This window comes from Bos taurus, chromosome 6 (assembly GCF_002263795.3).
Source record: "Bos taurus isolate L1 Dominette 01449 registration number 42190680 breed Hereford chromosome 6, ARS-UCD2.0, whole genome shotgun sequence".
Lineage (NCBI taxonomy): Eukaryota > Metazoa > Chordata > Mammalia > Artiodactyla > Bovidae > Bos > Bos taurus.
The window spans coordinates 26,113,107-27,266,539 of NC_037333.1; the positions used below are offsets into that span (position 1 = coordinate 26,113,107).

The 1,153,433-nt window shown below is 37.5% G+C and overlaps 2 protein-coding genes, 2 long non-coding RNA genes, 2 other non-coding genes and 3 pseudogenes across 15 annotated transcripts; 3 read left to right on the top strand and 6 right to left on the bottom strand.

The window, feature by feature from the left end:
* Positions 1–11,811: 11,811 nt before the first annotated feature.
* Positions 11,812–162,497, bottom strand: RAP1GDS1 (Rap1 GTPase-GDP dissociation stimulator 1). Of its 7 annotated transcripts, none has more exons than XM_024993023.2 (15): positions 162,237–162,497; positions 114,597–114,704; positions 87,779–87,901; positions 82,589–82,714; positions 61,675–61,824; positions 48,710–48,838; positions 43,488–43,613; positions 30,397–30,540; positions 29,800–29,931; positions 28,499–28,633; positions 27,155–27,280; positions 26,293–26,432; positions 24,254–24,380; positions 19,701–19,829; positions 11,812–12,454 (listed from the first exon to the last, which is right to left on the bottom strand). In XM_024993023.2, exons 1-15 carry the CDS (start codon positions 162,238–162,240, stop codon positions 12,327–12,329), a joined length of 1,827 nt encoding a protein of 608 aa, XP_024848791.1. In that variant the 5' UTR covers positions 162,241–162,497; the 3' UTR covers positions 11,812–12,326.
* Positions 162,498–190,026: 27,529 nt separating this feature from the next.
* Positions 190,027–190,129, bottom strand: LOC112447212 (U6 spliceosomal RNA). The gene has a single exon (XR_003035314.1). It is a non-coding gene; the product is annotated as a U6 spliceosomal RNA (small nuclear RNA).
* A 20,709-nt stretch (positions 190,130–210,838) lies between these two features.
* LOC132345483 (uncharacterized) lies at positions 210,839–243,121 on the top strand. The gene is made up of 6 exons (XR_009494836.1): positions 210,839–211,235; positions 214,183–214,331; positions 220,978–221,064; positions 222,830–222,914; positions 238,705–238,792; positions 242,771–243,121. It is a non-coding gene; the product is annotated as an uncharacterized lncRNA (long non-coding RNA).
* Positions 243,122–263,866: 20,745 nt separating this feature from the next.
* Positions 263,867–899,983, top strand: STPG2 (sperm tail PG-rich repeat containing 2). 4 transcript variants are annotated; one of them, XM_024993522.2, is made up of 14 exons: positions 263,875–264,801; positions 276,168–276,280; positions 283,385–283,543; positions 285,424–285,585; positions 300,344–300,456; positions 305,112–305,223; positions 397,932–398,039; positions 402,488–402,647; positions 407,275–407,435; positions 419,331–419,423; positions 516,724–516,883; positions 627,887–628,002; positions 893,797–893,946; positions 899,209–899,983. In XM_024993522.2, the coding sequence occupies exons 1-13, from the start codon at positions 264,693–264,695 to the stop codon at positions 893,941–893,943; spliced, it is 1,713 nt and encodes a 570-aa protein (XP_024849290.1). In that variant the 5' UTR covers positions 263,875–264,692; the 3' UTR covers positions 893,944–893,946; positions 899,209–899,983. The 4 variants fall into 4 exon arrangements, with proteins under 4 accessions (XP_059743710.1, XP_059743711.1, XP_024849290.1 ...); XM_059887727.1 differs by lacking the exons at positions 893,797–893,946; positions 899,209–899,983 and adding an exon at positions 660,997–663,077 and having other exon boundaries at positions 263,867–264,801; XM_059887728.1 differs by lacking the exons at positions 276,168–276,280; positions 893,797–893,946; positions 899,209–899,983 and adding an exon at positions 660,997–663,077 and having other exon boundaries at positions 263,868–264,801.
* Positions 542,317–543,261, bottom strand: LOC100301359 (DNA fragmentation factor subunit alpha pseudogene; annotated as a pseudogene).
* On the bottom strand, positions 839,922–840,781 carry LOC782904 (protein AMN1 homolog; annotated as a pseudogene).
* Positions 899,984–925,503: 25,520 nt separating the features above from the next.
* Positions 925,504–925,575, top strand: TRNAC-GCA (transfer RNA cysteine (anticodon GCA)). The gene has a single exon. It is a non-coding gene; the product is annotated as a tRNA-Cys (tRNA).
* A 46,162-nt stretch (positions 925,576–971,737) lies between these two features.
* Positions 971,738–973,916, bottom strand: LOC104972713 (endogenous retrovirus group K member 7 Gag polyprotein-like; annotated as a pseudogene).
* A 132,818-nt stretch (positions 973,917–1,106,734) lies between these two features.
* On the bottom strand, positions 1,106,735–1,113,380 carry LOC782977 (uncharacterized). Its single transcript, XR_807235.4, has 2 exons — positions 1,113,267–1,113,380; positions 1,106,735–1,108,513 (listed from the first exon to the last, which is right to left on the bottom strand). It is a non-coding gene; the product is annotated as an uncharacterized lncRNA (long non-coding RNA).
* Positions 1,113,381–1,153,433: the final 40,053 nt, after the last annotated feature.

A 1,153,433-nucleotide genomic window follows, 5' to 3' on the forward strand; every position in this document is an offset into this window, starting at 1 on the left:
TCTTTGTTTCTGGGTAGAGAGTACCTGTCCACAGAGCTCAGGAATCCCCCCGCCCCCTTTTTTTTTGGCCATGCCACACATCTTGCAGGATCTTAGTTGCCCAACCAGAGACTGAACCTGGGCCTACCACAGTGAAAGCACTAAGTCCTAACTACTGCACTGCCACAGAAGTCCCAGGAGTCCCCCAACTTTATAAGGGGTCTGCAAGCAATCCTGACCAACTTTCCCCTGGGCTCAAAGTCTCTCTATTATTCCGCATGGTACAAAAATCTGCTCCTGCCTCCAGCGGGAGGCACTGTCTCTCTTACAAGTATGCTAGGTGAACATCCTTGAAGAGATTGAGACGAAAGCTCTTCACAGAAGTATAGAAATGCAAGACACCCATGAAGAATTGTCTCCCAACACTGGGAACGCAGCACAATTACCTGCAGATCTCTATTAGTCTTTCTGTCTTCCATTAGCAATAGTTCTGGTTCTAGATCAAACCATAAAGCAATCTGCTAATCTTCTGTTTAAACTTTAGTTTTCCACTACGTAATAACAAGTTAAAATGTCTCAGGCCCTCTTCTGTCTGCTCTGCTCTATATTTCCTTCCCTGTCTCTTGCTTCTTCTCTGCTTTTACAGGTGCCTTCTGCCCCAGGAGGCCCAGAGCTGAGTCATCTCTGCAGAACCCCATGATTCTATTTATACAGCGGCTAGCATCCTTACTTGCTTGCTTTACTATGACAGTCAGGTAAATATCCCTCTTCTCCTCCCTCAGTGGCCCATATCTATCTAAGATATCCAGAGTGCAACACAGTATGTGCTCAGTAAATCTCTGTAGTGAGGCAGGCTGCTAGGTCAGCAAATCAGGCTGTTTGGGGATTTTTTGAACTTTGAGGGTTAGAGTGTGTAGCCCCCACTGTTTCAATCCACTGACTTCTGTGGCCATGGCCAGTAAGCACAACAAGTTGTTCTAGGAAGGCCTTGATGCTTTAGTGACTAGCCATGTGCATCAAGATTTCATCCTGATCCAAATAACCGAAAACCTCGCTGTAGGGGTTGAAGCAGGCAAGTGTGTCTCCTGTGTTGTCTGAGGTTCCTCAGTACATAGCGGGTCTTTTGGTTCATTAGTGCTACCAGGGATCTAGGCTGTTTCCACCTTTCTGCTCCACTGTCCTTAATGTGAAGGCTTGCATTCTCATGATTGTACCTCACAGTTGCAAGAGGGCTGCTGTACTTCTGGGACCCATGTCAAGGTTTGAGGGAGGGAAAAGAAAGAAAAAAAGGCGAAGGGCCAAAGGCCTTCTAGCAGGTCTTTGCCTAATTCACTAAGGGATACCCTCCCCATGAACTTCTATAGAAGGGTAATAACTGGAGTGTTTTAAGCTTGGTACATTGTCCCCCTGAACAAAACTGGGGTTCTGTAAATAGGGCAGAAGGGGTAGCTGGATGTTGGGTAAATCACTTACAATATCTGCCCCAAAGACAAAATGTCCTTTTTCTTGTCTTTGTATTTTTTAAAAATTTAAGGAGTATAGTTGATTTACAATGTTGTGTTAATTTCATGTATACAGCCAAGTGATTCAGTTCTTATATATATAATACTTTGCATCTGCTGTGCTACGCTTAGTCGCTCAGTCGTGTCCTACTCTTTGCAACCCCATGGGCTGTAACCTGCCAGGCTCCTCCGTCCATGGGATTTTCAATGCAAAAATACTGGAGTGGGTTGCCATGCCCTCCTCCAGGGGATCTTCCCAACCCAGGGATCGAACCCAGGTCTCCCTCATTGCAGGCGGATTCTTTACCGTCTGAGCCACCAGAAGAATCTATATTATTTATTTATTGGTTCTACCAACATCAGCCTTTGCTTAGGTCCACTGTTCCTGTCACTGATTTTGAGTCTTGATTGATTTCTTCTTCTTCTTCCATGTTCTGCTTCATCCTCTCAGAAACTGAAGGCAGTTTTGTGTCTCCTATTGATATTATTTTCATATTCAATATTGATATTATATTCAGTCATGGCAGGGAGGTGGGGAACCCTGGCATTTTTTGATCCTGGGCTAGTCACCTCTAGAGAAGTTTTGCAAGGTTTGACAACCATGTGTGCGCTAGTGCCGCACTTTAGCTCCTGTTCTGTCTGTGACTCCTGGTGGTCAGAGGCGTGGAGACTTATCTGGCTCGGGACTCCTCAACTCCAGGGAAACAGGGAACATGCTCTCCTTTTGTGCATGATGCCCGTGAAACATTTAGCAGCAGGCTGTTTCTCTTCATGGGTGTTTTGGCTGAGAGTGGATTGAAACTTTGAATTGTATGTGCCTTTTTAAATGAAGAGACTTATTTCTGAAGGGTTGACTCTTGCTAAGTTGCTTCAGTCGTGTCCGACTCTCTGCGACCCTATGGATTGTAGCCCACCAGGCACCTCTGTCCATGGGATTCTCCAGGCAAGAATACTGGAGTGGGTTGTCGTGCCCTCCTCTGGGGGATCTTCCTGACTCAGGGATTGAACCCACAGGAAATTGTGGTTGATCAGGTTATCCCAGGAGTTTGGCAGGTTATTAGAATTCTGCGCTTCTCTAAGAAGAGAGAGTAATTGCTTGGCTAGCGGATTCCCCATTACATAAGAGCCCCTTAATCACGGGGTAAAGGAGGTGGGGAGGGTACTTTGGGCCTCAGGAGAAGGGCTGCATTCCTGATCCAGCTGAGAAAGGATGTTCTAAATTCCTGCAGTCCCCTCTGGGTGCTGCTAGCCATGTGAGAGCACAGGAGGTCAGCAGCAGCACCCTCCTGTCAGCAGGATGGCGTGGGTACACGTGTGGGCACGGCTAACAGCTGTCTGGGTCTCCATATTCCTGACACTTGACAGACTGCAGCTGTCACTGGCCTTCAGAATGTCAAGTCTTTTTTCTGAGGTGCTAAAAACAATGCAAGTTTGCACAGGTCATAAAAACGCCCTTGGGTCAAGTATCTGGATCTGTGTTTGACAAGGCCTTTCCCTTGGCACTGCTTTTCTTTCCCTAAAAATCCCCACCCCTTACTCCTGGTCTGGAAGCGGACCGATGGCACATGAGGTCTCCACAGGGTCAAGCCACATGGGCTTCCAGGGGCTGTGGCGTTGAGGGGAGCTGGGGCAGGTGTGGGGGACTTGAACAGGCTGGAGATGCATGCTCTGTCCAGAGGCACAGGGTCACAGTCACCCGCGGCCCTCCTGGAACACAGAATGGCTGATTGCCAGCTCTCCCCATTTTAAAAGGAAAGTCAGTTAACCGGATTAGTGTGGGTGTGCAGATTCATCCAGATTTTCCATGTTTACAGCTGTTCATTTTCTTATTTTCTCAAAATACCATGTGGACCAGACAAAGATGTGAGGGCCCACAGTCTGCCATCTTTGAGGAAGAAATGGGTCAGCCGGGTCACAGATGCCTCGGGAGGATGAAATGAGGATTCCTGTGGGAAAGGAGGCCCTCTACCGCTCTCCCTCCTCTCCTTGTGAGTGGTGCCTGGAGAGTGTTCATCACCGGGAACCAATCAGAATGGCGGTTCACAGGCTATGGTAAGAGGTCTGTGTTGGGAGTGGTGGATGGCAGTGTTGAGAGGCAATTGGACTTCATTAGCTATAGCTCCAGCGGGTACTGGGAGGTGTGTTCCGTGCCCTCTCTAGTATCAGGTAAGTGGTGCTGCTGAAGGATGAGTGGGTGGAACTGATTTAAGGCCTGGATGTCAGGAGGGGGAGGTGCAGTCACCCCACCTTTGTGACCCCACTCCCCCGTGTGGGGGGCTTCCCTGGTGGCTCAGCTGCTAAAGAATCCGCCTGCCATGCGGGAGACCTGGGTTCCATCCCTGGGTTTAGAAGGTCCCCTGGAGAAGGGAACGGCTACCCACTCCAGTATCCTGGCCATGGAGAAGTCCACGGGGTCAGAGAGTCAGACACGACTGAATGACTTTCACTTCTTTCCGACGTTTGTGGGGGGATTCCTTAGGAGACTAGGAAGGGCTGGGCGGGAGCCAAGAGTGTCCAAAAGGTGACAGAAGTGCAAGTGGGTCAGAAGAGTGCAGAGAGGCTGCACTGGGAAACTGAGGACCCTTGAAGAGAAAAAGGAACATGGCTTCTAACTTAGGATGAGGGGCAGAAGGCAGAGGGACCGACAGGTCAGAGAGTTTTTAGTTGAGCATCTGTAAATGTTCACAATTTAGCACTTGGGGTTTGTTTTTCTAAACTCGAAATACATCTTTAATGTCCAGATATAAGAAAATGGCTTATATCTTATGTAAATTAGAGTAAAAGTAAATTATGGTACATCCATATAGTTGAAGAACATGCAGCTATTAAAAATGAGGTTATGAAACAGAGTTCTTAGTAATGTGGAAAAATGCTTATTGTGTAAGTGGAAAAAAAGAGAGCTACATGTGGCATAACACCTCGACTACATAAAATACACGCACACACACAGGGCCACTGCTGTGGAGAGCACGCCAGGACATCCTTCCGAGACTGCACCAGACAACGCCTGCAATTTAGAGTAAGGGCCCGGCAATTCAGGTTGTGACGTCCAGATGTAGTCAAGGTCAGAGGCAGCTGACCTTCTCCGGTCCTGGTGGTGGGGTGATGGTGACTGTGGGAGGGCACTGTAAAATGTGCTCTAAGAGCAGGGGTTTTTCATCTGAGGTATGAACACCCCGAGGACAGCGTCTCAGCAGGCTTGGCTCCATCCTTTGTAATACAGTCCATTAAAAACCACCCCCTGCCCTGCCCCCAGTCCCACCATCTGGGGAGAAGGGAGGCCTATGTTAAAGTAGATATGGCTATAAGATTCAGAGTGAGTATTCATATAGGAGTTTGTTTTTGACAGTAATCTGAGGGTACAGCTAGAGTTTCTTTCCTTTAGGATTCCTGGGAATCAATAAATGACAGAAGAACTACTGCAATAGTAAGTAATATCTGTCACCTGTACTTGAAAATTAGATGGTTAAAAAGTTGAAGCATAGTTGATGTGCACTATGTTACCTTCAGGTGTACCAACAGTGGTTTGGTATTTTAACACATTATGAAATAATCACCATGGTGCGTCTAGTAATCATACAAAGTTATTACAATATTCACTATTTTCAAGAATATTGTATCACATCTCTGTGACGTTGTAACTGGAAATCTGTAGTTCTTAATCCCCTTCGCTTATTTCGCACAACCACACGCCCCTCTCCCAGTGGCAACCACCAGTTTTTTCTCTGTGTGTGGTTCTGTTTTTTGTTAAATTTCACAGTAAGTGAAATCATATGGCATTTGTCTGACTTACTTCACTTGGCGTAAATACCATCTAGATCCATCTATGGTGTTGCATATGCTAACATTTCAGTCTTTTAATATCTCATTGTAAATTATAGTCAAACCTTAAACACGGTTTCAACTGCATGGGTCCAGTTATATGTGGGTCTTTTCAGTATAAGCTATGGCACTACACTCTTCAAGGTCGGTTGATTCCACAGACGTGGGACCATGGATCCATGGTACTTGAGCCTCTGTGGAGTTGGGTATTCAAGGCAGGTCCTGGAACCAGTCCTCCGTGGATATTGAGGTACGACTGTGTACACCACTGCATCTTCCTCATCCATTCATCTATTGATAGACACTTAGATGGCTTCTGTATCTTAAACATAGGGATGCATGTATCTTTTCAAATTAGTGTTTTTGTTTTCTTTGGGTAGATACTCAGAAGGGGGACTGCTGGATCATAGTGTAGTTCTACTTTTATTTTTATTTTTTTGAGGAATGCTAGAGATCAAATTGCCAACATCCGCTGGATCATCGAAAAAGCAAGAAAGTTCCAGAAAAACATCTATTTCTGCTTTATTGACTATACCAAAGCCTTTGACTGTGTGGATCACAATAAACTGTGGTAAAATCTGAAAGAGATGGGAATACCAGACCACCTGATCTGCCTCTTGAGAAACCTGTATGCAGGTCAGGAAGCAAGTTAGAACTGGACATGAATGGTTCCAAATAGGAAAAGGAGTATGTCAAGGCTGTATATTATCACCCTGCTTACTTCTATGCAGAGTACATCATGAGAAACGCTGGGCTGGAGGAAGCACAAGCTGGAATCAAGATTGCCGGGAGAAATATCAATAACCTCAGATATGCAGATGACACCACCCTTATAGCAGAGAGTGAAGAGGAACTCAAAAGCCTCTTGATGAAAGTGAAAAGAGGAGAGTGAAAAAGTTGGCTTAAAGCTCAACATTCAGAAAACTAAGATCATGGCATCTGGTCCCATCACTTCATGGCAAGTAAATGGGGAAACAGTGGAAACAGTGTCAGACTTTATTTTTGGGGGCTCCAAAATCACTGCAGATGGTGACTGCAGCCATGAAATTAAAAGACGCTTACTCCTTGGAAGGAAGTTATGACCAACCTAGATAGCATATTCAAAAGCAGAGACATTACTTTGCCAACAAAGGTCCGTCTAGTCAAGGCTATGGTTTTTCCTGTGGTCATGTATGGATGTGAGAGTTGGACTGTGAAGAAAGCTGAGCACCAAAGAATTGATGCTTTTGAATTGTGGTGTTGGAGAAGACTCTTGAGAGTCCCTTGGACTGCAAGGAGATCCAACCAGTCCATTCTGAAGGAGATCAGCCCTGGGATTTCTTTGGAAGGAATGATGCTAAAGCTGAAACTCCAGTACTTTGGCCACCTCATGCGAAGAGTTGACTCATTGGAAAAGACTCTGATGCTGGGAGGGATTGGGGGCAGGAGGAAAAGGGGACGACAGAGGATGAGATGGCTGGATGGCATCACCGACTCAATGGATGTGAGTTTGGGTGAATTCTGGGAGTTGGTGATGGACAGGGAGGCCTGGCATGCTTCGATTCATGGGGTTGCAAAGAGTCGGACACGACTGAGCGACTGAACTGAACTGAACTGATATAATATAGTATTCCTATATTTTAGAAGATCTGTGGTTGGATTTAAAATTTATATACTGGAAATCTGGCTTAAAGCTTTAAAATGTTTTATCTCAAGATAACAGAAATCTAAAAAATATCTTTTTGAATTATTTAAGAAAAAATCCCAAATTTGACACTAAGCAGCTTCAAAGTATGACAGGATTAAGTTTTCAACTTCCTTGATGAAGATTAAAAATTCCAACTAATTTTTTTAAAACTGAATCCTGAAACAGAAAATTCTCTATATGTGTGACCAAAACCAACTGAACACTATAAAATTTCACACACCACTGAATGTGGTTTTACCTTTATAGTGTTAAGCAGATTAATATAAGATTGCACACATGCCTACCAGCAAAACCACACATCTCTGAGTCATGGATAAATTCCAAGAATGTGCTCTGAAGTTGGGGGTGAAGGATAAAGGCAAGTTTGATTTTTATGTTGTATATGGTGTTTGAATTAAATCACTTCTCCCTTGAACCCCTGTTTCCATGATTCAGCCATCCAACTTGCTCCATTTTTACTCCCTGAAAGCTGCATTAATAATTATGGGATGAGAGAAACCATTTCATTTAAGTCACTTGGAAGAAGAGCGCATGGCTCATGACAACACCCTGATCCTCCAGTTTGCTTAGGAAGTGGGAGGCTCTCCATCTCTCTGTGGACAAATCTGACATCAGGCCATAGAAAAGCCAGGGACTCGGGAAACAAATGGCAGGAGAACCCAGCCATCGGTTCCTCCCTGGCTTAAGTTGGTCCAATTATAATTGGTTCCAGTATATAAATGAGTCGTTGTCATATTAAGTGTCTCTCTAGTGTTATAAATAGCAGACAGATGCATATTGCCCATTTTTTTGAAATGTTGTTAGATTACAACCTCTATGGCCATGCTGAAAAGCTCAATTTGGTGAAAGGGTTTGTTTGTTTTTCTGGGAACAGAGTAAGGATAAGGAAATAATTAACTTTAAAAAGTCAACTGAGAAAGAATAAATAAATTGAACGATTGAACTTTGGAGCATAAATTCCATGCAAAGTTCACTTTTTCTTTCAGATACTGTAGCTGACCATTTACAGTAAATAAGAAACTAGTAATATCTTACCCCTGAAACAGGGACTTTGTCTAGTCAAGAAGCATAATGGTAAATGGGTGGCTTCTACCAGAGGATTCGGGGCACAGCTAACATAAACCGTTATGCAAAGCACACAGCAATTATATATAAGAAAAACATGAAGTATGTATATTAAAAAGGTATATTGTATATATAAACAATTGGCAGCACTGAAAATGGGGAAAGGGCATTGTTTTGTTTCTATATTGAGAAAAAACTCATAGTACTACAGCTTTGTTTATATTGATTTAGTAATTCTGCTAATAGAAGCTAATATCACTGAGCTAGTACTGTGATTCCCACTTCACAGATGAAGAAGTCTGAGACAGGAAGAGAAAACACTACAGTGGAGAGCCATGCTCAAGGCCTGCTCTGCCCACCTGGCCATCTTTGTTTCAGGAAGGAGGTAAGGGGTTATGCATTCCACATTGAGGAGAACTGGGTGCTCCTGAAACTATGAATTTTTTTAGTTGCTAAGTCATATTTCTTTTGTGACCCCATGGACAGTAGCCCGCCAGGCTCCTCTGTCTATGGGATTTCCCAGGCAAGAATACAGGAGTGGGTTGCCATTTCCTTCTCCAGAAACTAATAAGACACACAATTAATGAGACAGAACCTAATATCAAAAGAAATTCTCTCAAGTCAGACAAATATTGAAATCTCAATTTCTCTATCTAGAACTAGTTCTCCTGTTTGGCTCTTGTTCTTTGAATTCCTGTAGCCAGGAATCCTGCGGGGGCAAGGTGGGGAGTATAGTTTAGGCCATGATATGTTATAGTTCCCTCCAGCCTCAATGTCAACCTCTTTAAACGTTTCAATTATCAGAAAAATTCTAGAAAGTAGAGATTATTAAACACGATAAGAAAACAGGTCCAGAGAGTTTAAGTAATGTGGTGATGGTCACACAGCCAGTACGTAACAGAACCAGGATGTCACTACAGGAGAGAGAGTATTCAGAGACCTTACTCCTTCCACTTACCACACTTTTAAAACAGCTATTTCAACATTTTAGACACAGCTTTAAAACCTATCTATGAAAAACACCAATACAGTATACTAACGCATATATATGGAATTTAGAAAGATGGTAACAATAACCCTGTGTACGAGACAGCAAAAGAGACACTGATGTATAGATCAGTCTTATGGACTCTGTGGGAGAGGGAGAGGGTGGGGAGATTTGGGAGAATGGCATTGAAACATGTATAATATCATGTATGAAATGAGTCGCCAGTCTAGGTTCGATGCACGATACTGGATGCTTGGGGCTGGTGCACTGGGATGACCCACAGGGAGGGTATGGGGGGAGAGGAGGGTTCAGGATGGGGAACACAGGTATACCTGTGGCAGATTCATTTCAATATTTGGCAAAACTAATACAATATTGTAAAGTTTAAAAATAAAATAAAAATTAAAAAAAAACCAAAAACCTATCTATGAAGCTATATGGCATATAAATACATAAACTAATAGACCATATCTGTGGGGAAAACCCCAATTTTCCTGGTTATAGCCATGAAGATTCACCCCAAATTATCACTAAGTGCTTTTTTAACAGACACTTGTATAATTCCAATGTACGGCTTCCTCACATCAAGCAGTGTCTTTTAAGCGTACTGATTCTAGTAACAGTTGGATACGAAGGATAATGCTCACCTAAGTAATAGACAGCTTCACCCTTTATGTTCAGCAGAGTTAGATAATAAGCCCTCTGATGATACCAAAGAGTATTTCTTTTTCAAATGTTCACATGCAGGGTTTTCCAGAACAATTCACACTAATCCTTATATCCTGTTGCACCCAAGAGGAAATTGTTTTAGAACTGAAAAACTTTGTTCCACATCTCCACTGTTATCAGAGAGTATGCTCAAAGCATGTTTCATCAAGGAAAATACAGGGTTGTGGGCCAGTATTTAATCAATTTTGCTTTGAGCACAGTATGGGTTCGCTCTGGGTGGGGTGGTTAGCAAGATTCCAAGGAGCTAACAGGACCGGGAGGGAGGAAGGGAGGACATTCCAGTGCGTTTCACTCAGACATCTCCCCTCTAATTTTTGGCCTGTTTGCTTTTCATCTGTGCTCTAGTCCTGGCACAAACTGGTAACAAAAGCTTTGTTGTGTGGCGCCGCCCATCTTTCCATCAGAATGCACTCTTACGAGTAGCAAACTAATGTAAAGGTGGTCTCTAAAACTAAGTAGTGGGAGAGGGATGGTATGGTCTGTGGGCTCCCGCCCACCGCACAGCAGCACATCCTGAGTTCAGTGGAGCCCTGTCATCCTAAGGGCGCAGCTTCTGGTCTTTGTAGAACAACTGGTGATTTGAATTGCATTTCATTTTGCCAAAGATGAGAGTTCCTAGCATATCAGCAACTTGATTGCTGGCAGCTGGCCCATTTAGTGTCTTTTCTCAAATCCATGATTTTTGGATGCTTTTGTTCTGAGGTTTTCTGTATAATGCTCTTCAGTAGAGACAGCCTACTATCAAAAAAGAAAAAAAAAATTCCTTGAAGTCAGACAGATACCTACATCTCAATTTCTCTATATATCTAGAAATAGTTCAGGCACTCTGGAAGTTTCATGGCAGTAGGGAGTCACTCAGTGAATACCTACTGAGCCCCAGAGATCAGCAGGTGCTAGTCCAGGAGCTGGAAACAGAAGTACAATACACAAATAAACCAAATGATGCCATTACAGTTTGATATACTATTTATTTAGTTATTAATATGGACAGCCTATTATGCAACATTACAGATATCTTTCAAAACCTAAAATACAGTCCACTGTCCAGCCCAGGAGGAGACAATGAACAAGACCATTCTTAGAGTAAATGTAGCATAAGCACTCACAATAATCGTCCTTTTCTTGGACATCAAAGGGAACAGTCAGTGAAAAGGTTCTTTCACCTCCACTGGAGTTTTAACGTTCTTGAATGACAGCTATTTCAGAGTCAGAAGTCCACCTTCGAGCACCCCCGAGAGGTGTGCAGCATCAATGTTGGAGAGCAAGGAGCCCACCTTACCTTTCAGCCAGTATTCGTCAAACTTGAGCATACGGAGAAGGCAGGTATGTCACTGGGGTGTTCTGATTACTTTACAAAGATTGAGTTTCAAAGCTCTAAAAACCCGTGTGGTGGTGGTGGTGGTGAAGAGTATACCACATTTTGCCAAGGGGGTCTTCTCATCTCTTGAGGCTTGGCACTGCCACTTTTCCATTAGGCTTTAAGATCTACTGAAGCTCTCTGTGAAAAGCAGAGGTGGGAAATGCTAACACCTACTAGAATGAGGCCATCTGCAGAATGAACTGGACTGGCTGCTATGGCTTTTATAACCTGCTTCCTTTCTTTAGACAATCATTTCTGAAACTTTTCCTGTATGTCCTGCATATGTCTCATATAAAATTTAAAAGGGCTAAGACTGAGGAAACTTCTGGCTCTCAAGCTGGATGATAAAAAACAAAACAAAATCCATTCTCCAATGAGCTCTACTCAAATTTCTCAGTTGAAAACAAATGCCAAGTGATTTTTAAAGACATGTGCTGGACAATATTAACTGATGGAAGAAATTCTGAGGTGAAACTGTACATATACCAAAATCTAAAATACAGGCTGTATTAGTGTAATATTTTTCAACCCCTTAGTTTTATGTTGAAAACTACAAATGTTTTCAGCATCAGGCTACTGATGATGGCCAAGTAAATATGAAATTAAAAAACCTCAGGAAGTCTTGCCAAGTTTGTGGCAGTTTCAACAGACTACAAAGAAAGAAGAAGAAACCATAGGGTAAAGAGTGAGAGTGTTGGACTTTATTTAACTCTAGGTACCATGGATTTGACATTAGTAGGTAAGACTAACGAATAAGCAGCCATACAGGTTTTTTGGTCACTGTGCTTTCCAAGCACCAATAAATGGAGCTATTTTTATTATTCAATCCCATCTTTCATGAGCTAATCAGATCCTGCTGCGTTCTCGCTTGTTTCTAATTTACATTCGTATGTAGTTTAGCAAGGGTGAGGAGCAAGTCACTGTGTAGTACCGCGTTTACGCCATCACAGGACTACAACATGCACATTCTACTTAATGTAGCTCAAGCAACAGGAATACAAGAAAACGGTGATGGGTGGAGACTTGTTCTTGACAAATTCATGTTCACACTAACTATGGGTTTAGAAATCTTATTGGGCAGGTACCTACAGCAGTTCTTCGGTTGGCATTGGAACGTTACACGCATGCACAAGTGGTGTGGAGAAGGATGGAGGACAAAGGGGAGAGGAGAGGAGTGTCGGCGAGGGGCAGTTCTCAGCTTTCCACAGCCAGTCTCTGCTCTGTGAGAGAGGCCTGCTGAGCCACGCTTTTGTTCTCATGACTGCGAAGTTTAGACACCACGTCTAGAAAGGCCAAATCCTGCACTTCCTTGTGCAGAGATTCTGGAAGACAAAAACAGGACAACAGGTACGCTTCTATTAGATTGCTCTAATCGTACGATACACACTACCCAAAGCATATACCCAGAATGCTTGGGTAAAGGATGCTGAGTTATCAAAATAGATCTGTTTTAAATTTTGTGGCAAATTAAAAGGTTTTACCTCTCCAGAGGGAGGGGAAACATGCATACTTACAAGTGATTCATGTCGCTGCACAGCAGAAACCCACACAACACTATAAAGCAGTTATCCTCCAATTTAGAAAGTTACACCTCACCTCTTTTCAACAAATTTCTGTGACAGTAGACTCCTTTTCAGATTTCCTATCTTCTTCTTTCTCTTGCTCTATTTAACTTCAATTAATTACAGTAAAATACAGGATATTCCTCTGAAGGCCAATAAGTTTTATGTAATTAGCATTCCTCAAACTGGTGTGTTTACTTTGATAAAACTGAGGTATAACACCAGCTGGAGTAGCAATACTCAGAATAGATTTTAAAATAATTGATATTTGTAGAGCATTCCATCCAAAAGCAGCAGATAACACTTGCAAGTGCACGTCGAACATGCTCCAGGACTGACCGCACGTTGGCCACACAGTGAGCCGTGGTAGATTCAAGAATCGTGACGTCATATCAAGTATCTTTTCTGATACAATGCAATGAGATCGGAAAAACTGTAAAACATACACATGTGGAAGCTAAATAATATGCTATTAAACAACCACTAACTCACTGAAGAAATCAAAGAGGAAATTAAAAAAAGAAATACCTAGAGACAAATGAAAACAAAAGCACAATAATCCAAAACCTATGGGACACAGCAAAATCATTCTAAGATGGAAGTTTACTGCAATACAATCTTACCTCAGGAAACAAGAAAAATCTCAATGTATTCGCATCTAATGCAACTAGAGAAAGAAAAACTAACAAAAACCCAAAGTTAGTGGAAAGAAAGAAATCATACTTATCAGAGCAGAAATAAATGTGACAGAGATGAAGAAAACAGAAAGGATCAATGAAGCTGGTTCTTTGAAAAGATAAAAATTGATAAACCTTTAGCCAGACTTGTCAAGAAAAATGGAGAAGGCTCAAATCAATAAAATTTAAAATGAAAAAGAGGTTATAATAGACACCACAGAAATACAAAGGATCATGAGACTACTACAAGAAACTGTATACCAATAAAATGGACAACCTAGAAGAAATGGACAAATTCTTAGAAAGGTACAGTCTCCCAAGACTGGTCTGTTTATATTTTTCCATTTCTTCCTGCTATAGTCACAAGTAATGAAATGGAAAATGTGATTAAAAACCTCCCAACAAAGGTCTACGACCAGATGGCTTCACAGGTGAATTCTATCAAGTATTTAGAGAAAAGTTAACACCTATCTTTCTTAAACTAGGCCAAAAAATCAGAGGAAGGAACACTCTCAAACATTCTATGAAGCCATCATGCCTGATACCAAAACCAAAGATATCACACACAAAAAAGAAATTTACAGGCCAGTATCACTGATGATCACAGACACACAAATCCTCAACAAAATATTAGCAAACCAAATCCAACAATATAGTAAAAGGTTCACCTGAAACTGTCACAACATTGTTAATCATTATTATACTCCAATATATAAAAAAATTTTTTTTCAAGTCAGGGGTATGTAATGTACACCATAGGGAATACAGTCAATGATACTGCATTAATTTTGTATGGTGACAGGTGGTTTATTAGACTTATGAAAAGTGAAGTCACTCAGTCGTGTCCGACTCTTTGCGACCCCATGGACTGTAGCCTACCAGGCTCCTCCATCCATGGAATTTTCCAGGCAAGTGTACTGGAGTGGGTTGCCATTTCCTTCTCCAGGGGATCTTCCCGACCCAGGGATTGAACCCAGGCCTCCCGCATTGCAGGCAGACGCTTTACCATCTGAGCCACCAGGGAAGCCCAATTTCCTGATCATCACTATAAGTCAAGCCCAATTAGACTTATAGTGGTGATCCATTCATAATATGTATAAATGTTGAATTGCTATGTTGTATACCTGAAGCTAATATTGTATGTCAACTATATTTTAATAAAAATTAAAGAACAAAAACTCAATACATTAAAAAGATCATACATCATGATCAAGTGGGATTTATCCCAGGGATGCAACACAACAAATTAAAGGATAAAAACCATATGATCATCTCACTAGATGAAGAAGCTTTTGACAAAATTCAAGACCTATTTATGATAAAAACTCTCCAGAAAGTGGGCATAGAGGGAACAGACCTCAACATAATAAGGGCCATATAAAACAAACCTATCTTACATCACAATACAAAAATTAAGTCATAATAGATCAAAGACCTGAACATAAGAGCTAAAACTCTAAAGAAACTTAAAAACCTAGGCAACAAAAGGAAAAAGAGAAACTGGACTTCATCAAAAAAAAAAAAAAAAAAACTGGGTGTCAAAGGATACAACAGTGAAAAGGCAACTCTTGAAATAGGTGAAAATATGTGTGAATCATATGTCCAATAAGGATTTAATATACAGAACATATAAAGAACTTAACCAACAAGAAACAACCCAAATAAAAAATAGGTAAAGGATTTGAATAAACATTTCACCAAGAAGATAAGGTATACAAATGGCCAATGAACAACTAAAGATCCCCAACATCACTAATCAATAGGGAAAAGCAAATCAAAATCACAGTATACGTTCCTACCTGACACCCGTCAGGATGGTCAAGACAAAAGACCGTATCAGTGAGGATGTATAACCTGGGACCTATGTGCACTTCTGATAGGAATGCAAAGATGGTGCAGCCACTGTGGGAAAGAGGACAGTGTTTCCTCAAAAAATTAAACACAGAATTGCTGTATGGCCTAGAAATTCCCCTTCTGTATATATATGCAAACTAACTGAAAGAAGGGGCTCATATTTGTGCACCTGTGTTCAGAGTGGCATTACAACAGCCAAAAGGTGAAAATAATCCAAATGTCCATTGACTGGGTGAATGGATAAACAAAGTGTGATATATGCAAACAATGGAACGTTCTTCTGCCTTAAAGAATGGAGTTCTGACACGCTACACATATATGAGCCGTGAAAATATCATGCTAAGGGAAAATAAGCCAGACACAAAACAAAAAATATTGTATGGTTCCACTTACACAGGGTACAAAGAGTAGTCAAATTCATAAAGACAGAAAATAAAACTGTGGTTGCCAAAAGCTGGGGAGAGGGGTGACTAGGGAGTTATTGTTTAAAGTGTATGGAGTTTCAGTTTGGAAAGAAGAAAAAGGCCTGGAGAAGAATGATAGAGATGACTGCACACAGATGTGAATGAACTTAATCCACTGGACTCTACACTTACAATGGTTCAAATGCCAAATTACATGTATATTTTACATTAAAAAATGAACAATCATGAACATGCTTGAAACAAATGATATCAGCTAGGAAACAGAAGATATAAAGAACAGAAATTTTTGGAACTCAGAACTATATACATGTAATGTCTATGTATATTGCATATATACACAGAAGTAGGATTGCTGCTACTGCTAAGTCACTTCAGTCGTGTCCGACTCTGTGCGACCCCATAGATGGCAGCCCACCAGGCTCCGCCATCCCTGGGATTCTCTAGGCAAGAATACTGGAGTGGGTTGCCATTTCCTTCTCCAGTAGAATTGCTAGGTCATATAATAATTCTGTTTAATTTTTTTGGAGAGACACTGTACTCTTTTCCACAGTGGCTGCAATAAATAGCTTGACAGGCTCAAGAACAGAATGGAAAAGACAGAAAAAATAATCAGTGAACTTTAAGACAAAGCAATACAAATTACCCAATCTGAACAAAAGAGAGGTGATAAGCTGGGAAAAAATGAACAAAACTTCAGAGCCTTGAGGGATATAACTCAACAGCTCACATTTGTGCCATGAGAGGCCTTGAAGGACAAGAGGAATAGGGTGGGACTTAAAAAGTACCTGAAGAAATATGATTAAGAACTTTGCAAATTGAGCAAAAGACAAAAAGCCTATAGATTCAAGAAGCTGAACAAACCTTACATAGGATAATCCCAAAGAAATTCATGCCAAGGAAAAGTATAGTCACACTTTTGAAAACTATTAACAAAAGAAACTCTTAGGTCAGAAATGACACCTTACCTACAAGAGAAAAACAAATCCGGAGATGGTGGATTTCTCATAAGAAACCACGGAGGCCAGAAGAAAGTGGCACAACATTTTCAAGTTTTGAAAGAAAACAACTGTCAACCTAGAATTCTATACAGAGAAAATATTTTTTAGAAATGAAGAGGAAATCAAGATACTCTCAAAGAAAATGAATAAGTGAGGAATAATAAAGGAAATGAGAATTTGTTACAAGCAGACCTAACCTAAAATAATGGCTAAAGGAAATTCTTTAAACAAGAAGAGAATGTTTTTTTAAAAAAGCAACCTTGGAACATCAGAAAGAACAGATAGAGCCAAGACACAGATAATAAATACAATAGCTTTCCTTTCCTCAAGCTTTTTCTGGGTTATGTTTGATGCTTGAAAACAAAAATTGTAACAACTTAGAACAATGTCCCATGGATGGAGGAGGCTAGAAGGCTTTAGTCCATGGGGTCGCTGAGGGTCGGACATGACTGAGCGATTTCACTTTTCACTTTCATGCACTGGAGAAGGAAATGGCAACCCACTCCAGTGTTCTTGCCTGGAGAACCCCAGGGACGGTGGAGCCTGGTGGGCTGCCATCTATGGGGTCGCACAGAGTCGGACACGACTGAAGTGACTCAGCAGCAGCATGCACCGGCACCTCTGTGCTTACTGCAGCATTATTTACAAAAACCAAGATACAGCAGCAATGTGAGTGTCCAAGGATACATGAACGAGTACAGAAATGATGGTGTGTTTGTACAATGGAATACTATTCAGCCATGAAAAAGAATAAAATCTGGCCATTTATGACAATACAGCTGGACCTTGAGGGACTATTCTAAGTGAAAGAAAGATAAAGAAGAGACAAAGAAAGATAAATACCACATGATCTCTCTTATATGTGGAATCTAAATACCAAGTTCATTAGATACGGAGAACAGATTGGTGGTTACAAGGGGCAGGGATTGGGGGTCGGAGAAATGAGTGAATTTTTTTGATTTGTTGTTTAAATATTAAAAACTACAGTAATAAAAAATCCAAAGAAACAGTAAATGATTTTTGCTTACTGATTAAGCAAACATGCTTTTTCCCCTCACTGTTCTCCAATTTGGATTTCATATTACAAAAAAAACACAAACTTACCAGTAGAGCAAATAGTATTTCTATTTTTGTCTAGCAGAATAAAAATAGAAAATTCAGAAAATACCCAAAGACAATACTCCCTAACTAACTAAAGACTTAACACAAGAGCATCTTGACCATTTATTTACTGGTCAAATTGAGAATGGATACACTCTTTTCAAGGAAAATTTTAACATCTGAGGGGTTGCCCAAGCAGAATTTGTGGAAAATATCTGCAATTATCTCAAGGCAGAGGAATACTGGGGTGTTATATAGCTGGAGAAGGCAATGGCACCCCACTCCAGCACTCTTGCCTGGAAAATCCCATGGATGGAGGAGCCTGGTAGGCTGCAGTCCATGGGGTCGCTGAGGGTTGGACACGACTGAGCAACTTCACTTTGACTTTTCACTTTCATGCATTGGAGAAGGAAATGACAACCCACTCCAGTGTTCTTGCCTGGAGAATCCCAGGGACAGGGGAGCCTGGTGGGCTGCCGTCTACGGGGTCGCACAGTTGGACACGACTGAAGCGACTTAGCAGCAGTCAGTATAGCAGAACACAACAGAAAACACTACCATGGGCAATGTAGACAGAGTCATGTCAGCAACATCCAAAGAGATGGAGGCTCAAGCCAAGGGAGTCCATGATCCCAGTTCCTTTAGCATAGCTGACACAACTGCAGAGAAAGCCACCTTGACCTGATGCCATTGTACAGTCCCCTCATTTAACTCTCCTTGTTCTGATCAAAGCTCATCAAGCAACCCTTGATGTCTGTCTGCCCTGAAGGAGTCAATGCACCAGACGTGCATTTGCAGTGTTCCAAGATCAGTGGCAGTCATACTTCTCATTATAAAGGGGTAAACCACCATTCTGGTTTTGTACCGGGATGAGCTGAGCCTATCCCAAGAGACAGATCCACCCTTGGTGTATGCACAAAAAAGTCTATCTAGAAAACTAAACCTGCCTGTCAAGGCTCAATTCCAGAAAGGCTTTCCTGATACTCACCCCCATCTACTGCCCACCACCTTGGCTGTTACCATCACCTTGAAAGCTGCTAACCAGACAGGACTATTTACATTTACTACTCCTCACCCAGCACCACTGCAATGTGGTGCTTCCTTCCTTCACAGACTTGGCTTCCTTGTCTAATAAATGGTAGTGATGATACTGACAACCAACTCTGGATGAAATTATGTAATCCTTAAGCATTTAAAAAAAAAAAGGGGGGAGGCAGCGGATGACAGAGTGGGTTAAAACACATGACCTAACAACACGCTGCCTACACTTCAAATACAAGATACAGCAGACTGAGTCTAAAAGGGTAGAAAAGAACCAAGTGGATGTTATTCAAAAGAAAGCAGGAGTAGCTATATTAATATCACACAGACTTCAGAGCAAAGACTACGACCAGAGACAGGGAGAAATGTTACACACTGATGAAAAGGTAAATTCTCTAGGAAGGCACAGTGATCCTAAAGGTGTATGCACCTACCAAGAGAGCTGCAAAATATATGAAGCAAAACCTGATAGAACTGAAGGGAGATAAAGACAGACCAACATTTACAGTTGGAAACTTCAACATCTCTCAATAATTGACAGAAGTAGTAGAAAATCAGCAAGAGTATATCAATAGAAACACCACTGCCAAGCAAAAGGATCTTACTGACATTTATAACACTCACCACTCGATACCAGCAGGATGCACGCTCTTCTCCAGTGTCCATGAAATATTTACCAAGATATGCCAAATTCTTGAACAAATTCCTTAGCTAATATCATGGTACACAAAATCAGAACTTGTTCTTTATATAAAATAATATCTTTTGAAAGTATATGCAATGTAAAAGTAACCCTATATCTTCCATAAATTTTTAATGCTTTTAAAACACAAAGGCACCATTTACTATTATTTTATATTTAATGTCAACCACATGTTGATGAATACCAAATAACAGAGGAAACACATACCAGATCCCATGAGAGCACAGATCAGGACCATGGAATTGTATTTGATTTCAGGAGCACTTCTCTCATCTGCTAGCAGCCTGTGCAAGATCTGTACAAGTTGAGCACTTTCTAGGTCTTTCTCAGCAGTACCTGGAACACGAAATAATTAAAGGAACAGTTATATTCATTGGGTATAAACCTGGTACAGTCTGGCTAAAAACTGCTTCACCTTTTAGAAAATGAACATGTTAAACCTTCTGAAAGGAACTGATAAGCAGAAAAGATGGTATGATACACTATGTACTGTCACCATCTTCAAAAATTATCATGACCAAATAGGCACATGAAAAGATGTTCAACATCGCTAGTTATTAGAGAAATGGGAATCAAAACTACAGTGAGATATCACCTCACACCTGTCAGAATGGCTGCCATCAAAAAATCCACAAACAACAAATGCTGGAGAGGGTGGGGAGAGCAGGGAACCCTCCTGGACTGTTGGTGGGAATGTAAATCGGTAGAGCCACTATGGAGAACAGTATGGAGGTTCCTTAAAAAACTAAAAATAAAACTACCCTATGACCCTGCAATCCCACTCCTGGGCATATATCCAGACAAAAGCATGGCCCAAAAAGACACACATGCCCCCCAACGTTCTTTGCAGCACTGTTTACAATAGCCAAGACATGGAAACAACCTAAATGTCCATCAACAGAGGAATGGATAAAGAAGATGTGGTGTGTATATATACACACACACAACGGAATATTACCCTGCCATTAAAAGGAAAGAAATAAGGCCATTTGTAGCAACATGGATGGACCTAGAGAGTGCCATACTGAATGAAGTAAGTCAGACAGAGAAGGAGAAATGTCCTATGACATCCCTTTATGTGGAACCTAAAACGAAATGATACAAATGAATTTACTTACAAAACAGAAAGAGACTCACAGACTTAGAAAACAAACTCATGGTTGCCAGGGGGAAGGGATAGTTAAGAACTTTGAGAAGGTCATGTACACACTGCAATATTTAAAATGGATAACCAATAAGGACCTATTCTAAGGCACATGGAACTCTGCTCAATGTTATGTGCCAGCCTGGATATGAGGGGGATTTGGGGGACAATGAATACACGTATATGTATGGCTGAGTCCCCTCCCTGTTCACCTGAGACTATCACAACTTTGTTAATCAGTTATACCCCAATACAAAATGTTTTTGGTGTTAAAAAAAAAATTAAAAAAAAAATTATCACGGCCAATTGTGTATCCTCTATCTCTCTTCTTGTCCACCTATTCTCACCCACCCCAAGGTATTTTGGAGCAAATCCTATAGTCACATAATTTCCTCTATATGTAGTCTAGAATGTATCTTTAAGAGAACGGTACCCTGCAATTCCTATCAAAATCCCAATAGGATTTTCTAGAGAAAACAGGTAAGCTTATACTAAAATCTGTGTGGGAAACCACAGGTCCTAAAAGAGGTAAACAGTCTTGATAAAGAATAAAATGGGAGGAATTCCTCTACTTGATATGAGGATCACTGCATAGGTACAGTTATCAAGACAGTGTGGTGTTGGTGGAGAGACAGATACACAGGACAAAGGAACTGAAAGAAGATCCTGGAAGCAGACCCACAGGAGTATGCTCCACTGATTTCTGACAAAATCAATTCAGAGGAGGAAAGACAGCCTTTTCAACAAAAGGTGCTGGGGCAAGCAGATCCATAGGCAGGGAAAAAAAAAACAAACCCTGACCCAAGCTTCACATTTTATACAGGTATTAACTAAAAAAGATCCCAGACTTAAATGTAAAACGACAGGACTTTCAGGACACAAATAATCCTTAAAAGTTTAAAATCCTCAATAGTTTAAAAAAAGATTAGAAAATAAGCAAAAGACACAGGCATTTCACCAAGGAATATATAAGATGGAAAAGTACATAAAGATGTTCAACATCGGTAGTCTTTAGAAAAGTGGAAATTAAAACTACATGAGGTATCACGACATATTGCTCAGATTGACTAAAATTTTAAAAATTAGGGATAATATTAAATATTGGTGAGGGTAAAGAGAAAACTAGGTCAGTTATACAGTGCTGGCAGAGTTACCATACAACCTAGCAGTTATAACTCCTAGGCATTTATCCAGAAAAATGAAAATTTGTGTTCACATAAAATCCTATACATGAATGTTCTTTGCAGCATTATTTTTAAAAGTCCCAAAGTAGAATCAGCCCATATGTCCTTCAATAGGTGAATGGTTAAACAAGTCGTGGTACATACAAATCATAAAATACTATTCAGTAATGAGAAGGAATAAACTATAGACACACAAATCAATGACTCTTTAGGAAATTACGCTGATGAAAAAAAGCCAATTTCAAAAGGTCATATACTATATGATTCCATTCATACATTTCTGAAATGAAAAAAAAATTTAGAAATGAAGGGTCGGTTAGTGGTTTCCAGGGATTAGGAGGGTAGGAGGCAGGTGGGTGTTGTTATGAATGGAGGATCCTTGTGGAGTTAGAACTGTTCAGATACACCTACACGGGTGATGAAACTGAATTTAACAGAAATTGAGTACAAGTAAAACTGGGGAAGTCTGAACTATAGGTAAATTTTATCAGGGGTTGGGATGTTATACTAGGTTTGCAAAATGTTACCACTGGGCAAAACTGGGCAAACTGTAAATGCATCTTTATTATTTCTTTTAACTGCATGTAAATTTACAATTACCAAAAACAAAAAAAAGGACTCTTTAAAATGTTGCTTTAATACTATTATCATACAAAAATTTTATAATTACTTCATAGTATCTACAAACCTGAAAGGATACAGGTTTGGAAAAATATGGTTTTCAAAGTGTGTTGTATATTAAAAAGGTAGTATGGCCTTATTTTTAAATCTTAGGCTCAAGGAGCCTAGGAAACACTAGGTGATAATGATAACAAATGTGATTATGTATTATTTTATATAGTTCTATGGTAAGGTAACCTGACTCAGGCAAATGCCTGAGTTATTGAGAAGGCAAAATTAAAGCCTATTTAGAAGATACTAGTTATGAAGGGCACAAGACCAGATTCATCCCAGGTTGGTAGGTCAAGGATCTTCTAAAATAGCTTCATCACTGTAAGCCATTTTACAAAATCAAGTCGTGAACTCTGTTTGGCATTCAGTGTCCTTCTCAATTCTCACCTCTTCCTCATAGTTTCTGATGAAGTAATCTCCCCTACCCATGGAGGAAATCATAGGCTAGGTGAGGACTCAAACTGACCTCCACAGCATCTTTAACTGAAGTGACCAAAGTGACATCATCTTCCTGAAGTCTTGTGCGTGCGTGCTTAGTAGTGTCTGACTCTTTGCGACCCCATGGACCGTAGCCCCCAGGCTCCTCTGTCTGTGGAATTTTCCAGGCTAGAATACTGGAGCGGGTTGCCATGTCCTCCTCCAGGGGATCTTCCCAACCCAGGGATGGAACCCACATCTCCTGCATCTCCTCCTTTGGCAGGTGGATTCTTTGCCACTGGGCCACCTGGGAAGCTTGAAGTCTTTTCTAGCTTTAAAATTCAAGAAACTTTTACATCCTATGATTTTTAAAAAAAAATTATATATGGTTTTAAAGTTTATAACCTGTTAAGAGGACAAAAAATTCAAATCTCTCATACCTGAAATCTGAGTAAATCTGACACTAGAGGAAGATATACCATTTTTATCTTTTGGCTTCTCCTTCCTGGGATAATGGTTGGTGAGAGTGAGAATTCCCCACAGTGAGAGTTATGGACATAAGTCATCACTTAGAACTGAAGTGATCAGTTAACAGTATTTACCAGAGTATTTCTGAACGGAACAGGACATGTCTACCAAGTCTACAGGCCTCCTTCGTGTAAGGCAGCTTCAGGTCTTACCTCAGGCCATGTGACTTCCATTGTCTCCAGCTGACTATGTATCAGAGCTGGGTTCCTGACACAAAGTTGCCTCCCATAAACTATTTGTCTATGAGTGGGCTTTTCCTGAAGAATTCTGAGTAACAGGGATACTGCCACGAAGAGACTAACTGAAGCATTCAGACTCTGCTTTGGGGGGATTCTGAGTGTACATACACAGAAGAGTGACATAAAAGGTGGGAATTTAGAACGAAGGTGATGCTATAAAGCAACAGAAACCATGGCGACAGGAGACCAGCAAGAGACAGAATCAGCAGCACAGACAGAAGAGAATCTCAGTGGCTGGAAGAGTAGCAAACTCTAAGCTTGCTACTGTATTCTAAATATTGTTTCATTTTTCCATGAAGCCTGCTGAAATTCCCTAAGTGCCTAAAATTTGAGATATCATTTAAGAGTCAAACTAACATTAAAGCATTGCCTTACAAATGTTACCAGAAGGACAACCCTAAGGGACATCTATGGTGACAATCTATAGAGCATGATTTCCATATACTCAGATATAGTGTAGACACACTGGCAAAATGCTTCTAGTCAAAGGTTTTGTCTGACTTCTATTCCACTCCTGTGCTTCCTTTCATCCAAGAGAAAAATAGGAGAAAATAAGTTTGTCACTGGGGTACTTACCCAATTCTAAAGCTGCTATTAGTGCCAAAGCAACAAGGGCTTCATTCTGCATTATTACATGTTCACTAGTTGCCATGGTAACTAGATGCTTGATGCCACCACTTTGTACAATGGTTTTAATTACATCCTACAATAAATAAGTATCATGAAATTATAAACTTTAATTTTAAACATAAACTGCATTACAATCAGTCAATTCACTGTTGAGTGGTTTTCTGACAGTGTCCCTATGAATCATTACATTTAACCATAATTTTTTTTCTTCACAGAAGAGAAGGAAAAGGCTTTTAGCTTTAAATAAATTCATCAAAAGATGACAACTTAAATTACCTAAGCAAAAAAGACCACTGCAGTTCATATCAAGGAAGAGAGTTCCAGAAGCTAACAAACAAAAGCGCCACTGACCAAATGTTCACCTACCATGAGATCAACAAAACAGAATAAATCTTGGAATAATAATAATGAAAAGTTCCTCCTTTCAAATTTTTATTATTAATATAATACCAGGTGGCTGCTTTTCAGATGAACCAGGTGATGAAGCTTTTTATGTATGTATGTATGCATGTATCTATGTAGTCTTAAAACCTTTGCTGTATCTGACAAAGATTACATACAACAGGACTTGAGGAGAACTTAAACCAAAATTCTGTCTCCCTCATTTCTCATTGTAACTACAACTCTGTCCTTCCCAGTGGCAGTGGTCTCCAGACTCAATAAATCTTACTGACTTTCAGCAAATTACAAAAGCTCTCTGCATCTCAGAGATTTCACTTGAGATAATGTAAGTGTATATCTCACAGGTTTTTGTTATACAAAATTATTACATGAAAAGCACACATAAAAGTATACAGCAAAGGCTAGACGCAAAGAAATGGCTACACTTATTTCCAGTACTCACTTTTGTCTTCATCTCACTTAGGGTTTTGTTGCCTTCAAACTCAAGTCTTTGTTGGCCTAACCGCCACATGTAACAGGAATTTATTTGAGAGTTCCAGATTCAGATGCCAAAACATGTCTGTCTGATTTAATCTAGTTAACAGAATTATGGTTTGCCTAAACGAAACCACTGGTAAGAGACCTCATGGAATGGAGCAAAGAATTAGGGTAAAGACTCCAAAAAGGACAGAAGAGTGATTTGGGAATAAGCAAGTTAGTTGGAATGTCAGTTCTTCCCACAGTCTCATTTTGATGAATGACATGATGACCCCACCTGGTCCTAAGCCCCAAACATGGAATTATCTCTAAAACCTCCTCCTCCTTTGACCCCAATGTTGAATTCTATCAATTCTACCACCCACATCGTTCTCAAATCCTTCTCTTCTTTTCCATCCTCACTGCTTCTATTAGGCTGAACTATATGCTATTTATTTCTTTGTGTCAAAATGGTTGAATATCACCAATTTCAAATTACTCAACCCAAATCCTTAGTTCAGCCCTTCATCATCACTCATGTATATTTTAGAAATAGCTTTGTTTTCCTTGCTCCTAGTAAATAAGCTGGAGAGTCATCTTTCTAGGAAAACCAAATAATGGCACCCTGCTGCTTAAAATCCTTTGGGAGCGCCTTAATTCTCTACAGAATCAAGCTGGCACATAGTTCATCTTAATGCCCACTTCTCTTCCCCTTTGGTGACTGTCTCTGGGCCCGACAGAGCACAGTTATGATGGACAAGAGGTAAAAGGAGGACCACAGGAGTTCATTTTGCTATTCTTTCTCAAAACTTTCCATCTCGTCAACAATACACTTGGTCCTGTACTGGTGTCAATGAAATGGATGGGCTTTCAGGCTGCTCTAGGTGAGACAGGTGGTAGGAAGGGCCAAGTTACCAGCTGTTTTTGCTCCAGGGAAAGATACCAAGAGATAGCATGTGATGGGGAGGAACATTCCTGTGACCAACCAGCTGGAATGGCTACTGTCGTGAAGTCAATTATTTATATGAAGGAGATTTACTCAAGACAAGGGGTACCTTTAAGATTTTTTTCTTGCCATCTTCTTTTAATCTGTTTCATAAATAAATGAATGGTTTCCTCAGACTTACTTTTGATTTACTGTGTCGTATGAGGGCAGAGAGCAGTCTGTTTGACTCTCCCATCACACCAGCATGATCTTTGGCTTCACACCACTCCACCAAACGTTCCACTAATTTAACATTTTTTCCCAGTTGTTCAGCAGCTTCTGCTATAGGAAAGAAGGCAAACCACAAAGGAATGAATCACTAATAGGCCATCAACTAAAACAGCTAGTTAAAGATTTTAGAGTGTAAAGGAAAATTACAGGTCTAAAAACCAGAACACAACAATTTTGTTAAATAAGAACTACAAAATACTCTGTATCTAATGGATTATTGAGATTTTTTATAAAGAGTTATGGACTTTTATATAAAAATGAAATAACTTTATACTCTTTTGGCTCAGCCTGGTAGTCTGTTAGTACTCTGGAAAACTGTACCAAAGAGTTTTCAGCAGTACTCTAAGGAATCAATATACAAAAAGTTTAGAATTTAACTCATTCCAAGGATTAGTTTTCATTATTGTTTCTGTAAACAGAAACATGATCTCCCTGTTTGTAAAACAAATTTAAAAATTTTTTGACTGTCTGTATTGAAACAATGATTTTGAAGACAAAGTAAAATCAGTATAGAAAATGCCAAAACATAAAAATTCCTCCGAGAACTGTTAATAAATCAATCTAAAACCTAGATTATACCTACAAATGAAGAGAAGTGCAATATAATTTCCATTTAAAGTCAATTATAACAACCATGGAAATTAATTAATGGGGATCTAAAACCAATCTCTTTTGCCTTTTATTTGCTACTTATCTCTAAGATTACATTCTGAAAGCTAAAAACAGGCCTTTTTTCATACAAAACATACACCTTAGGCAAGAATTTCTCTTACCTTGTGCATCTATTAACATTCTTAATGTTCCCAAGAGTTTGAACTGAACCGGGGGCATTTCAGATTTAAGGAATTTCAAAACTGCCTCCGTGACTCCAGCTGATAACATCTTTGCTTTATTTACAACTAGAGGGGGGGGGGGGAGGGAGGGAGAGAGAGACTGGTTAAAATTATGTTAGCATTTTTGATGATAATCATTCAATATAATTTTTGAGTGTCTTATTAGCTTTAAGGCTCCATGTTACATTCTTCTACCTAAAAACAGTCGTATTACTTTTCTATTAACTTTAAGAATGGGATTGGTAATGAGAGGTCTGGGGGATAAATATCCTCTGTCTACAGAAGCACAACATACAAAATCACATTTACTGGCTTTTAAAATCTAATTTAAAAAACTAATAATTTGTAAAGGAAATCTGACAATGTTGCCTTCATATTTACAAAAAGCATGATTCCTCAACTTTAATAAATGTCTCTTTTTAATGTCTGTATCCTTGACCCAGGTGTGTTAATACAGATATTAAAGACATTAATAAGCAATCTTAATCTGCTACATGAAACAAATTTATTTTATATAGATTGCATTTTCATGTTACACTATTTTTACCTAACCAGAAATTTACCATTAGAAAGTAGAATAACAGGATAGTTTTAACTATATCCTGTATTATTTCCCATGATAATGTTATTTTGAAAGACTAGTAATCCAAAAAGGCACATTAAGCCTAGTTAAAAAAAAAACTGTATGTCTGTACCCACTGCTATATTTAAAATGGATAACCAACAAGGACCTACTGTACAGCACATGGAACTCTGCTCAATGTTATGTGGCAGCTTGGGTGTGAGCGGGCTTTGGGGAAGAATGGCTACATGTATATGTATGGCTGAGTCCCTTTCCTGTTCACCTGAAACCAGCACAACATTGCTAATTGGCGATAGCCCAATACAAAAAGTTCAAAAGGAAAACATTTCACATCTGCTTGTAGGGAAAAAAATTCTTAAAAGTCATTTTTAGGGGATTCTATGAATTGATACCATTATCTTACCTTAACTGAAGATGCTTTAAAAATCTTAACTATACAGTATGATGAAAATCTGGGAGTTCACAAAACGTAATAGACTATTTGAATCTGAAAAAGGAAGATTGTGCTTGTGTATTGTGTAGTCTCAAAAAACTTCTTTAACATATAATCTCCATTTATGAGTAAGAAAAATGTAAGCAATCTGAAGACTATGAATTTTTCTTTTCTTGGTCAGGGTAGGTCCACAAACCACATAAAGTAAATATCTTTCCAAAACAACAGGTTTTCTCTCACACAGTTGGCTCCCATTCTTAAGACTTACCTGGGATGGCTAGGTTTCTGAGGGCACTTAGTGCTGCATGCTGAACAGTTACGTTTCCATCTTCTACATGTCTGTCCAATAAATCCATAAGTTTTTCTACAATTCCATTGTCTACCATATGGATACAATTTCCATCTAAATAGCAACAGAAAACATTTTTTCCCTTCTTTACAAATATTTATAAATATTTTGTAATACTCATGCCAGCCCATTATCTACATTAAGGAAAATGAAGCTACAGAAAAATAAAAAGAATTCCATCTCTTTCTCACATCAGATTTATGAGATTTTTGTTTGTTTACTGAGTGAGAAGTCTGATTCTAAGATTCTTAAAATAGATAACATTTTAAAAATTGGCCCCAAAAATCTCTAGCTGAGATCCTGACAGTATGTCAGAAGATGAGTAGGTAGAAACCACGTGCTTATCGTGTCCCCCAATTGTTTCCATTTATAATGAAGTATGCCAGTGTTCTGCCAATGTTACAGTAACAGTACTCTACATTTTGTTATCATGGTTGATATTTAAATTATTTTTAAAGAAGAATTTCTGAAACATTTATAAAACAGAATATTATAATGAATTACTATTTAACCCCCATTTAGCTTCATGAATTATCAATATTTTGCAAGTCTTATTTTCATTATTAAGGAGCTGATGATGGTCCCCAAAAAGACAGAAGGAAAAATGGAATAAGTCATTATTAAAACATGCTATAACAAGAGTTAATACTCAAATAAAATCAAATTAAAAATAAAAGTAACTCGTATTTCCTAGACACAGTATAAGAATAAGTTTCTAGAATGAACAGCAGAAGTATCAGGCTTCAGAAATACACATGAAGGCTTGGTGCTTCTGAAGTATTATTCCAGCCTAAACCAGTAGATCACCCACACTTAAGTTTTCTACACATTAGAGTATAAACTGAGGCACAATAATGAATACTCAGATTATTAAATCCAAGATTAAATCTAAATCCAAAGAGCATATCCTCCTAGATCAGAAGTATATTAGCACAGGACTAAAGTTTATTCATCTCTGAAGTGTAGAGTATTCAAAAAGAAGGACTTCAAAGTCACTGTTCATTATCTTTAAACTATCAGCTCTTAGTTGAAGTGCATAAAACATGTAATTTGTTGGGCAAGTCGCTATTAGTATTTCAGGTTTTGGAAAAATTAAGGTAGTAGTACACACAGATTCTGTATATGCTTCTGAACGGTTCTAGGTTTAGTACATGTTATGGCAAAGCATAATTCTAAAATATAGAAAGTCTGATTTAATAAGAATGAACAAATATGCTTACCATTTCTGGCAAAATTTGCAATTGCCAATGCTCCAGCAAGCTGTAGCTGGTGGTTATTTGATGGAATCCAAGATAGTACCCTTTGAAACACATTACCTTTTCCTCCTTCAAACAATTTCTGCATGGATTCATCTAGAGATAAATGAAGCAGATTCAAGGGAAATACTTAGGAGTGACACATCCATATTCTTAGCTGAATACCCAACTGGGAAATCATATACTTCACAATCCACAATTCATAAAGGGAGAAGTAATAGCTCTTTTTGTAATAAACTTTTAGTAGAGACTGGACAAAAGGGTTTAGAATTTTTCTATTCTAAATCCCAAGTAGCCACCTAGCTTTTAGACCTTTAGCATCATAGCTGTCTCTTCTAAAGACAGCTCTTTAAATACTGTTTGTAAGATAGTAAAGACTCCTCCTATCCAGGTTCATTATCTCTAGTTCTCTTTATGATGTGTTTCAAAATCATTACATCAACAAGATTAAATGTGACAGGAAAATAAGAGAAAATGCCTAATGAAGTATTTATAAAAGAGACAATAAATTTTTAAAAATCTGACAGTCATGTTCTTTTATTGGCATAAATTACAACTCACCTCCAAGAAGTAATAAAACCATTAGATCCGAAGCGGTTTTGAGCTCAGCGATATCCTCCTCTTTGTCACTATCCACTTTCTGCTGAACAATCTCCAGTAGACATTCTACCAGGCCTGATTCAACGAGCTGTAGTTTAATAGCATCTAAAGAATAATGTGAACAAAATAACCAAAATTTAAGATAAAATAAGAGTTCTGGTATAAGCAATTTATTGTTAAGAATTATAAGACACCAAGAAAGTACATGATTTAGATAATACTCCTCTGAAGATATGAGTTTCAAAAGGAAGTATCAGACAGTGCAGCTTAAATACACAAGAGCTTTATTTCATCTTTCCATTTGATATTATGTCACTTTTTACAATGTTTGGCAGCACCTAAACAAATTGATTCTCAGCTCTGAAGGCAAGTAATATCTACTGTTATTCTAGAGATTATACTCACATTTAAAAGGCAACACTATAAAATATCCCACACTGTTTAAAATAAAACATACACAGATGATATAGTTAAAATATATCCACTAATGGAGTTTGAATACCAAGATACTGAAAAAGAGGTATTAGTAAATTTCAAAGTATATCACAAAGTATGCATATTTGAATTCATATTTGTACATTGTTATTTTTCTAGGGCAGTTAATTTGTAACTTTCTGAACTTTGAAAAGTCATGTTTTAAAAAAGAGCTTCAGGTCTTCATTAATTTGAAGCTTCCTCAAGTGATGGGAACGTAGTTCATTATATTATAGTTGCCATATGTTTGAATAGGTTCTTAAATTTTCATAATAAAAGTGGAAAGAAAAATAACTTTGAAATTTTTTGATGGATAACTAAGGAATTTTAGACAGATTTTACATCCCAATTGTATTTTAAAACACTATCTTCATAGCAAACTGTATTTGTCTATGGAATCAACATTGTTTATACTCCTAATATCTTAAATATTCTTTCATTATAGAACATATTTCACTGAAGATTTTACATTCACATTCATATCTGACTCCCCCAATTCAGCAGATATTGTATATACTTCATTCATCCTTGTGTTTTAACCTAAATTGGTCTACTTAAATATTTTGGGTATATTTGATACTGCTTAAGATAACAACTGACCTTAGAAATACATTAGCTACACATATATTTTCAAACTTAAATTTTATTTTTTAGTTGGATTTTATTTTAGTCTTCAGTTTCTCTAAGCTGTATATGCATATATCTATAGCAAGGGCTATATCTATAGTGTAAGCTTGTTATTTGGGAGAAACACACCTTTTTTTTTCCCCCAAACTTAAGACTTTTTCTTTCAGACCATTTTAATGTATAAAAATTTGGCCCTTTTTTCCCTATCACTAGGACCACTGATCTTCTTTGGCATATTATTTCAGAATACACAGAATATTCAAACTGGAATATTTTTTTTAAAGGTATACTTGCGCTGTGCCATGCTGAAAGTAGGGCGTTTCCTTGGTTACAGAATGACAGAACTAGAAATATGTGGTGACTAGAACTGAAAGCCATGACGAAAAAGCCTTAAAAAATACAAAAAACCTTGAATTATAGAAATCCCAGTTTAAATGTTGGAATCACTCTCCTTTGCATACAAAGAAAACCAAGGATGATATGCTAAGGACAGTCCAGACACAAATGTTCAAAGTTACCATTCAGTCCACTTCACAGTTATAAAACACAAGTGAAGATAGTGGAGAACAAAACAAATAAATAAAAACAGTTATTATGAAATACTACAAGGAAGATTACAGGTCGTTCTCTGGCATAAAACTACCTGAAGGTCGCAATGAAAATTTCCTATTTGGCCAAACCACCAAATGAGATGAAAAATAAATTTCTCCCATAAGATCTAAGGAAGGCAGAAAACATAACATGTGCTAAGGTTAAACTATGAGATCTTTCTTCTTACAGTTTAACTGTAATCACATATATATATGGGATGCTTAAAATGCCTTATTAAAAAGGATTAGCAAGGCATGCTGCCAAAGAAGACAGCCTAGCACACTTTTACAGTACCATTCTGCCCAAGGACATCTACTTATATCACTACCATTTATGTATCATGGTTTATATATATATGCATGCGTATATCTGTATGAATGTATATTTAAAAATCTTTTCTAAGTGGTGGAAAAATCCCACAAATTCAACAAAGTGCATAAATATATGTTATGCTTAAGTGTGAAAGTTGCTCAGCTATGTCTGACTCTTTGTGACCCCATGGACTATACAGTCCACGGAATTCTCTAGGCCAGAATACTGGAGTGGGTAGCCTTTCCCTTCTCCAGGGGATCTTCCCAACCCAGGGATCAAACCCAGGTCTCCCACATTGCAGGTGGATTCTTCACCAACTGAGCCACAAGGGAAGCCCAAGAATACTGGAGTGGGTAGCCTATCCCTTCTGCAGCGGATCTTTCCAACCCAGGAATCGAACCAGGGTCTTCTTCTGCATTGCAGGTGGATTCTTACCAACTGAGCTATCAAGGAAGTCCTTACGTTACACTTGATCAACTATTATTATTAAATACATTAAATAACCACAGAACTATCACCTAAATCAATAAATCCATTACCAAGAACCTGAGAAACCCCTGTGACTTTTTCCTGTCACATATCCATCCCTTTCAAATCCCTACCCTGATTTTTAAAGGTAACCATATCCATACATATCCATACTTATCCATACTTTTACAGTTTCACCAAATAATCATTCCTAAAAAACTATAGCTTAATTTTAGCTTTTTTTTAAACTTCACATAAATGGAATCATATATTTTTCAGTGCTGGCTTTTTAATATATTTATAGGGCTCATCTACACTATTGCCCGTAGGGCAATCCAAGATGGGTGGGTCATGGTGGAGAGATCTGACAGAATGTGGTCCACTGGAGAAAGGAACGGCAAACCACTTCAGTATTCTTGCCTTGAGGACCCCATGAACAGTATGAAAAGGCAAAATGAAAGGATACTGAAAGGGAAACTCCCCAGGTCAGTAGGTGCCCAATATGCTACTGGAGATCAGTGGAGAAATAACTCCAGAAAGAATGAAGGGATGGAGCCAAAGCAAAAAGAATACCCAGCTGTGGATGTGACTGGTGATGGTCTGATGCTGTAAAGAGCAATACTGCATAGGAACCTGGAATGTCAGGTTCATGAATCAAGGCAAATTGGAAGTGGTCAAAGAAGAGATGGCAAAAGTGAATGTCGATATTCTAGGAATCAGCGAACTGAAATGGACTGGAATGGGTGAATTTAACTCAGATGACCATTATATCTACTACTGCGGGCAAGAATCCCTTAGAAGAAATGGAGTAGCCACCATGGTCAACAAAAGAGTCTGAAATGCAGTACTTGGATGCAATCTCAAAAATGACAGAATGATCTCTGTTCGTTTCCAAAGCAAACCATTCAATATCGCAGTGATCCAAGTCTATGCCCCAACCAGTAATGCTGAAGAAGCTGAAACTGAATGGTTCTATGAAGACCTACAAGACCTTTTAGAACTAACACCCAAAAAAGATGTCCTTTTCATTATAGGGGACTGGAATGCAAAAGTAGGAGTCAAGAAACACCTGGAGTAATAGGCAAATTTGGCCTTGGAATACGGAATGAAGCACGGCAAAGACTAATAGAGTTTTGCCAAGAAAATGCACTGGTCATAGCAAACACCCTCTTCCAACAACACAAGAGAAGACTCTATACATGGACATCACCAGATGGTCAACTCCAAAATCAGATTGATTATATTCTTTGCAGCCAAAGATGGAGAAGCTCTATACCATCAGCAAAAACAAGACCAGGAGCTGACTGTGGCTCAGACCATGAACTCCTTATTGCCAAATTCAGACTTAAATTGAAGAGAGTAGGGAAAACCACTAGACCATTCAGGTACGACCTAAGTCAAATCCCTTATGATTATACAGTGGAAGTGAGAAATAGATTTAAGGGCCTAGATCTGATAGATAGAGTGCCTGATGAACTATGGAATGAGGTTCGTGACACTGTACAGAAGACAGGGATCAAGACCATCCCCATGGAAAAGAAATGCGAAAAAGCAAAATGGCTGTCTGGGGAGGTCTTACAAATAGCTGTGAAAAGAAGAGAAGCAAAAAGCAAAGGAGAAAAGGAAAGATATAAACATCTGAATGCAGAGTTCCAAAGAATAGCAAGAAGAGATAAGAAAGCCTTCTTCAGCGATCAATGCAAAGAAATAGAGGAAAACAACAGAATGGGAAAGACTAGGGATCTCTTCAAGAAAATCAGAGATACCAAAGGAACATTTCATGCAAAGATGGGCTCGATAAAGGACAGAAATGGTATGGACCTAACAGAAGCAGAAGATATTAAGAAGAGATGGCAAGAATACACAGAAGAACTGTACAAAAAAGATTTTCACGACCCAGATAATCATGATGGTGTGATCACTGGCCTAGAGCCAGACATCCTGGAGTGTGAAGTCAAGTGGGCCTTAGAAAGCATCACTATGAACAAAGCTAGTGGAGGTGATGGAATTCCAGTTGAGCTATTTCAAATCCTGAAAGATGATGCTGTGAAAGTGCTGCACTCAATATGCCAGCAAATTTGGAAAACTCAGCAGTAGCCACAGGACTAGAAAAGGTCAGTTTTCATTCCAATCCCAAAGAAAGGCAATGCCAAAGAATGCTCAAACTACCACACAATTGCATTCATCTCACATGCTAGTAAAGTAATGGCTCAAAATTCTCCAAGCCAGGCTTCAGCAATATGTGAACCGTGAACTTTCAGATGTTCAAGCTGGTTTTAGAAAAGGCAGAGGAACCAGAGATCAAACTGCCAACACTGCTGGATCATGGAAAAAGCAAAAGAGTTCCATAAAAACATTTATTTCTGCTTTATTGACTATGCCAAAGCCTTTGACTGTGTGGATCCCAATAAACTGTGGAAAATTCTGAAAGAGATGGGAATACCAGACCACCTGATCTGCCTCTTGAGAAATCTGTATGCGGGTCAGGAAGCAACAGTTAGAACTGGACATGGAACAACAGACTGGTTCCAATATACAGCCTTGATGTACTCCTTTTCAGGAACAAATAGGAAAAGGAGTACGTCAAGGCTGTATATTGTCACCCTGTTTATTTAACTTATATGCAGAGTACATCATGAGAAGCACAAGCTGGAATCAAGATTGCCGGGAGAAATATCAATAACCTCAGATATGCAGATGACACCACCCTTATGTCAGAAAGTGAAGAGGAACTAAAGAGCCTCTTGATGAAAGTGAAAGTGGAGAGTGAAAAAGTTGGCTTAAAGCTCAACATTCAGAAAACGAAGATCATGGCATCCGGTCCCATTACTTCACGGGAAATAGATGGGGAAACAGTGGAAACAGTTTCAGACTTTATTTTTGGGGGCTCCAAAATCACTACAGATGGTGACTGGAGCCATGAAATTAATAGACGCTTACTCCTTGGAAGGAAAGTTATGACCAACCTAGATAGCATATTCAAAAGCAGAGACATTACTTTGCCAACAAAGGTCCATCTAGTCAAGGCTATGGTTTTTTCTGTGGTCATGTATGGATGTGAGAGTTGGACTGTGAAGAAGGCTGAGCACTGAAGAATTGATGCTTTTGAACTGTGGTGTTGGAGAAGACTCTTGAGAGTCCCTTGGACTGCAAGGAGATCCAACCAGTCCATTCTGAAGGAGATCAGTCCTGGGTGTTCTTTGGAAGGAATGATGCTAAAGCTGAAACTCCAGTACTTTGGCCACCTCATGCGATGAGTTGACTCATTGGAAAAGACTCTGATGCTGGGAGGGATTGGGGGCAAGAGGAGAAGGGGATGACAGAGGATGAGATGGCTGGATGGCATCACTGACTCGATGGGCCTGAGTCTCAGTGAACTCTGGGAGTTGGTGATGGACAGGGAGGCCTGGTGTGCTGCGATTCATGGGGTCGCAAAAAGTCTGACATGACTGAGCCACTGATCTGATCTGATCTCATCTTCATTCCTTTCTGTAACTGTGTATTTTTCCATAATATGGATATTCCATGTTATTCTACTGTTAGTGGATGCAAGTTGTTTAAATATTTCATTATTATCAACAATGCTGTTATGGACATTCCCGGAATGGCTCCTGGTGTACACGAACACGTTTCTGGGTATACACCTAACAGCAGAATTTCTAGATCACTGGGAACACGCATCTCTAACTCCATAGATACTGTTCTCCAAATTGTACCAATTTATAGTCCCATCAGCATTTAATGAGTTTCCACTGTTCCACACTTCATCAACACTTGGTAATACCATTTTTCCCAGTGAGTACAGAGTGGTATTTTATTGTGGTTTTATATTGCATTCCCTAATTTTTAATGAGTTGAGCATATTTTCATGTGTTCATTAGCTACTTGGATTTTATCTTTTGTCAAGGGCTTTCTTAAATCATTTGCACATTTTCACCACTGAATTTTCTACATGTTTCTTAATGATTTGGGCGTGTTTTTCTACATTTTGTACACATCAGCCCTCTGCTGGTTACATGTGTTGTAAATATCAGCTCATCTACTGTCATGCTTTTCTCAAATTTTTATTTTTAAAATAACCAAATTTATCATTTTTTCCTTTTAGTTAAGCTTTTTGTGACATAAGAAAATTTTCTGTATGCAAGCCTGTGATGATATTCTCCTATCTCATGTTTTAAGACAAACTTTCTTATTTCAACTTTTACGTTCAATAATGTATCTGAAATGAATTTTTAAAATAGTAAAAAGCGGGATTGTATGTGTGTCTCCAATTGTATTTTGTACATTTCTAGCACCATTTAACAGAGAAGGCAATGGAACCCCACTTCAGTACTTTCGCCTGGAAAATCCCATGGACAGAGGAGCCTGGAAGGATGCAGTCCATGGGGTTGCTAAGAGTCGGACATGACTGAGCGACTTCACTTTCACTTCTAACTTTCATGCATTGGAGAAGGAAATGGCAACCCACTCCAGTGTTCTTACCTGGAGAATCCCAGGGATGGGGGAGCCTGGTGGGCTGACGTCTATGGGGTCGCACAGGGTCGGACACAACTGAAGCGACTTAGCAGCAGCATTTATTTAGCAAACTGTCCTTTCCATATAGCTCCATAGTGGTACCTTTTTTTCTTAGTAAAACAGACATCTACTAATGCATCCGTTTGTTTCTGGGTTATCCTGTTCCACCGGTCTTCCTGTCCATCTTTGAAATAATACTACATTGCCTTTTAAATATAATAGAGTTTAACTTGTTTCATTCTGATTGTTATGAAGTAAACAATATTTTATTGTTATGAAGTAAAACCAGTTCTGCTCACTTGATCTCCTTCACATTATCTTGACTATTCCTGGTCTTTGGGATTTTGATGAGAACTGCAGTTAAGTCTTCAGATCAGTATGGGGCGATATAACATCATTACAGAATACATATAGCTTTCTGTTTATTTAGATCTTAGTTTCTCTTAATGATTTTCTACACTTTTCTGCCAGAGATCTTAGACATCTTTTATTAATCTATTCTGAAGTACTTCTTTCTTTTTTTTTTAAAGCCACTCAGCTTGCAGGATCTTAGCTCCCAGACCAGGGATCAAATTCAGGGCCCCCAGCAGTGAAAGCACAGAGTCCTAATCATTGGAATACCAAGGAATTCCCTTAAATATTTTGTTTTTTATACTATAGTAAACAATGTATTTTTAAAATGTATTTTCTGTTTTTGCTGGTATGTAAAAATACAATGCTTTGGGTTTTCAGATGTTTTTCTTTGTTTTGGCTAGCAAACCAAATTCTAATTTTCAAGATTAACCTATTCTTTTGTATTCTGGATGTAATCATATCATCTATGAAAAATGATAGCTTATTTCCTTCCAATATCTTTTCTTTCCTTTTTACTCTATAGCACTGGATAGTTTCTACAATACAATAAGAAATAAAAATGGGGATGATCCTTCTCATTCCCAACTTTAGAAGGAATGCTTTTTGTTTTACCACTGAGTGTGATGTTTTCTATAGAATTCGGGTTATATATTCTCTTCACTCTCTTCTAGTAACGGTTTCTGAAGTTTTTAAAAGCCATATACGGATGCTTAATCTTATGAAATGATTTTTCTGGATGATAAGATCATACAATTGCACTCATCTCACATACTAGTAAAGTAATGCTCAAAATTCTCCAAGCCAGGCTTAAACAATACATGAACTGTGAACTTCCAGATGTTCAAGCTGGTTTTAGAAAAGGCAGAGGAACCAGAGATCAAATTGCCACCATCCGCTGGATCATCAAAAAAGCAAGAAAGTTCAAGAAAATATCTATTTCTGCTTTATTGACTATGCCAAAGTCTTTGACTGTGTGGATCCCAATAAACTGTGGAAAATTCTGAAAGAGATGGGAATACCAGACCACTTGACCTGCCTCTTGAGAAATCTGTATGCAGGTCAGGAAGCAACAGTTAGAACTGGACATGGAACAAAAGACTGGTTCTAAATAGGAAAAGGAGTACGCCAAGGCTGTATGTTGTCACCCTGCTTATTTAACTTTTATGCAGAGTACATCATGAGAACTGCTGGTCTGGAAGAAGCACAAGCTGGAATCAAGATTGCTGGGAGAAATATCAATAACCTCAGATATGCAGATGACACCACCCTTACGGCAGAAAGTGAAGAGGAACTCAAAAGCCTCTTGATGAAAGTGAAAGAGGAGAGTGAAAAAGTTGGCTTAAAGCTCAACATTCAGAAAATGAAGATCATGGCATCTGGTCCCATAACTTCATGGCAAATAGATGGGGAAAAAGTGGCAGACTTTATTGTTTGGGGCTCCAAAATCACTGTAGATGGTGATTGCAGCCATGAAATTAAAAGACGCTTACTCCTTGGAAGGAAGGTTATGACCAACCTAGACAGCATATAAAAAGCAAAGACATTACTTTGCCAACAAAGGTCCGTCTAGTCAAGGCTATGTACAGATGTGAGAGTTGAACTATAAAGAAAGCTGAGTGTTGAAGAATTGATGCTTTTAAACTGTAGTATTGGATAAGACTTGAGAGTCCCTTGAACTGCAAGGAGATCCAACCAGTCCATCCTAAAGGAGATCAGTCCTGAATATTCACTGGAAGGACTGATGTTGAAGCTGAAACTCTAATACTTTGGCCACCTGATGTGAAGAGCTGACTTATGTGAAAAGACCCTAATGCGGGGAAAGACTGAAGATGAGAGGAGAAGGGGATGACAGAGGATGAGATGGTTGGATGGTATCACCGACTCAATGGACATGAGTTTGGGTAAACTCCGGGAGTTGGTGATGGACAGGGGGACCTGGTGTGCTGCAATCCATGGGGTCACAAAGAGTCAGACACGACTGAGCAACTGAACTGAAGATCATATGATTTTCCTATTAAGTTTTAATGTGATTAAATATATGATTGCATTTGGAATAATAAACTACATTTCCAGAATAAATCCAATTTAGTATGATGATTTTTAAATATATTATTGGAAATTGTTTGCTAAAAGTTTATGGGAATTTGGATCTGTGTTCATGGTGAGACTGGCCTTTAATTTTTATTCTACTATGGTTTTTGATGGTATTTTATTAGCTTCACAAAATACATTAGTGAGTATATTTGCGTTTCCTATTCCTTGAAAGAATTTAAGGTAAGATTACTTGACTTTTCTATTCTTGTGTCATCCATACTTGAAAATGTATGGGCATCAAATTTTTATAACATTCTTCTAGTATCTGTAATATCTGTAGTGAGATCTATTTTCTTGATTCTAGTTATTTGTACCTTCCCTCTTTTTTTTTCCTGATTAATCTTACTAGGGATTTACCAATTCTATGACATCTTTTCAGACTCAACATTGGCCAGTATATGCTTATATTGTGTTACATATTTTCTAGCTCCTTAATTTCAGTTCTTTGTGTTTCCTTCCTTCTACTTTCTCTGGGTTTCATTTATGTTTTTCTTCACTAATTCCTGAGATTAAAACTGAGCTTATTGATTTTGGCTTTTTTCATTTTCCATTATATACTTTTAAAGCAAAAAAAAAGATCGCTTTAAGTATGGCTTTACATGCATCATAAAAGATTTGAGATAGTGTTTTCATTCTAATTTTTCATTATTAGGGGGAAAAAAAAACTCTGACATACTCTAAAATGGCAATCCTTTGTTAAAATTTTTTCCATGAGAAGTATACACATTTTAAATGTTTCATATGTACTTGCAAGGGTTCTGAAGCAAGGTGCAGGGTTCCAAGTATGTCCATTAAATCAATTTTCATAATCATGTTGTCCACATTTTCTATACTATTATTTTTTAGAAGTCTATTTGCCCTATGATATTTGTGGATATGTAGTTGTCCTCATAGTTCTGAATACTTTTGCTTTTAATCTTTTGGGATAATATGTATTTATATAGCTTCCAAGTGAACTGGATCTTTCATCATGATAACGTCACCTTTATCTCTAGCAAGTTTTTTTAACAGTAATGTCTATTTTACCTGATAGTACTGATAATATGACTATCTCAGCCTTTTTCAACTTTGAATGGTGTATTTTTTCAGTCTTTTAAATCTCCCCATACTTAAGAAGTATTGCTTGTTTAGTTGGTTTTTAAAAATTCAGTTAACAGTTGGTCGTAATTTTAACTAAAGCATTTACGGCACATACATTTAATGTAATTACCAAAATACTGTGTCATAAATCTAGTATATTTTTTCATCCCTATTTTTACCTCCTGTTCCATGTTCCCTTTGCTCTCTGTTCTTCTGTTAGTTGATGCTGTATTTAAAAAAATTATTTCCATAAACCTTTCCATTAGTTGCATTTGGTTTTAAAAATTATTCTAGTTCACCTTAAAATTTGGAATTATTAATCAGAATCTAATAGTAGTTTCTTCCAGATAATACAAGTGTCTTGGAACTCTTCACTTTTATGTCCCTCCAGATTTATACACTCATTTTGTGGTTCAGTTCAGTTGCTCAGTCGTGTCTGACTCTTTGCGTCCCTGTCCATCACCAATTCCCAGAGCTTGCTCAAACTCTTGCTCAAACTTAATGTCCATTAAGTCGGTGATGCCATCCAACCATCTCATCCTCTGTCGTCCCCTTCACCTCCTGCCTCCTCCATTTTGTGGTATATAAAATATATATACATATATATATACACACACACTTTAAATTTCACAATGAATTATTTTTAATCTTTTGTATATTCAACATTCATGAGATTTACATACATATTTACTGCCTTTTTTTTTTTTTTTTGCTTCTTTTTCCTCCCCTGCACCTATAACCTTCTTTCTGGACTCAGTTTACTTTTTTGGGGGGAATCATTTTCCTTTTGGAGAAGGCAGTGGCACCCCACTCCAGTACTGTTGCCTGGAAAATCCCATGGATGGAGGAGCCTGGTAGGCTGCAGTCCATGGGGTTGCTAAGAGTCGGACATGACTGAGCGACTTCACTTTCACTTTTCACTTTGCTGCATTGGAGAAGGAAATGGCAACCCACTCCAGTGTTCTTGCCTGGAGAATCCCAGGGATGGCGGAGCCTGGTGGGCTGCCGTCTATGGGGTCGCACAGAGTCAGACATGACTGAAGTGACTTAGCAGAAGCAGCAGCATTTTCCTTTTATCTACAAAAATCCTTTACAATTTCCTTTTAGTGAGAATATGTTGGTGGTGAACATTCACAGTTTCTAATCTGAAAACATCTTCATTTGCTTTCAGTTCTGATAGGTAGTTACGCTGGGATTAGAATTTTAGGTTGTATTTATTTTCTTTCAGCACACAGAACATGTCTGTCATCTGGCTTTCTTTGCGACTGTCAAGAAGTTAGCGGTCAAACTTTTGCCTCTTTTAAGGTAATCTATTTTTCTCCTGGCTAATTTTAAAATTCTGTCCTTATATATATATATATATTTTTCAATTTCAATATGACATATCTAGATGTATATTTCTTTGAATGTTTTAAAATTACTGGGGTTCTTAAATCCTTGATATCTTTCATAATTTTTGACAAGTGCTCTGCCAAAATCTCTTCAAACTCCTACCTTTCCATCTCCCTTCTTTCTGGGACTCCAAAAAATGTATATGAGTCCCTTTCCCTCTTATGTACATTTCCCTCTTTTATGTACATTGGTCCTTTTCTTTCTCTGGATTGCATTCTGGATTTTCTTCTATTCTGTCTTCCAGTTCACTGGTTCTCTAATTTAACTATATTTAATCTGCCATCAAACTCATCTATTAGGTTAATTTTTGTTGTATTTCTCAATTCAGGAATTTCCAATTATTTCCTTTTCAAATCAGCTATTCTGCTTTTTATAGTTTCTAGTTTCTATCTAAAATTTTCAACTTTGTTTTTAACTCTTTGAACATAATAAGCATACCTGTTTTGAGTCAATGTCTAATAATTCCAGTATCTGGATATTTGTTGCCTGTTCTTTGTGCTGATTCTTGCTTACAATGTCTTGTCTCCTCACGTCCTCTCTGATTATGTGCTAGACAATGTATTTGAAAAATTATTATGGGATGGTTTGTTTCCTCTGGTTCCCTCTTATTCCTAGAGTGTATCCCTTAAGATTTTTTGCCTAACTGGTATAAAGATTACTTTATACATTAATGTGGTATACTTCACACTGTCCCTGACATGCCTCTTTTAAAGGCCCTCCTCATTCCCTCTTGCCTCTTCACCACCTCCAACCTCTCACGCTAGAGCCTCATCCTCAGTGTCCACACCGTTGGTAGGCTGGGTGCTCCAACTTTTATGGCCTTTGCCCTGCAAGGGTATGTAAGTGGAGTAGAGCCTCTCAGCTGCATTTTCCAGACTGGCATAAGAACCAGTTATGGTTTTGTAACCTACAGAACCACTTTTCCCAAGATTTTAAAATCAAAGAAATTTGGAAAATAGTTTTGGCCAATATATGTATACTTATGAGATAGATAATGTGGCTGAAGTTAGAGATATCCGAAATAAAACTTGTATCACATCATTAATAAAAGAAAGGAATTTGAGTTAAATAGCTGGCAAATAATATTAGAAAAAATGGAAAAAGCCTACATGATCAGAAATTAAGATGTGCATTTATTTTCTCACCATTTTCTGCCAATGGAGCAAGAACTTCAAAAACCATTTCCCTCTTATCATGTTCTATTTGTTTCTTGAAGAGTTTCACCAGCTCTTCAGCAATGTTTGTGCTGGCAAACTGTTCTTTACTTGACTCTGTAAAAAATAAGAGGAAAATTTAAAGTAAAAAAACAAAATTAAGCACAGAAATTTTTTTCTATTACTTTCAATGCTTGGTCATTTTGTATCATTACTGATAAATGCAAACACTCTTCAAATACAGAAACAGTCCTTTTTTTTTTTTTTTTTTTTAATGCCTCTGTAGAGGAAAAATGTCTAAAGCTTTAAGATGTTCTGACCCAATTATATTCAAGGCTATAAAAAAAATGTTTGCTAGCATAACATATAGGTAACCATAGCAATGGTAAAATTACCGTTATAAATTCATAGTTTCAAGGCTTTTAGCCAAAGAAGAAAAATTACTCATAACAGATTGCATTTCACATGGCTGAATTAAAGGTGACTTGTCTTTATACCATTAGAGCAGTATACTTTCACACTGTCCCTGACATGCCTTCTTTCTTGTCTCTTCACCACCTCCGACCTTTCACTCTAGAGCCTCATCCTCAGCATTTAAATATGCTCTAATATTTCTCACAAAAAAAGCAATATTAAAACCAAATACCATCCCTTTACTCCACTTTCATGAAGCTACCATCCAGTCTGTTGAATTTCACAAACAAGTGTCTTGACAGCACTGCCTACATGCACTGTCTCTACTTCCTCAACTCACAGGCATACCTAAACCCACCTCAGACCAGTTTTGGCCCGCCTCTACATTCTGCAGTCTCCTTCGCGTGCTCCTCCTTTCCACCAGACCTGTATAAATTCAAGTTCCTTAAGACTTCATCTTCGGCTTTCTTACCTTGATCCTTACTCTCACCCCAAGCAATCTAATTTTTTTCCAAAGCATAAAAATACCACATATATGTTGATGCTTATACAATCATATCTCTAGCCCTCTTCTTAACTCCAGGCTATTTAAATGGCCAGTTGACATCTCCATTTGAATATCTTTCTAGCATTCAAACACCATGCCTAATGTAGACTTTTGATATTCTGATATCTCTGTTCTTTCTCCAGACTTCCTTAATTTAGTGAATAAACATGCCACCTACCCACCTGCCACACAGGCAGAAACCTGGGGGGTCTCTGCTCACTTGTTCTCACTCAGTGTATCCAAAGAATAACCAAAAGCTATCAATCTACCTCCAAAATACAACCAGAATCCATTCTGTTTCCTTTCTGATTCTCAGTTCTTTTGCTGCGTCAGATATCCTATCAATTTATCTAAAAGTTTCTCTCAGAGAATCAACCAATCTAGTTGAGATTGCTTGCTCTCCATGTTGGCTGGGCACACCAACATCCTGGAATTTCTTTTTCATCATCTTGATGAATATCTTCTTCTCCTTCCTGTATTAGATACTCTATTACCTATGTTCATTCACATTCAGTTTTTTAGTTTCAGTGGAGGCATCCCCCAGCAGCTTTCTGAGAAAGGTAAAGCACAGTTTGAAGAAGATAAATATTTAGAGATTTTAACTGTCTGAAATGTTCCTTCCCACCTAGAATGTACATCTGTAATTTAAATTCCTTCCTTACCTCATTCAATTATGTCCTCATACTAGCAATTATTGTTACTTACAATTACATGCTTATTTATAAGTTCATCTTAGAAATAAGTTTCCACATCACCTACTAAAATCTAAGCTGTCTGAGAGCATGACTACCACGAACACAGTATACAGTGTGGTGCCTAGTACAGAGCAAGTGTTCAAAAGAAATGTGTTGATTTTGAATGTTGGAAAAAACAAGTAAACAAATGCAAGAGTTACATTCTATACTCTCGTTTCTGGTAAATCTCTGCCAATATCAAATAAAAAATATTACAAATTCAACTTTAAAAGAAAATGGAGAACAAATATTTATATTGCTTAAAAGTTTTGATTTACTCTACTGTTACCCTGCTTTTGGCACATGTACCAGATCTATGCCAAAATGATGAGACTCCACTCCAAGACTTCTAAGATTCCTTAGTGCTACAAAAAAAGAGCAAAGGTGGAGTGTCTTTTCTAATAAGCTACCTAAACCCTCAGAAATCAAATTTTACAAACATAACACCTTACCCTAAAAAGTTAGTTTGATTTAAACAGGAATGATTTAACTCCTCAACATTTGTGGTTGCTCTTCTGTTTCTCACAATTCTTCAAATAAATGAAACATAAAATCATAGATGAAATAGACATCATTTATCTAGTTATGTACTCTTAACTCTTTTTTAAAAAGTTGTAGCACTTTTTTCCAATCCATAGTTTGTTTTTCCACTTATTAAACTGAAACCAAATCACCGTTAAGTAATTCAGTCCATTTGCCAGCACAGGGAACAATGCACCATGATTAATACAGGAATTCACGAAGAAAACCTGATCATATCCTGTAGGTGGATACAGAGAAAAGACAGCATGATCTGTGATTTGGACATTATATTTGATTTAAATGCCACAGATCCTTAACAGACTTTCAGCAAGAAGGATTTTTTCCTAAAGGTTTATTTTTTAAAGTTGTTTTTTTTTTTTTTTTTTAACGTGGACCATTTTTTAAAAAGTCTCTATTGAATTTGTTACAATACTACTCCTGTTTTGTTTTGTTTTTTTGGCTGTGAGGCATGAGGGGTCTCAGCTTCCCAGCCAGGAACTAAGCCCGCACCCTCTGCGTCAGAAGGTGAAGTCTTAACTATTGGACAGCCAGGGAAGTCCCCCCTTAAGCATTTATTTTTTAACAAAATTATATACGAATTTAAAGAGTTAATTCTAATACTTATATTACCAGCAGAATCCAGTCTCCCTTTCCCATTTCTTCTTCAAAAACAAGCACATAAAGCTCTTTTAGCTAATTCACTGGTATTTACCTACAAATCTTTAAATAACATTTTGTATTGACAATTTTTGCTTTTAGTTTTAGGTATTTTTGATTGACCTTTCACTATGAAAGATGAAGCACTAGCTTTCTCCTTTTCATGTCTCCACAATAACCTACATCTTTACAATGTAATTATACTGTAATTTTGGTTTGAAATAATTAGTGTCTCAATAATATACTGTTTCATTTGGCCTGGGGTTACTTCTATTTCCTTGGAATTAGTTTTTTTTTTTCTCATTTAATTAGCTTTCAATGTACTTATTATTAATTCAACTCCAAACTTTCCATCAGTTGTCTGATTTTTTTCTTAATAAGCACGTTCTCTTTAGGTGCTCAATTAATTTCATCTCGTGTAAGTTTCTCCAATCTGGACTGGCTGCTCTTTGAAAATAGGAAATTTGGGGCTGTCATGTCACTATACTACTAGAAACTTCTATTTTCCTGTTGAATCTCCTGTCTCCTGATTCCTATGTAGTCTTATTATTTATATCCCTTGTTTCATTGGAACACACCTTCCAGAAGCTTCTAGGAAAGATATAAAGGATACCAGTTTTCTGAGATGTTCATGTTTAACACTGTCCCTACTGTTACCTCACACTTGACTTGATGATTTGCATATAGAATTCTATACTGGAAATAATATTTCCTCAAATCTTAAAGGCAACAACATTCCATTTTCTTTTGGTTACCAGTGTTGTTTGATACATCTGATGTCTACTGATTCACAACCTTTTTTCTATGTAACTTTTTTCCTTCCTCTCTCTCTCTCTCTCTCTGGAATTCTATAAAATGTTCCCTTTGTCCCCATTATTCTAAAATTTCACATTGATGTGCCGTGGTCTGGGGACCAAATTTCATCCACTAGGCTGTCATTTGATAAGATTCTTCCAATCTGGAGAAATATTTATTTGAGTTCTGTGACACTTGGGTTTATTCAGCAATTTTTTCCTATTTATCTCTTTCTAAAACTCTTGGACTGATCCTCTATTTTCCATACCCTTGCTTTTTGCTTTACTTCTGTAAATATTTCTCTATTCATTTTATTGTCTTTCATTTCAGCTGTTTTAGCTTTCTTGCTCTGTTCCTTTTTCTTTAAAAATAGCGTCCTGTCATAATTTTCATGCTTACAGTATTTTCCTACTTGAGCATATTAGAGTCCTCCCCCCCGCCCCACCCTGCATAGTTTCTACTTCCTCCAAGTTACTTTATTTCATTATTTCCCATGTTAAAGGCGGTCCTCACTTTTCTAGTTGTCTGCTACTCATTAAGAACTGAGATTTAAAAACTGATTAGGATCTATGAGTGGCCTCATAAGATTCCCTGTAGATCTGAAGGCTCTGTGTACAAGAACTCCAACATAAGTAGCTTTAAGTCCATATCCTCTCCTTTGAGTCTCTCTACAGAGTAAACACAGTCTTGTGCTTAGATGGGAAGGCCAGTTGAGTGGGAAGGGACAGAAGAAACTCTTGATGCCACTAAATCCTGAGCCTTTTGAAGATACCAAAGAACAAACTGGTTAGTTCTTGGCTTTCCAATTCAGGATTCAAATTTCAAAGTTTTGCTAAGTGAGTTACTGCTTCTTTTCTTTTCAGGTTCTAAAAAGTTTTTGTATTATCCCTTTTGTTTGTTTTCCCTCCCCTTTCCTTAATTGTTTTGCATTAAAAAAACCCCAAAAAAACAAAAAAAACTCTTCACTGTAGTTTTAGTTGGTTTTCAAAAGGGAGTAAAAGTACAGATTTTTATTCTAACATTTCTATCCGCCTCCCAAAATACTAATATTTTAAGCAGACAAGTTTATTTATAAAAGATTGTGAAGCCAAACAAAAAGGGGGAAAATCTCATTCTGTTTAATCTATAATGTTTATAAGCATGCAAACTTTAAAACTGAATTCATCCTATAATTGTGAATACAGAATACAGAATAATATTGTGTGCACATAAACTAGGAATCAAAGACTTAAAAAGGGCTGCACATTCCTTTTCTGCCCCCAATCCTAAACTAGACTGCATTCATTTATTTTCTATTTTATCTTTAAGCTATATCTTTAGTGAGCAAAAACACATAAATTTCTTAGCTCCAATTATAAACAATATAATCCTAAAATGTAATAGGATCTACACTTTAGCACTGAAACAATGTATCTGTGACGTTTCAAAAAAAATAAACTAGAAGAATCTAAATGGATTTCCAGGTTAACATCTAAAGAAAAATGTATTCTAAGTATATTAATCAGTTATGAATAATTACATTTTGGTTCATGTCTGGGACTTACCAAGTTCTGCTAAATTGCCAAACGCAACAAGACACATTTCTGTAAGAGCTGCATTTTGGCAGTGGATGCCCAGTAATTTAACTAAGGTAGGAATAACACCCATGTTGATAAGCTGGGCTTGAAGGGAATCTGTTAAAAAACAAACAAACAAACAAGAAAACAAAACACAAAAAAAGTGTTTACGTATTAAATGGACATTAGTAAGAAGAAACCACCTCTTATACTCCCTACTGCAAACACAATACTATTTCATACTATTTTAATTATGGTAAAACAAGGTTAAATCCACTCATAAGTCTTGAAAATGTTTAAGACATTAGTTCAAAGGAATTGAATTTTGAAACTTTTCAACAGCATTTTCAAAGAAATTTAGAAATGACAATAATTCAAGTAATATGTCACATCACCAGTTTTTTTTTTTTTAATGGTCTTATACCTTTACTAAGTAGGTTTTAAAATGCATAAACAATTAAACATTACTATTGGTTTTTAAGTTAAAAGGTTAGACAAAGTAACACTTGCATTACAGGAAGACACAGAGTATATGAAAAGCATAAGAAAAAAAGCAACTTTAATAAAGACTAAGAAGATAAAAAGTCTTAGAACCCCTTAAAAACGCTTAATAAAGAATGAAAAATATATAACACATTAAAATTATTATTTACTTGCAGCAGAGTGTTCTTTGATGACTGTTAGGAAGGAAAGTTTTAACAAGGAAAAAATTTGGTTACATAAAATATTTCTCTTTTCAAAGTTTTATTTAATAATAGTGACAATCATCTTAGGAAAGAAAGGAAGATTTGGCTTGAGAGGTAAAGAGGTCAATATGGCTTTGTTATCATTGCTTGCCTTCATTTTCTAAGAAACTAATTGATTTTAAAGTTCTTAATAAGCCCCAGATTTTTCACAACAGCTCTTCATGAACACTGATAATAGAATACCTGTAACAGAGTTGAAGGTAAATAAACAAAAACGAAAACCAAAAGTACTACCTCTAAGAATAAGCAGAAAGACACTATGAAGAAAGGCACTCATATGCCTATGCAAAACACTATCACTACTAACACCTGCTTCATCTAGAGGAAAGCTTTCAAAATCTTTTTCTTTTCCTTTTAAAAATCATATGCCATTTTCAAGTTAATAATTTTCTCCAAATTTATGTATTTTTTTATCTAAAGATAAAAATCTGTTTCTTACAAAACACATTTTCCTCATAGCATGCATCCCTTGATGGAGTTTGTGTATTAATCTCTTTACCACTCTTCAGAGTTCTTAGGCTTCCCTGGTGGCTCAGTGGTAAAGAATCAGTCTGCCAATGCAGGAGATGCCGGTTGGATCCCTGGATTGGGAAGATCCCCTGGAGAAGGAAATAGCCCACTCCGGCATTCTTGCCTGGGGAATCCCATTGGCAGAAGAGCCTTGAGGGCTACAGACCACGGAGATGCAAAGAGTCAGACATGACTTAATGACTAAACCGTAACAACAACATAGTTCTTAACCTATAGATAAGATGGTTGGGTGACCATCAGAAAGAACATAAAGGTAAGGCTGAGCTGTCTCACATGCCAATTGATTACTTGCCTAGAGGTCTGTGTAGTTAATTTTTCCTGCTTTTAGAGTCAAATATGACGAGATTGCCAACAAGAGGCTTGTCGGCCCTGAAAACTGATGGTAATTATGGATATTATCTGGCTCAGTTGCCGGTGGGATGGGAGGGGGAGTCATCTATACTAGAAAGAGGCTTATTACCAAAATAAGAATAGAAAACAAATCCTGAGACAAATGAAGTTTACACTGAAAGTTCAAATAGTCTAAAACAATTTCAAATTTTGCAGTGGAATTATGAAGTCTTTTCTAAAATGACATATATGTAAAAGAATGTATTCAATTAAATGATTCGTTTTTATGCTTCTGATGCTATTTTTTTCTTACTATACAATTCAGTAATTAATGAATGATTCACAACTCTTACATTATCTTACAGGCAAATCGCCTATTATACCTATAGTATTACATGTATTACAGTATATACCTATATGTTATATTGGCAGAATATTTGTATCTTGGTTATATATTTATAAAGATCATGCACCAAGAAGCTTTCCAAGTTAGAGATTATTTTGGTTACTTACCAGTTGACAGAGTGCCTTATTATTGGATCACCTCTGCAGATCCTTATTCTTTAGCAATATTTTTAACTTTATTTATTCCTTTTGACTACCTCTTCAAATACTGCAGAACTGCTGAATCATTAAATCTCAGGTACGTAAGCGTGAGCACTAGCGCATGCATTGAGTGAGTCAAACTCCACTATATGTCTGCATATATGTAAGCATCACACACCCCCTCAGTACTGTTGGTACAAACTATGAAAATCCAACAGTCCAGGGACATTAGAGGAATAACAAAATATAGGAAGGAGCTAACAGGAGAATGCCACTTAAATAATGCTCTTCATGTTTTCTGAACTTGGCATCTCTACCACTTTCTTTGACCACTTTTACAACATTATGGATTTTGGTTCCAGGGATAAGAGGGCCAAAAAAAAAAAAAAGAGAAACATTGCAGAGTTTCATACAATCTGTGGCATACAAATTGAAGCAGCAATATTTGAAATTGTGGTAGATAAGCAGAAAAAATAGCATGGTCCAATGGCATATGGTATAAATTGCCATAATTCATGAAAATCACATTGCTTCATTAAAATGTGTTTTCAAGCTACCCAGGAGCCAAATTAACTGTGTATTCACATACAACACACATACCACACACAAGTAAAGAGAAAAAATATATAGTCATCCAATGGACAGGCCTCATTTTAGACCACTTGGGTCCCCTTCTTTTATATCCATTTCTATAAAGATAATTAAAACAAAAATTACACTCAAATAATTCTAAAATCTGTTCATGCCAATTGCAGGCAAGTCATTCTCCTTTGTTAATGGAGGCCCAGAAGACAGAAATATCTTAAACAGGCTGATACAAATTTTCATCTCAAGATAGGCAGGCATCCTAGAACATGGTTCTCAAAGTGGAGTCCCCAAAACCCTTTCAGAGGATCACCAGGTCAAAATTACTTAAAACACCAAGATTTGATTTGCCTTTTTGACCGTGCTGACATTTCCACTGATGGCACAAAAACAGTAGTGAGTAAAACTGCTGGGGCATTAGTATGAACCCCGTCAATGGCACCAAAATGTAGTCACTGTATTCTTAAAATCACACATTCACAGTAAAATAAATGCTATTCTTTTCAGCAGTTAAAGAAATTTAACTTATTTTTTCATAAAAAGATGCTATTTATGTTGACCTATAATGGATTTTTATTATTTGAAAGTGCATATACTAAATAATTTTTTAAATGTCTTCATTTTAATTTCCAATATAATATTGATAGATATAACGCATACATATAAACAAAAATTCTTTGAGATCTTTGGTAATTTTTAAGTGTTTAAAAGAGCCCTGAGATCAAAAGTTTAAGAACCACTGTCAATGGATTACCTAATTTTTATAGGAATTGGGGAAAAAAAAAATAGAAAAGAGTTCTAAAATTCAATGATATGCTTGGCAGATGTGACAGAAGAAAAAAATTAAAATTAAAAGCACGGTAGGAATCCTAGATACTGGTGCTTAGATATTTTGAGTGAGATAACATTAATTAAGCACTGGAACACCTCATTTTGCTTATATGAGTAGATATTCTACTTAAGTCTAGGAGAATATTCCATGATTAGATCTGTTTCCCTATTTCAGTTACAACTTACTATGTTATCAATACATAGTTCTTTTGAGGGTTAAGTAAAGCTCCTGTTTGTGTGGAATAAATTAGTATTAGTTCTTATTGCTGGAAGCAAATGATTAAGTTGAGTCACTTTTTCTTATTGCCCAGAGAAAGCTGTGAATAGACTTCAAAGGCCATGGCTGACACTCATGCTGTTGTGAACGGTATCAGGGATGTGACTTATAAATTAAAGACTAACTGGAAGAAATCCTCAGAACCAGTTCACATTCTCTAGAGACACTTGAGAGAATGAGACATAATTCAAGACTGAGACTTATCGCATCCTTCAATGAATACCAGCAACTCCAAAACAATGTCAGAGCTCAACAAATACAGTTCACAAGAATGCAACCCAGGCCCATACATAGCAAACATGTATGTGTGAAAGACAGTCTTTAGACAGGACAATGTCATAAACGTCTGAAGACTTTTAAAAATTGCTCCTGACACACATCACAGACAGATACTGACCAAAATACAGAATTACAAAATTACATAATATCAAGATGACACAGGCCCTGCATGATCTATGGGAGGAAGAGGAAGAAAGGCACTGAGGGGGTGCAATACAGATGCATATACAAAGAGATATATAAGGCAATCAACGCATGCGCTGGTGTGAACACTTACCTACCTACATTTGAATTTCAATGGTTCCAAGTTCTTCAGGTCACACACACATGGAAACTCCAAAGAATGGAGATCTGGAGAGAAGATCTCAAGTTGAAGAACCTTTTTCCCCCTGAGTTTTCAGTTTAATGTTTCAAACATTGGTATAGATTATAGGTCCAGAAAAGTATGCCAAGAATTCTAGTAACTCAACTGAAGTTATGTGGATCAATTACTAAAAAGTATAGGTTTTTAAAGAAGATAACACATGTTTATCTTATTCCCAAGAAAAGGTCCTTACAATGTTAAAAAATTTTTAAGCTGATTAATAGGACATAATGATGAAACTGTGTCAAAGTAACACACATAGACAATTCAAAATACACAGTCTCTACATCAGTATGTAGATTTGGTATGTATAGTATTCATAGTGTAAAGAGTACAACAGTCTTATTTATAAGCTTGCACAAAAACCACATCTAGAGTCTAATTATATATAGTGGAAACAATAAAAACAAGCAAATATAAATCCTGATGAGTTGGATAAAAATCATTTGGGTACAATAAAGAACAAAAAAATTGCCCTTTACTAATGGCACATCTATATTTCCAAAAATATATATATAAAGTAAAAATTAGATATGATGTAACAGTGCAGTATAATTTGTGAGCTGAAGCAAGTTGTAGCTCTATCATTACATTGAAAAGTAAACTGGCTTAAATACAGCAACCAAGAGGATGGTCTGTGGTTAAAAACTTTATACATACACATGTGCAAATACAAGTAAAGACTTCCTGATTTCAGTTAAACTTATTACCTAATATCTTTTTGTTGATTGATGAGGAAAGGGAAGAATTTTTATTCTAAATCTAATGCTGAGCAAATAAAACCAAAAATATTTACAATTGCTTAAAATTAACTTCAATTATTTTGAAATTTCTGTTTACTCAAAACATGCATTTCATGTTATGTTTACATACAGATTACCTCTATAATTTAAGCCCCAGGTTACATATCTCAATGATAATCAGCAATTTTCAAAAAAAAAAAAAAAAAAAAGGAATCAAGATTCATTAGTATTTTAGAGTACTAGAGGTTTAAAAATAATACACTTACACATTTCGTACTTTCTGAAAGTTAACAATAAAAAGTGAAAAAGTTTCTAGGTTCTGAAACTAAAAGAGTCTCTACAGAGCAAAATTTTCCTTCTGTAAAAGTTATAGAGATAAATGACAAAATTACATGAGTGAGTAGAACATAAAAACAACAATAACAATGGAAAACCTGAAAGCAAATCACAAGAGAAAGGAAAATATTTTATATTTCTTAAGAGGTCTGTTCATTTACTGTTCTCAATCCAATGACATCCAGAATGATTATGTCTTTCTTAATCTAGTAGATATTTTTTTTCCCTAGGCTCACTTCAGGTTAAATTACATATTACAGATCACCTATTGTTATAAGGAATTGTTACAAAGAAGATTCCTACAGATCCATCTAGAAAATTAAGAAAATTCCTACAGATACATTTAAGAAAATTCTATGCTTTCACCTCAGACATAAACTGGTCTTTTAAAGGTTAAAGTTGTTTGTTTTTTAGAAGAGGACTACAGTCAGCTATTGCTTAAGTGGCTCTTAACTGAGAGAAAAACATTCAGTCTTGGCTCTCCTATGGCATGGCTGAAAAGCCACATCTACAGTTAAGTATAAATTTAAGCATAAATTTTGTACAGCCAATTGAGCTGTGAGGCTAATATACAGACAACACATATATCTTGCAATCATATGTGTTTAAAAACATAAAAATTCTGTTTTCCAAACGAATGCTTTGGTTTTAACAACAACAAAACAAATAGTAGTAGTTACCCTAGAGAATTACTATGATTAAGTTTTTACACTTTAAAATTACATAAAAGTTATTTGCAACACACAAACTGTGTTAAGAAGTATCTACATAAGCCAAAGATTTCTGACTTCTTTCCAGTAAACATTTTTCAATTAAATTTGTTTTTCAGTAAGTAAAATATAGGCAGTTTGCTGTTAACTAGATTTTATTTGTAGTTAGAAAATAGTTACTAATTTTCATACAAGTTAGCTTATACATGATACTTTTCTGCTATAATTTCTTGATGAATGAATTATTTTAAGTGGTCTAAATTAAAGATGTGCTGATATCAGACCATGTATCTCTGACTTTTGCCACAGCTCTGTCAAACAAGAATGTTTATGTCAGTGTCACCTCTGGCACCTACAAATTTGTGCATAGTCAATGATCATGTGTTTGATACCCTCATATTTCAATTAGTGCAACATAAATAATAAAAACAAGGCCTGGTCTTTCCGTTTTCCCTTCACTATCTAACAGGTAAACATTTCATATAAAAATCTCCTAATGTGCATCACATGCTGAAATTCTATCAGCTGAAATGTAAATGTGTATTTATATTGCAATATTAAAATGTGGCAATAAGTAATGATGGTGAAAGCTTTATAAATGTAGAAATTAAATCAGGGCAGAATAACAGAGATTTTATCATCTATTCTCTTCAGAATTTACAACAAAAAATAAATGTTAGGAGTTTTTTTTTTTTAGTTAATTAATTCCATTCCAGCCATGAATCTTTTTAAGAGAAAGTCCAATTTGAGAATTCTTTACATCTTACGAGGATGAGTTAAAGTCAGAAAGCCAACTCTGCCACCTTAAATTTTCATTATGAGGACATTCTCAAAAGTAATATTCAACAACATCTTATTAGTCACCTTCTACACATGTTTTTACGTTAGAGAATGAGAAACCCCCAACATATTTTGTTACCCTACTGTCCTCAGTTAAAATTGGTTATTTGGTATGACAATTCTAAATCCACTGTCATGATTATAAAAGCAATCCAGAAGCTAAAAATGCTGCAAAAAGTATTACTTCTTTAATATAATGTCAATCTTAACATTATGTTAACAAAACTATGGCAATCACTTCATTTTTTGTGATATATTTTGAATTCTTGTATTCAGAAGTTTATTCTATAATAGCCAAAACTGAATATTACTGGTAGTAATCGTTCATGTGGAATCAAACTAACATGTACATTTGGTACACCTCTACTAAAAACCAAATTCAGAATCTGTCCATTAAATAACAGTATTATTAGAGTAACAGTTTAGGAGGATTATGACAAAGAGCTAGTACTCAAATTGGTCAAATTTAACAGGCAGAATTAGCAGAATAAGAACAATTGACTACTCTGTCATTCAAAAAAACAATTTGTTTAAAATGACATTACTTGTAGCAGAACTTCATGAATGTCACCTGCTTCAGAATGATTAGAAAGCTCTGTTGGTCAAACAATGAAAATTCCAAAATTTTTACAAAGAGAACAGCAATTAGCTAATAAAGAATTCTAATGTAAGTTTTTCATGCACTTCAACTAGAGTAATTTGACAAACTGAGTTTCAATAGATAGAACTTAAAAGTACATCTCCCATGCCGTTTTAAACAGAGGAAAAAAAGAACAGAAGGTAAAATAAAAACTATATACAGAAAAATTAATATACTTAAGAAAAAAGACAATAAATTGCAAATATACACTGTTTTGCCTTTTCCCCTTTAAGTTAGCCAGAAAGTTTTTAGTATTTAGAGAATTTGCAGAATTATTAATTAGCTTATATGCACAGTAAGTAAACTTTGAAACTAGTTCCTCATTCATGCAAAGCAAATCATTCTCTAAGCATCTAACATCTAGGAAGCATTCTTTCTTACCTATAATAAAGTAATACCAAAACATAAACAAGAGGCTCAGGCCGAAGTGCACTTCTAGTTTTTAATCAGGATTATTCCTTACTAATTTCTATTCTTCCCATTTTAAGTAAGAATAAAAATCAAGTAAGCCAAGTTAATTGGGCTGAGTTCATTACAAAAATGAAGAGTATTATTAGAATTGAGAAACTGCTGGTTGAAATGAAAGTAGCAGCTAATACTAACTACATATTAAGTGCTCTTTAAATTAGAGGAGAGAAGATATTCTTTACAAGCCCATTTTAAACAACTGGATTTAAGTACTGGGCTTAATAATTAAATTCAATTTTTAGGCTCTGACACTCCATGAAATGCACTTCTTAAATCACACAGATGGCCTCCCTCCAAACATAGTTCAGTTATTGTAAGTCCACTTGGCAAATACATTATCATGAGAGTATGCTAGAGAGATTTCAGGAACCATAAAAGAAGAGAAATTAACTCTTTAAGTAACAAGGAATTATTAAGATATCACAGAAAAATCAGCTCTATTTGTAAAAATCGTATACATACACACACACACACATATGTATTGTATATATATGATACCAGTAGTCACATGAAGAAGCCTACCATAGACTGTGCATATTAGTCACTTTAGAAGGAAACTAACTTTTCCTTTCCTGATGACATGTTTATTTCCTCTACTTTTTTCTCTGATGGCATAGGTTATATAAAACAAGTAACTTCTAGTCTTTGCTTTAATGCTTATCATCATTAATAATTTTTCTTAGGATTATTACAGATTTTTTCCTATATTTTATGTTTGTAGCATACGAGTACTAAGAAAAACATAAACTCTTGGTTTCGGAGTTTTCCAAGAAATGTATGTTGGTTACCAGAGTTACTTGTAATATAATAAAAATGGTGGCCATCTAGATTCCACGACAAGGCGCTAAATTATTCCGGTGCTTTGCTTTAGATAACTGGTTTATTTCTATTCAAGCTGCAGTCAGCTTTCCAGTATACATACACAGATTTGTCAAGTTGGTGGATCACCAACGGTAAATTATTAACCACGGATCTGGTGCTGTTACTGTCAGCTTGTTTTCAATGCCACTTCCTCCTATAATGTGACAGGCAAGAGTTTATAACGGTCCTAACTCATTTAATGAAGAAAATGCATACCAGCAACATATATTTCTTCCAGTCACTGATTTTGCTGATTAAAAGAATTTAGACAATACAAAGCACCAGGAAAAGTCAATCTATTATATAAATATTTTCCAAACTCCTACTATATTCCAAAATGATGGTGTATTTGAAAACAGCTGGATATGTGAACAAAATTTTCAATCTTCAGTGCAATGTTTTGGCACTGGGTAACCAAAGCTAAGAAAAAAAAAAAATCCAAGAAACTAATGAAATTAAAAATACCTACAATAATAAGTTTGAGTTCTGGTTTATAGAATAACTAAAACTTTAAAGTTATAACTACATAAAGTTCACATTTCCTCAAACTGAATGTCAAATTGTCAACACGATTTTCTCTAACCACAACAGTCAGATGTTCAGAATATTTTGGAAGGTCACAGAACGGAAGCACTTTCTCACCACGTGAAAAACAGGTATGACTTTCTCAAAAAGGAAAAATTTGAAATGATTTTCACTAAACAAAAAGTTTTATTCAGTTGTTTTATTTAAATATAATTTCATTTAGCAATATAATTGATACAACTTTTCTAGTTTTCTATTCAGATAGTCTACACTTAATTGTCTGAATATAAAAAGTTTTAACTGCTTCACTAGTGGGGAAACAAAAGAATATATCTAGTTTTTAGCTTAAAAGTCTTAGCAGTTTCTCAAGTTTTAGAACTCATGAACCTTGAGTTGTATATAGTTTTATCAAAGGATATAAAAATGACCTTACTGAGTGTTTTCATTATATATCTTTCCTGGATGTGTTTAGGAAACTTGATTTCCTATTTAATGTATTCCAAGATCTGAAATGCTCAGAGTTGTCCACTAAAAGGACAGGAATCAAGATATCCTGAGCCTCAGCCTGGTGTCAAGCCACCTTTAAGACTAACAATTTGAAAATGTTCTCACTAGAGAAACTATGTTGGTGAGTCTCTGTGACCATTTCAGTAGTTTATCTTCATATTTAAAAACTTTTAACTATGAAGCTGAAGAGTACCTCCTAACTACTAAGGAGACAAGTTATTGGGCCTGAGGGTAGAGTTAATTTTTCTGTTAGAGTAACAAGAAGGTATTTATCACTCAACTATTCTACTCAGAAACTAGCAGAGGCTTGATGTACTGAAATTCAATAGCAAATACACATAAAAAGGAATTTCATTTATCAGTTCTAATAAAAAGTGCCTCCTGACTCTGAAAACACTCTTCAGGTGGACGGGATCAATACCAAATGATCTGCTCTTGGCCAAGACCTAAAATTAAGTTGGAAAGTATTAAATATATTTTAAAGAAAATAGTGATAATGGATACAACAAAGATACTTAATAATTATACAAACAAAAAAGGATATAATTTAAGTTAAAGAGCATTATGAAGAAAAAGAAATGCTTCACAAACTATGATTCCCATGATAGACAATGTAGAAGGAAGCAAAGGAAACAACATTGCTACAAGTTTGGTATTCTTTTAAAATACTAAAGGAACTTTATTTCTGTTTTACCTAATAAGTTTTTAAAAGTGCATTCAAACTGCAGCTTTTAGAAGAAAGGAATAAAAACATCACTGCTCCAAAAATGTTCTAAGAAAAATTAATATAGCTTTCCAAAATATATAAGTTATTTCTTGGGAGTACTTGCACACCTGGGGGTGAGGGGGTGGGTAACAACGTTTACAAAAGAAATATATCATGCATTTAGACCATGCATTCTGCAGGTGTTAACATTACCTTCTCAGTACATTTTCCTACACGGTGTGATATCCTAATTAATAGAGAATCACAATCTCCTTAGATTAGAATGAGTGATGTTGTTAAAGACCATTCTGGCTATTTGATATGCTTTTGTACAGATTTTTGAACAGCTTCCTCAAAGGATAAACAGCAAGTTTAGGTGCATACCAAGACTAATTCTTTTACAGCCAAAGCTGCCATAGTAACTTAACTAGTTTCTTTCACTTATATCTTTCTAAACCATTCTCCCACTTAGCTCTTGTCCCACTTTTGCAGATATCCAAGCTTAAATGAAATGGAAGGAAAAGGAAGTGACATGAATATCTGGCCAATGATTTCTTAATGCAATTCAGATACCTGTGTATTATGATCAAATTTCAATTCTTTAGGAACTGGCTATTCATTTTGTAGATTATCCAGATTCTGCATTTCTGCTTTGCATATTAATATGTTTAGGGCATTTTGTTTTCAAAAGTAAACCTACCAGAGAGTAAGAAAAAGAGTGGAAACTGACCCTATAAAGACTACATCTGTTATCAGTTCAAGTAACAGGCAAGTCATTTAATGAATAAGAACTATTTATTATCATTATAATGGATAATTTTAATTCAGAAGTTTAAAACCAGTGTTTCTTGGAAGGATGCGACTTGAGGACACATTCTGTTTAGCCTGTACAGTAAAGAAGCAAATGTAATCCAACATATAAAAAGAGAGGTCACAAAAAAAGTTAAGTATTTTAACTTCCTCCTACCACCAAATGAAAAGATTTGGCAGTAGTTGGCCAAACTGCCAACAGAAACAAAGGCTAGAGAAGAGCAGTAGCTCTCCCCTTTCAACGGGAAAAGGGCTATAGTCCCCACCACCTGCTGTTGTCACTAACACCAAGGTCAAATGTCAGTAGTCATTTGCCATCAATGTTTACCTTTCTTTTTTAATTATTCAGAATATTTCCTTGGACTCATGAAGAAATAACAAATATACCTAAAGACCCCCATGTTTCTAGAACATGGGAAAGAACACTATTACATGTTCAGTATACAAGTAAATTTGTCTCTGCAAGAGACTTCCAACTTAAAATATCACGAGTCACAAAAAGACCTTATTTGTATTAATTCTAGGAACACACCAGAAGTTGAGTGTTTGAACCATGCAGTAATTCATAGAAGAAGACAGATGATTTTTTTGTGATATTTAAAAGTATGGTGAAGAATACTTCATTTCATTGTTTTTATGTTTGTTTAATCAACAACCATATAGGCTCTCTGAAAATTGACATATCATTTGTTGCTGGGTTCCAAGAATGTTTTACAGACACAAGAAACTTGTGTTTACAAATACTTATTATTTTTTTTAATTTAATTTTATTTTATTTTTAAACTTTACATAATTGTATTAGTTTTGCCAAATATCAAAATGAAACAAGTACTTATTAAATTTCTAAAATATCTGCAATTGCTCTGAAGTTTATTTTTCTAAGGCCAGATTTCATTACATTTTTTTTTTTTACTGTTACAAGTAAATTTAGTATCTAGAGAAAATAATTTTATTTATATAGACAGTGTTTTTGTTTTAAAATTGCTCCTGGTATTAATATAAAGTAATACACAAAAAGCTATTTTAACACTGTATATTTTTTAAATGTTCATAACAAGAAATCCCAAACCATACCATTATTTTGTTTCTTGGTTTTGGTACTGATTAGCATGGACAACCCTTCAACAATTAGTAAATTAGACCACTGTTTATTTTTGAAACATTGTAATTTAATATTGGCTAGTTACTAATTTTATATACTACTTATTAACATGAATGCTTTGTTCATAATTTTCCTAAGTATTTTTAGTGTATACTACAGTAATGATGATTTTTAATTTCTCCCCCACAGACAAAGCAAGTTTTCAATTTTGTTTACCATTCTTCTCATTGCTATAGTTCATCAGCATGCCACAAAAGACAGTCAAGAGCTTCTCACTGGCGGGATCTGTTTTACTGCACAGTGACCTTAAATGGTCAACTACAATCTGTGCACCACCTGCTTGGTCAACTGCACTTCTGCCCTCATCTGTAAAACAAAGAGTCAAATTAAAAATAAAAGAAAAAAGAAATGTACCTTAAAATTTCAAATACAAAACATAACAGAGTTATTCCTTATTTAGTAAGCAGAAAATAAACCAAAGTAGGGCATTAAGTGTCTTCTTGGAAAGCAAAACAAAACAAATAAACATGGAAATGGGGGTGGGATGGGGAAGAGAGGCAATCACTTTTTAGGAGAAAAAAAGATTATTCTCATTGGTATCTTATAGGAATTTAAAGAACTTCTCTGGGTCCTAAGAGTTTATGACTGACGTGAAATTTTTTGCCTTCTCTTTCACAAATGAAAACTCTGTGTAAGAGGAGAAAAACTCGAACTAAAATTTGATTGGAATTTTTTTTTCAGTTTGGAAACCACTAAATGTTTCTTTCTCTCAGTGGTTTCAAAGTCAGTTACTATCAAAGACAACCATCTGCAGTACAGCTTAACTCTAGATTACAATATGTAATTGCTAAAGACTAGTACTAGGGTCTTTTTACTGGCATTTTCTATAGTACCTAAGCATATTTCCTCTTTCAATTCTTAGTAATTTGCATTTCATTTTTCCTTATTCTTTCCATTCAAGAACACACCAATACACTTAAAACATTACAATCAATGGTCAAGTGGTCAAACATACCCTCTGCTATGTGTACATCACACAGAAGAGATATCATTTAACTATCGGAACATAGATATCACTTTAAAATACTTTTGCAAACTTTAACACAGAATTAGAAAGAGATGAAAGAAAGAATATGTCTTTCTAAATCTGACTTCCTTATATAAAATATGATAGACTCTAGAACAGTGCATACAATAAAAATGAGAGCCACAAATGTGAACCAAATATATAATTTAAATTTACAAGTAGCCATATTAAAAGCATAAAAAGTGAAAAATTAGTTTTAGTGATATGTTTTACTCAATCCAAAATCTCTAAAATATGACCACTGCAATACACAATAAAATTGCTAGTGAAATATTTTACATTCTCGTCTTAGTAATAAAACTTTGTAATAAATCTTTGAAAGCCAAGTGTATTTTATATTTTACACTACAGTTACATGTCTGTTCAGACTAGCCACATTTCAAGAGTCAAACCTGGATAGTGGCTGCCATACTGAACTGTGCAGCTATAGAAGCATACAAAAGGATCAGTAGAAGAAATGCCTCATAAAAGAATTACTGCTATGAAATTAGTAAATGAAATCTAATAAAAGAACTGAAACTAAGATCATATCTTTATAACTGTTGCTGAATCATAATAGAAAATGAAACAACACATATCATTTCCTGTGGTAGAAATACACACACAACTTATATAGCAGGGCTTCATAATTTTTGAAAATTTTAAGGAAATCCTTCCTTTTTCCAACTTCTGCATTCTTGACAGAAAACATGCTTCTTCACTTTTACAGAGAGAAAAGAGAACACAACAGATACAATCTTTCTCACACTTTCACCTTCTGCACTATTAGACCGAGGATAATATGCTTCTTTTCCCAATCACTTTCAGAATCTCATACTGTAATTAAAGTTCATGGCAACCCACTCCAGTACTCTTGCGTGGAGAATCCCAGGGACAAGGGAGCCTGGTGGGCTGCCGTCTATGGGGTCGCACAGAGTCGGACACGACTGAAGCGACTTAGCAGCAGCAGCACAGCTAATTAAGGGCAAAGAAGATGTATTTTCAACAGAAAGTCAACTTTCTTCTTCAAGTAAATAAAGTTGTAGACATGTAATACACTGAGGATCTGAATGCAAAGAACGTTTAACGATGAAATTCTTGGGACTACTCCTGGTTGTTGGCATAGAAATGAGCATTTTTGTTACCTAAAATTTGAAATGTTAAGGTTATTTTAATAAAGGCAAGGCAGAAGTTTTTAATATTTAAAAGCCTGTAGTATCACTGAGGTAATGACTTTTAAAATAACTATAATCAGGTCTTTAAGTTAAGGATTTTGTTAACTTTGCCCATAAGAAAGCTTCTTAACCTCTACTGAAGTCAGTTTCCTAATCTGGAATGGAGGGGACGAGGAGAAGATGGTCAAACTTCTTTTTAGCTTTGACATTCTCTTATTCATTTCAATTTCTACTTCTATTTCTACTATGTCCATGTTGTGCAAACAGGAAGTACTCAGTATATGCTGTGTATTTTTTTTAATGTTTTAAATTTATCTATTTTAGCTTTCCAATTATTAACAATTATATTAGTAATTTAGGTACTTATTTTAATGTTCTCAAATAAATACCACTAGAGGCTATAAAGACTTATGGCAAATAAATCCTTTATATAAACTAAGCTAGAAAGCTGAGCTCTGAAAAATTATACTGTCTAGAAATAACAATCATAATTTTTGACGTGTTTTTACTTAGTGAACAGAGAGGTGATTCAGAATAGATGCTTAAAGTCAAAACAATTATAACACAAGTCTTTACTAGCATTGGTTTGTAAAAGACAAAGACATCACAGTAACATTTATTTTAATCATGTTTCTCAAGTTTTTTCCTTCAGACTCCACTACTATGCCACCTTTAAGCCTCTATGAACAAATACTTTGTTACAAGACAATCTGAACGTGTATAAAATATAGTGAACAAGGATTTTAAAACAAACAACACAAATCAGACTCATTTTAAATGCAGGGGCACAAATACTATTCTGAGCCTTTTTTAGTCAATAACAAACTATAACTGAGATTAGAACCCTAGATTTTAAGCTTCAAAGAGGCCAAAAAGTGCCCATTCATTTTCAGTGAATATCAGTGAATTTTTTTTTTTTTTTTTTTTTTTTTTTTTTAGCATTAGCACTTAACAGTGCATCAAAGATTTACTGTTTCCACTGCAAGATGAACTGGTTCCTAAACTTGTTAGGTACCAGAGTGTAATCACTCAAACAGGAAATGAAGTCTGTTCCACTTTGGGAAAGGTATGCTCATAATTTTATCTGAAAATTACTAATACACTTCTGGGAGATGGCCCTCTTACTCAGTATGCCTCATCGGTAATGCGGGCATAAATACCAAGGGACCTCGTGATCTAACTTTAGCATGGCGCTGTCATCTGCAAGTGTATTTCTCCCACCTCTGCAGTAGTTGCTTTCCAATATTTCAGGTTATTATTGTTTTTTTTCTTTTTATAGTCATTACACCTCGAGGATGACAAAGATGAGAGTGTGGAAGATTAACGATCACAAAACTTACACCAAAAAGGGAAGCTTGTCTATATTATATGAAAATCCCTTATAAAAGGCAGTTCATTAACCAAAAATGCTTTATACATTCAGATTTTCCCCATCTCTCAACAGTGATGGTTTCCAAAGAGAACACTCAGTAGTGAAGGCCACGCACTTGTTTTGCATTAGTTTGATACGCTGAAAATCAGAACCTTTAAAGCATCTTGTAAATGGGAGAAATGAAACTGGACCTGGGTAGGGGGCTGGGATGGGAGTGATCACAATGAATATGTGACTTCGCTGTTGACGCACACAGCAAGGGAGCTGGTGGGAAATGTTACAGCAGACCTGACCACTGCACAGAGGGTTGATCAAGAACACAGTACAGGTATCAAAAAAACCAAAAATCTGAAAACAAAAGTAAAAAACAAACTGCAACTTTGCCAACTTGTAAACAGGAAAAGCATTTCACAGATTCAAAGTTCAAGGGAAGTAAACGTTTTAAATTATTTTTGTCAGTTCAACCCTGATTTAAAAGTATGGCTAGCAAGAGGAAGGAAGCCGCAGCCCTTGGCATCCTGAGCAAGCAGCAGCTGTCTTCTGAGAAGCAGCCACTTCCAAGCCTCTCTTCTCAAAGATGCCACGTGAGGAGGAGAAAGCTTCTCTCTTGAATCCCGTCTCTTTCTCTCCACACGCCTGGGATAGTCAGCGATTGCTTCACCTTCTGGTCTTTATGATCCTGGTTGCTATAGATTTAGACGTGGGGAGACTGGAGGGGGGAAGGCAAATTCCCGAAGGATGCTACGGGCCACTTCCACGTTATTCTGGGCTATCTCTAAGGCTCTTTTCACTTCTTCAAAGGCATAACCCTCTCCCATGAGTTTTGCAATTTTTGCATCGACATTTTCCAATGCTGCCTCAGGCCCGTGGGGTTTTCTGTGGTGAATTTCTGGTGCAGTCCTGCGGGGTCGTGGTTTAGGAGGTCTGGCTGGTGCTTGTGAACCATCTGAAGATGAAGGAAGCGGATCATGGTCCTGTAATGCTCTGTTGGATTTGACATTTTCACCTGGTAATCTCCTAGCAGGAGGCAAAGGAACTTGTTATGTTCCTTTGTGTTATGAAATTCAGATGTCTTAGATGACTAAATGAAAAGTATTACTCAAAATCTCCAAACTATTTCACAGCTGAGTTAAAAAAAAAAAAAAAGACTGAATTTCTAAAGTCTGCCAGAATTCTGTATGAATAATGCTACAAATAAGGAGTAAATATGATAAAGTTTGTAAATATTTTCATTAAAATGATTTTAAAAAGTCAGCTGTTATCTTTAAATTTACCTGAATTGAAAAGTAATCAAATGCCAAGTTTCTTCCTATAAAAAACAAATTTATGACACACAGATTTATTCATGAGTATATTCTTAGACCGTCTTTTAGATTCATTAGTTTAATATCTTTATCTGAGATAATGCTACTGATAAAAGAGTATGTCTTTGAAATACAGACATTATTTCTGCTCTTTATGGGTCAATTTGGAGAAGGCAATGGCACCCCACTCCAGTACTCTTGCCTGGAAAATCCCATGGACGGAGGAGCCTGGTGGGCTGCAGTCCATGGGGTAGCTAAGAGTCGGACACGACTGAGCGACTTCACTTTCACTTTTCACTTTCCTGCACTGGACAAGGAAATGACAACCCACTCCAGTATGCTTGCCTGGAGAATCCCAGGGACGGGAGCCTGGTGGGCTGCTGTCTATGGGGTCACACAGAGTCAGACACGACTGACGTGACTTAGCAGCAGCAGCAGCAGCAGCATCAGCATGGGTCAATTCTGTCTTGCAAAAATGTATTTTCAAGTCCTAACCCCCAGTACCTCAGACCTTATTGAGAAATAGGGTCATTGCAGACAGTTAAGATGAGGTCACATTTCCGTGGGTCCTTAATCCAATATGACTATTATTCTTATAAGAAGAAAGAGATGCAGACAGGAGAATGCCATGAGAAGATACGAAAACACAAATGGAAAAGACATTGGTGAAGAGCATGTGATGACAGAAGCAGAGATTGGAGTTTGGGCCACAAGCCAAGAACTCCAGATGCCACCAGAAGCTAGAAAGAGGCAAAAAAAAAAAAAAAAAAAGAAAAGAAAGTCTCTGCCTACAGGTTAAAAGGGAGCATGGTCCTGCCTGACATCTTGATTTTGAAGTTACAGCCTCTACAACTGTAAAACAAACTCCTGTTGTTCTAAACCACGTTTGTGGTACTTTGTTATAGTATTCCCAAGAAACTAACACACTGATCTACATAAACAGTGTAAAATATTCAAGTCTCATCTTAAAAAAAGGAATAATTTGACATTACTTGGCATTAAGTAAGCCTATACTATATACTCAGATTTTACACATCTCACAGAAATTAATTTTCAGATTACTAACAATAATATTTCTCAAGCAATTATATACTATAGGATTTTAATTACTTAATAATATAGAAGACTCTCAAGAGTCTTCTCCAATACCACAGTTCAAAAGCATCAATTCTTCAGAGCTCAGCTTTCTTCACAGTCCAACTCTCACATCTATATATGACCACTGGAAAAACCATAGCGTTGACTAGACGGATCTTTGTTGGCAAAGTAATGTCTCTGCTTTTGAATATGCTGTCTAGGTTGGTCATAACTTTCCTTCCAAGGAGTAGTTCAGTTCAGTCGCTCAGTTGGATCCGACTCTTTGCGACCCCATGAATTGCAGCACGCCAGGCCTCCCTGTCCATCACCAACTCCTGGAGTTCACTCAGACTCATGTCCATCGAGTCAGTGATGCCATCCAGCCATCTCATCCTCTGTCGTCCCCTTTTCTTCCTGCCCCCAATCTCTCCCAGCATCAGAGTCTTTTCCAATGAGTCAACTCTCTGTGTGAGGTGGCCAAAGTACTGGAGTTTCAGCTTTAGCATCATTCCTTCCTAAGAAATCCCAGGGCTGACCTCCTTCAGAATGGACTGGTTGGATCTCCTTGCAGTCCAAGGGACTCTCAAGAGTCTTCTCCAACACCACAGTTCAAAAGCATCAGTTCTTCGGCACTCAGCTTTCTTCACAGTCCAACTCTCACATCCATACATGACTGCTGGAAAAACCATAGCCTTGACTAGATGGACCTTTGTTGGCAAAGTAATGTTTCTGCTTTTTAATATGCTATCTAGGTTGGTCATAACTTTCCTTCCAAGGAGTAACAGTCTTTTAATTTCATGGCTGCAGTCACCATCTGCAGTGATTTTGGAGCCCCAAAAGATAAAGTCCAACACTGTTTCCATTGTTTCCCCATCTATTTCTCGTGAAGTGATGGGACCGGATGCCATGATCTTAGTTTTCTGAATGTTAAGCTTTAAGCCAACTTTTTCACTCTCCTCTCTCACTTTCATCAAGAGGCTATTTAGTTCCTCTTCACCTTCTGCCATAAGGGTGGTGTCATCTGCATATCTGAGGTTATTGATATTTCTCCCGGCAATCTTGATTCCAGCTTGTGCTTCCTCCAGCCCAGCGTTTCTCATGATGTGCTCTGCATATAAGTTAAATGAGCAGGGTGACAATATATAGCCTTGACATACTCCTTTTCCTATTTGGAACCAGTCTGTTGTTCCACGTCCCGTTCTAACTGTTGCTTCCTGACCTGCATACAGGTTTCTCAAGAGGCAGGTCAGGTGGTCTGGGATTTCCATCTCTTTCAGAATTTTCCACAGTTTATTGTGATCTACACAGTCAAGGCTTTGGCATAGTCAATAAAGCAGAAATAAATGTTTTTCTGGAACTCTCTTGCTTTTTCCATGATCCAGCGGATGTTGGCAACTTGATCTCTGGTTCCTCTGCCTTTTCTAAAACCAGCTTGAACATCTGGAAGTTCACGGTTCATGTATTGCTGATGCCTGGCTTGGAGAATTTTGAGCATTACTTTACTAGCGTGTGAGATGAATGCAATTGTGTGGTAGTTTGAGCATTCTTTGGCATTGCCTTTCTTTGGGATTGGAATGAAAACTGACCTTCCCAGTTCTGTGGCCACTGCTGAGTTTTCCAAATTTGCTGGCATATTGAGTGCAGCACTTTCACAGCATCATCTTTCAGGATTTGGAATAGCTCAACTGGAATTCCATCACCTCCACTAGATTTGTTCATAGTGATGCTTTTTAAGGCCCACTTGACTTCCCACTCCAGGATGTCTGGCTCTAGGTCAATGATCACACCATCATGATTATCTGGGTCGTGAAGATCTTTTTTGTACAGTTCTTCTGTGTATTCTTGCCACCTCTTCTATTGTCTTCTGCTTCTGTTAGGTCCATACCATTTCTGTCCTTTATTGAGCCCATCTTTGCATGAAATGTTCCCTTGGTATCTCTAATTTTCTTGAAGAGATCTCTAGTCTTTCCCATTCTGTTGTTTTCCTCTATTTCTTTGCATTGATTGCTGACTTCTTTCAAATTAGATAAAGTTTACTTTTGACTTAGATTAAACAAAATATTCATTTAAGATTAGCTTTTAGCAAAATTCTTACAATAAATTCCTATATCTGGAATCTAAGGGCTGAACTATTAATATTGAAGCATAAAATTATTTCATGAAATATTTAGGTATTTATGAAAGTGGTAATTCCTTCAATTGTATTACTTTGAGAAAATAAACCAGAGACATAATTTTAGATCAACACTATCACCCAGTGAGCTGTTGATCCTCAAAAGTCATGTGAACTCTGAGGCCTCAGTTTCCTTATCTGTAAAATTTAGAGGAGATGGATTAGATGACTTCCAAAATCCCTTCTATTTAAAAAAAATTATAAATTCTAAGCAGGTTTATTCCCTTAAATTTTCTAATTTATCATGGTTCCTTCAATCTACATATTCTATCCAAGTAACATCTGAATATTTTGCTAAACATGAGAGTTTAAACTTTTTGTATGTTTATCCTCAAAGTGTATAAGAATATAAAGATATGGAAACTGCCCAACTGCCATTTCCTCTTGCATCTCTCTCTTAAGAATCTTAGACTTATTACTGCCACCAACAAAACAAAAACAAGCAGCAATGACAAAATTCAGAAAAATGTAACAAAATGGACTCGTTCTTTCCATACCAGTAAACGGCCCTACCCTCTGGCCAGTTGCTCAAGCCCCAGATCATTTCTCCCTTACCCTTATTCCTGATTCATCCACCACTCTAAATACTTCTCAAATTCGTCTGATGCCTCTCAGCTTCACTACTACAACCCTAACTCAAGTCACCATTATCTCTTGCCTGGACTACTACAAGACTTATAATTGGTCTCCAGGCTCCCTTTCTTAAGTCTTCCATTCTTCTCAACCCACTTTTTATGCAGCTGCAAGAGTGATGTTTTTAAAATCTGTATCAGATTCTCTTGGATATTTTCTCATTACTCTCGAATGACCCGCAAAGCTTTCTGTAATCTAGGTCTTATTTTTTTCTTCCAGTTTATTAAACAACACTCTCCCTATTCACCACAGTTCATATACCTTGCTCTCTTTCACGTGGTTTGACCACACCAAGTTCTTTGCTATACTTCTCCAGGGAACACTCTTCCCCTTCTCTTTAAATGGCTTATTCTCATTTTTCAGACTTCAGCTCAAATAACAAGAGAACTTCATCTCCAGATACTCTCCATTATATCTTCTTGTTTATTTTCTTGATACCAATGATCACTGTAAATTCCTTCTTTTTGTAGTATTTACTCGTTTATTATCTATCTCCTCCTTTACAAGATCCACAAAGATAAGGAGTTCTTGCTCCTATTTTCTGATTCCCAACATCTTCCAAAGAGCTGACAGTCATGATGTAAATTAATGAGTTGTATCATTATTTTTTAAGTCAGACATATTGGCTATGATATGCATAACTATACAGGGTTTTCTGTATGCTTCTTAAATATACTGCCTTTTACTTTTGCCTCAGTTCAGTCGCGTCCGACTCTTTGCGACCCCAGGAATCGCAGCACGCCAGGCCTCCCTGTCCATCACCATCTCCCGGAGTTCACTCAGACTCACGTCCATCGCGTCAGTGATGCCATCCAGCCATCTCATCCTCTGTCGTCCCCTTCTCCTCCTGTCCCCAATCCCTCCCAGCATCAGAGTCTTTTCCAATGAGTCAACTCTTCGCATGAGGTGGCCAAAGTACTGGAGTTTCAGCTTTAGCATCATTCCTTCCAAAGAAATCCCAGGGCTGATCTCCTTCAAAATAGACTGGTTGGATCTCCTTGCAGTCCAAGGGACTCTCAAGAGTCTTCTCCAACGCCTAGTGATATTTTATTTTCCTGGAGCAGAATACTGGTAAATAGACACCCTTACATTGTTTTTCAAGATCAAGTCAAAAGACACTTATGAAATCTACCAAGGAAGAAAATTAACTTCTGATGCTTACATTTTCCCCAATTTCTATTATGTACCTTAGACATAGTCAAACATATTTTAAGCATTCTAATGAAAACTTTAAATTCATCAACATCTTTGCTGAAATCCCAAAAAAACAATTATTCACCCTCCAGGTGCAGGTAAAATGCATGAAAGATTAGATATAAAAGCAAAAACTATAAATATTATGTCAGTGAAATTAAAAAGTAAGTCATGAAGGAAAAAACATCATGACCAATAAATACCCATATATCAAAAGGAAATATAAAGCTTGCAATTCTGTGGCAGAGTACTATATTCAGATTTAAACACTGCCTTTATTTAACGTAGGATAATTTCAAATAGATTTATATATTTACATTTATAGCATATGATCAGGAAAGGAAAACACTAATTCCACAGACGCAGCTTAAAATTAGGTCACAGTGAGACATCTGATGGACAGCTTTGGTGTGCCCACTGTTATCAGTATTAATTTCTACAGAGCAATAGATTTTTCATGTCAGTCAAAATTCTTGACAACTCTAATTTTTTAAAAAAGCCTTTAGATAATAGTAGAGCATCTGCAAATCACACTGTATTTGCTAAAGAAATCAATGAAGTACTCTATTTACTATAGCTTTATATTTCTACATTTATCAGCAAAAGACTGAATATCTATATATTATAAATTATTAATTAAACTCAATCATTTAATAAATTTACCTTAAGTCTCTTCTGAACAGCATTCAGGTAACAAGGTAAATAATATATTATTCCAATTTTTTAGTTTAACTGCTCAAGATCAAAATTAAATTTTATTCCAACTATTTTAAATGAGAGGCTTTTGTATCAAGTTATTTCATAGTTAAAAAACTACACTAGACTATATATACATACAACTCTGTGTACGTGTGTGCATATGTAAATGTAGTTAAAATTTAGAATTTAATGTGAATTGGTAACAGCACATTTTCTCAAAAGGTACATTATTCCACTCATCAAGAAGAATATGAACTGTTCACCTTTAAAAAGTACTTATCTTTTATTATTGCTTCCCAATCAAGGGAAATACTCCCAACTTGCAGCAAAGATAAGTTTGATTAAAAACAGAGAAAGTTTTCAGTACTTTAGCTTGGTTACAAAGAAGAAAAATAGAAAGATTAAAACAGAATACAATTAAGAGCAGAGGATAATACATATTGACATGGTGGTAAAAGTAGACTAGAGATTTTATGTTTAATGTGTCTATACATAGACTTCACCTTTAACAAGTGAACTCAGAGTAGTAAAGGTAAGGGGAAAAAACAGATCTAAACAGCAACAACAAGAAAAACCAAAAATCTTCCTTTTGCATCATATTTAGAATTTTCCTACCCTTTTAAAGACTTGCTAATCAGGAAAGTCAAATTTCAAAGGCCATTTAGGTTTTGACTTAGAGGCAAGGAGAGAATCTGGTATCCAAGGGACAAAAAAAAAATGCTTTTTTAAAAAATTTGGCAACCACAAATGACTTCCTATTGAGCTAAAAAAAAAAATCATTTAATACTTTGCCACATGCAAGACTCCCTCTATGTTGCCTCCACTTACCTGCCTATCTATAAAACTGATGCCAACTACCTGAAAACTACTACTCTTATCTCTTCAACAAGGCATTTACTTTTTTATAACATAGTACTTGGAAACCAATCAAGCATTGGAAAAAAGCAGCGTATTTAACATGTTCTTTGCCCTGTAAGTTTGATTATGGTAAAAATTCATAGACTCTTAGATTTTTAAATACCATTTTAATAAACAAAATGTATTTGGACGTAATACCAAGCACAAAAATGTAAAAATCATAGTTCCTCAAAGTATAAACTCTGTGTTAGGTTCTTCAGTCGTGTCCTCTTTTGCAACCCTATGAACTGCAGCCCACCAGACTCCTCTGTCCATGGGATTTTCCTGAGAAGAATACTGGAGTGGGTTGCCATGACCTCTTCCAGGGGATCTTCCTGATCCAGCGATCAAACCCGTGTCCCCTGCAGCTCCTGCACTGCAGGTGGATTCTTTACCACTGAGACACCAGGGAAGTCCATAAACTGAAAGGTTATTAAATAATATTTAACACTGCTTACACCTGGTGGATACTTTATAAGAACCAAATTAATGATAATCCAACTGTACTTTGTAATTTAATTTCATTCTTTCTGCTCCTGTATTTACCACATCACATCTGGCCTACTATAATGCTTTCTTGATCTCTCTGCCATCTGACTTCTCTTCCCTTTCCAATACAAACTGGATTCCACAGGATTTCATAGGAGTTCCACAGAATCCTTCTATGGAACTGAAAATGCCAATTGCAAGCTATTTTTAGTGGCTCTTTCCTGTTCACACATTCCAGTATAAGACAGCTCCATAGCCTACACACATTTTAAGTGCAAAACACACATCAATAAATGGATGCAAAATCAAGATCTCTAAGTAAACCTTCACTACCATTTGCTTAGTTAAAAATCATATCCTTATGACTATTTAAAATATTCCTCACAGTTCCAATTCTCAACTCTTCCCCCACACCAAAGTTTCTTACCATCACTTTGCCAGTAACTTTTATTTAATAATTAGCTTTGACTTCTAACTTTACTGGGAAGATGAAGGCCATGCCAGAAAGACATTTCGACTGCCCTCTGTACTACTGTAAACATTTTTTTTTAAAAAATAGTTTCACCTATCTGGTCCTTTTTCTCTAAGGCAGAAAGTCCTTTCCCATTCTAACACCAAAGATTTCATTTCTTCTTTATCTATGATGTTTTTCCAACAATCATCCACTCTAGGAAATTTACTCTGTCCTTGTGCATTGGGTCCTAGCCCAACAAATAAGTTCCTGTTTCCACTGCTTTAATTACTCTCACAAGGCTGCCCTTCCCACAGAGCATTACTGTCTTTTCTTTTCTCAATTTCTAGGAACTTAATATCTTTGTTTCATTTCCTCATTGCTCACCATAGCCCTTGAAATTCTATTTCTTTCTCTGGAAGATTCAACTTAGAGATGTTTTTAAAAACATGAATGTCTGTTAATTAAATCATCAAAATTCAGCTACATTTTTTTTCCTTGGCAGTGCTTGACAGAGCTTACTACTCGACTCCTGGGAACCCATGACATGAAATTTGTTTTCCTCAAATCTTTTAGCGTTTCCTCACAAGCTCCTTCATTTCTTCTACACTCTAATTTGAGCTGTTTGCCTCATGCTCACCTTTAAACATTTCTGCTATTCCCATTGGTCAACCATCACTTTTACGTGAGTGAATTTCAAAGCTCTGTCACCTGAAGATGATAACACCACTTCAAATTCAACCCATCTCGAAACATATCCACCTGGTTGAGATCTGCTTCTGTTGGTGTTATTCAGATCTGAATTTGGGACTCATGGACTCCTTCTTACCTGATACTTTCTTGGGTTCTTATACATACACACATGCATCCTTCTCTTTCTATTCTTTCATTTACTCTTTAAGCTTGAAAAGAACAATAACCTTCCAACTGGTTATTTTTCATCTAGTCTACTGTTCAGTGGTTTTTAAGTACAAATGTGCATGAGAATCATCTAAGGAATATTTGCAGGAATATCAATGATAGGTTAGATTATAGTCTCAAAGATTCTGATTTACTGATTCTAGGGTGTGGCCAAGAAGACATATTTTGAAAAAGTTCCCTAAGTGTTTCAGATGCACCCTTTCTGTTAAGAGCAACTGCCCATATAAGATACATCTTTTTCAAATTAACTTTCTATGCGATCAATTTGAACACAACTTTTTTGTTCAAATACTTCCATGGCTCCCCACTGTACATGGGTTCCAGATATATCTCTCTACTCTATTATCTACCTTTTCAAATGCTTTTCTGTGCTCCTGAAAAATCTGAATCCTTTCTCCACATGTCCAAATACCATGCAGATTAACTGCTTCCTCCTCTACTAACACCACTGGAAGAGCCCCAATACAAATAAGTTCCCTCCTAGACCTCTATTGTGTATCCTCTTATAGCACCATCACTGGATCCTGTTTTTACTTACTGATATACATGATTCATTACCTTGAATGCACTAGAACTTCTTTAAACATAGGAGACACACTTGAACAATTAAACAGAAATGAGTATCAGCAAAACTATTTTCCCTCTCACATTATTTGCATTGGCTTTTCCAGAACAAAGGTAAATTATATATTACTTACAGGCTGATCCTGACCAGAGATCTCACCCGAGGCTTCTGGTCCAACACAGAAATTCTCCTGAGACTTAGGAATGCTAATATCTAACTTATCCCTAGAAGATGCATAGAAAGAAGAACCTCTAGATTATCTGCTCTGATCAAGGTTCCAAAAGTATGAATTGTCTCTCCCTAAATTTTATTCTGGGGCTGTCAATTTTTTATTTTTTTCCTGAAAGTCAAATTTGGAGGGAGAAAAATTAGAGGCAATTTTTCCCTCTACTTTAACTACACAAAACTAGTAAAAACACAATTATTGTTGCAGATCATACTGTAAACTTTTACATGTCTGTGTATATGTATTTAAGTTCATAATTATGTACATTTTTTCTTCCCATTCCCTCAAGTAGGGCTGAAAGAAACAAGGTCATTTCCCAAAGAAGAGATTATGTGTGTCTCTCAGAAATGTGGTGTTTTTAAAGTTTTAATTTTGAAATAGAGACTCATAGAAAGCTACCAAAAAAAAATTAGTAGACGTGTCCCATGTACCCTCCATCCAGCTTGTCTTTGGTAACATTTATACAACTCTAATACAATATACCAACCAGGAAACTGACAATCTACAGACCTTATTTAGATTTCATCAGTTTTTATATGCATTTGTGCTGTGTGTAGGCACATATGGTTTAAAGCAATTTTATCACATTCATGAAACCATTAATTAATGGTTTAAACCATGCCATTAATGAGGCATTCTTAAGTAGTAACTATCACTTAAATCAAATTTTATCAAATCGATAACAGGCTTAAAAATCACAGATTAAGTTATTTTTTGGTCTCAGAAAATAGAACTTTGATACATTACACAAACAAAGAAACTGAATAGGTATAGTGAATCCAAAGTAGAAATGTATTCTGGTTTAAAATAAGCTAGGAAATATATTTAAGTCAAAACTTCTTGAAAATTTTAAGTTGTATACTTGAATCAAGTTCAGCTACCAAAAAACAACACATTTGGGCTATACTGTCTAAACAGAACTACTTTTGCTAAAGTACTCCATATTATTTATTAGATTCTATTAAAGATTTGGTCCAAGAAATAATCACATGAAAACTATTTAAGCAACTTTTGTAGAACTGTTATTGAAGGTGCTGTCTGCATATTTTAAGAGGAATGTGTACAGAATCATCTAGGGAGCTAATGATATCCTGATGATAAATCTCTTCTTGCATTTGTCTCAACAGTTTTCTGTTTGAAGACCTACAAAATTTCTCTTTAGCACAGCTAAAAAATTATATAGTATATCAAGTTTTTCCCTTTGGCAAATGAGAAGCTCAAATGGAACTAGTGTTCCTTATAGTAAGCATATTATCCCTGATTCTTACTAGATTTATCTTTGCCTGTCTTTATGCAGCTTCTGTTCTTTTTATCTTTATTTTAAATATCCTATGTACATTAGTGTACATATGTCACAGCATATTTTTTAGAAATAATGTTATTGAATGAATGTTTGAGTCCCCCTAAAATTCATATAACTGATATTCCAACCCCTGAAATGATATTAGGAGGTAATTAGGTCATTCAAGGTAAGGCCTGCATGAAGAGACAGGAGAGCTTGCTTTCTCTCTCTCTCCTTTCTCTGTGAAGATACAGGGGAAAAAAGGCCATGGGAAAACCAGGAGTGTCCTCACCAGATACTGAATCTACTGCTGCCTTGATCCTATGTAGATTTCCCAGCCTCCAAAACTGAGAAATAAACACTGGTTGTTTAAGCCACTCAGTCAATGGTATTTTGTTATAGCAGCCCAAACTGAACAAGACAAATGACTATATGCAAATGCTACATATTCCCTTTGCACAGCAGTTCATAATTTATATTGTACATCTATTATATAAACCTCATTTAATCCATTCAACAGCCCACTTTTCCAATGAGGAAACTAAAATTCAGAAAGATCAAATGACAACTTAGTAAATGGTACATCTGGAAATCTTATCAATCTGTAATATTTCCCTTCCAGAGAGCATATTAAAATTTTACTTTTTTATAATCTTATTAACTTAAAAATAAACTATATTTTATAAACAATGCACTATTTGCTTAATTTCTAAAAAAAGCCTCCAATCACTACTCCATTCATCCATTGATCTTCATTCTGATAAAAAACCACATATTTAGCGTGTACTCTGTAACTGTCCACAAGTTTATTCCTTTATGCAGTTTATTTTCTCCACCATATTTAAAACTCTTTAATGGCATGGACCTTTTATAGAGCTTATGACAGTATAACAAAACATTATCTATTTCTAACTACTATATATTTAGGACATCTTTACAATGGAGGATTTTCATGTGATAATAGCCATAACCACTGTCTCTTAAAACTAACAGCTGCCTACAGTTATTTCTTCTTAAATACATGATGCACTTTGATAATAAATTCATTAAAAATATAACATAATTGATAAAAGCTGAAAAGTCTTATTTTAAAACTTGTTTGATAATTCTACTCTAAAACTGAATACCAAAAAAAAAAAAGTAGGACAAACATATAGACCTGCAAACACTTTAATAAAATAATCAAATATTTAACCTAATTTATATCAGTGAAATAAAAATTTATTTTAAATGCAAGACATAAATATTAGTAGTTCCATGTTGAATATAACTGCTGTAAATATACCCTAACTATTTAGACATTTCAAAGCATGTTTGTATTATTCTTATCTAACCAATTTACATTATAAAATATTACAGAGTTACTGCTATTTTTCAGCATTTTCAGTTAGAATAACAGATTTTTTCTTTATTCCTTATACAGAAATAGTATAGCACAGTTAGAATCACTAACATACAAATAGGTCCACACATGTATTGAATACTTGGGCACCCTTTCCTTTTTATACTTCTTGAAGTCATTGAAATAAACAATATTTAGTTCACTTCATAAATACTAGCTTCAGCAAGCCTGATTACCACTTCTGCTGCTGCAGCTAAGTCGCTTCAGTCGTGTCTAACTCTTTGCGACCCCACGGACTCCTGCCAGCCTCCTCTGCTCATGGGATTTCCCCGTGGGTTGCCATTTCCTTCTCCAGATTACTACCTCAGTTTGGTACATGTTCAGTGAGCAAGAATTTAAGTTTCTTTACATCAAATAAGATAGCATATAATACAAGCTTCTTAAGTGTGCACATTTCTAATAATAGGACTAATTATATAATCACAAGCATTAATTTTATTTCTATAAAGAGGTATATTTACTTAATTTTAATATATATTATATGCAAGACATATAGGAGATGCAGGTTCGGTCCCTGGGTTGAGAAGACCCTCTGGGAAATGGCAACACACTCCAGCATTAGTGCCTGGAAAATCCCATGGACAGAGGAACCGGGTGGGCTACAGTCCATAGGGTTGCAAAGAGCCGGACATGACTGAGTACGCATGCACGCACGCATAATTTGAATTGCATATAATTCTTTCTCTGGTATACAAAAGGTGCAAATATTTAATTTCATGCAATCATATTATTTTAGCCTCTACTAAATAACTTTTTTAACCAGTATTTTCAATATCAATTATTTACTGACCTCAAGCAGTAAAATCTACAAACAGAAAGTTGAGACTCTAGTCTCTAATTTATCTCTGCAAATTATAAACACTGAGTGGGAATTCAACATGAAGCTCTTTAATACTGTAAGGCCATTTAGGTATATGAGCAATTTTAAACATACAAAGATATATACACAAAACTAATCATTATAAGAAGGAAATACTACAAAGATGGCCAGTTAAGAAGAAAGAAAGAGTTCATTTTTTTCCATAACACTTTTGAGAGAAATGTGTAATTAAATAAGCCAAAGGTATGAATTTCTGAGATTCAAGATTACTTTTCTTTATTTAAAATCACACCCCCTAGCATATCCCATCAAAGCTTTGCTGACTTCTTTCCAAATTAAAATATAATTTTTTTCTCTTCTTTGATCTAAAAGGTGTTAAACTTCTTATAAAAAGAGTACTTTTGGCAAAGTTACAGGTAAAAGAATTTTTTAAAATGTTGCTTATATCAGAAGTCTGTTTGTATACTTGGAAAGAGAAATCCATAAATGCTTTGGCAGTTCTCTAGAAGCACAAGAAAAAGACTAAGCATTTTAAATGAAAAATGTTCCCACTCAGTGACTCTTTTATCTCTACATCCAAGAGAGAGACTGGGATTCAAGATAGAGACTGGGATTCAAAAAGTTCATCAGCAACAAAGCCTCACTCTGTCCCATTTAGCAGTTATATCAGTCTATTACCTGATGTTAGCATTATATAAGACAGTTTCCTTCCATTAGGAAGAGCTCCTAAAATGGGCACTGTCAAAACTGGTAAAACTGAAATCTGACCTACTTTTTTCAAAAGATGGCCATGAATTTTGTGGTAAGTGTAATTCTTTTTACAGTTATAGCTCTTCTTTAAAAAAGAAAAAACTTTTAACTGAAATATGCTAGCAAATGCCTTATGTTTTAACTATCAAATAAAAATCTATAAATATGCACACATTGCTTAAGCTTTTATCTCTAATACTGAATTTTCTATGTTACTTTATTCATACATTGAGTTTAATATGTATTGTAGGCCCAATAAAATTCTAAATAAACCCACATTAAAAGATTATTCATTTGGAATACACTTGTAAAACAAGAATAAACTGACCAGTCCTGTGGCTAAGTTTGATAGAATACACATGTAAAATTTAAATCACATGTTATTTGTAAGAAGAACATTCCTTTACTATACAAGGCTGTCATTTATAGTTGTCTATTCTCCTTTTAGGAATGAAGTATTACACTATTAAGAAGGAAGAAGGTTAATTAATTCATTAAAATAGAAGTTATTCAATACTCTTTAAAAAGATAAATCTAATTTCTTAGTTCTTTCAAACTCCCAATTGTCATAAAATGTCATTGGATTTTAATTAAATTAAAAAATCAACCACATAGCATCACATTTCTAGACTTTGTTATCATTCTTATAATTAAAGGGGCCTACTCTTCCTACAACTATTCTGGAGAACCACTGATAAGTTTACAGAGATTTAATTTCAAATAAAAGGATAAGAAAGCATATAGTATTATGGAAGTTATATGCTTAAGACAGCATAGCACAGTGAACACATTTTACCACATGATTTACAGTGATAAACTGTGAAGAAATAAATTTTTGTATTTATTCATTTTAAGACTACTAACTTCATTTTCCTTAAAGAAGATCTAAAACTATAAAAATTAGTCTGTATTCACTATGCTTAATTTTCTATTCAGCTATAATTTTCATTGAATTAAATGCAAATAAAGTGGTTATATTCACAAATAAATGAAACAAAAAAATTAACTTTATAGCCTAAAGTATAGCCACAGACTTTATAGACAGTATACCTCGTAAGAATAGAGTAAACGGATATGACAAACGGAATTAATTATAATGGACTTCAGTTTCATCAAAAATGATAATCTTATTAACTAGACATTTATTACCCTAACTTCAAGGTTCTTTGGAGTACACAGAAAGTAAAATTACTCTGTGCCCATAAAAATCATAGCAAGATGAGACAATAGATCACTATGGGTATTTCTTCCATTGTGCCAATGTTAAGTGAAACTCTAGAACAAGCGTACTCAAAACAGATTAATTCCTATGATGTTCAAGCAATGCATAATTCAAGACTATCTAAACTGAACAAAGATTAAAGAATACTTGATAGCCTTAAAATCTAGTAACAAACACAGAAGAATAAAAAGAGTAATGATTGTGCTCCAAATAGCTGCAACCAATCTTTACCTATTATTCTGCAGTGGTCTATTAAATGCATATTGTTAAAATTAATCATATAAAATACACATTCGTTGTTGAAAGGTAGTATTATAAACTAAGGTGTTTAATAAAAACTCTAAATGTGAAAGCATAAAGTCATAAACATAGATTCTGTAAACAAAGCTAATACCCTAGGATAAGTAAGAACTGGAATGAAGGCAAAGTAAGGTCAATCTGTAAGCAATATTGGGGACTCAAATTCTCCAATTAAAATTCATAATAAAAGATATCTATGTCCTCATGATATTTCAGAAAAAGTAAGGAAAGAATAAATGAGACTAGCCTTATCTCTACTGCTACAGAGAAGTTACAACTGAAACCTATGGTTTCAATCTTTTTTTTGTATCTTTCTTTTATCATAAATAAGTATGTTTGTGACTTTATTGAATTAAATAAATTTTTAGGAGATGCTAAAAGTGAGTGTTTAAAAATGTGTTTTTGTTTCAGAAAATAGAAATCAAAGGAAAATCAGGATAAATCTAATTAAATTGACTATACTCAAGATTTTTCTTCTGTATTTCATTTGCATATATATGGGAAGAAAAGGTAGAAAATGTAAAAATTTTGCAATATCTATACTCATACCCAAGTTCTTGCTTTCTCTTTGCCTAGTAGGAATAGTAATATTGTATAAAGTGGTGAGGATGACAATGACATTATGACAAATAGGAATGGAGTCAATGCAAGATGCAATAAACCAATCTAGCTCTTGAAAGATAATGGTTTTTATGAATGGCTTTACTGAATTGCAAGGAATTAAAATGTATTTGGATAGACTTAGAAACTAAAAAATGTGTTCAGAAGCATTCTCATCCAGAGATGGTAGTTCATAAAGCCTAACTGAAAAGATATTTTTTCCCTAAAATTAAAAGCTCCAAAACTTAGAAATTTACTTACTTTCTTCTGAAAATATCATTTGTGAAATCACACACACAAAAAAAGAATTCATGTCGGATAAGTCTTAGTTTAGAATACTATGGCCCAAATTTCCATCAATTCAGTTTCATAAGCAGAACTAAGTCATACTGCCCCCACGTTAATGTCTTCGGCTAGAAGAGAGAGTGCTAACACTCAACGCAGAATTATTACCAAAGTCATGACTCTTAAACAAAAGTTTGTAAGTGTACCACTGTTATGTCAACACTTACGGCTATCATAACATATGTTTCCTAGAGCCCTGCCCGTTTGAAGCAGCACTTCCTGGTCTTTGCTATTTAGCAGCTGCACCAGTGGTGAAATCAATCCAGCATCCACACATGGAATTCGCATAAATTCTGAAAATAAGAGATATGGTTAATTAAAAAAATAAACATTCACAATTACATAAATAACTTTCCTTAATTATTTACGTATTATTAACACTTATTAAAATGTTTACAATGGCTTGCTATTTGAAGAGTACACCGCTGTCCAAAAGTACTATTATAACCCTTCTAAATATTTCATGAAATAAGTATACAAAAATGAATGGGATCATATTTCTCTTGCTGATAGCCTCGACCATAAACCAAAACAATTTTTCATTAACTTTCATTATCCTAATTTATCACTATTTTCTTAACTGCATGTTATAAAAGGAGAAAGAGGAGGAGGAGAATAAGAACTAAAGTTTTTACTTGCTTTTACAACTTCACTTATTAGCACTGTAGACCCAAAATAGCACCTAGTTTCAGAAATATATTGTTGTTATTATTATTAATAGATACTTTAAGAGTACAATTCTAAAAAGGAAGAAATATTCACGGACACTTTCTCTTCTGCTTATTTTTTCTTTGCCCCAAATTCATCTTAAATCTGTTATCTAGAGGAATACTTACTATAAAAAGTATCAAATTTCTTCCTGTAACTTATGGTCATAGCTATGCTCCCACATTAAACTTGTACCTGGAACTTCTTAATAATCCTCTGGTGTATGAACATCAGCACACAGTCAGTTACGTCAATTTTTAGAGGACATTTTTGGAAATAAAAATTTAAACAAAATTGTATTTTATAATTAATCAAATCTAACAACTATATGCTAATATTTCTCTTCTGTTGTTATGTAACATGCATAGCAGAGTAATGATGAATCTATCAACTTCTAATTTCTTTTTTTCTCCAGTTCACACAATTTTCTTTCATTGTCAAGTTTCTAACAGGAAGAAATGTAAGCCTAGTTAATATCTCTGTTGGGTCATGTTGCATTTCTGAAGATATTTATTTTAAAAATAAGACTCTAATCTACTTTCTCAGCCAGTCACTTAAAAAACCACAACAACAATGTGGTGGTTAAGCAATAAACAACCATTTAAATTGGGTCCCATTTATTTTAACCAGCAGGGATTAGTGACAGGCCCTTAACAAGCCTCTAATTAAAAGTATAAATGCTACTAATTATGTCTCTAAAACAGAGCTGTCATCTACTAAAGTGTTACTAGAAGCAAGCTCTAGTTATCATGAAACTGACAAACTATTATGAGGACTGATATTACTAAGTGAGATCATAGAGGAATGGCAATCCATTTCAAAATCAGCTGTTCAAAATTTCTCAATCTATGTTATGTGTGTGTGCTCATTCTTAAGAAAAAAAGCTTAAAGATAAAAACTGATTTCTGGAAATTATACTGTGTTTCTAATGAAGTTAAAAATAAACTATTTGATATAAAAATCAAGCTACCTTGCACCTAAGAATTTAGATAGTGGCTGGTCTAGGTTAACAATGTCTGGAGGGGTTTCATTCTCAAACCAGATCTGCCTCAAGAGTTCTTTGTTGTCCCAAGGTAATTATCTATTCAGAGCAGTTCAAATCTGCTTGAAGTACACGAAGTACTCCTAGACCCACTAGGAATCTCTTAACATTTATGACCAGCTCAAATCCAAGGCAGAGCATAGTGATTATAACCATAGTAGCTTAGACGTACATGCAAACAACAGATGATCAGTTTTCATTAACAACCAAAATAATGATTTACCAATATAGAACCTCACTGAAATTTAAAATATATTTTGAGCACCTCTAAACAAATGAAACCTGCAAACAAACATGGACAGACATGAGAGCTGAACCATAAAGAAGGCTGAGGGTTGAAGTTTTAATGCTTTCAAACTGTGGTGCTGGAGAAGACTCTTCAGAGTCTCTTGGACAGTAAGGAGAAGAAACCAGTTAATCCTCTAAAGGAAATCAGTCCTGAATATTCACTGGAAGGACTGATGCTAAAGCTGAAGTTCTAATATTCTGGCCACCAGATGTGAAGAGCTGACTCACTGGAAAAGACCCTGATGCTGGGAAAGATTGAGGGCAGGAGGAGATGGGGGCGACAGAGGATGAGATGGCTGGATGGCATCACCGACTCAATGGACATGGGTTTGAGCAAACTCTGGGAGACAGTGAAGGACAGGGAAGCCTAGCATGCTGAAGTCCGTGGGGTTGCAAAGAGTACGACACAGCGACTAAACAACAACAAAACAAATTTAAAAATTTCATGACAATTCTTTTTGGTAACACTCATGAACAAGCCGTTTTACTGGACCAGAAATAACATATACTGGTACTTTACAATGCCACCTGCATAGTGATTACACAACATATAAAACTGTGTAAAACTGAGACCAGAATTCTAAAGTTTCTTCTTTTTAAAGTATAATATATGCAACTTACTAAAATAAAAAGACTAAAAATAATATCAAACTTTGAGAAATAGAGGCATACTAATGCTATTGCATTTAGCATGGCCTTCCTTTATGTTTAAAAACTGCTTTAAGAAGTCAGTGTTTCTAACAATGAATAATCAGAAAGAGAAGTTAAGAAACTCGTCCTATTCACCACTGCAACAAAAAGAATAAGACACCTAGGGAAAAACCTACCTAAAGACAAAAGACGTGTATGCAGAAAAGTGTAAGACACTGATGAAAGAAATCAAAGATGACACAAACAGATGGAAAATACACCGTGTTTTTGGAAGAATCAATATTGTCAAAATGCCTACACAACCCAAAGGAATCTACAGATTCAGTGCAATCCCTATCAAACTACCAATGGTATTTTTCACAGAACTAGAACAAAAAATTTCACAATTTGCATGGAAACACAAAAGGCCCTGAATAGCCAAAGCAGTCTTGAGAAAAAAGAATGGAACTGGAGGAATCAACCTTCCTAGCTTCAGACTATACTGCAAAACTACAGTCATTAAGACAGAACAGGAGTGGCACAAAAACAGAAATATAGACCAATGGAACAAGACAGAAAGCCCAGAGATAAACCCATACACCTATGGGCACCTTATTTTTTCACAAAGGAGGCAAGAATATACAATAGAGAAAAGACAACCTCTTCAATAAGGGGTGCTGGGAAAACTGGACAGCTACCTGTAAAAGAATAAAACTAGAACACTTTATAAAACCGTACACAAAAATAAACTCAAAATAGATTAAAGATTTAAATGTAAGGCCAGAAACTACAAAACTCTTAGAGGAAAACATAAGCAATATCTCATCTCATAGAGTAATGGAAATAAAAACGAAAGTAAACAAATGGGACTTAATTAAACTTAAAACATTTTGCACAGCAAAGGAAACAGTAAACAAGATTAAAAGACAACCCTCAGAATGGGAGAAAATAACTGCAAAGGAAACAACTGACAAAAGATTAATCTCCAAAATACACAAGTGGCTCATGCACCTCAAAACCAGAAAGGCAAACGACCCAATCAAAAATGGGTAGAAGACCTAGACAGACATTTCTCCAAAGAAGACACACAGAAGGACAAACATGAAAAGATACTCAACATCCCTCGCTATTAGGAAAATGCCAATCAAAACTACAATGATGTATCACCTCACACTGGTTAGAACAGCCATCATTTAAAAAATCTATAAACAATAAATGCTGAAGAGGATGTGGAGAAAAGGAAACCCTCTTGCACTGGTGGGGATGTAAACTGACACAGCCACTATGGAGAACAGTGTGCAGATTCCTTAAAAAACTAGGAATAAAATTACCATATGACTCAACAATCCCACTACTGGGAATATACCCTGAGAAAACCATAACTGAAAGAGATGCAGGTACCTTAATATTTGCTGCAGCACTTTTTACAATAACTAGGACATGGAAGCAACCTAGATGTCCACTGACAGATAAATGGATACAGAAATTGTGGTACATACATACAATGGAATATTACTTAGCTATAAAAAAAGAATGCATTTGAGTCAGTTCTAATGAGGTAGATGAACCTGGAGCCTATTGTACAGTGAAGTCAGTCAGAAACAGAAAGACAAATATTGTCTATTAATGCATGTGTATGGAATCTAGAAGGATGGTACCGATGAACCTAGGGCAGCAGTGGAGACGCCGATGGACACAGTGGGAGCAGGAGAGGGTGGGGTGGACTGAGAGAGTAGCAGGAAGCACACACATTCCCATAAGCAAGACAGACAGCAAGTGGGAATGTGCCGTGGGGCAGCGGCAGCCCACAAGATGCTAGACATGACTGAGTGACTAAGCCTGCAGACAGGGAGCTCAACCCAGTGCTTTCTGACCACCTAGGAGTGTGAGAAATGGAAGGAAGGATTCAGAGGGAAGGGATGTATGTATACCTGTGGCTGATTCATGCTGATGTATAGCAGAAACCAGTAAAGTAATTCTAAAGTTTAAAAGTGAAAAAACAAATTTTTTTTAAGTTAGTGTTTTTCTTAAATTGACTGAACTAAAATCAGATACAAATATTTCTGCTACAAAATATCCCTGAAATATCGTCCAAAGCATCCCTTCCCCCTTGGATATAAACCATATATAATGGGATGGCTATTATATAATCCATGCTTTGAGGTTGTTTCTCCAGAGTATATTTACATGGACACTTAAGAAATAAATGCTTCTCATGAAGGTGAACTCAGAAAACATAGTATGTATTCCGACTGCACTACTGCAGTCCAGTGCCATGTCAGTAGGTCAGACAAGAAAAAGTGAGTTTATCTGGATATAACATAAAACAACATATACGCTGAAAAAGGTAAGGTCTCCTGTGACAATGAAGATGAATGACTCAGTGACAATTCAAGAATCCCATAACCAAAGTAATAAACGATTCAGGTACAGCAGGGATGAGTAGTGCTATTCTTTAACTCTACTCTGACAGAACGGAACAGCAAATGGGAAATGTATGAACAGAATGACTACAGCCATTTTAAACAATTACATGAAAAAAAGTTAATGGAAAGAAAAATAGAGAAAATTTTTTTTAAAAAAAAGGTCTAATCTACAAAATGGAAACATAAATTAATAAAACATACTGACAGGTAGGGTGTAAAACTGAAGATGTTCCCAGCAGAAAAGTTCTTGAGGAAAACCTCACCATTTTTGGCTATTTCTGCTATGACGTTAGCTACTTTGGCTGTGCAGGAGGACTGTGGAATCAACAGACTTGCAAACACTTGAAGTATTCCACTTCCTTGGATTTTTTCACTTGTTTCCATATCTGAAAGAGATACATACAAAGAGCTTCAGTGAACCTCTTCAACACTAACACTGACAAATACATCTACAGTAAATTCTTAAAGAATTTTCACCATCTATAGTAGAAATTATTTATATTAAAATGTGTGTATTTATATAAAATTATCTTCAGTTCCAAAAGCTGCTTTTATCTTCAGGTTTTTCCCTATGCGAAACACTTTTCAATACAATCTTTTGTAAACCTACAGTCAGATTACAAAAGAATCCTTTCTGAATATACCATTTGCATCCCAGACTTACTTTTCAATGTTATTTCCAATCCTGTCTATTCAGAGTAGGGATGCTTTATTTTCTACTTCCTTTGAGTTTCCTAATAATGTATTATTATATACATATAAATTCTATGACTTCCAATAATGCTACAGCAATTAAAAGTGGCAATTAACTACATGTGCGAAAAACTCACCTCATATCATTTTACATGGAGTGACAGAAGAGACTATTCAGTTCCATATGATTACCGTGTTTCTCACATAACTTATTCAAAATACCACTAATGAAAAACGGAAATAGTTTAGGCAGCAATAAGGCCATGGTATTCAGAATTCTGGGCTTCCCTGGTGGCTCAGCTGGTAAAGAATCCACCTGCAATGCAGGAGCTGGGTTCAATCCCTGGGTTAGGAAGATCCCCTGGAGAAGGGAAAGGCTACCCACTCTAGTATTCCGGCCTGGAGAATTCCATGGAGTATACAGTCCGTGGAGTTGCAAAGAGTCGGACACGACTGAGTGACTTTCACTTTCATTCCGAATTCTATATGGTTATATAGAAATTCAAGAGGCCTATTTCTTTTCTTTGTTTTCCATCTTTGTTAAACCACAAATGAAGAGCCTTTGCATGAAACAAAGCCACTTCATGTAAAAAAGTATGACCTATTAAACAGTAACTGGAATGATGTACACCTGGAATAGTAACACCTGGAGCGATGATGGAAATAAAAGCTCGAGGAAACAAAATTTAAAATTACTATTTGAACAGTGAAGAGGAATGCCAAGTGTTTAAAAACAGGAAGTTATAAGGCTCATTAAAACATTCTGTTTAGGGGGCAATCCCAAGATGACAGAAGAATAAGACAGGGAAACCACTTTCTCCCCCGCAAATACATCAAAAGATCACCTGTATGTGGAGCAACTTTCACAAAACAACTTCTGAACGCTGGCGGAGGACCCAGATACCAGAAAGGTAAACCAACCTCTTCAAAATGAAGGATCTGATCACTGGCTTGATGGCTCTCTTCCCTTCTGACTCTCCCTTTTCTCCCCCCAGTCACTTCTATTTCCCTCCTCTCTTCTTTATATAACTATGAATCTCTTTGGGTGTTCCTGGCTCTGGAAAGTCATTTCACCATTAACCTAGGGGTTTTGCCTTCTGTGCTGTTTGGAGGGAAGACTCTTGATGTTACCATAAGAGGGGGACCAAAACAAGAGGCAGGAGGCTCAACTCCAGAACTTTGGACCATCACAGAACTCCTGACACTGGGGAACATTAATAGACGAAAGCCCACCCAAAAGCCTCCCATACCTACCCTGAGACCAAGCTCCACCCAAGAACAGCAAACTCCCACGCAAGACACCCTAGGCCAATCTTCCAGCAAAACAGGAACACAACTCTGAACATTAAAAGACAGGCCGTCCAAAGCTATATCAAACTCACAGACTCCCCAAAACATTCTATTTGAATGTTGTTTCTATGTGTATCTCCTCAATATCTTTTATAGCCTTTGAATACACATATAAATAAAAGGACTCTAAAGATTTCTTGTTAAGTAAATGACAGCTGCTGTGATCAATAGAGTAGGAAATCATTTTTAATAATTTGAGAAACTCTAAAAAATAATTATTTCTTTATAGTAATTGCTGATTGTTCAGCTCAGTGTTTTTCAAACTGTGTGTCCCAATCCATTAAGAACCCTGAAATCAATTTGGTGAATAAGGACCAGCAATTCCTTAAAAAGAGAAATAGAATTTACAATATCTACAACAAAAGAATAGAAAAAATTTTTGTTCCTGCATAGTAAGGTAAAACACTGAGTTACACACGCATGTGTAACTGTATGTGCATGCTTACTGAATGCAAAATGTAGCCCTGGTCACAGGTTCTGGTCAAAAAGCTCAACAGCAATGTTCTGTGCAACCCACGACTACCCAGGACTCTGGGTTAGAGAGCTTTAATAATCTTAATGTCATCAGGAGAAGCTAGAATTAACGGCTGAATCAACAGAAAATTACATGGAAAAATTTGTAAAAATTGAGAATTGTAAAAATTCCATGGATTTATTATCTTAAAAACATTCCTTTGCAAATACTGTAGTTATGTGTATGTTTATCTATCCAGTACAAAAGATCAAGTAATCAGGATTAGTTAATGTTGAAACTCCATCCATGCATTTCCTTTTTCTACCATAGGCCTAGTACACTTTAAAGCAGCTAATACCATTTTGGTTTCTTACATTTTACATTCTGTAATAAAAAGGATTATTTTGGAGATACTTTAAAACAACGTTTTTTATTAGGTGAAGAAACAGAGGTCCAGAAAGATGAAGCAAACTTGCCTAAAGTCACCAATCATACTAATCATAGAGCATAAGGAGCAAATTCAAACTCAACTACACTAACAATTCAACGTGTGTCATCTGGCATCCACTGGTGCCATTCTTTACAACAGAAAATGTACTTAAGCATAAATCAATGAAATTTGTCTTTTTGTATGCTGTTACTCATTTCTCGCAATTCAGAGTATTACAAACGTAGAGTTTGCATGATAAAATATAAACACAGCAGCTGTCCTTTCTTTCAGCAAGCCCATTTATAAAATACAATGTGCCTTTTCACTTTTGTTTCTGGGATTAAAAAATAAGTTTTTATGGTACCACCTGAAAATCTGACACCAAATTTCCATTAATTTATTTTTTTAAAGCAAGACGTCAAAAGAAAAACTCAATTTGCCACGTTAAAATTCTTCCTTTTCTGACCATTGCTACCAAAAGATGTACAACCTTAGAACACTGGGGCAGACTGCCCCAGGGGTCATGTCCCACCATCTGCTGGTGCTGGGATGACAGCAAGAATCTGGCATAAGGCATGAATCATGATTAGATGTGAGGCTGAGGCATTTGTGTGTGTGGAGGCGAGGAGTTAACTGCAAATCACCCATGCATGTCTCATTTTAACTATAACTAAAAGAATGGCTTAACATCAGAGCTGATGTCAGGGGCAAGGGGAATAAAAGAAAACAATACAAAACTCTTGCACTCTAATGGATTTCCATGAATTACAGTCCAAAGTATTGGAAGAATAGTTGTAATACAATGAATCAAGATTTGGGGATAGTATCTTTTTTAATACTATTGTCAGAGAAAATATAATCTGGTTTTTCATATAAATCTGATTTACCATTTAGAAAAACTGAAAAAGAGTTCTATTTATTTGTTATCATGTGGATTTTTATGTAGGTCTAGAATTTAAATGAAACAGCTGGGAATTATCTTCTTTCATCTGGCATGAAAACAGAGAGTCAAATACTGCTTATTGTTAAACTGCCACTATCCAATAAATAATTACAAAGTTTCAGTCTCATTCCATGTATGCTTTCTACACTGGCATTCTACTCCATATTACAGTGTGTATCTGTGAACTAAACATTTTCTCTGATATCTGTGAACACCCTTGAAATGATTTTAAGGGAGTCAGTGAGTGTGGTGTATGCAGGTCTAAATGAATGGCTGATTGACTGCTTGCAAAAAAAAAAAATAAAAAATGCCGTGATCAGGAGTTGTAAAAAAAAAAAGGCACACTTTTCATTATCTTTACCCAGACCACTACTGACACTGTAAATGCACTCTTTTTAAATGTTTGCAGGAATCGATCCAACTTCCCCCCTTCACATTTAGGTGCAGCCATAAAAATGTTTGAGTATGTTTATAAATTACAGGCAGCTGGCAGTCCTTGAATTTTGAAGGACCCAGATACGAAGGGCAACTGCTTCTCTAAAATAATGTCTGTGGGAGCCACAGCCATTATAGTGCCCTTGCAGTTGTGCAGGCACTCATTCTGGTCTTTGCAGCCGTATGTTCAGACTCCGCCTGACCTCCCGATGGCAAAAACGCAGCTTCGTTATGAAATTGCCAGAGTCAGAAAGGAAAAAAAAAAACACAACCAGGAATAGGGTCAGATAAGCTTGAAAGAAAAGTAAATCAAGAAGCCGGGCTACAATGCTATAGGGAGAGGAGAAGTTAAAGCACAACTCATAATGTCTCAAGGCGAAAGCCAGCAGAAGGCAGGGAACAGGTGGAATGGGAAGGACTCATAATTGAAGATATGGCTGGAGAAAGGCTCAAGTTCCCAACAAAGCTGCCAAGTAAATACATTAAAATAACTGGCATTATAATTATATATCAAGAAGGGGTTTTCAGGTATGCTACTATCATAAGCTGAATTTATGATGTTACGTTAGCATCTGCTTTCATGAGGATAAATTAATGAAAAGCATTTGATAACCAATTTACAGTAAACTCCAAGACAGAAAAACAAAAATAAAGACTGTTATTACTATGACTCTACTAGATTAAAAATGTACGTGGATTAGATTTATAGTATTGTTTACTTCTAGTTATAAGAACGATAGGAAACTCTTAGTTTCATTTACATGTTCAAGGATTCTTGTGACTGATTGTGAAGAGAAGACTCAGATTTGGGATTGACAGCAAGGACCAGGAACATGACTCTGGGGCCATGTGTATCCTTGTCTCTGGGGAACTATTTATTTCTCAAGGGACAGACTTTTAGAATAAGGTATAACAAGAGACCTGGCCCCATGCCTGAGAAATCTGATTCAAATCCAAGGCTTCATTTACTACTACAAAGACAAGTCCCAAATTCTCTCTCCCTTCACCCAACTAAAACAAAGCATGTGCACTTGGATATGGAATAAATACCTCAAGTTCAAACATTCCTCAAATCAATCCTCCTCTTTCGTTTCATTTTATTCTCCATAGCAGTTCATGGTAGGGAACCCAGCTAAGCCAGAAGCCCAAGAAGGATTATAAATTTTTCTCTTTTAATAAATGCCTTTCTACCACCCACGTTAATCAGAGTGTAAGTTCCATAGATCCCATCTGATTTGCATCTTTTGCATCTATTCTTTACTTGTTAAATTCATGTTACTTCCAGTTCTCAATTCTGACCTTTATTAAATGCAACAGCCTCCTCAAGAGTCTCCCTAACTCTAGCCTCCCTCCATCTGTCATCTACACTGACTGCAGAATAAGCTTCTGGAAATACAAATTTTATGTCACTCCCCTACTTTAAATCTTTAAATGATCGTCTCCAACTTTTAAAGCACATCCATGATATTTTCCAACCATATCTCCTGATACTCCTCCACTGATATACTATATTCTTGCCACACTAAATTATAGAGATCCAAATTAACCATTTCATTTCATATCTTACTACTTCCCTCTCTGAAATGCCACTCACCCCACGACTTTTAACTAATTCCTACACAGAGGTATAGTGTCCTCATTTAAAGGTACTTGACTGAAGGCTATTTGATCTTTTAAAGATATTATCATAAAAACTCATTTCTTAAAATAACTATGTGACATAGGCATGATAGACTGTTTCCTTCATACTACAAATAAGGTCATATGATTATACTGGAAAAGTAACAACAAGCCAGTTTTTCTGATACCTAATCCTGGGCTCTTCCCACCACAAATGTTAATTTAGAAGATATATAGTACTAACAACACCTTGACCAGATTCGCCAAGTTATCATGTGATAAATATTTTTATTTAACATATTTTGCAGAAATAGGAATTAAAGTAAAACAATTGAGTGAGAAAGGGATGCACAGTATTTTGAGACAGATAAACTGACTCAGTGATTGAAGGAGAGAAAGGGAACTGAGTACAGAGAAATTGAAACATTTAAAATAGATTTAAACACATAAGAAGAGTATGCTGGGTATAAGAAGATTAAAGGGCCTGACAAATGAGAAATTAGTGTTTCTAAAAGAAAATGGAAGTACATGGTGGGGAGGAGTTACAAAATGCTCTTTCACTGATGAGAACTTTTTCCTCCCCAACATGGATTTTAAGCAAATAAAAGGAATATGAAATGTAGGAGAGAAAAGGATAGATACAGTCATGGAAAGAAAGAGGGTAGAACAAAGACCTATTCGTACAATGACTCACCAACAGAGGTTTTACTAAAAGATTAAGTTGAGAGAGTCATTTTATAAAATTACAATAAATGATTTTTGACAGTCTTGCAGTCATTTCAATTCCAGAGATAATGTAAGCTGTGGGAGTTGGAGAAGTTATGTGTTTGGAAATCATCACTAGAATAAGTAGGGAGATCTGCTAGTTTTAACTATTTTCTTTAAAGTTATCACTAACTAGGTCAAAAGTAGTTGCTAAAAATTAAGCTATATAGTTAAAAAATGGAAGATATTTACTGACAAAGTATATACCAAGAGGGGCAATACTAATGAATGTGGTAAAAGCAGAGTATATAACTAGAACTGTTCAACTACAATTTCAGAGTGATTACTGAAAATATGGTCCCTAAAAATAAAGTAAATGTGGATTTCTCTACTTCATACTAAGAGAATAAGGATACTCTATAGCGAAACACAGTGAAGGAATCTTTTCAGTAGAAGACCCATCTCCATCCTCTTGTGAAATACCTTAGGGAACAATACAAAGTAAACAAAGCTAAAGAGGTTGGCATGTGTACATCACAGGGCAGAGTCTTCATTGATGGGGTCCGTGACCTTACAAAAAGAGACCCCAGAGAGATGCCTTGCTTTTTCCACCACGTGAGGTTCTAGTGAAGACAGCCATCTACGAAACAGAAGGCAGACCCTCACCAAAATCTTCTGGCGTCTTGGTCTTGGACTTACCCGTCACCTCAACTGTGAGAAACACCACCCACTCTAGGCTATTTTGTTACAGTGACCCAAGTGGACTAAGACACAGAGCACCAAAGTCCTTTCATAATTTGACCCCTATTCCCTTTCCAATTATCATCTCCAGCCCCTTCCCTGAATGGATCCTTTTTGCTAGTTACACCAAACTTTTTTCAGTTTCTGTTTGAACTAGGTTTCTTCCCTGTGAAATTGTCTATGTGGCTTCCATTGCTTGGGATGTTCTTCCCATAGTCCTTGTGCCCTCACGTTACCTAGGTAAATACACTGTATTTTCAAAATCCAGCACTCCCTGTTCCTGCTTAATCAAATTCACCCCTCTTTCCCAATATTCACACACAATGATGTCATTGTTTCCAAGGTGTCAGAGCCTATTGGTAGCTGAAGACGTGGAGTAGATGAGATTACCCACAGACGATGTATTTTTACTGAGTCCCTACTATATTGGGAGTATAAGCTAGAGGAAACAAATCATACCCTCAGTGAGCTGTCTAGTGAGAGAAAGAGAGATGTAAATAAATTATCACAATTTAATGTGATTGATACCACCATGGAAGTTACATATAATGTATAATGGGTAGCAATCACAGCTCCATGAAGACCATGGAAATTTCCATAAATAAGGTTAACATTTAAGCTGTGTGTGGAAACCAATAAAGCATGTTCTCAGCAGAAAAAAGAGAAAAATATATTCTACAAAGAAGGAATATGAAAAACCACTACCAGCTAAGGCTGCTGCTGCTGCTAAGTCGCTTCAGTCATGACTCTGTGCGACCCCATAGAAGGCAGCCCACCAGGCTCCCCTGTCCCTGGGATTCTCCAGGCAAGAACACTGGAGTGGGTTGCCGTTTCCTTCTCCAATGCATGAAAGTGAAAAGTGAAAGTGAAGTCGCTCAGTCGTGTCCGACCCTCAGCGACCCCATGGACTGCAGCCTACCAGGCTCCTCCATCCATGGGATTTTCCAGGCAAGAGTGCTGGAGTTGGGTGCCATTGCCTTCTCTGACCAGCTAAGGCTAATGACCCTAAATTTTAATAGCATCATTTTGTACCACTGGGTGAATTTTTTTTTTTTTTTTGCCTGCTGCTAGAGGCCACCAAAATTAAGAAATGGGAAAGGTAGATAGGTGATACTATCAAAGGTTTGGGAAAAGGCAGGTAAAAGGAGAAAAATAAGAGAATATACCAACGCAACACCTATTTATCCATCAGAACCTAGGTGAAATGTTTATCTCTGTGACACTTTGAAAGACTCTTATAACTATGAATTGAGTCCAATTCTCTGAACACTTTGTAATCAACTCTATATAATGTGTTACACTGTATTAAAACTTATCTATTACTTGCCTATCCAATCTCTCCAGGGCAAGGTACCAGCTAATGCATCAGATCAGATCAAATAAGTCGCTCAGTTGTGTCCGACTCTTTGCGACCCCATGAATCGCAGCACGCCAGACCTCCCTGTCCATCACCAACTCCCGGAGTTCACTGAGACTCACGTCCATTGAGTCAGTGATGGCATCCAGCCATCTCATCCTCTGTCGTCCCCTTCTCCTCTTGCCCCCAATCCCTCTCAGCATCAGAGTCTTTTCCAATGAGTCACCTCCTCGCATGAGGTGGCCAAAGTACTGGAGTTTCAGCTTCAGCATCATTCCTTCCAAAGAAATCCCAGGGCTGATCTCCTTCAGAATGGACTGGTTGGATCTCCTTGCAGTCCAAGGGACTCTCAAGAGTCTTCTCCAACACCACAGTTCAAAAGCATCAATTCTTCGGCGCTCAGCTTTCTTCACAGTCCAACTCTCACATCCATACATGACCACAGGAAAAACCACAGCCTTGACTAGACGAACCTTTGTTGGCAAAATAATGTCTCTGCTTTTCAATATGCTATCTAGGTTGGTCATAACTTTCCTTCTAAGGAGTAAGCGTCTTTTAATTTCATGCCTGCAGTCACCATCTGTAGTGATTTTGGAGCCCAACTAATGCATGGTGGGACCCAATTAATGCCAGTTGAATAGAGCTGTCCAGTCTTTAAGGAATATATACTGAATAAAAAAGACAGACACAATTAATATACATTGAAATAAGTTCAACTAAAGGGATGTATTTCAATGTATATTAATTAGTCAAACTTATTTAATGTGTTTTTATATGCCTTTTTTATTCAGTTATAAACTCCTTAAAGTTTGACTAAAGGGATGTATCTGGGTTTCCCTGGTGTTCAGTAGTAAAAAATGCTAGAGACGTGGGTTTGATCTCTGGGCGAAGATCCCCTGGAGAAGAAAATGACAATCCACTCCAGTATTCCTGCGTGGAGAATCCCCATGGACAAAGGAGCATGGTGGGCTACAGTCCATGGGGTTGCAAAAGAGTAGGACACTATTTAGCAACTAAGCAACAAAAAAGGGAAGTATAAGCTGTCACAGAACACTAAAGATGGAGTAGGTGAGTTTTTATTAATGTCCTAGTTGATAACTTAATGTTTAAGATGAGTATTTATTAATGTTGTAGAAGTTCTAATTACTTTTAACAGAAAAGAGAATTGAGCTTATAAAGAGACTGTCTTGTATTTTAAGAATTCTCTCATGAAGAACAGAAATTTTTTTTAGTAGAATCACCAATCACAAGCTCCTGCAGAGACTGAACTTTTCACTTTGCATTAAGCTAATCAGGTCTTGGATTACATTTTTTCAAAAGCAAACATATGCAAAAATGTTCTTTAAACCTTCAGAAATCATTTTAGAAAATTACCTTGCCTTTATCTCATCCCTCCCACATGCACACATCAGAAAGAAAAGGTGATCAATCCATAACTAAGTTATTATGAGCAAAATCAAAACATTCTGTTTGCTTCTTTAGTACAAGGAGGAGAAAAGATGTCTAACACTGAAATACGGGAAGAGAAAATTACTAGCATCTAAATGAACTCACCCCAGAGAACACTGTGTGCTGAAACCTAGAATTTAAATCCAGATGTCTCTTAAAAAAAAAAAACCCACTACTTGGCCTTCTGGAGTTTAATTTGGGGGTTTATCACAAAGAATACTAAAAAGCAGGTCATGAAATCAACCTTAGTAAAAATCAACTATAGATTCCTTTGTGGAAAACTCTAAGGTTAAGGGCATCTCACTAGCAGTTATACACAACTATTATGCCACACAATTCACATTGATACATCAGTAGAATAGAGTCCACTCATGATGGTTACTTTTGTATGTCAATTTGATTGAGCCATGGTATCTGCGTATTCAGTTAAACATTACTCTGGATGTTTTCATAAGGGTGTTTTTGGATAGGCTTAACATTAAAATCTGTACACAGTAAGCCAAGCAGATTGCCTCCCAGTAATATAGGTAGACCTCATTTTATCTGTTTAGGGTTTGACCAGAACAAGGGGCTGACCATCTGGACCTCTTTCCCACACATGCCCTGGTTTAAGAGGAATTCGGCCAACAGAATAACTCATCTGCAGGGTCACGAAATTTCACCTAGTATTCTCTACTACTGCTCCAACAGCCTTGTATAACTAGAGTCAAAGGAAAAAAACCTAAATGTGTGTTAGCTTTCTGAAATCCCAAGAAATTACCCAATGCATTATTTGCTTTTTAACTGGTGATAAAACAGCCCAAATATCCAAGTGAATGTATCTGACAACAAAAGGCACTGAATACTACTAGTCCCTAGTAAAAAAAAAAAAAAAAAAAAAAATTAGAGAATATTCTCTACACTACACAGTCCATTATATGAATATTACCTAGAATATTATACCTAAAATATATCTTACTAAAAACATGAAATATTCACATTTTCTCAGTTATTAATGATGATTTTTGAGTAAATAGGTTGTGTTTATTTTTCTCTATTTGCCTATTTTTTCCTTATTTTTGAAATTCAGTTGATTTACAACATTCTATTAGTTTCAGGTGTACAACACGTTAAGTGTTTACAGATTATAACATTTCTATAGTTAGATGTTATATATAGTTATAACAACATTCTATGTGTTATAGATGATAACATATAGCATATAAATCAGTTTATAGATTATACTCTATTTAAAGTTATTATAAAACAATGGCTATACTTCCCCGTGCTGTACAATATTATCACATAAATAGAAATCTGTGTCTTTTAATCCCACACTCCTATTCTGCCCTCTTCCCCCTACTCTCCCACAGGTAACCTACTAGTCTGTTCTCTGTATCTGTGAGTCTGTTTCTGTTTTGTTATGTTTATTTGCTTTATTTTTTTAGATTCCACATACAAGTGACAACAGGGTGTTTGTCTTTCTATGTGTGACTTACTTCACTAAGCATAACACTCTTTAGGTTCATCAGTGTTGTTGCAAAGGCAGGATTTCATTCTTATTATAGCTGAGAATCTTCTATTGTGCACGTGTGTGTGTGTGTGTGTACACATACACATGCCACTTCTTTATCCATTCATCTAACAATGGGCATTCAAATTGCTTCATATCTTGGCTACTGTAGATAATGCTGCCATGAAAATCGGAGTGCATGTATCTTTTGATGCAGTGTTTTCTTCAGATATATACCCAGCAATGGAATTGCTGGATAACATGGCTGGGGAAGGGGGAACTAGCTCAAATGGCACAGCAATCACTGCATGTGAAAGGTAGCAGGATCAAGGCCTGCATTCTCCAGTTTTGGACTTCCCAGGTGGCTCAGTGGTAAAGAATCTGACTGCCAAGCAGGAGATGTGGGTTTGACCCCTGGGTTGGGAAGACCCTCTAGAGAAGGAAAGGGCAATCCACTCCAGTATTCTTGCCCAGGAAATCCCATGGACAGAGACGCCTGGTGGGCTACAGTCCATGGGGTCACAAAGATTTAAACACAACTTAATGACTGAGTAACAACAATGGTGATTCTATTTTGAGTTTATTGAGGAACCCCCATACCTTTTTCATTAGTAGCTACACAAATTTACAATCCCCACCGACAATGTACTAGGATTCCCTTTTCTCCACATCCCAGCCAGGACTGGTTATTTGTATACTTTTTGAAGACAGTCATTTTGACAGGTATGAGTTGATATCTCATGGTTTTGATTTGCATTTCTCGATTAGTGATGCTAAGCACTTTTTCAGGTGCCTTTTAGCTAGATGTATATCCTCTTTGCAAAAATGTCTGTTCTGGTCTTCTGCTCAGTTTGAAATTCAGTTCAGTGCAGTCACTCAGTCATGTCCAACTCTTTGCAACCCCATGGACTGCCGTAAGGTAGGCTTCCCTGTCCATCACCAACTTCCGGAGCTTGCTCAAACTTATGTCCATTAAAAGATGCTTGCTCCTTGAAAGAAAAACTATGACAAATCTAGACAACATATTAAAAAACAGAGACACTACTTTGCCAACAAAGGTCTGTCTAGTCAAAGCAATGGTTTATCCAGCAGTCACGTATGGGTGTGAGAGTTAGACCATAAACAAAGCTGAGCGCCGAAGAATTGATGCTTTTGTACTGTGGTGTTGGAGAAGACTCTTGAGAGTCTCTTCGACTGCAAGGAGATCAAATCAGTCAAAGGAATGGTTCAGATCAAACCTAAAGGAAATCAGTCCTGATTATTCATTGAAAGGACTGATGCTGAAGCTGAAGCTCCACTACTTTGGCCACCTGGTGCGAAGAACTGACTCATTAAAAAAGACTCTGATACTAGGAAAGACTGAATGTAGGAGGAGAAGGGGACAACAGAGAATGAAATGGTTGAATGGCTTCACTGACTCGATTTTTAAATTGTTCTTTTTTAAAGAAAAACATATTGAGTTAAATGGGTTGTTTATATATTTTGGATATTAACCCCTATCATTCATATCATTTACAAACATCTTCTCCTATTTGGTAGGTCATCTTTTCATTTTGCTGATGGCTTCCTTTACTGTGTAAAACTTTTAAAAGTAAATTAGGTCCCATTTGCTTATTTTTTGTTTTTATTTTTAAGCCTTAGGAAACAGAGCCAAAAATTATTGCTACAATTTATGTTGTGATTTGTTATAAGACAGTAAAACGACCACAAGCCACACACAGTTAAGAATACGGCATATAATATTACTGGCCTCAGTATTCCTCATCGAGATCTTATTGTACAGCAAATAGAAGATAATACAGTAGTTTGTGCATGCATGCTCAGTGGCTTCGGTCACGTCTTGACTCTGCAATCCCATGGACTGTCACCCACCAGGCTCCTCTGTCCATGTGATTCTCCAGGCAAGAATACTGGAGTGGGTTGCCATGCTGTTCTCCAGGGGATCTTTCTGACCCAGGGGTTGAACCCACATCGTTTATGTCTCCTGCAATGGCAGGCGGGTTCTTTACCACTAGCACCACCTGGGAAGCCCAATATAGTAGCTTACTTCCAGTTAAAGAGATTTAGCTCTGATTTAGCATACATCTCTTCAACTCTTTTTCAATGTGCTTCTAAAAAGTGTTTCTTAATTTGGGATCTTTTCCCCCCTTCTGGCTATTCCTCCCTTACTTTGAATATTTCAAACAATGGGTTAATCATTTACTCTCTATTTTGTCTTTAATGTTAAAAATTTTCCCTATTTCAACAATCTTTGCAGATGGTCATTAATATTCACATACATTCTTAACTCAAAAAATGGAAAATGAAGTAAATGAGTAACAATGAAAAGTGAAATAACTTTGCTTTTGTTTATTTACTTGGTATAAATATATCCCCATGGTATGGCATCTCTTCCAGTTTTAACATAATAGATAAACTGTAGATTCATATGGATTTAGATTCACATAAAATCAAACCTCCAAAAGGAGAAGAATTTACTATAGTTACCTACTTTTCTGGCTAGTTTTCTTTTTTTCCCTCTAACCTAAATGTTAGAAACTTTAAAAATTATCTTTAATGTCAAGGATTAAAATATTTTTAAATTTATAAAATAATTTATATCCATAATTCATTAAATCTTGAAATACCAAAATTCACATATTGTAAACATCTAAGAGGAAATCTATGTAAGTTGTTATATAAAACTACATGCAGAACTACATATCTATATAAAACTATTAAAATAAAGGTAGAAGACTAATAAGCAATCATGTTCACATTTTCAGAATTGAGTAATATATACAAACTAAAAAAAAATGAATATCTCATTCAGCTACAGACATAATTCAAAGACTGATATACTATGACCTTATAATTGCAACCAATTATCTGGTAGCAAAATTAATGCTCTACTGACTGTAATTTTGAAATTTAGAGGGCTATAAATTACTAAATTGAGAAATTTCCTATATTGTTTATTGGACTATTTAATAACCATGGAGTCTAAAATATATAATAATTAATATTAATTTTATTTATTCTTTAGTACTAATTCTCATTAAGTAAATGTCTGTCCCTGAATATACAAAGAAAGATATAAATTATACTGGATCTCATTAGTCTACTAAATGACAAGGACTTGGAGATTGTAAAACTACACTGTACTTTTCATTAAGAAAAACTTCCTCTACAGACGGAATGTTGTCCAGGATTGACCACATGCTGGTTCACAAGGCAAGCCTTGATAAATTTAAGAAAATGGAAATCATATTGGGACTTCCCTGGCAGTCCAGTGTTACGACTTTGCCTTCCATGGAGAGGGTGAAGATTTGATCCCTGGTGAGGGAGCTAAGATCCCACATGCCTCAGGGCCGAGAACCAAAAAGTAAAACAAAAGCAACACTGTAACAAATTCAACACAGACTTTTACCAAAAAAAAAAAAAGAAATCATATGAAGCATCTTTTCTGATCACAGCACTATGAGATTATAAATACACTATAAGGAAAAAAAACTATAAAAAAAATCACAAACACGTGGAGGCTAAACAATTTGCTACTAAACAACCAATAGATCACTGAAGAAATCAAAAATACCTGGAGACAAAAGAAAATGAAAGCACAACGATCCAAAAACCTATGGGATGCAGCAAAAACAGTTCCAAGAAGGAACTTTATAGCAACACAATCATACCTCAGAAAACAAGAAAAAAAATCTCCAACAACCTAACTTACACTTAAGCCAACTAGAGAAAGAAGAACAAACACAACCTAAGGTTAGTAGAGGAAAAGAAAACATACAGATCAGGGCAGAAATAAATGAAGTAAGGAAAAAGAAAACAATAGCAAAGATTAATAAAACTAAAAGCTGGTTTTTTAAAAAGACAAACAAAATTGATAAGCCTTTAGCCAAGCATGTCAAGAAAAAAATGGAGATGACGCAAATCAATAAAATTAGAAATGAAGGAGAAGTTAAAACTGACACCACAAAAATACAAAGGATCATGAGACACTACAACAAGCAACTGTATGTTAATAAAATGCACAACCTGGAAGAAACGGACAAATTCTTAGAAAAGTACAGTCTCCCAAGACTGAAACAGCAAGAAAAAGAAATTGTGAACAGACCAATTAGAAGCACTGAAATTGAAACCGTGATTAAAAACCTCCCAACAAACAAAAGTCCAGGACCTGATAGCTTCAGAGATGAATTCTACCAAAAATCTACAGAAGAGCTAACATCTATTCTTTTGAAATTGTTCCAAAAAATTACAGAGGAAGAAAAACATCCCAGCACGGATGCAAGCATTTTTCAATATCCACAATTAAGTGTGATACACGAAATCAACAAATTGAAGAATAAAAACCATATGGTCATCTCAATACAAATGATATAAAACAGATACAGACTCCTAGACTAAGTGAACAAATTTATGGTGGAGGGGAGGGATAGTTAGGGAGTTTGAAATCAACATGTACACACTGCTACGTTAAAACAGATAACCAACAATGACCAACTCTGTTCAATGTCATGAGTGAGAGGAGAGGTTGGGAAAGAATGGATACATGTATATGCATGGCTGAGTCTCTTTGCTGTCCACTGGAAACAACCACAATATTGTTGACTATACTACAATATAAAATAAAAAGTTTAAAAAAATAAAATAAAAAAAAGAAAAACTTCCTCTAGTATTAATGCTCTCAACAAATAATTTCATTATAAACAAACTTTAATAAAAATAAAAATATTTACTATTCTTAATACTAATTGATTAGGCTAAGGAGTTATGGTTTAAAGGCACCCACTCTTGACTTTTTAAAGAAAATCATTCTTTAATAAAGACTATCTTCTTAACAGGAAATTATATACCAAGTCATTATATTGAATGGTGAAGCATTATAAGGGCTGCCATTAATATCAGAAACTAAAATAAGATACTACTCATACCATTGTTATTTACTACTTTGCCAGCAATTCAAGCCAATCCAATTCCAGTAAGTCAGCTACAGTGACAAGGGAAAGCGGAAACAAAAATAACACTTTGTTGTATGTTCTGACTGCAAAACCCAATAGATCTAGCTAAAAAATCATTGTAACTAACATGTGAGTTCCAAAGGTAGTTGAATACAAATAAAGATATAAAAATCAATACATTAATAGCTTTCAAACTGATCTCCAACAAAAGCACCTGGAAGTTATAATGAGAGAAATTTGCAAAAACCACCAAAAAATGTCAAATACATAGGAATGAAGCAGGAGGCAGATGGCCCTCCCCCAGGGTAAAGCAGTTGGAAATTCATTCCCTATTGACCAAAACTCCAAGATGAAAACGGAGACTAGCAGAACAATTAAGGGAGAAGGCTAGGCCCTGCCCAGACCACATATCCCTCATTCCCAAAGTCTGGAGACCTTCCTGATCACACATGCCCATAGAAGCTCCCTGAAGGTCAAAGAGGAGTGATGTTAACTAATACCAGGCTACCCATATGCCTTTGCAGTAGGATCCATCTTGGCTAAGAGACGTGCATGCACACATGGAAGGATCCTGAGATATACCAAATATGGACTGTGAACCAGGCACATCAGGAAAACCCAAAGAAATGCCTCATGTAAGTGATTTAAACCGCCACAAGGGCGCAACTCAGGGACTGTCCCTCTGAGTCTGCCCATGTGTCTATCCATACAAACTGTACTCTTTTTCCTCTTAATAAACACTTTATTTGCTTCACTACTTTCCATCTTCGTGGAAATTCTGTTCTGCAAAGCTGAAGGGGCAGGGCCCTTGTCACTGACTACTAGTCTAGTGGCCAGGATCTGGTGCTTTCACCACCAGAACTCGGTCTCAATCTCTGGCTGGGAAGCCAAGCCCTGCTCCAAGCCATCGCAGGCCCAGACCATCCAAGATCAGGAATAGTCCTTTGAATAAGACATATATAGAAAGCATGTGAACCAAATTATATAATCGTAATGAGACACAAAAAAGAGAAAACTTGAATAAAAAGTATAACTATGCTTTTAGAATACAAAATGTTAGTATTTTACTGAGGACGGTAAATCTTTTTCAGTACATATTTGGCACACAGCATCATTTCAAATCACGTTTGTCTTATGTATTTTACTGTTAAGAACGTAAGAAGTTTTTTCATATTTAGCAAACCTAAGAAGCAAAAATGGTATCATTTGTTAATTAGCTAGTGTAAGAAAACCCCAAATCCTCTGTCAATGCTTTAATCACAAACTATAAATACTAATAGAGGCTTAAGTCCTTCTTGAGATTATACATAATGGAGCTTTCTTTGCCCCTTATGAAGTACAATGCTTAAAAACATAACAGAAAGCAAACAGCACCCAGTATCATGTTATTATCTTCTGTTACTAGTCTCGTGGCCTGGGGAAGATTTCAAGATGATCTTTCTCGTTATTTCAATCAGATTCAAGTCTTCCTGTGACCCTGTTTCTACAAGCTCCTGAATATGAATATATTTGAGTATAATCTCTACTTTCTGCTTCTGACTAACATATACCTTAGACCTATATGCTATCACTTTCTTAGACTCTATCCTTAGGATAATGAACTTAAGGTTCATTATTTTAAATGGCCTCTTTTAAAAATGTCCTCTCCTCCACTGAATAACCCAATTGCATTTTATTGACAACAATGGTAATGATTTTGTCTCTAAGTTGCATTTCCATCATACCATACTGGCTGGCCCAACTCTTAAATCTTAACTCTTAAATCATAATTCAAGAAATGATGGTTTACAAAGCTCCAACAAAAATAAAATATTTATAAATATTTTATAAAATTTAAGAAGTGACATTCAATATATAATCACTAATTTTAAAACTTTTAATGAGACATTTGGCTTTTGGGGATCTACTAAGTCTTTAAAAAACAGTATGCATTTTATACTTACAGGACCACTAGCTCAGACTAGCCTCATTTCAAATGCTCAACAACCATGACAGAGGGTGGATACTATATTGAATAGCACAAGTTTAGAAGATTCCTCTGGAAGGCTAATGAGTATAGTATTCCCTGTGTTCTTCCATGGTTAGGAGAATTTTTCTATTGTCTTGATACTTACTGAGCACTTTGGCTCAATGTCAAATTCTTATTCCTTGAGTTTTCTGAAAATACTGCTTTAATATTGAATTGTTCTGCATATTGTTGTTGAAGAGTCTGAGGTCAATCTAATTTTCTTTTCTTTTACCATAACCTAATCTTTTAGCATGGAGGCCTGGAGGATTTCTTTTTTGTATTTACTTTTACCTTTAAAGTATCAAAGTTTTGCTAAACTTCCTCAAGATCAATTTTCACAAGCACATGGTGGGCACTTTCAACATATAGATTCTGGTTCTCTACTTCAGAAAAGTTCATACTCAATTAAACATGAGTTCTATTTCAATGTTTTGATTTTCTCCTTAAGGATTCCAATTGCAGGTATGTTAGATCTTTTTGCCTACCTTTTATATCAGTCCTTTTCTCTCTGATCCTTTATTTTGTCTTCATCTGACCCATTTTCCTCAATGTGCTTCATTAAATTTTCAGTCATCTCTATTCCTCCTTGGTACCCTGTAATTTACCCTTAATTTTTAAAATGATTCTTTTTCTTCATCTTCTAGTCAACTTTTACTTCGTATCTTCCTAGTATTTATCTACTCTGGCTCCAAGTTTCTGAATTTCTTATTCATATAATCTTCTGCCTTTTCATATCTATAAAGGCTTAAGGATATTTAATATGGGTCATGGTGTTCTGTTACTGGTAACTGCTTCATGGTTGGTTTAAGAGAAAAAAATTTAATAGCTAAAATGTTTCGATTCTCATATTCTGCATTTTCCTTGTAGTACCTACGTACATACATAACCTGCAATTTCCTAGGCAGTGTGTGAAAAGTAAAAGTGTTGATCGCTCAGTCAAGTCCGACTCTCTGTGACCCCAGGGGCTGTAGCGTGCCAGGCTCTTCAGTGTGTAGTTTTTCTTTAACTAGCAATAAAAGTTGTATACAGTAAGGAAAAGATTTAGGATCCATTCTCCGGTTTTTTAGTTCGAAAGCTCCTTCTTCTGAAATTAAGCCAAAGAGAGATATTAGTGTGTCTTCTAACAGCATGATTTTCTTACTTCTACAGGATACTTAAATTTCCCCATCTTGTGTCCTTTCCCTTCATCACCAAGCCTACGAGGGAGAACGATTTCATCCTCAGAAGAAGTACTCTCCTGATCTGCTGCCTAGGGTCTTGTGTTCCCTAGGAGACAAAAGTCTCCTTTTGATTTCCGAACAGCCAATGCTCTAAGTGAATCTAAGCCCAAATCTTAGGATTTTCCCACCAAGGTAAGATTTTTCTAAAAACAATTTTAATTGTAAATTACCATCCCTAGGGCTGCTGATTCAACCCCTCTTGTCTTTTCTATGTAGTCTCTGCAGTCTTCATGAACTCTAAAATGGGATCTGAAGCTGAGTAGGCCAGATATAGGTATTTATTTCTCTCTCTCCTAGTAACGTGAAGTTCTTAGTTTTCTCCAACACAGGTTATGAATATTTTATTTTATCCGATCTTTTTTGTTGATTGTGTAGGAAAATTCAGATTTAGATGGCCACCACTACTATGGGAATATCAGATCACCTTGCCTGCATCCTGAGAAATCTGTATGCAGGTCCAGAAGCAACTGGACATGGAACAATGGACAGGTTCAAAACTGGGAAAGGAGTATATCAAGGCTGCATATTGTCATCCTGCTTATTTAACTTATATGCAGAGTAAATCATGTGAAATGCCAGACTGGATGAAACACAAGCTGGAATCAAGATTGCCAGGCGAAATATCAATAACCTCAGATATACAGATGACACCACCCTTATGGCAGAAAGTGAAGAGGAACTAAAGAGTCTCTTGATGAAGGTGAAAGAGGAGAATGAAAAAGCTGGCTTAAAACTCAACATTCAAAAAACTAAGATCAAGGCATCCAGTCCCATCAATTCATGGCTAATAGATGGAGAAACACAATGGAAACAGTAACAGACTATCTTCTTTGGTTCCAAAATCACTGCAGATGGTGACTGCAGCCATGAAATTCAAAGATGCTTGCTCATTGGAAGAAAAGCTAAGAGAAACCTAGACAGTGTATTAAAAAGCAGAGACATTACTTTGCCAACAAAGGTCCATCTAGTCAGAGCTATGGTTTTTCTAGTAGTCAAGTATGGGTGTGAGAATTGGATCATAAAGAAGGCTGAGTGCTAAAGAATTGATGCTTTTGAACTGTGGTGTTGGAGAAGACTCTTGAAAGTCCCTTGGACTGCAAGGAGATCAAACCAGTCAATGCTAAAGGAAATCAATCCTGAATATTCATTGGAAGGACTGATGTTGAAGCTCCAATACTCTCGCTACCTGATGCGAAGAGCCGACACATTAGAAGAGATCCTGATGCTGGGAAAGATTTAAGGCAGGAGGAGAAGGGGACGACAGAGGATGAGATGGCTGGATGGCATCACCGACTCGATGGATGTGAGTCTGAGTGAACTCCAGGAGATGGTGATGGACAGGGAGGCCTGGTGTGCTGCGATTCATGGGGTTGCAAAGAGTCGGACACGAATGAGCGACTGAACTGAACTGAACAGTCTCTAGTTCAGTCTCTTCTGGTTTTTCCTGTGGTCATGTATGGATGTCAGAGTTGGACTGTGAAGAAGGCTGAGCGCCAAAGAATTGATGCTTTTGAATTGTGGTGTTGGAGAAGACTCTTGAGAGTCCCTTGGACTGCAAGGACATCCAACCAGTCCATTCTGAAGGAGATCAGCCCTGGGATTTCTTTGGAAAGACTGATGCTAAAGCTGAAACTCCAGTACTTTGGCCACCTCATGCGAAGAGTTGACTCATTGGAAAAGACCTTGATGCTGGGAGGGATTGCGGGCAGGAGGAGAAGGGGACGACAGAGGATGAGATGGCTGGATGGCCATCTTCACTGACTCGATGGACGTGAGTCTGGGTGAACTCCGGGAGTTGGTGATGGACAGGGAGGCCTGGCGTGCTGCGATTCATGGGGTCGCAAAGAGTCGGACACGACTGAACGACTGAACTGAACTGAACTCTTCAAATACTACCTTTAATAAGGGCTTCCCTGGTGGCTCAGATCGTAAAGCGTCTGCCCGTAATGCGGGAGACCCAGGGTTCAACCCCTGGGTTGAGAAAATCCCCTGGAGAAGGAAATGGCAACCCACTCTAGTATTCTTGCCTGGAAAATCCCATGGACAGAGGACCCTGGTAGGCTACCGTACATGGAGTCGCAAAGAGTCAGATACGACTGAGCAACTTCACTTTCTTTCTTTATTTAATAAAAACTGAACCCTTGGTAACTTATGATTAGCACCAGCCATAAGCCCTTATAAATGATGGACACAATAATTAAAAGAGCCACATAATACAAAAGTATGTAAAGGAGGAGACCAACGTAATTCACCTTGCAAAAAAGACATACCACTCTGTGGTACATTTGATACCTTAGAGTAAAAAAGTGATATCTAGATATTACTATGAAAGAATTAAGTAAAATAAACTTTCATTTCTACTAAAACAGCAGCAATCTTTCATGATCAGTAACTGCCGATTTAATAAGGCTATTGAAAAACAGTTGATAATAAATTTCAAAGTCTTTAACTTAGGAAATAATTTTGATACATGACAATGAGTCTGTTCAACAAAATTAAAGGCATAAAGCAGACTAAAAGTAAATGACAACAGAAAATTCTTACTGTTAGAGAAGATTTATGATCTACTTGAGCAGCTTCCATACATTATTTGATATGCTTAGGATTATAGCCTAATAGGGAACCAAAAATCAACATAATGAATAAAATAAAGAACAAAGGCTAAGAAATAACCCAAGAATTCAATACAGAGATGAATATTATGAAGTTATAAATATGGAACTAGATACTAAATATTTCCTTCTTTAAAAACCAGTAAACTAATGTTCTTTCATAAGGTTTTCTATAGATAATAACTGCCACCAGGCAATTAACTCAAGTTAAAACACAAAGGTGTATGAGGCAGTAAGACAGAGGAAAACAGTCTAATCTGTTAGGAAAAAGATGTAAAAGCTGTGTTGGTGATCATGCTGATATTGTTCTGTGATTCCCCCAACCAACAAGAACATGGTCCCCATTCTCTTACAACAGAACAGAATTTTTATTATGAATGACTGTTAATTTTGCTTATTTTGAGGCCTTTAATTTATGCTAGTAGGTTGTCCTATAAGGTGGATCAGATGTCATATTCTCTAAGGACAATTCCTGTCTTAATGTTTAGGGACAAAAATGTGGCCTGTTTTCCATATTCAAATAAGCATGAAACCGAGTACCAATACAACTTAAAAAGCATTTACGAACAATTCTTCTAACTATTCCCTTAATCAAGAGAGACCAGAATAAACCAGGCTGATTTCTTTACTGGTAGCCTTTATATATTTACTAAAAATATTTGAGAGCTGAAGTATTTAGTAATAAATGAGTGACTGAATGCTTCTATATTAATTCAGATCTCAGATGTACACAAAATGCTTGCTTAAACAAAATGTTTTCAATAAAGTCTAGCAAATACTCAAATTTTCAACTTTTGTCTCTTAAGATCCTTACATATACTAGATTTAATGCCCACTCCAAATTCAAAAAAACACTCTGAAGTCATGCAAAGTGAAAATTCTAATTTCAGATTCTAATCATTTGTAAATTCCCACAATGTAAAAACGTAAAAGCATTTCTTTCCTTTCAGAAATGTCCCTTCCAATGACAGGTTCAGTTCAGTTCAGTCACTCAATCGTGTCTACTCTTTGCAACCACATGAATTGCAGCATACCAGGCCTCCCTGTCCATCACCAACTCCTGGAGTTCACCCAAACTCATGTCCATTGAGTCGGTGATGCCATCCAGCCATCTCATCCTCTGCCGTCCCCTTCTCCTCCTGCCCCCAATCCCTCCCGGGCATCAAGGTCTTTTCCAATGAGTCAACTCTTCTCATTAGGTGGCCAAAGTATTGGAGTTTCAGCTTCAGCATCAGTCCTTCCAATGAACACGCAGGACTGGTCTCCTTTAGGATGGACTGGTTGGATCTCCTTGCAGTCCAAGGGACTCTCAAGAGTCTTCTCTAACACGACAGTTCAAAAGCATCAATTCTTCGGCACTCAGCTTTCTTCACAGTCCAACTTTCACATCCATACATGACCATGGGAAAAACCATAGCCTTGATTAGACGGACCTTTGTTGGCAAAGTAATATTTCTGCTTTTAATGACAGGTTAGTAAATAATAAAATAAAACTTTTAGATTTCCATTACCCACATTACCATCTTGTACAGATAGAGAAATCATTCTTTCTTGATCAGGTGTAATACTAATGCAAACACTGATATTTTTAGTTAGAATACCTGACACTAAAGGAAGAATTATGAAACTAGAACTTCTCTGTGTAAAAAAGCCAGAATAGATTCTAACTTACATGCTTTATAATTTTACCTTTAAGAGCATAGAAGTAGCAATGCATCAAGCACTTTATTCAGAGAAGTAAGAACAACTGTATAAAATAAACATCTCACTGATATTTAAAATTTTTTTTCTTGCTTAAAAGCTAGATGTTAATTTTATAAAACATATCAACAAATATCTAAAAATACACAGCTCATGGGTTTATAAATCTCCTTCCTCTGTACTAATAATTTGAAACTACTTTTTAAAAAAGGCAAAAATTTAAAACCATATTAAAATCTAGCTTCTGAAAACACTTTCACATTCTATAAACTCAGAAAAAAGCTGCACTTTACTCAGAATGTAGTTTTTTTAATTTTGTAAACTAAGAATTAAAATTCAAACTTTGGATTCTGCCAGAGCAAGGCAAGTAAACTTACAGGGACTGTTTCCCTATCTTTTAAATGGTGATGTATATAATACCTCATCATGGGTCTATAGGAAAGATCAGACAACAGACTGTCTGAAGTCTAGTGCTGAGCACACAGTGGGCCCTCGATCAATGATACACATCATTCGGAAGTTAAAGACAGGACATCTGCAGGAACTACCTCTTCCTATATCAAATTCTTTTGTGTCAACAGTCTCAGATGTGAAGACAATTATGAATTTTGTTACAGATTCTTAAGAAGACATATCCTTTTGTTCCCTTCCCGAAGAGTCAATGATTAAATTGGCAGTTTGTTGTTTTCATTACCATTGTGTAACTATTAGTCCTTACCATTTTATGAAATACAATTTCAAAACCATCTTCAATAAATAGGGCTAACAAATAACTCTACAATGGGTCTGAAATTTAATCCAACACCATACACAATTGTCAGTATTTCCTGAATCTGTTCTTTAAAACACTATAAAATTTTGCTTCCTTTTTTCACTTCTCTTTATCAACTTTCTCTGGGTTTCAGTCTTTCCAGTAGAGCACTGAGCGCCCCTCGATGTATAACAAAGGACATGGAATCCCCATCCTTCAGGTACTGAATTGAATGAATGGTCAATTTGGGAAAAACTGCATGTTTCTAACACAAAGAAAAAAACTGGGCCATTTAAAATGAAGTTATAAAAAAGCAAGGCTTCAAAAAAAAAATGAATTTGAGATACTCAATTTATGTAGACTAATTACATATTATGTAAATCGACCTATATAGGCATGCGTAAAAATCAGGTCATCCTGTGGTTTTCTCTCATCTTTAAGACCAGCGCTATCCGTAAGAATCTTCTGTGATTGTGTAAATAGTTTACATCTATGATCCCCAGTAAGGTAGTCACCAACCAAACAGGGTTATTGAAAAGTTAAGAGTAAAAAACTTAATCTTTTATTAAATTTAACTATTAAATTTAAATAGCCACACAAATTTACCACAATGGTGAACAAAGCCTTACACATTCTCTTTTCTCTTTTTAAAAATTTTTTTTGATGTGGACTATTTTTAAAGTCTTTATTGAACATGTTACAATATTGCTTGCATTTTGTTTTTTGGCCCTTTGCCATGTGGGATCTTAGCACCCAAACCAGAATGGAACCCAAACCGCCTGCACTGGAAGCAAAGACAACCAACCACTGGACCACCAGGGAAGTCCCTTTTTCATTGTTCCTTTTCATTACCATTGTGCCCTTTATCCAGATGGTCTCATTGAACACCTTGTTTTAAACCCCTTCTGTGATATCTCTAAGATCAGACAGCTTGACAAAACTGTAATCTCAAAAGCAAACAACTACGGAAACAGAACTTTAGAAGCCACCTTTAAAATGCACTTTTTCATGAAGACCACTGCAGTCAATTATTTTAATTTTCTAATCACAGTTTACTAAAGGAAAAAAAAAAAAGGCATACATCTCAGAGTGCTTCAAATTTAACTTTAACAATACAGGATATAACTTCCCTTCTGAATTATTTGTCAGCTACATAATTACTCTCAGGGTAAAATAAAGGCATAATTAAAAACAAGTAAAGCATAAACCAAAGTACAACCAAGCAGAATTAAGAGAACAAATGAAAAGTATTCTGTATCTATCTATTCACTGTGATAATACAGAAATTAATGACTAGAAATATGATGGCTCAAATGCAACAATACAATGACTTGGTCAGTGAAGAGCTGTGTAATTTTTATCTCTAGTATTATTTACCACACCACCAAAGATCAAGAGTTACCTCAATTTTAAGGGATTTTTGGATGACTGATGATGGCTCTTTCCAATTAAATCTAAGCATACATTATTTTAAAGTAAAATGATTAAAAAGCTATCATAAAAAAATGTTAAGGGTTTTAAGTGCCCTCTCTGTTTCTTCCTTTTTTCATAAGCTTCCTCTCCACATGTAAACACAGTCTTTTTTTTTAAAGCACAAATGTAGGTGTTAAGAAGAAAAACAACTCTTGATGCATGTCAGTTAAGAACTGCCTCTCTCTGGGATTGGTATTAATGTCATCACTACCAATCAATTTCTCCTTTCTTCTGCCTATCAACTTGGCTTTCAGTATCCTGGGGGTGGGAAGGTAGGTAGGAGGGTGGAACAAGGAAAACAGCATCAGTATTCAAACACAGGATTCAAAAGAATTCAAACAATGTGAATGCAAGTTATTTGCTAAACTATACATAAATTTTTGAAAGACTGCTGACTTGATTTCTTTTTTTTTGTTTGGCATTTGAGTAAACATAAAAAAAACCTACTAAAGTGTAAAGTAAAGTGAGGTTGCTCAGTCATGTCCGATTCTTTGCGACCCCATGTACGGTAGCCTGCCAGGCTCCTCCATCCATGGGATTTTCCAGGCAAGAATACTGGAGTGGGTTGCCATTTCCATCTCCAGGGGATCTTCCCAACCCAGGCATCAAACCCAGGTCTCCTGCACTGCAGGCAGACTCCACAGTCTGAGTCACCAGGGCACCGCTCCCCCCCGCCACCTAAAAAATCAACTTACTATTTTGTGTCAAAGCTTGAAGTAGACAATCCAAGCATCCTTCTAAACTATCATCAGTTCTGTCGACAGCTGTTATCTTCAGCTTCTTCAAGGTATCACTGAGATTATCTGCTTAGAGAAAAGAAGAGAATCAGAAACCTCACTAACCATCATGTTTCACGATAAACAGTACAAAGAAGCAAAAGGCTCCCATTATGGTGAATTAATTTTCATATACATTCAAAATGGCAATGGACTATACAATTACTCATTTTTAAATAAAATTTTATCCATTTAACTCATCTAAAATAGTCATTGTATCTGTATGATACCAAGAATATTCTACAGTCATAGAACATCTTTTCAGCATTCTTATGCCTTATTTATTGTTCATGAACCAGCTATGGTTAACTGAAAAAAACGAAAAGTCCACAAAAACTTACATAAGCTTTCCAAGTAATAATGGATTACATTTTTTTGGCTTCCTCTGTTGCATTTTAAATATATAAAATGAAAATGAAGCTTTAGAAAAGTTTCAAAATAATCTGACTTAAAATAATAAAGTTTGTTTATTATTATGGGCTTCCCTGATGGCTCAGATGGTAAATAATCTGCCTGCAATGTGGGAGACCCAAGGATGGGGAAGATCCCCCGGGGAAGGATGGGAATGGCTACCCACTCCAATATCCTTGCTTGGAGAATTCCATGAACAGAAGCCCCTGTCTCAGGGGGTATGTCTCAGGGATGCTCAATAATACAAAGCTTTTTAAAACTGCCATTTAAACACTTCTAAGTACTGCTTTAAGTCAAAAGGTGCACATTTTGGATTTTACAGCACTTGGCATGCTCAATCACTAAGTCAAGTCTGACTTTTTGCGACCCCATGCACTGTAGCCCTCCAGACTCCTCTGTCCATGGGATTTCCTAGGCAAGAATACTGGAGTGATTGCCATTTCCTCCTCCAGAGGATCTTCCAGACCCAAAGACTGAACCCGTGTCTACTGCATTGACAGGCGGGTTCTTTACCACTGAGCCACCTGGGAAGCCCTTTAAAACACTGCTCTTCTCCTAAATTATATATGGATTTCTCCAGACCATAGATTGTTAAAATTTTTTTACATATTAAAAATTATTTAGGATGCCAAGGGGTTATTAACTTTTTATTTGATGTATAATGTTATATAAATAACAGGTATAGAATACAGTGATTCACAATTTTTTAAGGTTATAATCCATTTATAGTTATTATAAAATACTTGCTATATTCCCTATATTGTACAATATACCCTTGTGGCTTATTCTCTACATCACAGTTTGTAGTACTTAATCCTTTACCCTTTTATTGCCCATGCTTTATTCTATGTATCAGTGAGTCTGTTGCTTTTTTACTGTATTTACTAGTTTGTTGTATTTTTTAAATTCCACATATAAATGATATCATACAGTATTTGTCTGACTTATTTCACTTAGCATAATACTCTCTAGGTCTACCCACCTTGTTGGAAATGGCAGAATTTCCTTCTTTTTTTAATACTGGAACACTGAGACAAATAATGTGTGATATCATTTATATGTAGAATCTAAAAAATACAGCAAACTAGTAAATATAGCGAAAAAAAAAACAGCCTCACCGATACAGAGAACAAAGCAGTGGTAACCAGTTTGGAGAAGGAAGGGGAGAGGGGCTGCTATGAACACTGGGATGAATGTATCATTTTGAATTAGTGTTTTGGTATGTATACCCAGGAGTGGAATTACAGGCTCATATGGTGGTTCTATTTTTAGAGAAATCTCCATGGTGTTTTCCGGTGGTTGCACCAATTTACATTCCTACTAACAGTATACAAGGATTCCCTTTTCTTCACATCCTCACCAGCATGTGTTACTTGCGGTCTTTCTAATGACAGCCATTCTGCCAGGTGTTAGGTGACAGCGCATTGTGGTTCTGACATATTTTCCTGATGATTAATGATGTTGAACATTTTTTAATGTGCCTAATAGTCATCCGCATGTCTTTGGAAAATATCTGTTCAGGTCTTCTGTCCATTTTTAAATCAGGTTGTTTTTCTGATTTTCAGCTGTATGAGCTAGTTATATATTTAGGAATATTAACCCCTTATTGGTCATATTGTTAGTAAATATTTTCTCCCATTCAGTAGGCTTTTCATTTTGCTGATGCTTTCCTTTGATGCACAAATGCTTTTAAGTTTAACTAGGTCCCATTTGTTTATTTTTGCTTTATTTCCTTTGCTTTAGGAGACTGATCCAAAAAACTATTGCTACAATTTATATGAAAAGGTGTTCTGTCTATATTTTCCTCTAGGAATTTTATAATTTCTGGTCCTACATTTAGGTCTCTAATCCATTTGGAGTCCAGCTTTGCATATGGTATTAGAAAATGTTCTAACTTCATTCTTTTCCATGGAGCTATCCAGTTTTCCCAGCGCTACTTATTGAAGACACCATCTTTTCTCCATTGTATGGTCTTTCTTCCCTTGTTGTATATTAATTGGCCATAAGTGTGTCAGTTTATTTCTGGGCTTTCTATTCTCTTTCATTTATCTATGGTGCTGCCTGTGCCAGCACCATGCTGTTTTGATGACCGCAGCTTTGTAGTATAGTCTGAAGTAAAGGTGTGTCATTCCTTCAGCTCTGGTCTTTCTCAGGATAGTTTTGGCTTTTCAGGGTCTTTTGTGCTTCCATACAAATTATTAACTTATTTGTTTTAGTTCTGTGAAAAATGCCATTGGTATTTTGACAAAGATTGCGTCTGTAGCTTGCCTTGGGTAGTATGGTCATTTTAACAATAGTAATTCTTTCAATCCAAGAATATTGTATATCTTCACCTGCTTGTAAAATCTCAATTTCCTTCATCAATGTCTCATAGTTTTCCAAGTACAGGTCTTTTAACTCCTCAGGTTGGTTTATTCCTACGTATTTTATTCTCTTTGATGCAACAGTAAATGGGATTATCATCATAACTTTTTTTTCTGATAGTTCATTGTTAGTACAGAAATGCAACAAATTTCTGTATAATAATTTTGTATTCTGCAACTTTACCAAATTCATTGATAAGGTGTGATAGTTTCTGGTGGTGTGTTTAGGATTTTCTGTGTATAGTATCATGTACAAAAGAGCTCTTTTTAAAATTATTTATATTGATATTTAACATACTAAAAATTAAAAATGAGACTTTTAAAGACTGACTTTAGTAATTCATTTAAAACTAATATAAAACTATTAACATAATTATATTTTTAATGAAAAATACTTCAAAACTGAGAAAACTTACTGAAGAGCAACATTGCTCTACATTTTCACAAGTCTCTATAATGTCTGCCCTATAGAAGAAAACTGGATCCTCCTATCTGCTTCTGTACTCAATCTTTTATATTTGTTGTTTTGATTGAGTAGATGAAAAAAACTCAGCCTCACACATATACACAGTTGAGAAACAGGAGAGTATTTTAACTGCATCTTCAGATAATCAATTCAGTTCAGTTGCTCAGTTGTGTCTGACTCTTTGCAAACCCATGAATAGCAGCACGCCAGGCCTCCCTGTCCATCACCAACTTCCAGAGTTCACCCAAATTCATGTGCATCGAGTTGGTAATGCCATCCAGCCATCTCATCCTCTGTCGTCCCCTTCCCCTCCTGCTTCCAATGAGTCAACTCTTCGCATGAGGTGGCCAAAGTATTAGAGTTTCAGCTTCAGCATCAATCCTTCCAATGAACACCTTTAGGATGGACTGGTTGGATCTCCTTGCAGTCCAAGGGACTCTCAAGAGTCTTCTCCAACACCACAGTTCAAAAGCATCAATTCTTCAGCACAGTCCAACTCTCACATCCATACATGACCACTGGAAAAATCATAGCCTTGACTAGACGGACCTTTGTTGGCAAAGTAATATCTCTGCTTTTGAATATGCTATCTAGGTTGGTCATAACTTTTCTTCCAAGGAGTAAGCATCTTTTAATTTCATGGCTGCAGTCACCATCTGCAGTGATTTTGGAGCCCCCAAAAATAAAGTCTGACACTGTTTCCACTGTTTTCCCATCCATTTCCCATGAAGTGATGGGACCAGATGCCATGATCTTCGTTTTCTGAATGCTGAGCTGTAAGCCAAATTTTTCACTCTCCTCTTTCACTTTCATCAAGAGCCTTTTTAGTTCCTCTTCACTTTCTGTCGTAACGGTGGTGTCATCTGCATATCTGATGTTATTGATATTTCTCCCGGCAATCTTGATTCCAGCTTCTGCTTCTTCCAGCCCAGCATTTCTCACAATGTACTCTGCACAGAAGTTAAATAAGCAGGGTGACAATATACAGCTTTGACATACTCCTTTTCCTATTTGGACCCAGTCTGTTGTTCCATGTCCAGTTCTAACTGTTGCTTCCTGAACTGCATATAGGCTTCAGATAATGGTGGGCATTATTTGATACCATACCAAAACTTAATGAGCAGTATTTTTTAAAATATTAGTTGCCATGTGAAATCTGAAACAATACAAATGAGCACTGCCAAGTTATATGAAAATCCATTGCTCTTTTGCACTCTGAAGCTTTTATACATGCAATAGATTTATCATTGATGAATGGATCATTTAAAAAATTAGGTCATGGAGACATGCATATCTTCCAAATATCAACACATTTCATTGTACTATTTCAAGATATCATATTTCTTAATATCATCACTAATCTTTTTTAAAGACTAGGTATTAGGACACTATCAAGCTGAAAGTGATACAAGTTTTCCAAAGTTCCAATTTTCTCTTAAAAATTCTTAATTTTATCACTAGGAACAGATACTGTCAATTTTTTTCTTCAGTGAGAAATTAACCTCATTCATTTGTGAGAAAATATCTACCAAATATGAAAAGCCAGTTTCTCTCTCAGTTCTTAAAAAAAAAAAAAGTTATTCCAAGGAAAAAAGTATCTCAGTCAGCTCACAACTCAAGAGTGCACAACTGCTTTACTTAGAGATAACTATCAGAGTTTACAATGCAATGCAAGTGTTTTATGTGTACTTCCCATTTTATCACCGTGTACTTTCAAAATGTGTATGAAAAGGCTGAAAGTTTTAAAAACATGGTCTTTTTTTTTTCTGTTGTGGAACATGCTAAAAATCTACACTGAATTTGTTACAACACTGCTTCTGTTTTGTGTTTTGTTTTCTTCTTTTTTATTTTTATTTTTTTGACCCTGAGCCATGGGAGATCTTAGCTCCCAGATCAGGGACTGAACCCATACTTGATACATTGGAAGGCAAAGTTTTAACTACTGGACTGCCAGGGAAGCCCACATCATGGACATTCTTAAATGAAATTGGCATTTTTTTCAACCTCAAGGATATGATAATAAAGAATATAATAACTACTAATATTGCAGTTTGCTGCTACTACTGATTAACACACACTGAAGCACCAGCAGTCTTCAACTCCAATTACTTTTAGAACACTGTGAATGCAAATGTCAACACGGTGAAAAAGAGAAAAAAAAATGTCTCGATACTATGCAAATAGTTTTCACATCACAGACACCCTACTAGGTTACCAAAGACCCCTGAGATTGCTGCTCTAGTATTTGAATTTCAGGCATTTTCGTACTTCAAAGTAACGTATAAATTTTAATAGAATTTTGTACATTGTCAGCTTATGATCTCGGTTCGTTTCCAAGGCAAACCACTCAGTATCACAGGAATCCAAGTCTAAACCCCAACCACTAATGCTAAAGAAGCTGAAGCTGAACAGTTCTATTAAGACCTACAAGACCTTCTGGAACCAACACCAGAAAAAGGTCCTTTTCTTCACAGGGGTGTCAGTCACTTCGTTGTGTCTGACTCTTTGTGACCCCATGGACTGTAGCCCGCCAGGCTTCTCAGTCCATGGGATTTTCCAGGCAAGAATACTGGAGTGGGTTGCCATTCCCTTCTCCAGGGGATCTTCCTGACCCAGGGATCAAACTCAGGTCTCTTGCATTGCAGGCAGATTCTTTACCCTCTGACTCACAAGAGAAGCCTTATCACAGGGGACTGGAATGCAAAAGCAGGAAGTCAAGAGATACCTGGAGTAACTGGCAAATTTAACCTTGGAGTACAAAATGAAGAAGGGCAAAGGCTAACAGTTTTGCCAAGAGAATGCACTTTTCATAGCAAACACACTTCCAACAACATGGAAGACTACTCTACAGATGGAGATCACCAAATAGTCAATACTGAAATCAGACTAATTATATTCTTCCCAGCTGAAGATGCAGAAACTCTATACAGTCAGCAAAAACAAGACCAGGAGCTGACTGTGGCTCAGATCATGAACTCAGGCATTTTCTTACTTCAAATAAGGTATAAACTTTTTTTTTTTATTTCTTTTTTTAATTGGAGGCTAACTACTTTACAATATTGTGGTGGTTTTTGCCATACATTCACATGAATCAGCCATGTGTATACATGTGTTCCCCATCCTGACCCTCCCTCCCATCTCCGACCCCATCTCATCCCTCAGGGTCATCCCAGTGCACCAGCCCTGAGCACCCTGCCTCAAATAAGGTATAAACTTTAATAGACTTACTGCAAAATTCAGACTTAAACAGAAGAAAGAAGGGAACTACTAGGCTGCTCGAGTATGACCTAATCAAATCCCTCATGATTATCCAGTGGAAGTCACAAATAGATTCAAGGGATTAGATTTGACAGACAGAGTGCCTGAAGAACTATGGACGAAGGTTCGTAGCACTAGGAGGTGGTGATCAAAACCATCCCTAAGAAAAAGAAATGCAAAAAGGCAAAATGGTTGTCTGAGGAGGCCTTACAAATAGCTGAGAAAAGAAGACACATGAAAGGCAACGGAGAAAAGGAAAGATATGCCCATCTGAATGCAGAGCTCCAAAGAACAGCAAGGAGAGATAAGACAGCCTTCCTCAGTGATCAGTGCAAAGAAATAGAGGAAAACAACAGAATGGGAAAGACTAGAGATCGCTTCAAGAAAACTAGAGATACCAAGGGAACATTTCAAGCAAAGATGGGCACAATAAAGGACAGAAATGGTATGGACCTAACAGAAGCAGAAGATACTAAGAAGAGGTGGCAAGAATACACAGAAGAACTGTACAAAAAAGGTCTTGATGACCTGGACAACCACAATGGTGTGGTCACTCACCTACAGTCAGACATCCTGGAGTGTGAAGTCAAGTGGGCCTTAGGAAGCATCACTATGAACAAAGCTAGGGGAGGTGATGGAATTCCAGCTGAGCTATTTCAAATCCTAAAAAATGCTGCTGTTAAAGTGCTGCATTCAATATTTCAGCAAATTTGGAAAACTCAGCAGTGGCCACAGAACTGAAAAAGGTCAGCTTTCATTCCAATCCCAAGGAAGGGCAATGCCAAAGAATGTGCAAACTAATACACAATTGCACTCAATTCATATACCAGAAAGTCATGCTCAAAATTCTCCAAGCTAGGCTTCAATAGTACATGAATGGAGAACTTCCAGATGTATAAGCTGGATTTAGAAAAGACAGAGGAACTGGAGATCGAATTGCCAACATCTGTTGGATCATAGAAAAAACTAGAGAAATTTCAGAAAAACATCTACTTCTGCTTCATTAACTACGTGAACGCCTTTGTGTGGATCACAGCAAACTGTGGAAAATTCTTAAAGAGATGGGAATACTAGATTACCTTACCTGCCTCTTGAGAAACCTGTATGCTGGTCAAGAAGCAACAGTTAGAAATGGACATGGAACAATGGACTGGTTCAAATTTGAAAAAGGAGAACATCAAGGCTGTATACTGTCAAACCTGCTTATTTAACTTATATGCAGAGCACATCATGAGAAATGCCAGATTGCATGAAGCACAAACTGGAATTAAGACTGCCGGGAGAAATATAAACAACCTCAGATATGCAGATGACACCACCCTATGGCAGAATGCTAAGAAGAACTAAAGAGCCTCTTGATGAAGGTGAAGGAGGAGAGTGAAGAAGCTGGCTTAAAATTCAACATTAAAAAAACGAAGACCATGGCATCTGGTCCCATCACTTCATACTTCATAGCAAACAGACGGGGAAAAAGTGGAAAAAGTGACAGACTTTATTTTCCTGGGCTCCAAAATCACTGCGAACGGTGACTGCAGCCATGAAATTAAAAGACCTTTGCTCTGTAGAAGAAAAGCTATAACAAACCTAGACAGCATATTAAAAGCAGAGCTATCGCCTTACCAACAAAGGTCCATATAGTAAAAGCTATGGTTTTTCCAGTAGTCATGTAAGGATGTGAGAGTTGGAACATGAAGGCTGAGTTCCTAAGAATTGATACTTTCAAACTGTGCTCTTGAGAGTCCTTTGGTGTACAAGGAAATCAAACCAGTCAATGCTAAAAGAAATCAACCTTGAATACTGATTGGAAGGACTGATGCTGACACTGAAGCTCCAATACTTTGGTCATCAGATGTGAACAGCAGTCTCATTGGAAAAGACCCTGATGCTAGAAAAGATTGAGGGCAGGAGGAGAAGGAGGCAGCAGAGGATGAGATAGTTAGATGGCATCATCAGCTCAATGGACATGACTCTGAGCAAACTCAGGGAAGACAGGGAAGCCTGGCATGCTGCAGTCCATGGGGTCACAAACAGTCGGACATTACTAACTGACTAAAGAACAACAATTATTAAATAAGTGGTCATTTATTTTCCATGCTAACACAGGAAAAAGTAAACTTAAAAATATATGTTATATAATACAAACATGTTCCAGTGATGCCTCATACAACTTGTGGCTAACCTAATCATCCCAAATAAACTTTATTAAAAATTTCAGCGTATCAATTCACAACCACTGTTACTACTTATTTTCTTAAGAGAGCTCAAATAGCTTAAGAAATTGATTTTTTTCCCTAAAGGAAAAGAAAACTATGTCCATATGTATGTCTTCTGTTAACTAAAAACTCATAGGGAATCATATCTCAGATATACTTGTTCAATCTTAGTATGTAGCTATTAGGTTAATTTTTCTGAAATAAAGTATGAATAAGATACAATATCTAAGTTGATATTACTAAAAGTAACAAATAGTTACCACAAAACTGAGGAAAAAAACAAGATACCCTGTTAGTCAAATTATAATAATCCATCAAAACTATTAGTCAACAAGTAATAAAAGTAGTTAAGACTTATTTAGTACTATGTGTATAGACATCTGGACCTGTTTTACTTCTTTCTTTTCCTTGATTCCATCCCCAATGCTCCCTGCATGACATCCCCTTCTCATTAAGTCTCAGCCTAACTGTCACCACCCCAGAGACCATCCGTGCTCATCTAAATCTTCTCTTCCTCAACCCTCCAGGGTCATTTTCCATCACTGCATCCAGCCTTCACAGCTGCTCCCCTACTATATTGTATGGGGCACCTTGTCAATTACAGTCATCGCATTATACCTATTTCTCAGCACAAAAAGGCAGCCAGTCAGTATTTGTTAAATTTACTCAGTGCATAAAGGAACGCATTCCTTACTTGCAGAAAGCTGTCTAGCTGCCGTCCTCTGTAACACCCACTTATGAGCCAAAGTATACCAACGGGGAAGGGAAGGTATTCAATAAATGTTACCTCTTAAATATGCATTCCATATTATCAGAAATATAAATCAGGATGTTATATTTTAATATAGAGAGATATTAATGAAGCCAATTTAAGTACTTAAGGATATAAAATATATAACTAAAAACTACATACATTTTTAAAAAGATTTCTACTCAATTAAAAAAACCATTCAGTCTCTCCATAGAAATAATTATATATGTAATGATGTGAGATTTCTTGAGGAAAAGTTCACTAAATTCTTCATCCAGAGACAGTCAAAGCTGTCAACAGAATTATTACAAATTTAATGTATGTTTTAAGCATTTAAAGGTCCGTCTGGTCAAGGCTATGGTTTTTCCAGTGGTCATGTATGGATGTGAGAGTTGGACTGTGAAGAAAGCTGAGCGCCGAAGAATTGATGCTTTTGAACTGTGGTGTTGGAGAAGACTCCTGAGAGTCCCTTGGACAGCAAGGAGATCCAACCAGTCCATTCTGAAGGAGATCAGCCCTGAGTGTTCATTGGAAGGACTGATGCTAAAGCTGAAACTCCAATACTTTGGCCACGTGATGCGAAGAGCTGACTCACTGGAAAAGACCCTGATGCTGGGAGGGATTGGGGGCAGGAGGAGAAGGGGATGACAGAGGATGAGATGGCTGGATGGCATCACCAACTCGATGGACAGGAGTTTGGGTAAACTCCGGGAGTTGGTGATAGACAGGGAGGCCTGGTGTGCTGCGATTCATGGGGTCGCAAAGAGTTGGACACGACTGAGAGACTGAACTGAACTTAAGCATTTTAAATGAATTAAGAGGCTACTACTTAAAAAACTCTTGCCTTGAGTCCATTTAAAAAGTGTTAGAACGTTGATATCTTGATGGGAATAGTGATTACGTAAGTATGTACATTTGTCACAGCTCAAACTGTACACTTAAAATCTGTGCATTTTAGTTTGCGTGAATTATACCTCATTAAAAGAGCATACTGGAAAATAAAATGAGGCAGTAACCCCTTTTCCACTGGTCTCAAGCTTCCTTACTAGGAATTTCTATTACAGTGACACTTCTGCCTCCTCACTCGGCATCTGCCACCTTCATTATCCAGGAGAGGAATGATTTACTTCACTAATAAGATGAAAGAGAAGAACTAGGTATGCATAGCTCAGCCCCTTTTGGGCTCCTGATCTTTTAGCAGAAGGAGCAAGAATTCTGTTTCTCCCTCTCTTTGGCTGTCCAGCGCACCAGTAACAAGCTTATTAGTAAACATATCTAAGTCAGCCCTGAAGTATTAGCTGTTACTTTGTGACTACGCAAATAAGCCCTGTCCTTCACTCTAGACTTTATCAATTTTAAAGCAGTTATTTTGAATTCCACCAGAGAATTCATCTGCTTATATCGCCAATGATTCTGAACTTGGGCAGGGATGCTATGCTAAGTTGCTTCAGTCATGTCCAACTCTTTGCAACCCCATGGACCATAGCCCGCCAGACTCCTAAGTCCATGGGATACTCTAGGGAAGAATACTGGTGTGGGCTGCCAACAGAGGGTATTATTTTTGGACTCCCTCAAACTATGACAGTACATCTCAGTAGTGAATCCTTACCATCTGAATTTTTTGTGCATACATCCATATTTCTGTATTTTACATTTACTAATGATTTAAGACAGGCTTCCATGGTGGCTCAGTCAGTAAAGAATCTGCCCTCAGTGCAGAGGACCCTGTTTTGATCCCTAGGTCAGGAAGATCCCCTGGAGAAGAAAATGGCAACCCACTCCATTATTCTTGCCTGGAGAATCCCACGGACAGAGAAGCCTGGTGGGCTACAGTTCATGGGGTCACAAAGAGTTGGACATGATTTAGTGACTAAACCACCACCAGATTTAAGGCACTGAAAACTGAAAACTTCTAAGCTTCTGGCTGGTGGGGAGGGCATGTTCTAATAGAAAATTTCTAAGCTCCTGGCTGTTGGGGAGGGCAGGGGCAATAAGTAGAGCAGGCTAATTTGCATGAAAAGTTCTAGTATTAAGCAGTATTAACAACTAAAATGAATTTTTTTTCTTAAAAGAATAATTTCTTATATGACAGCATATGGTCTAGCTTATCTTATGAAAGAAAATATGACATCTTCAAAGAGTTAAAGGAAAACTGACTTTGGTCATTAATTCTGTGTCTCCTACTTCTTAACCACTCAATCACTCTTAAAACCACAATCTAATGAAGTACTCTAAAACTAAAATTAGTCTGGCAAAAGTCTTAAATGATATCTTGACAAATCCAATGGACTTTTCTTGACTCTCTTATTTAATATCCTTGCAACAAGACTCTTTCTCCTCCACTTACTTCAAAACACCAGTGTCTCTGAACATTTGTTCTTGGTCTTCTTCTTCTCTACCTGCCCGTTAATGTTAGTGTGACCTTGGTTTTGCCCAGAGTCCTCTTCTCTCTCTGGATAACAGACATGTTCACCAGAGAATTAGAAAGGGATGCTGATCAGTAACAAAAATACCCAAATAATTCAAAATCAAAAGATGGGCAGGAGACTTAGACATGTCTCCAAAGACATACAGATAGCCAACAGACATAACAGATACATGAAAAGATGCTAAACAATGCTGATTATTAGAGAAGTGCAAATCAAAATACAATGGTTACCACATGATTCAGCAATCCCACTTAGCATATGTATTTTTTTTTATTTTATTTTTTTTTTTCTTTAATAGAAAATTATTTAATTAGTATACATGTGTTCCCCATCCTGAACCCTCCTCCCTCCTCCCTCCCCACACCATCCCTCTGGGTCGTCCCAGTGCACCAGCCCCAAGCATCCAGCATCATGCATTGAACCTGGACTGGCATGTATGTTTTTTAATTAGAGCCTTCATTTTTTCCAGATATAGGCCTAGGAGTAGGATTCCTGGATCATGTGATAAAGACCTATACAGGAACAGAATCTAAAAAAGTATGGATACATATCTATATAACTATATATATATATACACACATATATAAAAGAATGGGAAAAAATATACATATATACAGTCACTAAGTCATGTTCCACTCTTGCAACCCCATGGACGGTAGCCCCTCAGGCTCCTCGGTCCATGGGATTTCCCAGGCAAGAATACTGGAGTGGGTTGCCATTTCCTCCTTCAGGGGATCTTCCCAACCCAAGGATCGAATCTGCGTCTCTTGCACTGGCAGGTGGATTCTTTACCACTGAGCTATCAGGGAAGCCCACAATGGAGTATTAATCAGCCATTAAAAGAATAATGTTCTGCCATTTGCAACAATGGATGGACCTAGAGATTATCATACTAAGTGAAATCAGACAAAGACAAATATTATATGTTATCACTTATACATGGAATCTAGAGGAAGACAAATATTATATGTCATCACTTATATGGGGAATCTAAAAATTAGTACAAATGAACTTATTTACAGAAGAGAAACAGACTCACAGACATGGAAAACAAACACGGTTACCAAAGTGGCAGGGAGGTATAAACTGGGAGTATGAAATTAACAGACCCACACTACTACATATAAACAACAAGGATTAACTGCATAGCATAAGAAACTATATGCAATATCTTGTAACAAACTATAATGGAAAAAAATAGAAAAAGAATATAGATATATGCATATATGTATAGCTTAATCACTTTTCTGTACACCTGAAACTAACACAATACAGCAAATCAACTATACTTCAAAAAATTATTAAAAAAATAAATACATAAAATGTTATGCTGGCTCTCTTTCTGTCCTTCCTTCCTTTACCCAGCTCAACAGATAACTTCCTTTATCTATCCAGCTATCTACCTATCAATGTAAAAAACTGCCACTTTTTAGGCCTTGTTATATTTGGATAAAATATGACTGTAACTTTTGTTAACCATGATCAGCAAGCTAGCTCTCATTTCAGGTGTTTCCTCTTAGAAGCCCTTGTTAAGGATATTAAGACATAAAGACATGAACACAGCTATGCTTCCTGCTAGAACTTTTAAAACAACCTTGTCCAGTCTTTTCTAATCATATATACCATTAGGCACCAAAGGCTCTTTATGCTCCAATTTCTCATCTATTAGATAGAAAGTCAATTTACTGCAATGGAAGTGTTTTAGTAAGACCTAAAATTTTACAGCTATCAGTTTCTCTTTTCTTAATATCTATTAAAAAAAAAAAAAGATGAGAAAGGTGGGGCTATTTTTAAATAACTGGACTACAGAAGTGCTTAAGATAATCACTATCAAAGAATATACTGTGTAAAATAGCTTGTCTCAAAATGAGACAGTGTCATATTAGGATAGGAAGTCCTGAAATTCTTTTTTCTTAAAAGAGAAAAACAACCACTGTTTATTTCTAATATAATAATATAAAGTAAAGCACTGTGCAACATTTGCTTTATAGTCAACCTGAAGAGTGGGGTTGATCGTCAGAACAGTTGACGGTAGAGAAGACATACCGTTCATTTTTAACAAATTTGTATTTTCCAAGTATTATTCCCTAATTAAATACCTGAATGCTGAAAGCACTATTTCATATGCAAGGATATTAATATTTAGTCACAAAATAGATCCAAAAGGGAATTATTTTAGGACCCAGAATTATTCAGCTTTTAGTATTATGTTCATTTTTTCTTTCTGAATCACATTAATCCAAAACTTGTTTTTTTTTAATTGACGTATAGTTGATTTACAATGTTTCAGATGTACAATAAAGTGATTGGGAGATATGTGTATATATATATGAAAAAGTGTGTGTATGTATACATATACACACTGTTTTTCAGATTCTTTTCCATTATAGGTTATTACAAGATACTGAATACAGTTCCCTGTGCTATACAGTAAGTTTTAATATTTCATATATAGTAGTGTGCATCTGGTAGTCCCAAATCCCTGATTTATTCTTCCTCCTCTTTCCCCTTTAGTATATGCAACCTTTTCTGCTTGCTTGAGTCTATTTGTCTTGTAAATAAGTTCCTTGGCAATGTCAGATATAGAATCATGCAGAGGGTAAAAAAAAAACCAAAAACCCTGAAAGGGGAAGTGGAAGACGAGAGTGAGAACCGCAGGCAAGAAAACACAACCCCTTCCCTGATTGCTGCTGGGCATAACCAATCAGGCAAACACTGGTACCATCCCCTATTTTGCAGTGAGCATAACCAATCCTACTCCAGGCGGAGGAAACAGAAAGTACAAAAAGAGAAGCCAAGAAGGTCCCGTGTGCTTCTGTAGGGGTCTGCCTGCTCCTCTGTCTCAGGAGTCTGCTGCCTGCTTGAGCTGTAACTAGTCTGTCATTAAGAATACTGCCTGCTTAATAAAACCCTGTCTGTTTGAGCTACAAGTTCTCCAGTCATTCTAAATCTTTGTTACGAGCAGACAAGAACTGAGTGAGAGAAATAAACCAAACTGACAGTATCACTTTTTTAGATTCCAAATGTAAATCATGAAATTCCTTGTGCTATTCAGGGTAGCATAATTTTAAGAGTTTATCTTCTCTACAGAGGTTATCTAGAAGTAATACCTTTAGCTTCAAGGTCACTGGATGTAAATAAAAATATAGCGTATATTTTTAAATGTTAATTCTATCATCTTACTATATAGCAGTGGATGGATGGACAGACTGAGAGATAGGTATTTATCTCTCTGGACAACACTATCACTATTGATGACGAATGCTGCTAATTGGGTTTGTGAAAGTTCAAGATCTATTTGTTTATGCTCCAAATTCAAATGCCTCTCAATATTTTCTAAATGTACAGTCTATTTTCTAAACATACAGTAATAGCAACACTCTTATGAGAGAGATTAAGTAATTCTTGAGACTGAAGAGAATATAATCTTCATGTACGTAGGAAGTAGCAAGGCTTTACCATATCATTATTACACCAAAAAAAATTTTTTTTTTTTGTACAAACAAGCTTCTGAAGCACCCAGAATATAGCTAATGCATGCCTGGAAGAATTTCATATTCATTTCAAAATGAATGGCATTAAGTCAGTCTAGGGCAAGTGGCTTCAGTTCAGTTCAGTTCAGTCACTCAGTCATGTCCGACTCTTTGCGACCCCATGAATCACAGCATGCCAGCCTCCCTGTCCATCACCAACTCCTGGAGTTCACTCAAACTCACGTCCATCGAGTCGGTGATGCCATCCAGCCATCTCATCCTCTGTCGTCCCCTTCTCCTCCTGCCCTCAATCCCTCCCAGCATCAGGGTCTTTTCCAATGAGTCAACTCTTCGCATAACGTGGCCAAAGTATTGGAGTTTCAGCTTCAGCATCAGTCCTTCCAATGAACACCAGGACTGATCTCCTTTAGAATGGACTGGTTGGATCTCCTTGCAGTCCAAGGGACTCTCAAGAGTCTTCTCCAACACCACAGTTCAAAAACATCAATTCTTCAGCACTCAGCTTTCTTCACAGTCCAACTCTCACATCAATACATGACCACTGAAAAAACCATAGTCTTGACTAGACGGACCTTTGTTGGCAAAGTAATGTCTCTGCTTTTAAATATGCTATCTAGGTTGGTCATAACTTTTCTTCCAAGGAGTAACTGTCTTTTAATTTCATGGCTGCAGTCACCATCTGCAGTGATTTTGGAGCCCCCCAAAATATAGTCTGACACTGTTTCCACTGTTTCCCAATTATTTCCCATGAAGTGATGGGACCAGATGCCATGATCTTAGTTTTCTGAATGTTGAGCTTTAAGCCAACTTTTTTACTCTCCTCTTTCACTTTCATCAAGAGGCTTTTTAGTTCCTCTTCATTTTCTGCCATAAGGGTGGTGTCATCTGCATATCTGAGGTTATTGATATTTCTCCTGGCAATCTTGATTCCAGCTTGTGCTTCTTCCAGCCCAGCGTTTCTCATGATGTACTCTGCATAGAAGTTAAAGAAGCAGGGTGACAATACACAGCCTTGACGTACTCCTTTTCCTATTTGGAACCAGTCTGTTGTTCCATGTCCAGTTCTAACCGTTGCTTCCTGACTTGCATACAGGTTTCTCAAGAGGCAGGTCAGGTGGTCTGGTATTGCCATCTCTTTCAGAATTTTCCACAGTTTATTGTGATCCACACAGTCAAAGGCTTTGGCATAATCAATAAAGCAGAAATAGATGTTTTTCTGGAACTCTCTTGCTTTTTTGATGATCTAGCAAGTGGCTTAGGGAGCTGGAAGTAGTAACAATGTCTCTTGAATATTTTATTTCACTTATCTAAAGAGTTTACTATCTGACAAAATTAAAGTATTTTATAAGTTTTTCTAGTAAAGTAGGAAGAAATCATTGTTTTTTACTAGTGTGACAATGGAAAGTAATGTATTAAAATTCATAGTATTTTCAGCTTTTGTAAATTGTAACTCAGTTTCTTGTTATTTTGCTTAATGTATCTTTATAGATTAAGTCCTGAGCCAAGTCTAAAACCCAGAACCTTTTAACAAATTAGTGTTTTGTGTCTTCCATTAAATTATACTATGTGTGAGGAAATAAAAAACCTTTAAAGTATATTTGCTTCCTTATTTCTTTTAATCCATTTCTGCTAGTTGAAAACTCAAAAACTAACAGAGGACTTAAGTTCCCTCTGGTTATTATCGCTCCTCCTTTACAAATACATCTTAGATTCTGTAACTTTCTTATTAACACTAAAATGAGTATGTTGAGATTGTTTCTGAGTCTTATGAAACCTGGGTCAAGCTTCTCAATTTCTATTCACCTGGCTAAAGACCTCAGAAATATGATCTTCTCAAAGCATATCACTATTCTTTCAAAAGTATTCAGCCATTAATAATTACCTAAAGTTCAGAATACCTTACATCAAAGCCAAGAGCCTCAGCTAATATTATGCCCTTATCTCTTATTTCTTTCTCACACAACATTATATATGTCAGTCCCACTACATTACCGGCTTTTTTGCAGGCATACACCCATTTTTATAACTGTGCTTATTAAATTCTCCCCACCGTTCTGTGCATTCTCCATCTGCAGAATGACTACTTATACTTACTCCGCAGAGTCAACTAATATTCAATTCTGCTGTGAGATATTCTATATTCTTGCAATCAGATCAAGCCCTTCCTTTTCTAGGCTCCCATATTTTGTTCATAACCTCAATGATGGCACTGAGGTCACTGTTTTCTATACTGCCATTGTTTCACTGTAACAAGCAACTCATGGACAAAGATGGCAGCATATTTTAATGATCAGTAGCCTCTGGAGTCAGTTCATCTGGGTTCAAACCTTAGTTCTACCACTTAAATTGTACCAATTACACAAGCTTATTTTGTTTTCTCATATATAAAATGTAGATGACAATAATAAGTAACACATAATAATAATGTGCTGTGCTTAGTCACTCAGTCGTGTATGACAATCTTTGCGACCCCACGGACTGTAGCCTGCCAGCCTCCTCTGTCCATGGGGTTTCTTCAGGCAAGAATACCGGAGTGGGTTGCCACGCCCTCCTCCAGGGATAATAACAATAATATAATGTGTACTAGGGCTTATTGTAAGAGCATTATGCAATCCTTGCAACACTGTGATGAGTGTTATTATTATAATAATAATATATAGTATAATATAATAACAACAACACTCACCAGAGTGTTGTGAGGATTAAGTGAAGTTATGCATAATGCTCTTACAATAGGCCCCAGCACACATTAAACAATCAACCACTGTTGATGACTGTTGATGTAATAATTAATAACTGTCAAAGTTGTACTACTCATTACACCCACCATGCTGTCTCTCAGACAGTAAGCATTCAGTGAACAATGGCTGCACAGAATTTAACGGCACCCACCAGATGTGACCCATCAAATGAACTATTTTCAATTTGCTTTTTCAATGTTATTTAATGTTTTATACACGCACAGAAAGCTTAATTAAAATGCATAAATGTGATAATATCGTCTCTTTTTTGCCTGGTCTTCCTTGCCCCCATATCAACTTCTCTATTTACATGTCAGTAACCTAAGTTTTTTAAGCTTTCACTTTTTTTTTTTTTTAACAACCTTTACAGAATCATGTATAAATATATACAGTAAATTTGGGAAGCTCTGTTCACTGAAATGGGATTATACTACACACACTTTTTTGCATCTTGTTTTTCTCACTCAATAACTCATAAATTACTCTAAGCCAATCTGGACAGTTCTAACTCATGTTTCTAAATAACTTAGTACAGATTTAGAGCACAATTTAGTCAATCATTCCTGTATACATTTCACTTTCTTCTGCTGTGTTTCATTTCGGTCACTGGTACCACTAATGCAAATAAGCATCGCTGGACATGTACAGAGTACTTTTGGTTTTATAGGATAGCCTCTCAGGTTGGAATTGCTGATATTTTAATTTAAAATGGGGCTGCCCTGGTAGCTGAGACAGTAAAGAATCTAAATGCTGCAAACAGCTGTCCAAAAAGGATGAAAGATCTCACTTTTCTTACAGCTATGTGTTGATAGTATTCTTTTTCCAGTAATCTGGCTAATAATAAATACTGGTATCTATTTCTTGATGGTCTGATGGCTTTAGAGTAATACGTAGTTGTTATTTTAATTTGTGTTAATTTAACCACTATAAGGGCTTCCCTGATAGCTCAGTTGGTAAAGAATTCTCCTGCAATGCAGGAGACCCTGGTTCGATTCCTAGATCGAGAAGATCCCCTGGAGACAGGATAGGCTACCCACTGCAATATTCTTGGGCTTCCTTTGTGGCTCAGCTGGTAAGGAATACACCTGCAAAGCAGGAGACCTGGGTTCAATCCCTGGGTTGGGAAGATCCCCTGGAGAAGAGAATGGCCACCCACTCCAGTATTCTGGCCTGGAGAATTCCATGGACTGTATAGTCCATGGGTTCACAAAGAGTCTGACACAACTGAGCAACTTTCACTTTACTTCAACCACTGTAAATGTCAGCATCTTTTCATGTTTGTTGGCCACCAAATTGCTTTCCTGTAAAATGCTTATTGATGCTGTGATCACTCACCTAGAGCCGGACATCCTGGGATGTGAAATCAAGTGGGCCTTAGGAAGCATTACTACGAACAAAGCTAGTGGAGGTGATGGAATTCCAATGAGTTATTTCAAATCCTGAAAGATGATGCTGTGAAAGTGCTGCATTCAATATGCCAGCAAATTTGGAAAACTCAGCAGTGGCCACAGGACTGGAAAAGGTCAGTTTTCATTCCAATCCCAAAGAAAGGCAATGCCAAAGAATGGCAATGCCAAAGAATGCTCAAACCACCGAACAACTGCACCCATCTCACACGCTAGTAAAGTGATGCTTAAAATTCTCCAAGCCAGGCTTCAGCAATACGTGGACTGGGAACTTCCAGATGTTCAAGCTGGTTTTAGAAAAGGCAGAGGAACCAGAGATCAAATTACCAACATCCGATGGATCATCAAAAAACCAAGAGAGTTCCAGAAAAACACCTATTTCTGCTTTATTGACTATGCCAAAGCCTTTGACTGTGTGGATCACAATAAACTGTGGAAAATTCTTCAAGAGATGGGAATACCAGACCACCTGACCTGCCTCTTGAGAAACCTATATGCAGGTCAGGAATCAACAGTTAGAACTGGACATGGAACAACAGACTGGTTCTAAATAGGAAAAGGAGTACATCAAGGCTGTATATTGTCACCCTCTTCTTTAACTTCTATGCAGAGTACATCATGAGAAATGCTGGGCTGGAAGAAGCACAAGCTGGAATCAAGATTGCCAGGAGAAATCTCAAGAACCTCAGATATGCAGATATCACCACCCTTATGACAGAAAGTGAAGAGGAACTAAAGAGCCTCTTGATGAAAGTGAAAGAGCAGAGTGAAAAAGTTGGCTTAAAGCTCAACATTCAGAAAACTAAGATCATGGCATCCAGTCCCATCACGCAAATAGATGGAGAAACAGTGGAAACAGTGGCTGAGTTTATTTTTCTGGGCTCCAAAATCACTGCAGATGATGACTGCAGCCATGAAATTATAAGACAGTTACTTCTTGGAAGGAAAGTTATGACCAACCTAGATAGCATATTAAAAAGCAGGGACATTACTTTGTCAACAAAGGTCCATCTAGTCAAGGCTATGGTTTTTCCAGTGGTCATGTATGGATGTGAGATTTGGACTATAAAGAAAGCTGAGCACCAAAGAATTGACGCTTTGAACTGTGTTGTTAAGAGAACACTCTTGAGAGTCCCTTGGACTGCAAGATCCAGTCCTGGGTGTTCACTGGAAGGACTGATGTTGAAGCTGAAACTCCAATACTTTGACCACCTGATGCGAAGAGCTGACTCATTGGAAAAGACTCTGATGCTGGGAAAGATGAGGGCAGGAGAAGAAGGGGACAACAGAGGATAAGATGGTTGGATGGCATCACTGACTAAACAGACATGGGTTTGTGTAAACTCCGGGAGTTGGTGATGGACAGGGAGGCCTGGTGTGCTGCAGTTCATGGGGTCACAGAGTCGGACACGACTGAGCGACTGAACTGAAGTGAAAATGCTTATTCACATCCGTCTCCTAGTGTTCAAATAGGTTTGCCAGTGTTGCTGTTATTGTACAGTACAAACATTAACCTTTTGTCTGTAATCCATTTAACTTTGTTTCTCCAAACCTATTACTATTCCACTAAAATTGTTTATGTATTTTTTCCTAATTTCCTTTTATAGCATCTGGATTTCCAGCCATGGTTAAGAAACTCTTGGGCTTCCAGCAAATGCCTCAATTTTCTTACATTATTATGATTCTTTTAGCTTTCGTTTAAGGCTTTCACAGGAATTCACTTTTACATATGGCACATTATTGTATCAGGAGTAGTTTTAATACTCCATCCTTTTCCCGTGGAATTAAACTACCATCTTTGTCTCTTTATACAGAAATGTATTTTCTGAAGTCTCTCTTCTTTTCAGTGACCTTTGTCTATTCTTATACCAACATCATATCTATGTAATCAATCACACTGGCTCTATCTAATATTCTGATTATCTGGTTAAGCTAGTACTACCACTATGTTCTTTCTCAGCTAGTTTGCCTATTGACTAGTCTCTCAAATTTTTTCCTTCTATAAGAGCTTTAAGATCATTTCATCTCATCATTCCAAAGTGATGAATGAATAAAAACCCTTCTGGGATTATAACTGGAATTATATTAAATTCATATCTTAACTGGGATAATTTGCATTCTTAACACTATGAAGTCTTCTCTTAAATATATGTATTTGATTTTATTCTGATCTTGTTTTTGGTGTCTCAGTAAAATGTTCCACTTTTATGTAGATTTTGTAATTTATTCAGTCTATTTGAACATATTTAAAAATTACGTTATTTGTGAGAACTCAATAATTTTTCCCAATATCACATGTAGGTATTTATGCCTAGGGCAAGAACATAATCAACTAAATTCTCTTATTAAAAAACAGCACTTTTTAGTTTCCTGAGTTTTCTATATATACTTTTACATGATTAGTAAAAACAAATCATGTTATTGCTTCTTTTCTAATGTTTAGACCCATTTCTAAAACAAGATCAAAGGAGAAAATAGTTGTAAACTCGACTAACTCATGGCCAACTAAGTTAATTTCTTTACGTTAAAATGCAATATAGAAAACTTTCTGTCCTGCTCTTAAAACCACTGCATCCTCCTTGACTCTCTGAAAGTGAGATACACTCACATAAACATACATACCTAACAAGACAGGGACTTATTTCTTGGCAAGTTAAAAAAGGCTTAGTAAAAAAGTTCATGACTCAGTCACTACTGTTAATACTACAGAATCCTGGGGGGTCAAAACATCAACTGGCAGGGGGAACATCTGAGAATATAGGAAAAGATTTAAAATTTAATCATTTATTATTATCTTCATAATTATTGTTTGGTCACAGAATAAAGAATTTAAAAATTAAAGTGAATATAAAGCTAATGTAAATAGGCCATTTTCTTTAGTTTCCAAGACTAAGTTCCATAGAAGTGGTCTGACAGGAATCTACCTATTTAGTGAATACTAAACTTGATTTGAAAAGGAGATACTTGAGTAAAAATGTAACAGTTCAAAGTGTATGTGTTGCAGTATTTACTTTCAATAGCAATTCAGGCAATACTTGGGAGAAATAGAAATATTTGTAATATTTAGAATGAAACAAATGAAGGCTAGAAACTGTTCCACTTAATGAAAGAACTCCTAATTTCTACCTTAATTCATTAATCACTTTAACATGTAATCATACCTCTTTATACACATGGGTTCTCTCCCAAAATGCTTCTCCAGACTGCAATGACATGGTAACTCTGTGTCCATTTGCCAGTTACCCACACATCCATCTGCTGGATATGCCTCCTTCATTCCACAAGATGATTATAACAGCACATCTCACATTACTTCCTTCCTCATTTGAAATTACTAACTTCAGAGTTAATAAAAATGTAAGATCTTAGATGAATTTGATTAATCTCTTCTATATGTCAACAGTTTGAACTACATGCTAAGTAGATAAATTTCAAAATTTAAATTAAGTTCATAAATCTAAGAAATCATTTTTGTACAGTATTATACTGTTCTATTTCTTCTGTATTTTTCACTTTGCTAGTTTTATAGTCCTAGGTTCATAGAACCCTTTTAGTTTATTTCTACTATTTCTACTACTTGATGGAAATTCTTATACAACAGATTCTTTAAGGATACTCACACGACTCTCCTCACACAACTCTCCTATAGTAGAAACTTAAATTTTGAAAACCTATTTTACTGAGTTACTTGCACTTGCATTTTTTATTACAGATTAATGGTATAAACTGCCATGACTAAGAAACATTTTTATTAAGATGTTACACCAAAAAAATTGACTACGTTTCACTGTAAGTTTTCTTCTCTATTTCAGAAATTAGATAAACTTTTTGAGCCACTCACTTGTCATGTATTCTTAAACAGAGTTAAAACCTTTTTTAGTTTGAACCTGTAACACTGCAGTCTTAGTAACATGTCGTGTTTGATTAGAGGGTTAAGAATCTGATTGATAACCTTCACAACTACAATATTAAACCATAATGCATAAGAGCAAGGTACAGTGGTACAGTTTGTAAAATTCTATTTCCCACAATGCCAAAAGACCTTTTCACTGAGAGTTCAAGAATCATCTCACTGGTTTATAGTTGTCAAATATAACTTTAGCAGATAATGACATTAACTTTTCTTTTTTATTTAGAGAATGACTTATGTTGAGATTCAGGATTAATTAATTCTTTGACCCAAAATGACCAAGAAAAACACCAGGGTAATTTCCTCTCCTCAACAGTCCCCTAACAGAAAGATTTAAAATACTACCATGCTAAATAGTCATCAACACCCAGGATATAGTAAACCAACTTAGAAAATCAATGTGGATAAATCTACGAATCATGTGTCAAAGAATTTTAAAGATACCCATCACTTCATGGGAAATAGATGGGGAAACAATGTCAGACTTTATTTTTTTGGGCTCCATAATCACTGCAGATGGTGACTGCAGCCATGATATTAAAAGACGCTTACTCCTTGGAAGGAAAGTTATGACCAACCTAGATAGCATATTCAAAAGCAGAGACATTACTTTGCCAACAGAGGTCCGTCTAGTCAAGGCTATGGTATTTCCAGTGGTCATGTATGGATGTGAGAGTTGGACTGTGAAGAAGGCTGAGTGCCGAAGAATTGATGCTTTTGAACTGTGGTGTTGGAGAAGACTCTTGAGAGTCCCTTGGACTGCAAGGAGATCCAACCAGTCCATTCTGAAGGAGATCAGCCCTGAGATTTCTTTGGAAGGAATGATGCTAAAGCTGAAACTCCAGTACTTTGGCCCTCTCATGTGAAGAGTTGACTCATTGGAAAAGACTCTGATGCTGGGAGGAATTGGGGGCAGGAGAAGAAGGGGATGACAGAGGATGAGATGGCTGGATGGTATCACTGACTCGATGGACGTGAGTCTGGGTGAAGTCCGAGAGTTGGTGATAGACAGTGAGGTCTGGCGTGCTGCAATTCATGGGGTCAGAGTCGGACACGACTGAGCGACTGAACTGAACTGAAATGAAGAATTATACTAAAACAATACTGGTGAAACTGCCTCATCTGTCGTTACAAACTGCTTCTACGTACAACTATGGGAATGATCTCTACACACAAGAGTTCCAGGAGAAGCTGGAGAGTGGAAACTATGTACCTTTAAACTTCACTTCTGTAAGCTAATTGAGTCCATAACAAAAGAGAAACTCTCTAAACATAAAAAGTAACTACTTGAAATGTATTTGCCCTGTTCCAGCTCTCTAAACCTGGGGTGTGCCTGCAAACCAAGTCCTCACAATATCAGCATTCTATCGCCAGGATTCTTTGGAATAATGTTTTATCAGTTTACTTTATTATCCTCTATTTCCCTGTTTCTCAGGCCCTGTTTATCTTCAGGCTTTCATACTCTATGTAGTCCCTTAGAATAGTACATTGATCTTGGTCTTAATATCTTAGCTGTGACCTTTACCCCTCCAGGACACTACTCAAGTGTCTGCTGATAATGCTTCCGCTCCTGCATTTAGATTCAAGAGTAAAAGACAACCCGCCTCCAAGCTCTGCCCTGGATGGTAGGACATGCCTGACAAGGGTAGGGGAGGAAGACCAAACAAGAGACAGATAATATAATTTCAATAAGAGGAAATCCTACAATAAACCAAAGACAACCCGCCTCCAAGCTCTGCCCTGGATGGTAGGACATGCCTGACAAGGGTAGGGGAGGAAGACCAAACAAGAGACAGATAATATAATTTCAATAAGAGGAAATCCTACAATAAACCAAAGTGTTTGGGGGCTATCTACTTACACTTTCAAACAGTCTTGCACAATAGCTTCACTAGAACATACTTAAAGCTATGACTAATCAATTATGAAAGAGAAAGAATACCCTGCTTTAAATGCTTTGTAATAATAGAGAACTAGATTAAAGATTGACATAAAAGACCTACATAAATGGAACTTTCTTTAGCTAGAGAATAAAGAAGTACTTCATTAAGAGTGGCACAAAGCAAACAGTCTTATTTCATAACTGAATAAATACAAGGAAGAGATAATATACACTGAAATTTATAAACTCTTAGGCAATAACTTTTCTGGGTAATAAAATGTCAACCAGAGAAAAAAGATATATAAACAAGGAGTTGTAAGTGTGACAGATGAATTCAATATAAGGCATATGTTAAGGAATATATTGGGCTTCCCTGGTGGCTCAGACAGTAAAAAATCCACCTGCAATGCGGGGGACCTGGGTTTGATCCCTGGGTTGGGAAGATCCCCTGGAGGAGGGCATGGCAAACCACTCCAGTATTCTTGCCTGGAGAATCCCCAGGGACAGAGAGCCTGGGGGGTTACAGTCCATAGGGTCGCAAAGAGTTGGACACGACTGAACAACTAAGCACAAGGAATAGATTAAGAATTTTTTAAAAACCTAATAAAGATGATATTGTCTGAACTATAAATTATGAACCCACAAAGGAATGTCTTCCCAAGATACTGCTACAGAAAGCAAAAAGAAACTTGAGGGTCAAGGTAAAGCAAAAGAAAATTTAGATAAAAATACACAAAACAGATAGTATGATATCTGTATCTAAAGCTGTCTCTTATCTGTATCTAAAGCTACAATGTACCATGAATTTAAAAGGAATCCTATTCAAGCAATAGGATGAAGAGACATTAGGTTAGTCTTCAACTTATTTGTCTCTCAGCTTTAAATTCACCCTTATTGCCTGATCTGTAAGGAATGAATCTGGGCCTTTTAAATGCTTTTTCTTTGCCAGATGGTAGGATACAGGCTTTGCAGATGACAATGGATAGCACTGAAGAGGTATGTCCTTCCTGCCCAGCCTGCATAATTTTGTTCAGTATCAAGTGTCTGCAAGTCACTGCCTTCACTACACATATCTCCAGCTCTCAACTGCGGCAGAAGTGCTGTGTACAACAGTCCCACAAAACTCAAGTCTACATCCCAGGTTACTGCTTCCCACACCCTCTCCTTAGCCCTGTAAGTGTGCATGCCAAAAGCCCTTTGGATCTGGCCACCCAGAGCCACTCTGGCCCAAATTGTACATAGGAGTGTCCTGGGTTCCTGCAGAAGGCCTCTCCAGCTCCAGGTCCCAGCAGTTACCTGCAGGGGTACTTCAATTTCCTCTGCATGCCCAACTGTCTGTGTGCCACCCATCAACTCCAGCTTGCTTGTTTTGCACGTTCTCCGAAGAGTTGTTGCTGTGGGTCTGACTATGGATTGTCTCTAGCCTAGGCAATTCACAGAACTTCTATGCCATCAGGAAACCTGAAGCTGTATTTTTAATGAGAACTAACTCTTCCAAGGAGAAGGAAATGGCAATCCACTCCAGTATTCTTGCCTGGGGGGCTACAGTCCCCAGGGTTGCAAAGAGTCAGACATGACTGAGCGACTTCACTCACTCACTCACTCACTCAACCCTTCCAAGGAAGTCTGTCCTTCCTTGGATGTGCTCCTGCACCAAATAATTTGGAGTTTGCTGTCTACCTTTAAAGTTACTCTCTAGTTATTGTTTAACAGCTTTATATCAAATGTCCCCTGGAACATTACTGTGAGCTGAAAGACAGTTCTCCCTGGATTTCATGATGTTCCTGCACTGTTGGGGCACTCTGAATAAATGAAATCGATAAGCTATAATAAAGATAAGTCTCCCACCCTAGACACAATCTAGGATTGTAAAAAACTTTCCTTCTTCCAAGAGATCTGCTTTTAGCTTACTTTTCAGGTGACAAATCTAGAGATGCCATCCGCCTCCCTAGGGAGGCTTTGTTTCACTCAAGAGCAAAGATAAGGTTTTGTGTTCCTTGAATAAAAGATATGCCAGCAACTCAATATCTCAGTGTCATAATTTTAGGATTCCGCTCTTACAATTCCTCTCCACTACATATGCACAATAACCAGAACTAAAATGTTCTACAAGTAATAAATTCTGTTCTATGATCTACGGACCTTGTTTTCCTTCAGAATATCTATACATACACATAACTTTAACATTATGTGGTTTATTTTCTCATCGGACCTAGATTGATACAGACATATACATAGTGGGCTTAGAAAAATGAGGAGTTATGTGGCAAACAAGAGTATTAACTCTTTCAGTCAACAATATCTTAATCAGATCATGAATATTATGTACTGGTGAATAAAGGTTAGAAAGATAACCTCAAACTTCTATTCACTCAACAATATAAACAAAACACCTGCTGCTGCTGCTGCTGCTGCTGCTGCTGCTGCTGCTGCTAAGTCGCTTCAGTCATGTCCAACTCTGTGCGGCCCCACGGACTGCAGCCTACCAGGCTTCTCCATCCATGGGATTCTTCAGGCAAGAACACTGGAGTGGGTTGCCATTTCCTTCTCCAATGCATGAAAGTGTAAAGTGAAAGTGAAGTCGCTCAGTCGTATCCGACTCTTAGCAACCCCATGGACTGCAGCCTACCAGGCTCCTCCATCCATGGGATTTTCCAGGCAAGAGTACTGGAGTGGGGTGCCATTGCCTTCTCCCAAACTAAGCACCTACCAACCACCAAATACTATACTAAGACAGAAAGATGAACACAACACTGTTTGAACAATATAGAAAACTTTTTTTTTTTTTTCATTTCATTTTTGTGGGAATTACCTTCACAGGTCCAATTTATTCCTAGAAGAAGTCAATGTTAACATTTTCTTATGAGTCCTTCCAGAAGCACTCTATGTGTATCTATGCAATTATTTATATTTAGAAACACATAGACATAGAAACTTTAAAGCATAATCAGGACTTCCCTGGTGGTCCAGTGGTTAAGAATCCACCTGCCAATGCAGGGGATACAGGTTTGATCCCAGATCTGGGAAGATTTTACATGTCACGGAGCAACTAAACCCATGCGCCACAAATACTGAAGTCCGCACACCTACAGCCTGAGCTCTGCAACAAGAGAAGCCACTGCAATGAGAAGCCCGGGCACCACAAGGGTAGCCCCTGCTCGCCACAACTAGAGCAAGACCACGTGCAGCAACTGGTGCAACCAAAAATAAATATCAAATAAACATTCTTTTTTTAAAAAATTAAAGCATAATCAACCCAAATGTTACCACAGTACTAATCATCTTTCTCATAGTAATGATCCTAATAAAGTAGCCATTAATTACTATTAGAATCATTTTAGTATTATTTTAGAAAACCTGATAACTATATATCTGAAATTCCTTGGTAATCATTTGACAAAGTATTATTTCATATAGTGGTAATACACTTAGAAAACCCACTGTGTTCCAAAAGTGATAGGAAAGATATAGAGTCAAAATAATTTCATCAAATATACTATTATAAGCTTACTATTATAAGATTAATATTAACATCAAGAATAATTAAATTTTCATTTGGAGAGAGGAGTACAAATATTCCTTTATTCCTATGAGGTTTTATTAGGCCCTTAGTTTTGAAAAAATATGCAATTTTCAGTGGTAACTATCCTGACTAAAAAAGAGTAATTAATGATTGACATTTTTTATTAGCCAAACAGGTAACATTTATGAAAAAGCTATAGTAAAACCTGTAATATTGTTTAAACATGCATATGTCTTTTCTGATAGCCAAGACAGTCAACAGATAATTTTTCAAGGGAATTAATGTCACAAAGAAAAATATACCATAGGGAAATATTACTTAATAGAAAAAATTCTGTTACTCTATCTTCATTTGAAATGAAAGAAAAAAAAAAATCAGCAAACATTTATTCAGCAGGTAGTTCCCACTCTGATGAGTTTTAACAACAATCTGTTTCTTACTGAAACAATGCATAATCTTTCAAGTTTTATAACTGTTCCAATTATTACTGTTACATAACAAACCATCCCAAACTTACTGGCATAAAACAAAAGCCAATTCACTGTGCTCAGAGATTCCATGAACCAGGAATTCACAAAGGGCACAGTGAGGACGGCTTGTGTTGTCTCCACAAGGTCTGGGGTCTCAGTGCAGTCTCAAAGGCTAGGAATGTCTCTGGGAATGACTCAATGGCTGACGCTGGTATCAGTTCATTCAAACACATATCTGGTGATCGGCCTGGAAAGACATGAATTTTAGGATTGCTGACCTGAGATCTGACACTTGAGGCCTTCCCACATGGCCTAGCTTTCTTACAGCGTGGCATCAGTAGGGTCTTAGACTTCCAGGGCTCCAAGCAGGCCAGTGTCCCAACAAACAAGGGAGAAGCAACACTGCCTTTCACTCCTGAGCCTACTGTCACTATTCACCCTACTTAATTAACTTATATACAGAGTACATCATGCGAAATGCCGGGCTAGATGAACCACAAGCTGGAATCAAGATTGCCAGGAGAAATATCAATAACCTCAGATACACATATGACACCACCCTTATGGCAGAAAACAAAGAAGAACTAAAGCGCCTCTTGATGAAAGTGAAAGAGAAGAGTGAAAAAGCTGGCTTAAAACTCAACATTCAAAAAACTAAGATCATGACATCCAGTCTCATCACTTCATGGCGAATAGATGGGGAAATAATTGGAAACAGTGACAGACTTTATTTTTCTTGGGCTTCAAAATCACTGAGGACGGTGACTGCAGCCGTGAAATTAAAAGATGCTTGCTCCTTGGAAGAAAAGCTATGACCAACCTAGACAGTGTATTAAAAAGCTGAGATATTATTTTGCCAACAAAGGCCCGTCTAGTGAAATCTATGGTTTTTCCAGTAGTCATGTATGGATGTGAGAGTTGGACTATAAAGAAAGCTGAGCACCGAAGAATTGATGCTTTTGAACTGTGGTGTTGGAGAAGACTCTTGAGAGTCCCTTGGACTGCAAGGAGATCCAACCAGTCCATCCTAAAGGAGACCAGTCCTGGGTGTTCATTGGAAGGACTGATGCTGAAGCTCCAATACTTTGGCCACCTGATGCAAAGCACTGACTCACTAGAAAAGACCCTGATGCTGGGAGACTGAAAGCAGAAGGGGATGACAGAAGATGAGATGGTTGGATGGAATTACTGACTTGATGGACATGAGTTTGAGCAAGCTCTGGGAGGTGGTGATGGACAGGGAAGCCTGGCCTGCTACAGTCCATGGGGTCGAAAAGAGTCTGACACGACTGAGAGACTGAACTGAACTGAACCTAGGAAATCAGAGCATCACCTCTGCTGCCTTCTACTGGTTACAAGTGAGTCACAAGCATGCTCGTATCCAACAGGAAGAGAAATCCCAAACTCTCAATGGAGAGTGACAACTTTTGGAAGACTACCTGGGGCCAGATGTTCTTGTGGCCATGTATGGAAAATATAATCTGTATAGTAATTTAATATTCACAAGGTAACTTGGTTAATATAATACAACAAAGAGCATTACAACCTGTGGTTGGTTTTAGCTCTGAATACAAGATAACATTTCCTAAAGAATAACTATTTTCAGCTTTGGAAACAAATTAAAATGTATAAGGTTGTTATTTTATATAATATTTGCAACTACCTTGAGAAAAAGGTGTTGTTATTATTACCTATATTTTAACAGATGAGAAAGCTGAATTTGAAAGCTGAATAAGTTGCCCAGAAAGTTAAACATCAAAGTTGAGACAAATCCAGACATGTGTGTCTTCAAAGTCCAGGCTCTTCTCACTGACCAAGCAATCTGCACAGTGCCACGTTAAGTGAACCTCACCCAAATCTCATGTGCACCAGAGCCATACAAAGCAAGGACTACCTGTACCTTGCTTTACATAGATGTTAGTTCTTCAATAACAGATTTATAACCCAACCAAGTTAGATGGTTACACTAGCTAACAACAGTATGTACCTTAGTTATGTGATTAAAAAAAGAAAAAAATCACAATGAAATTTATCACGGAGCAGTCTCTGCTATACTATTAATATCTCAAGGATAATACAGTGCTGTTTAGTACAAATAAGTGTTTAACTGAATAAGTACATAAATTTTACGAAAACTTTTCATGATCATTTTTAGTAGTGAGCTCTTGTATATTCCAGAGAAGCTGTACTATGGCTGAAAAGGTAAATATAATCTATCCTCTCATTTAAATTAATTGGGGGGGGTGTTTTCTCTTTTTCTAAAATCCAAATTATAGCCTTATCTATTTCTATTACTCATTACTTTATATTATTCTTTATCTACTAGAGGTTAAGCTTTCTAAATGAAACAAAAAATGGGACTATTTACATTACTTATTTTGTCACTTTCTGTAATGCCTAATATGGTGATCTTGTGTTTCTGATTTGATTTATGGTAATTTGTACAAATTATAAAAAAGTCAGAAATATAACCCAGTGGACAGTTATTTTTTCTGGGAGCTTAACACTTCTCTCCCCAAAAATGTGTTCTGGCAACTGAAAGGAAATTAAGTTAATCAGCTCATATAAATTTTGTCTTGGTTCTAATTGATTTTATTTTTGAAGCCAACTTTATCTTGTAACTTTAAAGATAAACCAACATTTATATTTCTGTGAAGCATAAATATATCATAAATTCTACTTTCTTATAATACCAGTTTCATTTTTCATAATGGAGTTCCTTAATCCCGTGGAGAAGTAAATGGCAACCCACTCTAGTATTCCTGCCTGGAAAATCCCATGTACAGAGGATCCTGGTGGGCTACAGTCCATGGGGTCCCGAAGAGTCAGATATCATTAAGTGACAAACAAGAAATCTTCAAAGCAGAATATTTTTCAGAAAAGTTAAAGAAAATAATTTTTACAACCTGACAAATTTCTTGTTAAAAAGAATCTTAGATGATGTGAGCTTCTCACAGTTTTGAAAACAATTTTTTGTTAAAGTACAATGATAGCTGGTTACTTTTTACTGACTATAAAAAAAAAAACTCCTTAAATAAATTCAAGGAACTTATTAGTTATCCGAAATTATTCTATACAATCATTTTTATATAATGAAAAAAATTTTTTTATTTAATTATTTTAAAAATAATTTAAAATAATGAGACTATGAAAATCATTTATTAATATTATATAATTCTTATATGTTAGAAAATACTAATATATATATATATATATATATAAAAGAAAATAATATTCTCAGGAAACAATTTAGCAGTCTTATTGCACTTTGATGACTTTTTAAAATGTCATGCCATTATTTTCCCCTAAAAAGTGTATTTTATACTTGTGGGCAAATAAAAAAAGGAAAAATAAAACACATCTTTCTGGGGGGACTAGTAGGTCTTCCAAATAGGAAAAGGAGTACGTCAAGGCTGTATATTGTCACTCTGCTTATTTAACTTATATGCAGAGTACATCATGAGAAATGCTGGGCTGGAAGAAGCACAAGCTGGAATCAAGATTGCCAGGAGAAATATCAATAACCTCAGATATGCAGATGACACCACCCTTATGGCAGAAAATGAAGAGGAACTAAAAAACCTCTTGATGAAAGTAGAGAGTGAAAAGTTGGCTTAAAGCTCAACATTCAGAAAACGAAGATCATGGCATCTGGTCCCATCACTTCATGGCAAGTAAATGGGGAAACAGTGGAAACAGTGTCAGACTTTATTTTGGGGGGCTCCATAATCACTGCAGATGGTGACTGTAGCCATGAAATTAAAAGACACTTACTCCTTGGAAGCAAAGTTATGACCAACCTAGAGAGCATATTGAAAAGCAGAGACATTACTTTGCCAACAAAGATCCGTCTAGTCAAGGCTATGGTTTTTCCAGTGGTCATGTATGGATGTGAGAGTTGGACTGTGAAGAAGGCTGAGCGCTGAAGAATTGATGCTTTTGAACTGTTGTGTTGGAGAAGACTCTTGAGAGTCCCTTGGACTGCAAGGAGATCCAACCAGTCCATTCTGAAGGAGATCAACCCTGGGATTTCTTTGGAAGGAATGATGCTAAAGCTGAAACTCCAGTACTTTGGCCACCTCATGCGAAGAGTTGACTCATTGGAAAAGACTCTGATGCTGGGAGGGATTGGGGGCAGGAGGAGAAGGGGATGACAGAGGATGAGATGGCTGGATGGCATCACCGACTCGATGGACATGAGTTTGGGTGAACTCTGGGAGTTGGTGATGGACATGGAGGCCTGGCGTGCCGCGATTCATGGGGTTGCAAAGAGTGGGACACAACTGAGCAACTGGACTGAACTGAAATGAGTAGGTCTTTATTAGGTAACTGAGCTTGAAGTTTTCCATATGATAATTTATATTAGTCCCCTACTAAACAGGCATACACCTTCTATTTTTACTGAAATCTATTATGTGATTCCCCTTCAATAATAATGATAGTATTTCCTATATCCATATAGGAAATGAGCCTTCCAAGTGGTACAGTGGTAAAGAATCGGCCTGCCAATGAAGGAGATGCAGGTTAGATTCCTGGGTCAAGAAGATTCCCTGGGGTAGGAAATGGCAACCCACTCCAGTATTCTTGCCTGGAGGACAAAGGAGCCTGGTGGGCTACAGTCCACAGGGTCACAAAAAGTTGGACACAACTGAGTGACTGCACATGCAAGAAATGAAGATTTAAAGAGCTTCACCAACTTGCCAAAGGCTATGTTGCTGTTTAGTCCCTAAGTCATGTCTGACTCTTTGTGACCCATGGACTGCAGCCCATTAGGCTCCTTTGTCCATAGGATTCCCCAGGCAAGAATACTGGAGTGGGTAGCCACTTCCTTCTCCAGGGGATGTTCCCCACCCAGGAACTGAACCCGCATCTCCTACGTTGGCAGGTGGATTCTTTACTACTGAGCCACCAGGAAAGCCTGCCAAAGGCGATACGGAACAATCAACTTCTGGAAGACCAGAGATTCTATCTTCTCTTTGATTTCTTACATTATTTGATCAACTGAAAATTCAGTTTAATCATTCCTGATGACCATACATATCACAGACAGTTAATTTTGCTCTTGACGAGTGGCATGATATAATTTTCACAATTTGTTGATTTTAAAATAAATGTATTAATCTTTTAAAGTAATAAGTTCAATTTTGTCACAGGTTTGAATACAATTAATTCTTTAGTAGTTCAATAGCTATAATAGAAATTTCAGAATACTGCAAATTTAAATACTTTCAAGAATGAGAGAGTACCGAGTGAAATCTGTAGGATTTAAGACAATAGTAAGTAATGAACTGGGGACCTCATACCCTGCCTAAAGGACAATTATCACTGATTGTCACTAACTGAAATACTGTAGGTTTAAGGATCCGAAATGTTTAATTTTTCAAGATAAGCTGAAGCAAAAAAAAAAAAAAAAAACCCACAACAACAAAAAAGATAAGCTGAAGCAGATTTTCATCAGAGATTTCCTGAATATTTAAATGTTAACAACTAATTCCAATTTCTAAGACTTTGCTAAAAAAATCCATCTGCAAGAGTATGTTTGGCCCAAGGACTGCTGGTTTGCAAACTCCATTAGAGACATGTCTATCATCACTATAGGATAATGTTGTTAAATTAGGAGGAGACTTGAATCTGCAGGGATTCTGTAAAATGAACAAACAAGTATTTATTGAATGCCAATAATATAAAACATTGAGGAACTAAAATTATACTACTAGATGTGTTACAGTTCAAGAAGTGAGAGGTATCCAGGGAAATAAGAGGCCAGTATGAGAGGTCAGCAGTACTTTACAAAGAGAAAGTTATTCTAGAAGGAAGAGTAACAGAACAATGGTGTCTTGGTGGTATCACTGATGAAGAATATTTAGAGGACTGTAAGATTATTAAAGGAAGATGTATTTCAGACTAGTGAGAAATACGAGAGAGACAGCAGATTTCTATGGATCCTGAAAGCTAAGCAGAGTTAAGACTTGATGTAATAGGCAGCTGAAGCAACATTAGATCTTCAGCAGGAAGGTGATATGATCGATGCAGTGTCTTAAAGACTGATTATAGTATGTAGAAAAGATTGGAGAGCCGCAGAGTGGTAATAGAGAGGCCAGCTAAGAAATGGTCTCAGCAGCACAGGAATGAGATGAGGGGCCTGGACTTTGGCAGTAGGAATGAGTGAAGTGTTCTCCCCCAACCTATTTACCTGAATGAATCCTCATTAGTAGCTTGTTCGTGTGTGTGTGTTATGAGCGCACTTTTTTTTTTTCTTCTTTAAATTGGAGCTGCCCTAGTATAATGAACAGAACACTAGGAGAGGAGTTAGGAAATCAAGATTCTAGATCTGACACTGCACCTAACTACATAGGTGAAGCTGGGCAAGTCTCGTAACCTCATTAAACCTCAGTTCTATAATCTGGGTAGTAAAGGACAGAACCAGACAGATGTCATTGTTTGAAACTCTGGATCTTACAATTCTGAAAAGCAACAATCTGAAGTATTCAGATAAAAGTGTAATTTCAGGTTTCTTTTGAAAGTCCAAAAGCTGGCTTCCTTGATTCCACCTTTGTACATGGCAAAACTGGCTGGAGTTGAGTGGTGAATTCCTCCTTTAGGTTGGGCACATACTCTAGTTTGCCACAGTCCCATCACTTCCTCAAGTGAGGCCCAGTGTTACCTGTATTCATCATGCTTTCACTGCTGTTTTTCTTACGGTAGAAAAACATTTTCTCTACTTTTTCTCAACACTTTTCTCTACATTTTCTAAACTTTGTCTTTTACCAGGGGTGAGAACATGTAAGAAAAGAGGTATTTTTTTCCAAGAAAAATAAAAGCACGCATTTTTATGAAAACAAATATTCCTTTAGATTTAACAGGCAAAAAAGCTCATCTGCATGAAAAGATTACCATTTAACCCTCTTTAATCAGATAGCTTCATTTAGTTTGGAAGCCCTGTTACACATGTTGGAAAGCTATTGAAAGAAATATCAAAGGAGTGAAATAATTAGATTCACATTTTAGAAAGAGTACTCTAGAACAATGCAAAAACTTAAAAGGGGTATGACTGAGAGAAAGAATATCTGTCAGAGCACCAAAGTGGTCTGAAGAGGTGAAACGACAAATTTACAGTGGAGAAAGGAGGGACTGATTCAAGGAGATAGAATTATTAGAATTGGGGGAACACAACAAGTACTGGAAGTAGAAAGATGCTGGATTTTAGGGATGGTTCACTAGATAAATGGTGATACCATCCAGTGTACAGAATTCACAAGGATGAAGAAGTCTCGGGGAAAGGTGAGGTGGTATAGCATTACTCCACAGTAGAAGTTGGCCAACTATAGCTCACTGCCTGTTTTTATACAACCCACGAGTAAAATGGTTTTCACATCTGTAAATGGTTGGAAAAAGTCAAAAGAAGAATGTATTTCATAAAGTACAAATTATACAAAATTCACATTTCAGTGTCCACAAATAGTTTCCCTGGGACATAATTCATTCCTTTAATCACTGTCTATACCTGGGTTCACTTCACTATGACAGAGATGAGTAGCTGAGACAGCAACCATATGTGGTATTCTCATCACTGAACACTGTTTCTTGAGGTACTACGAATTGTAGTGACACAGTTATTGCTCAGATTGCTCAGTGTTTCAAGTACCATGTGTAGTGTCATACCACAACGTTTCATTTTGACTATCATATCGAAGGGCTTCACAGGTGGCTCAGTGGTGGAGAATCCACCTGCCAACGCAGGACACTCAGGTTTGATCCCTGGGTTGGAAAGATCCCCTGCAGAAGGAAATGGCAACCCACTCCCATATTCTCTTGGGGAAATCCCATGGACAGAGGAGCAAGTTGGACACCACTTACCAACTAAACAACAATCACATCAAAACAGAAAGAGAAAACTATACTTCAAATATCAGGCTTTTAATGTTTTAAGGGGCACATGGATTATTCTGCTACTGAATTAGATGGCAAACCACTATATCACACAATGACACTAAAGCTACACTAGAAAAATTTAACACTTATCTATATAACCAGACTAGGTACCCATCATATTCATAATTCATAGCAAAGTAATCACAGGAATTAGAAAATATAAAACAAAGTACTTCACTGTACCAGAGTTTCTTCACAAAAATAAAAAGTGGAAATGAATTTCAGTTCAGTTCAGTTCAATTCAGTCACTCAGTCGTGTCCAACTCTTTGCGACCCCATGAACTGCAGCACGCCAGGCCTCCCTGTCCATCACCAACTCCTGGAGTTCACTCAAACTCATGTCCATCGAGTCAGTGATGCCGTCCAGCCATCTCATCCCCTGTCGTCCCCTTCTCCTCCTGCCCCCAATCCCTCCCAGCATCAGAGTCTTTTCCAATGAGTCAACTCTTTGCATGAGGTGGCCAAAGTATTGGAGTTTCAGCTTCAGCATCATTCCTTCCAATGAACACCCAGGACTTATCTCCTTTAGGATGGATTGGTTGGATCTCCTTGCAGTCCAAGGGACTCTCAAGAGTCTTTTCCAACACCACAGTTCAAAAGCATCAATTCTTCAGCGCTCAGCTTTCTTCACAGTCCAACTCTGACATCCATACATGACCACTGGAAAAACCACAGCCTTTACTAGATGGACCTTTGTTGGCAAAGTAATGTCTCTGCTTTTCAATATGCTATCTGGGTTGGTCATAACTTTCTTTAGTAGAATAAATTCACAAAGTTTGTGAAAATAAGGTATTTAAAGCCTATGTTTCTTTATTATATTATTAATCAGCAGTTATTTTATGGGAAAACATTTAAAATAACATGTATTATTGAACTAATAGTATCGACTTCATTCACTCCTACAGATTTAACCACTGTCAGTTGTTTCTACTTTGATAAAAAACAGAAGCTGAATATCCTAACTTGCCCTATCACACAACAGCTTACGGGTTTAGCAGTTGTATGGTTTTATTGTGAGGTTTTTTTTTTTTCCCCAAGCTCAACAGTGAGACTGAAATTTCTGAACAAAAAGAAAAGCCTTCAACCATTATTAAACAATGAATACCTTTGGAAACTATATTTTGCTGCAGATTGAAAACGTTTCCTTAAATTTGACCTGAAAGTCTAGGCAAAATAGTACTTATATGCAAAACATACTACATTAAGTCCTTTTGACAACATTTTTCAAATTAGAAATAACCATCAATCTGCTTTATATATTTCTTGTGCTGTCAAAATTAAAAACAAGATCTCTGTGCATATACAAAGTTGCAACAGATAGATTATGCAAGTTCAAACTATAGTGCCAGCAGTGTTTTTCAGACTTCACTGCAAGCGCAAGAGAAACTTCCATATACCAAAACCCATTTAACTATGTAATCGAGGAGCCTCTAACTTTCGACTGGTTAATCTGCAATGGAAACAGCATACTAAATAGCAAATATTAAAGAGAATCTAAAAGAATTCTATAAATGCTTTCCATACAATTAATATGATCACTAAGATCATATGCCCATGACTGACAGCAGCATTTGGTGTCACCTATCTGTATGAACACATTTCCAAGACAAAATCAGTTAAATGCCTTTACAGACCTGCATTAACAAATGAACAAGTGCAATCAAATTTGATGACAGGGTAACTGTGAATCCCAATTAAATGAAATTGCTATCTCAAAAAGAATATTTTCATTAGGAGATCTGTATTACAATAAATCATGTTCAATTCATGTTAGTCTGAACGTAGTCAATAAAGATTTTGTGGTTATTTGCTTTCTCTCATAAGTATTTTCACTCTTATCCATGTATTAATAATATCTTTGATTTTGCCTCATGGCCTGCAAAGTCTAAAATACTTACCATCTGGCTCTTAATGTAAAAAGTTTGCAGACCTCTGCTCTATGGAGATGCTATTCAAAGTGCAGCAGCATCTGGGAAATGTCTTGACAAGGCAAATTCTTGGCCCACCCCACATCTACTGAATCAGAATTTCTGAGGGCTAGCCCAGTAATTTTTTTCTTTTTTAACAAATGTAAGAATTGCTCTTAAGGATTTTAGAGACTTGGTTCTGTCCCCTTGGATAAATTATTTAATTCTTTGAGTCAGTAAAATGGGAACAGTGTCACCCACTTCATAGGACTATTGAAGAGATTAAAACTAACTTTAAAAATATGAGAAAATAACATAAGGTTTAGCATGGTAACTGACACTAGTAATTCTTAATAAATGGTAATAAATTAGAAAAGACCTAATGTTGGGAAAGACTGAAGGCAGGAGGAGAAGGGGCTGACAGAGGATGAGATGGTTGGATGGCATCACCAACTCAACAGACAGGAGTTTGAGCAAGCTCCGGGAGATGGTGAAGGACAGGGAAGCCTGGCATGCAGCAGTCCATGGGGTCACAAAGAGTTGGACATGACTGAGAGACTGAACAACAACAATAAATGATAATTATTAATTCAAAGGTGTACTGGGGGACCTCCACACACGAGCCTATGACACATGAAAATTAAATTTTTAGGAATTTTGTGAGACAGTTATTTAAATTTTGTAAACTTAAAACTAAGTAAGTTACACTAAATCAAAGTTATTAACACTCAAAACTCATCACTACTTAATTACCTTACCACATTTTATCACCATCTGTGCTCACGCAGCTATTATGTCTAGATGGTAGATTGGTGTGCTGCATCTCGTTTCTTCCCAACTACGCATTCACAGGAAATCAACCACCACAAATCAGAGCTTTTTTGGAGAAGGGCTTCTGGCGAAACATTAATCAACACACTTCTGGCTATCATTATTAAAAATTACATAATGAATTCAGTTTTGAACTCAATGAGTCTGAATTAACTACGCACATAGGGATGTCTAACAATCTGTTAGTTAAAAAGATGTATTTTTAGGTACCAACAGCATATAGATAGTAGCTGAAGCCATAAACATTAACAAAATTGAGCAAAAGAGCATTTAGAGAAGGGATCAGATATAGAATGATATGGAAAAAATTATATGAACAATAAGTCAGAAAGACTTTGGAATTTATAAGTATAGCCAATTATGGCTAGCAAGTCAATTTAACTATTCCCATTTATCACTATCTGAATTCTCAGCTTTAACTCCTGGAATGCTTCTACCAACAAAAGCTATATAAATAGATGCACTGAATTACATTACTCTGCCACTTGAATTTAGCATCTATATCTTAGCCAACATGGGTAATGGTATTTTAGGTCACCTGTTTAGACAAAGCTAACGAGCTTCAGCAATATGTGAACCATGAACTTCCTGACGTTCAAGCTGGTTTTAGAAAAGGCAGAGGAATCAGAGATCAAATTGCCAACATCTGCTGGATCATGGAAAAGGCAAGAGAGTTCCAGAAAAACATCTATTTCTGCTTTATTGACTATGCCAAAGCCTTTGACTGTGTGGATCACAATAAACTGGAAAATTCTGAAAGAGATGGGAATACCAGACCACCTGACCTGCCTCTTGAGAAATCTGTATGCAGGTCAGGAAGCAACAGTTAGAACTGGACATGGAACGACAGACTGGTTCCAAATAGGAAAAGGAGTATGTCAAGGCTGTATATTGTCACCCTGCTTATTTAACTTATATGCAGAGTACATCATGAGAACGCTGGGCTGGAAGAAACACAAGCTGGAATCAAGATTGCCGGGAGAAATATCAATAACCTCAGATATGCAGATGACACCACCCTTAAGGCACAAAGTGAAGAGGAACTAAAAAGCCTCTTGATGAAAGTGAAAGTGGAGAGTGAAAAAGTTGGCTTAAAGCTCAACATTCAGAAAACGAAGATCATGGCATCTGGTCCCATCACTTCATGGGAAATAGATGGGGAAACAGTGGAAACAGTGTCAGACTTTATTTTGGGGGCTCCAAAGCCACTGCAGATGGTGACTGCAGCTATGAAATTAAAAGACGCTTACTCCTTGGAAGAAAAGTTATGTCCAACCTACACAGCATATTCAAAAGCAGAGACATCACTTTGCTAACAAAGGTCCGTCTAGTCAAGGCTATGGTTTTTCCAGTGGTCATGTATGGATGTGAGAGTTGGATTGTGAAGAAGGCTGAGCGCCGAAGAGTTGATGCTTTTGAACTGTGGTGTTGGAGAAGACTCATGAGAGTCCCTTGGGCTGCAAGAAGATCCAACCAGTCCATTCTGAAGGAGATCAACCCTGGGATTTCTTTGGAAGGAATGATGCTAAAGCTGAAACTCCAGTACTTTGGCCACCTCATGCGAAGAGTTGACTCATTAGAAAAGACTCTGATGCTGGGAGGGATTGAGAGCAGGAGGAGAAGGGGACGACAGAGGATGAGATGGCTGGATGGCATCACCGACTCGATGGACATGAGTTTGGGTGAACTCCGGGAATTGGTGATGGACAGGGAGGCCTGGCGTGCTGGGATTCATGGGGTCGCAAAGAGTCGGACACGACTGAGCGACTGAAGTGAACTGAACAAGTTGGTTTATACTCTGAAATTTCTACCTCAAGTAGACATTGCCCTTTGAACGATAAAGAAAAACAAATTATTGAGGGATGATAACATAGTTTAAATATCAATGATACTGAGCATATTTGAAAGTTTAGTTTCAAAGAATCATAGAATTTTAGAACCAAAATAGACTTTATAAGCTACTTTGGTATCTTAATTTTTTTGTTCTCTCCATAAGAAAGAGCTATTTGTTAAGTTAAATGTCTAGGAAAGCATTTTAAATTAAGTTTTTTCCTTATCAGTTATCTGAACATTTGATTATGTGAAATTAACATGGAGTTGACAAAGCAGTGGATCTTCCTTCTCCATTCCTTCTGATGTTCATGAGTGGATATTAAAAATCTACATAATTCTTTATGGCTGGTACCACCAATAATGCCAGAATTCAATTGAATTCAATGCCACCGGATTCAATTCAGCTGATCTGGAGTCTCTGGCGAGAGCACCAGTATTTCCTTAAAGGTACCTAGAGGCTTGACTCGGAGAAGGCAATGGCACCCCACTCCAGTAGTCTTGCCTGGAAAATCCCATGGGCAGAGGAGCCTGGTAGGCTGTAGTCCATGGGATCGCTAAGAGTCAGACTTGACTGAGCAACTTCACTTTCACTTTTCACTTTCATGCATTGGAGAAGGAAATGGCAACCCACTCCAGTGTTCTTGCCTGGAGAATCCCAGGGACGGGGGAGCCTGGTGGGCTGCCGTCTATGGGGTCGCACAGAGTCGGACACAACTGATGCAACTTAGCAGCAGCAGCAGCACAGGCTTGACTATTCTGCTGTGAAAAGTAAAACTATGGTTCTCAAAGTGAATTAAGGCTATTACAGCTTTCTCAGTAGTAGTACTATTGATTTCAGAATATGACTCTACCAAGGATAGTAAATCTAGCCATATACAAAAAAAAAAGGGGGTGTATATACAAAACAGACATAAAGCCAACATAAGAAAAATTACTGAACCAATGTATACGCTCTTTTAAAACAATAAATTTTTAGTTATTGCCAGCTTACAAAAATATTTTATTGCTCTACCTTGACTTGTAAAGAACAAGTAAAAGTACCAATATTAACTATTTTTCTATGAACCTATTCCTGGACTTAGAAATGCAAGCCAAAAAAAAAAAAAAAAGACTTATCCATAAGGCTTATACATAGAGAAAAAACTCCATGAGTTAAGAGTATAATTAGAGGCACACATATAACTAGAGAAATCCCCAATTCACAAAGACTAACAGAAAATAAAAAGTGATAAACCATTCATCAGTAGAGTATCTTTGATGCAAAATGTCACGTAAAATACAAAACCATTTCTAAACTCACTCTACATGACAGATACTGCGAAAATAAAAAGGGTACTATACTAAGTCACAGAGACATAAAACATAGAATGTCAAAGAAACGTGAGGCACTATGGTGAGATTACAAACTTTGGTTAGCCAAAAATTAGCATGTGTCATTCCATGTAATGTGAGACATTTAAAAAATGTTTACACGCTTACTTATAGATGTTAAAACAGGGCAAGGAATACCGTACTACTTACTATACATAGTGAACTCTGCTTCTACTTATTCTATTCATTATCCACTTAGCCTTTATAAGGTGACCTCCAAATCTATCATTCCTCATAAAGATGCTTTTTAGAAAATACTTAGCCAGAGGTAATACCCCAACCAAACCACATGAACCTGGAGCCTTTTCTCAGTCGTTATTGCTCACTGTTTCGAAGCAGCAGTCATTGACCTTCCATTCTTGAAATCAACCAATTCTAGTCTTTCCCTCCTACCTACTACAGTCTTTTTCAGTGTCAAATCATTTCATTCTTTTTTCCTAATGATGCAGCACTCCTCAAGACTCTTATCTTGAATATATTTTCTTCATTTTCTTTGTTGGCTCTCATCCTCCTACCTAACTTCAAATATTATCTCAGGATATTGGTGGGTAATTTTCAGATATCTAGCTCAAATCCTTTCTTGAGAGTTAAAATAACCATTATACATTTTTTACCCAGTTTTGGTCATTCAACAAATTTTTACTGCCAACTCCACATGTGATACACTAATGTTAGAAATGTATTTCAAAACCTAGTATGAGAATCCTTGTCATCAAGAAGTAGAAAAGCTAAATAGTCCATCAGGTGCAAAACTGACCATTCATGTGTCCTCTTCCAATGGACTGAATATATATTTAATAGATCCCACCTTCTCAGTATTCCCATGTAACAATGTATGACTTCCTTAACTCTACACTCTTTATGTGCCGTATTCTATTCCTACTGCCATAGCTTGGTTCAGGCTAATATGTATTTTCACCCAACTGCAACAACCTTCTTAACCATTCTCTAGTTTCTCATCCAATCCATCCTGCACTCAATTAACTAATTTTCCTAAACCACAGACGTGAGCCAATACTTAACTGCATAAAATGTTTAACAGTCCCTCAAGTCCAAAAACAACTTCAGCTTGACATTAGAGGCCTTCCATTATCTGTTCCTTACCTGTTACTTTTTCATCTCTGTCACCCACTATTTCCTTACCTTTTGCTGTAGCCAAACATGATTATTTAATCATATCCTGAAACTGTCTGAATGTTCCTATTGCTGTATCTTCATTTACGTCACTTCTCTCCCTCCATCCCCATCCCAATTAACAGTCTCCATTTCTACCTTTCAGAAGCTTAACCAAATACTGGTTCAAATAGCATCATTTTTCTGAAAACTTCTCTCCACCATCGGAAAGTATAAAATATATTAAGGTCCTCTGTATCACTCATACTTTACGTCTATTACAGTTATCTGTGTATGTATCATATTATTCCTTAAGAGTATAAGAAACTTAAAGAATGTTTTATTAATCTTTATCCTCCCACAGTATATTACATATGGTTGATATTCAAATATGAAGTATACATTGAATTTTAATATATACATAAAATAACAGCCAAGATCCATAAGACCACATAAGAAGTTTCCTTCACTTTCTTATGGAGAAAATCACTGCCACAAGAATTTTTTTTTTTTAAACCACCTATATGTTTCTTGAAAAGACATTAACAAGTGATTTTTTTTGCCTTATCAGTAATCAGTATAGCCCTTATGTATGTATGAATTGTTACAATAACTTCCTTGGCTTAGAATATAAAATTGCTTCCCAAGCTTTCAGTTTTACATTATTGTATGTACCTACTGATCACAAACTAAACCGACATACCACTGAAGACAGCAATGTAAAAAGAAATAGCTTGCCTGTGGCTGCTCCAAAACCCATACCTCTTAAGACAACTTTTTTTTTTTTTTTTTTTTTAGAAAGAGAGAAGAGCAATCATAGTGTAATTATACTTCTGTTTCCACTTCCTTCACACCTCCGTTACCTCCCTGCTGCTGCTGCTGCTAAGTTGCTTCAGTCGTGTCTGACTCTGTGCGACCCCATAGACGGCAGCCCACCAGGCTCCCCCATCCCTGGGATTCTCCAGGCAAGAACACTGGAGTGGGTTGCCATTTCCTTCTTCAGTGCATAAAAGTGAAAAGTGAAAGTGAAGTCGCTCAGTCGTGTCTGACTCTTAGCGACCCCATGGACTGCAGTCCACCAGGGTCCTCCGTCCATGGGATTTTCCAGTCAAGAGTACCGGAGTGGGGTGCCATTGCCTTCTCCGACCGTTACCTCCCTAACATCTACCAACTCAAACATTCTTCAGAGTCCATACTTACAGGTTCACAAGTTCACAATAATAGATGGGTTTCCAGTTCAACAATTAATTCAAAGATTTACTGAATACCTACTATGTGGAAAGCACTATGGAGGACCCAAAAATTAATAAGACACAATTTTCATCTTCTGGAACACATGACTAAACGCACAACACACACACATAAACAACACCATTATAAAGCTGATTATATAAGAGCTAAAAAGCTTCCAACAAGGTACAAACAGAATGATATGAGAAAAGAGTAATATAGTCAAAGTATACCTGAGAAGCTTCAAATGAGGAATGGATTTAACTTTCTTTGAAATCAAGTAATAATATTCAAGATTATTTTTAAAATATTTTTTCAGTAGTATTACAACAGAATTTAATTTTTTTTCCCACTGAAATGGTACTGATTCAACATGCAAGTTAAAATTTTAAACAGATTTTTATTAGCTCAGCTTGAAACATGGTGAAATGCGGTTTATAGGCCAACCTTGTGGCCTATACTTAACAGGAAAAATTTTGTTATGTTCAAGGGGAAGACAAACTATGTCTCCAACAATCTGAACTAATATTCTACTCCTAGAGAAAGTCTAGGTACATATAAATGGACCACCCAATTTTTACAGAAATCTGTTCAGCATACCAATAGGACATTAAAAACAAAAAAAATGAACAAGTGAAAATAAAATTCTGGGTCTTAGATTCACTTTTCATTCATACCACCTCCTCTTGTAACAATGACCTCTTACTGATATACAGCAAAAGGTCTGAATCAGAGCCTGGAGCATTTGCTTTTCAAGCTCCATCCACACCATTTCTAGATTTAGACACTTCTTTGAAGATTCTGAGTTGCCATGACCTGACTCTGGACGTGCTGAGAACTGTATTGACAGATGAAAGGCCCACACTCATCTGAAGCTTAAAATAACTTGCAGGGAAGGGGTGGGAAAAGTCCGAGTTGACATATGCCAATGTAGCACATTTTAAAAAGAGGAAACTCTAATAGACAGGAATGGAAACAAACTGGGGAACTTGGAGAACCATGGTATCCCAAATTGCTACCATTAAAAAAAAAAAAAAAAACTTTGGTCTTTTAATTACATTACAGTATCTATGAGACGTTTTTGCAATTACTGAACTTCAAAATTAAGCAACATACTGTGGGAAAAAAAATAGGATAAATTACATGCACTTTTATAAAAGATACTTGCTTTTAAATATCCAAAACTCTTGACATTAACAAAAAAATAAAATCAGATTATGTTAGATTTCGACAAGGGAAGCCGGGAAAGAATAACTAACATGTAAGTTCGGTAACATGTTACAGGGTGCAGTTTCCTACTACAGTAGACAGGCGAAAGAACCAAGAAAATGGGTTGAGCACAGCAATACTGCTACATTGTAGCCACTCAACACTAATTCAACATCTAGCGGGCTCTATCCATCCTTCCTCACGTTCCGCGTGGCCTCTGACAAGTCATCCTTTCAACCTATGAGACTGTCCGCTCTCCCCCAACAAATATAATTCCCGTGCAGGTTGTAAAATCTACCCCCCCCCCCCAAGACTACATGCTCACACCTCCTCGCCTTGGGATGAGCAGTCCGCACAGTGGGGAAAGGTCGCCCTGGCAGGGAAGTTGGGTGAAGTGGTCTTTTTCGCGGTCCGACCCGAGCCTCCAGTCCAGCAGCCGCCGGGGAAAAGAAACGGGCGGCCACCGAAGAAACCGGGAAGGGGCAGCGGATGCGAGCCCGCGAGGCAGGCTCCGTGGTGCCAGAGCACCAGCTCGGGCAGGAAGAATGGAGGAGGGGAGGCTAGGCAGCGAGGTGCCCGAGAGCCGGGCGGCGGTCCGGCCCCGCGGCCCGACCCCACCCCGCACTCGGCACCCTCCCAGTTCGCGGACCGGGCGTGCGTTCCGCGTGCGCCGACTCTCCCAGGAGGAAGAGCCACTGCCTCACACCCGTGGATTTGAGAAATCCGGCAACTTTGCGTGAGAAATGCTTCCCACCCTGCAACACACCGAGAAAGAGAAATATGTCAGGCGATGACGGGGGAGGAAGGATGACTTACCCATGTTCCTCCCAGAGGGTGAGGAGCCGGCAGGGCGAGGCGAAGGTCTCCGGTGCGGGCGGCGCGGCGCTGTGTCCTCCGTCTACCTCTGTCTCTCCCGCAGCCAGGGAGGGACCCGCGGGGGGCGGCCGCCAGGGAGGAGCAGCTGCCGCTGCTGCTGCTGCAGACGGCGCGGCCGCGGCGGAGACGAGCGGCGGGGGGCGGGGCGGGGTAGGGCGGGGCGGGCGCGGCAGGCGCAGCCTGCGGCGGGCGCGGCTCCGAGCGAGCGAGCGAGCAGGCGGGCGGGCGGCGGAGGCGCTGAGCCCAGCCGGAGGAGCGCCCGCCCCGACGCGCCGTCCGAGAGCGCCCCGCCCTCCCCACCGAGCATGCTCAGTGCGTCCCCCCCGCCCCCCCGCGCCTGGGGCCAGTGAATCCGAGCGTGCGGGTGGGTGTGCGTTTGCGGGCCGGCTGCAGCTGCGGCGGAGGAGCTTGATGGCGGCCGCCCGAGGGGCCGAGGGCGAGCCTTCAGAGGCTGGGCACCGGGATGCTGAGCCCGAGCTACTACACCTGGCTCTCTACCATGGCCCCCGCCAACCCACACCCGGAAAACGGGCCCGTGCTCATTTCGGGGCAGTCCAGGTGCACCGGCGGGAATTTCCCGAAGAAGGAGACGCTGGGCCTTCTTAGACCCGGGAGGGTGGTCGGGAAGCAAAGCGGACCTTCTGAAATGAAGGCGGAATGGACGTACTGGCCATGAGGCCAGCGACTCTGGAGACAGATACCTGAGAACGCCCGTTTTCAGAGCAGCCTATGGGCCCGCTGGGCACAGAGCAAGGAGGCGGCCGCTGGGAGGGCCCTCAGCATTAGGACTGTCTTGTCTGTGGCCATTAAAAAAAAAAAAAAAAGGTTCGGCAAACGAGAGGAGTGACCGTCCCGGGATTTCTTCAGAAAGTGTTGTTCTCCTTCCAGAGGAGTGCGGCCTTCCGTTCAGGAGGACACCTGAAAAGCTACGTAGAACTAGGGTGCCCTGGCCGTGGGGCGCCACCCTGCCGGGATATGCCCGGCTCCCTTTGAACGCGGCAGGCACAAGGTTGCCAAAGTGGAAAATTAAAAAGTCCGCAGAGTTGCCTGCGGCCCCTCAGGGTACATCGGTCGGAGTTTCCTGGGTCCGCGAGGCCACCGCTTGCTCCCCACACCTCCCCAACAGCGGGGAGAACCTGAGCCTCGCGCTCCCTAGTGAGGGCGCCCTCCCAACTGGGCATGCGCGCGGGGCGGACGCTGGTCTTCGCTCCTCTGCCCTGGGAGAGGAGGCGGGGGGAAACCTATTTCGCCGCTCTGGTCGTTCCTTGGCCCCACTTGGATGGTTGGGGTGAGGAACCTGGTCGCTGTCCCGAGGCAGCAGCAACTGCAGTCGTGCAGGGGAAAGGGCGCAGTCAGCAGCACAACCTGTGAGAGGGAGATGACGAATAGCTAAATGGAAATTTCTTTGCTTTTTCAACTTTTACTCTTTATATTCAGTGTTGAGAAAAAGCCCCCTCTTCGCACGTGGCCCCTTTTAAATCAGCTCAGTTTCTATTTGTATAACTGATACCACACAAGTCAGAATAGGTCTTGTAACTTGTTAAGTCTCTAAGTTGTGTCCGACTCTGCAATACCAGGGACTGTAGGGCGCCAGGCTCCTCTGTCCATGCGTTTTCCCAGACAAGAATACTGGAGTAGGTTGCCATTTCCTTATCTAGGGGATCTTCCAGACCCAAGAATAGAACCCCCATCTCCTGGGGTGGTGGATTCTTTACCACTGAGTCACCAGGGAAGCCCTTGTAACTTGTTGAGCAGAGGTCAAATATTCTAAAACAAAAATGAAACATGGTGAGTAAAAAGAAAGAGGTTTGGTAAAACAAGAAAATACAATGTAACTACAGAAGTCAAAATTTTTAGACTTTTCTGGCTGCTGCTTTTTTTTTTTTTTTTTTCAGGCTTAGTCACCTCTGCCTCTCAGCCCTAATTCCGGGTGAGGGGAGTATGTAAAATTAGTTTCATTTCTCTCGGTTGTAATGCTCCTTCAGCTGTCGATGCGAAGAAACACTAACAAAAGCTGTTACTTATTGAGCCCTTAAAGGACTTCAAATAAGTAAAGGCAATATTATTGAATAACAAAAGCGGGTAACATTTACTGAGTGCTTCCCAGGTGTCAGGCACTGTTCTAAGCACTATTGATGGGGTGCAGGGCAGGCTTCCCTTTAAATATGTTACTATGGCGTATTTATTATTTGAAATCATGGTTGAGAAACATCCAGTGCAAAAAGACCACTGTGATCATTGGTTCCCCTGAAAGCACGAAATAAATTTCCCATATGAGATGTCCTCTGTATATCAGAAGGACCAGTCAATCCTAAAGGAAATCCATCCTGAATGTTTGTTAGAAGGACATTGATGCTGAAGCTGAAGCTCCAATGTTTGTTAGAAGGACATTGATGCTGAAGCTGAAGCTCCAATACCTGGCCACCTAATGTGAAGAGTCGACTCATTGGAAAAGACCCTGATGCTGGGAAAGACTGAAGGCAAAAGAAGAGGGCAGCAGAGGATGAGGTGGTTAGATAGCATCACGGACTCAATTAACATGAATTTGAGCAAACTCAAGGAGATAGTGAAGGACAGGGTAGCCTGGAGTGTGGCTGTCCGTAGGGTCGCAAAGAGTGGAACACAGCTTAGAGAGTGAACAGCAACCAGGAATAGGTATCGATGGCATCCTTATCGCCAGGATAGGTAATTCAAGGCCGAGAACCCTTGCTATCCCAAGTCTGAGTCCCTGTTTTCTCAGAAAGAAGTCTTTCTCTGAAAGGTATAAAAACTGCCTGCTTTGGCCAAAAAAACAGAAACACAGACTTTTCTGATGCCCGAGATGGTCAGGCACTTCGCTGCTTGTACGCTACTTCCCTTTCTGTGACACAAAAATGCTCTTGCTGGTTACTTCAAAATAGTCTTACAGGCTTGAATTAGTTTCCTAAGTACCACAAGCTGCTTGGCTTAGAACAACAGGAATGTATTTTCGTACAGTTTTAGGGGCCAGAAGTCTGAAATCAAAGTGTGAGCAGGGCCATGCTCACTGTGAAGGCACTAGGGAAAGATTTCTTCCAGACCTCCCCTAGCCTCTGGTAGTTTCTTGGCTTGTGCTCATGCATCTCCCTCCTTCACATCCATGTCTCTTGAAATTTTTCTTTTTTATGAGCACTCCAGTCATTTTCAATTACAGGCCCAACTATTCTAATCTGACCTCATCTTTAATTATACCTTCAGTGATACTATTTCCAAATAAGGTCACATTCTGATATACTGAGGGGATAGGACTTCAACATATAAATTTGCAGAGAACATGATTCAATCCATAACACACCAATGCAAGCTACATACATACACACACCCTACCATGTTCCACTTTCATTTGGGACCTTTCCAGAAGACCACTCTGGGGCCTTTGTGTTGCTGCTCCTCATTTTTTGTCCCTCTTTCTTTAACCTACATTAATCTCTTCCAGATTTTCAAGTTCACTTGCTTTGCTCTCCCATGCTACTTCCATTTGCAGTTATATATTACAGTAATTTCTGAGAGCATCTTCTATCTTTCGTTTGGATGCATAGATTGAAACTAGCAAAAGCAGCTGAAGCGGTTTTGTGATCACCCACCTGACACTAGTTTAAGTGCCTCCTTTGTTCTGCTTGAATCCACAAACCATCCCCTCAGCAGCCCACCAGTTAAAGCCACAGGGCTGTCCCTGCGTATTGCGTACACTGAGCTCCAGGGCATTGCCGTGTAACATCTGCTGCTACTGTTGTTGAGTCATGTCTGACTCTTTGCGACTCCATGGACAGTAGCACACCAGACTCCTCTCTCCACGGAATTTTTCAAGTCAAGAATACTGGAGCAAGTTGCCATTTGTTTCTCCAGGGGGTCTTCCCAGCCCAGGGATTGAACCTGCATCTCCTGCAAATCTTGTGCATTGCAGGCAGGTTCTTTACTGCTGAGCCACAGGGGGAGCCCCCGTGAGACCCAATACTGACTGCTACATGCAGATGCGGGCTGCCATAACACCTACCTCTTTCACACACACAAGCTCCCCTCCCCTTCCTTGTCTTCTCTTCTCATATGAAAGTAACGTTTTTCTCATGTCTTCACTTTATCATTTTATTCAAATGTTATCTACATGAGGCCTTCCCTAGCCATTTCATCTAAACTTTCAACACTAGCTCCACTTCCGTATTTTTTCCTATGCACTTACCACTAAAATAATATATTTAAGCTCCTCAAACACAGGGATTTTTGTCTGTCTTATTTGCCATTATATCCTCAGTGCCAGAATAATGCTAGCATATTAGAAAGTGCTCAATAAAAATCTGTTTTATAAATGAAAGTCTTCTCATGCTTTCAGAGCTTTTGTCTTAAAGTTGAGTGAGAATAGTATTATGATTCTTTTTATAAACTCCAGCACTTGACCAAGTAAAATAAGTTATTCAATAAATATTGATGATGATGATGATGACAGCTGCTATCTGTGTTACTTCTTTCTTAAAGTATGAATCTTCTAAACAGTAGGGACTAGTTTTTGTACTAATTCATTCACTCATTCAGTTAATAGAGACACTGAATGCCTACTATGTATCAGGCACTATAATAGGCATTAGGGATAAAAAATAAACTATGGTCCCTGCTCTCAAAAAACTTATATATATATATAGAAAAATCGCTTTGATGAAGCTTCCAGGCATTGATCCCATATATATTATTCTGATCTCAAAATAGTTTTCCAGAATAAATCTACTAGTTCTCACGTTTCAGGTAAAGCAATGCTCAGGATTTGATTATGCCTGCTACAAATAAAGGAAGAAATTCTATCTAGAAATATCTATATATTCGTGAAGTGCCACAGATTTATTTGGGTGGCTAATTATTATTGGGATGGGGGCAGGTGAGAAGAAGTATCAAAAAAAATGTTTATTACAAAGGGTCAGAGCACTGTATTTTGACAGGGTTTATAACAAAACTTACCTTATTGATGCATGTAAACTTCAAGAGGTTAGAAGTTGATTTAAATTCTGTAAAGGAAATGTACTGGGAGGGACAGAGCAAGAAGTAGGAAAAGAGAATGTTCTTTAAAAAAATAATAGGGAACTGATCGCTGCTTCTTCACCATGAGGTTCTAAATAACATTTAAGGGAATCTCACTGGAGTAGTTAACTAAACTGTGCAGTGATAAAAAATAAAATGATTTGGCAGTGAACAGTCTTCTGCCTAAACTCTAGTTTTAAATGACCGCAATGAGGTTAGGCTAGTCCAGGTTGAGCAACTGAAATGTCTATCCCTACCTTACTGTAACCCTATTCCCCCTCTTCTCTCATGTACTTAATCTATTAACCATTTTCTCAGTTCAGTTCTGTCGCTCAGTTGTGTCCGACTGACTCTTTGTGACCCCATGGACTGCAGCATGCCAGGCTTCCCTATCCATTACCAACTCCTGGAGCTTGCTCAAACTCATGTCCATCGAACTGGTGATGCCATGCAACCGTCTCATCCTCTGTCATCCCCTTCTCCTCCCACCTTCAATCTTTCCCAGCATCAGGGTCTTTTCCAATGAGTCAGTTCTTTGCATCAGGTGACCAAAGTATTGGAGTTTCAGCTTCAGCATCAGTCCTTCCAATGAATATTCAGGACTGATTTCCTTTAGGATTGACTGGCTTGATCTCCTTGCAGTCCAAGGCCATTTTCTACATCTCCTTGCAGACCAAGACCATTTTCTACATCTCTCTACAGTCCAAGACCATTTTCTACATTTGATGAATTTTCTTTTTTCATAGTCTGTCACTTCAAATTATCAATGTCTACCTATTATAAACAGTCATAAGCCTAGATTGTATGTGTGTATATATATAAACATATATGTGTATTTATATATTTATATAAATATAATTTATATATATTAACTTATATAATATTGTTATGTATATTGTATGTGTGTTTGTGTATACATATATGTATTTATATATAATGTTATATTTATATAAATATATATAATATAAATTATATTTATATAATATATAATATATATATGTGCCTGCCTGCTCAGTTGCTTCAGTTGTGTCCGACTCTTTGCAACCCTATGGACTCCCGCCAGGCTCCTCTGTCCATAGGATTCTCCAGGCAAGAATACTGGAATGGGTTGCCATTTCCTCCTCCAGGGGATCTTCTGGACTCAGGGATCAAACCTGCATCTGTTATGTCTCCTGCATTAGGCAGGGGGGTTCTTTACCACTGAGCTACCTGGGAAGCCCATTGCCTTCTCCAAATATATATATATCTTAGATGAGACTAAATGCTTTACAACCAGTCTAGTAGTTTTTGAGCATCTCTTCTGAGCTCAGCACTCTGCTAGGTGCTCTCAGAGATAGGTATAAGTATGCAGCATGCAAAACAAGAGTAGAAACAGTCAATTTTTTGAAGTTTCTTCCTATTAGAAAATTGCCTAAGTCTGAGTATCAACATATAAAGAAATCTAGTCAAAGAAGTCAAAGCTTGCTCCATAAGGATGTGAATGGATATTTGAAGATATTATTGGAAGAAAGGAATCTATCCTGAGAGAGAAACAGTATGAGCTAGGTCACACATATGTCATATTCATTAGACCATAAAAAAGATCATGTTGGGGCATACTGAGAAATAAGATTGAAATTGTAGTAAGAGGGACAGATTGTGAGGGCCTAAAATAGCCAAGTGAAGGAATTTGAACTTGGTAAGGTAAGAAATAAGAGCCACTGAAAGTTTCTGATTAATGGAAGGTAGTGATAACAATATAGGGGCCAGAGAAGAAGTAGTAGATTAAAGAAAGCAGTACTTAATAAGAGTATGTGACAATCTGTCTAGGAGTTAGGTACACAGCAGCGAATAAGAGTTTCGGCCCTCCAGGAGTACAGTGGTAGAGACAGACAAGTAGAGTCCAGAGCTGTAAGTAACAGGAAGGGGGAGTGTGGAAGGAAGTAGGTAGGATGTTTAACCCTATTGTGGAGAGCTTCCTGGAAAAGATGCCATCAAGCAGAGACCTGAAGGAGAAACAGGTCAAGGAATCAAAAGGCTTTATTTTATGTACATGGGCAAGGAGACAAGAATTTGGATCTTTGAGGAACCTGTAAGCAGTTCATGGCTAGAGCGAGATATGCACACGTGGGGAAAGGGAGAAGGTCATGGAATAAAAGTGGACAAGAAAGAGGGATCAGATCTTGTAGTGCCTTGATGGCTGAGGGTATAATCCTGAGGGCATTATCCTGAGGGCAGTAAGGAGGGTGTGAAGTTTGAAAATGGCATAGTTAAATATATATTTGAGCAGCTGCAAAGTGGAAAATGTCTAAGAATGAGGTCTAGACTAGAAGGTGGGAGCCTATTGCAACATTCCAGATGTGAGCTGAACTAACATAGAAGCAGTAGGGACAGAGAGTGAAGGACACTCTTGAGAAATACTAAGGAAGTGGTATAGGTTTGGTGGGAAAGGTTTAAACTAAACATTAGATTTGTTTAGGATTGTTTATTTTAAATACTACAACAGTACCAGGGGTAAGGATTATTAATATCCCAGTTTTGCAAATGATGAAACATATTGAGAGAGGTTAAATAATTTAACTTAGAATTCACAACTAATAAATAAAATAAGCAGAAGTCAAATTTAAGCCTCCCTGACTCAAACCCCCACTGCACTATGTAGATAAAAATGCTGAGGGAAAATACCTTCTATTTTGGGTGACCTCAACAGATTAAAAATGCTATATTATAAAATTTTATTTGAAGCAATTTCATTGTCTCTAAAATAATTTTTTTGGCTCTACTTCTCTGAATCTTATGAATTTAAAAGACAGAATCTCTGTGTTACTATAATATTTTATTTATGAATATTTAATAGAGCTACTTTTCATTAGGATATAGGTTCAGTTATTCTTGAAATAATATTGGGTTTATTTTACTTTCAGTTGCCTTTACCATTCCGTTGCATTAAAAAAGGGGTTAGAAGTTTGCTATGCAACTAGAATTCTTATTATGACATGCAGGAATTTGGTACATTTTTATGTTTTTAGACCATTTGATAAGTATGGATAACATGTGTTTCCTTTTCTTCCTGTAAACTTAAAATTTAATTCAGTCCTTAAAAGGTTGTTAGTGAGATATCAGTTCAGAAAACTGACATCTCAGCTTACAGTCTCCTTACTGAGTTTTCATTTCATCTTCCATGTTTCATAATAATGAGAAAGTTGCACCAAAGTAAAATGAATAGGTGGCTTGAGAACACTGAGATCTGATGGTTATGTTACCAAAGAGGCAAAGAGAGTTCAAGAAACAAGAATGCTGAGTCCTAGTCTACCTCTAACTACCTCTGCGGCAGTTAATTTTGCCTTTTGGGACAGTTCTCTGACTCTCAAATTCATTCCCTGACTCTCAAATTCATTCTTTTTAAAAATTGTGAATTATAATAGATATGTCAAATGAAGAAAACATGACCTCTCTTTCAAATTTAAGGAATATTTTTCTTATGGTGCTCAGTTCTGATGGAGTCATTCAGTTCTACTACCTAAAATTATCTCCATGCTCCACCCCACCCACACACATGTACACATTCTTACAAACTTACTAGAAAAATCCTCCAACTCTGAAAACATTCCATTGCTCCTACCTATGCTGGCCTAAGGCAAAACTGGGAAGTAATTCAAATTAGTCTGATGCTCTTGAGAATCTTGGGATATTCTCAAAAAGTCTCATGTAACACTAACATTATTATATAATCCCTAGGCTCAGAGGTTAAAGCGTCTGCCTGGAATGTGGGAGACCCGGGTTCGATCCCTGGGTCAAGAAGATTCCCTAGAGAAGGAAATGGCACCCCACTCCAGTACTCTTGCCTGGAGAATCCCATGGAGGGAGGAGCCTGGTAGGCTACAGTCCATGGGGTCACAAAGAGTCGGATACGACTGAGTGACTTCACTTTCAACACTAACCTCTAATACTAATCACATGAATTAGATATTTTACAGATAAGGAAGTAGAGAAACAAGATATTTTAATTAATTTGACTAAGGTCACATGACCAATAAAAGGTAGAGCTGGAATTTGAACCAAGGCTGTTTGATCTCAAAGTCCATGCTCCCTCCCTTTCATTGCATTACCGCATATAAATCTGTTTTCTCACCCCAAACCTCACCTCCACTGTAGTACTGCATGAAGAACAAACACCTATATTTTATCTTACTTCTCCACACTGGCAAGGCTAACTATCTGTTTCAGTTTCTAATTAAGAATGATTTTCTTTTCAGGGTTAATGGAAGCTAATCTGATAATCTATGCCAATAGGCTTATAACCATCCATTCCTCTTGTGAAACATGTGTAATCACTCAAAGAGTGGTGTTTTAGATAAAAGTAAAAATTCAAAAGAGGAGTTCTGACTAGATTATCTTACTATCTTCATATACTTTTGTGTAGCCCAAATCACCAATAATTGCCCATTTTCCCCACTTAGGATTTTTCCAGATCCTCTTGAAATCTCCTCCATTTCCTTTTCAGGGGTCCTCTTTTATCTACTTTAAAATTCACCTAAAGATTTCCTTAAGGAAACACATTCTAATTTAATCTCATCCAACCCTGATTAACTTCTTAGTGCTTATAAAACTTCTTCAATAAAAACTAGCTTATTCAGACTTCTGAATAGAAACGCCTCATTAACCAGCATGTCTATTTACCTGCAGTTCACTCATAATTGATTCTCATAATGACGATCCTGAGGGGCAAGATTCTGAAGTATTAAAGACTGAATGAAATTTGCTTAATGTACTTATATTTGTTTCCCATGACTGCTGTAACAAATTACCCACAAAATTATTGGCTTAAAATAACACAAATTTATTATCTTACAGTTCTGGAGGTCAGAAATCCAAAATGGAGTTCACTGGGCTAAAATCAAGGTGTCATCAAGGTTTGCTTCCTTCCTTTCCAGAGGCTCTGTGTTAGTTGCTCAATTGTGTCTGACTCTTTTGCAACCCCATAGACAGGCTCCTCTGTCCATGGGATTCTCCAGGCAAGAATACTGGAGTGGGTCGCCATTCACTTCTCCAGGGGATCTTCCTGACCCGGGATTGAACCCAGGTCTCCTGCATTGCAAGCAGTTTCTTTCCCATCTGAGCCACCTTCTGGAGGCTCTAGAGGAAATTTCCTCGCCTTTTTCAGCTTTTCAAGACTGCCTACATTCCTTAGCTAGTGTGCTCCTTGCAGTCTGCAGTCACATCTCCTCCTCTCACTCTCCTGCCTATGTCTTTGCCTTATAAGGGCCCTCATGATTATTGTGGACCCACTAAAATAACCCAAGACAACCTTTCCATCTCATGACCCTTCATTTAATCATATCTGCAAAGTCCCTACTGCCATGAAAGGTAATATATTTCTTATTTTTTATTGCAATATAGTTGATTTACAGTGTTATATTTGTTGCAGGTATCCAGCAAAGTGATTCAATCACATCTGTAAATATATATATATGTAGGTATGTGCATATGTTCTTTTTCACATTCTTTTCCATTATAGGTTATTACAAGATATTGAATATAGTTTCCTGTGCTATACAGTAGGTCTTTGTTGTTCATTTTATATTAATATAAAGTAGTGTGTATCTGTTAATCCCAAACTCCTAATTTATCCCTCCCCCTGTTTTCTCCTTTGGTAACCATAAATTTATTTTTTATATCTATGAGTCTGTTTCTGTTTTTTAAGTAAGTTAAAAAAAAATGTGTTCCATTTTTATAAGATTCCATATATAAGTGATATCATATGATAGTTGTCTTTCTCTGACTGACTTCATTTAGTATGATAGTCTCTAAGTGATTGACAGATTCTAGGAACTTGAACATGGACATCTTGTGGGTGAAGGGACATTATTCTGCCTACCTTGGTAGTACATATTAAATTTATTTTGTCCTATTAAATGTATGAGAATTAGTAAAAACCTATATGTATATATGATACATAAGTGATATATATATGTGAATGTACATGATAAATTTACTATTTCTTTAATCATGCTAAAAAATACTTTAATTTTTATTTTATATATGAGTTTTAATCATTTCATGGATATAATACTTGTCTTTCTAGATCCACTATCCAGATCTCCTTTTTCATGTCCTTTTTTCCTTCATAGAATCTAGTAATAGCTCTTAATGTGTACATTTTTAATAAACTGATATATTCTTGAAGGAATAAGTGTGTGAACCAGGTTTATATGGTAAATAAACCAATTTCTGGTTTCAAAACAATGATAGGACTATGAAAAATTCATATGGAAATTAATTGGAATTTACACTTTGTAATTATCAAGTCAGCAAGCCAGGTTATTGATTCTGAATTGCTATTTCCATGTAATCATTCATTGATTCAACAAATATTCAATACTTAATACTAGCCTACTATGAGCTAAGATTTTTGGATACAACCGTGAACAATAAAGATTTGTTCCTTCATTGAGCAGATTTTAGTGAGGAGAAGAAACAAGCAAATAAACCGAACATAAAGATGGGATAAATGGAGAATTTCCTGGCTCTCCAGTGGTTAGGACTCTGTGCTTTCACTGCTGAGGCCCATATTCAGTCCCTGCTGGGGGAACTAAGATCCTGCAGTCTCAAAAAAGGTGGGGGTCGGGGTGGATGAGTCCTGTAAGAGAAGCAGATAAGAAGCCCGGGCAGACAAAAATGACAGTGGGGAAGTAACTGACATGACGCCGTGTGGGAAGGCCACTCGTAGAACATCATAACTAACCTGAGGCCTGAAGATAAGAGGCACATCATGTGAAAAACCAGAGGAGGAGCTCCTCGGGCACAGGGAGCTACAAGTGCAAAAATACTGAGGCAGAAAAACTGCGGCTGTGTTTTAGGAAATGAAAGACAGCCAGGATAACTGAAGCCTAGTAAGTAGGAGAGAGTGGCGAAAATGAAGTTGCAGAGGTAGACAAAGTCGGTGATAGAGCACTGAGGGCTTTATGGATGGAAAAAAACCCAAACAAACCATGTGTTATTCCAGAAGTTAAAAACAAGTGGGATATAGGACTCAGGAGTCAGGATTAGATAGAAGTCAAAATAGCAGCTATATTACTGATTCTGCTGATTGGAGAATCAGTCAAATAGACTTCTTAATACTCCTCCCACTGCCATCACCCTGAAAAAATATCCCTCCCCTATTGTCCCTAGCAGAACTGAACTGCAGGTTTTCCTTCCAGGGGCAAGCTCGTTGCTAAAGGGCAGAGGAGAATTAAGCTAGTCTGAAAGAAAGAACCTAAGAAAGAAGTCTCTGAGACACACGTTCTCAGTTCCCACTGCCATATCACCAGTGAGATATTAATAATTTCCTCTTTATACTCCAGGGAAGGAGTGCTAAGGGATGAGAGTTGGGGGTGGGTGCAGTTGCTGAGAGAGAATAGGACTATTTTCACTTTCTTCCTGCAAAGAGAAAGTTCTCTCCTTTCTATGGAATGTGTAGAGGAGAGGGGAAGAATAAATATTTCCCTTACAGTTCCATCAGATGGATCTTACAGGCCATGATACAGAGTTTGAATTTCATTCTAAATAAAAACAACAAGCGAAGAAAAGTTGTTAGTAGCAGAGTTACAGACTGATACACAATTTGGAAAAATTACCTTGGCTGCCGTGGAGACAAGTGGAAATAAGGAGAGCATCTAGCAGGAAGAGCTACTGCCTCCTAGATGATTCAAGAGATGGTGTGGCTTACATCAAGGTAGCGGAGGAGGAAAGTAAGAGGATTAACGGTCTGGAGTTAGAAAGGCTGTGCTTGCTGATGAATTAGATTTAGGGGAGACAGTCAAGGAGGACTTAAGGCTAAGTAATTGAGACTGGGATACCACATTTAAATGACTGGGTAGATGATGGAGCCATGTATTCAATTGGGAAAAACTGGGAAAGAAATAAGACAGCAACAGAATTACATTCCTTGGATTTGGCAAGGAAAATATTGTTACTGATTCTGCAAGAGTAATTTTTGGCTTCCCAGGTGGCCCAGTGGTAATGAATCTGCCTGCCAATGCAGGAGACACAGATTTGATCCGTGGGTCAGGAAGATCCCCTGGAGTAGGAAGTGGCAACCCACTTCAGTATTCTTGCCTGGGAAATCCCATGGACACAGGAGCCTGGTGGGCTATGGTCCACGGGGTCACAAAGAGCCGAACACAACTTAGCAATTAAACAACAACAATAATTGTGAACACTGGGAAGTAAAACCAGATTTAGAATTTGAAGAAGAAATGACAGGTGGTTGCTTGTGTACATTTTTTAAAATTTATTTATTCATTTGGCTGTGTTAGGGTTAACATTAGGGTTAGTTGTTGGGTCTTAGTTGCAGCACATAGAATCTTCACTGGGGGACCTTTGCTGTGTCTTGTAGGAACTTTCACTGAAGCACATAGACTCTCTAGTTGTGGCATGTGGGGCTCTGAGGTATGTGGGATCTTAGTTTCCTGACCAGGGATTGAACTCACATCCCCTGCGTTGAAAGGCAGATTCTTAACAACTGGACCACCAGGGAAGTCCTGCTTGTGTACATTTTTAAAGGAAATTTTACTGTGGAGGTAAGCAGAGAAGTGGCATAATAAGGGAGATAAGGGATTTTTTGAAAAATTTTTCTTTTTACACTGAAGTGAATGGTCTACTGATGGTGCAAAGCAGACAGAATACATGGAGGTACAAAACCTTTGGAAAGGTGAGAGGGAATGGTACCCAGAGTCTAATTGGGTAATGGGCCCCAGATACGGACACTTGAAGTGAATCTCTATAAGAGGAGTACTGATACATATACAGGTAGACTGGTATATTTGATGACAGGAAGATAAACAGTCCTCACTGAATAACTTCTGTTTCATTTATGAAGCATGAGGGGACATCATTAATGGAGGATAAGGGGAGAAGTAGGGCAGATAAGAGATTTGAAAAGAAAAGAGACGTCATAAAGTAGTGTCCAAAATTATGAACACAAACTTAATGTAGAAACAAAGTTCTATCACTGGGCAGTGCTTAAAGCCTGTGTAAGGTTTGTAATTATCTATGAAAAGTATAATGTATACGTTGGTTATTTTCTTCAACATTTCATTCTTTACTATATTCTGATATGGTCAAAGAACTATTGTGGTACAGTTAATAGCATGTGTGAGCTAAAAGGATAAAATTTTAAATTTATATTTCAGAGGTAATTCAGTTTACAAGTTCTAGGTGTGACCATGGGAACAAGTGTCTGAAGAGGAGTAGAGGAAAAGTTAAGAGGTCAAGGAACTGAGAGGAAAGTTCTAGGCTGGGTCATCTACGTGCAGGGTGAAATCACAGAGCATGCTGACAAATAAGGAGTGGAGTGTGAGCCAGGGGGTAGGTTGTCTACTAATAAAGAACAGCCAAGACATCAGCAGATGGCAGCAACGTGATTTAGAGAGGGACACAGCCAGATGTCATGGCTTCAGAGAGCAGAGGTTCCTGCAGGAGGACAGCGGGGAGTGAGGAAAACACCTCCTCTATCTATTGGCTCTGCGGTAGGTGGAGGGTGAGGGGGAAAGCAAGTGTCACTCGAGAGGCCTGTAGGTTAAGTGTCCTCAACCAGAATGTTGGTTTTCAGTTAAAACATGGAAGTGAAAATTTCTATAAGATTGAGAATGTAACAGGGTTTTGTTATCAATTGTTGCTTAATAAACCATGACAAACCCAATGGCTTAAAACAGCAATTTTATTGTCTCTCAAGATACTGTAGGTTGATTGGGCTCAGCTGGGTGATTCTTCTGATTCACATGATGTCATATGGGGCTGAAACCATTAGGAGCTATGGTTGGTCTGGAAAATCCAATTTGCTAATTCACATATCTGGTGTCTTAGTGGAGAAGACAGGAAAGCTGGGCTCAGTTGGGATGCCAATGCCTGTCTGTCTGTCTCTCTTCTTTTTTCATCTCAGGGTCTCTCCCTCTCCATATGAACTTACCAGGAGTATAGCTAGACATTTAACCTGGCAGCTTAGGCTTTCCTAAAGCACAAAAGTGGGATCTTGCAGACCTTAAGGTTTATCCCCAGAACTGGCACATCATCATTTCTACCACATCCTGTTGATTAAAGTGAGTGAGTCATGGGGCCAGTCCAGATTCAGGAGAGGAGTCTTACAGTGATGTCAGTACCAGGATTTGTGCTACTATTGGTAGCAGTAGCCATCAATGGCAATTAGCTACCATAAGAAACTTTTTGATTCAGACTCAGACTTCTTGGCAGAGTGGAAAGGCTGAGATGGGAGTGGGATCCAGTCACATTAGGAGATAACAGAGCAGTGTAGGAATGGAAGAGCAGGTTGTAATGGAAGATGGAGGGACTTGAACTTCCAAAGATGACTGAAATAAAGAGGAGCTTGAGGTATGATGTACTTGAGGGTCTAGTTGTACTAAAGCAGTAATTTCCATATTTCTTTTTAATTATGCATTCCTAACTATTTAACATTTTAATATATGATAATAAGATAATTATTAATTATGTGTAAATACTGTAATGTGTACTTTGTAGAACACCTTAAAATAGAAATTAATAATGATTAGACTAAGAGATTAAATAATAGTTTTCCTATTCTTTTATTCTATTTATCAATAGATCAGCTTCCTTGCTCTTTTTGGTGACAGCTATTTGGTTGACAATTTCTTGTCGGTTAAAAAAATCTTATTTTAATATCTTGTGATACAGTGGCTCAGAGGTCTGGTTCTAAGTTCAGTTTATCCCCATGTTGGTTTTAATGGCTTTTTAGCTGAAGGAGCTTTCTCACAAAAATAAGTTCAGGGAGATGGAAGAAGTGCACCATTAGCTGTGCCTGCTAAATCATGATGCTCATTTTTCAAACCCATCCCCAATTATGAGAAGGGTTTTGTTGAAATTCAGCTAGCCAACATATATCATCCCTAATATATATCATCCCCAATATCAATCAGCCCTTCTTATAAGCCAATCAGAAGTTATTGTATTTTCATATTTTTAAGAAATGGATTCAAAACCCATTGAAACTACTTTTTTTTTAAAGTGAGATTTAAAAGAAGATCTTTACAGAAGATTTTCAAAAAACAGTCTGAAAAATTCAATTTCCAAGTTTTGTGTGCAGATATTATGAGTTTTACATTTAAATTGTTTTCAACAACAAAATTACATAACAGTGGAACATTTCCAAGTGTCTATTTTAAAAATGCTCTCTCCTTAGCCCAAATGTCTTGGAAACAGCAGTTACATTCTCCTTCATTATTAAAAATGTCACATTTACCTTGAAGAAAGTGGTTGAACGTTATTTTTTCAAATATATCTGACTGTTGCTTATGTTCATAGAAAAGGTTAGCATACTGGGCACACTTGTCAAGTTTACTTACAGATAAGTATTATTCAGCTTTTAGTTGGATAGTCCTTTCTATAGGAAAACCAGTAAACTGGCTACTCTGTGGTAAAAAGATTTTAATGGTCGGCCCTTGCTTATTACAAGGCTCCACTATTATTTTAAAGATCTTATTTAAAAAAATGAATCGCACTGACATTCTGTTTGGACATAAGCTGTGGTACATATCATATGTGGAGAGGAAATCAATTTGTAGCATCTGGATGCCATTTATTTGACTTATGGAGCAAGTGACGAAAGGAGTGCCAGTCAGTACACTGAGTATTAGACAAGCATAAATCCCTTCATGCTTTTTAGATACAAAATAAATGTGTCAGGACTAATATTTTATTCTTCTTTTTCCTCCCTGCTTTTTGTTTTTACTTTTGGCCACGCTCTGCAGCATGGAAGATCTTTGTTCCCCAACCAGGGATGGAGTCTGTGTCCCTGCATCGTCTTTTTAAAACAATTTCGCAAATTTATTTTGGCCGTGCTGGGTCTCCATTGCTGCTCGGGCCTTTTTTCCCCCCTGTATTTGTAGCAGGTGGGGGCTAGTTGCAGAGCATGGGTTTCTCATTGCCGTGGCTTCTCCTGTTGTAGAGCCTGGGCTCTAGGGCAGATGGCCTTCAGTCATTATAGCTTCCAGGCTCTACAGCACAGGCCCTGTGGTTGCTGCAAGGCATGTGGGATTTTCCCGGACCAGGGATCGAACCCGTGTCCCCAATATTGGAAGGAACATTCTTTACCACTGAGCCACCAGGGAAATCCTAATATTTTATTCTTGCTCCTCATGGTTTTGTTTTGCTCATTCCATTTTGGAAATCATATTCTTTGAGTAGGCTGAAGAGGAGGAACATTTGGTTTTGGCAGCATGGTCCACAGTAAAACATTAAAACAGTGATTTTGGGGTGACTGCTCTTTCTGACACCACTCAATATAGTAAAGACTTTTATGCTAAAAAAGTCTCATTGCAGCACAGTTATTATTGTATATAAGCACGAACTATGTGCAGATAATAGTTATAACCATGACTTTTACACTAGAAGACAGATGATCCAACTTTTGGTCTTCAGGTATGTACTATATACAGTTTAAATTCAGTCATTCACTTCATATATTTTCCATAACTTCTGGCATATATTTTAGAAGTGAGGTAATATTGATGAGTTTCAAGGATTTACCAAGGATTACACTTACAGTGAGTGGTGAAGATTAAGCTATATGCTTAAGATACTTTTTTATCTAAACTATTTCCTTTAAGAAGGTCTTCAGGTAGTAAGATGGAAATTAAACAGGCATAAAATGTTAAAGACAAAAACAAAATACAAAAGTCCCCCTGAACTAAAAGCACAACAGGACTTACACTATCAGGGGAAACATACATTCAGAAGCCAGACTTGGGTAGTGGAGCCCGCTGAGTTCAGAAAGGACCGGTGTTGGTTTGCAGCAGCAGTGGGATCAGTCAAAGGAAGGAAGTCATTGGAAACACTTGTCTTCTTAGAACACATAAGCATATTGGATTAGTGGCTCAGAGGCAAGTCCTAGAATTTCTTCAAACAGTAACACAGGAAAAGGATATCTTGTTGGTTGTTTGGGAATGATTATAAAGCAGACATTGGATGTCGGAGTCTGGAACTCAGTGGACAAGAGGAGTTCATGCTCTGCTTTTCCTCTTTTCTTGGAGCTCTTTCTGCTCTGCTCACCTCTCAAAATGAGGTAGTCCCTCTTCTCTCTCCTTCTTTCTCTCCCTTTCTCTTCTTTACACAGTCTCCCCATTAATTTAAGCCCCAAGGCTATATGTCATCCCTGATCTTGATCCTGAGTTCCAGATTTGCATTTCTGCTCACCTACCATACTTTCTTGTCTTATTAACACTTCAAATTTGATATGGCCAAAAAAGAAATTTTAATCATCCTTTCATCCCCAAGCTGCTCTTTTCCTAATCTTTACTATCTTATTTTTCTTAAACCAAAAACCTGGAACGCACTCTTCTGTTTCATTCTTTGTTTCTTCTCGCCTGCCCTCTATCCAATCCCTCCGATTCTCCTTCTTTCCAACCATTATTTCACATCTGCCCACTTTTATCTCTGATATACAACCCTGGTCCAAACCGCCATCTTCTCATATCTTGATTTCTCTGAGGGTTTCTGGCCTTTTCTCTTGCCCACTTACATTCTAACCTCTACATAGCAGCTGGAGTCATCATTATAGAATGTAAATCCGATCCATCGTTCCCCTGCTGAGGCCCTCCTCCCTCCAAAACACCCTACCTCACTTAGAAGAAGGCCCAAATTCCTTACCTTGGCTTACCAGGCCTCATGTAATCTATCTTGCTTCCTTCTTTGTCATAATTTTAAACCCTTTCCCCTTCTCACTGCCTTTCTTTCTGTTTCCTGAAAATGCCAAGTTCATTCCTGCCTCAGAGCCATTAAACTAGCTGTTCTCTGAGCCAGGAATGCTCTTTCCATAACTGCTTCCTTCTTATTATTCAGGTCACAGCTCAATTATCGCAAAGGAACTCAGTTGCCTCGCAAACCAACTGCCTCGCAAACCAAATGTACGCAAACCGACAAATCTGAAGTAGTTACTCCATCACATCACTCTGATTTACTGCCTTTATAGCCATATTATTACCTGTTATTTCCTTGTTTTACTTGTTTGTTTTCTCCCTGTACTAGAATGTAACAATAATAAGAACAAGGATTTTTGTCTTTCTTTTAAACTGGCACTGTTAGAGCAGTGTCTGGAATGCTTTTCTTTTAAACATCAATTGCATGCTCTAATTTAGTGCCCTGGAAGAGAGAGCTTTAAAGACAGAATATCACAAGCCTCATTAAAAATGTCTCATATCTAATGCTGTTTAATGGGAGAAGGGTACATCCAACAACTGTTGTTTAGTAATGGGAAGGATGTCTAATGGAACAGCTGTTTTCAAAAGAATCTTAATAGCTCTAGACTTCTGATTCAGGGAATGAATGAATAAACTTAAGGAGCTCTTCTAAGCATGTGCTATGCTAGGAACAGTCATAGGATAAGATAGGAGATAAGAAATGGTGGAAGAGAGCCAACTCATTTGTCCAGTTGATCATAACTATGAAAGGTTGGGAGAATAGAACACAGAGATAATATTAAAATAGAAATTATTGGAAAAATACAAGTTACAGATGGATAGAATCCAAATTGATTGCACAAACAGAGATAGTTACTATAAAACATGATTCATGCCTTCAAGGAAACTTACAATATAAAAATGAAAGTGAACATATACACAGTTAAGTGGAATCCAAAATACTTCTTGAACTAGCCTAAGGCACACCTTCAAGCCAGGCCACTTGATTTTAGCCCTTAAATAAATCTGACTGTGGGAGAACTGCTTAGAAACATAGCTTTACTAAAGATATAATGAGAAAACAGAAAAGTGAAGTGTCAGTCACTCAGCCGTGTCTGACTCTTTCTGACCCTATTGACTATAACCTGACTCTTTGTGACCCTATGGACTATAGCCCACTAGGCTCCTCTGTCCATGGGATTCTCGAGGCAAGAATACTGGAGTGGGTTGCCATTTCCTTCTCTAGGGGAATCTTCCCAATCCAGGGATCAAACCCGGGTCTCCTGCTTGCAGGCATATTCTTTACCATCTTAGCCACCACCGAAGCCCAGGAAAACAGAGGGAGAATTCATATTGCAAAATAACCTAAAACTCTGCTCTTTTTCTCTTTCTTATAATTCCCTTAGTCCTTCCTCTGCAGCCTTTCTAATCACCTTGCTTAGTCCTCTTTTCCCCCATCCCCCTTCTCTAGCCAGCTTGTGAAGTATTCTTAGCAAACCAAAATCTAATTGTCAGCCAAACCACGACCATCTACTGTTTCTCAAATGAATTTAGGATGGTCAGTCTAGGGGTGTGGGTGGGGAGAATGACTCAACTTTTATGCCACAGATATGTCTGGAAACTAATTCAATATTATTAGAGCTTAAGTTTCACACTGGTATTTCAGTTCAGTTCAGTCACTCAGTCATGTCCGACTCTTTGCGACCCCATGAATCACAGCACACCAGGCCTCCCTGTCCATCACCAACTCCTGGAGCTCACTCAGACTCACGTCCATCAAGTCAGTGATGCCATCCAGCCATCTCATCCTCTGTCGTCCCCTTCTCCTCCTGCCCGCAATCCCTCCCAGCATCAGAGTCTTTTCCAATGAGTCAACTCTTCGAATGAGGTGGCCAAAGTACTGGAGCTTCAGCTTCAGCATCATTCTTTCCAAAGAAATCCCAGGGCTGATCTCCTTCAGAATGGACTGGTTGGATCTCCTTGCAGTCCAAGGGACTCTCAAGAGTCTTCTCCAACACCACAGTTCAAAAGCATCAACTCTTCGGCGCTCAGCCTTCTTCACAGTCCAACTCTCACATCCATACATGACCACAGGAAAAACCATAGCCTTGACTAGATGGACCTTTGTTGGCAAAGTAATGTCTCTGCTTTTCAATATGCTATCTAGGTTGGTCATAACTTTCCTTCCAAGGAGTAAGTGTCTTTTAATTTCATAGTGCAGTCACCATCTGCAGTGATTTTGGAGCCCCCAAAAATAAAGTCTGACACTGTTTCCACTGTTTCCCCATCTATTTCCCATGAAATGATGGGACCAGATGCCATGATCTTCGTTTTCTGAATGTTGAGCTTTAAGCCAACTTTTTCACTCTCTACTTTCACTTTCATCAAGAGGCTCTTTAGTTCCTCTTCACTTTCTGCCATAAGGGTGGTGTCATCTGCATATCTGAGGTTATTGATATTTCTCCTGTCAATCTTGATTCCAGCTTGTGCTTCTTCCAGTCCAGCATTTCTCATGATGTACTCTGCATATAAGTTAAATAAATAGGGTGACAATATACAGCCTTGACGTACTCCTTTTCCTATTTGGAACCAGTCTGTTGTTCCATGTCCAGTTCTAACTGTTGCTTCCTGACCTGCATGCAGATTTCTCAAGAGGCAGGTCAGGTGGTCTGGTATTCCCATCTCTTTCAGAATTTCCCACGGTTTGCTGTGATCTACACAGTCAAAGGCTTTGGCATAGTCAATAAAGCAGAAATAGATGTTTTTCTGGAACTCTCTTGCTTTTTCCATGATCCAGCGGATGTTGGCAATTTGATCTCTGGTTCCTCTGCCTTTTCTAAAACCAGCTTGAACATCAGAAAGTTCACGGTTCACGTATTGCTGAAGCCTGGCTTGGAAAATTTTGAGCATTACTTTACTAGCATGTGAGATGAGTGCAATTGTGTGGTAGTTTGAGCATTCTTTGGCATTGCCTTTCTTTGGGATTGGAATGAAAACTGACCTTTTCCAGTCCTGTGGCCACTGCTGAGTTTTCCAAATTTGCTGGCATATTGAGTGCACCACTTTCACAGTATCATCTTTCAGGATTTGAAATAGCTCAACTGGAATTCCATCACCTCCACTAGCTTTGTTTGTAGTGATGCTTTCTAACGCCCACTTGACTTCACATTCTAGGATGTCTGGCTCTAGGTCAGTGATCACACCATTGTGATTATCTGGGTTATAAAGATCTTTTTTGTACAGTTCTTCTGTGTATTCTTGCCACCTCAAGGCATGATTAACTTTGAATGCCACCCCATTTTTACTTTTTGTAGGTCAATAGGGAATTTTGAAGATTTTCGAACAGAAATGCTTCATGATCAGATTTGTATTACAATAAGATAAACATGGGAACAATATGAAGGATGAATTAGAAAAATAATCCACCAAAGATAAGAACATAGTTTGCAACTATTTTAAAGTTATTCAGTGATGAAGTTATAAAATAGAGTGATGGAGATGACATGGAGCAGTTGATTTCTAAACACACTTAAAATTCAAGAATCCTCAGAATTTTAAGTTTGAATAGATGTAGAAGGTTGAGAGGGTCCTCTTGTTTCTAGCTTCAGCAACCAGTAGGAGAGTGATGCAATTAAGTGAGTTAGGGAGTGTAAACAGTGAATAGCCACTCTATTTTTGTATGTACTTTATGGTTTGCTTTTGTGGGCAGAGAAAATGATTTAGATGTCAAACCGGACAAGTGTGAGTAGGAAAGCAGTACACCCACATGAAGACGTACAGCATTGGAAATGCAGGTGTGAGGTTTAAAGGAAAGGTCAAAGCAAGAGGAAATTAATGGTACAGATGATGATGGAAGCTATGGAAGCAGATAAATGACACATGAGCAAGTGTGAAGCGGGGAGAAAATAGTGCTAAGAACAGGTACATAAGGAAGTATTACATTTAAGATATTTGTGAAAAATAGGAACAGAAACAGATTGACCAAGAGTTGCCAGAAGGAGAAGGACTGTCGATAAAAAGACCATTATTTTTGAAAAAGTGAGAATTTAGGGTAAAGAATTAGGATACATGATGTACAAGTGGTTGTGGAATTCTGATATACCATGGGTTTTTAACTACAAAATCTATTTACAATGAACTGTTCACAGTTACCAGCCCTGATTATAAAGAAGTAGGGACAGGGTGTGGTAAAGGTGGGGTGAGGGAGAAACTTCAGCTCTGATGTTGGAATAGAGAGAATTCCCATTTTCAGGGGCCTTTGGTACAAGTCTAGAAATCTAAATTAGACCACTCCTCTCTGCTTTCTCTATATTTTTTACTTTTAATATGTTTTGTTGAAAAATAGTTGATTTACAATATTGTGTAAGTTTCAGGTATACAGACAGTGATTCATTCTGATCAGTCACAGCACCATCTCCATACACCAAACAATTATTTTTTGTATATTTCTGTTGTGTTTTTACCTTTATTGAAAAAATAAAAAATAATATGCTGAAAAGGTTGCTTTTTTTTAAATTCCATCTTCAATATTAAAATGGCTGCACAAAAATTTGCTAACTTTGGTAAGTTTTTTATGCATGCTGATATGACAACTGTCATAATGCAACCTAACAAAGTTGTTTTGTATTAAGTTGAAGACAACTAAGTTCTACTAGAGCCATCTTACAGAAAAAACCCAACCAACCTTTTGGCCAACCCAATGTTTTTCTCCTAACTACTCAACTTCGCCATTGTAAGATAAAAGCAGCCATAGACAATACATGAAAAAAAATGAACATGACTGTTTCCCAATAAAATTTTATTTATGAAACAGATGAAGGGCTGGATTTGGTCCATAGGCTATAGTTTTCTTACCTTAGTTCCTGATCAGTCATTCTCTGAGATTGATATTTAGTTAGGGGGTGCGTGTTTGACCTCAGAATAAGTAGGAACTAGAAATCTCCCAAGAGTTAATTCAGTTTTGTCCAGGAGGAAATCACTTTTATCTTCAGGTCTTGATCAAGGTGTGGTAAACATCAATTTGGTGATCTTTGAAGATCCAACCAAAATGAGGTGGTATTGTGAAAGCAGCAAGGGCACTTTTGATTTTGTTGAGACAGAGACCTGCATGATAAACAGAGTATCCACCAGGCCTTTTGATGTTCCTTGGGACCTTGACAACTGCATGCCATTTTTGAAGCTCCTTCATTATCTTTTTATTCACCAATTTAATTGATAAATCAATATATGTTAACAGGCCAATCCCATTGATATATTTTAGTTAGAAGAAAATTATCTATATTATTTTTGTTTTAATCCACAATTTGCTTATATGCTATTATTAATCACTACAATTAAAATGGACTGAAAACATTCAAGATGAGTTACTATTACTTTTTCACTATTTAATTAACATTTTCCTGTGTGCTTTATTCAATTAGACTCTCTCCTTTAGTTACAGGTAAAAATACAATATGTATTCTTTCATTCATTTATTCATTCATTTATTGAAATCTCACTGAGTGCCAGGTATCAACCAGAATGCAATGTGCTGGAAATACAAAGATAATCCTGCTCAATCTCTCTCCTTGAAATGCTCTCTGTCAAGGGATAATAGAGTTTCCAGAGAGCAGGACTGGTGAACAGTTTCAAATATGGCTAAAGGTAAGTCCTGAGAACAGAGGCCACCGGATTTAGCAGTAAAAAATCATAGAGAGAGCCATTTCACTGGAGCGTCAATGTAAGTGCACATACTTTTGGATTCTTCAAACTCGTGCCTATGCTACAATACTTAGATTATCAACAATAGACCCCAAGGGCACTGTCTTTGTTTCTCACCAGACTATATGATAAACTCTAATTTCCAGGTGAATTGGACCTTAGAGCTGTATTAATCAGGAATCTTAGCTGTAAGCAATAATACCAGTTCTGCTAGGCATCAGCAGGAAAGGATTTTAAAATCTCTGGGAAGAAAGGAGACTCAGTCTCAGAAGCTGCATAAATAGGAAGTGAGTCAGAAGTCTGAAGCCAGTCTAGACCTGTAAAGACACATTGCCTCAACATTGTATTTTCTAAGACTATTTTTTAGAGCAGTTTGAGGTTTACAACAAAATTGAGAGGATGATACAGAGACTTCTCATATGCTCTCTTCTCCACACGTGCATAGCTTCCCCCATTAGTAACATCACTCACCATAATGGTAACTTTGGGTTTACGCTTGGTGTTATACATTCTGTGGGTTTGGACAACCTTATAGTGTATGCATCACTGGAAGAGGACATGACAACCCACTCCAGTATTCTTGCTTGGAGAATCCCTTGGACAGAAGAGCCTGGAAGGCTACAGTCCATAGGGTTGCACAGAGTCAGATGCGACTGAAGTGACTTTGCACAACACAGATAGTGTATGTACAACAACAAATATTCATTATTATAAAAAATTCCTCTGTGCTCTGTGTATTTATCTCTGTCCCCCTGACTTCTGGCAATCCCTGAACTTTTTATGGTCTCCATGTTTCTGCCTTTTCAAAAGAAAGTCATATAATTGGAACCATATAGTATGTATCTTTTCCAGATTGTTATCTTTCACTTAGTAATATGCATTTCATGTTCTGTGTGTTTGCATCGTTTGATACTTCATTTCTTTTTAGTGCTGCATAATAATCCATTGTCTGGATGTACCATTGTCTGGATGAATCCATTGTCTGGTTTCTTCATTTACTGAATGAAATACTTTGTTGCTTCCAAGGTTTGGCAATTATGACCAACTATGGCACCCCACTCCAGTACTCTTGCCTGGAAAATCCCACGGACGGAGGAGCCTGGTGGGCTGTAGTCCATGGGGTCGCTAAGAGTCGGACGCAACTGAGCGACTTCACTTTCACTTTTCACTTTCATGCAGTGGAGAAGGAAATGGCAACCCACTCCAGTGTTCTTGCCTGGTGAATCCCAGGGACGGGGGAGCCTGGTGGGCTGCTGTCTCTGGTGTCGCACAGAGTCAGACACGACTGAAGCAACTAAGCAGCATAAACACCTTTGGGGACTTCCCTGATGGTTCAATGTTTAAATGTCCTCCTTCCCATGTAGGGGATGTGGGTTTGATCCCTGGTGGGGGAATTAAGATCCCATACGCTGTAGGGCACCTAAGCCCATTTGCCACAACTACTGAACCCATGTTCTGGAGCCCAAGTGCCACAGCTAGAGAGATGCCTGTGCACTGCAACCAAGAAATCATGTGCTGCAAGGAAAGATCCTGAGTGCCGCAACTAAGACCTGATGCAGCCATAAATTTTTTTTTTTTTAAAGAACACCTTTGACTATAAACACCTATGTGTAAGTTTTCAACTCCTCTGGATGAATACCAAGGATCACAATGATTGGATAACTGGTAAGAATATGTGTAGCTTTGTAAGAAGTTGCCAACTTCCAAAAGTCCTCCAACGTGGCTGTATCATTTTGCATTCCAACAGTGATGTATGAGAGTTTCTGTTACTCCACATAGTTCCCAGCGTTTGGTATTGTCAGTGTTTCTGATTTTGGCCATTTTCATATGTATGCAATGGTATCTCACTATTGTTTTAACATGCCATTCTCTAGTGACATATGATGTGGAGCATCCTTTCGCAGGCAATTTGTCACCTGTATATCTTTAACAAGTATCTGTTCAGATCTTTGGCCCATATGTTTTTTAAATTTTATTTTTAATCAGAAGACAATTGCTTTACAATGTTCTGTTAGTTTTTGCCATACAACAATGAGAATCAGCCATAATTATATATATGTCTCCTCCCTCTTGAACCTTCTTCCCACCCCACACCCCATCCCACTCCTCTAGGTTGTCGCAGAGCACCCGGTTGAGCTCTTGCGTTAGACAGCAACTTCCCATTATCTATTTTGCATATGGTAATGTATATGTTTCAATGCATCGCTCTCAATTGGCCACCCCAACCAACTGTGTCCATAAGCCTGTTCTCTATCCCTGCCCTGCAAATGAGTTCATCAGTACCATTTATCTAGATTCCATATATGTGTGTTGCATGCTGCATGACTGCTAAGTCACTTCAGTCATGTCTGATTCTTTGCCACCCTATGGATTGTAACCCACCAGGCTTCTCTGTCCATGGGATTCTCCAGGTAAGAGTCGGGTGTGGTTCCCTCCTTCAGAGGATCTTTCCAATCCAGGGATTGAGTCTTTTATGTTTGCTGCATTGAGAGGTGGGTTCTTTACCACTAGCGCCACCTGGGAAACCCTATATATGAATTAATACACCATATTTGCTTCTCTTTTTCTGCCTTACTTCACTCTGTAAAACAGGTTCTAGATTCATCCACCTTACTAGAACTGACTCATATTCATTCCTTTTTAATGGCCCATGTTTTAATCAGGTTCTTATTGCTGAATTTTGAGTTCTTCATGTATTTTGGATAATAGTCCTTTATTAGATGAGTCTTTTGCAAATATTTTCTCCAAGTGTGTGGTTTTTTTCCTTTTCATTGATCTTGATTTTTGTTTTGAAATTTGACTTTTTCAAATCATATGTTGTTAAAATAACTTTCTTTGGCTAGTATCTTTATGTTTTATTTTCAGCTTTTGTGTGTGGTCTTTTAATGTAGTATATTGTTAGCTACATGGAGCAAGATTTGTTGCTTTAATCCAACTTAATAATCTCACTGACGACTCTTTCTGGGATATCTGCAATGACTTTAACCATCTTATATCTTATGCTTACCTTTCTTTTTCTGTTGATTTTTTTTTCTGCCTTTTTTGGGTCCAAAATTTTCTATTCTGCACTTTTTGTCTGCTGAGTAATGTATTATTGATTATGTATTTTGTCTATTAGTTATAATCCTTACTTTTTCAGCATTACATTTAACTATAAATATTTCTTACGTATTTTAACCTATTTGGTGCTTTTATTTTTCAAACACAGAACAATCTTAGCATGCTTCAATTATCCATAATTGTACTCTCCAATCTTATGATTGCTTGATTTTTTTAAAATACAAAAGTAGTAAGTTTTTTTATAGTCAGTAGTAATTAAATTTATTTTCATTAATTAAAAAAATATTGAATGTTTCACAAATTTGTGTGTCATCCTTGTGCAGAAGCCATGCTAATCTACTCTGTATTATTCCAATTTTAGTATATGTGCTGCTGAAGCAAGTGCTTCATTAATTTTTTTTATTGAAGTATAGGTTTTTCAGGTGGTGCCAAAGCAGGAGACATAAGAGACAAGGGTTTGATCCCTGCTTTGGGAAGATCTCCTGGAGGAGGATATGGCAACTCACTCCAGTATTCTTGCCTGGAAAATTCCATGGACAGAGAAGTCTGGTGGGCTTCAGTCCACGGGGTCGCAAAGAATTGGACACAACTGAGTATGCACACGCACACATAATTCATTTACAATATTGTGTTAGTTTTAGGTGTAAAGCAAAATGATTCATATATATACATATATATATTTCAGATTACTTTCCATTTGTTACTACAAAATATTGAAGATTGTTCCCTGTGTAATAGAGTAAATCTTTGTTGATATTTTATATACAGTAGTGTGAATCTGTTCATACCCTTAATTTATACCTCCCTTTCCCTTTTTCCTCTTTGGCAACTGTAAGTTTAAATTTTTTTTTTTTTGGTATAATACTGGGACATTGTGATTTAATTATTGAAATGGAACTTCAAAGTCTTACTCAGAAAGAATATATTACAGATTAAAAGGTTAGGGACAAGTTATTTCAGCATTCAGTAAAAATTCTATTCAATAAAAAATCAGCCAAGAGAAAAACTAGATATTTTTAAAAGACCCACGGGTTATCTGGATGTTAAAATTTCCAGATACTGAAATAGCTATGAATAATATATTCAAGAAAATATATGATAAAATTAAATCTAAAAAAGAAGTGCACAGAAATAGAGAGGATTCAACAATGAATAAAGAATTCAACAAATAGATTAAAGCAGATTAGACTCAATAAATGAGTAACAATGAGATTCATGTTGGATCAGAATACATACAGACTAAAAGATGTATTAAGAAGCAAAATAAGAAAATGATGTAAGAGACCCATGAGTCACAAAGTAAAATGTCTAAGCAATGTGGTTGGATTCCCAGAAAGCAACCTAGCCAAAGAATCACAAGTTCAGAAAACTAATACTTTATATGTGTGCTGTAAGCAAATTTATTGAAACTTTTCCCTGAAAGGAGATGTTATGTTTATTTTATGTTGCAAATTAAGGGTACACTGGAAGTTTCTCAAAAAAAAAAACAAAAAAAAACAAAAAAAAAACCCAAAAACCCAAACTAGAACCACCATATGATCAATAATTTCCCTCCTGGACATACACCAGAAGAAAATGAAAATATTCATTTGAACAGATACATGCACACAATGCTCACAGCAGCATCCCCCCACGATAACCAAGATGTGAAAGCAACCTAAGTGTTTACCAACAGGTAAATGGACAAAGAAGCCGTGAAGTATAGATAGATATATACATACACACAGTGGAAAACCACCCAGGCATTCAAAAAGAACAAAATGTTGCCATTTGCAGCAACAGGGATGGGCCCAGAGGGTATCAGGGCTAGTGAAAAGGTCAAAGGCAAACACTCTATACTATCACTTTTATGTGGAATCAAAAAACTTTATCCCTCTCTGTCCCCCTTGGCAACCAGAGTTTAAATGTTTTTTTATTTTTTTAAGTAACTTATTTACTTATTTGTGCTGATCCTAGGTGGCGAAGCGGTAAAGAATCCACCTGTCAATGCAGGAGATGAAAGAGACTCGAGTTCCATTCCTGGGTTGGGAAGATCCCTCGGAGAAGGAAATGGCAACCCACTCCAGTGTTCCTGCCTGGAGAATCCCACGGACAGAGAAGCCTGGTGGGCTACAGTCAATGGGGTTGTAAAGAGTTGGACACGACGGCATGACTGAGCAGGATATTTATTTTTGTTTGCACTGGGTCTGTTGCTGCGCACGGCATGGTTCAGTAAGTTCTCTAGTTTCACCACTCTCTCTTGTGGTGCACAGGCTTCTCACTGTGGTGGCTTCTCTTGTTGCGGAGCACAGGCTCTAGGCACGTGGGCTTCAGTAGATGCGGCACAGGGGCTCATTAGCTGCTGATTCAGTAGTCGTAGGCTCATGGACTCAAGAACACAGACTCAGTGGTTGTGGTGCACAGGCTTTAGTTGCCCCAGACATGTGGGATCTTCGAAGACCAGGGATCAAACCAGTTTCCCTTGCATTGCAAGGCAGATTCTTAATCACTGGACCACAAGGGAAGCCCCATCTTTCTATTTTTTAAAGACATCTTCTCAATTCTAAAAGATCATGGATTCATAAAGACCCAGTCATTCTCCAAACATATTCTAGTTCTGTTAAGAAAACCTAGGTAATTAGAAAGTTTATGAAATCTTAGTTAAATAGTGATACTTTCAGAGATGAAGAGGGCAGTTTTGTTCACCTAGCCAGCTGATGACTTGCTTTTCTTAACAGTCAAAGAGCTATGCTTATTATTTTCCGTGCCTAGGTTTGAAGCTCCAGATGCAGAGCAGCAGATACAATATGATTTTTCATGTACCTTTTAGGAAGTGAGTGTCACCCCAGTTTAGTTTGATCAGTGGATGCGGTTTCAGCCCTTCACTTTCCATGGCATACATTCAGAAAGCAAATTCTAGTCACCAACATTTATTTTTGGATTTAGAGTCCAGCAGAGCTTGTGGCATTTCTCTTCTGCTTCTTATCCACGGAGATTTATGTTTGAGTCTGATAGGCGTTTTTTGGTTTTCTCTCTTAATGTTTATACATATTACTGATTATTTTTGGTGCTGGGTGAGTACATGAAAACCTGAACTTCCAGTGTCATCTTGACTGTAAATCTCTCAGTACTCTTTCAAAGCCTAATATTTTATATTTGCTCTACACCAGAAAAAGATGAGAAAAACAGCACATTAGATTCTCTCTCCTTACACTCTCTTTTTCGCTGATATGATAAGTTGTTCTGTGCAACCTTTGTGTGGAAAGGAAATGATACACTGGGTTGCATAATCTTCTCATACGTTTCATAGCTTCTCATAGGTAAAAGCTTTATTTTATGGTATCATTATCAAGATCACTCATTTGTGTGGTTCTGGAAGTTCCAAAAGAATGTCAGGTACATCCATAAAATATTATACTCTCAAGTTAAAAGAACGGATTGTCTAGTTCTTTGGGTAATCTGCCGTAACTCTCCACAGTACTGTTGGACTACATGATGCTTCCCTCCTCGTTTTTATTCGTTGCATACATGGTACAACCCTTCAATTGTGCTATATCTTTGTTTTAATTTTTTCCTTATACTTTTAATAGTTTTCATCATTTGTAAGTGGCTTAGCCCTTAGGCCTAAAAATAAGAAGCCCTTTCTATTAGCTGACATTTTCCATTAATGAGAAAACACTGTTACTTTAACTCTTTATTTCCTGTTTGTAAAACCAGGCATATGAATTTTTTATTGCTGCTATAACAAATTACCACAAGCACACTGGCTTATAACAACACAGAGTTATTTTCTTACTGTTCTGAAGGTCTGAAGTCTGAAATGGGCCTCCCTGGGTTAAAATCAAGGTGCTAAGCAGGACTGCATTCCTTCCGGAGGTTCCAGAAGAGAATCCATTTCCTTGCCTTTTCCTTCTTCTAGAAGCTGCCTGCATTGTTTGTAGTCCCTTCCTCCATCTTCAAAGCCAACAGCAAAGCATCTTCAAATCTCTCTCTGATTCTGACCCTTCTGCTTCCCTTTTCTACTCATAAGCACTCTTGTGCTTACACTAGGCCCACCTAGGTAATGCACGATAACCTCCACACCACAAATTCATCAGGTTAGCAACGTCAATTCTATCTGCAACCTCAATCCTTAATTCCCTTTTGTCAGTTCAGTTCAGAAACTTAGTTGTGTCCGACTCTTTGCTAGCTCATGGATTGTGGCACGCCAGGCTTCCCTGTCCATCACCAACTCCTGGATTTTACTCAAACTCATATCCATTGAGTCAGTGATGCCATCTAACCATCTCATCCTCAGTCATCCCCTTCTCCTCCCGCCTTCAATCTTTCCCAGCATCAGGGTCTTTTCCAATGAGTCAGTTCTTTGTGTCAGGTGGCCAAAGTATTGGAGATTCAGCTTCAGCATCAGTCCTTCCAATGAATATTCAGGACTGATTTCCTTCAGGATGGACTGGTTTCATCTTCTTGCAGTCCAAGGGACTCTCAAGAGTCTTCTCCAACACCAGTTCAAAAACATCAGTTCTTCGGTGCTCAGCTTTCTTTATAGTCCAACTCTCACATCTGTACATGACTACTGGAAAAACCTTAGATTTGACTAGACTTTTGTTGGCAAAGTAATGTCTCTGCTTTTTAATATGCTGTCTAGTTTGGTCATAACTTTTCTTCCAAGGAGTAAGCATCTTTTACTTTCATGAGTGTACTCACCGTCTGCAATGATTTTGGAGCCCCCCAAAATAAAATCTGTTACTATTTCCATTGCTTCCCCTCTATTTGCAATGAAATGATGAGACTGGATGCCATGATCTTAGTTTTCTGAATGTTGAGTTTTAAGCCAACTTTTTCACTCTCCTCATTCACTTTTATCAAGAGGCTCTTTAGTTCTTTACTTTCTGCCATAAGGCTGGTATCATCTGCATATCTGAGGTTATTATTATTTCTCCTGGCAATCTTGATACCAGCTTGTGCTTCATCCAGCCCAGCGTTTCTCATAATGTACTCTGCATAGAAGTTAAATAAATAGGGTGACAATATATAACCAAGACATACTCCTTTCCCTATTTGGAAACAGTTTGTTGTTCCATGTCCAGTTCTAACTGTTGCTTCCTGACCTGCATACAGATTTCTCAAGAGGCAGGTCAGGTGGTCCGGTATTCCCATCTTTTAAAGAGTTTTCCACAGTTTGCTGTGATCCACGCTGTCAAAGGCTTTGGCATAGTCAATAAAGCAGAAATAGATGTTTTTCTGGAACTCTCTTGCTTTTTCAATGATCCAGCAGATGTTGGCAATTTGATCTCTGGTTCTTCTGCCTTTTCTAAAACCTGCTTGAACATCTGGAAATTCACGGTTCACATACTGTTGAAGCCTGGATTGGAGAATTTTGAGCATTACTTTTATAGTGTGTGAGATGAGTGCAATTGTGTGGTAGTCTGAGCATTCTTTGGCATTGCCTTTCTTTGGGACTGCAACGAAAACTGACCTTTTCCAGTCCTGTGGCCACTGCTGAGTTTTCCAAATTTGCTGGCATTTTAAGTGCAGCACTTTCACAGCATCATCTTTTAGGGTTTGAAATAGCTCAGTTGGAATTCCATCACTTCCACTAGCTTTGTTTGTAGTGATGCTTCCTAAGGCCCACTTTACTTCACATTCTAGGATGTCTGGCTCTAGGTGAGTGATCATACCATTGTGATTATCTGGGTCATGAAGATCTTTTTTGTACAGTTCTTCTGTGTATTCTGCCACCTCTTAATATCTTCTGCTTCTCTTAGGTCCATACCATTTCTGTCCTTTATTGAGCCCATCTCTGCATGAAATGTTCCCTTGGTATCTCTAATTTTATTGAAGAGATCTCTAGTCTTTCCCATTCTGATGTTTTGCTCTATTTCTTTGCACTGATCACTGAGGAAGGCTTTCTTGTCTCTCCTTGCTATTCTTTGGAACTCTGCATTCAGATGCTTATATCTTTCCTTTTCTCCTTTGCCTTTCACTTCTCTTCTTTTCACAGTTATTTGTAAGGCCTCCTCAGACAGCCATTTAGCTTTTTGCGTTTCTTTTTCTTGGGGATGGTTTTGATCCCTGTCTCCTGTACAATGTCATGAACTTCTGTCCATAGTTTTTCAGGCACTCTGTCTATCAGATCTAATCCCTTGAATCTATTTTTCACTTCCACTGTATAATCATAAGGGATTTTATTTAGGTCATACCTGAATGGCCTAGTGGTTTTCCCTACTTTCGTCAATTTAAGTCTGAATTTTGCAAGAAGGAGTTCATGATCTGAGCCCTTTAGTCATGTAACCTAATTTTCAAAGGTGTTAGGGATTAGGGCATGGACATCTTTGGGGGATCACTATTTCATCTACCTTAATACTAGTTAACTTATAAGAGTTCTTCCTATTCTATCAAGGATTCTAAATTTTGTAAGTACTCTGTTAGGTATATTAGTGCAAAAAGGTAGTATGTAAGTACTGAATAATGCATAAGAATTTCAACTACAGAAATTACTATAAGTTTTTATGTCTTGCTAAATTCTCAGAAGTATTTTTTCCATTGGATACATTAAAACATAAAACATCACAGTGATTACTTTCTACTAGTAATTCAGAAGGTATCCTAATTATCATATTTTAACATTTTAATCTGTAAATCAAGTTTAGGGTGAGGATTATTTATACTCTCAAAGATCTACTTAAAATTAAAAATTAAGAGGCTTTTTCTATGTTAACCAGTCAATGAGAATATTATCATGATGGTTCGGTAAGTACTTGAGAATTAAAATTTGGTAAAATGTTTTTAATTAAGTTCTTTCTACCTCATTTGCAATTTGCTTTGTTTTTTATGCAGTGGGAAAATGCAAATGTTTCTCAAAGGAGCTTTCATATTCATAAAATATTCTCAAATCTCATGGGGTTTATCATGAACATTAAACTTGGCTTATTATTTTTCAGGTCAATGTAGCCAAAGAGGGAACTTTTAAAATAATACCACACTTTGGGGTGCAGTGACAGGTGTTAGTTTCATCACTTTTATTAAATCAAATGCTATTATAAAAGCAATACTTTTTAAAAAAAAAAACAAGACAAAACAACTATAGCTTTCAATTTCCCAGTAATGAATATATCCTTGAAAGTAATTACTGCAGTCCCCAAACAGAGAGAATGGTTTAAAATGATAATGTGAAATAATTTTACTTTCATGATCCTGTATTGCTCTTTTAGCATTAACATTTTGGTTTAAATTCTTGAATACGATTCATTTGCTATGCTTGTTTTGTAGATGTTCTTTTCCCTGGAGGATTTTTCAGAATATTGCATCAGCTTGTGTTTTCCAGGTTCTCATTTCTGAATTTGTAAAGATGCTCCCAAAGAGATTATAGCTAAGTAAGACTTCATTATTTATATATGCTTTGTTTGAATATGTACCCTAGGATTTGAATCTATCATCAGCTCTTTTCTGAGCCCAATTATTAAGATAGTTCAATATTTTCCACATTCATCATTGTAACTGAAAGAAAGGTCTTTTTTCTAGAAAACAGCACACCTAACATCAGAGATGCAACTGGTTTAATTTTCACTGGAACTGTAATTAAAATATAATAATATATACATATCCATTGTATTATTTCCATTTATTTAAAATAGTTGAGGAGTATTTTGGGACTTAATGTTCTAGCACAAATGAATTACTCTCCTATAGATGTTCCGTAGACACTAAATCTTCTACATAGAGACCTCTGTGTCTACGGTCTTCAAATTGCTGATGATGACAGTAAAACCGCATACAATAGAGGCGAAACTGCCTTTTTCATCTCTGGAAACAGCACTATTTAATGAAAATGTTACAGATTTTCTAACTACCTATGTCTCCTTAACAGAGTTACCATGTGTTTGGAGAATGACTGGGGCTTTATGAATTTATGATTTTGTAAAACTGAGAAGATGTCTTTAAAAGATAGATGTTAAATTTTTTATTTGCAATGTAACCTGGATTATAATATTCTGCTGCTGCTGCTAAGTCGCTTCAGTCGTGTCCAACTCTCTGCAACCCCAGAGACGGCAGCCCACTAGGCTCCCCCGTCCCTGGGATTCTCCAGGCGAGAACACTGGAGTGGGTTGCCATTTCCTCCTCCAATGCATGAAAGTGAAAGTGAAGTCACTCAGTAGTGTCCGACTCCTAGTGACGCCATGGACTGCAGCCCACCAGGCTCCTCTTTCCATGGGATTTTCCAGGCAAGAGTACTGGAGTGGGGTGCCATTGCCTTCTCCGGATAATATTCTAGATTTGTTCTATTAAAAAAAGTGGGCGTGTGTGTGTATATTTGTTAACTATGGTGTAGGTCTAGGGGCAACATTCAGAAGTTCACATAAACACAGATTTTTCAAATTGTGAGTTAGAAAGTAGTAGCAACTGAGTGACTTCACTTTCATACACTGGAGAAGGAAATGGCAACCCACTCCAGTGTTCTTGCCTGGAGAATCCCAGGGACGGGGGAGCCTGGTGGGCTTCTGTCTAGGGGGCCACATAGAGTTGGACATGACTGAAGTGACTTAGCAGCAGCAGCAGCAGTAGTAACTTATATTAAAATTATATTTAAAACACAGTTTTGCAGTGAAAATTTTAAAACATGGAAAACCTTTCATATTTTCTCTGTGTTGATGCTATGACTTCTGGCCAATTCAATATGGAGTGAAGAGAGATGTTACGAGCCAGATTTTAGGAAGAAACTTATTTCATCCCCAGAGTCTTACACTCATTAAAGTTTATGTTACAACTCCCCTTTTATTCTGATTATAATAGGAATTTTGTCTCACTGCAATAGAAATTGCTGCAACAGCTTTTCTTCACATTTGTAAATAAGGATATCCTTGGAATTTAGTCGCTTTTGGGGTCTAGGGGGTGTCAGATGATCTTACTGCTTGCTGCCACAAACACTCACAAGGATTCTGAAAGAGGACCTGTTTGATTTTTCTGAACCAGATTTCTTGTAGGTTGTCCATCTGAATTGGGAAAGTGGAGGTGGAGTTTTCTGGGGAGGTGGGAGAGGTGACTTTGAAAGACAAATAGACATTCCCAAGTATAGTTGTTCAGTCGCTCAGTCGCATCTGACTCTTTACCCCATCATTGCAGCATGTCAGGCTTCCCTGTCTTTCTAATGAATATTTAGGGTTGATTTCCTTTAGGTTTGATCTCCTTGCTGTCCAAAGGACTCCCAAGAGTCTTCTCCAGCACCACAGTTTGAAAAGTGTCAATTCTTCGGTGCTCAGCCTTCTTTATGGTCCAGTCTTCAAATCTGTACATGATTACCTGATAGTTATCTGCCATAGGGACACAGCTGTGAGAAGCCAGGTCCATGTATGTATATGAGATGTCAAAAAGTTATTCTCTCAGATCCAACCCAAAGTTAGAGGTGTTCGGTAAGAAAAAATCAGATTGGGATCAGGAAATATTTTCTTTTCCCCGCAATGAGTTTAGTTGTTGGTATTCTCATATGAAAGCCACAATGGGTAATAAAGGTTGCCAGCCTGGCTCTGAGACCACAAGAAGACAATAGGTAAGGACACTGAACAATAGGTCATTTTAATAATTCTCAACGCATGTCATACCCTGGCAATGCAGAGTGACAGTAAGAAGTGTGATTGAGAAGCTGTAGGGCATAAAAATAACTAGAGCCTCTGTGGTGGGGGAGCCATCTCCTTATTGCCTAGATTAATTAGGTCAACTTTTCACTGCATGCCAAATTCTTTAATGTATTTATCACAACTGTACCAACTCTCATTACGATCAGATAATTATGTGTGTAATGTTTGGTTGAAATGTCTTACTTTTTCATTACATAGTGGACTTCTTGAGGGCAGAGAGCATGACTATCTTACAGCTACAAATCCAATGACAGGTACATGTATGGTAATCAACAAGTATATATACTATTGCATGGTAGTTAATACATCCTTGTTGAATGAACTGATGGTAGTAAATTGGGTGAGAGTGAAAAATGTCTTGCAGCTTCTTCAAGCTGTATATTCATGAAATGAAATTTAACTTAGCTTCTGCCTTTTGTCCTTCCAATCTGTTTCTCTTCTTGTATTCATTAATATGGCTAATGGTGTTATCACTTATCTGATCTCCCAAATTAGAAAGCTCAGAGACATTCTGCGTTCCTCTCTTACCCAATCTACGTATAATTGACTTTCAATTTTTTTTTTTTCATTTTGCTTTAGACTGTCTCCAGATTCTGATTCTTCTACCCTTGTAGTGCCATGATCTTAATGTAGGCTTTTATTTTCTATTATCTGAAATACCGCAACAGCCACCTAATGAACTCTGAGCCAGTAATTTCTACCTATTTCAATCTGTACAATACCATTGAGGGCTGTCTTCCAAACCACTGGTGTGTGAATACCTTGCTACATATAATTTTTCATTGGCTCTTTATTAACCTAAAAAATAGCCTTATATCACTTAAAGAGTGGTCCTCAAGGAAAGTAATACTGCTCCCTAGGGATATTTGCAAATTTGTGAGCACATTTTTGATTGTCATGAGGATTGGTAGTACTGCTGACCTTCACTGGGCAGGGACCAGAGAGGTTAGATGTTCTCCAATGTATGGACAGTCTTCCTTAATAAAAAATTATTTCATATTCTGCACATCTTTTAAATGTCCCCCAAGAAATTCATGTAAGTGGGAAACTTGTATAAGCATTTAAACAGATGTTTTATAGGAATGGAAGCATTGTGTAAGTTCAGGGAAGTATCAGTTTTGATCAAAACTTTACTAAAGTTGTTTGCCATTTTTGAGACTCATAACACTAATGGTGGATGCTGCTTGGGGTATCTGAGTTTCCAGAAACACATCTTCACTTGTGGCTATCACATTTATGGTGAGCCTATATATAGATGTAAGCATCTGACTACTTCATGTTTTCCAGTGAAGTTGTACCCAAGCATTGACATATTGAAATACATGTTATTTTATTTTATTACTTTTATTTATTTCTCTTACATATAACATTAAATATATGGATTTTTAAACCATGTGTCGGTCAGTTTTGTCATCCTTGAATTTCATTTCAGAAGAGTAACAAGGACAAGGACATCCATTGGATCATAGAAAAAGCCAGAGAGTTCTAGAAAAACATCTACTTCTGCTTTATTGACTATGCCAAAGCCTTTGACTGTGTGGACCACAACAAACTGTGGAAAATTCTTAAAGAGATAGGAATACCAGACCATCTGACCTGCCTTCTGAGAAATCCACATGCAGGTGAAGAAGTTAGAACCAGACACGGCACAACAAACTGGTTGCAAATTGGGAAAGGAGTATGTCAGGTATGTCACCCTGCTTATTTAACTTATATGCAGATACATCATGCGAAACGCTGGACTGGATGAAGCACAAGCTGGAATCAAGATCGCTGGGAGAAATATCAATAGCCTCAGATATGCAGATGATACCACCCTTATGGCAGAAAGTGAAGAGGAACTAAAGAGACTCTTGATGAAAGTGAAAGAGAAGATTGAAAAAGTTGGCTTAAAGCTCAACATTAAGAGAACTAAGATCATGGCATCCGGTCCCATTACTTCATGGCAAATAGATGGGGAAACAATGGAAACAGTAACAGACTTTATTTTGGGGGGGCTCCAAAATCACTGCAGATGGTGACTGCAGCCATGAAATTAAAAGATGCTTACTCCTTGGAAGAAAAGTTATGACCTACCTAGATAGCATATTAAAAAGCAGAGACATTACTTTGCCAACAAAGGTCTAGTCAAATCTATGGTTTTTCCTGTGGTCATGTATGGATGTGAGAGTTGGACTATAAAGAAAGCTGAGCACCAAAGAACTGATGTTTTTGAACTGGTGTTGGAGAAGACTCTTGAGAGTCCCTTGGACTGCAAGGAGATCAAACCAGTCAATCCTAAAGGAAGTCACTCCTGACTATTCATTGGAAGGACTGATGCTGAAGCTGAAGTTCCAATACTTTGGCCACCTGATGCGAAGAACTGACTCATTGGAGATGACCCTGATGCTGGGCAAGATTGAAGGCTGGAGGAGAAGGAGGCAACAGAGGATGAGATAGTTGGATGGCATCACTGACTTGATGGACATGAATTTGAGCAAGCTCTGGGAGTTGGTGATGGACAGGGAAGCCTGGCTTGCTGCAGTCCATGGTGTCACAAAGAGTTGGATACAACTGAGCGACTGAACTGAACTGAACAAGGATGAATATTTATCATGAGAATTATTGGGCTTAAAACTACTTATGAAGATGATATATCAGATGTATTAAAAGTATATTCAGATGATCAAAGAAAAGGAAATTTCTTTATTTTTCTCTAGGGCTGATCTGTTAAGTTCTTACTTACACTGTAGTAGATAAAAGAAAGTGAAATTTTAATCTAAACCTGTAAATGTAATCCAGTAAAATAATTTTAAACATCCACTTGGATGACTCTATAGATTTTTACAGGATGCTCAGTATGTCTCAGATTGCTTCTCCTTCCACTATTACTCTCTAAGAGTCTCTAAACTGTGAAGAGATGGTGGTAAAGGATCTTGTGGTGGTGAGGAAAGGAGTCCTTGCTCTCTGTCTATATGGTCTCATCCTGACTGTTGGCTTAAATACCATCTATATGCTGCAGATGATCTGTTGACTGACCTTCCATATCCAGTCCTGAATTGTGCTGCTCTGGAATCATATTTCCATCTCCCACCTTGACATTTCCACTTGGATGCCTAACTGGCATCTCAAACTCACCATTGCCAAGACAAGACTCTTGATTCCACCTCTCCCCAAATTCACTCATCTCCTACCAAACTTTCCCATGTCAGTAATGGCTACTGTACCCCAATTGCTCAAACCAACAGTCCCCACTCCTCTCTTGCCTCACATTTCAATCTGATCCATCAGCAAGCCCTATTAACTGTACTTTCAGATATGTACTGTTTCTGCTGCTATAACTCAGTTTCTCTAGCCTCCTTGTTTTGTCCCTTACAGTCAGTCCTTCACACAGCATCCTGAATTGTCTTTCTGATGGGTAAACCAGATTATGTCACTTCCCTTCATGACTTCCCACTGGAATCAGAATAAAATCCAAGCTCTCTACCAAGGACTACAAGGCCCTGCCTATGTCTTCTCCTTCTGCTTCCCTCGCTGACCTCCTCTCTTGCCACTGTCCTCCTCATTCACAGTCCTATAGCCCACTTCAGACCTCCCCCCAGATCTGCATGTACGGCCTCCTTCTCACAATTCACGGCTCAAGTCAAATATCACTTCCTCAGAAATGTTTGCCTGTCTTATTCGTTTCTGTTTCTTCACATGAAAACATCTAGCTACTCAAAAAAACAGCTTAGTTAGATGGCTGGCTTATTTCTGCTGTGACAAGTCTGGATGAGTATTTACCGTGGACTAGTGAGCGCCAAGGTGCAACTTTGGGAGTGATGTGGTGGCATCCAGTACTGTGGCCTGGTCATTTGCCCAGGGCCTTCAGGCACTCTCACAGTATTCTTTCTGTGATTCCAGGCTATGCTGGTCTACTGGCACTCCCAGCACTTTCAGACTTCCTCTATAAAGCATTTAGGAACTTCTGGGGACACGGCAGGACATGTATAGGCCATGAGCAGCCAGGACATGTGCCTCAGGTTTTATGTGGCCGTTATATACCCCCACTTACACACCATGGTTCCCATGCCATGTTGGACATGGTACTGAGTGAAAGGCAGGGCTCTCCCAGGCCAGGGCCCTCCCCAACACTCTTCTAATGAGTCTCTAGGTCCAAAGTCCTTGGTCTTAATAATTTCTGGTTCAATATTTCTGAATGCCCTTTTGTCACATGAAGGCCATGAAAAGATGCTCAACATTGCTAATTATTACAGAAATGCAAATCAAAACCAGAATGAGGTATCACCTCACACCAGCTAGAACAGTCATCATGAAAATGTCTATGAAAAATAAATGATGGACAGGATGTAGAAAAAGGGAATGCTCTGACACTGTTGGTGGGAATGTAAATTGGTATAGCCACTATGGAGAACAGTATGGAGGTTCCTTAAAAAACTAAAAATAGAGCTACTATATTACCTAGAAATTCCACTCCTGGGCATGTATCTGGAAAAAATGTGGTTTGAAAAGATACATGTCAGTTCAGTTCAGTCGCTCAGTCATATTCGACTCTTTGTGACCCCAAGATACATGTACCCCAATGTTTATTGCAGCACTATTTACAACAGCCAGGACATGGAAGCAACCTAAATGCCCATTGTCAGAGGAATGGATGAAGATGTGGTACATGTACACGATGAAATGTTACTCAGCCATAAAGGAATGAAATAATGCCATTTGCAGCAACATGGATGGATCTAGACATTTTCATACTAAGTGAAGTAAGTCAGACAGAAAAATACAAATATATGAACATCACTTACCTGTGGAATCTAAAAAAAAAAATGATACAAATGAACTTATTGACAAAACAAGAACAGACTCACAGTCTTTGAAAACCAACTTATGGTTACCAAAGGAGAAATGTGGGGTAAATTAGGAATTGGGGATTAACATATACATACTACTATATATAAAACAGATAATCAACAAGGACCTACTGTATAGCACAGGGAACTCTATTCAGTATTCTGTAATAATCTGTACAGGAAAAAAATCTGAAAAAGAATGGATATATGTGTCAGTATAATGGAAGAATGTGGTTATATACCTGAAACTAATATAACATTGTAGATCAACTACACTCCAATATAAAATACAAATTTTATAAAGAAAATAATTATAGGCAAACAAACAAACAAACAGATAAATGCCCTTCTCTCTCTCATGTCCCACCTTTGCCTGCAGCCTTTTGCTGTCTCAAAGCAGAAACCCGGAGGAAAGAGGAGAGAGACATCTTCCAGGGGTCACTCTTCTTATTTCTTGTCTTTTGAGATAATGCTCAAGACTGAAAGGAGAAGTTGCTTCCAATTTAACCTTTCTGCCTCTACTGACTGTGCCTTACACAAACTGTATAGGCTGGCTTTTGAAATATTAAGAGGGGAGATTGAGGAATTTATGAAGTCCTTTTCTCCCTCTTATAAAACCTGGCTCTCTCAATTACTGTCTTCCTAAAAAAGTTAAGAAAGCCTGCTTTGAGACCTCAAGCTAATCAAAGGCTATTTTATTTTACAGTATTTCCCCTACCATGGCATAGTAAATATCATGGCTTGACTTTGGAAGTGCAAGAACACAAACGAACATGCTTGTATGGGGACATTACAATAGAGTGATTTAGTATTTCTCAAATATTATCCCTACTACACATAACCCGTTCCCAGTTTGCTTTTTCATCTTGTCCTCATTTCCTGCTATGCTCCATCTGCTACACAAACCCGGTTCTTTAGACACCATAAATTTCTTATCATTTTCTGAACACAACTGCTGCTAAGTCGCTTCAGTCGTGTCCGACTCTGTGCGACCCCATAGACGGCAGCCCACCCGGCTCTGCCGTCCCTGGGATTCTCCAGGCAAGAACACTGGAGTGGGTTGCCATTTCCTTCTCCAATGCATGAAAGTGAAAAGTGAAAGTGAAGTTGCTCAGTCATGTCCGACTCTTAGCGACCCCATTGACTGCAGCCTACCAGGCTCCTCCATATAGGGGATTTTCGAGGCAAGAGTACTGGAGTGGAGTGCCATTGCCTTCTCTGTCTGAACACAACATACTCCATGAATTAGCACAGCTGTTTATTTTGCCTAGAACATCATTCCCTGATGCACTCTGCCTGGCAAAGTCTTTTTTATCCTTCCAGATTTAGTTCAAATGTCATCTCCCAGAGAAGTCTCCTTCGACCAGCTTGTACTCCATAATGTCGAAGCAGTATGTGAACATCACACACTGTAGCACCATCACAGTACTTTTTTTTTTTTTTTTTTTTAACCACTAGTTTGTTCAGCACATCAGTGGCAGGGGCAGAGTTTTACACATCTCTTTACCAATAGACCCTATTACTCTGGTTAAATATATTTCTTCTGTTATTATTTAAATTAGACAGGAGAACAAATTTAGTACTTTATAGGAAAAGGTTTCCCAAGTGGCTCAGTGGTTAAAAAAAATTTGCCAGCTAATGCAGGAGACACAGGAGATGTGAGTTTGAGCCCTGGGTGAGGAAGATCCCCTGAAGAAGTAAATGGCAACTCACTCCAGTATTCTTACCTGGGAAATTCCATGGACAGAGGAGCCTGGTAGGCTCTATAGGGTCACAAAGAGTTGGACATGACGGAGTGACTGAGCAAAGATAAGAAAAGGAAAAGGTTATTGAATTTCTATAGTGATGCAATTTCCCCTTTAATTTGCTACATAAAAATGTAAAAGCAAGAAAGAGGAAGAACAAAGCTAGTTTAATAAATCTGAAATTCTTACTTAACCCTTTTCTATTTTTTATACAAATATATGAAGGATAAAGAATTCATGTTAAAAAAATTGTGGTGGATTTTTTAAAGCCCAAAACTTTATACAAACTTCAAAAAGAATTATAAATTAATGTTTTAAAAATCCTACCCATTCTGTTCTACATTAATAAACAGAGTGTTTTAAATAAAATATTCCAATCAGGCTTCAGTGAATGAATAAGCTGAACTAGAGAAAGAAAGATCAAGATAGCAACTAATTGTACATTTTAAACATCAATTAACAACACAAAACAGGTTTTTGTTTTATGAAAAGCAAGTCAGATAACGAGCTTGTGGAATTATGTCCTATCTTCTTTCCTTCATTTCCTTCCTTCATGGTGAATTAAAAGCAGGATTTGTCAACACTAGTAGGGAGATGTATACATGTAAAAGTCACCACTCAGGGGAAGGCTGTGTTCTCAAGAGGCTAAAGCAGGAGCTCAAAAACTTTGCCTTTTCTTTAATGCCTTATGCTGTTTTGTTCGATCAAAACATGTTCGCTTTAACCTACTCCCAGTTGTAGCCTTGTGGCATTGATTTTCCTATTTCAGCTTCAGAATCAGAATATACTGCATCTTTACCTTTGCAAAACTCAGCAACTGTAAAAATGCAATGTGAGTGTGTGAGTGTGAAAGTCGTTCAGTTGTGTCCAACTCAGTGCGACCCCATGAAATTCTCCAGTCCATGGGATTCTCCAGGCCAGAATATTGGAGTGGGTAGCCTTTCCCTTCTCCAGGGGAATCTTCCCAACCTGGGGACAAACCCAGGTCTTCTGTATTGCAGGCGGATTCTTTACCAGCTGAGACACAAGGAAAGTCCTTGATATTGGATTGTAAAAATGCAATGGTTTCTTTAAAATATGTGAGGGCATGTCTGTGACATATTTAGGTTTTTAGTAGGGATGTGTGGTGAGTTCAACAGTGTTCTCTCCAAATTCCAGTCCATCCAGAGCCTCAGAGTGGAAGTTTATTTGAAAATAGGGTCTTTGAAGAATGTAATTAGTTAAGGATTTTGAGATAAGGTCATATTGGGTTAGACAGCACCCTAAATCCAATCAAGTGTCTTTAGAAGAAGAAGTGAAAAGGCATAGAGACACGCACAGAATGCTGTGTGAAAACAGGGAAAGAGAGTAGAACAATGCAGCTTAAAAGCCAAGGAAGGCCGAGGATTGCTGATAACTACCAGAGCCTGGGAGAAGCAAGAAAGATTTTTCCCGGAGCCTTCAGAGGGGGCGTGACTCTGTAGACACCTTGATTATGGGCTTCTGGCCTCCAAAACTGTGACAGAAAAAATATCTCTTGTTTTAAGTCACCAAGTTTATGGTAATTTCATAGCGGCTCTAGGAAACTAACATACAGTATATAATTCTTAGCTCATACTTTATCTTAGAAAGCAAAGAGACCAGAGATTTAGTGGGGAGAAGAGTCCTTCCTTCTCTGAACTTTCCCATCACTGTTTGCAACAATATAATAATCCTCCTGCTTCTCTTCCTCCTATTGGTAACTGATCTATGGATGCCTGTCCCCCGGGAAATTAAGGAGTCCTTGCAAAGAATCCATGAAGCCGTGCTGAATTAGATAGTAACTGAGAACTGAATAAATGGGTTTCCTCCAGTTTTGCTCAACTATTTCCAAAAATGTGTAGATGCTATAGTCATAAACACTGTGTACAGTAGGGTAGACGGTATAGACTATGCACTGCACAACCCTTAGGGCAGCATTCATATCAGCGGCAATATGCAGAAGAGTCAAATTATATCCTGTGGAAACAGACATATGCTATTGTGATTCATAGGATACAATTTCATCTAAAAGCATTATTGAGTTAATGGCAGTTGTTTGTTATTAGGTATTTCTCTCCATCATTAGATTTTTAAGTTAGAACTACTATCCTATAGGTGGCTATGACTTTCCTAAAAAAAATTTCCTTACATAAAAATATACATATATATTTGTAAGCTTTCCTGCCCTAATAACTAAGCCAGTTGCCTGAGTTTCTCTTATCTTTCATTCTTATTTTTCATCCATGTCAGTTGTAAAGCTCTATCCATTTCTCCTTTAGAATATTTCTTAGATGCTATCTGCTTCTACATAATAACTACTTTACTTCAGGCAGTGAGGACCTCTAACAGCTATAACCAGATTCCTATATCCTCCTGTTAATTTGTGACAGAACTGCAGATTAATCTTTGAGAAGATGATTTTTTATTATGTTCAACCCTCTGATCAGGAAATTTCACTGACTTCCTTGACTTGTATTAATAGAATTAAATCCAAGTTTCTTAGTCTTTCATTCAAACCTCTGTTAATTTATTCTATCTGATCTCTCTTCTCACCACTTCCTATCACTGTTCTTTTTAAGTTGGTGAATTGACTTTATAATGATATTAAACAGCTGTAGTGAAATTTTGATTTCTTTCTATTGCTTTCTTCTTCTATCTTTTGACAGTCACAACTTCAAAAGAAGCTCCAGAAGAATATACATGAGGCATATAGAGGAAAAGACATGCTCACAATCATGTTTTTGTGTTTATTTTTAGTTTCAGAGACCCTGTTTCATAAAGGTTGTTGTTGCTGTTTAGTTGCTAAATTGTGATTCTTTGCCATCCCATGGCCTGTATGGCCTGCTAGGTGCCTCTATCCATGGGATTTTCCAGACGAGAATATTGGAGTGGCTTTCTATTTCCTCCTCCAGGGGATTTTCCCAATCCAGAGACCGAACCCATGTCTCCTGCACTTGTGGGCAGATTCTTTACCACTGAGCCACCAGGGAAGCCCTTCATAAAACTTGTAAATAAAAAAAACTAAATTTAATGTCTAACAATAATGTCTAAAATAATTATTCTCTGTTGAGCTGATAGTATAACTATTAAGCAAGCAAGAAATTGATGAATTTTTATTAGTAATCATCAATAATTATATTTCATCACATATAGGTTACAAGGCAGGTAGTTAAAATTAGATTTTAAGAAACTTTCCATCCACATGTCAAATACATATATCTTGTTTAAGAACCTATCTTTTAATTGTTAAAAATATTTATACTTCTTATGCAATAATATTATTAAAATTTAAATAGAATTATTATTAATTCCTGACAAACATCATGCTAGCAAGTAAAATTGCAGTGTTTTCCTTTTACATCTTAGATAAAATAGATCTTCATATTTTTAGATAAAATAGATAAAATATCTTCATATCTCATTAGCAGTCCTTCTAAAACTGACTGAATATTTATTAAAGTTCCATTGCTAATATATCATATTTTATACATTAATGGTAAGGATTATCATATATGAAATATTATTCATATTTCATAGATAGCATCATTATTATTAAATATATGAAACTTCATATATTATTAGGGTTCCAGAAAAACATCTGCTTTATTGACTATGCCAAAGCCTTTGACTGTGTGGATCACAACAAACTGTGGAAAATTCTTCAAGAGATGAGAATACCAGACCATCTTACCTGCCTCTTGAGAAATGTGCATGCAGGTCAAGAAGCAACAGTTAGAACTGGACATGGTAAAACAGACTGATTCCAAATAGGAAAAGGAGTACGTCAAGGCTGTATATCGTCACCCTGCTTATCTAACTTATATGCAGAGTATATCATGCGAAATGCCAGGCTGGATGAAGCACAAGCTGTATTCAAGATTGCTGGGAGAAATATCAATATTCTCAGATATGCAGATGATACCAGCCTTATGGCAGAAAGCAAAGAGGAACTGAAGAGCCTCTTGATGAAAGTGAAAGAGGAGAGTGAAAAAGCTGGCTTAAATTCAACATTCAAAAAACAAAGATCATGGCATCCGGTCCCATCACCTCATGGCAAATAGATGGAGAAACGATGGAAACAGTGAGAAACTTTATTTTCTTGGGCTCCAAAATCACTGCAGATGGTGACTGCAGCCATGAACTTAAAAGACACTCGCTCCTTGGAAGAAAAGGTATGATAAACCTAGACAGTGTATTAAAAAACCAAGACATTACTTTGCTGACAAAGGTCGGTCTAGTCAAAGCTATGGGTTTTCCAGTGGTCATGTATGGATGTGACACTTGGACTACAAAGAAAGCTGAGTGCTGAAGAATTGATGCTTTTGAACTATGGTGTTAGAGAAGACTCTTGAGAATCCTCTGGACTGCAAGGAGATCCAACCCGTCCATCCTAAAGGAAATCAGTCCTTAATATTCATTGGAGGACTGATGCTGAAGCTGAAACTCCAATACTTTGGCCACCTGATGCAAAGAACTGACTCACTGGAAAAGACCCTGATGCCGAGAAAGACTGAAGGCAGGAGAAGAAGGTGATGACAAAGGATGAGATGGTTGTATGGCACCACCAACACAATGGACATGATTTTGAACAAGCTCTGGGAGTTGGTGATGGACAGGGAAGCCTGGCATGCTGCAGTCCATGGGGTCGCAAAGAGTCGGACATTTCTGAGTGACTGTACTGAACTGAACTGATGTGAAGGTATATGAAACTTAATATGTTATTTAGTACAAATAATTTCTTATTTTATACAAGTAAAAAATCCCAAGAAATACACCACATGTTAGTCATATGTGGCAGGTCCACAACATATTTCAAAAGCATAGGAGATAATCCTACTGTATAGCACAGGGAACTCTACTTGATGCTATGTGGCAGCCTGGATGGGAGGGGAGTGTGGGGGAGAATGGATACACGTATATGTATGGATAAGTTCTTTTACTGTGTGCCTGAAACTACCACATGGTTAATCGGCTATATTCCAACGCAAAATAAAAAGTTAAAAAAAAAGAGCGTAGGAGGTAGATGGGTTCTATGTAGAACCTGAACATACTCTGGCAAAAAAAGAGTAAGATTTTGTGATGAAAGGCAATAACGAAAGGGTAGATCATGAAGTAGAGAAGGCACTGCTACAATCTGTTCAAATGTTCTAAACTGGAAGGCAATGAGTGGATCACTAGGTGTAATAATGCTCTGGAATGTCATTATCTGACAGGGCCCAGCAAACCACAATAATGATGGCATAGCGATCTTTTCTTTCCAGAAAGCTTTTGATCCAGGCCTTTGAAGAATTTGTTTTTCATGGTAATATCTCTAATTCTGTAATTAAAATATCAAGTAAGGATTTCACCAAATTAGCTTTCCAGACAGTTTTATAGAATCTCATTTGTCTTTAAGGAGTAGGGTACCTGAATAATTATTTTAATATGGTCTTAATATAATTACTGGAAAAAATAATAAGTGTGTTTTGGCTGTAGCAAACCACATTTATTAATTGGAATTGCAATACTACCACTGACATTGGAAGAGTAGGGAAAAAAATGCTATTTAGGCTAGTTCTTTTTCTTTTTCCCCCTTTAGTGTTTATCCACTTGGAGCTGAAGCAAGTATAAAGGTCAAATGGGAATCTGACAGTTACTCAGCCAGAAGATGTCAACAAATCAGGAAGTTTTAATCTAGAAAACTCTGCTCAGAAATAGATGTGAGTTATAAAGGTAAAAAATAAAGGTTAGGAAAAGCATGAAATGAATTGGACATCAAAAAACTGACATGTATGTCTATATACACTGTTTTATTCCTTGTGAAAATGTCAGGAATGTCATCATTTATTACTGGCTATGTGTTAACAACTCAGGGTAAACCATCATAGTAACAGAGATGAAAGGTATTCAACACAGACTTGAGAGGTGGGAGTAAATGGCCAAGAAAGTGGTCTTTAAAAATGGTGAGGGGAAACCAACCATGGGGGCGAAGGGTCTGAAATAGATGGATAAAAAATTCTGCATTGCAAACTACATATGGCTCAAGTCAATCTGAAATAATACTCCCTTATATTCTCTAGACTTTGTGGCACATTGAAGGCTGGGAAGGAAACAATTACCAATTTCACTTGCTGTTTTGTAATTGTTATGTTTGTTGTATGGTGTGAGTAAAAATGAGCTAGGTATGTGTCTGTTCACCCAGCCTTAAACCATAAAAGATCCATAGTAATCTTACAATTTTATAATAAATGCGTGACAACAACAATAACAACCAGTTTTTTATCTTTAACCCTAAATTAGATCTAATACAATTATTGAGCATCTTAATGAAGTCAATTTTATTAAATATTACTTTTTTTTAAACAATATCTTGGGCCATCTTCCCTGGTGGCTCAATTGGTAAAGAAACCACCTGCAATGCGGGAGACTTGGATTTAATCCCTGGGTCAGGAAGATCCCCTTGAGAAGGGAATGGCTACCCACTCCAGTATTCTTGCCTAGAGAATTTCATGGACAGAGGAGCCCTATGGGCTATAGTCCACAGGATTGCAAAGCATCAGACAGTACTGAGTGACTAACACTTTTCCTAAGTGATAATGTTACTTATTCTTCAAGTGTATGAAGTTTTGGTCTGACCTTCTTTCAGGTTTGGGTGCCAGTTAAGCAAGCAGATGAACCACAGGTTAGATCATATGAAGTGCTTACCTGGAGAGCTAGGAGAATCAAGAGCCAGACAAAATGCAAATAGAGTCAGAGAATTGAGAATAAAAACCAGGAAAACCAAATTTGTTATCATTTCCTACACTAGGAATGTAGGGAGACAGGCCTGGAAGACAGGAGTTCAAAGCTGGTGTTCTAGAATATTGTGTTTTTTGTTTTAAATTATTAGGAATATTATAGAAAATATACATATGATAAAAAACTTAAATGAGTACATAGAGATATGAAATGAAATATAAAATCTCCTAACTCACTTACTTTCAATTCTAGTCTCTAGAGATAACCATTGTTAACAGTTTCTCATGTATCCCTCCAGACTTTTCTATCCATATACTAGTAAAAACAATTTCCACTTTGAGAATTACCATTATATTTATTATGAAATTATATTAAAATATAAATGTAAGGAATATAATATCTTAAAAAAGCAGAGTCACCCTATATGTGTTATATATATATGAAAAAATATATATATATATACACACACACATACATAAAATAAAGTTCTAAAAATCAAGCAGGCAAGTAAAAGGAATTAGTAATCACTAGTAATCATCTTGTATTATGCTCAGTGACAAGTAGAAGGAACAAATCAGTTAATTAGAAGCAGATACATAGAGCATGAGGGCTTCTCAGGTGGCGCTAGTGGCTTGGCAATGCAGGAGACTAAGTTTGGTCCCTGTGTCAGGAAGATCTCCTTGCAGGAGGGCATGGCAACACACTCCGGTATTCTGGCCTGGAGAAACCCATGGACGGAGGAGCCTGGCGGGCTATAGTCCATGGGGTTGCAAAGGGTCAGACATGACTGAAGCAACTTAGCACATGCGCATGCACATAGAGAATGAATATCCTTAGAGCAAACACACATATAGCTTTTTAATTCTTTTACATAACAAGGAATTATACTATAAGCTGCTTTTGTTTTTAACTTTATTCTTTAAACTAACAATTATTTTGGAGATCTTTCCATGTGGGTCTATTTAGATTCTATTATATGGATTTGCTATAATTTACACAACCATTCCTGGGCTTCTCAGGTAGTGCTAGTGGTAAAGAACCTGCCTGCCAATGCAGGAGACATAAGAGATGTGGATTTGATCCCTGGGTCGGGAAGATCCCCTGGAGTAGGGCATGGCAACCCACCCCAGTATTCTTGCCTGCAGAATTCTATGAACAGAGGAGCCTGGCAGGCTATGGTCCATGGGGTTGCAAAGAGTCAGACATGAATAAAAAGACTCAGCACCAATACACGCACGCACAGACCCAATCCAATGCTATTGAACATGGATTGAGTTTTTAGTATTTCAAACAGTGCTGCAAGAAGTAATTTTATAATATGACTTTTTACATTTGTGGAGTAGATCTATGTGTTAAATTCCTTTTAAATGCAGTTACTGCCACAATTTTTAAATTTTAATAGGCATTAACAAATTGTCTTCTAATGAAGTTGTACAAATTTACATCCATTAAAAGCAGACGAATGTTCCTTTTCCACTCAAGATTCACTCTCACTGGATGTTTCAACTTTTTAATCTTTGCTGATATCCTAGGCTACGGTTTTTCCAGTGGTCATGTATGGATGTGAGTTGGACTGTGAAGAAGGCTGAGCCGAAGAATTGATGCTTTTGAACTGTGGTGTTGGAGAAGACTCTTGAGAGGCCCTTGGATTGCAAGGAGATCCAACCAGTCCATTCTGAAGGTGATCAGCCCTGGGATTTCTTTGGAGGGAATGATGCTAAAGCTGACACTCCAGTACTTTGGCCACCTCATGCGAAGAGTTGACTCATTGGAAAAGACTCTGATGCTGGGAGGGATTGGGGGGCAAGAGGAGAAGGGGACGACAGAGGATGAGATGGCTGGATGGCATCACTGACTCGATGGACGTGAGTCTGAGTGAACTCTGGGAGTTGGTGATGGACAGGGAGGCCTGGCGTGCTGTGATTCATGGGGTCATAAAGAGTCAGACACAACTGAGCGACTGAACTGAACTGAACTAAACTGAATATCCTAGGTGGAAAAAAAAATGGTATATCAATTTTTTAAACTCCTTTCAATTAATTACAGCTGAAATTGATAATTTTTTCATAAGATTTTTAGTTATTTTTATCCCTTTTTTCTATTAATATAAGAGATTATATCAGTCTTCTCTAAAAACCCTCCTTTCATTTTCCGTTTTATCCAAAGTAAAATTGGAAGTTCTTACCATGGCCTAGGCTTCCCAGGTGACTCAGTGGGTGTAGAACCTACTTGCAATCCAGGAGACGCTGGAGATATGGGTTTGATTCCTGGGTTGGGAAGATCCCTTGGAGAAGGGCATGGCAAACCACTCCAGTTTTCTTGCCTGGAGAATCCCATGGACGGAGGAGCCTGCCGAGCTACAGTCCCCAGGTCAAAAAGAGTTGGACACAACTGAAGTGACTGAGCATGCACCATGGCCTACAAGATTCTAAAAGATCTGCCTCCTGTCTTCCTCTCTGACCTTGTCTATCAACCCCACTCTCTCTGTCTCCCTCTGCTCCAACTGGTGGCCTTCTTGCTATTCTTCACCAAGGCCAGACGTGTTCAGCTTTCAGAATCTTTGCTCTTACTATTCACTCTGCCTGGAATTCTTTTTCCTCTAATAAAACAGGATGATTTCCTCATTTCAAGTTGCTGCTCAGATGTCATCTTTTCAGAGAGCTCTTACCCTACTACCCCACTGAAAGAAGCACCTGCCTCTCTTCATCCAACTTTATTCTCCTTTATAATTTTTCCTAATATTCTACCTGGCATTTATACATACTGGTGTTTGTCAACAGGGGCAGAGGCATTTGACAAAGTCTAGAAGCAATTTTGGTTCTCACAACTGGGGAGAAGGAGCTGCTACTGCTGGCATGTAGTGGGTAGAGGCCAGAGAGGTTATTACACATCCTACAATGTACAGGACAGTCCCTGACATAAAGAGCTATCTCGCCCAGAATGTCAATACCACAAAGGTTGAGAAACTCTGACATTTATTGGTTTCTTGTCTGTCAACCCTCTACTAGCAGAGAGGATACTTAATAACTAGAAAGGGTATGAGTTCTGGTCAGTCAGATAGGGCATCAGTCATAAGCAACTAGTCTAGCCCTACAAGGATTTACCAGCTGAGCATCAGGCCTACCTACTAGAATTAAGACTCATTAAGGAGATTATGTTTTATGCTTGCATCATTTCTTTGTTAAATAAAATATGTTAAATCTATTTATAAGTCTATGACATATATACTCTATGTCAATTTTTGTTTATGTGGTTGCTTTTTAAAAATTGATTGGCAAGTGTTTTTTGTATATTAAAGAAATCAGAATTTTACTGATATATATTACAAACAATTTTTCTCCAGTTAGTTGGTTGTATTTTATCTTATTTGAAGTATTTGTTTTGTCTTGCACGAGTCCTTAGTTTTTATCTAGTCAAATATATTAATATATTCCTTAATGATTTCTAGATTTTCAATGTTCCCATAAAAGACTCCTACTCTAAAATTATTTTTAATTAATTTTTTTAGTTTTTATGATTTTATTTTTACAATAAATATTTACATATTTGAAAATTAAAAAAAAACTTTCTAAATTGTTCTCCCAGTTGTTCCAGCATCACTTACTGAATAAGCCATTTCCCTCAATAATTTGAAAACGTTTATGTATTATGTGGCTTCCCAAGTGGTTCAGTGATAAAGCATCTGCCTGTGATGCAGGAGACGTGGGTTCGATCCCTGGCTTGGGAAGATCCCCTGGAGAAGGAAATAGCAACCCACCCCAATATTCTTGCCTGGGAAATCCCATGGATAGAGGAGCCTGGCAGGCTACAGTCCATGGGGTAGCAAAGGAGTTGGACATAATTTGGCAACTAAATAGTAAAAGCAGCATTTATTATATACTAAATACCTTTTTGTTTGGAGGTTTATTTTTAAAATCTCTTTTGTTTCACAGAATTTTACTTGGCTAATAATAACATTCCTTAATATTGAAATTTTACATAATTAATATCTGGTAGGTATATTTCCTCCACATAAATTTTCTTTTGCAGAAATTTTCTGGCTGTACTCATTTATTTTTATAGATGAACTCTACTATTATTTTTGCAAGTTCAAAAGAAAACAAGAAATCTCTTTGGGATTCTGTTTGGGATGATACTGAATTACCTTACTAATCTTTGGAGAAATTTCATGTTTGTATTAGTATTATTTTTAAGTTGGTTTTTATTCTGTATTGGGGTATAGTCGATTTACAGCGTTGTGTGAGTTTCAGGTATACAGCAAAGTGGTTCAGTTCTATACACACATATTAATATAGCCATTCTTTTTCCAGTTCTTTTCACATATAGGCTACTGCAGAATAGTGAGTAGAGTTCCCTGTGCTACACAGTAGGTCCTTCATATTTGTGTTATTGAGTGTTTCTATGCTGAATCAAAGTATAGTTGATTTTTGAATAACCTACTTTGTTGGGGTGCTGATCCTCTAAGCAGTGCAAAATCCAAGTGTAACTTATAGTCCGTCCTTTGCATCTGCAATTCCACATCCTTAGATTCCAAAAACTGCAGAGCATATAGTACAGTAGGATTTATTATTGAAAAAAAAATCAGTGTATAAGTGGATCTGGGTAGTCTGAACTCTTGTTGTTCAAGAGCCAACTGTACATTTATGTATATTTTTTATATCCCACAATTTTTCTTAAGTAGACCTTGTATTTTATTTTAAAAACCTGATTTTATAAGATGGGATACTTTCTTTCATTTTATTTCCTAACTTATTTTTGTCCAAAGGTTTGTTTTCTCATTAGGTGCCAGCCACATAAGAAGTGCAAGTGTGAATCTGGTTTGAACAGAAATAAGACAAACAACTTCAAGTTCTGGGCTATACCTGGTTTTGTTTTTGTCTCGGTCTTCTCCTACTTGCCCCCATCCATTCTAAAACTGAGAATGGCCATTTTATTATTCAATCAGTCTCAGCATCTTTCTCAGAAAGTCAGCTACCTATTGTTCACTCAAGCACTCTGAGATTTGTAAAACAGGCTATTATACACCTAAATATTGTTTTCTTTGTTTTTAAATTGTTCCTAATATTTTGAGTTATGTGGATATTTAAAAATAAATTTATCAATTACATTTTTATTCAGTTGCATTTTCCACTGAAAAATAAATCTGTGATCTAAAGTTTTGCAATCTATCCAGAGACACAGGAGTAGAGGGAGGCTGTCAAAACTCTAGAAGTAAACAGAGCTCGTTCCCAGGTGGGTCAGTGGTAAAGAACCTGTCTGCCAACATAGGAGATGCAAGAGACACGGGTTTAATCCCTGGGTCAAGAAGATTCCCTGGAGTAGGAAATGGCAACCCACTCCAGTATTCTTGCCTGGAAAATTATGTGGACAGAGGAGCCTAGTGAGCTATAGTCCATGGGGTCACAGAGTCAGACATGACTGAACGAAAGCATGAAACTCACAGCTTAATTCGCCAGCTTGGCATACTTCATTCTCATATTTGCAGGAACACCAATGTCCACCTCCTGTGGCCCCCCTGTAAGAAACTGTCCACTATGGTCAATTCAACTTCTAAAAAGATGTGAGGAGAGAGAATCAAAAGTGTTTTGAGGCCTTTGAACCACAGGTATTTTGCTGTCATACTTGGTGTCTCTATTGAGCATCTGTTCTGCACAATCTGAGGAATATGAATCTGTTGTCACAGTGATGTCCTTTCTTGCCCAGAGCTCTTCAGTCCTGTACAGTTATGCCATAGCTAGGCTTCGGGTTTATACTTACACATAACCAGCAACTGATCTCCAAAGGTGATAACATGCTAGGGTGTTACTGGAAGCTCCTGAAGTACCTATTTCTCACATGTGCCATGACCAAAGCTGCTTCCCTTGGGTATTGAAGTTCTTGGGTTGACTGGATCTTAAGCACAAATCACTGAGGGAGAATTCTACTTTGAAGCCCTTGCTGCTCTTATCCAGTGAAAAATCTTGGACTGAACCACCTCAATCTGTCAGAAAACTACTAATCTCAAAAAGGAAGTTATTAAAAATCTGGTTCATTTTTTTCCCCCCAAGCAGCTTTTTCACTACTATGCAAAATTTCCCAAGCCTTACTCTGGAGACAGGCTCTCTGCTTCATGAAGTTGTGATGAAAAAACATCAGGTTGTGAGACTTACTCTCAAGAGAACAGGTGCCTGAACATCTTACATAACTAAGAGCAAAACAAAGGTCTCCAAGGAGACTTGCCTCAGGTACTTAAACTCAGAAATGCTGCCAGCTTGTCACTCAGTGTTCTGAATTCAGCCCACCTGAAACCCTGTTACACATGAGGCTATCAGAAAACCAAAGCATGTTAGGAGGACGTATGAGTTTGGGGAAAGAGAAATTGGAAAATTTGAGGAGAATTGCCTAAAATTTTTCTTGGTGCTTTCAGTCTGTCTTTAGGGTGTGTGGGTGAATTCGCCAGGTGTAAAAGACTGGAGACAGAAGGGACACTATATAAATATAATAAGTTTAGTATGCAAGTTGTTAAAACGTCCACATAAGCTCTGTTATGATTAGAATAAAAATGTCACCTCTTTTCAACATTAACAGAATTATATTCTACCCCCACTCATTGCTTTAGGCATCTCATTTACCAACACATTTGGACATCAGATAGGCATAAATTAAATTATATAATTTATAGTGCATAAAAATCACAGAAATGCTTATTGATTTGTAAATTAGGATAATATATTTTAGCTGGTGCAGTCTTTTATCAATAAATCTTAATTGAATTTTCAAGTTAGAGCCTGCAGGGAAAATGTGCTCTAGTTTTGTTTTTCTGATTTCCAGAAACACTGAGTCCAACATTGTGAATGTTCCCTGACTAAATGTAACTGGATCGTTTTGCCACAAAGATGAATCAATTCTCTTAATTTGTTCAAATGAAAATCATTCATATATTCTAGGTCTAAAGTTTTCAACTACTTTGTAAAAGTAATTAGTTTTTCTTGTAAACTACATTTCAATCAGTTGAATATTATAAAATATTAATCTTCTTTTAAACGAATTCTCAAATATCAGCACTATTTTCTGTGCAAACATATTAAACCTTTACCTCTGGGATAAACAAAAAGATGATATATTAAAAAGACAATTCTACTTAGGGAATTTTACCAATTTTTTTTTTTTTTTTTGAAAATGAAAATTGTATGCCAGAATCATCAGTGGCACAGAAAGCTAGGGGAATGATCTCAACTTTTAAAGAATAAAATTCAGTATATTAACACTTTGGATAGAAGAAAATGAAAGTAGAGGAATCACTCTGGAATTTTAGTTTTGAATGCCTCTTTCTATCTGAAATGTTCAAAGTCAAAACATACCATTTTCCTTCCATCAGTATGGTCTGTCTTCATTGTGTTCCCTCAAAAGCCAACCCTGAAACAAGGGACTTGGGTACAGATGATGTGCTAGGGGAATGATCCGCAGGCAAATCAAGGCAGCCAACTTGTGTGACAACATTAATATTGTTTCATCACCACACTAACTCTCTGAGGTAGATAAGTCAGTCATCACCCTCAATTTCAAGCACTTGAAGCTAACTCTCTTTAGCTGATTAAGCAGGAAAAGGAGTTTATTAAAAGGATATTGGCTGCCTCACAGAACTGCTGGAAGGCCCAGAGAACTAAACTTGAAGTTAGGTGCCTGGGAACAGATTCTGATCATCACACAGCACAGCCGTCCCAAGAGGAAACTGCTGCTCCTGTTGCTGTCTTACACAGCATTAGGGAAGGTGCTATCAACTCCTAGCTCCCCACCTAGGCCACTTTGGTGCCAGGAAGTAGACCTTGAAAACCACGGAGAAACTGCATGTCCTGGGAATGCTACCATCGAAAGGAGTGGCACAGCACCCACAGCCGGATCTAAGCCCTGCAAGACTTATTTAGGACTTCTGACCTCTAGAACTTTATAAGAATAAATTTGTGTTATTTGAAGCCATTAAAGGTGGTGATTTATTAAAGCAGTGACGAAAACCCCAATACACCTCTTTTATCAGAGAGATAAGAGAGATGAGAGAAATACAGAAAGAGACACAGAGAGATCGATGAAGATGAAAACACTGATGATTCTGATGGTGTTTCTGAAACCCTTGATTTATCTGTCTAAGCCAGCACCATTCCTGTACACTGCAGTTACTAGGTGGGGGGATCATTTATTTTGAATACCAAATAATTTGTATTGTATTTCTACCATCTACAACTGAAAGTCTTAAAGATACAAGATAGCAATCTTATTTTCAAATTTCTAACTTGTAAAGTGTAAGGAAAATGAGAGTGCAGAACCAAGTTTCTTTGTTGTCATCCACACAGGTGAAGTGAATTTCTTGAAAGAAGAATGCTTTCTGAATATATTAATGTACATTAACCAAGCACACTCAGATGGAGACAGTATTACAGGTAAAAAATGTTCAAAAAATCTCTGAAGACAAAAGAAAGTAAAGTCACTGCTTTGGTTAGTCACTGTTGAGTGTAAACTTAATTATTATATTGGGATAAAATAGCAAGCATTTAGCTTTTGAATCACTGAAGTTCATTGGTTTCAAAAGTGAAGTTGTCATCTTGGCCAAACACAAATTTTGTGCTTGATTTAGGAGAATCAATTTCCCAGAAATATTCTGATCATGCAGAATTTAAAAAGGAACAATACCTAGATCTTCCAGCAGTATGGTTAAATGTAGCCTAACATCTGATAAACAGCGTGAGAAGTGCTGTGCAGTCGCTTCAGTCGTGTCTGACTCTTTGGAATGCTATGGACTGTAGCCCACCAGGTTCCTCTGTCCATGGAATTCTCTGGGCAAGAATACTGGAGTGAGTTGCCATTTCCTTCACCAGCAGATCCTGCCAACCCAGGGTTTGAACCTGCATCTGATTCGTCTCCTGCATTGGCAGGCAGGTTCTTTACCACTAGTGCCACCTTGAAGCATACACTTTTACATTTTAGATAATATAACTTTCCTCTCATCAGTTATGTAGGACTTCGCTGGTGGCTTAGACGGTAAAGCATCTGTCTACAAGGCGGGAGACTTGGGTTTGATCCCTGCGTCAGGAAGATTCCCTGGAGAAGGAAATGGCAACCCACTCCAGTACTCTTGCCTAGAAAATCCCATGGACAGAGGAGTCTGGTGTCCATGGAGTCGCAAAGAGTCAGACACGACTGAGCGACTTCACTTTCACTTTCTTTCATCAGTTATGTAGGCAAATGCAGTTCAATCAAGGATCATAGCCACTCATACTTCAACAAAAAGTTGGTCAGTTTATGTGGGAAGTTCATCTTTATTTTTATTTTAGGAGAGACATATGGAAAAAGGAAATATTCAAAGTTGAATCAGTTTTGGTTATCAGAGGGGTAAAAAATGTTGCAACTAAATTTCCCCTGGCATTTAGACATAGGTAAAAGGAGTTTTAAGCTTGAATTTAACAGAGGTTTTAATATCATACCAATTTTACCTTCATATAATTTAGTCTTTAGAAGTTATATACCTTTTCATATTTATGTGTAGTTTATTATATGCATGACACTGTGCAAAACACTTGACTTACATCATTCCGTTTCATTGTCACAGCAACCCAGTGGAATAGGGACTGCTATTATTTTCATTTTCCCAATAAGAAAACTGAGGCTTGGAGAGATTAAGCATCTTTCCCAAGGTCATACAACTTATAAGTGGGAAAAGCAGGATAAAATATTGACAGATTCTACAAACTGTAGTATAGTTCAGAGCTTACTTTCTAAACCGGTAATACCATATCAATTTCAGCTTGAACTTTTATATGCTACCTTTGTTTCATTTATATCTTTCTGGTGTTTATGCTATGTTCTGGAAACATAAATCTTTATGGAAATACCTAACAGTTTCCCTATGGATCTACTAACATGCTAGTTTTGTTAATTTAGAACTATAGGAGCAAAGATTATAAACTAGCATTTGGAAGAAATAATTTGTCATACAATGATTAAAAAAAAGGATTGACAGTTTTCTAAGACTATTGAAATATTTTTGTATATAATTGAGACTAAACAGATATTTATTATATCATCTTAAATATATAAGTTTTCCAGAGTTATTTATTAAGCTTGTTCATATATTCTAAATATAAAACTCTACCTTCATGATTGCATCTCACCTTATAATTTTTTTTGTCCTTTGGCCACACCACACAGAATATGGGATATTAGTTCCCCGACGAGGGATCGAACACACACCCCTTGCAAAGGAAGCGCAGATCCTTAACCACTGGACCCCAGGGTAAATTCTGACCTCATAATTTTAAGCATCACTTATATTCAGACAACTTGCAGATTTGTATCAATATCAGTAGGCCAAACCACTTACCCTTCATCCAGTTGCTTACTGGTTTTCTTTGTTTAGCAGAGCAGCAAATACCTTAATATTATCAAAGCAGGATTTATTATCTCTTCCTCTTGCACACATCCCTTTCCATCATAACCTCTCAATTTCTTTTTATCGTGTCAGCCCTGTTCAGTCAGTGGTACCACTATCCATCATCTATTGATTCTTTTCTTGGTTTTGAAGCATCAGAGAGTTAGGTGTCTAGGAACTAGAACCCATGAATCAAGACCTTGGGGAGAAGGTGCATAAATTGAGATGATCCCAACAGGCTGTGCTGCTTATCCCCCCACTCCCTGCCCCAGATACATGCTCACTGTGCATGGTATAGAATGAGACATCTAACAGAAATCGCTGGCCAAGAGAGTGATAAACTGAGCAGGAATTTCATCAGTTTTACAGTGCTGGAGAGACAAAATTTGGAGTTCAAGGACCATTAAAGAAAAGAGGCTATGGTAAACCCTCCAGACTTTCAGTTGAGACTCAGGAAAGGAAACACCCTGGAAATAGTACAAACTAAAAATATAGAGCTATCACAAAGGCAGAAATTCAGCTTAGGATCCATACAACCCAGGAGGACATTTAAGGTGATATATCCCTGGTGGCTCAGAGGGTAAAGCGTCTGTCTACAATGCAGGAGACCTGGGTTCGATCCCTGGGTTGGGAAGATTCCCTGGAGAAGGAAATAGCAACCCACTCCAGTACTCTTGCCTGGAAAATCTCATGGACAAAGGAGCTTGGTGCAGGCTACTGTCCATGGGATCGCAAAGAGTCGGGCACAGCTGAGCGACATCACTGTCCCTATTCTAACTGCTGACGGGGGAAAAAAAAGCGTAAATCTTTTTTGGAGAAAGAGATAGAAAGCATTATCCAGAGCTTCAAGTTAGTACTCCAAATTTTCACACACAACATAGGTATACCGGGACATGACAATAACCTAAGAGAGGGAGGGAAGAAAAAAAAAAAAAGACAAAAGAAACAAACACATAGAGATCCATATATTGTATTTATTACATATGAACTTTAAAATAACTAAATCAAAACATTTAAGAAAAGTGTGAAAAGGTAAGGGATTTCAACTGAAACTATTTTAAAAATTCTTTAAAATTCTAGAACTAAAAATGATAGCAAGTCAAGAACTTAGCTAATGAACTCAGTGGTAGATTAGACATGACTGAAGACAGGGTTGATGAAACATAAGAAAGATCAGAAAACATTGCAGAAAAGAGCAGAAGAATTCTGGAGCTAATATATACATAATCTGAGTCCTAGAAAGGAGAGAACACAGAAATATTGGAATACATGAAGAACTAAATTTTTAAAAAATTATGAAAGATATAGTCACATAATCTAGAAGGGTTATAAACTTCAAGCAGGATAATTAAAAAAAACCCATCTAGACACATTATTAGTCAAGCTGCTGAAAGGGAAATATAAAGAGAGAATCTTGGAGACTTCACTAGTGATCCAGTGATTAGGACTCTGCTTCCACTACAGGGATGCAGGTTCTATCCCTGATCAGAGAACTAAGATCCCACATGCCATGTAGTATGGCCAAATAAATAAATAAATACATAGAAAATTTTGGAAGTACCCAGTAGAAAAACAATAAGACTTCCCAACATAAGTGATGAAAATAACAAAAAATAGGACAGTTTCTGTAAGCAAATGAAAACAAGTATCTTAGAATTCCCAACAGGTAAAAATATCCTTCAAAAATTAAAGTAATTTAAGATGGATCATAGAACTAAGTGTAAAAGTTAAATGATAAAACTTCTAGACTAAATAATTAAAAAAAAAACTATTTTAATGGTCTTCTGGTAAGCAATTATTTCCTAAACAAAACATACTAGACACAAAAAAGAAGATTGGAAAATTGGACTTCATTGAAATAAAGAACTTATGTACATCAAAAGACACCATTAAAGAGTGAAAAGGGAAGCCAGAAGAACAGAAGAATATAAGCATAAGACATAGCCACCCAAAGACTGCTATCTAACAGAAAGGCTGTATACTACAGGGTTAGTAAGGATGTGAAGAAATTAAGTATCAAGGTTTGTGTATAGGACAGCCATTTTGGAAATCTGTTTGGTGGTATGTGTTAAATGGTCAGCTTAAAGCTCAACATTCAGAAAACGAAGATCATGGCATCCGGTCCCATCACTTCATGGGAAATAGATGGGGAAACAGTGGAAACAGTGTCAGACTTTATTTTTCTGGGCTCCAAAATCACTACAGATGGTGACTGCAGCCATGAAATTAAAAGACGCTTACTCCTTGGAAGGAAAGTTATGACCAACCTAGATAGCATATTCAAAAGCAGAGACATTACTTTGCCAACAAAGGTCCGTCTAGTCAAGGCTATGGTTTTTCCTGTGGTCATGTATGGATGTGAGAGTTGGATTGTGAAGAAGGCTGAGCGCTGAAGAATTGATGCTTTTGAACTGTGGTGTTGGAGAAGACTCTTGAGAGTCCCTTGGTCTGTAAGGAGATCCAACCAGTCCATTCTGAAGGAGATCAGCCCTGGGATTTCTTTGGAAGGAATGATGCTAAAGCTGAAACTCCAGTACTTTGGCCACCTCATGCGAAGAGTTGACTCATTGGAAAAGACTCTGATGCTGGGAGGGATTGGGGGCAGGAGAAGGGGATGACAGAGGATGAGATGGCTGGATGGCATCACTGACTCAATGGACATGAGTCTGAGTGAACTCCGGGGTTGGTGATGGACAGGGAGGCCTGGCATGCTGTGATTCATGGGGTCGCAAAGAGTCGGACATGACTGAGTGACTGATCTGATCTGATCTGATTAAATGATCAGCAATTTCATTCCTAGTATAATGAGTGCCTATGTTCACCTAGTAAATGTACAAGAATAGTCAAAGTAGCCTTACTCATAATCTTAGTTTTCTAAAACAATCGAAATCTTCATTAATATAATGGATAAACCATCTATGGTATATTTATACAATGGAATACTATTCAGAAAACTGCTACATGCCACAAAATGAATGAATCTCATAGACACAATGTTGTGCAAAAGAAAGCAGGCACACAACAGTACGTATTGCATTATAAGTCCATTTATATGAAAATTGAAAGCAGACAAGATTAATTTGTGGTTATAAAGGTCAGGATAGTATTAGCTTTGGGGAAATATTGGTTAGGAGGGCATAATGGAGCCTCCTAGCCTGCTGGCAATTCTTCTAGAGTGCTTGATCTAGGCTGTGGCCACATGAGTGTTTACATATGTAAAGATTCATTTATCTGTAATAAATGATATTTTCAGAAAAAGAAAACTATTGAGAGACTTAATCAGTAGTAGGTGTGCATTCAAAGAAATAAAAAGGCAGAGCTTCAATTAGAAAGAAATGAGCCTCGATAGAAGCAAGCAATGCAGGCAGAAGTAAATAGCACAGAAAGGGTCAAATGTGGGTTAACATTATAACCATTATTGTATAACAGTATAACATGTATAATAGTAAAACATTATTGTATAAAACAATAATAGTAATGTCAAAGGACATTTGTAATCTCTAGAACTAAAATACCTGACAGCAGTAGCACAAGAGAAGAGAAGGAACAGAGTGAAGTGCTCCAGAATCCTTGCGTTGTCTGGTACTTTGTAAAAATCCAGGTTTATCCATGACTTGAATAAACGAAGGATGTATGTCATAATCTCAAGAGAAGTGATGCCCAATTGAAATACAATGCAAGCTACAAATGAGCATCACATAAGTGAATCTTCAATTTCTAGCGGCTATATTAAAACAAGTAAAAATAAATGTGAAATTAATTTTAATAATATATTTCTAATCTAGTGCATCTACAATTTAATTATTGATGTAATATTAATAATAATTTAATTATTTATATTTAATTTAATTATTAATAATAAAATCTATAATAAAATTATTAATGAGGATCCTTAAAATAATATTAAGTCTTCAAAATCTGGTGTCTTACTTTTTATTCCACATCTCAATATAGACTAGTCACATTTCAAGTTCTCACATGTGGCTACTAACTAATATATTGGACAGCCCAACTCTAGAGCAGTGATTCTCAAGAAGAGAGATCATGCCCCCTGGGGGATATGTGACAGTGTCTAAAGACATTTTTGATTGTCATGATTGTAGGAGCATGGGTGGTACTATTGTTATCTAGAGGGTGGAGACCATGGATGATAAAAAAAAAATCTTATACACAAACAGCCCCCTCCTATCCCATAAAGAATTCTTCAGTCCAAAATGTCAGTCACAACATGGCCAAGAAACCCTGCTCCAGAGTAACCGCTAAAATAAAATTTAAAAATTATACAACTAGTAAGATAATGGTGGGAAGGAGGAGAATTAACAGTAAAAATTACGTAACTAATTCAAGAGTAAAGAATGGAAAGAAAAAAGGAATATAGAACAGAAAGGACAAATAGCAAACAGTTATCGCAGTAAATTTACACTAAATAAATAAATGGATTAACATTCTAATTAAAGATTAAGATTGTCAAATCAGGTAAAAGTCCCTACCTATATGTTGCAACTTTTTTTTTTAACATATTAGTATGCAGAAATGTTCAAAGTACAAACTTTGGGTTTGTATAGTTACAAACTATGATTACAAAGTCCATACCTGCAGACTCTAACCAAAATAAAACTGGTATGGCTATGCTAAGATCAAAATAGATTTTAATGCAAGATGTATTACTAGAAGCATAGAAAGATATTTCATAATGAATGATACAAGAGTCCTCCATCAAAGTGATGGAAGTGATTGATTTAAAATGTCAGATGACCACATTACTTCACTGATATAAATCTTTTGGTGTCTCCCCACTGACCTTGAATAAAGCTCAGACTACAATTATAGTAGATAAGATCCTTTGTGAATCACCTGCTTTACCTCTCGTGACATTTCTTTCCACAAAGAATTTCAGTTTCCACAAAATTCATGTTCAGCCATGTTGAAGAGCATGCAATTTACTCAAAATCATCCTATTGTTTTATGCTGCCTGTGTTTTTGCTCATATTAGTCCTTTTCCCTGTAATGCTTTTCTTCATGGAAATCACCTGGAAAAGTTCTATTTATTTTTCAAAGCTGTCTTCTGTTATATCCTCGCTAAATCTTTTCTTACTGATCTCTGCATATAATCCTTCCCTCCTCTATGTACCTCTGTACCTCATGAACATATAAAAAAATAATTTCTTGTACGATTCAGCCTTTTCCTGGTAGACAGCAGGAAGATGTTAGGCACTCAATTTTTTTTTTTTAAAAGCTAAAGTATTTGCCAAAGCAAAAATTTAGCTATGACTATAAAGAAGGTTCCATAGCTCATCAGGCACTCTATCTATCAGATCTAGGCCCTTAAATCTATTTCTCACTTCCACTGTATAATCATAAGGGATTTGATTTCGGTCATACCTGAATGGTCTAGTGGTTTTCCCTACTTTCTTCAATTTAAGTCTGAATTTGGCAATAAGGAGTTCATGGTCTGAGCCACAATCAGCTCCTGGTCTTGTTTTGCTGACTGTATAGAGCTTCTCCATCTTTGGCTGCAAAGAATATAATCAATCTGATTTCGGTGTTGACCATCTGGTGATGTCCATGTATAGAGTCTTCTCTTGTGTTGTTGGAAGAGGGTGTTTGTTATGACCAGTGCATTTTCTTGGCAAAACTCTATTAGTCTTTGCCCTGCTTCATTCTGTATTCCAAGGCCACATTTGCCTGTTACTCCAGGTGTTTCTTGACTTCCTACTTTTGCATTCCAGTCCCCTATAACGAAAAGGACATCGTTTTTGGGTGTTAGTTCTAAAAGGTCTTGTAGGTCTTCATAGAACCGTTCAACTTCAGCTTCTTCAGCGTTACTGGTTGGGGAATAGACTTGGATTACTGTGATATTGAATGGTTTGCCTTGGAAATGAACAGAGATCATTCTGTCGTTTTTGAGATTGCATCCAAATACTGAATTTTGGACTCTTTTGTTGACCATGATGGCTACTCCATTTCTTCTGAGGGATTCCTGCCCGCAGTAGTAGATATAATGGTCATCTGAGTTAAATTCACCCATTCCAGTCCATTTCAGTTCGCTGATTCCTAGAATGTCGACATTCACTTTTGCCATCTCTTGTTTGACCACTTCCAATTTGCCTTGATTTATGGACCTGACATTCCAGGTTCCTATGCAATATTGCTCTTTACAGCATCGGACCTTGCTTCTATCACCAGTCACATCCACAGCTGGGTATTCTTTTTGCTTTGGCTCCATCCCTTCATTCTTTCTGGAGTTATTTTTCCACTGATCTCCAGTAGCATATTGGGCACCTACTGACCTGGGGAATTTCTCTTTCAGTATCCTATCATTTTGCCTTTTCATACTGTTTATGGGGTTCTCAAGGCAAGAATACTGAAGTGGTTTGCCATTCCCTTCTTCAGTGGACCTCATTCTGTCAGACCACATTCTGATGAGCTATGGAATGAGGTTCGTGACATTGTACAGGAGACAGGGATCAAGACCATCCCTATGGAAAAGAAATGCAAAAAAGCAAAATGGCTGTCTGGGGAAGCCTTACAAATAGCTGTGAAAAGAAAAGAAGTGAAAAGCAAAGGAGAAAAGGAAAGATATAAACATCTGAATGCAGAGTTCCAAAGAATAGCAAGAAGAGATAAGAAAGCCTTCTTCAGCAATCAATGCAAAAAAACAGAGGAAAACAACAGAATGGGAAAGACTAGGGATCTCTTCAAGAAAATCAGAGATACCAAAGGAACATTTCATGCAAAGATGGGCTCGATAAAGGACAGAAATGGTATGGACCTAACAGAGGCAGAAGATATTAAGAAGAGATGGCAAGAATACACAGAAGAACTGTACAAAAAAGATTTTCACGACCCAGATAATCACTATGGTATGATCACTTACCTAGAGCCAGACATCCTGGAATGTGAAGTCAAGTGGGCCTTAGAAAGCATCACTATGAACAAAGCTAGTGGAGGTGATAGAATTCCAGTTGAGCTATTCCAAATCCTGAAAGATGATGCTGTGAAAGTGCAATCAATTCCAATATGCCAGAAAATTTGGAAAACTCAGCAGTGGCCACAGGACTGGAAAAGGTCAGTTTTCATTCCAATCCCAAAGAAAGGCAATGCCAAAGAATGCTCAAACTACTGCACTCATCTCACACGCTAGTAAAGTAATGCTTAAAATTCTCCAAGCCAGGCTTCAGCAATATGTGAACCGTGAACTTCCTGATGTTCAAGCTGGTTTTAGAAAAGGCAGAGGAACCAGAGATCAAATTGCCAACATCTGCTGGATCATGGAAAAAGCAAGAGAGTTCCAGAAAAGCATCTATTTCTGCTTTATTGACTATGCCAAAGCCTTTGACTGTGTGGATCACAATAAACTGCGGAAAATTCTTCAAGAGATGGGAATACCAGACCACCTGATCTGCCTCTTGAGAAATCTGTATGCAGGTCAGGAAGCAAGAGTTAGAACTGGACATGGAACAACAGACTGGTTCCAAATAGGAAAAGGAGTACGTCAAGGCTGTATATTGTCACCCTGCTTATTTAACTTATATGCAGAGTACATCATGAGAAACGCTGGACTGGAAGAAACACAAGCTAGAATCAAGATTGCCGGGAGAAATATCAATAACCTCAGATATGCAGATGACACCACCCTTATGGCAGAAAGTGAAGAGGAACTCAAAAGCCTCCTGATGAAGGTGAAAGTGGAGAGTGAAAAAGTTGGCTTAAAGCTCAACATTCAGAAAACGAAGATCATGGCATCCGGTCCCATCACTTCATGGGAAATAGATGGGGAAACAGTGGAAACAGTGTCAGACTTTATTTTGGGAGGCTCCAAAATCACTGCAGATGGTGATTGCAGCCATGAAATTAAAAGATGCTTACTCCTTGGAAGGAAAGTTATGACCAACCTAGATAGCATATTCAAAGCAGAGACATTACTTTGCCAACAAAGGTCCGTCTAGTCAAGGCTATGGTTCTTCCTGTGGTCATGTATGGATGTGAAAGTTGGACTGTGAAGAAGGCTGAGCGCCGAAGAATTGATGCTTTTGAACTGTGGTGTTGGAGAAGACTCTTTAGAGTCCCTTGGACTGCAAGGAGATCCAACCAGTCCATCCTAAAGGAGATCTGTCCTGGGATTTCTTTGGAAGGAATGATGCTAAAGCTGAAACTCCAGTACTTTGGCCACCTCATGTAAAGAGTTGACTCATTGGAAAAGACTCTGATGCTGGGAGGGATTGGGGGCAGGAGGAGAAGGGGATGACAGAGGATGAGATGGCTGGATGGCATCACTGACTCGATGGATGTGGGTCTGAGTGAACTCTGGGAGTTGGTGATGGACAGGGAGGCCTGGAGTGCTGGGATTCACGGGGTCGCAAAGAGTCGGACACGACTGAGCGACCGATCTGATAAAGAAGGTTGAGTGCCGAAGAATTGATTCTTTCCAACTGTGGTGCTGGAGTATACTCTTGAGAGTCCCTTGGGCTGCAAGGAGATCAAATCAGTCAATCTTAAAGGTAATCAACCCTGAAAATTCATTGGAAAGATTGATGCTGAAGCTGCCGTTCCAATAGTTTGGCCACCTGATGCAAAGAGCTGACTCATTGGAAAAGACCCTGAAGCTGGGAAAGATTGAAGGTGGGAAGAAAAAGGGATGGCAGAGGACAAGATGGTTGGATGGCATCACCAACTCAATGGACATGAGCTTAAGCAAACTCTGGGAAATGGTGAAGGACAGGGAAGCCTGGCATGCTGCAGTCCATGGGGTTGCAAGGAGTTGGACATGACTGAGTGACTGAACAACAACAGTGAGAGTCAGATACTTTTTAAAGGTACCTATTTGACTTTCTAATTCTGATGTTCAAACCTGAGATTCAGCCTTTGTAGTAACTCAGGTTTTTGGAGTCTAATTTCATGTTAGGCACTTACTTTTACTGAACTTAATCTATTTGTGTTGGTAACTGCAATAGCCTTAGAGAGATACTTGCTAGAACATTGTCTAAAATTTTTACCAATGTATTTTTCCAGTTAATATAGTCCTTTTAGATTTAAATGGCAACCCACTCCAGTATTCTTGCCTAGAGACTTCCATTGACCGAGAAGTCTGGTAGGCTACAGTCCATGGGGTCACAAAGACTCGGACACGACTGAGCGACTTCACTCACTCACTCAGTCTTTTAGATTCAGCTCAAATAACTTGTAAATTGTTTATATAATGACTTCAATTAGTATCTTTTAAACTAAAGTCTCATTATTCTGTTCTCATTTTATTAATTTTATACTTATGAATGGAGTCATGTCAGTATAATACCTGCAAAAGAATGTCTATTTATACTGCTCTTTTGTAATAGATTGCTTCTTTTTCATACCTTGATTCTTGTACAGTAGTTTTCTAGACTGACCTAGTCCAATTGTAATTAGTAAATGAATTAACTTGAAAAACTTTCATCTTAGGTATTTATAAAAAGCATGAATCCACATTCTGCTGAGAATTTAGAGTAGAATTTTCAGAAGTTATTCAATGCAGCACTATTGAACAGGGTTATATCATTAGGAAAAACTGCAATGACAAGGTTCTAATTTCTGGATGTTATTCAAAATATTTTCAGCTGATTCTACAGTTCTTTTTGCTAGACTCAGAAATTAAAATAACTTCTTGGATGAATTGATTTATAACCAGTGTAATAATGCTTTCATAATTTTAGAATGGTTCAGATTTGTGTTACAGTAGACTAGTTAAGGACAAAAACTTCGGGTCAAACTGCAAAGATCTAAATTCAAGCTTTGCTAGATCCTAGCTATATAATTTTGGTCAATTCCTTAACTTCCCTAAGGTGCAGTTTTTCATCTGTAAAATATAGATGATAATACTATGTACGCCAGAGGTTATTTTGAGGTTTGAATGACTTAAAATAAATAAGACAGTGTGATTCCCCTTGCTCAGTCACCAAGTCGTCTTTGTGACCTCACGGTCTGTAGCCTGCCAGACTCCTCTGTCTATGGAATTTCCCAGGCCAGAATACTGGAGTGGGGTGCCATTTCCTTCTCCAGGGGGTCTTCCCAACCCAGGGATTGAACCCGCATCTCCTGAATTGGCAGGTGGATTCTTTACTACTGAGCCATCTGAGAAGCCCCATGATTCCTCTTACATAGTAAATATTCAGTAGAAATGAGCTAACACAAAAAATATAGCTAGGTAAAATCAATAACTCATATAGTTAATCAAAACAGCTATTTTATATCATCTACCATGTATCTATGGAGAAGGCAATGGCACCCCACTCCAGTACTCTTGCCTGGAAAATCCCATGGACAGAGGAGCCTGGTGGGCTGCAGTCCATGGTATATTGAAGAGTTGGACACGACTGAGTGACTTGACTTTCCCTTTTAACTTTCATGCATTGGAGAAGGAAATGGCAACCCACTCCAGTGTTCTTGCCTGGAGAATCCCAGGGACGGGGGAGCCTGGTGGGCTGCCATCTATGGGGCCGCACAGAGTCAGACATGACTGAAGCAACTTAGCAGCAGCAGCAGTAACCATATATCTAAGGGTTTTCCCAGTGGTGCTAGTGGTAAAGAATTCGCCTGCCAAATGCAGGAAACATAAGAAATGCAGACACAACTGAAGTGACTTAGCATGCACCATGTATCTAGGTACTATTAACAAAAGCTACAATTTAATGATCACTGAGCTATGTATTGTATATATATTATCTCATTTAAATATTATAGTAACTGAGAGTTGACTGTAATGTCCCTTATTTTATTGATAAGTTAACTAAGGTTCAGAGATTATAAGGTCAAAGTTATAAATATGCATGCATGTGTTCTAAGTCACTTCGGCCGTGTCCCACTCTTTGCGACCCTATGGACTATAGCCTGCCAGGCTCCTCTGTCCGTGGGATTCTCCAGGGAAGAATACTGGAGTGGGTCATGATGCCCTCCTCCAGGGGATCTTCCTGGACCAGGGATTGAACCTGCATCTCCTGCATTGGCAGGTGGGTTCTCTACCACTTGTACCACCTGGGAAGTCCTCAAAGTTATAAGCTCAGTATGAATATTTTATATGTGGCTTCCCTGGTGGCTTAGACAGTAAAGAATCACCTGCAGTGCGGGAGACCTGGGTTCGATCCCTGCGTTGGGAAGATCCCCTGGAGGAGGGCATGGTGACCCAACCAGTATTCTTTTTTTTTTTTATTTTTAAACTTTACATAATTGTATTAGTTTTGCCAAATATCAAAATGAATCTGTCACAGGTATACATGTGTTCCCCATCCCGAACCCTCCTCCCTCCTCCCTCCCCATACCATCCCTCTGGGCCGTCCTAGTGCACCAGCCCCAAGCATCCAGCATCGTGCATTGAACTGGACTGGCAACTCGTTTCCTACATGATATTTTACATGTTTCATTGCCATTCTCCCAAATCTTCCCACCCTCTCCCTCTCCCACAGAGTCCATAAGACTGTTCTATACATCAGTGTCTCTTTTGCTGTCTCGTACACCGCCAACCAGTATTCTTGACTGGAGAATCCCCATGGACAGAGGAGCCTGATGGGCTACAGTCTATGGGGTCACAGAGAGTCAGACTATGCACAGCATATGTAAAATAGATGGCTAGGGGGAAGATGCTGTATAACATAGGGAGTTCAACCTGGTGCCCTCTAGCATCCCACCTAGAGGGGTGGGATGGGGTGGGAGACGGAAAGGAGGCTTAAAAGGGAGCTTGCATATGTATACTTATGGCTATTTTGCATTATTGTATGGCAGAAATCAACACAACATTATAAACCAATTATCTTCCAATTAAAAAAATAGAGTATTTTGACATGGTCATTTGAAGCAGACATTTTAATACCAGAGATATTTTGGTGCGGCCTATAAAAACAAATGTTGAAATGTCCTATTTTCCCCTACAAAATAAAAATAACTTTATTGTGCTCTTTTCCAATTAAAATAACATCACATATTGAAAACAATTTGGGCAATACAAGAAGGTATAAGACTTACTTATTACTTCTTCATTTAAAGGTGGCCAAGAATGCTCAAACTATCGCACAATTGCACTCATCGCACATGCTAGTAAAGTAATGCTCAAAATTCTCCAAGCCAGGCTTCAGCAATACATGAACCGTGAACTTCCTGATGTTCAAGCTGGTTTTAGAAAAGGCAGAGGAACCAGAGATCAAGTTGCCAACGTCCGCTGGATCATGGAAAAAGCAAGAGAGTTCCAGAAAAACATCTATTTCTGCTTTATTGACTATGCCAAAGCCTTTGACTCTGTGGAACACAAAAAACTGTGGGAAATTCTTCAAGAGATGGGAATACCAGACCACCTGACCTGCCTCTTGAGAAACCTATATGCAGGTCAGGAAGCAACAGTTTGAACTGGACATGGAACAACAGACTGGTTCCAAATAGGAAAAGGAGTACGTCAAGGCTGTATATTGTCACCCTGCTTATTTAACTTATATGCAGAGTACATCATGAGAAATGCTGGGCTGGATGAAGCACAAGCTAGAATCAAGAATGCCGGGAGAAATATCAATCACTTTAGATGTGCAGATGACACCACCCTTATGGCAGAAAGTGAAGAGGAACTCAAAAGCCTCTGGATGAAAGTGAAAGTGGAGAGTGAAAAAGTTGGCTTAAAGCTCAACATTCAGAAAGCGAGGATCATGGCATCCGGTCCCATCACTTCATGGGAAATAGATGGGGAAACAGTGGAAACAGTGTCAGACTTTATTTTGGGAGGCTCCAAAATCACTGCAGATGGTGATTGCAGCCATGAAATTAAAAGATGCATACTCCTTGGAAGGAAAGTTATGACCAACCTAGATAGCATATTCAAAAGCAGAGACATTACTTTGCCAACAAAGGTCTGTCAAGTCAAGGCTATGGTTTTCCAGCGGTCATGTATGGATGTAAGAATTGGACTGTGAAGAAAGCTGAGCGCCGAAGAATTGATGCTTTTGAATGTGGTGTTGGAAAAGACTCTTGAGAGTCCCTTGGACTGCAAGGAGATCCAACCAGTCTATTCTAAAGGAGATCAGTCCTGGGTGTTCTTTGGAAGGACTGATGACGAAGCTGAAACTCCAATACTTTGGCCACCTCATGTGAAGGGTTGACTCATTGGAAAAGACTCTGATGCTGGGAGGGATTGAGGGCAGGAGGAGAAGGGGACGACAGAGGATGAGATGGCTGGATGGCATCACTGACTCGATGGACATGAGTTTGAGTAAACTCTGGGTGTTGGTGATGGACAGAGAGGCCTGGCGTGCTGTGATTCATGGGGTTGCCAAGAGTAGACACGACTGAGGGACTGAACTAAACTGAGTTGAGCGACTTTCACTTTCAGTATCCCTCATGTGGAGTAGGGGAAATGGCTGAAGGTGGCCAAAACCATAAAGACTTCCAGTTATAAGATAAATAAATTCTGGGGAAGTAATGTACAGCATGGTGACTACCATTAACAATACTGTGTTGTTTATTTGAAAGTTGCTAAGAGAATGTATCTTAACAGGATCCAAGAACTGGAGAGTAGCATCGACAAACATACCCTACAATGTGTACACTGGATAGCTAGAGGGAAGCAGCTGTCTAGCAACAGGGAGCTCTGCCTGGTGGTGTGTGATGACCTAGAGAAGTGGGATCAGGGGGCTTGGGAGAGAGGCTTTGAGGGAGGGGATAAATGTATACGGCCAGCTGACTCACATTGTTGTCTAGCAGAAACCAACACAACATTGTAAAGCAATTATCCTCCAATTAAAAATAAATTGAATAAATAAATAAAAATAAAAAGAGGATCCAAGGAACACACTGTAAGTATGTGAGGTGATGGATGTTAAATACTGTGGTAATCATTTCGCTGTATATATGTATACAAATATGTATACACCTTAAACTAATACAATGTTATATGGCTGTTACAGCTCACTAAAACTGGGGAAATAAAAAGAATTTGCACAGTAAATTTGACACTTAACAATGCATAGTTGTTACTGTCCTGAATGATAATTAGGAATCTGTGGTAAACGATTCTTTTAATGGTTGCAATTATATTAATGTCACAGAGTCAAACTGTTTTCTTTCTTATTAAAAACTAAATTTCATGATTTTTTCAATAAAAATGGTACATATTAAAAGTCCACTCTGATTCTATAGACTTTTAATAGTTTAAACTTGATCACACTCATGCTGACTGATTTGCATATTTAAAAATCCAAGATCTTGAACTCCTACCTCACAGACTTATGGAGGTTAAACGGTTCAAGTTCAAGTTGTTGAAGACAAACTGTAATTGTGTTCCTCAAACCTCTTCCTCTATTATTCAGTCAAGATTCAAGGCAGACAAGACCACTCCTCTTAGTGTACCCTTGCCATGGGTACAAACCTAATTATGTGAAGAAAAGGGTCAGGGTGAATAAAGTGAAAGAAGGGAATGATCTAGGAAAAAATGGCCTCAAGTTTTTCATTCATTCCTTCTTTTACAAATATCTGGATGTCCTTCTTAAAGCATTTGAACAACATGCCTGTTCTCTCTTTCCTTAAGGGCTTGCCTGAGAGTACAAGGCAGCACAGATGGGGCTCTGAAGCAGTGGAGATATGCTCAGAGTTGGGAAGTAAATCTTACTCGGCTTTTCACATAATGCAAGTGCTAGCTATTGTATTTAGCTGCCAAGTGCACCAGCCAACTCCCATCATACTTTCTAGTGGCAAAGCTTATATTCCTGGGCATGTAGCTCAGACCAGGTCAACCAGAATATTTCTTCCTCTTGGGGAAGTAAGTCATATGATCCAAGTCACAATGTTTCACCAGAATTGTTCTGGATGCAGATAGCAAGGAAAGCCTTATTTTTGAATACTGGAGTTAGAAGTTTGTGAAAATAGATGCCAGTGGTCTTATTTCTTATCTTGTGGAAATAATGAAATCACAGAGAGAGAGCAGAGTTATTATAGATGTGGTGAGATATGAGAGAGAGATAGAGAGGGGCCAGGAAGCACCGCCTGCTGTTTCCAGGTCTGAGGTTCTAGAAGCTGTCATTGCTCAGGGTGTTAGTCAATGAAAATTTCTGGGCTCAGGCGGCTGCCTCCTCTGTATCACACTTCACCATCTGGAGCTGAAAGAGGCACTGTTCATGCCCAGGGCTCAGATTAAGTCTTACATAAACAATTCCTTCACCCTCTGGCCTCCAGGTTCTTATCTTCTACCAGCAATGTTTTCAACTCACATCTCCCAAGAAAAGCAACTCTTTTCAGGTATAAAGGAGTTTCAGTCTCAGGGGAAGAGACTTACTCAAGGGAGCCAAATTTGTTGAAACTCAACTTTAGTTTACTAAGTGAACAATCTTTTACATAATTAAATGAGCCCTTCTTTTAAAAATTGTAGTCTTTGCTGTATATTTACATAACAAAAAACTCAAGAGGCTTAATTAGAACAAAGCTGCTGTTTGTCCCAAATGTGGTTCCATGTCTTTTTGAAACAAACAAAAAAAAAAACAACATTGGCAGCTTTGAAATGGAAATTTTTTTCAATTCCTACTCTTCTCAACCAAGGTGTCAAGATTCTACCCTAGTTCTATCTCAAAATATCTTGCAACTTTCTTCTTCCTAGTAGTCTGTGCAAGAAGCTTTTCACAGCTTGTGCCTTACCAACTGGAATTTAATCTTTCAGATGGGAGGGCAGGTGACTTTCCCGTGTTGTTCCAGATGTCACTCTAAAGTTCCAGTGCACACTGTAACCATCCGACTGGGGTTATTCGGTGAGTACTTAGAATTGTAGGATCAAAATAGTGAAATGTCAAGGAAAGACATAGAAAGTTAGGAGAAACTACAGTGAAGGTAATTAGTTGGATTAATTGGTCATGTGATGGGCTCAGACTGCTGTGACTTTTAAGGACATCTGTGGTATATTCTTGGGGGCAGGATAGAAGCCTTCAAAAGAGACCAGGTTAGAAAACAATGCAGTCCTCCCAGCTGTATTTGGATGTGGTGCAAACCCTCCTAATTTCTTGCCCTGCCTCTTCACACTGTTGTCAATGTGATAACAGCTGCAATCCTGATCAGTCTCTCATCTGAAGTTTTCACAACGGCTCTCTCTTCAGTCTTGATACTTCTGCCATTTGACTGGGTTCCTGAACTGGTCCCATTCTCCTTTCTGCTTCTGTTATTTGTGTTCACAGCATAAAGGGGATTCTGACAGGAGATATGACATATGACAGTCTGGATATTATTTTTGTCCCTATAAAAAAAAGAGATGGGTATTTTAAAGAAAGACCCATAATCACCACAGGTAGGAGTGCTACAAAAGCTGAGCTGCAAGATTTCAGCTGGAGAGTGAGAACTAGTAACCAGATTTTTCCTCCAGCACCATCCTGCTTTTCCACAAGAGACTAGAAGCAGGCACCAGCGAAGATTCAGTGTTTGGTGAGATGAGGCCCACGGCATGGTTCGGAAAGTCTAGGGTATTGAACTTCTGCTAGAAATGGCTGTATTAAATATTATCGCCTTGGAATCCTGGTGTTTCGGATATGATAGATTGGTTCACATAATACCCATTCCACCCACTTCCTTGACTTTTTCTTATCCGACTCTACTGCAGCAGTTGTAAAACCTAAACACTCAGTTCCTCAGCATTTCTTGAAACTGAAGCGCCAGGTGACATGGTTCTACCCCACGAGGCATAGGAAAATGTGATTTAGCATCACAATTTTCCCTCTCTTATTTTTGCCTGGTTTTTAGTTTCAAGAACTGGAGGCACTGATGCCATTTGGTACCATAAGGGAACAAGTAAGAGAACAAATGAAAGCAAGATAAAGATGATAGACCAAAAAGGCAGAAGCCATAAGATCAGCCTGGAACTGCCTATCCCAAGATTTGTGTCAGTGAGACAAGAAACTTCTACTCCTTTAAGCCAGTACTTGGCATCCTTTTCCATATCTTAGCACACAAGGAAATGATAATATTCATAATCCACATGGAGGTAGATAGACAAAGCTGCTTAGAACCGGAGACAATCTCATAGCTTAAATGCCAACTCTAAAGACTAAATGATCACTATCTCAGTTTACTTTTAACCATTTATAGCTCTCAGAGGATTGTGACTTAAGCCACTTTTAGTTGGGGTTTCTTTTCTCTGAATCTGAACACACTTTGATGCACTAGATTTTGAACAGAGTCTTGGGAGGTAAGAAAGTAACTTTTAACTGGAGAAAGAGGGAATGGGTAGGTAACTGAAATTCATGATAAAGGTAAAAAGCAAGTTAGACTCTGTAGGGTAAAAATGAAAATGTGGCATGTAAAAAGGAAATTCTGTTGAAAAGGAGGGATTTCTGATTTGAAGAATCAGCGGGTTGCTCATTGTAATGAGACGTATAGGCTCTGCAGGTGTCTGGCTAATAGAATGGAGATGGAGATCTTCAGAATCAAGCAAGGAAAGAAATAAGGATTAAGGGAGTTGGGGCTGTTAAATTACCTTAGAGTAAGGAAGATACAAGTATAGAGGAAGAAAGTACTGATGTAGGCTGAAGGTATCCATGGAGAAGGAAGAGGTCTCTGCTAGGTAATGCTGTGAATTGGGGAAAGGAATTAGACTGAAGATTTACATTTCACGTGATAAGATTGGAAGGGAAGGTCCTCACTCTGTTGCGTGGAAGTAGCATTGAGAATCTAGAAGAACATTAATTCTGAGGAATGGACCATATATTTCTCCTTCTCTCAACCTTGCCATCCCTCCACTGCCCATATCTCCCCTTTGAACTTTTCCTGTTCCTCCTATTCTGGGTTATTTAGGTCAGACTGTAGCACTAAAAATAAGATATATAGATGAGTTTATTTTTCCAAACCTCCTTCCCTGATGACAAAGATTCTCTCCTTGACCAGACTCTACTTAGTTTCCGTGGAACTCTATTTCAACCAGGCCTGACTTTGGAATTTCCGTGTTCCTTTCAGCATTTTCCAACTTTATCAAGAATCTTGTTAAAGTCACTTTAACTAGAATTCCCCATCCTTCATATCTGATCACCCTCAATATCTAGTTTGGTTCCTTATCTGTCACCATCCCCCAGGTGGTGTCTGGCCTGTCTACAGCAAGAATCCTGTTAGGTCAGTTTAACCAGAATCCCCCCTACCCCATTGCTGATGTTTCCTATTAGTAGTAATCTCCCCTACCCAACTCTTTTCTTTGGCTAAAAGTTCCCCTTGCCTATGCTTTGTTAGGAGTTGAGTCTAATCTCTGTCTCCCACTGCAAGATCCTGCTGCGGTTGTCCCTATATCCTTTACAATGATCTCCCTTGGAATAACATCTACCTTACCACCTTCAACAAAGGTCATGAATAACATTTTCTTTAACAATTTGAATAAATTTTTTCCTAACGTTTATCAGGAGTTACAACAATGAAACAATAATGATTATTAGTGTAGATAATATACATCTTAAGGATGATAAATTGTTGAACATGTACTAGATGTCTGACATCATTCAAAGTGCTATACAAATATTAACTCATCACTACTGCAGTATTCTTGCCTGGAGAATCCCATGGACAGTGGAGCCTGATGCGCTATAGTCCATCGAGTTGCAAAGAGTCAGACACGACTGAGTGACTGAACAATGACAACAATCCTCATAAAAACCCAACCAACTTTCTGTTAAGGCAGCATTGAGCATTATGATTTGGTGTGTGAAAGACAAAATGTACTAGACAATTGAGGAAGTTATTCATCTGTAAGATAGCAGTAAAGAGACAATTTAATGAGGGATGTCTTGAAGAACAGGCAGGGGCCTGGGATTCTATGGAGGCAGGTAAGCAAGAGTGTCATCTGCCATGAGGGGGTTATGAAGAATGACAGAGACAGAGTTGTGCTTTGCAGGTATGCATTTCCCAGAACATGAGAACATACAAGGATTTCCAAACCACTGCTGCTCAAAACACAGGGTTCAAATAAAAGTTCAACACTGTCTGGTGAATGAAGAATGAGAGAAGTATTGAATGTACCATTCAATTTAATGGTAATTGTCAAACTCTATACCTCTAATTTTAAATCCGTTAATATTGATTAAATGCAAAGACTATTACTCTACATGTTTTCTAAAATTATCTAGTGTTAAATTTAAGGATAATGGAAAACCTAGGGTCATCCTCAGTGCTACATTTTAAGAAAAGCCAACCAAGGTGCGATAGACAACCAGAAGGGGGTTATTTATGATACAAAATGATGACAAAGTTTTTAACAAACTTCCCAATGATTTATTTTTGGAAATAGCATCAATAGTGAAGGGCCACCTGAGAACACAATAATAAGAAAAATAAGGTTGCTCTCTGGAAAGCTAATCTTATGGCTTAAAAAAAAAAAGGAACGGGTCTGTCCAGGTCATAGGTATCTTCAGAACATTAAATAGTGCTTTGCACAGAGTAGACACGCAAATATTTCTTAAATTAGTGACTTTGTATGAGTAAAACCTGGAGACTATATAGAATTACAGGACTAAAGTGTTTGGGAATGTCCCAAGCTGTAGTCAAAACAAACTAGGTGCAAAATCTGGAATGTGATCAAACTTTAATAAATAAAACTCTAAGCAGTGGTATTATACCTTATTTAAAAAGATGATATAAATGTAGGGGTTCAAAACATGCCAAAATATACCAGTTTGGGACATTAACTGTTTTGAGTTACAAATACTAGAAAAACACAGACATAAGAAAGCTACACTGACCTTCTCTTTTCTTTGTGAAAATAGGAGAGAAAACTCCTAAGAAGAGATGCCCTTCCTGTACATGGAGGAGGAGAAATTCTTATCACCAGGAACAGGGAGTCAAGGTTGCAAAGAAATTGCACAAACAAACCTTGTTAAAAGAACCCTTCTCTGCCTTTGTGTAGTCCCCCCATGTATTTTAGGTACTTTCCCACAATTACTAAAGTGTGTTCAATCTATTAATAGTATCTTATATACTTAGTATCTATGTGCTTATCACATAGGCCTAAATACTTTGTGGGTCTTCATTTTCCTGTGAAGACATTCATGCACACATGAAAATAAAATTTATATGCTTTTCTCATGTTACTCTGTCTATATCAATTTAATTCTCAGGTTCAGTCACAGACCTTAAGAGGGTAGAGGAGAAGTTTTGCCTCCCTTATACAACCAAAAGGTAAATTCTGTTTGGGGTAGAGAATTATGAAGCCCTCCAATACAAAGTTGTTAACATCCATTCAAAAACTGCCCAGGCAGAGAATGTTCAGATTAATGAAAATGGCTGAGGAGGTGAGAACTCCAAGCTTCTTTAACCTGATTCCCTTAACCATTTGAACTGCATAACTGTTGTCCTTATTTTAACACCCGTGGCCCTGCCCCTTGGCAACCCCCTCCACCTCCACACACACACTGGCACTTAATGAACAACATTGTAACTCAATTTGGCTTCCTGTGGCTGTCAGAGAAACAAATCTGAGATTTAGCACTAACCAAGGAGTTGTCAAGGCTGTATATTGTCACCCTGTTTATTTAACTTATATGCAGAGTACATCATGAGAAACGCTGGACTGGAAGAAACACAAGCTCGAATCAAGATTGCAGGGAGAAATATCAATAACCTCAGATATGCAGATGACACCACCCTTATGGCAGAAAGTGAAGAGGAACTAAAAAGCCTCTTGATGAAAGTGAAAGGGGAGAGTGAAAAAGTTGGCTTAAAACTGAACATTCAGAAAACAAAGATCATGGCATCTGGTCCCATCACTTCATGGGAAATAGATGGGGAAACAGTGGAAACAGTGTCAGACTTTATTTTTCTGGGCTCCAAAATCACTACAGATGGTGACTGCAGCCATTAAATTAAAAGATGCTTACTCCTTGGAAGGAAAGTTATGACCAACCTAGATAGCATATTCAAAAGCAGAGACATTATTTTGCCAACAAAGGTTCGTCTAGTCAAGGCTATGGTTTTTCCTGTGGTCATGTATGGATGTGAGAGTTGGACTGTGAAGAAGGCTGAGTGCTGAAGAATTGATGCTTTTGTACTGTGGTGTTGGAGAAGACTCTTGAGGGTCCCTTGGACTGCAAGGAGATCCAACCAGTCCATTCTGAAGGATATCAGCCCTGGGATTTCTTTGGAAGGAATGATGCTAAAGCTGAAACTCCAGTACTTTGGCCACCTCATGTGAAGAGTTGACTCATTGGAAAAGACTCTGATGCTGGGAGGGATTGGGGGCAAGAGGAGAAGGGGACGACAGAGGATGAGATGGCTGGATGGCATCACAGACTTGATGGACGTGAGTCTGAGTGAACTCCGGGAGTTGGTGATGGACAGGGAGGCCTGGCGTGCTGCGATTCATGGGGTTGCAAAGAGTCAGACACAACTGAGTGACTGATCTGATCTGATGGAAGAATTGAACTGTAATGATACATTTAGCTATTTCTTTACAAATACATCATTAACTGACTTTTCTACCTTGGAAACTGAGAGGCTGAGAAACACAAGCAGTATTATGATTAGAATTAAATTTTAGATAGCTTTTCAGGCTGCAGTGTGGATAGTGGATTTAAGACCTGAAGGACTGGGATCAGGGATACTAGTGAGAAAGTTTTTGAGATTGTCTAGGTAGGAGATAATGAGGATCTGATTAAGGAGGCTATAGAAATGTGGACTTCCCTATTGGCTCATATGGTAAAGAATACACCTGCAATGAGGGAAATCTGGGTTTGATCTCTAGGTTGGGAAGATACCCTGGAGGAGGTCATGGCAACCCATTCCAGTATTCTTGCTTGGAGAATGCCCATGGACAGAGAAGCCTGGCAGGCTACAGTACATGGGTTTGCAGAGTTGGACAGGACTGAGCGACTAAGCACAGCACACGCACACAGAATTGTGAAACCAAAACAGGAAACAGTTCTCTGCACCCTTACTGGTGCTAATTATTATTTTCTAAATCTGCTTATTTTATAGGTGACTGATGCTATCTCATTGATGTTTGGATTTCAATGTCTTCTATTAATAATGAAGATAAAATTTATCACTTGATTCTTTTGTTTAATTACTGTTGAATTTTTAAAGCTTAATTTTTCTTTTATAAAATGCTTTAGACCATAAATGTAAAAGAGATTCAAATTATCTAGAATTAACCAACAATGTTAATAGTGACATTTTAAACACACAAAATTAGTAACACCAATTGAAATGCAAAGCAATCCTATTTTGCTTTAATGTAATACATTAACTTTGGTCTGACCTTCAGCTTTGATTTACACAAAGTTGTCTGGGAGACAAAATTTACTGTCTCAGCATAGATCAAAGGATTTGTGTTGCAAAACGTGTCCAAAAAATTAATTCTAAGAAACTGAGTAAGTTTATCCAGAATTCAATCAGTCCCAAGGCTCAGGAAAACATTTTTAAAATGACGTTAGAAGAGCAATTCATAAGCATACTCTCTTATAATAATTTTCTTCTTGATGTTTATTTATTGCAAAATAAGCAAAGATGATAGAAAATAAAGGACTTTTTTTTTTTAATTAGAAGAAAGTGAAACCCACAATCCTATCACCAAAACACATTTTATTTTAATTTTTTTTAATACTTTAGTTTTTGTATCTGTGTGGTGATATAAGTTTGATACCTCTATAGTGTTTGGGAATTCACTCAAAAGAATATCTTCCCTTTTAAATTGCAAAGCTACTGGATTTTCTACAGCAATAATAGCTAGACAAAACTTTCCAGGTGGCGCTCATGGTAAAGAACCCTGCCTGCCCATGCAGGAGACGCAGGATGCAAGTTATACAGGAGTTGCAAGATGCAAATCATGCAGGAGACACAATACGCAAGATGCAAGACTCAAGAGATGCAAGTTAAATCCCTGGGTCGGGAAGGTCCCCTGGAGGAGGACATGGCAACCCACCCAGTACTCTTGCCTGGAGAATTCCATGGACAGAGGAGCATGGTGGGCTACAGTCCATAGGATCGCACAGACTTGGACATGACAGAAGCAATTTAGCATGCATGCACAAGCATCTAATAGTATTAGATACTATTGCAGTGACTGCTGAGCAGTTTCTTTCCATGCACCAAAAATTCTTAGAACCCAAACTCAAATTTGAAAGATGTACAAATAGCATTTTAAAATCACTTTACAGATCATTTTGACTTTAGTCATTTCCTTTTCCTCTGTTGTCAAACAAACAGTTGCTAGTATGAAAGTAATACAGGACTTCCCTGGTGGTGCAGTGGATGAGAATCTGCCTCCCAATGCAGGAGACATGGGTTTGATACCTGATCTGGGAGGAGTCCACATGCCCCGTGCAACTAAGCTGCTGTGCCACAACTACTGAAGCCCATGCGCCCTAGAGCATGTGCTCCATGACAAGAAAAGCTACCACAATGAGAAGTTTGTGCATCACAACTAGAGAGCAGCCCCCACTCTCCACAACTAGGGAAAGCCTGCATGGAGCGACAAAGACCCAGTGCAACCAAAAATAAAAACAATAATGAAGAAAGCAATATGGAAACACTGCAGTATTGTGAAAAGGATTATGGAATCAGAACTGAACTTTCAGCCCTATAAGTCACATATTTATCACCAATCTTTTTGAATTTTAGTTTTCTCTTCTGTAAATAAAAACTGTACATGACTCTTCTAAGAATTCAGTCAGTCAGTCAGTTCATTCGCTCAGTCGTGTCTGACTCTTTGTGACCCCATGAATCGCAGCACGCCAGGCCTCCCTGTCCATCACCAACTCCCGGAGTTCACTCAGACTCATGTCCATCGAGTCAGTGATGCCATCTAGCCATCTCATCCTTTGTCGTCCCCTTCTCCTCCTGCCCTCAATCCCTCCCAGCATCAGAGTCTTTTCCAATGAGTCAACTCTTTACATGAGGTGGCCAAAGTACTGGAGTTTCAGCTTTAGCATCATTCCTTCCAAAGAAATCCCAGGGCTGATCTCCTTCAGAATGGACTGGTTGGATCTCCTTGCAGTCCAAGGGACTCTCAAGCATCTTCTCCAACCTGCCCTGTAGCTATTTACAAATTTTCATTTGTAGAAATGTCTCCCTCTCTTCTACCAGGAAGAGGAAGACTCTTAAGAACTCTTATCAGTGAAGAAAGCACCAACTCAGATCTGCAATACAATCCTTACTAAACAACCCTGTTTACCATGAATTTCCTGGTCCCTTTTATATCTCTTGCCCCCCCTCCCAAAAGCCCCCAAATTCCTTTTCCTTTGTAGGTTTTTAAACTCAAGTTCTACCTATCCATTTCTGTTACTTATTACTGACTGCTCCCATGTGTACATGTGCAATGCACATGTTAATACCTTCCTTGTTTTTCTAACACTAAAAGGAAGAGATTTTCTTTCACCTACATATCTTCCATTTCTCTCTGCGGAGAAATCATAGATGTGTCCCTTCTCTACTTTGGTCCTAGGTTTTTGATTATCACAGGTAGTATAACCTTGCTACTTGTTTCCACTGTCTCAAGATCTCACCCTTAAATAGTAACAATGACATCACTTATTCCTACCTGGAAGCCTGTTGTGAAAATCAGAAGGAAGAGATTTGATACTATTCCACATGAAGGGCCAAACTGACAGAAATTCCTATGAAGTCATGGGAAAGAGCATATTCTGCCTCACGCTGGTGAATTTGTTGAAGTTTAGTTGTAATCTTGCTCTAAGGAAGTGATGTTGAGAGCTGCTTTTTCATTACAATCTTACTGTGAGTCCTCTGACAAGAAAGACGTTTGGTAACCTGGTTTGGGAAAACTAAACACAGCCAGAGATGAAAAACTTGTAGAACAGCAGCAAATTCTTCCATAAACCTGAGAATGTTTTTTTCCCTGCCTCAAGGATCAATTAGAAGTCGTCTCCTTTTCCTTTTAATCCCTATGGTACTCTATCTACAAGTTGAATTATAATTTCTATGCATACATTTTCTCTGTGGTTTTCCCATCAGGAATAGCCCTACCAGCAGGACAAACATACTCATCCCTGTATTTGGGTGGTTTTCCCGGGTTGTCGTGGTTACTTTACTTTCCTAGCCAATCAATACTCCCTTCCCTTTTTTATTAATACATTCTTTCATTAGCTATGTTAATTTATTCATAAAGCATTTCAAATCCTGTGGACTTGGCAGGAATTATCTTTCAGGTGACTTTGCCTATAAATCAATTACGTATAAATATATTGTTCAACTCTGAGGGCAATCTTATTTACTCGATATCCAAATTCTTGTGTGACCACTCACTATAGTGCTCTGTACTGACAACTGCAGAAAGTAAATTAATGTTTTACTTAACAGCTGCATTTGAGGTTGATGCTATATCCTGGACACCAAGAGCTATTCTGACTGTGTGAAATAATGATTAAGGAACTCTCTTAAGCATTGCTTTTCCTTATAACTATTTCACTTGCGCATAGGTATCCTGCTGTTGTATTATTTCCATTTGCCCACATTTGCATATTTCCATTGTGATAAACATCTGCATTCATCCTTATTTCCTTTCCTCTTGTCTCAGAAGATGAAGTGTCCCTCCCACTGCTCAACCAACAGCAATCTGGCTTCTGCTTATCCCCCATCTCTCTCTCTCACCCCATGAAAGAAATTATCTTTATTGAAATAAAATTATGCATTGAAATGTATAAATTCAGGGAATCCTTTCCAATATTTATCTTAATGAAACTCTTCTCTACTTCTGATTACTGGACAAGCACTTCTCAAAATTATCGTCCATGCACTTGGAATCCCTGACATTTCTTAGGCTTCCCTGGTGGCTCAGTTGGTAAAGAATCTGCCTGCAATATGGGAGACTCGGGTTCGATCCCTGGGTTGGGAAGATCCTGTAGAGAAGGAAATGGCAACCCACTCCAGTGTTCTTGCCTGGAGAATCCCATGGACAGAAGAGGCTGGTGGGTATAGTCCATGGGGTCACAAAGACAGACATTACTTACTCTGACTCTAATCAATATGCCTAACCAATTTTATTATTTTCCTTAACGAGCTTCTGTTTTGCCCACAGATATTTAATCTTGGCTGTTTCTGAGGGGTCTTTCATGAGAAACGCTGGGCTGGAAGAAGCACAAGCTGGAATCAAGATTGCCAGGAGAAATATCAATAACCTCAGATATGCAGATGACACCACCCTTATGGCAGAAAGCGAAGAGGAATTAAAAAGCCTCTTGATGAAAGTGAAAGAGCAGAGTAAAAAAGTTGGCTTAAAGCTCAACATTCAGAAAACGAAGATCATGGCATCCGGTCTCATCACTTCATGGGAAATAGATGGGGAAACAGTGGAAACAGTGTCAGACTTTATTTTGGGGGGCTCCAAAATCACTGCAGATGGTGATTGCAGCCATGAAATTAAAAGACGCATACTCCTTGGAAGGAAAGTTATGACCAACCTAGACTGCATATTGAAAAGCAGAGACATTACTTTGCCAACAAAGGTCCGTCTAGTCAAGGCTACTGTTTTTCCAGTGGTCATGTATGGATGTGACAGTTGGACTGTGAAGAAAGCTGAGCGCCGAAGAATTGATGCTTTTGAACTGTGGTGTTGGAGAAGACTCTTGAGAGTCCCTTGGACTGCAAGGAGATCCAACCATTCTAAAGGAGATCAGCCCTGGGATTTCTTTGGAAGGAATGATGCTAAAGCTGAAACTCCAGTGCTTTGGCCACCTCATGCGAAGAGTTGACTCATTAGAAAAGACTCTGATGCTGGGAGGGATTGGGGGCAGGAGGAGAAGGGGACGACAGAGGATGAGATGGCTGGATGGCATCACCGACTCCAATGGATGTGAGTTTGGGTGAATTCCGGGAGTTGGTGATGGACAGGGAGGCCTGGCGTGCTTCGATTCATGGGGTCGCAAAGAGTCGGACACGACTGAGTGACTGAACTGAACTGAACTGAGGGGTCTTTTGTTTTCGGGCACTATTCTCTCTTTGCCCTCTCATGTTGGGTGACAATTCACATGGTTTTAATTCCCTCTTATATGGTCCAGTACTTTGGCCACCTGATGCGAAGAGCTGACTCATTGGAAAAGACCCTGATGCTGGGAAAGATTGAGGGCAGGAGGAGAAGGGGGTGACAGAGGATGAGATGGTTGGATGGCATCACTGATTCAATGGACATGAGTCTGAGCAAAGTTGGGAGATAGTGAAGGAAAGGAAGCCTGGTATGCTACAGTCCATGAGGGTGAAAAGAGTTGAACATGACTTAGTAACTGAACAACATACATTATGATCAAGTAAGCTTACTCCGTGATGTAAGGGTGATTTAGTTTTAAGAATTCCATCAACACAATTCTTTGCACCCACATGTCAGTGTCAGCTCTAGCCATTAGATCCAGACACAGCAACATTCAAAGAAAGAAGACATGTCATTTTGTCCAGGGGCTCTTTGTTGAAGAAAATTTCCTCAGAAACATCAGCAGACTGTATTTTACAACTCTTTGTCAACTGCATTAGCTTTCCACTGCTGTCATAACAAATTATTACAAACTTAGTAGCTTACTACAACACTCATGTATTATCTCACAGTTCTATAGGACAGAAATCTGTACTGGCTCTACTGGGTTCTCTGTTTAGGGCTTCAGAGGCTAAGGTCAAGGTGTAAGCTGCACTGGGCTTCTAGCTGGAGGGTTTGAGGAAGAATCCACTTCCAAGTTCATTCAGATTGTTTACAAAATCCAATTCTCTGTGGCTATAAGACTGAGGTCCCTGTTTCCTTGGTGGTTGTCACCTGGGGATTGATCTCAGCTCCTGGGGCTGCCCGCATTCCTCAACAAGTGGTTCCCTTGGATCCTTGTGTTTTGAATCTCACTGATTTTCCTTTCTGCCATCAGCTAAAAAAACCTCTCTGCTGTTTTTATGGCTGGTGTGATTGGATTAGACCACACAGATAATTTCCCTATCATAAAACCAGCTGTGCCAAATCACAGACTATAATCAGGAGAGGAACATTTCCTTATATTTATAGGTTTTAGGGATTAGTGTGGGACATTTTTGGGGGGCTATTTTAGAATTATGCCTACAACAGCCACGGTTGAGTCACATGCCCTTTCCTGAACTAATCATTGTCCAGGGAATTAATTACCATAATTTGCTCAGATAGTTTTCTGGGATGGAGTGGATGTGTTGGGGAATAAACCACAATGTACATTATGTACTCACATAATAATGCTTCCTTTGTGAGGTGCTAAATAGGTTCATATATTCTGTCTACAATATATATATTCTTTTACAAAGAATACCATTATGTTGTTAATATTATATTTTCTTCCTTGTTAATCATAATGATATGGTACATGTTGGTTAGCATACCAGGTAAAAAGAGACTTTCTGAAGTGAAGCCTAGCATTTGAGAGCAACAGAACAAAGTCTGGTTTTTCTATGCTATTACGGTGAACTATTTTTAAAAGAGACAGCCGACTAACTTGTTAAGCTCATGGATGGCAGCACCATTATGGTTACAACTTTGGAGCTTCTTCCATGTATTTTTTATGTAAAACATGTAGGATTTGGCAGATGTAGCACTGATGTTGATTCAGCTGTTACAGGTAAGTCACTCTGGGTATCTGGGAACAACTTTCAAGAAGTCACTGTCCACTCAGCATCAACTTTAAAGGACCTGCAGTATTGCTTTAAACATTCCTTTCTAGCAATTGTCTAATTTCTCCTTCCCTGACTCAGTCCATCGACAGCCTCCTCTGCCTAGTTTGTTGGAATGTAAGGGCAATCTGGCTGTGCAGCATGTCACTTGGTGAATATCTAGTGCGCTGTGCAGCAGTCTAGCTAACCAGGTAGATGTTATTTCCCCTACTGCCCTCTTTATATGCGGCCCTCCAGAAGCTGTTTCCTGGCCAAGACTATGTCTTTGCCCTAAGAGGAGAACTTTTCATTAGACAAGTGCATCTAAGTATCTGCTGCTGCTGCTGCTAAGTCACTTCAGTCGTGTCCGACTCTGTGCGACCCCATAGACGGCAGTTACCAGGCTCCCGCATCCCTGGGATTCTCCAGGCAAGAACACTGGAGTGGGTTGCCATTTCCTTCTCCAATGCATGAAAGTGAAAAGTGAAAGTGAAGTCGTTCAGTCATGTCTGACTCTTAGCGACCCCACGGACTGCAGCCTACCAGGCTCCTCCATCCATGGGATTTTCCAGGCAAAGTACTGGAGTGAGGTGCCATTGCCTTCTCCATCTAAGTATCTAAGTAGGGTTATTTCCTTATTTTCTTGTTGTTGTTTAGTCACTAAGTTGTGTCTCTTTCATGACCCCATGGACTGTAGCCCACCAGGCCCCTCTGTCCATGGGATTTTCCGGGCAAGAATACTGGACTGGGTTGCCATTTCTGTCTCCATGGGATATTTCTGATCCAGGGATTGAACCCATGTCTCCTAAAATGGCAGATGGATTCTTCACCACTCAGCCACCAGGGAAGCCCTCATTTCACTATAGAGAGACTGCTATTTTCATTGGGTTACTTACTCAACCAATGATGGAATTATGATGACTGTGTTTATATACAAGGACATAAAACATGGCCTATTGGAAACATTATATTGTCAAGAATTTTTCTCTTGACTATTATAAAGATTCCTTGTTAAATTATTTAGGTGTAACTATTTATAAAGCTAAATTATTTTATTTTTGTATTAATAATAAGACAAATGACGTTATTAGCATGAATTGGTGAAACTGTGCCATCTAGTGTCCTTTATAGAAAAAATTTATTTTTCAGTCCCTCAAATCTTACATGTTACAGATTAAAAATGAGTCTAGAAACTGATTTTCCAACCCTAAATATTACAGATAGGAAATATTAGGACATACATCATAGAAGAGTGTTCCATGTACAGGGAAAAATTCTAGCTAATCCTTAGGAACTGTTGTGGTCACTCCAAGCATTTCCTGAGATTTGTTTACTACATCTCGTATAACATCCTCCGTGCTGTGTCTATTAGTGGGGAGGATGAAGACCACAAGATAATAAGATAATTGGTGGTTGGTGATGAAAGGGAGGAAAGATCTTGAAGAGTGGGGTTTGAAGATTCTTCTCTCCTTCCTTGCCTTTCTCTGAGATCCTTTTTTTTTTAATTAATTAAAAAAAATTTCTTTTGGCCATGCTGATGACATTCGGGTCTTCCTTTTCCGACTGGGGAACAAACCCAAACCCTCTGCAGTGTAAGCACAAAGTCTTAACCACTGAACTGCCAGGAAAGCCCTTCTCCTTCTATATTGCCCTATCCTCCGAACTGGGAAAAATAGAGTTGTGTGTGTGTGTGTGCACGTGTGTGCGTATATGTACATATTTTGATGAGAGGAGGCTAAGAGGCATTGTCAGTTGTATTAGAAAAAATGGGGAAATGCAAAGGAGAAGATAGAGAAAGTTTAAAAATTAAATTTTAGGGTATTGGAAGCTGAAATTAATTGACAGAAAGCTTTGGAGTTACAGTTATCCAGGTTTTGGTTTATGTGACTTTCAGTTCAGTTCAGTTCAGTCGCTCAGTCGTGTCCGACTCTTTGCAACCCCATGACTTTAGAATTATCTAATTACTTTTGGTGACTTAATTTTCATATTAAAAAAAGTTGGTAGCAGATGGAAAGAAAATTCAGATACTTTATATCAATAAAATGGTTGTGCAGAAATAATGATGTAATGAATATCAATTCATTTCAACCACAAATGTGTTAGGAAAAATTTCAAGTACCAACCTATATATGTGAGACACATGTACACACTTATGTTAGTTATTATGCCTATTCAATTAAGCTAAAGATCTTTTATCTAGTGACCTTCTCAACTATTAATCATGTACCATCTTGTGACTGCAGTTATTTTCTTGACATTTTTTTCTATCTTGAATTGCTATTATGTTTTTCAGGCTTGAGTCAACAACTGGGTCTTTATCTACAAATATCTACATATCTACCAAAATGTTTACATCCTTCTCAATGCTTTGTTCATAGCACTGCTGCTACTGCTAAGTCACTTCAGTCGTGTCCGACTCTGTGAGACCCCATAGACAGCAGCCCACCAGGCTCCCCCGTTCCTGGGATTCTCCAGGCAAGAACACTGGAGTGGGTTGCCATTTCCTTCTCCAATGCATGAAAGTGAAAAGTGAAAGTGAAATTGCTCAGTCGTGTCCAACCCTCAGCGACCCCATGGACTGCAGCCCACCAGGCTCCTCTGTCCATGGGATTTTCCAGGCAAGAGTACTGGAGTGGGGTGCCATTGCCTTCTCCGTGTTCATAGTAGGCAATTCATAAATCCTTGTTATCTTATATGCTGGGCTTCCATAGAATTTTCCCTTACCCAGGTAGATATGTTATCAACAAATCCTTTATTTGGCAACTATGAAAGTGTATTTCACCAAACACACTTGTGATTTTCCAAGCACTTATGTAAATTATGTAGTTATTTTATGTTTAATTGTGATAAAAACATACAACACAAAATTTATCATCCTAATCATGTTTAAGTGTGCAGTTCAGCAGAGCAAAATATATTCATGCTGTTGTGCAATGGATCTCCAGAACTTTTTAATCTTGCCAAACTGAAACTCCATACCTATTAAACAACTCTCCAATCTTCCCCTGCCTCAGCCCCTGGCAACCACCACTCTTCCTTCTGTTTCTATGAATCTGACTATTTTGGATACTTCATGTAAGTAATTATCACATAGTATTTGTCTTTTTGTGATTGACTTGTTTCACTTAACATAATGCCCTCAAGGTTCATCTATGTTGTAGCAACTAACAGCATTTACTTCCTTTTTAAGGCTGAATAATAATTGAAGGTAGTTATTTTTAAAGTACTTAGATTGCAGTCAAAAAACTTAATCAGTGAGAACTACTTATCAATTTGGTCTGCATTAAATAACAGAAGAATATAGCTACATATATTTAGTAAAACACTGTGCAATGCTGAGACAGAACTTTAATGATCGAATACCTTCTAAAACTTTAATAAGCTCCTTTGGGACCACTATGCAAGATGATAGGTTTTTAAAAAAATGCTATATAAATATGTTCTTAAATCTTTTATCAACAGTTTATAAATTGAACCACATGAGATTTGGATCTTAGTACTATACTTTCCATTTTTAAAATACTCAATCTAAATGATAAGAAGTGTCGAAGGTACTTAAGTTTTTAAAAGCACACACCATCTTAAAAAATACTTTTTCTTTGGTCTTAATTTACTTAAGGAGTATGTCAAGGCTGTATATTGTCACCCTGCTTATTTAACTTATATGCAGATACATCATGTGAAATACTGGGCTGGATGAAGCACAAGCTGGAATCAAGATTTCTGGGAGAAATATCAATAACCTCAGATACGCAGATGACACCACCCTTATGGCAGAAAGTGAAGAGGAACTAAAGAGCCTCTTGATGAAAGTGAAAGAGGAGAGTGAAAAAGTTGGCTTAAAACTCAACATTCGGAAAACTAAGACCATGGCATCTGGTCCCATCATCATGGCAAATAGGTGGGCTAACAGTGGAAACAGTGGCAGACTTTATTTTTTGGGGTTCCAAAATCACTGCATATGGTGACTGCAGCCATGAAATTAAAAGATGCTTGCTCCTTCGAAGAAAAGCTATGACCAACCTGGACATAACTTTAATATGGACAACATATTAAAAAGCAGAGAGGTTACTTTGCTGACAAAGGTCTGTCTAGTCAAAGCTTTGGTTTTTCCAGTAGTCATGCATGGATGTGAGAGCAGGACTATAAATAAAGCTGAGTGCTGAAGAATTGATGCTTTTGAACTGTGGTGTTGGAGAAGACTCTTGAGAATCCCTTGGACTGCAAGGAGATCCAACCAGTCCATCCTAAAGGAAATCAGTCCTAAATATTCATTGGAAGGACTGATGCTGAAGCTCCAATACTTTGGCCACCTGATACGAAGAACTGACTCGTTGGAAAAGACCCTGATGCTGGGAAAAATTTAAGGCAGGAGGAGAAGTGGACGACAGAGGATGAGATGGTTGGGGGGCATCACCAGCTCAACGGACATGAGTCTGAGCAAGCTCTGTGAGTGGTGATGGACAGGGAAGCCTGGTATGTTGCAGTCATGAGGTTGCAACGAGTCGGACACGACTGAGCGAGTGAACTGAACTGAATTTTACCATCTAGAAAGGAAAAGTAATATCTTGGCATTTCATTCACACTTTTGGAAAAAAAAGTACTGCATTTGGTATTCTTTTCCTTATTTTCACACCATTAAAATCATATTACCAGTAAACAGTTACCTGGACTTATTCACTCTAGGAGAACCGAACCCAGAAAAACCCATGACAGGGACAGGGACAGCAATCTAATGACTGGGTTGGTGCATTTGCCTCATCTCAAATCCTATTTCCACAGGGCATCAGAGGAACAATTAGCTGCTACTGCTTCCAAGCAGATGATTTATTAAGTACACTGATTTTGGTCAAAGTTAATAATAGAAACATATTATCTATCCCTTCTTGAAAAAATCCCAAGTACAAACTTTATTTATCCCATTTTTATGTAACTTATTTTCTTCATGACTACATTTTGCAGTAAAATCTCTTGCACCACATTTCCATATCTTCCCCATAATTGCCCTCATTAGAACACATGTGGCTCTGCCTCTAATTACTGTTTACCTCATTTGGTACTGGCTTTTTCTCATCATGGTGTTGTCTGAAGCAGGTGGGATGAGCCATATTTTCCAAAGGAGCCCAGGTGGTATATGTTGCAACATTTATTGCAAACTGTACATGATTTACATCTCACCATGTTTCTGCTTTACCTTATTCATGGCACTAAAACAATATCAATATTTCATAGCTCTGCTTGCTTGCTTTCTCTGTTTTGTTTCTTTTAATCAAGGTTTTACCTGTTTAAATTTTATTAAATAATCCTGAAACATCTCCATTTTATAAACAATTAATAAATATAATCATTATTTATTCCTTCTTCACTCTTCTCCTCTCCCACCACATTCTCTCCCCATTTTAGGTAATCTATACTGATGATCTAGCATGCTTTTAACATTTTCTCCATGTTTATGTAATTATATATGTAAGTATACATGCATATGTACATTTAACATTAATAGATGTTTTTTGATAACTCCTTGGTTTTAGAAAAATATATGACACATGTTTCCCGAATCTTGCTCTTTTCAGTAATACCTTATGGAAATCATGCCAAGGATTTGAAATGACTTTTACTGTTGTTTAGTTGCTAAGTCGTGTTCAACTTTTTTTGCAACACCATAGACTGTAGCCCACGAAGCTTCTCTGTCTGTGGAATTTCCCGGGCAAGAATACTGTGGTGGGTTGCCATTTCCTTCTCTAGAGGATTTTCTAACAAAGATAGTGGAGGTGATGGAATTCCAGTTGAGCTATTTCAAATCCTGAAAGATGATACTGTGAAAGTGCTGCACTCAATATGCCAGCAAATTTGGAAAACTCAGCAGTGGCACAGGACTGGAAAAGGTCAGTTTTCATTCCAATACCAAAGGCAATGCTAAAGAATGCTCAAACTCCTGCACAATTACACTCATCTCACACGCTAGTAAAGTAATGCTCAAAATTCTCCAAGCCAGGCTTCAACAGTATGTGAATCACGAACTTCCAGATGCTCAAGCTGGATTTAGAAAAGGCAAAGGAACCAGAGATCAAATTGCCAACATCTGCTGGATCATCGAAAAAGCAAAAGAATAGCAGAAAAACATCTACTTCTGCTTTACTGATTACACCAAAGCCTTTGACTGTGTAGATCACAACAAACTGTAGAAAATTCTTCAAGAGATGGGAATACCAGACCACCTGATCTGCCTCTGATAAATCTGTATGCAGGTGAAGAAGCAACAGTTAGAACAGGACATGGAACAACAGACTGGTTCCAAATTGGGAAAGGAATACATCAAGGCTGTATATTGTTACTCTGCTTATTTAACTTATATGCAGTGTACATTATGCAAAATGCCAGGCTGGATGAAGCCGAAGATGGAATCAAGCTCACCGGGAGAAATGTCAATAACCTCAGATATGCAGATGACACCACCCTTATGGCAGAAAGCGAAGAGGAACTAAAGAGCCTCTTGATGAAAGTGAAAGAGGAGAGTGAAAAAACTGGCTTAAAACTAAACATTCAGAAAATGAAGATCATGGCATCCGGTCCCATCACTTCATGGCAAATAGATGTGGAAACAATGGAAGCAGTGAAAGACTTTATTTTTTTGGGCTTCAAAATCACTGCAGATGGTGACTGCAGCCATGAAATTAAAAGACGCTTATTCCGTGGAAGGAAAGTTATGACCAACATAGATAGCATATTAAAAAGCAGAGACATTACTTTGCCAACAAAGGTTGGTCTAGTCAAGGCTATGGTTTTTCCAGTAGTCATGTATGGATGTGAGAGTTGCACTATAGAGAAAGCTGAGCACCAAAGAATTGATGCTTTTGAACTATGGTGTTGCAGAGGACTCTTGAGAGTCCCTAGGCCTGCAAAGAGATCCAACCAGTCCATCCTAAAGAAAATCAGTCCTAAATATTCATTGGAAGGACTGATGCTGAAGCTGAAACTCCAATAGTTTGGCCACCTTATGCGAAGTACTGTCTCCATGGAAAAGACTCTGATGCTGGGAAAGATTGGAGGCAGGAGGAGAAGGGGACAACAGAGGATGAGATGGTTGGATGCCATCACCAACTCAATGGACATGAGTTTAAGCAAGCTCCGGGAGTTGGTGTTGGACAGGGAAACCTGGTATGCGCCAGTCCATGGGGTTGCAACGAGTCAGACATGACTGAACGTCTGAACTGAACTGAGAGGATCTTCTCCTTTTTTAGAAAAATTAATTAATTTATTTTCAATATTGTAGTGGTTTTGCCATACAATGACATGAATCAGCCATGGGTGTACATGTGTTCCCTATCCAGAACCCCCCTCCCACCTCCTTCCCCATCCCATCCCCCAGGGTCATCCCAGTACACCAGCCCCGAGCACCCTGTTTCATGCATCGAACCTGGACCAGCGATCTTCTTCACATATGATAATACACACATTTCAATGCTACCCTCTCAAATCATCCCACCCTCGCCTTCTCCCACAGACTCCAAAGGACTGTTCTTTACATCTGTGTCTCTTTTGCTCTCTCACATATAGGGTCATCGTTACCATCTTTCTAAATTCCATATATATGCATTAGTATACTGTATTGCTGTTTTTCTTTCCGATTTACTTCACTCGGTATAATAGGCTCCAGTTTCATCCACCTCATTAGAACTGATTCAAATGCATTCTTTTTAACGGCTGAGTAATATTCCATTGTGTATATGTACCACAGCTTTCTTATCCATTCACCTGCCAATGGACATCTAGGTTGCTTCCATGTCCTGGCTATTGTAAATGTGCTGTGATGAACATTGGGGTGCATGTGTCTCTTTCAATTCTGGTTTGAAAGGATTTTCTCAACACTGGGATTGAACCTATGTCTCTTGCATTGGCAGGCAGATTCCTTACCATTGAACCACTAGGGAGTCACCAGCCCTAAATGACTTTACTTCAGTCTTTAGAATGTCTTCATAGTCCTTCTGCCACTAATAATGGCTAGAGCTCCAGCAGATAATTTTTGGACCATGAGGAATCTCAAGAATGGGAACAGCACATCAAGATACAGAGCAACATAATATAGCATCCTAGTTTCCTGGCATCAAGGAGCTACCACATCACGCCTGAAAGATCACTTCTAGATTTTCATTTTAGAAATAAATAAACATGCAGCCACACTGAAATAAGAATTGGTTAAAAAAAATAAAAACAAACTACTATCGGGTGTCAGAGTACAGGACAGTTGGGGGCATCTCCCTCATAATGGCTATGAAAACAGTTTCTAGAGTCAAACTGATTAGCTCCATCATTCATTAACTATGTGATATTGAATAAGAAATTCAATGGCTCTAAGCCTCATCGTATTAACAGAGTAGACATATTAATAGAGTCTACTACATGGGTTATGTGAGAAATGATTTAGACAATTCATGTAAAGTGATTCACATAGTGCTAGCACATAGTAGGTGCTCAATAAATGTCAGTGGAAAAAAACTCAGGTAGGCATTGGATAATGGTATAATTTTTAAAATACATTTCATGAAATGCAAATGAAAACTACAATGAGGTATCACTTCATATCAGTCAGAATGACCATCATTAAAAAGTCTACAAATAACAAATGCTAGGGAGGGTGTGGAGAAAAGGGAACCCTCCTATGCTGTTGGTGGGAATGTAAGCTGGTGAACCCACAATGGAAAACAGTATGGAGGTTCTTCCGAAAACTAAAAATACAATTACAATATGACTCAGCAATTCTACTCCTGGGTGTATATATATATACATATATATAAATATATATAAAACTATAATTTAAAAAGATATATGCACCCCTATGTTCAGAGTAGCACTATTCACAATAAAAAAGACATGGAAACAACCTAAATGTCTATTGACAAAGGAATAGATAACATGTGATGTACACACACACACACACACACGACTATTACTCAGCCATAAAAAAGAACAAAATAATGCCATTTGCAGCAACGTGGATGCAACTGGAGATTATCATACTAAGTGAAGTAAGTCAAAAAGAGAAAGACAAATACCATATGATATCACTTAATGTGTGGACTCTAAAATATGGCACAGATGAACTGATCTATGAAACAGAAACTCAGTCACAGACTGAGAGTCACAGAGAGAGCAGGTTTGTTGTTGCCGAGAGGAAGGAGAGTAGGGGAGGGATGGACTGGGAGTTTGGGGTTAGCAGATGCAAACTACTACCTATAGGATACATAAACAACAAGGTCCGACTGTATAGCACGGGGAACTATATTCAATATCCTGGGATAAACAATAATGGAAAAAAATATAAAAAAGAATGTATATATGTATGTAACTGAGTCACTTTGCTGTACAGCAAAAATTAACACATTGTAAATCAACTATAGTTAAAAAAACACATTTCATGATTTCAGAATCATTAAATCTGCAGCTTAAACACAAATTAAAATACTGAACATAAAATATACTGTGTAAGCTTCAAAACATTATATTAATGACTTTTTTACCTTTTTAACTTGAATGTGTTATTTTTACCTTTGTGTTTTTTACCTTTTTAACTTGAATGTGTTAAAGCTAGTAACTTTACTAGCTTCCCTTGTGGCTCAGTGGTAAAGAATCTGCCTGCTAATATAGGAGATGCAGGTTTGAACCCTTGGTTGGGAAGATCCTCTGAAGAAGGAAATGGCATCCCACTCTAGTATTCTTGCCTGGGAAATCCCATGGACAGAAGGAGCCTAGTGGGCTACAGTCCATGGAGTCACAAGAGTTGGGCATTACTTAACGAGCAACAATATCACTTTATAATATGACCTCTAATAACATTGACATATACTCATTTGATTGATACATGCTAAATGATTTGTTACTATTGATTTTTTTTTTAACAAAAAGCAAAACAATAGAAAAAAATGGAAAACCATCATGAGGTGAAGAAATTAATTTCAAAAACAATTCAGTTTTTATATTTATATGGTATTTAATGCTACTTAAAGCAGAGTTCCCACTCCCAAGCTTCATTTTAAAGTTTATTGTTGTGGAAGCCAGTATGGAGAAATGGAAAGAACCCAAATTTTACAGTCAAATAAACCTGAATTCAAAGACAGTTTCCATATCTTACTACAGTAATGTTAATACAGTGTGGTTGATTAGCATTAAAACTATTTTGTAGGAACTGAGGAATGCTGAATCAAATTATTTTGTATTCATATATAATTATAATTCAATGTTGACATTGTAGCAGCACACTCATTCTTTTTTTTTTTTTTTTTTAGCAGCACACTCATTCTAAACTATTTCAGAAATATTTACCATACTGAGAAATAAGTAAAAAGGTTTGGTGTTCTCATTTTAAAAGTATCTTCCAATTCTTAAATACTTTGTACTATTCTGGTTACTGAACCATAAGGTGGAAATAAAAGCTGGGGAAGTTAGAACAGGCACAGTAATCAAGGAAATAGATAAAGGATTTTCACACTAAAAACTTTTCAAAGAAAAGTGTTTTGTTAGGAATACAGAATTCTCAGCGACCAAATGTTACAAAATTTGGAAGACTCTAGATGCTGTACCTCAGTGGTATCATATTTAAAATAGACCTGACCACAAATATTTAAATAGGATCTCACTATAGTTTTTCCTGTGGTCATGTATGGATGTGAGCGTTGGACTGTGAAGAAGGCTGAGCGCCGAAGAATTGATGCTTTTGAACTGTGGTGTTGGAGAAGACTCTTGAGAGTCCCTTAGACTGCATGGAGATCCAACCAGTCTATTCTGAAGAAGATCAGCCCTAGGATTTCTTTGGAAGGAATGATGCTGAAGCTGAAACTCCAGTACTTTGGCCACCTCATGCGAAGAGCTGACTCATTGGAAAAGACTCTGATGCTGGGAGGGATTGGGGGCAGGACGAGAAGGGGAGGACAGAGATCAGATGGCTGGATGGCATCACTGACTCGATGGACATGAGTTTGAGTGAACTTGGGGAGTTTGTGATGGACAGGGAGGCCTGGTGTGCTGCGATTCATGGGGTCGCAGAGTCGGAGCGACTGAACTGACTGACTGATTGACAAGACTTTGAAATGCTAGTCTTGCCACTGATCAGCTATCCCTCTCTGTGAGGTATTTGAGGAAAGACCACACACTGAGGTGGCAGCAAGATATAAATTCTGTATTCCTAGCTGGTGGGTGTGTGCTAAGTCGCTTCAGTCATGTCAGACTCTTTGTGACCCTGTGGACTGTAGCCCCCCAGGCTCCTCTGTCCTTGGGATTCTCCAGGCAAGAATACTGGAGTGGGTTGCCATGCCCTTTTCTAGGGAAATCTTCCCAAACAGGGATCAAACCTGCATCTCTTACCTGTCCTGCAGACAGACAGGTTCTTTACCACTAGCGCCACTTGGGAAGCTCATTCCTAGTTGGTACACAGGTCCTAAGGTTACAAAAATCCCCGTTGGAGATACGTAAACAAGCTTCGATAGACCCTATAAAGAGCTCCTTTTGTCTAAACTAGGTTGGCGCCAGTGGACAAAAATAAAATCCAGACAGGAAGTAGAAAAGCCTCCTTTGACACTTCCATTTTCAACAGCAAACCCTTACCGCAGGCAAGAGTAATGTAGACTGTGCAGACCAGAAAAATCAGGAGGTGAGAGCCGGCACCAGTGCCACAGCAAAATGGCCTGGACCTGAATTTGCTTTTTGGGGTCACCATAGAGGACAACAGATGATGAGATGGTTTGATGGTATCACCCACTCCTTGGACATGAGTTTGAGCAAGCTTCCATAGTTGGTGATGGACAGGAAGCCTGGCATGCTGCAGTCCATGGGGGTCACAAAAAGTCGGACACGACTGAGCAACTGACTGACTGATAAGAATCAGTTTCTTAGTAGGAAGGGGCGGTATCTAAAGTGCTGAAAATTAAAAAAAAAATCATTTTATCCATCTCTCGTTATGGATTACACACGTCTCTTTCTCTATAAGATATAGAAGACTTGATGAAGACTTTCTTATATCTTTGGGTCCCCACAATCTAGCATGATACTGAACCGATAGTATATGCCAGTGTTTTTTTAGTGAGTAAATAATTATTCAGGTTATTGAGTAGGAAAAAAGGTACTACAGATACATTCTTGAGACGCTGAAACGCCTTGTACGGAGCTGCGCTTTCTTAACGCCTCTGTTTTACTTTATGAACAGAGTAATGAGTCTGCTGCTGTTGCTTGGTATCTAACAACAGAAGCACCTTTCAGTTACCTGCATTTGCATTGCGTCGGTTGGTGAGTTTTTTCTTCTTCCCCGGGTTTTCTGTTTCTGTCATCACCACCTTCTGGGTTTTTCTGAGCCACAGTGTGGACTATATCTGGGATAAAGTGAGAAGTGCTTTCTTTCCCCCTGGGGTGCGAGTAGAGTTGTGGTGGGAGTGTGGGCACAGAATCGTTTCTTTTCGTAGTAAGACTTTTATTTCACAGTTTTTGGTAGTCTCTTTCCCAGCCGCACTGACTTAAAGGGAAAATGGATCACAATCAAATGAGCCCTAACTCCTAATCCGTTTTCTAGAGGTTTTCTGACGAGTCAGGATCCAATGTAATTAGAAAAGTAAGAATATCGCGGGGGTTCGAGTATGTTCTTTCCTTTAGAAAGCCAAAAGCGCGGGACGGAGCGAGTCGGGAAAGCTTACGGCTCGGTGCGCATGCTCCCAAGGCTCGGCTCGAGAAAAGCGTCTCAACCTTTCCTCCAGAGACTTCCGGGAGGCGAGAAATGCGCGGAGGCAGGGCCGGAAGCACGGGGGCGGGCGCCCAGTACTTAACCTTGTTCCTTGAAGCGGCTTCAGGTCTCGGTTGGTGAACCGATGATTCTGGGGGAAGTCTTATGTCGGGTTACACTGTTTTCAAGTTTTCCATGCGGCTAGAAGTCGCCTGGGAGAAATCTGACACCAATCAGCAGGTGGGGCGATAGCCCCTGCGCTAGCTCTTCCATTTACAGAAATTCTTCCCGGGCCTTCTAAGTTTGTTGACGACTTTTTGCTCCACCCTTTCTTCTAGCTGCTCTTTCTTAATCCCTTTGCAGCCGCGCACCCCTCCCCTCACGCCATTATGTATGACCGGGCTCCCCGTGTGCTTAGATTGGCTGAAGGTGGCAGCACTGAGGATCGTGTGGGTCCTGGATCTTACCAGGTTCCTTACCCGAAGCAGCAGGCAACAGGTAAGATGTAGAGAAAGGCAAGCATTTGTGACAGGCGCCTCACTTTCAGTCTGCCCCGCTCATGTGTGCCTGAGTTAAACACTATAGTACAACTCCATAGGTATAACAGAACATGAAGTAAGCCGGGAAAATTCTATCCCTGTTTTTACAGATGATAAACTAATTTTTCCCATTTCACTAGACCAGTAAGCCTTTTTGATTTTACAGTGGTTTTCTACATCTTAGTTTAAATGCTGCAGATTCGATCTGGGATTTTGATTTCCCTGTCCCAGTTGACTATCAGTTCAGTTCAGTTGTTCAGTCATGTCCACCTCTTTGCGACCCTATGGACTGCAGCATGCCAGGCCTCCTTGTCTATCCACAACTCCCGGAATTTACTCCAACTCATGTCCGTTGAGTCGGTGATGACATTCAACCATCTCATCCTCTGTGGTCCCCTTCTCCTCCTGCCTTCAATCTTTTCCAGCATCAGGGTCTTTTCTAATGAGTCAGTTCTTTGCATCAGGTGGCCAAAGTATTGGAGTATCAGCTTCAGCATCAGTCCTTCCAATGAATATTCAGGACTGATTTCCTTTAGGATGGTCTGGTTGGATCTCCTTGCAGTCCAAGGGACTCTTAAGAGTCCTCTCCAACATCGTACTTCAAAAGCATCAATTCCTCGACGCTCAGCTTTCTTTATAGTCCAACTCTCACATCCATACATGACTACTGGAAAAACCATAGCCTTGACTAGATGGACCTTTGTTGGCAATGTCTCTGGTTTTTAATATGCTGTCTAGGTTGGTCATAACTTTTCTTCCAAGGAGCAAACATCTTTTAATTTCATGGCTGCAGTCACCATCTGCAGTGATTTTGGAGCCCCCCAAAATAAGTCTGTCACTGTTTCCACTGCTTCTTCATCTATTTGCCCATGAAGTGATGGGATTGGATGCCATGGTCTTAGTTTTCTGAATGTTGAATTTTAAGCCAACTTTTTCACTCTCCTCTTTCACTTTCATCAAGAGGCTTTTGAGTTCCTCTTCACTTTCTGCCATAAGGGTGGTGGTCATCTGCATATCTGAGGTTATTGATATTTCTCCCCGCAATCTTGATTTCAGCTTGTACTTCATCCAGCCCAGCGTTTTTCATGATGTACTCTGCGTATAAGTTAAATAAGTAGGGTGACAGTATACAGCCTTGACGTACTCCTTTTCCTATTTGGAACCAGTCTATTGTTCCATGTCCAGTTCTAACTGTTGCTTCCTGACCTGCATACAGATTTCTCAAGAGGCAGGTCAGGTGGTCTGGTATTCCCATCTCTTTAAGGATTTTCCAGAGTTTGTTGTGATCCACACAATTGAAGGCTTTGGCATAGTCAATAAAGCAGAAGTAGATGTTTTTCTGGAACTCTCTTGCTTTTTTGATGATCCAGCAGATATTACCAGTTTGATCTCTGGTTCCTCTGCCTTTTCTAAAACCAGCTTGAACATCTGGAAGTTCACGATTCATGTCCTATTGAAGCCTGGCTTGGAGATTTTTGAACATTACTTCGCTAGCATGTGAGATGAGTGCAATTGTGCAGTAGTTTGAGCATTCTTTGGCATTGCCTTTCTTTGGGATTGAAATGGAAACTGACCTTTTCCAGTCCTGTGGCCACTCTGAGTTTTCCAAATTTGCTGGCATATTGAAGGCAGCACTTTCACAGCATCATCTTTTAGGATTTGAAATATCTCAACTGGAATTCAATCACCTCCACTAGCTTTGTTTGTAGTGATATTCCTAAGGCCCACTTGACTTTGCGTTCCAGATTGTCTGGCTCTAGGTGAGTGATCACACCATTGTGATTATCTGGGTCATGTAGATCTTTTTTGTATAGTTCTTGTGTGTATTCTTGCCACCTCTTCTTAATAGCTTCTGCTTCTGTTAGGTCCATACCATTTCTGTCCTTTATTGTGCCCAGTAGTTCAGACAGTAAAGCGTCTGCCTACACTTCGGGAGACCTGGCTGGGTTCGACCCTGGGTTGGGAAGATCCCGTGGAGAAGGAAATGGCAACCCACTCCAGTATTCATGCCTGGAAAATCCCGTGGACCAAGGAGCCTGGTGGGCTACAGTCCATGTGATTGCAAAGAGTTAGATACAACTGAGTGACTTCACTTTTGCATGAAATGTTCTGTTTACTATATGAGTCTCCAAATCACCGGTGTGCTTCTTACCACCTTCTGTCTCTTCTTTGTAATCCTGCCTGCCTCACACACCTTTCCTAGAAACATTTACTAAGATAATACTTTTATATTTGTTTTGGAATATCTTTTTTTTTCATGTAGATGCCTTCTATCTGACCATCACCATCTACTAGAACTTACTTAATGAGAGCTCTTTATCCCACTTTCCTTAAGAAGAGCTTTACTCGTTGAGAGGTGAAATGGGAATGGATAATTTAAGTAATTATTTGCTCTCATTTGTTTGCAGTTAGTGGATGGGGTAACTTTTAATAAGTAACATAATTTTCTTTCTGTTTTTTCTAATCTGATTTTTTGTGGGGCTTGATGCCATCCAAATTAAACTTTTTTCCTTTTTAGCCTACATTTTCCCTATTCCCACACAATTCCTGTATTTTTGAATAAGTGCTAGGATCCATTATTCCATTGACATGATTGATGAGATTAGGATGGTAGGTTGATTTAGGTTTCTTTGGAGTACTAATTTGTCTTTTGTCATTGTTTTAATCTTGAATTTTACTGCCTTTCAGCTTCTGATATTGATATCAGTGTTTTTGGAGCTTATGATGCATCTTTATTTAATGCAGCTGAGTTAAAAGCATTACCTCCCTACCGATTTATTAGCCACCAATGACCACCCAAAATGCTTACACTTTTCTATCTTTATTTTATTTTGACACAACTTACCACTCTTTTTTTTAGAGATACTTCTTTCCCTGGCGTCTGTAACATCTTTTTGCTGGTTCTTTTCCTAACTGTTGTAACAGTGCCTGGTACATGGTTTGGACACAGTAAACATTTGTTAAATGCTGAATCAAAGTATCATTTTCCCCTCTCAAACCAATACTCTATAGTCTGCTTTAAAGATTTTTATTATAAGGTATTTCTAAGTACTTTTACATGTTTATATACTGTACTTTCCATCATTTGCTTGTTACTTTTCTCATGTTTACTTTCTCATTCAAATCCACAGCTTCAACTGCTATCTATATTCTGATGACTCCTGTGATACAGGTGTTTCATATCTCTAAGATGAGCTTGCTTTTGATAAGGTCTTTTACTTTTTTTAGGCATCTCTACCTAAAGTGTCTGAACTTACCAGTTTCCCCAGAATTACTGGGCCCTTTGAAAAAAAATTCCCTATCAGTCAATTAGAAACTTTAAGCTTTGAAATTACTGTAGACTCCTTTTTTTCCCCTCTAATCACTCTCATTGATCTTAGGACCTATTGATTCTTTCTTATCTTTATCTCTCAAACTAGTTCCCTTTCGTCATTTAATTGCCCTTGACTTAATTTGGTATTTGTTATTTTTATTCTGAAACAAGGGCTTCCCTGGTGGCTCTGATGGTAAAGAATCTGCCTGCAATGCACGAGACCTGGATTTGTTCCCTGGGTTGGGAAGATCCCCTGGAGAAGAGAATGGCAACCCACTCCAGTATTCTTGTCTGGAGAATTCCATGGACAGAGGAGCCTAGTGGGCTACAGTCCATGGGGTTGGCAAAAAGTTGGACACAACTGAGTGACTAACACTTTTGTCAATAAAATATTTCTCGTTTCCCTCTATTTCAGTCTCTAACAATGTCTGTTTTATGTCTAATGTGATCTACACCTCCACCAACAGCTAACCAACACATTAGCAATTCCAGCCTTGCATTATCTGTAAATTCATGCTCACTCACCTCCATTCCTTTGTACCTGCTGCTACCTTTGCTGGGTATGTTCTCTCTTCTTTCCTTACTTGGCTAATTACTACTTACGTCTTGAGCCCCAGGTGAAGTTTTTCTCTGACTCCACTCAGTCCCAGGTCTTTCTTCTTTGACTCCTTAATAACTCAAAGGACTTTGGTACTGTATTGTAATTACGTGTTTACTTACCCGGCTGCTGCACTAAAATGTGAGATTTTTGAGGGCAATAACCAAGATCTCCACTGTATTAGTCTTAGTTTTTTGCTCAATACCCTAACACCTAAGTGCTTAGTTAAAAAAAATAGCAAAACAGTAATTTCTTGAAGTAAAGTTTGAAAAATCTGATGAGTTACATGTGTCAGGTTATAAGAGTTTTTAATTCTTCTTTGTGTGAACTCTGATTGGAGATAAGTAACTAGGGTTTGCAAGGTCCTTTTACTGCTTTATAGAATTGTGCCTTGTTGACCTATGAAGGAAGCTAGGAAATTCCATTCATGGGAACTTGGAGCAACTGCATCATATGGAATCCTGTTTTAGCAGTACTCGGCAGACATTCTAATAATAGTAATCAATAGAGGGCATAGGCATTTCTTTAGTCATTTTTCTACCAGATTCCCTGGCAAGGTAATTAAAAGTAGCTGTTACCTCTTTCCTAGGTACATTCTGCTTTTCACTTCTTTGAGATCAGTAACACTGGGCTATAGAGAAGTACACACAGTTATTTAAGGGTCAGGTGAATTTTGTAGAGTATGATGTAGGAAATGTTGGGAACTTTATGTAATTTACTTGTTACCTTGAATTACACAAAAAGAGAAAAAACTTAGAGTCTTAAAACTTCAGAACAGTGCAGATATTCTTTATTTCCAGCCTTTCTCTCCTCATTACCATTCTTTGCTTACTGTACCCTGCTTGGTCAGTCCTCTAGTGTATTGTCTTCATATTTCCGTCAAGAAATTCTTTCCACATTAATTTGCAAACTTCATTGCCTCGACTTTTGTCCAGCTAATCAGGGAGACTCTCTTCTACCCAGGATTTGCAGCCTGAAAGGAATAGGACTGATTTCATGATTCAGATTTCATGACTGGGAGAGATAATGGATATTCCAGATCCAGATTAGTGAGAGCTGCTCCTGATTTTCTTGTGAATTATCTGAGAAGCAAGGAAATCTTATCTCATTAAAGCAAATCTTTGCCATAAATGACCAGCCTAGTAAAATATGATAAAAACATAGTCCCTTTAATAATGGACAGCTCCTGGCATTATTGTGCTAAGGAATATTTCATTGTTTTCTGATCTTTATTTACATAATATATGGTACCCCATGTTAAAATGTATTAGTTATCTGTATTGGTTCTCTATTAGTTATCTGAACTGGATAATGCTGGCTGTTAATATATTTTTTGCCAAATTTCTTTTTTTATAGGGAAGCTGTTAGTTTAATCTGCCGTAGAAGCACGAGCTCTCCATGGACTTAAACTCCTGCCTATGTGCTTATGCCAACAATAATGACTTTATCTTATTAGCCATTCAGAATTCAGGAGACCACTTGAGGGAATGCAATTTATCTGTATTTAAGTTTATATTAAAAAATGTGATTGCTTTAAATGTTGATATCCCTGAAGATGAGTATGTTTCAAAGTTCTAGTTATTGCTTTTATGTGAAGAATGCCCTGCTTGCTTTGTGTCTGTAATTGTGGCTATAGAACTTGTACTCCATCCCCCAGCTGCTCACCTTCTTTCTCAGAAAATAGACTGACTTTTATTGCTTTATGCCAGTCTGATTTATTTTCTGCTATTGGTGCCTCAAACTTAATACATCTCAAATTGAACTGATTCTTCTCAAATCTTATCCTCCTACATTCTTCATTTCTTCTTTCTACCTGACAGTTTGATTTATCATTTACTGTTGGAACTTCACATGTCAATATATTCTATGTCTCAAATCAAACTTTTTATTTTTCATTTCACCCACCCTAATATGCCAGAACCCTCTACTCCTACATTTTATACCTTAATTATTGGCAACACTGTTTGTAATCTAAGTATTTGTTTATTTGTCTGGCTTTCCCGCTAGTTGAGGCCAGGGTTTTAGCTTATTCGTTATCGCACTCTCATTGCCTCTCTCTGACACATAATAAAGCATTTAGTGTTGCTGAATGAATGACTAAAGGTGTAGTTTAGAGTATCATCTATTAATTCTACATTTATTGTTTAGTGTGCAGGACAATGTGATAGGGAGACAAACCATCCTGGTTTGTCTGGGAATGTCCTGATTTCAGCACTTCCAGTCCTGTGTCCTGGGCCAACTGAGGCAGTGTGTGACCATAACTGTAAACCATAGGTAAAGAGGCATATAATTATGAATAAAGCAGAAAATCTTCCTTTCTTATGGAGCTTATTAGTAAAAACATTTTAATTTTCTTGTGATTTTACTTGAGCTCAATATGTTATATAAACTTTTAACCTATTGATGAAAGATTTTATGTGATTAATTTTGGGAAACTTCAGTGAAGATTTTAGGAGCACTGTCTCTTTTGAGCACATGGGCTATTGGAGGTTCCCCCAGTTTTATATGAATTTCAGTATTTTGCAATTCATTTTATATTTCTTTAGATAGATTCATTTAGAATCTCTGCCATGTTTTGAGACAGCTGCCTCAGAACTACCCCTGAGCTTAGCTTTCTTCATTTTCATATCTGTCTCACATTATCCCAGTGTCTATATACACCTAAATTAAAAAAATATATACCTTTAATTGTGAGATGAAATACTTATACAGAAAATCACATAAAATGTAAACATACAACTTAAAAAGTGAACACTCAAAGAAATATGGCATTGCAAAATTTTCTTTTTCATTCATAACCCTTACCTTCTCCCCTACTGGTAAGCACTATTCTAATTTTTATGGCAGTTACTTCTCGCCTTTCTTAATGGATCGTTGAATCCTATTGATGAAATGATCTCTTTAACATAATGAAATGTCTCTTATTCCTGGTATTTGTTGTTCTGAAATCTGCCTTGTTGATTTTAATTTAGTCACACCAGGTTTTTTCGATGCATGGATGTATCTCATCCTTTCATCTCTGTGTCTTATGTTTTAAGAGGGTTTCCTATAGACACCCTGAAGTTAGATGTTGCTTTTTTATCAAGTCTGACAATCTCTTTTAATTGGGATGTTTAGACATTTTCCATTTAATTTTGTTACCAATATTGTTGTGTTTAAATTTACTCTCTTAGAATTTGCTAGCTATTTTTCTCATCTGCTCTTTGTTACCCTTTGCTTCTTTCCCTGCCATAGTTGAATGATTTGAGTTTTAAAAAAGGTACTTTTGTTTTTATCTCTACTATTGGTTTACTAGCTGTAGCTTTCTTTTATTTTTTAGTGGTTCCACTAGTGTTTACAATATACATCTCTAACTTAACATTGTCTAACTTCAAATAATATTGTACCACTTCATGTACAGAATATGAGCCATACATCTTCTGTTTTCCTTACCTCATTCTCTGTGCTATTGTGGCTAAATATTTTCTATTTACATATACTATGCTGCTGCTAAGTCACTTCAGTTGTGTCCATCTCTGTGCGACCCCATAGACAGCAACCCACCAGGCTCCCCCGTCCCTGGGATTCTCCAGGCAAGAACACAGGAGTGGGTTGCCATTTCCTTCTCCAATGCATGAAAGTGAAAAGTGAAAGTGAAGTCGCTCAGTCGTATCTGACTCTTAGCAACCCTGTGGACTGCAGCCCACGAGGCTCCTCCATCCATGGGATTCTCCAGGCAAGAGTACTGGAGTGGGGTGCCATTGCCTTCTCCGTTACATATACTATAATGCCACAATAAATCAAAATTATTTTTGCTTAAAACAATTATTTTTTAAAGTGATTCAGTTCAGTTCAGTCACTCAGTTGTGTCCGACTCTTTTCGACCCCATAAATCGCAGCACGCCAGGCCTCCGTGTCTATCACCAACTCCCGGAGTTCACTCAAACTCACGTCCATTGAGTCAGTGATGCCATCCAGCCATCTCATCCTCTGTCATCCCCTTCTCCTCCTGCCCCTAATTCCTCCCAGCATCAGAGTCTTTTCCAATGAGTCAACTCTTCGCATGAGGTGGCCAAAGTACTGGAGTTTCAGCTTTAGCATCATTCCTTCCAAAGAACACCCAGGGCTGATCTCCTTTAGAATGGACTGGTTGGATCTCCTTGCAGTCCAAGGGACTCTCAAGAGTCTTCTCTAACACCACAGTTCAAAAGCATCAATTCTTTGGCGCTCAGCTTTCTTCACAGTTCAACTCTCACATCCATACATGACTACTGGAAAAACCATAGCCTTGACTAGACGGACCTTTGTTGGCAAAGTAATGTCTCTGCTTTTGAATATGCTATCTAGGTTGGTCATAACTTTCCTTCCAAGGAGTAAGTGTCTTTTAATTTCATGGCTGCAGTCACTATCTGCAGTGATTTTGGAGCCCCCCAAAATAAAGTCTGACACTGTTTCCACTGTTTCCCCATCTATTTGCCATGAAGTGATGGGACCGGATGCCATGATCTTTGTTTTCTGAATGTTGAGCTTTAAGCCAACTTTTTCAGTCTCCTCTTTCACTTTCATCAAGAGGCTCTTTAGTTCCTCTTCACTTTCTGCCCTAAGGGTGGTGGTCATCTGCATATCTGAGGTTATTGATATTTCTCCCAGCAATCTTGATTCCAGCTTGTGCTTCTTCCAGCCCAGCGTTTCTCATGATGTACTCTGCATAGAAGTTAAATAAGCAGGGTGACAATATACAGCCTTGACGTACTCCTTTTCCTATTTGGAACCAGTCTGTTGTTCCATGTCCAGTTCTAACTGTTGCTTCCTGACCTGCATATAGGTTTCTCAAGAGGCAGGTCAGGTGGTCTGGTATTCCCATCTCTTTCAGAATTTTCCACAGTTTATTGTGATCCACACAGTCAAAGGCTTTGGCATAGTCAATAAAGCAGAAATAGATGTTTTTCTGAAACTCTCTTGCTTTTTCCATGATCCAGTGGATGTTGGCAATTTGATCTCTGGTTCCTCTGCCTTTTCTAAAACCAGCTTGAACATCTGGAAGATCACGGTTCACGTATTGCTGAAGCCTGGCTTGGAGAATTTTGAGCATTACTTTACTAGCGTGTGAGATGAGTGCAATTATGCGGTAGTTTGGGCATTCTTTGGCATTGCCTTTCTTTGGGATTGGAATGAAAACTGACCTTTTCCAGTCCTGTGGCCACTCTGAGTTTTCCAAATTTCTGGCATATTGAGTGCAGCACTTTCACAGCATCATTTTTCAGGATTTGGAATAGCTCAACTGGAATTCCATCACTGAACTGAAAAAAAAGTCTTGTTAACCTGCAGAAAAGTAGTTATAAATCTCATAATAAAATAAAAAGTGGTTACTAATCTCAAGTGTACTTTTCCTATCAGAAGTTTTCTTTGGGTCTTTTTTATATCCTCATGTTCATCTTTCTCTCTTGTTGAACATATGAAGAATATTTATAATAGACACCATAGTGCTTCTTGTGCTAATTCCGTTTTTGCATTTCAAGATCTATTTCTTTTCATTGACTTTTCTCCAGTTTATAGGACATATTTCTATGCCTCTTGGAAGAACACTCTCTGGTTGTTTGCACTGTTCCCTTGATATAATCTGTAGCTTGGTTTGTGTGTGCCTGTATGTGTGTTCCATTTGAAATCTGTATTTTGTTCTTTGGTTGCTTACCCCATTTTGGAACCTTTCAACTTCTGTACTGGATTTCTCTGCTCTATCAGACAACCCTTGTCTTTTTAAAATGGACCTTGACTTCCTTTTAAAGATTTCTGTTCTTGTGGTCCTTGTGTGGTTTTGTTTGCTTTTGTTTTTAACAGCAGATTCAAACCATCAGTCACTAAATTAACACCCAGAGTTTTAACGTCATTCATGAATTTTTTTTCAAATCACCTCAGTGTTGTTGAGAACTTCCCCTCCTTTGACCCTCTGGGCGCTTTAGCACTTCAGATATTCTTACTTGTTTAAAATTATTTTAGCACTTAATGCTTCAGTAGGTTGTTTCTTTTTAAGGGTAAGGTATGTATTTTTCTCACCTCTTTTGTGCTTCAGACCTTACACAAATAAATCTTGATTTCAGTTGCATTTTAATGCGTGAGGGCCTCAAAAAAACATTATTTCTGGTTTAAAAAATATATTTTATTAGTCCAGATTAGCAAGCTTTTAAACTGTACAAAGTATTGCCATAAATCTTCGTAGTGTACATTTTCCTTAGGTGTACAAGATTTTCACAAGTTTTGAGTCCTCACTTTTATCCTTTTATTACCTGTTGAATATAGTTGCTCTGTTTTCTCTCATTTTTTTCTTGAATATCAGTGTTACTTAAACTGTGCTCATTTTCTTGATATATTTCTTAAAAAGTTTTTATCAGCCTTTCAGCAGACTAAGTCTGTCTAATAAGTTCATTTACTGAGTATGTCAGTGATGTCAGTAATCTTATGCTTGTATCTTGTATCCAGGAAATACTGAGTGCCAAACATGTACCCAAGCAAGGAAGTGAAGCTGAAAATTTTAGTCAGTCGTGTCCGACTCTCTGAAACATTGTATTAATTACTTGCTGTAAGCTCACTTTAAGGAGCCTAGTGGGCTGCAGTCCATGGGGTCGCTGGGAGTCGGACATGACTGAGCGACTTCACTTTCACTTTTCATTTTGCATTGGAGAAGGAGATGGCAGCACACTCCAGTGTTCTTGCCTGGAGAATCCCAGGGACTGTGGAGCCTGGTGGGCTACTGTCTATGGGGTCGCACAGAGTCGGACACGACTGAAGCAACTTAGCAGCAGCAGGCTCTCTCTATAAATTCATATATGCTATTTGGTATAATTAATGAAAGTGAAAGTGTTAGTTGCTCAGTCGTGTCCAACTCTTTATGACCCCATGGACTATAGCCTGCCAGGCTCCTCTGTCCATGGCATTTTCCAGGCAAGAATACTGGAGTAGTTTGCCATTTCTTTCTCCAGGGTATCTTCTCGACTCAGGGATCGAACTCAGGTCTCTTGCATTGTAGGGAGACTCTTAACTGTCTGAACCACCAGGGAAGCTGTATAATTAATAGGTTTCTCCCACATATAAAACTGTGATCTTCTGAGGATGAAAATATTTTATCAGTTAAATAGAACTTCCATTTTCATCCCAACCAAATATGCTTAGAAGAAAAAAAGCTTTTGTTTTCTTTAGGTATTTTTTCTTTCATTTAGTAAGTTCAATTCTATAGGTTCTTAATTTAATATATATTAATATTAATTCCACTCTTACATAGAACTTTTAAAATGCAACAACTTCTGTGGCTAGACATTAGTTCTGATAATATATAGTCTTAGCAGTTGATGTACCAAATGATTTTACATATTTTGAGTGCTTTTTCTCTGAAATCATTAGAATCCTGTCTTATCTGCCAATGATATGATTTTACTTATAGACGGCTATGCACCATTCCTGTCTTTGACTGCCAGGAAAAGTACTTTTACTGTCGTCTCTAACACTGAGAAAGATGTTCCAGGTCCAGGACACTATAATGTTTCAGAAAAGCAGGTAAATTTACAGCAGTCATTATAATTGTCTGAGTTAATAAAAATCATGCTTTCTTCCTCTAATAGACTAATGTGTCACTTGCCATATTATATTTTCCCTTCATATCATTTTCTTTCGCCTTTCAATCTGTATTTTGCAATAGAATAAGAGAAAAAGAAGTGTGTTCAATGGTAATTGTCTGGTGGGTGTTTGTCATTAGTCTATATAACCTATAGGACAAAAGCATTGTCCTTGAGATTTCTGAGTGGGAGAATAGGGCTACTGAATTTATTAAGGCCCATGAAAGTTGTACAGATGGTCAAGATAATGTAGAATAAGAATGACAGCAGGGTGCAGGAATTGGTTTGTGGGCTGTACTCTAAAGCTGTAGCTATGGCCACTGTCCCCTATGTCTGTACTGTCTCAAGAGTCTGGACCAGAAAATCTTCAATGGTTCATTTATGTTCAGAAATAATGTTTTAATTCCAGTATTTTCATAATCATTAACATCCAGTTTTACCCTTTTCACATACATTTTGCAGTCATAGTAAGTCCTACTTGACCCAAGCAGACCTATATCTCCCCTGTTAGAGGCCCAGATCCAATCGCTGATGTCTTAATTTTTGATTAGACTTTTTAATAGCAATGTTTTCTACCAGTTATGGGGTTTTGGTTGCAAGCAATCAAATGAATTTTTAAGACAGATACTAGGTTTCTAATAAATTTGTAGGTAAGATACTTGGTTGGCTCATGGACTTGAAGGAAGAATTGTTCAAACAGGTCTTGCTGCTGCTGCTAAGTCACTTCAGTCGTGTCTGACTCTGTGTAACCCCATAGACGGCAGTCCACCAGGCTCCCCCGTCCCTGGTATTCTCCAGGCAAAAACACTGGAGTGGGTTGCCAGTTCCTTCTCCAATGCATGAAAGTGAAAAGTGAAAGTGAAGTTGCTCAGTCATGTCCAACCCTCAGCGACCCCATGGACTGCAGCTTACCAGGCTCCTCCATCCATGGGATTTTCCAGGCAAGAGTACTGGAGTGGGGTGCCATTGCCAAGAAGGATAAAATGAAAGTGAAAGCTGTTCAGTCGTGTCTGACTCTTTGCGACCCCATAGACAATAGCCTGCCAGGCTCCTCTGTCCATGGAATTCTCCAGGCCAGAATACTGGAGTGGGTAGCCGTTGCGTTCTCCAGGGGATCTTCCCCAACCAGGGATCAAACCCAGGCCTTCCGCATTGTAGGCAGATTTTTTACCAGCTGAGCCACCAAAGAAGCAGTAAAGAAGGATAAGACTAAGACAATTCCAGGCATTTCAGTAGTAAGAACTTCTGCATTATTCAGTGGCAAACTTCCATTCAGTTCAGTTCAGTTCAGTTGCTCAGTCGTGTCTGACTCTTTGCGACCCCATGAATCGCAGCATGCCAGGCCTCCCTGTCCATCACCAACTCCGGGAGTTCACTCAGACTCACGTCCGTCAAGTCAGTGATGCCATCTAGCCATCTCATCTTCTGTCGTCCCCTTCTCCTCCTGGCCCCAATCCCTCCCAGCATCAGAGTCTTTTCCAATGAGTCAACTCTTCGCATGAGGTGGCCAAAGTACTGGAGTTTCAGCTTTAGCATCATTCCTTCCAAAGAAATCCCAGGTCTGATCTCCTTCAGAATGGACTGGTTGGATCTCCTTGTAGTCCAAGGGACTCTCAAGAGTCTTCTCCAACACCACAGTACAAAAGCATCAATTCTTCGGCGCTCAGCCTTCTTCACAGTCCAACTCTCACATCCATACATGACCACTGGAAAAACCATAGCCTTGACTAGATGGACCTTTGTTGGCAAAGTAATGTCTCTGCTTTTGAATATGCTATCTAGGTTGGACATAACTTTCCTTCCAAGGAGTAAGCGTCTTTTAATTTCATGGCTGCAGTCACCATCTGCAGTGATTTTGGAGCCCCCCAAAGTAAAGTCTGACACTGTTTCCACTGTTTCCCCATCTATTTGCCATGAAGTGATGGGACCGGATGCCATGATCTTCGTTTTCTGAATGTTGTGCTTTAAGCCAACTTTTTCACTCTCTACTTTCACGTTCATCAAGAGGCTTTTTAGTTCCTCTTCACTTTCTGCCATAAGGGTGGTGTCATCTGCATATCTGAGGTTATTGATATTTCTCCCAGCAATCTTGATTCCAGCTTGTGTTTCTTCCAGTCCAGAGTTTCTCATGATGTACTCTGCATATAAGTTAAATAAGCAGGGTGACAATATACAGCCTTGACATACTCCTTTTCCTATTTGGAACCAGTCTGTTGTTACATGTCCAATTCTAACTGTTGCTTCCTGACCTGCATACAGATTTCTCAAGAGGCAGATCAGGTGGTCTGGTATGCCCATCTCTTTTAGAATTTTCCATGGTTTATTGTGATCCACATAGTCAAAGGCTTTGGCATAGTCAATAAAGCAGAAATAGATGTTTTTCTGAAACTCTCTTGCTTTTTCCATGATCCAACGGATGTTGGCAATTAGATCTCTGGTTCCTCTGCCTTTTGTAAAACCAGCTTGAACATCAGGAAATTCACGCTTCACATATTGCTGAAGCCTGGCTTGGAGAATTTTGAGTATTGCTTTACTAGCATGTGAGATTAGATAATGTAATTCCATAAATTCCTTCCACTTTTTTTTTTTTTAAAATGTCTGACAACACTAAAGATAAAATTCTCAGTAGGGAAAATCTGGTCTGGTTTTATTATGGACCCACACCTGTGATTCCTAGGTCAGGGATTCCTGTGTTTGGAAGTTCTTTTTAAAACACAAAATACAGTAGGTTTGATTATCCCAAGAGTGGTAAATATGCTATTTTGAGCAAATAATGGAAGGGATGCTGGACAGAGAAAAGCAATAGATTTCCATTACGTTTCATGCTTTGATTGCCTAGTTCTCCTCTCTCTAATGCACACGACATATACACACTTCTTCCTATATATGTAGTTTTAAAAGTTCAGTTATTTTATGTATATTTTAATTAGTGTTTTGCTACTACCTGTAAAGATGATATTATAATGTCACTGCTAAATGAATCCTGGATCTTTAGATTAAGACTGCTTCTTGTTCTTGATATTCCTGTTTCATTATTCTGCAGTTTATAGATTTGATGGTAAATATAACATGAGCTTTTATAAAGAAGTGGTTGGGAGTGTGGGCTCTGGAGCTAGACTACCTAGACTCAAAATCTGTCTCTGCTTACTAGCTGTGAGACTTAATCTTAACCGCTTAGTCTCTTCAGGCCTTTGTTTCTTCGTCTATTAAGTAGCGGCAGTAATTTGGTAGGCTTTTTTTCCCTAAGGATTAAATATATTAATAAGCATTTAGAATAGTACCTAAAAGTACTGAAGGTTGGCCTTCAGTAAATTTTAACAATTATTAGTGTTGCCATTTTACAATAGAAAGGAGAAAGTAATAGAGGGAAAATTAAAAAAAAAAGTGACGTATGAAGCAAGGAAATATAGGTAAGGACCTGTTCTGTTTCTGTAACTGAACAAAAGGCTATAGCTTAAGATTTTTCTGTTACTCATTCCATGTTCCTTTAACACGAACTTTATCTGGTGGAGTTCTAAGCCTAGTGAGATGAATAGACTTCAGATCTAAGGTATCTGAGTTCTTGGTTCTTAGGCTTGCTTTTTGTCCTTTAAATAAACTTGCTCTTAGCATTTTCACCGACAGTTAGAAGGCTCTGCAGGGTGTCCCATCTTCCATCCTACCACACTCCTGGTACTCTTTAGTCCTGTTTTTCTGTCCTAGTCAGCACAGAAAATTAATTTCCCCTGTCAATACACAAACCTCCTTGTTTTGTTTTCTGCTTGGTAGGAAAGAACGTTAATGATCACTTTGGTGGTTTCAACTTCCACTTCAGGGGAACATGTCTTGCTTTTCCACGAACTCTTAAAATTTCCAGAAAACTAGAGCCTAGAGCACAAAAAGCAAAACATTAAATAGTGGGACATTAGATGTAGTCACTAGAAGTGTCACTCCTGCTTCCACTCCCTGGCTTACAGACCAGACCAGCATGGGTCTATGGGCTTGCTGGTTCTGACAGTATTTCCCTCATTAAGCCTGTTATGTAATTGTAGTATTCAAAGAGGGAAATACAGTAAAAATACATAATATATAGGTTTCAAACTTGTCAAATGTGATAGTTATCAGGATGTTGGAGTGTTACTTTAAAACTGATTTTAGTCAATTCTCTTGTAAAGTAATATAAAGTACAATTTAAGTAAAATTTTATTTTATTCCCAATTGGGTACATTTCTTGGATTTCAAGAGTAAGAAATAAGGAAGTGTGCTTTTTTGTGAAATGGGTGATCTAAGAAAAAGTTCTAGTATTCTCTACTTTTATCCTTAAAACTATAAGCAAATGCCTGGAAAATATTGATTTCCTTGCTTTAAAAAATGATTTATTACTTATTTACACAGTTGCTATTAAGTTTTAGAGTTTTAAGTTAAATTCTTGTAGAACTTTTAGAAGTTCAAGAAGCGTGAATTTATCATACTATTTGAAAAATAAAAGTCATTTCATTTTAAACAACAATAGGAAACATGTTTGTAATGTGACATAGGTTACATGTTATGTAAATAATATATTAGATAATAAAGGAGTAATCTTACTGGAAATTAATGGGTATATTTGGTAATTTATTTTTATACTTTTCTTTTGGAAGCATAGATTGAAATGTTGCTTTCTATGGGCAGTTAGTAAATATCATTTGAAGACTTCAAATGAAATGTTAAAAAACCCAAAATGTGGGTTGTATTTGTGAGGGCCTGCCTCCACTGCTAAATGTAGCAATAGAATACTTGTAGAAAAGCTGAAGCTTTTATGAAGGCAGAAGATTTAGGAGTTGAAATTTTTTCCCCCTATTTGGTCTTCTCTGTTTCTCTCTTCCTCTTATGGTCATTTCACTTTGGCTATGGTTGTGATGATTATTCTAAAGTTGGAGGTGGGGCATAATTTTTGCCTTTATAGCTCTTGGCCAGTTATAGGCAAAGCCGTTTCCTTTAGCATATCTGAAGTATGTAAATTTTTTTCAAGAGGAAAAGAAAAGTAGCAAAGAACATAAAGGACATTTGCTTTGTAGAAAAGAACACAAAGAAAATTAAGAAAATAAAAGAAGCAGAAGAAATAAATTTACAAAGTGCAATTCTGATCCTTTGATAATTAACCTATTAAGTCACATACTTTGTTTTGTTCATATCCTATTTCCTAGGATGATTCCCATTCCAAAAATTCAGTACAAATTTCACTGTTTTCTGGTTGTCTTCTAGCATTAGACCTGTTTCTGCAAGGTAGATACCATTTCCTTCCTTCCTACATGAGAATGGCCCTGGAGAAGGAACTGGTAACCCACTCCAATATTCTTGCCTGGAGAATCACATGGACAGAGGAGTCTGGTGGTGTAGAGTCCGTGGGGCTGCAAAGAGTCGAACGTAATTGAGTGACTAACACACACACACACACACACACACACACAGAAGAATGGTTCTAGATATGGGGATCTATTTCCCGTGCTTATATAGTTTATGTCTTATTTTTCATTAACTAGGCCTAGTAAGAGATCTCCAAATTTGGTTTTATTTTTGATTGAAGAGATATACCTCATTAGAGCTGAATGATAGGCTATCATGTGTGATACAGTGCATAGGTTCACACTTTAGATGAGACTGTGCCTCCTATAGTGTTGAGAGATTGCTGACAATATAATAATTCATCACATAACCATAGCACATAGACAAAGCATAGTTCTCAAGAAAGACTAAGACCGCTTTCTCACACGTGTTTATATAAAATGTATTATTACTTGGTAATATGATTTTGACTCAGTTATCTGATGTATGGAAGTTCCCTTTGTAAACTCTTGTGAAATTTGTAGAATTGGTAGTTATGAATAATATGAAACATACCCTGGTTAATTTGTATGCAGTTAAAAAAATCAGATTAGAGCTATCTAAACTTCTGTTGAAGTATTCAATATAAATTCAAATTCAGTTTGAAATGTCAGATCTTAGAGACTATACTAATGGCTGTCAAAGAATGAAAATTTGGAGATCTTCTCTTCATATGATTTTATATTTTAATTTAACTTATTAAATTTTTTACAAAATCATTAATGTCTACCGTTATAGATCCAAATTCTTTAAACATAGGAATTGTGATTTTATTAAATCAGTAATCAAGTAGTGAATTGAGTATCTAAGAATAATTTGACTCTTTTTTTTTACCAAAAGAACTCTTTTGTGTATTTCTTAAACTCTGAATAAAGCCTAATAAGGTACAAACTAGAGATATGCTCAGTCAATAGTGATTGTGAACAACTGACATGAACACATCGTGTGAAAAAGTCTGTTGGTAAATTAATAACTTAAAAAAACATATCTGATCAATCAGATGCCAACAACTATGAATATGAATCATCTTTGAAATGACTGATCTGTGACTGTTTATTGAAACTAGTATGATGGAATTTTATTTGAATTAGCTGGCTTTTAGCCAGTTGATAACTTTCTGATTCTAGAGAATCCAGATATGTGACATGGAGAGTCCTGGAAGGAATCTTCCAGGACTCTCCCTTCAATAAACAGTGTTTAGAACTAATCTGAGCATAAAACCAAACTGTTGCCAGTAAAACTGCATAAACATCCCTGGAAATGTCCAAAGTGTTATTCATGAAAATAATTAATCCTAAACAAGATTGGAAGGCTTTCTTCCCCCCTGCAGTATGAGCATTTAATCTCATTTCAGAGGTTTAAATTCTCCAGAGACCTATAAACAAACATGCACTCTTTATTCTTGCTCCATAACTTTGGAGATTCCTTTATCTTTGACATCTGTTTTAAAACTGAGTGTTGCATTCTTTTTGAGTGTTCAAAGTACAGCAAATTTTAGTTTGAGTTTGCCATTAAAACTGACAGCTGTATTGTCATCCTTTCTTATTAATGTCTCATTAGAGAACTGTCTTCAGTCAAGAGCCTTAACTTTCTCAGGCTGAGTTTTAAAACTAATAATGTTCATATTAATATGTAATATTTATCAAATAGATATTGATTTAAAAGTGTTTCTTTTAATTCATGTTTTTCCTGTCCAATTTAGTGTAATATAAAAGGAGGCCAAAGTCTACAAAACCGGGAAAAGCGTTTTAAGAAGTTTATTTCAGATGGTCCAGGGCCAGCAAGCTATGATCGATCTTATCCTGGAACATTGGCTGTCGTGAACAGGAAAACTCTAGAGGCTAAAGAGCGTCTTCAGTCAGTATGTTGCTATTTTGATTTCTGTTCCTAATTACTTTTTTTTAAAGTTAAAATAATGTAGAAATGGTATAATGTTTTATGTGATAAGTACATTTAAAAAACCTTATGGTGATAATTATCTGGTTTATTAGTATCCATATGTAGTTCATAATTAAATGAATACTCTGTTTACAAATTTTAGTTTTTTACCTGTATTAACATTTGACTTCATTTTTGCTTTTGATAAAAGTCTAATCTCTTCCAGTGTCTGAGGTGAACAAGAAGTAAAGGAGATTTTAAAAGTTGCCATAGTGATTTACATCTGTATATAGAGGTGTGTTAAGTACTGTTAATAATATAGTGAAAATTGAAACATGACTCCTGAAATAAATAAGCTTAAAATTTAGGTGAGAGAGAAATATATAGATCATTAATAATATAAGATGAAATATGACAGATGCTAAGTGAATGATCATGTGATTAAGTGCCATAGGAATTTAAAGGAAGACTGATGTATTATGGGAAAGCATAGTTTGGAGATGGTTTATAGCAGAGGTTTGTTTTGAAGCATAGGATTGCAATATCCTCTCCAGAGGATCAGTATATTTTTAATAAGTAAATTTTCAGATGACTAAATCATTTAAATGCCAGTATTTTATTTGATATTCTTATACCAGATGTGTGTGTTAGTTGCTCAGTCTTATCTGACTCTTAGTGACCCCATGGACTGTAGCCTGCCAGGCTCCTCTGTACATAGAATTCTCCAGGCAAGAATACTGAAGTGGGCTGCCATTCCCTTCTCCATTGGATCTTCCCAATGCAGGGATTGAACACAGGTTTCCTGCATTGCAGGTGAATTCTTTACCATCTGAGCCACCAGAGAGGCCCTATATTTATACTAATATTTCTAATATATGTTACTCCTTCTTGTTTTTATTTAAATTATAAAATAGTTTACATTAAAGGAAATTCTGAAAAAACAGATAATCACCTGAAAACTTCTGACTCTTAACACTGATAATTCTGTTAATTTTTTTAGTGTTAAACTATGACTTTATTGTAGTTGTTCTTTCGTCACTAAGTTGTGTTTGACTCTTTTGTGTCCCCATGAACTGTATGTAGCCCGCCAGGTTCCTCTGTTCATGGGATTTTCCAGGCAGGAATACTGGAAAGTGTTGCCATTTCCTTCTCCGGGGGATCTTCCTCACCCAGGGATTGAACCCCCATCTCCTTCATTGGCAAGTGTGTTCTTTATCACTGAGCCATCTGGGAAGCCATATGACTTTATACACTGACATATAATATTACATAATTTAAATAGCTATAGTCAAAAATTTAATTTTAATTTATATTTTTGATTTCCATTTAACGTTATATCAGATATTTTCCTTGCTACATAGTCTGCAAAATTAGGATTTTTATATAGGGCACTGGTAAGATGATTTACCTGGGAAGGAATGAAGCCAGGAAATGTTACAGAAAAATGTAAAGTTTGTTTTGGCCTGGCAGATACTATTATTGCATAGCAATTCCACTTGGAATTGCTGATTGTTGATGTGACTGTAGAAATTAATGCCCATTTTTGAAATCACTAATACTTGCTTTACTAATCAAGATAAAAAACAGCCAAGTGAGAGAGATTCCTTACCTCTAATAGTGGCTTAAACAGTAGTTTGGTTTGTATTATGGTTATGTTACTATTTAATAATAGTTTGATTAAATTTTGGTTTATATTATGAAGACTTGAATTCACTCTTTTAAATTACTTTTACAGACATTTTTGATTTATATTGTAAAACTCATGAGGTCAATATTTAATAGTTGTCTGTTGTAAATTTTAATATTTTATTATTCATTCCTTCTCTTGTCTTTGAGTAAATAGTATCATTTTTTTTTTAACAGAAAATGTCAAGGGCACTTACAGTTTCCAGAAGTGTTTATGTTCCTTCAATTCCTTTTGGACGGTCATACGGTTATGATATTAATGAGGATGACAGTATTGTAAAACATTTACCACCTGCCGGTGACAGCACCCTAGGTCCAGCATACTATAAGCCTCAAATTGTAAGTATAGTACATTTCACATTGACAGTTGGAAGACCATTTATGATTTTGCATGTTTTAGTTAAGGTAACGCTAATTGCATAACAAATAGACCCCCAAATCTCACTGACTTAATACAGTAGAAATTCTTTTTCTTTCTCATTCATATGGGCATTTCTTGTTGATAAGAGACTTTCCTCCACGTATAGATTCAGGAACACAGGCTTATTCCATTCATGTTACTGTCATCTCCAAGGGTCTTGGTGTCATATGCATCCATCCTGCAGAAGGGAAAGAGGATAAAGAACGGCTAGTGGGTTTCTTTCTAGGCTAGGCCTGGGAGTTCGGGGCACACCGAACTTTGTATTACGTTTGTATACCTCATAATATAAAGGTATAATATAAACTGCCAAGGAGTCTGGGAAGTATAGTCTAGCTATATTCCAGAAAAAGAGGAAGTAGGTTTAACTTACTAAAGTCTTCTGCTGCATTGTGTAAGCATATGCAATACATAGGTATTCTTTTCCTGAATTTGAAAGGGAAAAAGCATTTTATTTATAAAATAATTTGTTTTTAAAAAATATTTGTCTGTACCATGTGGTGGCATGTGGGATCTTTATTTGTGTCATGTGGGATCTAGTTACCTGACCAGGGATTGTACTGAGGCCCCCCTACCTTGGGGCTGTGGAGTCTCAGCCACTGGACTACCACGGAAGTCCTATGACAGAATTTGAATCTAATAAGCATTATTTATTTCATAAGTGATCATTAAAAAAGATAAGGAGTCTCTCTCTGATTTAAAATATCAAACATAATACAGCAGATCCATCTTATCCAGGTTTTAAATTTCAAATGAGCAAAAACTTCATTCAGTCAGTTGAAATGTATGCATTATCCATGAATATAGATATGTCTGGTTTTACTTCATTACAAGACTGAAGCACATTGTGCTTTGAATCTGTTGTATTTTTATACTTTTATGGGATCTGGAAGAAGTAATCCTAGTGAGGAAAATGGCAAATTTAGGGTACAGTTAAGGAGAGGCTGAAGAGACATCTTGGGCAAAGAAAAGGTATATTCAGAATTTGGCTTAGCTTTTATTCCCAGTACTCTCTAATGTTTGAACATGTTTCCATTTTTGGGTGTAGACTTAAGCACCTTGTGAAACCATTTAATTTTTGGTAACAGGTATACTGGGGCATTTTAGAGTCTTAGATACTTTGAATTGTTAAGTTTTTATTCCTAAAGTATTTTTATTGTAATTTATATAATTACACATTGACTAGTAAAAACATAAAAACAGATAACCATGTACCTACCATCACATATAATACATAATAAAATTTTATTACACTTCAATTAGCTATATTTTAAAATGTGTGCTTGCTTGCTCAATTGTGTCCAACTCTTTATGACCCCATGGACTGTAGCCCACCAGGTTCCTCTGTCCATGGGGATTCTCCAGGCCAAGAATACTGGAGTGGGTTGCCATGCCATCCTCCGGGGGATCTTCCCAAACCAGGGATGGAACCCAGGTCTCCTGAATTGCAGGCGGATTCTATACTGTCTGAGCCACCAGGGAAGCCCGTATTTTTTAAAAAATATATTATTACAATTATTACCCTGCCCAAGTTCCCTCCCTGCTTTTGTCACCCTTTGCAAAAGTAAACAGTGAATCTTTTAGTTCAGTTCAGTTCAGTTGCTCAATCATGTCTGACTTTTTGCAGCCCCATGGACTGCAGTACGCCAGGCCTCCCTGTCCATCACCATCTCCTGGAGCTTACTAAACTCAGGTCCATCAAGTCAGTAATACCATCAAACCATCTCATCCACTATCGTCCCCTTTTCTTCCCACCTGTAATCATTCCCAGCAGCAGGGTCTTTTCAAATGAGTTAGTTCTTCACATCAGGTAGCCAAAGTATTAGCATTTCAGCTCCAGCGTCAGTCCTTCCAATAAATATTCAGGACGATTTCCTTTAGGGTGGACTGGTTGGACCTCCTTGCAGTCCAAGGGACTCTCAAAAGTCTTCTCCAACACCACAGTTCAAAAGCATCAATTCTTCAGTGCCCAACTTTGTTTATAGTCCAACTCTCACATCCATACATGACTACTGGAAAAACCAAAACTTTAACTAGATGGACCTTTGTTGGCAAAGTAATGTCTCTGCTTTTGAATATGCTGTCTAGGTTGGTCATAACTTTTCTTCCTAGGTGGAAGCGTCTTTTAATTTCATGGCTGCAGTCACCATCTGCAGTGATTTTGGAGCCCCAGAAAATAATGTCTGTCACTGTTTCCATTGTTTCCCTGTCTAGTTGCCATGAAGTGATGGGACCAGATGCTGTGATCTTAGTTTTCTGAATGTTGAGTTTTAAGCCAACTTTTTCACTCTCCTCTTTCACTTTCATCAAAAGGCTCTTTAGTTCCTCTTCACTTTCTGCCATAAGGGTGGTGTCATCTGCATATTTGAGGTTATTGAGATTTCTCCCTGCTTGTGCTTCATCCAGCCCAGCATTGTGCCTGGTGTACAATATATAAATTAAATGTGTATGGTGTACTGCATATAAATTAAATTAGCAGGGTGATAATATACAGCCTTGACATACTCCTTTCGCAATTTGGAACCAGTCTGTTGTTCCATGTCCAGTTCTAACTGTTGCTTCTTGACCTGCATGAAGATTTATAAGAAGCAGGTCAGGTGGTCTGGTATTCCCATCTCTTAAAGAATTTTCCACAGTTTGTTGTGATCCACACAGTCAAAGGCTTTGGCATAGTCAATAAAGCAGAAGTAGATGTTTTTCTGGAACTTTCTCGCTTTTTTGATGATCCATCAGATGTTGGCAATTTGATCTCTGGTTCCTCTGCCTTTTCTATATCCAGCTGTAACATCTGGAAGTTCACGGTTCATGTCCTGTTGAAGCCTGGCTTGGAGAACTTGGAGCATTGCTTTGCTAGTGTGTGAGATGAGTGCCATTGTGTGGTAGTTTGAGCATTCTTTGGCATTGCCTTTCTTTGGGATTGGAATGAAAACTGATCTTTTCCAGTGGCCACTGTTGAGTTTTCCAAATTTGCTGGCGGATTGAGTGCAGCACTTTCACAGCATCATCTTTTAGGATTTGAAATAGCTCAACTGGAATTCCATCACCTCCACTAGCTTTGTTTGTAGTGATGCCTCCTAAGGCCCACTGAACTTCACATTCCAGGATGTTTAGCTCTAGGTGAGCTCATGATGGAGTGATCACACCATCATGGTTATCTGGGTTGTGAAGATCTTTTATGTATAGTTCTTCTGTGTATTCTTGCCACTTCTTCTTAATATCTTCTGCTTCTGTTAGGTCCATACCATTTCTGTCCTTTATTGAGCCCATCTTTGTGTGAAATGTTCCCATGGTATCTTTAATTTTCTTGAAGAGATCTCTAGTCTTTCCCATTCTGTTGTTTTCCTCTATTTCTTTGCATTAATCACTGAGGAAGGCTTTCTTATCTCTCCTTGCTATTCTTTGGAACTCTGTATTCAAGTGGGTATATCTTTCCTTTTCTCCTTTGCCTTTCACTTCCCTTCATTTCACAGCTATTTGTAAGGTCTCCTCAGACTACCATTTTGCCTTTTTGCATTTCTTTTTCTTGGGATGGTCTTGATCACTGCTTCCTGTACAATGTCACGAACCTCTGTCCATAGTTCTTCAGGCACTCTGTCTATCAGCTCTAATCCCTTGAATCTATTTGTCACTTCCACTGTATAAGTGTAAAGGATTTTATTTAGGTCATGCTTGAATGGTGGCTCAGATGGCAAAGCATCTGCTTGCAGTGCAGGAGACCTGGCTTCAATCCCTGGGTTTGGAAGATCCCTGCAGAAGGAAATGGCAACCCACTCCAGTACTCTTGCCTGGAAAATTCCATGGATGGGGGAGTCTGATAGGCTACAGTCTATGGGGTCGCAAAGAGTCAGACACAACTGAGCGACTTCATTTTGAATGGTCTAGTGATGTTCCCTACTTTCTTCAATTTAAGTCTGAATTTGGCAATAGGAGTTCATGATCTAAGCCACAGTCAGCTCCTGGACTTGTTTTTGCTAACTGTAGAGAGCTTCTCCATCTTTGGTTGCAAAGAGTATAATCCATCTCATTTTGGCATTGACCGTCTGATGATATCCATGTGTAGAGTGTTCTCTTGTGTTGTTCAAAGTGGGTGTTTCCTATGACCAGTGCTTTCTCTTGGCAAAACTCTGTTAGCCTTGCCCTGCTTCATTCTGTAGTCCAAGGCCAAACTTGCCTGTTACTCCAGGTGTTTCTTGACTTCCTACTTTTGCATTGCAGTCCCCTATAATGAAAAGGACATCTTTTTTGGGTGTTAATTCTAGAAGGTCTTGTAGGTCTTCATAGAACCGTTCAACTTCAACTTCTTCAGCATTAGTGTTTGGGGCATAGACTTGGATTACTGTGCTATTGAATGGTTTGACTTGGAAACGAACAGAGATCATTCTGTCATTTTTAAGATTGCATCCAAGTACTGCATTTTGGATTCTTTTGTTGACTATGATGGCTACTCTGTTTCTTCTAAGGGATTCTTGCCCACCATAGTAGATATAGTGGTCATCTGAGTTAAATTCACCCATTGCAGTCCATTTTAGTTTACTGATTCCTAAAATGTTGATGTTCACTCTTGCCATCTCCTGTTTGACCACTTCCAATTTGCCTTGATTCATGGATCTAACATTCCAGGTTCCTAAGCAATATTGCTCTTTTCAACATCAGGCTTTACTTCCATCATCAGTCACATCCACAACTGGGTGTTGTTTTTTTCTTTGGCTCCTTCTCTTCATTCTTTCTGGAGTTATTCTCCACAGATCTCCAGTAGCGTATTGGGCACCTACCAACCTGGGGAGTTCATCTTTCACTGTCCTATCTTTTTGCCTTTTCATACTGTTCATGGGGTTCAAGGCAAGAATACTGAAGTGGTTTGCCATTCCCTTCTCCAGTGGACCATGTTTTGAATCTTTACTACATTTAAATAACAAATATTGTTGTAAATGGTATCATCTGGTATGTAGATTGCTTCCTATTTCACTTAATGCTGTATTTTCTAGATTTAACTATATCAATATATTTTATCTATTTTATTCATTGTTCCCAGTTAGTGAATTTCTTTTTAAAAAAAAAATTTATATGTTGAAAAAATTTAAGATTGGGAGAAAAGTAACAAGAATAATACAAGTAATTACTATATACTTTTCACTTAGATCCTGCAGTTAACACTTTATTACATTTTCTTTGTCATTTCCTCCATATTTATTTCTATCCGTATTTTCATTAAGCAATTTGAGAGTACTGCATTTCAAACATTATGCCCCTTTATACCTAAATACATTAATGTAGAATTTCTAAGAACAAGAATCTCTATTATGAGCACAATAATGATCAAAATCGGAAAAATTTCATTCATATAATGCTATCATCTAATCTATAAGTATTTCTAAAGTATTGCTAATTATCTCAATGAAGTTCTTTAAAAATGAGTTTTAGTCTAGAGTCTTAATCTAGTATTATAAGCCACATTTAGTTGTGTCTCCTTAGATTCCTTTAATTGGGAACAGTTCTTCAGTCTTTCGTTGTGTTTTGTAGTCTTGACTTTTTAAAGAGTACGGAGTGTTTATTTTGTAGAATATGTTTCCATTGTGGATTTGTGTATGTTTTATCATGATTAGGATAAGTTTATCTTTTTGGCTGGAATGAAAGTGATGTATCAGTGTATCACATAAAGAGGGATAGGATGTTTACTTATCTGGTAATTGGTGATGTTAACTTGAGGGGGTGTCTTCTAGTTTTATCTACTGTAAAGTTACTATTTTTAAAAATTATAAATATTTTGGAAAAATTACTTTAAGAATGAATATATATGCTGTTCCTTATCAAACTCTCACCTATTTAACATCCATTGATGATGCCTGAATCAATTTTATTATGGTATTTATTAAATTATGGTTTTCTAATTCTATATTTTCTTTTAACATTTTTTGTTGGCATTTTAAAGAATGGCTTTATGTTCTTTCTCTTTTATGTATTTATATCAGTATGGGTTCTTAAATTCCTGTTTTACTCCAAAGGTTATAATTTACTGCTCTCACTTTTTATTTTGAAGTTAAAATTATCTAATGTTTGACCCTTGGGAGCTCTTTAAATCTGCTTATTGTGTTTTTGACATTCATTGAGCATTTCTTTATTTTATGGCACAATAAAATGCACCAGACCCATTTTGTTTTTTCCCTGCCCCAGTTGTTCAAATCAGTCATTTCCTCAAGGAACCCGACTTTTTTAGTAGAGAATAATATTTCAAAACAATATCAGTACACTAGGTATGTTTAGGATATCATTCCTTCTAGGCCATCTCAATGGACAGAGTTATAAATCTGTACTTTTTATTACTTATTAAAAACTTTGAGCTTATATTGATCTGATTCCAGTTCAATGCCGCATGTTTATTCCAGTATCTCCTTTGCCATATTTGATCTCCCTTCTCTCACATAACCTGGCTCACACTGTTCTCAGTATAGTTACTTATTTGCTTAATCTTGTAAAAGACTGAAAATGGTTTCAGGATTGAAAACCATTTTGAGACTGGAGAAGGTACAAAGTTCTTACCTCTATGTGACCATGCGGTTCTATACAAGTGGGAAGTAAAAGCTCAGACAGACTTATAAACTGCCAACTTGAATGTTCAAGGTGTGTTTTAACACATGCGCACAGCATGTCTGCAAAGGTTGGAGGCTTACTGGAAGGACATTAAAAACCCCTGTCCAGCCATTACCCGGCCAATTAGCTAACCAGACTGACTTTAGTGAACACACATGACAGAGAATGCAGAATTTAGAGAATTATTTCAGGAAAATCATAGAACAAAACAAACAAAAACAGAATTAGGGGCAGGAGGGAGATTCTGATTTTTGATTTTCCTCATTGAATTATCTCAGATGTCTGGTTTACAACATAATTATGAGACATACAAAGAACAAAAAGTGTATGGTCCATATGCAGGAAAAGAAGCAATTGTTAGAAACTGTTCTTGAGGAAGCCAGGATGTTGGACTGGCTATTAGATAAAGTCTTTGTATCAGCTAATTTAAATACAGTCAAATAAGTAAAGGACTTGGGCTTCCCAGGGTGCAGTGGTAAAGCATCTGCCTGCCAATGCAGGAGACACAAGAGACGTCAGTTCAGTCCCTGGGTCGGGAATGTCCCCTGGAGTAGGAAATGGCAACTCACTCCAGTATTCTTGCCTGGAAAATTCCATGTACAGAGGACCCTGGTGGGCCACAGTCCATGGGATTGCAAAAAGTTAGACACAACTGAGCAGCTGAGCACATGAAACATTAAACATACTAACATAAGCATGGTGAGAGTCAAAGAAAGAAAAAGGGCAGAGAGAATATTTGAAGAAATAATAGCTTGGAAACATCCCAAAGTTGATGAAAAATAATCTGCACATACAGGAAGCTCAATGAATTGCAAGTAGTATAAATTCAAAGAGATGCACAGCTAGATATAACACAAAATGTTGAATACCAAAGACAATGAGAAATCTTGAAAGATGCGAGAGACATGACAAGGAATCCCTAAGAAGACTAAGAGCTTACTTATCAGAGAAAATGGAGGCTGGAAGGCAGTGAAGTGATATATTCAAAGTGCTTAAATAAAAATCATTGTTAATCAAGAATTCTATAGTCAGCAGAAAAATTCTTTGAAAATGAAAGCAAAATTAAGATTCCCAGGTAAACAGAAACCTATAGACTTTATTTCTAGTACTGAAGTTCCTCAGGATGAAATGAAAGTTTATTAGATAATAGCTCAAATTCTATTTAAAGAATTAAAATACAAAGGTAAAGGTAAATAGACAAGCTGGTATGATTTTATTTTTGGTTTATAATTCCCCTTTTTTGAAAATTTCTGTTGACTGTGGAACATAATAGAGATACATTATATGTTCAAATACAGATATTCTAAGACCTGTTTATTTTTGGTTTATAATTCCCCTTTTTTGAAAATTTCTGTTGATTGTGGAAAATAATACAGATACATTATATGTTCAAATACAGATACTCTAAGACCTGATAGGTTGCTCCGTAAAACTTACAAAGAACCAACTTACCTCTGGTAAAAAGGAGAGTAAGGATTTTGAGGTTATAGATACGTCTCCTGTTCACACCCTGAGAATCCCCATTTCTTTGTGGCTATGTGGCCTTTTTGTCCCAGGGTTATTTTGCGCCCCCCTCTCTATGCCATACCTGGTTTTCCAGGCCTTGACTGGCCTATCATCCTGTCAGTCATATATAAAGAGTTTTCATCAATAGATAGTGCTATTATCTTAGATATTTGAGTAAGATATGCTTAGAAGAACAATGGAGATAGTTCTGTAAAAATTGCACTGGAATGAATGGCAGTCCTGTGGTCTGATACAAGTATATTCTGCCCAAGGTAAAGGACAATGATGAAACGTAGTGTAATGGAACTGGACTGACTGGGTTTCTTTCTTTGCTTTTCTGCTTAATAGTTACTTGTCTTTGACCAAGTTTCTTCAGCTCTTTATGATGTTTCCTTATCTAATGTATCCTGGGAGAAAACTTTGATCTAATACATTGAAACTATCAATAATATTTCTTTTTCACAATAGTCATTGGTCCGTGGTCTCAGCTTAAACAGTTCTCTAGTCTTAAATCTCAAAATGTTATTCTTGTTTTAAAATTGTATGTTTTATATATGCTATTTCTTTGTTTCAGAATAATATATCATCTATTAAAAGGCTTGAATAATGCCTCCATGCTTTCCTAGATGTATAAAACCTTTTCACATGTGAATAAACATTAACATATAACTTTTGATTTCTTTTTGGTTAAATTCTTATTTATAGAAGAGAAAAATAAGAAAACTTATAATTTTAATAGGTCAAATTTATCTGATGCCATGTCTTAGTAATTACTGAGTCAGTTCAACTTGTATTTATTAGAATAAAAAATCTAGATTGAATTTAAGAAAACATGTTTGTAGAAACATAGATTTACATATAAATTAAATACATAATTGTTAAAATTCAAGAAGATTCAACAAAGCATAGCTGGAGTACCTTAGTAGCTGGAGGCTTAAGTTTCTTGTTTATTCTTGCAAAAAAAAAAAAAAAATAGGTGCCTCACAGACTATTTTCAAATTGATACTGTAGAAATGTTAATTCAAGTATTACCCAAATTTCTGATAATTCTGTATATTTCTTTAGCTGCTTTGTGAGCTTATGCTATATGTGGGCTCAGTTTCCAGATGTAAATATTAATAGAAAATTGAGAAAATAATCCAAGGGATAGGTAATTATTGTGATTATTCACTGAGTCATTGAAATAACATCTGCTGAAGGTATTTTATATACCTTAACTATGGAAGTACCTGTAAAGTTAAAAGCTATATAAGACTCAAGCCACCAAATAATTTTCAGCTATATTTAATCTATAAAGGGAAATTCTGTATGTTATTTTGTATAACATTTTGAATTATAAAACTTGACTTCTTTCTCTTTTTAAAAAGAAGAGCCCAGGGAACTATTGGAAATTTGCTTTTCAGAGGTGGATTTTGAAAGCAGGGTTTTGCAGATAGAATTATGACACTTACATACTTGCTAATAATAACATGTTGGGAACTACCTGTGTGCTGCCACACTGGAGTGCAGTCTATTAGTGTTTGAACTGCTGCACCTTGGGACTTGTAATTCTTCACAAATTCTCTTTCTTCACTTAATTATGGGAAAGACATGAGGAGAAAGTTTCATAGCCGCTTCATTTATTTCACTGTCAGTGAAAGTGGCAGTCAGTAATTCTTCAAGTTATATTACATCATTCACTTAAAATAATGGAGCTCCTTGCTGAGTTTGCTTCAATTAAGTCGTATTTTATTTGCTAATGATTTTACAAGTTAACAATGTCCTTGAAGGACGGTGTTGTCAACACATCTCGACATAAAGAGAATGTGATATAGAACTAAGAGTACGTCAATTTATTCTTTATTTTCTGCCTGTATTTTAAAAAGACTTTTAAAGTAATTTTCCAATTGAACATTTACGTGAGAACTGCAAAGGTTAGTGAATTAAGTAGTTCACGTGGTTTAAATGAAATAAATTTCAGTGTATACACAGGAAAAGGATTTTGCTGGTGTCTTGAATGGTGTGTGTGTGTTTAAGTATGTTTATGTGTGCATAATCTTTCCTTGTGTTGGATTAGTTTTAAGAAGTGTTAAACAGTTAACCTGCAAAATCCCAATGATTAACCTGAAGAAAGCTTCTTGGACCTAATTCTACTTGAATATAATTTCTCCTGAAATGCTATGTTGAAGCAGTTACTATAAAACTAACATATTTTTTCAGTTCAGTTCAGTTGCTCAGTCGTGTCCAACTCTTTGCAACCCTATGGACTGCAGCACGCCAGGCCTCCCTGTCCATCACCAACTCCTGGCGTTTATTCAAACTCATGTCCATTGAGTTGGTGATGCCATCCAACTATCTCATCCTCTGTCATCCCCTTCTCCTCCCCCCTTCAATCTTTCCTAGCATCAGAGTCTTTTCCAATGAGCCAGTTCTTCCCAGCAGGTGGCCAGTATTGGATTTTGGCTTCAGCATCAGTCCTTCCAATGAATATTCAGGACTGATTTCCTTTAGGATGGACTGGTTGGATCTCTTTGCAGTCCAAGGGACTCTCAAGAGTCTTCTCCAACACCACAGTTCAAAAGCATCAATTCTTTGGCTATCAAATTTTATAGCCTCAAATTTTTTAGGCTATAAAAATATAATGTTAAGGATGGTTTGTCGAAATGAAAATACGAGTTTTATTTTTAAAAATCTATAAGCTATAGCAAATCAATAGATACACTCCTGCCTGAAAAATAGAAAATATCTGGCACATCTAACCTGGCTATATTATATTAAAAGAGAGTTCTACATTTATTTTATTACTTATTATGCCTAAAATCTTCACAATTATGATATTTTGCTTTATTTCAAAGTAAAAATAAAGTACAACACAAATGAGAAAACTTTCTTTCTGACATCAAAACTGTATATGTACTTTAAAATCCATGCCTCTATTAAGTAATTTCATTTGAAAGGTGGTCTAGAACATATCTTAGCAAAAAAAGTGTTGTATGGCTCAGCGCTCTTTCCTTTCTGAAGCCCTCTGGGGTGCAGTAGTCTTCAGAGTTGCCATTGACCCAAAGGAACAGGCTGCTTTGTAGCTACTCTAGTGGCTAACATGGTTTTTGCAGGACTCCTCTTTTACCATATGCTGCTCTGTTGGTCATGTCAGGCTGTGCTGTTTTTCTGTGCTATTCTGCTAGGTGTTATGGTGTTTGTCTTTGCACACTAGACCCAAAGCCTTTGGATGGTCTGACTACCTTTATTTCCTTTCTTAATTTTTTTTAAAATTTTATATTTTTAAACTTTACAAAATTGTATTAGTTTTGCCAAATATCAAAATGAATCTGAGAGGTGCTAGAGTGGTATAAGCTCTATGTGTTAGAGAGATTGGTGGGATAGCCCTTTTAATTTTTATTTATAGCTCTGTTCCTTCTAGGATTGACAAGGATCTGGGCTTGGGAATCATATATCAACCTATTTATAATAATGTCATCATCTTGATTTGGTGCTTTATAGAGTGTTATAACTACATAATGTGTTCAAGCTAAGCATCCCTAGTGAAGAAGGGAAATACTTCTCTGCTCTTTGCATTGTAGTTTGTTAGAAGGAATCTGTATACCAATTAGCTAAGCACAGCAAGATGACTTACAGTTTGAAATATTACTAGTGGAAATAAGGATCAATCCTTTTTATTTATGTAACAAGTTTTCCCAGGCTTCATTGGATTGTGGGTACTAAAGAGCGTCACAGTTATGTTAGTAAGTCAAATATATGCATATTGTCTCCTCCTGTTGATGTGGTGGAACTGAAGCCTTCTTCAAAGTTCTCCTTTGCAGAAGCTTCTAGAAGGGCTGTCTCAACTATGCTCCTGAACAAGTCTGTTTCCACTGAGACAGCTTCTCCCGCCCTAGGCACTTTAGTCTCTTGTCAGATGGTGCTCTCTGCTGGGCATTTCTGCCCATGTACTCCATCACAGTGAAAGCTGCATGATGAGCTGAGGTGAAGTCAGGTGATAATGCTCTTCTCTCTGTGTTATACTCTAATAGCTAGAAGGGTCTAAAAGTAGCACTGCTTTTTACCAGTGTTTTAATGAAATAGATCTTTTAGATTTTTATCATAGTCCTTTTGCACTCCACAGAACACAGGCATAAGTCCACTGGGGGATTGTGTTGTAGAAGGCAAATTCAGTCAATGGAAAAGACTACGAAGTAGTAAGCATTGCCACTCTTATTTTCTTACTGGATGTGGATTATCATGATTAGCTGCTTCCCATAGGATTAGTTTTTGCATTTACCTTCTGGTTGATTTGTTCTGTTGATTTGAATGTCACTGGACATTCCAAAATATGTCTGAATCTTATATGGACATAGCTAGTAACTCCTTGTTTCTATACCCTCAGCTCTAACAACATCCTCTACCACCCCAAGAAAGGAGACTTACTGTAATTCAATTTCTGTCTCAGATTACCGTCTGTGATGAAAGAATCAACAAAGGCTCCATTTCATTTCATTCAAACATCAAAGTTCTGTCAGATGGTGTTTGCCTCTGTTTAATTGTTTAAGGTCAGGTGGGTGTAAAAGGAAAAGTTTAGTTTTATTGATTTTTGTATTTTATAGTATTTGAGGGCTAGTTGTTAGTGGTGAGTTCTAGGAAATAAAAGATGTTTTCGCATAGTAGGAAATCTTAGTGCTGTAGCAGCTTATTTTTGAATTTTGTTGTGGCACCTTTCTGGAGTGATGCCTGTCTAACTAGGAAGTCTGTCTTTGTTAGGGCCTAATGGCAGTGCTTCCAGTTTATTTCCAACCATCTGTGGCAGGAATGGAATGGGTTTTAGCATTCTTTCTTCACTTCACGTAATGGCACTGGTGCAAGTAAATCTCGAAGGTTATTAGTAGTTTTGAGAATTACTCTGTACTCACTACCCATGAGTCTCTCCTTACCTCTAGTATCTATCTTGCTGGGAATATTAATAGGGTTCAGCTGAGGTTTCTTTCACATGCAGCGAGGTCTTTTTCTGGTTCTAGTCTCTGCTGTGCTGTATTTTCCAGAAATTCCTTGGAGTGGAATGTGAATGTGAATGATACCTTCTCTTAGTTTCTGAAGGAAAAAAAGAGTGAAATTCTTTCAGTTGTGTCCAACTCTTTGCGACTATACTGTCCTTGGAATTCTCCATGCCAGAATACTGGGGTGGATAGCCATTCCCTTCTCCAGGGGATCTTCCCAATGCAGGGATGGAACCCGGGTCTCCCGCATTGCAGGTGGATTCTTTACCAGCACTGATAATTTGAATCTATTTTACACTCTTCTTTTGAGGGTCTGACGGGAATCTGATTCAATTCACCAGTCGGAACTAGAATTTTGTCTTCTTAACATTTAATCGCTATTTATTTAATTAATATTGCTTATAATGGTAATTGAGAGAGATTGGTTCCACTGTTCGAGAATAGCAGTGATCACCTAGAACAACTGGCATGCTGTTTTATGCAGTTAAACTACAAATTTATGTTACTGGGATTTTATTCATTGTATTTGTATATTGTTTTAATAATCCATGCCTATTTTAAAGCTGTATTTTTACAAATATGAATTAAAAGTGAAATAGACTAGAGTTTAACTTTACATCAGTTAAAAAAATAAGATTTTATAAATTTTTTAAATGATTTTTAATGTTTTTACTCAATATAAGAGAATTCCTATAAGAAACACTACTGTTCTTATTTCATATTATATTATTAGTGTCTAATGAAAGCAGGTGTTTTTAACTTCTCTGAAACAAAATCTTCAGTGAGTCATGCTTAATTTTTTTTATATTTATTTATTTATAAATAATATATATTATATATATAAAATAAATAAATATATGTATTTATTATAGTGGATGTGAAGGAAGATGATTGCTGATTTCTTAAGTCACAAATGACTTCTTTGGTGTTAAAGTACTGATCCTGATCTCAAATAGTAACTATAAAATGAATTGAGTTTAATTTTTGTCGTGTATTTGTTACTATATGAAAATTTTATGTGAATATCTTATAACTTAAATATCAAGTAATTAGACATTATCTAGTATCTGTTGGTGATGTTTGAATTCTAATTTAATTTCTATTTAATTAAGTCATCTGTGTTAGACTTTCCCTAAAGCATGCAATTCTGCCCTTCCTCCCTGATTTAAATGGTAAGGAGCTGATTTTCATTACCCTTAAGGATTTAGGTTGTTGAGTGTACTGCCTAGAGCAAAGCTGTTCGTATTGGTTGAGGTTATGATGGAGAAGGAAATGGCAACCCACTCCAGTATTCTTGCCTGGAGAATTCTGTGGACAGAGGAGTCTGGCGGGCTACAGTCCAGGGGGTCGTAAATAGTCAGACACAACTGAGCAGCTTTCACTTTCATGCTAAGCTAGAGGTCCTTCTCTGGGAATCCTGGTTGACTTAGGAGTGGAATAGGATACAGCGATAACTTAGGTTATCTAAGTTATCATGATAACCTATATCAGAGAAGATTCTAGCATTTACCAGGGGAAACTCATTGACTAAGGCTATCCTTGCTTTAGACTTGAGTAAAATTAAACTTTGTTTCATGATTTATATAAACTATCTCTCATCCTCCCTTTTTTTTAAAAGGATTTTTCCAATGCAACTTTGAAATACAAGGGGATACATTTTGGCAACTCTTTGGGAAGACTCCAATTACCTATAACGTCAGGGCCTGGTCCTGGAAAGTATGATATAACCCAGTAAGTAAAAAAATAGTATACTTTTACTGTAGATTTTACTAATAATTTAGACTAGGTTATGCTGTTATGAAAGGAAAAATCAGTATAAAAGACTTAAAGAAATGTTATACTTTAGGCTAACCTATGTGAAAACTATTGCTTTTTCAGTCTGCCAGATCCTGTGCTATCTGTTTTACATGTATTAACTCATTTAATATTTGCAAGTCTCTGTGTAGTTTCTATTGTTACATCTATTTATTAGTGAAAAATGAGTCAGAGAATAAATAACATATTTAATATAATGTAGCTATTCAGTGGCAGAACTTGATATATAGCCCATGTGTCTAAGTACTAAAATATGCTGTCTTTAATTACAAGATAGACAAAAGTTCAGGAAAAATATAAAAATAGGTGACCCCAGGATTCTGTATCTTGTTCCTGGCTCTGGTGTCCATTCTTCTGACTAATGATAGATTGAGAAGGCATTCTCACTTTGAGTCAGAGCCATAACATTAGGTTGAAGGTAATATTTACAAAGTCTAACTAGGAAATACATTTCTTGTAAAATAACTGTCTTTATTTTTTTCCTACTTTTAGACACAAGTATGGTCTTAGATATGAGTCCATGGAGGGCAAAATTGACTAATAAATACGATGTTCTCAGAAGCTATAACTGCTTTCCATGGTTTAGTTTTTTTTTTTTTAATAGGTTCCAGCTTATGTGCCTGATCCTTTCTCTCTCATACAATGAATTTTCTCGCAGGAAGTCCCACAATGATTACCTGCAGTTAATTTGCTGGATACATTCAGATGCACGTGTATACCAGCAGTGGACATAGCTTAGACTCTTGCTTAAACTCCCCTGCTGCTGTGCATTCATTGAACAGACATTGTTTGAATTCTTGCTATAACCTAGTAATGAACTTAGTAACTGAGAATAAAAAGAATAAAACATGGTCCTTGTTTTGGGGAATTTATACCCTGTTCTATTGTCCTTTTCTTTTTTCACTTTCCTAGTATGGGAGATATACCATGTATTTTTATTTTTTAGTAGTTACACTAGAAACTTAACATGAATAAATTTAACACGTATACACAGATTGCTGCTGCTAAGTCAATTCAGTCGTATCTGACTCTGCGACCCCATAGATGGCAGCCCACTAGGCTCCTCTGTCCCTGGGATTCTCCAGGCAAGAATACTGAAGTGGGTTGCTGTTTCCTTCTCCAATGCATGAAAGTGAAAAGTGAAAGTGAAGTTGCTCAGTCATGCCCGACTCTTAGCGACCCCATAGACTGCAGCCTACAAGGCTACTCCATCCATGGGATTTTCCAGGCAAGAGTACTGGAGTGGGTTGCCATTGCCTTCTCCGATATACAGCAATGGGATCTAAATTTAATCTTTGTCATTCCAAATAAAACAAAGTCTGTCGAATGCTCTTAATGGTGCTCATTTCCTTGACATAATACTTCTGTTAGTACTTTACTCTTTCTTCTTTCAGTTTGACTGCTTGATTCCCTATCTGTCTGCCTGTCTATCAGTTTTATTGAGGTTTTGTTAACATTCGGTAAAATTAACCCTTTTTTAGGGTATGTAGTTCTGTGATGGTTGTTTTCCATCCATTTCACTACACATCTAACTGAGTACCTCAGGCATGACCAGTATTCTAATTATGTTGCTCTAATTTTGCTTGCTATTTTCTTTATAGCAGTCACTTTTACTTCTCTCGCCCTGTCCTGCTCCCATTCTCATCCTAGTTTTTAAATGTTACTTTCTTTTTTATCTTTGTTATTTGTCTTGTTTCTTCTTTTTCTTCTGTTTGCGTTTTCCCTTTGCTAGTAGGAATATATCCATATAGATTGCACTCCTAACTGCTTCAGACAGTTCATCATTTCCATAATTTGTCTACTCTTTGATTTGCTGCCTTCACTGTATCTTTTATTTGGACTTGTCTTGGTTCCTTCTGGTAGTCAGTATTTTCTACCATTTTTTCTTTATTACTTCTTGTTTATTGATTGAGTCATAACTACTCTGGGAGATTTGATATGGTATAAAAATGGAAGTACTTGCTGGATGGGAGGGGAGTTTGGGGGAGCATAGATATGTGTAGTTACACTAGAAGTATAGTATAATTATACTTCTCAATCCTCATCCCAATTCCCAAGAAGGCTAGTACTAAATATTGTGCTAACCATCGGACAGTGGCATTCATCTCCTGTGCTAGTAAGGTCAAGCTTAAAATCTTGAATGCTTGGCTTCAGCATTATGCGAACCAAGAACTTCCAGATGATGAAGCTGGGTTTAGAAAAGGAAGAGGAACCAGAGATCAAATTGCCAACATTTGCTGTATCACAGGGAAAACTAGGGAATTCCAGAAAAACAGCTACCTCTGTTTCATTGACTCTGCCAAAACCTTTAACTATGTGGATCATAATAAACTGTGGAAAGATCTTAAAGAGATTGGAATACCAGACCATCTTACCTGTCTCCTGAGAAACCTATATGCGGGTCAAAAGGCAACAGTTAGAACCCTGTATGGAACAGCTGATTGGTTCAAGATTGAGAAAGGAGTATGACAGGGCTGTCTGCTGTCACCCTGTTTGTTTAATTTATATGCTGAGCATATCCTGAGAAATGCTGGGCTGGATGAGTTACAAACTGGAATCAAGATAGGTGGGAGAAACATCAACAACCTCAGATATGCGGATTATACCACTCTAATGGCAGAAAGCAAAGAAGAGCTAAGCGCCTCTTGATGAGGATGATGGAGGAGAGAGAAAGACCTGGCTTAAAAATAAATATTAAAAAAACTAAGATCATGGCATCCAGCCCCATTACTGCATGGCAAATAGAGGGGGAAAAGGTGGAAATCGTGACAGATTTCTTCTTGGGCTCCAAAAATCACTGCGGATAGTGACTGCAGCCATGAAATCAGAAGACGTTTGCTTCTTGGCAGGAAAGCTATGACAAACCTAGACATTGTGTTGAAAAGCAGAGGCATTACTGTGCCGACAAAGGTCTGTAAAGTCAAAGCTATCATTTTCCCATTGGTCACATACACTGTGAGAGCTGGACTGTAAAAAAGGTGGGGTGCCTAAGAACAGATGCCTTTGAACTGTGGTGCTGGACAAGACTCCTGAGAGTCCCTTGGACAGCAGAGGATAAAACCAGTCAATCTTAATGGAAATCAACCTTGAATACTCATTGGCAGGACTGATGCTGAAGCTGAAACTCCAGGATTTTGGTCATCTGATGCCAACAGTTGACTCATTGGGAAAGTTCCTGATGCTGGGAAAGATTGAGGGCAGAAAGAGAAGAGGGTGTCAGAGGATGAGATGGCTGGATGGCATCACCAATGCAGTGGACATGAATTTGGGTAACTTTGGGAGATGGTGAGGGACAAAGAGGCCTGGCATGCTGTAGTCTATGGGGTCACATGGAGTCGGACACGACTGGGCAACTGAACAAGAAGAAGATACATGTAGATGTATGGTTGAGTCCCTTTGCTGTTCACCTGAAACTATCACATTGTTAATCAGCCATACTCCAATACAAAACAAAAAGTTTAAAAAATGGAAATATTTGACTATTCTTAATGGAAAGATAGGCCTATAGTTTTTTTTTTTTTTAATTTGGGAAACAGACCTAAATGATATGTGACTCTTTTGATATCCCTAATATAAATATTTTTATCCGTAAAACTATATGAGGTTTTGAAAATGTTTGTTGAATTTCGTGTAAAAAAAAATCAACGAAGTCAGCCTTTAATAGTGAACTGAGATGTTCTATGCATTGTTTAACTCATAGTAATGTGTAAACAAAAAATTATGTAACCTAAGCATTTGTTTTTCTATTATCTGTTTTACAATCTGCTTATGTTCAACATAGCTCATTGGAAATGTTTAATGTGAAACTGTTTCCCCAGAATTCTGTTTAAGAATTAGAAAAAATGTATGCCACCAAACACTTCACATATAATTATCTGCTCTAATCATTACAACCATGAGGATTGGTTATTAATATTTCTAATTACAGAAGAAGAGTCAAATCTGAAGTTTAGAGAAGTTAGGCGATTTGTGCAAGGTCACGTAGCTAGTAGGTAGCAATCTTAGGATTCACATCAGGCTGTCTGACTCCAGAGCTGTTACTCCTTGCTTACTTGGTTTATTATTCTCACTTGAGGTTGTGTAAATTTCAGGGAAAATAAGCTTCCTTTTCATTTTCAAAGATTTCTTTATGCCTTTTTTTCTGATTGTTATGTGATATAAGTAGCATTAATTGTTTTTCCCTTGGGACTTCTCCAATGGCTCAGCAGGTAGAGAATCTGCCTGCAATGCAGGAGACACAGGAGGCACAGGTTCAATCCCTGGGTCAGGAAGATCTCCTGGAGGAGGGCATGGCAACCCACTCCAGTATTCTTGCCTGGAGAATTCCATGGTCAGAGGAGCCTGGCAGGCTACAGTCCATAGGGTTGCAAGGAGTTGGACATGACTAAAGTGACTTAGCACTTACTAAGGATATATTGGCTTAACAACACCCAGATGTGTTTATCATCAATAACATGATCTTACGGAATACTTTTTAAGCAGGAAATGTTGGTGTAAAAATATTCTTTTAGCTTATATAGACATTTATATATTTGAAATTGAGAATAAATTTTTTTTCTTGGTTTTTAAAGGAAAAAGTCACCTCGTTATGAAAATGTGAACATCAAGAAAGATCAACAGCAAAATAGTTGCTCAAATCTCCGACGACTTTATGAAGTAAAAATATTGAAGGAGGAAAAAGAGGTACGTTAAAAATTAACCATTTCATCCGCTTTCTAGATTTTAAGATAATTAAATCTTAAAACAAAGTTAGAGTACTCTTGAATGTACTGTGCTTGGTAGGTAGTTGTCATTCAGTGAATTTTGTGGAAGGAAATGCTGCTGCTGCTGCTAAGTCACTTCAGTCCTGTCCGACTCTGTGCGACCCCATAGACGGCAGCCCACCAGGCCCCGCCGTCCCTGGGATTCTCCAGGCAAGAACACTGGAGTGGGTTGCCATTTCCTTCTCCAATGCATGAAAGTGAAAAGTGAAAGTGAAGGCGCTCAGTCGTGTCCGACTCCCAGCGACCCCATGGACTGCAGCCTGCCAGGCTTCTCCGTCCATGTGGAAGGAACTAAGGAACTGTATTTAAAATTTCCTTCAGGTGATCACTATTTCTGCTTGAGCACCTCTTGTGATTAAAAAACTCCATACCCGTGAGGTTTCTTGTTCCAGTAGTAGACTGCTCTGTTTCCTACAATTTCCTTCCTAAACTGACTTAAATTTACCTGCTTGCTGTCTTCTTAATTCTCCCTTTTCCTATGACTTCTTTTGAATCTGCCTTTAAATCTTTGCTCGTAAGGATAAATGTTCTAAATACCTTTGATTATTCTCAGTATTTAACTTCAAGATAACTTATCTTCCTTTGAGGTTATCTAGGGATCTTCAGTTTTTGACTTTTTCTCTCTTTAAAATATGAGATTGAGAACTAAGAATAATATTCTTGGTACAGTCCGAATAGTACATAGTTTTTATTTTCATTGTTCTAGGTAGATTATATTTATTAATATAAAACTCTAAATGCCATTAAATTTTTTTTTTTTTTGTAGCTATGCTTCAGTTTAATCATTTGGAACTTGTAGTGATAAAAACCTTGGATTTTTTGTAGTCACAGAAACCTTGGATTTTTTTAAAGTTTATATTTAAACTTAAAAACTTGAAGGTTTTAGGATAAACATTTCAAAGTGGATCCATTTAGAGTAAGGATAAATGATTCTCAATTGAGAAATCAGTGAGTATTTCAATAAGAATTTTCTCTGCACTTGATTTACTTGGTTTTCCCCTGAATATTGATCAGCAGTGAAAAATATTGCTTATAGAGTTATTATAAAAAGATATATTAACAGGGAAATATAATGCAGTTGTTTTCATAGAATAATAATTATAAATCTCAAACAAGATAAAAGAAGTGTTAATTTAGAATCATGAGAGAGATTGGTCTGTTATATTATAATGTGTTTGTCTGGTTTTAGTATTAAGGTAATGCTGACCTCATACAATGAGTTAAGAAGTATTCCTTCTACTTGTGTCCTCTGAAAGATACTGTAGAGAATTGGTATAATTTTTCCCCCTAAATGTTTGGTAGAATTTACCAGTGAACCCATCTGGGTCTGGTACTTTTAGTTTTGGAAGGCTGTCTTGATTTCTTTAATAGATTTAGACCTATTCAGTTTATCTGTTTCTTCTTATGAGAATTTGGCAGCTGAACCTTTTAAGGAAGTGGTTTATTTCATCTAGGTTATCAAATTTATGGGCATAGAGTTGTTCATAACACTCCTTTATTCTTCTAATGTATATGGGGTCTATACTTATGTCTCCCCCTTCATTTCTAATATTAGTGATTTATGTCCTCTCTCATTTTTCTTAGTTTGCCAGGTGAGAGGTTTATAAATTTTCATTGATTTTTTTCTCTAATTCTTAATTATAATTAATTCTTAATTTCTTTTCTTGGGTATTATTTTGATATTTAATATTTTATTTTGTATTTGCTCTTTTAAAATTTTTTCCTAAGCTGGTAACTTAGATGCTCATATGTGTTTTCAGTGGTATAAATTTTCCTGAAAGAGCTGTTTATCCTGTATCTCACAACTTTTGATTGTTTCTGTATTCATTTTCATTTAGTTCAAAATATTTTAAAATTTCTCTTGGGATTTCTTCTTTGACCCATGTGTTATTCAGAATTGTGATGCTTAATCTCCATGTATTTTGTGAGTTTCCATTGATCTTTCTGTTTTTGGTTTCTAACTTAGTTCTACATGGTCTGGGAGCAGATGTCGTATAATTTCTAGTCTGTTAAATTTGTGAAAGTGTGTTTATGACTCAAAACGTGGTCTGTCTTGGTAAATGTTCTGTGTGAGCTTGAGAAGAATGTATTCTGCTGTTGTTGGATGAAGTAGCATGTAGGTGTCAACTACATCTAGTTGACTGATGGTGTTACTGAGTTCAAGCATGTCCTTATGGATTTTATGCCCACTGGTCTGTCCACTTCTGAGAGAGGGTGCAGTCTCCAACTGTGATAGGGAATTCATGTATTTCTCCTTGCAATTCTATCAGTTTTTGCCTCATTTAGTTGATGCTCTGTTGTTAGGTGCCTACACCTTAATGATCATTACGTCTTTTTAGAGAACTGACCCCTTTACCATTATGTAATGACCTTCTTTATCCCTGATAATTATCTTTGCTTTGAAGTATACCCTTTCTGAATAAAGAGCTTTCTCTGGTGGCTCAGATGGTAATGAATCTGCCTGCAGTGCAGGTAGACCTGGGTTTGATCCCTAGGTTGGGAAGATCCCCCAGAGAAGAAAATGGCTACCCACACCAGTATTCTTGAATGGAAAATTCCATGGACAGAGGAGCCTGGTGGGCTACGGTCCATGGGGTCGCAAAGAGTTGGACACAACTGAACAACTAACACTTTCACTCTTGCTTTCTTTTGATTAGTATTTTGTATTAGTAGTATTGTGGTATATTGTCCTTTATCCATTTACTTTACATTTATATGCCTTTATATTTAAAGTGGGATTTTTGTAGACAAGGCTTACTATACAAGTATAGTGATATCTTTGATCCACTCTGAAAATCTGGCTTTTAATTAGTGCATTTAGATAGTTGACATGAATGATTATTGATATAGTGGAAGTAGTATACACTTCTGTTTTCTGTTTGCCCTTATTCTTTTTTTTTTTTTTGCCTATGTTGCACAGCTTGTAAGATCTCAGGAACCTAGGCCATGGTTGTGAAAACCCAGAATCCTACCCACTAGGCCATCAAGGAGCTCCCACTTTATTGATATTTTTGTTGTACATTTTTTTCCCCTGCCTTTTGTGGCTTTAATTGAGTATTTTGTATGATTCCTTTTCTGTCCTTTCTTAGAATATAGCTTTACTTCGTTTTTGACTTTTTAAGTGTTAGTTCTAGTTTATAACTAATTCTAGTCAACTTTTAAATAATACTGCACTACTTCATGGGTAGTGTGAGTACCTTATAATTGAAAAAAAAATTCTGGTTTTTCCTTTCCATTGCTTGCATCATTGTTGTCATACATTTCACTTATATTTAAGCATACAGAAACATATGCATATGTGTGTGTGTGTATATATATATATACACACACATACATAATTGAATACATTGTTGCTATTATTTTGAGCAAAATAATTATTTGAGAAAAATAATAATGGCTCTGTTAGACCCATAAAGAATAATAAAAATAAAACTTTTTGTTTTACCTTTACTTATGCATGCTTCAATTCTCTTCCTTTATGCAGATTCAGATTTTGGACCTCTATTACTTTCCTTCTTTTTAAGAAACATAGCATTTCTTGTAAGGCAAGTCTACTAGCAACAAATTTCATCAATTTTTGTTTGTCTAAGAAAGTATTTCTCTTTCACTTTTAAAGGATAATTTCATAGGGTACAGAATTCTAGATTTTTTTTTTTCTTTCAACACTTTATTTCACCCTACTCTCTTCTTGCTTGCAAAGTTTCTTTGGAGAAGTCAAGTGTAATTTTTGTTCCCCTTTATGTAAGGTGTTTTTTTCCTCTGGCTTCTTCCAGGATTTTTTCTTTATCTAATTCTGTATTTTGAAGACAAAATGCCTAGGTATAGTTTTTTCAACAGTTATCCTTGTTTCAGGGACATTGGTGTTCTCTGAGCTTTCTAGATCTGTGGTTTGATGTCCAACATTAATTTGGGGAAATTCTTGGTCATTACTTTTTCGCATGTTTCTTATGTTCCCTTTTCTCTTTCTTCTTCTAGTATTACCAGTTGTTATTGTTGTTTAGTCACTAAGACATGTCTGACTCTTTTGCAGTCCCATGGACTGTAGCCCACCAGGCTCCTCTGTCCATGGAATTCTCCAGGCAAGGTTACTGGAGTGGGTTGCCGTTTCCTTCTCCAGTGGGATCTTCCTGACCCAGGAATCTAACCCACGTCTCCTGTTTGGCAGATGGATTCTTTACCACTGAGTCACCTGGAAAGCCCAGTACTATCATGACACATATATAAAACCTTTGGAGGTGTCTCCCAGTGTTTGGATAGTCTGTTTTGATTTTTTTTTCCAGTTTTTGTTCTCTTTGCTACTTAGTTTTGGAGGTTTCTATTGATATATCCTCAAGGCTAGAGATTGTTTTTTCAGGTTTCTCCAGTTTACTGATAAACCTACAAAGGCATTTTTCACTTGTATTCTTGTTTCTGGTCTCTGACATTTATTTTTAAATTTTTCTTTTTCTTTTAGGATTTAATCTCCCTTCTTCCATTGCTTATCTATTCTTATATTCTGTCATTTTTGTCCTGTAATGGATAAATTAGCTTATTAATCATACATATTTTAAATTCCCAATCTGATTGATTCCACCATCTCTGCAGTGCCCGGTTCCCAGTTGTGTTGCTTACTACCTCTTCTAAAGGAGTTTTTGTTTTCTAATATTTGGTGTCATTTTTTCTTGATAATTGGATGTATTAGTTAGCTTGGGTTGCTATAGAAGAATGCCATAGATGCATGTCTTATAGGCAACAGAAATGTATTTCTTATAGTTCCATGAGGCTGAGAAGTCTAAGATGAAGGTGCCAGCAAATTCATTGCCTATTGAGGGTCTGTGTCCTACTCATAGACATCTTTTTGTTGTGTTTTTGCATAGTGGCAGGAACAAGGGAACTGTCTGGGATTTTTTTTTTTTAATAAAGGCACTAATTTCATTCATGAGAGCTCTACCCTCATGAGTGAATCACTTCCCAGAGGCACTGCCTTCAAATACCATCACATTGGGAGAGTAGGTTTAAATGTGTATCTTTCAGGGACAAAAGCATTAAATCTCTAGCACTTGACATGATTTATCAGGTAAAGAAACTGATGAAAATATGCCTTTTGTAATGTAGTCTGGGGAAGGAGGAGTGTTCTACAATGCTATGACTAGGTCTTAGTCTTTTAGTGAGCCCGTGTCTCTGGACTGTGAACTTCACAAATGTTTCTCAGTGTTTTTCTCTCTCCTTAGCTGAAATAGAATGGCTAGTGGGGCCTGGAGTTGGGTAATTTCTTTATTTTGTGTGGAGGGCAAGACTGGATTTTTTTTCTTATACCAAGTTTACTAGATGTGAATAATAATGCAGCAGTTTAGACTGTGGTTAATGATATTCTCCTGAGAGCAGGCTTTGTTGAGATAAACAGAGTGTTCTGGTATATTTCAAAATGATTCCTTTCTCTCTGTCTCTGCCAGAAACTTAAGGGGATTTTACTCCAGTATTTACTGTGAGAATCTAAGTTGAGCTCCTGGAGTAGATGAAAATTGTGGGGTCCTCCTCTATGACTGAGACCCTGGAGTTTTTAACTTTCAGACTTGTCTGCATGGAGCCTCCAGCAATACATCAAATATAGTTCAGATTTTCCTGCCTTGGCAGTGGTTCCCACAGTGGTTTCTACGTGTAAGTTTCTGCTCTGGTAAGCTGGGACTTCTTGCGTTGGCTTGTCTGTCTCTCCAGTCTAGGGGGCAGCCATTTTGCCCTGGGTTCTCTGCTCTCTCATGGATTCAAGAAGAGTTTGATTTTTCATGCTGTTCAGGTTTTTACTTGTTGTCAGGGAAGAGTGTCAACATTAAAGTTTCTTACATGTGGGACTGGAGACTGGAAGTCAGGAAACAAGTTTTTTAAACATAAAATATTTTCTGGCAATGATATCAGCAAGATGGTGAACTAGGAGTCCCAACATTCTTTATTCCCCATAAAATAGTAACACTCAATAAACAACTATATCCTGATGAAAATAGCTCTGGGAAAGCTCTGCAATGAAGAAGCCACGGAGGCCTCAAGGAGCTTCAAAACTAAGGATGGTCACGTAGAAAATTGTAGAAGGCATTTTGCCTGCATGACGTCATCCCTCAGTCCATAGCTAAGTTATGAAAGACATATAGAATACTTAATCTAAAGTAAAAGTTCAATTATTAAGACAAAAGAAGAAAATCACATGAGAAAGGTGATTTTCCCCATGCATTTTTGTCTCTGTGCCTAGAAAAAGATCCCCTGGGAAAGGGAGTGGGTGTTCTCTTGGAGCTGGTCTGGTATAGGCACATCCCTGCTGCAGTGGTGCTGCCAGTGTCTGAGATGAGGCCACACAGAGAACTGGCACAGAGCCAGGGTCTTGGCTGTGCATGGTGGGTGGCAGATCCAGCCCTGAGTGGTGAGTAGCCGAGGCTGTGGCAGGTCCTTCTCCAAGGGAGGCATAGTAACATGAAATAGAGGCAGTTCCATCAGCTGGCTTCTACTAACTTTGTGTTTTGTTCTTGTTTCTCTTGGTATTGTTTATTTGAGATTTTTCTTGTTTCTAAGCTTGTATCACTGTAAGCTTCCCTGTTAGACCTGCTTTGGCTGCATCCCATAGGTTTTGGATTGTCGTTATGTTCGTTTTCATTTGTCTCTGCTGCTGCTGCTGCTGCTGCTAAGTCACTTCAGTTGTGTCCGACTCTGTGCGACCCCATAGACAGCAGCCCACTAGGCTCCCCCGTCCCTGGGATTCTCCCCAAGAACACTGGAGTGGGTTGCCATTTCTTTCTCCTAGGTATTTTAAGAAATTTCCTCTTTAATCTCTTCATCGATCCATTGGTGACTCATAACATACTGTTTGTGCTCTTTACAGTTTTTTTCTTATGCTGCTGCTAAGTCGCTTCAGTCGTGTCCGACTGTGCAACCCCATAGACGGCAGGCAGCCCACCAGGCTCCGCCGTCCCTGGGATTCTCCAGGCAAGAACACTGGAGTGGGTTGCCATTTCCTTCTCCAATGCATGAAAGTGAAAAGTGAAAGTGAAGTCGCTCAGTCGTATCCGACTCTTAGCGACCCCATGGACTGCAGCCTACCAGGCTCCTCCATCCATGGGATTTTCCAGGCAAAAGTACTGGAGTGGGGTGCCATATAGTTGATTTCTAATCTCATGGTGTTGTGGTCACAAAAGATGCCTGATTTGATTTCAGTTTTCTTAAATTTACCAAGGCTTGCTTTGTGGCTGACATTACTGCTTTAAATATTTTCTCTTTATCTTTAATTTTTGCCATTTTAATTGCAATCTGCCTTGGCCTGTTCCTCTTTGAGTTAATCCTGTATGGGCCCTTGGTGCTTCCTGGACTTTGATGTCTGTTTTCTTTCCCAGGTTAGGGAAGTTTTCAGTTATCATGTCTTCAGTAGTTTCTCAGGCCCTTTCTCTCTCTCTTATTCTTCTAGGACCCCTATAATGCAAATATTAATGTGTTTGATGTTGTCCCAGAGGTCTTTTAAACCACCCTCATTTCTTTTCATTCTTTTTTTCTTTCTCCTTTTCAGTGGCAGTGATTTCTATTATTCTGTCTGATCCATTTCTCTGTATCATTTAGTCTCCTCTTAATTCCTTTTAGTGTATTTTTCATTTCAGTTATTGTGTTCTTCATCTCTGATTGTTCTTATATTTTCCAACTCTTTGTTAAACACTGTGTACCTGTTTTCTCAAATTCTTTGGTCATCTCTGCAATCATTACTCTGTAGTCTTTCTTGGTAGATTGCCTATTTCCACTTTACTTAGTTCTTCTTCTGGAATTTTATCTTGTTCCTTTCCCTGGAACATATTCATCACTGCCTCATTTTGTCTAGGTTGCAATTTTATTTTTATGTATTAGTTTTTCAATTTTATTTCTATGTATTTTTATGTACATTAGTTATGTTTCTCAACCTTGTAGAAGTGACCTTCTGTAGGGGATGTCTTATGTGTCTTAGCAGCACAGTCTCCTCTTATCACCCAAGCTATATGCTGGAGGGGTTCCTCATATGAGGGCTAGTGTGTCCTTATTTGTAAGTGTTCGGGTAGGCTTTGCTGGCCCCTCGTCCAGTGGGTTGCCACGCCCCACCTTGTGTGGGAGCTACTGGCTGTTGTTTAGTGGAGTCTGGTCACCAGGTGGTTAGATTCAGGACCCTAGGGGACCCTGGGGCTAGTACTGCCTCAGTGGTGGGCAGTGTACGGTTCTGAAGACTCTGGGACTGTTGCCTGCCCACTGGTGGGTGATGCCTGTTCCTGGGGTTAGTGTCAGACTCTTGGCAGGCAGAAGTGTTCCTGGAGTCTGGCAGTAGGGCCCAGGGATCTCAGAGCTTGTTTCAGACTATTTGTGTGTTTGTGGGGGGTTCTTCACACAGTTGGGTGTGGGATCTGGACGGAGGAGCCTGGTGGGCTGCAGTCTGTGGGGCCGCTAAGAGTCAGACACGACTGAACGACTTCACTTTCACTTTTCACTTTCATGCATTGGAGAAGGAAATGGCAACCCACTCCAGTGTTCTTGCCTGGAGAACCCCAGGGACAGAGGAGCCTGGTGGGCTTCTGTCTATGGGGTCACACAGAGTCGGACACGACTGACATGACTTAGCAGCAGCAGCAGCAGCTCCAGGGGAGGCTCTCCAGGACTAGCAGGAAGCTCTGGCTCAGGCACTTACAGAATTACTGCTTTTTCTCTGGAGTCCACCTTGTCTCATGGTTCCTTCTTTATGACATTAGTTGTGGAAGATCTTCCCAGGCTTTTTCCTTGATGGTTGTTCTGAAGATAGTTGTGATTTTGGTGTTCTCATGAGAGGAGGTAAGCTCAAGATTTTTGTACTCCACTGTCTTGACCCAACCTCAAAATTTACTTCTTTTTAATTTAGAGGTTTGCTTTGTTGGAAAAAATAGCTTTATTCAGATATAATTCATGTGTAATATAATTATTTAAAGTATATAATTTCATGGTTTAGTATGTTCTCAGAGTTGTACAACTGTCACCACAATCAATTCTAGAATATTTTAATTCACCCTAATCATTTCCATCCCCCTCCAATCCTCTTAGCTCTAGGCAATCAATAATTTATTTTCTGGCTCTGTAGATTTGTTTCTCTGAACATTTCATACGTATGGAATCATACACATTTGTCTTTTATTGACTTCTTTCATTTGGCATAGTGTTTTCTAGGATGTAGCATGTATCAATGTTTTATTTCTTTTCATGGCTGAATAATAATACATTGTATGGAAATACCACATTTTGTTTATCCATTCATTAGTATACACACATTTGGGTCATAATCACTTTTTGGTTAAGAATAAAAGTAGTAAGTATAGCAATATGCTAAGTGAAAGCATAAGAAAAAAGCCATGAACATTTGTGTATGAGTCTTGTATGGACATATGTTTTCAATTCTTTTGGGTAGGTGTAGAATTGCTTTGTAATACTGTAATTCTAACTTTTTGTGGTACAAACAGGTGCACTATTTTATATTGTGACCACTAAAATATGAAGGTTCTAATTTCTTTCCACCATTGCAGCACTTGCTATAGTTTTTCTTTTTGATTATGGTCATTCTAGTGGATGTGAAGTGATATATTTTTGCATTTTTGATTTACATTTCCTAAACATTAATGGTGATGGACAGGGAGGCCTGGTGTGCTGCGATTCATGGGGTTGCAAAGAGTTGGACACGACTGAGCGACTGAACTGACTAAAACATTAATGATATTGAGTATCTTTTCATACACATATTGGTCACTTGTATATCTTCCTTAGAGTAATGTCTAACTAGACTTATCCCATTTAAAATTTTTATTGTCTTTTTGTTACTGACTTTTAGGAGTTCTGTTAATTTGATTTGTTTTTCTCTCAATTTATGATTAATTTGAATAACATATACAAGAAATAACTTATTTCTTGTATATGAAATCTTTTTAAAAATGTATTTATCTTATGTCCCCATTTAAACCATTATTCTTAGAGAACAGGGATCTTTCATTGTACTTTCTTTTTTTTTGTATTCCTATAGTTAGTGGAGTAAGATACATAATGTTTTTTGAATGAATGATTACAAATTTGAAAAATGTGCAGTTTTATTTTATTTTATTTTTTAACTTTACAATATTGTATTGGTTTTTGCCTTATATCAACATGAATCTGCCACAGGTATACATGTGTTCCCCATCCTGAACCCTCCTCCCTCCTCCCTCCCCGCACCTGCAGTTTTATTTTAAAATATGAATTTAGAGAAAGAATTCTAAGGTTTTCTCTTGCTTCCCATTTATAATATTGCCTTAGATGGATAAATTTTAAAGCAATAAAATAATTAGGCAAGTAAATGCTCTAATGTCTTTGGATGTAAATATTTTCTGATGGTACAGCAAAATACAATATATAATAATATGAATTGTTGTTGTTTGGTCGCTAAGTCATGTCACACTCTTTTGTGACCCCATAGACTGTAGCCCTCCTCTGTCCATGGGATTTCCCAGGTAAGAATACTAGAGTGGGTTGCCATTTCCTTCTGCAAGGGATCTTCTTGACCCAGTGATCGAACCCCCATCTCCTGCATTGGTAGGGGGATTCTTTACCACTAAGCCACCTGGGAAACCCAATAATATGAATATAACATGAATATAACATGAATATTCATAACTCAAATATAAATATGATAATATGAATGATTGTGATTTTTGTTTATTATATCCTTGGAATCTATTTAATTCGGTTGTATGCACAATATTATTACAATATATCTTTTGAATTTATTCTGGCATTTGACTCTACTGATAAATTCTGTTAAGAAATACAAATATATCTCTAATGGTTTTTTAATTCTGTGAATACCCTAAAAACACCTGAGTTGTACATTTTAATGGATAAATTATATAAGATATAATGCACAAAATTATATCTCAGTATGCTGGGAGGGATTGGGGGCAGGAGGAGAAGGGGACGACAGAGGATGAGATGGCTGGATGGCATCACTGACTCGATGGACGTGAGTCTGGGTGAACTCTGGGAGTTGGTGATGGACAGGGAGGCCAGGCACGCTACGATTCATGGAGTCACAAAGAGTTGGACACGACTGAGCAACTGAACTGAACTGAACTGATAGCTGATATATACATGAGAAAAGAAAAGAAATCCAAATATTAACTTTTATTCAACCTGAATGTTTTCCACAGGAATATGTCTTGCCTTTGGCAATGAAAATTCTTGTTAGTATTCTCTTTAATATTAACGAAGTCTTTAATATATATAAATACTTAAGTTATTTCTATTGAGATTCTTTGACTTGGTAATAAAAGACTTAAGAAATTTCTGTAAATAGCTCCTGATCAGTTAAAAATCTGAGTAAAATTTCACTGAAATGAAGTCACTCAGTCGTGTCCGACTCTTTGCAACACCATGGACTATAGCCTACTAGGCTCCTCTGTCCATGGGATTTTCCAGGCAAGAATACTGGAATGGGTGGCCATTTCTTTTTTCAAAATTTCACTAGGTGGCGCCAATAGTTTGAGTCTTTATTGACAGAAAACCTTGTTTATTTGTTAATTTCCCATATTCATTAAAATAAATGGTTAAAAATTATGTGGTATGAAAATTTGCCTTGTAGTTACCCTGAGCAAACCTAAATTGGAAGTTTTATTTGTTTGAAAGTTCTGTCAGATAGAAATAACTTGGAACCATATATTTTAAAATGTTATTTAAATTCTAGTTGCAGACTGAGTTATAGATTTTTCATTTCATTTATCTATCAATATATAAATTTATGAAAACTGTTAGAATTTTAAAGTTATTTTAAAGTTGTAATTAATAAACTTGGTTTTCCTATAGATTAGAATATACCTAAAAATAATATACTTGTCTGAAGTAAATATTAGGTAGAAACATCTACCTAAGATATTAAATAGAAATCTTCAAGTAGAAAGTTGTAGTTTGAAATAAGTAAAAATATGCTAAAAAGATTAATAACGACATAAGCGGCAGAAATAATATGTAGCCTTTTGTGACTACTTTTGAAGTCCATCATTACAATAATTCTAGTGATTTTCTTTTAGGGTGAATGGTTCCATATTTCTGACCCAAAATTTCACCTTTTCATTTTTCATTGCTAGCCTTTAATATTTATTAAACTACCTGATTAGTGGACATTATAACAGATACTTGGTAATTTATTGCAGCTAGCAGTATGTAGTGGTTATCTTGAAAGAAATGAACTTTGAGGATAAACATTTAGGAAGATTTGCAGAAAATTATTTTCTCCCCAAACACAAATTAATTGTTTGAATTATGGTTGCTGTATCTAGAAATCTGAGTGATCACTTTTCTTATTTTTTAAGATATCTTTTCTAAGTTTTAAGTTATGGATTTCAAAGAGAAAGAAAAGATGTCAAGAAAGGTTGGAGGAAAAGAGAATCATTAAAATATGAACTGAGAAAATTGTGTGAGAAAAGCAGTGAAGTTGAAGTTGGAAACATTTTTTTTTCCTATTGCTTAAACAGTGATTCAGTATCTTTTAAAAGAGCATCTTTCTTCAAGTGTAATTGTATAATAGTTTGTACTATTATTAGTGAGTTTTATATATACTGAAGTCATATTTGTGGTAAAAATGTAAGAACTATGTAAAATAAATAAAGCATTCTTAGATTTATTTGTATTTTAGTGGTAAAGAGTTCAGGTTTTAGAATCACACTGCAATTTCTTGCTCCATTACAACTAGTTGTGTGAGCTTGGGCAACTTACTTTGCCATTCTAAGCCTATATACTTTTCCTTCTAAATCTCTAATGCTATTGCTAATGCTAAGTCACTTCAGTCGTGTCCGACTCTGTGGGACCCCATAGACGGCAGCCCACCAGGCTCCGCCGTCCCTGGGATTCTCCAGGCAAGAATACTGGAGTGGGTTGCCATTTCCTTCTCCATCTAAATCTCTAAAGTATGAATAATAATATCTATAAAGACGTCATTGTGAAAATTCAGTGAAATGTGATCATACACACACACACTGCTTAATACAGTGTTTGGCATTTAATAATACCATGCTGTGGCTAGAAAGATGATGAATAGTACAAAGTTTTCTGAATCAAAGGACTTACACATTGATGGATGATACAAATATATAAAGAATTATAAAATGATATCCAAATAAGGTACAGTGAGACTTCAGAAGAGAAAGTCGTTGATTCTGCTTGGGGAATGACACAAGTCAGGAAAGAATTCTAAAATGTGTTTGTGTTTTGAGTAAAGAGTAGGTGTTTGTCAAATGGAGTAGAACATTATATGTAAAGAGGATGTGCAAAGCCATGAAGTTTCAAGCAAAGCAGTTTTTATCTGGGTGATAATGAACTAGTATATTTTAAATGGAAGATTCATGAACAGTTTTGTAATTTCAGGAAAATAGGACAGTAAGCTGTGAATCAAATGGATGGAATGTGGGGAAAGGGAGGACAGGAGAAGTCATGAGGTGATATGTAGTGATTCACATAGTGGATGGCTGTGTTGAGATAGTAAAATGAGAGGGTAGTGATATATACCTGGCTGTTAGCATTGATTTTTATCTGGTGGTTAATTTGATATGGGAAGATGACTGGCAAAGTTGAGGATGACATAGATTTCTCATTTAAAATGCTGGATAAATGGTGTTGTACAGAGAGAAAATATAGAAAGAAAGCTTACTACACTGTGTGTGTGTGTGTGTGTGTACATAATACTGGGGGATCACATTCTTTTATGCATCTATTTGTTATATAGGTAGAAATGTTTTGAAGATAGTAGAAAATTTAGAAAAATTTGGACTGGAGATTTAGGAATTAGTCTTTGGGTTAGTTATATAATCCATAAAAGGTGAGGATTGATTGATAGCATTTAATGGATAAATGGAGGAAAAGGGATTTAAGAAAGGAACTAGGAGGATTAAAAATGGTAGGGACAAAATATGGAGGAGTGATCTCACAGGAGCCAGATGAGGATTGTGTTTCAAGAAAGTAGCTGCCACCTGTCTTATATACTTTGGATAAGTTAACAAAGATAAGAACTGAAAATGGTCCCCTGAACTTTGCAGAATTTTGAGATCAGTGGTTGCTTTAGTAAAGCATTTCTGATGGATTGGGTTGAAGATAGCAGGCTGGTGGTAGATTGAAGAATAGATCGATGGGAAAAAATAGGGTCCTGTGAATGTGTCTAAAATGAAAGGCAAAGATAAGCTTTTATCCAGTTTTTTTTGTTCCCTAAAGGAAAGTTCCCTATAATTATCTGCATATGATATTTACTTTTTGTTAATTTAGGATTATTTCCAATATAAAAGCTAGCTTAATGATTTTAAATAACCTGATAATAATTAGGTTATTAATATTTTAATTTAAGAAGCATTTATAGAAGTGAATATTGTATGCTTAGCATTACACTAGTTGCCTTAGGGCTTTGGAAGGTTAAGAAAAAAGAAGTTTATTTTTTATTTGCCTTTGGAGACACAAGTTATGTAGAAGAAACAATTAGAGAAAAATATATGGTATTCCGTCTAACATTTGCTGAATGAATGAATGACATTAATCTATGAAGGCTGAAAACAGGGTGTGTGTGAAATATGGGGATATACAGAGTGTTGTTGTGTAGTCGCTAAGTCATGTCTGACTCTTTTGTGACCCCATGGACTGTAGCCCACCAGGCTTCTCTGTCCATGGGATTTTCCAAGCAAGAATACTTGAGTTGGGTGCCATTTCCTTCTCCAGGGATATACGGAGTGAGATGGGCCTTAATACTTCTTATCTTGATATGCAAAACTGTTACAATCTGACCCTTTACTATTCTAACTGCACATATCATAATTCTTCTACATGCATTCAGGACTTTAGTCATATTGAACTGTCCCCTCAGCCGCTACCTATCTCCCTCTGCATAAACTAGTCTTTTCCCTACAGTGCTCCCTTTCTCTTCATGCAGCTGACTCCCAGTCATCAGTGAGATTCTTCTCCTAGTTATCTATGCATACCTCAATCATGGCATTTATCATACTATATTATAATTGTCTGTTTCTGCCAAACCATGCCATTCTTGAGGGATTACATCTTATTGAATTTAAATCCCTAACATATTGTAGATGAAAAGAATTATTGAATGAAGGAAAAAAATCATGTTAAACTATCTCTTAAATGAAATACTGGAGAACAGATCGATGGAGAGTAAGCAGATGAGGACATTTTGAGTAGAAATAGAAAACATAACATTTGTTTAGCTGGCAGACTAGTCTAAATGAGATTGTTTTAGTGAGTACTGAGAGAGCTCTAAAGATGGAAATAATGGAGGGCTTTAATGCAAGCTGGAAATGTCCAGATTCCACATAAATTGTAATAGTCATTCTTAAGCAGGAAGATGTAGAAAAGTTTTTCAGGTTGTTTATTCTGATAGTTGTATATTTTACAGACTCCCCTTTTCAAATCTAATCTGTTCCTAAAAACATGTTGGATAGCAAATACTTGGGTAGCAGGAACGTGTGTTTTGCTATTTTATGTGACAAAAAATATTACAACCAACCCTGCAAAATTGTACCTCAATTTCCCAAAACACTTTTAAACAGCTGTATAACAGTCACACAAGAATTTCAGCAAGGTATTTAAAACACCAGTTACCTAATTAAGGAAAAAAAAAGCATTTATTGAGAACATTGATATGTGTGTGTGCAGTAGACAATAATACTGTTCTATATCAAATATTACTTTTTAATTTGAAAAAGCCTATTCTGTATTGTAAATAAATAGTATAATAGTATGTTATAGGTACTAAAAATATCTAAATTTTCTGGGTTGATTGTATCCTTAGCCACCTGGCAAAAGCACAATCTGGGACCAGTGAAGTGCTAAGCTTGAGGAGCATGGGAATGGTGGGAGGGAGTGGGAATGTGCTAAGTACAGTAAGGTGCTCTAAACCAAACAGTAGTGATCACATTAGGCTAAGAGCTGAGATAGACTGCAGACTGCTCTTCACTGTCAGCCTATGTTTGTGCAGGGTACTTTTTTTGCTGGCATACATCTTCAGATTCATAAAAAATTCCTATTTAAGTATTGAATTTGGGGTAAGATATTTGGCATGTCATTATTTAAATATTTGCTTTCAGGTAGTGAAAGTTTGAATAGTGATGTAGAACCTGTTTCATTGGGTTCTTTTATTTATTATTATTTATTTATATTAATTGGAGGCTAATTACTTTACAATATTGTATTGGTTTTGCCATACTTCAACATGAATCTGCCATGGGTGTACACGTGTTCCCCATCCTGAACCCCCCTCCCACCTCCCTCCCCATACCATCCCTCTGGGTCATCCCAGTGCACCAGCCTCAAGCATCCTGTATCATGCATTGAACCTGGACTGGCAATTCATTTCATATATGATATTATACCTGTTTCAGTGCCATTCTCCCAAATCATCCCACCCTCTCCCTCTCCCACAGAGTCCAAAAGACTGTTCTCTACATCTGTGTCTCTTTTGCTGTCTCGCATACAGGGTTATCGTTACATCTTTCTAAATTCCATATATATGCGTTAGTATACTGTATTAGTGTTTTTCTTTCTGGCTTACTTCACTCTGTATAATCAGCTCCAGTTTCATCCACCTCATTAGAACTGATTCAAATGTATTCTTTTTAATGGCTGTATAATACTCCATTGTGTATATGTACCATGGCTTTCTTATCCATTCATCTGCTGATGGACATCTAGGTTGCTTCCATGTCCTGGCTATTATAAACCGTGCTGCGATGAATATTGGGGTCTATGTGTCTCTTTCAATTCTGATTTCCTCAGTGTGTATGCCCAGCAGTGGGATTGCTAAGTTGTATGGCAGTTCTATTTCCAGTTTTTTAAGGAATCTCCATACTGTTCTCCATAGTGGCTGTACTAGTTTGCATTCCCACCAACAGTGTAAGAGGGTTCCCTTTTCTCCACACCCTATCCAGTATTTATTGCTTGTAGACTTTTGGATCACAGCCATTCTGACTGGCATGAAATGGTACCTCATTGTGGTTTTGATTTGCATTTCTCTGATAATGAGTGATGTTGAGCATCTTTTCATGTGTTTGTTAGCCATCTGTATGTCTTCTTTGGATGAATGTCTATTTAGTTCTTTGGCCCATTTTTTGATTGGGTCATTTATTTTTCTGGAATTGAGCTGTAGGAGTTGGTTGTATATTTTTGAGATTAGTTGTTTGTCAGTTGCTATTATTTTCTCCCATTCTGAAGGCTGTCTTTTCACCTTGCTTATAGTTTCCTTTGTTGTGCAGAAGCTTTTAAGTTTAATTAGGTCCCATTTGTTTATTTTTGCTTTTATTTCCGATATTCTGGGAGGTGGGTCATAGAGGATCCTGCTGTGATGTATGTCAGAGAGTGTTTTGCCTATGTTCTCCTCTCGGAGTTTTATAGTTTCTGGTCTTACATTCAGATCTTTAATCCATTTTGAGTTTATTTTTGGGTATGGTGTTAGAAAGTGTTTTAGTTTCATTCTTTTCCAAGTGGTTGACCAGTTTTCCAAGCACCACTTGTTAAAGAGATTGTCTTTTCTCCATTGTATATTCTTGCCTCCTTTGTCAAAGATAAGGTGTCCATAGGTGCGTAGATTTATCTCTGGGCTTTCTATTTTGTTCCATTGATCTATATTTCTGTCTTTGTGCCAGTACCATAGTGTCTTGATGACTATGGCTTTGTAGTAGAGCCTGAAGTCAGGCAGGTTGATTCCTCCAGTTCCATTCTTCTTTCTCAAGATTTATTTGGCTATTTGAGGTTTTTTGTATTTCCATACAAATTGTGAAATTATTTGTTCTAGTTCTGTGAAAAATACCATTGGTAGTTTGATAGGGATTGCATTGAATCTATAGATTGCTTTGGGTTGTATACTCATTTTTACTATATTGATTCTTCTGATCCATGAACACTATATATTTCTCCATCTATTAGTGTCCTCTTTGATTTCTTTCACCAGTGTTTCATAGTTTTCTATATGTAGGTCTTTAGTTTCATTAGGTAGATATATTCCTAAGTATTTTATTCTTTTTGTTGCAATGGTGAATGGAATTGTTTCCTTAGTTTCTCTATTTTCTCATTATTAGTGTATAGGAATGCAAGGGATTTCTGTGTGTTGATTTTATATCCTGCAACTTTAATATATTCATTGATTAGCTCTAGTAATCTTCGGGTGGAATCTTTAGGGTTTTCTGTGTAGAGGATCATGTCATCTGCAAACAGTGAGAGTTTTACTTCTTCTTTTCCAATTTGGACTCCTTTTATTTCTTTTTCTGCTCCGATTGCTGTGGCCAAAACTTCCAAAACTATGTTGAATAGTAGTGGTGAAAGTGGGCACCCTTGTCTTGTTCCTGACTTTAGGGGAAATGCTTTCAAAATGAAGTGAAGTAGATGATCTTTGTTGTAGACTGAGGTTTTTTGATTTGCTAAATCTTGTTATTCTTAGTATATTAAAAAAATGGAGAGTTCTTTCTTGCATCAGTATTTTTTTAAATGTCTTTTCTGATTCGTCTTTCATTAAAGTCAAAAACACTAAAAAACTATAGTATGGACTTTGTGAAAGTCCAACTTGGGTTTGAATTCTGGTTTAATGTTTGTTAGCTGTAGACCCTTGGGCAAATAGTTCAACTGTTATGAGGCTATTCTATAAAATAGAGACTATCTCATAGTTTGTTGTAAGAGTTAATTTGAACAGTGAAGAAGGTATGCTACTACAGTACTTATTATAGTGATAAATACCTAGTACTCAAATATTATTTTTTTGTAAAACTAAAAACATAACACATTTAAAGTCTAAGTACATGTGAAACTTTTCTTTTGGATTGTACCCTATTGATACATCTTCATTTAACTTTAGTAAAAGTAATATATTGGGTTTTTATAGTTAAAAATTTTTTTTCTCTATTCATCTGAGCCATTACCTACCCCTCCCCCAAATTATTTTGTCTTTATACTGTAACAAAGTATTTGTAAAAGGAACATGAGTTCTGTGATAACCATAGCAGTTTTGTTTATTGTTGTGAATATTCCCCAAGCTGGTGACAACCCAGTGTTTATCAGTATGTGATTGGAAAAATAATTTGTGAATATTTGTACAGCATAATAGTATTTAGCAATAGAAAGAGCTAACCATGGAATGATTTATTCACAAAACTTCATGGTGAGTCTCAGAATTATCCTCCTGAGCAAATAAAACCTGATACTAAAACAATACTATATGATTCCATTTATATAAAACTCTAGAAAGGACAAATTAACTGAAAAAAAATTAGCTGTTGCCTATGTCCTGGAGTAGAAGAATTATCTGGAAGGTGGTACATGAAAAGTTTTGCGGTAATAGAAATATTCTATACCTTGATTATGGTGATGGTTACAGAAGTTTGGATCTTTTAAAACTCAAGAGTTTACACTGAAAATGGGTATATTATATTGTTAGTAAATGACATTGTAGTGTAAATTATATGATTTATATAGTTTACTGGAATGTAAACTGTGAGAAGGCATAGATTTTTGTTGTTGTTGTTGTTCATTGTGATGTATCCCTACTTCCTAGAATGGTCCTTTTGTGTATTTGATGAGTGAATTGATAAATCTGATAGACATTTAAATTCAATAAGCTATGAGCATTTCCTTTTCAGTATTTTTTCCTACAGTCTTTTTTCCACTTGTTAGTCTTGTCTGTTTTTCATATAATAATGTATTAGTTCATATTTTCCAAGAACTTCTATGAATAAAAGGATCCAACTCCACTAAAAATCTTCTTGACCTATTCAAAGTAAAGGAAAATTTATATCAGTATATTTTTATCAATGATTTAGAAAGAAGAAATTATGATATTCCTAAATACATATATGTGGGGCTTCCCTGGTGGCTCAGAGGTTAAAGCATCTGCCTGGAACTCGGGATACCCGGGTTAGATCCCTGGGTCGGGAAGATCCCCTGGAGAAGGAAATGGCAACCCACTCCAGTACTCTCGTCTGGAGAATCCCATGGAGGGAGGAGCCTGGTAGGCTACAGTCCATGGGGTCACAAAGAGTCGGACATGACTGAGCGACTTCACTTTCACTTTCACTTTAAATACCTATGTAAAAGGAGTTCTTGTCACCAGGATTAAAATCCACAGAAGACTCTCATTATCTGATATGAGAACTTTGCAACCATGTATTTAGTCATGCTCCCAAAGCTTCCCTGGTAGCTCAGACAATAAAGACGTCTTCTTGCAATGCAGGAGACCAGGCTTTGATCCCTGAGTCGGGAAGATGTCTTGGAGAAGGGAATGGCAACCCACTCCAGTATTCTTGCCTGGGGAATTCCATGGACAGAGCAGCCTGGTGGGTTATAGTTCAGGCGGTTGCAAAGAGTTAGACACAACTGAGTGACTAACACTCTAACTTTCTCAGAGCTAAGGGGACCTAGTAGAGGGCAACAGCCTTGAGAGCCAAGGCAAAGATATAAATGTGGTCAAGGAAGCATCTAAAATGTAGATAAGGAAGACAGGGAAAATTCAAAGGTAGCTGATTATTAGGTCTAAAGAATGGGGTTAGATTATAGGTAGGAAAGTGAGGGAACAGCTCAGAGTCTGGGAAGGTCAATATTAGATTGGTAAAATAGTAAGAGATGGTTTAGGCAGAGAGAGCAGAACACAAATAGTGTGAACATGTTGGTGCCTGTATTTGTGCATGTTTGGCTGTGTGTTTTAAAGATGAACATAATGTCTTAAATGCTAGATTACATATTACTCCACTGAACTTGGACTTCACCTTCTTTTTTCAAAAGCACAAACTCACCAGCCTGTTTTCCAATGTTTCCAACTCTGTCATTTCACCTGTAATGGGCCTCCCTTGTTGATAGCCCATTACACATGCTCTTATACCTGTATACACCTCTTTGTGTAAAATCTCTGAGCCATGATACATCCCATGCCCTTCAGTGAGTAACTGGAAGACACTTAAGATTTTCTGGGTCTCTTGGGAATGCAAATAATTCTAAATTTACAGACTCAGTGATTTGTCTTGGAAAAATGTAGTTTGTAATTACTTCGATTTCTGTGCATCATTAGAGAATTGTCCTAGGAAAGTGAAAGGTTTCAATTCTGTCCTGATATCATAGAAGCCAAATGAAAATTTCTGCAACCCTTCTCTCCCATTAATGGCTTTCTACTGTCTGCTCCTAGAGAGTATACTTTTCTGGTCTGTAAATCCATCAAGTAATCTATTACCCTTAGTCAATTATGGCATTAATAAACCAGAATATCCGATTATAATTAAACTGGAATGCCATATACATCAGAATGGACCTTCATTCCTGGTGAACTCTTGTTGTGGGAACATTCTGTCACCACAGCCCCTGAAGCTCATGCCTTCATGATTGTGTACAGGGGGCTGTGGTGTCAGATATCAGGAGACATCTTGCGGATAATTGCAGAGTGAGAGCCACTGCAAGTTTAAGTGGGCCATTCAGAGCACCTTTGAAGAGACGTTACAGATTGCTGTCAGATCTACTCTTTTGTTCTGATCTTTCATTGCTTTGGCTGTCTGTTTCTGCTACCTTATTCTATCTATACTTTCTGTATCTACCCCACTCTAACCTTATTAATCACGTCATGCTAAACCTGCCTTTAAATTTGTTATTTTTTAATAGAGACCCTGTAGTATCCCAGTTTTTATTTTCATTTTTTGAAAAATTGCATGCGGCTTGGGCCACTAAACCATTGTGTACTTGGGAAATACAATATAATCAAACAAGAATTGAATAAAGTTTCCAGCTACTTGACTATGAGAAGTACCCAACAGTCTTAAATTTTTGCTATGGGATTTAAAAAAATCTTTATGTTGAGGTATAGTTGATTAACAGTGATGTGTTAGTTGTAGGTGTATAGCAAAATGATTCAATTATACCCATGTAAGTATCCATTCTTTTTCAAATTCTTTTCCCATTTAGGTTATTACAGAATATTGAGCTGAGTTCCCTGTGCTATACAGTATGCCCTTGTTGGTTAACTGTTTTAAATAAAGCAGCGTGTACATGTCAATCCCAGACTCCCAATCTATGCTCTCCCCGACCCTTTCTTCCTGGTAGCCATGAATTAATTCTTTAAGTCTGTGAGTGTTTCTGTTTTGTAAATAAGTTCACTTTTATAATTGTTTTTTAGATTCTGCATTTAAGTGATACCATATGATATTTCCACTCCAGTACTCTTGCCTGGAAAATCCCATGGACGGAAGGCCTGGTGGGCTGCAGTCCATGGGGTTGCTAAGAGTCAGACACAACTGAGCGACTTCACTTTCACTTTTCACTTTCGTGCATTGGAGAAGGCAATGGCAACCCACTCCAGTGTTCTTGCCTGGAGAATCCCAGGGACGGGGGAGCCTGGTGGGCTGCCGTCTATGGGGTCGCACAGAGTCAGACACGACCGAAGCGACTTAGCAGCAGCAGCAGCATATGATATTTGTCTTTCTCTGTCTCACTTACTTCACTTAGTATGATAATCTCCAGGTTCATCCTATGGGATATTTTTTATACTTATTCATAGATACCTTTTGCTTGTATCTTGTGTTTACACTCTGTTTCATATATCCATGCTAGCTGAATAAAAGGCAAGTGAAGTTGCTATAAAACAAGGTATGGTTGTGATATAAATCAAGTAGACCTTGTTTTCAACTTTGACATGTAGAAAGAAAAAGACTATGGAGATTATGAGTTAGAGAATATGGATGTGAAATTGATTCATCTCTTATTAAATGTGGATGCTGAAAAGTAACTTAATATTTCAGTTTTTTAATATATAAAATGAGAGTTATGATAATTCCTACTTCACAGGATTACATAAGACAAGAGATAATGTGTATGAAAACACTTATTGCATTTAAGATACTACATATATTAATTGCTGCTGTTTGAAAAAAAAAATCCCTATGTACTTTTCTAATATAATGCCCTAAAATTGAGTGACAGAAGCAGCCATGTGCAATTCATCTTTGTGTACTGTTCTTGAAGATAGAAATTGTGATAGTTACTTACATCACTGCCTTCATGTGAGTAAAACTAATCTTTGCTATATTTCATAATGTGATTGTGTTATTGCTGTGTTTATAATTATACTTTGAGTTTGCCTAATTTTAAATTATTTGAATCATCCTATTCTGCTTTTTAAAAATTCACATTGATTTTTTGTATTGGATATTTTAGATTTGGTAGACTAAAAGAGACACCTTTTCTCTCTAAGAGTAGCGACTGGGGTGGTGTGTGTGTGTTTATATTTGTTGTGTGCCTGTGTTCACATATGAATTGTAACTGTTAAGGATTGCCAGCTAGTATAAGTGAAAGTCAATCATGGTTACCAATCTAGTAAACAGATTTGTTCTAAAGGGTAAATTATTCATTTGTGACTAAAGCAACAGGTTGTTTTAAATCTCAATACACATGTACACCCATGGCGGATGCATGTTGATGTATGGCAAAACCAATACAATATTGTAAAGTAAAAAAAAAAAAAAAAAAACTCAATACAGAAAGTGAACTTTATAGCAATATAGTTTATAAACTATAGATATTCCTTCAAACATAAACAATTGCTTGACATTAGATAATATTTCTTATCTTACTGCTGCTACTGCTGCTAAGTCGCTTCAGTTGTGTCCGACTCTGTGTGACCCCATAGACGGAAGCCCACCAGGCTCCGCCTTCCCTGGGATTCTCCAGGCAAGAACACTGGAGTGGGTTGCCATTTCCTTCTCCAGTGCATGAAAGTGAAAAGTGAAAGGGAAGTCGCTCAGTCGTGTTCGACTCTTAGCGACCCCTAATATGTCTTAGTGACATATTAATAGATATGTTAATATCTATTAACATTAGATAATACATAAAATACAGTTTTATGTATATATAAATGTGTATTTTCTAAAGTATATTTTTACTTTTTGATTGTATGTATTTACCTTTTATTTGTATTAATTTTTCTAAGAACCAATTTATAGCTACATTAGTTTTTCTTTATGAGTTTAGGTATAATATAATACAGATTTATTCTGAAAAACAGCTACATAAATTATGATTCTTGAGTCTTACCATAGCATCTTTAGGAAAGTAAAATGAGCATCTCTATACATTTTTTAATGGGCATATAAATATTTCATGAAGTGGCCTCTGTAAGTGAGCATTCTTTTTGGAACCTGGAGTGAAATAATTTTATTTCAAAGCAGTTAATGAAAATATATTTTAAAAAGTAACATTATAGAGAGATTTTTATCCTATATAAATAACATATATACAACACATACAAATGTTCCTAAAGAATTTTGCTGTAAAAGAAAATGTTACCTTTTGTGTTGTATATATATAGTGTTGCTGTGTCACCGTATGGAGCTATCTTGTGGGTCAGTCAGTAAAGAAATTTAGGAGGAATTAATTTCTCAAAAGTTCTAGTAGTAGTAAGTTTATTTTAAAAGGCTGAGTCTAATAAACAATAGTAGTATTTTTTAAGAATTGATAAAGGCAAGTAGTAAAGAATGAGTTTGTAAGAGAAAGTGAAAGCAGTGTCCTGGTAAGACTGATGAGTATGAAATACTCATCTTTGCTTTTCAAACCAAACCTTTTAGGTCATCAATCAGTTAAGAGTGGCAAGTAGTGACCATTAGGTGGATTCATTAACACCCTGCAGCCTGCCTGTACAGGGTGACCCACATCTGTCTTCATTAGAAGTTTTCTGGTTGCTGGTAGTGAACAGATGGGTCATTATTGCCAACACTGCCCTCTGGGGCTACCTGGAGGACATGCAAAGTCATCCTACATAGGACACATCCCTATTTACCTACTAGGATATACACAAAATATTTTGAGTAATGATGATATATTGAGATTTTTTTTTTTAGCCAAAAGGCTGCCCATGTGGATTCATATTTGCAAACTGTTTATGCAAAAATATTATTTTGGAGGAGAGGGAAATTGCTTAAATGCATATTTAAAATATAACTATTTGAACATCTGTGAAAGCTCAGATACAGTTGAATTGTAAATTAGACATAAACTGATAAATTTTTATTCAGATTATTTGAATTTAACAATATATTGAAAAACTTCAGTAGAAACATGGTATGTAATAGACATGGTTTTATTGACAATGCTTTTATGTCTAATATTTCAAGATTTCCTTCCATTTGTTTAGTAGGGTTCAAATAAGATTATACCTTAAAGCATATGATACTAAACTGAAAATTTAAGATATTAAAAGCTTAAATACATATATTTGATCCATCTAACTGACTTAAATAAAAGCAAAATCATGTTTATAGTCTTAGAGTATGCAATTTTAGTATTGAGTTATATCTGAGACTGTTTCTTTCAGAGGCAGCAAACACTTTTGTTATGGTAGATTAATTACACTGGTTGTACTTTCCTGGGTATAAATGATGGGAAGATACTGACTGTGTACATTTATCTTTGTACCATGCTTCTTTTTTTAATCTACTGAGATGCCTTTATTCATTAATGTTCAGGGTTACCAGTAATGCAGGCTACATGTATAAACTTAGAACACTGAAAGGAAAACTATTTTATGAAATGGTTACTCTTCCCATAATACTATAATGTGGTATTTTAAATTTAGTGTTCTGAGTTTAGAAATCTGGAGGCTGGGGTCCTGGGAAATTGGAAGACAGAAATTCTGTTTTTTTCCTTAAATCTGATTGGCTGGCTAGTGATGAATTTGGTTTCTTTCATGTAAGTTTTTAACAGAAAACTTTTATGAGGGCTACTACATCATGATGATTCTGATGTTAATAATAACAGTAATTGTGGGCTAGTTTTCTCTTTATATTACAGTATTCTTAGAAGATATTCTTTGCCTAAGAACCCAAATGAGAGTATACTGCAAGCACATTGCCCTACTTTTTGTTAAAAAAGTAAATGTTTTCTTCATGTTTGTTGGTTTGTTAGTTTTAGCAGTGATCCACTTGCTTTACAATTAGGGAGAGGAAAAACCATAGATTCTTTAAGGATCACATTTGAAATGATACTCAAGCTCTGTGTCTAATGTAAAATTTATTTTATTTCAGGAAACTGCTTATATTTTTTCCCAAAGCAACAAAGACAATCAAAGAATTAGGACTGTGTTGTGAGAACTGTGTTGTGATTGCAATATCTTTTTTCCACCATGGAACTCTCACTGTGATAGTTGAAAATTATAGAAGGTTAATAGAATAACATGAAAATTTTCAGTCTTGTATATCAGTGTGGTAGGGCTGCTATAACAAATTATTATAGTGTTCAGTCAGTTCAGTTCAGTCACTCAGTCATGTCCAACTCTTTGCGACCCCATGGAATACAGCACATCAGGCTTCCCTGTCCATCACCAACTCCCGGAGCATACTCAAACTCATTTCCATCGCATCAGTGATGCCATCCAACCATCTCATCCTCTGTCATCCCCTTCTCCTCTCACCTTCACTCTTTCCTAGGGTCAGGGTCTTTTCAAATGAGTTCTTTGCATCAGGTGGCCAAAGAATTGGAGTTTGAGCTTCAGCATCAGTCCTTCCAATGAATATTAAGGACTGATTTCCTTTAAGATGGACTGGTTAGATCTCCTTGCAGTCCAAGGGACTCTCAAGAATCTTCTCCAAAACCACAGTTGAAAAGCATCAATTCTTCCACATTCAGCTTTCTTCATCCAACTCTCCAGCTTTCTTGTCCAACTCTCACATCCATACATGACTACTGGAAAAACCATAGCTTTGATTAGACAGACCTTTGTTGGTAAAGTAATGGCTCTATTTTTATATGCTCTAAAAGATGATGCTATGAAAGTGCTGCACTCAATATGCCAGCAAATTTGGAAACTTAGAATGATTGGAATGAAAACTGACCTTTTCCAGTCCTGTGGAAAGGTTGTTCATACCTTTTCTTCCAAGGAGCAAGTGTCTTTTAATTTCATGGATGCAGTCACAATCTGCAGTGATTTTGGACCCTGAAAAAATTAAGTCTGTCACTGTTTCCATTGTTTCCCCATCTGTTTACCAGGAACTGATGGGACCAGATGCCAAGATCTTCATTTACTGAATGTTGAGTTTTAAGCCAACTTTTTCACTCTCCTCTTTCACTTTCATGAAGAGGCTCTTTAGTTCTTCTTCACTTTCTGCCATCAGGGTGGTGTCATCTGCATATCTGAGGTTATTGATATTTCATCTGGCAATCTTGATTCCAGATTGTGCTTCATCCAGCCCAGCATTTTGCATGATGTACTCCGCATGTAAGTTAAATAATCAGGGTGACAATGTACAGCCTTGATGTATTCCTTTCCCTATTTGGAACCAGTCTGTTGTTCCATGTCCAGTTATAACTGTTGCTTCTTGACCTGCATACACATTTTTCAGGATGCAAGTCAGGTGATCTGGTATTCCCATCTCTTTCAGAATGTTCCACAGTTTTTTGTGTTCCACAGAGTCAAAGGCTTTGGCATAGTCAATAAAGCAAAAGTAGAAGTTTTTCTGGAACTCTCTTGCTTTTTTGATGATCCAGTGGATGTTGGCAATTTGATCTCTGGTTCCTCTGCCTTTTCTACATCCAGCTGTAACATCTGGAATTTCATGGTTCACATATAGTTGAAGCCTGGCTTGGAGAATTTTGGGCATTACGTTGCTAGTGTGTGAGATGAGTGCAATTGTGTGGTAGTTTGAGCATTCTTTGGCATTGCCTTTCTTTGGGATTGGAATGAAAACTGAGCTTTTCCAGTCCTGTGGCCATTGCTGAGTTTTCCAAATTTGCTGGCATATTGAGTGCAGCACTTTCACAGCATCATCTTTCAGGATTTTAAATAGCTCAATTGGAATTCCATCACCTCTACTAGCTTTGTTTGTAGTGATGTTTCCTAATGCCCACTTGACTTCACATTTCAGGATGTCTGGCTCTAGGTGAGTGATCACACCTTCATGGTTATCTGGATCATGAAGATCTTTTTTGTATAGTTCTGTGTATTCTTTCCAGCTCTTCTTAATATCTTCTGCTTCTGAGGACCTAAAATGGTAGGTCCATACCATTTCTGTCCTTTATTGTGCCCATTTTGCATGAAATGTTCCCTTGGTATCTCTAATTTTCTTGAAGAGATCTCTAGTCTTTCCCATTCTTTAGTTTTCCTCTATTTCTTTGCATTGATCACTGAGGAAGGTTTTCTCTTGCTATTTCTCTCTTTGCTATTCTTTGGAACTCTGCATTGAAATGGGTATCTTTCCTTTTATCCTTTGCCTTTCACTTCTTTTCTTTTCTCAGCTGTTTGTAAGGCCTTGTCAGACAGTCATTTTGCCTTTTTGCATTTCTTTTTCTTGGGGATGGTCTTAATCACTGCTTCCTGTATAGTGTCACAAACCTCTCTGTCCATAGTTCTTCAAGCACTCTATCAGGTCTAAAACCTTAACTCTATTTGTCACTTCCACTGTATAATCTTAAAGGATTTTATTTAGGTCATACCTTAAAGGTCTAGTGATTTTCCCTAATTTTCTTAAATTTAAGTCTGAATTTGGCAATAAGGAGTTCATGATCTGAGCCACAGTCAGCTCCTGGACTTGTTTTTGCTGACTGTAGAGAGCTTCCCCATCTTTGGTTGCAAAGAATATAATCAGTCTCATTTTGGTATTGACTATCTGGTGATGTCCCTGTGTGGAGTCTTCTCTTGAGTTGTTGGAAGAGGGTGTTTCCTATAACCAGGGCGATCTCTTGGTAAAGCTCTTTTAGCTTTTGATCTGCTTCATTTTGTACTCCAAGGCCAAATTTGCCTGTTACTCCAGGTATTTCTTGACTTCCTACTTTTGCATTCCAGTCCCCTGTAATGAAAAGGACATCTCTTTTGGGTGTTAATTCTAGAAGGCCTTGTATGTCTTCATGGAACCATTCAACTTCGGCTTCTTCAGCATCACGGGTCAGGGCATAGACCTCGATTACTGTGCTATTGAATGGTTTGCCTTGGAAACAAACAGAGATCATTCAGTCATTTTTGAGACTGCATCCAAGTACTGCATTTTGGATTCTTTTGTTGACTATGATGGCTACTCCATTTCTTCTAAGGGATATTTGCCCACCTTAGTAGATATAATGGTTATCTGAGTTAAATTCACCCATTCCAGTCCATTTTAGTTTACTGATTCCTAAAATGTTGACGTTCACTCTTGCCATCTCCAATTTGACCACTTCCAATTTGCCTTGATTCATGGACCTAACATTCCAGGTTCCTATGCAATATTGCTCTTTACAGCATCAGACTTTACTTCTATCACCCGTCATATCCACAACGTTGTTTTTGCTTTGACTCTGTCTTTTCATTCTTTCTGGAGTTATTTCTCCACTGATCTCCAGTAGCATATTGAGCACCTAGTGACCTGGGGAGTTCATCTTTCAGTGTCCTATCTTTTTGCCTTTTCATAAAGTTCATGGGGTTCTCAAGGCAAGAATACTGAAGTGTTTTGCCATTCCTTTCTCCAGTGGACAACTTTTTGTCAGAACTCTCCACCATGACCCATCTGTCTTGGGTGGCCCTACACAGCATGGCTCATAGTTTCATTGAGCTAGACAAGGCTGTGGTCCATGTGATCAGTTTGGTTAGTTTTCTGTGATTGTGGTTTTCAGTCTATCTGCCCTCTGATAGAGAAGGAAGAGGCTTATGGAAACTTCCTGATGGGAGAGACTGACTGATGGGGAAACTGGGTCTTGTTCTGATGGACAGGGCCATGTTTAGTAAATCTTTAATCAATTTTCTGTTGATGGGCAGGGGTGTGTTCCCTCCCTGTTGCTTGACCTGAGGCCAAACTATGGTGGAGGTAATGAAGATAATGGTGACCTCCTTTAAAAGTTCCCATGCATACATTTCTGCACTCAGTGCCTCCGACTCTGAAGCAGGCCACCACCAACCCCCGCCTCCACTGGAAGTCTTCTGGACACTCATGGGCGTGTCTGGGTTAGTTCTTTTTGGGATCACTGCTCCTGTCTCCTGGGTCCTGGTGTGCACATGGTTTTGTTTGTGCCCTCCAAGAGTCTGTTTCCCCAGTCCTGTGTAAGTTCTGGTGGTTCTGTGGTGGGATTAATAGTGACCTCCTCCAAGAGGGCCTATGCCATACCCAGGTCTGCTGCACCTAGAGCCCCTGTGGCAGGCCACTGCTGACCCCTACCTCCTCAGGAGACACTCAGACAGAGTTCTGGCTCAGTCTCTGTAGGCTGGGCATGCATTTTGTGCCCTTCCCAGTTATGAGTGGCTCAGGCGACCAGGTGCTTGGTGAGCACTGTCCCAGTTGGGCTGTGCATCTTAATCACCTCCCTTGTCCTGGCTGCTTGGTTTCCTGGGTATGCTGTGAGAGCACCATCTCAGGTGTGCCATACGTCTCCTCTGGAGAGCTGATCTCAGGCTGCGACCCTCCTGGCAGATGTCAACCATCCAGGATCTCAGTAAGACATGGTTAGCAGCTGGAAACCTGCTCACAGTTTGGTGAAAGATGCAGTCTCTGGGGCTGAGATTGTAGTAGCCCCTTGCCTTCTGCTCTGGCTGTGGCAAGCCTGCCTCTCTGCCTCTGGGTGGGGAGGGGCCGGTACACAGCTGGCTAGCTCTCCTTTGGTATTCGTTCAGTCCGCTGTTCTGTGGGCAGGCCAGGCTTCTCGTTAGGTTGTTAGGTTAGAGCCTTTTGTGGGAAAGTTCTCTTTTCCGCAGTTGTGGTTAGACGTGTTGGTGGCTTAAAATGCACAAATTTATTTTTTCACAAGCCTGGAGGCTGAAGTCCAAGATTAAAGTGTTGGCACATTTAGTTTCTTCTTTTGGCTCTGTCCTTGGCTTATAGTTGCTCATCTTCTGGCTGTTTTTTTTTTTTTTTTCCCACGGCCTTTCTTTGCATGGCCTGGTATCTCTTCCTCTTCTTATAAGGACACAAATCCTAGTTGATCACAGCACCACCCTTACCCTTATGACCTCATTTAACATTAGTTGCCTCTTTAAAGGCCCTATGTAAATACTGTCACACTAGGGGAGGAGGTTAGGGCTTCCATATATGAATTTGGAGGACATACAATTCAATTCATATCATCCTGCAAGAGTAGGGATATTCATATTGGTGAATTTTGGTTTTGGATTTAATTTTATTATATTTTATTGCTACACTTAGGAATTTAGGATTTATCAATGCAACTTGTAAATTAATTTTTTACTATAGCTGACCCTTCAGCAACTCAGAGATTGGGTTGCTAACCCTGCGTACTGTAAAAAATCTGTATAACTTCGATGTGGTTCTCTATATACATAGTTCCTCTGTATTCACTTCACAGTTGCCATTCATAGATTCAGCCAACCTCAGATCATGTAATACTGCAGTATTTATTGTTAAAAAATCTGTAAGTTCACCCTTGCAGTGTATAGCTGTGATGTTCATGGGTCACCTGTATTTTTACAGGTGTGATATTTTACATGTGTGATATTTTAAAAAGTAGTTCTATATATGTAGGAACAATTTTTTGTTTGATCATTTTCTCTCTTAATTTATCATTTAGGTTGTAGGTCACTCAAAGTCTTTGGCCTCAAGACCTCTTTGCACTCTTAAAATATTGAGGACCCTAAAGATGTTTTATTTATGTGGATTGTGTCTACTGACACTTGTATTAGAAACTGAAACTAAGAAACATTTAAAATATAAGAATATATGTGCTTATGAGAGAGCAGGAGTAAAATAGGCAAATAAAGCCTTAGTATTTTCTAGAGACTGAATGTGCCTCTCCAAAATTCATATGTTGAAAACTTATCCTTAGTGTGATGGTATTTGGAGGGGAGCCTTTGGGAGGTGATGAGGACATGAGGGGAAAAGCCCTCACAAGTCATGAATATGATTAGTGCTTTTATAAAAAAGACTCCAGAGATCCCCCTTATCCTTCTACCATGTGTGGACACAGTTTGAAGATAACTGTCTGTGATCAGGAAGCTGGCGCTCACCAGACATCGATCTTGTGACTTCTTGGCCTCAAAAAAATGTAAGAAATAAATTTCAGTTGTTTAAGTTATCCAGTTAATAGCAAAAATTACTATTAACTGGATAACTTAAACACCCTGCTTATTTAACTTCTATGCAGAGTACATCATGAGAAATGCTGGGCTGGAAAAAGCACAAGCTGGAATCAAGATTTCCGGGAGAAATATCAAGAACCTCAGATATGCAGATGACACCACCCTTATGGCACCAAGTGAAGAGGAACTAAAAAGCCTCTTAATGAAAGTGAAAGAGGAGAGTGAAAATGTTGGCTTAAAGCTCAGCATTCAGAAAACTAAGATCGTGGCATCTGGTCCCATCACTTCATGGGAAATAGATGGGGAAACAGTGGAAACAGTGTCAGACTTTATTTTTGGGGGCTCCAAAATCACTGCAGATGGTGACTGCAGCCATGAAATTAAAAGACGCTAACTCCTTGGAAGAAAAGTTATGACCAACCTAGATAGCTTATTCAAAAGCAGAGACATCACTTTGCCAACAAAGGTCCGTCTAGTCAAGGCTATGGTTTTTCCAGTGGTCATGTATGGATGTGAGAGTTGGACTGTGAAGAAAGCTGAGTGCCGAAGAATTGATGCTTTTGAACTGTGGTGTTGGAGAAGACTCTTGAGAGTCCCTTGGACTGCAAAGAGATCCAACCAGTCCATTCTAAAGGAGATCAGTCCTTGGTGCTCTTTGGAAGGAATGATGTTGAAGCTGAAACTCCAGTACTTTGGCCACCTAATGCAAAGAGTTGACTCATTGGAAAGGACTCTGATGCTGGGAGAGATTGGTGGCAGGAGGAGAAGGGGACGACGGAAGATGAGATGGCTGGATGGCATCACCGATTCGATGCACATGAGTTTGGGTGAATTCCGGGAGTTGGTGATGGACAGGGAGGCCTGGCATGCTGTAATTCATGGGGTTGCAGAGTCCGACATGACTGAGCGACTGAACTGAACTGAACTGCACTGAGCCTCCATGGACTAAGGCAGTTTTTCTATAAAATTAATTTTGATGCTGAAGATTCTCTGAAAGGAAATCAAGGACTCCCCAGGGGTCACTGGAACAAACTTTGAAAACTGTGACTATAGGATCTTTGATGTTATAAATAGCATCATTTTGTTGTTGGTGATTAAATGCCAAAATTTAATGTTAATGGTTAGTAGTAAACATTCTATTACTATGTGTATTATTACATTGTATTTTAATATATATGTAACTAATACAACTGTTTTTTAGTTAATAAAGTACAAGTTAATCTTTAAACATATAGTGAAACTTAAATTGGGAATGAGAATAGGTTTTCTAACTAAACCTGTTAAAATTACAGCGACCTTTAGAGATATTGCTGGCATTTGAAACTCTTATACAGAATGTCCTAGAATGTTATACTGTCAGTGGTGAACTTGAGGATTGACTAGTTTGAAATGGCAGTCTTAGGCAAAGCAGTAAACTTTGAAATACCCATAATTGCTCTTAATGTCAAAAATGACACATGGCCAGGGGGAACTTCCCAAGATGGCAGAGTAGAAATATTCTGAGCTCATATACTTTCTCAGACACACTAAAATTATAACTACTTATAGAACAACTGTTGATGAAAAAGCCTGGAACCTATCAGTAAAGAAACTGAAAATATAAAGAAGGAACAACAGTGAGATGGGTAGAAGGCATGCCATTGAGGTATAGTCAAGATCTATACCCCTGGGTGGGTGACCCACAAATGGAGAATAATTAAAATCACAGAAGTTCAAGGAGGAAGGGTTCTGGCTCTACATTGGGCTTCCCAGCCCCGAGTTTCTGCACTGGGAAGACAAGACCCTGGAATGTTTGGCTTTGAAGGCCAGTAGGGATTCCTGGGTGGCTCAGTGGTAGAATCCATCTGCCAATGCAGAAGATGTGGGTTCAGTCCCTGGGTTGGGAAGATCCCTGGAGGAGGCAATGGCAACCCACTCCAGTATTCTAGCCTGGGCAATCGCATGGACAGAGGGGTCTCGTGGGCTACACACATTTCAAGGGGTCTTGAAAGAATCAGATACAGCTTAACACCTAAACAACAACAACATGAACTTACTTTCCAGGATCTTGAGGGTTGGGGGAAATAGAGACTCCACTCTTAAAGGACACACACAAGATACCACATGCTCCAGGACTCAGAGCAAAAGCAATGATTTGAAAGGAGTCTGGGTCAGACCTACCAGCTAACCTTGGACAGTCCTATATAGAGAGGCAGTAGGCAACTGCAGCTCACCTTGGGGCCATATAGACACTGGCAGCAGCCCATTTGGGGAAACTCATTCTACTATGTGGATGCTGGTGCTGGCAATCACCATTGTAGAATCCTCCCTCTAGCTTATTAACCTCAGGACCTAACCCTATTCTCACACAACATCCCAACCTAGTAGGCACCAGTACTGGGATACATTAGGCCAAGCAACTAACCGGGCAGGGACAGTCCCACCAACAAGCAGAGAGGCAGCCAGTCTCAAGACTCACTGAGCCTGCAGCCACACTTAAACACGGCCCTGCCCACAAAAGTTCCCAGGATTTTATAGTCAGCCTAGTGAAGGGAAAAAAAAAAATAAAGGAAAAGCATCACAGGGAGGAGAGGTAGTCAGAATTTTGAGAGTTTAAATAGAGGAATTTGAGCTAGTCATGGAGATCAAGAAAGGAAGACTCAGCTTTAGAAGTGAGGTTAGAGGAGAGATCTGAAGAACATGACTTGGAGGAGGGTTCAGAAAAGGACATTCTAGGCAGAGAGAGCATCAGAGACCCTGAGGTGGCAAGGGGGGAGTGGATGTCCAAGGAGCACAGCCTGGATGTTTCTGGACATATATACTCATAAGGAAATATGCAAAAGATTATTAATTACTTTGTGAAATGGTTACCTTATTGTGGAATTATGGTTAAGATTCAATATGCCAGCAAATTTGGAAAACTCAGCAGTGGCCACAGGACTGGAAAAGGGCAGTTTTCATTCCAATCCCAAAGAAAGGCAATGCCAAAGAATGCTCAAACTACCGCACAATTGCACTCATCTCACACGCTAGTAAAGTAATGCTCAAAATTCTCCAATCCAGGCTTCAGCAGTATGTGAGCCGTGAACTTCCAGATGTTCAAGCTGGTTTTAGAAAAGGCAGAGGAACCAGAGACCAAATTGCCAACATCTGCTGGATCATGGAAAAAGCAAGAGAGTTCCAGAAAAACATCTATTTCTGCTTTATTGACTATGCCAAAGCCTTTGACTGTGTGGATCACAATAAACTGTGGAAAATTCTGAAAGAGATGGGAATACCAGACCACCTAACCTGCCTCTTGAGAAATGTGTATGCAGGTCAGGGAGCAACAGTTAGAACTGGACATGGAACAACAGACTGGTTCCAAATAGGAAAAGGAGTATGTCAAGGCTGTATATTGTCACCCTGCTTATTTAACTTCTATGCAGAGTACATCATGAGAAACGCTGGGCTGGAAGAAGTGCAAGCAGGAATCAAGATTGCCAGGAGAAATATAAATAACCTCAGATATGCAGATGACATGACCCTTATGGCAGAAAGTGAAGAGGAACTAAAAAGCCTCTTGATGAAAGTGAAAGAGGAGAGTGAAAAAGTTGACTTAAAGCTCAACATTCAGAAAACGAAATCATGGCATCCAGTCCCATCACTTCATGGGAAATAGATGGGGAAACAGTGGAAACAGACTATTTTTGGGGGCTCCAAAATCACTGCAGATGGTGACTGCAGCCAGGAAATTAAAAGACGCTTACTTCTTGGAAGGAAAGTTATGACCAACCTATAGCATATTCAAAAGCAGAGACATTATTTTGCCAACAAAGGTCCATCTAGTCAAGGCTATGGTTTTTCCAGTGGTCATGTATGGATGTGAGAGTCGGACTGTGAAGAAAGCTGAGTGCCAGAGAATTGATGCTTTTGAACTGTGGTGCTGGAGAAGACTCTTGAGAGTCCCATGGACTGCAAGGAGTTCCAACCAGTCCTTCTAAAGGAGATCAGTCCTGGGTGTTCTTTGGAAGGAATGATGCTAAAGCTGAAACTCCGGTACTTTGGCCACCTCATGCGAAGACTTGACTCATTGGAAAAGACTCTGATGCTGGGAGGGATTGTGGGCAGGAGGAAAAGGGGACGACGGAGGATGAGATGGCTGGAGGGCATCATGGACTCGATGGATGTGAGTTTGAGTGAACTCCAGGAGTTGGTGATGGACAGGGAGGCCTGGCGTGCTACCATTCATGGAGTTGCAAAGAGTCAGACACCATTGAGCGACTGAACTGAACTGAACTTAGTGGTTCAGATGGTAGAGAATCCACCTGCAATATGGGAGACCTGGTTTGATCCCTGGGTTGGGAAGATCCCCTGGAGAAGGGAATGGCAATCCACTCCAGTATTTTTTTCCTGGAGAATTCCATGGACAGAGGAGCCTGGTGGGCTACAGTTCATGGGATTGCAAAGAGTTGGACATGACTGAGTGATTAATACTTTAACTTTTCTTTAAATGATCTAGGCTTTTTACATCATATCATCAGGAAAACTGTTTACTAGAGAAGTGAAAAATGTAATAACTACTTGTATATTCTTCTGACTTCAGTAATAAATGGCACGTAGGATTTTGGATTTTGATAGGAAAAAAATACATTGTAGGCTTAGGAAAAGAAGAACTCTTTTTCAAAATATGCTTGCTAATAAAGCATAATATTAGCAAGGCTTCAACCCCACAGTCTAAAATGAAAGATATAAGTCTATCAGGAAACCCCTTTTGTTTCAGTGCTCATTGTTGAAAACTTTTCAAAAATATATAAGCCCTCTCCTTCATTTCTTTTAACTTTATACCTAAGTGGTATAGTACAGGTAGGGAGTATATGGATATTGGTACTTTTAAGATATAAAGTAATATGTTAAATGTAGTTTTTATATTAATACTGCTTTCCTTTTGTGCTCTAAAAACTTCATAAAGCAGCAGAATCTTTTATATTTTTGGGTGAAAGACAATGAAGACACTGACTTACAGACTATCTGGTGTCCAGATGTATAATAAGCAATACCATTCAAATGGTTGGGCTTCCTTGGTAGCTCAGTGGTAAAGAATCTACCTGCCAATGAGGGAGATACCGGTTTGAACTCCGGTCAGGAAGATCTCCTGGGGAGGGAAATGGCAACCCACTCCAGTATTCTTGCCTGAGAAATCCCATGCACAGAGGAGCCTGGCAGGCTACAGTCCATAGGGTCTCAAAGAGTTAGACATGACTTAGTAACTAAACAATAACATTCAAAAGGTTAAATCTTTTAATTATTTATTTTTAATAGTTAAATCACTACATTGGCTGATTGGATTTGAAATTTTCTTTGTAATTGAATATTATGGGAGTTATTTCAGAAATATAAAACTGAAAATTTATTTCAGATCAGTGTTTTATTTTTTTTTTTAGTATTTTCATTATGGAATTCAGAAAGCACTTGTCTGAGATACAGTTGCAGGTTGCTTTCTGAAAAAAGCCCATCTTACTCTGCTGATAACCAAATGAGCATTTTTAATCTTCTTTTTATAAGTATTTTTATTTGAGAACAATGTTTGGCTCAGTGAACTCGATTGATTGCTTAGATTACTAAAAAGAAGAGGCAATAAGGAAAAAACATTTCCGTAATGTTTTGCTGTAATTGATGGGCCCGTATTTGAATTTTGAGCCTTTTGACATCTGTAAATGCTGAACTAAAAAAAAGAATGAAATTTCTTCATATTTCTGAATACGTATTATACATTTAATAAAAAGGACCATAACTGATATTGATTGTCAGAAAAAATAAACTTGTGAATAAATAAAGCAGTCACTTGTATAGTTACAGGTAGAGAGACTAAATTAGGCAATTTGAGTACTGGTTATTCACTTAATAGTGAAGGTGTTTTATGGATATTACATATTCCTGATTTATGAATGGTAACAATAATAGTTGGTCTAGTAGAAAGGGAATATATTTGCAGCCATTTCTGATGTCTTTTATCAGTATTTCTACAGATGAAGATATATTTTCTTGTTAGCTTATGGTAAAAGAATGTGACAAAAATACTTTCCAAATGGAATAAATATTAAAGTGTGGCTTTCTCTTTAAATTTTGACAGGTTATGTATTAAGACATACTGTATATCCATACTCAATTTGCCTTTTGTGAGAGTCAGGTTAGATCACATTTTTCACTAAATGTGTAATTTAAAAAATTGTTAGTCACTAAATTCATTTAAATATTAAGTAGATAATATATTTGATTATATTATAAACCATATATTTTTGGTATATTAAACAGGCTTCCTTCAGCTTTGATATATATATATGTATACATATATATATATAAAATGAAATAAGTTGCTAAAGACTCTGAGGCATCAATCTTTCAGTTGTATTTAAGTCATAGCATAATCCAGTAGAAAACATTAAATGAAATATACATCAACCTCTACTCATGAAACACACTATAATACAGTACTTTACTGAACTGCAGATGGATATCCAAACTAAAATGTGGATAAATATATTTGCAAATTTACTAATTCTGATACAGTTGTAGTTGTAAAAATACACAGCTTAAACATGCAGTGTAATAGTATAAGTCAATGTCATAACTAATACTGGTCATCTTAGTGCATCTGTAATCAAGCTCTGTTGTCTTATATTAAGTAGCAGAAATTGCCTAGATATTGGGGCAGTTATTTAGGCAGAGCAGCTCTGTGTTGTTTAAATGAAAGCTTGGTGGCAAGTGAGTCTCTGATTTGTCTGCTTTGTTGGAATATTCAAATATGTGTTTGTTTACTTTGTGTACTCCTTAAAGGTATTTAAGGACTCCTTAAAGGACTTCCCTGGTGGCTCAGACGGTAACGCGTCTGCCTGCAATGCAGGAGACCTGGGTTTGGTCCCTGGGTTGGGAAGATCCCCTGGAGAAGGAAATGGCAACCCACTCCAGTACTATGGCCTGGAAAATCCCATGGACAGAGGAACCTGGTAGGCTACAGTCCATGGGGTCGCAAAGAGTAGGACACGACTGAACGACTTCACTTCTAAAGGTTTTTTACTTTTCTTGGTAGGTGTATCAGGTGACAGTAAACAGAGCTCAGTTTGTCTTAAATAGAAAAGGAATTTATTGGTACATTTTAGAGTAGGTCTACCCTGGGTCCAGTTTAAGGCTGTTTAAAGGCTCCAGTGATGTCACCGGGGCCTGATTTATCTGTCTCGATTATGAGAACCTCCTGTTTTGTACTTCTTTTGTTTATAGATGGGATTTTTCCTAATAGTCAAATGGAGGTTATTGCACTGAATAGCCTCACAGTCCCTTGTTCAAGTATAGTGAAAGAGTTATCTCTGCTTCTGGATAATTTGAACAAAAGTCCATTTTGAACAATTTATTGGTTTGTGATGTTTATTTGTCATGTGTTAAATTCCTGTATTCATTAGGGTCAGTTTCTGGGCTATTTAGATTGCTCAAACAGCTAATATAGGATAGGGATATTGCAAAAGAAATCTTTTTTTATTTTATTAGAACTTCTATCTTTGAAATGAGTGCTATTTTAGAGAATGGATGTGATAGCTTTTTGTAATATGATTGGAGAATTGTTGTAACAATTGTAACATCATTATAACAATGATGTTTACAAGAGTTGTACCTTTTTGGCACATATGAAACATTTTAAAGTGAGAAAAACACTTCTAACTAGCTGTAAGTGACATAGAAAAATATTTTATTTAAAATAGTTATCCAGTAAATGGATTCCTTGCAAAACTCTTTTTCTAAATTCTAAGAGCTTTATAAATAATTCTCTTAAATAATTCTTAGCTCTTCATACAAGATGTATGATCTTGCCATTGAAATGGTAATTTGGCTCCTGGCTTTGTTAGCATTATTTTTGGTTTGCTATTTTGCTGCCTTGGACAGGAATTGTACGACAGTGTTAAATGATAATGGTGGTGTCTGATATTTGGCATCCTATCCTGCTTTTAGTGGGAATGACTTTAGTGTATTTAGTGCTTATTTTTGATGTTAATTGGAGAAGGCAATGGCACCCTAGTGTCTGCCTACAATGCGGGAGACCTGGGTTCAATCCCTGGGTCAGGAAGATCTCCTGGAGAAGGAAATGGCAACCCACTCCAGTATTCTTGCTTGAAAAATCCCATGGATGGAGGATCCTGGCAGGCTACAGTCCATGGAGTCACAAAGAGTCGGACACGACTGAGCGACTTCACTTTCACTTTGGCTATCTAATGAAGTCACCATGTGAAGGATCTCACTAAACATACGGAGAGCTTTTCTTATGTTAATAAAAGTGAAGTAGCTCAGTCGTGTCCGACTCTTTGCAATCCCATGGACTGTAGCCTACCAGGCTCCTCCATCCATGGGATTCTCCAGGCAAGAATACTGGAGTGGGTTGCCATTTCCTTCTCCAGGGGATCTTCCTGACCCAGGGATTGAACCAGAGTCTCCCTCATTGCAGGCAGACGCTTTAACCTCTGAGCCACCAGGGAAGCCCTATGTTAATAAAGCTATCTTTAATTTTTGAGTGATGGTAGGTGATTCTCATAAAATGCTGTTGAATTAATTTTGCAAATATGCAGCTGACTCACAGAACATCTCCTTGGTTAATGCTTTCCCAGTAGAGACTGCCCCTTATTTATGAGTACAGTAATGTCATAGAATGTGCATCCTCTATACCCAACACAAACATTTTAACAAAATGATATGCAGAGAAAGTTCCTAGGTATATTCTAAATGCAACTTTGGTAGAATATGAAATTCAACTGTAGATGTTTTATGAATATATAGAAATTGTCAGCAAAGATTTCACTGTTGCTGGAATAAGATAATATTAAAACATTCAAAGCAACTGTTTGTTAATAGCTATGTGAATTGTTTATCAGGAAGCTATGTTTTAACATTTTATATCTTACAATAGTTTGGTGAATATATAGATTTTTTATAGGGTTTTAGTTATTACATAAAAAATTGTTAGAGGTTTTAGGTTGATGTAGGTTGTATCTGACTCTTCGTGACCCCATGGACTGCAGCACACCAGGCTCCTTTGTCCATGGAATTTTCCAGGCAAGAATACTGGAGTGGGTTACCATTTCCTACTTCAGGGAGGGTGATGTATAATGCATTATCATTATTATTTTAGCACAGAACATCTAAGTTTTAGGAAGGAGTGATGTTATGCACTTGATGCCTATGTTTAATTTGGATTTTTATACCTTTGAGATTGTCTATAGCAATGGCACCCTACTCCAGTACTTTTGCCTGGAAAGTCCCGTGGATGGAGGAGCCTGGTAGGCTGCAGTCCATGGGGTCTCTGGGGGTTGGGCACAACTGAGCGACTTCGCTTTCACTTTTCACTTTCATGCATTGGAGAGGGAGGTGGCACCCAGCTCCAGTGTTCTTGCCTGGAGAATCCCATGGACGGAGGAGCCTGGTGGGCTGCCATCTAGGGGGTTGCACAGAGTCGGACACGACTGAAGCGATGTAGCAGCAGCGGCAGCAGCAGCATAGTAATAATAGCAAATATGTCAGATTATGATGCCAGAATTATTTATTTCATAAAATAAATGTGTGTAATTTAATCTTGACATTTTAAGGAACTAGGTGACGCATTTTCCTATCCTGAATCATTTTTGAGTTATTAATTAACTTTTATAATTCAACTTTTATAATTTTCTGTTCAACCATCTTTTCCTACTGAATTTTGAATCAATTATCTTGGGGTTTTGCTGTGGTTAGCAGTGGCTAGGCTGAGGGGTCCCACATGCTGGTACGGTTTGAAACTCATGCTAAGACTGAAGAAGGGATCATCCAGGTCTTCTTATCAGCTTGCTCAGATGTAGGCAGAAGGGAAAAAAGAAATGGTGAGGCTTTAAAAGATGTCAGCAGTCAAACATCAAAAAATAGAGTCAAATTTTTCATCTTAGTGGAGTTTACAAGAAAGAATACAATAATAAATGATAGAGTATTTTTTTACACTTGAGGAGTGAAGCAGTTGATTTTAGATGGTTCTACAGAAGCCAGGTGGCGCTAGTGGTAAAGAACCTGCCTGCCAATGCAGGCGACATAAGAGATGTGGGTTCCATCCCTGGGTCAGGAAGATCTTGTGGAGGAGACTATGGCAACCCGCTCCAGTATTCTTGCCTAGGGTATCCCAGACAAGAATCCCTCTGTCCCCTCCCAGGACAGAGGGGCCTGACAGGCTTCAGTCCATAGGGCCGCAAAGAGTGGGACACGACTGAAGTGGCTTAGCGTGCACATGCACCCATGGAAGCCATAGTCACCTTGTGGCTCTTTATGATTGTGTGTCTGGCCTACAACTTAGCTGCAAGCAGATTTTGATAGTAGCTGCATTTCTCCATGCTGGATGGATTACCAATCTTTGTTCTTGAGAGAATGATTCCAATGTATACAGAATTTAATTTTTAAAATTTCTGTGGAGAATGAAAATTTGAAACCCATCATTGGTTGGAAACTTTAGCTACGTTCAAGGTAAGATAAGGACCATTATTTGATGTGGTACAAATTTGAATTGATTGCAAATGAGACATGGAAATCAGAATTAATTTATTTTATCATGGCATTAAGTGTAAATCGTTTAAATTCATATGAAAGGAAAAGGCTTTGGGTTATAATAAATGAATTAAAATAGTGCTTTTTAGAGGCACACACACACAAAGGTATGTAATGGCTATAAAAGAAAGAATGGACAAGGATATATCAGGAAAGCAGAAATAGAAAATAAAATGAGTGACTATATTCATTTCCTATAAAATATAATTCAAGGCAAAAACATTCAAGATGATCTTGAAGCAAAGGCAGCTTTCTCTCTGTGCCTGAATCAGCAGTAGGAAGTGCCACCTGCAACAGAGATTTGCAATTATACATGTAGTAGAAGTAGAACTACCTCTCTGCAAGAATAGCAGGATTGTTTTTCCATATTGAAGCACATCTTCCTTTAGTGTTTGGCTTATAACCTGTTAAGTTGGTGGAAGTATTCAATTAGGTAAATACTATAGGTAAAGAGAAAGAATCAGCCTTTTCTTCAGACAGATATATCCATTTGTTGGCTTTAGTCCTATTCATAACTGCTCACAGGTTTTCAAAAAATTTCACATCATTATTTCTCTTATTATCAACTTTATGTACAAAATGACATCTTTTTATTCTACCCATGAATGCAGAAAATTTAAGGGAATTTTATTGACAATGTATTTGGTTGGAGTACTTGTAAAATGACAATCTGTAGCAGCTATGTTTAATAGGGTTTTAAAAACATTTTTACTTGAAGGGACGATTACATGTTAGGATATAACATTTCCTATCTCTCTTACTTTTTTTTTTTTGAGATACATCTGTCAGTGGACAAGGAAAGATATGTGTAGATGAATGGTGAGAGATGGGGTGGAATAGTACTCTGGGTATCTCATGCTACAGCATAGACCCAGTGGAAGGATTATTATCCACAATTTTAGTTCATGATTTTTAACAAGAGAGCATCATAGGAGAGTATTGAAGTCATCCTTCTCTTTCAGGTTTGCTCTGTCTACCCTGAAACTTGTGGAAATTCCTGTTAGATTCTAATGATACGGTTTCTCTGAATCCCACTACTCAATGATGATTTTATTTTTCCTTAAAAAAGTCTACTTGAAAAGTATTATTGTTTATGAAGTCCTTGGTAACTTTATTAAGACTAGTAGGTAGGTATAGTTCCTCCCCCCTGCCATGAATTGTTTGCTTAGATGTTCAAAATTAAACGGTTGTGTATACTTTTATAATGGTGAAGGAAATGGCAACCCACTCCAGTGTTCTTGCCTAGAGAATCCCAGGGATGGGGGAGCCTGATGGGCTGCCGTCTATGGGGTCGCACAGAGTTGGACACGACTGAAGTGGCTTAGCAGTAGTAGCTCAGTATTTAATGGAAGGAACAGTTGTTCTTTAATTCAGGGTACTCAATACGGAAAACGATACTGTTATCTCTGCTCTTTAGTTTTTTAAAAATTCATTCAGAAGAGAAACAAATACATTTAATTGGGAAAGAGTTTTTATTGGGAAAGAGTTCCTCATAGGAAGATTATTGAGTGATAACTTCTTAAATATATAATTTTCACATGTACTCTTCCCTACTAAATGGAGTATTTCATATAAGATTCAGGTTATGTGTTGTGAAAAAGCACTGCTTAAAGTCTGGAGGCAACTGTGAGAAATATACTTTGGAGCAGTTTTGACAAAACAGCCAATCCTGTTTTATATGAAATGACTTTTTTCCATAATTTGAATTTCATATGCACATCAGTTACCCACATCTAGTTGATGAAAGATTTTTACTGTATTTTCTACAAAGCCATTTCCATTTGGGTTTTCTTCTTTATGGAGGACTTTGTGGCCCCACAGTTCACATATTTCTTTAGCAAGCAAAGGGGTGCAAGTAAGGTGAGACTGGTGGTGGTGGCATTACCTGTTTAGCCACTTGTCATCCTCAGCAGGTAACGTGAGCGCTGGTGTCTGTTCACCTGAACCATACCACTGCCGTAGTGGGCCATCTGATCCCTTTCAAATATTCATTGTGACAAACTGAGACATCTGGTAACTCTTATCTAGGACATGCCTTGAAATATACAGAAAGACATGGGATGTGTGAGGAATAAAGCAGAAATAGAAGTTATAACCTTAGGATTTTCTTGGACTTCCCCAACAGGATTATGATTTGATTCTTATTCTTTAAGGCCTAATAAAGATTATTTATTGACTTCTCTGTCTCAACCAACTTTTAGCCATTACTACCGTACGTAGCCTTTGGGGGAAAAAAGTGAAAGTGTTAGTTGCTCAGTTGTGTTCAACTCTTTGAAAATCCATGACCTTTAGCCCACCAGGCTCCTCTATCCATGGAATTCTCCAGTTAAGAATACTGACGTGTTTGCCATTCCCTTCTCCAGGGGATCCTCCTGACCCAGGGATTGGACCTGGATCTCCTGCATTGCAGGCAGATTCTTTACTGTCTGAGCCACCACGGAAGCCCACCTAAGCCTCAACTATACTGTTATTTCCTTCCACAGCCTCTCCATCATTTTGTATTAGATCAGGGGCTTATGTCATATCGTAGTTTTGGAGCATTTTCTTTTAGTCCATTTGTGCAGAAATCTTAACTATCCTTTATACAGCTTGAAGACTGATGAGCCAGCCAGGGTAATATCTTGGACTTTGAATACTTTTCACTTGTGTGTGTGTTCAGTCACTCGTTGTGTCTGACTCTTTGTGACCCCATGGACTATAGCCCACCAGGCTCCTTAGTCCATGGAATTTTTCAGGCAAGAATGCTGGAGTGACTTGCCATTTCCTTCTCCAGGGGATCTTCCCAATCTAGGGATTGAACCCACGTCTCTTGTGTTTCCTGTATTGCAGGCAGATTCTTTGCTACTGTGCTGCCTAGAAAGTTTCACCTAAACATTTGCACTCATAAAACTATCATAGACTACACTAAACTATCTGTTTAGAAGGATATTGGACAGGAACTACAGCTTGCCTGCTGAAAGTGTCAGGAATTCTTCTACAGAAGTCCTTTTAGCAATCACAGAATAATAGCTCAAGTGTAAGGAGATTCGATACATATGAGGAGGGTGTGATATTCTCTCCCTGGTTTAAAAGTCTCATGTCCCACAGGAAACATTGTCTCTTTTAACTACCTCAGGAATAACTTCCAGGATCCCTACAAGGGACATGTCTGGTACAAATGATAAAGCCATGGTGTCCCCATTATGTATTTATAGTTCTCCAAATGCAATTACATCTTACTAATCAGGCAGCATGTAAGAATTGTTGCCTAGCAATCCAGTGGACTGACTCTTTTCAGGTTATTGGAGGCAGGGAACCTTTTCAGGGTTACTGGAGCTAGAGGGAAAGGGTTTTTATTAATCCTTTGCCTATGGTCTTCTCCTTGCACTTTGGCTAACACGTTCACATAGACAAGGACAATTGACACACGTTATCACCACCAGTATTGCATTATTCAAGGGGCGTTACTGTTCACTTTCTACCTTAATTAACTGGAATAATCTTTTGAAAAATTAGTTTTGTAGGGCCTACCATACTTTAATTCTGTAAAAGTGAAAGTGAAAGTCGCTCAGTTGTGTCTGAATCTTTGTGACCCTATATAGTCCATGGAATTCTCCAGGCCAGAATACTGTAGTGGGTAGCCTTTCCCTTCTCCAGGGGATCTTCCCAACCCAGGGATTGAACCCAGGTTTCCTGCATTGCAGGCAGATTCTTAAATTCTGTAGATCGCAGGTAGATTTATATCAGGGAAAAATACATGACAGTGTTTAGTAAACCAAACATGCTACAGTGATTTTTTAAAATATCCTTTTATATCAAACATGTCTCTTTCATTTCAAAAAATATACTTTTAGTAAACCAGGGGATCTAGGAAGTCTGAAGTTATAATCAAGATTTTACTTTATCTTCTTGGCTTGGGCTTTTTTTTTTTTTTAATTTTATTTTATTTTTAAACTTTACAATATTGTATTAGTTTTGCCAAATATCGAAATGAATCCGCCACAGGTATACCCGCATTCCCCGTCCTAAATCCTCCTCCCTTCTCCCTCCCCTCCCCTCCCTCTGGGTCATCCCAGTGCACCAGCCCCAAGCATCCAGTACCGTGCATCGAACCTGGACTGGCGACTCGTTTCATACATGATATTATACATGTTTCAATGCTAGTCTCCCAAATCTCCCCACCCTCTCCCTCTCCCACAGAGTCCATAAGACTGATCTATACATCGGTGTCTCTTTTGCAGTCTCGTACACAGGGTTATTGTTACCATCTTTCTAAATTCCATATATATGCATTAGCATACTGTATTGGTGTTTTTCTTTCTGGCTTACTTCACTCTGTATAATAGGTTCCAGTTTCATCCATCTCATTAGAACTGATTCAAATGTATTCTTTTTAATGGCTGAGTAATACTCCATTGTGTATATGTACCACAGCTTTCTTATCCATTCATCTGCTGATGGGCTTCTAGGTTGCTTCCATGTCCTGGCTATTATAAACAGTGCTGCGATGAACATTGGGGTACACGTGTCTCTTTCCCTTCTGGTTTCCTCAGTGTGTATGCCCAGCAGTGGGATTGCTGGATCATAAGGCAATTCTATTTCCAGTTTTTTAAGGAATCTCCACACTGTTCTCCATAGTGGCTGTACTAGTTTGCATTCCCACCAACAGTGTAAGAGAGTTCCCTTTTCTCCACACCCTCTCCAGCATTTATTGCTTGTAGACTTTTGGATCACAGCCATTCTGACTGGCGTGAAATGGTACCTCATAGTGGTTTTGATTTGCATTTCTCTGATAATGAGTGATGTTGAGCATCTTGGGCTTTTAAAAACACTGTTATTGCAGAAGTTACCTTATGAAGTTTCTTTATTTTTAATGGTAATTATAAAAAGACAGCAGAAGATATATAAAAAGAAGATATAGGTAAAGAAAGGCCACCTTATACTCATGCCTGCCTCTGCTCACTGACACACACACAGAGACATTTCTTGAGTAAATGTTATCCCATCCATTCTTCATGAGAATAGTCACAAAAATATGGATTCTGAGGCTTGTATGCAACCTCAGTTCCCCAACCAGATGTCAGGGTTTATATATATTTTTAAATTGCATATTCAGCATCTGCTCAGATATCTAATAGGCTTCTCAAATCACCTATGTCCAAATCAGAAGTTTTGATTTCTCCTACCTGTCTTTCCCATTCAATCCAACAAACCAGTCACTAAATAGTACCAATTTCTTTTTCCAAGGAACTTAGGAGTTTTAATTGATATTTCTATATGATCTCTTCTGCATATATCATTCAGAGATGTCTTTCCAAAATGAAATTAGATCATAATCAGATCATATACTTGTCTTGCTCAAAAGCTTCCAGTGATTTCCACCATTTTAAGAATAAAATTTATACGTTTAAGTCATAGTCGGTAAGGTCTTTAATAATATAGACCCAGCCTATCTCTTTAATTTTATTTTCTACCACTTTTTTTTTATACTTACTCTTAAGTATTGTGCTGTTCTTTTATGGCTTCTTTGAACATACCAAACTGGATAATCTGGTGAGAGGAGTACGGTTAGTAAGGACACTCCTGTACATTTATACCCTAGAGCAAACATGCTTTGGTTATCCTGGATAAAGTAAAGCCGCAGCAGATGATTCTTTGCTGCATAATTAGTATTGTATAAAAGCAGGCCTTAAGCCCTTTCTTGTCCTTAGCACTCTCTCTTGTCCTTCACAGATTTAGTCCTGAGCTACTTAACCTGACCTGTTTGATGTGATGAACTCTGAGCTTTCTCATATTTGACCTTCCTATTCTTTCTCCTGTTTATAGATTTATCATAAGTATTTGCACTCAAGGTAAGTTTCTTGAGTGTCCAACCAGTGCAGTTCCACAGAATCCCATTCAGAAGGACCACATGCTTGATTTAATGCTCAACTGCTGTTATCTTGAAACTCAATACTATTTGAACAGGCAATACCACATTTTCACTTTGCACTGTGCCTCAAAGTTGTCTTTAGTAAGACTACTAAATAAGTGGTCTTATTTGTGCCCCTTGTTTGGCATTGTTTTCAATGCTATATTGACTATATATATTCATGCTATATTGGCTCCCAGATTCTCCCATTGGCTGTTTCAGGTTTCCATGATCCAGTCTTCTCCCAAACTGTTTATGATCCAGTTTAGTCCCAGTTTCCTCTCACCAACATAGGTCCCAGGAACAGCACTCTATTAGCATTGTCCTAGCCCTTGGCTCAAGACTTTTTATTCCTTATATTTTGTGCATAATATTAGAGAAAATATTTATTAAACACTTACTATGTGCTAGTTACTACAGTTGTTAACTCCTTATTTTATGACTAAATCTATAACTCATTAAAACATTGTGAAAATAACTCCACAAAAGGAAAATCGCAATAAAATTACTGAATAGTATGAATCAAAGTGTCATTCTCTTCATTATTTTTGGAATTAATGATTTGGTAATATTTTCGATAATTAACAGCTTTTGGATAGACTTCAAAATGGATCAGTAATAAGAATTACATTCTATGGTAAATGTAAAATTTATTAAGGTTAGTGAACATTTTTAGTAAAACTATTGAGTTAAAACTGTCTTTTAGTGGATAAAATAAAGGTAGTTTACCTAAGAATTTTGAGCTCTAAGTATCTAGGGAAATCACATTTACTAATCTTCAACAAAATAAGTGAAAGAGGAGAGTGAAAAAGTTGGCTTAAAGCTCAACATTCAGAAAACGAAGATCATGGCATCCAGTCCCATCACTTCATGGGAAATAGATAGGGAAACAGTGGAAACAGTGTCAGACTTTATTTTTTTGGGCTCCAAAATCACTGCAGATGGTGACTGCAGCCATGAAATTAAAAGACGCTTACTGCTTGGAAGAAAGGTTATGACCCACCTAGATAGCATATTCAAAAGCAGTGACATTACTTTGCCAACAAAGGTCCGTCTAGTCAAGGCTATGGTTTTTCATGTGGTCATGTATGGATGTGAGAGTTGGACTGTGAAGAAAGCTGAGTGCTGAAGAATTGATGCTTTTGAACTGTGGTGTTGGAAAAGACTCTTGAGAGTCCCTTGAACTGCAAGGAGGTCCAACCAGTCTGTTCTAAAGGAGATCAGTCCTGGGTGTTAATTGCAAGGACTGATGCTAAGCTGAAACTCCAGTACTTTGGCCACCTCATGTGAAGAGTTGACTCATTGGAAAAGACCCTGATGCTGGGAGGGATTGGGGGCAGGAGGAGAAGGGGACGACAGAGGATGAAATGGCTGGGTGGCATCAGCAACTCGATGGACATGAGTCTGGGTGAACTCCGGGAGTTGGTGATAGACAGGGAGGCCTGGCGTGCTGCAATTCATGGGGTCGCAAAGAGTCAGACACGACTGAGTGAACAAACTGAACTGAACAAAATAAACCCTTACGCTGATTAATTTTTCTCACAGTTATAGTTAAAATTGACAGTAATGCAAAGGTTATTTTTCATCATATACATAGTTTCTTAGGGATGTTCCTTGTGAAGAACAAGTTTCCTCATTTGTATTTAGTTCTTTGGAGTAAATTGTATAAAATGTAGAGTTCAAAATTAAATATGTGAATAACACTTGTTTTTGTATCTTGTTGAATGACATTATGCATTTTGATTTGATTTCTTGAGAAATATCTTCTGTTTTACATAAACTTATGAGAGGGCTACCCTAATAACTCAGTTGGTAAAGAATCCACCTGCAATGCAGGAGACCCTGGTTTGATTCCTGGGTCAGAAACATCTGCTGGAGAAGGGATAGGTTACCCAGTCCAGTATTCTTGGACTTCCCTGGTGGCTCAGATGGTAAAGAATCTGCCTCCAATGCAGGAGACCTGGGTTTGACCCCTGGGTTGGGAAGATCCCCTGGAGTAAGGGAATGGCTACCCACTTCAGTATTCTGGCTTGGAGAATTCCATGGACTGTATAGTGCATGGGGTCGCAAAGAGTTGGACACGACTGAGTGACTTTCACGTATGAGAACGTGATCATGAGGAATGGTGAAAAATAAAAATAGGCACATAACCTAAGCTATTTTCCCCTAAAATATCATATTCTGTAACATATTTTCTCCCTTTATCATAAAATTTTAATTTTTTTATAAGAAATATATCTTGAAGAGATCAGAGAAAAGACTTAGCTAAAAGTTAGAGGTTACAGGATAAACTAAAGAAGTGGATAATATATTTGATCTGAAATTAGCTATCTAAATAATTTAGAGAAATTGTAATTCACAGGTAAGAATGTGCACAATCATGATTAAAGCTTAAAAATGGAACTGTAACAGAATTCAAGAATGATTAAAGTCTTCAGCACTTTGTGCATATCATTCAACAAGTGAATTTTAAGATGAAAGCATCTGAAAAATCAGTTGTATAGCTATCCTTGCTTACTTTTTAAAAGAAGATACAAACATAAGATTTATATATCTTTAGCGTTCAGGTAAATGAAATTCACAAAAAAGCTAAAGGAAATCAATCTATGCCTTCATGATTATTTTTCAAGACAATTCACAAATTATGTGATGGGAAAAAGGAAAATTATTGGTTGTCTAAACTTTCCATCTTTATAGAAGGAAATGGGATGAGGAAGCACATTATGACACAGGTACCTACTAAAAGCCTAAAGTAAAAAACCCCGTGTTAATTTTACTCTAATTTAGATTTGGAATTATTTGCTTCGGCTTCCCTGGTGGCTTAGCTGGTAAAGACTTATTTGCTTTTGTAAATATCTTGGGGATTGTTTCTTAAAATTGTTATGTGGGGTATAGTTAATGGCTTTTGTAGAGTCAATCCCTGCTAGATGTATCTATAGGAACCAGAATATTAAAGGGTATGGGATGCTGTATACCTACATGTTAAGCAAGGGATTCAAAGTGTAATTATCTATCAGCAGATGGGTTCTCATAAAGTGTTAAGAGCTGATCTCAATTAGCATGTTCTCATTTGCCAAAATCAATGACATTTCTGGAAGCTATTCTGATGATATTTTGCAGCTGAAAGAGAACAAGGTTTTAAAATTTTACTAATTTTACCTGAATCCTTATACCACTTTAATTATTTTTTCCCCAGTTCTTTGTTATAATTTTGTTATAAGAAATGGAGAATGTTTGGTGTAAGTGGGCCTCCCATCTTTTATCTAGCTTAAGAGACTGTCAGAGAAACTTACCAACTAGCCTTTGAGAACTACTAGTTTCTGATGTTTCATCAGTTCTTGGGTATTGCTTAAACCTTAAAAATTTAAGTATACTTGGAGTACTCTTTTTGAGAATAAGACTGTGTTACTCTCTCTCAGTGAGGTTAGAGTGGAAAGAATGGACTCGGTCACTGAATTTCCTAGCTATCTCTTAATAGGTGATGCCTATTTATGGATGTATCAATGTATAAAGATTCTTCTCCAGAATTGGCCCATCAGTTCAGTGTTAGGTATTTTAAATATATGATCTTGTCTAATTCTTTCTAATTACCAAATATTAATATCTCTATTATTTCTCCTATATTGGGTATAAATTGTTGACTTTTCTTATTTTTTCACTATGTATATAGAGCTTCACTAGTGGCTCAGAGGGTAAAGAATCTACCTGCAATGTGGGAGACCTGGGTTCAATCCCTGGGTTGGGAAGATCCCCTGGAGGAGGGCATGGCAACCCACTCCAGTATTCTTGCCTGGAGAATTCCATGGACGGAGGAGCCTGGCAGGCTATAGTCCATGGGGTAACAAAGAGTGGACACTACTGAGCAAATTTCACTTTCATATGGATCTGTATTTATTAAAGTGGAATTCTAGATGTCAGGAGCATAGTATTGAGTTTTAAAAAGCCATTACAAAACAGAAAAACAGATTTAAAACTATTATACATATTTATATGTTTAGAAATCTTAAAAGATGTTTATCAAAATGTTAACAATGGTTAGTAATTTCTTGGTGCTAGGAGGGAGGAGGTGTGAGAATTCATGAATACATAATATTTTGAAAATAAAGAAACATGCCATTTTAATTTTAGTACAAAAAACTAAGGCCAGTGAACCCTATCTTTCACAAGTATATTTGACAAGTATCTTTGCCAAATATATCAAGTATATTTAAATATCTTTCTCATTAAGAGATAAAGAAATAGGGGCAATAGGGAAATTCTTCCCCCCCCCAAATATATGTATATATCAAACCATAAATTACATGCCTGTCAAAAAGAAGAGCTGCTGGGAATAGAGGATCTTGATCTATTAGATCCTCCTCTTTCATCTCAGGATTTTTTTTTGAAGAGAAGGCACTTTATAGACTATTTATTAGTTGTTAAATGCGAATTTGTCTCCCATTTGTACACAATAGCCTAACTTCTTTACCTCTATGCTGCTGTCAAGCCTCCTATCTTGTCTTTCTTCTTCTCTTTGACAACCTCCGTGACCTCCAAAACATTTATCTACTGGTTCTTTTTCTTCTGTGCCATAAAAATTTTTTCCAAAGAAAGATCAGTTATGTGTTCAAGTTTTGATAGAATCATCTTTAACTTTGGCAGATTGGAGAACTTTCACCATAAGTACAGCCATGCCTGAACTGTTTAAAGTGGGGTCTTCCACTAATTAGGGCAAAGACCCAAACAGGATTCATCAGTTATTTGAATCTGCTAAGAAATGTTATACCTTTATTTTCTCTTTCTTTGAGTTGACAGACCTGTGATGAGGTGAAAGGTGCAAGAAAGATGTGGGGCAAACACGTTATACAGGTCAGGGACACTTGGTCAGTAATCATTGCTTGCATGATGTTGCAGTGCAGCTCACTGTACACTTGGCACTCACAGAGAAATTGCCTTCCAGCTGCAGTGAAGCATAGCTGTCTCATCTTCATTCTTGATGCAGTCCTTCCCAGTCAATGACTGTGTGGTCCACTTGTAGTTGGTTGCTTCCATAGCACGTTTGTGGACTTTAAACTTGCACACTTTACAAGACAGTCCTTAGGGTTTGGCAAACTGTGGTCCATGAACCAAATCATGGCCTATAGACTTGTGCTTCTTCTTGTACAGGCACCGAAATAAAAAATTTATAGGGTTGTAAAATAAAATAGTGTGCAGTAGAGATAGCGTATGGTCTACAAAGCCTAAAATAATTACTATTTGGCCCTTTACTGAAAAACTTTGCCAACTCCTGATCTGTGTGATATGACCCTGGATTAAACCTCTAACGCAAATTACAATATGTTGGCCTAGCATGTGAATGGGAATGCCAATTATACATTCCTGAGAAATGATAGTCATGATACTGAGCAGACTCAAATATTCCCTGTTCTGAACATTTTTCAGTCCTTCAGTCCAATCTTCCAGGTAATTTTTTGTTGTCAGTACATAAAAGGAGCTTTATACGTGGAGTTTTGACCACAAAACTTGGTGTTGGATTCAGCCACATCAGCATCTGTCAGATATATCTTATCAAAAATGATTGCCTTTGTAAAGAATTATCTATCCACCCTCTGTTTTCAAATGTTGGTTTGGGTTTTTATGTTTCTTTAGCATCATTTTTTTGACAATTATTATTTTTTTTTAGAAAATCTGGCCCATGATTGAAACCTTGCGTGTCTGGAGGAAACTGGGGTCTGTTTTGGACTCACTGTCTTGACTCCTCTGTGGTGCCAGAGGCTATATGGAACTCTGGTGAGAGGTGGCTGCCTACTGGCAGGAAGCCTGGTCAGGAAAAGCAAGGCTTTCCAGGGAGGAAGAGGGGCATGCATTTTGTTTTTAAATTAAAAACAACAAAAAAAAAACTTAATATGAGCAATTTAAAGCCTGTACAAAAGTATAGAGAAACTAACATAATTTTCAGCTCATGGTCAATCATGTTTATTCTCTCTCTTGAATTATTTTGATGCAAAACCTAAATATTATATATTCTAATATATAAGTTTAAATATGAATACCTAAAAATAATTGTAACCCTAATAAATCACTGCAGATGGTGACTGCAGCCATGAAATTAAAAGACGTTTACTCCTTGGAAGAAAAGTTATGACCAACCTAGATAGCATATTGAAAAGCAGAGACATGACTTTGCCAGCAAAGGTCCGTCTACTCAAGGCTGTGGTTTTTCCAGTGGTCATGTGTGGATGTGAGAGTTGGACTGTGAAGAAAGCTGAGTGCTGAAGAATTGATGCTTTTGAACTGTGGTGTTGGAGAAGACTCTTGAGAGTCCCTTGGACTGCAAGGAGATCAGCCCTGGGATTTCTTTGGAAGGAATGATGCTAAAGCTGAAACTCCAGTACTTTGGCCACCTCATGCGAAGAGTTGACTCATTGGAAAAGACTCTAATGCTGGGAGGGATTGCGGGCAGGAGGAAAAGGGGACAACAGAGGATGAGATGGCTCGATGGCATCACTGACTCGATGGACGTGAGTCTCAGTGAACTCCGGGAGTTGGTGATGGACAGGGAGGCCTGGCGTGCTGTGATTCATGGGGTCGCAAAGAGTCGGACACAACTGAGGGACTGAACTGAACTGAACTGAATATTATACCCACAAAATGAAAATGATTTAATATCCACCAGTTTCCATTTCCCTCATAGGTCAGTTAGTGAAGAATCCACCTGCAATGCAGGAGACCCCAGTTTGATTCCTGGGTAAGAAAGGACCGCTGGAGATGGGATAGGCTACCCACTCCAGTATTCTTGGGCTTCCCTTGTGGCCCAGCTGGTAAAGAATCTGCCTGCAATGTGGGAGACCTGGGTTCAATCCCTGAGTTGGGAAGATCCCCTGGAGAAGGGAAAGGCTACCCACTCCAGTATTCTGGCCTGGAGAATTCCATGGACTATATAGTCCTTGGGGTCGCAAAGAATTGGACCCGACTGAGTGACTTTCACTTTCACTTTCAGTTGCCATTTAGGGCTTCTCTGGTGGCTCAGGTAGTAAATAATCTGCCCACAATGTGGAAGACCCAGGTTTGATCCCTGGTTTGGGAAGATCCCCTGGAGAAGGAAATGACAACCCACTCTAGTATTTTTGTCTGGATAGTTCCATGGACAGAAGAGCCTGGAGGGCTACAGTCCATGGAGTTGCAGAGAGTGTGACACGACCAAGTGACTAATACTTCAGTTCACTTGCCATTTGGTGTTCAGATTTTCTCAGTAGCCTCACTTTTTAAAAAGTGTTTCAATAAGAATCAAAATAAGATTCATACGTTGTAATTGATTGATATAGCTCTTAACTTTCATTTAATATCTAAGCTTTCTGTTCATTTCTTTATATATATTTATTGGAAAAAAAGGATTATTTTTCTCTTAAATTTCCCACAGTCTGGCTTTTCCAACTATATCCTGATGGTGTCCTTTAATGTTCCTTTGTCTCTTGTGCATTTTACAAAGTAGATCTATAAGCTTGATCATATTAATGTTCAGTCTTTCCAGCAAAACTCTTCTTAAATGATATTGTATATTTCCATCAGGGGATGCATAATATCTACTCTCTGTCTTTTGTGATATTGGTGGCCATTGATGATCATAATCTAGATCTAGTTATTTACTAGGGGCTGCAAAATTTGGTAGTTTCTAATTTTCTACCTGTTTATTAGTTGAAATACACATACTTGCTTGAATATGCTGTGTTATAGTTCATATAGAAAAGTCAAGATAAATGCTTGATATATTTATTTCTTTTATTTGCCATTTTTCAAAATATTGTGTTGTCACTCAGCATTCTCCAATGGTGATCAATGATTTTTTAAAAAAATATCATTATGAATCATATAGTTAGACAGGTGTGTTTAATTAATGTTTATTTCTGCCATCATCTTGTCAGTTGGGAGCCTAATTTGGCTTTTTATTAAAACCTAGCAATCTTTGATCCCTTTCTGATATAATAAAATGTTCCAAGCTCATCCTTATAATACATGTAGTCTGTGATTTCTTAAGGGAGTCTTGGTTCCTTTCAGTATTATCCTTATTTTAAAGCTGAGGAAGCTGAAGTTTGGCGTGTTTTACAATTAGTAAATGATGGGCTTGCTATTACGACCCAGATCCATTTTATTTTAAAATTCCCAAATCCATTAGCCATTGGAGACATGGAGAGTACCCTGTGAGCTCAGTTCTTATTTAGCATTTATTTAACTAATTTATGTTTCTACAAGTTCTGCTTTAAGGGAAAAAGGAACTCAAAGCTTTTTATATGTGCTTTCTCTTGCTTTATTATATATCAAACCGCCTACATGTAACTGTACTTGCTCTTTCCATTTCAAATTTAAGAGAAACTTTATTCTTCACCTAAGATTAATTGCTTTACTGCTATCTCTAATTATATGAACTCTTATCCAGTACAGAATCTCATTATTCTCAAGAATCTAGAGTTCTCTGTACATTCTTGTACTTATTTTATCTTTTGAGTTAAAAGAGAAAGCCACAAGAAACCAGTTCAGACTATAATGTATTGTTTCATCCTTTCCAACCTTGAGAATTACTCCTTCTGCCCCCTTGCTCTGTACAGTTCCCTAGTGCAGTGTTACTTAATGTAGGAAGTTCATTAGAGTTATGCTTTAGAAAAAAAAACACACCTTTATTGCTAGCTTCTGAGTCAGTAGGGTTGGTAGGGGCTTCACTTGTATATTTTTGGAGAGACCTTCCAGTTATTCTGATACTGCATTTCTCCAGGCAAGAATACTGGACTGGAAAACTCTAATAGTCATAAATCAGTTTAGTTAAGTTTAGTCCAGTCACTTAGTCGTGTCTGACTCTTTGCGACCCCATGAATCACAACACACCAGGCCTCCCTGTCCATCACCAACTCCCGGAGTTCACTCAGACTCACGTCCATCAAGTCAGTGATGCCATCCAGCCATTTCATCCTCTGTTGACCCTTCTCCTCCTGCCCCCAATCCCTCCCCAGCATCAGAGTCTTTTCCAATGAGTCAGCTCTTCGCATGACATGGCCAAAGTACTGGAGTTTCAGCTTTAGCATCATTCCTTCCAAAGAAATCCCAGGCTAATCTCCTTCAGAATGGACTGGTTGGATCTCCTTGCAGTCCAAGGGACTCTCAAGAGTCTTCTACAACACCACAGTTCAAAAGCATCAATTCTCCAGAGCTCATCTTTCTTCACAGTCCAACTCTTATATCCATACATGACCATGGGAAAAACCATAGCCTTGACTAGACGGACCTTTGTTGGCAAAGTAATGTCTCTGATTTTGAATATGCTATCTAGGTTGGTTATAACACTCCTTCCAAGGAGTAAGCGTCTTTTAATTTCATGGCTGCAGTCACCATCTGCAGTGATTTTGGAGCCCCCAAAAATAAAGTCTGACACTGTTTCCACTGTTTCTCCGTCTATTTCCCATGAAGTGATGGGACCAGATGCCATGATCTTCATTTTCAGAATGTTGAGCTTTAAGCCAACTTTTTCACTCTCCACTTTCACTTTCATCAAGAGGCTTTTGAGTTCCTCTTCACTTTCTGCCATAAGGGTGGTGTCATCTGCATATCTGAGGTTATTGATATTTCTCCCGGCAATCTTGATTCCAGCTTGTGCTTCTCCCAGCCCAGCGTTTCTCATGATGTACTCTGCATAGAAGTTAAATAAGCAGGGTGACAATATACAGCCTTGACGTACTCCTTTTCCTATTTGGAACCAGTCTGTTTTTCCATGTCCAGTTCTAATTGTTGCTTCCTGACCTGCATATAGGTTTCTCAAGAGGCAGGTCAGGTGGTCTGGTATTCCCATCTCTTTCAGAATTTTCCACAGTTTATTGTGATCCACGCAGTCAAAGGCTTTCGCATAGTCATAAGTGGGACACCAGAATTACAGATACAATGTAAGACTGTGCAAAACAGGAAAGGCAGTCAGCCTAGCGATAGACCAGAAACCTACAGTAACTTAACATGTGATGAAAGTAGCATCTAAAAATGGTGGGCAAAAAAAATAGGTTAGTAAATGTCTGTTGTTGGTACAAATCAGTGGCCTTCTGTGGAAAACACAACTTAATCTTTCCTAAAAATGAATAAAAATACATTTTTTAATAAAGTCGTAAAAGTACCAGAGGAAACCATGTGAAAAGTATTTTAGAACAGGAGAGTATAAAAGACATTTTAAATTATGATATAAAACTCAAAAACCATAAAAGAGAACAGTGAAATTTAACCACAGAAGTATCATAAAACATCTGTAGTATAAAAATTATCATACAAGCTGTGAGGTGGTACTTGCAACTCAATCACAAAAAGGTAAACTCCAGTATATATAAATTTCTCATAAAACTATTTTTAAAACCCTAATTTTAAATAGATGGAATACTAAGAGATGTATACAAATGGTTGTTAGCTATTTGAAAAGCTACATAAATTCTCTAATAAGAGAAATGAACTGAGATGCCATTTTCACCTATAAAATTAACAAAGATTCAAAATTTTTATCCATATCACTTGGCTCACCATGGGGAAATAGGAGTACTCATATATTAATAGGGGGAAGGTAAGCTAATACAGGAGAAGGCAATGGCACCCTACTCCAGTACTCTTGCCTGGAAAATTCCATGGATGGAGGAGCCTGGAAGGCTGCAGTCCGTGGGGTCCCTGAGGGTTGGACATGACTGAGTGACTTCACTTTCACTTTTCACTTACATGCATTGGAGAAGGAAATGACAACCCACTCCAGTGTTCTTGCCTGGAGAATCCCAGGGACGGGGGAGCCTGGTGGGCTGCCGTCTATGGGGTTGCACAGAGTCGGACACGACTGAAGTGATTTAGCAGCAGCAGCAGCAGCAAGCTAATACAATCTCTGTGAAAGGCAATTTGGAAATATCTATCATAATTACAAAAGTATGCATCCTTTCAAAGAGCTGTTCTAAATTTACGAATTATCCTACAGATGGAATTATACATCTGTAACGAAGATCATGGCATCCAGTCCCATCACTTCATGGGAAATAGATAGGGAAACAGTGGAAACAGTGTCAGACTTTATTTTTTGGGGCTCCAAAATCACTGCAGATGGTGACTGCAGCCATGAAATTAAAAGACGCTTGTTCCTTGGAAGGAAAGTTATGACCAACCTAGATAGTATATTGAAAAGCAGAGACGTTACTTTGCCAACAAAGGTCCGTCTAGTCAAGGCTATGGTTTTTCCTGTGGTCATGTATGGATGTGAGAATTGGACTGTGAAGAAAGCTGAGCGCCGAAGAATTGATGCTTTTGAACTGTGGTGTTGGAGAAGACTCTTGAGAGTCCCTTGGACTGCAAGGAGATCCAACCAGTCCATTCTGAAGGAGATCAGCCCTGGGATTTCTTTGGAAGGAATGATGCTAAAGCTGCAACTCCAGTACTTTGGCTACCTCATGCGAAGAGTTGACTCATTGGAAAAGACTCTGATGCTGGGAGGGATTGGGGGCAGGAGGAGAAGGGGACGACAGAGGATGAGATGGCTGGATGGCATCATGGACTCGATGGATGTGAATTTGAGTGAACTCAAATTGGAGTTGGCGATGGACAGGGAGGCCTGGCGTGCTGCGATTCATGGGGTCGCAAAGAGTTGGACATGACTGAGCGACTGAACTGAACTGAACTCAAGGACGTAAATGCAGGGTTATTAATTTTACCACTGCTTGAAATAGCAAAAAGCCGAAAACAAAGTGATTTTACATCAGTATGGAACTGGCAAAGTAAATCAGGATATATAAGTATGATCCAATGCTATATAGCTCTATTTTTTTTAAAGGATACTCTTTGTAAACAGATATGAAAATATCTACATTGTTAAATTTTTAAGAAAAGTTTAAGAAGAGCATCTAGAATCTGTTAACCATTTTCATTTTCTGTAAAAAAAAAAAACAAAATAAAAATGTATGTTTTTATTATGTACATAAAAATTTTCAAGAAGTAAATGCTGAAAATGAACGTAAGTGGCTTACTTATTGGGGTGAGTTTTCAGATATCAACAGATAAAGAAAAGTGGTAGGTAGCAGAACTTTCACTGTGTGTATTTTTAAATATGTATTGATTTTGAACCATATAAAATATATTGCCTATTCAGTGTTTTTAATTTTAAATTATTTTATAAGGAAGCTAGAAGGACAGTTAACAATATAATAAACCCAAAAGTTCTTTAAAAAAGAAATTAATGCAAGAGATAATATTCGAGATAATCAAAAGTGGTTCTTTGGAAAGATTAATGAAACATTTTTTAATAACTTTAAGAAATTCTGATCTTTAAATGTTAATGAAGCCAGACTTAAGCCTGAGCTTAAAGTAAATGGTTATATGATACATAAATATGGCTGAAAAAATTTTCCTTGATGGGGAGAAAACTCTAAAAGAGATTAGAGAATCCTTATTGGAGAAGGCAGTGGCACCCCACTCCAGTACTCTTGCCTGGAAAGTCCTATGGACGGAGGAGCCTGGTAGGCTGCAGTCCATGGGGTCACTAAGAGTCAGACACGACTGAGCGACTTCACTTTCACTTTTCACTTTCATGCATTGGAGAAGGCAATGGCAACCCACTCCAGTGTTCTTGCCTGGAGAATCCCAGGGACGGGGAAGCCTGGTGGGCTGCCATCTATGAGGTTGCACAGTTGGACATGACTGAAGCGACTTAGCAGCAGCAGCAGCAGAACACTATTATGGGCTTCCCTGGTGGCTCAGATGATAAATCTGCCTGGAATGCAGGAGACCAAGGTTCAGTCCCTGGGTTGAGAAGATCCCCTGAAGAAAGGAACGTGTGCCATAAGTTCTGACAAAAGGTAGTTCATCTCTTGGAGGGAGAGGTGAATCAAAATGTCTTGCTGTTATTGTTTTATAGTTTGTCCTTGTACCTCCTAGTTTAGCTTCAAAACAAGGGATGTTTGTCAGGCTCCCCTCTTGGCTCCATATGCTATTTATACATTTATTGTCTCGCAGCTCCAAATCTACCTTTTTTTTACTCTACCCTGTGATGTTAGAATTGGATAGTTGACTATTTCTTTTTGCCAACTGGCATAATGTTAGATTTTGCCAACAGATAGTTTAGGAGGGCACTTGCTCCTTGGAAGAAAAGTTACGACCAACCGAGACAGCGTATTAAAAAGCAGAGACATTACTTTGCCAACAAAGGTCCATCTAGTCAAAGCTTTGGTTTTTCCAGTAGTCATGTATGGATGTGAGAGTTGGACTCTGAAGAAAACTGAGTGCTGAAAAATTGATGCTTTTGAACTGTGGTGTTGGAGAAGACTCTTGAGAGTCCCTTGGACTGCAAGGAGATCCAACCAATCCATTCTAAAGGAAACCAGTCCTGAATATCCATTGGAAGGACTGATTTCAGCTGAAGCTGAAACTCCAATACTTTGGCCACCTAATATGAAGAACCAACTTGTTGGAAAAGACCCTGATGCTGGGAAAGATTGAAGGTGGGAGGAGAAGGGTACGACAGAGGATGAAGTGGTTGGATGGCATCACCGACTCAATGGACATGAGTTTGAGTAAGCTTCAGAAGTTGGTGATGGATAGGGAGGCCTGGCGTGCTGCAGTCCATGGGATCGCAAAGAGTAGGACACGACTGAGCAACTGAAATGAACTGACTGAGTATAGGAGAGACAGAGATAGGACTAGCAGAGGAAGGGGCTTCTCTTCCTGATTCTGGTGTGCATTTTCTTCCTTCTATAACATGAAGGTGAGCAGTGTGCAGGACTGGTGGTGCTCAGTCTCCACTAGCTTCTCGGGCACCCAGAAGGCTGAGCACCAGCTTCATCCTCTCACTGCCTCAGTAGACAGCTTTCTGCAGATCAGTGTTAGCCTACCGCTATCACCAGGGAATGGTTTCTGGAAGACCAGTGCTGGCTCACCAGGACCTCAGTGGGCAGCTTCTTATGAAGCAGCTCCAGTCCGCTGGCACCCTCATGTACTTTTCCAGCTCTCTAATTTGCTACAGCCACACTGTCTCCAATTGGGTTAGAATCTTGGCCTTAGCTTTTTTTTCCAAATTCTTAGTTCTTTCCTTGCTTACTCTCTCTGAATCCTAGAGGTAATAAAATGCTTCTTCTAGTAACAATTGCTATATTCCTTGAAGTCCTCTTTTACTATTTTCGGAGGATGACTAACCTTTTTAAAATTATTATTTTTCTACTGTAGTATGAATGTGAAAGTGAAGTCACTCAGTCATGTCTGACTCTTTGCTACCCCATGGACCATAGCCTAGCAGGATCCTCCATCCATGCAAGAGTACTGGAGTGGGTTGCTATCTCCTTCTCCTGGGGATATTCTCGACCCAAGGATTGAACCCAGGTCTCCCGCATTGTAGGCAGATGCTTTAGCGTCTGAGCCACCATATATTCCTTGGAGTCCTCTTTTACTACTTTCAGAGGATGACTAATTTTAAAAATTATTATTTTTTTTTACTGTAGTATAGTTGCTTTGTAATGTTGTGTGTCTGCTGTACAGCAAAATAATCAGCTATCCTTATACATATAGTCCTTCTTTTTTGGATTTCCTTCCCATTTAAGTTATTACAGAGAATTGAGTAAAGTTCCCTATGCTATAACAGTAGGGTCTCACTAGTTATCTATTTTATGCATAGTAGTATATAGGATGACTAACTTTTAATAGTATAATTTTTGTACCAAATATTCCCTGTTTGGATTACTAATTTGACTTCTGTCTCTTGACTGGACCCTGTGCAACCCTGAATCAAAACCAGAAAATGTTCCCAAAAGATTGGTCAAAATTTTGGAATTAGTTTGACAATATTCTTAGGCTTGAGCAGTATTGATTTCCTTGTAATGGGAAATGCTATCCTAGTAACTTACAGCATGCATTGGCATCGTTGCCATCACAATTAACAGAGCTGTCACTTGTAGAGGATTATGATGCAGTACCAACTGATGCAGATATCTTCAGAGCTTCCCCTGAAGAAGGACTGAAACTTCACCCCAAGTATTTACTATGAATCCTCCTTCAAGCCTTTTACAATGAAGTCTTGGTCCAGTTACTTGAGTACTCTAGGGAAAAGGAAGATGTGAGGAAAACTAGTTGCTAGCTTTGAGTTGCGGAGAAGGCGATGGCAACCCACTCCAGTACTCTTGCCTGGAAAATCCCACGGACGGAGGAACCTGGTAGGCTGCAGTCCATGGGGTCGAGAAGAGTCAGACATGACTGAGCGACTTCACTTTCACTTTTAACTTTCATGCATTGGAAGAGGAAATGGCAACCCACTCCAGTGTTCTTGCCTGGAGAATCCCAGGGACAGCAGAGCCTGGTGGGCTGCCATCTATGGGGTCGCACAGAGTCGGACACGACTAAAGTGACTTAGCAGCAGCAGCAGCAGCAGCAGCAGCAGCTTTGAGTTGATGCTTATTTCTCGGGGCTAAAATGCAAATGTGGTTCAGAAGTCAAAGTGAGGGTTGTATTAGTCTGTTGATAGACTGATTAGCTGAAGTTAGACTCAGAGGGGGTACAATTTGTCCACAGATTTTACTTTGTGGTTTTAAGTCTGGTTTCTGAATGTATAATTGGGGTAGATATACTTAGAAACTGGCAGTATCCACAGAGTGGCTCTGTGACATATGGTTATGGGCCATTACGGTAGAAAGAGCTTTGTGGAAATTGTTGGAAATTCCTTTCTCCTCCAAGGTATCAAGCGAGTTGCCATAGTGAAATCCTAGGGAATTGCAGAGACTAGTGCTACCATCAGAAGACTTGAAAGATTCGGTAGTAATGACACCTATTATATTTCCATGTAACTATCCCATGTGATTTGTGGAGAAGTCAGATGAATTTTGGAGAATGACTGTGTATCACATGTAGTTCTTTAGGGTGTGATGAAGATTGAAGCTGCTGTCTGAGATACAGTATCTTTACTGGAGCAAAATAACAGAGTTCACGCTATTGATGGCATTATGCTCATTAGATTTGATGAGCAGAAAGTAGCATCAACTTTATATGTCTTAGGAAGACATATGTAAAGCAGGAAGTGGAAGATAAACCCCATAAAATTTCAGAGACCTCTGACCTCAGTGAAGTTTCTGGGCGTCTAGTGGTTTGGATCATGTCAGGATATCCCCTCTAAGGTGAAAGACAAGTTGCTGTTCCTTTCCCTCCCTGTGCTTTTGGGGAGCAATATGTATCACATTTGAGTATGTTACTTTGGCCCATCTACTGAAATACTGGTAAGTCTGCTAGTTTTAAGTGGGAACCAGAGCAAGAGAAGGTTTGACCATATCCTTAGGTATTAATATGATAAGTCTGGCCTGCATCATAGGCTATTCTTTTACTTGGGCCTTATGATTCAGCAGATTTGATTATACTTGAAGTGTGTATTGCAGATGTTTATATTGCAACTGTGTATTGCAACTTCTGACAAGTACCAATATGAAAATAAGAGTATCTACCTCTAGGCCTTTCAAGCACTTTGCGTTGTCTTCTGCAGATAACTTTTCTTAATGAGAAACAGCTCTGGCTTGCTAGAAATCAAATGCTTAATCATGGGACAGTAGATGACCATGTAACCTAAGCTTACCATCACGAACTGGGTGTTTTCTAACCAAATAGTCATCAGCTCAGTGTGTCTAGCGGTAATTATTATGATGTGCAAATGGCCTGTAAGGGGCAAGATTCAGGTGTGGCTGGAAGATATGAATAATCCATATATGCTCAGATTGTTTCACACTGACTCCTACTGTACCAGAAATGGTAAATACATAAATCAATATGGACAATATTTCAAACTTTTAATTTCTTTAAAAGATAATTGACTGTCTAAAGCGTAATGAGTAATAATGCCTAGGGGATTTATGACATATATAGAAACAAAATGATGACAATAATAACTTGAAGAAATAAAAATTTGTAGTGTACTGATATAAGATTCTAACACTATACACATGGTGCCATTCTGTTATTTGAAGTGAAAATATGATGCTAAAGATGTCTAGAGCAGCTACTAAAAAGTCATCAAGGGGGAATAACACATAAGGCAGTTGCTGTTCAGTTGCCAAGTCATGTCCAGCTCTTTGTGACCCGTGAACTGCAGCATGCCAGGCTTCCTTGTCATTCATTGTTTCCTGGAGATTACTCAAACTCTGGTCCATTGAGTCAGTGATGCTATCCAACCATCTCATCCTCTGTTGTCCCCTTCTCCTCCTGCCCTCAGTCTTTCCCAGGTTCAGGATCTTTTCCAATAAGTCGGTTCTTTGAATCAAGTGGCCAAATTGGAGCTTCAGCATCAGTCCTTCCAATGAATATTCAGGGTTGATTTCCTTTAGGATGGACTGGTTTGATCTCCTTGCTGTCCAGGGGGCTCTCAAGAGTCTTCTCAAGCACCACAATTTAAAAGCATCAATTCTTCAGCGCTTAGCCTTCTTTATGTTCCAACTCTCACATCCACACATGACTACTGGAAAAACCATAGCTTTGACTATACAGATTTTTGTTGGCAAAGTAATATCTCTGCTTTTGAGTACGCTGTCTAGGTTTGTCATAGCTTTTCTCTCCAGGAGCAAGCATCTTTTAATTTCATGGCTGCAGTCACTGTCTACAGTGATTTTGGAGCCCAAGAAAATAAAATTTGTTATGCTTTCTGCTTTTTCCCCATCTGTTTGCCATGAAGTGATGGGACTGGATGCCATGAACTTTGTTTTTTGCATGTTGAGTTTCAAGACAGCCTTTTCACTGTCCTCTTTCACTTTCATCAAAAGATTCTTTACTTCTTCTTCACTTTCTGCTGTTAGAGTTGTATCACCTGCCTATATGCGGTTGTTGATATTTTTCCTGGCAATCTTGATTCCAGCTTGTGATTCATTTCTAGCCCAGGATTTCTTATGATGTGCTCTGTATACATGTTAAATAAACAGGGTGAATATATATAGCCTTGAGGTGCTCCTTTCCCAATTTGGAACTAGTCAGTTGTGCCATGTCTGGTTCTGTTGCTTCTTGACTTGTACACAAGCTTCTCAGGAGGCAGGTAAGGTGGTCTGATATTCCCATCTCTTTAAGAATATTCCAAAGTTTGTTGTGATCCACACAGTCAAAGGCTTTAGCATAGTCAGTGAAGCAGAAACAGATGTTTTTCTGGAAATTCCATACTTTCTCTATGATCCAGGGAATGCTGGCAGTTTGATCTCTGGTTTTTCAGCCTTTTCTAAACCCAACTTGTACATTTGGAAGTTCTTGGTTCGGGTAGTACTGCAGCGTAGCTTGAAGGATTTTGATCATTACCTTGCTAGCATGTGAAATGAGTGAAATTTTATGGTAGTTTGAACATTCCTTGGCATTGAGCTTCTTTAGGATTGGAATGAAAACTGACCTTTTCCAGTCCTGTGGCCACTGCTGAGTTTTCCAAATTTGCTGACATATTGAGTGCTGCACTTCCACAGTATCATCTTTTAGGATTTGAAATAGCTCAACTGGAATTCCATCACCTCCACTAGTTTTGTTCATAGTAATGCTTCTTAAGGCCCTCTTGACTTCATACTCTAGGATGTCTGGCTCTAAGTGAGTGATACACCATTATGGCTATCTGGGTCATCAAGGCCTTTTTTATATGTTTCTTTTGTGTATTCCTGTCACCTCTTCTTAATATCTTCTGCTTCTGTTAGGTCCTTACTGTTTCTGTCTTTTATCATGCCATTCTTGCATGAAATCTTCCCTTGATATCTCCAGTTTTCTTGAAGAGATCTCTAGTCTTTCCCATTATATTATTTTCATCTATTTCTTTGCATTGTTTACTTGAGAAGGCTTTCTTATCTCTCTTTACTATTCTCTGGATTTGTTCAGTTGGGTATATCTTTCCCTTTGTCCCTTGCCTTTTGCTTCTCTTCTTTTCTTAGCTATTTGTAAAGCCTCATCAGAAAGCCACTTTGCCTTCTTGCATTTCTTTTTTCTTTGGGATGTTTTTGGTCACTGCCTGCTGTACGATGTTATGAACCTCTGTCCATAGTTCTTCAGGCACTCTGTCTACCAGATCTAATCCCTTCAATCTATTCTTCACTTCAACTGAATAATCACAAGGGATTTGACTTAGGTCATACCTGAATGGTTTAGTGGTTTCCCTACTTATAAGCTCATGATCTGAGCCATAGTCAGCTCCCTGTCTTGCTTTTGCTGACTGTATAGAGCTTCTCCATACTTGACTGCAAAGAATATAATCACTCTGATTTTGGTATTGACCATCTGGTGATATCCATGTGTAGAGTGTTCTCTTGTGTTGTTGGAAGATGGTGTTTGCTATGACCAGTGTGTTCTCTTTACAATATTCTGTTAGCCTTTGCCCTGCTTCATCTTTTACTCCAAGGCCAAACTTGCCTATTACTCCAGGTATCTCTTGGCTTCCTGCTTTTGCATACCAATCTCCTATGAAGAAAAGGACACCTTTTTGGTGTTATTTCTAGAACGTCTTGTAGGTTTTCATAGAACCAGTCAACTTCAGTTTTTCCATCATTAGTGGTTGGGGCATAGACTTATATTACTGTGAGATGAACAGTTTGCCTTGGAAACAAACTGAAATCATTCTGTCATTTTGAGATTGCACCCATTTTGCATTGTTTGAACCTCTGTTGAGGTTCATTCTGTCATTTTGAGATTGCACCCATTTTGGACTCTTGTTGGCTATGAGGGCTATTCCATTTCTTCTAAGGGATTCTTGCCCACAGTAGTAGATATAATGGTTATCTGAATTAAATTTACCCATTCCCATCCATTTTAGTTCACTGATTCCTAAGGTGTTGATGTTCACTCTTGTCATCATCTGCTTGACCAAGTCCAGCTTACCTTGATTCATGAACCTAACATTCCAGGTTCCTATGCAATATTGTTCTTTCTAATATCAGACTTGACTTTCACCACCAGACACATGTACAAGTGAGCATTGTTTCTGCTTTGGCCCAGCCTCTTCTTTCTTTCTGAAGCTATTTCTCTGCTCTTCCCCATATTGTACACCTACTGACATGGAGAGCTCATCTTCTGGTATTAAATCTTTTTGCCTTTTCATACTGTTTTCATGTGAAAAAGCAAAAAATTATGACATGGGTAGTGAGCCCTTCAGGACAGAAGAGGGCTAGAGATAAAATAGAATTTTTAAAAAATATTATCTATTCCAAAAGAATGCAGGAAAGGAGGAAAAATTTCCAAAGGACGTCTGGTGGAAATGGAGCATATAGAAACAATATGCATTTATTGGTAATATATTAACATAAACATATTGGTAATTATTTTAAGTGGTCTAAACATTTAAATTTAAATGGTCCAACATTTAAACATTTAAATGGTCTAAACATTTAAATTTAAATTCAAAGATTGCCATATGGATATAAAAGCAAGAAAGAACAGTGCTATCTCTAAGAACCATACCTTGATTATGTAGATACACTTAAGTTAAACATGAAAGGATGGAAAATGATATACCATGCAGACGCAAATAGAAAATGCAGTAGTGGCGGTATCTGACAAAGTAGGTATGAGAACAAGGAATAATACCAAAGGAAATGAGGGACCTTTCATAATACAAAGGAAAGAGGCATCGAGAAGATGCAGTAATCCTGAATGTTTATGCATGTAGAAACAGAGATTCAGGATACATGAAGTGAAAACTGACAGGATAGAATGACGAAATAGAGAAATTGACAATTAGAGCTGGATATTTCACCACTTTGGCCTTAATAATTGATAGGACAAGGGGATAGCACATCGGTAAGCTTCCTAAAGCCTTGCATGGTACTCTCGGTCATTTGGCCTACCAGATATTTGTAGAGCACACCACCTGAAGGAATAGAATGCACACGCTGCTAGTGCACACAGGACATTCATCAGGAGGGGCTATATTATGGGAAATAGAACAAGTGTCAATATATTTAACAATATTGAAGTCGTCTTCTTTGACTATAATGGATTTGATTGAAATCACGTAAAGGTATTCTCATATATTTGTAAATTAAGAAACACTTCTCTTTTTGTGAGTGTATGATTGCACTTACTAATGGGCTGTTTTTCACCTACATTTATTTCCTCAATATTGTAGGGAGAGTGGTGTTACCAGAGTGTTTTTCAAAGCACACAGCCCATTGGGGTGCCGATTTCCAGGTCTGTTAGCAGATTTCATAAGCAATGGTGGTGTGGCAGCAAACCAAGATGCCTTCTTTGCTTCTGCCCCCTTTTGGGGTTCTTGGTTACCTTGCATTTTCCTTATAATTCCTTGTAAAGGGTTCAAGAGTTCTAGTGTGGTGAGAATAATGTCTAAATGACAGTTTCAGATGCTGGTTTATTTTTGCTCTTTGGGAAATTGGCTGTCTTCCAACAATTTCTAATACCACACAATACCTCCATTAGTGGCAGCATCAAGAAGTGAAGTCACTCAGTCGTGTTTGACTCTCTGGGACCCCATGAACTGTAGCCTACCAGGCTCCTCCGTCCCTTGGATTTTCCAGGCAAGAGTACTGGAGTGGGTTGCCATTTCCTTCTCCAGGGGATCTTCCCGACCCAGGGATTGAACCCGGGTCTCCTGCATTATAGGCAGACACTTTACTGTCTGAGCCACCAGGGAAGCCTTGTTCAAAGATATCCATGATTGATTTACAGAGAAGAGAAAAAGCAAGGCATCTTGAGAGTTGAGAAGATGGAAATTTACCCTCAAGGAGTTTACAGTCTAGTGGGTGGAGAGACATTGTGAACAACTAAAAGAAACAGCAGGTATGAATAAAACTTCAGGGCCAAAGAAAGCATCTCAAGTGAAAAAATCAAGCACTTTGATATTTTTAAAGTACAATGAACATAGTTAATTTTCAGCATTATCAATAATCATTTCCATAACATAAGTAGAGACTCCTAGATCTAAAAAGTAAGAAAAGCCAGAAGGAATTTTTTTCCTGCCTCCTGTTTCCCTGATTTGTTTATTAAACTTATTTCTTGAGTAAATTTTTAAATAAGGAAATGCTTTAATTTCCCTCAATTTCTTCTCTGCCTCACCTCCTCGTTACAGGGCTTGGTGCTGAACTAATATGCATGCATACTATGAGCGAAGTATCTGCCTAGATAGATACAGAAATTACAATGGTTCTTAAAAATTTAATCTCTTAAAAAAAACCTCTATTTAAGGGGGCTAACTTTTAAGCTGAGCTAAAGCAAATACTCTTTTCCCTATACAGTAGGACCTTGTTTATCCATTGTATATATTAAAAGCTTACATCTAATAACCTCGACCTCCTACTCCATCCCTCCCCCTGCCCCACCCACCTTGGCAACCACTAGTCTGTTTTCTATGTTCGTGGTTCTGTTTCTGTTTCAAAGATAGGTTCATTTGAGTCACATTTTAGATGCCACGTATAAGTGATATCATATGGCATGTGTCTTTCTGACTTACTTGACTTAGTATGATAATCTCTACATTCATCCATGTTGCTGCAAATGGCATTAATTTATTCTTTTTCTGGATGAGCAGTATTCCATTGTCTATATGTACCACATCTTCTTTATCCATTCACCTGCTGATGGACATTTAGGTTGTTTCCATGTCTTGAATATTGTGATTATTGCTATGAATATATGGGTACATGTATCTTTTTGAATTACAGTTCTGTCTGGATATATGCCCAGGAGTGGGATTGCTGGATCATATGGCGATTCTATTTTTAATTTTCTGAGGATCCGCCATGCTGTTTTCCACTATAGGGAGGTTGCACCAACTTCACATTCCTAGCTATATAGGAGGGTTCCCTTTTCTCCAAACTCTCTGCAGCGTTTATTATTTGTAGACGTTTAGATTATTTTCTTAATTTTACTTTTTAGTATTTAAAAATTTTTGTTAGAGTATAGTTGATTTACAGTGTTTTAGTTTCAGGTGTACAGTAAAGTATATTTGTCAACTTTTTAACAATGGCCATTCTAACTGGTGTGAGATGGTACCTCATTGTAGTTTTGATTTGCCTTTCTCTAATATTTAACAATATTGAGCATCTTTTCATTTGCCTGTTGGCCGTCTGTATGTATTCTTCAGAAAAATGTCTATTTAGGTCTTCTGCTCATTTTTCAATTGGATTATTTTTTGTTATTGTTGTTGTTATTGTTGACTTGTACAAGCTGCTTATATATTTTCCAGATAAATCCTTGTTGGTCACATCATTTACAAGCATTTTCTCCCATTCCATAGGTTGTCTTTTTGTTTATGGTCCCCTTTGCTGTATAAAAGCTTGAACTCTTGATTAGGTCCCCTTTGTTTATTTTTGGTTTTATTCCAAAAATAAGTCATTTTGAGTTTATATTTGTGTATGGTAAGAGGGTGTGCTCTAACTTCATTGATTTACACAAGGCTGTCCAACTTTCCCAGCGCCACTCGCTGAAGAGACTGACGTTTCTCCATTGTCTATTCTTGCTTTCTTTGTCGAAGATTAATTGACTATAGGTGCGTGGGTTTCTTTCTGGACTCTTTTCTGTTCCATTGATCCATATGTCTTTCTTAAGCAATATTCTTCTAAATAAACCTTGGGAAGAAAGAAAAAATCATGAGGGAAATTAAAATATTTTGAGCTAAATGTAAGTGAAAAACACAACCTATCAATATTTGTGGGGCAAGAGCTAACACAGTCCTTAGTGGGTAATATGTAGAATTAATATTTATATTAGAAAAGAAGAAATAAGTAAAATCAATGAAATCAATTTCCGTCTTTAGGAAATAGAAAAAAGAGAAAATCAAATATAGAACAAGGAGAGGAAATACCAAGTGGATATAGGTGAAATAAAGTTCTCTAACATCTTTATCTCTACAGGAAATAAGGAACTTCTAAGATTCAAAGTATCTATTTTTAAAAATAAGAAAATTTTATTAATATTTCTGAAAAGCTTAGCTCCTGTTTTTTGTTTTTGGTCCTTACTTACTTTGTGACCTAAGGTAACCTGTTCAGCTTATTTTAATACTTAGGTTTCTCATTTGTAAGATGAGATAATAAATTTTAAGGTCATAATGATTGAGAGGCAAATGACATGAATATATGCAAAGATGATAGCAATTTAGAATTAAAATTTAGATCACATACTTTTAAAATCCAGCCTCAGTAAAATAAAAAAGCTAAAAAGAGTAAAATGTTTTTAATGACAGGAATCTTGAGGTATGAAGTTATTTATACAAGTTTTTTTTTTTTTATTGAAGTATAGTTAATTTGCAGTGTTGTGTTAGTTTCTGGCAGAGTTATTTTATAGCAGAGTTTCAGTTTTGCATGTATTCTTTTCATATTCTCTTCTATTATAGTTTCCTATGAGATATTGATGATGGTTCCCCGTGCTTCACAGTGGGACCTTGTTGTTTTACACTGGGTTTTAAAAATATAGTTTACTAAGAAAGTACACAGAAGTACTGTATTTTGGGTGAACTATCCAGTTAAGGACAATTTAAAAAGTGAATAAAGAAATCTGCTTGAATATATTAAAATACTACCAGGCAATAAAAATTTACCAATCAAGATTTGACTGGGGGAGAAAGGAGGCCCAAGGAGGTAAGCCTTGTGTTGTAAGTAAATAATGACCCTCCAAGGATGCCCCTGTCCTGTTCCTGAGAACCTATGGATATGTTACTTTACATGGTAAAAGACTTTTGCAGAATTGTGTCCTACTTACTTATGTGGGAATTAGAATTTGTTAGAGATATTCTTGGATATTTGGATGAAGTAATTTATAAACAAAGTGTTGAGGATACACTCAGGTTTCTTCTTGATGCTTATGGTAAAATGTGAGAGGAAAAAGATAAAAAAAGGGAAAAACCATTAAGCCAAAGGAAGTAGGACTTATGATTTAAGAAGTTTCCAGCCTTGAATATCTTGATTGAAAAAGACACTAAAAGTAGAAGATTCATGTCAGGAAAGAGTATCTGGTGAGAAAACCAAGGTTATGGCTGAAAATCTTCTTTGAAAGGTCTGGGTATACAGGCACAGTGTGTAGTCACACTTAGAGGGCTGTTCTAAGAGACTAGGTTTGTGACTCATGGATCCCTTTAACGGTCTCAACTGAAGCCAAAAATAGAGACGGGATAATTTAGGGAAAACCGGTGAAAGAGCCTCTTGTGTGGAATGGATCCCTGTGTCAGATATAGGAGACTCACTTTAGAATTTTACATCAACAACAGCAATGCCAGCTTGGACTGAAAGGGACAGAGAGAAGGTTAATTGAAGGAAGGCTGTGGATGCCAGGTTCTGTCATTAGGAAACAGGCTGAAAAGACCATTACAGGGCTGGCAGCACATGTTACCTTGATGAAAAAGGATGGTTGACTCCCAGGGTGGAGCTTTGGCCCAAAGATGTGAAGCTGTGATCCACAGAGGATTATCCTAGGGCTTCAGTTCTTATTATTTTGAAATTCCTTGGGATGGCTGATTCCTTTTTGTTCTTCCGGGTCCTTCCTTTTTGAATGGGATGTCTATGTTTTCTGTCATATGATTGTCCCATCATTGTTCTTGGGAAGCTGATAACTTTTTTTCCAGTTTTCCAGGTCCTCAGGTAGAGAGAAATTTTGCCCCAGATGGAATATATCCAGAGTCTCATTCCTACCTGATTTATAATATATGATTTAAATAGTACAGTTTGGGACGTTTGAGTTGATGCGATGTAGATGAGATTTCACAGTTTGAGTTGCTTCCATAATTGATTCAGACCTATGGAGATGTTGGAATGGGGTGAATGCATTTTAATGTGGAATGGGTATGAATCTTTGGGGACCACAGTGTTTACTGTGGTGGAAACAATAATGTGTCCTCAAAGATGTTCGAGTCGTAATTCCTGGAACCTGTGAATATGTGAACATGATAAAAGGAACTTTACAGATGAGATTAGGGATCTTGATATAGAAATATTTTTCTGGATTACTCTGATGGGCCCAGTGTAGTCACAAGGATTCTATTTATTTATTTTTGGTTGTGCTGGGTCTTTGTTGTTGCACATGGGCTTTCTCTAGTTGGGGCAAGTGGGGACTACTGTTCGTTGGGGTGCACAGGCTTCTCACTGTGGTGGTTTCTCTTGTTGCAGAGCACAGGCTCTAGGCACACAGACTTCAGTAGTTGTGGTGCTCAGGCTCTGTAGTTGTGGCTCCTGGGCTCTAGAGCTTGGGCTGAGTAGTGGTGGTACATGGGTTTAGTTGCTCCATAGCATGTGGAATCTTCCCAGACCAGGGATCAAACCTGTGTCTCCTGCATTGGCAGGTGGATTCTTACCTACTACGCCACCAGGGTAGTCTAATCATAAGGATTCTTATGAGGTGCAGGGGAGTGACAGAGTCAGAGAAAGCATCGTAACAACAGAAGCAGAGAGAGAGAAAGCAATGTAATGATGGAGGCAGAGGTTGGGGTAATGCAAGGCCACAAGCCAAGGACAGGGACAGCCTTTGGAAGTTGGTTAAGGCAAGGAAGCACAAACCCTGCCACAATCCTGCCAGTTCGAGGAGTCATTATATTAATTGCTTGCCAGCTATATTAATTGATCTCCAAATTTGGCTGAAATTCAGCTGAATACTCTTCATGGAAGACTCAGCTGTACAGTAAACTCTTAATAATAAAATACAGCCTCTTTATTCTTTGCTGATTTTTTTTTTTTGTCCTTACACTTTCTGAATTGTAGATGGAGTAATGAATTTGCAGTAGTCTATAACCATGAAGTACCAAAATGAGAAAATATTGAGAGAGTCCCAAAGACTTGGGTATTGACATTGTTAAGTCACAGACTGGGCTTACTACTTTATGAGACAAATAAAACTTTATTTTTAAAGACAGTGTTGGGTTTGTTGCTATTTGTGACTGGATTCACTCCTACCTGATATTCTTATAAAATAAGATGAAAAGTCAAAGACAATAATTATGCTGAGAGAAAGCACAGTAAAAGCACAGAAAGCACAATAATCTCTTTCATTAAATGATATAAGCAAATGCCATATAATATTAGTAGCATATGTGTATGAGAGTACCTATAAACATGTAGTAATATCTGTACAGATGTATGGAATTTTGGTTTATTCTTTGTTAAACTACTGATTTGCAGAATATGAATCAACTCTTGCTTATGTGTGCTACATACATATGTGGGGAAGAATTTGCCAACATTTACTTCTATTTATCTTTGAAAACTCTAGCAAAGGGGGAAGTGGTGCTTCTTTGATTTAATGAGACATGTTGGCTTGGAAACTTGCATTAGGTTATAGCAGCAAAAACCGTATTCACAACATGGGAGAGTGCTGTGTAAGTCAAAGAGATTCCACCTGAGTGGCGATCCCTTCTGTGCTTTGTTCATAGAAGAGAGTTGGTAATCGTCAGTTAGCTTTCTAATTTTAAATTGGATTTGAATCAGAAAGTGAAAAGCATGAATATATTCAAATTTCAGTCAGTGTACATGTGTACTGTAAGTGTGGATCATGAAGAAATAAGTAATGTTAGATTTAACTTTCTGATCACACTCAAGTAAGAATGTTGACAAGGAACAGATGATCATATGAGCTATTGAAATAAAATATACATTTTCTGCCAGTAAGACCATTATGATTTCATGTGGTCTTTTCAGGTGGCATATTTTAGTATCTTGAGTGGTCTGAACTTGTCATTTCCAAGCCAAAGTACTGTTCTTTTTAGTGTTAAGGTTATTTTCTCAGAATTTTTAAAGGCAATCAAACTGAAATACAAATAGCTTGAGACTGACATTTGGATCTTTTCCCAGCTTAATGTCTTTTTTAGTCTGGAAAAAGAAACTGATGATATATTATTTAGCTAATATATAAACCACATCCAAATGCTGCAGCAGAGCATGAAGAAATAATTTTGAGAACTGAAAACAAGAGTGGATTAGAGATACATTTATTGTTGTCTTCCAAGTCGAAACAGCCAGCCTTCCAGCTTTTGGCTATAAAATGTTAGAACTTATCATCTATTTGAGTCCTGAAAGTAGTCTTCAGTGAGCCATTTCTCCATAATTTCTGGGCCATTTGTGTTAATATGAAAATCTATATTTATCTGGCAGCCACTAAACACTTGGTGCCATTTATAATGATCTATGATTGTGAATTTAAAATTTCCAGCTTAGCAGAAGCCAGCATGAGAGATCAATTGCAAATATAACCTAAATTATAAATTAAGCTATCCACCATTGAGCTGCATAGAGCTACCTTGGTGAAAAATTGCAAATAATATTATCCTTCTCACTGAAATAAAACTTATTTTACTGCTTATTTAAAAGGTATTTTCTTTTGTTGTCAAGAAAATAAACACACTTAAATTTTTCTTTTTATTTTTTGGAGAAAAATCGCTTTACAATGCTGTGTTGGTTTCTGCCATACAACAGTGTAAATCAGCCATAATTATATACCACTTCTCTCTTGAGCCTCCCTCCCCTCCCAGAAACACATTTTCAAAAATATGTAAACTTGATGATATTCATGTACACTGATACCTATGAAGGAGTGGTAAACACCAAACTTTAAGAAATACTACTGTTGAAGCTATAGATAGGGAATCTCCTTTGCTTAGGTAATTACAAGTAGCTCAATATAGCGAATTAAAATTTCTCTGTCATCTTCTTGACCCTCTATCTATATGAAATTCACATTGATATTCCACCACACAGAATCAGAGAAGGTTCTTATTCTAGTTCTTTCATAGCTTGATGATTTGATCTATGGTCTTATCTTCTTCTGGGATCTTTAAATGTGTCTGCAGAGCCTACTTGCACACTTCATTTTCTGATTGCCACCAACATATCCTTGATTACACTGCTTAAAGAAGTATACATGCTTATATTTGTGTGCATGCTCAATCATATCCATTTCTTTGTGACCCCATGTACTGTAGCCCACCAGGCTTCTCTGTCCATGGAATTTTCCAGGCAAGAATACTGGAGAGGGGTGCCATTTCCTCCTCCAGGGGATCTTTCCAACCCAGGGGTCAAACCTGCATCTTTTGCGTCTCCTACATTGGAAGGCAGATTCTTTACTGCTGCACCTCCTGAGGAAGCCTAGAGAAGTGTCGACAATTTTAACTTATTTAATTCACTGACTTTGGAATGTATCAGGAAGTTAGACCATCTCATAACAATGAGAATCGTGAAGACACAATTGGTCTCTTCATGGTATGAGGCAATGCCTCTGATGAGACTCCATAGTTTGAGCACTGAACAATAATCTAGTGAAATTACGTATAAGTAATTGCTTTTCTTTCCTACATAGCATTTCAGAGATTCTTTCAGACCCAGGCAATCCTAGTTGTAGAACTATCAGTCTGTGTAAAGGTCATCTCTCTGCTAATCATTTATAATTATGAAAATTATAATTTCATCATGACGCTATTACAGCTAGGCATAAAAAACTCCAAGTCATTTATCGAACTTCTTTTGGGCTCTGATTTTACAAGATCTGGAGGTATATGCAAAAATTCATATAGGGAGATATATTCTAATATATTTAAACTTAGACTAAGATATGGATAGATTAAGAGTAGACTAAGAGCAGTGTGTGAAATCTGGTGGCTAGATAGGCTGAAATGAACCTACAAGTGGATTATGGCCAATTCATAGTTATAAAAAATTGAATTCGTTACCAACATTTGTAACCTGTAGAATTTCATAAATATAATCTAGATGTTCAGCTTTTCTTAAAAATGAAAAAGACAAAAGCCCAATCCTAACAGCAGTCAACTGGGGATGATTAAACGCCGCACCTGGTGTGGATGAGGGATCCTTAGTGTGCCCTTTACATTCAACACTTATTTACCCACCGGGCCCCAGCCGTCATTGAGTTCTCCACCCTTGTGAGTGTAATAGCAGTTGATCTTATAGGGTCCTTTAGCTTCATTTAAGAGTTGTAACCCTTAACTTTATTTCATTTAGATACGTTCAATTGTGTATTATTCATTAAATGTCAATTATTTCTTTAAAAAGAGGAATTTAGGTTTTTAGGGAGCAGGAAGAATACACTTGGGTTGCATAACTCTAGGCAGAAGTTCATGGTGCATTGCACAGTAATAAATGCCAGTGAATTCTGAACATTCACATAGTTCTAATTTACTCATAGAAGCACTTTAAACCTTGGCCACAACTAGATCATCATTTGGATATGTAATTTCAGGAAAACTATATAAACTATTTGTATGTTTTCTCTTAGTGAAACATTTTTGAACACAGAATCACATAATTGTTACATAATTGTTGATTATTGTGGTGACATTTTTCATTTTCAGGATATCCATGTTTACTCATATTTACTCTAGCTTAGAACTTGGCAATGTAGCTTCAGATTTGCTATATTAAATTTTTGACACAACTGAATTACTAATCCCAGTGTTGACATGAACTGTTATTTGAGCAACTGTATTAAGGAATCTTGGTAGCTTTTATCAGCTTTCCTCAATTTCACGAAATGGCTGAAACTTCATAAAGCCATCTTCTACTCTAATGTACAGTCAAACCTAGTAGCTCACATTTAAATTCTGCCTCTCCTGAGATTGTTGTTGTTCAGTTGCTGAGTCTGACTCTTTGTGACCCCTTAGACTGTAGTGTGCCAGGCTCCTCTGTTCTCCACTATCTCCCAGAGTTTGCTCAAACTCATGTCCATTGAGTTGGTGATGCCATCCAACCATCTCACCCTCTGTTGTTCCCTTCTTCTCCTGCCCTCAATCTTTATCAGCATCAGGGTCTTTTCCAATGAGTTGACTCTTCACATCAGGTTACCAAGTATTGGAGCTTCAGCACCTGTTCTTCCAAGGAATATTCAGGGCTAATTTCCTTTAAGATTGACTGGTTTGATTTCCTTGCTGTCCAAGAGACTCTCAGGAGTACTCTCCAGCATCACAATTTGAAAGCATCAGTTCTTCGATGCTCAGCCTTCTTTATGGTCCAACTCTCATATCTGGACATGACTACTGGAAAAACCATAGCTTTGAGTACATAGACCTTTGTCTGCATTGTGATGTCTCTGCTTTTTGTCTTCTGTTTGTCATAACTTTCCTTCCAAGGAGCAAGTTTCTTTTAATTTCATGACTGTAGTCACTGTCTGCAGTGATTTTGAAGCCCAAGAATATACAATCTATCACTACTTCCACTTTTTTTCCCTTCTATTTGTCATGAAGTGATGGGACTGGATGCCATGATCTTTGTTTGTTTTTTTTTTGAATGTTGAGTTTTAAGCCAGCTTTTTCACTCTGCTCTTTCCCACTACTCAAGAGGCTCTTTAGTTCCCCTTCACTTGCTGCCATTGACTTCCCTGGTCACTCAGCTGGTAAAGAATCCTCCTGTAGTGCAGGAGACCCAAGTTCAATTCCTGGCTCAGGAAGATCTGCTGGAAAAGGGATAGGTTACCCACTTCAGTATTCTTGGGCTTCCTTGGTGGCTCAGCTGGTAAAGAATCTGCCTGCAATGTGGGAGACCTGGGTTTGATCTCTGGGTTGGTAAGATCCCCTGGAGAAGGGAATGGCTACCCACTCCAGTATTCTGGCCTGGAGAATTCCATGGACTATATAGTCCATGGGGTCACAAAGAGTTGGACACGACTGAATGACTTTCACTTCACTTCCCTTCACTTTACTTTCTGCTATTAAAGTGGCATTATCTGTATATCTGAGGTTGTTGGTATTTCTCCTGGCAGTCTTGATTCCAGCTTGTTATTCATCCAGCCTGTTATTTCTCATGATGTACTCTGTATAGATGTTAAATAAGCAGGGCTACAATATACAGCCTTGAGGTACTCCTTTTCCAGTTTGGAACCAGTTAGTTGTTTCATGTTGGATTCTAACTGTTGCTTCTTGACTTACTTACAGGTTTCTTAGGAGACAGGTCAGGTGGTCTGGTACTCCCATCTCTTTAAGAGTTTTTCACAGTTTATTGTGATCCATACAAAGGCTTTCATGTAGTCAATGAAGCAGAAGTAGATGTTTTTCTGGAACTCCTTTGCTTTTTCTATGATCTAATGAATGTTGGCAATTTGATCTCTGATTTCTCTGCTTTTTCTAAACCCAGCTTGTACATCTGGAAGTTCTTAGTTCACGTACTGCTGATATACTTGTCTAGATTTATGTGGGAAAGCTATTTTCTATTTCTGTTACTGAAAATATGGTACTAACTAGCTAACTAGAATAAGGTTCCCTAGTGGCTCAGTGGTGAAGATTAGGTTCGATCCCTGGGTCAGGAAGATCGCAGGGATGAGGGCAAGGCAACCCACTCTAGTACTCTTGCCTGGAGAATCCCATGGATAGAGGAGCCTGACAGGCTACAGTCCATAGGGTTGCAAAGAGTTGAACATGAGTAAAGCAACTTAGCATACAAGTAGTATACGGTTTGTTCTACAGAGCACTTCTGGTCATGTATTTAGTTTTCTCATTTCAATGGTGTGTAACCTAAGTGCTATATCTAAGACCCAGTGATATCTATAATACAATTATTGATTAACACAAATTTTTCAAATCTTTTTGGTTACTTTGAGTTCTTCTAGCCATGCTTATTTAATTCTGTTTAAATTTAACTGTTTCTTTTAAAAAAATCAGAGTATTTTGCTTTCTGAGATCAGAAACAGAGGGCATTATGCTTTCTAAATGAACCACAATTTATGTTGCAATTATGAAAATGCACATAATAAACACATGTTCTTTCCTATACTCTCAAGTCAGAGTTACATATTGCTCTGCCCAATCAATCTTTATGACTGACTGACTTAAAGAGTTAACTGTATCTGGGACATACTTATTAAATATATTCAATTTTAAATTAAGAAGATAATGCCAATTATAATCATGTAGCAAATGTTTTGTTGAATTCAGCATACTTAAAATATTTTAAGTTGCAAATCATCATTTTAAGTTCCTTATAAAGTTACTTCTTCTTACTGTAAGATGCTGTAATAGAAGAGGATTCTGGACATCATCTTGTTTTTAGAAACTAGAATAAAAACATTTTAATTAGCTTTGGAAAATGAAACAATCATCAGTCTTACCAAAATATTAAATCTAGATGTTTTAGTATAGTAAATGCTCAAAAATTATTAGAGTTGAAAGATTAGAACAGTTCAATTCAGTCACTCAGTCGCGTCCGACTCTTTGCGACCCCATGAACTGCAGCACGCCAGGCCTCCCTGCCCAGCATGAACTCCCGGAGTCCACCCAAACCCATGTTCATTGAGTCGGTGATGCCATCCAACCATCTTATCCTCTGTCATCCCCTTCTCCTCCTGCCCTCAATCTTTCCCAGCATCAGGGTCTTTTCAAATGAGTCAGCTCTTCGTGTGAGGTGGCCAAAGTATTGCAGTTTCAGCTTCAACGTCAGTCCTTCCAATGAACACTCAGGACTGATCTCCTTTAGAATGGACTGGTTGGATCTCCTTGCAGTCCAAGGGACTCTCAAGTGTCTTCTTCAACACCACAGTTCAAAAGCATCAATTCTTCTGTGTTTAGCCTTTATAGTTCAACTCTCAACATCCATACATGACCACTGGAAAAACCATAGCTTGACTAGACAGACCTTTGTTGGCAAAGTAATGTCTCTGCTTTTTAATATGCTGTCTAGGTTGGTCATAACTCTCCTTCCAAGGAGTAAAGTGTCTTTTAATTTCATGGCTGCAGTCACCATCTGCAGTGATTTTGGAGCCCAGAAAAATAAAGTCTGACACTGTTTCCCCATCTATTTGCCATAAAGTGATGGGACCAGATGCCATGATCTTCGTTTTCTGAATGTTGAGCTTTAAGCCCACTTTTTCACTCTCCTCTTTTCACTTTCATCAAGAGGCTTTTTAGTTCTTCTTCATTTTCTGCCATAAGGCTGCTGTCATCTGCATATCTGAGGTTGCTGATGTTTCTCCCGGCAATCTTGATTCCAGCTTGTGCTTCCTCCAGCCCAGTGTTTCTCATGATATACTCTGCTGCTGCTGCTGCTAAGTCACATCAGTCATGTCCGACTCTGTGCGACCCCATAGACACCAGCCCACCAGGCTCCCCCATCCCTGGGATTCTCCAGGCAAGAACACTGGAGTGGGTTGCCATTTCCTTCTCCAATGCATGAAAGTGAAAAGTCAAAGTGAGGTCGCTCAGTCGTGTCTGACTCTTAGCGGCCCCATGGACTGTAGCCTACCAGGCTCCTCTGTCCATGAGATTCTCCAGTCAAGAGTACTGGAGTGGGATGCCATTGCCTTCTCCGATGATGTATTCTGCATATACATTAAATAAGCAGGGTGACAATATACAGCCTTGACTCACTCCTTTTCTTATTTGGAGCCAGTCTCTTGTTCCATGTCCAGTTCTAACTGTTGCTTCCTGACCTGCATACAAGAATTAGTGATATTTAGAATATAAATTAATATTGAAATTAATACAATACTGAGATCACATAAATATTTCATAATATTCTTAATTCTTTCTCTTCTTTGTCTACACAATATCCTCAGAAACCACCTTTACTCTGATGACCTTGGGTATGACCTGTATGGACTAATCACTTCCAAATACACAGATCACTTCCAGTGTACCTTGAACTCTCCACTGAGCTCCAGTCTTACACAAATTGCTGTCTGTATGATACCTCTAGCTTGATGTTTTATACGGACTATAAAAGTAACATTTCAAAATTGAACTTGTCTTTCTTCTAACCCTGCTCTTCCTTCTGTTATATTTTCTCCACCTGACAAGTGCCTGCTTCCCAGGTGGTGCTACTGGTAAAGAATCCACCTACCAATGCAGAAGATGCAACAGATGCAGGTTTGATCCTGGATCTTGACATTCCTTTGGAGGAGGAAATATTACCCACTCCAATAGAAAACCCCATGGACGGAGGAGCCTGGTGGGCTACACTCCACGGGGCTGCAAAGAGTCAGACATGACTGAGTGACTGAGCACATACACATTATATATGACATTAGCCAGGACAGTGTCACAAGGCTACCCCTATCTGGCATATGGTTATGGAAAGGGGAGTTGGAAATTGGGATTGTGCTAGTAGCCGATAATATTTGAGTCACCTACTTAAAAGCCATGTTGCTTTTGGAAATAATTTCTTTGTGTCACAATTTTCTTGTCTGTGAATTTATTGCTGACAAAGAGTATGTACTCAGTAAATGTTAGCTTTGTTTTGGTCACCTATTGCTGCCTAGCAAATTGCCCTAAAATGCAGTGCCCTAAAACAAAAACTATTTGTTATTTTCATGATTGTGCTAATGGCAACAAATGGAGTTAGATTGCTAGAGAAGACTCAAGGCCCCAAACGATGGTACTTATCTACAGTTTCTTGCAGACAAAGAATACAAATAGCAACAACATTAAAGTATTCTTTGTCATCAAAGGCTGCAGGGGTTCCAGAGAGATCAGGAGTGAGCTCTAATGGTCTTCTCTCCATAAGGCCATATCAGGACACGCTTTCTGTCTTAGATCAGGAACTGCTAACAGATGTGTGGACATCTCAGAACCTGGGAGCTCGAATGAAGTCTTTCATCAGAATTTCTTATACTTTAGCTGGACCTCACTTCCCTTCTAGGTAGTTGGACTTGTGTAACAGGCTTAGGGCTCTGAGACTGCAAATTTGGAACATGTCAGGCCTCTTAAGGCCTAGGCTTGGAAATGGTGCTGTGTAACTTGCCATATATTCTCTTTGTCCGAACACGTCACAGGGCCAGCTCAGATTCATAAACAGGGAGATGAACTCCATCTTCTGATGGGAGGTAAGGCATGAACTTTTAGGGATAGGAAGAATTTTTGGTGGGCGTGTTTGTAGACAGTCTGTCATGATTATTATTCTTGTTATAATTACTGTATTATCATTACTAGAACTATTGTTCAGTCAAAGTAAGAAAGCATTATCTTGCCTGGACTTCTGAAATAGCCTCCTAACAAGTATCTTTGCTTCCAGTCTCACTCCCTTTTTAAAAAAAAATTAATTTATTTTTTATTGAAGAATAATTGCTTTACAGAATTTTGCTTTTTTCTGTCAAACCTCAATATGAATCAGCCATAAGTATACATATATCCCGTCCCTTTTGAAGCTCCCTCCCATCTGCCTCCCCATCCCACCCTTCCCAACCCCATCCCAGGGTTGATATAGAGCCCTTGTTTGAGTTTCCTGAGCCATATAGCAAATTCACTCCCTTCTTTTATCTTCACAGGCAGGTAGATGTATCATCTTAAAATGTTATCTGACAATAGAAGGACAAACAACTCAATTGAATAATGGGCAAAAGGCTTTTTGAGAATATACATTTCTCCAAAGAAGATATACAAATGCCCAGTAAACACACAAAAAGATATCCAATACCTTTAGTCATTAGGAAAATGCATATCAAAATCACTGCAAGGTACCATTTCACATTTACTGGGATTTACATAATAAAAAAATGGAAAACAACAAGTGTTGGTGGGGATGTAGCGAAATTGAAACCTTTGTACGTAGTTAGTTGGAATGTGAAATGGTGTGGTCTCCATGGGAAACAGTTTGATGATTCCTTGAAAAGCTATATATAGTATTACCATATGACTGGGAAGTTTTACTTCCAGATGTAAACGTGTTCCTGCCAGCCTCTTCCGGGAATGCTGTACTGACGAATTTCCCCTTTGTATATGCTTTTCTGTTCCATCCATTCTTCCCAAAATAAGCTCCTTCTTTTGTTTAGGTTTCAACATAAATTGTCTTTCCTGTCTAAGTTCCCTTGTTACTTTCTAACTTAGCACTCTGTATTCTTCATACAAATTGCATTACTTGCAATTTATAAATAGTGTATTTATCTGTTCTGTGCTATTGGTCTGTCTTTCTCACTGGAATTTTCACTTCCTGAGGGCACAGATCTGTCCTGTTATACATCCAGGAACTTAGCATGTACCTAGCACATACCTGGCAATTCAGTTATTTGTAAAAATGGACAACCAAAGGAATTCTGTTATGAAATATATAAGAGGACATGTCACTATGTAATAGGTTAATGAAAATTTAATGGTCTTCAACCAGTCTTGCCATGATCTGTGTAATAAACTTTTGTGGTAATATTCCTTGAAGAAAAGGAGAGGGGCTTTGTAGTTAGTCAGACCTTAGTTTTCTTTGTGTTCCTACTAGTTGTCTTAGAGGTAAGTTCCTTAATCTCCATGGATCTTATTTTCCCAATTAGGCAAATTTAAGTAATTTTGTTTATCTTGCAGGATTTTTAAGGATTAAAGATAAGAGGAATAGTCTCAAGTACAGTGCCTGCCGCACAGTGATGCTCAGTAACTATAGGGAATTAGTGTTTATTTTATTTGTAAGAAGGATCACAGAAAGGGAAAGCTAAAAACATTATCTAAGTAAGTATTGATCGCAAAAGTGAGTTTTATAGACTGGGCAAAGCATCTAAAGTAAAACCTTGTGATATCTGAATGGAGCTAGTAAAAAAAAATATTTCTCCCCCCCTTATCTTTGCCCTTTCTGCAATCTTATTGCATTATACCTTGTATATATGTATTTCTTTCTATATTTTCATATTTGATATATTTTTAATATATACATGAATTTATAAGGCAATCACAAACATTTGAACTCTGATAATTAAGGAGTCAAATGTTGATTTTTTTTTTTTTTAGATAGAAAAATGGTTTTGTGGTTATGTTAAAGAAAGAGTCCTTTATTTTTTAGAGACATATCCTAAAGTATTTATTTATGGATTATATGATATTTTGGATTTGCCTGTACATCATGAGTGAGAACTGGGCAGATTGATAGGATTAGAAACATATGGGGATGTAGTTGAGGATTATTGACCCTGGGTAATGTATATGTGGGAATTATTTTGTGTATTTTACTTTTTCATAATTATAAGTAGGGAAGAAAGGAAATGGAGAGTTTAAGCTTATATAGAGAGTGGGGAGATGTTCCAGGCACTTTTCCCACTCACCAAAATTGTCAGCCAGGGTTGAGAAAAGAGTGACATTTGGGGGCCGGCTAATGAGTCGGACATGACTGAGCGACTGAACTGAACTGAACTGAATACAAAGGCTGAGTTGTGAGGCTGTCACAACATAATAAAGTTCAGTAGGTTTCAAGTCACATCTATTCACGTGTGAAATTTTAAGTAACGTTTTTCAGTGACTCACTCTTACATCTGAATGAGGAGGAAGGGATCACCAGACATTTGAGAGAACTCCCTGATATGAAACACAAAAGCAAAAAATCAAGAAGCCAACATCAAGCAAACTCCAAGGAAACAGATAGTAAAACAATATTATGAATAATTAAAATTATAATTAATATTCAGAGAAAGATGGAGGATAATGCATGCATGAATAAAGATGTCAAGAATAATAAAGATAATTTGAAAATTAAAAATGTAATTATCAGTTTAGTTCAGTCATTCAGTCGTGTCTGACTCTCTGTGACCCCATGGACTGCAGCACTCCAGGCCTCCCTGTCCATCACCAACTTCTGGAGTTTACTCAGACTCATGTCCATTGAGTTGGTGATGCCATTCAACCATCTCATCCTCTGTTGTCCCCTTCTCCTCCCAACTTCAGTCTTTCCCAGCATCAGGGTCTTTTCAAATGAGTCAGCTCTTTGCATCAGGTGGCCAAAGTATTGGAGTTTCAGCTTCAACATCAGTCCTTCCAATAAACACTCAGGACTGATTTCCTTAAGGATGGACTGGTTGGATCTCCTTGCAGTCCAAGGGACTCTCAAGAGTCTTATCCAACACCACAGTTGAAAAGCATCAATTCTTCCACATTCAGCTTTATTTATAGTCCAACTCTCACATTCATACATGCCCACTGGAAAAACCATAGCCTTGACTAGATGGACCTTTGTTGGCAAAGTAATGTCTCTGCTTTTTAATATGTTGTCTAGCTTGGTCATAACTTTACTTCCAAGGTGTAAGCATCTTTTAATTTCATGGCTGCAGTCACCATCTGCAGTGATTTTGGAGCCCCTCAAAATAAAGTCTGTCACTGTTTCCCCATCTATTTGCCATGAAGTGATGGGACCAGATACTATGATCTTCATTTTCTGAATGTTGAGCTTTAAGCCAAGTTTTTCACTCTCTTCTTTCGCTTTCATTGAGAGGATCTTTAGTTCTTCACTTTCTGCCATAAGGGTGGTGTCATCTGCATATCTGATGTTATTGATATTTCTCCCGGCAATCTTGATTCCAGTTTGTGCTTCATCCAGCTTGGCATTTCTCATTATGTACTCTGCATATAAGTTAAATAAGCAGGGTGACAATATACAGCCTTGACTTACTCCTTTTCCTATTTGGAACCAGTCTGTTGTTCCATGTCCAGTTTCCACTGTTGCTTCCTTACCTGCATACAGATTTCTCAAGAGGCAGGTCAGGTGGCCTGGTATTCCCATTTCTAAGAATTTTCCACAGTTTGTTGTGATCCACACAGTCAAAGGCATTGGCATAGTCAATAAAGCAGAAATAGATGTTTTTCTGGAATTCTCTTGCTTTTTTGATGATCCAGCAGATGTTGGCAATTTGATCTCTGGTTCCTCTGCCTTTTTTCAATCCAGCTTGAACATCTGGAAGTTCATGGTTCATATCCTGTTGATGCCTGGCTTGGAGAATTTTGAGCCTTACTTTGCTAGCGTGTGAGATGGGTGCAATTGTGCGCTAGTTTGAGCATTCTTTGACATTGCCTTTCTTAGGGATTGGGATTATATCTGACCTTTTCCAGTCTTGTGGCCACTGCTGAGTTTTCCAAATGTGCTGGCATAGTCAGTGCTGCACTTTCACAGCATCATCTTTTAGGATTTGAAATAATAGCTCAACTGGAATTCCATCACCTCCACTAGCTTTGTTCGTAGTGATGCTTCCTAAGGCCCACATTCCAGGATCTGGCTCTAGATGAGTGATCACACTATTGTGATTATCTGGGTTGTGAAGATCTTTTTTGTATAGTTCTTCTGTGTGTTCTTGTCACCTCTTCTTAATCTCTTCTGCTTCTGTTAGGTCCATCCCATTTCTGTCTTTTTCTTGAGCCCATCTTTGCATGAAATACTCCCTTGGTACCTCTAATTTTCTTCAAGAAAATATAATTATAGAGCTTAATTATAGAATTTAAAATTATAGAACATGAGCTGGAATAAATATTTGGAAGCCTGGCCTCACTATAGTCCTTACTTACAGAAGGGGACTGTGGAACTCTAGGGAAAAATGGCAGTTATGGGACCAATGGAAAGTGATTGTACCTGCAGGGTCCTAGCAGTGTGAGTTTTAAACTATTTTAGGCTTCAGTTGTGACTGCACATTAACATTAAACAGAAAGCTTTTAAAATTTTAATAACGCCTGGGTCTCATTTCTGTTGGCTTTAGTTTGAATAAAGTAGAACGAGGCATTATTATTTTTAAAAGTTCCCCAGATAATTCTCTTGTAAAGCATGGGTTGAGATCTGGTGTAAGCTTCTCAAAAGCAAAGCCCATGCTTTATTTATTAGTATGTACACTGCTTTGTACATAGTAAGCTTTTAGTATTTTCTTTGGAAATAGTCATCATCACTGATGGTGGCTCCAAGTTAGAGGAGTAAAGGTTAAACTGTTTGACTTGCCCCAGTCCCTGATGAAATAAATGATTATACCCTAGTTTTTAAAGAGAGCTTTTTTTTTTTTTTAATCAAATCCTAGGCATTTCACTTCATCTGTAAACATTTCAGTAGTGACCTCTGAAAGATAGTCTTTAAAAACCAAATAATTATCTTAAAAAATTCACAGTGTTTACTTAATATGATAGATTTTTAATTAGTGTTCAAATTTCAAGTGTCTCATAAATATTAGAAACAGGATCCACAGAATGTCCACGCTTTGCCATTGGTGTTGACTGATAACATCTCTGTTGCTCTCTCCCTCTTTTCTTCTCTTTCCTTTCCTTGAAGTTATTTGTTGAGCAATTTATTTGTCCTGTAATTTTCTACAAGAGGTGCTAAGTGCATCCGCCTCAAGCATATTCCTTTGCCTGGGGTAGGGGAAACACTGCTTTATAAGTGACTGTGTGTCCTTCCATTAGGTAGCACGTGGTCTAAAGAGGGCCATTTTTATTAGGTTGTACATGAAAAGATTACATAAACAATCTGCCACAGTAATCTTTAAGTTTTCTTCCTAAAGCAGGATACTTTTAAGGTCTAAGCCTTCTACTTGAAGATAGATGTGCTTTGCAGAAAAAGCTGTGGCAGGGACCGCTTTTTGGCTGAGCTGTGGTTCTTTATTGTGCTTGAGAATCCTCTGTGAGGCTTGTTAAAAGTGTAGATTCCTGTGCCCAGAAAGATTCTGATTCAAGGTCTCAGAGGACACTCTCGGAGGCCATGTACTTAATAGACTGATATCAGTGCCGGTGTTTGGTTGATCACAGTTTGTAAAAGCAGGATAAATATCACAGCATTTTCATCCTGTGTCTAGGGTTTGGTCTTTGCAGAGTTTATTTTACCTTCTTAGACGGTCACAAAGGGAGACCTGCCCTTCCGTGGTCAGTGTCTCACAGTCCTATTTTGGAACTTATTTGGAATTGGCTTATTAAATTCTAACTTTTTATAAGTAAAGACCTGATTTTACTATTCTATGTTATTTTAGTGAAATAAAGTTCAGTAATATTAGAAACTTTATTGAAAACAGAAGAAAAGGAAAAGGAAGTATTTATTGAAGAGGTCAAGATTTCATTTAGTCTTTTAGCAAAATAGTTCTCAAGACTAAGTATATTCACTTACCTCATTAATCACACTTAGTCTTTTCCCTGTGCTTCATATTAATAATCGTCTAGACAGCTGTTCCTGTGGTCATGTATGGATGTGAGAGTTAGACTGTGAAGAAGGCTGAGCGCCGAAGAACTGATGCTTTTGAACTGTGGTGTTGGAGAAGACTCTTGAGAGTCCCTTGGACTGCAAGGAGATGCAACCAGTCCATTCTGAAGGAGATCAGCCCTGGGATTTCTTTGGAAGGAATGATGCTGAAGCTGAAACTTCAGTACTTTGGCCACCTCATGCGAAAAGTTGACTCATTGGAAAAGACTCTGATGCTGGGAGGGATTGGGGGCAGGAGGAGAAGGGGATGACAGAGGATAAAATGGCTGGATGGCATCACTGACTCGATGGACGTGAGTTTGAGTGAACTCAGGGAGTTGGTGATGGACAGGGAGGCCTGGCGTGCTGCGATTCATGGGGTCGCAAAGAGTCGGACACGACTGAGCGACTGAATTGAACTGAACTGAACTGAGACAACTGTTCAGAACAGGAGGAAAGTAGTAGTAGTTCCTGTTTGTCAGTAGCTAATTATTTTTTATCATGCCTGCCTATACAGAGAGAAAACTGATACAGCATATCTGTAAAAAAAAATACAGATTACATCATGTATTTGAATATTTGTTCATATTTTTGTATTTGATACATATTTCGTAGGTTTATATACACTCAGAATTATACAGAATTTTTTTTTCTTCTGAATGTAACTTTCTGCAAGTTCATAGGAAAAAACAATCTTAGATGCCATGACCAAAATGAATCTTTCTGTCAACTATCAAATAATTGCATAAATCTGTTCATTTGAGGCAATATAATATGGACTTTTGCTAATATGGACTTTTGCATACATTTTTAGAATCTAATTTGTTTTTAAGAAGAGATATTTATGTATAAGAATTTCTCCTAAAGAATTTTTCGAATTATTTTTTTACTTAAATTATAGATATTTTACTATTATTACAAATGGATAATGCTATTCTTTGGAGACGTATTAGTTCCCAGAGGGACGTATCTTCTAAAATCATTATATGGCCATTGCAAATGTAAGATTCAGCTCTTGAGTTCATGCAAGTATTTACTGAGCACCTAGTATGCCACAGCTACTCTTCTGTTCTCTAAAGATACAACAACCAATGAAACAGAAAAAGAACAAAGCGAAACTGCCCTTTGGAGCTTACAACGTAGCAGGAAATGATATTTTGGGTAGTGAAAAATGATAAGGTTGAAAAATAGGAGAGGGAACAGGGATTGTTTGGGTTGCCTAGAAATGGCTCACTGAGAAGGTAACATTGAGTAGTGAACTGATTGAATTGAGAGAGTGAGCCTTGGAGCTATCTAGGAGAACATTCTGAGCAAAGAGAATGGTAAATGCAAAAGGTCCTTAGGTGAATATATGATTGATCTTTTGGGAAACAGAGTGAATAGAGTTGAGAGAGCAGTAGGAGAGGAGGTTAGAGTGGTAATAGTGTGTCTGGAAGTGAAATTCATTTCATATTTAGGATCTTGTTTTTTTTTTTTTTTTTTTTTTGCTGGAAGTGAAATTGAAAACCATTGAATGGGTTTGAGAAGGGGGATGGTGCAATCTGACAAAGGGCCTTAACTGGACCCATTGCTAGCTTCTGTGGTAGAAACAGACTGAAGATAGGCAATATTGGAAGCCGGGGAGGTGGTTAGGAAGATTTTTACAGTAACCTGGATAAGAGATGGTGGCTTGGATCAGAGTACTTGTGAGGTTGGGAAACATGGTTGGATTTTGATGTATTATAATAAGATAGGTGACAGAATTTGCTGATAGAATTTCCTTTTATATCCAAGTTATAGGCCCAGTATTTCATTCATAAATCAATGTATAATTCTTTCAACTATAGAAAAGTAGGAGAGTTATATATGAAGCAGATGATTTAAATCTAACTTTTTATATACTATGAAAGGTACTTTATCAAGGTAATTAAAATATTTGATGATGAATCAATAGTACTTCCTGATACATATTTGTATTTTATTAGCAGGATAATTAAAACTCAATCCCACTATTTACTGAGTTAATTTTATCTTTTGTAAAGTATCTAGTTAAAAGCCTAATGTCTTATATCTTCTAACATTTGTAGTTAAAATAGAAGAGCTGGTTGTATAAGTTAAATGGAAGAAATATATTTATTTACTGTAATGCTTAATCACGTGAAGGGCTCAGATAATTTTTTTTCCTGAGATCTATCAGTAGAGGGCAGCAAAGTTTCAAGCAGTGTGTTTTTAGGTTCCTGGGAGGCTTTGCAAAGGAAGGAAAAGCCTTTCTCTCTTTTTCTTTGTTTGTTGCTCTTAGGTTTGTTCTGGCTTGCTTTTTAATGAAGAGCTTTGGTAATATCACTTAAAAGCCCTGTAGCTTTGGTTCAGATATTTAACCAACTGTTCCCTTAGGTGCTATAGATACTTTCTTAATGAGAGCATGTCTTTTTCTTTCTGTAATTTAGGGAGTACCAGGGCCAGGAAAATATGACATTAAGAGTCAGTTTCAGAAGAATAAAAGTGTGACATCAAATGTGAATGATGCATCACCTGCTTTTCTTTCTCAATCCCAGGTAATGTTCTTCAGTTGTTTCATAGATAGAGGATAATAGGCAAAAGGTGACACTAGCAACAAACTCAGTGGTGTTAGGGAGATTATAAAAAGAAAAGTGGTATATAAACAAGTTGGGAACCGACATAGTCTAGGCAAATCATATTGCCAAAAATGTGGGTAGACTTAAATGACGTAAGATTACAATATTAAGAATATTGCGGAGATTACTATTCAAATTGTAATTTTTATTAAACATTTTCTACTAAGCAAATTTGCATATGTGAAAGTTCAGTTTATCTTTTAAGAAATTTTACTCTGGGTTTAAATATATTTTGCTAATGAGTATATGACTGGAAAGTGATCAAACCAGTCATGAAACATCATGAAAAACTCTGGGTTGGATGAAGCACAAGCTGGAATCAGGATTGCCAGGAGAAATATCAGTAACTTCGGATATGCAGGTGACACCACGCTTATGGCAGAAAGCGAAGAGGAACTAAAGAGCCTCTTGATGAAAGTCAAAGAGGAGAGTGAAAAAGTTGGCTTGAAACCAAATATTCAGAAAACTAAGATCATGGCATCTGGTCTCATCACTTCATGGCAAATAAATGGGGAAACAGTGTCAGACTTTATTTTTTGGGGCTCCAAAATCACTGCAGATGGTGACTGCAGCCATGAAATTAGAAGACACTTACTTCTTGGAAGAAAAGGTATGACCAACCTAGATAGCATATTAAAAAGCAGAGACATTACTTTGCTAACCAAGGTCTGTCTAGTCAAGGCTATGGTTTTTCTAGTGGTCATGTATGGATGTGAGGGTTGGACTATAAAGAAAGCTGAGCACCGAAGAATTGATGCTTTTGAACTGTGGTATTGGAGAAGCCTCTTGAGAGTCCCTTGGACTGCAGGGAGATCCAACCAGTCCATCCTAAAGGAGATCAGCCCTGAATATTCATTAGAAGGACTGATGCTCAAGCTGAAGCTCCAATTCTTTGGCCACCTGATGTGAAGAACTGACTCATTTGAAAAGACCCCGATTCTGGGAAAGATTGAAGTCAGGAGGAGAAGGGGTCAACAGAGGGTAAGATGGTTGGATGGCATAGCTGACTTAATGGACATGAGTTTTAGCAAACTCCAAAGATAGTGAAGGACAGGGAAGCCTGGCATGTTGCAGTCTGTGGGGTTGCAAAGAGTCAGACATGTCTGAGTGAGTGAACAACAACAACAACAATGAATATTTGAAGTGTTAACATGTAATCTATAAGAATACGCCAGTCTTTTGGAGAAGGTTCTGAAGGCTTTCTGGAGCCTAGCCATAGGTCATGTCTAAACCTGCCATTAGGGCATTAGTGATGCAAGAGTCTATTTCACAGTAATCATTTTATATTCTTCAAGGTCTATATTTAGGGGGCTTGAATTGAAGGTGTCTAAGTTATGACCAACCTAGATAGCATATTCAAAAGCAGAGACATTACTTTGCCAACAAAGGTCCATCTAGTCAAGGCTATGGTTTTTCCAGTAGTCATGTATGGATGTGAGAGTTGGACTGTGAAGAAAGCTGAGTGCTGAAGAATTGATGCTTTTGAACTGTGGTGTTGGAGAAGACTCTTGAGAGTCCCTTGGACTGCAAGGAGATCCAACCATTCCATTCTGAAGGAGATCAGACCTTGGTGTTCTTTGGAAAGAATGATGCTAAAGATGAAACTCCAGTATTTTGGCCACCTCGTGCGAAGAGTTGACTCATTGGAAAAGACTCTGATGCTGGGAAGGATTGGAGGCAGGAGAAGAAGGGGACGACAGAGGATGAGATGGCTGGATGGCATCACTGACTCAATGGACATGAGTTTGAGTAAACTCCAGGAGTTGGTGATGGACAGGGAGGCCTGGCGTGCTGCGATTCATGGGGTCGTGAAGAGTTGGACACCACTGAGCGACTGAACTGAACTGAACTGAAGCTATTTCTTAGGCAAGAACATTATAATACTAACAGGCCTTTATAATGTGGCACTGTCTGGATCAAGTAGTTGTGATATTTCTCCAGTTGTACTGTGTAAAATGTGATTCTCTAGGGAAGATTATTAACTTTTAGATGACTACATGTGACTACTTTGGTTTCATTGTACTTAAGAGGCACCTCCTTGGAGACAGGTAGATTGCAGGTATATTTTGGAGACAAAATTAACATGACCTTTTAATGAGTTAATGTTGTGGTAAGGGACTAGGAGGAATCAAGAATGAATACTAGGTTTCTGCCTTGAGCAGCTTGATGGTACTTGAGATACAAAACAGAATGGATGCAGGGGTGTGAGATACTGTGTGTGCCCTTCATTTTTAAAAATCACATTTTTGCAACCAGAACTCTCAGTTTTCATGCTGTTCTGTTCATCTAATATATAGTCCTAATGTGACATCACTTGGCATCGGTTATAATATTTTAAATATATTTTTCAGAAATGAAAAGGAATATGATATCAGTTTTGCTTAAGGGATTCTGAAGTGAAAGATGTGGAAGAGTTAAAACCAACAGGACTGCCTGCTAGGGTAGTGTTAGTGTTTAGTTGACTATGGATAGATTTATTAATGACTATGATTGAAAACGGAGAAGGCAGTGGCACCCCACTCCAGTACTCTTGCCTGGAAAATGCTATGGATGGAGGAGCCTGGTGGGCTGCAGTCCATGGGGTCGTGAAGAGTTGGACACGACCAAGTGACTTCACTTTGACTCTTCACTTTCATGCATTGGAGAAGGAAATGGCAACCCACTCCAGTGTTCTTGCCTGGAGAATCCCAGGGACGGGGGAGCTTGGTGGGCTGCCGTCTATGGAGTCGCACAGAGTTGGACATGACTGAAGTGACTTAGCAGCAGCATGATTGAAAAAGCAATAATTTGATTAACCAGGTGGACTTAGAAGACAATTTTTTTTTTTTTTAGGAATAAAGACATATTATGTTTCTTGGATACTTATTTTAAAAAGTTTTCGACTTAAGGAGTTGTCTGGTATTTTATCTGAATGCATTGAATTTTCTTATGTCGTCAACTAGTAATTTTTAAAACCTAAGATTTTCTTTATAATAATGCTTCTCAACTTTTGCTGCAAATTAGAATATTTTGGGAAATTTTACTACAAATCCAATTGCTTTCTTTCCTGTCTCCCAGAGTTGATGGAGCTGATCCAGAATAGGGCCCAGGCAGGCATCAATTTTTTTTTTTAAACTCCTCAAGAAATGCAGCCAGGGTTGAATGTTACCATTTAAAAATATTGTACTCAGCATTTAAATAATAAGATAGTATTTAGGAAGGCTTTGGAAATGTTTCTACATGAAAGGAGGCTAAAAGCAATATCTGAGCCTAGACTAGATGATGTATTGGATGGGAAAATTGCATTAGAGGTATAATTAGATCAACTGACAAATTTGGAATATGAATGGTAGATTAAATAAAAGTCTTATATTATTGCTACATTAAGAAAATACATGTAGGAAAATATCCCTATTTTTAGTAAATGCACACAAAGGATTTAGGGAGAAAGGGCTGGCCACAACACAACATACGTAACTTTCCATTAAATAGTTCTGTGTGTGTGTGTGTGTGTGTGTGTGTACGTGTGTGTAAAGACAGAGAGAGGGAATAATGGACATACAAACAGAAAAGCAGAAATAAAGTGGGCAAATGAAAAAAGTGAATGGCATATTAACAGTAGGTGAATATGGCACAGGAATTTTCTGTATTATTTTTATTTATAACTTTGAATATTCCAAATTTTAAATTCTAAATAAAAAAGTTAAAAAATAAATTATACAATGCTATATGTCATAAGACTTCATAGTTTACATATAGATATATTTAATTAGTTCAGTTCAGTCGCTCAGTCATGCCTGACTCTTTGTGACCCCATGGACTACAGCACACCAGGCTTCCCTGTAAATGAATATACCAAGTAAGCTTATTATAAGTTTATAATATAAAAAAATTAATATTATAAGTTAAAGTGATTTATGTACCACTTGAATCTATAAGATTTTCTCTTAAGGTAGCTAATATGGTTGTGTTAATTGAATATACATATTCAGGAACTTTGTCAATTTATACAGTTTTATTACATAGAATAAACTGTATTTGATCATATAGATTTTATTTATTATCTTAACTTTCAGAATATCTTAGATGTGGAAATTGTCCGTACACTATCATCTGAATCTCATAATGAGATGTTGTCCTTTGAAAAGTCTTTCTGGCTTAGCAAAGTATATAATGCATTACTGTATTAATATACATATGATTTTACTAAAAGTATATATTTTATGTTTTGATAGGTGCAAGATCTTAATTCATCTACATTTTCTTCACTTCATTAAGAAATAAATTAAACTCCAGATGTTATATTACTAAAAAGACAGCTTTTAAGTCATGAAATATCAAAATGTACCATTACTTTCTAACTGGCATATTTTCCTGTTCTTCACTAGAGGTTTGTCTCTATGAAATCAATCACTCCAGCTCCTGGCACATACAATGAATCTCGAACTGCTTTCAAGCCCTTGAAGAAAACGTTAGGATTGAAAAATACCTCATTTGGTCAAAGTGCTGCTCGATTCACACAAGACTCTAGGACAGAGAAAATGCCAGGTTGGAAATTAATTCATATGTATCCACTCTAACTTGATGTAACTTAATACTCTTAACAAGATGGATGCACCAGAAAGTACAATTATTTTTGTTCTGTGGGTTGTGTTGTTAATTTAAGTCAACATTTTTTTTAAGCATTGACTATACACTGTTGCTGCTGCTAAGTCGCTTTAGTCGTGTCCAACTCCTAGCGACCCCATGGACTGCAGCCCACCAGGCTCCTTCGTCCATGGGATTTGCCAGGCAAGAGTACTGGAGTGGGTTGCCGTTTCCTTCTCCAATGCATAAAAGTGAAAAGTGAAAGTGAAGTCGCTCAGTCGTGTCCAACTCCTAGCGACCCATGGACTGCAGCCCACCAGGCTCCTCCGTCCATGGGATTTGCCAGGCAAGAGTACTGGAGTGGGGTGCCATTGCCTTCTCCGACTATACGCTAAACTCAGATAAAAATAATGTGTAATTTTAGTAAGATTTTAATTTAATTTATCACATATCTTAGTTATAATTTTCTATTGCTTTCCTTTTTTCATTAAAGTTCCTAATTTTCTCTTGGTAGATGAACATATATATTAACTGTGTGGTCACTGCTAGTAATGTAACTTATGATATTCAATTTTGTTAAAATTTTATTTTGGGGGATGTCCTATCATATGTTCTAGTATTCTCAGTGGGTATTTTATATATATATATAAAATATATGTTATATATATGAGTATATACATTTATATATAATTATTATATATATTATATATTTATTTATAGAGACTAGATTTATATACTAGATTACAGTGGGTAATCTTTATATATCTAAGAATATAACACAAAAATAACATATAGAGCTTCCCAGGTGGCTCAGTGGGTAAAGAATTCACCTTCAGTGCAGGAGACGTGGGTTTGATCCCTGGGTTGGGAAGATCCCCTGGAGGGAGGCATGGCTACCAACTCCAGTATTCTTGCCTGGAGAATGCCGTGGACAAAGGAGCCTAGTGGGCTACAGTCCACGGGGTCACAGAGAATTGGAAGCAACTGAAGTAACTGAGCACACACACTCTAGCATAAAGGTTGTCTGTTGCTGCATGACAAACTTAGAGGCTTAAAAAAATGCTTTTTCTGTCATATCTCATTAGTTTGTGGGGTTTCTAGAAGGCAGAGTTCAGATGAGAATGTCATTCAGAGTGTGTGCGTAGCTCCAGCACTGCTGCCTCAGGGTAGTTGATTTTTGACATAGTAGCTCAGGGCTCCGTGAGACCTGATAGGATGCTGCGAGACTTCTTATGACTGACCCTCAGAAAATCCCAGGACATCATTTCTGCTACACTCTATTAGTCAGTCAAATGACCCAGGGTAGCCCATATTGAACAGAAGGGCATGAAACTTTCTCTCTCAGTGACATGGATAGCAAAGAATTGGTAGCTGTTTTTAAAGTTTTATGTGAAGGGAATCACACATTATTTAGAATTTTGTATATCATCTTTCATTGGCATGTTTTTGGGTTTCAATCATGTTGTTGCATTTATATTTTCTTTTTATTATTGAGTAGTATTCCATTGTTTGGGTGTAGCACATTTTGTTTATCCGTTCACCAGCTGATGGACATTTGGTTTGTTTTCACTTCTCTTGGAAAAATAATTAGAAGTAGAATTTCTGGGTCATATGGTAAGTATAAGTTTAACTTCGTAAGAAGTCGACAAATTGTTTTTCAAAGTAGCAAAGCACTTTGCATTCCTGTCGGCAATATATGAGAAGTCTTTCTAAAAAAATTGCCTACGGTTACTCAGTTTATAAAGAAGATGTATATAAACACCAGAATACTGCTCAGCTGTAAGAAGAGTGAACTTCTGCCATTTGCAGCAATACAGATCGACTTTGAAGATATTATGCTAAATGAAATGTCAGAGAAGAAAAGTACAGTATGATATCATTTATGTGTGAAATCTCAAAAATACAACAAACTAAATAACCTGAATGAAAACAAAAAAGAAGCAGACTCACAAATAAAGAGAACAAACTAGTGTTTACCAGTGAGGAGAGGGCAGAGGCGAGGAGTACAGAGGCAGGGATAAGTAAAAGAGTTATTATGGGATTATATGAAATCAGGTGTGTGAAACTTTTTTTTTTTTAATTTTTTTTAAAAAAATTTTATTTTATTTTTAAACTTTACATAATTGTATTAGTTCTGCCAAATATCAAAATGAATCCGCCACAGGTATACATGTGTTCCCCATCCTGAACCCTCCTCCCTCCCCATACCATCCCTCTGGGCTGTCCCAGTGCACCAGCCCCAAGCATCCAGCATCGTGCATCGAACCTGGACTGGCAACTCGTTTCCTACATGATATTTTACATGTTTCATTGCCATTCTCCCAAATCTTCCCACCCTCTCCCTCTCCCACAGAGTCCATAATACTGTTCTATACATCAGTGTCTCTTTTGCTGTCTCGTACACCGGGTTATTGTTACCATCTTTCTAAATTCCATATATATGCGTTAGTATACTGTATTTATGTTTTTCCTTCTGGCTTACTTCACTCTGTAGAATAGGCTCCAGTTTCATCCACCTCATTAGAACTGATTCAAATGTATTCTTTTTAATGGCTGAGTAATACTCCATTGTGTATATGTACCACAGCTTTCTTATCCATTCATCTGCTGATGGACATCTAGGTTGCTTCCATGTCTTGGCTATTATAAACAGTGCTGCGATGAATATTGGGGTATACGTGTCTCTTTCCCTTCTGGTTTCCTCAGTGTGTATGCCCAGCAGTGGGGTTGCTGGATCATAAGGCAGTTCTATTTCCAGTTTTTTAAGGAATCTCCAGAAATACAAAGGATCATAAGAGACTACTATCAACAATTATATGCCAATAAAATGGACAACATGGAAGAAATGGACAAATTCTTAGAAAAGTACAACTTTCCAAAACTGGACCAGGAAGAAATAGAAAATCTTAACAGACCCATCACAAGCATGGAAATTGAAACTGTAATCAAAAATCTTCCAGCAAACAAAAGCCCCGGTCCAGACGGCTTCACAGCTGAATTCTACCAAAAATTTAGAGAAGACCTAACACCTATCCTGCTCAAACTCTTCCAGAGAATTGCAGAGGAAGGTAAACTTCCAAACTCATTCTATGAGGGCACCATCACCCTAATACCAAAACCTGACAAAGATGCCACAAAAAAAGGAAACTACAGGCCAATATCACTGATGAACATAGATACAAAAATCCTTAACAAAATTCTAGCAATCAGAATCCAACAACACATTAAAAAGATCATACACCATGATCAAGTGGGCTTTATCCCAGGGATGCAAGGATTCTTCAATATCTGCAAATCAATCAATGTAATACACCACATTAACAAATTGAAAAATAAAAACCATATGATTATCTCAATAGATGCAGAGAAAGCCTTTGACAAAATTCAACATCCATTTATGATAAAAACTCTCCAGAAAGCAGGAATAGAAGGAACATACCTCAACATAATAAAAGCTATATATGACAAACCCACAGGAAACATTATCCTCAATGGTGAAAAATTGAAAGCATTCCCTCTAAAGTCAGGAACAAGACAAGGGTGCCCACTTTCACCATTACTATTCAACATAGTTTTGGGAGTTTTGGCCACAGTAATCAGAGCAGAAAAAGAAATAAAAGGAATCCAAATTGGAAAAGAAGAAGTAAAACTCTCACTATTTGCAGATGACATGATCCTCTACCTAGAAAACCCTAAAGATTCCACCAGAAAATTACTAGAAATAATCAATGACTATAGTAAAGTTGCAGGATATAAAATCAACACACAGAAATCCCTTGCATTCCTATACACTAATAATGAGAAAACAGAAAGAGAAATTAAGGAAACAATTCCATTCACCATTGCAACGAAAAGAATAAAATACTTAGGAATATATCTACCTAAAGAAACTAAAGACCTATATATAGAAAACTATAAAACACTGGTGAAAGAAATCAAAGAGGACACTAATAGATGGAGAAATATACGATGTTCATGGATTGGAAGAATCAAGATAGTGAAAATGAGTATACTACCCAAAGCAATTTATAGATTCAACGCAATCCCTATCAAGCTACCAACAGTATTCTTCACAGAGCTAGAAGAAATAATTTCACAATTTGTATGGAAATACAAAAAACCTCGAATAGCCAAAGCGATCTTGAGAAAGAAGAATGGAACTGGAGGAATCAACCTACCTGACTTCAGGCTCTACTACAAAGCCACAGTTATCAAGACAGTATGGTACTGGCACAAAGACAGAAATATTGATCAATGGAATAAAATAGAAAGCCCAGAGATAAATCCATGCACATATGGACACCTTATCTTTGACAAAGGAGGCAAGAATATACAATGGATTAAAGACAATCTCTTTAACAAGTGGTGCTGGGAAATCTGGTCAACCACTTGTAAAAGAATGAAACTGGACCACTTTCTAACACCATACACAAAATAAACTCAAAATGTGTGAAACTTTTGAAATCTTTAAAGCACTATAGAATTTAAAGACTCATTCAATAAATGCAATACAATAAAATAAATAGTAAAGTTACTAAGTTTAAAAGAATTAAAAGGGTGCTTTATATTATATTCTTTATAATTCTAGGTCCTGGGTTTTATAATATCCAAAACAATACATTCATCGACAACTTTAGCAATACTTACTGGAAGAAACCAAAGAAAAGTGCATTTGGTTCTTCTGTTCCTCGGACTCTCTTCCTGGTTCAGAAAGAAGATTATACTACTCCTGGGCCTGCTGATTATAAGGTAATATGTGAATACCAAAATTATATTATTTATATCTCATATGAAGAATTTAGAATTTACAAAATTACCAATGGTATATGTACCTCATTGTTATAAGCCATACAGTTATTGTTAAAATTATTTACATGTGGTCAATTATGGCATAAAAACAACAATTAATTTGGTTAAAACTATGTTTATAATTTCTTTTTCAAAAATAGATCTTATCTGGGAATTCCCTGGTGGTTAGGTCACCATGCTTTCACTGCTGAAGGTGTGCAGGTGCAAGTTCAGCCCCTGATAGGGAAATTGTGATTTCACAAGCCATGTGGTATGGCTAAAAAAAAGAAGTCTTATTATTTACCTCTTTGAAGATCTTGTATACCTTTGGCATTTGGAATTTTCCTGGACCAGATATCGAACCCATCCCCACTACACTGGCAGGTGAATTCTTATCCACTGTACTGCAGAGAAGTCCTCACTTCAGTTCGGTTCAGTCGCTCAGTCGTGTCCGACTCTGCAACCCCATGGACTGCAGTACACCAGGCCTCCCTGTCCATCACCAACTCCTGGAGTTTACTCAAACTCATGTCCATTGAGTTGGTGATGCCATCTAACCATCTCATCCTCTGTCATCCCCTTCTCCTCCTGCCTTCAATCTTTCCTAGCAGCAGGGTCTTTTCAAATGAGTCAGTTCTTCCCATCAGGTGGCCAAAGTATTGGAGTTTCAGCTTCAGTAACACTCCTTCCAATGAACACCCAGGACTGATTTCCTTTAGGATGGACTGGTTGGATTTTCTTGCAGTCCAAGGGACTCTCAAGAGTCTTCTCCAACACCACAGTTCAAAAGCATCAATTCTTCGGCACTCAGCTTTCTTCACAGTCCAACTCTCACATCCATACATGACCACAGGAAAAACCATAGCCTTGACTAGACAGAACTTTGTTAGCAAAGTAATGTCTCTGCTTTTTAATATGCTATCTAGGTTGGTCATAACTTTTCTTCCAAGGAATAAGTGTCTTTTAATTTCATGGCTGAAGTCACCATCTGCAGTGATTTTGGAGCCCCCCAAAGTAAAGTCTGTCATTGTTTCCACTGTTTCCCCATTTATTTGCCAGGAAGTGATGGTACCAGATGCCATGATCTTAGTTTTCTGAATGTTGGGTTTTAAGCCAACTTTTTCACTCTCTTCTTTCACTTTCATCAAGAGGCTCTTTAGTTCCTCTTCACTTTCTGCCATAAGGGTGGTGTCATCTGCATATCAGAGGTTATTAACATTTATCAGAGGTTATTAACATTTCTCCTGGCAATCTTGATTCCAGCTTTTGCTTCATCCAGCTCGGCATTTCTCATGATGTACTCTGCATATAAGTTAAATAAGCAGGGTAGCAATATACAGCTTTGATGTACTCTTTTTCCTGTTTGGAAACAGTCTGTTGTTCCATGTCCAGTTCTAACTGTTACTTCTTGACCTGCATACAGGTTTCTCAAGAGGCAGGTCAGGTGGTCTCGTATTCCTATCTCTTTCAGAATTTTCCACACTTTATTGTGATCCGCACAGTCAACGGCTTTGGCATAGTCAATAAATCAGAAGTAGATGCTTTTCTGGAACTCTCTTGCTTTTTTCGATGATCCAGCGGATATTGGCGATTTGGTCTCTGGTTCCTCTGCCTTTTCTAAATCCAGCTTGAACATCTGGAAGTTCACTGTTCACATACAGTTGAAGCCTGGCTTGGAGAATTTTGAGCCTTACTTTGCTAGTGTGTGGGATGAATGCCATTTTGCGGTAGTTTGAGCATTCTTTGACATTGTCTGTCTTTGGGAATGGAATGAAAACTGACCTTTTCCAGTCCTGTGGCCACTGCTGAGTTTTCCGTATTTGCTGGCATACTGAGTACAGCGTGTTCACAGCATCATCTTTTAGAATTTGAAATATCTCAGCTGGAATTCCATCACCTCCACTAGCTTTTTTTGTAGTGATGCTTCCTAAGCCCCACTTGACTTTGCATTCCAGGATGTCTGGCTCTAGGTGAGTGATCACATGATTGTGATTATCTGAGTTGTTGAAGATCTTTTTTTGTATAGTTCTTCTGTGTGTTCTTGCCACCTCTTCTTAATATCTTCTGCTGCTGTTAGGTCCATACCATTTCTGTCCTTTATTGAGCTCATCTTTGCATGAAATGTTCCCTTGGTATCTCTAATTTTCTTGAAGAGATCTCTAGTCTTTCCCATTCTATTGTTTTCCTCTATTTTTTGCACTGACCGCTGAGGAAGCCTTTCTTATCTCTCCTTCCTGTTCTTTCAAACTCTACATTCAAATGGGTGTATGTTTCCTTTTCCCCTTTGCTTTCACTTTTCTTCTTTTCACAGCTCTTTGTAAGGCCTCCTCAGACAGCCATTTCACTTTTTTGCATTTCTTTTTCTTCTGGATAGTCTGTATCGCTGTCACCTGTATGATGTCACGAACCTCTGTCCATAGTTCATCAGGCATTCTGTCTATCAGATCTAGCCCCTTAAATCTATTTCTCACTTCCACTGTATGATCGTTAGGGATTTGATTTATGTCATACCTGAATCGTCTAGTGGTTTTCCCTACTTTCTTCATATTAAGTCTGAATTTGGCAATAAGGAGTTCATGATCTGAGCCACAGTCAGCTCCTGGTCTTGTTTTTGCTGACAGTAGAGAGCTTCTCCATCTTTGGCTGCAAAGAATATAATCAGTCTCATTTCGGTGTTGACCATCTGGTGATGTCCATGTGTAGAGTCTTCTCATTTGTTGTTGGAAGAGGGTGTTTGTTATGACCAATGCATTTTCTTGGCAAAACTCTATTAGTCTTTGCCCTGCTTCATTCCGTATTTCAAGGCCAAATTTGCCTGTTACTCCAGGTGTTTCTTGACTTCCTACTTTTGCATTCCAGTCCTCTATAATGAAAAGGACATCTTTTTTGGGTGTTAATTCTAGAAGGTTTTATGGATCTTCATAGAACCGTTCAGCTTCAGCTTCTTCAGCATCACTGGTCAGGGCACAGACTTGGATTACTGTGATATTGAATGGTTTGTCTTGGAAACAAACAGAGATCGTTCTGTCATTTTTGAGACTGCATCCAAGTACTGCATTTTGGACTCTTTTGTTGACCATGATGGCTGCTCCATTTCTTCTAAGGGATTCTTGCCCACAGTAGTAGATATAATGGTCATCTGAGTTAAATTCACCCATTCCAGTCCATTTTAGTTCTCTGATTCCTCAAATGTTGATATTCACTCTTACCATCTCCTGTTTGACCACTTCCAATTTGCCTTGATTCATGGACCTAACATTCCAGGTTCCTATGCAATATTGCTCTTTACAGCATTGGACCTTGCTTCTATCACCAGTCACATCCACAACTGGGTGTTGTTTTTGCTTTGGATCTATCCCTTCATTCTTTCTGGAGTTATTTCTCCAGTGATCTCCAGTAGCATATTTGGCACCTACCGACCTGGGGAGTTCATCTTTCATTGTCCTATCTTTTGCCTTTTCATATTGTTCATGGGGTTCTCAAGGCAAGAATACTGAAGTGGTTTGCCATTCCCTTCTCCAGTGGACCACATTTTGTCAGAACTCCCCGCCATGAACCGGGCATCTTGGGTGGCCCTACAGGGCATAGCCCATAGTTTGATGAGTTAGATAAGGCTGTGGTCCATATGATTAGATTGGTTCATTTTCTGTGATTGTGGTTTTCAATCTTTATGCCTTCTGATGGAGAAGGATAAGAGGCTTATCGACAATAAAGGACAGAAATGGTATGGACTTAACAGAAGCAGAAGATATTAAGAAGAGGTGGCAAAATACACAGAAGAACTGTACAAAAAAGATCTTCACGACCCAGATAATCACGATGGTGTGATCACTGGCCTAGAGCCAGACATCCTGGAATGTGAAGTCAAGTGGGCCTTAGGAAGCATCAGTACAAACAAAGCTAGTGGAGGTGATGGAATTCCAGTTGAGCTGTTTCAAATCCTAAAAGATAATGCTGTGAAAGTGCTGCACTGACTGCCAGCAAATTTGGAAAACTTAGTAGTGGCTACAGAACTGGAAAAGGTCAGTTTTCATTCTAATCCCTAAGAAAGGGATTGCCAAAGAATGCTCAAACTGCTGCACAATTGCACTCATCTCACACACTAGTAAAGTAATGTTCAAAATTCTCTAAGCCAGGCTTCAACTGTACATGAACCATGAACTTCCAGATGTTCAAGCTGGATTTAGAAAAGGCAGGGGAACCAGAGATCAAATTGCCAACATCCACTGGATCATTGAAAAAGCAAGAGAATTACAGAAAAACATCTATTTCTGCTTTATTGACTATGCCAAAGCCTTTGACTGTGTGGATCACAATAAACTGTGGAAAATTCTTCAAGAGATGGGAATACCAGACCACCTGACCTGCCTCTTGAGAAACCTGTATGCAGGTCAAGAAGCAACAGTTAGAACTGGACATGGAACAACAGACTAGTTCCAAATAGGAAAAGGAGTACGTCAAAGCTGTATATTGTCACTGTGCTTATTTAACTTATATGCAGAGTACATGATGAGATAATCTGGGCTGGATGAAGCAGAAGTTGGAATCAAGATCTCCGGGAGAAATATCAATAATCTCGGATATGCAGATGACACCACCGTTATGGCAGAAAGTGAAGAAGAACTAAAGAGCCTCCTGATGAAAGTGAAAGAGGAGAGTGAAAAAGTTGGCTTAAAACCCAACATTCAGAAAACAAAGATCATGGCATCTGGTCCCATCACTCCATGGCAAATAGGTGGAGAAACTGTGGAAACAGTGGAAGACTTTATTTTTGGGCTCCAAAATCACTGCAGATGGTGCCTGCAGCCATGAAATTAAAATACGCTTACTCCTTGGAAGAGAAGGTATGACCAACCTAGACAGCATATTAAAAAGCAGAGACATTACTTTGCCAACAAAAGTCCATCTAGTCAAGACTATGGTTTTTCCAGTGGTCATGTATGAATGTGATAGTTGGACTATAAAGAAAGCTGAGCACCGAAGAATTGATGCTTTTGAACTGTGATGTTGGAGAAGCCTCTTGAGAGTTCCTTGGACTGCAAGGAGATCTAACCAGTCCATCCTAAAGGAGATCAGTCCTGAGTGTTCATTGGAAGGATTGATGCTGAAGCTGAAACTCAAATACTTTGGCCACCTTATGCGAAGCACTGACTCATTTCAAAAGACCCTGCAGCTGGAAAAAGTTGAAGGCAGGTGAAGGGGATGACAGAGGAAGAGATGGTTGCATGGCATCACTGACTCAATGGACTTGAGTTTGAGTAAACTCCTGGAGTTGGTGATGGACAGGGTGGCCTGGTGTGCTGCAGTCCAAAGAGTCGGACATGAATGAGTGACTGAACTGAACTGATAGCTGTATTCTGTATGTTCAAGGAGGTAGTGGAAAGATAGATAATATTAAGTAGAGAAATGTCACAAATAAAGAAGCATAAGTTGAAGTTCATGAGATGGGAAGTATACCATATGAAAATAAGTACATTCTGACTAACAGCAATTTATGCTGTTCAGACAAAACTATTAGTTAACCTTAAGACAGTAATATAAACAACTTCAAAAGAAATACAGTGAGAAAAAAAGACAAAAAATGATGAATAAATTATCAGTGAACTATGGGTATATTTGAAGTGGCCTAATTGTGTAACTAGAGTCCTTGAAGGGAAAGAAAGAGTGAATGAAGCACAAGAAATAATTTAAAGAAATAATATGGCTGAAAATTTCCAAATTTTGATGAAATCTAAAACCACATATCCATAAAGCTCAACAAACCCATAGCAAAAAGGCGTCATAGGACTATGCCGAGGCAAATTACAATCAAATTGAATAAAATGGTAACAAAGAATAAATTCTTAAAAACAACCAGATGAAAAGTAAATGTGACATTAAGAGGGATAAAGTTAAAAATGACACTACACTTCAGGTTGGAAATGATGCAAGCCAGAAGAGAGCAGTGCAACATCTTTAAAGCATTGAAAGTAAACACATGTATACCTGTGGCGGATTCATTTTGATATATGGCAAACCAATACAATATTGTAAAGTTAAAAAATAAAAGAAAATTAAAAAAAAAAAGAAAGTAAACAGTTGTTAGCCTATAATTCAATTGCAGGCTCAAATACCCTGCAAAAATGCAAACAAAGTGAAAAGCTTTTCTAAAAACCTCTATGTATAAAATAAGTCATGGAAATGTAATGTACAGCCAGTGCAGGAGACATAAGAGATGTGGGTTGATCCCTGGGAAGATCCCCTGAAGGAAGCAATAGCAACCCATTCTAGCCTTCTTGCCTGGAGAATCCCCATGGATAGAGGAACCTGGCAGGTACAGTGCATAGGCTTGCAAAGAGTCAGACACTACTGAAGCAACTTAGTATGCATATATGCACTATACTGAATATTTGAAAGTTGTTATGTAAATCTAAAAAGCTCTTATTGCACAAAAAAACTTTGTGGTGATGGATGTTAACTTGATATTGTGATGACCATTTGCAATATGTACAAGTATCAAACCATTATATTGTACACCTGAAGCTAATATAATGTATGTCAACTCTACCTCAATAAAAAAGAAGACCTTTTCATATATATGAAAGCTGAAATATTTATCCACAAAAGTGTAAGAAATGTTAAAGAAAGTCCTCCATGCAGAAAAAATGTTACCCAATAAAATCTGGATCTTTATGAAGTAATGCAGAGTATAAAAAATACTCGTGTGGGTAAATATAAAAGTTTTGTTTGATTTATCATTTTATTGAAAGCAAAAAGTTTTCATTTTTTGATTTGCTGACAGTTTACCTCTGTAGAAAGAAGTGGAAGCCAATAGAGGAACTCTTATTCTGACCTTAATTTTAATTAAATAGAGGAGAACTCATTTATGAAATAGAAGGGAAAAATAATTTTGTAAATAGTGATCATGATATTTAAAAGTTAAGAATCGTCAAAGAAAGAGATTCTGGACATTGTTAGACATGTACAAGAAATACAGAAAATCCCTGTTTCAAAATGATCAGCGGAAAAGAAAAAATGTTCCTAAGATAAGAGATGATACAAATAAAATTAGCCTAACAGGTTGACAGAAAACCACTTTCATGAGTAAAATTCTGACAATGTAGTTTGCTGCACGTTAAACTTTTTAAAAATTAATTATTTTACAAATAATCACTCTTTTTTAGATTTCCTGCCCATTTAGGTCAACACAGAGCATTGAGTACAGTTTCCTGTGCTATACAGTGTGTTTTCATTAGTTACCTATTTTATATATAATAGTGTGTGTGTGTGTGTGTGTGTGTGTGTGTGTGTGTGTGTGTATGATTCTGGTGAAGAATCCACCTGCCAATGCAGGAGAACAGGGGTTTGATCCCTGGGTTAGGAAGATCCCCTGGAGAAGCAAATGGCAACCTACTCCAGTATTTGTGCTTGGAAAATCCCATAGACAGAAGAGCCTGGCGGGCTACAGTCCATGGGGTTGTAAAAGAGTCGAACGTGACTTAGTGACTAAACAACAACAACAACAGTGTATATATGTTGACTCTAACCTCCCAACTCATCACCCCTCCTCTCTTCTCTTGGTATGCATAGTTTGTTTTCTAAGTTTGTGTCTATATTTCTGCTTTGGGAATAAGTTCATCTGTACCGTTTTTCTAGATTCAACATATGAGTGATGTTATATGATATTTTTCTTCATTCAGAGTTCAGATTTAAAAAGACATCTTAATGTGTGTGTATATATATATATATATATACATATATATAATTATTCATTTTTCTCATCACTGCAGAAGTTGAGAAAGCTTAAAAGAATGCATATATGGAAAAGTTAAAGTAGCTAAAAATTCAGGTGGAAAATATGGAAAGAATAGACATGTGGATATTCTGTACATAGAATATAAACAGAAGTTAAACATTGGGGAAGTTTGAACATAGTTGTCACATAATAAAAGGGCATGTACAGAACTTTGGAACTATGTCTATCCTATAGTACACACTCAGGAAGTAATAATTGAATAAATGAATACAAAAGAGAAGCATAGAAATATGATCTAGGAAGCTTAAAGAGAAGAACAATTTATTGTAAAAATTGGTAAAGAAAATTAAAATGGGGACTTTCCTGGTGGTCCAATGACTAAGACTCTGTGCTCCCAGAATCCTGTAGGGTAGGGTAGATGATATAGGGATAGCAGAGCCACTGAATTACCGAACCAGATTGGATTCTTCTGTCACTAGGAGCAAATGATTTTCAACACAGAAAGTATGGAACACACATAGTTGGAAATTGAATGTTAAATACTTAGTGTATAATATAGGGGCTTTAAGTGGTATTATCTTCTAATAGAAAGATTTCACATTTTTCTCTGCAAAACAGATAGAAGTCAATGGAGATCACCTTAATCTAATCATGGTTTGTGTTATTTACAGTTTTTCCAGGACTTAGTTTACATCGTGTGTTCATTGTATAAAGTTTTGTCCTCTGGGGATTTCAACTGTGAGCCGGATGTGCTGGCCACTGCCAGTCCCATGTTCTGGATGCTAATATTTAATGACTCCGCGTTTCAGAGTTTTAGCTTCGATTTTTAGCATTATCCTGCTTCTTATCCCCTTGCTAACATCTTATCAGATCAGATCACTCGCTCAGTCGTGTCTGACTCTTTGTGACCCCATGAATCGCAGCATGCCAGGCCTCCTTGTCCATCACCAACTCCCGGAGTTCACTGAGACTCACGTCCATCGAGTCAGTGATGCCATCCAGCCATCTCATCCTCTGTCGTCCCCTTCTCCTCCTGCCCCCAATCCCTCCCAGCATCAGAGTCTTTTCCAATGAGTCAACTCTTTGCATGAGGTGGCCGAAGTACTGGAGTTTCAGCTTCAGCACCAGTCCTTCCAAAGAAATCCCAGGGCTGATCTCCTTTAGAATGGACTGGTTGGATCTCCTTGCAGTCCAAGGGACTCTCAAGAGTCTTCTCCAACACCACAGTTCAAAAGCATCAATTCTTCGGCGCTCAGCCTTCTTCACAGTCCAACTCTCACTTCCATACATGACCACAGGAAAAACCATAGCCTTGACTAGACAGACCTTTGTTGGCAAAGTAATGTCTCTGCTTTTCAATATGCTCTCTAGGTTGGTCATAACTTTCCTTCCAAGGAACAAGCGTCTTTTAATTTCATGGCTGCAGTCACCATCTGCAGTGATTTTGGAGCCCAGAAAAATAAAGTCTGACACTGTTTCCACTGTTTCCCCATCTATTTCCCATGAAGTGGTGGGACCGGATGCCACGATCTTCGTTTTCTGAATGTTGAGCTTTAAGCCAACTGTTTCACTCTCCACTTTCACTTTCATCAAGAGGCTTTTGAGTTCCTCTTCACTTTCTGCCGTAAGAGTGGTGTCATCTGCATATCTGAGGTTGTTGATATTTCTCCTGGCAATCTTGATTCCAGCTAGTGTTTCTTCCAGTTCAGTGTTTCTCATGATGTACTCTGCATATAAGTTAAATAAACAGGATGACAATAAGTTCAAGCTGGTTTTAGAAAAGACAGAGGAACCAGAGATCAAATTGCCAACATCTGCTGGATCATGGAAAAAGCAAGAGAGTTCCAGAAAAACATCTATTTCTGCTTTATTGACTATGCCAAAGCCTTTGACTGTGTGGATCACAACAAACTCTGGAAAATTCTGAAAGAGATGGGAATACCAGACCACCTGATCTGCCTCTTGAGAAATTTGTATGCAGGTCAGGAAGCAACAGTTAGAACTGGACATGGAACAACAGACTGGTTCCAAATAGGAAAAGGAGTTTGTCAAGGCTAACATCTTAAGGGGAAAACAAATCATGTGTTTTGAGGCACTTCAAATCTAGTTTTGTCATGTGTCCCAACAAGACCACAGTAAATTTATTTTCTAGCTCCTTAATAGCAGCCCTCTGCCAGATCTAAACCCAGATTCTTTCTGTCCTGTTATCAGCAATTATCCCAGGAAAAAAAAAACACCTGCAGATTGATAGATAACCTTTCAGAGATTCTGTCCTCTTCAGAATCTTAACCCCTCTTGTCTGTGCTGACAACTCCTAGATTTGGAAGCATTCACAGCCCTGTGAAGACTTAAAAATATATATATTATCTGGGTTTATAACAAATATATCATATTTATAACAAATAAAAAATCATTTTTATTTTGTTATATTTTATATGGATTAATTTGGTAAAAATACAAAATTGTAGTGTTCTGTAAACTACATTCCCTCTAAAACCAAAGTCATTCAGTGAGTAATACATTCTTCTAGCTCATTAATTTCTACTTTAAACAGTAAAAATTGCAAAATGCTTTTGAACTTATTTCATAATTTCTAATACCACATGCATGATAATAATACAGTTATTATGAAAGTGGATTGTTTTTCAGTTTCAATAAATTTAAAAATCACATGAAATAATAATGCTAGCTCAGATGCCCTGTTTGAAGGATTTCACATCTCTACAAGATTTAAAGTGTGATTTTTCTGTTTTTGAAAGTGACAGAAACTACCTATTTATTTTTGAGTGACTATGCAGGAATGAAACATGAAGAAAAGAATGGAGAGGCACCAGCTTCATGATAGTGAAGCATATAGTTTCAAAGATACAGTGAGAGGTGGATTTTTTAGTAGATCAATGTTCCTGAAAAAATGAGCTGAGAAAGAAATATCTAACTATTGTACTAGGTGTTAAATTCTGAAGTATTAAATACAAATATAAAATTCTGAAATAAAAATAGTGATGTGTATAAAAACAGGAAAATAAAGCCTCATCCTTTTTGTATATAAAAAGAATGTTACTGTTGGTTATATGGTTTAAATTATTAAATGAATACAAATGACTGAATTGTATAATAAATTAGGAGTATAATATCACGAGCATTAACTAATTGTCAATTAAAATTTTAGAGTACCATCTTCCTCTAGTCTATTAATTTGCATCTTCAATGAATATAAGGAATTATATTTAAGAAAGTGTGGATCATATTACTAGAAAATTTGTTAATCCAGGATTGCCACATAATCAATTTAAATAGTTATTGTTAATGTATTTCTAGTTCTTATATTAATAATCAGGTAGTAACAAATAATACTATATAATTGGCCAGATATCTTATATATTATTGATATTACAACCTGCTAGTTATGAATCAGGACAAGAATTGGTTCTGAATTTAACATTAGAGTGTAGCTAGTAAAGTCAAAGAGTTAGTTGCTCAGTCATGTCCAACTCTTTGCAACCCCATGGACTGTATAGCCCACCAAGCTCCTCTGTCCATGGGATTCTCCAGGCAAGAATATTGGAGTGGGTTGCCATTCCCTTCTCCAGGGGATCTTCCTGACCACTCCAGTATTCTTGCCTAGAGAATTCCATGGACAGAGGAGTCTGGTGGGCTACAGTCCATGGGGTTGCAAAGGGTCGGACACGATTGAGCAGCTAACACTTTAACTTTATTAGCCATACTCTAATGTTAAATTCAGAACCAATTCTTATCCTGACTCATAATTATCAGGTTGTAATTTGCCCCTAAATATGTTTAAATAATGTATGCAGATCCATCTTACTTTCCTAGAGGTTCATATAATCAACCCTTTTCCCATTTTAATGTTTCATTGTTAAACTCTTTTACTATATTCCATTTAAAACATTTTAAAAATAAATGTCTCTCTTTAATGATAGCCATATTTTTAAAAAATTATTTTTAAAATTTAAATTTATTTTTTAATTGAAGGATAATTGCTTTACAGAATCTTGTTCTATAAGCTTATTGCAGAGTTATTTATCATGCCCCTTGTATTGAGAAAAATAAGCGATATATATCTCTTCATTCAACATGTTTTTTATTTTTGGCATTCACAGGTCCCTGAAATTTCTGATGAACTACCCAACTTGACTAATCGATATGCTGCTTTCTTGTCAAGAACAGAAAGAACTACTAAAGTGTCAGATATGGTAAGAACACTTTTCTAACCAAATGTATTTGTAATTTAGGAATCGTGAGGAGACTATGTAACATACATTATATTAGGACCTGAGAGTGGTACCTGGTGGCCTGCTGTAACATCTTCAGCTAGTGTGAAACTTCTGTATTTGTAAAGTTCAATGAAATTCTTGAAGTTAATCAGAAGTCTAGCATTGCTCCAGGAGAAAATATTATGTGCAATATTTCCTTTAGGGTCAGAGAGAATCCATTCTTAGGACAAATAGGAAAATTCAGCTTGTATGTGAAGTGGAAAATTTACTTTAAGCTCAAATCAATTTACTCGTAAGTGCAAATATTTACCCATTTCAGTTTGAATCTCTCTTGAAATTTCAGACTCTTGAGCAACATTTTTTATCCCTGTTAATCTGTATTTTAAACTGTGTTGATGTGAACCTTGCTACCTGAATTCCCCTTTTTTTATAAATAGCTAATATTGAATAAATTTAAATAAGGAAAGTATGTGAAGTTTAAAACTATATACTTAACTAACTCATTCAAATAAAATTTATTAAAAGATCAAAGTGAAATTTAAAGTTAAAAAGTTAGAATTGTATGTAAGATATTGTTAAAATAAATTTTTATAGAAATTAGACTATCACAGGATGTTATTAGTGACAAGAGCAAAATAGGACCATTAACCAGGTTTTAAAGTATAGCCAGTCAAACCAGAGAAGTAGCATGGCTTGCTGAACTAAAATTCTACTGGGTATATAATGCCAAGAGTTCATTTACTGTGTTTTTGAATGATGAAGTAACTTACAAGTATGGGAAGAACTCATTTAAATGAAGTACAAATGCAAGCCTAGTTAAATACAGCTGTGAATGTTTAGGAATTTATAGAAATAAAATTAATTTGGTAAGAGTCATTCATGAATAGACTTATTTTTTTTCTAAAACATTAGTTGACTGAATCTGAGAGATGGAGTCAAAATTAGCATTAGATCTAGCAGTGTCTTGACATTTAAGAGATTCTCATAATTGTTTTAGCAAATTATTTCTTCATCTTGAGGAATTTGAGGGTTGTGCTGTGATTCTCACGTGAGTCATTGTTATACATACCTTTGGATCCATTGTTGAGTATGTCATGAGTAATTTATTACTAATATAAAGCTTTTTAGGGCTGCCCTGGTAGCTCAGTTGGTAAAGAATCTGCCTACAAAAAACACTGCAGGAAACCAGTGTTTGATCCCTGGGTTGGTAAGATCCCCTGGAGAAGGAAATGGTAACCCACCCCAGTATTCTTGCCTGGGAAATCACATGGACAAAGGATCCTGGCAGGTTACAGTCCATGGGGTTGCAAGAGTCAGACATGACTTAGCAACGAAGCCTCTATAAAGTTTTTAAGCTTTGGAATATTTAGAATGGATTCAGAGTTATTTCTATTGTAGTATTATAGCTACTAGGAAAAGCCAATGCAGATTTCTGAAGGTAATGCGTAGGAATGTATATGTAAATGTTACACCTTATGTTTGTAATGAAAAAAAAGATGATCGAGAGATCTGTTCTAGAGAAAGATGAGTTGCCTGCCAGTTGTTTTTACCTAACTTATGCTTGCCTTTTTTACCTTTTATCTCTCACTGCGTTTGAAAACTCCTTTTTATTTTAAAAATAATTTGTATTGAGATATAGTTGATTTATAGTGTTGTTAGTTTCAGGTGTACAGCAATGTGACTCAATTATACATGCATCCATTCTACTTTTAGATTCATTTCCCATATAGGCCATTACAGAGTATTGAGTAGGGTTCCTTGTGCTATACACTAGGTTCTTATTAGTTATCTATTTTGTATATAGTAGTGTGTATGTGTTAATCCCAATCTTCCAATTTATCCCTCCCCGCCTTATCCCCAGTAACCACAAGTTTATTTTCTACATCTGTAACTCTATTTCTTATTTGTAGATAAGTTCATTTTTAGCCTTTTTTTAAAGATCCACGTATGAGCAATATCATATACTATTTGTCTTTCTCTCTTTGACTTACGTCACTCACTATGACAATCTCTATGTCCATCCATGTTGCTGCAAATGACACTATTTTGTTTTTTACTGGCTGAGTAATATTACATTTTATATATACGTACCAGATCAGATCAGATCAGTCACTCAGTCGTGTCCGACTCTTTGCGACCCCATGAATCGCAGCACGCCAGGCCTCCCTGTCCATCACCAACTCCCGGAGTTCACTCAGACTCACGTCCATGGAGTCAGTGATGCCATCCAGCCATCTCATCCTCTGTCGTCCCCTTCTCCTCCTGCCCCCAATCCCTCCCAGCATCAGAGTCTTTTCCAATGAGTCAACTCTTCACATGAGGTGGCCAAAGTACTGGAGTTTCAGCTTTAGCATCATTCCTTCCAAAGAAATTTGTACCACATCCTCTTTATCTGTTCCTCTGTTAATGGACATGTAGGTTTCTTCCATGTCCTGGCTATTGTAAATAGTGCTGCAGTGAATATTGGGGTGCATGTATATTTTTGAATTATGTTTTTCCTTGGATATATGCCCAGGCATGGAATTGCTAGATTATATGGTAGCTCTATTTTTAGTTTTTTGAGGAACCTCCATGCTGTTCTTCATGGTGAATTTACATTGTTACCAGTAGTGTAGGAGGGTTCCCTTTGTTCTAGACCCTTTTCAGTCTTTATTGTTTGTAGATTTTTAAAATAGTATTTTCATTTTTTGGCAAGAGACACTTGCATTTAAAAGTATGGTTGGGATTCAGTTTATCCAAAAAGCAACATAGTTTAGTCACATAGAATTCTTTGGATTTTGAATCCTTTCTACAAATGAGAATACCTTTCAAACATGTGGGTATATAATATGTATCTAGTGAAAAATTCAGATTATTGATTTCAATATATCAATATTGATCTCAAACATATTGATAAAATAATTGGATTAATTTTAAAATTTTCTTATCAAATAAAAATATTAGACCATTTACCTCCTATATGTTTATATTTTATATATATGTATGTGCCACAGTCTTGAAGGAATGCATATAGTTTAATTTTCAATATATCACATAAGAGTTTTGCATCGGATCAGATCAGATCAGTCGCTCAGTCGTGTCCAACTCTTTGCGACTCCATGAATCGCAGCACGCCAGGCCTCCCTGTCCATCACCAACTCCCAGAGTTCACTCAGACTCACGTCCATCGAGTCAGTGATGCCATCCAGCCATCTCAACCTATGTCGTCCCTTCTCCTCCTGCGCCCAATCCCTCCAAGCATCAGAGTCTTTTCCAATGAGTCAACTCTTCACATGAGGTGGCCAAAGTACTGGAGTTTCAGCTTTAGCATCATTCCTTCCAAAGAAATCCCAGGGCTGATCTCCTTCAGAATGGGCTAGTTGCATCTCCTTGCAGTACATGGGACTCTCAAGAGTCTTCTCCAACACCACAGTTCAAAAGCACCAATTCTTCGGCGCTCAGCCTTCTTCACAGTCCAACTCTCACATCCATACATGACCACAGGAAAAACCATAGCCTTGACTAGATGGACCTTTGTTGGCAAAGTAATGTCTCTGCTGTTTTGCATAAAGGTATTTAAAAACCCAGACTTCTGGTATCATATGAAAGAACATATATGTACACATATATGTCTGTATCTCCCCTTTTTTTTACAAGGTCCCAATGAAATAACTTTGTAAAAAAACTACAATATAAGCATTAGTTGAATATAAAAAGACAAAGATATTGAAAATATGATAAATTGAAGCTAGACACAAGCCAAACATCTGTTTATTAGGCATTCCAGGAGCAGAATGCTAGGATGGTAGTTGGAAGTATTTGATGTAAAAAACAGTAAGTTATCTTGAAGGGAATAAAGACATGTCTTCAATTAGAAGAGCTCAACAAAATACCACAGACAGATTTTCAAAGACATTCATTTTTTTCACATTTTCTTGCATTTTCAGAAGACTAAAAATAAAATCCCCTTGAAGCTTCCCCAGAGGAAATTAATGGGGTCACCTACAATGGGATGAGAAACATACTGTTACCAACACTTTCTCATCAGGATTAGAGTCTTTTCAGAGCAGGGAGTGATGGAATAATATTTTCTAAAATTTCTAAGAGGAGATAATTTTGGACATATTGACAGAATTCTGTTTCTACCCAAAGTTTCAATTAAATGAAACAAGAAAATAATTTTCTGACATGCAAGAGCTTGGAAAGCTTAGTAATTCCACATCCCCATATGTGAAGATGGTCCAGCAGAATTAAAAAAAAAAAAAAAAGGGAACAAGAGAAGGGTGACATAAACATTCAGAACATAAATTGAGAATTTCTGGATGAAGTAGAGAAAAGTGGAAACAAATTAATAAAGAAGACATTTTTAGTTCATGCTTGGGACATTCTTCCAAAGTCAGGGGTTTGGTGACCACAGAATTTCATTTACTTCTCTGTGTGTTTGGCTGAACTATTTGATTTGATAGGAAATTATATTGATTGATTTGAAATCAATCTGTATACATTGCAGAGGACTTAATTATAGTATAACAATATAAATATTAGAAACCTTAATATCATCAATAAAATAATAGATCAAGAAGTGTAAAGTAGGAGACGGTAGGATATGTTGGGTCTTTTGTTTCATAGTGCAGAGCTAACATGTTATCAAAAATCGACAAATAACAGTATTAAGCCCTTCCTTATATTCAATTTATAATGGTAAAATCCAAAGAAAAAAATCACACCTCAAACTAAAAAACACAATTACTATTAATTGTGTTTATTATTTATTGTGTGAATTATTTCTCGGACTGGAACCAGGGAGAGGTTGAGGATAAATTTATTATTCATTTTGGATTCTTGTATTGATTTGATTTTTATTCATGATGTGAAGATATTTTTAAATAAAAGTAGAAATAATACTCCTGATTTTATAATGAGTATGCATTTGGAATGGTATTATTACATACTGGTGTCTGTACTGACTCATTTCTCTGCAAACAACCAAAATTCTAGATAAAATAAAAACAAAAGATATTTGTGAATGCTTCCAAGAATTAGAAAGAGAGGAGGAGTACACAAGCTAAATTAAGGAAGGACCCAGAGTGGCAAGTAGAGCACTGAAGCCAACTCTCACCTCGAGGGTGTTTGCCAAGCTAGATGACCTTGAGTTTTTATTTGTACAGTCTCAGAGACCTCCATGGAGAAGGCAATGGCACCCCACTCCAGTACTCTTGCCTGGAAAATCCCATGGATGGAGGAGCCTGGTGGGCTGCAGTCCATGCGGTCGCTAGGAGTCGGACACGACTGAGCGACTTCACTTTCACTTTTCACTTTTATGAATTGGAGAAGGAAATGGCAAGCCACTCCAGTTTTCTTGTCTGGAGAATCCCAGGGACGGGGGAGTCTGGTGAGCTGCCGTCTCTGAGGTTGCACAGAGTCGGACATGACTGAAGCGACTTAGCAGCAGAGACCTCCAGAGAAAGAAAGAAACCTAGGCAGGTTAAGAGTAAAATGCAAATAAGTCTACGTTTCTTACACACCAAAGAATTTAAAGGAAGTTGGCCAGTGTTAAACTTTTTGCTATAGAATGTGTGTTAGGGGAATAAGCCCTGAAATCCTGAACATTTCACCTTCATTTAATGAGGTGAATTGTTAATACAAAATACCTGCCTGTTACAGATATTAATGAAATAAATTTTATTAATGAAAATAAGAGCTAGTGCTTATAATATGCTTGTTCTATTCCAGAGACCATTTCAAATATAAAGCATGGTACTCATTTGAATATTATAATTATGGCCATCTTTAAAAATGAGGAAACTGAATTTAAAGTTTTTAAGTGGCAGAGTGGTAATTTCAAACTGAGGCAGTCTATCAATAGAATACACTCCTTTAGGGATCTTTTTCTGCTCCTTTCCTCTAACTTGAAGAATTAGGCTTAACTAGAATAAATATGACAATACAATAAATGATTTTTGTGATTTAAGACCAAAGAGATATGACTGTAAAGATCTCAGACATATTATAAAGGATAGAACTTTTTTTTTAATGCAAAAGAAAAAAAAAAGTTATGTTTATTAGAAACTGATGGAGGATTCAGCATTATGAAACAATAGTGAAGTTAGTAACTTTCCTCTAGTTACTGAGGCCAAAAATTAACTAAGGAATATCTGTTTAGTGGGAAAAATCATTGGAAGAATTTGATGTACTTTCTTAGATTGAGTCATGTCTCAGAAAGGGGCATCATTTGGTTAGTGGCAACCTAGTATAAAAAAATCACAAAATTATACCATTTTATAAAAATGAACAAATGAAATACATTAGAATTGCTTGCTGAACAGCTGCGCTACCACTTTTATCAGTTGATAAATGGTTTTATAATACAGTTGAGAATGAAGGACATTTTAAAAGTAAATTTCAATTTTTGTTTATTCCTGTATTAAATTTATGTTCATTTGATTTTTAAAATATTTTGAATATCATCCCTGAATAAAGTTTAAGAGCAAGTGCTTTGGCATCAGGGATATGCTTTTCAAGTCTCTAAATCTATTTTTTCAAATGTTAAATAGTGATAATAAGTAGGCATACCTGATGGAGTCATAGTAAGAACTAAGTGTTTTACTGCGAGCAACACCCATTTCCTTGTGTTACCCATAGTAAGCTATAAGTAAGTTAGCTATAAAAATTGTGAATGGCAGGGTTATGGCTCAAAGCTAAGTAAATACCGTTTCAAAGCCTGTACTCTCTTTTCATCTTTTTATAGTAATAATGAGAATATATTAAAATATGGTAATATCTTTTGCTTTTTATATTTCCTTGTGACATTCACCTTCTGCAACCAGAGGCACCCTCTATCTTGCATGGTATTGCTGTGTCAGGAATGCAAAGCAGCAGAAAGAATAAATGTTCAGCTTTTTACTTTGGAAGCATTTCTTGAAGCTCATTTCAGAGACAATAGTTGTGGGGGCCATGGCTTTATTTGTTGCTGTTCAATTGCTAAGTCATCTCCGACTCTTTGTGACTGCATGGACTGCAGCCTGCCAGGCTCCTCTGTCCTCCACTATCTCCCAGAGTTTGCTCAAATTCATGTCCATTGAGTCGGTGATGCTATCCAACCATCTCATCCTCTCTTACTCCCTTCTCCTCCTGCCCTCCATCTTTCCCAGGGTCTTTCCCAATGACGTGGCTCTTTGCATCATATGGCCAAAGTATTGGAGCTTCGGCATCAGTCCTTCTAATGAATATTCAGGGTTGATTTTCTTTAGGATTGACTGCTTTGATCTCTTTGCCGACCAAGGGACTCTTGATAATCTGCAGCATTGCGACTCGAAAGTATCGGTTCTTCAGCTTTATGATAGAGCCTTAAAAATAATGAAAAATATTTTCTAATTTTCAATTTCCTTTAAATATTCTAGAGCTAGAGTTGGCTAAGAGGTCCAACTTCTATATAAATTAGCTATTTATGGATAAAAAACTCAAAATCTTAGCATATAATAAAAATCTTTCATTACTCACCGACAAGTTTGCGGGTCTGCTAGAGCAGCTTACTTCAGGCTTCAGGTTTGCTGGGGAGATGCTGCTTCACTGATGCCATTTCACTGGGGTCGCTCTTAGGAGCGGTGGGAGGGGGCTAGCTGGAGTATGAGAAATTGAAGTATGAATTTGACTTCATATCTGAGAGCCTAGGAGGGTGTCTCCTTTCCTTATATTGGGTGGGTAGCTGCTGCAGACATTGGAGAAGGAAATGGCAACCCACTCCAGTGTGATTGCCTGGAGAATCCCAGGGACGGGGGAGCCTGGTGGGCTGCCGTCTATGGGGTCGCACAGAGTCAGACATGACTGAAGTGACTTAGCAGCAGCAGCAGCAGCAGTACAAGGAATTGTGGATAATGGAGAACCCAAAAAGTCAAAGAGGGAACACTAAAGTATCATGGAACTAGTGACAAACAATGCCACCACCCTTAGACCTTGGGGAGCAAAGAGAATAGATTGGAATTAACAAAACTCGAAATCTTAGAGACCTTTTAAGGTGATTTAAGTTTGTGAAGCGGATGCGCAGCTCAGCTGATGCTAGTGGCTCAGGAGCTCCAAAAAAAAAACAAAAACCCTTGGGTCTGGGGCACAGACCTTGTGATCATGGAGATGGTAAAAATATGTTAGAAATGAGTTTCAGCTGAAATCCATAAGAATCAAAGTTATTCTGACTAAAAACTGTCTTCTTTTACTTTCAATCTTTCTTTTCTTACAGTATCTCACTAAACAGGGATAGAAAGTTCTTAGATTTTTACGTAGGTTTTAATGTTTATTTTATTGGATGCTAGTTTGCTTGTTGGTATCTTATCATTTACTGAACTATTGGAGGAAAGCGCCTTAAAGTGAATTTTCTTACTGCAGGCCCATCAGTGCAAGTAAAGGTTTTTAGGAAAACGATTTCTGACATACTGAAGAGGAAGTCAGGCACAGTGCACTTACATACTTTCTCTTCTTCCATTACATTTTAAAGTCTCTATAAATTTTTCATATAATTGTCTAACCTCATTAGTTCAGAAAATAGCCTTGTTATGCAAAGGAAAGAACAAGGGCTGCTGGATGCCATATTCCTCAAAGCACAGAAGGATGGTGAAGGAAACTGTTAAGCAAGATACAGTGTAATAAATCAGATTCTAGTAGCCTGCTCCTTGATTGCATGCCATTGCCTGTCAGTACCTACACAGATTGTGAGAAGAATGCAGTTCTGCAGTTTTATATTAGTTATTTTAATTGTCGTACATAAATGTCAGAAGCAAATAATAACTTTATGAAGAAATGATTTTTTTCTTTCTCTTTGATAAAAAATTTTGCATGTTCTATGTTTTGAGGATAAAATCTGTCTTTAAAGATAACATGTTCATTTAAAGTGATCAAAATGACTCATACTGTACATAACCTCTGCTACTGCTGCTGCTAAGTCGCTTCAGTCGTGTCCGACACTGTGGGACCCCATAGATGGCAGCCTACCAAGCTCCGCCGTCCCTGGGATTCTCCAGGCAATCACACTGGAGTGGGTTGCCATTTCCTCCAATGCATGAAAGTGAAAAGTGAAAGTGAAGTCTCTCAGTCATGTCCACCCTCAGTGACCCCATGGACTGCAGCCTTCCAGGCTCCTCCATTCATGGGATTTTCCAGGCAAGAGTCCTGGAGTGGGGTGCTATTGCCTTCTCCGATGTAACCTCTGAGACTTAAGCTGTTTGTGGTATTCATTCCAATCTGATTCCTACATTTTATATCAACTAGTCATTGTTTTATAGCTTATATGAGAATTGAGGGTAAGTATGTTAAAACTGATATGGAAATGACTGATAAAGACCTTAACCCCATCATTTAAGTCCTTGATGCCAACATGACTATATATGCAATCCTACATATGGTAGAGTGATGGCATTAATACCACTGAAATCTCTGTATAGTAAATTCACAACTAATGAAACACAACATTTAGAAATTGACTTCAATGTCTAATTATTTTAGGAGGCACATATTCATGAGTTATAAACCATTTTAGTATATTTAAGTGTTTAAGAATTCATCTTTTTTCAATATTATCTTCATTGATGAAGAAAGCTATAGCCTGCAATGCTGGATTTATTTATAGAAATTTGATTTCACTGACGTGGCTAGCTAGCATAGTCATCTTTTGACCAATTCAGAGTATTAAACTTTTGAGTATGTGATCATCATTATATACAAAAATATGTATTTCTATTTGGATTTCTAGGGGTAAACAATAATTCCATTCTATTTTTTATAAATCTCTAAGAGAAAAGGCATTTTTCCATCACATAAATTTACAACATAGGTACACATACCATTGTATTTGTATCATCACCACAAGCATATAGGAAACAAATATAGAAAAGTCTTAACAGGTCATATAAGTTTAAATTATATTAATGGAAAAATAGAAAAAGAGGGGAAAGGAAAAAGGACAGAGATGTACAAAGGAACATAAAGAAGAGAGATAATGGGAAGAAGTACTCACATGGTAAAGTTATAGTTTTGGCCACAGCAATCAGAGCAGAAAAAGAAATAAAAGGAGTCCAATTTGGAAAAGAAGAAGTAAAACTCTCACTGTTTGCAGATGATATGATCCTCTACATAGAAAACCCTAAGGACTCCACCAGAAAATTACTAGAATTAATCAATGAATACAGTAAAGTTGCAGGATGTAAAATCAACACTCAAAAATCCCTTGCATACCTATACACTAATAATGAGAAAATAGAAAGAGAAATTAAGGAAACAATTCCATTCACCATCGAAACAAAAAGAATAAAATACTTAGGAATATATCTACCTAAAGAAACTAAAGACCTATATATAGAAAACTATAAAACACTGGTGAAAGAAATCAAAGAGGACACTAATAGATGGAGAAATATACGATGTTCATGGATTGGAAGAATCAAGATAGTGAAAATGAGTATACTACCCAAAGCAATTTATAGATTCAATGCAATCCCTATCAAGCTACCAATGGTATTCTTCACAGAGCTAGAACAAATAATTTTACAATTTGTATGGAAATACAAAAAACGTCGAATGGCCAAAGCAATCTTGAGAAAGAAGAATGGAACTGGAGGAATCAACCTGCCTGACTTCAGGCTCTACTACAAAGCCCCAGTCATCAAGACAGTATGGTACTGGCACAAAGACAGAAATATAGATCAGTGGAACAAAATAGAAAGCCCAGAGATAAACCCATGCACCTGTGGACACCTTATCTTTGACAAAGGAGGCAAGAATATACAATGGATTAAAGACAATCTCTTCAACAAGTGGTGCTGGGAAAACTGGTCAACCACTTGTAAAAGAATGAAACTAGAACACTTTCTAACACCATACACAAAAATAAACTCAAAATGGATTAAAGATCCTAAACGTAAGACCAGAAACTATAAAACTCTGAGAGGAGAACATAGGCAAAACACTCTCCGACATACATCACAGCAGGATTCTCTATGACCCACCTCCCAGAATATTGGAAATAAAAGCAAAAATAAACAAATGGAACCTAATTAAACTTAAAAGCTTCTGCACAACAAAGGAAACTATAAGCAAGGTGAAACAACAGCCTTCAGAATGGGAGAAAATAATAGCAAATGAAGCAAAAGACAAACAACTAATCTCAACAATATATAAGCAACTCCTACAGCTCAATTCCAGAAAAATAAATGACCCAATCAAATGGGCCAAAGAACTAAACAGACATTTCTCCAAAGAAGACATACAGATGGCTTACAAACATATGAAAAGATGCTCAACATCACTCATTATCAGAGAAATGCAAGTCAAAACCACAATGAGGTACCTTTTCACGCCAGTCAGAATGGCTGCAATCCAAAAGTCTACTAGCAATAAATGCTGGAGACGGTGTGGAGAAAAGGGAACCCTCTTACACTGTTGGTGGGAATGCAAACTAGTACATCCACTATGGAGAACGGTGTGGAGAAAAGGGAACCCTCTTACACTGTTGGTGGGAATGCAAACTAGTACATCCACTATGGAGAACAGTGTGGAGATTCCTTAAAAAACTGGAAATAGAACTGCCTTATGACCCAGCAATCCCACTGCTAGGCATACACACTGAGGAAACCAGAATTGAAAGAGACACATGTACCCCATTGTTCATTGCAGCACTGTTTATAATAGCCAGGACATGGAAGCAACCTAGATGTCCATCAGCAGATGAATGGATAAGAAAGCAGTGGTACATATACATAATGGAGTATTACTCAGCCATTAAAAAGAATACATTTGAATCAGTTCTAATGAGGTGGATGAAACTGGAGCCTATTGTACAGAGTGAAATAAGCCAGAAAGAAAAACACCAATAGAGTATCAGATCAGATCAGATCAGATCAGTCGCTCAGTCGTGTCCGACTCTTTGCGACCCCATGAATTGTAGCACTCCAGGCCTCCCTGTCCGTCACCAACTCCCGGAGTTCACTGAGACTCACGTCCATCGAGTCAGTGATGCCATCCAGCCATCTCATCCTCTGTCATCCCCTTCTCCTCTTGCCCCCAAACCCACCGAGCATCAGAGTCTTTTCCAATGAGTCAATTCTTCACATGACGTGGCCAAAGTACTGGATTTCAGCTTTAGCATCATTCCTTCCAAAGAAATCCTAGGGCTGATCTCCTTCAGAATGGACTGGTTGGATCTCCTTGCAGTCCAAGGGACTCTCAAGAGTCTTCTCCAACACCACAGTTCAAAAGCATCAATTCTTCGGCACTCAGCCTTCTTCACAGTCCAACTCTCACATCCATACATGACCACAAAAAAACCATAGCCTTGACTAGACGAACCTTTATTGGCAAAGTAATGTCTCTGCTTTTGAATATGCTATCTAGGTTGGTCCTAACTTTCTTCCCAAGAGGTAAGTGTCTTTTAATTTCATGGCTGCAGTCACCATCTACAGTGATTTGGGAGCCCCCCCAAAAAAAGTCTGACACTGTTTTCACTGTTTCCCCATCTATTTCCCATGAAGTGATGGGACTGGATGCCATGATCTTTGTTTTCTGAATGTTGAGCTTTAAGCCAACTTTTTCACTCTCCACTTTCACTTTCATCAAGAGGCTTTTTAGTTCCTCTTCACTTTCTGCCATAAGGGTGGTGTCATCTGCATATCTGAGGTTATTGATATTTCTCCCGGCAATCTTGATTCCAGCTTGCGCTTCTTCCAGTCCAGCGTTTCTCATGATGTACTCTGCGTATAAGTTAAATAAGCAGGGTGACAATATACGGGCTTGACATACTCCTTTCCCAATGTGGAACCAGCTTGTTGCTCCATGTCCAGTTCTAACTGTTGCTTCCTGACCAGCATACAGATTTCTCAAGAGGCAGGTCAGGTGGTCTGGTATTCCCATCTCTTGAAGAATTTTCCACAGTTTATTGTGATCCACGCAGTCAAAGGCTTTGGCATAGTCAATAAAGCAGAAATAGATGTTTTTCTGGAACTTTCTTGCTTTTTCGATGATCCAGCAGATGTTGGCAATTTGATCTCTGGTTCCTCTGCCTTTTCTAAAACCAGCTTGAACATCAGGAAGTTCACGGTTCACATATTGCTGAAGCCTGACTTGGAGAATTTTGAGCATTTCTTTACTAGCGTGTGAGATGAGTGCAATTGTGCGGTAGTTTGAGCATTCTTTGGCATGGCCTTTCTTTGGGAGTGGAATGAAAACTGACCTTTTCCAGTCCTGTGGCCACTCTGAGTTTTCCAAATTTGCTGGCATATTGAGTGCACCACTTTCACAGCATCATCTTTCAGGATTTGGAATAGCTCAACTGGAATTCCATCACCTCCACTAGCTTTGTTCGTAGTGATGCTTTCTAAGGCCCACTTGACTTCACATTCCAGGATGTCTGGCTCTAGGTCAGTGATCACACCATCGTGATTATCTGGGTCGTGAAGATCTTTTTTGTACAGTTCTTCTGTGTATTCTTGCCATCTCTTCTTAATTTCTTCTGCTTCTGTTTGGTCCATACCATTTCTGTCCTTTATCAAGCCCATCTTTGCATGAAATGTTCCTCTGATATCTCTGATTTTCTTGAAGAGATCCCTAGTCTTTGCCATTCTGTTGTTTTCCTCTATTTCTTTGCATTAATCGCTGAAGAAGGCTTTCTTATCTCTTCTTGCTATTCTTTGGAACTCTGCATTCAGATGTTTATATCTTTCCTTTTCTCCTTTGCTTTTCACTTCTCTTCTTTTCACAGCTATTTTTAAGGCCTCCCCAGACAGCCATTTTGCCTTTTTGCATTTCTTTTCCATGGGGATGGTCTTGATCCCTGTCTCCTGTACAATGTCACAAACCTCATTCCATAGTTCATCAGGCACTCTATCTATCAGATCTAGGCCCTTAAATCTATTTCTCACTTCTACTGTATAATCATAAGGGATTTGATTTAGGTCATACCTGAATGGTCTAGTGGTTTTCCCTACTTTCTTCAATTTAAGTCTGAATTTGGCTATAAGGAATTCATGGTCTGAGCCACAGTCAGCTCCTGGTCTTGTTTTTGCTGACTGTATAGAGCTTCTCCATCTTTGGCTCAAAGAATATAATCACTAATGCATGTATATGGAATTTAGAAAGATGGTAACAATAACCCTGTATGCTTCTGCTGCTAAGTCGCTTCAGTTGTGTCTGACTCTATGTGACCCCATAGACAGAAGCCCACCGGGCTCCCCCGTCCCTGGGATTTTCCAGGCAAGAACACTGGAGTGGGTTACCATTTCCTTCTCCAAGGCATGAAAGTGAAAAATGAAAGGGAAGTCGCTCAGTCGTGTCCGACTCTTAGTGACCCCGTGGACTGCAGCCTACCAGGCTCCTCCATCTGTGGGATTTTCCAGGCAAGAGTACTGGAGTGGTGTGCCATCGCCTTCTCCGATAACCCTGTATACGAGACAGCAAAAGAGACACTGATGTATAGAACAGTCTTTTGGACTCTGTGGGAGAGGGAGAGGGTGGGATGATATGGGAGAATGGCATTGAAACATGTATAATATCATATAAGAAATGAGTCACTAGTCGAGGTTCGATGCAGGATATAGGATGCTTGGGGCTGGCGCAATGGGATGACCCAGAGGGATTTTACGGGGAGGGAGGAGGGTTCAGGATGGGGAACACGTGTATACCTGTGGTGGATGCATGTTGATATATGGCAAAACCAATACAATATTGTAAAGTTAGAAAATAAAATAAAATACAATATTAAAAAAAAAGGAAAGGGTGCAGAGTAACACAAGAAAAAGCTAAAGCAGAAGCATGTTGGAAAACTTGCAGCTAGATTCATTTGCTACTATGGGAGTTTGAGCAAGCTCTGGGAGTTGGTGATGGGCGTAGGAACCTGTCATGTTGCAGTCCATGGGGTCACAGAGTCAGACACGACTGAGTGACTAAACTGATGGGAAGGAACTGCTGCTTCTGGAATGACATTCCTTCTTCTGCCAGCCTTGTAAAGACCCTGTAGCACCTCCTGTTGGCCAAGCCTAACAAGGAACCCCATCTGACAAAGCACAAATAGAGTGCAGATTTCTAGGTTTGGAGTTGGGACAACAGATTAAAATCTGGTACAGTTCATCACTTTGATGGCTTAGCATCTTAATTGATCTTTCCACTCATGTGGAGTTACATATACTGTTCCAAACAACTTTGTTTCTGCCCAAAAAAGTACAACTATGTTTTGTATAATACGTTTTCTCCTTGCACAGAATGAGAAGGCACAAATTTCCAACACTGACTGTCTTCATCTCTGGCAAATTTAGTCAGAGACCATAAAAATTTTTATTATCTAAACACTTTAATAAATTGTTAAGTTACAGTTGTTCACTCAGATCAGATCAGTTGCTCAGTCGTGTCCAACCCTTTGCAACCCCATGAATCGTAGCACGCCAGTCCTCCCTGTCCACCACCAACTCCCGGAGTTCACTCAGACTCACGTCCATCAAGTCAGTGATGCCATCCAGCCATCTCATCCTCTGTCGTCCCCTTCTCCTCCTGCCCCCAATCCCTCCCAGCATCATAGTCTTTTCCAATGAGTCAACTCTTCGCATGAGGTGGCCAAAGTACTGGCGTTTCAGCTTTAGCATCATTCCTTCCAAAGAAGTCCCAGGGCTGATCTCCTTCAGAATGGACTGGTTGGATCTCTTTGCAGTCCAAGGGACTCTCAAGAGTCTTCTCCAACACCACAGTTCAAAAGCATCAATTCTTCGGCGTTCAGCCTTCTTCACAGTCCAACTCTCACATCCATACATGACCACAAAAAAACCATAGCCTTGACTAGACGGACCTTTGTTGGCAAAGTAATGTCTCTGCTTTTGAATATGCTATCTAGGTTGGTCATAACTTTCCTTCCAAGGAGTAAGCATCTTTTAATTTCATGGCTGCAGTCACCATCTGCAGTGATTTTGGGCTAAAGTCTGACACTGTTTCCACTGTTTCCCCATCTATTTCCCAAGAAGTGATGGGACTGGATGCCATGATCATCGTTTTCTGAATGTTGAGCTTTAAGCCAACATTTTCACTCTCCACTTTCACTTTCATCAAGAGGCTTTTTAGTTCCTCTTCACTGTCTGCCATAAGGGTGGTGTCATCTGCATATCTGAGGTTATTGATATTTCTCCCAGCAATCTTGATTCCAGCTTGTGTTTCTTCCAGTCCAGCGTTTCTCATTTGTTCACTATTTGTTCATAGTTGTTCACTATTACATAGTAAATCATGTATTGTTAATTTCAATTAAATTTTTAGAAAATAAGGAGAAGGCAAAGAAGGAAAATTAAACTAGTTAATGTGCACATATATGCACACACAAAAGGAAATTTATATGAATAGCTGCCACAATCTTTATTCTTTTTTTGAAACAAATACTTTAATGGACCAAAAAAAAAAAAAAAACAAACCAACTATTTACAGTCAGTGAAAAGAGGTGTTGTTAGGTATTGCTTAGGTATTTGAAGCCTGTAGCAAAAACATATTGTTAAATTTTAAAATGTCTTGACATTGTATTTGGAAATTTTGATTCACCTGACCCAACCATGAAAAATGTCCTTAACCCATCTATGAAACATATTTTCTTTCCAGATCATTAAGAAGTGCTCACTGATAGGTTGTGCACTATAGAACTGTTCTTTGGATGCTAAAATAAAAATAGTAATTCAGAAAATGGAATATTTGTTTCCCGTACCATAAACTTTTGCTGATACACTTTAGGGAACTAGAGACAACAAAAGAGAGCAGGATGAGGACAGGTGTGTGTTGTTCAGCTATCACCCACACTAGCATAAATCAATCCCTTTGAAATGTTAATGTTAACATATAGCTGAAGTGTATCAGCTGCGAAAGAAACCAATCCCTTCTACAGTTATTTATGACAAAGCACTCTTAACTTAAGTCGTTTGTTTGTTGAACACAATCCTCATTCTTATCTGTTCTGAGGCTGTAGATGATATTTATGACTTCTTTCTTCTATCACTCTCTCCATGTTTCTTTGGCTCTCAGCTGTTCAGGGTTCATTGTCTGGTGAATGGCCAGGCCTTCCCTTTTGAATCTTCAGTGAGCCTTCCTTTTTTTTTTTTTTTTTTGTTTGATGTAATTTTCCATCAATTCTTAATATTGGAGATAGAAGTATTAAGAGGAATCCCAGAGAATACGCTAACAGAGTTCTTCCTGCCTTCCCTGTGTTGCAGCAACTCAGATTCTTCTTGTTTATTGTGACAAATCACCCCAGTCAGTAGAGTGACCTCTACTTTGTTTCAAGGGCCCCAAGTGCTAGTTGATGATTTTAAATTTCAATTCTGTAGAACCAGAGTCTTGTCTCTAGGTGGAAGCATGCCTCCCTCAGGAATCAGGATATTAAATGAGTAGAGTTCAAAATTATGGAGACAAGTGGCAAAAATTTTGTGAGTTACCAGGTGAAACAATAAGAAGAGATATTTGATACACATTGTATATTCTGTATCATGTATGCTTAAAGAGGTCCTCTCAAGGTCTTGTCTCTCAATTGGCATCATTATTGTTTTCAGCTGGTCCTCTTTGTTAGCTGCTTCTAAGTGGAGAGTTTGTTAGACCTAGTGAATTCTGTGAGCAAAAGCCCACATTTGTTTTGCTGAAATGAATTCCTTGATCAGAAATAATGTTGTCTAAAATATCCTAACAGTAAATAAGCCCATTCTGTAAGTCCAAGGAGGCCAGTGTTGGCAAAAGAATTATTGGCAGGTGGACAAATGAGGTCCTTTCTTCTAAGGAGCTTTTTTTTTTGAAAGGTTTTGGAGTCAGATTATGCTGGGTTCTTAAAAGAGAGTAAATGTTCGTATTCCTCCAATTCTGTCAATAAGTTTGCTAATTTTTTTGCATGATTGAGTTGCTCTTTCTTAAATGTTTGTAAGAATTCACCGTTAAAACTTTCTGGACCTGGTATTTGGGGAAAGGTTTTTAAGAAAAGATTCATATCCCTTATCATTGTTTCTGATGCTTTGGCACTGGGGCCTTGTTGACCCTGAATAGACAGCTTCTCTAGCTTTAGGCAGATAATAGAGAAAACAAGTAACTGGCAAGCATGCTGTTTCTATGCAAACTAGCCAATCCAGGGCTCATGAGCTAATCTCCTCTGGGCCTCACACACTTGTAGCTACTTCTGCTCTAATCACCCTAGGGCCTGGTACCAGAGAACTAAAGACAGTACCCTATACCCCAGAGTCTGCTGAAATTTTTCAAACTAGCCAATCCTAAGCTTGCATACTCTGCCTTACCTGTTCTGTCCTGTGGAAACCTCAGGGAAGGCTCTCGCCCGTGTTTTCCCTTCATTTCTTCTTTCCCTGTGTGACCTCCATGGTGGAACATGCTCCTCCTCCTGAGGCATGTGAGTATAACAAACTCTTTTTCAGTAATGATAAATAATAATAAAACCACCTTAGTAGATATTGGGCCATTTACATTTTATATATTTTTTCTAGTTTTGTTAATTCAACTTTTAGAGAAATATATCCATTTCTTTCAAATTATCAAGTTTATTTTCTTGAAAAAGTGATTGCCATATTTCCTTTTTCTGTTTATAAGATCTGCAGTGATGATGCCCTTTCCTTACCCCCTGACTTTGGTACTTTATGTTTTCCTTCCTTCCTCCTTGCTTTCTGTAATCAGCCTTACTAGGCGTTTTAGCGATATTTATAAACTGTTTTTTAAGGAAAACCTTTTGGCTCTGTCGATTTTCTCCATTATGTGTTTATTTTCTGTTGCATTGATTATTTTATAATTTCTTTGTTTGTCCCTTGAGTTTGATTTGTTGTTCTTTTCCTGGTTTCTTGAAATGGAAGCTAAATCAATGATTTTAAGCTTCTTTTTGACTATATGTATTTTTAAGGCAATAAATTTCCTTAATACACTGCTTTAGCTGTATTCCACACATTTTCTGTTACTTAGTTTCAAACATTCTTTAATTCACCTTTTTTCTGCTTAGACCTATTTAAGACTATTGTTTAATTTCCTTGAAGTGAACTCTTTTCCTTAACCATTTGTTATTGATTTCAAGCTTACTTCCATTATGGAAACAGAGTTAGATACTCAGTTGTTTCAATCTGTTAACAATTTAAATGTTTTCTTTATGGATCAGCGTATATCAATATTTTTGTTTATGTGAAAGGAATGATCCATCTTCACTTTGTGATATCTGTAGTATTTTCCTTAATTCATTAAAATTTTCTTAACAATGCACACTCTTTCATCTGCTGTCTCTCTTAATATCATGAGAGAGAGCTAATTAGGAGCATCAGATTTATTTTGGAACACCCATGGGATCGCAAACTTTGATTAGGACTGTTATTTTTTGACAGAAAAGATGGACATAAAATGGTTTAGTATTTTTTCCCTCAATCTTCTAATAAGTCTTCTATGAACATCATTACTCAAGCATACCTTTTAAAACCTTAATTTCACTTTGGATCTCTCTGTCACACATTTATTTAAGAACATTGCTATGAGTTTTTTTGTTTTATCATCTTTTTATATGAATGTCTTAAAGTTAAGACATTTATTTCTTAAAGGTGGAGATTCTATCTTCATTGCTACCCTTCATGGTTTGGTATCATGCTAGGTACACAGTAGATTCTCAGCATATAGCTTTACATTTAAGAAAAAATATAAATCAATTTAAAAATTGCTTTAAATTAATTAAAAAATAAAAATAATTAAAAACCACCAACAACAAAAGGAAAGTAAATAAATCAGAGGTTGCTCTTTTTTCATGGGAGCAGTACCTATCTCAAAGGAAGCATAGATGTACATAAAATTATCCTGAAAAGAAATGAAGTCTTTGTCAAATTAATGTATAGTCCCCCCACAAACCCACTTGATATTGCTTACATAAAAATTTAGAGAATGGGTATATCTTTTATATTGTACCTTTCACCTGGTCTAGTTGGGTTTCTGCGCCTAGGATTTCTGAGGTCCATGGCTGATTGAGGTTAGAGTATTTCTAGCCTCTGTATCATGTAAGATATGAGATATCTTTCCATGAACATGAATATATTTCTAAAAATAATTATTGTTTGAAGTATATTTGATTTACAGTATGGTAATTTATGTTGCACAGCAAAGTGATTCAGTTATACATATATATATACACACATTCTTTTTCATATTATTTTCCATTATGATTTATCATAGGATATTGAATATAGTTCCCTGTGCTATATGGTAGGACCTTGTTGTTTAATCATTCTATGTGTAATAGTTGGCATCTTTAATCCCAAGCTCCCAATCCATTTCTCACTCACCCCATATGAATATACTGTTTGTTTTTTTTTAGGCCCTAGAAGTCTGCATTTTATTTATTTTTTTAAATTTTATTTTATTTTTAAACTTTATAATATTGTATTGGTTTTGCCAAATATCGAAATGAATCTGCCATAGGTATACATGTGTTCCCCATCCTGAACCCTCCTCCCTCCTCCCTCCCCATACCCTCCCTCTGAGCCATCCCAGTGTACCAGCCCCAAGCATCCAGTATCGTGCATCGAACCTGGACTGACGACTCGTTCCATATATGATATTATACGTATTTCAATGCCATTCTCCAAAATCATCCTACCCTCCCCCTCTCCCACAGAGTCCAAAAGACTGTTCTATACATCACCGTCTCTTTTGCTGTCTTGTATACAGGATTATTGTTACCATCTTTCTAAGTTCCATATATATGCGTTAGTATACTGTATTGGTGTTTTTCTTTCTGGCTTACTTCACTGTGTATAATAGGCTCCAGTTTCATCCACCTCATTAGAACTGATTCAAATGTATTCTTTTTAATGGCTGAGTAATACTCCATTGTGTATATGTACCACTGCTTTCTTATCCATTCATCTGCTGATGGACATCTAGGTTGCTTCCATGTCCTGGCTATTATAAACAGTGCTGCGATGAGCATTGGGGTACATGTGTCTCTTTCCCTTCTGGTTTCCTCAGTGTGTATGCCCCGCAGTGGGATTGCTGGATCATAAGGCAGTTCTATTTCCAGTTTTTTAAGGAATCTCCACACTGTTCTCCATAGTGGATGTACTAGTTTGCATTCCCACCAACAGTGTAAGAGGGTTCCCTTTTCTCCACACCCTCTCCAGCATTTATTGCTTGTAGACTTTTGGATCGCAGCCATTCTGACTGGCATGAAATGGTACCTCATAGTGCTTTGATTTGCGTTTCTCTGATAATGAGTGACGTTGAGCATCTTTTCATATGTTTGTAAGCCATCTGTATGTCTTCTTTGGAGAAATGTCTGTTCAGTTCTTTGGCCCCTTTTTTGATTGGGTCATTTATTTTTCTGGAATTGAGCTGTAGGAGTTGCTTGTATATTTTTGAGATTAGTTGTTTGTCAGTTGCTTCATTTGCTATTATTTTCTCCCATATTGAAGGCTGTCTTTTCACCTTGCTTATAGTTTCCTTTGTTGTGCAAAAGCTTTTAAGTTTAATTAGGTCCCATTTGTTTATATTTGCTTTTATTTCCAATATTCTGGGAGGTGGATCATAGAGGATCCTGCTGTGATGTATGTCAGAGAGTGTTTTGCCTATGTTCTCCTCTCGGAGTTTTATAGTTTCTGATCTTATGTTTAGATCTTTAATCCATTTTGAGTTTATTTTTGTATATGGTGTTAGAAAGTGCTCTAGTTTCATTCTTTTACAAGTGGTTGACCAATTTTCCCAGCACCACTTGTTAAAGAAATTGTCTTTAATCCATTGTATATTCTTGCCTCCTTTGTCAAAGATAAGGTGTCCATATGTGCATGGATTTATCTCTGGGCTTTCTATTTTGTTCCATTGATCTATATTTCTGTCTTTGTGCCAGTACCATACTGTCTTGATGACTGTGGCTTTGTAGTAGAGCCTGAAGTCAGGCAGGTTGATTCCTCCAGTTCCATTCTTCTTTCTCAAGATAGCTTTGGCTATTCGAGGTTTTTTTGTATTTCCATACAAATTGTGAAATTATTTGTTCTAGCTCTGTGAAGAATACCATTGGTAGCTTGATAGGGATTGCATTGAATCTATAAATTGCTTTGGGTAGTATACTCATTTTCACTATATTGATTCTTCCAATCCATGAACGTGGTATATTTCTCCATCTATTAGTGTCCTCTTTGATTTTTTTCACCAGTGTTTTATAGTTTTCTATATATAGGTCTTTAGTTTCTTTTGGTAGATATATTCCTAAGTATTTTATTCTTTTCGTTGCAATGGTGAATGGAATTATTTCCTTAATTTCTCTTTCTGGTTTCTCATTATTAGTGTATAGGAATGCAAGGGATTTCTGTGTGTTGATTTTATGTCCTGCAACTTTACTGTATTCATTGATTAATTCTAGTAATTTTCTGGTGGAGTCCTTAGGGTTTTCTATGTAGAGGATCATGTCATCTGCAAACAGTGAGAGTTTTACTTCTTTTTTCCAATTTGGACTCCTTTTATTTCTTTTTCTGCTCTGATTGCTGTGGCCAAAACTTCCAAAACTATGTTGAATAGTAATGGTGAAAGTGGGCACCCTTGTCTTGTTCCTGACTTTAGAGGAAATGCTTTCAATTTTTCACCATTGAGGATAATGTTTGCTGTGGGTTTGTCATATATAGCTTTTATTATGTTGAGGTATGTTCCTTCTATTCCTGCTTTCTGGAGAGTTTTTATCATAAATGGATGTTGATTTTTGTCAAAGGCTTTCTCTGCATCGATTGAGATAATCATATGGTTTTTATTTTTCAATTTGTTAATGTGGTGTATTACATTGATTAATTTGCCGATATTGAAGAATCCTTGCATCCCTGGGATAAAGCCCACTTGGTCATGGTGTATGATCTTTTTAATGTGTTGTTGGATTCTGATTGCTAGAATTTTGTTAAGGATTTTTGCATCTATGTTTATCAGTGATATTGGCCTGTAGTTTTCTTTTTTTGTGGGATCTTTGTCAGGTTTTGGTATTAGGGTGATGGTGCCCTCAAAGAATGAGTTTGGAAGTTTACCTTCCTCTGCAATTTTCTGGAAGAGTTTGAGCAGGATAGGTGTTAGCCCTTCTCTAAATTTTTGGTAGAATTCAGCTGTGAAGCCATCTGGACCTGGGCTTTTGTTTGCTGGAAGATTTTTGATTACAGTTTCAATTTCCGTGCTTGTGTTGGGTCTGTTAAGATTTTCTATTTCTTCCTGGTCGAGTTTTGGAAAGTTGTACTTTTCTAAGAATTTGTCCATTTCTTCCACGTTGTCCATTTTATTGGCATATAATTGTTGATAGTAGTCTCTTATGATCCTTTGTATTTCTGTGTTGTCTGTTGTGATCTCTCCATTTTCATTTCTGATTTTATTGATTTGATTTTTCTCCCTTTGTTTCTTAATGAGTCTGGCTAATGGTTTGTCAATTTTATTTATCCTTTCAAAGAACCAGCTTTTGGTTTTGTTGATTTTTGCTATGGTCTCTTTTGTTTCTTTTTCATTTATTTCTGCTCTAATTTTAAGATTTCTTTCCTTCTACTAACCCTGGGGTTCTTCATTTTTTCCTTTTCTAGTTGCTTTAGGTGTAGAGTTAGGTTATTTATTTGACTTTTTTCTTGTTTCTTGAGGTGTGCCTGTATTGCTATGAACTTTCCCCTTAGGACTGCTTTTACCGTGTCCCACAGGTTTTGGGTTGTTGTGTTTTCATTTTTATTCGTTTCTATGCAAATTTTGATTTCTTTTTTGATTTCTTCTGTGATTTGTTGGTTATTCAGCAGTGTGTTGTTCAGCCTCCATATGTTGGAATTTTTAATAGTTTTTATCCTGTAATTGAGATCTAATCTTACTGCACTGTGGTCAGAAAAGATGCTTGGAATGATTTCAATTTTTTTTGAATTTACCAAGGCTAGCTTTATGGCCCAGGATGTGATCTATCCTGGAGAAGGTTCCATGTGCGCCTGAGAAAAAGGTGAAATTCATTATTTTGGGATGAAATGTCCTATAGATATCAATTAGGTCTAACTGGTCTACTGTATCATTTAAAGTTTGTGTTTCCTTGTTAATTTTCTGTTTAGTTGATCTATCCATAGGTGTGAGTGGGGTATTAAAGTCTCCCACTGTTTTTGTGTTATTGTTAATTTCTCCTTTCATACTTGTTTGCATTTGTCTTACATATTGTAGTGCTCCTATGTTGGGTGCATATATATTTATAATTGTTATATCTTCTTCTTGGATTGATCCTTTTATCATTATGTAGTGACCTTTTTGTCTCTTTTCACAGACTTTGTTTTAAAGTCTATTTTATCTGATATGAGTATTGCTACTCCTGCTTTCTTTTGGTCCCTATTTGCATGGAAAATCTTTTTCTAGCCCTTCACTTTCAGTCTGTACGTGTCCCCTGTTTTGAGGTGGGTCTCTTGTAGACAGCATATGTAGGGGTCTTGTTTTTGTATCCATTCAGCCAGTCTTTGTCTTTTGGTTGGGGCATTCAACCCATTTACGTTTAAGGTAATTATTGATAAGTATGATCCTGTTGCCATTTACTTTATTGTTTTGGGTTCGAATTTATACACCATTTTTGTGTTTCCTGTCTAGAGAATATCCTTTAGTATTTGTTGGAGAGCTGGTTTGGTGGTGCTGAATTCTCTCAGCTTTTGCTTGTCTGTAAAGCTTTTGATTTCTCCTTCATATTTGAATGAGATCCTTGCTGGGTACAATAATCTGGGCTGTAGCTTATTTTCTTTCATCATTTTAAGTATGTCTTGCGATTCCCTCCTGGCTTGAAGAGTTTCTATTGAAAGATCGGCTGTTATCCTTATGGGAATTCCCTTGTGTGTTATTTGTTGTTTTTCCCTTGCTGCTTTTAATATTTGTTCTTTGTGTTTGATCTTTGTTAATTTGATTAATATGTGTCTTGGGGTGTTTCGCCTTGGTTTTATCCTGTTTGGGACTCTCTGGGTTTCTTGGACTTGGGTGATTATTTCCTTCCCCATTTTAGGGAAGTTTTCAGCTATTATCTCCTCAAGTATTTTCTCATGGTCTTTCTTTTTGTCTTCTTCTTCTGGGACCCCTATGATTCGAATGTTGTAGCATTTAATATTGTCCTGGAGGTCTCTGAGATTGTCCTCATTTCTTTTAATTCGTTTTTCTTTTTTCCTCTGATTCATTTATTTCTACCATTCTATTTTCTAATTCACTAATCCTATCTTCTTCCCCTGTTATTCTACTATTTGTTGCCTCCAGAGTGTTTTTAATTTCATTTATTGCATTATTCATTATATATTGACTCTTTTTTATTTCTTCTAGGTCCTTGTTAAACCTTTCTTGCATCTTCTCAATCCTTGTCTCCAGGCTATTTATCTGTGATTCCATTTTGATTTCAGGATTTTGGATCAATTTCACTATCATTATTTGGAATTCTTTTTCAGGTAGATTCCCTATGTCTTCCTCTTTTGTTTGGTTTGGTGGGCATTTATTCTGTTCCTTTATCTGCTGGGTATTCCTCTGTCTCTTCGTCTTGTTTAAATTGCTGATTTTGGGGTGTCCTTTCTGTATTCTGGCAGTTTGTGGAGTTCTCTTTATTGTGGCATTTCCTCGTTGTGTGTGGGTTTGTACAGGTGGCTTGTCAAAGTTTCTTGGTTAGGGAAGCTTGTTTTGGTGTTCTGGTGGGTGAAGCTGTATTTCTTCTCTCTGGAGTGCAATAAAATGTCCAGTAATGAGTTATGAGATGTCTGTGGTTTTGGGGTGACTTTGGGCAGCCTGTATCTTGGAGCTCAGGGTCGTGTTCCTTTGTTGCTGGAGAATTTGCTTGGTATGTCTTGCCCTGGAACTTGTTGGCCCTTGTGTGGTGCTTGGTTTCAGTGTAGGTATGGAGGCGTTTGATGAGCTCCTGTCAGTTAATGATCCCTGGAGTCAGGAGTTCCCTGGAGTCAGGGTTTGGACTTAAGCCTCCTGTTTCCAGTTATCGGTCTTATTTTTACAGTAGTCTCAAAACTTCTCCTTCTATACAGCACCATTGATAAAACATCTACGTTAAAGATGAAAAGTTTCTCCACCGTGAGGGTCACCCAGAGACGTTCACAGCGTTACATGGAGAAGAGAAGAGGGAGGAGGGAGTTAGAGGTGTCCCGAATGAGATGAGGTGCAGTCAGTATAGGAGAGAGTGGGCTAGCCAGTACTCACTTCCTTATGTGCAATCCACAATTGGACCACTCAGAGATGTTCATGGAGTTATACAGAGAAGAGAAGAAGGAGGAAGGAGACAGAGGTGGCCAGGAGGATAAAAGAGGGAAATGAAAAGGAGGGAGACAGATCCAGCCAGTAATCAGTTCCCTAAGTGTTCTCCACCATCTGGAACACACAGAAATTCACAGAGTTGGGTAGAGTAGAGAGGGGTTAGGGAGGAGACACAGGCGTGCTGGTGGAGAAAAAGGAGAGTCCAAAGGAAGAGAGAGCAGTCAAGCCAGTAATCTCGCTCCCTAGTGAAAAATGGGTACTGAGGATTGGGTTCTTAAAGGTACAAAATTGGTAACAAATACATAAAAGCAAAAATTAAAAATCTAGAGTAGAGTTTGCAATTTCAAAAATACAATGTTAAAGAAAATAAGAAGGAAAAGAGAGAAAAAAACGGACAAAAACAAAGTTGCAAAAATTATAAAGAAAATGTAGGTACAAAATTGATAACAAATACCAAAAAGCAAAAGTGAAAAATCTAAAGTAGAGTTTGGAATTTCAAAAATACAATGTTAAAAAAAAGAAGAAAAAGAAAGAGAGAAAAAAAAACAAACAAAAACAAAGTCGTGAAAATTATAAAGAAAATTTAGGTACAAAATTGATAACAAATACCAAAAAGCATAAATTAAAAATCTAGAGTAGAGTTTGGAATTTCATATATACAATGTTATATAAAAGAAGAAGGGAAAGAAAGAGAGAGAGAGAAAAAAAAAGTCACAAACATTATAAAAAAAATATAGGTACAAAATTGATAACAAATACCAAAAAGCTAAAATTAAAAATCTAGAGTAGAGATTGGAATTTCAAAAATACAATGTTAAAGAAAAGTAGAAAAAAAAAAAAGGTCACAAAAATTATAAAAATATATATATATGAAATTTGCTTTAAAAAAAATAGCGTCTTTTTTTTTTTTGCAAAGTAATAGTAGGTTATAAAAGTGAAAATTAAAGGAATAATAGAGGACTTAAACTTTTTTAAAAAATTAAAAAAAAAAGAAAGAAAGAATGATTGTAAAAATAGTAAAAATATATCTAGGACTTTCTCTGGTTTTGTTGTGAGTATTGTGGGGTCAGTTCATTTTCAGCTAGTTCCCCTTGGTCCGACTTATATTTCTCAAGATCTATAGGCCCCTTCCTATGTAGTCAGTACTAAGCACGGGGTTTTAATCTATTGCCTGTAGCTTCCAAGGCGGTTCCCTCTGTTATAGCTTCTTCTGTTTGCTGGTCTCTTCAGTGTCTGGTTTCCACCCTGACACAAAGGGGACGGTGGTGGACACTTTTTTTTTTTTTTTTTTTAGGCTCACTTGTTCAGTCGCACTGTGGGGAGAGAGGGACGCTGCAAACAAATAATACTGGCGTGTGCTCGCAGGGCCTCAGCCACACTGGGTCTGCCCCCGCTCACGGAGCGTGTAGCCTCCCTGCCCACACTCCTCAGGCTCTAGGTTGCTCCTCTGGGAATCATCCGTGGCTGGCCCTGGGCTGCTTGTACCTCCCAGGTCCAAGCCGCTCAGGTTCAGGCACTCTGGTAGTCCTCAGAGGAGCAGACTCTGTTGGGCCTGCGTTTTGTGCCCTTCCCAGGTCTGAGCAGCTCAGGTGATGCGGTGTTTGGCGAGCGTGATTTCTGCAACTTATTGCCTCCCCACCGGCTTGGTTATTTAGGTGTACAACCGGCGCACCTTCTCAGGCAGATGTTGACCGTCCAGACCCCCAAGAAGTTTTACTTAGCAAAAAAGCCTGCTTACAGTTTTATAGATAATGTCTCTCTGGGGCTGCGATTGCCCCCTTCCGGTTCTAGCTGCCTATCACCAGAGGGGGATGGTCTGCAGCCGGCTATCTCTGTTCAGTCCTTTGTTCTGTGCGCGGGCCTGACGGTGTCTTAGGTTAGGGCTGGCTTTTCGCGTGGTAGATATCCCACAGTCTGGTTTGCTAGCCCAAATTATTTTGCTCAGATAGTGCTCGGGGTATTCAGGCCAGATCCTTACTCTAAGCGATGCAGCCCGCGCCGTGCCTCCCTGCTCAGCCCCGGCCTGCTAGTGGCGTGTGCAGGCGTCTGCACTGCATCTCCGCTGGGGGAGTTACTGTAGGGCTAGCAATCTGCAGGTTTTAATTGTTTGTTTATTTTTCCTCCCTGTTATGTTGCCCTCTGTGCTTCCAAGGCTTGGCACAGATTCGGTAGTGAGAAGGTTTCCTGGTGTTTGGAAACCTCTCTCTTTTTAAGACTCCCTTCCCGGGACAGAACTCCATCCCTCCCTCTTTTGTCTCTTTTTTTGTCTTTTATATTTTTTCCTACCTCCTTTCGAAGACTTGGGTTGCTTTTCTGGGTGCCTGATGTCCTCTGCCGGCATTCAGAAGTTGTTTTGTGGAATTTACTCGGCGTTTAAATGTTCTTTTGATGAATTTGTGGGGGAGAAAGCGTTCTCCCCGTCCTACTCCTCCACGATCTTAGCTCCTCCACATGAATATACTTTTAAAATATGACATTTCTTGTATTTATGTAGAATGCATTGTATATTGTTTAATTTTTAATCATCATTTAAAAAATTTTTAGCCAGGCAAGATAAAAAAGTGAAAGTCATTGTTTGTCAGTATTGAATATGTGTTTATGTATTCTCAATTTGGTCTCCTATTTCCAAGATATTTCATGATCTAGCACTTTATTTTCCTGAAGACTTATCTCATTTATACTTTCTTTAGATTAATTTGATGTGTTAATTCTTTTTTTATAGTGATGATTAACTACCATTAAAATGGTTCTGAGTTTCCAAGAATTCTCAGATTAGTTGTGTTTGCCTTAAAAGTAATTTCTAGAAATATATAATGAGTGTCAATTTAACTTGAGAATAAGAAGTTTATTTCAGATAAAGTTTACTCTGAAAATAACTATATAGAGGGAGATTTTCTTGGTCATTTGATTTCAATCTTTGTATATATCCAGTTCAGATAAATCATATCAAAGAATTGGTTATCTTGCATATATAGGTATAGGTCTCAGAACTGTTAAAAGTTTTGAAAATTATATATTTAGGATCTGTTCGAAAAGAACAGTTTGATTTCAGCTTGAACATTCTTAAGATTTGCAATTATAATTTTATGTTATTTTTGATTAAAATAAACACTCAGAATCAGGAAGCAACCTAAAAAGTATATTGTTGTCAATGTTAAATTTCATCTTTAACTTGCTCTTTTAAATTTGCTTATTACATTTAAATATTTACACTTAAATTTCAAATTTAGCATAAGATCATATCATAAGATCATACAGAAAATGTTGGGCTTTATGTATGCATTTAGAAGCTTTAAAATTTGTATTGATTCTGTCTGATATTTGTTACACTGAAAGAACAAGATGATGCTCCTGTATTGAATGAGTAGGTATACCAGTCAGTTCAGTTTAGTTGCTCAGTCATGTCCACCTCTTTGCGACTCTAGGGAACACCAACTCCTGGAGCTTGCTCAAGGTCATGTCCATTGAATCAGTGATGCCATCCAACCATCTCATCCTCTGTTGTCCCCTTCTCTTCCCACCTTCAATCTTTCCCAGCATCAGGGTCTTTTCCAATGAGTTGGTTCTTTGCATCATGTGGCCAAAGTATTGGAGTTTCAGCTTCAGCATCAGTCCTTCCAATGAATATTCAGCACTCATTTCCTTTAGTCCCTGGCAGTCCGAGGGACTCTCAAGAGCCTTCTCCAATACTACAGTTCAAAAGCATCAAGTGCCTTATAAAAGGCACTGAGCCTTCTTTATGGTCCAACTCTCACATCCATACATGACTACTAGACACACCTTTTTTGGTAAAATAATGTCTCTGCTTTTTAATATGCTGTCTAGGTTGGTCATAACTTTTCTTCCAAGGAGCAAGCATCTTTTAATTTCTTGGCTGCAGTCACCATCTGCAGTGATTTTGGAGCCCAAGAAAATAAAGTCTGACACTGTTTCCATTGTTTTCCCATCTATTTGCCATGAAATGATGAGACCAGATACCATGATCTTAGTTTCCTGAATGTTGAGTTTTAAGCCAACTCTTTCAGTCTCTTTCACTTACATCAAGAGGCATTTTAATTCTTCACTTTCTGCCATAAGGGTGGTGTCATCAGCATATCTGAGGTTATTGATATTTTTCCCAGCACTCTTAATTCCAGCTTGTGCTTCATGCAGCCCAGCATTTCTCATGATGTACTCTGCATATAAGTTAATATGCAGGGTGACAATATACATCCTTGACATACTCCTTTCCCAATTTGGAACCAGTCTGTTGTTCCATATGTCCAGTTCTAACTATTGCTTCTTGATCTTCATACACATTTCTCAGAAGGCAGGTAAGGTGATCTGGTATTCCCATCTTTTTCTACAGTTTGTTGTGATCTACACAGGAGTGCTGCTGTCCAGGGAGTTGCAAAGAGTTGGACATGACTGAGTGACTGAACTGAACTGAACACAGTCAAAGGCTTTGGCGTAATCAATAAAGCAGAAGTAGATGATTTTCTGGAACTCTCTTGCTTTTTCGATGATCCAACAGACATTGACAATTTAATCTCTGGTTCCTCTGCCTTTTCTAAATCCAGCCTGAACATCTGGAAGTTCACGGTTCAGGTATTGTTGAACCCTGGCTTGGAGAATTTTGAGCATTGCTTTGCTAGCATGTGACATGAGTGCAATTGTGCGATAGTTTGAATATTGTTTGGCATTGCTTTTCTTCAGGATTGGAATGAAAACTGACCTTTTCCAGTGTTGTGGCCCACTGTTAATGTAGTGGGTATATGTAGTAGGTGAGTAGGTGTATGGCCCACTATTGGCCATACACATAATCAGTAGGTTTATGGCCCACTGTTAATGATATTTGGGAATAGTAAATACTTAGAATGATGCATTATTATCATGCACTGAAACCTTAATTGAGAATTTAAAACTGGAGTGGGTTGCCATTTCCTTCTCCAGGGCATCTTCCAGACCCAGGAGTCAAACCCATATATCCTCTGGTTTCTGCACTGTCAGGCAGATTCTTTTTCCACTTAACCATTTTACCACTTCCCCATTTGGGAAGCCCCAGTGTTTCTTGTGGAGAAGGCAATGGCAACCCACTCTAGTACTGTTGCCTGGAAAATCCCATGGACAGAGGAGCCTGGTAGGCTGCAGTCCATGGGGTTGCTAAGAGTCGGACACAACTGAGCGACTTCACTTTCCCTTGTCACTTTCATGCATTGGAGAAGGAAATGGCATCCCACTCCAGTGTTCTTGCCTGGAGAATCCCAGGGACAGGGGAGCCTGGTGGGCTGACGTCTCTGGGGTCGCACAGAGTTGGACACGACTGAAGTGACTTAGCAGCAGCAGCAGTGTTTCTTGGCCATGGCTTAGAATAAGCTAGTGAGTTTTAAAAAATACCATTGCCAAGGCCCCATCCCTTACATATTAGGAATTAATTCTTGTGGTATGGGGCCCAGGAATCCATGTTTTTTTAAAACTCTCAGACAATGTTAAGACAAGTGCAAGTTGAAAAAAGTTGGAATATCCTGTGATTTACACTAAATTTTACTCAGTGTTCACCCTCCCTAATTTCTAACTAGCTTAAATCCAAGCATTTGTTCGTTCATTAGTTCAAATATTCAACATATACTTATTCAGGGTCTATTATGAGTATTTCTAGATGTTAGGAACACAGAGGTAGACAAGACAAGATTTTTGCCCTCATGGAACTAATATTTTTGTACAGAGGGGATACAGGCTATAAGTTAAAAAAAGTTACATGATATTTTTGTTGGTATTATCAGTAAGGAAGAGAACAAATACAATGCTGTGTAATAACAGAGGAGTGACAGTGATATGGGGTGGGTTGATACTTTCAGAATGTTTCTCTGATGAAATGAATAAAAAGCTAAAGAATGAGAAGAAGCCCATGGTAAAAAGAGCCTAAGGATGATTGAACCAGGCAGAAGGAATATATAGTATCATACCCCTAAGGAGGGAAAGACTTGATATATTTGAGGAACAGAAAGGAAACCAGATGAATGGCTTTCAGATGAGAAAAATCACTTCTTACTTGAATTGATACTGTCTCAGTGATAATGTATCATTTCTCTCTGATCTAGCTAAAAATATATATATATATATTTAGTTTTTATCAATATGATTATGATGTGTCTGGGTATAGATTTACATGGTTTTATCTTCTTTGAGGTTCTTGAATCTGTTGGTTTATATCTTTTGTCAAATTTGGGAATTTTTAGCCATTATTCCTTCACATACATATATTATCCCTACACTCTTTCTTTTCTTCTTTTGAGGCTCTGATATAAAAAAAATGTTAAATCTTTTGGTACCTGCAGATCCCTAAGGCTCTGTTAATTCTTTTAAGATCTACTTTCTCTCTGTTTTTCTGTTTGGGTAATTTCTATTGATCTAAGTTCATTGATTATTTCATCATCTTCATTCTTTAATTTAGCTCATCCACTGTAGTTTTTGATTTGTTATTATATACTTCCATTCTACAATTCTCATTTAGTTTTTCTTTGTTTATTCTAGAGTTTTGCCAAGGGTTTCTAATTTTCCATTCGTTTCAAGAACGATGTAATTGCTTGTTTGTACTTTTGTATGATATCTGCTTTAAAATCCTTGTCAGACAATTCCAGCATTGCTCCATTTTGGTGTTGTCATCCAGTGATTATCTTTTCTCATTTGAGTTGAGATGTTCTTCTTTGTTGATATGATGAGTAATTTTGGGTTTTGTCTGGACATTTTCAGTAACTGTGTTATGCAAATACTTAAATCTTCTATTTTAGTACAGTCAGCTTATTTGAATTTAGAGCACACATCCTTGGCCACTTTTTTAGACTGTGATTCAAATGTCAATTTAGTAGTTAGGTTATTCTGGTCTAGCCTGTTTGTATGCTACCCAATGGCCAAGCAAGGTTGTTCACATGATATTTTTTCCTCAGAGGTTTTGTTTTGTTGTTTTTGGTTTCATCCATGAGCCAGTTGGAGGGTGTACCCAGGACTCCATACACAGGTTTAAGCAGTTCCTTTCTTCAGCTGCCTCTTTTCTGTACTCTATCCACTTCCTTCTCTCTCCATCTTTGAGAGGTGAACTGCTTCCTTTTCGTTGTCATTTACTTACTATAGAGTGAGCTTGAGTGTCAAGGTTCTGCCTTGTAGTTTCCACAGCACCAGTTGGGGAGTGGGAGAGGTTTCATTCTGAGCACAATGCATAGATGTTCCACAGGGCTCTGCCCGACATCTATTGTCTCTGCACCATCTAATGGGGAAGAGGCAAGGTGCAGATTCTATAATAGGAAATTGTTTCTTTTCATGTGTCCCGTCATTTCTGCAGGCTTGCTTTCTTCTGCATGAATGAGTCTACTTTTGAAACTATTGAAACATTTCTGTTATTATATTTTTTAACTATAGGATTCTGTGTTTGTTTGGCTTTTTGATGGTTGTTGTTTCCTTGACAAACGTCTTATTTTGTTCATCCATTGTTTTACTAATTTCATTTAAAAACATTGCCTGTGTTGTCTTATAGTTCACTAACCTTCCTTAAAATTATTCTGAATTCTCTAACAGTTCATCTAACTCCATTTCTATAGGGTCAGTTGTTGGGGCTTTATTGTTTTTTTTGGTTGTCATATTTACTGACTGTGTGTGTTTGACTTAGTTCTGCAGATGTGTAAAGCTGATGGTTGGGATTACTCTTTGGGCATTGCAGGTATGATCTTGGTCCACCAAGACCTGTGTGTTGGTTGTTGTAAGCCTCTTTCATCTTCTCTGTCACAATCAGATACCCTGTGGCTGGTCCCCAAAGATTCCCCTGCAATTCTTGTGGAATGAGATCAGAGTAGAGGCTCTCACAGACTGATTCACAATGCCAGAAGGCTAACAGCCTTCTCCTCTTACACTCTCCTCTCTTTTCCCACTGGAGGAACCAGAGACCCAGGAGAGACCTCTCTGCTTGGCTCTGTCCTATCCAAGGGAAGGGGACACGTGGTCAAAATGTACTTGCTTCCCTTATCCTTCTAAAGTAGTCTGTCTTGATCAGTGGGATGCTTCATCTTCACCCCCATGTCTAGGATTCTCCCAGTAGTATTGTTCTTGAATACGTGTTAGTGGTTCTTGTAAGGGGAAACCAAGTCAGGAACAACTTATGTTGGCATCTCAGTGACATCTCTCCTCTTTCCTTCAAAATTTAAAGGAAAGAACTTCAAAATTTCTGTTTATCTGCATTTTCATAAGTATATGATGCCATCATTGCACTTAAATAGTTTGCAATTTAATAATTAAAGAATTTAAATTACAGAGTAGGCAGTGTCATGAAAAACTAAATACCTTTCCATGAAGTTTATTTTAAGCAAAGGGTAAGTCATGGTTTCTCAGGTGCTGTGGAAGTGTTACCTTATATGAAAACATCCAGTTATTGGTATTTTGCATACATTGTAAACATTAGAATACCACTTCCCTCCTGGCTCAGATGGTAAAAGCATCTGCCTTCAATGCGGGAGACCTGGGTTCGATCCCTGGGTCAGGAAGAGCCCCTGGAGAAGGAAATGGCAACCCACTCCAGTATTCTTGCCTGGAAAATTCCATGGATGGAGGAGCCTGGTGGACTACAGTCCATGGGGTTGCGAAGAGTCGGACACGACTGAGCAACTTCACTTCCACCATTGACCTTTGCACACATAATATTAACAAAGATTTAGTGATTAATGTTCAATTCTTGGCAAAGAAAAAATATTTAGAAATTCAAGGTTTAGAATTAAGTGAAGGATTTTAGAAAGATTTTTATTTAACTTAGTATTTCCACTGATTGTGTAATTGAGACAACAAATGGTCTATTAAAGCTTTTTTATTTATAAGAGTAGTACATAATTAAAGAAATCTTTGAAGATAAGAAAGGAGAAATAACAAAAGAAGTTTATATAGTTCCACCACCTGAAACGAACAATGCTAATGTTTCAGTAAATTTTTCTTTCATCGTAATAATAGTGAAATATCCTGTTCGTCTTTTGTTTTTCTCAATCAGGATTGTATTGCAAATATTTTGATACAAAGCATTTTGACTATCATTATTTAATGAGTATAAAATACAGGAATCTTTTATTTGTTCTGAGGAATGCATTACTAAAGATGTCCTATAATTCAACTCTCAATTACATTAATAATTTTCACATAGGAATAAATATAAAATTGTGAGTTTATTTATATTCAGTGATATAAATATCTATTGTAACTTAATAACAGACTAGTAGTTTTAATTTGGAGTCATATTCCCCACAGGCTTCAAAAAAATATTTCCATTATCCCTTCCCAGTTATGTAATGCTTTTTGTAAATCAAGCATCTGCGGTGTTTGTCCTTGTTTACTTTTGACACTGTTTGATTGTGATTTTTTGTTTTCCGTGTGTGTAGAGATGTATAGGCATTATTCAGAGGCAACTGACACTTTTGCATTGGTTAGAATTTTATAGTGTTCATTAGTTCTAGACATAAAATTTTGTTTTAATTTTATGTTACTTGATTTAGGTTAATCATAATAATTAGCATAATTCTAACTCTTTTACCACAGTGATTAGTTCAGGTGGGAATAGAAACTAAGTTGGCCCAGACAATGGCCTAAGACTGTTCTGTAGTTGACGATAAATAAACTTTCTCTTTTTCTGGATTGTGTAACAGATGGATATAAGGCTGTGGCCATTATTCTATCATTAGGTAGACTGGCCTGCAAAAGGAATTGACTCATGGAAGAGAATAAGGCTTAGAGAATCAGAGATAAACAGATTTGAAATCCTGATTAAGTCATGTATGAAGCCCACCGTTCTTCTAAAATTGTGGTTTTAACCTTGTGTACACTTTGGAAATTATCTGGAACCTGGAAAACAAATATATATATATAATGTATATATATGCACATATATTTATAATATATACAATGTATATATGTGCACATATAAATTATATATGTATATAATTGTTATGTATGAATATAACATGTATGTGTATACAATTACAAATGGTTATAATATACATTAATATATTAACATACAATAATATATGCATATAATTGTATATAACATATAAAATATATGTGTATGCACACAAATACACATTATATTTGTACATAACTGTATATATATAATATATATGTAGATAATTCTGTACACACACATATGTATTAATATATACCTGGAGAACTCAAGACCATTTAAAAAATGATCTCTTAAGAGGGGGCATTGGGATAAAGATTAGGGGAAAGACAGGTTTTAAGAAAAATAACCCAGGTGATTCTAATATACAGACCAGGTAAGAAATACTGCTCTTGATTTTTCAGTAATATGAGCCTGTTTTTTTTTTTTATTATTAAGTTAGCTATGTTTCTTTTTCTGTTATATGCAACTAAAATCAGTTTCAGTAATATATAAGGAAAGGAGATTTCATTAGAAAAACTTAGGAAGGAAAGTTAGTGTGAAAAATATTAAAAAGAATTCCTATACTAAACATCCCAGACTCTAGGTCTATAACTTATTAAAAAAATATGTAAAAACTATTAAGTTCATTTGGTTTGGAAAGTTGGTAAAAGGGAATGAAAACCATTACAATGAGAAAACATATTAAGCCTTATTAAGAAGATATAACTGTGACTTTGTAAAAATACTTCTATTTCATGTCAGATACTTAATGGAGTATATACAGAACTAGACATACATCCTCCAAGGTCTTTTCACTTGGACAAGAGAGAGAGAGCGTTTTGTCATAAAGTTGACTGTATCTCTTGAAATATCATGTATTCTTAGACTTGACTTATAGTTAAGGAGATCTTTTAGTAACAGACCCTTCTTTTATATTTTACTGGGGAAAATATAAAATGTCTTTTATATTTTACTCATGTGCTACTGGGTCATCATCATCAGACTTTATTTCAATTGCTTGATGGTATATCAGAACTCTATTTTCTTTTGGTGTTTATACCTTGAGCCCATTATTGATTTGATTTTTGAAATAAATATATTATTATTTTCTACTTGAGTTGTGTTATTTCCTAATTTAGTATCTGATCATGTTTATTTAAAAAATGTAATAACAAATTCACAGCATGGCTCTGAAAAACATAAAATTGGGAATGCACATGGCATCAAATATTCTTGTGCCTTTATAGAATTTTTTTCTTGGCCACTGAACTTCAATATTTTAAAAACAATATAGAGATCAACTTCTTACTTTTTCTGTGAGTGTGTTTTTGTTCTCCAGTCCCAGGCTGGCTGTTATAGTTGAGACCCACTCAGGCCTCTGAACAGGGATACCTGTATTGGAAAATCTGTGCAAAATTCCTGAACTGCTGTAAATTTCGATCAAGGAAGACTGAAATTCAAATGTGTAAACTAGTAGATACAGAGATGACTAAGGATGAATTTAAACATTTTTCATGTAAATTGGCAACTAAAGTATATGGCTAAGACTGTGTAGAGCAGTTACTTGGGAATCCCGAGATAAATGAACTGAAAAGGAAACATTGAATTCTTTGGAGATCTTGAGAAAACAGTGGTGCTAGAAGCAAAGTTATAGCCAAAGTAGATTGGAGTGATTTCTTATCTTAGAAAATAAATTAGTTTAGAAAATAAATTTTTTGCAACTAGGAGTCAGAAGCAGTTGCTTTAAATGGCCTGTTTTCTACACCAGTCTACCATACACAGGGCAATTGTACTACATTTTATTTATTAGTGTTCTGAGAGAAAATATGAAAGAATTTACTACTTTAAATTCCTTCTTGAGACGTGCTTCGTGCTAAGTTGCTTCAGTTGTGTACGACTTTTTGGGATCCTATGGACCTAGCCCGCCAGGTTCCTCTGTGTATGTAATTCTCTAAGCAAGAATACTGGAGTGGGTGGCCAGGCCATCCTCCAGGGAATCTTCCTGACCCAGGGATCTAACCCATCTCCTGCATTGGCAAGTGGGTTCTTTACCACTAGCACCACCTGGGAAGCCCTTTTTGAGACAAGGTGACATAAATAAATGTTATAGAAAGTAATTTGGGAATCACATATTATAGAACAGATATATGAAAACTGTGTGCTGTGCTCAGTCGCTATGTTGTTTCCAACTCTTTGTGACCCCATGGACTGTAGCCCTCCAGGCTTCTCTGTCCATGGAATTTCCCAGGCAAGAATACTGGAGTGGGTTTCTATTTCCTTCTCCAGTGGATCTTCCTGACCCAGGGATCAAACCCACCTCTCCTACTTGGCAGGTGGATTCTTTACCACTGAGCCACCAGGGAAGCCCAATGTGAAAAATAGATTTTTAAAAATCAAGTAATATTTAGAAATTAATTTATTCATAAAACACACCTTTTAGAATGTGATACATCTTTTATAATTCCATAGGTTGGACTTTTAGGAACCTGCTGCTGCTGCTGCTAAGTTGCTTTAGTCCTGTCCAACTCTGTGCGACCCCAGAGACGGCAGCCCACCAGGCTCCCCCGTCCCTGGGATTCTCTAGGCAAGAACACTGGAGTAGGTTGCCATTTCCTTCTCCAATGCATGAAAGTGAAAAGTGAAAGTGAAGTCGCTCAGTCATGTCCGACTCTTAGCAACCCCATGGACTGCAGCCTACCAGGCTCCTCCGTCCATGGGATTTTCCAGGCAAGAGTACTAGAGTGGGGTGCCATTGCCTTCTCCTTTAGGAACCTAGGTTTCTACAAAGTACCCTTCACTTTTGTCTCTATATTCCATATAATTGAATAGCTACATTGTTGTTATTGACACAGGAAAAAAAATACATGTTTTGTTTTCCACTCTTGAATTCTGTTTTGTACTCTGTGGACTTTTACCCATTCTGTTATTGATGCCAGGACCCATCATCTTGGGTTTCATATTTATAAATGGTATACTTTAAGGGGCTTAGAAAAATGTGACACGTAACGTGGCAGAGACTTGTATTCTCCCCTTCCCCCTTACTAGCAGAACCGTGATTCTTTTGAACCAATAATACATCATTTGTAGCTAGATGTAGTCAGTGACTAAGTTTTGGCCAATGAAAAGTAAGTTGAATTTACTTAGTAACTGAGCCCGGTTTTCTCCTTTGTAAAATAAGTTTCTTATATTTTTCTGACACTTGCATTAAGTTTCTTCACTCTTGTTAAAAAATTTTAAAAGAGAGGAGGTAACCTTTTCTTCTCCATTTCTTAGTAAGGACAAGGGCCTCACTTAGGGACTGCAAAGCAGTGAGTTAGAAGAACTTAGATCTCTGATAACTTTGAGGAGTTCCATAACAGCCCTGCCTAACCTACTCCTAGAATTATTTTAAGTGAAAGAGAAACAAGCTTCTGCCTTACTTAAGATACTGTATTTTGTACTTCTGTGTTAAATGTAAGCTAAATTTTGATTACCAAATGGTTCAATATGAGTAGCGTTTTAGTCAAAGTAGTTCAGTAGTTCAGTCTAAAAATATATTTTGATCCTCTTTTGTGTCTCTTTTCTTATGGTTCCAAATAAGCCATCCACTATAATTATTTAACCTATCTTTCTTCTCCCAGAAGAATTCTCTCTTGCCCCAACATCTTCCTTCTTGGTCATACTCATGGTCATGTGATACTCCTGCCACATACAGTCTACTGGGGAATATAGTTGGTTTTCCTTTCTGACTGAGAGGAGATAAGTAGGTAGTATCTGAATGCTATGATCAGACAAAAAGTGTAGAGCTATAAACCTTCAAAAATGAAAAATTTTCACTTGCCACTTGTATTTTCTTCTTTAATCCTCCTGTTGTTGTTCAGTCACTCTGTTGTGTCTGACTCTTTGTGACCCCATGGACTGCAACATGCCAGGCTTCCCTGTCCATCACCATCTCCTCATCCTCCTAATCACGCTTTTTTGTGTGTGCAGATTTCATTTTCTGAGTAGTAAAGTAGGGCCCAATTTTCCTCTTCTTTTCCTTTGGTTGCATGCACCATGTGGCTTGTGTGATCTTAGTCCCCCAACCTGGGATTGAACACACCTCCTGCGGCAGAAGAATGGAGTTCTAATCACTCGATCTCCAGGGAGTTCCCAGGGCTCATTTTTCTTAAGAAAACTTGCCCACATTTTTGTAGTTAGTAAAACTGAGTTGGAGTTTGAACTCATATCTATCTGATACCAAAACCCATGATTAGATATACACATTTTGTTGTGCAAAGTTTATGATAGAAGGTGATAAGTGCATTGGTAGAGAAAATTTTACAGAAAAATTGATACCTGATGGGAATTGTCTAACTGACTTTTATAGTGAGGAGCATTTTTGGGGGGTGGAGGAGGACACCGTGGAGTGCAAAGGTAGTTCAGGCAGATGACCTTTGTACTACTTACCAGGTAGCTAGTGCTGGGGAAGTGTTGATCCAGTGAAAAAGGGGGAGATATGATGGTCTCTGGTCTCATAGCGCTTACTAGTTTCTCTGGTTTTGTAGTTAAGCTTATTGTTTTTCTATTCAAATGCAATACTGTTTTATTATTATTAAGTTTGGGTTTCCCAGGTGACTCAGTGGTAAAGAATCTGTCTACCAACTCAGGAGACGCAGTTTCGATCCCTGGGTTGGGAAAATCCCTTGGAGAAGGAAATGGCAACCCACTCCAGTATTCTTGCCTGGGAAATCCCATGGACAGAGGAGCCTGGCGAGCTACAGTCCATGGGTTCGTGAAAGAGTTGGACACAACTGAGCAACTAAACAACAACAGCATTATTAAGATTATTATCCCTTCAGAGGTTTAAGTAATTCCAATTCAGAAAATAATCCTCTTCATTAAAATACAAGACTGAATAACGTGCATGTGAATCTTTATGTTCTTTTCCTATCCCCAAAGATCTTTTTCTGTTTATAATAAAATGAATAAGATGAAAATATATTTTGGTTTTCAGATAGAACTGAAAATACTACCCAAAGCAAATTTACACACAGAGCAATAAGCAGTAGATTAATGTGAAAGTGAAAGTTGCTCAGTTGTGTCCGGGTCTTTGGAACCCTATGGACTGTATAGTACATGGAATTCTCTGGGCCAGAATACTGGAGTGAGTGGCCTTTCCCTTCTCCAGGGGATCTTCCCAACCCAGGGATTGAACCCAGATCTCCCGCATTGCAGGTGGATTCTTTACCAGCTGAGCCACAAGGGAAGCCATAATTTCCCCCAAATAACAACTTTTTCTTTATTTAGTTGTCAATTCTTAATATATTAGTATGTCATTTCTTCAGTTGCTTGCTTTGATGAAACTTTATTTCTTTAGTCTTAAATGGTGTAGTCAGCCCTCTGTATCCACAAGTTCTGAATCCCTGAATTCAACCAACTGCAGACGAAAAATATTGGAAAAAAATTCCCAAAAGTTTCAAAAAGAAAAACTTGAATTTGCCCCTTGCTGACAGCTATTTACATATCATTTACATTGTATTTACAACTATTTACACAGTATTACAACTATTTCCATCGTATTTACATTGTATTAGATGTGATAAATAACACTGAGATGATTTCAAGTATTCAGGAGGATATGTGTAGGTTATATGCAAATACTATATCAATTTCTAGAAGGGAGTTGAGCAACTGCAGATTTTGGTGTTTGGTCCTACAGTCAATCCTTCACAGACACCAAGAGATGACTCTGTGTCAGCATAAAGTGAGGGAGTCTATTACTATTCTTAAAATGCCAGTTTTGGGGCAAACTTTTACAGCATTTACATAACATTTACAGCAAGGCAAGTTTAGTGTATATTTCTTTTTTATAAGTCATTTTATTTAATGAACTAATCTTATACAGACAAACATGTTATAACCCCAAAATGATATTAAATAATTGATTTACACATAGTCTCAGTTGATTACATCATTTATAAATTATGGCATTCCTGATTCACACAATGTTAAATATTACTTTAATACAATTCAAAATCACATTGCATGACTTCTGTTTATGAATATAATATCCCTTTTCAAGTGTGGATTACATTAGTTTATTAAAATAACTTTATTTTCTATACTTACTTGATGCCTAGAAAACATGACTTCAAATGAAAAGGAAAAAGTTATTTTCTTATTTAAATATATAATATAAACAGGGTTAATAGTCACATTAAGGTAGAACATTTCCTTTAAGAATATCACTGTGACAGTTGATTTCTACAGACCAGAAAACTATTATGTATTCTCCTTCCTATATGTATGCTGCTGTTGCTGCTAAATCACTTCAGTCGTGTCCAACTCTGTGCGACCCCATAGACGGCAGCCCACCAGGCTCCCCCGTCCCTGGGATTCTCCAAGCAAGAACACTGGAGTGGGTTGCCATTTCCTTCTCCAATGCATGAAAGTGAAAAGTGAAAGTGAAGTCGCTCAGTCATGTCTGACTCTTTGTGACCCCATGGACTGCAGCCTACCAGGCTCCTCCATCCATGGGGTTTTCCAGGCAAGAGTACTGGAGTGGGGTGCCATCGCCTTCTCCAGTTTGCATATGTATATCTCTAGAATAAAATGGTTAGTTTAACAGTCTCTCTAACTGTAGCTTAAAAAGTACTCTAAAAGTTTCGTGGTTAGGATTCTCTGGAGATTTTTATCTCTTTATAGCCTTTGTTAGATCTAAGTCTTTGCAAAACGTCTCTTCACTGGCCACCGTACTACAGAACATTTCTCAACTGTTTAACTTTTAATGAATCTGTATACTTTTTTTTTGTTTAACCCTAAGGATTATATGTGTATTTTTTGTTGCTTCATATGGAGCATCAGGTAATATTAAATATCTGATGACTGTATATTTTTAAAAATCATTATTTTAAAAGAAATAGGAAGGGTCCCAGAAATTCAGACATATATTATGTCATCTAAAATAACCAAAAGAGAACAACCTTTATTTGAATTTAAGTTTATTGTTAGTTATTCTGTTGCTGTGAATATTCTGTATAAGCATATTATTGTTTAATTACATGTACAATGTGCAGTACTTTGATAGTGACTGTTTTAGGATATAAACTTCTCATTGAACATTAGGAATCCTAAACAAGATTTATGGTTGATTGTTATGTGGTACATAAATTTGGCATGTTATTACAGATGGATCACAGATGGAAAGGAAATACTTGTTTGGAAATCTGTAAGATTTCTATGTAATTTACTTCAATTCTTTAGAAACAGCTCTAATTTATTATATATTGAATAGGTTTAGAAGAATGACCCATAGCTTTTGAGATACTTGGAAGATAAAAGAAAATAGTTTTTAAAGTTTTATGTTTTTGAAGATGTTGTTGGGTAGTCGCCAAATCCTATCTGACTCTTTGGCAACCCCACGACTGTAGCCTACCAGACTCCTCTGTCCATGGATTTCCTAGTCAAGAATACTGGAGTGAGTTGCCATTTCCTTCTGCAGGAGGTCTTCCTGACTCCGGGATTGAACCCAGGTATCCTGCATTGCAGGCAGATTCTTTACCACTCAGCCAGCCAGGAAGTCCTTTTTGAAAAAAGCTAGAAGCTTTTCAGAGAATTCAGCTGTATACAGTAATATTCTACTTTTAAACTGAAAAGAATGAAGGGTAGGGGTAACGTGTTGCTTATAGAAAACTGCTACTAGCTTCCTGAAAATCTTAAATGAATTACATAAAATCCAAACTAGTGCTTATATAGAAAGCTGGACTAACTTTATTGTGTTTCAGTGAGTTTTCATAAGAGATTTTCTTGACTTATGTCATAGTATTATTAATCTATTTTTCTTTCTTTATTTCTAAATAATTTGCCAACCGTTTGCTTGAAATATTTTAGAGTCTAGAGAAGGAAGATTTAACTTTTGTCAGATCAAGGATTTATTTTTAATGTCAAAGCAAACTCCAAATTACTCTTCCTGTTCATTGTGTAATTTATTCGTCCTGTGTATTTTATCATTGCTGTCATTTACTTCATACACACACCTACATAAACATACATAAGCGTGTGTATGTGTGTGTGTATGCTTATGACATACATAAGCCTACAGGCATACCTTGGTTTTTTGCCCTTCACTAACTCTGAGGTGTCTAAAAATTAAAGGTTTGTAAAGGTTTGCTGTGTTGATCATCTATCAGCAGCATTTTTCCAACAGTGTTTGCTTACTTTCTGTCTCTCTGTCACCTTTTTGTAATTCTTGCAGTATTCCAAGCCTTCCACCACCAAAAAAATTATGACTTGCTCAAGGCCTAGATGACAATTAGCAGATTTTAGCAAAGAAGTATTTTTTTTTCTTGTTAGTATTTTTCTGTTATTCTTTTATTATTTTTTTAAATTTTATTTTATTTTTAAAGTTTACAATATTGTATTAGTTTTGCCAAATATAAATTAAGATGTGTACATTGTTATTTTAAATATAATGCTATTGCGCACTTAATCGACTACAGTATTACGTAAACATAACTTTATATGCTCTGGAAAACCAAAAAATTCGCATGAATAACTTTATTCATCCATTAATGGATACTTGGATTATTTCCATACTTTTGCTAATGCTTCAGCGAACAGAGAAGTGGTATTTTTAAAATGGAATTTTTTTGAAGTGGTGTTTTTAAAAAACATCTTTTTTTTGAGGATGGGTGTTCTTTACTTATTTTTGGCTGTGCCGGGTCTTTGTTGCTGAGTGTGGGCCTTCTCTAGTTGCAGGGAGCAGGGCTACTCTTTCGTTGCAGTGGGCAGCCTCTCACCGCTGTGGGTTCTCTTGTTGTGGAGCAAGGCTCTGGCGTACGTGGCTTCAGTGGTTGTGGTGCACGGGCTTAGTTGTCTCGCTGTATGCGGGGTATCTTTCCTGGTATCTTTCCAGGCCAGGGATCAGACCTGTGTGCCCTGTATTGGCAGGTGGATTCTTAACCACTGGACCATAACGGAAGTCCAAATTAAAGCTAATTTTTTTTTCTTTTTTTTTGACTGTGCCATATGGTGTGCAGGATCCTAGTTCCCTGACCAGGGGTCAAACCTGTGACTCCTACAGTGGAATTTCAGTTCAGATCACTCAGTTGGGTCCGACTCTTTGCGACTCCATGGACTGCAGCACACCAGACCTCCCTGTCCATCACCAACTCCTGGAACTCTCAAACTCACATCCATTGAGTTGGTGATTTCATCCAACCATCTCATGCTCTGTTGCCCCCTTCTCCTCCCATCTTCAATCTTTCCAAGCATCAGGGTCTTTTCAGATAAGTCAGTTCTTCACAGCAGGTGGCCAAAGTATTGGAGTTTCATCTTAATATCAGTCCTTCCAATGAATATTCTGGACTGATTTCCCTTAAGATGGACTGGTTGGATCTCCTTGCAGTCTGAGGGACTCTCAAGCATCTTCTCCAACACCACAGTTCAAAAGAATCAGTTCTTCCACACTCAGGTTTCTTTATAGTCCAACTCTCACATCCATACATGACTACTGAAAAAGCCATAGCTTTGACTAGACAGACCTTTGTTGGCAAAGTAATGTCTCTGCTTTTTAATATGCTGTCTAGGTTGGTCATAACTTTCCTTCCAAGGAGCAAGGGTCTTTTAATTTCATGGCTGCAGTCACCATCTGCAGTGATTTTGGAGTCCCAAATAATAAAGTCAGCCACTGTTTCCACTGTTTTTCCATCTGTTTGCCATGAAGTGATGGGACCAGATGCCATGATCTTAGTTTTCTGAATGTTGAGCTTTATGCCAACTTTTTCACTCTTCTTTTTCACTTTCATCACGAGGCTCTTTAGTTCTTCTTCACTTTCTGCCATCAGGCTGGTGTCATTTGCTTATCTGAGGTCACTGATATTTCTCCTGGCCATATTGATTCCAGCTTGTGCTTTATCCAGCCCGGCATTTTTCATGATGTACTCTGCATATAAGTTAAATAAGCAGGGTGAAAATATACAGCCTTTCTGTACTTTCCCAATTTGGAACCAGTCTGTTGTTCCATGTCCAGTTCTAACTGTTGCTTACTGACCTGCATACAGATTTCTCAAGAAGCAGGTCAGGTGGTCTGGTATTCCCATCTCTTGAAGAATTTTCCAGAGTTTGTTGTGGTCCACACAGTCAAAGGCTTTGGCATAGTCAATAAAATAGAAACAGATGTTTTTCTGAAACTCTCTTGCTTTTTCTATGATCCAGTGGATGTTGGCAATTTGATCTCTGTTTCCTCTGCTTTTCTAAAACCAGCTTGAACATCTGGAAGTTTACAGTTCATATATTGTTGAAGCCTGGCTTGGAGAATTTTGAGCATTACTTTGCTAGGCTGTGAGATGAGTGCAATTGTGTGGTAATTTGAGCATTCTTTGGCATTGCCTTTCTTTGGGATTGGAATGAAAACTGACCTTTTCTAGTCCTGTGGCCACTGCTGAGTTTTCCAAATTTGCTGGCATATTTAGGGCAGCACTTTCACAGCATCATCTTTTAGGATTTGAAATAGCTCAACTGGCATTCAATCACCTCCACTAGCTTTGCTCATAGTGGTTCTTCCTAAGGCCCACTTGACTTACAGTGGAAGCGTGGAGTCTTAATCACTGGACCACCCAAGAAGTCTCAGATAAATAGTGGAATAGGGATCATATGGTAGTTCTGTTCTTAATTTTTGTTTTTAAGGAATTTCCATACTCTTTTCCATAGTGGTAGTACTAGTTTACAGTCCCACAAACAGTATATGAGTATTCCCTATTCTACTTCCTCTCCAACATTTATTATTTCTTGACTTTTCAGTAATTTCATTCTAACAGGTATGAGGTGGTAATCTTGTTGTGATTTTGATTTGCACTTTCCTGAGAGTTTTGTTGAACTTTTCTTGACTGGCTATTGGCCATCTGTATGTCTTCTTTGGGTAAATATCTATTCAGATCCTCTGCCTGTTCTTTAATAGGTGTGTGTGTGTGTGTGTGTGTGGTTGTTAAGTTATAGATATTCTTATATATATTGATCATGTGATTTTTATCCTTCATTTTGTTAATGTGATGTATCTCTTTCATTAATTTGTGGATGCTTAACTATCCTTTCATCCCTGGACTAAATACTACTAGATGGTGGTGTATGATCTTATTAATGGATTGTTGCATTTGGCTTGCTGTTATTTTGTTGAAAGTTTTTGTGTCTGTGTTTGGAGAAGGAAATGATGACCCACTGCAGTACTCTTGCCTGGAAAATCCCATGGATGGAGGAGCCTGATGCAGGCTGTAGTCCATGGGGTCGCAAAGAGTTGGACACTACTGAGCGACTTCACTTTCGCTTTTCTTTCATTAAGGATATTGGCCTGCAATTTTATTTTTTGGTTGTGTCCTCATCTGGTTTTTGTATCAGGGTAATGCTAACTTTATACAATGTTTGGAAGGTTTTTCCCTCCTCTTAATTTTTTAGAAGAGCTTGAGAAGGATAAGTATGAATTCTTTAAATGCTCTGTAGAACTTGTCAGTGAAGCCATTGGTCCTGGGCTTTTGGTTATTAGGAGCTTTGTGATTCCTGTTTCAATCTCCTTGTCCATCAGTCTATTCAGATTTTTCTTTAGGATTCAGTCTTACAGGTTATATGGTTCTAGAAATGTATCCATTTCTTCTGGATTGTTCATTTTTTTTGATATGTAATTGTTTGAAGTAGTTTCTTATGATCCTCTTTATTTCTGTGATTTTAGTGGTAACTTGTCTTTCATTTCTGATTTTGCTTAGTTGACCTTTTACTCTTTTTACTTTGTTAGTCTTGCTAATGGCATGTGGATTTGGTTTATCTTTTTAAGAAACCAGCTCTTAATTTCATTGACTTTTTCTAAATATATATTTTAAAATTTCTGTTTAATTTATTTTTTACTCTGATCTTTATTATATCCTTCCTTCTGCCAGTTTTGGGCTTCATTTGTAGTTCTTTTTTTTTTAGTAGATATAAAGTTAGATTATATAGAATTTGTCCTGTTTCTTGAGTTAGGTCTGTATTGCTGTGAACCTCCCTCTCCTTTTATTGCATCCCAGAGATTTTGGTATGTAGTGCTTTTTTTTTTTTTAACTTCTATCCTGGCTTTTCTGATCTTGTTTCAGTTCTTTATTGTCAGTCTGATTTCTTTACTTTGTTTTTAAAGATTCTGTTTGTATGTTTTCTAGCTCAGGGATTCTTTCTTCAGCCATTTCCAATTTACTAATAAATCCGCCCAATGAGTTGTTTATTTCCGTTTTTATCTCTATAATTTCTTTCTTTTTTTTTTATCTCTATAATTTCTTTTTGGTTCTTTCTTAGGATATCTGTCTCTCTGCTGATATTGTCTATCTGTTCTGGTTTTTTTTTTAAACCACTGAAAAGTGAAAGCAATAGTTGCTTAGCCATGTTCAATTCTTTGTGACCCTGTGGACTGTAGCCCACCAGACTCCTCTACCCATGGGTTTCTCCAGGCAAGAACTCTGGAGTGAGTTGCTGTTCCCTTCTCCAGGGGATCTCCCTCACCCTGGAATGGAACCCAGGCCTCCCACATTGTGGAAAAATTCTTTAGCATTTGAGCTACCATGGAAGTTTATCCATTAGAGCCCTTAGCATATCAATTGTTGCTTAAAATTCCTGATCTGATGGTTCATCACACCCCTTCCATATCTAGTTCTAATGCTTTCTCTGTCTTTTCAAATTGTGTTTCGTTGCCTTTTGGTATGCCTTGTAATTTTTTCTTCATAGTGGATTATGTACAGAGTGAAGGAACTGTTGTGAATCAGCTGTTAGTAATGTGGTATTGAGGTGTGTGTGGTGGGGGAGCATTCTGTAGTCCTATGGATTATAGTCCATTTTACAGTCCTATAGTCTCATTCTTTTAGTGAGCCTAAGCCTCTAGGCCGTGAACTTCACAGGTGTTTCTCATTTTTTTCTCTTCCTTTAGGTGGGACTGGATAACTCAAGTGGGCTGGAGTTGGGTAATTTACCTTCCCAAAGTTAGTTAGGCTCAGAAAAATAGCCCCAGAAGGTTGCTGCTAAGTCACTTCATTCGTGTCCGACTCTGTGCGACCCCATAGACGGCAGCCCACCAGGCTCCCCCATCCCAGGGATTCTCCAGGCAAGAACACTGGAGTGGGTTGCCATTTCCTTCTCCAGTGCATGAAAGTGAAAAGTGAAAGTGAAGTTGCTCAGTCGTGTCTGACTCTTTGTGACCTCGTGGACTGCAGCCTACCAGGCTTCTCCATCCATGGGATTTTCCAGGCAAGAGTACTGGAGTGGGGTGCCATTACCTTCTCTGAGAAGCTTAGGCTCTGGTTAACTAGTTTGCCTTGAGGCCAGGTCTTATCAAGAAGAGCAAAGTGTCTCCTTCCTCTTGAACCTCCCTCCCTCCCTCCCTATTCATATTGATATATGGCAGAAGCCAACCCAATATTGTAAACCAGTTATCCTCCAATTAAAAAATAAATAGAAATTTAAAAATAAATACTTAAAATATATATATATATAAAAAGAAGAACAGCATGCTCTGAGGTATTTCAGAATGGTTCCTATTCCCCTACTATTGGAAGAAAAACCAAGAGAATTTTTCTCTGCTACTTCCTGTGGGACTCTGCTGGAGCTCCTGGAGTTAAATCTCACAACCTTGTGATTACCCCTCTGTGACTGGCTTCCCCTGGAGTTTATAACACTCAGTTGTTGTCACTGAAATGTTTTACTCTTATATGTATTAATATTTAGATTGCCCACATTTTATTCAATTTTTTCTGTTTCATTTCTGTTTCCAATGTCAATCATTTCTGTTTCATATTTTCCCATTCTAACCACCATCCTGCTGCTTTTTCCCTACACTGGGATCTTGTTCAGTTTTATCTTCAGATATTTATGCTCTGTTGGAGATAAACTCACATTCTTCCCTCTTTAGTTCCACAGAGCCGGCATATTTTCCATAAAATTTTCATTGGCTATCTCACCTTCCCTAATCTTCCCTTTCATAGTCATGATACTCCTGAGCCTTTGGGATTATCTTTACTCCCAAATCTTTGCTCTTTTATTATTATTATTTTTTGAAATTAGAAAAGAAACCATTACTTTTTCCAAGTCATTGTTACCACTATTTTTAGCTTCTTATTCTTACTCTCTAAACTGCTTCACATATTTAAAATGTACTGGATTAGACTTCAGTTGCTGACAATAGAAACTACTTTAGCTATTTTAAGGAAAAAAGGATTTATTTTCAGGCATATTAAGTGTCTAAAACAATCACAGATGGAACTGGACAAATCACAGTGAGATACCATTGCACTCCTATTAGGTTGGCTAAAATTAAAAGAATTATGAGATGATTCTCTATACAGGAAACCCTAAAGACTCCAAATAAAAATTATTAGAACTAATAAATGAATCCAGCAAGGTAGCAGGATGCAAGAGTAATATACAGAAGTCTGTTACATTTCTTTACACTAACAATGAAATATCAGAAAGTAAAAGAAAATCCCATTTACAATTGCATAAAAAAAAAAAAGCAAAATACCTAGGAATAAACCTAACCTAGGAGGTGAAAGACTTATATTAGAACTATAAAACATTGATAAAGGAAGTAGAAGATGATTTAAGGAAATAGAAAGGAAATAGGTATCTCATGTTTTTGGATTAGAAGAATTAATATAGTTATTTAAAGTGCCCATAGTAACCAAAGCATTCTGAAGATTTAATGTGATCCCTATCAAATTACCCATGACATTTTTTCACAGAACTAGAACAAATAATCCTAAAATTTATATGGAACCACAGAAGACCCAGAATTACCAAAACATTCCTAAAGAGCAAGAACAAAGTTGGAGGCATAATTCTTCCAGACTTCAGATAATACTACGAAGCTACAATTGTCAAGACAGTGTGGTATTGGCACAAAAAACAGATATATAGATCAATGAAATAGAATAGAGAGCCCAGAAATAAACCCATACACATACAGTCAATTAATCTTTGGCAAAGGAGGCAAGAATATACAATGGAAAAAAGACAGTCTCTTCAGCAAGTGGTCTTGGGAAAAGTGGATAGCCCTATGTATATCAATGAAGTTAGAACACACCAAAATAAAGAAAGTAAACTCAAAATGGCTTAAAGACTTAAATATAATACATGAAACCATAAAAATTCTAGGAGAGATATAGGCAATCAATTCTCTGACATAAATCCTAGCAATGTTTTCTTAGGTTGTCTCCAAAGGCAAACAAAATGAAAGCAAAAACAAGCAAATTGGACCTCATCAAACTTGTGAGCTTTTACACAGTGAAGGAAACCACAACAAAAATCAACAGACAACCTACAGACTGGGAGAAAAATATTTGCAAACAATGAGACCAACAAGAGCTTAACTTTCAAAGTATACACACAGCTCATACAGCTCAATAACAAACAAACAAAACCCAAATCAATCCAATCCAAAAATGTGCCGAAGACCTAAACAGACATTTATTCACAGAAGACATCAAGATGGCCAACAGGTACATGAAAAGATGTTTAACATGCTAATTATTAGAGAAATGCAGTTTAAAACTCCAATGAGGTATCACTTTACATGGGTTAGAATGGCCATCATTAAAAAGTCTACAAATAAAAATTACTGGAAAGGTTGTAGAGAAAAGAGAACCCTAGTACATGGTAAGTGGGAATGTAAATGGTATAGCCACTATGGAGAACAGTATGGAGGTTCCTTAAAAAACTAAAAAGAGAATTACCATATGATCCAGCAGTCTCACTCCTGGTCTCTCATCCTTTTTCTAAATTGCTGCATTGCCTCTCTCAGTGCTTCTTAGAATATATTAAAGATTGCATCCACTAACCTTTCTTTTCATGGAAAGGCATTTTATTTTAAATATAGCAGTGTATACATGTCAATCCAGAACTCCCAATCTATCTGTCTCTTGCATCCTTCTACCCTGGTAACTATAAATTCATTCTCTAAGTCTGTGAGTCTGTTTCTGTTTTGTAAATAAATTCATTTGTGATTTTTCTTTTTTTTTTAGATTCTACATAAAAGTGATATTGTAAAGTATTTGTCTTTCTCTGCCTGACTTCATTTAGTATGATCATCTTCAGGTCCATCCATGTTGCTGCAGATCAGATCAGTCGCTCAGTCGTGTCTGACTCTTTGCGACCTCATGAATTGCAGCACGCTAGGCCTCCCTGTCCATCACCAACTCCTGGAGTTCACTCAGACTCATGTCCATCGAGTCAGTGATGCCATCCAGCCATCTCACCCTCTGTCGTCCCCTTCTCCTCTTGCCCCCAATCCCTCCCAGCATCAGAGTCTTTTCCAATGAGTCAACTCTTCGCATGAGGTGGCCAAAGTACTGGAATTTCAGCTTTAGCATCATTCCTTCCAAAGAAATCCCAGGGCTGATCTCCTTCAGAATGAACTGGTTGGATCTCCTTGCAGTCCAAGGGACTCTCAAGGGTCTTCTCCAACATCACAGTTCAAAAGCATCAATTCTTCGGCGCTCAGCCTTCTTCACAGTCCAACTCTCACATCCATACATGACCACAGGAAAAACCATAGCCTTGACTAGACGGACCTTTGTTGGCAAAGTAATGTCTTTGCTTTTGAATATGCTATCTAGGTTGGTCATAACTTTCCTTCCAAGGAGTAAGCATCTTTTAATTTCATGGCTGCAGTCACCATCTGCAGTGATTTTGGAGCCCCCCAAAATAAAGTCTGACACTGTTTCCACTGTTTCCTCATGTATTTCCCATGAAGTGATGGGACTGGATGCCATGATCTTCGTTTTCTGAATGTTGAGCTTTAAGCCAACTTTTTCACTCTCTACTTTCACCTTCATCAAGAGGCTTTTGAGTTCCTCTTCACTTTCTGCCATAAGGGTGGTGTCATCTGCATATCTGAGGTTATTGATATTTCTCCCAGCAATCTTGATTCCAGCTTGTGCTTCTTCCAGTCCAGCGTTTCTCATGATGTACTCTGCATGTAAGTTAAATAAACAGGGTGACAATATACAGCCTTGACGTACTCCCTTTCTTATTTGGAACCAGTCTGTTGTTCCCTGTCCAGTTCTAACTCTTGCTTCCTGACCTGCATACAGATTTCTCAAGAGGCAGGTCAGGTGGTCTGGTATTCCCATCTCTTTCAGAACTTTCCACAGTTTATTGTGATCCACACAGTCAAAGGCTTTGGCATAGTCAATAAAGCAGAAATAGATGTTTTTCTGGAACTCTCTTGCTTTTTCCATGATCCAGTGGATGTTGGCAATTTGATCTCTGGTTCCTCTGCCTTTTCTAAAACCAGTTTGCACATCAGGAAGTTCACGGTTCACATATTGCTGAAGCCTGGCTTGGAGAATTTTGAGCATTACTTTACTAGCATGTGAGATGAGTGCAATTGTGTGGTAGTTTGAGCATTCTTTGGCATTGCCTTTCTTTGGGATTGGAATGAAAACTGACCTTTTCCAGTCCAGTGGCCACTGCTAAGTTTTCCAAATTTGCTGGCATATTGAGTGCAGCCCTTTCACAGCATCATCTTTCAGGTTTTGAGTAGCTCAACTGGAATTCCATCACCTGCACTAGCTTTGTTGGTAGTGGTGCTTTCTAAGGCCCACTTGACTTCACATTCCAGGATGTCTGGCTCTAGGTCAGTGATCACACCATTGTGATTATCTGGGTTATGAAGATCTTTTTTGTACATTTCTTCTGTGTATTCTTGCCGTCTCTTCTTAATATCTTCTGCTTCTGTTAGGTCCGTACCATTTCTGTCCTTTATCGAGCTCATCTTTGCATGAAATATTCCTTTGGTATCTCTGATTTTCTTGAAGAGATCCCTAGTCTTTCCCATTCTGTTGTTTTCCTCTATTTCTTTGCATTGATTGCTGAAGAAGGCTTTCTTATCGCTTCTTGCTATTCTTTGTAACTCTGCATTCAGATGTTTATATCTTTCCTTTTCTCCTTTGCTTTTCACTTCTCTTTTCACAGCTATTTGTAAGGCCTCCCCAGACAGCCATTTTGCTTTTTTGCATTTGTTTTCTATGGGAATGGTCTTGATCCCTGTCTCCTGTACAATGTCACAAACCTCATTCCATAGTTCATCAGGCACTCGATCTATCAGATCTAGGCCCTTAAATCTATTTCTCACTTCCACTGTATAATCATAAGGGATTTTATTTAGGTCATACCTGAATGGTCTAGTGATTTTCCCTACTTTCTTCAATTTGAGTCTGAATTTGGCAATAAGGAGTTCATGGTCTGAGCCACAGTCAGCTCCTGGTCTTGTTTTTGTTGACTGTATAGAGTTTCTCCATCTTTGGCTGTGAAGAATATAATCAGTCTGATTTCGGTGTTGACCATCTGGTGATGTCCATGTCTATACATGGACATCTTCTCTTGTGTTGTTGGAAGAGGGTGTTTGTTATGACCAGTGCATTTTCTTGGCAAAACTCTGTCAGCCCCATTTAAATAGGATATTATGCTAATAAAATTAATAATAATAATAAATATTGTGAAATTCCAAACATTCATGCTAAGACATGTGAAAATCAATGAAGCATTCAAAAAAGTACTGTGTTGTTACTATTATTGTTTCTTTTATTATTACCAGCAGCTTGTATTGAACCTTTTTCAGTTCAATTCAGTTCAATTGCTTAGTCATGTCCAACTCTTTGCACCCCATGGACTGCAGCATGCCAGGCCTCCCTGTCCATCACCAACTCCTGGAACTTGCTTAAACTTATGTCTATCAAGTAAGTGATAACATCCAACCATCTCATCTTCTGTCATCCCCTTCTCCTCCTGCCATCAATGTTTCCCAGCATTAGGGTCTTTTCTAGAGTCAGTTCTTTGCAGCAGGTAGCCAAAGTATTGGAGTTTCAGCTTCAGCATCAGTCCTTTCAGTGAATAATCAGGACTGATTTCCTTTAGGATGGACTGGTTGGATCTCCTTGCAGTCCAAGGGACTCTCAAGAGTTTTCTCCATCACCACAGTTCAAAAGCATCAATTCTTTGGCAGTCAGCTTTCTTTATGGTCCAATTCTCACACCATAGATAACTACTGGAAAAACCATAGCTTTGACTAGACAGACCTTTGTCAGAAAAGTAATGTCTCTGCTTTTTAATATATTGTCTAATTTGGTCATAGCTTGTCTTCCAAGGAGCAGGTGTCTTTTAATTTCATGGCTGCAGTATTCATCTGCAGTGATTTTGGACCCCCCCCCCCCAAATAAAGTCTTTCGCTGTTTCCATTGTTTCCCCATCTGTTTGCCTCAAGTGATGGGACTGGATGCTATGATCTCAGTTTACTGAATGTTGAGCTTTAAGCCAACTTTTTCACTCTCCTCTTTCACTTTCATCAAGAGGCTCTTTAGTTCCTCTTAACTTTCTGCCTTAAGGGTGATGTCATATCTGAGGTTATTGATATTTCTACTGGCAATTTTGATTCCAGCTTGTGCTTCATCTAGCCTGGCATTTCTCATGATGTACTCTGCATATAGGTTAAATAAGCAGGGTGACAATATACAGCCTTGACATAGTCCTTTCCCAATTTGTAACCAGTTCATGGTTCCATGTCCAGTTCTAACTGTTGCTTTTGGATCTGCATACAGATTTCTCAGAGCCAGGTCAGGTCTCTTTCAGAATTTTCCAGTTTGTTGTGATCCACACAGTCAGAGGCTTTGGCATAGACAATAAAGCAGAAGCATATATTTTTCTGGAACTCTCTTGCTTTTGCTGTCATCCAACAGATGTTGGCAATTTGATATTTGGTTCCTCTGCCTTTTCTAAAATCAGCTTGAACATCTGGAAGTTCTCGGTTCATGTGCTGTTGGAGCCTCACTTGGAGAATTTTGAGCATTACTTTGCTAGCGTGTGAGATGAGTACAATTGTGTGGTAGTTTGAACTTTCTTTGGCATTGCCTTTCTTTGGGATTGGAATGAAAGCTGACCTTTTCCAGTCCTGTGTCCACTGCTGAGTTTTCCAAATTTGTTGGCATATTGAATGCAGCATTTTAACAGAATCATCTTTTAGGATTTGAAATAGCTCAACTGGAATTCCATCCCCTCCACTAGCTTTGTTTGTGGTGATGCTTGTTTTTGAATTAATGTATTGCTTTCAGTGTCACATGATCATGGTTGCTACCACTCCTTTCACTGAGTGCTTCCAGTGTTCTTAGGGTTTTTGAAGTACGTTGATTATATCAGTTAACTGTATGCAATGTTAAATAGGTGAAAAAGCTCTTTGTTTTAAATATTTTCTCCAGTAATGACCACCAGTACCTTCACCTGGCATTTCAGTTTGATTTGCCTTTGTTCAAACTAAGTTGAGTCTGTTTCATGTACTACAGGGTTCTAAGTAGCTATGCCAGCCTCTCACAAGATACTCCCACGAAGGCTGCAAGGAATCCTCAGTGTCTATAGTTCTGATTTCCTAGATGAACACTTCACCTTCTCCTGGCTATAGTTCTAGAAGTAGGATATTTTCAGAGGCCAAAAGCTGGCATTGTATGGGGAAGGATATCTTTGTTTATTATGCTTGGAATTGGTTTGTCAGTATATGGTGAGTCTATGTTGATGCCAAAACCAATTGAGATAACTTTGAAAGGTATTGAATGGACCTGAAAGACTGTTCATCTATAAACCATAGATATCTTGTAGCATTTGTTATCTTGTGTTCAGAGAAAATAACCACTCCAGAATTCCAAAGAAAATCTCAGAATACCTTTACCGTCTTTAACTTGGACCCAGAGCCAGTGCTGCAGCTAGAGGTTGAGGACTGAGTTGAGTCAGGGATAGTGAAAGTCAAATTATGGCACCATATTCTTAATTTACCCATGAAACCACAAGCTCTTATGGTAGAAGGCCAGGAAAGATGCTTCGATATGCACTTGTTGTGAATTAAAATGGTTTCCAGGCCAAATGGCATCATCATGCACTGAAACTGGCCAAGGCTTTATTTAGATGACTGTCTTCTATTCACTACCTTCCTGGTAGATGCTAACATTGAAAGTAATAGGTATAACTTTTTAAAGTGTTAACTAAATAATCCAGATTATAAAATACAGTTTTCTCCTTTTGAGCTTGTGTTGTTCATATTATGTGTTAGTGTTTTCCTCTGTCAGACCCACTGTGGATATCAGATGACCTATCGCCGTGTTAATTTAGAAAATCTCTTAGTACTATTCATAAAAAACTGTAAGTATCTCCCAGTGTGAAAGATGGATAATGGTTTTAAAACTTGTCAATTTGTTTCTGAATTAAGTTTAGCAACATTAAATATAATTTGCTTTCAAGTGTTTTTTTACTGTCTTAATTTAGTCTCCTCAGTTTTCTTAACCAATTCAACATCTGTAAACTTAACACAGTGCTCTTTATAAATCAGAAAATGAAAGATTTGGGGTATCTATTGTATAATACAGAATTTTGTAAAATAACTAATTTGACTTCTATAGATTATTATGATTTTGAGTTATCAAATAATAAGTCTTTTGTTTATGTGATTAATCTACTTTAAAAACTTTATATTTATAATGTTTGTGAAACTATAATTTTCTATTTTATATAGCATACTAAAGTTCAAAGTTTTCCTTAAGGGATCTTTTTCTCAAGGCATGAAGATTTGAAAAGAAGTATTTTGTAGCTGACTTTAATTATCTAGACTTCAATGGGTGCCAGTATTAAAAAAGTTAAAATAAAGCATAATGGCTATAAATACAAAAACCTTTTTTTGTCATATGGTTGGAAAGTTGTTTAATATTCCCATGCTGGGCACCCTTTTGCCAAATTTAATGAAAATCAGCATGATATTGTAGCAGTTAGTATTTGAATTCTCCAGTTATCTTTATGAGTACTGAAAAAAGAGAGATTCAAATAGCAGCTGATAAGCTAGTATTATCTTTATCATGTTCCTTATCTGAATCAGAAACTGGCATGGACCTTCAGTAATTCTTTCTCTTTTGATGGTACCCTTGTCCCTTGTTTTCTCTGAGAGTACATTGGATCAAAATTGCCAGTTAAGAAGCTTTATTCCCAATTCAGTGAATATTCAGTTCAATGAATATTAGTGTCTAGTTGTTCTCAGAGATTGAAAGCAGAACTCAGTGATTTGACTTGTAGCCTTCTGTGATGAATCTTGTGAAAGAGCTGTCCTTGTGTCAACGTTTTTATAGCTTCATTTCCATTAATACAATGGAGACAGTTTTATTAAATTATCTTAGCTTTATATACAATTTTCTTTCCCTTTTAAGTTAATTGTATCATTCCTGTTTTGGATATCTTATTTTAAAATCTTATTTTTATTGAAGTATCAGATCAGATCAGTCGTGTCCAACTCTTTGCGACCCCATGAATTGCAGCACACCAGGCCTACCTGTCCATCACCAACTCCCGGAGTTCACTGAGACTCACACCTATCGAGTCAGTGATGCCATCCAGCCATCTCATCCTCTGTCGTCCCCTTCTCCTCCTGCCCCCAATCCCTCCCAGCATCAGAGTCTTTTCCAATGAGTCAACTCTTCGCATGAGGTGGCCAAAGTACTGGAGTTTCAGCTTTAGCATCATTCCTTCCAAAGAAATCCCAGGGCTGATCTTCAGAATGGACTGGTTGGATCTCCTTGCAGTCCAAGGGACTCTCAAGAGTCTTCTCCAACATCACAATTCAAAAGCATCAATTCTTCGGCGCTCAGCCTTCTTCACAGTCCAACTCTCACATCCATACATGACCACAGGATAGTTGATTTAAAATGTTAATTTCAGGTGTATAGCAAAGTGATTCAGTTATACGTAAAAATATGTATTTTCATATTATTTTCCCTTTAAATTATTGCAAAATATTGTGTATAGTTACTTTTGCTATGCAGTAGCTCCTTGTTGGTTTTCTATTTAATGCTTAGCAGTGTATATATATTAAACCTGAACTCCTAATTTATTCATCCTTCACGTCCAGATTCCTTTAAAATGTTTAAGGTCAAGTAGTTTTTATTGGCACAGTTTTTGACAAGTCTTGTCCTTCTAGACAATCATAAAGAGTTAATCTTTTGCTAGTATGCTTTTTACTCTTTAAAAAATAATGCTTTTTACTCTTTTCAAAATTTAGTGTTCAAAATCTTGTGAGTGGTACATTCTATATTGTCCTTTAGTTTTCAAATATGATAGCATTTTTATGAACCCTTTTGCAGTGACTTCACCCATTAATCACTCTCTCAGCAGTCTTATGGCAATCATGATGAACCTGATCTATGAGATGGTGGGAAACATTTCGAGTTACCATGGTAACTCACTGTGAGCACTGTGAAAAGTTCTTGGGTCATGAGGCTTTAGAAAAAAAGTTAGCTGGAAACAGACTATTTTGAGAAAACTGGAATAATACCACAGATTTGGTATTTTCTACTTAGAAAAAAATGCCTAACCATTCTTTTCTTAGAAATAATCCTAGGGGAAAACATTTTGAAGTAAGCTCAAATTTAAAGTAAATTCAAAGTAATTTCCAATCACTAAAATTATAGTATTTTTAAACATTATAAAGGCAGAAGAAATTATACCATCAATCTAGAAAAAGTAATATTACCTTTAATAATTGCTTATTATTTTAACTTTCCTCTTATATTTCATATTAATAGATTCTTTAAAATTCTACCTTCCATCTTTGTATGTGTTTGTGTATGTGGCAAGCATTACTTGAACTGCTTTGAAGAATAAAATACCAAGTCTCCTATCTTGTGGTTTAGTGGAAGAGACTGAGAAATAGAGGCAATTTCCAATAAATAATGAAAGACACCCTGATAGGAATAAACATAGGCAGACTGCCTAACCAGGCTTGAGGGTGAGATATTACTGAGGGGGGTTCAGTAATATTTAATCTGAGTCCTGAAAGCTGAGTGAGATGAATTAAAAGGAGGCTCTTCCATGCAATACTCAGCATGTGCAAAGGCTCCTTTGCTTTCTATTTTTCAGAACAAAAATAATTCAGAATATTTAGGGCAGCGACTGTCAAGACATTTGGTGGCTGAATCAGCTGGATTCAGCCAGCTGTACTAAATAATGGAGAAGGCAATGGCACCCCACTCCAGTACTCTTGCCTGGAAAATCCCATGGACGGAGGAGCCTGGTAGGCTGCAGTCCATGGGGTCGCTAAGAGTCAGACATGACTGAGCGACTTCACTTTGACTTTTCACTTTCATGCATTGGAGAAGGAAATGGCAACCCACTCCAGTGTTCTTGCCTGGAGAATCCCAGGGACGGGGGAGCCTGGTGGGCTGCCGTCTATGGGGTCGCACAGAGCCGGACACGACTGAAGTGACTTAGCCGCAGCAGCAGCAGCACTAAAGGTCTTATCTGCTCATGCAAGGGGATAGAACTTTATCTGAGAATGCAGTGAGGTTTCAGTGGTAGTTTTAAGCAGAGGAATGACAAAAATGGATTCAATTTTTAGAAGGATTACTCTGGAGTAGAGAATGAGTTGGAGTGGGATACACAGGAATCAGCATGTCCAGTAAGGAGATGTTTTAGTTTTGTATGACTGCTCTCACAAATTACCACAAATTTAGCAGAAAACAGCAGCATCTGTTTGTTATTTCCCATTTTCTTTGGGTCAGAAGTCCAGGTGCAGCATAACTCAGCTTGTTTTTTGTTTCGGGTCTCTTAAGGCCAAAATGATGGACTCCCTGGTGGCTCAGACAGTAAAGAATCTGCCTGCAATGTAGGAGACTTGGTTTGATCCCCGGGTCAGGAAGATCCCCTGGAAAAGCAAATGGCATCACACTCCAGTACTCTTGCCTGGAAAATTCCATGGACAGAGGAGCCTGTTGGGCTACAGTCCGTGGGGTTGCAGAGTCAGATGCAGCTGAGCGACTAACACCTACACTTTCATCTTATACCATATTCTTCATTTTTAGCTTGTTTTGAAATACTAAATGTTCTGGGTTGTATATGGTCAACTAAGTGCCACCAATACTTCATACTAAAGCTAGCAAGTGTATTTTCTAGAATTTCATTCCCTGTATAGCTCCAGGTTAGAGTTAGGCGCTAAGAGAATCTTACATGCTATTTGGAATATGGAGATAAAATGGAAGTCATTATTCTTGGCATGTAATGATGCCTAGTTGCAGTAGCTTTGGAGATCTTCACACACATTCCTGTTTTATAGTTGTGGTGACTGGACCCAGCAGTTTCTTAGACTTTTTTGTGAGCTCTTACTTCTTGACCAACTCTAGGGTTTCAGGCTAAGTTTGTTGGAGACTGTTTCTTCAGTTCTCTGACTACAGCCTCCCAGACATTTACTCTCCAGACTCCCTCACATTGGCCTATTTTCTATGCATTACTTCTTCCTGTGCCTGTGTCCAATCTATTGATGAATCAATAGAAAGCACTCTTCATGTCTGTTTCTGTGTTTTCATTTCTAACACCTTCTATTTGATTCTTTTCTGTTACCCACTTTCCACTAAAGCCTTTATCATTAATCACAGTTATTTTAAATTCTCTGTCTGAAAATTATAACATCTGGGCCATATCTGTGTCAGGCTGTGTTGATTGCTTTCTTTCTTGGCAGATGAGTGTTTTTATAGCATTTTTTTTTCCCATTTGTGTCTCATAAATATTGGTTGAAGGCTGGACACGATGTAAAAGAGAATAAAGTAAGCTCTGCCTGGATTGGCATACCTTTTCTTCTGCTGTACTTCAGTGCAGAGTTGGGCTAGACTTGTCAGGAATTGAGCTGGTTTGGGATTTTGTGTTGCTCGGGTTTACTTAGTGCATTGTTGGCTTTATGTTACTCCATTGTCATCTTTTGTTTAGGGTGGAAGTTGGCTTCCAGAAGATTTTTCCTCATTTCTGTTCTGTCCTCCTTTTAGGCTATGCCTCATGTTGCTTGTTACTGAGGTCTTACTAGTGGTGTTGAGGAGCATGGGATGGATGTTCTATATCAACAGTCCCAAACCTTTTTGGCATCAGGGACTGGTTTCACGGAAGACAATTTTCCACAGAATGAGGGTTGTGGAGTGGGGTGGGGGTGGTGCAGGTGAGCAATGGGCTTACTGGCCTGCCACTCACTTCCTGCTGTGCAGCCAGGTTCCCAACAGGCTGTGCACTGGGTCGGGGAGAGTGGGTTGGGGACCCCTGTTCTCCAGTGTCCTAGATCATCCTCAGCCTGAGACCCATTTACCAGGTCATCTGGCTGGGGTCGCACAGTCAGACACGACTGAAGCGACTTAGCAGCAGCAGCAGCTGGGTGGATCTTTCACAGTCATGTTGAGTTTCTGCAGCAGTCCTCTGGTTTTCTGCCCTTATTTATCTCAGAGGAGCAGGTTTTATTTCTTGTTCCATCCCTCCAGCCATAATAGTTCTTCATCTGTGTCCTAGAGGCAGCAGAATTTACTGCCTTTCTTCTGGCAGCTTAAGGCTTTTGTCTCACATGAAAGAATGTTTTGGGTACAGCTTTGGCCTGTTCTGCAATGACAACTACTTTCCTCCCCCAAGTCTCTACCGAAAGAGATGCTTTCTTTAGTTTCCCTTCTGTCCCCAGTATTTCTTGTGAGCACATGGTCTGTAGTGTAGAGCCCTTGAATGAGTCGTAACTATCTTTGTGTCTGAAGGTCCTAGTATGGTATTCTATACTCTCATGCCCGTCCATGCTTAGCCTTAAGCAATTCATTAATTTTTTTCTTACCAGCTTGTATGGTGTTGCCTGTCTTCCCTCCATGCTCCACCTTGGATAAATCGATACTTTAAAATGGCTTTTCTCGGGGACACTTGCCTTTCTTTACATTTTTATTAATAGGTTAACTTTTTATACTCTGTGACTTTGTCTCTCTAGTGGGCTTAGAAAAATTATAATCATATATAAGAAATCAGCCTTTTGTTATTGTTAGGGTGGAAATGACAGTCATTCTAGCTTTCTACATCCTAGGTAGAGGCTGAAAGTCAGTTTTGACATTAAAAATATTGTATAACTAAAAGACAATAGATTTGAAGATTATGATGTAGTGCTCTTGATACTATTTCAGTAATCTTTGAGATATATAGTGATAACTGAAACCAGAGTAATGGGAGAAGTATAAAAGTTGGAAGTTTTTAGTTTTGAGGTGTACTTAGGAAATATTTTAGACTGACTCTTTTCTGATAAAGTCACCCTTTTAAACTATACAATTTAATTATGAATGTCATTTTCTTATACTCAGTAAGCCAGAATATCATTTCCTTATGTCATTTTCTCTTGTCATTTAATTTATTCAGTTCAGTTTAGTTCAGTCACTCAGTTGTGTCCAACTCTTTGAGACCCCATGAATTGCAGCATGTCAGGCCTCCCTGTCCATAACCAACTCCCGGAGTTCACGCAGACTCAGGTCCATCTAGTCAGTGATGCCATCCAGCCATCTCACCCTCTGTCGTCCCCTTTCCTTCTGCCCCCAATCCCTCCCAGCATCAGAGTCTTTTCCAATGAGTCAACTCTTCACATGAGGTGGCCAAAGTATTGGAGTTTCAGCTTTAGCATCATTCCTTCCAAAGAACACCCAGGGCTGATCTCCTTCAGAATGGACTGGTTGGATCTCCTTGTAGTCCAAGGGACTCTCAAGAGTCTTCTCCAACACCACAGTTCAAAAGTATCAATTCCTTGGCACTCAGCTTTCTTCACAGTCCAACTTTCACATCCATACATGACTACTGGAAAAACCATAGCCTTGACTAGACGGACCTTTGTTGGCAAAGTAATGTCTCTGCTTTTTAATATGCTGTCTAAGTTGGTTATAACTTTCCTTCCAAGGAGTATAGGAATATTTAAAACTCTAGACTATTTTCTTGCTTGTCCATTTATGACTGTATGGTTACCTATTTCAAGAATATTATACAGAAGTATAGAAAATGCATTCACAAAGTCCTTTTAATGAGAATTTGAGGGTAGAATGACTACTTTAAATATTGATAATAACAGTTTAGAGATGAAGGGACTTTAGGAAACTTTTGCCTGGAAAATCCCATGGATGGAGGAGCCTGGTAGGCTGCAGTCCATGGGGTCACAAAGAGTTGGACACGACTGAGCGACTTGACTTTCACTTTTCACTTTCATGCATTGGAGAAGGAAATGGCAACCCACTCCAGTGTTCTTGCCTGGAGAATCCCAGGGACGGTGGAGCCTGATGGGCTGCCGTCTATGGGGTCGCACAGAGTCGGACACGACTGAAGCGACTTAGCAGCAGCAGCAGTAGCAGCAAAGTAACGTTTTTACCTTTAAGAGATGAAGAAATTAAGAAGCAAAAATGTTAAGTGACTTAAAGAAAATATTGCAAAGAGATTTCTTGAGAAAAGGAGAGAGTTGTCTTAGATGAAATCTGTCAGAGGAAAAGTTTTGTGTTTGTCCTTTAATTTTTGGAATTAGGGCTAAAGTTTTAGACTTGCTCTAGCCTACTTTACTAGAGCTCTACTTTGCTCTCCTTTCTGATTTTTTAGCAAACTCAAGAGTGCTGGACCTCTGCTTTTTTTTTTTTTTTAACTTATTTATATCCTTCCCTTATTTCCTGGGTTTACTTTGTGGCTGAGTTCAGGTGCATTCTTCAGTTTTGCTTTTCCTTTTTTCTTCCAAATTGGTAAAGAGACTATTTCCTTTTAAGGATAATCCTTTTAGGAGGACAGATTGAAGATAGCAACAAAAAAGCACATTTTAAGCTGTCGAATATTAAAATTATGTTAACCAAAATGGCTGGAAACCTTCTAAACTGGAAACGAAAGTCTTAGTGTTCTTATTCCACATCTATTCTGAAGTGTGTATAGGTTTTCCCTTCTGAGCTTATTCCCTTTTCCCTGAAGACATCTCTTCCTAGCATGAAAAAATGCCAAAATATTCAGGAAAGAACAATATTGTACTTTAGCTCAAGTGGATAATTTGGATTTCTTATAAACTCTGTAGCCAGTGATGGCAACTTCTTACCTACCTCATATATAATCAGTTCTTAAGGGACATACCTTCTTAACCAGTAGGGTCATTTTTGCTGTAGAAGTGTTTGATTCTGGGGCTTCTCTAGTGTTCCAGTTACATTTTAAGAGTCCCTGAACTAGAAATTGGGAATCTTGATTGTCTGCTCAGGTCTTTATTAATACTTCCCAGTGAAATCCATCTTCTTATTTTTACTGATGTCTGCAGATAATCTTTCATCTGTGCTATTTCCTATTTGAACATACTTTCTCCATGTTTACTAATTGCTCTTTGACATCTCTGCTTTTTCTTTTTAACTGTACCTGCAGAAATAGAAACTCTCAATGAATCTGATGCCATTGATACAAAATGCAAAAGGTATTTTATGAAAGTGTTTTATTCAAATGCAGCTGTGTTCTAGTCCAAAATTTTCCTTTTCCCTTACTTTTTACCATATAAAGAATACAGGAGTCTCTTTGAAGAGTGTAAGTAAACCTCTAATTCTCATCTACATAAAATGCAAACTTTTATGAAATATTAAATATGATAACTAAAAGGGAAAAATGAAGTTTTATGCATTCTACTAATTGTTTATATTCCCTTAAAAATCTTACAAGACTTTTTTTAAAGAAATATTTTAAAACTTCTATACAATGAGATATCCTTAGCTTTTAAATGTATGTAATGATTAGTATGGAAAAGAGATTCATAGAAAAGAAAAGCTGTTCCCTACACAGTGGAAAACAAAGGAAGCAGCATGTAATTTAATGATAAGTATCTCTGAGGACTTTCTAATTACCTTCTAATATGGCGTTTATATTTAGAAAATTAATTTACCCATTTTTATGGTCCCACATCCAATTCTAGAAGTATGCTTTTAAGACATCATTGCTTAATTATAAAAGAAGCATTAACAGAGTAGATTTTTAAAATCTGATTTTGCACATTTGAGCATTTCGCTAGGGTTTAATACCTTTCCTAGACCTTTGATTTGCTCTATATGAAGAAAAAAAATCACATATTAAACACTTTTCAACAATTTCCTAATGTGCATTGTAAATACATGATTACATCTGTTTCTTCATATGAGTCTCATAGTGCACACTTAGGGGCTTATCTTCTACTGGTATTCTGTTGATTTAATTAGGCAAGTCACACTAATGTGCTAATTGGAAGACAGACTTTTTAGCATTCGCTTGAGATTAGATTGCATTCCGGAATCATAATTATTTTGATGGCTTGCCACAGTGAAATAGATGAACTGTGTACCAGCTAAATTTTTAATGAAGTTAACTTTTTACTTTAATTCTTATGTAATTTCTTTATTTTGTATATACAGTTGTTTCTCAAAGTGTCCTTTATTTTATTTTTTTCAGTTGTCATTCTCTTTTTAATATGCCATATCTCAAATACTTTAATAAAATTCTATTGTATATTTACAAGACTGTAAAATTACAAAACAGTGTTGGTCTGAAGACTTAATGCTAGAAAATAGAAGTAAAACAGATTATTGTTTAGAGTCCAATTGTGGTTATAAAACATTTTATCTTGTAAGTTGTTAACATTTTACACATATTATAATTTCTGTTCATTTGTCTCCTTTATGAGCTCATCTAAGTTCATTATTCTAATTCTAATAAACACTATTATTACCTTGATGTATTCTAATCACTGTGATAGTATTTGGGATAAAAGATAGCTATGATCTTTCTTCCAGAAGAACTTCATCCAAAAGTAGAATTAATGCCTTTGAAAACAAATTCTGAGCAACATAGTTTGTGTTTTTTATATCATCTGGGACAATTCTTTTCCCACTTATGTGCATAGTCTACTTGTAATTTAACATCATGATGAATCCCTTTTTCTCCCCTGATTAATCATTAAGTTCTAATCTTTTTTCTTAGTATTTTGGAGATTTTTGACCTTCAGAGAAAAATATACCAAGATCAGTGTAGTTGCAATATAAGTACCCATTCTGCTTCTAGGTCTCTATTCAGGAAAAATGGGAGGCATGTATATGAATGTTTATGGCAGTATTATTAACCTAAACTAGTATTATTTACCCCAAACTGGAAACAGCCTGAGTGTTCATCAGCTAGTGAATAATAAGTCAGCTAGGATGTCTATAAAATGAAATACTACTCATAAATTTAAGTGAATGAAATACAGATATACAGAGGAACATGGTGAGTCTTAAAATCATGTTATGTGAAGAAAGCTAGAAACAAAACTCTATATAATACCTGATTCTATTTATATAACATTCTAGAAGTGAAGATTAAAGTAAAGTCACAAAGAGCAGATCACTGTTTACATGTGAATGTGGGTAGAAGGTGGGGTGGCTTACAAAGAAACATGAGAACTTTGGAGGATAAAAAAAATGTCTATTATCATGATTGTTGAGATACTTTTATGCAGGTGACATCCCCAAACTTGTCAAATTGTACACTGGAAATATGTGAAGTTTACTGTTTGTCAAGTATACATTAGTAAAGTGCAAAAAATTACTTAGAAAGATAAGATAAATTGATCAAATTATAAAAGTAAAGAGAAAATACATTAATGACAAACAAAAATAAGTCATTAAGATGATCATTGCGTGAATTGGTAACCCCAGGGACTAATGGGTTTCATAAAGTGTTTCCAGTGGAGTTTCTAAATAACTAATTTTCATTTCACATGTTCACAGTTTTAAAATGACTCTTATTTTGATTGATGAGAGAATAGAGTTTATTTTTTACATTGCTTTTACTTTATGGTGTAAATTTCTTTATTGCACAATAGGTTGAATGTTTTAATGTTTCAGCTTTTCTTTTATTATCTACATTTCTGATTATCCATTATTTTACTTCAATTATACAGTTAGAGAAAAATAATGTAGGAAATATACTTTTTTTTTTTTTTTTTACTATTTTCTTGGCATACTCCAATAACAGAAGCTTTCCAAGGCACTGGAAATTTAGTAGACCCCAGGGTTTAGATTCAAAGGTTCAGTGTATATAATAGAATTAATGTGTTACTAACGAGAATTTTATTTTGCAAGAGATGGAAACTGTTTCTAATTCAAACATATTAGAGTGAGTGGAATGATTTTATTTCTCTTTTGTTTCTGGAAAATAAGTTGAACATAAGGTTTCCCAGGTGGCACAGTGGTAAAGAATTTGTCTGCCAATGAAGGAGACTGAAGAGGCGTGGGTTTGAGCCCTGGGTTGGGAAGATCCCCTGGAGTAGGAAATGGCATTCTGTTTACAGTACTCTGGCCTGGGAAGTCCCATGGATAGAGGAGCCTGGCGGGCTAGTCCATGGGGGTCACAGAGTCGAACATGACTCAGCAACTGAGCATGCACAAAGTTATAAGAATCTTGATAGTGGGGTATTTTTGAGTCATTTGGAAAAAAAAAAAAGGCATAACATGGTGTTTCTTCTATGTGGTATGATATTTTTGTAGTATTGTATAACGTTGCACCTTAAAAAGGGAAGACATATGAGAGAAATTTCTTGTTCACTAGTGTGTTTTATTGCTGTAATTTCCCTGCTATTTAAAAAATATTAATAGTAGTAACCCAAATAAAATTTTGAACACAATACTTTCAGACTAAGGGCAAAAACGAACTATAAACAAATTCTGAACTGTATTTAGTAGGTCCGATTTTCACAGTGGTGTAGGTTAGCGATTTTAAAACAACTTTCTGTGTGAGTTAGGAGTAAGTGAATGGGTCAATACATTGAGAATAAGAAGAGCTGTGTTTTTCACTGTTAGAAAAGGAGTTACAAATATGAAAAGGAAAACTCGAATGTATAGATAGAGATATATGGATATAGATATGAACATAGTTATTTGTGTATGTATGTGTACATTCTTTTTTTCCCTATCTCTGTCTGCTTAAAGAGCCATTGTAGCAATGAACACAGTTTATTCTCAGATCTCGGTTTCTAAAAATCATTCCTTACCGAAAGGTTCTGGAGGTCCTTAGAGAACTGGCTGATTCCAGGGCAGGGGCAGGACTATCTTGTTGTGTTAAAAATCAGTGCTCACTTAAAAAAAAGTGATTGAAACAAGTCAGAAAGAACAGGAGCTAGATTAAAGGTGCTCCCATAGGCACCTGAAATAATTTGAATATCAAAATAAATAATGATAATAATGAGTTGTAATGCATAGAATAAAACAGGAATCCACTAGTCAGCATGTCTGAACTGTGTTGAACTGACCATGGTATTTTAATGTTTCTTAATGTGCTTCCATCTACTTATTCTCACATCTGTAAAGTAAAAGTGAAAGTTGCTCAGTTGTGTTCAACTGTTTGTGACCCCATGGAATTCTCTAGGCCAGAATACTGGAGTGGGTAGCCTTTTTTACCTCCAGTGGATCTTCCCAACCCAGGAATGGAACTGGCGTCTCCTACATTGCACGCGGATTCTTTACCAACTGAGCTATGAGGAAAGCCCGATTGTTCTAAAATTACATTTTTTATAATTTTTTATAATAGTTGCTGTTTTATTTGGTGCATAGGCAGTTGTAAATTTTTTTTTAATCTTCAAAATGAATGTATCTTTTAGCATTGAAAGTTTTCTTCTTCATTACAGTAATATTTTTGGCTTGAATTCTAATTTATCTGATATGGTCATAAACCTTTATCTTATTTGCATTTGCCTGATATACCTTTATCTTTACCCAGCACATTTTGTTATTTTTTAGATTTTCAAAGTTACTTTTATGTTTGTGTCTTGTGCAGAGCATATAGTTGTTTGTTGAGTGTTTTGTTACCCAATTTGAAAATTGTTTTATTTCAATAGGTGAATTATGTCTGTTCACACTTATTGAGTATATACAAATCTTGGACATATTGTTGATTTGGTTCCAGACCACCACAGTAAAGCACATATTGCAATTAAGTGAATTGTACAAATTTTTTGGTTTCCCAGAGCATATAAAAGTTATTTTTCCACTATACAATAGTCTATTAAGAGTACAGTAGCATTATATCTGACAAACAATGTACCTATCTTATTAAAAGTACTTCATGCTAAAACTGTTCATTGTCATCTGAGTCTTTAGCAAGTTGTAATCTTTTTGCTGGTAGACAGTCTTCTCTCTGTGTTGATGGCTACTCACTGGTCAGGGTGGTAGTTGCTGAAGGGCTGGGTGCCTGTGGCAATTTCTTGAAATAGAACAACGATGAAGTTTGCTGCATCAATTGACTCTTCCTTTTACTTAAAGGTCACTGTAGGGTTAGTAATTGATCTAATTTAAACATTGTTGTGTCTCAGGGAATAAGAACGCCCAAGGAGAGTGAGAGAGATGGGGGATCAGTTAGTGGAGTAGTCAGAACATATGCCTTTACTGATTTAGTTTACTGTCTTAAATGGGTGTGATTCATGGTTCCCCTAAAAAATTACATCAAATATCACTGATCACAGATCACCATAAAAATATAATAATAGTGAAAAAGTTTGAAATACTGTTCAGATCAGATCAGATCAGATCAGTCACTCAGTCGTGTCCGACTCTTTGCGACCCCATGAATCGCAGCACGCCAGGCCTTTGCGACCCCATGAATCGCAGCACGCCTGTCCATCACCAACTTCTGGAGTTCACCCAGACTCACGTCCATCAAGTCAGTGATGCCATCCAGCCATCTCATCCTCTGTCGTCCCCTTCTCCTCTTGCCCCCAATCCCTCCCAGGATCAGAGTCTTTTCCAGTGAGTCAACTCTTCGCATGAGGTGGCCAAAGTACTGGAGTTTCAGCTTTAGCATCATTCCTTCCAAAGAAATCCCAGGGCTGATCTCCTTCAGAATGGACTGGTTGCATCTCCTTGCAGTCCAAGGGACTCTCAAGAGTCTTCTCCAACACCACAGTTCAAAAGCATCAATTCTTTGGCGCTCAGCCTTCTTCACAGTCCAACTCTCACATCCATACATGACCACAGGAAAAACCATAGCCTTGACTAGACGGACCTTTGTTGGCAAAGTAATGTCTCTGCTTTTGAATATGCTATCGAGGTTGGTCATAACTTTCCTTCCAAGGAGTAAGCGTCTTTTAATTTCATGGCTGCAGTCACCATCTGTAGTGATTTTGGAGCCCAGAAAAATAAAGTCTTACACTGTTTCCACTGTTTCTCCATCTATTTCCATGAAGTGGTGGGCTGTTAGGATTACAAAATGTGTCATAAAGATATGAAATGTGCGAATTCTGTTAGAAAAGTGATATGGTAGACTTGTCACAAGATGACACACACCTTTAATTTGTGAAAAATGCAGTTATCTGTGAAGCACAAAAAAGCAAAATGTGGTATGCCTGTAGTCTCTATTATAACATTTTTTTATAATTACTATATATTATATTACTTTTACTCTCTAATGTTGTTTTTTCTCTTTGGCCTTTCATAATGTCAATTTATTTATTTAAGAAAATTTGTATTTTTGTTGGAATTGTTATTTTTATACTTAGAACTTTTGAAAATTTTCTTAGTCCCATTTTCTTATTTATCTTTTTACTATCTGATTTGCCACTTTTTAATTTTTTTTTTTCTGACTATCATCTGTGACCTATATAGCAGTCAATGGGCTTCTCTATTTTTCTTATCCTTTCCCTCCTCTTGCCATTATTCAGTTGCATTATTTATACCCTGTTTTAGTCTTAGATGTACTGTTGCATATATTACTCATGTTTGTTGAACTCTTATGTGTTGTATCTTGGTTGAGCGAGACTCATCTTTGTGCACAATTTTCATAAGGACAATATTACCTGGGCTCTTGAGTGTTTGGGATTGTTTTCCTATAGTCTTGATACTTTAAGGGCAGCGTGGCTGGCAATGTTGTTCTACATTGATAAATATTTTTTCTGTTTATTAAAGATAACAGTTATTGTAACTTGGCTTGGTGTGTTATTCTGGAGAAGTCTATAGCCCACCTACTTTTATTGCCTTTGTATTGCATTTGTTTTCTTTGTTTTTGCTTGGATATCTTAAAAAAGTTTCTTGGTTTGTTTAATGTTTAAAGTCCAGTGGATTTATTGGCACATTTCCAGGGCTGAAATTTCAGTTTTCCTACATATAAAATGGTCACTTTTAATATATATATATTTAAATATATTTTTAACTTTCATATTTTTCCTCATTATTACTTTATATATTAGTTTGCTCTGTTAAAGTAGCATATAAAATGGAGACCATACTTGAAAATTTCCTGAGAAGTAAAAAACATTTAAGCCACATAAGGAAAACTAGATCTTATTTCATGAAGATAACTAACCTAGGTTATTTCTTATAAATCCTGTGGCAATCATTAAAGTTCAGTTCAGTTGCTCAGTCGTGTCTGACTCTTTGTGCTCCCATGAACCACAGCACGCCAGGCCTCCCTGTCCATCACCAACTCCCAGAGTCCACCCAAACCCATGTCCATCAGGTCGGTGATGCCATCCAACCATCTCATCCTTTGTTATTCCCTTCTGCCCCTGCCCTCAATCTTTCCCAGCATCAGGGTCTTTTCAAATGAGTCAGCTCTTCGCATCAAGTGGCCAAAGAAAACATATCTTATTTCTAAAAATAGTATGAAGTCAGTTTTAACTAATCCTCTCCCATCTAAGAACCTCCATTATAATAACCAATGACTGTAAAGGTTAGCCGCTTTCTCATTTTACTCTATAAAACATAATAAAACATTATACCCCCAAACTTCATATCAGTTTTTATTTTTGGACATACTCAGTTGCAAACTGTTCTAATTATGCACAGTAAACTCTTACTAAGTACTATTTATTGATTTGGTGGTTTTAATTTTGCTCTTTCTAGGTTTTTGGCAGTTCCATTAAAAAAAATAAATTCAGGTATTCCACTTATAGACACATTGGATCTTCTCTGTCCATTTTCCATTTCAAATCACTTTTTCTCTGACTCTTCCCTTTTTACTTTATCTAATATTCTAACTCTTGGTTCATTTCCTGATTTTAGTCAACATTTCTTTTGAAATTTTTACGTAAAATTTTTTTCTTCTGTGTTTACCTTATAACTTAGTCTATATTTCTTAGATGGTTGTGTTTTTTTCCTTTCACTTTTTTTTCTTAAGTCAAATCAACTTTTATTTCTTTCATTTTTTGTTCATTTCTGCTCTTAATTTTTAAATTGCATGCAGTTATATTTTGGTAATCACCAAAAGGATTACTGAGGATATTTAATTCATCTTGGAGTTTTGTGTTAGAGTTTTTTTTTGTTTCATTTTTTTCTTTTTACTTCTGTGTGTGTGTTTGTATGTTGGAGGGGCATTCATTAGCTAGTGTTTTGTTGCTGTCAAACTGTTAACATTTAATCAAGAACATACATAGTTGCCAGTTTTCCTCTAGATATGACTTTGAAGAGATCATGTGGCTAAAGATCTTATATTTGATGTTAATAAATCAGAGTACTATGATGATGTCATTCAGCACAATGAAGAGAAATTATTGTATGCTTAGGGAAAGAAATGCCTGGGCAGACTTATAAATTGTTGAGGAGGGTTGTAACTTACAGAGCATGGAACTGTTGGTGGAAGATCTGGGTTCTTGTCTTGACCTTGCCCCTGATGTGTTGTGCTTAGTTGCTCAGTTGTGTCTGACTCTTTGAGACCCATGGACTGTAGCCCGCCAGGCTCCTCTGTCCACGGGGATTCTCCAGGCAAGAATACTGGAGAGGGTTGCCATGCCCTCCTCCAGGGGACCTTCCCAAGTCACGGTTCAAATCCAGGTCTCCCACATTGCAGGCAGATTCTTTACCATCTGAGTCACCAGGGAAGCCCCACTGATAATATATAGTAAAATGTAGCCAAGTCATATTAGTTGTGAGCTAGATGTCTTACAATTTGTAGATAAATATTTGAGGGGTCTTAAACTATATGAAAAGAATCTAAAAATTATATTTATTTGAAATTCTCTGAGGAAATTACCAAGTGCTGGTTGGTTAGCTTTCTGGTATTGGAGGGCAAGTTAGTACTTCTAAAAGTTATGCTTCTAATAATAGATGATGACAAAATTGCTTTCTAAGGTGTCAGGGACTGATTAACTGCAGGAATTTGGTCTTCCAGTGAAGTTTTGCAAGTTTAGGACCATGAAGAAGAAATTCTGGGTGTAAAAGAAAGATGGAACCTTACTGATCAAGGGTTACCTCTTCCATTCATCTTACATACTGTGTTCAAATCTTAATCTAAATAAATATTTTTTAAATACCTAAATGCCTTAAAATATCAAAAGCTTATCTTTTAAAAAAATGCATCAAAATGTTTGTCTTCTTGGTCACTAAATAATTAGTCTACCTGGGCTCCACAGAAATCTCAGTTGAATTCTGACTTAGAACAAAAAACTTAGTTCCTCTGTCTCTCTTTTTTTAAAATTAATAAATGAAGATGACCTTGAGGGCATTTTAGAACTAATTTTAGTTTTAAAATTCTAAACTAATTTTATAGAGAATATATTTATTAATGTTATTCTAATTGGTTACTAAGTTGTTATTCATTAAAATTTTGAAATACTATTATTTTGTTTCTAAACTGAGAGTATTAGGGATTTAGTAATTTTTAACAAATAAACTCACCAGCAAATAATAGAGCAGAATAATTTCTAAGTTCTTCATATTGCTTCTTTTCCTGGCCATAATATTGGTTGTCTACAGGTACATTTTTCATAGAGCCACATGATCAATTAATGTTGAAAATTATATCAGCATTCTGATATAATTTAAAATTAGATAACTTGAAACCCTCTTATTTTAAGGGAAACATCAATAGCAATTAGTGTATTTATTTTTTGCTTATCTTCATTGGAACTTGATTCAGCTCCCTAAATCTGACCACTCACCTTTCATTTGTATCAGTATTGGAAAAATGTCACATATGACCTCTTCACATATTTTCTGTTACAGATTATCTCAATTAATTCTCTGTGGAATTTCTATTAGATCCATTCTGGAAATTGTCATTCTTCCCACCCCCCGCCCCCCGTCTCTCTATTACATTTTCCAGATAATTACCTCTTTAGTATTTTGACAATTTTTAAAAACTCTCATTCAGTATGCTCTTTCCTAAGCCATTTATCATTTTTAGCTGTCATTCTAAATGTGTAACAGAAGCCCTTTCTTACGTGTAACAGAAGCCCTATTACATTGTTGACTAAATTGAAGGTTACTGGGGAGTTCTCTGGTGGACTAATAGTTAGGATTCATTGTTTTCACTTCTATAGCCTGGGTTCAATCCCTGGTAGGGGAATGAGATTTCACAGGCTCTGTGGTGTGGCCAAAAAATTATTTTTCTCACATAACATGATATCTGAAAGTTGGCAGCCCAAGACTTAGTGCAGCAGCTTTATAATAGCATCAATACCTGAGAACTTTCTGTACCTGGAGATGAAAGAAGCCAGGGAAATTAGAATCATGAGAACTGAATAATAGGTCATTGCTAATTTGAAAATGGAGACAGTTACATGGTGAAAAAGAATATGCACAGTCTATAGGAGCAGAGAAAGACCCTCAGCTACTAGCCAGCATGGAAGTAGGGACGTCAGACCTCCAGGCTCAAGGAACTACCTGCATTAGTTTGGTAGTGGATTCTTCCTCTGAATTTTCAGGCTAAGAACCCAGCCAGGCTGACATGTTGATTTTGGACTTAACGCTACCCTGAGAATAGAACCCAACCATGACTTCTAACTTCTAGAACAGCAAACTAATGAACAGGCACTGTTTTAAACCATTAAATTAGTGACAGTTTGTTACTCAGCATTAGAAAATGAATCCATTAGTCCAAAAGGTGAAACCATTATTTTTTTCACCCTAAATTTGTTTGACATCCCTAAGAAATAATTTTGCCTGTGAGTGTTCATGAGTATCTGGTGGATGAGTGGTTCAGTGGTGGCCAGCTGCAGGGTTGGGGGCACTGAGTGTCCCAGTGCATGCCTGGGACCTTTTGAAGGGGATCTCCATTATCTTCATTACCCCCACCACAGTTGGCTCCAGGTAAATAACAAGGAGGGAACACAGTACCCACCCATCAACAGAAAATTGGATTAAAGATTTTCTGAGCATGGCCCTGCCCATCAGAACAAGACCCAGTTCCCCTCAGTCAGTCTTTCCCATTAGGAAACTTTCATAAGCCTCTTCTCCTTCTCCATCAGAGGGCAGACAGACTGAAAACCACAATCACAGAAAATGAACCAATCTGGCCACGTGGACCACACCCTTGTCTAACTCAGTAAAACTATGAGCTGTGCCCTGTAGGGCCACCCAAGACGCCCGGGTCATGGCGGAGAGTTCTGACAAAATATGGTCCACTGGAGAAGGGAATGGCAAACCACTTCAGTATTCTTGCCTTGAGAACCCCATGAACACTATGAAAAGGCAAAAAGATAGGACACTGAAAGATGAACTCCCCAGCTCGGTAGGTGCCCAATATGCTACTGGAGATCAGTGGAGAAATAACTCCGGAAAGAATGAAGAGGCAGAGCCAAAGCAAAAACGAAACCCAGTTGTGGATGTGACTAGTGATAGAAGCAAAGTCCGATGCTCTAAAGAGCAATGCTGAATATTAGGTCCACGAATCAACGCAAATTAGAAGCAGTCAAACAGGAGATGGCAAGACTGAACGTTGCCATTTGAGGAATCAGTGAACTAAAAAGGACTGGAATGGGTGAATTTAACTCATGACCATGATATCTACTACTGTGGGCAAGAACCCCTTAGAAGAAATGGAATAGCCAACATAGTCAACAGAAGAGTCTGAAATGCAGTACTTGGAGGCAATCTCAAAAATGACAGAATGATCTCTGTTCGTTTCCAAGGCAAATCATTCAATATCACAGTAATCCAAGTCTATGCCCCAACCAGTAATGCTGAAGAAGCTGAAGTTGAACGGGTCTATGAAGACCTACAAGACCTTTTAGAACTAACACCCCAAAAAGATGTAATTTTCATTATAGGGGACTGGAATGCAAAAGTAGGAAGTCAATGAACACCTGGAATGACAGGCAAATTTGGCTTTGGAGTACAGAATGAAGCAGGGCAAAGGCTAATAGAGTTTTGCCAAGAGAACACACTGGTCATAGAAAACACCCTCTTCCAACAACACAAGAGAAGACTCTACACATGGACATCACCAGATGGTCAACACCGAAATCAGATTGATTATGTTCTTTGCAGCCAAAGGTGGACATCTCTATATAGTCAGCAGAAACAAGACTGGGAGCTGACTGTGGCTCAAATCATGAGCTCCTTATTGCCAAATTCAGACTTAAATAGAAGAAAGTAGGGAAAACTACTAGACCATTCAGGTATGACCTAAATCAAATCCCTTTCGATTATACAGTGGAAGTGAAAAATAGATTTAAGGGACTAGATCTGATAGACAGAATGCCTGATGAACTATGGATGGCTGATCCTGACATTGTATAGGAGACAGGGATCAAGACAAATGCCAAGAAAAAGAAATGTAAAAAGACAAAACGGTTGTCTGAGGAGGCCTTACAAATAGCTGTGAAAAAAAGAGAAGTGAAAAGGAAAGGAGAAAAGGAAATACACACCCATTTGAATGCAGAGTTCCAAAGAATAGCAAGGAGAAATAAGAAAGCCTTCCTCAGTGATCAGTGAAAAGAAATAGAGGAAAACAATAGAATGGGAAAGACTAGAGATCTCTTCAAGAAAATTAGAGACATCAGGTGAACATTTCATGCAAAGATGGGTACAGTAAAGGACAGAAATGGGTGGACCTAACAGAAGCAGAAGATATTAAGAAGAGGTGGCAAGAACACTAAAGAACTATACAGAAAAGATCTTCACGACCCAGATAATCACAATGGTGTGATCACGGACCTAGAGCCAGACATCCTGGAATGTGAAGTCAAGTGGGCCTTAGGAAGCATCACTACGAACAAAGCTAGTGGAGGTGAAGGAATTCCAGTTGAGCTATTTCAAATCCTAAAAGATGATGCTGTGAAAGTGTTGCTCTCAATATGCCAGCAAATTTGGAAAACTCAGCAGTGGCCACAGGACTAGAAAAGGTCAGTTTTCATTCCAATCCCAAAGAAAGGCAATGCCAAAGAATGCTCAAACTACCGCACAATTGCACTCATCTCACACGCTAGTAGAGTAATGCTCAAAATTCTTCAAGCCAGTCTTCAATAGTATGTGAACCATGAACTTCCAAGTGTTCAAGCTGGTTTTAGAAAAGGCAGAGGAACCAGAGATCAAATTGCCAATATCCTTTTGTTCATTGAAAAAGCAAGAGAGTTCCAGAAAAACATCTATTTCTGCTTTATTGACTATGCCAAAGGCTTTGACTGTGTGGATCACAGTAAACTGTAGAAAACAGTTCAATAGATGGGAATACCAGACCACCTGACCTGCCTCTTGAGAAATCTGTATGCAGGTCAGGAAGCAACAGTTAGAACTGGATATGGAACAACAGACTGGTTCCAAATAGGAACAGGAGTACATCAAGGCTGTATATTGTCACCCTGCTTATTTAACTTATATGCAGAGTACATCATGCGAAATGCTGGGCTGGAAGAAGCACAAGCGGGAATCAAGATTGCTGGGAGAAATATCAATAACCTCATATATGTATATGACACTACTCTTATGGGAGAAAGTGAAGAGGAACTAAAAAGGCCCTTGATGAAAGTGAAAGAGGAGAGTGAACAAGCTGACTTAAAGGTCAGCATTCAGAAAACTAAGATCATGGCATCTGGTCCCATCACTTCGTGGGAAATGGATGGGTAAACAGTGACAGACTTCATTTTCTGGGGCTCCAAAATCACTGCAGATGGTGACTGCAGTCATGAAATTAAAAGACTCCTTAGAAGAAAAGTTATGTGCAACCTCGAAAGCATATTAAAAACAGAGACATTATGTTGCTAGCATGGGTCTGTCTAATCAAAGCTATGGTTTTTCCAGTAGTCATTTATGGATGTGAGAGTTGGACTATAAAGAAAGCTGAGTGTGGAAGAATTGATGCTTTTGAACTGTGGTGTTGAAGACTCTTGAAAGTCCCTTGGACAACAAGGAGAATCAGCCCATCCATCCTAAAGGAAGTCAGTCCTGAATATTCATTGGAAGGACTGATGCTGAAGTTGATACTCTAATACTTGGGCCAACTGCTGTGTAGAACTGATTGATTTGAAAAGACACTCATGCCCGGAAAGACTGAAGGTGGGAGGAGAAGTGGAGAACAAAGGATGAGATAGTTGGATGGCATCACCGATTCATTGGATATGAGTTTAAGTAAACTCCGGAACTTGGTGATGGACAGGGAGGCCTGGCATGCTGCAGTGCATGGGGTTGCAAAGAGTGGGACACTACTGAGTGACTACATTACTACTACTACTAATCTGTTTAAATTAATAAATGTTCTAAACTTCGAAGATAGATTAGAGAACATATATTTTGTTTCATAATTATGTTTTCCCACTCATGTATAATGTAGTTTGATGTTTTTAGTGTTTCATGTATATAAAAACACTGTGTAGTCATGAGTACTTTTTAATCCTTAGGAACCTCATTAAATGATGTAATCACTGATTAATGTGAAAACATCATTTGCAATAGATGAGTTCTGAAAATGCATATATGATAATGAAATGCAGATATTGTGAAGTAAATGTCTTTATTAACTTTATTGATTTGAAAAAAGTCAAAGCAAGGACAATTTTTATAGTTAATGGACAATAAAACATCTTTATAAAATCAAGAGTAGAAAATATAGCATATAGTAGCATATTGTTAGATTTTTCATCAACATTGCAGGTAGTATTTAATAATGCCACTTGTACTGTTGTTTGTTTTTTTTTTTTTTAATTAATTTTATTTTATTTTTAAACTTTACATAATTGTATTAGTTTTGCCAAATATCAAAATGAATCCAGTGGCCCTGTACATCAGCTTTAATTTGTGTTGTCTAGGTTTTAATGGTATACATTAAAAATGATTAGTATGAAAACATTATTTAATTTGCCTTCAAATCAAATTTCCATAGATCTTACATAATATTATATTGTTTGGTGTAAAAGCCTTTCAGAGGACAGTATGTTTTATAGTATTAGATTGAATAATTTCCTTGGAAAGAGAGAAGGACAAAGTCAAAGCCAGTATTTTTTACTAACTTTTGGGAGGAAGGAGGGGATAAAAAATTTGGAGTGACTTCATGTGAAATGGTAATCAGATGCTTTTTCTGACTGAAACCACATTTTCTTCCTCTTACACTTGTCTTCTTTTTCACACGCGTTGGTACATGCTTAGTTGACTTACTCTCTTAGTAAGTACAGGTATTAATGTGGGCTTCTGGTGGCTCAGTGGTAAAGAATCCACCTGCCAATGCAGGAGATGTGGGTTCAATCCCTGATCCAGGAAGATCCCCTGGACAAGAAAATGGCAACCCCTTCCAGTATTCTTGCCTGGAAGAACCCTGAGGACAGAGGAGCCTGGCAGCCTACACTCCATGGGCTCGCAAGGAGTTGGACAAGTGATAATTCCTGTCAGTGTTTGTGCGTTTTGTCATTTGAAACAGATACACTGATTTTTTTAACTGCATGTTCTAAAATTAATTTATGGCGGTGAAGGGTGTATTACTTTCAAGTTGTATTTGTAGTAATTATTTTGGAAAAATCAAGTGTTACCTAAATATGTGAGATATTAGAAACAATATTTGTAATGAAGTATAATAATAACTAACAGTTATTCAGGTGGTGCTCAGCTGGTGCATGGCGCGCTGTGCTGCACATAACAATGCATTTATCCTCATAAGAACACCAAGAAGTGGGAACTGTTGTTGTTATACCTCTTTTATGAATGAGGAAATTGAAACATAATATTCACCCATTGTCATACAGTTTTAGAAACATGTGAAGCCAGGGCTTGATCTCAGGCAGTGCCCTTCAGAGTCCACAATGTTTACTACTAGTGTGCACTGAGGCCAGTGCTTTGTAAAGACTCAGTAAATGTTTGTATTTCACTGGAAGTGAGGGTAGCATTTAAAAACAGTATCTTTAAGTAGTTTTTTCTTTTCAGTACGGAGGAAACAATATATCAAATTCTATTAAAGAAGGGAGAAGAAGTAAGGATATTAACTTTTTTATTTTAGATGGTCATTTTCTTGATTCCTTATGAAGTTTTTGGTTAATAATATTCCTTATGAAGTTTTTGGATAAATAATATTTTGGATGTTTTTATGTGGCTCTAATCTTTAAATACATAATCTTGGAAAATAGTAATAGCACCCTTGAAGCACTTTCATCTTATGTTTAATTTTGCCTGTTTGGTTTTTTATCTAGTTAATCAACAAACATTTAATGTTTCTAAGAAATATGCTGTTAGATTTGACACCAAATACATGATAAGCCTGCAGAGTTCATTGGTGTCACAAAAATACCATAGATTTGAAAGAAGAGGGGATATTTAAAATGTTTCATTCATCAAAAAGGATGTTTATAGGAATATACGGGGAGCATAATTAGATTTCCTGCATTTTAAATGTACAGTTTATTTTTTGATATTGAAATCTACAACCTGTGTCATAAAACATTATTTTTGTGTATGGTTAACATTACCAGAGCTTCCTATCTTGCCCTCTTTATCTGCTGAGACAATCAATGTTCATTTTTTGTTGTTCTATATACCTTCTTTGTCTTACACCTTGCTTTCTCTTCTCTCTTTTCATCTTTTTCAGTTCATTCTTCTCTGTCATCATCTTTACTCTTGTCTGTCTATATATAAGCATAATTATTTGAAGTAGATAATTGGATGCTAAGATATTTATAGCTTACAGAAAGCCAACGTGGATCATTCTGCCCACTCTTGGCTTACTATGTTTGGTGGTGTTAGTTTCCAAATATCAATAGTTCTATGACTCATCTACTGCCAATCTCATAAGAAGGGAAAAGAAAAAAGACATGTTTCCTGTACAATGACCCACTGAATCTTTCTGAACATGACCTTCAGCATGCATTATGATGGGAGGGGTTTGGATGAGTGAGTGAGACCTTGAGGGCCTTCTTGAAGCTAATGATAAGGTTATGAATATAACCCAGCAATTCTGACTTCAAGTTCTAATATATTTTAGTAGCACTACCTTGAAATGATTCCTCTTTTTATACAGTGGGTGATTCTTGACATACAGAGCATTGATAGTTGATAATAAGGGTCATTTGATTTCACAAAGTTTAAACATGACGTATTGACTGGACTCTTTTTATAGATGTTTCTCTAGGGTTAATGTACAATTTTACAACTCTATTATTCAAATTCACAGTTTCCTCACAAATCATATTGAAATTTTACCTCTTCTAAGTTTTCTAGCTTTATCAAGATGATTTTTACTGCCTTATCCAAATCTGTTCAACTGGCTCTGGGAGCAGTTATGTTCTTTTTAAAGAATCATTTACACTAACTTTCTTTCTTTCCACATTCTACTTACAAAGTAAATTACTTTTGGATTTTTATTGAATTGATAAAACTCTGTAGAAATAATGTAAGGATTATACCAGATAAATTTATACCAGATGAATGATTTATACCAGATAAAGGATTATCTGGTAATAATCTATGCTTTTTCCCTGCCTGAGTAGTGTTAGCATTTATAGGAACAAAAAGGTTATATAGGCTATTTCTGCTCACATGTTTTACTTTAACCTGCTGAGATAGATATATTTTTCTGTAAAACCAGTGTCAGAGGTGGTCATGAAAAGCTCAAGCATCAAAAGTAAAAGTCTACTTCTTTGATAGCAAAGAGAAAGAAATATGTCTCACATAAAATAATAATCAAATTTAACTAACTGGAGTCATATTGTAATGATTTTGTGAAAGTTAGTCCTAGATCAGTTTGAATAGAAATACTCCTGCATCATTGCTAAGATTATAAATTTCATTTATCTTTACCAGAAACTGGAGCATCTTTAGGGAAAGCAGTACTTGAATGGTTTTACACAACAGATATTTTAAAGAACTGCTTTATACATGAGGCTAATTTAATCACTCTAGGGGTTGAAACTGCGTTCAGGGTATAGTGTCAGCCCTACTTTTATGGAGAAACTCGGTGATAAGATCACACATGAGAGGGAAAGCTTCGAGATAAATATTGATAGATTCATTGACTCATTCATTAGCTCATGTATCTACTCATTGATTTTAAAATGTTCATTAATCACTTACTGTGTGCCACACACTTGAAGGTGTGATGATATATTGGGGGTATAATGATGAGCAAAACAGATGCTTTCTGCATCTTCAAGAAGTTTATCTTTCTATGGGAATGAGTGATGTTAAAAAATAATTGACTTCAATTGAAAATGCAATAATGACTGCAAACTTAAGGACTATGTGTTCTGAAAGCCTATTGCAAGAACAAATGGATCCAGGGAAGATTTGAGACCCAAAGGATGAGCATGAATTAAACAAAGTCAATAAGTCATGAGTCAAAATAGCTTTTTATATAGTCTAAAATCCTGATAGTATTCTAGAAGTGAGTTAATTTTTTATGGTTCTGATTTCCTCACAGGCAGCTATTGTGACTGAGTTTATTAGTTCCCTACCCCATCTTTATTCTTTTTCTTCCTTTCTAACATTCCTCTATAATATAACCCAATTTTATTTAGAAGAATAACATGCCCAGATAAAATAGCTACTTTTTAAAAGTTCATTTATATGGTGGTCATTTGACACAGTTTTAACCAATGGGAAGAAAACGGAAGTTACTGATTTGGGATCCTAGGAAATTTCCTCTTGGAAAGTTTTTCAGCTGTTGAACAGAATTTTGCCATTTGCTTTTTCTTTGGATTTCTAAAACGAGAATGCTATGGCAGGAGCTATGGCTAATGTCTGAGAACATTAGGATGATGGTCACAATCTAAGTATAGTAAAATAGAAAGCCTGAAAGGACCTTGAATCCCTGTGTAACTCTGGAGCCCCTAAACTCTTGGATTCCTAGTATTGTTTTTTCTTTAATTTGAGAGAATAAAAGAAAAATTAATCTGACAATATGTAGGGTATATAGAATCCTATCTGTGGAAACCTTGACTGCCTACTCATTAAATGACTTTATTCTCTTTCTATCCTTATATTGACAAAGCAATATTCAAGTAGATATGGTGTATTTATTTAATGTGCCTTTTATTTTATGTTTGTGTGTCTATACAAGCAATAAGTATTAGAAGAATTAAAAGGTAAAGAATATCAATTCCGGCTTGAGTGGTCAAGAATGCTTCATGGAAAATGTTCCATTTGAACTGAGCTTTAAAATTGTAAAGTTGCCTTCACAATTTAAAAAGGAGAATCTTCTGAATTTTTTCCCCATAAACACTCAGGAGCTCATGAATGCTTCTGGTGGATGTGTGTCATGTTTTAGTACGATAACTTAGTTGCTGTTGGAATGCCAATGATTTGAGACTGGAAGACCTAAAGGTTAAAGAGGCAGTTATTACAGTTGTCAAGCAGTATTTTGGAGCCCTTACCAGGATCTTTTTGGTAGTAAAGGAAAGAGAGCGTTGATTTTTAGATATAGGAGAGAAGGGTGAAATGACAGACCGCTTTCTGTTTTCAGGCCTGGCTACATAAAGAATTGTTGTAGGCAGGTGAGAAAGGATAGATGATTGGGTAGTTGCGGAAGGAAAGAAAATGAATTTTATCTTAAGGCTATCTGAGAATAATGAAGTGGAAATGTACAGCAAACAATTGGAAATTTGTGACTTAAGCATGACGAGTTGTATAGTATTATGTTGGAGAAATTAGTTGAAGTTAATGGTTTTATTGCCAACATGATTTTGCCCATCAGCATTTTTTTTTTTTTCTTTACTGGGTTTTGAAGTATCATAGTGTAGCTGACAATTCTACTTTCTTTCATAAAACAGCATTAGGATAAAAGGTCTTTTTCACTGTGCTGGGAGATTACAGAAAATGAAATCCATGTTTCCTGTTTTTGATGATCACAATTACATTATATTACATCTGTATTAAAATACTTTTCTTTCTAAAATAGCATTCCTTTCTAAGTCATATATTTAAAGAAGTGTATGTTTAGAATGGTGAATATTAGGAATGCTGAAAAAAGGCAGGGGTAACATGTTTGTAATTATAATTTACAATATACAGAACAAAGATAATTTGATTATCATCTGAAATGCCTTTCTTTTCTATAAAGCCAAAATGAAATAACTTGGATAAACATATTGGTAAATTGCTTTAATCAAAGTTTTCTGCATATTCAGGCAAACTTCACTACATTTATATGGTCTATAAAATTTTCACTGTATATATTTGATTAAAGATTTTGATTTGATGCTTTGATTGAAAGTATCCTTGAAATTTTCTTAACACACTTCACTAATATGACAAGCTTCATCATAAAAGAACCCCTGAGTTCTTAATAATTATATATTTGAAATTTTAAAATAGAATTTTAGAATCTTAGACCAGAATTTTAGACCAGAATATACCTAGCTAGAAATAACAGCTAGAACAAGTTGTCCCAAAACATAAAGTTAATTTTAGCCCAAATCATAGTTGATTAGTGATTTATTATTTTACCTAGCTTTGTGTGTGTGCGTGCGGTATATATGTATACATATATACCTTACAGAAAGCGAAAATGGAAGAACATTTGTTTTATATCTTGCAAGAAATAGTTCGTGTCCAATTGCCTAGAATGTTAACTCTTGTTGTAGTGTGTGTGAATTTGTTACCTAGTTATCATTCTTAGAGCTGTTGTGTATCACTGTGGACTCAACCTGCTGGTCAGAGTTTGTCTTCTAAGTAAAGGAAAACTGAAATTCCACTCTGCCTCTGTGGCTCTGCCCCTATTCATGTTGCCCTTCCTGAGGGTCTCATTTTTCCTCCCTGCAAGTCCTACCCTTTACAAAATTTCAGCTTACTCTTTAGCTTCCTATGCTGTTTGGGTTCAAAACTTGACAAATATCTGAGAAAGAGGCTTGTATTTGTTGCCAGCCCATACAATAGTGTGACTTTGGCTCCTATGCATCAGGAGGCTGCACATTTTATTCTGTCTCTTTAGCCCAGACTTCTGTTCTTTTGCTTGCTCCAGCACTCAGCAAATAGTCCATTGTAAAGAACCATAATGAGTTTGTTCTCTCCTGATCTTCAGTCCCTTATGCTAGACTTTGTGTCCTTTGAAAGCTCCACTAGTTCCTCTTTCCGGTAGAATAACCTGGCTGCCTATGAAAAACCTAATCTTTAGCTCTTGCCTTGATTTGGTAAATGCCCATATAGGAGAAAGCAGCTTGTAATGTAAACCACATTAGAAGGGCTTTCCCCATTTTTGAATTTAGTACATAAAATTAAGTGTGCTTCCACAGATTTCTTATATTTTTAAAATTATAATTTTAACATTTTACAATTTTTAAAAGGTAATGATGGCTTATCAAAACCTACTCATTGGTGGAAATGTTTGAATAGCAACTTTAATTACAAATCAAACATGTTAAGACAAATTGCAATTTAGAGATAAGCTTCACATCTTAAAAAATTTAATTTGCCAGAATAATATGATAATTAAAAATTTTTTATCACAGCTCCACTAATATATACAATAATATTGGCGTAACTACAGGGGAAAGCAGACAAATTTAAAAACAAAGGTAACTTATTTGTCTGTATAGATCTATCTTTAAAAGACAGAATAGAGTTCATCACCTTGTGATTTTACTGATTAGGACAAAATGAGAAAAGGCAAAAACAACAAGTATAAACAATGTAGATAAGGATATTTCTGCATGTTCTTGAAGTAATACAAAAATTTTTAAATAAATTTGAAAACTTAGGACAACAATAGACAATGGTCCTTACTGTAGAAAAATGGAATCCAGAGTTAATATATTATCTAAAATATATGTTTTTCAGCCAAAACTTATTAGATATGTAAATATTAGGTAAGTATTTTTCAAACTCAGAGGGAGAAAACAGTTGAGACACTTTGGTAAGATTAAACATTGTGTTTAACAGATGAAGACTTCAAAGTAGCTATCATAAATATATTCAAAGACTCAAGGGAACTTCAGTTCAGTACAGTTGCTAGTCGTGTCTGACTCTTTGCAACCCAGTGGACTGAAGCATTCCAGGCCTCCCTGTCCATCACCAACTCCCGGAGTTTACTCAAATTCATGTCCATTGATTCAGTGATGCCAGGCAACCATCTCATCCTCTGTCATCCCCATCTCCTCTTGCCATCAATGTTTCCCTGCATCAGGGTCTTTTCAAATGAGTCCGTTATTTGCATCACGTGGCCAAAGTACTGGAGTTTCAGCTTCAGTGTCAGTCCTTCCAGTGAATATTCAGGACTGATTTCCTTTATGATGGACTGGTTGGATCTTCTTGCAGTCCAAGGGACTCTCAAGAGTCTTCTCCAACACCACAGTTCAAAAGCATCAATTCTTCAGCACTCAGCTTTCCTTATAGTCCAACTCTCACATCCATACATGACTACTGGAAAAACCATAGCCTGACTAGATGGACCTTTGTTGGCAAAGTTATGTTTCTGGTTTTTAATACGCTATCTGGATTGGTCATGAATTTCTTTCAAGGAGTAAGTGTCCTTTAATTTCATGGCTGCGGTGACTGTCTACAGTGAATTTGGAGCCCAAGAAAATAAAGTTTGCCACTGTTTCCCCATCTTTTTGCCACGAAGTGATGGGACCAGATGCCATGATCTTAGTTTTCTGAATGCTGAGCATTAAGCCAACTTTTTCACTCTCCTCTCTCATTTTCATCAAGAGTCTCTTCAGTTCTTCTTTAAATTTTGCCATAAGGGTGGTATCATCTACATATCTGAAGTTATTGATATTTCTCCCAGCAATCTTGATTCCAGCTTATGCTTCATCCAGCCCAGCATTTCACATGATGTGCTCTACATATAAGTTAAATAAGCAGGGTGACAATATGCAGCCTTGATGTACTCCTTGATGTACAAGGAGTTCATGCAGCCTTGATGTACTCCTTGATGTACAAGGAGTTCATGATCTGACCCACAGTCAGCTCCTGGTCTTGATTTTACTGACTGTACAGGTTTCTCCATCTTTGGCTGCAAATAATATAATCAATCTGATTTTGATATTGACCATCCCGTGATGTCCATGTTAAAATCTTCTCTTGTGTTGTTGGAAGAGGGTGTTTTCTATGACCAGTGCATTCTCTTGACAAAACTCTATTAGCCTTTGCCTTGCTTCATTCTGTACTCCAAGGCCAAATTTTCCTGTTACTCCAGGTATTTCTTGATTTCCTACTTTTGCATTCCAGTCCCCTGTAATGAAAAGGACATCTTTTTGGGGTATTAGTTCTAGAAGGTCTTGTAGGTCTTCATAGACCCATTCAACTTCAGCTTCTTCAGAATTACTGGTTGGGGCACAGACTTGGATTACTGTGATACTGAATAATTTGCCATGGAAACGAACAGAGATCATTCTGTCATTTTTGAGATTGCCTCCAAGTGCTGCATTTCAGAATCTTTTGTTGACTATGTTGGCTACTCCATTTCTTCTAAGGGATTCTTGCCCACAGTAGTAGATATCATGGTCATCTGAGTTAAATTCACCCATTCCAGTCCATTTTAGTTCACTGATTCCTCAAATGTCGACGTTCTGTCTTGCCATCTCCTGTTTGCTCCCAATTTGCCTTGATTCATGGACCTAACATTCCAGATTCCTATTCAATATTGCTCTTTACAGCATCGGACTTTGCTTCTATCACCAGTACATCCAGAACTGGGCGTTGTTTTTACTTTGGCTATGTCTCGTCATTCTTTCTGGAGTTATTTCTCCACTGATCTCCAGTAGCATATTGGGCACCTACCGAGCTGGGGAGTTCATCTTTCAGTGTCCTATCTTTTTGCCTTTTCATACCGTTCATGGGGTTCTCATGGCAAGAATACTGAAGTGGTTTGCCATTCCCTTCTCCAGTGGACCACATTTTGTCAGAACTCTCCACCATGACCTGTTTGTATTGGGTTGCCCTACAGGGCATGGCTCATAGTTTCATTGAGTTAAACAATGCTATGGTCCGTGTGATCAGATTGGTTTGTTTTCTGTGATTGTGGTTTTCAGTCTTTCTGTCCTCTTTAAGCAGGATAAGAGGCTTATGGAAGCTTTTTGATGGGAGAGACTTACTGAGAGGGAAACTGGGCCTTGTTCTGATTGGCAGGGCCATGCTCAGAAAATCTGTAACCCAATTTTCTGATGATGGGTGGGGCTGTGTTCCTTCCCTGTTATTTACCTGGGACCAAATTATGGTGGCAAGAAGAGGTGGCAAGAATACACAGAAGAACTGTACAAAAAAGATCTTCATGACCCAGATAATCACGATGGTGTGATCACTCATTTAGAATCAGACATCCTGGAATGTGAAGTCAAGTGGGCCTTAGAAAGCATCACTACAAACAAAGCTAGTGGAGGTGATGGAATTCCAGTTGAGCTATTTCAAATCCTAAAAGATCATTCTATGAAAGCACTGCCCTCAATATGCCAGCAAATTTGGAAAACTCAGCAGTGGCCACAGGACTGGAAAAGGTCAGTTTTCATTCCAATCCCAAAGAAAGGCAATGCCAAAGAATGCTCAAACTACTGCACATTTGCACTCATCTCACACACTAGTAAAGTAATGCTCAAAGTTCTCCAAGCCAGGCTTCAGCAATACGTGAACCGTGAACTTCCTGATGTTCAGGCTGGTTTTAGAAAAGGCAGAGGAACCAGAGATCAAATTGCCAACATTCACTGGATCATGGAAAAAGCAAGAGAGTTCCAGAAAAGCATCTATTTCTGCTTTATTGACTATGCCAAAGCCTTTGACTGTGTGGATCACAATAAACTGTGGAAAATTCTGAAAGAGATGGGAATACCAGACCACCTGACCTGCCTCTTGAGAAATCTGTATGCTGGTCAGGAAGCAACAGTTAGAACTGGACATGGAGCAACAAGCTGGTTCCACATTGGGAAAGGAGTATGTCAAGGCTGTATATTGTCACCCTGCTTATTTAACTTATACGCAGAGTACATCATGAGAAGCGCTGGACTGGAAGAAGCTCAAGCTGGAATCAAGATTGCCGGGAGAAATATCAATAACCTCAGATATGCAGATGACACCACCCTTATGGCAGAAAGTGAAGAGGAACTCAAAAGCCTCTTGATGAAAGTGAAAGTGGAGAGTGAAAAAGTTGGCTTAAAGCTCAACATTCAGAAAACAAAGATCATGGCATCCAGTCCCATCACTTCATGAGAAATAGATGGGGAAACAGTGGAAACAGTGTCAGACTTTTTTTGGGGGGGCTCCCAAATCACTGTAGATGGTGACTGCAGCCATGAAATTAAAAGACACTTACCTCTTGGGAAGAAAGTTATGACCAACCTAGATAGCATATTCAAAAGCAGAGACATTACTTTGCCAACAAAGGTCCATCTAGTCAAGGCTATGGTTTTTCCTGTGGTCATGTATGGATGTGAGAGTTGGACTGTGAAGAAGGCTGAGGGCCGAAGAATTGATGCTTTAGAACTGTGGTGTTGGTGAAGACTCTTGAGAGTCCCTTGGGCTTCAAGGAGATGCAACTAGCCCATTCTGAAGGAGATCAGCCCTGGGATTTCTTTGGAAGGACTGATGCTAAAGCTGAAACTCCAGTACTTTGGCCACCTCATGTGAAGAGTTGACACATTGGAAAAGACTCTGATGCTGGGAGGGATTGGGGGCAGGAGGAGACGAGGACGACAGAGGATGAGATGGCTGGATGGCATTACTGACTCAATGAACGTGAGTCTGAGTGAACTCCGGGAGTTGGTGATGGACAGGGAGGCTTGGCGTGCTGCCATTCATGGGGTGGCAAGGAGTCAGACACGACTGAGTGACTGAACTGAACTGATTGAAACTTTGGTGGAGGTAATATGATAAGGAAAGTGAAAGTGAAATCGTTCAGTCGTGTCCGACTCTTTGCGACCCCATGGACTGTAGCCTACCAGTCTCCTCAGTCTATGGGATTTTCCAGGCAAGAATACTGGAGTACGTTGCCATTTCCTTCTCCAGGGGATCTTCCCAACCCAGGGATCAAATCTGCGTCTCCTGCATTGCAGGCAGATGCTTTACCATCTGAGCCACCAGGGAATATGATAATGGGTCCTCCTTAGAAGATCCCATGCATATACTGCTACACTCAGTGCCCCCAACCCTGCAGCAGGCCACCACTGACCCACGCCTCCACTGGAGACCCCTGGACACTCCCGGGAAAGTATGGGTCAGTCTCTTGTGGGGTCAAGGGAACTTCAGTTTAGATAATTAAAGTAAATATACTGAGTTAGACAGTAGGGAATATCAGTACAAAATAGAAACAAGCATGCAAGCAAGCAAAAGAACCAAAAAAGAATTCTAGAATTATAAAGGACAAAAATGTAAATGAAAATTGATCAATGCGACTTAATAGCAGATTTGATATAACAGAAGACAAAATCAGTGAACTCAATAAAATATAGCTCAACAGAAATCATTGAATGTGAAGAAAAAAACTGAACAAAATGAGAAGTTTCAGAAATCTTTGGGTCAGTGTCACATTTTCCAGCATATATGAAATGATAGTCTCAGGAGGAGAGTTGAGAAAGAAAGGGGCAAAAAAAAGTTTGAAGAAAAGATAGCTGAAAGCTTTTCCAGAATTAATGAAAAACATGAATATACAAGTCCAGGAAGTTTGGTGAACTGTTAAGAAATATATTTATAAAGAGAATCTGCTCTTAGGCATACAAAGTCAAATGGCTGGAAGCCAAAAACAAAAAGAACATCTTAAAAGTGAAAAATAGTTTACTACATACAGTGGAAATAATATGATTATGAATCTCTTATCAGAAATAGTAGAGGCCCAGAATCAGTGAGTGTTAGTCATTCAGTCATGTCCAACTCTTTGTGACCCCATGGACTGTAGCCTGCCAGGCTCCTCTGTCCATGGGATTCTCCAGGTGAGAATACTGGAGTGGGTGGCCATTCCCTTCTCTAGGGGATTTTCCTGATTCAGGGATTGGACCAGTGCCTCCTGTGTCTCCTGCACTGACGGCAGATTCTTTACCATCTGAACCACCAGGGAAGCCCCCCACATCAGTGAAATGACATGTTAAATGCCAGGAGAAAAATAAGTGAATCAAGAATTCTCTAGCCAGTATAAGCATCACTAAAAAATGAAACGTGAAATAAAGACTTCCTCAAATCTGTAAACCATAGCATGGTAAAAGGAAAATTCATTCTGAGGCTAACTCAGGTTCAGTCTTTGTTCATAGTGTACTACATCTTAGGAGTCAACTTTGTGATTAAATGCTCCATATCTTGCTGGGGCTGAAGATTTAAATGTTGGTATTTGGTAATCAGAGATTTTAAAGATCAAAGCATACCTGCAGTTTAATATGTCCAAGATTAGAGAGTTTATGAAATTTCACATGTCAAAATGGCAGGGAACAAGGATCGGAAAAATTGAATTTTGAAATGAACTGGTCTTTGAGGCTTCAGGTCAGATCAGATCAGTCACTCAGTCGTGTCCGACTCTTTGCGACCCCATGAATCACAGCACACCAGGCCTCCCTGTCCATCACCAACTCCCGGAGTTCACTCAGACTCACGTCCATCAAGTCAGTGATGCCATCCAGCCATCTCATCCTCTGTTGTCCCCTTCTCCTCTTGCCCCCAATCCCTCCCAGCATCAGAGTCTTTTCCAATGAGTCAACTCTTCGCATGAGGTGGCCAAAGTACTGGAGTTTCAGCTTTAGTATCATTCCTTCCAAAGAAATCCCAGGGCTGATCTCCTTCAGAATGGGCTTCAGGTCAGTTAGGATTTTAAGTGGTTAAGAATTCTGGACATGGGGAATTAGGGCCTTCGATTTTTAATTTTTTTGTTTTGTTGGTTGTTTGGGGCTTAAAATGCTAGGAACTTTCCTTTTAAATGTCCTATTGGTATTTCTCTGCAGGAAATGGAAATATCATTGAGGGTTTCATGTAGTCTCACAACTAATGGAAATAATAATGCTAATAATAATGATGGCAGTGAAAACAAACTGTAGTTCTTGTTATGTATCAAGCATGTTGATCTGAACAAATAGATTGCTGCATGTTTCTCTAGCAAAGATGTCTTTATTTGAGATCAGCAGAGAATGACAATTTGGTGTCTGCAAACATGGTGTATGTGTGTGTGCTCAGTCACTTCAGTTGTGGCTGACTCTTTGTGATCTTATGGACTGTAGCCTACCAAGGCCCATTTCCTAGGATTATCCTGGCAAGAATACTGGAGTGGGTTGCCATGCCCTCCTCTAGGGGATCTTCCCAATCCAGGGATCAAACCTGTGCCTCCTGCATTCCAGGTGGATTCTTTACCACTGAACCACCTGGGAAGTCCCTGCAACCATGGTGAGTCATGTGCAAGTCCCTGCAGGGCAAGGGAAGGAGAACATTTTTGCAGAGATGAAAAGGAAGTTGGGAGGGCTATAGAAAACAGAGTCCAGGGTATTTCATTGGCTGAGTTCTTGCCAGGAAAGAAGAGGGTATTTCTTCCTGTAGGGCTTTACTATCATCCCAGGGTATGAGAGCTCCCTCTTCTGATCTTCTGACTATAATTAATTGAGGTTTTTGTTCATTAATGCTTTAATAGATACCATTCTAAGAATTTTGCATACATCAATTATTTTAATTCTATTATAATTTATGTCATTTTTAGATAGGACCCTGGCTTTCCAGGTGAAGAAGTCAAAACACCTTAGAATTTAATTTGCGTTAAAACATAACTTTTATTTCATCAGACATTTATGGCGTTTGCCCTCAGTCTCTATTTGCGTCTTTCAGTTTGTCCTCCCACTGTTGCCTCTGGGAAGTGAACATAACTGCAAGCACTGCCAAGGCCATCACTGGAATAGATTTTTTTTAAATTCACTTTATTTAAGCTAAAAAAATAACCTCTAAAATGGAATATTTAATGTTCTCTATTTTTTTTTTTAATAACTGCCAGTTGAAAAGCTGGCATTTGAGTTTATGGCTTAAACTCATGTCCTAGGTTTTAAAAATTAGACCAGGAAGATGAGAGTCAAGTAGTTTTAGCTTTTGTGCTGGGACTCAGATTGTACTGCAAAACATGTGGGATATTCCAAACACAGGAACAGGATTCAAATACTGGGTAAAAAAAAGACATGAGAAATGTCTATTATATCCACTCATCAAATGCCTTCCCTATTTTCTGTGATGAATAAAGGATCACCAACAGAAATTTGATGATTTTACCTATACATACTATTTCCCCCTGAAATGGTGTATAAAATACAAAATATAGGTAGTGTTGTTGCTCTTTTTTTAAAAAAGTTACTTTATTTTTATTGAAGGATAATTGCTTTACAGAATTTTGCTATTTTCTGTCAAACCTCAACATGAATCAGCCATAAGTATACATATATCCTCTCCCTTTTGAAACTCCCTCCCATCTCCCTCCCCATTCCACCCCTCTAGGTTGATGCAGAGCCCATGTTTGAGTTTCCTGAGCCATACAGCAAATTCTCAATGGCTATCTATTTTGCATATAGTAATGTAAATTTCCATGTTACTGTTTCCATACATCTCACCCTCTCCATTATTGCTCTTAGACAGGCTTTCAGATTTGTCTTACTAATCCTAGGAATTAATTAATGAATGCCTAGAAAACTTGCCTGACATATTAATCTCTTAGATTAAATGAGAGTTGAAGATGAGTAAGAACAGCCTAGAAACATCAGTAAAGGACACAATTAGGGAATAAGACTTTATATTTTTGGGCTCCAAAGTCACCACAGATGGTGACTGCAGCCATGAAATTAAAAGATGCTTACTCCTTGGAAGAAAAGCTATGACCAACCTAGACAGCATATTAAAAAGCAGAGACATTACGTTGCCAGCAAAAGTCTGTCTAGTCAAAGCTATGGTTTTTCCAGTAGTCATGTATGGATGTGAGAGTTGAACTGTAAAGAAAGCTGAGCACCAAAGAATTGATGCTTTTGAACTGTGGTGTTGGAGAAGATTCTTGAGAGTCCTTTGGACAGCAAGGAGATCCAACCCGTCCATCCTAAAGGAAATCAGTCCTGAATATTCATTGGAAGGACTGATGCTAAAGCTGAAGCTCCAGTACTTTGACCACCTGATGCAAAGAACCGACTCATTGGAAAAGACCTTGATGCTAGGAAGCATTGATGGAAGGGGGAGAAGGGGACGACAGAGGATGAGATGGTTGGATGGAATCACGGACTCAATGGACATGAGTTTGAGTAAACTCTGGGAGTTTGGTTATGGACAGGGAGGCCTGGCATGCTGTGGTCCATGGGGTCACAAACAGTCGGACACGACTGAGTGACTGACCTGAACTGAACAGCTTTTGATAAAATGAAAATGTGTAGTATAATCAAGATCTTTGTAAAGTTTTCCTAAATACACAGAGTACTTTGTATATGAATGGTTTCTGTGTGTTTTTGTGCTCTTTTATGCTTTGCTTTCACATACCACAGAGGCAGTCCTGAAAGATCTCAAAGTCATCTGTGGAGCTATTTTACTACCATTTATCCTCAGCCTACTTTTACTAAATATACTCCTAGTGTAGACAAGAAAGAAACAGTAATTGACATTTCTCAGTTGACTCATAGATTGTGGAGTTTGTGTTTGATGGAATTGCGTGTAAGAATCTCCTCCACCAGTCATGATCCGTGCTTTTACCTTATTTAGTGATTCTTTGGAAGTGGGAGATCATACTGTGGGCCTGTGCATGAAGGTGATGATCATAGGGATTTAAGGATCAAAGAAAGTACGTTTTATAAAGTATGGCTCCTAGATGGACTTCAAAAGTATGCTTTCTCAGTATCCAAATGTGTTTGACTTATTTGAAACATTAAAAATAAACTCTTTTCTGTTTGCCTATACTTTGATTGTTCAGTCTTGTTTTCTACATTGAAATTAGCTTTTGTAGAATAGTAAGGTTGTATATTAGATATTCAGTCATGTCCAACTGTTTGCAACCTCATGCACTGTCGCCTGCCAGGTTCCTCTGTCCATGGAATTCTCCAGGCAACAGTACTGGAGTAGGTAGACATTCCCTTCTCCAGGAAATCTTCCCTATCCAGGGATTGAACCCAGGTCTCCTGCATTGCTGGCAGATTCTTTACCATCTGAACCACCAGGGAATAGTAAGATTAGCAAACCCATTTGTAGATTCAGGGACCAATCTAAGTATTTGTTTTAACTAATTTAAACCTCACAGCAACTCAGTGACATAGAATATAAGTTCTGTCGTTTTCCCACTTACAGATGAAGACACTGGGAATTACAGAGGTTAAGTAGCTTGGTTAGGGTCCTACAGCAAGTAAGAAGCAAATATTTGGAACCAAAAACGTCTAGTGCTAGAACCTCCACCCTTAGCCACAAGACGAGTCTCCTGCCTGCCTGAAAATTATTAAAACTTAAAAAATATTATCTTTGTACATAAAACAGATGAACAGATTTGTTATATATAAAACATTATTTTTTGAAATTATTTGAAGAAAATGAGTTTTAAGAGTTTTCATTGAGGTAATTAGCTAATGGTTTGTAGGCATTAATTGTGTAACAAATATATAATATTTTTATTTTGTTTAGATTATTATAGTTATTAACATCCATGTGGTTTATGTTGATTAAAAATGTTAATATAACTGTAGAGCATGTTAAGAGCCATAAGTGATGAAAGGGGGAAGCCTTTTAACCTAATTGAAATCTATTAAAATGAAATAAGCAGTCTCATTTGTAGGATAAGTAAAGTATGCTCACATAGGATGGTAAAGCAGGAATAGTTTTGCTACTTAAAAAGATAAATAATCAGTGTTCTATAAAAAATTTGATTTTTATTGTGAAATTTGAAAATTAGAGTTTGATGTATATTATGAAGGGCTTCCCAGTGGCTCAGTGGTAAAGAATTCACATGCAATGCAGGAGATGTGAGTTGGATCCCTGGGTCCAGAAGATCCTATGGAGAAGGCCATGACAACACATGACAACTCCAGTATTCTTGCCTGGGAAATCCTATGGATGAGGAGCTTGGTGATCTATAGTCCATGTGATTGCAGAGTCAGACACGATTTAGCGACTAAACAACAATAACAACTATATTATGAAGACTAATTTTTTAAGAATGTGAATCTGTACTTCATGATTCTGTTCATATTAATTTTTTGTGAGTCAGTTTATAGTTCGTTTAGGAGAGGATAATTTAGGGATACTCTTTTAAATTTCTATTTTTAATAATGAAGTAAAAGTTTTGTATTTTTCTACGTATGTCATTTTATAGTGTGAACATCTATGCTACATCTTTCTGGAAATTTCCTATATGTTTATGCTGGTTCATTGAAATCTGTTTCAGGGTGTTCCAGCACCAGGTGCCTATGATGTTCAAAAATCATATGAGATGTCTCAAATTCAACATAAATACATGCCACCTCGTACTTTTGTGGCTAGAATAAAACATGCCTCCTTTCTTAGCACAACACCTCGGTGCCTGGACAAAGTGGATGATGGGCCAGGTAAGTAAAGATTGTCTTTTTAAAGATATGAGGAAAAAAATCTAAGGTTTCCTTATTAAAATAGATAATTGTAAATATATGTTTACATTTACCATGTCTCTTTTAAGTTTGCAGGACAAAAAATAAAAAAAACAAAAAACAAAAAACAACCTAAATCTGCTTATTTAGTGAAAGATGTTAGATTTTTTTCAACTGTACGGTTTGTTTGGAATTTTATATCTTTTAATTTTTCCAAAGACAATTTTACTAATTTTACTACAGCTAATAAGTCATCTCCTATTAGAGAAAAAAACGAACTCTAAATATGCTATATTATTAGAGGAGAAATAACTACTGATTTGGAAAATCAGTCATATACAAGGTATATATCTTGTACATATCATGCCAGTCTTATGGAATTATTTAAATTTTCCTCAAGTATTAAGAAAGCAACTATTTAAAAGCTAAATGTTTTTATCAGGGCTTGAAATACCAAAAGGAATTTTGATTTTTAGAATTGCAATTAGTTCAGCTACTAGTAATTACATTTTTGTACTAAAATATAATGAAATAGCTTTTCTTGGTAATGAAAATGAATTGGTAAGTCTATTTCATACCAGAGTGCTAAAGAATCAGAACATGAGTTTTCAACAGTAATTTACAAATGTATTGCCAATAAATAATCAAACTATTGTAATGAATCTTTATGAGACTATAAAAAGAAAAAAATGAAATAGAATAGAGAAAATTAAGAGATTTTAAAGAAGAATCAAACAGGAGAATATGATGGGTCAAACAAATAAGAATACTTGGGAAACCCTGAAATCCCCAGAGGCTTGCTTTATTTTTCACTTTCAAGAATCAGGTATATTACCAACTTACAGGTCCATTTGAAGTCCAAATTTAGCTTTCCTTAGTTTCTTTTTCACCTTTTGAGTTATTGTGCCATTGTATATTTTGTCAGGTTTTAGCTTTGTTTGAAATATCAGTAGAATTCAATTACCTTTACTGTGTCCATAACCACACTCAATATATGGTCACCCAGAAATGTTTTAGGGAAATTAATTCTTTGAAGTCGAGGTATCATCACTGTCACCAAGACCAAGAACAATCAATCAAGTAACAGATATCTATTCCAGAGTCCCTTAAAGTAGATTAGATTGGTTTTCATATTTTCTGAAGATTTTTTTCCTTTGCTTTTACTCTCATCTCCATAAAGTGTATTATAGATAGAATGCATAGTAAGAGTTTGAGTTAAGTTCCAGAATTGGAATATGACTTTTCATTACTTCAATATTTAGCCTCAGGCAAGTAAACTGTTTCATTAGTTTCTATTTTACAAAATTGAGATAATACTTGCCACCTACTTGACTCTCATGAGAATATGAAAGATTAATAAAACTATACTTCAAAGTCATTTTCAGAATATTTGAATCTCCTAGAAGTATAAAATCTTATTATAATATGAAACATGTTTCTTCTTAGTGCCAAGCCAGCAATAGCTTCTGAAAGAATTTGGGATAGGGAAATATCTTCATTATGAAGACAATTATTATTTGGAAGTCAAAGACATATGGGCTGTCAGCGTCACTATACAACTGTAGATTAGCTAGTTAACTAAATGAAAAGAGTTTATCACAATAAGCCAATACTTCATTAAGTTTGCCATCCTGCATCTTAAAGTAGCCTACAATTCAAATAAATGATAGCAGATATCCCACATGCCTCTATAATCAACACATTCGAAAAAATATATGCATTTCTGAAGCTATTACCTGATGCCATGATTATGAAATTTGATTTCCTCTGACACAATGTAGATACTGTAATATTATAGAATGATTCATTTTTTTGAACTTAATCTTAAAATATATAGTCCAAAATATGTCTCTTACATATATTTAATAGGTAACCAGGGCCAATTCAATTAATATCCATACCTTGTTTTGGTAATTGAAGATTAACTTCTGTTTGTCCTGTTACATTGATTTAATCTAGAAAAATAAGTCAGGTGTGTATCAACTCTCTGAATAGGTTCATCTTATTTTGTTGATTTTTGTTTAGGCTAGATTTTTTATCGACCAATATGACAAGCAGTTCTTAATTCTATAATAAGAATAGCCCATTTATATTTATAGTTCTTAATACCATTTAACTTTTGTTGGGGACAACTAGTATGTTAAATCTTTAGGCTTTTGTTTTAAATCATTGGTATATGATCAAAAGGTACAATGATAGTAATTCTGTTGGTTATATGTTTTGTGTCAACGTTTATCCCAAGAATGATATTCTTTCTTATCATATCTTCTTAGAAAAAGAGTGGGTTTTTTTTAATCCCTAATATTTGTCATTTAAATCTTAGTAATTGTTTTACCTTAATACCAGTGATAAGAGCCATTTGGGTTTTATGTCAAATTATTTATCAGCCAGATAAAATTATTTTCTGTTACTATATATGTGTATTTGTATACATTTGGAACTATAAGACTGAGTTAATTTATAGAGCCTGATATTCATGTTTCTTCCTTGAGTCATGACATTGGCAAGAAGAATTGAGTGCTTTGCCTTACAGAACTTAAAGAACATGTACCTATAATAGAATAATAGGCAAGTTAAAAATTTATTACTGTCTGATATTTGTAGGTAAAAGTGGTAAGAACTGAGATTGATAAATGACATAATATGAGTTTGGTTGACATATGAATAGTATTCTTGGGACTCACAAACTTATAGGATATTCAATCACTGAACATTCTATAGCTGTGTATTTATTTCAAATTATTTTAGAACTTTTATTAACACTATGGAAGTGATTTTGTTTTATTCAAATGAAGTCTTTTCTTTGAAGTTATTCAAGAAGGATAAAACTCATTTTCATTAGTCTAAATTAAAGGAGAAGTAGTATAGTTGCAGTCAGTATACTGTATACCATTAAATGTTGTGTAACCAATAAAAACACATTTGAATCATTTAATGAGGAAGTTATTAAATGAGGTGTATCACATTATAAAGCAATCTACTCTTACACACCACGTTTTAATTCAGGGATATGTAAATGACTTTGTGATTAATCCAGTTCAGGTAAAGTAAAATTGTTAAGTGTAAAGAGAATTAAACATTATTTTTTCTCTCATATTTAACCTGTTTTTGGACATTTGGAGGAGGAAAATACTCAGCAAATTTAAAAAGAAAATGAATGAAAACATTGAGAATGTGGAAATTTGGGGACTCTTGTATCACAGTGGAAGTATAAGTTGATGTCAGTGATTCTAAAGGACAAGCTGGCAGAATGTTTCAAATATACATCCCATTTAACCTTAACATTCTACTTCTGTGATTCCTCTGTGAAGTAATTGATAATATGCCTGAAGTTTTACACATCAAGTATATTCATCCAAGAATACTAAAAATGAAAAGTTTTAAATATATTAAATGAAAGAAAATAGGTAATTCTGATGTAAAAGCTGAATAGAGTCCTATGAAAAATTTTAAAATGGTATATATCATTTAAACCTGATAATAGGATAGGATTAATTTGATCAGTCATTCAACAAATATGTACCAAGAGCCTCTTACATATTAAGCACTGTTCCAGGGACTTGTGATAGAGCCGTGAACAAGATGTAAACATTGTTTCATGGAGCAAAACTTTAGGCGTGAGACATTTAATAAATAAATGAATAAATAGATCAATAGGTTGATAAATGAGGGAAGGAAAAGAAAGAATACAAGATGGTTATACATGCTATGGAGAAAAATGAGAAAAAAGGAAGAATGGGAGTTCATTGTGGGTTCTGCATCAGTTTAAAAAGTGTTATCAGTGAAGAGCTTACTTGGAAAATAATATGTGATTAAACAACCTTAGGCTCATGAAAGATTTTGTTTTGCTTTTCAATTTTTGCTTTCTCTATATGAACATACACTGTTTTATAGTAAGTAAAAATGATTTAAAATTGTAATAAAACAATTGAAATTTAAAGCATAATTTTAATTAAAATCAATGTTTAAGTGAATAATAGATTAAACAATACATAGTATAAATATAACACTTGTAAGCTGAACATAACAGATACTGAGACTGTTTTTATATAGAAAGCATAGATCATTTCTAATGAAAACAGTGTGATTTATGTATCACATTCCTATGGGAAATTATTTTAGGAAACAAATATAATTCATCTTTGAAGTTAATTGAACACATCCCATGAAGATGTTTTTGTTCACTTTTTTAATAAATATAAGTGGTACCTTTGATATAAAAATCAGTGTAGTGTGAAAACTAATTATTTATTCTATTTTCTCAGTCGTTTGTAATATTATAGCTTCAGAAATACTAAAGAGTTTGTCAAAATGCAGTTCATCCCACTTGCTGAGTGCTGTTGCAATAAACATGTAATTTTTTGGCTTGTTGTTCTATAGCTTCCAGAAATGCTTTTGGGCTCTGAAAATGCAGTATAATTCTGAGTATAGGCAAAAATTGATCAGATCAATATTGGAAACTTGCTGATTTTATATCATTATTAAAAATAGTGAAATTTTATTACTGAAAGTAAGATAACTTTATTTGATTTGCTTTCAAATTGTTTTGTTTCTTTGGGTACTTCATATATCAGGTAAATTCTTATTTATATACAATTTGAGAAAGATCAATTTATTTACTAGGTGTATCTTAAAGGTAAAATTACCCTGTATGTAGTATACAGAAAATGAATTTTCTGAGTCATTCACTTTTTGTATACTAAAGAATCTTTGAAGACAATGGAAAAAGCTTTATTTGAGGAGAAATTAACTATGTTGGGGGAGGGGAAGAAAGGACTGATGCAAAATATTTTAGAACACAAAGGTTAACAGAATCAAAATCTGAAATAGAATGGTAGCCTTAAAGCAGAAAATGGACTTTGTTTATTTAGGTGCAAGGTAAGATGTAAAGAATAACTGAAAATATATAGATTTTATATATAGAGATAATACAAGTATAACTCTTTTTTTGTACTTTGCATTATTGCACTTTACTGATACAGCTTTTTTTTAAAAAAAAAATAAACTGATGCTCTGTGGCCACCCTGTTGAGCAAGTCTATCCACACCATTTTTCTAACAGCATTTCTCACTTCCTGTCTCTGTGTCACATTTTGGTAATTCTCACAATATTTCAAGATTTTAATTATTATTATATTTGTTATGGTGACTTGTAGTCTGTGATCTTTGATATTACTGTTTTAATTGCTTGGGGACATCATGAACTACACCCATATAAGATGGCAAACTTAGCTGGTAAATGTCATGTGTGTTCTGACTGCTCCATCAACTTGTAATTCCCTCTCTCACTCTTTCAGGCCTCCCTATTCTTTGATACGTAACAATATGGAAATCAGGCCAATTAATAACCCTAAAATAGCCTATAAGTGTTCAAGTGAAAGGAAATGTTACATCCCTCACTTTAAATCAAAAGCTAGAAATGATCAGGTTTAGTGAGAAAGGCATGTTTGAAAGCTGAGATAGGCTGATATGATATAATATTGTTGCCTATAATCACTGTGCTATGCCTTAAATCTCTATGACTTATTAGTTTTAAGTTGCGTACCCTTAAATAACCCTTTAATAAATAAGAGGAGAGAACATCTCTCCTCTTATCCCATTCCCAGTCCCTAGTCACCACCATTTTACTCTTTTTTTGGAGTTTGACTTTAGATTTCCACATGTAAGTGATATCAATACAGTATTTTTCTTTCTCTCTCTGACTTATCTTAGTATAATGTCATTGAAGTCCATCTATGTTATTATTTCAATTGGCAAGATTTCCTTCTTTCTTGTAGTTGAACAATATTCTATTGTTTGTGTGTGGCATGGGCCACATCGCCTATATCTTTACCTTTTCATGAGCACTTAAGGTTGTATCCCTATCTTGGCTAATGTGAATAGTACTGCAATAAATATGGGAGTGCTTGTATCTCTTCAATAGTGCAGCTGCTCTTTATACAGATTTCTTAAACACAGAACGTGACATTACAAAGCATTCAACATGTGCAGTATATAATAGCAAGCTTGGAAAGTACATAGTGGCAAATCCTCATGGAATCTAAAATAAGTATAATAAATGATGAATTTATAATTGCATATATATCTTTGTAGTAGATCAAAGCACTATGTGTTCAAAATTTTTTCACATTTCATCTGTAACAACAAAATATTTTGCTTATTAAATGATATGGTGACTTCAAGGAAAAAACAACTGTTTCACAAATTTATATAATCCTCAGTTATAATTCATGAAGATGTTCAGCTTCAGTGAGTGAACTGAAAGTTGCTCAATCGTATCCAATTGTTTGTGACCCCATGGACTGTAGCCCACCAGGCTCTTCTGTCCATGAAATTCTCTAGGCCAGAATACTGGAGTGGATAGCCTTTCCTTTCTCCAGAGGATCTTCCCAGCATAGGGATCGAATCAGGGTCTCCTGAATCACAGGCGGATTCTTTACCAACTGAGCTCTCAGGGAAGCCCTTGGACCTTCAAATCTGAATGAAGCTAATCAAATTAAATCTTAACAAAAATGTGTGAAAATATAATACAACTCTAAGTGGTCAGCCTTGCCTTCTAATGGAAGAAGTTGTCTCAATAGTTAGGAGGCTTCTTATCACTGGAGGTCTCTATTCATGAACTGAATGACTTAACTTTCAGGAATGCTTTGGGATAGATTTCTGCAGAGTGGGAAGTTGGATCTGAGAAACTTTAAGCCCCCCACCCCTTTGCACTGTGTCCAAGTCTAATAATTCTCTAAATTATGAGCAGGCAGCTAGCATAAGGGCTTCCCAGGTGGTGCAGTGGTAAACAATCCACCTGCCGATGCAAGAGACGCAAGAGATGCAGCTTCAACCCTTGGGTTGAGAAGATCCCCTGGAATAGGAAATGGCAACCCACTCTAGTATTCTTGCTAGAAAATCCCATGGAAGAGGAGTCCAGTGGGCTACAGTCCATGGGGTCACAAAGAGTTAGACATGGCTAAGCACGTGCATGAATGTGGCTAGTATACAAGAATGTAAATTATACAAGAATGTAAATTATATTGTGATTGTAATACAAGAATGTAAATATTATATAAATTATACAAGATTATAAATTATTTTTTTCAAGATTATAAATTATAATGTGATTATAATGAGATTATTTATGAAGGAAATTTAAATTTATAGAGAATAAGGGTAAATAATACCATCTCTAATCTGTATTCAAAATTTTAGGACTTTTTCCCTAAAGACATCATATTAAATATTTCATTTTCACCTATATAATATAGGTCTAATTCCATTTTTGTCACTAATGTCACTGATAATAGTAGGTCTTGAATAGGAATCACTTTTAGCAAGAACAGTAATTTATCAACACTTCATAGTGTCAACAGACACTTTTCAGAATACTTTGTGTGTATTAACTAGTTTAATTTTCACAACAATCCTGTAGTTACCACACTCTACAGAAAAAGTAACCAAATCTTAGTTTATGTTACTTGCCTAAACTCTTACATTTCGAAGATAGCAGGCATTCAAATATAAGATGTTGGCACATGGACCTGTGCTTTTAACTGCTGTTTTCTAAGTATAGTTTTAATTAATAAATTGACATTAAATTTATAAATCCTTTTGTTATGAGCCTGATTAGAATGAATTCTTTCTCATTCCTTGGGGTTTTTATATGCCTGTATATATACATATATAAATGATCAAATAGAACATATAAAGATGAGTCAGTTGTAAGATAGAGACTCTATTAATAGTATGAGGTAGGTCAGTCCCTAGGCAATAATTTAACTTGACTTTATAAACAGAGTTTCTGAGGATGACATGCAGCCCCCTGATACAGTTTTAAGTGTAGACATGATCTTCATTTCCTGGTACCTTTTGCATTCCTTTGTATATAAGGGAAATGTGTTTATAACTGAAGGATGAAGGAAGATCTCAGGGGAGAAGAGGATTAGAAGAAAAGCAGAAGAAAATGAAATGTATGATAATGCATCTGTTCTCAATATGCTTCTTGGACCAGGTTTTAGTTCCTATGGCAAGAGGAGTAAGAACTAGAAATGAGATTTTCATGAAAGATAGGTAAGATCTGGAATAAAGGCATTTCTAGAAAGATTTAAAAAGCAACATGAGACTCTAGGTCCAAGCAGTATTGCTTTAGGGACCAAAATGTGATAAAATGTCGACGTGTTGTTGAAGACACCCTTCTCCTTCAGGGAATCCTATTTCATTAGGATGGGAAGGTCGAGCAGGATCTACATTGTTAACAAGCACCCAGACTAAGTCTAATGCAAGTGAGTTAGGATTTATCATTTCTCAATGTGTCACAGTTATCTTATTTAGGATTCGTCATATGTTTTCTTAAGTCATCCATAATTTTGAGTTATTTTCTAATTATTGAGTATGGAATTCTTACCCATATCTGTAGGTCCCAGCTCAAGCTAACAAAATGAGAGTGTTCCTATTCATTCTATTTGTTTTCCTGTATACTTCCCCCTTGGGCCTTAAGACAAACTGAAGCAATACCAAGAAACTTAATATATCAATATTAAACCAGGTTCTCCAGAAACAGACCCAGAGATAAGAATTAAAATTATTTATTAAGGAGGTATCTATGAGAAATTGGTAAAAGATTGGGAAAAACAGGAATTGGAAGGGGTGGAAGCCCAGCAGAAATGCAGTCTATGGCAAAGTCCTACAGAGGGAAGCCTAAGTTTAGCCTGATCACCAAGGGAATAGGGGTCTTCCCTGGTGGCTCAGACGGTAAAGCATCTGCCGGCATTGCGGGAGACCTGGGTTCGATCCCTGAGTTGGGAAGAGCCCCGGGAGAAGGAAATGGCAACCCACTCCAGTATTCTGGCCTGGAAAATTCCATGGACAGAAGAGCCTGGTGGGCTACAGCCCACTGGGTCGCAAAGAGTTGGACACGACTGTGAGCGACTTTCACTTCACTTCAGTAAGTTCTTACATTATGATAGACATCACGATAATCACTTTGAAAGCAAGGCCTAATTTGAGACTCCAAGGGGATACTTGCAATGCAAGCTATACCTAAAAGCTGTCCTGTTCAGAAACAAAAGTACTGACACTTTCATACTTGTATATCTATCAGCCATTGATTAAGGGCTGCCTTGGGGGCACATAAAATCCCATGTACATCTGAATCTCTGAGCTTATAGGCAAACTGGGCTCCTGACAGCATTCTTCTGAAAAACAGCCATAGATGCTGGCTGCTGTAAGAAAAAGTACACAGTAGTTGGAAATGTGTAAAATGTACTAACAACAATCTGAGAAATCTGGACAGAGCACTGACATTATCAGCTTACCTGAAGTTTTTTTAATTTTTATTTTTATTTTCATTGACTTAACTGTCTTTTTATCATCAGGTTTTTTTAAAAGTTATTTTTAATTGGAGGATAATTGCTTTACAATGTTGTGTTGGTTTCTCCCATACAACGTGAGTATACATATATCTCCTCCCTCTTGAGCCTACCTCCTCTGTCCCATCCCACCCCTCTAGATCATCACACAGCACTGGGCTGAGATCCCTGTGTTATATAGCAACTTCAACTAGCTATCTCTTATATGCATGATTGTGTATATACATCAGTGCTACCTTGTCAGTTTGTCCCACCCTCTCCTTCCCCCTCTGTGTAAAAAATCAACAAATATTGTAAGGTTGTACTCTGGCCATCCACTGTGCTGGATACAATGATTTTGGAAATGCAAAAGGAAATTCAATTTAATCGAATATTTGTAAGCTGAGTTAATTCACAATTTATCTTTTTTAAGGCTTTTTTTTTTTTTTTTTTTTTTTAGGACTGGACCTTTAAAGGAATTTAACAAAATGCACCTTAGAAAGTCCAAAATTAATAACCTAAGCATGGGGGTTGGTAGACTAATCCATTGATTGATATTTAAGATAAATATAAAAAGTATTTATGTTATTCCATTTTATCAGAATACTGTAAGTTACCAAAGTAAAGCAAATTATGTCAGCAAAAGTAAAGCAAATTGTACTGGACAGACTTTGCATTTTATGATGCCAATTATTTGATATGATTCTTTCCTTCTTCCATTAATGGATTCATTCTTCCAATAAATGTAGTGAGCAGCTAATTTGCGCCAGGCAGTAACTGAATTTCTGAAAGTAAATAGAAAAAAGATATTTCCTGCATTGTGTGTGTGTGTTTGTGTGTGTGTGTGTGCATGTGCTCACGTAAGCATGCTCAGTCATGTCTGACTCTGCAATGCCATGGACTGGGATTTTTCAGGCAAGAGTACTGTAGTGGGTTGCCATTTCCTACTCCAGGGGGTCTTTCCAACTCAGAAATCCAAACCCACATCTCCTGTGTTGGCAGGTGGATTCTTTCCCACTGTGCCATTAATAGAGTTTAAAATATAAGCTTTTCAAAGGTAATATGGTGGCACAGTGGTAAAGAATCTTCTTGCCAGTGCAGGAGACATGAGTTCAATCCCTGGGTTGGAAAGATCCCCTGGAGAAGAAAATGGCAACCTACTCTAATATTCTTGCCCAGGGAATCCCATGAACAGAGGAGCCTAGTGGGCTATAAAACATGGGGTTGCAAAGAGTCAGACATGACTTAGCTACTGAAGTACAACAAACAACATGCAATTATAGTTTATATTTTATAATTTTGTAATTTTAAGTCATGTTTATCATTAATTTTTAAATATTTGAGTTACTTTTTTTGTATTCATTAGAACATAAGTAAAAATATTTTCTAAAATGAATTTAATAAAAAGCACACACTTGTACTCACCATGAAAAACAAAATATATTGGTTTTAAATATCAATAATGCATTATATGTCCATAAGGGCTACTATATCCTGTTACTATTTTTGTTTCTTTATGAGCTAATATTTATATGTTGTGATAATTAAACAGTGTATTTGTTGTTCTTTCTTGAACACATTCTATTGAAAGTAACTTGATGTACTAGGATAAAAATAAACTCTAGATTCTGACAGAATGCATTCTAATTGGGGCTTATTTATGAGCTAAATGACCCTAAGCAAGTATCTCACTTTTCCCTTCCTATTCCTTTAAGATGAGCATTCATCTCATTCTTAATGTGACCAATGTAGTCCTTATGTATGAGAAACAAGAGCACCTTTGATTAATTCAGAAACTATGACCAATATCTTTAATTCATGTTTCTTTTTTCTTTTTTTTGTGAAGATTTTGTTTGGTCTTCATGCTATATTTCATTTCAGTTTTATTTATTTATTTTTTACTTTACAATATTGTATTGGTTTTGCTGTACATTGACATGCATCTGCTATGGGTGTACATGTGTTCCCCATCCTGAATCCTCCTCCCACCTCTCTCCCTATCCCATTCCTCTGGGTCATCCCAGTGCACCAGCCCTGAGCAATCTGTATCATGCATTGAACCTGGACTGGTGATTTGTTTCACATGTGATAATTTACATGTTTCAATGTCATTCTCTCATATCATCCAACCCTCGCCCTCTCCCACAGAGTCCAAAAGACTGTTCTATACATCTGTGTCTCTTTTGCTGTCTCAAATACAGGGTTGTCTTTACCATCTTTCTAAATTCCATATATATATATATGTTAGTATACTGTATTGGTGTTTTCCTTTCTGGCTTACTTCACTCTGTATAATAGGCTCCAGTTTCATCCACCTCATTAGAACTGATTCAAATGTATTCTTTTTAATGACTGAGTAATACTCCATTGTGTATACGTACCACAGCTTTCTTATCCATTCGTCTGCTGATGGGCATCTAGGTTGCTTCCACGTCCTGGCTATTATAAACAGTGATGTGATGAACATTGGGGTACACGTATCTCTTTTAATTCTGGTTTCCTCAGTGTGTATGCTCAGCAGTGGGATTGCTGGGTCATATGGCGGTTCTATTTCTAGTTTTTTAAGGAATCTCCACACTGTTCTCCATAGTGGCTGTACTAGTTTGCATTCCCACCAACAGTGTAAGAGGGTTCCCTTTTCTTCACACCCTCTCCAGTATTTATTGCTTGTAGACATTTGGATCGCAGCCATTCTAACTGGCATGAAATGGTACCTCATTGTGGTTTTGATTTGAATTTCTCTGATAATGAGTGATGTTGAGCATCTTTTCATGTGTTTGTTAGCCATTTGTATGTCTTCTTTGGAGAAATGTCTATTTAGTTCTTTGGCCCACTTTTTGATTGGGTTGTTTATTTTTCTGGAATTGAGCTGTAGGAGTTGCTTGTGTATTTTTGAGATTAATTCTTTGTCTGTTTCTTCATTTGCTATTATTTTCTCCCATTCTGAAGGCTGTCTTTTCACCTTGCTTATAGTTTCTTTTGTTGTGCAGAAGCTTTTAATTTTAATTAGATCCCATTTGTTTATTTTTGCTTTTACTTTCAATATTCTGGGAGGTGGTCATAGAGGATCCTGCTGTGGTTTATGTTGGAGAGAGTTTTGCCTATGTTTTCCTCTAGCAGTTTTATAGTTTCTGGTCTTATGTTTAGATCTTTAATCCATTTTGAATTTATTTTTGTGTGTGGTGTTAGAAAGTGTTCTAGTTTCATTCTTTTACAAGTGGTTGCCCAGTTTTCCCAGCACCACTTGTTAAAAGAGATTGTCTTTTCTCCATTGTATATTCTTGCCTCCTTTGTCAAAGATAAGGTGTCTATAGGTGCGGGGATTTATCTCTGGGCTTTCTATTTTGTTCCATTGATCTATATGTCTGTCTTTGTACCAGTACCATACTGTCTTGATGACTGTGGCTTTGTAGTAGAGCCTGAAGTCAGGTAGGTTGATTCCTCCAGTTCCATTCTTCTTTCTCAAGATAGCTTTGGCTATTCGAGGTTTTTTGTATTTCCATACGAATTGTGAAATTATTTGTTCTAGCTCTGTGAAGAATACCATTGGTAGCTTGATAGGGATTGCATTGAATCTATAGATTGCTTTGGGTAGTATACTCATTTTCACTATATTGATTCTTCCAATCCATGAAAATGGCATATTTCTCCATCTATTAGTGTCCTCTTTGATTTCTTTCACCAGTGTTTTATAGTTTTCTATATATAATGGCACCCCATTCCAGTACTCTTGCCTGGAAAATCCCATGGATGGAGGGGCCTGATCGGCTGCAGTCCATGGGGTCGCTAGGAGTCGGACACGACTGAGCGACTTCACTTTCACTTTTCACTTTCATGCATTGGAGAAGGAAATGGCAACCCACTCCAGTGTTCTTGCCTGGAGAATCCCAGGGATGGGGGAACCTGGTGGACTGCCATCTCTGGGGTCTCACAGAGTCGGTCACGACTGAAGTGACTTAGCAGCAGCAGCAGCATATATAGGTCTTTAGTTTGTTTAGGTAGATATACTCCTAACTATTTTGTTCTTTTCGTTGCAATGGTGAATGGAATTGTTTCCTTAATTTCTCTTTCCGTTTTCTCATTGTTAGTGTATAGGAATGCAAGGGATTTCTGTGTGTTGATTTTATATCCTGCAACTTTACTATATTCGTTGATTAGCTCTAGTAATTTTCTGGTGGAGTCTTTAGGGTTTTCTATGTAGAGGATCATGTCATCTGCAAACAGTGAGAGTTTTACTTCTTCTTTTCCAATCTGGATTCCTTTTATTTCTTTTTCCACTCTGATTGCTGTGGCCAAAACTTCCAGAACTATGTTGAATAGTAGTGGTGAGGGTGGGCACCCTTGTCTTGTTCCTGACTTTAGAGGAAATGCTTTCAATTTATCACTGTTGAGGATAATGTTAGCTGTGGGTTTGTCATATATAGCTTTTATTATATTGAGGTACGTTCCTTCTATTCCTGCTTTCTGGAGAGTTTTTTTTTTTTTATCATAAATGGATGTTGAATTTTGTCAAAGGCTTTCTTTGTATCTATTGAGATAATCATATGGTTTTTATTTTTCAATTTGTTAATGTAGTGTATTACATTGATTGATTTACAGATATTGAAGAATCTGTGCATCCCTGGGATAAAGCCCACTTGGTCATGATGTATGATCTTTTTAATATGTTGTTGGATTCTGTTTGCCAGAATTTTGTTAAGGATTTTTTCATCTATGTTCATTAGTGATATTGGCCTGTAGTTTTTTTTTTTTTTTTTTGTGGCATCTTTGTCTGATTTTGGTATTAGGGTGATGGTGGCCTCATAGAATGAGTTTGGAAATTTACCTTTGTCTGCAATTTTCTGGAAGAGTTTGAGTAGGATAGGTGTTAGCTCTTCTCTAAATTTTTGGTAGAATTCAGCTGTGAAGCCGTCTGGACCTGGGCTTTTGTTTGTTGGAAGATTTCTGATTACAGTTTCAATTTCCATGCTTGTAATGGGTCTGTTAAGATTTTCTATTTCTTCCTGGTTCAATTTTGGAAAGTTGTACTTTTCTAAGAATTTGTCCATTTCTTCCAAGTTGTCCATTTTATTTGCATATAGTTACTGGTAATAGTGTCTTACAATCCTTTGTATTTCTGTGTTGTCTGTTGTGATCTCTCCATTTTCATTTCTAATTTTGTAGGTTTGATTTTTCTCCCTTTGTTTCTTGATGAGTCTGGCTAATGGTTTGTTAATTTTATTTATCTTCTCAAAGAACCACCTTTGGCTTTGATGGTTTTTGCTATGGTCTCTTTTGTTCCTTTTGCATTTATTTCTGCCCTAATTTTTAAGATTTCTTTCCTTCTATTAACCCTGGGGTTCTTCATTTCTTCCTTTTCTAGATGCTTTAGGTGTAGAGTTATGTTATTTATTTGACTTTTTTCTTGTTTCTTGAGGTAAGTCTGTATTGCCATGACCCTTCCCTTTAGCACTGCTTTTACAGTGTCCCATAGGTTTTGGGTTGTTATTTTCATTTTCATTCATTTCTGTGCATATTTTAATTTCTTTTTTGATTTCTTCTGTGATTTGTTGGTTATTCTGCAGCATGTTGTTCAGCCTCCATATATTTTAATTTTTAATAGTTTTTCTCCTGTAATCTTACTGCATTGTGGTCAGAAAAGATGCTTAAAATGATTTCAATTTTTTTTGAATTTACCAAGGTTATATTTGTGGCCCAGGATGTGATCTATCCTGGAGAAGGTTCCGTGTGTGCTTGAGAAAAAGGTGAAATTCATTGTTTTGGGGTGAAATGGCCTATAGATATCAATTAGGTCTAACTGGTCTATTGTATCATTTAAAGTTTGTGTTTCCTTGTTAATTTTCTTTTTAGTTGATCTATCCATAGTTGTGAGTGGGGTATTAAAGTCTCCCACTATTATTGTGTTATTGTTAATTTCCCCTTTCATACTTGTTAGCATTTGTCTTACGTATCGTGGTGCTCCTATGTTGGATGCATATATATTTATAATTGTTATATCTTCTTCTTGGATTGATCCTTTGATCATTATGTAGTGTCCATCTTTGTCTCTTTTCACAGCCTTTGTTTTAAAGTCTATTTTATCTGATATGCTTGCTTTCTTTTAGTCTCTATTTGCATGGAATATCTTTTTCCAGCCCTTCGTTTTCAGTCTGTATGTGTCCCTTGTTTTGAGGTGGGTCTCTTGTAGACAACATATATAGGGGTCTTGTTTTTGTATCCATTCAGCCAGTCTTTGTCTTTTGGTTGGGGCATTCAACCCATTTACGTTTAAGGTAATTATTGATAAGTATGATCCCATTGCCATTTACTTTATTATTTTGGGTTCAAGTTTATACACTCTTTCTGTGTTTCCTGTTTAGAGAAGATCCTTTAGCATTTGTTGGAGAGCTGGTTTGGTGGTGCTGAATTCTCTCAGCTTTTGCTTGTCTGTAAAGCTTTTGCTTTCTCCTTCATATTTGAATGACATCCTTGCTGGGTACAGTAATCTGGGCTGTAGGTTATTTTCTTTCATCACTTTAAGTATGTCCTGCCATTCCCTTCTGGCATGAAGAGTTTCTATTGAAAGATCAGCTGTTATCCTTATGGGAATCCCCTTATGTGTTATTTGTTGTTTTCCCCTTGCTGTTTTTAATATTTGTTCTTTGAGTTTGATCTTTGTTAATTTGATTAATATGTGTCTTGGGGTGTTTTGCCTTGGGTTTTGGGACTCTTTGGGTTTCTTGGACTTGGGTGATTATTTCCTTCCCCATTTTAGGGACGTTTTCCACTATGATCTTAAGTATTTTCTCATGGTCTTTCTTTTTGTCTTCTTCTTCTGGGACTCCTATGATTCGAATGTTGGGGCATTTAACATTGTCCCGGAGGTCTCTGAGGTTGTCCTCATTTCTTTTAATTCTTTTTTCCTCTCTGTTTCATTTATTTCTACCATTCTATCTTCTACCTCACTTATCCTGTCTTCTGCCTCAATTATTCTACTGTTGGTTCCCGCCAGAGTGTTTTTGATCTCATTTATTGCATTATTCATTATATATTGACTCTCTTTTATTTCTTCTAGGTCCTTGTTAAACCTTTCTTGCATCTTCTCAATCCTTGTCTCCAGGCTATTTATCTGTAACTCCAATTTGTTTTCAAGGTTTTGGATCATTTTCACTATCATTATTCTGAATTCTTTATCAGGTAGATTCCCTATCTCTTCCTCTTTTGTTTGATTTAGTGACATTTATTCTGTTCCTTTACCTGCCGGGTATTTCTCTGCCTTTTCATCTTGTTTATATTGCTGTGTTTGGGGCAGCCTTTCTGTATTCTGGCAGTTTTATGGTTTCTCTTTATTGTGGAGGTTCCTCCCTGTGGGTGGGGTTGGACAGATGGCTTGTCAAGGTTTCCTGGTTAGGGAAGCTTGTGTTGGTGTTCTGGGAGATGGAGCTGGATTTCTTCTCTCTGGAGTGCAATTAAGTGTCCAGTAATGAGTTACGAGATGTCAGTGGGTTTGGTGTGACTTTGGGCAGCCTGTATATTGAAGCTCAGGGCTATGTTCCTGTGTTGCTGGAGAATTTGCATGGTATGTCTTGCTCTGGAATTTGTTGGCCCTTGGGTGGTGCTTGGTTTCAGTGTAGGTATGGAGGTGTTTGATGAGCTCCTATTGATTAATGTTCCCTGGATTCAGAAGTTCTCAAATGTTCTCAGGATTTGGACTTAAGCCTCCTGCCTCTGGTTTTCAGTCTTATTCTTACAGTAGCCTCAAGACTTCTCCATCTATACAGCACTGATGATAAAACATCTAGGTTAATGATGAAAAGTTTCTCCACAGTAGGGACACCGAGAGAGGTACACAGAGTTACATGGAGAAGAGAAGATGGAGGAGGGAGCTAGAGGTGACCAGGAGGAGAAGAGGGGGAATCAAAATGCGAGAGAGCAAGCTAGCCAGTAATCACTTCCCTATGTCCTCTCTACAGTCTGGACCCCTCAGAGATGTTCACAGAGTTACACAGAGAAGAGAAGAGGGAGGAAGGAGACAGAGGTGGCCAGGAAGATAAAAGGGGGAATTGAAAGAGACAGATCCAGCCAGTAATCAGTTCCTAAAGTGTTCTCCACAACCCAGAACACACAAAGAGATTCACAGAGTTGGGTAGAGAAGAAAAGGGGGAGGGAGGAAATAGAGGCGGCCTGGTGGAGAAAGTCAAAAGGGGGAGAGAGCAATCAGGCCAGTGATCTCACTCCCAAGTAAAAATGGGTACTGAAGATTGGTTTCTTAAAGGTACAAAATTGATAACAAATACCAAAAAGCAAAGATTAAAAATCTAGAGTAGAGGTTAGATTCTCAAAAATACAGTATTAAAAAAAGTCACAAAAATTATAAAATATATATATATATGAAGTTTGCTTTAAAAATAGGGTATTTTTTTGGCAAGGTAATAGTAGGTTATAAAAATGAAAATTAAAGGAGTAATAGGGGACTTAAAAATGCAAAAAAATTTTTTTCAAATAAAAAAATGATAATAGTAAAAATATATCTAGGACTTTCTCTGGAGCTGTTGTGGACAATGTGGGGTCAGTTCATTTTCAGATTGGTCCAGCTTGTACTTCTCAAGATGTATAGGCCCCTTCCTATGTAGTCAGTGCTAACTACAGAGTTTTAACCTATTGCACCTGTTACTTCCAAAGTAGTTCCCTCTGTTTATTTTAGCTTCTTCTCTTCAGTGTCTGATTTCCACCCTGACACGGGGGCGGTGGTGGTCACTTTTTTTAGGCTCACTTGTTCAGTCGTGCTGTGTGGAGGGAGGAACACTGCAAACAAATATCACTGGCGTGTGCTCACAGTGATTCAGCCACACTGGGTTTGCCCCTGCTCACAGTGTGTGTGCTGTCCCAGTCTACACTGCTCAGGCTCTAGGCTGCTCTGGCAGGAACTGTCTGATGCTGGCCCTGGGTTGCATGCACTTCCCAGGTCAAAGCCGCTCAGGTTCAGGTTCTTGGATACTCCACAAAGGTGCAGACTTGGTTGGGCCAGCGTTTTGTGCCTGTTCCAGGTCCGAGCAGCTCAGGTGACCAGGTGCTTGGCGACAACAGTTGCCCCCAGTTGAAGGCTGTGTCTTATTGCCTCCCCCATCCCAGCTGCTTGGTTTTCTGGGTGTACAACGGGCACGCATTCTCAGGTGTGCTGTGTGTCTCTTCTGGAGAGCTGATCTCTGGCTCTGACCCTCCCAGGGGAGGTCGACCATCCAGAATCCCAAGAAGTCTTGGTTAGCAATGAAGTCTGCTAGCAGTTTGGTATAGGATGCCTCTGGGGCTGCGACTGCCCACTTCTGGCTCTGGCTGCCCTTGCCTGCCTGTCTCTGGAGGGGGTGGGCTGGTCCTCAGCCGGCTAGCTCTGTTCAGTCCTTTGTTCTGTGAGCGGGCCTGGTGGTGGCTTCAGTTCATTTCAGTTCAGTCGTTCAGTCATGCCCGACTCTTTGTGACCCCATGAATTGCAGCACACCAGGCCTCCCTGTCCGTCACCAGCTCCCAGAGTTTACCCAAACTCATGTCCATTGAGTTGGTGATGCCATCAAACCATCTCATCCTCTGTCATCCCCTTCTCCTGCCCCCAATCCCTCCCAGTATAAGGGTCTTTTTCAATGAGTCAACTCTTCACATGAGGTGGGCAAAGTATTGGAGTTTCAGCTTCAGCATCAGTCCTTCCAAAGAACACCCAGGACTGATCTCCTTTAAGATGGACTGATTGGATCTCCTTGCAGTCCAAGGGCCTCTCCACACACCACAGTTCAAAAGCATCAATTCTTCAGCCCTCAGCTTTCATCACAGTCCAACTCTCACATCCACACATGACCACTGGAAAAACCATAGCCTTGACTAGACGAATCTTTGTTGGCAAAGTAATGTGTCAGCTTTTTAATATGCTGTCTAGGTTGGTCATAACTTTCCTTCCAAGGAGTAAGCGTCTTTTATTTTCATGGCTGCAATCACCATCTGTAGTGATTTTGGAGCCCCCCAAAATAAAGTCTGACATTGTTTCCACTGTTTCCCCATCTGTTTGCCATGAAGTAATGGGACCAGATGCCATGATCTTCGTTTTCTGAGTGTTGAGCTTTAACCCAACTTTTTCACTCTCCCCTTTCACTTTCATCAAGAAGCTTTTTAGTTCCTTTTCACTTTCTGCCATAAGGGTGGTATCACCTGCATATCTCAGGTTATTGATATTTCTCCTGGCAATCTTGATTCCAGCTTGTGCTTCTTCTAGCCCAGGGTTTCTCATGATGTACTCTGCATAGAAGTTAACTAAGCAGGGTGACAATATACAGCCTTGACAAACTCCTTTTCCTATTTGGAACCAGTCTGTTGTTCCATGTCCAGTTCTAACTGTTGCTTCCTGACCTGCATACAGATTTCTCAAGAGACACGTCAGGTGGTCTGGTATTCCCATCTCTTTCAGAATTGTCCACAATTTATTGTGATCCACACAGTCAAAGGCTTTGGCATAGTCAATAAAGCAGAAATAGATGTTTTTCTGGAACTCTCTTGTTTTTTCCATGATCCAGCGGATGTTGGCAATTTGATCTCTGGTTCCTCTGCCTTTTCTAAATCCAGCTTGAACATCTGGAAGTTCGCGGTTCACGTATCGCTGAAGCCTGGCTTAGAGAATTTTGAGCTTTACTTTACTAGCATGTGAGATGAGTGCAATTGTGCGGTAGTTTCAACATTCTTTGGCATTGCCTTTCTTTGGGATTGGAATGAAAACTGACCTTCCCAGTCCTGTGGCCAGTGCTGAGTTTTCCAAATTCGCTGGCATATTGAGTGCAGCACTTTCACAGCATCATCTTTCAGGATTTTAAAGAGCTCAACTGGAATTCCATCACCTCCATTAGCTTTGTTCATAGTGATGCTTTCTAAGGCCCACTTGACATTCCAGGATGTCTGGCTCTAGGTGAGTGATCACACCATCATGATTATCTGGGTCATGAAGATCTTTTTTGTACAGTTCTTCTGTGTATTCTTGCCACCTCTTCTTAATATCTTCTGCTTCTATTAGGCCCATACCATTTGTGCCCTTTATCAAGCCCATCTGAAATGTTCCTTTGGTATCTCTAATTTTCTTGAAGAGATCTCTAGTCTTTCCCATTCTGTTGTTTTCCTCTATTTCTTTGCATTGATCGCTGAGGAAGGCTTTCTTGTCTCTCCTTGCTATCCTTCGGAACTCTGCATTCAAATGGGAATATCTTTCCTTTTCTCCTTTGTGTTTCACTTCTCTTCTTTTCACAGCTATTTGTAAGGCCTCCTCAGACAACCATTTTGCTTTTTTGCATTTCTTTTCCATGGGGATGGTCTTGATCCCTGTCTCCTGTACAATGTCATGAACCTCTGTGCATAGTTCATCAGGCACTCTGTCTATCAGATCTAGTCCCTTAATTCTCTTTCTCACTTCCACTGTGTTAGGGCTTTTCACGGAATAGCTATATCACAGTCTGGGTTGCTATCTCAAGTTAAAACCCTCAGATTTCCCTTGGGGCATTCATGCTTGGTCCTTACCCTCAGCAATGCAGCCCGCGCCTCCCTGTCCACCCCCCCGCTTGCTAGTAGGGATGCAAGCATCTGGGCTGCTGCTCTGCTGGGAGTTGCTGTTAGGCACGTAATCTGTGGGTTTTAATTATTTATTTATTTTTCCTCCTGATTATTTTGCCCTGTGAGATTCCAGGGCTCGCCACAGACCCGCCAGAGAGAGTGTTTCCTGGTGTTTGGAAACGTCTCTCTTTTTTAAGCCTCCCTTCCGAGGGCGTATCTGTCCCTACATCTTTTGTCTCTCTTTTTATCTTTTATATTTTGTCCTACCTCCTTTCAAACACAATGGGCTGCCTTCTGGGTGCCTGATGTCCTCTGCCATTATTCAGAAGTTGTTTTGTGGAATTTGCTCAGGATTCAAATGTTCTTTTGATGAATTTGTGGGGGAGAAAGTGGTCTTCCTTCCTATTCCTCCGCCATCTTAGGACTGCCTCCCAAATAGTCTTCTTAAGGTATATTATTTTTTATGATGTCTTGTGGGTCTAAACATTATACATTAGTAGTGTGTTTGTTTTTTATTGCTGTATATAATAAATTATCACAAACTCAGTGCCTTAAACCAAACCCCTGTATTAGCCCACAGTTCTGTTGGTCAGAAGTCTGGACATCTCATTGAGGTTATATGGTTAACCTCTCAAAAAGGTTAAAAAATCAGTGTTGGTGAAACTAGACTCTTACTTGAAGGTTCCAGGGAAATATCTGTCCCCACATTCATTCAAGCTGTTGACTGAATTAAGGTCTTCATGGTTTTAGGATTGGGGTCCCTGTTTCTTTGCTACAGTCAACCAGTGGGCTACTCTGAGCTCTGGTTGAATGCAACCTGCCTGCATGCCTTGGCACATGGCTTCCTCTATCCTTAAGCTAGGAGAGGCATATCAAAATCTTACTGTGCTTCAGATATTTGACTGCCTCATCTGCCACTAGGTAGAGAAAACTCTACTTTTAAAGGACTCACCTAATTGGGTCAGGTTCATCCAATAATCCAGAGAAGGCAGTGGCACCCCACTCCAGTACTCTTGCCTGGAAAATCCAATGGATGGAGGAGCCTGGTGGGCTGCAGTCCATGGGGTTGCGATGAGTTGGACATGACTGAGTGACTTCACTTTCACTTTTCACTTTTGTGCATTGGAGAAGGACATGGCAACCCACTCCAGTGTTCTTGCCTGGAGAATCCCAGGGACGGGGGAGCCTGGTGGGCTGCCGTCTCTGGGGTCGCACAGAGCCAGACACGACTGAAGTGACTTAGCAGCAGCAGCAGCATCCAATAATCTCCATATTTTAAGATCAGTTGTTGTTTAGTTTCTAAGTTGTGTCTAACTCTTTGTGACCCCGTGGACTGTAGCTGTCCAGGCCCCTCGGTCCATGGGATTTTCCAGGCAAGAACACTAGAGTAGGTTGCCATTTCCTTCTCTAGGGGATCTTCCCGGCCCACGCATTGAACCCACATTGCCTGCATTGGCAAGCAGATTCTTTACCACTGATCCACTAGGGAAGATCCATTGACTGATACTTCAGTTACATCAACAAAAATTCCTTCATAGTAGTTGACAGATTAGTGTTTGTTTCGTTAACCAGGAGATAGGAATCTTGGAATGATATATTTAAAATTCTGCTTATCAGAATTCGCTTACTCAATATAGTGAACACATTCCTCAATTTTTCCTTCTTTTGATGTCATTATATCTCTAATTTATTTGTATATAGGACTTGAGTTTTCTCCATTAGTGCTGGTTAAGACATTTTAGTTATTTGATTTTTGTGTTTTTTCCCTTCCATATTTCACTTGGGTTTTAAATTTTAAATATTGACAGTGATTGTTCAGCACTTGAAAATTATCATTCAATTGTATTTTAGCTTCCATTGTTTCTGTATAGAATTCAGAATCACCTAAATATTGTCCATCTAACTATTGCTTCCTTGAAGATAATGTATATTTGTTCTCAAGATAGTTTAAATATGTTTCTTTTTCTTCGGTTTATAACAGTTTTACTATGATGAACCTAGGTATGATTTTCTATATATTTATCCTGATACATATATACACTGTTTTTTGAGTTTATGCCTTGATGTCTCCCCCCGCCCCAAATTTGGAAAGTTCTGTCAAACAAACAAATATATTTTTTGCTTCCAGGAGTTTAAAGGCAGAAATGGAAAATAGGTAGAAGAAAATATTAAAAATGTATAAACAAATTTATATATTATTTTTAAGTGAGCTGTAAATATATTGAACAAATTAATGTTATCTGATCATCTTAACCATTTTAAGTGTATAGTTCTGTGGTATTAAATACATCCATTTCTTCAACCATTATTGCCATCCATCTTCAGAACTCTTTCCATCTTTTAAAACTGAAACTCTGTAGTCATTAAACAATTACTCCCATTGTCCCTCCCACAGCATCTACAAATCTGAGACTTGAGGGGAAATGGATGTCTTCCGCAGTATATACTATGGGCATGTGAATCTTAAAGAAGAAAGAAAAAAGAAACAAATCTGGGGGTTTGAATATGAGCTCCATCTGTTGTAATTTTACTTCTGAGTAGGACTTCCCTGGTGGCTGAGACGGAAAAGCATCTGCCTACAATGCAGGAGGCCTGGGTTCGATCCCTGGGTTGGGAAGATTCTCTAGAGAAGGAAATGGCCACCCACTCCAGTACTCTTGCTGGAAAATCCTATGGATGGAGGAGGGTGGTAGGTTACAGACCATGGGTTCACAAAGAATAGGACACGACTGAGCAATTTCACTTCACTTCAGTACCAGCTATATCACTGGCCAGATTATAACCCTGGGTTCCTGTCTAGCTTACATGTTCATCACAGCTTGTGTTGTCTTGTTGGTTGAAAGAAATCAGAATGCACCAGACACAAGTTATACTAGTCCTTGAAAAACCCTTGCAAAATGAAAAGAATGTTCTGAGAATAATGTGATATTAGCATTAGGGTTGGGGAGAAGTGTAAGAGTACAGGATATTGAATAAAGTGCATTTTCTTGATTTGAAGATGCCATAGAGTGTCCAGCACAGTCAATAAGCAAACTCACATCATGAGATTTTGTGAAAATGAGTGTGAATAGAATTTCGTACAGTGTTTTGGAAAAGAGAAAAATACAATTTATACACAATGTCTAAACATTAGAATACTTTCTAGTTCTCAACAGCAACATTAGAAACTATAAGACTGTGCACAATGCCTTTCAAATGCCCAGAGAAAATAATTTCCAATCCAGAATTCTCTTCTCACACACAGGATCAATCTAGCATGAAGGTTAAAAAAAAAGGAGGTTTTCAGATACATAAGTTCTCACCAAATTTATCTTCCCTAAACACTTTTTCAACAAATTAGCAGAGTATGTGTACCCCCAGGCAAGGGTGCCATGAATTCAGAAGACACAAGATCCAGGATTCAATACAGAAAAAGGACAAAGGAGTTCCTAGGATATTGCTACAGATAAATCCTAGAAGGCAGCCAAGCATCAGACCTTAGCAGAAGGGCAAAACAAGAGTAGTGTCTCCAGGAATAAAATGAATATTATAAGTTACCTGTTATGCTTGACTATAGAAGAGTTATAGATGATATTTTATATTATCAATAGGGTCTATAGGCATGCTAGGAGCTTCCCTGGTGGCTCAGATGATAAAGAATCTTGCAATGTGGGAGGCCTGGGTTCGATCCCTGGGTTGGGAATATCCCCTGGAGGAGGGCATGGCAACCCACTCCAGTATTCTTGCCTGGAGAATCCCCACAGACTGAGGAGCCTGGTGGGCTGTGGTCCATGGAGTTGCAAAGAGTCAGACATGACTGAGTGACTAAGCACTGCACAGCATAGGCATGCTAAATACATGGAAAAGCAAAGAAGAAAGAAAAGTTCTCGAAGAACTTAAAATGGACCAGGAAAGACAGTGAAATGAGTGGCACAGCTATGAACAATATTTGTGTATTCATAATATGAAAACTAAATATCAGTTTTAAGTGGGTCTACCGATTATATCTAATTATTACAACATTTTGGTCAGAAATTATGATTTTCAAGTTTTAATTTAACATGTTGAAAAGAGTCTGTCATGTCCGACTCTTTGAGACTCCATGGACTATACAGTCCATGGAATTCTCCAGGCCAGAATACTGAGTGGGTAGCTTTTCCCTTTTCCAGGGGATCTTCCTAAAACAGGAATCAAACCCAGGTCTCCTGCCTTGCAGGTGGATTCTTTACCAGCTGAGCTACTAAGGAAGCCCAATTTAACACATTAGTGGTGGTGGTGGTGGTGGCGGCAGTTTAGTTGATAAGTTGTGTCTAACTCTTGTGACCCCGTGGACAGAGGAGCCTGACAGGTTACAGTCCATGGGATTCTCCAGGCAAGAATACTGGAGTGGGTTGCCATTTCTTTCTCCAAGGGATCTTCCCAACCCAGGAATCAAACCCCGGTCTCCTGAATTGTAGGCAGATTCTTTACCAACTGAGCTACAAGAGAAGTTCTGCATGTAATGATAGGCAAATTGGCAGCTATAATGCAGGGTCTGCAGAGGTGAAAAAATCCCGATACAAGTGTCTCCCTCCAAAGGTCAGGGTCCCTGGTGCTTGCCCACTTCCAGATCCGGACCAGACAAACTCAGCTCTGGGGCAGATTTCTCCTTTAGCACTAAGAGGATCTGGCTTGCAGGCATAATGTCTGAGGAGCGCTTTCTAACGCCCGTCTCAGCAGCGTCCCTTTCATCCCCGAGGTCAGCTCTGGACTCTTGCTGCTTCAACAAGATGCTGCCTTCCTTCTCCAAAGCTTGGAGGTAAAGTTCCACGAGCTGTCTGGACTGACGGGCTTCCTCTTTCTGGTCAAGCACCTGCTGGAGGGTGTTCTGGAGCCCCTGGACTACCACATGATTTTGGCCGAGTTCCTGAGGCAGCTCCGAACATGGGTCATCAGTGAGCATCTGGAGCTCCTCCTTGGACATCAGGATGATGCTGGATAGGTCTTCCTTCAGCTGCCTGGCCACGTTCTTCCACTTCAGCCCTGCCCCGCTGTCTGTTTCATCTCTGTGGAAGGACTCTTGGGTTATCCAAGCTGTACCTCCATCTGAATTGTGTGTCCACTTCTCATTCCCAGCCAATGCCACAAACTTAGTATTGGCAGGAAGACACAGGAAGTAATCATAGTCATCCACTATGGTGCCATCCTCTTCCAGGACCAGGGTGACTGGCGCCTGGGACTTATCGATGGCCAGAATGTCAGAAGCCTTGTTCCTCAGCTCCTCGAGGCATGAGGCTGCCATGCCGTGCTGTTCGCGGCTGTTGTTGCAGCGCAGCAGACACTGCTTTAGAGCCCAGATCTCGCCGGGTTCTGGAGCTGCAGGGCTGCTGGCCACCTCCATTTTCTTCAGGGTGGGACCAGACTGACACGGAGAAGTCAGGTAGTCTGGGGCGCTGGAGTCTTCCTCAACTCCACCCCCCACGGCATGCTGGGAAATGGAGCTGAGCAACCAGGGAAGCCCAATTTAACACCTTAGGTTCAGATAATCCTGTTCCTAAAGCTTAATTATTTCCATGCAGTAGAGTACTACAGTTGAATACATGAAAAATATGTTTTAGTCAGATATAATATTCTTTTCAAGCAAGCCGTGTTGAATTTTTGGAGCAGATCCTTTTCAGAAATGCTACACTGTTCTAAAATTAAATTAAAATTCAAACACTTGGAACATAGAAATTAACTCAATTTATATTAGAAGATATAATAAAAGATTTTACATAGTTCAGTGTAGGATAATTGTTATATAAAGTGTATCTAGATGATTCTGCAAATTTATTAAAACTCAATACTGTATGATATGATAGTTTTATATGGTAGCTTTCCAGAAAGCTCATATTATCCAATTTGCTATAATTGTTGGAACTGCATTTCAATTAAACACTTAGCAATTTCCTTGTTCTTTTTGAAATATTTTGAAACCCATTAGTGTGTCAGTGACTTGGCATTGCTCTCTAATTGCAATAGATTTCGAGTGATAAAAATTGATTTTTTTGTAGCGTACTTTGTAGAGTCAGCATTGGTTACCTGAATATGTTACGATTCTCTTAAAATATTATTTGATGTTGCTAGAAGGTTTCATTGTCTGAATTCAAGATTATATATGCAGATTATTCTTCACTGCAGAGTGATTTGTATTTTGAGGAAATGTAATGAAATGTGAAATCCTAGGAAATATTAGGATATTGAAAACATATTTTAAAAGCCTCTTTACATATAAAGCTAAATTTTCCCATCATAGCTTCAGTGTATCTGTTAGCATTTTAGGGATCATAGATGTAATTTTTGTTATAAGTATATTACTATTACAAAGCAATAACAGAAATATTAAATTTATAATTTCAGAGGACAAACATTTATCTGATTATAATCAGTAACTTCCACGCCATGTACTTTTTATAATAAAAACATTTATTAAAACATTATAGAAAGTACAAAATCATTACTTTATATCTCAAAGGTTTTTTATAAACACCCATATAACCATTATCAAATGAAGAAACAGAACATTACAAGCATCCTTAACCCCCTACTTCTTTTGCCCCAAAGTAGCCACTGTTCTGGTTTTTGACACCATTGGTTTATTTTCACTGTTTCAACTTTTATAAAAATTGAATATGGTGGGTTCTGTTTTGTGTCTGGCTTCTTTCTCTCAACCTCTTAATTTGTAGGCTGTCATCTATGTTGCTGCAAGTAGCAGTAATTAGTTCATTTTCAATATAATATATCACACTTTCTTTATCCATTTGACTACTGATGGAAATTTAGGTTGTTTCTAGTTTAGTGCTTTTATGAATAGTGTTGAAGTTGTTGTTGTTCAGTCACTTAGCCATGTCCAACTCTTTGTGACCCATGGACTGGAGCAGTCCAGGCTTCTCTGTCCTTTGTCATCTCCCAGAGCTTGCTTAATCTCATGTCCATTGAGTTGGTGATGCCTTCCAACCATCTCATCCTCTGTCGTCCCCTCCTCCTCCTGCCTTCAGTCTTTCCCAGCATCAGGGTCTTTTTCAGTGAGTCATCTCTTTGCATCAGGTGGCCAAAGTACTAGAACTTCAGCTTCAGCATCAGTCCTTCCAGTGAATATTCAGGACTGATTTCCTTTAGGATGGATGGGTTGGATCTCCTTGCAGTCCAAGGGACTCTCAAAAGTCTTCTACAGTATCACAGTTCAAGAGCATCAATTCTTTGGTGCTCAGCCTTCTTTAAGGTCCAACTCTCACATCCATACATGACTACTGGAAAAACCATAGCATCATTTTTTTTTCTCATTTTAGCCATTAGTCTTTAGGAGTATTACATCGAGTCTTTAATACACATTTTCCTGATGGCTAATGAAGCTTAATCTGGAGAAGGAAACAGCAATCCACTCCAGTATTCTTGCCTGGAAAATCCCATGGACAGAGGAGCATGGTGGGCTACAGTTCAAGTGTTCACAAAGAATCAGCTATGACTTAGTGACTGAACACCACCACCAGTGAAGTTTAATACCTTTGCATATATTTTTTGACTATTTAGATACTCTGTTGTAAACTGCCTTTTAATATAACTTGTATATTTATCTTTTAATTATTGAGTTTTAGTAGTGTTTGGTATATTAGATATATTTTATAGTTATACATAATGTAAATAAATCTATGATTACACTTTCACGTTCTTAATGATTTGTATTGATGGATCTAACTTTTTCATTTTGATATCAAATTTATTATTTTCCCTACAGTTACTGCTTTTAGCATCCTATTTAAGAATTCATTCCTTATCATAGTTCTTAAATAATTTTTATAGAAGTTTTATTGTTTTGCTTTTCACAATTATTATCCTAGAGATCTCTGAGACTATCTTAATTTCTTCTCATTCTTTTTTCTTTATACTGCTCTTCAGCAGTTATTTCCACCATTCTATCTTCCAGGTCACTTGTCTGTTCTGCCTCAATTATTCTCCTATTGATTCCTTCTAGAGTATTTTTAATTTCAGTAATTGTGTTGTCATTGTTTATTCTTTATTTCTTCTAGGTCTTTGTAAAATGTGTTAAAAGTTTCTTGTATTTTCTTCATTCTGTTTTTGAGATTTTGCATCATCTTTACTACATTGCTCTGAATTCTTTTTCAGATAGTTTGTCTATTTTCTCTTTGTTTACTTGGTTTTTTGGATTTTTGCCTTGTTCCTTCACCTGCATGGTATTTCCCTGTCTTTCATTTTGTCTAACTCGCTGGGTTTGAGGTCTCCTTTCCCCAGGATGTAGGGTTGTACTTCTTGCTTTTGGTCTCTGCGCTGGTGTGTTGTATAGGCTTTGTGTTGGGAGCGACTTCGGCTTGCATTCTGGTGGGAGGAGGTGAGTTCTTTTCCTCTGATGGATAGGGTCATGTGAGATGGTGTGTTTTGTGGTGTCTGTGCAGCCTGTCTGCTGCTGATTGCATTTGTGTCCCTGTGTCACTTGTGCTTGCGTGAGGCATCCAGCACTGGGTGCTGCAGGCAGATGGGTGGTGCCAGATCTTGGATTTGGATGGAGGCATTCATGGGAGTTCTCACTAATACCCCTTGGCGTCAAGAGTTCTCTGACTGTCTAGTGTCCTGGACTTGGTGCTGCCACTGCTCTTTACAGTTCAGCTCAGTTCAGTCACTCAGTCGTGTCCTACTCTTTTATCTATGATATTATTTAAGTGGATGCTGCACATATATTTATGGATGAGATTACCCTGTAATGGGCTTCCCTAGTAGCTCAGCTGGTAAAGAATCCGCCTGTAATGGAGAAGATCTAGATTTGATCCTTGGGTTGGGAAGATCCCCTGGAGAAGGGAATGGATACCCACTCCAGTATTCTTGCCTGGAGAATTTCATGGACAGAGGAGCCTGGAAATCTATAGTCCATGGGGTTGCAAAGGATCAGACATGAGTGAGAGACATTCACTTCACTTACCCTGTAATATTCTTGAACTTGTTCTTATTAGTCTTTGTTAACAGACTTTAATCAGCTATTGCTCTATCTGTAAACAATTTTGAAATCTCAGTGGCTTAGACAGTAGTTTAAGCTATTATGCTACTTCTCTCTGCTTATAGTGTTTTCAGTATCATTCAGTTTTAAATATATCCTAATTTACCTTATAATATCTTCTTAGACCTATAAGTTTTTAAAAATTCTGTTTAAGTTTCATAAATGTTTATAGCCTTATTAAAATTTGTACAGTTTTTTGGTGATTGAGTTTTAAATTTTGTAGTCTAGAAATTTGATCTATCTGTTGCTCATTTTTGGAAATCTCTTGAGGTTTGATTTAAAGCTGAATACTTACTGTTTTTATAAATATTCCATTAACACTTAAAAATATGTATTTGCCAGTAGTTGTATGTAATGCTCTACCAATATCAGCTAGATTAATTAGCTTATTAATGAAATTTTCATGTCTTTTTTATCTTGCTTAATGTATTAATTACTTTGAGTAGTGTGTCAAAAATTCCCATTGTAGTGATATATTTTATAATTACTCCTCATGGTCTGTTCAATTTTTATGTAATAATTTTTGAATCAATACTGTTATGTGTCTACCAATTATAGCTGTCGGTTAAACTGAACCATTTATCATGCTATAATGACCCTCTTAACTTGTGTGTTTCAGGTATAGCAGCCATTTTTTTTTTTGGTTAGAATTTATCTGGTATATCATTCTTCATTCTTCTACTTTCAACTGTTTTCTGACCATATGCTTTTATTTGTTGCCTTTTGTTGCTAACATATTCAGGAACTAGGTGGATTTTATGTTTATAACCGGATTGCAAAATCTGTATTTTCTGTTGTTTTCAATTTTCTGTATTTCTTTGTTTTTTTTCTTTTTTTGGGAAATGATTCAGGGCCTTCACACTGTCTTCTACCCCTGAGCCTACTTCATCTGTTTGCTTTACTGGTGTGCAAGCTATTCTTACATTTTTATAAAATACCTTTGGTGTTGCTACACACACATTTACTTAATAAAATTTATATTTCATCAAGATCTTTGCTCTCCCAAACAATGCTTTAGCTTTCTTTACTTTTGTTTAACCTTACATATTATCTTATGCAATAAATTGCTGTTTAGATTCACCATTAATTATTATTTTCTTTAGTTTTTTTTTTTTACATTTCAGACATTCCTTCTACCATCACTTTTCTTCTTCTTCAAGTGTATCATTTAGAAACCCCTTTAGTGATAAATGCTGTGATAAGAGCACTTTAGTGGTAAATACTTTCATTTATTCATTCAAACTAGTTCATATTGTGTGCTGGGCATAAAGTAATATATGCAAAAATCTCTGCTCTCATGGAACTAAGATTCTAGGAAGGGAGACAGGCAATAAGGAAGATAAAACATAAAACATGTTGTATGTAGTATGTTACATTGTGTAGCAGTATAATAAAGCAGAAAAATGTGATATGAAATTTTAGATAGGAGGGTCAAGGAACTTTTGAATCAGACCAAAAGAACTAAGAGAATATGAAGGTATATAATGAAAAAACACTGCAGACACAGGGAACAGATTTTGCAAGAGAGACTAGCAAGTTCAAGGTACATGAGAGAAACAAGTAAGGCTCTAAGAGAAAGAATGATTTGCAGATTAGTATATGTGCCCAGAGATGTAGTGTACATCTTGATGACACTTTTCTCTGTAGGTCATGCTTCACAGTGAGATGGAAGGTTCTTAGAGGGTTCTGAAATGATAGTTGATATGATCTGTTTTAGCAGGTTCACTTTGTACATTATAGACTGGGGAACAGCAGATGTAGAATCAATAGGTTATTGTGATATCAGTGAGAGAAAATGGTAGCTTGGTGCAGAGTATTGACAATGAAGGTGGCAAGAAGTCAAGGCATTTTTTGAAGGTAAAGCTAGCTGATGGACTGTGGCATCCTGATGTAGGATGTGAGACAAGGGAGAAGCCAAGGATGACTTAAGAGATTTAGGTCCAAACAACTGTCAGGAGATTTGCCATTACCGAGATGAAAGCTTTCCCCAGGCGGTGCTAGCGGTAAAGAACCCAAGCCAGTGCAGGAGACATAGGAGACGCAGGTTTGATCCCTGGGTCAGGAAGATCCCCTGGAGAAGGAAATGGCAACCCACTCCAGTACTCTTGCCTGGAGAATCCCATGGACAGAGGAGCCTATCGTCCTGGTGGGCTATAGTCCATGGGGTTGCAAAGAGTCGGACACGACTGAAAGCGACTTAGCACAAGTAGCACAACTAGCACTAGCACTGAGATGAAAACAAATAGAAGAGATGATGATTTGGGAAAGATTGTTAGCAGCTTAATTTGAAACAAATTAACTTTAAAAAATATATAAAAAATCTTTGTCGTTGTTGTTCAGTTACTAAGTCATGCCCCGTTCTTTGTGACCTCATGGAATGCAGCACGCCAGACTTCCCTGTCCTTCACTATCTCCCAGAGTTTGCTCATGCTGATGTCCATTGAGTTGATGATGCCATGTAACCATCTCATCTTCTGTCATTTCCTTCTACTCCCACCCACAATAAATCCCAGCATCAGGTTCTTTTCCAATGACTCTGCTCTTCAGATCAGGTGGCCAAAGTATTGGCCAGCTTCAGCTTCACCATCAGTCCTTCCATTGAATATTCAGGACTGATTTTCTTTAGGATGGGCTTGTTGGATCTCCTTGTTGTCCAAGGGCCTCTTTTTTTTTGTTGTTGTTGTTGTTGGACTGTTTTGATTTTGCTTATGGGTATATGTGTATATTCAGTCACACTTTTCATTGTTGTTATAAACCTCTGCCTCTACATTGGGCTTTTGCAGTTATGTGAAGTTTTCCTTTTCCCCCCTTTTTTCTTTCTTCTACTGTTATTTTTTCTTTTTTTAATTTTTAAAAACCTATTATTTTTTTGTACATTTATTCCTTTGTTTTCCTTCCTTACTGTTTTTTCCTCTTTTTTAAAATTTTTATTTTATTTTTTAACTTTACAATATTGTATTGGTTTTGCCATATATCAAAATGAATCTGCCACAGGTATACACGTGTTCCCCATCCTGAATCCTCCTCCCTCCTCCCTCCCCATACCATCCCTCTGGGTCGTCCCAGTGCACCAGCCCCAAGCATCCAGTATCGTGCATCGAACCTGGACTGGCGACTAGTTTCATATATGATATTATACATATTTCAATGCCCTTCTCCCAAATCATCCCACCCTCTCCCTCTCCCACAGAGTCCAAAAGACTGGTCTGTACAAGGGCCTCTTAAGAGTCTTCTCCAGCACCACAATTTGAAAGCATCGGTTCTTCAGCTCTCAGCTTTCTTTATGGTTCAACTCTCACATCCATGCATGACTACTGGAAAATGCATAGCTTTGACTATACAGACGTTTGTTGGCAAAGTGATGTCTTTGCTTTTTAATACGCTGTCTAGGTTGGTCATAGCTTTTCTTCCATGGAGCGAGCATCTTTTAATTTCAGGGCTGAAGTCACCATCCACAATGATTTTGGAGTCCAAGAAAATAAAATCTGCCACTGTTTCCAGTTTTTCCCCATCTATTTGCCTTGAAGTGGTGGGACTAGATACCATTACTTAGTTTTTTGAATGTTGAGGTTTAAGCCAGCCTTTTCACTCTCCTCTTTCACCTTCATCAAGAGGCTCTTTAGTTCCTCTTTGCTTTCTGCCATTAGAGTGCTATCATCTACATGTCTGAGGTGGTTGATATTTCTCCCAGCAGTCTTGATTCTAGTTTGTGATTCATCCAGGCTAACATTTCTCATGATGTGCTCTTTGTATAAGTTAAATAAACAGGGTGACAATAAACAGCCTTGTCATACCCTTTTCTCAATTCTGAACCACTCAGTTGTTCCATACATGGTTCTAACTGTCGCTTCTTGACCTCACATAGGTTTCTCAGGATGCAGGTGAGGTGGTCTGGTATTCCCATGTCTTGAAGAATGTTCCACAGTTTATTGTAATCCCCTTGATGAAAGTGAAAGAGGAGAATAAAAAAGTTGGCTTAAAGCTCAACATTCAGAAAACTAAGATCATGGCATCTGGTCCCATCACTTCATGGCAAATAGATGGGGAAACAGTGGAAACAGTGTCAGACTTTATTTTTCTGGGCTTCAAAATCACTGCAGATGGTGACTGCAGCCATGAAATTAAAAGACGCTTACTCCTTGGAAGGAAAGCTATGACCAACCTAGATAGCATATTGAAAAGCAGAGACATTACTTTGCCAACAAAGGTCCATCTAGTCAAGGCTTTGGTTTTTCCAGTGGTCATGTATGGATGTGAGAGTTGGACTGTGAAGAAAGCTGAGCACCGAAGAATTGATACTTTTGAACTGTGGTGTTGGAGAAGACTCTTGAGAGTCCCTTGGACTGCAAGGAGATCCAACCAGTCCATTCTAAAGGAGATCAGCCCTGGGTGTTCTTTGGAAGGAATGATGCTAAGGCTGAAACTCAAGTTCTTTGGCCACCTCACATGAAGAGTTGACTCATTGGAAAAGACTCTGATGCTGGGAGGGATTGGGGGCAGGAGGAAAAGGGGACTACAGAGGATGAAATGGCTGGATGGCATCACCGACTCTATGGACATGAGTTTGAGTGAACTCCGGGAGATAGTGATGGACAGGGAGGCCTGGTGTGCTGCGATTTATGGGGTCCCAAAGAGTCGGACATGACTGAGCAACTGAACTGAACACAGTCAAAGGCTTTGGCATAGGCAGTGAAGCAGAAGTCGATGTTTTTCTGGAATTATCTTGGTTTTTCTGTGATCCAACAGATGTTGACAATTTGCTATCTTGTTCCTCTGCCTTTTCTAAATCCAACTTGTCCATCTGAAAGTTCTCAGTTCACATACTGTTGAAGCCTGACTTGAAGGATTTGGGGCAGTACCTTGCTCACCTGTGAAATGCGTGCCAAATCTTAATTCCATCCTTACAGTGTCATTATAGTTTTGCTGGCTGTATCATTTTATTTGGTATTTAATTTCTCTTAGCACTCTAAAGTCTTAGCTTCAGACTTCCATTGCCATTGCTGATAATTTGGTCTTCAGATTAATTGTCATCTTTTTATAAGTAATCTGTCTTCTGTACCTGCTTTTAAAATCTCTTTATCTTTCACATTGCTTACTGGTCTTCTCATGCCAGTATTCAGCATTCCTCTGTATGTAATTTTTTCCTTTTGTTGTAATCATTCAGGATTTTTCTTTGTCCTTAATTTTCACTGATTTGAATAGATATGATGGTTTTATTTATTTGTTCTGTTTGGATCTAGCTGAGCCCTTCAGTTTGAGTTCATATGCCTTTCTTTCATTCTCAGAAATTCCCAGCAATTATATCTTCTTATATTGCCCTCTCCAACAGCTTCTTGCAGGTGGCACTAGTGGTAAAGAACCTGCCTGCCAGTGCAGGAGACATGAGAGATGTGGGTTTTATCCCTGGGTTGAGAAGATCCCCTGGAGGAGGGTATGGGAACCCACTCCAGTATCCTTGCCTGGAGAATCCCTGGACAGAAAGAGCCTGGTGGGCTACAGTCCATAGGGTCACAAAGAGTCCAACACGACTGAAGAGACTTTAGCATGCATGCAGCTTCTTTTGTTTTTTTACTAACTAATGTTGGATCTTCTAGCTTCTAAATTACTTATTCTTTTAGTATCTTCTAACTCTTTTTATGATTCTGTTGTAAGATCTTGGAGCATAATTTGGCTCTTTTCCAGCCTAGTCATGCAAAAACTTTCTTTCTCCTATTCAAACTACGTATTTATGTTTTTGATTTACAGTCTGAGAAGTTAGTTCTATCTCTATTTTTATTTTTCATAAATTTGTGTTTTCATTTGATCCTACATTTTACAGGATTTTGTAGGTGTTAGCTTATCTGTCTTAGGACATTACATATTCTGATTTTAAACTATGATTCTGAATGATGCTTTTGCTTATTTGGTTATGAGTTGGTTTTTTAAGATGTCCTTTTAATTGTCTTTCCTCAAATGTTTGTCAGTACTTGATTTTGTGTTCAGTTTTGTAATTGAGATTTCTTGCTAAATAGATCAAATGATCTATCTTTCAAACTTGGCTGCTGTTTTCAAAATAAATACTAAATTGGATGGGACATCAGAACTATAGATCCAGATCAAAATGCTGGCAATACTAGGACCCATGGTCACACAATTGTTAGACTCTGGAGAGTCTGTGCTGAAACAGCCCTCCTGGGCCAGGGGAGGGGCTGCTGCTGTTAGGGCTCTGAACTACTCTTTGAACGTGCTCTCCAGTAGGAAGGAAAGGTTGTTAATATGTGCCAATAAATGGGACACTTGGGCTTTGAGTCTTCACAAACAGTGTTTCACTAGACATCTGAGACACTCTCTTGTGTCATTGTCCAAGGTTGTCGACTTTTGCTCTCTGTTCTTGTCACCTCCCCACGCCCACATCTGACCCAGCACAGGGCACAGACTTAGGTGGTTTCTTCAAGAAAGAAATATCCTAGCTCAAACAACAACGTTGCCAGTTCTTCCTGAGTTGAATTCTGCATGCCTCTTGCGCCTTCAGTGCTTCTCCTGTAGCCTGAGGTTTTCTTCAGTTGTATCTATTTTCAGTTCCTTAGGAATTTTTCATGCCCATTAACAAAAAGTGACATATATGTTTTTCATTTCTTGACTTTGCACCTTAGTCCTGACAGTTACTAAATTCATTGTTACTATTCTTTAGGAGATATTTCCAGCTTTAGTAACTGTCAGTTTTAGAGTTGAAATACTATGATAGTATTTCAAGGTGTTCATTATTGCTATAATGGACTAGTATCCATTATATTGCTATAATGACTAGTATCTGGACTAGTCAAATTTTATGATATGTATATATATTTCAGTAATCTCTCTAGAAATATGATATGCAATATGAATACAAGGTTAGTATTGGTAAACAAAGTTGTATGTTTGGTATACAGGTATATTTATTTCAAAAACTGCAGTTCACTCAATTATTTATTTGTTCACTCACTCAGTCATGTCTACTCTTTGTGACCCAGTGTACTGCAGCACGCCAGCCTTCCCTGTCTGTAACCATCTTCTGGAGCTTGCTTAAACTCCTCCCAGAGCTTGTGCAAACTCATGTCCATCGGGTGAGTGATGCTATCCAACCATCTCATCCTCTGTCATTCCCTTCTCCTCCTGCCTTCAGTCTTTCCCAGCATCAGGGTCTTTTCCAATGAGTCAGCTCTTTTTTAGGTAGTCAAAGTATTGGAGTTTCAGCTTCAGCATCAGTCTTCAATGAATATTCAGGTTTGATTTCCTTTAGGATTGATTGGTTTGACCTCCTTGCAGTCCAGGGGACTCTCAAGAGTCTTCTCCAACACCACACTCCAAAAGCATCAATTCTTTGGCACTCTGCCTTCTTTATGGTCCAACTCTCACGTCCATACATGACTACTGAAAAAAACATAGCTTTGACCATACAGACCTTTGTCGGCAAAGTAATATCTCTGCTTTTTAATACGCTGTCAAGATTGGTCATAACTTTTCTTCCAAGGAGAAGGCATCTTTTTTTTTTTTTTTTCAGGTCAATTACTTTTATTTTTATTATTATTTATTTATTTATTTAATTTTATTTTATTTTTAAACTTTACATAATTGTATTAGTTTTGCCAAATATCAAAATGAATCCGCCACAGGTATACATGTGTTCCCCATCCTGAACCCTCCTCCCTCCTCCCTCCCCACACCATCCCTCTGGGTCGTCCCAGTGCACTAGCCCCAAGCATCCAGTATCGTGTATCGAACCTGGACTGGCAACTCGTTTCTTACATGATATTTTACATGTTTCAATGTCATTCTCCCAAATCTTCCCACCCTCTCCCTCTCCCACAGAGTCCATAAGACTGTTCTGTACATCAGTGTCTTTTAATTTCATGTCTGAAGTCACCATCCACAATGATTTTGGAGCCCAAGAAAATAAACTCTGTCACTGTTTCCACTGTTTCCTCAAATATCCCATGAAGTGATGCAACTGGATGTCATGATCCTAGTTTTGTGAATGTTGAGTTTTAAGCCAGCTTTTTGATTCTCCTCTTTCACTTTCATCAAGAGGTTCTTTAGTTTCTTTGCTTTCTGCCATAAGGGTGGTGTCATCTGCATATCTGAGGTTATTGATATTTCTCCTGGCAGACTTGATTCCAGCTTGTGCTTCATCCAGCCTGGCATTTCTCATGATGTACTCTGCATGTAAGTTAAATAAGCAGGGTGACAATATAAATCTTGATGTACTCCTTTCCCAATTTGGAACCAGTCTGTTGTTCCATGTCTGGTTCTATTGCTTCTTGACCTGTATCCAGGTTTCACGGGAGACAGGTAAGGTGATCTGGTAGTCCCATCTCTTGAAGAATTTCCCACAATTTGTTGTGATCCACACAGGCAGAGGCTTTAATGTAGTCAATGAAGCAGAAATAAATGTTATTATGGCTTTCTCTTGCTTTTTCTATGATCCAGTGAATGTTGGGAATTTGATCTCTGGTTCCTCTGCGTTTTCTAAATTCACCTTGTACATCTGGAATTTCTCAGTTCATGTACTGTTGAAGCCTCACTTCAAGGATTTTGAGCATGACCTTGCTAGCATGTGAAATGAGTGAAATTGTGCAGTAGTTTGAACATTATTTGGCATTGCCTTTCTTTGGGATTGGAATGAAAACTGACCTTTTCCAGTCCTGTGGCCACTGCTGAGTTTTCCAAATTTGCTGGCATATTGAGTGCATCACTTTAACAGCATCATCTTTTAGGATTAGAGATAACTGAGCTGGAATTCCATCACCTCCACTAGCTTTGTTTGTAGTGATGTTTCCTAAGTGATGCTTCCCATTTGACTTCACACTCCAGGCTGTCTGCTCTAGGTGAGGTGATCACCCCGTTGTAGTTATCTGGGTCATTAAAATCTTTTTTGTACAGTTCTTCTGTGTATTCTTGTCACCTCTTCTTAATATCTTCTGCTTCTGTTAGGTCTGTACCTTTTCTGTTCTTTATTATGATTATCTTTGCATGAAATGTTCCCTTGGGATCTGTAATTTTCTTAAAGAGATCTCTAGTCTTTTCTCTTCTGTTGTTTTCCTCTATTTGCTTTGCATTGTTCACTGAGGAAGGCTTTCTTATCTCTCCTTTCTATTCTTTAGAGCTCTGCATTCAGATGGGTATATCTTCCTTTTCTCTTTTGACTTCCACTTCTCTTCTCAGCTTTTTGTAAGGCCTCCTCACACAACTTTATTTATGAAGTAAATCATAATATGTATATTTGTGAGGAAAAACAGACTCCTGTATATTGAGGTCACCTTGAAAAAATTTTTTATATGTTTATTATCTTCATGATTTCACAATTGTTCTACTTATGTCTTAACAGTAAAGGTTTTGAATGCCCAATTGTTCTTAATTGAATATAATAATCAATATTACTGTATTTGTAAAGTAATTAAAACTGTTTACTTAAGGCTTCAGTGTGCTATAAACTATTTCATAGAGATGATTTGTATTCTAAAGTAATTTTGACTTTGACAATTTTAAAATTGCATTCAGCACTAGGTAGAAAAATGGTGTTACATAAAATCATAATATCTGAAGTAGAAATAATAGTTGTACTGTTAGCCATTTTATGTCTCTATAAATAAAATTCGTTGTTCAGCATGGCCTCCTGAACTGTGTTTTCCAGTTAAGTTATTTTGTGAAGATTCTATTCATTGCAAGGTACATGCTTTCATTGATTGTAACAATTCCTATCTGTTGGAACTATACTGTGAGGTTTTTATAGTGTAGGAATAAGTTCAGAAAGAGAATTTTCCATCTCGGTGCACCTTTTCAGAACAGTTCTCGTACCTCAACCAGAGGTTTTATCAAATACAAATTGAAGTGAACTTATGTTAGTAAGAAATAATGAAAACAAATGTGCAAAGATGTGCTTTGCATTTTTTTTAAAAAGTAGGAGCATAAACTCTACTTCGGAATTGCTTACAGAGTATGCAAAGTTTGGAAGAATTTGAGTAACTGCTTTGTTTTGAGTATTATGTATGCTCAGTAACTAATTTTATACATCTAAATTTTATAAACTAAATTTTATAAATAGGTTTTGTAGACAGAATAATGCCTTCCTATACCTCAGCCTCATTCTCTCCAAGACACCTCTCCCTAAACTTCAGGTGCTTGTGAACATTTTTTTTTTTTTTAATCAGATTGTCTTTTACTTTTCTTTCTTTTATTGTGGTATAGTGGGTTTACTACGTTATAAAAGTTTCTGAATTTTTAAAGTTTATTCTCCATTTATTGTTATTATAAAATATTGGCTATATATCTTGTCCCTGTAGCTTATTGATTTTATACATAGCAGTCTATAGGTCTTAAACCCCGTCTCCTATCTTGCCCCTTCCCTATTTCTTCTCCCTACTGGTAACCACTAGTTTGTTCTCTGTATCTGGAAGTCATCTGCCTCTTTTCTGTAATATTCACTTGTTTTATTTTTTATTTATTTACTTATTTATTTAATTAATTTTATTCTATTCTCAAACTTTACATAATTGTATTAGTTCTGCCAAACATCAAAATGAATCCACCACGGGTATACATGTGTTCCCCATCCTGAACCCCCCTCCCTCCTCCCTCCCCACACCATCCCTCTGGGTCGTCCCAGTGCACCAGCCCCAAGCATCCAGTATCGTGCATTGAACCTGGACTGGCATCTCGTTTCATACATGATATTTTACATGTTTCAATGCCATTGAATGGTATTCACTTGTTTTAATTTTTAGATTCTGTTGTAGACCTGAAATATATGTAATTTTTATTTATTGTATTTAAGAGAAGCAAAAGAAAAAATTGGTAATACAATTTCTGAAGCAGTGGACCTGGGAAAATCTAGGTGCTTAGGAAATCTAGCTCATTGTAAAAGTCTGGTGTTGTTAAGCTCCAGATCAGCAGCTACATTCCTTTGAAGTTCAGCTCGTTTACATAGATGAAAATTCCATTCCTTGAACACAGTAGATCTTCCTTTTGCTTTCATTAAACTTTTTTCAGGTACAAACAGTTGAGTCACAAGGGAGACCAGGCTTAATTCTGGGAACACAGTATAAATGATCAAATTTCAAGTTTTTGAAATCCAGAAAAAATATGTCATACTGTGGATGAGTTAGTGATATTTGTATCCAAGTGAAACATAATAGGGTCAAGCAGTGAGGAACACAGCAGTATTGAATGTATTTAGGAAGTATACGTTCAAACAAAAAGCAAACTTAGAAACACCGATGAAGAGTTTCAATTCCATAATGTCTTGGTTTACTTGGTTAGTTTAATTTCTGTGTTGTAGAAATAAAAATTGCAGTCATATTCTCCAAAGTTTAGGTTGAAAAAATCCTCTATAATCCAGTTACTCCCACTGTATCTCAGGAGTTTCAGAAGGAAAAATTTATTTAATCTAAAAGCTATTTAAAATCACCCTGCATCCAAGTGAGAGCTGCATTTTTGAGGTCCTCCAGTAATCAGTCTTCTTTGTGTATTTCTGCAATTATCTGTTCCAAACACATTTCTATGGAATATTTAACATACCTAGCTAGAAAATTGTAGGAGTTAGACATAAAAACAAAAGTGGATCTCTTCATTCTTTGGTTTGCATCTTAAGAATCTTGTATTAATGTAAACTATTTTGTCAAAGTCTGCAGAATAGCTTGTTTCTGTTTTTATTTATTTATTTTTGGAGAGAATTTTCAGTTTTCCATGAGAAAAGAGAATTTAAGGAGAAATTTTACTTTCCTTCCCCATAACTGCTTTTATTGGGGGGAGGAGAGAGAGAGAGAAGGAGACTCATTAATTTTTGTTACCTAATCAATTAATTCATTTATTTAATCCCACAAATGCATTGCACAGTTTATTCCTGATGTGCCTTGTTAGATGCTGGACTCTAATGATGAGCAAAAGTAGAGAAGAATCCTGTCTACATGGGGCTTATACTCTATAGGAGTGATAGAAGTCAAATGGGCAATCATTTCTTTGATGATGTTTGTTTTTTACATATATAGAGGTAAGAGAGACTAAGAAGAAGGAAAATTTGGAAAGAAGGAGTTAGAAAAAATAACCTGCTGTCCTACAGTTCCACTGTCTTAGTGTAGTGGGCAGAGGCTTAGACTGTTTTTACAGGTAGTCCTAGATTGGGTAATATTTTATGCATTAATCTTTATTAGTAGAGGCCTAAAGGAAAAACCTATTAAGGAATTATGACTGTTAAAAATCCTTTAAAATCTGTAAAATTTTCTATTAACCAGAAAATTGTGAGACTTAGTTTTGGTTTTATACAATAGTTTTCAAATAATTATCCATAGTGTGAGACTTTTAAAGTTAATAAAATTTGAATATAGTGACTATGGTGCTAATATTTCAGCACTGACAGATTTAGTGATGGAATGTGGATTAAATAAAAGAGCATAACAACTGTAAAATGATTTTCCCTAGTTAATGGAAACCAAGTGGTCTTGAAATAACTTTTTGTTGTTCAACTTCAGAAATTTTTGTTTTAGTTGATGAAACAACTGTATATTTTGAATGATGTATGAGCTGTATATTTTTCATTACATTTTAATTAGGATCAGAATTAAGATAAATGATATAGGAGTGTTTTACTTTTAGATGTGACACATTTTATTTTTTTTCAGCTTTTTATTTTTTAATTTATTTTCATTGAAGTATAGTTGATTGACTATGTTGTGTTAGTTTCAGGTATACAGCAGTCTATTCAGTCTTACACATACACATATATATGTATTATTTTTCAGTATAGGTTATCATAAGGTATTGAGTATACATTCCTGTGCTATATAGCAGGTCCTTGTTGGTTATCTATTTTACGTATACTAGTGTGTGTATGTTAATTCCAAGCTCCCATTTTATCCCTCCCATCCCTTATCCCCTTGGTAACCAAAAGTTTGTTTCCTATGTCTGTGAGTGTATTTCAGTTTTACAAGAGTTCCTTTGTATAATTTATTTTTTTTTAGATTCTACATATAAGCAATATTCTATGAGTTTTGTCTTTCTCTGACTTACTTTACTTATAATCTCTGGGTCCATCCATGTTGCTGTAAATAGCATTATTTTATTTTTTATGGCTAAGTAATATTCCGTTGTATATGTGCCACATAACCTTTATCCATTCATCTGTCAGCAGACGTGTAGGTTGCTTCCGTGTCTTGGCTATTGTAAATATTGTTGCTATGAACATTGAGATGCATGTATCTTTTCAAATTAGAGCTTTCTTTGGATATATGTTCAGGAGTTATTTTCCTGATCATATGGTAGCTCTAGTTTTAGCTTTTTAAGGAAGCTCCATACTTTTCTCCATAATGGCTATACCAAATTACGTTCCCAGCAACAGTGTTGAAAGGTTTCTTTTCCTCCACACACAGCATTTTTTTTTTTTTTTTTGGTAGACTTTTTGATGATGGCCATTCTGACTGGTATGAGGTACTACCTCGTAGTTTTGATTTGCCTTTCTTTGGTAATTAGTGATGTTGAGCATCTTTTCTTTTTCCTGTTGGCCATCTGTATGTTTTCTTTGGAGAAATGTCTATTTAGGTCTTCTGCCCATTTTTTGATTGAGTTGTTTGATTTTTTGGTGTTGAGCTGTTTCTATATTTTGGAAATTAAGCATGTCAGTTGTATCATTTGCCAATATTTTCTTCCCATTCTGTATGTTGGCTTTTCATTTTTGTTTATGGTTTCCCAAGATCCATCTTGGTTACAAAGTTGGTGATATTTTCCCTATATTTTTTTCCCTAAATATCTACTTTAATCAGCTATTTTTAATGTTTACATTAGAAAAAAGATTTAAATTCAATGGAACAAAAAGCAATGAATAAGGAAACATATAGCTAGTTATTTTTTAAAGTTAGTAAGGTTGATGAACTTCTAGGTAGATTCATCAAGTTAGAGAGACAACTCACATTGAAATATATAAGGGATGTTTGCAACAAAACTGAACAATATTTTTATATACCAGCAATAATAATTTTTATATTTCAATTAACAAAAAAATTTCTTATATGCAACATAAGTTATTTAAAAGCCAACATCTTTATTTTCCACACATTAAAAGTATAATAATATAATTATTGTGACAAACTTCATGCCAAAGAAGTCAACAACTTAGATACAATAGACAAATTTATTGAAAGAAATAAATTAATATGCTGTCTCAAAAAGAAACAAAATCTGATTAGTTCAGTTCGTATCTACTAAAAATTTGAATTCTTAAAGAAAAACCTTCTGACCCCAATACCAGGCATAAACATTTAGGGAACAAAAAATAGAAACTTTTCTAGAAAATGGAAAAGATGGGAAATTATTTATTTTTTAATGATATCTAGCATATTTTGGATAAGAAAGGAATGCAGATATATCCCCATTATAAGAAAATTAAAAACATCAGTTTCCTCATGGACAGATACAAAATTTCTTAACAAAATATAATCAACTTGAAATTTGCAGTGTTTGTCTTACTGTGTTTATATAATGATTATGCCTGTTGAATTTTCTCTTCCCAACTCTAGGCAGTGAATCAAGATATTTTTCTAATCAGAAATTCTCTTCCTAAGAGAAATCTGGAGCCAGATGGGGAAAAAGATTTTTGTGGTTGCTTGTGTATGTGTGTGTTTAACCCTGATACACTTATTTTGCTCTAACTTTTCTACTTTTTTTTCCTTCACATTTATCTTACTGTAATAACCACCATAACATCTGAACACAAACTTAAAAAAAAAAAATCCTTTCTCTGTAGTCATCAACTTCTTCATTTGTATGAACATGTCTATATAAAATTATATTCATTACAAATTATAGTATAACTTGAAATGAAAAATGGTTTAGAAAAACTTATACATTGACTTCTCAGGCAATCTTGATTCCAGCTTGTGCTTCTTCCAGCCAGTGTTTCTCATGATATACTCTGCATAGAAGTTAAATAAGCAGGGTGACAATATGCAGCCTTGATGTACTCCTTTTCCTATTTGGAACCAGTCTGTTGTTCCATGTCCAGTTCTAACTGTTGCTTCCTGACCTGCATATAGGTTTCTCAAGAGGCAGGTCAGGTGGTCTGGTATTCCCATCTCTTTCAGAATTTTCCACAGTTTATTGTGATCCACACAGTCAAAGGCTTTTGCATAGTCAATAAAGCAGAAATAGATGTTTTTTTCTGGAACTCTTGCTTTTTTGATGATCCAGCAGATGTTGGGAATTTGATCTTTGGTTCCTTTGCCTTTTCTAAAACCAGCTTGAACATCTGGAAGGTCACGGTTGACGTACCGCTAAAGCCTGGCTTGGAGAATTTTGAGCATTACTTTACTAGCATGTGAGATGAGTGCAATTGTGCGGTAGTTTGAGCATTCTTTGGCATTGCCTTTCTTTGGGAGTGGAATGCAAACTGATCTTTTCCAGTCCTGTGGCCACTTCTGAGTTTTCCAAATTTGCTGGCATATTGAGTGCAGCACTTTCACAGCATCATCTTTCAGGATTTGAAATAGCTTAACTGGAATTCCATCACCCCCACTAGCTTTGTTTGTAGTGATGCTTTCTAAGGCCCACTTGACTTCACATTCCAGGATGTCTGGCTCTAGGTGAGTGATCACACCATCGTGATTATCTGGGTCATGAAGCTCTTTTTTGTACAGTTATATTGTGTATTCTTGCCACCTCTTCATAATATCTTCTGCTTCTGTTAGGTCCATACCATTTCTGTCCTTTACCGAGCCCACCTTTGCATGAAATGTTCCCTTGATATCTCTAATTTTCTTGAAGAGATCTCTAGTCTTTCGTATTGCATTGTTTTCCTCTATTTTTTACATTTATCGTTGAGGAAGGCTTTCTTATCTCTTCTTGCTATTCTTTGGAACTCTGCATTCAGATGCTTATATCTTTCCTTTTCTCCTTGGCGTTTCACTTCTCTTCTTTTCACAGCTATTTGTAAGGCCTCCCCAAAAACCATTTTGCTTTTTTGCATTTCTTTTCCATGGAGATGTTCTTGAACCCTGTCTCCTGTACAATGTCAAGAACTTCTGTCCATAATTCATCAGGAACTCTATCAGATCTAGTCCCTTATCTATTCCTCACTTCCACTGTATGGGATTTGATTTAGGTCATACCTGAATGGTCTAGTGGTTTTCCCGACTTTCTTCAATTTAAGTCTGAATTTGGTAATAAGGAGTTCATGATCTGAGCCACACTTAGCTCCCGATCTTGTTTTTGCTGACTGTATAGAGCTTCTCCATCTTTGGCTGCAAAGAATATAATCAATCTGATTTCGGTGTTGACCATCTGGTGATGTCCATGTGTAGAGTCTTCTCTTGTGTTGTTGGAAGAGGGTGTTTGCTATGACCAGTGCATTCTCTTGGCAAAACTCTGTTAGCCTTTGCCCTGCTTCATTCCTTACTCCAAGGCCCAATTTGCCTGTTACTCCAGGTGTTTCTTGACTTCCTACTTTTGCATTCCAGTCCCCTATAATGAAAAGGACATCTTTTTTGGGTGTTAGTTCTAAAAGGTCTTGTAGGTCTTCATAGAACTGTTCAAATTCAGGTTCTTCAGTGTTACGGGTTGGGGCATAGACTTGGATTACTGTGGTATTGAATGGTTTGCCTTGGAAACGAATAGAGATCATTCTGTCGTGTTGATATTGCATCCAATTACTGCATTTCAGACTCTTTTGTTGACCATGATGGGTACTCCATTTCTTCTAAAGGATTCCTGCCCACAGTAGTAGATATAATGGTCATCTGAGTTAAATTCACCCATTCCAGTCCATTTTAGTTCACTGACTCCTAGAATGTTGACATTCACTCTTGTCATCTCCTGTTTGACCACTTCCAATTTGCCTTGATTCATGGACCTGACATTCCAGGTTCCTATGCAGTATTGCTCTTTACAGCATCGGACCTTGCTTCTATCACCAGTCACATCCACAGCTGGGTATTGTTTTTGCTTTGGCTCCATCCCTTCATTCTTTCTGGACTTATTTCTCCACTGATCTCCAGTAGCATATTGGGCATCTCCCAACCTGGTGAGTTCCTCTTTCAGTATCCTATCATTTTACCTTTTCATACTGTTCATGGGGTTCTCACGGCAAGAATACTGAAGTGGTTTGCCATTCCCTTCTCCAGTGGACCACATTCTGTCAGAGAAATATCAATAACCTCAGATATGCAGATGACACCACCCTTATGGCAGAAAGTGAAGAGGAACTCAAAAGCCTCTTGATGAAAGTGAAAGAGGAGAGTGAAAAAGTTGGCTTAATGCTCAACATTCAGAAAACGAAGATCATGGCATTTGGTCCCATCACTTCATGGGAAATAGATGGGGAAACAGTGGAAATAGTGTCAGACTTTATTTTTTGGGGCTCCAAAACCACTGCAGATGGTGACTAGAGCCATGAAATTAAAAGATGTTTACTCCTTGGAAGGAAAATTATGACCAACCTAGATAGCATATTCAAAAGCAGAGACATTACTTTGCCAACAAGGTTGGTCTTGTCAAGGCTATGGTTTTTCCAGTGGTCATGTATGGATGTGAGAGTTGGACTGTGAAGAAAGCTGAGCACTGAAGAATTGATGCTTTTGAACTGTGGTGTTGGTGAAGCCTCTTGAGAGTCCCTTGGACTGCAAGGAGATCCAACCAGTCCATTCTAAAGGAGATTAGTCCTGGATGTTCATTGCAAGGACTGATGCTGAAACTAAAACTCCAGTACTTTGGCCACCTCATGCGAAGAGTTGACTCATTGGAAAAGAGCCTAATGCTGGGAGGAATTGGGGGAAGGAGGAGAAGGGGACAACAGAGGATGAGATGGTGGATGGCATCACTCACTCGATGGACATGGGTTTGGGTAAACTCTGGGAATTGGTGATGGACAAGAAGGCCTGGCATGCTGTGATTCACGGGGTCGCAAAGAGTCGGACATGATTGAACGACTGATCTGAACTGAACTGATACATTGACTTAAATTCCTTCCTTTCATGGTAGTAAGAATAATCTGTGATAGTACACCTTAAGGAAAAACCCTGTCATAGAAATAGAGTGTTTATCACTTGATGCTCTGATGTATTACATTTTTATATTATAATAAAACAAAGGTCCTGGAATTTTATTTCACAGTACTTTACGTTCAGGACACTCTGTATTTCTAGATGAACAATTCTTAAATGTATATGAAGCTTTGATTTCATCTATTATAATTTCATTAATTTAAAAAATTTACCAGAAAAATATTATATGATTTAGCACAATTATAAGCTACCCTAAATCCTAGTAAAATTATACCGCCTGTACTTTAGAAGATATATATTTTTATTCTCTAGGTTCAGTTCAGTTTAGTTCAGTCTCTCAGTTGTGTCCGACTCTTTGCGACCCCATCAATCGCAGCACGCCAGGCCTCCCTGTCCATCAGCAACTCCCGGAGTTCTCCCAGACTCATGTCCATCAAGTCGGTGATGCCATCAAGGCATCTCATGCTCTGTCTTCCCCTTCTCCTCCTGCCCCCAATCCCTCCCAGCATCGGGGTCTTTTCCAATGAGTCAACACTTCACATGAGGTGGCCAAAGTACTGGAGTTTCAGCCTCAGCATCAGTCCTTCCAAAGAACACCCAGGGCCAATTTCCTTTAGAATGGACTGGTTGGATCTCCTTGCAGTCCAAGGGCCTCTCAAGAGTGTTCTCCAACACCACAGTTCAAAAGCATCAATTCTTCAGCACTCAGCTTTCTTCCCAGTCCAACTCTCACATCCATACCTGACCACTGGAAAAACCATAGCATTGAATAAGTAAGTCATAGCAAATAAAAACTTTGTAGTGATTCTGTTTTTTCCCATCAGAATGCTTTTTTAAATCTTGGTCAGAATGTTCAAAAGCATCTGAGGCAGAGTTCATTAAAAACATTTTTGTAAATGCTTGTCATTTTGAAGCAGTACAGAAAGTTTAAATTAGTATAAATTTTGTCAGAATTTATAGCTATAACTCACATAAGACTGTTTATCCATTTCCCCTTTTTGTTTAGCAGTGCTATTAATGGTTTCGAAAAATAACATATTCTCTGTCATAATGTTATCTTATGTTTTAGTAGATTTTTCTGATGGCGTGAAATGACAAAATAAAGAGTACAATTATCCTATCTTGTGTATCTCTCTCTGCTATTTATTAAGATTAATATTGTAAATATCATCATTGAGCTCTCAGTTGATTTTTGTGGTACAGAGTAAAGTTCAACCATAAGCGTCTTAGAGCAGAAAATTTTTGATTCATATTTCGAAAATAGTCTTCTAGTGAGCTACTGATAAAGAGTTGACTGTATCCATTCCTTTAATATGCATTGTTTAACATATTTATAGAATTAATTCATGTTATGGGACAATCTTGCTAAGACCCATATATGTTATTGCGATTAAAAATACAAGCAGGGTTGGGGTGGAATGCACTCTTAGAAAATTTTCATTCATGAGCACTTTATGGTAGTTAAGAATGTAACTGACAAACTGCTAAATCAAAAGTTGCATTTGATAGACATCTAGGTCAGAATTGATGGAATGCCTTGTCATCATGAAGAATTTAACAAATTACTTTTATCAGTTTTAGTCATCTTTGATCAAAGTGAAAGAAAAAGAGAGATGACTCTTGTGAATTTTATCTTGCAGGATAAAAGCTTTGAGCACATCTTTAAATTATATATCATGAAATTGTAGAATCCCAGAGGTAGGGAGGATTGTATATATCATTTGATCCTCTCTCTGCTTACAAATCAGAAATGTAAGAGCCCAAGGGTTAAGGGATTTTCAAACCATACATAGCTTGTGAGAAAAAGAGCAAAGACTTAAATCTCTGCTATGTTTAGATATAGATATAAACAATATGACAGGATATATGATCATTAAATTTTTTACTTTAAGGATAGATAGTTAATTATATCCATAAAACAAATAGCAAAATTGCATTCATAGATTGTTTGTTAATTCACTGTTTAGTTCTCGTTAATCACTGCCAGTTGATTATATAAGTCCAAATATTTGGACTAGAAAACATTGTTTCCTATGTTATTTATCAGTGTTTTTCTTTATAATAATCATAGGCATGAATCATGGAATAATAAGGCAAGAAGAAATTCTAAAGTCAAGATTCTATGATATTTATATTGATTCAATATAAAACTATGCTTAAACCATCTGCAGTTGTTTTATTTCTTTTAGAGATGATTCACGTTCAGAGATGATAAGTGAAAATTTTATTGGCAATGTAGCTCAGTGTTTTAATTTCTTTAATGATTTTCTCCCTATATTTAGTAGCACAATATCATTATAGCAAAATGAATATCATTATTTAAATCTTTAATAGTGAAATGTTATTATCATACATAATTGGCAGAGGAATTTAAAAGTGAATCCAGAAAGTTTGTTACCAAAATAGTAGCAGACAGTCCTTTAGCAAAAATGTAATTTCTGACATATGGAAAATTACCCAAATTATGGGGTGTTATATCATGTTTGTCCTAATTTTATGCAATTAAATTTTAATTTTACAAATAAATATAGAGTGCATAATCCTTATCTTTGATTGATAGATTCTAAAAGCAGAAAATTAGTAGATAGTAATTTGATATCTTAGGTTGATAATCTACCAGAGGCATAATAAGAGAAATAAAGGAGAATGGTTAATCCACTGTGAATAACAGCAGAAGAAAGATATTTCTATCCTACTTAAAGTACGTATTAGGGCAAATAGTATATAATCTAAAACAATGAAATGTAGAGACGTTACTTGATTACATCTTTTAATCAAGAGAAGGATAGGGATTTACATTACTTTTTACATTTGAATGTAAAACCAACCAGTGAGTAGCTCTATGGCAGAAAGTAAGAAACTGAAAAATCATCATTGGTATTGCAACTTTTTGTCTGGTTCCCTAGAGCTAATAGCACCTGGTTTAGCAACATACCTGGAAAACGCTTGTGCGGAACCAGGAATCTGCATTGCTTTATTCAGAGAACAGAGTCTGTATTGGAGATCTCTGATAGGAATTGGAATTTCTTTGACTCAGTTTTTGTTGCCTGGGAGACATGATTCAGCTGCCCCATAGCCCCATTTTTAAGTAAGATCTAAACAGGACTTTTCAGTTTGATTTAAAAGAAGGGACTATTTTGTGGTTTCAGTTCAGTTCAGTTGCTCAGCGCTGTCTGACTCGTGGTGACCTCATGGACTGCAGCATGCCAGGCTTCCCTGTCCCTATAATTTTGGCCAAAAATTGACACAGAAAAACTGACAAACCTATACAGGTAGGTATTGTTACAACTTAATTATAGAGTATAAAATGAATGCTCAGTAGCGTTTCCTGCATGACTAAATGGGCATCTGTTTCTGCATTTTTGTGGAGTTATTCCTGAATCAGTAACCAGTGTAAAGTGCCTTGTGAAAATCCTCTAACCTTCATTTCCTGAGCTCACGTATAATGATGGTGATTGAGCATAATGACTTAACTTTATATTTGCATAGTATTTAACAGTTTTCAAAGTGTTTAAACATACTTTTTAATTCTTCAAATGAGCTAGTAGGTAGCATAGATTGACATTATGAGTCTACTATTTCTAAACTTATTCAGTGGAAGAACTAGCATAAAATTCTATGCATTTTTGCATGTACTTCAGTGTTCTTTTGGTCTCACAGTGTTGCCTCACCAAACCCTCTACACTGAAAAATAACAATATTTATTTTTGTCTTTTGGAAGTATTTCCAGAGATAATCTTTCTATGTTCGATCACTTCAGTCGGTTAAGTCACTCAGTCGTGTCCGACTCTTTGTAACCCCATGGACTGCAGCATGCTAGGCTTCCCTGTCCATCACCAACTCCCTGAACTTGCTCAAACTCATGTCCATCTTGTTGGTGATGCCATCCAACTGTCTCATCCTCTGTCGTCCTGCCTTCAGTCTTCTGCTCCTGCCTTCAATCTTTCCCAGTGTCGGGGTATTTTCTAAAGAGTCAGTTCTTTACATCAGGAGTCCGAAGTACTGGAGCTTCAGCTTCAGCATCAGTCCTTCCAATGAATACTCAGGGTTGATTTCCTTTAATATTGACTGGTTTGATATCCTTGCAGTCCAAGGAACTCTCAAGAGTTTTCAAGACCACAGATCAAAAGCGTCAGTTCTTCAGCACTTGGCTTGCTTTATTTTCCAACTCTCACATCCATACATGACTACTGGAAAAATCATAGCTTTGACCATATGGACCTTTGTCAGCAGAGTAATGTCTCTGCTTTTTAATATGCTCCTAGGTTTGTCATAGCTTTTCTTCCAAGGAGCAAGCATCTTTTAATTTCATGGCTTCAGTTACCATCTACAGTGATTCTGGAGCCCAAGAAAATAGTCTGTCACTGTTTCCATTGTTTCCCCATCTATTTGCTATGAAGTGAAGGGACCAGATGCCATAATCTTTTGATTGATCTACATAAATTTTATTAATAAGTGAATATTAATGGCCTTAATGCTTTTAAAAATGCTCTTCTTCCCTATGTGCAATGTTCTTCTGTCCACATTTTGTTGAATTTCCACCCATAACTCCAGTAATGTACTAAGTACCAGTTCCTCCACATCCTTGGCAGATCTAAACTTCTTTCTTCTCATACCTTTCTCTAATCCATTCATCTTCCTATAATATTTTGTTTTAAAATCAGCCCCTTTATAGTTGCTGAGGTTAAAGAAATTTTAATAGTAGCAGAACTAAAATTAATGGGAATAGAAAATAAGTGAAAATTTGTATATTTCCTGAAGTTTAGTGAGACTTTGAAAATTCATTTTGCTTTGTTTTAGATAATACAAACATCAAGGGGGCATTTTATTCTAGTCTGGTCCTCCAACCAGCTATTTAGGTTATTTTGATTATATTGTTCTCATAGTATACATTAGAATATAAATTTCATGAAGGCAAGGATCTCTCTTGTTGGCCATTATGCACTCTGTAACCTAGTGTAGTTCTTGATATATAGTAGGCAAAGAAATAAATGATTGCCTTTTGTTTTTATCCTGCTCTCTTCACCTTTATTCCTCAGCCATTTTTTTTTTTTTAGCATTGAAGTGCTTGTCTCCAAGGACCATATTTACTTTACTTCATCTTTTTCTGTTGGTCACAATGATTCTTCTGTTCTATCTCTGTTGTACGCTTCATATTCGTTTCTATTTACCAACCCTTTCTATTATAACAAGATGAGAGAGAGAATGGGCTAATTACATTTCAGTGTCCTAATTTTATTCAGAGCAGTAATGTATCCAGATAAAAGACTGCAAGCCTGGTAGTTCTTTTGAGCAGGTGTGAAACCATTGTCTACATCAAAATGGACATCATTTTGTGGGACATGTAGGAGAGATTGCTTAAAGGAGAGACAGGCGGAAGATGCTCTTTGCCCATTTCACTTCATCTTCTCACCCCAACCCTACCCTGAAGATCTAGTAGTCATTTTTCTTCCTGGAGCTCCATGTAACTTTGAGGTTAAAATATATGTTCCATGTGTGCTGGGAGAGGAGGATGGAAAGGAGCTAGGCTTCTCACTAGTGCCGAGCCAGTACTCTCATTAGCTATTGTTGATTTCTGTTTTTCTGTATGTGTGTGAAAAAGAGATAAAACTCATTTTTCTTTTGGGTTTTCAATTATGTGCACTTGAATTTTATCTTCAATTTGAACTCACTGTGAATTTAATTATTTTCAGCAAAAATATAACCATTTTGTTATTGGTGTGAGTGAATTTCTTTTGGAAACTAGAAAATGGTAGCTGAGCACCGAAGAACTGATGCTTTTGAACTGTGATGTTGGAGAAGACTCTTGTAAGTCCCTTAAGGAGATTCAACCAATCCATTCTGAAGGAGATCAGTCCCGGGATTTCTTTGGAAGGAATGATGCTAAAGCTGAAACTCCAGTACTTTGGCCACCTGATGCGAAGAGTTGACTCACTGGAAAAGACCCTGATGCTGGGAGGGATTGGGGGCAGGAGGAGAAGGGGACGACAGAGGATGAAATGGCTGGATGGCATCACCAACTCGATAGACATGAGTTTGAGTGAACTCCGGGAGTTGGTGATGGACAGGGAGGCCTGGTGTGCTGCAATTCATGGGGTCGCAAAGAGTCGGAAACGACTAAGCGACTGAACTGAACTGAACTGAACTGAAGAAGTAAAATAAAATTCACTTTGCTTTTTGATCATTGTGAATGGAATGGAATGAATACTAAAGATTGGGCTTATCACTGAACAATTTTTTCTTAAAATTCTACCTTCCTAGAGTATGTGACATTTTTCTTTATGGAACTGGCTTTAAATGCTGCAGTGTATACTTTAAAATGATAGCTATTTCGATGTTAATGTTAGAAATGCTGCTGCTGCTGCTGCTAAGTCGCTTCAGTCATGTCTGACTCTCTGTGACCCCACAGAGAGCAGCCCACCAGGCTCTGCCGTCCCTGGGATTCTCCAGGCCTGAACACTGGAGTAGGTTGCCATTTCCTTCTCCAATGCATGAAAGTGAAAAGTGAAAGTGAAGTCGCTCAGTCGTGTCCGACTCTTAGCGACCCCATGGACTGCAGCCTACCAGGCTCCTCTGTCCCTGGGATTTTCCAGGCAAGAGTTCTGGAGTGGGATGCCATTCAGCTAAAATCTTACTGTTGAATTACAAATGCATGATCGAAAGTATAGTCTTACTTCCTTCAATCATGGAGTTTTGTGCGGTTTTGTAAAATGGTAAGTGGAAAGTGTTGCTTCTGAAAAGAAATTAAAAGTGAGATTGAAGCTCAAATCATAAAAAGAAATCATATTAAAGAAATATGGTTGTTGACTTTATGAAAACAGTGATGATACACATTCCATTAATGCACAAAACATAGATCTTTCTAAACATTTCTCAAAGCCAACTTAAAACTGTTCCTCTTAATGTATATACCTACTATTTCTCATAATGATTTAGGGAAAAGTTGTCTTTAATTTGTTAATCCTTAGGCCTAAAAATGCAGCAATGGAGCAGAGAAATAGATTTTCAAACCAAATTATCTCTGAATTTTCACCAGTATCTCTAACATTTACAATTTTTCCTTATTTTTTTTTTATGTTCCTTATTATGTTGGTAGAAAACAGTTCAAAATAAATGTTGTATTTATTTCTGGAGGTTATCTTTTTGGCTAAATTGTGAGATAGAAAGATTGATACTCTGCTTTTATTTCATCCTTAAAATTTTGAGGATCCCCAGTAGAACTTTTTAAGATGTATGGTCTAAATAAAATTAAATGACTATAAGATAAATATATGCTGAAAGGTTAATTTTATTTAATGCTTGGAGCTAATATACCAAATATTTTACAAAAAGTATAATTAAACTATGATGTAAGATAATGCTCTAATATTTTTCATTATTTAAATTTCCATAGGCATTTACTCTTAAATGGAGATACATTTTCCCTGAAGTTATCTTGCTAACAAACTCTCTGGTAAGAGGGATATTAGCTGTCAATCTATTCACTATTTTTTAAAAATACTTGACAGTTAATAATTGTTCCGTGTATAACATTATAAATTACACAACCATCATTATTCCCTCTTGCAATAGTAAACATGCAGTTAACATTTTAAATGAATGATAGAATTTCAACATATAATGCACATGGGAAATTTTACTTAAAGATATTTCTGGAATGGTTGCCTGTATTTGAGAATGATTGTTCAGATATTGATAACAAATCTTAACAATCAGTTATCAATTTATTACCTCGCAGATCCAGATTTACCCTTTAACACATGCTGGGCAAAGGAACTGAATGAAATTCCTCTAAGCCTCTCTGCTTTACGGTGTGTGTGATGTTGAACTTTCTCAGTAGAGGGCACTGAAGAGACATTGCAGGATCAAGGGGCTGTCCTGCTGTTTCTGGCTGCTGGGCAGTGGGGTCAGCAGGTGCTTGGAAAGACATCTGGGTACACTGCTACAGCCATCCACCCAGAACGCAGCCTTAGCTCTAGTCTGTCCTGGCGATAGCTCCAGAGCTATGACTTTTCCATAGCTCTCTCAACATGATACCACATACTCAAGGCCTCCTGCCCACATTGGCACCCCTGTCCCTGTTTGCATGTAAGCTACCCCGGGTTTGTTTCCCATAGTCTCTCTGCCATGGCCCTCTCGACATGGACACTCTGTGCTCCAGGCCCCCTGCCATGCCAGGGCACCTGTTTCCTCTGCACGTCCATGTGCCCAGTCCCCTGCCTGCATTCCCTCCGCATGTCTACATGCTGGCTGTTGTCAGAAGCCACCTCACAGATACTATGCTCCAAGCCGTCTGCTGCTCCTATTCCCTCTGCATGCTCACATACCTGACTGTGCTCACCTGTGTCCCACTTGTACCTCCCCTTGGCCCTCCTCCACTCCAGAGGGCTGCTTCATTCTCACCCACCAACTCCCAACAAACTCTGCACTGGGATAATCAGAAAATCCCTTGTCATCCTTTCCCCAGGAGGTTTGAAATCCAGTGTAGGGAAGGAAGTCTTCTTTTCCTAGTTTGGGTACTCTCTCTTTGCCCTAGGCAAGATTTAGAATTTTCTTATACAATGGAGTCATTCCTTTATCATAGTTAATAATTATTTACATTCAACCTTCTCTGTTTAAATCACTGTGTGCTTTCAAACACTCTTGATTGGCCTAGAATTCATACAGCATGCTTTAATTTTACTATAATTGTGATGCTGACAGGACCTGATGGTAACATCCATAATCATAAGTACCAGAAATAATGCCAACATTCAGTATGTTCACTTTTCCAAAAGTGGATAACAGTATTTGCCACAAAACCAAACCTCAAACTGAACTTTAGGGCACTCCTACTGACAGCATTTAACTTTAAAATTTATACATCTGGCCCACATTTCTGTTCTGAACTCCAACTTGTATATCCAAGTGCTTATTAAACATTTGTACTTGGATGGTTGACAGACCCTCCCCCACATCTCAAACCCAAAGCAAAACAAGTGAAAAGAAAAAAAAAGCAAAAAAAAAAAAAGAAAAAGCTTGTTGAAGACCTACTGTCTAATCTGTCTTACCCTCACGTCCTACCTCGTCACCTTTACCTGTTCTCTCCATCTCAGTGATAGCAGTTTCATTTTCATTTTGTGTTTCTTACACTAGAACCTTCCTCCTTGATTCTTCTGATGCTCTCAATCCCAAATACAGTTCGTGAACAAGTCCTGTAGGTTCCATCTTCAAATGTATCCAATTTTCAACAGCTTTTTATCTCATCTAAAGGTAACTTTTCAGAGAAGGCAATGGCACCCCACTCTAGTACTCTTGCCTGGAAAATCCCATGGACGGAGGCACCTGGTAGGCTGCAGTCCATGGGGTCGCTAAGAGTCGGACACGACTGAGCGACTTTGCTTTCACTTTTCACTTTCATGCATTGGAGAAGGAAACAGCAACCCACTCCAGTGTTCAGGCCTGGAGAATCCCAGGGACGGGGGAGCCTGGTGGGCTGCCGTCTCTGGGGTTGCACAGAGTCGGACACGACTGAAGTGACTTACAGTACAGTTACAGTAAAGGTAACATTTGGTTCAAGCTACTGTCCTAACTGGATCTTTGCAGACATTTCCCAACTAGTGGTCTTGCTGCTTTTCTTACCTATAGTCTACTCTCACGTTACTCCTCTGTTCAAAATCTCCAGTAGCTTCTAGTGTTAACTAGATTAAAAACAAAGACCTTTTCATGGCCTACAAGGACTTGGTAGACCTGGCTCTCCTCTGCCTCTGTGATCTCACCTCCTTCTCTCTCCCTTGCTCACTGTGCTTTAGGCCAACTGTTCCTTGAACTTCCCGTGTAAGCTCCATCCTGTAGTTCCTCCTCCAAAGATCCACATGGCTCACTTCTTCATCTCTTTCAAGACTCACAGTCCCCTATATCTCATTTTATTTTGAGATATTTTTTCATGGTGATTACTTAATATTTACAATTTATTTGTCTGCTATTCCTGGAAGGTTAACCTCATAAGGGCTACACCGTGTTGAGTTAGTTCACTGCCATATCCTCAGCATCGAAAATTGTGCATGGTGTGTGTAAATGTTCAATGAATATTTGTTGAATGAATGAATGAATGAATTGGTTGCCTATAATATTTCATTCAAGTATTGATCTTATGGAGTATCAAATCCCCATTTATAGACAGAAAATTGGAGCAGAGAACGTTTTAATTATTTTTCCATGGCAATAACAAACAGCTGTTAACATTAAATCAGTTCAGCTCAGTCACTCAGTCATGTCCAACTTTTCGCGACCCCATGGACTGCAGCACGCCAGGCTTCCTTGTCCATCACCAGCTCCTGCAGCTTGCTCAAACTCTTGTCCATCGAGTTGATGATGCCATCCAACAATCTCATCCTCTGTCTTCCCCTTCTCTTCCTGCCTTCAGTCTTTCCTAGCATCAGGGTCTTTTCCAAGGAGTCTGTTCTTCGCATCAGATGACCAAAGTATTGGAGTTTCAGCTTCAGCATCAGTCCTTGCAGTGAATATTCAGGACTGATTTCCTTTAGGATTGACTGGTTTGACCTCCTTGCAGTCCAGGGGACTCTCAAGAGTCTTCTCCAACATCACAGTTTAAAAGCATTAATTCTTCGGTGCTCAGATTTCTTTATAGTCCAACTCTCACGTCCATACATGACTACTGGAAAAACTATAGCTTTGAGTAGATGGACGTTTGTTGGCAAAGTAATTTCTCTGCTTTTAATATGCTGTCTAGGTTGGTCATAACTTTTCTTCCAAGGAGCAAGCATCTTTTAATTCCATGGCTGCAGTCACCATCTGCAGTTATTTGGAGCCCCCCAAAATAAAGTCTGCCACTGTTTCCCCATCTATTTGCCATGAAGTGATGGCACCAGATGCCATGATCTTGATTTTCTGAATGTTGAGTTTTAAGGCAACTTTTCACTATCCTTCACTTTATTCAAGAGGCTCTTTAGTTCTTCACTTTCTGCCCTAAGGGTGGTGTCATCTGAATATCTGAGGTTATTGATATTTCTTCTGGAAGTCTTGATTCCAGCTTGTGCTTCATCCATTCCGTAAATAAGTAGTAATAAATGGCAGAGTATTTGAATTCAAGCATATCTGTAACCAAAGCCCATGAATGACTTTTAACTAAATCATACTGTCTTTCAGAATTTCTAACACATATATAAATAGATATAATCAAATGTATGACAATATAAGAATATATATATTTAAAGTATATTTGAAACTGGGAATATTTTCTTTGCCACTTAGTTTGTAAGAGTAGGGCCCTTTAGTGTTTAAATGTTATATTAGGTACATTCTATTCTAGTGAGAGTAACATTTATACTTAAGAATATTCAAAATTCACATCTAATAATTATAGACCATCTGGTATTATTTTGTTTTACTTTTACTATGTAACAAACTACCCTAAAATTTGTTGGCAACTCTTTATAACTCTCCAAACAGGGAGGAGTTGAGACAGAGACTCAGTTGATCTTGGCTGAGAGCTAGCTGTCTATTGGCTGGTCTAGACTGGCCATTTTTGGGGTAACTGGACCAGTTTAGGAGGTGTTCCATGTGAGTATCACTCTCCAGCAGGTTAATAGGTATGTTCTGTTATTGGCAAGGTTGAAAGAGAGCAAGCGTCATCCACTGTGCACATCCACTCATTTCAAGCGTCTATTCACTTTGTGTCTTTAAAATTTTCATTGGCATAGCAAGTCATTTGTATGAGCCTGGAGTCAAGGGCTTTCCTCTATGGTTTTACCTTCATTACAATATTTCTGATTTTCTCTTTCCATCACTTGACTGTTAATGTCTACTGAGTTTCAGTCACTTTTTTCTCCCTCCTCTAAAATGCCAAATTTCCAGGAGACCAAATCAAATTAACTCTTTTCTGTACCTGTTATAACATGGAAAACTGATTAACACGTTGTTTAAATGCTCATTATGTAAAGGTGTCTCCTAATTTTGAAGACAAAACAGATAACTAATTTCAGGGAAAATTACTTACAAAGTTGAAATTTTGTAACTGGTAAACATGAATAACAAAGTACATGGAAACAAATTATGGAAGATTTATTTCCTTCCTTTCGTAGTTAAATGTAACAAATAGTATAAAAGTTAAATTCCAATAATGGCTGTAGTTTATTAAATCATGCTGCCATGTTTAATTGTTAGAAATACTCTGGATCTTCTAAATTTTGTTCCATCAAATTAAATGGGAGTCATTGAGGATAAATGATAAAACCTTAAAAAAATTAAAGAAAGGAAAATGAAACCAAACTTAGCCTGGCTCACTTACTGCACTCCTTTGTGAGCTTGTTAAAGGTATAAAATGGAAAAACTGATTAAAAGAATGCATTGTATTTGGTATTTAATAAACATTTTAATAGAAGGAAGAGAGAAACAAAGTTAGTAATGAACCCCATGGACAGAGGAACCTGGTGGGCTACAGTCCATTGGGTCGCAGAGAGTCAGACACAGCTGAAGCAAATTAGCATGCACATGTCATCATCAAATAGAGACAGTTTTATTGGGCTTCTCTGGTGGCTCACATGGTAAAGAATCTGATTGTAGTGCAGGATACCCTGAGTTTGATCCCTGGGTTAGGAAGATTCCCTAGAGAAGAGAATGGCTACCCACTCCAGCATTCTTGCCTGGAGAATTCCATGATGGAGGAGCCTGGCAGGCTACAGTCCATGGGGTCACAAAGAATCAAACACAACTGAGTGCCTACCACTTAAACACTATAAAGCCTCTCTTACAACTTGTCAATAGCTGAGTTTCATATGCCTTTTAGGTCATAAAATCACTGAGCTTCTAAATTTGATGTGGAAAGAAAGTTTTTTTGTGAGTGTCCAGAATTATACTTACTCATGCTGAATATTTTGTGATTTCAGATGATAGTGAGATATTTCTCACACTTTTAAATTACTTATACTTGTTTTGAACTTACTGAAATTTAATAAATATTTATTAAGTGATTACCTATTTGAAAAAAAGTGTGCTATAAAATTGAACATTTGATGTCTAGAATTAAATATAGAAAAACTAATTAGAAGAGATAGAAGAAACAGGTATTGATTGGCAGTCGCAATTTACCATGTCAATTATTTAAGATTTTATGTATATATTGAATTTATCTGTTTGACAAAAACAAGTACCAGAAGAAAACTTACTTGATAGTTATTTTTCTTATAAAAGAAAAAATTAACATTCTCCTAAAGATGCATTTTATTAATTTTTAATTGACAAGTTGGTTCATTTTGATATTAAAATTCTTTACCAAAGTCTATATTGGATGGAAAAACTGAAATCATTGAATGTCCTATTAGTTGTCATGTTAATGCCTGTACATACACTATAGACTCATAAATGAAGTAGAAATCATATTCTGAATACAGTGAAGGTTTATTTTGTAAATCTCTGTATATTCATTAGTAAAAGTATTTTATTTTTGAATGTTTAGTAGCAAAAAATTTTGTAATTCCCTATTTTAATTTAAAATTTAATTATTTTAAATATTTAATCTAAATCTTTGTGAACGGTGCTATTTTCTCATACTTGGCTGATATACCCAGTCTTAGACTGGTAATTTTGGAGACATATGATTTATTTAAAAGACATTTTGTCTCTTTACCAGTAACTGCTCATAATGACTGAATAAGAACAGAATGAGGAGAGAAAACCAACATGTAAGGGACAGTGAGTCTTTGAGAAAGATGGGTTTGAGTTGCCTGAATTTTGTTATAAAGTTTGCATTTTGTTTTAAAAAGGGGCTATATATCGATGCAATCAATGTTTACATTATGAAATATCCCTAACTAAATGTGTTGAGCTAGTTGAACCTTCCAGTGTCTGGAAACTTTTCAAGCACCCTAACACTGCTAATTTTTATTTTATATTTTTACCACCTCTGCAAGTTAAAAAATTCTAATACTCAGCTGATTTGAGGTCTATAAAAGTTCACTCTGTGTATGTGTGTGTGTGTGTGTGTGTGTGTGTGTGTGTGTGTTGTGGAGGTTGGGTCTGAGGAGTGATCCTGGGAGAGGAACCGATATGTTCTGTCTCTCTCAGCATAGAACATTCAAAGTACTGAAAAAGGGAAGTGTGGCTAAAATGGAGAGACGGGAAGGGTGGTACAAGACAAGGGCAGAAGTGGGCTTGGGCTAAATCATGTAGGCCTTGCAGACCACGTTAAAAATGTTTAAGCTTAGTCCTTATGCAGTGAAAAATGTGACTTCAGTATCATCATTTAAGATAAAGATAAAAAATGTTGAACACAATGCTGTCAAGAAAATCAGGAGAACTATCCATACTGACCATTAGCAATTTCCTTAATAGTGTACAGAATGAATTCCCTTTCCTAGTGGGGCTTGTCCTGCCAGGTTCCCTCTATAGGGCTGGAGATAGACGAGGGAGTGCCTCTCTGGAATGTCAGAAATGACTGTCCTGGGGGTTGGGGAGGGGCAAGACCCTGAAATGAATTTAATAAACTATAAATGCATAGAACAAGTGAACTAAAGAAATATTAATTTTTATAGGATAAAAAAATAAAAACTGAGGTTAAAGAATGAAGGCTGAAGGTTAAATGTAACCCAGCTTTGTCTAAGTAATTTCCTGGAATAGGTGTGCTTTTTTTTTCTGGGTTGATCTTATGAGAATTACAGTATGGAGTATTAGTTCAGTTCAGTTCAGTTGCTCTGTCATGTCTGACTCTTTGCAACCCCATGGAGTGTAGCATGCCAGGCCTCCCTGTCCATCACCAACTCCTGGAGCTTACTCAGACTCATGTCCATTGAGTTGGTGATGCCATCCAACCATCTCATCCTCTGTCATCCCCTTCTCTTCCTGCCCTCAATCTTTCCCAGAATCAGGGTCTTTTCAAATGAGTCAGCTTTTCACATCAGGTGGCCAAAGTATTGGAGTTTCAGCTTCAACATCAGTCCTTCCAATGAACACCCAGGACTGATCTCCTTCAGAATGGACTGGTTGGATCCCCTTGCAGTCCAAGGGACTCTCAAGAGTCTTCTCCAACACCACAGTTGAAAAGCATCAATTCTTCGGCGCTCAGCCTTCTTCACAGTCCAACTCTCACATCCATACATGACTACTGGAAAAACCATAGCCTTGACTAGATGGACCTTTGTTGGCAAAGTCATGTCTCTACTTTTTAATATACTGTCTAGGTTGGTCAAAACTTTCCTTCCAAGGAGCATGTGTCTTTTAATTTCATGGCTGCAGTTACCATTTGCAGTGATTTTGGAGCCCCCCAAAATAAAGTCAGCCACTGTTTCCACTATTTCTCCATCTATTTGCCATGAGGTGATGGGACCGGATGTCATGATCTTAGTTTTCTGAATGTTGAGCTTTAAGCCAACTTTTTCACTCTCCTATGGTGTACCCAAATATAAAGTATAGATATTCACATACAAAGTTATATACCTTTGTGCATTGACAGAGTAAAAGATATCATTAAATGTCATGATAAACTCTGGATAGACTGTATGTATGGCTCCAGTATTCCATAGACTAACAAACTGAGGAGAGCTGAGGAGAACTGATATATTGTTTGTAGAATCTACTCTAATCCAATTAGAACAAAGCAATTGGAATTTAAACCATTTCCACTTCCTCACACTTGTTATATTCTGTTTACTTCCTCTTATACCACTGTAATGCTCCCATAATCTAAATTTCAATTTGCTTCACTTTGCTGGGCTACAATACACCCAAAGTGGTAGACCTGAATTTCTGAAATTTGGATTTCTGAGCAGATAGGTGCATTCCCATTTAGATTTCTATTACCCTTATTATCCACCTTTGCCTGCCGTTTTGTTTTCAATTACCTAAAGTATACTAAGCTAAGAAAACCAACTTAGAGTTGGAGCCAACTTAGAACAGAGGTATCTAATATTAGCAAGTAGTACTATACTATGAATAAATGAATCAATGACAGATGTAAATAATATCTGTCTTGCCTACATATTTTTTAATCTCTTAAAATGCAAACATAAAGATTTTTAGAAAGTACAACTTATTTGAGGGGAATTGTCCTTCTTGGTTTAATTCTTTTGGATAGAGTAACCATATAATATTGCTTGTCTAAGAGGCCTATGAGAGTGAAAGGGACTCTGTAATAATAATGCTCAGACAAAAGGCATAAAATAAGACTGTCCTAGTCAAACTGGGACATTTGGTTATCCTACTTATATGTCCTATATTTGTCCCTAGTTACATCTCATGACGTTTTGGCCTGAAATTCAGTAAACTGAGTAATATAAACATATAATATTTATTGACATTTAAATATACACAAAAGCTTTATTTTAAAATCCTTGCCATGGGATTTAACACATCTCTTGCTTTTATGGAATTTTAGTGTGTCTCTGTATATAAAATGATTAATTTCTTGTTTTGTAAAAATCCAAGATCCAGGAGTTAGGGCAGCATGTTTAAATTGACCACTTATCACTTATATGCTACACAAATGACTAACATTTTATAGGAAACTATATGTTGGTCTTTATTTCATTCTTGGGGTAGAAGTCACTGATTAATTTCTAGTATTAATATTTGTGCCCAATTTTTCTTTTTGAAAATATAACAGATTATTATATTTATAGTTAGGTCTTCTGAGAGTCAAGATTGAGAAAATATTAGCAAGATTTAATAAAGAAGCTTTGAATATGAGAGGAAAGAGATGTGTTAATATTTATGCAAAAACTATAATATTTTGTTCATTTTTAGCTATGTGATCTTAAGAATAATATCTTTTTATAAGCTAATAATGATAGCTAAAATAAATGAAAATATTTCACAAGAAATTGAAGAATTTTTGAATGACTTTTTTTTTTTTGAGGCATTTTTGTTTTGTTTTCCATATGGAATACTTTAGGTCTATATTTAGTTTGGATTTAATGTAAAATATTTTTCAATTAGAAGTGAGGCAGTAGTTTTGATTTTCTTTTCCACTGCTGTTGTAGAATAAGATTTTCTTTCTATACCTTTTTTTTTTCCTGGGGCATTATAGCTACATGTTCCTCATAATTGAAGTAAGTGTGCATATTTGTTAATGGTTTGCACGTCTATATGGCAAATGAGATCCTTTTCCTAGGGAGAATGCTTCCCATTGTCAAAAGCTCTAACTTTTTTTCAGCTGTCTCTGTTTACATTCTCCTGTTCATTCTATTATCAGCTACCTGTATGGGCAAAACAAGTCTGAGCCTAATGTTCCTGTAAAGATTGGTCACCAAGGGACAGCAGAGAATGTGCTTTATCTCAAAAGACAAATGTGTTAATCCTACTCTATTGAGAAGGAGAAAGATAAATCTGACAGAACGAAAAAATGCCAAATGACTCATTTTGTTTCTGTAGGGTTAAAAGATCTTTAGAATTCTCTTTTTCTTTCAAAATAAGGTAAAGGAATCCTGCCACCTCTAAAAGTGTTGTTAGACACCAGCTGCACTGAATACAAATTTAAATATGTCCATAGAGAATAGACTTATGGACATAGGGAGAGGGGAGGAAATGGTGAGATGTATGGAAAGAGTAACATGGAAATTTACATTACTATATGTAAAATAGATAGCCAACGGGAATTTGCTGTATGGCTCAGGAAGCTCAGAGACTCTGTATCAGTCTAAAGGGGGCGGAATGGGGTGGGAAATGGGAGGGAGGCAAAAAGGAAGGGATATAATGTATACCGATGGCTGATTAATGTTGAGGTTTGACAGAAAACAACAAAATCCTGTAAAGCAATTATCTGTCAATTAAAAAATAAATACATAAAAAACTCTAAAGCTTTTTATAGCAAAGGAAGCAAAGTGAAAAGATAACCTAAGGAATGGGAGAAAATGTTTGCAAACCATGTATCTGGTAAGCCATTAATCTCCAAAATATCTAAGGAACTGCTATGACTCAATAGCACAAAAAATAATAACCCTGTTAAAAATGTGCTGAGGACTAGAATAGACAGTGTTACTCAAAGAAGGCATATAAGTGACCAACAGGTGTATGAAAAAAAAAAAAAAAAGGTCTATGTTACTAATCATCAAGGAACTGCAAATCAAAACCACAATGAGATACTCTCTTACACCTATCAGGATGTATCTAATAAAGGATGGCCTTTATCAAAAAAAGCAAAGGACCAGTGTTGGGAAGATGTGGAGAATTGGAACACTTGCACGCTGTCACTAGGAATGCAAAATGGTGTAGCTGCCTAGGAAAACAATATGCAGGTTCCTCAAAAAACTGAAAATGGAGCTACCATATGACCTAGCAATGCTACTTCACTTTTTTATCCCCAATTAAAATAAGAATCCTGAAGAGGTTTTAGTACCTTAAAGAAGGAAATTCTGCAATATGGGACAATGTGGACAAACCCTGAGGGCATTATACTAGGTGAAATAAGTCAGTCACAGAATGACAAGTACTGTATATTCTCATTTATATGAGGTATCTGAAGTAGTCAAATTCATAAAATCAGAGTGGAATCGTGGTTCCCAGGGACTAGGAGGAGAGGAAATGGGGAGTTACTAATCAATGGCATGAAGTTTCGATGAGCAAGATAAATAAGCTCTGTGTTGTGCTGTGCTCAGTCGCTTATTCGTGTCCAACTCTTTGCGACCCCGTGACTGTAGCCCTCCAGGTCCTCTGCCCATGGGGATTCTCCAGGCAAGAATACTGGAGTGGGTTGCCATGCCCTCCTCTAGGGAATCTTCCCAACCTAGGAATCCAACCCACAGGTCTCCCGCATTGCAGACAAATTGGCCTGGCGTGCTGCGATTCACGGGGTCACAAAGAGTCGGACACGACTGAGCGACTGAACTGAAAAATTATTGAGAGAGTAGATCTTATATTGTGTTATTACCACAATAAGATAAAATTTCAAAAATAACCCTGAAAAATTGAAACTGGAAACTTTTTCCCCTCATTGTTTCAAACTCAAGGACATTCAGCTCTGGAGTGGTTTTTTTTCATGGTCTACTAGTCTGTACTCAGCTATGCATTTTTAGTTTCAATTATGCTTTCCAAAATTGTAGCCACCTATATTAGTTAAGCATTTAATTCATTTAATAGTAAAATCAGCAAAAAAAAGCAGTAGTTAAAAGTTGTTGCTAAGTGATCTGGAATTCTTAATAGAAGTTCTAGAAAGATAAAAGGCTCAGAATGCTATGTAAATTAGAAGGAAAAAAAGAGCATAATTTCCATTTCTTCAAAAAAGAGATTTACCTTGTTCTTTCTTAATTAGAGGGCAGATGTCTTCTATTTTTATCATTTCCCCACTGGTGGTTGTGGCAGAATAACTGCCTCTCCAAAGATGTCTATATCCTAATCTTCTGAACCTGTGAAATGCTGTATTCATCTGTTAAAGCTGCCATAGCAAAGTACCACAAACTAGATGCTTTAAAACAACAGAAATTTATTTTCTCATTGCTCTGGAGGCAAGAAGTTCCCATAAAGGTGTCAGCAGGGGACATGCTCCCTTTGAAACCTGTAGAGGAAAATCCATTATTGCTCCTCCAGCTTCTGGGGTTTGCTGGAAATCCTTGACATTCTTTGGCTAATAGATATATCTCTCCAATCTACATGGCCACATGGCCATCTTCTCTCTGTGTCTCCTCTTATTATAAAAGCATAAGTCATAATGGATTAGGAGCCCACCTAGTCCATTATGCTTCCCTGATTGCTCAGTTGGTAAAGAATCTGCCTGCAATGCAGGAGACTCCTGTTTGATTCTTGGGTTGGGAAGATCCGCTGGAGAAGGGATAGGCTACCCACTCCAGTATTCTTGGGCTTCCTTTATGGTTCAGCTGGTAAAGAATCTGCCTGCAATGCAGGAGACCTGGATTTGATCCCTGGGTTGGGAAGATCCCCTGGAGAAGGGAAATACCCACTCCAGTATTCTGTCCTGGAAAATTCCATGGACTGTATGGCCCATGGGGTCACAAAGAGTTGGACACGACTGAGCAACTTTCACTCGCAGCAACTTGTTTCCAAATAAGGTCACATTCTGAGGTCCTGAGAGGCAGAACTTTAATATTATTTTGGGGATAACACAATTCAACCCATAATACATGGCAGAAGTAATTAAGGTTGCTAGTCAGCTGATTTTGAGATGGGGAGATTATCCCAAAGTTTTCAAGGGGATCCAGTGTAATCACAAGGGTCCTTAAAAGTGAAAGGAAACAGGAGTTCAGAGTGATGTTGTTAGAGAGATTCCACCTGCCATTGCTGTCTTTGGAGACTGAAGGAATCATGAGCTAAGGAGTGTCGGTAGCTCTTAGAAGCTAGAAAATGTGAGAAAATGAATTTTCTTCTAGAGCTTCCAGATAGAAATGAAGCCCCACAGTGAGACCAATTTTAAAATTTCTTCTCTCCAGGGCTTGCTGCTGCTGCTAAGTCACTTCAGTCGTGTCTGACTCTGTGCGACCCCATAGACGGCAGCCCACCAGGCTCCCCCATCCCTGGGATTCTCCAGGCAAGAACACTGGAGTGGGTTGCTGTTTCCTTCTCCAATGCATGAAAGTGAAAAGTGAAAGTGAAGTCGCTCAGTCGTGCCTGACTCTTAGCGACCCCAGGGACTGTAGCCCACCAGGCTCCTCCGTCCATGGGATTCTCCAGGCAAGAGTACCGGAGTGGGTCGCCATTGCCTTCTCCTCCAGGGCTTACAAAATAGTAAATTTCCATTATTTTAAGCCACTGTGTGTGTGATAGTTTGTTACAGCTTCACAGGAAACAAACATACAGACCCTTGCTAGAGTAAGGTATGTGCTGTTGTTTAGTTGCTAAGTTGTGTCCGATTCTTTGTGACCCCATGGACTATAGCCTGCCAGGCTCCTCTGTTCTTGGGATTCTCCAGGCTAGAATACTGGAGTGGGTTACTACTTTCTTCTCCAGGGCATCTTCCCGACCCAGGGATTGAACTTGCATCTCTTGCATTGGCAGGTGGATACTTGACCACTGAGCCACCAGGGAAGCCCAGTAAGGTATATACAGAGACAGTAAAGACTTGGGTTAGTGTAATGTCTCTTCCAATATGACTATCTTTAGATGGTTAGCATAATATTTTCTTTATGATCCTCTTTTGTTTCCATTCATGACTTATTAAACATAGAATTGTTGGCTTAAATGTTTGGAAGAAACGTCAAGAACATAGAGTTCAATCCACTGTTTCAAGCTTATGTTCTCTCTATAGCATTCTTGTGAGGTTATAATATTTTGACATGCATACCATGTAAATTGAAATTGACCCCCTCCTGAGGGATACATGTATCCAGATATGGTCTGGCTTTGCCTCAATGACTTACTAGGGAAGAGATACTTATCACAACTTGGTTTATTGATTTAAACCCATATATTGATGATACATCTAGAGCTAGGTTCTTGGCAGGGTACCTTGTATGAGATGGGTATGTAAAACCTAAACCTTTGTTCCTGTCCTTGAACTCTTATATTGGTGGGGGAATTTGACCTTCAGTTGCAAGGACCTTATTGTAATGAGCTCTCCAGTAGCATACATTGGGAACAAAGTTCCCAACAAAGACATAGAAATAATCAGTTCTATTTAGATGTATGAAGACCAGTAAATGACCATGAAAATATGAAATAACTGGCATGTTTGAGGGATAGCAAGTTACATAATGTGACATGGTGCTAAGAGTGGCAGAAGATGAGCGTGTTAGGTTCAGTGACAGACAACCTTGATGTGCCATCAGAAGCTATTAAAGAAAGGAGCGACACATCAGGTTCATACTAGAGAGAGCTTGTGCTAGTGTTGAGAAAGGCCTGGAAAGAGGAGCAGATTGCTGGTTAGGAGGCTGTTGCAATAGTTCAGACGTCCATATTTCCTAGAATTTCTGGCATTCCAAAACCCTCTGATTTATTACCTAGATAGATAAAGATACATGGCATTCTTTCTTGTAATTCATCTTTAGATTACATCTGAAACTCAGTCAACAAGTTCCTGAAACTTCAGCAAGTGTGTATTTTGCTGGTCCCCTTAAATATTTTTATATTTCCCTACGAACAGCTGATGTTTCTAGTCTTATCTGAATTGCCAAAATATCAATACTGACTATCTGAAAATAAATCCTCCAACATTCCTTTCCACATATGTTGAAAAATTCAGCTACTTACTCCCTGATCATGTAATATTGCTGGAGATTCTTGATGACTTACATTTCTTCTGATTACCTTTTAATTTCCATTTTTCTACTCAGTCCTCGATTGCTACTTTATGTCTCACTATCCTTAATATTTTTTCCTCCGTCCACTCCTTTAATCTGAAACACAGAATTTGACTGTTCCTTCCCCCAAAGTACTTTACACAGCAGACTTTGATAAAGGTAGGTGGTAAGAAATTTGGGTTATTTAAGAGAGTAGTGACAATGCTGACCTTTTTCCTGAGCCCTGTACTCTGGGAAAGCAGTGAAGATTAAGAAATCCCCCACGCTTTTGTATTCTGTGTAGAAGCTAATGGCAAAAGACCACCCTACCCTGACATCCTTTGATATTAGACCAACCTCCATCCTTTCGTATGACACCCAAAAGACTCAGACACAATTCACATTTAGCTTTCTCTATAGAACTTCAGGCCCCTTTCCCTTTCTTTGAGGCATTTCTCATTAGTGACATCTTTTATGCAGTAGCCTTGTCACCTTAAAAAAAAATGTATAGTGTGAGAGTTATGAGTTAAGTTTCTTTGGAGCAATATGAGGACTGTAGCCTGAGAACACCTCAGATAGCTCTGAGAAACTGTTCCGAAGAGGTAGAGGGGAAGGACAGGATATATGTGATTTTGGTTAAAGAGGAGTATGTGCAATCAAGCATATTTATTTTGTTTTGGAAAGTTTCTGCTGGTCTCATGAAGCTTCCACTAGTCACGAGAAACAGTCATCACCATGAAGGATTTTAGTGCTTTTCTAGATATGAGGAGGTACAAGAATTGAGCTCATAAAATCAGCACCTGAGAATATCTAACTCTCTGAAAACCTGTCCTGCCAGTTTTCTGGAAGCACAGAGTGCGTCCTTTCTGCTCTCCACCCTGAACTACTTCAGAGGGTGTTGGAGATCAGCAGCTGCAGCAGCACATGATTTAATGTAGAGGCAGATGGCTTCACCCATGTGCACCAAAGTACCAATTTGCGGTTCAGTTCAGTGACTCAGTCGTGTCCGACTCTTTGCGACCTCATGGACCATAACATGCCAGGCCTCCCTGTCCATCACCAATTCCCAGAGTTCACTCAAACTCATGTCCATAGAGTCAGTGATGCCATCCAACCATCTCATCCTCTGTCGTCCCCTTCTCCTCCTGCTCTCAATCTTTCCCAAGATCAGGGTCCTTTCCAATGAGTCAGTTCTTCACATGAGGTGGCCAAAGTACGGGAGTTTCAGCTTCAGCATCAGTCCTTCCAACGAACACCCAGGACTGATCTCCTTTAGGATGGACTGGTTGGATCTCCTTGCAGTCCAAGGGACTCTCAAGAGTCTTCTCCAACACCATAGTTCAAAAGGATCAATTTTTCGGTACTCAGCTTTCTTTATAGTCCAACTCTCACTTCCATACATGGCTCCTGGAAAAACCGTAGCCTTGATGAGACAGACTTTGTTGGCAAAATAATGTCTCTGTTTTTTAATATGCTGTCTAGGTTGGTCATAACTTTCCTTCCAAGGAGTAAACGTCTTTTAATTTCATGGGTGCAGTCACACCTGAATAACTGTGTACTTAACTGTTCTTTGTACTTTGTCTTTCTCATTACCTAACAATTGAAATATAAGTAATATGTATCAATTTTTCCTGTGTCTTTTGCCATGCCTTTCTCTAGCAAGTATATTATTTCCAACTTTCTGTCATCCTTCTAAATCCTATGCCATTTTTCCATCTAAATTTTCTTGTCTCTTGAATTTATTGAATTCATCATCCCTTTCCTGTCTAGAATGCCAGAACAAAATAAAATTAAATATCCTTTATTTTTTAACAGAGTATATTATTTTCTTTTTCTTTTTTTTTTAACACTTTCTGTGCAAATCTCTCTCTAGGGCCTCTCTGTTCTCACATGAATGGCTTTCTAAAATGATTTGAAAAAAAACCAATGTCATTCTTTCTTGAAATATCTGCCACCACTTCTTAATATAACACATTTGTGGCTCATTTAAAAGACTGAAAGCCAATAATTCAGAACCCCTAAAGCCTAGACTGACAACTTCAAATAATGTATGAAAATAACAGCTATAATAATTTTAAGTAAAATTAATTTTTTTAGTATATATCTTGTTTAGCAATGTTCACCAACAACATTGTAATGTAGATTTTTCTTTTCTTCATTGAAGGTGACTGAGTGTCAGGGAAGTTCAGTGTTTTGCTGTTAATTTGTGTAGTAAATTGGGGCTAATATAAGACTAATGATATAGTCACAGATGCTAAACTCACAACTTACTCAGCCTATCTACATCTCTATTAAATATCAGAAAATGACAAGAGAAACACATTACACAGAATCAGTATGAATTCAATGACCATTAATCATGCATGCATATATTTGTTTAGAAACGTTGTTATATTTGAGTTAGTGGAGGTTTTAGTCTCAATGTACATAAAGTATTGCAAATACTAATCAGAAGGAGATCTATTGTCCTGTGTTAGGGATATATATGCATATATATGTGTATATATGCATGTGTGTGTGTATGTGTGTGGATGCCTGGGTTTAGAAATAGCAATAGAAAATGCTAAAATTCATAGAATTCTGGAAAGTTTTGAGTATAGTAAATTATATGTCAAGAAGGATTTACTCTGCAAAGTGCTTACTTTCATGTAACCACAACCCTGAGTCAAGCCTATCTTTCATCTGAGATCATCAATATCACAGAGCAGAGCATTCACATAATTACTGCCTAATGTTAGTGATGATAAAATGAGAAAATGCATTTGTAGTTGGAGTAGCTTAATTAGGAGAAAAGCTGCTTGTGACATAATTAACTTTATTTTAGGGGGAAGTCAGGGAGAAGTTTTCAAAGGGTTTTTTGTTATGGAGATAAAAGGATAAGGTAATGAAGAGATGGACACGAATTATCAGTTAGAAGTCCTGTACCAGGTTTTCATCTTCATGGATGCTACATGTGATATGTAGTCAGTGTAAAAAGAGAAAATGGCTATGATTCACATTCTCTCACATCTTTCACTTGGTTTTTTCAGTGCTTGGAGAAAAGTCCAGGGGTTTTGAAATGATAGTGCGTTCAAATAGTGGCTCTTACAAATTACTGGTTTGAGTTACAATCAACAGTAGTAGCTTGCTGCCTTCACTATTTCCTAGCTGCCTGCTGTAGCAAAGAAGAGTGCATCTGCAAGCAGATGGGGTAATAGAACAAGGAGGCAATGTGAGGAGCACATAGAAACTTAACCAGATGTATGAAGGCTTTAAAAAGTATTTCAAACTTTTTTCTGGTTGTCTGTATTAGTTTTCTTCTACTAAACTTAAAAGGAGGAAAATATAAATAGTGGAAATGCTCCTATGCTTCTTGAATGGGAGGCGTGAACAAGAAATTGAGGTGATTCCTCCTAAGGAACACTAATTTCTTCCTGAAACAGGAGTCAGAGTCACTTTCTGAAAAGACAGAGTTGGAATAGTCTATAAAGAATGTAAGAGGAACTATTTCCTTTGTATTTTCTATTAATTTTATCTAATGATTTCTAAATAGAAAACATCACAGTATGCCAAGGGAGAATATATCACAGAGAGATTTATTCATGTCCTTCAAAAAGCGGGAGGCTTAAAATAACTCTTGTAGCAAGAGCAGAAGGAGAAAAAGAAATTTAGAAATTTAAAAAACAGAAACAGAGTGTAGAGGAAAGAGAAAAAAAAATCCTGGTAAGAAACAAATCAGAAATGTACTCAGGCAATGTTGATTCGTGCATTAGAAGCCATGAATCTGAAGAACTAATCTATGTCATAGTCAAAGTTTTTCACTGTTGATGTGAATCTTATGCCAGGTGTCATAATTATTTATGTCTTTAGAGCATCTCTTTCCAGACTCTGCTTCCTAAGACTTTTATCCAAGGACTTTTTAATGTTTAAAACCAAAGAACATAATGTGGAATATAGATCGGAATATATAAAAATAGGATGGATTTTATATATCTTTCACAGAGGATCATTTTGTAAGAATTCATCCTTAGAGCGTTTCACTAGTCTGCAGTATATTCAGAGAGCCCAGTAGATATAAATTAATATAAAGGTTTAAGTGATTTCTTTGTTTAAGAGAGTTTTGGTCAAATTTAGATATACAGACAATGCTAGTCTATTCTTAAGAGCCAAATGGTTTATAAACAAATCAAGTAAATATGAAAAGAGATAAAGGGAATATAAAGCTTATCTTTATTTTTTCTTAAGGAAATGGGCAATTTTTACTACTAGGGAAAAGAAAATGCAGAATGTCTGTGGAAAATAGGCTTATGTCAGAAAAATAAAGATACCTCAGTTGTAGAGCAGATATTAATAAATCCTTACAATAGAAAAAAATGCAAGAGTATGCAGTATGAGCACATTTTTTCCTGTTTGAACTATTATGTTGCTTTTCATGAACAAGTAATTAAGGTAAAATGTTTTTCAAGGTTTTATACATTGCACTCTGATTGCAGTTAAGAGTATATTGTTAGAGGACATACTTGAATCACTAATAGACACGTAGCATTCTCTGCAAGATTTAAAAAATATTTTATAGTTGAGAAGCTATAGGTAAAGACTCATTATTTATTAGGTAAATGAAAATAATAAGAAAAAGTATTTAACATTCCCCAAAAACTTGCCACACACAAAAAAAGATTTTTTTGAAGTTTGAAGGTAAGCAGGAATCTCATGTTAACCCTTTTGGTCATTTAATTTGACTCACTAACTTCATCATCCGTTCACTTAGAGTGGTCTTTCCAAAAATGTGGTGAGCAAAATATCCAGCCACAGGATGGATATTTCTATGTCATGAATGTGGTAAGTGGATTTCTAGGGAGGCCTCAATGATTCTCACTTCCTGGCATTCATGGCCTTGAGTTTGGATCTTTGACAATGGACAGGGGAGAAAAAGATGTATGTGTGGAAGCTATTGGTCAGGCAGATGAGAATGGGGGTCTGTGAACGTCTCCTCTGATTAATTTTCTCAGTGAGATAGAAAGTACTGTAATTGGCTGAGAGTGAAGATTTATTGGGTGATTGAGAAGAGAGAAGGTGTGGAATAGTCATTTAGGAGTGAGAGACTGCATAGACCAGGCAGAAATTATATGACTGAATGGCAATGTTAAGAGTCCTTAGAGGTGGGAATTAGATATCTGAGACTGGGGGCTGGCAGAGAAGTCCAGGCTAGATGTGCGAAGTTGGGGATTGAGAACCCATTTGATGAGAAGTGAGGTCGGGGAAGATGGTCAAGACGGAAAAGTGCCAGGAATTGGCCTCTTCCCTAAAAAAAAAAAAACAATTGAACTGCTAGAAACTGAAGTGTTTGTTTTGCAACTCTGGAGTCTATTTGATCACTGTACCCTCCAGAGAAAAGCTTGACTGGTTCATTGCTGTTAATATCTGTCAATTTCAGCTTTTAGTGCATTGTAACAACTCTCATCTGCCCCATGGCAGGCAGCTGTGGAAATGGTAACCTACGTTTCTGATTTGGGTTGCTGGAGCCACGGTGGACAATGAGGACCTTGTACTTCAAGTACTGGGGCTATGTGTTCTGATTGCATCTTGATTTTTCTGATCAGTTTGGTGCACAAAGTCACCATTGTTTTAATCCCTACTGGCTAAAGCAGCTTCCAGAAGATTTAGAAAGACAGAACTTGATTATTTTTCGGACATTCAAAAATGGCCATGCACACGGGGGTTTATAAAGTGACTGGGCATGCCAGAGAAAGACTGTGGCTTAGAAAAGACCTGAGACCTATGTTCATGAATAGGAAGGTTTAACCTTGCTAAGATGTCATTATAACCTCAGATATGCAGATGACACCACCCTTATGGCAGAAAGTGAAGAGGAACTAAAAAGCCTCTTGATGAACGTGAAAGAGGAGAGTGAAAAAGTTGGCTTAAAGCTCAACATTCAGAAAATGAAGATCATGGCATCCAGTCTCATCATTTCATGGCAAATATATGAGGAAACAATGGAAGCAGTGAGAGACTTTATTTTTTGGGCTCCAAAATCACTGCAGATGGTGACTGCAGCCATGAAATTAAAAGACACTTACTCCTTGGAAGGAAAGTTATGACCAACATAGATAGCATATTCAAAAGCAGACATTACTTTGCCAACAAAGGTCCATCTAGTCAAGGTTTTGGTTTTTCCAGTGGTCATGTATGAGCACCAAAGAATCGATGCTTTTGAACTATGATGTTGGAGAGGACTCTTGAGGGTCCCTTGGATTGCAAAGAGATCCAACCAGTCCATCCTAAAGGAGATCAGTCCTGAATATTCATTGGAAGGACTGATGCTGAAGCTGAAACTCCAATACTTTGGCCACCTCATGTGAAGAGTTGACTCATGGATAAGACCCTGCTGCTGGGAGGGATTGAGGGCAGGAGGAGAAGGGGATGACAGAGGATGAGATGGCTGGACGGCATCACCAACTCGATGGACATGAGTTTGAGTGAACTCCGGGAGTTGGTAATGGACAGGGAGGCCTGGCGTGCTGTGATTTATGGGGTTGCAAAGTCAGACACGACTGAGCGACTGAACTGAACTGAACTGAAGATGTCAGTACTACTCAAAGTGATCTACAGACTCAACACAATCTATATCAAAATTTTAACAGCCATTGTCTTAGAAATGAAAAAACAATCCCCAAATACCTAAAGAATTCCAAGGAGCCTTGTAAAGCCAGAACAGGCTTGACAAAGAATAAAGTTGGAAGACTCACATTTTTTGACTTCGAAACTTACAACAAAGCTATAGGAATTAAAATAGTATGATACTTGCACATGGACAGACATTTTAGACCAGTGAAATAGCCTAGAAATAAACCCTTAGGTATATAATCAATTAATTTTCAACAGGAATGCCAAGATCTTTCAGTGTGGCAAAGATAATCTTTTCAACATATATTGCTGGAAAAACTGGATGTCCACATGCAAAGGAATGAAGTTAAATGTACATCTATGGCACCCATTCCAGTACTCTTGCCTGGAAAATTCCATGGACGGAGGAGCCTGTTAGGCTGCAGTCCATGGGGTCGCTGAGAGTCAGACATGACTGAGCGACTTCACTTTCACTTTTCACTTTCATGCATTGGAGGAGGAAATGGCAACCCACTCCAGTGTTCTGGCTTGGAGAATCCCAGGGACAGTGGAGCCTGGTGGGCTACAGTTCATGGGTTGCAAAGAGTCAGACATGACTGAGCGACTTCATTCACTCATGTATATTTTACCACAATGAAAAAAATTTTAAAAGGCACCTATCTGAAGTTTGCATTCATGAATTTAGAATGAGTCCAGGCAGTACAACTGATTAGTTTTCTTTAGCATTGCAGGAGTCATTGACATGCCAATGAATAATTGAGATAATTTACATCTAATAGGAAGTATTCTACTATTCATATAAAAAGAAGCTTTAGGAATTCAGAGAACTAAGAAAGAGTATGTTAGACTGGTTGAAAAAGGCTTTGTGAAGAATACAGGATTTGAATAGAGCCTTGGGGATTTTAGTATTTGGATATATGAGAAAATAGGACATTAAATCTTGGTATAGAAAACAAATACATTAGTCTTGGATTCTGTAATTAGCATGCTATTAATATATTGTAAGGTAATGATACAGGGTAAGTTTGAGCAGATAGTTAATGTAAAGACATGATATAGACATTTGGGACATGTATGGGATAAAAGCATGGAAGATGGTATAAAACTAGATTTTAAATGGTCATAAAACCAAGGATGAAGAGTGTATATTTTTTTCTATGGAACTGGGAACAAATATTGTATAACAGAGAGGAGATATGATATGATCAATATTTTAGGAATATTAACTGAGCAGCACTGTGGAGGGCAGTATGACTGATTAGTGAGGAGACGAGAGGGATGAATTCAGAGACAGATGTGCTAACTAGGCTGTAGCAGTCATCTTGCCAACACAAGAGGACAGCTGATGGAACACGTACATACTTACTGGGTGGTTGACCTGTCACTGGAAGCCACCTAACTCTACACTTCTTTCTACCTCAGAGAAATAATCACTTATTTGTTTAAGCCAGTGGGTGGGTTTTCTGTTTTCTATTTTGGACAAAATTATTCCTGACAGAAATGCTTAGTTTGGTGGCTGGTATATGCAAGTGTTCAAAGTATATTGGTGAATACAATAATGTTGCGTCTCAAGATCAGGCACTCCAGTATGGTTAGCGGATAATAGGCCTTTAAACATAGCAACAGTAACAGTTCCAGTAGACAAAGTATTCGGAAAATGAAATAGGGTATTTAAAGGGCTTAGGAGTTCCCCATTATTGTGATAATTTGTGAGATATGTTAGAGGTGCACAGAGAGTTGAGCCTGCTGTGCCCTTCGCCATACTCGAGAAACAAAGAGTTTAAAAAGATGACAATTATGTCAGTTTAGTTAGTTTAAGGCCTTTCAGTTCAGTTCAGTCGCTCAGTCATGTCCGACTCTTTGCGACCCAATGAATCACAGCATGCCAGGCCTCCCTGTCCATCACCAACTCCCGGAGTTCACTCAGACTCACATCCATTGAGTCAGTGATGACATCCAGCCATCTCATCCTATGTCGTCCCCTTCTCCTCCTGTCCCCAATCCCTCCCAGCATCAGAGTCTTTTCCAATGAGTCAACTCTTTGCCTGAGGTGGCCAAAGTACTGGAGTTTCAGCTTTAGCATCATTCCTTCCAAAGAAATCCCAGGGCTCATCTCCTTCAGAGTAGACTGGTTGGATCTCCTTGCAGTCCAAGGGACACTCAAGAGTCTTCTCCAACACCACAGTTCAAAAGCATCAATTCTTCGGCGCTCAGCCTTCTTCACAGTCCAACTCTCACAGCCATACATGACCACTGGAAAAACCATAACCTTGACTAGACGGGCCTTTGTTGGCAAAGTAATGTCTCTGCTTTTCAATATGCTGTCTAGGTTGGTCATAACTTTTCTTTCAAGGAGTAAGTGTCTTTTAATTTCATGGCTGCAGTCACCATCTGTAGTGATTTTGGAACCCCAAAAAATAAAGTCTGACACTGTTTCCACTGTTTCCCCATCTATTTCCCATGAAGTAATGGGACCGGATGCCATGATCTTCGTTTTTTGAATGTTGAGCTTTAAGCCAACTTTTTCACTCTCCTCTTTCACGTTCATCAAGAGGCTTTTTAGTTCCTCTTCACTTTCTGCCATAAGGGTGGTGTCATCTGCATATCTGAGGTGATTGGTATTTCTCCCAGCAATCTTGATTCCAGCTTGTGCTTCTTCCAGCCCAGCATTTCTCATGATATACTCTGCATATAAGTTAAATAAGCAGAGTGACAATATACAGCCTTGACGTACTCCTTTTTCTATTTGGAACCAATCTGTTGTTCCATGTCCAGTTCTAACTGTTGCTTCCTGACATGCATACAAATTTCTCATGAGGCAGGTCAGGTGGTCTGGTATTCCCATCTCTTTCAGAATTTTCCACAGTTTATTGTGATCCACACAGTCAAAGGCTTTGGCATAATCAATAAAGCAGAAATAGATGTTTTTCTGGAACTCTCTTGCTTTTTCAACGATCAAAAGGATGTTGGCAATTTAGTCTCTGGTTCCTCTGCCTTTTCTAAAACCAGCTTGAATATCTGGAAGTTCACGGTTCACGTATTGCTGAAGCCTGGCTTGGAGAATTTTGAGCGTTATTTTACTAGCGTGTGAGATGAGTGCAATTGTGCGGTAGTTTGAGCATTCTTTGGCATTGCCTTTCTCTGGGATTGGAATGAAAACTGACCTTTTCCAGTCCTGTGGCCACTGCGAGTTTTCCAAATTTGCTGGCATATTGAGTGCAGCACTAAGGCCTTTAAAACCCTTTAAAAAATCCCACTGTTAGTAATTGATAGCCTTATGATTTAGCTGACTAGATTTTGTATATGATCTTGTCTCAGAATGTCATCCACTATCTTAAAATTCCGGGCACAAGCCATCATCCTAATCTTTGGTTTTTTGAATGTTTGACATGGCAAAATACAACTACTTCTCAGTATTTTTCTTTGTGGATTAAGTTTTATCCCTTCTCTTTCTGCCAATAAGAGAACTTAGTGGAGGAGTTCAGTTGTTAAGTTAGATAATCATTTCAAGTATATTGTGGATGGAATCATATTGGGTAAAGCATGGAACGAACTATTGTAGTACGTTTAACTTCAAAATCTATGGACTTAAGTATGAATATCATTTCAGCCAAGTTATTATATATTGCTTTGTTTTTAAGCTTTTTAAAATGGTGTCCTTTTGTTTAGTAAGCTAAAGATACAAATTGATATGGTTTTGTGTGTGTACAATGTAAGAGTATATTAAAGGTTTAACTATAAATTAAAGGTAGTCTATAATTCTCATGAGTATGTCTGTTTCATAATTTTTATTCAGGCACATGTATCTATCAGTATTAAATGATCATCTCTATAAAGAAAATGAAACCTGATATAAAGGTTTCATTATATTATGTAGAAATGGCAATTAGAACATCCAAGAGCTTTTAGAAAAAAAAAAGATAATAAGGTACTTAAGCCCAAAAGATAAATTAGTTCAAATGACTCCCATCTTCTCATACTACATTTTATATAGAAGATTAGAAATCCAGATGTTAAGATTAACTCTGTATTTTTCAAATAAGTATTGAATTGCAGTGTAATTTTGAGAACCTTTTTGTTTAATTTACTCAGAGTATTTTGTAAACATGAAATAATATACACATATGATATGAATTTTCCTTGAATTTTCTTAATCAATTTTAATCTATGTTCATTGACCAAAGTAGTCCTATATAAATCAATATAAAACTCTTTTACTCATTCAAGGTTTTCCTGAATTCTGAATAAAACACATTGTGTTTTCCCATAGATATTTAGATGACAGCTTTTTTTACATTTTATTTATGTCAGTATTAAGTTTACTAAAGATCTTTCATGGTAAAAATTTTTAATGAGATATGTCATGTATGATATTTTATAATTGTAGCATACTTTAATAATCTTGTGAATAAATGATGTGATTTCATGAAATTTAATAGAGTAAGGGGAAAATGGAGATGAAAAAATTACCTTTACAAAAATCTTTTGTACAGAGATTAACATATAATTTTATAGATTGATTTAAAAAGGAATAAAATTAAATATGCCATAATTGCATTTTATTGATGTGAATTTGATTTACTGGACCAATTAAGGACACTTTTCTGTACAATTTTATAATTTTTGTGCAGTGAGTTCTCAAAGGTATGGATGACTTAAATTTGAAAGCAGTTCTGGCTTAGGCCCTGGTTTTGAAGTGTCAATACAAGTTCATAAATTATACCATATTGCAGGCACATTTCTTAAATGTCTTCTTAAACCATTGGTAGCCTGTGTCTAGATTGACTGAATAGGTAATTTTATAAGGAACTATTTCTGGAAGTACCAACTCAGCGTAATGAAGAAGAATAGAAATCTCATTGGTAATTGGAGAAACAACTTTAAAAGCATTGAATTGTTCTTTTATGTGGAGAACAGATGGTAAAGAAGAAAAAGAAATTCACTGAAGTCTTCTATTTGAACCTTATAATTTAATTTTCAGAATATAGTAGTAATCAGCTCAATCAAAACAATTATAAAAAGGAACAAGTTTGATAAATAAAACTAGAGCAATATTTTTGAAATTTAATATAAAAATAAGAGGATACTAGTTTTCCTCTTTTCTGTCCCTCACCTCCTACAATTAAAGAGGCATTTGATATTAAAATAAGGTCACGCAATAATTACCTATGGGTTTATTGTCACCATGCATTCTTGTCATGCTACTTATCAATAGAATAGTGTGTATTACATAGTATTAGTAGTATGGGTAAATTGTCAAATTTATTCTATAGGAATCCTGTGACAGAATGAAGGAAAAAAAAGAATCTCAGAAGCCATTTTTATTTTTCTAATGTATATGGAAAGATGAGTGGTTCAAGGGTCTCCTAAAACACAGTTCTCGTCATATCATTCCTAAGCTCACCAACATTTCATGCCTTACTATTGACTGTTATGTAAGTGCAAAAGTTTCAACTCCTGTATTATGGCCCAGATTTTCCATTCTAGTCATAGCTTCTCTGTTCTTCGTCTCTCCCTTTATTCTGTTCTTCTACTGTATCATCTAATAAAATTACACTATTCAGTTCCCAAGTCATGCCTTATGCTTTGCTGTGTAAGGATTTTGTTTATCCTGTTTCTCTCACCTAGAAATCACTCATACCATTTAACAAAATTCCACTCATTTTCTTGATCTATCTCTAGCATCTCCTTTTGTGAAGCCTTTTCTGATTCTCCCGATGAAATGAAATCTCTTACTCTTTAAGAGCCCTATAGAACTAATAATACTAATCTTCCCTGCAATATAGATATATGTGCATTTGTCTTATTTCCCTGTACACTTAAGTGGAATTTCCTTGAGGTGGAACTTGATTATTTTTCTTCTTTGTATCCCCTATGCACCAGGTGTAAACCTTGTTGAGCAAAAGATGTAAGATATGAGAATCTTCCTTAACTTCAGTTTCTACAGATTAGCCCTCCACAATATAAAATGAGAAATGAAATTAATAGGTTATTCAAACTCTGAGTAATCTGGAAACAAATGATCACCTTTGGTCTATCAGTCTTCCGGAAAAATGATTTAAAATTTAGATTTCTTTGGTTGTGTAAATAAAAGGAAGTCAATACAAATGAAACAGTGGTCAAGTTTTTTTTTTTTTTTCCCCCCAAAGCTTGGAACTGAGTGTATTTAATCTGATCTCATTCCTTTATTTGCTCTGATAATATTTAAAAGCAACCACTCTGTACAAATGCATGATACTAGGTGTGGAGTAATAATAACCAACCTTTTGGGCAGCATCAATCTAAATGACCATTGTTCATAGTGCAACCAAAATGTAGGTCTTAGCTCTTGTTATTCTGGAATGCATATCTTAAAAAGAAACACAACACACAATTTTTTTTTGAAAGTAGGCTAGCTTCCTTACTGTCTATCATTCAATCCATGTATGGAAACAAAGGTATTTTAAAATGACTTGGCTTTATGAAGTCTGTGTTTCTAGATGCTTGTGATAAATTTTATCAGAGTTGTCTGGTTTCTTTAGTATTTTTCTTGTGATGCATGCATTCACAGTCGTTTAGTCCTGTCTGACTGTTTGTGAACCCATGGACTGTAGCCCTCCATGCTCCTCTGTCCATGGAATTTTCCAGGCATGAATACTAGAGTGAATTACCATTAGCTCCTCCTGGGGATCTTCTCAACCCAGGGATAGAACCTTTGTCTCTTGTGTCTCCTGTATTGGTGGGCGGATTCTTTACACTGCGCCATCTGGAAAGCTTTTAATTAAATTCTTCTTTTTTTGTGAAAGAAATTCTTGTGACCTTTAACCTAAATTCCTTCTTTGCTGTGCTCCTTAGACGAGTTTAAGATCTTGGAGTCTTCCTTGTTTTGAGACTTCTATTGGTGAGCTAGTTCTAACCTAACTAATCTACCTTGTTCAGAATTTCAAGCCCCTTATGTATAGCAGGGGAAGAACTGCTCCCCCAAAACCCAGTCCACAGAGGCACAGCATTCTCACATGGAACATGTCTAATATGTTTCTAATTCAGTAGTGAATTCAATGAATTCAATCAATAATTGAATTTCTAATTTAAATAATTCACCCTTCTATTTTGATGATTGACAAAATGAATCTAATTCTGAAGTTCCAACTAGATCACCCTTTCAGGTTGCTTCATCAAAATAAAAGGAACTATGCTGACATGAGTTTTATTCCATTCTCTGATTTTGAAAGATGGCAAATTCATATATTCTTCCCCATAATCTACAGGGTCCATCAAAGCTTCCACTGACTCTTGACAACAGGTGCTCTCTTTCCGGAAATCAGCTAAGGGCACAAGTCGTAGAAATGAGATGACGATTTTGCCACGGAAAATTATACACTATTTTCTCTTTTTCCGTTTCCCCCCGTCTTTCTCTGTCTCTTGTTCACTGTCGCACGCACACACACACATACACTCATACAGATTTATTGATTAAAAAGTTCTCCTGAAGATATTTCTAGGGAAGAATTGTTTTTTCTTTGATTGTTTGTGTTTTGAATGATATTTTCTGAAGTCTAACACTTCTGAGCATTTTCAGAGTATTTGCTGAAAAGTTTGTTCAATTTGGTCACATAATTTGTATGACTTCACCTAAGCTTTTACTTCATCCGCTTTTTTTCTCAGTTCTGGGCAGCTCCTTTAACAGGTGTGCTCAGATTTTAAAGTGACCGTTTTCTGGGTGAATTAAGCCTTTCGCCCAGTTTCGATGTAGGAGTTTTCTCTGTATCATGAATAAATTATTCTGGGCATATAGAAAAGGAAGTAAATACATCAAATAGAAAAATACTTCTACATATAAATTTGTTTAACCTAAAATGAAACAATTTCTATTTAAGTGACTTTCTTTGGCCTCCCATGAAATTTTTAAAATAATAATAAAAGTAAAAATGTCATCAATGGAATGGAAGGTTTTTAAACCAACATTTATAAATAAACTTCATGCCTTCAAATTATTTCATTTCTCTGAATACCCATATTTGTTTTACTGTGCCATATAATAATTTTATTGTACAAATTTCTGACTATAGCCACTATGCTTCTAAGATATGTTTTTAAATTAGAGGATAGAGAGGTTGAAAAGAATAAAAATGAATAAATTTCTTGCAGCTGTGGACAATTATTAGAGAATACCATTCACTGTTGATGTAAATCTTTGGTTCGTACTTTATGTTTATCTCAAGATACTCCATGCTGAAACTGACAAAGCTATTGTCTGTCAGATAATAGCATGCATTGCTAAAGACTGATTATGCAGACTGAGGAGGACAGTTCCATAACATTCAAAACTAAATATTATGTAAATGGCTTTTAAAAATGTGAACTATTTAATGATAATTTACTTTGAGTTTTTTAATATCAGTGGATAAATGTCTTTATTGTAATTTTGTCTCTCCTATCATCTGTGCTTTCTAACCAGCACCATGGCTAAATTTTAAATGGCAGTTTCAGAATTAGTATATTGAAAAGTGACACTAGAAATTGGGTAACTAAGTTGGTTATTTGGAAATTAAAATTTGCTAAAGTATGTTCCATAAATATTTATGCTATAAGATCAAGGGACAAAAGGGGAGTATGTGATGAAACTTGATAGGAGACGCACACATTGTGTTGATCCTTCGTTATGTCTGAGTTAGAATATCACAGACTCTCCTATGATCTGCAATAAATAAATCAGTTTTAATCTTTGTTAATCCAACTTTCCCCAAATTTATTTGACCAGAGAACACTTTATATGTGACATAAACTCTTCATATATGCCAAATGATCTTTGGTATCTGTTCACATATTTAAAAGAAGATTCTCTCTCTATTTCAGTACTCTTTGGGTATACCAATAGAAGAGGTACTCTTCTCTTCTCTCTTTGTACAACAGATCTGATGTGCAACTCTGTCTTGTTTGACAGAGGCGGGAGTTTGTTGAAGAGTGAGGTTTGCTTTAGGATGGATGAGGAGGCCAGCCAGCTTCTTCCTACTGTCCTGCCTCATCCCAATTCTATGTGGTCTTGTCTCTGAAATGCCAGCACAAGGATCATAGAGGGTGATGGCCAGAAGAACACTTCATGTTAAATTACTTAGTCATCCAAGGGCAAAGGTAAATTAACAGGAGCAAAGATAAGAGCAGTTCCAGTTGCAGTGCATTCTAAGATGTTCTCATTTTTCTGTACAATACTGTTTAAAAAGTACTTTAATAAAGAGCTGCGGAAGCAGTATCTTAAAAGTATTAGTGGCTCAGTCATGTCCAACTCTTTGCAACCCCATATACTGTAGCCTGCCAGGCTCCTCTGTCCATGGAATTTTTCAGGCAAGAATACTGGAGTGGGTTGCGATTCCCTTCTCCAGTAGATCATCCAGACTCAGGGATCAAACGTGGGTCTCCTGCATTGCAGGCAGATTCTTTACAGTCTGAGCCACCAGGGAAGCCTATATATAATAAACCTAAAACTTATACTAAATATTATTCTTAAATGCAGGAAGACAGAGCTATCCACTATTACCATACCTTCTTAATAAAGTAGGTAGTCCATACACTATTACCTAAGGATAGAATACCTAAGAATGCAGAGGGAATGGCAGTATTGAAGGAAAAGTGAGAAAACAGTCTTCAGTTTCAGATTATAGCATTGTTGCAAAAAATTTTTTTAAATCAAGAAGCTGCTGCTGCTGCTGCGTCGCTTCAGTCGTGTCTAACTCTGTGACCCCATAGACAGCAGCCCACCAGGCTCCCCCGTCCCTGGGATTCTCCAGGCAAGAACACTGGAGTGGGTTGCTATTTTCTTAGAACTAATAAAATTAAGCACACTTGCTAGATATAAGAATGGTGTAATGATGAGTAATATTTCTCTGTATCAGCAGTGGTCATATATTAAAAGGAATAAAATTTCTAGGAATTAACTAAGAAGGCCAGAGTTTTCCATAAATAGAATTTTAAAATTCTAATAATGGACAGACATATTGGTCTGAATAAATGAAGAGCCAATTCTAGTCCCTTGAATAGGATTTCCTTCTATAATGAAGATATTAATTTTTCCTCTTTTAATTTATAAATGTAACCCCACTGTAATTTACAAATGTAAAGTCTAGTATGAATTTTGGAAGACATTGATAAACACACTAAAATGTATGTAAAAAGTAAAGGTACATGAATAATTTTAAAAAAGAGTAAAGGAATAGGAGAAATCCCTATATTATTTATTGAGATGTATTATAGAACTATATTAATAAAAACATTGTGGTTTTGGCAATAAGTAAGATAAATGAATAAGGAAACAAAGAAAAAGCTCAGAGATAGATCTATGTACATATGAAGACAATTTATTATAAACTTGCCATCACAAATCAATGGATAAAGGAAAATTTTAGTAGCACACACTAGGAAAATGGGCAGACAAAATACTACATTCAGTGATGGAATCCAGGTGAATTAAAGACATAAAATGCTGAAACTTCAAAGTTAGTAGAAGAAAATACTGGGAACACCACTGCAACCTAAAAAAGTGCAGAAAGATTTCTTAATAAAAACTTTAAAGAACCAAAGGCAAAAAAAAAAAAAAATGGTATGAGCTTGAATATATCAAAAACTAAATATTTCAGTTCAATATTGAGTAGCCAAGGCAAAGTTAAGCAGATGAGAGAGGGAAGAATATCTGCAGTGTTTAAAACTGATGGAGACTCAGATATGGACTAACCAAGGAATTTATGAGCTCAAGAACAAAATGAGAAACCCAAAGAGAAAATCTGCAGAGCTTATGAAATTAATTTATAGTCTCTATTGATTATTGATTGTTGCTTATTTTAGTCTTTTCCATAGAAGTTCAACTTATTGCAGTAAGACTTATGTTCCTTATTAAAGCTCATTTATTTCTATGTTACTGCTATTAGAGTATAAAACTGAACGTTAATGTTTGTAAACCTCAGGGAATAACAGTTATTCCCTGTTAATACTCTTATATTGTTAAGAGTAAAAATAAATTCTCCTAAGAAGTCTGGCAAGTATGTGACAAATACATAGGACCCTTACTTCAGTGATAAGGTTCCCTAAAAAGACTCATTGGAGTTAAAATTATCTAGTCATTTCTAAGAAGAGGATAGATGAATTTTATAAAACAAATTGGCATGAGAAATAATGTAGTATTGGGTTTCACCTAAGCGTAGAACTCACCATTTCCCCTCAAGGCTTAAACAAATATTACGTGAATGAGGACTCTTGTAAAATGTTATGTTTTGAAATAGATTTCATTAATGGCTTCTAGTGATAATTTATTTCTCCCTTTATGCACAAGTTTCTTCTCATACTAATAATGGATAGCTAATTTGCATATAAATAGATTTCAGTATTTGCTGAAGCAGAAACAAAACATGTTTCTTCCTCTCTCCCCTCCACCTCCGGACACTGTTAAACAAAACAAAATAAAAAAGGAGAAGTCAACATTGCAATAATTAACAATTAGTATTTCTAAATAATTTTCTTGATGGAAAATTTTTGCAAGCAACTTTCTTTCGTGTTTGTTTTGTCATGTCAAAGGTTTTGACTCTATTAAAACAATTTTTCAAAAAAGACTCTGCATAGTTTTCTTAGTGATTTTTTTGATATAATTATGCTTCAAACAAAAACAACAAATCAGCTTCATGTTGGTTATTGAAATGTTTATTATGACCCTCTGGGTAATTTCTCTTATCTACTTTTTACTGTTTTCAGTGATTAGTTAGCATGTTCTGCTTTAGAGAAGGTAAATGTTGTTTTTGTGACTCTATTGCTTAATTAGATAAATCCTTTATTTTTGAGATATAGCAAGCTCATAATAAAGATTTTGTTCCTTTCAGTTAAAAATGTGCAAATGTTACTCTTGCAGTTATGATATGGTTAAATGTATCAAGTATTAAAAAAATGTTATTATCAGAACTTATGTCCCTCCTAAATATGTATTATAATAAGGTCTTTTGATCCCACTTCATTTCAACTAATAATGGTAATTAGTGGAAGAATGATTAACTCAATATACGTATATATTAAAGATATCCATTTGATATTTGCTTTCAGCATTTGAAATAGGAACTGTATTGAAATTTATGTATTATAAAAATATTATATAGATCTTTTCTACCAGCTTAAAAGAAAAGAGAGAAAATACTGTCCCCTGGAGAATATGACATGTTGCATTCTGCCACAGAGAGGCAGCCTTCACCAAAAGATGGGACTTAGGGGTGTTTGGTTTTTGGAAACTAACATTTAACTCTTGATTAAAAAAAAAATGTTTATAACAGGTTGAGAAAGTAGCAAGTATGGCAGCCTCGACACCTGGGAGTGTGTGTGATAGCATGGAGATTGGAAGACATCTTGGCTTTCAAAATTGTGACATTTTTGTTTTCCTTAAATGTATATGCACTCATTATAGAAAAGTATAGATATAAAACCAAAATTACATCCACTTTGGTATGCTAGCTAATGAATTAATCCAATAACAAAATTCCTGAATTTCTCATATAGCCCTTAATTTATTCCATCTGTTAGACCTAATTCACCTATTAGGGAAATATAATGCTCAGGTGAAAGCATAATATTCTCATTTTTTTAAAATTTTATTTTATTTTTAAACTTTACAATATTGTATTGGTTTTGCCAAATATCGAAATGAATCCACCACAGGTATACTTGTGTTCCCCATCCTGAACCCTCCTCCCTCCTCCCTCCCCGCTCCCTCCCCATACCATCCCTCTGGGTCGTCCCAGTGCACCAGCCCCAAGCATCTAGTATCGTGCATCGAACCTGGACTGGCGACTCATTTCATACATGATAGTATACATGTTTCAATGTCATTCTCCCAAATCTTCCCACCCTCTCCCTCTCCCAAGAGTCCATAAGACTGTTCTATACATCAGTGTCTCTTTTGCTGTCTCGTATACAGGGTTATTGTTACCATCTTTCTAAATTCCATATATATGTGTTAGTATACTGTATTGGTGTTTTTCTTTCTGGCTTACTTCACTGTGTATAATAGGCTCCAGTTTCATCCATCTCATTAGAACTGATTCAAATGAATTCTTTTTAATGGCTGAGTTATACTCCATTATGTATATGTACCACAGCTTTCTTATCCATTCATCTGCTGATGGACATCTAGGTTGCTTCCATGTCCTGGCTATTATAAACAGTGCTGCGATGAACACTGGGGTACACGTGTCTCTTTCCCTTCTAGTTTCCTCAGTGTGTATGCCCAGCAGTGGGATTGCTGGATCATAAGGCAGTTCTATTTCCAGTTTTTTAATGAATCTCCACACTGTTCTCCATAGTGGCTGTACTAGTTTGCATTCCCACCAACAGTGTAAGAGGGTTCCCTTTTCTCCACACCCTCTCCAGCATTTATTGCTTGTAGACTTTTGGATCGCAGCCATTCTGACTGGCATGAAATGGTTCCTCATAGTGGTTTTGATTTGCATTTCTCTGATAATGAGTGATGTTGAGCATCTTTTCATGTGTTTGTTAGCCATCTGTATGTCTTCTTTGGAGAAATGTCTATCTAGTTCTTTGGCCCATTTTTTGATTGGGTCATTTCTTTTTCTGGAGTTGAGCTGTAGGAGTCGCTTATATATTTTTGAGATTAGTTGTTTGTCAGTTGCTTCATTTGCTATTATTTTCTCCCATTCTGAAGGCTGTCTTTTCACCTTGCTTATAGTTTCCTTTGTTGTGCAGAAGCTTTTAACTTTACTTAGGTCCCATTTGTTTATTTTTGCTTTTATTTCCAATATTCTGGGAGGTGGGTCATAGAAGAGCCTGCTGTGATGTATGTCAGAGAGGGTTTTGCCTATGTTCTCCTCTAGGAGTTTTATAGTTTCTGGTCTTACATTGAGATCTTTAATCCATTTTGAGTTTATTTTTGTGTATGGTGTTAGAAAGTGTTCTAGTTTCATTCTTTTACAAATGGTTGACCAGTTTTCCGAGCACCACTTGTTAAAGAGATTGTCTTTAATCCATTGTATATTCTTGCCTCCTTTGTCAAAGATAAGGTGTCCATATGTGCGTGGATTAATCTCTGGGCTTTCTATTTTGTTCCATTGATCTATATTTCTGTCTTTGTGCCAGTACCATACTGTCTTTATGACTGTGGCTTTGTAATAGAGCCTGAAGTCAGGTAGGTTGATTCCTCCAGTTCCATTCTTCTTTCTCAAGATAGCTTTGGCTAATCGAGGTTTTTTGTATTTCCATACAAATTGTGAAATTATTTGTTCTAGCTCTGTGAAGAATACCTTTGGTAGCTTGATAGGGATTGCATTGAATCTATAAATTGCTTTGGGTGGTATACTCATTTTCACTATATTGATTCTTCCAATCCATGAACATGGTATATTTCTCCATCTATTAGTGTCCTCTTTGATTTCTTTCACCATTTAATTACCATGATTTTGGGGGCAAATTTGATATTTTTGGAAAATGCTAGCGACAGAAAATGAAGATTAAAAAGACTGTGAAATATTGGAAAGAGTTGTTAAAAACACTGTCCAAGTCACAGAGCAGCTATTAACTTCAGTTCAGTTCAGTTCAGTCGCTTAGTCATGTCCGACTCTTTGTGACCCCATGAATCACAGAATGCCAGGCCTCCATGTCCATCACCAACTCCTGGAGTTCACTCAGACTCACGTCCATCGAGTCAGTGATGCCATCCAGCCATCTCATCCTCTGTCGTCCCCTTCTCCTCCTGCTCCCAATCCCTCCCAGCATCAGAGTCTTTTCCAATGAGTCAACTCTTTGCATGAGGTGGCCAAAGTACTGGAGTTTCAGCTTTAGCATCATTCCTTCCAAAGAAATCCCAGGGCTGATCTCCTTCAGAATGGACTGGTTGGATCTCCTTGCAGTCCAAGGGACTCTCAAGAGTCTTCTCCAACACCACAGTTCAAAAGGATCAATTCTTCGGCACTCAGCTTTCTTCACAGTCCAACTCTCACATCCATACATGACCACAGGAAAAACCATGGCCTTGACTAGATGAACCTTTGTTGGCAAAGTAATGTCTCTGGTTTTGAATATGCTATCTAGGTTGGTCATAACTTTCCTTCCAAGGAGTAAGCGTCTTTTAATTTCATGGCTGAAGTCACCATCTGCTAGTAACTTAATTTCCTATAAAATTTAAGTGATTTTATTTTCCTTTCCTCCTAGGGATGTTCTAAGGATTAAAAGTGGTTGAATGATTTGATTCTTATTCATTTTGTGACTTTGTAGAAGTTATTTAAGTGATCTGCACCATTTTATCCCCATTTTATAAAGAAAGAAAGTAAAACTTTAGAAAATTTACAGAATTTATGAAGCTAATATGGCTAGTGTACAGGAAACTTGAATGTTTTAGGTTTAAAGATTTAATGTGGGAAATAATAGACTAAAATAAAATAGAGATGAAATATACTTATATTTCAAAGAAGTGTATCTTCCATGATAATGAAATACGTATTATGTGTTTGGCCCCAACTTGAAATAATGTAATATACCTACAACAGAATTCATAATGTGTTGATGGATATACACTGAAAAGTGCGTCTCTTTACCGTCTTAATGGAGCCAGTCTCCTACAACTCTCTGTTCTTTCAGGCAGTAAGGGTTCTAAACCTGTTCACCAACATTTATGTAATATGTCATCTAAATACCATTTTCACATTGTAAGAAAAACTATGAATTCAAAGTATCAATTTTCCATTGACAGTTGCTGACAAAGAAAGGGAAAGGAGAAAAGAATGGTTAAAATGCTTATAAGTAATGGGAGTGGACTCTAGTGGACTTATACATTGATTCTTCCTTCCTTTGTTTGGCTCAGTTTAGCAGAACAAGCTTTAATTGAGGCTCTGAGAATAAGGCAGGCATAGGCAGTAAGCTCATCTCACAAGCTAGTAAGATCAGATCAGATCAGATCAGTTGCTCAGTTGTGTCCGACTCTTTGCGACCCCATGAATCACAGCATGCCAGGCCTCCCTGTCCATCACCAACTCCCGGAGTTCACTCAGACTCACGTCCATCGAGTCAGTGATGCCATCCAGCCATCTCATCCTCTGTCGTCCCCTTCTCCTCCTGCTCCCAATCCCTCCCAGCATCAGAGTCTTTTCCAATGAGTCAACTCTTCACATGAGGTGGCCAAAGTACTGGAGTTTCAGCTTTAGCATCATTCCTTCCAAAGAAATCCCAGGGCTGATCTCCTTCAGAATGGACTGGTTGGATCTCCTTGCAGTCCAAGGGACACTCAAGAGGCTTCTCCAATACCACAGTTCAAAAGCATCAATTCTTTGGCGCTCAGCCTTCTTCACAGTCCAACTCTCACATCCATACATGACCACAGGAAAAACCATAGCCTTGACTAGACGGACCTTTGTTGGCAAAGTAATCTCTCTGCTTTTGAATATGCTATCTAGGTTGGTCATAACTTTCCTTCCAAGGAGTAACCGTCTTTTAATTTCATGGCTGCAGTCACCATCTGCAGTGATTTTGGAGCCAAAAAAAATAAAGTCTGACACTGTTTCCACTGTTTCCCCATCTATTTCCCATGAAGTGATGGGACTGGATGCCATGATCTTCGTTTTCTGAATATTGAGCTTTAAGCCAACTTCTTCACTCTCCACTTTCACTTTCATCAAGAGGCTCTTTAGTTCCTCTTCACTTTCTGCCATAAGGGTGGTGTCATCTGCATAGCTGAGGTTATTGATATTTCTCCTGGAAATCTTGATTCCAGCTTGTGTTTCTTCCAGTCCAGCATTTCTCATGATGTACTCTGCATATAAGTTAAATAAACAGGGTGACAATATACAGCCTTGACGAACTCCTTTTCCTATTTGGAACCAGTCTGTTGTTCCGTGTCCGGTTCTAACTGTTGCTTCCTGACCTGCATACAGATTTTTCAAAACGCAGATCAGGTGGTCTGGTATTCCCATCTCTTTCAGAATTTTCCACAGTTTATTGTGATCCACACAGTCAAAGGCTTTGGCATAGTCAATAAAGCAGAAATAGATGCTTTTCTGGAACTCTCTTGCTTTTTCTATGATCCAGAGGATGTTGGCAATTTGATCTCTGGTTCCTCTGCCTTTTTTAAAACCAGCTTGAACATCAGGAAGTTCACGGTTCACATATTGCTGAAGCCTGGCTTGGAGAATTTTGAGCTTTACTTTACTAGCATGTGAGATGAGTGCAATTGTGCAGTAGTTTGAGCATTCTTTGGCATTGCCTTTCTTTGGGATTGGAATGAAAACTGACCTTTTCCAGTCCTGTGGCCACTGCTGAGTTTTCCAAATTTGCTGGCATATTGAGTGCAGCACTTTCACAGCATCATCTTTCAGGATTTGAAATAGCTCAACTGGAATTCCATCACCTCCACTAGCTTTGTTCGTAGTGATGCTTTCTAAGGCCCACTTGACTTCACATTCCGGGATGTCTGGCTGTAGGTCAGTTATCACACCATTGTGATTATCTGGATCATGAAGATCTTTTTTGTACAGTTCTGTGTATTCTTGCCATCTCTTCTCAATATCTTCTGCTTCTGTTAGGTCCATACCATTTCTGTCTTTTATTGAGCTCATCTTTGCATGAAATGTTCCTTTGGTATCTCTGATTTTCTTGAAGAGATCCCTAGTCTTTCCCATTCTGTTGTTTTCCTCTATTTCTTTGCATTGATCGCTGAAGAAGGCTTTCTTATCTCTTCTTGCTATTCTTTGGAACTCTGCATTCAGATGTTTATATCTTTCCTTTTCTCCTTTGCTTTTCGCTTCTCTTCTTTTCACAGCTATTTGTAGGGCCTCCCCAGACAGCCATTTTGCTTTTTTACATTTCTTTTCTATGGGAATGGTCTTAATCCCTGTCTCCTGTACAATGTCATGAACCTCATTCCATAGTTCATCAGGCACTCTATCTATCAGATCTAGGCCCTTAAATCTATTTCTAACTTCCACTGTATAATCATAAGCGATTTGATTTAGGTCATACTTGAATGGTCTAGTGGTTTTCCCTACTTTCTTCAATTTAGGTCTGAATTTGGCAATAAGGAGTTCATGGTCTGAGCCACAGTCAGCTCCTGGTCTTGTTTTTGCTGACTGTATAGAGCTTCTCCATCTTTGGCTGCAAAGAATATAATCAATCTGATTTCGGTGTTGACCATCTGGTGATGTCCATGTATAGAGTATTCTCTTGTGTTGTTGGAAGAGGGTGTTTGTTATGACCAGTGCATTTTCTTGGCAAAAGTCTATTAGTCTTTACCCTGCTTCATTCCATATTCCAAGGCCAAATTTGCCTGTTACTCCAGGTGTTTCTTGAGTTCCTACTTTTGCATTCCAGTCCCCTGTAAGGAAAAGGACATCTTTTTTGGGTGTTAGTTCTAAAAGGTCTTGTAGGTCTTCATAGAACTGTTCAAATTCAGGTTCTTCAGTGTTACGGGTTGGGGCATAGACTTGGATTACTGTGATATTGAATGGTTTGCCTTGGAAATGAACAGAGATCATTCTGTCGTTTTTGAGATTGCATCCAAGTACTACATTTCAGAATCTGTTGTTGACCATGATGGCTACTCCATTTCTTCTGAGGGATTCCTGCCCGCAGTAGTAGATATAATGGTCATCTGAGTTAAATTCACCCATTCCAGTCCATTTCAGTTTGGTGATTCCTAGAATGTCGACATTCACTCTTGCCATCTCTTGTTTGATCACTTCCAATTTGCCTTGATTCATGGACCTGACATTCCAGGTTCCTATGCAATATTGCTCTTTACAGCATCGGACCTTGCTTCTGTCACCAGTCACACCCACAACTGGGTATTGTTTTTGCTGTGGCTCCATCCCTTCATTCTTTCTGGAGTTATTTCTCCACTGATCTCCAGTAGCATATTGGGCACCTACTGACCTGGGGAGTTTCTCTTTCAGTATCCTATCATTTTGCCTTTTCATACTATTTATGGGGTTCTCAAGGCAAGAATACTGAAGTGGTTTGCCATTCCCTTCTCCAGTGGACTACATTCTGTCAGATCTCTCCACCATGACATGCCCGTCTTGGGTTGCCCCACAGGCGTGGCTTAGTTTCATTGAGTTAGACAAGGCTGTGGTCCTAGTGTGATTAGATTGACTAGTTTTCTGTGAGTATGGTTTCAGTGTGTTTGCCCTCTGATGCCCTCTTGCAACACCTACCATCTTACTTGGGTTTCTCTTACCTTGGGCGTGGGGTATCTCTTCATGGCTACTCCAGCAAAGCGCAACCATTGCTCCTTACCTTGGACAAGGGGTATCTCCTCACTGCCGCCCTTCCTGACCTTCAATGTGGGATAGGTCCTCTAGGCCCTCCTGCACCCGCGCAGCCACGGCTCCTAAGTAATGCTCAAAATTCTCCAAGCCAGGCTTCAGCAGTACATTAACCGTGAACTTGAACCAGATGCTCAAGCTGGTTTTAGAAAAGGCAGAGGAAACAGAGATCAAATTGCCAACATCCGCTGGATCATGGAAAAAGCAAGAGAGTTCCAGAAAAACATCTATTTCTGCTTTATTGATTATGCCAAAGCCTTTGACTGTGAGGATCAAAATAAACTGTGGAATATTATTAAAGAGATGGGAATACCAGACCACCTGACCTGCCTCTTGAGAAACCTATATGCAGGTCAGGAAGGAAAGTTAAAACTGGGCATGGAACAACAGACTGGTTCCAAATAGGAAAAGGAGTACGTCAAGGCTGTATATTGTCACCCTGCGTATTTAAATTATATGCAGAGTACATCATGAAAAACGCTGGGTTGGAAGAAGCACAAGCTGGAATCAAGATTTCCAGGAGAAATCTCAAGAACCTCAGATATGCAGATGACACTACCCTTATGGCAGAAAATGAAGAGGAACTAAAAAGCCTCTTGGTTAAGGTGAAAGAGGAGAGTGAAAAAGTTGGCTTAAAGCTCAACATTCAGAAAACTAAGATCATGGCATCTGGTCCCATCACTTCATGGGAAATAGATGGTGAAACAGTGGAAGCAGTGTCAGACTTTATTTTTCTGGGCTCCAAAATCACTGCAGATGGTGACTGCAGCCATGAAATTAAAAGACAGTTACTCCTTGGAAGGAAAGTTATGACCAACCTAGATAGCATATTGAAAAGCAGAGACATTACTTTGCCAACAAGGGTCCGTCTAGTCAAGACTATGGTTTTTCCTGTGGTCATATATGGATGTCAGAGCTGGACTATGAAGAAGGCTGAGCTCCAAAGAATTGATGCTTTTGAACTGTGGTGTTGGAGAAGACTCCTGAAAGTCCCTTGGACTGCAAGGAGATCCAACCAGTCCATCCTAAAGGACATCAGTCCTGTGTTTTCATTGGAAGGACTGATGCTGAAGCTGAAACTCCAATACTTTGGCCACCTCATGTGAAAAGTTGATTTATCGGAAAATACTCTGATCCTGGGAGGGATTGGGAGCAGGAGGAGAAGGGGATGATAGAGGATGAGATGGCTGGATGGCGTCACCGACTCGATGGTCATGAGTTTGAGTGAACTCCGGGTGTTGGTGATGGACAGGGAGGCCTGGCATGCTGTGATTCATGGGGCCATAAAGAGTTGGACATGACTGAGCGACTGAACTGAACTGAACTGAGGCAGTAAGAAATTCAGTCATATTCTAGAGGAAATGATGTTTTCTTAGTCACCCCTCATGTCCAACTCTTTGCGACATCATGGAATGTACCCCACCAGGCTCCTCTGTCTATGGGGATTCTCCAGACTAAAATACTGGAGTGCGTTGCCATGCCCTCCTCGAGGGGATCTTCCCAACCCAGGGTTGAACCTAGGTTTCCCCATTGCAGGCAGATTCTTTACCAAGTGAGCCAATTCCTTAAGGTTTATTCTTTGATCACTATTTTTTGAGATTTAGGGAAAAGTGATTTCTTCAGTGTTTAAATATATTTGAGAACAACTACATAATAAGTTGTAGTTTAAAGGTTAAACAATGAGTTTTATGAAATTACATTTTTTCATTCCACTTTCAGAGAATATGACTTATTATTTTGTCATGAATCCAAGGAAGCTATACTTTAAATAACTAACCTGGGTAATTCTGATGCCTGTGATCCATGAACTACACTTTGAGAAAGATTAGTTTAAAATGTAAGGTCCCCATATGATCTTCTTTGTTTTTTTGTCTTGATATTTCAAGCCCTAGAACAAATTCAGTCCAGGGGCCAGTGGAGAACATGTCCAAGGCTAGGGAAGCACAGTAAATAGGGCTTGTGGGTCATGTATTGAACACAGATGATGGAAGCCCTAACTATTTGGAAGTAAGCATTATTAATATAAACAAATCCCACTTCTATTTGTCTTGGTTATATTCATTACTGTAGTTGATGAGAAGGCTTGCAAGGAAGGAATTTTGGTATTATTTCATGAAGGTATAGGAACAGGGTTGGAAAATATTTATTAGTATTATATTCACAACAACAGAATGAACGGAGAACACTGTTATGGTGAAGAAAAATCTTATTTAGATTTAAATATATGCATGGATTTAAATTTACTGAAAATGAGCAAGAAGCTTTCTGAAGTATTCAGTGGTTAGCCTAATAGTTTTTGTTTGATTTCTAATGAATATAAACAAAATATTTGTGTATGAAAGCCCCATTCTGTCATTCATTTAGTATATAAAAATATGTTTAAGATGCAGAATGTATTCATTAAGTTGAAAATAAAAATGTTAACCATTTTTAATTGAGTTGTCATTAAATAAATTCTCTGAGCTCTTCTTTCAGAAAACTCTAAACTCTGAGAACCTAGCTTTATTGTAGCTATTTGTAGCAGACATATTCAAAGGAAACTTCAAATCCAAATGCACCTGGGGGACTTAACAATTTTTAGCAAGTTAAGAAAATGACAATAGTCACAATAAAATGGTAAAAATTATCCAGTTAAAAATTTTTGCTTAGGACTTCCCTGGTAGTCCAGTGTTTAAGACTCCTCACTTCTAATATAGGAGGTGTGGGTCGGGGAACTAAGATCCCACATATTGCATGGAGGACAAAAATAAAGTTTTGCTTTAAATTATAGCTCATTTACTATAGCTTTCTTAAATAATTTAGTTTAATGCTAATTAAATATTTAATTATTTTAAAAAATAGAGTTGGTATTTATTTTAAGAACTCTATATAACTTGATCTATGACATGACATGTTTTACAGACATATAACATTATCCTGGTTTTTACATACAGTATTCACAGAGGTTAGTACCAGTTTTAACAGGGAAAAGCTTACTATTTTATCCCTGAGTGTTGATATATTGATGATGACCTAAGAAGACTTAGAATATATGTAGAGACTTCTCAACTTTTTGCTTAGGTGATATTCCTGGCATTCTGAATCCAAACCTTTAAATGAACAGTGGGATATAAAGCCCAAACTCAGTTATGAAAGGAAAATTTGCTACTAATTGTTATTGTTGTTCAATTACCCAGTTGGTTCCAACTCTTTGTGACGCCATGGACTGCAGCCTGCCAGGCCTCTCTGTCCCTCACCATCTCACAAAGTTTGCCCAAGTTCATGTCCATTGCATTGGTGATGCCATCCAGCCATCTCATCCTCTGATGCCCTCGTCTCCTTCTACTCTCAATCTTTTCCAGCACCAGGGACTTTTCCAATGAGTTAGCTAGTTTCAGCTTCAGCATCAGTCCTTCCAACAAGTATTCACGGTTGATTTACCTTAAGATTGGCTGGTTTGATCTCCTTGCTGTCAAGGACTCTCAGGAGTCCTCCAGCTCCACAGTTCAAAGACGTCGAGTTTTCAGTGCTCCAACTTTTTTATGGTCCAGCAATCACAACCATATGTGACCACTGGGAAAACCATAACCTTAACTATACGGACCTTTTTTGGCACAGTGATGTCTCTGCTTTTCAACACACTGTCTAGGTTTGTCATAGCTTTCCTGCCAAGAAGCAAACATCTTACTTCATGGCTGCACTCAATTTAGAGCCCAAGAAGAAGACATCTGTCACTACTTCCTCTTTGTCCCCCTCAATTTGCCTTGCAGTAGGGGGTCAGATGCCATGATCTTAGTTTTTTTAATATTTACTTTTAAGCTAGCTCATTCCCTCTCTACCTTCACCCTCATCAAGAGGCTCTTTAGTTCCTATTTGCTTTTTGTCATTAGAGTAGTATCATCTGCATATCTGAGACTGTTGATGTTTCTCCTTCCTACCTTGATTCCTGCTTGTAACTCACCCAGCCAGGCATATCTCATGATGTGCTCAGTGTATACATTAAATAAACAAGGTGACAGCAGACAGCCCTGTCTTACTCCTTTCCCAATCTTGAAACTTTACTAATAATGTATCAGACTAATTGTGAGGTATTTTATTTACCTCGAAGATAATGTCAGTTTTATTGATTAATTGATAATTTGTTCATCAATAAAAATCATCCATGTGTTACATATTTATACACTACCTACTCAAAGTTGTGTTAGGGTGAAAGCTGATCATCCTTCCTTCCAGTTGGTGCCTATAATTCATACATAAAGGGTGTTATAACTTCATTCCAAGACTGGTGAAAGTCTTTCAAACGTGTACAATGTTACTTATGTTATCAGAGAGTAAAATTATCAGTAAGATCAAAGACTTCATCTGATAGGGTTTTGGATATGCATTTTGATAAGTATTACTTAGAGGTACATGGTTAAACAGACTTCATTATTTGAAGATATTCAAATTCAGTATTTGAAGATATTAGAATTGATTAAACAATTGAAGATAATAGAACTGATTAAACAATTGGTTAAAAATCGAAAAACCAAGAGAGTTCCAGAAAAACATCTACTTCTGCTTTATTGACTATTCCAAAGCCTTTAACTGTGGATCAGAACAAACTGTGGAACATTCTTCAAGAGATGGGAATACCAGACCACCTTACCTGCCTCCTGAGAAATCTGTATGCAGGTCAAGAAGCAACAGTTAGAACTGGACATGGAACAATAGACTCGTTTCCAAATCAAGAAAGGAGTACATCAAGGTTGTATATTGTCGCCCTGCTTATTTAGCTTATATGCAGAGTATATCATGCCAAATGCCAGGCTGGATTAAGCTCAAGCTGGAATCAAGATTGTTGGGAGAAATACCAATAACCTCAAATATGCAGAAGACACCACCCTTTTGGCAGAAAGCAAAGAACTAAAGAGCCTCTTGATGAAAGTGAAAGAGGAGAGTGGAAAAAGCTGGCTTGAAACTCAACATTCAGAAAACGAAGATCATGGCATCAGGTCCCATCACTTCATGGCAAATAGATGGGGAAACAATGGAAACAGTGACAGACTATTTTCTTGGGCTCCAAAATCCCTGTAGATGGTGACTGCAGCCATGAAATTAAAACACACTTGCTCCTTGGAAGACAAGCTATGACCAACCTAGATAGCATATTAAAAAGCAGGGACATTACTTTGCCAACAAAAGCCCATCTAGTCAAGGCTGTGGTTTTTCCAGTAGTCATGTATGGATGTGAGAATAAGGAAATCTGAGCACTGAAGAACTGATGTTGTTGAACTGTGGTGTTGGAGAAGACTCTTGAGAGTCCCTTGAACTGCAAGGAAATCTAACCAGTCCATCCTAAAGGAAATTAGTGCTGAATATACATTGGAAGGACTGATGCTGAAGCTGAAACTCCAGTACTTTGGCCACCTGATGTGAAGAACTGACACATTGGAAGAGACCCTAATGCTGGGAAAGATTGAAGGTGGGAAGAGAAGGGGACAACAGAGGATGAGATGGTTGGATGGTATCACCGACTCGATGGACATGAGTTTGAGCAAGCTCTGGGAATTGGTGATGGGCAAGGAAGCCTGGTGTGCTGCAGTCCATGGGTTGCAAAGAGTCGAATATGACTAAGCAACTGAACTGAATTGAACTGGTTTTTGGAAAGAGAAGTCAACAATATGATAACACATACCCAGAAATTTCAGTTAAAACTTTACCTATCATTTGGACTCTGTTATTTTTTCTCATTACCTATACAGTGAATTTAATAGATTGTGCAGTTCTGTAGTCATAATCTGAAGTGCCATTTAAGCAAATCAAGTTTTAGAAGCAGGAGAGGAGCATTGAGAGCAGGAGAGGAGTGATTTTGACACTGATGATAATACTTTCTTGTGTACCAATCTTTTGTCTTTGCTTTTATTGCATTTGTAGAGTCGAAGAATAAAATCAGTGTGAAAAAATGTGTTATATGATCCCTAAACTCTCTAAATGACATTTCAAAGCCATGCAGTCCATTTCAATGAACAGTTTTCTAGATGTTTTTTTAATGTTGCTCACATATGGGATATTTACTTTCCAGTAGTTTTCTGTCACCTTCAGATGAAATAAGGACTCTAATCATAAGCAAAATTGACTACATGATTTATAAATTTTGGCTCATTATAAAGATAGCCATTTTTTAAAATACGAGGTTTTGCAACTTTATTCATAGAAGTATTTATTTTTGAGTCCACTCTTAGTGTACTTAAATAATTTTCACTTTAAATTACTCATGGTTCCTGTTATCTCCCATTTTTGCTTTGTAGCATTGGTTGACATTTCAGAGTGTGTGAGTTGGCATAGGGCTGGAAAATATGTAATTATAAGAATCACCTGCTCTTGAATTTTCCATTATATAGTAGTCATGATTCAGTCAGACTTTTCATAGGTGTTTGATTTGGAATGAGAAGTTTTTCTTCTTCTATGACCCATGATTAAAATGTGGCCTTTTGGTAAATAAATAGAAGATAGTTTCTGCATAATCCAGATGTGAATCAGAGCTGGTGAAGCAATGTAAATCTTTGACCTGTATCATATAAGCAGTAATATACGTAATTGAAAATTTATTTTAAAATTAAGTGCAGTAAACCTTTTCTTTAATGCTCTGTAGCTCAGAGCAGTCTAAGTGCTAAAATGCAGCAAGCTGCATATTAAAGAAAGTTTTGCTTCACTTAATATTCCTCAAAGGAATTCCAGTAAAAGAAAATCTACTACAACTACATTTGAATATTTTCTTTTCTTTTAATGAGTTATAACCATGAATGTAAATAGTTATCAGCATTATGATCAATAGCATTTAGCATTATACCTTTCACATTATGGTAAAGGCGGGGGATAGACTATACTTCATAACTGAAAGTGGAACACCTTTACAGTAGTGTTTGGATAATAGCCTTACCTATTGCATTAACTTTTATAAATCTTTATGGTTTAAAATTGCAGTTTTCAATTAACTGTGGAATTGTGTACCCATTTCCTGATGGTAGTTCGTGGTTTTTTTCTGGATATTGCAGCAACTGGTACATTTTCTTATGCATAGTTCAGTTCGTGTATTTAAGATTTTCTGTTAAGATACTATATTTGTATATGTACATTATTTCTCTGCACTGTAAATATAAATTGCTCTGTTTATTTAGTTACCAAGTTGTGTCCAACTCTTTTGTGACCCCATACACTGTAGCCTGCCAGGCTCCTCTGTTATGTGGAATTTCCCAGGCGAGGATACTGGAGTGAGTTGCCATTTCCTTCTCCAGGGGATCTTCCTGACCCAGGGACTGAACCCATGTCTCTTGCAATAGCAAGTGGATTCTTTACTGCTGAGCCACCAGGGAAGCCTTATAAATATAAGTTAATATCATTTCAAAGAGTTGGACACGACTAGTGACTAAGAGTCGGACACGGCTGAGCGACTTCACTTTCACTTTTCACTCTCATGCATTGGAGAAGGAAATGGCAACCCACTCCAGTGTTCTTGCCTGGAGAATCCCAGGGACGGGGGAGCCTGGTGGGCTGCCGTCTATGGGGTTGCACAGAGTCAGACATGACTGAAGTGACTTAGCAGCAGCAGCAGTGACTGAACAACATCCCACTGTCTTAGTCACTGTGGGCTGCTATAACAAAAGTACAATAGATTGCATGATTAAACAAAAATTTATTTCTCATAGTTCTGGTATCTGAGAAGTTCAAGATTAAGGTGCCCAGGGTTCTGGCCAATTCTATTCCAAGTGAGGGCCCTCTTCCTAGTTTGCAGATAGACATCTTACTTTGTAAGAGAGAGAGAGAGTTGGTGGAGGGAGGGAGGGAGGGAGAGAGAGAGAGAGAAAATAAGCTCATTATGTCTCCTCTTACAAGGACAATAATCCCATCACAAGGGCTCCCCCGTAATGAACTAATTACCTCTCAAAGTCCCCATCTCCAAATACCCTCACACTGGGGATTAGGATTTCAAAATATGAATTGTAGAGGGACAGAAACATTCTGTTTGTGTTCTGTTCTGTAGCAGTCTCTCACAAGGGCTTTATAACTTTGGATATCTATCCCATTAATTGAATTGATATTAGAATGATTAATCTAGAGTCAAATGTTACATTTTATTTAAAATTTTGAAATGTCCTTTGTAAATGAAGCTAAAGCTTTAAAAATGTTTCATGTGAACCTATCAATTCTAAAATACATAAGATTCTAAAATATCAACAAGAATGTATTCTTCAAAGTAAGTTGTTTCAAATTGCATGTCTCCTAGGGAGATAGAGGCATTAATTTTGTATCCTATTAATATCTTTATATCTATTCTGCTATTTACTGTTTATGTTCATTGTCAGTATTCTGTGCTTTAAGTCTTTATTGCCTCATTCCACAGTGTCTTTTTAATGCCTTCTAATTTAGTTTCATTTGTCACCGCTCTTCTAAAGTTACATTCTATATGCACTACTTCCCTGCTTCCCTGGTAGCTCAAATGGTAAAGAATCTGCCTGCAATTTGGGAAACCTGGGTTTGATCACTGGGTTGGGAAGATACCCTGGAAAAGGGAATGGTGGCCCACTCTAGTATTCTTGCCTGGAGAATCCCATGGACCAAGGAGCCTGGTGGGCTACAGTCCATGGGGTTGCAGAGTTGGACACAACTGAGCGACTAAGCACAGTACATACACTCTACTGTAAACCTCCTCATGAAATATTTGATATGGTTGACATCTAACCCTCTTCATGCACTTCTCCGGTGGCTCAGTGGTAGAGAATCCATCTGCAATGCAGGAGACGTGTTTGATCCCTGGTTTGAGAGATTCCCTGGAGAAGGAAATGGGCACCTGCTCCTGTATTCTTGCCTGGGCAATCCCATGAACAGAGGAACCTGGCAGGCTATAGTCCATAGGGTTGAGAAAGAGTCAGACAATACTTAGTGACTAAACAACAACCCTCTTCATATACGAGGCATGGCATGCTATAGACAGTAATTCTTGGTTAACATGGAAATGGAGAAAAAAGTAGCCTCTTTCTATTTGTTGTCTATGATGTTGTAGTAGCTAGGTGTATTAACTAGACTGTTTCCTTCTTTGACTCTTCTGTTCCCTCTCTGTGTGCAATCTCCCAAGTTCCACTCTTCAGTTATTTAGTTTTCCCTCTCCATGCTCTTTCACTTAGAGAAACCTTGAGTATTGCCTCTACATAAGTAGCTCCATTCTTTCTTTCCAGGTCAGCTTTCTCATGAGTTTCAGTTACATATCTACAATTGTCCTCTGGATATTCTGCATCTTTTCATACATAACTGGCTCAAAATCAAGCCCAAAGTCTTCCTCTGCTCCTTCTTTCTGTGTTTCTTTATTACCATCACAATATTACCTTTCTCATAGCCACTATTCATTTTTATCTCCTTCCAATCACTACATACTAAATGTTTATTGCATTTCTTAGAAAGTATTCTGAATTGTTTTTCTTTTTCCTTATCAATGTTACTAAACTCCTTGATAGTAACCCTGAAATAGACCATCTACAAGCCATTTCATTCTATAAACTATTGCCAGAGTTTATTTCTTAATTATCTTTTTCTTTATGAATCTCTTTTAGTCTAAAATCTTAGAAGGGTATGGAAGTGGTTTTTAAAAGCTTTTTTATAAAAATTACTGAACAACTTTGGTTAAATAAAATTATACATGGAACCCAAACAAAGCAGTGAACCTGTAGTTGTTTTGGGTGAAAATATTTAAGTGTAAGTGTTAGTTGCTCAGTTGTGTCCGACACTTTGTGATCCCATGGACTGTAGCCTGCCAGGCTCCTCTGTCTGTGGAATTCTCCAGGCAAGAATACTAGAGTGGGTTGCCATTCCGTCTTTCAAAATTTTATTTGGGCTCTACCTACACATTGTCCCCTGGGCAATTCTTTGGAATTTTTGGAACATTTTAGAATACAATTTGAAACTGTTGGCTCCAGTACAGAATCTTTATTTAGGATTTAGGCTTGTTCCATTCAGCCAATCTGTTTACTCCATACAACCGTTCCATGTTGTAAATTCCATCTTCGTGCCTTGACTTTTATCATGGTTAGTGCTCAGTATGCTGCAAAACCACCATTCTCCTTCTTTAAATCTTATTCATATTTCCAATGCAATTCAGTCATCACCTCTTCACTAAACATATGAATGTTGTTCAGTCGCTAAGTTGTGTCTGAATCTTTGCAACCCCATAGACTGTAGCATGCTAGGCTTCTCTGTCCTTCACCATCTCTTGGAGTTTGCTCAAATTCATGTCCATTGAGTCGCTGATGCCTTCCAACCATCTCATCCTCTGTCATCCCTTTCTGCCTTCAGTCTTTCCCAACATCAAGGTATTTTCCAATGAGTATGAATGAACATATGAATGAATATTTAGGAAATAAGACTTGGGTATCACTTCTGACAATGTAGATGTATTTTGAGTGGGTATTATTTTCTTTTTTTTGAAATTACATGTGTCTTACAATTAATTACTATGTAAGCAGAGGTCCCTGAAAGTGTATCTTGGGGATATTGTGGATTTGGTTTCAGACTACCACAACAAAGCAGATATCCTAATAAAGAGAGTCACACAATTATCTTTGGTTTTCCAGTTCATATAAAAGTTATGTTTACACTATAGTGCAGTCTATTAAATATGCAATAATTTTTGTCTAAAAAATGTACATACCTTCATTTACAAATGCTTTATTGCTAAAAAAAAAAAAGACTATACATCATCTGAGCCTTCAGCAAGGGATGTTCTTTTTGTTGGTATAGTTTCTTCCCTTGATACTGTGTGGTGGTTGCTGAAGGGTTAAGTGGTTGAGGCAGTTTCTTAGATAGTAGTGAAGTTTGCTGCATCAATTATCTCTTCCTTTCACATTTTTTTTTCTATATCACACATGCTATTTAGTAGCATTTTACATACAATAGGACATCTTTCAAAGTTGGAGTCAATCCTCTCAAACCCTGCTGCTGCTTTATCAACTAACTTTATGTAATACTTTAAATCCTTTGTTGTCAAAATGTTAACAGTCTTAACAGCACCTTCACTGGGAGCAGATTCCATCTTAAGAAACCACTTTTTTTACTTATCTATAAGAAGCAACCCCTCATCCGGTTAAGGTTTACCACGAGATTGCAAAAATTTGAGTTGTATCATTAGACTTCATTTCTAATTTTAGTCCTCTTACTATTTCCACGTCTGCAGTTTTTTCCTTTACTAAGTCTTGAATCACTCAGTCATTCAAATTCTTCCAACTAACTCCTGTTAATGTTGATATTTTTACCACTTTCCGTAAATCGTAAATGTTCTTAATGGCAAATGCAATGGTGAATCCTTTCCAAAAGGTTTTTAATTGACTTTGCCTGCTTCTCTGGTTGCTCAGATGGTAAAGAATCTGCCTGCAATGCAAGAGACCCAGGTTTGAACCCAGGTTGAGAAGATCCCCTAAAGAAGGCAATGGCTACCCACTCCAGTATTCTTGCCTGGAGAATTCCATGGACAGAGGAGCTTGGTGGGCTACAGTCCATGGGGTCGCAAAGAGTCAGATATGATGGAGTGACTACTTTCACTTTCTTTTCACATTTATCATAGGAATCACTATTGATGGCAGCTAGATCCATTTGACATATATTTATTAAATAATAAGATTTGAAAGTCAAACTGACTCCTTGATCTATGGGCTGCAGAATGGATATTATGTTAGCAAGCATTAAAACATCATTAATCTCATAGTACAGCTTCATCAGAGTTCTTGCGTGACCAAGTACATGTCAATATTTGGTAATATTCTGAAAGGAAACTTTTTTTTTTTCCTAAGCAGTAGATCTCAACAGTGGGCTTGAAATATTCAGCAAACCACATTGTTAACAGATGACACATTATCCAGGCATTATATAGCATAGTTCTTAAGGGCCTTAAGGTTTTTGGAATGGTAAGTGAGTATTAGGTTCAATTTAAAATCACCAAGTATATTAGCCTCTACCAAGGGAATCAGCCTGTCCTTGAAACTTTGAATATAGCCATTGACTTCTCCTCTTTAGCTATGAAAGTCCTAGATGACATCTTCTTTCAAAAGAAGGCAGTTCTTTCTACACTGAAAATCTGTTGTTTAGTATATTACCTTCATTAATCATCATAGGTAGATCTACTGGATAACTTGCTACAGCTTCTGTATTATCACTTGCTACTTTACCTTGCAGTTTTATGTTATGGAAATAGCTTCTTTATATTTACCAGCCTCGGTTAGCTTCAGACTTCATCTGGCACTTTCTCAGCTCTCTCAGCCTTCATGAAATTGAAGAGAATTAGGCCTGACTCTGAATTAGGCTTTGGCTTAAGGGAATGTTGATCTCTAACCAGACCACTAGAAGTTTCTCCATATCAGCATTAAAACAGCTTAGCTTTCTTATCATTTGTGTGCTCACTGGAATAACACTTTTAAATTCCTTCAAGAGTTTTTTCCTTTGGATATATGACGTGGCTAGTGCAAGAGGCCTGGCTTTCAGTCTGTCTCAACTTTTGACATGCCTTTCTCAATAAGTTTAATCATTTCCAGTTTTTAAATTAAAGTGAGAGTCATGTGACTTGTCCTTTCACTTGAACACTATGGCAATAACCCGTAGTAGAGGTACAGATTGGCCTAATTGCATTATTATTGTGTCTCAGGAAATAGAGAGACCCGAGGAGAGGGAAAGAAATAAGGGAACAATCAGAACACATACAACATTTATCAGTTAAGTTTGCCATCTTATATGGGGATGATTTGTGGTGCCCTCAAACAATTACAATAGTAATATCAAAGGTCAGTTCAGTTCAGTTGCTCAGTCATGTCTGACTTTCTGACCAGATGGACTGCAGCACACCAGGCTTCCCTGTCCATTACCAACTCCCGGAGCTTGCTCAAACTCATGTCCCTTGAGTCGGTGATGCCATCCAACCATCTCATCCTCTGTCATCCCCTTCTCCTCCTGCCTTCAATTTTTCCTAGCATCAGGGTCTTTTCCAAGAGTCAGAAGCAACAGTTAGAACTGTTGCTTCAGGTGGCCAAAGAATTGAAGCTTCAACTTCAGCATCAGTCCTTCCAATAAATATTCAGGGTTGATTTCCTTTAGGATTTACTAGTTGGATCTCCTTGCAGTCCAAGGGACTCTCAAGAGTCTTTTCCAACACCACAATTCAAAAGCATCAATTCTTCAGCATTCAGCTTTCTTTATGGTCCAACTCTCACATCCATACATGACTACTGGAAAAACCATAGCTTTGACTGGACAGACCTTTGTTGGCCAAGTAATTACTCTGGTTTTTAATATGCTGTCTAGGTTGACCATAGCTTTTCTTCCGAGGAGCAAGCATCTTTTAATTTCATGGCTGTAGTCACCATCTGCAGTGATCTTGGAGCACCCCCAAATAAAATCTCTTATGGTTCCCATTGTTTTCTCATCTATTTGCCGTGAAGTGATGGGACTGGTTGCCATGATCTTAGTTTTCTGAAAGTTGAATTTTAAGGCAGCTTTTAAACTCTCCTCTTTCACTTTCACCAAGAGGCTCTTTAGTTCTTCACTTTCTGCCATAGGGTGGTATCATATGCGTATCTCAGGTTATTGATATTTCTCCAGGCAATCTTTATTCCAGCTTGTGCTTCATCCAGCCCGGCATTTTGCATGTTGTACTCTGCATGTAAGTTAAATAAACAGGGTGACAACATACAGCCTTGATGTAATCCTTTTGAAGTTTGGAACCAATCTATTGTTCCAGCTCTAGTTCTAACTATTGCTTCTTGACCTGCATACAGATTTCAAGAGGCAGGTCAGCTGGTCTGGTATTCCCATCTCTTTAAGAATGTTCCAGAGTTTGTTGTGATCCACACAGTCAAAGGCTTTGGTGTAGTCAATAAGGCAGAAGTAGATGTTTTTCTGGAACTCCCTTGCTTTTCCAGTGATCCAGTGGATGTTGGCAATTTGATCTCTGGTTCCTCTGCCTTTTCTAAATCCAGCTTGAACATCTGGAAGTTCATGGTTCATGTACTGTTGAAGCCTGGCTTGGAGAATTTTGAACATTACTTTGCTAGCGTGTGTGATGAGTGAAATTGTGCAGTAGGTTGAATGTTCTTTGGAATCACCTATCTTTGGGACTGGAATGAAACTGAACTTTTCTAGTCCTGTGGCCACTGCTGAGTTTTCCAAATTTGCTGGTGTATTTAGTGCAGCATTTTCACAGCATCATCTTTTAGGATTTGAAATAACTAAACTGGAATTGCATCACCTCCATTAGCTTTTTTCATAGAGATGCTTTGTAAGGCCCACTTGACTTCGCATCCCAGGATGTCTGGCTCTAGGTGAATGATCACACCATTGTTGTTATCTAGGTCATGAAGATCTTTTTTGTACAGTTCTTCTGTGTATTCTTGCTACCTCTTCTTAATATCTTCTTCTTCAGTTAGGTCCATACCATTCTGCCCTTTATTGTTCCCATCTTTGCATGACATATTCCTTTGGTATCTCTAATATTCTTGAAGAGATCTCTATTTTTTCCCATTCTATTGCTTTCATCTATTTCTTTGCATTGAGCACTGAAGAGGACTTTCTTATCTCTCTCTGCTATTCTTTGGAACTCTGCATTCAAATGGGTATATCTTTTCTTTTCTCTTTTGTCTTTAGCTTATCAAAAGATCACTAATTACAGATTACCAAACAGATATAATTTTAATAATGAAGAAGTTTGAACTAGTGTGAAAATTTCAGGACCAATGCTTTGAAATATGGTGCTGATAAATTTGCTAGAAGCAGGAATGCCACAAACCTTCAATTTGTAAAAAAAAAAAAAAAAAAAAAAAAAGATGAAAAAAACATAATATCTGAAAAATGAAGTAAAGTAAATTGCTATAAAATGAAGTATGCCTCTGTTTTATGCTTATTATATTTGAAATCCCTGAACTGAATGACTTTAAGCATTCAAAAGGATGGGTTCAAGATTGTTTGATGCCAAATTTAAATGTTAAGTTCACAAATCTAAGAATAATATCCATGTGACCAAAATCAATAATTTAAAATGTGCTTTATTATTTTTACATTTGTTTTCTCTTAGGACCTACAACATACAATCCTGTTTTTAAGAAATCCTGCTTCATACCCTCATTTGTTAAAGCATCAAAGCGTTTTAAAGATTCCAAAGAGATTACTCCTGGTCCAGCGACATATGAGGTTTGTCAATAATATTTCTCTTTAAATAATAACATAAGAATGAAAAAATTTCGAGAACGTCACTGGAAATGTCTTCATTAAAGTCCTTTCCATATGATCTATTCTTATTACTAACCAAAACCTTTAGCTGATAATGACTTTGTAAAAAATATATTCTGACATTTCTTAAAGATTTAAGAATTATTTAATAACTCATATATAAATAGCCTAAACAGCATTAATGCATATATATATATAATTTTATATCTCTGCAACTTTAAATATTTACTTGTTTACGTACACAAATCGAAATTCCCAAATATTTGTTGAAATTAAGAATTTATTAAAGAGCATGGAAGAAAGCCCTGCAGATCTGGAAGAACAGGTTTGATCTTTTATTTTCTTTTAATAAATGCAGATGGTTTAGATTCATAATAAATAAATGTCTCATTCTGTTGTGGGTCTTCTGATTGTATGGAGGAGGCTGAAATAAACTGCTGGGTTTTAGAAATTGTATTCACTATAGGCTTTAATTACCTGTTTTGGATGAAAAGGTCTTCCCATTGGCTATTAGCAGTTAATTTAAGAGTGCAAACCATAGTGAATGTTCTTATCTGAGATAGTTAATGACAAATTTCTCTGTATTGAATGTATGTTTTTCTACTTACTTAAAATGTCATAATCCAAATAGTTTTTCAGCATTCTGTCAAAAGTATAATCATAATATAATAGCAAAAAAGGAAGAAAATCAAGTAAGTTATGAAAGACTTGTTATTTTTACCCATTGGCTATTGATTTTCCCAGAAGATCACTGTTAATGTCTATTGATAAGCAAATACTTTTATAAGATTTACTTCAGAAAGGGAAAATATGCTAAATAGAGCCTTCATAGTAGTTCAGAATGTGAAAGTAAAAGAATGATACATTATATATTTAATGTTTTAGAGCCTTGCCTGTGTAATATAAGGCAAGACTTGCAAATTAGAAACTTACAATTGTAAAGATTTGGCAAAGTTTATGACATATTTACTCTTGATTGTTGGGTATGAGGAAGGGTCTTTAAGCAAGTATTGATCAGTAAACTATTAGTCTTAATGAAGTAGGTTAGGTATTATAGATGTTCACAGTTTGATAATATTAAATCATATTAAATCCTTAGTTGCTTGTGTCCACACTCCTTTTTAAAAGTGATTTTAATGATGTCCACAAAATACAAATGCCAGTAAATCTGATGCTACCTTTTTCGTTTTGTGATACACTTGTCAGAGAAGATGTACCAATTAGTCTTCCTTGTATTTAAAGATGCTTTTCCTTTTTCCTTTCACTGAGATTTAATAATTTTTATTTATACATCAATCATTTGTTGTGAAAAATTATTTTCCACATCAGAAGAAAACATTTATGGATTTAACAATGAGGTATAATTAAGGTAATGCCTGAAATTTCAAACTAATATATCCGTACATTATATAGTCTATATAATACTACAGTGCTTGGTAACTTTTCTATTGAAAACTACCTATATTTTTTTTGTCTTCGCAACACCATTTGTTTCCTTATAATTTGCTCTGAGTTTTTAATTTGATGCTTCTCTTTTCCTTTATCATGTTTAATAAATTTAAATTGATGATCTAAAAACATATTTGCCTTAAATATTTTACTTTTTTAATAGAAAAAGATGATTCTAGAAATTTATAACACTTTTGAGATTGCAATATGAGATTCTATTTGGAAAATACTTAAATGTATATAATGTCTGCCATCGAGATGGTTAGAGGTTTCTTTAGTATTTCATGTCCACTTTGGATCCCAACTGTCGGATGTTCCTTTTCTTTACATCCTTACCAACCTATTTTATTCTTGTCTTTTTGATGATAGCTACCAGTTGTGAGGGGATATCTCACAACTCATGGTTGCTTCCATGTCTTGGCTATTGTTAAATAGTGCCACATGAAGAATGCTTCAAGAATGCTGAAGTGCATGTATCTTGTTGAATTATGGTTTTATTTATCCAGATATATCCCCAGGAATGGGATTGGTGGGTCATGTGGTAGCTCCATTTTAGTTTAAAAAACTAAAGAACCCCCATACTGTTCTCTAAAATGACTGTACCAATTTACATTCCTATCATCAGTGTGTGTGGGGGGGTGTTCTGTTGTCTCCACACCCTCTCCAGCATTAATTGTTTGTAGACTTTTTGATGATGGCTATTCTAACCATGTGAAGTGACACCTCATTGTAGTTTTGATTTGCATTTGTCTAAGTAGTTATGTTCAGCATGTTTTTCATGGGCTTTTTGGCCACCTATATGTCTTCTTTGAGGAAATGTCTATTTAGATCTGCTCATTTTTTGATTCCTTTTTTTCCTTCTGTTAATCTGCATGAGCTATTTGTATATTTTGGAGATTAATTCCTTGTTGGTCTCATTGTTTCCAAATATTTTCTCCCATTTTGAGGGTTGTCTTTTTTTTTTTATAGTTTCCTTTGATGTGTAAAAGTTTAATTAACAGCTTTTAATTAAAAGCTGTTTGTTTATTTTTGTTTTTATTTTCATTATTCTAGAAAGTGGATCCCAAAAGATATTGCTGTGATTTATGTCAAAGAGTGTTCAGCCTATGTTTTCCTCTAAGAGTTTTATACCATCTGATCTTACATTTAGTTTTTAAATTCATTTTGAGTTTATTTTTGTGTATGGTATTTGAGAATTTTCTAATTTCACTCTTTTACATGATGCTGTCCAATTTTTCCAGAATCACTTATTGAAGAGACTGTCTTTTCTCCATTGTATATTCTTGCCTCCTTTGTCATAGATTAATTGACCATAGGTACATGGATTTATTTTTTGGCTTTCTATCCTGTTCCATTGATCTATAAGTTTGTCTCTGTGCCAGTACCATGCTGTTCTGATTACTGTAGCTTTATAGTATAATCTTAAGTCATGAAGCCCGATTCCTTAAGCTCCTTCTTTTTTTCTCAAGATTGCTTTGACTATTTGGGGTCTTTTGTGTCTCCATACAAATGTTAAGAAATGCAAAAAGTGCCATTAGTTATTTGATAAGGATTAACTTGAATCTGTAGATCACCTTGGATGATAGTATAGTTATTTTGACAATATTTATTCTTCCAATCCAGATACATAGTATAGCTATATGTCATCTTTGATTTCTCTCATCAGCATCTTATAGTTTTGAGAGTACAGGTCTTTTGCCTACTTAGGTACATTTATCCCTAGGTATTTTATTCTTTTTGAAGCAATAATAAGTGGGATTATTTCCTTAATTTCTCTTTCTAATCTTTCATTGTTAGTGTACAGAAATGCAAGAGATTTCTGTGTATTAATATTGTATCCTACAACTTTATCAAATTCATTAATGAGCTCCACTAGTTTCTGGTAGCATCTTCAGGATTTTCTATGTATAGTATCATGTCATCTGCACAGTGACAGTTTTGCTTTTTCTTTTACAATTTTGATTCCTTTTATTACTTTTTCTTCTCAATTGCTGTGAATAGGACTTTCAAAACTATGGTGAATAAAAATGGTGAGACTGGACATCTTTATCTTGTTTCTATTCTTAGAGGAAATGTTTTCAGCTTTTTACCTTTGAGTATGATGCTATCTGTGAGTTTGTCATGTATGGCCTTTATTATGTTAAGGTATCTTCCCTCTCTGCCTACTTTCTAGAGAGGGTTTTTTTTTTTTTTCCTGTAAATTGATGTTGAATTTTGTCAGTCTTTTTCTGCATCTGTTACGATGACCACAAGGTTGTATTCTTCAATTTTTTTAATGTGAAGAATTGATGCTTTTGAACTGTGGTGTTGAAGAAGACTCTTGAGAGTCCCTTGGACTGCAAGGAGATCCAACCAGTCAATCCTAAAGGAAATCAGTTCTGAATATTCATTGGAAGGACTGATGCTGAAGTTGAAGCTCCAATACTTTGACCCTCTGATGTGAAGAATTGACTCATTGGAAAAAACCCTGATGCTGGGAAAGATTGAAGGCAGGAGGAGAAGTGGACGACAGAGAAGGGGATGGCATCACCGACTCGATGGACATGAGTTTGAGTAAGCTCAACTTACTCAAGTTGGTAATGGACAGGGAAACCTGGCGTGCTGCAGTCCATGGGGTCAAAAAGAGTCGGACATGACTGAGTGACTGAACTGAACTGATCAAAGGGATTGATATTGTGGATACTGAAGAATCTTTGCATCCCTGGGATAAATCCCACTTGATTATGGTGTATGATCTTTGTAATCTATTGTTGCATTCAGTTCACTAGTATTTTGTTGACAGATGTTGATTTTCTTCTCTGCAGAAGCTTTTTAGTTAGATGTAGTCCCACTTCTTTATTTTTGTTTATACATTTGATGTCATATCCAAAAATATCATTGCCAAGACCAATATCAGGAAACTTTTCCCTATGTTCCTTCTAGAAGTTTTATGGTTTCAGGTGTTCAAGTTAAGTCTTTAATCCATTTTGAGTTAATTACTACGAGTAGTATAAATAAGGGTTCCAGTGTACTTCCAGTTTTCCAAGCATCACTGATAAGAGGATAACATCTTTTCCCATTGTGTATTCCTGATATCCTTTTCAAAGATTAGTTGACGGTATATGAAACAGGTCATTCTGGGCTCTCAAGTTTTTCCACTGCTTATGTGTCTTTTTTTTTACGCCAATTTTGACTACTTTAGCTTTGTGACAGAGTTTGAAATCAGGAGGTGTGAGGTTTCTAGCTGTTGTTCTTTCTTAGGAATACCTTGGCTACTCAGGATCTTATATGATTCCATACAAATGTTAGGATTATTTTGTCTGTTTCAGTGAAAATGCCTTTGAAATTTTGATAGAGATTATATGAAATCAATGGATGACTGCATATTGTAGAGTGCATATTTTATTATTATTGATTTTTTAAATTCTTGGACATATGATATCTTACCATTTGTGTCTACTTCAAATTCTTTCATCAGTGTCTTATAATTTTCAGTGTACAGATATTTTTTGCCTTGGTTACCTTTATTCCTAAGTATTTTCTTATGTTTTGTGCTATTGTAAATGGGGCTGTTTCCTTTGTGTTTTAGATAGTTTGTGTTAGTGCATAGAAACATAATTGACTTTTATATGTTCAGTTTTCATTCTGCAACTTTTTTGAATTCATTTATTTATTATTTTATTGTATTTCCATTGATATTTTTGTGGCATCTTTAGAATTTTCTGTAGATTTATTTCGTCTACAAACAGAAATAATTTTACTTCTTTCTTTACAATTTGGTTGGCTGTTATTATCATTAAGCTCCCTGATGGCTCAGATGGTAAAGCATCTGCCTGCAATGTGGGAGACCTGGGTTCAATCCCTGGGTTGGGAAGATCCCCTGGAGAAGGAAATGGCAACCCACTCCAGTATTCTTGCCTGGAAAATTCCATGGACAGAGGAGCCTGGTGGGCTACAGTCCATGGGGTCACAAAGAGTCGGACATGACTTTTGCCAAATTGTTCTGGCTAAAACTTCCAGGGTATGTTAAATAGGGGTGGTTAATGTAGTCATCATTGCCTTTTCCTGATCTTAGCCAGAAAGTTTTTAACTTTTTACTGTTGAATATAATGTTTAGATGTAAGTTAGTCTTCAGTGGCCTTTATTATGTCAAGGTATTGTACACTTATTCTATAACCAAGTTGTTAAGATTTTTTTTTCTAATGAAAAAATGTTGAATTTTGTCAGATACTTTTTTTGCATTGAGATGATCATATGATTTTTATTTTTTATTGTTTTAATGTGGTACATCACTTTTATTGATATGTTTATGTTGAACCACTTTATTCTCAGGGATGAATCCCATTTGCTAATGGTGTATGATCCTTTTAAGGTACTGTTGAATTTGGTTTGCTAGCTTTGATATTTTGTTGAGGTATTGTGCAAGTATAATCATCAGGGATATTAGCCTGTAGCTTTTTATTTTTGTAGCCTTATCTAAGTTTATTTTCAGAATAATGCTGGCCTCATAAAATGAGTTTAGGAGTCTTCTCTCCTCTTCAATATTTTGGGAGAGTTTGAGAAGGATTGGCATTAGTCATTTAAATGTTTGGTAGAATTCACTAGTGAAACAATCTGGTCCTATTCTTTTGTTTTCTGGGAGATTTGTAATTACTGCTTCAATCTCCTCAGTCATTAAGTTTTTGCTGTTGTTGTTTGTTTTGTTTTTCTAGGCTACGCTGGGTCTTCGTTGCTCCATGTGGGCTTTCTCTAGTTGCAGTGAGCAAGGGCTCCCTTAGTTGCAGTGCACAGCTTCTTACTGCGATGGCTTCTCTTGTGGAGCACAGGCTCTAGGCACATGGGCTTAGTTGCTCTGTGGCATGTGGAATCTTCCTGGATCAGGGCTTAAAACCATGTCGCCTGTATTGGCAGGCAGATTCTTATCCACTGTTCCACCAGGAAAAGTTCAGTGATTAAATTTTTTCAGATTTTCTATTTCTTTATGATTCAGTCTTGGTAGGTTATATATTTCTAGGAATTTATCCTTTTTTTCCCTTATACTATTCAGTGTGGAAGTGTACAATTGTTCATATTAGTCTCTTATGATCCTTTTTATTCCTGTGGTATGAGTTGTAATATCTCCTCTTTCATTTATACTTTCATTTGTTTGAATCTTCTCTCTTTTTTCCTTTGTCTAGCTAAACTTTGGTCAATTTTCTTTATCTTCTCAGAATACCAGATCTTTATTTTGTTAATCTTTTCTGTTGTTTTCTTGGTTTCTATTCCATTTCTGCTCCAAAACTTGTTACCGCTTTTCTTTTACTGACTTTGGTCTTAGTTTGTTCTTCTTTTTCTAAGATGTATAGTAGATTTATTTATGACGTTTCTTTTTCTCTTATGTGGCATTTCTTCCTATAAACAGTTTTCTCTACATCTCCTAAGTTTTGGTATGTTGTTTTGCCATTTTTTATTTGTTTGTTCCAAGATAAATACATATTTTTGGCTACAGCGTGTGACTTGTGGGATCTTAGTTCCAGAACCAGGTATCAGACCATGACCCCTGCTGTCAAAGTGCAGAGTCCTAACAACTGTTCTGCCAAGGAGTTCCCTTAAGATATTTTTTGACTTGCCTTTTGATTTTTTTTTGACCCATTGTTGTTTAGGAGTATGTTGTTCAATTTCCAGATACTTGTGAATTCATCAGTTTTACCCCATTGATTTCTGACTTCATAGAATATGAAAATATCAGAAAGGGTATTTTGTATCATTTCAGTCTTCTTAACACTTGCAAAGGCTTCTTTTGTGACCTAACATAATTTCTCCCATAGACTGTCCCATGTGCCCTTGAGAAGAATATGTTCTGCTTAGATGGAGTGTTCTTTGTATGTCTGCCGAGTTCACTTGTCTAAGATGTATTTTGTTTCTTTGTTAATTTTGTATGCATTTTATGAAAGTATGGTATTGAAATCCCCAACTATATTTGGATTGCTATCTATTTCTCTTTTCAAATATAATAATTTTTTCTTAATACATTGAGGAGCTCTGATTTTGGGTGTATATATATTTACAATTGTTATATCCTTTGGGTGAATTGACCCCTTTACCATTATGTAATGACCTCTTTTTGTCTCTTTTTACATCTTTTGACTTAGGGTCCATTTTATCTCATATAAATATAGCTAATCCTGTTGTCTTTTTGTTTCTATTTTCATGGAATATCTTTTTCCATACCTTCACTTTGAGCCAAGTGTCCTTAAAGCTGAAATGAGTCTTTCATAGAAAACACATATTTGGGTCTTTTTATTTTTTATAATCCATCTAATCCAATCTATACCTTTAGATTAGATAATTTACTAATTCCATCATATTGTTTCCTGGCTATATTGTAGTTTCCTTATTTCTTTTTCCTTCTTTTGCTTTAGTACAGTGCTTGGCATATAGCATGACTGAATAAATGTTTGTTCAGTATTTGAATGGATTTTAACTTTTTTTCCATGCCATGTTTCTAGTTAGATATTTTATAAGCTTAATTTTTATCTTTAGTATCATCTACAACATTTTTAGTTCTACTCATGCTTTTCTTTAAGATATTATTTTTTTTGAAGAGCAGTTTAGATTTGCAACAAAATTGTGAGGGAAATACAGCTATTTCCCATGTACTCCCTACCTATTGGTCTTTTTTTTTTTTTTTTTAAACCAAGGATGAACCTATATTGACACATTGTAACCACCCAATGCCCATAGTTTACTTTAGGATTCATTCTAAGTGTTGTATGTGCTATGGGTTTTGACAAATATATAATGATACATACCATCATTATATCATACAAAGTATTTCTACTGCCTTAAAAATTTCCTGTTTTCTGTTTATCTCCTTATCCATTGACAACCACTGATAATTTTATGATCATTGTTTTTCCTTTTCCAAAATATCTTATATTCAGTATGTAGCCTTTTTAGGTTGGCTTCTTTCACTTAGTAGCATGCATTTAAAGTTATATATTTGAATCACCCAAGTCCAAGAAACCCAGAGAGTCCCAAACAGGATAAACCCAAGGCGAAACACCCCAAGACACATATTGATCAAATTAACAAAGATCAAACACAAAGAACAAATATTAAAAGCAGCAAGGGAAAAACAACAAATAACACACAAGGGAATTCCCATAAGGATAACAACTGATCTTTTAATAGAAACTCTTCAAGCCAGGAGGGAATGGCAAGACATACTTAAAGTGATGAAAGAAAATAACCTACAGCCCAGATTACTGTACCCAGCAAGGATCTCATTCAAATATGAAGGAGAAATCAAAAGCTTCTCAGACAAGCAAAAGCTGAGAGAATTCAGCACCACCAAACCAGCTCTCCAACAAATACTAAAGGATATTCTCTAGACAGGAAACACAAAAACGGTGTATAAATTCGAACCCAAAACAATAAAGTAAATGGCAACGGGATCATACTTATCAGTAATTACCTTAAACGTAAATGGGTTGAATGCCCCAACCAAAAGACAAAGACTGGCTGAATGGATACAAAAACAAGACCCCTACATATATTGTCTACAAGAGACCCACCTCACAACAGGGGACACATACAGACTGAAAGTGAAGGGCTGGAAAAAGATTTTCCATGCAAATAGGGACCAAAAGAAAGCAGGAGTAGCAATACTTATATCAGATAAAATAGACTTTAAAACAAAGGCCGTGAAAAGAGACAAAGATGGTCACTACATAATGATCAAAGGATCAATCCAAGAAGAAGATATAACAATTATAAATATATATGCACCCAACACGGGAGCGCCGCAATATGTAAGACAAATGCTAACTAGTATGAAAGGAGAAATTAACAATAACACAATAATAGTGGGAGACTTTAATACCCCACTCACACCTATGGATAGATCAACTAAACAGAAAATTAACAAGGAAACACAAATGTTAAACGATACAATAGACCAGTTAGACCTAATTGATATCTATAGGACATTTCATCCCAAAACAATGAATTTCACCTTTTTCTCAAGCGGACATGGAACCTTCTCCAGGATAGATCACATCCTGGGCCATAAATCTAGCCTTGGTAAATTCAAAAAAATAGAAATCATTCCAAGCATCTTTTCTGACCACAATGCAGTAAGATTAGATCTCAATTACAGGAGAAAAACTATTAAAAATTCCAGCATATGGAGGCTGAACAACACCCTGCTGAATAACCAACAAATCACAGAAGAAATCAAAAAAGAAATCAAAATTTGCATAGAAACGAATGAAAATGAAAACACAACAACCCAAAACCTGTGGGACACTTTAAAAGCAGTCCTAAGGGGAAAGTTCATAGCAATACAGGTGTACCTCAAGAAACAAGAAAAAAGTCAAATAAATAACCTAACTCTACACCTAAAGCAACTAGAAAAGGAAGACATGAAGAACCCCAGGGTTAGTAGAAGGAAATAGTAACAATAACCCTGTGTACGAGATAGCAAAAGAGACAGTGATATATAGAACAGTCTTATGGACTCTGTGGGAGAGGGAGAGGGTGGGAAGATTTGGGAGAATGGCTTTGAAACATGTAAAATATCATGTATGAAACGAGATGCCAATCCAGGTTCGATGCACGATACTGGATGCTTGGGGCTAGCGCACTGGGACGACCCAGAGGGATGGTATGGGGAGGGAGGAAGGAGGAGGGTTCAGGATGGGGAACACATGTATACCTGTGGCGGATTCATTTTGATATTTGGCGAAACTAATACAATTATGTAAAGTTTAAAAATAAAATAAAATTAAAAAAAAAATCTTAAAAATTAGGGCAGAAATAAATGCAAAAGAAACAAAAGAGACCATAGCAAAAATCAACAAAGCCAAAAGCTGGTTCTTTGAAAGGATAAATAAAATTGACAAACCATTAGCCAGACTCATCAAGAAACAAAGGGAGAAAAATCAAATCAATAAAATTAGAAATGAAAATGGAGAGATCACAACAGACAACACAGAAATACAAAGGATCATAAGAGACTACTATCAACAATTATATGCCAATAAAATGGACAACGTGGAAGAAATGGACAAATTCTTAGAAAAGTACAACTTTCCAAAACTCGACCAGGAAGAAATAGAAAATCTTAACAGACCCATCACAAGCACGGAAATTGAAACTGTAATCAAAAATCTTCCAGCAAACAAAAGCCCAGGTCCAGACGGCTTCACAGCTGAATTCTACCAAAAATTTAGAGAAGAGCTAACACCTATCCTGCTCAAACTCTTCCAGAAAATTGCAGAGGAAGGTAAACTTCCAAACTCATTCTATGAGGCCCCCATCACCCTAATACCAAAACCTGACAAAGATCCCACAAAAAAAGAAAACTATAGGCCAATATCACTGATGAACATAGATGCAAAAATCCTTAACAAAATTCTAGCAATCAGAATCCAACAACACATTAAAAAGATCATACACCATGACCAAGTGGGCTTTATCCCAGGGATGCAAGGATTCTTCAATATCCGCAAATCAATCAATGTAATACACCACATTAACAAATTGAAAAATAAAAGCCATATGATTGTGTCAATAGATGCAGAGAAAGCCTTTGACAAAATTCAACATCCATTTATGATAAGAACTCTCCAGAAAGCAGGAATAGAAGGAACATACCTCAACATAATAAAAGCTATATATGACAAACCCACAGCAAACATTATCCTCAATGGTGAAAAATTGAAAGCATTTCCTCTAAAGTCAGGAACAAGACAAGGGTGCCCACTTTCACCATTACTATTCAACATAGTTTTGGAAGTTTTAACCACAGCAATCAGAGCAGAAAAAGAAATAAAAGGAATCCAAATTGGAAAAGAAGAAGTAAAACTCTCACTATCTGCAGCTGACATGATCCTCTACATAGAAAACCCTAAAGTCTCCACCAGAAAATTACTAGAACTAATCAATGATTATAGTAAAGTTGCAGGATATAAAATCAACACACAGAAATCCCTTGCATTCCTATACACTAATAATAAGAAAACAAAGAGAAATTAAGGAAACAATTCCATTCACCATTGCAACAGAAAGAATAAAATACTTAGGAATATATCTACCTAAAGAAACTAAAGACCTATATATAGAAAACTATAAAACAGTGGTGAAAGAAATCAAAGAGGACACTAATAGATGGAGAAATATACCATGTTCATGGATTGGAAGAATCAATATAGTGAAAATGAGTATACTACCCAAAGCAATCTATAGATTCAATGCAATCCCTATCAAGCTACCAAAGGTATTCTTCACAGAGCTAGAACAAATAATTTCACAATCTGTATGGAAATACAAAAAACCTCGAATAGCCAAAGCGATCTTGAGAAAGAAGAATGGAACTGGAGGAATCAACCTACCTGACTTCAGGCCCTATTACAAAGCCACAGTTATCAAGACAGTATGGTACTGGCACAAAGACAGACATATAGATCAATGGAACAAAATAGAAAGCCCAGAGATTAATCCACACACATATGGACACCTTATCTTTGACAAAGGAGGCAAGAATATACAATGGATTAAAGACAATCTCTTTAACAAGTGGTGCTGGGAAAACTGGTCAACCACTTGTAAAAGAATGAAACTAGAACACTTTCTAACACCATACACAAAAATAAACTCAAAATGGATTAAAGATCTCAATGTAAGACCAGAAACTATAAAACTCCTAGAGGAGAACATAGGCAAAACCCTCTCTGACATACATCACAGCAGGCTCTTCTATGACCCACCTCCCAGAATATTGGAAATAAAAGCAAAAATAAATAAATGGGACCTAAGTAAAGTTAAAAGCTTCTGCACAACAAAGGAAACTATTAGCAAGGTGAAAAGACAGCCTTCAGAATGGGAGAAAATAATAGCAAATGAAGCAACTGACAAACAACTAATCTCAAAAATATACAAGCAACTCCTACAGCTCAACTCCAGAAAAAGAAATGACCCAATCAAAAAATGGGCCAAAGAACTAAATAGACATTTCTCCAAAGAAGACATACAGATGGCTAACAAACACATGAAAAGATGCTCAACATCACTCATTAGCAGAGAAATGCAAATCAAAACCACTATGAGGTACCATTTCACGCCAGTCAGAATGGCTGCGATTCAAAAGTCTACAAGCAATAAATGCTGGAGAGGGTGTGGAGAAAAGGGAACCCTCTTACACTGTTGGTGGGAATGCAAACTAGTACAGCCACTATGGAGAACAGTGTGGAGATTCCTTAAAAAACTGGAAATAGAACTGCCCTATGATCCAGCAATCCCACTGCTGGGCATACACACTGAGGAAACCAGAAGGGAAAGAGACACGTGTACCCCAGTGTTCATTGCAGCACTGTTTATAATAGCCAGGACGTGGAAGAAACCTAGATGCCCATCAGCAGATGAATGGATAAGAAAGCAATGGTATATGTACACAATGGAGTATTACTCAGCCATTAAAAAGAATACATTTGAATCAGTTCTAATGAGATGGATGAAACTGGAACCTATTATACAGAGTGAAGTAAGCCAGAAAGAAGAACACCAATACAGTATACTAATGCATATATATGGAATTTAGAAAGATGGTAACAATGACCCTGTGTATGAGACAGCAAAAGTGATGCTGATGTATAGATCAGTCTTATGGACTCTGTGGGAGAGGGAGAGGGTGGGGAGATTTGGGAGAATGGCATTGAAACATGTATAATATCATGTATGAAACGAGTCGCCAGTCCAGGTTCAATGCATGATACTGGATGCTTGGGGCTGGTGCACTGGGACGACCCAGAGGGAGGGTATGGGGAGGGAGGAGGGAGGAGGGTTCAGGATGGGGAACACAGGTATACCTGTGGCGGATTCATTTCGATATTTGGCAAAACTAATACAATATTGTAAAGCTTAAAAATGAAATAAAATTAAAAAAATAAAAAATAAATGTAAGAATAAAAAAAATAAAGTTATATATTTGATTTTTATATTTTAGCTGTATTTAATTTTTTAACATAGTGAAACAAGGACAGTTGTCTGGATTTTGAAGCATTATCTGCTTCAATGGGGTGGTTTCATATTCTATGGTTAGTAAATTGCAATTTTTATACAATTACATTAGAGAAATATTTCCACTGCTTAAAGTTAAAAAGAAAAATTTAAAGTAAAGCCACAGTTATAGAGAAAAGGTAGGTGCATTGGTCTAAGAGAAAACTTACCTACTTTAATCATTAATAGCTGAGATATAAGGATAAAAAGTTACTAAAACTATCGTACCAAAAATAGTACCCAAAAGTCTTTATTGCTGTACTTGCCAAATAGGTGGATCCATAAATTAGTTATTACTAGTAGTATTTCATGGCTATATTCATTTATTTCTAGTTTATAAAAATGAATCCAGTCTGCCCCAGGCTCTGAGGATCTAAAAATGACTCAAATATGTAGCCATCAAGAATGGAGAAAAAAATATAGATATTTTAATTATAATAAAGTAATTATTATCTTGGAATAGGTGAAAGGTATCTGGATATAAGCTAATCAGATGGAACTAGGAAATCTTCCAAAAGCATTTTATGTGAAATATGAGATTAGTGGGAGTTTTCTATTTGTATAAGCTAAGGGATCCTGTTGTAGGCAAAATAAATGATATATACAAATTCAAACAAACACTGAAGAATAAAAAATATCCTTGGCAAGTCTTTATTATCACTGTTTTTAAATATAGATGGCATGACATTACACATGTAGAGAATGCTAGATAACAAAGTATATTAAGCAATATTCATCTTTTGTATTATTCCCCTTATTATAGGTAGACACTTGCAATTTCTGAGTAGAAGTACTATTATATATTAATAGAAATAAAGCAAAATCCACTTTTCACTTTTTAATGTTTTACATTTATTTTTTCTTGATATATTGATAATAACTAATGATAAAGGTTGATTTAAATTATGTCATTTTTGGACAAATGTTCTTAAGTTTATTTTCGAATACCCATATTATTTCTGTATAAAATATTTTATTATAGCTCTCAGTCAGTCAGTCAATTCAGTCACTTGGTCATGTCCGACTTTTGGGACCCAATGGACAGCAGCACTCCAGACTTCCCTATCCATCACTAACTCCCAGAGCTTCCTCAAACCCATGATGCCGTTCAACCATCTCATCCTCTGTTGTCCCCTTCTCCTGCTGCGTTCAATCTTCCCAGCATTAGGGTCTTTTCCAAGGAGTCAGTTCTTTGCATCAGATGTCCTAAGTATTGGAGTTTCAGCTTCAGCATCAGTCCTTCCAATAAATATTCAGGACTGATTTCTTTTAGGATTGACTAGTTTTATTTACCTGTAATCCAAGGGACTCGCAAGAGTCTTCTCCAGCACCACAGTTCAAAAACATCAATTCTTCGGCACTCAGCTTTCTTTATGGTCCAACTCTCACATCCATACATGACTACTGGAAAAACCTTTGACTGGACAGATCTTTATTGGCAAACTAATGTCTCTGCTTTTTAATATGCTGTCTAGGTTGGCCACAGCTTTTCTTCCAAGGAGCAAGAGTCTTTTAACTTCATGGCTGGATTCACCATCTGCAGAGATTTTTGGAGTTCAAGAAAATAAAGTCTGTCACCGTTTCCATTGTTTCCCAATCTATTTGCCATGAAGGGATAGGACCCAATGCCATGATCTTAGCTTTTGAATGTTGAGTTTTATGCCGATTTTTCCACTTTGGTCTTTCACTTTCATCAAGTGGCTCTTTAATTCCTCTTTGCTTTCTGCCATAAGTGTGGTGTCATCTGCATATTTGAGGTCATTGATATTTCTCCTGGCAAACTTGATTCTAGCTTGTGCTTCATCCAGTCCATCATTTCACATGATGTACTCTGCATATAAGTTAAATAAACAGGGTGACATTATGCAGCCTTGACATACTCCTTTTCAAATTTGGAACCAGTCTGTTGTTCTATGTCCAGTTCTAACTATTGCTTCTTGGCCTGCATATAAATTTCTTAGGAGGCAGTTAAGGTGGTCTCATATTCCACCTCTTTAAACATTTCCCACAGTTTGTTGTGATCCACACAGTCAAAGGCTTTGGTGTAGTCAGTAAAGCAGAAGTAGATGTTTCTCTGAAACTTGCTTTTTCAGTTGCTCTTGCTTTTTCAAATTGCCAATGGATGTTGGCAATTTGATCTCTGGTTCCTCTGCCTTTTCTAAATCCAGCTTGAACATCTGGAAGTTCATGGTTCACGTACTGTTGAAACCTGACATGGAGAAATTTGAGCATTACTTTACTAGTGTGTGAGATGAGTGAAATTTTGCAGTAGTTTGAGGATTCTTTAGCATTGCCTTTCTTTGGGATTGAAATGAAAACTGACCTTTTCTAGTCCTGTGGCCACTGCTGAGTTTTCCAAATTTGCTGGCATAGTGAGTGCAGCACTTTCACAGCATCATCTTTTAGGATTTTAAATATCTCAACTGGAATTCCATCACACCCACTATCTTTGTTCGTAGTGATGCTTCCTAAGGCCCACTTGACTTTGCATTCCAGGATGTCTGCCTCTAGGTGAGTGATCATACCATCGTGATTATCTGGGTCATGAAGATCTTTTTTGTATAGTTCTTCTGTGTATTCTTGCTACCTCTTCTTAATATCTTTTGCTTCTGTTAGGTCCATACCATTTCTGTCTTTTATTGTGCCTATCTTTGCATGAAATGTTCCCTTGGTATCTCTAATTTTCTTGAAGAGATCTCTAGTCTTTCCCATTCTGTTGTTTTCCTCTATTTCTTTGTATTGATCTCTGAGGAAGGCTTTCTTTTTTCCCCTTGGTATTCTTTGGAACTCTGCATTCAAATGGTATGTCTTTCCTTTTCTCCTTTGACTTTAGCCTCTCTGTTTTCTCAGCTATTTGTAAGGCCTTCTCAGACAATCATTCTGACTTTTTGCATTCCTTTTTCTTGGGGATAGTCTTGATTGTTGCCCCCAGTACAGTGTTATGAACCTCCATCCATAGTTCTTCATGCACTCTGTCTATCAGATCTAATCCCTGAATCTATTTCTCACTTCCACTGTATAATCATAAGGGATTTGATTTAGGTCATACCTGAATGGTCTAGTTATTTTCCCTACTTTCTTAAATTTAAGTCTGAATTTTGCAATAAGGAGTTGATGATCTGAGCCACACTCAGCTCCCGGTGATTTTTTTTGCTGGCTATATAGAGCTTCTCCATCTTCGACTTCAAAGACTATAATCAATTTGATTTTGGTATTGACCGTCTGGTGATGTCCATGTGTGGAGTCGTCTCTTGTGTTGTTGGAAGAGGGTGTTTTCTATGATCAGTGTATTCTCTTGGCAACACTATTTTAGCTTTTGCCATGCTTCATTTTTACTCCAAGGCCAAAGTTGCTTCTTACTCCTGGTATCTTGTGACTTCCTACTTTTGTATTCCAGTTCGTTATGATGAAAAGCACATCTTTGTGTGTGTGTGTTATAGCTATAAAATATATTTATTTTAAAATGTGACTTAAACTCCTGTTTTTAAAAACCCAGCTTTATGCCATAGTTTTAAAGTTTGTGGCATTAAGTATATCATAGCCTTTGAAAATGTGATTTAAACTTTGGTTTTAGAAATCAGTTTTGCACTTCATTTGTAAAGGTCATAGCACAGTATTTAAAACCCCAAAATGAAAAAGGTAACTGTCATTTGCCATTCTCCAAAAAAGGTCTTTGGTTCTCCATGGACTACAGTCTTAGTTTAATTTTCCCTTTTCATTTCTGTTTACAGAACTTTTAATATTCCTCTGAACTTCCTAAGTTAACTAAGTTATGGGAGACTAGTTAGGATCTGTTCCAGAAAATCTATTTTCAGCCTACTGAATTCAGCTTTGACTTGCCTATCAGAGGTATCAATTCAGTTCAGTTGCTCAGTCGTGTCTGACTCTTTGTGATCCCATGAGCTGCAGCACTCCAGGCCTCCCTGTCCATCATCAATTGCTGGAGTCCACCCAAACCATGTCCATTGAGTAGGTGATGCCATCCAACTATCTTATCCTCTGTTGTCCCCTTCTCTTCCTGCCCCCAATCTTTCCCAGCATCAGGATCTTTTCAAATGAGTCAGCTCTTTGCATCACGTGGCCAAAGTATCAGAGTTTCAGCTTCAACATCAGTCCTTCCAATGAACACCCAGGACTGATCTTCTTTAGGATGGACTGGTTGGATCTGCTTGCAGTCCAAGGGACTCTCAAGAGTCTTCTCCAACACCACAGTTCAAAGCCATCAATTCTTTGATGCTCAACTTTCTTTATAGTCCAACTCTCACATCCATACATGACCACTGGAAAAACCATAGCCTTGACTAGACGGACCTTTGTTGGCAAAGTAATGTCTCTGCTACGGACCTTTGTTGGCAAAGTAATGTCTCTGCTTTTGAATATGCTATCTAGGTTGGTCATAACTGTCCTTCCAAGGAGTAAGCATCTTTTAATTTCATGGCTGCAGTCACCATCTGCAGTGATTTTGGAGCCCAGAAAAATAAAGTCAGCCACTGTTTCCACTGTTTCCCCATCTATTTGCCATGAAGTGATGGAACCGGATGTCATGATATTAGTTTTCTGAATGTTGAGCTTTAAGTCAACTATACCTATGATAATTGCCATAAATGGAGACCTCTTTCCTATATATGTTTTCTTGATTTAATGCAGAATTTATTTATGGAATTGTCTAAAATATTCTTAAAACTGAAAATTACACATTATATTTTGCATAAACAGTGGAGTACTGTAGTCACAAAGGTGGGTTAAGTATATGATTTTTGCAATGGCACCGAGTGATGATTTGAATGTAACAACATAAAAAATGAGGAAAGTGTAAAGGAACCAGGTCCATATCTATTTAACCTATTTTTATTTGAATCAGTGTCATTTTAATGTGTTACATTGAAATATATTCTTTTCTGTGTGTTTCAGTTTGCTAAAGTCTTTTAAGCTGTCATTGATTTTATTACCAAAAAGTGCTTATGCCTAAGGTATAATTTAAGAATCTGTGGAGGTAGAAAAAAAATCTTCCCCAAATGATAATGATGTACTTTCCTAGTATCTTGATCTAATTATAATGTAGAAGTTTCATTATTTGTTGAAGGTGATATTTAAACTTTAACTTCTTGATAAATAACCATGTTTATAACCAATGAAATGATACTTTTTAAGCAGTTAAGCAATTCTTGGGGGCTTATCTCTGGTTATCATAACAATTCATATTTTCATTTACATATTCTCCTAAAATGCAGACTTTTTTTTTTTAACCATGCCATAGCATCTTGTATATATAATTGAGGTTTTTGGATTAGAATCATTGTTAGAGGAGAATCAAAGTAGTAAGAGAAATAGGCTTTTCTTTGAATTCTCAACAGTAAAATCATTAGAAATATCAACTATTTTCTTCTCCAAGAAAGTCATAGACTAGTTTTGTGTCCTTTGTGACAGTTAATATAATTATTTACTGACAAGTATCGAAACGTATATCCTGTGGCCCTGTCTTTCTCATGATACTACCTTGTCCCAAGGATGATGCTCCTCAAGGTTCTGTATGTTCTTTCCTTAGCCTCTACTACACCAATTACTGACTGGATATTGGCGCTTAGTGCCGTAATGTTTCATTTTCACCGATTCTGACATTGATGTTGACCTAGTCATTCCTAGAGCCATTGATATTCACTTGTTCATGTTCACGTTCAATAGTTCTCTTAAAGAACAGGAGGTATAACTACAAAATAATATATCTTTTCACCCAAAGATTTTCAGAGTCCCAAATTTTGTTATTTGCCTTGATCTTTCTTTTTCTTCCATAGCATCTTTCTTTGTTCTAGAAGTTGGAAGATAGAAATATTAATGGATCTTATAAATTAATAGCCACTTGTATAAAGTAATGCCACCTATGTTCAAAGTTGCTTAAAAAAGCTAGGGTACCCTAAACACTCTCTTCCTTCAGAGTGAGCTCTCAGCTCACCACATATTTTATGGAGAGAGCTATTAAATTATTTCCTCAATATTGGTTAAGAATGTTGGACCTCGTATATCCATATCAGTTTGTACAGTGATTATACATCAGGAATAGTCCTTGATTTTTATGTAAAGAGGACCACCAGTGAACTACTCTTGGTGGTCTTAGACTAGTCCTGACTTGCCCAGATTCATATTTTCCCCCTAAAGACTGCAATAGACCACCTTCTGGCTACCTCCTGTATCAACGGTCTTAAAATCTTGTAAGATAGACTATTTTGTCTCCTGGAAAACACTGGTTTTCTCATAATTGACTCTTATGAAGTAGCTTGAACTTAATAAGCATGAATCTGAAATATATGTCATTTTGAGTAGCGCTGTCAATAAAATGTAAAAAAAAATTATAATTTACTTGGGAAAAAGGTGATAATAGTATTCACCCTGTAAAAGTAGTGTTTCTTTTATATTCCTGTTTATTGGAAGTTATATTTAAAAAGTGCTGGCTTAGAAAAACTTCTGTTGCTTTAGTAACTGCTTTATTATTTTAAACATCCTTGAGGTGTAAAATTAGTTTTAAGCACCCATTTTAAGACAAAAGAAAGATTGGAAAACTTTAATGGGTATTATTTTATGAAAAATAGATAAAATTATGGAGGGAGAAGATATACATGGTTTTAGCATTTTCTCTTTTTATGTAATTTTAAGGTGTCAAAGTTGACAATCTGAATTATTTTAACTTATTTTAATGAAAACTGAAGAATTCCCAAGTGAGACTCCTCCTGAGAGACTTGTGTCTTAAATGGAATTACATGGTTAAAAACTAAATACAGTTTTTAAAGGTTATTTTCTTTAATATTATGAGTTCTAAACATCTCTACATTTAAGTTCTACTATCATGTAATGTCTGTCAGTCCCAAAAAGGAAAGAGGCCTTCTTAAACTTTTCTAGCAAATACACTGTTTAATATTCATATAAACTATCTACTTACCTATTTGAAATTTACTAATTATTTTTGTATATAAAATAGCAAGTGTCGCAACCACCATCAATTATTGCAATATTTTCCCCTTGCAAGAATAAAACATTTACACTTGAAAGAGAAGAGAGAGAGAAGAGAGAGAAGTAAATCTCCTTGTACTTTTCACATATAAATGACAGTTTTAAACAGTATCTTTTTCTATGTATGATATATAACGCTTTGTATTTGATCAAAATATTTCTCAGTTTCTTGATAAGGAAGATGGGGATGTAACTTCTTACAAATACAAAGAGTTTCATGTCATTTATTTTATATCCTCAGATGCTTTTCTCTTAATCTTGTATTATTTCCTTTTGGTGGCCAAAATGTGACTAAAAAAGTAAAACTAAAATCAGACAGCATATTTAGATGCATTTAAAAGCTGTTTATTTAGCTTCTTTTTTGAGTAAGTGTACTGTTTAGTTCTAGAAGAATAAGCAGTCTAGCTTAAAATTATATTTTATTTCTGTAGTAGAAAATAGATGTGTTGCTAAAATTGTATATTTATATGTATCTTTCTGATCTCTGTTCTGAGTGAAAGATGTTTGATTAGACTTCCTGGTGTAATAAATAGTTAATAATTATTTGCTGAATTAATAGATGTGCTCCCAGCTTATCCTGCAATATTAAATTTTTATTTTCTTCACTGTTCTATGACTTTTACTACCTTCATTTTTGTGTATGTGTGTTTTAATTTATTTACTTTAATTGGAGGCTAAATACAATATTGGGGTGGTTTTTCCCATACATTAACACGAATCACCCATGTGTATACATGAGTCCCCCATCCAGAACCCCCCTCTCTCTTCCCTCCCCATCCCATCCCTCTGGGTTGTCCCAGTGCACCGGCTTTGAGTGCCCTGTTTCATGCACCAAACTTGGACCGGTCATCTATTTCCCATATGCTACCTTCATTTCTGTATATTCAGTAATGTGAGCTGAGTCCTGAGAGATCAGAGACATAGGTGCCCTGTGTTTTTGTTTTTTTTTTTTAATTCAAGTTGAGTTAATATACAATATTATATTAGTGACTGGTGTACAATCTAGTGATTCAACATTTTTAAAGGTAATACCCCATTTTAAGTTTTTATAAAATATTGGCTGTATTCCCTGTGATGTGCAATATATCCTTGTAGCGTATTTTATGTATAACGGTTGTGCCTCTTAATCCCTGACTCCTATATTGTCTCTCCTCATTTCCATCTTCCCTCTGGACATCACTAGTGTGTTCTCTTTTATCTGTGAGTCTGTCTTTTTTGTTTTATTATCCAGTTTGTTGTGTTTTTGAGAGTCCATATATAAGTGGTATCATACAGTATTTGTCTTTGTCTGACTTACTTCACTTAGTACAACCATGTTGTAAATGGCAAAATTTCATTCTTTTTTATGGTTGAATAGTACTAGTTCATTGTGTGTGGCCTGTATTTTTAAATAATCTGATGCCTATTAGGCATAAATAAGATCTTATATTATCTTATTAAAAATTGTAGAATCATTGTCATTTCAATGACCCTGAATTATTTTGCTTTATTAGAAATCTAGCGGTTTTCTATCTGTAGATTTATTTTCTTGATGTTCACTTGCCTAATTGAACTTAATTGTGTTTAAGATCTCTAAATATTTATAATTCCAACTATATTTTGTATAATCTACTTGATAATTTGGTGCAAATAGCAGATAAGGAAGCAGACTTTCAAATTTTTTATTTTTTTTTCTAATTTTAATTTTATTTTTAAACTTTACATAATTGTATTAGTTCTGCCAAATATCAAAATGAATCCGCCACAGGTATACATGTGTTCCCCATCCTGAACCCTCCTCCCTCCTCCCTCCCCATACCATCCCTCTGGGTCGTCCCAGTGCACTAGCCCCAAGCATCCAGTATCGTGCATCGAACCTGGACTGGCAACTCGTTTCTTACATGATATTTTACATGTTTCAATGCCATTCTCCCAAATCTTCCCACCCTCTCCCTCTCCCACAGAGTCCATAAGACTGTTCTATACATCAGTGTCTCTTTTGCTGTCTCGTACACCGGGTTATTGTTACCATCTTTCTAAATTCTATATTTTGTATAATCTACTTGATAATTTGGTGCAAATAGCAGATAAGGAAGCAGACTTTCAAAATTTTTATTGTCATAATTTGGCTAAACTAACTTTAGTTAGTATATATTAAGTATTTTCTTCAGTTGAGATTTAAATGAATATTTGCTCATATTGCTCGCTAATATTTGTATAAAGGTTACTGGTTAAACATAGATGTAGCAGGTTGCTAACCTGAACAACTTAATGTGTATGTATATATAAGGTGAAGATTGCTTTTAGATCATAAATGTGGGACTTGAAGGGTACCAGAGCATTACCTAATTTATTTCTTAATATGCTCTCTAATTTTATTCTTTCATTGATCATCTATAGCATGCAAAGAATTAAGCTACATATTTTGAAGGATCCAAGCACAGATTAGCCTCTAAGGTGTTCACAATTTGATTGGGAGATAAAAGAAAAGACAAGTGTATTATTAACAAGATAGTGGTTTAGTACAGAGTAATTTCAGAACATACACCAATTTGTTTCTTTGCATGCAATATACCTGTTATAGTAAGTTCCCTTTTTAATTCTGACCTTGTCACTGCTAATTTTGTAAGAAACAGATCAATCCTCAAATCTCTCTCCCACTCTATACAGGCTGGTAGAAGGAAAGACTGGGAATCTTAAAATTTCATGCATATACTTTAATTTTTCTCTTTATTCTGGGCTTATATTAGAAAACATATTAAAATGTTAAATATATAATTTGAGAAAAATGGAAATTTCCACTTGGAAAATTAGGCATATAAAATAAATTTAGAGAAAAAGTAAATATCCATTTATAAACCTAAGTACAGTGCATTTACCATTCTGATATATTTCATCTAATGGGGTAAAAAATATTCTCAGCTAACTAGAAAATTGTTATTTTAAAAATAATCAAGAAAATAAAGCTATTATTTGTCAATCAGTGAATTTAATATACAAATTAAAAGGGGGAATAGTCATGTACTAAAAAAAAGAAAAAAGAGAGTGGGTAGGATAGATGGATAAATATTCACTGAACCTGGAGACTACTAGCCTTCTTCTCTCAGCTTATTTTGAGAAGGTTAGCATCTAAGATTCTAATCTCCAACAGGAATATAAAAGAGGCTTCTCTGAGGAACAAAACAATCCAAACAAAAAAGCAAAAACACAAGCAATGTGTAAGGGTACTGACTTCAAAGTTCTGCTAATGAAATGTCTGAACCATCATCTTGGAACAAGATTAGGTTGACAAGTCCCAACTATGCCCAGAGAACTTCTAGTCAACTTTTAATGGCCTAAGTAGAGGGACAGAAATGAATGGACAAGAGATCAATGACATATGAGTCCTTAGTCTTTGATAAGATAAAGGCAGGAAAGAAAAGAAAAATCTTTGAGGACACACAGATCTTTCAAGGAGAAGAAAATTTTAAATAACCCAATATTAACGGTTTTGAGACAACACACTGCCCAAAACATGAGAGCAGTTAGTGAACTTGTATTTTGTAAGGAGTGCTTTTGAGGTCTGAGTGCTGTTACCTAAAATAAATAATGTGCTTTTTCTTTAGTTCTTTCTCCCAAACAGTCCTCACTTTTTGACCTCTTCTCCAATTCAGGTTAGAGCATATAAAATTACCAATTTTGTAGGTCAACAATGGTTAAATATTGGCGATTTCATATGGCTTGACCTAGTATTCTTCTTCCTGTGTATACTGTACACTCTATCAGCCAGACCATTCACCTTGCCTTTTAAAAAAATAAATTATACTTTTTAGAACAGGTGTAGGTTTATAGAAAAATTGTGCTGAAAGTCCTGAGTTCCTGTATACTCTCCCCTGACATACACAGTTTTTGCCAATATTAATATCTTACATATGTGTACATTTATTATAACTGACAAACCAATATTAATATGTTATTATTACTTAAAGTTCACAGTTCACATCATTTTCATTTTTTTATATTGTACAATTCTATGGTTTTTCCAAAATAAGTAACTCTACAGAATAATTTCACTGCCTTTACAAAGCCCTCTTCTCCATGTATTCATTCTTCCCTCTTTGAGCTCCCGGCAATCATTGATCTTTTTACTGTGCATGTAGTTCTGCCTTTTCAACAATGTCATATAGTTTGAGTTACACAGTATGTAGCTTTTCACACCGACTTCTTTCACCTTATAACGTGCATGTGAGATTCCTCCACTTCTTTACATGGCCTGATAGCTTATTTCTTTTTGTTGCTAAATAATATTTCATCTTTACTATATGAATGTAATATAGTTTATCCATCACCACAGAAAGACATCTTGGTTACATCTTTTGACTCTTTTGGCTAATATGAATCAAGTTGCTGTAAACATTTGTGTATTAGTTTTTCTGTAGATAAAAGTTTTCAGCTCTTTTGGGTAAATAGATGTGAGATTTCTGGATCATAAGAAATAAGACAAGAATATATTTACTTTTGAGTAAATATATTTAGAAGTCAAGCCTGACTTCTCAAGTGGCTTTACCATTCTTCATTTCCATTAGCAATGAATAAATGTCTATTGCTACACATTCTCACCAGCATTTGGTAGATTTTAGTCATACTAACAGGTATGTCATGGTATCTCATTTTAATTTGCAATTCCCTAGAATTGATGCTTTTGAACTGTGGTGTTGGAGAAGACTCCTGAGAGTCCCTTGGACTACAAGGAGATCCAGTCAGTCTATTCTGAAGGAGATCAGCCCTGGGATTTCTTTGGAAGGAATGATGCTAAAGCTGAAACTCCAGTACTTTGGCCACCTCATGCGAAGAGTTGACTCATTGGAAAAGACTCTGATGCTGGGAGGGATTGGGGGCAGGAGGAGGAGGGGATGACAGAGGATGAGATGGCTGGATGGCATCACATTATTCGATACATGTTTTACAAATATTTTCTGTCACATCTTTTCATCCTCCTAACAGTATTATCATACAGTAGATATTTTTAGTTTTTAAATGGATTGTGCTATTGATATTATATCTAAAATCATTGCCAAATGCAAGTTTGCCTAGATTTTCTAGAGGTTATATAGTTTTGTGTTTAACATTGATGTCTATGTTCCATTTTTAATTAGTTTTTGTAAAAGGTATAAAGGCAGAGGAACCAGAGATCAAATTGCCAACATAGGCTGGTTCATGGAAAAAGCAAGAGAGTTCCAGAAAAATATCTATTTCTGCTTTATTGAGTATGCCAAAGCCTTTGACTGTGTGGATCACAATAAACTGTGGAAAATTCTGAAAGAGATGGGTGTACCAAACCACCTGATCTGCCTCTTAAAAAATCTGTATGCAGGTCAGGAAGCAACAGTTAGAACTGAACATGGAACAACAGACTGGTTCCAAATAGGAAAAGGAGTACGTCAAGGCTGTATATTGTCACCCTGCTTTTTTAACTTATATGTAGGGTACATCATGAGAAACGCTGGACTGGAAGAAGCACAAGCTGGAATCAAGATTGCCAGGAGAAATATCAATCACCTCAGATATGCAGATGACAGCACCCTTATGGCAGAAAGTGAAGAGGAACTCAAAAGCCTCTTGATGAAAGTGAAAGTGGAGAGTGAAAAAGTTGGCTTAAAGCTCAACATTCAGAAAACAAAGATCATGGCATCTGGTCCCATCACTTCATGGGAAATAGATGGGGAAACAGTGGAAACAGTGTCAGACTTTCTTTTTGGGGGCTCCAAAATCACTGCAGATGGTGACTGCAGCCATGAAATTAAAAGATGCTTACTCCTTGGAAGGAAAGTTATGACCAACCTAGACAGCATATTGAAAAGCAGAGACATTACTTTGCCAACAAAGGTCCGTCTAGTCAAGGCTATGGTTTTTCCTGTGGTCATGTATGGATGTGAGAGTTGGACTGTGAAGAAGCCTGAGCGCTGAAGAATTGATGCTTTTGAACTGTGGTGTTAAAGAAGACTTTTGAGAGTCCCTTGGACTGCAAGGAGATCCAACCAGTCCATTCTGAAGGAGCTCAGCCCTGGGATTTCTTTGGAAGGAATGATGCTAAAGCTGAAACTCCAGTATTTTGGCCACCTCATGCGAAGAGTTGACTCATTGGAAAAGACTCTGATGCTGGGAGGGATTGGGGGCAGGAGGAAAAGGGGACGACAGAGGATGAGATGGCTGGATGGCATCACTGACTCGATGGATGTGAGTCTGAGTGAACTCCGGGAGTTGGTGATGGACAGGAAGGCCTGGTGTGCTTCGATTCATGGGGTTGCAAAGAGTCGGACACGACTGAGCAACTGAACTGAACTGATAAAGTCTGTCTAGATTAAATTTTTTGAATATGAATGTCTATTTGTTTCAGAGTCATTTGTTGAAAAGAATATTTTTTCTCCACCTAATTACCTTTCCTCCTTTGCCAAAGATAATTAAACTACGCTTGTATGGAAGCATTTTCAGCCTATTCTGTTCCACTGATCTATTTATTCTTTTGCCAATATCACATTGTCTTCATGACTAGCATTAGTCTTGATAACTATCATTAGTCTTGAATCTGGGAGTGTTAGTCCTTCAACTTTGTTGTTCTTCAGTATTGTCTAGGTTATTATAGAATAATAATATTCCATAATATTGTCATTTTGCCTCTCTGTATAAACCTTAGGATCGGGTTTTCTATATCTACAAAATAGACTTCTAGGATTTTGATTGCAAATGCATTGAATCTATAGCCTTTTAGGTAAGAATTTTCATTTTACTAACATTGTCTTTGTTGTTGTTGTTCAGTCACTCAGTTGTGTCTGACTCTTTATGACCCCATGAACTGCAGCACACCAGGCTTTCCTGTCCTTCACTGTCTCCCAGAATTTGCTCAAACTCATGTCCATCGAGTTGATGATGCCACCCAGCTATCTTATCCTCTGTTACCCCCATCTCCTTCTACTTTCAATCTTTCCAAGCATCAGGGTCTTTTCCAATGAGTTAGCTCTTCCCAGCAGGTGGCCAAAGTATTGGAGCCTTAGTTTCAGCATTAGTCCTTGCAATGAATATTCAGGACTGATTTCCTTTAGGATGGACTGGTTGGATCTCCTTGCAGTCCAAGGGACTCTCAAGAGTCTTCTCCAACACCACAGTTTGAAAGCATCAATTCTTTGGCATTCAGCCTTCTTTATGGTCCAGCTGACATCCATACATGAATACTGGAAAAACCATAGTTTTGACTACATGGACCTTTGTGAGCAAAGTGCTGTCTCTGCTTTTTAAAACACTGTCTATGTTTGTCATCACTCCAGTGTTCTTGCCTGGAGAATCCCAGGGACAGGGGAGCTTGGTGGGCTGCCGTCTCTGGGGTCGCACAGAGTCGGACATGACTGAAGCGACTTAGCAGCAGCAGCAGCATGTTTGTCATAGCTTTTCTTCCAAGAAGCAAGTGTCTTTTAATTTCATGCCTACAGTCACCATCTGCAGTGATTTTGGAGCCCAAGAAAATAAAGTCTGTCACTGTTTCCATTGTTTCCCCATCTGTTTGCCATGAAGTGAGGGGACTGGATGCCATGGTCCTTGTTTTTTGAATGTTGAGTTTTAAGCCAGCTTTTTCACTCTCCTCTTTCACTTTCTTCAAGAGGCTCTTCAGTTCCTCTTTGCTTTCTGGCTTTAGGGTGATGTCATCTGCATATCTGAGGCTATTGACATTTCTCTTGGCAGTCTTGATTCCAGCTTGTGCTTCAGCCTGGCATTTCACATGATGTCCTCTGCATATAAGTTAAATAAGCGACAATATACAGCCTTGAAGTACTCCTTTCCCAAATTTGAGCCAGTCTGTTCTTCCATGTCTGGTTATTTTGCGTGTTGACGTGTATACAGCTTTCTTCAGGAGGCAGGTAAGGTCGTGTGGTTTTCCCATACCTTTAAGAATTTTCCACAGTTTATTGTGATCCACACAATATTAGCTTGGGATATTTCTCCATTTATTTATACCAACTTTAATTTCTTTCATCAGAATTTTGTAGTTTTCCTTATATAAATCTTGTATATATTTGTTAGAGTTATACCTAAGTATTTCACATTTTTGAATACTAATGCAAATAGCAGTGTCTTTGATTTCTAATTCCAATAATTTATTCCTTGTATATAGTTAAGCAACTGACTTTTCATATAAATTTTGTATCTTGTAGCCTTGCTATTAGTTGATTCTTTGAGATATTCTACATAGACAACTGTTTTATTTTCCTGAAAAGGGAATTTTGCTTCTTTTTCAATCAATATTCCTTTACTTGGTTGTCTTTTTACAGTACAATATTAAATAAGTATGGTAAGCAGGAACAGCTGTCTCTTGTTCCTGATTATAGGGAAAAAGCATATAGTTTTTCACAGTATTAGATTTAGGGGGGGTTGTAGATGTTTATCTGGAGAAGGCAATGGCACCCCACTCCAGTACTCCTGCCTGGAAAATCCCATGGATGGAGGAGCCTGGAAGGCTGCAGTCCCTGGGGTCGCTGAGGGTTGGACACGACTGAGCGACTTCAGTTTCACTTTTCACTGTCATGCATTGGAGAAGGAACTTGCACTCCACTCCAGCGTTCTTGCCTGGAGAATCCCAGGGACGGGGGAGCCTGGTGGGCTGCAGTCCATGGGGTTGCTAAGAGTTGGACCCGACTGAAGCGACTTGGCAGCAGCAGTAGCAGTAGATGTTTATCAAGTTCAGAAGTTTCCTTTTTATTCCTAGTCTGCTGTGAGTTTTATCATCTGTGGACTTCCCTGGTGGCTCAGATGGTAAAGAATCTGCCTGCAGTGGAGGATATCCAGATTTAATCCCTGGGTCAGGAAGATCCCCTGGAGTAAAGGAATGGCTACCCACTCCAGTATTTTTTGTCTAGAGAATTCGGTAGACAGAGGAGCCTGGCAGACTTATAGTCCATGGGATTGCCAAGAGTCTGACATGACTGAAAGACTAACACTTTTTCACTTTTTATCATGAACAGTCTGGATTTTGTTAAATGCTTTTTCCACATCTGTTAATGTGACCTTATGATTTTTCTTCTGGTCAGATCTTATAAACATGTTAAAAACGGACATCCTTGCAATCACACTAGTGGTATTTACCAGACAGAATCTTTACCCTTGAAATGCTTTTATAACACTATGAACCTGATCTGTCAACAAGGCTGGTAATTATAAATAAGTCTAAAATTTATTAATTTATAAGGCACAGCTCTCTTGAAAATGTCACTTAATCTGTGTAATTATGAAAATATAAAATGGAACTCTTTAGTGACTGAATTGCTTCCTTCTGAGTAAGTATTGTTTGTTGTGTATGCATCATTTAGAAACCCACATGTTTGTCTGGGCCAGGACCAGTGACAGGGAAGGTGGACTGACATAAATATGCTGATAATCAGGCTGTTTGATGTACCTCAGGTCACAAATTTCTTTTCCTCTGACCCAGGAGTATCATTGTTCTTGCCAGCATCATGAAATAGTAACAAGCTAACTAATTAACTTGTGAGTAAAATAAAATCCCAATCCATTGCATTTCTACTGCCTCTGGTTGACTGGAGCTACTTAGTAGCTACCACTTAAAAAAATCATCTTCTCTCCAGTTTTCATAGTCCCCACCACTGTGGCTCATTTTCAGTTGCCTCTTTTTATAATTAAGTTTTTATTTTCTTTTTATAAAATTAATAGGCATTGTAGAATAGTGATTTGCTCTGAGGACTCAAACTATGACTCCTGTATTCAAGTTTAAATTTCCCCACATAAACCTGTATGTCTGTAGGCAAGCTATTTAAGCTTTCTGTTCTTCGGTTTCCCCATCTGATAATAATGGTGGAGAAAATAGTAACGCTTTCTTTATGTTAGTTTTGAAGATTCACTGACTTAGTTACTAACTAAATTCTGCTAATTTAGTTCACCAGGTTAATATGCTTAAAGTACTTAGAATTGTACTGGCCAGCTAGTAAATGTTAGTTGTTATTATTACAAACCATGCCTGTATTAAAAATGAGAAAGTAAAGGGGGGGATATTTAGTTCAAAATTTGAGAATAAGAAATTATTTGTGGAATTTTTCTGTGTGTTTATTCAAAGTATATTTGTATTGGAGAATCAACTTAGTAATATTCCAGGTAATTATTGCAAGCTGGAAACATAAGATTAGATGGTCATCCTTGTAATAATAATTTTTGTAATTTTTTAGTTTTATGGAAGTTTGCATTAGAACTTTAACTTTGGGCAGAAACTTATAGTATCTGAAGGTTAGATATGATCTCAACAAGGATGGAAGATCTTATAGAACATTCTAAGCTTTCACAGTTCAGAGTACCTACAAATATTATCAGAACATCCATTAATAGTTAAATGATAAGAGGAATAGTAGCAATGCTCATTCACTTCAGATTTTAAAAACAGAAAAGGTAAATGTGATTTTATGTTTCTTCATGAATAAAAGGTTCTCAAGATGCTTTCCATCTGTCAGTTTATGATGATGATAGAGGTAGATTAATCATTAATTTTTTGAGGCTATAATATTGACTATCTTGGCCACATTCTTCTGTAAAATGACATATTTTTTGAAGTTTGAGCTCTTTTGGATGTCCAGTAGAGAGCTTACTATGATGTATATAACTTGTGAAATGTGATAAAATAAACTTTCTGCATTTAACCAATAGGAAAAAAATAGGGATAACTAATAGGAAAGAGCCCATAAATCCATAAAGTAGAGAAATGTCTGCTTTATAATTTTAGGAATTTGATCTTGAACATTTTCTATAATATTGTATAAGCAAGTGTTCTATTATTAGTGGCTATTTAGAAAAATACCATTTGACTCAAATGATTAATTCCATCATTGCTAAATTCTAATGAGACTATTAATGCCATCAGTACAGACTGGTTCCAAATCAGGAAAGGAGTACGTCAAGGCTGTATATTGTCACCGTGCTTATTTTAACTTATATGCAGAGTACATCATGAGAAATTCTGGGCTGGATAAAGCACAAGCTGGAATCAAGATTGCTAGGAGAAATGTCAATAACCTCAGATAAACAGATGACACCACCTTGATGTCAGAAAGCAAAGAACTAAAGAGCCTCTTGATGAAAGTGAAAGAGGAGAGTGAAAGAGTTGGCTTAAAACTCAACAGTCAGAAAACTAGGATCATGGCATCCTGTCCCATCACTTCATGGCAAAGAGATGGGGAAACAGTGGAAACAGTGATAGACTTTATTTTTGGGGGCTCCAAAATCCCTGCAAATGCTGACTGCAGCCATGAAATTAAAAGACACATGCTCCTTGGAAGAAAAGTTATGACCAACCTAGACAGCATATTAAAAAGCAGAGACATTGCCAACAAAGGTCTGTCTAGTTAAGGCTATGGTTTTTCCAGTAGTCTTGTATGGATTTTGATTTGAGTGAAGTCGCTCAGTTGTGTCTGACTCTTTGCGACCTCATGGACCTACCAGGCTCCGCAGTCCATGGGATTTTCCTGGCAAGAATACTGGAGTGGGCTGCCATTTCCTTCTCCAGGGGATCTTTGCAACCCAGGGATTGAACACGGGTCTCCTGCATTGCAGACAGATGCTTTACCATCTGAACCACTAGGGAAGCCCTGTATGGATTTGAGAGTTGGAATATAAAGAAAGCTGAGCACTGAAGAATTGATGCTTTTGAACTGTAGTGTTGGAGAAGACTCTTGAGAGAGTCCCTTGGACAGCAAGGAGATCTAACCAGTCCATCCTAAAGGAAATAAGTCCTAAATATTCATTGGAAGGACTGTTGCTGAAGCTGAAACTCCACTACTTTGGGCACCTGATGCAAAGAACTGACTCATGTGAAAAGAGCCTGATGCTGGAAAGATTGAGGGCAGGAGGAGAAGGGGACAACAGAGGATGAGATGGTTGGATGGCATCACCAACTCAATGGACATAAGTTTGAGTAAACTCTGGGAGTTGGTGATGGACAGGGAGGCCTGGTGTGCTGCAGTCCATGGGGTCTCAAAGAGTCAGACACGACTGAGCTACTGAACTGAACAACCAGCCCTGTCTACAAATGCTAAGTTGGTAATGGTGCTACAGATTTCTAGGTGATTCTATTGTTATATCACAAAAAAGTGAAACAAGGTTTTAAACAGAGCAAATATGTTAAATAATGTTAGAGTAACTCTATCACAGAAATCTTTTTTGAATCTCATATAAGCCTGTTTCAACACCTATGTTAATTTTATTTTTTACTGAAGATGATAACTAGTAAAGATCTGGCTTCTGATTTGACTTTTTTTAAGTTATGCCTTTTGTAAATTGCTGAATTGCTTACAGAGTCGGTTCCAGTTCTGTAGAAACTGAGTTAAAAGATGTGTGCTATCGAATTCCATAAAAGTAGTGACTTTCAAAATTAAATCCTAAACTTAGAATGTCAGTTTATGAACATATTGAGAACCTAGTGACATTAGTCACACTTAAAATTAAAGAAAACAAAATTTACTGTATTCTGTTTTTCTTTGGAAGGATGTATTTCTTTGGAAGGGATTTCTTTGGAAGGATGATGCTAAAGCTGAAACTCCAGTACTTTGGTGGTGTTGGAGAAGACTTCTGAGAGTCCCTTGGACTGCAAGGAGATCCAACCAGTCCATTCTGAAGGAGATCAGCCCTGGGATTTCTTTGGAAGGAATGATGCTAAAGCTGAAACTCCAGTACTTTGGCCACCTCATGCAAAGAGTTGACTCATTGCTAAAGACTCTGATGCTGGGAGGGATTGGGGGCAGGAAGAGAAGGGGACGACAGAGGATGAGATGGCTGGATGGCATCATTGACTCAATGGACGTGAGTCTGAGTGAACTCCGGGAGTTGGTGATGGACAGGGAGGCCTGGCTTGCTGTGATTCATGGGGTGCAAAGAGTCGGACGTGACTGAGCGACTGAACTGAACTGAACCTGGGTAAGCATTCTCAGTGTTTCTATTTGTTCCGCCTAACCACAGAAACTCAAGGCCATGAAGTCAGCAAACCAAGATTATCAAAAATGGAATATGTTGACTGGAACCAGAGGTCTTAAACAACCAGAGGACCGAAACAGATGGAGATATTATGAAATAACCAATCTCAACAAAACTATATGGGGCAATGGTCACGTAAAGCCCCTCAAACTTTTCTTTAAATACACCTGCTTTCTCTTAGAAGGCAGGACAATAATTCTTAAGGTGTTTGTCTACTACCCTCCTCATTGGCAAATCAATAAAATTCTCTTTCCTTTATTTTCAAACACTTGGCCTCCTCATTCTCATTCAGCATCACGGACATGGACAGTTTCCAGTAACAATTTCTCTGCTAATATATAGTAAAGAAACTAAGGAAAGATCCACTTAAGGGGAATAGTTAACACACAAACATTTTGAAATAATTTATATGCAAATACAATAGAATTCAAAATTAAGTACTTACTAATAGATTACACAGGCTTCCCAGGTGGCTCAGTGGTTAAGAATCCACCTGCCAAGCAGTAGACATGGGTTCAATCCCTTGGTCTGGAAGATTCCCCTGGGGAAGGAAATGGCAACCAACTCCAATATTCTTGGTTGGGAAATTCCATGAACAGAGAGAAGCCTGGTGGACTACAGTCCATGAAGTCACAAAAGAGTTGGACACCACTTAGCGACTAAACAAAAACAGATTACACCTACAAAATTTCTTGTTTTTAAAATAGGGCCTACCAATGATAAAAAAAAAAAAGATTAAAATACAAGTATAAATAACATAATCAGCACTTACTATGGGCTAGCCAGCATACCTACTTTTTTCATAACACTTAAAATGTACAATTAAATAGATCCTATTAACAGCCCCATTTTAAATATGGGGAGTTTGGGGCTCAGTTTTCAAATTCTCTGGATATGAATGAAGGAGGAGGAGGTAAAAAAGTTAGTAGAGCTCCAATGTCTGTTTTATCAAAAAAGTTAACTCTTGATGATTAGACTATGCTACTCATAAGGCCCTCAACAACAAAATAACAAAACAACATTTCTTCCTTATGCTTTCCCAGCCTCCAAGACCATCTTGTACATGGCTAATACATACATAGTAACTGTAATCACAACTATATAGGGATTTGGCTTTAATGAATTTATCCCTAAAAGCTTCAATGACTTTAAGAATTTTAAAAAATCTATAGTATGTGATTCCTCCTCAAGCGTATACAGTATTACCCACTGTTAGGATGTTGGCATCTGCATCTCACTTAAAACAGGTGATTTTCTATTTGTCTCTCATATGCAGGAACATAGTAACTACTCTAACGGTATTTTCTGAACAAATGCAGACCCAAAGAGAAACCTATTAGTGCCAATGGAAGTAAAACCGAAGTGAAAAGGTCTAAGATAACAACCATTCTTAACGAGAAAATACAAGTTTTAGATAATGTGGAGAATGTTTAATTGAGCAGGGGTTTTGACCTCTGATATGAATAGGCTCATTTCATGTTCTATACAGAAATGAGGAAAGGAAACTTATTAGAATATTTCAGGACATGCTCTGCTGCTGCTGCTGCTACTGCTAAGTCGCTTCAGTCGTGTCCGACTGTGCAACCCCATAGATGGCAGCCCATGGGAGTTTTCATGGAGTGGGTTGCCATTGCCTTATCCCAGGACATGCTCTCATCAGTGCAAAAAACATTTATGGGAGAAATTGGATGCTATGGTAGGGATCAACGAAGCTTAATTTTATAACCATTTTAGTTGTCAACTGTCTAGTTATGACCAACCTAGATAGCATATTGAAAAGCAGAGACATTACTTTGCCAACAAAGGTCTGTCTAGTCAAGGCTATGGTTTTTCCAGTGGTCATGTATGGATGTGAGAGTTGGACTGTGAAGAAAGCTGAGTGCCGAAGAATTGATCCTTTTGAACTGTGGTGTTGGAGAAGACTCTTGAGAGTCCCTTGGACTGCAAGGAGATCCAACCAGTCCATTCTGAAGGAGCTCAGCCTTGGATTTCTTTGGAAGGAATGATGCTAAAACTGAAACTCCAGTACTTTGGCCACCTCATGCGAAGAGTTGACTCATTGGAAAAGACTCTGATGCTGGGAGGGATTGGGGGCAGGAGGAGGAGGGGACGACAGAGGATGAGATGGCTGGATGGCATCACTGATTTGATGGATGTGAGTCTGAGTGAACTCTGGGAGTTGGTGACGGACAGGGAGGCCTGGCGTGCTGTGAATCATGGGGTCACAAATAATTGGACACAACTGAGCAACTGAGCTGAACTGAACTGAACTGAATGGTCTAGTGATTTTCCGTACTTTCTTCAGTTTAAGTCTGAATTTGGCAATAAGGAGTTCATGATCTGAGCCACAGTCAGCTCCTTGTCTTGTTTTTGCTGACTTTATAGAGCTTCTCCATCTTTAGCTGCAAAGAATATAATCAATCTGATTTCAGTGTTGAGCATATGGTGATGTCCATGTGTAGAGTGTACTCTTATATTTAGATTATGTGCTAAATATGTCTGATTAAGTGAAATTTGGGTATTTTTGAGGTATATCCTTCCTATAATATCTAGCATTTCCTCTTACTATTTTTTTCTCACTAAATGGTGATTAGTATGATTTTTCTTGATTCTTTAAGATATGTTTATTTACAGTTTTAATGAGAACTAAAATAACTTCCTGATCTTAGAAATACTGATTGGTAAGGAATCTGCTTGCCAGCACAGGAGACATAAGACACGCAGGTTTGATCCTGGATTGGGAAGATCCCCTGGAGGAGAGTCTGGCAGCCCACTCTAGAATCATTTCCTGGTGAATCCCATGGGCAGAGGAGCCTGGTGGGCTACAGTCCATAGGGTGACAAAGAGTTGGACAAGACTGAGGCGGCCTAGGAACCACATTCTCAGCTGTGTATGGAAGAAAACTCAAAATAGCTGTAGTAATTTCTTTCTCTTTCATGTAAGAGACAGGCAGTCTGGTGCTGTTACAGAGAATCCACAAAGTCACCAGGTACATGGGCTTCAACCAGCTTATCATTTAGCAGTCCTGGCCTGTGGCCTTTATCTTTCTGATTCAAAAGGGCTATCAGACATCACATCTTGTTCCATGTACCAGAGGGTGAGGGGAAGGGTGTCCCCTCTTCTCTTGAAGGAAATATCCCCCAAATTTGCTACAAGATGTTACTGTTGTAATTGGATAACAATTTTCTTTACAAAGCCAGTGGTTTAGATACATGGCTACATTCAGCTGTAAGGGGCCCAGCTAAAAATTAGGATATTAAAACCAATTAGCAGTCTCTGCTACACTATCTTTTGAAGAATACAGGTATGTCTCAGAGTGTTAAAAAAAAATACTATTAAATCTGGCTTTGTAAACTACAGTAAATTGGTCAGGCTATTACAACTTAGTCATCATCATTTTTTCATGATTAAATTGTTATGATAGCTATAATTGGTTCTGCATCATCTGCTAAGAAAATGGCAGCATTATTAAAAAAGCAGTGAATGCCGTGTCATACTACTCAACTTTTCAACACATCTAACCACTTTAGAGTTCCTTTCAAGCATTTTTACTGGGTCGGTAACAATATTGAGTTGCAAAGAGCCTGTTATGGCTTATGAACTATAGTACCTAAATATCCTTTAAGGCTATTGCTTTAGGACAGTATCCATATTGCCTAAAATGCTTAGGTAATTGGCTTTCAAGAAAAAGAACTGTACTTCATACTTTTAATTTTGGAAAAAAATGGAAAACTACCAATCTAAATTTGTTAAAGATTGAAATAAAAATGGCTAATTCAGAAAGTTGCTCGTATGAGTAATTCTCTTTTTTCAGAGTAGCACTACCTCTTCTTGTCTTCTGATGAAACTACTTACATATGAGACAAAAAACCATCAGAAAAATTTAAAAGTGCAAGTTTTTGTCTGCTCTGGTTATAAGGGAAACAAGTCATTTGCTTTACAATTTAAGAATATTGCATAGCAGTACAGCTAATGATTTAACTTTGATTAATTTAATAAGACACAGCATTTTAGAATTTGTGGAAACCTTTGAGAATACACCCTCCAAATGCCATCATTTTATGTTGAGGCACCATAATCTGCAAAGTTTAAGTGACTTTGCAAGGTCATGTTATTGAGTTAGTGGCAATGCTGAAATCAGGACTAAGGTTTTACTGCCTTTTAATCTAGTGCGTCCTGTCTCTGTTCCCTCCCTCCTTTCCTTCTCCTTTCCCTTCCATCCTTCCTCCCTCCCTCCTCTGCTTCCTATATTGCATTAGCATTAAAATATTTGTGTATCACACCAGGTTCATATATGAAAAGTATTATCAGGTCATAACGGTTAGTTAGTGGCAGTACTGAGGTAAGCCTAAATATTTCTTTGCTCTAATCTAATGCACCCTGTTTCCACTAAGTATATTATCATCACTATTATATCAAGAATTTTGTTTTATCTAACATTTGAATTTCAGGATTTAGATCAAAATTATTAGAAATATAAATGTTTCAAGTGTGAGAATGAATAAATACCTGCTTTGGTTAGTCTCTTTTAATGTTATCAATAGAAATATAGTGCCTCACTGCTTAAAGCTGCTGCTGCTGCTGCTAAGTCACTTCAGTCGTGTCCGACTCTGTGCAACCTCATAGACGGAAGCCCACCAGGCTTCCCCGTCCCTGGGATTCTCTAGGCAAGAACACTGGAGTGGGTTGCCATTTCTTTCTCCAGTGCGTGAAAGGGAAAAGTGAAAGTGAAGTCACTCAGTCATGTCCGACTCTTAGCGACCCCATGGACTGCAGCCTACAAGGCTCCACCATCCATGGGATTTTCCACTGTGTTAAAAGGAACTGACCATTTGAAGTTAGGGTAACTTGAATGTTCACTCATTCTGTAACTCTGGATATGTTTAAAGGATTGGTTGCAGAGCATTCAGTACCATTCCTTCCATTATGCTATTCTGTTTTGAGGGTGAAAAACTGAGTCTAGGGTCCACAAAATTATATGTGAAATGAGCATACCCAAGTAAAATGTGATTATTGCTTTAGTAGTTTGAGCTATTTTGACCAATTTGCTGCTATATTATCACCTTCCCAAAATAACCAGCCGGAGTCTTACCTTCCTATGTTCTGAATTTTATGAATTACACTTTAAATTTTCAATATCCTTATAATAATATATTTCCTAAATTTCTGCTTCTGCCCCTTCTATTCCTCCTCCTCCTTTTTTCATTATCATCAGATTTAAAAAAAATTTTTGAACCTTTGTTACATGAATCACCTGTTGCTATCTACAACTGGAGATACAACAAAGTAAGGCACTTTTGCTCTCAAAGAACTTCCAGTCTGGTTAGATGAACAGGACCTATCCTAGCAGAGACTAGTTAACATTTCACAAGTGGTATGAATGATAAGCATTAGAGAAGATCAAAAAAGGGAGAGATCACCAGTGAGTGGCTAAGTCCATTGATAGAAACTTCAGAGAGAAATATCCCTTATGGACTAGACTTAAACGATTTAATCAGAATATATTATAATATGCATACATTGTGCTAAACCCTTTGGGTCATTGTTAGATATCCGGTTGGATATTTTGAGCACATGTGTGATAAACTGCTTGACATGGGTAATTTATGATGAACTAAATCATCCTTTCAAGCAAATTCAAATTTAAAACACAAAATGAGAAATTTCATTCAGATGATATAAACTGATTACAAAAGTATATACTTAAAATATGTGTGTACATGTATTACAAAATGTCAGATGTGTTCTACACTGTAATAAAGAGATAGGATAGGATAGAAAAATCATGTATGTTTCTGCACTTTAATTATTTTCATAGTTAGTTATAGGAGCCTGCCAAGGTGAAAAGAAAAACAATATAAAGCTTCATATTCTTAATTTAATCCTGGTAGAAAATATAACTGAAGCCAGAGGGTACAAGCCTCAGTTGACAGTTTAATGAAGACTTTTGAAAGAATGCAAGACTCTTGGTGCTTTAAGACAAGCCCTGAGCAAATCATTACATCTGTTTAGATGAAAAAAGGGATTGATGAATATTTGTATAACAGTTACCAAAATATTTAAGTTAAATGTATGTTTATTTTTATTTAGTTTTCATAAATTTGAATTTTTCTTTAAATCTATCAGCTACAAAAGGCAAAGTAATATTGAATCATTTGTTTTTAAAGTCCCAAGGGCTGTTTACTTGTGACTGTGAAATTATTAAATATTTATTATAGAGGACTACATGTTAAAAAGTCTGTGTGAAATATCTGCCTTTTCATTTAAGATTGTAAATACGATTGTTCATTGGAAGCTGATTTTACCTACCATATTTGTAGTATCAACTATAAACGCACTGGTATCTTTTCCTGTAACTTCCTTCTGTAAGCGGCTTCTGTTTGTTTCTTAGATGGAATGTATCAAGGACTTTTTCCCCTACAGGCTTATTTACAGTAGATCTAGTGATTCTAATTCGCTCATTTTTGAAAACATCACTGGTACTAGTTTTTTTTCCAAACATTAAGTTGTATTATACCCAGTACCTATTTTTGCTCAGGTTTAGAAACTGCTGCAAATATAGAGATAACAGGGAAAATTCAAAAAGGCATTGATTTCCTGGATTTTTTTTTTCTAATTTTATTTTATTTTTAAACTTTACATAATTGTATTAGTTTTGCCAAATATCAAAATGAATCCACCACAGGTATACATGTGATCCCCATCCTGAACATAACATAGAACCCAGTAACTGGATGCCTCCCCTATCCCACTAATAGATTTTTAACATGAATTTTACAGTCTTTTGGTGTCTTCCACACACCATCATCAGATACCTTCCTATGACTAGAAAAGATGACTGTAGCCTGCCAGGCTCCACTGTCCATGGAATTCTCCAGGCTGGAATACTGGAGTGGGTAACCATTCCCTTCTGCGGGGATATTCCAAACTCAAGGATCAAACCCAGGTCTCCAGCATTGCAGGCAGATTCTTTACTATCTGAGCCACCAGGGAACCTGTCTTCTTGCTCTAGGCAGTTCAAGTTCATACAGAACTCCTTAGGATAAACTCAGCTGTGTTGTCTTGAGATCCACCCCTAAAATTCCTTTCCTTTAACTCTATATATCTTGGAAGTACCTTACAGTGCCTGACACGTAGCTATCACAGCAGCAACAATACAAGTAGTAAAAATGATAATAATAGTGGTAGTGGTATTACTAAACTCAGGTCCAGATGCTGCTCAAAAATCAGTCCTTGAGAGGCAAGTGCCAGGAGGAATGGAAAAATTGCTTTAATCTGAAGGCCAGACGTCTGGGGAGAAGACAGATTCTTGTCCCAGACCAACTCTGAAGATTTTGCTCGGCCATGAAAGTTTTAAAGGGAAAAAGGAGAAACAATCTCACTCACTCAGGTAGGGAATCAGCCTGCTCCTTATTTCCCGCTGTGTCCAGATGTGTCGACTCCTTGTGATCTTTATTTAAAAGCTATCTTGTTCACAGTCTGTTCACAAGTTTACTGAAAGGGAAGCTGGGGAAAAGATGTTTGCTATTTAGTTGCTAAGTTGTATCCATCTCTTTGGGCTGCATAGGCTATAGCCCACCAGGCTCCTCTGTACATGGGATTTCACAGGCAAGAATATTGGATTGGGTTACCATTTCCTTCTCCAGGGGAAAAGATCTAGTCATCTGTTAATTATTCATTTCTACTTTTTTGATCTTTGGAGAGAGTCAACAGGTTAGACATTTTGTAATCAAAAGATTTGAAAGTGTGCTTAGGCCAGAGATGAGTAGAGCATGGAGGTGGCTGGTTTAAAAGTTAGTTGTAATATATAGCTTTATTGCAATATACAGCTGAAGCTTCAATTCTTTGGCCACCTGACACGAAGAGCCAACTCACTGGAAAAGACCTTGATGCTGGGAATGATTGAAGACAGGAGGAGAAGGTGGCAGCAGAGGATGAGATGGTTAAATAGCATCACCAACTCAATGGATATGAATTTGAGCCAACTCGGGAAGATAGTGGAAGACAGAGAAGCCTGATGTGCTACAGCCCATGGGGTCACAAGGAGTCAGACATGACTTAGTGACTGAAGTACAACAACAACAAAGCTTTATTAAAGGCTTCCCTGGTGGCTCAGTGGTAAAGAACCCACCTGCCAATGCAGGAGACATGGGTTTGATCCCTGGGTTGTGAAGATCCCCTGGAGAAGGAAATAGCAACCCACTCCAGGATTCTTGCCTGGGAAATCCCATGGACAGAGGAGCCTGGAGGGCTACAGTCCAAAGGGTCGCAAAAGATTTGGACAGGACTTAGCGACTAAACAACAACAGCAGCTTTATTAAAGTGACAAGACAAAAGGGATGGATCTGCTGAGGGTAGTTTTTTGCAAAGAACTGCTTAAGGAAGTAGTACCAGTAGCAGTAATAGCTGCTGGATAGTTTTTTTTTTTTTTTTATAAAAATATCTCTCACATTTTTTTTGTTTTGATTAAAAACATTCCATAATGTGTGTGCTGGTAATATGGGGTTCACAATAAAATGTACAAGGCTTGAGTGTCTAAGTTTATACATGTGTAGAATGTTTACTTATCATACACTGCTGCTGTTTTTATGATCCACACAAGATATTCAGTCCCATCACTTTTCAGTTACATTTCCTCTCTGAATGTGATGTGAACTAGAGGAAGAAATTCAGCGAATGCGATGGCACCCCACTCCAGTACTCTTGCCTGAAAATCCCATGGACAGAGGAGCCTGGTAGGCTGCAGTCCATGGGGTCGCCAAGAGTTGGACATGACTGCGCGACTTCACTTTCACTTTTCAGTTTCATGCATTGGAGAAGGAAATGGCAACCCACTCCAGTGTTCTTGCCTGGAGAATCCCAGGGACCGGGGAGCCTGATGGGCTGGCGGCTGTGGGGTCGCACAGAGTTGGACATGACTGAAGCAACTTAGCAGCAGCGGCAGCAGCAGCAGAGCAACAAATTAAATGAGATGTTATGAAATACTTGCCTTTCTAGTGCAATCCTTCGGTCCTTTTGTTGTCTCAATGGAGCCCATTTTCAGAGACGCTGAATAGAAGAGCTTGGGGTTTGGTATGTATTGTTTGGTCTTATTACAGTCATTAACCATAGTCAAGGTGCCTTTCAGGAAGAAAGGATGATGGATAGGTCGCATTCTCAGGATCGCGTTCACTGTCAGGGAGAACAAAAGCCAGAGAGGCGGGAAGCAGCGGAAGACAGAGCGCAGTGGTATACAGGCACGCCTTTTCCAGAGGAGGAGACGAATGTCCTCATTGCCGTGGCGCCCTGCATCTCCTTGGTCATTAGTGTGGCAGGCCTGTGATTGACGACATGACATGGGACCTGTTGTGGGGCTTCTCTCCCCTCCTGTGAAACTACTACTGTGTCCTTTAAATAGTATATGGTTATCCAGTGTGTCAGTGCACCTGCCTTCATATCTCAATCTAAGCTATACTGGTAATGACAGAAAATCACACAACTTGTAACAGGGAAGGTGATATTAAAGTTTCATTGCTGTGCTAACTGCAGTTCTCAGCAGTGGTTTCTTATGTAATAATAGGCAAGGTTAAGAATAAATTTATCAGAATAAGAGAAAAGAGCATAAGGGCTCAGAGGAACGCTCTGTGGTCCACAGCTCATTGTTTTACTTATATGCTTTCTCTAGTTGCACTATTAAATTAAAAAGGAGTCTCAGAGTTCTGTTTCAAGAAATGCTATATTATATAAACTATCTGAATAATTATTTCAATACTTGAGCAAAATAACTGAATGAGCAAATCATGACTAAGCACTGATTCCTCTTTAATAATTGTTTGAAAATTATTAAATCTTTCAGGAACTGCTGGAAAATTATATTTTATTTAATTCTATATTTAGGCTTATTTTATTATGATTTATTAATTTTGTCCATGTGGGAGTGTCTTGAGGAAACCACTGGAACCACAGGGATGAAACATATCTAATGTTATGAAAACATGTTAAATATTTTTAAAATGAATTCTTAAGATTAGGACTGTAATTATGCATTGAAAGTGTTATCAACAATTTAAAGTAGTTTGTTTTTCTTGGTTGATAGGGTTTTATTTTTAATATTATAAAAGATATCTTTTTCTCTTTAAGTTTTAGTAATATAGTGATTATAAAAATGTACTTTTCATAGCAGTTGTCTATAATGAGAAGTCTTCCACACATTGAGAATAAATTTAATTGGTTATATTAAATTTGGCTACTGCACATGTAGAGTTGCTTTACTATAACTATTTTAAAACGGATAACCTTCTTAGCATTATAATGACTTAAGCGTCCAAAAGAAAAATTACAATGAAAATTAAATAGAGCATTAGTGTTAATCAAGTCAAAACTACATTCTATCGGTATGTTTCTGATTTCTTTACTATGCTTCAGACTATACTCCCATATCTGATTCTATAAGGTTTTATCTTTCACTGAAGCATTATTAGTCACTTCCTTCAGACCTATATCTAGTTTTAAATACACTATACATAGACTGTAACCTATGCATCCTGGTGATTTTTTTTTCTAATTTTATTTTATTTTTAAATTTAACATAATTGTATTAGTTCTGCCAAATATCAAAATGAATCCGCCACAGGTATACATGTGTTCCCCATCCTGAACCCTCCTCCCTCCTCCCTCCCCATACCATCCCTCTGGGTCGTCCCAGTGCACTAGCCCCAAGCATCCAGTATCGTGCATCGAACCTGGACTGGCAACTCGTTTCTTACATGATATTTTACATGTTTCAATGCCATTCTCCCAAATCTTCCCACCCTCTCCCTCTCCCACAGAGTCCATAAGACTGTTCTATACATCAGTGTCTCTTTTGCTGTCTCGTACACCGGGTTATTGTTACCATCTTTCTAAATTCCATATATATGCGTTAGTATACTGTATTTATGTTTTTCCTTCTGGCTTACTTCACTCTGTAGAATAGGCTCCAGTTTCATCCACCTCATTAGAACTGATTCAAATGTATTCTTTTTAATGGCTGAGTAATACTCCATTGTGTATATGTACCACTGCTTTCTTATCCATTCATCTGCTGATGGACATCTAGGTTGCTTCCATGTCCTGGCTATTATAAACAGTGTTGCAATGAACATTGGGGTACACGTGTCTCTTTCCCTTCTGGTTTCCTCAGTGTGTATGCCCAGCAGTGGGATTGCTGGATCATAAGGCAGTTCTATTTCCAGTTTTTTAAGGAATCTCCACACTGTTCTCCATAGTGGCTGTACTAGTTTGCATTCCCACCAACAGTGTAAGAGGGTTCCCTTTTCTCCACACCCTCTCCAGCATTTATTATTTGTAGACTTTTGGATCGCAGCCATTCTGACTGGTGTGAAATGGTACCTCATAGTGGTTTTGATTTGCATTTCTCTGATAATGAGTGATGTTGAGCATCTTTTCATGTGTTTGTTAGCCATCTGTATGTCTTCTTTGGAGAAATGTCTATTTAGTTCTTTGGCCCATTTTTTGATTGGGTCATTTCTTTTTCTGGAGTTGAGCTGTAGGAGTTGCTTATATATTTTTGAGATTAGTTGTTTGTCGGTTGCTTCATTTGCTATTATTTTCTCCCATTCTGAAGGCTGTCTTTTCACCTTGCTAATAGTTTCCTTTGATGTGCAGAAGCTTTTAAGGTTAATTAGGTCCCATTTGTTTATTTTTGCTTTTATTTCCAATATTCTGGGAGGTGGGTCATAGAGGATCCTGCTGTGATGTATGTCGGCGAGTGTTTTGCCTATGTTCTCCTCTAGGAGTTTTATAGTTTCTGGTCTTATGTTTAGATCTTTAATCCATTTTGAGTTTATTTTTGTGAATGGTGTTAGAAAGTGTTCTAGTTTCATTCTTTTACAAGTGGTTGACCAGATTTCCCAGCACCACTTGTTAAAGAGATTGTCTTTAATCCATTGTATATTCTTGCCTCCTTTGTCAAAGATAAGGTGTCCATATGTGCGTGGATTTATCTCTGGGCTTTCTATTTATTCCATTGATCAATATTTCTGTCTTTGTGCCAGTACCATACTGTCTTGATAACTGTGGCTTTGTAGTAGAGCCTGAAGTCAGGTAGGTTGATTCCTCCAGTTCCATTCTTCTTTCTCAAGATCGCTTTGGCTATTCGAGGTTTTTTGTATTTCCATACAAATTGTGAAATTATGTGTTCTAGCTCTGTGAAGAATACTATTGGTAGCTTGATAGGGATTGCGTTGAATCTATAGATTGCTTTGGGTAGTATACTCATTTTCACTATATTGATTCTTCCAATCCATGAACATGGTATATTTCTCCACCTATTAGTGTCCTCTTTGATTTCTTTCACCTGGTGATCTTTAAGAGTTCATGAGCCAGGACACAAGAGAATATATATATATTTTGTTGACTAGCTAGGTCAGAGTTTGTGAAGTATTTTCTTAACTAAAAATCTGTTAGGTAAGAACCAAGAGGCCTGGAAAGATCTTTAAAATACATTTATTTAGTCTCTTCATTTGCTAAATAATACATTTTCTTCCCTTTTGTTTTTGAAGCAATACTTGCTTCTTTTTCTTTCACCTCTTTGATGGGCTGTTTTCCATGAGGTTTCCTTCTTTGCCTGCAGCTTTATTATCAGTCTACAGATGGTTGCCTGAGTTCTATCTTACCCTGATTTCATCTCAGATATCATAACTTTATTCTCATTTTATACCACTTAATCTAACTTTTTATAATTCCCCTTTTCTTGTGAGATTGTGTATACATTTCTAGTCTTCTACTGAGATCTGCTCCTGAAATAATGCTGATAAAACAAACACTGTTCTCAGAGAAAGTCACATACTGTTCTTTACCTGGATTATTTTAACAGGCTCCTAATTCTGTTACCAGCCTCTGCATATGATAGTCAGTCATCTTTCTAAGGCGTGGATCCACTCATTTCACCCTCCTATTGAATACTTTTTCTGGCTCTCCATTTCCAACATAGTGAAGTCCGAATTCTTTAGCACAGCCATCAGAACATTTCAGTCTGGACTGTCTATCTTTCTAGCGTCTTTTCCTGACAGTTTCTTATGGAGGACTGCTGCCTATTCCAAGAATATGCTGTATCTCTGTGTCTTTCTTCTTTTACTTTGGTTTTAACTGCTGCCTTGAATGCTGTACTCACTTTTGTCCTCCTGATACCCTTTTCCTTATTTTTATTTTTTTTTACATAAATTGACACATACTACATATGTGCAACTGGGTCTTTTGACTTAATTTTTTTTTGAGATGTATTCATGTCAAAATATGTAGATTTTGTTTATTATTTTTACTTATTGATAACATTCTGTTATATGAGTAATTCATGGCTTTTCATTCTTCTAGTGAGGAACAAATAGGTTGGTTTACTTTTTTTTGCTTTGCATAAAAATACCACAGCAAACAATCTTGTTATGGTATCTTTGAGCATATGTGCACAATTCATTAAGTAATTAATGGCTAATCTGGAGACCTGTGGAGAGTAATGAGAGGATGGTGCAATGCAGACACCTGTCATCATTTCCCAAAGTTTCTTTACTTGAAATATCCTTGTATGAAGTATAATAGTGTCAAAATTCCCTCGTTATGCTTGGTTTGGTATGTAGTTATATGATGCAAATAAATGTAAGGAATGAAAGTTTTGAAAACCATCTATTAGTCGATGTTTTTTCTGTGTCATGTCAAAGTGTGACACCATTTTACCTAATAAGGCTCTCTCATTAACAGGCTTTAACTGCAAGTGAAATATATTTTGAAAGTTAACCTGTATTGCATTGCTTTCTTTGTCCTAAAATGTGAAAATAGATTAGAGCTTTGGGATTCATTTATTCCTAATAAACCTAATTATTTTTCACACCGAATTCTTACTGTATACTTGCTTGCTAATTGCATTAGGTCATACATTTTCAAATGCCACAAGATACAAAAGAGTAAGTGACTGCACCTATACTTAAAATACTATCCCATTTACCCTTCTATTTATATTTTCATAGTCTCAAAAATGCTTCTTGAAGTATTTTAGTAGTTGACATACTTCCATATAAATTGAAGCACTATTACATATTACAGTGGTCCTTTCATTTTACTTTGGGTAATAATTTCCTGGGTAGTGTGGTAAAATATATATTTTTAGTTTCTACCATTGAAAATTCTTTTTCAAGTGTATGTTTTGAATATTAACTTCATGTCCTTATAACTACTACTACTCTAATTGTGCTCTGGAAACTATTTCTTCAGAAACACAAGTTGAGGCAAAAAATGGGGAGCTTGTGGTCATGGTGATAGCTGCAGTGATGGTGGTAATTCTGGAGGTGGTGGTTGTGGTGGTGGGTATGGAATGGAGCTGGCATAAGTCAGGCCTTTGGAATCGAATTGCCTTGAATCTGAATCCCAGCTCTAAGACTGCATTTAAAATCTTGGTCAGATTAGTTAACTTCTCTAATCCTAAGGTTCCTCATGTTTAAAATGATGATAATAATTTCCACAATTCTTAAGGTTTAGCACAATACCTGGCCTGTAGTAAATATCATATATAATAAATGCCAACTATTAAATACTCCTGAAGTGGCTTTGTTTCTTTTCCAATTTTGTAAACAACATTTTGAGGGTGGATTTTCTATGCAAGAACAGAAGTATATCTAAAACTCTATATCTTTGAGTTTCATAAACCAGAGCCAAAGAGTATTCATGTATCTCATTTTCCTTATTTCTATAAATATTACTTAGTGATACTTTAATATTAGAAAGCTTAAAAGGCCTTCTGAAGGCCTTTTAATCAATAAAACAACCTGATGTAAGAAGTGTATATTCTGGAGACAAAGTTTCATCTTTTTTTTTTTTTTAGCCAGTTATAAATATTCCTTGGTGGCTCAGTGGTAAAGCATCCTGCTGCCAATGAAGGAGACACGGGTTTGATCAGTGAGTTGGGAAGATCCCTTGGAGAAGAAAATGGCAACCCACTCCAGTATTCTTGTGTGAGAAGTCTCATGGACTGAGGAGTCTGGTGAGCCATAGTCCATGGAGTCACAAAAAAGTCAGACATGACTTAGAGACAAAGCAGCAACAATGAATCTCTCATTCTCTCATAGGAGATTTTAAAGTCAAAAATTAAAAAGCTTCTCATCAGAAAGACACACGTGCACACTCCTGAGAACTCTGGAGTACGTCACAGGGGGAATACTGTATGTTTTCACTTATATGTGAAGTCTAAAAAATGAAACAAATGGAAAAATAGGACAAAACATAAAAAGACTTACCGAAAGCAGACCTGGTGGTTGTCACAAGAGGGAAAGGGGCAAAATGGGCAGGAGGATTAAGTGGTACGACTATTTATAAAATAGATATATACAAGGATTTTATTCTTGTATAATACAGGGAATATAGCAAACATTTTATAATAGTTCATATGGAACATACAAAAAAAGTGCCATGCCCAAGATTTATCAAATTCATATTTCTGTAACTAAACTCAAGAATCTGACTTTTAAAATAGCATCTAATGACTTTCATATGAGTAATCCATAGATCATACTATGAGAAATACTAAGTAAGGAAAAGTTCTGGAACTTTAATACATACAAGCAACTTAACCTTTGTGAATTTCTTCATCTGTAAAAAAGAAAAAGTATATAAAGTGCCTGGCAGGTATTAGATTGTCATTAATTTCATTCACCTTGTGGAAGGCAGCATGGTTAGTGGTTAAAAGCGTGAGCTTTGGGGTAAGACACACTTCAGGCTTAAATCCTGGTTATCCCATTGCTTGCCTGTGTGACTTTAAACAATACTTAAGCTTCTTAAGTATACATTTCTTATTTATGAAATGGGAATAATAATTGTAGTAACATGTTAGAGGGTTATGAGGATTAAATGAGATAAAGGATGAAAAAGAGTTGAAAAAATGACTGTTATACAGTACTGCTTAATAAATTACATATGTGTCTAATAATAGGGTCAGTAATTCAGAACTATCTTTGTATTGACAAAGATTTGTATTTTTAAGTGGTGATCATTTTCAGTATTAAAGCTAATGACATCTTAACTTTTTCAATATATATATTCTTTTCTGGAGTTTTAAATTTAGCTATAAAAGGTCGTTTGAGTTGGAGAAAATTTTTTCATGCAAAGAATTTTGTTTTCTCTTATAAAAATGCAATATTAAAAATTGTGACACCATTGTTTGCTATTCCCTCTTAGAAAAAGTTTTAGGATAAATTAGTTGACTGAATTAGTGATTTATGTAAGGTGCAGTATTTTAAATTAGTTTATTGTAGTCTCTAATTGTATTTTAAAAACTTGTTTATTTTTGTTAATTTCATTTTAATTTTTTCAATATAATATTTCAGACTTTTAAGCCTAGGTATATATTTCCAGCATGAGCTCTTAGTAACAATAATGATGATGATGATAATAAGTAACATATACTGAGTATTAAATATTTTGACTTGACTGTATCTCAGTTTATCATACCAGTAGTAACATGAGATGGACACATTTATTATCCCATTTGGTACAATTTACAATGACAGAAAATTTATATGAATGCATTCTAAAAAATGTCCACATGCAAAGTAAGTAAACTTTAAAGTCCATGAAATTAAATGTGATGTATTATATATTTAAATTTGTATTTAGCTCTAATCAGGCTTAAAGAATAAACCTATGAGCTCAAGATTGTTAAATGACATTAAAGTAGATCTGTACAATTATGTTCCCTAAAGTAGATATTTTGTAAAATGAAAATGAACAAAATCTATCATATTTACTATTATTATATTATCAGTTTGTTCTTCTTAATGCTTGTCCCATAAGTCAGTTTTCATTCACTTTTAATGTTGTGATAATTTAAAATGTATTTTAAAGTTAGTTTTTGTTATTTAATGTACTTTCTCTGGTACATTGCCTTCTCAATTTATATTTAGAAATTTGAATATAGAATAGCTATTTCTTTATTCTTGGCTGATTATTTCCTTCATTTTTTAAATGATTGCTTTCTAGTCAAACTAGGCTGTGAAATTCTGGAACTTAAAAGATCAGCTTGGATACTTAGGAATTTAATAGAATTATTAAAACATTATCTAAATATTATTTCTTAATTATAATTAAGTTATTAATTAAAATATTATTACATTGATATGTGTTAATGAGATGTTGAGGGGAGAAGTGATTGTTAGGATGATGGGATAGTGATCAAAGTAATCAATATAGGCCCCTAGGAGAGAATGTGGTAGAAGTTACAAGACGCACTCTGGCTAGTCAAGGCAGAGAATATACAAGGTGGCAGTAAAATTAGATTGAGAATGCTTACATTTCTTTAGGAGAAATAATGATCTCCTGAGGAGAAGTAGACTTCCCCAGCACATCTGGAAGTAGAGGCTGTTGTTTTCATGATTAGGGTAGTGCTTTAGGTGTTGTGGGAATAAGGAATTGCCACACATTCTTTCACACTTCCTTTAATTAATAGGTGGTGTCTGTGTACTCTTTCTAATTTAGGTGGGCTTACAACCCACTCCAGCATCATTTTTGCCTAGAGAATCCCATGGACAGAGGAGCCTGGTGGGCTACAGTCCATGGGGTTGCAAAAAGTTGGACACGACTGAATGATTAATACTAGTACTATACAAATTGTTAATGGTTAACAGAATATAGCAGAAATGAAGTGCATTAATTTAGAGGCCAAGTCCCCAGAAGTGATGGAGCTTTTACTTTATTCTCTGGAATATTTGTGTTTGGAGTCCAAAGAGTCCATATAAGGAGCCTGGCTACTTCTTAAGTCTGACTACTTGTGAAGTCAACATTCTGGGAGGATGCAAAGCCATGTGGTGGGGCCGTATTTAGGACCTACAGCCAGCAGTCCTCATCTTTCAGTTATTCCCTCCCAGGCACCAGATATGTGAGTTATGGAGGCTTTGGAGGATTCTAGCCCTCAGCTGACAAATAAGCCCCAGCTTCAGATATTCCTAGTTTGAGATATTGTTGTTGCTGTTTAGCAGCTAAGTCATGTCTGACTCTTTACAACCCTAAGAACTGCGGCACGCCAGGGTTCCCTCTCCTTCGTTTTCTCCTGAAGTTTGCTCAAACTCTTGTCCATTGAGTTGATGATGCCATCCAACCGTCTTATCCTCTGTCACCCCTTCTTCATGCCTTCAATCTCTCCCAGCGTCAGGGTCTTTTCCAATGAGTCAGCTTCTTGCATCAGGTGGCTAAAGTATTGGAGCTTCAACTTAAGCATCAGTCCTTTCAATGAATTTTGGGGATTGATTTCCTTTAGGATGGACTGGTTTGATCTCCATTCAGTCCAAGAAACTCTCAGGAGTCTTCTCTAGCACCACAATTCAAAAGCATCAGTTCTTCAGTGCTCAGCCTTCTTGATGGTCCAGCTGTCGCATCCACACATGACTACTGGGAAAAGAACAGCTTTGAGTATACAATAAGGACGCATCACCCCCTGCCTGTGTTTTGGAGTCATAGAACCCAGTGGTTTAATAAATGTTTTTAAGTCACTAAGTTTTGGGTTAATTTGTTACGTCGTATTAGAAACTGAAACAGATGTTAGTTTACCTTGTATCTATGTTTGAACTGAAGTTGTATGGAGATTTAGAGATGGTACTTGTTAGATCTATATTGTGTCTTAATCGCTAAGTCATGTCTGACTCTTTGTGACTCTGTGGACTATAGCCTCCTAGTCTCCTCTGTCCATGGGATTTCCCAGGCAGGAATACTAGAGTGGGTTGCCATTTCCTTCTCCAGGGAAACTTCCTGACCCAGGGATCAAACCCTTGGCTCCTGCATTGGCAGGTGGATTGTTTACCACTGAGCCACCAGGGAAGTCCTATTATATCTATGTATGTGTGTATATATATAAACATATAAAACATATACACATACACACATATATGATTTAAAACTTTAGGTAACAAGTACTATGGAATAAAGTTGTATAATTGTTAGAGAGCATTTTAGCATAATACTTTTACATGAGCACTTAATGCCTTAGATTTTAGTTTAGAATTCATTCACAGCTCATATTTAACTTGATAAATATCTTAGGTGGACAAGACTGTCTTAGAATGACAAGAAACCCATGTCTTCTATTTCAAATACTTAAAAATTTCCTGCTTCAGGTCCTGCACATCTTGAATCTTCTTCTGTGTGTTTTTTAATATACTTTTTTTTTGAGCACTTTTAGGGTCACAGCAAAATTTGAGCTGAAAGTTTAAGTATTTCCCATAGGTTCCTTAGCCTCCAAACATGCATAGCCTCTTCTGTTACCAGTATCCCTCCATCAGAGTGATACATTTTTTATAAACGATAGGGTTCACATTGACACATAACTGTTACACAGAGTCCATAACCTATAATGGAATTCACTCTTGATATTGTACACCTGTATGGGTTTGGACAAGTTTATAGTCTTGCCTGCAGAATTCCATGGACAGAGGGTCCTGGTGGGCCACAGTCGATGGGTCTCAGAGTCGACACAACTGAGTGACTAACACACACAGTCCCATGGACTCATCATTGTAGTATCACAGAGTAGTTAGTTTCACTGTTCTAAACGCCCTTTGTGCTCTGCCTGTTCATCCTTCCCTCTCTCATAACTCCTGTCAACCAATAATCTTTTTTTCCTGCCTCTGGAATTTGCTTTTTTCCAGAATGTCAGATAGTTGGAATCATACAGTAAGTAGTATTTTCAGGTTCCCTATACACTTTTTTTTTCAACTTTTCATTTATGGTTTGCAACTAAAATATGAAGTCCTTTCCTCAAAAATGTCTTCATAAATCCACAATCTATACCAGACTTTATGTTAATTTTTCACATTGCAGTTTTAATTCTTCCTTTGCAGAACTTATCATTATTTATGTAATTAACATCTATCCCTGTTAAAAGGTGAAATATTTAATCACTGGTATCATTCTTAGAGCTAGCATAGAGCCCAGCTTATTTAGGTACAAACATTTATAGCCTTTATGAAATAAATTAATGAAACATGATTTTCATATAACAAACACATTAAGCATATCAATATAAACTGACAAAGCTGATTCTACTAGCTATAACATAAATTGAAATTCCAATTTTATTGGTTTGCCATACCTTATACTTACATAGGTGCCCCAACAGTATTTCATTTTGTCTTATATGTTTAATCTAATATAGTTTATTGTATTTTATTTTGAAACTAGCTAAAGTTGTTGTGCACAAGATTTAATTTCTTCTGGGCATATTTTGGAATCTCCTTCAAATGTTTTAATAAACACTTTTCACTTATCTCCTACTGGAATCTGCTCAGTGACAGTTACTAAAATTACAAGGTTATAGGTATTGAATTTCATAGCTGGTGGAAACTGTAGAATTAGTGCAAATGATCCAAATATTCATTTTATAGAGGAATCATCTCAGAATTCATGGCTAGTCTAGGGTTACAGAGCTACTTGGTAACCAGGGCTTCCCTGGTGACTCAGAGAGTAAAGAAGCAGCCTGCAATGCAGGAGACCCAGGTTTGTTCTCTGGGTTGGGAAGATCCTCTGGAGATGGGAATGGCCACCCACTCCAGTGTTGCCTGGAGAATCCATGGACAGAGGAGCCTGGCAGGATACAGCTCACGGATTCACAGAGTTGGATACAACTGAGTGACTAACAGTTTCACAGAACTACTCAGAGCTGAAGCCTTGAATTCTTCCAAAACTCTTTCTCAGTATATCAGACCTATAAAAAGTAGCAGAGGATTGGAAAAAATAGTGTGTGCAGCATAAGCCTAGAATTGAAAACTTCAGGTTTTTCCTTTCTTATTCATGGTCTTTTCTTTCCTCTACCAATATAACTTCTTACTAAAAGTACACATTGTGAATAGCATTCCTCTTTGAAGTATTAAGACTGTAAGAAACTTAGATTTTCTTCCCCCTTTCACCTGTGGTTTAAAGAACATTTAGTAGTAGGTACATTGTGTCTTCTAATTCACTTTTTCCAAATTGATTGTAATGCCTGCTTTGTTCTTTTCCTGGCATACAGATTTTCAGCCTCCGACAGTAAAATGTATTATTTTGATGTCATTCATTCTAGAGAATTTTATGATGGATAAGGATTGTAAGAGACACATTATGTCACAGTGGCCTTTCCATGCAATCCACTAATCCTAACAATATCCATGCCATTCAGGAAGTTGGATCTCCACTTTACTGATGAGGAAACTGGCTCAGAAAGTTTAAATACCCTACCCAAATTTACATAGCTCATCAGCAGTAAAGTTAGGTATACCTAGTCTAAAGCCTGCATTTATGTTTGCTTGGCTCTGCCTTCCCTGCACTAAACTCCCTATATTATTATTAATTGTTTTCCCAAACTGTCAAGAATGACAGTTTAACCAAGGAATCATTGCTGTATTTGTGCTCGTTATGAATAGATTTCATGTATGATTTCTTTTGTTGCCTTAACAATAGACAGGCATTTAAGTCATTTTTGGTTTCATAGAAATAACTCCTGAAATTAGTTTCAGACAACAATCTTTCCACTCAGATGTGTATTTTGTTATTTTAAGTAGCTTAGCTGAGTGTACTTTGTGGTTTTACCTGGAATGTGAATCCTTAATCCAAGCAAATCTCACTTGTCGGAATACAACTAATGAATTAATAAGTACGTTGGTTAATCTGTGAAATAATTATTTCTGAATTATTCTGTGAAATAATAACTGAAAAAAATTAACATCCTAGCCCTTTCCATTTACTAACTTTGAGATATAGGGCAATTTATTTAACCTTTTTGAACCTCCATTTCCTCACCTATAAAATTGGTATGATGGCAGTAAAACCCTTATAAGATTTTTCTAAGGATTACATGAGAAAATGGATGTAAAATACTTGGCACCATGCCTGACCCAGAAAGCGCTCAATAAATCATTTAAGCAGACCTTACTTGTCTTGTCTGTGGATTGAACAGTTATAGTGATTTCCCTGGATCTGGTAATGTTGCCATTATTTAGTAGACGTATTTCATGAAAGAATATGGATAAAGGACATCCTTTTTCATCATGCTGGGAGGTGTTTAAGAAGTCTCTCATACTGTGTGTCACATTCCTTTTTAATTTCAATTGGTCTGTTGCGGGCAGTATTCTAGTTCTGGTAAATGTATGTGATGAAGTACACAAAAGCTCTTGGCAAGGGGGGTGAGGAGGGAGGTGGAATTTTAGTAGCTCAATTGCTCAATAGCTACTAGGAAAAATCTAATTTAACAGATACATCAATATAATATGAAGCCTCATCTACAAATGCTCTTCTCCCTTAGGAAGATCACGTCCAAATTACTGGTCAAAGGCTGAAAGGAACCGTATTATGATGAATTGTTGTTGGGATATGATAGATGTGTTCTCTCTCAAGTTAACAGAATATGCACTCGTGTGCTAGAGCTTACTCATCCAATTCTTTCAAACGTGTGCCCAGTATGGTCCGTTAAGCCGTGGTAACTTTACCCTCTCACCCCATTTACTATTATCATGTAACACAAAGAGGCTCATGTCCAGTATGGTAGATACACTGTTCAGAAGCCAAAAGTAATCATTATTATATCACTGGACTGGCTTTGATATCTATAGGATATGTAGTTGGCTGAAACATTTTTATTTTTCTCTCTTATTATATAAATAAAGCTTTATCTGAAATAGCTGCTTCAAAAGAAAAAAGACCATTTATTCCCAGGCTATCCAACAAGCTTCAAGAGCTGACATGAAATCCGAGAGTATATAGAAACTCATTGCCATATGAGAAACATCCTAAAAGACAAGTTTACTTTTTATGTAGTAGACCCCTCTCCAGTTCTGTCGGGATCAAGGTTAACTTTTGTAAATGAAGTAAGAAGACCCTTGGATTAAACTATAATTCTGTTTTTAAATGGTTTGCAGTCCAGAGCCTGCATATGTTCTATCCAAACTAACTAACGACTAAAATGTCACTCTAAGAAAGCCTTCCTCAGTGATCAGTGCAAAGAAATAGAGGAAAATAATAGAATGGGAAAGACTAGAGATCTCTTCAAAAAAATTAGAGATACCAAGGGAATATTTCATGCAAAGATGGGCTCAATAAAGGACAGAAATGGTATGGACCTAACAGAAGCAGAAGATATTAAGAAGAGGTGGCAAGAATACACAGAAGAACTGTACAAAAAAGATCTTCATGACCAAGATAATCACAATGGTGTGATCACTCACCTAGAGCCAGACATCCTGGAATGTGAAGTCAAGTGGGCCTTAGGAAGCATCACTACGATCAAAGCTAGTGGAGATCATGGAATTCCACTTAAGCTATTTCAAATCCTAAAAGATGATGCTGTGAAAGCACTGCACTCAATATTTCAGCAAATTTGGAAAACTCAGCAGTGGCCATGGGACTGGAAAAGGTCAGTTTTCATTCCAGTCCCAAAGAAAGGCAATGCCAATGAATGCTCCAACTGCTGCACAATTGCACTCATCTCATATGCTAGCAAAGTAATGCTCAATATTCTCCAAGCCAGGATTCAGCAATATGTGAACCGTGAACTTCCAGATGTTCAAGCTGGATTTAGAAAAGGCAGAGGAACCAGAGATCAAATTGCCAACATATGATGGATCATGGAAAAGGCAAGAGAGTTCCAGAAAAACATCTATTTCTACTTTATTGACAATACCAAAGCCTTTGACTGTGTGGATCACAACAAACTGTGGAAAATTCTGAAAGAGATGGGAATACCAGACCACCTGACCTGCCTCTTGAGAAACCTATATCCAGGTCTGGAAGCAGCAGTTAGAACTGAACATGGAACAACAGACTGGTCCCAAATAGGAAAAGGAGTTCATCAAGGCTATATATTGTCACCCTGCTTATTTAAGGTAAATGCAGAGTACATCCTGAGAAAGGCTGGGCTGGAAGAAGCACAAGCTGGAGTCAAGATTTCCAGGATAAATATCAATATCCTCAGATATGCAGATGACACCACCCTTATGGCAGAAAGTGAAGAAGAACTAAAGAGCCTCTTGCTGAAAATGAAAGAGGAGAGTGAAAAAGTTGGCTTAAAGCTCAGCATTCGGAAAATGAAGATCATGGCATCTGGTCCCATCACTTCATGACAAGTAGATGGAGAAACGGTGGAAACAGTGGCAGACTTTACTTTTTGGGGGGCTCCAAAATCACAGCCGGTGGTGACTGCAGGCATGAAATTAAAAGACGCTTACTCCTTGGAAGGAAAGTTATGACCCACCTAGACAGCATATTGAAAAGCAGAGACATTACTTTGCCAACAAAGATCCGTCTTGTCAAGGCTATAGTTTTTCCAGTAGTCATGTATGGATATGAGAGTTGGAGTATAAAGAAAGCTGAGCACCAAAGAATTGATGCTTTTGAACTATGGCGTGAAGACTCTTGAGAGTCCCTTGGACTGCAAGGAGATCCAACCAGTCCATCCTAAAGCAGATCAGTCCTGGGTGTTCACTGGAAGGACTGATAGTGAAGCTGAAACTCAAATACTTTGGCCACATGATGTGAAGAGCTGACTCCTTTGAAAAGACCCTGATGCTGGAAAAGATTGAGGGCAGGAAGAGAAGGGGATGATGGAGGATGAGATGGTTGGATGGCATCACTGACGCAATGGACATGAGATTGGGCAAACTCCAGGTGTTGGTTATGGACAGGGAGGCCTGGCATGCTGCAGTCTATGGGGTCGTAAAGAGTTGGACACGACTGAGCGACTGAACTGAATTGAGAATGTCACTCAAATACTGAAGTTATTTTGTTGTTTGTTATACTTGTATAAATGGTAAATGGATAAATTTTTCGATGAAAGTTCTCTAACAGGTCCTCTTCAGTTCCACATAAGTAGAGATTTGGAACCATCTTGGTTCCCGGCTTTGATTCCCAGATATTTTGCTCAGCAGACACTTTATAGTCTTAAAAGTAATTGAGGACTTCAGAGAGCTTTTCTTTATGTGGGTTGTATCTATATTCAGTGCAGAAATTAAAACATAATTTCTTTCAATATTAATTCCTTGTTTTTCTTCTGGGTTCTTACTCTTCTAAGATACATAGAATGACTAGTCAAATGATTAGGGAAAGAGTATGTGGATAATAGGACAGAAAACTCTAGGATTTATATTTTTTAAACGTTATTTCTGAAGCACATGCATTTAGTTATGAATGTTTGTGTATATTTCCTTAATACACCCACTGCCTACAATGTTCTTTGTTATTTTCAGTTTAAATCTAATAAGTTCATATTTACATACATATGTATGTGTATGATAATATCTGGTCTAGTGATTTTTGTTAAAGAAAATTTAATTTCTTAGAAAAAGCAATTTTCTACATAGTATAGTGGTCAAGTACTCCTTGCAACACAGAGTGTCCCATTAAGGTCCGTATTTTCTTAGTTAAGCCTGGTAGTCAGTTCCTGTTAGCATCTTTCTGCTTATCCTGGAAATACAAGTACTGTTGAGATACCCTTTGCTATTTCATAGTCTATGGAAAGGCTAGACACTCTTCCAGTAAAACAGTTTGTCCAATTACTCTACAACTTAATCTTCCATGAAGATGGTTCAGGGGTCTATTCCTTGGTACTTGTCCTTCCAGCTCTGCCCCGTTTCCTTGCAGTTTACCAGTCCATCCTGTTCTTTACTAATAGATGATCTAATATCTTCTGTATATTGGCACACACATGGATGATTCTGCTTGATCTTGCTTATTTCAGTGGTTTTCAGTTCAACTTAATATATTTGGAGATTGTGTTGTAAAGTTATTAATGAGTCATATGTTTGGAGACCTTGAATAAAATTTATTTTCATACATTTTTCCTTAAAAACAAAATTCCAAATTTAAATATTGCAGGTATATGTCATATTTAGTATTGACCAACTATCAGAGCACATTGTAGCAGATACCATCTGCTATTCCTTCAAAATATTGGCATCCTAGCTATTGGAAACCTTATCTATAAAATCTGATAAAATCTGGAAATTTTTATAATAATCCATCATCATGAAATTATCCATCTTGGAAGGGGAAAAGAAAACAAACAGATCATGTATGTTCTTCCCATAGAATCTCATCGTTTTGTGCAAGTCACATTCTCTGTAGAAGCAGTTTTGGTCACATTTCTCGCACAGTATGGAGCAGGGTATATGGTGCCTCATTGCTTTGTTACAAACACAAACTGAAAAGCAATAGATGTTTATAGATGTGTTCATAGTTGGGATTTTTATTTTAGTTAGTTTGATTTTGAACTTCTTCCTTTAAATAATGATACCCTTGTAAGTAACATAGCTGACAAATTTTAGGTACAACGCAGCTTTCATGGAATACTGTGAAAACAAGTGACTATAAACTAGATTAACAAATAATATTTTGAGTTCACATCAAAATTGTGGTGGAGTTGAAATCTACAGGTAAACCACTCTAGTGAGCTGTTTGTCAGAGATAAGGTATAGGTTGACTCTGGAGCAGCCACAAAATAAGATGAAGCAGAAAAGAGTTTACCACCTGGAACCGGGATCTGTAGGCCTACCCCAAGGTTGTTCTAGGGCCACCCTGCAAATGGAAGCCTACACTCCTTATATTCAAATGTTTTAAAGTTATGCATTAAGCTAAACTTTTAAATTCAGTATATTCTATCATCCTGTCTTAAAAGATATACCTTTATAACCCCAAATTAAGAAAACTGTGTATAAAACTATCACTTTTATATTTTGGAGTTGGCAGATACCAATAATTTAATTCGGAGAAGGCAATGGCACCCCACTCCAGTACTCTTACCTGGAAAATCCCATGGACAGAGGGGCCTGGTAGGCTGCAGTCCATTACTATGCCTACCTGAGTGAATTTATAATTAGCAAGCGGCAGAGTTTTCATGAGTAAAAAATAAAAATACATAATTCAAAATCATCACATCTTTTTTCATTAAATTTATTTTTCTTGTTTTTATTCAGTAAAATCATGAATTCTATTGTTGTGATCAAGATCTTTCAAATACTTTTGTTCTCTTGACAGTAGTGATTTAAATTAGGATTGTAAAGTACACGGTAACTGCATTAAAAAGCACATAAAATATGGTTATATATTTTCAGAATTTTAAAATAAATGTAAAATGATTAAAATATTTTTCTTGTGTATTTTCAAAAGTGTCTTCTAAAAACTTTAAATTAAACTATTTAAATTAATAAGTATTTAATTGTATTTATTCTAAAGTTTTAAATTATTAAAAGGACAAATACATCATGAATAGTGAATATAAAATTTTGGATTTAACATATAGAGCTGGAATTTATATTTAATAATATGAAAATCCAATTACATCTCATTATTTTTATAAGAAAATGAAACTATGTACAATTCTAAGAATATTATGTTCATCTCATTGTCAGTATAAAGATAATTTCATGTTACATGCTTGTCGTGACACTTAAATACATATTTAAGAGTAATATGTATTCAGTTCAGTTCAGTTCAGTTCAGTCACTCAGTCATGTCCAACTCTTTGCAACCCCATGAATCGCGGTACGCCAGGCCTCCCTGTCCATCACCAACTCCCGGAGTTCACTCAGACTCACTCAGCCATCCAGCCATCTCATCCTCTGTTGTCCCCTTCTCCTCCTGCCCCCAATCCCTCCCAGCATCAGACTCTTTTCCAGTGAGTCAATTCTTCGCATGAAGTGGCCAAAGTACTGGAGTTTCAGCTTTAGCATCATTCCTTCCAAAGAAATCCCAGGACTGATCTCCTTCAGAATGGACTGGTTGGATCTCCTTGCAGTCCAAGGGACTCTCAAGAGTCTTCTCCAACACCACAGTTCAAAAGCATCAATTCTTCAGCACTCAGCTTTCTTCACAGTCCAACTCTCACATCCATACATGACCACAGGAAAAACCATAGCCTTGACTAGACAGACCTTTGTTGGCAAAGTAATGTCTCTGCTTTTCAATATGCTATTTATGTTGGTCCTAAGTTTTCTTCCAAGGAGTAAGCGTCTTTTAATTTCATGGCTGCAGTCACCATCTGCAGTGATTTTGGAGCCCCCAAAATAAAGTCTGACATTGTTTCCACTGTTTCCCCATCTATTTGCCATGAAGTGATGGGACCAGATGCCATGATCTTCGTTTTCTGAATGTTGAGTTTTAAGCCAACTTTTTCACTCTCCTCTTTCACTTTCATCAAGAGGCTTTTTAGTTCCTCTTCCCTTTCTGCCATAACGGTGGTGTCATCTGCATATCTGAGGTTATTGATATCTCTCCTGGCAATCTTGATTCCAGCTTGTGCTTCTTCCAGCCCAGCATTTCTCATGATGTACTCTGCATATAAGTTAAATAAGCAAGGTGAATATGTATTACTAATACCCTAAAATATTCTGTGCCACCATGTAACCTGAAACTGTTTTGAAGACAATGCCAGTTTGTAGTACATAAAGGGAAAACAGAAAAAGAGATGCTCTGTGCTACAGAAAATAATGCCTTGTTACGTAAAACTCTTTTACATTTGTGTTCTTTGCACCCTTGTGGAAGATCAGTTGACCACAAATGTGTGGATTTATTTCTGAGCTCTAGTCTGTTCCATTGGTCTTTGTGTCTATTTTTATGATAATATCATAGCATTTTGATTACTGTAGCTTTTAATATATTTTTAAAACCAGGATGTGCGATGATTCTCTTGCTTAAAATTGCTTTGGATACTCCAAGCCTGTTGTGGTTTCATATGAATTATAGAATTTTTTTTTTCTGTAAAGAATTTAATTGGTAGTTTGATAGAGATTACATTGCATTTGTAGATCACTTTAGGTAGTATGGACATTTTAACAACTAATTCTTCTAATCCATGAACATGAAGTATCTCCACTTACCTGTTTTTCTTAATTTCCTTCATCAATATTTTGTACTTTTCAGTGTATAAATATTTCACCTCTTTGATTAGTTTATCATAAATGTGTACTGAATTCTCAAATTCTTTTTCTGCATCTATTGAGATGATCATGTGAATTCTTTCATTCTGTTAATGTGGTATATTGAATCATCTTTGTATCCCAGAGATAAATAATCCCACCAGGTCATAGTCTTTAGGTTGAATTCAGTATGCTGCTGAATTCAATTTACTTCTATTTTTGACTACTTTTACATCTATGTTCAATAGGAATATTGACCATAGTTAACTTTTCTTATGGTGTCCTTGACAATGAGGAAATGACAATCTCTTCAGTAAACAAGTGTTGGGAAATCTGGATAGATACTAGCTAAAGAATGTAATTGAACTCTTATCTCTAACCATTTACAACATCAACTAAAAATGGGTTAAAGACTTAAACATAAAATCCCAAATCATAAAGCTAATAGAAGAGAATATGGAGAAAATGCTTCTTGATGTTGGTCTTGGCAATGAGTTTTTGATATGACACCAAATACTGTTTTATTGACACGGCCAACAAAAACAGAAATAAACAAATGGGGCTACATCACACCAGAGGCTTCTGTACAGCAGAGGTACAATTAACAGAGTGAAGAAACCACCTACAGAATGGGAAAAAATATTTGCAAACCACATATATAATAAGAAGTTAATATCCAAAATATATAAACAATTCCTACAAGTCAATAGCAAAAAATGAAACAACCTAAAAAAATAGATGAACAAAAGACCTAAGTAGACAATTCACAAAAGAGGACATACAAATGGCCAACAGATATATGGAAAGATGCTCAACCTCACTATTAACCAGGGGTGCAAATCAAAACTGCAATGAGCCATCACCTCACAATTGTTAGAATGGCTATTATTTAGAAGACAAAAGATAACAAATTCTGGCAAAAATGTGGAGAAAAGGGAGCCCTGTACATTGTTTATGGGAATAGAAATTGGTTAAAAAAAAAAAAAAAAACAGCCATTATGGAAAATATTATGGAAATTCTTCAAAAAATTGGAAGTAGACTACCATATGATTCAGCAATCCCAACTTCTGGGTATATATATTCAAAAAATGAATTTAGTAACTCAAAGATCCTGAACCCCCATGTTCATTGTAGCAATAATCACAATAGTTAAGATAAGAAAACAATCTAAACAGTCATAAAAGGATGAATGTATTATGCCAAACACACACTCTCACACACATCCATACACACTCATACAATGGAATATGATTCAACCTTGAAAAAAAAAGAAATTCTGCCACTTGTGACAGATGGATTTACCTGAAGGACATTATACTGAGGGAAATATGCCTGGCACAAAGAGACAAGGACTGCATGATCTCACTTATGTGTAGAATTAAACAGTCATACTCAAGAGAAGAGAATGATAATTTTCATGGGTTGAGAGGTAGGGGAAAGAGGGAAATCTTGGTAAAGGGTATAAAGTTCAGTTATGCAACATAAATGTATTCTGTAGATCTTTGCAACTTGGTGACTATTGGTAACAGTAGTGTATTTTATTCTTGAAATTTGCTAAGAGGGTAAATCTAAGTACTCTTAACGACACACACACATACACCCACATGCACACACAGAAAGTGTTAACTATGTGAGATGATGGGTATGTTAATTAGAGTGATGGTGGTTCTCATTTCACAATGCATATGCATATCAAAATATCACTTTTACATCTTAAGTATAAAAATTGTATCTGTCAATTATGCCTCAGTTCAGTTCAGCTCAGATCAGTCGCTCAGTCGTGTCTGACTCTTTGTGACCCCATGAATCGCAGCACGCTGGGCCTCCCTTTCCATCACCAACTCCTGGAGTTCACTCAAACTCATGTCCATCGAGTCTATGATGCCATCCAGCCATCTCATCCTCTGTCGTCCCCTTCTCCTTCTGCCCCCAATCTCTCCCAGCATCAGGGTCTTTTCCAATGAGTCAACTCTTCGCATGAGGTGGCCAAAGTATTGGAGTTTCAGTCTTAGCATCAGTCCTTCCAATGAACACCCAGGTCTGATTTCCTTTAGAATGAACTGGTTGGATCTCCTTGCAGAAACTCTAAAGAGTCTTCTCCAACACCATAGTTCACTATTGCTTTTGTCCTGACAGGAAGGATCTGACAGTTCCTTTTTCTCTTCTCTTAAGTATTTCCACTACTCAAATCATCTCCTCTCTGAAATATTTTGAAATGTTTGTGTCCAGTGTTGAAGTAGCCTTCATGACATTTGAATGGAGTCACCTTTTATTTTTAAGGACATAGGGAGAAAATGTGAAATGTTCCCCTGGTGTAAACAATGTTAGTCATAGAAGAGGATTTGTAATGTTAAGGGTTATGTTGTGCCAGTACTGAGCTCTGCATCCCAGAACCAGGGCATTCATGCATATTGTAACATTTATCTTTGTGAATTTGTGATGTGCAGGGTCTCTAAGCAGATGCCCTTCTTGCTAGTTGTATGAGAATTCGTAATACGTGGTTAGTGCAGCCATCACCTATAAATATCTGATTTTATATTCTGAGATACAGTCTACCTGAAGTGAAATTGCTTAGTCATGTCCAACTCTTTGCGACCCCATGAACTGGAATTCACCAGGCCAGAATACTGGAGTGGGTAGCCTTTCCTTCTTTAGGGGATCTTCCCAACCTAGGGATCGAACCCAGGTATCTGGCATTGCAGGAGGATTCTTTACCAGCTGAGTCACAAGGGAAGATTAATCTACCTAGCTTTTGTGATTGCCTCTAGATGAATCATCTTAAAAATATGAAGTAACTACAAATGTTACTTAATAACTAGAGAAAAGTGTGTCAGTCAGTTCAGTTCAGTCACTTTAGTCATGTCCTATTCTCTGTGACCCCTTGGACTGCAGCACTCCAGGCTTTTCTGTCCATCACTAACTCCCAGAGCTTGCTCAAACTCATGTCCATCACATCAGTGATGCCATCCAACCATCTCATCCTCTCTCATCCCCTTCTCCTCCTGCCTTCAATCTTTCCCAGCATCAGGGTCTTTTCCAAGGAGTAAGTTCTTTACATCAGGTGGTTAGAATATTGGAGTTTCAGCTTCTGCATCAGTCTGTCCAATGAATATTAAGGACTGATTTCCTCTAGAATTGACTGCTTGGATCTCCTTGCAGTCCAAGGGACTCTCAAGAGTCTTCTCTAACACCAAGGTTCAAAAGCATCAATTCACTGGGACTACCCAGAGGGATGATATGGGGAGGGAGGAGGGAGGAGGGTTCAGGATGGGGATCACATGTATACCTGTGGTGGATTCATTTTGATATTTGGCAAAACTAATACAATTATGTAAAGTTTAAAAATAAAATTTAAACAAACAAACAAACAAACAAAAAAACCAAAAGCATCAATTCTTCAGTGCTCAGTTTTCTTTATAGTCCAACTCTCACATCCATACATGACCACTTGAGAAACCATAGCATTCACTAGATGGACCTTTGTCAGCAAAGTAATGTCTGCTTTTTAATATGCTGTCTAGGTTGGTCCTACCTTTTCTTCCAAGGAGCAAGCGTCTTTTAATTTCATGGCTTCAGTCACCATCTGCAGTGATTTTGGAGCCCAAGAAAATAAAGTCCCTCACTGTTTCCATTGTTTCCCCATCTATTTGCCATGAAGTGATGGGACCAGATGCCATGATCTTAGTTTTTTGAATGTTGAATGTTAAGTCAGCTTTTTGACTCTCCTCTTTCACTTTCATCAAGAGACTCTTTAGTTCTTCTTTTCTGCCATAAGATGGTGTCATCTGTGTATCTGAAGTTATTGATATTTCTCCTGACAATCTTGATTCCAGCTTGTGCTTTATCAGCCTGGCATTTCACATGATGTACTCTGCATATAAGTTAAGCACGGTGACAGTATATAGCCTTGACATACTCCTTTCCCAATTTGGAACCAGTCCATTGTTCCATGTCCGGTTCTAACTGTTGCTTCTTTACCTGTATACAGATTTCTCAGGAGGCAGGTAAGATGGTCTGGTATTCCCATCTCTTTCAGAATTTTCCACAGTTTTTGTGATCCACACAGTCAAAGGCTTTTGTATAGTCAATAAAGCAGAAGTAGATGTTTTTCTGGAACTTTCTTGCTTTTTCGTGATCCAACAGACGTTGGTGATGATTTGATCTCTGGTTCCTCTGACTTTTCTTTCTGGAAGTTCTCGGTTAACATACTGTTGAAGCTTGGCTTGAAGAATATTGAGCATTACTTTGCTAACTTGTGAGATGAGTACAGTTCTGTGGTAGTTTGAACATTCTTTGGCATTGCCTTTCTTTGGGCAAGAGAAAAGGGTATAATGCAAATTAAATTCCAGCTTTGCATCAGCTATTTGGTCTTAAAGTTTATTTCTTTTTGCTTATTCTATACAAATGTGACAAGGGATTATGAGACTACATTGACATGAAGAATAGCATAATTTCTCATCTTATAAAAACTAGTATGTAAAATTGAGGCAATATCAGTAATGGGTATAATATTGAAACTAAAGAAAGAAATAAAATAAATAGTTCTGCCAGCTGTTTTAAGGAATACCTAAAGTCTCTTATTTGGTTCTCTAGACATCATTAAAATATAGTGTGTTTTATCTTGATAAACAAAAATGGAAATGTCTTCTTCCCTTGGGATTTTATTGCCTCCAAGATTAATGTAGGAGATTAATATTGGTATGAATTAAGAACTAACAAAAATGAAAAGTTATGCTTTGGTTTAATAGTACTATCAGATCCCTGAAATGGTCAGAGAGAACAACTTTAATTTTAGTGTTTTTTCCCCTAAGAAATACACAGAAACATATCCCATTAATGATCATTTTTTTAGTAAAACTAATCCTCAGTAATGCAACTCTAATGTAAAGTCTGGTTACATAAAAAAGTTGCAGGTTCATATCATATGCAAGTGTTTTGGTCATTCTCAAGTATTTGATGTTTGGTCAGTTCATTACATTGTAAAAACTAAAGATGTATCGTTTTAACCACTGTGGCTTTCTATAATAGATTCAACGTGTATTCACAATAAAAATCACCCAGTAATCCGTTGTGATTAAAAAGGGAATACTATATAAAATTTATAGTGGAAAAATTTTTTAAATTACCTGTAAATAGTACCTGTAAAAACCAGAGTTATTATTTCTCTGTATATTATCCTAGATTTAGATTTATACTAAAAATATATTTATCCAAAACTGAGTTATACTTGATGTGATATTTGGTAAACTGCATTGTGAACTTAATGATATTTTATGCCCTGTTTTCCATGATATTTCAGATTATCATTTTTAATCTGTGTAATATATCGGCTTCCCAGGTGGCTCAGTGGTAAAGAATCTGCTTGCCAATATAGGAGCCATGGGTTTGATCCCTGGGTAGGGAAGATGCCCTGGAGGTGAAATGGCAACCCACTCCAGTATTCTTGCCTGAGAAATCCTATGGGCAGAGTAGTTTGGTGGGCTACACTCTGTAGGGTCACAAAACAGGTAGACACGACTTAGCAACTAAACAACAACAATATATGTATATATTATGCAAGCAGCACATTCTTTTGGACATTATGGTTTTTTTTTTTTTGATTTTTACTATTATCAACAATATCAAGATAAACTCTAAATATTTTTGTGATTAATTTTTCTTTTGTTTTCTAATGATACATTCATGGAAAAACCATTCAACATATTTTGTTGACTATCTATTAGGTGTAAGCTAATCTTCTCAAGTCTAGGTACCAATGAATAAGACAGACAAAAAGCCTTAACCTCATGTGGCATATAGTTTAGTAAAGATAACAAACTATAAAAATAGGTAATGGTATTTAATTAATAAATGGTGATGTATACTATGGAGATAAAGAAAATGAGGATAGGTGATTGAAGTATCAGAGATAGAATTGCAATTGTAAATAGGGTAGTCTGGAAGAAAAGCTGTTGCATCAATATATATTAAACACTATAAACATATTGGCTTATTATTTTCCATAAACCTTTTATGAATTACATTTCTACCAATGTATGAGAAACTGTTTTCTCACATTATAAAAAATAAAATTGTTAAAAATATTATTTAATTTTTTGTACTTTTCCAGTTAAGATATAATTGCCATAGAGCACTGGGTAAGTTTTAGATGTATAGCATAATGACTGACTTACATAAACACAATTTTAATATACAGAATTTGAATATGTAAAATCTGCATCACATGGTTACTAATGAAGTTTATTTTTCATTGTTGTGGAACATTTGTGTATTTTTAATGTAAACTGTGAGTTCATTTTACCAGTAGAATTATTATCATTTGGTCCTCATAGCAGAGACCATAGAAACACTGCCATTTCTCTTGAAATTAATCATTCCAGGGAGTGCTCACCAGCTTCCAACTGCCAGTATCTGCATCTGTTTCTTTGAGAGAGCTCTCCAACATAGCACACGCCTCTAGAGAATTAACACTCTTTAGGGTGACTTTGCACTGAAGGCTGACAGGAGTTGATGGTAAACACCCACCTTTCTTGCCCCTGTGTTTGTATTTCTGAGGCCTGTGTTCTACACCATTTCCTCAAGTTTCTCTGTAGGAGTCAGCTGCTGTCGCCCACACTGGTAACTGCTATAATAATGCTGCCTTTATTAGGTGTCTGATTCTCTTGTCTCACTTCCCCCCTCTCTTGCCATTGCTTCTAGCACCTCCCACATAAATTTTGCACATGTGAATTCTTTTCTTAGGATCAGCTTAGGGACATTGCACACAGCAAGAGTTGTTCTATTTCTTTGCTGCTACAAGCTTTTAAATTATCAATAATAGAAGCATTTGTCAGTTACATAGCTTATAAATATTTTTCTAGTTTTTTTTTTTTATGGTGTTTTTTCTCAGAGACAAATTTTTCATTTCTGTTAGGTGAAATATGTTCAGCTATTTCCTCTATAGTTTCTGGCTCCAGACTCATGCTTACTTTTTTTTAATCCTACTGTACAATGTTAAAAGACAAAACAACCTCCTCCCCCCAAAAAAACCCTCAATACTTTGTTAGTACTCAGTTGTTTTTGTTTTTTCTATTTTACTTTCCATTTGGAATTTTGCTGCAAGTTGAGAAAGGTGAAGATTCAAAGTTAATTTTTTTTTGTAACAGTAAATATTTTCCAAATACTGTTCACTGAAACATTGTTCTATTATTGGAACTCAAAGTTTACCTTTGGCCATGTTGTTAAGTAACAAAGTTAGATCATCAAATCGCTTTCTTTTCTTTCCCCATTCTGTGCTGCTATGTGCTTCCCTCATACCTGGGTCAAAATGGGCATTGAGGAGAGAAATTGTTACTAAACATATACATACCATGTTGTGAATTTAAGTTCCCATATTACAAGCCCAGCATTTCTTATGATGTACTCTGCATATAAGTTAAATAACAGGGTGACAGTATACAGCCTTGACATACTCCTTTCCCTATTTGGAACCAGTCCATTGTTGCATGTCTGGTTCTAACTGTTGCTTCTTGACCTGCATACAGATTTCTCAGGAGGCAGGTAAGGTGGTTTAGTATTCCCATCTCTTTAAGAATGTTCTACAGTTTCTTGTGATCCACACAGTCAAAGGCTTTGTTGTAATCAATAAAGCAGAAGTAGATTTTTTCTAGAATTCTCTTGCTTTTTTGATTATCCAACAGATGTTGGCAATTTGATCTCTGGTTCCTCTGCCTTTTCTAAATCCAGTTGAACATTTGGAAATTCCTAAACATTTGGAGTTCAAAAGTTCTTGAACATTTGAAATAGGTTCACATACTGTTGAAGCCGAGCTTGGAGAATTATGAGCATTACTTTGCTAGCATATAAATTGAATGCAATTGTGGGGTCGTTTGAACATTTTTTGGCATTGCCCTTCTTTGGAACTGGACTGAAAAATGACCTTTTCCCTGTGGCCACTGCTGAGTTTTCCAAATTTGCTCTCATATTGAGTGCACCACTTTAAGAGCATCATCTTTTAGGATTTGAAATAGCTCAGCTGGAATTCCATCACCTCCACTAGCTTTGTTCGTAATGATGCTTCCTAAGGCCCACTTGACTTCACATTCCAGGATGTCTGGCTCTAGGTGAGTGACCACACCATTGTTGTTATCTGGGTCATTAATATCTTTTTTGTATAGTTCTGTGTATTCTTGCCCGTTCTTAATATCTTCTTCTGTTCGGTCCATACCATTTCTGTCCTTTATTTTGCCCATCTTTGCATGAAATGTTCCCTTGGTATCTCTAATTTTTTTGAAGAAATCTCTAGTGTTACCCATTCTATTGTTTTCTTTGTGTTGTTCACTTAGGAAGACTTTCTTCTCTCTTCTTGCTATTCTTTGGAACTCTGCATTCAGATGGGTGTATCATTCCTTTTCTCCTTTCTCTTTCCCTTCTCTTCTTTTCTCAGCTATTTCCTCAGACAACCATTTTGCCCTTTTGCAGTTCTTTTTCTTGAGGATGGTTTTGATCCCTGCCTCCTGTCCAATGTAATTGGTATACCTTAGGTAAAGACCAATGCTTGCTGACTCTTCTGACAGGATGGGAATTTTTTTGCCAAAGGGGAGGAAGATGGAAGGAGCCTGTGGGAATAACATGGGACTAGGAGATGCCAGGGGTACAAATCCTTATTTTCAGCCTTCTCAGTTAAATATTGTTGCTGTTGTTCAGTCTCTAAGTCGTGTCTGACTCTGACCCCATGGATTGCAACATGCCAGGCTTCCCTGTCTCTCACTATCCCCCAGAGTTCACTCAGACTCATGTCCATTGAGTCACTGATGCTATCTAACCATCTCATCCTCTGTGGCCCTTTCTCCTATTGCCTTCAGTCTTTCCCAGCATCAGGGTCTTTTCCAGTGAGTCAAGTCTTCGCATCAATACTTCGCCAAAGTATTGGAGCTTCAGCTTCAGTATCAATCCTTCCAATGAATATTGAGGATTGCTTTCCTTTAGGATTGACTGGTTTGATCTTGTTGCAGTCCAAGAGACTCACAAGAATCTTCTCCAGTACCACCATTTGAAATCATCAATTCTTTGGTGCTCAGCCTTCTTTTTGGTCCAACTCTCACATCCATACATGGCTACTGGAAAAGCCGTAACTTTGTATAGATATCTTTACTTTTTAATATACTGTCTAGGTTTGTCGTAGCTTTCCTTCCAAGGAGCAAGTGTCTTTTATTTTCATGGCTACAGTCACCATCTGCAGTGATTTTGGAGCCCGAGAAAATAAAATCTGTCACTGTTTCCACTTTTCCCCATCTGTTTGCCATGAAGTAATGGAACCGGATGCCATGATCTTAGTTTTTTGAATGTTGAATTTTAAGTCAGCTTTTTCAGTCTCCTCTTTGACCCTTATCGAGAGACTCTAGCTCCTCTTCACATTCCATCCTTAGAGTGGTATCATCTGCATTTCTGAGATTGTTGATATTTCTCCCAGCAATCTGGTTTCTAACTTGTGATTCATCCAGACCAGCATATCACATGATGTGCTTCCCTGGTAGCTCAGCTGGTGAAGAATCCACCTGCAATATCCTCTGGAGGAAGGCATGGCAACCCACTCTAGTATTCTTGCCTGAAGAATTCCATGGACAGAGGATCCTGGCAGGCTACAGTCCATGAGTTCACAAAGGGTCGGACATTACTGAGCAATTTAACACAGCACCACTCACTCTCCGTGTAAGTCAAATAAGCAAAGTAGCAATATACAGCCTTGTCAGACTCCTTTCCCAATTTTGAACCAGTCTGTTGTTCCATGTTCTATTCTAACTGTTGCTTCTTGGCCTGCATTCAGATTTCTCACAGGACAGGTAAGGTAGTCTGGTATTCCCATCTCTTTAAGAATTTCTGAGAGTTTGTTGTGATCCACACAGTCAAAGGCTTTAGCATAGTTAGTGAAGCAGAAGTAGATGTTTTTGTGGCATTCCTTTCCTTTTGATTCTGTGATCTAGTGAATGTTGGCAATTTGGTCTCATGTTCCTCTGCCTTTTATAAACACAGCTTGTACATCTGGAAGTTCTGTCATATAGTGTTGGAGACTAGGTTCAAGAATTTTGACCATAACCTTGGTAGCCTGCAGAATGAGCACAATTATACAATAGATCCGTATTACCTCTGTTTAATTCATTGCATGACAACTAGTCACAGTTGTTAATAACATCAATATTAATAACAAGTCATGGTCCAGATCAGCATTCCAACACAATTGAGTCTTCCTAATTCAGTAGGCCAAGAAACTGAAGCACTAACAGACTATTTAAAACTTAAACAGCAAAACTAGGATTCTAACTCAGGCAGCCTGGCAACATGCCCCTGCTCTTAATCATGACTTTATGCCACCTCTCACATGCTTAATCCTACTAAATATGAGATTCAGATTTATGTTGTCATGTTTTAGTTATAAAATAAAATTGAAGCTATAAGGATCTCAAACATGAACTAGAAAATACTTAAATGAATTTGCTAGAAGCTGAAGGAGAAAGTGCTTTAAATGATGTTGATCTGAAGAGAAATTCTGTTTATTGACATGTTTAATTGCTATCAATTAAACACAATAAATTATTAGAAAACTTTGATATAGTTCTCTATGTCAGATCATGGATTATACTGAGGCATTACTTAGTGTTGCTGCTGCTGCTAAGTCACTTCAGTTGTGTCCGACTCTGTGCGACTCCATAGATGGCAGCCCACCAGGCTCCCCCATCCCTGGGATTCTCCAGGCAAGAACACTGGAGTGGGTTGCCATTTCCTTCTCCAGTGCATGAAAGTGAAAAGTGAAAGTGAAGTCGCTCAGTCGTGTCCGACTCTTCGAGACCCTATGGATCTTCGCTGTAGCCCACCAGGCTCCTCCATCCATGGGATTTTCCAGGCAAGACTACTGGAGTGGGGTGCCAGTCCCTTCTCCATTACTTAGTGTTATTCATACCAAACAAAAAATTACGCTAGGCATTTCTAAAAAAAAAAGAATTGATTTTGAAGTTATTAGGGTAATATAATTTATATAACTTATTAAGATTTTATAATATTTACATAAGTAATGCTGATAATTTAGAGAATCAGCATGAATGTATTTTGAACAGTGTATGCATATATTGATTTACATAAATAATCAAAGCTTTTGAAATCTGTGAATACTTAAGATGGAGAAGTTAGATGATTCTGATTTGAATTGAAAGTATGGAATCACGTGAAACTTTCCCATGGGTTCTTATGTTTCTGGTTTCCATTCTAAACCTTGTTTAGTTATCTTTGATATATAATTCAGGTTTTATATAAAAGGCTAATTTTTCAAAGTAATATATTACAAGTTCCCATCATGAAATAAGATATATCAAAGGAAAAAAAAAAAAGAAATGATCTCTTTGGAATCTGCTGATAACAAGACGATAACATGATAACATTTGTATTTGACATTGAAATACAAACAGTGGATGGAGGACTAGATTTTGTTATAATATATCTGACACCTGCATATAGCCTTGGAGTGTGGGCAAATAACATTTGTTCATCAGTGAAATTACAAAGTGCTACTTGTCATAGAACTCAGGGGGACTCTCACAAATCTTCAAATCCAGACATTTTAACTTGTGAATACCAAACAAAGGTTTACTTCAAGCAACATAACGTTTACAATTGATTACACTTAGAAAAATCCACAGGACCATGGACTTATCCAGAGAGAAGTAATCGGATCATTCAGTCTTGTGCTTCATTACAAAGATGAAGCAACTGAGACCCGGAAAGAGTAAAATACATCCCTGGTCTTTAGAAGTCTGTTTGTGGCAGGGCTTGGACTAGAATTTAGGTATCTGGGAAACACTTTTCTCTAGTATAAAACGCCACTGCTTCACTGAGTCAAACATGTGAGAAAAACTCAAATTATTTTTACCTCAGTGAAGTTTTAGAGGGAGTCCAGGAGCAGTCTTTGTACCTATAGCAAATTAAATAAAACTGTAACTAAATGAACTTTTCTGCAGGAGTCATGAAGTTGGCCAAACAGAATTTGAAAGTGTCCTAGGAAGGATATCTTCCACACTGCAGTTTGTGGTAGAACGTACCATCTGGCCACTCTCTCAAAGCCTGGAATGAGAGCAACAAAGGGCTGCCAACCTCCCGTGATCAAAGATGAGAGTTTCTGACAATGCCTATTAATTATGTCGTAAAACTAACTAAACAAGCCACATTCACATGCCACACGGCAGAGGTTAAAATGCATCTAGTGGAGCCTAAAGATGCTAGAGTATTTGAAACTCTGATAGCTGCAGACTACGTGGAAATTAATAGCAAAATAAAAAAGGCTTCTTGATATTATTTTATGAATTCTATCTTTAACACCTGTTTCAAGTCCTTCCTCAAGAAGGCTATAGAGCTGCACTCACATTGTTCTGCTGCTGGTTCTTGTTTTTCTAGCAAGATGCTTTCAGCCCACTCTAGTCAACAGCTGCCATGCAGCAGAGGCTTTTTCTTGTGAATAGAGGTTTTGTTTTTTTTTTTTTTTAACCATAGCTATATAAAACAATAGGCCACATTCAGTTCTCCATCTGTCTTTTATGTCTCTCTGTATTGCTTAAAGAAGCAACAGTTTATTTATAACCCTCATATTCTACTCTAAATAACATCTGATGAAGGCTAGTTTTTAAGGTTATCAGAAGAACTGCATAACTGTACCTTTAAGATATGGGGAAAAGTGCAGTGCAATTGCCTGTAACTTCCTCGACCCTGCTGTGCCATGCAATTTGCTTGTACACTTTATCCAATTTTGAACATGACATTGTGGGAAACAAAAAAATGACACCAATTCATCTCAAATCTAGTGTTGTCACTGACAGAAAGCTTTAACATGTCTAAACCTGTTCTTAAGAGAAGGGAAGCAAATTTACCTATCTTGATCAGAGTTTTAAAATAAAGAGGCTTAAGAAAATTAGAATACTAAAAAACTATATTATTTATCTGTTCATTGTGCTTTTCAAGTAAGAATATTGAACATTATTGCACTTCTCCCAAGTGAGATCTGCTTAACTGAAAAATAGATAATATTATGTTTAGGGTTCCCAGCCTCTTAAGTGTCAGATTTAAGCCAAAAATGGCTTAAATCTCACGAGTGACCAGAGCCGTGTGATGTTTGCTTCCCTTCTGATTCTTTCAGTTTGGTATTAAAAGGTAGGACATAGTAACAAGTTGTAGGTCCAATAATACATATTTCTCTGGCACAACATCCAGACAGTTTGTCAGAGAAAATATTTCACTTGTTGAAGGTTTGTTTCCTTTAAGGTGCTTATTTGCTTGGCTGGAGACTAGTGAAAAACAATTCTTTCATATGAATCAGTGATGCAGAACAGATAAAATGCTTATTTTCTTGATGATTTTCTGTGACCATCCATGTCTTATTTTCTTTGAAAGAGAAGGGAACTAATGTATTCTGATGCCTTATTTGTTCAAGATGTGTTAAAAACATTTTCTCATTTTATTGTCAAAACAAATATGTGAGGTAGGTACTTCTATTAAGTAATATATACATACACATGGCCATTTTAAAAAGAAAGATTTTACTAAAGTTATATTTCAGAGTTTTCTGAAAATCAAAAGATCAAGGGCACATCAAATAAACATCACATTCTATTTAAATTTCATTCTCTTATAGAATAGAGGGGCATGAATTTTTGTATACCAGTTCAAGTTTAGATTTTCAGATTTAAAAATCCTTGAGATTGGAAATACTGAAAGTTTTTTAAAAGATAATCATCTGCAGGGACTTCCCTGGCAGTCCAGAAGTTAAAACTTTTTCCAGTTGTAGGGGGTGCAGGTTCAATCCCTGGTCAGGGAGCTAAGATCCTACATGTCTCCTGGCTAAAAAAACAAAACATAAAGCAGATGCAATGCTGTAACAAATTCAGTAAAGACTTTAAAAATGGTCCATATACAAATCTTAAAAAAAATGTATTCATCTACAGCGTTTGAGATAAGTTCAGTATATCTCATTTCCTTGTGATGCCATTTTGTGTAGCCTAGTTTTCATCCTACATGTTTTATTATAATAGTATGGCTGAAAACAAAGTAATTTGACCAAAATTATCTTTGAAATAGGAGTTATCTCAAATTCTCTTGTATCAGACACTCTCAAAATAAACTCCCATTTGGAAAAGACACATTAATACAAGTTGAATCACTGCCAGGAGCCTCTTGATGAAAGTGAAAGAGGAGAGTGAAAAAGTTGGCTTAAAGCTCAACATTCAGAAAATGAAGATCATGGCATCCGGTCCCATCACTTCATGGCAAACAGATGAGGAAACAGTGGCTGATTTTATTTTTTTGGGCTCCAAAATCACTGCAGATGGTGATTGCAGCCATGAAATTAAAAGAGACTCCTTGTAAGGAAAGTTATGACCAACCTAGACAGTATATTAAAAAGCAGAGACATTACTTTGTCAGCAGTGGTCCGTCTAGTCAAGGCGATGGTTTTTCCAGTAGTCACGTATGGATGTGAGAGTTGGACTATAAAGAAAGCTGAGTGCCGAAGAATTGGTCCTTTTGAACTGTGGTGTTGGAGAAGACTCTTGAGAGTCCCTTAGACTGCAAGGAGATCCAACTAGTCCATCCTAAAGGATATGAGTCCTGGGTGTTCATTGGAAGGACTAATGTTGAAGCTGAAGCTCCAATACTTTGGCCACCTGATGCGAAGAGCTGACTCATTTGAAAAGACCCTGATTCTGGGAAAGATTGAGGGCAGGAGGAGAAGGACAGAGGATGAGATGGTTGGATGGCATCACCGACTCAATGGACATGAGTTTGGGTAAATTCCGGGAGTTTGTGATGGACAGGGAGGCCTGGTGTGCTGCGGTTCATGGGGTTGCAAAGAGTCGGACACGACTGAGTAACTGAACTGAACTGAATGAAAAATATGCAATTGCAGGATTTAATTGATTCATCTATTCATCAAATAATGTTTACTAAATTGACTAAGCATTTTTTCAAAGTGATTATAAATATTTCCTGTATTCTGGAAAGTTCTGCTATTCTTCAGCTGTTTTGAATTTATTTGGCAATTATTCCCTGAAGTTTAATTTTCTCTTACCTTGTTTTATTATTATCTAAATTTTCTATTGATATATTCCAATGTGACATATATCTATAGGTATATATATATCAAAAGAAAGATACATTAATTTTCTTATTCTTTATTTATTATATGATATTTTCATCTTTCAATTCAACAGAATTGAAATAGAGTATTAAAATTATGTCTAATTCCTTGTTAATAACTGATATCAAGTAAAATTATTTTAGTACAGTCAGCAAACCACTTTTAATTTTACAATCACAGTCATAAATGGGAATTGTTTTTAATTCTTTTCTGATAATATACAGAAATATGGCCTATTTGTATATGTTCATTTTGAATCTTACAGTCTTACTAAGTTAACTTATTAGTTTTAGGAATTGCCTTATATATACTCCTTGCATTTTTTTCATTAGTAATAATGTTGTCTTCTGCAAAGAAATATTCTTACTTTGAATATATTATTCTTTTTTTCTTTTTTCTTCCTTTATTTCACCAGATGTTACCTCCAGTACAATATTAAATAGAAATGGTGAGAGCTAACATCCTCGCCTTTTTCCTAATTTTAGAAGGAAAAATGCCAGGATTTTACTTTATTCATGATGTTGATCTTCATATTAATGTAGGTTCCACACACATTTTACATATTCATTTTAAGATTTCCTCTTTTACAAAACTGAACTTCTTTTTCCCTCATAATCCTTGTTGCATTGCATGCTACTTAGTCTGGTATTTACCATTTGTTTTAAAACTATTTTTCTGCCCAGCTTTTACTATTAATCTCCCTGCTATTTGATTTATATATGATTATCTCAAAGGATGCAGAAAAACATTTGACAAAATTCTGCAAACTTTCATCATAAAAACTCAGCAAATTATATATAAAAGGAATATATCTTGATATAATTAAGGCCACATATGACAAGCCCATAGTTATTATAACATCATATTCAGTGATGAAAAATTAAGTATTTTTCCTCTATTTCTCTGAAGAAGACATGATTTAAATATAGATAACCCAAAAGACTCCACAAAAAAACCTGTTAGAACAAGTAAATGAATTCAGTAAAGGAACAGGATACAAAATCAACATACAAAAATCAGTTGTGTTTTTCTATACTGCAAGTGAACTCTATGATAAAGAAACTGAGAAAACAATTCCACTTACAATACCATTAAACATACACACACACACACACACACACACACATTTTGGAATAAATTTAACCAAGGAGGTGAAAGATCATGTAGAGAAAACTAGAAAGAAGACATTGATGAAAGAAACTGAAGAAGACACAAATAATGGAAAAATGTACTGTGACCATGTATGAGAAGAATTGGTATTTGTTAGAATGTACTCAAAGTGATCTAAAGATTTAGTGCAATCTCTATCAAAATTCCAATGGCATTTTTAACATAAATAGAGAAGACAATGCTAAAAATCCTCTGGAGTCACAAAAGAACTCAAATAGCCAAAGCTATCTTGAGAAAGAGTAACATGCTGCAGGCGTCATACTACCTGAGTTCAAAATATACTACAAATCTATAGTAATCAAAAAGGGCTTCCCAGGTGGAGCTAGTGGTAAAGAACTCCTCTACCAATGCAGGAGATATAAGAGACACAGATTCAGTCCCTGGGTTGGGAGGATCCCCTGTAGGAGGTCATGGCAACCCACTCCGGTATTCTTGCCTGAAGATTTCCAGGCAAAGGAGGAGCCTGGCGTGGCTATAGTCAATAGGGCCGCAAAGAGTCGTGCACAACTGAAGCGACTGAGCATGCACATATTAATCAAAACAATGTGGTACTGGCATAAAAACAGATACACAGACCAAAAGAACAGAATTTATAGCCCAGAAATAAATCCCTTAATGACCCAGATAACACAATTGTGTGATCACTCACCTAGAGCCAGACATCTTGGAGGAAGAAGACAAGTGGGCCTTAGGAAGCATCACTAAGAACAGAGCTAGTGGAGGTGATGGAAATCCAGCTGACCTATTTCAAACCCTAAAAGATGATGCTGTTAAAATACTGCACTCAATATACCAGCAAATTTGGAAGACTCAGTGGTGGCCACAGGACTGGAAATGTAAGTTTTCATTCTAATCCCACAGAAGGACAATGCCAAAGAATGTTCAAATGACTGTCTAGGTTTTAATCCTAGTCAGCAAATTAAAAAGCACAGACATAACTTTGCTGACAAACGTCCATATAGTCAAAGCTATGGTTTTTCCAGTAGTCATGTGTGGATGTAAGAATTGGACCATAAAGAAGACTGAATGTAGAATTGATGCTTTTGAACTGTGGTGTTTTCCAACACTTTTCCAAGACTCTTGAGAGTCCCTTGGACTGCAAGGAGATCAAACTAGTCAATCCTAAAGGATATCACCCTTGAATATTCATTGGAGGGACTGATGCTGAAACTGAAGCTCCAATACTTTGACCACATGATGCAAACAGATGACTCACTGCAAAAGGTCCTAATGGTAGGAAAGATTGAAGGCAGAAGGAGAAGGGGATAACAGAGGATGAGATGGTTGGATGGCACCATTGACTTGTCAATGGACATGAGTTTGAGCAAGCTCTGGGAGGTGGTAAAGGACAGGGAAGCTTGGTGTGCTGCAGTCCATGGGGTCACAAAGAGTCAGACAGGACTGAGTGACTGAACAACTGAACAGCAGCAATAAATCCCTGCTACTAATAGGTCAACTAATCTTTGATAAGGGAGTCAAGAATATGTAGTAGGGTAAGGATAGTCTCTTGAATAAATAATAAGAGGGAAATTAAATATTCACATGCAGAAAATTAAATTGGACTCTTACAAAAGCTATAAGTAATAATTAACTCAGGATGGGTTAAAGGTTTAAATGTAAGACCTAAAACTATATAGAGAAAGAAGTGGCAACCCACTCCAGTATTCTGGACTTGAAAATCCCATGGACAGAGGAACCTGGTGAGCTACAGTTCATGGGGTCGCAAAGAGTCAGACACGACTGAGCAACTAAACACACACCTGAAACTATAAAACTCCTCGAAGAAAACGTAGGGGAAAATCTCCTGGACTTTGGTCTTAGCATTATATTTTTGGATATAACTCTGAAGCACAGGCAACAATAGTAAAAATAAATGAGTGAGATTACATCAAACTAAAAATGCACAGCAAAGGTAATAATCAACAATAAGAAAAGACAACCTATGGAGTGGAAGAAATATTTGCAAACCATATATCTGAAAAGGGGTTAATATGCAAAATATAGAGAAACTCCTACAATTCAACAGCAGTAAAAACAACCAATCCAATTTAAAAATGTGAAAAAGATCTGGTTAGAGATTCTTCCAAAGAAGACATACAAATAATCAACAGATAAATGGTCAACATCACTAATCACCAGAGAAATTCAAATCAAAACCATAATGAGATGTCACCAGATACCTGTTAGAGTGGTGTTTATCAATAGGCAAGAGATAAAAAGTGCTGGCAAGTATGTGGAGAAAAGAAACACTGTACACTCTTGGTAGGAATGTAGATTGGTATAGCCGTTGTGTAATAATCAAATACTGTTGCAGCCTGGCAGAGCAGAGACCAGAACCTGCCCCATGACTCGAGGGCGTGGCAAACTGTGCCTCGTGATTGTCTTAGTAGGCATGCTGGACAGACATACTTGGGGCGGGACTGTGCTCTCTGCTTCACTTCACTGCCTGTCCCTGCATCCGTTTCCATGGAAACAAAACAAGATGTTCCTGATTAACAGCAGAGCTTTAACTTTCCTCCCTCTTTATGGTGTGCTGATCAAACTCCCCAGTATAGCTATTTCCTAATGATTTCATGTGAGACTTCTACCAATAAAAGCATGGGCTGAAAGGAGCCATCTTGCCTTCCTGCCATGAGAGCAGGAGGGCCCCCTGACTCCCTGCTTGCCAAATTGTGTGCGTCTGTCTTTGCATTATGCTCTCACCCCCATTACAGGTCTTTCTCACCTGCTGTGCTGGACAGGGCAAAACAACTGCCGTATGATCCAGCAATCCCACTTTTGTTGGTATATCCAAAGGAAATGAAATCAGGATCTTGAAAAGATATCTGCACATCCACATTCATTGCAGCATCATTTACAATATCTAATATATGACAGCAATTTAAATAACAGTCAACAAAAGAATGGATAAAGGAAATGTAAGGACACAGAAAATAGAATATTTTCAGCCTTTACACAAATCCTGGTATTTGCAAAAGCATGGATGGGCCTAGAGGACATTATACAAAATAATTTAGACACTAAATGATAAACACTGACCTCACTTATATGTGAAATATAAAAAATCCATATTCACAGAAAAAGCAGAATGGTGGTTGCCAGGGAAGTTGTGGTACATATACACAATGAAACATTACTCAGCTATAAAAAGGAACACATTTGAGTCAATTCTAATGAGGTAGGTGAACCTGGAGCCTATTACACAGAGTGAAGTAAGTCAGAAAGAGAAACACAAATACTGTATATTAATGCATATGTATGGAGTTTAGAAAGATGGTATCGATGATCCTACATGTAGGGTAGCAGAGGAGACACAGATGTAAAGAACAGAGTTTTGGACTCACTTAAAGAAGGCGAGGGTGGGATGATTTCACAGAATAGCACTGACACATGTGTATTACCATATGTAAAATAGAAGACCAGTGCAAGTTTGATGTATGAAGCAGGGGACCCAAAGCTGGTGCTCTGAGACAACCCAGAGGGATAGTGTGGGGAGGGAGGTGAGAAGGGGCTCATGATGGGGGAGACACATGTATACCTGTGGCTGATTCATGTTTCTGTATGGCAAAAACCATCACAATATTTTAAGTAATTATCCTCCAATTAAATTGATTAATTAAACAAGAGAAGTAGGGGTAAAGGGAGAGTTTGATCACAGGGTACTAACTTTTATTTATAAGATGAATAAGTTCTGGGGATCTAATGTGCAGTATTTACCGAGCATAGATCTTCTGTTCTCAACATGAACACAAAGTTAAACTGTGTGAGTTGATGGGTGTGTTAATGAACACATTGTGATAATTATTTCACAGTGTACATGTGTATCAAATTATTATATTGCAGCTTGCAGAATCTCAGTTCCCTGACCAAGGATTGAACCCCAGCCCAAAGCAGTAAAAGCCTGAAATCCTATCCACTAGGCCACCAGGAACTCCCAGTACACTATAAATATGTACAATTTTTATTTGTATATTATACATCAGTAAAGTTGTACAGGAAGGAGGGATGAAAAAGAAAGTTTTAAGAAGTAGCCATCATTATCTGTTGTTAGGGACCTGTAGAGAATAAGCAGAATTATTTTCCTGAGATATAAAAATCAATAAATAGCTATGTTGAAGTGTTAGCAGTCTCTATATTTGAACACCAATGATTACTCTTAAAATCATACTTTGATTTTCCATAATTAAAATTCTCAATATGTGATTACCAAGTAAATCTTGAAAAGTGATGTTAGCCCAAACGTTAAAGTATAATGAGCTTCCTTAGTGGCTCTGATGGTAAAGAATCTGTCTGCACTGTGTGGAACCTGGGTTCAATCCCTGGGCCTTCAAGAACCCCTGGAGGTGGAAATGGCTACCCACTCCAGTATTCCTGCCTGGAGAATTCCATAGACAGAGGAGCCTGGCCAGCTACAGTCCATGGGGTCACAAAGAGTTGGACGTGACTGAGCAACTAACACTTTCACTTTAAGTTATAAAATGTTGAGATTATTGAATAGGTCATAAAATAGGAAAACTAAGGAAGTAAATTTGCTACTTCAGATTATAAATGAAACTTCAAAGTTGTGATGAAAATAGTTAGCATTTGGTCAAGAACTGAGAGATCACAGAAATTACTTAATACTGGATAGGAGTACAACTGAATCTGCACTTATTTCAAAAAAAAAATTCCTTACTTCATAATGACAAACCCATATGAATGCAACATGATTTAAAGATCATGAAATCTATTTATTTATTATATATAATGGGTTTCTCTGGTGGCTCAGATGGTAAAGAATCCACTTGGAGACCTGGGTTCAATCCCTGTGTTGGGAAGATCCCTTGGAGGAGGAGGACATGGCAACCCACTCCAGTGTTCTTGCTTGGAGGATTCCATGGACACAGGAGCCTGGCGGGTTACAGTCCATAGTGTCGCAAAGAGTCAGACATGACTGAGTGACTAAGCACATTATGTGTAATACAGCATTAGTAAGGATATTTTCTTAAATATTTGGAAGAAATATTCAAATCTGTGTACCTGTGTACCTATCTACCTACCTACATATGCATTCCCTTTTAAATATAATTAGAATTGTATCTGGCACATAGTAATAATCCAATAAATTGTTGTTAAATGGGTTTGATCCCTAGGTTGGAAAGATTCCCCTGGAGAAGGGAAAGGCTACCTACTCCAGTATTCTGGTCTGGAGAATTCCTTGGACTACAGTCCATGGGGTCACAAAGAGTCAGATACGACTGAGCGACTTTCACTTTTCTGAACACTGCTGCATTTTAACACTATATTATTGATGTAGGCACTGATCCTATTTCTGCTTTCTTTTATAGATTTGAACACATTCAGCACAAGCTGTGTCTATCTGCATCTTCATATTGTCATTCTCCTGCACAGTGACCTGTACAGAATTTTTTGTTGACTTGTATTAGTTATGATATGATTTTATAAAAGATATTGGTTCCTTTGAGTAAATGAATGTGTAACATCCTGATCTTTGAAAACTAATTTTTTTTTGTATATGAATTGCAAGGACTCAGGATCAAAAAATGTCATTTTTCTGATGCATACCAGGCATAGAGATGCATACCAGGCCATTAGATTTTATCATCAGATTATGAGTATCAGTACTAATTCATGATTTCATTTGGTTTTTTTTACTCTTATGAACATTGACTGGTATTTATTCTTCGTTGTATCTTGCTAGTTTATCTTTCCAAAAATATAGCCATCATCCATCTATTTTACTTTTTCCATGTTAATCAGAAACTCAGGGAAAAAAAAAAACTACAAGCATATTAAAGTTTCTATGTAATTTTAGTAACCTTAAAACAGAAAATGCTATTACTCTTTCTCTATTTTTTAGTTTGTTTGTTTATTTATTTTAATTGGAGGATAATTGCTTTACAATGTTGTGTTGGTTTCTGCTGTATAACAATATAAGTCATAACTCTCTATCCCCTCCCTTTTGAGCCTCTCTCCCACCCCTGCTTCTGTATTTTTATACCAATAGTGATTTTAAGAATGGAGTGAGACTTATTGTCATTAAAATGATGGCTTAGTTTTAATTAAACTTTTTTGACAGAAGTACAAGTCAAAGTGTAAATAAGGAAAAACAGCTTTTGTTGCTCTTAAATGACTAGATATGAGTAAGGACTATTTTAATGTTTATCTCTTTAAAATATAGACAAAAATTATGTGATGTATTTATTAACATACTCTGATTTAGAGATATGCTTTTACATATAACAGAAAGCATATTATTTTCAAGATAGGCTTCTGCTCTGTTTCTGTAGTTCATTAAAACATTTCATCTATCTTTTCTTATTCCTATTAAAAACTGAGGAATAGCAAAGAAAGAAAGAGTCTACTTTTCTCAGAACCTATAGCCTTGCACTGTCAGAAATGTCACAGGTTAATGGTACAGCTCAGCTCCATTTATCTTATTCTGACAACTCAACCAACCTAGCACAATCTAGCAAAAACATTCTTCCTAGACCAGGTGACATTTTCAGCCTTTGTTCCTTTAATGTGGTGGCTGTGAGAGCATTTAGTGTGCAATAACTTTGTGCAGAAACTTAGTGCTTTAGGTTTCTTCAGTATTCAATCAAGGACAAGAGTTTCTAGAATTTTAAAATGGTTTATCAAATATAAATATACAGAGTACTCTTTTACTTTCAACTAACTTGACCTTTAAATTTTTTTATTATTCAAAAGCTATAAAACTTACAGAATATATTTTAATTCTCTAACTTTTTGATTGCATAAACTTAGTTATTTTTTAATGCTGCAAAGCTAAATTTAGCATCAAGATTGATACGAGGTCCCAGAAGCATTGCCCAGGTCACTTTGTAAATGAGTCTGAGTATCTTTGAGGAATATTACTCACTGTGTTGATGGAAATTTAAACAAGTTATGACACCTGAATATTTCTAAAGCCATTTCTTTGTTCTGAATTTGATATTGAATAATATCTTGCCTGCTCTGTCTAGGAAATAATCATATTAAAATAGTGACTCTGTATTGCCTTCTTTCTCTATTTATGATTGCTCAGGTTTGATAAAATATATTTTCCACTGTAATAGAAAATCAATTAAAGAAAGGCAAGCAATGTTTTGGTTTCAGGAACAATATATACATAAATATGTGTGTCTATATTACTGTCATTTTCAGAGTAGTTTTTATATTTCTTAAAATAAGAATGTAGTCCAAGAAGTCTTTGCCTCTTACCTGGTAATAGTAAAATCAAACATTTTATAGTATACATTCAATGTTTTTTATAGTCGGTTTTATGAAGGTTTCATATTTAATTTTTCATAATGGCCATGTAGTCTGTCAACTGTTAGAAACACTGAATTTTTTAAAATCAATTTTATAATGTGATTTTTAATTTTATTAGATTTGTGTAGGATTAATAAAGCAAAAATGATTAGCCATCTTTGAGTTTGAATAACACATCCTTTAATAGAGCACTTTTTCATAACTGTAATATTTTACAGTATACTTAGTTATTTTGGTATTTATAATTTCAATCCAATAGTTTTATACAGAAGACAAATAATTATTTTTGCTGAAGAGCAAATGTGTTTTATGTATATCTAATCTGAATTTCAGATTAATTTCTGATGCAATGCATAAGCAAGATATAATTGTAATTTAAATGTATGCATAAATAGGAAGTGATAATAGATAAGCTATTTCCTATAGTTAAGAAGAAAAAATCAGAATAATATATCAGTGGACTAACAAATAGGGTCAGTTTTTAACATATTTTATGATTTATATTGTTTAAAGAAAATAAACTGCTTTTGTCTTAATCATAGTTAATAGTCCTCTAACATGATGGATATTGTGTGACAGTAGTTACGGTTACTTCTGAGACAGATTGTTGTAAAACAGCCACAGTATGCTGTTTCTACTTTTATTTTTTCTAAAAGTAGACTTATTTTATTTCAAGATTTATAGTAACACTAAGAATTAAGTAAGTTAATTCAAATAGACTCAGTGGCTTCTACTGTTTTTGGTGAATCTAGGCATTATTTTGTAGTTTTGCAGCAAAATTTGCATATCACACTGTATCATCATGTTGTGTTTTTGGAATTAGCCAATGAGTTCCATTATTACTTTGCATTGATGAGTTAGCTTTGTGTGGAAAATGTTCACATAGTTATACGGATTATAGAACAACAGCTGGTGCTTAATATGTAGATAGTTATTAATTTATTTCACAACAAGTCAATTAATGTCAGGGAAGATTGATTCATTGTCTGATTAACAGTTTGATATTATCTATGGATTAATGGGCACATCAGATTCACAGAGCACTTTCCAGAGTGTGTGTGCTTTCATTAATCATATTTCACTTATAAAGTATCCTTTTGTTATGGTCCTGTTGATTATCCTCATCTTGTTTATTTGGCAATCCTAATATCTTTCATTTTGTTACTCCTGTCATGTTTCAGATGTTGCTGCTACTCTCAGATATTACAGATGAAATTATTTTGCAGCCAAATGGATTTCTATTCTTTTCAAAACTACTGTTCCTTGTAACCCTTCCTCTGTTTGATTCCTTCAACCATTATTCATGGGATAAATACTTGGTTCAAATTAATGTGCTCATGAATTCACTGAACTGTCTTATATCACTACTGATTTTTTTTTTTTTTGTCACTGACATTCTTGAAAGTTGTATGTTGGAACCAAGCCACTCATTCCTATTATCATTATATTTTTTTGCTTCTCAAGGACTCCACACTTCTCTGTTGAATTTTCTATAGCATGTGTTTTTTCTATAGCATGTTTTTTTTTTAATCTACTTTTTTTTATCTCAACGTTTATTAGCAGTATGTTCAACTGGCAAAATGGTAAAAACAACAATAAAAAAAACTTTTTGCATTATTAATAAATCATCCATTGTATGGGCCCTTTGCTCAGATTTAGTACTAATGCTGCCTTCATGAAGTAGTTTGCCTTCTTACATAAAATCTGCAGTTGAAAATAATTATTCTGTTCTTTCAATAGCACATGTTATTGATGGCTTTTAAAGTGTATTATTATTATTACTATTTGACCTTCTCACTCTAAATTTATTTTTCTAATTCACTGGCACCCTATTCTATACGTATTTAAGTTGGTTAGTGTACTGAATTAACATTTATATGTAAATGTGAGGGATCAAAGGCAGATAACATTAGATATTTAAAAATTTGTGTTCAATCGTGTCCAACTCTGCAATCTTATGGACTGCAGCCCCCCAGGCTCCTCTGTCCATGTAATTTTTCAGGCAAGAATACTGGAGCAGGATGCCATTTCCTACTCCAGGGAATCTTCCTAACCCAAGGATCAAACCTGTGTCTCCTGCATCTCCTGCATTGGCAGGCAGATTCTTTACAGCTATGCCACCTGGGTAGCCCCATATTTAAATATATAAATGGCTAATCAGATCCAAAATATTTCTAGTCTTTGCTTTGAAAGTGTGGTATGAGATTTCTATAAGAAATGATGAACAGTTGGAGTTGCTGCCGTTGAAATACAAACTGTATTTTTCAGCAAAAAATTAATCTAGATACAATTTGACCATGAGTGAGAATATTGTAATTGCACCATTATTTTATGTACTAAGAACAAAACACATACTACCAGTTTAACTATAATCTTTAAATGATTTGTTGAGTGAGGAATTTCAATTATCCAATCATCACCCTAGGGATGAGTGAAGTTCATATATGTACACACAGTAACAACTGAATTCAGTTGTCTAATTGTTATTTTAAGATAAATCCATATTTCAGAGATATTAAAATGTGAAAAATGTGTTTCTTAGAAGTAATAAAATACAGTAATTCATACGAAGTACTAAATACAGTGCCTGACACACATATTTAATAAAATATTAGAGTAGTAGTATTGAAAGATAAAAAACACACGTTGGATGTATATTTGATTTTCCTGTCTGTAAACTGTAAACTTTAGTTTGGTATGTATGTGAAAAATCTAGGTTTGTCAACCAGAACCATGTAGTTTAAGTTATTCACTCTGGCATAGCTTTGTTTTTGAGTTGCTGAGATGGTTGGTAGAAAAGAGACCCATGCATGCCATTTGTCATCCAGCTTATAAAGGAGATTTTAAATTGTCTTGTTAAACCTCAACAGGTTCAATATCTTATTGATAATCCTGCCAGAATCAGGGCGATATCCCTTAATACGAAGTCCTCAAAGAATAGCGTTTTCCTGAGTATACTACAGACTGTGTAGAAAACAAAATTGATGTATGTATAAATAACTCTGTCCTTTAAACATTTTGTTATGAAATATAAAAAAGGAAAGCCATTTTAAAAAACATTTGGCTAATTACAGAATGTCTGTCAGTATGTCTATGAAAAAACCCTTCAAGATGCTTTATATTATGCTCTATTTGCTATCCTATATAAAGTTTCAAAAATGCACAACTCTCCAGTTCAGTGCATTAATTTAGCTCACGTAGGTTAACATCCTAGTTTAAATAAATGTGTTAGCAGAGAAAAATTACCTTCTAATTTCACTTTTATAAAAATTTTGCTGCACTAGATGTCATACTAAAATATTTTTTATGTTTTTAGAATTCTGAACTGAACGGGCCTATGCAATGAATCTCGAAGGGATGAAACTTTAACCTCTACAATATCCACATACTGTGTGCATGTAGAGATAAAGAGAATGATCTTTCTTTTTGTAAAGATACCAGCACTATGGTTATCTTTGGCCCCACCCTAATGACTTCATTTAATCTTGTTTCCTAATGCTTCTATCTCCAAATGTAATCATATTAGGAATTCAGTTCAGTTCAGTAGGTCATGTTCAACTCTTTGCGACCCCATGGGCTGCAGCATGCCAGGCTTCCCTGTCCATTGCCAATCCCAGAGCTTGCTCAAACTCGTGCTTTGAATTGGTGATGCCTTCTGACAATCTCATCCTCTGTAGTCCCCTTCTCCTTCTGCCTTCAGTCATTCCTAGCAACAGGGTCTTTTCCCAGTGAGTCAGTTCTTCACATCAGGTGGCCAGAGTATTGGAGTTTCAGCTTCAGCATCAGTCTTTGCAATGAATATTGAGGACTAATTTCCTTTAGGATTGACTGGTTTGATCTCCTTGCAGTCCAAGGGACTCTCAAGAGTCTTCTCCAGTACACAGTTTATGAATTTGAGGGAGACACATTCAGTCCATAGAACCTGTAGTTCACTGTCTCTATTCATCTGGAATGAATGTCTCTCGTTCTTTCCCCATAATTACTTAATAACTATATTTTAAATTCTATCTTTAGTGGAAAAAAAATCTGCCTTTTAAGTTAGCCACCATAAAAAAAAATTAGGTGGTATAAGTAATTCTTGAGACTAGAAAGGACATCTTTCAAGGCTTGCAGTGTCTTGAAATTGGACATTAGCCAACTAAATTGGGAAACCCTTCCTGGAAATAGAATGAGAAACTAAAATATTGGGCCCTTGTCTTCTCTCAGTCATTAAGTTTTCACAACACTCGATAATCATAGATGAGCGCTCAAAAATATATTCTTTGACAATTCAGCCAAACATATGACAGAGGGGAATTTCCTGTGACTTCTACAATTCTCCTTTGAACAAATATTTATCAAGACTTCTTTTATGCCAGTTATCATCCTAAGCATTGAGAATGTGAGTTTACAACATATCTTTACAGAGCTTAAAGTCTAGAGAGTAAAATGATTCATAAATAGGACAATACGATAGTGTGATACAGAATCTGTAAAGCACAAGGCACTTTCAGAGTCCTTAGAAAAAGCAAAACAGCAGAACTGGAAGGGGTCAGGGAAGACTTCTTGGAATGGTTGACAGCTCATACATAAGTATTTAGCCTGGAAATTATGTATGTGTGTGTAGGGGGTTGCATTTTGTGTACTGACGAGAGGATAGGGTAACATTCTTCCAGCCAGAGAAACAGTGTAAGGGAAGGTCCTGAAGGTGAGAAGGAGCATGAGAATCATGTCAACATCTCATCTTCTTCCTGTCAGCCCTCAAGCCAAAGCATATAATAGTCCTCCAGTGACTGTCACATCATGTATAAATTCTTCAAAATTATAAAATCCTCTATGATCTTAAGAGCTGTGCAGAAATAGCATTTTCTTATGTTTGCAAGTTAGCATGCCACAATTCATAGATGCTGGCAAAAGTACAAGACACCTGGCACAGAGATACAGACCTTTTATTAACTGAAGCCGTAGCAATAGCACGAGCATCAGCATTTGCATCGTCTCCCTCAGGCCCAGTTTGTTTTGGTGGTATGAAGAGGGTCAGGTGATGCCTGAACATACAGTGTGCTGCCTTACGTGGGGGGAATATCAAATGTAGGACATTTGAATATTTTATAAGGCATTGGAAGCTTGCCTGAACTTTGCACAAGGAGGCATTGTCTTTATTACACTGAACAGTAAACACACTCACCCTTAGCTCCAGAAGGATATACTATCTTTCAAGACTGTTCACTGTACAAACATCCTTGGAAATTTAGCTAAAACAAAAGCAGGGCTCCTGCTGATAAGAAATGAAAGGGACCCATAGAGAATTGTTTCTCAACTATTTTAAGGCCTTTTATAACTTTGCTTTTTCTGAATACGAAGTTTTACTTTTTATTTTTCAGAGTATTCCATTTTGACTCAGTTTCCCTGTCTAGAAAAATCCTAGCTTTTCCTCCTTTGCTTAACTATAAACTCCTAAATTGGGACAGGTCCAAACAAAGCTCCCTTTGCCTATATCAGGAGCTATTCAGATTCTTAGATTTTCCATACTTGCAGGGCAACATGCTAGCCCAGTGTTGTTGTTGCTAATCAGTCACTGAGTTGTGTCCAGCTCTTTGCGACCCCATGGACTGCAGCACACCAGGCTTCCTGGTCCTTCCTTGTCTCCTAGAATTTGCTCAAACTCATGTCCAGTGAGTCAGTGATGCTATCCAACCATCTCATCCTCTGTTGCCCCCTTCTCCTCCTATCCTCAGTCTTGGCCAGGATCAGGTTTTTTCCCAAGGAGTCAGCTCTTCCCATCAGGTGGTCAAAGTATTAGAACTTCAGCTTCAGCATCAATCTCTCCAGTGAATATTCAGGATTGATTTCCTTTAGGATTGACTGGTTTGATCTCCTTGCTGTCCAAGGGAGTCTCAAGAGACTTGTCTAGCACCGCAGTTCAAAAGCACCAATACTTCGGTGTTCAGTCTTCTTTCATTCCAGCTCTCACAGCTGTACACGATGACTGGAAAACCCATAGCTTTGAATTTATAGAACTTTGTTGGCAAAGTGATGTCTTTGCTTTTTGATATGTTGTCTACGTTTGTCATAGCTTTCCTTCCAAAGAAGAAATGTTACTATCCTGTTACTGTATCATGAACACCAGTAAGACATGAGATCATGGGTCAGCAACAAAGGACTTTATCACTCACAGCAAAAGCAGTCGCTAGTTTGCCAATTCTATGCTCATGGAGACAGATTTGCTGAATTTAGTGTAACTATATAGTTAAATATGAATTTTAGCTTTTTATCATCATACATATGTGTCTTTGGTATTTGAAACACACATGAAAAAAGTCCATTGTTTATCCAAAATTCAAGTCTAACTAGGTGTCCTGTATTTTGTCTCGCAGCTCTGCATGGGTCACAGAAGGCCCACGATGGGTGCCTGCACGTATTGTGGGCTATGTTACAGGTCAGAGGAGAGAGAACCACTACCTGGGAGATAGACTGCTTTCACAGCAAGCAGAAATAAGGCTGGTCTTTGGAAAGAAATGCTACTTTATCCCACCATGCTGTTCACTGGAAACAAACACACACCCCTGGAAAATGGAATGGATTAGTGAAAGAGTCATCAGGACTTTACATTCTTTGCTACACAGAGAGAATGTACAGGAACTCTCAGGGGTCACTACAGACTATCTCCAACATTCTGAATCATACAACTTAACCCAACCTTAATTCCCATCTGAAAGACTATACTTGAATATGACACTATAACTTTCGAATCTTTAGTATTTTTAGTTCAACCTAACTTCATCTTTTAATTTGCCCTGTAATCTTAGTGAGGCCAGAGAACACATCCTACATTTTATTTTTTTTTGAATATTTCACAGTATATTTTATGTCTTATACACAGATACTGCTTGACAAAATCTTTTAAGATAATTAATGCCTTTGGGGTTGTTAGCTATTACTTTTTAGGAATAATGGTAAAAAAGAATGAATTCCTTGAGAAGATATTTATCTGATCTGTTTGGATATTTGGAGGAAGCTTTTGTTTTTACCCAGGAGGATGGCTGTGCCAAAGCCTTTGACTGTGTGGATCACAATAAACTGTGGAAAATTCTGAGAGATGGGAATACCAGACCACCTGATTTGCCTCTTGAGAAAGTTGTATACAGGTCAACAACAGTTAGAACTGGACATGGAACAACAGACTGGTTCCAAATAGGAAAAGGAATTCGTCAAGGCTATATATTGTCACTCTGTATATTTAACTTATATGCAGAGTGCATCATGAGAAATGCTGGACTGGAAGAAACACAAGCTGGAATCAAGATTGCTGGGAGAAATATCAATAACCTCAGATATGCAGATGACACTACCCTTATGGCAGAAAATGAAGAGGAACTCAAAAGCCTCTTGATGAAGGTGAAAGTGCAGAGTGAAAAAGTTGGCTTAAAGCTCAACATTCAGAAAACCAAGATCATGGCATCCAGTCCCATCACTTCATGGGAAATAGATGGGGAAACAGTGGAAACAGTGTCAGACTTTATCTTTCTGGGCTCCAAAATCACTACAGATGGTGATTGCAGCCATGAAATTAAAAGACGCTTACTCCTTGGAAGGAAAGTTATGACCAACCTAGATAGCATATTCAAAAGCAGAGACATTACTTTGCCAACAAAGGTCCATCTAGTCAAGGCTATGGTTTTTCCTGTGGTCATGTATGGCTGTGAGAGTTGGACTGTGAAGAAAGCTGAGCGCCAAAGAATTGATGCTTTTGAACTGTGGTGTTGGAGAAGACTCTTGAGAGTCCCTTGGACTGCCAGAAGATCCAACCAGTCCATTCTGAAGGAGATCAGCCCTGGGATTTCTTTGGAAGGACTGATGCTAAAGCTGAAACTCCAGTACTTTGGCCACCTCATGTGAAGAGTTGACTCATTGGAAAAGACTCTGATGCTGGGAGGGATTGGGGGCAGGAGGAGAAGGGGATGACAGAGGATGAGATGGCTGGATGGCATCACTGACTTGATGGACATGAGTCTGAGTGAACTCTGGGAGTTGGTGATGGACAGGGAGGCCTGGCGTGCTATGATTCATGTGGTCACAAAGAGTCAGACACGACTGAGCGACTGATCTGATCTGATCTGATCTGATGGCAGCCCACTCCAGTGTTCTTGCCTGGAGAATTCCATGGACAGAGGAGCCTGGCAGGCTACAGTCCATAGGGTCGCACAGAGTCGGACATGATTGAGTGACTAACACTTTACTTTTACTTTTTTTTTTTTTTACTAATAGCATCTTGATCTATGCTCTAGAATAGCTAACAAATTTCCCTTTCATTCTCTTCTGTTCCCAATTATCTAATGCCTTTTTATGTTATCTTTTTAAATATACCAGCACGTGCAAATGAGTAAGCCTCCCTGTGTTTAAGGTTGGATAGCTTTATGAAGTTTGGTGTGGTTACCATACTGTTAAAGCCTCTAGATAGAGTTTTAAACGAGTGTCCAGAGTCTGCCTCTCTGTATTTGCTTATGAACAAAATGAAAGGGTTTTGAATTTGAGTTTTGAGATAACCAGATGCTAAAACTATCAAATACACTTGGAAACACACACATGCACTTTCATTTTTTCCTTCTCCCACCCATTGGCTACTATTTAAAAACCTATAGCAGTGAGGTGAGGCTGTTCTTTATGTAAAAACAGATTTTAGCCAGTCTTCAGTACCTACTTTTTCATTCCCAGTAGAAGAGATAGGTGCTGTTTCAGGGTAGGTGAGAAGGAGCATCTGTGATCAGAGGAAAAATAAAGTAGAAACAAATGGCTCCCTGATTAAGTCTTATGTCAAGTTAAACAAATGGCTCCCTGATTAAGTCTTGTGTCAAGTTAATGTCACTTTTGAGCTGATTATTGCAAATAACTTAAGAATAAATTGTTGATCTGTGTTCTATGTCTCTTGTGTAAATGAAAATAGAAATTTAGGTACCACTTACATCTACCAATACTCTGTTGATGGGTATGAAGTAATAACTCCTAATAAGAAAAGCCTTAATAGTAATTCATGCCATTGTTGCTGTTCCACTTACCTAACAAAAAATGAGAATATAAAATACACAGTAAAACAGCCACCACAGCATGAGTCCTCAAATTGATTCTAGCAATAAAGCTCCTTACAGTGAATGCAAACCACTTGATTAACAAGAAAACAGCATCCTGTTGAAAAACACAGAGCATCCTGTAATCATGGGCCTGTACTCTGGTCACCCATTTAGATATTAAGATTTTATCCATGAGCTGTTCTTGGAATGATCTGGTACCCTGAAATAACTCATTTATTCAAAGTTTCTCCTACCCTGAAATATTTTACATGCTTAATGAGTAGAAAGAGCTTTGTGTCTATTTATATTATCCTTTGCTATAGATCAAAATACCCAAATGTTTAATGGCTTAAAACAAAATTATTTTATCTCTCATGATTCTGTGGGTTCAGCTGGGCACTTCTCCATTGGAGTGGAGCACTTATCCACTGGTTGCGATAAGATGTGAGCTGGAGCATCATGTAAAGACCTGATTGAGCTGGATGTCCATGAAAGATCTCATGATTGGAAGCGGATGCAGGCTTCTCACAGCATGACTCTTTCCCCAGAGGGAGTTTCCCAAAAAGAAGCATTCTAAGAGACCCAGGCAGGGGACTTCAGGCTTCCTATGACCTAGCTCTGGAAGTCCCAAATTACCCCGTCAGGCAAGTCACAAAAGCCCCTGAGGTTCAGGAGCAGGGGAATTAGACTCCAACTCTGGATGGAGGAACAGCTAGGTCAGACTACAGAACAGCTTGAATGCTCTTTGGAAAATATATTTGGCTATATTTCCTTTAATCACCTTAGTAAGCAAGTCTGGATTTTTATACTAAAGATTACTTGCTAGCAATATTAATTAGACAAAACTGAATGATAATAGAGACCTATCTAACCACCATTCTTATAAACTATGATGTATTATTTGCATAATTTAACATGGATTTCCACAGTTTCGAGCTTGCATGTCTCTCTCTCTCTGTTACCCTACTACTCTTTCATAATATTGACTGGACAACATCCACTGCTGGTATCAACTCACATTTCTCCTTTCCTATGTCGACTTGCTAGTTTATCATCTTCTCTAACACTTAAAGGGATTTGCATGGCTGAGGATGGAAGGGAGTAGTCTGAGTATCTTGTTATTACTACTGATATGGTATATCCTGACTCTAGTTCTCCAGTTAGTGAGAGAAAAGGAGAGTAAGTGCAAAAAGAGATTTTGGTGAGGGGGGAGTTCTCTCTGCTTTATCCCTAATCTCCATCAAACTTACTAAAGCCATATAATTTAAACACATAATTAAAATAAAATGAAAATTTGCAATGCAAATGAAATTTCCAGAAAAGTACTCTTGCAATTTCTCCAAAATGCTAGTCCCTTTTAAGAATTATAGAGATGTCACTGGTTCTAATTCCCAAACTTAAATTGGAAATAAGAATAAATATTTTGAAATAATATTCTCAGATTTCCAGTCTGAGACCTCGTGTTTTTCATATGAGATCAAAAGTCAGAAAATTAAATCAGATTTGTAAATCAATTATTACATATGTACTTTGATTTTCTTATCCCAGAAATAGGATGATACTTTCCCCCTGTATTTTATTAATTTGTGTACCTACTTAATGCTAGGTATTGGGGATACAGCTTTCAACAAAATAGGCAAAAATTCTTTCCTTCATGATAACAGATATATATTTAAGTTTATATAATAGATATATATTTAAGTTTACATACATATTTGTTAGATATAAATATTTAAGATTTGTTGTTTAGTTGCTAAGTCATGTCTTATTCTTTTAAGACCCCACATACTGTAGCCTGCCAGACTCCTCTGTCCATGGGGTTTTTCAGGCAAGAATACTGGAGTGAGTTGTCCTGTCCTTCTCCATAAGTTAAGATAACATATATATTTTATGTAAATAGTCCTGCCCTTCACTTTGTTACAATGTAAACATGAAATAATTTGTCTAGTAAGACATATAAACCAAAATTAAAATAATACTAAAATTTGTATTAAGCTGAGAAAATTTGATAGAATTTATTAATTTTATTTATAATGTTTTCAAGCTTCAGACATTTAAAGTAGTATGTATGACTCTTCCTGCAAACAAGATCACTCTTACCTTTTGCTCGTTTGATAATTAGTAAGTCTTCAAAAGATGCACGTTTGAATTGGCATTAGCTAGCCATCTTTTGCAAAGAAATAATTGTGTAAAGTAACTTCTGTTATTGTGCAAACTTAATGTCTTTTTTTTTTTTGAGAGAGAGATTTTAGTGGTAACACCTGTTTAAGCCTAAGTTAGCAAATTCTATTCCCCAAGCCATGCTTATATCACTACTAGTCATGTTTTTCACAAAACACCAAATTAAATAAATCAGTCTTCATGCAGTCTGTGCTCAGGAATAAATGGAGGAGAGACAAATCAATAATGCCAAAGAGAAAAAGACACTAGCAATAACAAAATAAAAATGATTTTCTAGTGTTCAGGAGAATGTTATAAGCAGTGGAAAGGAGACTTAAAAGTGTGGTTCTAAAGATTTCTTTTGCTAGATATGTGGGAAACCATTTCATTTCTGAAAATTTGTAATGGATAGGAAATATTCTAGTGCCATTTTACCTGTGAAAATACAGCTCCAAAAGTCAGAACCTTAGTAAGAAGAGAAAATAAAAAGTTAGAAAAGTATTAGTCCCATTCCTTTTCTTGCTAAGTAAGTTACATCACTTGATATTTCTTTTTCTTTCTGACCTCACTAAAAGGGTATAGGAAATAGTGTTCAATTTTACCAGAAACAAAGTATTTTAATAACCCAATGTATAAAAGTAATATGCATGAGTCCAGACTGACACAAATTAGCAATTGAATAAACGAGGAAGAAGTGACAAATCTTCTTTAAAGAAAAGTTATAAATAATTTATGTACTCCCCATTTCAAGAGGTAAAGAGTTATTCCTTCTTTACCCCACTCCCCAGACTTATTTGAGTGTTGGCTGGACTTAGTGACTCACTTCCAAAGAGTAAAGTATAGAAAGGGAACAAATAGTGATTTTATAGTGCAGAAATCTGGCAAACGCTATCTTAACCAAATGACCAAGGTTAGTGTGGTAAATCATTTTAATATCATGATGCTTTTGAACTGTGGTGTGGAGAAGACTCTTGAGAGTCCCTTGGACTGCAAGGAGATCCAACCAGTCCATCCTAAAGGAAATCAGTCCTGAATATTCATTAGATGGACTGATGTTAAAGCTGAAACTCCAATACTTTGGCCACCTGATGCGAAGGGCTGATTCATTTGAAAAGACTCTGATGCTGGGAAAGATTGAGGGCAGGAAGAGAAGGGGACGACAGAGGATGGGATGGTTGGATGGCATCACCGACTCAGTGGACATGAGTCTGAATAAACTCCGGGAGTTAGTGATGGACAGGGAGGCCTGGCGTGCTGCAGTTCATGGGGTCGCAAATAGTCGGGCACAACTGAGCAGCTGAACTGACTGACTTTCTAATATGGTGTGATGAGGAGGGCATTTCACCTTTTTGGTATTCTTTCCCAAAACCCATTACCCCAGTCTGATCATGAGAACAATGTCACAAAATCACAAACTGAAGGACATTCTATAAAATACCTGAATGGTACTTTTCACAATAGTGAAAGTCATGAAAAGCAAGTATATGTGAACAACTGATCACTGTTACTTCAGACTTTTTATTCCCTCCTCCCATTATTTTTTGTTTCCTTGTATTATTTGGATCTATTTTTAAAAATTTTAATATGTTGACATACAATATTATATTACTTTCAGGTATTCTATGTAGTTATTTGACATTTGCATACATTATGGAATGATCACCACAGTAAGTCTAGTAACCATCTGTCCTCATACAAAGTTATCACAATGTTATTGAATGTATTCCTTATGTTGTGTATTGTGTCCCTTATGACTTCATTATGTAACTGGAGGTGTTGTACCTCTTAATCCTTTTCACCTATTCCGCCCACCCGCTCCCTCCAACCTGTGCACCTCTCAGAAAGATGGTGTGGCAGATTTCATTTGTGTTAATTAAAATTTGTTATATTTTTGTTCATTTCACCGGGCACACCCAGGTTATATTCCCCAGCCTCTCCTGTAAATAGCTGGGCCCCGTGTCTGACTTCTGGCTAATTCAGTGTGGTAGGAGGTAATAGAATGCCACTGTCAGACCAAGACCTAAAAGCTTCCCCACATGGTCATCGTCCCTATGAAGTGTCTGAGGAGAGAGGGCACCAGAGGTTCATAACTGTGTGCTTCCTCAGTGCACCTTAATTTGAGAACTACTGCCAATGGCCTAGTATTTACAAGGTTCTTTACACACACTGACAAATTATTTTCTAGAATGACTATATCAGTTAATCTCAGGTCAACAGTAAATGACTTGTTCTGTTTCACAAAATCTTTATGGTTGCTGAAAATTCTGATTTTCTTTTTTTTTTTGTCATTTTTAGAGGCAAGGAAAATGTGTCTTCTTATAGTCTATCTAATTTGGTAAATAATGATACTCTTACCAGTTCTCCTTTTTTGTGTGTGAAGTGTCTCAGTCAGTCAGTCAGTTCAGTCGCTCAGTCGTGTTCGACTCTTTGCGGCCCCATGAATCACAGCACGCCAGGCCTCCCTGTCCATCACCGACTCCCGGAGTTCACTCAGACTCAAGTCCATCGAGTCGGTGATGCCATCCAGCCATCTCATCCTCTGTCGTCCCCTTCTCCTCTTGCCCCCAATCCCTCCCAGTATCAGGGTCATGCATTAATGCCATTTTTCAGTTGGTGCATCTTATGGTTATTCTTTTCTCTCTTTTCAAGACCTTCAGATATATTAAGCATGCTATATTATTTCCTGTAATATATTTTGAAAATATTTAATCATAACTTATTTGCATATTACATTGTTAGTAGTAAATGGTGTACATAATTTCAGAGATTCACTCTTATTTTGTAAGTGCTTCCTCTGCTTTTGTTCTTACAAAGAATATAACCTGAAATTCAACACATATTATTTTATGCTTTGCTTTTAATATTATTCATATTTTACACTTAACCCATCTTAAATTTACCTTGTTTTTAAATAACAGTCTCATAACTATTGACTAATTCTTTCCTCTGAATTAAAATGTCAGCTTCATCATATACTGTCCTACATCTATGTATTCTATGTTTTGAAATCTCAGTTTTTACATTGTTATTTTTGACCTATTATTTCCTGCAGACTCTATTTCATTCCAGTCATTGTTTTTATGATTTTCATTTTGCTGAATGCTACATTTTGCAATCAATTTAACTAAAAACATGGCTTTCCATTTTTGACCTAATTATTTAATACACTTTCTAATATTATGTCAAAACTTTAATATTGGTATAAACCAAACTTACCCTTGTACCATCTTTTATTATGAAAGTCTAGTTTTTGTTTACTGGGGCTTCCTAGGTGGCTGTAGTGGTAAAAAATCTGCTTAGTAACGCAGGAGATGTAAGAAATGTGGATTCAGTCTCTTGGTTGGGAAGATCTCCTAGAGGAGGAAATGACATCCCACTCCAATATTCTTGCCTGGAGAATCCCAAGGACAGAGGAGCCTGTGATCTAAAGTCCATGGGGTTTCAAAGAGTTGGACATGACTGCGCATCTGAGCGTAGTTATTGTTTACTAGCATTTGCTTTCTTAATTTAGCACCTTTGTTTATAGATGTTTTATCTATTTTTATGTGTATATATGTGTATTATTATCATCAGGTTTTTATATCATGGTTATACAAATGAAGAAATTTGAAGTGCCCTGCCTTTTTGTTCTGTGTTTTGGACCTGTGGTCTCTCTGTAGACCAACTGTAAGCTCTGTGGGATTGATGGCCGTGATTTTCTTGCCCACCACTTTGTTCCTGGTGTCCAGTAGCCTCTCAGCACGTGATGGGTACCAATGGATGCCTCAGTTTACTCAGCTTATACGTACCTGTTGCTTGCAAGATTAAAATTTCATGGTTAAAATTCTTCTGGGTTCAGTGTCCTTTAAAACTAGGAATTCTATGACAGTTTTAAAATTCGTCATTTAAATTCTGGTTTTTAAATGTCTTAGTGTAGATTTGTTAATAATAATATCATATAAATGTAAAAACAGTTCACCTATTTGAATTCTAAAATTTACCTTTTTTTGACTTATACTCCAGTAACTCTTGCTTGGAAAATCCCATGGACGGAGAAGCCTGTTAGGCTGCCATCCATGGAGTCGCTAAGAGTCGGACACTACTGAGCGACTTCACTTTCACTTTTCACTTTCATGCATTGGAGAAGGAAATGGCAACCCACTCCAGTGTTCTTGCCTGGAGAATCCCAGGGACAGCAGAGCCTGGTGGGCTGCCATCTGTGGGGTCGCACAGAGTTCGAAACGACTGAAGTGATTTAGCATAGCCACATTCTTAAAGAAGAATGTTTTTATTTGCACAACCTAGATGCACTGTTCCTCTTCTTTTGCATCATAATTGACATGTTACTCTTTTTGTATTCACCATTTATTGAAAAGGTGGTCATACTTGCCAGTCACCAAATATATTGATTCTTCTTGTTCTGCCTCACTAATACCTGGTTGCTATTAGAAACTTACTGCTAGGCCTAAAATTAGAAGGTTCTTTGCTATTCAGTCACTAATCTGATGAGCTGCGCTGGACTGGCCCTCCTGCTTTTATTCCCGCAGTGTGTAGATAGGAATTAATTTTAAGATAGTTCCAAGCGGTTGTGAAAACCCGCGCCCAGCATGTGTAGTCTTCTCCTGGTTGTTCTTGCCTTCATCCCCCTTTGCTGTTGACTTCCTTCTGGGGAGTAATTTGTTAATTCTAGGCCAGTTTTGTCATGGAATCTGTTGGTTATTGGATTTGTAATCCCAGTTGTGGTAATAGAGGGCAACAGAGAATGGCTTGAGTTACTTAGAAAACTGTTTCTCCTCCTTAAAACAATGACTTATGCTGCTTTATTCAGTGATGGTACCATGTCTCTGAGGTAAGAATATGCATTAACGTTTGATGGACATAATTTATTACCTTCTCCTAAATGATTCTGCTTAATGGCTCCATCTAACCTTTAGTTATTAGAAATTCCCTCTGGAGTCAAGCAGATGCCTGGCCATTTATCCTGATTTTCACTGCTTTGTGGCTTTGTTTTCTTTCTTAGTTTTTAATATGTTTCTGTGGAAAAATTGAAGAAGAAAAATTAGGACCTCCTAGCTAGCTAATATTTTAACCTAAACCTCATCAGGAAATTATTTTTCTTTTCAATTGGAGGAGGTTTTCTTGGTGGTCTCTAAGTAGTCCTGTTATATATGTATATACTATATGACATCAATAATAAATATATATGTTTTGCCTGTAAATTTTCAGTGATTATAAATCAAGATGGGAAAATTTATGATCTTTCGTATAAATCCACTTAGGCACAGAGGACAAACATTGATTATGAAATGAATCAAGATATACATATGATTAACTTAAGTATTAATTTCTAGCATGATATATTCCAAATTATATTTCTGATCTAAATTTTTAGAGGTCCCTTGATAGAAGAGAAAATTTTAATTTAGAAGAATATTTAAAGGATAAGGTACTGTATTAATTGCACTTTGTCTAAGTCACCACAGATATTTTGCCAGATAGCCACCGTGTTGAAGAAAGACCATAGGAACAGGGTATAATAATGTTGTTTCTTTCGCATGCTAACTTGGTGTCTTACTGATATACTTAAGATACTATGATACTTATCATAGTGGAGAGCACTTTGCTGTTTTTGTCTGTCTTTCACTTCTTTCATCTTTCTCATGAAAACAGAGCTCCTTTTACTGAATAAATGGGAAACTGATACATGCCTGGTCAGAGTACAACAGTCCCTTGAGCAGAGGTATTGATTCGAGAATGACTTAGTGACTCAGGAGGGCTTATCAGACACTACCCTGGGAATTTCCTATCTGAAGTTTTAGGGAATATTGCCTATTTTCACTAGCTAGTCGGTAAACTTTATAAAATGTATGTGTAACTAATAAGCTTAGTGAGCACATTCTGTGGATCTTCGTCTTTTAGGATTTTCCTTTAAACTTTAATCAGGTATAATATTTCCTTGCCCCTGGCTTAAAAACTCCAGCAGGATCATGATTTTTCTGCCCACCTTTAAAAAATAGACACAGTGCTCCACTGTAGACACTTTATCCTGAAAGAAGTCTCAAATAAGAAATGAAATATCTCATTTATTTTTCCCAAGCTGTGGAATTCAGTTGGTTACAATTGTTTTCCGTCCTTCCTCCAGTTTGTACCTGCAGTGTGAACAAGGATCAGTTAGTCAGTTCAGTCGCTCAGTTGTGTCTGACTCTGCGACTCCATGGATTGCAGCACACCAGGCTTCCCTGTCCATCACCAACTCCTGGAGCTTGCTCAGACTCAAGTCCATTGAGTCGGTGATGCCATTGAACCATTGAGTCGGTGATGCCATTGAACCATCTCATCCTCTGTCATCCCTTCACCTCCCGCCTTCAGTCTTTCCCAGCATCAGGGTCTTTTCCAATGAGTCAGTTTTTCGCATCAGGTGGCCAAAGTATTGGAGTTTCAGCTTCAGCATCAGTCCTTCCAATGAATATTCAGGACTGATTTCCTCTAGGATGGACTGGTTTGATCTCCTTTCAGTCCAAGGGACTTTCAAGACTCTTCTCCAACACCACAGTCTGAAAGCACCAATTCTTCGGCGTTCAGCTTTCTTTATAGTCCAACTCTCACATGCATACATGACTACTGGAAAAACCATAGCTTTGACTATAGGGACCTTTGTTGGTAAAGTAGTGTCTCTGCTTTTTAATATTCTGTCTAGGTTTGTCATAGCTTTTCTTCCAAGGAGCAAGTGTCTTAATTTAATGGCTATAGTCACCATCTACAGTGATTTTGGAGCCCCAAAATATAAAGTCTGTCACTTTTTCCATTGTTTCCCTATTTGCCACGAAGAGATGGGAATGGATGCCATAATCTTAGTTTTTTGAATGTTGAGTTTTAAGCCAACTTTTTCACTCTCCTCTTTCACTTTCATCAAGACGTTCTTCAGTTCCTCTTCACTTTCTGCCATAAGAGTGGTGTCATCTGTGTATCTGAGGTTATTGATATTTCTCCCAGCAATCTTGATTCCAGCTTGTGCTTCATCCAGCCCAGCATTCCTCATGATGTTCTCTACATATAAGTTAAATAAACAGGGTGACAATATAATACAGCCTTCACATACTCCTTTCCCTATTTGGAACCAGTCTGTTGCTCCTTGTCTGGTTCTGACTGTTGCTTCTTGATCTGCATACAGATTTCTCAGGAGGCAGGTAAAGTGGTTTGGTATTCCCATCTCTTTAAGAATGTTCCACAGTTTGTTGTGATCTACACAGTCAAAGGCTTTGGCATAATCGATAAAGCAGAAGTAGATTTTTTCTGGAATTCTTTTGCTTTTTCAATGATCCCATGGATGTTGGCAATTCGGTCTCTGGTTCCTCTGCCTTTTCTAAATCCAGCTTGAACATCTGGAAGTTTTCGGTTTGCGTACTGTTGAAGCCTGACTTGGAGATTTTGAGCATTACTTTGCTAGCATGTCAGATGAGTGCAATTGTGCAGTACTTTGAACATTCTTTGGCATTGTCCTCCTTTGGGATTGGAATGAAAACTGACTTTTCCAATCCTGTGGCGACTGCTGTGTTTTCCAAATTTGCTGACATATTGAGTGTGGCACTTTAAGAGCATCATCTTTTAGGATTTGAAACAGTTCAACTGGAATTGAGCTCAACTGGAACAAGAATATGGTTTTGTTAGCATACATTTTCCTTTGATTTGAGCTTTCTTTTTCTATCTCATGCCTTTGTGTTCTAGCTGTGGTTTTTGACCTCACAGGGGTGGGAAATATGGAGAATAAAAGACATTGAATTGAACAGTTTTTATCTGAACTGGGTAAGTTGGCTTCAAGCCCTCTGGGATGACAGATGCATAAAGTTGAATTTCATGTACCCTTTTGTGGGATCCTGGAGTTTCCTCTCAGACCTCTCTATTTTTTCCATCCCGGCAGACACTCACTTCTTTTGGATGGCTCATTGATTCTCCTTCTGCAGTCACTGAGTGACCCCTAAACTTTCTGCTTGATGTCCTCTTGCCATTCTAGGAGCTCTGTTAGACCAGACTCAAACAACTTCAATCTATTTTTTTTCCCCAGAAACCCAATTTTGACAAAAACTCAAGCTTTTCTAAGGCCTTCAAAGTCAGGCAGTATAGGCCAATGGCAGTGTCCTAAGCAGAAGTCTAATTAATGCAGTGAATGCATTTCAAAACTCTTAGTGCTTTTTTTAAATACCCCCTTTCTAGACTTGTTAAAATGATGCATCTTCTTCATCCCCCACAAATGAGTCGACTGTGAATTAACAGCGTAATAACAGATCTTTCCACTGATTTTCTTCTCCCGCCCCCACCCCTATGGTGCCTTCTAGTATCCTTGATTTATGTGGTGAGTACAAGAGTCATGGGGAAAGTTCTTTATCGCTGCTTTTGGAAGAGCCCTACCACCCCCATATAATGTGGGCTCCTCAGTATACATACACACACACACGTGCACACACGCACACACACACACACACCTGGAAGAGGAAATGGCAACCCAGTCCGGTATTCTTGCCTGGAGAATTCCATGGACAGAGGAGCCTAGTGGGCTACAGTCCATGGGATTACAAAGAGCCAGACATGACTGAGTGACTAACACACACATACGGATGTATGTATGTATATATGAGAGAGGGAAAGAACTATATCTATATATTTGCTCAGTTGTGATCAACTCTTTGTGACCCCATGGACTGTAGCCCACCAGGTTCCTCTGTCCATGGAATTCTCCAGGCAAGAATACTGTAGTGGGTTGCCATTTCCTTCTCTAGGGGTCTTCCTGACCCAGGGATTGAACCCAGGTCTCCTGCATGGCAGGCAGATTCTTTTCTGTCTGAGCCACTAGGGAAGACATACTACAGAAAAATGTTTCAAAGTACTGGATTATATAGTAGCAGCAGCGGATCTAACCTTGGCTGCTGTTACTACTGCTGCTACTATTGCAGTAGCTGATACACACTTTCACAATCTGAGTGTCTCAGATTGTAGGCAAAATCAATACCTTGAAAATCTCCATGAAGTTATTCAATGGAGATTTCTTTCTGTTGGAGGCAGAGCCAGAAGTACATATAATAATTTTTTCCTTTTTGCTATAAAACTGCTTTCTTTTGTTCTTACTGCTTTCTTGTAGAGGGGAGATGATACAGTTCTGTATCATTATTTCTGATATTAATTTTGGCCCACAAATTGCAATACTCTTGAAATTTAATTTTATAGAAGTTCCACAACAGTTTCTTATTTTTCTTAGAATTATCTTCGTAAACTATGCTTCTGGAATTACAGGCATAACAGAAAGGATGAAGCATCTAATAGAATCCAAGTACTTGAAACATATTTTCAAAGGCGAAAGACAACAAAATATAAAGATTTGTAAAGATAAATCGCCACAATATGTATCTAATCATTCATTTGGATGTAATATTGTATTATATATAATACAATAGTAAGCTATTATTTTTAAAAATAAATTTTTCAAAAATTGCAATGCTAGAAATCAAATCAGTCAGTGGAAATCAAATGTGTATTATATTTAGTCATTCTTGTTGAAACACATTTATAGATGAAAAAAACCTCAGAGTTTGTATGTATCTCTGAACTTGACCTATGTAAGTTATGTTTTGTTGCCTTCTCCCAATAAAATATTTTTTATACTCTGTCTATTTTGCACACAGGGAAGCTCCCTGACAGAGGGTTCCATTTATGAGATTTATAGAAAATGTATAGCCCTAGAGAGCAGGGCTCCTAAATGCTCAGTGGTTTTATTCATATTCAGTAAGCATATCAGCTAAGAAAGTAAAATAAAACTTGCTTTAAAAGAAGGGTATTTAACAGTGTTTATTTAGAAAAAAGTGTCCGTCTTGAAAGCATTGCTTCTCTTCAGAACACATACCGTGGTGCAGTCACAAGTCATGCACTAAAATCACAAATTCACAATACTATAATGCCTCATATGATGAGAAGAGCAAACATTTAAAAATAGACATCATCAACATCTGTATTCTGGAAGGTCCTAGACCATTTCAGATTTTTCCAAAAAAGGTGAATAGGGCTGAGCTGCTGCTTGAAAGTAATTTGTCTTTCAATTCTTATCTAGGAATGAAAATTAGATCTAAAAATTCCATAGCAGGAGATTTTATGACATATATAAAACTCCCACAATGAAATTTCCATGGCTCTGCACTAGTTTTTCAAACGCTTCTTTCTGGAATGTTTTAGATGAGATTGATTACCTTGTGCTGGACCTTTCTTCTATGTGGAATTCAGTTTTCTTTTTGTAATAATACAAATAAAATTGAAATCCCCAATTTGAACCTGATAAATATCTGAATTAGCTGATAGGTATTGAAGCTATATAAGTTTATAAATACTGTACTTGATTACAGTACAGGGATAATGATGCTTCTATTAAATTTATGAAGATTCTATTTATTTAATTTTCATATTATTATCAGTAATTCACTGTGAAAATTTTATGCAACACTTCTGAATATTAATTTAATTGTTAACAATGAGTGACAACATATGTCATTTAAACAAAAAGGTGCAGGTCTTGGAATCATGAACTGAGTCTTAGTCCCAGGTCATAGTTTTGTGACTTTGAACAACCAGCAACATAAGCTCTTTAAGCCTGTGATACATACTTCCTAAAATGTTTCATGAGGGCATTTAAGTTGAATGAGATAGTGTATATATTTAGTGCATGTAAGCATATTCTAAGTTCCAATCTAAACACTTGCAGCACTACCAGATATTTGTGTATTGAAGTATTATATGTAGATTTTTCACTGAGTTAGAAATTTCTTATGCTTTTGGAAATTCTTTATTTAAAAAAAAATGCATCAGATATAGCAGTTCACATCCCTGTGACTCTGTTAGTAGTAAAATTTTAAAAGGTAATGAAATATTATAGTTCAGAGCTTGATGATTTATACTTCTGTGTAACAAGGAAGAGAAGCAGCAAATGTGTGTAATTACTGAACTAAGTAAATTGCAGATACATACATCATAGAGTTGAGAATAGCTCTGACGGTAGAGCTCTTCAAAGAGCTATTTTCAGTTACTCTAGACAGTTAAAAGGTTAACATAGGATATTAGGTCAGCTGGAGCAGCTTTGGTTTGTTTTTTGAAAAGTGTCATTGTATTCTAAAATTCTGGGGTTTTTTTATTTGATAAATTTAACGCCTTTTATTGCCATACATCATTTTACTGTGCTTTGCTTTAGTGAGCTTTATAGATACATGTTTTTTTTTTTTTTTTTCCTTGTTAATTTTCTGTTTAGTTGATCTGTCCATAAGTGTGAGTGGGGTATTAAAGTCTCCCACTATTATTGTGTTATTGTTAATTTCTCCTTTCATACTTGTTAGGATTTGTCTTACATACTGCGGTGCTCCCATGTTGGGTGGATATATATTTATAATTGTTATATCTTCTTCTTGGATTGATCCTTTGATCATTATGTAGTGACCTTCTTTGTCTCTTTTCACAGCCTTTGTTTTAAAGTCTAATTTATCTGATACGAGTATTGTGACTCCTGCTTTCTTTTGGTCCCAATTTGCGTGGAAAATCTTTTTCCAGCCCTTCACTTTCAGTCTGTATGTGTCCCCTGTTTTGAGGTGGGTCTCTTGTAGACAACATATGTAGGGGTCTTGTTTTTGTATCCATTCGGCCAGTCTTTGTCTTTTGGTTGGGGCATTCAACCCATTTACGTTTAAGGTAATTACTAATAAGTATGATCCCGTCGCCATTTACTTTATTGTTTTGGGTTCGAGTTTATACACTATTTTTGTGTTTCCTGTCTAGAGAATATCCTTTAGTATTTGTTGGAGAGCTGGTTTGGTGCTGCAGAATTCTCTCAGCTTTTGCTTGTCTGAAAAGCTTTTGATTTCTCCTTCATACTTGAATGATATCCTTGCTGGGTACAATAATCTGGGCTGTAGGTTATTTTCTTTCATCATTTTAAGTATGTCTTGCCATTCCCTCCTGGCTTGAAGAGTTTCTATTGAAAGATCAGCTGTTATCCTTATGGGAATTCCCTTGTGTGTTATTTATTGTTTTTCCCTTGCTGCTTTTAATATTTGTTCTTTGTGTTTGATCTTTGTTAATTTGATTAATATGTGTCTTGGGGTGTTTCGCCTTGGGTTTATCCTGTTTGGGACTCTCTGGGTTTCTTGGACTTGGGTGATTATTTCCTTCCCCATTTTAGGGAAGTTTTCAACTATTATCTCCTCAAGTATTTTCTCATGGTCTTTCTTTTTGTCTTCTTCTTCTGGAACCCCTATGATTCGAGTGTTGTAGCGTTTAATATTGTCCTGGAGGTCTCTGAGATTGTCCTCATTTCTTTTAATTCGTTTTTCTTTTATCCTCTCTGATTCATTTATTTCTACCATTCTATCTTCTAATTCACTAAACCTATCTTCTGCCTCTGTTATTCTACTATTTGTTGGCTCCAGAGTGTTTTTAATTTCATTTATTGCATTATTCATTATATATTGACTCTTTTTTATTTCTTCTAGGTCCTTGTTAAACCTTTCTTGCATCTTCTCAATCCTTGTCTCCAGGCTATTTATCTGTGATTCCATTTTAATTTCAAGATTTTGGATCAATTTCACTATCATTATTTGGAATTCTTTATCAGGTAGATTCCCTATCTCTATCTCTTTTGTTTGGTTTGGTGGGCATTTATCCTGTTCCTTTATCTGCTGGGTATTTCTCTGTCTCTTCATCTTGACAGATGAATAAATAAATAAAGTAATAAATAAATAAATAAATAATAAATAAAATAAATAAATAAATAAAGTGCTGAAAAATTAAAGCTGTCAAAAAAAAAACAAAAAACAAAACAAAGTAGGGGCAGTATTCTTTAACAATGACAATATCATAAAAAACAAAGAAAGGCTGTAAAAGTGTTCCAGATTAAAAGAGACTTTATCAACATGACAATGAAATGCAATATCTGATCCTGGACTAGATCTTGTACTAGAAGGAAAAAGTGCTAAAAAGGACACTGAGGGTCAGTTAACAGTATTAGAATACAGACAGTAGATTTAATAAAAGTATTTTATCCATGTTAAATCACTGAAGTTGACAACTGTACTATTACAGTTATTAACCGAATATCCCTATTCTTAGGAAATTCAGAAATATGTACTGAAGTATGTGGGATACTTCATGGGAATAAAAACCATGATATCTGCAGCAGGCCTTCCAAGAGTTTAGAAAAAAACTTTTTGGGTGGGGAGCAGACAAATAATAAAGAAATGGGGTGAAATGATAAGAACAAGTGAAAAATCTGGGCAGAGGTTATATGGATATTATTTGTATTATTTTTGGAACTTTTCTTTAAGCTTGACATTAAAAATTAAAAATGTGCAAAAAGAAAATAACTAGAGTTTGTAAAAAAAAAAAAAAAAGAAAAGAAAAACAAGACCCATATATATGCTGTCTACAAGAAACCCACTTCAGACCTCAAGACACATGTGGACTGAAAATGAAAGGATGGAAAAATACATTCCGTACAAATGGGATCAAAAGAAAGCTGGAGTAGCAATCCTCATATCTGACAGAATAGATCTTAAAATAAAGAAGATTAAAAGAAATAAGGAAGGAAATTACATAATGATCCAGGGATCAGTCCAAAAATAAATAAATAAATAAAATAAAATTCTGGGTTTTTTTTTAAGCTATAATTTTATTTACAAATAGCCTTTCACAAACACATCCAGTTAACTCTTACTTATCTTGTGGATTCAGTTCAAATCACTTCAAAGAAGCCTACTCTGAATGTTTTTAGATCATTTTCTTGGCAACTCACTCCAGTATTCTTGCCTGGATTCTCCCAGGAGGAGAATCCTGGGAAGGAGCCTGGCTGGCTACAGGACATGGAGTTGCAAAGAGTCGGACACGACTTAGTGACTAAAACATAAAACAAAAGTGGTTATACATGTTCACTGTGCTAGGTTTCATTCCTATAATTCTGCTTTTTTTTTTTTCCTTTCCTTAGAAGAAAAGGGGAAAGGAGAGGATATTTGTTGCCTGGGGCAATTTAAAGAATACTGTACTGATTATCTTGCCTTTCAAATGGAAAAGGGAAAGGCATATTAAATATGGTTATGCTCAGATATGTTGTATGTTTAGGGGTAGAATGTAAGATAAATTAGAAGTAAATTTTACTTGGCAGCCAGAACTGGCTGTTAAGATATTTTAGTTCTCAAGTATTAATAAATTTGTCTCCTTTAGAACACTAAAGTCTTTTTCTTTTGGATGGGCCTTAGGCCAACTAAACATGAGAGTCTACCTTTGGAAGGAACCAGGCAAGATTGGGCTGTTTTCTTGGGATACCAGAAGGGAAGGAGAAAGAACTCTGAGTCCTATTCAGATAATGTTTTGACTCTCAACTGAATCATTCTTCAAGAGGGACATCATGCGGTACATTCATCCTCAGAGAGAAAGCTCAGATTATTTCTTAGAACTAGGGATAGGAAACTAAATTTTCAATGCTGCTGCATCTTTTTTTTCTTCTTCTTCTTCTTTACCTTTCATAGCATATTTAAATGCCAGTTTAGACTTATGATCTTTTTTGAATTGTTGAATCCTTAAGTCAACCCACTGTGGGTATGTTATAAAAGATTTTTATGTCATTTTCTTCTGGCCAGATTTCTCCCACAGACTCAGAGGACTTGCAAGATACAGGCCTATCCTTTCAGAATATGGATTACTACTTTACCATTTAGAATATGGAATTACTCTAGAGTAAAATTGAGACCAAAGGTCAATATAAGAATACACTGGAATTCTCAACTTTAGGACTAGATTTTCCTTACTATGACAAAGATTTTCCCTTATAAAGTATTCAGAAATAGATAGTATCTTTTAAGATTAATTTGAAACAATTTTGAATGGTAGATATATATATAATGTAAAATTCATCATCTTAACTATTTTTGTATACAATTTTATAGTGTAAAGTACATTCATATTGTTGTACAATATTCAAAGCTCTTTTCATCTTGCAAAACTGAAATTCAATGCCCATTAAACAACAACTCACCATTTCTCCTCTCCTCAGCCCCTGGCACTCACCAATATGCTTTCTGCCTCAGTGAATTTAACCACTCAAGATACCTAATATAAGTGGAATCATATAGTACTTGTCTTTTTATAATTGGCTTATTCACTTAACACAGTACTCTCAAGGTTCATCCATATCATAGTATGTGTCACTATTTCCTTCCTTTTTAAGGCTAAATAATATTCCATTGTATACATATAACACATTTGATTTATCCATGTATCTATCAGTGACCCTGGGGTTGCTTCCACCTTTTGATTACTGTGAATAATGCTATGAATATAATTCTCCTTAAGTCTCTTTGGGGTGTATACCCAGTTGTAGAATTGCTGTATCATATAGTAATTCTATTGTTAATTTTTTTAGGAATCATCATACTATTTTCCATTGTGATTCAGTTCAGTTCAGTTCAGTCTCTCAGTCATGTCCGACTCTTTGCGACCCCATGAATCGCAGCACGCAAGGCCTCCCTGTCCATCACCAACTCCTGGAGTTCACCCAAACTCATGTGAATTGAGTCAGTGATGACATCCAGCCATCTCATCCTCTATCGTCCCCTTCTCCTCCTGCCCCCACTCGCTTCCAGCATCAGGGTCTTTTCCAATGAGTCAGCTCTTTGCATGAGGTGGCGAAAGTATTGGGAGTTTCAGCCTCAACATCAGTCCTTCCAGTGAACACCCAGGACTGGTCTCCTTTAGGATGGACTGGTTGGATCTCCTTGCAGTCCAAGGGACTCTCAAGAGTCTTCTCCAACACCACAGTTCAAAAGCATCAATTCTTCGGCGCTCAGCTTTCTTCACAGTCCAACTCTCACATCCACACATGACCACTGGAAAAACCATAGCCTTGTACCACTCTATATTCCTACCAACAGTGATATTCTGATTTCTTCACATCTTTGCCAACACTTGTTTTTTTTTTTTTTTTTTTTTGAGTTTTAGTATTAGCCATCCTTTTGAGTATATCACACTGTGGTTTTGATATGCATTTTCCTAATGATGAGTGATGTTGAACATTATTTCATGTGCTTGTTGGTCATTTGAATGTCTTCTATGGAGAAATCTCTATTTAACTTATTTGCCTATTTTTAAAGGATTTTTGTTGTTGAGTTATAGGAGTTCTTTATATATTCTAAATAATCTCTTATCAGCTAGGATTTGCAAATATCTTCTCCCATTCCATAGCTTGCTTTTATTTTGAACAATTCATTTTTAGATCAATTTTAGGTTCACAGCAATATTCAGGAGATAATGCAGAAATTTCTCATATAGCCCCTGCCCCTACCTATGCAGAGCCTCTCCCATTATCAGCATCCCCCACCAAAGCAGTGTGTTTGTTACCAAGGACAAGTCTCTGTTGACATATCATAATCACTCAAAGCCCATGGTTAACCTTAGGGTTCCTCCTTGGTGTTGGACATTCTATGGATGTGGACAAATGAACAGTAGCATATATCTATCATTTTAGTATCCTACAGAGAGTATTTTTAGTGCCCTAAGAATCCTCTCTGCTCTTCCTGTTCATCCTTCCCTCTCCCATCGCCTCTGTTGATTACTGATTGTCTCATTCTTTTGCATTTTACAATGTTTCGTACAGTATGTAGCCTTTGCAAATTGGCTTCTTTCACTTAGTAATATGAATTTCTGGTTCCTCATGCTCTTTCATGGCTTTATAGCTCATTTCTTTTTAAAACTGAGTACGATTCCATTGTATGTATATTACTGTTTTTTTTAAAAATCCATTCATCTGCTGACAGATATCTTGGTTGCTTCCAGTTTTGGCAATTATGAAGAAAACTACTGTCAACCTCTGTGTGATTAAAAAAAAATAAAAAGAACAGTTTTTTGTAGACAAATTTTCAACTTTTTTGGGTACATATCAAGGAGTGTGACTACTAGATCTTATGGTAAGAGCATGTAATTAAGACAGTGCCAAACTGTGTTTCAGTGTAGCTATACCATTTTACGTTCCCACCAGAAGTGAATAAAAATTCTTGTGGCTCTACATCGTTGATATATATGGTGTTGTCATTTTTCAGTTCAGTTCAGTTCAGTTGCTCAGTCATGTCCGACTCTTTGCAACCCCATGAATCACATCATGAGAAACGCTGGGCTAGAAGAAGCACAAGCTGGAATCAAGATTGCCGGGAGAAATATCAATAACTTCAGATATGCAGATGACACCACCCTTATGGCAGAAAGTGAAGAGGAACTAAAAAGCCTCTTGATGAAAGTGAAAGAAGAGAATGAAAAAATTGGCTTAAAGCTCAACATTCAGAAAATGAAGATCATGGCATCCGGCCCCACCACTTCATGGGAAATAGATGGGGAAACAGTGGAAACAGTGTCAGACTTTATTTTTTGGGGGGCTCCAAAATCACTGCATATGGTGATTGCAGCCATGAAATTAAAGGGCCCTTACTCCTTGGAAGGAAAGTTATGACCAACCTAGATAGCATATTCAAAAGCAGAGACATTACTTTGCCAACAAAGGTCCGTCTAGTCAAGGCTATGGTTTTTCAAGTGGTCATGTATGGATGTGAGAGTTGGACTGTGAAGAAGGCTGAGCACCAAAGAATTGATGCTTTTGAACTGTGGTGTTGGAGAAGACTCTTGAGAGTCCCTTGGACTGCAAGGAGATCCAACCAGTCCATCCTAAAGGAGATCAGTCCTGGGTGTTTATTGGAAGGACTGATGTTGAAGTTGAAGCTCCAATACTTTGGCCACCTAGGAAAAGAGTTGTCATTTTTAGGCCATTCTAAATGATTGTGTAGTGGCAACTGCTGCTTCTGCTAATGCTAAGTCGCTTCAGTGGTGTCCAACTCCATGCAACCCCATAGACGGCAGCCCACCATGCTCCCCCGTCCCTGGGATTCTCCAGGCAAGAACACTGGAGTGGGTTGCCATTTCCTTCTCCAATGCAGGAAAAGTGAAAAGTGAAAGTGAAGTCGCTCAGTTGTGTCTGACTCTTCGTTACCCCATGGACTGCAGCCCACCATGATCCTCCGTCCAAGGATTTTCCAGGCAAGAGTACTGGAGTGCGGTGCCATTGCCTTCTCCAGTAGTGGCAACTAGTTGTTTTAATTTGCACTTCCTGATGACATATGGGGCTTCCCAGGTGGCACTAGTGGTAAAAAAAAAAACCAAAAACCATTTCCATATCATTATTTGTCATCTGTATATCCTTCAGTGAAATGTTTGTTAAGGATTTGGCCTATTTTTTAACTGAGCTATTTATTTTCTTATTATTGAGCATTATTAGTCCCTTGTATATTTGGAAAACAGTCCTTTATCATATGTGTTTTTTTATTTCCTCCCAGTTGTGGCTTGTCTTCTAATTTTCTTGATGGTCTCTTTTTCAGACCAGTTGTCTTTAATTTTAATAAAATCCAGCTAATCAGTTCTTTCTTTCATGGTGTGTCTTTGTTGTTATATCTAAAAAGACTTCACCGTATCCAAAGTCATCTCGGTTTTCTTCTGTGTTATCTTCTAGGAGTTTATACTTTTGAGTTTTACACTAGGACTGTGATCCATTTTAAATTACATTTTTGAAAGATATAATGTCTGTGCCTAAATTAATTTTTTTTTGCATGTCATTGTCCAGTTGTTACAGTATCATTTGTTGAAGAGATTGTCTTTGTTCTATGATATTGTCTTTGCTCCTTTGTCAGAATTCCATTGTGTATATATAGAGCAGTCTAATTACTTCTGAGCTGTCTATTCTGTTCCATTCAGTTTACTTTTTCACTCTGTTGATTATGTATTTTGAGACATCCTTTAAGGTTGATTTAGGCAAACTTTGAACTTGGTAGAAAGATAAACTAATAAAAAATATAACAAAATATAGTACTGGTTATGTCTAGGTAAGGTCATGAATTTCTATTTTCTTTCTCTTTTTCTATGATTTATGTTTCCTAAAATATCCTATCTGCTAGCATTTTTTTTCACTTAACAGTATATCATAAACATTTTCCCATTAATAATTTATTTTTAAATAATTGTATACTATTAACATATATGTATTTGTAGAATCAGTTCAGTTCAGTTGCTCAGTCATGTCCAACTCTTTGTGACCCCATGAACTGCAGCACGCGAAGCTCCCCTGTCCATTACCAACTCCTAGAGCTTGCTGAAATTCATGTCCATTGAGTCAGTGATGCCACCCAACCATCTCATCCTCTGTCATCCCCTCCTCCTCCTGCCTTCAATCTTTCTCAGCATTATGGTCTTTTCTAATGAGTCAGTTCTTCACATCAGGTGGCAAAAGTATTGGAGCTTCAGAATCAGTCCTTCCAATGAACATTCAGGATTGATTTCCCTTAGGATTGACTGGTTGGATTTCCTTGCAGCCCAAGGGACTCTCAAGTCTTCTCCAACACCACAGTTCAAAAGCATCAGTTCTTCAGCACTCAGCTTTCTTTATGGTCCAGCTCTCACACCCATACATGACCACTGGAAAACCATATCTTTGACTATGGACCTTTGTTGGCAAAATAATGTCTCTGCTTTTGAATATTAATTTCATGACTGCAATAACCATCTGCAGTGATTCGTGGAATTATATCACAAAATTCATTCAGTAATTTCCTTATTTTGGATCTTCCAGATTGTTTCCATATATTTGTTATTTATGAAGATAATGAAAACTTTGGATGTTTAAACTTACATGCTGGAGTTTAATCTTAATGGGTTATTTTCTTAAAGTGATCTATTGAGTCAAAATTAGTACACATTTAAATTTTATTAGGAATGGCTACATTATTCTCCAAATAACTGGTATGAATTATATAGCAATCAAAAATGTATGAAAGTACCTTTTCCCCCACAATAATGCCAGCATTAAATATTATCAATTTTTACATTTTGTCCAGTCAAGGAAAAAGAAGAAAGCTTGTTTTTAACTTATATGTTTGAAGTTTTATATCTTTTTTTATAGGTTACCCATTTGTGTTTCCTCTTCTACATGGCTAGGAGTATGTTTGCCCAGTTTTAAATTTCTTTAATTGCTTTTGAGTAGGAAAAATGATAGAGTTCATCATATAGTAGAGATATAACATTTATTCTTATGACTACATTTTGACTGATTCTTGTCTTTCTTGTGTATGGTTTTTGCATTCTGATGTAAATTATATATATTTAAACCTAGCTATCTATTACTTCATAGTTTCTGAGTTTTCTTTCTTTAAGAGGGCCCCATTCCTTCCAAAGGTATAAAAGTATTTTCTAATTTTTAAATAATTGATAGTTGTTATTCTTTTGCTTTATGGGAAGACCATTTTTTGTTTCTAGCTTTTCTTTGGTATATACAGGCAATTATGCTAACAGCATTATTAAACAGCCATTTTCCCCACAATTTTTCTTGTTATATGGTTGCTGCTGCTGCTAAGTCGCTTCAGTCGTGTCCAACTGTGCGACCCCATAGACGGTTACTGTACTATAATTCATTCATGGAACCCTTTTTTTGACACTGATTTATTTTCTATTTCTATGTATGTCAAAATATACTCAGATTACTCCTCTCTTTTAAGTTTTTTTTTTTGTTTTTCCCCTAAGAATGTGCCTGGAGAAACAATCTAATTAAAGACTTTTCTTACCCAAATTATTAAAATGAAAGAAGGAGGGAAGGAGGAATGAGAAGAGAAAGAAAGAAGAGGACTATTTCAGCTTATCTTCCTTACCTTATCCTTTGGTTTCTCAGACTGTGGAGAGGAGAGGACATGGGTCATTCTGTTTTGATATGCCTCAGTGAACATGAAGCAAGAGTTTTTTTTTTTTTTTTTTTAATTCAAAAAACAAACAATAACCAATGATATAACTATCCTGAAGCCCTGTTGCTTTCCCCCCATTTGTCCCTTGCTTCTCTACTTATGTGTCAACGTGATTCCTTTTTTCTCATGTGCAGTATTGTCTGTTGTAAAGCAAAAATATCAAGTCGATATCCAGTTTACCTTTTGAACGGGAACTTTTTATGTGTTACATACGACTAAGACTCCTATAAAGAATTTTAATGAATACTGTCGTCACACTTTAATAACATGAAAGCTGCCCTTCATTTCATATATTGAGGATAGAAGATTGTTTTGGTACTCAAGTCACTCAAACGTCCTTAAGTTAAAACTCTTACTTATCTGGTCTTAAATAGTCCAGAAGCAGTCCTTCTCTTTAGGTTTTTTAAAGATTAGAGCAAACTTCTTAGCTGGTTTCATCTTTATTCAGTTGTAGAAGAACTTTGGTCTTGCATTGAATGAACATGATTATTTTATCAACTGAAAATACTAGCTTTTCTCTCAAGATCTACGTCTCTCAAGATGCTACAATTGACTTTGTCTTTATTTTCTTTGGCCCTAGTACTTTTAGAAAAGAGATCTTTAGCTTTCTTTTCTAATTTTTTTCTTTTGACTCTATAAACCAAGAATATAATTCAAAATGTACCCCAAATCATTTTCCATTACTTTATTCCATTGTCATTCTTGTATTCAGATAATTAATGAAATTTCAAAGTTATTGCTAAAGTATTTGAAGTTTGTTAAGCATTCCCCGTGGAGAAGGGAACAGCTTCTCTTCTCCCATGGGATCTCAAAGAATCAGACACAACTGAGTGACTTTCACTCACTTCAAGCATTCCTGGAAGCCAGCTCCTTCTAAGTAGTATAGGTAACACAGGAAATAACAAATCAAGCATCATTGGTGAGGATGAAATGAGTCAATATTCTTATTCAACCCAAGGTGGGATTTGTTGGAACTTCTAATCTGTAGCCAGTCAGTCAGAAGCATAGGTTACAACCTGGTCTTGTAATTGGCATCTGAAGTGGGTGTTTAGGTGTGAACACTTAACCTGTGCGATCTGTGTGCGATCTGATGCTATTTCCAGGTCCTTAGTGTCAGAATTGAGTAGAATTGTAGGATACATAGTTGATGCCAGAAAATTGATCTAATGTGTGGAGAAAATACCCACATATTAGAATTGTGTGCCGAGCCTTACCTAGTTCAAAAAAACCTCTTGGAAAACTATTAATAGATGGAAAATTTATTAATCTAATTGAATATTTACCCAAAACATGGGACAAAGATTGTATTCAGTGTTATAATCTTAAAAACATTTTATTCAAATTGAAGAAAAGGATAAGTATGTCTTATCATTTCCACTCCTATTTGAGAGAATAATGGAGGCACTGCATTTTTTTTTTTTTAAGTTGGAAGAACTGTATTTTTTTTTTCAATATTTATTTGGCTGCACTGGGCCTTATTTGTGGCATATATGTTCTAGTTCACTGACCAGGGATCAAACTCAGGCCTCTTGCTTTGGGAGCACAAAGTCTTAGCCACTGGACCACTGGGGAAGTCCCAGAACCATCTTGAATAATAAGAAATGGGGAAAATGTGTACAAAGACTGGTATGGAGTGGCTTCATAAAGATTGGAGGAGAAGAATGGATGGAGTTTTAAAGAGCAAAATCTATGACAGATTAGAGTATCAGATACATTTTAGAATTTGAAAAATGAAATTAATAGACATTAGAGTTGATGAAGCATGTGGGAAACATTAGTGATACATGAAAATTAATAAACTGAAAAAGAGTTAAAAACTGGCACTATTTGAAGATTATATTGTTAACAGAAAAAATTTAAAAATCTATAGACAAATAATAAAATTCATAAGAGATTTTGACAGCCTTTGATTGTACAAAAAGTGATTGCAATTCTGAATATCAGCAGTGATTAGAAAATGTAAACTTACATAATAGTTAATAGCTAAATAGCTATAAAATTAGGTACAGAGAAATAAATCCAACAAAAGAAAGATAATTAAAACTATATGGAAAGACATAAACAGAGACCTAAATAAATGGAGCAATGAATAGAAAGCTTCTCAAATATGGATTCTCCCAACTCTGTAAATTTAGTGACATTTTAAAAAAGATTTCTTAGCAAAGTTGACAAGATTATTTAAAATTTGTTTGAAATAGTAAAGAGTATATAAGAAACACTTAAGGAAGAACATTGCAGAGAAACTCCTGTACCACATAAGATTTTATAGTGCAGTAGTGGAGAAGGCAATGGCACCCCACTCCAGTACTTTGCCTGGAAAATCCCATGGACGGAGGAGCCTGGTGGGCTGCAGTCCATGGGGTTGCTAAGAGTCGGACATGACTGAGCGACTTCCTTTCACTTTTCATTTTCATGCATTGGAGAAGGAAATGGCAACCCACTCCAGTGTTCTTGCCTGGAGAATCCCATGGATGGAGAAGCCTGGTAGGCTGCAGTCCATGGGGTCGCACAGAGTTGGACACGACTGAAGCGACTTAGCAGCAGCAGCAGCAGTGATTAAATCAGTATAATATTGGTGTAGGGATCAACAATTGAGCAGTAAGACTACCTCAAGATAGATATATACATAAGAAAAGTTGATATATTTAAGAGGTGACCTTGAAGACCTTTGGGGAAAAGATGGACTTTTGAGAACTCTTACATAAAAAGTTAGTAATCCATATCAGAAAAAAAGGAATTGGATCTTTGCAACATGTCATATACAAAATTCACTTCTGGATAGATTAAATGTTTATTTTGAAAAAATACTTTAAATCTTCTAGAAGAATATACAGAAACCATTTATGTAATAATTTTAATTTTTTAAATAATTCACAGAAACACATAAGAAAATCTGGGAGGAAAATACATAACAGGAGTTCCAGAAAGAGAAAACAGGACAAATTAAACTAAGAAATTTATCATGGAATTTGTATGAAAAGTTCTCTCTAGATTTAAAGACATGACCTCCAGATTGAAAAGGACTACTAATGTCCTGATACAGTGGAAGGAAAAGCAAGCAAAAACAGCTGCACAAAGAAAGGCACATTGTTTTGTAGTTTCCAGAATAACTGGAATAATTATACCAACAAAAATCTTAAGGTCAGTTTTGACCTCCTCTCATCCATTCCATGCCCATCCCTAATCAAAGCCACTGCTAAGTGCTCTAGATTCTGTTTGTGCCACATTTCTCACCTTATTCCTTTCCTTCCATTCCTTCCACTGCCATGTGTTTCAGCTCATGATCTTCATTTTCTGGTTTATATCAATAATCTCCAAATTAATCTTTGCCTACCATCTCTCTGCAGTCTCTCAGTTCTGTGCCACTAGACATTCAAGCTAACTGTGCCCAAAATTACTTGCTCCTTTCTGTTGCTTCTTAAATTAAGTCCAAATTCCTTATCTGGAGTTTTAAGAGTATGTGCGGAAATACTCTTACCCTGATTTTTTATTTTTTTCCCTCCATGCATCTGTACACCTGTGCTTTAGCTGTTTTGTGAGGTAGGTGTGAGTGACTCCATCTTCCAGTCGCTCTAGTCCTCTGTGGACTCTGCCATCCATACCTTTTCTCTCTGTGCACCTCCTTCTGTAGAAATTCCATCTGGCCTTCAAAGCCCAATCAAAGCTTCCTCTTTTATGAATTCTTTTTTGAGCTCTCCACAAATGTGGAATAGACATTTATCTCATTGGAATCCCATATTTACTTGAACATTTTCAAAATATTTGCCCTTTTTTAAACTTTATAACTATTTGTATAACTAGTTTGTTTGTTATTTTATAACTACTTAACAGTATTTGATTTTAAGCCCTTTGAAGAAAGGGCTTTATTTTATATATGTGCCTATATTCTAGCACCTAGCATGTGTCCTATACATACGGAACTTTTGGTAAACATTTGGTAAACATTTGCTGTATTGAATGAAATTCTTTACTTTATTCAGTTAGTACATACTTTGAATAGCAAAAAGAGAAAAGTGTTTGATTAAAAATTCTAAATTGTGTCCACAGTAAAAGTAAACCTTATATGTGTGAATTTATTATTTGAACTTGGTGAATTGAAACCTCATAAAGGTTTCCCTGGTGGCTCAGCTGGTAAAGAATCTGCCTGCAATGTGAGAGACCTGGGTTAGGAAGATCCCCTGAAGTAGGAAATGGTGACCCACTCTAGTATTCTTGCTTGGGAAATCCCACGGACAGAGGAGCCTGGTTGGCAACAGTCCATGGGGTTGCAAAGAGTTGGACATGACTGAGCGAATAACACTTTCACTTTCAAAGATATATTGACATGGACTTATGTATAATAAAGATATGTGTAAAGAATGTAAAGAATACATTTGAATCAATTCTAATGAGGTGGATGAAACTGGAGCCTATTATACAGAGTGAAGTAAGCCAGAAAGAAAAACACCAATACAGTATGCTGTTGCTGCTAAGTTGCTTCAGTTGTGTCCGACTCTGTGCGACCCCAGAGACGGCAGCCCACCAGGCTCCCCCGTCCCTGGGATTCTCCAGGCAAGAACACTGGAGTGGGTTGCCATTTCCTTCTCCAATGCATGAAAGTGAAAAGTGAAAGTGAAGTCGCTCAGTTGTGCTCGACTCTTAGCCACCCCATGGACTGCAGCCTGCCAGGCTCCTCCGTCCATGGAATTTTCCAGGCAAGAGTACTGGAGTGGGGTGCCATTGCCTTCTACGAATACAGTATACTAACTCATATATATGGAATTTAGAAAGATGGTAATGATAACCCTGTATGCGAGACAGCAAAAGAGACACAGATGTATAGAAGAGTCTTTTGGACTCTGTGGGAGAGGGAGAGGGTGGGATGATTCAGGGGAATGGCATGAAAACATGTATAATATCATATAAGAAACGAATCACCAGTCCAGGTTTGATGCAGGATACAGGATGCTCGGGGCTGGTGCACTGGGATGATTCAGAGGGATGGTATGGGGAGGGAGGTGGGAGGGGGGTTCAGGATGGGGAACACGTGTATATCTGCGGCAGATTCATGTTGATGTATGGCAAAACCAATACAATATTGTAAAGTAATTAGCCTCCAATTAAAATAAATAAATTTAAATTAAAAAAATTAAGATATGTGTATAATAATTTCTTAGACTTCAGGAGAGGGTGAGGGACAGGGAAGCCTGATGTGCTTCAGTCCACTGGGTCCCAAAGAGTTGGACATGACTGAACAACAACAAATTAGCTCTAATGAAGTAATCCCTCTGCATGAACATTCTAATGATTTGTTTTTCATTTCTTAAATTTTTTAAAGTGGATAAATATATTCTCTTAGTTAGTAAATCAAAAGAACTGCCTACACTAATTTGAGTTCCCAAGTGTCAATATGGTAATTTAAAAATTTTATATATTTTTTAGGGCTTCTCAGAGGGTGCGATGGTAAGGAATCCACCTGCCAATGCGGGGTTAATTATCAGAATGATTATTATTTTCTATTGCCCTTTCTAATTGCTATTTCTTCTGAAGTTTTACTCAATTTAATTAACTCACTAAAGGAATATATCTTAATATATTTCCTTTTATACAATTCACTGTTTGAATTGAAACATTTGACCACAAAAATTATCTCAAGCTATTCAGGTATTTCTCAGATTTTTTAAATCAGAGGAACAGTGTGTTTAGGGATTTATTAAGGTCAGGTCTATATCACCTAGCTAAAAGAATGTTTTAAAGCTTTTCTGACTATTTAGAACAAATAATATTCTGGAAATCTTAAGGTACATTCTTTGAGAAAGCAACGTGGATTAGCTACTCATATCCTGACTGATGACATTCATGGGAATAATGAGGTTAGTTTTTGCCTTCTGAGAGAACCCTGATTTGGATATGGATACAAGAAGAGAAAACCAATTTGGCTGCAGTGAACCATGGCAGACTAGGGTACAACATGTGCTTCAAGGAAATAAAAGGTCCACTGTTCAGAATTTTATCCCCATATCTCTTATTTCACATCATTTTTCATCTTCAAGTGTGATGATCTGTGGAAGAATCAGGTTATCTGAAAGTGTACCATTTATTTAGAACTATGAAATTTTCCAAGCTGCTAAAACTTTCTAGTCTCATGATTCAAAAATGGAACAAGTCAACTTATGGACTGACTCCCTTGGGGAAGATGCTGTGTAACTCAGGTCTTCATTATTACGTAAACTGATTAGTGTTAGAGAACATGGAGCAAAAGATACTCTTGTTTTGCTCCCATGGTTATACCCTTTCTCTTATGTATTCAATTGTATTTTTTATGGTCTAATTTTAAATTACAGGATTTGTTAATGGAACTTGATTTTTAAAATATAAATGTTATATTTCATTTAAATTTTTTTAAAAAATTTGGTAAATGGACCTGCGCTCTCTCTTTTAAGTTTCTTATTGTCTTACAGTTGTTTCTTAGTTGCATATATATTATTTCTTTGACTAAAATCACTTCTGTCTTTGAACTGTTTTTAATGCTGTTTCTTGAACAGCTTGCAAGTTATCCTGTGTGTTTCTGGTACTGATATGTGCAACTAAAATGAGTATTCCAGATGCACATCAATATAATTGTGTAGTGAAGAATTCATCACCTAGTTTTGATATGTGATGTCATTTGCTTTTCCCAAAATAGGAATGGCCTGTTTTCTTGATGTATTTTATCCAGATTACAATTAGTTTTCTCTTTAGTTCACCATTGCTTTCTTTATGCAAAATCTGAGAATAATGCTGTGTCATGTTTTCTCCTCTACATTATTCACTTTAGTAACTTACTTGTTATCAGTTAAGTATATAATCATTAATAGTATTAATTTTTACATAATTCCATGGTATTGCATCTCTATCTTATACTTAAGTCAGGCATAACCTCTTAGTTGGTTCTTTTAAAGTGACGTGTGTATGTGTGCTATCAATAGGCATATATAAATTATATGGATATGTATTTATTATAACTATACATATATATATATATATATATATTTAGGCTAAGAACACCTAGACAGATTAAAAATAATCACCTAAAACAGGAGTTGGCAAACTATAATCTATATACCAAACTGATTTGATTCCTATTTTTGTAAATACATTTTTGTTGAAGTACAGCTACAGTAATTTTTATATGCTGCTGCTGCTGCTAAGTCACTTCAGTCATGTCTGACTCTGTGCGACCCCAAAGACGGCAGCCTACCAGGCTCCCCCGTCCCTGGGATTCTCCAGGCAAGAACACTGGAGTGGGTTGCCATTTCCTTCTCCACTGCATGAAAGTGAAAGCGAAAAGGAAGTCGCTCAGTCGTGTCCGACTCTTAGCGACCACATGGACTGCAGCCTACCAGGCTCCTCCGTCCGTGGGATTTTCCATGCAAGAGTACTGGAGTGGGTTGCCATTGCCTTCTCCGAATTTTTATATATATTATCTATTATACAGAGGAAGAGTTGAGAAGTTGTGACCAAGATCTTATGATCCACAAAGCCTAACACATTTTCTATCTAGCTTTTTCAGAAAATGTTTTGCCAACTCTTCACCTAGGAAATTGTTTATATGGTTGTTAAGAGCTTAGTAAATATATAAATGATTAAATTAGCATATGAAAGGAATAATTTAGTGATTGTTAGGTTAAAATTACCGATTCATAGATTATTATTGATAGCATTGCTGTTATTACTTAAAATATGTCATTTTTGTGTTTTAAATGTATAAAAACTACAAAGAGGTTAATAAAAACAGACGGTAATTTTCTTGCCTATACAGGGGCTATTGATGTTTCTAAATAAAAACGTGTTGTTGTTTAGTTGCTAAGTCATGTGCAACTCTTTGCAACCCCATAGCCTGTATCCCATCAGGCTTCTCTGTCCATGGGGTTTCCGAGGCAAGAATACTGGAGTGGATTGCCATTTCCTTCTCCAGGGATTTTCCTGACCCATGGATTGAACCTACATCTTTTGCTCGGCAGGCAAACTTTTTACCACTGAGCCACCTGGGAAGCTCAAATAAAAACAATATACATACATAATCCAAAGTTAACTAGGTAATTATTAAATTATTTTGTAATTTTTTTCTCTAGAAAATAAAATCCAAACTAATTATACACACATACACTAACACACATGAAAGCATATTGTCATCTAGTTTGCACCTTCTTTTTCCTTTTGGAGATTTTTTTTTTTTTTTCATATCAACACATGTATGCAATGGTATACTCAGTTGTGTCTGACTTTTTGTGACCCCAAGGACTGTAGCCCACAAGATTCCTGTCCAAGGGATTTTCCAGGCAATAATAGTGGAGTGGGCCATTATTTCCTACTCCATAACACATGTATAACTACCTCTATTCTTTTTTTTCTTCTTTTAAAAAATATTTTTAATTAGATGATAATTGCTTTATACTATTGTATTAGTTTCTGTCATACAACAATGCAAATCAGCCATAAGTATTATCTTCTATTCTTAACTGTGTGATATTCCCTAAGGGTGGGCACTCTGTAGTCGGTACAGGTTTATGTCCCACCTCTGCTGTGTTCTATCTAAGGAAACTTGAGGGAGAACTCCTCGTGCCTATGTCTTCCATCTTTACAGTTTAGATAAAATTATACATATTAAGTGCCAGGTAGGCTGGGTAGCAAGTGTTAGCTGTTGTCTTTGTTTCTGCTGTTATTGTTGGACACTTTAGCTGTTCCCAGTACTTTTGCTATTACAATTTTGCAAAAGATAACTTTATAATAGTATCCTGGAAAACCTTGATAGTCATGTCCATAAGGTAAATTCCAAGTTGTGAGTTTTCTGGATCAAAAGGGATGTCCATTTCAATTTTCAAAACAATATTGCCAAATTACTTTTCAGAAATGGTGCTCCAATTTATATTCTTACCAATGGTGTGAACTTTTCCCACCACACCCCTGCCTGCTTGCCTGCAGTGGATATCATCAAACTTTTAATTAATACTTGTTAGGTTGGTGAATGATGCCTTTGTTTCCTTATTATAATGACAATGAGGTTTTTTTTTTAAAATATAGTCAGTGAGTGTTGGCTTATGTTTTTCTTGGTCTCTAAAATACTTATTCAGGACCCATTGTCCATTAGGATAGTTTATTTTCATCATAGTGGTAATGAGCCTTTCATAAGTTAACCAGAATGCTCGGATGGATGTCATATCTGTGCTAAATAAGATTTCTTGAAATAATGTAAGTCTTTCATTTGCATTTGTGGTATTTTTCCTGTATTGGAATATTTTTATCAAATTTATCAGACTTCTGGTGAACATGGTCCTGAATTATTTCCTGCACACATTCCTTTTACATCATATTACACTTTGTGATACCATACATTTGATTTCCTGACTCTAGAGAGCAGACCTTAGGAACATCTTTTCTTTGTATCACAACCATGATTAAACTGCTTAAAGGTGAATGGGACTATGAAATTCATTTGTATTTAGGCTAGTGTGTGTGCTTAGTCACTCAGTTGTGTCTGACTCTTTGCAATCCCATGGATGGCAGCTCGCCAGGCTTCTCTCTCCATGGGGATTTTCCAGGCAAGAATACCAGAGGGTATTCTCCAGAAGGGTTGCCATGCCCTTTTCCAGGGGATCATCCCAACCCAGGTCTTCTACATTGCAGGTGGATTCTTTACCAGCTGAGCTACCAGGGAAACCCATTTAGGCTTGGGTATTCTTATAAATTTACTGATGCACACCACTATCAGGAATTCATTCCACATTGAGTATTGTCAGGAAATGTCCTAATATGTAATTTTTAAGATCCTAAAGAGATTCTTTTAGAAAATGAATACCTCCCGCATTTCATATTCTTCAATGTGAGGAGGTTAGAAATATAGCAATAGAAGTTGGGGCCTAGTGTGGAGTCTGAAGTATGAAGTAGAAACTTATGACATTCTAGGGCTACAGTGATTGTTCTAGAAAACATCTCCAATCATTTCCAGATATAAGAATGGAAACTTGGGCCTCTAACCTCCATGAGAAACACCATAAGTTAAAAATAAGGCCATAGGACTTTTATAGTAAGCAGTGTTACTCACATTAATTCTTAATGTTAACCATATTATTGAACTTGGCTGTAGTTGGTGCTGATGGTAAAGAACCTGCCTGCTAACTTAGGAGACCTAAGAGACTCGGGTTCGATCTCTGGGTGGGGAAGATCCCCTGGAGGAGGGCACAGCAACTCAGTCCAGTATTCTTGCCTGGAGAATCCCCTGGTCAGAGGATGCTGGCATGCTACAGTCCATAGTGTCACAAAAGAGTTGGACACGACTGAAGTGAATTAGCACACGTGCACGTGGAAGGAGGGTTCCTATATGATAGACAATGAAGGTCCTTATTTTTTAAAGTATAAATTCTTCTTGGTACTTCTTCAGTTCCCAAGAAGTTATAAAGCCATGAAACATTATTGAATGCTGTCTTAAAAAATCCGTGAAATATTGTTGAATGCTGTCTTAAAAGTAGCATAACACAAAGAAATATTTTGGTGAAAAATAATGTGACTAGTTAATTAGGTATTTAATTATAGATCATAGTATTTCTCAGCAAGTTATTACTTTTTCTTAATGCTTTTCATAATAATCACTTTAATATTTGAATTATTTACCTAGTATTTAGAGGAAGAGAGGGTGATGATAAATATTTTATTCTTCATTTTATTTATTCACTTAGTAAAATTTTATTGAATAATAATAAGTCCTAATTATTCTGAAAGATACCATGATATTATGATGGATAATGAATTATGAACTTAGTTCTTTAGAGGCTTATGTTTTACTAGCAAAGAGAAAACAGTATTAACTGAATGACCACATTGATAAGTGCCATACATAAGACAGGTGCATGATATATATACTCTCTCATTTAATTTTTGTTTTAACTATGATATGTAATTTAGGAAACTCATGAGGAAAAGGAATTCTATTGTATGTATCCATATTTCTGCTTTTACTGTGGCTTTTCTTTCCTTGCTGATGCTCCAAGCTCTTTTATTGCAGAACTTCCTTTACTTGATGCTTAAGGGTAAGTTGGCCGGCAACAAATTCTTTTAGTTTTCCTATATCTGAAAATGTCATTATTTACCTTTCATTCCTCAACGAAGTTCTCCTAGGTATAAATTCATGTTGACAGTTCTTTTCTTTCAGGCCTTGAAAACATGATGCCACTTCTTTCTGGCTGCCATGGTTTTCATATCAGAAATCTGCTGTCATCTAAATTGGTGTTCCCCTGTAGATGTTATTTCTTTCTACTGCTTTCAAGATGTTTTTCTTTTTCTTTAGTTTTCAGAAGTTTGTCTTGGCATGATTTCTTTGAATTCATCACTTTTGTAGTGTTCAGCTTCCTAAATATTCAGGTGTGTGTCTTTCATCAACAAGTTTCAGTCATTATCTTTGAATATATTTTTAGCACCATTTTTTCCTTTTCTCCTTCTGGAACTCAGATGATATGAATATTGGATCATTTCATATTGTGCCTTAGCCTCCTTAGGCCCAGTAAGCTCTGTTAATGTTTTTTGATATATTTTCTCTGTTGCTTGAATTGGATTAATTCTACTGATTTGTTCTCAGTTTCATTGATTCTTTACTGTGTCATCTCCACTCTACTATTGAGTCCATTCAGTAAATGTTTTGTTCCTGAATTTTTCAGTTCTGTAATTTCCATTTGCTACTTTTAAATAAGTTATTTGCAGAGATTTTTCTACTTTTATTTATTTAAAGAGGATTTATAATTGATTGTTGAGTAATATTTATGATGATTCCTTTAAAATTCTTGTTAAGTAATTCCAGCATCTAATCCTTTTCAGTTTGGGATCAGTCTTTTCTCTTTAAGACTGATTATTTTGGTATCTGGTAGGACAGGTGATATATATATGTGTGTGTGTATATATATATATATATCCTAGATATTTTGTTTACTGTTACATTTTCTATTTTGTCTGGGTTCTGCTTAAATCTTTTATTCTAGCAGGCAGTCACATTATTTAGATTTAGCCCACAGGTTTGACCTACTTTTGAGAGTTAGAGTTGTAAAGACAGTTTAATTTTTAGAGGTTTGCAGGTTACAGTGATATTTCTGTTTATCTGGCACCAATGGTGCTCCTACTGGACCCTCGTAAGGTGCCTGAAGAGGCAGACAGTGTTTGGTATGTTGGATCACAGTTTTCTCTCAGGGGTAGCAAGGTCTCAGACACGTGGAAATAAAGAGGCTTTCTTGATGGGTCAGAGCTGTCCTGTCTGTGAGAGATCTATAACACTTCCAAGTCTGGATCCTTCTGACAGGATCTTCTCTACCAAGGCCCTTTAACCACATTGGTATTTTCAGATGTGCTTTAAAGGAGACTCTCAGACTCCGAGGGTCAAAAAAAGCTTTGCTGGACTGCTTGTAGTGGCTCGGTCCCTCTTGCCAGTGCTGTCCCGGCTATGTTGGTATTTTTCCCTGGGTGAGGTGAATCTCGGGTCTGGTGGTGAGAAAGGGCACGTCTCCTGGTCACTTAGCATTAGTGGAGCACTTTGATGATGCTTACTGGCTATCCCTTCCTTGGTGGCTCACTGGTAATTTGCCTGCCAATGAAGGAGATGTCGGTTCAATCCCTGGGTCAGGAGGATCCCCTGGAGAAGGAAATGGCAACCCACTCCCGTATCCTTGCCTGGAAAATTCCATGGACCTGGCAGGGGTCCAAAGATTCAGATATGACTTAGTGACTAAACAACAAGCAACTGACTATATCCTATTTCTCTTAGATGGATAGAGGAATCTCAGCCTACTGGCAGCACAAGGACTTCCTAGTTGTCTCTGTGTTATGGTTGGCTCCTTCTAACTGGTTCTGTCTGCCTGCTTTAAGGTCAGCGATTGAGAAAGGAGAGTCTCAGCTTCACAGGGAAAAAGATGCTTCTATTATTGAGTTTTGAGAATTTCCTATATAATTTGGATGCACATACTTTATCATATATGTTTTGCGACTTTTTTAGAATCTGTGGTTTATCTTTTTGATTTCATAATAATGCTGTTGAAGAAGTTCTTATGTTGAAGTGTAATTTGTATTTCTTTTACCCATTATACTTTTGATGTCATATCTAAAAAAACCTACCTCATGGACACAAAAATATTTTCTTATGTTTTCTTTTAAAAGTTCTTTAGTTTTAGGTTTTACATTTGTGTAGGATATGTTTTGACTTATTTATATGCTGTGAGCTTTAAACTGAAGTTTTATTGTGTATGAACGTCTAGCATTGTGTGTCAAAAGATTGTCCTTTCTCTATCAAGCTGCCTTTTCACCTTTGATAAAATAGCTGTGAGTCTATTTCTATGCTTACTGCAGCTATTTTTTCTGTTTTGGCCTATTTGACCACATGTAGCCAGTGCTGTGCCATGCTGTGGTCAGTCGTGTCTGACTCTTTGTGACCCCATGGACTGAAGCCCCCAGACTCCTTTGCCCATGGAATTTTCCAGGCAAGAATATTGGAGTGGGTTGTCATTTCTACTCCAGGGAATCCTCCCAACCAGGAATCAAACCCAGGTCTCTTGCATCTCCTGCATTGGGAGGTGAGTTCTTTACCACTGCAACACCTCGGACGCCCCTGTTATGCTACAGTGTTCTAATTCATGAAACTTTATAGTAAGTTGTGAATTGAAATTTTTCCAAATTTTTCTCCAAATTTTTCCGTTTATAAAGCTATTTTAGCTATGGCAAATACTTTGCATCCCATGTAAATTTTAAAATAAATTTCTCAATTTTTATTTTTAGAAAACAGTTTTTTTTTTTTGTTTGAGATTGTATTGAATCTGAAGTTCTATTTGAGAATTGCCACCTTAATAATATTGAGTCATTCAATCAGAAAATTATATGCTTCGATCCTGTTTAGGTTTTCTTTCATTCCACTCAGTGTTTTACAACACATCTTAGTCTACAAGTATTGCACATCTTTTGTCATAGGTCTCCTTAAGTATTTCATATTTTTGATGCTTTTGTAAATGGTATTTTACACACATTCATTTCTGATTGTTTATTTCTTACATTTAGAAAAGTGATTGATTTTTGTATATTAACCTTGTATCCTGCAGTTCTGCAAAACTCATTTGTTAGTTCCAGTAGCTTTTCTTATTATAAATATCACAAAATTTTCTATGTACATGATAATACCTTCTGTGAGTTCAGAGAGTTTTACTTTTCATTTCCATTATGGAGACTGCTTATTCCTTTTTCTGGGCTCATTGCACTAAGTAGAACTTCCAGTAAAATATTAAATAGAAGATGTGAGAGCAGATATTTTTCGTGATATTAAGAGACTGTGTTTGAGGTTTTGTTCCTTTAATCCCTCTGGCTAGAATACATCATTTTATTTCTTTCCCCCCAACCAAATACAAGTTCCCTGCATGCGAATGAGTTCCACTCTGAGAGCGTGTTTGTAAGTCCAATTAGTTCATTAAGTGCAACAAATTTAGCCCAAGTACCCAACTAATACAATTGGCTATATAGAACTATGCTGTAATAGGTTTATATTACTTTTCACACAAATAATACATTAAAAAAAACACAAGAAATAAAGACATTTTAAATCTTACAGTACAGTACCTTGAAAAGTATAGTAGTACAGTGCAACAGCTGGCATACAGGGGTTGTTAAGAAAAGTTACTGACTGGAGGAGGGAGAGGAGGTGGGAGATGGTAGAGCTGAAGGATTGTCAGCAATAGAAGATGGAGGGCAAGCTGCAATTTCAGTCATGCCTGACGTTGATGGCACAGGTTCTAGTGAATTTAATTCTACCTACCCTCTTGAAAAAAATGACCCATTGATGTCTAGGTAGTAGCTCTTTTTTTCTTGTCATAGATTACCCCATAGCACTGGCTTGCGTTCTGAATGGCCACTGCAACCTTCGTGTACTGTTCTACATTCAGGTCCTATGTTGCAGAAACTACCTCAGTGCCTCCTCAAATAAAGAAAATCCCCGTGCCATATCCTCTGTCATGAAATCTCTTGGGTTCTTCAGTTACTTCCTCCTCTTTCTCTTTGTCCTTTCTCTGGGCCTCCAATTCCAATTAGCTCTTCAGCAGTAGGCTCCTTACACACTGAGGAGTTCAGTGAAGTCATCCTCCTGCAGTTTTAGCTCCAGTTTTAGCACAACCACTTGTAGAGGATGCACGTACGTGACAATGTGCGTCAGGCACAGGAACAAACGTGATTGGATGTGCGAGCGCATGTTTGCCTCTTTAAAGGTTCCAACTTGAAGGTTCATATGTATGGGACTTAACTGTAGTCCTAAATGGCTTATAGCTCTGGGGATAGTTCTTCCTTTACCCTAAAGATAAGAAGTTGGTTCTAAGAGCCAGTGATCCTCCTCGAATGTTTCTTTATTAGTTACTTCACATGAAAATAGCAATAACTCTTAGATAAGCAAAAATACTTCTTAAGCAAAATTTTTGCCCATTTTTTTGAATTGGCCTGTTTATTATGCTTAAGCAACACATTCCCCAAATTTCGATAATGAAGGCTCAATGCTATTTTCAAAAAAAAGTTCTGGCAACTTAATCTTTGTTAATATTTGCATTATGACTAGAGTAATTCTGCACTTTACACCAACATTGTAAAGGACCTCCAAGTGACCAACAATACACAGTTACTATTGCTTCAGTTTATTCTGAGTGACCCTAAATAGACTTCTTTCTATGGTTACTTTAGAAGTTTTTGTAGCTAATAATAGGATAATAAGACTGGTAGCTGGCCACTGTGAAACTGGCATTTAGGATACAGCGAATCTCTTCTAGCGAGAAATTCCATGTAAGTCAGTTTGTAGCCTTGGCAAGAAGCCATGACAGCCTCAGTCCTCAAATCTATATTTATTTATAAGTTCGGAAATGATGAGCGCCTAAAAAGCATTACAGTAATAGGAGAATTTTCATTAGTACTATCAATAATTGTATATTTATGCAAAAAATATATCCCCATGGCTGTTTCATTGATAAGCATATAGAATCTCAAAAACATCAGGAGATTGTCACATTTTTGATTTAAAAAAAAAAAAGTCACTTCATGGACTTTCTTTTCTTTATGACAGCAGTTCACATAGCACTGACCTCATTTATCTTCATGCTAATGCAGAGCTTGCTAGTGATCCAGGTAACCTAAATTTTATATTCATATATATTTTTAGGGTTTTTACTCACATTTGTATACATTCAGTGAATAAAAAGTTAAAGGAGTAATTGTGAGTGCATGCTAAGTTGCTTCAGTCGTGTCTGACTCTGTGACCCCATGGACTGTAGCCCACCAGGCTTCTCTGTCCATGGGATTGTCCAGGTAAGAATACTGGAGTGGGTTGCCATGCCCTCTTTCAGGGGCTCTTCACAACCCAGGGATCAAACCCACATCTCTTATGTCTCCTGCACTGGCAGACGGATTCTTTACCATTAGAGCCACCTGAGAAGCCCAGGAATAATTGTACCTGCAATCAATTTATCATTTAGACTGTATCTTTTACTCAGTTACAAATACTATGTTTTGATATGAGCTCCCCCCCTCCCGTAATATATCAAAAACATTCTTTTCTGAGAAATAATAAGAAATTTAAATTTTGTTAGTGAAAGAAAGTGAAAGTGTTAGTCGCTCAGTCGTGTCCGACTCTTTGTGACCCCATGGACTGTAGCCTGCCAGGCTTCTCTGTCCATGGAATTCTCCAGGCAACAATACTGGAATGGGTTCCCATTCCCTTCTCCAGGGATTCTTCCTGACCCAGGGACTGAACCTGGGTCTCCCGTATTGCTGGCAGATTCTTTACTGTCTGAGCCATTAGGGAAGCCCTAATTTTGTTGAAGGCCAATTTAATTTTGGTCAATTGCTTTGGAAGGGCCTGTCCTCTGGAGACTGGCTAAAAAAGCCTGCAGCCTGGCTCCTCTGGGACCAAGTGAACCGTCAGGACTGTGGGGATTAGTTTGCAAGCTGTTTGAATTGAGCCATTTGTGCTATAAGCTGTTTGAAAATTGTTTACATTAGAGGAAAAAACCTCTGACAAATGGGATCTGGGTTATTGAAGTATTTTGACGGTACATCCCTTTACCTTTCAGGGACTTTGGCTGAATCTGTGTTTTAAAACCTAGCTCTTTTCTCATGTGCTCTTCTAACTGAATGGACTGAACTGACCAAATATCAGTGGTCCTAATGGGGAATGTTTGATTTCCTGAACCTTAATTTTCTTAAAGCTGTGTTGGACTATAATAGCTCAAAAATTGCAGAACTGAATGGCATGCTTATTTTGATAGGTATTTTGAAGCTAGCCAGTGTTATCAGGAGTCTAAACTTTGTTGTTGTTCAGTCTCTCAGTTGTGAGGCTAATCTCTCACCGATCTTCCATTTTTTTCTTAAACTCCCCCCACTTCCTTCTCCTCTAAACTTGTCAGAACCCATCCCTTTAAGCTTTTTGAGAATCCAGAAGATAAGCCCTTAATTTCTTATACTCCCTGGACTAAAGCTGAACTTTAGTGAGCCATAGTCAAAGATTTTCCCAAAGTAACTGAAGATCCTCACAGACTTGCTAAGGAATTTAATATAGTCATTTAAACTCTTCACCCTCAACTCTCTAACTTATGTCAGTTCATTCATATGCTTTTTGGCAAAATTCAGGCTCAGCATTGGATGAAAACTGATAATTGGGAAAATCCTGAAAAATCTCCAGAATTACAACCAGGAGAAGCAGCCCACTAACTTACCATATGATCAGGCTAAGTTGGTCATTAGACAACTTCATTGAGCAATTCCTAAGGCTTTACAAAGCCTGCTGATTAGAGCAAAGTTCAGGCTTGTACACAAAAATCCGATCAACCTGTTCCTGATTATTATAATCAACTCCAGATTATTTTTAAAGAAAATTCTAGTCTTCCTTCATATGTTCATTTATCTCTGGTAGCTTTTCAACCTATGTTTATTAATCGACTGAATCAGGACCTTTTCCTTCTAGTACCAAAGAAACAAGATGGAATGGGAAACTATGTTAACTCCAGATTTTGTTAATCTGGCAAACCGGCACCCTTGCGCCGTAAACCCAAGAGTGCCAAAACTCTTAATCTTCATCTGCAGCAAACAAAGGCTCCACAACAAAAACAAAACGTTCCTGGTTTCTGCTATAATTGCAAAGAGCCAGGACATTGGAAAAGACATTGTTACAAATTTAAGTACTTCAGGTGCCTTCAGACCTCTAACCAACCTTTCCAACCTCCTCCCAGGTCTGGATGATGGGACTCAGAGGAACCACAGGGACTCTTTCCAATCCTCCCTCTTAATCAACTTGGGAAACATTTCTCCACATGGGGATGAATTTTCCAGTTCTAGTCTACACTGAACCACACTTCCAGGGCCCAACCTCACTACTATAACACAACCAGTGTCTTTTAGTCCTAAGACAGCTTGATAGTGGGGATTTCTAGTGAACCTCAAGAGGGTCCTGTCTCTGTACCTGTTCCCTTTTGTTTAGACCCTCTGGGAGATACCCACTCTGTTATCTTTAGATCTTCTGCTCCATTTATGATGCTCATTAGTTCCTCTGCCCCTACCCATTTATGATCCTCCAACTTCTTTTGAGAAGTATCATGCTAGAATTTCCTTCTCTCAAAAGGGAGAGACAATTCTAGAATTTAACAGTAGTCAAAGTAACAAACTAGGTGAGTTAAATGACCCTTTATTCGTCCTCTTTCTGATGATACTACCATAGATTCTGGAAACAGGAATCCTTTGTCCCTATAAAGTTGGCTGCCATTTCCTTAGGGGCAAAACTCTCCAAATGGTGTTAGCCCTAAGGCTGCACTGCTGTTTCCTCACTGCCCCGCCTTTGTCTTTGCCTCCCTTCCCTTCCCAGATTGGAAGGGAAACTGTTGGAATCTGCCCTTTTGGAACTCAGGGAAGGTCCTGGAGGCTGGAGTCAAGAAGCAGGGAATAAATAGAAAGTCTTCTGTGCCCAGGAGCCCCAAAAGTGTCCTGCTGGATTTCACCACTGGAAATCAATGTTTTACTGTAATTGCTTTGTGTGGTGAATTCTTCAGTATTCTAATTGATAAAACTAGCCAATACCTTTTTGCCTTCATTTGGGAAGAAAACAATCCACCTTGACAGCAATGCCTCAGGGTTCTACTGAGAGTGTTTCTTATTTCTCACAAATCCCGAAGGCTTATCTGGATGCTATAAAGTCCCCTAGAGGTTCTACTTTGTTGGGATATATAGATAGTTGCTTTTTTACTCTCCTCCTCACCTCCTCACAGGAAGACAGCCTCCACTTGTTAAAGCTTATTGCTTCAAAGGGAATAAGGTGGCCAAATAAAAATCACTTTTCCCCCAAACCCAGGTTTGATATTTAGGGCATCTGATCAGAACAAGGGCTACACCTAGATTCAGGTAGACTTCATGGTGTCCTAAACTTCCTAAAACTAAGTACCAATTTGCAAGGTTTTCTGGGACTAGTTATTGTCAAAATTGGATTCTAAATTTCTCTCTTATACCATTCCTCTTGTCACGCGAGTGTATGTTCCTTGGTTCTTTGTCTCGTCACAACAAAGATTTGGAGCGACGGACATTAAAGCCCTCGGCGCGTCACAGCTCTCAGGTCTTGGACAAATTGTGTTATAGCTCTTAGGCAAATCAGTGTTACAGCTCTATTTTATTTAGAAGATAGCAGGAGAGAGAGAGAGAGAGAAAGAGAGAGAAAGAGAGAAAGTGCTTTGGCTCCTCCTTTTATATGTTTTTTCCTCCACCTGGGCCTGCCCTATGCAAATTAGGCTTAGCCAGGAGTGCTGTTTGTTCTATTTGTTCTGCCTGAAGTCTTCACTCTGGTCCTCGGACCTTCCTTGTCTTTTAGCCACTGCCATTTTGGACTCCTTTTCCCTATTCTACCTACCTAACACTCTGTTTTACTCAAAAATAAGAACTCCAACCTAATAAGACAACACAGCCTTTGAAGCCTTAAAGGAGCATTTGATGAATTCACTTGCCCTTGGGTACTCCAATTGTAAGATTCCCTTTTCCCTTTTTGTATATAAAAAGGAAGGGAGTGCCCTTTGGGTACTAACTCAAAAATAGCACACCTCCATTGAACCACAGGATATTAAGGCCAGCAATTGAACCCCATGTGTGTGTGCATGCTAAGTCTCTTCAGTCATGTCCTCCTCTGTGTGACCCCATGGACTGTAGCCCCCCAAGTTTCTCTGTCTATAGGTATTCTCCAAGCAAGAATACTGGAGTAGGTTGCCATGCCCTCCTCCAGGGATCTTCCCGACCCAGGGATTGAACCCCCATCTCTTATGTTTCCTGCATTGGCAGGTAGGTTCTTTACCACTAGTGCCACCTGGGGTAGCATGGGTCTGTGCCCCTTACCTTAAAGCCATTATGGCCATTGCCCTTACAGTTAAAGACACTTACCACCACCCCTACCCTAAAAAGAATCATTGCTGGATTCCCTTTAACTATTTTTGTACCTCATGGATTAGAAGCTCCCCTGAATTCTTATCACACTCAACATTTCTCAGACAGCTGTCTCACCTCATAAGTCCTTTTATTCACTGGCCCTCGAATAACTTTTACATTATAATAATCTTAATCTGGATACTCTTACCTCTTCCATCAACAATGAAGTCCCTCTGGACTACTTAACACTGACAGACTTGGAAATTCCATTGGTTAACACTTGCTTCTCCTTATGGTTCCTTGATGGTTCTTATTTAAAAGATGACAATGGAAAATACTTTGTTAGGTATGTGATTCCAACTTCTTTTGATGTCACTGAGGCAGCGTCATTACTTATGGATATTTTGGCTAAATTTTACTCCCTGACATGGGTTTGTACTTTAGCCAGGGACAGAATTGCCATTATTTATACTGATGGTATAAATAAATATGCTTTCACAGTAGTTCATGATTTTGAAATGCTATGGAAGCAACATGACTTCCTACTTTCAGTGGAAATAAAATTTTAAATGGTCCCAATGTGCAGGAATTACTGGATGCAGTATGTTTTTGCCTGCTCTTTTGCTATTATCAAGATTCTGGGGTCTAAATTGGACTCTTTGGAAGCTTGGGGAAATCATCTTCCTGATATTTCAACAAGGAATATTTACTGTAAAGGGACTAACAGCAGGCAAACCTCCATCATGAAACAAAGGGATATTTCAAATAATATTCAAATGATAATTTAGAAAATAGCAAAGCCCAACAGTTAACCTCAGAGAAGGGAAATGAAGTTGGAAATTCAACAGTTGTTGATTTTATTAAAAGTGAAATCATGTTTTGGACCAAATAATGACCCAGTTTTACTGGAGACTCTAAAATTCCTGCTTATCACCTTTACACATGCGTTGACCATTGGTCTACTGTCAAAATGATTGCCTTTTCATCAATCAGTATTAGCAGGGAAATAAGGCCACAAAAAGTGCCTACCTCATTTGTCCCACTTGCATGAAGCAGAAACCAGGAAATATGTTCGTATCGCCCCAGATCTTTTAAACTGCTCAGTGGACCATTCAAGCTCTGTCAAAAATGGGTTTCGTACAGTTCCCTCCGTCCCCTGTGTATAGATCTGTTTTAGTCATGGTCTTCATGTTTTCATGCGGCTCTGAAGCTTTACACTACTGCAGTTGGGCTATTGCATATTCTATGGCTAAAGTTGTTTTGCAGATGATTATCCCTGCTTGGAAAACTCCTCTCAAACTTTATACTGATCGAGGAACCCATTTTACTGGCTAGTGTTTTGACAAGTCTATGCTGTTTTTGGCTGACTTTATAATACTTTCATTGTGCTTATTATACCATTAATCCTCTAGTCTAGTCAAATACACTGTGTGCAATATGAGTGAGATTAGTGCCTTTTTAAAAAGAAGATATGAAGATACAGCAAGAAGATGTCCCTCTGTAGATCAGGAAAAGGACTCTCACCTGGAACCAAGAGGCCAGCACCTTGATCTTAAACTTCCTAGCCTCCAGAAATAGGAGAAATAAATAAAGCCACTGAATCTAAGGTATTTATGCCAAAGCAGCCTAAACTGACTAAGACATTCCCATTTCTTTGACAATAATATTTCAAAAGTTATTTTTCACTTGGTGAACAACAAAATTAAATTATAATTAAAAAAACACAGATGAGTTAAGTTCCAATGTTCTGATAAGGTACTGAGTATTTAGAATTTACAGTATAATTAATTCCAAATTATTTTTGAAAGTAGACTGAGAAGAGATTATATGAAATGATCATCTTTATCCGGTCTCATCACTTCAGGGCAAATAGATGGGAAACAATGGAAACGGTGACAGAATTTATTTTCTTAGGCTCCAAAATCACTGCAAATGGTGACTGAAGCCATGGAATTAAAAGATGCTTGCTCCTTGGAAGAAAAGCTGTGACCAACCTAGACAGCATATTAAAAAGCAGAGAAATTACTTTGCCAACAAAGGTCCATCTAGTCAAAGCTATGGTTTTTCCAGTAATTGTGTATGGATGTGAGAGTTAGACTATAAAGAAGTCTGATCACAGAAGAATTGATGCTTTTGAACTGTAGTGTTGAAGAAGACTCTTGTGAGTCCCTTGGACTGCAAGGAGATCCAACCAGTCCATCCTAAAGGAAATCAGTCCTGAATATTCATTGGAAGGACTGATGCTGAAGCTGAAACTGCAATACTTTGGCCACCTGATGAAAAGAACTGACTCATTAGAAAAGACCCTGATGCTGGGAAAGATTGAAGGCAGGAGGAGAAGGGGATGACAGAGGATGAGATGGTTGGATGGTATCACCGACTAGATGGACATGAGTTTGAGCAAGCTCTGGAAGTTGGTGATGGACAGGGAAGCCTGACATGCTGCAGTCCTTGGGTAGCAAAGAGTCAGGCACAACTGAGTGACTGAACTGGACTGATCATCTTTATCATCTTTGTTAGCTAAGTATCAATTAATCTATGTTTCTGTTTCTTGATTTTCTTTAAAAATATTTCTGTAATGCTTTCTGTATCTAATTAGTTCACCCACATACAATTTTTGTATAACTGTTTGTTACTGTTATACACTTATAAATTTTGATGAAATTGTATTGTTGACTAGAATATCTTTGGCTAATTGGCAATGTGTGCATGTGTGCTAAATCACTTCAGTTGTGTCCAACTCTGCAACGCTATGGACCCTGCCAGGCTCCTCTGTTGAAGGAATTCTCCAGGTAAGAATTCTGGAATGGGTTGACATGCCCTCCACCAGGGGATCTTCCCGACCCAGGGATTGAACCCGCATCTCTTAAGTCTCCTGCATTGGCAGGTGGGTTCTTTATCACTAGTGCCACACTCTTTGCCAAATACCTGCTGTAGTAGGAAATGCAGTGTCTCTGGAGATGGCCTGGGTCAGAATGTTGGCTAAAACACTAGATGCTGATTGCCTTAACCTCATGATCTCTTCTCTCTTTGCGGTACTTACAGAGTATCTCTGCTCAAAAGAACTCTATGAGGTAATACAAATGTTCCATAATATCTGTTACTTAAGCAGTGAAAGTTACTATAAACACTGAGGATATGAAATTTAATTTTACTTAATTTATATTTAAATGGATACCCGTGGCTAGTGTCTATTTTGTGGGATATCACAGCTCTAGAGTATAAAAGTAAAAAATTAACCACCATTGCAATCATAACTAAAACCCCAAAACTATATAAAATGAAGAAGGATAAAGGATTAAGTTTTAATCATTAGTACTTTAATCAAAACCATTTATAATTTTATTCTTATTTGAAAAAAAAAAACAGCATTTGACACAATACATTTGATCGTGACAAAATGCCCAACAAATTCAGTATACTGTGAACATACCTCTACAAATAAAGGCCATTTATGACAAGTTGACAGTTAACATCATACTCAGTGGTGAAAGGTTGAAAGCTTTTCCTCTTTGCCAGTGGCTCAGGGATGTGGAAAATGACAGAATTGTCCATCAAAGGGTACAACTTCTAGTAAAAAGACAACTATATCATGGGGTTCTGAAGTATTTATTGTTGTTGTTCAGTTGCTAAGTTGTGTCCGTCTCTTTGCTATCCTGTGGACCGCAGGATGCCAGGCTTCTGTGTCCTTCGCTATCTCCCGGAGTTTGCTCATATTCATGCCCATTTAGTTGGTGATACTATCTAAGCATCTCATGCTCTGCCACCCTCTTCTCTTGCCTTCAATCTTTCCCAACATCAGGGTCTTTTCCAGTGAGTCAGCTCTTTGCATCAGGTGGCCGAAGTATTGGAGTTTCAGCATCAGTCCTTCCAGTGAATGTTCAGGGTTGATTTCCTTTAGGCCTGAATTCCTTTAGGAAATCAAACTCTAATGTATAGTGTGGTAATTGGAGTTAATAATACTCTATTATAAATTTGAAAGCTGCTAAGAGAATAGATCTTAAATGTTCTCACCACAAAAAAGAAATGGTAATTATGACTTGTGGAGGTGTTAGCGAACACTATGGTGGTAATCGTTTTGAAAATTGTAAGTGTATGAAATCAACATACTGTACACTTGCAGTTACCCAATTTACATGTCAGTTATAGTTCAATAATGTAAAAAATTGCAAAAAAACCCCAAATGAACACAAAAATAAGAGCAATTATCTTTACTCATAGAAAAATGCTAAAAAAAAAGTGTATCTTTACAATGTAGACATGAAAAGGATCTTTGATGCTTGTTTGAAATAATCGTATCTCCATGAAAATCCAGTTCTATTTCACATAATCAATTAGAGCATCCATAAGCATATTTGAAGAGGTAGTAAGAATAAAGTATTTATTAACTGACCCAACTTCCATCAAATTATATTTTCTTACACTTAAATATTTACCTACTATAAGCGGGATTATTTTTGTGGACTTTTCTTTCTCCCTAAGATAGTTTGTAGTTCGGAGAAGGCAATGGCACCCCACTCCAGTACTCTTGCCTGGAAAATCCCATGGAGGGAAGAGCCTGGTAGGCTGCAGTCCATGGGGTCGCTAAGAGTCGGACACGACTGAGCGACTTCACTTTCACTTCTCACTTTCATGCATTGGAGAAGGAAATGGCAACCCACTCCAGTGTTCTTGCCTGGAGAATCCCAGGGACGGGGGAGCCTGGTGGGCTGCCGTCTATGGGGTCGCACAGAGTCGGACACGACTGAAGCGACTTGGCAGCAGCAGCAGTAGCAGTTTGTAGTTATCTGGAATCTCTTATTCTTGATTAGTATTTCAAATAGAATTTATTAAAGAATTTAAATGACTCTGTATGTTTATATGTGTGTGTGTATGAGAGACAGAGAGGGACAGACATAGAGACAGATAAAGAGAGAGAAACAGAAAGACAGAGAAACAAAGGAACATGCATGGAGAAAGAGACCAAGACAGAAATTTTTATGACTATTAATTATCCATGTAGGAAACCATCAGGGGTTGGGTCCTCTGAAACTGTCAAGTAAATAGGTAGAAGGGTGTTGTAAGCTTCACTTAGATACAGGCGCAAAATTGTAAGTAATGGCCTATCGGTCTTTTTAGCTAGTTCTCTATTGGTGATTGCCTTAATGATATCTCAGTTATTATATTACATAATCACAGCTTGTACTGTAAAAATTACATGTGTGTGTCACCTGATGATTCTGATAGGGTGGCTTCTTAAATGAATGAGTGAATACTATCTTGTGATGTTACTGTAGACTAGTTTCAGGTAATAAGCGTCTTCATGTGCCTGCTTCTGAACAGTTGCATAATTCTTCTATATTATAGGGTAATCATTTGCTCTGTGGAACAGTGGCTTCCCTGGTAGCCCAAATGGTAATGAATCTGCCTGCAGTACAGAAATCCCTGGGTCAGGAAGATACCCTGGAAAAGGGAAAGGCTACTCACTCCAGTATTCTTGCCTGGAGAATTCCATGGACAGAGGAGCCTGGTGGGCTATGTCCATGGGGTCACAACCAGTCAGACATGACTGAGTGACTAAAACTCACTCATGTGAAACAGTATTATTTTGACTTTAGTTATTCATATAGTTTATTACTGTTCTGAATACATGTTGAAAAATTTAATATATAACTATAGTGATTAAGGTTTTAAATATGCAAACAATCCAAACTTTCACAATATTTACCTGCCCAGTCCAATTCATTGTACATTTATAACTGATGATGAATAAAGTATTTGTACTTCATACTTAGATGGCTGCATATGTGTAAATCTACAATGACTTATATGGAATAGTGGCTTCAATAAAAGGTTTGGTCAATTATAAAATATAATTGTTCTTTTAATTAGGCAGTTTACCCCAATTAGTCTGCAAAATTGTGTAAATCTGATTAAATCAGAGAAAAACCAAGATCCATTATTGAAGACCAAAGCATGAGCTTAATGACTATAGATTTCCTTAGTGCGGTACACTTGAAAGCACAGTCAAATAATGATCCCCGCAAGTAAATTGATGAGTAAAAGTAAATTAAAAGTTTATTTTATAAAGGTGGCAACAGTTAAGTCTCAGCCTCCTTCTAAGGAAATGAGAAGCCATAATTTTGAAGTTTATCCAGAAATACTCAATTATAATCCCTTCTTCAACTTGTAATTGCTTTAAAATAGAGTTTAAATAAAGCTGGAGCTTGTAAAATGAAGTAAGAAATTTAACAGCACAAAAATCTTTCAAAGAAAAGAGAAAGTACACATTTTCTTTACTCTCAAACTTCTATTTGGATACATTTCAAATTCTAGGATTAAATCTCCTCTGAGGGGTAAGGACTGAACATTTTTTTTTTTTAGCACGAGTTATAATATTTTACTTTGAATTTTCAAGAGCCATATATTAGTACCTAAAAGAATGTATTAGTCAATTTTTTTCCTTCTGTTTTCCTGATTAGGATGATTAGTAAAAATAATTAATATTTTAACTCCCATAGGCAATGATATTTCCCGAGTGTGTGTTATGTTAATATGAAACTCTAAGTTTAGTGATATATATAAAAAGTCAATGTTGGACATATTAAAATATCATTTATTAGCCATAACTAATGATCATTGCTGTCACGACTTCACTTTTACTTTTTGCTTTCATGCATTGGAGAAGGAAATGGCAACCCACTCCAGTGTTCTTGCCTGGAGAATCCCAGGGACGGGGGAGCCTGGTGGGCTGCTGTCTATGGGGTTGCACAGGGTCGGACACGACTGAAGCGACTTAGAAACAGCAGTAGCAATGATGATTGCTATCAGTTTATTGAAAATGAATGAAAGTTCTTTGTAATAGGTAACTTCCTTTTTTTTTTGCCTAGAAGACAGATGCAGTTTAAAGATTACAGAATATTTATTATAAATACTCTCTTTTTTTTTAATTTTATTTTATTTTTAAACTTTACAATATTGTATTAGTTTTGCCAAATGTCGAAATGAATCCGCCACAGGTATACCTGTGTTCCCCATCCTGAACCCTCCTCCCTCCTCCCTCCCCATACCCTCCCTCTGGGTCATCCCAGTGCACCAGCCCCAAGCATCCAGCATCGTGCATCGAACCTGGACTGGTAACTCGTTTCATACATGATATTATACATGTTTCAATCCCATTCTCCCAAATCTTCCCACCCTCTCCCTCTCCCACAGAGTCCATAAGACTGTTCTATACATCAATGTCTCTTTTGCTGTCTCGTACACTGGGTTATTGTTACCATATTTCTAAATTCCATGTATATGCATTAGTATACTGTATTGGTGTTTTTCTTTCTAGCTTACTTCACTCTGTATAATAGGCTCCAGTTTCATCCACCTCATTAGAACTGATTCAAATGTATTCTTTTTAATGGCTGAGTAATACTCCATTGTGTATATGTACCACTGCTTTCTTATCCATTCATCTGCTGATGGGCATCTAGGTTGCTTCCATGTCCTGGCTATTATAAACAGTGCTGCGATGAACATTGGGGTACACGTGTCTCTTTCCCTTCTGATTTCCTCAGTGTGTATGCCCAGCAGTGGGATTGCTGGATCATAAGGCAGTTCTATTTCCAGTTTTTTAAGGAATCTCCACACTGTTCTCCAGAGTGGCTGTACTAGTTTGCATTCCCACCAACAGTGTAAGACAGTTCCCTTTTCTCCACACCCTCTCCAGCATTTATTGCTTTTAGACTTTTGGATCGCAGCCATTCTGACTGGCGTGAAATGGTACCTCATAGTGGTTTTGATTTGCATTTCTCTGATAATGAGTGATGTTGAGCATCTTTTCATGTGTTTGTTAGCCATCTGTATGTCCTCTTTGGAGAAATGTCTATTTAGTTCTTTGGCCCATTTTTTGATTGGGTCATTTATTTTTCTGGGGTTGAGCTGTAGGAGTTGCTTGTACATTTTTGAGATTAGTTGTTTGTCAGTTGCTTCATTTGCTATTATTTTCTCCCATTCTGAAGGCTGCCTTTTCACCTTGCTAATAGTTTCCTTTGTTGTGCAGAAGCTTTTAAGTTTAATTAGGACATTTCATTGCACTCCAGAGAGAAGAAATACAGCTCCACCCACCAGAACACCGACACAAGCTTCCCTAACCAAGAAACCTTGACAAGCCTCCTATACAAACCCACACAGAGCGAGGAAACGCCACAATAAAGAGAACTCCACAAACTGCCAGAATACAAAAAGGACACCCCAAACTCTTTCTCTTTTAATCCTGAGTTGTTGGCTGCAATAGATGGGTATTTTATTTCTTTGATATGACAGATACTTTTAATTTGGTGGTAAATGAACCAGAAATGTCTAAATTCTAAATCTTAACAAAATCTATTTCCCCAGGTGTTTAATTTCTAGTTCCTAGCCAGTGAAGGGTATGGCTGTGCCATAGTTATGAATAGAAGTACCTCGGTATGTAGGCGCTTGATATAGATATGTTCACCTTTGTGTTGCTATAGGAAGAATGGCTACTCTCATTTTGGAATTTCTGATTAAGCAGATATTTAGTGGAACTCTTTTTTGTTTAACGCTTGTTGAAAATTGCAGAGAAATTAGCCTTCTGTTACTGTAGGAAAGCTGAAGGCTGAGCTGTGGGTCCACTGATGAGGATATGGCTTTTCTGATGAGATTGATTCACATCCCAGAAGAGTCAGACGTTTTGCTTATAGAAAAGGCTTTTGAGAGAGTGAGGTTTAGGCTAGTCTCTTGACTATCAGGTTCCTATCTTGGTAGACAAACTCAGTAAACAACTTTGAGCTTAGAATAGAGACTAAGGTATAGTCTCTAGGAGGCTATTAGGGACTAAAACATTGCTTGCTTTAAATTCTCTTTCTTCAACAAACTACATGAGGAGTTAATCGAATCTAACAAACAGTATGATGTATCCATGATCTTCTTGCCAATCTATAATGCACAGTGGACACATACCTGTCATTGTACACATGCTGTGCCCTTTATTTTGTTTTTGAGGGCTATTAACATCCTTTAGATGATTTTGAATATTAATAATTATTGAGTTAATATATCAGATTATTTTTGCTGAAATGCAATTACAACTAGTGTTATGAGAGAACCTTCCCAGGTAATAGGTGTGAAAATATATAAAATAATTATTAAACAAAGATTTGTAAATACTTTGAAGGCTTTTAGAGTTCTTGAAGTAGTAATATGTGTCTTTGATTCTCCAAAAGCAGCAGCTTTAATATAGGATTTCATAAGGTTATCTGACCACATAATTTTTTATTCTCAGAAATCAGTAATAACATTCCTAAAGTGCAGTCACATGAAATAATACTGTGTGGTAGGCAGAATAGTGGCTCTTTCATAATGTCCAGTCCCAACCCCCAGAAATTGTAAGCATTTTACCTTACATAGCAAAATGATTAAGGTCAAAGGCCTTGAGGTGGGGAGATGATTCTGTATTATCTGGGTGGACCCAGAATAATCATAGGACTTTAAAAAAGCAGAATGCCTCTTCCCTTGATGGCTTGAAGATGAAGCAAGGGAACCATGGGCCAGTGGTTGCAGCCAGCTTCCAGAAGCTGGAAGACACAAGGAAACAGATTGTTTTTTTTCCTGGAGCCTCCAGAAATGAACACATCCATGCTGCCATCATGATTTTTGTCCAGTGAAATTTATTTTGGACTTGGCACCTACAGAACTGTAAGCTAAACTGTGTTGTTAGTCACTAAATTTTCAGTGATTTGGGAAATGCAGGCTTCTAACTTCTTTCATTGATTAAAAAAATGAGGCCTAGTGATGTTAAAGATGTTTGACAAACTCAAGAAAATTTGCTTTTGTAAGAAAGGCAAAACTCTTTCTTTATCTCCCAGGACCTCCCGCTAGGCTTGAGAATTAAATTGACATAAGACAGATTGACAGGAGGAAAGCATACAAGTTTTTTTCAGTATTGTTACATGTACATAAGAATCCTCACAGGAAAATGAAGACTCCAAAGTAGGCCTTAGTGCTTACATACTATGTTGAACCGAGTGATAATTGTGGAAAAGTATCTAAACCCTGTATAGGGAAGAATAAAGAAGGGTTATTTTAACAAAAAATGGTTTGTACATCTTTCTCTCGGCCTTAGCTTCCCATCTATAGTGGTAATAATGTCCTTTTTCCCCTGGAGGGAGGGCTTCTTTCCCATGGGAGTTTTCTCTCTGCTTTAAGGAAGAATAGAGGACATCAGGGTGTCCTTGCAGTTACTGTTTTCCAGGTCACGTTTGCCCAAACTGATCCCTATGCCAAAGCGGCACATTTTGAGGTGGCATATTCTGTTATCCTTCACTTGTTAGTGTTAAAACATAGTTGAATTGGCTTATAATCTCATACAGTTTCTGCTTAAGCCATGCTGCTAGTAGATGAAGAAAATAATGATTATGAAAGGACATAGGTGATACGAGGACATTTAAAAAAGTATATATTTATCTAAGTTTTGAGAACTAATGCTTTAATTTGCCTTTTCCTCCTACTATTAGAATGTCAAAAATTTTAAATTAATTGAAAGTTCAGAACTCTTAGTTTTGTCTTTAAATTATCATTTAATAGTAATTATGATTATGTTAAAAAATGCGTAGTTAAGCCTGATTTCTGCCACATAACTCTTCACAACCAGCACTCTGCTCATTTCCTCCTCCCCTCTTCAGATTCCCCATGTCCTTATAAAGCTACCTCTTGTTTTATCTGACTTTACATATCTGATGCAATTATCAACCGTGGTCTAATGATTACTTGGGTGAAGTTGGGTGAGTGAATATGCTATTAAGTTCTAGAGCATCTTTAACAAATTACATGAGCAATTGTTTTTATTTCTAAATATTCAGAACACTTTGTATTGCATTAGAATATTTTTTATATAATGTATGTAGATTTGTTCTAATTATAAAAGCAATTTGCCATAGAAATTAGGAATATAAGGAATTTAGAAACTCAAAGTAAACAACAAAGTTAAAATAAATTACCTACATATAAGAATAAGAATTTCAGATTGTACTTAGGCTTAGCAAATGTTTGAGGCGTTTTTATTAAATCACTGTGGAGAGGAGATAATAAATTAGGCTTCTGTCTTAGCAACTACAAATTACCCTGACGATTTTTATAATGTTAAAGATCAAACAACTAACTCTAAAGGGATAAAACTTTTTAAAAGCCTATTGAATTCACTTTAAATTTATTTACATATGAGTTTGATTAATAGTAGTTAAAATTTATGAATGATTGCTACCTATAATACTAATCATGTTTTCTCATTTCCCACATTTATTTAGTATGCTTCTCAGAAATTTCATCCGTATAAAGTAGACATGAATGGGAGCTTGAATTCTGTTTTATTAGCCAAAACATGCAATTCAGCTTCAACTTCAGGTCTCATACATTGGAAAACAGAATGGGCAAATAAATGCTCACTTCAAAACCATTTCTGACATCCTTGAACTTACCAGTAACAGTGGTCATAGGATCGTGCAGTTTTCCAAAGCATTCTATCACTAGCACAAATGAGACTTGACGTTCGCCTTTATGTTAATATCCAAAGATTCATTTCCAAATAGAGGTAAATATAGAAAAATTAATATATAATATGCTTCATATTTTGGAATTCTGTTATGACTTAAAAGATACTGTAAACTGATTTTTTGCGAGATGTTCAACCAAGCTATAGTAACAGCTATTCATGTAAGAAAAAAAATTTTTTTTTAATCTATTGCTTGAAAAAAAATCTTATACAGTTCAGGATAACAGTAATATCTAACAAGCAATGGTTACTAGCAGAGAAAATAGTTTGATGAAACTATGGAAGAGGAAACCAAATGGCTGTGCTGTGAAAGTGCAGGTGTGTGTTACATAATACACCTTAGAGAAATGCCCCTGCTGTTAGACTTCAGGGCCATTCTGAAAATGTGCATTCAATGAAGAGTAAAATGATGAAAGCGACCATGTAAAAAAGCAAGAGCATGCAAAGGGATTAGAAATTTTAAAAAAGTCTATTTAAGGTCAACAGTCTATCTATAGCCTTAGAATTGTTTAGGTAGCGTTTCCTTCAGGCATATACAAACTTCAGTTTGAGGGATTATTTCTCTAAATTTGCCTCACTGCTGTGGAGCAGAGTTCCAAAGAATCACAAGGAAAGATAAGTCTTCCTCAGTGATCAGTACAAAGAAATAGAGGAAAACAATAGAACGGATAAGACTAGAGATCTCTTCAAGAAAATTAGAGATACCAAGGGAACATTTTAAGAAAAGATGATCACAATAAAGGACAGAAATGGTATAGACCTAACAGAAGCAGAAGATATTAAGAAGAGGTGGCAAGAATACACAGAAGAGGTATATAAAAAAGATCTTCATGACCCAAATGATAATGATTGTATGATCACTCACCTAGAGCCAGACATCCTAGAATGTGAAGTCAAGTGGGCCTTAGGAAGCATCACTATGATCAAAGCTAGTGGAGGTGATGGAATTCCAGCTGAGCTATTTCAAATCCTAAAAGATGATGCTGTGAAAGTGCTGCACTCAATATGTCAGCAAATTTGTAAAACTCAGCAGTGGCCATGGGACTGGAAAAGGTCAGTTTTCATTCTAATCCCAAAGAAAGGCAATGCCAAAGAATGCTCAAACTACTGCACAATTGCACTCATCTCACACGCTAGTAAAGTAATGCTCAAAATTCTCCAAGCTAGACTTCAACAATATGTGAATCGAGAACTTCCAGATGTTCAAGCTGGTTTTGGAAAAGGCAGAGGAACCAGAGATCAAATTGCCAACATCCGTTGGATTATCAAAAAAGCAAGAGAATTCCAGAAAAACATCTACTTCTGCTTAATTGACTATACCAAAGCCTTTGATTGTGTGGATCACAATAAACTGTGGAAAATTTTGAAAGAGTTGGGAATATCAGACCACCTGATCTGCCTCTTGAGAAACCTGTATGCAGGTCAGGAAGCAACAATTAGAACTGGACAGGGAACAACAGACTGGTTCCAAATCGAGAAAGTAGTATGTCAGTGCTGTATATTGTCCCCCTGCTTATTTAACTTATATGCAGAGTACATCATGAAAAATGCTGGGCTGGATGAAGCACAAGCTGGAATCAAGATTTCTGGGGGAAATATCAATAACCTCAGATATGCAGATGACACCACCCTTATGGCAGAAAGTAAAGAACTAAAGAGCCTCTTGATGAAAGTGAAAGAAGAGAGTGAAAAAGTTGGCTTAAAGCTCAACATTCAGAAAACGAAGATTATGACATCCGTTCCCCTCTCTTGGCAAATAGATGGGGAAACAGTGGCAGACTTTATTTTTGGGGGGGCTCCAAAATCACTGCAGATGGTAATTGCAGCCATGAAATTAAAGGACGCTTACTCCTTGGAAGGAAAGTTATGACCAACGTAGACAGCATATTAAAAAGCAGAGACATTACTTTGTCAACAAAGATCCGGCTTGTCAAGGCTGTGGTTTTTCGAGTAGTCATGTATAGATGTGAGAGTTGGACCATAAAGAAAGCTGAGCACCAAAGAATTGATGCTTTTGAACTGTGGTGTTAGAGAAGACTCTTGAAAGTCCCTTGGACTGCAACGAGATCCAACCAGTCCATTCTAAAGGAGATCAGTCGAGAATAATCTTTGGAAGTACTGATGTTGAAGCTGATACTCCAATACTTTGGCCAACTGATGCGAAAAAACTGACTCGTTTGAAAAGACCCTGATGCTGGGAACGTTTGAGGGTGGGAGGAGAAGGGGATGACTGAGGATGAGATGGTTGGATGGCATCACTGACTCAATGGACATGACTTTTATTAGACTCCAGGAGTTGCTTATGGACAGGGAGGCCTGGTATGCTGCAGTCCATGGGGTCGCAAAGAGTCGGACATGACTGAGAAACTGAGCTGAACTGACTGAAATGTGAAGCAGAGGGCTTCCCGGGTGGCACTAGTGGTAAAGAATCTGCCCCTCAGTGCAGGAGACATGGGTTCAATCCCTGGGTCAGGAAGATCCCCTGGAGTAGGAAATGGCAACCCACTCCTGTATTCTTGCCTAGAAAATCCCATGGACAGAGGAGTTTGGTGGGCTACAGCCTGTGGATCATAAAAAGTCACACACGACTGATTGTCTGAAAAATTACTTTTCAAACATATTCTGTCATTCCAGAAGTTCATTTTATGTTGTTGATATGCGATATGTTTTTGGCCTCAGCTTTAACTTCAATATTATATTGAATTTTTAACCATTTATTTTGAAATATTCTTTCTTCTTAGACTAAATTGCAACAGTTTTCTGAACCATTGAGAATGGGTGCATATATTGTGCCACTCTTTAGGCCTTAAAATTTTGTGTGTGTTTCCAAAGAATAAGAATAATGTTCATAGAACCCAGTATAGCTATAAAGTTTAGAAAATTAAACACTGATACAGTAACTTTAATAATGCACACCTCATATTTGTCCATTATCCCAATAATGTCCTTTAGATGATTTTTGAGGGGATGCAGAATCCAGTCCAGGGTCATGTTCCACGTTTAGTTGTCATGTGTCTTTAGTCTTCTTTAAACTGGTGTAGGTTTTGTCTTTGATGGGGATTTTTTCATATGACATTGAGGAATTTTTCTCAGTATTGGTTTTTCTAGTGTTTTCTCATGGCTAGGAACAGAATATGTATTTCTGGCTGAAGTGCTGCATGTGTCACGTGTGTGTTTTAGGATATCACATTTAGAAGCACATAATGACTATTTTTCTTTATTAAGTAAGGTCATTTCGTTAAGATTTTGTCTATTTCATCTACTGTATAAATGCTGTTTTTCTTTTTTGTAATTAATAAGAAATTTATAAGGAGATACTTTGAGATTATGTAAATACTTGTTCTTGTCATCCTTTCTCTATGCTTTCTCTATGTAGCACCATTTGATGATTCCTGCCCAAACTAATTTTTACTGTAATGATTACCAAACAGGAATTTTTCTAACTCTGCCTCAGTCTAGATTTATCAGTTAGCTATTCAGAAGGGGTCTGTAAAGAAGACCCCCCCATTCCCCTTTATTAGTTAATATATCTACTTATATATTTATGATCAGTATTACTAATAGATCTATATTATATTCAGTTGATTCTAAGCCATTATAGCAAAAAATGTTTCTAATGCTCATTCATATTTGGCCAGTGCTAGCCCCTTCAGACTACTCCTAGGATCTTTTGACATGTCTCTCCCCATCATTTATTTTACCACTTTGGGGGAACTTCTTTTCTGGTATAAGAAAATATTACAGGATCATTTTGTACCTTCCCAGATCAAGTCCTGGACTCAATCATTTTTCCAAGGAGTCAGTCTCCTTTAATAGATAATGGTATTTAGAAACCGAGATCTGGGTACTAGACGTGTTCATTGCTGCTAGGTTGTGGCTGTTTCTTGCCCTTTCAGGAGACAGTGACAGAGAGGTAATTGGTTGTGTAAGTTCATGCTGCTGCTGCTGCTTAGTCACTTCAGTTGTGTCCGACTCTATTCGACCCTAAGACTGCAGCCTGCCAGGCTCCTCTGTGCATGAGATACTCTGCTGCTGCTACTGCTAAGTCACTTCAGTCATGTCCGACTCTGTGCGACCCCATAGACGGCAGCCCACCAGGCTCCCCCATCCGTGGGATTCTCCAGGCAATCACACTGGAGTGGGTTGCCATTTCCTTCTCCAATGCATGAAAGTGAAAAGTGAAAATGAAGTCGATCAGTCGTATCCAACTGGTAGCGACCCACGGACTGCAGCCTACCAGGCTCCTTCTTCCATGGGATTCTCCAGGCAGGAGTAGGGATACTCTAGGCAAGAGTATTACAGTGGATTGCCATTCCCTACTCCAGGGGAATCTTCCTGACCCATGGATCGAACCCAGGTCTCCTGCATTGCAGGCAGATTCTTTACTGCTGCATCAGCAGGGAAACCCATGTAAGTTCATTTTTGCCCCTAATTTCAATCACCTGCCACAGAGTTTTTCCTTTTCTTCATTCTACATTCATCACTCCATGGCAAATAGATAGAGAAACAATGGAAACAGTGACAGACTTTATTTTCTTGTGCTCCAAAATCACTGCAGATGGTGACTGCAGCCATGAAATTAAAAGATACTTGCTCCTTGGAAGAAAAGCTATGGCCAACCTAGACAGCATATTAAAAAGCAGAGACATCACTTTGCCGACAAAGGTCCCTATAGTCAAAGATATGGTTTTTCCAGTAGTCATGTATGGATGTGATAGTTGGACTATAAAGAAAGCTGAGCGCCAAATAATTGATGCTTTTGAGCTATGGTGCTGGAGAAGACTATTGAGAGTCCCTTGGACTGCAAGGACATCAAACCAGTCAATCCTAAAGGAAATCAATCCTAAATATTCATTGGAAGGACTGATGCTGAAGCTGAAACTCCAATACTTTGGCCCCCTGATGTGAAGAACTGAAACATTGGAAAAGACCCTTATGCTGGGAAAGAGTGGAGGCAGGAGGAAAAGGGGATGACAGAGGATGAGATGGTTGGATGGCATCACCAACTCAGTGGACATGAGTCTGAGCAAGCTCTGAGAATTGATGATGGACAGGGAATACTGGTGTGCTGCAGTCCATGAAGTAACAAAGAGTCAGACACAACTGAGTGACTGAACTGAACTGAACTGACATTCATCACTTCCTTCTTCTATTCTTAGAGGCATCATCTGCACATTTACTCATTTGCTCAACTGTACTGTGTATATAAAGAATTTCAGAATTGCTGTACTAAACAAACCTACTAAAACCAGTTCAAGATTTTTTGTAGTTTTCCTCTTCTTTGTACTGTGTTCCAACACGGGAATTATTTTTTTCCTCTTTTAGTGTAGCTATGTTATTCTTTTTAAATAGTTAGGTTCATTTGGTTCTGTTAGCAAACAGTGTCTTTTTTATATGTAGACCATCAATATGTTTCTAAAAGTCAAAACTATTCAACAGTATACACCCAGAGAAGTATCACTGCAGATGGTGACTGCAGCCATGAAATTAAAAGACACTTACTCCTTGGAAGGAAAGTTATGACCAACCTAGAGAGCATATTCAAAAGCAGAGACATTACTTTGCCAACAAAGGCCCATCTAGTCAAGGCTATGGTTTTTCCTGTGGTCATGTATGGATGTGAGAGTTGGACTGTGAAGAAGGCTGAGCGCCGAAGAATTGATGCTTTTGAACTGTGGTGTTGGAGAAGACTCTTGAGGGTCCCTTGGACTGCAAGGAGATCCAACCAGTCCATTCTGAAGGAGATCAGCCCTGGGATTTCTTTGGAAGGAATGACGCTAAAGCTGAAACTCCAGTACTTTGGCCACCTCATGCGAAGAGTTGACTCATTGGAAAAGTCTCTGATGCTGGGAGGAATTGGGGGCAGGAGGAGAAGGGGACGGCAGAGGATGAGATGGCTGGATGGCATCACTGACTCAATGGACGTGAGTCTGGGTGAACTCCGGGAGTTGGTGATGGACAGGGAGGCCTGGCATGCTGTGATTCATGGGGTCGCAAAGAGTCGGACACGACTGAGCAACTGAACTGAACTGAATCTTTTCCAAATCATTTAGCAGCATCTACCCTTTGTAGGCAAATAATTTCAATGATTTTACTCAGATTCTCATCTGTTGTGAGTCCCAGTCTTAGATAAGGGTCTCTGATCTTTCCTGTCTAATTGGGGCTTGCTTAAATCCTGTTTTCCAGGCTACCAGATGTTATTTCTTTGGATTCATAATTTCTCATTTAATTTAGTTTTGCTTTATTTTTGGCCTGTGGCAGTTGGCCTCTTCTCATGTAGATGGACAAAAGGGGAGTTTAGAGCTATGGTTCCAGCTAGGACTCATCTGTCAGTCTAGTTTTGCATTAGAGAGACATATTTTCCATGACTCTAGTGTCTTTGAGGCCTTCTCCTCTTAAATATTCCCTTATATCTAAAATATACCTAATTCTTTCCCTCTCTCAAAGGCATGGACTCTCATTCCTCCACAAATCATATTCTTTATCCCAAAAGATTTGCTTTTCTTGTCTAAAGACTTTTGTACTCCAGAAGGAAAGGAGAGCTGTCTTTCTGACTGCAAACAAAGTTTTACAGTGTGGTTGATTAAACAGCACATTAGACTTTGTGTTTTAGACCCATTTTCTTAGTAGTATCTCAGCAGAGAAAGGTTTTCTTTGGTAACTAGAAAACTGAGTAACTTTCCCACAGTTGTAACATTTCCAAGGGTGTCAGATGTTATGGCCGAGTCAGTGGAAACCGACACTGTTTGAATATTACCCTTCTATCATTCAGGTTTGTCTGGTGAGTAGGGAGGACTGAGAGTTATGGGAGAGAAATCACTTGGATCAGTGAAGTGTTATAGCAGAAGGAAGAGACAAGGAAATTAGAACAGGAATTGAAAATGTTTTGTATAAGGTACGCTCTTACTATATATTTATTAAACATTTGTTGTTGAGCAATAAAATGCTGTTTAAAATATTTACTATTTTTTATCAAAAGAGCTGTAGGAACTGCAGGTGGCATAGCATACAAACAGGTAAGGTAACTCAGACTGGAGCTGAAACTGAATCAGTCAAAACTCCAGACTAGAAACAAAGCATTGAAGGTTTAATACTTGGCAGTAGTAAGCACAGGATAAAGAAAGTTCTGGAAGTCAGAATTTAGGACAGAGGTCTTTGAGGTCACGATTATGAGTAGTCAAAATCAAAAGCCAGTAGAAAAGTCCCTTGAAGATGAATAACTCTTGCAGATTTCAGAGGCCAAATAAAGAAAAAGGACTATAGAAAGGCAGAGGGGCTTGAAACAGTTTCATTACTGAGTAGAAGCACTAACTAAGCCATATCCTACTAGGGTGGGACTGCCTGACCTCTACTCTGTGCTTTCTGCTACATGTGCATGGGCAAGTAATAGTGCACAACACTCCTCCAGAAGTAAAGAGGAAAATATTGAATTTAATTGTAAAGTATATTTTTAATTATTTTTTTATATTCTCAAACATTTAAATTTTGAATGAAATAATATCAAAACAGGCTTTATTGTTTTAAACATATTTTATTTTCTACATTTATCTCATCCTTTAACTTTATAAAAATTTTTATTCTTTGGTAATGCTTAAATAATAGTCAGATATTAATTTCCATTTCTAGATTACTTTTTCTTTAAAATAGATGGTTTTCTCTCCTCATTCTTAATAAGTAGCTATGTTGAGAGAAAAAAAATAAAGAAAATCTCATTGGTAAAATGACTGCAGACAATATGACACAAATTTATAGCAAAAAAAAAAAAAGTCTTTTAGGGAGGCCAGTTACTCGTTTCTCAGTAGCTTTAATATAGATTATTTCAAATTTAGATGTAATAAAGATATATTTTTTTTACTTGTTCAGGCTTTGTTTAAATTTAGTAACTATGTGACAAAACCACAAAGTCATAAATATTCAAATTTTATTTAAATAGTAATATTGTATTCGTTAACTCTTTTCTTTAACAGATCAATCCAACACTTAATGGCTTAGAGCAGCATTTATCATCTTGTAGTTTCACTGGCCCAGGCACCGGAGCGAGGTTTCGCTAGGTCCCCTAGCTCAGGGTCTTCGGCAAGGCTGCATCCAGGTGTGTTGACTGGAAACGATCCTGTTACACTTCGCTTTCTCAGAGGCTGTTGGACCGAGGTGTGAGTTTCTTCTTGGCTTTTGGCTGGGGTTGCCACTTGGGTCTCTGTATACAGCAGCACAGGCAAAGGCTGCTGCAATATGATGCAATATGAGCAAGAAGCAAGTCACAGAATCTTGTAACATAGTTTCAAAAGTGATACTCCTTTTCCAAGTCCAACCAACACCCAGGTGAAGGGGAATACAAAAGGTTGTGAATACCATGGGGATCATTAGGGCTTAATGGCAACCCACTCCAGTACTCTTGCCTGGAAAATCCCATGGGTGCAGGAGCCTGGTAGGCTGCAGTCCATTGGGTCGCGAAGAGTTGGACACGACTGAGCGACTTCCCTTTCACTTTTCACTTTTATGCATTGGAGAAGGAAATGGCAACCCACTCCAGTGTTCTTGCCTGGAAAATCCCAGGGACGGTGGAGCCTGGTGGACTGCCGTCTATGGGTCGCACAGAGTTGGACACGACTGAAGCAACTTAGCAGCAGCAGCAGCAGAAGGCCACCTACTGTTTTGTCCCCACATTCTGGGATTTTGACTATTAGGATTTATGTGATCCAAAGATCTGTAAGTTACATTTTCCAGATTTGCATGTTTAATCTCAAATTCATTAACTAGTAGACTATATAACTGAGAACTTCCAGATGTACAAGCTGGGTTTATAAAAGGCAGCGGAACCAGAGACCAAATTGCCAGCATTCATTGGATGATAGAGAAAGCAAGGGGATTCCAGAAAAACATCTACTTCTGCTTCAATGACTATGTTAAAGCCTCTGACTTTGTGGATCATGGCAAACTGGAAAATTCTTCAAGAGATGGGAAAACCAGACCCCCTTACCTATCTCCTAAGAAACCCTTATATGAGTCAAGAAGCAATAGAACCAGACATGAAACAATGGACTGGTTCAAAACTGGGAAAGGAGTACATCAAGGCTGTATATTGTCACTCTGTTAATTTAACTTACATGCAGAGTACATCACGTGAAATGCTGGGCTGCATAAATCACAGCTGGAATCAAGACTGCTGGGAGAAATATCAACAACCTCAGATATGCAGATGATACCACTCTAATGGCAGAAAGTGAAGAGAAACTAAAGAGCCTCTATGATGAGGGTGAAAGAGGAGAGTGAAAAAGCTGTGAAAAAGCTAAAACTCAACATTTAAGAAGCTAAGATCATGGCATCCAGCCCCATTACTTCATGGCAAATAAAAGGGGAAAAAGTGGAAGCAGTCACAGATTTTATTTTCTTGGGCTCCAAAATAATGTGGATAGTGACTGCAGCCATGAAATTAAAAGATGCTTGCTCTTTGGAAGAAAAGCTAAGACAAACCTAGATAGCAGCAGAGATATCACTTTGCCAACAAAGCTATGGTTTTTCCAGTAGTCATGTATGGATGTAAGAGATGGATGTGAGAGTTGGACCATAAAAAAGGCTGAGTGCCAAAGAATTGATGCCTTCCAACTGTGGTGCTGGAGAAGACTCCTGGAGGAGTACCTTGGACAGCAAGGAGAACAAACCAGTCAATCCTAAAGGAAATAAACCCTGAATATTCATTGGAGGGATTGATGCTGAAGGTGAAGCTTCAATACTTTGGCCACCCGATATGAAGAGCTGACTCATTGGAAAAGACTCTGATGCTGGGAAAGATTGAAGGCAGGAGGAGAAGGGGGTGGCAGAGAATGATATGGTTAGATAGCATCACTGACTCAATGGACATGAATTTGAGCAAATTCTGGGAGATAATGAAGGACACTATCCACCTGGTGTGCTGCAGTCCGTGGGGTTGCAAAGAACAGATGCCACTTAACAACAACAACAATACACCAATATGTGTGTGTGTGTGTGTGTGTGTGTGTGTGTACGGAACCCATACTAAGGAATAACAGTGTGTATGACACTGTATGATTTTATCGTACAGCTACCTCAGACACAGATATATACAACCACTCCAAAAAGTATACTATACGGTTATAATGTACAGTGATGATTCCTTCTTGCTAAGATAATGTAAGAAAGACTTAGTTTGGCTTAGGAAGTAGTCTGTATTCCCCTTTAATTTAGATTCCTCTTTGGTGTATATCACTTTGCCCTTGTTTCTATGCCTTTTCCCCCTCAGTGTTGGTATCTCCTATTTTAGGATCCTTATTCTGTTTGCAAGAAGTTCTCAGTCCCTGCTAATGCAATTGCTCAAAGGTCAGTTTAAGTACAGTCTTTATAAATTGATTTCTACAGAGTCTTTGCTTCCTTTGCTCAAATATATCCTGCAAAATGCTTGCTGCCTGTGTTAGTTGTTAACCTCAGGAATGACTTTTGTCTGTTTGCCTGGCCCTGTGTGCAGCGCTTTCTCCTGCCTGAGAAATCTGTGCCTGCCCTTCTGTCTTTTCTGCCATCTTATTTCTCTTTCTGATGCAGAAGTTAAGGTGGTGTTTTATGTTCTTTTGCCTTTGGCAAAACGAGTCAGTTTTTGGGTGTCTGCATTGAAATGTGACCCCGCTGTATGTGCCTAGACAACAGAAGAGTCTCAGGAATAATTCTCTTTATTTTATTGTCACTATTTTATGTGCCACGTGACGATGATGATGATAAGACAGTAACGATAGCTACTCTGTTGAACTCATTTGACAAATCCTGAAAAACTTGTATTGTTTGTCATAATTCCAAACCTGAATAAAGTATTTCATTTGACTCCCTCTGTCTCTGATAGTGACTAGGGAATTTAAAAGGCCCTTACTTACAAGATTAATTTTCTAAATTAATAACTCTATCTAAGCTCATATAATTTAGTTTTATACTAACACAAACCTTCAAAGTATAAGTATTTTTTAAAAGGGAAATTAATGTACTCTATTAATATATAGGTCTTATCTCTTTGGTCCTTTTATTCAGTAGAATATGAACATTAATAAAATATATATGCACATATATTTTTTCAGTACTCCTTTTAATTTTTTTATTCCTTCAGTCTTACAAAAAATATAACTATAGAGACAAGAGGAGACTCATAATTTTATCCCAGAAGATGGAAAGAAATGATTATAGTGCTTTTATAGTTAATGTTTGTTTCTCAAATAGAGCTAGATGTCTTATCTTTCAGTTTAAGTTTAAGCATCTTCAAGTTAGTGTTCTGGCTTATTAAAGATTTGGCTTTTTTGAGAGAAAACTGCATAAAAATATGTAGATTGTGTGAATTCAGGTATGTGATGTTTTCAGCAGCCTACAAATCATAAAATGCAATTTTCTCCTTTTAGTGCCAAGCTCATGATACTAAATGGTTTAGAAAATTGTATTAGGTAATTTTCTCTAGTGCATTTGATGCAAATTGCACTAATATTGTGAAGTGCCTTTGTTTAACACATTTTCTTATAAGTTAGATAAATTAAAATTTCTGAAGGGTGGAATTGGATCAAGATGATTATGATTAGGGAGATGGCTTATTCCTCTCTAATAACATTAAATATGGTTAATTCCATGCATTACCGATGTAAACCTGAGTAACTTCACCATTTACTCTAATGACCACTTTCTTTAGTAGACGGAGAGTGCTTTGTTCAAGAGTTCTGCAATAAAATCTCTTTATATCTGCAAATGTGTGTAGGAGATGTTACCAGTTTCCATAAAAATATTTTTATTACTCAAAATAGCTATTTTTAGAGATACCTAATAATGACTTTTTTCATTTTTGAGGTTTAAAAAATCATGCTGAAACCTGAGCAATGTAAGACTCTCTCATGCCTTATAATGCTCAGGAAACGGATGCACATTATATTAAAAGTATGTATTTAATGGTAAAGACCTTTGTGGAATGATAAATAGATGTAATTCATGAAGTGATATTGGCAGATAAAAAAGATTTACCCAGAGCAACAGTTTGTCTTTGTGATCTCCCATCTTTAATGTTAGGTGTCTATCTTAACCACCTGTTTCTATTAGATTATTTTTTCATGCTGCTCCCAATCTGTCCTGTACTACCTGCTTCAGGGCTTCTACTTGTGCAGAATCTAGTATGTACTGAGTGCTTGGCATATAGTGAACCTTCAATTAATGTGTTGATTTTACAAATTAATTGATCTCTGGAGTTATCATTTCTCATTACTCTTATGATAGCATGCATAACCATAAATAACTGTTCTGAGTTACCTTTTAGATTTAAAAAAATAGCATTAATGTATTAATGACAGATAATATGTTCTGTACTTCCCTTTCCCCATCATTCTTTCCACAGTACTTTTACAGGGAAAAAAACCTAAAAGGGTAATAAATTGTATATGAATTTCAGCCCCCTAAGGCAGACTGAGTTTCGGGGAGATTTTACCTACTTCATTGTATTACCTACCCATGTCTTCTACTGAGACAGAATGAGATGAAAAACGGTTTGCAGCCAAGCCACTTTAAAGAAAAGTGATGCATCCTTAAAAACAGATGCTCTTTGAGTGCTCAAGTTAGAATAGCTTACCTAGCATAAGCATATAAGCATATCTTATGGTAGTATTTTCACAGGAGTCTAAAACTCTTCCTGTTTTTCATTCCTGAAATTCTAGGACACACAGGTTTACATCTGAATGTTGTTCTTGGCTCAAGAATTTCTGTACTCACTCCATTTTCTTGAGACATAATTGGAAATACAACAGAGAAAGAGTTTAGATTTAGGGATAGAAAAATAAACTCTGCAGTTGGAAATATAGGTGTTATATATGACTTTTTAGGAGAGATTTAAAAAATAATGGTAAGAAATTAAATATGGACCTTAGAGCATTTAGGAAATAGGGAATTGAGGTTGAACTTGAAGGTATGAACTGCCTTCTACCACATAGTTCTCAATAATCTAAGCTTTAAAGTTGGGATAATGAGATTGAGCTAGAAGTGAAAACAAAATTGCATATTATTGTCATTCTCCTGAGGTGTGGCTTGCAAATGATGTTGAATTGACTATTCTGATGGTAGAATAGGCCAGACCCAAGAGAAAGGGCCTATACCCATACCTGATCACAGCTGCCTACTATTGACCAGGAAGACTTGGGGTTGAGGCAAAACAGTCCTATAGAATTCAGAGATTTAAGACAGGTGGACGGATTTCCCAAATATATCATAGATCTTAAGTAGCAGAGTAAATGTGAAACCATTTATCTAACACCCAGTCAGTTGTTCTTTCAAATATAATCAGAATCTTTTATTCCAAGAACATACGTAATACTGAGAATTTTTAATGGAAGAGGAGACTTAGAAATGATGCTTAAATAAAAGAAGTCCTAGAATGTGTTGACAGTCTGAATAGTTTTGAGCCTATATTCATAAAGCCATAGAGCCTATATCTAAGTGTCACATGAAGAAATTTAGTAATATTTGAAAATGATGAGAAAAGGGTGACTTGTTCTCACTACATCTGCATTAGTCTGGTTGTTTTCCTAAGCATGTACAGCAGTATATTATTCTGTAACAAAAATGAAATGGCCACGATACACCACAATGATAGAAATAAGAAGAAAACAAAAATAATTTCATTTTCTGCCATGACTTGGGATGTTTCCAACAAAGCCTTTTGTCTAGGATATAGTCACTTATCTAGCAGACCCTTGCTATTAAGATTCATGTCATAAAGAAAGAAAAGATAAGCCATTAACTGCTTCCACAATGGAGAAAATTAGATATGTACTTGAGAACTGTAAAAAGGAGCATTGCCATCTATTTCTATAATGGAGGTAGATGATTCAGAAAAAGGATCCATGGAAAAGAGACTTATGATTGCAAGATATTACTCTAATGGGGTGATTGAGAGTTAAGAGTATCAGTCTGGTTTGATTTGCTTTAAAACATAACTCACAGATAGCTTGACCTTTCTCAGGATTCAGGGTCCAGATATTAATAGCAGCGAATGAAATGATAGTGAATATCATGGAAAGCAACTCCTAGCATACTTTCGAGAACTTGAAAAAATATGTTCTCATATTTTCTCCAGTATTAGTATCTGAAAACTAAATGAGTATATGGTGCTGGGCAGCACAGGGAAAACCTGATAGTGCACATGCATCTTGAGGTGCGCATGTGATGGATTGTCCTGCTTGTTAAATCCCTTTTGCTGTTGTTTGGTCACTCAGTCGTGTCTGACTTTTTGCGACCCCATGGACTGCAGCACACCAGCTTTCCCTGTCCTTCACCACCTCCTGGAGCTTGCTCAAACTCATGTCCATTCAGTCAGTAATGCCATCTAACCATCTCATCCTCTGTCATCCCCTTCACCTCCTGCCCTCAATCGTTCCCAGCATCAGGGTCTTTTCCAGTGAGTGGACTCTTCACATCAGGTGGCCAAGTATTGGAGCTTCAGGTTCAGCATCAGTCTTTCCAATGAATATTCAGGGTTGATTTCCTTTAGGATTGACTAGTTTGATCTCCTTGCTATTTAAGGGACTCTCAAGAGTCTTCTCCAGCACCACAATTTGAAAGTATTAATTCTTCACCACTCAGCCTTCTTGATGGTCCAACTCTCACATCCATACATGACTACTGGAAAAACCATGGTTTTGACTATATGGACCAATAAATTTCTCCTATTTATGTGAACTAAGATTAGATTATCCTTACCAGCTCAGTTACTTTCTTGGCATCAGTAGGGCTCACAGACAATTTTTAAATCTTTTTGACACAAACTAATCTAGACGGTTATTACGTCCGATTTGTATTCTTTAAAATATATATCTTTATATTTATCTGTGTTGAAACACGTTTATTATATCCTAGTTTATTTAGGTATTAAGAATCTAGATAATATCATGCAACATGGATAAGATTTTAAGATTTTAGTTACTCTTAAATTCATTTAATAGTCACAGTAAGAGGCACCTCAGTCTTTGTCAGTGAAAGTGTCCATAAGCAAGTAACTATGATACAAGGAACCCACCAAGCCTAGGTACCAGCTTGAATACTTCCCTGAACCTGTTAATATTATCTGTACACTTGACAACTATCAAAGACAGCTAGAAAAAGAATTTTTATAGTAATAATAAGAGTCATTTTGTCCAGATACACATGTAAGGGCTCCTCATTTTAAACCTTATAATTTACATAATAATAACCATAGTAACACGGCTATTAATGAGAGAGCAGAGACTAAAATTTAGGTATCCTATGGTGATGTTCAGTAGAGGTTAAAATTTGTTCTCATGCAAACAAAAAATCAACAGCAGATTTTGATCAAAAGTGATTTAAAGCTACATTCTAAAAAAAAAATTATAAGTGAAAAACTCTCAGAAAGAGTAGTGTTTTATTTAGTTGTGTGGATAGTCTAAGCAAATTGAAAGCTCTATTTATTACACAAAGAGAGAGCTTAGCACCACAAGTGATTGTTTAAAAAGAGCTTCATTTCCTACTTTAATTCTGCACTCATAGAGCATTTGGAGTTTTATTAATTTTAAAGAGAACTGACTTCCCTTTTAGAAATCATAAGGGATATATTATTTTCCTATATATTGTTACAGTGGATAGTATTAACAACATAGGTAGTTATAGCTATTAGTGTTATAACATTCCATACATGGTGGTAAATAAATATAGAAATAGCCTAAGATTCTTCTAAACTAGGCTGTACCATAGTATAAACCACTCTTTTATATAGCCATTTCCCTTGTTTAATTTTTTAAATAATTACTTTATTAGCTTTTTTGTTTTGTTTTTAATAAATTTTATTTTTAAAGCAGTTTTAGGTTCACAGCAATATTGAGCAGTATATGCATGTTTCTCATATATTATCTTGTTCCCATACATAAGTAGCCTTTCAAATTATCAACACCCCGCACTAAGTTGGTACATTTGTTACCAAGGATGAACGTACTTAATATATCATTATCTCCCAAAATCTATAGTTTACATTAGAAAGTGTTCTTGGCATTGTATATTCTACAGGTTTGGATAAATGTTTGGTGACATTTTGTTGGGTACGAGCACAATTCAACCCATGACATCTACATATACTAATAAGAGACATGCTAGGAATTGAACCTATGTGTTCACACTCCAGATCCAATGCTATGTCTTTATTTCCAGGCTTCTGGAAATCCATTTATGGCAAAAAAAAAAAAAAAATCTATTTATGGCAAAATAAATCAAGATATTTTAAATTGTGGAGTTTCTGTTGCCAGTAACTGTGCTAGATGCTGGAAATAAACTGATGAACAGGAAATACATTGTCCCTGACTTCATCAGGTCAACTCCATAGGCACTGATACTCCAGCGTGAGAAACTGTAAGACAGACAAATACAATGAGTATATGATAATATAGGAACATATAGAAGAGACATATCCATAGAGAGACATATCTAACATATAGAAGATATCCAGATTTAGGGTATCAGGTAAAGCTTTATGGAACATCTGATTCCTAACATGGGGAGCTAAAAAATATTCACATGTAGGGCAACAGAGCCAACCTGTTCAATGGAATTAATTACATGGTATATTCTTGCAAATGAAAGAAGTTCAGTGTAGTCAAACTAAAAATGAGAATGGAAAAGAGGCTATGGAGAAAAACTAAGGTCTGGTCATGCATGCCATGATAACTATTTAAATTTTATCCTGAAAGATATGAGAAACTCTTGAGTGGTAGAAATACATAAGTAAATTTTTACTTTTAGACAGTGATGTAGCTGCATGGTGAAGCACAGACTGGGAATTGAGGCTGAGGAGAAAGACTGGAAGTTTGGACAGTTTCTATGGAGTAGATGATTATGGGGAAGGTATTGATATTGAAAATGAAAAGAAGCAGACAAATCAGGGAAATGTTTAGTATGTAAAAAACAAAAAATTTCTAATTGACTAAATAGGGAAAAATGAACAAACATACTCCAAGTTCAAGTGATTATAATCTTTTGATTTAGACTTTCTTTGAAATTTGAACAAAATCTGTATTTTATTTAATTTTTTTACAACATAACATTTCTTTATATTATCAGAGCCTATTATACAGTGAAGTAAGTCAGAGGAAAAACAAATATCATATATTAGTGCATATATATGGAATCTAGAAAGATGGTATTGAACCTATTTGCAGGGAAGGAATGAAGATGCAGATATAGAGAACAGAGCTGAGGCCATGGGTGGGAGGGGGAGAAGGAGATGTTGGAATGAATGGAGAGAGTAGCGTAGAAGCATACACACTAAAGGGACGACAGAGTATGACATGGCTGGATGGCATCACCGACTCAATGGACATGGGTTTGAATGGGCTCTGGGAGTTGGTGATGGACAGGGAGGACTGTGCTGCAGTCCTTGGGGTCACAAAGAGTCAGACACAACTGAGTGACTGAACTGAACTAAACATATGTAAGATAGCCAGTGAGAATTTGCTGTGTGATTCAGGGAGCTCAAACCAGTACTCTGCGATAACCTAGAGGGGTGGAATAGGGTAGGAGGTGGCAGGCAGGTTCAAGAGGGAGGGGACATATGTATACCTGTCCCCTGTGGATGATTCATGTTGATGTATGGAAGAAACTAATATAATATTGTGTAGCAATTATCCTTTAATTAAAAATAAATATTTTTTAAAGTTAAAAAAAATAGAAATGTAGCATTCTATTCACACTAAGTCAAACATGTGGAATCAAAATACCACAAATTTTTTAGCTAGGCAAAAGTTCATAAATTTTCTAATATGTATATTATACATACTATATATATGTATACAAATGTTTTTCCACTATACTTTATAAAAAGCTTGAAAAAGAACAACAACAAAAACAGATATTGGAAATCATAAACTGTATGAAGTGGGAGAACTGATATGAAATAGAAAAAGTGAAACTAGATAAAAGTAAAAGATCATCACGTAGTCCAGTTGTTTTTAAACATCACTGCTCATTAGAAACACATCTGGAGCTTTGGAGGAAAAAAGCAATACCTGGGCATTTGTATTTTTCAAAAAGTTCCAAGATAATTCTGATATGCATCTGGATTTTAAAAAGTGATTACAGGTTTTTCCATTAAATGGTAGTTTTGGTGATATAGAATTCTATTATTTTCTGTTGACCAATCATGATACAACGGTATTAAGCAAATAATCGTTATATAATCACAATGGTAAAAGATTTTTTATAAGTTTTCTCAATCAATAGCCAGACAAAAGATAAAAGATAATTATAATTGCAAGCCATAATGGAAACACGATTAACCTAATAATATAAAATAATTATGTACATTTTGGAGGGATTAAGTAGAGTGATTTGGTAAGTGGAAGTGCACTTGTTTTCATCTGCCCAGCCAGTCTATGTCTTTTGACTGGTGCCTTTAATCCATTTATATTTAAGATAATTATTGATATATGTGATCCTATTACCATGTTCTTAGTTGTTTTGGGTTTATTTTGTGTAAGTCTTTTCCTTCCCTTGTGTTTCCTGCCTAGAGAAATTTCTTTAGCATTTGTTGTAAAGCTGTTTTGGTGGTACTGAATTCTCTTAATTTCTGCTTGTCTGGAAAACTTTTGACTTCTCCATCAAATCTGAAAGAGAGTCTTTCTGGGTAGAGTATTCTTGGCTGTAGATTCTTCCCTTTCATCACTTTAAATTTATCATGCCATTCCTTTCTGGCTTGTGGAGGTTCTGTTGAGAAATCAGCTTACCGCCTTACAGGAGTTCTCTTATATGTTATTGGTCATTTCTCCCTTGTTGTGTTTAATATTTTATCTCTGTCTTTAATTTTTTTCAGTTTCATTACTCTGTATTCAAAGTGTTCTTCCTTGGGTTTAACCACCTAGGACTCTGCACTTCCTGGACTTGGTTGAATATTTGCTTTTCCATGTTAGCGAGTTTTCAGCTATTATCTCTTCAAATATATTTCCTTTCTCTATTCTCCTTCTGGGACCCCTATAATTTGAATATTGGTTTAATGTTGTTCCAGAGGTCTCTTGGGCAGTCTTCATTTTAAAAATTCTTCATTCTGTATTGTGTTCTGTAGCAGTGATTTCTACCCTTCTGTCCGTCAGGTCATTTATCCATTCTGCCTCAGTTATTCTGCTATTGCTTTCTTCTAGTGTACTGTTCACCTGTTTCTTTGTTCTTTAGTTCTGTTAGGTCTTTGGTAAACACTTCTTGTATCTTTTGCATTCTGTTTCTGAGATCATGGATAAGCTTCACTTATCATTATTCTGAATTCTTTTTCTGAAAGATGGCCTATATCTCCCCTTCATTTGTTTTTCTGGGGTTTTATCTTGTCCCTTCATCTGGAACATCACTCTCTGCTTTTTCATTCTGATTAACATTCTGTAATGTGGTTTCTGTTCTATCCATTGTGAAATTGTGCTTCTTCTTGCTTCTTTTGTCTGCCCTCTGGATGAGACTAAGAGGCATGTGTAAGCTTACTGATGGGAGAGACTGGCAGTGGGAAAAACTGAGTTTTGCTCTGGTGGGCAGGGCCACGCTCCTTAAACTTTAATCCAATTATCCACTGATGGGTGAGGTTATTGTTAATTAGTCCCTGTTAATTATTTGGCCTGAGGTGACCCAACTCTGGGGTCTACTTGGGTTCAATGGCAGGGTTAATGGTAACATCCAAGAGGGCTTATGCCAAGGAGCGCCTTCCAGGACTGCTGCTGCCAGTGCCCTGGTCCCAGTGGCAAGCCACTGCCAACCCACATCTCTACATGAGACCCTCCAGCACTGGCAGGTAGTCTCCTAGTTCAGTCTCCTGTGGGGTCACTGCTCCTTTCCCCTGGGTCTTGGTGCTCACAGGATTCTGTTTGTGCCCTCCAAGAATGGAATCTGCTTCCCCTAGTCCTATGGAAGTCCTGAAATCAAATCTCATTGGCCTTCAAAGGCAGATTACCTGGGGATTCCCAGTCCCTTTGCTGGATCTCCAAGCTTGGACGCATGATGTGACACTTAGAACTTTTACAACAGTGAGAGAATTTCTTTGGTATTATATTTCTCCAGACTGTTCATTGCTCACCTGGTGGGTATGAGATTTGATTTTATCATGTTTATGCACCTCCTATGATCTTGCTAAGGCTTATTCTTTGTCTTTGGACACAGGGTATGTTTTCTTTGGTAGGTTCAAGTGTCCTCCTGTTTATTGTTTTCTCAACAGCTAGTTGCAATTTTGGTATTCTCACAGGAGATGATATTAACTTTTTAATAGCATATGACTATTTCTGCTTTATTGACTATGTCAAAGTCTTTGACTGTGTGGATCACAATAAACTGTGGAAAATTATCAAAGATATGGGTCTACCAGACCACCTGACCTGCCTCTTGAGAAACCTGTATGCAAGTCAGGAAGCAACAGTTAGAACTGGACATGGAACAACAGACTGGTTCCAAATAGGAAAAGGAGTACGTCAAGGCTGTATGTTGTCACCCTGCTTATTTAACTTCTATGCAGAGTACATCATGAGAAACGCTGGGCTGGAAGGAGCACAAACTGGAATCAAGATTGCTGGGAGAAATATCAATAACCTCATATATTCAGATGACACCACACTTATGGCCAAAAGTGAAGAGGAACTAAAAAGCCTCTTTATGAAAGTGAAAGAGGAGAGTGAAAAAGTTGGCTTAAAGCTCAACATTCAGAAAACGAAGATCATGGCATCTGGTCCCATCACTTCATGGGAAATAGATGGAGAAACAGTGGAAACAGTGTCAGACTTTATTTTCTGGGGCTCCAAAATCACTGCAGATGGTGATTGCAGTCATGAAATTAAAAAACGCTTACTCCTTGGAAGGAAAGTTATGACCAAGCTAGATAGCATATTACAAAGCAGAGATATCACTTTGCCAACAAAGGTCCATCTAGTCAAGGCTGTGGTTTTTCCAGTGGTCATGTATGGATGTGAGAGTTGGACTGTGAAGAAAGCTGAGCACCAAAGAATTGATGCTTTGAACTGTGTTGCTGGAGAAGACTCTTGAGAGTCCCTTGGACTGCAAGGAGATCCAACCAGTCCATCCAAAGGAGATCAGTCCTGGGTGTTCATTGGAAGGACTGATGCTGAGGCTGAAACTCCAATACTTTGGCCACCTCATGTGAAGAGTTGACTCACTGGAAAAGACCCTGATGCTGGGAGGGATTGGGAGCAGGAGGAGAAGGGGATGACAGAGGATGAGATGGCTGGATGGCATCACCGACTCGATGCACATGAGTTTGGGTGAACTCTGGGAGTTGGTGATGGACAGGGAGGCCTGGCATGCTGTGATTCATGGGGTCACAGAGTTGGACACGACTGAGCAACTGAACTGAACTGAATTTTATTTGTTTCTTTATAAGAATTGATAAATGCATATTTAAAGTTGTGTTTTTTAGAAACAATAGATGGAAAGAATTAGATCCACCTTGCCTGCCATGGTGAAATAGCAATCTTTTTTTTTTTTTTTTTCCATTTTCTTTTCTTTGTACTGCAAAGTATAGGAACAAAGGAAAAACCCTCTATTTTAACTGGTCATATTATTCAATATACTGCATATTATCTTCAGATATAGCTACGAGCCATTATTTTTAAACCATGTCTGCTAATATTGTCATTTTATTTACCTAGATAATACAATACAGTTTACAATGAATTTTTCATAGGGAGACATTTTTAAGAACCAGTATATCCTTTATTTGTAATATTTGTCTATTTCCTAATATAATTGGATTATATATTTTCTATTACTAGCAAATGGTCTTTAGAAATATAGGTAAATTAAAGTGCCCAATTGGTTTTTCCATTAGTATTCATTATTTTATATACTATTACATATCCTTTTAATTTTCCTTCTTCAACTAAATGTATTCTTTAATCTTTCATCATAAAGAGTACCTCATTTTCCTTGTAGGTGTAACAGTCCTCATTGCTTTCTGGTTCTGTTTTTTTCACATAGCCTCTTAAAGATGATATGACTAAGATGACTACTCAAGTACTATAGTTAAGATAAAGAGATATTATTGATTTGTAAATTGAGGTATTATAATATGTGTGTCCTATTTCTGGCCTCTTTTAATATGGTTTAATGCCTCATTCCATTTTTATTGCCTTTAGGTAGTGAACAAATGTCTTCATTGAATTATACAAAGAGATACATAAATCTTATTCCTGAGAAAATTGCATTTAGTTCAAGGCTCATCAATGTGTATGAGTAATCTAAATTTATTTTTCAAATGTGCTTTGCCTTTACATATTTTAAATAGATTTTACCAACCTTTGTGCTTCTTAATTACCTTATATTGTTAGGTGTTTTTGGAATTCAACCAGTTTCCCTAATCTCAAGAAAATTAAAATAAGTTTTTTCTGCAAATTTTAAAACTTCATCTTTTCCAGATCATTAACAAAAGTATTGAAAAGAAGACACAGTTCTGGATCCTAGACTAACCCTGCTAATTAACCTCTTTGCTTCTTAAGGATTTGGAACTTATTTCCACTCAATTTCTACCACTTAATTTGTTTTTAATAGCTTAGGGCCATCTCCAGTGGGGTAGAGGGCCCTGAGCAAATCATTTTGCCGTCTCATTGCTTAACATTTTTATTCATATGAAATCATGTGAAAGTTAACATCAAGGGCATCCTTAAAGTATAAAGCTCCTGGGAGCTGTGTATAAAGAAGACTTGTTTTCAGATAGCAAACCCATTTCCAAATCCTCCTCCAGTTTTTTTTTTTTTTTTTTTTTTTTTTTATGAGTCAGTGCTTCTCAGAGTTTAACATCTAGGAGAAGATGTTAAAAATGTGGATTCCTTTGCCTCCCTTTGGATCTGTTGAATCAGAATGTAGCATGGTTTGGTTGACTCATTTTACCCTTTTAAATGTCAGGTGAGTGTAATCTCCTTGGTTCTGTCTCGTCTCAACAAAAATTTGAAGCAACAGACATTAAAGCCCTAGGTGTGTCACAGCTCTTAGACAGACCATGTTATAGCTCTCGAGTCTGGAACAGACCATGTTATAGCTCTTAGATCAGTTTACAGCTCCATGTTACAGCTCAGTTTTATTTAGAAAATAGCAGGAAAATACATCTTCAAGGTGTGAAGGCATACTGACCCAAAGACACGAGGAGGACAGAGAGCCCCGGCCGTTTGGCTCCTCGTTTTATATCCTTTTTCCTCCCCTCGGGCCTGCCCTATGTAATTAGGCTAGCCAGGAGTGCTGTTTGTTCTACCTGAGGTCCTCACTCCAGTCCTCAGACCTTCCTTTGACCGACCTTTGTTCTGTTTTCGCGGGCTTTTCCCTTCCTTGTCTTTTAGCCACCGCCATTTTGGACTCCTGTTTCCTATTCTAACTACCTAACATAAGAAACAACCTAGATGAATACTAGTTGCCTATGCATTGCTTCTTAAAGTCTTGCCCAAGGATTAGAAGAATCAGCATCAGCACTTTATTGGAAATGCAGAATCTCAGACCTGTTCCCAGGCACTGAATCATAATTTAAGTTTTGAACAGTATTCTTACATGTCATTTGCCTGTTAAAATTCGAGAAGCACTCTGTAGACCACACTTTGAGAAATACTACAGTGTAAAAAAACAATCACATGTCAGTTTTAGTATCAGCTATAGATTTCATTTCCTCCTTAGTCTCCTTCTCTTCTTTAGCATTTACTGCTTTATCTAGATCTAGGCTTTGTAGTATCTATGGTTTGTCTTTTTTATCTTTTTTTTTTACTGGATAATGAACTATACAATGTACTCAAGTGATTCTTGCCTGATGGAACATGTTGTCTAGCATGTTATGTTTAACTTTCCATTATAGATTTTAGGTTTAAGTAGAGATTAGGCATTATGTCTCCTTTATCTTAGTGTGTTAAAAAAAAAAAGTATTACTCTTGTTAAAGGTAAGAGTTTATTCAAGAGGGACTGATACAATTGGTTTTTGCAGTAGGGGAGAGAGATTGGGCTCAATTGCAAATGCAATAAGGATACGTGTAGATTTACTGCCAAGGAAAGGATAGGGGTCAGTGGATGGAAAATTACTAGGAGGAAACATCAAGGCTATGGGAATTTTTTCTAAACCAACTCAACAGGATTCTTGTGGAAGGCAGGCCAGAGGGATGAAATATTAAAGATGGTGGATGAGGAATTTGATTAGGTATCTAGAGGGATAATATATCTAGAGTAGGGGATCTAACTAAACCGATTCAGTAGGTTTCTTGTCAAAACCAAAGTAAGTAGACAAAAGATTTACTTAGACCTCGAGTTTGGGTAGGGCCTGGTCAAAAAGATAATTCAGATACACATAACTGAAATTTGGTGAAGGAAAGAGTCTTTTCAGGTGTTACATTTGTGTTTTAATGCCTTCAGTATGATGGGGAATTTTTAAAACCATGTTATTTTCTTTGATAATATTCTGGCTTCTTAGAAATTTCCTGGTCTGTATTTTTCTTATATTTTTAGAATAGCCAAGTTTAATCTGTACTGTTATAGAAAATTCAGATAAAAAGTATTATCTTTATAATTAGCAAATTTTAAGTTGATTTTATGATTTCACAATATATAAGATTACCTTTTGCTCCTCTGTAAACATAAGCAAGCATTTGTTTTTAATCATATACTAAACATTGTAGGCAGTAAATTCATTAACTGTTTCCACTTATATTTTATAGTTTATTGTCTACCTCAAAAGTACCAATCCAAATGAATATGTAGATCTTGATTTATAACCAGAAGTTTATAGTGCGAGCCTATACATTTAGAAGATTTGCACTGATAGGAAAATTGAGTTGTTAGCAAAACAATTATTTTTTAAACATGAACTTACATTTAATACATACCATAGTTATGCTTATAAATAAAATAAAAAAGATAAAGTGAAGCAGAAGAAGGTATTTGTTATTTACAAGTCACCCTGAGTATTTCTGAGAGTACAGAGTCACTCTGCATTCAGTGGCATTTCATACACATCAGAATGGTTTTAAGCAATAATGTGGAGGATGCAGCATCAAGGGAGTTGGTATTTAGCTGAATAGTTTAGCACTGAAAGCCACAAATATAGAGAGGTATATGTAGGTGGAGGGAGAGACTCAAATCTGAGAAATTTTTAGAAGCTTTTGGGAAGCATGGAAAGAAGAAGGCATGGAAGCTGGAAATGAAGACTTTTTTGGATAAAAGAGAAGTGTGATTAATTAGCATTAAATTATTTGCTCAGATATGCAGATGACACCACCCTTATGGCAGAAAGTGAAGAGGAACTAAAAAGCCTCTTGATGAAAGTGAAAGTGGAGAGTGAAAAAGTTGGCTTAAAGCTCAACATTCAGAAAATGAAGATCATGGCATCCGGTCCCATCACTTCATAGCAAATAGATGGAGAAACAATGGAAACAATGTCAGACTTTATTTTTTGGGGCTCCAAAATCACTGCAGATGGTGACTGCAGCCATGAAATTAAAAGATGCTTACTCCTTGGAAGGAAAGTTATGACCAACCTAGATAGCATATTCAAAAGCAGAGACATTACTTTGCCAACAAGGGTCCGTCTAGTCAAGGCTATGGTTTTTCCAGTGGTCATGTATGGATGTGAGAGTTGGACTGTGAAGAAAGCTGAGCACCGAAGAATTGATGCTTTTGAACTGTGGTGTTGGAGAAGACTCTTGAGAGTCCCTTGGACTGCAAGGAGATCCAACCAGTCCATTCTGAAGGAGCTCAGCCCTGGGATTTCTTTGGAAGGAATTATGCTAAAGCTGAAACTCCAGTACTTTGGCCACCTCATGCGAAGAGTTGACTCATTGGAAAAGACTCTGATGCTGCGAGGGATTGGGGGCAGGAGGAAAAGGGGACAACAGAGAATGAAATGGCTGGATGGCATCACCGACTTGATGGACGTGAGTTTGAGTGAACTCCGGGAGTTGGTGATGGACAGGGAGGCCTGGCATGCTGTGATTCATGGGGTCGCAAAGAGTCGGACATGACTTAGTGACTGAACTGAACTGAGGTAATATACCTTCTCTTGCATAACTTTACCAAAATATTCAGTGAAATCTATATTGTTGCCTTGTAATGCTTTGTAGAGAGGATTTATATTTTGGAGCTACGAGGAACTCTTGAGTTCAGTTGCAAGGTATGTTGTTTAGTCACTAGGTCATGTCCGACTCTTTGCAATCCCACAGACTATACCCTACCAGGTTCCTCTGGCTGTGGGATTTCCCAGGCAAGAAGACTGGAGTGGGTTGCCATTTCCGTCTTTAGGGGATCTTCCCTACCCAGGGATTGAACCTGCTTCTCCTGCATTGGCAGGCAGATTCTTTACCACTGAGCCACCTGAGAGGCCTTGTGAGATATGTACTTGTGTGGATGTAGACCTTCCTTAAACAGCCTTTCTTCTGTAAGCTCATGTGAGCTTGTGCTAATATCATTTTTAAAATATGGCTATAAAATTCAATTCTCCTGTAAAGAGAATGCTTTTTATTTTTGTATTGCTACTACTTTGCAAAGTATGCTCCTCTACTTTTGGTAGATTTGTTCTTTTGTTCACTGAATTCAGATTTGAAAGGGAACATGAGGGTCATCAAGTATAACATCTTGCCAAGGTCAGGAACCCTCTCTCCTGACAGCTTGTACTTGTACTATTCTGTTTCACTAAACAGCTCTAACTGCTGAAGGCTGTTTGTATTACACAATTCCCTCCTCACAGCTTTCTTCAATTTTTCTAGTTCTCTACAACAGCTATGTGGCTGAAGTGTTTTCTTTGTGAATGTCCTTTGAATATTTGAAGAGAGCTCTGCTATTTCCATTGTTCTTTTAAAAATATTTAATCCATTTATCCTTTCTTTCAACCTGTGAATCTTACAATAAAGAACAATAGTCTATAGATATCATCTGAAAAGTCCTACTACTCACTGGTACTGTTATTTGAAGCTGAACTGTATACTTTATGGATATCTCTATAGATTCCATGAACTTTGTTATCACACATTCTGAAATATTGACTTATAATTAATTGGAATTGTGTCTTCATAATGTTTTTATGCATAGAGATTCGTTTTACAACTTATTTTTTGATGACGTATATTTGCTTAGTTAAGTTTGTTTAGAAGCTATTTGATAAATATGTTTAATTTTAAGTTAAACTTTCCATGACTTGTTTGCAGAGTTTCCCTTAGATAAATCAAATTATGACTGGGTGGGTGGTGGGGGGAGCTTTTCAGTTTTTCTCTTTTGGATGTCTTCTTCATTACAATATACCAATGTGTGGCCAGTAGATCTCATATATCAAGGGGATTCCTAATTATGCAAATATTTGAGTCCTATCAAGGACCTATTCATGCCAGCATCTATGTGTTTAATTCTCCAAGTGATTTTTATTAAAATATGATAACGTTTAAAAAACTTTACTTATGATCTCAAGGAGACCGAACCAAGATTCAGTTCAGTTCAGTTCAGTCACTCAGTCCTGTCTGACTCTTTGTGAGCCCATGAACCGCAGAACGCCAGGCCTCCCTGTCCATCACCAACTCCCGGAGTCCACCCAAACCCATGTCCATCAAGTAGGTGATGCCATCCAACCATCTCATCCTCTGTCATTGCCTTCTCCTCCTGCCCTCAATCTTTCCCAGCATCAGGGTCTTTTCAAATGAGTCAGCTCTTTGTATCAGGTGGCCAAAGTGTTAGAGTTTCAGCTTCAACATCAGTCCTTCCAATGAACACCCAGGACTGATCTCCTTTAGGAATCAAGATTACAGATTATATATTCAATTTATTGTTATAAAATAAAATTATATAAACCTTGTATTCTTGGAACCATAAAGTCAATAGTAACTTTAGTAGTTAATGTATAATTTGATTATCACCTAAATCTTAATAAGCAGGATATTTTCTCTCATTGGTATTTGCCATCTAGTATAGTGACCTAAATAAAAAAGACAAAACTCTAAGGCAAAACAAGGCTTATATAATTACCTGGCATTAATAAATTATACATTTATTAACAATTAGGATTATATGATTGCTAAAAATCCTTTAATCTCTGAGTTATATTACTACATTAAAACTGTATTTTCAGAATTGACAAAGAAGCTCCCTTAGGTAAGAAAACTGACTACATAGACATATATGCCTTTTTCTTTTCACAAATGCATTTTGAAGCTATAAGCTATTAGTCTTTCTCTTTATTAAGTCAGAAAAATTAATTTACTTCCACATATTTCTCTCAAAAGAAATTTCTTCTTTACACACTAAATTTCTTTTCCAGATGGTCATACTTCAAGCAGTATGAGAAAGCCCTAGACCATTGATGTGGGGTTTATTATTATTGATTAATGAAGAGTCTTAATCTGATAACTTGTTTTCCAGAGTGAATTTCAAGGAAATATGTACTCGAGAACCTGTATTTACATGGGCCTCCTAGGAAAAGCAAGGATAGGCACTTATGACTATGTATTAAACACTAGAACTCATGTCCTTAGAAGAGAAGGTGAAAAAGGACACCCTCTATTCTTTTCAGGAATGTTCAGTGAGCAAACCATTTATATTAAGCTTGAAGACGTTTAAAATATTTGGGCACCATGATAGGAAATATTCAGATCATCAGCAGGGAGAGAAGCTCTTGGGTGTACCTTTTGATTTAGCCTCAGTGCTATGCCGTTCCATGTTCTCTATGTTCCTCCTAAAATGAGAAGCCCTAAGCAAAGTGAAAGCGGCAGCCGTGTCGACTCTTTGAGACCCCATGGACTATACAGTCCATGGAATTTTCCAGGCGAAGAATTGGAGTGGGTAGTTGCTCTCTTCTCTAGGGGATCTTCCCAAGCCAGGGATGGAACCCAGGTCTCCCGCATTGCAGGTGGATTCTTTACCAGCTGAGCCACAAGGGAAGCCATACGTTAGAATAATATTCAATCTTCTCAACGTTTCTTTCCAGACTCTACACAATCTGGCTCTTACCTACTTTTAAATTATTCTCTTCCTTATTTACTATATTTCAGCTACAGTGATTTCCAGATGATTTTCTTTTAGCTGTTATTTCTTACCATGGGCTCATCCCAGAAGCTTTGCAGCCTGATTCCTTCATGTCTTTTTTCTTTTTTTTAACTTCCTCCCTTTTTCTTTTTTCCCTACAGTTATGGAGCTATAACTGACATAAAATACTGTGTAAATGTAAAGTGTACAATGTATTGATTTGATATATTTTATATATTGCAAAATTATTACCCCCATAACATAAGCTAACACCTCTATCACACAACATAATTATCATTTCTTTTTTGTAGTTAGAATATTTAAGATCTACTTTCTTAGCAACTGTCAATTATATAATACATAATTGTTAACTATAATCACTGTATTGTACATTAGATCACCAGAACTTATTCAGTTTGTAACTGGATTTGACCCAAATCTCTGCATTTTCCCACCCCACCCCACCCCAGTCTCTAGTGACCATCATTCTATCTGTTTCTGTGAATTCAGCTTTTTTTTAGATTCCACATATAATTATGTTGTTACCAAGTCCAAGCTTATACTGATTGTTGCACAACTGGTTAATAAATCAAGAGACAAGTTGTTGGGACAAGGAACAGTAACTTTATTCAGAAAACCAGCAGACCAAGAACATGGTAGACTAGTGTCCCAAAGAACCATCTTCCCTGGGTTTGGGTGCTAGTTTTTTCATAGAACAAAGATGGAGAAATGAGGAGATAAACTTAAAAGGCAGTAAGTTGCTGCAAATATTTCCTAGTTCTGGCCAGACTCTGGGGAGGGGGGTGTTAATTTCTTCTTTGCTGGAGTTGACCATGTGGGCTTGGTCAAGATGTTTCCTATGAGCTAAACAAAGGACTTTAGTATGCTCAGGCAAAGTAAAATAAACAGATCCAATATGCCAGATTTGTTCTTCTCTCTTACAATATCATCTTTCTCTATCCAACTTATTTCACTTAGTAGAAGGTTGTCAGGGCTAATCCATGTACAAACAGCAAGATGTCCTCCTTTCCATGGCTAAATAATATTCCATCATCATTATATAATTACAACATTTTAGGCACATACACACACAACACATACATACCAAATTTTCTTTATCCATTTATGCATTGATAAACACACTTAGGTTTTTTTCCATATTTGGCTACTATGAATAATGCTAAAATGGAGTATAGATTTCTCTTCCAGAAAATAATTTTCTTTACTTTGTGTATTTACCCAGAAGTCAGATTGTTGGATCACATGGTAGTTCTGTTTTTAATTTTCTGAGGATCTTCCATACAGTTTCCCACAGGGGCTGTACCAATTTACTATCTGCCAACAGTGCACAAGGGGTCCCTCTTCTCACAATCCTCATTAGTACTTTTTATCTCTTCTCTTTTGATAATAGCCATTCTAACAGAAGAAGAAGGATTTCTCACTGTGGTTTTTATTTGAATTTCCTAATGATCAGTGATGTTGAGAGGCTTTTCATGTATATACTTGTTAGTCATTAGTTTATCTTCTTGAGAAAATATCTATTCAGCTCCTTTGCCAATTTTTAAACTGGATTAGTTTTTGGTTTTCTTTTTTCTATTTACTTCTATGAGTTTTTTATAAGATATGATTTGCAAATATTTTCTCCCATTCTTTAAATTGTCTTTTCATTTTGTTGATGGTTTTCTTTGCTGTGGAGAAGCTTTTTAGTTTAATGTAGTCCCACTTGTTTCTTTTTGCTTTTCTTGTCATTGCTTTTGGTGTCAAAGTAAAAATATATAAATAGTCCAATGTCAAGGAATATGCCTTCTATGTTTTCTTCTAGGTGTTTTATGGTTTTAACTCTTACATTCAAGTGTTTGAGTCTTTAATCCATTGTAAGTTGAATTTTATGGATGGTGTGAGAAAAGGATCCAGTTTTTGTCTTTTTCATGTGGCTGTCCCAATTCTCCCAGCAACATTTATTGAAGAAAATGTCCTATTTCCATTGTGTATTCTTGGCTCTTTTGTCCTACACTAATTGACTATATATACATGAATTTACATCTGGTCTCTCCATTGTGTTCCATTGGTCTGTGTCTTGTTTTTATGCCAATATTATATGTTCTGATTATTATAGCTTTGTAATATGGTTTGAAATCAAAAAGGGTGAAGCTTCTAGCTTTGTTCTTCTTTTTCAAGAAGCTTTTGAAAGTTCTAGCTTTTTTTCTTCTTTTTGGCTGTCCTGGGTCTTTTGTTGTTCCATGCAAAAGGATCTGGATATTTGTTTCTTAGGTTAAGAGAGATTCTTGTCATTATTTCTTCTAGTTCCCTCACCCATTTTCTCTCTTTAACGGTATCCCTATAGTGCATATTATTATGGTAGTCCATAAATTCTGTTAAAGCCATCATCACTGTTTTCATTCTTTTTTATTTTTGTTCTTCTGATTGAATTAATTCTGCTGCTATGTCCTTGAGTTTGCTGATTGCTTCTTTGACTTCATCTAGTCAACTGTTCAATTTCTCTATTGAATTTGTAAGTTCAGTTATTATCCTCTTCAGCTCTGTTATTTCTGTTTAGTACTTTTAAGTACTTTGTTCATCTGACCTCAGTGAGCATCTCTTATGACCATTATTTTGACTCTATATGAGTCTTCATTTCATTTTGATCTACTTCTATAGTTTCATCTTGTTATTTTGTTTGGAACATATTTCTGTGTTGCTTCATTTTCCATGATTCTTTGTGTTGGTTTATGCACATTATGTCAGAGAAGGCAATGGTACCCCACTCCAGTACTCTTGCCTGGAAAATCCCATGGATGGAGGAGCCTGGTAGGCTGCAGTCCATGGGGTCGCGAAGAGTCAGACACAAATGAGTGAGTTCCCTTTCACTTTTCACTTTCATGCATTGAAGGAAATGGCAAGCCACTCCAGTGTTCTTGCCTGGAGAATCCCAGGGATGGGGGAGCCTGGTGGGCTGCCATCTATGGGGTCGCACAGAGTCGGACACGACTGAAGCGACTTAGCAGCAGCAGCAGCAGCGTGTGCATTAGGTAAAACAGCCACCTCTCCTGGGCCTGACAGAGTGGTCTCATGTAGGAGATGAATGAACCTTGTCAGCTAGCCCAACCCATGCTCCTGATTGTTTCTTAAATCTTTATGATGTCCAGTCCTCTTCCTTTGCTCTTAGTGACTCCAACTGATTTGAGGGTGTGCCAAGATCCATCAATGTCCCAAAAGAAAGGATCACAGTCAGCATGTATATTCAGCCTGAGTAGAACTGGATCCCAGGCAATACTGGGAAATGCATGGTTAAGTCACTCCTGGGGGTGGGGTGTGACTTTTTGCCATCTCCCACTGTACTGGGCAGGCTTCCTTCGTAGCTCATTTGGTAAAGAACCTGCCTGCAGTGCAGGACACCCAGGTTTGTTCCCTGGGTCAGGAAGATTCCCTGAAGAAGGAAATGGCAACCCACTCCCGGATTCTTGCCTGGGAAATTCCATGGACATAGGAGTCTGGTGGGCTATAGTCCATGAGGTTGCAAGAGTCAGACATGACTTAGCAACTAAAGAGAGAGAGAGAGACTGTACTGGGCTCAGGTGTGTAACTTTTTTTTTTTTTTTTGGGGGGGGGTACTCCTAAGCCCGTTAAGGACTTTTTTGTTTGCTACAGTCCCGTGGGAATCCATTTAGAGCCAGACAATCTGGGGACCTGTCCCTTGGGTAGCAGCTGCTAAAGCTGGGGTGCAGAACTGTGTACAAGCTCTTTTCCAGGGGAATTACTTGTGAATTGGAGTAGGCAGGAGAGAAAGGGTGAGAGAGGTGTCCACTGGCTTCCCTGTTCTCAGCTGAGGTTCATAGCCAGCCTAGTGATGTATGCTAAATTAGAAGCCTGACTTTTAGACCACAGCCTTTAAAGTATACAAATAGTCCCCATTTAGGGAAAGACTAGGAGATGGGCAATTTTTGCCACTGTCTCTGCACTGAGCCTTCAGTTGATAGCTGCAGATTATGCTTGATCCTGTTCATTACCTCTTTATTTGCTGTGGTCTTGTGGGTCTCATGGCCTCAAGCTCCATTGGCTTTCCCAGGTAAATGTCTTGAGGGCCTGCCCTTATTTGAGTCTTTAAAGTTGATGTGCTAGATATAGTGTACAAACTCTTTGCTTTACAGGGAGAAGCTGGGAGTTTTCTCTTAATTTTATAGTGCTATGCTGGCAATAAGGTTTATAGGGAGAGCACGTCTCAGATTTTCCTACCCACTTCATTGTGAATGTTTTCTCATTTGCCAATGTGTAAGAGCTGCTCAGTTGATTTCTGGGTTTCTTTTAGAGGGAACTGCTCCATGTGTGTTATTTATTTGGTGTGTCCATGGGAGGAGGGAGGTTCAGGAGCCTTCTGTCTCACTTTGATTAAAGACTGCCTCCTTTCATGTCTTTAGTGTCTCTGGTGAACTATGAATTCCTCAAAGAAACTTTCCCTTTGAATTCAATCTAAGATAGCTTCTGTTGTGTCACCCTATAATGTTTTATTCATGGTATTGATTACTCTCTGTAATAGTGTCTGTTTTATTTTTAAAATTTTTTATTGTGATAAGTCATATAAAACATACTATTTTAACATATTGTACAGTTCAGTGACACCAAGTACATTCACATCATTGTACAATTCTCACCACCATCCATCTCCCAAATTTTTCACTTTCCTAAAATGAAACTCTGTCCCCATTAAATACTAAGTTTTTATTCCTTCCTCCAGTAGTACTTAAGATTTAAGAACAAGTGTATATAATATATACATATGACTTATACATATTATAAATATACAGGTATTGCTTATTATTATAATTTATAAGGTATAGTTCAGTGAACTCACTTTATCCAAGAGTTTGGATTTTACATATAGAATATTCTACATGTTTAAATATAGAAATATCTCTGATTAAAATTAGCCTTTTTTGTTAAATAGTTACTTTATATATATATGTTCTATATAAAGACAAGTCTTTAATTTGAAAGTCAGCTTGCTGCTTCACTTACCTTTTGAGCTACTGAAGTTGAATTCTTGGAAAGGAAAGATGTGAACACAGGCCTCTACTGAAGAAGAACAAAAATGTTGTCAGTATGAAGAATCAGTCTGTGATCTGGGAATGTTAGCTTGCTTCAGCTTAGAATTCCAGTGATTGACTGTACCAAATCTTTCCAGATTGAAACTCAGAGATGGAGACAATCTGATCCTTACTAGGAAGATCTCAGTAGATAATGCTCCAAAAGATAGGGTTGCTGTTTGATGAAGTGCATGTTAATCTGTCCATTAAAAAATAAAATAATGGACTAGCTTCTTAGAATCCCATTAGAATAAGATACTTAGGAAAAGAACATTGTTCTTTTGTGTTTCAACAAAAGAATGAGAATCAAGGCATTATTAGTACAAACAGAAGGCAATAATAAAGGAGATAGAATATGGAGCTTCCTGTAAGTTGAGAAGAATCACACCAATATAATACCAAACATGTCTTGCTCATTAAAGAAATTTTGAAATATTGACTCAAGAAAATCAGAATAGCACTGGAAAATCTCAAATTTGTTTACTCTGTGTCAGAGAGATAACACTCTATGCGTGCTTAGTTGCTCAGCCCTGTCTGACTCTCTGCGACCCCACGGACTGTAGCCCGCCAGGCTCCTCTGTCTATGGGGATTCTCCAGGCTAGAATACTAGAGTGGGTTGCCATTTCCTAAAGTTGGTAATACCAACCAAAAAAATAAAAAAAAACAAGTCTGGTACAACTGCAGTGATAAATTTAGGGATTTGTTGAAATAGTGCTATTAGAAAAAGATAATGGTATAATTGGCATATTAAATAGTTGTTAGCCATATTTATTTTAATTTCCTTTCTTCTATATTTTGATAGCTTTTAAATTATAAAATAAACAGAGCTTTTACACATTTTGTTGTAGTTCAGCTTCTCTGCTATATACCTGGAGTCTCCATTGTCTATTTCTGCAACAATAACTGATTAATCTGGTCATTCAAGAAGTTTTCCTAGTGCTCTGAACCCAAGTCAGAATCCCTGTTTAGGGACCAAGATGTTTTATATAAGTTTTAACTATGTACTCAGTATTGTGATCGTTTTAATAGTATATGTCTCCCTCACTTCACTGTACATTTCATGCTTCTGGGTCTGCATCTCTTTTTATCATTGCATTGCCAATACCCCGTTCAGTGACTACATGCTGAGCGAATGACTGTAATTTGTTGTTGGGTAAAATAGAATTACCTCAACCTAGAGAAGATGCACTTACTGACCAATATTTTTTTTCCTCTGATGTTAGACAGTATTTCCCCAACCTCTCCAATTTTACAATGGAATCTGGTGGAAAGTCAAACAACTGCATAGTAACTATATGGTTACCTAATACTATACATTTTGTCTGATAAATAATCATACCTTTTAAGACTATCAAGTCTAACAAACAATTTTTGACTATCCATTTACCTTTTACTATTACTAATTTGCTAATAAACACAAATAATAAGAGGACTCATGACTGGTTTTTATTGAGCATCTATCATATGCTTTCCAGGCCTGTATATAATAGCTGTTACTTAATCTTTATAAATATGCTGGGAATACTTAATTTTGTAAGTATGGCCTCTTCTGATAGATGTTGAAAGTGAGACTAAGTGTTTAAAACCTGTATCCAACTGATAGGAAACAGAGGCTATAATACAATCCAAATCTATCTTGCATCAAAACTTCTGCATACTCTTTAATTAAGTTTTTGAATACTGAACTAAATTTTTCTTCTGAAAACTTCATGTTATGTATCTAAAACCATAAAATAGTAGAAAAATGTCAAATACTATGTGCTATTTATACAGTGGATAAACATGTTTTGTATTACATTAAACTTGTAACATTAAAGCAGCATGACATTTTTAATTGTTCAACTAGCTGGCTTCTTTAAGGAGCTACTTCACTGTAGTGGAGGAAACTTTTCATTCACATGTGACAAGCATCTTGGTAGTACAACGGTATATGGTATTGCAAGAAATTAAAATTGTAATATCGTAGCTGAAAAGACTTATAAGCGATTATGCCTTCCAGACATCTGTTTTGAGTCATAAGATTGTTCAAATTATTTAGTGTAGATGGTCAACAATTGTTTTTAAACTTAAAACCCCTCCAGGCCATACCAGTGTTTTATTTATTCTTCAGCTGTCCAACCAAAACTTCTGCTGGTCTAATTTACACTTTCCATTGTTTATCTGTAGGACAGCTCACCAGCATGTATGTGTGTGTGTATAAATCAGCTCTCTTCTCTGAGCTAAAAATATTACTTAAGGCTATACAAAGTTTTCATATCACCTGCAGGGTGTTTGTCAGGTTTCTGTAGTAAAACTTGTGTTATTATAAATGATTTAATTCTCACTAGTAACCCCTAAAGTAAGTATATATTAATAATATATGGTATGGTATGTTACCATACAAGTATGGTTACCATACTTGTATGGTAACATATTGAATTTAAATAGCTAAATGAATATTAATTGCATAGAAATTGCATGGAAAAATTAATTCCAACAAATTTTACTATACAGTGTTTGATTTTCCACCAGAGTCCATTGTAAACTGGAAGTAGGGAAATTTTTAACTACTTGAAATTATAAAAGCTTGAAAACCTATTAAAAAGCCCCTAAATTATATACAAGAAGCCTAGTAAAGTTTATGTAAAAGCAGCAGATTTTTATTTTTATTCTTCAATAGAAGAAAAAACATGAAAATATACAGTACTAGCAATTCTATTAATATTCTTTTTCTATTTTAGTTGTAGCATCAAATTACTATATTAAAAAACAGTCCAATGTATCAAAATAAATATTTGTGTAAACAGTATTCAGTTAATTAGATATCTGTGATTACTAGGTCTTACTAATAATCTCAGGATGTAGGTTTAAAAAAAATTATATCCTCTGATTACAGGAGATAGAGAAGTTCAGGCTTTCGATTGAAAGTGTAATAACTAACTGATATTTACTAGTAATCATAGATATTCCATTACAACTAATATTTTATAAAATATACTTGGATTGCATAGTATATTTGTTTCTGACTTTTAAAATGACAAATTAACTTTGGCTGTGTAAAATACTTTTCTTTCAAGTTAATTTAATTCATCCTGTTTTAACTTCAGGATTCTATTCTAACCCACTAATGCATGCATGCTAATATAGTTCAGTTTTTAAATATAATCTTTATTGTAAATTCTTTCTGAACAAATTAGAACTTATGTATGTTGAAGATGAGATTCTAGTTTGATTTTTCAAAAACTCTCCCAAAGATGATGAAATAATAGAAAATAATGGGTCTTTGATTTTGTTGTTAATCCCAGTGTTACCGTCATACATATTTCATGGTGTCCACAGTGTATTTCTGAATACTGACTTACTGATGTGTCCATTCTGGATAATGAGCAACAGAGGACCATTGTCATTATGGAAAGGCCAGGAAACAAGGAAAAGAATGTTGGGATTTTTAATGTCCTTTTTAATCTATGAAGTCAGTGTTTGGAGATTATGATTTTCATAGCTTTATCATTTTGTTATGTATTTTTTCTGACTTAGATTTCTAGTTATAAATTTCATTTGATTTTCACTGTCACTATTCTTGTCAATGTTAGCACATTATTATGAAAATATGTGTATCTTCTATCCTATTTACTTCATTCTAGTTCATCTCTTATTCTCAATCTAACTAGGCAAGATTGGTCTTTCAAAATCTAGTGGTTTATACATGTTTCCTCCAATTTAAAGGCCTTCTTTGACTCCCAATGACCATTTTTTTTCATGCATCAATTCCATACCTACTTATAGTAGACCCTCTGCATGCAGAACACAAGATCTAGACCCAAGTCCTTGTCCGCTTTTTTATACTTAATTCCTATCTAGTGTGCCATACTCAGCTCATTTTCTTTTCTGTACAAATATTCCACTTTAGCCAACTGTCCTCTACTTGGACATGTACTTGCTACCTGGACATGCCATAATTATTCTATTCCTTTTTACCAGAATATCCTCTCCACTTGTTTAAAAGCTTTACTTTTATTCTTTTTAAGTTCTGCCTGTGTATTGACACATTTAATTTTATAGCATCTCTGTGAGTTAGGTACCACTGATATCCCAGTTTTTCAGATAGCAAATCTGAGGCACAAAAAGTTTAGGTAACTTGCTCAAGGTTACACAGCAAATAACATAGAACTGAGAGTTAAACTCTGATATTCTGACTCAAAAAAATCTGATCTCCCAACTAGTTTATTTTGAGATTTTTCCCCATCCTTCCCTTTCTTCTCTTTTATCTTTATCTTTCCTTCTCTCCCTTTTTCCCCTTTACTCTTCTCTCATTTTTTCAGGAATAAGATGAATTCCTAGCTGTGGAGTATCCCAGCTAGAGATGCAAAGGGATATTTGCTCTACAGTCATCTTTTCTGAGTGATCATCATCTTCCCGGGATCTTCCTTCTGTGCTGGCATTTGCAGAGGTGTATGCATCTCCATTTGATCCCCCGTTGTTTTTTTTTTTTGCGACTTCCTTCATTATGTCCAAAATGCTCCTCAGTGTCTCCTGGCTCTGTGTTGTTTTTTTTTTTTTTTAATCCTTTCATGATAAGGAGAATTTGGCTGCCCTTCTATACTTTCTTGACATTCCAGGAATCTCCATGGGCTTTTCTACACCAATCTCCTTTCATAGCTCCCTCAATTCCATTTCCTTTTGACATGGAATTCTGGGCAACTTTCTGGACCTTGATACCTCTCAGAGCAAGCTAGGGAAGAGAGCAGCTATATCCTATATTTTAGTTCTGGTTCTAAGCCTCTCATATCTCCATCTTTTCTATGTTTTAATTTCTTGTCTCTGTACTGTCAGTTCTGCAGTTCTTATTATTTTCAGTTCTCCTGTATTAAGACTGAATTACTATTTTTATTTGTTTGCTGATTTTAATATTTTGAAAGGCAGGGACTTGATGTTTATTTTTGGTTCCACTGTCCCGTAAGGCACCAAGTTTCAGCAAGTAGCTAGGCCATTCATCAGGACAAGGAAAGGGGAAGGATGAAAACAAATTCTATTACAAGATTTTAATGTAATTTCCTCACATTAGCATCAGATTGGAGGTAAAGAAAATGTTGATATGAATGAACTGATAGGGAGCTAGATTGATGAAAATTTTGTTTTAATGAGATAAATAAAAGGAAGGCGTTTAATGTTTTAGATGGAAGTAACCTAACAGGAAGGTTGTATGGAGGAATTTTGTTGTTTTGTGCTGCTGTGCTAGATATGATAAAATAAAAGAGGGAGACAACAGAAGGCAGATTAAGTACTTTCCTGCCTATAGCCAATTATTTCCTCCTGAGTGTGCCATATCTACTAGTTTACATTAATGCTTTTGTTTTTCCTGGAAGACTAGTGTCTACCTTCCCACAAAAGGAGAAATAATTTTTGACAATTCCATTTTCACTGTATTAGGTGCTCTTTAAATGTATATTCATTTAATAAACTACCAATAACTCAAATGTTTTAGTATGTGAATGTGTTATCATAACTTTTAACTTTATTTTATAAAAAGAAAATGAATACTTAAGTGTACCTGCCATCATTTCTAAGTGACTGTCTCTTTGTTTCCTCTGACGGGGTTCTCAAGCAGATAGTTCTTATCTCTGTTTTTATAGTTTCTTAATTATTCACTGTCATTTTGAAATGAATGCTCCAGGAATATCTGAGTATTTCCATACTCTTTGTCACCTTGCTTAACTTTGCATATCTCATAGGTCTTGATAATTATTGCAACAGAACTTAAAAGAAGTTATGTCAGCCGAAACATACCATTAGTGCATTAATGTGTCAAAACAGCAGTGAATGACACAGCTCTCGGCAGTCTTAAAAGCTCCTAATGGCAGGCCGACTCTAAGGAATTGATTTGTAAGCAATACGAAGGCTATAAAACTTTCTCCCTGATATATAGTTCAGAAAGCCTTGTTCTATTAGTCACCTTATTTTTAGTAAATGAGTAATAACTCTTTGAATAAGAGAACAATCTATAAAGACAATATAGTTGATGTGCTTTATGTTAAAGTAGCAACAGAAAACTTCAAACAGCAAAACTAACAAGGTAGAAGCATGTTAAAATTAATTCAGTTGTTAACATTTAAACTGCAATTTAATCACAGGTCGAATATTATAAGTTATTGTTTTGTGGCTAATAAAAATGGATGTGGTAATGTGGTTTGTCAGACTAATAGCTTTTTGACACCTAGAAGAAATTGAAGACGAAAGGATTTGAAATGTAAAATACACTTCATAAATAAAAATTTATGATAAATAATGTAATAAATATAAATATAGTTATATATTGGTTTTTAAAACTGGAAAAGTATATTTTAAAACTAAGGAAGGGTATACAAAATTCTAAGGCTAATACACTTTATGACCTAATACACTTTATGCTGTGTTTTAGTTTAAAATGTGCTTTTATTGTTTTTCCACATAGCAATCAGAGATTCTTATAACACTATATTGTTGTTTGGTCTAAGCCTGTCTCTCTCTTGGGGGGGGCTCCCTTAGAACAGGGGCCATCCCTATCTTGCTAATCATTGTGGCTTCCAGGACTAAGCCCAATATATAACACAAACTGGGAACCCAGTTAGTACTTGATATGAAAAAAATATGTTCTCCCTCAAGGGCCAAACCATATTATTTTAATTAAAAAAAAAAAAAACTGGCTTGTAAGTAACATAAGAATGGCAAAAAGGATAATTCAAGTGAGATATATCTCAGATTTCTTAAAACTTGCTCCATATGGATAGTTGTTGACGGAAAAAACAGTGTAGTATATAGTACAATTGACATTCAGATTTGCATATAAAACAGATGAGTTCTGTTAGAGTATTTGAAATTTTCTCTTTAACCCTAAAATTTGTAACTCTGATTCAGATCCAAATTCATGGCTAAATCATATAAAAGTGACTGCAAGTAAATTGCTATTTTGAATGAATCTAGAAGTATTTTTTTCAGTGGAGAATGAGCTGAGATTGGTAATAGGCAGCTTCATAGCTTATGGATCCTGTTCCATTGCAAGTGACAAGGATGGAGGAATTTCAGGTAGACCCTAAAGATCTTTTTCTAGGGTGCATATGAATGCTGAGAAAGAAAGATGACTTGCTTCATTTATTAATTTCCTCCACTCTTCATTCAATCTTCATGTTTTTCCCCTGGATTTCACTAAGGAGTGGAAAATAGTGACTTTTTGATACATTTTTCTTTATATCAGACTGAAAATATAGTATTGCAATATCAGAACAAAAAATATTCCACATAAAATTTTAAAGTTAGATACACACATACATATGCATGTAGTACATAGTTTGCATGTATAAAGAAAATAAAAATATTTTTCTAACATATAATTACAGGCTGAATTCATAGGAAATTTTATACGCAGTTACTGTACACTTTTTTAGAAGTGAAGAAAAGTAATATGGCATAGTTCCAAAATTTTTTCATACATTAAAATTATGTTAAAATTCCTTAGTCCAATTTTGCAACATTTTAATTTTTAAACAACATTCTAACAAACTGCATTCTATCCAACTTCCTGTTTCAAATTGCTCCGTCAACTTATAATTTACTACTCTGGAGACAGTGGTTAACTTTTTATGGGGTGATTATTTTCCAGTTATTTCCTTCTTTGAATTCCCTTTTCTACGTTTCCCCTCTAAGCACCCACAAACACATGTAAGTGTCTTTCCTCGTTTACTTGATATGTGGTCTTTTTCATGAGACTGTCTTTCTGTGAAAATGAAATTTTATATCTGGTTAAAAATTCCAGAATGTAGTGTCCCAAATGCGTATACATTTCTGAATACATGACCCTAAATCTGAAAAGCCAGACGGGCAAATGACTTACTTTAATATCCATAACTACTTATAATAATGCAACCTTATAGATTTACTAAGGCCATGATTTACAGTCGTGTAAATTCCTATAAGATTTTCATCTCTGAAAGTGTTCCATACCACAACAAAACAGATTTGTAGTTTACTTAATTATGACTGTATATCTTCAAAGCACTTATTAGTCATGCCTCACACTCACTTTAGGGAGATCGCATTCCACATAGTTTTGGTTTTGTCCAAAGGTCTCTGAATATTTTGTACTTAGCTTGATTTCACTGAGACCTTGGACTTAAATATACATACTTTTTAAAAGACAATGTTATAATGTTACTATTCATAACATTTTATAAACTTTTTGATAAGATATTCCAGTTAGTGACTATTTTCCTCAGCCCTGCTTCATCCTCAGCCATCATAGTTAAAGAGAATGCATTCAGTTCAGTTCAGTTCAGTCACTCAGTCATGTCCGACTCTTTGCGACCCCCTGAATCACAGCACGCCAGGCCTCCCTGTCCATCACCAACTCCCGGAGTTCACCCAGACTCATGTCCGTCGAGTTGGTGATGCCATCCAGCCATCTCATCCTCTGTCGTCCCCTTCTCCTTCTGCCCCTAATCCCTCCCAGCATCAGAGTCTTTTCCAATGAGTCAACTCTTCACATGAGGTGGCCAAAGTACTGGAGTTTCAGCTTTAGCATCATTCCTTCCAAAGAAATCCCAGGGCTGAGCTCCTTCAGAATGGACTGGTTGGATCTCCTTGCAGTCCAAGGGACTCTCAAGAGTCTTCTCCAACACCACAGTTCAAAAGCATCAATTCTTCGGTGCTCAGCCTTCTTCACAGTCCAACTCTCACATCCATACATGACCATAGGAAAAACCATAGCCTTGACTAGACGGACCTTTGTTGTCAAAGTAATGTCTCTGCTTTTGAATATGCTAACTAGGTTGGTCATAACTTTCCTTCCAAGGAGTAAGCGTCTTTTAATTTCATGGCTGCAGTCACCATCTGCAGTGATTTTGGAGCCCAAGAAAATAAAGTCTGACACTGTTTCCACTGTTTCCCCATCTATTTCCCATGAAATGATGGGACCGGATGCCATGATCTTTGTTTTCTGAATGTTGAGCTTTAAGCCCACTTTTTCACTCTCCACTTTCACTTTCATCAAGAGGCTTTTTAGTTCCTCTTCACTTTCTGCCATAAGGGTGGTGTCATCTGCATTAAGAATGTATAAAAATAAACAGCACACATCTCTCTTAAATGAGATTTTGCAGGGTAATGATAGGTTCAGGAGAGAGAAACTACAAGTAAAGGAATTCAGGCTTGACTGTGTATATCACTTTTGGCAGTAATAAAAAAGATGAAAGTACAAAATATAATTGAAGGCTGGGAAAAAACTTTGAGCCAACTACCATGAAGAAGTGGAACTTTAAATTGTATTCAAATATCTACAAATAGTATCTTCACGTATTTAAGCCTCTATTCTTGAAGCAAAGAAATTATAAGGATAAATATGAGTGACTCAGTTTTGTGTACCATTAAATAAAACTAAGTCACATACTGTATGAAAAATATTTTTATTGTAAATAAATTATGCAGCTCACTTTTTTTCTGCTCTGTAAGAAAGGATCAGGAAGAATTTCTTTAACTCATTTTTTATAGACACTTTGGAAATCCACTCTCAGAGAAAAAAGAAAATCTTTCCTTGGGTTTGAGGCTAGCTTTCATCTGTCTCCATGGCTGTCATACTTACATCAATCTCCTCTGTCCCATTTCTTCAGAATACTCCCTAATTCAATTATCCTCTTCTTCCTATTTCTTTAACTTCTCCAGCTGCTGACATTCCCTTCAGCATCCAGTATATTTATGATTCCAAGAATAGTTGGACCAAAATCAAGATGTCCTTCCTTGACGCATTAACTATTCTCAGTCTCCCTTTCTTTGTGTTCAGGCTCTAAAGCAGAGTCCAACTATATTGTCTCTATCTGTTTACCTTCTATGATGCCTCCGCCTATTGTACTCTATCTTCTACCACCCAGTGGCAGCTGTTAAGAGCACCTGTGAACTCTTAAATACAGAATCAAAAGAACAGCTTTTGAAGTATTGTTTCTTACTTTGTAATTTTTGTCTGATTTGATTTTGATTTTTTTCATTATGGGCCACTGTGACCACTTCCTCTGTATTTGTACTTGTCTGTCTTGACTTACCTTTGTGACACAGACTGGGCAGGCATGACAGCATAGTGTTTGATTTCATGAAACTTGTCAGAAATATCTGGATTTATTATCCCTATTGTACTATTTAATATGTGGGTTACTTTGGGAACATTACCTAATCTCTCTAAACTCAGTTTTCTTTTCTTTGAAGTAGATAGTAATCATATTTAACCCATAATGTTCTAAGGATCAGTTTTTTTTAATTATTAAAGAGTCTATTATCACATTTGATACATGCTGAGCCCTCAATAGGTGATAGCTGTTATTCATATTTTTAAACCATGAGGACACTCCTTTCTCTCCCTTTCCTCTTTATATCCACTCCTCTATCCTTCCCCTTTTTCCTTTATCTTCTCTTCCTTTTCCTTGTCCCCTGCCTCCCCTCTTCCTACTTTCTTCCTCCCCGCTTCTCAATCTCTTTCTTTAGTCCTTTCAGATGCTCCAATCACTAGCATGGCTACTGCTACCAGTAAATCCCAATCTGTTTATCCCAGGTCACATTTTTCTCAGGTGCTTCAACTACATATTGAATTTCACACTAAACATTTCCAGCTGGGGATTTCAAGGACAGCATGTTCCATGCTAAAGTGACCCCATCTCACCATTCACTCTCCATATGCTCCATTACCTACAGTTCTGTTCCTTGTTATTAATGCCAGTCACTTAGTCCTGGAAGTTCTTTACTTTCACTATCTCTTAAATCTGTATCATCTTTTTCCTGCCCGTTCTTCCTTTTCTAGCTCATGGTCTTATTATTGTTCACCTAGATTACTATAGTGGCCTGCTATACAAGCTCACTACCTTTGGTCTTGCACATTTCTCATCCAGTATTCAAACTATGCCAGTTTGAAACGTTCAAAGTACAGATCTGATTGTCATATAATTGTTAAAGTTTTAATTGTTCCTTGTACAATCTCAGGTTTAAAACAACTTCTTAACAAGGTATGCATATGAATGGTTTAACTGCTTCGTTTTCTGTATATTTTGTTTTGACCATTACTGTCTTACGTATGGCAAATGATATTCTAATGATAGATACATCTTGGCAAATGTTCTAGGTGCAGTTGAAAAATAATTTCTCTTCTGAAGATACTGTGCATAATTTTTTATATATGTCAGTTATATCAATTTGGTTAAATATGTATTTCAAATTTTCAATTGTGTTACTATTTTTTTGTCTGTTTATTGTACTAGTTATTGAGAGGTGCATTAAAATCTCCCACTATGATTGTAGATATATATATTTCTCCTTATTCCCCTGGTAAAATTTTGTTTATATACTTTACATCTCATTATCATTAAACAGAAAATGAAATTAAAAGACGCTTACTCCTTGGAAGGAAAGTTATGACCAACCTAGATAGCATATTCAAAACCAGAGACATTACTTTGACAACAAAGGTCCGGCTAGTCAAGGCTGTGGTTTTTCCTGTGGTCATGTATGGATGTGAGAGTTGGACTGTGAAGAAGGCTGAGCACCGAAGAATTGATGCTTTTGAACTGTGGTGTTGGAGAAGACTCTTGAGAGTCCCTTGGACTGCAAGGAGACCCAACCAGTCCATTCTGAAGGACATCAGCCCTGGGATTTCTTTGAAAGGAATGATGCTAAAGCTGAAACTCCAGTACTTTGGCCACCTCATGCGAAGAGTTGACTCATTGGAAAAGACTCTGATGCTGGGAGGGATTAGGGGCAGGAGGAGAAGGGACGACAGAGGATGAGATGGCTGGATGGCATCACTGACTCGATGGACGTGAGTCTGAGTGAACTCTGGGAGTTGGTGATGGACAGGAAGGCCTGGTATGCTGTGATTCATGGGGTCGAAAAGAGTCGGACACGACTGAGCAACTGAACTGAACTGAACTGAAGGACTATTTTCTTATTGGAGTTATTTTATCATTATGAATTATTCCTTTTTTATCTCGTGATTATTTTTATCTTCAAATCATCTTAGTTAAATATTAATATATCCACACTTTAATTTTGTGGCATTTTTTTTCATTTTTACTTGCATTTTTGTGTGCTCATATTTTAAACATGTTTCTTGTAAACAGCAAGTGGTTTATGTTAGTTTCCATCTCTTTTAATGTATTTTTAGTACTTTTAGGTTTGATGCAGTAGGTAATATATTTGCTAATATATACTAATGTCATCTTGCTATATATTTTCTATTTCTTCCATGTACTTTTTGCTGTTATTTCTCTCTTCCCTCTTTCTTATAAAGAACATTAATTATATTTATATTCATTGTATTTAATTATATTTTCTAATTAATTTACTTGTTTATTATTGTTTTTTCTTGTGTTCATTTTTAGTGCTTTTGCTGTAGATTTTAATATACAACTTTGATTTATTAGAGTCTTCCTAAGTTAGTGTTATTAGCACTTCCTAAAAACACTGGCATCTGGTCCCATCACTTCATGGGAAATTGATGGGGAAACAGTGGAAACAGTGTCAGACTTTATTTTGGGGGGCTCCAAAATCACTGCAGATGGTGACTGCAGCCATGAAATTAAAAGACGCTTACTCCTTGGAAGGAAAGTTACAACCAACCTAGATAGCATATTCAAAGCAGAGCCATTACTTTGCCAACAAAGGCCCGTCTAGTCAAGGCTATGGTTTTTCCAGTGGTCATGTATGGATGTGAGAGTTGGACTGTGAAAAAGGCTGAGTGCCGAAGAATTGATGCTTTTGAACTGTGGTGTTGGAGAAGACTCTTGAGAGTCCCTTGGACTGCAAGGAGATCCAGCCAGTCCATCCTAAAGGCGATCAGTCCTGGGTATTCATTGGAAGGACTGATGGTGAAGCTGAAACTCCAATACTTTGGCCACCTCATGCGAAGAGTTGACTCATTGGAAAAGACCCTGATGCTGGGAGGGATTGGGGGCAGGAGGAGAAAGGGACGACAGAGGATGATATGGCTGGATGGCATCACCGACTCGATGCATATGAGTTTGGGTGAACTCCGGGAGTTGGTGATGGACAGGGAGGCCTGGCGCCTCACTTTAGGTTCATTTAGCCCCTTCGTCCCTTTCGTACTATTGCTCAGACATTTTGCTTTCTGTGATGTACATCCACAAGACAAATAATATTGTTGTTCTAAAAAGTCAATCTTTTTTCTATATATCAACAAAATCACCTTTTCTAGTGCTTGCTCTTCATTCATCCCTTCATTCCTTCAGTTTCATCTTTCCATTGAGGTCATGTGTTTCTTTCAGCCTGAGAAACTTGCTGTGTACTTTTTTTATATTGTAACCAATTATTTCAGCTGGTGACTAATTCTCTTATCGTTTCCTTGTCTGAAAATACTTTGATTCCAACCCTTATCTTTAAAGGATATTTCACTGGGTTAAAGTCTAGTTTGGAATTTTTTTTTAAATCTTTCAGAATTTAGCACATTTTCTACTGACTTATATACTTCTGTTGATAAGTTGGTTATCAGTTTTATGTTACTACTTTTATAATTTAATCTGTGTATTTCATCAGCTTACCCTTGATGTGGTTAGTTATGGTCTTCATATTGTTTACTCTGCTTGTGATGCAATGATCTTAAATATATGGGTTGATAATGTGGATCAGTTTTAGAAAATTCTTGGTCATTATCTAATAAAAAATTGATTTTGCTACAATTTCCCTGTCATTTCTTGTGGGTAGTCTAGTTCAAGTATGTTAGACCTTTGCTATTTCCTTATGTGTGTTGTACTCTACTTTGTTCTTGCCATGCTTTTTTCTTTCTGTGTTACAGTTTACAAATTTTTTATTGACCTGTTTTTTAGTTTACTATAGAAAGTTTCTATTAACCTCATTCAGTGAGCTTTAAATTTCAGATATTGTGCTTGTACAGTTTTTAAATGCCTACTTGATGCTTACTTTATAGCAATTTTTAACTTTTTCATGAAATTTTTCAGTCTTTTCCTTAATTATGAATAACACTGATATTTTAGTATTCATCTTGAATAACTCAGTATCTGAATCATTATTCATCTATCTTGCTCATATACTTGTTTACTTTTTTCCCTGACTATTGATCACGATTTCCTGCTCCTTTGCATGACAGTAATTTTTTTACTGTATATCAGACCTTGTATATAAGATAAGTTTTAGCTCTATAATTTATTTGCCAACAGGATAGGTTTACCTGTGAGACTAATCACTTCAATCCTGTCCAGGACTGAGCAGGATCAAGTTTAGGTTGCAATTTGAGTTAACTCTCAGTTTATCTTTGGTTCATCCCTGTTCTTGAACATGACCCTGATAATCTTTTCACTGAAAGCCTGGTAGATTTTTGTCTCCTTAGCTATGAAAGACTACAGGAGATTTAGCTTTGGTGTTTTGCCCCAGAAAGCTTCATGATATATCAGATGTGCATGTGTGATGGGACTGTGGCTTCTTAGTATTTGCCTCACAAACACAGCAAGATGGAAAAGACTGCACTGTTTCCTTCAGGCCCAGCACCATCCTTGTCCATTTACACCTGATGTGGAAAACCAGCCACTTACCCTGTGACTTGTCTAGTTTCTGAACAGGTACACTGGATCTACATGCCCACTGATTATTCTGCTGGTTTCTTCTTATTCCAGTAAAGTCACTTTGTATGATCCTACTCTGATCTGCAGATCATACCCAGATGCCCTAGAGAAGAAAACAGATGGTGATTGCCTGTTGAGAAAAGACTCACCACTTTGGTATTTTAGTTTGTCTCTTCTTTATTGTTTCCTCAATACTCTGATATATTTTAAAAATGTTTCTTTTTCAAGTTATCTGTTTTACTCATTTTACTAGTTGTTGTAGTGTGAACGTTGGCAACTGATTAGATGCTGTGAAGAAATGGAAGCTCCGCACTCTTATCTGGGCTTCCCTGGTGGCTCAGCTGGTAAAGAATCAGCCTGCAATTCAGGAGACCCCAGTTGGATCGCTGGGTCAGGAACATCCCTTGTAGAAGAGATAGGCTACCCACTCCGATATTCTTGGGCTTCCCTGGTGGCTCAGACGATAAAGAATCTGAAGCTGTCTGTTCTTTCCTAGGGTTCTCATAACATCCTGATACTGTCTGCTTATCTTTGTCATAATACTTCTCTCATTTGATAACAATGATCCCCTCTGTGTCTATATGTGTGTGCAGGGGATAGGGGATACTGGTTGTGTTTCTCTGTCTCTGCGCCTAGACTGTAGGGTTTCTAGAGTCAATGTCCCCAGCATGTGCCTATGAATGATGGAAGGTGAATACATGTGGAACAAATCAATGATTGGCAATTATACTCATTCTAGGACACAGGTTATTAGATGTTTGGAATTAGTTGTCATCTGAAATATTTAAAATAGCTTGATGTAAATAGTTCCAGTATCCATAACTATCTCCCATCTGATATGTAATCTTGTGCCAAAGATGTAATTTTGGCCCTGACAATAGTTTATCATTTTACCCTGGTAAACATAGAACTTCCACTTTGTATCTTTCATAGAGTTCAGTGAAGTGCTCTGCTCTGAGTAGACAATGTTTATAGGTAAAACTCTTGCTAAAGTTGCAGTGTTCTTAAATTTTGAAGACTTAATTCTGATAATCATCTGCATAACATTTTTACCTGGAGAACACTATCACAATGATATTTGTAATTCTGTAGCACAAACTCCTGCCCTTTTCCATCTCTTTACCATGTGACAGAAGTGTGGAAGACCACAGCAAAGTTTTATATATTTTTGTCCTTATGTAATGCTAAAAGTGCATATTTTTCTTGATTTAAAATCACAAACTATGAGTAACTTTCTAATGTTAACACCTACATAAGGGTTAGTTTTCAGGGTTTTTTTTTAATATTGTAATTACACAAATTCTAATTAAGTATTCTTGATCACACATTTCTTTCTCATTAGGAAATTCTATGATTCCCTGAACAATGTGCTAATGAAGCTTCACTGTTCTTTATGGTTTATTTTAAAGCAAGACACTATTACAGTTTCTTGTAAGATTTGTCTGAACCTAATTAAAATCTAGTGCATCATTTCTAATTTTACAGATTGAATGTCTAAAGTTCATAAGGAGGAGTAAAGTTTCATCTTAAAATTTCAAATGGAAACTTTTTCAGTATTATGTAACCTTACATCTGAGCCTTCTTAAAATTTTGTCATGAGTTGAAATTAATTGGTGAATATTTTCTTAGCTTTATATCCCTAATGTAGTCAAATTGTAACTACCAATCTTTTTCTACTAAAACCTTTTTGTTAATTTAACAAAATTCCTCACTAGTTATTTAAGAAAGGAAACAAATCATAAGGGATTAATGAGTGATAATGTGATATTAAAAATATCTAAGAAGTCAGATTTGAAGCACTTTCTATAAAGCTTCTTACATTATTTTTATTCCAAATATTATCTTCTTTTGAATTAAGTGATTTGTTAATAGCCTATAAAACACAGTTTCAAATTTTTGAATATATAGAATAGACATGCTTGTTAAAAAACACTAGTTAATGAAATGGAAAACAGCAAACTATTTTGAGTAGCTCAGTAATACTGAGTTGATGCTTTCTTGATATATTGCATTTTCTTTATCATTCAGTTAAAAATGTTACCTAATTTGCACTCTGACTTTTTTGACCCAGGAATTATTCAAAAATATGTTGCCTATATTTATGGTTTCTGCTTCTCTGGATTATAGGTGGTAGGGTAGGGGAAGCAGCTGGTTAAATGTGCTTTTAGTAGATAGTTATTCAAAGAAATATATCAATATTTAAGAGGAAAACATCAAGTTGTTTAGTTATAATTTCATATGCATGAATTGTAATTGGTTCAGAAACACTAGTATTTAACCTCATATTTTAACTTGTTTACTATCAAATATGTAATTGGTTCAACTAATCTAAAGGAAGAGTTGGATTAACTAGGGAAGCCAAGATGGGTAATTCCCAGGAGATTCTAAAACATGGCACTACCCTAGTAAATCTACCATCTCCCAAAGCCCGAGTCAGCTATTCTATTTCATAAATTGTTATTTTCTAGTACACCAAAGACATGTAAAATTCATGGGAAAACTTATGTTAACCAAGCTCAGGAGACAGACATATAAAACCCAAATATCAATTTACAATAAGAACTGTAATGTCTAAAGGTACTACTAAATAAGGAAAACTACCTTGCAAAGCCTAATTATAATCAAGGCACCAGTCTATAAATTCATGGTAAGAAATACAACTATCCAGGGAACTGGACACTTGAGTCTTGCAGTAAGCACATTTTCTCTCTAGGTGCCATGAGAGAAACTATTATAATTGAAAGGTAGTTTGGTGAATATCTAATCAGAACAAGGTAAATTAGCTATGTGATTTGAAGTTTGATACTCAAGTTAATATGCTTCTCAAGGACCATGAGAGTGTCTTATTCATTTTTTTTTTTTTTGTATCCTGATTGTGTGGAACATGATAGAGATTTTTTTTAAGTGTGTTGAATGAACAATCTGTACAGAACATATGTGTTCCAGATGCTAGGAAATATTTCATTTGCTGCACTAAACATATTGTCTTTAACAAGTATATAATTGCTAACAATGATAGGAGAAAATACCTGTAAAACTAGTAGCTAGTCAATTTTATATAAAAATCTCTTCAAAATGAGCATGACAACCTAAGGTAGGATTTGCTCATTACACAACTCCAGGGTCACCATCTAGTTAAAATGCCACGTGGAGGTGCACAATAGTACTGATCTATGGTTAGCTGATTTTTACATTTTAAGATGAGCGATAAGCAAAATATTATTCAAAATATGTGCAGTTATTATAGACAAGCTGCTGCAGTTCCATATTCACAACAGATAACGCATCATTAGAACACTACCGCGCGCAGTTTCAAAGCACAGTGCTCCAAACAGTGCCACCAAGAACTTAGGGCTTTTGCCTCATCCAGCACGTAACCAGTTCAATCTGCCTTCTCACCCTAACCCCTCTGTACTTGAGTCACTCTTTTCTTTTGTTGTTGTTTCCCCTTTTTTTTTTCAACAATTATTCTTTCAATAACTTATCCCCAGAAATCGTATGTCAAGGACTATCAACTTCTATTTTCAACTTCTGGGTTAGATAAGTATCTTGATTACATATTTGCTGTTGCTAGTCATTGTAGGGGCGACAGTAAGCAAAGCTCACCTGAGGGTAATCATTGTGAAAACGGGAGCAATGCTGTTTAGGGAGAGGGGTCCTTTGCATGCCTTGAGATCATCCTGAGTAAATGCTTTGGGCTCTGCTTGGATTGGTACTTATGTGCTGTCTTGTTTTGTTAGCAGCAGTAGACTACATGTCCAACTCAGGTTATCTAAATGAAGACATACCTCTGGAGTATGTCACCATTTGTGACTGTCCTTTTGCGTGTGGGCTTCAGACTTCCATTTTTTAGCTGTGCTACTTTGGGCAAGACTAATTCCTATGAATGTTGGCATTGCTTTAACATGTTGACAACAATAACTTTCAGAATTGTAAAAAGCAAAAACATATAACAATAGATATTAAATCACTCCCAGGACGTAATAGTTTTTTCTGTTGGCATTCAACGGTTATTTGAAAGTAAAAGGTTTCTCTTTAAAAACTCATATTTTTTTCTGTTTATTTTGTTTACAATTTTAACAATCCCTTAGGAAATTCCATGTAAGCACTTTCATTACTAATCTGCTGCATTGTACATGATTTGGATTATTTTCCTCTCCAATGACCAGTGTAGGTTGATAAAAGAGAACATTCAGATTTTAAGATCCTGGAGAATAGAAAATTTAATATTTTTTTCTATTTAATGTAATAATTTGTTATGTGTAACATAGCTTAAAATTTTAAAAGATAATTATTTTTTCTCACATTATTTTCCACGGGTACTTTTTCAGGTTTTCTCATTTTTCAATAATGTTCTTTTTTTACCCCACCACAAGATTTTTTAAGCTTATTTAAATGGAGAAGTATAATTTTGAACCAAAACCAGAATCTGTTGAATGTAAAATATAGACCAGTTTTACCTACATGCAATAATCTTAAAGGAGTTAATATTCTTTTCCTATATAATTCAAATCTAGGATACATTTAATGGAAATTATCATAAAATAGGAAGAAAAAAGTACACAAGCATGTTCTCAGATAAGTTTGTATAACTGTACATATTTTGAAAATATTTAAATACCCAACAAATTCAGAACAATTGTATACACTATTTCCATTTAGTGTATTAGTTTATTCAAATGTTGCTTATAGGGAGAAATTTGTGTTGCAATATAAAGTATGAAAAACACAATTATAAGCTGCATTTTAATTTTTAAAACCATACATACTAAAAACTTATAAATACACAAGAATATTAGTGGCAGTTATGACTAAATGATACATTTTTGAAATATATTTTCTTTTTCCCTGCTGTTCTGTTTTCAAATGAATATTTTTTAAGATATTGAAAACCATGTCTTATCTTTGGAAACATCTAAATTATTAAAAATATATTATCTATAAGTTCTGTTCATAGCATTTGACAATTTCTGTAAATACTTCTACCATGACAATTTTAAAAAATTAGTGGGTAAAAATTCTGAAACTTTAGACACTGTTCTGTGGTCTATGTCGCTCTAGCATTTTAGGAATCTTATCATCCTGAAAACTAGGTACATAAAAGGAAAGAATAAAGTATTTACAAGGGCTTCCCTGGTGGCTCATAGGGTAAAGCGTCTCCCTGCAATGCAGGAAACCTGGGTTCGATTCCTGGGTTGGAAAGATCCCCTGGAGAAGGAAATAGCAACCCACTCCAGTATTCTTGCCTGGAAAATCCCATGGATGGAGAAGCCTGGTAGGCTACAGTCCATGGGGTCGCAAAGAGTCGGACACGACTGAGTGACTTCACTTCACTTCACAATTGAATTATATCCTTGGTAACCAAATAATATAAAGAAATATCTCCTTATAAATAATTATTTCAGCTACAAATGAACACAAAATAATAAAAATTAACTATAACAACTTTCCTATTTTCAGTGAACTCAAAATAGATTTTTGAACATCAATAGGAGAGAGTGAGTGAGGGAGAGAAGTAGTCAACACAAAAGCAAAATAGACATGATCTCTGCTGCTGACCGTGTAATGGAGGAGAACACAGCAATTTTTTTTTTTTTTAATTTTTTTTTTTTTAATGTTTTTAACTACATGTTTCAACTTATTCTGCATGTAATGACTGCCTGCTCTGCTTTTTTCCATTCCTCTCATTTTAATTATTTTGATGCTAATACTGTTTTTCTTGGTCAGGGTTTATAATATATATTCCCCTACAACCCTAATTTTTCTAGCAGGTATGTACTAGAGCACTAAGTGAATTCAACATTTGGTGTCATCTTTAAATAATCATAGCTATATCATTAAATTTTAATTCTTGACTTTTGACTCATCTTTTGGCTGTGTGGATTTCAACACTGAATAGTTAATTTTTGAGCATCCATGAACTCATATATGTTATCTCATATATTAGAGTGTTTGGCATTTGCGTTTATACCCAAAAAGCGACTCATTGGGGAATAATAATATTCACTCATACATTTTTTTCCCCATCAGAAATTTTAATTTGAAAACAACATTTGACCGAATTCTGGTATTGAGTGTTGTGGTGATGAAATTTGAGACTAGCTTAAATTTATTTCTCCTTGAAGTTGACTTGAATTTTCTGCCTGTTTGCCTGAGGAACTCTTTATCATGGACACAGAATAAGTTTAACCAGAGTTAGTGTCATTTCTGAATGTTAAAGTCCTTTCTGGTATATAGTGTAACATCTTTAGATTCAGTTCTTCATTTATTCCGAGAAATGTTACTACAATACATGTCTTCAGTTTTTAAAATTCAACTTACCAGATTTCTATTGAGTAATTATCCATATATTTGATCATCTTAGTGTCTGCTTATCAGCATCTCCCAATGAGAATCTTTAATATGTTTCTATTTTGTCTTAATTTTTTATAACTACCTCAAGTATTCTCTAAAGTCATTGATGTGGCTTTTATTAATTCTGACTCTTAATATTTCTAATCTGTACATTCGATTTGAGTATTTTGGCTCTAAATTTTGTTGTCTTTCATCTTATCTTTGTGAGTCACCTTATTGATTTCTAATTTCTTCTATTAAATTTTTCTCATATTGTTCTTGAGAATATGCTTTTAGTCCTTATATTATGTTTCAAATTATGTTTTTATTTTGCATCTCTCTCCCTTCTAATACTTTTTCTTTTTTTCCTATTAGAATATGTTTGTATAGTTTGTATAGGCTATTTCCTTTCATTTTTTAGAAATGTTAAAATGGGCAGCTTTGTTCAGATCTTTTATTTTCTCTGACTTCATGTGATTGAATTATCCTTGACACTTCTGTACATTTTAGAGTATTTTCTCTATTTTACTATTATCTAAAGGCTAAATATTCTTATCTATACACTTTTTGTATTGGCATATTAAGTAGTATTTATGAACTCTTCCTGCACCTATGTCCTCCTCTCTCCATCATGTACTATTAATAGATCAGGTCCTCCTTCACTCAAAGGCATCTCTTCAGCAATTCTGCTTTCCTTCTTCTTCATCAGGCTTTTTTTTCTCTTTTAGACCATCTCAACATCAGATTCTGGTATATTGCATTTTTAAAGTGATTGGTTGATCCCTTTTCCCCTCCAATCATTGTTGCATCTTTCTGTTTCCATTTACTATAACTGTCCTTAAAACATTTTCTGGACTTGTTTTCCCCACCTCCTCTCCTGTTATTCTCTTTTGTATCTAGTAGGCTTTTACTCTACACGATACAGAAGCCACTGTTGTCATGGCCAGTAAGAACGGCCATGTGGTTAAATACGGTGTAGATTTTCGGTCTGTATCTTACCTGTTCGCAGCATTTGACATGGCACTTAGCACTCAATCCTCCTGGAAGGGCTTCCCTGGTGGCTCAGCTGGTAAAAAAATCCACCTGTAATGCAGGAGACAGGGGTTCAATCCTTGGATTGGGAAGATCCTCTGGAGAAGGGAATGGCTATCCACTCCAGTATTCTGGCCTGGAGAATTCCATGGACTGTATAGTCTGACTTGCGAAGAGTCGGACACAACGGAGTGACTTTCACTTTCACCTCCTTGAAACTTCGATGCTTAACATATAGGACAGCATCCTGTCTCCCTAACCACCCATTTTCAATTTCCTTTTCCGGTTCCTTCTGATCTCCCTAATTTTATTAAAGTTGGAGTTCTCTTAGGCTCTACTTTTCAACTTCTTTTTTTATCTCGGAGCCTTGATGACAGCTTTAAATGCTATCTTTATGTTGATGAGGTCTCATGTTTTACCTCCATCCAGTCAGGCTCTTTCACTAAGCTTCAATCATCAAACCCCCACTTGGAAGTCTAGTGGGCATTTCAAAATTTACATATCCAAAGCCAAACTTCTGGCTTGACTCATCTCTTCCTCACCTTCATGTAATCGGTCAGAAACCCCTATTGACCCTCCTTTCAGAATATATATGAATTTCAACTGCTCTAAAACTTCTGGCGCTACCACTGTCATCAACTTTTCTCTGACTGATGGATGTAACTTCCTAATGGGTCTCCTTGCGTGTCTGCTTGCTCCTTCTAGCATTTATTCTCAAGACTGTAGTCAGACTGTGCTAATTAAAATATAAATTAGACTAAATCTCCCATCTGTTCAAAACACTCCATGCTTTACTTTTCATTCTATGTAAAAGCGAAAATACTTAACTTAGAGTGATATAAGGTCCTATGCAATATACCTGCCTCTAGCTCCAACCCAACTGCTCTTTTTTCTCATCCCCTACTAACCTCCACCGGGTTCACTCCATGTGAGTGGCACTGTCTTTCTGGCTGTTCCTCAGGCCTGCCTTTGTACCTGCTATCTCTGATGCCTTGAATCTCAACATCACCTGTCCAGTGGTTCATTCTCAATTCCTTCCAGTCTTTCCTCATTTATCACCTTCTCACAGAGGACTTCCCTGATTACTGTATTAATTGGAACCCTTCTCCCCCAAGGACTTCTCCATGTCTCTTCTTTAATGTTTAATCACATTTTAATACGCTATAGACATATTTGAGTTTTGATTTTAATAACTCTCTAAATAATGTAAACTTCATAAAACTAAATATTTTTATCTGATTTGTTTACTGCCATTTCTTCAGTACCTGAAGCAGTACTGAATAGATCCTCAAGTAAGTGTGGTAAAATGAACAAAGAAAAGAATGAGCAAGTGAACTGTGCAAGGGCTAGGTCTCAGCCATAGCTCACTATAATCCATGCTGTGCAACCTGGGTTCTTTCTCTTATTGTTTATTAATTGCCATGTTAGGGCTCACTCATCCCAACTAAAGAGGTGTGGAACTCCCATAGTTTTTAGATCTTTTACTTAACTCAACATGATATCCTGGATTATAGAAATTCCTGGTGATAGTTTCTCACTCTGCTGATTTTGTCCTGCATCAGAGAAGTTGTTAATGTTTGTACTTTCTTGGGTTTATCCTGATTTTCCCAGGGCTGATGAGTCACTCGAGTAAGCTTTGCTCAAAATTAGAAAGTATAATGAGAATTAGCAGGATTTTCTTAAGTCCTCATTTCCTAAGTATATATTAATTTCTTTGAGGGAGATGGGGCAAGGAGTGATACATTTTTTAGTTTGGGCATCTCATTGTATCCCATTCATAGTTTAGGTCTTGCTGGTGAATTTTGTTGTAATTTTTTACTGTTTTCCTTCATTTTGTTAAATACGGAAGGAGTGAGGGTTTTTTTTTTTTTTTTCCCCCAGTACTGTTTCAATCCTCTATCTTTACAGGAAGTCTGTATACTTTATTTTTAAAAATGAAGCAATATTAAAAATAAACCAGCAATCTGCACCATTGGCATGTTTTTGTTTCTCTGTTTCTTATTTTAGTTAAAATGTGCAGTTATTTGTTGCAAGTTCCAAGACCATTATATTTTTGTTCAGTCTTCCTTTTTATTTTTGCAGCTGTAGATTTTACTGAGAATCTGAGTGACATTTTCCTAAACCATATGATTATGCATTTTTCTTTTGTTTCATCCATGAAAGCATTTGGTTTGTGATTTATAAAAACTCTTTATAATTAAATAACAGCAACATTCAGCAGTATCGCTTCTCAGTGACAAAAACGTCTTCTCAAATGCTAAATAAGATCTTTATGAGATTTCTCTTAACTAAACTGCATAATAGGCACAAAAACAGAAATATAGACCAATGGAACAAGATAGAAAGCCCAGAAATAAATCCACATACCCATGGGCACCTTGTCTTTGACAAAGGAGGCAAGAATATATAATGGAGAAAACATAGCCTCTTCATTAAGTGGTGCTGGGAAAACTGGACAGCTACATGTAAAAGAATGAAACTGGAGCACATCTGAACACCATACACAAAAATAAACTCAAAATGGATTACAGACTTAAAATGTAAGGCCAGAAACTATAAAGCTCCTAGAGGAAATCATAGACAGCACACCCTTGGACATATATCACAGCAAGATCCTCTTTGACCCACTTCCTTGAGTAATGGAAAATAAAACCAAAAACAAATGGGACCTAATTAAACTTAAAAGCTTTTGTATAGCAAAGGAAACAATAAATAAGATTAAAAGAAAACCCTCAGAATGGGAGAAAATAATTTCAAGTGAAACAACTGACAAAGGATTAATCTCCAAATTATATAAGCAGCTCAATATCAGAAAAATAACTCAATCAAAAAATGGGCAAAAGACATAAACAGACATTTCTCCAAAGACATACAGATGGCCAATAAACACATGAAAAGATGCTCAACATCATTAATTATTGGAGAAATGCAAATCAAAACTACAATGAGTTATCACCTCACACTAGTCAGAATGGTCATCATCAAAGTCTACAAACAATAAATGTTCTAGAGAAGAGGAGAAAAGAGAACCCTCTGGCACTGTTGGGAATTTAAATTGATACAGACACTATGGAGAACAGTAAGGAGATTCCCTTAAAAACTAGGAATAAAACTACTATATGACCCAGTGATTCCGCTACTGGGCATATACCCTGAGAAAACCATGATTGAAAACAACACATGTAACCCACTGTCCACTGCAACACTATTTATAAAAGCTAGGACATGGAAACAGTGATGTCCATTGACAGATGAATGGATACAGAAGTTGTGGTACATGTATACAGTGAAATATCAGCCATAAAAAAGAATGAATTTGAGTCAATTCTAGTGTTAATCAAACTAGAACCTGTTATACAGAGTGTGGTAAGTCAGAAAGAGAAAAAGAAATATATTAACACATAAATACGGAATTTAGAAAATGGTATTGATGAACCTATTTGCAGGGAAGGAATGGAAACACAGATGTAGAGAACAGACTTTTGGACACAGTCAGGGAAGGAGCGAGTGGGATGAATGGAGAAAGTAGTATCAACATATATGCACTGCTGCTGCTGCTAAGTCACTTCAGTTGTGTCCGACTCTGTGTGACCCCATAGACGGCAGCCCACCAGGCTCTCCTGCCCCAGGGATTCTCCAGGCAAGAACACTGGAGTGGGTTGCCATTTCCTTCTCCAATGCATGAAAGTGAAAAAGTGAAAGTGAAGTCACTCAGTCGTGTCCGACTCTTAGCGACCCCATGGACTGCAGCCTACCAGGCTCCTCCATCCATGGGATTTTCCAGGCAAGAGTGCTGGAGTAGGGTGTTAAATAGATAGGCTGGCACTCTGTGATGATCTATAGAGGTTGGATGTGGGGAGGGGAGCAAGACTCACACAGAAGGGACTTATGTATGATTATGACTGATTTTGTGATTCTGTACAGCAGAAACCAACACAACATTGTAAAGCAATTTTCCTCCCATTAAACATACATTTAAAAATGTAAAAAATATAAACTGAATAATATAAAAATTGAAGCAAATTGAAATTTTCATGGGTGCATCCTGCAGCATATGGGATTTTAGATCCCCAGTAAGGATGGAACCTGTGCCTGTTGCACTGGAAGCTCAGTCATAATCACTGGACTACCAGGGAACCACCACAAATGGATTTTCTATTAAAGCTCTTATAATTAGTGGTGCTGAACATCCTTTCATGTACCTCTTGGCCATCTGTATGTCTTCTTTTTCTTCTTCTTTTTTTTTTTTAGGATGATAAGTCCTTTATAAACCTTAAAAATCTGACACTTTAGATCTTGAAACTAGTTTCTTAAAAAGGGGAAAAAGGTAGTGACTTGGTTAGGTGTTCAATATTAAATCTTACTGAATTTGTCTTTAGAGAAATTTCATAGATGGAACAGGCCTTACCCATTTTATACATACACACATGTGTACCACCTTTGCAGTGGTAATACACTATCTTGTACACTATACACTATAAACAGCACATTTATAAAGTAGGTGATAGTAAGGAGAAGAAGTAGAGTTGAATATGTAAACCTGTCCCTCTATGTATCTCCAAGTAATCTACCATACCATACTTTCCCTGTTATTCACAGTATCACAGTTAAAATAGGAAGTCTTTAAGAAGGTCCCTGGAGAAGGCAATGGAACCCCACTCCAGTACTCGTGCCTGGAAAATCCCATGGATGGAAGAGCCTAGTAGGCTGCAGTCCATGGGGTCGCACAGAGTCGGACACGACTGAAGCGACACAGTAGCAGCAGCAGCAGCAGCAGCAGCAGCAGCAGCAGCAGCAAGAAGGTCCCACTGACAAAGGCTTTTGGCATAGGGAATATGGTGAATTTGGGGATCGTTTAAGCATGGTGTATTTTAGAGAATTTTGTGATTATAGATAGTAATATATTTCATTTGCAAACTAAGACCTCTGCTGTTTATTTTACAATGTGAAACCAGTAGAGCTTCAGGATACAACCTTTGTGATGCTATTTCATATTTACTCATTCTTACACATTCTTGAGTCCCTTGGACTGCAAGGAGATCCAACCAGTCCATTCTGAAGGAGATCAGCCCTAGGATTTCTTTGGAGGGAATGATGCTAAAGCTGAAACTCTAGTACTTTGGCCACCTCATGCGAAGAGTTGACTTATTGGAAAAGACTCTGATGCTGGGAGGGATTAGGGGCAGGAGGAGAAGGGGACGACAGAGGATGAGATGGCTGGATGGCATCAGTGACTCGATGGATATGAGTCTGAGTGAACTCTGGGAGTTTGTGATGGATAGGGATGCCTGGTGTGCTGCGATTCATGGGGTCGAAAAGAGTTGGACACGACTGAGCGACTGAACTGAACTGAACTGAACACATTCTTGAATGCAGTTTTTAAGGAAGAAATTTTGTAGATGAATAGCATGTATTGGGGGAAAGTAGCCATAAAAATCAATGAAATAAGTGGCCAGGCAAAGGCCTCAGTATCACTCAAATGCTAAGATATGATATCTGAGATTATGACATTAAACTATTACATTTCTTTGTGTCATTGAAATAATAATTTTTGTGAAGAATATACAGGCCTGATATTCAGCTTTGCTTTTTGGCCAGTGGACATTTAAATACTTTGGAAGGCAGTAGCCAGAAAACAGCTAGGAAGGTAACTATGCTTTTAGAAATAACTTAGAATTCTCCTGTTTATCCACAATGATAAATATCTCTTATAGCAGCTCAAATTTCTAGTTAGAAGGAAATTTCCAGGGGAAACAGGTAACTTAAAAACATTATTATTTAAGAAGAAAACAATACCCTCCCCCAATATATCAGAGGGCATGCTATAATTGCCATTTCAAGAACACTCACTCATCAACGAACTTATATATAGAAATAAAAGCACTATTAAAATAAAAGCAAAGCCAGGTTAACTTCAAAGCATAAATCATACTATTGGAAAGCCAATCTCTGAGACCACTGTTTGCAGGGAAAGTAGTATGAAGATCATAGATTTGCTAAGCTTCAGTGAGCATCAATGCACAGTCCACATCACTTGCTTTAGTTTGTTCAGGTCTACTAATTGCTCCAAGACTTCTCGTGAATGATCTGTTATTAGAGGGCATCCATGGAAGAGTAATATACATATCTGAGGACAGCAAGTAAGGACAGTTTCTACAGCCTTGTCAGTCAGATTCACACAATGCCCCATATGAATCTCCTCTAATTTCTTGGCACAAGGTCCACTAACAAGTGCAACCACACCATGGTCAGATACCTGAGTGGCTGGAAAATCAACACTGCAAAAATGCACAGTTTTCTCCTAATGCCTGCAAGAACACATCAGTAATACCTAAGCAGCCTCCTAAGTCAATGATCTTTAACAGCCGGCAATTGAGTGCAAGAGCAAGGACTCCTTCATCAGTGAGATTGCAGCATCTTTTCAAAGAAGCTTCATGCAGGTAAGAACAAGATGAAGCCACAGCTTTTATTCCTTTTGAAGTTATGGAAATTCTGTTTTCTTTTGAGGAATTTCAATTTAATTTCTTCAGTTTTCTACAGTTACACAGGTGCAGGAGAGCAGTATCTGAAATATCACAGCTTCGTAGATCTAGAGTTTGGACTAAAGGATGTAAAATCTCACTTATGTTTGAATCTGTTATCTGCCCCTGCACGCTCATAATTTTGATGAGTCTATCTTTTATGTTGGGTGGCAAAGGCTTAATGTCTGTGATATATCTAGAAATATCCTTCATGAAGCACCAAAGGCATAGATCCGGGAGCTGACTGACCCGCTGAGGGCTGGGCATCGCGGCTGCCCTTCGGAGCCTCTTCCAGGGTCCCGGGGCTGCAGAGATTCAGCCAGAGACCGTCTGTCAACTCCCGCCTCCAGCGCAATGCGTAGTCCCTCGTGACCTGTATGTCTTCTTTGTATACATGTCTGTTTAGGTCTTCTGCCCAAGAAGACCTATTTGGATTGGGTTGTTTTGATGCTGTTAAGTGTCATGAGCTAATTGTAAATTTTGGAGACTTATCCATTATTGGTCACATCATTTGAAAATATTTTCTACCAATCTGTGGGTTGTCTTTTTATTTTGTTTATTGTTTCCTTTGCTGTGCAAAAGCTTTTGAAATTAGTTCAATTCAGTAGCTCAGTCATGTCCGACTCTTTGTGACCCTATGGACTGCAACACCAGAACTCCCTGTCCATCACCAACTCCTGGAGCTTACTCAAACTCATGTCCATAAGTCAGTGATGCCATACAACCATCTCATCCTCTATCGTCCCCTTCTCCTCCCACCTTGAATCTTTCCCAGCATCAGGGTCTTTTCCAATGAGTCAGTTCTTTGCATCAGGTGGCCAAAGTATTGGAATTTCAGCTTCAACATCAGTCCTTCCAATGAATATTCAGGAGTGATTTCCTTTAGGATGGACTGGTTTGATCTCCTTGCAGTCCAAGGGACTCTCAGGAGTCTTTTCCAATACCACAGTTCAAAAGCATCAATTTTTCAGCACTCAGCTTTCTTTATAGTCCACCTCTCACATCCATACATGACCACTGGAAAAACCATAGCTTTGACTAGGACCTTTGTTGGCAAAGTAATGTCTCTGCTTTTAAATCTAGGTTGGTCATAACTTTTCTTCCAAGGAGCAAGCCTCTTTTAATTTCATGGCTGCAGTCACCATCTGCAGTGATTTTGGAGGCCCCCCCCACCCCCGCCACCGCCACAACAGATAAAGCCTGCCACTGTTTCCATTGTCCCCATCTATTTGCCATGAAATGATGGGACCAGATGCCATGATCTTAGTTTTCTGAATGTTGAGTATTAAGCCAACTTTTTCACTCTCCTCTTTCACTTTCATCAAGAGGCTCCTTAGTTCTTCACTTTCTGCTATAAGGGTGGTGTTAACTGCACATCTGAGGTTATTGATACTTCTCCCAGCAATCTTGATTCTAGCTTGTGCTTCGTACAGGCCAGCATTTCTCATGATGTTCTCTGCATATAAGTTAAATAAGCAGGGTGACAATATACAGCCTTGATGTACTCCTTTCACAATTTGGAACCAGTCTGTTGTTCCATGTCCAGTTCTAACTGTTGCTTCCTGACCTGAATACAGAGATCTCAAGAGGCAGGTCAGGTATTCTGGTATTCCCATCTCTTTAAGAATTTTCCACAGTTTGTTGTGATCCACACAGTCAAAGGCTTTGGCATAGTCAATTAGGCAGAAGTAGATATTTTTATGTAACTCTCTTGCTTTTTTGATGATCTAACAGATGTTGGCAATTTGATCTCTGGTTCCTCTTCCTTTTCTAAATCCAGCTTGAGCATCTGAAAGTTCATAGTTCATGTACTGTTGAAGCCTGGCTTGGAGAATTTTGAGCAATACTTTACTAGTGTGTGAGATGAGTGCAATTGTGCAGTAGTTTGAGCATTCTTTGCCATTGCCTTTCTTTGGGATTGGAATGAAACTGATCTTTTCCAGTCCTGTGGGCACTGCTGAGTTTTCCAAATTTGCTGGCATATTGAGTGCAGCACTTTCACAGCATCATCTCAGGATTTGAAATAGCTCAACTGGAATTCCATCACATCCGCTAGAGTTGTTCATAATGATGCTTCCTAAGGCCCACTTGACTTTGCATTTCAGGATGTCTGCCTCTAGGTGAGTGATCACACCATCGTGATTATCTGGGTCATGAAGATCTTTTTTGTATAGTTCTTCTGTGTATTCTTGCTACCTCTTCTTAATATCTTCTGCTTCTGTTAGGTCCATAACATTTCTATTCTTTATTGTGCCCATCTTTGCATGAAATGTTCCCTTGGTATCTCTAGTTTTCTTGAAGAGATCTCTAGGCTTTCCCATTCTATTGTTTTCCTCTATTTCTTTGCACTGATCACTGAGGAAGGCTTTCTTATCTCTCCTTGCTATTCTTTGGAACTCTGCATTCAAATGGTTTTATCTTTGCTTTTCTCCTTTGCTTTTTGCTTCTCTTCTTTCAAGAGCTATTTGTAAGGCCTCCTCAGACAGCCATTTTCCTTTTTTGCATTTCTTTTTCTTGGGGATGGTCTTGATGCCTGTCTCCTGTACAATGTCACAAATCTCTGTCCATAGTTCATCAGGTGCTCTGTCAGATCTCATCCCTTGAAACTATTTGTCATTTCCACTGTATAATTGTAAGGGATTTGATTTATGTTATACCTGAATGGTCTAGTGCTTTTCCATACTTTCTTGGATGTGGGGTATCTCTTCATGGTCGCTCCAGCACCGAACAGCCACTGCTCTGGCCTTTTAAGAAGATTTCAATGGATGAGTTAGGATGTTTACATCTTTATTTTAGCTCCATCCAATTCAGGCTTGAGTTTAAGTAGATCCCATTTGTTTATTTTTGTCTTATTTGCATTATTCTAGGAGAGCGAGCAAAAAATATATTTCTTCAATTTATGTCAGAGAGAGTGATGCCTATGTTTTCCTCTAGGAGTAACTACAATGAGATATCCCTTTACACTGGCTAGAATGGTTATCATCAAACATCCACAAACAGTAATGTAATGTAAATCGGTATAGCCTCTATGGAGAACAATATAGAGATTCCTTAAATAACTAAAATTAGAGCTACCATATGACCTTACAATCCCACTCCTATGCATATATCTGGAGAAAAACATGATCCAAAAGTATATAAGCACCCCAATGTTCATTGCAGCACTGTTTACAATAGCCAACAAATGGAAGCAACCTAAATTCCTATCAGCAGAGAAATGGATAAAAAAAGATGTAGTACATTTGCACAGTGGAATATTACTCAGCTGCTAAAAAGGATGAAATAATGCCATTTGTAGCAACACAGATGAACCTAGAGATTGTCATACTGAGTGAAGTAAGTCAGACAAAGAAAGAGAAATATTGTATGACATCCCTTATATGTGGAATCTAGAAAGAAATGATAGAAACTAACTTACTAAACAGAAAGGGACTCACAGACTTAGAGGGTGAACTTATAGTTGCCTGTACACACCGCTATATTTAAAATGGATAACCAATAAGGACCTACTGTATAGCACATGGAACTCTGCTCAATTAACATTGGCAGCTTGGATGGAAGGGGAGTTTGGGGGAGAATGGATACATGTATATGTGTGCCTGAGTCCCTTTGCCGGTCACTGGAAGCTATCACAACATTTGTTAATCAGCTATACCTCCATACAAAATAAAAACCAAAATTCTAAGAGTACTATTAAAAAAGAACTTAATATCTTACGTGAAAATTACATATACCTTCAAAAATACTTCACCCACTGAAGCAGCATTGCTCCTTATGAGCACAGTCTCTGCAATTTAAAAAGTCCACCAGTTAAAGGTGGGGAGCATGGTTTATTTCAGAAATGAAAACTTAGTCTTTGTTTGAGAGTGCTTAGCCCATGGAAGACTCACCAATACTAAATTGAGAATTTCTTTCTTAAAATTCATTTATATATGAACATATGCTCTAATTCTATACCCTCATTTTTAGGAAAGTAAAGAGGTCTATTGGATTCTGATTTTTCTCCAGGGTTCATTTAGTAAGTGCTATCTATAGCTGTTTCTCCCTGTTCCCATTCTAGCACATGGTCAGGAGAACTGGCTCCCAGACTGTTCATCATTAAAATTATACCTAAGCAATGATAAATTATATTGATGAAATAAGAGAAATGGAATAAATAACAGAAAATATAGGAATCAGAAAAATATGTACATGATTATGTAAGAAAGCAAAAATTTATAGTGATAGCTTGGCAATTCGTGTTTTCCTTATCAATGTTTTGTAATAATATGCACTTCCCTTACAGACATACCATACAACGGCATGCTAGCAGTTTTGCCTAAAGAAAACAAAGTAATGGGCCATGGATTCTTAGAGTATTACTGTTTATAGCGCTAAAATATTTTAAAGTTCTAACACGGGGTAACAATCTTTTATTACAGATTCAAAGTAATGAGTGTAACATTTGTTGTTCAGTCACTAAGTTGTGTCTGTTTGCAACCCCGTGAACTGCAGCACGCCAGGCTTCTCTTTCCTTCACCGTATCCCTAAGTTTCCTCAAACTCATGTCTATTGAGCCATCCAACCATCTCATCCTCTGCCGCCCCCTTCTCCTTTTGCTCTCAATCTTTCCCAACATCAGGGTCATTTACGGTGAGTCAGCTCTTCGCATCAGGTGACCACAGTATTGGAGCTTCAGCATCAGTCCTTCCAATGAATATTCAGGGTTGATTTCCTTTAGGATTGATTGGTTTGATCTTCTTGAGATCAAGAATCCTCTCCAGCACCACAGTTCAAAAGCATCAATTCTTTAGGGCTCAACCTTCTTTATGGTCCTCAAATTAATTTAACTAGCTAACAAAGAGATTACCAGAAATGTATGTTTGTTTAAATTGAAGACTTTAAATAAAAGAGGCATATATTTCTCTATCAGATTTTTTTTATAAATGATCTCTTATAATTTGGAAAACATGATGTGTTAGGAAAGTATTGCTTTTCCTGTTGTATTAGAACTTAACTGGAGCATTTATATGGCTACACATTTTGTTTATGTAACCTGATCAATAATGCTAAATAATTGACATTTTAAGTTACTGGTTATGTTAAATACTGTAGTGAAATAATTGTAATTTTCATGCAGTAAAGGTCATGTTTATCAACAGTTCTATATAATTAATTTCTATCATTTTTAGGTCAAATTGGCAAGTAGTCAGAATTGTATAAGCTGCCTGCATATGGTTTTTTTCTGTTTGGATTATCCTTAATACTTGGGAAGTAATGGCAATAAGTAATACTTCTAAACTGTTTAATCATTTTTATTTTAAATAATGGTTATTTTTTCATGTACGCTGCTGCTGCTGCTAAGTCGCTTCAGTTGTGTCTGACTCTGTGCGACCCCATAGACGGCAGCCCACCAGGCTCCCACATCCCTGGGATTCTCCAGGCAAGAACACTGGAGTGGGTTGCCATTTCCTTCTCCAATGCATGAAAGGGAAAAGGGAAAGTGACACGACTCTTAGCAACCCCATGGACTGCAGCCTACTAGACTCCTCTGTCCATGGGATTTTCCAGGCAAGAGTACTGGAGTGGGGTGCCAGTGCCTTCTCTGTTTTCCTGTATAACTCATCTTAAATAATGCTTCTTTTATCCTATGTAAAACAATGACAAGAACTCCTGCTTTTAAAAAAAAATGGACTTAAACATGAGAAATTTATTTTTCTTAGCATTTTAATATAAATGTTGCTTTCTTCTCTCTCATGGAGTCATGAATTTCTAGCTAAGCTATAGAGCAGAAAAACAAACAACTTTTAAAAATATATTTGGCAGACAAAATTAATGCCCCATTGTGAGTCTCACCTTTGAAGAAAGTCAAAGAACAACCAAGGTACATTTGTAAGGAATTATTAGATAAGAGAAATGATTCACACACTGCTGGGATACACATACGGCTCTATGGGAACTTCCTTCAGAGTTAGGATGCTTCTAAGAGAGTGCATGAAACTGTACAGATATCTGTACAAGCATAAAGAGTATGTGTATGTCTTGGCAACAGAAAGATCATTTTTACCCTAACTTAATGTTTTATTTTTACCTTCCAGATTATGCAGTATATTTCATATAACCAAGGCAGTGCAGTAATTCTCTGGTTTAAGCTTTTTCATGCAACAAAGCTTACTTTTTTTTTTCTTTTTTTTGTTCTAGCAGCAGGAAACATTTGACTGAAAAGCAAAGCACAATCTTTTGAGACTAGGTGCATGCTGTGTAATTTTGAGTTCAGCATGTGTCTTGGGGAGGTGTGTTTAATAATTTTTTTTTCCTGAGGCAGTTTTATTTTGTCTGCCTGGAGATACAAAGACATTCTGTTCAACTGTTAAAGCTCTGTATTAGTATAAGCAACAGCTTTAAAATCAAGAAAAAAATTGCAAATTATTTTTAGATTTCTGTTTACAATATATTCTGATTGAGAACACTTTCCTCCTTTTGGGGCATACAAGTAGGGTTTGGAAGACATTTTCATATTTAGGGTAATAAAAGTAGAAAATGACAGTACTGAAAAAAATTGCCTTTATAAATATTTGTCATGTATAAAACACATTTGGTCCCTTTCTGATTTTTTAACATATATGTATGTAAATCATTTTCAAGTATTTATTTAATGTGTTCATGAAGTCTTCAGAGAGAATACAAAATAGTTCTCTTGTCTCTTAAGAGTGAAACTTAAAAAAAGACCTTGCAAGTATTCAGGCTCATGTGGACAATAGCTACTTATTGATATAAATTACTTCATCTTTTTTTTTAACCAAACTCCTCAGATAGAATTCAATGAAATTTGAAATTTTGTTCCTTATATTGTTCCCTTGGTTTTTTTTTTTTTTTTTGTCCTAAACAACTTTTTTCTCAAACATTTAATGTATATAGCTTTATTGCTGGGAGTGAGTTTCTTTGAACATTGTAAATACAAAAAATATATAGTTTTTACCTACATTTACATTGTTTTTGAAATATAAATTATTCTCTTGAAACTGACTCCATTTCTGTCACTCCAAGGAATGAGATAGGATTGTGTATCAGGTTTTACGCCATAGTTTAGAACTAAAAAAAAAAAAAAAAATGCTGGCAGAAAGTGTAGAGTCTGCCCTTCTAGGTGAAAACACAGTACAGTTGTAAAAGATGTCCTATTTCCCTGCACAGAGGCAGAGGTGCTGCCACAGTGCCTAACACACTCTAACAACGTATTAGAATGCTTTAGTAAGACATGTACAAAGTTTCAGATAAATAACATCAAATGTGACTTCAGTTACATAACAAATCACTGTCCATAGGCATTAGTTTCTATAAAAATCCCCCAGGCAGTAATGTGTTAACAGACATAAACAGAAAAATCAACAGTAACACAATAATAGTAGGGTACTTGAATACTCCATTTACATCATTGGGCAGATTATCCAGATAGAAAATCAATAAGGAAACACAAGTCTTCAGTGACACATTAGACCAAATAAATTTAATAATATATAAAACATTCAACCTGAAAGATTCAGACTATGTGCACATTCTTTTCATGTACACATGGAACATTCTCTGAGATAGATTACATTCTAGACCACAAAACAAGCCTCAATATGTCAAGTATCTCTTCTGAACACAATGTTGTAAGACTAGAAATTAACTGTAAGGATAAAACTGCAAACACACAAATATATGGAGGCTAAAAAGTATGCTACTAAACCACCAATGGATCACTGAATAAATAAGATAGGAATACAAAAAATATCTAGATACAAAAATGATTGTCCAAAACCTATGGGACACAGGAAAAGCAATTCTAAGAGGGAAGTTTCTAGCAATACAAGATTACCTCTGAAAACAATAGAAAAAAAAAATCAAATAAACCTAACTTATCCCTAAAGCAACTAGAGAAAGGAGACAAAACCCAAAGTTAGTAGAAGGTAAGAAGTCATAAAGATCAGAGCAGAAATAAATGAAATTGACTAAAAAAGATAGAAAAGAAACTAAAATCTGATTCTTTGAAAAGATAAAATTGATAAAATATTTAGCCAGACTCAAGAAAAAAAGGAGAGGGTCTAAATCAATCAATCAGAAATGAAAAAGGAGAACTTATAACTGAAATCACGGAAACACAAATGATTTTAAGACACTACTACAAACCGCAATATGCCAATAGAATGGACAACCAGGAAGAAATGGGCAAACTCTTGGAAAGGTGCAGACAGAACCAGGAAAAAACAGAAAATATAAATGGGCCAATTAAAAGTACTAAAATTGAATTTGTGATTTAAAACAACTCCCAACAAAAGTTCAGGACAAGGTGGCTTCACAGGTAAATTCTATCAAATATTTAGAGACTATTTAACACCTATACTCCTGAAAATTCTTCCAAAACTTGCAAAGGAAGGAGAACTTCCAAACTCATTCTATGATACTGCCATCACCCTAACACCAAAAGCAGACAAAGATACCATAAAATAAAATTACAGGTTAGTATCACTGTTGAATATGATAACAAAATTGTCAACAAAATAGTCAGCAAAATACTAGCAAACCAAATCCAACAATATATTAAAAGGATCGTGCACCATGACCAAGTGGGATGTATCCTAGGGATGCTGGAAAATTTCAATATCTACAAATCAATGAGTATAATACACCACATTAACAAACTGAAGCAAAAAATATCAGTAGATTCAGAAAAAGATTTTGGTAAAATTCAACATCCATTTCAGATAAAAAGTCTCCAGAAAGTGGACATAGAAGGAACATACCTCAACATAAAGGCCATATATGACAAACCCAAGCTAACATAGTACTCAAGAGTTAAAAGCTGAAAGCATTCCCTCTAAGATCAAGAACAAGACAAGTTTGCCCACTCTTTCCACTTTTACCCAACATAATTTTGGAAGTCCTAATCACAGCAATCAGAGAAGAAGAAATAAAAGGAATCCAAACTGGAAATGAAGAATTAAAGCTGTCACTTTTCCAGATGACATGGTATTATACATAGGAAATCCTAAAATTGCTACCAGAAAACTACTGGTATTATATCAATATAAATAAAGGCAGTAAAGTTTCAGGGTACTAATTTACAGAAATTGGTTGCATTTCTTTACATTAACAATGAGAGATCAAAAGGAAAAACTGGGGAAACCATCATACTAAAAGAATAAAATACCTCAGAGTAAACCTACCTAAGAAGCTAAAAGATCTGTATTCCAAAAACTGTGACACTGATCGAAAAAAAGCAGATGACGTAAAGAGAAGGAAAGATATACTGTGCTCTTGGATTGGAAAAATCAATGTTGTCCAATGAACATGCCACTCAAAGCAATCCACAGATTCAATACAATCCTTATAAAATTATCAATGCCATTTTTCACAGAACTAGAACAACAACAAAAGATTATGTTTGTGTGGAAACACAAAAGGTCTCAAATAGCCAAAACAATTTTGTGAAAGAAGAATAAAGCTGAAAAAATCAGACTCCTGGTAAGTTAGACTATACTACAAAGCTGCACTAATAAAAATGGCATGGTACTGGCACAAAACAGACACATAGATCAATGGAACAGATTAGAAAGCCCAGAAATAAGCCCATGCACTTACAGTCAATTAATCAATATCAAAGGAGGCAAGAATATGCAATGGAGGAAAGACAGTCTGTTCAATATGTGGCACTCAGAAAACTGGACAGCCACATGCAAAATAATGAAATCAGAACAGTCTCTAATACCATATACAAAAATAAACCCAAAATGGATTATACATTTAAATCTAAGAACAGAAGTTATAAAACACCTAAAGGAAAACATAGGCAGAACACCCTGCCATCTGACATAAATCACAGCAATATTGGGGCAGATCTGTCTCCTAAAGTAATGGAAATAAAAGCAAAAATAAACAAATAGGACCAAATTAACTGAAAAGCTTTCACATAGCAAAGGAAGCCATAAACAAAGCCAAATATAACCTATGGAATGACAGAAAATATTTGCAAATGATGCCAATGACAATGGCTTAATTTCCAAAATACATAAACAGCTCATATAATTCAACAACTAAAAGCAACCCAATCAAAGGATGGGCAGAAAACCTAAAAAGACATTTCTCATCATCAAAAAGTCTACAAATAGTAAATGCTGTAGAAAATGTGGAGAAAGGTAAACTCTTCTACAGTGTTTTTGGGAATGTAAACTTGTGCAGCCATTTTGGAGAACAGTATGGAGGTTACTTTAAAAACTAAAAATAGAGTTACCATATGATCCAGCAATCTCACTCCTGGGGATATATCCAGAAAAGACAAAAACTCTAATTCAAAAAGATACATGCACCCCAGTATTCATAGCAGCACTCTCTACGATAATCTAGACATGGAAGCAACCTCAGTGTTCACTGAAGATGAATGGATATAGAAAAAGTGGCACATATACAATGAAGTATTACTCAACTATAAAAAAAAAAAAGAAGGAAATAATGCCATTTGACTCTATATAGGTGGGCATAGAGATTATCATATTAAATAAATCAAACAGAGAAAGACAAATATCATATCATTTATATGAAATCTTAAAAAATGATACAAAATAGTATTTACAAAAGAGAGACTCACAGGTATAAAAAAGCAACTTATGGTTACCAGTAGGGGGAAGAGAGAGGAAGGATAAATTAGGAGTTTGGGATTAACACTACTGTATTTAAATACATAACATCAGCCTCCTGTATGGCACACGGAGCTATATTCAATATCTTATAATAATCTATAGTGGAAAAGAAGCTGAAAAAGAATATGTATCTGAATCACTTTGCTATATAGGTAAAACTAACACAACATTAGAAGTCAACAATACTTCACTAAAAAAAAATAAGAGGGAAAAAATATATGAAATTCAGTCTGGAGGAAGAGCAAATGACCAATGACCGTAAGATATTCAAAGTCTTTAACAGTGAAATATGAATCAAAACAATGGGCCCACTACTGTCTTTACAATATGTTTGGCCCAAGTAGGGAACAATCAAAATATCTAGTATTACAGCATTTTTGGAGAAACCGTATTTATTTGCCCTACCAGATTCCAATTTTAGAAAACATCCTTAAAAAATAATTATATAAAGATTTATTTCTAAACATGGCTATTCAATATTTTTGTAGGCAACAAACTCAAATTTCATGTCTATCTATAGCAATCTCATGTCTTATCATTTATCTGAATAAATGATAGAAGTATCTATACTACAACTATGACAAAATAGAAAATGAATAGTGAATTGATGCTGTATTAATTGTCTTATAGAGATATCATAATACATTAAGTAAACAAGCAATTAAAATTTGTTATGTAATGCCATATGTTATGAGAAATCCGTATGTGCATAATTTGTTTCAGCAAAGAGAAAATTATGGATGGATCCACATGGAAAAGTTATTTGTTACCTGCTGGGAAAGGGTTAGTTGTTTTTACCTTTAAAAAATACAATTTATTAAAAAACTTTGATATCATAAAAGGGAAATTCATGATAGATATTAATTGAGCTTTTTTTTTGAAACTCAAAGTCTTCTGATCCACTGGTGAGACTTTCTCCTCTTTAAACATGTTCCAAGTTTCTGGTGTACCAAAAGGAAGGATGGTAGGAAAAGTTTGTCTTACATGAAAGTAATAAGAAAGTATATTGAAAAAAATCTAAAGATAATAATCACACCCACTAAAAGTTAGTTGGATTTTTATTATCACTATGAACTGGCGATTCTAAATAACATCAGTGATACTGCCTCTCCCTGCCAGAGTGTCCACTATCACCCTCCCTCCACAATTTTTCCATTTTCCACTTTTAGTTAAGAAATTAATATAATATTATATGTCAATTATATGTAAATAGAAAAATAAATTCTAGGTAACTAATTACCAAACCTGTAACTTCTCTCATATCTCAATTTTAGACTTTTATCTACTTAATTCTTTGCCATTAACAAAGAATGTGTGTGTGCCTTTGTGTGTTTGTAGCACATATTGAGGTTTTTTTTGGTGTATATATATATATATGTACGTATATATATATATGTGTGTGTATGCTCTGGGAGTGGCAGTAAGTATTATAAACAGCATTTTTCTTTTGTTAAGTCTACTTTCATCACAATAGAAATATATATTCATAAAAATGAAATATTCAAGAAAGTTAATAGAATGTTGAATTCTATCTCAAAAAGGACAACCAATGTTAAACCCCTGGTGTATATCATTCAATAAGCAGATATTTCTTCCTTCTGATCTTTTTAGATTAAACATAAACAAATTGAACCATTTCAAAATTCAGTTACATGGTTTTCTAAATGTTAAATAGGCATTATCCTCTATTGTGCTATTTATCAAATTATGTAACTTGACTTCATATGTATTCCAAATAGCCTGAGTTTCATACATGGTGCATACACTCAATATATAAACATAAGTATTCTCCAATAAGCCAGTTTGAAATTTTGCATGATGCATATTTTATGCATATCTAATTTGAGAGTTCAAAAGGAAGAAAGAAATCTTTTATTTACCAGTTAGATCTGCTTCCCTTATAAAAGTTGGTTTTGCATTATATGTGAAACTGAAGAAATAACAGTGCTTAGATAAATCAATAAACACTCAGAAAATGTTTTCTACAAATTCAAGAGGTATTCTATTTACAGTATTAAGCCTTAACTGCTATGAACCTCTTCTTGGAATATTAGTTTTCATTTTTTCCCCAACAGTGAAACACTATCTTAAAATTACTTTTTTAATAAGTCAAATAGGGTAAACAGATACAACTGCAGTTGTTACAGGGAATGGTTGGGTGGCTACCCTGCCCTGCTTGCTACTACTTTTTTCCCTAGCCCCACATCCAAGAGAGTCCCTGAGGCACGTTCTCAGAATCTCTGTGGGTCTCCTGGGCAGTATTTTAGTATTTTACTGTGGATTCCTTTCTATTGCCATAGAAAGGAATCACTTCAGTGACCTGTATAATTCTGAAGATTGTTTGAAAAACATTGAAATAATACAAATAACATATTCTTTTTAATAATGTGACTATTCCTATTTCCTTTTATTGTTCCAACTAGAGACTATGGTCAGGAGACACTTGTGGTTAGGAAACACAGATAAATCAGACTAAAGTTTAGACTTTGTGATACAATATATTCTACATGATATAATTGTTGTTGTTTAGTCACGAAGTCATGTCTGACTCTACGACCCTATAGACTATAGCCCACCAGTCTCCTGTGTCCATGGGATTTCCTAGGCAAGAACACTGGAGTGGGTTGCCATTTCCTTCTCCAGGAGATCGTCCCAACCCAGGGATTGAAACTGTGGCTCCTGCATTGGCAGGTGGATTCTTACTGCTGAGCCACTGGAGAAGCCCATGCTGCTGCTGCTGCTAAGTCACATCAGTTGTGTCCGACTCCGTGCGAACTACCAGGCTCTGCCATCCCTGGGATTCTCCAGGCAAGAACACTGGAGTGGGTTGTCATTTCCTTCTTCAATGCATGAATGAGAAAAATTAAAGTGAAGTCGCTCAGTCATGTCTGACTCAGGGACCCCATGGACTGCAGCCCACCAGGCTCCTCCATCCATGGGATTTTCCAGGCAAGAGTACTGAAGTGGGTTGCCATTGCCTTCTCTGGAGAAGCCCATAATAGTGTATAAAAATTCTATAAAGATGCATTTTGTATCATATATCATATATTTTAAGAATTACCTTTCCTAATGTACACTGATGGACTATAAAGAAAGCTGAGTGCCGAAGAAATGATGCTTTTGAATTGTGGTGTCGGAGAAGACTCTTGAGAGTCCCTTGGGCTGCAAGGAGATCCAACCAGTCCTGGGTGTTCATTGGAAGGACTGATGCTGAGGCTGAAACTCCAATACTTTGGCCACCTCATGTGAAGAACTGACTCATTAGAAAAGACCCTGATGCTGGGAGGGATTGGGGGCAGGAAGAGAAGGGGACGACAGAGGATGAGATGGTTGGATGGCATCACCGACTCAATGGACATGGGTTTGAATAAGCTCCAGGAGGTGGTGATGGACAGGGAAGCCTGGGGTGCTGCAGTCCATGGGGTTGAAAAGAGTTGGACATGACTGAGCTACTGAACTGAACTGAATGTACACTGAAAAATACTACTATATTTAAAACATATGAAGTTCTTTGTAAAATTATGGAGTTTTTCCTCATTATAAATCACAGAATATTTGATGAAAAACTTTGACAAAGCAGCACATATCAGCAAAGCAAATATGTTTCAGATCTCAATCAGGTGTTTTGTGGAATTGCATAGTTCCCATTAAAGAGTTCACCCACCTTAATTCCCTAATCTTATTGCTTCCATTTAAAAAAAAAAATTATTGTTAATTCTCTGTCTCCTGAGAGACAACTTGAATCCAAATCACAAAATAATTGTCTCAAACTTTAAGTTTGTTTTATAAAATGAAAACATGAAAGCTCCCATAATCATAGCTTATTAAATATAGTGGTTCTACTCACATGTTAATTTCCACTTCTTTATAATCATAGCTTTTAGAAATGACGCATGCTCAAAGTATTCTCCTTGTCTGTTCATTTGGTTACTGGTCCTATAAATTCTGTCTGATCATTCCCTCACAATGCCCTGGCCAGGACATAAAAGGAGGCAAGGAATAACAAAACCTTTTCTAGGCACTTGCACTCCATCACCTTCCTGAGTTCCTGACAGAGGTTTCTGTCTCAGTATTTTAGCTTCTGTACTCTCTAAGTGTATATTTCTCCAGTCTTCTTTTTGGCTATTTAAGCTTGGTCTTTTGATTCGGTTTGGCCTCTTTTTTTTGTCTTCTTTGTAGTCATGGGCTAGAAACAACTAATTTTATCCCTCCCATCCTGTGAGTGATAGACTCAAATGGGGGGCTGGCTGCCTCCTACCTTCATTGTTCTAGCTCTCCCTCAGACATCTCAGACCCCAGACGTCTAGAACTAAGCTTAGTATCTTTCTCTTTGACTCTGCTCTCCCACTATACCTCCTCTAATGGTGAGCTATAGCAACATCGCACCACTTTTGACCCTTTCCTGTACATCCCTACCGTATTTAACTGGAGAACTCACCCAGTGTTTCCAATGAATCACCAACTCTCTATTCCAGATGTTATTATTGAATATCTTGATTCAGTAATATAATTTCAGGTTTTATTTCATTTTATTCAAAAAGTAGTAAAAAAATGACTACAGCAATTCCAAATCCAAATTCTTCAAAGTACACTCAGTTTTTACTATAAGGTATTAAGACATATTTTTAAAAAATTATGAACATTATTGGGTTGTTATTATAGATAACTGAGCACTCTGTTAAGCCAGTAAGTGGGCAAATTTTAATACTACATGGATTTTATTATTTTATATATATATATATTTGCCTGAGTTTTAAAAAATGCTTCTTGACATGTGGGTATATTTCCAATCTTAGTTTTTTCTGACCCATATTTTCTAGAAAAGTAGCAACACATTTAACTGTCTGACCAAAATACCATAAAGTTTTGAATGTACTAAACTGTGGTTGTATGTGTTTTTTGTTTTAGTTTTGCTGTCAGTTCAGTTCAGTTGCTCAGTCGTGTCCAACTCTGCAACCCCATGGACTGCAGCAAGAGAAGCTAGATGATAGAGAGAAAGGAGTTTACAATTTGTAGTCATCTGTAAGAAATCTGAAAGCAGGTTGACTAATCAAATACATTTCTCAAATATCTTTTTCTTTATTTTCCAGTTCCACTGCACAGGCCAAATTATTGCAAGACTATTTGACACGGAGCAAGAACTTTCTTTGCCTAAAGGGAAGGAAATGGGATTCAGCTGAAACCTGGGAGGTGGGGGGCGGGGGGGTGGTGGGGAGTAGGTTTGCTGCTCTATAGTGTTTATAGGGCAAAGAAAGAAATTTAGTACTTTAGGGATCAGGTTTATCATGACCGCCTCCAGAGAAACTTTGAACTATTTATTACCACTTTAAAATATCTTTTCTAAAAAGCTCAAAGCCTCCAGACAGAACTTTATGTAGAAGTGCATGTTATATATTTAGGAATTTAAGGGAGAGAATGTGCACAGCATGGAAGGAGACAAGACTGAAAATGTTAAATCACTTTTCCTTATTACTTTCAAATTTTAATAAGACAATATACATTTGTCATATCACATATTTTTAAATAAATCATTAAATGAGGAAAAATGTGTAACAAATATTTCATGCACTAATTTATTAACATCATAAACATTTATTTCTTTTAGCTTTCATTGTTTATACAGGACATTGATGGTAGGCTGTTAAAGTATAATTTAGTCACAGGATTTAGTTTTAAGAGGATATATAGTAACATCCTTTAAATATGCTGCTGCTGCTGCTAAGTCACTTCAGTTGTGTCCGACTCTGTGTGACCCCATAGACGTCAGCCCAGCAGGCCCTCCCTTAAATATGCTAGTGTATCTTTTTCCTATCACCTTACTTTCTTCTATTAGAGGCATTACAGTCTACAGTTTTCCAGAGAGAAGCCTTATCAAGTAGAGAATCCATTCTTACTGCAGTATACAGAGTTCTATCTTAAAAAGAAAAAAAAAGCCAAAGTAGTTTCAATAAACTTCATCAACCATATTCTTATTTAAGTCATAGGATGACTTTTACTTATTGTCCAGCTCCTGGCAGTGTTCCTTGATCACAATTTAATTATTTTGCATTTGTCTACTGAGTTTACAAATATTTCCTGAACTCAGTCATCAAAATGGTTTAAATTTTTAACCTATTTACCAGCTTTCTCATTTTTTCCTCTCCAATTTACATTTTTAATATAATTGCTTAACAGACTAGTGTCCTTTCCATAGGTTTCAAAAATTACTTTTTTATTAATATGCTTTATGGTTCATATACCATACTATATGACTGTAAAATGAGTTTTTGAATATATTATACATGTAATTTATTTTTAAGTGGAAAACATCTTTTGGTGAATCATCATCTGGTTAGGCTCTTCTACTTTTGTCATTAGTATTGGGATTCTTTTCTGTATAAATAAAAGAAGAGTAATTACAATATATAATTAAGAATTTGCATGCTTTTATCCAATTTAAAATATTTAATATTCTTTTAATCCTATACTTTTTAACATTTTAATTAAAAAATTTAAGAAAGAATTCTTTTAGAGGGATCATGAAAACCAGAAATGGTTATTTTAGAAGACTTTGAATGTATTCAGTGAATCTGGTTTCTAACTTCCATCTAAAATAATGTCAAAGCACTGCCTGGTTAAAACTCTCCCATAAGATGGGGTTAAATTGAGTGGCTATGCAATTCTCATGACCTTTTTCAGATACTAGAGATAACTTAGTCATTTTCCATTTCTCAGCTATAATATTTCTTTTGAATGTTGTGAACTTTTAAAAAATGTCACTAAAATGTTAACTATTTTTTTTTTCTTCACACATTTGTGCGTTTTGACTATACTAACATGGGTGTGAAAAAGTCTATTGCAAATATGTTTAACAAACTCTGTATTTCTCAACTTATAATCTTATTTCACACTTCAATGCATGATTTATGGCATTGAATAATCTATGATCTAGTCTTCTGAAAGGACATGGAAAAAGATCTCCAGTATCTTTTTTATTCATTCTAGCATTTTTTACTATGATCTTCATATACTTTTAGGATGATTTCATTAAACTCTAGGAGAGTGTGAATAATGTAACCATAAAATGGAAGAAACCCACAAAAGACAAATATGATCAATTTATCCATCTAGAGAGTAAAAACTTTTGGATGAAAAATAAATAAGCATCTAAAATTCTCAGAAAAATTAAAATGATCAAATATTACAGATATCTAACAGATGTGGATCATTTATTATGTGCCCACTTCCCTTCTAAGAACTACTCATTCCCATCAATAGAAAATTAAACCAATCACTAATTCCCACTATTCATTCCCATTAATGGAAAATTAAACAAATCACCGATTCTCATTCACAGAACTATTAAGAGGCAATGCCTGGTTCTAAGTCTAGAAAAGTATAGCTTGAGAGAACATGCTCTTAACCTCTCTACTAAGAATTAAAAGAAATATTATTTCCATTATGAGTGAATGAGTTCAGAACATGCCACCCTAACATAAGCCACTCTGAAGTACCCTCTATTTTGAGTTAAAGACACTTGAAAAATGGCAAAGACAATAAACAACAAAAAAAAGAACACCCCAACTTTCCAGGCAGGAGATGAAATTTCCCTGTGAAAGATATCCTCCCTATAGCAGAAGAAAAGTAACATTCCCATCATTAAGGATGAGAAGCTAAGACTAGGAGAATTCTGTACAAGTACACCTTGTTAAAATAATTCTTATCTCCCTGTGGCCTCTCCACATGGGTTAGTTACTTTTTCCCAATTGTCTCTCTTTTCTCAACCTAATACAGAAAACCTAGATTTTGCCATTTCTTTGACTCCTCACTCATGAAGGCTTACATGCCATGTAAAATTTGTGTTAGATAAACTTGTATGTTTTTTTCCTGTTTATCTGTCTTAAGTCAGTTTAATTTGAAGGTCCAGTTTAAAATAACTGGGTAAAAGTAGAATTTAGACTCCCCTGTACTATCAACCAAAAAAATTAAAAAGAACTAGATGACTATATATCAATTAAGATACCAAAAAGACTTTTTATTCAAAAAGATACACAATGACAATAAAAATCTGATGAAAAAGACAGTAGTATGAATTGGGCCTCTTTAAAAAATCAAAATATGATTCCCTCTGGCTAAGTAATTCTGTGTCTAATCATCTACCTTAAAAGTGAAAAACTGAAAACTGTATAAATTATATATATGTATTAAAGTGTAGAAGTAAATGTGACATAACAGCCCTAAAATATGTCCTTAAACACTGAATAGCCTTGGGAAAATCCTGACATTGTATAAACACTATAACTATTCCTACGTAATACAAAATGATAAGCAAGCAGCAATCAGCAACAGTAACAAATCCCATAAAGGAATGCATAGAACAGTGATTGGGAAACATCTAGATATTTTAAAACTAATGTAGACGATGAATCCCCACTTCTGTCAATTACATTTCAGAATGGCTGTATAAACTGAAAGTTTAGAGGCTCTCTGTCCTTTGCACAAGAGTTTGGTGTGGCTGGGTAATAAATAGGAGAAATCTAAGCCATAAGCCTCCCATTAATCATAGATGTGGGTCTACTTTTATTACCTTTTGGTATAATAATGGATAGAGAATTATTTTAAAACTCCAGAATCTTGTGAAAGCAAATACACTTCTTTATAGGATTATTTTCAGTTTTGAACACATTTTTCTTTCCTATTCCTAAAAATGAGCTACAAATGAAACATTACAAACCCCTATTAGGAAGAATAAACATATGTAAATAAAAGGAAAATTAGCACACTCTAAAACAATATATAATAAAGCAATTTGATGAAACTCTAAAAATACATATAATCAGACTATAAAATACATAAGAAAAAGCAAAAGATTTAATATAAACCAGAATGAAAAATCTGGGAAGCAAAGAAACACAAAGATTTTAAAGATTTTTAAAGATTTCTAAAATACTCATAGATTCCTGATTTCAGCTGTCACACATACAGAACATGGAAATCATCACTCTTGTCTGCACAACAAAAAACTGGACAATGTGAAAATCAATGACTTTTCTTAGCCCCATCTGAAAACTGAAGTTGCAGGGACAACCACCACTCTGAAGTCTGAAGAGACAGGCACATCCAGAGAGACACAGGGACTGAGATTGTCTCACCTGGAGCAGGAGCCACTAGAGCTGTAAAATGGTAGGGATATCTACATGGAAAATTTGACAATTCTGGAGGCTGAGTGTGGACTAATCTAAAGATGAGAAAATCATGGGGGCTGCAGGCTTAAGGGACCTCCTTCCCAAATCCTTCACCAATAGGTTCTTCTGGTGAGGATCCTAGAAAGATCCCCTTATAAACCCAGCAGAGAGTGTAACCATTGTGAAACAAGCCCAGAGCCTTCTCTGTAATAAAGGTCTACTCTCCAGGTGAAAGGACTTCGCCTGATGTAATTCTGAAACTTTATGCTAGCTGAAGAACACTGAGTCCCAGAAAAATATAGGTGATTTTTTTTTTTTTTAAGAGTGCAATAATTATTGGAGCAAGGCTTCCCTGTTGGCGGTATAGAATCTGACACAGTGCAGGAGACCTGGCTTAGATCCCTGGGTTGGGATGATCCCCTGGAGAAGGGAATGGCAACCCACTCCAGTATCCTTGCCTGGATAATCCCAGGGACAGAGGAGCCTGGAGGGTTACAGTCCATGGGGTCGCAAAGAGTCAGGCACGACTGAGTGACTAAGCCCAGTACAGCACAATTATTGGAGCAGACAATAAATGTGACCTTTGGGCTATTAATGTATGCCTACATGATAATGCATTTCAATTCCTCACAGATAATCTTTGAAATAATTCAGTTCACCCACTGGTCATCACTACTATCATATAGTGATACATATCAGGCACAGTGACAGGGCAAATAAGCATGTAAAATTTATCAACATTACTTATCATTAGGAAATGCAAATTAAAAGAGCCTATGATCCCACCATAAACCGATTAAAATTACTAAAAGCTAACAACTGTCAATAAAAATTGCTGATGAGGATGTGGAACTATAGGGGCAGGAAGAAAATTCATTGTTCTTGGGAATGGAAAATAGTTTGGAAAATAATTTTACACTTTCTTACAAAGCTATACAGTCTTACCATGCAATCCAGCAATTATGTTCCTAGGTATTTACCCAACTGATTTGAAACTAATGTCTACACAAAAACCTGTATGTCCATGTTTATAGAAGCTTTATGCTTAATTTCTAAAGACTGGGAGAAACCAAGATGTCATTCAACAGGTGAGTGAAAAACAAACTGTGATCCATCTATACAATAAAATAAAATTTAGTGATAAAAAGGAATGAGCTCGTGTACTCAGAAGTTGAGTACACACATAAATCTGTGACTACTAAAAGTATAGATACGTTACGACCTAACAGTTACTCTTTTAGGTATATAACCAACAGAAACATGTACATATGTACATCAAAAGACATGCATAATAATGGATAGCAGCACTATTTGTAACTGTTAAAATCTGGGGGAAAAAACCCCTATGAATTGTCCTTAGAAGTAGAATGGATTAAATACATTGTTTATATAATAGAATGCAAAAGAAAAGAGAATGAACTGCAAACTACATGAATACGTATCACAAACATACTGTTGAATGAATGAAGCCAGGTACAAAAGTAGATTCTCTGTGTGATTCTATTTGTGTAAAGTTCAAATTCAGGCAAAACTTATCTAATACAGTCTTAGAAGTCAGGATACTTTTGACTCTTACAGGCCCTGAAGTGAATTTGGGGAGTTATGACTACATATAGGAACCTTTTGGAGGACTGGTAGTATTTCTTGACCTATGTCTGTTTTACACAACAATATTTACTTTTTGGAGATTCATTATATGTATTTCTCAATTTTTCTTTGTGTATATTATACTTTAGCAAACACTTAAATGAATAATGTTTAGAAGGATTAAACAATGTCTTGGAGAAGGCAATGGCACCCCACTCCAGTACTCTTGCCTGGAGAATCCCATGGAGGGAAGAGCCTGGTAGGCTGCAGTCCATGGGGTCGCTAAGAGTCGGACACGACTGATCGACTTCACTTTCACTTCTCACTTTCATGCATTGGAGAAGGAAATGGCAACCCACTCCAGGGTTCTTGCCTGGAGAATCCCAGGGACAGGGGAGCCTGACGGGCTGCCGTCTACAGGGTCTCACAGAGTCGGACACGACTGAAGTGACTTAGCAGCAGCAGCAGCAAACAATGTCTAATAGTAGTTCCAGAAAAAGGAAATAAAATGGAGAAGAGATACACATATAATCTTAGCTGAGAATTTTCCAGAAATGAAGATCTGAAGTCCTCAGAATGTTAAAACAAAGAAACATAAAACTTCTCAGGTCTCTGGGTCAGGAATAGTTATTACTACACAGCAAAAGACAAAAACTACTTCAAGTAAGCTAGATAAGAAGTAAAGCAAGACACAAACTATATAATATGTAAATTAGTAGTCAGTATAAAACATAAAGCAGAGAAACTATATGAAATATTGGGCTTGGGAAGCAATGGTGAAATCTTAAATGGAGTAGGGATACTGCTGCTGCTGCTAAGTCACTTCAGTCGTGTCCAACTTCGTGCAGCCCCATAGACCGCAGCCCAGCTGGCTCCACCGTCCCTGGGATTCTCCCCGGCAAGAACACTGGAGTGGGTTGCCATTGCCTTCTCCGGAGTAGGGATAGCTTTACTGAATGTGAAGAGAGATAAAATATACAGATATAGGTAGGTGGGTAGATGTGGTTGTGGGGGTTGATAGAAGAGGATAAAGTCAGATATCCATTTACAAAAACTGTAGCTAATTCTCTGTAGTTAAATCATAATTCAGTTACTGTTACCCAGTTGTGAGGAACATTCCATGGTGTTTTATAAGGACCATGTAGAATGACTATATATCAAATGTTAATGTGTATCATTTGCATCTCCCTCCCCCTCTCTGTGCCCCTTCTACTCCATACACTTAGTAAATGATGCATCACATTGTTTCTCTAAGCCTCTCAGAATATCACTCTAACTATTTGAAAGAGAAAAAGATCAAAGGGTCATACTATTTGAGAAGAATGACAGAAATACAGTAGAAAAAATGTATTTATCTTTAGTACACATAAGGATGGGCTTCCCTTATAGCTCAGTTGGGAAAGAATCTGCTGGCAATACAGGACACCCAGGTTCAACTCCTAGGTTGGGAAGATACCCTGGAGAAGGAAATAGCAACCCATTCCAGTATTCTTGCCTGGAGAATCTCATAGACAGATGAGCCTGGGAGGCTACAGTCCATGGGGTCGCAAGAGTCGGACATGACTTAGAGACTAAACTGCCAAACACCACCACTCATAAGGGTGATAGATGGAGTTCATGCAAATAGACTTGATGACTAGCAGAATCCAAACCAGCCCAATAATATAGATTTTTACAAATTTTTAGGAGAAAAATAAATCTGAGGCTAACATCAAAGCTTGTATTGTTTAAGAGAGGCATCCTTTGAACTGCATAGTATAAGACTGAGTAGCAGGCAGAGGGTTTCTTATTCCCTGGAAAGAGAAATTGTAACCATAATATTAGCTAAGAGCCACTGAATACTTGAAGTCCTGAAGAGAGCATGTTTTGAATTTAAATTTTGTTTCAACATTTATTTTGAAAAAATTCAAGCTTTAATGCACCAGTGGAAGCATTTTGTATCATTTGCACTTTCTCTGATCTTTTTATCTTTGTCTCTCTTACACACTGACTCTCACACATGTATATACATATATTTCATGTTATTATTGTTATTGTGGAACTATGTACTGTGTAATGGAGAAGGCGATGGCACCCTACTCCAGTACTCTTGCCTGGAAAATCCCATGGACAGAGGAGCCGGGTAGGCTGCAGTCCATGGGGTTGCACAGAGTTGGACACGACTAAGCAACTCCACTTTCACTTTTCACTTTCATGCATTGGAGAAGGAAACAGCAACCCACTCCAGGGTTCTTGCCTGGAGAATCCCAGGGACAGGGGAGCCTGGTGGGCTGCCGTCTATGTGGTCGCACAGAGTCGGACACGACTGAAGCAACTTAGCAGCAGCAGCAGCAGCAGCACTGTGTAATCATTAGAATATACCAAGTATCACAATGTTTCATCTTTAAATAATTCAGCATGTGTCTTCTGACAGTGAAGATGTTCTCCTCTATGACAACAAAATAGTGATCAAATCCTGGGATTTTACATTACTACAGTCCTTATTCTAATTTTTTGAATTAACCTAACAATATTCTATATCCAGGATCATCTAATGCTTTTAATCATCATGTTCCTTTACTTTCTTTTAATCTATAACTGTTGCTCAGTCTTTATTGTCTTTAAGGACATTGACCTTGCTGAAGCTATTTAGTAAACTTAGTTTCAATATTTGTTCATTCTCTCTTCTAAATGCATACTTCTTATCAGTAGTACAAAAGTTATCCAGTAATTGTCCTTTCATCCTTCTCCAACAGGGAACAATGTAATGCTTTTTTTTTTTTCTTTTAATATTCCACAGTGGCATGCAAAGACATTCATCATGCCAGGATATAGAATAGTTGTTATCCTACCAAACATATGAATATAAATATCCTAATGATTCGTTGGGACTAAAATGTCTTAGGCAGTGTGTTTTATTTCACATAATAAATGTATAATATTATTATTTATAATTTCAATGAAAACTGTAACATGGCAAATTAGAATGTAGGCATTTTAGCTTTTATTTCATTATGAGTTTGAAAACGAAAACATAACTTTGAACACTGTATTGATTTTACTTCAATTGTAATTCAAATTTCAAATGCACTTACCATAATTTCAATGAAATGGTACATATAAATTGTTCTTTAGTTCAGATTAATCTTAAATCAGTTTTACAAACCACAGAGCACAGAATATAAAAAGTCTAAGTGGACATTAGGTGACTCTTTGCTGCAGACAAATAGTTTCAGATATTTTTGTATTCTGAAAGCTACAATCTGAACATGATTTCCGTGCAGATCAAATACACTTAAGAGCCATCTCATATTCATTCAGTCCATGTGGAAAATGCTTGGAATACAAAATAAATGTTTTTATCTCCACATAGCAAGGATAGCAATCTTTCTACTTTTCCTACTTGGGTATGGTTTAAGCAAAAGCAAATTGTTAATTAGAAGATGTTTTGCTTAGTTAAGAACTCATGATTATGTGCTACCATTCATATGACTTCATCCTCAGTGGTAAAGAATCTGCCTGCCAAACAGGAGAGGCGGGTTTGATCCCTGGATTAGGAAGATTTCTTGGAGAAGAAAATAGCAATCCATTCCAGTATCCTTGCCTGGAAAATCCAATGGACAGAGGAGCCTGGTAGGCTACAGTCCAGGAGGTTGCAGAGTCAGACATGACTTAGTAACCAAACAACAAAATTAAAAGATGTTTTTGAATAATTTAGAACACATGATTATGTGCTATCATGCATACAACATTTTGTTTGTTTGCCTGACAGTATAACGAATGTTAAAAATTAGTTATTAGGATATTGTTCATTTGTCATCATGTAGTTTAGTTTTTTCCAAACCTAAGCTCTCTCTTCATATACTTGTTTACTGTCCTTTTGCAATTTATCTGCAGTATAATAACCTTTAGCCCCTTAATTTATGTTGCATCCCATCCTCAGATTCTAAGTTTATGTCTTAAGTCATAACAATAGATGTATTCTTGAACAATTGCTATGAATGCCTTATGCTTAACTTATATTAAAGAAAATTATATTAAATTACATTAAAAACCTGTCCAAGAGGATGAGTTAACGTTTGACAAGAGGTTAAGATTAAAAAAGTAGGACACTGTAACATTTGAGTTTGACAAAAGTTGTTTCCACAAAAATTAGTCAATAGCATAAATTATTTAAAGCAGGACAAGATTATTCTCATTATTCTTTTTAAAAGTTTACTATTCTTTTTGTCTATTTTTTCAGATGAATGTCATAATTACTCCACATTTTTAATAGACTATTTTTAGAGCAGTTTTCAAAGAAGGCACTGGCACCCCACTCCAGTACTCTTGCCTGGAAAATCCCATGAATGAAGCAGCCTGGTAGGCTGCAGTCCACGGGGTCGCTAAGAGTCAGACACGACTGGGTGACTTCACTTTCCCTTTTCCTTTTCATGCATTGGAGAAGGAAATGGCAACCCACTCCAGTGTTCTTGCCTGGAGAATCCCAGGGACGGGCGAGCCTGGTGGGCTGCCGTCTCTGGGGTCCCACAGAGTCGGACACGACTGAAGCCACTTAGCAGCAGCAGCAGAGCAGTTTTAGGTTCATAGTAAAACTGAGTGAAAAATACAGGGAGTTCTTGTATGCCACCTTCCCCACCCAGCCTCCGTTACTGTTAACACCCACACCACAGTGGTACAGCTTGAAGTCCATGGTTTACATTAGTGTTCACTCTTGGTGTTACATGTTCTGTGGGTTTGGATAAATGTATAATAACTTGTATCCAGAGGGGAGTGATCAAGTTGATGGAGTAGCAGGACACGGCACTCATCTCCTGCCACAAATACATCAAAAATACATCTACACCAAAAAATACATTAGTGGAGCCATTCTCAAAGAATACATACTGAACACTGGCAGAAGTCCTTGGACTTCTGAAAGGGCAAGAAGAATCCCCATGTAACTGTGTAGGACAAAAGAAAAAAGAGAGAGAATCAGGATGGGACCTGTGCCCCTTGGAGGGAACTGTGAGAAAAGAAAGATTCCTGAGCCTGGAGGAGTTTCCCCCTTCATCACTGGTGGGGAGCCTCAGAGGATGGCACAGCAGCCAGTTTACAGAGTGGACAGACCTGCATCCTGCATGGATGGTCCATGCCAGCACCCTGTGTTCCCCAGACAGAGAAACGTGTCTACTTGGTGCTAAAGCTTCAGACATCAGGCCCAGGTGAAGGACTGGGGTTAGCTGCACAGAGACAGCTTGAAGGGGCTGGAGTGTGGTGTAGGTGCCACTGAGGGCATATGTGGAGGGAGCCTGGGCCTACCATAGAGGTGGGCACTGGCCACTGCATCTGCACAGCACCCGTCAAGGGGATAATGGCTGGCACTTACTGAGGAAAGAGGAGGCAGGCATCCATATTAGAAACAGCTCTCACACCAAAAATATTAAACCCACACAGGCTATAATTGGATGCTCTCATGTAAAATAGACCTCCAAGACCATGGTAGGTGATTTTACTCCTAAACGTAGAGAATAAGAGAAATGTAAAAGAAATAATAATAATAAAGCAGAGAAACCATTTGCAGTGAAAAGACCAAGAAATTCATTCCTGTGAAAGAACAATGAAACAGACCTCTTTGGTTTAATAGGTATCAAGTTCAAAAAGAAGATAATGAAAATACTGAAGGAATTAAGACAAACTCTCAACAGAAATACAGCTTACTGTTAAAAAAAAAAGTAACTAGAAACAATAAGAAGACAAGAAAGATTAGAAATTTCATTTGCTGAGACAAAAGCTGAGCTAAAGGCAATAAATAGCAGAAGGGATAATGTAGAATAATGAATAAATGATTTGGATTATAGAATAATGGAACTCATTATATTGTCACCCTGCTTATTTAACTTATATGCAGAGTACATCATGAGAAACACTGGGCTGGATGAAGCACAAGCTGGAATCAAGATTGCTGGGAGAAATATCAAAATAACCTCAGATACACATATGACATCACCCTATGGCAGAAAGTGAAGAACTAAAGAGCCTCTTGATGAAAGTGAAACAGGAGACTGAAAAATTTGGCTTAAAACTCAACATTCAGAAAGCTAAGATCATGGCATCTGGTCCCATCAGTTCATGGCAAATAGATGGGGAAATAATGGAAACAGTGAGAGACTTTATTTTGGGGGGCTCCAAAATCACTGCAGATGGTGATTGCAGCCATGAAATTAAAAGATGCTCCTTGGAAGGAAAGTTATGACCAACCTAAAAGGCATATTAAAGAGCAGAGACACTACTTTGCCAACAAAGGTCCGTCTAGTCAAGACTATGGTTTTTCCAGTGGTCATGTATGGATGTGGGAGTTGGTCTATAAAGAAAGCTGAGCACTGAAGAATTGATGCTTTTGAACTGTGGCGTTGGAGAAGACTTGAGAGTCCCCTGGACTGCATGGAGATACAACCAGTCCATCCTAAAGGAAATCAGTCTTAAGTATTCATTGAAAGTACTGATGTTGAAGCTGAAACTCCAATACTTTGGCCACCTGATGCAAAGAACTGACTCATTGGAAAAGACCCTGATGCTGGGAAAGATTGAAAGCAGGAGGAGAAGGGGACAACAGAGGATGAGATGGTTGGATGGCATCACTGACTCAATGGACATGAGTTTGAGTAAGCTCTGGGAGTTGGTGATGGACCCGGAGGCCTGGTGTGCTGCAGTCCATGTGGTTACAAAGAGTTGGACACGACTGAGTGACTGAACTGACCAGAACTAAGCCCCATCTCCTTTTTTTAAAAAGGCACCTAAGAAACCTATAGGATAATACATAGATTAGCATCTATGCTAATCTATGCTAATAGGGATTCCAGAAGAAGAAGAAAGAGATAAAGGGATTAAAAATATATTTAAGGCAATTATGGCTGAAAACTTCCCCAGTCTGAAGAAGGGAATAGATATTCCAGTGTAGGAAGCACAGAGGGTTCCAAACAAGATGAATCCAAATAGACCTACACTAAACATATTATAATTAAAATGAAAAAAATTAAAGCGGGGACACTAAAGGCAGCAAGATAAAACACAGTTAATTACAAGGGAACCCCCAGAGGGCTATCAGCTGATTTCTCTACAGAATCATCGCAGATAAGATGATGTGGCAAAATATATTCAAAGTACTGAAAGAGAAAAATCTGTAACCTAAAATACTCTACCAGCAAGATTATCATGTACAATAGAGGGAGAGAGAGAGAATTTCTCAGACAAGCAAACTCTAAAAGAATACATACTAAACCTATCCTTGAATGTTGAAAGATCTTCTCTAAATGGAAAAGAAATGAGAAGCTATATGAAAATCACAATTGGAAAGTATCACTTAAGTAACTCAGTATATGGTAAAAAAAAATTTTTTTTAATTTTTTGACTGCATTATGCAGCATACAGGAGATCCCCGACCAGGGATCAAACCTGAGCCCCCTGCATTGGGAATTCAGAGGCCTAACCACTGGACCACCAGGGAAGTCCCCCCAAATTTTTTTAATGAAAAAAATGTTCTTGAAAACGATGACAACCAAAATTAACAACAAAGTGATAAACATGAAGATGTAAAAGCATGGACATCCAAAATCATAAAATGTATGGGAGGAGAGTAAGAAAATGAAAAAAAATTCTTCTGTTTACAATGTGTTTGAACCTATATGACTATTGGTCTACAGGAAATAGATATAGGAGAGGGTCACATATTTGAAAAACATGGTAACCACAAGTGAAAAATATACAATAGATTCACAAAAATAAAAAAGAGAACACAAGCATAAAATAAAAGGAAATCATCAAACTACAAAGGGAAAACCAATAAGAAAGGTACAAAGAAGAAACAGAATCAACTATAAAACAAGCAGATTCATTTCGATATATGGCAAAACCAACACAATATTGTAAAGTTAAAAAATTAAATTAAATTAAAAAAAATAAAACAAGCTTTAAAATGGCAGTAGATACTTATCTATCAGTAATTACATTAGATGTCAATGGACTGAATGCTGCAATCAAAAGACAGAGTGGCAGTTTGGATAATAATAATAAAACAAGAGCCTATAATACTCTGCCTATAAAAATCCACTTAGGACAGAGGACACACATAGACTGAAGGTAAGAGGATGGAGAAGGATGTTTTATGCAAAGAGAAATGATGGGAAAGAGGGGAATCACAGTATTCATACAGGACAAAATAGAGTTTGACACAAAGGCCATAAAGATAAAAACGCAATATAATGTTAAAAAATCAATACAAGAAGAGGATATTACTCTTATTGACATGTATGCATCTAACATAGGAGCACCCAAACACATAAAACAAATACTAACAAACATAGAGGGAGAAATTCACATGAGTACAATAATAGCAGGGACTGTAACACCCCACTCACATCAATGGAATGATCTTCTAGATAGAAAACCAATAAGGAAACTGATCTCCTAAATAATACAACAGAAAAGTTAGACTTAATGTTTTCAAGACATTACATCCCCTAGAATGAATGTGCTCTTTTCAAGTACACGTGGAAGATTCTCTCAGATTGACCACATACTAGGGCACGAAGCTATGACAAACCTTGACAGTGTATTCAAAAGCAGAGACATCACTTTGCCAACAAAGGTCCATATAGTCAAAGCTATGCTTTTCCAGTAGTCATAAATGGATGTGAAAGTTGGAGCATAGAGAAATCTTAGTGCAAAAGAATTAATGCTTTTAAATTGTGGTGCTGGGGAAGACTTTTGAGAGTCCCTTGGACAGCAAGGAAATCAAACCAGTCAATCCTAAAGGAAATCAACACTGAATATTCATTGGAAGGACTGATGCTGAAGTGCCAATACTCTGGCCACCTGATGCAAAGAGCTAATTCATTGGAAAAGAGCCTGATGCTGGGAAAGATGGAGGGCAGGAGGAGAAGGGAGTGACAGAGAATGAGATGGCATCATCAACTCAGTGGACATGAGTCTGAGCAAATTCCAGGAGATGGTGAAGAATAGGGAAGCCTGGCATGGTGCAATCCATGTGGTCACAAAGGGTTGGACATGCTTTAGTGACTGAACAACAAAAAAGGGCACAAAACAAGCCTCAATAAATTTACAAGTATAGAAATTATTCCATGCATCTTTTCTTACCACAATAGCATGAAACTAGAAATCAACCACAGAAAAAGAAATAAGACAAGGTTGACAAAAGGAGACCAGACAATATGCTACTTAAAAACCAATGGTTCAATAACGTAACCAAAGAGGAAATTTAAAATTGCCTTGAGACAAATGGCAGTGAACACACAACCATACAAAGTCTATGAAATATAGCAAAAATAGTTTTCAGAAGGAATTTTATAGCCTTCCTCAAAAAAACAAGAAAAATCTCAAATAAACAATGCACCTACCACCTAAAAGAATTAGAAAAGAAGAACAAATAAAATCTGAATCAGCAGAAGGAGAGAAATAATAAATAATCAGAGAGGAAATAAATAAAATAGAGATTTAAAAAACAAGAAAATAGATCAATAAGACCAAGGCCTGATTCCTTGAAAGCATAAACAGAAGCAACATACCTCTGGCTAGGCTCACCAAGAAGAAAAGGGAGAGAACCCAAATAAAATAAGAAATGAAAAAGAATTAATAATGAATAATGCATAAATTAAAAATATATATGGGAGAATATCATGAACAATTATATGCCAACATATTCAACAATCTAGAAGGAATATGTTTCTAGAAACATACAGCCCACCAAAAGTGAATCAAGAAGAAACAGATAATTTGAAAACACAAAGCATTAGAAGTGAAATAGAATCTATAATTTATATAATATCTCCTTACAAAAATCCAGGAGCAGATGACTTCACAGGCAAATTCTCCCAAACATACAAAGAACTCGTATGAAATTTTTACAAAAGACTAAAGAGGAGGGAACATTCCCAAAGACATTGTGTGAAGCTTGCCATCACCATGATAACCCACACCAAAGATACCTCCAGAAAAGAAAATTACAGGCCAATATCTTTGATGAGTATAGATGCAAAAATTCTTTACAAAGTATTAGTAAACTGTATCCAACCACACATAAAGAAGGTCATACACCAAATCTAGCTGGAGTCCTCCCAAGTTCACAAGGATGGCTCAACATATGTAAGTCAGTCAATGTGGTACACACATCAACAACAAAAAAACCCCACGATAACCTCAGTAGATGCAGACAAAACATATGACAAATTTCAACATTCATTCATGATAAAATATTTTACCAAAGTGGGTATAGATGAAACATATCTCAACATAATAAAAGTCATTTATGACAAACCCATAGCCAATATAATAATGATGAAAATCTGAATGTCTTCCCACTAAAATTAGAATAAGACAAGTGTGCCCACTCTCACCACTTCAGTTCAACATAATATTGGAAGTTCTATCTACAGTTATCTAAATTGGAAGGGAAAAGGTAAATTTTTCATTATACAGTTATCTAAATTGGAAGGGAAAAGGTAAATTTTTCATTATATATGCATATGGCATTATGTTCTGTATGTACAGTGATGATAATATGATCTACGTATCTATCTGAGAAAGCCTTAAAGACTCCGCATAAAAACTACTAGAACTGATAATCAAATTCAACAAGATAGCAGGATACAAGATTAACATACAGAAATTGATTACATTTATTTATGCTAACAATTCAATATCAGAAAGGGAATGTAGGGAACTTCCCTGGTAGTCCAGTGCTTAAGAAGCTGCCTTCCAGTGCTGGGGACATGGGTTCAATCCCTGATTGGGAACTAAGATCCCACATCACACAGGGCAACTAAACCCATACACTACAACTACGTTGTAGTGCCCATGTTTTAGTGCCCCTCATGTTTTAGTGCCCATGCTGCTAAGTCGCTTCAGTCGTGTCTGACTCTGTGCGACCCCATAGACGGAAGCCCACCAGATTCCTCCATCCCTGGGATTCTCCAGGCAAGAACACTGGAGTGGGTTGCCATTTCCTTCTCCAATTCATGAAAGTGAAAAGTGAAAGTGAAGTTGCTCAGTTGTGTCCGACTCTTCGCAACCCCATGGACTGCAGCCTACCACGCTCCTCCATCCATGGGATTTTCCAGGCAAGAGTACTGCACTGCAACAAAAGATCCCACTGCTGTAACAAAGATCTTGTGTACCACAAGACCTGGCACAGCCAAAGTAATTAATTAAAAGAAAGGATATATTAAAAAAAAAAAAAAACTTTTAAAATTGCACCAAAAAAGTAAAATACTTCAGAATAACTTGACCAAGGAGGTGAAAGACTTATATGCAGAGAACTATAAAACATTAATAAAGGAAAATGAATGACGATTCAAAGAAATGGGAAAATATTCCATGCTCTTGGATGGGGAGAATTATATTGTTATAATGGCTATTATACCCAAAGCAATCTACAGATTTAGTGTGAACCCTATTGAGTTACCAATGACAATTTTCAGAGAACTAGAACAAATAATCTTAAAATTATATGAAAACATTAAAGACCCAGAATTGCCAAAGCACTCCTGAAGAAAAAAAACAAAGCAGGAGACGTAACGCTCCTAGACATCATACAATACGACAGAGCTACAGTGATCAAAATGGCATGGTACTGGCACAAAAGACAGATGTGTGGGTCAATGGAACAGAAGAGAGGACCCATAAATAAACCAAAACTGGTACAATCAACTAATCTTTGACAAAAGATGAAGAATATACAATGGAAAAAAGAGTCTCTTCAGCAAGGGATGTTGGAAAAATTGGACAGCAGCATGTAAATCAATGAAGTTAGAATACACTTCACACTATACACAAAAATAAACTCAAAATGTCTTAAAGCCTTAAACATAAGACACAACATCATAAAACTTGTAGAAGACAACATAGGCAAAAATATTCTCTGCCATAAATCATACCATTGTTTTCTTAGGTCAGTCTCTCAAGCAGTAGAAATAAAAGCAAAAATAAACAAATGGAACCTCATCAAACTTCCAAGGTTTGTATAGCAAAGGAAACAATAAACAAAGTGGAGAGACAACCTATGTAATAGGAGAAAGTATTTGCAAACGGTGTGACTGACAAGGACTTAATTTCCACAGTACATTAACAGCTCATACAACTCAACAACAAAACAATCCAATCAAAAAAATGGGCAGCAGACCTTAATAGACATTTCTCCCAAGACAACAAGATATGCCAGCAGATACATGAAAAGATGCTAAACATCACTAATTATTAGAAGAGTTGTTGGGGGCCAGAGTGAGGTACTCCACCCGTGACAAAGGTCATGAGGAAGGAGGCTCGACATACGCAAAGGCGGGATCGAGCCTCAGGAGTCCCCCTGGAACTCCTCGAGCATCTACCCCCATAACCAGAGCCTGCCTACTTTACTACTTTGTGCTCTCACCTACACCTCTGACTTTACGGGGGGCTGTCCCCCACCACCTCTTTCGGAGAAGGATTTAACCTAGAGCTCCAGTTAATAATAATTCCTGGGCGTGATAAGAGTGTTTTAACCTACAAACTCCTCTGAAGGTTCTCTAGCCTGCCTGACAGGCTTGTCCGGCCACATGTGATTGCTCACAGCCTCCCAACCGTGAGAGGCACGAGATGCTTTAAACCTTCTAAAAACAAGTTCCTTAGAAAAGTTAGAAAACTATTAGTATAAGTATAATGGGCTGATTAGAAACTGTATTGGTGAAGGGTTTTTCATTTGTTGAGCCAATGTTTGTTGCTAAGTCTCCACATCCCCTGCCCTTACACACATTAATGAATATATAGAAGAAATAAGTATTAACCTTTGATATTAATCACGTTAGACCTTAGACTAAGTAAATTCTTTCCTTAACTAAAACCCACTACACCCTCACCCTATAGGAACATAACTTTATTTGGGTGGTGTCTGTTTTGAGAATAATCAGCCCTGGAGAAATAAATGTCCTGGTTGACTGACCGCTGTCACAAGGAGAGGGTCGTAAATTGTCAGCAGGCCCCCCTGGCCAGAAGATGATGTAACACCCCTAAGACCTCTGTATACATTTGTATGAAGCACCTGACTTTGATAAAAGTCAGGACTGCTGACCCTGCGTGACTTTTGCATAACATCTCAGTGTATAAAAGTAGACCATGGAAAATAAAGAATTGGGATCAGTTTCTCGAAATACTGGTCTCCCCATGTCGCTCTCTCTCTCACTCTGGTTGAGTCTCCATCTGGAGCGCGGAACCCACCATGCTTACTAATTATGCCTGGGCTTCTAAGATCCGACCGGGGAGGCCTCAGTGTCTCCTCTCCTTCGGGAGAACGGAAGGATGCCTGTGGCCTACGTAAGTGGTGCAAACTTCTTGTCTTGAAGTTTTATTGGTCTCCCGCGTAAACCAAGCTACTCAGCCTCTTTTCTCCACTGAATTTTCCTACTGAGCTATCCTCATTCTATTACTCTTTATATCCTTAATTAACATTTAATGAAGCTATTGTTTCCTGATCTTCGCCTACGCCGTCTCTCCTTCGAATACCCTGGATCAGCCGGGGCTGGACCCCGGCAAAGAGTGAAAATAAAAACTACCATGAGGTACCATCTCAAACTGGTCAGAATGGCCATCATTAAAAAGTCTAAAAATAACAAATGCTGGATAAGCTATGGAAAAAAGGGAACCCTCCCTACACTGTTGGTGGGAATGTAAGTTGGCGCAACCACTATGGAAATAGAATGGAGGTTCCTCATGAAACTAAAAATAGAGTTTCCGTATAATCCAGAAATCCGACCCTGAGCATATATCCAGACAGACCTATAATTCAAAAAGATACATGCACCCCTGTGTTCATAGCAGAAGTATTCACAATAACCAAGACGTTGCAGTAACATAAATATCCACAGATGGGTGGGTGGATAAAGAAGATGTGGTATCTATGTGCGCGTGCACACACACACACACAATGGTATAGTATTCAGCCGTAAAAAGAATGAATCAGTGCCAATTGCAGCAACATAGATGGAACTAGAGATCATTATATTAAATAAGAAAGAAAAAGACAAATGCCATATGATATCACTTACATGTGGAATCTAAAATATGACACCGATGAACATATCTATGGAACAGAAAGACTCAGACTCACAGTCATAGAGAAGAGACATGTGGTGCGAAAGGGGCTGGGAGGGGTTAGAGTGGGAGTTTGATAAGCACCAAGATTCTGCTGTATAGCACAGCAAAGTATATTCAGTATCCTGTGATAAACCATAATGGAAAACTGTGTGTGTGTGTGTGTGTGTGTGTGTGTGTGTGTACGTGTAACTGAAACACTTTGCTGTAGAGCAGAAAATAACAGCACATTGTAAATCAAATATACTTTGGTTAATAATAAAACATCCACCCAGCATATTAAGATCATAAATAATTGTTTTCCTATTCTAAAAAATCCTTTATATTTCAACTATTTATCCTTCATGCCCCACTAATCCTAGGTAACCCCTCCTCTTTTTACTGTTTCCATGGTTTTGCTTTCACAGAATGCCATAGTTGAACCACACAGTATAATGTCTTGAACTTCTCTTCTTTTGTAGTATGCATTTAAGGTTCCTCAGTAGGTTTTATATGGAGAAGGCAATGGCACCCCACTCCAGTACTCTTGCCTAGAAAATCCCATGGACGGAGGAGCCTGGAAGGCTGCAGTCCGTGGGGTCGCTGAGGTTCGGACACGACTGAACGACTTCACTTTCACTTTTCACTTTCCTGCATTGGAGAAGGAAATGGCAAACCCACTCCAGTGTTCTTGCCTGGACAATCCCAGGGACGGGGGAGCCTGGTGGGCTGCCGTCCATGGGGTCGCACAGAGTCGGACACGACTGAAGTGGCTTAGCAGCAGCAGCAGGTTTATGGCTTGGTAACTCGTTTATTTTGGGCACTAAATAAAATCTCATTGTCTAGGTGGACCACAATGTGTTTATCCATTTACCTACTGAAGCTTATCTTTGTTGCTTCCGTGTTTTGGTAATTATGAAGAAAACTGCTATAAATGTCTGTGTTGAAGTTTTTTGTAGACAAAAGTTTTGAAATCATTTGGGTAAATATTAATACAAATCATGTGGCCTATCTAGTAAGAATAAGTTTAGTTTTGTAAGAAGTCACCAAAGTGTCCCAAAATAGGTGTCCCATTTTATGTTCTGATCAGCAATAAATGAGTTTCTGTTCCACATCCTCACCAGTATTTGGTGTCAGTGTTTGAGATTTCAGCCATTCCAATAGATGTGTAGTGGTACAATTGGTTTAATTTGTAATTCCCCACTGACATTTGGTGCTGAGCATCTTTTCATATGCCTATTTGATATCTGCATATCTTTGCTGAAATATCTCTTTAGATTTTCCCATTTTAAAATCAGATTACTCAGTTTTAAGAGTTCTTTGCATGTTTTGATAATGTTCCTTTTTCAGATATGTCTCTTGCAAATGTTTTCTCCTAGTCTATTACTTGCCTTCTCATTGTCTTGACCAGTAGCATTGGTAGAACAGAAGCTTTCAATTTTAATGAAGGCTTGTTAATCAAGTATTTCTTTTACGGGTTATGCCTTTGACATTATACCTAAAAAGTTATCTCCAAACACAAGATCATCTAGTTTTTCTACTATGTTACCCTCTGTGTTTCTTGGTTTTACATTTAGGTCAATTTATATAATTTTTATGAACCGTGTAATATGTGTTTTCAGATCTGTTTTGTGCGTTTGGATGTTCAGTTGTTACAACACTGTTTGTTGAAAAGACAGTCTTTGTTCTGTTGCATTGTCTTTCTTTGTCAAAGACCAGTTGACTACCAGAGGAGTGGAATGAGGAGCGGTGGGTGGGAGAGAGGCTTAAAAAGAAGAGGATATGTGCATACATACAGCTGATTCATGCTGCTGTACAGCAGAAACTAACACAACATTGTAAAGCAAATATACTCCAATTTAAAAAAAAATTAAGATGAGTTGACTGCATTTGTGTGGGTCATTTTGGGGGCTTTTTATTCTATTCCATTTATCTCTTAGTCAGTTCTTTCACCAGTGCCACATTATCTTAATTACTGCATAGAATGTATCACAGACTAAGTCTTGAAGTAGATATTTTTATAAGCATAGTAGCCATTTTAGAATCATATAACTAATTTTATAAAATGACCATTCTATTTTGCTATATTGGGAATAATCTATAGCATTATCAGAAGTTCTTTTTAGGATATGTAAAAGATTATTAGCATACTTATTAAATAAAACAATGCAATAAATATCATCTCATATACTAATTTGTGAAGAACCAGGATGATTTCTTAAAGTAAAATCCTAGACCTGATATACACTTTTGTTTTCTTCTACTTATTCTAATGTTCCATTTTAAATGTTCCAAGTTAAACATTTAAATTTGCATGAGCCCATAATGTGAAGATATGATATACAGTCATTTACAAATCTCATTATTCTAGTACCAATGAACTTTGAGTATATTCTTTTCCTGTTGACTTGAAATGCCAGTTTTACCATATGCTATATCATATGTTTAAACACAACAGGCTACTTTTCCATTGTCTTTCCCCATCTATATTAGGGTTTGAGCCATTGTTTTAAATATTATAGACATATTATTTTATAAAGACTGGTTTTATAATCTTACACACCTCCCCAAATCCTTCTCAGATGGACATTAAATTTCACACCCCTTCAGATCCAAAAGCCTTTGGGTAAAGATACAGACAGAATTGGTACAATGAATAGTCTCTGGAAGACTTTCTTTTCTCTGCTCTAGATAAACCTGATATACCTCCACTCCACTTCTACATCTCTGCTTCCCAGATCCAGACATGCTAGTGCCTTAGTTTTGTCTTGCTCCTATTGTCAGAAGCAAAGTTGACCGTGTGCATGTCTAAGACTGTTTAGTGTGCTGTGCCACGATTAAAACTAGAAGGCTCACAAAATTATACTGAATCCAAAGGAGAGAAGACAAGTTGGCAGAGTAGGAGACCTTGAACTCACGTCCTCTCATGAGAACAACAATATCACAACTAATTGCTGAATAACCAACAATAAAAAAGACTGGAACCTACCAAAAAAGATACTCTATATTGAAAGACAAAGAAGAAATCACAATGAGATGGTAGGAGGGGTGTACTCAAGATATAATCAAATCCCATAATCACCAGGTGGGCAACCCACAAACTGGAGAATAATTATATCACAGAAGTTCTCACACAGGAGTGAGCCTCAAATCAGGCTTTGTAGCCTGAGAGCCCCGAGAGCATTTGGCTTTGAAGGCCAGTGGAGCTTGATCGCAGCAGCTTCATAGGACTGGGTGAAACAGAGACTCTACTCTTGGAGGATACACACAAGATCTCCATGTGCCCTAGGATCCAGGGCAGAAGCAGTGACTTCATGTGATCCTGAGCCAGACCTACCTGCTGGTCTTGGAAGGTCTCATTGGGAGGTGGAGGGCGTGACTGTGACTCTTTCTTGAGACATAAAAGCTGGAGGTAAACATATCAGGGAGCACTTGTCTGAAGGCTGACATCTTACTTGGGACATTAACACCAAGACCTGGTCCCACCAAACAGCCTGTAGATTCCAGTGCTGCAATGACTCAGGCCAAAACCACCAAGAGCACAGGAACACAGTCCCACCCATCATCGGAAGGTCAGTGATCAACACCAACCAGTACGCAGGGATGAGCCCCTCCCACCACAAATTTCTAGACCAACCTCATCCACGAGGGGGCAGAAACCAGAAGCAAAAAATATGCATCCCCACAGCCTGTGGAACTGAGCCCACCAACACAGTTGTAGGCTAGCCCAGCCTACAGCTGGACAGGTCCCTGGCCAGTGGGTGATGGGAGGGGAGTGTACTGCTGGGACACATAAGATATCCCCTACAGTGGACAGCTTCTCCAAGGTAAAGGAATGTACTAACTTTGTACATACATAAAAATACAAATAGAAGTTTAGACAAAATTAGATGACATAGAAACATGTTTGCAATGAAGAGACAAGATAAAACTCCCTTAGAATAACCAAGTGGTATGCAGTCTACCCAAGAAAGAGTCCAAAGATGATCAAAGAACTCAGGAAAAGAATGTTATATAATTATTCTCCAGTTGGTGGGTTGCCAACCTGGTTTTAATTATATTTTGAGTATGCCTGTCCTACCAACTCACTGTGATTTCTTCTTTGTCTTTGGATATAGAGTATCTTTTTTTGATAGTTTCCAGTCATTTTTACTGTTGATGAACTGATCAAGAGGTTATGAGAAATTTTTAACGAACAATTACAAAAAATAGAAAAACAACCAAACAGTTGAATACAATGAAATGAAAAATACAGTAAAAGGAATTGATAACATAATAATTCAGATAGAAAAACAAATAAGTGAGCTGGATGACAGAGTGGTGGAAATCACTACAGAGCAGAATAAAGAAAAAAGAATTAAAAGAAACAAGGACAGGGCTTTCCTGGTGGCTCAGTGGTAAAGAATCCATCTGCCAATGCCAGAGACACAGCTCTGATCCCCAATCTGGGAAGATCCCACATGCTGTGGAGTGACTAAGCCGGTATGCCACAGTTACTGAGGCTGTGCTTTAGAGCCCAGGAAGCACAACTACTGAAGCCCACATACCCTAGAACACGTGCTCTAGGCACCATAAGAGAAGGCACCACAATAAGAAGCCCCCCCACCATAACTAGAGAGTAGGCCCTGCAACTAGAGAAAAGACCACACAGCAACAAAGACCCAGCACAGCCAAAAATAAATAAAATCATTAAAAATAAAAAGAAACAAGGGCAGTTTAAGAGACCTCTTGAACAATGTAGAAATGCACCAACATTTGCGTCATAGGGTTCCTAGAAGGATAAGAGAGGAAAATGGCTTGGGAAGATGTTTGAAGACATAATGCAGAAACTTCCCTAATATGGAAAGGAAGCAGGCACACAGGTCCATGGAGCAGAGAAATTACCATAATGAATCAATCCAGGAGAAGCACACTGAGATACATAATAATCAAATTGACAAACATTAGAGATAAAGAGAAAATATTAAAAAGAAGTGAGGGAAAAGTGACAAATAATATGCAAAAGAACCCCCATAAAGTTATCAGCTGATTTTTCAGCAGAATATCTGCAGGCCAGAATGGAGTGGCACAAAATATTTATAGAAGGGACTAAATAAAGGAATAAAATCTTTCCTTTTCATAGAAGGGGAAAACCTACATCCAAGAATACTCTACCCAGCAAGGCTCTCACTCAGATTTAACAGAAAATCAACAGCTTAACAGATGAGCAAAACCTCGGAGAATTCAGCACCACCAAACCAGCTTTACAACAAATGCCAAAGGAACTTCTCCAAACAGAAAAAGGAAAAGCCACAACTAGAAACAAGGAAATTACAAATGGGAAATCTTACCCGTAAAGGCAAACACATGGTAAAGGCAGGAAATCATCCACACACAAATCTGATATCTAAACCAATAATATGATTATACAGTGGAAGTGACAAACAGATTGAAGGGATTAAACCTGATAGAGTGCCTGAAGAACTTGGACAGAAGTTAGCACATTGTACAGGAGGTGGTAAGCAAAACCATCTCCAAGGAAAAGAAATTCAACAAGGCAAAACGGTTGTCTGAGGAGTCCTTACAACCAGCTGACAAAAGAAGAGAAGCAAAAGTTAAAGGAGAAAAGGAAAGACATGTCTATCTGAATGGAGAGTTCCAAAGAATAGCAAGGAGAGATAACAAGAAAGCTTTCTTAAGTGAACAATGCAAAGAAATAGAGGAAAACAATAGAAGGGGAAAGACTGGAGATCTCTTTAAGAAAATTGGAGATACCAAGGGAACATTTCAAACCAAGTTGGGCACAATAAAGGACAGAAACGGTAAGGACCTAACAGAAGCAGAAGAGATTAAGAAGAGGTGGCAAGAATACACAGAGGAACTGTACAAAAAAGGCCTTCATGATTCAGATAATGATGATGGTGTGGTCACTCAACTAGAACCAGACATCCTGGAATGTGAAGTCAAGTGGGCCATAGAAAGCAATAGAATGAACAAAGCTAGTGGAGGCGATGGAATTCCAGCTGAGCTATTTCAGATCCTAGAAGATGATGCTGTTAAAGTGCTGCACTCAAAATGACAGCAAATTTGGAAAACTCAGCAGTGGCCACAGGACTGAAAAAAGGTTATTTTTCATTCCAATCAAAAAGAAGGGCACTGCCAAGGAATGTTCAAACTACCACACAATTGTGCTCATTTCACATGCTAGCAAGGTAATGCTGACAATCCTCCAAGCTAGGCTACAACAGTGTGTGAACCAAGAACTTCCAGATGTACAAATTGGATTTAGAAAAGGCAGAGGAGCCAGAGATCAAATTACTAACTTTTGTTGGGTCATAGAAAAAGCAAGAGAATTCCAGAAAAAAACAGCTACTTCTGCTTCATTGACTACCCTAAAGCCTTTGCCTGTGTAGATCACAATAAATTGTGGAAAATTCTTAAAGAGATAGGAATACCAGAGCACTTTACCTGCCTCCTGAGAAACCTATATGCAGGTCAAGAAGCAAGAGTTAGAACCAAACATGGAACAATGGACTGGTTCAAAATTAGGAAATGAGTACATTAAGACTGCATATTGTTGCCCTGATTATTTAACTTATATACAGAGTACATCATGCAAAATGCCGGGCTGGATAACTCAAAGCTAGAATCATGATTGCAGGGAGAAATATTAATAACTTCAGATATACAGATGACAACACCATAATGGCATAAAGCAAAGAGGAACTAAAGAGCCTCTTGATGAGGGTGAAAGAGAATAGCAAAAATGTTGGTTTAAAACTCAACATTCAAAAAACCTAAGATCATGGCATCTTGTACCATCACTTCATGGCAGACAGATGGGGAAAAGTGTAAACAGTGACAGGCTTTATTTTCTTGGGCCCCAAAATCACTACAGAAATTTACTAAAGTCATGAAATTAAAAGACTATTGCTCCTTGAAAGAAAAGCTATGACAAACCTAGACAATGCATTAAAAAGCTGAGACATCACCTTGCCAACAAAGGCCCACCTAATCAAAGCTATGGTTTTCCAGTAGTCATGTATGGATGTGAGAGTTGGACCATAAAGAAGGCTGAGCACCAAAGAGTTGATGCTTTCTAACTGTTGTGTTGGAGAAGAGTCTTGAGAGTCCCTTGGACTGTGAGGAGATCAAACCAAGCAATCCTACAGGAAATCAACCCTGAATATTTATTGGATGGACTGATGCTGAAGCTGAGGCTCCAGTACTTTGGCTACCTTATGGGAAGAGCCAATTCACTGGAAAAGACCCTGATGCTGGGAAAAATTTAAAGTGGGAGAAGGGGACAACAGAGGATGAGATGATTGGATGCTATCATTGACTCAATGGATATGAATATGAGCAAACTCTAGGAAACAGTGAAGGAGAGGAATCTAGCGTGCTGCAGTCCATGGTACTGCAAAGAGTGGGGCAAGACTGGGTGACTGAACAATGAACAAAAACAATAATTTTGTGATGAGTACAAATGCAGGATATTTGAAACGGATTTGAAATTAAGAGATCAGCAACATAAAACAATCATGTATATTTAAACAGGTAGCAAGAGAGTGCTGTATCAAAACCTCACAATAACCACAAATCAAAAATGTGCAATAGATATACACACAAATAAGAAAACAATGCAAATACAAAACTAAAGAAAGCCATCAAATCATATGAAAAGAGAATAAAAGAGGGAGGGCATAAAAAAGAGCTACAAAAATCCAAACAATTTAAAAATGACAATGAGAACATGCATATTGATAATTACCTTAAATATGAATGGATTAAATGCTCCAACCAAAAGACACAGACCAGCTGAATGGATACAAAAACAAGACCCATATATATGCTACCTATAAGAGACCAACTTCAGATCTAGGGACACATTGTAGACTGAACATGAGGGGTTGATAAAAGGTATTCCATTCAAAAGGAAATCAAAATAAATATGGAGTTGCAATACTTTTATGAGACAAAATAAATTTTAAAATAGACAAAGAAGGACACTACATAACGATCAAGGGATCTAGCCAAGAGAAAGATAAAATAATTGTAAATATATATGCATCCAACATAGGAGCATGTTAATATGTAAGGTAAATATTAACAACCTTATAAGGAGAAATTGACAGTAACAAAATAATAGTGGGGGGCTTCCCTGGTGGCTCAGACGGTAAAGCGTCTGCCTGTAGTACGGGAGACCTGGGTTCGATCTCTGGGTTGGGAACATCCCCTGGAAAAGGAAATGGCACCCCACTCCAGTATTCTTGCCTGGAGAATCCCATGGACAGAGGAGCCTGGTGGGCTACAGTCCATGAGGTCGCAAAGAGTCGGACACGATTGAGTGACTTCATTTTCACTTCCACATCCCACTTAAATCATTGGACAGATGATCCAGACAGAAAATCAAGAAGGAAATACAGGTCTTAAGTGATGCATTAGACCAAATGAACTTAATATTTATAGGGCATTCCATATGAAAGAAGCAGACTATACATCCTTTTCAAGTGCACATGGAACATTCTCTAGGATAGATCACATGCCGGACCAAAGCAAATCTTGGTAAATTTAAGAAAACTGAAATCTTATCAAGCATCTGTTCTGACCAAAACACTTTGAGATTAGAAATCAACTGCAAGAAAAAAAAATGCAAAAAGCATGAATACATGGAGGCTAAACAATATGCTGAAAACAACCAATAATCAAGTAATTAAAGAGGAAATAAAAAGAATACCCAAAGACAGATGAAAATGGAGACACAGTGATCTAAAACCTATGGGATGGACCAAAAGCAGTTTTAAGAGGGAAGTATATACTGATACAAGCTTACCCCCAGGAAACAAGAAACATCTCATAGAAATAACCTAAGGAAACTAGAGAAAGAAAACCAAACAAAACCCAAAGATAGAAGGAAAGAAATCCTAAAGATCAAAGAAGAAATAAATGAAATAGAAATTAAAAAAACAATAGAAAAGATTAATGAAAAAAAAATTGGTTCTCTGAAAAGATAAAATTGACAAACCTTTAGCCAAACAAGAAAAAAGGAGAGAAGGTCCAAATCAATACAGTTAGAAATGAAAAAGGAGAAGTTACAACTTACACCACACAAATACAATGGAACAAAAGGCTACCACAAGCAACTGTATATATATGCCAATAAAGTGGACAACCTATAAGAATTTGTCCATTTCTTAAAAAGATACAATCTCCCAAAACAGAACCTGGAAGAAATAGAAAACATGAGCAGACCAATCACAAGTACTTAAATTGAAACTATGATTTAAAAATTCCAAAGATGTAAAAGTCCAGGGCCAGATGCCTTCATAAGTGAGTTCAGTCAAACATTTTGAGACAAATTAGCATCTATACTTCTGAAAACTATTCCAGAACTTGACAAGGGAAGGAACACTTCTAAACTCATTCTTTGAAGCCCCTTTGAAAGTCAAAGAAAGATACTACAAAAAAAGAAAATCACAGGCCAAAATTTCTGATAAATATAGATGAAAAAATCCAACAAAAACAATATATTGAAAGGATCATTCACCATGGTTAAGTGGGATTTATCCTGGGGATGGAAGTATTTTTCAATACCCACAAATAGATCATTATGATATACCACATTATCAAATTGAAGAATAAAAACAGTATGATCATCTCAATGGATACATAAGAAGCTTTTGATAAAATTCAGCATCCATTTATGACAAAATCTCTCCAGAAACTGTCCATAGAGGGAAACCACCTCAACATAATAAAGGTCATTTATGACAGATTCACAGCTAGCATCATACTTAATGGTGAAGAAATGAAAGCATTTCTTCCAAGCCAGGAATAGGACGTCCACTCTCAGCAGTTTTATTCAATATAGTTTTGGAAGTCCTAGCCATGAGCAATAAGAGGAAAAATACAAAGAATCCAAATTTGAAAAGAAGAAGTAAAACTGTCACTGTTTGAAGATGACATAATGCTATACACAGAAAATCCTAAAGACACTACCAGAAAACTACTAGAGCTCATCGGTGAATTCAGTAAATTTGTAAGATACAAAAGTAATACATAGAAATCTGTTGCATTTCTATACACTAACAATGAAATAGCAGAATGCAAAGTTATGGAAACAATCCCATTTACCCTTGCATCAAAAAGAATAAAGCCTAGGAATACACCTACCTAAAGATATATACTCCAAACTGTAAGATGCTGATTAAAGCAATTAAAGATAACACAAGCAAATGGAAAGATAAACCATGTTTTTGAATTGGAAAAATCAATACTGTTTTTTTAAAAAACAAATACTACCCAAGGCAATATACAATATACAATCTATAGATTCAGTGCAATTCATATCAACTTACCAATGGCAATCGTTCACTGACTAGAACAACTTTTTTTTTTAACTTGTGTGGAAACACAAAAGACCCATAATAGCCAAAACAATTGCCAACATCCATTGAATCTTAGAAAAGACAAGTGAGTTCCAGAAAAACATCTACTTCTGTTTCATTGACTACCCTAAAGTCTTTGACTGTGTGGATCACAGCAGACTATGGAAAATTCTTCAAGAAATGGCAATACCAGACCACCTTACCTGCCTCCTGAGAAATCTGTATGCAGGTCAAGAAGCAACAGGTAAAACTGGACACAGAACAACAGACTGGTTCCAAATTGGGAAAGGCGTATATCAAGGATGTATATTGTCACCTTGCTTATTTAACTTATATGCAGAATACATCATGTGAAATGCTGGGCTGGATGAAGCCCACGCTGGAATCAAGATTACTGGGAGAAATATCAATAACCTCAGATATGCAGATGACACCACCCTTATGGCAGAAAGCAAAAAGGAAATAAAGAGCCTCTTGGTGAAGGTGAAAGAGGAGAGTGAAAACTGGCTTAAATTTCAACATTCAAAAAACAAATATCATGGCATCTGGTCCCATCACTTCATGGCAAATAGATGGAGAAACAGTGGAAACAGTGAGATACTTTATATTTTGGGGCTCTGAAATCACTGCAGATGGTGACTATAGCCAAGAAATTAAAAGACATTTGTTCCTTAGAGGAAAAGCTGTGACTACCCTAGAGAGCATATTAGAAAGCAGAGACATTACTTTGCTAACAAGGGTCCATCTAGTTAAAGCTATGGTTTTTCTAGTAGTCATGAATGGATATGAGAGTTGGACCAAAAAGAAAGCTGAGTGCCAAGGAATTGATACTTTCGAACTGTGGTGTTGAAGAAGACTCTTGAGAGTCCCTTGGACCAAAAGGAGATCCAACCAGTCAATCCTAAAGGAAATCAATTCTGAATATTCATTGAAAGGACTAATGCTGAAACTGAAGCTCCAGTATTTTTGCCACTTGATTTGAAGAACTGACTCCTTGGAGAAGACCCTGATGCTGGGAAAGATTGAGGACAGGAGGAGAAGGGGATGACAGAGGATGGGATGGTTGGATGGCATCACTGACTCCAGTATTTTACCCTCAATGACATTACGCTAGTTTGGTCATCTGTAGATGGAGAAGGAAATGACAACCCAGTCCAGTGTTCTTGCCTGGAGAATCCCAGGGATGGGGGAGCCTGGTGGGCTGCCATCTATGGGGTCGCACAGAGTCAGACACGACTGAAGCGACTTAGCAGCAGCAGATTGAGAATGACAAAATTTCAACTTCCTGAAGTGAATATTTTTACTTGGAAATCAGTTCAGGATAGGGGACAGGAAGCCTGAATCATCCCTCTAAATCTCCTTCAGTCCGTTCTCATCACTATTCTATCTGCTTGTAATTCTTTGAAACTTTCAGCATAAAAATGTTCTATCCCTTTTTTCCCTTAATATAGAGTTCTTCCTAATCGTATATTTCTTTGGCCATTTCCATGGGAATTTGAATAGGAGGACTCCTATTCAAATTCAATTTTGAATTTAAAAAATATAGTAATGAATGATCTTTCTAAAAAACAAGAAAATCATCTCTCACCCTCTTTTTAATAGACCTCAGTGGTCTCTAATCACTTTTATCATAAAGACTCCCCTTAACTTGGCCTGTTTATCCTCAAAGCAACATCTCTTATGATGTGTTTCTTTATTCCACTCCAAGCCCACTAATCTTCTTTTAGTTACTAGAACATGTTTCAGAGTTTTTGTTTAGGTCTCTCAGCCTGGAGTACATCCTTCCTTCCCCCATCACCACTGCCTAACTGAGTTCTATCCTTTCTTCAGATTTCAATTCAATCATCATTTCTTTGATGAAGCCTCTGATTGCCCTTCCTTGGTCAAATCTTCCTATTTGTCTTTATGTACCTCTTAAGAGTTCTTATCACTCTTTGATTTTACATTTATTTTATGATTATCTGATTATTGGTAGTGGATTTCACAAGGCCTGATATTTTGTCTTATTTCTTGAATATTTTATCGTTAGACCCTAGTGTAGTACCTGGTATGTTGTAAGCACTTCATATCCACTTGTGTAATAAATAAGAGGAAGGGGGAATAAATAGTATTTACCCAGTTTTCCTTCTTTAAATCATGAAAATTTTGGATTAGGACTATAGTTTTGGAAGTAATTCTATAAACATTCAGTTCAGTTCAGTTGCTCAGTCGTGTCCAGCTCTTTGTGACCCCAAGGACTGCAGTACACCAGGCTTCCCTATCCATTACCAACTCCCAAAGCCTGCTCAAACTCATGTCCATTGAGTTGGTGGTGCCATACAACCATCTCATCCTCCATTGTCCCCTTCTCCTCAAGCCTTCAGTCTTTCCCAGCATCAGGGTCTTTTCCAATGAGTCAGGTCTTCACATCAGTTGACCAAAGTATCAGAGTTTCAGCTTCAGCATCAGTTCTTCCAATCAATATTCAGGGCTAATTTCCTTTAGGATTGACTGGTTGAATCTCCTTGCTGTCCAAGGAACCCTCAAGAGTCTTCTCCAACACTATAGTTCAAAAGAATCAATTCTTCGGCACAAACATTGGTTCACTGTTGTTTCCATTTTGTAAATAAGTTCATTTATATCATATTTTTAGATTCCACTTATAAGTAATATATGATATTTGTCTTTTTCTGTCTGACTTATTTCACTTAGTATGATAATCTCCATCCATGTTGCTGAAAATGCAAATTTCATTTTTTTTTATAGCTGAGTAGTATTACATTGTATATATATTCCACATCTTCTTTATCTATGCCTGTGTGGATGGACACTTTAGTTGCTTCTATATTTTGGCTATTGTAAACAGCATTGCTAGGAACATAGCAGTACATGCATGTTTGAAAATTAGTGTTCATTTTCTTCAGATATATATACTCAGGAGTGGAATTGCTAGATCATACAATAGTTCTAATTTTAGTTTTTTGAACCTCTCCACTGTTCTTCTTGGAGAAGGCTATGGCAACCCACTCCAGTACTCTTGCCTGGAAAATCCCATGGACGGAGGAGCCTGGTGGGCTGCAGTCCATGGAGTCGCTAAGAGTTGGACACGACTGAGCGACTTCACTTTCACTTTTCACTTTCATGCATTGGAGAAGGAAATGGCAACCCACTCCAGTGTTCTTGCCTGGAGAATCCCAGGGACGGGGGAGCCTGGTGGGCTGGCGTCTATGGGGTCACACAGAGTCAGACACGACTGAAGCGGCTTAGCAGCAGCAGCAGCACTGTTCTTCTTAGTGGCTATTCCAATTTACATTCCCACCTATGCTTTCTGCTGCTGCTGCTGCTGCTGCTGTTAAGTCACTTCAGTCGTGTCCAACTCTGTGGGACCCCAGAGACAGCAGCCCACCAGGCTCCCCCGTCCCTGGGATTCTCCAGGCAAGAACACTGGAGTGGGTTGCCAGTTCCTTCTCCAATGCATGAAAGTGAAAAGTGAAAGTGAAGTCGCTCAGTCATGTCTGACTCTTCACGACCCCATGGACTGCAGCCTACCAGGCTCCTCCACCCATGGGGTCTTCCAGGCAAGAGCACTGGAGTGGGGTGCCATTGCCTTCTCCACCTATGCTTTCTAGGATTCCCTTTTCTTCACATCCTGGCCAAATTTTGGTATTTGTAGACTTTTTAATGCTAGCCATTCTGACAGGCATGAGGTGGTATCTTGTTGTTTTGATTTACATTTCTCTGATGATTAACAATGTTGAGCACCTTTTCATGTTCCTGTTAGCTATCTGTGTGTCTTCTATGGAGAAATGTCTGTTCAGGGCTTCTGTCCAGTTTTTGATTTTTTTTGTACTGAGTTATGTGAGCTGTCTGTATATTTTGAATATTAATTGCTTGTTGGTTGCATCATTTTCAAATATTTTCTCCCATTTCATAGGTTGTACTTTCATTTTGTTGATAGGTTCTTTTGTTGTGCAATAGCTTTTAAGTTTCATTTGGTCCCACTTGTTCACTTTTGCTTTTGTTTTCTTTGCCTTAAGAGACAAATCCAAAAAATATATTGTCATGACTTACGTCAGAATGTTCTGCCTATGTTTTCTTCTAGGAGTTTTCTAACATCCCATCTTACATTCAGGTCTTTAATCTATTTTGAGTTTATTTTTTATGTGGTCTTAGAGAGTGTTCTAATTTCATTCTTTTATATGTAGCTGTCCTCTTTTCCCAGTACCACATATTGAAGAGATTGACTTTTCCTCATTGTATATTCTTACTTCTTTTGTCATAGATTGACCATAAGTGCATGGGTTTATTTCCGGGCTCTCTGTTCTCTTTAACTATGTATCTCTTTTTGTGCCAGTATCATACTGTTTTGATTACTATAGCTCTGTAGTATAGCCAGAAGTCAGAGAACATGGTAAATGCAGCTTTTTTTTTTTTTCTTTCCAGGAGAACTTTGGCTATTCAGGGTCTTTTGTGGTTCAGAACAAATTTTAGGATTATTCTTTCTAGTCTGTGAAAAATGTCAGGGGTATTTTGATAGAGATTGCATTAAATATGTGAACTGCTTTCAGTAGTATAGACATTTTATCAATAGTGTCCTGTGCTTAGTTGCTCAGTCGTGTCCAACTCATTCTGACCCCAAGAACAGTAGCCCACCAGGCTCTTCTGTCCATGGGATTTCCCAGGAAGAATACTAGAATGGGTTGCCATTTCCTCCTCCAGGGGATCTTCCAGACCCAGAGATCAAACCTGCATCTCCTATGTCTCCTGCAATGCAGGAGGATTCTTTACCTGCTGAGCCATCAGAGATTATTATTCCAATCCATTTACACAAGATAACTTTCTGTCTCTTTATATCAGAATATTTATTTTTAGTAACTTGATGCAAATGTTCACTTTTTGGGAAGACACTATATAAGTAATAATAATAATACTTGATACATAGTGGTGTTGATGTGCCAGGTTTGATGTGCTTTAAACATTGTGATTAATTTAGTCCTCAAAACAATATTGTCAAATAGGTATTATTTTATCATCTTCATCTAACACATGTCAAAACCAAAGAGTAAGTTAAGTAAGTTGCTTGAAAGTGAAAGTGTTAGTTGCTCAGTCATGTCTGACTCCTTATGACCTCATGGAGTATGGCCTACCAGGCTCCTCTGTCCATAGAATTCTCCAGGCAAGAATACTGGAGTGTGTTGCCATTCCCTTCTCCAGGGACTCTTCCCAACCCAGGGATTGAACCTGGGTCTCCTGCAGTGCAGGCACATTCTTTATCATCTGAGCCACCAGGGAAGCCCATAAGTTGCTTAAGGACACAAATAAAGCAGATATCAAGGATGGATTGATAGACAGTCCATGCTTTTAACTGCTGAGTTATACTGCTTCTCAAGAACAAAGACTAGTTTACATACTTTAATTCAATTAATATAACCATAAAGTTTGTATAAAGTATATAACATTTTCTCTATTTGAAAAATGAGGAAATCAAGGTTCAAAAAGGGGGAAATAACCTTCCAAATGCCACAGATATTACAAGTGTACAAGTCCAAATTTTCACTGAGATCTGTTAAATACCCTTTCTTTATGAAACCAGTTCTAAACCTGTAATTATCTTCCTATCGAATGTAGACAGTGAGAAATGCAGTATTCTCAAAAATCATTTACTTATTAATTACTCATCCCAATACCCAAATTCTTTGTATACCTAAGTTATACAGTGTTCCTGGCAGGGTCATTTAAAAAAAAAAAAAAAAGGATATGTGTTGATAAGGTTATGGTAGAACTGGTACCAGTCACATGAAAGTGAGTTAGTCACTCAGTTGTGTCCAACTTTTTGCAACCCCATGAACTGTAGCTCACCAGGCTCCTCTGTCCATGGAATTCTCCAAGTAATAATACTAGAGTGGGTTGCCATTTCCTTCTTCAGGCGGTCTTCTCCTGACCCAGGGATCAAAACTGGGTCTCCCACATTGCAGGCAGGTTCTTTACTGTCTGAGCCAGCAGGGAAGCCCTGCCAGTCCCCTCTGAGGTACTCAGTACATATCAGTTGAGTGAAATTCCATAATTTTGTTTATCAGTCATCTCCTTTTAGCAAGAGATTCAGTGGACATTCCTCACAGCAGTTGAAACTTAGACACTAGGGGGTTTATTTGATTTTTAGTTTTTGAGTTGTTTCAAATTTTTGTCTTTCTCAATGTTTTCACTGGAATGTAAATGCTGAATATAAGTAAATGAACTTTTGTTACTGGATGTTTACAGTATGAAAGATAGTTTTGGGCAGATGATAAGAATTTAGTCAATATTTGATGAAAGGATAAGGTTGAGAGAAGACATCTGAGAAACCAACACCTAGTTTCATTGGAAGAAAAATGTGTTTTCAGAATAAAATTATGTGATATTTGTTGTTGTTCAGTCGCTCAGTCATGTCCAACTCTTTGTGACCCCATGGACTGCAGCACACTGGGCTTCCCTGTCCTTGACCACCTCCCAGAGCTTGCTCAAACTCACGTTCATTGAGTCAGTGATGCCATCCAACCATCTCCTCCTCTGTCGTCCCCTTCTCCTCCTGCCTTCAATCTTTCCCAGCATCAGGGTCTTTTCCAATGAGTTGGCTCTTCACATCAGGTGGCCAAAGTATTGGAGCTTCAGCTTCATCATCAGTCCTTCCAATGAATATTCAGGGTTGATTTCCTTTAGGATTGACTGGTTTGATCGCCTTGCAGTTCAAGGGACTCTCGGGAGTCTTCTCCAACACAACAGTTTGAAAGCATCAACTCTTTGGCACCCAGCCTTCTTTATGGACCAACTCTCACTTCCATACATGACTACTGGAAAAATCATAGCTTTGACTAGATGGACCTTTGTTGGCAAAGTAATGTCTCTGCTTTTTAATACACTGTCTAGGTTTGTCATAGCTTTACTTTCAACAAGCAAGTGTCTTTTAATCTCATGGGTGCAGTCCCCATCCACAGTGATTCCGGAGCCCGAGAAAATTAAGTCTGTCAGTTTCCATTGTTTCCCCATCTATATGCCATGAAATGATGGGACTGGATGACATGATCTTAGTTTTTTGAAAGTTGTGTTTTAAGCCAGTTTTATGTGATATTAATATATGCAAAAATCTATGTATTTCTTATTAAAAATGTTTAAGATTTCATCCAAGATTTTGGTCTCTCTCAAATATATATGATTTTTGGCAAAACTATTAAACATACTTTAGTCTACCTCATGACTAGTAACTTTTTTACACTTTAACATACATTTACAGATATTAACCCTAAAAACCTAAATTGTATTCCTAAATTATAATGTAAACCTAAATTATAATCTAAAATTATTATATCCCCAAATTCCTTTTTAGTGTAAGATATTAATAAATGGTGTAGGTATGTTACAAAATTTATTTCCATTAATGAATACATTATTCATTTTTGTAAAATAATACTTTTTTCAAATTATTATGAATAGTTTAATTATTATGTTTATGAATAATATAATTAAGACAGTTTTTTCTTTTGTTTGACTACCCATAGCTCAGTCCATTTTTAAGACATTCTGTTCTGAAAAGAACATTTAATGTCACTCTACCAAATCCTTCTCCGATTAAGATAGAAGATGCTGCACTTATACTACAAAAAAAACAAACAAAAATGTCCGGGAAGCCAAGCAGGGTCTTCTGAATGGTAAGTATGCTTGCTTGTCCTCACTGAATCATACAGCTGGTACATTTTTACAATCCATAATTTAACTGTCATACAGACTCTCTGGGTGAGACGACTTGTTGTCTTCAAAGCAATATATTTACATCCCGTTTCTAAAGATTGCTTATATTCATGGGCCGAAGGAGTAATTTGGCTTCCCTTGTGGCTCAGATGGTAAAGAGTCCACCTGCCATGCAGGAGACCTGGGTTCAATCCCTGGGTCGGGAAGATCCCCTAGAGGAGGGAATGGCAGTCCACTGCAGTATACTTGCCTGGAGAATCCCATGGACAGAGAAGACTGGTGGGCTACAGTCCATGGGGTCTCATAGACTCAGACACGGCTGAGCTACTAACACACACACACACACACACACACACGGAGTAATTAAGAGATTATAGTTGAGTAAAGTCTACATGCTTATAGAAATAAGTGCTAATCTTATAGCTTTATAAGCTATAATCTTTAATAGCTAAAAGTAGAGCTATTATATTTTCAGTTTTATAAAGCATGCTTCTCATTTACCTTTGAAGCCACAATTGAAGTTTCCTTAATGAGGTGAAGGTGGCCAGCTTTATTTGAATTAACTTATCTTTTTTAATACAAAGTAATCTAAAAATTAAGGTCATGCTTAAGTAAGTTATTGTGAGATTACATCTCTTGACATTTATGTTTTGTTGACCAAATTGTACAATCAAGCAAGTTTGCATTTAGACAAATCAGTTCAGCTCAGTTGCTCAGTCCTGTCTGACTCTCTGCGATCCCATGGACTGCAGAATGTCAGGCTTCCCTGTCCATCACCAACTCCTGGAGCTCACTCAAACTCATGTCCATTGAGTCAGTGATGCCATCCAACCATCTCATCCTCTGTCGTTCCCTTCTCCTCCTGCCGTCAATCTTTCCCAGCATCAGGGTCTTTTCTAATGAGTCAGTTCTTCACATCAGGTGGCCAACGTATTGGATTTTCCACTATATAATAATGACTGTGACAGTGTTTTTGACTTTGATTTGGGGGAGGGGCTGGGTGTGAACAATTTGATATTATTGTATTCCAGAATTCTTTTTTACGTCAGTATCCATACTGCCAATTAGCATTATATTTCAAGAACTAAGATAATATTAATTGCTGGGGAATTAGATTCTAAGCAGAAAGTTATTTAAGTAATAAAATATACAGTTTAATATATCATTAGATGACTTACTGGTCAGTAGATCTAATTCATATAGATTCATCCAAGTTTATTCCTGCTACATTATAGACCACAGACTATTGCCCATGATGGTAGCCACTAACCATGTGTGAATATTAAGCACGTGAAATGTGGCTATTTCAATATGAAATGAGCTGCAAGTCTGAATGCACACCAGATTTTGAAGACTTAATTTGACAAAAAAATATAAAATATCTGATTAAAAATATTTTATATGTTGAAAGAATATTAAGATATATTTTTAAAAATATTACATTATGCTTATTTTAGTGTTTATTTTTATCTGTTTAATATGATCATAGGCTCATGTTAGATTTCTATTGTACAGTGCTGATCTAGAACATCCATATTTAGGAATAATGAAATTCTCAGTAAATTATGTTGAAAAACAAAGTCTGCAATAATGTTTCATTTTCAATTCCATTTCACACATTATACTTCTGCTTCTGTTATATGTTTTGTTATTACTGGGAGCAATAGCCCATTAAATTTACTCATAATCATTATTAGTTATTAATATGCAGTATTTCCTCTAAAATGCAAAGATTTAAAAGCTATTTCATTTAAAACTAGTGCCTTACCATTTATGCTCTAATTGTCATATTTTCAATTCGATATCTATTTTGACCCCAAAGGGGTTGTTCTTATTATCATTTCTTGAGTCATATTCATTTAAATTTACCCTTATCTGTTGCATTGCTCTCCATTCTTTCTTTTCTATGTTTCTCTTTGGGATCATTATTCTTCTATCTGATGAACTCCTTTTAATGTACACATTCATGCAGATTTGCTGTTGATGAGTCATTTCAGTTTTTGTCTGGAAACATTTTTATTTCATCTTTATTTTTGAGGAATATTTTTCCTGGATAAAAATTGCTGGTTCACACATATTTTCTTTCAGCACTTGAAAGATTTCATTGTATTATCTTCTGCATGCTTTTTATGAAATGTTTTTTTCTTTTAATATAGTATGTCTTTTATTTATCTGACTACTTTTACAAATTTTCTTTATGCATTTTAAAAAATGGATTTTAATCTAATACACCTAGGGTTTTTTTTTCACTCTGCTACAATCCTCCTTGGTATTTGCTAAAGTTCTGAATTGTGTGGATTGACGCCCTTTAATCAGTTGTGGGAAATTCTCAGGTATTATCTGTTAAAATATTCCTTTTATCACATTTTATAACCTTCTCTCTCTTCTTATTCTGAAACTAGTTACAGATATTAAATCACTTTACTGTATGTCATGTCTTGGATTTCTTTTCTATATTAGAGACCTTTTTTCTGTCTGTACTTCAGTCTGTATATTTTCTAACAATCTCTCTTCTAGATCGCTAGTCATCTCTTCAATAGTCTAATCTGCAGTTAAACACATCTGTTGCATTCTTAATGTCAATTATATTTTTAATTCTATGATTTCCATTCGGTTATTATTTATAAATTTCAATTATATGGTGAGATTCTTCATCTTACCAACAATTTGTTAAGCATTTTACTCTTCATTAAGCTCATAATACATGAAAGTGAATCCAACTCTGATTCACCTTTGGATCTGCTTATATTGTTTATTTTCTTAGTTCCTGTCTTTTAATTCTATTTCCTGGCATGCTTAATAAGTTTGATCAAGTTTTGGTTATAGCTTGTGAAAAATTATAGAGATAATTTGATTTTTTTTTTTCATATTATCTTCCAAACAGAATATCTTTCTGTTTTCTCTCAGGCACCTTAAATATGGGGCAAATAATTTTTTTTGTAGTGTGAGATTTTGTTTGTTTAGGACTGAGATTCCCATTTTTGTGAAAATTAATCTAATTCTCATCATCCATATTCCTAGGGTTTAACCTTTCTGTGATCCTAAGAGGAATTCAGTAATAATCACTGGAGATCCTCCTCCAGTGTTTTTTCCTCCATCCTGTGAAATTACCAAAGAGTGTATAGCTGCCCAGATCTTTACCTGCGACTTCTGACTCTACTTCTTAGACCTCAAACCTCCAGCAAATAAAATTTAATAATGGCTTGAGGGGGAAAAAATGACAATGCCATACTTTCATCTTCTCTTTTCTTTGAACTTTCGTCCCCTCAAGTCCTGCCATCTCGGACCTGAAGTAAACATTTGTTGCTATAAAACCTAATAAGCCTAAAATCTCAGCATAGATTTCTGTCTACTTTCAGGCTGTCTTCTTAGCCTTAGGTAAGAGTCCTCCAAGGCAATATAATGCTCGCCTCGGTGTTGTCTCCTCCACACCCTGCTCACCATGTTCCAGGCCCTTAAGACATGCTGCCTCTGTCACTCTCTATTCTCCTGATTTAGATAGAAACAAAAATAAATTCCCTAATTTTTCTCAGAGACTTGGTTTACATCAAGTTACTCTGCCATACCTAAAATTCTTCCTTTACTTTAGTTTGCCAAGTTCTTTGCCTTTTACCACTCAAACAGGTCTTGAAATCGTATGTCTTTGCTGAACATTTATACTTAAAAAGAATATTTCCTAGACATGTAACTATATGCTCATCATCCTACTAAAATTATACATTATTTTTAAGGACGTGTATTTCTCAACTTCCTTGTATATTTATTTCCCAGAAGATTATTATTGTCACATTGTAAACTAAAAGAACATGTTAAGGTTATATGTTTAGTTATTTAATTATTTTATACTTGGTGTCACAAAATAAGTTCCTCAAAACTGTTTTCATGTCCCAGATATGCCTGCCTAATCCCAAACCCTTTGTGCAATAAACCTGCAGAAGATAAAGCAGTCTAGTCCTTGTTCAAGATTACCATTACAGATGAACAGAAAGACTTTTCTGTTTAAGTATATCTTTTTGGTTTAAGTATACTCCTACCATTATTACCACCAGAGAACCTCAGGAAAAAAAGACATCAGAGTTGCATTCAGAATTATTCTGCATTTCAGAAAACTTGAGAGTCATTTAGAGGCCCTTTCCTTCAGTTAACTTTCAGGAAAGACAATTGTATTTCATAATTAGAGAGGGGTTTAATGCTTGGGTGAGCCACTACACTAACTCTAAAGAAAAATGAGTGAGTTAACATGTTCATGTATCAGCTCCACACATGTCTGGGGGAAGGGGAAACAAGCTAGATAATAGTAGAAAATGTTGGATGATTGAAAATTAGGAAAGAATCACCAATTGGATACCAAATAGCAAGGGTCATATCACCAGAACAAAGTCTCTGGACTTCATAGGTTTACCTTGGGTCAAATAACCACATTTTGTTCAATTGTTCCTGGTCATGATGGAAATGAACATAAAATGTTTTTGACATGCACAGCTGAGCGACTTCATTTTCACTTTTCGCTTTCATGCACTGGAGAAGGAAATGGCAACCCACTCCAGTGTTCTTGCCTGGAGAATCCCAGGGACGGGGGAGCCTGGTGGGCTGCCGTCTATGGGGTTGCACAGAGTCGGACACGACTGAAGTGACTTAGCAGCAGCAGCAGCACAAAGCCTCATATACATGAAACTTAGTGAAAAAACTGATTTATCCTAAGATGAAATGTAGTACAGTTTCTTATGTGCCACAAGTGCATTAGAAAACCAATTATAAAGGATCTTCATTCCCTAAATATTCATCAGTGAATAAATCAGTATATCAAATTACATTTTGAAAGTTGTAGCAGCTTATTTAGTTGCATCTTCTGTTCTATTAGTTGCTATTTCATCTCATTAAATTATTATGATATAACATCTAAACAGGTGCAAGTATAATATGTATTTTAATATATATTTTCAACTGGCCTGAGTCTCCAGCAGAGTCATTAGGACAATACAAAAGCTATGATTTTGATATGAGAACTACTTGGTATCAGCCATACTTAGTTATCTTGGTTTACAGGAAGGACCGGGGTGTGGGGTGGAGAGGTGGGGAAGAGAAGGTATTTTGTGATATTTTTGTATCTTTTTAAATTTGAGGTACTGTAACTAGAGGAGCGATCTGAGAGAATATTTTGGCTTAGGTTGAGAAGTACAATAGAGACATCACTTACTGAAACAGCCTTTCTTTTCCCACAGATATATTCTAAAGGTATTTTTAATATAAAGGTAAGCTGACATTCTTTCACAAAGAAGTAATTCCATTTTGATGATGTCATCCATCAGCTGCTCAAAGAAACATAATTGCTCTTCTAACCTCAAGAAATAGAAAAATCTGTTCTTACAGGACATTTAATTTTGTATATTTTCCTCAAAAAATTCCTATTACAAAAGCAATGTGTGTATTTGTTGCATTCTTTCTGAATATATATTACTACTACTTTCGTATAACGGAGAAGGCAATGGCACCCCACTCCAGTACTCTTGCCTCGAGAATCCCATGGACGGAGGAGCCTGGTAGGCTATAGACCATGGGGTCACTAAGAGTCAGACACGACTGAGCGACTTCACTTTCACTTTTCACTTTCATGCGTTGGAGAAGGAAATGGCAACCCACTCCAGTGTTCTTGCCTGGAGAATCCCAGGGACGGGGGAGCCTGGTGGGCTGCTGTCTATGGGGTCGCACAGAGTCGGATACGACTGACACAACTTAGCAGCAGACTTTCGTATAACATACAATGCTGGATAAATACATCTAATGAAAAGCCTTTCTTCTTTACTGTACAGAATCTCATTCTGTGACCAGAAAATGCAATTATTTTCCAAATACTCAGTTCAGTCACTCAGTCATGTCTGGCTCCTTCCAAATACTAGGCATGCTGAAACAAAGTAAATGATGTTCTCATGTGTGTTATCTACTTATTTCCTTATAATACATACATAGAAATATGGAGAATAAAAATCATAAAAGGAATATTCAGTATGCTTTACATTTTGTAAATGTTATGTCCAAACAAGACAGTAAGGAAAAAGTGACTGAATTGTGGCAACACAATTTAATTTCAGTAGCCAACATATTTGGGGAAGATAAATATTATCTTACAAGCCTTTTGGGGTTAATGCTCTAACGTCATCTTGGAAAGCAATCAGAGATAAGGATTTGGATCAATCCCTCTTAATTTTTTTTTTTTTTTTTGGTGGGGGGTCTATTTCTCCCTTGAAGTGGCAGAAACCAATACCACATTGTAAAGCAAATATTCTCCAATAAAAAATACTTTATTTGAAAAATGTGGACTTAGGCAGATAACCTAAAATTTAACCTAATTTCAAAAGATTTATGTCTGAAAATCTCTCTGTATGTTCTGGTTTAAGAAAATTTTACCTAAAATATATCCACTAGCATACCTAATAGTACTCATCAAAGACTGGAACAATAAAACCCAGAATAAATGGTCTATGAATACTTGTTCTTCCATTGGATTGATGAATTTGGAAAACAGCACAAAGTTGATAATTGAATGGAAACCTTGAGCTCATGTCCTGGCTAGGTAACCCTAAGTGAATTACTTAATCACCTAGTTTTTTATTCTATGGCTGTAAAATAAAGCAGCTGGTGTGCCAGGTCAGTAATTTTCAAACACAGACACTGCTTCACAATTAGTAAATGAGTTGATAAAACAACACAGCTTCCCCATCTAACAACTCCCCAGCTCCTGTGGTCTGTATCCTGGAATGGAGCCCTGGAACCTCTATTGTCCTTTAGGTGTTCATGTGGTGAAGTTAAACTCTAGCTATATAATCTACAAGGTTTCTGTTATCCACATGGTGCTTTTTCAGCAGTTATCATGTTATATGTCACGTGAACCACATAAAATATAATTCTGGTGCCAGAAGATTCAGGTGACTAGAGGCATTTGAAGCATTACATATGTCGTGATACCCTTGCATGTACTCTTTTAAGATAAAACTTACAGAATGATTTTTATCGACTCTGGCTTAACTCTATACTTCTATATTACAAGATAAGAAAATTTGTTGATGAAAGAAAAACAGAAAAATGAAAATTTAGAATGTGGGAGAGAGTTACCAGTCACCGCTCTTAAAACAATCCTTACCTCTGTAATCCTAAATTCTTTAAAAGTTTTCTAGACCAGAACTAGCTGAAAAAACAAAACTAGTTGGAAAAGACTCTTACCCACCCTCCAACTAATCCTTTGCAACAATTTCACCAAGTTTCTTATTTGTTTTAATTCGTTTTCCTCTGTTTCAGTTGAAATAGCACTGTCAACATTAGGTTTTGTTGAGGAAACTCATCTCTTATTTGATGATTATAGAGCTTGTTTTGAGGAGGCAGGGTTTTTTGGGTTTTTTTGTTTGTTTATTTAGGTATTTTAAAAATCATATCTCACCTTTAGAGTTACTGACAAATTTAATCTTTGCTTAATATGTTAATGTTTGGGATATTAAATGTTATTACAAAAGGGATCTTTTGTATACTTCTTTTAGATAGAATAGGAAAAAGGAGTCCAGAATGGTAGGGTAAAAGACAAAGGAGGGAAAAGCCCTGAAAATAGAACAAAGGAAGGTCCAAGGACACAAGTGAGAACCTCAGGTGAAACAAACAGCCCTCCTGGCTAGCCCACTTTACATACGAAAGGCTCAGGGGGAGGGGAAAGAAACGTGTAAAAAGTGGAGCCAAAACTGAACTGTGGGCTTCTCTTCTCTTCGCTTTGGGGTCAGCCAGCCCTCATCCCTTGAGGATGTATTTTCCTTTGCTTGCCAAATAAAACTGAGCTGTAATAACCAATCAGTCCGTCGCTTCAAATTTTTGCTGCAGTGAGACAGAACTGGGGAAATTAAAAACTCCCCTGACATATATGGTGCCATTTCTCAGATTTAACCTGGCTGAAACAACGTTGGCTTGGCCCCCATGAGGCAAAGGCCAGGCACAGCAAAGTGCAGCTTGGCAAAAGGTCCCACGGTGGAAGCTGAATGCAAAGAAAACCCAGCACAGTGGAAGTGACAAGAAGGCCAGTGTGCTGGAAACCAGGGCAGCAAACACAAACTTGGCAAAAACTGACGCACCTCAGTCTCAGATTCCAGAAGACCTCCAGCTGGGGTAGGAACTCCTCGCTCCTATGGCTGGAAGGACATATGACTAACAAAATCTTAATTCCTTTACAATCTCTTGTTTCCTCGAACCACCTGTGAGCAGGCGAGTGGCAGTGGGTACAACTGAGGGATCTGGCAGCGGCTACTTAGTAGCTGTTGCCCAAGGAGGTTGAAGTTCTTCTCTTCTTAACCTTCTTTGTGCCAAGGATCAGGCCAAAGAAAACTGTAAGTACAGGTCAGGTATTTAGCAGATTTTCTGGCAGGCTATGAAGGGGATTCCGAGTCATGTTTTTCCCACTGCTTTTTCCTCCTGTCCTTCAGCTCCTCTCTCCCAGGACTTGAACCCGGCCAAAACCCATGGTGCCTGGCTTCAGGGCCTAATGAAGCTCAGGCTGTTGATGTCTCATTGCAAAAATCAGTGAGAGACACAGTAATAGGTAACAGGTGGATTTGTTCGGATTTGGAGAGAGGCACAATCCAAAGAGTGTGGGCCATTACAGAGCGGAGTGCTGTGGCAATGGAATGCGGTATGGGTCATGGAATGTGGTGTGGTTAGTTTTCACTGGCTGGGTGATTTCATATGCTAATGAGTGGGAGGATCATTCCAACAATTGGGGAACCACCTATTCCTTGGTCTTTTGACAGTGCCTTGGAACTGTCCTGACACCTCTGGGTATGTTATTTAGCTTGCAGATTGAGAACCAAGGTTTAGGTGAAATTGACTTGTCTGTCATATTGGACCCAATAGATTTTAATCAGTTTATGTTATGTCTTTGGGCTATGTCATTTTCAAAGGGCTTCCCTGGTAGCTCAGACAGTAAAGCGTCTGCCTACAACATGTGAGACCTGGGTTTGATCCCTGGGTTGGGAAGATTCCTTGGAGAAGGAAATGGCAACCCACTCCAGTATTCATGCCTGGAAAATCCCATGGACCAAGGACCCTGGTGGGCTACAGTCCATGGGGTCGCAAAGAGTCAGACACGACTGAATGACTTCACTACTACTACTATTCTTTCAAAAGTTGTGCCCTCCCCTCTTCCCTCCTGTTTCATGCTCTTTTCCTGAGCCCAGTCCAGGCCCACAATGTTGGCTCTACACTCTTCTGGAGAGACAACCAAAAAATAGCTGGCCCTTTGGAGAGAAATACTGTATAACCCAATCCCTCTAGATATTCAGGTCTTCATCTTCCATGTTTCCTGCAACATGTGCAACAACAGCATCTCTCAGTGAACCTGCTAGGGTGGGTGACAGGCACACAAAGCCTGCTAGAAGTCCATCTGTTGGTGGTATCCCTTCAAGGGCAGTTGGGCTTCTAGGGATAATGTTTGCCACGTTGAGAGTTAGCCCAGTAGGCCATTTGGGCCCAAAACCTTACCACCTTCTCTTAAAGTTATAAACATATCCCTGGATCAAATCTCCACTCCACTTTTATGGAACATCTGGTTTATTGCCTCTTATCAATTTGTTTTTAAGCCACTTACTAACTCCTGTAACCAGGACCCTGCCCCATTGTACGCAACATCACTCCACCACACTTTTCATTATTAAAAAACTCCTAATGCCCCAACAGGACCAAATAACCTGTTCCTTTGTCATTACTTCTGTTATTACCTAAAGTGGGTCTATGACAATGAGATGTTTACCACTGGAAAACCCCTTAGATATTCTTAAGGAGGACTAAGGGCGGTGACGGAGAGTGCCAGGCTGTGATGGTACAGGAGCAGCGGAGAGGAGCTACCCCATACCCGAGGGAGGAGCTACCCCACATCCAAGGAGCTGCGGCTGCACGGGCACAGGAGAGCTGAGAGGAGCTACTCCACATTCAAGGTCAGGAGGGGCAGTGGTGAGGAGATACCCTTCATCCAAGTTAAGGAGAGGCAGCTGCACTTTGCTGGAGCAGCTGTGAAGAAATACCCCACATCCAAGGTAAGATAAACCCAAGTAAGATGGTAGGTGTTGAGAGAGGGCATCAGAGGGCAGACATACTGAAATCATAATCACAGAAAACTAGTCAATCTAATCACACGGACCACAGTCTTGTCTAACTCAATGAAACTAAGCCATGCCATGTGGGGCCACCCAAGATGGGTGGGTCATGGTGGAGAGGTCTGACAGAATGTGGTCCACTGGAGAAGGGAATGGAAAACCAGTATTCTTGCCTTGAGAACCCCATGAACAGTATGAAAAGGCAAAATGATAGGATACTGAAAGAGGAACTCCCCAGGTCGGTAGGTGCCCGATATGCTACTGGAGATCAGTGGAGAAATAACTCCAGAAAGAATGAAGGGATGGAGCCAAAGCAAAAACAATACCCAGTTGTGGGTGTGACTGGTGATAGAAGCAAGGTCCGATGCTGTAAAGAGCAATATTGCATAGGAACCTGGAATGTTAGGTCCATGAATCAAGGCAAATTGGAAATTGTCAAACAGGAGATGGCAAGAATGAACATCAACATTCTAGGAATCAGTGAACTAAAATGGGTTAGAATGGGAGAATTTAACTCAGATGACCATTATATCTACTACTGTGGGCAGGAATCCCTTAGAAGAAATGGAATAGTCGTCATGGTCAACAAAAGAGTCTGAAATGCAGTACTTGGATGCAATCTCAAAAATGACAGAATGATCTCTGTTCATTTCCAAGGCAAACCATTCAGTATCAGAGTAATCCAAGTCTATGCCCCAACCAGTCATGCTGAAGAAGCTGGAGTTCTATGAAGACGTAGAAGACCTTTTAGAACTAACACCCCAAAAAGATGTCCTTTTCATCATAGGGGACTGGAATGCAAAAGTAGAAAGTCAAGAAACATCTGGAGTAACAGGCAAATTTGGCCTTGGAGTACAGAATTAAGCAGGACAAAGGCTAATAGAGTTTTGCCAAGAGAGTGCACTGGTCATAGCAAACAACCTCTTCCAACAACACAAGAGAAGATGCTACACATGGACATCACCAGATGGTCAACACCGAAATCAGTTGATTATATTCTTTGCAGCCAAAGATGGAGAAGCTCTATACAGTCAGCAAAAACAAGACCAGGAGCTGACTGTGGCTCAGATCATGAACTCCTTATTGCCAAATTCAGACTTAAATTGAAGAAAGTAGGGAAAACCACTAGACTATTCAGGTAAGACTTAAATAAAATCCCTTATGATTATACAGTGGAAGTGAGAAATAGATTTAAGGGACTAGATCTGATAGAGTGCCTGATGAACTATAGATGGAGGTTCGTGACATTGTACAGGAGAAAGGGATCAAGACCATCCCCATGGAAAGGAAATGCAAAAAAGCAAAATGGATGTCTGGGGAGTCCTTACAAATAGCTGTGAAAAAGAAGCAAAAAGCAAAGGAGAAAAGGAAAGATTTAAGCATCTAAATATAGAGTTCCAAAGAATAGCAAAGAGAGATAAGAAAGCCTTCCTCAATGATCAGTTCAAAGAAATAGAGGAAACAACAGAATGAGAAAGACTAGAGATCTCATAAAGAAAATTAGAGATACCCAGGGAACATTTCATGCAAAGATGGGCTCGATAAAGGGCAGAAATGGTATGGGCCTAACAGAAGCAGAAGATATTAAGAAGTGGCAAGAATACCCAGAACTGTACAAAAAAGATCTTCACGATCAAGATAATCACGATGGTGTGATCAGTCACCTAGAGCCAGACATCCTGGAATGTGAAGTCAAGTGGGCCTTAGAAAGCATCACTATAAACAAAGCTAGTGGAGGTGATGGAATTCCAGTTGAGCTATTCCAAATCCTGAAAGATGATGCTGTGAAAGTACTGTACTCGATATGTCAGCAAATTTGGAAAACTCAGCAGTGGCCACAGGACTGGAAAAGTTGTTTTCATTCCAATCCCAAAGAAAGGCAATGCCAAAGAATGCTCAAACTACTGCACAATTGCACTCATCTCACACGCTAGTAAAGTAATGCTCAAAATTCTCCAAGCCAGGCTTCAGCAGTATGTGAACCGTGAACTTCCTGATGTTCAAGCTGGTTTCAGAAAAGGCAGAGGAACCAAATTGCCAACATCCGCTGGATCATGGAAAAAGCAAGAGAGTTCCAGAAAAACATCTATTTCTGCTTTATTGACTATGCCAAAGCCTTTGACTGTGTGGATCACAATAAACTGGAAAATTCTGAAAAAGATGGGAATACCAGACCACCTGAGCTGCCTCTTAAGAAACCTGTATGCAGGTCAGGAAGCAACAGTTAGAACTGGACATGGAACAACAGACTGGTTTCAAATAGGAAAAGGAGTACGTCAAGGCTGTATACTGTCACTCTGCTTATTTAACTTCTGTGCAGAGTACATCATGAGAAACACTGGGCTGGATGAAGCACAAGCTGGAATCAAGATTGCCAGCATAAATATCAATAACCTCAGATATGCAGATGACACCACCCTTATGGTAGAAAGTGAAGAGGAACTAAAAAGCCTCTTGATAAAAGTGAAAGAGGAGAGTGAAAAAGTTGGCTTAATGCTCAGCATTCAGAAAATGAAGATCATGGCCTCTGGTACCTTCATTTCATGGGAAATAGATGGAGAAACAGTGGAAACAGTGTCAGACTTTATTTTTCTGGGCTCCAAAATCACTGCAGGTGGTGATTGCAGCCATGAAATTAAAAGATGCTTACTCCTTGGAAGAAAAGTTATGACCAACCTAGATAGCATATTGAAAAGCAGAGACATTACTTTGCCAATAAAGATTCGTCTAGTCAAGGCTATGGTTTTACCCGTGGTCATGTATGGATGTGAGAGTTGGACTGTGAAGAAAGCTGAGCGCCGAAGAATTGATGCTTTTGATCTGTGCTGTTGGAGAAGACTCTTGAGAGTCCCTTGGACTGCAAGGAGATCCAACTGGTCCATTCTGAAGGAGATGAGTCCTGGGTGTTCTTTTCAAGCAATGATGCTAAAGCTGAAACTCCAGTACTTTGGCTACCTCCTGCGAAGAGTTGACTCATTGTAAAAGACCCTGATGCTGGGAGGGATTGGGGGCAGGAGGAGAAGGGGACAACAGAGGATGAGATGGCTGGATGGCATCACTGACTCGATGGACCTGAGTTGAGTGAACTCCGGGAGTTGGTGATGGACAGGGAGGCCTGGCATGCTACAATTCATGGGGTTGCAAAGATTCGGGCATGACTGAGTGACTGAACTGAACTGAAGGGAGGAAAATCAGTGACTTACATTCCATCAGATTAATAAGTGGATAAGGCTTATGGCTTTTTCACCAGGTGTCCCAGTCTGAGGGCACAGGCTTGAATTTCGTTACATCATGATACTTATTCCCATCTGCGGTGGACAAACTGGCAATGAGTGAAGATTACAACCCTTTCATCCTACCCAGCATTGGTCATGCTGGAGACCTTGGAGGTGCCCAACTTCAGTCCAGGTGTTCCAGGAGGTCAACCTACCTCGAGCTGCCTAGAGATCTGGTTCTCAGAAGTTTGTCGTGGCTCAACCTGCCAGTCCAAGGGTCCCAGAAGTTCGACATGCCTTGACCTGCCCAGGGCCCCAATTCTCAGGAGGCTGACCTGCCTTAACCTGCCCAGGGATTCGATCTCCAGGAGGCTGTCATGCATCAGCCTGCCTGGGGATCAGCACCCTGACCCAGGGATACTTGGCTCTCATGTTGCAACAGTAGTGGGTAGGATAAGCTTCAGAAAGATTCACCCCTAAGGAAGTCCACCCATGGAAATAGAAGGAAGCCTTTTAGTTGTGGGACTGTGCCTGGTCTCAGCAATAACTCAGGAGCCCAATAAGAACCCCATTGCCTTTCTGGAAAGACTAAAAGAGGCCCTCCAAGAGTTTACCAATCTGGACTTAGGCTCTTACAATGGACAGGTGATTTTAATGGACAAATTCCTGTCCCAGTGTGCATCAGACATAGGGATAAAGTTACAACAGCTACAGCAGCAGGAGCCTGACGCCTCTTTAGATGAGATGGTTCAGACAGCCACCAATACCTTTTATAATAGAGAAAAGGAGAGGGAGGCCAAGGCCCAGAAAAGGGAAAAAAGGAAAGAGAAAAGGCATACCCAGCTGTTGGCCACTCTCCAGGGAAGCCCTATGGTAACCGTGAGTCCTTGAAGGACAAGGCACAAGGCAAATGCCTAATCTTAGACAAGCAGGACATTGGGCCAGAATGTCCAAACCATGACAAGTCTCTGAAAATGGCTTCCTACAATTGCCATCAGCTGGGACATTGGGCAGCACTCTGCCCTGGGGACCAAAGAGCCTCAAGGTCAAGAGCCAAGTCTTCCCACACAATGGTTCAACAGGACTGAAGTGGCCCTCTCCCAGCCAGCCTTCCTGTCACAGATAACCATCATGGGACTGGAGCCAAGGGTGCAACTGGATGTGGCAGGTAGGTCAGAGAATTTCTTGTTTGACAAAGGGACTACCTACTTTGTCCTGACCTCCTTCTCCAGAGCCTTCTCATCCCAAACCTGTACCATTTTGGTTGCTACAGGAAAACAATTACAAAAAGATTCACCTGAGCACTTCTTTGTTGCTGGGATGGACAAATATTTTCCCACCAGTTTCTGGTGGTCCCTGAGCGTCCTCCCAATGCTAACCTCTATGCAGGTCAGGAAGCAACAGTTAGAACTGGACATGGAACAACAGACTGGTTCCAAATAGGAAAAGGAGTACATCAAGGCTGTATATTGTCACCCTGCTTATTTAACTTCTATGCAGAGTACATCATGAGAAACGCTGGGCTGGAAGAAGCACCAGCTGGAATCAAGATTGCCAGGAGAAATATCAATAACCTCAGATATGCAGATGACACCATCCTTATGGCAGAAAGTGAAGAGGAAGTAAAAGCCTCTTGATGAAAGTGCAAGAGGAGAGTGAAAAAGTTGGCTTAAAGCTCAACATTCAGAAAACGAAGATCATGGTATCTGGTCCCATCACTTCATGGGAAATAGATGTGGAAACAGTGTCAGACTTTATTTTTCTGGGCTCCAAAATCACTGAAGGTGGTGATTGCAGCCATGAAATTAAAAGATGCTTACTCCTTGGAAGGAAAGTAATGACCAACCGAGATAGCGTATTAAAAAACAGAGATAATACTTTGCCAACAAAGGTCCGTTGTTGGGGGCCAGAGTGAGGTACTCCGCCCGTGGCAAAGGTCATGAGGAAGGAGGCTCGACATACGCAAAGGCGGGATCGAGCCTCAGGAGTCTCCCTGGACATCCTCGAGCATCTACCCCCATAACCAGAGCCTGCCTACTTTACTACTTTGTGCTCTCACCTACACCTCTGACTTTACGGGGGACTGTCCCCCACCACCTCTTTCGGAGAAGGAGTTAACCTAGAGCTCCAGTTTATAAAAACTCCTGGGCGTGACAAGAGTGTTTTAACCTACAAACTCCTCTGAAGGTTCTCTAGCCTGCCTGACAGGCTTGTCTGGCCACATGTGATTGCTCACAGCCTCCCAACCGTGAGAAGCACGAGATGCTTTAAACCTTCTAAAAACAGGTTCCTTAGAAAAGTTAGAAAACTATTAATATAAGTATAATGGGCTGATTAGAAATTGTATTGGTGAAGGGTTTTTCATTTGTTGAGCCAATGTTTGTTGCTAAGTCTCCACATCCCCTGCCCTTACACACATTAATATAGAAGAAATAAGTATTAACCTTTGATATAAATCACGTTAGACCTTAAGCTAAGTAAATTCTTTCCTTAACTAAAACCCACTATACCCTCACCCTATAGGAATGTAACTTTATTTGAGTGGCGTCTGTTTTAAGAATAATCAGCCCTGGAGAAATAAGTGTCCTGGTTGACTGACCACTGTCACAAGGAGAGGGTCATAAATTGTCAGCGGGCCCCCCTGGCCAGAAGATGATGTAACACCCCTAAGACCTCTGTATACATTTGTATGAAGCACCTGACTTTGATAAAAGTCAGGACTGCTGACCCTTCGTGACTTTTGCATAACATCTCAGTGTATAAAAGTAGACCATGGAAAATAAAGAATTGGGATCAGTTTCTCGAAATACTGGTCTCCCCATGTCTCTCTCTCTCATTCTGGCTGAGTCTCCATCTGGAGCACGGAACCCACCAAGCTTACTAATTTTGCCTGGGCTTCTAAGATCCAACCAGGGAGGCCTCAGTGTCTCCTCTCCTTCAGGAGAACAGAAGGACGCCTGCGGCCCACGTAAGTGGTGCAAGCTTCTTGTCTTGAAATTTTATTGGTCCCCCACGTAAACCAAGCTACTCAGCCTCTTTTCTCCACTGAATTTTCCTACTGAGCTATCCTCATTCTATTACTCCTTACATCTCTAATTAATATCTAATTGAAGCTATTGTATCCTGATCCTCGCCAACGCCGTCCCCGCTTCAAACTCCCTGGATCAGCCGAGGCTGGACCCCGGCAGTCCGTCTAGTCAAGGCTATGGTTTTTCCTGTGGTCATGTATGGATGTGAGAGTTGGACTGTGAAGAAAGCTGAGCACTGCAGAATTGATGCTTTTGAACTGTGGTGTTGGAGAAGACTCTTGAGAGTCCCTTGGACTGCAAGGAGATCCAACCAGTCCATCCTAAAGGACACCAGTCCTGGGTGTTCTTTGGAAGGACTGATGCTAAAGCTGAAACTCCAGTACTTTGGCTACCTCATGCGAAGAGTTGACTCATTGTAAGAGACCCTGATGCTGGGAGGGATTGGGGGCAGGAAGAGAAGGGGATGACAGAGGACGAGATGGCTGGATGGCATCACTGACTCGATGCACATGAGTTTGGGTGAAGTCCGGGAGTTGGTGATGGACAGGGAGGCCTGGTGTGCTGAGATTCATGGGTCGCAAAGAGTCGGACACGACTGAGTGACTGAACTGAACTGAACCCCTACAGTGTTCATTGCACTGTATGTATGCATGTATATGTGTGTGTGTGTGTGTGTGTGTGTGTGTGTGTTTAAAACATGACAGGGAAATGCAGATAGGTTGAAGGAAATGTGGCCATTAAAAATAATTTCTATATATATGAAACTATATATATATAAAACAACATATATATGGAGACATAGTACAGTTTAAACTAAGTTTTACCTATAAAACTCAAGATTTAAAAGGTTCTCTGATTTGTAAACTTATACTCAGAAATACTGAATATAATATTTATTTATGTAGGTTATGTGTGGTCTTAATATTACTAATACCTAGAATTCTAATAAATGTCAAACACTAAGAGAATCTTAAGAGTCTTGTCTGTAGGTTTCTCTCTTGTATGTATTTATTGAATTTATAGTAAGCTAACTCTAAATTTTTAAAACTAATTCTTAAAATGATAAGGCATATGTTTCCTTTATGCTCTTTGGAAAGTAAGATACTTGCTATAAAAGAAAGGATACAGAGATTTGAGGGACAGTTTTTGAGCCAATGATACTCAGTTGGAGATAAAATTTGAGTGATGGAGATTAATACAATGAAGAATATAATTTTCTGAACAATAAGAAAACCACATAAAAGAAGGTAACATTAAATCATGAGGAGGTACCAATTAATCTTTCACAAGCAGCTTTTATAATGACACAACCGATGATTAAAAAGAAGACTGAAGTCAAGTAAGAAAATTCAGGGCTCATGTCTTCATCAGGGCCCCCTCAGGACTAAATCTCTTCATTATACATCTGGTCTAAAATCATATTTTGCTCTATTAAATAACAAATATTAAATAATAATGGCTATGGTGTCAAAAAAGTTTCATTGCTCATCTTCTGCTTAACATGACAGGGACATTCAGATTTGTTGAAGGAAATGTGTGCATTAAAAATAATTTAAAATTTTTTAATTGATAGTATTTAAAAGGTTATACCTCAGCTATCTAGATAATTCAGATATCCACAATGATATATACTCTGTGGATTATGATTTTATCTTTCTGTGATATAGGTCCTATTCATGAATTGTCTTCAGTTTACCTTGGTGGCTATACATACAATTTTCTCTACAATCAAAGATCTGAAGTAGGATTTAACATTATTCTTAGCAGATGATATCATGAGGGAGGCATAAATTCTTTACTGAAGCTTGTCTCTCTCCCTATGGCTAAATGTATTAAATCTTACTGTTAAATGATTTGGAAAAAGACACTATTCCAAAAATACAAATTATCTCATTTTTAATTTAATCTTATAAACTGCTTTGAGGGTGAACAGGGATCTGTGTAACCTATAGGATTATGAAAGGTTTTTGCTGAGCCATGAAAGATGCCGGGATTCTTTCTTAGCCTCTGGAGGAGAGGAATTCAATCCTTCAATCTGGGGCCAGTGACAAGGCTTGATTACTCAAGAGCTTTTGTGTAATAAAGTTTTATTAAAGTGTAAAAAAGATAGAAAAAGCTTCTGACATAGACATCAGAAGGGTGCAGAAAGAGTGCCCACCTGCTAGTGTTTAGCCAGATTTTATATAGCTACTAAATGAAGAATTGATGCTTTTGAACTGTGATGTTGGAGAAGACTCTTGAGAGTCCCTTGGACTGCAAGGAGATCCAACCAGTCCATTCTGAAGGAGATCAGCCCTGGGATTTCTCTGGAAGGACTGATGCTAAAGCTGAAATTCCAGGACTTTGGCCACCTCATGCGAAGAGTTGACTCATTGGAAAAGACTCTGATGCTGGGAGGGATTGGGGGCAGGAGGAGAAGGGGACGACAGAGGATGAGATGGCTGGATGGCATCACTGACTCGATGGACATGAGTCTGAGTGAACTCCGGGACTTGGTGATGGACAGGGAGGCCTGGCGTGCTGCGATTCATGGGGTCGCAAAGAGTCGGACAAGACTGAGCGACTGAACTAAACTGAACTGAACTGAACAGTCTGGAAATTAAAGGAAGGAAATGTCTCAAAACACAGAGACTGGCTCCAGCCCCTTTACCCACTACATGAATTTTGAGATAACATTGGCACAAAGTGAATTGTCCCAGGCCATAAAATGATTGACATGAATCTTGAAGAAAGGTGGGTTTCCAAGCAAACAGAGTCACATTAACATAGTTTAAGAGAATATTTTGCATGAGTAAAACATACTGGTTTGTCAAGTCAGTTCTGAGTCTTAGGCTAATGGACTTGAAGACAGAGTCTAGGGTAAATACATAGTTTTTTAACATAGCTTAAGGAAAACTTTCCATAAGAAAAACGCATTGGTTAGCTCAAGGTTTGAGAAAGGTTAAGTTCAGGTGGAACCAGGTGTCCTAATGGCAACACAGAATTTTAAAAGAAACCTCTTTTTAAATTTGTATACAGAAGGGGAAAATATCTAACATTGTAGTTTGTTTCCTCCTGCCACTTAAGAGAGAGATTAAAAATGTCTGATACTTGCAGCCTATTTCCTCCGTTTGGAGACCCCTGGCCTTCCTGCCTGTTACCCACTCAATTATATGGAACGTGACATGTAAAACCATCTTCTTAGAGAACAGTTCGTTCTTGCCTAAATTTTTATTCTGGATGGAGGAGCCTGGAAAGCTGCAGTCCATGGGGTCACTGAGGGTCGGACACCACTGAGCGACTTCACTTTCACTTTCAGTTTCATGCATTGGAGAAGGAAATGGTGACCCACTCTAATGTTCTTGCCTGGAGAATCCCAGGGACGGGGGAGCCTGGTGGGAGGCCTTCTATGGAGTCGCACAGAGTCGCACACGACTGAAGTGACTTAGCAGCAGCAGCAGAGACAAGGAAGTTGAATATAGCATTAATCAGAATTTTATGTCAGAATGATAATATATTGTATGCTGTTTGCTAACGGGTCGCAAAACCAATTTTTAAGCAAATAAAAGATTACTTTCCAGATCCTGTACCTGAAGCTGTTCATTCTCAACTAAAGTCATTCAATTAATATTCAAGGATAATTTTTCATGAATGTCAAATGAAACATAAGCTGCTGATCCTGTAACAAGTTAACTACCAATCGTAACTTTAGTGTATTGAATCACTGTTGTACTCAGCAATAAAAATGCTTTAAATTTCCTGTATCAATTGAAAAGTTCTTGTTCTATTATAGTCATTCTCCATGTAACTGGTGGTATAAATTCACAGAATTACAACATTCAAGGACTTTTCACAACTTCCAGCTCTGAGTATAAACCAAATTCTGCAGTAAAGTTTTCAGATTGAAATGTCTTTGTACCCTTGATATTTTTATAAATATGAAATTGTTGTTGTTCAGTTGCCCAGTTGTGTCCAATTCTTTGTGACACATGGACAGCAGCACACCAGGCCTCCCTGTCTTCATCATCTCCCGGAGTTTGCCCAAGTTCACATTCATTGCATCAGTAATTTATTTACATGTAATTATGAAATTACACTGGAGAAGGAAATGGCCACCCACACCAGTATTCTTGCCTGGAGAATCCCATGGGTAGAGGAGCCTGGCAGGCTACAGTCCATGGGGTCACAAGAGTCAGACATGACTTAGCAACTGAAGCACCACCACCATGAAATTACATGTAAATATGAAGTTACAAACTTTTAAAAAGCAAAGTCCTCAACTTATATATCTTCATATCACCCAAAGTGCATAGCAAAAATGTTTTGCATGTAAAGGTTGATTGGTTAATACACATTGATTTACTAAGATAAATTCTGCCCATGCCAGATTGATGATAAAATGAGATGTAAGAAAACAAAGTATGGTTTTTCTCTTTTTGCTCAGGGAAAATATTATAACAATGTTATCAGAAGTATTAAGCCATCTTCAAAATACATATCTTACTAGAATTTGTAACTTACTTGAACATAAGGAAAAAAAATATTTCATATGTATATAGTTGAATTGTGTCCTCCAAAAAGATGTTGATATCTGACTCCCAGCAGCTGTAAATGTGACTTTATTTGGAAATAGGATATTTACTGATATTTAAGTTAAGACAGATTAATCCAATATGACTCTGTCCTTAAAAAGGGCAGACTTTTCTCTCTGTGTGAATACACATAGAGAGAGCCCCATGTGAAGATAAAACAGAAATCAGAGTGATCCAGCAGAAAATATGAACACTGAAGATTGCCAGAAAGCTACTAGAAGCTAGGAGAGAGGCTTGGAGTAGATTTTCCCACAGAAAGAATCAACACTGCTAACATCTTGATCTCGAACTTTAGCCTGCAGAACCAGGCAAAAAGACTTTGTCTAGGTGACCCAGATTGTGGTGCTTTGTTCTGGCAGCCTTAGTAAGCTAACACAGTATGAATGAATCACAACTTGAAATTTAGATTTAGATACTTAGGTTATGTAAGAATGAATCTAGTGTTTAACCTTTCAATTATAGGTTAAAATGTGCTGCTGGAGGCAAAAACAAATATTTGTGATGAAAAGTCAACAGAAATCTATATGCAATATCAGATTTTAATTTTAGGAAATTAAAAAAAAAATTCTGTGTACAAAGTAGTGTTGAAAATGAAACTGGAAAAGAGAACCATAGATAATACTGCAAATTATAGAAATTTACTTTCTCTCTTCTAATTTTCCATTCTTTTTGTCCTTTTCAGTTTATTAATAATCCTTATTTTGGCCACCAAAAATAAAGTGTAGGTGAATTCTATTTTCTAATGGATAGGAGGAGAACGACATCTTTTTCTTTTTTAATTTCCAGTAATATTCATTAAAAAAAAAAGGAAAAGCATATCATTTATGGAATATTCACACACTCTCCCTTTAACCACTATGTATCCGTGTTAGCTTCAACCTTAATTTTCTATTTGGTATTATTTAAGTACTTCTGTGTTTTTTTTTTTTTTTTTTTTTAACATTTTCTGTCAATACTCTATTCTCTCTGTTATCTCTTAAAATAATATATGTATTTCAACAACCTGGACACATTTTTCTTTACAAATTTTCTGTAATCTGTAATTTTTTGCAATCTGGATACATTTTGTTTATATACATGTTTGATGTGTCTTCTAAGTTAGAAATGGGACTCCTTGGGATACAGTCTCTGTGCAGAATGTCTTTTAAGGATCCTTGTGATCAACACTTAAAGAAGGGAGGGAGAGGAAGCAGGGTTACCCAGAAGAAGTTAAACTGCGATCTGAGCCCTACAGCAGCTCTAGTCAACTCAGCAGGAGTGCTTTGGAGAGAGAATGGGCTTTCGGAATTCTGCTAATGGGCGAAGGCAGCTGGCCTTTGTACTCCTATGCACATCAGTCACTGGACTGGGCCACTCCTGAAATGAGTGTGACCTTGTGCAGGGTGGCTCTGCAGCTGAGTCTATCCCCTGAAGGGGCTGACAGTTCAAAGCTGTTTACCAACAGCACTTCCTGCAGCTGAGGCGGCAAGTCCTTCACTGAAAGGAACCTGGGCACCGCATTACAGTGCCCATTACATGGAAGAATGAATGTCCCCATGAATTTCTCTTGTAAAAGATACTCTTAATAGTCTCTACATAATCTTTTTAATTGGAACAATTTTAATTATGAGATAAGAGATGTCATATTTAAAACTTCTATAAACGAAAGATGCTTTATTTCATAAAGGAAATAACCACACACTAATTTAGAGATCTGGCTTCAAGATAACCAGTATATTCACATGTTGACCTTGCTGGAGGCAGGGTTCTTCTCTATGTATGAACACTCTGTGAAATTTTGAATGCTAAATGCTTTCTTACACTGATGGATGCTGACCTGAGCTTTCAAACACTATTAGATCAGCATGATAAAGCAGACTTGAAGCAAACTCTAAAGAGCAACTCACTGTTATTTTGTCACTGATCACCTCTTACTGCTACCACTCTGGGGAATTTAAGCTGGGACTTTAAAACAAAATTATTTCAAATGTCATGTCCTTGATGCCATAAAAATGTATCATGTTTTACTTGCCTTAAAATATTTTCAGCCAGTCACTTCACACTTTGCCTAGAGAGCTCAGGTTCTACTATACCTTAGGGTATAGTAGATAGGGATGTTACTGGTTGATAATTCCACTGCTTAAGCTCTCAGCAAATTACTTACTTTGTTCATTAAGCTCTTAATGTGAAATCTGATTCTTCCCCAGGTTTTTGTCCCTGTATTTGGCCATAAACTATCTAGCTCCTTCAGTTTTGGTTTGTGATTGATTCCATTCCTGAGCCAACCTATTTCTGCTTCACCTCTTTTTCTTGAGACAGGAGTCAGACAGGACAGAGCGACTTCACTATCAGTATCACTATCTTTTTCTTTATAGATGGAGAGTGAAGTTCTTAGCCCCACCCTTTCAATCACATAATTATCTCTGGCTAAATTTTTTCTGTGCCACTTAGTCTCTTCTCTCTTATCATTGCTAAGATTTTTAATTTTTCATAAATCCCTTTTGCTTTAAATTCACTCAACTTTCTATGACATAAATTTTGTGTGCTCATTTTCTTTGTAGTGGCAGACTTTCTGATGCTCTGGTTTAAACCTGTCTGCAAATACTGTGAACTTTTTACCAATAGACAGGACCTGTGACCTCAGCAGAACTCAAGTGCCCAAGAAATATATCTGAGTCTTAACTGTTAAAACATGTTTTTATATCTCACCACCATTTCTTTAAAAATTTATTTTGCTTAGCTCCTAGGTTCATCTTTGCTTTCTTCAGTGGTTTATAGGTTTGGGGCTGACAGGTTTATTATTTACTCACAAGACAAACAATGTTTTGTTAACATAAATAGTCTTTCTGAAAGCAAGAAAAATTAGTTGGTCTGGTCACATTCAGAGGGTTTTATTTTAAATTCACTAGTATTCTGTAGAAGAGGTATATAAACCATAATATTAATTAAAATACAATTATGATGAGTATAGTGCTATTATTTTTTTTTTCTTTTTTAACATGTAATGGTTTTTCTAAAGTAACTTATTGTGCCTAAGATTTTCAGGCATTCCCTAGTCTGTTTTTGACTAGTAAGTATAACATAGAACATAGTTTTATGAAATGAATTCAGCAAAGTCAGAGGATACAAGACTGACATGCAAAAATCAGTTGTATATATATATATATATATATATCAATGAACATTCCAAAAAGGAAATTAATAAAACAATTCCATTTATAATAGCATAAAAAAAGATTGAAATATTTAGGAATACATTTCACCAAGGAGGTACAAGACTGGTATATTAAAAACTATAAAATGTTGTTAAAAATATTAAAGATGACTTAAGTAAATGGAAAGACATTGCATGTTCATGGGTTCGAAGATATGATATTGTTAAAATGGAATTATTCCCCAAAGCAACATATAGATTAGTGCAATCTCTATCAAAATTTAAATGACTTTTTTTAAACAGAAAAGATTCTAAAATTCATATGGAATTGCATGAGAGTGCAAATACTCAAACCCATCTTGGAAAAGAAGAACAAAGTTGAAACAAAGTAATCCCAAACAAACAAGTAATCCCAAAACTTACTAAAACCTACAATCATCCAAAAAAAGTATGGTGCACCCAATAAGGAGCACCTTAATATATAAGGCAAATGCTAATGGCCATAAAAGGGGAAATCAATACTAACACAATAAGAGAGGGTTTTAACACCCCATTTTCACCAATGGACAGACCATCCAGGAACAAAATAAATAAGGAAACACAAACTTTAAATGACACAATAAACCAGGTAGACTTAATCAATACTGGGACATCCCACCTGAAAGCCTCAGTATATACTTCCTTCTCAAGTACACATGGAACATTCTCCAGGATCACATCTTTGTCACAAATCAAGCATCAGTAAGTTTAAGAAAGTTAAAACTATAATGAGCATCTTTTCCAATCACACTGTGAGATTAGAAATCAATTACAGGAAAAACTATAAAAAACACAAACACTTGGAGGCTAAACAGTATGCTACTAAATAACCAAGAGATTACTGAGGAAATCAGAGGGAATAAAAAATACATAGAAGCCATGGCAATGGAAACACAGTGACCCAAAACCTATGGGATGTGATAAAAACAGTTCTAAGAGGGAAGTTTACATCAATTCAATCTCACCTCAAGAAACAAAACTTTCAAATAAACAATCTACCCTTACAAATAAAGCGACTAGAGAAAGAGGGACAGCAACAATATCAAAAAAGAAACAGAATTAGTAGAAGGGAAAACATCATAAAGATCAAAGGAGAAGTAAATAGAAATAAAAACAGCAAAGATCAATAAAACTTAAAGTTGATTATTTAAGATAAAACTGATAAAACTTTACCCAGACTCATTAAGAAAGAGAGGATTCAAACCAATAAAATTAGAAATGAAAAAGGAGAAATTACAGCTGATACCACAGAAATACAGAGGATCATAAGAGAATACTGCAAGTAACTATATGCCAATAAAATGCACAACCTATAAGAAATAGACAAATACTTAGAAAGGTACAACTTTCCAAGACTAGACCAGGAAGACATAGAAAATACATATAGACCAATCACAAGTCATGAAATTTAAACTATAAAATCTTCCAACAAACAAAAGTCCAGGACCAGATGACTTCATAAGCAAATTCTATCAAATATTTAAAGAAGAGCTAACACCTATACATCTCTTCCAAAACACTGTAGAAGAAAGAACACTCCCAAACTTGTTCTATGAGGCCACCATCATCCTGGTAATAAAACCAGACAAAGATATCACAAAAAAGAAAATTACAGACCAATATCACTGATGAGCATAGACACAAAAATTCTCAATAAAATATTAGAAAACAGAATTCAAACACATATTAAAAAGATCATATGCCATGATCAAGTGGGATTTATTCCAGGGATGCAAGGATTCTTCAATAAATGTAAATCAATCAGTATGATACACCATATTAACAAATTAAAGAATAAAAATTATCTGATCATCTCTATTTCATTCTTTTACATGCAGCTATCCAGTTTTCCCAGTACCACTTATTAAAGAGACTGTCTTTTCTCCATTGTATATTCTCACCCCCTTTGTCATTGATTAGGTGACCAAAAGTGTATGGGTTTATCTGTAGGCTTTCTATCCTGTACTATTGATCTATATTTCTTAGAATGGAGATATTCACAGAACTAGACAAACTTTTTAAAATAATTTGCATGGAACACAAAAGACCCCAAATTACCCAAGTAAAACTGAGAAAGAAAAATGGAGCTGGAGGAATCAGGATCCCTAACTTCAGACTATTCCACAAAACTACAGCCATCAAAAGAGTATACTACTGAAACAAAAACAGAAATATGTACAGATCAAAGGAACAGGGTAGAAAGCCCAGAAATAAACCCATGTACCTGTGGTCAATCAATCAATGAAAAAATGGTAAGAACACACAATGGAGAAAAGTTTATTTAATTAGTGGTACTGGGAAAACTGGGTCAGTTCAGTTCTAAAGGAGATCAGCCCTGGGTGTTCTTTGGAAGGAATGAGGCTAAAGCTGAAACTCCAGTACTTTGGCCACCTCATGTGAAGAGTTGACTCATTGGAAAACTGGATAGCTGCATGTAAAAGAATGAATTAAAACACTAAGTATATCCACTATATACAAAAATAAACTCAAAATTAATTAAAGGCCAAATGTCAAACCAAACACAACAAAACTCATAGAGGAAAACAAGAGTAACACTTTTTGACATAAACCACAGCAAGATTTTTGACCCACCTTCTAGAGGAATGAAAATAAAAATAAACAAATGGGACCTAATTTAACTTGTAAGCTTATGAACAGCAAAGGAAACCATAAATAAGACAAAAAGACAACCCTTAGAATGGGAGAAAATATTGGCAAATGAAGCAGGTAACAAGGGATTAATCTGTAAAATATACAAACAGCTCATGCAACTCAATATCAAAACAACGTATGACCCAATCAAAAAAAGGAGGAATACCTAAATAGACATTGGTCCAAAGAACACATACAGATGGCTAAGAGGCACATGAAAAGATGCTCAACATCACTAGTTATTAGAGAAATGTAAATAAAACTTACAATAAGATATAATCTCACACTTGTTAGAATCAGTTCAGTTCAGTTGCTAAGTTGAGTCTGACTCTTTGCAACCCCATGAACGGCAGCCCACCAGGCCTCCCTGTCCATCACCAATTCCTGGAGTCCATCCAAACCCATGTCCATTGTGTCAGTGATGCCATCCAACCATCTCATCCTCTGTCATCCCCTTCTCCTCTGGACCTCAGTCTTCCCAGCATCAGGGTCTTTTCAAATGAGTCAACTCTCCGCATCAGGTGGCCAAAGTATTGGAGTTTCAGCTCCAAAATCAGTCCCTCCAATGAACACCCAGGACTGATCTGCTTTAGGATGGACTGGTTGGATCTCCTTGGAGTCCAAAGGACTCTCAAGAGTCTTCTCCAACACCACAGTTCAAAACAGAATAACCATCATCAAAAAATCTATGAACAGGAAATGCTGGAGAGGTTGTGGAGAAAAGAGAATCCTCTTGCAGTGTTGGCAGGAATGTAAATTGATACAGTCACTATGGGGAACGGTATGGAGGTTCTTTAAAAAACTAAAAATAGAACTACCATATGACCCAGCAATTCCACTCCTGGGCATATACCTGGAGCAAACCAAAAATTCAAAAAGATACATGCAACCCAGTGTTCATTGTAGCATTATTTACAATAACTAGGACATAGAATAGAAGCTACCTAAATGTCCATTGACAGATGAATGGATAAAAAAGTTGTGGTGCATATATACAATGGATTATTACTCAGCCATAAAAGGGACAGAATCTGGTCATTTATAGTGAAGTGGATGGACCTAGAGTCTGTCATACAAAGTGAAGTAAGTCAGAAAGAGAAAAACAAATATTGTATATTAGATTAATGGAATATAATTGAGAATAAATCAATATATCTATGATCAGTTTATTTTGACAAAGATGCCAGAACAGTTCAGTGGGGAAAGAATAGTGTCTTTAATAAATGATACTAGGACAGGTGAATAAATACATGCTAAAGATTAAATTAGACCCTTCCCTCCTACCATATACAAAAATTACAACAAAATGGAGCAAAAAACTAAGTGCCAGAGCTAAACTATAGCTCAGGGAACTATTATATATTCAGGGAACTATATTCCTGTGATAAACCAGGATGGAAAAGAATACACACACACACACACACACACACACATAACTAGTTACTTTGTTATACAGGAGAGATTGGCAGCAACATTGTAAATCAACTATACTACAGTTAAGGGGAAAAAAAAAACTCTTAGGACAAAACAGAAGTAAATCTTCATAACCGTGGATGTGCAATATTTTTTTAGATATGATACCAAAAACACAGGCAACAAAGTTTAAATATGTATTGGACTTCATAAAAATTAAACATTTGTACAAATGATGCTTTCAAAAAAGTGAAAAGGCAACCCACATAATGGGAGAAACTATTTGTAAATTATATATATATATAGAGAGAGAGAGAGAGAGGATGTAGTATCCACAATATGTAAACAACCTTACTACTCAACAACAAAAGACAACTCAGTTAAAGATTTTGTGAAGTACTTAGAGATTTCTCCAAAGAAGATTCATAAATGGTCAAGAAGCACATGGAAGATACTCAACATCATTTTTCATGTGAGAGATGCAAATCAAAACAATAAGATACCACCTCATATCCAGTAAGATGACTATACAAATAACAAGAAAAGTAGTCGATAATATTGCAAAAACATGGAGAAACTGGAATGCCCATAGACTGCTGTTGAGTCTGTAAAACAGTGCTGTGACTGGAAAACTGCGGCTTTGCAGTCCCCTATGGCATGGCCACGTGACCCAGCTATCCCATTCCTAGGGAAATCCTCTAAAGAATTAAAAACAGACGTTCAAATAAAAACTTATACATGGATATTCATATCAGTACTATTCAGAATAGTCAAAAAGATATAAGCAAACCAGATGTTGATCAACTTATAAATGGATAAGCAAAGTGTGGTATATCTACACAATAGAATACTATCTAGCCATAAAAAGGACTGAAGCACTGATGTAATATATAACATGTATATCCTTAGAAACCTTATGCTAAGTGAAAAGTTAGACCCAAAGCACCAGACACAAAAGGCCATATTCAGTATGATTCTGTTTATATGAAATATTCAAGAACAGACAAACTGGTAGTAGTCTTCCAGGGTTTGTGGGTAGGGAGGAATGGGTAGTGACTCATGAACGGATATGGAGTTTCCTTTTGTGGTAATGAAATTGTTCTGGAATGAGAAAGTGGTGATGGTTTCATAACACTGGGAATAGTATATTTATTTACATATTTACTTTATTTATTTATTGCACATATTCATTAGTAAAATGCCACTGAACTGTATAAAGTAGTTCAAATGGTCAATTTTAAGCTGTGAATTTTAACAATAAAAGAATAAAAAAATTCCCCACCAAATGGATTGTGTACATTCATTTTAAGTTTTAGTTCTCATTAAAGTATAAACTTTTCCCCAAATATTTGTAATGGAATTTTATCTTAAAATTCAGATGAACGAGCATCTGAGAACTTTCCCTTATTTATTCCATGTGAGAGCATATAATGCTCATTTATTTGCTTGGTCTGCTGGAAAGTTATTAAACTCAGGAGATACTATGATCTAACCACCAAACAAGAAATTCTATGATTATGTTAAAGAGTGTGATTTGGATCATACAATTGGGTCTAATTATGTGTTCATTTCTTGAATTGTAAAATCACTGAAATAAATATTGGTATGCTCTGTGTTATACATCTGTGGCAGCTGTTTCCACACTTGTCACCCCCAATTTGTAATTTCTATCTATAAGTCTTTATGCCAGAAGAGCTCTAGACCTGAGTGACATCTAAATAGATCATCACACTGATTCTTAACTTTTCTGCCTTATTGTGGTAAAAATTGATCAAACTCAGAAGGGTCATCTTTACCCAGAGCTTGCTTTCAAAGAGCAATCATGTTGTCTAAAAACAGGCAGCATGGCCATTGATTTTAGATTCAGTGGGACATCAGGGCAATGCTGGATCTCTGATTGGCAGCAGCAAAATGGGTGAGAACATTTCAAACTTTATAAAATAAAGGCAAGAAACATTAAACTACATCAAATCACTTCTGCACTGACTGCTTGCATTTTAGGATTCAGTTTGAAGCAGACATGAAATGTCCAATATTCAACTTCAGAAATTTGAAAATCGGCCAGCTGCCCTGACCTTGATGCCATCCAGCCATCTCATCCTCTTTCATTCCCTTTTCCTCCTGCCCCCAATCCTTCCCAGCATCAGAGTCTTCTCCAATGAGTCAACTCTTTGCATGAGGTGGCCAACATATTGGAGTTTCAGCTTTAGCATCAGTCCTTCCAAAGAACACCCAGGACTGATCTCCTTTAGAATGGATTTGGGAGAGGGCATCAGAGGGCAGACACACTGAAATCATAATCACATAAAACTAGTCAATCTAGTCACATGGACCACAGCCTTGTCTAACTCAGTGAAACTAAGCCATGCCATGTGGGGCCACCCAAGACGGGTGGGTCATGGTGGAGAGGTCTGACAGAATGTGGTCCACTGGAGAAGGGAATGGAAAACCACTTCAGTTTTCTTGCCATGAGAAAGCCATGAACAGTATGAAAAGGCAAAATGATAGGATACTGAAAGAGGAACTCCCCAGGTCGGTAGGTGCCCAATATGCTACTGGAGATCAGTGGAGAAATAACTCCAGAAAGAATGAAGGGATGGAGCCAAAGCAAAAACAATACCCAGTTGTGGGTGTGACTGGTGATAGAAGCAAGGTCCGATGCTGTAAAGAGCAATATTGCATAGGAACCTGGAATGTTAGGTCCATGAATCAAGGCAAATTGGAAATGGTCAAACAGGAGATGGTAAGAGTGAACGTCAACATTCTAGGAATCAGCAAACTAAAATGGACTGAAATGGGTGAATTTAACTCAGATGACCATTATATCTACTACTGTGGGCAGGAATCCCTTAAAAGAAATGGAGTAGCCATCATGGTCAACAAAAGAGTCCAAAATGCAGTACTTGGATGCAATCTCAAAAATGACAAAATGATCTGTTTGTTTCGAAGTCAAACCATTCACTATCACAGTAATCCAAGTCTATGCCCCAACCAGTAACGCTGAAGAAGCTGAAGTTAAATGGTTTTATGACCTCACTATTAAGTGACAAAGTGGAAACAGTGATTTTTTTTCAAATTAATATGAAATTCTAGATTAAATTATAGTAAGAAGTTGAATACTTGTTCTTTGTACTTTTTTTCTGAAGCTTTGTCTCTCTTGGCCCCCTTGTCATGTTACTACTGATACTTTTAATTGGATTCACCTGTCAAAATAGTGGCACACTGTGCCCACGAATCTGAGAAAACTCTGGAAGATATTGAAGGACAGGGGAGGCTGGTGTGCTGCAGCTCGCTCATGGGGTCTCAAAGAATTTGCCATTCCTTAGCGACTGCCTTAGCGGGCTTCCCTGGTGGCTCAGCCGGTAAAGCGTCTGTCTGCAATGCAGGAGACCCGGGTTCGATCCCTGGCTTGGGAAGATCACCTGGAGAAGGAAATGGCAGCCCACTCCTGTATTCTTGCCTGGAAAATCCCATGGGCGGCGCCTGGTAGATTACTGTCCATGGGGTCGCAAATGGGCAGCGCCTGGTAGGTTACTGTCCATGGGGTCGCAAAGAGTCGACACGACTGAGCAAAGGGAAGAAGAGCGACTGAACAACAGTAAAGTGTCCTTAGTTCCCTGGACGCTGTTTTGGGAAGTTGACTTTAAGTTACAGTGTGGTTTCGTTTAGATTCTAACACAGTGCATAATTTGTGCTTAACTTTCTCTGTACCTTTTGCTTCTTTGACAGATGGCTGCTGCCAAGAATCAGCTTGGGTGGGGAGTAGAGTTTCAAGAAATGAAAGCGTTTCAGGTATAGTTACTATCCCTTAGGTTTGTGTTTGCTCTCTACATGATAAACAAAGACCCAAGCCACAGCGCCTGCCTTCTGGGACAGTCCTTACCAACGATGGCTTTGTCTCTTGCCTGAGTCCCAGTTCCCCGCTCTGTAAATCAGACATAATTTGTTTGTCATCCCCTTTATTTCACCAGGGGATTTTAAGAATTGAGAAACCACGTAGCACTTGACAATATAAAATGTTATTTTAATGGTTAAAATGATGAATGACCTTGTCCAGTCAATGAGTCATTTACTCCCAGGGAGTAAGTTTGGCATCTGGGATGTGAATTAACTCTCTCAGGCCATTTTCAGCTGAATGCTAGAGAGCATGAAAGAATACACTATTTCTATGAGAGGCCAAAGTTCTTCTGCCCTTCCCACTATGCCTACATTTTTAAAGCAACTAAAAATTTAAAGGAGATATTAAACACTCTTGGGAAATACCAAAAATTAAATTTGGAAAAGCATCCTGGTCTTACAATTATTGATGTAACCTTGAGTGTTTATCCCTTTGATATAAGTAACTGAAATTTTGTCATGCTTTCTATTAGGATCTCCCTCTGAAGTCAGCCTCAAAGATGAGAAGCATAAATATATCACAGTTGTCCTTCACAGCTTAATTTAGCTTTATGAATTTATATAAATGTTCTATCTTATTGATAGGCAGATTATCACTTTGTGGTGGTATGTAATAAATTTACAACTTATTTTCTAAGGTAATAATTTATTTCTAATAGTTTTGTAGGGCTGCTGTAACAAAGTACCAGAAACTGGGTGGCTTAAATGACAATAAAGTTCCAAAAAGTGGGTGCCTTTGTCCCTTGGTTCTAGAGGCTAGAAAACAGAGATCAAGGTGTCAGCCATATCAGTTCCTCTTGAGGGCTGGGAGAGCGAAATCTGTCCATTCTTCTCTCCTAGCCTCTGGGGGTCTGGCAGCAATCTTTATCCTTCATCAGCGCCTGCTGCATCACTGTGATCTCGGCCTTCATTTTCACATGGCAATCTCTGTGTGCATGTCTATGTCCAAATTTCCCCTTTTCATAAAGATTCCTGTCATACTAAATTAGGGGCCCACCTTACTCCAATATGACCTCATCTTAATTTAACTAATTACATCTGCAACAACTCTATTTCCAAATAAGGTCACATTCTGAGATTTAAGGGTTAGAAATTCAATATATGAATTTGGCAGTTGGGGGCACATAATTCAACCTATAATACAATTGTATTTAATCTAAGTTAAATTTATTCAAGCAACATGAAATAATAACTCATTACAGTCTAAAATTTATATTTAAATTATATCCATTTTTCTTACACTCTTCATGGCTTTTTAGATTTGTCACATATTCTTTTAGCATTTATTTTCAGTGTCTATAATGTTCCAAATGCCTCCATGCAGGTGCCTTACAGTGTTCCTTCTTATCCTTTCTAATTTCTACATTCTTAGGGTCCTCAACTTCATTGTTATTGTTTGGGTTGTCATGTCATACATAGGTTATGTATAACTTGTTCATTCCAAAATTCATAAATGCTTCAAAGCCTGGCACCTGAAGCAGGAATTTTAATTTGAATCTGCCTGATAGTAGATCTACGACCTTGGGCAAGTGAGCTTCCCTACTGGTGAAGGAATTCATGATATTTATAATAGGGATTCAGAGAGGACTGAACACAAAACTAAAAATAAAAGCAGTAAAGCTGTTAGCATGATGCTTGACACTTAACAGATGTTCAGGTAATTTACTCATTTTCATTTTATTATTCAAAATGGCTTAGTGAAGGAAAAACAGCGCTGGCCTTTCTCCAGATCATTCAACAAAATTTATAGAAAACTGTTTCAATTTTGTCCTAGGTTAGTTTGCTGTAACAAATGACCCTCCCCAAAATCTCTGGCAGTTTATAAGAACAAAGAGGCTTTGTTTTTCATTTTGGTTTTTGTTTCTTCCTCATTCCTGTTTTGCTTTAGCTACTTGTCCCATCAGTTCTGCTCCTCCAGGTTTCTCCCTCTTTTCAGAATGCTAAAAATAGTGACCGAAGGCCCTAGCTAGAACATGCTGTTCTTGTATGTTCTATACAGGAGAGGAAAGGAAACCAAACAAAAATAGTCAATGGCTCCTAAACCTCTGCTCACAGCTGGCATAGTCTTACTTCTGCTCAAGTGCCATTGCCCAGAGCAGATCATTTGGGCCTGCATGGTGCCAGGAGATTGGGAAGTATATAGTTCTTCCATAGAAAGGCACTCAAAGTTACATAATAAAAGATAAAACTGCATAATCTTCTAACAGGAAAAGAGAAAGAAAATAATTTGGGACATAATACAGTCAATTACAAAGATAATCATAGTTCTGATACCTGAAAACCACCAATATTGGTATTTTTTTCTCCATAGATGTTCCCCTTAACATTCACCTATTTTTGTTGTTATTATTATTGTTTCTAGTCTGGAAAAATATAATTGTAACCTTGAAATGACTAATATTGATAGCCCTCATAAAAGACCTTTTGAAAAACATCTAAATCAGATTATTTAATCCACTTCAATTAATTAAGAGATTAATTAATCTCTTCAAGCTCTCCAAATAAACAAAAGGTTCCCTTATATGCTGATTAATATTACCTTTCCCAAAATTTATACCCAAATATTTAGTGGCCTATTAGACATTTTTTGCTTCTTCCTACTTCAGGTAACATTCCAGCTTCTTCTGGTAATAATACTCCAATTATAAAAAAGTTACCCTTTCACCATTTTCAGCCCCATGTCTCAGCTGGTATTCTGTCCTTTAAAGTGTGTGAAAATTAAAAACAGAAAAACTCATCTAAAATTTGAGTCAGGAAGGCCCATAGAGGAAACTCACACCCAACCATTTTTGGTCATCTACAGACCCCATCTGGAGGAGACGGTCTTGTGCTCCTAAACAGGACGTGTTACTGCTTTGCTAGCCAGCAGGGAGAAGAAGATTTTCTTCCTGCCCGGCAACAAGCCCAGCCAATGGATCTGCCACAGTTCAACCAATGAGAGACTTATCACCTGCACCTGAGCTCTTATTTTCTTTCAATGAACTTTCATTTCTCTCTTGCTTTGATAGCTTCCTTATCCCATTTTCTATAAAAGCCTTCTAATTTGTATAACCCCTCAGAGCATCACTGTACTTGCTAGATAAGATGCTGCCCAATTCATGAATCACTTAAAACTTCTGCAAATTTAGGTTTTCAGATTTACTCAGTTGAAACTAAACATGAGTTGTTAACTAAACGTCACTCAAGTGAATATATGAATCAGGCTGAGGTATAGAGCCAATAGCTATGAGCCAGGCCATGGGGAAAGACCATCTCTCTTTTGTACAGGGCACATGAGGTACTAAGATCCATACTCGGAACTACTGGTAACTCTGTGGGCCACCATGAAGGTATAGCTCATACGAATTATTCGGATCAGAGGAAAGAATTTCTGACAGTTGAAGAGAAAAAGAAAAGAGAAGTATTAAGTACTCAGATACAACCTTAACTGAAGCTCTGTCCTCTAGACTTGTGAATCAATACATTTCCCTTTTTTGCTTGAAGTGGTTTGAGTTGGGTTTCTGTCATTTGCAACTAAAATAATCTTGATTCATATGCAGTTTTCTAGAATTTTCTGATATGCAAATGAATACATGCTTTCTGTTTACCTTTCGATTCCTTTTTCTCCTGTAAAGGTTTTCATTTGATCAGAGTTGTATAAAGCATGTTTTATTTGTTCATTTGACATCAAATTAATAAAACCAAGGATTAAACATCTATCCTATGACAGGAAACTTTTACTTCTAAGCTCCAAGATGGAAAGAAATGAAAACATTTGTAACAAATAACTGACTATAAATTCTTTTCAAGTTTTAAGAGAAGTTAGTGGCATTATGATGTCAAAGGAAAGAGTAGAATTTAAAATTAATGGACATACCTGTGTTACAAATCTTGTTCTGCTGCTTACTACCATTTTGACCAGGGAGAATCATTTATACTTTGTAATATCCTTTTATTTTAAAAATAGGATAATACTAGAATTCTAAAAGAGCTATTGTGGGGAATCAAGTAAAATGGTACTTCTGAAAAGAATTTCTAAAACTTTATAGAAAAGTCCATTATTCTTATCACAAGGCCAGCATACAGTTCCAAGACTAGCAGCATTTGCATCATCTGGGAGGTTGTTAAAGTTTCAAATTTGCAGATTCTTATTCAGTTCTACTGAATAAGAATTTTTGAGGATGGGCTCAGGAATTCATATTTTAAGAACTCTGTATTTTTGAGGATGGGCTCAGGAATTCATATTTTAAGAACATATTTTAAGGATTCCATAAAATTCATATTTTATGGAATCCTTGTGAGTGTTATAGCTTGAAAATTATCATCTTAAAATTACTATACAAATAGAAGAAGCATGTCACCAGGATATCTATATTGCTGAGGATGAGTAAGTGAACTATAAAGGAAGCCCATTTATCAAAATCTTTCTGACTTAGCCATAAAGATAAAATGGACACAAGTTTAAAGAGTTATTACAAAAGGTAATGATAAGTAAGATATAAGGAATTATGCTCAATTATCAAAGCAGTGATATATTGTTAAGTGATACGAAATTAAAAAGCAAGGATCATTAAGCACTACAGCTTTCTCTAAGCAATACACTGGAATAAATTCTTCAATGTATGGGTAGAATTGGGCCAAGTAAAGTGAATGAAAAGAATTACAGATAAAAGAATTAGAGTGGAAAACAAAATGGAAGGGGAAGGCTAGGAGTAATTTCAGCGTGACTAGGGCATAGAGTGCTTTGGTGGGGAAAAAAAAGAGGAGGAAAGGCTAGTGGTTTCTGGTGGTAATTGGACTTCATCTTTTCAGCAGTGAGGAGTTCATAAAGAGAGAGAGAACAGTGCTCACACTTGATGCCATAGTGGGTAAAAGAAATGTCTTAGTTTTGCCTGGATTTAAATCCTAAATCATTACTGATTATCTGTATATATTTAAAATATAGTTAGCTACTCTATCTCAAATAGACTGTAGAAATAAATTTAGCCGATAAGTTTAGAGCTCATCTGCAATTATTACAGGCACTCGGCCAGTTTATGTATCAGTTCAGTTGAGTTGCTTAGTCATGTCAGACTCTTTGCGACCCCATGGACTGCAGCACACCAGGCTAACCTGTCCATCACCAACTCCCGGAGCTTGTTCAAACTCATGTCCATCGAGTCAGTGATGCCATGCAACAATCTCCTCTTCTGTTATCCCCTTCTCCTCCTGCCTTCAGTCTTTCCCAGCATCAGGGTCTCTTCCAATGAGTCAGTTCTTCACATCACGTGGCCAAAATATTGGAGCTTCACCTCAGTATCAGTATTTCTGATAAATATTCAAGGTTCATTTCCTTTAGAATTGACTGGTTTGATCTCCATGCAGTCCAAGCAACTCTCAAGAGTCTTCTCCAACACCACCATTCAAAAGCATCAATTCTTTGGTGCTCAACTTTCTTTATAGTCCAACTCTCACATCCATACCTGACCACAGGAAAAACCATAGCTTTGACTAGATGGACCTTTGTTGGCAAAGTAACATCTCTGCTTTTTAATATGCTGTCTAGGATGGTTATAGCTTTTCTTCCAAGAAGCAAGAGTCTTTTAATTTCATGGCTGCAGTCACCATCTGCAGTGTACTTGGAGCCCAAGAAAATAAAGTCTCTCTCTGTTTTCGTTGTTTCCCCATCTACTTGCCATGAAGTGATGGGACTGGATGCCATGATCTTCGTTTTTTGAATGTTGAGTTTTAACCCAGCTTTTTCACTCTCTTCTTTCACTTTCATCAAGAGGCTCTTCAGTTCCTCGTTGCTTTCTGCCATAAGGGTGGTGTTATCTGCATATCTGAGGTTATTGATATTTCTCCTGGCAATCTTGATTCCAGCTTGTTCTTCATCCATCCCTGCATTTCACTTGATGTACTCTGCATATAAGTTGTTTAAGCATGGTTACAATATACAGCCTTGTTGTACTCCATTTTCAATTTGGAACCAGTCTGTTGTTTCATGTCTAGTTCTAACTGTTGCTTCTTGATCTGAATATAGCTTTCTCAGGAGGCAGGTAAGGTCTGGTATTCCCATCACTTTAAGAATGTTCCACAGTTTGTTGTGGTCTACACAGTTAAAAGCTTTGGCATAGTCAATAAAGCAGAAATAGATACTCTTCTGGAACTCTTGCTTTTTCTATGATTCAGCGAATGTTGACAATTTGATTTCTGATTCCTCTGCCTTTTCTAAATCCAGTTGTATATCTGAAAGTTCTCAGTTCATGTACTGTTTAAGCCTGGCTTGGAGAATTTTGAGCATTACTTTGCTATCATGTGAGATGAGTGCAATTTTGTGGTAGTTTGAACATTCTTTGGCATTGTCTTTCTTAGGGATTGGAATGAAAACTGACGTTTTCCAGTCCTGTGGCCACTGCTGAGTTTTCCAAATTTGCTGGCATATTGAGTGCAGCATTTTCACAGCATCGTCTTTTGAAATAGCTCAACTGGAATTCCATCACATCCAATAGGCTTTGATCATAGTGATGCTTCAAAAGGCCCACCTGACTTCGCATTCCAGGATGTCTGGCTCTAGGTGAGTGATCACACCATTGTGGTTATCTGGGTCATTAAGATCTGTTTTGTATGGTTCTTCTGTGTATTCTTGCTGCCTTTTCTTAATATATCCTGCTTCAGTTAGGTCCATACTGTTTCCTTCCTTTATTTGCCCATCTTTGCAGGAAATATGCCTTTGGTATCTCTAATTTTCTTGACGCGATCTCTAGTCTCTTCCATTCTATTGTTTTCCTCTATTTCTTTGCATTGATCACTGAGGAAGGCTTTCTTATCTTTCCTTGCTTGGAACTCTACATTCTGACGGGTATATCTTTCCTTTTTCCTTTGCCTTTAGCTTCTTTTCTTTTCTCAGCTATTTGTTTATGCATGGAGAGAGTTACCACAGAACAGTAAATGACCTTTAGAAGCAATGACTGGATGGAAGAAAACAGGCTTTATGCTGAATTTTAAAAATGATGCCCAAAGCCACTGTGGAATTGAACCAGCATTGATGCTGCTGCCATAGTCAGGAAGCCACTGCTGTGTCACCAAGTCACCATGGCTTCTCTCAAGTCCAGAGTCACAACATCTCTGCTACACTTTGTGATAGAAAACATACACCTCCATTTCCACATCTCTCTCAAGTTCTCTCAGTTCTGAATCAAGTTTTGCATGAATGTATATGAGTGATGCACTGATACCTTTGTTGGAAATGAGTCTGGGGAAGGTGGCATTTAGCTTTCCCACCTCCAAGCCCAGGAAGGTACACTGGGAAGAAGTTAGACTAAACGTTGAAGGAGCCAATTCACTTATCACCTCCTAGCTTTCAGGTGACTGTGAGGATTAGATGAGCATCTGTGTTTAATGCCTTCACCAATGTGTCTGACATAAGTGCTCAGCAAATGGCAGCTTGCAAAAGAGTTTAGAATCAGAGATTTGAGTAAAACAGAGGTAATATAGTTATTTGTGCAATAATTGCTTTAGTTTAGAATAGAAGGAATAATGGCACAGAATGAAAATGAAAATTATAACTACAAACAACAGTAAGGATATATGTGCTATTTCAAAGATACTTTCGACAGGGTTTGATGAGAGACTGTAACTGATAAATGAATTCAGCAAAGTATCAGGATACAAGATTAAAATACAGAAATCTGTTGGATTTCTTTATGGTGGTGGTGGTGATGTAGTCGTTAAGTAGTGTCCAACTCTTGTGATCCCATGAACTGTAACCTGTCAGGCTCCTCTGTCCAAGGGATTCTCCAGGCAAGAATACTGGAGTGGGTTGCCATTTCCCTCTCCTAACAATGAAATATCAGAAAGAGAAAGTGAAATCACTTTTTAAAATAACACTGAAAAAATTACTTAGGAATAAGCCTAACCAAGTAAGTGAAAGACTTTTATGCTAAGAACTATAAAACACTGATAAAGGAAATAAAAGATGATTCAAGAAATGGGAAGAATTAATATTGTTAAAATGGCCATACTACCCAAAGCAATCTACAGATCTAATCGATCCCTATCAAATTACCCATGACATTGTCCCCAGAATTACAATAATCCTAAGAGTTAGATGGAACAGAAGGCCCAGGATTGCCAGAGCAATCCTGAGTAAAAGAACAGAGCCAGTGGCATAACCTTTCCAGACTTCAGAAGATACTACAAAGTTTTAGAAATCAAAACAGCATGGGATTGGCATATAAGCAGACATGTGGATCTCAATGGAGAGTCTAGAAACAAACCCACACCCCTATGGTCAAGTAATCTTTGACAAAGGAGGAGGCAAGAGCTGCTGAGCCTGTGGGCCAGATGCCCACATTGTTTTCATTAATATATAAACAATACAGGCTATTTAATTTCTCCAACTGATCCCTGATTTCTGTCCAATCCTGATCTCTGTCCAAATCCAATATCTTTATGTATGTTAATCTTGTGTCCTGCTACTTTGCTCAATTTATTTATCAGTCCTAGCATTTTTTGTGTGAAGTCTTTAGTGAATGTTCGTAAGAGAAAAAATGCAACAGTTTTCTAATCTGGCCTACATGCTCAGCAGCATAAAATGAAGAAAAGACAGTCTTTTTGGCAAGTGGTGTTGAGAAAGGTGGACAGTCGCAAGTAAATCAATAAAGTTAGAACACATCCTCACACCAAACACACACACACACACACCCCCCTCAGAATGGCTTAAAAACTTAAATATAAGACATGACACCATAAAATTCCTAGAAGAGAACACAGGCAAAATGTTCTCTGACTTAAACTGTAGCAATATTTTATTAGATCAGTCTTCTAAGGTAGAAGAAATAAAAACAAAAATAAATAAATGACACCTAATCAAACTAATAAGCTATTGCACAGCAAAGGAAACTATAAATAAATGAAAAAACAACCTATAGAATCAGAGAAGATTTTGGCAAACTATGTGATCAATAATGGCTTAATTTCCAAAATGTACAAACAGCTTATACAACTCAATACCAAATAGGCAAACAACCTAATCAAAAAATGGGCAGAAGCCTTAATAGACATTTCTCTAAAGAAGACATATGAATGGTTAACAGGCACATGAAAATGTGTTCAACATCAGTGATTATTAGAGAAATACAAATTACAATGAGGTATCACCTCAGACTGGTCTGAATGGCCATCATTAAAAAGTCTACAAATCATAAGTGCTGGAGAGGGGTGGAGAAAGGGAATTCTTATACTGTTGGTGGGAACATAAATTGGTGTAGCCATTATGTTAAAAAGTATAAAGGTTACTTTAAAAACTAAAAATAGAGTTACCATATGATCCAGCAATCCCACTCCTGGGTATATATCCAGAGAAAACCATACTTTGAAAAGATACATGCATCCCAGTATTCATAGAGTACTAATTACAATAGCCAAGACATGAAAGCAACCTAAGTGTCCATGAACACATGACTAAAAAAGATGTAGAGTGTGTGTGTGTATTTATATACAAAATGGAATATTACTTCGCCATAAAAAAGAATGAAATAATGCCATGCAGCAATGTGGATGGACCTAGAGATTATCATACTAAGTGAAGTAAACCAGAAAGAGTAAGATAAATACCATATCATATCATTTATATGCAGAATCTAAACAATAATGCAAATGAATTTATAAAAGAGAAATGGATTCAAAGACTTAGGTAACAAACTTATGGTCAATAAAGGGGAAAGAAGTGATATAAATTAGGAGCTTGGGATCAGCAGATACAAACTACTATATATATAAAATAGAAAACGAGATTCTACTGTGTAGTACAAGAAGTATATTCAGTATCTTATAATTGATGCTTTTGAACTGTGGTGTTGGAGAAGACTCTTGAGAGTCCCTTGGACTGCAAGGAGATCCAACCAGTCCATTCTAAAGGAGATCAGCCCTGGGATTTCTTTCGAAGGAATGATTGTAAAGCTGAAGCTCCAGTACTTTGGCCACCTCATGCGAAGAGTTGACTCATTGGAAAAGACTCTGATGCTGGGAGGGATTGGGGGCAGGAGGAGAAGGGGACGACAGAGGATGAGATGGCTGGATGGCATCACCGACTCGATGGACATGGTTTTGGTGAACTCCGGGAGTTGGTGATGGACAGGGAGGCTTGGCGTGCTGCAATTCATGGGGTTGCAAAGAGTCGGACATGACTGAGTGACTGAACTGAACTGAATAATCTATAATGGGAAAGAATTTGAATAAGTATATACATGTATGTGTATGTGTGTGTGTGTGTGTGTGTATAAACTGAATCCCTTTACTGTATATCAGAAATTAACACAATATTGCAAACCAGGGATACTTCAATAAAAAGCAAAAAATAGAAAAACTCATCCAATGGCACACACATGCAGCAAGGAAGAGCAGTTCAGGTATTTAAAAAGGCAGATGAATTCGAGAATCAACGGAAATAGACATGCGTGTCTATCATGTGAACTAAGATTTCAAGTTCTTAATGCTGATACGAAGTTGATTCAATAAACAGTTTCTTAGGAAAATTAATACTAAATGTCACAACAGATGGAATGTTAGTTTGTTTTCTTATTCTGTCCTTTGCTGCTTCTGGCTTCAAAACTTCAGTTACAAAGTCATAGTCAGAAAAACTCAATTAGAAAGAATAGAACCACAAGGGGGCAAATCTATCAAAGACAAATTCAGTATATTCTTTAATAAGAAAACAAAGGGGACACTGTTCATTTCTGAACTACTTTTTAAAGAAAAAGCGTTTTAAGGGAAATGATGTTTATGCCATTCTTTCTGCAGAATTTCAGTAATGCGTGTCATGGTGTCTGCGTGTAGCATGCATTCGTATTGCTTGCAGCTGCAGAATCCAGAATCTCAGCTATCATCTCTTTGTTCCTTTCCCTCTTTTCATACTTAATCACATGTATTGAGAAAGTGGTAGTTTGTAGCCAATGAAATGCCTACTCCAAGACATCAGGCAAAGTGGAGGGTGTTTCCAGCTCTCCTAGAAGTCACATGGATATTTCAAGACAAAGAGACACATGAGCTTCAGCATCTTAAGGCTTCATCCCAACAAATTATTGTCATAAATACTAGTGGTCACTATCACAGAAGGTGTCCATGTAATTTCCCTTTGATTTCTTGCCATTTCCAGGTTTTACAAAAGCTTACAATGGTAGCTCAGTAAGCTAAAGGCTTTGAACAAATCCTAGGCTTCTTTTTGGTTTTTTTATTTTTGGTCCAACTTTTGACAGTGAAACCAGCCTGAAGGGCCCAGCCTGGCAAGCAAATTCCCAATGATTTATGCAATGTCACTTTCTTGATGATTAACCCGAATAAATCATGCTGGTATTTTCAGCATTGCCCTTTATATTCTTATCAATTTTCAGAGCAAGAAGAAATTAGCTGAGTCCTCTCATTGATCTTGGGAGGGAAATTGTTCACAACAGGGCTTCTACCGCTAAACAATGAACACTACAAATAAGTTATCAGTTTACTTTTAATCAATAAAGCTTCTCACGATGCATTATTCTGGCAACTGGTCTAAATCACTGTGACTATAATTGTTGTTTTCAAAACCTTTTAATCTAATTGGAAAATCTTCCTTTGTACTAGTAATAAACACTCACTAAACTGCCTGCACCTAATTGTGCTATAATAATTTATGGGTGCTCCCTCCCGTTGTCCCCCTTTTAATCAGACAGACTGCTTTATGTCTTTAACTAATGAAACCTAAGAATCCACCCTGTAGATCTGGTCAAATGTCACTAGTGAATAAATCTTCATTAACACCAGCAGGTTCTAAACCTAGTCTCCATCTTAATTTAATTATTTCCTCACATTTGTACTTTTGTCAGGTTGCAAACACTTTTTTCTCCATTTCTTCAAATAACATCAGCAGGTCTACTTATGCAGCATAGCCCCTGGGCAGCAAGAGTCTGTGTATCCCTTGGAATGAAAGCACAGCTGACCTGCTAGTCTAAGCAAGACCAGGTTTCCAGTCACGGGAACTGCTTCCGTTTTGGCTTCCTCTGTAGCTTCTACTTAACTACCTTTGTCAGGGTGAAAACACACTTTTATCAGATCACTCAAGGTTTCTAAACCCTAGTAAATTAAAGCACACCATCAAAAATCAGAAAAGAACAAAAGATAAATCAAAATTTGTTAAGAAGAATAGAAAATTCCCCAAATAGCTATTTATCCCAGTAGGAAAGTTTTCTTGGGAAACTGAGGTCAGAGCACAAGGAGTTAGTTAGATGATATTAAGACTGGAGGAGTGTCACAAAGCTGGCACCTACCCATGACCGACCATATCCTCTGGAAAGTCTCCATTAACTATATTTGTGATGAGCTGACATAGAACTTATTTCCATGAACTGTTCTCAGAAGCACTGACTGATCACGCTTATTTTAAAAGTTTTCTTTTTTGAATCCCATCTGCTTCATTTTGAACCGTGACATTATATGATTTATATGATTCCAAAAAAGCATACCACCCACAAGTGACTTGGGTACCTTAAAATTAGTAAAAGAGAAATAGATGCTAACAAGGAAGAGCTGGATCAAAAGAAAAAGCAATAATATTAGCCATGAGAGAGCTAGTTTAATTGCTACTTAACAAATGCTTATGTGGTTTTAACCATATGTCAGGTACTCTAAGTCCTTTGCAAATTTTAATATTTAAAAAACCCCAAAGAGGTTGCTCTTATTTTAAAAAAGTAACATTTTCCAGCTGAGGGAACTGAGACATAGAGAGTTTAAGTAACTTGTTAGAGTCAAAGAACTAAGGAGAGGTAGAACTGGAAACCAAGTCCTGGTAGACAGGCTTTGGAGTTAATTCTTCCTCTACATTATGCGATCATTTTGTACAACTGAGTATCTAGCTTGATTCTGAGTTCCAGAATGTAGGGCAAAAATGGAGCATAATGATACCTCAGGGAAGACATTCCTCTTGGTATTTAATTATAGAAAGATGTCTTTGCACTTATTCCAGAGAACTACAATCTCTCAGAATAATCACCTGAAAAAGATTCTGTGGCTTAATGAATGGGGGAACTTTAACCATGGTATAACTTCTTTGGAAATTCACAAAGCATATTAGTATGCTGAAGGCTTCGGATGTGCAATGAAGATATTGCATGGGTGTAATCTAGTGTTTGCAAACCTGCTCAACATTGGAACAATGTTTAGTGAGTGTTCAAGAACATTCACTAAAATCTTGCAGAACTAATGACTCATCATGAATCATTTTTATGAGAAAGTTGTGAAAGTTTTATTTAATGTGGCTCCTTAGTGGGGTGCTGAATAATATACTCAACGTATCCTTGGCAAAAATCCAAAAAACAAATACTGCATTGGTTTTTACATACTTTCATCAACTTTTTTTTAATTGAATGATTAACACTGAAATACAATGTGTTAAAGATGGTCCTGAATGAAGCTAGACTGTATGTAATCTTCCTATGGTTTTTATAGGAAATGGAAACTGAGTACTTGCCACAATTTCCAAAACTATTACTTATATTATTCATGTTTCATATCAGTTGCTTCCCAATTGAAATTTTTGAAAACACTTATTAAGATAACCTTAAATCATGCATTAAATTGGAGTAAAGTAATTGTATTCCACAATACAAGAGTTTTTATATCCATAAGGGAGGTCATTTTTTCTCGCCACTGGGGCAATTACTGACTCCCCAAGCCTTGTTTTTCTGAGAAGTTTTACATAGCCTTTTCTATTTGAGGCCTAGAGTTGACTTTCGTGTAGCGCCTACTGTGTATCTTTATGCAGTACTGGAGAAGTTATCTTTTCCATTTATGCTTGACTATTCTTCAGTGGTTCAGAGTATGAGCTTTAGACTGGTCAGAATGTGGTTAGACATCTATCACCCACTTGTTAGTTCTGCAACTTTGGCCAAGTTACTTTACCTTGATAAGCCTTTGCTTCTTGACTTATACAGTGTGAATAGTGATAAAAAACAATTCAAATGGTTTTTGTGATGGCTGACATATGCTTATGAAGTATCAAGTGTGGTATGCAGCTATCACTCAGCAACTGGTGTCTATCCCTATTACAGCTTCAAACAAGTTTCCGTTGGACACGCAGGAGGGCTTATTAACAGATTTCTGAGCTTTACTCCAAAAGTTACTGTTTCAGTGGCTCTGGGACAAGGCCTGAGTATCCTCATTACTAATAACTTCCCAAGTGATGCTGCTGCTATAGGTTTGAGGATCATATGGTGAGCATTATTGCCATAGAGTTTCTGACAAATGTTTTATAAAATAGATGCTGTCAAAGTGATCATGCTGTATCAGGGACATTTGTCAGAGGCATTTAACATATACACCTATTAGATATGTTAAATAAAAAGGCCTTTAAGCAGAATTATTGTCTTAGAGTCTTCCAAGAATAGTATTTGTGAAGAGGTACACAAATGTCTTCAGCTGGTCTGCACTGGTCTTTTATTGGCCTGGGATGATTTATTCTTCCAGAACAGCATTGTGTTCAAGCTTGATGCTAAGTAGCAATGTTTTGTTTCACTGTTGTTTTGTATCAAATTCCCATGCTGTCACATTATGGTGGTCTGACTTATTAGAGCACATTTTACACCCTCCCAGGTCTGTCTCAATGGTGCCATCAGGATGGTTCTCCCCTAAAAGTTATCCAATGAGAAGTAACATTCCTGAGTTACTGTGGGCCCCTGAGTCTGCAGCCTGACTAGAATCATTGAAAAGTTCATCTCTTCACCTTAGAACAGATGGAAGCAGCTGGAAGAGATGATAGACAGAAGAGGAACAGACTTCATTATACCTTCTGAGTTAATATGGATCTGGGAAAAATACAATGATTTCAAAGTTTGTCCTGATAATTGGGAAAACCTTCTTAATTAGAGATAATGCCGGAAAGGTAGCTATTCTCCCAAATTCCAGCTCACCTACCATCTGCTACTGATAAAGGTTGGCAATTAAGGAATGTTAAGAGTAGGTTCTAATTTCCTTCCTACACACATATCTTGTTCCCTTGTTGCTCTTTGATAGCCTTAATTGAAGCCCACATGTGAATCACATCTTCTGCTGCATGCTGGCTCCTTCCGCCTGAATATGCAGAAATCATCATAAATCCAAAGTTGCCCTCTCCTAAGTGTCTGTTGTTAGAAACACAATCCTATACTTTTCAACTGTTCTGTAGGTACTCGTCTTATTTATCCATAATTACTCCGAGTGTGGCAGTGATAGCAGTTCTAAATTTAATTTCCCAAGAATGGCACTTGCTACTAACCTAATCCTTCTCATTGGTAAACGATGATGCAGTGAAGTGGCAGCCTTTCTCACCAAGCCCTCAGCAGTGTCCTGAAATCTGTGTGGTCACATTCTATCCACGTCATCTCTTTTGTAAGTCCTAGAAACAAATTTTAGCATCTCTATTTTTAGTAGGGAAATTTTGCTTCCTGTGCTTTGGGTACTGCCGATAGAGAACAGAAAAAGAAGAGCAGTATTATGCTGGAAGTAATTTATGACTGCCTGCCAAGGCTCTGGTTGTGTGGGAATCAAGAGCTTGTTTGCCCTCCTGCTGGCAGATAAAACTCTGACATTCCGGCTCCATGTTGCTATGGGTCTTTTGGAAGAGAGATTCACCTCACTGCACTGACCTGGAAAAGTACAAAATAACTGTTTCACTGAGGCCATCATAAATATATCTCTACATCTCTATGAATGGTGTCTGGAACCCATGGAAGATCTCTATCTGCATTTACAAAATTTATTTATATCCAGCATCTGTTCGATTTTTCAGTAATTATTTGAACAGAAACTGAAGACCCAGATCCTGATAATTTTTCACTTTATCACACAATGCAAAAAATCAGCAAAATGCAGGCAGTTATTCTTTGTGGAACACTTTTAGAAGCAAAACCATATGCTGTTCTTATTTGGGATAATTATAAATCTTTAAATATTTAAATGTAGTTGTCTCTAAATTTTAAAAAGTTAACTCCAGAACAAAAAACTTAATGTTAACAACTCAATACCTAGAATGCCTTACATACAAAAAATTAATTATGTTTATACATATACCTGTGCAGATGATTGCAAATGGCTTTCATGTGTTTGCATGAATAATCAAAGTAGACTATACATTAATACATAATTTTTCCTTTTAAAATAGTCCTCCTAGGACTTGAAGTCATTGAATTTTGAAGTTAGGACTTCAAAACCATCTACTGTAGTGATTTGCAAGCTTGAATATTCATTATAATAAGCGCTGGAGCGAAAGCATATATACTTGAACCCCAGGTAGGTATGAATAGGAATTTGAGATTCTTATTCACTGGATGGATAAGAGTGGGAACCTGGCATGTATATTTTTAGAGTTTTCACAGATCACTCTAATGGGCACTTTTATTAGTTTCCTAGAGCTGCCATAAAAATGTATCATAAACTGGGTGGCTTAATACAACGGAAATGTATTCCCTCACAGTTTAGGAGGCTGGACATCTAAAACCAAGGTGTCAGCAGAACCATGTTCTCTGTGAAAGCCCTGAAAAGAAGAATCCTTCCTTGCCTCATTTTAGCTCCTGGGGTTGCTGCAATCTTTATTATTTCTGGGCTTGCAGCTGCATTGCTCCATTCTCTGCTGCCACATGGTCTTCCTCCCTTTGGGTCTGTGTCTCCATATTTCTCCTTATAAGGATACCAGTCACTGGATTTAGGGCCCCAGCTATCCAGAATGATCTTATTATAACTTGATTACATCTGCAAAAATCCTATTTCCAAATAAGGTCACATTCACAGGGACCCAGGGTTAGGAAATCAATATACAGGTGTTGGTAGAGAATTGACACAATTTAACCAACTAAAGTACTCAAAGTAAAAAGTTCTGATCTAGTGTCTAAAATCCACTGATACCATTGTGTTTAATAACAGAGAAGTTAACAACTTCTATTACTTTTCTCTTGCTCCATAAGAAAGTGCTTCCCACACACACAATTAAAATAGTAAACTTTTATTATTTAACAGTTTAGGAGGATCAAAGAATCCAGAAATAGCTTAATTGGGTTGTTTTAGCTCAGCTTCTCTTATGAGGTTTTAGTCAAACTGGTGTTTGAGGTTATAGTCATCTGAGGCTTAAGTAGGGTTGGAGGATCCACCTGGAATCTCACTTGGTTCTGCAATGTTAGTTGGCTTTAGATCCCAGTGCCTCACCAGGTCAGCCTCCCCAGAGGGATGTTTGTGATGTGGAAGCCAGCATCTACCAAAGTGAGGAATCTCAGATAGAAATGGAGAAACCAAGAAAGAGGGCCTTTTGGAAGTGACATACCATTTATTCTGTCATATTTAATTGGTGACACACACAAAGGAGAGGGCCACACAAAGTTTAATACCAGGAGGCACAGATCAGTGGAAGCCCTGTTGGAAGCTGGCTAGCATGGGTGGGGTGTCAGGTATTTTGACTTTAGGACCAGAGACACAAACTTTGCCACTCAAGATGTGATCCAAGGGTTGACATTACTCGGGAGCTGAGTAGAAATGCTGAATCACAGGCTATATCTCAGACCTAGTGAATTAGAACCTTTAATAACATCCAGGTGATTTGCACACACACTACATTCTGAGAAGCACTAGGCCAGAACAAATTAATGAGTCAGACACATTGCCCTTTACAAAGTAGTGCTTTGAGCAGTACCCCTAGTCCAAAGAGACTGTCATTGCTTGAAATCTGCTATGAACCTGACTTTGGGACAGAGCATAAGACACTCCAAGAAATTGACATTTTCCCCTGGTGGCCACACTATCTTACTGTAATCATAACGACATTTTACCCTTTTGGTCACACAAATTTTAAATTTTATTTGACCGAGTTGCTTCAAAGGTATTTATTTTTGGGGGCTTCCCTGGTGGCTCCGTGGTGGAGAATCCACCTGCTCATGCAGGAGACATGAGTACCATCCCTGATCCAGAAAGATCCCACATGCTGTGGAGCAACTAAGCCCGTGCCCCACAACTATTGAGCCCGTGCTCCAGTGCCCGGGAGCTGCTACTGAGCTCATGCGCTACAACTACTGAAGCCCACGCACCCTAGAGCCCACGCTCTGCACAAAGAGAAGTCACCACAATGAGAAGCCTGGGAATCGCAACTAGAGAGCAGCCCCTGCTCTCAGCAACTACAAAAAAGTCCACACAACAACGAAGACCTATGTGGTCCACACACCAACCACAGCCAATGAAGAAATAATTTAAAAAACAATCTTCTTTAAAAAAGATATTTACTTTTAAAATACAAGAATCCACTTAAAGGATAAAAATCTACAGTAGCAATATTAAAAAATGTATCACATCCTCCAAAGATCGTATGATCCCAAACTGCAATGCTCTTTTCAGAAACAATGCCATGCATTTCCAGCCTCCAATTTTGAAGGAAAGATTATGACCTTGCCCTCAAATCATTGGAGTCAGTGGTGAACTGAATCTAGCTAGAAGTACAACAAAACTCAGACCAAAATAAAAGATTATATTAACTCAAGCCTTTGTACCAACAGTTTAAGAGAAGAAGAGGCATAATGTCCAATAAAACATTGTACGCCACATCCCAAAGCCAAGGAAAAATTCTCAACTATATGAAGGATAGCAAAGACCATCACTGTGCCAAACACCACAGATAGGAGTCCAGACGCCTCTACCCACTTCATCTTGTTATCAGAGTTTCCAGGGAAAACAATGCATCAAGCAATGGATAAAATGATGCTCTACTTACACAGAGATAGACAAAGCATGATCAGCTTCTGTAGTGGGTGCTGATTCCTCATGGCCTGCAGGGATCTCTCGGCAGCCAATGCAGGGGAGTTCTCCTATGTACAGCCTCATGCTGCAGTGGAAGGGCCCCGTGCCATTCCTGTAAAAGGCAGACATAGTGGCAGGGTTGGTCAAGGGCCCTAATGGCACAGATTCAAACAGAACCACAGAGAACCCACTGAACATGAAACAGGGGAAGGTTACTTCTACACACTAAGCGTGACACAGGCTATGTAAACTCTTAATTTTTTTTTAATTGAATGAAAGATTCTTTAATTTCTATAATGCTTTACAGTTTTCAAAAATTTCACACACACATGATTTCATAGAATCCCATAATAACCATTTTTATAGTCCCTTACTCCTATATTGCCCCTCCCTCTTCCCTTCTCACCAGTTGTAACCACACCTTTGTTATCTCCCCTACATTGGCTGCCAAGAGAGACTTGTGGGCTATGAGGAATCAGCACCCACTACTCTTGCCTAAAGAATTCCGTGGACAGAGGAGCCTGGTGGGCTGCTGTCCAGGGGCTCTCAGAGTCAGACACGACTGAAGCAACTTAGCATGTATGTATGCATTGGAGAAGGAAATGGCAACCCACTCCAGTGTTCTTGCCTGGAGAATCCCAGGGATGGAGAGAGGAGCCTGGTGGGCTGACGTCTATGGGGTCGCACAGAGTCAGACACGACTGAAGCGACTTAGCAGCAGCAGCATAGAAGCTGATCACGCTTTGTCCATCTCTGTGTAAGTAAAACATCATTTTATCTATTGCTTGATGCTTTGTTTTCCCTGGAAACTCTGATAACAGGATGAAATAGGCAGGGGCATCTGGACTCTTATCTGCAGTGTTTGGCACAGTGATGAGTCTGTTTCTTTTTCTGTTTAATTCACTAGTTTGCTATATTTTTTAGATTCCACATATAAGGGATAACGTATAGTATTTACCTTTCTCTGACTTATTTTACTTAGCATAATGTCCTCCAAGTCCGTCCATGTTGCTGTGAATTGCAACATTTCATTTCTGTTTATGTGTGTGTGTGTTATTTGCTCAGTGGTGTCTGACTCTTTGTGACCCATGGACTGTAGCCTGCCAGGCTCCTCTGTCTATGGAATTCTCCAGGGGAGAATACTGGAGTGGGTTGCCATTACCTTCTTCAGGGAGTTATGGCTGAGTAGTATTCCATTGTGTGTGTGTACCACATTTTCTCTATCCATTCACCTGCTGATGGACACAGGTTTCTTCTATATTTTGACAATTGTAAATAATGCTGTTATGCACATTGGGCTGCATGTATCTTTTTCAATTAGTGTTTATGTTTTTTCAGACATATACCCACAAGTGGAATTGCTAGATCATATGCTAGTTCTATTTTAGTTTTGTGAGAAATCTCCATACTGTTTTCCATAATGACTGCGCCAATTTATATACCACCTACCGTGTAGGTGGCTCCCTTTCTCTTGGTTACAGAAGTGTTCCAGGCCCAAGGTCCATTCCTATGAGGTTGAGTGGGAGTCAAAAGACTGAACATGAGACTGCCTTTCCCAACACACAGATTTTTCTATGTGGAAAATATATTTATTTAATGTCATACTTTCTTAATATTTTATGATAAAAACTTAAGACACATAAAGAAGTTAAAAAATACATATAGTCAAAAGAGGAAAGAGTCAATAAAATCAAACTCAGAGATGGCTCAGATGTTGGAATTTTCAGATATGACAGAATAACTGAGAAATAATGTAGAATGTTCTAGGGGAAAGATTAGTAACTTAAGGGGACAACAGGAGAGAGGTGGAAACTGTAGGAAGAACCAAGATTGGAGTTTCTATGGATAAAAAATATGATATATATCACAGATAATTTATTTGATGGGCTAATATGGTCTGAGCAAGATGGAGGAAGATTTAGTGAACTTGAGTCAATGTCAATAAAACTTGAATCTGATACTTATGAACACAGATACAAAATCCTTAACAGAATATAGTGAATCAAATTATGCAATACATAAAAAGGATAATCCATCATGATCAAGCAAAGTTTTTCAGAAATTCTCAGTTAGTTCAGCATTAACATTTTTACCAACTTAATTACCATATTATGAAGAAAATATAAATTAACCTCAATAGGATCAGAACAGGCATTTGATGAAATTTAGCACTCATTTTAAAAAGAACTTTCAGTAAGTGAGGAATAAAAAGAGGCTTCCAAGGCCTGATCTATGTATGAAAAGCCTCGTACACCCAACACCGTACTAAGTGATGAAATATTCACTTTTCCTTTAAGACTGGGAATAATGCAAGGATATAGACTCTGACTGCCATACTATAATATAATGCCATTATATTTTGGAATCACAGGTTCTCATCAAGTAAGCTAAGGCATTCTTATCCAGGGAAGTCTTATCTTCTACTTGTCTTTTTCTTCCATCCTAGAAGTTGAAGATAAATGTACCGTAGTGATAGGAGATCAAACCAGTCAATCCTAAAGGAAATCAATCCTGAATATTCATTGGATGGACTGATACTGAAGCTGAAGCTTTGATACTTTGGCCTCCTGATGAGAAGAGCAGACTTATTGGAAAAGACCTTGATGCTGGGAAGGATTGAAGGCAGGAGGAGAAGGGGATGACAGAAGACAAGATGGTTGGATGGCATCACAAACTCAATGGACATGAGTTTGAGCAAGCTGTGGGAGATGGTGAAGGACAGGGAAGCCTGGCGTGCTGCAATCTGTGGGGTTGCCAAGAGTCTGACACAACTGCGCTACTGAACAACGACGACAAAGACAGTAGTGATAGTCTCAGACTCTGGTGTCTTTCGAAGTCTTAGGACATCATTCACTTTATTAATTCAGAGTCTACTATGTGTCAAGCGCTGTGTTAGGTGTTAATTATTTGTATTTTTATTTAAAGAACATACAGATGGGTAGAGGAAGTAAAAATAAATAAATAGAAATTCACAAGATAGGCTGACAGTGTGCTCCTAGAGATTAGCACAGGCTGCCATGGGCGCATAGGAGGGCACTGACCTAAGCCGAGAAGGAAAGGCCAGAGGAAGTGGGGTGAGTATTCACCTGCACCTCTTCCAGGAGCAGGTGAATACTAACCCTCAGCTTTGACTATGATTAAGTAGTTTCTTATTATAAGGTCCTGGGTCCACAAGCACCAAGTCCAGTGTAGACAGAAGAATTTCCTAGGGCCACAAGTACACTTGTCCTTTACTAGCAATAAGCCAGAGAAAACACACATTCATTTATACTCCACTTAAGAGCAAGGGGTGTGTGTCCAGCCTCAGCCTAGCCAAAGCTCAATGTCTATTGCAACGTACTGTTGGATCCGGGTACTGAGTGTGCCCACTCATGCTGATCAGTTCTGCCTGACCTTGATGCTATGTTGTCTGGAAGCATCTGATTCATAATTTTCTGTATTCACTACTCCCAATTCATGCGTATAGAGAGGACTAGATACTAGGCAGATGCTAACACCTTTACACATTCCCAAAGGAAAGAAAGAGGAGTGAAGAGGCGTTTTACAGAAAGAATAACAGATACAAAGGCTTGAAGGCAAGAAAAGCTGGGCTCTTTCAGGAAACTGCTAGTGCTTTAGATGGAGTGGATTTTGAGTGGCCAGTGTAGGAAGGAGGGAAGAGAGGGAGTTGAAGAGGGAAGCGGGAGAGAGGCCATAAAAGAACCTACATGTCACACCGGAATTTAAACTTTCCTTTCCCTTCGGCCAATAGAGAGCTATTAAAGGGTTTTGAGAAAACGATTGTGTCGCTACATAATGTGGTGTAAAGAAATATTACCCTGGTGACAATGTGAAAAGTGAACTTAAGGGGGCAAGATAGGAATCTTGGAAACCATTTAGGAAATTGTTACCACAGTGGACTGTGAAATGATGATGCCATAATTCAAGATGCTGGTTCCCCAGGTGGAGAGGACAGATCTGAGAGATTGGACAGACAGTATTTAGTGGTTAATTGGACATGAGGAATGACATAGGATAGTTATGCTTTTGTAGCCCTTCCTCCTTCATCATTCATCAAAGGACATTTTTGTAACACTATGTTACTCTCCCATGTTTTATATTTCTTCACCATGCATGTACTTAAACTACATTGTTAAAAGTCTGAGAATCTTCACTCATTTATAGTTTTTTTTTTATTGTCAATGCCTAAGACAGCAAAGATAAAAATGTATCTTTGAACAAACTATCACATCACTTTCCAGAAAAAGAAAAAAACCAACCTTGAACATAATACTCAAGTATGAATAAGACAGACACAAGGTACAACTTCCATCAATTGTGATACAGCTTTATGTGTTATTTCAGTACAACCCTGAACTAAGTCTCAGAAAAGACATATTTTAAATTGTTTTCTGGTTAACCCTAAATTAACCAGAATTTTCTTTTTATATCAATATTTATAATTGAAAATCTTATTAAACTTAATCCCTTGCTTTACTAACTACATGATACCAAACATAATTTAATCTTTTGTTGAATCCAGGTTATTTTTGTACTCTTTAAGTCATTATTACAAATAGAAATGGTTAATCAGCTTTCAACTCTCTCTATATTCAGTAATGACTTGGTTCATGAAGTATACCAAAGGAAGGTAAAGAAAGCTTCTTTAAGAAACAAATAACTTAGTATTAAAAAAAAATAGCATAGTTTCAAATGGGATCTTTTAGAGTTACCTTTCAGGAACACTATGGTATTTAGACATTGCATGTGTGGTTGTGGCAGAAAGTGAGGGTTGGTGGCACAGTGGTGCAAATGCCTCAAAAGGAAGGGGCCTAACTAGCATGTTTAAGACCAAAAGGGAATGAGTAGATTTAGATTTGAGTTAGCAAGGAGAAGAGGCTGCCAGCTTTGGTGGTTTCAAAGCCTAATTACCAAATGCTTTGACAGGCCCCTCATCAAGAGCTGGGGCCTATAGGTCTCATCCTCTTGGACGGAGGCTGGTGACTGACTGGCAATGTGGGTGGAGTTATGCTGTGCTGACTTCTAGGTCCAGACCTTATGAAACTGGTACCTTCTCTTACTGTTCCTTGGGAAGCTTGCTCTCAGAACTGTGAGATGTGCAGGCTGAGTGAAGGGACTGCATGTAGGTTCCAGCTAACAGACCACCTACAACCAGGATTAGTTGTCAGACTTGTAACTGGGAAAGCCTGTCAATGATTCCAGTCCCCACCACCATGAAAGAAACTAAGAAATAACCACCTAGCTGAGCCAAGTCAACCCCAGAACCATGTGAAAGAATAAAATGATCACTGTGGGGTGACGTCACACAGCAATGGGTCATCAGAACACCAGGTTCTATGTCTAGTAAGGGTTTTTAGGCTATTATAAGGCTTAGACTCTGAGCTATAGGATCTGCCAATTTGAGCTGAAGATGGGTAAGATTTGACCCTTTTTTTTTAAAGGTACCCTTCATAAGTGCTGATTTGGTAAAACACTATGAAGGGCGAGGCGTAGAAGCAAGGAAATTAGGCCACTGATGTAACTGGTGTGAGTTCATAGTATTTCCGTTCAAGGTGGTAGCAGTGAAGTGGTAAGAATAGATCACAGGCAAGATAGAGGGAGAGTTAAGATATATCCTGACTTAATTTCTTGGAAAAAGTGTGGGTATGGTCCATGTTTATAAGCATATTCTCCCAAGATGATCCTGACTTATAAACATTTTCCTCTCAGTACAGAGGAGGGTATATATTTGTTTGGCCAAAACATTTGTTCAGTTTTTCCATCAGGTAGATCTAGTAGTGCTTGTCTTTAACATCATTCAAATCAATTTAATTGGACTGTATGGTGACAGCTGTCATATCAGCATGCATTTAAGTAAAATATTTATCAAAACTGGTGAATTTTTGTGTGGCTATTTTAATATTGAAGATGGGAAAAAAAGCAACATTTTTAGCATTTCTCCTGAGAAACCTGTATGCATATCAAGAAGTAACAATTAAAAACTCACATGGGAACAACTGACTGGTTTCAGATTGGAAAAGGAGTACAAGGCTATATATTGTCACCCTGTTCATTTAACTTATATTCAGAGTACATCATGAGAAATGCTGGGCTGGAAGAAGCACAAGCTGGAATCAAGATTGCCGGGAGAAATATCAATAACCTCAGATATGCAGATGACACCACCCTTATGGCAGAAAGTGAAGAGGAACTAAAGAGCTTCCTGATGAAAGTGAAATAGGAGAATGAAAACTCCACAGTCAAAAAACTAAAATCATGGCATCTGGCCCCATCACTTCATGGCATAAAAAGTAAAAAACAGTGACAGTGACAGATTTTCATTTGTTGGGTTCCAAAATCACTGTGGACAGTGAGTGCAGCCATGTAATTAAAAGACACCTGCCCCTTGGAAGAAAAGCTCTGACAAACCTAGACAGTGCATTAATAAGGAGAGACATCACTTTGCCAACAAAGGTCCAAATAGTCAAGCTACAGCTTTTAACAGCAATCATGTACAGATGTAAGAGTTGCACCATAAAGAAAGCTGAACACTGAAGAATTGATGCTTTTGAATTGTCGTGCTAGAGAAGACTCTTGAGAGTTCCCTGGCCTGCAAGGAAATCAACTCTGAATATCTATTTGAAGGACTGATGCTGAAGCTCCAATACTTTGGTCACTTGATACAAAGATCTGACTCATTGGAAAAGACCCTGATGCTAGGAAACATTGACAGCAGAAGGAAATGAGGGCCGCAGAGGATGAGATGGTTAGTAGCATCACTGACTCAATGGACAAGAGTTGAGCAAACTCAGAGATAGTGAAGGACTGGTATACTGCAGTCAATGGGATTGCAGTTGGACACGACTTAGCAACTGAACAACAAAATGCGTTATTAATTCAAGAAAGGTAAAAGCAAAACTGAAACACAAAAATAGATCAGAGTAGTGTATGGAGAAGGTGCTGTGACTGACTGAACTCATCAAAAGTGGTTTGAGAAGTTTCATGCTGGAGATTTCTCACTGGATGATGCTCCATTGTCAGATAGACCAGCTGAAGTTGACAGGGATCAAATCGAGACACTGAGAATGATAATACTATATTAGCTTTCCAGGTGGAGCTAGTGATATAGAACCCGCCTCCTGTACTAGAGATGTAAGAGACATGGGTTCGATCCCTGGGTCAGGAAGATCCCCTGGAGGAGGGCATGGCAACCCACTCCAGCATTCTTGCCTGGAGAATCCCCATGGACAGAGGAGCCTGGCTGGCTACAGTCCCCTAGGGTCGCAAAGAGTCAGACAGGATTGAAGAGACTTAGCCTGAAGAAGATTGCTATAGCATACAGGAGATAGCCAACATACTCAAAATGTCCAAATAAGCACTGAAAATCATTTGCACCCAGCTTGGTTATGTTCATTGCTTTGATGTTTAAATTCCACATAAGTTAAGCAAAAAACAAAACAAACAAAAAACCTTAACTGCATTTCTGCATGCAATTCTCTACTTAAAGGTAACAAAAGTGTTCTGTTTTTTTAAAAAAATTGTGACAGGTGATGAGAAATGGATACTGTACAATAATGTGGAACAGAAGAAATCATTGGGCAAGTAAAATAAATCACCATTCAACCACACTGAAGGCAGATCTTCATCCCGAGAAGATGATGTGTATATGGTGGGATTGGAAGGGAGTCCTCTACTGGAGCTCCTTCTGGAAAACCAAATGATTAATTCCAACAAGGAATGCTCCCAGTTAGACCAACTGATAGCAGCAAATGATGAAAAAGTGACCAGAATTAATCAACAGAAAACACATCATCTTCCATCAGGATAACTCAGGAGGGCATGTTTCTTTGATGACCAGGTAACAACTATACAGCTTGGCTGAGAAGTTCTGATTCATCTGCCATATTCACCAGCCTTCCCAGGTGGCAAGAATACCGGAGTGGGTTGCCGCACCCTCCAGGGTATCTTCCTGACCCAGGGATCAAACCTTTGTCTCTTATGTCTCCAGTACAGGAAGTGGGTTCTTTACCACTAGTGCCCCATGGGAAGCTGGTATTGCACCTTCCAATTTTCATTTATTTCAGATTTATAACAGTCTCTATGGAAAAAAAAAAAAAAAAAACCCCGCCAATTCCCTGGAAGACTGTAAAAGCCCTAGAAGAGTTCTTTATTCAAAAAGATAAGTTTTGGGAAGATGGAATTATGAAGTTGCCTTAAAAATGGCAGAAGATAGTGGAATAAAATGGCCAATGCATTGTTCAATAAAGTTCTTGATGAAAATGAAAAATGTGTCTTTTACTAAAACATGGAAGGAACTTTTTGGCCAACGCAATATATTTTTGCTTGGTTTCAGTCTATTAACATATTTGAATATTGAAACAGCAGGCACTTGCTGTTTCTATACATTCTACTTCATTCTATGGAGTATATTTCATTTGTTACTAGTGGCCACTTTTACAGCTCTCTTTAAACTTCCACAAATAAGTGCTCCCACTTCCCTCTTTGTTTAAAGTAAGAGAAATGAAAATTAGAGAAAGAGTGGACTAGATGTTATCTGGAGCCAACCTCAATGTTTTCATCTGATATCTGTCACCTAGGGGGAGATTTAATTAGACAGCTACTGTTCTCACTGTTATGCTGTGAAAAATTTTATTTCAGTGGATTAGTTTGTCTTCTAAAAAGAAATATATAATGCACCCCTATGGGAAAGCTTCCACATTTGTTATATCCATGTAAAAATACAGTCTGCCAAGTTAACTATAAATTAAAACAAAGTTCACTTTACATAAGTAATTTGTTCAAAAATTATGAAAAGAATGAGTTTAAAGCAAGGACTCAGGGGGTAAAAAAATGACAAATAATGCAAAAGTACAAATAACAGAAAAGGGAAGTGTTGCAGGACACTGGATATGAATGTGTTTAGGGACAAAGAAATTATGAATTGTCATAGAAAATAAGTAACTAGGCTCCCTGAGACCAAGAGCTCACAAGCTGCCTCGAACACTAAAGTGCAAGCATATATCCTATCAACCTGAGTTCATTCTGTCTCATGCAGCGTGGAGGTCAGAACCATTTCACTCGTCACTCATACAACTTTAAAGCACATTTCCCCAACGAAGAGAACCAGTCTACCAGATACTGCTAATTTTGCTGATGAGATCTCAAAATTCAACTCAAGATACCAAATATTTACTGGCCAAATAGAAAGTGCCCTTCACTCACAGCTTGCCTCTTAAAGCATTAATTGTGGAAGGTGGGAAAATAATATTTTACTTTGACTTTAAAGATAAGAGTGACTATCAGAATTTCTACAAAATTATGCAGTGCCTGATTATAACAGCTGCTGGACAATTTGCAAAACCATTTGGGGGGTGTGGTTGAGGTGGGTAAGAGATGAAGCACAAAAATGTAGTAGACGTACCAGAAAGCCACATGAAGAATCTTTGAAATGATAACCAAATGAAGCCTCTGGGAAGAGAATGCCTTGCCAAATGCAGGTATTCATCTATCATATTCTGAAATACAGTTTCTTCTTTTTATTGTTCAAATGAATTCATTGAAAATAAGCTTTGCAATACTCACTGTCAATCAAGAAAAAGTAAAGCACCATAGAGGGAAGAATTATTACTATTAGAGTTTTAGACCTTTCTCTGTAACTAATGGTTAAACCTGGGTAATTCATGACCTGTCAGGTCAGTTTCCTCACCAATAAGACTGCAGTTAAATACCTCTTCCCATGCTCCTCAAGCCCCTGTTTTGTAGTTTGGCTCCCTATAGACTATGGTGGGGAAATGCAGATGTTGGTCCTTGGTTGCTTTTGATTTGCACATGTACCAGTATCTCTGGGACCTCCACATAGTGATGCTGACCACATCTACAACTCCTCCTCTCTTGGGTACAACTTGTTGACCTTGGGTGTTAGTGGAGAGGTGGAGGTCGCCTTCCTTGTCATCTAGATCCTTCAAGACCATAACACCAACACAGTGGGGCCAAATGACTGTATTACTGAAGGACTGGGTATGTTACAAGGGAAATTATGAGGAGGGCAAACATCAGCAACAGGCACTCAATATCTTCCTGATTAAGTGCTGAGAGGGAGAGAGTACCATTCTGAAGTGTATCTTCCTTCTTAGCTAGGCTTGCCCACAGTTGGATTCTATAGAACAGTGGAGGTGAGAACCAAGAAACTTTGTATCTCAGGCTTCTCAGAAAGAGTGGAGGTGAGTCTTCCTGCTGCTGCTGCTAAGTGGCTTCAGTCGTGTCCGACTCTGTGCGACCCCATAGACGGCAGCCCACCAGGCTCCCCCGTCCCTGGGATTCTCCAGGCAAGAACACTGGAGTGGGTTGCCATTACCTTCTCCAATGCATGAAAGTGAAAAGTGAAAGTGAAGTCGCTCAGTCATGTCCAACTCTTAGCAACCCCATGGACTGCAGCCTACCAGGCTCCTCCATCCATGGGATTTTCCAGGCAAGAGTACTGGAGTGGGGTACCATTGCCTTCTCTGATGAGTCTTCCAGGTTCTGTTAATTGTTCAGAAATGTAAACTGCAATAGCATTTGTTTCTAGAGCTTTTACTAATACTTCTAAATTTTTAATGGTTATGTATGTTGAATTATAATATATGTTCACATCTTCCCAAAACAATTTCATTCACTCATTCATTTTTCCAGTATTAAATGAGAGGTTGTGATGTGCTTAGTTGCTCAGCTGTGTCCAACTCTTTGGGACCCTACAGACTGTAGCCCGCCAGGCTCTTCTGTCCATGGGGATTCTCCAAGTAAAAATACTGGAGTGGGTTGCCATGCCCTTCTCCAGGGGATCTCCCCAACCCAGGGATCGAATCCTGGTCTCCTGCATTGCAGGTGGATTCTTTACATCTGAGTCACCAGGGAAGCCCAAGAATACTGGAGTGGGTAGCCTATCCCTTCTCCAGGGGATATTCCTAACCCAGGAATTGAACCAAGGTCTTCTGCCTTGCAGGTGGATTCTTTACCAGCTGAGCTACCAGGGAAGCCCAAATGAGAGCCTACTGTCTGCCAAAAGCCTACTCTCTGCCAAGTTGATAGTAAAATAGTACACAAATCACTTAAGTGAGAAAATCCTGATGGTGATTAGTGATTTTAAGATACTATTAATAAATAGGGAGATGAGTGAAAGTTGCATAAAAGGGATGCTACTTATAATAATCATGAAGGTCTCTCTGAGGAAATAATATCGAGTTGAGATTTTGTCTATGAAATTAAGATAGTAATTGTATCTAACTTTGAAGTCTTTTGTAGGGATTAAATGAGACCATATGACTATATACATATGCATATATATATACACACACACACATATATGTATATAGCAGCTTCCCTGGGGGCCCAGTTGGCAAAGAATCCGCCTGCATGGCAGGAGACACAAGTTCAACCTCTGGGTGGGGAGGTTCCCCTGGAGATGGTAATGGTGACCTTTTCCAGTATTCTTGCCTGGAACATGCCATGGACAGAGGAGCCTGGTGGGCTCTAGTCCATGGGATGACAAAGAGTTGGACATGACTTAGAGATTAAACCACTGCCACATATATATGCACATACTTTAGCTGAAAAGAATCAATAGGATTAATATATACAAATAGAGATATATCCTTATATTCCAGCAAGAGTGGGTGTTGTGACTTGAGCCTGAAGGTCATCTGGAGGGAGAAGAAAATTCCTTTTCAAGAATCTCAGTCCTTTAAAGCTTTCACCTGACTAGATGAGGCCTATCCACTTAGGGAGAGCAATCTGTTTTACTCAAAGTCTACTGATTTAAATATTAATCCCATCTGAAAGATACCTTCACAGCAATATATAGTCTGATATTGCCAAAAACCCACACCTTCATCTGGTCAAGCTGATTGATGTATGGGTTTCAGAGGTACAGGCAGACTCAGATTCCTGGCAAGCATTCTTCCATGGATGCTCCTTGATAGAAAGTGCTTATACTAAATGCCAGTATAAATCATACTTTATTTTAGTTACATGCATTACAGTGTACGTACACCACTGTTCCAGGTATACGGTATGACTATTTTTCCTTCAGCTTAGCTGAATGAACAAAATGCTTTCACAAAGTAATTTCCCACAAGTTTATTCCAACATAACAGTATCGAAGAGACCCTGGGAGGAGAAAAGTAGTCTTTCCTTTGTGCATATGAAGGTATGGGTTTGGTTCTTGGTCATTCATTAAATTGAATAAAACAAATATTTTGCAAGTTTGATAAATAAGTTGGTTGTCAAAATAAGGTATCTCAGTTCTACTCACTATTTCTGTAACATAATGCCTAGAGTTTTAAGGTAATAATCTGCAATGTACATAATGACTTATGTACATAAATATTTAGAATTATGAAAATGAACACAAACTAAATATTTAATAGGCAAATGCCTAATTATACTAGAATGTTTTTAAGTCTTTCAAAATGTTTTATGAGTTTTTATAAAAGCATGGAAAACTGCTTATAAATTTATGCAATTAAAGTAAAACTCTGTCTATAATACCCCAATTATGTAAAAAATGCCTAAACTAGAAGGATATTTTCCTTAAAAATATAGTTATTATCTATAATGACTATTACCTCTAGATGGAAGTATTATGGATGATCTTATTTTGCTTATTTGTATTATTAAAATTAGCTTTTATGCCATATATGTACATTTTTATAGTAAGTAAAACATTAGCCTAAAATTAAAAATTAAAAAAAACCCTAGGTATCCTAGTTCCATGTGGTGAGCATAAGTGGCATATTTGTGGCATATGATCTCTTTAATGCTCATCTTTTTTATACTAATAAGAAAAACATAGCAATATGCATAGTCCATTCTATTGGTTATCACACTTATCATTTAATTTAGGGGATAAATTTGAGGGGAAAAAAAACTAAAACCATTTCTCAGTTTAAATCTGTACCTCTAGATCTTCACACCATGGTCTTAAAACTGATGACCAGTGTGTGACTGTGCTCACATTATTTCCCTGCCTGGCATGCTCACATCTTCTCTTCCTTCACTTTGTTCTGCCTTCAACATCCTCACAAGACACCTCCAAGAAGTTCTCAGATACCTCAAGCCCAGCGTAATCTTTTCTTTCTTATATTCAGCACATGTTTTACAATTGATGTGAACTGAACCCTTAACTCCACCTGCTCTCCTCATTAATTGCCTTTTATTTCCATTGACCTTCCTTCAGATTTATCATCAAGTCTTCTCAACAAAGCTTACTAAAAGCGCCATTCTTGGAATTAGTTTTATTATAGCAAGTGTTTATTATAGCAGGCTTCCCAGATGGTGCTAGTGGTAAAGAACCTGCCTGCCAATGCAGGAGGCACCAGAGAGGCAAGTTCGATTCGTGGGTTGGGAAGATCCCCTGGAGAAGGGCATGGTAACCCACTCCAGGATCCTTGCCTAGAGGATCCCATTGCCAGAACCTGGTGGGCTACAGTACATAGGGTTGCAAAAAGTTAAACACGACTGAGTGTGCACTCATGATGGAATGATGGCATGATGGCAAGAGTATACAAACTAGAATTAGCCAAGAGAAGAGATAAATAGGGCAAAGTTGGGGAGAGTTCCAAATGCAAAGTTTCCAGAAATGTGTTAACTTCTCAGAACCAAAATGTGACAATACTCAAAAAGTGTTGCCAACCAGTGTACTTCACCTAAGCTACACTGTCCAAGGTTTTGCTGAGTGTTCATTCTGTGAGCCTGACTGATTAAAAAATTGGCCATGTGACTGAACTAAATGTCTATCCTCTTACCCTCCTCCTCAGAGGCAGGACTAATATCACCTGGCTCAAAGCTCCATCTCTCAACTTGCACAAATGGTCTTTCTGGCATGGCCAGTTTCCCTCTTGAGTCATCTCATTAGCATAAACTTATCCAAGAGCCCAAGATTTACCTTGTCAGCATAAACTATCAAATGTGGTTCAGGGACCAACCCTGGATAACAGTCCTATCACTCGGGAAATTTGAAAGATTAGAAGGTTATTTCTTCAGTACTGGGTAAAACAGCCAGCCAAATCCTTTTTCACACAAAATTAAATATACAAGTTTAACAGTCTTATTCTTACCAAGCAGAAGAAAATTTGGCTCCTTAGATTTCCATGTGTGCATTTTTAAACTTAATGAGAAAAAGGTCAGTGTCCATAATTTATCTAAATCTTGACTCTGCTTACATTTATTAAAATGAACAAGACACAATATTGAGCAATTAGATATTGTTCATATCTTAAAGATTTTCATTTGAAACAGAAGGGGAGATATTTTTGCTGCCAAGTGCTGAAAAAATGTGAACACTTTTTGCTATCTGGATTGAAATCATGAAAAATGAAAGAGTAAACAATAGGATTAAAAATAAGTGAATTTAAAACAGATCAAAGACCTAAACTTAAAAGCTAATACTATAAAACTCTTTGGAAAAAAATAGGAAAATCTTCATGACCTGAATTCAGCAATAACTTTGCAAATATGACACCAAAATCACAGGCTACTAAAGAAAAAAAATTGAAATTCATCACAATTAAAAACTTTCATGCAAAGTAGACTATAAAAAGTGAAATGGCAACCAACAGGAGAAGAACTTCGCAAATCACATATCTAATATGGATGTAATATTGAGAATGAAGAACACCTACAACTTAATAGAAGAAAAATAGCTCAATTATAAACACAAGCAAAGGGGGGGAGCTAATAACCAAATGCAGCAGTGTTAAATAAGAAGCAAATAACTGTATCCAGAATATTAGAAATTATAACTAGCTAATATATTTACAAAAAAATGTATGCCTAGAAAAGTCAAGAGGAATAGATACAAAAATGTTTAGCAATTGTTAATGTGTTGGTGGGCTTTTAATTTCTTGTTCATACTGCTCTGAATATGTCAAAATTGCTAGAATGAGTATGTACTGATTTAATAAGAGGAGGGACATTTGAAACAAATGAGATGAAAAAAATGGGCAAAGGACTTGGGTAGACATTTCCCCAAAGATATACACACAGACAATAAACAAATTAAAGTATACACATCACCACTAATAATTTGAGAAACCAAAACCATACGGATATACTACTACCTCACACACAGTAGGATGGCTATTATCAAAACACACACACAAAAAAACAAAAAAAATCTCAGAAAATAAGTATTGGCAAGGATGTGGAAAAATTGGAATCATTGTGCACTGTTTTGGGGAATGTAGAATTATGTATCCACTATGGAAAACAGTATGGTGGGTCCTCAAAATATTAAAAATGGATTTAATAATTCATAATCTGATAGTTACACTTTTGGTTATATGCATGTAAAATTAAAAGTAGGGAGTCAAAGATATTTTTGTCTACTCATATTCATAGTGGCATTATTTACAAATGCCAAAAGACAGAAATAACCCAAGTGTGCATCAACAGATGATTGAACAGATAAAATGTGATACATACATACAACGGGATGTTACTCAGCAACCAAAGGGAATGATGTTTTGATGCATGCTACAAGGAGAAATGTGGGTTTGATCCCTGTGTCGGGAAGATCTGCTGGAGTAGGAAATTGCAACCCCTCCAGTATTCTTCCCTGAGAAATACCAGGGACAGAGGAGCCTGGTGAACTGCAGTCCTTGGGGTCGCAAAGAGCTGGAAATGACTGAGCACACACACACACACAACAGGCTGGACCTTGAAAACATGCTAACGGAAATAAGCCAGAATCGGAAGAAAAACTATTTATGATGCCACTTATATGAAGTATCTAGAATAAGGCAAATTCTTGGGGACAGAAATTGTTACCATCACCTAGGGGCTGGGCCAATAGGGAATCATTGCTTAATAGGCATCGCGTTTCTATTTGAGATGATGATAAAGTTCTGAAAATAGAGATGGATACACCGTACTGTGCATGTACTTTACACCACTGCATCATACACTTAAAAATGGTTAACATTTTATGTTATGCAAATTTTATCACAATTTAAAAAAGTCTGTAAAGAAAAAATAGAAGACTATCATTATTAGATAACTAGATACTAAAAGCAAAGTACATGATAGTGGATAACTAGAGAGGCTTTTAAACTGGCTTCTACACAGAGTGGAAAAGAAAGTGAGGGAATCAATTCTAAACAAAGATCACAAAAGTTAGCCACCAGAAAACTACTGTGAGAAACCATTTCCCCCAATTTAAAGATGGTGTTGGCTCTATGCAGCTGTCTACTGTAAAATGATAATTTAACTTGAATAGTATACTAGGTACAATAATGGCCCCGCACCCAATATGCCCAAGCTCTCATCCCCCAAACCTGTGAATGTTACCAGTTACACAGCAGAAGGGATTTCACAGATATGATTGAGGTTATAGTATGTGAGATAGGGAGATCAGCCTGGCTTACAGAGATGTGCTTGAGCCAGTCATATAAACCCTTAAAAACAGAGGCATTTCTCTGGCTGTTGTCAGAGATGCAACAGAAGAGAAGGGCAGCGGATATTTTCCAGCAGGCAGGTAGCTAGGTATGAGCAGAAAAATGGGGGCAGGGAGGGGCAAAGAGGCAGAAATCCTGGTACCTTACAAACAATTGGGGTTCACAGGCAGACAGGAAGGCAGCAACCTGCAGACTGACAAGAACCGCACATTTGGGGTGTTAAGTGTCTGCCTAGCAGACAAAAAAAGGTGGGGAAAGGTGGGACTCTCCTGTGACCTTATTTAGCCTGTTGAGCATTATGCTCTCATTACAGTAGAATCAGACTTACAGATAAGAAGTGCCCATCATGCACTGACGCCATGATACTTCTGATCTAAGCTAAATAAGGAAAAAAATTCCTCCTCCTCTTGGGAATCTGGGGCTGGGATGAAAATAAGGGAACATGACCCCCCACACTCCTCTTTCCCAGTGACTATTCCTCCCCTTCATCTGTATGCCCCTAACTGGCTTGCCAAGGAAACTCAGGGCAACAGCGCTTCACCTATCTGCCCGCTCTCCCTGTAAGAGCATATCCTGCTTAAATAAACTTTGTTTCCCTTCTTAATGTCTCTGCTTCATCTTTGAATTCTTTCACGATAAAGAAAGGACCTTAAATTCACCAGGAACAGATAGACGAAGCACAGAAATTTGAAATGTGAGAAGAGCTGGAGCCCCTTTGAAGATGGAAGGAAGGTGGTCATAAGCCAAGAAATGAACTCACCTCTAGTGCTACCAAGTTCAAGTTTGTACTGCTTGACACAAAATAGGCTGACAATAAGTCATGAAACAACATGTTGGGGAAAGGAATGTCGACTTTATTCAGAAAGCCAGCAGATGGAAAGGATGGCAGACTAGCGTTCCTAAAGAACCATGTTCCCCAAGATGGCATTCGGGCTTTTTTTTTAATCCTAAAAGGGGAGGGGATAAGGTCTTGCTTTTGGCCAGACTCTGGAAAGAATGTGTTAATTTATTCCTTTCCCTAGCCATTCACAGGTGGCCCTGGTCAAGATGCTCCTGTGAGTTAACAAAAGGTATTTTAGCTTAACCTTCATTATTTGGGAAGCCAGGTTCCCAGAACTGGGTTATTATGTATAATTTAAACTTATAGGCTGGTGATCCCCAACTTTTTTGGCACCAGGGACCACTTTTGTGGAAGACAATTTTTCCATGGACCAGGACTGGGGGGGGTGGGGGTGAAGTTTAGGGATGATTCAAGCACCTTACATTTATTGCACACTTTAATTCTATTATTATTACATCAGTTACACCTCAGATCACCAAGAATTAGATCCTGGGAGGTTGGAGACACCTGTTATAGGCAACATCCCTTTAGTGATGTGCTTGTAATAGAATCTTCCCTATTACACATCAGTAGCTCAGACAACAGCCAGCAAAGGAATGGGAACTTCAGTACTACAAACCCATGGAACTGAAGTTTTGCCAGTGGGTGGATTCTAAAAGGATTTGGAAATGGATTCTCCCCAAGAACCTCCAGGAACAAAACAAAACAAACCCAGAACCTTGATGATACCTTGATTTTGGCCTTGTGGGAGCCTTAGTAAAGAAACCAGCCAAACCTACTGTATTTAGGACCCATAGGACTGTGAGACAATACATTTGCGTTGTTTAAATGGCTAAGAGTGTGGTGATTCTTTATGGTTGTGATAGACTATATACAATAAATCAGGAAACACTTTGTAAATACATCTACGTTTTTTCCCAAACACTATTTAGAATTTTACATCAACATCACCTTTTCTTTCAGATGGTTTCCTGACATTTAGTAGTCATTGAAAGTGAGCAACATAACTCCAAGTTTTCTGAAATTCAGTTATTTTTCCCTGGGTATGTCTTGACTTTTTATAAAGGGCACCCAAGAAAATCAAGGGACAGCAAGAAAAATAAAAGAATATTGTTATTTTTTCCTTGTGCATTAGCAAAATCTCAACTCAAATATTGTATATTTGATGTTGAATAATAATGACTCAGGAGATGAATTCTCACTTGCAGAATAAAAAATACTTTAACTTGAGAGAAAGCAAAACTTCTCTCCACTTGACATGATGGAACTCTAAGCACTGTTCATTCTGGGATTTGCTCTAAGCCTCAAGGTCGAGATCACTGACGTAATTTCAGAAGTCTAGAGTCTATATTTCAAGGATTGATAGTGCACACAGATATGGTTCAGATGCAAGTGAATTAAAATAGAGATGTCATTTTCCTTTCTGAAATATTCCTGCCAATCTTGCTTCTCATCCAGGGCATTAGTTTTATATTCTCCACAACAAGTTCCTATGTACCTAGTGGGTAAAAGAACACATATTTATTACCTCTTAGTTTCTGTTGGTCTGGCATCCTGATACAGGACTGGGTTCTCTGCTCAAGATGTAGCAGGGTTGCAAACAAGTTTATGAACTGCATTTTCATCTGGCTCAGCTGGGAATATATCTTCTCTTAAGCACATCCAATCAGAATTCATTTACTTGGGGCTGTAAGTCCAAAGGCCCTGACTTGTTCTTGGCTGTCAACTCTCAACTGAGGTTGCCCTCAGGTGCTACAAATCAAACACCAGTGATTGCTTGCCAGGTGGGCTTTCTCAGATAGCTGTTTACTTCATCAAGCCAGCAAAGAAAAGCTCTGAAGCAATTTGACTAGCAAGACTTGCCTCCATGCCAAGTCGCTTCAGTCTTGTCCGACTCTTTGCAACCCTATGAACTGTAGCCTGCCAGGCTCCTCTGTTCATGGGAGTCTTAGGGCAAGAATACTGGAGTCTGTTGTCATTCCCTTCTCCAGAGGATCTTCCCCATCCAGGGATCGAATCCGCATGTCTTATGTTTCCTGCATTAGTAGGCAGGTTCTTTACCAGTAGCGCCACCTGGGAAGCCCAGTAAGACTAAACACCATGTGAAATAATCTCAGGAGTGCCATTCTATTACCTTTCTTGCATTCTATTAGTTATAAACAAGTCACAGGTCCCAACCACACTCTAGGGGTGGGGATCTGACAGGCATGAATGCCAGATAACGGAGATCACTGGGGTTACCTTAGGGTCTGCCTGTCATACCCAGATAAAGATTTCATGATTTTATGTTTTTCTAAGCTTAAAAACATCTGCTGGATCATCGAAAAAGCAAGAGAGTTCCAGAAAAACATCTATTTCTCCTTTATTGACTATGCCAAAGCCTTTGATTGTGTGGATCACAATAAACTGTGGAAAATTCTGAACTGAAGCTTAAAAAATGAAGAGATAACCTGACTTGATTTTTTAAAAAATTCCTATACTCATTTAGAGGCAAATATGGTGAGCATTGGTTAAAAGCACTGACTCTGGAGTATTTACATAGGCTTGGGATCAAATACCAGTATCAGTTCAGTTCAGTCACTCAGTCGTGTCCAACTCTTTGCGACCCCATGAATCACAGCACGCCAGGCCTGCCTGTCCATCACCAACTCCTGGAGTTCACTCAGACTCACATCCATCGAGTCGGTGATGCCATCCAGCCATCTCATCCTCTGTCATCCCCTTCTCCTCTTGTCCCCAATCCCTCCCAGCATCAGAGTCTTTTCCAATGAGTCAACTCTTTGCATGAGGTGGCCAAAGTACTGGCGTTTCAGCTTTAGCATCATTCCTTCCAAAGAAATCCCAGTATACTCATATGTAATTTGTGGCTAGTTACTTAATTGCTGTAAAATTTGACATACTCTTATTGAAAATGCAGATAAAATTACCTATCTAATAGTTTTTCTGTGAGAATTAAGTGACAGGATGCACACTTAGTAAAATAAGAAAATAAAAGTTATTTATTTGTGTCTTTTTCATTTTTTATGGAAAAAAATCTGCCTGGTCCACAGAAGAGAGTCAAAGTCAGTACCTGGGTGAAAAGTTAGTATACCATGAAAAATATCAAGTAAAATATTTATTTTACAGAGTATCTATAGCATAAACCAGTCTGTGAAACAGATGCAGTATATGCCACGTGAAGAGACTTCACTGAATACATGTTTCTTTTTAAGTCATTCTTTAGTAATCCATAACATCAATTTTTGGAAATTCCACAAATTTCTATCTATTATAAGGTATACCAAACACAAAGCTTACCTTTTAAATTCTTCTTTCTCTAAAAATGGATGGATCTGGATTGACTTAAATGACATTACAAAATAACTGAACTCCAAAACAATTTTTTTTTCATTGATCCCCCTTTAAGTAATGGCTTTGTCTGCATGAAATGTGAAACCATGGGAGTATTTAAACACACAAATCAAGTGGAGGTAGTGGAGGCAATTTTTCTGATAACCATTGTTTTGTTATGTCATGTGGGCACCATTCAGTTTTACAGAAATTGTGGGACTATAAAGCAGGGTTCATGGTATGAGTTTATGTACCAGCTGAATTTATTTTAGTCAGTTAACAGCTGCATATGCTGCTGAGTTCCTTTGGCTAATATACTGCATTTAGTTCATATTACAGCATCCAATATGGATCACACCAGGCCATGGCTGTCCTGCAGCGAACAATTTTATTGTAATTATTACTGTGGTAAGGAAATATTTCCTTTTAGCTTTTTATTTTTATACTTCACACCTTGTAGACATATAACTAGATAGGTAGATAGGTAAATAGACAGATAGCTCTTGTGGGTGATTCATAGCAACAGATTATTTGGCCAAATAAGCCATATTAAAAGTCATATTAAAAGTGCTATACTAAGAAGTTTATTAAGTAGAATTTTTACAAATCAGAGAAAGTATATATTAGAATCAAGAAAGAAAGTTCATTTTTGATGTGATGGGTTTTATCTATTCATGGCATCTGGTCCCATCACTTTATGGCAAATAGATGGGGAAAAAAGTGGAAGTAGTGACAGATTTTATTTTCTTGGACTCCAAAATCACTACAGATGGTGACTGCAGCCATGAAATTAAAAGACGCATGCTCCTTGGAAGAAAAGCTATGACAAATCTAAATAGTTGAATAAAAAGCAGAGACATCACTTTGCCAACAAAGGTCTGTATAGTCAAAGCTATGTTTTTTCTAGTAATCATGTACAGATGTAAGAGCTGGACCATAAAGAAGGCTGAGTGTCAAGAAATTGATGCTTTTGAATTGTGGTGCTAGAGAAGACTCTGGAGAGTCCCTTGGACTGCAAGGAGGTCAAACCATCAGTCCTAAAGGAAATCAACTCCGACTATTCATTAGAAGGACGGATGCTGAAGCTGAAGCTCCAATACTTTGGCCTTCTGATGAGCCGACTCACTGGTAAAGACACTGATGCTGGGAAAGATTGAAGGCAACAGGAGAAGCGGGCAGCAGAGGATGAGATGGTTAGACAGCATCACCGACTCAATGAACATGAATTTGAGCAAACTCCAGGAGACAGTGGAGGAAAGGGAAGCCTGGCATGCTGCAGTTCATGGGGCCACAAAGAATTGGACGTGAGTTAGTGACTAAACAGCAACAAGAACAGCATCTATTCTTGCTATGTTATTACTATTTTTTCTTTATAAATTTTTGTCCTTCACAATTATTATTAATATAAGTTGAAATTCAGGAAAGAGATTCAGATTTGTAGTGTTAAGACCTAGGACCATGTCTCAAAACAATAATTATTCATTTTGGCACATCATAAAATCCTTTTTAGCCTCAGCTTCTGTAAAATGGGATTGTTAAACTTCTGCCATACCTACCATGCACAATAGTTAAAATGAGCAAAACATATAAATAGGAGCTTTCCTGGTGGTCCCTTGGTAAATAATCCACCTAAAAATGCAGGGGACATAGGTTCCATCCCAGGTTCAGGAAGACTCCATACACCGCAGAGCACTAATCCTGCACTACTGAGCCTGCACTCTAGAGCCTGTGAGCTGCAACAACCAAGCCCACATGCTCTTGAGCCTGTGCTCTGCAACAAGAGATCCCACCACAATGAGAAGCCCGTGCGCTGCAAGGAAGAGTAGCCCACACTCACCGCAACTAGAAGCCCTCGTGCAGCAGTGAAGATCCAGTGCAACCATAAAATAAAACAAAATGTATAAATAATGTATTTGGTGTGTCTCCCAGTTTTTATCTATGCAAGATTTATGGTCCCGGGGTATGGATGTATAACCTTGAGACTCCAGGGATAAATGTAAACCAGCTGTACAAACACAAATTTTCTTTGTTTTACTTGTTTTTTAAAATAAAAAAAAATGCGTATGACTTCTTAATTATATTCCTTAATATATTGAACATTACATGTAATAACATTTTTATAGCCACCTCTGAGTAAAATTAATGCCATGAAAAGATGTACTTTGGCTTTAAAAATTTCATGACTTACGGCTATTCTGTAAATACAACTGCTTAGTACATTGTGGACATTTTACACATCTGAATCATTTTTATAGATAAAGGAGGAAAAAACCTTCTCTGAAATAAGCTAATAATAATTTTCATTTCTCTAATAAAATAATATGCTTGAATGAGATTAAAGAAGGCCAAAAACATGACAGAGTGCTAAATATAAATATTCTGTAATGGTTACTCAAAGTCCACATAAAGTAGTTATTAACAACAGACAGCAGAATACCTAAAAAATTATATACAAGAACAGTATGACATAAATATCTTTTAGAAAGGTAATACTGAATACTTCATAGGTCTCATCAAGAGCAATAGCCTTAGATACCACCTTAGACATAATATCAGTCAGTTCAGTTGCTCAATTGTGTCCGACTCTGCAACCCCATGGACTGCAGCATGCCAGGCTTCCCTGTCCATCACCAGCTCCTGGAGTTTACTCAAACTCATGTCCGAGTCAGTAATGCCATCCAACCATCTCATCCTCTGTTGTTCCCTTCTCCTCCTACCTTCAATCTTTGCCAGCATCAGAATCCTTTCAAATGAGTCAGTTCTTACCAGGTGACCAAAGTATTGGAGTTTGAACTTCAGCATCAGTCCTTCCGATGAATATTCAGAACTGATTTCCTTTAGGATTGGCTGGTTGGATCTCCTTGCAGTCTAAGGAACTCTCAAGAGTCCTATACATAATATAGGAAGCTTTTTACTGATCATGGCAAAGTAATTGAAGAGGGCAGTTCAGTGGCAATTTAAGCAATCCAGTCTTATCAACAGCTATCAAGCCATTTCTAAGACCAATGGATATATTAACCACTTTAATTTGACACTCAAGACGAAGAATTGGTTCAAGGTACAACATGATTTGCTTTTGTGTGGGAGTGCATCGGATCATTCCTGACTCATTCTGGTTCTTTTACAGGGTTGCGTTGGGGAGACTGACTGCATTGCTTTCCAAATGTGCACATATATCCAGATGCCTTTTTCACTCAAGAAAATCTTAAGTTAGTGAACTATTAAATGTCACTATTTGACTGATGTCCACAGAGCTTCTTTACATTTTAAAACTATTGAAGAAATCATACAAGGCCATCTGGAGTGGATAGGGGGTCACGTATCCTTAAGTTACTACTCCAAGCTTACCATGGCTATATCACTGGGACTATTTTTCAAAACACAAAAAAATGAGTTTCCATGGAAGCTGAATCATATGATATATGATACAATAAACAGAAGAGAGTGCATAAATATAAAATGGATAAAATTTACAAGGTGTCTATACTCTCAATTTTTATGCTTCTACATTATATCTTTACAATTTCATTCAGCAGTTCATTCTTTTTAAAGTTGGTTAAACTGCTCCGTTTAAGAATTTATGTACTAGATTCCTTACAAATGTGGGACATAATTATCTGTGAATTCTATTCTGAACATGGCAATTCTGAATCATTGTCACTTGAGCCTCAAAGATAAAAATAGGAAGTCATATTTATGTTTACTTGAACTTACTGCATCTGATGGACTTCCCAGGTGGTTCAGTGGTAAAGAATACACCTGCAAATGCAGGAGATCCAAGAGACACAGGTTTGATCCCTGGGTGGGGAAGATCCCCTGGAAGAGGTAATGGCAACCCATGCCAGTATTGGCTGGAAAATTCCATGGACAGAGGAGCCTGGTGGGCTACAGTCCATTGGGTTGCAAAGAGCCTAATATCTAATTTTCTAATATTTTTTTTCCATATTTAGCCAAATACTGAAAAATTCCTCAACACTGAATATACTATATATTGCCTAAATCCTTTCCAGCTCAAAGTCCTGCAGATGTTGGTGATTCCAGAATAATGCATGTATCCTTTTCAGAAATTTAGCTTTCTATTATGTAAATTCAAAGACAAAAGTACCCCATATCCAGATATTGTTGAGTCCACTCTCTAATTCATGCATCAGCTGGGAACAGGAGTTGGGAGAGCAATTCAGTTGTGATGAGACTCCCAGAAACTGACCAATCCAATGCACTTCAGTTTAGTTCACTTGCTCAGTAGTGTCTTGCTGGTGCCAGCCGGCAAAGTCGATCAGGTCCCGAGAACGTGCATGGCGGGGCTGAGAAAGGTAACTAAAGCAAGAGACTACAACAAAGATGGGGTTGAGAGGTTCAGACACGTCTCCACGAAGGGACGCAGTCTGACACCAACTTTATTCAGCATCTTATATTTATACAGAAGAACGTGAGAAAGACAAGACAGTTGACATTTTTTCTTGGTTGACCTATACATCTTACAGTCACAAGAAATCTTGAGGGCATGGGAATGGCACCCTGTTATTATTTCTTACACCAGATAACGTTTCTCTGTGCGTGAGAAGTTTGCACAGAACTCCAGGTGCCTGCAGTAAATAAGCGCCTAATCTCTGGGGTGGTGGGACAGAGACCTATGTTTGCAAGCAAACCCTCAAGGACTGAGGCAGCTCCCAGAGCTGTGTCCTTCGGACAAAGGACCCTGTTCTCATGGGCAGCTCCCTGCATCTCCCCCCTTTTTTTTTATATAGGCGCATGCTTATGTTCCTTTAACCACAGACCATTTCCATAGATGGAAGCCTTTATCATCCATAGATCATCAATCAGTTTTGTAATTAAGGTGCAAGAAATAAAACAGTTTCATTAGTGTATATGGGAATGGACTGACCCTCCCAGCCCACTGGTTGGAGAAGGGGAGGGTCGGGAAAATAAGCCCAGTAAGCACTTGAATATTCTTCAGAGTGTGCAGTGTTAATCTGATTTAAGATAATTAATAAGGTTATTAGGAAACTTAAAGGCGATATCGGATCGCCCTGCACAGCAACACAATTCTGTGCCTCTCGCATCAATGTCTGAAGTTGTTGCCGAGATGGTAATTCATCATGTTCTTGAATCCTCAATCTCCTCATCTGGTTTGCTAGAGATCATCTCCGCCATGCGTACCAATCTTTCTGGCAGCCAGTGCGGTGCTTCGGCATCCTGTGGGAAAACACAAACATGCCCTCATCCCCAAATTATTACAGGATCTGGTCCATACCATTTTCTCACAAGTGCGTCTTTCCAAAAGACTTTAGGTCTTATTGTTTGCGCATCAACGTTCCAAAATCGCTGTGCTGCTGAACGGCCACTTATATCCAATTGTAAAAAATTTAGAACAAATAAAGCATGGTTTAGAGAGTTGGAGGGGGTATTGAGATACAATTCCCCCTTCTTTAGTTTTTGCAATTGATGTTTGAGAGTTTGATGTGCCCGTTCAATAATTCCTTGACCTTGAGGATTATAAGGGATACCCGTTTTATGTGAGATAGACAATTGTGTACAAAATAGTTGAAAATTTTTTCCAGTGTATCCTGGACCATTGCCTGTTTTTATGGTCTTAGGGGTTCTCATAACAGCAAAACATTTAATGCAATGAGCTATACAATGTTTGCTAGCTTCTCCGGATTGTAGAGAGGCATGTAAAAAGCCAGAGAAGGTGTCAATAGTAACATGAACAAATTTTTGTTTACCAAATTTAGGAATATGGGTAACATCTATCTGTCATATATCGTTTGGCAACAATCCTCGGGGATTAACTCCATAATGGGGGACGCTAAAAAATTGAGGACATATTTGACATTGCTTAACAATCTGTCCGGCAGCTTCTCGAGTAATGCCAAATTGAAGTCTTAAGCTATTGCTGTTTTGATGGTGTAAGCTGTGAGAAGTTTTTGCCATTTGTTCCAATGAAGGAAATATCATACGTGTAGCTTCATCAGCCAAAGCATTGCCTCATGCTAAAGGTCCAGGAAGCCCAGAGTGAGCACGAATATGACCGAAATAGCATTTATTAACTCTGGAGCAAATTAAATGTTGTATATCACAAAAAAGAGTTTGGATAGTAGAATTCAGGGTACCAATAAATGGAACAGTCTCAATAGTGTTTAAGGCTCTTATGATATATTGACTGTCAGAATATAAATTAAATGGAGCAGAAATTTGTAATAGAGCCTGAAAAACTGCCAATAGTTCTACTTCTTGAGCAGACTTATAATTAGCACGCCAGGCGGCAATACTGTCCTGTATAATCAAACTAGCTATTCCATTAGAAGAGCCATCAGTAAATACAGTTAGGGCATCAGCAAGGGGCTGAGAAACAATGATTTTGGGGAAGAGAAATTGGTGATAGTGAGCAAATTGCAAAATTTTATCTGAGGGATAATGATTATCAAGCCGTCCACTAAAACCAGCTAAGGCAATAACCCAATTTAGCCAACACCATCCCTGCCTGCTCATCCCCTATCGTTTTATCAATTGCCTCAAGCAGGCGGGCAACAAAATCTTGATATGGTTCATCTGGCCCCTGGCGAATTTTAGATAAATCTTCAGTCTTTTTATCAGAATTTGGAAGCTTTTTCCATGCTTGTAGAGCCGTAGCACTGATCTGAGGGTAGGCTCCAGGCAAATAATTAAGTTGACTATTAGTGTCTCGATAATCTCCCTCTCCCACCATCATTTCATAAGTGGTGTTCAGTCTCTGTCGCCGATTGATATCGGCTGTGATCCCACACTGCTCAGCAAACTCAGATTTCCATAGTAAATAATCTCCTCCAGATAAACAAGCCCGAGCAACCTGTTTCCAATCATTAGGTGGCAGATTTGATTTCCTAAAGCCTCTATAATAGCCTGAGTAAACGGCGCAGTCGGGCCGTATTGTGCATAAGCCACTTTTAACTCTTAAAGGGTAGCGGTTCATAATACCTCTGCTGTTGAGCATTTTCAAATACTGGATAGATTCCTGAAAACCCGGGAATATGTTCTCCTTCTTCATTGGCTCACTTAATTGCTTGTTGAAGAGGAGATAATAATATCTCACTTCTAATTTTTATGTTTTCACCAGACAAAGAAGCAGGGATAGATATAAGCTCTCGCGGTTCTACGAAAGGCAGAGGTGGATCGAGTCCAGCAAGAACCGAGGGAGGATATGCTGTAGGCACAGGCTGGCTGGAGTGGGAGTCTCCCTGTGCATCCTTCTTTACTGCTATAACAATCTTCTGAATTAAATTCTCCAGCTGTTCTGCAGAAAGCCCTGAATGCTTTAATTCCCCTTTTCCCGAGGGGGATTGCATGTTAACCATCATCTCCCAAGGCATATCCTCTCTATGGTACTGAGCCGCTTGTTCATTTAACTCTTCCTGTTCATCAGAGCTTAACACATCATCACTCCCTCCAGCCTTACAAGCTGTTCCCTCAGGCACAGTATAAAGCGGCTCAGGCGAAGGGGCGGAAGGCTCTGTAAATTCGGGTTCTGTGGAATCCCTGAGAGCCGTTTGAATTTTATGTCCCTCATGTTCAGGATCCAGACAGTCTCTTATGAGAGTCCACAAAGAAAAAGCGTCCACAGGGACACGATTGGGACCATGTAAGGAATAATATGTCTGCAATTGTTTTCCTACTTTTTTCCAAGTTTCCAGACTAACTGTTCCTTCCTCTGGAAACCAGGGACAAACCTCTTCTATAAAAAGTAAAAACTTCTCTAGCTGTAACTTATTTACATGAATTCCCCTACCTTTTAACATAGTTTTCAACATATGTACAAATAACTGGCAGCTATTGCCTTGTCCCATGATTTATTACTCTCGACAGTAACACTTCCTGCCCTTTACTTTAATTAATTAGGAATTCCTTGTTACTTACCTCAGTCTTGGCGGGCAGCGGCCGTCGTGGTGCTCCGATTCCCGAGTTCCTGTTCGGGCGCCACCTGCCAGTGCCAGCCGGCAAAGTCAATCAGGTCCCGAGAATATGCATGGCGGGCCTGAGAAAGGAAACTAAAGCAAGAGACTACAACAAAGATGGGGTCGAGAGGTTCAGACACGTCTCCACGAAGGGACGCAGTCTGACACCAACTTTATTCAGCATCTTATATTTATACAGAAGAGCGTGAGAAAGACAAGACAGTTGACATTTTTTCTTGGTTGACCTATACATCTTACAAACAGTCACAAGAAATCTTGAGAGCATGGGAATGGCACCCTGTTATTATTTCTTACACCAGATAACATTTCTCTGTGCGTGAGAAGTTTGCACAGAACTCCAGGTGCCTGCAGTAAATAAGCGCCTAATCTCTGGGGTGGCGGGACAGAGAGCTATGTTTGCAAGCAAACCCTCAAGGACTGAGGCAGCTCCCAGAGCTGTGTCCTTTGGACAAAGGACCCCGTTCTAACGGGCAGCTCCCCGCAGTGTCTGACTCTTTGCCACCCCATGGACTGCAGCACTCCAGGCCTCCCTGTCCATCACCAACTCCTGGACCTTGCTCAAACTCATGTCCGTTGAGTCGATGATGCCATCCAACCATCTTATTCTCTGCTGTCCCCTTCTCTTCCTGCCTTCAATCTTTCCCAGCATCAGGGTCTTTTCCAAAAAAACAGCTCTTCACATCAAGTGGCCAAAGTATTGGAGTTTCAGCTTCAGTATCAGTCCTTCCAATGAATATTCAGGACTAATTTCCTTTAGGATAGACTGGTTGGATCTCCTTGCAGTCCAAGGGACTCTCAAGAGTCTTCTCCAACACCACAGTTCAAAAGCATCAATTCTTCAGCACTCAGCTTTCTTTATAGTCCAACTCTCACATCCATACGTGACTACTGGAAAAACCATAGCTTTGACTAGATGGACCTTTGTTGGCAAAGTAATGTCTCTGCCTTTTAATATGCTGCCTGATGCTGCTGCTGCTGCTAAGTCGCTTCAGTCATGTCCTACTCTGCGCGACCCCATAGACCGCAGCCACCAGGCTCCCCCATCCCTGGGATTCTCCAGGTAAGAACACTGGAGTGGGTTGCCATTTCCTTCTCCAATGCATGAAAATGAAAAGTGAAAGTGAAGTCGCTCAATCATGTCTGACTCTTCCTGACCCCATGGACTGCACCCTACCAGGCTCCTCTGCCCATGGGATTTTCCAGGCAAGAGTACTGGAATGGGTTGCCATTGCCTTCTCCAAATATGCTGTATAGGTTGGTCATAACTTTTCTTCCAAGAAGCAAGTGTCTTTTAATTTCATGGCTTCAGTCACCATCTGCAGTGATTTTGGAGCCCAAAATAACAAAGTCTCTCACTGTTTCCACTATTTCCCCATCTATTTGCCATAAAGTGATGGGACCAGATGCCATGATCTTAGTTTTCTGAATGTTGAGCTTTAAGCCAACTTTTTCACTCTCCTCTTTCACTTTCATCAAGAGGCTCCTTAGTTCTTTGCTTTCTGCCATAAGGGTGGTGTCATCTGCATATCTGAGTTTATTGGTATTTCTCCCAGCAATCTTGATTCCAGCTTGTGCTTCATCCAGCCCAGCATTTCTCATGGTGTACTCTGCCCTTCAGTCAGGGTTTATAATGAGGCTGGTTGGCTGAGAATGTGAAACAATGCAAATTGGCCAATTTTAACTTATTTTCACTATCTATTAATTCACTTGATGGGAGAAATAACTCAGCTACATTTCCCAGCTCTTAAACAAGAAAGATTTTATCTTTAGTCCCTCTTTTGCCTCTACTCAGATTTCTACCCAAGTTACCACCATCATTCCATGGGGCATTCATTTATCAATTTAAGAAATATTTGCTGTGTATCAGCTATGTGCCAAGCATCTCTCCTTGGCACTGAAGATGTGGCAATGAACAAAACAGACATATATATCTGCCCTCATGAAGCTTATATTGGGAGAGGAGGGTGTAAGATATTAAAATAATTGAAGTGCTGGTTAGAAAAACAAAGCAGGGAGGGGGATTAGGGAATTTCATTGTGGGGCGTGGGGGTTGCAATTTTGGCCAGGGTGGCCAGAGGAGGACTCATTGAGAAAGGGGGCATTTGAAGGGAGATCAAAAGGAAGAGTTGAGATAAGCCTTGTGGCTATTAAGGAAAAGAACCCAGGTACAGCAGAATAACAGTCTCTTCTCTTGTTCTGAGAACAGGAGGAGGAGAAACTAAGGACAGAAATGGGGAGATCATGATTCAGGTGAGACATGGGTGGTGGCAGTGGAGGCAGAGAGAATTGGCCATATTCTTAAAGCAGAGCCAACAGGATTTGCTCAAAGATCACACATGAGTGTGAAAGGAAAAAAATAAAACAAAATAAAAGATAAGAGAGACCATCAAGATTTGGGCCTAAGCTCTGAGAAGAAAAAAAAAAACACTAAAGGCTGTAAGAGGAACAGTGGAAACTCTTAGGAAGAGAGTTTTAAATATGTTAGGTCTGTGGTGTTGACTGGATATCCACGTGAAGAAAGTGAAGAGCTAGTTGGATAGAAGGCTGAAATTCAAGGGAGTAATCTAGACCAGATATATAAGATTTAGAGACACAAGCCTAAAGACGGTATTTAATCCTCTGAACTGGACAAAATCACCTTATGAGTGAGTATAGATGGTAAAAGAAGTTCACTGATGGCCTAAACTCCAAGGTTGATTTTAGTCTGTTATCCTTCTGTTTCTTAAATTCTTTCTATCTTCTAGTTTGGTTCTTTTTATGGGGGGAAGAGGTAGTATAAGCATGCTTTTTATTACTAACTTTTAGGCTGGCTTACTTCTAAAATATCATTTGGGACTTAATTGTAGCTAATACATTTTAGTGATATTTTACTGTGAATTTTGTATGTATTTTTAATACCCAGCATATAGAGAAAAATAGTACATTTTAATAATTCTAATAGTAAAAATTTCCATAATACGTGTGATTATCTTGGTAACAATATTTTTCATTATTTCAAAAAATAACATAGGAGAGATTCATAATTCAAATTCTGGCACTTTGTGTCCCAAACATCTAACATCCTGTCTCATATACAGAATGTGTTCACTATACATTGATCAAATGAGTAGTTATGCATATTAACTTATTGGAAACATGAGAAATTTGAAAAATAAATTTTATTAACTGAATTTTAAAGATTTTTAAAGTTATTTTTAATTTTGAAAGTTATACCATTATAGAAATACAGTTAATATAGAAATTTAAAAGGAAAGAGAAAATAACCCAATCTAAAGAACACTGTTAAAAAAAAAAAAAAAGAACACTGTTAACATTCAAATGTATTATTTTCTAATCGTTTTATATTTATAAAGTTAATGATTGTTTTATATATATGTACATTAGTTTAATCTTGCCTTTCTCAGAAACATCACAACAAAATATTTTCTAGCCATTTTGTTTAAAATTATACCAATTAAACTAAACTATTATTCTCTTTTTAGGATATTTTGGATATTTTTAATTTTTCCATTATCAAAAAGCAATGTTCAATGAATATCTTTGCACGTAAGTTTATTTTCTGAATTAAAAATTATTGACATATACACACTGCTATATTTAAAATAGATAACCAACCGACTCATTGGAAAAGAGTAATGCTGGGAAAGATTGAGGGCAAGAGGAGAAGTGGGTGACAGAGGATGAGATGATTGGACAGCATCACTGACTCAATGGACATGAGTTTGAGCAATGTTCAGGAGATAGTGAAGGACAGGGAAGCTTGGCGTGCTGCAGTTCATCGGGTCACAAAGAGTAGGACACAGCTTAGTGACTGAACAACAACAAACCAACAAGGATCTACTATATATTAATTGCACAGGGAACCCTGCTCAATATTCCATATAACCTCAATGGGAAACTGACTTGAAAAAGAATAGATAAATGTATATGTATAACTGAATCACTTTTCTGTGCACCGAAAAGTAACATAACCACCTGAAACTAACATACCATTGTTAATCAACTATACTTGAATATACAATAAAAATTAAAAAGAGAGAGAGACAATGGAAGAATAGAAAAAATTATTTTCTTAGGTGATAGTCTAGACTTAGAATGTAATAAAACTTAAAATGTATTTTAAGATGTTTTAGAGCCTCAACATTAGATTATGTGCATTGTATCTTTATTCAAACAGTAGCTGCCAAACTGTATAACTTCAGATGTAGGAAATGTGCTTTCTCAAGCATGATGTCATTACACTTTTGTAATAGTTCTGAAGAATAAAGTGTAATATTCTAACTATACCTTCAATATGTACCTTTAAGAGATATGCTGAATATAACTATGCCTAGATCTGTCTAGACAAATGGCTTTTCCAGTAGTCATGTATGGATGTGAGAGTTGGACTACAAAGAAAGCTGAGCACAGAATAATTGATGCTTTTGAACTGTGGTGTTGAAGACTCTTGAGAGTCCCTTGGACTGCAAGGAGATCAAACCAGTCCATTCTGAAGGAAATCAATCCTGAATATTCATTGGAAGGACTGATGCTGAAGCTGAAACTCCAACACTTTGGGCACCTGATGCGAAGAACTGACTCATTTGAAAAGACCCTGATGCTGGGAAAGATTGAGGGCAGGAGGAGAAGGCGATGGCAGAGGATGAGATAGCTGGATGGCATCACTGACTCAATGGGCATAAGTTTGAGCAAGCTCCAGGAGTTGGTGATGGACAGGGAAGTCTGGCATGCTGCAGTCCGTGGGGTTGCAAAGAGTTGGACACGACTGAGAGAATGAACTGATGTCTATACATGGGCTTTCCCAGTGGCTCAGATGGTAAAGAATCTGCCTGCAGTGTGGGAGATCTGGGTTCTATCATTGGGTTGGAAAGATCCCCTGGAGGAGGAAATGGCAACCCACTCCAGTATTCTTGCCTGGAGAATCCCCATGGACAGAAGGAGCCTGGAAGGCTACAGTCCATGGGGCTCACAAATAATTGGACACGACTGAGTGACCAAGCACAGTAAATATCCATATATATTTATACATTTATATATATATATACATATACATACACACACACATATATATTTTTAAAGTAACACAAATATATTAATGCTTTCAAGAGAAAAAGAGAAAATTATTAAACTATTGTAATAAAATCTTTGTATTTAGAAATGCCAATGTAGCATTGCAGGGAAATGCTGAAGTAATCACACAGTTGTTCAACTGCTGCTGCTACTGCTGCTGCTAAGTCGCTTCAGTCGTGTCCGACTCTGTTCAACCCCATAGACGGCAGCCCACCAGGCTCCCCCGTCCCTGGGATTCTCCAGGCAAGAATACTGGAGTGGGTTGCCATTTCCTTCTCCAATGCATGAAAGTGGAGTGGGGTGCCATTGCCTTCTCTGCAATTGTTCAAACATGGCCAGAAATCAGAGATGAGTAAAACAGTATAGCCCTTAAGCAGTTCAAAGTTTAGAAAGGGAGAAGTACAGATAAACTGAGTATTATATGAAGACCCACAAAACCCAGGGCACTGGGGTTCCACGTCTGCACAGTCACATTTGGAGAAACACTGGACAACAGCTGTGTAAGTTAAGAGTTTCATTTTTTCACTCCTGTCTCCTGAAGAGCCCAGGTGACACATCTCAAATAGCCCATTCACTCATTCACAACTCATTCAGAATCTCTCACACCTCACATCCACCATTCTTGCCATCTCAAGTTCTCTTTTTCTCAGTTTCTTCCTTTACTTCCAGTTTTTATCGCATTGGTCGTTTAGCCTCTGAAATCAAGTCCTTCACTTTTGCCTCCACTCTTTCCTAATATCCTGTTTCTTCATTTACAAAATATCTAAAAATTATTTCATTCCTATGGAGGAAAGCGAAGGACTAAGTTAGACCAGGACACTGAAATATTTCTATGATAATGAATCTAGTCCTTATCACGTTTTCCCCATCTTTATTCTAAAATGTACTCAAAGAGATGCCTGACTTTTAATTGCACCACTAAAAAAGCACAAACCCCTTTCTTCCAGAGTAAATGTAACTTCATATGGTCACTTCTAGAGGTGCTGCCAAGCTCAGCCTATTAATGGAAGGCAAAATCCTTTTTGGGAAATTTGACAAGGGGTGTGGATGGGAGGGTAGGGGGTGGGTGAGTATCAGGGTTTCGGTACTGGAGGTCCCAGAATGGTTCCTATCGCTACAGACCCTTCTTAGTGAAAGCTGAACATAAACAGATTTTATTGTGGGTTTGGGATTTGCTGTATGACCAGCCCTGAAAGCAGACCTGTTACCTAAGCCAAATGGCTTCCGGAGAAGCAAATAAGCAGGCAGGGCTGTAAATGACTGTCTCTATAGAGAACCACTAGAGAACCCTCTAGTGGAATTACTTTTCTAGCTGTTTACCACCCATAGGTGCCTCCCATAAAAGAAGTACAACCTTATGTACCAGAACTGACCTATCCAAGCATCCTACATCAGCATTTTCCTTCAACATTGACTCGAATTCACTGGTGTGACAAAACCAGTCATAGTATAAAAATCCTGGATTCCTGTTTCTCATGCTTCTACTACTATAAGAGTTTATCTCCTAAGACTACACACTGGTTAAATTCTAGATGCTTAGACTTTGCTCAAAAAAAACCTATGGGAGAATTTTAAGAGCAGATTTAAGTGGGTACTGAAGAGAGACACCAGGGTGTGAAATATTTTAGAGCAATCTGTGAGAAGTGATAAAGAAATACAGTAATAAGAAAATAGAAATTGGCAGCTAAATGGTAAGCTTAATAGATTTTGACCAAATAAGGAGATATTAAGTGGCTTGCCATAGAATTCAATAAAGAATAAGTGAATCTCCTGTAGAAGCTTTAAAATAAAACAAAACAAAAAAACTCTTCTTTTGGAGGTGTGTGAGTAAAATAGCCAAATCTTCTGTGAATGATTTGATAGTTTTTCTGAGAAGGTAAAAAAAAATAAAGATACATCCTGAAGCCTCATTTAGCTTCATGATTTTATGTATAACTTCATCTTTCTTTATTTATTAGCATGCCTGAATAACTTTCTAGGAGCAGATGTTGATTTGTCAAGATTTTTGTAAAGTCTCAAAATAATTTGCAAATTTGATTCCATTTGCATTTGTTATCAACAAGTTTTTCATATTTATTTTTAAGGCACAATTTTCTGACAAAAGGGTTATTACAAAAGAAATGATAGTCTTGAGTGCAGATAATAGTGTTTGTTTGTCCTTCTGTATCATGCCTTTAGGAATTTACAAGATTTTAATATGTTAGTTATCTCAGAACCCCACCACACATACAACAAAGGAAATATGGGAAACTCTGTTCATTGAAAACCACCAAGCCATTATGAATCAATTACTCCAACACCAAGATTTGACACCCAGTGGGTGTTCAAAAAACATTTGTTGACTTTAAATGAATTGACTCAACAAATTTGAATCGAGCCTCCTGTGGTTGTTCATTTCTCTTCACAATCTACATTTTACAAAGAAAATGACAAATTCACTAAGAAAAGTCATTGTCCCTGAATCTACAAATTCTAGCTCACACAGGTGATTATATAAGATGGCTTTTCTTATATATTGAAATTTTATATAACATCCTTTAGAAAGGGATTCTATATATGTAAGGCATTTCATCCAGAATTCAGCAAATACTGTGATTGTTTCATACTCTTCCTATTTTCTTTCTCTCCACTCTGTTTATGAATAATGGAAATTACTGTAATCTTTTTTATAATATTTTAATCAGATGTTATTGTAATTTTTTATAATATTCAAATCAGATGTGGTCAAAGTTTGTAAGTTGGAAATAAAGGCCAACATCAGAAAAGAAAAATAAATTACCATTCAAATGTGCTTGCATGTGTGTGTTAGTCACTCAGTTGTGTCTGAATCTTTGTGATGGACTGTAGCCAGTCCATGGCATTTTAAGGCTACATGGACTGTAGCCTGCCAGGTTCCTCTGTCTATGACATTCTCCAGGCAAGAATATTGGAGAGGGTTGCCATTCCCTTCTCCAGGGGACCTTCCTGACCTAGGGGTTGAACTCGGGTCTCCCACATTGCAGGCAGATTCTTTACTGTTTGAGCCCAAATTGTACTTAGAGGAATAAATAAAAATATAAATTTTATTTATTTATTTTTAGTTGCTTTCTGTATGTTAGTGATTGGGGGTGAGGGGAGGAAAGCAATGTGATTTTGTTGTTCATGACCAGATTCTTTTAATCATTAGTATCAGTCTTGTTTTGGGGATCAATGGATGCATTGAGCCATTGTTTTCACTCAGGCTTTCACTCCAAGTTTATACCTTGATCACAGCAGGTTTTCCATAAACATTTATTGGATCAATATATGCAAATGATTTAGCATGAATTTCTATGGAAACCTTAGAAAAATCATCAAGATAAACACATTCTTTGCAACCTGACCAATGTATTTTGCAACATTTTTAAAATATGAGAAATGTTCTTTTTTTTTCATAAGAGGAAAGGTATATGAGAGGCATATCCAATTTTTTAAAACTTTCTTACATTTTTGTAACTAGCTAATCCTACTAAGGGAAGGGCAGATAGAACCTGAGAACTTATTAAAAAATAAGTTTAAAAAGGTTTGTTAAATTCAATTTAACTGCTAGTGTCAGAGAATTATATAAGCCCTGTAAATTATCAGGTACTGCTTTACATGGCAAAAGTGTTGTTTTTGTTTTAGAATTTTTCTTGCTACTAAAAGGAAAATTTTAGCAAACAACCTTGCACATACACTTTTCATTATTTTTTTCAATTTCTTTATTATGGATTCTTTAAATGGAATTGCTCCCTGTGTTGATTCACATGCCAACTTTCCTTCCAGTGTAGCAAGATGATTCAGCTTGAACTTCTACATGAAATGTTCTATTCATTTCTCTGCTGCTGCTGCTGCTGCTGCTGCTAAGTCACTTCAGTCGTGTCCGACTCTGTGCAACCCCATAGACGGCAGCCCACCAGGCTCCCCGGTCCCTGGGATTCTCCAGGCAAGAACACTGGAGTGGGTTGCCATTTCCTTCTCCAATGCATGAGAGTGAAAAGTGAAAGGGAAGTCGCTCAGTCGTGTCCGACCCCCAGCGACCCCATGGATACTGAATAGCATTGTCTAATTATTTGACTAAGTAAAATATGGAAAATATTTTATTAGCTACCAATGCACTTCTTCAAGAAAAAAATTCTCACATAACACTATAAGAACTATTTTTCTCTTATAAATAAAAATACTGAGACTGAAACTTAAAACGCCATGTTTCTATCTTACCATAGGTCACAAAGCTGGAACCCAAGACCTTCTGACTTAAACCCAGTGCTCCCAACAATATACCATTCAACCTTTCCTACTGAAAAGAAACGTTTCAAAATTTCATGTCCTGCCTATGGGTATGCTGTAAAACCCATTCACTAGCTATATGTTTAAACTCATTATAGTTTCCTTTGGACTATCATCTTTTTATTACTGATTTTTTAAGAAACTTGTAAATGTAAAGCAACAACTTTGTTTTACTACATTTTGATTTGCATTTGGATCTTATTCAACTTTGCGTAATAACTCAGTATATCTGTAGACTTCTACAAAGTTTCCGTAGGCTGGAAATCAATAGTTTTCACTATTGAAAATTTGTGACTTCCGAATAAGTAAAATGATACTGTTGCAGGAAGGCGAACCCCTTCCAGGGCCAGAAACTGGGCTCTTGTCTAACACTCGGAAATTAATTGTCCAAGGAGACACATATGCTGACAAAGCAAGAGATTTTTTTGGGAAAGGGCACCCGGGTGGAGAGCAGTAGGGTAAGGGAACCCAGGAGAACTGCTCTGCTGGGTGGCTCACAGTCTCGGGTTTTATGGTGATGGGATTAGTTTCCGGGTGGTCTTTGGCCAATCATTCTAATTCAGAGTCTTTCCTGGTGGCATACACATCGCTCAGCCAAGATGGATGCTAGTGAGAGGGATTCTGGGAAGTGGACAGAAACGCAGTGTCTCCTTTAGACCTTTCCTGAACTCTTCCGGTTGATGGTGGCTTATTAGTTCCGTATTCCTTATCAGGATCTCCTGTCATGAAACAACTCATGCAAATGGTTTCCGTGTTGTCTGGCCAGGGTGGGCAGTTTCAATCAGTGTGCTTCCCCTAACAATACTTGAGTTGACATAGTTTACAAAATGAATCTCTAAAGGCTCTCTTCCAACTAGGTCCTGTTTATCAGACTATTCCAAATTACAATTCATACATTAAACATCTTGCTTAATTTCTCTTCCACAATTTTCCTTCTATGAATAATAGAGTTCCTTACTGTCTTCCTAAATCTTTCCAAATAAGACATATTTTTGTTTTATTTTGTTTAAAGTGCTTTCATACCCATACACATGTACACACACACATTTTATGAGTAATATTTCATTTTTAAAAAATATATATCAAGGCATTGGTCTTTAAACACTTTTGAATATGACTGAATATTAGGTAATTGATATATATTTTGAATACATAAAGAGATATGCATCATTACCAGATTAGGAGTTGCTTTGATGAAATGGTCCAAATGAAGTGAAAATGAAGGAAATTAAGGGTCTTAAAAGCAATTTCTAAGTAGAATTGTTTTCTCTCTATTGAATATCACCTTAAATTTATTGGAAAGCTTCCTGAAGTTGTTCAGCAGGCATCCTATAAAATGTATCTTTAACCCCATTTTCCCTTCTTTTCTCTCATCTAAAAACAGCTTGAGGGTACTTGCCCAGTTGGCTGTCATCTTGAGAGGCCCTTTTAGTAAACTTGTTCTGAGCAGGAACTCCCTGGCTCTGTAGGAGACAGCTGGCTCTTATTAACAAACTTTGCATTACAAATAGAGGCAGGCACATCACACATGGGGGCTTATGCATCTCTTTTTCTGCATTCCACGCAGGTGTTCTTCCCACAGAGGCCAACTCTCGGGCACACTTATTTTAACTATAGATAAATTACAGGGAACATATGCTTTTCCTTTAGAGAGTAGCAAGTGGGCTAGAAGCAGTTACCGAATTTCAACCACAAATGTGAAACAACAGTCTCCCAGAGTAGAAATAACCACAGGACCAAATACTCCTGGAAAAGAAATAATAAATAGCTATTAAACTTTATGAAAAGATGCATAATATCATTGATAATAAAAGAAACACAATTTTGTATTTTTTGTAAAGATTACTGGGAAAGTTGTGTATGGATAAAAATGCACTTTGATGCAAAATTTCGTGTTTATATATACCTACATACATATATATGCAATAGGCACATAATAAATACACAATACATGATATATATATATGTGTGTGTGTAAAACTTATTTGTAAAAACATATACATACCTGTATAACATATCTATATGCATGTATAAGATTTGTCATCAAAATTTATATTTCTCCATTTTTACCCTTGTCAACAATCTTTCAAGAAACAAAAGCTGTTTTTCTTCTATTGGTTTTATTATGTACAGTTGACCTTTGAACAGTATTGGTTTGAACTGTGTGGGTCCACCTACACATGGGTTTTTTTCGTAAATACAGTAGCACTACACTACCCACTATTGGTTGAGTCCTCAGATTTGGAACACAGATACAGAGGAATCTTGAATATGGAGGGCAGACTATACTGTTATACTTGGATTCCCCTGCTGGAGGTTGGTATGTGTGGGCCCCACCATGTACTTAAGGCACAGCAGTACAGCAGTACATGTATATCTGTATATCCTTGAGTCCAGATAGTCTATTTATCCTACAAAATTATCCTATGAAAATGACTGGACAAATATATAAAAATACATGTACAGAAATGTGTATCGCAACATCTATTTTAATAGTACAAGTAGCTTACATGCTAATCCACAGGGGATTAATTAAATAACTAAGGTGCATTTATTCTTTGGGCTGCTGGGTAACTGTAAAAGAGGATAAGTATGTGTGTGTGTGTGTGTGTGTGTGTGTGTGTGTGTGTGTGTGTGTGCTCAGTCACTCAGTCATGTCCGACTCTTTGTGACCTCACGGACTATAGCCCACCAGTCTCCTCTGTCCATGGGATGTCCCAGGCAAGAAGGCTGGAGTGGGTTGCCACTTCCTTCTCCAGGGGCTCTTCCCAACCCAGGGATCGACCCCACGTCTTCTGCATCTCCTATGCTGGCAGGTGGATTTTTTGCTGCTGCGCCACCTGAGTCCCCTGTTATTCCACTTAGTGATACAATCTTTGACAATTCACTTAACCTCTTTGCACAACATTTCTCTCAACTTTAAGTGAGGATAATAATTGTATCTAACACACTGATTATTACAAAGATAAAATGAGTTAATGTCAAGTGCTGACAAAGACACCTGGCACATAGCTATTATAAATGCTGGATTTTTGTCACCTACAGTACATTTTGAAATGGGCTTCCCAAGTGCAGCTAGTGGTAAAGAACCTGCCTGTCAATGCAGGAGACATAAGAGATGTGGGTTCAGTCCCTGGGTTGGGAAGATACCCTGGAGGAGGGCACGACAACCCACCCCTTTATTCTTGCTTGGAGAAACCCATAGACAGAGGAGCCTGGAGGGCTACAGTCCATAAAGTCACAAAGAGTCAGACATGACTGAAGTGACTTGGCATGCAGGCACACACACGTTGAAATAGAACTGCATTGCATAATTATGTGAAAATTAACTAAAAAAACAACAAAAGCAATATATATTTAATAATACCCATGCATTACTTTTAAAAATAGAACAAGATTACTTTGATTATAAAAATGATCTGAAAAGCAAAACACTTGCAAATAAAGGAGAAAATTTAGTTACATATGCAAATTTGGCCCAATAATTATTAGTAATTTAACAGAAAATAATTGGGATCAGATACTGTTCTATAGATGCAAGTATTAAGATCAGATGCAAAATCTTTAGATTTTTGTATACTTTATCAATTTCCATCACATCTTCTTAAGAGAGGTCAGAGTTAAATATTTCCATGCACATTAGTTTCCTGCAGCTACACTTACTTCTGAACAATCACTGTGGTTTTTATGTTGCATTTTTTCTTAAAATTTCATTCTTTACATTTGTTTGTCTTGCTTTATTATAAGGTTTTAATACTTGAGAACTTATTTTTTAATTATGCCAACATTCTAGTATTTAAATTACAACTTAGCAGGCATGCATACACAATTTGAAATAGAACTGCATTGCATAATTATATGAATAAGTCAGATTACAGGATAGTCTGTAATATGTGTATATATGTACTTATACCTATATCCATGAGTTGATTACATTAATAACATTCATCCCCAACACCCAACCTTCCCTTACAGACTTTCTGTTGTCAGAATGGTAACTACAGCACTGTGGACTCCTGGGAACTAAATGTATTTACCAGCTGCTACCCATACTATTCTGGTATTGCTGTAAACTATTTTACTGAAGATGAAGGATAAAATAGGAGAAGTGTGGAGAAATTAAAAAAAAAACAAAACATTCCAGATAGAAATGAATCACAGTTGATCAAAACTCCAAAAATAGGAATTAACTCTCAGTGATTGTGAAAGATATAAGAGCATTTCTATTTCACACTAGAAGGACTAGTCATTTCCTTGTGCTTTAAAAGCTATATACCTTGAAAGCTTTAAAGCTATAGTTATATATCCACAATCTTGTTTCCTGTTGACATCTGAAAGTTTGCCAGACTGATCCAGTTGTACATCTTGATGATGGGCCATTTAAGTGTTTTTACTTCCTACTATTTTCTGAAGTTTCTGATTTGTTATGGTTATTAATTTCTAGTTAACATTATCATGGCAGAAACACTATTGTGTATTATTAGTTCAATCCTTTGAAATTTCTTGAGGCTTGTTTTGTGAACCCAGCATATTGTCCTTCTTCGTGAACGCTGTATGTCTGCTCACAAAAAGAGTGTATAACTGTTTGGTATAGTTCCACAAATATCAATCAGAACAACTAAGCTGATAATTCTTCTCATGTCTTCCATCATAATACTGGTTTTTTGTCTACTTTCAACTACTTTTGTCCTTTCAACTACTGAGAAAAGTTTCTTAAAATATCCATCCATGTGTGAATTTTGTCTATTTCTTCCTTAGTGTTTAGCTTGTGCTTCATATACTTGAAAGTTTTATCTTTATGTAATTATAAATTTAAGTTTGCTAGGTCTTCTTAAAACTCAACTTTCAGAAAACTAAGGGCATCTGGTCCCATCACTTCATGGCTAATAGATGGGAAACACTATTTCAGAAAATCTGAATGAAGCCCAGATTTCATTTTCTTGGGCTACAAAGTCAATGTGGATGGTGACTGCAGCCAGGAAATTGAACAATTGCTCCTTGGAAAAATAGCTATGACAAACCTAGACGGCATATTAAAAACCAGAGATGTTACTTTTCTGACAAAGTTCCATCTAGTCAAGGCTATGTTTTTTCCAGTAGTCATGTATGGATGTGAGAGTTGGACCATAAAGAAAGCTGAGCACTGAAGAATTGACACTTCCAAACTGTGGTGCTGGGGAACACTCTTGAGAGTCTCTTGGATAGCAAGGAGATCAAATCAGTCAATCCTAAAGGAAACCAACCCTGAATATTCATTGAAAGGGATGGTGCTGAAGCTGAAGATCTGATACTTTGGCCACCTGATATGAATAGATGACTCAATGGAAAAGACCCTGGTGCTGGGAAGGATTGAAGGCAGGAGAAGGGGGTGACAGAGCATGAGATGGTTGGATGGCATCACTGACTCAATGGACATGAGTTTGAACAAACTCAGGGAGATAGTGATAGTGAAGGACAGAGAAGCCTGGTGTGCTACAGTTCATGGGGTCACAAAGAGTTGGATAGGACTTAGCAACCGAACAACAACAACAAAGTTCTTCTTAATCAGGTCCCTCTTTTATCATTATGACATGTCTTTAGTTATAGTGAAAATCACCATCTTGTTAATATAGCCATGGTAGTTTTCTTATGCTTGGTGTTTGCATGCTGTATCTTTTCATGCTTTTATTTTCAACATTTTTGTTAATATATAAACTGTGTTTCTTGGAATCCATTCACAGAATCCATTTAAAAAAAATCTAGTTTAATGATATGTGCCTTTTGTGTGGAGTGATTAGTTCCTTTTAATTTAATATATCATGATTAAGGTTGTCTATCATCTTCATATTTGTTCCTATTCCCTGGTGGCTCAGATGATAAAGAATCTGCCTGCTTTTCAGGAGACCCAGGTTCAATCCCTGGAATGGGATGATCTCTTTGAGAAGGGAATGACTACCCACTCCAGTATTCTTGCCTGGAGAATTCCAAGGACAGAAGAGTCTGGTGGGCAATAGTCTATGGGGTTGCAAAGAGTCAGACACGACTGAGCAACTAAAACTTTCAATTTTTTTTAATCTTACTTCTTTAACAATGTTAAAAAGTACAATGGTATAATTCCATGCTCTTATTGTAATATATTTATTTTTGATTATGCTAGAAACATGTGTTTAACAAGTCAGTATTCTTTTTAAAATATTTAAAAATAAATTTGGATGTAAGTAAAAAGAAGTTTTATAATCACCCATATTTTTACCCTATCTGGTCCCCTTAATTGTTTCTGTATATCTGACTTCTCTGTGGTATTGATGAGTTACATTAACATTCTACCCAGTACAGGTCTGCTAGCAATGAATTTGTTTGATTTCTCTCTGTCTGAAAATATCTTTTTTTTGCCTTCATATTTGAAGAATATTTTAACTTGATTTTGAATGTATTTGGTGGTTCATTTTTGTTTTTCTTTTGCACTTTAAAAGTGTCATTCAATTGTACTTGGTTCTCATTTTTTTCTGATGAGAAGTCAGCTACCAATATATCTCTATGTAGTGATTCTTTTTTCTTTAGCTGTTTTCGTTTTCATCAGTTTGTGTATGATGAAACGAATTATGGTTTTCTTTGCATTTACTCTGCTTGAGGTTTGTTGAGCTTTGTCAGTCTGTGAGTTGATATGGTTTATCAGTTTGGAAAAATCTTGCCAATAATCTCTTGAAATAGTTCTGGCCCACTTTCTGTTTTCTCTTCTTCAGGGACCTGAATTACATATATATTGCCTAACTCTTTGATATTGTTCCACAGACCTCAGGTGTTCTTTGCCTTTTTATCTTCTTTGGGTTACATTTTGTATACTTTTTTGTTGACAGGTTTTCAAATTCATTGACTCGTCCTTCTGTTGTGGCCTGTCTTCTGTTAATCCCATAGGGAAAATAAAAATATTTCTGATGTTGTACTTTTAATTTTCTTCATTTTTATATTGTCCACCTCTCTGCAAAAATCCATCATCTGTATGCACATGTTGCTCACCTTTTCCACTAGGTATATTTTCCCAGTTATTTAAAAGTTGCTGTCATAGATAATTCCAGCATTGTGGCTAATTCTAGTTCTGTTTCCATTGTTTAGTTCCTCTCTTCATCTAAGATCATATAGCTTATTTCTTTGCATTCATTATTATTATTATTGCTTTTTATGACAATTTATACATAAAAGAGCAAAGTGGATACTATTTGTCTCCATAAAGGTATGCTCTTCTTATGTCAGCCATAGGTGATGAGGACTAAATCAGCCTAATACATATTTGACCATTATTTGAGTTTTTTGCAGCTTAGTTAAATTCAGGTAAGCTGGAATCAAGATTGCCAGGAGAAATATCAATAACCTCAGATATGCAGATGACACCACCCTTATGGCAGAAAGTGAAGAGGAACTAAAAAGCCTCTTGATGAAGGTGAAAGAGGAGAGTGAAAAAGTTGGCTTAAAGCTCAACATTCAGAAAACGAAGATCATGGCATCTGGTCCCATCATTTCATGGGAAATAGATGGGGAAACAGTGGAAACAGTGTCAGACTTTATTTTTGGGGGCTCCAAAATCACTGCATATGGTGACTGCAGCCATGAAATTAAAAGACACTTACTCTTTGGAAGAAAAGTTATGACCAACCTAGATAGCATATTCAAAAGCAGAGACATTACTTTGCCAACAAAGGTCCATCTAGTCAAGGCTATGGTTTTTCCAGTAGTCATGTATGGATGCGAGGGTTGGACTGTGAAGAAGGCTGAGCGCCGAAGAATTGATATTTTTGAACTGTGGTGTTGGACAAGACTCTTGAGAGTCCCTTGGACTGCAAGGAGATCCAACCAGTCCATTCTGAAGGAGATCAGCCATGGGTATTCTTTGGAAGGAATGATGCTGAAGCTGAAACTCCAGTACTTTGGCCACCTCATGCGAAGAGTTGACTCATTGGAAAAGACTCTGATGCTGGGAGGGATTGGGGGCAGGAGGAGAAGGGGACAACAGAGGATGAGATGGCTGGATGGCATCACTAACTCGATGGATGTGAGTTTGAGTGAACTCCAGGAGTTGGTGATGGACAGGGGGGCCTGGCGTGCTGCGATTCATGGGGTCGCAAAGAGTCGGACACGACTGAGTGACTGAACTGAACTGAACTGAATCCCCGATTTAAAATACTTTGGAGAACAGACTTAAATGCTTCCCTTTAGCAAGGCTTAGGATCTGCTCACTGGGAAGAGTTGGCTACCCTCTTTTTCATTAATGTCCACCTTCCAACTTTCTGGGCCATTTGGGAGTTCTCTTTGCTCTCTAGTCCTGCTCCTTGGGAGAACTCTCTCTGTCCTGCAGCCCAGTTCATAGGCTTTGGTACTGCTGCAGTGCTCTTGGTGTAGGGCCAGAGTTGCTCTGAGGGATTTCTCTCTGCTCTCCTGCCCTGTCCCCAGCCTTTGGCATGCTGCGGCAGTGTAGGCGGCAAAAGCTAAGAGAACCTCTGTGAATTTCTCATAACTCCCTCCTTAGACCCAGCCTTCAGTGTACAGCTGCTTCACCTTTGGAAAAGGTCCAGGTACCTTGAGGGGTATCTCTCTCAACTTTGCTGCTCTGTCTCTGGGCTTCACTGTACCCCATTATGTGAATACTTGGAGGAGAATTGGGTGACTGGGTGCAGACTTACACGGTGGCTCAAGTGCTCTGTGATTCTCACTCATCATACTGACCTACATTTTGCTGTGAAAGTTCATTAAATGTTGGTCAGACTTCTACAAATCTTGCTCTTGTCTCTGAAAGATTTCTCCACTTCTCCCTTTGTTAGCCGTGAAAACAGGTGCCCAAGCACTCATACCTTTCAGGATTTTAGTTCATTTTAGTTTCTTTGCATAGTCAATTCTCTAGTTTCTAAAACACCTGATTTTGTAGCTTACCTAGGTTGTTTTTATTGTTAGGATGGAGTGAGATTCACTTGTGACTTTCTAGATACTAACTCCAGTTGATAATGAAAAATTAGTATTACTAATGTGAATTCTGGTGCCCTGGGACACTATGAAATTCACACCCAACCTCAGGAAACCCTAAGGAAAAAATCAAGCATACAAATTTATTTGTTTCCAAGCTTTTCATACTAGGTGTTTGAACATTTCAATTCATTTCTTTAGTATTCATTTTTGTGCCAACTTCCTCAATTGATTTGAATGTATTCTTTCTTGTTTAGGTCAGTTTTTCTTTATATAAGAGCATGTGAATCCTCCTGATCTTACATCTGAGTCTTAAGGTAATTCTCTTTTCTTTGAAAACCCTTCCTGTCTTTTGGAGGAAGTGAGTGAATAGGTGAGGGAGGTAAAGAGGAATAAACTTCCAAATGCAAAATAAATGAGCTGCAGAGAAAAAATGTACAGTGAAAGGAACATAGTTAATAATAATGTAATATTTTTGTATGGTGACAAATGGCAACTAGACTATTGTGATCATTTTGTAATGTATAGAGATATCAAATTACTATGTTTGTATACCATGAACTACCATGGTGTTGCACATCAATTATACATCAAGAACAAACAAGCAAACATACACACTAATAGAAAAAGAGATCAGATTTGTGTTTACCAGTGGTAGAGGGTGAGTAGAGGGGGAAATGGATGAAGGTAGCCAAAAGATACAAACTTCTGGTTATAAGATAAATAAGTTCTAGGGATGTAATGTACAATATGATAAATACAATTTACACTGTTGTGTGTTATCTATGAAAGTTGCTGAGAGAGTAAACTCTGAGTTCTCTTCACAAAGAAAACAACATTTTTTTCTTCTTTTATTTTTTAGCTATATGAGATGATGGATGTTCACTAAACTTATTATGGGCAAAACATTTTATGCTGTACATAAAACAAATAATTATGCTGTGCACTTTATACAGTGTGTGTGTGTGTGTGTGTGCTCAGTTGCTCAGTAATGTCTGGATCTTTGATGCTCCATGGACTGTAACCTGCCAGGCTCCTCTGTCCGTGGAATTTCCCAGGCAAGAATACTGGAGTGGGTTGCCATTTCCTACTTGAGGGGGTCTACCTGTCCTAGGTATTGAGTCTATGTTTCCTAAGTCTCCTGCATTGGCAGGTAGATTCTTTACCACTGTGCCACCTGGGAAGCATATCAGTAAAACAGGAAGAAAAATAAATAAATAAATCCCTTCCCAGCTTTTGGCAACTTCATGCAGTTAGGTACTCAGCAGTATTTCTATTGAGAATTTTTGTAAATTAATTTCAAATAATGCATGGCCCCATGGATCTACCATGTAACCATATTATGATTAATTATGATTAATTAATTAATTATGATTAATCAACACATATTTTATCAATTTGCTTTACTTCATGAACTTCTTTGAATCTATTTACTGAGAATAACAAAAAAGCTGTTCTAGAGAGTTCCTATGTATCCTATTGTTTTATATTCCTGTATATGTGATAAATATATATAGTTGAATGCTGATTATTCGATGATTCATATATTAAGACATTTTTATTTTCAGGGTTATTAAGGTGATTAAATATTTGAAGCAACACTACAAGCATAGACATTTCTTTCAATCATTATATATAGTTCAAGTATGGAATTGTCAAGATAAATATGAGATGATTAAATCATCTTTTCACTGAGGTTAAAATGTAGCTATGCTGGAGAGTTCACACTACCATACAGAAAGTCTAGATTTTAAAATATAGTAGTGGGATTTAGAGATTAAACTGCACAAAATCAGTAGTGCTGCCTGAACATGTAATGAATGCACTTAAACACATTTTGGAATTTTAAAAATGGATTTTGATTAGGACAAAAAATACCATATAATTTCATTCAATAAAACATCACTTAGCTAATTCTTAATCTAATTAAACACTGAAATTTAAAGATTCATTTCTCCCATATAGTACATTATTACCCATTTGCAAGAAGCAAATGATCTAGAAATATTTGATTTGAAAACTATGTGATAAAAATGTGAAATTTGTTTAAACCCCATGTCTGAGCCTCACTGATTATTATTCAAATGGGCATTTTTAATGTGTGTGTTAATCACATATTAGTTCTGAGTTAATCAGAGATTAGGATATCTAGTATAACACCTTTTAATTCTTTAGTTTTCAGAAGAGGGGAGAAAAATCCCATCCCACCATGTCACATAGAATACTTTGAGATGAACAGCTTCTAAATGAAGAGTAGAATGAGAGCTATGATACACTATTATCTAGGGAAATGTCCTAGCAAGGAAAATAGAAGTTGCAGAAACATCTGGGTTGGATTTTTGGCATAAGCAACAACATGTACTCATGAGAAGCAAAACTTCCTAAAGAAAACACGACTAAAGCTGTCTGCTTTTATTAATGTGCCTCACTGGTGAATCCCCAGTGGTGATGGATCACCCTCATTTAAGGAATGATGTGCTGGAAAAATGCATTATTTTCAAGAGTAACAGTGGATTAATGCAAGTGTGTACTGAAAAAAAAAATCAAAACTCTCTTATGATATATGCTGATTTTCGGGTGTTCCCATTTCGCACGGCTGTTTAAGCAAGCACTCTAAATGGAAATGCACTTGACGTTTTTGCAACTGGATGTGATCAAACAACATTAGAATTTAGCTGATTTCTCAGAAAATGATTAAACCAATTTCTTTCTCATTTCCACTTCTTGCATGGAAGCAGGAGGAATAAAAAACATTAATAAAATAGATGCCCTAAATGAAACACTGCCTGGGAACAATATAAGGGGTTTGATATCTTTTTTCTTCTTCCTTCATCTATCACAATAGTCTTGTGCTGCGTACATCATCAGAGGAGAATTTCGATCACCTGTTTCCAGGCCTTGGTAGAGTTATTCACGATAAATGTTCCATAAGGTACCTTGAGACTGAGTTATGCTTTCCATTAATACTTATTTCACAAGGGCTTGTTAATACAGAAATATTCTTAAACATTCTGTAATAGATGATTTTGGCCTTCCAGTGCCAGGTAGTAGACAACCGAGCACTAAATTCTTCCGGGGAAGTAAGTGATAACACAATATGATATTATGTCTGCTGCACAAGATCACAGGCACAAGTACTTATTCTATTACCTGGTACCAGTTAGGGTAGCATATAAAGCAGACTGATGACAGCTAGTGGTAATGAACCCCCATTGCCAATGCAGGAGACATAAAGAAACTTGGGTTCCATCCCTGGGTCAGGAAGATCCCCTGGAGGAGGGATAGGCTACCTACTCCAGTATTCTTGCCTGGAGAATACCCTGGACAGAGGAGCCTGGTGGGCTACAGTGCACAGGGTTGAAAAGAGTCAGACACAACTGAAAAGACTTAGCATGCACACACACATGTGTTTGCACTTTTTTACCTACAGCAGGATTCTTTGAAATCCTTCTATTGAAAATAAAATGATGGATCAATGACTACTTTAGCTACTATGGTCTCATAGAAATTATCACAAACTTAGCAGCTTAAAATAACACATATTATTTCCTAATGGTTTCTGTGGTCAGGATTCAGGGCATGGATTTGCCAAAGTCTCTGCCTAGGGTCTCACAAGGCTGCAATCAAGGTGTCTACCAGGAATGGGGTTACCTCTGAGGCTGGACAGAGGAAGGATCTTCTTGTAAGTTCACATGGTTGCTGGCAAGATTCAGTTCTTTGCTGGCTGTTGGCTGGAGGTTTTCCTCAATTCCTATGCAGGCCTTTTCACAAGACAGTTTGTTTCATCAGAGCCAGCAAGAGACACAGCCAATAGTGAGAGTCTTCTAGAAGATTCTGCCCTATGGGAGGATAGATCACTTTTGCCATATACTGTTGGCTAAAGGCATGTCACAGTGGCTATCCACGTTCAAAGGGAGATGACTGCTTTAAATGCTATCCACATTCAAAGGGAGAATTTGTGGGCTTGAGAAATCCTAAGTGATTTCTCAACAACCTCAGATATGCAGATGATACCACTCTGATGGCAGAAAGTGAAGAGGAACTATAGAGCTTCTTGATGAGGGTGAAGGAGGAGAGCGAAAGAGCTGGCTTAAAATTAAATGTTAATCAAACAAACCTAAGATCATGATATCCAGCCCCATTACTTCATGCAAATAGAAGGGGAAAAGGTGGAAGTAGTGACAGATTTCCTCTTTTGGGGCTCTAAAATCACTGCAGATTGTGACTGCAGCCATGAAATCAGAAGATGATTGCTTCTTGGCAGGAAAGCTATGACAAACCTAGACAGTGTGTTGAAAAGCAGAGACATCACTCTGCTGACAAAGGTCCATATAGACAAGGCTATGGTCTTCTCAGTGGTCATGCACAGTTGTGAGAGCTGGACTGTAAAGAAGGCAGATGCCAAATAATTGATGCCTTTGAACTATGGTGCTGGAGAAGACTCTTGAGAGTCCCTTTAACAGCAAGGATATCAAAACAGTCCGTCTTAAGGGAAATCAACCCTGAATACTCATTGGAAGGACTGATACTGAAGCTGAAGCTCCAATATTTTGGTCATTTGATGAAAAACAACCAACTCATTGGAAAGTCTCTGATGCTTGGAAAGATTGAAGGCAGAAGGAGAAGAGGGTATCAAAGGATGAGACAGCTGGATGGCATCACCAATGCAATGGAAATGAACCTGGGCAAACTTCTGGAGATGGTGAGAGACAGGAAGGCCTGGAGTGCTGTAGCTCATGGGGTTGCAAAGTGTTGGACACAACTGGACAACTGAACAAAAACAACATGTCTAAATAACTTTGTATTCCTGAAAAGTTTTGTACAAATATTTCTGTGATGGAGCATTCATAGGCTTGAGAAATCCTAAGTGATGTATTATTGAATCTGTCTAGAAATTAGAGAACATATATATTTTAAAATTGTTCTTCTGTCTTTGCCAGCTATGTAACATAGATTAATTTCATAATCCACTATGCTTCAGTTTTGTACATATGAAACAGAGAAATTATGGCTATCTTGTCTACCTCACAGACATATTCTTATAATTAAATGATATAAACAAAAAAAGTGCTCTGAACAAATAAGTTGCCTATAACAACTTATTTGATATATGCACACATGACCTAAATTTCCTCAGGTATCACTAGTCTGAGATCCCAAACCTTAAGATTATAATGTCTTGACTGTTTTGACCCTGCATTTCATAAGTTCACTACAATTCCTCCTAAAATTTCTTCTTTGAGTTTTAATTTGAGCATCCAAGGGATGGGCTTCCCTGATAGCTCAGTTGGTAAAGAATCCACCTACAATGCCAGAGACTTGGGTTCGATCCCTGGGTTGGGAAGATCCACTGGAGAAGGGATAGGCTACCCACTCCAGTATTTTGGCCTGGAGAATTCCATGGACTGTATAGTCCATGGAGTCACAGTCAGACACAACTGAGCAACTTTCACATTCACTTCCAAGGGATGTCTCTCACATTCTTGTAAACATTTTCAATGAGTTATCAAATGTCATCCACAGATTTTTTTACCCTTTCTCCTGGCATGGCCTCCCTGTGTAAGGCCCTAGGAACCTGCCAGGTCCATTGCCTTCTCTGGGTACAGTGCCCTTGAGCTTTAGAGGTGGCAGACCTGTGAGTTGGGAGCTTAAATAGAGCCAGTGTAGTACACACTCCCTCCCTGTGAAGTGTAGAGTCAGTTGAAAGACAGATACAGGAGCTTGATAAATATAGTCTAAAATATCAGCTTAATCACCAGCAGAGGCTGATTAGAAAACACAGCTTGGGTTTGTGACTGTGCGTGGACTTCCTACTAACTCTTTTCTGATCTTGGAAAACTCCTTTTAGGAATACAGGGTATGCAGGCCATTTCATACCCTCTACCCCCTGAGAGCAGGGGCAGAGAGTGAGACCCAGAACATGAGCCACTAGCCAATGGACGATCATGGACACATGGAACAGAGGGCACCAGAGCCTCCTCATCTCACCAATCAAATCAGTCAATCCTCTTTTTGCAGAGAGGAGAAACTAAGAGAAGGACAGAGAATCTGGAGAAAGAAACCCACATAAACATGGGGGAAATGGAATAGTGTATCCCCTAACATCATACAGTGCTCTAAGATGAAGCTGGGAACTAACTGGTTTCTCATCTTGAAAGGTTGTTCTAAGATTGAGGGTATAAAGAAGGTACCACTTTAGTCCTGGTCTGAGAAAAGAGTAGGCCAGCCAACGTGTAGCTCTGCTGCTGCTGCTGCTGCTGCTGCTGCTGCTGCTAAGTCGCTTCAGTCATGTTCGACCCTGTGCGACCCCATAGACGGCAGCCCACCAGGCTCCCCCGTCCCTGGGATTCTCCAGGCAAGAACACTGGAGTGGGTTGCCATTTCCTTCTAGAGAGAAAACATTATTGGTATATTATGATGTTTGGGGCTTCCCTGGTGGCTCAGACAGTAAAGAATCTGCTTGCAGTGTGGGAGACCTGGGTTCAATCCCTGGGTCAGGAAGATTCCCTGGAGAAGGGCATGGCAACCCACTCCAGTATTCTTGCCTGGAGAATGCCATGGACAGAGGAGCCTGGCAGGCTACACTCCATGGGGTTGCAAAGAATCAGACATGACTTAGTAGTGATTGACACTTTCATTTTATGATGTTTACTCCCTGTGAAATGGACTGGAGCACTGGCTGGAATTTGACAAAAGTAAACCATCACAATGCAATAACAGCATCAACTTCCTGCTAACATAGGTCTATTCTGTTGATTCAGTTTGCAAAGTCACATACCTTGGCTAGTTGAAAGCCAGTGATCACAGTTAACTGAAAACTTAAAAATAATAATACATGGCATGGTGCTGTTTATTGAGACTAATTTTCCTCTTTTATTATCTAAGGTCATAAATGGCTTAATGTGCCTCCCAAAAAGCTTTGAAAAATCACGACAGTGCTAAAGAACAAGTACAAAAAAAGGCAGTGGTTTATAAGCTACTTCCAGAATTCCAGGTTTGATTCAGACAATGGAAATTAAATAATGTTAGCCTGTTTTTAAAACAATATTAAAAGAGAAAATCAATTTCTCTCTGCTGTCATTAACTGTATACTGAATGCAAAACTGTTTTAAATCTGTTTGAGGAAGTCACACATAAAACCGGTACCAGGAACTCTTATGTGGTCTGTGTCTAATTGAGTTCTTAGCAAAGCAGAAGTTTTGGTTTTTATTTATGAGATATTCCACTTAGCTATATATCCATGGGGGCCATCTTAATGACTCTTTGCTCTGCCCTCCAAGGAAAAGAGATTTGTTAGTATCTCTTAGATTGAGTTATTTCTCTGGAAATTTTTAGTATCTCATAAATTTAGGCTTCTCTTCAAGTTTCCAATTTTGCCCAACAGCCTGAGCTTCAGCCAGGACTTGTCTATATTCCCATTCTCTTTTCCACTTGTCTTTGATAATAACTTGGAAACCTTATGGTGGAAATGAAACTGAAATTAGGATTTAGGAATAAAATGTGCCCACTGATCACTTTTTCTATGTTTGTAGTTGTGGGAGAAGTCAGGTTCTGTCATTTGGATTAGATCACTTTATCTCTATATGTAAATAGGTTGGTATTATCAGATGTTAAGAATTTGTCATAATTTGGCTTATTTTTTTCTTGTGATGTCCAGCCCATGTGTTTTGTTAGGTGGCCACACAATCACAATGGCTCCACTAAACTGAAAGGAAATCTGATTGAACATTTTGCTTTTGAGCAGGGTGATCTTGCATTTGAGATTTAAAATGCATTACATTGCAGGTGTTGACCCAACCCTTGCTAATGCAGAGGAAAGTGCACCCCCATGACAGGAAAAGGAGCTAAAAATGTTTCCTGCTGTGCTTATAGCTCTGTCATCACTGTCCATTATTTTTTATAGATGGATTTATTGGCTGGTTTGCTCCACAACTCTTCTACTAAGCAGTTCTTACCTCAAAAACTACTCAATCATCTACTTGTCCATCACCCATGATGAGTACTGTTGTGTCGCAACTAGATGGAAAATTGCTGAAGAAAATGCCTCACTTTTAATATTGAACCAAAGCAAGACAATAAAGACTCTGTTTTTATCTTTCTTTAAAACTAACAGTGCTGATTCAAACCAGCCTCTACAACACATGCTGTGGCATCTATGGATGTTTCTACTGGGAGTTTAACTCTTTGGGTTGTAGTCCTAATTTACACCTCTTCTCAAATGCTGGGAGCAGTCATGACTAGGGGAAGTTCATAAGGAATAAGATGTTTTGACTTGGCTTTCAGAGTTTTCACTTATTTCATGTTATCTAAAATCATACCTTGAAAACACTGACATGTTTTCTTGTCAGTGAAACATAAAGGACTGGTTTAAAGATCATTTTTATAAAGTCACTCATGCTACTTCCTTTTTGGGTAAAGTTGGAGAAGATTCTTGAGAGTCCCTTGAACTTCAAGGAGATCCAACCAGTCCATCCGAAAGGAGATCAGTCCTGGGTGTTCATTGGAAGGACTGATGCTGAAGCTGAAACTCCAATATTTTGGCCACCTGATGCAAAGAGTTGACTCATTGGAAAAGGCCTTGATGCTGGGAAAGATTGAGGGCAGGAGGAGAAGGGGACAACAGAAGATGAGATGGTTGGGTGGCATCACTGACTCGATGGACATGAGTTTGGGTGAACTCCGGAAGTTGGTGATGGACAGGGAGGCCTGGCATGTTGCAGTTCAAGGGGTCGCAATAAGTCAGACATGACTGAGCGACTGAACTGAAATAAAACATTTAGAGAAAATTGCTGAGAAAGGTAGAAGTATATTACCAATAACATAAAAAAGTTGTTTTACTTGTAAAAAACTGAAAAACTCTCCCATTCTTATTTTTTTTAATTTTATTTTTATTTTTAAACTTTACAAATTGTATTAGTTTTGCCAAATACCAAAATGAATCCGCCACAGGTATACATGTGTTCCCCATCCTGAACCCTCCTCCCTCCTCCCTCCCCATACCATCCCTCTGGGTCGTCCCAGTGCACTAGCCCCAAGCACCCAGTATCGTGCATCGAACCTGGACTGGCAACTCGTTTCATACATGATATTATACATGTTTCAATGCCATTCTCCCAAATCTTCCCACCCTCTCCCTCTCCCACAGAGCCCATAAGACTGTTCTATACATCAGTGTCTCTTTTGCTGTCTCGTACACAGGGTTATTGTTACCATCTTTCTAAATTCCATATATATGCGTTAGTATCCCATTCTTATTTTTAATCCAGATTACAGACTAGAGAATTTGTATGTGTTATACACTCTTTTTGCAAACCTTATTTTCTGAAAAGGACTTATATGAAGACTGTGATTATTAGAGTTTTAGACTCTGTGATGACAGCCAGGATTTCCCCGTATACCCTCAGTAATTCTTACATTCACTTTTATCACTGCTTTCCTATTTCAGTGTTGTCCATAGAACTTTGCTGGATATGCTGGATGATATAATCAGAACATACCTCTGATTAGTCAAAGGCTCTGTCAAGTATTTTGTTTGTTCAAACTTGGGATATTTCTCTCTTTTTTTCAGAGGTTTACTCAGGCTTTTTTTTTTAATTAATTTTATTTTATTTTTAAACTTTACATAATTGTATTAGTTTTGCCAAATATCAAAATGAATCCACCACAGGTATACATGTGTTCCCCATCCTGAACCCTCCTCCCTCCTCCCTCCCTATACCATCCCTCTGGGTCGTCCCAGTGCACTAGCCCCAAGCATCCAGTATCGTGCATCGAACCTGGCTGGACTGGCATCTCATTTCTTACATGATATTTTACATGTTTCAATGCCATTCTCCCAAATCTTCCCACCCTCTCCCTCTCCCACAGAGTCCATAAGACTGTTCTATACATCAGTGTCTCTTTTGCTGTCTCGTACACAGGGTTATTGTTACCCTCTTTCTAAATTCCATATATATGCATTAGTATACTGTATTGGTGTTTTCCCTTCTGGCTTACTTCACTCTGTATAATAGGCTCCAGTTTCATCCACCTCATTAGAACTGATTCAAATGTATTCTTTTTAATGGCTGAGTAATACTCCATTGTGTATATGTACCACAGCTTTCTTATCCATTCATCTGCTGATAGACATCTAGGTTGCTTCCATGTCCTGGCTATTATAAACAGTGCTGTGATGAACATTGGGGTACACGTGTCTCTTTCCCTTCTGGTTTTCTCAGTGTGTATGCCCAGCAGTGGGATTGCTGGGGATATTTCTTAGGTTCATAAAGGTTTGGCCAATGTGAATCTTATAACTGACCATAGCTTTTTTGTTGCCATTAGAAATCTAAAAGCCCATATCTAGAATGTGAGAAAGTCCTTATATGTATTTCAGTCAGTTCAGTTCAGTTCAGTCACTCAGTCACGTCCAACTCTTTGCAACCCCATGAATCACAGCACGCCAGGCCTCCCTGTCCATCACCAACTCCTCGAGTTTACCCAAACTCATATCTATCAAGTCAGTGATGCCATCCAGCCATCTCATCCTCTGTCATCCCCTTCTCCTCCTGCCCCCAATCCCTCCCAGCATCAGGGTCTTTTCCAATGAGTCAACTCTTCGCATGAGGTGGCCAAAGTATTGGAGTTTCAGCTTTAGCAAAACTCCTTCCAATAAACACCAGGACTGATCTCCTTTAGGATGGACTGGTTGGATCTCCTTGCAGTGCAAGGGACTCTCAAGAGTCTTCTCCAGCACCACAGTTCAAAAGCATCAATTCTTCGGCACTCAGCCTTCTTCACAGTCCAATTCTCACATCCATACATGACTACTGGAAAAACCATAGCCTTGACTAGACGGACCTTTGTTGGCAAAGTAATGTCTCTGCTTTTGAATATGCTATCTAGGTTGGTCATAACTTTCCTTCCAAAGAGTAAGTGTCTTTTAATTTCATGGCTGCAATCACCATCTGCAGTCATTTTGGAGCACAAAAAAATAAAAAGTTTGACACTGTTTCCACTGTTTCCCCATCTATTTTCCATGAAGTCATGAGACTAGATGCCATGATCTTCGTTTTCTGAATGTTGAGCTTTAAGCCAACTTTTTCACTCTCCCCTTTCACTTTCATTAAGAGGCTTTTTAGTTCTTCTTCACTTTCTGCCATAAGGGTGGTATCATCTGAATATCTGAGGTTATTGGTATTTCTCCTGGCAATTTTGATTCCAGCTTGTGCTTCTTCCAGCCCAGCGTTTCTCATGATGTAGTCTGCACATGGGTTAAATAAGCAGAGTGACAATATACAGTCTTGACGTACTCCTTTTCCTATTTGGAACCAGTCTGTTGTTCCATGTCCAGGTCTAACTGTTGCTTTCTGACCTGCATACAGGTTTCTCAAGAGGCAGGTCAGGTGGTCTGGTATTCCCATCTCTTTCAGAACTTTCCACAGTTTATTGTGATCCACACAGTCAAAGGCATTGGCATAGTCAATAAAGCAGAAATAGATATTTTGCTGGAACTCTCTTGCTTTTTCCATGATCCAGTGGATGTTGACAATTTGATCTCTGGTTCCTCTGCCTTTTCTAAAACCAACTTGAACATCAGGAAGTTCACAGTTCACGTATTGCTGAAGCCTGGCTTGGAGAATTTTAAGCATTACTTTACTAGTGTGTGACACGAGTACAATTGTGCAGTAGTTTGAGCATTCTTTGGCATTGCCTTTCTTTGGGATTGGAATGAAAACTGACCTTTTCCAGTCCTGTGGCCACTGCTGAGTTTTCCAAATTTGCTGGCATATTGAGTGCAGCACTTTCACAGCATCATCTTTCAGGATTTGGAATAGCTCAACTGGAATTCCATAACCTCCACCAGCTTTGTTTGTAGTGATACTTTCTAAGGCCCACTTGACTTCACATTCCAGGATGTCTGGCTCTACATGAGTGATCACACCATCATGATTATCTGGGTCATGAAGATCTTTTTTGTACAGTTCTGTGTATTCTTGCCACCTCTTCTTAATATCTTCTGCTTGTGTTAGGTCCATACCATTTCTGTCCTTTATCGAGCCCATCTTTGCATGAAATGTTCCTTTGGTATCTCTGATTTTCTTGAAGAGATCTCTAGTCTTTCCCATTCTGTTGTTTTCCTCTATTTCTTTGCATTGATTGCTGAGGAAGGCTTTCTTATCTCTCCTTACTATTCTTGGAACTCTGCATCCAGATGCTTATATTTTTCCTTTTCTCGTCTGCTTTTTGCTTCTCTTCTTTTCTCAGCTATTTGTAAGGCCTCCTCAGACAGCCATTTTGCTTTTTTGCATTTCTTTTCCATGGGGATGGTCTTGATCCCTGTCTCCTGTACAATGTCACGATCCTCCATCCATAGTTCATCTGGCACTCTGTCTATCAGATCTAGTCCCTTAAATCTATTTCTTACTTTCACTGTATAATCATAAGGGATTTGATTTAGGTCATACCTGAATGGTCTAGTGTTTTTCTCCACTTTCTTCAATTTGAGTCTGAATTTGGCAATAAGGAGTTCATGATGTGAGCCACAGTCAGCTCCTGGTCTTATTTTTCCTGACTGTATAGAGTTTCTCCATCTTTGGCTGCAATCTGATTTCGGTGTTTATTTTGTGTGTGTGTTTGTCTTTGCCGCACTTTACAGTATGTATACAAATAGTCACACACTCATATACATACATTCACAGATGTACATGTATTGTCTAAGCTTTGCATACAAGAGATGAGTTTTAAGTTTGAACTAGGTAATAAATAAATAATTAATTGGGCTTCCCTGGTGGCTTAGATGGTAAACAATCTGCCTGCAATGTGGGAGACTTGGATTCGATCCCTGGGTTGGAAAGATCATCTGAAGAGGGGCATAGAAACCCACTCCAGTATTCTTGCCTGGAGAATCCCCTGAACAGAGGAGCCTGGTGACTACAGTCAACAGGGTTGCAAGGAGCTGGACTGAGTGACTGAGCGACTAAGAACAGCCCCAAAAGCCTGTATCTAGCATATTAAAAAGTCCTTATGTTTTTAAATTCACCTTAATGTGACTTTATTTTGTGTGTGTGTCTTTGTCTTTGCTGCACTTTACAGTGTGTGTATGTACACTCACACACTCACATACATACATTCATGGATGCACATGCATTTTTTATGTTTTGCATACATGAAATGAGTTTTGAGTTTGAAATAGGCAATAAATAATGAATTAATAATGAACTAATTAAAGACTGTGAGGCAAACCAACAGTTCAAGTCAAATCACCTTTTTGTTTGGATGGTTTTTGTGCTACTGCCATTGTTTAAAACCTCCTGATAGATGGTGCTGGTGGTTTATTTTAGTATGCTAAAAATGGGTCAGATATTCATTTTTTTTCCCCCAGATCTCATGGGCTTTGTTTTGTTTAATAGATTCTTTCAAAAAAGTGGGATCTTGCCCTTGGTTTCTAACTAAGCCTTTTGTTAAGTTCCGGCCCGGTAATCACAAACAATGTAGAAGGTAATGGTGCATGATAGACATAGTTTACTCTTCTAAGGATTTCAGTTCCACTTCAGTTTTTATATTCAGCAAATGAGAATGCCTTTAAAACCTCTTATCTATACATAAAAGTGAGTACGAAATAGGAAGGAACTGAAAAGAAGCTACAACTACAGAATTCATGATAGAAATACAGAGAACAAGATGGCATTGATTAAAGAAACAGAAAATGTGGTTTTTATATTTTTGTAGAAAAAACCCTTCCGATTATGATTTGCATTGTCTATGTTTAGCACAGATAATCGAAAGGATGTTTGACAGTAGTGGTATCCAAATCAGCCTGAGAGGAGGAGAGGCAGTCACTAGACTGTACGGTGCCATTACCCTCCCCACTGCCCCCGCTGACTCCATTGCCACTGTGTCTGAAGCACCCCTTCCTCGTGCTCAAAGCACAGGCAGCTCTCTCCAGCTGGTCTGTCACCCTCCCTGACCTCATAGACCCAGGCTTACTACAGACACCCTGCGTGCTTCTGAGTCTCCTTAGTTTTCAGTCATACACAGAGTTGTATTGTGTTTGGATTTCAAAGTCCTGATTTAAATCCCTTCACTATTAGAAGTGGATTTTTTCTCCTTTTAACTGCAAGGGTAGTTAGAAAATAACTCAGTAAAGAGGATCTTAGCTAATTTAAGCTGCTTATAATTCTTCCCTGTTAAAAAAAAAAGAGAGAAATGAAGGAGGAAAGAGGCAGGGGCAAATGTACTTAGCCCATTATGTCCTCTGAGTTAAAATTTGAGGGTGAAATCTATCTATCCTCCAACACTCCACTGGAAGTGGTAGCCGCCCAGTTACTCAGTGAGGATACAGGAAGATTCTTCTTCTTTGCCTTAGTGTGTGCAGCACAGAGTGAGAATCCTATTATCTCTACTATTCCATTGAGACCCTGCACCCACCTTTTCATTATCTGGTTGAAGAATACCCTATGGTAGCATAACAATTATTTTAAGCTGAAGACATTAGAGTTCCTGAAATCCCTTATTTACCTAAAAGTAGAGCCTCTAAAAACACAAAAAACTCAGTTGTCATGAATTCCCTCCAGGAAGCCACAGGACAGTTGATTCTTATCACCCGAGACAAACAATGAGACGTCATCAGCACACCTGAAAAAGGACACTGTCACAAAGTTATCATAAACTCCTGTCTGTTCTGCGAAGGACTCCTTTATCAAAAAGTCATTTGTTTTCCCATAAGTACCTTTCTTATGCAGCCACCCCCCTTCTAAGAAACTATTCTTTCCTATAAATTTTCTTCCCATTCCCTTCACTTATGTGTTTTAACCACCACTTTGAGTCACCATTTCTTGGTGAACATTCTTATGTACATACGTCATTAAAATCTGTCATTTTTCATGTTAACCTGTGTTCTGTCAATTTAATTTGATGCCCCCAAAAAAACTCATCCTAAGAGGGTAGAGGAAAAGTTTTTCCTCAAAGACAGGGTTTTATGCTTATGCTTAACAACTTCAGCAAAAGTTCTCTCTGCTTTATTTTAAGGTGGTTTCCAGAGGTTAGTGTATTATAGAATTTCATCCATGTGTATTTCAAAAGATAAGATTATAACATGTAACTCATATGTATATGTAAATTTATTCCATGTAATTTTTGCATATGTCCATTCATATAAATCCATTATTTCTGAGATCCTCTTAAAACAAAAGGAATCATGGGAAAATGTTGTCTTTAGTAAAAATTATGAACTCTGGTAAATGAGGATTTCCTCAAATCCTTAAATCCAGTGATTTAAAAGGCAATTACATTTTTATAATGTATTTTAAAACTAAATTCCAGTTCATATTACCAAATGATGTCTGATTTGGTACTTTCTTTCCCTTCCATTTTTTTGGTAGCTTGATGCCAAAGGAAAAGATAGAAATTTGGCCCTCTTTTTAATTCCTTTCTTAGCATCTGTTTGTTTTAGACCCTGGGTGGCTAATTTATGGATAGTGATAAAAAACACAACACCCATGCAACATCTAGCAAAGAACATACGAAAATAGATACATAAAAATCTGGACTTAAAGCAAAAGAAAGATTGACACTGCCCTATCTAAAGTATTCTTCATTCTGCAGTAAAGTGCTCTATAGGAATCTTTCTTTCTTTTTAGCAAAATGTCTAGTCATATAATTCCCCTATATAAATAGTCTGCAGGATATTGCCAAGGCAATTTACATGACATTCAAGCCTAATTATTTGTCTTCATCTATTTCTTTACAGTTCCATCATCACATTCTATTATTATTTGTTTTCTTTTCTGTACTCTTGATTAAATTAACATTACATAAAACAAGAACATTTTATGTCACTATACCCCAAAACTAACACCAATTATATCTGTATGCCAGCACCTAACTCTTACGTTTAGCACACAGCAGGTGCTCAATACATGTGTGCTGAATGAATTCCCATTTGGAATGCCTCCTCTGATCTTTCTGCCTGATTCACTTTTATACTGTCTTTAATATTAAATTCAGAAAATTATCTTTGTTTGGCTAACCTGGTCTCAAAGGCTGAATTCAGTTCAGTTCAGTTCAAATCAGTTGCTCAGTCGTGTCCGACTCTTTCTTTGCGACCCCATGAATTGCAGCACACCAGGCCTCCCTGTCCATCACCAGCTCCTGGAGTTCATTCAAACTCATGTCCATTGAATCAGTGATGCCATCCAGCCATCTCATCCTCTGTCGTCCCCTTCTCCTCCTGCCCCCAATCCCTCCCAGCATCAGAGTCTTTTCCAGTGAGTCAACTCTTTGCATGAGGTGGCCAAAGTACTGGAGTTTCAGCTTTAGCATCATTCCTTCCAAAGAACACCCAGGACCGATCTCCTTTAGAATGGACTGGTTGGATCTCTTTGCACAGGCTGAATTAATCACACACTAATCTGTGTCCCCAAAGCACTCTGGTCATACCACCAGTATCTCATTGAAACATGGTATTTTATTTATTTCTATATATCCTTTTTGGTAAAAACCAGGTCTAACTCATTTTTATTGCTCAGAATCCTGCATTGTGTCTATCAAAAAAGACCCACTGAAAAGATGTCTGTGAAATGAATAAAGTAGCAGCTTCAATGGTGGGAAATATACAAGATTTCATTTCCCTGGGCTATGGATGGATCTGCATCCCCCTAAAATAATGTGTTGATGTCCTGAATCCCAGATCTCAAAATGTGACCCTATTGGGAAATAAGGTCATTGCAGATGTAACTAGTTAAAGTGAGATCATGCTGGAGGAGGGTAGGCTAGTGTCCTTATAAGAAGAGGAAAGACAGACACAGAAGGAAGAGGACCATAAAGACAGGGCTAAAGACTGGAGTTATGTTCCTATAACCTGAGGAGCAACGGGGGTTACCAGAGACAAGGAAGATCCTCCACTAGTGGTTCTGAAGGAAGCACGGTACTGTCACCATCTTGATTTCAGACCTCTAGTGTCCAGAACTGAGAGAGAATAAATGTATGCAGATTTAAGCCACCACACCTGGTGTGGTGCTTTGTTAGGACAATGCTAGGAAACCAAATATCTAATATGTTTAAATGGTCTTATCTACATTACTCACGGTACATTCTCTGTCGTTTAGTCATGTCTGACTCTTTGTTACCCCCATGGATTGGAGCTCGCCAGGCTGCCCTTTCCATGGGATTTCCCAGGCAAGAATACTGGAGTGGGTTGCCATTTCCTTCTTCAGGGGATCTTCCCGACCCAGGGATCGAATCCATGTCTCTCCCTTCTCCTGCACTGGCAGGTGGATTCTTTACCACTGTATGTTACTCAGGGTTATCTCTAAAATGGAATTAGCTTTAGGCAAGAAAATAAAAGCACTTTTAAAATTTATGGATTGCCTCAATTCTGTAAGATGTTAACAGTTTCCCAACATGGTATCCACCTGAAATGTGAGCTCTTTGAACTGAACAATCAAATGAATGAACGTGTATTTACAAGTTAATGGGTAATAGTAACATATGGAATGTGATGCCCTGTGGTTCCAAATGTCTCAAAATTGGGAGCAAACTGTCTTTAGAATCCTAAAAGAGTGATAACAAGTTTTTACTTAGAATCTATTGTGACGGGAAGATACAAATTGAAAGATAATAGATTCATCTATCCATTTATTCATTTATTTACTATCATCTATTCATCCATTCAGAGAAGCGATGGCACCCCACTCCAGTACTCTTGCCTGGAAAATCCAGTGGACGGAGGAGCCTGGTAGGCTGCAGTCCATGGGGTCGCTAAGAGTTGGACACGACTGAGTGACTTCACTTTCACTTCTCACTTTCATGCATTGGAGAAGGAAATGGCAACCCACTCCAGTGTTCTTGCCTGGAGAATCTCAAGGATGGGGGTGCCTGGTGGGCTGCCGTCTATAGGGTCACACAGAGTCAGACACGACTGAATCGACTTAGCATTCATCCATTTACCCGTCATCTAGTCATTCATTTACTCATCATCTCCCATTTTGGGAATGCAGTGGTGGACAGTAAAATGAAGCTTCTTTCTTCTGGAGATTATATTTTATTGGGGAATAGTAGAAAAAAACAACATATAGGTCACATTGACTGATCCTATGAAAAAAAAAGGAGGTGGATAAGAAAATAGGGAATACTGAAGGGAGGGTACCCCTTTAGTTGGGGTTGTCAGATGGGTTTATTTGATTAGATAGCATTTGGATGGGATGAGGGAAAGAGCCATACATGTGGATCTATGGCGATATATATGTATATATCAACTCCAATATTTTGGCCACCTGATGCGAAGAGCCAACTCATTGGAAAAGACTCTGATGCTTGGAAAGATTGCAAGCAGGAGAAGGGGATGACAGAGGATGAAACGATTGGTTAGCATCAAAAACTCAATGGATATGAGTTTGAGTAAATCAGGGAAATGGTAAAGGACAGGGAAGCCTCAGTTCAGTTCAGTCATGCAGTCGTGTCCAACTCTTTGTGACCCCATGGACTGGAGCATGCCAGGCTTCCCTGTTTATCACCAACTCCCAGAGCTTATTCAAACTCATGTCCACTGAGTCAGTTATGCCATCCAACCATCTCATCTTCTGTTTTCTCCCTCTTCTCCCACCTTCAGTCTTTCTCAGCATCAGGGTATTTTCCAATGAGTCAGTTCTTCACATCAGGTAGCCAAAATACTGGAGTTTCAGCTTCAGCATCAGTCCTTCCAGTGAATATTCAGGACTCATTTCCTTTAAGATGGACTGGTTGGATCTTGTTGCAGTCCAAGGGACTCTCAGGAGTCTTCTCCAACATCACAGTTCAAAAGCATCAATTCTTTTGGTAGAGAAATCAGATTTCAATGGTAATTAAATGGCAGGTTAAGCACTTGTGACAGCACAGGGTTAGCATTCTTTCTGATATACAGGTTTTTTGGTGAAGGAGAGATCAGATGATGGCTAGAGGAGAATATTAAATCAAAGAAAATTTATTATGTTAAACTGAGGCATATTAAACTTTTTAAGAATTTATCTGAGCAGAAATCAATTTGAATAGAGCAGCATCCAATCTAGCAGATAGAAGCTCTGAAGAGCTGAAAAAATGGAAGACTTTTATAGGTAGAAGAGAACAACAAGGAAGTTTAATATGAGGCAAAAAAAGCAGATTGATTACTTCAAGATTGCTTTCCTTTCGGGGATGGCAGGTAATCAGGCAGATTACCTAACCAGTGCTGGTTTAAGATTCCATTTCTGGAAGAGCTGAAACTGTAATTAAGTCTGGTGACGTGTGTGAAAGTCACTTAGTCATGTCTGACTCTTTGCGACCCCATAGACTAGCCCGTCAGACTCCTCTGTCCATGGGATTCTCCAGGCAAGAATAATGGAGTGGGTAGCCAATCCCTTCTCCAAGGGATTTTCCCGATCCAGGGATCGAACCCTGGTCTCTTGAATCGCAGGCAGACTCTACTATCTGAGCCACCAGGGAAGCCTGTTTGGTGGCATGGGGCTCAGCATAAGGGACTCCATTTGGGTCTGGTGTCTTCTTTTTTTAACAATTATGTGTAGCAGATTTGTAGAATGCTAGTATGTTTCAGAAGAAAAGCAAGTCTTAAGCAAGTTTTTAGAGGCTTCATTTGAACATACAACAGATACATCTGGAATAAGCTATAGAGTGAGGCACTGGAGAGAGCAGATGTCCCCATTATTCTAAGGCTTAGATTTTGCCTGGTGAGTTTTCTGGAAGAATATTGCACTAGGTGTTAGAAGTCATTTTTGGGAGAGTGGTTTATGTAGCAGTTTAAGTAAATCAAGTCCAGGCTACCTGGAGTTGAAACCAGAAAGGGGCTAACTCATTAAAATCATGCCTTCATCCTCCCAAGAGCTGGGAAGTTAAAGTGAGGAAATGGTAATGTGGCACATAGTGAATATCCCATCAGCGCTGGTTCTCTTCTGAATAATCTGAAATATATATATATAAGAACGTGAGACCTCCAAATGTGTCAAAATTAGAGAGCTCATTATCAGCTCTAAGAAAACTTGTCTCCAATAGGACACTGCAGAAACTGGGCAGTAGTCTTAACAAAGGCGAGTCAGTCATTCAGAGTCTCTCTGTGCACCTTAATGAAGGAAGGGGCTTGAGGAAATCCATGGCACAATGGCACCTGATTCACACAGCTCATCAAAAGTCCATGAAATTCTGCACTCCTGAGTTTTGTCGAATGGATTCTATAAATGCTAGACTCAGGAGAAAAAGAACTGCTAGAAATATATCTAGTGATCTCTGAGATAAACGCAGCCGACCAGCTCTCTGACTGATCTCACTCTTATTCCTATTTCAAGGCAAATGCTTCTAAATATAGACCCATTCACATTCAACAAAGAATTCCTATGATCACGTATGGATTTTAAAATATGCTTTAAAATTTTTCACTTATCTTTATTTTTCATGCTTTCTTTTTTTACTTTGTACTTTTCCACAATGCTCTGAAGAATGAGCCTGTGTTGAAAGAGTCTAGATTTCAAATAATCCCTCTCTAGCGCCTTTCGGTCAGTATTACTTTTCTCTCTTAGGCTGTCCTCTCCCAGCCCTCTAGATGACTGACCTCCTTTCAGGCAGAGAGCCTTGGCGAGTGCACCTTTCAGGTCATCATTTGTTATTTCAAAGATTTTACAGAGGAATGATAAAGAAAATTATTACTTGAAGAACTTGGTTGGGCTCTGCACTTTTTTTTTTTTTTTTTTTGGCTTTCACAAATACCCATTGGTAAAATGAAGACTTCAAAGGGCCTTCATTAGGGCCTTAGAAAGAAACCGTGGGAAAGTTAATTACCTGGAGCCAAAAATCCTATTTTCCCTTTAACAACCCAGGGCTGCACTTTACAGGCAATCAAATGGAATGATGTTTGGCAAACAGTCAGCCTTTCTTGAAATGCAGAGTGTAATTAGATGCTCTCCTGTCTGTCATTAAAGACAAATTGTTTGTAAATGGTTAACATTTGAGTACTGCACTGTGTCTTCAACCTTTATCATAATTATATTTCCTATATTGACTGAAATATCCTAAACAGAAATGGGAGCTTATTGCAAGGTTAATTGCTTGATAATAAATTACTGTTGCTCTTAAGAATACTTGCATTATTTATTTATTTTGCCTTCATTTTCTTTAGAGGTTTTGACACTTGCATTTCAAATATACTCAGAAGAAGTCTTCTGTGAAAAGAATCATCCATCCCCTGATAGTAGCTAATTTGGTTCCTAACTGGGGCTCTGAACCATTCAGAGAAAAAAACTCTCCACCCTGTCCAAAACCCACTGGCTTGAAAGAAACTCAGATGTCATTAGGGTTGTCAGTGCTCCCTGATGAGAGAGAAGGGTGAATAAAATACTTTTGACTTGCAGAGAATGCTGTGATTGTAATGTCATCAGCTTCTCCCATGCTTGACAGCAGTTTACCTCATTATTATTGTATTTTAAGTATTCAAAGCACTTTTATAACCTGTTTATTCAACTACACCATTCTTATTCAATCACTAGGCCTCTTACATAAAACTAGGAAGTTTAGACAAAAGGATATAAGAGTCAGCTTCCTCAACTTCTGGTGATGCCAATTTAGACTCCTCTGCTGGAGAAGGCAATGGCACCCCACTCCAGTACTCTTGCCTGGAAAATCCCGTGGAAGGAGGAAACTGGTAGGCTGCAGTCCATGGGGTTGCTGAGAGTCGGACACGACTGAGCGACTTCACTTTCACTTTCATACATTGGAGAAGGAAATGGCAACCCACTCCAGTGTTCTTGCCTGGAGAATCCCAGGGACAGGGGAGCCTGGTGGGCTGCCGTCTATGAGGTTGCACAGAGTCGGACACGACTGAAGCGACTTAGCAGCAGCAGCTGGTTACAAAATTCAGAGTTGCTGTTTCTAAGTGGTTTGTTCTGCTGCTGAGTTGCTAAGTTGTGTCCAGCTCTTTGTGAACCCATGGAATGTAGCATGCCAGGCTCCCCTGTCCTCCACTATCTCCTGGAGTTTGCTCAGATTCCTGTCCATTGAGTCGGTGATGGTATCTAAGGATATCATTCTCTGCCACCCTCTTTGCCTTTTGCTTTCAATCTTTCCCAGTATCAGAGTCTTTTCCACTGAGTTGGCTCTTTGCATCAGGTGCAAACTATTGGAGCTTGAGATTTCAGCACCAGTCCTTCCAATGATATTCAGAGTTGATTTCCTTTAGGATTGACTGGTTTGATCGCTTTGCTGTCAAAGGGGCTCTCAAGAGTCTTCCCCAGCACCACAATTTGAAAGCATCAATTCTTTGGCGCTCAACCTTCTTTATGGTCCAACTCTCACATCTGTACATGACTACTTGGAAAATCATAGCTTTGACCAGATAGACCTTTGTTGGCAAAGTGATGTCTCTGCTTTTTAATCTGCTATCTAGGTTTGTCATAGCTTTCCTTTCAAGGAACAAACGCCTTTTAATGTCATGGCTGCAGTCACCATCTGCAGTGATTTGGAGCCCAAGAAAATAAAATCTGTCACTGCTTTCACTTTATTCCCTTCTATTTGCAATGAAGTGATGGCACTAGATGTCATGATCTTACTTTTTTGAATGTTGATTTTCAAGACAGATTTTTCACCCTCATCAAGAGGCTCTTTAGTTCCTCTTCAGTTTCTGCTGTTAAAGTGGCGTCATTGCATATCTGAGGTTATTGACGTTTCTCCTGGCAATCTTGATTCCACCCAGTGACTCATCCAGCCCAGCATTTCACATGACATATTCTGCATATAAGTTAAATAGACAGCAACAATAAACGGCCTTGTTGTACTTCTTTCCCAATTTGGGACCAGTTTTTCCATGTTCATTCTGTTGTATTTCTTGACCCACATACAGGTATCTCAGGAGACAGGTAAGGTGGTCTGGTAGTCCCATCTCATTAAGAATTTTCCACAATTTGTTGTGATCCACACAGTCAATGGTTTTAGCATAATCAATGAAGCAGAAATAGACGTTTTTCTGGAATTCCCTTGCTTTCTCGAAGATCCAACACATGTTGCCAATTTGATCTCTGGTTCCTCTCCCTCTTCAAAACCCAGGTTGTACGTCTGGAAGTTCTCAATTTACATAGTGCTGAAGCCTAGCTTGAATGATTTTGAGAATAACCTTACTAGCATGTGAAATGAGCCCAACTATACTGTAGTTTGAACATTCTTTTGTACTGCCCTTGTTTGAGATTGGAACAAAAACTGACCTTTTCCAGTCCTCTGGTCACTGCTGAGTCTTTCAAATTTGCTGACATATTGAGTGCAGCACTTTAACGTCATTAACTTTTAGAATTTTAAATGGCTCAGCTGGAATTTTATCACATCCACTAGCTTTGTTTATAGTAATGCTTTCTAAGGCCCACCTGACTTCACATTCCAGGATATCTGGCTCTAGGTGAGTGACCACACCATCATGGTTATCCAGGTCATTAAGGTCTTTTTCATATAGTTCTTCTATGTATTCTTGGCACCTCTTCTTAATCTCTTCTGCTACTGTTAAGGCCATTTATTATGCCCATCCTTGCATTTATCATGCCCATCCTTGCATCCTTAATATCTCCAGTTTTCTTGAAGAGATCTCCAGTCTTTTGCATTCTTTTGTTTTTTTTCCTATATTTCTTTGCATTGTTCATTGAAGAAGGCCTTCTTATCTCTCCTTGCTATTCTTGGGAACTCTACATTCAGTTGGGTACATCTTTCCCTTTCTCCTTTGCCTTTCATTTCTCTGCTTTCCTCAGCTATGTGTAAAGTCTCCTCAGACAACCACTTTGCCTTCTTACATTTCTTTTTCTCTGGGATGGTTTTGCCATCACCTTCTATACAGTGCTACAAAATTCAGTTCATAGATCTTGAGGCACACTGTCTACCAGATCTAATCCCTTGTATCTATTTGTCACCACTGTATAACAATAAAGGATTTGATTTAGGTCATAGCTGAATGACATAATGGTTTTCCCTGGTGTGCTGAGTGCAAAGTCACTTCAGTTGTGTCTGACTCTTGACAACCCTATGGACCATAACCCGCCAGGCTCCTCTGTCCATGGCATTCTCCAGGCAAGAATACTGGAGTGGGTTTCCATGCCCTCCTCTGGGGGATCTTCCCAAACCAGGGATGGAACCTGTGTCTCTTATGTCTCCTGCATTTCCAAGTGGGGTCTTTACTGCTGGTACCAATGGTTTTCCCTTTTTAAAATTTAAGCATAATTTTTGCAATAAGGAGTTCATGGTCTAAGCCACAGTCATCTCCAGGTCTTGTTTTTGCTGACTGTATAAAGTTTCTCCATCTCTGGCTGCAAAGAATACAATGAATCTCATTTCGGCATTGACATCTGGTGGTATCCATGTGTAGTGTTATCTTTTGTGTTGGGAAAGGGTGTTTGCTATGACCAGCATGTTCTTTTGACAAAACTCTGTTAGACTTTGCCTTGCTTCAGTTGTATTCTAAGGCCAAACTTACCTGTTACTCCAGGTATCTCTTGTCTATTTTTGCATTCCAATCCTTTATGATGAAAGGGACATCTTTGTTTGGTGTTAGTTCTAGAAAGTCTTGTAGGTCTTCATAGAACTGGTCAACTTCAGCTTCTTCAGCATCAGCAGTTGGGGCATAGACTTGGATTACTGTGATGTTGAATGTTTTGCTTTGGAAACAAACTGAGATCATTCTGTCATTTTTGAGGTTACATCGAAGTACTGCATTTCAAACTCTTTTCTTGACTATGCAGGCTACCCCATTTCTTCTAAGCAATTCTTGCCAACAGTAGTAGATACAATGGTCATCTGAATTAAATTCATTCAGTCTGGTCCATTTTACTTCACTGATTCCTAAGATGTGGATGTTCACTCTTGCCATCTCCTGCTTGACCATGCCTGATTTACCTTGATTCATGGACCTAACATTCCAGATTCCTATACAATGTTTTTCTTTGCAGCATCGGACTTTACTTTCACCACCAGGCACATCCACAACTGAGCATTGTTTCTGCTTTGGCTCAGCTGTTTCATTCTATCTGGAGCTATTAGTATATAATTGCCCTCTTCTTTTTCCCAAAGACATATTGGACACCTTTTGACCTGAGGGGCTCATCTTCTGGTGTTATATCTTTGTGCCTTTTCATACTGTTCGTGGGGTTATCACAATAAGACTACTGGAGTGGTTTGCCATTCTCTGCAACACTGGACCATGTTTTGTCAGAACTCTTCCATATGACCTGTTCATCTTGGGTGGCTTTGCATGGCATGCCTCATAGCTTCTTTGAGTTATGCGAGCCCCTTCACCACAACAAGGCTGTGACCCATGAAGGAATTCTAAGTGGTAATTATGATCATTAAAACTGAATGTTTTAAAATGCAGATGTCAAATCTATTTTAGGATATCAGTAGAACCAAATGTTCATTTCACTATTGTCTGTCCAGTAAAACCTCTATTTACTTATAAATGATAACAATAACTTGTGTATGTGTTCACTCAGTTATGTCCGACTCTTTGTGACCCCATGGACTGTAGCCCACCAGGCTCTTTCGTCCAAGGACAGGCAAGAATACTGGAATGGTTTACCATTTCCTACTCCAGGGGATCTTCCCCACCCAGGGATTGAACCTGAATCTCTTGCATCTCCTGCATTGGTAGGTAGATTCTTTAACTAGTATGCCACCTGCTGCTGCTAAGTCACTTCAGTCATGTTCGACTCTGTGTGAACCCATAGACGGCAGCCCACAAGGCTCCCCTGTCCCTGGGATTCTCCAGGCAAGAACACTGGAGTGGGTTGCCATTTCCTTCTCCAATGCATGAAAGGGAAAAGTGAAAGTGAAGTCACTCAGTCGTGTCCAACTCTTAGCGACCCCATGGACTGCAGACTACCAGGCTCCTCTGCCCATGGGATTTTCCAGGCAAGAGTACTGGAGTGGGCTGATACCACCATAAAACAATAATTTAGCCGTTAGTTATTTAGAAGTTACTTTATGCTTAAGAGTATGCTATCTCCTTCAGTATATTTTTCATTTCATTTTCATAATAATCTGCTTCCCTTGTAGCTCAGTTGGTAAAGAATCTGCCTACAGTGCAGGAGACCCAGGTTCGATTCCTGGGTCAGGAAGATCCTCTGGAGAAGGAAATGGCAACCCACTCCAGTATTCTTACCTGGAGAATCCCATGGACAGAGGAGCCTGGCAGGCTACAGACCATGCGGTCGCAAAGAGTTGGACACGACTTGGTGACTAAACCACCACCACCACCTGTGAAATAGATTGTATTCTTTCCCTTTTATAAATGAACAAACTGAGTTTTGGAAACATTATATTCCCATAACTAGTAAATGACAGAGCCAGAAATCTGAGCAATATTACTGTTTTCAAAGCCATGTTCTTTCAAGTGACAATTTTCTAATAATCTGAGCATTATATGCTATTATTTTCTACCTTGTCAAAAACAACATTATAAATACTATAGAAATACATATTGAAGGCTCTTGACAGACTAAGTATAGGAAACTAAGTAAAAACTTTGTTCACAAGATGAATCTTAACTGCATCATCTATATTTAGTGTGTGTCCTGAACTTACAGTAAAAGTCTAGAGTGTGGTCTGCAAACTACAAACCCCTAGTTGATGACTGTTTTTGTAAAGAAAGTTTGATCAGAACATAGCCATCTCCATCCACTCTCATACTGTCTATGACTGCCTTTGTTATAAAACTATGAAGGGTCCTAGAATTTAGGATTGTGGCATAAGGATTATATAGAGCTGAAGACACTTGAGAATCAATGGATAAAGAAAGAGGCTTCCTCTGAACTCCCTTTATCTGCTTAAAAGCAGAGTCTCCCAAAAGAATTCAAATGTCATAAAATCCCTCTCTGTAGTTTTACAACCAAGGAAGATCGACTCCTATCACTAGAAAGAAGTCAGCAATGGGAATAAGAAATAACCAGAAATTGTCACAGAACTATCATATCGCCTATCTATTCACCTAAGGGCCCATTGATCTTTCCTAAAAGTCACTTGTTTTCCCACAAGTGCCCTCTCTCCTCCACCTCTTCGCCTGTTGAGATGGTATGTAAATCCCCAATTCTGTCTCTCTCTCTCTCTGAGACATATTTTTTCTTTTTTTTTGTAAGCATGTGGGTAAGCTTATTTTCTCTCTTGCTCATTGGTCTTCTGCCAGTTTAAGTCACAGCGTCCATGTAATAAACCTAAGAGGGTTGAGGAGTCTCTCCTCCCTGATGACTGCAACGTCAAGTTGCAACAGAGACTCTATGGCCTACGTAAAATATTTTCTGTCTGGCATTTAAGAGTACATTTGCTGATCCTGGTGAGCCTGAATGATTATTCAGAAATGGAATAGAGAACTTCACAACATTTCAGCCAACTTCACAGTGAACCTGAAGTTTATGTGAAGGGGCACAGCCACATTATCTACTTACAAATAATCATATATCAAATAACCACAAATAATCATAATGAAGGAAATATACAAATTTGTTTGCTGCCATGTTGCTTGTGGGGTCACCAGCAATGAGAACCTAGGAAACTATTTCTTGTCCTAAAGGTTATTGTATAATTGTAAAAATTTTATCAACTGTGTCTAGTTTAAATTCCACTCAGATATATAGTGTGTGGTATGTATGTACCACAATAAATATTCAAATACAAATAATCCAAAAACTCACTGTTGTTTAATTTCTGTTTTAAAATTTTTATAGAGTTTCATTATCTAGTAATACAGCCATGCCTGCTTCCTCTTCTGTGAATTTTCTGTTCAAATTTTATTGATATTCTCATAAATATTTATAAACTCTAGATATACATGGGTATTTGCTTCTAATACTATATTGAATAAAAGTAGTGAAAGTGGGCATCTTTGTTTTGTTCCTAATCTTTGAGGAAATGCTTCCCACTATTTACCATTGAGTATGATGTTGGCTGTAGATCTGTCATGAAAGTGAAAGTTGCTCAGTCGTGTCCGACTCTTTGCAATCCCATGGACTGTAGCTTGTGTCCATGGAATTCTTCAGGCCAGAATATTGGAGTGGCTTTCTGTACCCTTCTTCAGGGGATCTTCCCAACACAGGGATGAAACCCAGGTCTCCCCCATTGCAGGCAGATTCTTTAGTGTCTGAGCCATCAGGGAAGCCCAAGAATACTGGAGTGAGTAGCTGATCCCTTCTCCAGAGGATCTTCTCGACCCAGAAATTGAACCAGGATCTGCATTGCAGGTGGATTCTTTACCAGCTGAGCTACTGGGGAAAACCCAGATCTGTCATATATGGCTTTTATTCTGTTGAGGTATGTTCCCTCTATACACACTTTGTTGAGAACTTTTATTATAAATAAATATTGAATTTTGTCAAAAGCCTTTCTGCATCTTTTGAAAAGATCACATGATTTTTATTCTTCAGTTTGTTAATATGGTATATATCACATTTATTGATTTGTGGATATTGAAACCGCCTTGCATTCATAAGTCCAGCTTGGTCATGGCGTATTATCCTTTTAATGCCTTTGTGAGTATGACTTGCTAATACTTTGCTTAGGATTGTGGATCTATGTGCATCACTGATATTGGACTGAAATTTTCCTTCATTGTGCTGTCTTGTTCTGGTTTTGGTATCAGGGTTATGCTGGCCTCAGAGAATGAGTTTGGAAGCATTCTTTCCTCTTAAACTCCTTAGACTAGTTTGAGAAAAGTAGGTGTTAACTTGTCTTTAGCTATTTGGTAGTATTCACCTCTGAAGCCATCTGGTCCGGAAGTTCTGTTTGTTGGGAGTCGTGCATTTTGTTTGTTTGTTTTTTAAATGCTGATTCAATGTCATTAGTAGTAATCAGTGTATTCATATTTTCTAATTCTTCATGATTCAGTCTTGGGAAATTGTTAATTTCTAGCAATTTATCCATTTCTTCTAAGGTTGTCCATTTCATTGACATGTGATGGTTTATGGTACTCTCCATGGGCTCCCCAGGTAGTACAGTGGTAAAGAATCAATCTGCCAATGCAGGAGGTGCAAGAGATGTGGGTTTGATGCCTGGATCTGGAAGATCCCCTGGAGAAGGAAATGGCAACCCACTCCAGTACTCTTGCTTGGAAAATTCCATGGACAGAGGAGCCTGGTGGGTTACAGTTCATGGGGTTGCAAAGAGTCAGACACGACTGAGCGACTGAGCGACTAGTGACTAAGCTCTCAGTGTAGTCTCTGATGATCCTTTGTATCTCTGTGGTCTGGGTTGTAACTTCTTTTTTTCATTTCTGATTTTTTTGACTTGGGCCCCCCTCTCTAGCTCTTGATGAGTCTGGCTAAAAGTGAATTGATTTTTTGTATCCTTTCAAAGAACCAGCTCTTAGTTTTATTGATCCTTTCTCTTGTTATTTAGTCTTTATTTCATTTATTTCCCCAGTGATCTCTAGTATTACTTTCCTTGTACTAACTTTGGGTTTTGTTTGTTCTTTTTTTAGTTCCTTTAGGCACAAAGGTTTGGTTAGGTTATTTGAAATTTTTGTTTCATAAGGTGGGCTTTATTGCTATAAACTTTACTCTTAGAACTGCTTTTGTTGCATCCCATACATTTTTGGTTATTGTGTTTCCATTTTCATTTACCTACAGGGTTTTTTAAAACTTATTTATTTGCTTTTGGCTGTAACAGGTCTCCATGACTGGGTGGACTTTCCTCTGGTTGCTGAGAGTGGGGTCTACTCTTCACTGTGGTGCTTGGCCTTACCGTGGTGTAGACAGGCTTTAGGTGCTTGGGGCTTCAGTAGGTGCAGCTCCTGGGCTCCAGAACACAGGTTCAACAGTTGGGGAGCAACTAAGTTGCTCCAAGGCATGTGGGATCTTCTTGGACAAGGAACTGAATCTGTGTCTCATGCACTGGCAAGCAGATTCTTTACCACTGAGCCGCCAGGGAATTCCTACCTCCAATTTTTTTTTTTTCTTCAGAGACCCATTGGTTGTTCACCAACATTCTGTTTAGCTTATACCTGTGTGTGTCTTCATACTCCGCATCTCTCGTGGATCCTTCTTTATGTCTTTAGCTGTGGAAAACCTTTTTTGCTAGCCTTCAGGTTGTTCTCATAGATAGTTGTTTTGTAAATAGATGCAAATTTGGTGTGTCCATTGGAGAAAATGAGTTTAGGGTCTTTCTACTCTGCTATTTTTCCCATCTCTTGTTCACTGATTTTTTTTTTTCCAGAAATATATTAAGTAATTTGGATAACTAGGTAAGCATTAAATCATATCAGAGATCCCAATTTTCCAAATCTTTCTGTTAGCATAACAATGATCATGAAATGTTGCCCTATTGAGGAATGCTCAAGGTGTCTCCTGCCCTTTCTTTGGCCTGTTTAATTTTTGGTGTGTGTTTCCCAGGTTGTGCTAGTGGTAAAGAATCCACCTGCCATGGTATGAGACTCTAGAGACATGGATTTAATCCCTGGGTTGGGAAGATCCCGTGGAGTAGGAAATGGCACCCCACTCCAGTATTCTTGCCTGGAAAACTCCATGGTCAGAGGAGCCTGGTGAGCTACAGTCCATGCGGCCTCAAAGAGTCAGACACGATTGAGCAGCTGAGCACACACACATATTTTTGGTGTTCTGCTGACAGTTTATATTGGACACTTCCAATGGTGATAACAAAATTGCAGGTGATGTGCATTACTTCAGTGATTTTTGCTCTCATGAAAGTGAATTTAGCAGGAAGCTTATATAAAACTGGTAGTAAAAATATGTACTTCAGCACCACCCACAGCCTGATAATCATGACTAGTACCAGATGTTTATTAGTGGGAACCAAGAGCTTAATTTTAGAAATAAGAATTGGAGATACTCAAATGTGAGGATATTAATTTTTTTACTGGGGTATACCAAGAATCCTGATATATGTGTCAAATAAATGTGTGTTGAATGAATGGAAACTGGTGATATATTCCATAGAGTTTATTAAATCATTGATATAGAAGGTGAATTGCAGGTTTATCCTCTCTACTCCCACTTACAGTCCTGGACTTATGTCTCTTGATCTTTATTCTCCTTTCTAAGACAATACATACTAAGTATAATCCCTCTTCCACATGTAGTCTTTCATATAGTTTATGACAGTTTTAATTTCCTATGGAAGATACTCCTGATTTTTTAATATGTAAATTCTATGTGAATAGTATTAAATTTATTAAAGGTGAGAGCCAAAATGTTTGATACATAGTAGATACTGAATATTTGAAGAATAAATTTTATATACATATAGTATTTCCAAACACTATATCTTATATTTCTAATACTATATTTTAAAATCTCTAATTAATTTTTTCCCTGTATGATAGCATTCCTCTTCAAGAACAGTGTACAATTTAAGGAATTGTTATTTTGATGAATGCACTTAAGTCAATGCAGACTAAGACATATTAGCCCTTCAATGAACATGATATTTTTAGATTAATTATACCTCCCTATTCACAAGGTACAAAATAGAATGTTAAAAAGATATAAAACTATTATTTTTGCCATATTTATACATCTGATATCTTAAGGCCAAGTGCACATTTGAATGCCTTCAAATTTCTTGAATTTTCTGGGGGAAAAAAAAGATAAAACCAAATGTGTGTGATGTTTTGACTGCTGATATACATCAAATCTTAAAATGCCATAAGAAACATTTACTTTTGTCCATATCCCCTTTTTGATTTGTGCATTTTAATTTCTAAGAGTTTCTGACTGTTTTTAAACATAAAACTAATTAATCAATGTCATATGTCTTTTATTGCACCTGGGATCTGTTAGAAATTGAAAGTATATGTATATAATTTAATATAATATATAATTATATATAATATATGTTATATTATATAAACAATGTTTTAAAAAATATATCACAATGCTTTCTCCCAAAAAGCAGGGTTTAAAAGTGTTTGAAAATTGAGTTAAAAAAATGTTCCTTTGACAGATTCATTCCAGACAAATAAACAGTCTACTTTTTTAACTATTGTGATCCATGTCCCAGTACTGGGCATCTGTTGTGTTGATGTTTTCTATATTTTCTATACTTTCAAACCGGCCTTAGATTCTGCAGGCCTTGTCAGTGCGTAGTCTGCAGAAGACTGGGATATAACCCATGGATAAGCACACATGAAAGAGCATGGGAAAAGTCTAATCAATCATTCTTATTGCGTAGTCATCCTTCCCGAATACATATAAAATGATGCAAAATGATGCATCATTTTTTTTCCTAAGAATAAAGAGATAATAAAAGAAAACTAATAATAGGAAGCATCTAATTTTTAAAATTTAATTTAATTTTCCCTTTTTGCAGTTTTAGAGTAGATAGCTAGATAAATCACAGAGGAGTGGATAAGCATCATAAGAGGAAGTGTAAATAAAATGGATGGTTCTGAATTTAAAGAATGTTCCTAAGGCAGTAGATTCTAATGAAGGAAAGTTCATTCTGACTTCTGAGTTTACCACAAAACTAACATTCAAAATTTCCTCTACCATTCTATAGTGTGTTAGTCACTCAGCCATGTCCGACTCTTTGCTACTGCATGGACTGTAGCCCGCCAGGATCCTCTGTCCATGGAATTCTCCATGCAAGAATACTGGAATGTGTTATTTCCTTCTTCAGGGCATCTTCCCAACCCAGGAATCAAACCCAGGTCTCCCGCATTGCAGGCAGATTCTTTGCTGTCTGAACCACTAGGGAAGCCTCTACTGTCCTATAGGTAGCTACGATTATCTCAGATTTACAGTCAGAATAACCACATCATTTCTTCTTGAAGTCAGAACATATTAAGGCAAACATTGCCAGCTTGTGTTGGTGTTTAGAGATGGAACTAGAAACAACGGGAAATAACTTGAATTAGAGCTCCCTGGTGGCTCAGCAGTAAAGAATCTGCCTGCAATGCAGGAGACACAGGAGATGCAGGTTCAGTTCCTGGGTTAGGAAGATCCCCTGAAGAAGGAAATGGCAACACGTTCCAGTATTCTTGCCTGGGAAATCCCACGGACAGAGGAGCCTGATGGGCTACAGTCCATAGGGTCACAAAGAGTAAGACATGACTTAACAACTAAACAACAACAAATGCATAGGTTACTTGAAATTTCGTGGTTTTGGAGAATGTAGATTTGGTTCCATGCTAATTATATTTAAGATTTTAGGTCATTTGAACAAAAGACATGGATTATGATTTAGTATACAATATCCTTTATCTCAGATTCCTGTTTTGCTTTATGGCAGATATAAATAAACACAGAAATAACATATAAAGGATCCCGATGATGAATGCCTTCCACATGAAAGTTTTTTTTTTTTTTTAAATAATGAATGAAAATCATTCCACCTTGTTAAGGAGGTATAGAAATAGCAAACTTCACTGTGCACCAAGGGGAGAGATTTAACTCTGTCTTTGTAAATCCCAGGATGTTTCTATGTCAGCTTTATCAATATGTAATTATAACCTTGAAACTCATCAGTCATGTACTGTAGTGGGATATGACCTGAAATTCTAACCAGCAGATTCCTCTCTTCTCTTCTCGAACATGGTGCATAAATAATCCTACAGAAGTGTCTCTTAATGTTAATTACATCAGAATTCCTTGTAAAGCATATTATATGCCTCTGAAAGAAAGGGGGGTAAAAAAAAAAACCTCTCAGATGGATTGATTTTTCTCTAAACTTTGCCTCTTTTTTAAGCTAAAAAATCTATTGGGAAGAATAAACTCATAAAATACTACTTATAACTTGAATGAGAAAATGGCTGTTCTTCAACTGAAATATTTTTTAAAGGATTGTAGAATTCTTAAAACAGCTACAAGAGAAAAATTATTAGAAGATTAATCTTTCATATAATCACTGTCCAACTTGGTCTAAATGCAGTAGTAGCAGAACTAGAATTCTGCATAAACAGTGTGAGAAACATTCAACATTTGAAGGACAATGACAGGGTAACTTGGCTAAAAATCTCTTATGCCCTATTGTCCTTCCTTACCTCTATTTTGTTCCCTTAAGGTATTACTTTGCAGTCTTATCCACAATATGTCTATGATAAAAGATTGGTCTTTCTCTTTACCCGTGTCTCCCAAGCTCTTCTCTTCTATGCTTACTATCTTTTTTAGATTACTAATAAAAGTATTTTAAGTACAAGTCTTCAGCGAATTCCTGGTGACATCATTATAAACAGTATTTTAAAGGTTATTTCGAGACCTTAGTTAAATGTTATTAAGCCTTTAGGGAAAGTGTCAAGTATATTCAGTGATACAAAGTTAGAATCTTTTAAGAATGATTCAATAACCTAAGACAAATAGAAATAACTTCCTGGGGAGAGAGAAGACATTTGGGTCACATCTATAATGGGGATATCGGGAGTTGAGGTCAGAGAAGAATTAGATGTTTTAAAGTGGGCAAGAGCTTTAGAGTTGTGCCTTTCTCTCTCCACCACTTAAGCATGGGGGGATAATTACCTGAATTTGCACTATTCTGGGAAAGAAAAACCAAAGACACCACAGTAAAACCAATCAGAGGTTGCAGGGTAACATCAGTATAGACAGGGGTCCAGCTGCGGTGGAGAGCTCATAGTGTCTAGAGCTAATAAGGGGGAGTAGCTCCCAAGAATTTTCTTCTCACCACTCTTAGTCTTTAAGTGATATTACCTGAAAGAAGCTACTCAGGGCAAAGAATGAAGCCAAGGATCAAATAAGATATACCAGGAAAATATTGATTGAAAGAAAAGCTGTGATACTGATTTTAAACTTAGCCAAAATATAATATACAAGTTTGGAGATGCTAGCTAAAATATAAACGGACTAAAAAATATTTCTTCTTTTCAGATGACATGATTATCTACATAGAAAGTCCAACAGAATCAATAAGTTGTTAAAGCGAAAAGTAGCTTGCTAATTACAAAATATCTTACAAATATCATCATCATTTTTCAGATCTAGTAGTAAGCAGCTAGAAACTATAAGAGAACACAGAAATTGGCCCATATAAGCTTCTGCGTGTATGCTAAGTCGCTTCAGTCGTGTCTGACTCTTTGCGACCCCATGGACTGTAGCCCCCCAGGCTCCTCTGTCCATGGGATTCTCCTGGCAAGAATACTGGAGGGGATTGCCATTTCCTCCGCCTCCCTGCCAGGGGATCTTCCTGATCCAGAGATTGAACCTGCACCTCCTGCAGCTCCTGTACTGCAGGCATATTCTTTACCACTGAGCCACTGGGGGAAGCCCCATGTAAACTTAGTAGCTTAGACATTTGATCTCTTGTTCTTGTTATGACTATTAAGAGAGAACAAATACATTATTTACTGAACACTTACTGATAAACAAATACAGTAAAGCACCATCCCTGATGATTAGCAGAGAAAATTGTCGAAAAGACAAAATATCAGCTTTGCTAGGAAGATGGTGAATGATAGCTACCAAAGAGGGTAAGTCTGTATGTTTATACCTACTACAATAACAAAGTACATTTGTCTTAACAGTATTGCTTTTGAGACTAAGTTGACTGAAGATGCACAAAATAATATTATATGTATTTGCCTCTTGAGAATATTAGTAACTGTTTCTTTTAATATATTCCCAATTATCCAACATAAATTAAAAATTCATTGTATAATCTTACAGCTAGTAGTGCACACAGATCTTTTAGATAGGAATATAAAATAGAAAATATGGTTCCTGATTATGAGGCTGTTAGAAGCTGCTGCTGCTGCTGCTGCTAAATCGCTTCAGTCGTGTCGACTCTGTGCGACCCCATAGACGGCCTCGCACCAGGCTCCCCTGTCCCTGGGATTCTCCAGGCAAGAATGCTGCAGTGGGTTGCCATTGCCTTCTCCAGTGCATAAGGAAATAAAACATAGGCACATGAAACAACATGAAAGCAATTACGAAACAACTATCAACCTGTGCAGTAAAACCTCTGTAATGAGAGCCAACTAGAAATAAGCTAATTTGAACTCGTTAAATATATACATTCGTCTTCCAAGTATATAAAATAGCTCATACTAGGCTAAATAATGTCCTTAAATTAATATGTGCTAAATAATTATGCATAAATAATTTATGTGGTGAAAATACCCCCACTGTGGACAATTTTGGGCTGCCAGTGGTTTAAGAGAATTCCTTCGGGACTTCCCCGGTGGTCCAACAGTTAAGATTCTGAGCTTCCACTGCAGGGGGCACGGATTCCATCCCTGGTCAGGGAACTAAGATTCCATTCACTGCATGCTGTGGCAAAAATAGTAACAGTTATAAAAATTCCTTAGTATTTACAGAATTACCTTAATGTTCATGAACCAGTATGACCTGGCTCCAGCACACCACAATCTGTATTTTAAAAGTATAACCTCTTTCATTATCTCTCTGCTACTACTTCCCTTCCCATTCTGACTATTGGAGAAAGATGTGGAGATGTTTTCTCTATAATCAACTTGTCTCAAAATGTCTTGTTTCTCATGTATTTTGTTAGAAAAATATCTACAAACGTCATCTGAAATATTTGAATCCTAGGTCTATGAAACCATACCCTTTAACCACTGTATGATTTTAAACAAACTTTGTAACAAGATATATGTACAAATATTATATTTGTTAATAATAAGCTATTTTGCATTTCATTGAGACTATTTTCTTCAGAGAGTATCCTCATCCTAGAGAGGGCTTTATCTTCTCAAGATCCTCCAGCCAAATTCATTTTTCCCATTTTTTTTTCATGTTGCTGCTGCTGCTGCTGCTAAGTCACTTCAGTCGTGTCCAACTCTGTGCAACCCCATAGATGGCAGCCCACCAGGCTCCCCCGTCCCTGGGATTCTCCAGGCAAGAACACTGGAGTGGGTTGCCATTTCCTTCTCCAATGCATGAAAGGGAAAAGTGAAGGTGAAGTTGCTCAGTCATGTCCGACTCCCAGCGACGCCATGGTTCAGCATTTACTTGTAAAACATCTTGGACTTGGTTGATCTGAGATACTACCATGTGGATTTTTTGTGATAGGAATATTAGAGAGTTAAGCTGGGTACTCTTCTTTTCGACAGATTTTCTGTTGATTTTTTTCACCAGACTTTGGAAAATTTGCTGTTCCCTGGAGCCCTTTGCCATAATAATGTTAGTGCCACAGATAGGCAGTGGCAGTGGTTTTGAGCTTGGGGAGTCTTGGAAGCTGGGGGGAAAAAGACAATTTGCCCAAAGCTTCAGCTATCTGCTCCCCTTTATACATGAAGAGGTAAGGTTGAAGCCCAGATTATTTTAGTTTCCAGGAAAGACTGCGGGGATTAAATTGCAAATGCAGTTTCACATCAAATCTTTTATTAACATTAAAGTCATTGACATTTAGTCTCCATAAATCTCAGTAGGTGGCTTAGGGAGAAAATAAGAATATGATGTACAGTAATATAAGGTGGGCAGGGGTAAGGGGAGGGTTTGGAGAGAGAAAAAGGAGGAAGGAAAATATTTTGCAAATGTATTGAAATGCATTTATATAAAAAATACTCATTTTAACTACATGGTTTCAGTAAGGAAAGGAAGAATAACTCATTTATATCCAGGGCCATGAATAAGTGCATGTAACATATATTGAAATCTCAAATAATGACAGATATAATAACTGATTCAAGTAAATTGAATCAGTTCCCTGGAGGAAATTTCTTCGTTTGATACATTATAGTATAAAATAAGTAAAGGTAATGATGGAAAGTTATGATCTTACTACACAAGGTTGTTAGAGTATATGAGAAGATGTTTGACACTCTTAGACCTTTAAAAGCATGATCTGACAGAATGAAATAGGTAATGATGAGATGGTGCTTTCAACTGAAATTGAGCAGTGATTTATTGCTAATGTAAATATGAAAATTATTCTATAGGTCCTATGGTGATCACAGTTATTAATAAACTGCATGTCCTTAACCATTAAGAGCATATAATTTAGCAGAGGAAATAAATATCATATATAATTAGATTTAAAATGTGGCACACCATAATAAGATCCTTATACAGTGATGCAAATAGGCCGTAAGAATTAGGGAAGAAAGAACTTAATTCTGAGTGGAGGGTACCTGGAAAAATTTTGGTAAACATATACAGCTTTGAAGCAGAATATTAAAAGACACCTAGAAGTTATATCGGAGAAGGTAATTGCAACCCACTCCAGTATCCTTGCCTGCAGAATCCCATGGACAGAGGAGCGTGGTGGGCTACAGTATCTGGGGAGTGAGGACATTCAAAACACAGACCTTTGCTTTTTACCATTAATTTATTAATCAAATTTCATGGAGTGTTCTGTTATATGTCAGGTCTTATGTCAAATGCTGGGAGGAAGGAAGAATAAGGTGTGGTCTCTACCCTCAAAGAAATAATTGTGTGGTTCATTTTATGAAAGCAATTTATCTTTTTTTCTTTTTCTTCTTGTAGTATAAATATATCAATGCAGACTTTTAAAAAATTGTGTTTAACCAGTCAGTTATAAGTTATAACTTATAAGTTATAAGGGGAGAAGATAAGGTAGAGAGAAAAGACATTAAAATTAATAAATCAGAGCAGGTAACAAATAAATATGATAAAAAGGGAAAAGCCAACTTAGTTCTTGATCTTTAGCACCAGTGCTATGATGGACTTAGCATACTAACATTTTTTTTTAACATTACTCCTTTCTCTGTAGCAAAATTGTTTTCAGTAATAATTATGTAGCATTTAATAATTATTTTTATTTGTCCTTTATTAATGAAAATAATAATTTAAGAAGAGAATTGCTTTCAGTTTTAAAGCTATTAAAATTTATTAACATATTTCATGTGTGAGCTAAAATTGTACTTAACCAATTGCAGCTTCCTATAGCTACTGCAACTAATTATGACAAACTTAACAACAATACAAATTCACTGTCCTATAATTCTGGAGGTCAGACGTTTTATCCTAAATGGGTTTCATGGGACTAAAATCAAGCTGCTGGCAGAGCTGTGTCCCTTCTTGAGGCTGTAGGAAAGACTTTCTTTACCTTTTCCCATTACATTGAGCCCACTCCATCTCAAGGTCCTTATTCAATCACATCTGCTAAGTTCTTTTAGCTGAGTTAAGGTAACGTATTCACGGATTCAAGGATTCTGATAAGGACATCTTAGGGAAAGGGTCATTATTTTGCCTACTACTCAAATGAAAAATTATTATGACTTAAGGTTTGCTCTTTCTTTCATGTCTTTTTATCTTAAACACAAATACACCTCCAAATGCTGACACTGAAGCCGTGCCAAACCTGCCCGACTTTCTCAAAGCCACCCCCCACCTCAGCCATGTCTCCTTCCTCTTATTTGTAATAAAGTGTCAGCCTCCTAGGCCTTCCCAGAGTTCCAAAGAGGAAATTTAATCAGAGAAATGCAGAATCAAGAGAAAACAGTCAAGCAAGACAAAAGAATGATTAAAAAATAAAACAAAGTCAAGGACTTTTAGTTCATCCTTCAAGAATATATCCTTGAGGTTTTTTGCAGATATTAAAACCCCTATCAGGTGGAAGAAATTAATTGCTGACCACTAGGATGTGGTAGAAGGAAAGTTATGACCAACCTAGACAGCATATTAAAAAGCAGAGACATTACTTTGCCAACAAAGGTTTGTCTAGTCAAGGCTATGTTTTTCCAGCTGTCATGTATGGATGTGAAGGTTGGACTATAAAGAAAGCTGAGCACTGAAGAATTGATGCTTTTGAACTGCGATGTTGGAGAAGCCTCTTGAGAGTCTCTTGGACTGTAAGGAGATCCAACCAGTCTATCCTAAAGGAGATCAGTCCTGGGTATTCATTGGAAGGACTGATGTTGAAGCTGAAACTCCAATACTTTGGCCACCTGATGCAAAGTGCTGACTCATTGGAAAAGACCCTGATGCTGGGAAAGATTGAGGGCAGGAGGAGAAGGGGACAACAGAGGATGAGATGGCTGGATGGCATCACCGACTTGATGCACATGAGTCTAAGTGAACTCTGGAAGTTGGTGATGGACAGGGAGGCCTGGTGTGCTGCGGTTCATGGGGTCACAGAGTTGGACACAACTGAGTGACTGAATTGTACTGAGGATGTAGACCCCAGACCAGTTGGAACCAGAAGGTTGATGATGTTGACTCCCAAAATACCACCCTGTTACCTAACTGTCAATCATTCAGAGAATGGTACACAAGCAGAGCACAACTTGGTGATCCTCTCCCTCACTGTCTTTAAAAATTCTTTTCGGAAAGCCAATAAACACTGAGGTTTCCTTTTCCACAAACCTGTGTCAGTAGATTGGCTTTACTGTTCACTGGGTGAGCAGACCCAAGTTTATTTCAGGAGCATCATGCATGGATTGACAGAATTGAAGGAACTCAAACACTGGATTTTTTTTGTTTGTTTGTTTTTACAATGACTGTGCTCTACTGCAGTACCCCTAGATGAGGAAATGGTCCATGGCTTGTTAGGGACCGGGCTGCACAGCAGGAAGTGAGTGGCAGGCTAGTGAGTGAGGCCTCATCTGTATTTACAGCTTCTCTCTACTACTCACATTATGGTGAGTCATATAATTATTTCATTATATATCAAAATGTAATAATAAAAGAAATAAAGTACACAATAAATGTAACACACTTAAATCATCCTGAAACACAGCCCCCACCCCTCCAGTCCATGGAAAAACTGCCTTCCATGAAACCAATCCCTGGTGTTAAAAAAGCTAGGGACTGTTGCTCTGTTGGTTTATTTCTGTCAAAACAGGTAAACACAAAAATATGTTCATTTCTAATATAATTTATTAAACAGAATTTGTCAAGGCAATTAGATAAATGAACTGTACCAAAAGTGGAAAAATTTTTGAATTCCTATGAATTTATTGAAATGTATTTGTATAGTTGAGCCTACATGTGTCAGGGCCAGTTGTATAACTTGAATTTGCCTGAAATAACTTTAATGAAGAAAATGATATTTATTAAAGGATAAGCCATGAAAATGTGCTAATGTTAAACTCACTTGTACAATAGTGAAATTCAACAGGAACTGTAGCACTTGTTCAAAATTTAGACCATCGAAAGATCCTTTTCACAGAGAGGCAATTTACCGCTAACATTGTTTAGGATCATGATGACAGCAGGCAGATCAATGGACCTCCTTTCGCCATCTCTACATAGGAGGCACTATTCCTGCTGTTCCACTTTTGGTTTGCCACTGAATCAATAATATTCTTTCTAGGTGTATTTTTTTTTTAATGTCTGCTTATCAGAATCTAATCTGGCTATTTTAGGTACAGTAAGTGATGCTATAAAGAGACATATATAGGCCTAAAAATCAATATAAAGATTCTCAATATTGTGACTTCATTAAATTAACAATTGTTAAGTAAAGCCCTGGGTATCTGATGATATCTGAACGGGCTTCCCTGGTTCCTCAGTTGGTAAGGAATCCACCTGCAATGCAGGAGACTGTGATTCGATTCCTGGGTCAGGAAGATGCCCTAGAGAAGGGATAGGCTACCTACTCCAATATTCTTGGGCTTCCCTTGTGGTTCATCTGGTAAAGGATCTGTCCACAATGTGAAGACCTGGGTTTGATCCCTGGGTTGGGAAGATCCCCTAGAGAAGGGAAAGGCTACCTACTCCAGTATTCCTGCCTGGACTCCTGTACAGTCCATGGGGTTGCAAAGACTTGGACATGATTGAGCGACTTTCACTTTCACTTTTCATCTGATGGTAAGCTACAGTTCAATAAAAGACTCCAAAAAAACTGAAACAGAGAAATGTATTGCTCACAGATCTTGTGGGAGGAAAAGGCATTCCTCAGAGACTTCATGGTGAAATCAAGGCAGAGTGAGGGCAGAGAGAACAACTGGGCATGGGACACGTGTCTTCAATATGGTCCGTGGCCAGAGCACTTTGGGATTCCAGGGCTAAGGCCAAATTGGCTTTGAAGGGGTCTTATCCAAGGGGAAACTTATTTAAGGCATAAAGGGAGGGCCCTGGGATGTGGGGAGACTGCTTATCATGAGGGCAGATGCTGGAAGTCATATCAGCACATACATTTACTTGTTACTCTACAGGCTACCATTCAGGTATGACTTGAATCAAATCCCTTATGACTATATGGTGGGAGTGAAAAATAGATTCAAGATATTAGATCTGATAGACAGAGTGCCTGAAGAACAATGGACGGAGGTTTGTGGCATTGTACAGGAGAGAGTGATGAAGACCATCTCCTTAAAAAGAAATGAAAAAAGGCAAATGGTTGTCTGAGGAGGCCTTGCAAACAGCTATGAAAAGAAGAGAAGTGAAAGGCAAAGGAGAAAAGGAAAGATATACCCATTTGAATGCAGAGTTCCAAAGATAGTAAGGAGAGATAGGAAAGCCTTCCTCAGTGATCAATGCAAAGAAATAAAGGAAAACAATAGAATGGGAAAGACTAGAGATCTCTTGAAGAAAATTAGACATACCAAGGGAACTTTTGATGCAAAGATGGGCTCAATAAAGGACAGAAATGGTATCGACCTGAAAGAAGCAGAAGATATTAAGAAGAGGTGGCAAGAATACACAGAAGAACTATACAAAAAAGATCTTCATGACCCAGATAATCACGATGGTGTGATCACTCACCTAGAGCCAGACATCTTAGAATGTGTTCTTTCTTCTTCTTTTTTTTTTTTAAATTTTATTTTATTTTTAAACTTTACAACATTGTATTAGTTTTGCCAAATATCAAAATGAATCCGCCACAGGTATACATGTGTTCCCCATCCTGAACCCTCCTCCCTCCTCCCCCCCATACCCTCCCTCTGGGTCGTCCCAGTGCACCAGCCCCAAGCATCCAGTATCGTGCATCGAACCTGGACTGGCGACTCGTTTCATACATGATATTATACATGTTTCAATGCCATTCTCCCAAATCTCCCCACCCTCTCCCTCTCCCACAGAGTCCATAAGACTGATCTATACATCAGTGTCTCTTTTGCTGTCTCGCACACAGGGTTATTGTTACCATCTTTCTAAATTCCATATATATGCGTTAGTATACTGTATTGGTGTTTAGACATCTTAGAATGTGAAGTCAAGTGGGTCTTAGGAAGCATCACTACGAACAAAGCTAGTGGAGGTGATGGAATTCCAGTTGAACTATTTCAAATCCTAAAAGATTATGCTGTGAAAGTGCTGCACTCAATATGACAGCAAATTTAGAAAACTCAGCAGTGGCCACAATTGCATCCATCTCACACATTAGTAAAGTAATGCTCAAAATTCTCCAAGCCAGGCTTCAACAGTATGTGAACTGTGGACTTCCAAGCTGCATGTTCAAGCTGGATTAAGAAAAAGCAGAGGAACCAGAGATCAAATTGCCAACATCCACTGGATCATCGAAAAAGCAAGAAAGTTCCAGAAAAACATCTACTTCTGCTTTATTGACATAAAGCCTTTGACTGTGTGGATCACAACAAACTATGGAAAATTCTTAAAATTCCAAAGATGGAAATACCTGAACACCTGACCTGCCTTCTGAGAAATCTGTATGTAGGTCAAGATGCAACAGTTAGAACTGGACATGGAACAACAGACTGGTTCCAAATCAGGGAAGGAGTATGTCAAGGTAGCATATTGTCACCCTGCTTATTTAACTTATATATAGAGTACATTATGAGAAATGCTGGACTGGATGAAGCACACACTGGAATCAAGACTGTTGGGAGAAATATCAACCTCAGATATGCAGTTAACAGCACCCTTACAGCAGAAAGCGAAGATGAACTAAAGAACCTCTTGATGAAAGTGAAAGAAGTAAAACTTGGCTTTAAACTCAATATTAAGAAAACTAAGATCATGGCATCTGATCCCATCACTTCACGGCAAATAGATGGGGAAACAGTGGAAACAGTGAGAGACTATTTTTTGGGCTCCAAAATCACTGCAGAGGGAGACTATAGCCATGAAATTAAAAGATGCTTGTTCCTTGGAAGAAAAACTGTGACCAGCCTAAATAGCTTATTAAAAAGCAGAGATATTACTTTACCAACAAAGGTCCGTCTATTCAAAGCTATGGTTTTTCCAGTAGTCATGTATGGGTGTGAGAGTGGGACTATAAAAACTGAGTGCCAAAGAATTGATGCCTTTGAACTTGTCTTATTGGAGAAGACTCTTCAGAGTTCCTTGGACAGCAAGGAGATCCGACCAGTCCATCCTAAAGGAAATCAGTCCTGAATATTCATTGGAAGGACTGATGCTGAAGCTAAAACTCCAATAGTTTGGCCACCTGATGCGAAGGACTGACTCATTTGAAAAGACCATAATACTGGAAAAGATTGAAGGCGGGAGGAGAAAGGGATGCCAGAAGATGAGATGGTTGGAAGGCATCACCGACTCAATGGACATGAGTTTGCACAAACTCTGGGAGTTGGTGATGGACAGGGAGGCCTGGTGTGCTGCAGTCCATGGGGTTGCAAAGAGTCGGACACAACTGAGTGACTGAACTGAACTACAGGCTATCCAGGGCATGTTACCGAGCGTGTGGCTAGTGTCACTTCAAGGTACCTGAAGGCTTTTTGCCACATAACACAGATGCTGGATGTAAAGACAGTAATATAGTTAATGGTTTAGCTAAGCTCTTAACACTGATCAAGTTCACAGGACTTATAGGAACAATGGGGTGAGAGTCACCACTCTAAAAACTTCTTCAGTGACATTTTAAAAAGATAGGAATCTAATAAAAATGTTAGAACAGTTTTACATATTTTAAATTGTTAAGAAATACATAAGTAATTTATATGACACTTTATCTTGACAGAGACCTAAAGTTTACTTGGAAGGGCATTTTAGAAGGGTTGTAGCCTTAGAGTTATTGTGAAATAGCAAAGGGAGTGTTATCTGAAATCAGTTTGAGATTTGTAATGGCAGCTGTGGGTAGGTATGGCTTATAACACACTGGATGAACTAAGATAATTATTAAATATTTGAGGTATGTGCATGTGTTTATTGCATACACTCATATAGGTTTTAATTCAGCAGGGCAGTTTTTTTGCCATCACATAGCTTTTCTCACTGATGAACTTACACATAAGCAAATGTGAAATTTACATGATGCTCAAAATGTTCCTTAATAAATCAATCTCACTAGCACAAATATATGTTTTCAAAGCAAGCATTATAGCAAAGTCCACCATAATGTCACTTCAACTCTGAGTGGAATTATGGAGAAATACAAAAATGTTTTCCAACTTGCAGATCAGAAAAGAGGCCTGATCTTTAGAGGCCAAATGATTTCATGCCAAGTACATGTCACCCATGACAAACTCCTCCGGTTCCCATTTCCTCAGTTAATACTATTAGATCCCTAGATCCCGGTACGTATCTCCTCTGGGTTTTAACTTTACCTCGGAATCTTTCTAAAGACCCAGTTCCAGAGACCCACTGCCAATCAACTGAAGTTTGTCATCAAGAGGCAGGAAACTGCTTTGCCGTACTCAGCAACAGTGAAAAAAGGGAAGGGCTATGAAGTCTTTTAGACTTGGATTCAAATGTTGGCTCATGGCTCTGTCTTACAAGTTGTGAGTCTTGAAGAATTGCCTAGACCCCCTTATGCTCTGTTCTCTGAACTATAAAACTGAACTAACTCTTTCAAGTTGTGGTGAGAGTGAAATAAGACCCAAACAAAGTACCTATCGGAGTGTCTGCGTCTATCTGTCTCCAGTAGTGTTCTTAACTTCTCCTTGGACAAAGAAAGAAGGAGAGAAATACATCTCGATTGGGGGTTGAGGACAAGATGGAACTAAAATTTATCTTGAAACTTACAAGCCAAAATAATCATCTTACTCTTAGGGGTTCATGCTTTCTGTGCCCTCTGCATGAAAACAAACTTGAATGAAATGTTACCAAAGCACAGATACATGGCACGTATATCCTGGGATCACATAGTGATCCTGGGCAAAATACAGATCCTCTGAAATATTGCTTATCACTTCTTGTCATCTGCCCTAATCACTAGGCAATGCTTTATAGAACTGAACTTTGAACAGACTATCTTGGCTGCTCCTCATGGTCAGCAGGTATATGTGAGATGGACTTTAAAGCTAAACCCAAAGACAAAGGTGCCAGTGAAGAATGTTTAGATCTCCACTCTCTAAAAATGTTAACGATTTATGATATGAACTCAGGTTCACTTGATGGAAGAAAAAAAAAGGCTTCAATTCACAATCATTTCCTAATGATACCACAAAATTTAAGCACAAAAAAACAGGGAAACTCTTGGTTATATTATTCAAAAAATAATGAAATAATTGGGCATTAAAATAATTGTAAAAGCTGTTGATAAAAGGCAATGAGTCTATTTCTTTTAGCTGGTAAAATACAGACCATTATAAACTGATTACAATCTGCCAAAACAAGTGGGTACTATTGCTCGAGGATGTAAATTGCCCAGCTACAATTTTTGCTATCAAAGGCACCACATTCTAAAGCTTTAGTCCTCATTTCAGAGGCAGAGACCTGCTTCTTTTGTGTTGTAGTATTTAGACAAGAAGATTGTTGTTATGCCTATCAACATGCATAACAATGAAGCTACCCAGGACAGATGAAAAGGGGCCTCTGGCAGAGCACGCTGTTGTTTCTGCCATGGCTGGGCCAGTTACATAATTCCTACTGGAAGTTGCTTCGTTGGCTGAGACATTATTTCAATTCAGAAGAACTGAATACCAATGAGATTTCATGTTCTGGTATACAAGTGGAGATGCTGAGCTAAAATTAAGTAAAAGTCAGATCTCCAGGAAAATAGAAGAGGAAATAATTTCTGCTCCAAGCTATTGCTAAGGATATACAACAAATTATGCCAAATTTGGCCTGAATTTAGACTGAATAGGGTGTCAGATATGTTTTCATTTGGTAAGAATACAATACTGATGGAGAATTTTATACATTAGGAATATACATTATACACTTTATACATTAGGAATTTTATACATGAGGAATTTTATTATATTTTACTTTCACAGTAAAATAGTATAAATACTTCCCATTATTCTAGCCAACTATTGGTGGTTGGAGAGATGATTGAAAGATAGCATCACCGACTCAATGGGCATAAACTTGGACAAACTCCAGGAGACAGTGATGGACAGAGAGGTCTGGTGTGCTGCAGTCCATGGGGTCGCAAAGAGTTGGATAAAATTTAGCAACTGAACAACAACAGCCAACTATATTGCAGGAGGTAAAGGGAATATAGTATCACTTTTTCTTCAACATGATAAAAAGTTGTGGACTGTGTGTCTGATGCTATAGAAAAGATGCATTCTAAACTGTTAAACCAATAGTTCATTTACAACGTGGACTATTAATTCACAATGCATGTCTCTGTTTGAACAGTTAAAGGACAGGACTTTACTTGGAAGCTGAGGTGTTTTGAAATAAATTTTCAGGAGTTTACTGTTTGAATATCTCAATCACTGCCTAAGTTTTCCTATTTTCATTGTCAGTGGCAACATGTCTAATGGAAAGCAAGGAGATAGCCTTGTAGTATATCAAGGCGGCATCAGTGTCCAATGAAATTGACTTCCTGAAGGACGATGTCATTTAATATGGCATTATCTAGACTACCCACCTAAACCCAGTTGACTTGCCATCTGCTCCACAGTGAAGCTGGCACAGTTTCCAAGAGGAAACCTCCTGCCATCCTATATAGTGGCCCTTGGGATGGAAAGCCAATTGACCATGATAAGTTAAGTTGATTAATTGTTGATGTTAAAATTAAGATTGCATGCCAAAAAATGAAAAAAAAAAAAAAACAATCAAAACTTTAAGATTCTAGTTCATCCTGATTATTTTTTTCAGTCTGAATTTTTATGCTGAAAATCATTCAGCATAAATGTTTGCTTAGGTGCTATATTTTTGCTCAGGTGCTTTATTTATTTCACATTTACAGTAATATATATATAAGATTTGTGAAATTATTAATTATGCACTTTCAGATCTTGATACCAGAGATCAAACTGCCAACATCCATTGGATCATAGAAAAAGCAAGAGAAATCCAGAAAAACATTTATTTCTGCTTCATTGAATATGCTGATGCCTTTGACTGTGTGGATCACAACAAACTGTGGAAAATTCTTAAAGAGATGGGAATACCAGACCACCTCACTTGCCTCCTGAGAAACCTGTAGTTGGTCAAGAAAAAAGTTAGAACTGGACATGGAACAACGGACTGGTTCCAAATTGGGAAAGGAATATGTCAAGGCTGTATATTGTCACACTGCTTATTTAACTTCTATGCAGAGGACATCATGCAAAATGCTGGGCTGGATGAAGCACAAGCTGGAATCAAGATCACCGGGAGATATGCAGATGACACCACCCTTATGGTAGAAAGTAAAGAGCAACTAAAGAGCTTCTTGATGAAAGTGAAAGAGGAAAGTGAAAAAGCTGGCTTAAAACACAACTTTCAAAAAATGTAGATCATGGCATCTGGTCCCATCACTTCATAGCAATAGATGGGGAACCAATGGAAACAGTGACAGACTTTATTTTCTTGGGCTCCAAAATCTCTCAGACGGTGATTGCAGCCATGAAATTAAAATTAAAAGATGCTTGCTCCTTGGAAGAAAAGCTGTGACAAACCTAAACAGCATATTAAAAAGCAGACATATTACTTTGCTGACAAAGGTCTGTATAGTCTAAGCTATGATTTTTTCCCCAGTAGTCATGTACGGATGTAAGAGTTGGACATAAAGAAGGCTGAGCACTGAAGAATTTATGCTTTTTAACTGTCTTGCTGGAGAAGACTGTTGAGAGTCCCTTGGACTGCAAGAAGATCAAACCAGTCAATCCTCAGGGAAACTAATCCTGAATATTCTGTGGAAAAACTGATGCTGTAGTTGAGGCTCCAATACTTGGGCCACATGGCGCCAAGAGTTGACTCATTAGCAAAGACCCTGATGCTGGGAAAGATTGAAGGCAGGAGGAGAAGGGGACAACAGAGGACGAGATGGTTGGATGGCATCACCGACTCAATGGACATGAGTTTGAGCAAGCTCTGGGAGATGGTTAAGGACAGGGAAGCCTGGCGTGCTGCAGTCCATGGGGTTGCAAAGAGCGGGACACAGTGAGCAAATGAACAACAGATCTTGATAGAGAATGCTAATTTTGTAGTTTTTTATACACTACATGCAGACTCAAGACCCAGACACATGCATGCATATCTGTATTTGCACTTACCATACTGTATTATCTGAACATAAGGTATTGTCTTCATAGGCAATTTTTCCTCTGCTATGAGAAAATGATCTCAATGTTTCATCATATGTTGATCAACTCACATCAGTGTACTCCTCTCAAAGTAGTTCCCTCCAAAAGGGATTACGTTGTCTGAACTGGCATAGCCCCAAGAATACAGAACATGCTTAGTGATTATCATTTTTATTTGATATTACTCAAACTTATGAACTTCTAAGCCTGTATTTCAATGACATTTGGTTCTGCAGCCACTAGAGCTGTCATTTTCTTAGTGTATGTTCTTTACCTGTGATGTGCTGTTGCATTCAAGCCTATGTCTCAGAGTTATCAGTAGTTTGCAGTTATTCCTATCTTACAGCTTATGCCTTTCTCCAGATTGCAGTTTAAGCTATGCTCATTTTACAGGTATATATGCTCATGTATAGGTAAGATCCATTTTTATTTTGCCTATATTATGTTTAAAATTAGTCATACTGGTTTCTTCATGAATTTGTTTTCATAACTTGTTTGATTTATTTATGAATCCATATTTCATCTCAATGATTGGTAGACTCATGTTCAGGGTAGGAGGCAGCTCTACTCTGCAGGAGCAACAGAGAGACTAAAAAGACAAATCTGGATGGCCCTTGGTCTGACATGGGCAGGTGCACCGATCAACCCCACAGTGAGAAAGCTATAATGATGAGATATGTTATGGACTTGTTGGCTTCAACTCCATCAATCGTGGAAAACAGATCAATTAGATTTGACATTGATATACCTTCAATACTCAAAACTCTGAGGGAAAGAATCCCCCTGCCAACTGCTTTCCAAACAGGATCTTTGTCTGTGTAAAATATCTCTCCTTAAAGAGCGAAGGTATCCAAATTAAACCTAAGCAAGGGGGCTCTGTTAATTCTGCACTGAAGCTTTATTCTAGGCAAGAAGGTGAATGACATTTGGAAAAGAATTGTAAGATGATCCCTGAACATCCTTTGCACTTTTTCTTTCCAGACATGCAGAAAGACATTTATAAAACTTAAAGGAGGGCAAACCATGTTGGCAACTTATCAAATTGCTCTTATGGTTTTATCAGTGCTTTTGAACTGCTTGTGGAGTGTGAAATCTTCCATGGTTTTCTTGTATTTGTAAAGGTACAAATGTTTCCTATTTCTTTACATTACAGAAGATTTTGAAAATTTATATTTGGAGTATTTACATATGTGTAATACAGATATATTGTGGAATGAAGGCAAAACAAACCAGGGAATCAGCTTTGGTAAGTGCTGATGTTATGTATAGTATTTAGGTTTAAGCATTGCTGTGAAGACAATGTAAAATATCTCACATATTGAATATATTTTAGTAATTCTGGCTCTTCAACATTTAAGAAACATGTATTTCAAAAAGCAAATCTAAAGAAAATAAACATTCTAAAAATGACTTCCTTTTGCTATTTGCTTAAGATTTCTAAGATAAATCATATTATATAAATGGTTGAAGATGTTTCTAGTTGTTTTTCATATGTACTTTTTCTTCATTGTTTAAAAAACTGCTATGTCATTTCTATTGGTCAAAGCCTTTGAAAAGGTGAATTTTTTTCCCTACGTGATCCTGTTATTAAATAAAATGCAATTCAAGGTATTTGTTGACTTTTTTAAAAACAACCCAGGGACAAACTGTATAAAGATGAAAATCTTTAAGACCACCTGATATCTGCTCCACAGCCAAAATGACATACGTGAAATTGGTTTCTAGCTTATCATTAAAAAAAAAAATCCTAAGTCAATTCAAGTTATTGCACCTTCAAGATCATTTTAGGAAAAAGATATCAAGACAAGAAACAATATTCTTAGCCAGCGTATTTCTCTTCTCAGGGAGGAATCCCTGGGAGCAGGTATATGGGATCTTTCACACACTTACCATAGCAGTCAGTACAAAGAAGACTTCCTGTTTGTGCCCCAAGAAGGGACTCCTACCTCCCCTGTCTCCACCTGTTTTTATTTGTTGGTTTAGGTTTGATTAGATAGTTTATTAAATGGCAGTAATAAGAGCAAGATAGGAATTTATTACTTTCTTATGCAAAAGAAGGCTTGTTTGATTCTTTCTGCTCCTAGGATGATGATATCATGTTAGTGTCATTACATTTGAATTTCAGGCCCAAAGAGGGAGAAAACAAAAGGCAAAAAGGGATTCTCAGAAGAATTCAGAGAAATAGTTCCCTGGGAATAACTTTATGTCTAAAGATATGTGGTATACCATATTAACCTCTTTCATGAAACTAAAATATTTATGAAAATATATATTAATTTATAGAAAGTAATTTTCTAGAACTTGACAGCATTGATTTATTCTTTTCCTTGTCTAGATTTATTAAAATTATGTGGAGAGCATGGATATATATAGCTGTATTTTTCTATATATATTTATGCTTTTGTGACATAGATGAAAATCAGTTCACTCCAAAATGACAGATCAGTTTCCTAAGTTTTGTGTGTTTTTTTTTTTTTTCCATTCCTCATGCGATAGTGATTTGAGAGAATCCTGTCATGCAAGTGTAGGAAAAGGCGCTGTGGGCACTGGCTCACTGCCCCAGTGATCTGATTGGACTGAGAAAGTGAGCACCACTTGTCAATGATACCTGAAAAAATAATTTTTTTTAAATTAGGTGCCCTCACAAATGTAAGCACTTGTTTATTTTTTTTCCTGCTTATTTCTGAAATTTGATGTACAGACAGAGGCAGCACATATTTATGTTACTTCAAAGACCTAGGGAGATGCTCTGAGAGCATATTCAAACTTAGGGGCTTGCTGTAACATAGTTTCCCTAAGAAATCTGTTGAAAATCAAATTTACATGAAGAAAGTCTGTGGCGGGGTAGGGGGCTGTCAAAGCTAATCTTTCTTTCCTTCTGCATCAGTTATATGAAAACCCGAGATGTGTTGATCTAGCTAGAAACTCTGTTATCTATGACAACAGCATCCCTTCATTTGACCCAAATACGCAATTGGAAAAGAGGGCAACATTTTGTGTCAACAACTTCTCAGTGACAGAAATAATTTAGAACTGCTATTATATTGCACAAATAATTAATCTAACTATCCACACAAGCAACCAAACAAATTTTGTAAAAAGAACTTTTTATTCACATCTTTCAACCTAATTACATGTTCAGGAATCAGTATCAAAGATAAAGAATAAGATAAAGAATCAGTATCTAAGGTAAAGAATATCCTTATATGTACAGTACACCAGAATCCTGAGGTCTAAGGCTTAGACTTCTGATGTCCCATGAAAGCGTAATTCCGGAGATTTTAATGTACAGCTGCACTGTGAGTGCACTGTAAATGCTGATGCTTGTCCATTGTATTAATTTTGTTAGGTCAGAAAATCTGTCCTTTGTGGATAGAGGCAAGTGGACACAAGCTTATAATATTTGCAGGAGTATCAGTTGTATTATGTGCAGCTGTGAAAGGAGGTTGGGTGCATTTCATTAGGTTATTTGCCGTATGTTGTTCAACCAAGTGGATGCTCATTTCAACATTCCACTTTATTATTTTTGCAAATCTGCGTGGATGTCTGGGTTGAATTAAATGTGAGGCATATAGAGCAGACCTGTATACTTCAAAATGTACATTTTTATTGCTTACCCAGAATGAGTCTGTTAATCTAGGAAGACATAAAATTTATATTTATCATTTGGACTGGACTAAAATTTTTGTGTATTCCCTTAATATATAAATTATGAAAAGTCAAATGTGTATAAGGGACTCATTACTGTGCTCAATTAGAGGTATTTTACCATGTTTTGCTTGCTTTTGGGTTTATATTTTTAATATTCTAATGTATGCCAATAAACACTGTGTGGAGTGTTACTAGATAAAATTTGAATAATATGAGAGGGCAAAATTACATGAAAATAAAATGGAAAAAGTTTTCAGGCAGAAGATCTTTACGTATAAAGGACTCTGATTGGGTACAGGTGAGTTGAGTCTTAGCAAAGAATGAGATGGAGACTGGTTAAGAGATGATATCTCAAGATAATTTGGGACCTGATCAAGTAAAACCTTTTAAGGACATGGTAAGGACTTTGAAATTCATTCTAAATGTGTAGCAAGTCATGGAAGAATTTTGAGCAAAGGAGTGATGTGATAAGCATTATGTATTAAAAGGATATATCTGATTGTGTGTGGAGTAGGACCTCAGCATTCATAGGAACTGTTTATGAATATTGCTTTTTTTCCCTTAACATAATGATATAATTAATTGTACTTATATATTTCCTGATACTAAACTGTCTATGCATTTCTGAGGTAAACTGAAATTTATATACATCCAGGTGATTTTAGGTTGTTATTATTTTATTTAAATTCATGAATGAGGTTTATTTTCCTCAGGAAAGTTGTCAGGAAGTTGAGAGAAATTGAAGTAGCTTCTGTTAAATTAAAACAATTTAAACTGGGCATCTTATTGATATATGTGAAAAGTACCTAAGAAAGTCGGAGAAGGCAATGGCGCCCCACTCTAGTACTCGTGCCTGGAAAATCCCATGGATGGAGGAGCCGGGAAGGCTGCAGTCCATGGGGTCGCGAAGAGTTGGACACGACTGAGAGACTTCACTTTCACTTTTCACTCTCATGCATTGGAGAAGGAACTGGCAACCCACTCCAGTGTTCTTGCCTGGAGAATCCCAGGGACGGAGGAGCCTGGTGGGCTGCTGTCTATGGGGTCACACACAGTCTGACGCGACTGAAACGACTTAGCAGCAGCTGTTAGATAGGAAGGAAGAAGTCAATCTAGCATCCGAAGCAATACAAAGGTTTAATTAAATAGCATTTTACTGATTTTGATGGTTTCATTCTTTAGTGGAAAAAGGAGTAAATGAATAAGTGAATGGATGGATGGATGAATAAATCACCACTATTTGCATGGTACTTTCCAGAATAAAAATCTCCTTACCCAATATCATTCACGATTTTGAAAAGAAAAACAAAACAAAACAAAACACCAAGAAGTGAGCTATTCCAGGGTTTTAAGAGAAGTGATGCATTGAATGGTGAAGAAGGCCCAGAATGCCAGGGTGCAAGTCCTGTCTGTGCCTCCTATCACATGTGTAATTATCTAGTAAACAACTCCTTTGCTCCCAGTTACCACATCTGTAAGATGGAAACAATAATACAATTTTATGGCTTTATTGTTAATATGAGTAACATTAAATGAGTAAAACATTTAGAACAATGCCTGCAGAATAGTATGTGTTTAATAAATATTTACTTTAAAAGATAGTAAAGGTAATAATTGTATGGAATAGAACTGGCCTCAAAGAGATGTTTCAAAGTAGCACTCTTTCCATTGATAAAGCTAATAAAAATAACGAAAGGCATGCTAAATAGTTTGCTGTTTCAGCCTAACAGTCTCATATAAAAGAGATACTGAATATTTAGCATTTGCACATTAACTGGCACATAAGTGTCATTGGTTACTATAAGTGCATTTAGCCAAGTTGACCTCATTATTGTAAGGCTAAACATTTATATAAATATAGCATGTTGTTATAGAGACAGTAGTAAGCCACACACTAGTCAGAGATTTGCTATTTGTCTCTGCTAACTATAGACAGCTCTTTTCAAAGAACAGCTTGTTATGTCGTCCTAAATGCCACTCAACCCGGTTTTCCTCGAGGTGTCCATATGGGCAATGGTATTTTGCAATGTTACTCATCTATTAGGAAACAATGTCATTTTCAGAGATTAGAGATGACTATGCTATCTGGCCAGGGCTGTTTGTCACACCCCTACATTCATCAGTAAACATGGCAACAGAAGATTGTACATACAGTGCCACCTGTGTGTTCAAAAGATTTACTCCGCTTTAGTCTGAGTTTGCCCAGTTTGGAAGCATGACCAAACTCTAAAAGTCATATACCAGCTGGGTGGGAGGAGAAATAAAAAACAGGCCAGAAAAATTCTTCCCAGAGCACCTGAAGATGTATTTCTAAACATATCACCAGCCTGAAAATGTTCTATCTGAAATGAATGCATATATTACCAAACATAATGAATATATATCAATAATTTTTTTCATAGTGTAATAAAATTAAATACAGGAGTGTGAATAGTTAGTCCTGTTTATGCTATCATCTCAAATATCTGGCAGTGATCACTAAGAACCTGGCATTTGACAAGTTTTTGCTATAATAGCTGTAGTGCCTTTGTGTGTGTGTGGTCAAATAAGAGATGGCCATTTTAGCTGAACATGTAGTAGTCTCCAGAAGTTTGCTTTTCTTTCTCTCTTTTTTCCCCCCTCATTTTTGGTGTTGAGGTATTTTGCCTTTTATGGTAAGTACTTTATAATGTACTCTTGGAGAAAACACAATAGCCTCATCACTATGTATTCATGCTAAGTGGCTTTAGTTATGTCTGAGTCTTCGCTATGTTATGGACTGTAACCTGCCACGTTCATCTGTCCATGGGATTCTCCAGGCAGGAATACCAGAGTGGGTTGCCAACCCTTTCCCCCAGGGGATATTCCCAACCCAGGATCAAACCCACATCTCCTGCGGCTTCTGTATTGCAGGTGGATTGTTTATTGCTGAACCACTGGGAAGCTCTTTTATAACCCTGTTAGTAGTGAATGAATGCATTTTACGTTAATTAATAAAAATGGAAGTTCAAATAGAGAAAGTTGAAGGCTTGGGATTTTGCGCGGGGGACTATAGAAGCTAACATTTCTTAGAATTCATATCCTCATGAAATACTTCAGTTATATCTTCCCATTATTCTTCTCTGTGGAATAATTTATCCCATAAACCCTTCTGCAAATAAAAAGTCTTCTGTCTCTACTACTTTGTGAGTTTGTTTTTAAATTTAGTTACTCCTCTTGCACCTTTAACTGTCTTTTGTTAAAATATTAATGAGATGTCAGTCCAGGTTGGGGCTGGTGCACTGGGACGACCCAGAGGGATGGTATGGGGAGGGAGGAGGGAGGAGGGTTCAGGATGGGGAGCACATGTATACCTGTGATGGATTCATTTTGATATTTGGCAAAACTAATACAATTATGTAAAGTTTAAAAATAAAATAAAATTTAAAAAAATTAAAAAAATATTAATAGTTTTAATCATGAGGAAATTGAGTGAACGCATGACTAAAATTCTTTAGAGAATAGTCTTAAATGTCTGGCATCATATTTCCCAAGCAGTCTCTCTGATTCAGAAAATGATTTATTAACCAGAGTTCAGCTGCTTTTTGGTTTTGTTGTCTATGACAAAAGGCATGTTTAAGCATGTTAAATTGGCTTAATATAGTGGACAGAAATGATGGTTTACTGTAGCAGAATTTGCTGCCAATGCATATTTCTTCTTTGTGTTACATATATGGAATAGTTAATCTGACCTCAAAGAAAAGAAACATATGCTCCCCTAGATAAGGTTCTAGAGATGAATGAGTCTGTCTGCTATACTGCATTTGTTGGTCAGAGAGAAGGGAGAATAAAGGAGGGTGGAAAATAAGCAGAAAATGAGACTCACCAAAGCCTGATTCTAAAGGGGAAAAGTGAAATAAAACAGAAATGGCACATAAAATGGAATGGAAGTGGGGTGAATAGATGCAGAATATAAAATAAGTACAGGTATGTTGGCAGTCAGCAGTCTCTCTGGGGTCACATTTGTTATTTGTCCCTGAGCAAATGATTCTGGAATGTTAAACACTCAATGTGCCTGTTTCTAATGAATTAGGCTGTCAAAAATAAATAAATAAACTCAATGTGGGGACTATTGTCTATCAATTATATAACTCTAACAGGCACAACCATTATCCAAATTCTATGTTGAGAAGCATCTCTGTGTACTGAATGAATGAAGACTGCAATCTTAATTGGCCCAGTTTTGTGCGGCTCATGTAGCTGGAAGCTGAAAGTGGTGGTATCACCTCCTTCATATTACTGGGCCAATGCAGGATGGCTGCAGTCAGATCCACAGCTGCTGTCCCATCTATGACACTGTCTCATTTTGTTCCTGATTCTCTTTTACCCTTTTCTCACTCTCTTCCAGTCTACTCCATTTTCCAAGTTGGTTATATTTTATTTTGTTGAAAATACTTATGCCAGGCTACTTCTCCTTGATCTTTCAACATTAATCCATTTACTGAACACCAATTTATTCTTAAAATTGATCCTTTTATTTTCAAGATGCTTCACTCACCTGGTTCTCCTTCTACCTTCTGACCACTTCTTGTTTGCTTTCTTTCTTTCTCTCTCTCTTTCAAAATGTTTATAAACCAATAATAACCAGTGAGAAAGGTGCTATTTTGTTGAATAAATTTGGAAAATACTACAAATTGTACCTTTTTCTTTGTAACTTACCAAAGCATATTAGACTCTTTTACAAGACGTGGAGTAAAGAACCTTGTTTGTGTTTAACATCTAGCACTCTTCCTGGTTTCCTGTTTGTTACTATACTTTAAAGGATCATGTATCTGCAAATAACTGTGTATAATGGGTCTTGGTTTCTATGTCAAACATTAATCCACATTCCCAGTTACCTGTTGAATAGCTTGGATGGAATCTTATGCCAGAACCTTGAATTCAATATTAAAAGGCACATCACTTTTCCCCTTAATTAAAAAAAATTTATTTATCAGTTGGCTTCAATTGTCCAGGCTCTGGTAGGTGCTAAGGATGAAGTAATAAACAGAATGGAGTTTCTGTGATGGGGATAAGTAAACAGAAAGTGGGGTGGGGTTTGAGAGAGATGAGGGCAAGAAGGGCAACAGATCTAAACCGAGATCAAATCATGAAAAGCACTGAATATCATGCTATGGAGTTTGAAGTTTTTCTTGACAACAAAAGGCAGCCCATGAAGAATTTTAAGGCAAGCAATGATCAGATTTTTTTTAAAAGACCAATATGATTCCAGGACGAGGTATACAGTAAAGGAAGGCAAAACTGGAGTCTATGAAATCAATTACTGTAAGATGAGACAATTATGAGATTAATCACAATCTGTCTCTTGTTATTCTTAGGTGTGAACACTTCTATTTTCTCAGTTTGATATCCTTAAGGACAGTAGCTTTATCTTATTATTCTTGTATACTTGCCCATCCTTAGCAGGGTTCTTTGCACATCCTAAATGCTTTCTTAATGATTGCTTGGTGAGTAAATATATATGAACTTGTTACTGTTTAAAACATGTTGAGAGCACATTTTCTCAATGGACTAATAAAAAAATGAAAGAAGTTAATGAGGACCAAGAGAAATAGGGGGTTAGCGATGAGTGAAATACAATCATAAAGATAGAAAATAAAATTTGATGATAGGAATTGCCTACTTAGGAGACATATAAGTTCAAAGGCCTAGTAATTTAGTAAGAAGAGTTTCACTTCTAAGTCACAGAACTTGTCTTTACATCACCATTAAACACACACACACACTGTTGGGTAAGCAGCCATTGCTTAACCTGCCACCCCTCTCTCTGGGACTGCCCAATTAGTGTCCTAGGACTGGAACATTCCCTTATATGGAAGACAGTTTGAGGTGTCAGTTGGCTCCAGATTTTTCTTTACTAGCAGGAAACTTTCCCATATTCTGGATTCACGGTGAATTCCCTGGAATTACTTACACATTTGCTGTATAGACAAGTCCACCAATAAATCTGCACTCCCTGCCCAAGGTAAAGAGATCTTCGCCTGCAGCACAAGAAGGGTAGTGAGTTCCCCTGCCTTGTGCTGGCAATCAGAATTCACACATTGATCTTGCTCCATCTCTTCTCCTTTCTGTGAGTAAGGCTTCTTCCAACCAGCGCGTTACTGAGTCTTCTTTGGCAACTCTGAACCCATAGAAGATGCAGTGGGCAGAGGGCTGGGGGATCCTACTTATGGGGGTTAGCATTGTTATGGTCTCTGCTGTCTTTCATACAATGGAAATCCTAACTTGGCATTGGCAACTCATTCTTCCTGCCCAGCATAAACCTAGTTTGTCAGAACTATAACATGGAGTGAGTCAATGGGCAGAACTGCTTCAAGTGGGTCATGATTTAGTAACCACATCTGAGGTAAAGCTCAGTCCGGAGTGCAGAATATGAGTAAAAGGGAAGCTTAAAATGCTGATGGCCTTCTCTCATGCCTGTAGAGAGTATGAGGTTGAAGGAATGTTTAAATACATTGGTTATTGTGTTTTTGAATGATAAGATTTAAGCTAAGAGTCTAGAACCATTATCTGATACCAGTGCACTTGGAGGAACTCTTCTATGTTCTCAGCAAATATTAAAAATATATAATGTGGTATCAGTAGTTTCTTGAGTATTTTTGATATGCTAGGATCTATGCTATCTCAAATGAATCCTCTTCATCTACCCATTATTATTCTTACCATAGAAATAGGAAAACTGAGGATCATGGGGGTTGTGTGCATGCTTAGTTGCTCAGTCATGTCTGACTCTTTGCGACCCCATGGACTGTAGCCCCACAGGCTCCTCAGTCCATGGGATTCTCCAGGCAAGAATACTGGAGTGGGTTGGCATGCCCTCTGCCAGGGGATCTTCCCAATCCAGGGAAATCATGGGGGTTAAATAACAGGTAATGACTGGCAAATATAGCTAATTTCAAAATTTGTGATCTTAAACTCTGTATTTCATGCTTCCTCATTTTATTTGAAATAACTAGCTTTCTCATGAGGTCAGCAGTGCCTAGAAGCACTTTTGGCTTCAGTTTGAATTAAAACAGCTAAAACACTATTTATTTCAGCATTTTATTAAAAATTCTGTCATGCTAGTCAATATATTAATAAAAATGGAAATTAAGTCACCATTAGAAAATATCTTTTCCTTTGGTTATATGTTAAACTGGATCAAAGATATATCTTCCTGATACTAGGAAAAGTGGCTCAGTTTTATCCAACAAAAGCTTGAGTACCATGAAAATTTATGTTATAGTAGAAGATTTATACATTTTGATGTGATCATATAAAAATGTAGGATTGTTGCTATTAGCCATATCACCAAAATAAATTAAAATCAAAGTACAAAAAGATTCAATGATGATAACAAGTAACCAATATCATTTCCTATGTTTGATGAATATCCCAGGCAAAACCTGATAATGCTTTATTTTTAAAAAATATTTTATTAAAATAGATATTTTGTCTTGGGTTTCAAATTGTCTTGCCTTCTGGGTATAGATAAAGCTGCCACTGAATTTGATTTTGTGTATTGTGCTTAAAAGGAAACAAACACACAGTTTTAAAATTTCAGCCAGGATATATGTAAAGAAGGAAGTGAATTACGCCTGCAAAGAGTAGAGGAGTTAAACAGTCTCAAATTGATGCATTAAAATTAACTTCATCTAGTATCACAATCAGGGCCCAGGGAAAATCTATGGTATCTACTCTGTGGGCAAGAAAGAGCTGTGTCATACTTTAAAGGAAGATCATTGATCCTGTATTTTTCTCAATCTTGAAACACATATTAAAGTACAAAAAGGAGAAAAGGAAGCTGGTCTGATTATTTCCCCTGAGATAGGGAGTAGAAAGGTCTGGACCTAATAGGCAGGTCATTTTGGAAAAGCTATGACTATATCAATTTCAAAGTAGTATGAATGGATGCTCAACCTTGAGTAGCTTGAGCAAAACACTGCAGAACTTGTGGATGCCCAGAGAGCACACAGAGAAGACAAAATGAGCAAGGCTTTTCAATACAGGTAGCTCATACATTTCCCCTTAGGTTTGTTTTTCTTTTCTCTGCAGCTGAAGGCTGAAAGAATAGAGAGAGACAATTCTCAACTTGCTGACGTTTACTGACAGCAAAAATGTTATTATGAATAGAGCCCATTCTGCAAACCTCCAGAAACCAAGCCTTTTACTCTTAAATGGGAAACATTTTACAGGCAGAGGTTATGCTGAATTAATACATAGAGTAAGAACTGAATTCTTTTTTAATACCATCCCAATTAGAATGTCCTTTTTTAGAGATGTTCTAAGGAAATTTTCTTCCTTAGGTCATAAAATTTTCCATTTTTGTCTCATTCAATGAAGTTTTATATTTATTTTAATGGGGGTTCCAGGACTTTTTGTTTCCATGATTAGAGAAATGGCTTAAATATCTATAGAAGTATAACTGAATATTGGCTAACACTCACTCATATTAACCTAAAGTTGATCCATTTTGCTTTATTGATTGGTAGTGGGGTGGTGAGATAAGAGAAAGGATACCTTCTTTGGGTTCAGATGTTGAATGGAAGAAGATAATTAAAAATTGGAATAAACAAGTGGAGAAGAAGTTCAGCTGCTTATATTGGGACAATATGCACTATTATAAAGCTTTCAGAGGCATTTCACACAGGGAATCTTGCTTTTGTGTTGAATTTAGGGCTGCTGGAACAGAGGAAGTAATAGAACAGCCAAAGTTCAAATTCATTTCCCCTGGTGTTCAAGGAGGTAAGTCTTCCTATTTAGAATGGAGATGTATTTTAATAATGTCAAGACAATGTAATAGTAGGACTAAATTACCAATGGCATTTTTCACAGAACTAGAACAACAACAACAAAATAATAAATTTGTATGGAAACAGAAAAGATCCCAAATAGCCAAAGGAGTACTGAGAAATAAAAATGGAGCTGGAGAAAAATCAGGCTGCCTGACCTCAGACTATACTACAAAGCTACAGTAATCAAAACAATATTGTACTGGTGCAAAAACAGAAATATAAATCAATGGAACAGGATAGAAACCCCAGAAATAAATCCATTCACCTATAGTCAATCACAGAGAAGGCGATGGCACCCCACTCCAGTACTCTTGCCTGGAAAATCCCGAACGGCGAAGCTGGGTAGGCTGCAGTCCATGGGGTGGCTGAGAGTCAGACACGACTGAGTGACTTCCCTTCCACTTTTCACTTTCACGCATTGGAGAAGGAAATGGCAACCCACTCTAGTATTCTTGCCTGGAGAATCCTGGGGACAGGGGAGCCTGGTGGGCTTCCATCTGTGGGGTCGCACAGATATGGACACGACTGAAGCGACTTAGCGGCAGCAGCATAGTCAATCAATCTATGACAAAAGAGACAAAAATATACAATGAAGAAAAGATAGTCTCTTCAATAAGCTGTGCTGGGAAAATTGGACAGCTGCAATGTCAAATAATGAAATTAGAACATTCTCTAACACCATACACAAAAGTAAAATCAAAACGAATCAAACACCTAAATGTAAGGTCAGACATGAAAATGCTCTTAGAGGAAAACATAGGTAGAACATGCTTTGAAGTTAATTACAGCAATATCTCTTTGGATCCATCTCCCAGAGTAATGAAAATAAAAACAAAAATGAACAAAAATGGGACCTAATTAAACATAAACCTTTTGCACAGTAAAGGAAACCATAAGCAAAATGAAAGACAACCCACAGAATGGGAGAAAATATCTTCAAACAAAGTGACCAATAAGAAATTAATCTCTAAATTACACAAATAGCTCATGCAGTTCTATGTCAGAAAAATAAACGACCCAATCAAAAAATAGGTAGAAGATTTAAACAGATATTTCTCCATAAAGACATATAGAACACCAAAAAACAAACAAACACATGAAAAGATGTTCAACAGAGAAATGCAAATCAAAGCCACAATGAAGTATCACCTCACACAGGTTACAATCACTTCTGTCCAGTTCAGTCACTCAGTTGTGTCTGACTCTTTGCAACCCCATGGACTGCAGCACACCAGGCTTCCCTGTGCATCATCAACTCCTGGAGCTTGCTCAAACTCATGTCCATCGAATCGGTGATGCCATCCAACCATCTCATCCTCTCTCATCCCCTTTTCCTCCTGCCTTCAGTCTTTCCCAGCATCAGGGTCTTTTCTAATGAATCAGCTCTTCACATCAGGTGGCAAAACAAAAACAAAAACAAAAACAGGTCACAGTGGTCATCATCAAAAAGTCTGCAAACAATAAATGTTGGAGAAGGTGTGAAGAAAAGAGAACCCTCCTGAACTGTTGGTCAAAATGTAAACTTGTACAACCATTGTGAAGACCAGTATGAAAGTTCTCTAAGAACTAAAAATAGAACTACCATATGATCCAGTAATCCTATTCCCAGCCGTATATACAGAGAAAACCATATTTTGAAAATATACATGTACTCCAATTTTAATTGTAGCACTATTTACAATAGCTAAGACATGGAAGCAACCTAAATGTCCATTAACAGAGGAATGGATAAAGAAAATGTAGTGCATATATAACTGGAGAAGGCAATGGCACCCCACTCCAGTATTCTTGCCTGGAAAATCCAATGGACGGAGGAGCATGGTGGGCTGCAGTCCATGGGGTCGTGAAGAGTCGGGCATGATTGAGTGACTTCACTTTCACTTTTCACTTTCATGCATTGGAGAAGGAAATGGCAACCCACACCAGTGTTCTTGCCTCGAGAATCCCAGGGACAGCAGAGCCTGGTGGGCTGCAGCCCATGGGGTCGCTAAGAGTCGGACATGACTGAGCGACTTCACTGTCAATTTTCCCTTTCATGCATTGGAGATGGAAATGGCAACCCACTCCAGTGTTCTTGCCTGGAGAATCCCAGGGACGGGGGAGCCTGGTGGGCTGCCATCTATGGGGTCACACAGAGTCGGACACGACTGAAGTGACTTAGCAGCAGCAGCAACAGTGCATATATAAAACAGAATACTACTCATCCATAAAGAAGAACAAAATAATGCCATTTATCACAACATGGATAGACCTAGAGATTATCATACTAAATGAAATAAATCAGAGAGAGAAAGACAAATATCACATGATATCACCTATATTTGGAATCTAATTTTTAAAAATGATACAAATTAATTTATTTACAAAACAGAAACATTTCAAAAGCAAACATGTTTACTAAAGGGGAAAATGGGAGGAGTGGTGGATTTGGAGCTCAGGATCGACATACACACATTATTATACACAGAATAGGTGACCAACAGGAACCTACTCTATAGCATAGGGAACTCTACTCAGTATTCTGCAGTGGCCTATCTGGGTAAAGAATCAAAAAAAAGAATGAATGTATATACATACATATACATATATAGCTGAATCACTTTTCTGTACACCTGAAACTAACACAACATTTTAAATCAACTATACTGCAATACAATTTTTTTAACTGATAAGACAGTCAGAATAAGGTCATTTGACTTCATCCCTAGGCAGAGATTTTCCCATGGCAATGTTATCAGGTACCCCCTAAAAGAAGGAAATGCTAATAGCCATGAGAAAATACGAGTTACTCCATAGACCACTGAGAAAACCCACCATTTCCCTTGTAATACTTGAATAGAAATCAGTGCAAAAGCAATGTTTGTACTGTTTAAAGAAACTTACTAAAACCGGATGACCGAAATACTGTTTGAGCTTTATTAAGAATATGCTAGTCTCTCTCAATAGTTTCTTTTAGTTTTCAATATGAAGAGAGAAAAGTAACTTTTACTTTTTATTTTAAATGGAATCAGAAGAGGATATATATGCAGGATCATCCCAGAATCTTTCATTCAAAAGTGAACATGGAGCTGGTTCTCAATCATTTGCTTGGCTTAGATTTGGAAACAGTTCTCTGTAATTCAGGTAAATTGGTCCTCAAAAAACAACAAAAAAAGACAAGTCTTTAACCTCCAAGTTGCCCATAGATGAATCTTGTTGCTCCATAGGCTTCCCAGCTGGTGCATCTGGCTCCATGACAGGGCGCGTCAGGTTCTATCTGTCATAACGCTCCACATGACCTCATGGTTCAGAGACGAGTGCAGGTGATGAAAGGAGATGGTGTCACTCACTATATGAGGTCTCAGCTGGGGAAAGTCTCAGAAAACCTCCAACCCATTTTTAAAAGTAAATAAATTGGAAATGAAAAGCTCAGCTTTTTGGGCAAAATGAATTTTATTTGGCTCAAAATTTTATCTCAGAAAAACTTCAGAGCACATGAGCGTAAACAAAGATTGCAAAGTTGGGTTCAGAGACTTTGTTTAGTTCAAGGATATGTCTTAGAATTCTCCCACTTAGCTTAGGCTTCATCTTACTTGCTAAATTCCTTCATTTATCTCACCATTATTTAAAAAATACATTTAAGTTAGAAAAGCCTACATGGGTTTTCTAATTGATGATACAATCTATGATATTACTTAAACTCACACAGTCCTTATTACCATTCAGAAATAAAAGCTTTTTGTTTTACCTTCTTTTGCAAGTGATGCCCAATGACACCAATAAATATCTCTGTGTTTATATGACATCATTTCACATAGAGGAAACTTGAGACCAGTCTTGGTTAAAAAGAAGATTTAGATAGAAATAAAAGAGAGATCCAGGTAGTAAAATGTTAGGAATAAAACTACAGTTATTAGAGTTGGAAGTTTTCTTAGAAATCATCTATTTCTTAAAACGTACAAATTTAAGAATAGTATTTCCATGAGATGTTCTGAAAAAAGTCTTATCATTAAAAAAATATAAGTAGTAGTGTATAATATACCATCATCTGGAGATGCTCATTGTATATCAGTGTATTCAAGACCTGATAATTTTTTATTTTTATTTTTTCAAAAAACCTCTTTAACATGCTTCTTCATCATTTCCTCAAGGCAATGTGTGGTGGTGAGAACTCAAATAGATTTGGCTCAGAATCATAACTTTACTACTAAGTGTGTGTACCTGATAAGTCAGTTAGCAACCCTAAACCTGAATTTCCTTCTCTAGTAAATGTGCGTGCTTCAGTCCTGTCTGACGCTTTGTGACCCTGTATACTGTAGCTCACTAGGCTCCTCCGTCCACGAGATTCTCCAGGCAAGAATACTGGAGTGAGCTGCCATGTCCTCCTCTAGAGGATCTTCTGGACCTAGGGATTGAACCCGCGTCTCTATGTCTGCTGCATTATCAGGCAGGTTTCTTTACCACTAGCACTACCTGGAAAGTCCCTAGTAAGTGGGGGATAATATTATTTACTACCTAAGGTTGGAGTGAGGATGAAACAAGAAAATGATAATGAAGATCCTAGCTTTGCAGCACCTCACATATAGTGTATGTCTTCTTCAAATTGTAGTTTAACTAACAGCAAGATACCTTTGATGTAAATAACACAGGAAAACATAGTTGTTATAGAAATTAAAGCAATATGTAGTCTTGGAAAGGAAATAGTCCATGGAATTTTCCAGGCCAGAATACTGGAGTGGGTAGCCTATCCCTTCTCCAGTGGATCCTCCTGACCCAGGAATTTAACAGGGTTCTCCTGCACTGCAGGTAGATTCTTTACCAACTGAGCTATCAGGGAAGTAATGATAAGGGTACACAATTTGGTACTGTATCATCTAGATTCAGATTCTAAACTGAAAATTAGTGCTGTAAAGTTAGGCAAGTCAATTGACTTTTGAGCCAGTTTTCCTATTGATGAACCATGAATTAAAATATTCCTCTTTGTAATAGTCACTGAAGATAATTAAACTATAGAAAATTTATCATTTGTTGAAGGTTAATCATGTCCTAGGCCACAATTCCTAGGTAATAACGCAATAAATGTTTTGTCTACAGTAAGTGAGCAGCTTTATGAATACTGTACAAACTATAATGCTATTTGTAAATATCAGTTAATAGTAACAGTGATGCTACTTGGCACCCCATAGTTTCTAAGTAGTCAACTAAATATCTGTATGACTTCAGATATAATTACTATAATGCCTAGTAATTACACAGAAGAAAAGAAGATACACTCAGTCCCCAAGTATTAACAATTTTGAACTCTTAAGTTTTAAAATCTGTTCTATTATCGAATTTCAAATAATGCAAGAAACCAGGTTCAATTTGCTCTATGCTATCTAGGATCTCTGTTCTCTTAGCTCAGACTTTCAAAATGCCCGTTCCTAAGCAACTGAGGATATGTTGCTGCTAGGGCTATATAAAACTTTTGTGGGGGGACCCAGTAGGAATGAGAGTACATATTATTACTCTTATTTTTCATAAGAGGAAACCGAGGTTCAGCCAGGCCAATGAACACAAAGTGAGAGAGGACATAAACCTAATTTTTAAATTTCAAAGTCTAAAAGCCACCTTCTACTGTGTCCAAGACATGACAAAGAAAAGATAATTTAACAGATGATTTCTAGAGCTCAAGTTCTATCAGATCAATTTTATTAAAGGATTGATTTACTTTTAAAAAATGACCCCTGGGCATATGTCATGTAGTAAAGAGATAAATTTATTCCAGGAAGTTTTATATCAGTTAATTATTTTTATATCCATAAGTGGTTATCAGAAATGCTTGAGGAATGTTCAGTCTGTACATTTTTGAGGATAAGAATTATAATATCCCGTATTCCTTCCATGGAGAGAGAAAGTAAGCTGAGTAGTCTTTGTTCAACTTTGGTGCTAATTTGTTTTTTTGTTCATATTTGTTTTTCCTCCTCTAAATTTTATACATATGCTCTCTAAAACACAAGACAAATATTGAATAAATAAGATATATAATTTCCCCCAAATCCCTTTTGAGTGAAAAATCTTTTTGGAAATGACTTATCATTATATAATCTATATAGAACTTTCAGCAGTAAACATATATTTCAAAGAGTATTCATCAAACATCTTTATAGTCGAGGTGTTGTGCAGAGTACTAAATGACCTTACCGCTTTGAAGGAAGTTAAGAATTTGGTGAGTGAGGTGGACAAAGACAGGGAGTATTTAACTTGTAAAGGATGCATTGGGCCAGCACATGTACTGGGTCCTTTGCTCTGCCTGGATGTACATGCTAAGCTTCTCCTAGTGCTCTGTTCATTTATTCATCCACGGCACACTCATTGTGAGTCAGTCGGATGTTAGGAATTTTACCAATCTCTCACGGCACTACCATAAAAAATTAACATAGATCTATAAACGTTGTCCTTAAGGAATAGGAATCTGATTGATGTTAGTGACTATGCTATTACAACATAGATTGACATGATATAGACAGTAGAAGAAGCTATTGGAATATATGAAATGAAAACCGCCCAAACTTGGGAACTCGAGGAAGGCTTTCTCAAAGTGACATCTGAACTGATAATTGAAGTCAGAGAAAGAATAGCCCCAGAAAAGAGGGGAAAGTGAAGGAAATATTCCAGCCTAGAGAAGAGTATATAGAAAGAACAGCCTCAACCTCATACTCTAAAACAAATAGAATTAAACCAATTGAGTAAAATTTTTGAGAAAGGGAAAACCGTGTGTAAAGTTATAGAGAAATTAAATCCACTATGTATATGAGGAAGCAATAGTATTTTGGTATAATTCTATCAAATTCTGCAGTCAAATAACAGAACATGAATCCTGAGGAGGGGAGGAGAGTCAAGATTGAAAGGGACCTTGATATTATTAGGTAGTAGCAAACCACTGACAGGCATCACACAAAGTAATTGCTTAGAATGACTTCCTTAGATTTACAGGTAATAAGATGGAGGACCAGAGAGGTTCTATGACTTGCCCAAAGGCATACAGCTAGTTAGAAAAAGGATTGGCTACACGTGCCTCACCTTCAGGCATTTAAATTATTTGGGAAATTTAAACCTTTGACAAATTGATTGTCAAGCAACTGATATCAGTGGCTCCGTCTCTCAAGAAGACTCCCTAAAATATGTCCTTTCCAGAGTAAATCCCGGGATGATATCTAGATAAACACAAAAAGAAGGCCCTGCTTGCTTGATTTGCAATATTCTTCTCCTGCATCCCTCCCTTTTCGCCTCACTTATGTTTGATTATTCACTGTCTCTCACCCTGAATATGAGTTTCAAAAGGGTCACTGTCATCTTGTCACAGAATGAGAACTGTCTCCCCTGAGTTCCCCAGCACCTGCAGCACAGTTTACATTGATTCAGATTAGCTCTGGGTCAGCAGTGCTGTAAGAAGAGGGTTTTAACTCCTTCTAGACCTGGTTTCTTTCTCGGAGAGAGTCTGAGGACAGCACATTCCCCGGCCTTTCTGCTCACTTCCTGCCCTCTCTCCAGAGTAGGCTGGGTTTTCTCCCTCAGCCTGCAAGCTTCTGTTTTCTGCCTGGCTGAGCTCACCGCCTTCCTATGACACCTCAGGGAATTGCCCTCTTATTACCACAATTACAATCTGTACACATTTCATTAAACTAATATCGCTTCGCACAGGCTTTCTCCACAGAACTGCACAGCTGGAGGCCCATTTCTTTTCCTCAGCTTAAACACTTTGACAGGTTAAGAAAGCTATTATGTCTGAATAACAGGTGTTGCAAAACAATGTGCATTTGATGTTTAAATGAGAGAGCTTCTTTATTGACTGGCTTTATTGCAGCGAAGGCTTTCCTTTTTCACAATGACTGGATTTTTATTGTTTTTACTGCTTTTTAAAGTGTATTCTGTTGTTTCGGAATAGGTCTGAAGTGACTGTGTGTGGTTATTTGTTATTCTGCTGTCCTCTCCTTTTATTATTATTATTATTATCAGTGCCTCTTGCTTTACTTCTCAGGTGAAAGAGTTGCAGAAATAGAAGGGTTTTGTTGGGTCTCTTTCTCTGTACTAGAAGCACACCCACTTCATGAACAACTCCCAGAGGATCTCTAACGGTCTCCTCTATTATTTCCCTCTGTTTTTATTGCCTTCTCAGTCCTCTCACCTACCTTCCAGTTACTGAATGAATTGGTTCCCAAATGAGAAACAGTAAAATACAGAGGGAGCGCTTACTGTTATGCTTCCTTATCTGAATATCACTGTCCCATTCTTTGTTTAGGACTTTGATGCATAGGACATACACAGGGGTATATAATATTGGGTATTTATCCTTTTTATCTCTTAACATTTTGTTTATTTTTCCTTATATTTATCAGTGTTAAGCAAATCTTTATTCCTTTTCTCTTTTTCCTCACACAATATCATGCTCAGCAGGGTATAGTCTGCTTTATTATTTCAATAAGATGACTTTTGCTGAAGAGACAACCAAGTGTTAAAATACCATTTTTCAAAGGCAAGTGCTCAGTGAGAGAGAACACATGATTATGAAAGCATAGAAATGGATGGAAATAAAAGATGACTTTGAAATATTTAGATGTGTATTCTTACAATTTCTAGTATAGTGCTCTTTGTATTGTAGGCACTCAAAAATGATTATTAATGCAAAGATAAGCCATAATATACTTTTTGAAAGCAAAATTTAGATGCCATGTTTACTTATGTTTTATGGTATTAAAAAAGCAGGAAAAGAAAAAAGGAAGACAAAAGAAAAAGCTCACTATTTCCTTGAGCGGAATATTTTCAATTCCCTTAGTATGTTCAAAAGTCGTAATCATCCTAATTATCACCTTTTTTGTGTCTGTGAAGCCAAATGAGGTCATATCTTTGACTAGATGAGATTTATGTTTTACTCAATGTATGTATACCAGCTACTAGAATTGGGGCAGAGCCTAGTTCCCTGTGTATCTTTAGTATCTAGGGCATATTTGAGAACAAAGTAGGTACTCAGTAAGAGGTTGCTGAATGGATTAATCTTAGTCCCTTTAGAGGTAAATTCTTTTTTGGGGGGTGGGCTGTGCTGTGTCTTTGCTGCTGTGCAGGCTTTTCTCTTGGGCTGTATGCAAGGGCTGCTCTCTAATTGGACATGGGCTTCTCATTGCAGTGGCTTTTCTTTCAAAGCATGGGCTCTAGAGCGCATGCGCTTCAATGGTTGCAGCACGTGGACTCAGTAGTTTTGGCTCCTGAGTTATGGAGCACAGGCTTCACAGTTGTGGTCCACAGGCTTAGTTGCTCCAAGACATGTGGGACCTTCCTGGATCAGGGATCGAACTCGTTCGTGTCTCTTGCATTGGCAGGTGGATATTTTGCCACTGAGCCATTAGGGAGGTCCTAGGAATGAATTCTTCACCTGGATTTCAGATGGCTCCAAGACCTCCTGAAATTCTAAGTATAATTTTGTGTATACGCAAAGGAGTGGGACAGTGAGAATTCCTGGTTTTCACCGGATTATCAAAGGAATCTGTGACTCCAAAGTTTATGAATCCCATCCTAAAAAGAAGTGTTTTGAATGATAATGATAACAATGAAACATTTGGAAATGCAGGAATTATTTATTGAGCTTGTGGCTTAAGCGTATTTTTCTGTTGTAAAGTTATGCCTAGTTAAACATGGAATTTAGGAGACTAGGTAAGTTTTACTTGATCTTATAAAAATATACTCTGATATTATTTAACTGTTCCTTCCCAGAGCCAGAGACCAACTGTGACCATCCACCTACAACTGTAACACAGATGGATATTATTAATAATAACACCCAAACTTGCACTTTCTGTAAGTACTTTGCAATTTAAAAAGTGCTTTCTTCACAGAAATCCATCCCACTAGATTACTGATTCACCAATACCCCTGGGAACAGATGAGGTCAGTTCTATTTTCAGGGATTTCCAAGTACAGTCTGTGTCTAAATCTCTGTGATACCTATTTTTTTAAGTAGTAATTCTGCATGTATGAGGCACAGTTCTCCAGAGAATTTCAATGAACTTCATCAAGTTTCCACAAACGATGTAAAACAAGACTGGGAGTCTTTTCACTTGACAGGTAAGGAAACTAAAATGCAGATACCGTTTAATGATTATTCTCATAGCTATCTGGACCATGACTGGATATGCAAATCAAAATATTAATCCTGAATTTTTCATTAGTTGCTTGCTTCTAAACTAATAAACACAGAAAAATTAATATTTATAGATTTAGGAATATCTTTCCAAAAAATCTCAATATATATTTTTCTTTCTGATTTAAAACTGAGAAAATAATTTTACCTTAGGAAATTGGTTTTAAAATGAAGGAAAAAGTTTTATAGGTTTGAGCCAATGGATTTAAACGAAAAGTTATGAATACCTATCAATATCCTAAAATCTAGCAACATAGTATATGATCAATAGATTAGGGAAATCCATTATACCAGCTTTTTAGAAATATCTGCTTTTTTTCAGATAACTTCACAGATGTGGGTGATACATGAATTTTCAGAAACAAGGTTTTGTTTGAAAGATGGTGAATGAAAGATCAGATTGAGAGTTTTGCTTTCTAGTTTCTTTACCTCTCAACTATGTTAATTAGATTATTTAGCCTGACACAGATTCCCTTTCCAGATTTACTCTTTAGGCCATTTTGAAACTTTACATCTTTAGGTATTTATGTGAAGGAATATTAAAAAGCTAAATTCAGTTTTACCTCTTACGCATTCTTCCCTTTTAAATATTACAAGGTATGACTATGCTTCAACATATTCTCTGATTCAGCCTATTGCAAATAATAGAATCAGTTGTCCATAGCAGTTCTGTCAATTAGATTGTATCTGTGCTGTCTTTCTCTTGTCCTAGAAATTCATCTTCTTGAAAGCATTTGTGTTATTGAAAGCAACAGAGCCTGGTAATGCTAGCCATTACCTTTACTTCATTTGCATTTTTGTCCAATATTTTATCCCCAAGTTCCCTCCTCTTTCCTGAAGCCCACATCACTCCACTGCATCTCATCAGGTGCCCTCTCAGCCACACAGAGGCAGCCTGCTGTGCAAAAACAAACTGGGCACAGACCAGTTTCCCAAGTGTCTAGGACTTCTCACGCTTGTTCCTTAAGCCAGCAGCAGCTGGGATGACCCAGATACTAGAACTGTTTTCCTCTCTCTGGGTTTCCCCATTTCCAGGAATGACCATTGTTCATTACCTCCAGGATTTGAAAACACAGCAGGATCCCTGTGGGTGGTACAATTTCCTCTGCTGGAAAAATGAAGGCACAATGCGAAACTGAAAGCCCCAAAGAGCAGGAGGGTGAGTGTAGCAAAGCAGAAAATGTTAGCACAGTGTTCCATTATGCCAGCAAGTATTCCTTCCTATGTGTGTGAAAACAGGAGGAGAATTACACACTCACCTGCCCAGTTACAGGCAACTGTCACCAAGAATAAATGCGGTTTTCAAATACAATAGGGAAACAAGAATTTATTCAGTCTGGGGATTAAATCTAAGCAAAACAGAAAATGTCAGGAAGAAAAAATATGTATGGTTAATTTAATAAGATTTATTTTCTGCCCAGTAAATCCTAAATAACTTATAAAGAACAGTCCTTGGGCGTAGAAGAAAAATAAATTTCTAAGTTTTCTTTTGGCTTATGATGAAAAAGACCTAAGTTATTAGTCAATATCCCTAAAAGATTTTATCTAAACCCATGGTTCCTAAACTTCAGCATTCTTTACAGTCACCTGGGGAATTGGTAAAAGTACAGAGGCTCATATCCTATCTTGCATCAATCCATTCGCCTCTATGCTCTGGTAGCTTTCCGAACAATTCTCCAAACCCAAGTTTGAGAACCACTGATCCAAACCATGAAGGGGAAGAACTAAAACATTTCAATACTATACATTCTTTTATTTTAACTTTTTTTGTACAATTTTGAGTTACAAAATTTAATAGTAACATTGGAGCCATCTTAGACTCTTTTATATCCCACATCCAACCTATCAGCAAATCTTGGCTGTTTCTTTGAAATGGAGCCCAAAGCTGATCGCTACTCATCACCTTAACCTCCATCATCCTACTCAAAATTCAACATGAGCCTCACATGTTGTTGTTCAGTTGCTCAGGCATGTCCCTACATGGGAAGCAGCACACCAGGTCTCCCTGACCTCACCCTCTCCCAGAGTTGGCCCAACTTCATGTCTATTCATCAGTGATACCATCCAGCCATTTCGTCCTCTGATGCCCTCTTCTCCTTCTGCCCTCAATCTTTCCCCAAATCAGGGACTTTTCCAAAGGGTCGGCTGCTTGCATCATGTTGCCAAAATACTGGAGCTCCAGCTTCAGCATCAGTCCTTCCTTTAAGATTGACTGGTTTGATCTCCTTGCTGTCCAAGGGACTCTCAGAAGTCTCCTTCACCACCATAGTTCGAAAGCATCAATTCTTTGGTGCTCTTCCTTTTTTATGGTCCAGCTCTCACAACCATATGTAACCATTGGAAAGACCATAGCCTTGACTATATGGACCTTGTCAGCAGAGTGATGTCTCTGCTTTTTAACACATTGTCTAGGTTTGTCATAGCTTTTCTGCCAAGGAGCAACTGTCTTCTGATTCCATGGCTTCAGTCATCATCTGCAGTGATTTTAGAGCCCCAAAAGAGGAAATATGTCATTGCTTCTCCATTTTCCTTTTCTATTTGCCATGAAGTAATGGGACCAGATCATGGGAAATAGATAGGGAAAGAGTGTCAGACTTTATTTTTGGGGGCTCCAAAATCACTGCCGATGGTGATTGCAGCCATGAAATTAAAAGATGCTTACTCCTTGGAAGGAAAGTTATGACCAACCTAGATAGCATATTCAAAAGCAGAGACATTACTTTGCCAACAATGGTCAATCTAGTCAAGGCTAGACTTTTTCCTGTGGTCATGTATGGATGTGAGAGTTGGACTGTGAAGAAAGCTGAACGCCAAAGAATTGATGCTTTTGAACTGTGGTGTTGGAGAAGACTCTTGAGGGTCCCTTGGACTGCAAGGAGATCCAACCAGTCCATCCTAAAGGAGACCAGTCCTGGGTGTTCTTTGGAAGGACTGATGCTGATGCTGAAACTCCAATACTTTGGCCACCTCATGTGAAGAGTTGACTCACTGGAAAAGACCCTGATGCTGGGAGGGATTGGGGGCAGGAGGAGAAGGGGACGACAGAGGATGAGATGGCTGGATGGCATCACCAACTCAATGCACATGAGTTTGGGTGGACTCCGGGAATTGATGATGGACAGGGAAGCCTGGTGTGCTATGATTCATGGGGTTGCAAAGAGTCGGACACGACTGAGCAACTGAACTGAACTGAATGGGACCAGATGCCATGATCTTAGTTTTTTTTTTAATATTTAGTTTTAAACCAGCTTTTTCACTCTCCTCCTTCACCCTCTTCAAGACATTCTTTAGTTCCTCTTCACTTCCTGCCATTCAGTTCAGTTCAGTTCAGTTCAGTCACTCAGTCATGTCTGACTCTTTGCAACCGTGTGGACTGCAGCACGCCATGCTTCCCTGTCTATCATCAACTCCAGGAGCTTGCTCAGACTCATGTCCATTGAGTTGGTGATGTCATCCAACCTTCTCATCCTCTGTCATCCACTTTTCCTCCTGCCTTCAATTTTTTCCCAGCATCAGTGTCTTTTCCAATGAGTCAGTTCTTCGCATTAGGTGGCCAGTGTATTGGAGCTTCAGCCTCAGCATCGATCCTTCCAATAAGTCTTCAGGACTAATTTCTTCAGGATTGACTTGTTTGATCTCCTTGCAGTCCAAGGGACTTTCAAGAGTCTTCTCCAACACCACAGGTCAAAAGCATCAATTCTTCAGCACTCAGCTTTCTTTATGGTCCATCTCTCACATCCATACATGACTAGTGGAAAGACCATAGCTTTGACTAGACAGACCTTTGTCAGCAAAGTAATGTCTCAGTTTTTTAATATGCTGTCTAGGTGGGTCATAACTTTTCTTTCAAGGAGCAAGCATCTTTTAATTTCGGGTTGCAGTCACCATCTGTAGTGATTTTGAAGCTCAAGAAAATAAAGTCTCTCACTCTTTCCTCATCTATTTGCCATGAAGTGATGGGACTAGATGCCATGATCTTCGTTTTCTGAATGTTGAGTTTTAAGCCAGGTTTTTCACTCTCCTCTTTTAGTTCCAAGAGGCTCTTTACTTTCTCTTTGCTTTCTGCCATGAGGGTGATGTCATCTGCATATCTGAGATTATTGATATTTCTCTGGGTAATCTTGATTCCAGCTTTGGAATCATCCAGCCCAGCATTATGCCTGATGTACTCTACATATAAGTTAAATAAGCAGGGTGACAATATACAGCCTTGTTGTACTCTTTTTCCAGTTTGGAACCAGTCTGTTGTTCCATGTCTTGTTCTAACTGTTGTTTCTTGACCTGCATACAGATTTCTCAGGAGGCAAGTAAGTTGGTCTGGTATTCCCATCTCTTAAATAATTTTACACAGTTTGTTGTGATTCACCCAGTCAAAGGGTTTGGTGTAGTCAATAAAGCAGAAGTAAATGTTTTTCTGGAATTCTCTTGCTTCTCTGATGATCCAGCAGATGTTGGCAATTTGATCTCTGGTTCTTCTGCTTTTTCTAAAACCAGCTTGAACATGTGGAAGTTCTCAGATCATGTACTGTTGAAATGTGGCTTGGAGAATTTTGAGCATTACTTTGCTAGCATGTGCTACTGCTGCTGCCAAGTCACTTCAGTTGTGTCCGACTCTGTGTGACCCCATAGACGGCAGCCCACCAGGCTCCACTGTCCCTGGGATTCTCCAGGCAAGAACACTGGAGTGGGTTGCCATTTCCTTCTCCAATGCATGAAAGTGAAAAGTGAAAGGGAAGTCGCTCAGTCGTGTCTGACCCTCAGCGACACCATGGACTGCAGCCCTCCAGGCTCCTCCATCCATGGGATTTTCCAGGCAAGAGTACTGGAGTGGGTTACCATTGCTTAGCATGTGAGATGAGTGCAAATTTTGCGATTAGAGTGGTATCATCTACATATTTGAGGTTGTTGATGTTTCTCCTGCCTATCTTGATTCCAGCTTGTAACTCATCCTGCCCATCATTTATCATGTATTTATACATGAGCTCAGTGTATAAGTTAAACAAACAGGGTGACAACAGACAGCCCTGTTGTACTTTCTCAATCCTGAGTCAATCAGTTGTTCTGCACAGGGTTCTAACTCTTGCTTCTTGGCCTAAATACAGCTTTCTCAGGAGACAGGTAAGATGGTCTAGTACTCCCATGTCTTTAAGAGCTTTCCACTGTTTGTTAAGATTCACACAGTCAAAGGCTTTAGCATAGTTAATGAAACAGAGGTAGATGTTTTTCTGGAATTCCCTTGCTTTCTCTATGATCTAGCAAATGTTGGCAATTTGATCTATGGTTCCTCTTCCTTTTCTAAACCCAACTTATTCATCTGGAAGTTCTTGATTTGCATAATGCTGAAGCGTAGCATGCAAGGTTTTAAGTGTGACCTTGCTAGTATAGCGCAGGCGGCTGCCATGGGCGCACCATAGCGCAGGCAAGAGGAGCCACCCCACGTCCGAGGTCAGGGGCGGTGGCCGGGAGGAGCTACCGCACGCCCTTAAGCCCTAGGCCAAGGGCGGCGGCCAGGAGGACCAACCCCACGTCCAAGGAGCCCTGGCTGCGCAGGCGCAGGAGGGCCTAGAGGAGCTATCCCACACTGAAGGTCAGGAAGGGTGGCGGTGAGGAGATACCCCTCGTCTAAGGTAAGGAGCAATGGCTGTGCTTTGCTGGAGCAGCTGTGAAGAGATACCCCACGCCCAAGGTAAGAGAAACCCAAGTAAGATGGTAGGTGTTGCAAGAGGGCATCAGAGGGCAAACACACTGAAACCATACTCACAGAAAATTAGTCAATCTAATCACACTAGGACCACAGGCTTGTCTAACTCAGTGAAACTAAGCCATGCCTGTGGGGCAACCTAAGACAGGCGGGTCATGGTGGAGAGATTTGACAGAATGTGGTCCACTGGAGAAGGGAATGGCAAACCACTTCAGTATTCTTGCCTTGAGAACCCCATGAACAGTATGAAAAGGCAAAATGATAGGATACTGAAAGAGAAACTCCCCAGGTCAGTGGGTGCTCAATATGGTACTGGAGATCAGTGGAGAAATAACTCCAGAAAGAATGAAGGGATGGAGCCAAAGCAAAAACAATACCCAGCTGCGGATGTGACTGGTGATAGAAGAAAGGTCCGATGCTGTAAAGAGCAATATTGCACAGGAACCTGGAATGTTAGGTCCATGAATCAAGGCAAATTGGAGGTGGTCAAAAAGAGACGGCAAGAATGAATGTCGACATTCTAGGAATCAGCGAACTGAAATGGACTGGAATGGGTGAATTTAACTCAGATAACCATTATATCTACTACTGAGGGCAGGAATCCCTCAGAAGAAATGGAGTGGCCATCATGGTCAACAAGAGAGTCCAAAATGCAGTTCGTGGATGCAATCTCAAAAACGACAGAATGATCTCTGTTCGTTTCCAAGGCAAACCATTCAATATCACAGTAATCCAAGTCTATGCCCCAACCAGTAACGCTGAAGAAGCTGAAGTTGAATGGTTCTATGAAGACCTACAAGACCTTTTAGAACTAACACCCAAAAAAGATGTCCTTTTAATTATAGGGGACTGGAATGCAAATGTAGGAAGTCAAGAAACACCTGGAGTAACAGGCAAATTTGCCCTTGGAATACGGAATGAAGCAGGGCAAAGACTAATAGAGTTTTGCCAAGAAAATGCACTGGTCATAACAAACACCCTCTTCCAACAACACAAGAGAAGACTCTATACATGGACATCACCAGATGGTCAACACCAAAATCAGATTGATTATATTCTTTGCAGCCAAAGATGGAGAAGCTCTATACAGTCAGCAAAAACAAGACCAGAAGCTGACTGTAGTTCAGACCATGAACTCCTTATTTCCAAATTCAGGCTTAAATTGAAGAAAGTAGGGAAAACCACTAGACCATTCAGGTATGACCTAAATCAAATCCCTTATGATTATACAGTGGAAGTGAGAAATAGATTTAAGGGCCTAGATCTGATAGATAGAGTGCCTGATGAACTGAGGTTCATGACATTGTACAGGAGAGAGGGATCAAGACCATTCCTGGAAAAGAAATGCAAAAAAACAAAATGGCTGTCTGGGGAGGCCTTACAAATAGCTGTGAAAAGAAGAGATGCAAAAAGCAAAGGAGAAAAGGAAGGATATAAACATCTGAATGCAGAGTTCCAAAGGATAGCAAGAAGAGATAAGAAAGCCTTCTTCAGCGATCAGTGCAAAGAAATAGAGGAAAACAACAGAATGGGAAAGACTAGAGATCTCTTCAAGAAAATCAGAGATACCAAAGGAACATTTCATGCAAAGATGAGCTCGATAAAGGACAGAAATGGTACGGACCTAACAGAAGCAGAAGATATTAAGAAGAGATGGCAAGAATACACAGAACTACTGTACAAAAAAGATCTTCGCAACACAGATAATCACAATGGTGTGATCACTGACCTAGAGCCAGACATCCTGGAATGTGAAGTCAAGTGGGCCTTAGAAAGCATCACTACGAACAAAGCTAGTGGAGGTGATGGAATTCCAGTTGAGCTATTCCAAATCCTGAAAGATGATGCTGTGAAAGTGTTGCACTCAATATGCCAGCAAATTTGGAAAACTCAGCAGTGGCCACAGGACTGGAAAAGTTGTTTTCATTCCAATCCCAAAGAAAGGCAATGCCAAAGAATGCTCAAACCACCACACAACTGCACTCATCTCACACGCTAGTAAAGTAATGCTCAAAATTCTCCAAGCCAGGCTTCAGCAATATGTGAACGGTGAACTTACTGATGTTCAAGCTGGTTTTAGAAAAGGCAGAGGAACCAGAGATCAAATTGCCAACATCCGCTGGATCATGGAAAAAGCAAGAGAGTCCAGAAAAACATCTATTTCTGTTTTATTGACTATGCCAAAGCCTTTGACTGTGTGGATCACAATAAACTGTGGAAAATTCTGAAAGAAATGGGAATACCAGACCACCTGATCTGCCTCTTGAGAAATTTGTATGCAGGTCAGGAAGCAACAGTTAGAACTGGACATGGAACAACAGACTGGTTCCAAATAGGAAAAGGAGTTCGTCAAGGCTGTATATTGTCACCCTGTTTATTTAACTTATATGCAGAGTACATTATGAGAAACGCTGGACTGGAAGAAACACAAGCTGGAATCAAGATTGCCAGGATAAATATCAATAACCTCAGATATGCAGGGGACACCACCCTTATGGCAGAAAGTGAAGAGGAATTCAAAAGCCTCTTGATGAAAGTGAAAGTGGAGAGTGAAAAGTTGGCTTAAAGCTCAACATTCAGAAAACGAAGATCATGGCATCCGGTCCCAACCACTTCATGGGAAATAGATGGGGAAACAGTGGAAACAGTGTCAGACTTTATTTTTCTGGGCTCCAAAATCACTACAGATGGTGACTGCAGCCATGAAATTAAAAGACGCTTACTCCTTGGAAGGAAAGTTATGACCAACCTAGATAGCATATTGAAAAGCAGAGACATTACTTTGCCAACAAAGGTCCGTCTAGTCAAGGCTATGGTTTTTCCTGTGGTCATGTATGGATGTGAGAGTTGGACTGTGAAGAAGGCTAATCGCTGAAGAATTGATGCCTTTGAACTGTGGTGTTGGAGAAGACTCTTGAGAGTCCCTTGGACTGCAAGGAGATCCAACCGGTCCATTCTGAAGGAGATCAGCCCTGGGATTTCTTTGGAAGGAATGATGCTGAAGCTGAAACTCCAGTACTTTGGCCACCTCATGCGAAGAGTTGACTCACTGGAAAAGACCCTGATGCTGGGGGCAGGAGGAGAAGGGGACGACAGAGGATGAGATGGCTGGATGGCATCACTGACTCGATGGACATGAGTCTCAGTGAACTCCGGGTGTTGATGATGGACAGGGAGGCCTGGCATGCTGCGATTCATGGGGTCACAAAGAGTCAGACACTACTGAGCGACTGATCTGATCTGATCTTACTAGTATGCTCAAACTACCACTCAATTGCACTCATCTTACACACTAGTAAAGTAATGCTTAAAATTCTCCAAGCCAGGCTTCAGCAATACATGAATGGTGAAGTTCCTGATGTTCAAGCTGGTTTTAGAAAAGGCAGAGGAACCAGAGATCAAATTGCCAACATCCGCTGGATCATTGAAAAAGCAAGAGAGTTCCAGAAAAACATCTTTTTCTGCTTTATTGACTATGCCAAAGCCTTTGACTGTGAGGATCACAATAAACTGTGGACAATTCTGAAAGAGATGGGCATACCAGACCACCTGACCTGCCTCTTGAGAAACCTATATGCAGGTTAGGAAGCAACAGGTAGAACTGGACATGGAACAACATACTGGTTCCAAACAGGAAACAGAGTACGTCAAGGCTGTATATTGTCACCCTGCTCATTTAACTTATATGCAGAGTTCATCATGAGAAACGCTGGACTGGAAAAAACACAAGCTGGAATCAAGATTGCTGGGAGAAATATCAATAACCTCAGATATGCAGATGACACCACCTTTATGGCAGAACATGAAGAGGAACTATAGAGCCTCTTGATGAAAGTGATAGAGGAGACTGAAAAAGTTGGCCTAAAGCTGAGCATTCAGAAAACAAGATCATGGCATCTGGTCCTATCACTTGATGGGAAATAGATGGGGAAACAGTGTCAGACTTTATTTTTGGGGGGCTCCAAAATCACTGCAGATAGTAATTGCAGCCATGAAATTAAAAGACACTTACTCCTTGGAAGGAAGGTTATGACCAACCTAGATGGCATATTCAAAAGCAGAGACATTACTTTGCCAACAAAGGTCCGTCTAGTCAAGGCTATGGTTTTTCCAGTGGTCATGTACGGATGTGAGAGTTGGACTGTGAAGAAAGCTGAATGCTGAAGAATTGATGCTTTTGAACTGTGGTGTTGTAGAAGACTCTTGAGAGTCCCTTGGACTGCAAGGAGATCCAACCAGTCCATCCTAAATGAGATCAGTCTTGGGTGTTCATTGGAAGGACTGATGGTGAAGCTGAAACTCCAATACTTTGGCCACCTCATGCGAAGAGTTGACTCATTGGAAAAGGCTCTGATGCTGGGAGGGATTGGGGGCAGGAGGAGAATGGGACAACAGAGGATGAGATGGCTGGATGGCATCACCGACTCGATGGACATGAGTTTGAGTAAACTCCAGGAGTTTGTGATGGACAGGGAGGCCTGGCGTGCTGCAATTCATGGGGTCGCAAAGAGTTGGGCATGACTGAGTGACTGAACTGAACTGCACTGAACTTACTAGCATGGGAGATGAGTACAACTGTCTGATGGTTTGAATATTCTTTAGTACTACCCTTCTTGAGAACTGGGGTGAAGATTGACCTTTTAATGACAACCCACTCCAGTGTTCTTGCCTGGAGAATCCCGGGGATGGGGGAGCCTGGTGGGCTGCCGTCTATGGGGTCACACAGAGTTGGACATTACTGAAGTGACTTAGCAGCAGCAGCAGCAGTCCTGTGGCTACTGCTGGGTCTTCCAGATTTGCTGACATATTGACTGCAACACTTTGATAGCATCAACGTTTAGGGTTTTGAATAGCTTTTCTGGAATTCCATCATATCCATTAGCTTTACTGACAGCAGTGCTTTCTAAGGCCCTCCTGACTTCACGGTCCAGAATGTCTGGCTCTGGGTGACTGACCACATCATTGTGGTCATCTGGTTCATTAAGATCTTTTTTTGTACAGTTCTTCCATGTATTCTTTCCGTCTCTTGATCTCTTCAGCTTCTACTGCAGCTGCTGCTAAGTCGCTTCAGTCGTGTCTGACTCTGTGCAGCCCCATAGACGGCAGCCCACCAGGCTCCCCTGCTCCTGGGATTCTCCAGGCAAGAACACTGGAGTGGTAGGTCCCTACAATTTCTGTCCTTTATTCTGTATCCATCTCTGGGCAAAATGTTCCCTAGATATTTCTTTTCCTGAAGAGATCTCTAGTCTGTTCCCTTCTGTTGTTTTCCTCTATTTCTTTGCATTGTTCATTGAAGAAGGCCTTCTTGTCTCTCCTTTCTATTCTTTGGAATTCTGCATTTAATTGGGTGCACCTTTCCCTTTCTTCCTTGCTTTTTGCTTCTCTTCTTTTTTCAGCTATTTGTAAAGCCTCCTCAGATAACCATTTTTCCTTATTGCTTTTCTTTTTCTTTGGCATTTTTTTTTTTCATTGCCTCTTGTGCAATATTACAGACCTCTGTCCATAGTTCTTCAGGCACACTGTTTACTAGGTCTCATCCCTTGAGTCTATTCATCACCTCCACTGTTTATTTATAGGGGATTTGATTTAAGTCATACCTGGCTGGTCTAGTGGTTTTCCCCCCTTTCTATGCCACAGTCAGCTCCAGGTCTTTTTTGTTTATTTGTTTTTTGCTGACTGTATACAGCTTCTGCATTTTCAGCTACAAAGAATATAATCAATCTGACTTTGATATTGACCATTTGGTAATGTCCATGTGTAAAGTCATCTCTTGTGTTGTTGAAAAAGGGCGTTTGCTATGACCAGTGCATTCTCTTGGCAGAATTCTGTTAGCCTTTGCCCTGCTTCCTTTGTACTCCAAGGCCAAACTTGCCTGTTACTCCAGGTATCTCTTGACTTCCTACTTTTGCGTTTCAATCCCCAATGATGAAAAGCACATCTTTTTTCTGGTATTAGTTCAAGAAGGTCTTCTAGGTCTTCATAGAACAGAAAACCAACTTCAGCTTCAGCATTGGTGGTAGGGGCATAGACTTGAATTACTGTAATACTGACTGGCTTGCCATGGTAACGAACCAAGATCATTCTGTTGTTTTTGAGGTTGTACCCAAATATTGCATTTTGGACTCATTTGTTGATGATGAGGACTACTCCATTTCTTCTAAGGGATTCTTGCCCATAGTAGTAGACATAATGGCCATCTGAATTGCATTCGCTGATTCCCGTCCATTTTAGTTCACTGTTTCCTAAGACGTCGATGTTTATTCTTACCATCTCCTGTCTACCATAACAATTTACCTTGATTCATGGACATAACATTCCAGGTTCGTATGCAATACAGTTCTTTGCAACATCAGATTTTACTTTTGTCACCAGACACATTCACAACTGAGCATTGATTCCACTTTGACCCAGCCGCTTCATTCTTTCTGGAGATATTAGTAGTTGTCCTCCGCTTTTCCAACCTGGGGGACTCATCTTTCAGTGTCATATCTTTTTGTCTTTTTATACAGCTCATGAGGTTCTCATGGCAAGTATACTCAGGTGGTTTGCCATTCCCTCCTCTAGTGGGTCACGTTTTGTCAGAACTCTCCACTTTATGACCTGTCCGTCTTTGGTGGCCCTACATGGCGTGGCTCACCTAAGCTACAACAATAGGACAGTTTCCCTGACTCCTCCCAGTCCCAATCCCAAGTCACACAGCAGCCTGAGTGATCCTGTGAACACTAAATAAGACCATGTTACTCTCCTTCTAAGAATTCCTCATGGCTTGCAGTGCAATTCAGAGTAAAATCCTAGGAGTTATGGACCCATTACCTCGCTTTCCTCTTTCCCTCATTTACATTTCTTAACCACATTGCTTTTCTTGCTGCCTCTTGCACATGCCATTCTTGCCTCTGTCTTGGAACTCTTGTCCTGGTCTGTTGTTTTGCTTGGATCACTCTACCATACTAACCACCTCAATCACTGATCTGCTTCATTCAGACCTCTGCTCAGCTGGCTTCTTGTTCACCCTTGGTAGAATAGAACCCTAGACCCTAGTGATTACATTTTCATGTGTGTGTGTGTGTGTGTGTATTTTAAACCCTTGTTGGTACCTGGAATGTTATATATTTATCCGCTGCTGCTGCAGCTAAGTCGCTTCAGTCGTGTCCGACTCTATGCGACCCCATAGACAGCAGCCTACCAGGTTCCCTGTCCCTAGGATTCTCCAGGCAAGAACACTGGAGTGGGTTGCCATTTCCTTCTCCAATGCATGAAAGTGAAAAGTGAAAGTGAAGTCGCTCAGTCGTATCCGACTCTTCACGACCCGATGGACTGCACCCTACCAGGCTCCTCTGCCCATGGGATTTTCCAGGCAAGAGTACTGGAGTGGGGTGCCATTGCCTTCCCCGATATATTTATCAGTTTACCCTTAACAGAACATGAGCTTCATGAAGCTGAGACTTGTCCTTTTTGTTTTGAGGAGTGGTATATTATTAGCATTCAAAACAGTTCTGATAAATGAATGGATATATAATTTTTTCTAGAAATACCCCCAAATCACCAACTGGATAGTATTGAGAATTACATTAAATTTATGAGAGTCATTTTATAGATGAGAGAACTAAAGCACAGATCCATGTATTTATTTGAGGGCACTTATCTAACTAGCATTTAACTATCTAACTGGATAGACCTATATTTCCCCTAAAACTCACTAGACCTGTGTCTGGCATTCAGACCTCTCATGACTTCCAAAACAAAATTGTGTGTCACAGCACTTCCTTTGGGCTTCATGTTTTAAATTTAAAAATGACATTTTTGAAATAATATTATACATGTTAACAAAATATTTTGGTAATCATTCTGTGAATACACAGAAAATGCAGTTTATTGCTTAAAATAAAATTGATGAATGTGACACTTAAGTGTTAGTTTGTTCAGAGTTCAAATCAATATCTATTTTCAGGCAATGTTTTTGTGAGTATATTTCCTTGTTATTATTCTTCCACATACCATCCACTCCAGCCTCTACATCTAGCTTGTGTTCATGATGGGTGACTTTATAGTCTTTTATCATCCTGTTATACCTAGGTCTGTCCATTCTTAGTGTTTCATTCCTAGAATGTCTTTATTCCATAGTCCTTAAACAGTCTAGTTCCACATAAGAAGGATTTTGCTTATTTGGGAATATTCAGAGTAATCTCTAGATAAAATCTTTAGGTACTAAGGACAGTAAATATAAGCAACAAGAGAAAAATGTTAAACAAACGTGTCAGTGAAGTGGCCATTAAATTTAAGAGTGAGTGAATTAAAAAGCAATTCATTAATGTCAATTAGCTAAGTGGATAAGAGTTGATTTTTTCCTGTCTAAAAGAGGTTTTCCACATAACAACTGTCCTTGCTTTCAAGAGCTATTCATAACCCTACTGTGATCCTACTGAATGTATTTAGAATGGTGAAAACTGGAATGTGAGACTCGAGCTAATGCTGTGCCATGAGTACTACAGGAAAGGGCCAGGGAGACGGCTTCACAGCTGCATCACCATGCTAAGCATTTGGAACAAGAACTCCAGAACAGTGTAGTCACTCTCCACCAAGAAAGTCACAGCTGTTTCCAATAAGCCTCATGCCCCTACTTTTTCCAGAAATCCATAAAGTCTGACTGCATGTAGAGTCCAGAGAGAAGCTGAAAATACATTCTCATAATTGATAAGTGTTCAGAAGTTAATATCTAAAAGTACAGTCCAATAACAGTTATGTGCTCAGTTGCTCAGTTGTGTCCATCTCTTTGTTACCCTATGGACTTTAGCCTGCCAGGCTCCTCTGTCCATGGAGTTTTCCAGGCAAGAATACTGGAGTGTGTTGCCATTTCCTACTCCAGGGAATCTTCCTGACCCAAGGATCAAACCTGCGTCTCTTTCATCTCCTGCATTGGCAGGTTGATTCTTTACCGCTAGCGTCACCTAGGAAGCTCCTAACAACAGCTATAAAATGAAACTTATATTAACAAGTCACCTACAATAGCAACAAAAACTATAAAGAACTTAAGAAAAAAGTTTATTGGAAAACATGCATTAAAGTATAATAGCGTAGCATATTAACTTATGACCTAATACTAGTTTTCATAAATTTTCTATGTGCTTATAGTAAATTTATCAAATCATTAATTAGGGAAAATAGGTATGTACTGTTTATGTCCTTCAGTGGAAGCTTGCTTAATTGTGCTGTTGACATCTTTTGTAACCTTACTATTTTTTATGTTGTTTTCCAATATGATACTTTTTTAATAAATAATTGTGATTATTTTTCAGCATGAGGACACTGCAATGGATACTATGGAGAAAACATAAATGTCAACAAAATGTTGCTATCATTAGGATCACGACCTAAAATGAATTAAAATATGGGTGTGATTACCTATGGATGCTACTACTTGGAGGAAGGCAAACAAGTCAAAAGGCAGGAAAAAACAAACCAAAAACTCCCCTACTTTTCCAGGTGAGTTCTACTAAAGCTTCAATATAATTCTATCTTTATATTTTCCCCATTTACTAAGAATAGTGTGGCTTTGAAACTAAGAGCTTATTCTCTCACTGAACTTTAAGTGTGTTAAGATTTTTGTAGACCATCTCAAAATCTGACCCAGTTGCTTGCTTGTCTGGGGTTTTTAACAGCCGGAGAAAACTCCATGAAAAGCAATTATAAAACACCCTTGTTTGTTTCCAATTGCAATTTTTCAACTTCTTCCACCTATCAATAAAGAAAGTACTGCTTTTCATAATAGGTAATTACTTTAGATAATGTTATAGGTGGTTTAACAAGTCTTATACTTCAAATATTGATTTACCTTTTATAATAAAAGGGAACTCAGTAAAGATGGCAATGAAATCTTTGGTTATCTAAGATACTTATGTTAAAGTAAGATAAGTACGCAAGGTAGTTAAGTTCAAGTAATTATTTGTCAGATTGATATGATTCCCCTCCTTTCTTTTGCCAAATAAGTAGAATAAAATAGATGTGATGATACATTACTTTTCAAGGACAAGCTGTAAATGGTAATGTAGCTTCTACCTGGCTCAACCCCTACCCCAGCTTTTTCTCAAATGCTCACCCTTAGAATCCGGCCACTGTGTCGTGAAGAATTTCAGGCCATATGTAGTAGTCACGAATAACTGTTCTGATCAGTATTCCAGTTAAGGTATCAAATGAATGACATCAGCTTCTAGACATGTGAGTGACCAAGCCTTGAGATGATTACAATTCCCAGCCTTGAAGGCACTTCAAATGATGCTGAGTACAGCAGAAATAAACTATCCCTGGTGTGCTAAGTTGCTTCAGACATGTCCAACTCTTTGCAACACTATGGTCTGTAGCCTGCCAGGCTCCACCTGTCCATGGGATTCTCTAGTCAAGAATACTGGAGTGGGTTGCCATGTCTTCCTCCAGTGGATCTTGCCAACCCAGGGATCGAACTCACATCTCTTGTGTCTCCTGCCCTTGCAGAAGGGTATTCACCACTAGTGCCACCTGGGAAGCCCTGCTCAAATTGCAGATTTAAGAGCAAAATAAATGTTTTAAGATGCTAAGATCTGAGGTTTCTGTTGTACAACATTAGGTAATTAGAAAAAGAAATAAGAATTTAACATCAAGGGCTCAAACCAAAAATTCTTCATTATTTTGTACATATTATAAAAATTGATATACTGATTTCATATAAATCTGTTAACTTTTGTTTTCCGTATTTTTGGATAATTCTAGATGCATTTGTTGTTGTTCAGTCACTAACTTGTGTCCAACTCTTTGTGACCTGATGAACTGCAGCATAACAGGCTCCTCTGTCCTCCACTACCTCCCAGTTTTTGTTGAAATTCATGTCCATTGAGTCAGTGATGCTACCCAACCATCTCATCCTCTGCCACCCTCTTCTTCTTTTGCCCTCAATCTTTTCCAGCATCAGAGTCTTTTCCAATGAGTCGGCTCTTTGTATCAGGTGGCCAAAGTATCAGAGCCACAGCTTCAGCATCTGTGCTTCTAATGGATAATCTAGGGGTGATATCCTTTAGAATATACTGGATTGATTTCCTTGCAGCCCAAGAGTCTTCTCTAGCACCACAATTTGAAAGCGTCAATTCTGTGGTGCTCTGCTTCCTTTATGGCCCTACTCTTACATCCGTACATGACTATTGGAAAAACCATGGCTTTGACTATATGGACCTTTGTAAGCAAAGTGTCTCTGATTTTTAACATGCTATCTAGGTTTGTCACAGCTTTCCTTTCGAGGAGCAAATGTCTTTTAATTACATGGCTGCAGTCACTGTCTGCAGTAATTTTGGAGCCCAAGAAGATAAAATCTATCACTGCTTCCACTTTTTACCCTACTATTTGCCATGAAGTGATGGGACCAGATGCCATGATCTTAGTTTTTTGAATGCTGAATTTTAAGCCAGTTTTTCATTTTCCTCTTTCACCTTCATCAAGAGGGTCTTTAGTTCCTCTTCATTTTCTGGCATTAGAGTGGTATCATCTGCATATAATTTAAGCAAGCAGGGTAACAATGTATAGCCTTGACATACTCCTTTCCCAATTTGTTCCATGTCGAGTTCTAACTGTTGCCTCCTGACCTGCATACAGGTTTTTCAGGAGGCAGGTAAGGTGGTCTGATGTTCCCATCTCTTTAAGAATTTTCTAGTTTGTTGTATCCACACAGTCAAAGAATTTAGTGTAGTCAATGAAGCAGAAGTAGATGTTTTTCTGGAACTCACTTGCTTTCTCCATAACCCAATGAATGAATGCATATTTTGAATTAATATATATTATTTTTGATGAATCAATTAATATGAGATGTATACATATATCAGATCAGATCAGATCAGTCGCTCAGTCGTGTCCGACTCTTTGCGACCCCATGAATCGCAGCACGCCAGGCCTCCCTGTCCATCACCAACTCCCGGAGTTCACTCACACTCACGTCCATCGAGTCAGTGATGCCATCCAGCCATCTCATCCTCTGTCATCCCCTTCTCCTCCTGCCCCCAATCCCTCCCAGCATCAGAGTCTTTTCCAATGAGTCAACTCTTCACATGAGGTGGCCAAAGTACTGGAGTTTCAGCTTTAGCATCATTCCTTCCAAAGAAATCCCAGGGCTGATCTCCTTCAGAATGGACTGGTTGGATCTCCTTGCAGTTCAAGGGACTCTCAAGAGTCTTCTCCAACACCACAGTTCAAACGCATCAATTCTTCGGCGCTCAGCCTTCTTCACAGTCCAACTCTCACATCCATACATGACCACAGGAAAAACCATAGCCTTGACTAGACGAACCTTTGTTGGCAAAGTAATGTCTCTGCTTTTCAATATGCTATCTAGGTTGGTCATAACTTTCCTTCCAAGGAGTAAGCGTCTTTTAATTTCATGGCTGCAGTAACCATCTGTAGTGATTTTGGAGCCCAGAAAAATAAAGTCTGACACTGTTTCCACTGTTTCTCCATCTATTTCCCATGAAGTGGTGGGACCAGATGCCATGATCTTCATTTTCTGAATGTTGAGCTTTAAGCCAACTTTTTCATTCTCCACTTTCACTTTCATCAAGAGGCTTTTGAGTTCCTCTTCACTTTCTGCCATAAGGGTGGTGTCCTCTGCATATCTGAGGTTATTGATATTTCTCCCGGCAATCTTGATTCCAGTTTGTGTTTCTTCCAGTCCAGCGTTTCTTATGATGTACTCTGCATATAAGTTAAATAAACAGGGTGACAATATACAGCCTTGACGAACTCCTTTTCCTATTTGGAACCAGTCTGTTGTTCCATGTCCAGTTCTAACTGTTGCTTCCTGACCTGCATACAAATTTCTCAAGAGGCAGATCATATATAGATTTATAATATATTACATATGGCAAATTAGTCAGTATTCAAATGTTGAAAGCATTGTATTCCTAATAAATTGTTCATCACTAAATTAGAATATCATTTATTTGACACTTATATCACCTTATCAACTGCATTCTGGAGGGTATATCAGTTCAGTTCAGTTGTTCAGTCATATCCTATTCTTTGTGACCCCATGGACTGCAGCATGCCAGGCTTCCCTGTCCTTCACCAACTCTGGAGCTTACTCAAACTCATGTCCATATAGTCGGTGATGCCATCCAACCATCTCATCCTCTGTCTTCCCCCTTCTCTTCCTGCCTTCAATCTTTCCCACCATCGGGGTCTTTTCCAGTGAGTCAGTTCTTCGCATCAGGTGGCCAAAGTATTGGTGTTTCACCTTCAGCATCAGTCCTTCCAGTGAATATTCTGGACTGATTTCCTTTAGGATGGACTGGTTGGATCTCCTTGCAGTCCAAGGGACTCTCAAGAGTCTTCTCCAACACCAAGGTTCAAAAACACCAATTCTTCAGTGCTCAGCTTTCTTTATAGTCCAACTCTCACATCTGTACATGACTACTGGAAAAACCATAGCTTTGACTAGACAGACCTTTGTTGGTAAAGTCTGTCACTGTTTCCATTGTTTCCCCATCTATTTGCCATGAAGTGATGGGACTGGATGCCATGATCTTAGTTTTCTGAATATTGAGTTTTAAGCTAGCTTTTTCACTCTCCACTTTCACTTTTATCAAGAGGCTCTTTAGTTCTTCACTTTCTGCCATAAGGGTGGTGTCATCTGCATATCTGAGGTTATTGATATTTCTCCTGGCAATCTGAGTCCAGCTTGTGCTTCATCCAGCCCAGCGTTTCTCATGATGTACTCTGCATATAAGTTAAACAAACAGGGTGACAATATACAACCTTGATGTACTCCTTTACTGATTTGGAACCAGTCTGTTGTTCCATGTCCAGTTCTAACTGTTGCTTCTTGACCTGCATACAGATTTCTCAGGAGGCAGGTCAGGTGAGAATGCAAAAAGATAGGACACTGATGGTGTATACCTAGTACACTTTAACATTCTGTTTGTTTTTTTTTTAATTTACTTTATTATTATGCTATAAGTGTGCCTCTCATTTTAAAAACATACAGCTGGATTGTTAAAAAATGTCAGTATTTGAATTGCAACAGATAAATTTAATTCATTTATATTTACTGTGATTATCAACATATTTACATCTTTTATTTGATTTTATTTTGTACTTTCTTATTACCCAGCTATCACCATGTTTTTTACTCCTCTTTTTCTTTGCAAGCAGGGTTTCTTCTCTTTCATTTATTGATTTTATTTCTCCTTTGGATTGCAAATTATACATTGTCTATTTTTTTAGTGCATATTTACATTTTTAGTTTCCATATGTAACAAAGGTGAAGCCACATCTCAACTCTACTCCTGAACAATTTTAGGAACTTGGAATGCTTAACTCTGCTTTTCTTCCCTCACATCTTTCATGACATTAATTTTCTGTATTTTAATTCTATGTTGTTATCCTAATATATAGACTAATCACTAACTTACTGTTTCATGTCATAAATATGTACCATATATTACCAAAATTTTTTCTCATTATTCTCTGCTATATCACAGTACACCTTTTGAGGTTCAATTTCCATGTTCCTAAGATGAAGCTTTTAGAACATCCTTTAGTGAATGTGATGGTACCAAACACTGTTATAATTAGAAAACAGGTTTACTTTGCCTTCATTCTTTAGTAATAGTCATGGCAGAGATTTTTTAAATTTTATTTTATATTGGAGTACATTTGATTCACAATGCTGTGTTAGTTTTAGGTGTGCAACAAAGTGAATCAGTTAAAGATTCTGGTTTCAAAAGCAGGGATGTCTCTAACTGGACACATACACAAAGTTCTAATGATTTCTATAAGTTATGACTTTTCCTGAGAACTTCAGGCTCCTTATGGCATGAGACAGGAGGGCAACAGGAGGACTCACGATTCTGGCAAGGATAACTGACCTGGGTTATCAGCCTGATGTTACACAAGAGGGACAGGGAGGAAAATGTTTGGCTCCAGCTGATTCACTTCAGTACCTTTTGCTATTTCCTTGCTCAACTTTGACAGTAAATGGACTAAGGTAGAAAAACAGCCTAAAAAGGGTAAGCTCGGATCCCACAGGAATGAGTGTCACAGTCACATCATCTAGTAAGCCACCTAGACAAAGAGAATCAGCTGAGGATAGAAAAAAACTAGAATGTATCAATAGTATACCTTGTACACTCTGTAGTATATAGAGTTGGTGAAGGACAGGGAAGCCTAGTGTGCTGCAGTCCATGGGGTCGCAATGAGTCAGACATGACCGAGCGAGTGAACTGAACTGATCAATAGTATAGAAGGAAGATTTGTGCATAATTCGTGATCCTGAAACCAGCTGTACCAGTGGGGCTGTAGTTTGACCCATTAACCTTTCTCTTCTGTGTTTTCCTAAGGAATATAGGTACACCAGCATCCTAGAAGATTTGCTCCAAAAATTTATACATACGATTGTACCTAACATGCACATATTTCCTTTCAGAGCTCAAAGACTAATTCTCCCAGCTGTCAGCTCATCCTTCTGGCTGTCTGGGCCCTCTGGGAGCTGCCCACAGCTGGAGAGATCTGGTTTGTCCAAAATAAACACTTCTTCCTGGGAAAGTCTGCCTTCAGTTGACAGGTCAGTATGAGACTACAAAGACTCAGTCCTCTTCGTTGCAACTCTGAGGGTTGTCTCAGCTTCAGAGCTCCTCACCTTGGCTAGCTGAGGCCTTTGCTGAGACAGCCTCCAAACCCAGGCCCTCCCTTGGCTGTTAATCCTGCAAGCACCCCCTGATGCACTCTCCATCTCAGAGTCTCCTTCCTGGGGTAATCAACATCTTCAAGTGCCCTTCACTCTTCAAATATGTATGTCCCTCCAGGAGGACCAACATGTTTTCTGTTTTACAAAAATTTGCCTTACTGATCTCTTAGTTCAAAACCTCTGCTAAGTGTATCTGCCTTCAATGCTTCCCATTTGTTCAATGCCAACCCTATTTACAATGCACAAAATCTTAATCCACATTGACATTCCACTGCCTTTTGTCTGCAAGACTATGCTCCTTATCCCACTAAGTCATATAGTTTACATTTCCCTGTAAATGCATTTTTCTGCTAAGTAAGAATCATTCTTTAAAATTTGAGATTATGTTTTAAATGATTTGTGAATTCTATAATGAATCTTGTGTAACACTAGGCACATTATACAATTCCAAGTATTTGCTAATTTGAAGATTACCTAATAAATGTAATCCACACCCTTATCTCTCTCCCTCTCCCCCTGTAGTTCACTAAACTCAAGTTCTACCTCCGTTTCTAAACTACCTTCCCTTTCAGCCCATCTTCAATATCAGTTGCTGAATTAACTATGGCAGAAAGAACCCTCAGGTACTGTGGTTTTTCCACAAATGGTGGCATTTAAATGAGTGTCTGAATAAATAAATGATTAACTTATTAAGTCAAGTTCCCCCAGACCTAGAATCTTCTTACCAAACCATGGTTAACAGATCCTTGCATAAATCTATATATACTCATGTGAACCTCATTACCCCTATCCCAATGCTCCATTGTCCCTACATCATGTCTGTGGCCATCAAGAGAAAAGATCTGGTGTAAGGAGAATGGTAAAGTGGAAGAAAGCCAGGGCTCACTGAGCCTCTGGGTTATAACATGTCCTATCTTCTTGTGACACTTGGGCTCACTGTTCTCCATTCTATTCTACCTGGTAATCAGGGATTGTGGCCCTCCTCTACAACTAATCCAGTACCTAAGGGTCCTAGGACTTCACTAATTCCTGCCAGTCCTCTTATTGTTCAGTCACTCAGTCGTGTCTGACTCTGCAACCCGTGGACTGCAGCACACCAGGCTTCCCTGTCCACCATATCCCAGAGTTTGCTCAAACTCATGTCCATTGGGTCGATAATGCCATTTAACCATCTCATGCTCTGTTGCCTCCTCCTCCTCCTGCCCTCAATCTCTCCCAGCATTAGAGTCTTTTCCAATTAGTCAGCTGTTCACATCAGGGAGCCAATCCTCTTATCCTAGATCTAAATCCTGCTTAGTTCACCTCTGGCTCTTATTAGAAGATCCTCCTTTGTATGGACAAACTGCCAGACATAGAGTGAAACATCACTGCCCTGTTTCAGAACTGAATTATTACCAAATCCTCCTTTACCGCTATGTCCCAGAATGCAGATTCATATGCTTGGTATGTAACTGTGATTAAGCTTATGCTCACTAGGTACAGGGCTTCAAATGCAAACTGGCTCTCTTGTGCTCCATTTGCATAAATGTGTGGGGTAGGGGAAACTTCTGCAACAAACATTGTTCGCTCAGTTCCATTCTGGATGCCATTGCATTTACTTCTAGTGGGTCTTGGCCTTCCCTAATATATTAGTTAGCTAGGGCTGCCATGACAAAGTACCACAGAAAGAGGGGACCTAAACAACAGAAATTCATTTTTTCATTGTTCTGGAGGCTAGATGTCCAAGGTTAGGTATTGAAGGGTTTGGTTTCTTCTGATGCCTCTCTTCTTGGCTTACACATGCCTGCCTTATTGCTGTGTCCTCATATGCTCTTTTCTCTGTGCACAGTCCCCTGGCATCTCTCTCTGTATCCTAATTTCCTCTTTCTAGAAAGACACAAGTCAGCTTGGGTTGCAAACTAGTACAGCCACTATGGAGAACAGTGTGGAGATTCCTTAAAAAACTGGAAATAGAACTGCCTTATGATCCAGCAATCCCACTGCTGGGCATACACACTGAGGAAACCAGAAGGGAAAGAGACACGTGTACCCCAATGTTCATCGCAGCACTGTTTATAATAGCCAGGACATGGAAGCAACCTAGATGCCCATCAGCAGATGAATGGATAAGAAAGCTGTGGTACATATACACAATGGAGTATTATTCAGCCATTAAAAAGAATACATTTGAATCAGTTCTAATGAGATGGATGAAACTGGAACCTATTATACAGAGTGAAGTAAGCTAGAAAGAAAAACACCAATACAGTATACTAACGCATATATATGGAATTTAGAAAGATGGTAACAATAACCCTGTGTACGAGACAGCAAAAGAGACACCGATGTATAGATCAGTCTTATGGACTCTGTGGGAGAGGGAGAGGGTGGGGAGATTTGGGAGAATAGCATTGAAACATGTATAATATCATGTATGAAACGAGTCGCCAGTCCAGGTTCAATGCACGGTACTGGATGCTTGGGGCTGGTGCACTGGGACGACCCAGAGGGAGGGTAGGGGAGGGAGGAGGGAGGAGGGTTCAGGATGGGGAACGCAGGTATACCCGTGGTGGATTCATTTCGATATTTGGCAAAACTAATACAATATTGTAAAGTTTAAAAATTAAAAAAAAAAAAAGACCTACCCTAAGAGTTTCATTTTAACATAATCGCCTCTTTAAAGATCCTATCTCCAAACACAGTCATGTTCTAAGGTAACTGGGTGGTTAGGACTTCAACAAAAACATTTGGGGAAGGGCATAATTCTACAGTTCTAACAGTAGCATATACACTACTCTGTGTTGCTGACGTCTTCGCAGTTCTCTCATTTGAGCCATCCCATTTATCAGCTAGTCTCTTCCACAGCAACTTACCACTACTGGAAAGCAAACTCGATAGCTCCCCCAAATACTCTGTAATCATTGCTGTTATTAAACCACTTTAATTAATAACAGGTTTTTAAAATAAATAACTGGTTTTTATTATTTATTTATTAATAAATAACTGGTTTATTTTTAAAATTAAATAAATTTATTTTAAAATTAATTTATTTTAAAGTAAATAAATTCACTGGCCTCTACTTTGATTTGTTAAGTAAAAAATAGTTAACAATTCAAAAATAAACTCTCACCCCCACCCCCTAGCCCCAGATCCTAAGTATTTCTATATATACCAGGAGAACATATTATATTTTGTTTAATTAGATAAACATTTCAAAAACAATATATTCTTAACTGTTTAAATTTGTGGCTTTGACCTCTCTGTTAGTAATTTTTCTATTTCAAAATATCTGCATTCATTCTCAATATACTCTCCAGGAAATTGTGGAGATTAATTACTTTTCTGTGTGAGTGAAAAAAATTTTACTTTTTATGTAGTCTAACAATGTATAAGAAATTTATTATAACATAATAGGAATCTGAGAGACCAGGGAGATCCTGAAGATTTGGAAATGTTAGTCTAAAATGTCATTTATTTATATATTCCTTCCTAATTCTATCAAATCCCTGACTGAATTTCATTCCTATAGTACTCTGATACACAGACACAGGCAAGATTAAAGGAATACAAACCACAATAATGTCATAAAGATTGTCTCTTTGTTACAATGCTAAGGGAAGTACCAGGATTTGTTCTATTTTATCACTGCTCAGAGACTGACTACTCCTGATGGCAAGTTTCAGATGATAGATTTGTCAGGAAATTAAAATGCCCAGGAGTGGATATTGAAGGGCTATCTAAAGGATCCCATTATTGACATCAGAGAAAAGAAAACTTGCAAAGATATATAATTTTAATTGGACTCTGTCATGACAGGCTTACCACTTGCCAACAGTTATTCTAAGAAAAATAACATGAAAGTGTGTAAAATATGCTGTATGTCTTCCCAGGTTGGTTGGAAGAGCTGTGAGAGTTTTTAATTCCTTAAATGCCCTTTACTTTTTTTTTATTTTTGGGGTGCTCCAAAATCACTGCAGATAGTGACTGCAGCCATGAAATTAAAAGATGCTTACTCCTTGGAAGAAAAGTTATGACCAACCTAGACAGCATATTAAAAAAGCAGAGACATTACTTTGCCAAAAAAAGTCCCTCTAGTCAAAGTTATGGTTTTTTTAGTAGTCATGCATGGATGTGAGAATTGGACTATAAAGAAAGCTGAGCACCAAAGAAGTGATGCTTCTGAAGTGTGGTGTTGGAGAAGACTCTTGAGTGTCCCTTGGACTGCAAGGAGACTCAGCCAGTCCATCCTAAAGGAAATCAGTCCTGAACATTCACTGGAAGGACTGATGCAGAAGCTGAAACTCCAATACTTGGCCACCTGATGTGAAGAACTGACTCATTGGAAAAGACCCTGATGCTGGGAAAGATTGAAGGCAGGAGGAGAAGGGGACAACAGAGGATGAGATGGTTGGATGGCATCACTGACTCTATGGACATGAGTTAGAGTAAGCTCCAGGAGTTGGTGATAGACAGGGAAGTCTGGTGTGCTGCATTCGGTCTGACATAACTGAGTGACTGAACTGAACTGGGCTTTCATTTTTGAAACTTTTTGACAAAGAAGTAATGGAGAGGGGGCCAGTCAGCCAGTGTGAAAAACTCTAATGAGGAAACTTTACACTAGATATTACATGGGCAATATAAACAGTCCTTAGACTGTGTGCTATAAAAAGTGTATGTTCCCTTATTTCTTGTTTTAGCATGTATCAGATGGTAGAAGTGCTTTTAAATCTCCCCTCTCCTCTCCCCAAACTTTGTATTTCAATAGTGGAACCAAGGATGGAATGCAGTCAAATAATACACTGGATTTACCATGATAACATCACTTTCCTGGGTCCTTCAAAGCTTTTAATCACGGTGTATTGGATTATCTGTTTGTCTTGTAGTTCTTGGAGAACAGAGGTGGTATAATGTGGGTCTACAAGGCCTTCAGCCTTCAGATCCATTTTGTTTGGCCCTCAAAATGCTGGCCTCTGAAGCACATAAACAAATAAAACTTCAGCCAACTATTTTCAGATAGGCCCCACTTCTTTGAAAAATGAAAATTGGAAGATCATTTCTGTGTGGTAAAATACCACCTGGGAATTTATTATACTTATAAAATTGAAGGGAGAATGAGTTCTGTTTCTCTTTTCTAACTAGAGTCTCCATTTCTAACTAGAAAAAAAAGACTGATGATCATATTTTCATTTTTAATTTAGTTCATTTTCCTAGATATGGTTGTAGGTGAAAGGAAATAAAGTGTTTATTATCTTTGCCTTGAGATCCTCGAAAAGACATTCTGTCTGAGATCATGCAAGTATCCATGAATGTAAGCTTGAAATGATTATAATTATGGGTTTGATCATCACATCTTACACATTTCTCTTTTCATTTTGACATCTATTATTGAACACCTGTACTGAGGTCAAAACGGTACCCTGGGCTTTGAGACATGCAAAAAGAATATATGACAGTATTTTCTATTACTGGCGTTAAAGTCTATTTGGGGAAAGAATAAATGTACAAATGAAATAGTACCAAAATAATATAAAACCATGCGTATCTGGAAACCAATGAAGATTGTACAATGTTGTAACTTCAGGGAAGAGAGGTATCTATCTAAACCACAACAAACAATAAAGATACCAAGACAGAGGTGACTCATAAATGGTATATATTTGATGCACAGTCTCAGAAAACAAGAAACACTATTTAAAATAGCGGAAGTATAAAAGCTCCAAGGCAGAGATGATTTTAAAAATATCTAAAAGAGGATATTGATATGACTATTTTGAGGTAGTGATGAAAGAAAAGGATGAATACATAAGACATTAGAAAGGCATGATGCAATGTAGTAATTACATGAAGCAAAGAAAATAGTGTTATTTCCATCATAATTCTTATTTCATCTTTATAATGGTTTTCAAATTTAGCGTAGCTCACTAGTGTTAATAGCCAATATGTCATTGGAGTATCCATAATAAAATCTGGTTAAAACCCCAAAACCTGTCTTAAGAAGCTATGATCTTAGGCAGCAAAGCCTAGAAGGTCCACTAAAGTTCTATTCTTCATCTCTGACATCTAGACTCAGGAGTGATGAAGAAAACCCTGTTCTTACAAACCATTCAAGTTAGGGCACAAAAATAAAGGTAAACACATATGTGCCACTAACATTGCACATATATTCATTCATAGGTAAAAAGACATATCCTTGCCATCAAGGATGTCACAATTGTGAAGAAGAGACAAACATAATGGTAAAGCTTTCTGAATATAAGAGACATGTACTATTTTAGTAATAGAACTGTGTATAAAACATGATAACATACTCTTCCTAGGAATATTTATAAAATACTACAGTGGAAAAGGTGATTTCTAATTTAAACAAAGAATAAAATTGTGCAAGATGTACTGATACTGAAAGAGTATGTGAAGCAAGATAAATGACATGGGCAAAGGCAGGAATACACGCAACATCTATAATGTTAGGGTAACCATAGGTATTTTTTTTTTATCATTGGAGCCTGTAAAACAAAACAAAACAAAACAAAACAGGAGTATTCTTGCCTGGAGAATCCCAGGGACGGTGGAGCCTGGCGGGCTGCCATCTACGGGGTCGCACAGAGTCGGACACGACTGAAGCGACTTAGCAGTAGCAGCAGCAGTGCTAAGAAGTAGAAGAGAGGCAAATCATTAGTTATAGCTTTGTTCTGTTGGACATGGAGAACCACTGAAGTGTTGAACCTAGGAAGAAACATAATCAGATTACTCTGCCTGCATTAAAGAAAACAGACTAAATATAGTCTAGTCTAGAGGCAGGAAATTCAGGAGGCCATTGCAAGAATCCAAGTGTAAGATGAATGAGGGATTGGATCAAGGCATAATGGTAGGTATAGAGAGGAAAATATGTATCTGAGAGATTTTTAGGAAAAAAGATTTACAAGACTTGCTTAATTTACTACTACTAATAATGAGGATGGTAATGATCATAACAATCATTGTTGTTCATTCACTAAGTCATGCCCTACTGTTTGCAACTATATGGTCTGCACCACATCAGGCTCCTCTGTCCTCTACTATCTCCCAGGGTTTGTTCAAATTCATTTCCAATAGGTCAGTGATGCTATCCAACCACCCCATCCTCTGCCATTCCCTTCTCCTTTCGCCTTCAATCTTTTTCAGCATTGGTCTTTTCTAATGAGTTGGCTCTTTCCATCAAGCAGCCAAAATATTGGAGCTTCAGCTTTAGCATCCATCCTTCCAATGAATAGTTAGTGCTGATCTCCTTTAGGATTAACTGGTTTTATCTCCTTTCAACCCAAGGTACGCTCAAGAGTCTTCTCCCAAATTGAGGCACAATTTGAAAGCCTCAATTCTTTGGTGGTCAGTCTTCTTTAAGGTCCAACTCTCACATCTGTACACGACTACTGGAAAAACCATAGCTTTGACCATATAGACATTTGTTGGTAAAGTAATGTCTCTGCTTTTTAATATGCTGTATAGGTTGGTCATAACTTTCCTTCCAAAGAGCAAGCATCTTTTAATTTCATGGCTGCAGTTACCATCTGCAGTGATTTTGGAGCCCAAGAAAGTAAAGTCTGTCACTGTTTCCATCATTTCCCCATCTATTTGCCATTAAGTCATGGGACCAGATGCCATAGTCTTAGTTTTTTGAATGTTGAGTTTTAAGCCAGCTTTTTCACTTTTCTCCTTCACCCTCATCAAGAGACTCTTTAGTTCCTCTTCCATGTCTGCTATTAGAGTGGTATCATCTGTATATCTGAGGCCGTTAATATTTCTCCTGGCAATCTTGATTCTAGCTTGTGATTCACCCAGCCCAGCATTTCACATGATGTACTCTTCTTAGAAGTCAAATAAACAGGGTGACAATATATAGCTTTGTCTTACTTCTTTCTCAATTTGGAAGCAGTCAGTTGTTCCATGTAAGGTTCTAGCTATTGCTTCTTGACCTACATACAATTCGCTCAGGTGACCGGTAAGATGGTATTCTTTAAGAATTTTCCACAGTTTGTTGTGATTCACACAGTCAAAGTCTTTTGTGTAGTCAATGAAGCAGAAATAGACATCTTTTTCTGGAATTCTCTTGCTTTCTCTATGATTTAATGAATGTTGGCAATTTGATCCCTGGTTTCTCTGCCTTTTGTAAACCCAGTTTTTACATCAGGAATTTTTCAGTTCATGTACTGCTGAAGTCTAGCTTGAAGGATTTTAAGCATAGCCTTACTAACATGAGAAATGTAGGAAGGCACTGTATGGTAGTTTGAACATTCTGTCTCATTGCCTTTCTTTGGGACTGGAATGAAAACTGGCCTTTTTCAGTCTTGTGGCCACTGCTGAGTTTTCCAAATTTGCTAACATATTGAGTGCAGCCCTTTAACAGCATCATCTTTTAGGATTTTAAATAGCTCAGCTGGAATTCCATCATCTCCACTAGCTTTGTTCATAGTGATTCATAGCCTCTTTCTAAGTCTATTTAACATCATAGTAATCAAAGTCTATGCCCCAACCACTGATGTATGAAGAAGCTGAAGATGATTGGTTCTATAAAGAACTCTAAGATCTTCTAGAACTAGCACTATAAAATGATGTCCTTTTCATCATGGGGCTTGGAATGAAAAAGTAGGAAGTTGAGAGATATCTGGAGTAACAGGTAAGTTTGGTCTTGGAATACAAAATGAAGCAAGGCAAAGGCTAACAGAGTTTTGTTGAGAGAACATGCTGGTCACAGCAAATACCCTTTTCCAACAACACAAGAGACAGTCTACACAGGGACATCACCAAATAGTCAATACTGAAATCAGATTGATTATATTCTTTGAAGATGAAGATGGAGGAGCTGTATACAGTCAGCAAAAACAAGACCTGGAGCTGACTGTCACTCAGATTATGAGCTTTTTATTGCAAAATTGCAGCTTAAATTGAAGAAATTACATAAAACCAATAGACCATTTAGGTATGACCTAAGTCAAATCCCTAATGATTATATGGTGGAGGTGATGAATAGATTCAAGAGATTAGATCTGGTAGACAGAGTGCCTGAAGAACTATGAATGGAGGTTTGTAACATTGCACAGGAGACAGTGACCAAAACGATCCCAAAGAAAAGGAAATGCAAGAAGACAAAATGGTTGTCTGAGCAGACTATAGAAATATTAATACCTGAAGAAAGAACAGAAGCAAAAGGCAAGGGAAAAAGAAAAACTATACACAACTGAATGCAGAGTTCCAGAGAATAGCAAGGAGAGATAAGAAGGCCGTGTTAAATGAACAATGTAAAGAAACAGAGGAAAACAATAGAATGGAAAAGACTTGAGATCTCTTCAAGAAAATTGTAGATTTCAAGGGAACATTTCATGCAAGGATGGGCATTGTTAAGACACAAATGGAAAGGATCTAACAGAAGCAGAAGAGATTAAGAAGAGGTTGAAGAAGGAATTCATAGGGCCTGGACTCCATCTTAGGCCTGTTCATACTGACCATGCTCGGCCACCTTTCTAATGGACTCTGAACTCTGTGTTTAGTGCCTATTAAAACAACAGAAGGATAAGACCCCCTCCAGACAGGGGAACCTTGAAGATCATATCTAGATTACTCATCACCTAAGAGAAAACATACACTAATCACCCCTTCTTCCAGACAGGCCATAAATTTTTCTGTATCTATCGGAGTGTAGTCTCGGGTTTATTGATTATTGGCTAATTGTTTGACTGTTTGAGCACATGAGCCCATAGCACGTGAATGATGGGGTTATTGGGATTGTATTTTCCTTGGTTTATGTAAGTCTCAAGGAATTTGGAGTGGTGGGTTCGGACACGTACACATAGGGTATAAAAGATTTTCACAAATGCTGGTTGGGGTCCTTGGCTAAGAGGAGATTCTGCCTTGGGCCCGCTGGTGTAATAAACTGCACTCCACTATCTGCATTGTCCTTCTGAGTGAGTTTGTTTCCCGGAATGCGTGGCTACAACATTGACTTGAGATCTCTTTAAGAAAATTGTAGATTTCAAGGGAACATTTCATGCAAGGTTGGGCATTGTTAAGATAGAAATGGCAAGGATCTAACAGAAGCAGAAGAGATTAAGAAGAGGTGAAAAGAATACACAAATAAACTATACAAAGAAGACCTTAATGGTCCAGATAACCACGATGGTATGGTCACTTAGAGCCAGACATCCTGGAGGGTGATCAGATCAGATCAGATCAGTCGCTTAGTTGTGTCCAACTATTTGCGACCCCATGAGTCGCAGCACGCCAGGCCTCCCTGTCCATCACCAACTCCCAGAGTTCACTCAGACTCACATCCATCGAGTCAGTGATGCCATCCAGCCATCTCATCCTCTGTCGTCCCCTTCTCCTCCTGCCCCCAATCCCTCCCAGCATCAGAGTCTTTTCCAATGAGTCAACTCATCGCATGAGGTGGACAAAGTACCGGAGTTTCAGCTTTAGCATCATTCCTTCCAAAGAAATCCCAGGGCTAATCTCCTTCAGAATGGACTGGTTGGATCTCCTTGAAGTCCAAGGGATTCTCAAGAGTCTTCTCCAACACCACAGTTCAAAAGCATCAATTCTTTGGTGCTCAGCCTTCTTCACCAGAAGGTATGTTTAATTCCCCAAAACTTGTTGACCACTAATGTGTCTCAGCTGAGTAACTGGGACTCCCTTTCACCTAATAACTTGAATCTTGATTAATATTTCCCTTCTACCCTTCCTCCAATTCATCAGTAAAGAGGATAGTCATTCATACCACTTCCATAGCCACAGCCCTTGTCCAGTCTGCAATCATCTTTCCCCAGTATCAACTGAAACTGCTTGCTAACTGGTTTGCCTGTTCTTGTCTGTTTCCATACATTCTATTCATCCTACAGTACTTGGAGTGACATTCCCCAGGCTTCAGAGACATCAACTGATTCTCAGACCTAAATCAGAACTCTTTCTGAAGATCATCAAGGCCCTACCTGAGCAATCACTGGTTACTTCTCTGACCTAAATGTCTACCTTTCCTCCACCTCTCTCACTCTGCTCAATATGTAGTCTTTGTTCTTCTGTGAATACACACAGGCAAGTTTGGCTTCAGGGCCTTTGTACTTGTTTTCTCTGCCTGGAATTGTATTCAGAGAATTCCCTCCCACAGACAGATCTCTGTTCAAACATCATCTCTTATAAGATGTCTTTCCTGACCATCCTATCTAAAACAGCATTCTTTTCTTCCTCTACCATAACTCTCTAGCCTCCAACCAAATTTGTCTTTATTCATTTGTAATTCAGTATTGTTATCCAATAAATATACCTATTATTTGTTAACTGACTATCTCCCTGGGTAACATAAACAGAGATTTTCTTTGGCTTGTTCCCTGTTATATCCCCCAGGACCTGGGATAAGTCCCCTGCCTTCTTTGGGTAAATAATGCTTGCTGAATACATTCTAAAAATGAATGAAAGGATGAATTAATGCTCTTTTTATAGATGAAGAAACTGTAGCATAGAGAAATAAGTAAATTTTCTAAACTCCTACAGCTATTAGATGTCAAAAGCTGGATTTTAAGCCTAAGCAATATCACTAAGAACATGCATGTTTATATGCTTTGTGACTCACAGTGGAAACTGATTCACAAAAGAAGGTATTAGAGAAAAATAAATAAATTCTCTCTCCTTCCTTTGTTTACGTATTTCAGTTAAAATTTTAGACCAGATGTGATTTCATAAGAAGAGAATATTCAATATAGCAAACATAAAAGCAGGTTGAAAACAGAATCAGTCATTGCGGTGTGCTAGAAAAATGATGACTTGGAGTGAAAAATACGGCTTTCATATTAACCTCCACCACATAAAGATGGGCTTCTTTCTTCCTATATGCAAAATGGCTAAAGATAATTCCCACCTTAGATATTGTGAGGATCAAATGAGATCATATATGTGAGATATTTTGTAGAATATTATAGCAACATTGGTTTTCTTTATAATAGGGCATGATCTTGCCTAAGTGCATGCAATGATTGTGGGTTAGAGCATATTGTTATAGCCACATGTTCTGAGAAACAAACTCACTCAGAAGGACAATGCAGATAGTGGAGTGGCGTTTATTACACCGGCGGGCCCAAGGCAGAGTTTCCTCTTAGCCAAGGACCCCGACCAGTTTTTGTGAAAACCTTATATACCCTAAGTGTACGTGCCCAAACCCACCTCCCCAAATTCCCTGAAACTATTCTGAACAAAGGAAAAGAAAGATATAATCAAAGTTAACCTGTGATCCATATGCCTTAAGCCTAGGTAGTTAACAGTGGACAATTAGAATTTATGATTCTATTTGGTTACACAGATAATTAGGGTATTCTTTTAGGTAACGGAGAGTCTAGGTACGAGCCCTGGGGCTCTTCCATCCGGGGGTCTGGTTTTCTAATTGGTATGTCGTTTCCATAGATACTGGGCATATAGTTCAAAGTCCACTGTCCAGCCCAAGGTGAAGTCCTGCTTTCAAGACAGACTGTTCTGTCTGTTTCCTCCTTTAATATAATCTCTTCTCTTTCTAACATGCTATATATTCTATTGTGGCATAGGTGTGTTACATGGTTAAACACCATTTGCCCAGACCTTTTGGCTCCTGCAGACTCACCCAGTCTCCTGAGGAACCATGGACATACTGGGAAAAATTTGGCTCAATCCGTGCTAACTGGCTGATGTAATTGACCTTCTGTCTTATAATGTGTAATTGTAGCCTTTGTGTAGAGAGTTGCTAACAGTGAGATCTGCAAAGAATTTCAGAAAGACGCTAACTCTTTGCACTTTCCCCTCCTATTAAATCCATTGTATATTGTTGTGGCTGAATAGTTTAAACAAGCTGAGAACGAGCCTCTTATGTGTATAAAAAACATAAAGTAAAGCGGTGTCCCTCGAGTTGTTTAATGTTTATTCAAATCAGAGGTCTGAAAGGACTTGTTTCATGAGAAGTAAAGGGAAAAGTTTAAAAGCTTAGCCTGGGCAATTACAGGGAGCATGTTTTCTGTCTCTTCTCATAGAAACACATGCATCTTATCCTCAATGGCTGCCAGCATTCTTGTCAGACCAATTACTTTAAAACAATTGTTTCATTTGGAGTAGATGCCACAGCCCAAGTGATGTCCCTTGTCAGTGACACATTCAATTAAAACAGCTCTGAATAGGAGTTCTGGGGGCCTACTGTGCCTTGTCCAATCTTATCAGTCAACAAAGAACAACCTTGGAGAATTCAGTGCCGACTGGTTCCCCTGTCAGGTGGTCTGAACATGTTGCACCTTCCCAGGGTTCCTCAGACTCTTTCGTCCCTGTGCCTTTTACAGCCAATGACAGGCGCCATCTCAGCAGTGTCTGGGTCCACAATGCCAAGAAAGCTTATGGCAGTAAATATGATGGCAGCTGTGATGATCCTGACAGCTGGCTGGAACTCAGGGTGGCAGGCTGAGCCGGACTGTGAGCAGTTGGAGCAGCAGTGAGCTATGACCACCATTACTGGTTAGCAGATGTCAGTTTCCACACTACCAGTTACTTCATGATGGGATGGACACACTTGTATTATTATATAGGCAAGCGGAACTTTAAACAAACTCCGGGCACCTAGAATGCTGTTTACTTTCCTTTGCATTCAGGAAAATGTAAATGTTCTCCTCAAAATGAAAATTCCTTGCCTTTACAGTACATGTACAATGGAAGAAGAATTTTACGAAGTAGCAATATCAGCAAACTGACTCCTTCATATGAGAGCTGGGATCAGTGAAAGTAAAACTGATTTCAAAGAGAGGTTTGGTGTGTTGGCTGCCATTTTCGGAAAAGCACTGTGAGTTCACATGCATCTTAGGATTCCTTTGTGTAAACACTGTATGTGTTCCCCATCCATTTTGAATGTTCTCCCATACTTCTTTTCCTAGGCAAACTTGCCATACCTTTACATCTGAATTATCTTTCTCATTTTTGAAGAACTGATTATAGAACTTCCTATTATTAGAGGAGATGGTTAATGTAAAATACATATTATCAAAACAGTTAAATGAAAAGAAGTTGTTATATTAACTAATGTGTACCATTATGAGTTCATAGATAGGGCAAAATAGATTTCTGCGGCTGTGTCAAATCTGTGCAGAATACAGATTTGCTACTTCATCATCAGGTCAACCAAGGTGGGCAAGCAGGCTCCAGGTCTGAAAATTTGTCATGGAATGGAAGTTGCAAGCTGTCAGACTAGATCTGACAGCAGGTAGTTTCAGAGCTGAACCTAGTCACAGAGAAAAGTCAGCAAACTGACTCAGGCACAAACTGGTGCCACTGTTCTCACATCCCGACCCTGTGAGAGACTGAGAGTGCTTTACCTAAAACCAATTCTTCTAATACCCAGTCTCCCCAAATACCCATTAGCCCAGTGATTGTATTCCTAACAAAGATCTGTCATAGATGTCGCATTTCTTATATAATAAGATGCCACTCTAAGCATTTTAAGGATACAGTGGGCTTTTAAAATCTACGTTATAATACTTTAAGCATTTATTCTTAATTGGGTGAAATGCCTTGAAAATCCTCAAAGGTCGGCAAAATAGTCACTATGAAAGTTTACAAAAATGCCTCTAAGCTAGTACTGTCTTAGTATAGATGAGAAGTTGCATATTTGGTAAATGAACAATTTAGATGAATGTGTCATTAGGTAAATTGATCATTATGCCAATTGATTTTAAGAAAATCAGTTTTAGGGAATTTGACATTCTGCCCTTTCTCACTTTGAAATTCTAGGTTTTTTGTTTTTTTTTTTTAATGTGAACAACAAAGCCACTGCCCAAGACAAGGTTTGCTTGACTCTATCCCCAAGTAAGATCAAAGTTTCTAATATACAGTCATGATAAAAATAGTAGAGAAACAAATGAGAATTTGCTACAAGCCTGGTATAGGCCAATGTACTTCGCATCCATTTATTCAATAACCACAGCTGTATACCAGGCACTATTCTGAATTATCTCATGTCATCCTCACAGTGATGTAGTTTATTCCCAAATGGGGATAGGGCTGGGACCTGAAGGAAAGAGATACTAAGTAATTGCTTAATAAAGTGGTGAAGGTGGGTTTTGAACCCAGGCCGTCTGGATCAGTGCTTTACAGCTTCAGCAGATAAGCTTTGCCGAGAAGACAATAATGTGAAGTTCCAATGATTTTTCAAACTGAGTAGGTAGTGGGGATATAGGTGATATCCCCTGTATGGTTAAAAAAAAAATTGTTAGGGCTATGCCTCCTCAGCAATAGCGTTACTGGAAGATCAAAAGTCACGGCTTGAGAGTGATTCTTTTCTCTGAGTGCATCTAATAATCTCCAGATCCTAAACAGATGAAAGAGCACTCATCAAAAGGAGCATATAATGAGCAAGAAACTCCAGACGAATCCTATTAAAAGAGCAACCCTGTGACCTGCCGATAGTGTTCATACTCCTTCTCCATGCTATCTGGTTGTTTATGGAGACCTAAAGTGTTTCTACATCTTCCTATCTTAATACTCAAGTGATGGATGGAAGCTGAATGTTTGAAGGATGTCACTCCAAGAAGAACTTTTCTGCTGCCATTCTGATCAAAGTGCCATAAGAAAGGGCTGGTGATGGGAATCATGTATGCATTTTTATGTCATTGATTAGGTGAGTGACCAGAACCCATCAGAAATGTACTATACTAAGGCAATATCCAATATTTGGTGCTAAACACCTTCTGGACAATGGAAAACTGTTCAGTTCTAAAATTACTATTGGCAGTACTTTTGGTGTCTTCAGTTAAATAAAACTCATTATGAGACAATTATAATGAACTCTAATACATAGTTCTCATGTAGATTTGTTAGTAAACAACTAACAAATGTGTGTGTGTGTGTGTGTGTTGCGTATCTCTGCATGTGTGCTCAGTCATGTCTGACTCTTTGCAAGCCCATGGACTATGTAGCCCACCAGGCACCTCTATCCATGGACTTCTTCAGGCAAGAATACTGGAGTTAAGTTGTCACTTCCTACTGCAGGGGATTTTCCTGACTCAAGGATCAAAATGGTGTCTCTTGAGTCTTCTTCATTGGCGGGTGGGTTCTGTACCACTGTGCCACCTAGGAAGCCCATAACAAGTGTGTGTGTGTGTGTGTGTGTGTGTATGGCTAATTGGAAGTTCAAGAAACAACAACAAAAGGAAAAAAGAAAGAAGAAAGCTTCAGATAGGAATTATCTTAAAACTTAAATTTAGTATTGCTTGATGATTTAAGCTTTAATTTGCAAGATGAAGATAAAGACAAGAAAGAAATGTCAGTATGGCTAAAGAAATACTTGCAAAAGGTAAAATGTTCCTGCAATGCAACTGACCCACTGGGGACACCTTTTACAGAAGCAAAATATCTTCCTGAGCCCAGCTGGAGATCAGTTTATGCCCTGAAGCATGATTATAATGTTAACCTTGAAAGGTCCTAATGAAATGAGTTTGGTGGTCTCAGCCTATATATTTTTATATGCATTGGTGCATGCCTTGGAACATATCTTGATGGACTGTCTGCAGAATGGCACAGCATGTATTTGAGATTACAGTGTGACCCACAGTCTCCACACCATAACTCCTATTTTTTCCCACATTATGCATCTCTCAAAATTCAGCCCAGGAGGGAGAAATGACTACTTAATGACAGTCTGTACATTATTGATGGGGCAGTAGGGTGGTAAAGAGATAACCCTAGGTGTCTTGTTTGCCAGTTGATTAACCAGAGTGAGTGCATTCCCTAGGGAAAACATGCTTTGCAGTAAACCAGTTATCCATTCAGTCTCTCACTAATGACAACAGTGCAAAAATGTGACACCCTCCTCTTTCCTCGAAAGCTTGGTGGAGTATGACTCTTTACATCAGACTGCAAATTAAGACATAAAATGAAAATTGAGATGCATGCACACCACTTGGGTCAATGAAGTACTATTAAGAGCTTAGGTTGAGGTAAATGATTGAGTTATATTATTCGTATTTCATTGTAAAGATGACTGGTCTCCTGGGTAATCTTTCTATGTTTTAAGGCAAGAAATCTTTATATGTCTGGAAGGGATATGAGATTGCTGTATGTATTACATTTGATTCAAATAAAATATTTAGAAGTAAGCACATTATAGGTTAAAGCTTTAGTATTTTAAGGAATGTCTGGTGCAGTTCTAATGTGATGGTGCCACTCTTTCTTAAAACAAGGGTGATCAACTTGTAGCTGTCCAATCTTCTTATTCATTTTGGAACCAGTTTGGTAAAGTCAGCGGTTTATTTTCAGTATTCTGGGGAAAAAAGGCATTTAACTTTTGAATCCATTGCTTCAGGACATACACCAGCTCAGGATGCCCTCCTGTTATATTGGATACAATTTAGTAGCAAAACTTTCACAACTGAAAACTTTGTGTGTCTCACTCCTTTGAACATGCATGTCAGGCTGATAAATAGCTTGCATTCTTTATATTTAACTTCTTTAAATGGAATTCAAATTTTTTGCTCTGAGGCCATTAGGAATTTATGAACCATTTTTCTTTTCTGTAGTCTTCAGAGAGGAATCTACTCTTACAAAGACGACTCGGAGGCATTTGTCATTTCATACAGTGAGACCATTAGCGGTTATTGAGTATGGACCTAAGATTTTAGGAGTTCTGAGAAACTGTGGAACCAGGACACATGTAGTTAAAGAATACAGTCTAAGCACAAACATTTTATTCTCCCTCATTGAGCATCTTTTCTTCTGTGTCTTACAGAAAACTCAAATTATAAAATTATTCAGATGTTAGCATTTTTTTTTTTTTGAAAATTTCCATTCGTTATCATGTTTTAGTAGTGCTATCTCCACACACCACTACGGTTTTATTACTCTTAACATTCTTAAGGAACGTTAGGTTCAAAATCCCCTGTGACTCCAGCATTCCTCCTCCTGGCTAATGCAAGAAACTCAGATAAAGACTAAAATAAAAGAAGGAGATGAATTATTTAGCCAGCAGAAGACTAAGTGGGTTTGAGGATCATTAAGGAAATTTAATGATAGTTTTCATGTATAGAACAGATATTATTCAGAGATTGATGGCTAGCTATTCTCTGCATTTTCTGAAATTGTAAGAAGTAAAATAGGAGCGACTAAGGCAACAATGAAGAAACATTTCCTGATGTTGAAATTTGTTGGTTATGAATATGTTCAGTTATTCATTCAATATTTATTAAATTTCTACTATATGAGGTCATACTTGCCTGAGATGGAATTATTTACTTAGGTCTTTTTAGAATATATTCACATTATACTTGAAATGACTTTTCTGGTCTTGTTTAGAGGCAGAGAAGCAAATCATTGGTCTTATGATTCTTGTAATTCCTTCAAAGACTCATAATAGGAAAAATAAGATGCTGATATAAATGTTCACACTAACATAACATGGATTTTTCCAACATCCATCTTAAGAAACATAGAAAAGAGTAATTAAGTATAAGCACCCATCAATGTAATCACCAAAGCTCCAATACCTTTAAATTCCTTTTTTAATCAGGGTCCCATTGTGGCTGATTAATCTCTTTGCCCTCTTCATGGATTGAGCCTTGTTTTGGTAAAGGGGATTGCATAAATCAATGAAGCAATGAGCCATGCCATGCAGGGCCACCCAGGACGGATGGATTATAGCGAAGAGTTCTGACAAAATGTGGTCCACTGGAAGAGGAAATGACAAAACACTCCAGTATTCTTATTGTGATAACCCTATGAACAATATGAAAACACAAAAGATATGACACCAAAAGATGAGCCCTCAGGGTCAGAAGGTATCCAATATGCTGCTGGGGAAGAACAGAGGGCAATTACTAATAGCCCCAGAAAGAATGAAGCGGATGAACTGAAGTGGAAAAGACGCTCAATTGTAGATGTGTCTGGGCGTGAAAGGAAATTCCCATGCTGTAAGAACAACAGTGTCAAGATAGTATGCTGGCCATAGCAAACACATTTTTCTAACAGCCCAAGAGATGACTCTACTCATGGACATCAACAAATGATCAATAGCCAAATCAGATTGATTATGTTCTTTGCAGCCGAAGATAGAGAAGCTCTACATAGTCAGCAAAAACAAGACCCAGAGCTGACTGTGGCTCCAATCATGAGCTCTTTATTCCAAAATTCAGGCTTAAATTGAAGAACATAGGGAAAACCACTAGGCATTCAACTATGACCTAAATCAAATTCTTTATTATTTTACAGTGGAGGTGATGAGTAGACTCAAGGAGTTAGATCTGAAAGACAGAGTGCCTGAGAACTATGGACAGAGGTTCATAACACTGTACAGGAGGCAGTGATCAAAATCATCCCAAAGAATAAGAAATGCAAGAAAGCAAAGTGGATGTCTGAGGAGGCTTTATGAATAGCTGAGGTAAAAAGAGAAAATAAAGGCAAAGGAAAAATATACCCAATTGAGTTCAGAGTTCCAGAGAATAGCAAGAAGGGATAAGAAAGCCTTCTTAAATGAATAATGCAAAGTAACAGAGGAAAACAATAGAATGGGAAAGACTAGAGATATCTTCAAGAAAACTGGAGATAGTAAGGGAACATTGCATGCAAAATAAACAACAGAGATGGTAAGGACCTAAAAGAAGCAGAAGAGATTAAGGAGAGGTAGCAAGAATATACAGAACTATACAAGAAAGGTCTTAATGCCTGGATAGCCATGATGGTGTGGTCTCTTACCTAGAGCCAGATATCCTGAACTGTGAAGTCAAATGGGCCTTAGGAAGCATTACTACAAACAAGGCTAGTGTTAAGTGATGGAATTCCAGCTGAACTATTTACAATCCTAAGAGATGATTCTGTTAAAGTGCTGCACTCAATATGTCAGCAAATTTGGAAAACTCAGTAGTGGCCACAAGACTAGAAAAGGTCAATTTTCATTCCAATCCCAGAAAAGGGCAATACCAGAGAATGTTCAAACTGCTGTACAGTTGCACTCATTTCACATACTAGTAAGATTATGCTCAAAATCCTTCAAGCTAGACTTTAGCAGTATGTGAACCAAGAACTTCCTGATGTATAAGGTGTGTTTAGAAAAGGAGAGGAACCAGAGATAAAGTTGCCAACATCCTTTGGATAGTAGAGAAAGCAAGGGAATTCCAGAAAATCATCTACTTCTGCCCCACTGGCTACACTAAATCCTTTGATTGTGTGTATCATAATGAATTGTGGAAAATTCTAAAGGAGATGGGAGTATCAGACCACTTTGCTTGTTTCCTGAGAAACCTATATGCAGGTCAACAAGCAGTTAGAACTGGATATGAACAATGGGCTGAATCAAATTTGGGATAGGAGTATGACAAGGCTGCATATTGTCACCCTGTTTATTTAACTTCTAAGCAAAGTACATCATGAAAAATACTGGGCTAGATAAATCACAAGATTTCTGAGAGAAATATCAACAATCTTAGATATGCAGATGATACTGCTCTAATCACAGAAAGTGAAGAGGAACTAAAGACCCTTTTGATGAGGGTGAAAGAGGAGAATGAAAAAGCTGACTTAAAACTCCACATACAAACCATGGTTTCTGGTCTCATTACTTAATGGCAAATAGAAGGGGGAAAAGTGGGAGCAATGACAGATTTTGTTTTCTTGGGTTCCAAAATCACTGCAGATGGTGACTGCAATCATAAAATTAAAACACACTTGCTCCTTGGAAGGAAAGCTATGACAAACCTTGACAGTTTATTAAAAATCAGAGATATTACTTTGCTGTCAATGGTCTGTATAGTCAAAGCTATGGTTTTTCTAGTAGTCATTTATGGATGTGAGAGTTGGACCATAAAGAAGGCTGAGTGCCGAAGAATTGATGCTTTTGAATTGTGGTGCTGCAGAAGACTCGTGAAGAGTCCCTTGGGCTGCAAGGAGATCCTAAATCCTGAATCCTAAAGAAATCAGCCCTGAATATTCATTCAAAAGACTGATGCTGAAGTTGAAGCTCTAATACTTTGGCCACCTGATGCAAAGAGCCAACTTATTGGAAAAGACCCTAATGCTGGAAAGGATTGAAGGTAAAAGGAGAAGGGGATGGCAGAGGATGAGATGCTTATCAAAATAGCATCACAAACTCAAATTGACATGAATTTAAGAAAATTCCTGGAGATGGTGGAGGATGGAGGACCCTGATGTGCTGCAGTCCACGGGGTCACAATGAGTCGGAAACAACTTAGCTTCTGAATGACAACAAATCTTTTGCATTCCATTAATTTTCTCTTGGATAACAGACTATATGACGTCTCACTGCTTTGTTGGTCTTAGCTACCGTTTTAGTGGGTCCCCCTAAATAAAATGATGACGACTGACTTGGGCTAAGATACTTATCCCTCTGGTTTGCTATCAAGGCCGCACTAACTGGCTGTTACTCAACTCTAATTTATCTTTGATAGATATCACACTTCTCTCCATGTAAGACATTTATCCTCTGACCCCAAGTCTACATTTTATCATTAAAGTTAAGGAAGGTCTCTTCCTCATTAGAAAAATCATCACTTAAGCTCCTAAGTGATAAGGATGTGTTCTTTCTGTCAGGACATTTTCTACTTTTTTCTGAGTTGGAGGAAAATACATGAGTTGCAATACTTAATGTGGACATAAGACTGAAAAGCCCAATTGACAATTTAGCAGTATGTAATAACTGGTTTCAAACAAAATTTACTTTGAATGAGTTCCTGCCTCCCAAGGCACCCACCTCTTCTCATGTTTGCTATATTTTTGGTTGTCTCCATTGTTAATAAGTATCTCAAGTTATGGATCCTAAGGCTGTCAGTTACAAAATCATCTTACCATTTTCCAGTTACAAATTAGCTCATCTTGTAAATATAGCACCTAATTACCAGTTTTTAGTTGTACTTTTGCATAGTCTTATCATTCCCATTTTATTCAGATAGGTGGATGTTGGGGATTTTCTCCCTGGGACTTGGAAGCAACGAACCTGAAAGAACGATACTCGGACAGTCTCTTGCAAGGACTGACAAGTTTATTTCTGCAGTCAAGCCTTTTTATAGAAGCAGGAGCAAAGAGCTTAAAGTATACGGCCAGCAGAGCGCATAGGGGGTTAACACATAATCAGTAAAAACATTTCAAGGACAGCGCGCTCTAAGTGACTCATGTGCTTATCCCACAACCCGTTTTCTCAAGTAACATCCCTATTTATTATTAAATCTTGGTGCCGAGCATAACCAAAGGCAGGAGATGTTTTTCTGTCCTCAGTACAAAGCTGGGTACTTCTGGCCCTTCGCCATTTTCCCAACGACTTTCTCCTTTTACTGCTATTTTGTACTACGCTTCCCAACATATCCTCCTTTTGTTTTTAAATTAAGCGCAGCTGCTGCTAGTTGGACTCCACTGTGGGAGGCATGGAGTCTTGAGTAGAGACTTCTGTATCCTATAAGCAATGACAAAAAGAGCAGGGTGATTAATACATACATAAAAATATTGCTTCCTGAAAGCCAAGCTCTAGGGTCTAGAGACGATAGGGTTTTGGTTAAAGTATCATAGAATTGAGTGCTATACAATTCCTTAGGTACCCTAACTTTAAAATTAGCAGCTTGTTGTTTCAACAAATTGATGTCTGAACTTGAGTTATCTGTGAGATCCTGCAAATGCGCCTTAACTTTATCCCAAGGATATTCAGTGCTATTATAGGGCATGTTAGTCAGACAAAAAGAAGTAAAATTCCAGTGACAGAGTGTTCGTGTTCGGAAAGTCAGTTGCTGCATTTGATCTCCTAAGTAGATAACCACAGTTTGTAACTCATTAATTTGTGTTTGTAATTGCTGATCTATTTGAGCTTGTCGAGTCCACAGATCATGAGAGTCTTTGTGCCAAGCAGTGATAAAATCATGATTTTGTATAGAATTATGTAAAGCCATACCAGACAAAGTTCCTACAGTCACAATGGAGATAAGGCTTAAGATGCCTGCAATAATCCACCCAATGATGTGCTTAGATCACCTAAGCCCAGTGTTCAACAATACAGAAAGAAATACAGAATCAGTCCAAGGTTAAGTTTACGGGAAGCCATAACTCAGATCTTTGTTTAACTAGCACAATGCTAACATTGTGACATGAAATGGTGTGATTAAGGCAGGTATACAATGCACATGCAGTACAATTGACAATCTTGGCCGATAAGTTGATATCAAAATGCCCTACAATAAACAAGTACGGAAGGTGAACACACGATTGAATATAGCCAGTACTATTATATAGGAAGGTATAATTAGAAAGACGAAACACACCCACAGTCCCATAAACATTAGCGAAGTGCTCTAAAGCTGCTGGAATTTTCTAAATGTGCCATTGCTCTGGCCCCACAATGCGGACGACAATCCTGGGTCATGGGGGTGATAAGCCCCTGTTATACCAATTCAGCAATATGTCCTTATCAGTCTAAAAACTTGTCTTAGATTTATGAAAGCCTCCAATGTTTGATCTATTAAACCAGGAGCAATTATGATGTTCCTCTTGCTCTTCAGAACAGTTTACATTGCCAGAAACAGCTTATCTGGAGTCATAGGAGTTTCAGTACTCTTCAGTGTCTGCTCAGCCTGATGAGTCATGTTTTCACTTGAGCCCATGTCGGGTAAGGATTCAGACGATGGCATTTCCTCATTGGCTCCTCCAGGGTCATTGACGAGACCTTTCGCGTCAACTTCATCACTTCCCGAGGGAGTCCAGTCTTGGGGTCCCTCTCGATAATGGACATGGAGAAAGGGAACCCAGATTTCCTCTCCATCTGCAATGACAAGACCATAACCCTTGCCTAGGAGTTGTAAGATTCCTGGCAGCCATTGATTAAATTGTTTATACCATATTGGTGTATTGATTTCTAATTTTCTGTTTTTGTCTTCTGCAAAATGTCTATCTGCACGAGTGTCAGAATTATTTTTTGTTCAATTTAAAAAATTTAGGGAATAAAGAGTTAAAGATAATAATAATTGAAGGTTCATAGGATAAGAAGTGTATCTCCTCTTCCATATTCTCCCCTTTCTGTTTTAGTAAATGAGTTTTTAGGGTGCAGTGGGCTCTTTCAATAATGTCTTGACCCTGAGGATTATAGGGTATTCTTGTAATGTGTGTGATGTTTCATTCTGACAAAAATGAATGAAACAAATGCGAGGTGAATGTAGGTCCATTGTCTGTTATCAAGACAGAAGGAATCCCCATAATGGGGAAGGTGAGTAAGAGTGTGGAATGGCATGTTTATTGGATTCTGAAGAGACAGGTACTGTCCAGATAAAGTTGGAAAATGTATCTATTGAGACAAAAAGTAAAGAAAATTTTCTTTAAGGAGAGTGAGTGAAGTCAGATTGCTAAAGGGAATTAGGTTGTTGCCCCCGGGGATTAACTCCTGAAATCATAGTTCATAAGTGCAGAGGGGTGCAGACAGCATGGGTTTTAATAATATGCCATGTTTCAGTGAGAGGAATATGGTATTTAGAGTGCAATCTGTTAACATTGGTATGAAGATTAGCATGTTCGTCATTGGCAAATGTAAAAATGGGAGCTATGAGCCTGTTAACAGCATCATTTCCTGCAACCAGAGGGCCAGGTAAACTTGAATGAGCACATATATGTTCAATAAAGAAGGGTTCCGTACATGAGCGAATTAAAGCTTGAGTCTGTGAAAAGAGAGTATATAATTCTTCATCTAGATTATATAAAAAGGCAGTAACAAAATCAGAAAAAAGGGAAGCAAGGTATTTGGAATCAGTATATACGTTGAAGGATAATGGTTGAAGCGACAAAAGAGCATATAAAGCATACAATTCAACTCTTTGTACTGAAGAATAGGTAGTGGGTAATTTCTCTTTGATATCAGGGCCGACAATCCCTGTTAGGCCTTTCTTGTTGCCATTAATGAAATAGGTGGGTGCATTGGAAATAGGATGGGGTGCAATGATATTAGTTATAATGAATTTAGTACATTGTAGAAAGTCCTATAATTTTCCTTTTGGTAAATGAAATGAGATAACATTTAATGCCATTTGCATGGTCAAGTTATACTGTAAGGCAATTTGCAATTCCTTTTTTGTCAAGGGAACGTGTATTGCATATGGATCAAATCCAGTCAAAGTTTGTATATGACTTCTTCCTGACACAATTAAGTGTCCCATTTTCTCAATATATGATACAATTTTTTTAGACTGTTTAGTGTGTAAATATACCCATTCTATTGGGCTATGTTGAGCTATAATTGCAGTGGGCGAATGTTCAGTGGGGAATATATCTAAAGAAACTGGTTGATCATAATCTAGCTGAGTTGAAAAAGATTGTTGAATGTGTTTCTCCATTAAGGCCAGTTCTTCTTTGGCCTCTTTTGTTAGTTGTCTAGGGCTATTAGGGTCAGGGGAACCCTTTGAAATTTTAAATAGATCTTGTAAGGCATAGGTGGGGATGCCAACAGATGGCTGCAGCCAATTAATATCTCCTAGCAATTTTTGAAAATCATTCAGTGTGCGTAGAGATTGCATAGAAATTTGATTTTTTTGAAGTTTGATTTTAGATTCTTCCATAACATGTCCTTTCTTCCATAACATGTCCTAAATAATTAAAGGGTGCTTTCCATTGAATTTTATCTGGTGCTACAAGCAGGCCATGATTTTGAAGAGTAGTAATAACTTCATTATATAACTGTTGTAAATAGAGTTCAGATTCCATAGAGAGCAGTAAATCATCCATATAATAAATTATAAATGCAGTAGGATATTTATCTCTAATGGGTTGTAATAAAACAAATATGAGATATTGGCAAATGGTAGGGGAGTTCATCATTCCCTGAGGTAGTACATTCCATTGAAATCTTTTAACAGGAGCCATGTGATTTATAGAAGGAATTGAAAAAGCAAAACGTTTTCTATCTTTAGGGTGCAAAGGTATAGTAAAAAAAGCAGTCTTGTAAGTCAATAATAACTATAGACCATCCTTTTGGTACCATAGAAGGGGAGGGCAATCCCGGTTGTAAGGGCCCCATAGGTAACATGGTATTACTAACATTTCTTAAATCTATCAACATTCACCATTTTCCTGATTTCTTTTTTATTACAAAAATAGAGGAATTCCACGGGGAAAATGAAGGTTCTATATGAGCTTTTTGTAATTGTTCATTAACTAATTGCATAAGAGTTGCCAATTTTTCTTTAGTTAGGGGCCATTGAGGTGTCCATACTGGGGTATCAGATTCCCAATCGAGGGGCAGTGGTGTTAACTCAATGGCCCCCATAAAAAGGTTCATTTAAAGAAATTGTGGCTTTTGTTTGTTCAATAAAATCCCATCCCCATAAATTGATTGGGATATTAGTAATATATGGTTTAAGATAAGCTACAATTTGATTAGGGCCATACATTTGTAAATAGGATGCACTGACAAAAGTTTGTGTGGCATTAGCTTCATTTACTTCTAATAGTCTAGAAGGAGCTATAACCTTATCCCAATCAAGGGGCCATTTTGCAGCTCTAATGACTGAAATGTTAGCTCTGGTATCTAACATGCCTGTGAAATTCTTTCCCTGTATGCGTAAAGTAAGCATGGGTTTCCAATGTTCCTTTAATATGGTGGATAGTGCAGCAGTAAGGTTGGTACTGCCAAAGCCTCCCTGCCGAACTTTATCAGATGCCTTTATTGGTTTGACATGTGGTAAAAGTAATAATTGTGCAAAATGTTCCCTTTTTTGTAAGTATACATTTCCCATTTTCATAACATTTACCATAATATGTATTTCCCCTTCATAATCTTCATCCATAACACCAGTCAATACCATTAAACCTCTCATTGTGCAGCTACTATGTCCCAAAATCAGTCCCATTGTCCCGGCTGGAATTGGGCCATAATATCCAGTAGGAATTTTGTGGGGGTTGTATAATTCTATTAGTTCCAAATCATAAGGACTAAGTATATCAATGCAAGCACTCTTAGATGTAGCTGCTTGTAGCGTCATAACTTTAGGTCTTCCTTTTGTAGTGGGGCTAGAGGACGGCCCCTTTATCAGTTTCCCTGTTGTTTTTGTTGTGCATTGGGGTTCAAGGTGTTTCCATCCTTATCAAATTTAGAATGACATTCATTCAGCCAATGGAACCCCTTTTTACATCTTGGACATATTTCTGAGGGTCTCTTCTTATTAGAAGTAGTATTATTTTTTTTGGCCTGTGTTGACATGAGACATTGTTTTTTCATATGGCTGGGCTTCCCACAGTGAAAACATTTGGCTTTAGCAGCTTTTTGTACATTAAAAGTTTCCAATGTTGCCAATTTTGCTCTATGGGAACTAGATCTGATATTCCTATATGCTTTCAAATATTCCATAAGAGAGCCAGTCTCTCAAATTGGTCTAAGCATGGATTGACATTCCTCATTAGCATTTTCAGAAGCAAGTTGTTTTAAAATAATATTTTGTAAAGTCACATCCTTAATAGGTTTCTCAATTTCATCCTTTAATTTTCCTATAAATTGAGAATATTCTTCCTCTTGTTCTTGAATAATCTTAACAAATGAACCATCAGAGTTAGTGCTATCAACCTTTGCTTATGCCCTGCAGGCAGTTTCTTTAATGAAATGTAACATCTGAGGGGTAATATTAGCTAGTTGTGCAATCATATTGGCCATGGCTCTTGTTCCAGTGAGTATATCATAGGTTAAATTGGCAGGGTCACCATGAGATTGCTGGTCAATCATCAGCTGTCGGGCCTCATCATTAACCCACATTTGCCACTGCAGTAATTGTTGAGGACTTAAAACCATCTTTGCTACTTGAAAAAAAATCATATGGCATCCAACGGTCAGCCTATCCTCTGAGAAATTCTATACAGTAAGGAGAAATAGGACCATACAGAGTACATGCTTTCTTAAAATTAGACAACATGCTAAAATCTAAATTAGCCCAAGTATTTTGGTCTTGGGCAGGTTGATTAAATTGCATTGGGAAAGCAAAAGTGCAAGCAGGCATCTCCCGAGGAGGAGTGAAATGATTAGTATGAGCAAAGTTAGCAATTGTTACAGGTGGAACAGAAGGAAAAACTTTAGATTTGGACTGTCCATTGAATGAAATGACCTCCATTCTAAGTGGCTTCAGTTTTGACATATCCTGTATATATATGTCTCTAAGTTGTTTTTCTAAGGATTGTGTCTGATTGAGCATAACATTCTTATATTTCAAAGCACCTTGTATATCTTGTTCTTTAAGCTCATATTCATGTAAAGATTGAATAGTTTTTACTTCCAAATCAATGTTATGTCCTTCAATTTGTTCTATGACAGCCTGTATGAGTGACAAGGTAACCCTTGCCGATATGCTCTCAAAACATAATTTTTAATCCTTTTCTATATGTCTAGATTGAGTGTCCCCTCTTCTGGGAACCATGAATTGTTCCAGTAAAATATGATAGCAGTCGTTCAACTGATCTCTTGAAACATTAACACCGTTTTGTCTCAAAAAATGATGCATTATAGAAATGAAAGGAATTTTACTGCTATGTTGTCCCATCCTGCTTACCTCTTTCTTCAGGGGCTCATCAATTTGTTCAGCCTTCTTTTCAAGTCCCTGTTCATGGCGCCACTCGTTGGGGATTTTCTCCCCAGGACTTGGAAGCGACGAATTTGAAAGAATGACACTCGGACAGTCTCTTGCAAGGACTGACAAGTTTATTTCTGCAGTCAAGCCTTTTTATAGAAGCAGGAGCAAAGAGCTTAAAGTATACAGCCAGCAGAGTGCATACGGGGTTAACACATAATCAGTAAAAACATTTCAAGGACAGCGTGCTCTAAGTGACTCATGTGCTTATCCCACAACCCGTTTTCTCAAGTAACATCCCTATTTATTATTAAATCTTGGCGCCGAGCATAACCAAAGGCAGGAGATGTTTTTCTGTCCACAGTACAAAGCCAGGTACTTCTGGCCCTTCGCCATTTTCCCAAGGACTTTCTCCTTTTACCGCTATTTTGTACTATGCTTCCCAACAGGTAGAAGTATTGAATTTAAAAGATCTGATTACGGTTACAAAGATAAAGACACATAAAATATTTGCTTTTGCATATGATCCTCGTAAATAACTTGCAGCCAGGATATAACTAAATAGCTTATGTCTAGGCCATGTCAGGGAGAAAATGGGGTAAAAAATGTGTGCTTTTTAAAAGTGGCCCCAATTCAGAAATGTGATTCTACCCTCATTGGATAAATAAATAAAGGTTTATTAAGTCAGAGCTAAAATTAAATAGTTTCAAAACCTAAACAGTTACTGAACAGTATTTTCATCTATTGTAGCCTGACAATACATAGGAAGCTGACAAACAACTTAAGGGAAAAACCAGAGGCAGTCCTTTCCTTAGGAATCGGAAGTATAAAGAAGGTATACAACTTGCCCAGGGCACACCCTGAGTAGCAGAAAGGAGATCCATATATGCAAGTCTAAGTCTAAAATCCATGCTTTTCCTTCCTTACAAATCAACTTTTACAGTGAATATAAAATGATCTTACTAAATCATATAATGCTTCAATTCAAAATTGTAAATGTGTTGATGGCTTCAGTTTGTTAGGTAGGTAAGAATACGAAAAAGGAGTCCAGAATGAAGGTGGCTAAAAGACACAGAAGGGAAAAACCCAAGAAAATAGAACAAAGGGAGATCTGAGGACCAGAATGAGGACCTCAGGTAAAACAAACAGCACTCCTGGCTAGCCCAATTTACATAGGGCAGGCCCAGGAGGAGGAGAAAAACATATAAAAAGAGGAGCCAAAATTGAGCTGGGGGCTTCTTGTCTTTTGAATCTTTTGGGTTGACCTGCCCTCATGCCCTGAGGATATATTTTCCTTTGCTTTCTAAATAAAACTGAGCTATAACACAGGGCAGTAACACTGATCCATCTGTCGCTTCAAATTTTTGCTGTAGTGAGACAGAACCAAGAAAACTGCACACTCCCTTGACATATATGGTGCCATTTCTCAGATTTAACCTGGCTTAAACAATCTGGCTCAGCCCCTGGGAGGCAGAAGCCAAGCACAACAAAAGCCCAACTCGGTGAAAACTCCTGTGGTGGAAGCTGCAGGCAAAAAATCCCAGTGCAGAGGAAGTGACAAGAAGCCCAGTGTGCTGGAAACCGGGACAGCAAAACAAACTCAGCAGAAAGCTCATGTGGCTCAGTCTCAGATTCCAGAAGACCTTCGGTTAAGTTATGAGGTCCTCGCTCCTATGGCTGGAAGAACATATGGCTAACAAAATCTTAATTCCTTTACAATCTCTAATTTCTTATTTCCTTGAACCCCCCTTAAACAGGTGAGTGCCAGTGGGTGCAAATGAAGGACTCTGGCAGGGGCTACTTAGTAGCTGTTGCCCAAGGAGGTTGAGGCTCTTCTGTCCTTAATCTTCTTTGTGCCAAGGATCAGGCCAATGAAAACTGTGAGCACAGATCAGGTTTTTAGCAGATTTTCTGACAGATATGAAGGGGATTCCTCGGCACATTTTGCCCACTTCCTTTTCCTCCTGTTCTTCAGCTCCTCTCTCCCAGGACTTGAGCCTGGACAAAACCCATGGTGTCTGGCTTTAGGACCTAATGGAGCTCAGGCTCTTGATGTCTCATTGCAAAAAAAAAAAAAAAAAAAAATTCAGTGAGAGACACAGTGATAGGTGAAAGATGGATTTGTTCAGATTTAGAGAGAAGCACACTCCAAAGGGTGTGGGTCATGGCACAGGGTGAGTGTGGTATGGTTAGTTTTTGCAAGCTGGGTGATTTCCTATGCTAGTGAGTGGGAGGATCATTCCAACAATCGGGGAACCATCCACTCCTCTGTCTTTTGACAGTGTCCTGTCCTGTGACAGTTCCTTTTGGAACTATCCTGGCACCTCTGGGTGTGTCATTTAGCTTGCAGATTGAGGATCAAGGTCTAGTTGAATTTGACTTGTCATCTTGGACCCATTTGATTATAATTGGTTTATATTATGCCCTTGGGCTATAACATTCTTTCAAAAGGTGTGCCCTGCCCCCTTCCCTCTTCTTTTCCTGAGCCCCATCCGGACCCCAACAATGTTGCCTCTACCATCTTCTGGAGGGACAACCAGAAAATAGCTAGCTTTTGGGAGAGAGATGCTGTATAATATCCCATCTCTCTAGATATTCAGGCCTTCATCTTCCATGTTTCCTACAACATGTGCAACAACAACATCTCTCAGTGAACCCGCTAAGGCAGGCGACAGGCACACAATGCCTGTTAGAAGTCCATCTGTTGGTGGCATCCCTTCAAGGGCAATTGGGCTTCTAGGGATAATGTTTTCCACTTTGGGAGTTAGCCCTGCAGGCTGTTTGAGCCCAAACCCTTGCCACCCTTCTCCTAAAGTTACAAACATACCCCCAAATCAAATCTTCACTTCACTTTTATGAAACATCTGGTCTGTTGCCTCTTATCATTTTTTTCTTAAGCCACTTACTAACTCCTACAACCAGAACACTTACCCCTTGTAGGCAACATCACTCCACCCTACTTCTTATTTTTAATATATTCCTAATGCCCCTAAGAGAATCAGATAATCTGCTCCTTTGTCATTACTTATGTTATTACCTAAAGTGGGTCTATGACAATGAGATGTTTACCACTGGAAACACCCTAAGTTGTCCTTATGGAGGACTAGGGGAGGAAATCAGTGACTTACATTCCCTCAGAGCAATAAGAGGATAAGGCTTATGGCTGTTTCACCAGGTTCCCAGTCTCAAGACACAGGCTTAGATTGCTTTACATAATGGTATCTGTTCCCGTCTGCAGTGGACAAATGAGCGATGAGTTAGGATTCACTTCAGTTCAGTTCATTTCAGTCGCTCAGTCGTGTCCGACTCTTTGCGACCCCATGAATTGCAGCATGCCTACAACCCCTTGATCCTACCCAGTACTAGTCATGCTAGAGACTTGGGGATGCCCAATTCCAGCCTGCAGATCCCAGGAGGAAAACCTGCCTTGACCTGCCTAGGGATCTGGTCCTCAGAAGGTTGTCACACCTCAACCTGCTTGGGGATCCACCAGTCCAGGGGTCCCAGGAGGTCAACATGCCTCGAACTGCCTGGGGATTCTATCTCCAGGAGGCTGTCATGCCTCAGCCTGCCTGGGGATTTGCATTCTGACCCAGGGATGCCTGGCTCTCAGGTTGCAACAATACTGGTACGATAAGCTTCAGAAAGACTCACCCCTAAGGAAGTCCACCCATGGAAGTAGAAGGAAGCCTATTAGTTGTAGGACTGTGCCTGGTCTCAGCAATAACTCAGGAGTCCAGTGAGAACTCTATTGTCATCCTGGAAAGTCTAACAGAGGCCCTCCAAAAGTTTACCAATCTGGACTTGGGCTCTTACAAGGGACAGGTGATTTTAAAGGACAAATGCCTGTCCCAATGTGCATCAGACATCAGGATAAAGTTACAACAGCTCTAGCAGCAGGACCCTGATGCCTCTTTAGATGAGATGGTCCAGACAACCACCAATACCTTTTATAACAGAGAACAGGAGAGGGAGGCCAAGGCTCAGGAAAGGGAGAAAAGGAAGGAGACAAGGCATGCCCAGGTGCTGGCCATCCTTCAGGGAAGCCCTATGGTGAACCCCGAGTCCTTGAAGGACAAGGCACAAGGCAAATGCCTAATCTGTTGACAGGTGGGACACTGGGCCAACGAGTGTCCAAACCATGACAAGTCTCCTAAAATGGCTCGCTACAAATGCCATCAGTTGGGACACTGGGCAGCACTCTGCCTTGTGGAACCAGGAGCCTCAAGGTCAAGTGCCAAGCCTTTCCTCACAATGGTTCAACAGGACTGAAGTGGCCCACTCCAGCCAGCCCTCCTGTCACAGATAACCATCACGGGGCTGGAGCCACAGGTGCAACTGGATGTGGCAGGTAGGTCCGAGAATTTCTTGGTTGACGTAGAGGCTACCTATGCTCTCCTGACCTCCTTCTCCAGAGCCTTCTCCTCACAAACCCATACCATTTTGGGTGCTACAGAAAAAACAATTACAAAAAGATTAACCTGAGCACTTCTTTGTTTCTGGGATGGATAAATATTTCCCTACAAGTTTCTGGTCATCCCTGCATGTCCTACTCCCTTGTTGGGAAGAGATATACTCACTAAACTGGGACCATCCTTGTGGTGGGATGCTTTTCAGCCCCTAGAATCCTACAGTTTCTGGTTACTACTGAGGAATCCATTACACCCTCTCCAATAGGGAGGGACCAAAAACTATGGGAAGACAAAATTAACCCCCAGGTGTTGGATCAGGGGACTCCTGGACGAGCCCACCAAGCTGAATCGGTCGTCATTGTCCTCTGAGATCCCATTCGGTTTCCAAACCGGAAACAATACCTTCTCAGAAGAGAAGCTCGGGAAGGACTACAGCCTCTAATAAATTAATTTCTTGCCTGTGGGCTATTTGTCCCCACCAGTTTGCTGTGTAACATCCCAATCCTCCTTGTAAAAAAAAAAGGGTGGGACGTAGCCAATGGTTCAAGATCTCTGGATCATAAATGAAGCTGTAGTCCCCCTCCATCCCACAGTACCTAATCCTTATGTAATCTTGAGAGAAATCCCACCCAGTGCCAAGTGATTTACAGTCCTGGATCTCGGAGATCCGTCTAGTCAAGGCTATGGTTTTTCCAGTGGTCATGTATGGATGTGAGAGTTGGGCTGTGAAGAAAGCTGAGTGTCGAAGAATTGATACTTTTGAACTGTGGTGTTGGAGAAGACTCTTGAGAGTCCCTTGGACTGCAAGGAGATCCAACCAGTCCATTCTGAAGGAGATCAGCCTTGGGTGTTCTTTGGAAGGAATGATGCTAAAGTTGAAATTCCAGTACTTTGTCCACCTCATGCGAAGAGTTGACTCATTGGAAAAGACTCTGATGCTGGGAGGGATTGGTGGCAGGAGGAGAAGGGGACGACAGAGGATGAGATGGCTGGATGGCATCACTGACTCGATGGATGTGAGTTTGAGTGAACTCTGGGAGTTGGTGATGGACAGGGAGGCCTGGTGTGCTGTGATTCATGGGGTCGCAAAGAGTTGGACATGACTGAGTGATTGAATTGAACTAAACTGAACTGAACTGGGAGGCTCAAGGAGAAAAACACCAACAGATGATTTGGAAAGCATTACCTCAGGGGATCAGAGATAGCCCTCACCTGTTTGGGCAGGCTCTTAGACGGGATCTCCTAGATCTGGATCTGGGACCTAATGGGAAAATATTACAATACATAGGTGACCTACTAATCTGCTCTCCAGATGAGAAAAATGCCCAACAACATGTTATTCAGGTTCTGAACTTTTTGGCAGAGAGGGGATATAAAGTCTCCTGTGCTAAGGCACACATGGTCGAGACAAAGGTCACTTACCTGGGAGTTCAGATTACACACGAGTCCAGGAGGCTGTCCTCTGATTAAGCACAAGGAACCCTCCAGTTACCCTCCCCCATGACTCGAACACAATTGCGAGCTTTCCTGGGGCTAACTGGGTATTGAAGAATCTGGATACCTGACTATGGTCTAATTGCCCAGCCCTTATATGAAAGCTTGAAGGGAACGGGATGATTCAATCCCACTGATGTGGGGAACTCCTCAAAAGAAGGCAGTGACTACAGTAAAACAAGCCTTAACTCAGGCACCTACCTTGAGGTTGCCGGACCCAGTAAAAGCATTCCAACTTTATGCCCATGAAAAGGAAGGAATAGCCTTGGGAGAGTTAACTCAAAGGTTGGGACCTGAACCCCAGCCTGTAGCTTATTTATCCAAGAGGCTCAACTAAACTGCCCGAGGCTGGCCTCCCTGCCTTCGAAATCTTGCAGCTATTGCAATCCTGATAGAAGATGATTTAAAATTCTCTTTGGGGGGGAAAATGAACTATTTTTTACCAGCCACCAAGCGAAACAACTCCTAAATGGGAGAGGCCATTTACGGATGTCTGATCAAAGAATCCTCAGATATCAAGTAGTGCTGATGGAAAATCCAGACCTGCCTATATTCCCTTGTGAGGCTCTTAACTCTGCCACCCTCCTGCCTACCCTTGAGGGTTCTCTTCCCTTTCACTCTTGCCTAGAAACCTTGGACTACTGGACAAAATCCCGAGAGGGATTGTCAGAAGATCCTCTGGCCAATCCTGAGGAAATCTGGTACATTGATGGAAGCAGCTTTGTCTTGGATGGAAAAAGAAGAGCTGGATATGCAATAGTCTCCAATTTTGAGACCCTAGAGGTTAGACCTTTGCCATCAGGTACTTCAGCCCAATTAGCTGAGCTCATAGCCCTGACTCGAGCTTTAGAGCTGGGAGAAGGAAAAAGAGTAGCCATTTACACTGACTCCAAGCATGCCTTTCTGGTGCTACATGCACATGCTGCTATTTGGAAAGAAAGAGACCACTTGACCACCCGAGGGTCCCCAGTCAAATATGGTGATCAAATCCTTAGGCTCTTGGAGGCAGACCATCTGCCCACAGAGGTTTCAGTCTCCCACTGTAAAGGACACCAAAAAGGGAGCACAGAAGAGGCACGAGGTAACCAAGCAGCTGATCAGGCAGCTAAGAGAGCAGCATTACAGAACCACGACCTAATAGGGGTTGCCACCTTAGTTCCACAGACTAATTTGCCAGAAACTCCTTCACATACTGAAGGTGAGACTCTTAAAGCTAAGACTGAGGGCTTTTAAGAAGATGATATGGGGTGGTTCCAAATGGAGGGACTCCTTTTCCTGTCTGGAAACCTCCAATGGAAGTTGGTTAACTCCTTACATGCCACCACTCTTTTAGGGGAAAAGGCCCTCCAAAGATTACTAGGAAGGTCCTTCAGAGGAACAGGTCTCCAAAGGACTATAAGGCAAGTGGTATCCTCTTGTCCCACCTGCCAATTAAACAACCCCCAAGGAGCTCGAAGACCCCAGCTGGCCCAGCCCGTCCAATGGCATCGGACCTACCCAGGAGAGGACTAGCAGGTGGACTTCATGCAGATGCCAGTTTCTCAAGGGTGTAAACACTTATTGGTCATGATAGACACATTCACAGGATGGATTGAAGGCTTTCCCACCTGGATTAGAAGGCTGAGGAGTTGGTAAAAACAAACAAACAAACAAACAAAGAAATTGCTCCATTAAATCATTCTGAGATTTGGTCTGCCCAGGTCATTACAAAGTGACAATGGGACATTATTTACTTCTAAGGTCACCGAAGGGGTCTCTAAAGCATTGGGCATTACTTATTATCTCCATTGTGTCTGGAGGCCTCAGTCTTCAGGAAAAGTAGAAAGAGCCAACCAATTCTTAAAATCAGTGATAAAAAAGATAACCCAGGAGACCTCCCTGTGATGGAAGGAGGCTTTACCAAAAGTTCTCCTCTGCATCCATATTGCCCCTAAAGGAACAGGTTGGTCTTAGTCCTTATGAGATGCTATATGGGAGACCTTTTGTTTATGTCAATGACCTCTTCCTAGATCCAGAGTCTCAGGCCCTCTGGTCTTATAGCATGGCCATTGGGCAATTCCAACAAGATATATGCTTGTGGGGTGTCAACCAGAACCCAAAAGATTCTAAAGAGCCACCACCACTATATGCTCCAGGGACTCAAGTCCTAATTGAAGTCTGGAAAGATGGGTCCTCAAAGGCTCAACTCAGTCCACATGGAAGGGCCTCTATCCTGAAATACTTTCTACCTCCACAGTAGTCAAGGTACCAGGACACGACTCCTGGATTCATGTCTCACAAGTCAAGCCATGGAAGAAAACAGAAGAGCACACTCAATACACATGTGAGGCCCTGGGAGATCTCACATACCTATTCAGGACTACAAATGAGTGCCATTCTAATGAATGCCCCCAAAATTAAGTTTCAGGAGATAAGCAGAGTCAGACACGACTGAATAACTGAACTGACCTAAACTGGGGATAATATATCTCAGGAGAGCTCTAAAGAACCAACACATCTTGGCAGGGGTTGTACTCCAAAATAGATGGTAGATAGATCTCTTGATCCCTGAACAAGGAGGGACTTGAGTCATATTGAATGAGATGTGTTGTTTCTGGTAAATACCTCCAGCTAAGATAAAGAAAGTCTGAAAACATTCAGATCCTAGAGGATTTCAAAGAATGAGCTAGAGAATTCTTGGGATGGCTACAATCTCTCTTTGGGGGATAATTCTCCTAGTGAGGGAGAATTTGGAGTTGGCTAATGCCCCTACTAATCCCTGTTATCACCATAATGATGCTGCTTATGATTGCTCCATGTAGTATCAATTGTCTAACCCATTTTGTGTCTTCCCAGGTCAACAAGCTACAACATGCAGTGCCAGTTCAACAAGGATATATAAAACTACAGCCAACCACAGAAAATATCACTCACCCTTAGATGGACACTGCTATAAGGCCTCTGAAGCTTGAAAGTAGCAAGAGGGGGAGGCCCAATGCCCCTTGCCATTCCAATTCAGCAGGAAGTAGCCAGAGAGACCTCAATGCCCCCATTCCCAAAGAATTGGGCCTCCCATCTCTTGAGGGGGGAATGTTAGATAGTTAGAATAGGAAAAAGGAGTCCAGAATGGTGGTGACTAAAAGACAAAGAAGGGAAAACCCGCAAAAATAGAACAAAGGAAGGTTCAAGGACCAGAGTGAGGACCTCAGGTAAAACAAACAACCCTCCTAGCTAGCCCAATTTACATAGGGCAGGCTTAGCGGGGGGAGAGGAAAAAACGTATAAAAAGAGGAGCCAAAATTGAGCTGAGGGCTTCTCTTCTCTTTGAGTCTTTTGGGTCGACCCGCCCTCAAGCCTCGAGGATGTGTTTTTCTTTGCTTTCTAAGTAAAACTGAGCTATAACATGGGGCTGTAACACTGGTCCATCCATCACTTCAAGTTTTTGCTGTGGTGAGACAGAACCAAGGAAATTACACACTCCCTTGACAAGTTGATCACTCTGATTTCCCAGAGTCTCTGTGATTCTTCTCTTCGTTTCTAGGACACAACTTCTCTGGGTTTTCCTCTTGCCTCAGGAGTAACTCTTTCTGTCTTCCAAACTTCCTGTTCTTGTAAGGCCGTGGACCTTAGCACTTTCACCTATTCATATTAAACACTTACTTCTTTGGCAATCTCATGAAATCCTGTGGTTTTAAATATAATCCATGTGCCAATGGCACCAAATTTATACCTATGTTTTATAACTTTTCCTTGAAATCCAGACATATATTCAACTTCCTACTCAATATCTCCCATTGGATGTCTAACAGACATCTCATATTCAGCATGCCCAAAATTCAACTCCTAACTCTGTCTCCCCACCCAAACCTGCTCCACTTCAGTTTTTGTCATATTAATGGGAACTCTGCCTTACAGCTGTTTAGACTCAAGTCCTTAGGATCCTCTTTTACTTTTTTTCTTTCTCTATACCTCATATCTAATTCATTAGAAACTTGGAATGGCTCTACCTTCAAATGTTTCCAGGCTACACCACCCCTAAACATTTCTTCTGCTCCTACAATTATTTCCACAGCACCACCATCTCTTGCCTGGATCACTACTATTACCTCCTAACACCCTTCAATTTTCCACTGTTGCTTCCTACAGTCTATTCCCAGCAGAGCAGCTGGCTGATTCTGTTTCACCATGGACTGTGAAACAGTTCTACCCAAACTCTCCAGATTTTCTCAAACTCTCTATTTCTAAGAGTTAAAGCTATAATCCTTACAGAGTCCTTCAAGGATCTATCAGATTTGAACAACTGTTCCTCAATGATCAAAGCAAAGAAATAGAGGAAAACAACAGAATGGGAAAGACTAGAGATCTCTTCAAGAAAATTAGAGACACCAAGGGAACATTTCATGCAAAGATGGGCTCAATAAAGGACAGAAAAGGTACGGACCTAACAGAAGCAGAAGATATTAAGAAGAGGTGGCAAGAATACACAGAAGAACTGTACAAAAAAGATCTTCACAACCAAGATAATCACGATGGTGTGACCACTCACCTAGAGCCAGACATCCTAGAAGGTGAAGTCAAGTGGGCCTTAGAAAGCATCACTACGAACAAAGCTAGTGGAGGTGATGGAATTCCAGTTGAGCTATTCCAAATCCTGAAAGATGATGCTGTGAAAGTCCTGCACTCAATATGCCAGCAAATGTGGAAAACTCAGCAGTGGCTACAGGACTGGAAAAGGTCAGTTTTCATTCCAATCCCAAAGAAAGGCAATGCCAAAGAATGCTCAAACTACTGTACAATTACAGTCATCTCACATGCTAGCAAAGTAATGCTCAAAATTCTCCAAGCCAGGCTTCAGCAGTACGTGAACTGTGAAATTCCATATGTTCAAGCTGGTTTTAGAAGAAGGAGAGGAATCAGAGATCAAATTGCCAACATCTGCTGGATCATGGAAAAAGCAAGAGAGCTCCAGAAAAACATCTATTTCTGCTTTATTGACTATGCCAAGCCTTTGACTGTGTGGATCACAATAAACTGTTGAAAATTCTGAAAGAGATGGGAATACCAGACCACTTGATTTGCCTCTTGAGAAACCTATATGCAGGTCAGGAAGCAACAGTTAGAACTGGACATGGAACAACAGACTGGTTCCAAATAGGAAAAGGAGTACGTCAAGGCTGTATATTGTCACCCTGCTATTTAATTTATATGCAGAGTACATCCTGAGAAACGCTGGGCTGGAAGAAGCACAAGCTGGAATCAAGATTGCCAGGAGAAATATCAATAACCTCAGATATGCAGAGGACACCACCCATATGGCAGAAAGTGAAGAGGAACTAAAAAGCCTCTTGATGAAGGTGAAAGAGGAGAATGAAAAAGTTGGCTTAAAGCTCAACATTCAGAAAATGAAGATCATGGCATCTGGTTCCATCTCTTCATGGGAAATAGATGGGGAAACAGTGGAAACAGTGTCAGACTTTATTTTTGTGGGCTCCAAAATCACTGCAGATGGTGACTGCAGCCATGAAATTAAAAGATGCTTACTCCTTGGAAGGAAAGTTATGACCAACCTACCTAGCATATTAAAAAACAGAGACATTACTTTGTCAACAAAGGTCCGTCTGGTCAAGGCTATGGTTTTTCCAGTAGTCATGTATGGATGTGAGAGTTGGACTGTGAAGAAAGCTGAGCACCGAAGAATCGATGCTTTTGAACTGTGGTGTTGGAGAAGATTCTTGAGAGTCCCTTGGACTGCAAGGAGATCCAACCAGTCCATTCTGAAGGAGATCAGCCCTGGGATTTATTTGGAAGGAATGATGCTAAAGTTGAAATTCCAGTACTTTGTCCACCTCATGCGAAGAGTTGACTCATTGGAAAAGACCCTGATGCTGGGAGGGATTGGGGGCAGGAGGAGAAGGGGACGACAGAGGATGAGATGGCTGGATGGCATCATTGACTCGATGGACATGAGTCTGAGTGAACTCCGGGTGTTGGTGATGGACAGGGAGGCCTGGTGTGCTGTGATTCATGGGGTCGCAAAGAGTCAGACACGACTTAGGGACTGAACTGAACTGAAGTACATTTGCTGATGGTGCTGCCTTCTCCCTGCTCCCTTCCTTTTCCTGTGACCTGTGCTAGAATTCTTACTAATTCTTCACATACTCCAGGTAGCACCTGACTCAAAATCTTTGCTAGGGCTGTTGCCTCTTTCTCCAGATAGCTGCATGGCTCACTCCTAGATTTCCTTCTGCTCTTCTTGTGTGTCAGTCAATGAGGTCTTTGACTACCCCTGTCCTTCCAATCTTCCTTATCCTGCTGTATTTATCCCAAGCCATTTGTCACTTTCTAAAGTACTATATAATTTAATTACTATGCTCATATTTTACATTTTTGTCCCTACTTACTAAAATGTAAGCCCCACAAAAAAAGTTTTTCCCATGCTTTGTTATTGAACGAATTCCCATAGCATGGGATGATATCTGTTGCAGTTGGCAGTCAATTGATATTTTGAGAGAGAAATGAATGAATAAATGAAAACAGAAAGAAAAGAGGAAAGGAAAAAAAGAAGGAAACTAAGAATAAAAAAGGTTTATTACTATTATTATGGAATCTATATATTATCTCTTATGGTGATAGCTCACTATGTGATTAAAGTATGGGAATTTAAAACTTTGGAATAATAACTTATAGTATAATTATAGTGAGAATATTTGGGGTGATTTTGAAAATTTAGATGTAGCTTTAAAATACAGACATTTATCAGTGCCAAGAGGTGCCTAAGGAAACATGAGGACTTAATATAATACCTCCTGAATGGGATTCTAGACACCTCACCACTCCCTTACACATCTGAGATTGACCCAATCAATTGCCTGTTATAACTTTCCTATATTCAAGTTTTTTTCCTTTAAAGTAATGTTTCTCCTCTGGCTCACTTACTATCTCTTTATTTCAAGCCATCATTCTGCTTTGAAACCCCATCATTTATTTTTGTCATCTTCTGTTATTCTTCCATTATATTAGTAACACCAAGTACTAATAAACTCCCACTGCTCAAAGTTTCTGGCATATAGTATACAGCAATATTTCTTATGCAAATAAATAAGAGATATATAGATAATAGCCATTCTCCAGGTTATTATGTGAAAATCATATTATTCCAATCAAATTCTAAGATTTATTTAAAAGTTGATAGAATGCTCTGGTAGCATCAAAGGTATAAACACTGATTTATTCTTTTTTATTTTTCTTAATAGACTTTAAGTGAAAGTGTTAGTTGCTCAGTTGTGTCCGACTCTTTGCAACCTCATGGACTATAGTCCACCAGGCTCCTCTGTCCATGGAATTCTCCAGGTAAGGAGACTGGAGTGGGTTGCCATTCCCTTCTCCAGAGCATCTTCCCAACCCAGGGATTGAACCTAGATCTCTGGATTGCAGGCAGATTCTTTCCCATCTGAGCCACCAGGGAAGCCCTAATGTAATTTTTTGACAATGCATCAAAACACTAAAATGTGTTATACCTGATGGTTGTCACTGTTTCCTTCTTGTGTCTATGACTGATTTCTTAAGATAAAGAAGTATTAAAGAAGACTATCTGTGTATATATTTTACTTTCTCTTTTAAAAATATCATCTAGCTATTTTCTCTTCATTAGTTTTTATAGATATTGTTTGTTTATTAATTCTTATGTTAAAATTAAAAATTTACAGCTACCTGTGAATTTTGGGGTATGGCCAATAATTTAGAATCCAATCACTAGGAAAAGCTGCAGCATCTGATAGTGATCTGGTCTCAGATTTGAGGAGATAATTCTATCCAAAATTCTTTTTCTGCATTAGGATTTTAAAGTAACCCCTTCAAACCAAAATGTCTATGTTCTATTTTGAGAGCTTGAAACTAACCACACCCATGCTTAGACTGTATTCTTAGACCATATGTAGCTCCCTCTCTTCCTTCTGCTCTTTGTTGATACCTGGTATTATTTGTGCATATTCCTGAATCTTCTTAAAAGTATAGAAAATATTTCTTATCCTACCCAATTGCTAGCATAGTATTTTGTATGAAGTAGATGCTGAATCCATTTGATTAAATACATTACGGGCAATTTGTGAAATGAATAGAATTAACATTACACTATTTCTACTAAAATTTATAATGCTTCAGCATGTTGCCAAATGGCCACGTCTATTCTTCATTGATTTCCTGTCAATAATTAAACACATATTTTATTGTTCCATTTTACTTAATTGTTCAGAATTTCCCATTTCAGCCATAATTTATTACTTGTTCTATGTTATTTAGGCCTGCTTTCTGATTCTAAATGACCACAATATCATTTTACAGATATAATTCATATTAGATAGAAAGCTTAATATAGCTTCTCAACATTTGATCACTTCATAATGTCATGTTTTTGGATTAATGGTAGACTGTATCCTATTTCACTAAGTTAAAATGAGGATCTAATAAAAATTATAGTGTCTAGTAAGTATAATTTTATTAAAATAATTGAGAGAATATATATCTAGAAGTCACATTCCCCTTAATTGGTCACTGTAGGAATGTTCTGATGCTGCTGTTGTTGACTGGACTGTCAATGAACATGAGGTAATATAAAACAGAATTGATATGGAGATGTCAATTAAAACTGACTTTTCCAGAATCTTCCTGTCTTATATTTCTTTATTGCAAAGAAATGTATGAGTAGCTAATTTTTCAATTTCATATAAACTTTTTCATTTGTAATTATATCATTTTTGAGAAACCACTGTCTTGAATCACATTTTTTCCTATTTTGGGTTGTTGGCTGTTGAGTAACTAAGCTGCTCCATGGTACTGCTGCCTTGACATCCATTTTGTTTTGGCCAAGTGACCTGCAGGGATCTTAAACTGACACCAGCCGTTCATGCAAATGCATGCCCTAGATAAGAACTCAAAGAGTCACAAGCAAATGTTAAGTTCCTGATTTGCCTCCTCCGGGTGCCCTTGTAATTAACAGTCTGCCAGTCTCTCAGGGCCTTCCCCTTGTGCTTAGATAAGACCCCCATGCAACAAAGCTGTTGCTAGCAAAGCTGTACTCTTTTGGTTTCAATTGACCAGTCTGGCCTTAGCCTTGGAACCCCAAAGCGGTCTGTCCCCGGACCATAATAAAGGCATGTGCCCCAGATCCCATGGCTCCGACTGTACTCTGCCTTGACCTCCCCATGCAGCCACTTTAGGCATGCCATGCTTCCCTCAGGACTGTGAGTAATAAACCTCTATTTCAATTTCTTTTTTGGTCTATTGCTAAACTGCAATTCAACATCTGGCACCTGATGCTCCTCTTAACAAATATTAATTTAACAAAATCAGAACATGGGCAAATTCATTTGCTAAAATACAATATAAATATCAAATTGAGCAAATTCAGTCAGATATTTTCTTTTAATGTACAGAAGCTCAACAGACATTAAGCCCCTTAAAGGAGAACTATAGTTCCAGTGTGAAGAAATATATTGGATTACATGATTATAGAAAAAAAAATGAAAACACTTAAGCAAGTACAGAATGGTATGGGGAAAACTTAGCATGGATTAATAAAAAGAAAGGTGAATGTCAAGCTTAACAAACCAATTAACTTTCATCAGGCAAGAGAGTCAAAGAGCTCCTGACAGGGGTAAAGCGATAGACATAATTTGTTTACAGATTAAAAAGCCTCTTTGACATGCTACCACATCATAGACAAGTACTTGAAATTAACAAGTTATTTATGGAGAAATTATACGTTGAATGAAAAAAAGTGCACAATGGTGAAGAACGTTGACAAGCATTCCAGATTGCATAGAAGGAAGAACGAAGTGGAATGAGAGGGCTGCAGCTGTGCCCACACACAATGTCTGCTCAGAGAGACATCTGTTAAAGGGAACAAAACCCAAAGTTGGGAGAGAACTAGCATTGCCAATCAAGAGTACTGATTCAAACAAATTAGGTCTGTATTAGAAATTTATTTCCTTGATATTTCACTGGCTTTGAATTTCTTAGAAAACATGAAAGAATTTTTCATCAGCAATAGCTGTATCTTTCGTGTCAAAATGGATTTCACACACTAATGAATGATTAGAATATTCTGTTTGAAGGACATATACAAGCAATGGCATAGCAGATCTTCACTGCCTTCCTTCAGTCATATATTTAGACATAATTTCTCCTCTTTCTTCTTCACTTCATGTTTTCCTATGCCTATACACCCATTCCAACATAGCATGATGTCCCATACATTTTGTATATTCCAATAAAGTCCCATTTTTCATGTTTTCACATCAGCATATCAGACTCCAATATTTTTATACTTTATGTATTTTAATAATTTTCCAAGATAAGATGAATTCTTTAGTTCAGTTCAGTTCAGTCTCTCAGTCATGTCTGACTCTTTGCGACCCCATGAATCACAGCATGCCAGGCCTCCCTGTCCATCACCAACTCCCGGAGTTTACTCAGACTCACGTCCATCGAGTCAGTGATGCCATCCAGCCATCTCATCCTCTGTCGTCCCCTTCTCCTCCTGCCCCTAATCCCTCCCAGCATCAGAGTCTTTTCCAATGAGTCAACTCTTCGCATGAGGTGGACAAAGTACTGGAGTTTCAGCTTTAGCATCGTTCCTTCCAAAGAAATCCCAGGGCTGATCTCCTTCAGAATGGACTGGTTGGATCTCCTTGCAGTCCAAGGGACTCTCAAGAGTCTTCTCCAACACCACAGTTCAAAAGTATCAATTCTTCGGCGTTCAACCTTCTTCACAGTCCAACTCTCACATCCATACATGACCACAGGAAAAACCATAGCCTTGACTAGACGGACCTTTGTTGGCAAGGTGATGTCTCTGCTTTTGAATATGCTATCTAGGTTGGACATAACTTTCCTTTCAAGGAGTAAGCATCTTTTAATTTCATGGCTGCAGTCACCATCTGCAGTGTTTTTGGAGCCCCCAAAAATAAAGTCTGACACTTTTTCCACTGTTTCCCCATCTATTTCCCAACCTGGCTCACTTGTAAAGAATCTGCCTGCCAAGCAGGAGACATGGATTTGATCCCCGGGTTTTGAAGACCCCTGAAGAAGGAAATGGCAACCCACTCCAGTATTTCAGTATTGCCTGGGAAATCCAATAACAGAGGAGCCTGGTGGCGTACTGTCCATGGGCTTGCAAAAGAGTCAGACAGGATTCAATGACTAAATAACAACAACAAAAACTGAGTTACTGACATAATCCCCCTGAAGGTTAATTTTGACATCTCCTTTTCTTCTCCTACCCAGGGGTTTCCTTAATACGTTTATAGTTTATTTTTCTTCATTATTCTCAAACTGATTTTATTCCAGTCTCTAATACTGCTAACCTATATTATTTCAATTGGTTCAAAGAATGTCCAATTATATCTTTATTCTTTAAAGCATGAACCATGCTAATTGTTTTATAAGCATTATTTTTCATAATTTTTATAGTGCTATGCCAAGAAAGGCATTACTATGCCAGTTTTACAAGTAAGGGGAAGGAGACTTAAAAAGGCCAACCAACTTGCCACAGGCCACTCAATTGGTTAGAGAAGGATCCAGGATTCAAACGATACTCTAAGGACATGTTTCTGTGATACTTCCTGTAATTGTTTCCCATCTGTTGTCCTTACTTTACTTAGTAGATCCTTTATATTGCTACAAAAACCTTTTTTAAAAGATTATTTGACTTTGAATTTAAATCCCTTCAGTGCAGCCCCCTCTTCTCAGCCATATTGCCTTCTGGATAAAGTCTAAACCCTTAGCATATCAAATCAAGTTCTCCCCAACCTGGTCTTTTAGGTCCCATCTCCCCTCACTCCTCACCTAACTGCTCCAGCCATACTAAACTACTAAATTCCTTTTAACAAGTTCTTGTCCTGACCTTCAAGTCATTACAGTTCCCTTAGTCTCCTCCCTCATTATCCACTAGGTTTTGTGCATAATTTCATCTTCTCTCCATATTCCATTGTTTGTGGGTAAGCCTCTTTCAGGAGAGTGGCTTACTCTCCCAATGCCTGGCACACTGACTTTCACATAGGAAATGCTCAATAAGAAACAGCTGAATTAATGTACAGCTATATCCCAATGATTTCCCTCTGTCTTATTGTATGAATTTTTAATAATTTAGCTTAGATTTATACTCTGAATTTTTAAAATGATTTGATTATGTGTGCTCATGTTTAATTTCTGCTCTTACATATACAAAATTTCGTGGTGTGAATTTTTCACTTAATCTCACTTATTTAAAAATAGATATTTAGATAGTAACATATATTTTTCAAAATTATGTTGGGACAGATGTATAATATTACCTCTATTTGGTGTGCTTGACTATTTCTTTGTCATTGAGAATTAAGACAATTACAATGTTACCCATTATGGATAACATGGCAATAAACATTAGAGTGGAAATATATTTTTAAAATATATTTTGTCAGTATCTCTCTTATGGTGCATACTCAGAAATAGGGTTAGTGGATTAAGGAAACAATTTTTACATGGCTTTAAAAAAGTGTTCAATAAACTAGCCTGTGGGTCAAGCATGGCCCACTGCTTGTTTTTATAAATAAAGTTTTATTGTAACACAGCCACACATTCATTTAGGTATGACCTATGGCCTCTGTCACATTTCAAGGGCAGAGTTGAGTAGTTCATCCCCTACAGATGAAAATCTTTACTGTCTTGCTTTTTACAGAAAAAGTGTCCAACTTCTTCTTAAAGACATATTACTCAACTTATTTCTGAGAGGCAGTTTTCATTACCAACAAAGAGTTGACTGATTTCACCATACCTTCAACTGCTATGAGAGTTATGATTATAGTAAAACATTTATGAATTGCCTTTTCTCCATGATGGTCTCACACTTTGTACTGAGAGGAAGGATGAGAGATCAAGACTTTGTACCAAGGGGCTTGGCAGCTTAGAAAATTGCCCTGAAGCTTGGTTATATATGCTTCCAAGTCTATTACTTTGGGATTCACCATATTAGTACTTCAGTGACTGCCAGGTGCTTCCTTTTTCTAGTTAATGAGTCCTACGGAGCGCTTATTCTCATCTAGTTTGCAATGCTAACAAATCCAAGAGAAATGTAAGAAATCTACCCCATCAGACTTTGTGATATTGTCTACTTTAGCATACTGAACTGTTGCAGATGTTTTGCATTCTAAGGGTACAGTTTAACATACACAAAAATGCCTTAAAGCAAAATTTAGGTTATTGCATAAAGCTCTGCTGACTTGCTGCAGCATGGCGTTATGCTGAGATTGCATGCCAGGTGCAAAAGGGCTATCAGGTTTCATCATTTCTGAGTTGCAAAATCAAGTAACATGGATATATAATAGGTCAGATTATCTTCTTGTAATACAATGTGACCCAATTTGCCAAATAAAAATGGAATGAAAACAGCAGCTTGTAGCAACACCTAAAATATCTTCTGAGTCATTATCTCTTTAATGAAAAGCAACACTGGACAATTTCAACGCAAATTGTGGTTTAGCATCTCATTAACTGAATAATGGCTTTTACACACGATGCATTTCTAAACACTTGAAGTATTACAAAAATGTTACACCAAAATGAGTTGAGGCCATGCTTCTATCCATCCTCAGATGACAAGTAAGATCTTTCTGTCCTTCATTATTTTACAATAATAATTTGTTTTTTCTTTTATCTTCCACAGATATTAAGTAGAACAGAGTAAGGTTTCCAAGCAGCCTATTTGCTTTGTTTCTGTGTATTTAGATATTATTTCCACTGTGGATTATGTGGATATTTGATTCTGACTTAACATTTGACCGATATACTTTTTTCTCAGGAGACTTAGGGAATCTAAAAATAAAAGAGGAGTTGACTTTGTGTATGAAAGTTCTTTCAGGACATAAATTACTGGGCATGCTCTAGTGCCCATAAAACAAATCTTGCAACTTTTTAATTGAAGCCTACTGAGACTAGTATGTCTCTATTTTTTAGTTCATTTAAAACCTCCCTCTTCAGAAGTGATATTTTCCTTTCAGTAATCAAGCAATTACTAGGCTGATTTCACTTCTTTTGAAGAAACTCTGTCTTGTGTTCATCAGCCTGTTTCTTTCACCCTGATAAGCCCTGGCTACTGGGGCTGGAATAGCTGTTCCATACCAGGCTTGAATATCTGCAGGCATTTTCCTCCTGTTTCACACTGAGTTAGCAATCAATCCCATCTGTTCTTTATCATTAGGATTTCACAGTGTGCTCTAAGCCATTCTTCAAATAAGGTCTTAAACTTCAAGACAGCTTTCTAGATAGATCTATACATGCATACACACATAGGTTTCTTTTTTAATATTCTATAATTCTTACATAGATTTTAGATAATATGGATACGTAGACATCTGGACATAATTATTTGTGAAAGAAACCTCACTTTTATACGCTCATCACTTTATCATTCTCCATGAAATAGTATTGGATGACTAACTGTTTCATACCATGTTTATACTATTAGTAAAAGACAATTTGTATTTCTTTCAAAACACTCATGGATCAGGCCAGATAATCAAGTGTTAACACTCTTTGATTTTTATTTCGAGCAATTCTTCATTGACTTATACAATATTCTTGTATTTGATATATTGTCAAAGTCAAGAATATTCAGTACCCAATTCCTCACAGTCCATATTGTTAGGATATCAAGGATAAAGTATAGCAGTGTATAAATTGGCTAGTGTATGACATGTGTCTCAAAGACAAAAAGAAAAACAAAAAAACAGTACTCAAGAAAGCTCACAAAATACTGTCTTAGCACTTTATAATTGAAAAGAAACTTCACTTAATATTTACTTTAAAATATGAACACAGTTGAGCTGTTAGGAATCCTTAAGAGTGCTGTTTTATTGTGTATGGTGTGAAAGCCTTTTAAGCCAAAACTCTGCTTCACACAGTGAAATTTGACTACTTGCACGGACTAATACTTTCAAGTAAATACAATTATTTAATATCTTTAATGTATCTCAAATGCTATCTAATATTTGATCCTTTATCTATCTCCTGTCTCTAAAATTGTCTTGATCAAAATACTAGATCTGTTTTCATAAGAGATTTGATGATACTTTTATATAAAATATACTTTTTTTTCATTTTCAGTATTTTAGTAACATTATAAAATCCATTCATACCATTTACTAGAGTATAACAAGATGTCCTAAGTTTTTAAAAATAAATTCAAAGAGCTGTATAAGCTCCTTGAAACCATGAACAATGAAGTATGGAAAAATCCAAAAATTATCTATTTTATACAAATCATATTTTCTATCACTTATTAAGAAACTCCTAGGATAAGCATCAACTTTAATATATCTGCAAACAATAGAAATTAACTAACTACACTTTGCCTAGTCATTGTTATGTGGGACTTGCAAATGTGTCTCATGAAAGGGAGTAAGTTTAAAAGCTCTTGAAATAAGATTATAACTTTTAAAAGTATGCCTTTTGCTTTAGTATTATTAAAGCATAATTACTGGAACCATTAAAAGTCAATTTACCTAAGAAAGAGCATTATAAAGCATGAACAGGGATGAATTATAAAATTACCATCTTCACTGGTGATGCAGCTCTATAGGGCAAAAGAGATTTTGTGTATACTTTCTTTAATATATCATATCCATATCTACTATATAATTTCTTTGGCATTTTTAAAATTGATCTTTTAGACACTTTATAATACTGAACTTGGGAAAACATGTGATTTGAAAGTACAGAGACATGTGTTACACAAATGTCTATTAGGAGTAATTAATGTTTCACATTTTTCTTGAAATTTCATTGGGGGTAGAATAGGTCAGAGAAAACTGAAGGGAGTAATAGAGAAGCATAGCTGAAGCCATACGCTTTGTTTAGATACCTGAAGACAGAAGAGAAACAGCCTGAGATGACACTCTCATGTTTTTCCCAAGTTCTAATGGAGAGAAAGTCAATGAAGTGTACCTTATTTTTCTCCCTAGTTTGTGACATTTTGTTTAAATATATTTGTTGAAAAACTCTTACCTTTGAGTTTCAATTTAAGATAGTCATCCAGCCTCTAAATTTTGGATAAGATGTGACTCATTCCAATTCTTTTTAAGATCCAGTTAGTCACCAAATTCTATCAGTTATTCCTTCAAGATATCACTGATCCAAATTCTTTTCACTTTAATTCATTGTCAACATCCTAATTCACAGTTTCATCACCTCACACAGAGATGAATCAAAGAGCTTTGTAGGTGTTCTAACTTCAGTCTCTTCCATCTGCTCCATCCTACATACAACTGACAGATGAACCCTGCTTAAATCCTTTTTATAAAAATTATGTAATTATCTACAACCCTTCACAATGAATTTCAGCAGTACATCCTGTAATGTTTCTCTATCTCCATCTAAACAACCATATATGATTTTTCAAAGATAACTAGCTAAACTCATAAAAGCCTCTACATCTCAGGGTTTATATATCTATTGGAACTTGGTTGGATTTAGCCTATGAATTGATCTTTAAATACAGAGATAAGATACCATTACTAAAAATGTTCATTTTTTTCCTATTCTCAGATTTTTCAAGTTTCTCTTTTTTTGATATAGTGGCTACATTATTTGTTTTTACAGTGATTTTCTAGTTTTTGATTTAGAACTAATGACTTTAGTTATCTATTTCTCACTTAATATTTTTCAAGATATAGGTATATTCTAATTTATATTACAATGAAATAAATTAGAGATGTTAAGTTGTTAAAAATAGATGAATACAGAAAGGATATTTTTTGATTCCCAATTATACAAATGTTAAACTTTTTTTAATAGATGATTTTGCGTTATAAGACAGGATTAAGTATAGCTATTCCCTAGGCCCAGAAATAGAGGAAATCAGGATGTTTAATTGAATTCATTTGAGTGAACGTTTTTCTAGTTAAACAAATCCTGATGATATTCTTCCTTTGGAATTTTAGGAAAGAAATTCAATTCATTAACATCAAAATATCACTATAGATAATCTGTTATTTTTTGTTGAAAAAAATTAAACTAAGCATATCAAAATAGATTTCTGTTACAGGTTTGATTGTGTCTGCCAAAATGATAGTCTCGACTCCCAGTACTTGTGAATATAATTTTCTTTGGCAATAAGGTCTTTACAGATGTAGCCAAGTTAAGACCACACTGAATTAGAGAGAATAATCCAATGACTAGTGTCCTTATAAGAAGAGAGAAATCTGTACACAGAGTAGACAGAAATACTGGAAAGAGCTCCATGTGACAATGGAGGCAGAGATTAGAGAGTTACATTTAAGTGGCTCAGACGGTAAAGGATCCACCTGCAATTCAGGAGACCCAAGTTCAATCCCTGGGTCAGGAAGATAACGTGGAGAAGGGCATGGCAACTCACTCCAGTATTCTTACTTGGAGAATCCCATGAACAGAGGAGCCTGGCAGGCAACTGTCCATGGGGTTGCAATGAGTCAGACATGATTGAGCGACAAACACTTTCACTTAGAAGTCAAGGAATTCCAAGGATTGCCAGAAACCACCAGAAACTGGGAGAAAAGCAAAGAAGGAAATATTTCCCAGAGCCCTCTGGAAGGAACCAACTTTGCCAACATCTTGATTCTGGACGTCTGGCCTCCATGACTGTGACAGAATAAATTTGTTTTTCTCAGCCACCCAGTTTGTGATAACCTCACAGTAACGTTAGGAAAAGAAAACAAAAACGTCTGTGGATAACTAATTACTGGTACACCTATCTATTTATACACCCATCTATCTCTCATCATCAGCAATCAAGCTATTCAAATTCCTTCCATCCATCCATCTGTCCATCCATTCTAATAAAGAGAATAAATTTTATAAACAGTCAAAGCCAGTTGCAAGATTCTCAGATAGTTCTTAGTGTTTCAAAGCCTCAGTTGTTTCATCTGAAACATGAATAGGTTTAGGAGTAAATAAAGCTAAGAATGATACCAGACATATTCGTAAGGAATCAATAATTAAACACACACACACACATAAATACATACACAGATACCTACACACACACACTGTCTGTTTATATCCATATCCCCTTTATTCCTTTGCAATATCTATCTAGCTCACTATGTGTTATTCTATATACCTCTCTCTGCTAAGTCTCTTCAGTAGTGTCCGACTCTGTGTGACCCTATAGACTGCAGCTGACCAGGTTCTGCCGTCCCTGGGATTTTCCAGGCAAGAGTACTGGAGTGGGGTGCCATTGTCTTCTCCTATATATATATATACACACAAATGCATAAGTGATTTTGTAGCAGAAACTGCTGGTTATCCCCCAGTATCCACACTTTCCTCCTTCCCTCAGAGCTTCACTTGTGTACATAGAAATATGGAAAAAAATGATTATTTTCCAGCAGCCCAAACTCACAAATTGTGACCACAAAATTCTATTCTAGCCATTAAATGTTAAAATGTTGCACTAACTCTCAGTGAGAATGCTTCAGACGAGATGGTGCATTTTTCTTTGTCAGATCAAATCAGAGCCTACTTGCTGGCATCCTATCAATGTGATTAGTTAGAGTTCAAGTAGTCATTTTGATGATCAGGTGGAAACTGCATGTAGAGAATGTTAGAGTAAAAGATAGAAAAAGATTAATTATAATTTCTGTCATAGCTAACTAATTCTAACAGATGTTCATATACTAATAACTTGAGAATATTTAAATCTCAATATAAAATTTCTCATATAATAAATGAAACATATAAATAGGTTGACTATAGAAGCTCCTATATGAGTCTATTTCTCATTATCTCCACTATTACTACCCTAGTCCATGATTTACCACCTCTTCCCTAACCCATTTCAGTTGCCCCAAATGGTCTTCCTGCTTTCACTTTTTTGCACCACAATGGGCTATTATCTTCATAGTAACTTGTTTTTTCCTAAATAATGGGTCAAGTTATATATTTCTCCTTCTTAAGGTGTTCCAGTGGCTTCCACTGCACATACATCAAACTCCTTAAAATTTGCAATAAATTTCTTTTTGGTCTGACCTGGTTTTATCCTTTCATTTCATGCAACATTCTCCTTATACCCAAAATGTTCAGTTCAGTTCAGTTGCTCAGTCCTGTCTGACTCTTTGTGACCCCATGGACTGCAGCACACCAGGCCTCCCTGTCCATCACCAACTCCTGGAGTTTACTCAAACTCATGTCCATTGAATCAGTGATGCCATCCAACCATCTCATCCTGTGTCATCCCCTTCTCCTCCTGCCTTCAATCTTTCCTAGCATTAGGGTCTTTTCAAATGAATCAGCTCTTTGCATCAGGTGGCCAAAATATTGGAGTTCTAGCTTCAACATCAGTCCTTCCAATGAATATTCAGGACTGATTTTCTTTAGGATGGACTGGCAACCCACTCCAGTATTCTTGCCTGGAGAATCCCAGGGACGGGGGATCCTGGTGGGCTGCCGTCTATGGGGTCCATGACTGAAGCGACTTTAGCAGCAGCAGCAGCAGCTTTTTCGATGATCCAGCAGATGTTAGCAATCTGATCGCTGGTTCCTCTGCCTTTTACCTAACATTTACTCACTCTAGATTTATTTCCTTTTATCAAATACTTAAGGCTTATGTCATGTTACTTTCCTAAAGAGAACTCCTTATCCAAGATTATATCCCTCTCCCATATACACACCCTACAAGCAATCTCTGTGTCAATGATATATTTTATATTCAGTTGGCCCATAGCATCTTATGGAAAAACCTGAATTAACTTTTTTGTCAACCCAATATTTTCTATGCTACTTCAATGCAGTCTAAAATTACCTTGTATATGTATGTTTGTACATATATGTATAATTTTTATCAGCCCTAACTAGAATAGAAGCTTTATGAGAACAGAAACTTATCTATCTTATTTATATCTGTATCAAAGTTCTCAGAATATACCTGCTATATAAGGGATGCTCAATAATGAACAAATAAATGAAGTAAAAATTAAGGCTTATAGAAAATACTTTAAAAAGCTGTACATAGTTATCCTGAACAAAGAATGATTCAGGGGAAATATTTGAGTAGCTGTCATGAAAATAATCTAAAGATATTTCAAATGGAAAAATAATTTCTGCTATACTCTTAAGACTAGGATACCTATTTTGATTTAAGATCTAAAATCATTCTAAAAATCAAAACTGTGGGAAGATAAAACGGGTTGTTTGTGGAGGTTTTTGAATAAAATCTGGATGACTACAGGGAGGGTTTCCATAGAAAGGACTAAGGCTCTGTATAGATAATGTAGCTGCTTTGTATACATTACATCTTCTTATATTGAGGAGATGCTTCCTCTTTAGTTATCAGAACCTTCAGTCTTTATTTTTGGGGGCTCCAAAATCACTGCAGATGGTGATTGTAGCCATGAAATTAAAAGACGCTTACTCCTTGAAAGGAAAGTTATGACTAACCTAGATAGCATATTCAAAAGCAGAGACATTACTTTGCCAACAAAAGTCCATCTAGTCAAGGCTATGGTTTTTCCAGTGGTCATGTATGGATGTAAAATTTGGACTATGAAGAAAGCTGAGTGCCGAAGAATTGATACTTTTGAACTGTGGTGTTGGAGAAGACTCTTGAGAGTCCCTTGGACTGCAAGGAGATCCAACCAGTCCATTCAAAAGGAGATCAGTCCTGGGTGTTCTTTGGAAGGACTGATGCTAAAGTTGAAACTCCAATACTTTGTCCACCTCATGCGAAGAGTTGACTCATTGGAAAAGACTCTGATGCCAGGAGGGATTGGGGGCAGGAGGAGAAGGGGATGACAGAGAATGAGATGGCTGGATGGCATCATTGACTCGATGGACAAGAGTTTGGGTGAACTCCGGGAGCTGGTGTTGGACAGGGAGGCCTGGAGTGCTGCGATTCATGGGGTCACAAAGAGTTGGACTCGACTGAGCAACTGAACTGAACTGAACTGAATGTGGCATTATGTTATCTTAAATGTTGATGCAAGTAATCTAATTAAATTGATTTTACTTTCCTCATCAAGCCAGTGAATTACTCTGAGTACTCTGTCTCAACGGTATATGGAGACTTACATAGGTTATAAGAAATCCAGATCTTCAAAAGATTTTTTAATAATTTATTCCTACTTTTGGTCCCCTCTCAACCTATCACCATGATCACTGAATCATTTTTCTGATGAATGTGGAAGGAATATTATTAGAAGTGGCAGTGTGAATCATCCTGGCACTGGGATTATTACCATTTTTTCTAAGTATATCCTTTCCATTTCTTGTTTTTGACGCTTTATCATATTCAGCACATGACCATATATACTGGGGAATATAGGTTCTAATGTGCATTTTGATCCTTTGTTCTTAATCATAAGCAGTATTAATTGCTCAATAATCAAATGGAAAGCCTAGCACGAAAGCGAAAGCTGCTCTGTCATGTCCAACTCTTGGCGACCCCATGGACTACAAAGTCCCTGGAATTCTCCAGGCCAGAATACTAGAGTGTGTAGCCCTTCTCTTCTCCAGGGGATCTTCCCCACTCAGGGATCAAACTCAGGTCTCCCACTTTGCAGACGGATTCTTTATCAGCTGCACCACAAGGGAAACCCAAGAATATTGAAGTGGGTAGCCTCTCCCTTCTCCAGCGGATAATTTGTGATCTGAGGGAAAGGTGAAAAGCACGATGAAAGTGGATATGAAGATTGTTCCTGAACAGCATGGTCTGAAGGTAGAAGATAAGGAACTTCAAGCTGGGGTATCTAATAGTGCTGCACATAATGAAAAGAAACAGAAATACTGACTAGACTCTTAGCTATAATGAAATCATCTAAAATAGCCGGAGTAGTTACTCAGAATTCAGGCCCTGCAATCAATCCTCACAGTCCGACTCCCTGTTTTGCCACTTAAGTAGCTGCAAGACTTTGGGCAAGTCACTTAAATTCTCTCATTTTTTTCACTGTAGAAATGAAGATAATTATGTCACACACATAACAGAGTTTTGGGAGAAAAAATAAGTTAATTCACATAAAGCCCTTATCAAAGTGCTCGATGCATCATAAAAGGCCCACAGTATTAACACTCTGGTTCCTGTTTTATATTTTATGTGCTTAATAGCCTCTGCTGTCCTAAGCCTTCTGCCTTTATCCTTTCTTTGAACATGTATTTATTAACTAGCTGAAAATAGAGACAAAACTATAGAACTTAACAGCAAAAATTAGGAGAGAGGAACTCAGAAGAGAGAATAAAGGTTGGGGACTATCGAAGCATGTCTTGTGAATATAAAGTAATGAGGTTCACAGTTTACTTCCACAGGAAATTCTGAAGGCAAATTCTTAAGAAGAATTTCATTCCAAAATTGCTCAGGGCAAAGACAGCGAGTTTGAATACATTCTGTCACCGCAAGGGATTCCTTTGAAATAGCACACTTGTTTTGGTTACATATCCTATAAAACATACTAAAAATAAAAACCACTTGGCATTTTATGGACAATCTATTTAATCCCTAAAATTGCAGGAGAACAACTTGTAAGTAAAAGAAATATGTACATAGGCACATTCACACACAAGTTCTTGTCTAGTAATGGCAGAAATCTATATCATAAGGCAGAGTTCAGAGTTTAGATGGAAGCACCTTTGATGTTAAGGATTAGGATAAGATTACAGTCAGCTTTCGTGATTGGCCACAGTCAAATAGCAGCTTTGATACCTCGGGTCAGTTGAACATACATTTATTATCTACTCTATGCAGGCAACGCAGGAGGAGAGTCCCTCTATGATCTAGTGACACATTAGACATATCGACAGCTGAAACAACGCTGCTGACAGCTTCCTATGGTAGAAATGGCATATGAGTACAAGAAAGTATGAGGGGTCGGTTGACAAAAAGCATGTTAGTAAAAAAAGGATGTGAAGTTTTCTTCAGGAAGGATAACGTAAGCTAGGCCTTGCAGAATGAGCAAAACTCTGGTAGTTGCAAAAAAGTGAGGAAACAGGCTCTAAAATGAAGGATTTAAAAGCCATGTTTCCCTTGATTTCTTAGTCACTTAACAACTTTAATTCTTTATCTCTGATGCCTTCTGGTGCTAATCCTAGATTTCCTGTCGCCCTGTTATAGGAAATCTACCCAATCATTCATTTCACCACACCCACATGTTTTTCACAAGCATGTTTTTTGAAATGATTGAACTGACAGATGAATAAATGGTCAGAGGCCATTTTGGGAAGAAGACTTAAGTTCGGAAGAAATGCTGAACTTTAGATGAAAAAAAAAAAAAAAATGTATAAAAGATACTGGCACAAGCTACCCAAGATCAGGGGAGAGAGAGATCTATGCATCATCTCACATGTTCTGCACCACTACCAAATTTATTTTAGTAATTCGCCTGGATGCTGCATCATCAATGACTGTATAGCAAAGCCAAGCAAAAGGAGCTGCTCAGTCATTCCCTGATGTTCTGCCAGCGCCAGCCTGGACTTAGAATCGACCCTGCTGCACACACATGAAGTTCCTATTATGCAATGGCTCATTCTAATTAAAAGGAATACATCTTCTACTTGAAATGGCAGACAATTGGTGTATTTTTCATTTAGGTAAACCAGACAGAGGAAAACTCCTGTGGACTGAGGACATAAGGTATGGAGATGGTAAGACCATTTCATTGCCCTAGGAATGACTGCAAAAGACGTAAAAGATCAATTAAAAGGTTTGATAAGAAGGGACGACTAGAAGCTCAACCAATAGGCAATTTGTCATTTGAGTCTAATGGAAAAGCAATGCAGTGAATGCCATGACAATACTAAGCAACAAAATAGTGACTGGTTAAGAAGTGACAAATTTAGGAGGAAAAAAAAAAAGGTACAAAGATAATTTGGCAAAATTTTCCCCCAAGAGTAAACAAAGTATTTTTTCTCTGCCTTAGTGGAACAATGTAACATAAGGAGAGTCATTCTATTTTCAAATAATTTTGTGTGGAGTAAGTTAAATTTTTATATAATTTCAATAATTAAGAATTGCAAATATATATATAAAGAATTTGGACTTTTAATTATGTAAACTATATGAAAATTGTGCAACATTTATTCAGAGTGCATTAAAAGTAGAAAAAAGCTGATGAGTAAATTTCCAAGTATAAATAATATATGATATATTTTATTTATCAAAATGGAACATTAATAAAATATATTTCACATTGAATATAGTTGGACCATTTTAGACTATACATTTTACAAAATTAATATGTCTTATTGAACATATAATTCAGAGTATTTTAAAACTCTCTTTCCTCTTACTTCTTTTAAAAGGAAAATTACGTGTAATATTTTTTATTGACTTAGATCATAACAGTGGACATCATGGAAGAATGTTGGCCTTAGGATAGCTGGCCATGGATTCAAATCCTAAACACTATTATTTTTCTAAAAATGTAGGCTTGTAGTTTCTGAAGTTTTCTGAGTTTCCTAAGACCCAGTTTCCTTATATTCAAACTTGTTTGTGACAAAAACAAACAGAAATACAAAGCAAACCAGAAAACTGCTGCTGCTACTTAGTCACTTCAGTCGTATCCGACTCTGTGCATACCTATGGGCTATTGCCAGCTAGGCTGCTCTGTCCATGGGGATTCTTCATGTAGGAATATTGGAGTGGGTTGCCATGCCCTCCTCCAGGGAATCTTCCCAATCCAGGGATTGAACCCGGGTCTACTACAAAGCAGGCAGATTTTTTACTGTCTGAGCCACCAGGGAAGCCCAAGAGTACTGAAGTAGGTAGTCTATCCCTTATCCAGGGGATCTTCCTGAAAGGAATTGAACTGGTGTCTCTTGTATTGCTGGCAGATTCTTTACCAACTGAGCTACCAGGGAAGCCCTACCAGAAAACACACATCCAGAATACTAATTTCCTCAGACCGTTCCATTACGTCATCACAGTTCATTTAAGTCGCTCAGTTCTGTCCCACTCCTAGAGACCCCATGAATCGCAGCACACCAGGCCTCCCTGTCCATCACCAACTCCCAGGGTTCACTCAAACTCACGTCCATCGAGTCGGTGATGCCATCCAGCCATCTCATCCTCTGTCGTCCCCTTTTCCTCCTGCCCCCAATCCCTCCCAGCATCAGGGTCTTTTCCAATGAGTCAACTCTTACATGACATGGCCAGAGTACTGGAGTTTCAGTTTTAGCATCAGTCTTTCCAATGAACACCTAAAAATGAATTTAGGATGGACTGGTTGGATCTCCTTACAATCCAAGGGACTCTCAAGAGTCTTCTCCAGCACCACAGTTCAAAAGCATCAATTTTTGGCATTCAGCTTTCTTCACAGTCCAACTCTCACATCCATACATGACCACTGGAAAAACGATAGCCCTGAAAATACGGACCTTTGTTGGCAAAGTAATGTCTCTGCTTTTCAATATGCTATCTAGGTTGGTGTTCCAAGGAGTAAGTGTCTTTTATTTTCATGGCTGCAATCACCATCTGCAGTGAATTTGAAGCCCCAAAAAATAAAGTCTGACACTGTTTCCATAGTTTCCCCATCTATTTCCCATGAAGAGATGGGACCAGATGCCATGATCTTAGTTTTCTGAAATTTGAGCTTTATGCCAACTTTTTCACTCTCTTCTTTCACTTTCATCAAGAGGCTTTTGAGTTCCTCTTCACTTTCTGCCACAAGGGTGGTGTCATCTGCATATCTGAGGTTATTGATATTTTTTCCAGCAATCTTGATTCCAGCTTGTGCTTCTTCCAGCCCATCATTTCTCATGTACTCTTCATATAAGTTAAATAAGCAGGGTGACAATATACAGCCTTGACGTACTCCTTTTCCTATTTGGAACCAGTCTGTGGTTCCATGCCCAGTTCTAACTGTTGCTTCCTGACCTGCATATAGGTTTCTCAAGAGGCAGGTCAGGTGGTCTGGTATTCCCATCTCTTTCAGAATTTTCCAGTTTATTGTGATCCATACAGTCAAATGCTTTGGCATAGTCAATAAAGCAGAAATAGGTGTTTTTCTGGAACTCTCTTGCTTTTTTGATGATTCAGTGGATGTTGGCAATTTGATCTCTGGTTCCTCTGCCTCTTCTAAAACCAGCTTGAACATCTGGAAGTCCACGGTTCAGGTATTGCTGAAGCCTGGCTTGGAGAATTTTGAGCATTACTTTACTAGCATGTGAGATGAATGCAATTGTGCGGTAATTTGTGCATTCTTTGGCATTGCCTTTCTTTGGGATTGGAATGAAAACTGACCTTTTCCAGTCCTGTGGCCACTGCTGAGTTTTCCAAATTTGCTGGCATATTGATTGCAGCACTTTCATAGCATCATCTTTCAGGATTTGAAATAGCTCAACTGGAATTCCATCACCTCCACTAGCTTTGTTAGTAGTGATGCTTTCTAAGGCCCACTTGACTTCACATTCCAGGATGTCTGGCTCTAGGTCAGTGGTCACACCATCGTGATTATCTTGGTTGTGAAGATCTTTTTTGTGCAGTTCTTCTGTGTATTCTTGCCACCTCTTCTTAATATCTTCTGCTTCTGTTAGGTCCATACCATTTCTGTCCTTTATCAAGCCCATGTTTGTATGAAATGTTCCCTTGGTATCTCTAATTTTCTTGAAGAGATCTCTAGTCTTTCCCATTCTATTGTTTCCTCTATTTCTTTGCATTGATCGCTGAGGAAGGCTTTCTTATCTCTCCTTGCTATTCTTTGGAACTCTGCATTCAAATGGAAATATCTTTCCCTTTCTCCTTTGCTTTTCGATTCTCTTTTTTCACAGCTATTTGTAAGGCCTCCTCAGACAGCCATTTTGCTTTTTTTGCATTCCTTTTTCTTAGGGATGGTCTTGATCCTTGTCTCCTGTACAATGTCATGAACCTCTGTCCATAGTTCATCATGTACTCTATCAGATCTAGTCCCGTAAATCTATTTCTCACTTCCACTGTATAATCATAAGGAATATGTTTTATGTCACACCTGAATGGTCTAGTGGTTTTCCCTATTTTCTTCAATTTAAGTCTGAATTTGGCAATAAGGAGTTCATGATCTGAGCCAGAGTCAGCTCCTGGTCTTGCTTTTGCTGACTGTAAAGAGCTTCTGCATCTTTGGCTGCAAAGAATATAATCAATCTGATTTCGGTGTTGACCATCTGGTGATGTCCATGTGTAGAGTCTTCTCTTGTGTTGTTGGAAGAGGGTGTTTGTTATGACCAGTGTGTTCTCTTGGCAAAACTCTATTAGTCTTTGCCCTGCTTCATTCTGTATTCCAAGGGCAAATTTGCCTGTTACTCCAGGTGTTTCTTGACTTCCTACTTTTGCATTCCAGGCCCCTATAAAGAAAAGGACATCTTCTTATGTGTTAGTTCTAAAAGGTTTTGTAGGTCTTCATAAACTGTTCAGCTTCTTCAGCGTTACTGGTTTGGGCATAGACTTGGATTACTGTGATATTGAATGGTTTGCCTTGGAAATGAACAGAGATCATTCTGTCATTTTTGAGATTGTATCCAAGTATTGCATTCCGGACTCTTGTTGACCATGATGGCTACTCCATTTCTTCTAAGGGATTCCTGCCCGAAGTAGTAGATATAATGGTCATCTGAGTTAAATTCACCCATTCCAGTCCATTTTAGTTTGCTGATTCCTAGAATGTCAATGTTCACTCTTGCCGTCTCCTGTTTGACCACTTCCAATTTGCCTTGATTCATGGACCTGACATTCCAGGTTCCTATGCAATATTGCTCTTTACAGCCTCGGACCTTGTTTCTATCACCAGTCACATCCACAACTGGGTATTGTTTTTGCTTTGGCTCCATCCCTTCATTTTTTCTGGAGTTATTTCTCCACGGATCTCCTGTAGCATATTGGGCACCTATGGACCTGGGGAGTTCTTCTTTCAGTATCCTATCATTTTGCCTTTGCATACTTTTCATGGAGTTCTCAAGGCAAGAATACTGAAGTGGTTTGCCATTCCCTTCTCCAGTGGACCACATTCTGTCAGACCTCTCCACCATGACCCGTCCATCTTAGGTGGCCCCACACAGCATGGCTTAGTTTCTTTGAGTTAGACAAGGCTGTTGTCTGTGTAATCAGATTGGCTATTTTTCTGTGATTTTGGTTCCAGTGTGTTGCCCTCAACGTCATCTCAACAAGAAGCTAAAAATCTGATCTCCCCTGAAATCCAATTAATAAGAGTGAGAGAAATCAGTGAAATCTATTTCCTATGAATTCAAGTGCAAAGTTGATTGCATTCTAATGAGAGTTAAATGATGCAGAAGACCAGATATGAGTAGAATTTGGCTAGCAGAAATAAAATAATATCCTTTTCCTTGAAGATGTTAACATTTAGCAAATGTTAATGATAAAACAAGTATTACATGCTTAGTCATATGCTACAAATGACTAACCTGAAGTAATCTTTAAATAAGGAACAAATCTTTAAATTTAATTAAATCTTTAAATTTAAATTTAACACATCTTTAAATCTTTAAATAAGGAACATAAGAAATCTTTAAATAAACAATAAGTTTAAATAGAAAATTCATATTTGGGGTTCCTATTTATAACATATAATGTTAATAATTCATATACTAAGTTGCTTCAGTTGTGTCTGACTATGTGCGACCTTATGGATTATAGACTGCCAGGCTCCTCTGTCCATGGGATTCTCCAGGCAAGAATAGTGGAGTGAATTCCCATGCCCTCCTCCAAGGGATCTTCCCAACCCAGGGATCAAACCAGTGTCTCTTATGTCTCCTGCATTGGCAGGTGAGTTCCTTTACCACTAGTGCCACCTGGAAAGAATAATTCATATATTTCAGTAAAACATCATGTCTCTTGAAATATCTTTATGTGAATATGTTGATTGAAAATGTATCATTTGGCAACATACGAAGGTTGATAACTAGAAAAATAGTAAGAATGGTTTAATTATATAAATAATGCATGCAAGATAATGGAAATATGACTCATTGATTTCTTAATAATATTTTTACCTTTAGAAATACAAATATGTTACCTGTCTCTAGTGGCTATATGCATATGCACAATGGGAGGAATATTTTCTAACTCTGCCTTTGGAATGGCCTCAGAATATATGCTCCAAAAGTTATTTGGGTTTTGCTATGGATATTTAATGACACTCTTTTAGAAAAATAAAAGTTATTTTAATACATAAATGGCCATTCTGAATTAGAGCTTAGAACTAATTATGTATATTTTCAACATTTTAAAATAACAAATAAGATTTGTTATAAATAAGGCATGAACAATGGGTAATGAGTGAAAGATGAGGTTAAGGCTCAATGACAGGGTGATAAATTGAAAAGGCTTCCAGGGTAGAATTGACTGAATGACCTGGGGCCCATGTCACCTGACTCCTGACCTAATCATTTCCCATATAATCAGGTTTTATATTCTAGGCAGAGGACATTTGCATGCATGTATGCATGTGTGTATTTTAGATAGGAAAACCTTTCTGAACCCTATTACACACGCTTTGTGAGAAATTGTTTTCAGTATTAGTTATTCCTCTGAGTTGTAATACAATGAGCCATTTGAGCTGTGTTGCAAAGTTATTCCTTACACATAAATGGACCCAGACTGCTATTTTGTTCTTAGTGTTTAATCCTGCAGTTTTTGATTCTCTTTTGATGTCAAGCTTTCGGGAGTCATGCTGTGGTCAGTACACCTGCCACAGTAGTCACTTCTCCACTTCCCAGGGGAAACACAGTGTCACACTTACAGTGAAAACAAAATGAGTCGCTGATGCAGAGAGACCTGAGCTGTACCCTGGATCTCTCATGGTGAACAGATTACCCAAACTAAACAAGACCCACTATCTTCACCTGTAAAAAGAAGATAATAGACCTACCTGTTGTGTGAAGTAAATGAACAGCATCCATAAGATATTTAACAGCATTCCTGATACATACAAAGCACTCAGTAAACACTTTTCCTTTCCACACTCTCCCATGCTGTTAAAAGCATGCCTTTTGTTGCTGTTTTTGGAGACTGTTAATCTAGCTTGATAAAATGTTGCCTAAAATAATGTTAAATTGGCTCTGATCACAAGCCTGAGACACTTTCCTATGGGTTTATATTTGTCTATTATGGCTGCTTACTTGTAGGCTTTTGGCTGTATTCCAAACAATTGAGTTTTTTTTTTAAAGTGAATTGTTGCTACAGTATTGCAAAATCTTAATATCCAATGTTTTTGTGTATTCTGCATCAAGAAAGTGCATGTGTTAAACTGAAAACCTGAGCTTTCCTATTCACATATGACATAAGGAAAAAGTGTAAAGTGATATTTGGGGATCAGATGGATGCACTGTATCAGAGGCTGCTATGAGTTCACTGAAAGCTATATCCTCTTTCCGCTGGGGTACACAATTAGACCACATTTTCATGTAGGTATGTCCCTGAGACTGAATAATGGCCAGTGAAATATGGACACAGGTGATGTGTGATATCTAAAGGCCTAATTCCTAAAAATCCTCAAATAATCCTCCATTTTTCTTGGCAGGGTATACACCAGAGGAGCCCACCTCCTTAGGGAATACAGAATGATTAGAGAGAAGTAGCCTCAGGCTCTAAAACATGATTTGGAGATCTCCTTTACTCATGACAGACTGGTACATGACTAAGAAAAAATTTTATTCTATGAAGCCACTAACTTTTGAGGTTGTTATAGTACTTAGTACATTCTGACTAACATACTATGTCTGACTGTGTCTCTATGTCTCTATATCTCTGCTGCTGCTAAGTCACTTCAGTCGTGTCTGACTCTGTGCGACCCCATAGACGGCAGCCCACCAGGCTCCCCCGTCCCTGGGATTCTCCAGGCAAGAACACTGGAGTGGGTTGCCATTTCCTTCTCCAGTGCATGAAAGTGAGAAGTGACATCACTCAGTCGTGTCTGACTTTTAGCGACCCCATGGACTGCAGCCTACTAGGCTCCTCCATCCATGGGATTTTCCAGGCAAGAGTACTGGAGTGGGGTGCCATTGCCTTCTCTACTCTATATCTCTATTTCCCTCTTAATATATGGAAACCAATCATTAGATTTAGGGTCCACTGCACTTCAGGATAGACTCATCTTAAATGTTAAATTACTGCAATGACTTTATTTCCAAGTAAGGTCACATTCATAAGCTCCAGATGGAAATGAATTTTGGGGAGACATTATTCAACCCAGATGGTTCATCCGAAAACTCTGTGTTTATTTCATTTTTTTTCTACTTTCAACAAGATCATGTAGTTCTCAGTCACACTGTCTTTCCATTATAACTTAGTACTTGTTATAACCAGAAGTTGCTTCACTTCTGAAATATTAAATTCAAACTTTCTATTCTCTGATGATTTTTTCCCCTTTTTTGTTTATTTTTCTCTATTTCTGCAATACCTACACTTCAAATTCTTTGAGTTTTTCCAGTCAATCCATCCCTCCAATTCTCCTGTTTCATCAAGCCCTTATCTTTGCACAAATTAATATTCTGTCTTAGATTCTGTGGGCTGTATCTTGGAAATGTCTTTACTATCTCTCTGTCTTATTACTGTCTTTTTGTCAAACACACATAGCAAAACCCCAAATCCTGGATAAACATGACTATCTTCGTGCTCAGGATCCTCAACTTATGTGCAAAGTTATTATTGTAATCAATTAGATATTTATCACCATGAATTTGGTACAAAAATTGAGCTTTCAAAATTTCTGAGTAATTATATAATTATAATTATATCTATTTAGGTCACTTTCTCACTTTCCTAAGTTATAGGTTTCAGGCTTTCTGTGACTATTCTTATCAGCAGTTAACACTGACTATAGCCTCCTCTTGGAAATGCTCCTTTCTTGGCTTTCACAGCTATTTTCTTCCTTAGCCTCTCTTTCTTAGTCCTCTTTGCAAGACCTCTTTGCATGTTTGCTTCCTCTTAATATTGATAGACTAATGAAACAAGATTCTGTTTAAACCTATTTTTATCTCATTCTACATACACACCAGTAAGGCAATATTATTCATTTACATGGTTTCAATTATATTTTATATATTGAAGATTTACATTTATTTGAAACATCTGATTTTTTTTTCTTCTAGGCATCAGGTCTACATATCAAATTGCTTACTAGATAACATCACTTAAATGTTTTATTGGTTAGCTCAGGTTGCCATAGCAAGCTATCACAGATTGAATGACTTAAACAACAGAAATTTATTTCTCGAAGTTCTGGGGGCTTAAAGTCCAAGTTCAAGGTGCCAGCATGGTCAGGTTCTAGTTTCTGCTCTCTTGCTTTGTTCAAACAGGGTTAGGACAGAGAACAAGTTCTCTAGTGTCTTTTTTAAGAGCCCTAATTCCATCACGAGGGTCCCACCCTCTTGACCTAATCTAAATCTAATTACCTCAACAAAGTCTCACCTCCAAATACCATCATTTTGTAGATTAGGGACACAATTTAGTCCATAGATGTATACAGGTATATCAGCTACATGATTATCTCCTTGTCTTTAACACCAGCTTGACTGTGTGGATCACAATAAACTGTGGAAAATTATGAAAGAGATGGGAATACCAGACCACCTGATCTACCACTTGAGAAATTTGTATGCAAGTCAGGAAGCAACAGTTAGAAATGGACATGGAATAACAGACTGGTTCCAAATAGGAAAAGGAGTATGTCAAGGCTGTATATTGTCACCCTGTTTATTTAACTTATACGCAGAATACATCATTAGAAATGCTGGACTGGAAGAAACACAAGCTGGAATCAAGATTGTCGGGAGAATTATCAATAGCCTCAGATATGCAGAGGACACCACCCTTATGGCAGAAAGTGAAGAGGAACTCAAAAGCCTCTTGATGAAAGTGAAAGTGGAGAGTGAAAAAGTTGGCTTAAAGCTCAACATTCAGAAAATGAAGATCATGGCATCCGGTACCATCACTTCATGGGAAATAGATGGGGAAACAGTGAAAACAGTGTCAGACTTTATTTTTCTGGGCTCCAAAATCACTACAGATGGTTACTGCAGCCATGAAATTAAAAGAGGCTTACTCCTTGGAAGGAAAGTTATGACCAACCTAGATAGCATATTCAAAAGCAGAGACATTACTTTGCCAGCAAAGGTTCATCTAGTGAAGGCTATGATATTTCCTGTGGTCATGTATGGCTGTGAGAGTTGGACTGTGAAGAAGGCTGAGCGCCAAAGAATTGATGCCTTTGAACTGTGGTGTTGGAGAAGACTCTTGAGAGTCCCTTGGACTGCAAGGAGATCCAACCAGTCCCTTCTGAAGGAGATCAGCCCTGGGATTTCTTTGGAAGGAATGATGCTAAAGCTGAAACTCCAGTACTTTGGCCACCTCATGCGAAGAGTTGACTCATTGGAAAAGACTCTGATGCTGGGAGGGATTGGGGGCAAGAGGAGAAGGGGACAACAGAGGATGAGATGGCTGGATGGCATCACTGACTCGATGGACGTGAGTCTGAGTGAACTCCAGGAGTTTGTGATGGACAGGGAGGCCTGGCATGCTGCGATTCATAGGGTCACAAAGAGTCGGACGCGACTGAGCGATTGATCTGATCTGATCTGATCTGATCTATCTATTCTCTGAAATAGATAACTATACCAACATCCATCCTTCTGCTCAAAGCATGCAACTTAACGTATTTCCTTTCCTACTCCTTCAAACAACAAGCTTTTCCATCTAGCCATTTTAAAACCACTGAATACCAATAGGATACCAGGCCCTGCACTAGAAACTGGGTTAACCACAGAGAAAAGAATAGATGCAATTCCATCCATAATGGTACTAAGATTCTGATGTCAGACACAAATCACAAACATTAGTTCTGTAACCATACAAGTATATACAATATTTTTAAAAAGTGTTATGAGTGTTATGAATGCTAGGGACACTGCAATAAAACAACACAGTTTAACTTAGGGATATCAGAAAAGATAGCCTGAGTGAGTGAAGACTGGACTGAGATGTGAGACAGAAGTAAGGATTTTATCATGGAAAAAAAGAAAGAAGAGGTACAGGTCTTTTATCTTAGATTTATTTCCAGGTGTTTCATATTTTTTTGTGTAATTACAACTGGGGTTAATTTCTTAATTACTTTTTCTGATAGTTTGCTATTAGTGTATAGAAACGCAACAGATTTTATTACATTAATCTTGTGTCCTTTTACTTCATTATGTTGACATATGTCCCTCTTTGGGCTTACAGGTGGTGCTAGTGGTAAAGAACCCAGCTGCCAATGCTGGAGACATGAGACATGGGTTTGATCCCTGG

Bases quoted from the DNA above. Each gene is read 5' to 3' on its own strand.
- RAP1GDS1 (XM_024993022.2), bottom strand. The intron at 87,902-114,596 runs GTAAGTTGATTT...TATCTCTTTCAG, and splicing joins TCAAGCTTTGACACAAAATA to ATATGGAAACAAGTGAAAAA. The intron at 82,715-87,778 runs GTGAGGTTTTCC...TCTTATTTTCAG, and splicing joins AGCAGAAATAGCCAAAAATG to AATTTATGCGAATTCCATGT.
- STPG2 (XM_059887727.1), top strand. From the start codon at position 264,693: ATGTATGACCGGGCTCCCCGTGTGCTTAGATTGGCTGAAGGTGGCAGC. The intron at 283,544-285,423 runs GTATGTTGCTAT...TTTTTTTAACAG, and splicing joins CTAAAGAGCGTCTTCAGTCA to AAAATGTCAAGGGCACTTAC. The intron at 305,224-397,931 runs GTACGTTAAAAA...TCTGTAATTTAG, and splicing joins TATTGAAGGAGGAAAAAGAG to GGAGTACCAGGGCCAGGAAA.